At 47.4% G+C, this 898,014-nt stretch overlaps 9 protein-coding genes and 2 long non-coding RNA genes across 23 annotated transcripts; 6 read left to right on the forward strand and 5 right to left on the reverse strand.

The window, feature by feature from the left end:
- Positions 1–88,434: 88,434 nt before the first annotated feature.
- Positions 88,435–97,819, forward strand: MTG1 (mitochondrial ribosome associated GTPase 1). Of its 2 annotated transcripts, XM_078867866.1 has the most exons (12): positions 88,435–88,550; positions 89,495–89,559; positions 90,510–90,614; positions 91,020–91,106; positions 91,677–91,733; positions 92,295–92,385; positions 92,537–92,598; positions 93,127–93,223; positions 93,798–93,879; positions 95,475–95,587; positions 96,420–96,526; positions 96,874–97,818. In XM_078867866.1, exons 1-11 carry the CDS (start codon positions 88,457–88,459, stop codon positions 96,515–96,517), a joined length of 951 nt encoding a protein of 316 aa, XP_078723992.1. In that variant the 5' UTR covers positions 88,435–88,456; the 3' UTR covers positions 96,518–96,526; positions 96,874–97,818. The 2 variants fall into 2 exon arrangements, with proteins under 2 accessions (XP_078723992.1, XP_078723991.1); XM_078867865.1 differs by having other exon boundaries at positions 96,420–97,819.
- Positions 97,820–99,030: 1,211 nt separating this feature from the next.
- On the forward strand, positions 99,031–133,499 carry LOC144941125 (lysine-specific demethylase 4C-like). Of its 3 annotated transcripts, none has more exons than XM_078867640.1 (23): positions 99,031–99,325; positions 102,283–102,462; positions 104,644–104,819; positions 105,362–105,476; positions 106,307–106,500; positions 107,216–107,265; positions 108,591–108,694; positions 109,458–109,595; positions 114,345–114,565; positions 116,162–116,295; positions 117,456–117,736; positions 118,160–118,315; positions 118,911–119,019; positions 120,416–120,591; positions 121,685–121,898; positions 122,190–122,266; positions 122,869–122,924; positions 123,583–123,691; positions 126,230–126,418; positions 127,070–127,240; positions 128,960–129,079; positions 131,081–131,173; positions 131,696–133,499. In XM_078867640.1, the coding sequence occupies exons 2-23, from the start codon at positions 102,292–102,294 to the stop codon at positions 131,867–131,869; spliced, it is 3,228 nt and encodes a 1,075-aa protein (XP_078723766.1). In that variant the 5' UTR covers positions 99,031–99,325; positions 102,283–102,291; the 3' UTR covers positions 131,870–133,499. The 3 variants fall into 3 exon arrangements, with proteins under 3 accessions (XP_078723766.1, XP_078723765.1, XP_078723767.1); XM_078867639.1 differs by lacking the exon at positions 99,031–99,325 and adding an exon at positions 99,333–99,466; XM_078867641.1 differs by lacking the exon at positions 99,031–99,325 and adding an exon at positions 99,333–99,466 and having other exon boundaries at positions 118,914–119,019.
- Positions 133,500–143,527: 10,028 nt separating this feature from the next.
- Positions 143,528–756,907, reverse strand: LOC144941126 (receptor-type tyrosine-protein phosphatase delta-like). Of its 9 annotated transcripts, none has more exons than XM_078867646.1 (39): positions 756,407–756,907; positions 705,742–705,825; positions 693,580–693,738; positions 570,845–570,956; positions 395,848–396,038; positions 345,135–345,283; positions 340,341–340,494; positions 280,568–280,756; positions 270,690–270,707; positions 262,972–263,082; positions 239,800–240,069; positions 237,412–237,521; positions 236,270–236,744; positions 232,915–233,045; positions 230,734–230,878; positions 228,461–228,895; positions 223,009–223,202; positions 221,626–221,652; positions 210,766–210,883; positions 208,519–209,097; positions 206,128–206,222; positions 204,000–204,256; positions 202,034–202,124; positions 200,359–200,727; positions 199,248–199,408; positions 194,948–195,069; positions 181,165–181,262; positions 180,128–180,251; positions 178,471–178,646; positions 170,157–170,276; positions 169,014–169,168; positions 160,288–160,378; positions 158,515–158,709; positions 154,494–154,672; positions 151,188–151,314; positions 149,250–149,375; positions 148,139–148,293; positions 146,571–146,706; positions 143,528–144,012 (listed from the first exon to the last, which is right to left on the reverse strand). In XM_078867646.1, exons 4-39 carry the CDS (start codon positions 570,850–570,852, stop codon positions 143,944–143,946), a joined length of 6,150 nt encoding a protein of 2,049 aa, XP_078723772.1. In that variant the 5' UTR covers positions 570,853–570,956; positions 693,580–693,738; positions 705,742–705,825; positions 756,407–756,907; the 3' UTR covers positions 143,528–143,943. The 9 variants fall into 9 exon arrangements, with proteins under 9 accessions (XP_078723772.1, XP_078723771.1, XP_078723769.1 ...); XM_078867645.1 differs by having other exon boundaries at positions 345,126–345,280; positions 756,407–756,906; XM_078867643.1 differs by having other exon boundaries at positions 345,126–345,283; positions 756,407–756,906.
- On the forward strand, positions 711,748–714,084 carry LOC144941127 (uncharacterized). Its single transcript, XR_013639224.1, has 3 exons — positions 711,748–711,856; positions 712,154–712,248; positions 713,996–714,084. It is a non-coding gene; the product is annotated as an uncharacterized LOC144941127 (long non-coding RNA).
- An 8,583-nt stretch (positions 756,908–765,490) lies between the features above and the next one.
- On the forward strand, positions 765,491–774,600 carry HYI (hydroxypyruvate isomerase (putative)). 2 transcript variants are annotated; one of them, XM_078867654.1, is made up of 8 exons: positions 765,491–765,757; positions 767,914–768,016; positions 768,497–768,611; positions 769,405–769,483; positions 770,177–770,226; positions 771,392–771,461; positions 772,971–773,105; positions 773,646–774,600. In XM_078867654.1, the coding sequence occupies exons 1-8, from the start codon at positions 765,541–765,543 to the stop codon at positions 773,696–773,698; spliced, it is 822 nt and encodes a 273-aa protein (XP_078723780.1). In that variant the 5' UTR covers positions 765,491–765,540; the 3' UTR covers positions 773,699–774,600. The 2 variants fall into 2 exon arrangements, with proteins under 2 accessions (XP_078723780.1, XP_078723779.1); XM_078867653.1 differs by having other exon boundaries at positions 767,914–768,025; positions 773,646–774,598.
- Positions 774,601–777,691: 3,091 nt separating this feature from the next.
- RPL37 (ribosomal protein L37) lies at positions 777,692–781,272 on the forward strand. The gene is made up of 4 exons (XM_078867655.1): positions 777,692–777,778; positions 778,994–779,129; positions 780,338–780,422; positions 781,135–781,272. The coding sequence occupies exons 1-4, from the start codon at positions 777,776–777,778 to the stop codon at positions 781,202–781,204; spliced, it is 294 nt and encodes a 97-aa protein (XP_078723781.1). The 5' UTR covers positions 777,692–777,775; the 3' UTR covers positions 781,205–781,272.
- Positions 781,273–781,823: 551 nt separating this feature from the next.
- On the reverse strand, positions 781,824–783,756 carry LOC144941050 (uncharacterized). The gene is made up of 6 exons (XM_078867474.1): positions 783,717–783,756; positions 783,198–783,306; positions 782,933–783,095; positions 782,402–782,453; positions 782,157–782,191; positions 781,824–781,840 (listed from the first exon to the last, which is right to left on the reverse strand). Exons 2-6 carry the CDS (start codon positions 783,288–783,290, stop codon positions 781,824–781,826), a joined length of 360 nt encoding a protein of 119 aa, XP_078723600.1. The 5' UTR covers positions 783,291–783,306; positions 783,717–783,756.
- Positions 783,757–789,455: 5,699 nt separating this feature from the next.
- Positions 789,456–799,547, reverse strand: LOC144941051 (uncharacterized). Its single transcript, XM_078867475.1, has 5 exons — positions 799,315–799,547; positions 796,627–797,254; positions 796,012–796,084; positions 791,020–791,095; positions 789,456–789,533 (listed from the first exon to the last, which is right to left on the reverse strand). The coding sequence occupies exons 1-5, from the start codon at positions 799,318–799,320 to the stop codon at positions 789,456–789,458; spliced, it is 861 nt and encodes a 286-aa protein (XP_078723601.1). The 5' UTR covers positions 799,321–799,547.
- A 7,848-nt stretch (positions 799,548–807,395) lies between these two features.
- LOC144941133 (uncharacterized) lies at positions 807,396–810,464 on the reverse strand. Its single transcript, XR_013639225.1, has 3 exons — positions 810,415–810,464; positions 809,289–809,399; positions 807,396–807,475 (listed from the first exon to the last, which is right to left on the reverse strand). It is a non-coding gene; the product is annotated as an uncharacterized LOC144941133 (long non-coding RNA).
- Positions 810,465–816,818: 6,354 nt separating this feature from the next.
- On the forward strand, positions 816,819–822,047 carry NDUFA7 (NADH:ubiquinone oxidoreductase subunit A7). The gene is made up of 4 exons (XM_078867657.1): positions 816,819–816,919; positions 819,335–819,384; positions 820,095–820,244; positions 821,778–822,047. Exons 1-4 carry the CDS (start codon positions 816,869–816,871, stop codon positions 821,869–821,871), a joined length of 345 nt encoding a protein of 114 aa, XP_078723783.1. The 5' UTR covers positions 816,819–816,868; the 3' UTR covers positions 821,872–822,047.
- A 30-nt stretch (positions 822,048–822,077) lies between these two features.
- Positions 822,078–838,697, reverse strand: LOC144941130 (KN motif and ankyrin repeat domains 1-like). Its single transcript, XM_078867656.1, has 12 exons — positions 838,515–838,697; positions 835,078–837,420; positions 834,343–834,600; positions 833,140–833,331; positions 831,929–832,058; positions 829,862–830,125; positions 828,547–828,634; positions 827,519–827,738; positions 826,000–826,142; positions 825,191–825,391; positions 824,827–824,925; positions 822,078–824,323 (listed from the first exon to the last, which is right to left on the reverse strand). The coding sequence occupies exons 1-12, from the start codon at positions 838,549–838,551 to the stop codon at positions 824,261–824,263; spliced, it is 4,038 nt and encodes a 1,345-aa protein (XP_078723782.1). The 5' UTR covers positions 838,552–838,697; the 3' UTR covers positions 822,078–824,260.
- Between the last annotated feature and the right edge of the window lie 59,317 nt (positions 838,698–898,014).

Here is an 898,014-nt window from a genome sequence, read left to right on the forward strand (position 1 = left end):
AATGATGTTGCTGATGATGACAATGATGATGATGATAACGGTAACGATGGCTCGGAGTAATGCACCATAGCGAGCGCGCTGTGGCTGCTCGAATACCCAACAAATGGGAACCGAAAGGGGGCTGTGCGTCTTCCTTCAGCGCTGAGAATCAAATTTAAATTTATAAACAATAAAAACCCTTTACAGCCGCGCGCGTGTTTGTGTTAAAACATTAAAGGTGGCCGGGAGTGGTGTTGGTCACCCATTCCCGTGTGTGTCGTCCCGGCCTTAATAGGTGCTCGCTAACTGAATTGGAAAAAACAAATCTGTTGTAAGAATGTATTTGTGTATGTGTATCAGTCCCAACCAAAATAAAATCGCCACCTTCGTTACTAACATAGCCCTCGTACCATACTCATGTGAGACAACGTTTCGGGCAATGGCCCTTATAATCCGAAGCTGTCCTTATTCAGTGTCGACCATGATGATGATGACGGTGGTGAAGTTTTTTTTTTGCATCGCCGCCACCGAATCGGTAATTTTAATGTCTACCCTTGTGTATGTAGGTCACTGATGTACACACACACATATCACATCAAACCCACGAATTAAAACAAGTAATAACAATGACCGTCTTATTATTGGGACAATTCAACTGTAAGTATAACCAACTAGTCACCGGTAGCGAGATTCGCCTGCGTGCTTTCTATCGGTTCTAACGTCACACTCCACGAACGGCAATTTACTCGGTTCACCAATAATGTGGATCGTCAATGATGCGCGGAGTCTTAAGCGGTAGACTTAGAGTTGAAGCGACGTGGAACTTTGAAATCAATCAGCCCACAGCAACCCTTATTTTTAGAATCCCAAATTGTAAAGAACGATTCTTGGTACGGCTATAGACTCGGCTATAATTGTGCCTAAGGTAGACTTCTAGCCCTTCTAGAACGTAATCGGAATTCACAACAAGTCACTCACTCGGTCACAATCGTCTACATTAAATGATATCGTCTCCCAACTCTTAATTGAAAATAATGATCGCGATGTACAGCTGTTTATCAATCTGCTGCTGAATGAAAGCCGCCCCATTCCGTATCAGTGATGGGGGAGTTGTTTGGCCATACTTCACCACGCTGGTCAATGCGGGTGCGTGAAAGTGGGGCCACCTAATAGGATCGGCTCGGATACCACTCGCCACCGATTATAACCTTGGCCGATAATCGAACTCGGGTCTCCTGGTGGCGTTAATCACTGCGCCACCGCTCCGTCCCCTTAATCAAAATGTTCGTTTAAATAACGGGAATGTAATAATGATTCTAGGTAATTCTAGGTACAATCGCAAATTTAAAATTAATTCCTGATCAATGTACTACGCATTATATACACACAATAGGCGCTGCTGTGCCTGTGATAAAAAAAAATATCTGCGATGTGAACGCATACGTGAATCGTACACATTGGTCGTTTATATTGGTGATTAGTTCGTAGCCTCATCCAGCAGTAGATTTCCAAACGGGCTAGACGCGTGCACGTAGAGAGCTGTCGAGTACGTGGCGTTTAGCGTCTCCATCCATAGGGGGCGAATTATTGTGGTTCACTGACAATGAGGATCGTGTGTGTGCGTGTGTTTTTATTATTAAGGTATGTATGTTGAACTTCTTTCGCACCGTACGTAGCCAACTGTGCTAATCGGAGGTACATTGTTTGTCGCCGCGAGACTCGGGGCAATGGATGGAACTGTGTACGTCCGCTCACCCCGCCGCGCCAATGAAAGATCCCAGCAGCCGCGTCCATTCGTTGTTTCGAGGCCCGAATTGTAAGAAAATATATTTTGTTAAACGTTAATAGTCATCAGCACAAGTTCCACTTTATTGGCGACAAGAGTCATCTTCGTAGCCCTTCCAGAACGCGATTAGTAAAGTCGCCCTGCTTGTGCGAACCTATACATCAACACAGTGTTAATTACATTAATAGCAGCGAGTGATTGTTTTTATGAAATCATGAGCCAAAGAGAGAGCAAGACAAGATCCTGGACGCTTGAGTCAACCTGGCCATCATCACGGTTGCCATGGGTCAGTCATGATGGTCGATATCATCTACGATTACTCCTATGTGACCTCGTTGTTGAAGAAGAGAAAAAAAATAAAATCGCATTTGCCACTATTTATATTTAATTAACATTGTCTATTTTCAATACGAGTCTATGCGCCACGTATCCCCGTGACAGGTTATGTAGCGTGCCTTGATGACGTAGGTCCTGATCATAATATAGCTCGTAATATATTCCAATGTCATAATAAAGTATGTAATACTCGCTAACAATATGGTTCCCTTCATCAATGCACTGCTGGATGAATGCCTCCCCCACGCCATGCCAGTCCTTAGGGATTGTTGAATCATACTTCACCACGCTGGTCAATGCGGGTTGGTGAAAACAAAATGGGGGTTGTATGGGACAGGATCGGTTCGGGTATCACTCGCCACTGATGTTAACAGCCGTGGCCTGGAATCGAACTGCGGTCGCCGGCTTTATAGCACAGCGTGTTAACAGATGCAACACCGTACGACCCCAAAGGTACACTCACATGTACGACATTAATCGTGTACAAAATTAAACAGAGTATTCACCGGCTTGCACAGTTAAACCGACATAGCACATGGAAAATATGGAAATGCTGTCAAGTCGTGTACCAGTGTTTGAATCAGCGCGTTATGTCGACGCAAGGCACGGTCGAAGATGACCAAAGATGAATGTTTGACTCCCCGGTGACTACAGTCTCGTTAAAATGGGGCAATTTTAAATAACAATCACAACGCGGCCACTTGCGTGTGTGCGATATTAGCGCGATGCGTAAATGCAGTAGTCCTTAACCTTTGCCGCAGCCTTGCTCAATCGTAACAAAAATCTACAATGTGAATAAATACAACGGGGTTTGATGAAACAAAGTCGATGTACTTACGTGCCCCTGCTTAATTTGTGATTTCGATGATTTGTCTTCAAACAACAAAGTCTAGGCCACGTCTCGCACCCACAGAAAGGGTAACACGCACCCCTCTGGGCTTGCGTGCACCCCAGGTTGAGAACCCACCGGGTTATTGGGTCCGTTCCCTGGAGCGGTGGCGCAGCGGTTATCACGCTGGCTATTCACGTGGCTTGACTGAGTTAGATTACTCTGACACGGCTAACGTCAGTGAAGAAGGGACGGATATTTAGACAAGGTCCTGCTATATCGACGGGCGTGGAGAAGCTTGGTAAAAGAAAATCACATGTATTGCTCATTGTTATCATTTCTTGTAAATGTGCCGTGACCTGAATACACTGATATGCCATACAAATGGAGTTATACGCACAATAGACATGAACGATAATAATTATCAGCATCATAAGGTATTTTTTTTATATACACGATCAATGGTTTTGGAAGAAAACAGATAACAGGCATAATATATGAGTGTAAACAAATAGTGAGTAGGAATATTCTGTCTCACGGAGAGTAAAAGTGCATAGCCATGTCCATACCATGAATGACACGTGATATTATTACCTGCATGAGTGGAGTGACGGTGTTAATATAATATAAATATCGATCCACGATGCTGACGACATATATGAGGTAAGAATAAGTATTGTTTTTATTGGAACGACCGAAACAGACTCAATCAAGAATCGTGAGAAATTATAATACATTCACCTGTTCACATCTGCAATGCATGGCGTTGCGCAAACAACTATATTAAGAACGATCATGTAAAAAAAAATGAACAAAAAATCACGAATATTTAGACCGTTGTCAATCCTCTGCTGGATGGAGGTCCTCACAATGTCGTTTCGTTCGTTGGGGTTTGTTTGACCATACCTCGCCGCGCTGGGCACTGCGGGTTGGTGAAGGGGGTGAATCCTGGTACCGGCTCAGGTATCACTCGCCGCTGGCGTAAGCCTTGCCCGGGGAACCGAACTCAGGTGGTCGGGTTTCATAGCCTCAGTACGTGAACCACTCCTCCGCCTCTCCTCCAATTACAAAAACAAATGTGAAAACTATTTAAATAAAATTTAACTAAGACAACAAAAAAATGAGAAATTAACGAAGATGCCACCCAAAACAATGGATTCTGAGGCTTCGGCCTGATTATGCATTATGGCGCTGAAGTGACGTCATCGGTTGACGTCACACACATACATTGTGACGTTTGAATTAACGTCAATCTAATTAAGTCATTGTTCGCTTGGATAGAGAGAGAGAGATGTGGCTGTAGCGATGTAAGGAAAATTCAAGCTCGTGTCGGACATTCCGAATGGATATAGGGTCAAGACAATAATTTTCAAGAGCCACTGGTTTATTGTTGTTGATTGTTGTTGTTTGTTGTTGTTGTGGCTTCCTCTAAGTTGCGAGCAAATTTGGCGTTCTGTCAACTAAATTACCCATTCCTCCAACATCGTAATCACCGTCAGCAGTCATGGCTGCATTAGCATTGTTTGCTAGCAGTTTGCACAACATAATGAATTTAAAAGATTCGGCGCATTATTCGGGTAATCAAATCAACTGCAATGATGCCTGTCTATTTAAAACAATATAGTCTATAGTCTAATTTGAATGACTAATTATCATCATCAACCACATCATCATCAACAATCATCGTCATCATCGAAACCATCGTCATCAGCAGCAGCGTTGAAAAACAGTCGATGCAAAATTATTAAAGCGCGTTCATTACGCGACGAGCAAAACGAAATTACCCCAATAGCTCGCATCACCGTCTGTACTGCAAATCGGCATCGCAATCATTATCAAACAAAACCTCGTCGTCATCAGTAATCGTCGTCAACAGCAGCAGTCGCTCTTTGTAAGGAGTGTGTTCGGAAAGTAATTAAATATAATCGCGATGGGACTGTATGCGTTATGTACGAAACAAAACAGCATGAAAAAATGCGCGTCGGTCGTAGTCGTCTGTCGCTTCGATTCGAGTGCTCAGAGAAATTAACTTGATCATCATCATCATCATGATCGTCGTAATCATCATCATCACCAGCATTGTATAATCAATCGTGACGTAACAACGACAAAGTGAACACAATTACAAGGTGCATTATGTATTCATCACACAATTTGAGTCTATCCTCGTGGGTATCAATAATAATCATCAATACTCATCATCGTCAGCATAATCGTAATTATCACCGCCAGTAGCAGCCGTAAGCTCTCTAAGCAAATTAATAATAAAATATTTATTTCAATGTATCACAAAGCACGCCGTGATATATTTACACAAATTTGATAAATAATGATTATTATTCTCATCATCATCAATAATAGTCATCATCAACGTCATCAGCAGCAGAATTGTGCAGAAGCATTTACAAAGTCGACAAGAATCAATCACGAAAATTAACAACAACAACATTACACAAGAGAACCTGCGCCCGTAGGAATCGTCCGTAGTATTACAAATAGCGACAGGAACAACAACCAAATCATCGTTGCCACCGTCAGTCGTATGAATCATCATCATCATCAGCAGCAGCGTTCTACAGCAAACTAACACGCCAACATGCTGTGTGCCGCCTCGCCTCTGTTGATAATGAAGAATGTGTATTTTTACGCATCAGCCCCCCCACCAAAATTAAATCGCCACTGTCGTTACAAACATTGCCCTCGTACCATATTGATGTGAGACAACGTTTCGGGCGATGGTCCTTATTTTACGAAGCTGCCCTTCTTGAGTGTCGATTGTGATAATCGCGGTGGTGAAATTTGGTTTTGTGCGGTTTCTTTGCATCGCCGCCGCCGACTCAGTCCTTCAATGTCTACCCTTGTGTATGTAGGTCACTGATACACACGCACACACATCACATCAAACCCACGAATTAAAACAAATTATAACAATGACCGTCTTATTATTGGGATAATTCAACTGTAAGTATAACCAACTAGTCGCCGGTAGCGAGATTCGCCTGCGTGCTTTCTATCGGTTCTAGCGTCACACTCCACGAACGGCAATTTACTCGGTTCACCAATAATGTGGATCGTCAATGATGCGGGGAGTCTTAAGCGGCAGACTTAGAGCAGAAGCGACGTCGAACTTTGAAATCAATCAGCCCACAGCAACCCTTATTTTTAGCTGTCGAAATTCTGAAGATGTGGCCAACACCTGATTCTCGGTTATGCTTATAGAATCGGCAATAGTTGTGCCAAAGGTAGGCTTTCTATCCCTCCTAGACACATAATCAGATTTGACACCAATCGCTCACTCGGTCACGAGCGTCTACATTAAATGATATCGTCTCCCAACTCTTAATTGAAAATAATGATCGCGATGTACAGCTGTTTATCAATCTGCTGCTGAATGAAAGCCGCCCCATTCCGTATCAGTGATGGGGGAGTTGTTTGGCCATACTTCACCACGCTGGTCAATGCGGGTGTGTGAAAGTGGGGCCACCTAATAGGATCGGCTCGGATATCACTCGCCACCGATTAGAACCTTGGCTGATAATCGAACTCGGGTCTCCTGGTGGCGTTAATCACTGCGCCACCGCTCCGTCCCCTTAATTAAAATGCTCGTTTCAATAACGGGAATGTAATAATGATTCTAGGTACAATCGCAAATTTAAAATTAATTCCTGACCAATGTACTACACATTATATACACACAATATGCGCGGCTGTGCTTGTGATAAAAAATATCTGCGATGTGAACGCATACTTGAATCGTACACATTGGTCGTTTATATTGATGGTTAGTTCGTAGCCTCATCCAGCAGTAGATTTCCAAACGGGCTAGACGCGTGCACGTAGAGAGCTGTCGAGTACGTGGCGTTTAGCGTCTCCATCCATAGGGGGCGAATTATTGTGGTTCACTGACAATGAGGATCGTGTATGTGCGCGTGTTTTTATTATTAAGGTATGTATGTTGAACTTCTTTCGCACCGTACGTAGCCTACCGTGCTTATCAGAGGTGCATTGTTTGTCGTCGCGAGACTCGAGGCAATGGATGGAACTGTGTACGGCCGCTCACCCCGCCGTACCAATGAAAGATCCCAACAGCCGCGTTCAGTCGTGGCTTCGAGGCCCAAAATGTATAATTGTATATTGTGTTCAATATGAAAAGTCATCAGCACCGTTTCCACTTCATTTGCGTCTAAAAATTATCTTCCTCCCCCTTCCAGAACGTGATTAGTCAAGCATCTCTGCTTCGGAAAACCTCAACATTAATAGTGCGTTAATTACATTGATAGCAGCGAGTGTGTTTCATTTACTTTCATCGTGAGCCACGGAGATAGCCAGACACGACCCACGACACTTGAGCCAACTTGGCCATTCGACGCGAGTCAGTGGTGAAGCGTATTTTCGTTTTATTGGAGCGAACGAGACAGAATCAATCAAGAACAGAGACAAATTATCATCAATTGAAGATAATGTGAAAAAAATTAAAAGCTAATTGATTATGATAATGAAAAAGAATACAATTAATGAAGACCCGGCCCAAATAAATGAATCCCGAAGCTACGCCCTGATTATCCCTTATGGCGCTGCATGGACGTCATCAGGTTACGTCACATAAACACATTGTGACGTTTCAATTAACGTAAATCTAATTAAATCATTATTTGCTTGGATAGAGAGAGAGAGGGATGTGGCTGCAGCGATGTAAGGAATATTCAAAACTCGTGTCGGATATTCTGAAGGGACACAGGACCTTGGTGATTATTTGCAAGAGGCAAGGCTTTATTGTTGTAGAATGTTGTTGTTGTTGTGGCTTCCATTAAGTTTCCATCAAAAATTGTCAACTAAATTTCTCGATTTTCCAACATAAACTAAACTAAATTATAATTTATTTTTAAAATTTTTCCAAGTAAGGTCCACTGAGCTGTATAGTTTTTTTTCAGAAGCGACCTGGCCACAAATGATAGCTCAACGAAGTGGCTTTATGTGGAAATGTACGGCAGCCAAACACTCTAAGCGCGTGTTTAGTGTACATCGTCATCACTATCAGCATTCATGGCAGTATTAGCATTGTTCGCTACCAGTTTTGACAAAATAAATAAATATATTCGGCGCATTATATGGGCTAACAAAATAAATACAACGATGGCTCTCCGTTAAAAGATATAGTCTAGAGTTTAAACCGGATGAATAATTATCATCACGATCCACATCATCAACAATCATCATCGACACCGTCGTCATTAGAAGCATTGACAAACAGTCTATGCAAAATAATAATAAAATATATCACGAAGCGCATTCATTACGTGACCTAGAAAAACTAATTTACGCCAAAACGCACACGTGCATAACAATAGCCCGTGTCATCGTCTGTACTGAAAATCGTAACCGCAATAATCATCAAACAATCATCACCAGTAATCGTCATCAACAGCAGCAGCTCTGTAAGCAGTCTTGTTTAGAAAATAATTAAATAAAATCGCATTGGCCTGCATGTGTTATGTACAAAACAAAATATCAATAAATAAATGCGTGTCGGTGGCAGTCGTCTGTCGCTTCGACTTGAGTGCTCAGAGGGCTAAACCTGATCATCATCACAATCGTCGTCATCATCATCATAATAATCGTCGTCTTCATCATCGTCATCATCGTCACCAGTAGCAGCATTGTAATCACTCGTGGCATAACAACAACAATTTAACAAAATCACAAGGCGCACTATTTGACAATCAAATTATTCCAGTCGAATCTTGTGCGAATCAATAATAATAATCATCATTATTCATCATCATCATCATCATCAGCGTAATCGTAATCACCATCATCGCCAGTTGCAGTCGCGTCGCAAGTTCTCTAATTTTTTTTATAATGAAATATTTACTTAAATGCATCACAAGGCATGCCGTGATATATTTACTCAAATTGTAATAATCATCATCATCATCATCATCAATAATTGATATCAACGTCGTCATCAGAAGCCTTTACAAAAGTCAACAAAATTAACTCACCACGAGGATTATGCGATAAGCAAAACATCACATGAATAAGCGTGGGTCTCTAAACGTCGTTTGTGTTACCACAAAACAATAACACAAGCAAGAGAAAAAATCATCGTTCCCATAATCAGTCACGTGAATCAGTAGCAGCAGCAGCAGCAGTCTGCGAGTAGCCTCGCCTCTGTGAATAATACACTCGATTATTCCTGTCGATGGACAATGATGTGTACAGCGAGCGAAGCGTTGCCAAGTGAATGCATCGGCAAGCGATCCAAACAACGCTGCCTTTCCCTCTTCATTACGAACCATCTTCAGCAGGAGCAGTATTGTAATCGCCCTTAAACATTCTTTCATTAATCCAATCGTGCCTTTATCCCAATGCCAAACAAAGCGAATCGTATTGATAATAATCACCACGACCACCACCATTATCATCAGCATAAACATATGCACTCTCGTATGAAAATAATTAAGCGCATGATACGCCCAATAAAAAATCTATTTCAGAAAAGAATGCCTGTTTGTGACAACTGTGTAGCCTAAGTACCAATATCATCAGCATCATCATCAGTAGCAACAAGAATATTGAAAGCATTTTTCTAACAACGACAAAAATCGCAAAGCGCATCATGATATGACCAAGCTAAATTTAGAAAAAAACCCGTTCATGTAATACGTCTATCGCATTATACGTACCAATATTATCATAATAATCATAATCAGTAGCAGAGATAATGGGTCTGCCGTAAACACTCATCAATACATCACAAAGGGGCATCATTAAGACAGACAAAATACATTTGAGCAAAAAAATGGTATCTGAATCTGTAACCTGCACGAACTATTATTATAATAATAATAATCATCCGTAGGCTACCGTGAGTGGTCTACAATAAGGGCGCACCATTATAGAGCCATCAAAAACAAATGTCAACATCAAGTGGCATGGGTCCGTAACCATAACGCGCAACCCCCCTCGCACCGCGTGAATGAATGCCCATTTTATTCATCTCGGGGATGACGATTGATAACCGCGTGCGCGGGGCCCCGACTCGCCGTTCTGGAGAGCCGATGGCGATGCTTTAAAGGGACCAAGCGAATCGAAATTCCCGATTGGGAAGAGAATGAACGATGTGCGGATCAACATTTCCAGCGCCCTCTCGTGGAACAAACCGACTCGCAAGGGAATGAACCGCGTGGCAGGGAATGTAGAATAAATAATGAAAGAAACATTCCCGATGGGAATGGAGGAGCAGCGCCGTTGACAACATCCAGAATCCTCTGCGTTGCCTGCGCCCAGGAAATATGATCCAGATTGATTGCTTTCTCTCTCTCTCCCCAAAAGCCAATTTTTGCATCCAATTTAGACGGTGTTGTATTGTATTTCTATGTCCCCACGGATATCTCATGATACAGCTTCCCTGTCGACCCGCCGTGTTACGAAGTATGTTTGAGAACTTCAATCTAGAGGGAAATCGGTGGGGTTGGACAGGAAATACCGTATGTTGTGAGGAGTGATGACCTCGTGGTCGAGACTAAGGACGGAGTAACAATCAAAGGCGGGGCGGGGAACACGTTCGGACGCGGAGGGTGATGAAGCGATTGCATCAGCTCACGTGCAATTGCCACATTGATCCGTTGGCATGGCCGAGACCGTGAGAGGTGGTGACGGCTTAGGGTGGTACGCATCCAGCAGTGAATAGATCCTGGCTGATCATGTGATAAGCAATGTGATTGTTAAGTAGTAACGCATCCCTCGGCCGCACGAGTCGTTTTCAGGAGGGTGCTGGCACATCCTTGACATATTTGACTAATTCCACCCATCCCGTTATTGTGGACAAAGGGACTGGCTCGTGTGGAGATAGCCGCACAGACGGATTGACGAACCCACTATCCATCCTCGCCATCTCCTGGCCACCTCGCTCAACGGGCCGGCGAGTCTTGGCAGTCTCACAACTCCCTACGTGATCCACCAACCCTTGTGCCTCCCAAACATGTGCGCGGGCGGGAATCACAAATCGCGAGGGGGTTGTGACATCGCTTGTGTTGTGAGCGGGTTTCTCAGCGGGTCGGTGAGTCGTCGCAGGGTAGAGAGAGATGTCTCGTGCAGGTGAATATTGAATTGACGACTGGAGACATCCAGAGAGCAAACGTGGTGGCCACGGCAAGACACCACGAAACACGAGATTGAAAAAAAGCCCATCTCTCAGCTTCTTTGGTGGGGACTAAATTCAATTTCGAGAATGTGGAGCGAAACGTCGGACAGCATGCCGGACAACAACAACAACAACAAACAACCAACGCGGTAACGACGGAATCAGACATCGGGGGAGCTGTGCAGAATATCAGAGAACACCTTCACGGGAGTACCATGAATAGGGGAGTCTCAGCGGCGCGACGGGAGGGCATGTGGCGCTGCCACAGGCAAGGTTTGAAGATTTTGCTTCATGCCAAACCCCCCCGCCTGCCCCAAGAGACTCGGAAGTGACTGTGGAGAAAGTGTGATTATGGCGCTCCAGTGGCGTGAAGAAAGTGCACGGTGGGAGTGAAGACAAATGCGGAGACGTTTAGGGGCGCATTCACCGTCGTGTTTTACAAACATCTACCTGTCCAAATCCGAGAGGCCGAGCATTATTACATATATATAACGAGGAGACGGAGCGATGAAATCAGCCCGTGTACAAATGTGGTCAGTTCCATTGGTTCAATCAGAATCCGATGAGCTATACAGCTCTTTTTATATAACAGACGTTCAGTTGTTCCGGATCCGACAATCTCCACCTAACAGCTGCTGGTCGGCTTGGATGGTCAAGTGGTCTTCATCCAGCAGTGGATTGACCAAGCGCCGATGATTACCATGGATTAAGCTTCGAATTGGGTGGTTTGGGACAACCCACAATAGACAGTCCAGGTGTGTTGGTACAAGATAAGACCTCTTTTGTATAGACCAGTTAACAGGTCCATCTTAATGTGCCTGCGTTACACCGTATTGCAAACATTCAGCCTCACGGCAGCTCCAGACAACGGCCATCACGATGTATGAATATGCACGAACCCCAGTACGCCAAGAGCATGACCGGCGCGGTGAAGTATGGTCAAAACAAACGCCTAACGGCCGACGCGTGCACTGAAGTGGACTTCATCCAGCAGTGGATTGACACCACCGGCGTGCACGATTGCGAAGTTACATTGCTCGCTCAGACACTCGTGCGTGTTGGCGGCAATTTCTACGTTAAAAAAAACACGGTCAAAGTTGTTTTTAAATCAATTTAATGTTCATGGTGATAATCATCATAATCATCATCAAAGAGCTGTGGGGGGGGGGGGGGGGCAAACATCTATCGGCAAGTAATTGAAGAATCTAAACGTACGTTGAACTTCGTTCGCACCGTACGTAGCCAAGCGTGCGAATCGATATACCCGGCGTATGATTGTAATTGCACGCGGGCGATTTCCCCGTGAACAATTCGTTTTGACGGAGCAATGGTCTTTGTTCACATCGTCCATTGCTCGAAACGATAACTCTGTTGTGACTAATTGCATCAGTAGTATCAATAATAAACAACAATCTCTAGCCATTTGTTAATGCACTGCTGGATTGAGCCCTTCCAACGCCGTCTATGTTAAGAGGGATGCATGACCATACTTCACCGTGATGTTAGACCGTGGCCGGGAGTCAAACTTGAATCCGTGGGGTTTCGTAAGTGCAGTGCGCTAACTACTGCCCCACCGCCTCATGCCTGTATTCACGTCGTATTCATTGCCACTGGCATATACGCAATCACACGGGATCGTGGGTGCCTTCATCCGGCGGTGGTTTGACCTTGCCTTGTTAATGATGTCTTAGACACAAGACAACTAAAAAATGTGAAGTCTGTTTAACAGAATATAGCTCGCGCGAGTGCCGCTTGCAAATTGCCGTCGCCCAGAAATACGAATCAGCGGAGTCACATTGAATCGTTCGTGTGTCTTTAAATAGCGGTAATAATAAAGCAACATTGTTAAAAAAAAAATAGACAAATTGACGTCGTCATAATGTTTTACTGATATTGTAATCATGTTCAATATGCGTACGACCTCAAAGAATGATAAAAATCCGAGATGACACATCTATTGGAAAATACATGTACAGACACACACACACGTATATGAAAGCATTTCAACAAATATGTATGCAACTATACGGTGTGGATATTGATGAAATTACACGGAAAGATTTCTATAAAAATACGGATGGCACTATAGATGCTGCATAAATACGGATGCAATTGATGGACAACCCAGCGAACTATTGCGGAGAAAGGCCACACTTGCTAAATCGGTCTCGATGTGCCTTCCGCAAGAGCACCCTTGATGGAAGGCCCCCTCCGCAGGGCGAAACGATGGTCTCGCGGCCGTAATGTAACGTGAGCGGCGGCGTCCGAGTGGTTTGTAGAAACAAGACGAACAATTCGTCAAAGCGGAGGAAGAAGCAAGCTTCCAGGACACGAGGAAGGATGGACCGCGTCTTGACGCGCACCGCGTAGCGAAATCGCAGGGCCAGTAACACGAACAACAGAAAGGAGACGCTGGTTTTACGGACTGGAAAGGCAACCCAACTGCCACGCAAACTGGTGCAGGATATAAACAAATAATTTAATTTTTTTTTAATAATAATCTATCCACAACATTAAAGTATTAAGAGAAATCTCAGCATGATTGTTGCATGTCAATGTGACATCACCATTCCTGCTCGGGTCAAAATATCAAAAGGGCCGAGTGATTGGCATCAATTTTGTATTTAGTCGGCAGGAGGAAAACAATGAAGCTGTATTCCGGGCCCGTCGTTCTTAGGACTCGTCAGCATTGTACGTCCATCTGTGCACCAGGAACTGACGTGGCCCCATTTGTCTCCCTGCGCACTGCTGGTGAAGACTCTGCTTAACAATATCGGTCCACATTCTTTCCTATCGGCGCCATCACAAACGATACGATAAATGACAGTCGTATGTTAAAACCGCTGCTGGATGAAGACCTCCTTGCAAGCTGCGTCGGCAGTGACGGGGTGGTTGACCATACTTCACCATGCTGGTGAGTTGGGATTGGTGAAGGAGGGGTTACCCATGCAGACACGGCAGATATATCACTCGCCACTAATGTCAGCCTTGATCGGAAGTCGAACTCAACGCGACCGGGTTCGTAGCGCAGTGCGCTCGCTATCCGCTGCGCCACCACTCCCCGCTGGGTGATACAACCCATCGGGTAGAGCATACATTAAGCTAATTACGTATTCATTGAACACACTGACACAAAGCTAAATATAATGCTGCTGTATGCCTCGTCCAGGAATCGAACTCGGGTCTTCGTAGGGCAGTGCGCGCACCACCGCGCCACCGTTCCGAGATGATCGTTTCTTACCTGTGTGTTAAATGTCGCTGTAGCCCGTGGAACTTGCACTGCTGTCGGTGGTGGGCTCAACAAGGGCCGTCAGCAGTGGGCACACCGATTCTGTTGTGCACACGCGCTTGTCGTCGTGATACCGTATTCTCTCGATTATAAGACGCCTCCGAGAGTAAGACGCACGCACACACAAGCACGCACACTTCCCGCCCGTACCCAGCAAAAAAATAACAACAACTTGTGCCTGGCGTCAATAGTAGTACCAATCTGGTCTCTTTCTCTATCTCTCTCTAACACACACACACGAACCTGATTATAAGACGCACCCCTCAACTTTTAGTTTAATGTACAAACGTGCGTCTTATAATCCGGAGACGACGGTAATGAATGGCAGGCACCCTGGTACCGGTTCGGTGAGCTATAGCGGGGAATTAGCTCTTGCGCTCACTGGAGCGCAATGATTGTTCGTAGTTCGCGCAAACAACGCCTTTGAGCCCAATACAATGCGCCCGCACAATTCACTCGCTGGCAAATAAATAAATAATAACGAGCCGAGCGGTGGCGCATCGGTTGACGCACTGAGCCGTGAACCTGGCGGTTGAACCGAGTTCGATTCCCGGCCACGAATTATGGCACTCTTCACCCCCCTCCCCCACCTTCACCAAGACGCGCCGACCAGCGTGGTGAAGTATGGTCAAAACAACCCCCGTGGATCGACACGGCTTGAGCGAGGCATTCATCCAGCAGCGGATTGACAAAGGGCTGCACGTAAGATAACAGCGGCAAATCAGGGAAAGTTGATATCCGCAACGTCCCTTTCGCGTAGAACTAAAATCACCTTTTGTCTCTCGTCCATCAACCAATTAGTTATCTGCACAATCGTTATGCAGCAATATTGTGTTCAGTCGTTTACATGATTTACTGGTTTCAATCTTCAAAGTCTTGTTTGTTAAAGCAAACCGGTGGACAGTCTTTTTGTTTTGCTTAAACAAACGACTGCTTATGGGCGAAAACACATTTTTTTGTGGTCACGGGTTCGACGGAGAGGTATATTGAGGCGTATTTATTGATGTGTTTACACACCACAATTGAAGCATATGCTTCACGTACAGCGAGCTTCATAATACACGCGCACACACAAAAAAAACCCAATGCTGACTCAGCCACGGTCAGTCGACTGCTGAATGAATGCCCCCCGAAGCCTCCGCGGACTCTCACGGATCCTGCGATGATAATCATGCACCTAGCATATCTTTTAATTGTACTAACTTATTTATATAATACTATGAATCATAATAATGCACAGTCGCCCTTGTCAATCTACGTCTGGATTATGGATTCCCCGCGCCGCGTTCGTCATGGGGGATTGATTGACCATACTTCACCACCCTGGTCGGTTCGTTTTGGTGAATGAAGGGATTGTCCATGCAGAAACCGGTTCAGGTATCTCCTTCGCCTCCGCCGGTGTTAGCCGTGGTCGGGAATCGAACTTAGGTGGCTGTGTTCATAGCGCAAAAAAGGGTTAGGCTGGGCCACCACTCACCTCCTATATTGTTTCAATATACGGGAGTACACGATTTTATGTCCTATGAAAAACGGCCTGGGACAGACAGACAGCAGCAGCAGCAAGCAGTCTGCGTGTGCGGTTCGCCCAGATGATGCCCAACGTGGACTGAGGATGTAGCAAGAGCCTCATTAAAACGCAGCTCTTGACACTCGTTGGGATTCTCGCGGCTAAAGAAATGTCATGAGTATTGGTCATTCGTTATAAGCGGCACTCGGGAGCGGAGACTTTTGGGTCAAAAGCCCATCCGCTGTGCTTTTGTTATTCCACAGGAAACTTAAACTGTATTGTCATCTTTTTTGGTCAAATAAATCAACAAGAGGAACCTTTATTTGTTTAGTTTCCACGTAGTACACACGAAGGGTTAACACGATTCATCGGCTGCTTAATTCACTCACGATCGATGTTTTTGCAAGTCGTGCGCCTTATGTCCCCGTATGATTCAGTTCAGCAAACGTAGGGGCCGTTCGAAACCCCCCGCCACAGCCACTTGCAATTTTTACAGACAAGGAAGCGATAACTATGATCGAATCGCGTAACAAAGAGTAATTTCCTCACCCCCTGCAATCCCAACGGAGTGCAAGCCGCCTATCATTGTGATTACAAATTGCTTTACAATACAGTACACACAGACACATACTGTGAAATGCCATCGCCTTGAAGTGGATTGGCGAAAGGACCGTCTGCCCATGTATACAAACACACACACGCGCGCGCTGTAACGTGTAGAGCTGAACAAAAGTTAACGTGTCCTGTATTTAAAATCAGGTGATATATCGTTCGTGTGTTTGTGTGTGTTCATGTGCGTGTCGACTCAGCCTCAAAATGTGTACCTGGTGCGGTGTGTCAACATCGCCACTGGGGGAGACAAAAGCGGCCGGGCGTGGTTCTGGCCACCCACCCCCTCGTGTGCCCTGCAGGCCTTCATAGGTGCTACTCGCTAACAGCACTTGCCCCAACAAGCTTTTTTTAAAAAAGGCTATTCGGGGGATTTTTATATATGTCTTTGTTTTTCATAGCCTGCCTCAGTATCATATACATTTTATATAGAAACACTCTGTGTATATGAATGTGTATATAAATGCACACCGTGTGCGTATATAAAAATGTATATTTATAACGTAATAATTGTTACGTATTGGCCACTTCGTATCTAAATTGTTCGCAATACATGGCCACAGATGTAGCCTGAGAATACGTCTGGCTCAATGTCGACATCATAACATGCGTATCGTGATTGATTTCGGTTGCGTATTAAACATTAATGGGACACGTCGCGGCTCGGAAGGGGATTGATGGGTCTACGGTCAACAATACAACAACAAGTTTCCGAGTGGGTAGCCAAAGGCGGGGGGGGGGAGTCCAAGCAGGGAGATGGAGCCATACAATCCGCTCATTGTACAGCTGCTTGCTCATTGGGTTGTTCCATCGCGGAACAACCCAATAGATGGCGAAGATTTGTCGGAGGTTTTCATCCACCAGCGGATTGACCATGCTTTCTACGGCGGCGGCTGCTGCTGCTGCCGATGATGATGAGTAAGCATTTGCAAACAATTTGTCGACGTTTCGGACGACTGATCTAAAGCACTGCATTCACAATCTGTTGACAAACGGACTTATTGTGGCTGAGGCTATATCACATTCATATACGCCGTTCGCTGTGTCGTTTGCTTTAATTAAGCTGGCTATTAACGGCACGGATAACCGTATTTAATTTGCTAAGCTAAGCACACAACCACCTAAGCATATTAGACTGTTGTGGCAAATGCTGTTTGCGAGCACCTATTAAGGCCGGAATGGCGTGGGTGGCCGTGGCTATAACCACCCCTGGCAGCCTCTGTCTCCCCAGTGCTGATGTTTACACACAGCAGCAGGTATTTATTTACGGCTGAGTCTACCTAAGGGGAGAGGGCCCGGGACCGGTTCTCATATACAGTCCTATATGCAGTGTGCATCGCTCGCTAGGGATGCCCAGCAGTCGCGGCCGGCAACCGAACTCAGGTTTGCCGTGTTCAGCATCGCGCGCGGTGTGCTAACCACTGCGCCACCGCTCCTAACCGCCCCCCCCCTCCGCGTCCCCACCCAACAACACACGCTCACATGCTCACACACGCACACAACAAAACAACGGTGTGTAATGCTCACAGTGCGAGTCGCGCTCATAAGAGGCTGCATAAAAAAGGGGCGGGCGGGGGGGGGGGGGTTTAAATCAATCGTCCGGAAAATCGGAGTATCTGATGGATTGTATCTTTAATTGAAAACAGGATTGGGAGTGTTAAAATCACGTGGATATATCAAGGGTCAATCGATAGCGCCTGGCAGTGGCGCCTTCATTCATCACTCGGCGGCCGCTCTATCCGTTTAAAGCGCAGCCGTCTATGAAATTGGCGCAGGTAAATTCCGCCAGCGGTAATGGCGAAAGTATTGATTTGTAGCGGCTATGTGTTTGTTATTTTGACAAGTTACCACCCACCAATTCTCTCGCTGCCTCTCACTCCCTCCCCCCCCCCATTAGCCCCCCACTAACTTCGCCTTTTCCATTTCGTGCAATCCCCCCTCCCTCCCTCCAGTGCACGCAATGCCTCCGAGACAGAGAGGACCCCCCCCGCTCTCTGCTATGTCAATAATAAACCAATGAGATCTTAATTGGGATAATGAACACACAGCCCTCACGGATATGATGCGATGGGTGGGGTGGGCGGTCAAGGGGTGGAGTGGAGGCGCAGCGGTTAGCGCACTGCGTTTAGATTCCGTCAGAACCTGAGTTCCATTCCTGCCCACGTGCTTAAACTTCGGTGATGAGAGGGTTATGACCTCGTCACTGAGCGATCATCTCACTTTGTAACCCCCTTTGCAATGGGTCGTGCAGTATCAGGAGTAAACTCATGATTGCGATGGTACACCGGTATTTGGCACATCTGACCAGCATGGTGAAGTATGGTCAAACAACGGCTAGTAGTAGATTAGCAAAGGTCTGTAGATTGTAGCATGTGATAATAATAATCATTATTACGATGATGCAGGTTCTTGTACGCAGCTGCTGTTCGAAAAGAAACGTGTGTCAAGCGTAATCGTGACTCTGTATCTGACACAATGAGTGGCGTCGTGTTCTTTTTTTAACGATCTCCTAGGGCGCTTCGAACACCGCATCGCAGGACACGAACGCGGTCTTGCAGAGTGCGTGCGCCTAGCACGAGAGCCATCGGAGCATCGACTTTTTCGGATCTCGGGCCTCAAAAAAATGTATCGTCAGGAGTTCGGCAGGCAGAAGGGTCATCCTGCAGCTCGCTCTTCGATTTCTCTGCGTCGCCAGCGAACCAAGTCATTCGCCTTCCGTGGAGTGTGATGCTCAGACCGATAAAAAAAAATTGGACAAGGCCCAGTGCCAATGACTCGTACACCATTTATTGCACGCTGGTTGTAATGCACAGAATGGTGAACACGTGGATTTAAGAACGTTCGCAGGTTAAGTACATCATTAACGCTGTGAAATAAAAAAAAAATAGGTTCGCGGACTCGGGCAGGACGCGTCGCTTGGAAGGAACGACATCCGCGGTGATCGTGAAGAGAGAAGGAACGGCAGCCGCCGTGAGATGGAGCGTTGGGAGTCACTCGCCATGAGATGGAGCGCTGAGAGTCACTCGTGTGCACGCGCTTGGGTGGATTTTTCACACGGCAGGGAGCTTGGGAAAGCGTTCATCCAGCAGTGGATTGGCCATGGCTAATGATGACGATTTGGAGCTGCATGAGACTGAACTGAGAATCATATTTTTTTTTCTTACACGCATCAACAGAAATGTGGAATTATCATCACTGGCACACTGTTGGTTTTTTTGCGTGTGGGTGTGCAGGGAGACACTCTGACATGACCCGGGTATGAACACCCAGGTGGCATTGTGCATGTCTACTGTTTTTATCACCTGCTATAATAACACATGCATTGAAAACTTGGATAGTGACAAACTGAGTGGAATATAAGCTGAGAAGTGTGTAAAGAAGCGTGGGGAGGGCACATGCTTGGAATATCACTGTCAACCCATAGAGAGGTACACATGGATCAGAGAACACATGCGAGTCAGAGACAACTTCTCATTGACCGATGAGAAAAGTTCGTACGCCTGGGCAGTCAGCACACGTGGCTCGTAGGGATGATACACGTGGCTCTGTCGTTTGGACTAACGTCGGAGTGGTCACCAAATGGAGGGAACAACTCTGAATTATGTGTCCACCACGGAGTTGGAGCGGTTAAACCAGCTCGTGTGTAGGTGCTCGATGGATTGTCGCATCCCAAGAAGATGAGAGATGGAGATGGCTCGGTGGGTTTCTTCACCCAGCAGTGGGTAGATCATGGCTGCTTCTGATGATGATAATCATACCAAACAAAGTCATTTAAAAATGGCGAAATGACAGTAGCAGTTGAAAGAGAAGAAATTCCCGAGTGGGCGTCCGTTTTGGAGATGGAGCAATGGAAATCCGCAAGTGTGTAGGTCCCCTGATGGATCGTTGTGTCGCGAGACCCTGAGAGAAGGTGAGAGGCTTGGGGAGGCTTTCATACAGCAGTGGGTAGATAATTGTTGATGATTATGATGATACATGGTTCAGTAATTTGAACATAAAATCATATTTTTCATCTCGAGAAAAAAAATACCTTAGCGTTTAAGCCATTTGGATTTGATCAAGATAATGTCCTTTATTAAAAGCTAACAATCGTTCAAGAAAGATCTGAGCAGTACAAGAACACGCTCAACAAAAATCAAACTTACAACATTTACATACCACAGAAACTTAAACAATATGCAACTCGAGAAATGTAACAATCATAATACACTCACAATACGGATTGAATGTATAAATTACATCTGGAAATAATTTAAAAACAAAGATCACATTTTCGAAAATAAATTCAGAGTGCAAATTTAACGTTTGAAAACAAAAACTAAACGAAAGACAAAAAAAATATCATGTAAAAAAAATCATCAAAATATAACTGCAATAACACATGAAGAAGGTAACATGCCCGTTACGTTACATTTCAATGTCCACAATCAATCGAGGCAAAAAAAAAACATTTTTGTCGCGGTAGAAACCCATTTCGTATAACCGGTGTCATATCGCAGAATCGGCGGGGATCATGACGGATTGTCGACGAGTACCCATTCAGCAGCCGATTGACCACCACGACCACCGCTGTCAAATTGGTGTCGAGCCGAGCTAGCGGCCGCGACATCGGCGGCTCTCCACTGGGTTCCTTCCGCCTTCGGACGCCGCACGTTCAGTCGGCCGCCGCGTTGCAGGCAGGCGCACAATTATTGTCTGCGGAAAATTACAAAAGCACGATAAGAGAACGAGAGAAGAGAGCGATGGAGAAATTATGTTGGCGAGTGACCCCCCCCCTATCCTTTAACGCGGCATCACGGAGCCCGATCGATATGCGTCCCATCGCCTCGCACGCTTCGCGCTTTTAATAAACACTTATCGATGAACGCAACTATCGGAAAGCGTAAGCTTTAGCAAGACACACGCAATACTGACCTCCTCGGTTTTACCGGACGAACCGCTTTCCAGCCAATGCGACTCCACGGAGGGCCGATTCCCAATCGCTTCAATGTAACGCGTACGTGCACGAGTGAAAATGCAATCACCAATCATTACACCTTAGGTTAACTTCAACGTATAAAATAACAGCAAAAACAGGTTTCATGTTCACAATGATAATACTGTCCTTTAATACAGCGACGTTCATGCTAACAACATCCCATAATGCTGTACATTAATTATAATCAAGGACAAAATCCCATATCTAGCCACTACCAAGCAGACGAAGACCCTACTACTAGATGAAAATGAAAAAGAAGAAATAAACGAATAAATGCCACCAAAACAACAAGCACAAACGGCACTCATCAGCGAGCCATAGCTGGCAATACGGCTGCCAAAGTGCAGTACCTGCTGTGGTGAATTGTACCACTGAATGAAATAGATCGATGGTCCAGGATTACCTTTCCTCTTCATTCTTGCCGTCTTCTAAGTTGCTCGTGGAATAACACTACTAATTCAAAAACACGCATTCACAATTCTCACGCAAGAAGACCGTGTGGAGTTACTCATCTTCAACTATTATTATTGCTGACCAAAATCGTGGAAATTCCACATTCCCCACGACGCTGTGGTTCGCTCCGGCACATCAGCCGCCACCGTTGCAATGTGGGCACCACGCAAGGCTCGATGGGCACAGCCCGACAGCCGACCCGGATTCGAACTTGCAACCTTCTACCCGCGAGCCCCACGTTCTAACTGCTGTGCCGCTCTAGCCCTGCGGAATAGTGCCGTGGGGTGGAGGGGGAGCGGGGGGAGCAGAGGGGGGGGGGGTCGTAGCAGCGGGCCAGAAGGCAACGCTATCCCCTCGTGTGGCCAGCGGGGTTTCTCCAGGTTCTCCGGTTTCCACCCCACACCAAACCCGAGCGCTCATTATTGGAATTGGCGAAACGTCCGCAGCAGTGCAGGACCATTCTGAAAAAGAACTCACATTCAAAAGTCACCGAGACTCACCGCGACTTTAATTGGCGGATGTTGTCGTTGTTGTTGCTATCATTACTGTTATTATATTTACTTTATTATACTTAGTGTATTTTTGTTTCTTCCTTCGCTAATCGTTGCAAGCGAAGGGAAAAATTGGCTGTCGCGTTGCGGGCAGTGGTGGGTGGGTGGATGGGGCTGTCCAACGGCGGTGGTGGTGGCGGGGGGGGTGGAAATCCAGATGATTCACACCACAATGTGACACTAGCTTACGTACAATTAGATATAGTGCACAGACGCACACAGAGCACAGCGTCCACTGTTTTAAATTTGTAACTAAAAATCCTGGATTTGTAAAGCGTCTAAGTGTGACCGCGTCTCAAAGCGCCGTTTGGACATTGCGCAAACAGTGGGCAGGCGTGTGATTAATTCGTAGATGGACGAAGGTCAAGTCATTGGCGGAGATGACTCGACAAGCACGGATGGCAGAGGGAAGCCGAGTTGCAGAACTTTGGTGCAGCAGAGGACAACGAGTGACCTCTCACGGAGAGAGGTGGTTGACTGGGTTGGCCTCGACAGAAAAAGTCTACGTCGCTGGAGCGGAGAGTGGAGGTGAGAGGTAGGAGACAGCATCGAGGGTGGTAGAGTGCGACGAGATGGGATAGAGGTAGGCAGTTGAGGGTCCATGGAGGATTTTCTAGACGGTGAGTGTGATCTTGAAATGTATCCGGCTTTGGACTGGGAGCAGGCGGAGGGATTTGAGTATTGGGGTGATGTGGTATCGAGTCTGGGTGCAGGTGCAATGTCTGGCATAGATTAGGATGTTGGCATTGGGTAGTATGCTGCACTATGAACCGGCAACCTGAGTTCAATTCCGGACCACGGGTGATATCACCGGGTGAGCGATATCTGACCCAGTGCTGTTGGGCCCACGCCCTTCACCAACCAGCACTGACCAGCGTGGTGACATGCGGGGCAAACAACTTCCACCCAGCAGTAGCATGGCTAAAGGCGGTAGAAAATAATTCCTATTATTAATATTATTCTAGGGCTTTTGAGACGGATACAAGAGGAAGTCACGGAACGCTTGACTGTGGACTGACTGAAAAAAAAATGCAACTCCCACCAAACGTTTGCAGCGTTCTTGACAAATCTTCAGATAACACATCATCAAGTGTGAGGGCCGCCACACATTTGACATCACGATGATGATGATGGGGGAGGGGGGGGTGTTGTCACGTGTTGTCTATTGTCGGGGGGCCGCACGTCAGAGGCCGCACTAAAGGCCACCAGGGGCCGTCAGCGGCCCACGGGCCTTGCGATGGAGAAGGCCGGTGTAGAGCGCGGGGGGGGGGGGGACAACCCCAGCGGCTCGGCCCAGATCTCCCCCGCGTGGCTGTACCCCGCGTGAGCCACGTCGCCACGAAGGTTGATGTGACATGAATCCCGCTCGAAAAAAGAAAAAAAAATCTGATATTCTCAGAAAAACATCGAATTTCACCTTGAAAATGTGGAGCACTATCTTGGTAATAAACACGGCCCAACACTTCTCAAGTTCCAATGTATAAGTACATTTTCTACAACGGTACACCGCATTTCAGTTTGTGCGATATGATAAAGCCATGACGAACGCACCGGGATAGGAGGGGAGGGGGGTAGGGAGGATGCGGGATGGGGCGGGGGCAGGTGGGAGCGGACATCACCGCTCCGCCATAGCGTTGCCCATGTCTCCGTATGGTGAGAAAAATACGTTCAACGTACAGAAGCAACGTTTTTTGTGCTACATATTTTATATTGACACGTATTCATATTGACACGTTCTGTACTCCCCATTAATGTACCTGTTACGTTGTTTATTTAATAAATTATTTGTCAATATACTGTCTCATTCAAATTTTTATTAACCAAGTGTTCGTTAACGTTTGAGACTGTGCTGACTGTGTTTGTTTATTTGCAAAGTTTGGATGCGGAGTGAAAAAATCGCATCTCGTGCGGGAGGTGCCTGGTGGATTACACTGGTCAACAAAAAACAAACATTTTGTTCTGGCCTGGACTTTTGCAGCTGCTTTAGACTAATTTCAGGGTGCTGATTCCAAGTCTGATCTCAGATTTGCTCTATCACATGCCATTTTTATGCTATCGGGATACCCCATTTTCATTGATTTTACCCGAAATTAACTCTGTCACTTATGATTGCAAGTTGTTGCGAGTCAGTGACTGCTTTAGTGTTAAAATATGGTGCTGTATTTTTAGGATAGTGTGTTTATAATATCATTTTATGTAGATATCCACATTGATTTAATATTTTTCTTCTGCAGTTTTAATTTAAAATGCAATATTTGATATCTCAAAAATCTGATGTGATAGACAAAAACTGATGCCAGATTTGAAATCAGCACTCCAAAATAACCTTAAAACCGTTGGAATACCTTATGCCAGAAAAAGTGTGTTGACCTGTGTTATTGCATCGCGGCGATTGTGTAGGGTGGCCTGCGGCTTGGAAACTTCTTCATCCAGCAGTTGATTGAGCATGTCTGCTGCTGGTGCTCATGACGATGAAGATAAATGACTGTCAGCTCAGGTTCTCTCTGGCTGCATTGGTGAGCGAGGCTTCGCCCCTGTTGATTAATGTAATGTTCACCTCCATTTACACGGAGATAAAAGCTCTGCAGTTCAACATCTGCCAGCGTTGACGAGATAGGAAATCCACCTCGATTGGCATTCGACTGGGACGAAGAATGAACGACGATGGTCAGAATGGTTGACCCCCCCCCCCTCCACCCGCCAGCACTTGCTATGAAACAAGGTTTAGAAACACGGTCATTCACAAAAAAATAAACACAAAATAGAGTAGTCCGCAGAGAACCAAGGAGAAGATGCATACTTGTAATTGCCTTGGGAGATAGAAAGAGGAGAGCAACAATTAGCACGAATTATAGAACATGCACGGGTTAATAATTACACTGTTCTGCCCCGTTCTGAGACAACAGCGCTAATTTTATTTAGAGAGGAATATTGCCGTTGTTGTTAGAGACATTGCGCTCACCGCAGAGAACTGTAGCGACACGACCGCACTCTCCGATAGCCGGCGCCGAACTGTGCCACACGTCCTCCCGCATGGCCGGGATAAAGTTTTATTTAACTTTTAGTACGGCATCGGAATGGAATCGGGAGAAAAACTGATGACGTACAACTACGTCATCGTTTTGGGAAAGGGATAATGAGTGGGCTTGGGCAGAGCCTGTCGCCGCAAGAGATGATGACTGATGGTCAAGAAAAGTGACAGAGTCACAGCCGAGGAATGTAACGCATCCGAGAGGAAACGTCCCCCTCGGAGATGGAGCGGTGAAATCACCTGGTGTTTAGGATTCCAGGTGGAATTATTAAATCGTATTGTGGGAGGTGGTGGCGGTGGCTTAGATACACGTTCATCAAGCAGCAGATTGACCATGGCTGCTGATGTTGACGACGTCGCGTTGTACCCGCCGTTTATTGATTTTGGCATCACACTCTTCAAAACAAAAAGTGAACAAAAATGTCAACTTAACAAAACCTGGTTTCACTTGTTATACACAACTGTGCCATATTCCAGCTTGACAGCGAGCACCAGTCACTCAGTCATTCAATCAGACAGGCACGATTTGAAACATCTTGTTATAATACATGTGTTTGTTGTATTTGTTTGTATGTACAAAATAATTACATAACAGGACCACGAGAGATGGCGAAGGCTTCGGGGGTAGGGGGGAGGTGGACCTTCGTCCAGCAGTGGAACGATCATGGCTGGTAATTATGATCAATTACAATATTGCAATGTGTATGCCGACAAATAAAAAAACATTGTTCCCAACTGATTACCGCAGCAATGGTAATAAATGATAATTTCATTTCGCGGAGATCATAATGGCAAAAGGAACTTGCGAAAGGAAAGGTGATCCCATCAAGGGTCATCTTACAGGCCAGCAGGGATGAAGGAAACAGGAGGAGAGAGGGGGGGGTACAACCACGGAATCAATTGGATGACGAATGGAATAGCGTGGACTGATAAGCTAGCACAGCACCAAATGATTACGAAGCACTTGCAAAAGTGGATCGAGCCGCATAACCACTGCGGGTTTTAAGTGATCGCAAATGACGATGATGATGAGGATGACGAGGATGATGAGGATGATGAGGATGATGAGAATTAATGAGAAAGAGAAATGAGGGTTGAGCAGCCGGCGCGTTCGCTGATTTCGGGCTCTCCGCTGTGGTTTTTCGGGTCGTGCCGTTCGTATTCTTAGTTTTTTTCGGTAAAGTCACGTAGGTTTCATCTTCTTGGTTTTTTCGGTAAAGTCACGTAGAAGGGAAGTAATAAAATAATAAAAATAAAACATGATAAAATAATTCTCACGACGTTTCGGCCACAACGCAAGCAGCCGTCCTCAGGTGAAGACCAGGTCTGTCGGAGAGACAGCATCTGAACTTTTTTTTTCTTTCAAACGCTGTCTCCCCGACAGACCTGGTCTTCACCTGAGGACGGCTGCTTGCGTTGTGGCCGAAACGTCGTGAGAATTATTTTATTATGTTTTATTTTTTATTATTTTATTATTTCCCTTCTACGTGACTTTACCGAAAGAACCAAGAATATGAGTCCCTGCAGTCACGAAAGCTTTAAATCGACAAATCACGTCGGTTTGTCAGGGGGAGCCGCCACCACGTCCGACGTGTCGCTCCAACCGTGCCGGAGAGAGCTTCACGCAGTTCCCGAAGAAGCTCCGAATGGTTCGGGTTTTTTTGTTGTTGGCCGAAGAAGCTCCCGCGGCACTTTGAGAACGTGAATGTTGAGACGCGCGTCGTCACGGACGAACCGTGTGAACCCATCGGGTAGAGGGGCCGCCCGCGCAAAGCGCGACGGGGCTAACAAATAAAAAATTCTCCACCAGTAGTGGCTTTTAGCGAGTAGATTACCGGGCTCGGCCACAATGGACCCGTTTCAGACACAAAGATGCATTCGAAGGGGTTTCCCCCCCCCCCCCCCCCGGCTCGCCTGACTACACAGAACCACCCACGAAAGTGAGCAAACAGCCAGGTAGCCGGGGGAAAAAAATGCAATCGTTTTCTCTCGCTACTGCTCATCGAGGAGAGAGGCTGGAGTGGCTTGAGAGTGGAGCGGCAGGTATTCACGGCCGGGCCGATCGCCCCCGGCTTGCTCGCCTCTTAACGGCGCTCGGGCACCTAAGCACCTTGGGTATGTCCACAAGGTAATTCTGGGCCGTCGTCTGTGAAGTTTAAAAAAAAAAGAGTCCGCCGTGTTTTGTGTTTTTTTTTCTCTTCCCTCCCCTCCCCTACCCGCCCACCGCCAGGGTTTTTTACGTTTTATTTTTTACGTTTTATTTTTAACGTTTTATTTTTTACGTTTTATTCTTGACGCTTTCTTTTTTACGTTTTATTTTTTTACGCTTTATTCTTGACGTTTCATTTTTGACGTTTCATTTTTAACGTTTCATTTTTAACGTTTAATTTCAAACGTTTTATATTTACGTGTTATTTTTTACGTTTTATTTCGCCCCCAGCTACGACTTTAGATCGCTGCATCGCGGCAATTGTCAGTAATGACGATGGCTCATGGGGAGGCTTTCATTCAGCAGTGAATCGATCACCGCTGGTAATGCCGATGCGAAGTCGTGTACCAATAGTTGCACCGACGGCGGCAGCCGAAAGGAGGGAAAATCGCTCGGGATGGATGCTCTGCCGCTAAGGTGGAGCGATGAAACAGACTCGTGTGCCCGTGGCTAAACAAATCGTTGCATTGCAAGACGGTGAGAGATGGCGTCGGCTCGGGGAGGCCGTCATCCAGAAGCGGATTGATCATGCCTGGTGACAACATCGAAAATGGCGTCATCGGAGGTGACTACTTTGGATAACACAATATCATTAAGCCATGAACAGATGGTGATATAATTTTTTTTTTAAACATTAAAGGTGTAACAGTGCATGGTGCAACATCAGCTCTTCAGACCATGACACGCGCACCGAATCACGTGTGGGAAGATTCAATGTTTTTAAATTTTCCTCTGTTGCTGCAGCCACAATTGCGGCGCTATATTCACCCCAATGTTTAACAAAGGAAAGGTAAGAGGCGCGGCCCTCGCAATGACTTGTTCACGCCTGCCTACAGAAGGGCCTTCCACTGCAGAGGAAGGGAGAGCTCTGGGCAGCATCACGGGAGGGTATGTTGGCCTTCTCTTCCACGCTGGCCAGAACAATTTGGACGAGGTTGCGGTACCGACAATGTACCCCACTACACGGGATCTGCCCGTGTGCTGGGGTGGTGGGGGGGCGGGTGATTTTAAGAATCGAACTGGCCACCTTCTTGGATTGCAGGGCCAGCGTGCCGGTCATCTGCAGCACGGCAGCTACGCGCCGCGAGCGTAGATTGATCGTGAATCTTCCGACAGACAGTGAATTCGCGGTGGAGAAATCCAACCCCAATCGAGTGGTAACGTTGAGTCTGTTCGAGCAGACCTGCCCTTGGCAGCCTTGGGCAATTGTGACGGATAAACTTCCCTGCCCAGCCACATGTCACCTCGCTGGATTATTAACCCTGCGCGGGCCATCGATCAGCCGCCCAATTTTTAATGACCTGTGAAATAAACTATAGGGAAATAAACTTTTTTTCTGTGCGTGCGCGCGCGTGTGTGTTTTCCCCCACTTTATTACTTTCACTCAAAGTGTTTATTTGGAAGGAAGATATATGACCTCCTGTGCACCATAACCCAACGCATGCCTTCGCGGCGGGTGATGGAGATGCTTGACCGCGGAGGTGATGGAAGAGGAGAACAGCTTTATTGATATTACCCCAGTATTATTAGCAATACACTATTATTATTATTATTGCTGCAGCGGTACTATCATTATTACGTGGGAGCACTGGTGCACTGTGCTGAGTCCCCGGCCACGGCGAACATCAGTGGCGAGTGCAGTGGTTCTGAGCTCCCTCAACCCCCCCTCCCTCCCCACCCCTTACTTGACCAACCGTGCACTGACCTGCATGTTGAAGTAAAATAACAACCCCCGTGAATGACGCCACTTTGTGGAGAGGCATTTATCCAGCAGTGGATTGAGAAAGGAATTATTCAGTGGGGTTTTCATTGGAAGGCCACGGATTCAAATCCCGGTTCTTGGGTCCAACTCCACATGCCTTTAACATGCAATTACACGTGACTTGGTGAATGAAGCAGCACTTGCTGTGTACGCTTGGTTCATGTCAGCTTGTGTCTGGTTACACCACGTAGTTTAGCGCTTCCAATAAAATGTATTATTTATTTGTTTTATAACACACACACACACACACTTTGAACTTGAAAACACATTAAGAGGTGATCTGGTCAGCGGTGGCTGAGTAGGCCAATATTTTTTGGAAGAGTAGGCCAAATACCCTCCAGCAGGTGGCTGAAACAAGTATATAGCATGGGCTGCACCTTTAACCAACTTTACCTCTTTACACACTACTGTCTCGCTTCGAATAGACAAATCCCTTTGATCCATTTAGGGAAGCGTGTTTGGTTTGTGCGTGATTGACTGCGTGGCTTAGACCGCGCTGCCGGGCAGTCCACTTCTAAAGTGCAATCGACGTCACAGTAGAAATGTACTTAAAGGGGCTTTTTGCTACTCCGTGAAAGGCTGACCAAAATATACACCGCGTGCCAAACATCAGCTCGCCGGGGCACGCGAGTCAAAATCCTCGGCTTATCGAGAGCTCAGCTGTGAATTCAAACAAATGCCTAATAACTGCAGAGCCCCCCCCCCCTCCCCCCAACAAAAATGAAGCGTTTCGTTATCTTTTGTAAACTAGCAAACATTCGGAGAGAGAAAACTAATGCGGCAAGAATCGACGTTCGAACTGAAAAAGAGGCAGAACTGGGGAGCGGGCATGAATTTGCGAAAATGTAATGCAAGATTTAAGACATCATTGAAACCGATAATAATAATAATAGTGAGTGGGCTTTGGACGGGACACATGGCGAGAGGGAACGATGGTTGAAGGTCAAGAATAATTAACGGGAGTGGGAGCCAAGAAACAAGGACGCCCATCGAAAAATACACGAAGCGATAAAATCATCTCGTGTACAGGTGTCAGGCGGACCTTTACGTGGCAGTATCGTGAGAAATGGCAGCGGCTTGGGGAGGCATCCATCCAGCAGTGGATTAATTGACCGTGGTTGATGATGGTAACCTTTGGCTTTTAATTGGCTTGTCATCTAAACAAATTGGTTGGCGATACTGCTTTGGCAAGAGTGCAAAAGCACACGTGACGAAACATATGAACTCGATACGTGTATCAATAACAATACCTAGGCGATGTTTCAGACAATGGCCCAAAATGAATGCGGTACGCTGAAGGGCCATAGCCCGAAACGTCGCTGATTCCCACCCCCCCCCTTCTTAAGGCGACAGCGTTATTGACAAATCCGTCGATTATTTTTTATTTCATAAAAAGCTGATATTTTATTTGCATTCATCACCATTTAAAATCTACGTGCACAAACATCCGCTAGGCGCACGTTCACAAGAAAAACAACAACAAGAAGGGCGAAGCCTTCATCTAGCAGTGGATTGAGCAAGGCTGATGACGACGATGCTGGGCCCCACATTTGTTTCTCCAAATCCTCTGGAAGGCATCAAGCAGGCGGGGGGGGGAGCTGCCTCTTCGTCGTTCAGGGGCGCTCTTAATGGGGCGCCCGGCGACAACGTGGAGAGCCGTGAAGAGAGGCTCTTGACATTTCACCGAAGCCGCTGGCTGTGTGCGTCCAGCGCAAGCAAACGCCAGCGAAGGGTGGCGCGACTCTGGATAGAGAGAAAGTGCTTCTCGCTGCTGATTGCCCACTCGACGGCAAGCAACGCAAATAAACTTTCTTTGTTCACCAGCAACAGTTTTGCCTTTGTTTGGAGGCGATCGCTTTGTCGTGTCCAGATTTCTGCCAACTCCACCACCACCACCCCAATCCTCCCACCACCCCCCCCCCCCCAACTTATGTAACGCTACATTACATGGATTAAAAACAAACAAAAACATTATTTACCTGCATCATTAACACCGACCACAACAGTGAAAGAAAATGTCACGGAACTTTATAAAAACAATACACCAAAGTCAATTCGTTAATATACATAGAGCGGACGATGAGTGACTGATGTACCATCATTCTAATGATGTTCGAGACAGCGCTAGAAAAGTGACTCGCCTTATGAGAGAAAAACATATCGAGGAGGCTCCTCGGTAGGTTTTCTAATTCATGCTGGAAAGTTTCCCCAGCAACTGAATGTTGAGTTCCTGAATAAGCTCCCAGCACGTGGTGTGAAACGTCGGACATCACGCCGAATAACACCCGAAAAGACGGCACAGAACTCTGGAAGGCTGATGTCTTGGCCGTGTTCCTTCTTCAGGGCAGAGAGGGAGAGGACAAATCCATGAACTGGCTTGAAGTGTGGTGACGGTTTAAGTTGAACAAATGAACAGTTTTGAATTGACATACGAGCGGTTTTCTATTGCTAAACATTGAATATCAAATAATCATTCGGAATAAGCAAAAAAATATGAATTTATTAAAATGTAGCAAAAGAGGTAAATTAACGATGAACTACAAACTGCCAACAATTATAAAGTTATCAGGTGAGGCCCACTGGGCCTGTTTAGCTCTTTTTGAGAAACGACCTGGTCACACAAATGATAGCTCAACGAAGTGGCAGCAAAACAGCTCGGAGGAGTGAATCGAATTAGTTGAAAATGTAATTGATACAATTTTTTGAGATGAAATCAAACCAAGATGCACACTCGCACACATTCAGTCACGAGGGCACGAGTAATGCTGTGTGTATCACGCCAGACTGCCGTTGCCTCCATTAAGGCTGAGTCGACTTAGAGGAAGGCCCAAGAACCCCTTCGAATTATCACGACTGCTGCTATCCACCGTCACCCGTCATCCAAATGCACCTTGCACACCAATCGATTTCATTGCTCCATCTCTTCGGCGAACGTCCTCACGGATACGTTCCATTCCATTGGCTGCCCGCGCCCAATGCCTTCGTCTTGTGTCTCTGTTTCTCCAATTCCTCGCGGATAACCGAGAGTAATTGGAGTTATAAATGAGTTTTTTTTGCAGACCCATCTACAGCTCCCGCAGATAATGGGAGCCGTGTGTAATAGGGGTCATGGATAAAAAGTTCTTCTCCGGTGGATGCATTCGGATGGGATCAAAACAATAAATAGCTGGAGATGTCTTCTTCACACATATAGATGGGCTACATGAGATGCGTTCATCAGGTTAGAAAGGAGTACGACGGCAGGAGATGTGTTAAGTGACATTCAACAGACGGCTAAAGTCATATTCTTCAGAAGACAGAAGAGTGATGTTGCTGCATTGGGATGAAAGAACGATGATGAGGTGTGTGGTTATATTCAGAGAGAGAGAGAGATTACAGTAGAGTAATTAGAAGACGGGAGAGATATACTTTCAGACGACACGAGAGATGTGTAGAGAGACCACGAGGCTTCGTTACCATATTATTTTCTGTTTCAAGGTTTAAGCACCCCACCAACTCCCACCCAGCTGTGTCAGGTCATCAGAAACATTATACGCTGGGGCTAGGTATACAGATTAAGTATTTCGTATCGTTGTGTGAAATAATTAGGTTAATGGACACACATTGTATTTCAAATAATATATATATTTTTTACAAATTAGTGCTATTTGTACGATTTTTTGTTTATTCCTATTAGCAATCTTAATTTCAGTTGATATTTGGAGTAGCCATATATATTTTTCTCACCAATCTAGATCCCCTTGCGTGTGTATTTTTAACTTCTTTCGCACTGTACGTAGCCAACCGTGCTAATCGTAGGTGCCGGGGGAAGGAATTCGTTTTCAATCTAGATGATTTGAAAGTGCATACCTCTCGTGGATTCCTAATGTTGGAAGGAAGAACGTTCCAGACGGCCGCAGAAGCGCATCTGAAAGCGTGCGGTGCGGTGCAGCGAGAAGGACCGGAGTTCCCCGGGATGGATGGTTCATGCTGTTTGACGAGCTCAGAAAGGTATTGTTGTTCATTTGTGGCAGGCACTTTGCGTGTAATGAGTGCGACCATATCCTACTTGAGGCCTTGCGCGTCTTCCTTCTTCTCCTGCTGCTGCTTATGCACCGCCACTCGCGACGCAGGGTGATTGTCACGGGTGTCGAATCCCCGGCTGGAACGTCACGGCGTTCCTTTTCGCCGATCGAAACTCCACGGCGTCAGCGTCTCGCCGTTGTGTGATGTTCTTCATTTTTCCATTTTTTCTTTTGAGCTTCGTATTCGAATGCCATCCGGCAAGGAAACAACGTGACAGCACGGCGCAAACAACAGGTCCAAGTAGCACGTGTCATGGCAAAGGTGCGACGACGATTAGGAAATTGATGGTTATGACCAAATAAACATACGACAGACATGCGTTCGATGGGATTAGTACACGTATGAATCAGGTAAGGCAAAGGTGCAACATAGTGGGCAAAAATACCCACTAGAAACTCCTTCTACAGGAGGCCTTTCCGCCCTATTCTTTAATGCCAGCCAGACATCTTGAAAGAGGTGGGGAGGTTACCCACACTTTACCCCACCACATGTAACTGCGGGGAGACTAACTGCGGCGTACCCATTTGTATTGCCGAGAGCACAGAGGCTGCGGCGAGATTTGAGAAACTTTCCGCATTTTATGTCAACTGCGGCGCCAATAGATCGAATCGAACAGCGCGCTGACCGTTACACAGCAGTGGCAGCATCGAGACGATAACAAGGACACTCGGGAGAAAACTCGCGCTTACAAGGAAGCTTCGCATGAACCTCTAAAACAAACCTACTCGCTGTCCTGACTTTAACGGGCCACCTCGTGGCTCCACAGATGGACGCCGCCCTCATATGACGACGACAATGATGACGATGACCGCCTTACAAACCACAAATCTCACTGCCAGAATCATGGATTGCAGGAGCGGGCCACCCCTTTCCTGGCATGAACACACGAGGGTGGTTCGCGACAAAAGCGATGCAATTTTTTTTGCCGCGCAAAACTCATTGGGGCTAAAGAGATCCCGTCATTTGGCGGTGGATAGAGAATGAGCGAGAGTGCGTACGCACCTCGCTTAACACAATCACAAGTAGAATTTGATCTGCTTTTGCCGTCCGGGTCACCGTGTGCGTCCATCACGGTGATTAATGGGTACAATTCGGGCGAGCCATAGCAACTGTGTGCGAGTCACTTTGTTCTAATGAAAAAGACAAGATTTCCATCGGTGGCTTGTGCAAATTTTCCACTTTTATAAATTACTAACGCTCACACTCATCGGCAAAGCACAGCGATACACAGGCAAAGATACCCTGCTGTAGCCTTCAATGTTGAAGCAAGTGCTGTTAGCGAGCACCTATTGTAAAGGCAGGCACGGCACACGAGGGGGTTTTTGGCCAGAACCATGTCCGGCCGTCTTTGTCTCCCTGGTGACGATGTTCACACACCGCGCCAGCTATTAATTTGAGGCTGAGTCGACTGTTATTGGTCGTGGGTGGGTGTTGAACTCAGGAAACCGGGTTTGAGTGCAGTACGCTAACCATTGCCCCACCGTTCCCAATAGACAAACCACACACATAATCCACACAAATGCAAAAACCACTCACACACAAAAAACACACAAACAAAATCTACACCAAAAGTATACGCATACACAAATCCCACAAATCACGCACACACAAACTACACACACAATCCACACACAATCCACACACATCAAAACCACATATGCAAAAACCACCCAAACCGTATACACACAAAAACCACATGGGAAACATAAAAAAAAATACATTTTAAAATCAATTATTTTACATTGATTACATTTTGCAATCATTTACTACGTTAAATATTTCTCCGAACCACACACATCATTTCGTTAATGTAAGCAAAATCCAATCCTGACGGGGTGTCCAGTTTCAGTGACTCACAATTATGTTCCGCTCACCAGAGAACGCCATGCCGTTGTTGTACACAACAGACACAAACGAATACGCAACGCAGTTTCAGCTAAAATATCAACGATGTAGTTGCGAAAATCTCGGAGTATCAATCTTTTGGACAATCGTCTTGCCAAAATAAAACGGTCAAGTGGCCCAAAAAGCCACTACGCGATGCGAGAGGTCTTTGAAAAGAAGGTCCCTATTGACCTCTGCGGGATGCTGCCAGCGGTGAAACGGGTTGGCACTCTGGACTTGCAAGCTATTGAGGTCGCTGGTTCGGTCTTCCGACGTGGCAGTTGACACACGGGGCAAGTTTATTTAATCGCCCCCCCCCCCATGACCCTCACCTCTTGTACACCCAGCCGTACGAGTGGCGATTACCACAGTTTAGTTGATGGGAAGGTCACGTGTGGTGGATGAAAGTGTGGGTAAACCCTCCTCTTCCAAGACACGGTGGTGCCGTGCTGACGAGATGTTAACTACCACGCCTGGTATGAAGAAGGTTGTGGGTTCGATCCCGACCCTGAAACCTGCTGCATATTTGGAGTTTGCGGTGTCTCTTTCTCTCTCTCCCATCATCACGGTGGCTAAGAGATGATAACTACATCGCCTGGTATGAAAAAGGTCGTGGGTTCGATCCCGACCGTGACGCCTGCTGCATATTTGGAGTTTGCATGTTCACCCCATGGTCGCGTGGATTTTTCTCCGGGTCCTTCGGTTTTTCCCTCCACATTTAGAATCAACATCATGCGTTCGAGTATTTGGCTGCTACAAATGTCCACGCGATGATAAGCGACTTCTTTGAACTCTCATTTGTGGCCAGGTCGCTTCTGATAAAGAGCTACGTAGCTCAGTGGGCCTTACACGGTACGAGGGCAAACGGACAGTCAAGAAGCGTGTTAAAGGCCTCCGCTTGGTACAGGGAGGCCTCAATGAAGACTCATTAGGGCCAGATAATTGATTGGTACAGAGATTCAAACGTAAAAGACGAGGAAACGAAGGTGGACTGTCGGGTAACGGTTGACAACCCGTTAGAGAAGGAGGTCGAGGGTTGGCTGAGTTTAATGGGGTGAGCGAAGTTTCTAGAAAGAGGGCTCGAGGGATCTAAAAGGGGATAACGCAAGGGCAAGGGACGCTTGGAGAGAAGAGGCAGGTTCAAGCATCAAGAACCGAAGTCGGGGCCTAGGGAGAGTGTCGGTGTCCACAATAAAGGCTCTTGGTAAAGCAAGATCGTGTGTCGGCGTCACTACACCTGGTTAAAATAAATACAAAATAAATTCTACGTCTGGCAAGCGTGGAAAAGTAGGTTAAAAACAAGTAAACCCTTAAAAACAAAGTTTTTCACTCTAAATCCTTTATATGCGTGGCGGCTAGAGTCCTCTCGTCCTCTGGCTTGAGATGGCTGCAATCTATGGGTCAGATGATTGTTTGCCAGTACTAAGCAATTGGTAATTAAATATTTAATTTGTTTTCCCTAAACAGTGTAAAATTTTGGAAAAAATTTTTCAGGAAAATTAATTGTCACACACAACGAGTCTGTGTGGAAAATGTCAGCTCGATTGGATCACGGGAAGTGGGTTAAAAAACGAGCGAAAGATTTGCACGGTCCTAAGCAAGCAAGCGAACTTAATATAAAGGATTCAAAATATATTCGCCTGTGGAGGACGCGGGGATCGATCCCGCGACCTTTGGCATGGGAAGCGAGGGCACTACCAACTGCGCTACTCCGCCACGGCCTGTGGAGGGGTTACGCTCTGGGCTATTATACTGTGACGTTCAGCCAAAGTTCTATTTGAATAAATGTAAAATAATTTTTTTTTGCCTAAAAAGTGTAAAATTTTAGCATTTTTTTTCACGAACATTAATTGTCTGTCACAACGAGTCTGTGTGGAAAATGTCAACTCGATTGGATCACCGGAAGTGGGTTAAAAAACGACCGAAAAATGTCCAAGTCGTAAGCAAGCAAGCTCGCAAGCAAGCACGCAAGCAAGCAAGCAAGCGAACTTAATATAAAGGATTTAAAAAGGTCTGGAGGGGCTTTTTAGAGTTCTTTCTAGCGGATGACTTCTCGCCAGCAGTGACGTGAGCGAGTAGTTGCAAGGCTGCACCTTTATTATGAGTTTGAGGTTCATGGTCAATTCTGGCTCATGATATCAAGGTGAGACTTTAGTAAAAACAAAATGAGCAAGGACGGTGTTTTCCCAAAGCTTGTGAAATATAGGAAAAAATTGGAGACATTTATTTTTTGTAATTCAAAATATAAAGCAAACACTGCCACGATGTTATTGTTCGAGCTGGATTTCTTTTCGCGTTTGATTCGGCCCCAATGATGTCCACCCCACCCGCCCACCCTCCCGCCTCAACGACCGCACTTGTTCTCACGCCGCGAAATGTCAAACATCTCCGTCAATTTTAAAATAAATAAATAAAACTTGCTTGGGTTTTTCTTTTTTTTGGGAAAGAACCCAAATCAAAGGCTCCGGGACGGCTGAAAAAAAAGAACATTTCTGCCTCTCTAGAGCACTCGCCGAGTCTCCGCCACTCGGCCTCGAAACGGCCGTTACGGCAAGAATTTAAAGTGTGAAAAATCTCGCGGCACGGCAACAAATACGAAGTTCATAAACACGAACCGGGCGGCGCGCCGTTAGAAACCCGCGGCGCTTGCGGTGGGTGGAGGGGAGACGTTTTGTTTGAGCCCATCGCTTAGGGGCCATCCATTGAGTACTACGCATGGAGGGGAGAGGGACGGGTGGTTAACCCAAATGCGTACGCTTGCGTATGGCGGCGGGGGGTCTACTGACAATGTACGCATAGGAAACGAGGGGGGGGGGTGAAGCCTCGATAATAATTTGTCTACATTGGATATCAAATGAGTTAGATAGTCCGGTGGTGGACGATCTGTTTGCTTAACACACGTTAATATATTAATCCTTGATCGTTTTTGCGTGTATTAAATATTGGCCGTTCTATAGGATTCGGGGGTGGGGGGGGTTCGTCAGGCGTACTTACGCAGGTGGGGGGGGGGGTGAAAGGTCCGCGTGCGTACAGGGAGGTGGGGAGGGGTCAAGTTTTGACAGATGTTTGCGTACCTACTCAATGGATGGCCCCTTAGCAGACACACGGGAAAACGGTGCGAAGTGAAACAACGGCAGACGTCAAGAGTTCTGACCCTCTGACATTTCTGGGTTAGAATCGAGCCGTGCATCTGGTTATGACGTCCCAGGTGACCACCACTGTGCAGTCTTCATCCTCAAAGTCCTTTTAACCAGATCCACAAAAAAATCTCAGGGAGCTCCGAACTTGGCCCATTCCCAGGCAACAACCTCAGAATTGCCCTCTCTGCTCTTTGAAAATAATATCGGCGATTACTACTAGTTTTGGTGACACGTCCTTCCACGTTACTTCCCCGCGTGACTAGATTGCCACTTTGTCTCTCGGCTCGGGTTCGGATCCCTGCCTCCCTTCCCCACACCTCCTTCCACAATTTCATATTACTCCTAGCTCAGGAGCAGTCAATGAGCCCATTGCCCTGGTCCTGGTTCCCTCTGTAACAATCTCGGCGGACACATTCGTGAAGCCCCGTCAAGTCCCTCGTGACTCCGAGACTGCTTCGTGAATTCTGGTGGCGCCATTCCGCAGTTGCCCGGGCGGAGGAAGATAGAACATAGTAGTAGGTTTTTACCCTTTCAACTGGTACAAAAACTGACACCTTTATACAATGCATCATGTTTGCAATAACCACAACACAAGCAGTCAAAATGCAAACAAAAAGAAACAACTCTGATGATGATAATGATATGCACTGTTCTTGAAGTTGATTGGTCCACACCCGAGACAGCTTTTCTTAGAGCCTAGTCTCCATTGGTGTTGGACCAGATGACGCCAAAATGCGTACAACTCAATAACAGTGCACTATTAGAGTATTGAGAGCTCGGGATAAGCATTTGCACTATGAGACATCTCATTTACCAGTGGCAAAATATAGTAATAGGTTTTTACCCTTTCAACTGGTACAAAAACTGACACCTTTATACAAGGCATCATGTTTGCAATAACCACAACACAAGCAGTCAAAATGCAAACAAAAATAAACAACTCTGATAATGATAATGTATGCACTGTCCTTGAAGTTGATTGGTCCACACCCGAGACAGCTTTTCTTAGAACCTAGTCTCCATTGGCGTTGGACCAGATGACGCCAAAAGGCGTACAACTCAAAAACAGTGCACTATCGGAGTATTGAGAGCTTGGGGAAAGCATTTACACTATGAGACATCTCCTTTACCAGTGGCAAAATATAGTAATAAGTTTTTACCTTTTCAACTGGTACAAAAACTGACACCTTTATACGAGGCATCATGTTTGCAATAACCACAACACAAGCAGTCAAAATGCAAACAAAAAGAAACAACTCTGATGATGATAATGATATGCACTGTCCTTGAAGTTGATTGGTCCACACCCGAGACAGCTTTTCTTAGAGCCTGCGCTCCTCCGTCCGAGAGTTCATCATTGTGCACACAACAAATACAAAGATCCCCCATATAGTCTTAACAGACTGTTGGGGCAAGTGCTGTTAGCGAACACCTATGAATGCTACGGTGGTGTGGTGTGGCCAACACCACATCCAGCCACCTTCATCTTCCCAGTGCGAGGTTTACATTTCCCACCGGGTGCTCTTTGACGACAGAGTCGACCGAGAGGAAGTCCGCAATCTGTTCAGATGATTCGCCACTTGTGATGGCCATGAGTGCGAATTGAACTTGGGTCACCAGGTTTTAAATAGTTTTTTGAAGTCCCACACGGCACACGAGGGGGTGGGACGGTCAGCACCATGCCCGGCCGCCTTTGTCTCCCCAGTTGCCATGCTTACACATCGCACCAGGCACTCACGTGAACACACACACACACACACGATATGTCACCTGATTTAAAATACAGGACACGTTGACGTGTGTTCAACTCTACACATTACAGCGCGCGTCTGTGTGTTTGTTTTCAAAGGCAGACGGCCCTTTTGCCAATCCACTGCTAGACGGTACAGCATTCGAGGGGGTGGTATGACTAGCACCATGCCCAGCCACCTTTGTCTTCCCAGTGTCGATGTGTACACGCAACACCAGGCACTGAATTGAAGTTGAGTGGACTTCAGGTAGACCCAGGAGGACAATTTCAGATAATGATTTGTCACTGATGTGCGCCACGAGCCGGGATCCAACTTGGGTTCGCGAGGGTTGTAGCCCAGAGTGATCAGCAACTTCACACACACACACACGCGCACACACACGCGCACACACACGCGCACACACGCGCGCACACACACGCGCGCACACACGCGCACACACACGCGCACACACACACACGCGCACACACACGCACACACACTCGCACACACGCGCGCACACACACGCACACACACACGCACACACACACGCACACACACACGCGCACACACACACGCGCACACACACGCGCACGCACACGCGCACACACACACGCACACACACGCGCACACACACGCGCACACACACACGCGCACACACACGCGCACGCACACGCGCACACACACGCGCACACACACACACACACACGCGCGCACACACGCGCGCACACACACGCGCACGTGTGTGCGACCGCGCTCCGAACGGTAGAACGCGCATGAGATGATAAGCGGCCGTAGTTTGCATGAATGCGATCAAATGCTTGAGCGCTCTCTTATGCTGGAAACATTAAACAGCCATCACTCACGCGTGCCGGCCCTCACGCGGGAGACAGACGTCCTATTCGGTGGCCTAGAATTACGTGGCACTTCCCGCAACAAACGCCCCAGGAACAACTCCCGAGGCAAACCCATCCACAATTTTAATGTTGCGCCCGCTAACACCTGGAATTAGATAGTTTTCCCAGAGCAGGGTGATGTATATGCAAATTACGATTTTTTTCCGTGGTTTGTTTTTATTGTAGCGGCCCCACGACAATGTATGTTGGCAGATACAAACTCGACGGGGCTATTGCTACGAGAAGTTGCAATAGCCCCGTCGAGTTTGGGGGGGGCTGGAGGGGATGAGCCCCCCCCCCCCCCCAGGCCGCCCCCCCTCGCCACCGGACTGCCCCCTACTGCTGAAGACTCAGCCCTCCCATCTAAATCTAAATTCTTATAGTTGGGTCAAAAAACGTCGGTGCAATATCTGCATAGGGGGTGCGAGGGAGAGCAGAATGCACGATAGACGAAATCAGATCGTATCGTTTCCCATTCTGTTGGGCGTTTAACATTTGTTTAAACATTTTAAAACGTTGATTGTGTGCCATGCGTGTGCCCACCCTGAGTTTTTGTACGCTCCGCTCTAAACAAGGTCATGCTAGAGGGCTGAGTGGCATAAACGGAAGATTTGAGACAAATTCGTCATCGTTTTGGGTTCGGATGCCTCGAAAATGCAATTATTTTAATTTAACACAAAAACTGCTCCCTATGCGTGGTCTACATGCAATAACTTAGTGGTCACAATGGCACAAAAAAGATAATGTTTAAAATGTTTGACATTTTATTTTCGCAAGAAAATTAATTGGTGGCGTTTACTTGATTTGCAGCGAAGAGAGCCCCCTGTAAAAAATACTGTTGGGATGAATGTTTCCCAAACATAACTTACCACTGTAAGGCAGAGATGACACGTTCTGATTGTGGAACTGTAAGCTATACGTTATTGGCAGAACACTTAAGATCACTCCGTGTGATAGTTGGTGTCTGAGGGCCCCACTATTTTCTTGATAAAACAACAATTACCGTGCGTTTTCTTGTACATTTTCACTGGAGAAGTCGAAACTCGACTTGAGAACATAGCAAACTGCGCGAGTGATAAAAAACTCACAATGGAATCGAAAAATAAGTCGCGTCGCACCATCACAGCATGAGGCGCGCGCTGTGATCACAGCACGAAGCTGCGATGCTTCTGTAAAAGATCCCCAGTTGCCCAAGACCAACAGTCGCCTGGATGATGCCTCCAAACCGCTCACCGACATGAAAGTCCAGATTATGACTCAAGTGAGTTATGTGCCCACCCCCCTCCCCCCGTCTCCCCCCCCCCCCCCCCCCGGGACTAATTATCCAGCAACGAGAGCAGACGTCTGCCGATGTAGCCACAAGGTTAAGGGTGCCCGAGCGAGCAAGGAGTGGCGTTGACTCGCCGCATTTATTCCAGCGCCATCGTAGTCGTCGCCACCACCACCGCCACCAGCACGGGACGTTACATTTGCGCCGACGCCCATTTGGTGCCCGTGCGGCCGCAAAAACTTGACACCAGCTTTGCGCGTTTTGTGGCCGCTGGGCCCCTTAATGTGTCTTCCGTAGCATTTTACAATAATTACAGGGGGGCGGTCGACGCAGGAGAGGGAGGGACGATGAGGTTCAGCGTTGCGCTGCGCGGCACGGCCGGGCGCTTCAATGCCCGCGGAAAAAAAAACTAAAACCTTCCGAGACCTTAATTAGCATCGCTGCCGTTTGAGAAGGAGCCGTGGTGGGTGGGGGTGTTGCTCTTTAATTAATGCGTCGCTGGTTGCTGCACACCTCCCCGTCCATCGCGCCATTCGCAGGTTTCCCTCGCAGGTGTGAGACAACGTGCCCACCGTCCAGAGGCGTTACGCTAATTCCGTCTCGGATGGCTCTCACGAATTCTCCCCCCGGCAGGCGAAGGTGTCGCTTTTTGAAGAAACGCGCCCGGCGAAAAGGCGGCGGCAGCGGCGGAGGCGGCGTTGGAGGTGGCGGTGGTGGAGGTGGTGGAGGTGGTGGAGGTGGCGGTGGTGGAGGTGGTGGAGGTGGTGGAGGTGGCGGTGGTGGAGGTGGTGGAGGTGGTGGAGGTGGTGGAGGTGGTATAGGTGGCGGTGGTGGAGGTGGTGGAGGTGGCGGTGCAAGTGGTAGAGGTGGCGGTGGTGGAGGTGGTGGAGGTGGTGGAGGTGGTGGCGGTGGAGGTGGCGGAGGTGGTGGCGGTGGAGGCGGTGGAGGCGGTGGAGGCGGTGGAGGTGGCGGTGGTGGAGGTGGTGGAGGTGGCGGTGGTGGAGGTGGTGGTGGCGGTGTTGGAGGTGGTGGAGGTGGTGGAGGTGGCGGTGGTGGAGGTGGTGGAGGCGGTGGAGGTGGTGGAGGCGGTGGAGGTGGTCGTGTTGGTGTCGTCTCGTCTCGTCTGGCGCGACACCCCGGCCAGCGGGCGTCCTACACGGAACACTTTGGAGAAACTTCGTTGAAAATGACCGGCGACTTGTACGGGATGAGTTGTCAAACTAAACTAAGAACTTTTTTTTTTTTTACCAAGTAAGGCCCAGAAGCGTCCTGGTCACAAATGATAGCCCAACGAAGTGGCTTATCATCACGCGTAAATGTATAGTAGCCAAACACTCGAATCGAATATATATTCTAAATGTGGAAGACAAAAACCGCAGGACGCGGAGAAAAGTCTCACGCCACCACGGGGAGAGAGACATGCAAACTCAAAATATACAGTCGTCAGGGTTGGGATTGAAACCACGACCTCCTGCATGCCAGGCGAGGTAGTTAACATCTCGCGATGTCCAGCCAGCGGTTTTGGCTTTGCTGACTACGTCCGTTAAAAGGGAAATGTAGTTCGTTTAAGATTATATTTCAAATGATGGTTAAAACCTCAATCTGCATTTATCACAAGATTTACAATTCCATCGTTAAGTATAATACAACTGGAGAAATATGCACAATAATTTCTGTCAACCGCACAGAGTACACAAACTACCCAACCTGGAGATACGGAAATATAGTGGCCAAATTAAACTTGAAACGTGTCAACCGTCCACTCCGAGCCGCCCCACGTTTCGCAATTTTGCAAGAAAAAAAGTTGAAGGCGCAGCGCGGAAATGCCTTGCTCACGTCACTGCTGGTGGAAGGGCCCCCACGAGCGGGAGTTCTGAGCTGCTACTCCAGAGGAAGTTTGGTCTACTCTGCCAGGCTCGTCTCGTGAGCACCCACAATTTACCCCACCACACGCATCCTGTCGTCAGTCACACTGGTGGGGAGGGGAGGTGGGCGCTACCCTTTTCGCCTATTATAACCAGAGGCATTGTTCTTTATACACAAAACCGCACGGATATGAGTGTGGCGAAGTATGGTCAAACAACCCCAAAAACCGACATGGCGCGGGAGAGACCTTCTGCCCGCAGTGACTTGAGAGAGAGTTGGATGAAGGCCTCCCCATGAGTCACGTGGGTTTTATTGATCATACTTCAGTTCAGGTTGTTGAAAGTGGGGGGGTGGGGAGGTTAATACATTTTCCGCATTGTTTCAACCGCAACAGCACCGGAGGTGGAATCGAACCGGTGGCCTCGAGATTGCCAGTCCGGTGTGTCAACCGCGACAGCTCGAAATCCAGACCACCGTTTGAACCCGACAGAATGGCCCAGATATCCTGGCCTTCGTGTGCGGGCTCACCCAGTTGACTCTGTTGGGCAACGTGTGTAAGGGCAGCCGGCCGACCACGTGGCTCAGCGGTCGAGCTGGCAATCGCAAGATCACGAGTTCACGTTATGGTTTTTTAAAGGGGTGCGGTGGTGGGTGGTTGACTCAGCCCATCATTCCTTTCGGAGTCGATCAAATTGGTACCACCCCCCGCCATACGAATGTGGAATTTCCACGACTGGCTCAGTGCTGTAAACGGGAGATTAAAACAAAATTCCCTTGAAAGGCGTATTAGTGCAGCAGATAACTTAGACTTTTTCGACAATTGCAATGATTCAGTGTGCAAAAACCCATCGCACCATGGCAGCATCCCACACACACACAAAGATATTTTCGTACTTTTTTAATGCCTCTGCCCCACGAACGCCGCGAGAATTTTCTCTTATCTCGGGTGCCAGCCTCCTCCGCCGTAGAGAAAGAGAGAGAAAGAGACGGAGAGACGCAGCAACCGCGGCGAGAGCGGCTGTTTATGTGCCCGCTAGCCCGAGCCGCGTGCTCGCCCTCGGAATGTAAGCAAGGGTGCACGCCACCGGCTGCCGCTCCCGTGCCCCCTCTATCTCTCGCTCGCATCGCCGCCTCTTGCCCCTATGCCACGCTCGTAGCATTTTCACTCAAAATGGGGGGGGGGTGGGGGACGGTGGGTGGGAGACAACAACAACAGAGACCGCGGCTCCAGTGGCGGGCGACACGCTCTGCGTCGTGGTCGCGGTTATTTCTCTCTCGGTGTTGGTGCCTGTGAGCGCGTGCGCCGGCAAAGTTGACGGTTGCGTCGGTTTTTTGGTTTGTTTGCCGTGCACCTGGTGAACTTGGCTACGTACGGTGCGAAAGAAGTCCAACAACTCGTTCAGCGTGAGACCTAATCGCCCAGAATGAGCCCAATCGCGTCAGGCGTGCGTATGTAGGTTGAACTTCTTTCGCACCGTACGTAGCTAACCGTCTCGCAAGCTAAGCAGGTCCGAGCCTGGTTATTACTTGGATGGGAGGCTGCCCTGGGATTACCAGGCAGTCGGACTGTCAGAACTCCAGGAGGTGGCAGTTCAGTGATGGACAGAATCTATCTTCGTGGATCTTGCAGTGTTAACCCCCCCCCCCACCCCTTGCTAAGTTTGGGTTTGATGATGATTGCTTGTGTTGAGGTCGAAACGTCGTGAGAATTTTTTATTGTTTAATATTTGTATGATTTTATTATTTCCCTTCTACGTGACTTTACCGAAAGAACCAAGAATAAGTGTGGGTTTATCTTCGACTCCTCCTCCAGTTTCCCGTCACGTGAAGCCAAAGTGCTCATTCAACAACAACAACAAAAAAAGAACTAAACATCTAACGGGATATTTTCCGAGTCATTGGTCGGCCGGGGTAGGTTGCACGTGACTAGAAGTAGCCACGCCCATGAGGATGGGTATACTTGGCGTGGTGTGCCGGGTGCGGGACTATTATGAAATTAAACCACTTTGTTAAGTATCCTGAGATAAACATTTTAAAAACATATTTCGGTGTCATAGGCATTATAAAATAGAATCGTAATTACGATTTTAGGTTTTATTTCTTTAGCATTATTATTACTATGAAGTCGGGAAATGATATTAATTCAAAAGAACAACTGAATTGTTTTCTCCTACAGGCAGCTGTAATAAACCGTTCCCATCACGTGTCCACGTCCTTTTGCTGATTGGACGATGATAATTTTGTTATCAGTATCAATACGCTGAGCTTTACATCCATTGAGGTCTTGACGTGTTTGTATGCCAACTTACACAAAAACACATTTTACAATATGCTTACACGGCCTACAAATATTACCCAAAATTGGTCATTGCATTATCGTTATTATCATTATTATTATTCACAAAGTTGTCCCATTGCCATCCGACGGAATTGATGATTCTCGCCCCGTATGGTTATTAACTGCGTCTGTGTCCGAAGGAGGCCCGAAAAACGATGTCCATGTCTATATCCGGGGACAATTCGCGTCTTCACGAAAACGACAGATCTGTATGGTTTTTTGGGGGGGGTCAGAACGGCGATGTAAATGGTTTCAATACAGTGTGTTCTTACGTTTAAAAAACATAATTTAACGCGTACAAATGTGATTAGCACTCGAGTGTTAGAGTTTAGAGTTCACGTAACCTTGACACGCGCGTTAGTTAGTATGTGTGTGAGCGTCTGTGTGTTTCCATGTACACATTTGTACAGTTTAATCCCCGAACAAAGCGAGGCTTCCTTAATTGGCTGGCTTATTAGCTTGCCGTTTAATCGTAATTGCTTCTGATGTCCAGGCCACAGCACTGAAATAAGGAAACAGCATTTCTGTAATCAGTTAATGTGACTGATGCCTTTAAACACCGGATATAATTGTGCTAATTTCATTTTTTTTACTTTAAACAATTTTTAATTCGGGTCTCTGTGAACCTATGAGTCTCTGTGTGAGACTGTGGGTCTCTGCATGAGTCTGTGGATCTCTGTGTGAGTCTGTGGGTATCGGTGATATGGAGGAGGATGCTGCGTACACGCTGGCTGGCTGTTTTATCCACTGCTGGATGAGGTCGTCTTAAGCTGAACCCTCCTGATTCATATACAATTAGATTGCTAAAGACAATTTGACTGTATATTAACATCCTCGGCCGTGGCTGATCATTGTTTTAATGCGGTGGGCTCACACGAAATGTATTTCTCTAAGACGAAGGTACTTTGCAAACCCACTGGCTATCAACAAAGATTCGTTCATGAAGCCATCCATATATACAGACATAGACACAATTTCAACCGAGAAGATGGGTACAAACTCAGCAATCACTGGAAGGACGTTATAAACCAGTTTAAGTCATAACTGTCTGTAATGTTTCTATTTTAGACCTGGCATCCTTTTAATTGGTGGAAGCCCACCACTGGGACCATCACTGCCCACTACTACCACCACCACGAGCAGTAGCCCTTTATTGGTGAAAGCCCACCCACCACCAGTGGCGTCGTGGCCCTCTACAAGTACCATCACCTCTAGCAATGACCTCCGACCTTCAACAGTGTGAGTGTGTAAAGCGAGGTGCAATGATTACTTGGCAGCCCTTTGATTGACGGAAACCCAGCACCAATGCCGTCGTTGACTCTACGAGTACCATCACTCACATTAACATCAGCTGCCCCGCCCACCACTTACATTAACATCAGCTGCCCCGCCCACCACTCACATTAACATCAGCTGCCCCGCCCACCACTCACATTAACATCAGCTGCCCCGCCCACCACTTACATTAACATCAGCTGCCCCGCCCACCACTCACATTAACATCAGCTGCCCCGCCCACCACTCACATTAACATCAGCTGCCCCGCCCACCACTTACATTAACATCAGCTGCCCCGCCCATGCTGCTGACACTTGGGCTACGCCCATTTTAAACCTTTATAAACAGTTTGCCTTTAGAGGCGAACCCCCTTTTCCTGATGACGACCGCTTGTGTTTCGATCGAAACGTCATAGTTTTTTGTTATTTTTTTTTAACCTATCTACGTGACTTTACCGAAAGACCCAAAGAATATGTATATTAATACTTTTCACCTCGTCGTGTAGGTATTGTCCAAATGCAATCGCCGTGTAAAAAAAAACATTATTAATAATCGGTGTTATTTGACAATAATTTAACCACCGTACGCACTATGTTCACATCGTACATTTTTTGGTGGCAACATCCACATCGCTGCCAAGCGACGGCATGGAGGAGACGCCGACACGGCACGCGTTGGCGCATCTCTCCGACGCAGCACGTGTTGGAGCATCTCTGCGACACGGCAAGTGTTGATGCCTCTCTCCGATGCTGCAAATGTTGACGCGTCTCTCCGACGCTGCAAATGTTGACGCGTCTCTCCGACGCTGCAAATGTTGACGCGTCTCTCCGACGCTGCAAATGTTGACGCGTCTCTCCGACGCTGCAAATGTTGACGCGTCTCTCCGACGCTGCAAATGTTGACGCGTCTCTCCGACGCTGCAAATGTTGACGCGTCTCTCCGACGCTGCAAATGTTGACGCGTCTCTCCGACGCTGCAAATGTTGACGCGTCTCTCCGACGCGGCACGTGTTGGCGCGTCTCTGTGACGTGACACGTGTTGGAGTGCTGCTCCAGCCGCGTATTTTTCCACTGTCGGGTGACCGCGGCCCCAAGAGGTGCCTCCGTTGCCATTAACCGCTCGACAGCGCACAATATATATTTATTTTTTTATTCTCCCTCCAGTGCAACATACATTTTTCCCGATGTTTTTCATCTTATCTTTGATTTCGAGTGAACGCACACCATTACAAACATGCTGCAGCGCGAAAGGAAAGGCGAGATGATGCAAAGCGGTGGAATCATCTAAATGATGAACAAAATAAAAACGGTCTTTTTTTTACCCTCTCTGGCAATAAAGATTGTCAAACACCAAATGGATACCCGTGTTTGCATGTTTTTGCCACAAGCGTGTGTGGTAAATGCAGACTTGATGCCTCGCTAGGTGTCGATGTGGTGTTTGAACATCTTCATACCTCCTGTTTTATTGCCAGAAAGGTTAACGCCTATTCTTACATCACTTTTATGCTGGCAAAAATATACCATTGATAATTTAATACTACAATAAGCCAAGAATGTCTGTGTGTCCCGCGCGTGACGTCACTCCACATCGAACAGCCCCCCTCATTAATAATCATGGCCAGGTTACGTCCTCCACATGGACCCCCCCTCATTAATAATCATGAGCGGGTGACGTCACTCCTCGGCGTCAACTTACAACCCTCACTACAAAGGCAGAACCCTCACGTCACGCAATCTCCGTAACGCTGTTGAGACATCGAAGTAAAAAGGACGTCATGATGAACAAGGGATTACAACTTTTAAATGAAATAGGTTTGCGTCACCGCGCCCTTACAAATTGCACACGCATTCACGCAATGAATATCACGTCGCGGTCTGCTTTTCGTTTGCAATTTTCAGATTTGCTGTCCTTGGACGGGCAAAAAACTAGTAATTTAAATGTTTACTCAACGTCCTCCGGATAAGGCGTATCAATGTTTACGCGCATGTACATGTTTACAAGCTTACATGTAAGCACGTGTGCATACGTACGCAGCCTTTGGTGGCTGCGTGCAGCTCACAGGACACAGACGGGAGCTATCGCTGTCATCCAAGGAGGCTGCTAACCTGCGGTTACGCAAGTCTCCATTAATGTCGCATTTATTACATGCGATTGTCGTTACTGTGCCATACTCCGGGATAAAGTAAGGTTGGGGGGGGGGGGCTGGGTCTTATATAGCTTTGGGGGGCTCCTCTTTGCATTTTAGATTTCATCCCTTGACAGTTTTCTATCACCCGTGGCCGATGATGCCAAACACTGCACTGTTAATCACCTGGGTTATATAATTGCTAGTAAAAAAAATAGGGAATTCACGAACTGTAACGCAAAATCAGAGTTAAGAACGAACAACGCTGACGAATTGCATTCAGCGCGTAGCTCGGTCTCGATGCAGTGAACGACACAGCTTTAAATGCCAAATTACCCATTTCCGTCCTGCCCCCGCACCTCCGATTAGCACGGTTGGCGACGTACGGTGCGAAAGAAGTTCAACGTAACATTTCAACCATTAAATTTCGATGTAAAGCTTTCGTGACTGCAGGGGTTCATCTTCTTGGTTCTTTCGGTAAAGTCACGTAGAAGGAAAATAATAAAATAATAAAAATAAAACATCATTAAATAATTCTCACGACGTTTCGGCCACAACGCAAGCGGTCGTCCTCAGGTGGAGAACAGGTCTGTCTACTTCTACGTGACTTTACCGAAAGAACCAAGAACATTTCAACCATTATGAAGCGGGGCGTTTGAATCTTTGTTGGGCGAGCTTCTGCTCAGAATCCGAGGCCCTGTGCTGTAGCCCCTAAGGCCCTGTGTGAACCTGACCCTGGCCACGCTGCTGTCTTGTTATCTTAGCGAGCGTCTCTACGACAGAAGCGCATCACCGTTCGTCCCAGAGGGCTTTTAAAACCTATTCGCTATCTGTCGCTCACGAAAAGCCGCACCTATGAATGACGTACAATTCCATTTCTGTGTACAAATCGCCATCATCATCATCATCATCCAGTTTTTTTCCATTTTATTTATCAATATTTGTGTTTCTTATCCACAACGGGTAATAGACAATGGTTGAAAACTGTCCTTTCTTGGCACATTGGAGTTTGTCGTTTGTCATTATTAAGTTCAGTTTTACAAAAGCACTGGCTATTCCGGTCCAGTAAGTAACCCTTCCGGTACGCATGCTCTGATGTGTGTTTCCATTTATATTTATGGTTGTAATAACATGCATCATAAAATAACAAGTGAAAACGAACTGCAAGGAATGCACGAATAACTTCATTCAAAAAAAGGCTGCAAAGTTGAAGTCAATATACATATGGTCACGTAGAACACGATCGTTACACAAACGTGAGATGTCTGTTGGAGGGACCCACCCGGATGGAAGAATACAATTAAAATAAATTATTATAATACATCACGCATTTTTATGAATACATTATGATTATTGACTGGCCTTTGTCAATCCACTGCTGAACGAGGGCCTCTCGACCCCGTGTTGGTCGTGACAGTTGTGTCACCTCATACTTCACCGCACTGGTCAGTGCTAGGACTCGTCACCAATATTTGTGTGTTGTTAGCCCTGCCTGCTAATTATTCAGCTTCACATCGCTGAGCGCTAACCACTCTCCCACCGCTATCAGCCCCGCGGGAGGAACACACTCTTTGCCGTAACCCGAACCAACCTCCCAAACAGAGCGTTATGTATTACCCTCGACATTCGTAAACAACCTCAAATGTCAAGTGAACGTTTAAACGTTCATCCGCGTCAATTACGGAAAGGTAATTTTATTTAAAGGGCCTTGTACCCAAAATTGGCGTTTAACAGCTTGTGAGCATGGGCAGCTGACCTCCCCCCCCCCCACACTTAATTATAACGGCCCCCCAAACAGCCACACAGGAGAAAGACGTGTTGTGGGCAATGCTAGGCAGGAGGAGGGGTCATGTTTTTGCGCTCGCTCTTGTGAAAGGTGAGATGCCCGTTGGAAGGGTGCTGCGTAATGAATTAAACATCAGGATTTTATTTCTTTAGGGGCCACTTACCAAATGAATTCGAAGCCCCGCGGTGTTTACGGCGACGAGCGAATGTCACCAATTCCGATCGATTCTTGCGAAGGTGGCGAGGCACGCCTTGGGTCCCGCACACGCGAGCAACAGAGAACGGAACGTTTTCGATTTGTATTCCGCTTCGAGCTACGCAACCTCGGTGGTTGGGGAAGGGGAAGCCACAATAGAATAATGTATTCAATAAATACATTTATTCCAGCCATTCTGAGTCCACAAATGGATGTAGGCTTCCCCGTGCCTCGAAGATCCGGAGGGCTTTCTCGACCACTTTGGTCACTGCGGGTCGGTTGGTAAACACTGGGAGCATAGACTTGGGAGCATAGTACAGTACAACAATGGATGTTGCTGCAGTGCCCTCTGTTGTCCACAACGTAGGCCTCGCAGCAGCCTATAGCACCTGTTTTGTGCATGGTATGCAGGAGGTATTGGGTTCGATCCCGATCCGGGCGCCTGTATATTTGGAGTTTGCATTTTATCCCCGTGGTCGCATGGATTTTGGTCTCCGGTTTTTTCCCTCCACATTTAAAAACATACATTCAGGTTATTGAGATTATTTGGCTGCTATACATTTCCACGTGATAAGCCACTTCGTTGAGCTTTCATATGTGGCCAGGTCGCTTCTGAAAAAAAAGCTAATGGCTCAGTGGGCTTTTACTTGGTAAAATAAAAAAAGTTCAGTTTTAGTGACTCGTCCCCACTGGTCATCTTTGAAAAAGAGCTTAATAGCTCATCGGATTCCTCCAGTTAAAATAAATATTCTGAAAAAGAAGGCGAGGGCAGAACAGGCACCAATATCGTTTGCCATTGATGTTAGCCGTGGCCGGGAATCGAACTCGGGTGGCCGGGATTCACAGCACACTCCAGGGGTGGTGTGTGCTGTGAACCCCTAAAATGAGTTGTGAACCCCAGTGACAATTGTTGGAGGTGGCCCGGACACACCACTATGGACTTAAGAACAAGGATGGAATTGGTTCAAACAACAACCTAAAAACTTAATTTCATTTCGAGAAGAATATTACCATTCAGACTCTGTCTTCTCGACAGACCTGTTCTCCACCTGAGGACGGCTGCTTGGGTTGTGGCCGAAACGTCGTGAGAATGATTTTATTATGTTTTATTTTTATTATTTTATTATTTCCATTCTACGTGACTTTACCGAAAGAACCAAGAAGATGAATATTACCTGTGTTAATGTTCATGAACAAATGTTTGAGGCTATTTAGTTCCATAAAAAAAAATCAGCTCCATAACTGACTCGCACGCAAAAAAGAAAACATTGCACGCAAACACAGCCGCACAAAGGCAAAGTGCTTTGCAATTTGTCTAATTGGCTTTGTGAAGAGGCTCAGTTTGAGATAAGGGGCAGCTTAGGGAAGGGCAACCATTGCTGATTGATTCTTTTGGCTCAGAGCCTCAGGGCTACACATGTTCACAATTACCAGGGGCCTTTTCATGGCCCTTTAAACTGCCTCGGTCTCACCCTACCCTGCCCACCGCCACCACCCACCCCACCCCACCCACTCCCCGGCTCCATCAGTCGCCCCGGGGCGATGCGTAGCTCCGCTTGTCATCGTTTGAGCTCAATATTTACTGCTGTTGTGTGTCCATCCTTCTTCTTCTTCAACACAATTACGTATACGAGCCGAGTGTTTCCCCCGTAATCAAACTCGGCTCATCTCCGTTTGCACTGGAAATTCCACATTTCTATGGCGATTTGTTGGTATAGTGGTCACAGTACAACGTCGCACATCCTGCTTTACTCGTTGTCGAGCGAGGAATATGCGGTCATGTGAAAATCTCGGGCATGTGAACGTCCGTATTGGTGCACCATTGGGCGGTTAATTGGTCACAAGGGAATGTTTTGTGTGGTGACGACGACCTGCACGACCACCAAACCACTCCGAATGTGCCGGAACCGCATCGGACCTCGGAAGGTGAGCAGGGTTGTGGCTGGTTAGTACTTTGGTGAGAGCCTGCCAGGGAATACCAGGTGTTATGTACGTACCGTACGTTGAACCTCTTTCGTACCGTACGTAGCCAACCGTGCTAATCGGAGGTGCGGGGGAAGGACAACGAACTGAACACAAACATTGGGCTGTGAGGTGGCCAAGCGATGGCAGCATAGCAATAGATTATTGCATCAATCTGTGCGGAGCTGTGGGTGTTGTCCCCTCGTATGCGCGGTGGGTTTTGTCTGGCTTCTCCGGTTTCCTCCCACACGAAACGAGATTCTCTCGTGTAGGGGATCGGCCAAACATCTCAGTGTAGCCACTCCTGAAAATTATCCACGGTGTCCAGGCGACCTTGCGAGCGTTGTGAGATTCACATGCGTTTGTTAAGTGGCCCCAAGACATATCATTCGGATATTTAAATTCACCGCGTTTGTACGCACGCTGAACTTCTTTCGCACCGTACGTAGCCAACCGTGCTAATCGTAGTTGCGGGGGAAGGACAGCACACTAGATACAAAACATATTTCTAAATACATGTAGCTTCATTAAACTGTTATCACCATTCAAAGTCCCCATCTTCATGTTTTGGTCTTGTCATCAGAGTGAAATTATGTGCAGTTCTGACAAATGATGAATTGTGGCCTGACTATTTAACACACTGCGTTTAGAACGACGCATCGGCCGTGTCCGGCGTAATGCCTAGTTTAATTCAGTAATGGTCGTCAGTTGAGCGGCAATCAGTTTCTTTATTTTGCAAATAATATATCTTTATAATTGATAATTGCCCACGTGCGTCACGTCAGGCTGCAACTGAAGCTTTTGCCATGTCAGCGAGAATTTGTGTTCTAATACCTGGGGTGTTTGTGCTAAATCTGACCGGGGAGATCCATCACTACAAAGTGCCGTGCGAGCAAAATGTCAAGAGGATAATGTTTTAATTCATGCTCCTGATTACGATGTGTGGCTTCACTCGCCCGGACTGCATGATTTCCCAGTCATATGGCACCACTGCCAGCTTATATGTGTAATTATCTTTTTTGGTACAATTGAAATAATAATTTAGGAAAACCACACTGAGTCACTGGCCTCTTTTTCAGGAGGATCATTGCTGCTGCGGTGGCGAGATGTTAGCTAGCTCGCCCGGTACATAAGAGGTCGTCGGTTCGATCCCGACCCTATTGCCTGTATATTTTGAGTTTGCATGTTCTCTCCATGTTCGCGTGGATATTTACTCCAGGTTTTCCGATTTTTCCCTCTACATTTAGAATCGACGTGGCTGGTATAAATTTTCACACAATAAGCCACTTGGTTGAGCTATCATTTGTGGCCAGGTCGCTTCTGAAAATGTATAATCTAATATCTCAGTGAGTTTTACTTGGTAAAATAAAATAAAATTGTTTCGTTTAGTTTAGCCGCATTGGATTTTTATTTTCAAATGTTTTCAACCATTTAATGGTGAGTGTTTACGCAATTGGAATGTGGCCAGAGCGCCCGGAGAAAACCCAGCAATTGCCTTTCAAGTGGGTGATGTCTGCAACGAGAAGTAAGCTGGCACTATTTGGGCACATGTGTAGGATGGACAACAGCGTTGAAAATCAAAAGTGTGTTTTTTTTCGGGGAAAAATGGAAGGAACCGGAAAGAGGGGAAGAGCTCATAAGAGAACGGCTTGACGACGACGACGACGACATAAGAAAAGATTGGTGCCAGAGAGATGTGGCACGACTAGCGAATATTTGGCACAAGACCCGAGGAAAGTGTGGAAACAAATAACGGCCTATCTGCGCATGGATCGTGATGATGATGATGATGACTGCAACGAGACGTTGATGGCCTTTTGCGTTATTCGATGGTGGTTGATGAGGTGGCTGTCGTAACAAAAAAGGCACACGACTGTCGATCCCGTACGTATATACAGGGTGCTTCAAAAGAATGTCAACACTTACATGGGACTATTGTTTTGAATGGGAAAAGAGCGGATTAATACACTGTAACATGATAACAAATGTATGTTAACAGTTTAAACATTTCAAAGAGTCTCCACTTGTTCGCCATCATTGTCAACACATGCCTGAAATCTTCTCCAGCTGGTCTTCAGAGCCCACAGGCAGAATTTCTTTGTTGTATTGTTGGAAATTATCAGAAGTGTTAACATTTTTTTGAAGCACCCTGTATATAAAGTACAGGGCAGATTGCATATCCAACTTGCTTAGGAATGATGTATAAGCACGATGTGTAAAAGGGACGGATTTGTGAACGTCGATTTAAAGTGACAGTTACGCCACGCGGTACACAGATTACGTTTTTAACAAAGCCTGCCAGCTGATGCAGTGCAAATATATTTGATATCTCGTGAAAATCGTCGGTGCTGGTTCAAAGCCGAAGATGCAAACTCATAACGTTACGGGCAAATTGCAACATAACAATTCCCATTTAAGTGCCCGTATTTATGTGAAAAGTCTCGATTTTTCTCGAAGTTTAGTTTCTTCATCACAATGTGCGTCATCTGGCTAATAGATGCGAAGATATTCACACTCTTAGCGATTTGATGAATTATTGGGATTCGATTTGTGAACTAAATATTTCTATAGTACTGATAAACTCAAAGGTTACCCACAAACTACTTGATTGGGATTAGGCATTGCGATCATTGTCCCCTGCAGGCAGGCTGATTGGCAGGTCAGGTGCCGAGTCACCTTGAGCTCACAGGGAGAGCTGCACCTAGGGGTTTCAGTTTAATTTATTTGGTATAGCCCTGTGAGCCATTCGGCTCTTGAATCTGGTGCAACCGCAACAAAAAAATAAACAAAAACATGATAAGTGACTATGCGCAAACAGAAAAATCCAGGAAAAAATTGCAAAGTCTTCCAGAAAAAAAGCACCGTACACCAACTCTGTGCAAAAATCCCAGTGGGATGCAAGTCAAACAACAACAACAACCACACGACAACTTATATTAAAGCCATCATTCTAACTCTGTACTACAACAAACATGGCCAAACCAAAAAAAGTTTTCTAAATCACCAAAATAAAGCCATAAGCAATGTAACAATGATAATAGGAACTTTGGCCTAAATTTCACAATAAACGACATAAACAACATGTACCACCAAACCCTGTATTCATAGCTGGCTGCATAAATCACTCCACAACAGCAGGACCATCAGTAGAGTGCCCTTTCGAATAGGGGCTCCACGGTGGCGAAATGTTAACTACCTCGCCTTGTATGCAGGAGGTCGTGGTTTCAATCTCGACCCTGACGCCTGTATATCTGGACATTGCATGTCTCTCTCCCCCGTGGTCGCATGGATTTTTCTCCAGGTCCTCCGGTTTATCCCCTCCACAGCTAGAAACATGCGTTTAAGAGTATTTGGCTGCTATACATTTCCACATAAAGCCACTTCGTTGAGCTATCATTTGTGGCCAGGTCGCTTCTGATGAAAGAGCTATATAGCTCAGTGAGCCATACCTGCTAAAATATAAAAAATAAGTTTAGTTTAATAGTTTCAAATGTTTGCGAGGGGATATGATGTAGGGCACTACACCAAAATCAAATCAGTATCTCAAAAATGTTAATACATCCTCGCACCTATGATCCCAGAAGTTCAACGTATACATGCATGGTTCATGTGAACCAACTAATCCCCAATCCGTCGCCCAATCAGGTGTCCCAATGGCAGGGTGAAGAGCCTATCGCACACAACATTTACCAGTCGATTCCAGCGCGCGCGCTGCCATGCATGTACGGTGGGTGAGCTCAAGTTTCCATGTCAATCGACGAATCGATGCAGCCTCATTCCGACTACGCTACTTAATTTTAACGAATTCCATGATTTGAGATTATTATTAATAAAATAAAAAGTATTTTTTTACAAACAGCGCTTCGACGGAGAGCAAGGGAACGTTTTGAAAAGTATGACGAATCTGCAGCCGAGGGTTCACTCCTAACACCCCCCGCCCCCCCCCATCTTCCCGTCACGAAAGTTGATGAATTCATCAGCCGATGGCCCCCATCAGCTGCCCCGATGCAAGGGTCAAGTCGCTGCTCCCTTGAGTGAGGTCATTAGTTTTGGTGCCGTGCTGTTAGTGTCCAATAGATTTCAGCGGATCGTAGCTCAATGTCGCGAAAAATGCAATGCTACCTGCCAACGGATGGACATAAAACAAAACTAAAAGTCTTTATATCCCCCTTTGATTCGCCCGTCTCCAAGTGATTCAGGCTCACGAGCATCGATTTGTGCAGTGCTGCCACGTGTGTGTTTCTATTATGGCTCTCTCCCAATGCAATATTTATTTGAAGATTTTATATTTTTTTACGGCGCTGCCGGCGTAAATTCAACCCTGACCTCCCCCCTCTCTTCCCCCACCACCCCCCGACACTTCCTCATTGCTTTTTTATTTTATTTTTGTTTTACCTCTTCCACTCACAACACTGCCCCCCCCACCACTCTCCACCTAGCCCCTCCGCCCCCGTCCCCACATCTTCTCCCCCTGCTCTCCCCAGCCATTGCCGTTTCGTCCAGGCCACCACCGTCCACCAACATTGCATTCGTGCAGCGATTCATCACCGCTCAGGAATTTACGGCGCCGGTGCTCGTGAAAAGCAATGAAATAGTTTTTTTTTTGTTTGTTTATTTATGCCTCTCCGCTCATTTCCATCACCGCACGGGGAGTTTATGGCGTTATTTTACCCGGCGGTTTGAAAGATTTAACCTAAGCATCCAAGTAATAACCTTTTGTGATATAACCATACGTGATGCGAGGAGTGAGTAATGCTTTTATAACCCGTGTCAATCCCAAAGTGGCAGTTCGTAGGATGGAAAAGTGTTTTATGATGAGCAAAGGTGCACTCGAGTTCCCGCTTCCATGAAAGAGTAGAATGTTTTAGCGGTTTGTTTATTTATATATAGAGAAATCCTACAATGAATGGTTGTGTAATGTTTGATTACAATTCTTCAGAATAACCCAGAAAATGAGCGCTACGTGAGAGAAACTACAGTACATCTGCATGTTGTCGTTGTTCATAGTCGTCGTCGTCATCATCGACGTCAGCCATGATCAATCCACTGCTGGGACGAAGCCGTCGCCCATCTCTCGCGATCGCCTGCGATGCGACGGTGCACCGAGCCAGCGACGCGCGGGCCGATGTCACCGCTCCGTCTGCCCGGCGAGAATCCTTTTGGCTGCCACTCGTGACCATCGGCCGTCATTCGCCTTCGAGCGACGCGTCCTGCCCAAGCCCGCCGCGCTTTCCCCTAACCTAGCGATTGACTTCGATCACCCGCGCGCGTTGTCCTCGAATTACCACGCGTTCCATCCGAATTAAAAGCGTGCGTGGGATTTACTGCACACGGGAACACCTCCGAGTCTTAATATCAAGGTGGGTATTTTTGGCCAACGCAACGCATGGGTCTTTGACGTGCGGGTAAGAAACTGTAGGACCTGGAGAAAACACGCGGCAAATCAGAAGAGATGAAATCAGAGCTCAGCACCATCTCCTGGCCATTCTCTCCGCCCAAGGCTACAAATAACCGGCATTCTTAGGTAGTCTCCCAACAAAGTACTCACCAGGCTCATACCTGCTTATCTTCTGATATCCGATTAGCTCAGGCACACTCAGGTTGCTTTGGTTGTAGCGTGAAATTACTTGCGTAGGTACGTAGATAAGAATGTATGCATGTTGAACTTCTTTCGCACCGTACGTAGCCAACCGTGCTAATTGGAGGTGCGGGGCCCGTGATACGTACGTAAGTAGGTAATGTAAAGGAGGGCGAATAGATTATGATGCATGCGTTCTTATTTAAATGATGTGGTGATAAACGCTGCATCGTTTTCACGGAGCGCCCTGTGCCGTATTTACGATCAGCGTGTGTACACTTGTGTTCGGAGCCATCTATAGGATGGTGTCAGCTGAACTCATTGTAGTAATTGCCCCGTGTTATTTGCTTCATTGCCCCCTGCATTGTTTTAATTCGGAGACCACGACAGAAACATTACAGCCTTGTGATTTATCGCGGGGGGGGGGGGGGCATTGATGCAAACAATTCCATTAATATTTGTCCAGATTGTTGTCATGATATTTAAGTGGTCGATGGTTTGATCTAATTTAACGTCGGTCATTACGGCACCGGCAGAAGAAGAAAAAAAAAATACCGAACGGGAAACGATGACAACAAATGAGTAAAAACAATCGGGGCATAAAGCACCGTGCGGAGGAAGTCACTTTCATCAGTGTTAGCATTGTAATAACGCGAACGTCATAGATTACGCCGCAGAAAAACTCCGTGCGGCAATGATCGCAGATAAATACCGCACTTAGACGCGAGCAAGTTTTATCGGGATTTGTTTTTTTACAGCCAAATGGTGGCGCAATGAAACGCACGGCAAATATAATTTTTCGCCGCAAATTCCGTCGCTGAAATCAGTTTGCGCGCCGTGCTGAGTCGTTTTTAAGAGAGGGCAAATCACGTCCGCAGCCAGAATACATTGCACAGAAATTACGTTTAAAAAAAAAATGTCAAGATGAAATAGATCTAAAATTAAATGTACAAGAACTAATTAATCATTCGCAATTATTTATAGGTAGAAAAAAAAGTCTACGGCATACAACAGAGATCTAAAACATTTTTAGGAAGGGAGCAATTGCCCCTATTGCCCCATCCCACCCCCCCACCACCAAGTCCTCCCCCCTACCCCCCTCGAGCCTCTGGCTGAAATTTCGCGGCTGCTGCCACTGCGGATTCCTTTCCGATTGCGTTTCGTTGGCATCGGTGTCTCTCCCACGTGGGTCGCACGACGGCTTTTGTCCGGGTGCCAGTCGCCAACACCTGCGAACTGGGGCGGCCCTACCCCTCGAAGATTTGATAAAGCGACAATTTCTAACGAAGCGCGACTTCACAACACACAGCGAGCGTGGGATTTGTGACACGTCAGGTGTTAATGCCCTCATCGTGATTGGCGGCCTGCGTTTGCGCGTGCAATTCGCCTTCGGTGTGAAATGTACGTGTACGTGCGTGTGTTTTGTGGGGGGGGGTGGCGCGGGAGCGGTGGCGCAGCGGTTAGCGCATGCCCCCCCCCGGCCCAACTCCCAAGATGTGTCTCTGTGGAGAGAACTCTTTTGTTGAACAGTCACCGCACACAAGCAAAGATAAACTCTCCAACCGTCCCAAACACACACTTAATGACAAAGATCTCCCTCCAACATAGGCTTTCGGGACAAGTGCTGTTTATATTTCGATTTAAAGCTTTCGTGACTGCAGGGATTCATCTTCTTGGTTCTTTCGGTAAAGTCACGTAGAAGGGAAATAATAAAATAATCAAAATTAAACATAATAAAATAATTCTCACGACGTTTCAGCAGGACGGCTGCTTGCGTTGTGGCCGAAACGTCGTGAGAATGATTTTATTATGTTTATTTTTATTATTTTATTATTTTCCTTCTACGTGACTTTACCGAAAGAACCAAGAAGAAGTGCTGTTTAGCGAGCACCTTTGTGGGCCAGCACGGCACTCAGCGGGCTGGTGATGCCAGCAGCACGCCAGGCCGTCTGTGTTCTCCCCATTGCTGATGTTTACACCACTGAGTCAGTTACCTATTAAAGGCTGAGTCGACCTTGGCGAGGGAAGATGGGTGCCTGGACGAGTTAGGATAATCTCTCAACTCGAGCTGACAGTGAGTGGATTTCGACGCGGGTCGCCAGGTTCGCAAAACTAATTTTTTTTTTATTTTGTACCAGGTAAGGCCCACCGAGCTATATAGCGCTGTCAGAAGCGACCTGGCCACGAATGATGGCTCAACGAAGTGGCTTATCACGTGGACATTTCTATCAGTCCAAACACTCAAAACGCACGCCTCTAAATGTGGAGGGAAACGCCCGGAGAACCCGGACAAAAATCCACGCGACCACGGGGAGAGAAAAAGAGAGACACGCAAACTCCAAATATACAGCATGCGTCAGGGTCGTGATCGAACCCACTACCTTCATGGGCGACCCCTGAAAATTAAGCTCTGGTCCGCTGCCAGGGTTATCCTGGATGGCTGATGGGAAGCGTGGAGGAGGGGGGAGGCATTAAATGAGAGCGATGGGGGGTCGGCTCCATCTGTGGCCGCGGCTGACAAATCGTGCCGCCCGCGTGCTCCGTGTTGACCTCACTCGGATCCGCGTCGCTGCCCAGGTCATCGTTATTTACCGACACAGACATCGCGCATATATATTATATCGGCCCGGGCTGAGCCGCAACGCCACCGGGCACCTCACCTATAGGCGTCGCCGATATGTGTGTGTGTGTATGCTAGGATTAAGGATGATGGCTGAAATTTCTCACGGAATATTTTTTGGGTTAGCTGGTCAGCTGGGGGAGGTGGCACATAAACTAACAGCGGTGGTACCGACCCAGATAATGCCCTGCTGAAATTTAGCCGTGATTGTGTTTGCAGAGTAGGCACACACGTGAAGCCTTCTCTGTTCATCTATTGCTGTTGGCGGGGCACCCCATACCACGCGGGTCAAGGAGTTACGTGACCATCCCTCACCACACTGGGTCAGTGTGGTTTAAAGAGGACACATCTTTAACAGGGGGAACTGATAACGAGGAATTTTGACTCAACTAAACGATTCTTATTTTAGCAGTTAAGGCCCACCGAGCTATATAGCTTCATTTTTTAGAAGCAACCTGGCCACAAATGATAGCTCAACGAAGTGGCTCATCATATGGGAATTTATAGCAGCAAATTACTGTAAACGCATGTTTCTAAATATGGAGGAAAAAAACCGGAGGACCCAGAAAAGAATCCACGCGACCACGGGGAGAACATGGAATTCCACATATACAGGAGTCAGGGTCGAGGTCGAACCCATGACCTCCTCTATACCAGCCGAGGTAGTTAACATTTTGCTACCGCAAAGCTCTATAGAGATATATCCACTCAAAGCTCTATAGAGATAAATTAATATATCTATTTATGTAACTGCCACATTCTGTCTAATTCACAATTTTTAACAAGCAGGTTGAGAGGTTTCGCAAAATCCGTGATCCACCATCCCTTGCCCCCAAGGCGCCAGATGGAGAGGCGCGCACCGCCATGTTCATTGTGTAGAGGAGTAAAATGGGGACGTGACGTCAGGTGTGCCGTTCAGTGCGATGACGTCACGTCTCCTAGGGTACTTAAGGGAGACCCCGTGACGTAAGCGGGGTCACTGTGGGAACGGGAAGAGTAAGAAGGGTGAAGAGGGAACCAGGGGTAGAGAGAGGGATCGAGTGGTGAGTCTGGAGAGAAGCCCGTGGTAGCCGTAGAGGTGCTTCTCTCTCCGCTCGGTGGAGTCGGCAGAGTCCCCGATCCGACACGAGAGAGAAAGACCGGAGCTAGCCGGCAGGGACCCAGACTCAGAGTAGGAGCCCTAGCCCCTGGGAGTTGTGTACCCTGCTGTGTAGTATTGATAAGCTTTAATAAACCCTGGCGGAAGCCCTTAACTTACCTCCGTCTCCGAGTGCGTCCGTCAGAACTTCTCTACAATTGTTAAGGGTTCTCTTTATGGGGGGGGCGATGATTTGATGCGTGTGGCATGAAGTGTGTTCAGACTTCGTGGGGAACGGTAGTGCAACGGTTAGTGCGCTGCACTTCAAACCCGACGACCCGTGTTCGATTCCCGTACACAGCCAACGCCAGTGACGATTATATGAACCGGTCCTGAGCCTCTGGTGGGGTCGACTCAGCCTCAAATGCGTGCCTGGTGCGATGTGTGTGTGTTGAACTTCTTTCGCACCGTACATAGCCAACCGTTCTAATCTGAGGTGTGGGAAAGGATAACAAACTAAACACGAAAACAAGTTTTAAAGGAATGAGTTGTTAATAACGATTAAAAGTCCATATCTCGGGTGGCTTCCTCATATCAGAAGGGAAGGGCGCATTGAGACGGACGCAGAAGCGAGCCTAAGGCCGCTGCGACGATGGCCGGAGTTCGCGTGATTTGTGTTATGCTCCTTGACGAAACATCGCCACTAGGAGAGAGACAAAGGCGGACGGGCGTTGTGGTGCTGGCCACCCACCCCCTCGTGCGCCGTGCCGGCTTTCAGATGCGCTCGCTGACAGCACTTGCCCCAACGGTCTCTCGAGGCTATACGCGAAATCTCCGCCTACTTTAGAACAACATTTCGATATAAAAATGTAACCCCCGACGAAAATTTCACACGTTCACATTTCCTTTTAAGTTCAACGTTGCCCGTCCGTCACTGCTCGCCGTTACAAAGACTTAAAAGCCTCGCTTGCCCAACTACAAGGGGCACAAAGCTTCGCCGCTAAACGAAACAGACGAGACCATTCCAAACTTTGTCGGTGTCTGGAACTTAAAAGAGCTCTATATGTGCGTGTTGTTTTATTTTTTGTCACAAAGATTTCACCACCCCCCCCCACCCCACCCCCCAAAAAAATGACTGTGCCCGCCTTTGTCGATGGCTTTATCCTTTATATAAACTAAAGCTGTTCGGAGGAGGTTTGAGTGCATCAACCGCTTTCAAAGCATCACCTCTCCGCTTTGTTACATGGGCTTTAAACCAAAAAAAAAACCCCGTTGATTGTCGGCCACGAGAAGGAGCCACGGACTGAGGAGGAGCTGCCCCCCCCCCGTGCTAAAATACCCACGACGCCAGAGAAGTCCTCCCGACATCGGAAGAGAGTGCGCGCGCGTGTGTCAGTGTGTGTCTGTGTGTGTCTGTGTCTGTGTGTGTGTCTGTGTGTATCTGTGTTGGGGAGGAGCGGTATTGTCGCGGTTGGCGCTACGAACCCGGCGACTCGGGTTCGATTCCCGCTCACGGCCAACACCAGTGACGATTTTCTGAACCGGTCCTGGGCCTCCCCTAGGTCGACTCAGCCTCAAATGAGTACCTGGTGCGATGTGTGAACATCGCCACTGGGAGACAAAGGTGGCCGGGCGTAGTGTTGGCCACCCACCCCCGCGTGTGCCACCGTGCCGGTCTTCATAGGTGCTACTCGCGAACAGCACTTGCCCCAACAGTCTGCTAAGTCTACACGGGGTATTTTTGTCTTTTTTGGGCGCTCCCCCTAGGGCCCCCGTCGGACCCTTGAAAAGGGAACCCTCTCTGTCTCTCCGGTCGCCGGTTTGGCTACAGTGAGTGTTTGTTTGAGTTGCCCGTTGTCATAACTTAGGAAGTGAGCGCCCATTGTTGTCTAAAGCCTCCAATCCATTGCTCAAGGTACACGTTTTGTTGCGTCCAGTAGCCAAATTGGTTTAGCCAGATCCATAATCAATTCATGCGCTGTATTTTTTGTTGTGTTGTAAAGGACGGTTGCTCAGCCATGGGTCGCAAAAGCGGCCGGAACGTCAAGTAGCCAGCAACAGACGCTACGATCGAAGGTTTAATTAAGTAGTCGTGAGAGTAAATACGTTTATTGAACTGCGCCAAGGTATGATGCATTGTTCTCAGATTTTTTTTTTACGTAGACCGAATATACAAAATAATTTCTAGACGAAGCTTTATTTATTCATATGTATATATATACAGCAATATGGAGTAAGCATAGACTTCAACAAACACAACATTAATTTTGGAGCGAGTGATGGCTAATGAACCTGACCACTCGAGTTGTATTCCCATGCCACGGCGAATATGAGTCCTGGATGCGCGCGCTACTACCTCCACCACCACCATCACCATGCGAGGATGAGCAGGCGCGACGTAGATCGTTCTAATCGAAAGATGTAACGATCCACCATCTCTCTCGATCCACCATCTCGCCAACGTAGACGCCGCGGTGGCGAGATGTTAACTACCTTGCCTGGTATACAGGGGGTCGTGGGTACGATCCCGACCCTGACGCCTGCTGTATATTTGGAGTTTGCGTGTCTCTCTATCTCTCTCCCCGTGGTCGCATGGATTTTTCTCTCGGCCCTCCGGTTTCCCCCCTTCCATATTTATAATCAACGTGCGTTTAGGGTGTTTGGCTGCTGTACATTTCCACGTGATAAGCTACTTCGCCGACCTATCATCTGTGGCCAGGTTGCTTCTGAAAAAGAGCTAGAAAGCTCAGTGTGCCTTACGTGGTTAAATAAATAGAACATAGTTCAGCTCTCATCAAAAGACCGTGAGATCGAGATGAAGACAGCTTGGGGTGGCCTTCACCCATCATCATGGCGACTGATGATGATCAAAAGAACTCAAAATCCAGCGATTGTAGTGCGTGCGGATTGCTAATTCGCTGTTATTGCCCACGGAGCACGCTAGACACCACGTGGCGATTGACGCCGCCGGCACCACCACCACCATCATCCCCACCACTATTATTATTATCACCATCATAACGCGAAGTGAAACGCTGCTGGGCGGGTTGGGAAACACGAGCTGGCGCGGCGAGTCTGATTTTGTACTCAAAAAAAATATTTGGAAACAAGTGTAATTACTCCACAGCGGTTTCCGTGGCTTGAAGCTTTCACACAATGAGGGTTGAGTGACTGGGACGTGCCCTCTGCTTGAGAAAGTACCTGTTTGTCGACAACTCGCCGATGAAATTCCTCCTATTTCCTCCTCCACTACCGGCCTTCGACCTGGCAGAGCTGCTGCCCGAGCGCTGCTGTGTTTACTGTACGGCTCCGGTTTTGACTGCGGGAGTCGTCTTAGCTGCGAGCTGTAACAATCGAGCGCCGAGTGCTTTCGTGGCTAAGCGTATCGCGCCGAGAGATTCCGCATGAAGTTGGAGTCACCGCGGCTGTCCGCTTGAGTACACGGCGGTTGGGTCACCTCCTGGTCAGAGGAGTCTTGTCGCCTTTGAAGTCACCGAGCATGAGAGTAGCAGGGCGCTGGGATGAAGAGTTTGGTGTACTCGGCTCATCGGATAACGTCAAAATTATTGTGACGGGGGAAACAATGTCAAGAGCTGGGATGTTTATATTACTTAAGATTTGATTGCTGTACCGATAGCACGATCTCATTACTCGATTAATTTCGTGAAAAGTGATCATTCGGAATTGTACAAATGATAGGGGAATCATATCATCATGCTACATTTAAGATAATGAAGTGAATACAGCTGTACGAATGAGATGGACAGTTGAGAAACAATACCACCGAAAAAGTAAAAATGATATGAAACAAAAAAAATCGTGATTCGTGAGTCGACCCACGACCCAGGATCGAAGCGTTAATCACTCCGAACCTGAGAATTTCTCACCCGTAAAACTTCCCTAAATTAAACATAAAGTCACATAATTGTTCCCACTGCAAATACATTCCATAGTCTGCAAATGTCCTGCAACACAATACAAAACAAAGCTCTGAACCCCCCCCTCCCAGAACCAACAAACAACACACACCAAAATGTTCTGGCATGCAATAAACATAACCCCACAATTTTCTAAATGAGTCTATTTCCAATTTTTTCACGGGCGGATGAACTCGCGGCTCAGTCTAATTCCACGGGTCTGTCAAAAAAAAAGGTGGGTGGGTGGGACTCTGAAGGTGGTTAAAATCGCGATCAAATCACTCGATTTTGCACGGGTCACTGGGTGTCTGTGCGCGCCGCACCACACCGCTATGAGTTTTTATCTTGGGAGGGGGGGGGTTGAAGCGGGGGGGGGGGGGGGCAAAGTAAGGACCGTGGACATTTGTAGACATTCCATACCGCCCGAGTGTTACGTGCGATAACGTACATTTTTTTTTAAGCACCAGGCACGGACAAAAAAAAAATGTCAAACAAAAGTTTCAATTACGCTGGTCGGCGAGCGCGCACTTTATCCGAATGAGCACTGACAATTGGATTTGCAAGCTGTTTAAATTTAGACCCCCGAGGTATTATGTTCCCGATTAATGGTGCCAGCTGCAATGTGGCATGTACTTATTATTGAGGAAGGACGGGTGGTGCTTTGCTTTGGTGGGTTGGTGGGATTGGAGGATGAAGGCAGGAGAGAGGAGGGGGGGGGGGTGGGTGGGTGGGGGGGGAGTTAGGTGGTGTGAGGGGGGGGGGGGTTCTCCAGGTACCCATTGCAAGCGGTCTGTGGGGGCAATTTAATGGGAGGAGCCGATTGGGCATGAGGGTGGTAGGGTCACACAGTGAGCAGCACCTGGGTGAACAACGCACCATAGGAGGGCGGCCTCGGCGTTATAATAATAATTATATAAAATCATTATTTATTTACCCATTGACTCAGGGTCCTGCATTGTGAGTCACTTATTTATTTATTTACCTGCCTTCTTATTTGTGCCGGAGAGCCACGCTGGATCGTAGGAGTCTTTTTTTCAGCAGGGACACACATTTCATTTTTTTTTACTTTCAGATGTTTTTAGCAAATTAATAACGACGAGTTGCGTTTATTATACAAGTGGGGGGAGGGGGGGGGACCCCGAAAAAAAAACCCGACGTGTGCGAAGGGCAACACTCAATCCCCGTACAGATTGAAACAGATGGCGATTAGTCCACTTGCTGTACTGCAGTCTCCTGGCGAGCCAGGGTACGGCACCTCCCCGACACCCGCGGGAAAGGGAGGTTCCCAACCCTCGCTGCTGCCTCCACAGTGCTGGATTGTAGAGGCCGTGTCATGTAGCCACCATTGCCCGCCTATGTTTGGCCAACATCAATGACATCGCATGTTTTTTTTTTCGCGATGAGAGAAAACTGGATAACGTGACCGAAATCCATGCCGATGAAAGAAAAAAAGGTAAGTGACGGGAGGCACAGTGGCGCTGGTTACACGACCAGATGTGAGAGTTGCACAAATTGTTTCACAAAAAAAAAAATTCAGCTACGCTGCATCGTGGCACTCGGTGGCTTCTTCGGTCTGGACCACGTGTCGGTGTGCGCCACGCTTTTGCTCCACGTGCTGGGAGCTTCCTGCAGCACAGCCGCCAAGAAACGCTACGCAGTACAACGCGTATCATCGTCAGCCATGCTCGATCCGCAAGATGTCCGTCACCTCTCACGACCCTGCGACGCGATGATCAACCAAGCACTTGCTCGCGGGGCTGATTTCATCGCTCCATCTCCTCCGTGGGAGCTGTAGACCGCCGCTCAATCTCTTCTGTGAACGTTGCGTAAAGCCGCGTGAAATGTAATGTTGTAAGAAGACGAACATCGCAGCGTCGTGAGAGATGACGGCGGCAGCGTGGGGGTGTCTTCATCCAGCGGTGGATTGCTCATGACCGACGATGACGTCGACGGATGGAAGCTTCTAGACATCTCCACTCGAATTGAAAGACCCGGAGAGTTTCCCAGAACGGTGAGGACACCTCGGATTCAATTACCGCTCTTTAAATTAAGCAAAACAACAAAAAGCAACCCCCCCCCCCCCATTTAAGGGGTATGCATCCAATGCCCCTTGTGTGTGCGGCTCGTTTGGTCTGCGTGTCCACACAGGTCAAGCTCACAGCAAAACAACCAGCACCAAACAGCGTGGCGGGTCGACCGTTCAACTGCGGCGAGGGAAGCAGCAGAAGGAGAGGAAGGAGGAGGTGGCGGTGGAGGTTGAGATGGTAGCTTCAGGAGGTGCGCGCGCGGGATGCTAGGAGATACGCGAGGGCAAGGACGCGCGTTGAGAGCGAGACGCATGCGGAGGGACAGCCACAGGAAACGCGCTCTTCCTGGCGGTTTGTTCTCCGCTGTCGGCGGCGACAAAGGGCAAGTGTGTGACTTGCGCTGCTACTTTGAGGATTACACAGCCCCTGCGCGTTTGGGCTGCGGAATGCGCTAAGGAGCTTTGGAGGCACCCGGAGAACACACACAACACACACACACCACACACACACAAAGAAGCAAAGCACCATCTCATTATGCGCTCCGCTCATCGCGGGCCGATTTTGTTAAGTGGGATTAAGCGAGCGGATTGCGGTAGTTTGGAGAGGGGGCGGAGGTGGCGGCTTGCAGCAAGGAGGGGGTGGGGGAGCCGGGGGAGTGTGGGGGGGGGGGGCTGAGACAAAAGGGGCCCCGAAAACAAAAGCGGCGACGGGACGAGCGGCGCTTTGACGACGTGAAAACCAACACGAGGAGCGCTTTTATTCGCTTGCGTTTGAGGGCTGCCCGAGCGGCCCCCTCCATCCCCCCTTTGAATTGTGTCCATAGACGCCCGACCTGCATTCACCAAAGATACTCCATGTTGCTGCGCATTCAAGCCGTGTTGCCTGTCTTCACAAAAGTCTTGCGTAACTTCGAGTTTTCAGAAGGGCCGTGCGTGCGCGTGTGTGCTTATTGTGGTGGGGGTGGCTGGGGGGTAATAATAATACCCCCTTTTTCTGGGTGAGCGTCTATCTGTCGTGATAAGTCCCCTGTGTTTTGTCTGAAAAGTCTCGTGTATCTGATGGAGATGCCCTGTTGAGACACAGGACACAAATATGGACACATGATATAATAATGATTTTCGCTCCTTTTGTTAATCCACCGCTGGATGAAGGTCTCCCCCACGCCGTCTCGGTCGTGGAGGTTGTTTGACCATACTTCGCCACGCTGGTGTGTGCGAGTCCGTGAATGGGTGGGGGTGTGGGCACCCAGGAACGCCACTGATGTTATCCGTGGCTGGGATTCGAACTCAGGTTGCACTGCCACCCCCCCCACCCGCCCCATGGTCGCATGTTGGCACGTCAAGATTCATTTGCACAGGGATTGTGAGCTGTCCGGACAACCCCGCATTACAGAATCTGCTCACTGTTTACACTAAACTGCAGGGTAAATACCACTCTTCAGTTGAAATATAAAGCGATGTAATACTAGCATTTAATGGAATGTTGCATTCACTACGAAAGCTGCCCAGCCACACGAAGAGTGATGGCGATGTGATTGCTTTCGGAACTTCCCGCATCAAATATTTAGACTTATTCAATCATCAGTTCCATGTAAAGCCACGTGAGAGCCTCTAAATGCTATCATCCCCCCCCCCCCCAAAAGAGACCTGAGACAAAGAAAGATAGCAACGCGGTGAACGTGTCAATAACATTTCAACAGCAACTAGAAGCATGACGATGCATCGATTCGATACTAAATATCGCACCTCCGATTAGCACGGTTGGCTATGTACGGCGCAAAAGAAGTTCAACATACATCGATTATTAAGCTCATGGTACAGCAGCGGATTGATCATTGCTGCTGCTGCTGATGATGATGATGAACATGTATCCTCCTTCACAGTGGAACCCCGGAGACAAGTCGGCGAACCATTCAGATTCCACACATCCCAACGGAACGGTCAGAAGAGGAGGTGTCTTCTCTTTAGAACCGTGCGGTCACCTCCTGAACCGCCCCTGCCCCCACATCCCCTTCCCAGCAGCCCCCCCCCCCGGCCCCCAGCAGCACCACCTCTCGGCCCCCCTCTCTCCCACCACTACCCCACCAGCCTCCAACCTTCGTGCGTTGCATATTTACACTGTGCAATTCACAGTCCGAATATATTTACTGCCCCTGCGCATTGCTGTTGTTTTGTGGAATGTGAAATATAGACTCTTCTGAGCTGAAGTTTAGGCAGAAGGTGGCATAAAATACCTTCGAAAGTGCCTTTAAATCCCCGCCTTTGTTAATGGAATTGGACGACAAATACCAATGAAAGTTGTCAGACCGAGGTGGAAAACTTTACCTGGGCTGAACCGGTAACCAATCAGGTGCACGGCCCGAGTGTGAAACCACGCAAGCTGTACACACACACACACGAGGGAACACCTCACCTCTTCTCGCATTGAAAGTTTACAGGCTATGGTCAATACACTGCTGGATGAAGACCTGCTCCCCAAGTCGCGTCGGTCGTGGGTGTTGTTTGACCATACTTCACCACGCCGGAGAGTGCGGGGTGCTGAAGGTGGGAAGGAACCAAGGCCGGTGGAGATATCACTCACCGCTGATGTTTAGCCGTCGCTGCGAATCGGATCAGGTTGGAAAATTTAGAGCGCGACATGCTTAACCACTGCACCACCAACCCCATTCTCACATTAAACATTCACAAGTTCATCTTTTGAAATGTGCTATTTTTTTACCCTACATTGGTATATATTTTGTAAACATCTACATAAACAATAAGACCAATAATAAATACATATACAGATGGAGCGGTGGTGGAGTTGTTAGGGCACCTTTGTATTCATTGCGAACATAAATGGCATTGTGGTTGTGAAATGATGCTTGACAAAAAAAATCCCATATGCTGAACTTCATCATCACCACGGTACTGAAGTGACACATCTACATCGAATGCACCGGCATATACGTTCAACTAATCTAGCATGGTCTCATTCACTACCAGATAATGGAATGTGCACCTTACAAGTAAAAAAAAAATTTGCAACCCCCATGGGATAACTCACTTATCTCAAAATTATCGCGGGGGCCATCTGCACGCATGGCATTGTCAGTGCCCGCCGAGCACGTGACGCGGATTGGCGGCTCCGGTCACCGCACTCCGAGCCGAGCGCACGCGCACGTCTCTAGCGGCCGAGGTTCGTCTTACCCAGTCGCTCGATACGGGCCGTCGGATGAATGAATGGTTTCCGGATAAATCGCGCACGACTCAGGCTCAATGCAGACATTGGGTGTGGGTTACGCGACACTTGGTCTGCCGCAGTATTGGAAGACGAACTACTCTTGGACGACGACACGAGGTGCGATTGCAATTGTGCAGATGGAATTTATACAGAAAATTCTAAATATCGACAATACCGCCACCGAGTCTCAAGACTCGCTAATTTTGAGGAGGCCGCTGCATTGGGATGAATGGCCGATACCACTGGTGTGTGTTCGTTTTCATGTGGGAGGGAACGGGAATACCTGGAGCAAACCCATCGCACGTGCGAGGGGGCAACGCTCGATGCTCCACGCATTATTTAAGACATTCATGGCTGTTCTGCCATCTCACTGACACCTCGCAGCTCAAGCCTCCAACGGCTGGTGATTCCAATGAATCTCCCATCTAATCACCGAGCGGGGAAAATTCTTCTTAGCTTACAACCTCACAAGATCGGGCGCATTAAGGGTGATTTGGTTGTGGACAAGACAGCACGTGGTCTCGGGCAGGACACGTCTCTCGAAGAAACGATGGCCGGTGGTCGAGACGAACGATGGATTGGCAGCCATAGGAAGAGGTTGCGTGCAGGAGCAAGCGGGATTTTCGCAAGACCACGAGATTCGTCAGCAACCTGGGAAAACCTTCATCCAGCAGTGGATAGGGCACGACTAAATGATGCTCGACGGTGACGTTGACCTAATGCACGTTGTGTCAAATTGTTATACTGCGCACTCACGGCATTTCCTTGCGCGGCGACACACAACTCGCTTTAAAAAAAAAAAACTATCAACATTATTAATCCAACCGACCAATTTAACGCTGGGCGCCTTTACCATTGTCTTCCTAACGCCTGGGCCACGGGACGCAAATTTGCGCGCCCATCTGCCCGGTCTATTGTGCGCCAACACCGCCACTTATTTGACCCTCTTTTGACCTTGCAGCAGGGGGGTTCGAGGGTTTGGTGTGGGGAGGGGGTAGAGTGGTAGAGGGGGCGGGGCGGGGGTGGGTGGGGTGTGTGGGGGGGGGTTAGTGGGGGCCGACCACATAAGGGTTCGCACATGAGGCCAAAACACTTAATATCACAGCTGGGTGCAGCAGTCAGCTTCACAAAACACACAGGCCGTGCGTGATCGCATGCGGCCGGCGGAGGGGGGGGGGCTAGTGGGTGTGGGGGGGGTGACCCCTCCTTACGTCTCTCCTAAAGCCTCAAATTCCAGCGCAACTTTGGTGCTCGCTTCAGCGTGTGTTGCCGACGGGTGTCTATTTAATTTATTTATTTCTCTCCACCCACCCCCATTTATAAAGCACCTCCTTTCAAGGGCGCGCTAACGGCTTAATTCTTTGGCAGAGGGTGATTATTCGGGTTTTTTTGTGGCTGCCATGCCTACTTTAAGCAGGGGGGGGGGGGGAAGGAATAATAATAAAATAAATCTCGTATGAAAGCGTGCCCACTGTTGCCTCGGCTATGCTAATAGGAGAATTGTATTTATGTCCGAGTTGTAAAACAAGCAATTGACTTCCAATTACCACTCGACGCCGAAAGGACCGTTGCTGCGAGCTACAAAGCACCGAGGGTTGAAAACAAGTGCATTGTGATTGCGGTTCTATCGCGACACAAACAGGGGTCGCGATTGCGAGAAAATGTTCACACTCGCGCGTGCATCACCTCGAATCGGGAAGAGAAAACATTACTCTCAGGTTTTTTTCTGTAAGGTCACGTAGGTAAAAAAAATAATAATAAAATAATAAAAATAAAATTAAATAATACTAAATGAAAATAAATCAATTAAACATTGCCAAGTCCGTGTGACTCACGTCACCATTGTAGCGTTGACCAGTGGTATCATTTAGCGATGCATGTTCTTGCATTGTCATCATAAACACGCGTACGTGTACATACACACGCACACTGAGTCGTCCCGTTTTCTCTGAATGTTCTTGATTCATACGATTCTTTAATAACATACCGTAATTATCTATTTGACATGTATGTTGTTGCGGCAGAAACACGGTGCTCTGTAATGAATTCTCACGGTCACGCGTGCTTTTTTTTTCTTGAGCGTGACAGACAGCCATCGCCTTGCACTTGCTATCGTATTTATTTCGCTGATTATTTATGGGGGGCGGGGGGGGGTCCCTCTCAGCGTGGAACACACTTGACACAGCGGCCATGCAATGCGAGCCCGCCGGATAAACTCATCGACGGTGCACAGACAGCAGGGAAGGGATCTTTGCGATCTTAAACTACGAACGATTTTTTTTGGTTAAAATATTCTACCAGGTCAGACCCTTGTGAGCTATACAGCTCTTTTTCAGAAGTGACCTGGCCACAAATGATAGCCCAATGAAGTGGTATATCACGTGGAAATGTACAGCAGCCAGTAAATACTCTGAACGCATGTTTCTAAATGTGGAGGGCAAAACCAGAGGGCACGGATAAAAAGCCACGCGACCACGGGGAGAACATGCAAACCCCAAATATGAAGGCGTCAGGTTCAGGATCGAACACACGACCACCTGTATACCAGACAAAGTAGTTAACTTCTCGCCACCGCGATCTTCTCTGCACGGTGTGTGAGGTCCTTCGCTCGCAAGGCCCAGCCCGACACCGGCACGATTTTTAACTAAATTCGCCGCAGATATAGGCTCCCAGGAATTTGGCGGTTTCTTATCTCCCTATCGTTGGCTTGGTTGTCGCCTCGGAAGGCATGTGATAGGGGATGGCTCATGCCCCCATGGAAAAGGTACCGTCTCACCTTTCCCACCTGCAATGAGCCGCGCCGGGCAAAGGCAGCCCGGCTGAGCGGGCCTTTGGGTGACGAGAAGAAAAAAAATGTTGGTTGAGTAACAGTTTCTTTTAATTGTCATAACACGTAAAGAACAACCGCAAAGGTGACTGAGCGCCGAGTAGGCTGAACGGATAATTGTAAATCACACGCGCCGGGCGGGATTGATTCAGCGGGTAGGAGCGGGAATGCCAAAACATCAGGTCGGTGCGGTGAAAACGCGTGGGAAAAGATGTCTTAAATCGGAAGGATTTTCGTCAATCTTTGGCTAAACGTTTTCGCGCGGGGGGGGGGGGGGCACTGGAAGGTTTTCAAAATAATGTTTCTTTAGAGATTCACATGGTCGGGCTGTGCGAGCCCGCGGGTGAATGTTCTCGGGATTTTTTGGCTCCGTTTGAAAATGTTGGCATGACGGAACTTGCGTTGATACTCGTTCATTGTGCCTTGAGCTGCTGTCTGCGGGTTACGAACATGATTATTCTTTTGTCATTTTCGTCGAACTGGGGGTTTTCTTCCCAAATGCATTAATTTCTCTGGACTTTTTTTAAAAAAGATGTAGCATTACTCTAGATGTAAGAAAATAATACTATATCTCTGTAAACAAAAAAGTCGACATTAATGATTTTTTGTTAATGCTAGTATTCTAAATATTTTTGTAAGCGTAATCATAACATTTAACGTAACTGGTGTCTTAAGCGACGCAATCGTTGCTCAAGCGACTTTCCAAACAAACTGGCAGACATCTGAAGCATAGCACTCGTGAAGATATTTTTTTTCCTAAACCCGAGTTGTGGCTTCGACTGCCACAGGTGACGAGCGCTTCAACAACTCCAGAAGCGATGGGCTCGGGGCTTTTTGTTGCTGTTTGTTTGTTGTTTCCGATGCCCACATTTAAAGCCACATCGGTGCTCTCGTACACGCTTGCCTCAGGTCACCTCAAGCTCGACTCTACCTACAAAAGAATCGGCGTGCCCCGAGTCGGCGGCGTAGCACGATTGGCCACGTAGGGTGCGAAAGAAGTTCAACGTACGCGCGTGCGTAGCTGTTGGTGAACTTAGACCAGAGGGGCCCTCGCTCCGGGCTGCATAGAGGGGAAACACAGGACAGGAGGTGGCGGTGGGGTGGGTTCCATTTCATTTCTTGCACCAGGGCCCATGCCAACCATGCTACGATACGGCCTTGATGGAGGATAAAAGGGGCCAGACAAAACTGTCTACGTAAGGAATTACGACGTAATTCGCTACTTGTTTCATACATATGTTATTTTATCTGAACCCCCACCCCCAGTATCAATTAAGCAAAACAAATGTTAACACAGGGCTTGCGGTGAGGGGGGGGGGAAACATGAACTCATGCAGCCGGACGGCGTTTTTACAAAAAAAAAACATTGTGAAGACCGCATTGGCAGTGGTACAAGAGCGCCCATCACAGAAACTCGACACGTTCATCAATAGCACTGCGCCAAAGACGAGGACATTATAGCTCTCTGCTATGATGAAGGGCCATTGCCCGAAACGTCACTTATTCTATTATCTTTCCTCTTTGGGACAGTGGGTCTTACCTGGTAAAATGAAAAAAAAGCTGACAGTTGTTCACAAAAATGTTTGTTGTTGTTGTTGTCCTTGATTATTTCCCGAGACTTCACCGGCTTTACTCTGCAACTCCCAGACCCCCGTGGTTCCCGAGTGCCCCGCGGTGAGATGGCGCACACTGCCCCCCCCCCCCCCCCCCCCGTTCATCCCCTCCTCCTTTGGGGGGTTCCCAGGCTTTGTTCTCAGGAGGTTCCACCACACACACAGGTGCGGCCCCTTTCTCCTGCCCCCGTGGCCCGCGGCGGGGCCTCCGCCGCACTTGCCCTTGCGTTCCCTACCCCCGGGACCACGAAAGCCCCCTTTTTTGCTCTCCTCCGCAGGGGGTGTGGGTGAGGTTGGGGGGGGGGGTTGGGGATGGAGGTGGGGGGGTTGCCTGAGGATGAGGGTAGCCGAGTTACTCGTCTGAGTTGGCGGCGTGACTGTTGAGCGTGCAGATTGTGAAGTTGCAACGGAGAAGCCCTGACGCCGAGCTACAGCGAGAGGAAGCATTGTACGGGGAGGGCATTTAATTACTTCCACCAGAGCCCATGCCAACTAGACTGCTATATCACTTGTCCGGGTGATCTTCCTTTGTGTTTCAGCGACGCCGTTCAAACGCTACCCTCGAGTAAGGGCCCAATGAATGCGCGTGTTGTTGTTGTTAAATCATCGGTGTGCCTTCACAATTCGGATCGACCCGATCTCTGAAGCAAAATTCACGAAAAGAGTTCGGCGAATCGTCGGGAAGTCGGCTGACCAACAGCGTGCGATGTCCTGATTTGCGGATCGGATTCTACTCAGTGTCAACAGGTCTTGTCGGATGTAGAACAGTTGCAGACGTCACATTTTATTTGTTAATTTATTTAGCATTAGAGTTGTCAGGAGCTGCAGGAGTCACCATTCCATTATTGTAGCACCTGCCAGGGCTTAAGGATTTGCTCGGCTGCCATTGCAGTCGGGTCTCGTTAGTGGCATAATGGTAACGAGCTTCTGATAGGGTTACCACCTGTCCTGGATTTCCCAGGATCTTCTTTTTTTAGGTAGGGTTTCTCGGAAATCCGCAAGTTTTACCGGGACATAAAAATGATTTTTAATTGTCATTTCCAGAATAATTCACCGCTCAAGACCACACATTTTCATGCAATCCTCCCATGTTCCAGGACTTCTGAGATACTCTTCTGCCTATAATATATCCTGGCTTTTTGTAACTCAAAGGTGGCAACCCTCGCTGTTGTTGACTCTGGCAGAAAAAAACTAATTCCACATGTATGCAGGGCTTTTGGGAATGATCACTTCACAATGCCTGGCAGATGTAATACAAACAGGAGCTGGACTGATGTTGTCCGGGTGGTCGAGGGTCCTTATAACGTACCAAAGCGCTGAGCCGGGAATGCTGGGAACCTGGCTTTCAATCTGGGCAGCTTCCCTCTGGTCAATCAGGGTTCTCAGGTCTCCTGGGCTGGTCTCAGTCCAGTGGGTAGTGACCAAACAAAAAAAACCGTCGTAAGTCCAAATTTTGGTTCGACACTTTGTTCAATTTATTTGAGATCTGAGAATAAAGAGTTTCCCTTTTTGGTGGCTCAGAGGTCAAAGCACTGAGCTGGAACGACTGGGATCTGGGGGTTAAAAACCAGGAAATTACATCTGATTAAAACTGGTTCTCAAGTGTATTGAATTTATGGTCTCAGCCTGGTCACAATTTACTTTTAAAAGGCCATTACATTAAATTTGGCTCTGCACTAATATGGTTCAATTCCAGCTCAGATAATTAGAAATTATCAGGTTGTCCGTCATGCAATGGACATTACTCCGTGTAGCAGGGTGAGATGGGAGGGGGAAGCGTTGCCCCCTATTGTGTGGACCAGAGGTCACTGGATGGCATCTGCGAAGTAGTTCTGTGAAGTCTGCTTCTGTGCGGCCATTTTCTAACACAGAGTCACACTGCTGTGCGAGAGACACAATTGCATTGTTTGACTCGTGACGCGACGCTGACAACACCCTTTAGTATAATATTGTGGGGTATGTATAGAAGGTGTGTATCTCTCGCGTGAGTAAATGGGGGCCCATTGATGTGGCTTGAGAAGTAGCTCATGTGATGTCATCCTCTGGAACCGTGCTCTGACATAAGGTCGTATGCGTGTTGCTCATTTTGGGAGTTTTGTGTGGAAAAGTCATCATCCCGGGGACGTGATTCAAGCAGCAGAAGTATAATTGTGAGGATAAACAACAAAGAAAACGACCGTGGTAAATTCGTTGAAAAAAACCCCCCACCTAAAACCATCACACCCAATAAACATCCGAAGTGGCAGTGAGAATTGCCACACACACGCACCGCATATAAACATGTGGGGAGACAAAAAAAAGTAAAGTAGAAAATTGACAAAGGGAAAAAGAAAAGTCATTCACGGCAACTTTTAATAAACTGCGATATCGGCGAGATTCCGTCTGCTGTATCTGCGCACATAACGCGTTTGTTTGCTTTCTCACCGTAAGTTTACAAAAGATACCTGTTTTCTTACTGGACGCCTCGGTGAGAAAGCTGGCTTGTTTGACAGGCCCTTACCCCTCGTCGCGCACCGCCCCCTCGATAAGCCCCACGCGCGCTCTCGCAGGAAGGAGGCGATAATTATCTCTCGCCGATAATAATCGGCTGCGCTATTGCGAGCCACACACACGCACACGCACGCTTGCTGTGGCGACTGCGAGCATAGGTGTCTGCTGGGTCCAACGACACGCGGATCGGCTGGCGGCTGGCGGCGGTTGTGGGTGGGTGGGTGGGGTCGTCAGGTTGCCTGGTAAGGGGGGCAGACAGGACAAACACGGACCCGTGTAACCCAAACACGCCCCGCGGACACTTTGTTTTCTTTCGCATTGCAAGAAGAGTAAATTCGAACGCGGAGTTCGTGGCGCATTCTTGTTTTTTTTTGCGGAGATGATGCGCTATTTGGTAAATAGCGAGTTGCCATCGTTCTGATTTGCTGTATTTTTTTTATTTGTTGAGGTTATTTGAAATTGCCGGGGGTTTTTTTGTTGCTGAACACAGGCGCCGAAGGCTCAGAACGCCTTGCGTTCAGCAACAAATAGCACTGTTGGAGGTGTGACCGATAAGAGATGATACGGTTAGGGTAATTCGTTTTTTTATTGCCGGGTCTTTATTTTCTTTTGGTTTATTTGTTGCTACAGAACCGATGATATGCACCTTTAACAAATTGCTTTGGGTGCGGTTTCAGACAAGGCTGCACTTTAAACACCGCACATCTTTAAACAGAAGTTTGCTTGCGAAGTGAAAGGAACAATACATTTAACGAGGAAGATCTGTAATGCACTAATAATAATGTTATCTGATTAATAGCTTCATCTTGGCATTATAAAAAAAAACATAATTATTAATGATAATAATAAGATACATTGTTTGCCTATCTATAAAATCTAATATTTTTTGTCTCTTGGAATTTATTAGTTTCAGTGAAGCAGCAAATTTATACATTCAGATAATTAAATTGTGATGATTAATTTGACCACAGAATGCTGATAATAAAATATATATTTATTGAATGTACATTAACTTCCCCCCCCCCCCCCATATTTATAAAAACAATGCAATTATAATGGTATGTTTTTACCCTTTTAACTGGTACAAAACTGACACCTTTATTATTATTTTAATAAAGGTGTCAGTTTTGTACCAGTTAAAAGGGTAAAAACCTACCATTATATTTTGCCACTGGTAAAAGAAATCTCATAGTGTACAATGCAATTAGTTCGTTTTAATATAGAGCACCTATTTTCAACCACTTCTCAGAAGACATTGTGTAAAACAGTGGTGAACGATTAGGAATCTAGTTAAACTATTGTTTGTAAACAATAATAATACTAACTTACTGCCCTTTGGCAATCCACTGCTGGATGAAGGCCTGCCGAGTCATTGGAATTGTTTGACCAACCCGCTGGTCAGTGCGGGTTGCTGAAGGGGCGTACGCTGACCGTACGCTGGTCAGTGCGGGTTGCTGAAGGGGCGTACGCTGACTGTACGCTGGTCAGTGCGGGTTGCTGAAGGGGCGACCATGACTACCTCACATATCACTCGACACAGATGTCAGCCGTGTCCAGGAATCAAACTCAGGTTTTCTGAGTTCTTGGTGCAGTGCGCCAAACCACTGCGCCACCTCTCTCCCGTGTATCGTGTGCATAAATATAGTGGGGTATCAGTGAACCACGGTGGAGAGATGTTAACTACCTCGCCTGACATACAGAAGGTCCGTGGGTTTGACCCCGACTCTGACGCCTGTATATTTGGAGTTTGCATGTTCTCGCGTGAATTTTACTCCGGGTCCTCCAGTCTTTCCCTCCTCATTTATAAGCATGCGTTGAAAGTATTTGGCTACTATACATTTCCACGTGATAAGCCACTTCGTTGAGATATAATTTGTGGCCAGGTCGCTTCTGAGAAAGAGCTCTAACGCTTAATGGGCTTTCCCTGGTAAAACACAAAATTGTTTAGTTTTTCGTTTTAACACTTTACTGATACCCCCACGAAAATAACAAGAGGTAAGGTATGGAGAAAACAATTACAATTCTTTAAAAAAAATGAGCACAGCTCCCACTGATCTCAATATAAGCTATCTTATATATAAAGACTCTCCACTATGAAGCTATCGCTTTCAAAATATTAAATCATCTTTTGAGAAGAAAGTAAAGACGGGCATTATCAATCAGGGGCGTGTCTATAAATTGGATCACCCTGTCTTATAGACGAGATAAATCAGTTATAGGGATAGAAATATTGGAAGGTTTTGATACGAGCCTGCCCTGGAACGTTAAGCCAGTTGATGGGAATGCACATTTGGGTCATGGGATTGTTGATTTTTTTTTATTTGGAGCCACGATTGGCCCTGTAAAACATCGCTCCCACGGGTGCAGATGCTATCAGCACTGCTACACCAGTACTATGACCGCGTTGGGCAAAATAGTACGAGGCATTTACTGAGAAATCAAAGATATTGCGCAAGTTAAACCATCACTAGTCACGAATAATCATAGCCAAGCGGGTGGAAAGATCGCCACCTGGAAGAATATGGATCTGCAAATGATAGGTTACTAAATAAATTACTTACAACCATTGTATTGAATCAACTTTGCACAAAGACACGGTTGTCTTGCATGCCAATCTAACCGACTCCATATCTGCAGTCTCGTATGTTTAAAGTGTGAAGGTAACTTATACCCTTTAGCGGGATTCCAGTGATAGAGATGTGGGTTTTTTTCTTCTCTTACAAGAGCAGCAGATGACGTTAAGAATTACAGAACGGGCATTTGGTCTTTCGGCATTTAAAATAGGGAACAGCTTACCCAGGAATATAATTAGAGCACCCACGATTAACCAATGTAAGACTTTAGTCTTAAGCACAATCGATCTTTTCGACCGTATTTATTCTTGGTTGTGGTGCACATCGTAAATACTATTCTTTTTGAACGTTGTATTCAGTCTGCAATCTCGATTTAAAGCTTTCGTGACTGCAAGGATTCATCTTCTTGTTTCTTTCGGTAAAGTCACGTAGAAGGGAAATAATAAAATAATAAAAACAAAACATAATAAAAATAATTGTGAAAATTATTTTATTATGACTTTACCGAAAGAAACAAGAAGATAGTCTGCAATCACTTCCTTTGCTGAGTAATTGTCAAAAAAATAGATACCGCTTTGTTCTGATGCCTCGATATGTCCTGAATGGGAGATTCGTTATAAATAACTGAAACATGAACAATGATGATGATGACTTTGGCACAAAACCTGACACGGTAATTGACGGAGCTCGACCGGCCAGCATAGGATTTTGGTTGTGACTGCAACGACAATCTACCACACGATTCTATTCGTTGTCTGATTTAACAGACAGTCGAACGTAGCTCTCACTTTGTATATGCGGGTCTTGGTCAGGTCGAGTTGAGACGAAATGGGGAAGGAATGTCTTGCGTGGAGGAACTGCTAAACAAGCGTAGGCTTTTCTTGAGAATGTATTTGCAACAATAGAAACGAAATATGGCATTGTGCCATCAGGTATATTTGAATAAAAATGGAAAGCACGTATGCTTGTGAATTTGTATGTGTGTGTGTCCGTGTATAAACAGCATATACGCAATGCAACTGACTTGTTGTTGCAATTGTGCGCAGTCTCATCACTCACAAACCCACCCAAATGACACAATCATTGACATGGTTAAGGTTATACTTGATGGATTTGAATGGTTAGGTCTGTAACAATTAATTGATTAATTGAATAACATCGATACTTATGCTTGCAATATATGCATTGAATCGTGCGTCTAAGAATTGCTTTTTTCATATCATGTAAACAAAATGATAACGAGGTCCTTGCAGTGACAGAAGTTACTGAGCGCAATTGATTTGAAACACAGCGTCGTTAGGTGGAAATATATTCCCCTTTAGTACACCACTAGTGTGGCTACGGCCCTGGCACTGATGGATACATTATTAATTGTGGGCCCTTTCGAAGTGGAAGATTTCATGTGGCCGCAGGCCGCCTTAGGTCCACGGGCCACAGATTCCCCACCCTGTCTAAACGGAAACCCAAACACAAGCGCACACACACGCACGCACCTCGTATCGACTCGTGTATCTAGGCCGAGACCCTTATTCAGCCAGAGAGCGCGGGTTATTTGCCTATCACATGGGTATATAGATATTTTTTTTTCTCAGCTAAGGCAAAGTTGTCCAGCTTTAACGCTCACATTCGATGGGCGTTATGGCACGCTCTAAAACGACCCTTGTGACAGGTGGCCTGAACACGTTCGGTAAACACTGCACACCTTTTCACATGAGGCCAGCTTGTTTGTGAACCCACCTTCACCCGTCACATCAATTCACACACACAAAAAAAGAACCTGATGGAATCTCTTCACACTAAACCTTTAGCGAATGTCCCTTTTGTGACGCATCCTTAGTGGCAAGTTGGTGCAGAGCGCAAACAGCTTAGCAAGTGTCAAATAAAAGTGCTTCTGCTGTATACTTTGTGCATTTTGTTAAGCATAAAAACCCGGTAGGCGGCTGTCAAAGTGATTTTGGATAAAGCTCTGCTTCTTTGCACATTCTTGGTCATGGAAACTCTGTTTAGAGGTACTCCATTTTAGAAATAGTATTTTGATGGTTAATGTTATAATAATAATGCCAACTATTTACCCAGACAAGTCGCCTCACTGACTCTCAAGACATTTTCAGAAGTGCCCTGCATTTGGATGTTTGGCCAATATCACGAGTGAGTCTTTAGCATGTGAGGATATCCGGAGAAAACCCACCACGCATAGGCGGTGGCGACACTCAGCATTGCCATATCCTGGCCTCACCTCGCGCGACTCCATGCCTACAACACCTGTCCAGCTCCGTTCGAGTACGAACCAGACTCAGTACTAACCAGACCCTGATCAGATTCTGAAATGTAACTAGATCAGGTGCATTCGGGGTGATTTGGTTGCAAATATATTTTACGATTATTTTCACGATTAAAATTATATTCTTGAATGCGATGTGCTCTAAATGAAAGCGTATTTCCGTATGATCTTTGATTGCATTCTCAAAACTTTTAAAGGCCTCAAAATTTGTTTGTTTCATTTTGTTTAATATGTATTCTGTACTGTGGGGACAGCAGTAGTGGAGTAGTTAGCGCACTTAGCTATGGATACGGCGACCTCAGTTTGATTTAAGGCCATGGCTAATATCATTGGCCTGTAAGTGATACCTGAACCAATCCTGGCTTGCGTGGTGAAGTATGGTTAAACAACCCCCATGGCCGATATGGTGTGGGGAGATCTGCATCCTGCACGCGACTAAAAAACAGCAGTAAACGAATATTAGTATTACTACAGTAGTGTAAAACAGTAAAGCAGCTGTTCTGTATGGCTTTTTTTCCCAAGCTGTCTCCAGACAAAAACACTCAGAGCATTGGCCTCAGAAATATGATGAATTGTCGTGGTTCAGGGTCGCGATTGATTCAAAAATCGATTCTATTTTTTAACAATGTAGTGACATGTGGCGGACTGCTGCGGCTGCAGGGATCGCATGACAATCTTAAATTACAACATTCGGATCGTAAAACACCGATTTATTCTTTTTACACACGAGAATCAAGGCACGTATTGTGAGTTTTAAGGATTGATATTAATCAGTGAATCCATGCATCATTACACCGCCAATGTAAATATAGAATAGTAGTGCATGGCTGGGTATGAAGACATTTATTTTGCATTCATAATAACAGTGAAGCAGACATAAGGACTGCATGTCCCCCATTGCCCTTGAGTTCAGCCAGGTTAGGACAATGTGAAAACAAACATTCAGAATTCGTTTTTTTTTTATCTGGAAACTATCATCTATGTTTCTCTCTGTTCCTCATACCGCATTTATTCTGTCCCGTTTATTATTGAGTGTATGTAGTTGGTTCATCCTGTGACGTTTGAGCAATTTACTTCTGGGTCTGCCGTTTCAAAAGGAAGGGATATTTTTTTCGCGGTTGCACAATGCGTTTTAAACGCAGACGCTTAAACAAACTTCTGAAAGTTGAAAGGACACGCTTATTGTGTCCGGTGCAAGGACCTAGCAGCCATCGCTTGTCTGTTAACGTGCCAACACACTGCGCGGACGAGCAGACCCCAGGCAGGCACGCACACAAACACCGCTCTCTGTGTGTGTGTCTATACTCCCTGCTGAATTTCCATCCATTTCAAAGCTTGCAATGGGTCACTACCGACATTACAATGGATCGATTGCACTGCAAAGCAATTTATGCTTTTCATTCATCGTACCTTTTGTACTTCTTTAAGCAAGCATTCCGTAGATATGTACCGAAAGCGCTTCAATAACAGCAACATGACCACCTGAACTGGTATCGGATGGGTATACCTGGTTATTCCTAGTGTGCCAGAGTTCACTCTGGTGCGGGTAGTGATTTGAATAAACACAAAACATACAATGATGGCAATGTGTCACACGGCAGATGACACTTTTTCCGATGTGAATTCAGTACAGTTAAACTGACTCCGTGCACACAGAAATGCTTGTATGGGTGAATGGATTGTTTGTTTAAATTAGGTCGTCAGAAAGTCCAGTAAACGGGTATCCACTTGGAAGTGAGCATGGGACAGTGTAAACATTTTTAAGCAACTCTGAGCTGGTGATGTAAATTTCACATTCTTGTGGCAGGGACCAATCTCTTTAAAGGGTACAAATATAAAGTCGTGTAAATGGGCAGTCCGGCAAAATTCAGTTGTACTGCACTTCTATAACACCGCACCTATGATCCACGCCTTTACCAACCCATACTGGCCAGTGTGAAGTACAGAATAGTCAAATAAAATCCACGTCCCGCACAGCGCTCATCCAGCAGTGGATTGACAAACGGATCAATGAATGAGTCAGGCTACTGGTAACTGAACTGAAACATGGACATGTAAAATAAAATTGGAACTGCGTTGCTGGTTTTTTTGGTGTCAATTCCACATTCCTATGGAAAGAACCAGTTTGTCACAGGCCTACCTCTAAGATTTCAAATAGTATAAATGAATGAATGCATACATACATGGATTAATGAATACATGAAGATATACGTTCGTTGAACTCATGCACTTCATGGTGATGAACAGTATGGTAGTTAAGGGTCCATGTTATTATGGCGAGAACCAGTATATCCAACACGCCACCATGCAAAACACAATAAGGTCCTCCATAACCACCAGGTGTGAGCTCGTTGAGAATCACTGTGTTTTAAACACACTCTTGATTAAGTGTATCAATACATGAACAATTCAGTGCTCTGACACATGCGTTCGTAGATCATTAAAACTCATATGAATGAGTAAATGTAGAGTACCGTAGTTTGCTATGGCTAATGGTTAATGGGCTGTTTGCCCGTATGAATGTGTCACTCGTGAGAAAATGTTTCTGCAGCTCAGAGTGGCGCTCTGGCGGCCTCTACAGGCAATACAAATGGCAAGGGACCACGGGGAGGCTGGGTCAAGGGGACCACGGGGAGGCTGGGTCAAGGGGATCCCGGGAGGATGGGTCAAAGGGCTGGGTGGGGAGGGGCTGGTCACCCCGTGGTGCCCTTATAAAACTCAACGTTTAACCTACTCACGCCGGCTTGTGCCCGCGCTCACAGTCGGGCATATTTGCGGAATACACCACGCCGCCATTGACCCTGGCCATTGACCGAGCATCCCAACGTTCCTACCAGCTCCCTCTGCAGGAATGTGTTTGACGTGTGCAAGCGCGTATCGTGGGGGGCCAGGGGGTGCGTTAGCTCCCCCTACGAGTTGGGGCCCCCTTGACAACCACCATCAGATATGTTTTCAAGAACAGTGGAAGAAAAAAAACGAAACTCATTTAAAACCCTGTTTAAACAAAATTTTTTTTAATGAAAATGCGTCCACATAGAACTCCCTTTCTGGGATATTTATTGTATTTGATACCGGTTAGTTATATTGCAAAAAGAGGTAACTAACTGAAGTGGCTGCATTTTTGCGAAGACGGAGCGCCCCCTACAGCGTTAAATGATCGACACCGTGGGCGCAACGACGACGTGGACTGTGGCAAGTGGAGCCGCGATATATAAGTGCCTCTCGGTGTGTCCGTGCGAGACAAATCACAACAATGGGGCCCCATCTCACACGTAATGCGTTGAGTTTGTTGTTGTTAGTTTTGCTGCCAAACCCCATATATCACCTTATGACAGACCAATTCACACCTTATAGGTCACTCCGTGCCCTTATAAATCTCAACGTTCATCCTACAATGTCCCATCACAAGGGAGAAACGCAAACAAATAGACAAACAAAAGTGTGTGTCCGTAATTGACACGGCTGTACGCCGTGTGGACCTGAAAACTCAATTTCCCTGTACAAGAACACGGGGAAAACCCGTACGGGTTGACAGCTATTATTTTCGGCAAAGTCACGTAGGTACAAATAGATAATAAAATAAAAATAGTAGAAATAAAATAATAATAATAGAAATACAATTTTAGTAATAATTGTATTTCTATTATTATGAATCCTTGCAGTCACGAAAGCTTCAAATCTAGAATTAGATTGACTGATTGCCGCACACCCCCTGGTCTGATAATAGCGTGACGACGCCACTGGACGTAACGAGTTGAGTTTGTTGTTGTTAGTTTTCCTTGTGCCCCACTGCCACCCCAATACTGTATCACCAAACAGATTCTAGATTTGAAGCTTTCGTGACTGCAAGAATTCTTACCCTTAGGTTTTCTCGGTAAAGTCACGTAGGGAAATAATAAAAATAAATAATAAACAATTATATTCTTAGGTTTTTTTCGGTTATTTTTATTGTACTTTTATTAATTGTAATTTTTACTTACGTGACTTTACCGAAAAAACCTAAGAATATGAATCCTTGCAGTCACGAAAGCTTCAAATCTAGAAATAAACAAATATTTTATTTCTATTATTTTTTCTTATTTATTTTTATTATTCATTATTTACCTACGTGACTTTGCCGAAAAAACCTAAGAGTACCAAACAGATTGTCTAGCAGCGGATCGACCATGGCTCACGATGACTCCTCCCCCTTCTCCATGTGCCTCCTCCCACTCCGAAGCCCGCACCGGGAGGATGAGGCTGATCGCGACTCTGCGCTCCTTCAGGGAGGCCTTCGACTTCGGCGGACGGGACGTGGCGTCGTGGTTCCCGCGGCACATGGCGAGGGGTACACATTCCACATTCTCGTGTCGGGGCCGTGATTGTCCACAGCGGCGAGGACGCGTCTGTGGGGGGTGGGGAGGGACGCCGCCTGCAGCCGGGCGAGGCGCGCCTATCGTCGGCATGAGTAGCTAGGAAAGGCCGTAGGCGCCAGTTGGGCCTGCTCCGGATGATTTTAAAAGAATAAAATGTCGAATACTTTTAAACTTTGTGACAAGTAACGTGTGCTTCTCTGCAAAGCTGGGATGCTGTGAGACTTTCAGAATTCAAGAACCGAAGTATTAAATATGAATTTGTGTGATGCTGTTCATTTGCCCTCTGGAGTAAGCATGCTCGCAAAGATAGTTTAAGTTAATTGATTAGGTATAGCCCTGTGAGCCATTCGGCTCTTGAATCGGGTGCAACCGCAAAAAACAAAAACATGTACAAGAAAACATCTTAAAGTGACTATGTGACCAAAGTGCAAACAGAAAATTCAAGAAAAGACAGCAAAATATTGCAGAAAAAGCACCGTACACCAACACTGGGCAAATATGCCAGTGGGATGCAAGTCAAACCACAAAAAACACAAGACAACTTAGATTAAGGCCATCAGTCTAAACCATTGCCAGCCAACATCACCTACTTTTAACATGTGCAATCCTTTTTGTCAGTCCACTGCTGGATAAGGGGCTTAAAAGGCCTCCCCGTTTTGCGGGCTGAACGTGTAATTTGACCATACTACACCACAGTGGTAAACGCGCGTTGAAGGATGGTAACATTTCCGCAGATATGCTGTGATTTTTGCTGCACCGGCCTTTCTCAATGCTGCACAAGTATTGTCCACATTGATCTCAGCTTCGCTTTCCAGATCTGGCGAATTGCGTGTGAAATTGGTCAAAGTATTGTAATGCGTTGCTCCTACCCATTTGTGTATGCAAAGTGTGTTGTGTTATTTTTTGTGCGATACAGGTGTGCGCCAGATGAAGTCCATTCTACACAAGGTGGATTGTGTGGTGGAGGTGCACGATGCGAGGATATCCTTATTAAAGAACGACGCTTGTTATCATTACCCACACAACATAGCTCAGACACGTAAAATGTAGCATAGCAGAAGTAGTGTGGAGTATTAGTTCAACATCACTGGGTTTCCAGTGATTTCAACCAAAGGATTTTGAACGTAATTATAATGGACTGTTAAAGAACATTTTAACACGGTGAATGGGAATAAGAAATGTTTATATTTTAATAAACAGGCAGGTGCATTCTACTAATTCTAATCGGGAAAACTGTGTGTGACGTAGCATTACACTGTTTAGCTTCATTCAACACAACCTGGTACATAAGCATCAAAATGCAAGTCCATGAAAACGTATCTCAAGACACTTAAGAGGACACTTTATTGTGTCCGACGTCTGTATATTTGAAGTTGGCTTGTTCTCCCCGTGGTAGCGTGGATTTTTCTCTGGGTTTTCTCTCCACGTTTAGAAAGATGTGTTTAGAGTATTTGGCTGCTATACATTTTCACATTATAAGACACTTCTTTGGGCTATCATTTTTGACCAAGTCGCTTGTGAAAAAACTATTTAGCTCAGTGGGCCTTACCTGATAAAATAAAAAAAATAGTTTAATTTGGATATTCAGACAATTCACATGTTAAATATTTTACATGTTGGATGTAGACAACAAAGGACACTGATGCATATTCAGAAATAACCACTCCAGGTCAATTTAATAATCAGTTTATTTACTGCTGTATCTTCGCCACTTTTTCAGCGCAATGGATATGGGAATTCTACAAATCTGTGGTATACCAATGCTTGCCCCCAATGTGCTGGATTATAGATGTGTGCTACTTGGCCTGGCAAAGCAGATGGATGCATATATTTCCGAAGTTGAACTGGTGAGTTCCTGCCAGATGAAAATTACAGTTTAGTGAGTAAATGTGGAATCTTAGAGTAAAAATATTTCCTTGACAGGAATTCACATTCCGCTTTCTGGCCGGAACCTGCCTCTTCAGGAGGACCTTTCTGTGCGTCCACACCTGCTTGTTCTGAACAAAATGGACCTAGCAGACATGACTCAAAAACAGGTGAGTCATTCTACAAACTTATTATTTTCCAAGCAACAGTGCAACTGGCTGTGCAAATGAAACTATGGACCATATCGTAAACCATTGTAGTCTGTGCTCCTTCATTGTTGGAACAGCAAAACTACAGGAACTCTTTCCTGAAGTCTTCTCGTGGCTAGAAAACCTTGACATTGGCATTAGCTCCTGAACATATTGCCATAGGCAAGAATATAAATAGAAGTGGGTACATGTTATTTCATTAATCTTTTGCTTTTATGATTGCATATGTATTTTCACTTGTATCCAATTATGTTTTTTATAGAGTGCTCAAAGATATGATTTCCATTTCTGTATAAGAATGTGCTATGGTTACAATGCGTAACATTAACTCTTGTAAGAGCATTATTGCATGCCTTGTGCGTGCAGAGGGTCTTGCAGGAACTGGAGAAACGAGGTGTATCCAACGTCTTATTTACAAATTGTGCTGATGAGACAAGCTTCAGCCTGCGTAAGGTATGGTGATGTACAGAGACATTCAGAAGGGCAGGACACATATACTCTTATATTTTGTTATGCTTTAATACTGTGTAAGAGCAGTATGAGCTGGATTTGTTGTGAGGGTTATTTTTAACAAAAGTTGAAAGCTTTAATGCATTCGCTCTGGGACATGGGGTCTAGATAACTCGTAACGCTCCAATGTGAACAAACCTTCTGCTCTCAGGGACATACCCTTTTTAAACCATTCAAATTACATGAAAAGGTTTCCCAAACTTTGGAAACACCAGAGCCAAAATTACTGTTTGCAAATATGCGAATGTATTTTTCCTTTATGTCTTCTATACTTAATTAATTTCAAGGACAAATGAATGTTAAAAAGCATTTCATAATCCATGCATCTGCATGTATTTTCTTCATTGTTTTAACAGGTGCTTAATATGCAATTTAAGTAAGATGAACATTATTTGTTCATTCGTCAATTTTGCGTTCATTTTGTCATGCATCAACGATTGCCACTCAGTTACTATTACTGTACTGCGCTCCAGCAAGCCCCGTTGCCAGTTGCAAATTTTCGTTGTGTCCCAGGTGGTGCCGGCGGTGAGCAACCTGATAGAGCTGAGTCCACGCTTCAACCGAGTGGAGGTGCGGAACCTGTCGTGCCACATTCTCACAAGGGACTCGAGCGGGTGGAACAAAATATATCTAATTTTAATGCGCATGCTCCCCTGTGGTCAAGTTGTTGCAATGGAGATAAAAACATGGAAAATGCGTTTCTTCTGTGTAATTGTTTAAAATAAATAAACATGAAAGTGAATTCAAATGATCTCAAATGTATGCATGATTAATTGGTAAGAAATTAATGAGGACCATTTTCATGTTTTTGTGTTTATGCAAGTGAAGATTTCGCTAGTTAGGATGTTTATAATGCTTGTGTTCTATTTGCATATGAAAATACGTTGTTCATACAACGTGTAATAGTGCCAGCTCCCCCAGATGCATGGCCATTCGGTGGTAATAGGTATTTGAACCGAGCCTGGATCTTTTCTAGGTTGAGCCAGCCAAAATAAGTGTTTCATGTGGCTGAGCACCATTATCACTCATTATCTCCTTGTGTCACGTGAAGGCTGATGAAGTGCCTACTAAACAGCAATTCCCCAATATGTTGTCCTGGCTAAAAGTGATGTTGTCTTTTGTATCTGTCAGGAGCAAGACTATAGTCTGATGGTGATAGGAATACCCAACGTTGGGAAGTCTTCATTCATTAATGCACTGCGAAGGCGTCATTTAAAAAGAGGTAACATTCATACTTGCAATGATTTTGTTGTGTTAACTTACGTAATATTACGTGCTTTTTAGTCTGCTTAATGAGTCGATTAAAAAGTTACAACTTTTAGAAAAACGAGCTTTTTTAATTTTAATGCTCTGTTTAATTCTTTGTCTCTTAGGAAAAGCATCTAAAGTTGGTGGGGAACCTGGAATTACAAAAGCTGTTCTCACCCGCATTCAGGTTGTTTTTGTTATTCATATCTTCTCCAGTTAGAACCAGACTTGCAAATGCATATGCACAGCCAGTGGAATGACTTGCCTGCTCAACAATCACGATTGAAGAATCCATTGTTTTTCTTTACATGTGAACGGTAGCGCCTCTAGTTGGCTGCAGGAGTTGATGTGTACGTATGTATATTGAACTTGTTTCTCACTGTACTTAGCCAACCATGCTAATCAGAGGTGCGGGAGGACACCAAACTAAACACCAAAAATGTCAATTCAATACAATGTGAAAATTGCAAGAAATATATTTTAGCACACTTCATGAGTTGAGGTTGATAATATATGAATGCATCACCCCGTTGTTCCACTCCTACATATCGATTGACAACTAATTTATTTAGCATTGCTTTTTATGTTTAGATTGTTGTCCTTTCCCCACCTCCAATTAGCATGGTTGGCTACGTGTGATGCAAAAGAAGTTACATAGAGTGCATTCATGCACACGTGTAAATGTGGGCTGGCTTTGATGTGTGTGTTTGTGCAGGTGTGCCAACAACCACAGATTTACCTTTTGGACACACCAGGAGTGATGTCACCACGTATCAAAAATGTTGAGGTCGGCATGAAGCTCGCACTTTGCGGTAATAAAGCTTTCAGAACCAAAGTATACTCTTTTTATTCTGTTCTTGAAGATGGTGAATCTAGCATGTGTGGAGTGGTTTTAGGTCCTGTTATATACCTACCCAAATAAATTAAACTCCTTGGGCCACCATCTCTGAAGTAGGTCTGCATATGAAGGACGTTTTTGTACATGAACCACCCTTTTTTTGAGTCGAGTGCAGGATGAGGGCCTCCCCCCACACTGTGCGGTTCATGGGGTATTTTTGACTACACTTCACGCTGGCCAGTGAGGATTGGTAAAAGTGGGGAGCATAGACTTGGGAACTTCGAACAGCACAACAATGGAGTTTGCTGCACTGTTCACTGCTGGATACCTCATCCCCAGAGCAGCCGACAACAACCTGATGTGCACCCAAACAAGCACTAAGCACGCTCTCAACCCTGACTAGCTTTGGATTCCTCATGAGCTCAGGCAATGATTGGGCCATAGGCAAGGGAAGGGAAAGATGGTTATTATTATTAGCAAAATGGTGACTTGGTCGATGTGTGATGTGAATCTGCATGCTTTTTGTACCCCCTTTGCTGTTGGAGTAGGCACCATTCTGGACCACCTGGTGGGGGAAGATGCCATTGCAGACTACCTGCTCTTCTCGCTCAACAAGCATCAGCTGTTTGGGTGAGGTCATTCAGCATTGTTCTTTGGGCTGGCACCATGGTCTAGATTAATCGTCAACACAAGGCATGTGATGATTGAATGAAATGACTATTTGATAAACATTTTTTTTTATCTTTGTCTTGTTTTTTCCCAGCATTCATATTTTTTACACGTCTACACATTTCAACATTAGCATACATGTTACAGCATATCATTTGTCACTGGGGTGACGATTCACTTCAAGAATCGATTCTTTTTTTGCCACTTCACTGCCTCTTATATTGTTTGTGTTATATCCCACATGCACTTTGTTTTCTCCATTCGTCAAAATGTTGGATTAACATCTATAACTAGCTTGTTTGCCCGTCCTAGGATGGACGCTGTAATATTTACTAAAAAATTGAGCAGAGTATAATTGTATCTTGCGTAAATGTAATGGCAGTGAATCTTGCACAAAAGTATGTCATCAAACACTTAACTGCATTTCACTGCAGCACTGTATATAACTGACCTTCAATTTGTTCAAATTCACTACTCTGATACTTTATTCTCTTCTGCTTTCGGTCACTGGGGTTGAAATAAATTGGAATTCGATCAAATATCTGGAAAATCACCGAGAAATGTCTATTTTACCATAATGTAGAAGAATGAATTAGACTTACCTTTTGTCTCAAGTGCTGAATAAATAAATAAAGGCACGAAATCCACTTCGTTGCTGCATAGAATTATTTACTAGATTCACTTTCAATAAAGAAACGTCAAACTTAAAGCGCATTTGCAAAATTATTTCCGCTCGACCTTCTGCGAGTGTAAAAATCCACCCGCTCATGAATATTAATGAGGGGGGGTGCGGCATGTGGAGTGACGTCACGCGCGTTACACACAAACAGACATTCTTGGCTCATTATAGTAGTAATGCATTGTTCATAATTGATTCTTACATGCACGATTCAATACATTTCAAGCCTAGTTCAGTTGGCAACTTGAGCTCATATTCCAGGATATGTGAAAAAATAAATACAACATAAAAGATAGTCTTATTCATAAAGTTGTCTGGTTAAGTTTGATTCCAAACGTATAAAGTTTGACTTAACTTTCCTGACTGCAGGAATTCATATTCTTTGGTTCTTTCGGTAAAGTCACGTAGATAGAAAAAATAATAAAAATAAAGTGAATAAAAATATCACAGAGTTTCGATCGAAACACAAGAGGTCGTCATCAGGCAAAGGAGTTAGCCTCTAAAGGTAAACTGTTTATAAAGGTTTGGGGATGGGCGTAGCCCAAGTGTATCAGTAGCACCAGGAGCATGGGCAGTGCAGCAACAATGCCAATGCAGCAACAATGCCAATGCAGCTGCAATGCCAATGCAGCAGCATAAAATAAATCATCAGCAAAAATAATCCTTTTTTTAAATTAAACTAAGCTAAAATTACGCAGGCCTTTGCTTTGTTCTGGAAATGTTGTACCAGTCCAACCTGTATCTTTACAAACCATTTGGTTGTAGCTCAAACTGGCATTAATGGCAAACAAAACACCGACATTTGTAATTGTACTGTAATGTTCCTACATGGTAGCATTATGTTGAATGGTGTTTTGGCCATGTGTGTGGTGGACAGGTACGTGGAACATTACGGGCTTGGGGAGCCGCAGGATGACTTACAAACCGTGTTGAAGCACATCGCTGTGAAGCTGCACAAAACACGCAGGATGAAGGCCCTAACAGGCGTGGGTGAGTGGTGGCACGCACCGAACTGCCACATCACCCGGCGCTGCATGCCTTCCCGTCCCTCCGAGGCACAGCCACCTGCAGTGTGAATTGTAACTCTTAGGTGTTACAATATAGGCTTAATGACGCTAACCTATTTAAAGACCACGGGATATTCAGAATCTTTTCCTGGAGAAATCCGGTGAGCAATGAAGCTCTTTTTCACAGATATCCAGTCGGGGCAGGTCAGAGTTTCAACAACAAAGAATACAAAACAACTATAGGACTGCTAAATGTAGGAAGGATAAGCAAATCACAAAAAAACTTCTATAATAACAAACAGGCTTGTGTTATTAACAACGTTTAGTTTGCCTCCTGACATGGTTTACGATTTTCTGTAAAACGAAATGATCTTCCAAACACTAGCCAAGTTAAATTGTATATCACAGCATATCCATAGAAGTTGAGTAATGTAATTTCAATAATTGAATTGTATTCCTTAACAGCTCATTGGTGTTTGTGTACTTTGTGATATATGCCTTGTTTCCACCATAATCTATTAATTCAAGCTTTTTACGATTCTATGGAATTTATCAAATGAAAATTAATCTTTCTCATTCACAAATCCACCACAAATGCATTTACATGAGCAAATCTAAAATCCTGTAAAAATGTTTTATCCCAAGGACACATTTTTTCAAAGGACTTTATCCAAACCATGAATCAAATAAACGGCAAGTATTCAAATAAAAGAGTGAACCTAATATCAGGTAACTGTGTACACTGTCGCTGTTTGCTTTTTCATGTTAAAGTGACGTAATAACAACATTGAGCACTTCCCCTTTTACCGTTGCAGGAAACATCACTATCACAGTTCCCAACTACAGCTTGGCTGCATTCAATTTCATCCGGGCATTTCGTAATGGGCTGCTGGGACGTATCACATTGGACTGACATTGGAATGTATGTGGTTCATACTTAATGCAAATGACCGCCTCCTGTGTGAGCTGCATGGACTTTTGTATGATTGTTACACGTCCCTGGAAGGGATGAAGATATAAACTACGGAGTGGCAGGCAAAGGATGGAAAGCATGGAAAGCATTCCAGAGTACATCCACCGCGGAGTGTGCAGTTTCCGCGTGAATTATTGCAGGACAAATGATGGTGTTTGTTAGCAAAGGGAGACCATCATTCAGCTTTGGTGTGATCCTAGCTGATGGTGATAATTAATGGTTTGTACCTTTCTGCTTCTGCTGACGTGACTGCTTTTGGTAGACATCTGAATTTTAAAATGTTTCTCCGGTAATAGAATCCCGGTGCTGAAATATAAAGTCAAGAAGCAACACGTGGAGAAAGGCTCTGTGACAACTGATGTCTTGCATTGATTGGTAAGATCATAGATGGTTTTGGTAAGAGAATACTTGTAAGGCTATATTTATTACAATATATTAAAGCGAATTTTTTTTTACATTCACAGTTTAATGCGTACATGTTTTGGCACGGTGAATGCACGTGAACAAACGGCACAAGCGTTGTGGTGACGTCACCGCCACTTAGTGGCGAATGGCGGTTGTTGCATATTTTGTAAAAGATAGAATCTAAATAAGTTAAATCACATTTAAGTACAAATCAAACTTTTAATCACTGTAAAAAGAACAGTCCACTAACGTTCAGTGCATAGGAACGTAATACCGCATTCGCATAACACCTTTCCCTGTTTTTTTATTCATTTGGGAGTGTTAATTCCGGTCGGTGGGCGACACATTTTTAAATCCTTTATCCTTTATATTAAGTTAACTTGCTTGCTTACGACCGTGCAAATCTTTCGGTCGTTTTTTAACCCACTTCCCGTGATCCAATCGAGCTGACATTTTGCACACAGACTCGTGCGTGACAATGTATTTTCGTGAAAAAAAATTCCTACATTTTACACTTTAGGAGTTTGTTTTCATATTTAATTACCAATTGCTTAATGGTGGCAGGCATGCATCTGACCCATAGGTGGCAGCCATCTCAAGCCAGAGGACGAGAGGACTCTTGCCGCCACGCATATAAAGGATTTATAGTGAAAAACTTTGTTTTTACGGTTTAATTTTTATAACACCGAACTCATGCGTTGTCGTAGAGCATCAAGGTTACAACAGTACAGCACACGTGTAGATTTGAAGCTTTCGTGACTGCAAGGATTCATACTCTTGGTCACCTACGTGACCTTACCGAAAAAATCGAAGAGTATCACACGTGTAGTCTACTGTAAGCAGAAATAAGTTGTTTTATTATGTTTTATTTTTATTATTTTATTACTTCCCTTCTACGTGACTTTACCGAAAGAACCAAGAAGAGAAATAAGTTCGTCTCCATTAAAAAATCCTTTTTAAAAGTAACAAAAATAGTTTTATTTTGAAGTGCACTAAAAAGTAAATACAGTAACTCTATTGGACAACGGGAAGCGGACGACATCTTCATTACAAGAGACACGTGGCCCACGCCTGCTGCTTGGGCGAGGCGATTCCAGATTCGGGACCACAGCGTTTTTCACCTCCACACAAAAATATATAATTAATATGCCGTCCATGAATTGTTTTTTATTGCTTGAAAGGCAGCAATTATTGACGAATTGATGCCGATCTTAATACAGGCATGTATTGTCACCGAATCTGAAGTACGTGCCAAATTTTGAATTCTCCACACACCTCCACACAAAAATATATAATTAATATGCCGTCCATTGATTTTTTTTGTTGCTTGAAAGGAGGCAATTAATTGACGAATTGATGCCGATTACGTGTGCGTGTGCAAAATTTTGAATTGATTGGACAACAGGACGTAGACTAACTTTTGATTATAAGGTTTGATTTCGAAGTTTTAGGTTTGGCCATGTTTGTTTGTTGTAGTACGGAGTAAGACTGATGGCCTTAATCTAAGTTGTCTTGTGGTTGTTGTTTGACTTGCATCCCACTGGGATTTTTGCACACAGCGTTGGTGTACGGTGCTTTTTCTGCAATATTTTGCTGTATTTTCTTGGATTTTCTCTTTGGACTTAGTCACATAGTCACTTTAATATGTTTTCTTGTTCATGTTTTTTTTTGTTGCGGTTGCACCCGATTCAAGAGCCGAATGGCTCACAGGGCTATACCTAATACATGAACTTGACCACGACACAGCTTTCAAGTTCAGTAAAACCTTTGAAAAAATAACCATCTGCCTCGGCTTTCGCAATATCCATGAATTTAATTACATCGGGCACACGTTCAGGTTTGAAGGTGCTTATCTCACGCAGCATTTTGAATAATGGAATCCAGAAAAAAAATATATAACACAATTGAATCCAAGCGTACCACTGAGTGTGTACAGGAATGTTCACACGCAAAGCATGTTTAGTCACGTGACCCCCATCCGCAAGCCACGTGACCCACCAAAAAAACCGAAACGGGCATTGGCCTCAGCGCGCGCATGCGCAGTGCGGCTCCGTGTCGGTCGGCGGAGGGATATAGTTCTGCGTAAAGCGCCTCCGCTCCTATTTATCCTCCATTATCCGACGCCGCGGCTTGGTTCGGGTAGGTCCTGAAGGGTCCTAGACCACCATCGTCCCCCCACAAAATTAACGTTAAAGTATTGTGTTCCTCGTATATAGACGATTCCCTCACCCAGGAGTCGCCGCCGTTGAGGCGGATAATTCCCCGAAGAAGCTGCGGTGCCCCTTTGGGGGGGGGGGGGGATTAATTCTCTCGTGCGGACGGACTCGGTAGCGTCGAGTGACGGTAAGTGGGCGCATCTATCAACGTAGGCGGCGTGAGCTCGCTGTCGTCTTCTGAAACGTTCATCGTCTGGCACGTTTTCATTTGAACACCGTAGTTTGAATCGGAGCTTGAGGACGCGAGTCGAAGGCGACTTGCGGCCAGGTAATAACATCGAGAGACGCCCAAAGCGGTTGCAGTCTTCCTAAGTCGAGGTTGAGGGGGGTTAGCGGACTAGGCCTCTACGGCCTCCTCCGCGTTAACTCCTCGCGTTTGATAAATCGACCCAAGTTCAAACGTTTTGCAACAATCGCGGGGCGACGCGGCTTATTTGCGTCGCTGTCGTCTCGCCGCCGTTACTTTGTCACTTGAGAGAGAGTTGCCTTTTTGTTTAACGCTTTTTGGTACGAGGATTGGACTGAGGCCTCCAGAAAGAGGCTTGCGAGTGCCAGCCACGGGCCCTTAACGGGAGATGTTTTAAAAACGAAAACCGGCGGCATCGCTTAAGAGTGCGCGATTTGTTCGGCGACTTTATACGCGGTAACGTTTCGCGTTTGTTGAAGAAAATGTCATTTGTTTTTGTTTGTTATCTAGAGCGTATAGAGTCCATATTCCTGGTTCTTACGGTAAAGTCACGTAGAAGGGAAATAATAAAATAATATAAATATGAAACAATATTGTTTCCCTTCTACGTGACTTTACCGAAAGAACCAAACATATGAATTCCTGCAGTCACGAAAGCTTTAAATCAAAATTTAGTCTCGAGTCCCTTTAAACGATTTGGGGCTCGCGGCGCGGCCGCCATTGCGAGCCGAACGTAAACACGGCGAGTTCAGTGCCCACCCACTGCGGATCCACTGCTTGATGCCCAAATCCCCTCGTGTTTTTGCGCATCGTGTAGGTTGTTTTGTTGGCCGTACCCCGTGTCGTTCTTTGCAGGTTGAAGTACACGTGTTCTCTTGCCTTGTACGAAGGAAAGTGACTTGTTTACACGCGTTTGTAAGGGGGTATGTGACCTTATAAATACGTGTTAACAACGTCCATGCTTATTAAAGGATTTTCCTTTAAGATGCCCATGCAGTGTATGTACATTTTAGCGTGTGCGTTATTTTTTATTAGATATGCTTATCCATTCATTAGTTTACAGTGTGTGTAGTTTTGTGTGTCCACGTTAAGCGTTACAGTTTAGTGTATTTGAGTTACTTATTTAACATTGGATGTAACATTTGAAGACTTTGTTTTGTTGACCAATGAGGTTGCTAGATTTCAGTGCAGCCCATGGACTATAGTATATACAGTAGTAACGGAACAGTAAATGTGGGCCCATGTCCTTGACCACCAGGATCTACTGTGGAGCTGATCTGCCCAATGACCACAGGCTTCTAATTTCTAAGACTCGTCCACTGCGGTGGTGGGCGTTCACCTAGGAGCGCATTCAAACCTGGTCTCGGCTAGCTGATTAAGGTTTCAAGCAAGATTGCCATCATTTATTAATAATACGGCGCCAACAGTTGCAGTTGTTAATTTCGTCGACAAATATGTACCAATTTAATTCCCAACTATACGATTAATTTGTTTCCCTGAGGAAATTCGATTCAAATATGTATCCTCGCGAATACAACGGCCTCTTGGCAGGTGGAGGGTCACGTGTATCTAAGTACAGTATGTATAATCTACATACATTTCGCTAGGCTGAATAGAAATTTTTTTGTTAGCGTGGTTTGAATACTATCGAGTACAGTGTATAAATTGGCGGCTTTAGCCTTGTTAAGCTAAAGCTAACATCGCCATCGGCCATTGTCAATCTACTGCTGGATTTAGGCCACGCCACCGAGCACCTGCCGTATATACGAGTTGTTTTAATAGTTAATTTATTCTGCTAATACTCTTTACGCTTGATTTACGAATGATTTTGTTTAACGCAATGCGCAGTGCTTGTGATGCAATGCCCCCCCCCAACTCGGCTCTATTGCAACACGGCGTGTAAATATTTCAGTTGTGTTACAAACGTAGGGAATACTAAACCCACAATAGTGAGTTATGCTGTTGTCACTTTTTCACACCATTGTGTGCGAATTTGAACAGAGTAGCTTGAAACAGTTATTTAAAGTTGTGCTCAGAACTTGCATTATCCAGTGACCCCCCCCCCTGTTGGGTTTTAAACGCCAGAAAAATTGTCCATGTATTTATTGAACAGCCCTTCGGTAGATGAAAGGACATCAAATGTATACGTATTTCCAAAAACGTTTCGTATTCCAAAAGAGGCTACAAATGTACACATTTTTTTGAATAAATGCCTTTTTAGGACGCAGTTGAGTAAAAAAAAATAAGGTGCACGTGTAAGGGATCCCCGTACAGGTCCCATTTTGATACTTTCAACAAGGTCCCAGGTCCCATTTTGGACGCATTGTGTTTGATACAACGGGTCTATTGAACGGCACACGTTTTCAGCCCCTCTCTAAGTTACGTACCCAATGTCCTTATCCAGTCCATTCAAATCGCATTGAGGGGCGGAATTGTGATGCAAAGTTGTGCAAGGCCTGTTGGCAAGAAGAGTAGCTCTGGAAACGTTGTTTGACAAAGGACCAGTGGCGCCACTTGGTGTGCGGTGTTAGCATATTTACTTGTGTATTAGAACGTCTTGCGTGCACCGTATGTAGCCAATTGCTAATTAGAGGTGCGGGGGACGGACGAGAAACTAAACACATAAAACAGATAATTGATTGATAATGATTACTTTGATGGCTTGGGGGGAGGGCCCTTCATCCAGCAGTGTACCGGTCATAGTTGATGATAATGTTTATATACTCGCCATATTCCCAAGAGAATAAGGCAGGATAAGTAAAATAACATGACAAAATAGTTCAACCAAACGTTGCTGACTAGATAAGTAATTTAGGGTGGTGATGGGTAATGTGTCTTTTTTTTTATACATGCCGTGCATTTGTTTTAATGCTTCTCATCCTCGCCGTGTTTTACAGGAGGGAGCTATGGCGTCGACAAGTGCACCACCGAGCACGATGGTGCCGGAGAGCACTGGCCCACCCAATCCCAACTGCAAGATCATGACGTTTCGGCCGACGCTTGAGGAGTTCCGCAACTTCCCACGCTACGTTGCCTACATTGAATCGCAGGGCGCGCACCGCGCCGGGCTCGCCAAGGTACCCACCCAGGAAGTTTCCCCCCCCAGCCTGAGTTGAGCATGGATTGCTATGTCCTCCATGCGTACGTTGGACTTTTTTCGCACCCTATGTAGCCAACTGTGCTAATCGGAGGTGCGGGGAAGGACAACAAATTTAAACACACTGAGCAGTTCTAAAGAAATTAATTTTCAGTCTAGATTTAAACGTGCATAGCTCCAGTAGCTTCCTAATATTGAAAGAAAGAGTTCCAGAAGGCTGCAGACGCAATCTAACACAACAATTATTGTCAATCAGGAATCACTATGCTGGTCTTTTAAAAATGCATTCTGTTAATTACAAAAGTTTAATCAGAGTTACATTTAGCTAGGGTTTAGATCCATTAATTGAGTTTGGACACAATAAGAACCTCATTACCCTCAAGTCGATTTGCATATTATCTCCTATGCATAAAAATGCAAACTCTCCTTGTGCCCAATTAAATCCATTACCTGACATCACTGACTACCCAACTTCAACTACCGAAGCTTGAATATTTTCTTAAGAGTGCTAGTTCAGCAATATGTTCAGATTTACCTTTGATGATGGTGACATTGCAAATACTGCACAATGTCATATCTATTAACTGTCTGCTCTGTCTTATAATAACAATATACACAGGAAAGCCTCTCTAAGTATTAAGACTTTACATTGTTCTCAATTTCATTAATTAGTGGCAAATGGTAGTACAGTAAAACCTTAGATTGCAAACATAATTCGTTCCGGAAACGTGTTTGTAATCCAAAGCACTCGTATATCAGTTGTGATCACGTGACGCTCGGCAGACAAAGCATATACACGTACTACTCGTATTGCAAGACCTCGCTCGTTTATCAAATTAATATTTTAAAATTTTGCTCGTCTTGCAAAACACTCGCAGACCAAGTTACTCGCAATCCAAGGTTTTACTGTACTTGCTAAATCCATAAAACCCATATGTTAGGGAATAACACTCAAAGCTCTGTTTATTCATGTATCCATTACTATAATGCCATCTGGGCACCATACAACGCAAGCCTTAAGCATGTGGTATTCCCAGGCAGTATTCCATGGTAAGTACTAATCAGACCTGCTTATCTTGCAAGATCTGATGAGATTAGGCACATGTTTATTTTGGTCAAAGTCAAGGTAATGTTACTTTTCAGAGTGGTGATTTCTAACATTTTCTTTCATTTACCTATAAAATGAAGGCATAATACAAGGCAATGAATGAAGATGTTATGTTGTGCTCTATGGCGTGACTGTACAGTTGAACACACTTAATATAGCTCTAATGTCCTGGGATTAAATGAGCATCACTTGGGATAATAAAATGAGCTTGCGTGCTTTTTCCATTCTGCCCAGCCTGTTGTGCCCAGTAGATTTTAGTTAATTGCATGGAAATGCATCCCTTCACATACATATGATATCTGCCAACTTAATCAAAAAGAGTTTCTTGTATTTTTGGTCACCCTCAATTCCACTAAACATCAATTTTCTGTGATTTTTATCCGCAATTTTCGAAATGACATTGAATTTATCGTGGTTTTACTTTGCTAGAAATTGTGTTTTTTACTCTACTTTAGAAATAATACTGTAGACCAGAAGCCCACAATTCAAATGATGGTGCGTTTTATTGGTAGAATATCTGAAGTGCAGACTGTCCAATATAAAACACAGATGGAGTGGTAACTTACAAAGAACGATATATTTCACTGCACCAACACATAAACCACCAATATTGTGAAAAACTATTTTTTATATGAATTGTGGTCAACTGATAGCAGATCACTGTGGTATAGTGGTTGTGACAATCACTCAAGCACTGGCTTTTAAACGTTCCACCACATTGTGCCAGACCTCATGCATGTATGCAATATATATTTGGATGTTTCTTTCCGATGTTAATTTTGTCACGTGCACTTTTTGTCAAGGATTTTAAAAACAGTAATGATTATTCGCATAATTGGGTGTGCTAAAGAAATAAAAAGTAATTGTCATCGAGTACCAGAGAATTGTGTTTTAAAGATTTGGTAGTAATATAGTGGTGAATTTTGTCAGTGCCACGTAGAGGTTGGTGTGCAATATTCCGTTACTTGTGAGAAAATGTTTAGGAAAGCTGCTTGCCCATTTGTTTCATAGCTATATGGATTATAATTGTATTTATCTGATCCCGTTTCACAGGTGATTCCTCCCAAAGAGTGGAAACCTCGAAATAATTATGACAACATTGACGACCTGGTCATCCCGGCACCGATCCAGCAGGTTGTAACAGGCCAGTCTGGCCTGTTCACACAGTACAACATTCAAAAGAAGCCCATGACTGTTGCAGATTACCGCCGTCTCGCCAACAGCGACAAGTGAGAAAATCTTCAATGTTGTCCATAACTCATTGAGTGTTCTTTTTATCATAGCTGCCTTGGGAATGAGACACGTAATTTGTTTTTTGCTGCTGAAAGTCTGTCATAATTCAATGTTGTGTTCGCAATGCAGTTGATGAATTGTGCTGCATATAACAATAGTTGGAATTTATTTCCTAGGGCTTTTTTTTACATGTACAGAAGGTTTTTAATCCGAAAGTGAGATTGAATCCTAGCACATATTACACGAGCAGGCAGAACTTGGTGTGATAAGTCACAATGATTTGTGTGTATATATTAGTCAGTCTCAGAATTTAATCTCGGAGGATTGTAAAAAAAGGCACAATAGAAAATTTTCACGTATTAAAACGTAACTCTAGTCTGTTAAGAATGTGTGCATCAAAGCAGTATGATGAAGGTTATTAATAATAATGTTTTGTATCGGGCTAAGATGCTCTGGAAAGTAAAGTATGGATCTAGATGTGTGGCACTTAATCATTTCAAATGTCATTGCTTAACGGTGCTCTCCTTTGCTGTTTCAGGCACTGCACACCAAGGCACCAAGACTACGATGACCTGGAGCGGAAGTATTGGAAAAATCTTACCTTCGTGGCACCAATTTATGGTGCCGATATCTGTGGGTCTCTTTATGATGAGGTACCTGTGCAAATGCATCGCAAAATTTTCCTAAACATGTACCTTTTGAAATTAAGAAGTTCATCTTATATCATCTAGGATGTTGTCTTTCATCAAGGATATGGGTAATTGAGCATCAATGCACCCACTAACTTCTGACCCTCTAGAACAAATACAATTGCAACTTTACAGGGTAATGGTTAACAATAACTCCATTAAAGTAAAGTGCAATTCAAAGCAAATGCAATCGTCTCATATTTTGCATCCTGGGCTCTTCGTCACAACTTTAAAGCTTTGTTAATGGGAAGAAGACTTAAACATTAAAGCCATGCATATTTTTTTCTGCATGAGCTGTCTTGCTGTGAGATTTTCATATGGTGACTACAGTGACATCACTGTTGTGAGCTGTGGCAGTTGTACTTGACTAGATTTTAACATCCGAAAAACTAATCTTTCATTTAATTAGCTAATCCACGCATGTCAGACAGCATGGGAATGCACAACCTACTCATATATTTACCAGGAGGAGCAATTCGTTTTTTTTGGGTTGCATCTTCCTTAAAAACAGAAACGGTACCATATTGAGTTGTGTATTAACCATGCTCCCTCCAGTAATACAAGTATCATGATGCATGGACACCATTATGTTAAATAATCAATTCTATATTATCTAATATTTACCGTCTTATTTATTTAAGTTTGTTCCATCACATTTGTACACTTTGCTTCATTTGCATATCCATCATATTTACAAAATGCATGCATCATCAGTAAAGAACTTGCGAACGCCCAATTTCATGCATCGTGGGTAAGAATAATTTAATAATTGAATCAATGTTTTGTCATCACAGGATGTGGAGGATTGGAACATTGGTCACCTGAACACAGTCTTGGATGTTGTGGAGCAGGACAGTGGAATCACCATTGATGGTGTTAACACACCCTACCTTTACTTCGGCATGTGGAAGACCACATTTGCCTGGCACACAGAAGACATGGATCTGTACAGCATCAACTACCTGCATTTTGGGGAACCCAAGTCCTGGTACACTAAAACTTATTGCTACTTTTTGGTTGCCTTTCTTACATTTATTCCAGTTGTGTGATCAAAGGCATTTCTTGAGATGGAGAGTATCCAAAACTGAGAATGGCCCGTGGAAATAGATTGTAGAACTGCTAAAATCCGTTCAAGTCTCATCTTTATCTAGATTGTCTATTCACGTACACTCTGCTGCAGAGTGTTTATCTCATCAACAAAACGTCATCTATTGATAAGATATCCGGTTTGTTTGGAGGGTTTATACTGTATCTGAACACTGATCTAGTACTGCTGAGGTCTTGGGTTGGAATCTACAACCAATCTGTTTTCATTGTAGTGAGTTAATGGCCTCTCCCGTTGACATAATTGCATGTACTACATTTGTCTTTGTTTCATAATACTCTACATCTTGGGGATTAAAATACTGGGTTTCGTTGCCATGTGGCATACAACTGTTGCAACTATTTATACTATGATGTGATGCACAGCTTTCTGTGCAATTTAGTGGAAATTGCTTCTCACAACATGACGTTGATATTGCAATTGGACCACCTGGAACACAAAGCTTAGTTGTGCATCTGCAAAATAAGAGCATCCCTTTTTTATTATGCTGTTCTGATGCCGACAACAGCAAGTGTGTAAAGTTACGTGTTGTGGGAAGCTGCTTTGAATTTCTGCAACCCAAGGCTCACTTAACCCCCTCTCCTCCCCCCCCTTGCAGGTACGCCATTCCCCCAGAGCACGGGAAACGACTGGAGCGTCTTGCTAAAGGTAAATCAAAAGCTATCAACATTCCTCCCCTGCAGTGGTGGTGTACTCATTGACTGTTATGGGTGTAATGTAGACCTGGGATATCCAATTATTTCAGTAGTTTATTACTACATTAGTGGTCCGCTGGATGGGAGGTGATGGAGCAGGACATGGATCTGTCATTGGCAATGTCGGACGCATCGCAGGGTGTGACTTACAGGGGGTTTCCTGCATTCAGGAGAAAGGATGTTGGGGCAGCTGCCATTTTTAAGGGGGCTCGAGTAATTTATCACAAAAAAGTAGTCGATCAAAATGTTTTCTTGGATCGACTAAATCCTCATCTATCGTCTTGTCCTCATCATACTTTTGTGAGCTCAATTGCAAGACTTAATTGCTGCAAGCAATGACCTCGTAGTTGGTTGAAGATGATATACGTTTTAGGAATTCAGTGGTGTTCTAAGTTACTGTGAATCCCATGGGCAGCACATCTAACCAATTAATATGTATAGTGCTCAATCACCACACAAATCAGGACAGAAATTAGGACTTAAGCCAGCCAGCACTGAATAAGACTTCATTGCATTGGGTGCATCAGACGTTACAGAAACCCATCTAGAAAAAGAGGATGCCCAAGGGGAACTTAGATTAATAGCATAAGACTGGGCGTGCTTTTATGTTTAGTTTTGTTGTCTTTCTCCGCACCTCCAATTAGCATGGTGTGCGAAAGAAGTTCTAGGTACATACAAATCACAACCACCTGATCTATAAGAATGAGCACCGGACAAGGTGGAGGAAAATCAAAACCAGTGTCCTGTCGGTAGACAAGACGTGACCTAGCGGTAGCGTATATTTAAGCTAACCCAGCTTAAATATACGCTGCCAAGCTTGGCGGTGTTCATTCAGACGCTGTCTTTCCGACAGACCTGTTCTTCACCTGAGGACGGCTGCTTGCGTTGTGGCCGAAACTTCGTGAGAATTGTATTATTTTATTATGTTTTATTTTTATTATTTTAGTATCTCCCTTCTACGTGACTTTACCCAAAGAACCAAGAAGATAGCAGTAGCATGTTTATCGCTTGTTGCAGCGGTTTACGATTCTTATTCAACGGCTACCTTATTGCAGGTGTACAAATATACGTGTCGTCTCCTTTACAATGGGATTATATTAATAATGGTAAACAATAACAACTTAAAAAGTATGCTCTTCATCAGAGGGAATGTAATGTGCGCTTAAACATATTTTGTAGCACATTCACCGATTTCAGCATTATCGTTTGGAGTAACCATTAGTTAATATTCATTGATTGCTAATCGTCCGCGGCAATTACTGTTTGCCGTGCATGCAGGGTTTTTCCCTGGCAGCTCACAAGGCTGCGATGCCTTTCTCCGCCACAAGATGACGCTCATTTCCCCTTCCATCCTGCGACAATATGGGATCCCCTTCGACAGGGTGAGCATTTTGTTCCACTTACTCATTCTGCCTGTTTTTATACAGCGTGCACAGCTGCTTTGTTACACTTGGTGAAGTGCTGTCTTAAGGCAGAGTACTTGAAAACTATGCATTAGTTAATTTGCTTCACAGCTGTGTGCTAAACTCCTTGTGGTTGAAAATGTTAAAATATGCAGGCTTTGGTTTACTGTAAAAGGTGCTCGGTGTGAAATAAACTTTAATAGTAATTTTCTTTGCATAACATCTTGCAGTTAAGATGAGTTGAGTTTTTAAATGGTCAGTTTAAGTGATTCCATTATGTTTTTGTAACTTGATCATTCAAATAATGTATGGAGCACAATTATTTCAGTCTTATTTTTCACAAGTGAACTTTTAAACTGAACATATATATTGTGTTTTATTGTCTGCTTATTTAACTTTTGAATGTAGTCTATATTTATATATATGAATAATAAATGTCGTCATGCTCTTCTGAGGATATTATACCACATTCACCATTCATTTTTTTCCCCTTTACATTGCCAATTGAAATTGTCACCACGGTAATTCATCAGCAGTTATGTAATTTGAGCAGTTATTATTAGGACAATCCCCCATGGGGGAGACCATTTTCAAATGCATTGCCTCTTAGTTTCATAATATAAGTAATTCGTTTAGCATTGGACAGCCAGTTCTTGTAAATTTAATTGCAGAACATATCCCGGCATATAGGAGTGCTTGCGATTTATTCCTGGAACCAATGTGATATATTTTTGTGTGACAGGTGACCCAGGAGGCGGGCGAGTTCATGATAACATTTCCATACGGGTACCACGCCGGCTTCAACCATGGCTTCAACTGTGCCGAGTCCACCAACTTTGCCACATTGCGCTGGATTGACTATGGCAAGCAGTCGACGTTGGTGAGTGTGGGCCGTAGGTGTTGGCACTGTTAGCTATTTTTTTTGGTGGTTTCACATTTCCTTTGCCAAACAATTGTGCAGAGCTGCTGGTGCACAAAATCTGACCAAGCATGCAGATGTGGTAATTGCTGTGAGCTAACGTGAAATTATACGGTCAATATCATGAGCAGCTCGCTTTCATTTTTGTGCTGTTCGTGTTACAGTGGTTGCCATTGCAGCACTTGTTCCCTAATGCAATAATTTTTTTCACGGAAGTAACTACTATTGAATATCAGGGAAATATACGTTAGGTTGGTTTAACACGTAGGCTTTCGCGACCAATATCCATAATACAGTTTTTTTACAACATTTACGCAAGATTATTTTGATTTATAGCTTTCGTGACTGGTGTGTTGCAGTCGAAACGTGAGAATTTTATTGATTTTTATTATTTTATTATTTCCCTTCTACGTGACTTTACCGAAAGAACCAAGAATATTATGGATACCTTTGGCTATATGTGTGCAGCATTGTACGGGAGTTAAAAGTGAAAACTATGATTGTAATATACTCCTGTGGATGGTTTTCACAGTTGTGCTGTTTTGCTCCTTGCGCTGGGGGAGCTTTGGGAAACATTGATGCTAATATTTTACATTTTGATTTGTATTTGAGATGCAGTGAGGGCATTTTCCCACTGTGTGGCAGCAAACACCACCGAATGGACACGTGCACTTTAAAATAATGGCAAATGTGTACACCATTCTGTCTTGAGGCAATATTGGCATTCATTTGTTTTGCTGCTTGTTGGCGATTATGCCGAATATCATATTTGGGGTTTGGGAGCTCAAATCAATCAGGTTTGGAGTCCTGGGCATCTTGTGAATATTGCTCACAAGTTCTTGCTGCTATTTATTCTCTTAAATTATTGTTTGTTGCTCATTACTACTTAGTTGCTGTAAAAATATTAACTAATTATACTATTATATATGAACACATTGAGCCTTGTTTTATGTGGGTTATTTTCAAACTTGTATATATATTTGGTTGATGTGCCACTTTTCAAAGTCCAAATTTTAATTGGTTGATGCTTTGTTGCATTGTGTATTGCGAGTGTTGTTTGTGGCCGTATGTTGCCCTTTCCATTGAGTGTGTTGATGTACGCAATGCTGATCTGTGCGTTGCCGTTAGTAGTTTAAAGGGATCCTCCCTGGGGAGGTTTCGTCTTGCCTGGTTGCAGACCACTGCTGCAACCTGAACCCCCTGGTTTGTGCTTTTAGAGACCTCCGTTACTTCGTTTACTCGCATATCTTTTGCCCTTTATTTCCTCAGAGAACAAGTGCCTCCTGGATTATTTAATACATTATAATACTTCCAGTGACCATTTTTGTCCTTTTGAGATGATGCGTAAAAATGTGCAGGCCTGCCCAGCACACTTTGACGATTATATTAATTCGTAGCATGTGCAGCACGTGCGCCATTCAACACAAATATGGAAATTGTACTGATTTAAATAAATTAAAATTCATTCAGAATGTATCAACCACCATTGCACAACATGAATACAATAAATAGTCATATCAATCATCAGAATAACAATAACTTGGCAAAGTTTAACGATTTCATATGCTCATAAGCTTCATTACTTGCAAATCCGTTGAATTTTGAACTTGATTTTCAAAGCTCATTGGTTTCTAAGGCTCCTTAAAATGATAGATCGTTGTACTTAAAAGCACAAGCAATGAAATGGAATTGAGAATTTGCTCATTCAAATGTGATACAAACTTTGATTCATGCAACTATGTGAAATGAGAATGACCAAAATGTTTTCACATTTTAATCCAGTATGGTTTGATAAGTCGTTCGTGATTTGCTTTTGATGATTTTTTGGAGGGGGATGGGAAATAAAAAAACATCATAAATGGTATTATGAACTAAATGAAAATTTTAAATCCCATTTTCGGTAAGTCTTCTCAAATGAATAAAGGTCCCGAGCCAGCCTGTCAAGCAAAGTGTTGCACAATCAATAATGTTCAGAGCTTGGAGCAGGTGACATAGTTGCAAAGCACTTAATGTGGATCACTTTGTTGAAGTGAAGTCTCTAAAAATGAGAACTATGGTAATTAAATACCACAAGATCTTGGAATTTCATTAATGTGGAATATTGCTTATTTTAGTTGCTCATAAAACTTGAGGTAATTTGCACAAGGAGAGGATACGAATCCAACAGTGTCGTTTTCATATGTTAGAATTAAAACTGCAGTATTGTTACTATATCTTGCGACATATTTTTCATAGCAATGTAATTGCTCAGAGGATGCAATAATTTTTTACAATTTGCATCTTGACTAAAACATTATTGGTACAAATGCGTGTTTGCTGTAATGAACACTTCTTGGAAAGGCCACTCTTAAGCTCCCAAGTGCAATGCGCAACCACCAAGGGTCCCCGTGGTTTCATCTCATCATGACCTTTTTTGTGCGGTGCCTTCTGTGGGATAGCATGTGTAACGCAAACCCAAACCGCAAGGTCGCCCACAATTAGACTGGAAGGTGAACGGGGAAGGTAAATGAGGGTGGGAATTATTGGAAAAACAAACCCTAAACATCGATTATCTCGAAATCCCTACAGAAACAAACACAGCCAAGAGTGACAGCCTGAATTATCCATTGATAATGCAAGGCTAGATGACTCAGTTATTCCTAATGCCCTTAGGGAATTCTTATCTTTTACTGTCAAATAACAGTGTTATTAACGTTCCCTGCAACTCGAGTATGGCATGATAATGTGAACCCCGGCGTGCCAGGTATCGACAAGAAACCAAAGAAATTGGTCGAAGGCAAAAATCGATGCAGCGAACCCATTCCCACATGGCTATCACATTACCTTAACTTTTCTATAAAAAAGTTTTCTTTTAAATAATGTTCCCCTAAACCACCGCCACCCTGGTGAATATCCCTAATTTCAAGGTTTTGAAAAATCATCATAATCCAGTCTTTCACTCAACTTTAATAATACCTTATAACTATACTTGCTTCATTGAAGCTGTTATTTTGTGTTGCTGTGGCCTGCTACTTTAAGGGTTTGGACATGCTGGCCTATATTCTGCAACGTTGTCCTTTTTGTCCCCGGCATGATGGGTTTTGTACAGAGGGTGGCCTTGTGTTGGGGTGAGGTCGACTGCCCACGCATGCAGCAATACTTTCTGCCTTGTGCTGACAAGTAATGAAGGATAATATATCTCGGCAATTTCTCCGATGCTGTGCACTTTCACGAACTGTCAGGTTTGCATGGCGATGGGAATATCCACTCTTCAAGCCTCCTAGGAGATGTGTGAGAATGGTACTCGGAGAGTGAAAGGCACGCCATTTGGGTAGTTATTGTTAGCAAATGGTGGGCAAGTGGCAGTACGGGCTTTTATGACCTGGCCACTTTGTACAATAGGACCATTACCATTCTAAAACATCAGTTTAGGTTTTGTAGCTGTCCAGGGCTAGGATTGTGGATAAGTATTTGTTGACCTTTTATTTTTCTTATTTTCAACATCATTCCTTGAAAGTTTGACTGATTCTAAATCTAAAAAGCAACGATTTTTTTCCAGACTGGAATTTATACATAGAGGCACATACTTTTGACCTTTTTTGAGGTTATGCTTGGATGACGTCCAAGGCTTATATTGGAATATAAAATCTACGCAATGTCCCACAGCTTGGTTGTCTGCATAGTTTTTGCACAAGTATTATGTCTGAGTTATAATACGAAACAAAAATTTGATTAACTTCAGTCATTCCACAGCTCGGTCGTTCCAATTAATTTTCTTTCAAGGTTGTGCATTTTTTGATGACACTGCCATACAGTGGTGGGCTGCCCTGGAAATAAATGAAAAGTCCATAACAAAGCAAAAAAGTTAATTAGTCGGTCCTGGAATGTGATGTGGGTCTGAGGATGGGAAATGTTTTGTCATTTAGTTTTCTAATACCTTTTACAGGATAGGGAAGTGAACTGCCTTGTCTTCTTTATGTTGCGTTTCTACAGATAGCGCAGTGTTGCATGGCACACATTTGGGTTTCACGGCACATTGTCTAATGTTTGATTTTGTGAACTATGTATTTTGAGGATACGATATCAATTTAACATAATTTACTCCTAATGGAGGGAGCTTGCTCACAACTGACCCTATTACTCAGTCAGTGGGAAAATAAATGTCCTTTGTGCCCTTCTTCAAGGGCTGGCAGCTCTACAGGCAAGTTTCTCCATAAAAACAACTGTTTTGTGGCCTGCACTATATGACTGGAATTTTTTCAATTATTCCTCTTAATTTCTAAATGTATGCCAGTGTGCAGCATACCATCGTGTACACCAGCTTGTAAATACCAAGTTATTTCGTACTAAATAAAAATTGTAATAAAATAATACGGCTGAAAATTAATGTCTGCATCCAAAGGGACTCGTGTAATAAAAAGAGCTTGCTTACATAATTGTAATATCAAGTACTAAATCAATGTCGAGTAGAGAATTTATTTTTTCAAGGACAAATTTATGGAAATACATCTAATACATGTGCATTCATAAATCTACCATTTCTTGCCACCTTTGCTGGCCTTTATAATCCAACTCATTGTTTAATGTGATTTTATTTATTGTGTGCAGCTCCTAATGGACTTTCTTATCACATCATTGTTCTCACAACAGAATAGAGTGTTGTGTTGTCCTCTGCCCAATTTGTTAATGTGCTTCACGTGGTCGTCGCCACACTCCTGTCTGTGCCTGCAGTGCACCTGCATGAAGGACATGGTCAAGATATCCATGGACATCTTTGTGCGCAAGTTCCAGCCGGAGAGGTACGAAATGTGGAAGCAGGGCAAGGATCAGTACATACTGGACCACTCGCTGCCTACCCCCGAAGCCAGTGAATTCCTCACTGGGAAAGTATTCAAGCTGGAGGAATACCTCGCCACCTTCACGCCAGTCAAGAGGAAGAAGAAGAGGGAAAAGTGAGTTTGCTTGCATTTTACACACTCGGAGCAAAAAGTGCTACCTGGCAGCAGGAGTAGTTGAATTTTCAATCATAGCGAGTGAAATGGAAAAATAATGTAATGGGATAATGAGATCATGGTAAATTTAAAGAAATATGCATTTCCAACATGAAAAATATTCAGTTTAGAGTCAATATTTTGGGCCGTAGAGCCAGTCACTTTTAATAATTTATCCTTTCGGTACAGAAGTCTGCACCGGTGCCTTATGTCCAGGTTCTATTCACCAAACAAAATAAAATCTTGAGTAATTTCTGACTAAGTGGGTAACGTATTGGCATATTCTGCAGTATTTGATGAAGAAAACTCGAACACCAATATTTTTCCCAGCCTCAAGCTTCCACAATTACTCAGCTGCAGGCAGCACAACTTGCATAGTTTGGAGTTGCAGAGAAAATCAATTCGGCATTTTTTTCATTGCTTTGTGCAATTTATTGTTTAAAGCATTGTTAAGTTTCTGTTTATTTTGCACCCTTATCCCCCCCACCTCCATTATTTCTTATTTTATCCTTCACTGTGTCAACACCTCGGTAGAATGTGATTATAATTCTCAGGATATAAAAAGTATCTTGGTGTCGTGAAGGATGTGTTTGATGGTGTTACATGTTTGTAGTGTTATACAAGTCATTACAATCTAATCAAAATATTATGGTGGAATGGCTTAATTATGTTAACCGCATTGTTGTTTGATCAAAAGTCAATATTTTTGTCCCCAGAAAGAAACCTAGATTAAAATTTGCATGTGAAGAGGAGTCTGAGAATTGTTCAAGCACTTATTTATTACTCCAACGTACAGCAACACTCTTTCCAAAACCAACCCCGAACACACGTCCCACAGCCCCTTTTAACCCCTCCATCTCCGCCCTCACTCCCAATACACATCCGCGTCGGGCACGCCGGTGACGTCGCTGCCCTTTAACCCCTAACCCCCGTCCAGCGCATTCCCGCGCGTGTGATTGGTGCGTGTTGTAGTGAGAGCGGAGATGTCGTGTTTGTGTGGTACGTGTCTGTGAGGGTGGCTTGCAGATCCCTTACACATGCATAGCTCTAGGCAATGAATACAGAAAATGTGTGGTCCCTGGGTAAAGCACAGATAATTGATGTGCAGTCAAAGTAATGATTTTAGAAATGTATTTGTCAAAACTTGGCCGTTTAATTGTATTTCATATCATGTTCAAGTAGTTACTTACATCAGGAGTATGGTGGTGCCTAATTATTTGCATCAAATTGTTTGCAGCACTAATTGTGTTGATGGGAGCTATTTTCTTTATAGCCTAAACAATATTCGAGCAAATATATTAAACGCAACCTATAAGTCAATATATATTGGTTAAACTCTGGAGGCAGGCTTTGTTTACTGTCATGAGTAAAGAAGAAGAGCAAAAACAATCTTCATATGAAAACGTGCTGTTTTTAAATAAGCTGCCCATTATTTGAGCATAAATCTAATGACTCAGAATGGTAATTAACTTTATTCAGTTGCCAAGCACAGTCTTGAAAATCGCGTGACTGCTTCACTTAATCCCTCGTGTTTTTTGCCGTTCCGTGCAATCGCAGCCCGCTGCGCTTCAAGACTGTGCGTGCGAAGGAAGAGGAGGAGGATGAGGACGAAGATATTGATGACACAGAGGTGAAACTGGAGCCTGTCGATGTGAAATCTGAAGACGAAGACAAGTGGGACCCAACCTGGGGTGAGGGCTGCCGCTCATTCGTGTGCATAACGCAAGTCGTTCTTGTCTCAGATGGCATAGCATGTTGAGTGACATTGTGTCATATCAATTGGAGGTTAACATTTGCGAAAAAGTGTTTTGTCCTGCATGCAAAGCTTTTAGAGTTGGTCGGTTAATAGCTGATGTCCGTAGTTGGTAAAATGGTTTCAGGGGAGAAAATGGTGAAAAGTTGTTTTGGCCTACTGCACATGTTGTCCTTGTTTACTGGACATGTGAAAAAGAGCTTCATAGCTCATCGGATTCTTCCAGTCTAATTAAATATTCTAATAAAGATTATGTTTGCAAAGCACTGATATAATGTTGCATTGCTCTCCCCACGTGTACATGTATTGGCACCGACTGATTCTGGACATGTAAATGTCATTAAGTAAATTAGTGTAATCCCTCAGCCGTTGTGTTTAATGGATCACTTGCAGGTAATTACTGAAGAATCTGGTCTTGTATTGTAAATTAAACTCCTAGCTCTTTATATTCCCGATTCATTCATAAATCGTTTATGTGATATATATAGCTTTGAATCAAATTGCCTTATGGTCCATACAGAGCAGTACATTGGCATGACTGGTAAAATTAGTTGCTTTGGAGTTCTCTCAAGGGATCTAACAAAACAACGCCCCTCCATTTGTTAGCTAATTAAACAATTTGATCATTTCCTGGCTCGCATCACCATGAATACACATAGCCATGTCTCGGACATGCATTGAGCGTGTTGGGCCGTAGCCGATTGATGGTCCAGCCTTGTATCAACACAGATGGAGTTCCTTATGCTCAGGGATTGAGCCAGGATGCATCTGCTGTTGTACGTGCTGTAGTTGACGGTAAACAGGTGTCTGGTGATGATGATGAATGTCAGGCTTTTTCTTTGCAAATGAGTCCTACAAATAAATCTAACGTACATTAAGTTGGCAAGCATACCTGTCAACAACAGACCCTATGTAGCCACAGTACACAAGAAACTTAACTTTTTACTTTCCAGCTGCAGCATATGCACATACACACAACAGTTATTTGATGTGCTCTTTAAGCTTCTTAGCTCAGTGGGCCTTGCCCACAATAAATCTAACCAAGGTAAAATGAATGTAATGCAATGTTTCCTTGCTGTTATGTTACCGTCTTGGCAGATTTGGCAAAGCATATTGAGAAAACAAAAAAGAAACCGCGAGAGAAGCTCCGTGGGAAAGATGCTGCCCCCCCAGGAGGCAAAGCCAAGAAGAAGCAAAAGGAGTTCCCCGTGGATACGCTTCCAGAGCCTGTGCAAGTGGAGGAAGTTCCACAAACTAGTGATGGCCCTCAGAGCACAGCAACGGTGGAAAAACCGAGGGCCAAGCGCAAACTGCTTCTCACACTGCAACCCAAGGTCACCAAACGGGTGGTGTTCAACAAGGATGCTTTTGCTTACCAGGTACGTGGAGTGGAAGCCCTCATGTGTGTGCTGGGGCAAGAACGTTGCCCCCCCCCCTGATTTGTGCGGTTACTTTTGGTTATGGGATTGTGAACGAGTGTAGAACTTCATTTGTAAGATTTTATTGTTCGTGTAGGAATGCGTTTTGTTACTATGGACATAATGTGGAAATGACTTTTTTGCCCGAAGTAGTTACGTTGTAACCTCTATGGTGCTTAACATTTAATTATGCCTGGTATATAAAATGTGCTTTTCATGTAAAATGTGTTTTTCATTAAAGTTTCACCTTTTTTACATGTTTTGCATTCTTAACATTGTTCTAGTTTCCATTCTCGCATACAGTACGCACACTCGCTCGTCAACACTGTTGTTTACAGGATTGAATTGCCTTTTCATCACTTGCTGACTTTTTTGTATTTTCAGGAGGAATTCATGCAGTTCACGAGCGGAAAGGTAAAGGAGCCGCGTAGAGAGGGCGAGTCGGCCACAGATGCGCTTGAGCTGCTGTCCCCCGGCGAGCTGAGTGAGGGGGAGGCCATGGTCATCGAAGCCTGCATCAACCCAGAGGATGTACTCAAGGTCACCTGATGCCTCCCATATACTCTGCACTTGCACATGTCTGGAAATTATATTTTACTTTCTCTTGTGGCTGTGCTTAATGCACTTGTGCATCATGCCAGAATGCACCTTTTATTCATCTGTTTCATATCTGAAATCCTATTGTAATTGATGTCTTCTCAATAGGCATGCAATAATGCATTATTTTGTCATTTTAATTTTTATGCCCATGGTGTGTTTTGAATGTTGCCTGTAGGAATCAATATTTGATTACATGACTCCTGCAGTTACTAGAGGTTGCTACATTTACCTTGACATAAAAGAAATGATTGCATTGAATAGATCCCGAATTTTAGACACTTCATATTGTCTATGCAAATAGGACTTAACATAACTACTAAATCCCTGTTTCGTCGATTTTTACAAGGGGGCAAAGATTTACACATCTCTGAAAATAAACTTGAGTAATGATTGTGAAATTTCTAATAGTGAACACGCCTGTTGTTGGGAACGAACGGGTAAAAACAATGTCCTACAAGGTGGACAGTACCCGTGTAGGACCGCGGTTGCTGGTTGTGTGCTGACGTTGCCGGTTGTCGGGTGACGTTTCATCCAGAAGGTGATGGCAGCCAAAAAGCGGAGCAAGAGCCGGCGGCAGCCCCTGAGCAAGCTGCCCATTCGATTCCCCATCTCCGTGGTGAAGCAGGAGTCACCCAGCGATGAAGGTGTGAGGCACTCCGCAGTAATTCATTTTCTAAAGCTGTGAGATTGATTGATAATTAATTCAACACTCACAGAGTCACTCCAGTCACTCGCTCGCTGGCGGTCGGTTGTCTCGTTACTTTAAAAAAGATATTTTTTATTGCTGCTGCCATGGATTACTGTTCTTCCACCCATGTTAGGACTGTCTACTAGACTGGCTGTTTTGACTCATCCATACTGTGTGCAACTTTATTGCAGGTCCAAACATTTTTTTCCTTTCGACTTTTTTTTTTCTTCACACTGCTCTACTTTGGAATTCCTCCCGATTGTCTCCTTTACTCGAATTTTTCATGACCTTGGTTATTTCAAGAAATATGTAATCTCTTCTACCATCAATGGTGCTGTTTGTTACTGGTTGCCTGGCATTATATGCCTTTGGGCCTGTGTGAGGGAAACTGTTGTAAAAATTCTTCCTGCTGTTTGTTTTCATGTGAGGGGGGGGGGGGCCTTGACATTGAGGAGGAAGACTGCTCTTTCCACAGTGGGTATCATTGAATGCAAATGGTGTGGATGTCTGCCTGATATTGCGCAACCATCAACATTTTGCTCTAGCAGAATTTTGACTTTTCTGCTTGGTGGCTGGAGGCAGTGGTGGTTGATGAAACTCGGTCGGTTTACTGAGCATTGGCAGTAACTTGAATCTCCTTTTATGTGAATTTGCAACCAATTGGTAGTTAATTTAGCAATCTCTTTCTGTTTTCAGTCTTTCTTGCTTGTAATAAAATGCATTTGAAACAGGTCTGTAGAGATAAAATATAACCAAGAAATAACTTGTGCAGAGAAAAGCTGATTTCTTAAGCTATCATCATACATCATTTTAATTTTGAATTGCAGGTAATTGTATGCAAAATCCTTGGCAGCATAACTTGTAAATATGGTGTTTATTTTATTCTGAGATGTGGGTTGCACATTTTTTTATCGTCTTATATCTAAAGTTTACCTGTGCTTGGTGCAAATTAGTTGTGCTTTCCCTGGTGTGTTTGAATTATCGTTCGTGTGCGCGTGTCTCTCAGGGTGCACACTTGGAAAGGTTTTCCTGTCTTTTTGTCTGCACTTGCTTAATGTGACCCAATCTTTGAAATTAAGGTTGACCCACATGACCAGAAATTGGGGCTCTCTTGTGGACTTTTCTACAGGAATAATGAGTGTCTTTGGAAAATTAGTTATTTGGGCAAATTAAGACCTTATGTTCTGTCATTCCTCTGTGCTGCCTGTTTAAGTTGTAGTAAAGTAACATAAACACATCTTTGACATCACGCCTAATTTGTATAAGCCGCAAATTCTTCCCCCCAGTATCAAGTGCCCATCCCATTGGCCTACCTTGTGCTAACGTGTCTACAAACACAACACTCCTCGCAGAATTGCCGGAAGTGGTGTCCGAGGAGGAATCGGAGGCCGAGTCGTGGGCACGGCCACTGGCGCACCTGTGGCAGACCCGGCCGCACAGCTTCCTGGCCGAGCGCGAATACAACGCGGCAGCAGCTCGCAATGAGCCCTACTGTGCCATCTGCACCCTCTTCCACCCCTACTACAGGGTAAGGCGCTTATTTTGCCTACCCACACACCACATTATTCACTTGGTACTCTACGCCTCTTTTCATAGCTGCTATGAGGCTTTGCATTAAGGTTTTTGTTGAACATGCACTGCTTTTGCCAGTTTTCTCTATTAAATGTGAAGATACTCCTGTATTTTTTGAAAAACAAACTTTTATTCCTTATCACATTGATTAAATAATTGGAAATAATGCTTTTCATTCCCTGTAGTCTTACTGAAAGTTATCCTCAGGTGTCCTTCTAAAATTTTCTTTGGACTTTCAATAAAAAAATTATTTTGCGCTCAGATTTCCTCTGCATTCTGAGAAATAAAAAAAATTGAAGACCTTGACTATGCAGGTATATTGTAAACTCAATACACTTTATGGCCCAATACAGAGTAACATATTCGATTCAAAAGATACATAAGACATGGACATTTGCCTTTTTAAGAGTCATCCAGAGTGCTGGTCTCGGGAGTACAAAAGTGCTTAGTAACCCAGGCATTCCATTTAACCCCTATTGACATTCTGACCACATTGCCTGCTGCAGTAACAATAGCATTTAACAACACAAATTGGAACATGAAGCCATGCTAGAGATAGCAAGCCTTGTTAGCAGCATGTACATTGGTGAATAATTGGTTAGATTGGCTTTTCCAATCGATAATTGTATAGCCACATTACACATGGATGTTATTTTAACGGTTGCTTTGAGGTGCGGTTGCTTTGAGGTGCAGTTGCATTTACAATCTGCCTAAATCCAACGTGTAATTATTTAAAATGTACTGTTTCTCTTGGAAGATGTTTTTAAAATTTGTTTTAGAATTTTCATACGGGGATGGTATTTTTATTGACCAGCACGAATGTTTGTCAGATTATTTTACACTAGGAATAGTTTTGGTCAATAAAGTTAGCAAAGTGTTACCTTCCTGTTGGTGAAACATCTAGTTGCTCTGAGCAAGCCCGAGTCTAGAATTGTTCTACTTCTGTAGCACCCAGAAGCACACAAGCATTTTACGTGCCTACATGTGTTTTTCATACGTACCTATATTACATTTTCGCCCCAAAAAAATCCACATTCGTATGGCTTCAGTCGGAAGCCGAAGAAGAGCCCCCCGAGAGTTCAAGCACCACTTCTGGGACGAACGTGCCCACCGTGGGCATGCAGACAAAGCCGCTCATCCCCGAAATGTGCTACGCGTCGTGCGGGGAGAACACAGACCCGCTGCCTGGTGGCTCTCTGCTTAACGAGGACGGCACCAGCACCCTCATCTCCTGTGCAAAGTGTTGCCTGCAGGTGCACGCAAGTAAGAGTTCTCTCCCTCACCCTTTGCTCACCTCTGTCTTGTCGACTGTGTACATCTCTCAACCTAAAAAAAACCCCAGCTTTTTGCGAGTGGCACTGGTGCTTGAGTTTTTGTTCGGCGCGGCACGTTTCTTGTCTGTGTGCGCGTGCACGCGCGTGTGAGAGAGTGCTCGGCTCGATTAGCGGCGAGCTTTGTTGTGCTGCCATAATGGCGGTGGCTGGCCTCCCCTGGTAATTGGTTTTTGCGTGCTGTAATGGTGTGCCGTGATTGCTGTGTGGTTTGCCGTGACAGGTTGTTATGGGGTCGGGGCACAATCCTTGTCAGATGGCTGGAAATGCTCTCGATGTGCTGCGGAGGCCTGGACTGTGGTGAGTCCATTTTACTTCTTTTACTAAAATCTTTTAGTCTGAAGCTACATTGCAATATTCCATCACTGAAATAGTACCTCCACTTAAGCATAAACCTCAATAAAATATACTGTCATTTGAATGTATTATTCTTTAATGTTTTCATAATGTCACAGTTAACCAGACTTGATGTCAGTATTGGCGGTAGTATATATTTTAATATTTGTTTCGTATATGTTAGGGTTAGGACCTGCAAAGGAGAGGGATATGTTTTCAAGCCAAATTTGCATTTTATTACATTCTGCTTTTATACAATTTACCTCTCCAGCAATAATTATATAGTGCTCAATTGTGGTATCACTTAATGCTCAACTAGCTACAGCAGTGCTTATGAGTGCAAAATGCAACATATGTATGCTTCATTTGTGTACAATTTTTATGTAAAAATGTTTCAACATCTAAATTGTATATATTTCTTAAATCAATTTTTATTGCTTTGCCAGGTTTTTTTGGTGTTGAGATGCCTATTATGGATGTCCCTTTTAATGTGCAACTGGTTGTTGCTACTAAAGCCGTTCTTTTTGCAATTATTGTGTAATTTGTGCTTGTTTGCTTTATCATAGGATTGCTGCCTGTGCAATTTGAGAGGAGGCGCCCTCCAACAGACCACAGACAACAGGTACGGAGCAGCAGCCGTGGTCTCCATAGGGCCACATCACGCTGTACCAAACAGCTCGTATACCTTAATATGTTATGGTAGCAGAAGTCTTTAGTTTGATGCATAGTGCACCTAGTCGCACCGTTCCGCAGGCTATAAACATAGCATATTTAGTAATATACACGGTCCAAATCCATTTAGGTGCAAATACTTTTCGTCTCCGAAGTGTTTTAGTGCCGCTTCTTCAATTACCTTTTGTGATTCAAAACAAACATATGCTTAATGGGTTTTACGGATTGTAAATAAAACAGTTTGATTCATTTTCATATATGCCTTCCTCTGGGTAAATAATAATTTTGCAGGTTTTACATTTTGATTGGCAGGTATTCTCGTAGGACAGTAATTTATTCCTGATTTTAAGATGTTAATTATTTTGCACTTCGATGCTTGCGATTGGTTAGAAGTGCAGTCCATGTGGAATTTGCGCGCACCACAAGACGCACGTCGATTTGAGTTGCGCTTGTGTGGCCGCAACACTCGGATGTGATGTTGTCTGGCAGATTTTGTTTTTTTGCACGTGCAGTTTTCTGCACCCGGCTACCACGTTTGATATGCTCCGTTGTGGTGTGGGTGGGCGTTCTTGACAAGCGGGTGTCGTATGTCGTGCGACCATTTACAGATGGGTGCATGTGATGTGCGCGGTGGCAGTGACTGAGGCGCGCTTTGTGAATGTAATGGAGAGGAGACCAGTGGACATCAGCCGCATCCCTCCTCCGCGGTGGAAACTGGTACTTGTTTTGTTTTACTTGGTTTCTTATTGATATGCTATCGTAAGGTGGAGCAGAGCAGTGCGGGATGGTGGTTAAGCGCACCCTTACCATGAGCTCGATGACCAGAGTTCGATTCCAGTCTGCTATCGTCAGTGGTGAGTGATATTTGAACTGGTCCAGGACAACCCCCAGCTTCATCAACCTCTACACTGACCATTGTGGTGAAGTAGAGTCAAACAACCCCTATCATATTTCACATGGGCAAGTCTTCATCCAGCAGTAGATTGACAAAGGATTGTTAATGCAGTAAGGCTAAATTAGATCATCATACTCGAGTCGAAAAGCATTTTGTTTAAACTCAAATACAACCCAACATGCTGAACCTTGGTACATTTTTAGCTCATGGTGCTTGAGCATTTCATAGCTCAGGTTTACAATGACATCTCGGTTTGCATGTAGAGCAGAATTATTTGCAGTTGCGGAAGACAAATCTGAGCGTTCATGAGGCTGAAAATGTTAAAAAAATTACTGCATCTACAACATATTTGTCTGTACATGTGCGTTTGTAAACAGCTGGCAAATGTTAATGCTGCAGAGGAATTCTGCCAACCATTAAGGGACAGGGCCTGATTAGTGCACAGACGTTGGCAATCCAGTTCACGCAGGCAGGGAGAGCTCGCCGGACATTAAATGTGCTTTTAACCTGGAACGCACCCAGTTACAGATCCTCTTTAATCAGAGCAAAGTCATTAGCATCCGACGCCGTCTGTCCGCCACACTATGAGCTGTTTTGCAGCCCTGCTTTGGAAAATTTCTGTTGAGCAGCTGCTGCTCTGCGCGCTTGCCTAGCACTCGGGATGCTTTGCTTGCAAAACTAACGATCGTTTTAGCTCACTGTCACTGTAAAAAATTGCATCGCTTTTTTATGTAGTCACCTTTTAACCGAAAGACTTTGTGTTTTATTGGCTGCCGTTAGCCAAATGGAATTAAACTGTTTGTGGTGCACGCTGAATCTTGCTGCAGGTGATGAAAAATAAATGGCCAGAGTTGTTCATCTTTGTTTTACTTGCGTAAATTTGGTCGGGTTAATCAAAATAGACACCACCTAAATCATTGCCTTGGTGTATATTTTATGTTTCAGGGCTATACAATTGAGGCCAATAAATATGCCCTTTTAGCCATCCTCAAGGAAAACTTTCTGATTGCTAGTCCTCTTTGCTTCCCCGTGTGTGTGGCTATTTGTGGGTTGTTGGAAACTAAGAATGTTTTTTTTTATACAAATGGTTTGTTTTTATAAAGTAAATTTATAGGATTGTTAGTAAGAAGGCTATTTTTGCACTGACGACTTCAATGCACTTACTGTTTGGTAATTAATATATGATTGTCGTAAAGAATCTATTTTAGCATTTTTAATAGCTGTCTACGGAGACTTTGCCCAATTGAGTGCCGTTGGCTGCCTGTCAGGCTTGTTTTGCATGACATCTAATCCTTTTCGCTGCACGTTCATTTGGCTTTCACAATTTTGAGGACTAACATAAATTATCCGTAGATTAATTTGTTATTAAATGGTGCCTTTTTTGAACTGTGTGTACTTTTCCACCAACTCCTTGAGTGACTTAAAAATGTAGTTAATACCGCCGCTGTCTGCTGTGTGGCTCATGCTCGTTTGACATTTAGCTGTCAGTAACTCCGCTCTTGGTGTGTTTTTGCTGTCTTTTCTTGGATTTTCTGTTTGCACATAGTCACTTTAAGATGTTTTCTTGTTCATGTTTTTGTTTGTTGCGGTTGCACCCGATTTCAAGAGCCGAATGGCTCACAGGGCTATACCTAATAAATGAACTTGAGCGGGTGCTCTTTTGCATAGTTTCCAGTGGTCATGTAGGCACCATTTTTGTTTTAGTGATAGTCATAGTCTGTGGATTTTTTATTACATCATTTTCTTGGTCTTAGTTGACTAAAGCATTAAAAAACAGTCCACTTATAAAATGTTGGTGTGAGGGGCACGCAGGTTCCCCGCCGAATATTACCGGGTCGTTAATTAATTAACTTGGTGCACTTCTAATACATTTCACTCAATATTCTTAGTCTGCGTCCTCATTCAGACAAGTTAACGTTGTCCCGTTACGACAATGCTTGGGTCTTTCGGTAGTTGTAGTCATCGTCACGCTTGACAATATTCTTGGTCATCGTTGACTGAAATAAAATGTACGTTGACATATACGTAGCCAACCGGAAGTGTGAGGGAAAGGCAACAAACAAATATTAACATGTGCTTATCATTTTCATAATTTTTAATCGATTCATACATGCCTGTTTGATGACTAGCATTGTGAGCATAAGTATTGAATTCACCAAGTGACTTAGGCATGTTAGCGCATACCTGGTGAGCAAGCATTTATAGGACGCAAGCATTTATTGATTTGTGAAACTACCAGACAAGTGTCAAAAAGCATTATAGCTCATCGGATTCCTCCAGGATAAATAAATGTTCCGATTCTGAACTCAACAGAAAAAGCAAGTTGTAAAGAAATAAAAAAACAACGTTGCCGTTTGCAGAAATGCATCTTCTGCCGGAAGCAGCATCGGAAGGTGCAGGGTGCGTGCGTGCAGTGCTCGTACGGACGCTGCCCGACGCCGTTCCACGTGACATGCGCCCACGCTGCCGGCGTCCTCATGGAGCCTGACGACTGGCCGTACGCCGTCTACATCACGTGCAGCCGGCACAAGACTGGCACGCAGGGCACGGTATGAGTGGGTGGGCGGGGCGGCTAAAGGTCCTGCTTATCTCCACGTGTGAACGCCGTGTTTCTGGACTGTAGGAATGTAGCACGCACGTAAAAGCTATTTACCCTTCGCTCTGGCAATTTGGTTAATTGTTGTAATTTAGTTTTTTGTCTAGCTTTTACAAATTCCTTTTGTACTGTTTCTATTTTTCTTTTTTTCATGGAGTTTTGTTTACCCAAGTTATATGAATGTAGACATTACCATAGCATTTGCATAATTGGTCAGCAATTCTCACACGCTTGATTCATGGTGGGCATTGTGAGCGTAAGTGACGATTTTAATGAGCGATCACTCCTGTGATCAAGAATTTAAGAGGCAGGTGTTTCTTGATTTGTTAAACTCTGAAGTCTTTTCGGTTGTGAGGTCAATTATTGGCAGTACTGAAGGTGGTTTAGTAAGTCCATCTATGCAGACTTTTAAGTGTTATTAGAATCATGTGGTTGTATTTTCTCTGGGACCTGCTCTTTCCTCCATATGGAAAATACTCCAATGCAATCGACCAAACACCCTAATGCAATGGCCTTCCTAAAATATAGTCTTGATGATATGCTTTCATGTGGGATGTTTGCTGCAACATATCTGTTATTGAACAGCCACGTGTTTTGCCAACAGAAGAGCAGAAATGCTCTGCAGGACGTAACCGTCGGACAGACCGTCATTTCCAAGCACAAAAACAGCCGCTATTATCATAGTAACGTGATTGGCTTGACCACGCAGACCTTCTACGAGGTCAATTTTGATGATGGATCGTACAGCGACAACCTTTTCCCCGAGGATATAACGGTGAGAACGCTGCGAGAGGAGTGATAATGTGCATCTCTTGGCACATACAATTCAATCACGGGAGAATGATGTTTCTTTTGGCCTGCTCTCTTTTTAGCTAGATAACGTTCATACCATTTAATAACGTTGCCAAGTTGGTGCGTTTCTGTACTTTTATGACACAGCCCTGATAGACTCCTGGAAGTCAATGGGCGATTTACAATGACAGCTTGAACATCCATTTGATAATCCACAACTCCAGCTTAATTCCTTAACATTATTCCTTAGTGCTTAAACGACTTAACGTCATGTTGTTCTCCAGCTACTCAACCTATTTTTCTCTCCTGCACATTATGTCCCTGGACTCGCATCCCATTGAACAGGTCAATAACGTTAATTATATTGGAGTTATCTTGCACTCAAAACTGTCCTTGAGGGCCCACATTGATAATGTGCCCAATATGATAAAAAAAAACTAAAATTTGATTCCTCCATGGAAATAAACTGCCATTTCGTCATCCACCATCCTCTCCCCATCTTTGACTATTGTGACATCATCTACTGTCTATTCTTCGAAATCACTTTAAAACGTCTTGTTCCATTATACCACTGGGTCTTCTGCTTTGCCCTTGACGCCCCCGATAGAACGCATCATTTCAACCTCTAGATCCCTTTCAATTTATCTCCTCTTGACAACTGAAGAGACCACCACTGGGCTGTCTTTATTCTAAAAGTCCTTAAACAAATGTGGCAAATATCTAAAGCACCTCCTAATCTGATAAATTCCCAGTGGGGGCAGCCTCTTCCTAGTAAAAAAAAATACCAGTTTTTATAATACTAGGTTTGGTGATGCATCTTTCCACACTGCCCCACGTTATTGGAATGCCCTTGTGTCTGAGCTCAGGTTCGGCTCCACAAATTCAAATAAACTCGGAACTCCGAATGCACAGTTCGGTTGATGCACCGGTACCCAACCCATTAGCTGTTACTTCTGCATTCCCGTGATGGTTACGTTGTTTTATTCGCTCGATTGTGTTTGCTTAGTCTTGAGTGCATATTATCTACAACCATTTACTACATCCTTGTTTTTGTTGCAATGTTTCTGTTTTGGTGCGGTATAGTTTATTTCGTCAATATTGTAAATTGTTCTTTCAGCAGTTTTTGCCTGCACCTTGTAATGTTTTTGTTCCTGTCTGCACAACTTTCAGAATCAGAATATTTGTTCATACTGGAAGAATCCGACGAGCTTATACATCTCTTTCACTAAATAGGACATTCATGAATTGTACTAGTCTGTTAAAACTTTTTTACCAGCTTGTTTAAATTTACTACTTGAATCCTTTTTGCGTTTTGACGAGTGCTATACATTTTCAATCATACTAAATACATGGTGATGAATGCCCAGAGCAGATTGCGCTTGTTTTTACGATTTAATCTAAGAAACAGATTACTCAGATTTATTAGCATTTTATTGCCACTCAGAAAACATAAAATGTAAATTAAAAAGGGGGGGGGGGTTATACTTCAGGAAAAACAGAGGCGACTATGTGATTGTATTGCTGCTCTCAACGAGTGTTATCTTGCAGTGTAACAACAAATATGATTAATGAGTTGTGTGTCTTTGTTGCCGTGAGGTGGGCAAGCTTGTTGCTGAATGTTATCATGCGGGGTGGGGTGGGGGGAGGTGTTGAGCGTGGTTTCTGTAGTAAAGTTTTTTTGTTGCTGGTTTTTGTTGTACAGAGTCACAATTGCCTGGTGCTCGGTCCGCCTGCGCCTGGCGAAGCAGTTACCGTGCGTTGGACCGATGGTCAGCTGTACGGAGCCAAATTCGTCGCGGCTCACTCCATGCAAATGTTCCAGGTGAGAAGAAACGTTTCTCTCTCTCGGGTGTTTTTTTTGCGTGTGGGGAGTAGTGACGGGCCTGGTTAGAGCCACTATGCCACAATGCTTGTTTACCTGACCTTTTAATTCATGACCATGGTCCTCTGTGGCAGGTAATATCTGAACTTTCCCTGTCCCCCCCCCCCACCTAGGTCTCAAATCGGCATAAATGAGAACTTGGTGTCTGAGCTGGCGCTGCTGAGATATTTTGGGTTTTAATCTCAGCAGCTGCCTGTAATGAAGCCAGGTTCCCACGTGTAGCCAGGCTACCAATAACTGAACAAAAGAATGATTAATTCGTTTTTTAATAATTCGACAATCTCATGCCAAGAGTGTTTGGGGGATAGTGTATCCTGTTCTGACCCATGGAGCACACTGCATTTTTCATCTCATGGCTTAACACTGATGGCACAGTTGGAATCAATTGTGTGTAGAGACATGAGTATCTGGTGTAGCATATGGACATCAGTACTGAGGAGCTTTGGCGACTAAGTTGTTGTGCTGCCCCGTCACTCCATTGCATGTTATGCTGCCCTTAATGGGTGCTCACTGGCACAATTTAGAAAAGTTGAAATCGATCAAGGCAGCTTATCAATATTCCAGAAGAATAAACGTAGTGGCCTGTCTGCTTCCTGTATTGACAAATGTATCAGAATGCATATCTGGACTTGCTCTGATAGACAGGAATAGGAGCACATGGATCTGGGAGCAAGTAAAACTCAGACATGCTGACTCAAGAGAAAAGTAAATGGGCTTGGGTATGACACAGACCAGATTGTTATTGGTGGACAATCGTGGTGATGGAATAGCAGCCGAAGGAGAGAACACAACTGAGAAGATGGAAATTGTGGAGACGAACCTATGACATCAGTTCTTGTGCAAGAGTGATGTGATGGCTTTCATCTAATATTAGATGTACAAAGGCTGCCCTGCACCCTGTATTCTCGTGATAAATAAGTTGTATTATTCTGTGTACGACGTGAGTGTTAAAGCATATATTAATATATGAACTAAGAAATATGATCATTTGCTACAATCAATCGGAATGCATCTTGTAAGGTTAAATCAAAATGGTGGTACATTGTTAAAGGGAAGGAAAATGTATTAATATCGTCAACAAATTAAGTGGTTAGCTGCTCATTGAGAATAGAGGGCAGTACTCCTTTGTTTACAGCACTGAGCCAGTGGTTTAAGTTCTGCATTTGGATGGAAGGGGTGAGTCCGTCCATACATATGACAACCCTGAAGGTCTGATGGGCCGAGTTAACCCGCCCCCCCGCCTCCCCCAGGATTTGAACCCACAACCTTCTGGCCACGAGCCCCTTCCTGTCCTGCTGAGCCACCTGTCCAGTTAATAATAGATTCAAAATAAGTTTTTTTTATAATATTTGTTATGTTATGGTGTATTTATATGCTCTGCAATACAGTTCTTTCATTGTCATTTTAATAACATTTCTTTTATAAACATTAGAACTAATATTTGTGCCTCCCTTGATCTTATTTTCGTTTTAAGTGAAGGTATTCTCTATCAGAGCCGTCTCTGTTGAAACCCCAACACAATTTAATTTCAAAGACATTCTGCCAACAAGAGGCTAGAAGGTTACAAATGGCACTTGATTGAGTGTTAGAACTGTGGCACGTTTTCACATTGTGTGTACAGGTGACAAATTGTGGAAAATTTTCAAGGCCCAAATATTGAATTGTGCCCAAGTTATATTAGCTGTCAAGAATTGCCAATTGTTGTATTGATTGTTCCACTTACGTCTCATGCTGACCACTTGATAATGAAAGCTGTAGTTTGTGTGAAGGATGTCCTTTACATTGGAGCTCCTTGGAAAGCGCTGCGAGTAAATGTTTACAATCAGGCATTTGGGTTTTTTCTGCATTCTTGTTTTTGCCATTTGCTAACAATGATTGATAAGCATGTCATTAGAAGGCTTGGATTCTATCCTCTTGACTTAGAAATGTCATGTGTCACAGGTTGAGTTTGAAGATGGCTCCCAGAACACTGCCAAGCGAGAAGACATTTATACATTGAATGAGGACCTCCCAAAGAGGGTCAAGACAAGGCTGGTAAGATGTGAATTTTGGAACAACCTTGACAAACAACCATGCATTTGCAGACACTCAGCAGTCACAATACAAGTGTTTTTATATAATGATATTTTCCATGAAAGCCTGTGATAAGTTGTATAATTTGCAGTTTTTCCAGCAATGTCCTTTTCTGGATTATCTTTTAAAGGTGTTTGTGCAGAAAAACATGTTTTTTTTTAGAAAACTCACGTGCCTGGGTGATTGATTGTGCAGTGGGTTGCACACCACCTTTCAAACCCAGCAAATTCAGTTTGATTCTTTACCATAGACAACTTTAGTGCCAATTAATCATGGGGCACATCTCGGTCATCTCGCCTTCAAATGATTACACGTCGCAATTTGCAAATCGGCACGGAAGAGACAAATAGCAGCCAGGTATGGTTTTGGCCACAAACACTTCGTATAGTTTGTAATCCGTAAAGTGCTCATTAACAACACTTGTACCGACAGTGTATGATGCTAAACATGTGGTATTATATCGCTCTGTTGGCGTGCATGCAGTCGCAGGCTTCGGACATGCGATATGACGACGTCTTTTACGGCAAGATGGTGGCGCAGGACTCGAAGCGACAACGTGTGCTCAACCCCAAGTACTCCGAGGACTACGTGGAGCACACTGCCTATCGCTCATTCCTCGAGCAGGCCTTCCCTGGCCAACCACGCCCGGGACCCTAGCCTGGGCAAGTAAATTGTACCCCAGGCCAGTAATCAAAATATAAAAAACAAATTCAACAAATATTCCCACATCTTTCTGGAGGAGGTCATCATGCAACATCCAAATTATTTTTTAAACTGCAGAGGCTTGAGACCTTTTCTTTGATTTGGACATGCACATTGCCGTTACGTCATGTTTGGCCCAATTCTCAGGCATCGAAAGAGCCTTGTATAAAAGCCCCTGACCCCTATACGTCTGCCATCCTCTTGTTCCCTCTTGGTTGCCAAGACAATGTCAGACGGAAACCTGTAAAAGATGTCTCCTCTCTGTAGCCCATTTATACTTAATACGTTGTTTTGGGATGTAGATTTATATTGTACAAATGTTCTTGCACATAGGTGCATTTTGTGTGAATGTATTGATACATTAGCTTCTGTTTATTACAGTGCACATTTTTTTGGAACATGTTTAGAAATGCAATTGTCATCTTTACTTCAGTATGCTCTGCAATAGAAACAATGTAAGATTGCGTGTATAGTTCCACCCTGTATAATGTGTTAAACCTTATTTACAGTACATCTTATTTTTTTCAAAAGAAAGTTAACTCTCACGTGTTTTATTTTTCTCATGTATTAAGGTTTTTTCATGTAACATAGTATTTGCAGAATGTAACATAACAGAATGTAGACTGAAAATACAATGTTTTTCAACGTGCGTTGTTTTGGTTTTATCCTTAAAAGAAATCCCTGATTTTGAGATGGTCAGAAACTCACGACTGGGTTTTTACACTGGCATATTTCTCAATATTTGAACACTCTTGGCATTGTACCTCCGCACAGTTTGAGCTTTAATACTGAACTGTCCATGTGTGAATGAGTTTATTAGTACATTTGGAACGTGTGGATTGTAATATAGGAAAACAACTCGTGTCAAAATTGACTACACATTTTTGGGATCTTTGTGTACATGGCCAAGCTTATTTAAATTTGTTTGCATATTTTTTCGTTAACTTCGCTGTTGAACCAGAATATTGGTATTTTATTTAGAACGACTTATGTAGATTTGTTAATTATAGTAATTGCACGTGTAATTTTCCATCCCTTCAATTTTAAGAGCTTGATTTGGCAAAGAGCAATTGTAGAAATGGAGGCTTTTTCAACGTAACTTTTCCAAACAGGAAAGAGCGTTGCCCATAAGGAATATTTAAAAAAGATTAAAACAAAGTCTGGTTCCAAAGTGTTTTAACCCACGTGAAAAAGCACTTATGAATTGGCTGAGTTAGTCTTTTTTACGTTGACCCAGTAGAGCATGCTTTTTGTACATTTTTTCTTGTTAATTAAATCTTTGAAGGCTATTCTGAAATCCAAGATTCATTGATAAACGTGCATATTGAAATTGTGTAGTGTCTTTTTTAACGTTGAGCATTTTATCCAAGGGTATCGTGTGAATACTGGTGGGAAAGACGTTAAAAGGGTATGCAACCTTGGACGTACGATTACCATTGTCTTATTCGGCTTGTAAAAATTGCGACATTCTTCCCATCCACGTGTAAAAATAACTACTATGTGATTGGTAATATTGTTTAAATTCCACATGGCAATTGCTTTCCTATTTAATACATGTCTGTGTTAATAAAGATGATATGTTGGCTTCACATTTAACAGTTTTGTATTGGTCTTTGTAAGTAGGAGCTACTTGCCATCGTAGCTTCGATGAAAATTTCAAAATTAGTGGCACCACACTCATTAACGCCTCTACCCACGTTGAGTAGGTCTGACTGCCATGCCATTCATTCGTTGTTCAATTGCCACACTGCCTGAATTGAGAACTCATTTCTTTAGAACTTATTTTTGTATGAAATGTGTTGTCCTTCGCCCCACACCTCCGATTGGCACAGTTGGCTACGTATGATGCAAAATAAGTTATACAAATTGCCAGGTCACAATTGCTTATTTCCTCGTACTGCTCGACTTTGGAATGTTCCATACCATTGTCCTTTTTTCCACAAGTTCTTCATAACCTTGCTCAATGAAAGAAACTAACTCTCTTACCCCCGTTGTATTGCTGGCCGCCGTTTTGGGATTTCGGATCTGTCCCTGTGCTTGGCAACGGATAAAAAAAAAACAAAGTGAAAACCTTGCGCTACAGTGAACTTGATACGAAACACTTGTGTGAAAACAAGTTCTCAATGTTATCAAACTGGCAGTGCTGTCACAAATGTGCACGCTGCTACACTTCCACTCTTTTTTTTCCTCAACCTCGAAAAAAGTTGGTGCTTGTTAAGATGTCCCTGAAACGTTACAGTGACGTATCTGTCCAAATTGTAGTGTGCCGAGTTCTGTCGAGCTCGTGAGGGCTCAACCCCGCGGGACTCCAGGTTACCGAGGACTCGCATGCTTCGCCTGCCATTCCGAGTGGAGAAAAGAGGAAAAAGCCCCGTGCCATTGTGTGCGAGACCCATTGTGCCGAGCGCAGTCTGCTGGCCGGCATTGCTTTGTGAGCGCTTAAGAGCCCACTATGCCAAGAAAATTGCAGGGTTTTATTTGTCATCGGAGGCTGTGTTTGGATTGCCGTCTGCCTTGTAAGAATCTTGTAGACGATGAGATTGGAGCCTTTCACAAAATAGGATCACCAAAAGAGCGGATTAATGAACCCTGATATGGTATAATTTAAAAAGAAATTGCAGACTGTCAATCCACTGCTCGATGAAGCCCTCTCGTGCTTTTTGTTATCCTTGGGGATTGCTAGACCATACTTCACCACTGGTGAGCATAAGTTGGCGACTGCATCACCGGTCCCCCACATTCAGTCTGTATATACAGTTATTCTTAAAATGTTAGCTTATTCTGGAACAAATAATACCCTGTTTTTTGTGTAAAGGAATTGGGGTGGAAATGGGGTTCTGAAATTAACTAGGACATTTGATTTTGTAAAAAAATATCTTTAAAAATAACAGGTCGCTATGTCTTGGTTTCAAAACATCCCAATGTTGGTTATTAAATACGTTTATTTAGCACAAATACGTTGGAAATATTTGTCGTAAAATAAATGAACCAAAATAGCTATTGACCAAAATGTAATAATGCGTTTTAGTGCTCACCAAGCCTATTTACTACATTCATAATTCGTGTAGCATTTTCAACAAAATTACATCCTAGTGATATCTTCGAATTTGCAAAAAAGGCTCGCCTTTTATTTAAAGTATAGGGTATATCACAGCACACGATTTGCACATACACAGCTTCGCAACCGTATACAACACCCTATATGCATTCTGACGAATCCGAAAATTCCCGAAAAATTAGGGGCAATACATGACATTTTGGATGATTTACAACGTTTGGTATTAATCTGCATTTCGTGTCGTTACATTTAACTCACTTTGATTAAATTATGTAAACATGTAAAATGTTTGCATGAACTTTTGTGCTGATGAAACCTTTTCAACTGAACGGTGGTGGTGTTCGCTGCACATGGCCTGTAATCCAAGCACTGGAGGAGAGGGTCTACGAGGGTTGTTGGGTTGGTCGCGCGAATGTTGCGAAACTCCCTTCCCGAGGGCATCGAAGTGCCGTAACTCTGGCCTGCCAGGAGGTGGTACGGTCAATATGAACATCCATCTGCATACCTGTGAATACCTTATCAGTGCCTACCTTATTACAGATCAATTCAGACCGTATTGGTCACTCCGTGCCCTCGTACATCTCAACGTTCATCCTACAAAGTCCCATCACAAGAGAAAAAAATAAACTTTCTTTGCCCGTATTGAAACGTCTGTCCGCCGTATGGACCTGAAAACTCAATTTACCTGCACAATAATACGGGTAAACCCTATGGGTTGATAGGTATGCATCTTTTACACATGTACGGGATACGAGTGTTGCCACCTTCCACGCGGGGGCTTTCTCCGGGTGCTCCGCATCCCTCGCACATGAACAAACACTCGTCCTTGATGGGCTAAAAGATTCGTCATTTGGAGCAGGGGTCCCCAACTCCCGGGCCGTGGACCGGTACCGGTCCGTGGCCTGTTAGGAACCGGGCCGCACAGCAGCAGGAGGTGAGAGCGGTGAGTCCTCGCGTGGCCCGCCAGTTATTTTATTATTGACCACTTCCGTCCGCGCCTCTTTCCCGCACTGCGCACTTGTCTCAGTCACAGTTGTGGTGAGCCCACAAGCTGCTAACCCCTAGCCAACATGAGTAAAATAACAAACATCGCTGGAGAGATTATTTGAAAAGTGGGAAAGACCCAATGATGATGACCCCCCCCCCCCCGGTCCGTGAAAAATGTGTCTTCCACGAAACCGGTCCCTGGTGCCAAAAATGTTGGCGACCGCTGATTTCGAGCACTCCACAGCTGGGACATTTGTTGGCACCAGCTCACCGCGTGGGCTCCCTTCTTGCTTGCCTGTCGCTCTTCAGAGCATTTCAAGTTGAAATTATTATGAAACACAAAATGCACACTTGATGTCGAATTCTTTAACAATTGGAATTTAGTGCATAAACAAATGACAATTATTCAATCAACACATTCTAATCCCAAAAATACGAAATTCCAAAATTGGGAATACATTTTTTTTTATTAAATCTGAAACTCATCCCAAACACTAAGACGAGACGAAGATCCCCCTATATAGCCATTAATCGATTGTTGGGGCAGTTCTGTGACGCAGCAGCACTCCCGGCCACCTTTGCCTCCCCAGTTCTGACGCTGAAACACCACACCAGGTTCAATTATCCATCGTCGATATTGGTTGTGAGCGGGAATTAAACTCGGGTCAGCCGGGTTCTCAGCACAGCGCGCTAACCACTGCGCCACCACTCCCCATCCGTAATGCGCGCACACACACACACACACGTGCATACATACACGTGGGGTGCATTCTAGAGCTGCGCGATTCGAGTTATTTGCAGGGCAAGGCGTGATACCTCCGGGAGCTCCCTGCCAGCGGTAGGCTAATTACCAAAGCCAGCGCCAGCTCGCCTGTAATTGTGCTCGCGCGCCTCCCTTGCACTGATACCCCCGCCACCATCCCCCGTCACACGCTGGGCTGTGGGGCCTCCCAATGGTAGCCGCCGGTCATCGCCGCTTAACCGCGATCATCCAGCCTCGCATGTGTGCCCGACACCCCGCCGCTGAGTTCGCCGTGACGGCACCAGCGCACCGTTGGCTTGCATCGTCTTCTTCCAAGTCCCATTATTTCGCGTGGTCAGCATTTCGCTTGTGGTACTTTTGTTGTGTGCATCTCCCCGAGTCACATCCAGCTGTCCTTACTTCAACATCCGCAGCCAGGGGCGTCACGGTGGCTCGGAGATGTTAAAATGCTTTGGCTGGGTATGCAGGTGGTCTTGGGTTCGATCCCGATCCCGATCCTGACGCCTGCTGTATATTTTAAGTTTGCGTGTTCTCTCTCTCTCCGGGTCCTCTGGTTATTCCGTCCACATTTAAGAGCATGCGATTAGGGGTTTTGGCTGAAATAAATTTCCACGTAAGCCACTTCATTCGGCTATCAATTGTGACCAGGTCGCTTCTGAAAAAGAGCTATAAAGCTCAGTGAGCCATACCTGGTGAAATAAATATTGTTTTAAACAGTTATTTTTATAAGAGACCCAAGGACTAACACGCATTGATGCCAAGACGTACTTAGCCAAACTTACATAGGCTTGCATATAAACCTGTACTCTTGTATTTTCGTCATAGACTTGGCAAATTGCGAGAATTGGCAATCGCCTGATGACGCTGGTTTTAATCAGCAGCGATACGTCGTTAACTCAAATAGTAAATGTGGATTTACTCTCCGAAACACCGGTGTGCTGAAGTAATAACTACTGTAATGATCAAGTTTTGTTCACGTGACGAACCTTACCGATTGTCTGTGTCGGGTGGAGGCAGGTTTACGACATGTCTACATTTATGCGATCTAACCCATAAAATATTTTTATGAATAATAAATAAAATAAACCTCGATGCTCCATTGAGTGTTTCTGGCCTGCACCAGTGGCATATCCACAGCCCTTAGAATTGCATCTTGTGTCTCCTCTCAACACATGCAGAAGAAAAACACTAAAGTGTCGGGTTCCCTTCTCTGGGATATTAGTACTAACACATACCAAGGCTCTAATTTATTAATTTCCCCTCCCCTTTCCCTCGGAGATTTTCCCAGCATCCCACATTTACTTGAAACCTGTCAAATAAATACAGCTCTCTCTTTCTCTCTCGCATTGCTGACTGATTAAGGATGGTGATGTCTGCAAGGAATAGGAGGCCCATTAAAGCTTAAAATGGCCATGCTGTGTCCACGAGGCAAGGGAATGGGTTTTGCAATTAACCCAGGTTGCCCACTGCAGCCCCTTGAGCTGACAGTCTGCATGCAAAATGAGCTTCTGGATATGTCATGCCAAGGTGGCGGTGGGGGGGAGGGTGTGGAAGTTCGGGGGGGGGGGGGTCGTTGTTTTGGACCAAGTGGTTCACTGGCTGTGTCTTCATCAAGGAGGAAGTAACAGACAACAGTTCATTCTCTCTCCGGTTGTGTATTTTTGTTGTACGTTGGGATTGTGCCGCGTGTCGTTCGGCCACGGTGTCTGGCGTGCGTTGCTCCGCCTGCACGAGACGCTTCTTCGGTAACTGAATTCAGGCTCAAGCCTGCTTGGCTTCTGAGACGTGACAAAGAGTGTGGGGGCGCACGCCCGGTGATTTTATCATTTTTCAAGTGTCCTTTACCCCCCCCCTCCGTCGCCCCCCCCTACCCCTAGCACCGGTTACATTTTACGTGATGTAATATTTATTTGCCGATTAGTGCGCGTCTGTTTAGAGCACTTAACAACAAAAAAACATCGCCATCGTGACAAGGGTTGTGAAACTTCACACGCCGCCGTGATGTGATTACATTTTTTTTTGGTGGTGGTGGCGGTTGTTGTTGTGGACGACTGCGTAAAGAACGAGGAAGCAGACAACCGGTCGTCATTTTCACAGCAAGGCAGCCCTCGCTGTGACGCTCGCTCGCACAAAACACGACGCTCACCTCAAAGCAACAGGCCCTCCAACATGCTGGCAAAAAAAACGTGAAAAGTAAGAGTCTAAGGAAAACGTCGTGGGCTTTTATTCGTAATGTGTGCTAACGCAAATGGGCTCTGGCATCTGGGGGAAAGGTAGCCCCCCCCCCCCCCCCCCGGTTAACACGAGAACGCGTGGCAGGTGCGCGCCATTGGCGCGTGTCCATTCGACTGCAGGGGTCCCCAACTCCCCGGGCCGCGGACCGGTACCGATCCGTGGCCTGTTAGGAACCGGGCCGCACAGCAGCAGGAGGTGAGAGCGGTGAGTCCGCGCGTGGGCCGCCCTCATTGTTTTATTGTTCACCACTTCCATCCGCGCATCTTTCCCGCACTGCGCACTTGTCTCAGTCAGAGTCTTGGTGAGCCCACAAGCTGCGAACCCCGAGTAGCCAACCTGAGTAAAATAACAAGCGTCGCTGGAGAGCTTCTTTGAAAAGGGGGAAAGACCCAATGATGATGAACCCCCCCCCCCCCCCCCGGGTCCGTGAAAAAATTGTCTTCAACGAAACCGGTCCCTGGTGCCAAAAAGGTTGGGGACCGCTGCAGTAGAGGACGGTACGAGGGGGGGGGGGGGGGGGCACACGTAGCCGTCAACCCCTTTTCCAGTGTCCTAGCCTATTACAGACCAATTCGCACCTTATTGGTCACGACGTGCCCGTATAAATCTCAAATTTCGTCCTACAAAGTCCCATCACAAGGGAGAAACACAAACATTGTTTGCCCGTATTGAAACGGCTGTGCGCCGTATGAGCCTAAAAACTCATTTCGCTGCACAAGAATATGGAGTTGACAGCTATTGGGGGCAATGGCTCTGGGAGAGTGCCCAGGCACGGGTCCACGGATTCACAACAACAACAAGCGCCATCCGCCACTAAGTGGTGGGAGGCATCACCACGGCGCTTGTGCCAGGCTATGTGCACGTTAATGCCACGTGAAGTGTCGAACGCCCGCTGGCAGGAATTCACGAGACAGACCCAGGTGCCACGCGTCGACTGACTGAGACGACTGGCCGATGCGCCACCTGTGCCCCCTACTGTGCAAACTCGCTGTGTTTTATCCACTCGGCGCTCCGCTTGTTGTTGTGAGCCACACTCCTCTGCTCTCCGTTGTTGGAGGGCGACTATCTCCAACTGCCCAGCAGCGTCTTTCACGAGACTCCTGCACAGAGGCCGATCTTGACACCGCTGGTACCAGTCATCGGCAAGTCCACTCAGCTCCATATGCTCTTGTACCACACGGACTCACACCCCCACCACCCCACCACCCTACCAGGCGCCCCTCCCCCCCCCTTTGCGAGAGACCCCCACACCCGCATTTACATTTAGACACAAAAATCGCGCACGCACGTTCCTTGCCAATTTGCCTTTTTTTCTGATCTCAAAAAACCCCACATGCCATTCATCACACGAATGGATAAATTACTTTTTGCGTTCAAGTGGGTGTGTGTGGGGGAGGCGGAGGGCGGAGGGGGCTAACGTTTTCATACATAGACACAACACAAAGACAGAAGTCAAATATTTACAACAGAGCCTTTCACAGACGCTCATAGTCGATTGATTTTGTTTTTGCTTCAGGACGCGCGACTAAAATGTGTCGTAAACCTTCCCTCCACCCCCCGACACAGCCACCTAATAAAGTTGCCACGTGGATACACGTGGCCAGTTTTTATGACAGCTTCTGCAGCACACCGGTGTGTCCGAGACCAAATCCACGCACATGCAATAATTGGGTACGGGCATTTCGCTGGTAGTTGCAACCAGCAAGTGCTGTTAGCGAGCACCTACGAAGGCAGGCACGGTACAAGAGGGGGTGGGTGGGCCAGCACCATCCCCGACCGCCTTCGTCTCCCACGGCGATGTTGAGGCTGAGTCGACCGAGTGAGAGGCCCAGGACCGTTTCAGATAATCGTTACTGATGCTGGCCGTGAGCGGGAATCGAACTCGGGTCGCTGGGTTCGTGGTGCAACGCGCTAACCACTACACTACCGCTCCCCGCATCGAGCACACACAGACACATGCATACACACATAAAAACAAACCATACACAGACACACTAGGAGAGTCACAACTGCGGTTTACACAGCCTTCTATGTCCTAGCAAGCTAGGTTCAACTCCTGTTCATTCACAACAACCGTGACAAAGTGGTACCTGAACTTGGGCTGGACCTCTCGTGGGTTAATTCGGCCTTAAATAATGAACAGCAGGTCGCGGAATGTGAATGGCGGCTTGGGGAGACAAAGGCGGCTGTGCAAGTGCGGCACTGACCACACCGCTGCCCTGGAGGAACGAAAGGCTTCTCGCTAACAGCAGTCGCTCCGGCAGTCTTTACGCTAATCCAGGAAACACTTTGTGCTCTTACTATTAGCTCTTTCGGTAAAGTCACGTAGGTAAAAAATTAAATTAAAATTAATAAAAAATAAAATAATAAAATCACGACGTTTCGGAGGCAACACAAGTCTCCGTCATCAGGCGGGATCGTCACAGCCAGATTTGCAGCATTATTTTTTTTTATTAATTTTAATTACATTTTTTACCTACGTGACTTTACCGAAAGAACTAAGAGTATGAATCATTGCAGTCACGAAAGCTTCAAATCAAACACTTTGTGGGCAGTGTTTAATTCTTGGCTTGATTTCTATTCAAGAATCCAGCTGATGGTAAATGTAAAACAAAATATTAAAATGCATTTATCCTGCCAAGGCCATGCGTTGCCGTACGACGCTTTAATGACATTACAGCAAACGCTTTTGAATCCAGAACTTTATTACAATACAAAAAAAACCCAGCTTGGCTCATACACATTACAGGGTGTGTGGGCTACAACACTGCGGTGTAAGGCTGACTTGTATAACCGAACAGCATACATATATAACCTTTGTCATAAAAAAAAAATTAGCTCTTGTTTAAACAGGTCCACGCGATAACTCACACGCGCGCGCACACCAAATGCCTTGAGTGGTAAGAGTGGACACTGGACTTGTGGTGTCATTGGCGGCATGCGGGACAGGAGCATCGCCCTTGCCCACACGCGCGGTGCGGTGTAGAGCCTAGCGCAGAGGGCCACACTCTGCTCGTCAGGAAAAGAATAAAGTTCAATGAGCTGCTCAGGAAACGTTCAACTAGAAGCGAATTGCGTGTTTGGCTTCCGCACCAAAAGTTTAGGGGTCATCCCAACCGGACTTTTTTTTTTGTATTTGCGGACATACATAGCCTCTGTGGCACACACGCACGCTTTTGCATGGAGATGCGAATGCTTTTGGGACCGAGTGGATAGACACAGCCTGATCACAGCTCAATGACTTCTGGGTCCAGCAGAAGGAACGGAGATATCGTTAGTGATCAAAAGTCCAACAAATAAAAATGCTGTGAAGTTAACCGTGCAGCGACATTGTCATGTACGATCAAAGATGAGCATCGGAGGGGAGATTTTTTTTGGTGCTTTTGAGGGGACCAGCCAAACAGCGATTATTGGGGATTGTCTACAAAACTGTTGTACACCAACAACGAATATATCGCAAATAAAACAAGTGCAGAGCCACGATTCTTACGCGGCCAACGAATTAACTGCAGGGTTTGTTTGGAAGGTTCGCCCTTCTGGACTCGGGCATCACCACAGGGTCAGATGAAATGTGCTCACACGGACATGGCAAGAGAGGATGGGGGGGGGGTACCCACTGCCCTTACCCTCATCGATCTCCCTGCAGAGCCACGACGGTGGTGGGCGCTGTGCGAAGAGCGCAGGGCAGGGCTGGCGAGCGAGAGACAGGGACGCTGTACCGTACTCCTGCTCCGGAGGATTGTCAGGTTCGCCGTCGACTAACGCATATTTGTTTTTCCCCGTGGAGCGACCGTGAACCATAGCACACGTTTAAAAAAAAATAATACTAAGCTCGACGCGGAATAAACGTACACACGCACGCACGCACACCAAGAGCCCATCCGCCTGTCACCACCACCACCACCAGCGGTCTATCGGACAGCATTGTGTTTTTTTTTAAATCAGGGGGGACATACATTACTGTATTATTTATACATTACAGTTACATACATTAATGGCTGAAAAATTAAGTCTCTCTATACATTAGTTTATGTGTGTGTGTGTGCGAACCGGTGTGTGTGTGTGTCCCCATGTGTCGTGGTTTTAATGAACCGCGAGGAGCTTATCCTCACCCCCCCCCCCCCTTTGACCCCTCCACCACCTCTGCCGCCACCACCACCGGCGCCGCCACCACCACCGGCGCCACCACAACGTCCGCGTGCCCCACCACGTGTCCTCCTCGTCCCCTCCTCGGCTTCACAGGCGTCTTGACAGCGGTGGGGCAGCTCAGCGACCGGCTCTTCCTCGCCGGGAGCCCCGCTAGAACCTCGGAGCGGCGGGAGTTGGGGAGGCGCGCACTTCCCGCTCGACCTTCGCCGCCACCGCCTCCTGCCGCCGCTTCGGTCACCACCACCACCACCCCCCCCATCGCAGCCGCTTGTGTGACCGTTCTGAGGTAATCACCACAAAATCTCGGCCGCCAAAGTTCTCCGCAGTTTTTTTGGTTCAAGAGGTTTTTGTTTGTTACGAAATTTCCACGACAACGCCCCCCCCAACCTCCTCCCACCATCCCCTGCCCACCCCCCCCAAAAAAAACTTTTTTTTTTTTTAAAACGAAACAGACGAACGGACGAAACGTACAGACGGGACGAATATGAAAACAAAACCTCTTGCTACTGCTGCTGTTGCTGCTGTTGCTGCTGCTGCTGCATCACTCCTGTCTGCTGTTGAAGGGTGGCGAGGGGCCAGGGATGGTGCTGCGAGAGGCGCTCGGAGTAAATTGCAGGGCAGCTCCCGCGGTGAATTTCCACAGCTGCCCCCGCCACCGCCGCCACCTCCTCCTCCTGCACGCCCAAAGCCGCCGGCCCGGCCCGGCCCAGTCACCCCCCCCACCCCCGACCCACAGTGCAACTCCGACTCCATCGTCGCGAGCGTCGGCTCGTTTGAGACGGCGAATCCGGGACGGGCGCGCGAGGCACCTCCGAGTCCATCGCGCCGCTGACGCTCTCACATGGCGTAGTGGTCGAAGCTGCCCAGGTACTCCAGGGCCGCCTGGTAGCAGAACTGATACTGGTCCTGTTCGATGTCGCACAGAGAGAAAGAGAGAGAGAGCGGGGCGGCAGAGATGGCCAACAACCACAGGCAGGCAATTACTCACGGTGCAAAGTACCGAGCGTCATCCACAAGGAGCATAAAACCCATCCCGCGAACTCCGGTCATCCTCGCAGCGGATTTTCGGCAGTCACCGAACAAAGACGGTGGTCACCGCATCGCGCACTTCCAGATGCTCTTCTGCAGCCGTCTGGAACGCTCTTTTTTTCCGACATTAGGAAGCCACCAGAGCTTTGAACTTTTACTTCTAGAGTGAAAGCTCATTTGTCTAGAACCGCTTTTTGTGCTTAATTTGTTGTCCTTCCCCCGCACCTCTGATTAGCATGGTTGGGGCTATGTGCGGTGCGAAAGAAGTTCAACATACCACCCCCCCTCCCCGCCGTCAAACTTATTGTACCAGCTTCATTATTCAAACACTGCCCAACATGTAATACTTTTGAAATTGGGCCTACATGAATAATCACACAAAAATACATTCAATATTATCTGTCTGATAAAAATCTATAAAATACCAAGTTTCGGGGTCTCAACGGAAGGAGCGGTGGGAGGAGGGGGAGCGGAGGGTAGTCACCCCCCATCGCCCCACACAGCCCCATCTTGGATCTGCCACTGCCCAGAGCAGCCTCCTTCATTCGTTACATTTTGACAACTACGCATCTTTTGTCACCCCAGCATCATGTGGCTCGCAGCCATCACCCAGCACCTACTCACTCAACATCTTGCTCCACGTGCACGGCATCCCAGGAGCAGCCTGCGCCTCACCTCCCTCGACCCAGAATACGTCATCGCGTATTGGGGCCGAGTAAACTTTGGCCCCGTGACCCCTGCCCCTTTATTGTACCGGTGATTGCACAAACCTCCACCTGGCATCCTCCACTCAGGGCTCCTGATCCAGCACATGCTGCCCTTTGCCTGGCCCATCACTACCTATGCCTGTACATCACACCCTTGAACATCACCCCCTTGTACATCACCCCTACCTCTTTGTGTCCCTTCACTGCTGGAAGAGGGCCTCCCCACACTGTGCAGGTCATGGTGATGGTGGGGGGCGGGTGGAGCTACTTGACCATACCAACTTACTGATTGGTGCGGGTTTGGAGAAGGGAAGAGAATATAGATGTGGGCGCATAGAAGTATTGTAGATTCAAAGCTTAATACTGGTAGGATCCTCCTGGTTACACCAGCCCACAGGGGATTATTGTGTCCGTCGTGCAGGGAGGGGCTGGGTGGGGAGGGTGGGGAGGGGCTGGGTGGGGAGGGTGGGGCTGGGTGGGGAGGAGAGGATGGGGAGGGGCTGGGTGGGGAGGGGCTGGGTGGGGAGGGTGGGGCTGGGTGGGGGGTGGGAGGTGTGGGGCTGGGTGGGGAGGGGTTGGTCACCCCGTGGTGCCCTTATAAAACTCAACGTTTAACCTAGTCACGCCGGCTTGTGCCCACCCTCACAGTCGGGCATATTTGCGGAATACACCACGCCGCCGTTGACCCTGGCCATTGACCGAGCAACCCAACGTTCCTACCAGCTCCCTCCGCAGGAATGTGTTTCCTGCAGTCACGAACCTCGACTGTTTCGATTGCAACACAAGCAATCGATGACGACTGCTTGTGTTGCAATCGAAACGTCGTATTCTATTATGATTTTATTTTATTTCTTTCTACGTGACTTTACCGAAAGAACCAAATAGTAGAAGTCTAGTAGTCTATCACATGATAATTGTTTTTTTACCCTTTTATCTGGCAACAAAACTGACACCTTTTTTTACAAGGAGTCATGTTTGCATTGACCACAGTACCTGCGGTCGGAATGCAAACAAAAAAACACAACTCTGATAATGTATGCACTGTCCTTGAAATTGATTGGTCCACACCCGAGACAGCTTTTCTTAGAGCAGTGCATACATTATCAGAGTTGTGTTTTTTGTTTGCATTCCGACCGCAGGTATTGTGGTCAATGCAAACATGACTCCTTGTAAACAAAGGTGTCAGTTTTATTGCCAGATAAAAGGGTAAAAAAACAATTATCATATTTTGCCACTGGCAAAGCAGGTTGCAATAGTGGTACTCTACCACAATTTATTTTTGCTTACATTGCCCTCTGCTGCTCTTCATGCAGTCCCGCAAGCCGTACGGACAAACCTTGTGCATGGCGATCGCCCATCCAGACGCAGCCGAGGTTCAACCCTGCTCAGCTCTTGCCTTGATGAGATTGAGCACGGTGAAATATATTTTGGGCGACAACTCATTTGGACAAAAGGCCTAAAGGCCACAAAGTTACACATTGCTCGTCATCAACACCTCGGTTCTCTGGCTTAATTCCAATTCGGAATAATCCGTCAACCTCGGTGAGCGCGAGAAAGCTGCTCTCCCAGCGAGCCCTTGTGAACGGCAGACTGACGGAACGACCCGGGGTGGGACAAATTACTTTTTCTTACGTAACGTAGATCTGAAAACCTTGACGACAGAACCTGCCAGGTGTGACCGTTGCGACGCCGCGGGGCGTGAGCGGTGCCAGCTGGGGAAGGCCTCACCTCGGTCTGTATCATGGCGGCGCGCTGCGTTCGCAGCATCTTCACCGTCTGGAACACGTCGACGGTCCCCTCGTAGCGCATTCGCTCGAGCACGATGCTCAGCGTCACGAAGACGCCCGTCCGCCCCACGCCAGCGCTGCCAGGGGGCACGCGCACACGACAGTCCCGTCCCTCAACCGTGCCACCATCGTCGTCGACGTCGTCGTCGTCATTGTCGCCATCATCATCGTCATAAATCATCATCATCATCGTCATAAATCATCGTCGTGTGTAACCATCGTCATCGTCATTGTCGTCATCGATCATCATCTTTGTCATCAATCATCATCGTCGCAATCATCGTCGTCGTCGTCATCATCACCGTGTGTCACCATAATCATGATAGTCATCATCGCCACCATCGTCGTCGTCGCCATCGTCGTCAAAATCGTCGTCGTCGCCATCGCCATCGTCATTGTCGCCATCATCATCGTCATAAATCATCATCATCGTGTGTAACCATCGTCGTCATCAGCGTCGTCATCGATCATCATCTTTGTCATAAATCATCATCGTCGCAATCATCGTCGTCATCATCATCGTGTGTCACCATCATCATGATCATCATGATCGTCATCATCGCCGTCGTCATCGCCATCATTGCCGTGGTTATCCAGCCATTGAACAAAGACGGCCACGGCATCACGTGCCTTCAGATGCTTCCTGGAACGTTCTTCCATCTGATATTAGGAAGGCACTGGAGCTATGCACTTTTGCATCAAGACTGATTAACTAATTTCTTTACAACTGGTTGTTTTGTTTAATTTGTTGTCCTTTCCCCACAACTCCGATTATCATGTTTGGCTTTGCACTGTGCGAACGAAGTTCTAGATACAGCATCGTCGTAGTCTACTGTACATCATCATCAGCAGCAACCGCAGCAGCGTTACCGAAATCATTATCGGCTAAAGCAGCAGCAGTGACATCATCATCATGATCGATATGATCAATGGATGTGCATGTCCAGTGTTAAAAACCAATACACCCTACAGCAACATCCCTTTGGAGGTGGGGTATAAATAATAGATCATATTTATGATGAGGGATTGAATGCGATCATGAAGATCATCAGTAGCAGCAGCAGCCTCAGCAGTAGCAGCGGTGTTGCCAGCACCAAGCTTTATTTACCAAGGCAGGGCCTCAACTTGAGGGCCCATCTATTCCCAGGGTATTTTGGCCCCCTTGTCCACATTGGCCAGATATCTTGTAAGAGGTTAGAAAAGCAACCCATTACCGCTTCACACGCAACCTGCCGATGTACTTGACTGCTTCGGACCCATTGACACTGCTGGGTGGACATTGGTGGTGTTGGTTGTGAAGGGTGGGTGGGGGTGGGTGAATTAAAACAAAAACTTGCACCATCCTTTCAACCGCTGCGCTGAGAGATCGATTTGAACCGGCGAGACCCTCTGGATTTTAAGTCCACTGCGCCTAACCCATTACAACCAGGTGCAGGTATGAATAATAAATGACGGTGATGATGATGAACAATGGGCCCGGGGGGGGAGAGACCGGTCGCGAGCGGTCACCTGCAGTGCACGGTGATGGGCCCATCCTGGCCAAACTGCTCCTTGGTCTTGTGCACCTGGCCGATAAAGTCGATGAAGCCCTCGCCCGACTTGGGCACGCCCTGCTCGGGCCAGTCCGTGAACTGGAACTGACGCACGGTGCGGGACTGTCCGTCCTGGTAGCGGGGGGGGGGGTAAGGGTGGGATGGGGGAATGAGGAGATGGATCCCATGTTTCCGCGGCGAAGCAAGGGGTGTGACCGTGGCTTTTACGTGAATAAAAATGTGTTTTTTTTTCCTACACTCGCAAAAATGTGTTTGCGTGAGTTGACTAACTTGTAACCAGTGAGTGTATTACATTAAGGCCAATCATTCATGCTTACATTAAGAGTAATTTTTATGTTGCGTTTAATTCATTGTCCTTCCCACGCACATCCGTTTAGCACGGTTGGCTATGTGTGGTGCAACATTTTAGCGTTCAAACATGAAACAAAAAATGACATGAGATTCCAAAACCGTCCACAAAAAAACTAAAATTTTTATTCTAATTACGAGCATAAGTAGTGACAATATCATCACATCGCTGTGGAGAAGCAGTGAGGCGTGAATAACTAATTACATGCTTTGCAAGAATATGCCGTTGACTCTGTCACCGCCAGTGGGATGTGTCCTCATGGCTCAATAAAACAATAGCAACTGACATCGAGCAAGTGGGTACCTCCTCCCTTGGCAAAGCAAACTGCGAAAGGATAACCACTGCCTTTGAAAGGAAAGCCTTCTGGGGAATTCATAAAAATGTCTTGGAAGGAGCAATGCAATCATTCGGGTAGTCCTGGAAGGAATAGACACGTTCAAATAATCCAGGCTTACTGAGTCAGGTCAAGTAGAGGAAACTGCAGAGAGTGACCGATCTTCCTGGTCGCATGTCTGAAATATTGCCAAGGACGGTGGCTGGAGGGAGCATTGGAAGGTGCCAGAATCCGAATGGACATCAAACATCAATGACAGGACGGGAACGGAAGCCATCTCGGTTGCAAGACCCAACGACGGACAGAGCGAAGCGGAAGAGACCACCGCTTGAAGGCAACGGTCATGGCTCCAACGGCCCAAAACGGCGAAGCGATCGAACTCACCCTGGCGTCGGTGACCTTGAACTCGCGCAGCACGTACTGCGGCATGTTGTACTCGGCCATGGGGTCCACCACAAAGTACTGGTAGCGCGCCGAGCGCTCCGCTGGCCAGTACTGGTGGCACTTCTCCTGAGGGCAGGAGGTGGGGGGTGGGGGGGGGGCAGGGCAGGGTGACAAGCTGCACTCACACCTTGTAGATTTGAAGCTTTCGTGACGGCAAGGATTAATACTCTTAGTTCTTTCGGTAAAGTCAAGTAGGTGAAAAATGTAATAAAAATTAATAAAAATAAAACTATGAAAATCATTGTTTTATTTTTATTAATTAAATAAAACTATGAAAATCATTGTTTTATTTTTATTAATTTTTATTTCATTTTTTGCCTACGTGACTTTACCGAAAGAACTAAGAGTATGCACTCACACCTTAATTTGCACCCATTTTAAACTTAAACATTTTACTTTTTATTTCACCAGGTAATACGAACCCGCCGGATAAACTCATTGATGGCGCACAGAGAGCAGGGAAGGGATCTTTGCGATCTTAAATTATTAACTAAACTAGATTTACTTTACCAGGTAAGGCCCATTGAGCTCTATAGCTCGTGTTCAGAAGCGACCTGGCCACAAATGATTGCTCAACGAAGGGGCTCACCACGTGGAAATTTATAGCAGCCAAATACTTGAAGCGCATGTTTATAAATGTGGAGGGAAAAACAGGAGGACCCGGAGATCAGGATTGAACCCACGACCTCTTGCATACCAGGCGAGGCAAATAACATCTCGCCACTGTGGCATCATTTTATCACGGCTGGCTACGTAGAGTATTTACAAGGTTCAACAGACATTCATACAGACTTTGTGGTTCAGTTGAGTGGCATGCGTGTCCGTGTGTCCGTGTGTCCGTGTGCGGTGGATACTTGTGGATGGTGTGTTTTACCACTGGCACTTTTTACACCTAATCTTGCACCTTTTTTATTCCATACTTCGCTCAAAACTTTTAAAAGATACATTTTTAAAATCATATAATTTCTTACCTATTTTTTATTTATTCATTTGAATTCTTCATAGCTTTTTCTCTGTTATGTCTTTCACGGAAACGGTGTGTGTTTTTTTATTGATGAAACCCGACGAAAGAGCTTCTGAACTCACAGGGAACTTCAAAATAAACCGAAACAAAACCGAAACTGAACTTGTGCAGCTGCGCGGGTCTACAGGTACGTGGACCGCGGTGGCTGAGGTGAGACGCTGCATCCTTTAATCACAGTTCGCTAAGCGAAGGACCTAAAAAGGCCAAACCATCGAGTGGCCAGCGACACAGACGCAGACGTTTGACTTGCAGCTGGAAACATTCGGCGAGTCATGGGGCTCCCTTTCCTGCAGTTTTCCAGCCCCCCTAGCTGGAGTCGGCAGAGGTTACAAAAAATGATGGGTGACCAAATTGAACTGTACGGAAACTTGAAGGAAACAACAGAATAGAGAAATCAACATTACCAAAAAGGAAAGGTTAAATTGGACGTTTTGAATTCACAGTTGTTTAATCATCGTTGCAAAACACGGTTGCACGTTAACAGTTGCTGTAGTTGACAAAACATTGTCCCACTGAATTTGTAATATAAACTAATAAATCTACATGAGTGTGACGGTGTTTACATGGCTTTCTGGGTCCCTGGGTACATGCTCCGACTTTGTGGCTTCGCCAGATTACACGGGTCTGCGTGTGTCTGTGTGCGTGAGGGTGTGCGTGCGGCTGTCTTTTGGACGTGTCATCTCAGTCAGTCAACCCGTGGCACTTGGGGTCTGTCCCGTGACCGCCTGCCAGCAGGCGTTCGACAATTCGCGTGGCCTTAAAGCGCACAGAGCCTGGCACAAGCGCCGTGGTGACGTCACCGCCACGTAGTGGAGAATGGCGGTTGTTGTTGTTGTGCGTGCGTGTGTCCGTACCCGTCCCATCTCTCTAAGCTTAGTCAGCATGACCACGATGGTGGAGTTCTGCTCCCAAAGCATCCTCCAGAAGTCCTCCGTCGTTTCAGGGAGAGGACCTTGTGTGGCGATGTATGCGCCCTGTTGCCTGTGGGATTCAACACCCGGAGACAAACACATAGACAGATGAACGTCCGTCTCATCACTCTGTAACATTCATCAACGTCAGTCTGGAAAGCCCATAGGCAAATAAATGTAATTATTTTGTGTTATACACACTTTTTATTTATTTATTTCGGCCTTTGCGGCTATGGGGCGGGGGGGGGGGGGCTTGTAGAGTTGCCACGTCTGAGGTGCCAAAATCCGGGACGTATTATGGCAAGGGAAATATCTCACAACATGGGAAGATGGGAAAACTGCAGGTCAAACATTGTCTAGTCTTACGTGATGTATTATTAACTGACAAAAAAAATAGTGCTTGAATTGTTCTGGGAAGACGTGTAGATTTCCCAGGACAGCAATCTAGAAAAGAGGACATTACCAGGATAGCCAGGACAGGTGGCAACCGTAGAGACCTGCCCAGGAGAGGCAAAGTTGCTGGCATTTCAGTGTGGTGCATTACACGCTATGCAACTGCTCCCCACACGCGCACACAAACACATAGACAAAGATCCCCCGTATAGCCTCTACAAGATTTTGAGGACAAGCGCGAGGGGCACGAAGGGGTGGTGTGGCCAGAACCACACCTGGCCACCTCTGTCAGCCCGTGGCGATGTTCACACACCAGACTAGTTACTCATTTAAAGACAAGATCCCCCAGTATAGCCTTCAACAGACTGCTGGGGTAAGTGCTGTTAGCGAGCACCTATCAAGCCTGGCACGGCACACGAGGGGGTGGGTGGCCAGCACCACGCCCTGCCGCCTTTGTCTCCCCAGTGGCGATGTTTACACACTGCATCAGGTACTCATTTGAGGCTGAGTCGACCTAGGGGAGGCCCAGGAGCAGTTCAAACAATCGTCACTGGTGTTGACCGTGAGCGGGAATCGAACTCGGGACGCCAGGTTCGAAGCGCGGCAAGCAAACCGCGGCACTACCGCTCCCCACAAGCAAACACGTGCGTACGTGCACGCACGTGCACATGAGCACAGGGTCCGTAAAAATTACAGAACTAACATCTCCACAAAGATAAGTGTGCAGACAAGTGTTCAGCATCGTGCGATTACCAAGGTGCTTGTAAGTCACGACGTTTAATCTCGCCAGGCTGAGAGCATGCGTAACAGTCGAATCTTTCATGACTCGCGCATCACCACCACAAGAGCTAAAAAAAACAACCATACCACCCACCGCAAAAAAAAAAAACCTGCTAGAAATTTCACAAACATTAGTTGCCAACCCGTGCGATGTAATTTCTTAAAGACCGACCAACATCACCTCCCCAAAAAGTGCCCCTGTGGTGGAGCTTTCACAAAAAGCCACTTTTACAAAGCAGTAATCACAATATCATCAGCAGCAGGAGCCCAGTTTCAATTACACATCTTTGCTAGGCAGAGAAACTGGCTATTATAAATAGCCGGCATTGCCGGATGCCTTTTTACAAAAAGGCCCCTTCGTTGAAGAATAATTCCGGAAAAAACACAATAAACTTTGCGTGAACAAAGGTGTTTTTGCACACTTTAACCCTTCTATTGAGGCTGGATGAGCATAAACTAGCACCCAGACTGCCCTTGACCTTCAAAAAGTCCATAAACAACTCCACTTTGAGCAATGGAAAAAAAACACAGCACCTCGCGACCTGTAAAGAGCCATTGTGTAATATAATGGACCGGTTTTGTTGTTGTTGTACACCACATATCACCAACAAGCCCAGGCTTGTTTTTATATACGCTCGTATAGGGGGGGGGGGGGGGGGCATTCATGGAAAGATGCATTTACGTTGCTCACAATACGCTGCGGTACAATTTAAATTTATACACCGTTGTAAAAACGTGACCGCATCTCGAAATGCCCTGCCGAAGAAACAGGCAGCGTATTTCTTTTATAGAGAGGCAAAGGAGGTAAGTCATAGGCAGAGGGGGTGGGGAAACGAAATTGTATTTCTTGAGCCTAGACTTGAACAGGGGACAGGAAGTCTGCTGCACAGATGGCTGGGGGAAAGGAAGGTTCCAGACAGTGGGTGCAACAGAGGAGAATGAGCGACCTCCCCCACAGAGCAACGTCTAACTCGGGGGCCTTGATAGAAATGTACGCATGTTGAACTTACTTCAAACCGTACGTAGCCAGCCGTGCTAATCGGAGGTGCGGGGGAAGGACAACAAGAAAGGATTGATTGCTGGAGCGGAGAGTGTGCGGAGGGGATTAGAGTGAAACGGGGTGCGAGAGGTAGGCAGGGGAAAGTCCATGGAGGATCTTAAAGATTGGTGAATGTGATCTTGAAGTTGATCTGCTACTGGATCTGGAAGCGGTGGAGGGTTGGGAGACATTGGGGTGAAGGGGGCTGGTTTCCTGGAGGAAGTGAGAGTGCACGGAAGGGAGTTGGCCGAAATGCCGGAGAGACAAGATGCTTGAGCAGAATTGGTCAGGGAGGGGACTTTGGATGAGAGAGCAATCAGGGTCAGGAGGTCAAGGGCTCTGTGTCCTCTGGTGCCTTTGCTCATTACATCTGATCTTAGGTACATGAGCATATGCCATTTCATTGGCTGCATATAAGAACAGCGAGAATACTTAATGTACTCAATGAACTTATGATTTCATAGATAAGCAGACTATGTCGCCTTCATACAAATTTTTTTTTAAAAGTATTTCGTACACAACCCATCGGCCTAATGGTCTGTTGGGAGTGCATAATTGCAGCGGCATTGATGCTGTGCATGCAAACTCTGGGCCGGTCTTGACACACTGCGTCTCATCAGCAGAGCCAAGCTTGCTTCAATCGGTGCTTGGTGAACCGCTAGATGTTACAGGCAAGGATCCTCGCCTGAAAATATGGGTCCTAGTTTGCACGCAAAAACTACACAGTAATAATCGTTACTTGACATACGGAAACAAAATAGATTCAAACAGATAAGTGGACATCACGTCTCTCCCTTTTCTGTTATCTCTTCTTCTTTAGGCGGAGGGACAGATGGAAGGAGACGTAATCGCCCTGCTCATCCATCCTTCCGAACACATTCTCGACATAACGACGCCGGCGGCAATTCCACTTGAGATTTGAATCGTCTCCGATTGGCACAGTTGGCTACGTTACGGTGAGCGGAGAAGTTCAGCACACGTACATACGCACAGTAAGTTCTAATCCCCAGGTGTGAGATCGAGAGGGGAGCACCCACCGGTATCCGTCGATGTAGCTGGCGTTGATGTAGTCGGAGCCCTCGAGGCCACGGATGGGCTGCAGTGCGACGCGCGTGCTCTCGTACGGCATCACGTTCACCAGCCGGTTCTTGAACTTGTTGCACGGCAGGTTGGCCGTGATGAACCGTGACGTCTGCATCTTGGTGTTGGACAAACGCTGCGCGACGGCGGGGGGAGGAACGGGTGAGGAGGATTCGATTGCCCCGCGCTGACAAAATGCCTCGACAACTCAAAGCGCCCTCGACCTCATCTCAAACATTGAAATTCCCTGCTGCTTTTTTGTGTGTTTAGTTTGTTGTCCTTCCCCCGCACCTCTGATTTGCACGGTTGGCTACGTACGGTGCGAAAGAAGTTCAACATACATACAAGGTGACACCTCCGGTGACAGCTGTCCCTGTGCGGCACGAAATCATCTGAAGCAGCACCGGCCTGCAAAGTTGAAATTAGTTTGCCAGAAGTGGGCGATGTTGCCACCTGGGTTTTTCTCTCTCCCAATAGAGCAGTTTGTGAGTAATTGATCAAATGTGGCCCAATTGGGACGATGAAGGGTGGGCGCACGTGGCTTGCCCTTTACCCCAATGGGATCTTAGACGTCCACCGTGATACAGACGTTAATACAGGTGCTTCAAAAATTTGCAACAATGCCACGAGAAATGTGCCTCCGGGCTCTGGTGACCAGGTGTTGACAATGATGGCGAACAAGTGGAGACTCTTTGACTTTCTCAAGCTATTAACATTACATTTGTAATCATGTTACAGTGTATTATCCGTCATTTGTCCATTAAAAACGATAGCCCCCATGTAAGTGTTAACATTTCTTTGAAGCACCCTGTACACCTGTCGTGCCAACTTGTGGTCCATTGCTCGGTTGAGAAACTGAGCGAGAGATCGTTGCACATCTCACGCGCACGCTCGGGGCATGGAGCGAGCGCCACTATCCTGTCGGATTGGAACAACGAGAAGATGGCGTGACCACCCACCGTGCCTGGCTGCTGTCGTCTCCCCAGTGCCGATGCCTACACATTGCACCGGATAAGCCGAGTCGGCCCATGTGACACCCTTAGAGGGGGCTCTGATATCACTTGCCACTGACCGTTCGTCACGGCTTGCAATCAAACTCAGGTTACCGAGACGTGAGCACGGTCTATAACTCACGGGCGCACATTATGATGTTTGCGTAGGACTACCCCTGCCTGCATGAGGCTCTGCTAGCATTCCATCAGCTTGCCTAGCAAGATGATGTTAAGCAATTGTTGCCAGGACGTTTCCGGGTGCACTACTCAAGGGAATTCCCCAGTGGCTGTTATTTTAAACAGAGCCGAATAAAAAATATCCCCCATATATATTCTTAGGTTTTTTTGGTAAAGTCACGTAGGTAAAACATTAAAATTAATGAAAGTAAAATAAAATAAAAATCACGACGTTTCGGAGGCAACACAAGTCTCCGTCATCAGGTGGGACCGTCACAGCCAGATTTGCCGTCACAGCCAGATTTGCCACTTGATGCAGCAAATCTGGCTGTGACGGTCCCACCTGATGACGGAGACTTGCGTTGCCTCCGAAACGTCGTGATTTTTTTTTTATTTTACTTTCATTAATTTTAATGTTTTACCTACGTGACTTTACCGAAAAAACCTAAGAATATGAATCCTTGCAGTCACGAAAGCTTCAAATCTAGAATCCCCCATATAGCCTTTACCAGATTGCTGGAGCAAGTGCGGTTAGTGAGCACCGATTAAGGCCAACCGCCTTTGTCTCCCCAGTGCTGATGTTTACACACTGCTCCAGGTACTCCTTTGAGGCTAAGTTGAACTCGCGGAGACCCAGGACAGGTTCGAATATCCGCCAATGTTATTGGTCGTGAGCAGGGATTGAACTGGGCTCGGCGGGTTCGTAGCATAGTACGCTAACCACTACACTACCTCTTCCAACTCAAATGCGCACACTCTCTCACGCTCAAAAACAATCACACATGCACGTTTATACACAAACACGGAATCGCACAACAACAACAACCGCCATTCGCCACTAAGTGGCGGTGACGTCACCACGACGCTTGTGCCAGGCTATGTGCACGTTGAGGCCACGTGAAGTGTCGAACGCTGTCAAACTAGAGCCGGTCATGAGCACACTGCCCAGGTATGGGAAACTCTCCACTCTCTCCACAATTGCCCTGTCACCAATTGGGAGTTGTGGCGGTGGAGTGTCCGATGGTACAAAATACCCAAGCAGGTGCTTAGTTATGGTGGGGCTGATGGTAAGTCCCATCTCTTAGTGGCAAGCTCCAGGTTCAGCAGCAGCGCCTCCAACTCCTCCTCTGAGTGAGCAGCAATTACCAGATCATCGCCATACATAACATGGTTGAGCAATAGGGAGCCATCCCTTGACCGCACCCGTGCATCGATCAGCCTCCCATTGTATCTGTACCAGATGGAAATTCCTCCGGCACAGCGATTGAAGGCTTCACGAACTACGTGGTCGAAAAATAGATGTTAAATAATCTCACACGCACAAACACACACACCCACACACTCACACACTCTCACACACACTCACGCATTCTCACACGCACTCGCACACACTTGCGAGTGAGCTTGTCGCATATCAAGGCGTGGATCCGATTCATCCGCCACGGGATTTGCAAATTACCCACGACAGCTGCGGATTGCGATTTTAATCCAAATCTAACGCAATTTAAATATATTCTTCTCATGCGGCTCGATTGCATGAACCCAACACGGTGACTGTGGGAGGCACGAGACGGATTATCCTGCCGCCCTCACACGCGGGGCGCACCCAGCGGCCCGCGCCGCTCACACCCCGCGATTGCGTCGCAGCTCCACTCACGCTCTCGAGGCGAACGGCGTAACACAAAAAAAGTTCGCTCGCTCGCTCGCTCGCTCGCGTAAACACGGGCGAGGGCTTGGCGACGCTGCCCGGCCGTTGGAGCGTTCGTGCCGCTCGTTTTGCTGCAGAGGTTTCGCGGCTCCCAATCCAGTGGGCCCGCCCTGGTTATGAACGCGGTTCCGCGCGCGACAACCCGCAATGAGACCGCTGCAACGCGCCGTCCCCTTCACCCGCGGCCCAACGTGCAAGAACAGGCCACTGTGTGCCATTTTCAGGAAAATGACACCGTGATTTTAACTTATTCGTAGGCAGCAAACATCGCATCCCTATTTGGCAGACGAATATGCCCCAAGGCACTCTTGCAAACGAGACTCATCCTGGTGTCTGGAGTTCTCAAACTGGTTACATAAAATAAACTTGAAACTAATTCCTTCCGAGTTCACCTCGTCTGTCTGCTGCGACGAATCATGCCGTTTCGTGGCTACTCATTGCACTCAGCATGGAACACGGGGCTAGTCATACGTCTGCCCCACCTTTATCACGCCAGTGTCAAGAGTTACCGCTCGGGGTGGAATCACAATAATGACAATGCCTACAATTTCAAGCAACCAATGGAAGAATGGTGCATCTGCTCATCGCTTAATGTTGACTCTGGAGCTCAATAAATGTGAAAAAAAAAATCAGCATTTGTGTAGGTCACACGTAACGCGTTCACATGATCGCGACGCTGAGCATGCATATGCTCACAAAAGCACAAAGACATCACTGTGTAGCCTCTAGCAGACTTTCGGAGCACGTGCTGTTAGCGAGTAGCAGCAGTGCCTATAAAGGCCGGCACAGCACACGAGGGGGTCGGTGGCCAGCACCACGTCTAACCGCCTTTGCCTCCCCAGTGGCGATGTTTACACACCACACCAAGTACTCGTGCGAGGCCGAGCCGACCTCGGGGACGATCGGTTCAAATAACTGTCACTGCTGTTGGCCGTGAGCGGGAATCCGAAATCGCGTCGCCGGGTTCGTAGTGCAGAGCGCCAACCTCCGCCACTCCCGCTCCCCGCATCGACAAGATCGCACAGACGCGCGCCTACGCACGCACACTCGTGTTGCCCTCCCCATCTCCCCCCGGCCCACCGCCCCCCGCGCGAGCCGCACCTTGAACTCGAGCTCCATGCCGGTGGCCGTGTCGCCCGGCTCCACGGTGCCGAGCCGCTGCAGGTGCGCGTAGAGCGAGCGCGCCGGCACCTCGGTGCAGCCCACGGTGGAGGCCTCGAGCAGCGCCTCGTGCACAAACACGTACTGCTCCTCCGTCTGCACCATGTAGTTCCGTTGCGCCCGCATGCACGTCACCTGCACCGAAAACGCCGCCGCCGCGCGTTAACCACCAATGCAGCCGTGGGTTCGATCGACTCTGACGCCTGCTGTATATTTCGAGATTGGATGTTCTCCCCGTGGTCGTGTGGATTTTTCTCCGGTTTCTCCGGTTTTTTCGCTCCACATTTAGAATGAATGTGCGTTTAGAGTATTTGGCTGCTGTATATTTCCACATCATGACGAGCCACTTCGTTGAGCTATCCTTTGTGATGGCCAGGCCGCTTCTGCAAAAGAGCTATATAGTTCAGCAGGACTTACCTGGTAAAATAAAAAAAATTCAAGTTTAGTTTAGTTTAGTGTGTGCCTGTCTTTGTGTGCATCTCCGTGTGCGTCTGTGCACCTGTGGGTCTTAGCTCGTACACAAAAAAAATTGATTTAATTTCGATTTAAAGCTTTCGTAACTGCAGGGATTCAGACGCTGTCTCCCCGACAGACCTGGTCTTCCCCTGCGGACGGCTGCTTGCGTTGTGGCCGAAACGTCGTGAGAATTATTTTATTATGTTTAATTTGTATTATTTTATTACTTCCCTTCTACGTGACTTTACCAAAAGAACCAAGAAGAATATTGATTTAGTTTATTAATTCTCCACGCTTTTTTTGTGCCCGTGTCTGCTCGACGGTGCCGTGCGTTATCAAAGCATGGCTTGAGTTAAAGGGGCCTTCCTCTAAGCTCCGTCAAGAACACTTCTGTGGGATCGTGATGTGAAAAAATAATGACCCCCACGGTGGAGTCATTGAGATCCCCAGCAGTGCAGCTTTCCATCATTACCACTACACAGCGGCTTAATTTGCCCATGAATCGCAACGATATGTTAACATGGAAAGCTGCTCTGCAGGAGGCCCCCAAGGACTGGTGTTTGAGAAACGCCGCTTTTGTCGTCCCACTCAGGTGGCGAGGGGCTCGTAATCCGAGTCACGAGAGTTCAAACGCCGGTGCGGATTTGACTGAGGTCACCAAACCTGCTGGGGTCAACGCAATGAGGTTCACCATGTGGCGAAGTTAAGCGTGGTTGTCCGATGTATAAACCGACCCCGTTCGATAGGACAGCGGAATTTCCACTGCTCGTTCAAGGCTGTAAGCAGGAGATGACCACCGCCTCAAATGCGCATTTTACAACAATCACTTTCGCTTTGAGTCGAACACACCCCTCAGATTTCGAACGGCAGCAAAAGCTACCAGACCTCTGGGGAAGCTCCACCAGGAACACCCGGTGAGCTGACAGCCCCCTCCCCCCTCTTTAAAACCCCTCCCACTTTGACATAACCACGCCCACCCGCTAACACAGGGGTGGTGGCCTCCCTTGGCTCTTTCTGACATTAATCAATTAATCAAGTCTTTATTTCTATAGCACTGTTTAGTGAAATGAATTGCCATTCAAAGTGGTGTACAGATATATATATTGAAAAAAAACATTGTCAATAGACTAAATCACAAGAAGAATAATGCAAATTCCATCCGGGAGTTTGTTCGCGAAGTCACACAACTGTTAAACAGCGGACAAAGTCAGGGCGACACCGGGGACTGCCGAGCCGGCAGCGTTCGGTTCCCATCACCTGGCCGTAGACGTCGACGGAGTTCTCGGTGCGCATTCGCTCCAGCATCGCGTCCATCACCATGAAGCAGCCGGTCCGGCCCACCCCAGCACTGCACTCCGCAGCAACGCAGACAACGACCCCCACGTCAAGCGAGCACCGGTTAAGGCCGTCGCGGCGCATGGTAGGGGAGGGGGGGGGGGAGTCGGGAGTGACCGGCACCGAGTCTGGCCATGTTGATGTTCACGCACCGCACCGGCTACTCATTATGAGGCGAAGCCCCGGTACCAGTTTCTGGCATCGCTCGCCAGGCACACGGCACGGTCTGCGACTTCGTTGCGCACTCATCCGTATTCTACACGCGAATATCAACATTTCGCGGGTGCGATCAACACGCACAGCAGTGCAGTACGCATGCACACAAAGACAAAGATCCCTTCCACCCCTGTATAGCCTTGCACCGACTGTTGGGGGAAGTGCTGTTAGTGAGCACCTACGAGAGCCGGCACGGCACACGGGAGGGTCGGTGATCATCACCATGCCTGACCGCAATTATGAAAGATGTTTACGCACCGTACCAGGTACTCATTGAAGGCTGAGTCGACCTAGGAGCAGTTCAGATTTTAGTCACTGATGTTGGCCGTGAGTGGGAATCGAACACAGGTCGCTGTGTTGGTAGTGAAGCGTGCTAAACACTGTACCACAGCTCCCCATACGCACACACATGCACGCACACATACACACAAAAGTACAAATGCGTTTGTATCGGGGGTACATCAGGAGACAAAGTTCCCCCCTATAGCCTTAACAGACTGCAGGGGAAAGTGCTGTTAGCGAGCACCTATGAGAAGGCCGAAAGGGTACACGAGGGAGTGGGTGGCCAGCACCACTCCGGACCGCCTTTGTCTCCCCAGTGGCGATGTTTAAACACCACACCAGTTACTCATTTGAGGCTGAGTCGACCTAGGGGAGGCCCATGACCGGTTCAGATAATCGTCACTGGTGTTAGCCGTGAGCGGCAATCGAACCCGGGTGGCCAGGTTCATAGCGTAGCGTAGCGCTAACCGCTACACTACCGCTCCCCAAACACATTGACACGTACAAGACTAAACATTAAAATAATGACATTCATTGCTAACAAAATCACTACTTAATTTAAAAGGTGTAAAGGTTATGGAGCTAAGAGGTATTGACCATCTCCCATTCAAATTGCAATCAGTGCAAATACGAGACCTACGCACACGGCTCGGTGCTGACGAGCGTGCAGATCATTCTCACGGGGTTGGTGGTGGAAAGGTGTAGGCGAGCCCATCACAGGAGCTTCCAGATTGCAATTCATCTTTGACACGTGGATGAAAAACGCGGGGCACCGACACAGACGACGAAACAAGAGTTGAAGAGGGTGCAGAGACGCATGGGGAGGAGGTGACACGGAGAGACAGGATGAGGGACACGTGGATTAGGTAATGTACTTGGGTTGGAGGCATCTTAGTGACTTTAAAAAAAAATAAACTAAGTGGACTTGTATATAAGTGTCAACTTCTTTCACACCATACGTGGCCAACCTGTGTTAATGGGAGGTGCTGGGTAAGGACAACAAACTAAACACAAAAATCAGTTCTAACGAAATGAGTTTTCAATCTGGAAACGCATCTCGAGAAGGGACGTGTGTATCTACGTTGAACTTCTTTCGCACCGTACGTAGCCAACCGTGCTAATCGGAGGTGCGGGATGACCTTACCACATGTTCAGAGCAATCAACCAAGATCCGTGCACATTTATTAATCTATTTCGGCATGGGAAGAGACACTAATGAAAATGTCATTGATTTAAAAGTGACCCAACCAATGAAAATATCTGCCGTGGGGCCTAACACAAAGTGACAGAAAGTGACACAACCTAAATGACAGCCGCAACATCACATGACCTGCAGTCTGGCGTGCCTGCTTATTACGGGGAGAGAATCTCACTCCGACGGGTGTTTTCGGAATGTACCGCACGTGTTGGTCAGCACAGTGTCCGACGTTTCGCTCTACGTGCCGGGAGCTTGTCCAGGAAACTCACCAGTTCCTGAAGAGTTCCCCGAGAAGCCACCGGCGACTGGAGTAAAACGTCGGACATCGTGCCGAACAACGCACGTTAAGACCTAAACCAAAAAATATTACGACGTGGTCATCCTAGTGTTGGCGGTGGTGCAAAGCAACACACCTCCCCCGAAAAACTCAACACATTCATCCGATAATACCGTGGCCTTAATAAGTATAGAAAATGTGATGTTTCAGGCAACGGTCCTTCTTCATCAGTGAGGCAAAACACATAAAAACACATCGGAGACACGTACAGCACCACCGCGAAAACGCACGCTGTCGTAACGGCACACCGATCTAGCACAATACCTGAAGTGCATCACCACGCTGACTCGTGAGCTTGGCAATGCAACCTCGGCCTCAGCTGAGGGCTGGCAATGAGCCAGGGCCCGCTGGAATCTCGCGAATAACAGAAAACAAAATACCTGGCACGGCAACTGCTCCAGAGCAGAAATGGACAAATACTAACACGATAATGAAATAACAAGTCGTTGGTGTCTGGACCTGCTCAACACAATAGTGGCTTTACTGATACAATAGCGATGAGAAAGTTCTTCAATAACCCAGGAAAGCCTCCCTGATTCTCAAAACTGTTTATTTAAAAGGGCGCTGTGCTGTTTTGGCAAATGCCCTGAATCAATGGGGGCGTCTTGGCACGTGGGAGGAATCCGGAGAACTCAGGAAAATCCCACGCACACGGGGGGATAACGCTCAAAGCTCGGTACTTTCAGCTTTCCTTGGTTTGGGAGTTTAACGAACCTCTTGCACGATCCACTCAAGCCTTTTCTAAATTGGAGATGGAAAGATGTTAACTACCTCGCCTGGTATACAGGAGGTTGTGAGTTCGATCCCGACCCTGCTGCTGTATATTTGGAGTTTGACCGTCTCTCTCTCTCTCTATCCCCATGGTCGCGTCCTCCGGTATTTCCCTCCATATTTAGAAACATGCGTTTAGAGTATTTGGCTGCTATAAGTTTTCACGCGATAAGCCACTCCATTGCGCTATTATTTGTGATGGCCAGGTCGTGGACCTTGCCGAATAAGATAAAAAAAAAGTTAAGTTTCAATTACATTTTTCGTGACGCTGACGTCAAAAACCGATGCAATGGGCCGCAGCCTGATGCGCACGTTGGTAGGGTGGGAGGGGGTGGGGCGGGGGGAACAGTGGCAGTTGGGGGCAGCGTGGGGGGGGGGGGGGGTGAAAGGACAGAAGGATGAGGAAGAGCGGAGGTCGCAGAGGTCGCGGAGGTCACGGAGGTCGCGCAGCTGGAGTGACGGCAGCTCGCTCGGCGTTTGGTCGCGATCCCGCGTCCAATTCGCACGGAGCGTCGTTAGCAGGTGCCCTCCCGCACCGCCCTCAGCGCTTAATGGAGCGGTCTCGCCTGCACGTTTCCCGGGAACGAGGCGGCCCTGAGCAGCGTGTTTCGGCAGGGAGCACGGTTCACCTCAAAGCTGCCCCGCTCTACTCGAGCGTCGGGGTCGCCAAACGCGGTCGGGGTGGGACGAGTCAGGCGTGGGTTCAGGAAATATGAAGGGGAACCACGAGCAGAGGCAGGTGGTTGGGAGTGCGGTTCCAGATAAGGGTCTGAGCCTCTTCCCAATTTCGCAATTTTTCATCCCGATCGTGCTATCGGCGTCGTGTCACGAGATGAAGAAAGAATTCGGAACTCTCGCAGAGAGCAGTGCAACCCTTCCTGTGAGAGAACATCACACGGAAGCGGATACTGTAGAGCTACCTCTGAGATTGTAAGGAGAGGGGGGGGGGCAGCACTTTCCCATCCGCTTGGCCAAAGCAAGTAAACGTTTGTAGAAATTGATATCTTTCAGTTTCAGGGCTGGGCTTTTAACATAATTAAGCAGATCATTTTTTTCCAGAGTGCACAGAATAGAACGCTCATTAATGCGTCGCGCGCTAATGGAAAAATTTATACACAAAAAAAAACCGGGGGCACAAGAACACGTGTTCCTTTCATCGCAAAGAGTGATTAAATAACATGCTTTCGTACAAAACTACAATGGCCCGTGCCTCTGAGCGGTCATATTTTTGCAACAAAGAATTATTTTTTTCAAAGGGAGGGGAGAGAGGAGCGGGGGGGGGGGGCTATTCGCTCATCTGCCGACTCCGCACGCCATTCGCCAGCATAACAGCCCAAATTGTTTCCTCGCAGCAGCTGCGAACGCACGACGCGGCGGTGCAAGCGGCGAGCCGTAATTAAACGTGTAAATCGTAATTGAACCGTTACTTATTGCGATTATCTGATTAATACGTCGGGGAGATTTAAATCAATTAATTGTTTAGGTATTTTGCACCTCCGCTCCATTTAACTCGCACTGCCGGGGGTCTCCGTGTAACCCTGCGGGGGGTCCACTCGGTCCCGTTACCCTTAAGGACCCTTTGCTCGTTCTCCTTGATGAATGCCCTCAATTTGCCTTCGAAGCGTTCCGTGTGTTTGTGGTGTTTTTCTTTTTTTTGGGGGGGGGGGTCTTTTAAAACGTCCTGACGGGGAAATAAAACTCGAGGTGAGAGAGTCGCAAGTGAAGCGGACGTCCCGGACAAGCGCCGGGTGAAAATGAACGGATGGTAAAAACCGCACCTGTAAAATCATCCCCCCCCTCGCCCCCCCCCAAAGAGATTTTTTTTCGTGGGGGGCCGGGATAGGCTGTAGCAGGAGGGGTAGTGATAGGCGTAGTGATAGGGGTTGGGGTAGTGATAGGGGTTGGGGTAGTGATAGGGGTAGTGATAGGGGTATGGATGGTGATAGGGTTTGGGGTAGGGGTTGGGGTAGTGATAGGGGTCTGGGTAGTGATAGGGGTTGGGGTAGTGATAGATGGAGTGATAGGGGTATGGGTGGTGATAGGAGTTGGGGTAGTGATAGGGGTAGTGATAGGGGTATGGATGGTGATAGGGGTTGGGGTAGGGGTTGGGGTAGTGATAGGGGTAGTGATAGGGGTCTGGGTAGTGATAGGGGTTGGGGTAGTGATAGGGGTAGTGATAGGGGTCTGGGTGGTGATAGGGGTTGCGGTAGCCCATGTCGTAGCTGGGGGAAGTGGGCAGGGAGTAGCAGCAGGCTGGGCAAAGGAGAATATATGGGGGTTGTATAAAGGGAGGAACAGAAGACCCCCCCCCACCACCCCCAAATAAATGTTGACGAAATGTCATTATTCCCGGCCCGTGATATTATTCGAGAATGGTAATGAAAATGTTTACTTTTTTTTTGCATTTTGCTCACACCATTAGCCTACGTGTAACATTTTGCAACTAATTAAACACGCTTAGCATTCATTGTAACTGGTGAATTGTTATGCACGCAAATTTCCACGCAAGCATCGTCAGCATTAATAATCGACATTACACCTGGAGCACAAAAACATGGTCTGTATTTGTTTCTCTCTCTCCTCGCGACTCGATGAATTTTCACAATTCAGGGACCGAAGCTCCACATTCATTTGGTTCCATTTTGGGGAACTCGCACCTTTGAACCCATGGCACACACTATGGGAAAGGAAGTGGAGGTAAGGATGTAACAAAATGGGAAAGATTAAAAGGAATGGGGAAGGGAGGAGAGAAAATAAAGAGTGGGAGCTAAGAGGAAAAGATGTAAAATTAATGGAGAAACGGGAGCCACGGGTCAGGAGAGGGAGAGGATGGGCAGGAAGAGGCTGCATAAGGGCCTCGACGCTGCACGGAGCGGCATCTGTTTTCACAGTGGGCGGGAGGAATCCCCAGTGGGAGTGGCCACACAGAAGTCACGTGATTCACGGGAGGCTTGAACTGATTTTGATAGAGAAATCGAGATCTTAAGATGTAGCACCCCTCGTGGCTGCCCGGATGACGTGGAACTAATTAGAGGTCACAAATAGAAAACAACAGATTGTCGCGCGCACGTTGAAATTAATCCATCGCGAAGCGTAAAGATCAATATTTTATCGGTTAATTAACGTAACGTTATGCTCTGCATGAAACGTCGACAGAACGGCATTGTGCTAGGGTTAAATAAATCAGTGTCGAGTTTGTATGAAGCATAATTAATTATACCTCAAGTGCAAATCGATTAATTTATCATCTTTCTAAACAATCACGAGGCTTAACAATAAATCATTATTATAATGAAAGTAAATAAGCAACCCTTTACGATGTGCACTGACTTTAACAAAATTGCAGGCAACACTTTTCAGAGGCGGCAGAGCCTCCAAAACAATCATCGCTGTCTGTACAAACAAATAAAGGCGAGGCAATTAGAATGACATTCAGAAAAAAATCGTATGCGAGCATGACGGGACACTGAAATATGAACAAAATGACGTTTCTATTTATTATAAATAATTAATTATCGTTCCCACCATCACCGCCGTCCATAAATATTTTCACGGTCCATCTCACGAGTCGGTGAAAACAAACGAACGATAAACCACAACTGATTGTCAGACGCGGCTCGATGGGACGAAATGGCCCGTGTCTTGAGCAAGGTTACAGCATCCGAGTTTTAACCGCGACATCTATAAAACACCGTTGGGCGAAAGAGCCGAGGCAATTAATAGCGGTTTACAGGTAACGGCGCACGCTGTGGGGGGTTGGCGCTGTTTATATTCGTGAAAAGCGGTGGGTGGAAACCACCCCACCACCCCGCGCCCAGAACACGTAAATAAGCGACGCAATTCCTTTCCGCAGAAATGTACTTGACTCCCGCTTAAGTGCACACTTTAAAAAATGTTGTTGCATGTCTGTGTAAAAAAAACGACAAGAAACAACTTGTAAAAATGATTTTTTTTTTATTCTTGGAAATTACTTCGTTTGATAGTGCAATTAGGCCGGCTCATTAATGCATGAATGATTGCCGTAATTAAGGCAACGCTAATGGGTGCAATTTATTGGGAGAGGGGGGGGGGAAGCTGGGAGTGCCGCCACGGTCCGGACTGCACGGGGCGGCCCCGTACCGCCGATTAGCCATTCCACGCTACGACGGACGACCCCTCATTACTTCTTCGCGAGCGGTCCATTTTATGGCAACGGGCAACGCAGCCAAGCGGATGGGTAAAGCGCGGCGCCCGCAAACTGGTTCGCGTCTATCTTGCAAGACCCGGACGCCGTTGCTGTTATCTAAATAAAAGAATAAAAAAAAAACTTTCTTTGAAGAAATGCCACTTCACAGAACAGAGTCGAAGGGCTTCATCGAATTGGGGCACACGGATGCCAGGACTTACGCCCGAAGGGGGGGGGGGGTGCTTACCTATGCAGCACGGTTGGTTACGTACGGTGTGCATGCACACATAGGTTATTTCCACGAAGGTAAAGTGACGAATTCAGCTCGCGCACGGATGGATTTTTTTGTATCACAAGACCATGAGAGAGCTAGGCGATGGCGTGGGGAGGCATCATCCAACGGTGGATAGATCATTGCTGCTGCTACCGATGTCAGCCCCCACAAAGCCGCATTTCTGTGTTGACTCTTGCGGACGAGTATTGATGACGACAATTACACCGTCGCATTCACCACCTCTTTGCGTGAATACATTCAAACACGCGTAAAGCCTCCATCAATTGACGAGACCAAGTACACATCGGAAGTCCACTGACATTTTCTTTGCCGCATGCCAATGAAGTTGACGCGAGAGACGCTGCATTGGGATGCTGTTGTTTTCTTCCCCCCCCCCCCCAACACAAATGGCCACACCACAGCCCCACACCTGCAACACTCGTGGCAAACTCCTGGTCACCTCGCATCCCAGGACTAACCGATTTCCTCCCCCCACCCCCCCCGTCTCTCTTCAGCTTCCGAGATCCATTGAGCTGGGGGCGATTTGGCTGTAGGATCTTTGTACTTACCGCAGCCTCTGCACCACGTGACGCGCTCCTCGCGTATTGTTACCGAGTTTGGGGGGGGGACGGGGACATCGACCAAAGTCGGCTTCAACGTTGGCGATGTCGTTGTGCGCGACCTTGACATTCTAACGACGCTGACCTTGACCACCCCAAATCCTCCAACGCCAGGACGCTTCTTCTTCAAGAAGCGGTGGTTAGCGTTGGCTTGGGTTATCGGCAAGGCGAGGCCTATCATCAAAGCAGACCCCTACGCCTCCCCTAGTACGCCGACTGGGTCGACTGCACCTGACCCTGCTGAAGGTACGTGGAGCACACATGCGCATAGACACAAAGACAAAGATCCCTGTGCAGCCTTAACAGACAGCTGGAGGCAAGTGCTGTTGGTGAGCACCTATTAAGGCCGGCACGGCGCATAGGAGGTGGGTGGCTAGCACCACTTCTGACCACCTTTGTCTCCCTAATGGCGATGTTTACACACCGCACCAGGTACTCAATTGCGGCCAAGTCGACCTAGGGAAGGACCGGACCGATACGGATCATTCAATCGTCACTGCTGTTGGCCGTGAGCTGGAATCAAGCTCGTGTTGCTGGGTTCACAGCACAGCGTAGCGCTAACCGCCACACTACTGCTCAACGCACGCACACATGCTATCGCTGGGCCACGTAAGTGCCCATACGACGCAAAACCAACATCCGTCATTGTTGCTCTATGCGTACGACCTGCACACTGGTACACACTTCACACGGTGGTTCATGTCGCTCAGCACTTGCTGGCAAGCTGGCTGACTGACTAACTGGCCGACCAATTCGCTGCTTAATTGGCTGGCCGGCTCACTGACCTGCAGTGCACCACCATGGGCCCCACGTCGGGCGGGTTGCAGGCCTTGACGCGCCGCAGGAACGCGAGGAAGGGCGTCGGATACTCGGGGACACCGTGGTCCGGCCACGCCGTGAACTGGAACTGCCGCACCTCACGCTTCTCGCTGGAGCCCGTCTGGTGAACCGAGGTGGGGGAGGAGTGAGGGGTGGGGGGGGGGGTGTGCAGGGGTTTAATTAGGTGGGGTGGGGGGAGTTGCAAGGAGGTGGTTCACCTGTGCAGGTGGTTTAAGGTCTGGGGAAATGAGCCATCGGGGATGCGTCGCACTGTTGAATACATCAATGGTGATGCTACGGACAATGACATTTCTTTCATCTTCACCAAGCCTTAAGTCCTTTTCACGAGGGTCCTGAGGAGCGCGCAAAAAACCCCCCACTAAAATGTTCGCTATCCGCGTCACAGCGGAGGTTAAAAATCCCGTAATGTTATTCCAAACAGGATAAGGCCATGTGTGCCCTGTGTCACGGTCCAACTCTTGACTAATTTGAAAACCACACGGCAACGTCGCCCCAACTGCCAGGCTGGTACCCATCTGTTCTGTAAAGCAAATGGAGACTTGAGGATGCCACCTTCGTGATAGCGTGCACACTATAAGAACGGCATGCATACTTAATGTGCAAAATGTATGTAACGTATGCACGCGTGTATGTGTGTATGTACGTGTGCACGTGTGTGGGGAGAGGTGGCGGAGTGGTTAGCGCACTGCGCTATGAACCTGGCGCCCCGAGTTCGATTCATTCTCACGGCCATAACCAAGTGACGATTATATGAACTGGTCCTGGGCCTCCTTTAAGTCGACCTAGCCTCAAATGAGTACGTGGTGTGTTGCAAACATCGCAACTGGGGAGACAAAAGCGGCTGTGCATGGTGTTGGCCACCCACCCGGTCATTTACCTTCCTGGCCTTCATAGGTGCTCGCTAACAGCACTTGCCCGAACGGCCTGTAAATGCTACACAGGGCAATTTTTTTGGTTTGTTGTGAACGTGCACCTAGCCTGGCACAATCGCCGCGGTGACATCACCACCGCTTTGTGGCTCACGCCGTTTGTTTCGTTCCCGTTGCCGCCGCTGTTTTTCGCGCACCACTGCCACAAAGTGCCCTCACCTTGCCGAGGCTGAAGGTGCGGACGTGGTACGTGGCGAGCTCCAGCGAGTCGAGCAGCGACACGTGTATCGTCGCGTACGTCTCCGCCCCGCGGCTCGGCCAGTACTGCTCACACTTCACCTGCAGCCGGACACGGCACGCCGAGTGGTAACATTGACGGAGCCGTCGGTGTTCGCCGCGCAAAAAAAATAAAACAACGTCGCTACACCGGCACGAGGCCTAAGGAGAAAGAGGTTTGCAAGCGCGCGTGCCGCTGACGTGCAAGCAAATACAAAAAGCGTCTTGGGTCACACGTTTCGTGTCACTCCGTTCCAATGCCCCTCGTTGCAGTCTCGCCAAGGGGACCCCCCCCCCTCCCCCGGCTGCCCCCCCCCCGCACCAGCCGCCACCCCCCCCCCCCCGGGCCGCCCACCCCCCTCCCAGTGGCAGCTGTACTAACGTGGCACGATGTGTCATGCGGCACGTGCTCGCAAGCGCGCGCGTGTCTTCCAGTAGCGTGACCACGAGGGCGCGTGCAGGGGCGAAGGGCTCGCTCTCTCAACCCACGTGACGGGTTGCTGCGATAATGATTGCACGTGTTCTGGGGAAGAAGAGCCACGGTCAGAGCTCCTCTCTCTCGCTCGAGTTGACTTAATCCCACGGAAATGTAGCCTTTGGAGCTATATTAAATTGCTATTGCTATGTCTAATTCTCGCCGAATAATAGAAATTAGTTGGGAATTTCAAACTGCTAATTAATTAACTTTTGGGACCCCCCCCCCCACCGATAATTTGCCTAATTCCCATAATTCCAGCTCTAATGGATTAAGATACATGATTTTACGGAATGTAATTTTCAATAGCTTGGTTGTCCTATAATTGCCACCCACACATCATATGGCATACATTTATCTGAGCCAGCAATAACCTATTATAGTGAAAGCCTTTCGGTGAAAAGCTAATTCAACATTTTTTCAGCGTGCGCAAAAATTACCCCCGTTAAAAAGGTTGCTCTGCCCCCTACGCTCACCCCATTCGAGTGTAATTGCGAGCCCTCTACTTTAGTCTTCTTTATCTCTAATTGCTCAATTTTGTTCCTAGGAAAAGGTCCCCGTGTTGTGCATTCACTCGTGGCTTCGGCTAATTTCCACCTGCGTCATTAGTTCACTTTGTTAAGCGTCACCTGCTCGTGAATCATTCCTCAAAAAGATTTTCAAGGGGTCGGTTGCGGTGTTTTAGTTTTTTGTTTTCATATTGGGCCCGAGATCTCCCCGGAAGGAAAGCAAAGTTGAGCGTCTTCACGTCGAAACGATTTTCAATGCTCGCCGGAAAAAACTGCGTGTGACACTCGATGGTCTCTGCATTTTGGAACTGTTCCACATTCTTGCCAGAGGGACAAAACAAATCACGGCAAAGAAACCACTGTCAGGCGATGCCTGGTGTGCGCGCCGTTCTTTTCTTTCAGATATTGCATTTGCTTTATGAGATTTCGGTGAAGGCGAGAGCATAACGCCGAATATATGAAGAAGGCCTGCCGCTACCAGCGACCCAAGCACCTGTGAACTGTGGCTGACGATGGCAGTCAGCCACTGTCTGGTGCAAGGAAGGAAAGGTGCAAAGTTGTTCCGTAATTGATTTGATGTAATGTGATGTAATCTAATGTTCGCAGTGTTCTCGAGCTGCACATGAGATTAGGGACGCTCCTGGAGACAGGGGCAAAGCCTAGGCCATTGCATCCTCATTGGCATGCGCAGCATCGCCGCAGCTCTCTCCGTGCCAAAGGTAAAGGTGCAGATTTGCAACTGCTTTCCCTGCATCACTCCTGGTGAAAAGGCCTCCCCACCTCCCCCCACCCAAGGGAGTGAGCTCGAGAGGACCACTGCAGGTTTTTTTTTTTCGGCCTAACCTTTTCCATTTTGGCCAGACATCACGGAGGAGGCGGAAGTACCGGTACTTGACCCCACCACACAGCACCTACTGTCGCCATTTATACTGCCGGGGAGATCGAACCGGCAAACTCTGAGTTGCAAGTCCAGTGTGCTGACAGTTACAACCACAGTGGCAGCAGCTGTGAAAGAGGAGAGCGTATGTATTTCCTAGTCTATTGGTTCCTATCCGCCCCCTCCACACTCACGTGAACTGGTGGAATTTGTTTAAACACTCAGCCAGTTTTGTCCTCATGTGGCTCATGATTAGAGGCAGGATCGCTAAACAAACACTGCTGTTTTACCAGATGTCATTGGCAAGTGCCCTCTCTCGACACCATGGCCCATCAGCACAAAGAACCACGGCGTCGCAGTTGTTTTATTTCGCTATATCTTACTTAGGCTGCGCGAGGCACAATGAGCTGATCAAAATAATGTCCTTTTTTCCCGCAGCTTTAAACATTTTGCCTTGGCAGAATTGCATTAATTAAGTGGCAATCATCCCACGAATGCATTTTGTCTTAATTAAACAGCGAAAATAAATCCACGACATTCTTCTCGCGCACATATGTAACTCATTCGCTTCGTTCCACCAATGACTCTGTGTCGCGAGAGCGCGCGCCCCCTCGCTGTCTCAGCATGACGAGAATCTGCGCCATCTGCCTGCCTTCAGGAGGTTGTCCTTTTTCCGAGGTAAGTTGCCGTGGTGCCATCACTTCTCGAGCTCGTCTCGTCACACGTCGCCCGACGGCGGTGGCAACTGCAGATTTAGAGCTTTGGCTATTTTGAGCCAAAAAGACAGATGGGGGATGGGGGGGGGGGCAGAGGAGGAGGGGGGGGGTGGCGGGGGGGGCGTGTGATTTACGCGGGGGGGGGGGGGTGCATGAGGTATGAATTCTCCGTGGGAGCCGAGGAGTAAAACCGCGGGGGGTGGCGGTGATGTGGAGGCACACCGGTTAGCGCACCGCGTGCTATGAACCACGCCCAACGCCATTACACGACCCAGCTAATTTATCGATCTGCTGCTGGATGGAATGGGGCCTCCCTACTCCGTGCAGAACGTGAGAGTCATTTGACCATACCTCACCACACTGGTCAGTGCGCGCTGGTGGTTGTAGGGGGGGGGGGAAACACAGCACAACAGTTGGGTTTAGTTGCAATGCCCTCTCTCCTGCCCGCAGCAGCTGCTGCACCTGCATTTGTGTGCATAGAGGTCGTCCATCCAAGCGCTGTGCAGGGTCAACTCTCTTGAACCCCCTTGAGGCATGACGGGATCAGGCACATTTAGGGCGATTTCGTCAAAGGCCGAACATCGGTGGACAGCGATATCTAAAACGGGTCCAGGAGACCCCACATGACCAGCGTGGTGAAATAGGGCCAACAATCCCTGGTAAGCCGCGTGGCATGCGGAAGCTTTCATTTAGCAGTGGATTGACAACGGGCTATGATTTTTTTTTGTATTATTCTAACTCAATCAATCCCTGGCTACGCTTGAATCTATATCCACATAAAATTCCCGGGGCGACTTCCCAACAGAGCTTTCGTTAATGCGTCACGTAATTAAGCTGCAGCACAGGGGGGCAACGTGAGAACAATAGACCTTATTTAAGCAATTAGGGCCTTCGCACGTGGTGAATTAACAAGCGAGAACGAGCTATGGATCCCCAGTCAACAAATCCCCCCCCCCCGCCCCACTTTGAGTCTTACTGGTTTGTGAATTTCGACTGAAAATCAGAGGGAGTGCTGTTGGCTCAGGGTGGTGGTCCCTCTTTGCTCGTGCAATTTTCACCCGAGTGGCACTAAGCCGATATCAAAGGCAGAATAATAACGACAGGCCGGCACCCAAATCTCTGGATCAGTGTCCGACCTGGGGACGGTGTGGCCAGAAAAGTCTCGCTCCGCTGATCTTCTCGACTGTCAACACGTTCGAAAACCCCTTATTTATTGCTCTGCGCGACGCCCCGTAATGCATGGGCGTGTCTGTCGCTCGACAGCCACCTCGGGTTGATGACACCGTGGAGGGTCACGCTACGTTGCTCTCCCCCCCCACCGCTGTGTTTTCGGGGTCGTGCTGCGTGCTGCTGCTTGGCACACGGTGTGTCCGGCGCTTCACTCTCCCGCGTGCACTGGGGGCTTCTTCAGGGACTGAAGAGAATCCCCCAGCTAGGAGCTTATATATAAGCTGAGTTGGGGGTGTAAGAAGAGCGCCTTAACAAAAGAATGTGCATATCAAGAGTAATTTAGCATATTCATGGTAAATGCGTAGGAGGTGGGCGGGGGGGGGGGGTTTATTATGTTTTATTTTTATTATTTAATTACTTCCCTTCTACGTGACTTTACCGAAAAAACCAAGAAGATGAATCCCTGCAGTCACGAAAGCTTTAAATCGAAATTTAGAATCCCCCAGGACTAGCGTTGTCAACTTGTCCTGCTCTTGCCAAATTTCACCTCCTTTTCGAGGGAGCTGCTGGCCCGTGAAATCTGCAAGTCTTCCCGTGACGTTAAAAGCCCATGTGGTTTTTTTTTAGTAGAGTATTAATACACCCCAGGGGCTTAATTTCAATGGTGATTATCAGCATAAGGCACTACCACGAGAGTACAAGCTATGCCTATCCCTAATAATTATACATTAGTGTACCTTATATTCCTATAATACCACGAGGACACAGTAAGTATCACGAGGACAAAATGATCTGAGATAGATAATTCCCAGAAACAGCATTTTGGACTGTTCAGGATGAAATTAAATGCTGAATACACCAAATCAAGGCAATGTATTTACTTGCAACTCTCTTCCCTCCTGGTCGTTGTAGGATTTTCTTATTGACACGGACCGGTTACGGCGTGGAGTGCCACGTCGGGACATCACGCCGCACGGTGCGGCACCCCGACCCGAAAAAACAATGACGGAGGGCTGACGAGCACAGGAGGCGGTTGAAAGTGAACGGATCCGTTAATTTGTGGCAGGCGAGGCATCTGCGATGCAACATCTTGCTTATGGCTTTTCCCATCTTCACACGACCGGTTTTATGGATTCATTTGCGGGTTTTAGAGGCTCGCGTTACGCGGATCATGCGCGGAAATCTGACGGTTAAAGAATGATCACGGCTTCACGGCGCATTGTGTTCGCAGAGGGTGGGATAAACGCACGGTCATGATTATGCGGATGAAGAAAATTCTAATTAAATAATGTGGAACGTGCCATATGCTCGGAAAAATACTAAATGACAGATGGCACCCACAGTTTGCCATAATTCGAGTGCACTTGGGTCAATTTAGGTCACTGCAGCAATACGCTAAGAAGCCCGCGAGTCAACGCGTCGGGAAAAATCGTCGGAGCTTTACAACAAAAACAACAACAAGCGAAGTGGTTTCTGGCCCGAATGAGTCTGGAGCATCTCCTGGAGCCACTCGTGGAAATTCCACATTCCTACGGCGGGGGTGGGTGAATGCATAGGAGAACCGCTGCTCACTTGCGCACGAAGTGCTACTTTATCTTGGTCACCCCCAGAGGAGGGTTGATGCCCCGAGTTGACCTCTGACGGAGATTGGAAGTCACAACTTTCTGATTTCGAGACACCAGTGGTGCCAGCTGGCCGGAGACTTTATGAAATACCTCATCACCTAATTTATCAGCGAAGTACATGTAAAAAATACGTAGTTTGGTACAAGATAAAAAAAAATAGTTGCGGTTTGAGCGTGGGAAGCAGCATAATTACCATCAATCACGGCACAGTAATTCGTTACTCCAAATTAAACAAGGCTTCAGCACTGAAGGCTGGGAACTAGAAATATGTTTTTCTTTCATCAGCTAAGGCCAACTGGGCTATGTAGCTCTTTTTTAGGAGTGACCTGGCCACAAATGATAGCTAACAAAGTGACTTATCACGTGGAGGGGAAAATCGGAGGAGCCGGAGAAAAGACCACGCGACCAAGCTGAGAGGAGACATGCAAACTCCAAATGTACAGGCGTCAGAGTCGGGATCGAACCCACGACCACCGGTATACCAGGCGAGGGAGTTAACATCTCGCCACCGTGGTGCCCCTCCATCATACCCACCATTCTAAGAGATTTCCACAAAAGCAGAGTAGCAAGTGCAGGACCAGCTTCTCATCGTCATCCAAAGCCATGATTGATGGTTAGCCAAAAGCCATTGCGAGGCTGTTTGCGTGATGGTTTATGCTTCCTGACGAGATCAGCAAGGTATTGCGGTTCATTTGTGGATAGCACCTTGTGTGCAATGTATGTTCAACTTCGTTCGCACCGTACATCGCCAACCGTGCTAATCGGTGGTGCCGGGGAAGGACAACCAACTGAACACAATGAGAGCGACTTTATAATATTCTGGCTGGCGTTCACGCTGCCAGGATATCAGGCTCCGTTAAGTGACATCTTACCGCACGCGACTCCTCCTCTAGGAGTCTCTTAGTCCTCCCACTCCACCACCACCACCCCCATCCTCCGCCCCCAACCACCATAATTATTTTAAGAATCGTATTCGGACGAGCACAGAACATTCGTTAATTCCGTGGACATTCAACGAGTTCGGTCATCACTTATTGTGTAATTTCTTGGGCAGGAATGTCTCTTCCTCTTGTCACCCATGAGAGGCATGCCAATTTACTGACAAATCTAAGGCCTGCAGTCACTGTGACCCTATATCCAGTACCTCTAGTACTGGGAACACGTGTGCCAAACTGGTGGTAAATTGTCACAACATGTTGAGCAGCTAATGTGCTTCTCATGATGTGAATATCTCAATCAAATTAACTGCCCGAGCGGCATCGTGGCTGGAGCATGATCATCATTTGTTTCATACTGGTAGGAATCACCTGGTTCCACCAGCCCACAGGGGATTATTGTGTCCGTCCATCCGTCGTGCATCCAAAAATGGGAGGGGTTGGGCTGGGTGGAGAGGGGAGGGTGGGGAGGGGCTGGGTGGGGAGGGTGGGTGAAAAGGGGGGCTGGGTGGGGGGTGGGAGGGGTGGGGCTGGGTGGGAAGGGGCTGGTCACCCCGTGGTGCCCTTATAAAACTCAACTTTTAACCTACTCACGCCGGCTTGTGCCCGCCCTCACAGTCGGGCATATTTGCGGAATACACCACGCCGCCGTTGACCCTGGCCATTGACAGAGCAACCCAACGTTCCTACCAGCTCCCTCCGCAGGAATGTGTTATTCTTGGTTCTTTCGGTAAAGTCACGCAGAAGGGAAATAATAAAATAATAAAAATAAAACAATAAAAGTCTCACGACGTTTCGATTGCAACACAAGCAATCATCATCAGGTGGTTTTCACACCCTTCTACGTGACTTTACCGAAAGAACCAATAATATGAATCCCTGCAGTCACGAAAGCTTTAAATCAAAATAATTTATTTCGTTTGTTGTCCTTCCCCGCACCTCCGATTAGCACGGTTGGCTACGTATGGTGCAAAAGAAGTTTAAGATACATACATATGTCTACTAATCGAAGGGGTTCCCATTAAATTCCCAGTCGGGGATCTACTTAACTTGTTATCCCTCTCCCGGTTAACAAATAAGGCACTACTTTGTTAAAAGTCAACTACGGCTGTTTATTTAATTGGCGTAGTAATGTGTAATTGTCACGGCTGGTTCAAGGCCCTACACAGGAGATGAGTACTGCCCGGCACTAAATTTTGAGAGGAAAAGCATTTCGACTGGCACATTTTTTTTTATCATCAATCATCAAAAATCGACTTGTGAAATCGGGAAGTGCACTGCTCATTTTGCCTGTAATATCCACAGGCAGATGACCGTTTTTCTCAATCAGACCACAGCCCATTGAGACCACTATTGAAGGGAAGCCATTTCCTTGACGGAAGAAAGACATCCCTTGCAGAAGCAGGAAGTGTTCTAGGGATTCATGGAAAGATACGTTCACGTATACACGAACACACGAACGCACGAAATCAAACACGGCATCCCCTCGTTATTCGCGCGGGATGCTTGTGAATAGCACATTTCGCAGACCATATTGTCTGACGAAACCAAATCTTTTTAATCAATTACCTCTATTAAATAAAAACATAGAAAAGCAATTAAATACACGAACATTATCATAATAACACAAAAAAGTTAATTGGTTACAATAAACATTAAGTAAATAAATATAAATGTTAAATAATAGTTTATAAATTCACTTACTTATGCGCAGCATCATCACTTCGTCTCATCTCTTTCTTTCTCTCTCTCTCTCTCGACGCAGTCGTGTAGAGTTCCCGATGCATTTTTTGCGGACAGCAAGTTCGACAATAGCGAGGGCATACCGTACACACACGAGCGCACAAGCGCACGAATGCACAGGCGCACGTGCAAGCACAGGCGCACGTGCAAGCACATGCACACACAGACACAAATGCACGCACACGCGCAACAGACACGCGCACTTACCCGTGCCCTCTCCTCCAGCCGCGTCATCATGACGATCGTGACGCTCCCCTGCTCCCACACCATCCTCCAGAAATCGCAGGTCGTCTCGGGCAGCGGACCCTGGGTGGCGATGTAGGCATTCTGCTTGCGGTAGCCGTCAATGTAGTTGGCGTTGATGTAGTCGCTGTTTTGCACGCCTGTCATTCAAATGACATCGTAAGCGATTACGTCTATGTATGCGTGTTGAACTTCTTTCCCAGCGAACGTAGCCAATGCAGTCGCACATCTCCCCTGCTTGTGGTAAGGCCTCAATTGGAACGTTACATGGCTGGGTGGACTGTGGTACGTGCATTTGTACGTATGTGTATGTTGAACTTCTTTCGCACCGTACGTGGCCAACCCTGCTAATCGGAGTGTGCGGGGCAAGGACAACGAACTAAACGCAAAAAGGAGTTCTAAAGAAATTCGTTTTCAATTTAGAAAACATTCTGTATGTTACATGAACAGCAGGTCGACCCAGCCACCGTCTAGTTGCTGGCTGGATGACGTCCACAGCAAAGCCGGGGGGCCAGAAATCATGGTCACCGCTGTGCAAAAAAACAAAAATCCACCTCGCTCCTGCACCCATAAACCGATGCCAACTCTCCGTTTGCAGAGAGGAGGCATTCTTGGGTGCGTTCTCTCTATTGGGTGCCATTCCTTCATTCGTATCGACCACTGGCCATCACCTCTTCTCGCGAATGTGTCCTCCCAAAGCCCACTCGTAATGTTCTTGGCATTCAGAACAAGCCAAGGCCCGTCTGCACATTGTGCTCTCAAGGAGGTCCGTTGCCCGATACGTCAGCCTACTGTATACATTGCCCCGTGACAAGGCCGTGTAAATGATGAATACGGTGTTGTGCCTGCACGTCCGTGCCAATTTCTGGCAATTGACACCCTCAATTTCCTATCCAATACAGGCAATAAACAAATATTGGTTCAACTTTCAACCAGCTCCACGTGAATGTTAAAAGGACTCCTTGCCACAGAGCGGACCCTCCTTCTCCCCTCGCTGTTGTTCAAATAAAAAAAAAGACGAAGTCAGATCAAATATATCATAAAATCGGTCCCGCTTTGGCGTGTCAAATTGAAATGTTTTTTTAAGACGGTAGATGTGTTGATAATTCACCCCTCTCTCCCAGGCGATCCGATGAATTGTCACAATTGAGGGCCGTTGTTCTATTATAATTGTTTTAAAGTTATGCATTTAGGAGGCCATCAGTGGTCACACAAATCCATTGGAAATCAAAAAAACTAAGTGAAAAACACAGATTCTTACTCGAGCGATTCGATGCTCGCATTGAGAGGTTAAGAATCGATGTCAATGTACGAATCAATGCATTGCTGTAACTCTCACGAACGGTTTTAGGCAAAGAAGCAGTCAGGCAGATTGACTGACAGACGGGCATCACACGCACGCACAGACTCTACACAAAGGGTAGCCAAAATATTATGAGAGAACCCCCCCCCCCCCCCATCAATGCAATCTATAAAGCAATAAAGTTGGGATTATTTGAAGTCCCTTATCTATACCGAGAGACAGAGTAACAGGTGCGGTGTTTTATTGCACTGCTCATAAAATCATCTCGATGCGTGGGCTCCTCGCGAGCGGTGACTGTCGCTCTAGACCCCCGCGTACCGCTCAGGCTCTGCAGGATGACGCGCGAGTGGTCGTACGCGATGACGTTGGCGTAGCGGTTCTTCGCCTTGTTCACCTCCAGGTTCGAGTGCTCCCACGTGAACTGCTGCCCGGGGTCGATTGACTGCGTTTGGTGGGAGGCGCGCGGACAAAAAAGACAACGTCGAAGTGCATCAGCGGTGTGGGAGAGAGTGTGGGAGAGAGTGGGAGAGAGAGTGTGAGAGAGTGTGGGAAAGAGTGAGAGAGTGTGAGAGAGTGTGAGAGTGTGTGGGAGAGAGTGTGGGAGAGTGTGAGAGAGTGGGAGAGAGTGGGAGAGTGTGTGAGAGAGTGTGAGAGAGTGGGAGAGAGAGTGTGGGAGAGAGTGAGAGAGTGTGAGAGAGAGTGAGAGAGTGTGGGAGAGTGTGAGAGAGTGTGAGAGTGTGTGAGAGAGTGTGAGACAGTGTGAGAGAGTGTGGGAGAGAGTGAGAGAGTGTGAGAGAGAGTGAGAAAGTGTGGGAGAGTGTGAGAGAGTGTGAAAGAGTGTGAGAGAGTGTGAGAGAGTATGAGAGTGTGTGGGAGAGAGTGTGGGAGGGGTGTGAGTGTGAGTTTGTCTTTGTGGAGAGCAGTGGCGAAAGTGGTTGGCGCGCTGCGCTGTGAACCCGACAGAAGCCTCACCTAGGTCGACTCAGCCTCAAATGAGTACCTGTACCGATTCAGATAATGGTAACTGGCGTTGGTGGTGTTTAGTTCGTTGTCCTTCCCCCTCGCCTCCGATGAGCACGGTTGGCTACGTACGGTGCGAAAGAAGTTCAACAGACATCTCCCGTTTACAGCGAGGACGAGTCAATCCATGGGACATTCACCGTTCGCTTCCCTCCAAAGTAGAAACCGGTTTTTCTACCTCAGGGGGATGATGGGCTGAGTCACCCCCACCCCCCCCACCCCGCAGAGCCAAGATTTGAACTCGAAATCTGAGGATCCGGCAAGCTCGCGGTTACGTAGAGGGCGATTTGTCGACGTGGCGGCGGAGGGTCACAGCGCCGCCTGCGCTCGCTCACCTCGTACTCCTGCGAGAATTTGAGCCCGTCGTTGGCTCGGAGCCTCTCCACGTGTTCCTCGAGGTCGGCCACGGCGATGGGCGGGTGGTTCATCATGCCTGGAACATCGTCGCGCGGAGGTGGAGGGGAGAGAGACAGGTGGGACGGACGCAAGTCAGAGGAGCACCGGGTCGGAGATACGGCACGCGGCACAACACAGGTCGGCGGGACACTGGGCAATGGAACACGATTAGCACGGGCGGCTACGTACGGTGCGAAAGAAGTTCAACGTACATACAAAGCCAAGCTAGCGGAACCCTGGTCAGGGAGACGCAGAGCAACGTGCAACCCGCAGGCAGCGCTCACAAGAAACCGCCTGCAGCTCTGAAGGCAACTTGCCTGCAAAGGAAGGGCACCGCGACACGCATAGAGTGTTCACGTTGCGTTACTTTTTTTTCTTTTTCAAAAAGCAAAACATTAAAAGCGTATTCTTTGGTTCTTTCGGTAAAGTCACGTATCAAGATAAAATAATAATTTATTATGCGGAGGAGAGTGTAATAATAATTTATTATTGTATCTTGATACGTGACTTTACCGAAAGAACCAAAGAATAATTCCTGCAGTCACGAAAGCTTCAAATTAAGTTTGATTAAAAGCTTATCCTGGCCAGCTGGCACAGGACCGTGGAATTTCCACTCAACTAGCTCAGGGCGCGAACGGTGGTGAGCGCCCACCCTCCCTCCCCCGTCCTCGTTGGGACCCATTAAGAGAAATTTAAATAAACTTAACCCCCACAATAATCGTGCTTGATTATGTTGAGTTAATTTGGAGGGCTTGTAAACAGCCTTGCACGGGGTCGACGTGACCTTGATGAATAAATAAACAAGGCTGACTGTTGCTCAACGTGCCTCGTCCTCCGACTACATACAGCGTGGGACATCGAGCTAACAGAGCCCTTTGAAACGCCAGCTTCACTCCTTAATAAAGTCATTTTGGCAGTGATCCTTCAGACATTAGTCTATAGTTATTAAATTTACCCCCGACGGTCGATTGTAAAAGAAAGCAATAAAACTCTTCATTCTTCGCGCCCTGCCCCCCCGTCCCCCTAATGCCCGTGCAACAAAGCCACGTGGTCGATCTGGCATCGTGCCGCGTGCAATGTCTGGCACCATCCCGGTTGCTTACCACGTCGCGTTCCCAATTTCAAATGAACAGCGAGTGCTCCATTCAAGTGAAATGTCGTAATTACGCAGAGAAATTCGAGCAGCTTGCAAAAGCGAGAAATGCTTCGCTTTCTAGCGGCACGGTTAATGGTAAAAGTGCAACCCCGAAATGACTTTGCTCACGCAACTTCTAGTACAAGAGCAGCCTCCACGAGAGGGAGCTCTTGAGAGCCTCCTCAGAGGATATGTTTCATCCTCCTCTTCCACGGTGGACAGGCATCCCCTGGAGATCTGACCCAAAAACCTATATTATGAATAATATTGGTCGCGAAAGCCCACGTGTTAAATCCCCTGGAAAGGTGTTGGAGGGGATTTAAGAAACTCGCCCGTTCTTTCAACGAACCGCTCTTGAAAATGAGCCTCAATGGACCCTTACTTGGGGCATAAATATCCACAGCCATTTATGGTGCACGTGTTCCAGGATGCTTGTCTAGCATGGAAGCGTAGTCTAACTACCCTGCAGTCGGGCTCTATTGAGATCCTTCTAGTGGAGGTCTTCTGGCGGCAGTGGCGCGCGCAAGCAATTGCAGGGCTGCACCTTAACGGAACTCCCAATTTGTTCCACCTATCCAAAACATTTGAGGGTCTGGAATCTTGTGCCCCCCCCCACCCCAACTGTAACAAAAACCACAAAAGTGGTTTTAACTTTGAAAGCCTGCCAGTGCGGGCTTTAAGCAAACCCCCACCCAACAATGGGCTAATGAATGAATGCGTGATTGACCGGCAAAGCCATCCCACCTTACACCTGAAATGAGAATTGTATCCAATATATTTGAAGTAAAACCAAGAGGAAACGTGCCACGATCTCCGAGTTTGTGTGGCTTCCACACGACCCACTGCGTGGGAACATTGCGCACAAACACCCCCCCCCCCCATGCCTGCCAAAGTCCCAACAAAAACAAAGTTCCCCCGTATAGCCTGAACAGACTGTTGGGGCAAGTGCTGTTAGCGTGCACCTAAGCAGGCCGGAACGTCGTCGCAGAGATACAAACTCCATTTGCCTTCATCCTCCCACAAGGATGGTCAAGTTTGTTCCCCCGCCCCCCCTCTTCTTCCTTATTGAACCATTTCCAACGAGTTGCACCTCGCACTGATTAGCAGAGTGGGCACGAGAGCGTCGACTTTGATCACCCATCTTCGCCCCCCCCACTCCTCAAAGGGTTTAGTCGAAACGTCGTGATAATTTTATTGTTTTATATTTTTATTATTGTATTATTTCCCTTCTACGTGACTTTACCGAAAGAACCAAGAATATGAATCCCTGCAGTCACGAAAGCTTTAAATCAAAAGGTTTAGAATTTGTTAATTGCAGCGTTACCTATTTCGTTACTTCTTCCCTCGCTAATTAAGAAGTTTAAGGTGTGGTCACACTCAGCATGGGCCCATAACGATACGTAATTAAACGAGGCTTTCTTAAACAATTTAAGCCCCATTAAAAAAAAACCTGGGCAGCAACATAGACGATGCCCTTCAGTAACCGTCTCTCTCTCTGTGTATATAAACGCTCTCCACTGTGTAAAAGCACGAGCTACTAATTTCCAGACCCTTGGGAGATCACGTGCAAATACAAAATACTCCACAGCAGCAGCAGTAATAATAACAGAGAATTCCCTTCTATTAATGCAGAAAAACGCCTCCCCGAGGCTCAAGACTCAATCAGGAGGGGTGATTGGTCAATCCCATCGATGAGAGTTTTCTGCGTGTGGCAGGAGAGAAGCGACCACAAAACACGGGGGGGGGGGGGGGGGGGTGGTGAGACAAGCGTGATGACACAGATCCGTGCAAATAAGTTCACGAACATCATTCCACCCCAGTGGCTCATGTGCTCATCTTGATTTGTAACTTTGTTTTAGCTCTCCTCGATGTTTTCTTCATTTGTCCCGCGTTTTGCTCGGGGGGTGGGGGTGCACTTTGTTTCCTTCACCACTCATTAATTGACCGATAAAATCTCAATACATAGAGGGCGGCAGAGCTTGGTGAAATTGTTGGCACCATCTCACTGCCTGCCTGTGGTTCCACGCGCCTTTGAGTCGCTCTCTCTCTCTCTGTCCCCAGCGAGGGAGAAAATAACGTGGCGCATTGTGTCTTGACGTTTCTCCCCGCACACCGGGAGCTTCTTCCGTTTCCGAAAACGTGGCCAACAAGACGGGGTAGAATGCAAAAAGAAAACATCGGAGAGCTATTGGCTAGAACCACCGAAAACCGACGCAGTGGTATAAATTTGTTTTATTGAATTTTCCGTGAGCGAGATTGGGTCTTAAGTAGCTGGGTGTAGGAGGGTGCATCTTTTATGCCTTTCTTATTTGTGGTGGTCACTGGATTTGTTTTCTGGCTCACAGCGAGATCCTAATGGTGCTCACAGAATATTGAATTTGTTTTGGTGTTTGTTTACACGGCATGGGCACAGTTCCCGTCACAACGCCGACGCGAGGAGGCATCGGCAACTCAAACGTTACAGGAATTCCCAGCAGGCTTTGCAATAAGCGGACGAAGTCGTCATTCTCGCGCAAATGTTTGCACGCAAGCGAGCATCGTGAGTAGCCACCGGCTACAAGACGAGCTGAGATGAGGCAACAACAAACGGCAAGACAACTGCATGAGCTGGTTTCACCCTTGCTAGGACTCACCAGTGCAGTATGGTCATCGTTTCTCACCACGTACATGTTCATTCGCTCGCCCATATCAGTACACACACGCGCGCGCACGAATGCACGCACGCACACTGAGGGATAGTGGTGGGAATGGTGTGGGTTCACACTTATTATTTCTAATGCCATCAATAACACAGATGCACCGTGATGCTGCATCGTTAATAAACCACGGCAGTGCTTCAAGATTAGCGCAGCATTGTCGGTGTGACTTTTAAGACTCTCTTTCTCGTAACCCTTTGACCCACTTATATAACACTCCGTAAGACGTACCGCTGCTTCATCATTGAAGAGACACTGAGCAGACACCACCAAAAGCCTTGGGCTCGGGCCCCGGACAACGGCCCACGATTAGACTGGGTTCTCAAGTTGATGGCCTCTGTCTACTCCCTCAAAACTGAACAAAAGCTCCTTGTTATAGAACTTGCGCTTGTTTTTTTTTCTTCTCTTCAATTATAATCAACACTGCAGTTTTGAGACCTATCCATCGCTCGGCTTGGGTTGAAAGGTTAACCGCTCGGTGCGGAAGGGAGGCAATCTCCCAAGTAGTTCTGCAACATCAACTTCCAGACGCCGTTTCCAGACGCCGTTTCCAGACGCCGTTTCACTAACTTTTTACCGTGAGGACCAATTTCTTTTTTTTATATATATATATAAATCGGCTCGGTATTAACCGCTGCAGAAAAATTACTCACCCGTGCAGAAAGCAATTTTTTTCGCCCTACACTCTCAATCAGGTGAGCAGAGATTATTCTTTGGTTCTTTTCGGTTAAGTCACGTCTAAAAATAAAATAATAAATCAAAATAAAACAACACATTACGACGTTTCGATTGCAACACAAGCAATCATCATCAGGCATAAAAGAAATAGCAACAAAAATCTAACTAGAAAACTATAGACAGACATACAAGCAGACAGACATCACTCTCTCTGTGTGCCGTTGTGATGTCTGTCTGCTTGTATGTCTGTCTATAGTTTTCTAGTTAGATTTTTGTTGCTCACACAGCCGATTTGTGTCCTCTCTCTGTGTGCCGTTGTGATGTCTGTCTGCTTGTATGTCTGTCTATAGTTTTCTAGTTAGATATTTGTTGCTCACACTTAAAATTCTAACTTAGCAAATTTTGAAACACGTAGTCAACCAGGCCATGCGTTAATTGTGTGTTAACCGACTCTCTGTGTTGTATTACATCACATTTCAATATTTTACTAGGTTATTTAATTTTCGTGTGCCTGTATACTCCTCTCTATGTGTGCCGTTGTGATGTCTGTCTGCTTGTATGTCGGTCTATAGTTTTCTAGTTAGATTTTTGTTGCTATTTCTTTTATGCCTGATGATGATTGCTTGTGTTGCAATCGAAACGTCGTAATGTGTTGTTTTATTTTGATTTATTATTTTATTTTTAGACGTGACTTAACCGAAAAGAACCAAAGAATAATTCCTGCAGTCACGAAAGCTCCCAAATTAAGGTGAGCAGAGTTTAAACTTTAATTTTACCCGTCGGCTATTTTCTCCAAAACCCCATTGTATAATTCCACACTTTGCGTGCGCACGTGTAGGGTGACACGAGGGATTATGCGATGTCACGCAAGAATGGCATGGTTTATTGATGCCAGACAGCTTTGATTTGTAGAGAAAGCGCGCGAGCGGTGCGAGGGCAATGATAGGGCGAGCGGGCGCGTTGTGCCGCGCGTTGTGCCGCGCCGTTGTGCCGGGGCCATCTATAATGCATCGGGCGCTGCGTGGCCTGCTGAGCGCGCGTCGCATCGGGATGTGCGAGCACGAACGTGAGCGTGCGCGCGCAACATTGCAAATATTTAAAGACGCCGTATATGGCAATAAAAAAATGATCGCCAAAAAGACATTTTCTTGGGAGGAGTCTAGAGGAAATCGTTCTTTTTTTTTGTTAAACTTCACACGGCAAACTTTTCTGCGATTAAGCCCGGGGGGAAAAGAAACCCGTTTCTGCTGACGGATTTGTCGGCCCGGTTATTCCTGCATACGAAATCCATAAAGACGTCATCATCATCATCGATATCACACGTTGTCTATGCACTGCTGGATGTAGCCCCACCTACTCACCCCCCCCCCCCCCTCCCGTGGTGCTGCCTTGCCACACAGTCCCAAGTGATGGTGCTATCGTCCATATCACTCTTGCGTATTCATTACAACCCCATCGCTCGGTCACGGTGGTCGTACAGCAATTACACATTGTTCGTATTGATTTACACCTTCATGTGCTGTGTTGTCAATCCTTTGCTTAGACGAAGATCTTCCCCACGATCTGTCATTCATGGAGGTTGTTTGAGCATATCTGGCGGAAGCACGGCCAGCTCGGATATCACCTGTCATTCATATAACTAGCATGAGAACATTCACACAGCTACTGTGAGACCATTCACACAGCTAACGTGAGACCATTCACACAGCTAGCGTGAGACCATTCACACAGCTAACGTGAGACCATTCACACGGCTACTGTGAGACCAATCACACGGCTACTGTGAGACCATTCACACAGCTACTGCGAGACCATTCACACAGCCACTGTGAGACCATTCACACAGCGAGCGTGAGACCATTCACACAGCGAGCGTGAGACCATTCATTCACACAGCTACTGTGAGAACATTCACACAGCTAGCATGAGAACATTCACACAGCTACTGTGAGACCATTCACACAACTACTGTGAGACCATTCACACAGCCACTGTGAGAACATTCACACAGCTACTGTTAGACCATTCACACAGCTACTGTGAGAACATTCACACAGCTACTGTGAAAACATTCACACAGCCACTGTGAGACCATTTACACAGCTACTGTGAGACCATTCACACAGATAACGTGAGACCATTCACACAGCTACTGTGAGAACATTCACACAGCTACTGTGAGAACATTCACACAGCTACTGTGAGAACATTCACACAGCTACTGTGAGACCATTCACACAGCTAACGTGAGACCATTCACACAGCTAACGTGAGACCATTCACACAGCTAGCGTGAGACCATTCACACGGCTACTGTGAGACCATTCACACGGCTACTGTGAGACCATTCACACAGCTACCGCGAGACCATTCACACAGCCACTGTGAGACCATTCACACAGCGAGCGTGAGACCATTCACACAGCCACTGTGAGACCATTCACACAGCCACTGTGAGACCATTCACACAGCCACTGTGAGACCATTCACACAGCTACTGTGAGACCATTCACACAACTACTGTGAGACCATTCACACAGCCACTGTGAGAACATTCACACAGCTACTGTTAGACCATTCACACAGCTACTGTGAGAACATTCACACAGCTACTGTGAGAACATTCACACAGCCACTGTGAGACCATTTACACAGCTACTTTGAGACCATTCACACAGATAACGTGAGACCATTCACACAGCTACTGTGAGAACATTCACACAGCTACTGTGAGAACATTCACACAGATAACGTGAGACCATTCACACAGCTACTGTGAGAACATTCACACAGCTACTGTGAGACCATTCACACAGCTACTGTGAGACCATTCACACAGCTACTGTGAGACCATTCACACAGCTACTGTGAGACCATTCACACAGCTAGCGTGAGACCATTCACACCGCTACTGTGAGACCATTCACACAGCTACTGTGAGACCATTCACACAGCTACTGTGAGACCATTCACACAGCCACTGTGAGAACATTCACACAGCTAGCATGAGAACATTCACACAGCTACTGTGAGACCATTCACACCGCTAGCGTGAGACCATTCACACAGGCACTGTGAGAACATTCACACAGCTACTGTGAGAACATTCACACAGCTACTGTGAGACCATTCACACAGCCACTGTGAGACCATTCACACAGCTAGCGTGATACCATTCACACAGCTATTGTGAGACCATTCACACCGCTACTGTGAGACCATTCACACCGCTAGCGTGAGACCATTCACACAGCTACTGTGAGACCATTCACACAGCTACTGTGAGACCATTCACACAGATAACGTGAGACCATTCACACAGCTACTGTGAGAACATTCACACAGCTACTGTGAGAACATTCACACAGCTACTGTGAGAACATTCACACAGCTACTGTGAGACCATTCACACAGCTAACGTGAGACCATTCACACAGCTACTGTGAGAACATTCACACAGCTACTGTGAGACCATTCACACAGCTACTGTGAGACCATTCACACAGCTAACGTGAGACCATTCACACAGCTAGCGTGAGACCATTCACACAGCTAACGTGAGACCATTCACACGGCTACTGTGAGACCATTCACACGGCTACTGTGAGACCATTCACACAGCTACCGCGAGACCATTCACACATCCACTGTGAGACCATTCACACAGCGAGCGTGAGACCATTCACACAGCCACTGTGAGACCATTCACACAGCCACTGTGAGACCATTCACACAGCTACTTTGAGACCATTCACACAACTACTGTGAGACCATTCACACAGCCACTGTGAGAACATTCACACAGCTACTGTTAGACCATTCACACAGCTACTGTGAGAACATTCACACAGCTACTGTGAGAACATTCACACAGCCATTGTGAGACCATTTACACAGCTACTGTGAGACCATTCACACAGATAACGTGAGACCATTCACACAGCTACTGTGAGAACATTCACAGAGCTACTGTGAGAACATTCACACAGCTACTGTGAGACCATTCACACAGCTAACGTGAGACCATTCACACAGCTACTGTGAGAACATTCACACAGCTACTGTGAGAACATTCACACAGCCATTGTGAGACCATTTACACAGCTACTGTGAGACCATTCACACAGATAACGTGAGACCATTCACACAGCTACTGTGAGAACATTCACACAGCTACTGTGAGAACATTCACACAGCTACTGTGAGACCATTCACACAGCTAACGTGAGACCATTCACACAGCTACTGTGAGAACATTCACACAGCTACTGTGAGACCATTCACACAGCTAACGTGAGACCATTCACACAGCTACTGTGAGAACATTCACACAGCTAGCGTGAGAACATTCACACAGCTACTGTGAGACCATTCACACAGCTAGCGTGAGAACATTCACACAGCTACTGTGAGACCATTCACACCGCTAGCGTGAGACCATTCACACAGGCACTGTGAGAACATTCACACAGCTACTGTGAGAACATTCACACAGCTACTGTGAGACCATTCACACAGCCACTGTGAGACCATTCACACAGCTAGCGTGATACCATTCACACAGCTATTGTGAGACCATTCACACCGCTACTGTGAGACCATTCACACCGCTAGCGTGAGACCATTCACACAGCTACTGTGAGACCATTCACACAGCTACTGTGAGACCATTCACACAGATAACGTGAGACCATTCACACAGCTACTGTGAGAACATTCACACAGCTACTGTGAGAACATTCACACAGCTACTGTGAGAACATTCACACAGCTACTGTGAGACCATTCACACAGCTAACGTGAGACCATTCACACAGCTACTGTGAGAACATTCACACAGCTACTGTGAGACCATTCACACAGCTACTGTGAGACCATTCACACAGCTAACGTGAGACCATTCACACAGCTAGCGTGAGACCATTCACACAGCTAACGTGAGACCATTCACACGGCTACTGTGAGACCATTCACACGGCTACTGTGAGACCATTCACACAGCTACCGCGAGACCATTCACACAGCCACTGTGAGACCATTCACACAGCGAGCGTGAGACCATTCACACAGCCACTGTGAGACCATTCACACAGCCACTGTGAGACCATTCACACAGCCACTGTGAGACCATTCACACAGCTACTGTGAGACCATTCACACAACTACTGTGAGACCATTCACACAGCCACTGTGAGAACATTCACACAGATAACGTGAGACCATTCACACAGCTACTGTGAGAACATTCACACAGCTACTGTGAGACCATTCACACAGCTAACGTGAGACCATTCACACAGCTACTGTGAGAACATTCACACAGCTACTGTGAGACCATTCACACAGCTACTGTGAGACCATTCATACCGCTACTGTGAGACCATTCACACAGCTACTGTGAGACCATTCACACAGCTAGCGTGAGACCATTCACACCGCTACTGTGAGACCATTCACACAGCTACTGTGAGACCATTCACACAGCTACTGTGAGACCATTCACACAGCCACTGTGAGAACATTCACACAGCTAGCGTGAGAACATTCACACAGCTACTGTGAGACCATTCACACCGCTAGCGTGAGACCATTCACACAGGCACTGTGAGAACATTCACACAGCTACTGTGAGAACATTCACACAGCTACTGTGAGACCATTCACACAGCCACTGTGAGACCATTCACACAGCTAGCGTGATACCATTCACACAGCTATTGTGAGACCATTCACACCGCTACTGTGAGACCATTCACACCGCTAGCGTGAGACCATTCACACAGCTACTGTGAGACCATTCACACAGGCACTGTGAGAACATTCACACAGCTACTGTGAGAACATTCACACAGCTACTGTGAGACCATTCACACAGCTACTGTGAGACCATACACACCGCTACTGTGAGACCATTCACACAGCTAGCGTGAGACCATTCACACAGCTACTGTGAGACCATTCACACAGCTACTGTGAGACCATTCACACAGCTACTGTGAGACCATTCACACAGGCGCTGTGAGAACATTCACACAGCTACTGTGAGAACATTCACACAGCTACTGTGAGACCATTCACACAGCCACTGTGAGACCATACACACCGCTACTGTGAGACCATTCACACAGCTACTGTGAGACCATTCACACAGCTACTGTGAGACCATTCACACAGCTACTGTGCGACCATTCACACAGCTACTGTGAGACCATACACACCGCTACTGTGAGAACATTCACACAGCTACTGTGAGACCATTCACACAGCTACTGTGAGACCATTCACACCGCTAGCGTGAGACCATTCACACAGCTACTGTGAGACCATTCACACAGCCACTGTGAGACCATTCACACCGCTACTGTGAGACCATTCACACAGCTACTGTGAGACCATTCACACAGCTACTGTGAGACCATTCACACAGCCACTGTGAGACCATTCACACAGCCACTGTGAGACCATTCACACAGCTACTGTGAGACCATTCACACCGCTACTGTGAGACCATTCACACAGCTACTGTGAGACCATTCACACAGCTACTGTGAGACCATTCACACAGCTACTGTGAGACCATTCACACAGCCACTGTGAGAACATTCACACAGCTAGCGTGAGAACATTCACACAGCTACTGTGAGACCATTCACACCGCTAGCGTGAGACCATTCACACAGGCACTGTGAGAACATTCACACAGCTACTGTGAGAACATTCACACAGCTACTGTGAGACCATTCACACAGCCACTGTGAGACCATTCACACAGCTAGCGTGAGACCAATCACACAGCTATTGTGAGACCATTCACAACGCTACTGTGAGACCATTCACACCGCTAGCGTGAGACCATTCACACAGCTACTGTGAGACCATTCACACAGCTACTGTGAGACCATTCACACCGCTAGCGTGAGACCATTCACACAGCTACTGTGAGACCATTCACACAGCTACTGTGAGACCATTCACACCGCTACTGTGAGACCATTCACACCGCTAGCATGAGACCATTCACAGAGCGAACGTGAGACCATTCACACAGCCACTGTGAGAACATTCACAGAGCTATGGCCGGGAATCAAACACTGGTCACCGGGGTTCACAGCCACTGTGCTGCCACCGAGTAAAATATATCGTGCAATGAATCAGGACTCTATATATCACGCACACAGCAGCTGGAGAAATTAATGGAAGGAGGAAAGCAATGGTGAGGTTTTGCTGGCATCAACAGCATTGGTCACAATGACCTGTTCGTCTTGACATTGAGGATCATTTTCTCTTGAAGAATAAAATGACTAACTATGATTAACCTCTTATTGTGTGCAAAAGGGACAGATATTTATTGAGTAAAATGCAAAGGTGCAGGACTGACACTGCTTGACCGTGCCATTGCTGGCAAACCGGCTTCCAATCGAGTGAGGTCTAGAGAAAGCCATTAGAGGCTGTTTGTTGGCCGCCGCCGCTTTCATGTTCTTTTTAAAGTAATTGTTTTACAAGATAAACAATCAGCTGGTTTCACGTCTAAAACACAGCGCAAGTGCACAAACTTGCATATTCTTGATGGAAGACCAGCGCAAACTATCAAACGCCTGCAATTGTAATTTCCACAATAGCATCAGTTCAAATAATTATCAATGAAAATTGATTCTTAAGCTCGTGATCACGACCCATCATCAGTCAATGCTCCATCAATGCTTGATGAATGCCTCCCCAAAGGCGTCAACATCTCTCGTGGTCCTGCGATGCCACCATCCACATGGCTCCCGCACACGAAGCGAATCGTATCGCTCCGTCTCCCCTTTTGCGAGTTCTCGCTTCGGGCTTGCCTCGTCCATTAGCCATTGGACACTCACAGTGAAGAGTCCTGCCCAAGCCCACTTTTATCCAGGATCCATGTGTTCCCATCTCTTCGTGTCAACTCCGGCACTGATGTCTCCATGCTTCATTGCACACTTTTCCTCTTTTGTTACATTTTCTTTGTCAGTGTCCCCGTGTCCGATTCATTTGCCACAATCAATGCAACGAATCACGTCATTTTTTTCTCACGAAGTGTACCCCTAAAGGCAATGGGTTCAAGCGAATCGCCTGGCAACTAGAGGCTGTTACCGTGCACCGTAATGTCAATGAGTGACCCGGGCTTTGTTTGAATTGCGATGCTTCATTGAACGATGACGGCGAGGGCACAGCGACATCATTCCCGCTCAAAAATGATAAAGGTGCAGCCCTGAATTTACTCGTACATGCCACTGCTGGTGGATGGGGTCTACACTAACTGGAGTTCTAGAAACCCCTATTTGGCCTACTCTTCCACATACTGGGAGAGGTGGGGAGCACTCGTGCTTTACCCCAGAACACTGCAAACTACAACCCGATGTGCAGACTCCATGTCCTGATCGTCTCCTCCTCAAGGAAATGTAGCCCGTACGCAGGAAGTTTGAGGTCATACCGCTCTTTAGAAGCAGGGAAAACAAGTGCAGCATTACTTATTCATCCCTTGACATATAATTTCATTTCCCAACCATTTTCTAGAAGATGCAGCAATGTGGGTGAACGAGCGGCAATGCACATCACGCATCAGGAATCGGGAATGGGTTCTGGGCCAGTGGCGATTATTAATAGCCAGCGAGAGTCTCGTGATCTAGTCCACGATGTATTATTGAGTAGCTCTGTGATGGACCTGGCCACGTTGAGCGGTGAGAGTGTGCTCACCAGAGGTGTGGACTCGAGTCATGTGACTTGGACTCGAGTCAGACTCGAGTCATGAATTTGATGACTTGCGACTCGACTTGGACTTGCATAACAATGACTTTGTCCCACCTCTGGTGCTCACTGACCTAGTGTTTGTTAACTTAAAACGTAATGTCTCTGTAGCCAGTGCGATCATCCGCGTTTGTTTTTGCGCTCGCCACGTGGTGACGGTGGTGGGAAATTTACACCAAAAATTACTGCCATTATCCCTCTACCACAGGACTGACACATTTACAAACATATCATTTTTAAAAGCCAAACTCATTGATCAAATGATGAGTAATTAAGCTCAGACTTAGATCCGTCTTTTGTTTCGATGGGGATCTCCAAAGTCACCCTCTCGTAGAAACCCTTTCAGCCAGCAGTGGCATGAGCACGTAATCGCAGGGTTGCCCCTTTCACCTGTAACGAGCATTCGAGAGGAAATCACTCCGGATGAGAATGGAGATGCACAGCGACCTGGCGTTTGGTGGTTGAGACGTCTGAGTTGCACTGGATCCGAGTGGTTGGGTGTCGGGATGTCCTTGTTGCTGGGAAAGCCCGTGGCTCCTCCCTTTCCTGCTTGGCCTTCCCGGCGCTTTCTAGATGTGGGTTCATCGTAAAACGCACGCACGCACAGACAGACACGCATGCACGAACAGATATGCGCGCACGGACATGCAGGGACACGGACGCACGGACATGCACGGACACGCACACACGCAAGGGAAGTGTGCACGGACAGACATGTATGCACAGACACGCACGGACAGACACACAGGCACGCACAAGAGGGTGAATTTAATACGCAGATGAACACCCAGAGGCTACATTGTGGTGCCGCAGAGGTCAGTGCAGTAAGAATCCACCGTTGTGCTGTACTTCTATTCTCCCGCATCTATGAGATATCTGAACCAGTCCCGAGTTTCCCTTAACTTCCCCATTTCACCGAGCACCACCGACCAAAGTGGTGAAGTATGGTTACATATACCCCCCCCCACGATCAGCGCACTGTGGAGAGGCCATAATCCAGCAGTGTAAAGATACATGCACACGCAACAACAACAGCCACCATTCTCCACTAAGTGGTGATGACATCACCACAGCGCTTGTGCCACGTGAAGTGTCGAAGGCTCGCTGGCAGGAGGTCACGGGACAGCCTCCAGGTGCCATGGGTTGACTGCCTGAGATGACCGGCAGATGCACCACCTGTGCACCCCCCCCCCCTACTGTGCCCACTTGCTGTGTTTTAACCGCCCGGCGTTCTGCTCATGCACAGCATGCACATGCAACGACGTACAGCACAGCGACTCCTGTATAGCCAACGGGTGTGATGGCATCATCACCACATTGCGTACGCCGGGGCTAGGCGTTCTAAGGAGCATGGCTGTTGTGGAGTTTTTAGACTGGCACGAGCATAACGCGCGTAGGCAAACACGTGGACACACGAAGAGCCACACACACGCACACAAGCTCTGAAACGAGCACGGAAAATCATGCACACGAACGGCTTCTGCAAGGTTTTCCAGGCATGCGCTCGTTCCCCGCAATTAACGGAAACGCTCGTGGGACTCCGCGCACGTAAAGCGCAGCAGCGGGCAACGTCTGCAGAGCGCCAAGCGTCCGCGCCACCACTCCCGTCGCCGTTTGCGGAACGCCGGGGTAAAATGACGAAGCAGCCGAAGGGAGCGGTATCGTCAGCCCGGCACGGAACGCTGAAGCTTTAGAACTAGCCGCGTTCAAACCGTTACGCTAATTAATTGTATTCTTTCATTGCCGCCATGGCACGTGTGTCCAGCAAAGCACCTTGAAAGGTGGGCGCTGTTTGCACGTGTGCGTGGCCGTTTGTTGCCATTGAGTTTCGGTGAACATCTGTCAGCAGGGAATGCTTTTAATGGCGAAATTTTCGTCGAGGGAGGAACTCATTCACTGTGCATCGCTTACATGGCTGAGCTCCGTTAGTTTATGAATCCTCCCAACTGAAGTGGATTGCATTTTTCAAGTGTGCTCAGCATGTTGTGTCTCTAATAATGGCAAACTGATGGAATGGAATGTTCTTTCCTCTCTTCACACACACAGGTGCACAGAGGCTCACACACACGCAGGTCCACTGACATACACAGGTGCACTGACACACACACAGGTGCACACAAAGACAGGCACACACTAATCTAAACAAAACTAATTTATTTTTATTTTTCCAGGTAAGGCCCTCTGAGCTATGTAGCTCTTTTTCAGAAGCGGCCCGGCCACAAATGATAGCTCAACGAAGTGGCTTATCACGTGGAAATCTATCGCAGCCAAATACTCGACACGTGTATTTCTAAATGTGGAGGGAAAGACTGGAGGACCTGGGGAAAAATCCACGCTACGACGGCGAGACCATACAAACTCCAAATCTACAGCAGGCATCAAGGTCGGGATAAAACCACGTACTCATGCATGCCAGGCGAGGTAGTTAACATCTCGCCATTGAGGCGAATTCTCGCCACAAACAAACGAGCAAAATGTAGTCACACAGTAAATGATATAATACAAACACTACTATCACTCATATATAAATTCAGTGACAGGATGAATACGACGATGATGATGATGATGATTGAGTAAAAACCCATAGCGGCATCGCCCCCTACTTGGCGACTGCCTGCCTGTGACGGACAGTGCCCCCGGGATAGCCTCGTGCAAATAAGAATGGCGCAAATATCAAAATGTACAAATTATTTTTTTTTATGATTGTGAATTCTTACCTTCCTGGCTCACTGCCCAGCGATAATGAAAAAAAACAGCACACAAGTGAACAGGCAAAGCCCATTAGAATAACAAAACAATACTCTGTTTACTTGAAATGTATTAAATGATGCATTAAACACATGCAGTGCTATGCTCTGTGAACCCTTCTTTTTAACATAAATGATTAACATTAACGTAAGCCATGCGGTGTATGTTCAGGAGGGCACATATGGAGAGAAGACCGGGAACACACTCGCTCGACTTGAACACTGAACAAAACCTCAAAATAATAATTTGCGTCGTCGTGGAAAATATAAGCAATATGATAGCAAAGCAGACAATGTCTCCTTCGCAAATCTGTCTCCCGGCGTACAATAAAAGTATTGCATGCACAACCCATAGGCCCCAAATGGCCTTCTGGAGGTAGCTAATTTCAGCAGCAATGATTAAGCACAAGAAAACTCGAGACCGGTTTCAGCACGAAGCATCTCATCAGCAGAGTCAGGCTTGCTGGAATCAATGTTGGTGAACTGCCAGATGTTAAAATAAAGCACTCTCTCTCTCTCTCTAGGGCATCGGTCCAAGTCCGAAGCACGGTTGTGCACACAACTCAGAAGAATTGTTAGACGAATGGACAGGGAAGGAGCAGCAATGGCACGATAGGACAGTCGCACGGACCACGAGGGACAATGTGGCTACGTTTCAATGTGCTCGTGGGTTCAAGTGCCTCATCGGAGGACTTCCTAATTAATTTCGTAACCCATTCGTCATGTCAAGTGACATGCAGTGCTCACGTGTTCAATGAGCACAATACGTTCCTTTAATATAAAAATGTTGAATACAAATTTGATAGTAAGGCATTACGTCGAAAACAGTTTAATTTCTTCGGGCTAGCAGACCGCCAGAAAGGACTTTAATATAACGTACAAATGACACATCACAGTCAGCGCCACTAAATTTAATCGAGCAACACCTCCCACCCCCCGGGTGCTTAAGTTTAAGCGAGATGGTGCGGGGCATTCACCACACTGGCTCGCTGTCGGGGCCTTCATTTCCACTTCGAAAAGAAACGTTCGCAAGGCGTCCGATACGCTGCACAATATGCAGCATGGACAATTGCATTTCCCGTTGTGGCCGATGCGTGGCCCTAATCCAATTAAATCTGAGCTTGAAAATGAGACTCGAAAGCGACACGGGCAGCACCGCAAAATGGGTCAATTTGTAGCCTGCCACGGTTGCAACCGTTCCCGAACAATAAAACACCCACCTGGGTCTCTGCGACACGCGCCTGATGAACGAGACACCATCCCCACATTCGCTCGCTTTATCTCAAGGGCCGCCCCGACTCCCTAACTCTGCCTAAACGATCCCCTTTCTCAAGTTCCACGGAGATCTGCCACCCGCCCAGCCTGCGCCGTTAACCCTCCCCACCGCGATGCCGTGTGCAGCACCGGGCGCATGACGCGCTCACGGCGTGTTGCGTACACACGCTGCTGCGCTGACATGCGTGCTGAGTGAGTAGGTACGTGACAGTGACGGGCAGCGAACCACGGGTGCGCGCGTAGGTGTGCTCCGGCAAACCAAGGCCTTCCCCGCCCAAGGCGGTCCATCAAAACTGTTTTGATCAATGGGTAGGTCGCTCTCTCTCTATTGCGAACAATGCCTGGAATTCCCGTCCGTTGGCAGTTGTCAATCGCGGGACCTTCCCCGTTCAAGTTCAGGCTCTAGAATTCCCTCTTCTCTTCCGTCTTTGACCGACCATCTCTCTCCCCAGTGAAGTCTCTCCGTCCGCGCTTCTACTAACACGTCATCTCAATTCCCCCTCTGGGCAGCGGAGTCACGCCCATGGTTATTTGCTCTCGTCAAAAGGTGAGTTACCCGAACAGACGAGTAAAACTCCTTCAGTCTATCGAGATGGGAAACGCTTCCCCCCCGTGAACCCGTACGGCGTCCTCGTCCGCCCGACGTACGGCCTCTTCGTTCGACCCGAATCTGCGCCATCGATGGCAACCGGTGCACACGACGGTGACACGACTGCGCCGCGCACCTCTTGTAGAGCAGAATGCCGATGACGACCAGGATGATGATGAGCACGGCGATGACCGGCCCCACCACCCACAGGAGCCCCTCCTCCTCCTCGCGCACCAGCCCCAGTGTGTGCACGTCCAGCAGAGCGGGCTCCGAGTAGGGGCTCGTCACGTAGACGGCCTGCACGCCCGCGTGGGAGGGGAGGAAGGTGAGGAGGAGGAATATGAGGACGAGGAAGTGGGGGAATGAGGAGGTGGGGGGGAATGAGGAGATGGGGAGGATGAGGAGGAGGGGAAGGAGGAAAGGGAGGTGGAAGATGAGGAGGAGGAGGGGGAGGAGCAGGGGGAGGGGGGAGGAGGGAGGACGAGAAAGTGCAAAGAGCAGAGGATTGGGTCAAGCGTCGCGCTCCACGTATCCAACGCATGACCCCGAGACCGTAGGTCACGCTCGCTTGGAGGTTTCACGTCACGACTGTGTGAGTCCCTTCACTCAAAAGCCGGCGAGAGACTCGACTGATGCGAAATGTCTCTCTTACCCAATGCTCAGCTGGTTCATGGGAATCGTAAGTTGCACAACATTCAAAACATCAGCACGGAGGCTTGGGGAAAGAGGCAAAGTAGAGCGACCTTAAAGAAGACACGTTTCTTCTTCAGGTCTCTGCTCAAGTACAGACGCAGCTCCCTCCATCGCACTCGATCCCACCAATCCAACCCCCCTTCAGCTGATGGCACTACACTCCATGCTAGGGTCCTTGAGCTTTGGCTCGGGAAGGGCAGCTGGAGTGGTTCTCCTTACCTCCCTTAACAGGTTTTATATTGGTGACACAGTCAGGGGACAACACCAAACCTTGGGTAACAGCCTGTCACCGAGAATTAGAGACTTAAAGTACGAAATACAATTTTTGATAAAGGTCCTGGTCCAACTTTAATAATTGTCCTCTGTATAATCATCATCATCATCACCATCAGCCATGATCAATCAACCGCTGGACGAAGGCCTCCCCAAGCAGCCACCGCCGCCACCACTCGCAGGATCCTGCGACGCAGCATCCCTCCCAACGGCACCTTCCGTCAACTCTCACGCAACGAGGGCCAGAGACGCATTCAGCGAGCGACAGCGGCCCACCGCACCGGCTCGCTGGCGTTGACGGCCGCGATGAGGAAGAAGGTGTAGTCGCGGCCGGGCTCGAGCCGCCGGTTGTAGAAGCCGTCGTAGCTCCGCTCGTCGCCCAGCGTGAACTCGGGCGGGAGCGACGCGAGCCGCGCCGCCACGTACGGCGCCCACGCTCCGTCACCGCCGCCGGCCGATCGGCGCCGCCGGCGCTGCCACCGCCGCTGCCTTTGCCACTGCTGCCGCCGCCGCTGCTGCTCCCGCCGTTGACGCCACCGGTCGCGGCCGTCGCCGTCGGTGGCCGGCACCGGGAGTGGGAGGTCGAGGGCCGAGCGAGGCCGGCGGCGGACCGCGCTAACGCTGCGGCGGTCCCGCAGCGTGTCGAGCAGCTGCCGGGGGATGCACGGCGGGCGGGCGGGCGGGTGGGTGAGCGGACGAGCGGGTGGGTTGAGGGAGAAATAGGGAGGCGGCAGGCAGAGGTGGTGGTGGCGGGCGGGCGGCTAGGATGCAGCACGGCCGCAGGGAACTTATTCGGCCAAACATCGCGAAAGGACGCGAGTCCTGGCACACACGGTTCTTTAAAAGCATGCGTACGCCCGCCTCTGATAATTTAAGTAGCCCCAAGACGCACGCGACCGGGAACGTCAACTTCAAATCCCCCGAACGCCTTATTAACGGAGATTCTGTCCGTGTGCTCAGAGCATGGACTTAGTGTTCGCGTCCCCGCTGCGAGCGCGAGCAGCTTGCACGTGACATCTGCACCTACGATCACCGTGGTTGGCTACGTATGGTGCGAAAGAAGTTCGACATACATACACATAGAAAGGGAGAGCGAATGGGGCGTACAATCATCAGTGCGCAATGTGCTAAAAACGACAAAAATACATTTATATTTTACCAGGTAAGGCCCACTGAGCTACATAGCTCTGTTTCAGAAGCGACCTGCCCACAAATGATAGCTCAACGAAGTGGCCCATCACGTTGAGATTTATAGGAGCCAAATACTGTAAACGCACGTTTATAAATGTGGGTGGGAAAACCGGAGGACCCGGAGAAAAATCCAAGCGACCGCTGGGAGAACATTCAAAACTCCAAATTCACAGCAGGTGTCAAGGGTCTGGATAGAACCCACAACCGCCTGTATACCAGGTGGGACGCCATGCGGTGGTCACCCAGGGAAAGTTGCAACACGATCCACAGATTCCGCTGAAGATCCGCCCCGACAGTTCACAGCCAATGAAGGACTCTATCGCCGTGGACAACTTCATGGTTGCTGCTAACCGGATCGCTTTTGTTTTCAAACCCGTTTGTTCACCTTTCCTGTACACTTTTACACTGCCTGTCGAGTTTTTGTATCGTTTGTCATTGTAACTTTTTGACCCCTGCGCTAACCGACTGGACATCAGTGAAAAAGAGCTTTGTCGTCCCATCGCATTCCTCCAGTATAAATATTCTGATTCTAATCAGCACAACAATACATCTCGTGCAAGATGCTCACAACTCTCTTTGTTTCTGTTTTGTGACATATATATAGAAAAATGTAGTATCCTCTAAGGGACACGGGTCGTTGAAGATGAGGTATGGAAAACGCGAGAGGCACGGCCGGGCCAAGGGAGCCGGCATGGCTGCCTTGAGAGGCCTAATAGCCCTCTTCACTCCGCACGAAACGTTCAATTTAATAACCCCCGCTCTCACCTTGTCCAGCTCCATCTGGTCAGGCGTGTCCCAGGGGATCTCTGCGCGATTCCCCATCCTCTTCAGGGGCACCACCACCAGGTAGTAAGCCCTGCGCGTGCGCACGCACGCACACAAAGATCCCCCCCCCCCCGTATAACCTTTAGCAGACTGTCGGGGCAAAGTGCAGTTCGCGAGCAACTGTGAAGGCCACCACAGCACACGAGGTAGTGGGTGGCCAGCTCCACACCCGGCCGCCTTTGTCTCCCCAGTGGCGATGTTTACACATCGCACCAGGTACTCATTTTAGAGGCTGAGTCGACTTAAGGGAGGCCCAGGATCGGTTCAGATAATTGTGACTGGTATTGGTGGCCGTTGGCGGGAATCGAACTCGTGTCACAGGGTTCGTAGAGCAGCGTGCTAACCGCTATGCTACCACTCCCCCACCTGCACACAAAGAAAACAGACACAAACATCCCCCGCATAGCCTTCAACAGATTGTTGGGGCCAGTGCTGTTAGCGAGCATCGCCTATGAGGACCGGCACGGCATACGAGGGGGTGGACGGCCAGCACCACGCCAGAATGCCTTTGTCTCCCCCCACAAACACACACACACGTGCATGTGCGAGATCAGGTGATGTGTGCCAGTGATATGAAACGTCAATAACACAGTGAACCACAAACTTATTTTTAGATTAATAAGTCCCACAGACTCGGTTAGGAATCACAGAGGAGAGCCCATAGACTTACAAAGGAGAACCCATCGACCACCATAGCAATCATAGCCTAACGTTGAATTCATAAGACAAACATAAGACCCATAGACTTTTACAATGGTGTGCTGATTAAAATTGTCTGCTATCAGATGGAATCTGTCACGTGTAGCTTATTTGAACTCAAAAGTCATTCACCGCATCCTCAATGCATGTATTTGAGAAAACATGAACGTTATATCCTGTGTATGTGTGTACTGATTGGCAGGATGAAAGGTTTTTTTTGGACAGTCGTGAACACTTTTAGCAATACTATCGGTATGGCAATTAAAGAAAAATTGTTTGAATACTACTCCACTTCGTGGCATAAACAAAGGGAAAGAGAAACCCAACTTCATAGCAAACGACCGCCTGCAAAACAAAAAAAACATGCACTTGTAGATAACTGTCCAACGCAGCACAACAACTTTACGTCCACACACAGCGCACAGAGATGCCCTCCGAGATGCGTTTGATATTTTGTGGGGCGTTCGACTATTGGCCAGGGAGTACCCTTTGTTTGTTTGGCTTTTCCCTTTTGATTCATCCCAGCTCACAGGCGAAGGTCAAAGTCATGAGCTCTCTGCCTCTCCTTTTAGGGATGTCAATAAACACCTCCGATGAGCCACGCCGGCTGGATTCAACCGTGGCCACATGGGCCTGGCACTTTTACCTGTGCGTCACTGTGGGAACACGCCGCGCTCGTTCGTCCGCGGCTTGCGTGTGTGCGTGCGTCTATGACGAGTGCGCGGTGACGTGTGGTATACGGGCTGCAGCGCACAAAGAAAAAAGATCCCTCGTGTAGCCTTTAACAAACTGTTGGGGCAAGTGCTCTTAAGCGGGATGGCCAACGCCATGCCAGGCTGCCTTTGTTTCGTTCCCAGTGCCGATATTTACGCACTGCACCAGGTAAGCGTTAAGGGCTGAGTCGACCTAGGGGAGCACCGGTTCAAATGTTCGCCACTGTTATGGGTCGTGAGGTGAGCGGGAATCGAAACTCGGTTCGCCGAATTCTTAGTGCAGTGTGCTAACCACTGCATGACTGCACCTGTTCGCACACCCTAAAACAAATACACATGTATACAACATAGACAAAGATCCCCCGGACGGCCTTAACAGAATGTTGGGGCAAGTGCTGTATACACACACACACGCACGCGTGCGCAAGAGCATTAACCTCTGCAACGTCCCTCTCGTGCAAGCGCACTCCGGCGAGGAACGGCGCGCGACCCACCGGATGTGCAGCTGGTTGGACACTTCCGGCAGCGACACCGTCACGCTGCCGTCCGCCGACACCTTCCCGAGGAACGCGGGACGAGCGCGCAGCGTGTCGGGTGCCGTGCGCACCGTCACCACCTGCTGCAGCCCGCCTGCCGCGCTGCCCCGGTGGGTGAGCCCAAACGAGTACTCCGTGTCGGGCGAGAGGTCGCTGATGAGCCGGTGCGTGGCACGCTCCTCCATCTCCACGCTGCGGTTGTTGTTCACGAGGATCTGGCCATGGCACGTCCCGGGGGAGCGACATCAAGGTAAACTGTCTGGAATGTCTCCTCCCCCCTTAACTGGTATTTAAGAGCTTGCATCTTGAATCCCTCCCTCATTTGATGCAGCAAATCTGGCTGTGACGGTCCCACCTGATGACGGAGACTTGTGTTGCCTCCGAAACGTCGTGGTTTTATTGTTTTATTTTTATTAATTTTAATTTCATTTTTTACCTACGTGACTTTACCCAAAGAACTACGAGTATATGTCTGGAATGTCAACTGTTTTTTTTTATTTGACCAGGTAATGCCCATCCGAGCCATATAGCTTTTTTTGCGGAAGCGACCTGGCCACTGGCCACAAATGATGCCTGAATGAATTGGCTCATCACGTGGAAATGTATCGCGGCCAAATACTCTGAACGCGTGACGTTTATTCTAAACGCCGCGGGAAAAACTGGAGGACCCAGAGAAAAATCCACGTGACCCCGGGGAGAACATACAAACTCCAAATATACAGCAGGTGTCACGGTTGGGATTGAACTCACGACCTCTTGTATACCAGGCAAGGTAGTTAACATCTCGCTACCGCCGCACCTGAGCGCCGTCCCCCTCTCTACTCTGCACCAGATCCTGTAGCAGCTGCGCAGTGGAAACACGGCCTTCAAGATTTGCCCAAACAGTGTCGCGCCATGTGGTGGCCATCAGACTCGTGGAGACCACTCCAATGCCTGTCAAGGTAAAACCGGACCCTCCTCTGTCCTGCAAACGCGTTCCACCCGGTGGAACGGATTGTTTGCCCCCTCATCTTATCCACAACACTCACCCAGCAGTATTCTCTTCTATACCACTGTGCTGTTTGACCCTTTTTGTTTTATGTCACAAAATTCCTAGCACCCGTCCCTGACACCTGTGCCCAAAATGCTAAGGCAACTTCTTTTCGATCTGCCGAGTTAGAACTCGGCGGTCGGATGCATGATGAGTTCCCTTACCTCCCATTCAAATCGGTGTCAATTAAGGGGGATTTATTTTTTGTTTACTTAAAGTGTTTTATGCTACCTTCCCCACAGCTATCGGATCCTTTTGAATGCACAGAGCACAACTGGCCCAATTACCCTTTCCTGTAGACTCAGACTAATCCCTCGTCCCTTCCAAAGTGGCTTTCAGAGACCACCCAGAAAGCTGCTCTGATTAAGCAATATTCTCTTGAACTGCTGTTCACAGTCTCCTCGACTACGCCTGAAACAGGGAGAGGAGAACAAACGAACGAACGACGCTGTGCTTGCTTCGCCAATAGTGATTGGGCAAGTGCTTTAGAGGGGTTTTGAGAGAGGATATTTTGGCCTAATCTTCTGCACTGGGCCGGATGGAAGAGGTGGGAGTAACCCCACCGCACGTGTCCTGCCAATCGACCAACAGCATTGAGAACACCCATGTCCACTGCTGGGTGGACAGAGGATCGATGAAACTCCTCCCATTGTCTCAACTGCCGCGCCGAGAGGCTGGGCCGACGCGACCCCTGGATTTGCAAGTCCGTCGCCCTGACCGTTACGGCACGGCACGGCGTTCTTTTTGATTCGTGAGGTTTATACAAATGTGAACGCATCTCAAGCTTCTGCGCGGAAACAGAGGGCACGCTATTTTACAGAGCCAGGTTTGTCAGTCAGCCATTGGCGAAGGGAAAAACAGCCTTGAGATACACTTGAACAGGGGCAGGGAGTCGACAGTATGGATGGTGTTGCTCTGCTACACTTGCAAGCTTAGGCTTAGTTGGCCAATGCGATGCCATCATCACAGCACAAACACCACTCCAAGTGGAGAGCGGTGCATTAAAGGGCAAAGGGGATTAGTGTGGGACTTGGAATCCAGCGTCAGGAGGCTCACCCGGAACGGCGTGCCGTAGGAATCCGGCGTCTCCCAGGAGAAGAGAACGGCCGTCTTCATCACGGCCTTGACTCGGAAATTTTTGGCAAAACCTGCTAATGTAAAACAAACAAACACGGAGGCCAAATCGCTCACGACACTGCCCGACGTTCGCACGCTCGATCTCTCTCTCTCTCAAGCCCAACGATCGCCTTCAGCACCACGACCCGCGTCCAACAAAGATGGGCACACGCTGGCATTTTTTTTTTGACCGAAACGCCGGCCGGAGAGCCAACGTATTCATATTCTTAGTATTTTTCGGTAAAGTCACGTAGGTAAATTTTTTAATTAATTATTTTACTTTTATTAATTTTAATTTTTTACCTATGTGACTTTACCGAAAAAACCTAAGAATATGAATCCTTGCAGTCACGAAAGCTTCAAATCTAGAAACACCAACGTATTCTTTTGTCCGTCTCACCGTCCCCGTCGTTATGGCTGGAGATTGCCCCCCTCATCTTCCTGCCACGTGGCTTCACTCCCACCTGCCTGCATTTCCAGAGTTGGCTTGCGCGGACAAATGCTACACGACTATATATTGGTCGGGAAGGGCAATAGGCCGGTGGACTTAAAGCACATTTCATTGATGTGTGGAGATGGGAGACAAAATGGAGCTCTGCTGATGCCTCGATGTAGCAAAGCCGCGACATAATTCCTCCGCGACACTGTAAGATATGAATTTTTGTGACATGATAATTACTGCGATAGAAGTTTCCTATAACTTAGTCACTATTTGCCATTTTTATTGCACCGTCTTTGTGCTTTGCTGTACATCCACTTACAAAAAGTGTAATGTTCTTTCAATGTGGTTTACTCAACACAAGCCTAACATAATTATTCCAATTATTGCATCTATAACGCTTATTACGCACAATCCGTAAGGCATAGAGTACGATTCATGAAATAATCAGACCAACGGAAATCACAACACGACGATATTTTGGAAAACGGACGGCACGATTCATCGTGCACCATACGACGTATCACAGCGACCCTGCACAGGATGTGTACCTCTGCTTCCCGCGAGGCTGGCTGGGAGCACAATTAAGTCAGCAGTCCGGCTGTCTGCCCGTCTGCCCGTCTCTATGTAAAGTCAGAGGCGGCTATTGAATGCTGCTATTACAGGCGAACAATAAATCCGTGTTGTCAATTAGAGGCTCAAGGCCACTCCCGGCCAAGGTTAACAGAAAAGGCTCCACATCTCTTCTCTCTCTCTCTCTACACCACTTCTGTGCAACGCTCTCGGGGGGGGGAGGGGAGTTGCATGTATTATTCAAGAGGAGGGGAGTTGCCTGTAATTGAAACACAACTACACATTGCTGCAACACTGTTTGCGCGCCCTAATACACGTTTCGTCAGCCAAGTACGCTTGGAAACTCTACGCAGCTTAGCCAGTGGGGAGACAAAGAAATAACATATTTGGAAAAATAATCGTTCAAATTAACGTGTAATACATTCAGTGAGTGGGGGGAGGGGGAGAAGGGTGGGGGCGGTGGCAGTGATTTGCGACCTGAGTTGGATTCCTGGCACATGGCCCGAATAATCAGCATTGACCAATGTCTGGGTATATGGGGAAGGGCGTTCGAGACTCCAAGGGCAGCAGAGACGAAAGAGTGACCCTGCCATTGGCCGAGACCTTCGTGAGAAATCCTTGGTTGCCGAGGTGTAGAGCGCATGAAGGATAGCAGATGGGATTAGAAGGGAGAGGTCGGGGAGTGTTAGGTAGAGTTGCGTGGGCAGGGATAGAGTGCGACGATAGGGGAGAGGTAGGAGAGTGCGTGTGGATGGCAGAAAAGCGAGATGAGAGGGGAGAGGTGTGTGGCAGGCTGGTATAGTAAGATGAGAGGGTAATGTGCGGAAGTGCGTTGATGGCAGTAGAGTGAGCTGACAGGTGAAGGTAGGAAACCACGTGGATGGGACCAGGGTGTGACATGAGATTAGTTGAGAAGTTGGGATTGTGGTCTCGGATGTGTAGACCTCATGGACTAATTTCTTTGTTGTGAAACCTTTTTCGTTGTTTGTGATTTTTTGTTTCGGTGCCATTTCTAAATTTGTTTACTCATTTTGGATTTCGCTTGGTAGTATGTATGTATGTTGAACTTCTTTCGCACTGTACCGTGCTAATCGGAGGCATTAATTTGCTTGGTAGTGGCTGTATATCAAGATTTGTTCCTCATTTATATAATAATGAATGTAGATGATTACAAGATGCTATTAGCATGAATGACACTACATACAATTAAAGCAGCATTATTATTCGAGAGGTGAGAGGTAGCAAGATGAGCGTCCCCCCCTCCCTTCCTGCCACGTCCGCGTGCGCGCGCCTCCGCCAACCCCTCCGCCCGCTCTCACCCTGGTCGACGATGGCCGTGCGGAAGGTGTTGGTGGGCCCAAAGGGTCCGGCCCCCTTGGCGGTGTGAGCCTGCACCTTCACCACGTACACCGTGTCCGGCTTGAGGTTCGCGAGCGTGGCGCCGGCGCTCGCCGACGACACCGACGCCTCCTCGCGCTTGCTCATCTCGCGGTACGCCAGCGTGTAGCGCACGATGCGTCCGTTCTGCCGGGCCAGCACCGGCGGCTCCCAGCGCAGCTGCGCCGCGCTCGCGCTCAGCCACGCCACCACGAGGCTCTGCGGGATGCCGCTCGGCACGCCCTCGGGCGTGGTGACCCGAGCCTCCCCTTCCTCGCCGAGGCCCGCCCGGTTTTTCGCCGCCAGCCGGAACACGTAGGTGGCGCCCTGGTGCAGGCCGGTGACCGTGTGGCGGTCCTGGCGCTCGTCGAACTCCAGCGAGGAGAGCGGCCGCACGTCCTCGCGGCCGTAGGAGAAGCGGTAGCCCTGCAGGGCGCCGTGCGTCTCGTCCGGCGGCTGCCACGTGACCAGCGCCACCGTGGACTCCGGCAAGGACACCTGCACGCTCGGTCTGTCAGGCACTGGGGGCAGGACATCAGAATCAGAATGTTTGTTTACACCGGAGGAATCCGACGAGCTACAAAGCTGTTTTTCACAGACGTCCAGTCGACATGCGGCGCTTGTCAAACACGAATGCCATTGTGCCTCCGATCCGCACGGTTGGCCATGCACGGTGCGAAATAAGTTCAACATACACACATCGTCGCCGCGTCTGCTGTGGATAGCCAAGCATTCGGCTGTGAACCCAGGTTTTTGTGTTTGTTTATATTTCTTTACGCGCGCTGCCGAAACGCACGCGAGGTGCTGGAGCCGTCAAGGGGAAAGAGCTCAGGCCGGATGTTAGGACAGTCTCAAGGGCAGATCCTGGAGGTCGTTGCGTTCACTGGAGCAGCAGTTGCAGCGTCTGGTTATAGGGGAGCGACTTGCGGCATCGTCGACGGCTTTTGGCCATGACATCTTGAGGTTTAAAATAAAGGTCCACTGCTGGTACAACATGTTACGGGAAAATCTAAAACCAGTCGTGCATTGGATTGAATGTGTCAGTCGTTCTAGATTTGAAGCTTTCGTGACTGCAATAATTCATATTGTTGGGTTTTTTCGGTAAAGTCACGTAGGTAAAAAATGTAAATTAATAAAAGTCAAGTACTTACTTGATACAGCGAGCGTGCTGTGAGGCTTGTGTTGCCTCCGAAACGTCGTGATTTTACTTTTATTTTTTATTTTACTTTTATTAATTTTAATTCTAATTTTTTACCTACGTGACTTTACCGAAAAAACCTAAGAATATGTGTCAGTCGTTTTTCATCGAACAACAACAACATTGCTAGGGTAAAAAATAGTTACCCCACTCAAGTTAGTCGCGATCAGTGCTCATTTCCCGATTATAGCCCAAAGCCAGTGGTGGAAATTCCACATTCCCGTGGCATAGGTGGGTCCTTCCATAAGACACATTTCGAGGACGTCACCACAAAGTGGGAGTCATTTGAGCGACAGCGGAGTGATGAAAGACCGAGTCAATTCCTCGACTGTGATTTCTATTGCAGACGAGGCATTGGGTTACTTTACTGCTGTGCCACACAGCCCGATCTGCTACAAATGGTAAATGATTGTTTACTGATGGTGGAGTCGCGACACAATGACAGTGCCAAGAGGCAGCAGCGACTGCTGTAGACACGCTATGCCTCTCTGCTGCCCATAAACCCCTGGGAACTAATGCGCTCACAGATTTTGCTGTTATTTCACAGGGAGAATAGCCACATCTTGCCTCCTCTGTGTACGATTCCTCCACGGTAAATTGCCTCACCACATACTCACCCCATGCACGTAAAGATACACAAAGATTCTCCGCTAAGCCCAATAAACTATTGGGACCATCGCTGACATCGAGAATCTGTGAAGGCCGACACGGCACATGAGAGAGGTGGGTGGACAGCACCACGTCCGTCTCCCTAGCGACGATGTTTATACACCACGCCCCGTACTTATTTGAGGCCGAGTCGACCTACGGGAGGTCCAGGACCGGTTCAGATACTCGTCACCGATGTCGGCCGTGAGCGGCAATCGGACTTGGTGCCCCGGGCTCGCGGCGCAGCGCGCTAACCGCGACACCACCGCTCACCGTCACACACACAGACACACACACACACGTACAGACGCACACACACACACGTACAGACGCACAGTCGCACCTGCGGCCCCGGTGCCGATGAGCTTGGCCTTGCTGCGCGCTCCGTCCCCCTTGGCGGTGTAGGCCGTCACGGTGAAGGAGTACGTGCTCTCGGGCCTCAACCCCGACACCACCAGCTCCTGTGCGCCGCGTCACGGGGTCGGGGGAAAATCGCGCGCCGGTCAACGGTTCAAGAGGTCAAGGCAAAATTGCGCTCTTCATGCAGAGCTTTACATAAAAAAAAAAACCCGCTGACGACAATAAAAACCCTCGGACGAATAAATCCAGCTCCAGCATCTCGTGCGCGCCCAGGCCGTGGTGGCGGTGGCTACACACGTGGCTGCCCGTCATCCAGCACTGTGGAGGCAGCAGTAGCAAGGGTTGGTGGATCGACATTCAAATGTTGCGAAACTCCCTTCCCGTGGGTATCCAGATGTCATACCCTGGATCGCCAAGAGAAGGCGGTATAGCAGGCACGGACTCATCTCTATCTGCAAGTGCTGCGGACTGTGCAGCGATTGTGAGATGTACTTTTGCATGAATGACCCTGGGATATAAAAACACCGATGATTATTATTACTATAATTTCACAATTTTTTTTACGCGATTTAAAAACATTGACTGTGCCTGATAGGAGTAGTGACGGAGTTCCATGACAACACCACCACCACGCGGGGCAACTCCGACAGCACAGCACAACCCCTGTAAAAAAAAAAACCTACGCAGTGGAAGGGTGCCATGTACCCAGGTAAACTCAAGACCGCACACACACGTGCACAGGCTGGTCCAGATGTCTTGCGACCACCCCCCTCCCCCCCAATTAATTGACCCCTAATATTTTATTTTTCCTTCGCCCATTCATTTCTGTTTTAAATAAACCTCCCTTCTTCATTCCAGATGGCTGATACGAGTTCATTTTACTGTTGAAGAAGGGCTTTGCAGCGAGCGTAAATGGGCTTCATGAAATTCACAAACCAGAAACAACCAGTGAAAGGTGTTTATCGAAAGGATTTTAGTGAAAGAGTCAACTAAAGCAGCTCCGGCAGCAAATCTGAAATAACAGAAACGATTATGCAAAGGAAAAACATTCCAGAGGTCAATAAATTGGGGGGGGGGGGGGGGGTCACAAGACATCACATCTGGACCACCCTGTGTAAAAGCATTGCCCCATGCTGGCGCGGCCCAATTTGTTCCGTTTCCGTCGCCACGTTGCAATCCCAAGCTCAACGCGACATTTAACTGGAGCCGAGCCTCAGGGGGGGGGCTTCCTTTCTCTGGCCACGACTACGAAGCGTAACGTCGCGTTCACACCCAGCAGGGTGGCCTGCCACGGTTTTGTTAAATTACCATCCCCCCCCCCCCCCCACTAGGAGTGACCAAAACAAATTAAAAGCAAAGCCAAGGTTAGCGGGGGCGGTGTCGCAAGGCCGGTGGTGGTGGTGGCGGCAGCGCAGCGGTTAGTGGCGCCTGCCACTCACCAAGCCGGTGAGTGACGAGGCCAACAGTTCAATCCCCGCAGCCACCCCGTGGTAAACACGGCGGGGGCATTCATTGCCCGCTCCGCACAGACATGGATCCGAAGGCAAACGCGTTCGCGCTGCCTGTTGTTGTTATTACCACCGCCGCTGCTGCTGCTGCTGACTGCCGCACTATGAGGTTTCCCCCTCCACGACGCCTGGCCAACGTGGAAGAGTAGGCCAATTTGAAAAACAAAAGCCTCTCTCGAGCTCAGTTTCGTGCAGGACCTTCTGCCGGAAGTGGCGTGCACAAGGTAATTGCAGGGCTGCACCTTTACCGTAATGTGAGGTTTAGCCTAGCTGCGCTGATCTTCACACCGGCTTTCGGCTTTGCGACCGTTAACGTTTAACATTGAGAATTCCACAGGTACATTGGCCCGCTTCTGTAATCCTCATGCATAACATGTCATCCTGACAATCCTGAAAGAGCCTTAGTCTAGCTTTCTTAGCTTTTTGTTAAAACACAAAAAGTAAACAATACATTTTTTTTTAATAATATTTGCTGGATATGCATTTGACCTTCAGCTGACAGGCATGAGCTCTCAATGCAGGTACAAATAAAACGCCGTTCTGTTAATAATGTACATTAAAAAAATGTGGGTCATCAGCGTATCGGATTTCCAGACTAATATTGAGACCAGTCTTATCAAGCGGCATTTGTTCAAGCAAGACAATTCCGGGCAGGTTTAGAGTTTTATACTCTTTGGTTCTTTAGAGTTTTATGTTTGTGTAGATTATCGACGAAGGCCCTGCTGCCTTGTACGTGCTCCCTGCTTCTATCAAAGTCCCCAGCCAAATATTCATTCAACGGGGACAGGTCGCTCTTTCTCCTGTGCTGCTCCCAAGGTCTAGAACTCCACCCCCCCCAACACCCTCCAAAAAAACCCCTCGATGTTTAAGACCAATTTCTAGACCTTCTGCTGTGCCTCTCTCTCTCTCTGTGTATGAACTGGGATAAACGAATCAAGACAGTACGCGCCTCTTCCCCCCCCCCATGACACACATCCCATTGCTTTTGTCCCGGCATCTTGAGATGCCGTTAAATTTCGGCGCCGTATGAATCCAAATTGTACCGTGGATTTGCGTAACGTCTCTCAAAGCACTTGCTTGCAGCTGTGCACAGGACACTCATTTAAAATACTACCCCTTCATTTGTACTATTTATATTCATCATTGACATCATAACCGATCGTTGATCTATCCACTGCTGCACGAAGGACAAGAGGGGAAGTATTCGTATTGTCCTATCGTGTGTTTGTTTGTGTTTGTTGTCGTAACGTTCTGACCTGCCCCCCACTGGGCATCTGTGCAACAAGGGCTTCACAGCTCATCGGACTCCTCAAGTGCTAATAATTATATTCTGATTCTTTGACGGTCTTGTGGCGACCGCCACAATCAGGCGTCGCTTACGCATGCGAGGTGACCTCTTCGCTCCGTCTCTACGGCGGCCGCTTGCGAGAAGACGGCCGCCGCCTTTCCTCTCGCCCCCATTTCCCCTTCCGCCACCGCCTTGGGGTGGAGCCGTGAAGTGATGGAAGATTCGGCACTTTCAGCCGCCTCGCAGACTGTCGCAGGCAGCCTTCCCCGTCTCTATCTCACCTACGTGGCTCTCTCACATCTGCATGGCTCATCTACGTGGCTGTCCCCCCCGCCCGCCCCCGCTCTGCCCGTGGGCCTGCGCAAATTTTTCTCTTTTTTTAACAAGTGAATGCGTAAACCTTGACGGGCACTTAGGGATGCGCGCTTGGCAAGGCAAGGTGGGGAGCGGTCAGGGGGGGAGCGGTCAGGGGCAGGATCTAAGAGAAAGACACTGGCGTATATAAAACACCGCAACAAAGTGAGCGAAGAGCAGCAGCAATTCAACGGCTGGTAAAAGAATTCCGCTCGCTTCCATTGTTTCGCCGGTTCTTCTGTTTAGACGCGGGCGCCGCTCCGCCGTAGGCCTCGGCGAAACGGCGGAGTTCACGGGCGTTGGATAAATAAAGAAATGAACAAATAAAATGGGGGTGGTGGTGGTGGGGGGAACGAAGCGCAAAAAGAACAAACGCATAATGAGAAGGTGCGTATAACTACGGGGGCTCAAGGACAACTTCGGCGGCGTGGCAAGGACGAGCGTTGCTACTGGGCGCCGCTGTTCCTGCACACTTATCGTGCCTCTGTGCAACGAGCAGCTAATCCGTACGAGTGCATATTACGTGCGCGCGTTACGTATACTCGTCCACAAAAGCTCGTCCTGGACCCGCTCCACCCAATGTCAATGAATGAGGCTTTTGTTGTCGTGATGACTCAGCTGCATTGGCGGTGGCGGGCAAACAAAACGACAACAAAATACTCAACGCAGTTGTCGCTAACACTGTGGCCCTAAAAGTAAAAGAGGGACACGTTCGTCTGTTGGGATTTTGTGGACACATTGGTCTTCACAGATGAATATGAGAGTGAACCAGTGACCTCTGGATTCCTCTGCACTAAAAAGTGAAAGGAAAGTACACTGGGATGCACACCACACTCTGAGCGATATTCTCCGCCAAAGCAAGGCCGGAGGAGGCACAGAGAAGCGGACAGTGCAGTCATCACCCCTGCCTGCCTGCCGGCCGGCTCGGCGGCTCGCTTTGGCGGCGTTCCTGGTGGAACACGCGTGCCGGTGCACAAACACGGTGGTCAAATTAACGGGGCCTAATCTGGCCACATCAGCAAGGCACCCTACCCGTGGGGGTACACGGGCAACGTGGCAAATTAGTGCAATTAACTTCCCCCCTTGTCATCTAATCGATTGCCCCGCTCCCCTGGCTGCGTACCCACCCCCCCACCCCATCGTTCCTAATTGCACCGTGCCCGAGCCCCAGCTCACGAGATGCGGGCCCGTCCTCGTAGCTGAAAATGAAATGCGCCGCACTCCATCTTGCCCGCTGCGGTAGCGTCGCTCGGGTGGAATTGGGGAGGATGAAGAACCAAAAAAAAGAACAAAAAAACGACGAATTCCAGTGACTGGTTTTTCGCGATCGTTCCGTAAAAGCTCCCCGATGTGTTTGAGGGGGGGGGGGGGGGGTTTGTGCCGGGTGCTGTTGGGGGGTGATGTCCGACGTTTTTCGCCGCGTGCAGTGAACTGCGTCAGGAGCTGCCGGGCAGCACATCGAGCGGAATGAGAGTGCAACCCAGAAAATGCATCAGAGAGATAAACCGAGAATTCAAGTTCTTACAAAACAGGCGAAGAATAGGGTATTTACAAGCTTGATAATCTCTCCAAACTGCCATGAAAGAAGGACTGGTGTTTATACAGGTATTAAAAAGGTATTATATATTACAAGCAAAGCACTCATTCAAATTGCATTGTGCAAACATTTCCATCAGGCCTTCCATAAAAGGGTATTGAGACTCAGTGAGGCTTTGGCCAGGTAAATAAATTACGTTTTTAATGCCATGTTAATCCACTTCTGGACGAGTGCTCCCTTATGTTATATCCATCATATGATTGTTTGGCCATACTTCACCATGCTGATCAGTGTGGTCTGGTGAAGGGAGGTCCACCGTTGGCTCAGCGATCGCTCGCCAGAGATATTAAGCCATGGCTGGGAATCGAACTGGGCCATCTTGGGTTCACAACGCAGTGTGCTAACCACTGCACAACTGCTCCTACCAAAAGTACATTGTGCCATATACATTGCATGATTGCGTATAAAATACACACCATGAAACGATATATATATTCGGCTGAATATATAAGCCATTCTCTCGTTAATGGAATTTGACAATGGAAACATATCTCTTTGGTTTTCGAACATCTTAACACCTGTCTCATTGTCTTGCCACTGGCAAAAAGGTCCCATAGATGGAATTGGAAAAACATCCCAACGTGCACGGCCCTCTTGAAAAATGTTTTTGCCATTCAGTGGGATTTTCATGGATCCCGAAAGGGCATTAATGGTATCACAGGCCAAATTCTGCCGATGAGACACGGCTGAGTCAAAAACTGGTCCAGGGGTCACCTTGTTAAAAACCAATGCTCCTGGCCAAACCAACCCACTTAAAACGTTTGTATAACCCCCTATAAGTGAGGGGCATTTACATTGCCAAATTTTAATAATCATATTTGCATACAGCCATTCACAACAAAGTCTCAAAGGCCCTCTCGGCCAATGGGAGCCGCCGCTTACGCTGGGTCAGCAGGCCACAGCGGCAGCCTGCGTCAATATATTGAGGTGTGACCCCGAATGAAGGCCGCCTGCTGAGACACTGACCGGATCGTACCAATCCCTAGTGGGTGAAGGCGAGAAGGGGGGGGGGGAGGGGGTGTGAACGTGTTGTCAGGTATGGAGCTCCCCGAGCCCAGAGCTCCCCTGAGACAGCCTTGGCTCTGTTGGCTGAGGCTGAGTCACTAATAAGGACCCTGCATAAATCAACGGGGAGCGAGGAAGAAAGAACCCCCCCCCAACCCACCCCCCTTGGGGACATGGCACAAACCGGCTGAATAAATTACCCTAAACATTTCGGAACCCAAACGGCCAGCCAGGTTTTTGCAGTGCCTGCCACACATACACACACACAAACACAAATCTATCTGTCTATATATAAAATACAATTCTGTTCAGGTCTGCAGTGTAATAAAAGTACAAAAATGTACCCGTCTATTTCGCAAACTTAAAGCATTCGCCATGCGCGTGAAACACACGCAAAAAAGAACGTCTCAATTAAAATAAAAATAGAAAAAAAGAGGAACAGGTAAAAAGAACGGGAAAATGTTTTAATCAGCCTCGCTTGTCGTGTTGCTATGTCACACGGCACACTACAGCCGTGCCAAGTTGTCTCATTAGGGTGCCTAAGTTTGGCACTTTGAGCCGAGCCATCCCCGTGTCCCTCCCCTCCAAGGGCCGCGTGCTGCTCTGGGCTCATCCGACGCGGTGCCCCTCCAGCCACGGGCTGCGCCGCGCCGCATTCACAAAGTGCCACAACGCTTAGCTGGCAAGCCACCCCCCCTCAACAGCTCAATAACCTGTGGTGAACTGGCGTAGAGAGCGCATTTAATGACAACCATAAAAGCCCGGAGCACAAGATCGAAGCTGAGCGGCAGGTCTTCCTCACGCACCGCATGTTTGCACAGCGCTCCGGCAAAATATTGACGAGATATGACGCTTCTCTTTCCCGGGATACAACCTGCCGGGGCACGTGACCTCGCCCGGGCGTCGTAAAGCAACGGCGCACAACGGTCCACTTTGAGGGGCCATTAACGGCAAGTGCAATGAGCACCTTTGGACCTGTCCTCGTGTACAATAATAATGCCACCATTACAATGGTAGTGTGTGACATTTCCTCACCAAATATATATATTGATTTTGCAATAGAGGTAGACGAAAGAAAAAAATAGCTGGAGAACAAAATACCAAATGTGCCCCGAGATTCAGGTTAAACGCATCGGCGGTATAAAGTGTTAGCGGCGTAACAGTTAGACATCGTCATCAGCCATGATCTATCAACTGCTGGATGAAGGCCTCCATGCAAGCCGCCAACATCTCTGGCGATTCCATTGCTCCGTCTCCACGGGTGAACACTCTTTGGAGGCATTCCATTTCTCGGCCGCCACGCCATCGTGATTTTAACTTGGGTGGCCAAATAAAAAAAAATGGTGGAAAAAAAATGTGCCCCGCAATTTTTCTTCCAGGGCCCAAAAATCCAAAATCGGAATTTTCAAACGTCTCCAGTTATAATTGTGGACCCAACTATATTCGTGCTAAACATAACATTTCTACGCCTTATAGAAAAAATATCAGTCACTCGTTCACTCGCTCACAGCCGTCTATTTAAGATGCTATGATTGGTGCTATGCACATCACGCTTCAAATGAGGCCTAACAATGTAACCTTTTTTTAGCAATCAGCTCTGCAAATGTTTAATCCATCCTTCACACGACATGCACCGATTTAATTAACACACCCATAATGAGCAACACAAAAACACACCGATAATCGCAGCCACCGCAGTCAAATGTGAAATTTGAAACGCAGCTCAACTTCTGTCGCTGCCAAGCTTTTCTTTAATCAACATCATCAACCATGTTCAATCCACTGCTGGATGAAGCCCTCCCCAAGTTGACAGTATGTCTCATGATCCTGCGATGTAATAATCTGCCTAGCACCTGCGCACAGACTTACAATTTTTTTTTATACAAACTGACATCGCCTCATCTCATTGGTGGATGTCCTCTTGAACGTGTTCCATCCCTTGGCTGCCATTCCGTTATTGTTCTCGACCACCGTCTATAATCCCTTCTAACGACGCATCCCGAAACAAGTGCACTGATTTTTCTTAGCAATTTGAATGGGATCATTGGCCCGCGTGCATTCTATAACACTGGTCAACAAAAAAACTAACTTTTTTTCTGGCCTGGACTTTTTGCAGCTATCGGCATACCCCATTTTCATTGATTTTACCCGAAATTAACTCTGTCACTTATGATTGCAAGTTCTTGCGAGTCAGTGACTGCTTTAGTGTTAAAATATGGTGCTGTATTTTTAGGATAGTGTGTTTATAATATCATTTTATGTAGATATCCACATTTATTTAATATTTTTCTTGTGCAGTTTTTATTGAAAATGCAATATTTGATATCTCAAAAACCTGATGTGATAGACAAAAACTGATGCCAGATTTGGAATCAGCACCCCAAAATTACCTTAAACCCGTTGGAATACCTTATGCCAGAAAAAGTGTGTTGACCAGTGTAATCGATGCGTTCCCTCATCTCTCTCAATGTAATTGCAAGCGGGTAGCTCTCCGCACTGCTTTTCGTAACTGTTCAGCTTTTGTTCGGCGAAATGACAACGCGGTTATTTTCGGTGCGATGCGTCTCTACTCCTCGAGTTGTCCTCATATCCTTGTCTTGTGTCGTGACGTGTTTTGTTATTGCTTGGTCTCTGTCTTCTGGCCGTGGTAAACCAGCAGGTTTGTTTATTTGATGGGGCCTGTCATCTGTCAGCAAGCGGGCGCGACGAGGGCGACCGTGATTCGCTGTCATTGCAGCTCGCGTGCCACCAAAACCCAGGGGAAGTGAGTCCTGATCAGCCCCAGACAGCCGATTACTTCGAATACGAAAACGGGGAGGTGATTGAAGTCACGTGGCACTCAGTGGGACACTCTACGCTGTGTCCACTCCCGACCCTGACGCCTGTTGCATACTTGGAGTTTGTGTGTCTCTCTCTCCCTGTGGTCGCGTGGATTTTTCTCCGGATCCTCCGGTTTTTTTCTCTCCACATTTAGAATCAACATCACGCGTTCAGAGTGTTTGGCTGCTCTAAATTTCCCCACGACGATAATCCACTTCGTTGAACTATCATTTGTGATAGCCAGGTCGCTTCTGAAAACCAGCTATGTAATAATGTCATTTTATAGCAGCATCATTCATGCAATTGTATCTCACTGAATCAATTACCTCGTTCCATACACAGATAAGACAAAAACAAAATCCCACTACTTAGCATATAAAACAAATGAATACCTAAAAAAAAACAGTTATTTTTTCGTTATATAGCTCAGTGGGCCTTACCTGGTAAAATAAAAGTTATTTTTTCTAGTTTATAGTTGTAACCCACGTGCCGATCAACACACGGCACAGCCCGAAACCACATCGTGTGGCTGCTACACAGCACAACCGCGAACACCAACGCAGTTGTTTGTAATGTATTACTCGCGATGTTCCACTACGGTGAGTGAGTATTTATACATTAACTCAAAGATTGCCCAGTAAGTTCACTCCACAGCAGGCGCAGCTTCTTAAAGCCACCCCTACGAGCTTTCTTCCAGGAGCACAATCATCATCCACCCTTTTTTGTCCTTCCCTCTAGTTTTTGGCCCCACGAGAAATCAAGCGCTCCTCCGGCTCGAAATTACCGAGGCACGGCCAAGCCCTGTGAGCTTGTTCTCTCAAAAACTCTAAGACCAAGTGGCGGTTGCCATTACAGATCATAGGACTCATTAGTTTGTACGAGGGGCTGCCAGGGTCATTAGGAAACCCACAAATCCTAGACCTCCAAAAGACCTCCAAGCTTTCGTTCTCCGTCCGTATCAATCGCTCACGTGTCTGCCATAACTAAAACCCATGAATAAAATATCGCCGACTTCGTCTGCATGCTGACTGCCCGGGTCACAAAGACACGCGTAACGGAATTAATAAACGCCGGCGATGCTTGGCTTCGCATCGTCGTCCGTATCGCACTGCGTGCCTCCAGGATTGAGGAACTGGTGAATCCCACGCCGAACGTTTGAAGGGGTGAGTTAACACGTAGTAGCAGTAGTAGGCCTTTCGCGACCAATATCATCCATAACCGTTTTTTTTTGGGTTAGATCGCGTAAATATAAATGTGTCGTTAAACCCGCAGCCACCCGACACAGCCAATTGTCACGTAAACACAACATGGCAATTCGTTACTAGTTCAGCACACTGGTGTGTTGGGAGAGTGAACCCACAACATTTACACCTAGAGTACTACGTGTCGCCAATCATTGCAACCAGCCTCACCAGGCGACAGCCAGAGTTGTGGAGAAATCCTCCTGTTTCGGTCTCAAATAGAGGGGATAAGTGTGATGACGTCACTCGTGAGCCAATCGGGTGCAAAGACTGGGAAGGTGGCGGTGTAAATTACAACGGGTATCCATTACTGTACTCTTTGGTTATTTCGGTAAAGTCACGTAGGTAGAAAAAATAATAGATCACGACGTTTCGATCGCAATACAAGCAACCGTCTTCAGGTGAGACAGAGAGAATATCTGATTTAAAGCTTTCGTGACTGCAGGGATTCATATTCTTGGTTCTTACGGTAAAGTCACGTAGAAGGGAAATAATAAAATAATATAAATATAAAACAATAAAAATTCTCACGACGTTTCGACTGCAACACAAGCAATCATCATCAGGTGTGAAATCCGCAGAAAGAAAATTTGAAAATTTGAAAAGAACCAAGAATATGAGAGAATATCTATCAACCGTTGACACAAACCTGGTACCACGTTCCCAGCCACAGCATTCTCTGCAAACGTGTACAGCACAGTTAATCTACGGCTCATTCTGTTTACAAGTTCTCAGATTCCATTTATCTGTGCCTACACAGACAGCAGACCTTGCCTGTGCTCTTACAATCCCCTTCGCAAGGGAAGTCTAAAGTTTTGTACCCATTCTGTTAGTTGGATTCACGCCAAATATTGCTTCCTGGCACTACTATGGTATTGTACAGAACATACCGTATATATATACGCGGCAGAATAAACTGTGAGCCAAATATATTTACTCATGCTATCGAAACTCGACTGGCATGCTCCCTGCCGCAAGCCACTGAGAAAAGCACACACACAATGTACCCCTCTTCACGTGAGCTACTTACGTAGTCAGCCGAGTCATCCATTTCCAGCTGCACACAAGCAACGAGAGATAAAATGCCACGGTTAATGCACGAAGAGATGCATGCGAGCATATGCATACATAAACAAACGGTGAAAGGTAAAGGTGCAGTGCTGAAATTACTCGCTTACACAACTGCCGAAGGAAGAGGTGACAGCAACCGCACATTAGCCCACCACACGGAACCTGCCAAGTGATTCACTGCAGTGTAACCCATTGACACTGCCGGGTGAAGAGAGGTGGAGGGTGACACAAGGAACTCACCACCCCATTGTTTCTACTGCTGTGTGGGGAGATCGAATTGAACCGGTGACCTCTGGATTGTCGACCCACCGTGCTACCCACTGTGGTAGCATCACGCAGTCGCAGAGTGGCGAGATGTTAACTACCTCGCCTGGTATGCAGGAGGCCGTGGGTTTGATCCCGACCCCAATGCCTGCTGTATATTTGGAGTTTGCGTGCCTCTCTCCCAGAGGTCGCGTGGATTTTTTTCTCCGGGACCTCCGGTTTTTCCCTGCACATTTAAAATCAACGTGTGCGTTTGGAATGTTTGGCTGCCGCGTTACATGTCCACGTGATAAGGTACTTTGTTGAGCTATAATTTGTGATAGCCAGGTCGCGTCTGAAGAGGAGCTATATAGCTCAGTGAGCTTTACCTGGTAAAATAAACAAAATTCCGTTTTCCATCTCATACTGATTTACATAAAATTTATTCATAACCATGTTAGAACCCACTGACAAAATGGATATCTCTGAAGCACCTCCATGCCTCTCCCCTTCACTGACCTGCACTAACCAGGGTGGGTTCTGTACAATCAAACCAAACCCCTTGAAAGCGGGGGGGGGGGGGGGGGTTGCGGAGGAGGCCATGACCCTGTAAATACGCTTTTGTTATTCTCGACCAAAATACACCAGGATGAAATCAGCTCACGTGCCAGGTGCAAAATGGACCACGGCATTCGTGAGGCGGTGAGAGATGGCGGCGACTTGGTGAGGCCTTCATCCAGCTGTCAATAGATCATGACTGATACTGACGATGCTGCTGTTGACGCTGCTGCAGATGATAATAATGCTGATGCTCCTACTGTTATTATTACTGCCGACGACGCTGCTACCTAACCGTTGTCGAACGACCTTCCTTTACGATGTTAGGACACCACTGGAGCCATGCATTTTTAAAATCATCTCGAATGAACACTCCTTCCCCCGCGCCTCCAATTAGCGCGGTTGGCTCCGCACGGTTGCGAAGGAAGTCCAACACGACACGTCGCAACCGCTGACGAGGATGACGACGACGACGACGACGACGACGATAACCGACGACGCAGCAAAGGCCCCCGCTGGCCCGGCTGGGAGCCGCCCTCACCTGCTTGTCGGAGAGCATGAGGTCGCGCACGGCGGGCGCCCCCTGCGGCTGCCCGGCCTCCACGCGGGAGTAGTGCACCTGGTAGCCGCGCACCTGCCCGTGCTGGCGGCCCGCCGTGGGCGTTCGCCACGTGACGCGCACCGTCGTCGAGTTCACCGTCTCCAGCTCCACGCGCCGTGGCGGTCCGCTCGGCACTGGGGGCGGGGACAGGGGTGGCGCGGACGGGCGGACGGGCGGGCGGGTAGGCTCGGTTACAGAGTTGGAGGTGGCGGTGTTGCCCAATTTGACCACTTTTGTTGTCGTGAGATTTTCGTGACTTGTCGTTTTTTTTTTTCCTCGTGAGGAAATTTGGTTGAAGCGACCGTGCGGCAAATCTAGCGCAGCATGCACCAACTTTTAGAGGAACAAACCCACGTGGCGGTGGCCAAGAGCCTAATGCGAGTACATCCAGAGTAGGAAACTGGGACAAGGATTGTGAATTGAATTGGTCGTGAAAGCTTACGTGTTAAACTAGGAAAAGGAAGTCGCACAGTTTTAGTAGCATTTCCCGGTAATTATTAAGGATATATAAACAATGCAATTCGAACTGCTTTTGTGTTCAGTTTGTTGTCCTTCCCCCGCACCTACGATTGGCACGGTTGTGAATGTACGGTGCGAAAAAAGTTCAACGTACACACGTACAATACTTGGTAAACGTTGCAGTTTAACACATTCTGAGCGGTGTTTGAAACGCATCGTTTTCCAGCCAGGACTTTTATTCTGCTACGACAGGTTTTTTTTCTTCTTCTTCTCATCGTTTGAGAATTGTCTCGCGATGTGACAGCGACTTTCAAAGGGTCCGTTGATCGACGTTCTGCTATCGACGTTCTGCAGTTCACTGGGTGACTTTCCAGTTTAACGAGCTGCCCCCCCCCCCCCACCATCAGGAAACGGGTTGTGTCCGGGCCAAACGGCCAGGTCATTTATACTTGACGGGGAAATGTAATTTAGAAGAAAATTCCAAACTTTTGCCCTTTCCCTACCACCACCCCTACAAAGAAAAGAAAAGTGCGGTTCCCCACAAAGCGTGTGATGGTTTTATCTGCCGGCTAATGAAACGTATGCACTGTTTGGCGTCTCTTTAATGGCCTCTACTTTGAGCTTCCAAGCCCCGAAGCCCTCTTGCTGAATCGGAATAATCTTATTTGTTGGCCGAAATAAGCTCGGCACAATGTCAGTGGCCAGTGGACAAACCATGCGAGCCGTGTTGAAATTGGGTCGACCAGAGGAAATGTGAGGTTTTCTGACAGCAAGTGTTACACTTAATCATACACACATTCCGTTTTATGATAATAATTATACATTAACGCCATGCTCTTTGGTACAAATAATACAACATGTGCACTGCTGGGTCTCATTGCTTCTTTCAGTCTTCCTCTCCCTCCGTACAATGACCCAGAACTTTGGCGATAGCGTCCAAGGTGAGCGAATCAATGGCAGAGGATGAAGTTTCTCACAGTGAGCCGGCGCAGTTTTACAGCCGACCAAATTGGCCAGCAAGAGCCGAGACACGCACGCACGCATGCACGAGGAGGAGATGTGCGAGCCTAGGGCGCGACTACAGCCACACGGATGTGCGCATCGATCAACCACCGCCCCTCCCCCCCTTGCTGCCTCGCAACGGCGCTGAAAGGTAAAAAGTGTGAAAGGCCATGCGCGTGGGAGTTTGAAAAAGTGCAAATGGGTCGAGAGCGCGGTCATTGGGAAGGCCGCGGCGAGGTACGAGTGAGCTCAGTGAAAGGCTGCCTCCATCCACCACCCCCCCCACCTCCACCCTCCGCGCCACCTCCAAATCGACGTTTTTTAAAAAATCAAGTTTCCTGACCAGAGGCCTCAAAAGGCTCAACACGCGAAGCGGGCGGCAACAAACGGCGTCATTAGAATTGGCGAACGAGCGGCGGCGGAGGCGACGTTTCTTGCGTGGAGGATTTCATCTTCGAGGCCCGCGCCGCCCAGATGCGTGTGCGCAGTGCCCCACGTGCCGACTGAACTCCCAGCGGCCGTCTCGGTGGGCATCTGTGCCCGCGGTAGCACTGAGCGGGCACATGTTTTTCGCGCGGGTCCTGCGCACCTCAGGGTCGGACACTAAAATGGTCGATGCGCGTGCGGCCCACGACCCCTTGCGGAGCTCCGCGGTGGCAACTCGGGTGGCACACGGGGCACTCAAGCAAAGGGCGACCGTTAGAAATGCAGACGAGGAAAATGAACCCGATGAGGACGAAAATGATTTCACAGCTAAAGTCGGCGTGGGCGGTCATGCCAGAGCCACGTCAATTATCATTTGGCACAAGAGTGTTATTTTTTAAGTATATATAGGCTATTTATACAGCATTATTAATAAAAATTTAAATTAACCCTGCTCATATACGGAGGAGGATAAAAATGAAAAACATTAAATGTTGAAAATCTGAGCAAAAAATGCGGCTAGTTCAACAAAGTGGTTTAGTTTCCAATTTATTTTTTTCATCGTCATTGCAAAAATACTTACAGATGAAAATCCGATTAGTTTCGATGGTGTTGTTGATGGCCGGCAAATAGCAGGTTTTGCTTTAATGTGGCAAAGCGCCCCCAAGAAAGGCCGGTGGGGTGGGGGCTTCAGTTCTGATGGTGATCTAATTGCCAAAGATTGCCCAGCGCAAAGGCTTGCATTCGCCAATTGTTAAACTGCAAAAGTACGTGTTCATATGAAATGTGAATGGAATAGGTCTTGCATCTGCAATGAAAATTCTTGTTTCGGGGCAGGACGCACAGTGCAGCAGCAGCAGCAGCAGCAAACACAAGTGATAATGGACGGTGCTCCGGCCGGCCGAGAATTTCAGAGCGAAGAGGAGAGAGAAGAGAAAAGATAGAACAAAGAAAGGAGACACGAGTGAGTCGTGGCAAGTGCTGTGCCGAGTGCCTGCTGCATCACGGGCATAGCAAACAAATCAATCTTCTGTTTTGAGGTATCACTGTCATCGCCAGCAACATTTTAGATTCTCGCCAGCCTTGTCCGTAAGCCGTCCACCGGCTCACTCACCACCCTCGACGTCAACGCGTAAACATTGACAGTCAACTCGCCACCGCGCGAAAGAGTGTCTGAGGCTACGCAAGTCTACGAGGCTGCGTGCGAGGCTAGAGGTCTACTTGTCAGTCTATGACACTCTGTATCAGTCTACATCTCAGACCACTGACGCCACGGTAGCGAGATGTTAACTACCTCGCCTGGTATACAGGAGGTCGTGAGTTTAATCCCTACCCCAATGCCTGCTGTATATTTTGAGTTTGCATGTTTTCACTCCCTATAGTCACCTGGATTTTTCTCTGGTTCCTCCAGTTTTCCCCTCTACTATTTAAAAATATGCACTTAGAGTATTTGGCTGCTATATATTTCGACATGACGAGCCACTTCGTTTGAGCTATCATTTGTGACCAGGTCGTTTCTGAACAAGAGTGATATTAGCTCAGTGGGGCTTACCCGGTAAAAATTATAAATAGTTTCGTAAACTGACCGCATAGTATCGGCACTGGCCGCTTCAGGGAGTGATCATGCGGCCTTGCGGTAGCGTGTTTGCCACCGCCCTGGTCATTGCTGCGGGGGTGCATTCACCAGAATATATACGTGGCGCCTGCTTCACAGGGGACGTTAGAGATTCCCCGGCAATCGTTCACACAAGAGGAAGAGCCCGTTGATTGCCGGCGTCGTCGTCGTCCAAATTTCCCAAATGTTAAATATTACCCGCACATTGCTTCAGTTGAACTTGAACACAGAAGTCATTGCCCCCGCCCCAGCCCGACTTGGCGGTGGGGGTACCCCTCCTGAAAGGAAAGTCGCGAGACTCGGCGAGTCTTCCCTGCGTCATGAATAAAACACGCGTGCTAACTCTACTGGCAGCAACTCTTTCGATGTTCCATCAGCTCCGATCCGGAAGCCGTCCGCACAACTGGCTCGCTCGCTCAACCTTCGACACCGACGTTTAAACGCCGGCGATCAACTCCCCCTCGACGTCTGAAAGAAGAAGAAGAAGTCTGCTATTGTGGAGGAGAGCGAGAGGGGGGAAATGGGACGGATCAGATACGAGCGGGGAGAGAGCGCTGCGCCGTCTGAGATGACAGCAGTGGGGGTGGTGGGCGTTTGGCTGAAGATGGTGAGGAAATCCCATCACTCGGAAGGCTAATCAATAACGGAACGGCCCAACGCTAGGGCTGCGGTGCGATAACGGCACGCGGACTTCCATCCTGCTCAAATGTCCACTTTGGAGCACGAGTGCTCGGAGAGGGAGGAGCTATCGAATAAAACAGATCTTCCCCTCGGAGTCGCCACCACCACCGCCACCACCACCGCCACCACCGCCACCACCACCACCACCACCAACCCACCACCAAACCCCACCACCGTCGAGGGAAGCAAAAAATAAAAAGTGCCGTCGCAGCGGAAAAATAGGCGGAGGACGACAACTCCCCGGTGAATAGGGGCCGGGTGAGAATAGGAGCGCACGAGTCCATTAACACTCGCACACACAACGACGAGCTCACACCCGCGGCCGCAGCCACAGCCGCAAACACCGCCATTCACAAAGTTGTTGTCAAGAGCACCGTACAACACGCACACAGAGAGACGCACAAAGGGCATAGATCCCCCGTGTAGCCTTTAACAGACCGTTGGGGCAAGTGTGTGTTAGCGAGCACCTATGAAGGCCGGCATGGCACACTAGGCGGAGCGTGACCAGTGCCACGCCCGGCCACCTTTGTCTCCCTGGTGGCAACGTTTACACATTGCGCCAGGTACTCATTTGAGGCTGATTAAACCTAGGGAAGGCCCCAGGAGTGGTTCAGATAATCGTCACCGGTATTGGTCGTGAGCGGGAATCAAACTCGGGTCACCAGGTTCACAGCGCAGTGTGCTAACCGCTACACCGCCGCTCCCCGCTACACACACGCGCCACCGACAAAGAGACTCACAGACACACACAGACACGCACATGCACAAAAACAGCAGCAGCAGCAGAACGTACACTTGAGATTCAACAGGGAATCGATCAGAGAAGGTGAGCAGGAAGCCTGTGGAGTGAGGCCACAGGGCACGGAGCGTCAGTGACCACCGCCGCAGGGAGCTGTGAAGGGTTCAGTCTGGCTCAGCGGATGCTCTTTTTGAGCGGTCGAGGTCAGAAAACGGAACGGGAATCGGAAAACCGCTCAGCGCAGCGGCGTGGAGCACCGGAGAGAACACGAGAGAGCAGTGCAGAAAGTCGGCAGAGAAGGACTCGGGCCAGGCACAACCGTTAGCTGCAAAGACACCAAGATTAGGAGGGAAAACACTCAAGAGCCACGTTAGAGTGTCGGTCCGGCCGCCACGGCTATGGTGTGGGCGGAGTGGCTGCGGCAGGGGCCGGCTCAGAACAGAAGGGCCCCCCCCCCCCCCACCTTGACGTACCATCCTCGAGTGTGCGTGCCTGGATGGGCATTGACGGGGGCCCCGGGCCAACCACTGTGTGGGCCCGCACCGTCACCTCGTACGGGGCCCACTTGGTCAGCCCGTGCAGCTTCACGCTCCTCCGATCCTCGGGCTGCCACGGCGTCTGGCGCCAGCCACCCCCCCCGCTCGGTCGCCCTCCCGTGCCGTGCGCTTCGTCCCCTTCCTCCCCTTCGTCGTCGTCCCTCCTCCCCGACTCGTCGGCGTCTGCGTCTGTGTGCGGTGCGTCTCTGTTGGGTGCGTGCGCCACGCCTTGGCTGGGCAGCGCCCTGTAGGCGACCGTGTACCCCGTGATGGGGCCGTGCCGGCTGTGTGCGGGTGGCGGCTCCCAGCTGACCAGCAGGCTGCTGGAGCTCAGGGCCACGCACGCCGTGTTTTGTGGGGGTGCGGAGGGGGCTGTGGGTCGGGTTGGGATTGTGGTGGAGGTGACGGGGGGGGGGGGGTGTGAGGGGGGAGGGTTTATGGAGAGGGAGGGGTCACCGTGAGTCATGGTAATGGAGGGAAACATCTGAAACCACTGCAAACAAACGCGAGCAACTTTCTTTGGTTAGTAAAATATGAACACGATGTTAATGACCTATGGGGGTGAAAAGTACAAGTTAGTCAATGTTTGGATGACTCATCCTGCAGGTCTGGGGGGGGCTCAACTTTTTTGTTAAGGCTGAGCCTCTCGAACACCCACACCTGTAATCCAAACGCGGAAATTCAGCGCGAAGGACATTGCACTCTCACACGTACATCAGAGACGCCTTGAATTAGTGACTGCGAACATTCGATTAGCATCGCGATTAGACTCCCACGACCGCGCTGTGTCCTAAAGAAAAGCAAAAGCGGGAGCCTTACAATTCCAGTGACGTGAAAACAAAAACATTAAAACCACCGCAGGCGTGGTAGAAGAATAAAAAAAAACTCTGGTTAAGGACGCAAATAAATTAGCGGTGAAAAAACCTTCTTGAAAGATAAACGAAATTACAAGCAAAGTGCCATCATCGTTAAAACCTTCCAGTTAGCTGTGAAATAATTATTTGAATAACAATAATAAATTCAGCGGCAGGGTGGCAGAGTGCACCACTCGCAACAATAAACGCCCAAACGTATCTCAGTGGAGTCATCCAAAAAGTCTTCCGCCGTAACATCCATATCCCTTTAACAGCTAAATAAACCGACAACTTAAATAACGATAAAAGTAAAGCTCTCCATCCCGCGGGCACACCGCATGCATGCTCACCATGCCTCTTTCACCCCAAAAAACAAACAATGATGGACTACAATTCCTCCTCTGGGCCAATTAAAACGCCTGGTGACGTCGCGTATGATCAAACACACAGCGTTGTGCATGATTCTCCCGTCCTCGTGTCTCCGCCGCGGGTGGCATTTTCGGCAAACGCTCGTGGGAGCAGAGTTGCCGCTGGGGGCCGCGTGGAGGTCCCGGGGAACTTTTAGCGGGTGCCCGACTCCTCGTGCTCTTCACACCTCTCCCCCTCCAGCCAACAACCCCCCCCTCCCGTCATGCATCACCGCTGACCTTTGGCAACCCCCTTCCGTTTGCACGGCATTTAGGAAACAATCGAAACCTGTCCTACTCTCTCAAGTCGCGCCGCACGGGATTGGGGGAGGTGGGGGGGGGCAGCACGTGATCCAAACCCGCGGGGGGGACGACGACATCGGAGGCACGGAGACTTTGCGACATCCCCGGTCGCGGCCGAGACGCCCGAATGCACCCAGAGGGACGAGGTGCGTGTTTGGACCAGGGGAGTGGGGCTCCCAAAACAAGGCTGCACCAAAAATCACCGGCAGACGCACGTTGTGCATGCACACATGATGAACGGGTTTGGTGATATTGGGGGGGGGGGGGAAACTGTTCCACGTGTTGCAATCGTTTTTCGATATATATACGGAGAACGGCGGCACGGCAGTTGCACCTGCAAAGAGGTGCAATGTTGTTTTTGAAAACAATCGCTCAAATTTGCAACATTGCCACGTTGCGGTCTATGACTGAGGATGAATATTATTTGAAGTCGCAGGGCAGCTCTGTGCGCACTCCGTGTGCCATTGCAACCTTTGACTTTGCCACCGTGAGCACGTAGTGGTGGTGGGGGGGGGGGGGGGGTGCTATAGCGGCTGTGTAAGCGCACGCCGCGACCCGTCGAGCCGCTGGGCCGCTCGCGATCCCTGCTTGGCCTACGTCCCCAGGGGGGCCGAGCGAGAGGGGGGGGGGGGCGCGTGGCGCGTACTTGACTGCATGGTGCGCTCCGTGACGGTGAAGGTGGCGGGCCCCAGCCCGGTCTGGGAGCGCGCCGCCAGCTGGAAGTGGTAGACGGTGTCAGGCTGCAGGCCCTCACGCAGGAACGTCATGGTGGGCTCCAGCATCACCACCTCCTAGCGAGCGAGCCAGCGAGTCAGCGCGCAATTAACGCCAAGCCGGAGGCTGCGACGATCACTGTCGTCAATCGTCAGCAGCATCGTAGTCATTGGCTTCATTGCCACCATCATGATCGGTTGTCCGATTAGCACGGTTGGTCCATGTACGGTGCGAACGGGGTTCAACATACATTCATCCTCTTATCATCACCACTGTCATGATCATAATCGTCGTCGTTATCATCATTGTCGTTGGCGTCATCATCACCATCATTGTTGTCAATACCATTGTCTTCACTTTATTGCACTTCGGTTTTGAATATGTGGTCTCCCGTGTTAAATTAATTCATAATAACAGAGCCCTTAATTTTCCCATCAGAGTTTCACCGAATCGCAAGACTCGTTTACAAGAGGGCCCGGGGTTATTAGGTTGATTGCTCACACCACGAGGACAAACTTGTCAATTGCTTTTTAGGTGGGCGCGGCGAATTTTATATTGCAGCTCACAGTCGCCGGTCGCCGTCCACCTGGAGGACACGAGTTGTTTCTAGACGTCGGGTGGACGGAGGTGTTGGTTCGACAGAAGGGATTTTTGACGTTAACTTTTGCGATCAAATATTTAAAAATATTTTCTTTGACGATCGTCGTCGTCAACACCATCGTCACCCTCCCCCCTCGCCCCCAACATCATCTGGTCGAGGCTGTCTATGAACTCCTTTGGGGACTTTATTCATCAATGAAACCCAAACTTGATTTTACTCTCAAACGAGTAACGAATGGTGATAAATTACTTTCTAAAGTGCGAGTCATTGGTTTAATTGAAATTCCACATTCCTGTGGAGGGGGATGGGTCCATCCAAAGGACGAACACTGGAGGCTTTTCACAACGTGGCGTTCATTTGATCAATCCTCAAGGGTCGAACGGGGCAAGTTGAAATCATACTCTTTGGTTCTTTCGGTAAAGTCCCGTGAGTTGAAATCGTCACTATTTGTTCAACATTCAGAAAAAAAAATCTCATTTCATTTTAATGCATATTACTACATTTCCCATGAATTATACACAAACATATGCACTGACTGATCCACTATCCTAAGCCCGGTGGGAATTATAGAGAATAGCGTGATTGATCAATCTATTATTCAACCAGATGCCTGCTATTGCACGGGAGGGCCAGGGTAACAAACATTGTTATGGAATGTGACATTTTCATTTAATTTATACGTACTTTTCAAATTTGTAATTTGAGCTTTCACCAGGAATACAATAAGTTTGGCAAATGACGGTTCAATAATTTGAACATTAACTTTTATTAAATCAGTACACTTTGATAATTCCCCACATGCTTTGATGAAATATTGTGATTCGGGATCGTGATTTAGTTTAATAATCAATTTCTTGTTTTTAAGATCGTGGCGAGCATAGTGCCAATGACTCAGTGAGGGCGAGTTTACCCCGATAAGCACAGCATATCGGTGCTACGATGGCGAGATGTTAACTACCTCGCCCGCTATACAGGAGGTCGTGGGTTCGACCCCGACCCTGACGCCTGCTGTATATTTGGAGTTTGCATGTTCTCCCCATGACCACATGGATTTTTCTCCGGGTCCTCCGGTTTTCCCCTCCACATTTAAAATCAACATCACGCGTTTAGAGTATTTGGCTGCTGTCAATTTCCACGCAATGATGATAAGCCACTTCGTTGAGCTATCATTTGTGGCCAGGTGGCTTCTGAAAAAGAGCTACACAGCTCATTTAGCCTTACCTGGTAAAAAATATATAGTTTTTAGTTTTATATGAGTGTAACCCACAATGATAATTGATTCTGCCTCATGGAATGGTCCACAAATCTCTATGATGATAGGAGCGCTTGTAAGTGTGACTCATGGAACAGTCCACGTATCTCTGTGATGATAGGACCCCTGTGAATGTGCATGATGGAATGGTCCATGCATCTCTGCAACGACAGCACACCCCTAAGGGTGCACCTGATGAAAGGGTCTGCGTCTCGATGATTGGACCCCTGTAAGTGTGGCCGATGGAACGACCCACACACCTCCTTGTTGTCTCCGTGGCGGATGCTCAGCTCGTAGCTGGTGATGTCGCCATAATGCGGGGGAGTCCAGCACAGCAGAATACTCGAGTCGGACTCTGCTTCTGCCTTCAGGTTCACCGGCTGGCCAGGAACTGTGAGAAAAAAAAGCACGTAAAATTTTATTTTATAGAACAACGTACATAGAAGGGATTCTGCTGTGGCAAGATGTTAAGTTATTATCATCATCATCAGCACGATCCATGTAGGTGTCCGCTGAACGTTTCGTCATCTGTTTCCACTTTCCTCTGTCGGTGACTACATTTTCATGTATATGCATACTCGACTCGAAATCCAGAGGTCGCCGGTTCGATGTCTCGAGGTCGGCAGCTGTAGCTATGGGCAGGTTTATTAAATCCCCCCCACCGCAGTCCACCCAGCCATATAATTCGTCGATGGCTATGTTGTGTGCGGTGGGACAAAGTGTGGGTAACTCCAATCCCTTCGAAGACATCGGGGCCAATAGAGGCCTCTCCACCAGCAGGAGAGACAGCGACTGCAGGACCGTTGCTCCGAACTGTTTATTTATATTTATTATGCAAAAAAGTTAACGCCTGCTTTGGCAGTGGTGCACAGGGCATGAACATGAAAACACAAAGAACTCAACGACACCCATCGCTCGCACTGCCTTAGCAATTGGAGTAGTTTGCAATCGGAGTAGTTCGATTGCTGTATCAAGTAAGCGTGCTGTGACGGTTCCACCTGAAGATGGAAGCTTGTGTTGCCTCCGAAACGTCGTGATTTTTATTTTACTTTTATTAATTTTTTTTTTACCTACGTGACTTTAACGAAAAAACCTAAGAGTATGAATCCTTGCAGTCACGAAAGCTTCAAATCTAGCACAGTCATTGCCAGAGAAGTCTGGTCTCATTACACGTGTCTGCATACAATGCAGCGTTAACGATGAGCATGATATGTATGCTATACAGATCGGTTCAGGACTGTGAAACACACAGAAGACACCAACGCCATAAAACCCATATGGAAAAACATATCAGAGACACCCCGTAGTTCATTTGAAGCCACAGGGTCAGATGGTGCGGGTTTGTATCCACATTCGGGCCACCCCACGCAGGGGTTGGCGTTCCCAGTGCTTAGCTGGGCTTTCTTTGTACCCTGGTGAACAAAACCACAGCGATGGTTACTCGCATTTGAACATGTAGTGACCTACTTGTGTTAAGACCCTTCTGCAAACAGTGGCCAGAATAAATATCCTTTAAAATAGAAGAGAACAAAAGTAGAACCACCACCACCACCACCACCAGCATATAGCTGCCGCTGTATAGTATGTTAGGGCAAGTGTCATTAGCGAGCACTTATTAAGGCCGGCACAGCGCAACGAGTGCGAGGGTGTTGCCTGCAGCGATGTTCGGCCTGTCTTTATCTCCCACAGTGCCGGTGTTTGCACACCGCACCAGATACTAATTTACGGCCGAGTTGACCTAGGGGAAGCCCAGGGCGGCTTCAGATATTCGCCACTGATGTTAACCGTGAGCAGGAAGCAAACTCAGGTCGCCAGGTCGAGCAGTTGCAGTGCTGGTGACCGCTGGTGATAACGACTCCAGCAAGCACACAAATACAGAGGCCCCCCCCCACCCCATCCCCCGGTATAGCCTTCACAGGTTTTTTTGGGGCAAGTGCGGTTAACGATCACCAAGCGCACACGTGCGTGCGTGCACACACACACACGTAGCGGCACAACAACAAAAAACACCACACACGAAGCAGCATCAGAGACGTGACACATTTTACAAAGTCAATACACAATGACATAGCCCACATGACAAATGATGCATGTCACGCTCTCATACGCCCTTAAATCGTGTCACAACAAAGACCTCTCCCCCCCCCCACTGCCATAGCCTTAATAGACTGTTGGGGATAGTGCAAGCACCTATGAAGGCCTGCACGGCACACGAGGGGATGGGTAGCCAGCACCACACGCCCGGCCGCCTTTGTCTCCCGAGTGGCGATGTTTACACATCTCACCACGTACTCATTTGAGGCCTAGTAAACCTAGGGGAGGCCCAGAAGAGGTTCAGATAATCAGTCACGGTGTTGGCCGTGAGCAGGAATCGAACCCGTGTCGCTGGGTTCGTAGCACAGCGCGCCTATCATTCCGCGACCGTGCCCCACCGAGGATAACAAAGACCCCGACCCCCACTACCCCCGGGGGGGGTGAGTGGGGGTACTCACCCCCCCCCGTTTAGCCCTACACACCACGGCACTTGCGCGCACGTGTATCAAACGAAACAAACAAAAAAACCCCACGCCTTCGTGTGGCACGCGCGAACCCAAAAGCGCACGCCAAGGGAGCAATTTGCGCTGGCGCGAGCTCGCTTGTCACAGCCGCGACGTGGGCGAGGGAGAAGTGGTCCGTGCTCGCCGCGCCATCGTGGCGCCGCCGCTGCCGCGATGGGAGCGGGGTGGCTGACATTTACAAAGGTTAACACCGAGCGGGAGCGCGGCACTTTTGTCCACCCGTTTCACCGCGCGACGCGTTTGTCGCCCGCGCCTCCCAACGACGACGGGGAGCGAGGCGCTCTCTCTCCTCCCTCCAGCTCGAGACGTTAATCCGATGCCTTTTGAGATACCAAAAGAAATGACCCTTTGCGCCGCAAATGGACCGCCTGCGTGCCTCCTCCTCTGCTCCGCGCGCATCGTTGCCCGAGCGTGCGTATTGGTGTGTGCATGTTGGTGCGTGCGTTGGTGCGTGCGTGTTGCTGCATGCGCGCGTTGGTGCGTGCATCTCCCGCTGGAGGCAACGGTGGCGCAGTGGTTAGCGTGCTGGGCCATGAACCCGGCAATCCGGGTTCGATTTCCGCTCCGCGGCCAACATCGGTTGGCGTGAGCATCTCCAATTCGTGCGGATGGCCACGTACGGTGCGAAAGAAGTTCAACATACATTGGTGACGAATATTTGAACCTGTTCTGGGCCTCAGCGCAATACGATGATACTTTGTAAAACGGATATTTTCATTATCGTGGATCTCCTGATATAACAAGATATATTCTTGTTTACATATACACCGCAATATGAAGGTGTACACCACAGTTAGTCAATCACCAGATCGTGTGTGCGGTGGGATAAAGTGCAAGTTTCCCGACCTCTTCTAAGACGTCTGGCCAGCATAACAAACTACTCGGCCACCATTTCCCCTCTACAGGGCATCTCCTCCTTTAAGCGGACGCCTTTCGACCAGAACGAGAAATTGCAGTGCTGCACCTTTGCCTTTAAACGCTTTCCTGCCGTAGCAACCCTAGTGCGTGCGTGGGCACGTGCGCGGGCACGTGCGCGTGCGCGGGTGCTCCTCCTTGCCTCCCATGGTGGTCTTGATGTAGATCTCGCCGGAGAAGGGCCCGTCGCCGACGGACGTGAACGCGAGCACGCGCAGGGCGTAGAGCGCATCCGGCAGCAGCCCGCCGATGGTGGCGAGGAGGTTGTCGTCGACGTTGTGCTTGAGCCACGTGCTCGCCGGCTGCACGGAGTCGGCGGTGTAGTAAACGCGGTAGCCGCAGATCACCCCGTTGGGCTCCTCGGGCTCCTCCCACGTCACCACCAGGACGGTGGGTGCGCCCAGCATGCGCGCGCGCACGTTGCGCGGAGGGCTCGACGGCGCCTGCTCGCCCGTGCGCGCGAACGCCGGCGAGCTGGGCGGCCCGCGCCCGATGTTGTTTACCGCCAGCACCTGGATCTCGTACTTCGAGTTGGGGTTGAGGCCCCCGACCGTGTAGCGGGTGGTGGGCACGGCGTCCGTCTCCTGGAAGGGGCCCTCCGACGACTGCAGCTTGTACTGCGGCGGCGCGGGGGGGGGGGTCAGGCGGGCAGTGGTGGAGATCGCTCGTTCGACGCACGCATTTATATCCGCATAAGATGTGGGGGTGCCCACGCTGCGGTCGATTTTCACAGCACGAAAACCACTACACTACCGCTTCCCACAACCGCCTACCTAATGCACATGCACGCACGCACACACTGCATTTGCAACTCAAGCATGCGGCTGTATGCGCGCCCGCAGGTGAGAAGATGAAGTGAGTAAAGTTGTGGCTGGGTAATGTAGGAATCATCACTGAGAAAGCATGTGGTCTCCTGCGGATGTTAACTACCTCGCCTGGTATGCAGGAGGACGTGGGTTCGATCCCGACCCTGACACCTGCTGCTGTATATTTTGAATTTACACGTCTCTCTCGCCGTGGTCGCGTGGATTTTTCTCCGGGTCCTCCAGTTTTTCCCTCCACATTCAGAATCGACGTGCGTTTAAGAGTACTCGGCTGCTATAAATTTCAACATCATAAACCACTTTGCTGAACTATAATTTGAGGCCAGATCGCTTCTGAAAAAGAGCTACATACATAGCTCAGTGGTCTATACTCCAAACATCCAGGCGTCAGGGTCGGGATAAAAACCACACTTCACCACCAGGGTGCCCAATGGATCGGCATGCTCCATGCCCTCCTCACCTGGATTATGTAGAAGAGGACAGGGTCTGGACTGAGCGAGTCCCACGTCAGCGTCACGCTGGTCGCCGTCGTTTCCGTCATCGTCAACGTGCCCAGGGCCTTCGGCAGGGCTGGAGGAGGTGGGGAGGGTGCAGGGGGGTGGGGGGAATGATGGAGCAGTGGTGAATAGGATAAGGGGAGGCAGTTGGGTAGAATTGGCCGGTTAGGGTTAGGGTCAGAATGCGGGGTTGGGGCACAGATGAGGAGGGAAGAGGTGGGATAAGCCGGAGAGGAAATTTGAGCAGCGGGGCCCGAGGAGGGCAGCCTGTAATTAATTTCCGTTGTGTGCATTTTTTTTGTTATCATTAATCATACAACTGGACAGATTAGTGATGGAAACGCGTCCCATGACGTACAATGAACCGAGTGTGCATGCTTAAACAGGGCCAGATCCATAATTGCGAGCGGAGCGCACCGAATCTGCTGAAGCCTAAAAACATTCTCCCCCATGTGACCCTCTCCCTGACCCCCTGCGTTGCCGTAAATTTGTATCAATCTGTCCACCGCTCGCTCCGCTCCACGCGCACCGTGCTCGTGATAAATTACGATCCCGTGGCCCCTGCATTCGCGCTCCGCTCAGGCTGCCGCACCTCGACACGCCTGTGCCGTGCTGCTCAAAAGGGTTGGCTTGTGTCATGGTTAAGGCCGTGGGCTCTCCTGCACTTTTTGTGCGGCTCGTGTAACACACAGCAGTCGCACTGCGCAGAGCTATTCAGCACCAGGCCGCGTCGCAGCCAGTCATGCTTCAATACGCTCCATTGACTAGATCTTGGAGAGGAAAAAAATAATTTCGAATTCTCTCCCCACTCCAACGCACGCTGACCCTGGTGCCTTGAGGGTGTGCGGTAAAACTGCCACGTTCTCGTGACGGAGACCAATCTCTGCTTTTGGACAACATCATTGTCATCATCAGCAGCCTTGTTCGACGTGCTGCTGGATGAAGGCCTCCCCCGGGCTGTCATCATTTCTCACTGTCACAATCTATCTTGCACCTGCGTACGAGCCGGTTTCATCGATGCACATCCTCTAGGCAGTTTTCCTTCGTTTGGCTGTCACTCCATTGTTCATCTTGACCCACTGGCCTTCATTCTTTCTAGAAAAGAGGCTTTTCGTTTTGGGTTAGATTGCATACATATAAATGTGTCGTTAACCTTTCACCACCCACCACGGCCAATGAGTAAGGTTTGTCACGTAAACAAAACGTGCCAATTCGTGACTACTTCAGCACGCCTATGTGTTGGAGAGTAAACATTTGACAACATTTGCATACGACGTTTTGCTGGTGATGACAACCGGCTTCATCAGGCCAGAATCAACAAACCTTACAAATTGGCTGCGTCGGGTGGTGGTGGATTAACGACACATTTATATTTACGCGATCTAAGTCAAAAACAACTTTTATCATGGATAATATTGGTCGCGAAAGCCTCGGTGTCAAAACGTGATTCTTTCGAGCAACATGTCCTGCCAAGCCCATTTTACCTTCTCTTAACGGTGCCGATGGTGCTCCTGACTTGCGTTTTCCTCTCTCATCCGAGTGTTCACCGAGACCGTGTCTGAGTGTAATTTCAAGCGTGTGCTCAAAACCGCACTCAATCTACCCAGCCCTGTTTGAGAGATGACAGGCCGAATTGATCCTCAGCCGGCAGTTGAACTTACATCCATTATGATCAGGAGACGAAAGTTCAAACCGCCAGAGGTCACAGCCACACATTGCGCGTTGGGGGTGTCTCCCTAGCGAATGGCACCTGGTGAGTATTGGTGACATTACCGACAGGCTGAGCGAACTTCATCCACCCAAGTTTAATCCATCCGGCCGCGCTATAATCATAATTACATCAAAACCACGTGACCACTGGCTACTGACTCAGTGCTGAGTCTACTGTCTGTGCGCTACCACTTATTTAAAAGTTCCGTCATCAGTCAGCACAATCGGCACTTGCGTCATCTATTTCAATAGGGGGGGGGGGGTGGTGGGGGTAAAGAAAAACATCCACGAATTTTGTCCAAATTGTTGTGGGCGTATTTTTTGCGACGTCAACTCCAATTCTTCTTGGGGCGCCTGTACCGCTGGCTAACCAACAGCTGGGGACCGCACATCGCGACACGACCTGGCGCTTTCGCATGCCCTTCTGCGGCCGTCTGGAACGCTCCTCCTTCCGACATTACGGAAGCTGCTGGAGCTATGGCGCTTTTAAATCGAGAGTGAAAACTCACTTCTTTAGAACTGATTCTTGTGTTTGCTTTGTTGTCCTTCCCCCGCACCTCCGTTTAGCGCGGTTTGGCCGACGTAGGGTGCGAAAAAAGTTCAACCATACATACGCGCCGCAGCACGTCGCGCCGGCGTACCCTTGACGGTGATCTGTGCCTCCACTTCGATGACGCCCAGGCTGGATATGGCCACGCAGGTGTAGTTGCCCGACTCCTGGATGCCAGTGAGCTCCAGCACGTTGCGCCCGATGGGCATATCAGCCTCCGGCGTCAGGTCCTTGTGGCCGAGCTTCCACTTGACGTACGGCATTGGCGAGCCGATGGCCACGCACGTCAGGTTCACGCTGCCTCCCGGCATGATCTCGTGGCTCGCGGGAAGGACGGAGAAGCGAGGCGGGATGGTGCGAACTGCAGGAAGCAAGAGAGAGACAGAGAGAGAGTAGCCACAGAGACATGCGGATGCACAATGTTCATGCACACGCACAGCCTTTTGTCAATGCATTACTGGGACGAGGGCCTCCCCCCCCAATGCCGTGGGGCGTCGTGGGGGTTGTTCGACCATACTTCGCCCACGCTGTTCAATGTGGGCGACTGAGGGAGGAGTGCCCAGAGTTGGCCGTTGTACGGAACAATACAATCTCGCTGCACGACCCTCAGCTACCCACCACGTGACCCCGCAGCAGCCCAAAGCAACCTGCTGCGTGTATGGTGGCCAGCCAAGCGAGCGCTGTCCAGGCTCAAACCTGCTTAGCTTCTGGAGCTCTGCTTGGGTCGGGCGCGTTCCATGGGAAGCAGAGTAATGGGGAACGAGTGTGCCCTCGACGGGCGAACGTAGGACGGGCGGACGCACGGCGGACGACGCAACGGGGGAACGCGCGATGGGTGAACGCGCGATGGCCTAGGCCGTGTGCGCAAGGGCACAAGCGTTACGTCGGCACAGAGCTGGATTGAGCCGGTTCCACACACAGGCAGCCTCGCGGAACGAGGAGTAAGTCAATCGTGCGGCCTCCACGCTGGAGAGGGTAAAGAGTTGCCAGGGTGCATCTCTCGTTCTCGCCGAGACTTTGTTCACATTTAGTGTTTAGAGGCACGCGAGGTTACGATGCGGCGATCGTCGGATTGAAATCGATTCTCACACTCGCGACACGCGCGCGCGTTGAATCTTCGAGAAGCAGTGATTTACGAGTCGCGTTTGTTGTAAGTGGATTGTTAATGCTGCAGGTGGCGTGTTGCATCGGTGGATCGTGAGAGATGGCGACGGTTTGGGGAGGCCCTCATCCAGCAGTGGATTGATCGTGGCTGATGATGATGAGGAGGATCGTGATGATTTGTTGCAAGCAAACAGAGACCCTGGTAGCTGATAGAGATGTTACATTCACCGCAATGTGATAAAAACATCTCTTATCAAGTCATATCGTGACCTCGAATCATGACCCCCATATCGTTACCCTGATCTCGTGATAATTCAGGAATCAACTCGAGGGGCAAATTGTTGCATTGCTCCGTGTCAACCGCACCACTGGCTCGAGACACACACGCTGCCTGAGCTCTGTGTACGGCTACAGAATGCACCGAGCATTAAAAAAAAACACACATTTCCAAACAAAAAGCAAGTTGACTGCTAACACGTGACATTTTCATAAATTTTTTTCCTCCACAATACATTATATTTATTTTGAACGAGAGGTGTATTGATGCATTGTATATTGTTAATTAATGTTGATTTTTAAGTGCGAGAATTCTAGATGTCGTATGCAATGGGTCCTCTTAAATACTCTTTTTTTTTGGGTAAAGTCATAGGTAAAAAAAAATGAAAACAACTAAATCCTTTTATTTTTATTATATTTTTTTTACCTACGTGACTTTACCGAAAAAAACAAAGAGTATGAATCATTGCAGTCACGAAAGCTTCAAATCTAGGGTCCTCTTAAAGTGATGCGCCACTCCCTGCTCCTGGCCCGCCTCGTTAGGCCGTGACCACCCGAATGTGACATTCTGGCCGTCGCTCTGCATCCACATCAGCGGCCGTACGACAAGAAGAGGGCTTCTCTTAAACACCTGCAGTCACTAGGTTCACAACCTGCCATTTGTAAAAGTCAAAAAAGTTCTTAGATCACATCACAAAACCTGAATTGTGAAAATTATTCTCCTCGCCAGGGGGTGATGCGGAGTTTAAGGAGGATGGGGCGCAGGGGGTGGGGGTAGTTATTGGGGGGGAAGAGGCAAATCTTTAAACCCATAGATGTAAAATAAATTATTTACGACTAATAATTATAATGGCCATCATCAATGCTGTGGATTCAGGTGTCAACATGAATGCCTTAAAAATCTATACTTTCATGCTCTGATATTTCACCTGTAGAAAAAGAGCTGGGGGGAAATTCTGTAATCTGATTATCATTATTTTAGGGATTAAAATATGCTGTTTGAAATATAACTTGCTAGAGGGCATGTCTTTAATCGCGTATAAGTGGGTGAAATAAATAAAACAAACATATCACACGTTAATTATACAACAAATTAGGTATGAAAAAATAACACAGCTGCTCGCTCTCAATGGCGAACTAGGTAAGAGCCAGGCATTTATTTACTGGAGTGAGTGAGTGGCACATGACTGGCGAAGAAAGGTGGAAGCTGTATGCCAACATGGACAGGTCTGACTGCAATTAAACATTTTCAGGCCACTGCGAGAATGGAATAGGTTGTACGTGACCAGTACCCACAGCTGTATGCAAGAGTTATTCTGGGCGTGGTGTGCCAGTTGCGGAAATATTTTGCTGAATCGCTGCCCTGAGCACACTCGACCGAAGTTAAACGCTGTGTGGGAAGCATTTATATACGTAAAAACGAATCGCCCCAATTAGGTCTGAGCGATGTCTACCGCAAGACCCTGCCATGGAAAGCAAACGCCAGCAGGGCTGGTAAGCGTGGTGGAGCAGACGTTGCCACCGCCAGGCGCGGAGGCGTTTGCAAGGTCACGGCAGCGAGAGCGAAACCCACACACGCACACGTACGGAGGCCCCCGGCGCTGCGTCACAGACGAGGCGTACATACGCGCACGCATGCACACACACGCGCACGCACGCATGCACGCACACGTGGGATACATGCACACAGGACACGGTGGAGGACAACCGGCCCACAGGCACGCTTCGCCAAGGCCACAGCGAGCAGACGGGCAGGCGGAAGAGACGTGGGGAGTAGGGGGGAAGCATCGTATTTGTTTTAGCAACAACAACAAAAAGAGAGAGAGGCACGTGTATATCCTGAACCAATGATGGACGCACAGTAAACATTGGCGTATTAGCAGGGGGGGGGCAGTGGGCATGCAGACGGGGGAGGCAGGTGGACTGATAGGAAGGCAGCGAAATGAGGGAATGGCACGAGTAATCGGTAATGCACGAATCTCAGGGCTGAGAGCGAATGTGCGACCGCGTACGGGGACTGCTTCAAAGGTTACGCGGCCACATTTTAAGACGCAGGCACAAAATGACGCGTTGTTTACCCAATGTTTCAATGCGGTCGGCCACATTGTTAGGGTAAATATCCTAGAATATATTGTACTGGGTGCGGGGAGAGGGGGGCGGGCAGAAGATTGAGAAAAATTTACAGATTTAAAATAAATCCAACCGCTGTTGTGGTGCAACAAAAAAAAGAAGTGATCTTTAAATATTTTGACTGCTCCTAATTTATTTTTTTACAGCGCGAGCGAGCAGACATGCAGAGTGGAGAGTAGAAAGACTGAGAGGCAGATAAGAGGCAGCCGAGACGCATCTTCAGAGCGGCGTCTGCATTTTATCCACGAAACGCAGCTTTGCATGGGCAAGCCCGCTGGGAGCTTGCACAACGGTCTCAGGCGTCGTCTGCGCCCAGGTGACCGCTTTAAGATACGCCCGGGATTCAGTGGGGGGTTTTTTGTTGTTGTTTAGATCATAGAAATAATAATTTTACGGTAGAGTTGCGTGGTTTTTCTTCTTCACTATTCGTGTGAGTTTCATTGAAAGAGCGAGCAGGTGCGTGCTATCCATGCAAAAAGCGCCGAGCGAGTTGGCAGAATTCCAAATCAAGCTGCACATGAATTGCTGATGTGCATGGACGTGTGTGTGTACGTGTGTGTGTGTGTTGGGAGCGGTGGTGGAGCGATTAGCAAGCTGCACACCGAACCCAGCTACCCGAATTCAATTCCCGCTCACGACCAATACCAGTGATTATTATCTGAATCGGTCCTGGGCCTCCACTAGGTTGACTCAGCCTCAAATGTGTACCTGGTGCTGTGTGTAAAACATCGTCACTAGGGAGACAAAGGCGGCCGGGCGTGGTGCTGGCCAAACCCACCCCCTCGTGTGCCGTGCCGGCCTTCACAGGTGCTCGCTAACAGCACTTGCCTGAACAGTTTGTCAAGGCTACACGGGGGATCTTTGTCTTTGGCGCCAGCACGGAGCAGTGAGCAGAGAGAAGCATGGTGGGAATGGAGAACGTGGCAGAGAGACAGCCAGACAGGCAGACAGGCAGACGGAGAGGCCGGTAGACGGACAGAGGGAGAGGCAGACAGACAGAAACAAACAGACAAGTCGACAGAACAGACTTCAGACACACAGACAGATCAGACAGACAGGTGGACACCAGACAGATAAACCGAGGCAGGCAGGTGGACAAGCAAGTAGAGAAGACAAATAGACAGATGCCAATGTGGAACGCACTTCCAGAAAGAAGGCGTGCCCGTTTTAGCTCTACAGAACCAATTACCAACCAACACGACAAATCACTCCACAATAACTGGTCCTGTAACAATTACAATGAATCCCCCCCCCTCACAATTCGATCAGAATATTTATTTTCACATCGTGATACTAATCTATGCATGTTTCATTTCTTTAGCGCCTCTCGTGGCTGCCTGACGAACAAATTAAATGAAGACACAAATTTTTTTGTTTTGTTTTCACACCCACCAAATATTCGATGGGTTCACAGTGAGCGAGCGAGTGCAAGCACCGACGCTAATCAACGCATTACGCCCCTCATAACAAAACTGATGACCGCAGCAATGAATATCAAACGCACCCCGCTATCACGGAAGAGCAGAGATCGTTGTGCCGAAGGTCACCCCGTGCACCAAGGGCTTACACCTCCATCAGCGAGACCTTCCCTCCCCTTTCGTTAGGCGTACACCTCTCCACCCCGTTCTCCCACGCGGACCAGACCAGATTGTAAGGAGTTACCCACCGTTCACCCCACTACAAGTAAGCCGAGCCGCAAACCCGCTGGCTGGGGTGACCAAGAGGAGTGACAGATGGGAGAGCTTGCCCCCCCCAACCCTCGCCCGCCCCCAACCCTCGCCCCCCCCCCGCCGCCCCCCCGCCGCCCCCCAAATAAAACGTTACATCATCACCTGGGTCTGGAATCCGACCGACATTATCTGGAATGTAAGCCGACCATGTTAACACCACTGGACATCTGTGAAAAAGCTACTGGGCATCTGTAAACAAAGAGCTTCATAGCTCATCGGATTCCGGCAGTATAAATAAATATTCGGATTCTGAAATAATACTAAGACAAAAATCCCCCGTATAGCCTTAAACATACTCTTGGGGCAAGTGCTGTTAGCGAGCACCTATGAAGGCCGGAACGGCACACACGAGGGGGTGGGTGGCCAGCACCACGCCCGGCCACCTTTGTCTCCCCAGTGCCGATGTTTACGCACCACATAATTTGAGGCTGAGTCGACCTAGGAGGGGGGCCCGGCACCGGTTCAAATCATCTATATGCACACGCGCGCACAAAAACCCCACACTGGCGAGTGTTCTGCTATCTCTTAACGCTTCAATCCACACAACTCTGAACGCATTCATCACAACGACACTGAACAATGAGAGAGAGAGAGAAAGCATTCGCTTTGCCAGAGGCTCCGTCAGAAACTCCCAGCGAGTTTTAGCAGTAAAACCTGGAGGCAAACATAACCGCTGTTTACTATGCAGGCTGGCTCCAAGAAACAATTGTGACCGGCCCACTTAGGACGCTTTATAAAAAAGGATTTTTTTTTTGAATTACTTAAGAAAGTGTGTGCTCCAAAAAAAATCTTCAGTATTTTGAATGAGTATTCAGGAGGACAAAAAAATCGCAGACAGATGCATTCAACTGGAAAAAACAACAACATAATGCAGTCCAGAAAAGGGCTGTATATATTATTTCACTTACTTACATAAGTGTGTCTGCTCCAGAAAAAAAAAATCAGTATTTTGAATGAGTATTCAGAAGGAAAAAAAAACCCCACACAGATGCATTCAACTGGAAAAAAATACACCCCCCCATAATGCAGCCCAAGAATAGCAAGCACACACTCAGACACATACATAGTGGGCAAAAACAACATCCATCACCCATTTGAATTACAATTAATCGCTACGATAATGCTTTTCCACACCACCACCTCCTGCTCACCCCCTTTTATTCCGACCTTAACTCACGACCTTCCACGACTAGCCAGTCGGGGCCGCCAGCTACGTCTAAACGTTGCGCGGAGATTGGACTGGCAAAAAATGAAAAAAAATCGCCGCGGAGTCCAAAACCGATTCCCTCAAATGTTATTACAAACGGAGAAGAGAGTCAGGGCGCAAGGGGTCGAACAGCAGGGCACTTAGAGGAGGCACTCCTGTTTCCACCCCTGGCGCTCGCTTGAATTTCAGCGTCTCCCACCGTGGCCATCGAGCGGGAGAGCGTGGCGGTGTGGCCGGGGTAAAAAAAAAAACGGAACCGATTTTAAAACGATGGCGTCAGTGGTCGTCGCACCGCTACAAACGCGGGGAGGAGGGGGGGGCAGCCTGTCACCGTGTCTGTCTCCTGCGTGGCTTTGTCACTCAGATGCTCCGCTGCAACGCCAATGACTGTTTTTTTGGGTCATGTAATCAAAGTGCAATGCGCCTGGTCTGAGAATGAGTTACATTTGCGATGTAACGATTCTGATCTCTTCCTAGCCCGCCAACCTAACAAGCAACGATGAATTGTCGTGATTCAAGGCAGCGGTTCAACTGAACAATACATTGTATTTCCGTGTCATTCGGTAACTTTCTTTTGATGTCTCGTTGACGCACATTATCGTTCATTCATTCATTCGTGGGTACATTCAGGCAACCACAAGTCCACTCTTCACGAGCACAATTTGAAGCATGTGCCGCGATCATGAGAATCAATCGTGATTGACGAATGAATGCAATTGCACTCTCGTCCAATGGTGAGATCACAAAAATATTAATGTGTCGTTAAACCCGCCACCACCCGACACAACCAATTAGTAAGGTTTTCCACTTAAACAAAGCATGCCCATTCGTTACTCGTTCAGCACGCCGGTTTTGTTGGAGAGTAAAACCCACAACATTTCCAATCCGAGTACGACGTTTCGCCATGTAATTACAACGAGCATCAAGCAGGCAGACACAGCGAGAGCTGAGTTGGTTGCGAAAGCCCACATGTTAAATCGTACTCTCCCATGTCTTCGGGGCGGTGACATGGTCATGCGTGTATGCATGCATGCATGGTGAGCTTCTTTCACACCGTACGTAGCCAACCGTGCTCGTCGAAAGGGGCGCGCGGGGGGGGGGGCAAGCACGATCGCGTTCGTCGCGTGCTGCCAAGGTTGGCGGTTCGAACCTGGCAGCTAGCCTGGTTAATGCTGCGGGTGTATACATCGCAAGAGCCACACGCCGTGGGCTTCACAGTGAACGTTCGAGATACTGCGCCAGCATCAACATAGCATCAACATGAACACATACAACATACATACAACATATGTTGTGCATACATATGTGGATACAACAAACATACAACATACGTATGTTGTACTGTACATACATTTGTATTAATGTATAAACCGTAAAAGCCGCACGCCGTCTGCGTCACAGTGAACGCGGGAGATCCTGCGCCGGCACGGCGACCCGAATTAGCGAAATTTTAAAAAATCACCGAAGATGACTAAGTGCGCGAGTACGTGTCGGGCACGGTACTCGTTGCCCTGCACGTGCTGGGGGAGGAGGAGGAGGCGGCTGCCACGTGGCTCTGTGGCTACGTGGGCTGACATCCACTGTGTGTGTAATTACATATTGTATATTGATTGCGTACCTGGTGCTGTAACTGTGTAAAAGTCACGTGTAAAAACATTCGCTGAAAAAAAAAAAACTTTATTCGATGAAAGACCACAAACAGGAACGGCGGACTGCGCGCTCCCGCGATGCACTGCGTGTCATCGTGGTAGTTTGTTGTCAAAACAACGTCGCGAACACCGATTCTGTCTCTAGCAGTTATGAACGTGGACGCTGCAATGTGGAACACCGCCTTAACGTTCACCGACACGCGCGACGCCACAAACCCAACCGATCCTGCCGCACACCACTTGGAGACCACCGTTAGTTCAGATCCGAAAAGAAGGGGTTGACAGGTGGCATGCGGTTGCTGGGTGAGCGAAACAAGAGTGGGGCAAAGGTCATGGGTGTTCCGCTGAGTGCGGAAAGTGCTTCGTTGATTATTTGGGCTTCATCGCACAAATGTCAGGAACGATGGACAATGGCATATCCAGAGATTACGTGCCACGCTTTAATGCCCAGTAAGAAAAAACACGACTTTTATGATGATGATGATGAATGAACTGAGAAAAGTAATGTTACTTTGGAGTGTCACTCACTCACAGTGGTATCTTTTGGAGAAACTTTTCTCTTTGCAATGCCGATATGAAATAAAATCAAACTATTAATACGAGTCAATTTCACAACGCCTTAGAGTGGAAACTGAATTACAACGCCCACTCTATTGATCGTGACATTTTGTATTGCTCATTTGCCACGGCGCTGAAGAGATTGCCGGCCTGCGAGTTGATCTCTCGCGAAGACCAAGAGGTCACTGTGACCAATGCAATTAATACCATCACACCTCACCATCGCTTCACTCCTTCCATCAGACACACTCAACTCTTGCACACTATTTACTTGTTTTCCAAAGTACCTGTCTGCTCTTACAACATACCATCCATCTGGCTTTCAGGCCCGTCCCCTTGGCAACTGACCACTGGAGTGCCATTCCAACGCCGGTCTCTGTAACCTGCCCTTCTAAATCCTGAACGTGTCCACCCCCCGCAACCCGACATCCCCCCCATCACAACCGACGGCACTCTCCGAGCACGCTCGCTTCTGAAACCTCCACATTTCTCGCCCACCGTGAGCTGCCCCCCCCCCGAATTTCCCGACACCCCTCCGCCTGCATCCGTATTGACAACCCCCCCCCTCCAAATTGTGTTTCTTTCGTTTCCCGTCGCAACCGACCGTACGAAAAGGAGCCGGACGAGTCAAAGGGGTTGTGCTAAAGCGTTGATTCGGTGCCGAGATTAAAAACTGAAATGTGAATCGCACGCGCGCAAACGGCGTAGGTCTCTCGCATTGCGTGCGGGCAGCATCCACTGAGAGACGTCATCTGTTATATGAGGCCGGGAGCATGCCGCTACATGCATCGACTCGCCAAATGTCAACCGCACATCCCATTAGTGGCAAAGATTGCCTTCTGAAACGCCGTGTTAAATCGGCTATTCTGCTACGGCAGACCATAATCCCCGTCTGCTGGTGCATGCGCGCACGCACCCACGCCCCGTGCGTGTGCAAACGCGTCACTCTATATGCATACTGTAGGTGTGCTTTGGTGTATGCCCCGCGTACGAAAGGCGCGCTGGTTTCGTGTGCTCGCGTGCGGAAAGAGTATTCAGTCATCGGCATCTAAAAACTACGCGCCCTGCGAGATGGCACCGGTAAATTTCGATTTAAAGCTTTCGTGACTGCAGGGATTCATCTTCTTGGTTCTTTCGGTAAAGTCACGTAGAAGGGAAATAATAATATTAATAATATTATTTTATTATTTCCCTTCTACGTGACTTTACCGAAAGAACCAAGAAGATGGCACCGGTAGTCTGTGCACTCCGCAATGAACCTCGCGACCTAAGATTGATTCCCAGCCACCGCTGACATCAGTAGCAGAGGTGGTATCTGAACACCTCCCCGCCCAACCTCGTTTCACCTATCGGCACTGACGAGAGTGGCGAAAGCAAAGTACAAAAAAGAACCTGCATCGAGGCATTGTTCTGACAAGCCCCAGGCATTCGCTATCATTTCATTATTGACCTGCCAACCGTCGTCTGTGCAGAATGTTGCACGGCAATAAGGATCCTGTGCCGAGCGATGGGCCGATTTCAACCCCACGAGTTGAACGTTCGATTGTCCTGTCCTCGATCTGGCACGCACCGGTGCTTCGCGGATTCTAATTACAGATAAGTCAATAAATATCGTGGGTCAACTTTGCGGGCTCTTGGCTCGGTATGCGTGGCTTTTGGCATGTGTGTCGAGCGCTCACTTACTTCACTACACGACCACGGTACAGTCTCAGTGGAAGCGTTACCGAATCGGCACTCTCTTTTGGGAGACGAACATTGAAACCCTTCCTTACACGCGGCAGCTAAGTAAAATGAAGCCCAATGTAACGCTGGGAGCCAAGTGCTTTCTCTCATTCTGACGAGTATGGACGAAGATGAACGAAGACACGTAGGGCCGTGGTGGCCGTCGTGACGTATGTACGTTGAACTTCGTTCGCACCCTACGTGGCCAACCGCGCCAATCGGAGGTGCGGGGGAAGGACAACGAACTAAACACAAAAAATCAGTTCTCTAGAAATGAGTTTTCAATCTAGATTAAAAAGTACATAGCTCCGGTGGCTTGGTCATGTTGGAAGGAAGAGGGGTCCAAACGGCCGCAGAAGTGCACCTGACGGAAGTAGAGTTCACGGTGACTTCTAAAAAGTGCGCGTGTTACGCACGCACGATAATTGAGTGTCATGTGCTTATGCAGACTAATGCACGTCAGTGGCACGGGGTCAACAGTAAATCCGGGCTTCGGTTGCGGCAAAAACAGCTGTGCAATTATAAATTATGGCCAACTTAATTATCCCAGCAATATCCTTGTTGACGCCACCCGTGACGTTTTTGATACGTGACCAATATGACCTAGAAATAAGTTGCGGCTCGAACTACTAATTCACTCGCACAGGCTCGCGTCATTTTCTCAATAAAATCCGTCGCCGTCACTTCTGCCGAAGGCAAAACATTTTTCGCCACACTGGGGACGAGGCTCTCCTTGGGCGGCTCCGATCATTCCTCGCGCACGACTGAATGAAGCAAGAGCCGGCAGAAGAAAAGGTACAATTGTGCAGAGGGCAAAGCGGAAGGCACGTCCAACCCTCACCGTCCAGGTTCGAGCACATGCTTTGAAACTCACGTTTTTCTTTTTTACAATTTCAATTGCCCGCCAGCCTCCCCCATGGAGATGCTCTCTCCCCTGCCTCTTGAAATCAAACGCGAATTGGTACCCGGCGCAGTGGCGGCAGTTCCTGGGCACGGTTGTTTCTTGCTCACCAAACCCACTCGTGGGCCCCGGCGTAAGACAGAGAGCGTCTTCCACCAAGTACCATCGTCTAAAATGAACAACAAGCTTTCTCGGCCCCCGAAGGGACGGCCAGAGTAATTTTAGATGAAAAAAAGGGGAGCATGCCGAGGCTTTCAGCGGCCTGCGGCGTGCGGAGCACTTTCAAGCGACGTTAGTCACGGCTGCGTACCAGCAGCCAGGGGCTGGGGAAGCAAGAGTAAGGAGACTCAAGACCCACAGTGCACAGGCCACGTGCACACACACACACTCACACGAAGATACAGATTCCCCGGGTAACCTTACAGACTGCTGGGATGTTAGTGAGCACTTGTTAAAGGCCAGTACGGTGCACGAGTGTAGCGAATACCACATCCAGCCACCTTTGTCTTCCCAGGCGCTGATGTTTACACACCGCAGAGTAGACCTCGGGAAGACTCCAGGACCAGTTCAGCTATTCGTCACCGATGCCTGGCCGGCCATGTGTGGGAATCGAATTTCAGTCACCAGGATCGTCGCACGGCGCGCCAACCACCACACCACCGTCGTGCAACGCACGCGAACGCTCACGTGCGCAGAGGCTCGGGCGCATGACATGAATTGGCAGCGCCGAGCCCAGCCGATGCACAGGCGCGCACACCACGACAACGGCGTTACTCGCGTGCAGGTTGGCACCTGGGTGTCACGTTGACGACGGGGAGGTGGAGCACAGCGTGCGAGGCGCCTGGTGTGAACGCATGCACGTGCACAACCAAGTGCGGAGAGGGTGTGGAGAAGGGTGGGGGGTGGTGAAAGGGGGGCAGAGGGAGGGGTGGGAATGGGGCGTGGATACGCATGCAAGCGCCCAGATTTTAAGTGAACGCCGCAGAGGCAAGCTTAAAACGTGTGCACGTGCTCGCGCGAGCCCAGTGGTGTAGTGCGTTTGCGTACGGCCGTGCGCGTGCACTGATGCACACGCGCGTACGTGCACTTGATGGCGGAAAAAGGGGCCGTTGGGCGAGCGAGGTTGTTCAATGCGACGCCTACTTGAACGTGGCCAGTAGGGGAGGGAGATCGAGCTGGACGCGAACCAGAGAGCGGGAGGAATGAAAGACAACAACGTTATCGCTTCTCTGGGGGGGGGGGGGCGAAGGTTTTGATGCAGAACACAATGGGGTGACGTAAAGAGGGGAAGAGAGACACACGGAGAGTCAAACATGCCAGTGTCTGCCCTACGCTTCCTGCCCTCACGTGGCCAACACGACCCACACCGTCAGTGGCTGCCAACACCGACGCCACCCTTGCAGCCTACGCGTTGTTCTGCTCGATCTGCCAAGCACGAGACCCTGTCTTTCCTAATCACGCCAGGCACGGTTTTTACTCTGCTTTGACAATTCCCTTCCCATGCTTCTCTTCCCACGTGTGCATTCCGGCATATTTGGCAGTGCGCAGCTACGGTACAACGAAGATACAACTTTGTTCGGGAAACGTTTTTTTCATTCTGGTGTTTTTTTTTTTAATGGCAGGTGACAACCACTCGAGTCACATCAAGACGACAGCCGCGACATGCACGGCATGGCGCGTATCGACTCCTTGCCGAGCGTGTTTTTTCGCGTAAATTGCATTTCATTAAAAGAACGAGTTTTAGTTGGGAACAGATTTTGAGTCGAAGTTTCAATTTTTTAAAAAAAAGTAAACCACCCCACGCTAATGTTTGGGAATCCATTATTTCTTATGAATCCGTACTCGACACACCTTCTCCATCCAGCACTGCAGCCTCCCTCCCTCCCTCGCCTCCCTCCCTCCCCTCATCATCATCCACCACCCTCCGTATTCCCCAATGAGATTCCAGTAAATACTCTCGGCGGGACAAAGCGCCGGCTCCATAGATTGCATCGGAATATTGCGTGCGGTCGATCGAACGCCTCTGCAGCCGCTGCGGCATCGCTGCTCCTGATTATTAATCCCGAGGCTATGGATCTGGAAGGCTCATTAGAATTAAACTTATGTGTGTGTATATATACAGATTGTTCCTGGAGGTGCTGTGGTGTCATGGTTAGGACATTGAAACTTTAATCCAGAGGTAACGGGTTAAATTCCATCTCCCAGCATGGGCGGAAGTTGAAAGAATGGTGCAACTTTCTGAAATCGTCCCCCACCTATGTCCACCCCAACGGTATAAATAGGTATGGCAACGTTATTTTTACCGGCAGTTCTACATGTGATGGGGTGTTGGTACTGCCACCTCATTCGAAACGTCTGACTAGTGGGCCAAAAATACCCCCTGGAGGGCTTCCCCAGAGCTTGCTCTACAGATACTCTCTCGAGCTCCCTCTAACGGAGGTCCTTCCACCAGCAGTGGCGTTGACAAGCAATTGCAGGGATGCACCTTTATCTTTCTTGCACACCGCTTCACAAAAAAGCACACACACACACACGCACGCATGCCTGGCGTGTGCATGTTTTTGTTAGTAATTTTTATTTATATCTAAATTACATTTTCACCAACGGGGTATTTGAACAGAAACGGCGATACAGGCGCCAGATTTAGATCGAGGGACATGTACCGAGGGTTGCAATATATTGCAACACTTTCGCCAAGTATCACAGGAACATCATGGCTATGCCATCATGCACCCTGCTGCGAAACGAGAAGCAGAGAAGCTGGCTCGGCAATATCGATTTAATTTAATTCGCTTCAATGCGACTTTCATTTTTTTTACGGCCACATCATTCATACGAGTGTGGCACGATCGCTAGATCAGAGTAATAAGGCGTGTTTGCTGATTTACTTCCAAAAGTTGTGGCTCCTCCACTCCGTGTGAAGGGCGAGGGAGTTTCCACGGCTGTGGTGATCATTTCGATATAAAGTTTTCGTGGCTGCAGGGATTCATATTCTTGGATCTTTCGGTAAAGTCACGTGGAAGGGAAATAAAAAAAAATGAAACATAATACAATTCTCACAACGTTTCGGCCACAACACAAGCAGCCGTCCTCAGGTGAAGAACAGAGCTGTCGGAAAGACAGCGTCCTAATGAAACACTGCTAAGCTTGGCAGCGTATTTAAGCTGGGTGGGAGGAGCAGAGTGCCTTGACAAAGGAGTTTACATATCAACAGAGGAATTTAGCATTGGCCGCTTGCGCACAAGCGCTTCCACGTCCATCGCCCACCCTTTTGGCCTCGCCCCACCTCCCTCTCGTGATACGTTCCTTTCATTGGCTACCATAGTCTGATGAGCTCCCCCCTCCCTCTCCCTCCCCCCTTAACTCGCTTTTAAGGGATTACATCTTGAATCATTGCCTCACTTGATACAGCTAATCTGGCTGTGACGGTCCCACCTGATGACGGAGACTTGTGTTGCCTCCGAAACGTCGTGATTTTTGTTTTTATTTTATTTTACTTTCTACGTGACTTTACCGAAAAAACCTAAGAAGAATTTAGCATATTGACGCTAAATAACTGCTTCTATCCTACTACCATACAATAAACCGATGTGAAAAAACTAGGTATAAACTACATCAATATAATCAATGTACTCAATACACTCTCCAATAATCTGAGCTATTAACATTAAGTAACTGGGTATACACTACACTATATAATGACTACCATATCGGGAACCGATAAAAATAAAAATGTGGTGATCATGTAAATCATTAAAGATCCATTCTCTCGAAAGCACAGACATTAGAGTCAGGGGTTTGTTTTTGTTATTATTATTATTTCTTGCTTAACATTTTTGCCGATAGTTTATTTATTTATTATCCCCGATGTGTTCTGGGACAGCACATCATGAGATGCATTATCCATTCAGATGTGTGCCACCCTATCCACCATAGATAATATCCCACGGAAGCATGTGCCACAGAGCTATCTACCAAGATATCCCTTCAAGTGACCTCTAGTTGACACAGCAGAGGGAAGAAATGTCACACCTGCTCTGCTACATCGAGTAAAGTCCTTTGCATGGCAGCCAAACTAATGTTTTCTTCTCAGAGCAAAAGGTTAAGCCAAATTAAGCGCAGCACCAGACTTCATGCAATTTTTGTGTGTACAGGTGCAGCCATTGGTGATCAGGCTGAGACCATGAACTTAGTATGACTCACGGACCTGGATTCAAACTCAGGCCCTGACTGGTGCCAGATCAACCCTCTGGTCACCTGGCCGCCTCCACGTGCACAGAACTCGCTGTGGTTCCCCATGACACGCAGCAGTGGCAACTCGTGGATTGCAGCTACCCAAGAAACTGTGACGATGTACTCCCTTCTGAACCCTGATGAGTGCTTTAAGCAGTGATTGTATTTTCCCTGCACGGCACTTCAGAGTGAGGTTTTAAGTGGAGATGTCACTTGGGGAAAACTTGCCCCATTAAGGGAGCGCGCACGCCAGCACTCGCTCGCGCTGGGCTGCCCGAGGGTTCGTTGAAACACAACGTTGCTACTACTCGACAATGGCTTTGCAGCAGCGCAGTGCACGCAAAGTTACAGCCCCAAGGAAATTGTCTTGTTCTGGTTCATCTCAGCATTCCTTTGTCTAAAAAGTATTTCGGGATATTATGTTTTATCGCTGAACTTTAACCGTGTCTGAATTATAGCAACATACATGTAATACATGTATAATTTAACGCATATTTTTTGTACTCAACTAAAAACTAATCAATTTTTTATATTACCAGGGAAGACCCACTGAGCTATGTATCTCTTTTCCAGAAGCCACATGGCTACAAATGATAGCTCAACGAAGTGGTTTATCATCACGTGGGAATTTATAGCAGCTTAAGACTTCAAACGCATGTTTCGAAATTTGGAGGGAAAACCCAGAGAGAAATCCACACGACCACGGGGAAAACATGCAAACTCAAAATATATAGGCGTCAGGGTTTGGATTAAGCCGATGCGAAGTAGTTAAAATCTCGCCCACATTTGTATTCCCAACATTTAGTGTAGGGAATCCAAAAGCAGCATGCCTAATACACTTTATGATTAATCTATGTGCAGGTAATGGAGGTTGTACTTTATTTATAAAACTGGCCCTGTGTCAATGTATGCGCACAGCCGCCAGGGTAAATAGTTTTTTTTTAAGTAACAAAGAAGCCCACATAGCCGATGGATGCATGAAAGAGCGGTGACCTAAAAAAAACCGAAAATCCAGAGAAGTAGAAAATCTGAAATATATTTTGAGGAACAAAGTTTGTCGGGGGGAGGGGAGATAAGAAGCGAGGAGTCCTTGCCCAAAGCCGACTTGGTGCTGAATGGAAAGCGCCATGCAGCAGTGAGTACTATGGACAACTTCTCGACAATTTAACCCTTATTTCAGCACTTGAGCGTCACTTCCCCAGCACACAGTAATGCATCGGGCACAGTCGTAGGTCCAGTCGAAGGTCGCCATAGCCGCTCCGACCAATTAACCGCCCACACTTAGTCGTGTTTATGGATGTTGTATCTGTCATTATCTATAGGTGTTCACATGTCTGACCGTTTCATATGTCCGCCAATACCAGTCTTCAGAAAGTCATGTGTGACATTGTACTGCTTTATTCGCAGATTGGCCGTGTCGGGTGGTGGAGGGTTACGACACATTTATAAATAACGCGATCTAAACCCAAAAACGTTGATTATGAATAATATTGGTCGCAAAAGCCTACGTGTTAAACTATACCAATAACATTACTATACCAAACTCGTAGACAGACATACCTATATGACTGCTAGATGGGCATAATGGTGTGTAAAACTAGGCACATAAAGTGTATAGTTTTGCCTCTTGCGAACAAGCTCATTTCATTACTGCATCTCGGCAGTTGGCGTCCTCTCGGGCGCATTCCTTCGTTTGGCTGACACTCCATTGGTGGTCTCGACCACCAGCAATCATCCCGTTGAGTCACGGTGTGTTCTGCCCAAGCTCCCTTCTTGTATGTATGTTCAACATCTTTAACACCGTACGAAGCCATCTCACACTACGTAACAAAGTTCCAACAACTTTGTTCCAGGGTTTGTGGACTATGCCCACATCAAAGCACAGAGCCAGCACTGCTGAGATCATGGGTTTAATCCCAGATAAGCCCACCTGTGGTCAAACCATATTTACTTGTGCAGTGACTTTCATCATCTCAGCACAGTAACTTGGGATTATATATATATGTGAAAACACCAAGGGAAAACTTGTCACTCGTACGAACAGCCCATGAGTGTTAATTCTGGTAGATGTGATAATTACGGCGGTGGAGAGTCATCTTCCATGTCGGAATTCAACGAGGAATCTGTTTAAATCGATGAGTATTGCTTTACATGTGACGAATGATGCTTTGGAGAGTTAAGCATGTACAATTTATTTAAATAGATCATGTGCACAGATACTACCCATCGCCAGTAGGGTCACATACAAGACCGCCTGCCTCTGCCACAATGCCTTCATATCCGCCTGCCCGCCGTACCTTTCTTCATTATTGACAACTTGCAGCTCGGCACACGGCAAATGCCTGCGCAGCGCGACTCACGACCTCCTCTTGATACCAAGATCCAGGATGGTCACGTCTATGCGCCGCTTCTCAGTGGCAGCCCCAACAGTCTGGAACGATATCCTTCTGCACATTCGCAGCATCACCTCAATCGCCTCCTTCAAGAGACACTTAAAAACTCACCTCTACAACCACGTGCTTTCGAGCGACTCTGAGCTTGGCTCCGCGCCTCTGAGTTGCGGCCACTACGTCTGCAAATTTGCGCGCGTTACAAATTGAACTATTATTATTATGACTAGGTGGATTATTATCTCAGGATTATGGGACATTGTGAAGGCTTGGGGAGGCCTTCATCCAGCAGTATATTAACCATGGCTGATGATGATAATGATGATGAATATCAGGGAGCAAACACCGGACCATCGAAGCAGAACAAAAAGAAGCAATACAAACAAGATATTTGAAATTCATCAAAATTATAATCGATTATTAACTCACATTACTGGCCTGAATCATGACAATTCATCAAATCGCCAGTGAGGTGAATCATTTTCTGCCTACTTCTGTGGGTTTGCGATTCACAACTTTGCTGTCATGGTTTGAATGCGACAGAAAATAATACCCCTCGCTCTGTCTTTACGTTGATAGTGCGGCAAGGATAAAAACGCAAAAACAACAACAACAAAAATACAGCCACACATAAACAGAAAGTAAAAGTGGTCAAGGCTTGACAGCAGGAAAACTGTCCGTCAAAGGAATACACGGCCCTCTATATTCGCACAGGTTGAATAGAAAATCCATAAGAACCCAGTTGCAGTATTCATTTTGCAATTTAACCTCATGACCTTGTATTCTTCTGCTTTGCCTGTCGATTGCAGTTCGGCAAGCTCCCCATCTGCAATAATAATCATAATGCCCTTTATTTACATGGGAGAGCATCGCCAAGTCTCGATAGTGCTTTTAGGCTGGTTCCCACAATTGAGATGTTTATTTGATGTTTTCTTTCATGAGTGTTTGCCGACGGGAAGAAACAGAGAGGCTGGAGAAATCCCATACCTATGATGCGGTGCTACACACCACACCTCACGACCAGAGCCTCGATGATCACCAATCCATCCAACTGCTAACGAGGTTTAACGCTGCTTCGCTTGTGAAATGAGAATTTGATCGTAGCGACGTGCGATGGTTGACCTTGTATGGAGCCGCGCGGCAGGAAGTGAGCATACGGCTCAGCAGCGAATAAAGTCGCCTGTTTTATGTCACGAAAAGCTTCCGAACAAAAAAAAAATAACGATCCGCAATAAATTATTCGATATTCAATAGGCGAATCCATGAAATGGCCATGGGTGAAATTCAGCTGCCATCTCAAAGCTTAGCCGATGCAGTCCGGAGTCAGCCTCGTGAACGCAGGAAGGCAGCCAAACCTGCAGGCCGATTGATTTGTGTTTCTAATTACGTTTGCAATTCACTTTTACACACCCACAACTCTGTTATTATTATCATCAACTTTACGACTATTATTTACGTTATTAACTTTGCTGTTGTAATTATGACCACATTGATTACAATCAGCGGAGTCAATGGGGTGGAGAGAAGGTTCAAGCAGCCAGAGCGCGCACGGTGCTACGAATGCGGCGAGCGCCGTTCGATTCCCGGCCATGGTCAATATCACTTGCGAGCGGCATTTGAATTGAACCCGGCCTCCCCCTCCCCCTTACCAACCTGCAATGACAAGCGTGGCGAAGTATGGTCATCCCCCCTCCCCCACCCCCACTATAGCACATATAGCGTGGATATGTCTTAATTAATGCAGTGGGCTGTCAAATTAGCATCTAGAAGTGGATTTAAAAAGTACAGAAAAAAAAACAAATGTCTTTTTTATTCACTTATTAATTCCATACCTCCATCCATTATCTGGAGGATTGGAGGCTGTGGTAGCGTGCGTTTCCTGAGTCTCACTTTCTCGGGTCACCTCTACACTGTGCCCATTGCTTCAGCCGGACATACGTCCCACCAAATCGTCCACTCTTTCAGATCATCGAACGTCCTCAGCCCCATTTACCCTCGGCCACACCTGCAATCAAAAAACCGGCGCCATGCCACCGGCAAAACTTTCACACGCCGCAAGTCCCCAGAAACCCATCTTCCCTCAAGCCACTCTTCACGTGAAGCTCCTGAAAGATGCAAGACATCGGTTATTTTTGCTGTCCGTGCAATTCTCAAGAGGCCGTGCCAGAACCAGAATTGCTATGATGAAAATTGGAAAAATGATGGCAAAGTTAATCGTAATTGCTACGACACTTCAACGTGTTTCCCCATACGTTCAGGAAACGTGGTGGTGCTAATTGCACTCGACGGGCTGGAGAAACCACTGGTTTAGTATCACATTATTTACACGTGAGGCGCATGTGCCGTGTCACCTGAGGTCACTCGCGCAGGGCACATCCGTGCGCGGGAACGCCAGGAATCCAACCGACCTCATCATCAGAACACAATTTATCGACCGTGCCGTGTCCGGGTCCATCACACGGCACTCAAGTCTTACCTCTACTACTTAGAAGGGGCATGTGCAGAGATGAGTGAACAAAAAAATGACCCGTTCAACACCTGTATCTCATGAAAACCTGGCGTGACTGGAGTCCATTCAAGCCATTTTAGTGTTGCCTATGATTCTGCACATGGGGCTACGGGGGTTAAGATTCCATCATCTCCAGCACATAAAAAATCACCATGCATTGTGGTCCTGCTATGATTATGCTAATAATAATAATAATTAAATTGTACTAATTTCAACTTATAGCAACACTGCACAGTATTCACTGATTCTCGTCAAAACAGACAGAGAGAATGACTCGGAGAAAGCAGGAAGGCAGCCACGGGATGACGCGGCACCAACAATTGTCCAAGCTCTGGAGTCCTCAAGTGCGAGGGTGTTATTTGCCAATGAGTTGTAACGACGCACGCGTAAAAACAGTGCATAAGTAACATAATAAAACCAAGCGAAGAAACTCTCATCAAAATAAAAACACCAATTCCTCTGGAAAAGCCAGCGTGGAAAAAAAAAGCAAGCCGTACGATTTGTCTAAAGGATAGCGACACTCAATCGGCTTCTTCCTGCGCCTCGGCAGAGTGGTCCTCGGTGTATCTTTGCAGAACTAAGACGGCAAGAAGGTGCTTCACACTGAGAATGGCTAACTCTGCTGCTGCTGCGGTGGTGGTGGTGGGGGCGGGAGTTCGGGCTTCAGCCCTTCAGTCTCGGCAGATAAGGCGAAGGGAGGAAAAACAGAAGGGGAAAAAAACGCCTTCTCCCAACCTTGATGGCCAAGCGCTGCTGCACACTTCCTTTGCTGCCGACAGCTTCATTTTATGATTGCACCGAAGGATTTAGACAAAAAAAGCCCCCCCCCACCAGAGAGCCCCCCCTCCACCCCCACCTGCCCACCACCCCCCCCCACCCCGAAAAAAAAACTGATCTAACTCACGAAAAATACTTTCCATCAGATAAATGAAGCTGGGACGGCTGTCTCTGCTCACTGGCTGATAACCTGCCCTGGAGAACTTCAGGAATTTCCCCGTCATCCGTAGGGGCCTTCCCCGCGCCGCCCCCACTCCCCTCCTGCCTGATAAGGTCCCGGCTTTGCTAAGCCGGTGGCTCCAAGGGTCCGGGCCTCGCAGCAAGGGCCGTGAGCTGGACACGCCGCACGCTGCAGAACTCAAATCACTTCCCCCCACCACACAGAACTTAGTTTGTTCCAATATCGTTAAAGTGCCATCGGCAGCTCTGAACAATTGCAATGGCTTTCATGAACCCTACAAGCAAAAAACTCGCTTGGGCCTCGAGACTTGATTTTCAGCGGGGTTGAGAATCATGACGTTTTTGGGCAATTGCACTAACGAGTGTTTGGCATGTAGGAGGAGCGATCAATTACCCGGAGACATCGCATTTGCCATGCGAGTAAAGTAACACTCGAGGATTTTACAGATGGATTCAAGAATCTTTCTTTGCACGGTTATTGTCTGGTCACTTTATAGCTCATACCTACAACTACCTGGCATTCACAGGTAGTCATTCAAACAAGTACTCATCAGGAAATATTTCATCCGATTAAAAAAAAACACGTGCCCATGTCTCCCATTGCCCACAGAGGGACAAGTCACGAAGGCATTTCATCACGATGTGAATCTGGTCCCATATATCATGACAAAAAGATCCTACCGATTGATGCCAGTGGTCAGGGGCGTCCTCCGAGTGATAACTGCGACTACTGAAAGCATTTCTAATGCGCGCTTCACCTGAGCGCTGGAGTGTACACACTACTTGGCTTTGCCGTACAGCTCTCCCAATCGGTGTTTTTGGGATGAACGGCGTGTGGTTTCTCACCGAACAACACACGGTCCAAACCCAAAAACGCAACCGGAGAGCTATGAGCGCCAGGGTTTATTCAAGTACACACAGAGCACTGGGTTTACAACTCCGCACGGATAACAAACAAAAAAGTGACGACACGTGGCTTCTAAAACCGTGTGCGCACGATTGAAAATGGGTAGGCGGTTACGCATGGAAGAATCTACTTGGCCGTTAAAAGGCATCGGTTTCATAACGACGGAACAACAAAACCACGTCGGTCTCAACTGCTGTGCTGCAGAGCACTCCGATGCGTTTCCGGGTGGCGTCGCGTGTTGCGTGGCGCTGCGGAGGCGACGTTTCGCTCCCCTTGTCGGGGGCTTCTTCAGCGCAGGAAAAGGATTTGAAGGAGCTCCAAAGCACGCGGAGTGGGACGCCGGAACACCGCGCCAAGCGAACACGCGGCACGACAAGGGCGCGGTGCCGCACAGCCCCGTTAGCTGGAACGCGGCGGGCACACCCGTGTATCGAAATCAACATCAGATAATTGATTTATACCGGTGGAAACTCGACGAGCTAGCGAGCTCTTGCTCACAGCTGTCTCGTAGGCCTCGCAGATTTCCAATAGATGACACTGTGGAGCACAACGGCAATATGCGTGCGCAGGTGTGAGCATTGCAGCGTACGAAGTGGCCCGCGAGTGGGCGCGGGGGGGGGGGAACTCCATGGCACCGCCGCTTTACGAGCACCCCAGCGTGAACCTTTGGGCGCGGCAAAACTCGAGCCACCATCGGAGGCTAAGCAACGGGGTGCGCGCTCCGAGAACAACAAGGTCCCGGAGAGGACGAGTGGGAGGGATGCAGGGAGAGGCACGGAGTGGGAAAGAGTGGTGGGGGAATGATGAGGGGGGGGGGAGGTGAGGGGGTGAAGTGTAGTGCACAGGGGAATAGCCAAGAGGTCATGGAGTGGCGGTTGTGAGCGGGGAGACTTCTGGGGCGGGGGTGGTGGGGAGGAGGCGATGAGTGGCAGGGGGTCGTGTGGCTGTGCAAGTGGTGTGGCTGCCCCCCCCCCCCATCTGACACCGTACCTTTCACGAAGAGGTTGGCGGGTGCCGAGTAGCGAGTTCCCACGCTGTTACTCGCCACGCATTCGTACTTGCCCTGGTCCATCTCCTGGCTGTTGTCGATCTGTAGGGCTCCTGTAGTATATGAAGGGTGCACGCACACGCACGCACGGACAGAAGTGAAAGACGTTCTCCGCGTCAAGTGGTTTCGTCGACTGTTGGGGGGGCCAGGGGGGGGGGGGGGCTGTCAGTGAGCACACAGCGAGGCCGAGCGGGGAGCACGAGAGGGTGGTTGTGACCGATTTGAAGCTTTCGTGACTGCAGGAATCCATACTCTTTGGTTCTTTCGGTAAAGTCACGTGGGTAGAAAAATAAAATAAAACAAAAAAATAAATATCACGACGTTTCGATCGCAACACAAGCGGTCGTCTTCACTGGTTCAGCAGTTCTACTGCTGGATTATATTTTTTCCGCTTGTGTTGCGATCGAAACGTCGTGATTTTTTTTTATATTTTTTTTTCTACCCACGTGACTTTACCGAAAGAACCAAAGGGTAGGGTGGTTGTGGCCAGCAGTTTGGCACTGTTCACGTTCGCACACCGCGACAGCGATTAATCGAAGGCCGATTCAACCTAGGGGAGGCTCAGAACTTGATCAGATGTCCACAAATCACCCGCGCCACTGATGCGAAGACATGGCCAGGACTCGAAGCGAGGTCTTTGGTTTGAGAACGCGGTGCCCTGACCTCTGTATCACCATTGCACCCGCAACAACAACACACAAAGGACAAATAATCGCCGTGTAGCCTACACATGCTGTTGGGGCAAGTGCTGTTAGCGAGCATCTACGAAGGCAAACACGGCACACGAGGGGGGGGGGGGTGGGTGGCCAGCACCATGCCTGGCCGCCTTTTTCTCCCCAGCGACGATGTTTACACACCGCATCAGGTACTCGTTTGAGGTTGAGTAGACCTAGGGGAGGCCCAGGACCGGTCACTGGTGTTGGTCATGAGCGGGCAACGAACTCGGCAGACCCGGTTCGTAGCGCGGTGTGCTGACCGCTGTACTACCGCTCCCCACAGTGACACACACATACATGCATGCATACAAACACACACGTACAGACAAAAGTCACATTGAAAAAAAAAATTACACATACTTAGCCTCTCTTACATTGAAAGAGTTCCCTCTCCATAGTTTGTCTGTAATAAACTGGGTCCATAGCTTGCATGATCTGAATGTAAATGCTTGTGATGTCTCCCTTCATCAATAGGCTCCATCTTGCTTGTACACGCTGATGAGTTCAATATTTATGACTGATATAATTGTATTTTTTGGGTGTCTCAGACTTTCATTCCGTTTTGAAATTGTGATTTTTTTTATCTTGCCGTTATTGTTAAGCTGTTTACCATTCCGTGACCCCGTGTCTCCCTCGAAAGAGAGACTTGCAGCTTCGATGGGCTCTCAACTGGATACGAATGAAAAAAAAAATTACTGCAGTAATCTTTTTTTCGGAGCATACACACATGACCCGCTCTTGATATACGGATTAGAAAAAATGTCAATGATGAAAGAGAAAAATGGCAAGAGAGAAAAAAGCTGACGAATAAATAAAGATGCGTGGAGAGGTGCATGCTGTGAATTGCACTGAGAGACACAAGCAGCAACACCTGGATTACAGAAACACATCAGTTGGAGACGTCGTATTGACGGTTTAAAGCTTTCGTGACTCCAGGGATTCATATTCTTGGTTCTTTCGGTAAAGTCGCGTAGAAGGGAAATAATAAAATAATAATTGTTTCATATTTTTACTACTTTATTATTTCCCTTCTACGTGACTTTACCGAAAGAACCAAGAATATAGATCGTATTGACGGTTGAGAAATGCAAGCGGGCTTTGGCAGGGCACGTCACTAGAATAAATGACTGATGTATGGATGTATGTTGAATTTCTTTCACGCCATACGTAGCCAACCGTGCCAATCGGAGGTGTGGGGGAAGGACAACAAACTAAATCACAAAAAAGCAGTTCTAAAGTAATGAGTTTTCAATCTAGATTTAAAAGTGCATAGCGACAGTGGCTTCCTAACATTGGAAGGAAGAGCGTTCCAGACGGCCACAAAAGCGCATCTGAAAGCGTGCCATGCAGTGACCATCTTTGTTCGATGGCTAGACAAGAAACCGCTAAGAGGATGACCGCAGTTTTGCGTGATGGTTGATGATCCTTGACGAGATGAGCAAGCTAATTGTGGTTCACTTGTGGCGAGCGCTTTTGTGTGCAATGAGCGCGACCTCGTAAAACGGTCCAGGGCTGGTCACGGAATGGAAGCAAAAGGAGGGATTGCGCGCAACAAGACACGCACTGAACAGATAGAACAATGAGATCGGCTGACAATGCAAGGAGGAAGATTAACGACAGCATCGTGGAAGCTTGACAGACGGCGAAGCCTTGGAGAGGCCTTTGTCCAATAGTGGAGAAATCACGGCTTGTGTGCGAGTGAAAAGTAATACGTGAATCAAAAATGTCACTCAATAACGAAGGAAAAAAACAATTGAACCTTGCAATACGGTACATATGACATTCAGGCTTGGGATATCAGTGAATAACAGATTATATAAATTACTGAATTGTACTTTACAGACTGTTGTTAATCCACTGCCAGATGAAGGACTCCCCACATCACGACGGTCATGACTATTACTACAATTTTGATGTTACCAGGTAACGCTCACTGAGCTGTAGAGCTCTTTTTCAGAAGCGACTTGGCCACAAATGATAGCTTTAACGAAGCGGCTTATCGTCGTGTGGAAGTGTATAGCAGTCAAACACTCTGAATGCAATATTCTGAATGTGGAGGGGAAAAATTGAAGTACCTGGAGAAAAATCCACACGAGCACAGGACATGCAAACTCCAAATATAAAGCAGGTGTCATGATCTCCTGTATACCAGGCGAGGTAGTTAACATCTCGCCACCGGGGCGCCCCAAGGTGGAGGCTGTTTGATCATCTTTCACATGCTGGTCAGTATGGGATGGTGAGAGGTTTGGTTTCGGACTGATTTCAGGCTGATAGGTTCATAGGTCACTACCCATTTGCACGTCTCCCCAAGTACGAGTAAAGACTCATGGATGGTTACTCAGAAGCACATTCCCAAGATTTGAATAACATAGATGTTTTAGTTACATAGATGTATGTACATCCCGATAGGTGCATCGACAAATCATTAACCGATGTACAAGCTGGTAAGTGTTTGTACAAATGTAACAGTCAACTAAATGTGCTCGAGACATATATATATATTTTTTAGCAATGAACATAACACTTGTTTTTGTGTTTGCTGCGAGTAAACAGATGTGGAATTAAGGCTGAAATTCTACTCCTAGTGCATCGTGTATCTTTTTTTTGCTGCTGCTGCTGCTGCTGCCAAAATGTCAGCACGGGGTAGCAGCTTTTCCTGAACTCTGCACCACCCGAGTCCCCAGAGCGTCGCGAAATAAAAAAAAATAAACAAATAAAAACAAGAACGACTTTTAAAGCACTAAGAACACAGACGGGGAGAGAATCACGGAGCTGCCCGCATCGCTGTAAAATGTCAAGCGAGGGCAGCGAAAGAAACGCACGTGGAGATGGGGGTGACTGGCAGAAGGAGGCAGCAATGAAGAGATGTGAGAGTCGTGGTGGTGGAGTGGGGAAGGGTATTGAAGACATAAAGAGGAGAATGAAGGAGAGCAGAATAAAATACAAAGTCGGGGGAAGCAGAAAAGAGGCGGCGAGGGTGAAGGAGATGGAAGGAGCGTGCCGACATTCAGAATTAATATTTTTTTAATTGCCAAAATTCATATGCCTGGCTGTGTATGGCTGTAAGCTGCAGCACACAGAGCCTGAGTGGGGTGGGTGGGGAGAGATTTGGAGCCATGAGGTGGGCGAGCAGCGACCGACAAAGTGTTGACGACGTGGGGCAGCGCCGTTGGCTGGCTGCACCACGCTTCGTTTAATACAATTACGCAGGGAGTGAAAACGTGGGAAGGCGAGCGGCCAGCGAGAGGAGAGATGGTGGCTTTCGAGCCACTACCCTCGCTGCCTACCTCATCGATCCTTGACCGGCAGAGAGGAGGAAAAGCACTCGCCCCCCGTGTTCCTAAGCTCACCCCCCCACCCAAATCCGTGAAATAGGGGGCAAGACATCTTACAAATGACCAAGCCGTTACCAAAAGGATGCATGCACCCACCCACCCATCGCTTTGTGTCGGAGGTGAATCAACCCCGCTGTCGCTGCTGTACACCACCAGCTCTCCCCAAAATCTCCCCCTGCTCTCCCCACGCTCTCCCCCACGCTCTCCCCCACGCTCTCCCCCACGCTCTCCCCCACGCTCTCCCCACGCTCTCCCCCACGCTCTCCCCCACGCTCTCCCCCACGCTCTCCCCACGCTCTCCCCCACGCTCTCCCCCACGCTCTCCCCACGCTCTCCCCCACGCTCTCCCCCACGCTCTCCCCCACGCTCTCCCCCCCAAGTCCAATGGTCGCTCCTGCCAACGGCACCGTGAGCTCAGATTGTTTTTCGCCATTAAAGACACCACATTTGCATATCAGTTGCATCCCCCAAATTTATTAGACGTCGGAGATTCATGGTAGGATAGCGTGTATTTGACTTACAAATTTTCGAACAGGTCTCTCAATGCACGCGGAAAACTTAGGCGGCACAATATCCGTCAAAACAAAGCTGCTTGGTGGCGGGGTGGGGGGTGGGAAGGAGGTTTTAAATAATAAACGGTTATCTGTACATCAGCGGCACGCTCGGAATATGAAAGGGAATTATGATTCACTCGTGGGACAATAGAATAATCAGGAGCCGGGTCCCACGCAGAGGCAGCTCTCAATCGGCAGATCTCGACCATTTATTTGTACACTGGAATCTTTAGAGACGCCGCCACTAGCCCCGTTCCCCAACACCGCCGTCCGATGCAAACGACTTAACGACTCTCTCACTCTCTCTGGCACTCCGCTGGAATGGGGAAAACAAAAACATATCAGGCCCCTGTTCGAGGGTTAATTTGATGCATTTTATCAAACCATCTCGGCTTGCGTGTAGGAAATTAACCGGCGGGCTATTACTATTCATGGGGGCGCGCTGACCCACTTTAAAAATTCCTCACTCAAGACGGAGAAAATTCACTTGAGCGTCATGGGGGAGGATTGATAATGCCGTGGCGGTGGCGGGGGGTGGGTGGGTGCAGGGTGGGAGTAGCCGCTGGAGCAGTGCATGGAAGCGGGGAGTTGGATAGGGAGAGCGCGGAAAAAGGAGAAAGGTGGTGGATGAGACAGCGGCGTTTCTGTTCTCCCTCATTTACTCTCGCGAGCGAGACTTCTGGCTTACATGGGCGTGCACGTGGGAGCGTTAATTGCGCAAAAAAAAAAACGCTTTGCAACAACCCAAAAAAAAATTATGCGTTCTATTCCCCCCTCCTCCTCCTCTCCTTTCGCTTTTGGTCCGTGCTCTTATCGTGGTTTATTCGAGTCCACGGGGAGGGAAACTCCGGTGGCTACAAACTCAGAGTGGCCGAGTGCCTGCGAGACCCGGGTTGAGGATGCATATTAACACACGCATAGGAAATTGCGGCCACTCACGCACGCTCACATGCACTTAGGCAGATGTGCGTACGCACTCGAGCACGTAGCAGCCCCGCGCGCCGCCGCGTACCCACCGGGCTCGCCTGAACGAGGCTTTTTATGCACCCCCCTGTGTCGGTGGAGAGCGCCGAGCAATACGTCACGGGGACGCATGCACACAGCCGGAGGAGGTATTACAACACAGACTTGGAAGCACACAATTCACACGCACACTCACGCACGCGCACACTCACGCACGCGCACACGCACATAAAGATCCCCCGTACAGCCTCAGCAGACTGTTGGGGCAAGTGCTGTTAGCGTGTACCTATGAAGGCCGGCACGGCGCAAAAGGCGGTGGGGTGGCCAGCACCACGCTCGGCCACCTTTGTCTCGCCCAGTGGCAATGTTTAACACACCGCACCAGGTACTGATTTGAGGCTGAGTGGACCTAGGGGAGGCCCAAAACCGGTTCTGAGAATCATCTCCGGTGTTGGCCGTGGGAGGGAATCGGACTTGGGCCGTCGGGTTCGTAGCGAAGCGCGCTAACCACTGCGCCGCCGCTCCCCACGACGCACGCGCACACAAGCACACAACCGGGTAGGGATGGACTCCGAAGAGGGAGCACACTTGGGTGAGCGCGCGTCGTTGTACACGCACCCTACCCAGGGCAAGGCTCACACGAGCACACGGCGGAACGCGGGGACGCTTTGGAGGGAAGGTGCGCGCGATTACTCTGACGCTGCTCCGCAATTCTCTCGCGTCGTTTTTCAGAGGAGAAACCGCACCGCGTTCAGCAGGGCCTCTGGTTGGCAATCTCGGACGTGCCGTTGGTCGCCTGCGCTCCTCGAGGGGGTTTTATTTTGTTGTCAAGTTTTTTTTTTTGAGACCGCCGGAAAAAAAAAGCCCCGGAGATTTTCCATTTAACAACATCTGCGTGCGTGCGTGTGTGTGGAGGAAAAAAGGAAAAGATAACTCCAGTTGTTTCGGAGAGTGCCGAAGATATTGCATCTTTGCCTCGGATGACCCCCACCCCACCCCACCCCCGACCCCCCTTCCCCTCCAAGGCTGCGGTGCAATTGCAAGTTCCCACACGCCGTCATGCAAATGACTTTCACTTCTGCATCCAAATCATCTCTCTCTCCTTCCTCCTCCGCCCAAAGCGCACAGGACGAGGGAGAACAAAAACATCTACCGTGAGATAGCACCAAAAAAATAAATAACAACCACAACGTGGATTTATTATTATGAATTATTAACATCGATACATTTAGTGGGGCGTGGGATTTGTTGGGTTTGTAGTAAAGTAAGCGGAGGACACACGTATTTAAAGTTTACAATAATTCCTTCTAGGCTGTCGCCAGGCGCGGATACAAGTGCGTGCGCGCGTGAGTGTGTGTGCCTGCGTGCGATTGTGTGCGCGCGTGCGAGTGTGAGTGTGTGCATGTGAGTGTGTGCGCACGTACGTGTGAGTGCGCGCGTGTGAGTGTGTGCGCGCGTGTGAGTGTGTGCGTGCGCGCGTGTGAATGTGTGCGCGTGTGAGTGTGTGCGTGTGAGTGTGTGAGTGTGTGCGTGTGAGTGTGTGCGTGTGAGTGTGTGCGCGCGTGTGAGTGTGTGCGTGTGAGTGTGTGTGAGTGTGTGCGTGTGAGTGTGTGCGTGTGAGTGTGTGCGCGCGTGTGAGTGTGTGCGCGTGAGTGTGTGCGTGTGAGTGTGTGCGCGCGTGTGAGTGTGTGCGTGTGAGTGTGTGCATGTGAGTGTATGCATGTGAGTGTGTGCGCGCGGCAGTCCCGCGGTTAGCGCACTGCGATACGAACCCGGCGACCCGAGTTCGATTCCTGCTCACCGCCAATAATTTTGCCAGACATTTGAAACAGTCCTGAAGCCTGCCCTTGGTCGACTCAGCCTTAAATGAGTGCCTGGTGCGGTGTATAAACATCAGCACTGGGGAGACAAAGGCGGCCGGCGCGTGGTGTTGGCCACCCGGCCAGTCTTGTGCCGTGTCAGCCTTCATAGGTACTCGCTCGCAGCACTTACCCCAACAGTCTGTTAAAGACTGCACAGGCGGATATGTGTCTTTGTGCATGTCACAGTACATGTCACTGTGCGTGTGCGCGCAGGTGGTTACAGTTCTCACCTCGTATTGGCGTGGAGCCTGCAACGGGGGCCAGCGTGCGAGAGAAGGAAAAAAACAGAGTGCAGGGTTAGAGCCACGGAGACACCAGCCGGACATAACTCCCATGCACACAGGCAGCAGGCAACAGCGACCCAATCATCCCTCATGCAAAAACGATGGGAAATAAAAAAGATATATATATTTAAAAAAGCAACACGGTCAGGCGCAATCGTGAAGATCCATTAGGATAACGCGGGGAAAATGCTTCGGCCTGGAACGCACGAACACTGGGGGAGCGCACAGCAAAGGGACGCTGGTTAGGAGCCGGGGTGGTGAGTGCGGCGTGGGGTTTCTTTGGCGCTGGAATCGCACGAGCAGGGAGGGAGGCCAGCTCGTGTCGGAGGAAGGAGCGGCGCTAGCAGTAGGAGGCACTGCACTTGGGACGCGGGATGACAAGGTGGGGAGGGATTGATGCTTTTCGGAGAGTTGACCTGAGCAAATCAGAGGGAGAGGCAGGACATTGCTCAGGGGTTGGCGAGCCCCACGCACTCACTGCTCGGTGTGCTGTGTGACAGATTGAGCGCCTCTGGCCAGCGTGTTGCGTGCGCGTTCGACACTTCGCGTGGCCTCAAAGTGCACATGGCCTGGCACAGGCGTCGTGGTGACGTCACCGCCACTTAGTGGCGAATGGCGGTTGTTGTTGTTGTTTGTATATACATCGCGGTGGAGCGAACATCATCCTTACAGCATATTCTTCTTATCCTAATGAGCAGTGGTGATTATATAGGGCTACCTGGAGGCGAAGTGTAACCTCATGTGGCCCCCATAAGATACCTTAAATGTTGTCCCCCATTTAGGGGCAGCCTCTCAGGGTGGCTGGGCAGACGGGCATTTAAGTTTACATTAAATAAGTAATCGTCACTGCCAATGTACGTATGTATGTACGTTGAACTTCTTTCGCACCGTGCGTGGACAACCGTGCTAATCTGAGGCGGGGAATGCCATTGGTGCCACCAGACCTCACCCTGGTTCACGTCTTTTTACCAGACTTTAACACCTGACCTCAAACAAAAAATAGCTTTGTAATTATCCCACCGATGGAGTTTTACATTGCAATTGCAGACATCGATGCCCGTCCGCCGTATCATGTGGTGCACCAATTGCGACTTCTCTGTGCCATCATCATCATCACCATCATCGTCCCCATTTTCCATGTCTTCACATCACCACTGCCAGTCGGTCAGCAAGAGCGTCGGCAGTATTAGCCTGGGGGCTGTGGAGCCCGCCAGAGCGCAGTGTCCGTTCGTGTGCCTGCGCATCCTGAGTGCGCGCGCGCGTGCGTGTGCGCGCGTGCGTGTGTGCGCGTGTGTGCGCGTGTGTGCGTGTGTGTGCGTGCGCGTGCGTGTGCGCGCGTGCGTGTGTGCGCGTGTGTGTGCGCGTGTGTGCGCGTGTGTGCGTGCGCGTGCACGCCTCGGTGCGAGCGGGAGGTCACGCGCGCCCACGACGTCCGCGGCGCACCGTCGCTCTTGCGGCGCCCTATCTGCCGGCAGCATGCTCACGTGCCCAGGGGAACACGCCCTGTGGTGGTGGTGGTGCACATGCACAAGTGCCCGCTTGCATTGCAGCACGGCATGCACGTGCGTCCGACTGCTCGTGCGCTCGCAGTCTCACGGGGGGGTGAAACGATTACATGCTCGAGTGCTCGTACACGCAACGTGCGTTCGTCGATGCACATTTGTACACATTGGGTTTCCTTGTGCAGCAGCAGCAGCAGCATTCCAACACCCACACGTACACAGGGAGGACACTTCACTTATTTCTTTTACACCGATAATGTACGTCGCAAACAAAGAGCATTCACGTGGCTTTAGCAGCCCCGCAGTTGTGTGTGTGTGTATATATAGCATGTACAAAAACACGTGTATAGACCATACGATGCAACGTTACGAAAGCAGCTCTTTCCAGGAGTAATCAGGGGGCTTGTCGCGAGTCTCAGCAGTGGTGGAGGGGATTCCAGATGCCGCTCACGGGAGAAGGACGGGGGGGGGGAGTTCAGGGTGCAGTTCCACGACCTTGATCACATTGAAGCTCTTCCCCAACCGCTAACTGATTCAGCAGCCTCAATTCTATGCACACCCATGGCCAATTAGAAAGCGAGCTTGCGTTGCTGCGGCCGTGTCGTGCGGGCACGTCATCGGGTCCGTGACGCGCGTTATTCAGCACGACGTCCGACGCTTCGGGAGCTTCCTGGGAAAACGACCGGAAATTCTGTGCCCGCGGAAGCTCCGAGCACGTCGAGAGAAAAACGTCGGACGTCCCGCCGAACGCGGCGGCTCGCAGATACGCAGCGCCAGAGAGCAATGGGACGGGAACTCACCGCGGTGACGTCACCACGAGCAGGCACGAGCACCGGACCGCTCTCCGCAAACGATAACTCCCCACGAATGACTCAAACGTGTTGTGGTTTTAACGAGCTTTCACACACCGGTTTAAAATGACAAGTGCGGGAGAGGGGGGGGGCGGAGAGGGATTTATGTTTAATTAAATTAGCTCTGCGCATCGCTCGGACACCTGCACCCTCCCACCACCTAGAGTTGCCAACTATCTTTGGAATTTTTCCTCCTGGCAATCATCCTCTTCCCCCCCGCCGCCTCCCCCCCCCCATGTAGCTGCCCTGAGAATTCCGTCGGTCTTCCCCGAGGACATTTAACATCCCAGTTTTGTGTTGGCTCAAGACGAACGCACTGACACGAACTTGTCCACCCTTCGGCTACCGTGAGCTATCCCCTCTCATTCTTCTGCCCACGCCCATGACACGGCCCGGTTATCAGCATCTTAGATGCGGGGGCTGCGGCGTTTGGGAAAGCATCTGTTTTTTTTAGTTTTGTTTATCCACGAATCTACCATAAAAATAGCCATCGCTTGGACTTCCTCTCTGCAGTCACCGTAGCTGGAGGGAGGGAGGGAGGGGGTGGGGGTCCATGTCAGCGTCCCTCCGCTGTGACCGCTGGGCAATGCTTCGTTGGGGAGAAGCCAGCGGGCGCGGAGGGCTCTGGACAGGGCAAACGGCCACGGTGCTGTTGCGCATGCCATGCAAGCCGAACACCGCACGAACGCTCTCCGACCCTCGTGCACTTACCACTCAGGGGTTCTGGGGGAAGGGGTTTGGTTTTTTTGTTGTTTTTAACACAAGACCCGCAACGAGAGGGAGAAAGAAACAGCACACAATGTATTACAGGCCTGCAGAAATTACTCGCAATTAAGAAACGCGTCAAACCGCAAGCCTCCACGACAGATATATGACCTGGGGGGGGGGGGGGGGGGGACGTGGAGGAGGGGGGAGGAGAGGACGGGTGGGAGTGAAACATTAAGGCATTGCAAACATTAAAAATTACTCGTCGAAAGCAAGCCGGGGAAGTATTCATTCACATTAGTCAATCTGATGTATGTATTTAAATAATTATGCAATATATAGATATTAGTTGGGGAATGATATGCCGCCTCTATTAAAGAAATAAATCAAGTCCGCTTCCACACCATTAATTTTCTCACGCACGCTTTTTCATATCCAGTACACACGATCGACAGTACAGAATATTTTATATGCAAATCGCGTGCCTATAGTAATGGATTTTTATCGCGTATACAATTTTTCGCTGATGTATTTATTGCATATATTGCATAATAACAGTATGTTATAGTTAGGCTCGCTCACACACACACAACCAACATGACGTGAATGTTCCAGTACGTCATTAATGTGTATACTTCTGTGTTGTATGGTTTATATTACGTGTGTCTTATTTACCGGTGTCAATCAAGACAGCGACGACTTCGCTCTGCACTTAATTGGCTTCCATTCTAGATTCGGGGATTAAAATATTGGCTCGACTGGCACACAATGAACATTTCCCCCAGTGGGCCAGATTGGCTGGGAAAGTGCTGCCCCCCCCTACTATGTTGGATTCATGTGATGACACCCCATAGCACCTTCGAGGTAAAATTTTGAAAAATGTAATTTAAAAAAATTAAATAGTTACAATCGTGAATGTCCTGTACATACGAGCGGACAACTAAGGCCGCATATCTACCCGCTGCTTGGCAAACTGAATTACCCGGTGATGGCCGGCATGAGACTGCCAGGACTGTGGACACATTTTCCAGAATGATGAACCCACAATTTACAAATATTTCATTACATGAAGCAATAAGGGCCTTCCTGCATGCGAGCTGTGTAAATTTTGCCAAACATATTATGACGACGATGTAAATTATAGGATTAGTTGCCCCAGTAAATAAGCAAATTAATAACAAAGCCTTCCACCTTAATTACGTTCAAAGTTTCCAACACGAGTGTTACTGATAATTCAACTTTATTGCAATAATGTTGGTGAAACATAGCACTTCGGTGCTATTTTTTTTTCCGAAAAACTCAATAAAATTTCTAATTTAATTTCATCATGCATCCAGATATATATATAAAACCCTATGAGACTGTGATAATGAAAAGTAACTCGTCCAGTGGCGTTCCGAGGAAGCGCTTCATTTTGCGCTGCCAAAAAGTGTTAAGATGTGACAGTTGCATCGTGATTACACGGATGCGGATTGAGTCAGGGCTCAGATCATGCTCGTCTACATCGGCTCAGCGGTTAGAGGGAGCATCGTGCCACTGGAAGGTTGCACGTTCAAAGCATGGTTGGAGCTTCACCACTCAGCTGATCGTCACTCGAGGGTCGATAAAATAAGTACCATCTCGTGGGGAGAGTCAACGGTGGCTGTCCGACGGATAGACATTACCCCGCCGTGGAAATATGGAATTTCCACCGCCAATTCGTGGCTGTGAACGGGAGATGAGCACCGCACGTCAACGCTCACTTGAACAGGAGCACACACTATCTGAAAGGTTCAGTAAAAACGGGCATGCCCGTCTGGGCACATAAACAAATGTGTACAACAGAGCAGGCATGTGACAATTTACCATCTGGTCCTACCTCTCCCCGCCGGGGCCTTGATTCAAGTGTTCAATTAACTATTACAGTACTACGATTCGGGGGGTTGCAGATCAATGCAACAAGACGTTATTTTGTTAGACATTTGATTTTCACACTTTAATCTTGTAACACGAAAGTCGTTTGCAGACACCTGCGAGGAATTGCAAATAATAATGAATCGCTTGTGCGAAATTTCGATGCGTGTTATCGTGAGCACAATGATTCATTGAGATGTGGAACGAACGGAGGGTGAGGCCACGCTGGAGCGGGGTCCAGGCTGCCACGTGGCCGCGCGTGTCTCTCTCTCGCTCTCTCTCTCTCACGCTGTCTGTCAGCAGCGTGAAGGAGTAAGATGGGAGTGTTGTGAACGAAAGACAAATAAAGACCGGATTCCAGAAGTCGCTTCCACGACCTTTATTACATTGGTAGTAATTAATCGCGTGTGCGAAATTTCGATGCGCGTTATCGTGAGCGCAAGGATTCATTGCAATTGATAAACCGATGGATGATTTGCGCGCCTTGCACAGAGTGCTTGTTGTGTGACGGGTAGCATTGACGCGTGGCTCAAATTAAGAGCGGTGCGTGTCACAGACAGTGCGCTGTAGTTTCGGAGAGGATGGGGGGGGCGATCTTTCTGAGTGCAATCTTGAATGGAAAAAAATAATCGAAATTTGGTATATTTATGTATATAGATGTACACCGTGACACCAGCACAACAAAAATGGCCTACTCTTTAGGAATAACGTCATGGGATGTCTGCAGCCCACCGTGAAGCAGAGTGTTTTATGGGTAACACAACCACCGTATTAATGGGGCATTAAACCTAAAAAAACTTCCGCAGCAATCGACAAGCACACTATAGTCAGGCCACGTCACCACCGAATCCGTGGAGGTAATGCCAGTAAAATGTGTGTATGCGTGTTGACATTTCTTTTTCACCGTACGTAACCCACCGTGCTCATGGCAACACACGCACAGCTGATGTCTAAATGATCTCTCCCAGTCATATTCACCTCACAAACCAGATTAATTATGATTTATAGCAATCAATTTCTAAATTAGTATCAATGTTTTTTTTAATACATTTTCAAATTTCATTTTACTTGAACGAGGAGACATATTTTGACAAGAATTTGTATGGAAGGTATAATTAGGTTGTCAAGTTGCCTCATAAAAAAATGTACGAGATGAAAATTGACTTAATGACTGTGAGGGCTCTATTAAAAAAAAGAAACCAACGCTTGCACATATACCAACCCTTGCCCACATTCGTTTGTTACATTATTCACTTATCAGAGTGGAAAAATACTACGTGTTTGCCTCACAATCATTAGGGAAGAATCTCTGGATCCTCCAAAAAAGTTAGGAGTTAATCATGCAGCCTTGCCACTGCTCATGCAACGGTGCCAATGGTCGGATTCAAGTTTGACATGTTATTCAGGCTGAACACCCACAGTAAACAATGCATTAACACCCTCGCAAGGCCAGTGAGAAAAATATTGGCGTTGCGACCGCATGTTCAGAGAGCGTGCGACATTTTTATAACAATTGCGCACACGCGTCCTGCGCATGCCCACGCATGTAAACATACGTCCAACACGGTAATGCACCGCATGCAGGAACAAGTGACTTCACAGATGCATGCAAACTCAACGATCCCATGTATAACCTCTGAGAGACTCTGGGGGGAAAGCGCTGTTGGCGAGGACATATTTCGAGTCTGAGTCGACCTAGGGGAGGCCCGGGACCAGCTCAGATATTCCTCACTGTTCACGGTCATGAGCGGGAATCGAACTCGGGTCGCCGGGTTCGTAGCGCAGCGCGCCAACCTCTCCACTACCACTCCACACTCAAACACAACAACAACAACAACAACCGCCATTCGCTACTAAGTGGCGGTGACGTCACCACGACGCTTGTGCCAGGCCAAGTGCACCACCACAGTGGCTAAACGGGGGCTCTGGACGGGTGCGAGGGGCTGGTAACCCCTCCACCTTCAATTCATTACCACGAAACCACGACTTAAACACTGAAACACACACACATACACACGCGCATAAGCATGCACTGTACTCGATAGATGCGAAGGTGGAGACGTGACGCTGTCATAACAACCGTTTTGGCAACACAAACGTAGTGAAACGAACGGAGATAATTAGGACGATGCACCATCCCAGGAGCGTGAAAGCCAACCATCGCGTTTCTGCTCACCATGCCATGTGTAAGTAAACCAAGCAGTCCTATCCCAGAGCTGCCACGTCGCTTGCCATAGGACATGCGTTCACCCGTCCAGGTTTAATGCACGCGTCACAATGCAAATTTCTACATAAGTAACGTTGGTTTATTTTTTAAGTGCGCTCGGTTATGTACGAAACTAGATACCGTGGCACGACGAATAAATACCAAATGCATTCAAGTGCAGCAACAGGCAAGTTGTCACGAGCCTCACGTTTTTTTGTTTGTCATCACGAAACAAAGTGAAAATAATATTCGTGATAAAAGCATTTGGCAGTGGTGTGCACTCACAAACAATTAAAAACGCAACGCATTCGTCAATATCGAAGCCCTGAAGATCTCTCTTCTACCATTACAGATTAAGTCACCAATTAGATACAAATTTTTGTCTCCCTTCTTGAGGGCAAGTGTTACTGATGAACGTGTGCAGCTTTCTAAACTATAAACAAAACAAATTTATTTCACCAGCTAAGGCACACTGAGCTATGTAGCTCTTTTTCAGAAGTGACCTAACCACAAATCATAGGCCAACGAAGTGGCTTATCGCGTGGAAATGTACAGAAGCCAAATCCTCGAAACGCACGTTTCGAAATGTGTAGAGAAAAACCAAAGGAAAAATCCGCGTCCCTACGGTGAGAGAGACGTGCAAACTCCAGTTATGCAGGAGTCAGGGTCAGGATCTAACCCCGGACCTCCTGCATACCCGGCGAGGTTAGTTAACATCCCGCCACCGCGGCGCCCAAACGCAACGGGACGGTCACTCGCACGGATTTCCGACCACCCCTTCGAGTGAGCACCCGGAGCCCATCGAGCCCTTCACTTGTGAGATCACGAGCGCGAGCGCCCACGGGCGAGGCGACGAGCGAGAGAGCGAGAGAGCCGCGCTGCGGCGGCACGGGCTTGTGCATGAATTGTGCTCCGAGCTCGGCGTAAGCCACGAAAATTGCCTTTTGTTGCATATAGATAGGCTGGTTACATGACTGGCTGGCTGTGCGTGCCGCGCAAGGGGTCACACGATGCAATATCCCGGCGGCCACCTCCGGCCCCGCCGTCACCGCCGCTGGCACCGTCGCCAATCGTCGCGCGTCGTCACGAGGTGGGTCCCACGCGCACACCGCGGCGCTCGCGTTCCACATTTAAATATTTCTCCGCTTTATCTCCGATTTTGTCCAATTTTACTCCGGCAACGCGCGGCGCACCCCGTGAGCTTTTAGAGCGGCTGCCACCGGCCCCCGTCGCTGCGAGGCGAGTGCTGCCACTTTTAGATGCTCGCAGCTCGGGTGCTTCGGCGGGTGCGGGTTCGGGGGGATTTTTCACGCTGCTCATACCGGAGTCTCCTCTTCTCCAACAACAACTTAACGCAGTTCATCCCCGACCCAAGCCCGATGTGAGTGCGCACACAAATACATTTCAAAATGAGAAATCGCAGCTCTGCCCCCCCTCCCCTCACCCCCCGGCTCAACACAATCATCAATTCTACCTTTCGCCGGCATTCGCTCGCCTTTCCCACAGGGATTGCGCGCCGATATTTTTAACCTTTTCCAAAATCCAAAAGTCTCACCCAGCAACAGCTGTTGACGATCGAGTTACCACCCGTCAAATCATCAACGCGCCCAGTTTTACTCCGGACGTGTAATTAAAAGGCGGTTAGGTGGAACGCCACAGCGAGACGGGAGATTCGCGGGAACTAATGAAGGCCGCCGTTTGAAAACCGTTGCGCGCCTGCAACCGAGGAGGCGCGCGCCGTTCATATGCGCGAAAGTTTAACGGCGGCTCGGAGAGTCAAAGGGCCCGTGGTGTCCGTGTGTTTCAATTTGCGGTATCTCCCTGCATCTTCAGGAGCGCCCGATCGTCCGCCGCGATGCAACACACCGCGGTTGGCGTAGCTCGTCAGGATAACAGAAATCCGGCAATGCCAGGCGCACCCTCCTCCTCCCCTCCACGAGTGCATCTTGGGGGCACCGTTCAAACGCGCGCAGACTCCACCTCTCCCACTCCGGCAGCTCGTTTTTGCCCTTTAAAAACCCATGACTGCACTTGCGCCTGGAACGCGGTTTCTCTCTCAAACCTCGTTGGGCGTGCGCGGGGTTTGCGTTGCTTCCGTTGCGATGCTGCCCAAGCAGGATGCGTCCCCCTGTAATTAACCCCCGGTTAATTACCGCCAGAAGTATTTATCCGGAAAAGAAAAATCGCTCCACTTATTTTACGTTTGCGGCATTGACCCCCCACACGACCGAACATTAAGAGACACGCCGTACCTTTTAATCAGCACACTCCGTGGGCACACAAAAAGACTATTAAACACCTTACCCCAACTTCCCCAAATAATGAACCCGGTAAGTGATGTCAATTTTCATTTGAAGCTTTCGTGACTGCAGGAATCCAAGTCGCGTAGATACGTGACTTGCCCGAAAGAACCAAAGAGTACGGTAAGTAATTATTTTATGCGGATAATTGAAATACAGGAACATCAACACTTGATGTCCAATCTGCTCACCACGAGGCACAGAAACAGTTTCGCGGCCGAATGGAGCCCCGCCCCGTGCTAAGGGCCGGCTCGCGTCCACACCACGAGGCAACCGAGTGGCGCCCGTTCGGCCGGCTTGACTCTGCCGATGGGACTTCACAGTCGCGCGCGCGTGCATGGCGGCGGCTGAGCATGCGGCGTCTTACCGGCGACCAGCAGCTTGATGCGGCCCGCGTTCTTGCTCGTGTCGACGGGCAGGAAGTCCTTGTACCAGGAGATCTCGGGCTCGGGCTGGCCGCTGACGGCGCACAGCATCGTGGCGGTGCGCGAGCGCTCCACCACCTTCAGCTGGGGACCCATCTCTATCACCGGAAAGCCCTGCGGGAGCTTGTCATCTGTGGGAAAGGCGAGAGGGGGGGATGGAGAGGGAGCGGGGAGAAGGACCCTGTGTTTACCGAGCTCGTATATTCGCAACACTGTTTTCGATGCGATGGTGCTCATGGCCGGGTTCAAGTTTGACGTGTTGATCGGACTGAAAAACGCACAGCAAACAACGCGTAAAAATCCTCGCTAAAGCGAGTGGGAAAATTCTTGGCATTGCGACCGCGTGTTCAGAGAGCGTGCGACCTACTAGCTTAGCACACCAATATTATCAAGCAGCATGTGTTTAAGTGAACAAATGCTTCTGGGTTGTCAGATGTCATTAAATAAAAAGTACTCCCGGCAATCTACAGTAAGAGTACTCACGTCAAGTTTATCGACTTACCTCTGATGCAATTTAAATTAAGTTGTGACACGCTGTACGTGTCTGATGATTGCTAAAGGCGTACCCACATGGGGGTGGAGAGCACCAAATCTAATTAAGATAAAGATCGCACGTGTCCTTGTATGTGCATCGCGCATGACATACAGAGAGGAATGCTAATTCAAAAAAAAAGATATAAATCTTGCGCAGAAGTGTGTGTTCCACGTGTGAGTGTGTGTTCCACGTGTGTGTGTGTATTCCACGTGTGAGTGTGTGTTCCACGTGTGAGTGTGTGTATTGCACACCATGTAGAGACGGCAATGATTCAATTCAAGATGGAGATCTTGTATGCATGCACGCACGTGTGTGTGTGTCCCTTGCGACAGTGAGCGATGAATCAAATTAATACAGAGATTTTGTATGGAGGTGTGCTGACAACATGCTGTTGAGTGAAGAGTCAAATTAATATAGGGATTTGCTAATAGTATTATTATTTTAATTGCTTATCCAGGAAAGCTTCACTGAAAGATTCATGCTTGATGTGTTTAAATGCCAATTTGCATATATTGTAACTTGGAAGATTTGGACCAAGATGCCAGCACACAATGGACTTCTCTTGTGAATGAAGTCACCGGACCTATTACGTCCATTGTGAAGCGAACGTTCGCGTATTATTCGTGCGGTTATACACCCGCCGTATTAATCAGGGTGGCCCCTGGATTCGAACCGTGAACCCCTGCAACACGAGGCGAACGCACCAACGCCAGGCCACGTCACTGCCCCTGTTGGTGGCATTGACGTGGTCAGGGGGCTTGTGCCGCTTCCGATCATCGATGGGGCCGTACTACGACGTGACAGCCCCGCTTGTGTGGATGTGGGGAGCCAGGAGACCGTGGCTGTGAAGTACGTCAGGGGTGTGCCGGGCGGTAGGGCTGAACGATTTGGGGAAAATATATAATTGAGATTTTTCTGACAGATATTGCGCTTTGATTTGCAATTACATTTTTTAAAAAGTCAAGCTTCAGTTCAATATTCACTTTGTAATAGATTTAAAACATGTGATGGAGCATTACCACATGATGCCGTGAAAATGTTAACTGCTCTATATATTCTAATGCAAGGATGAGAACTTAAAGATATGAATTGCTTGCAATATGTATATATTAAAATGTGTTAATTGAAATAGAACAATCAAACATAGAACAATTGTTAAGTTAAATAAATAAAGTTATAAAAAAAAACAATTCCAATAAGAAAGTAACAGGACTTTTCAAATCGCAAAAAATCGCAGCCTTTGCGATTTGCTAATCGCATTGTTTCAAACTGCGACTTCGATTTGAAATCGATTCATCGTTCAGCCCTACCGGGCGGTACTGGTTGTTGCCCTGCACGTGCTGAAGGAGGAGGCTGTCACGTGGCTCTGTGGCCACGTGGGCTGACGTCCACTCACGATATAACATCGACATACATACGCTTTGATTTAAAAACATTTGTTATTGTGTATCTGGTGCTCTGTGTAAAAGCATTTGCTAAATAAAGCTGCCCCTGTTGTGTGTGCCTGTCTTTACGTGTCCCGTGTGACATAGAGCTGATCGAAAATTAATCATTTGCTTTCTTCGCCGCGTGGGACGTATGAAGCAATCATCGGGAACGCGCAGCATGCAAGAACTCAAATCGGTCTTCGCAGCTGATTGGATTACACGTGATGACGTCACAATTATCCCTTTGAGACTCAAACAGGAGGATGTCTTCACAACTCTGGCTGTCACCAGATGAGGCCGATTGTAATGACCGGCGAAAAGTCGTACTACAATTGTAAATGTGTTGTGGGTTTACTCTCCAACACACCGGTGTGCTGAATTAGTAACTAATTGATTTGGAGCTTTCGTGACTGCAGGAATTACTATTTGGTTCTTTCGGTAAAGTCACGTAGAAATACATTTTTAATTATTTTTTTCTTTCTACGTGACTTTACCGAAAGAACCAAATAGGAGTAACTAATTGGCACGTTTTGCTTACGTGATAAACCTTACACTAGTTGGCTGTGTCGGGTGGTGGCGGGTTTAACGACACATGAACATTTCTGCGATGTAACCCAACGAAAAAAACCCCTCTATTAAGGATAATGTTGGTCGTGAAAGCCTACAAATGTAGGTATCTTGGTAAACGTGGGAAACAGAAAACGACTATGCCGATGTCAACGGTGACAAGGCCCGTAATCTCCTGTACTCTCAATATTCCTATATTGCAGGATCCAGAACATACAGCCTTGAGTCAACAACTGAAGTCTGCGTGTTGAAAGCAACCGGAATGGAATCCGAACAGCAATGTTAGGTGACTACGTGGGAACGTGGTGCGGAGTATGAACAAGCCTTCACGTCACGCTTTGCACAAAAGGGAATTCACTGACCTCGCCATTCTGTGTGGCATGGAAGCTGACAATGTTGTAGTGGAACTTACCAAATGGTGCAGGAACTCCACTTAACCACAGTGAACCTGAGCAATTTGCCAGACATACGAAATGGGGGAAAAAATTTAAGTATTTTCATGAAAGACAATGTAAATGTGAAAACTCTGCTCTTTCCGCGACGCTGCCATTTATCAAAGCAGCGCCCAAAATGTGTCAGCGCTAAGCTCGCCACGGCAACTGGAGCTTAGCCCCGTGCAAAAAAAAAAAGAGTTCTGCCGAATATAGCCGCCGCCGCCACCGCCACCACTTTAGTTTCACTACCGAGCAAGACGCGCCATTACATCAGACTACGACAATGAAAGTGGGCCACTGACAAGCACGGCGCACCCGAAGCAGCACTTGCATAACGCGCTGATCCGCAGATCGCCGCGCAAGACTGGCACGCGGCACTCCGCGGCACCCAGACGCCCCACAAACATCTGCGGTGTGCGTGCCAAAGCAGGGGTGCTCAGGGCAGCACAATCGACCCCTAAGCCACGGGAGACAAACGCTGGCAACCTAAACGGCGGCAGGCGGATACGGGAAATCAGGAGGGCACGGTCCGAGGCACGAGAGAGCCCTGGGCTATTGGAGTCAAGACAAACTGCACATGGCGTATGAGGGATGGATAGGGTTGTAAACATCTGTGAAGACAATGAGCCCAGCTGCGGTCATTATAGCCTGAACAACACGGAATTACATCTGAGTACTCTTAGGTTTTTTTCGGTAAAGTCACGTAGGTAAAAAAATAAAATTAAAATTAATAACAGTAATAATAGAAATAGAATAAAATAATAAATGACTATTTATTATTTTTAAATAAAATAATAAATCACTATTCATTATTTTATTTATATCATTACTTTTATTAATAATATTTTATTTCTATTATTACTTTTATTAATTTTAATTATATTTTTTACCTACGTGACTTTACCGAAAAAACCTAGGAGTATGAATCCTTGCAGTCATGAAAGCTTCAAATCTAGAATTTACGTCTGAGTGTTTACCGCGTAGCCTTCCCGTGCGCACGGTAAGGCGAGATCTCATTTCTGCTACAGTCCAGGATGGGGGTGCTCAGACAAACTGTGGAGGTTTGGGGATTTGTCCTACTTGCGAATGGTTCGCGATGGTCATTGGTTGACAGGATAGTGCAAAAATGTCACCAACCACTTTGTTACGCACTACAGGAGTTCTGCTGTACTTGAGCCCCCACTGGTTTTACGCGACTATGGTACGTGTAAAGATTCCTTCATCAGTGATCATGTGACCTTGTTAAACTGACGACATTGCGGGTAAAACAAATACCTTTTTTTGCGCGAAGCTTTGACGTTGTGTTTGTTAAAACATCTAAAACCTAAAACCTAAAAAATCTAAAAAACCCAACCTAAAAAATCCGGGACAGTCATCTCTGCTTGACGTCCTATTGACAAATGCCCCTCACAATTTCGCACTGACTGGTGTTCTAGGTAATAACCTTAGTGATCACTCCTTCATTTTTGGGGTGAGATCATCAGCCAGACACAAAGCCCCCCCTAAATTGGTTGAGAAGCACTCCATGAGACACTTCAGCATACAGGCATTTACTAATGATGTGCTTCACTCGGATATTGACAAGGTCTGTGATATTCCAAACCTGACTACGGCTTGGGAGACCTTCAGGTACACGTTTCTACAAATTCTTAACAAACATGCTCCGTTGGTTAAATTTAAAACTAAAGGCAATCGTCCACCATGGTTTGATCCTTTGATTACAAAACTCATGAAAACTAGAGACAAGGCTTGGGCATGTGCTCAGAAAAGTAATTTGGTTAATGACTGGCTAGAATACAGGATTTTAAGGAATAGATGCGTCAAAAAAATACGGCATGCAAAAAATGACTACTTCTCTTCTACTCTCCTTGAATCTCATGGAAATGCCAGGATTTTCTGGAAAACAATCAAATGTATCGAAAAAGCATCCAAAACAGATCATCTGCCCGTTCAGCTTAACCGAAATGGGGAATATTTTTCAGATCCCCAAAAAATAGTTGACAATTTTAACCTTCATTTTTCTGAAGCTGGTACCCTATTTGATAATCTATTGGGAGTCACCCCTGCTCATGCAAATTCCTACACCCCTATCCAAACATTAAGCGAATTTAGTTTTCAGCCAATCCACGAAAGTAATGTTTTGAAACAACTGTCCTTCCTCAAAGGGTCCTCCTCTACCGGAGCAGATAGTATTCCCGTCTTTGCTCTACTAAGTGTTGGTCACCTAATATACAAACCTATAGCCCATATTTTCAACCTGTCCATCAAAGAAGCATCAGTTCCTCTAGAATGGAAACATTCCTATGTTCGTCCACTTCACAAAGGGGGCCCTAAAGATGATCCAAATAACTACCGACCTATCTCAATTTTGTCCCCGTTGATGAAAATTTTTGAAAAATTATTGAACTACCAAATTATCAGTTTCCTGTCCGCCAACAATCTATTACATCTAAAACAATCTGGGTTCCGAAAAAAATACAGCACCACATCTGCTGCATTAGACTCTATGAATCACATTTACAGTAGCCTTGATAATAAGCAGTACTGCGCCTGTCTTTTTCTTGACTTGTCCAAAGCTTTTGATACAGTAGACCACAACATCCTGCTTAGTAAAATAAGTTGCCTCGGTTTTTCCGAAAACACAGTAAAATGGTTAAAAAATTACCTCTTTTCTCGCACCCAAACTGTATTCACAGATGGTTGGAGGTCAAACAGTGTTAAGATAACAAAAGGGGTTCCACAGGGTTCCATTCTCGGCCCCCTCTTGTTCTCTCTTTATGTAAATGACTTGGGCACTGAACTGGATTATTCCAGGGTAAATCTTTTTGCAGATGACACGGTACTAATTACTGCTGGCCGCTCTCCGGATGACGTGATTGCTAAGCTCCAGAGTGATTTCAACAAACTACAACATCAGCTAGTTGCTCTTAAACTAGTCCTAAATCCTGCCAAAACCAAGGTGCTATGCTTCTCACCAGGACTAAAGCGGGAAGTTATTTTCCCCAAATTACATTCCTTAAATAATGATCAAATAGAGCAAGTTAAGATCTATAAGTATCTTGGGATCATCCTGGATTCAAAACTGAATTTTGAAGATCACATTGATTATATTGGGAAAAAGACAAAAATTAAAATTGGTTTTCTATATCGACACAAGCACTGCTTCCCCCCTATGTTCCGTTTGGAATTGATTAAAGCTACCATACTGCCTCTACTTGATTACTGTGACATTGTTTATAAATCAGCCCCAAGTACTGTACTGAAGAAGCTTGACTCAATGTATCACTCGGCCTTAAGATTTGCATTGAACTGCCCATATAGGACTCACCACTGTGACCTCTACATTGGGTCAAACTTAACATCTCTGAATGTTCGACGGCTTGTGCACCAGATCTTATTTATTCATGATGTACTTGCAAAAGAATCTGCAGATTACCTGCTGGATCTCATCTCTGTTTCAAAGAACAAATTTGACCTAAGGTCTACACTCATTTACCAGCTTAATATTCCCTATTGCCGTACATATACTGGAGGAAGGGCCTTTGCTATTGATGCCCCCAGGGTCTGGAATGCTGTTGCCAATAAATTGAAACTTGAGTCACTACCTATGAGATCTTCACTCAAAACTGCTCTAGAGGAGTTGTACACCCCTAGCTGCCAGTGCTATTCAGTGACCTAAAATAAAATGTTTCGCTCCGGATGATCGCTGCAAAGTATGACCTGTGTTTTGATTTAGTGTGCTGATCTTAAAGGTGGAGTGACTCATGCAGCCAGCTATGGCTGCAGGGTTTTGGTAGTACATGTTGTTTATGCCATTTATTGTGAAAATTCTGTCACAGTTCCTATGATTGCTTTTTCATTGCTTTCATGGCTTTATTTTGGTGATTTCGAAAAGTTTATTGGTTTAGCCATGTTTGTTTGTTGTAGTACAGAGTTAGACTGATGGCCTTAATTTAAGCTGTCTTGTGGTTGTTGTTGTTGTTGTTTGACTTGCATCCCACTGGGATTTTTGCACACAGCGTTGGTGTACGGTGTTTTTTCTGCAATATTTTGCTGTCTTTTCTTGGATTTTCTGTTTGCACTTAGTCACATATTCACTTTAAGATGTTTTTTTGTTCATGTTTTTGTTTTTTGTTTGTTGCGGTTGCACCCGATTCAAGAGCTGAATGGCTCACAGGGCTATACCTAATAAATGAACTTGAACTTGAACTTGAACTAAAAGCTGATTGGGGTGGGGGGGGGGTCTGCACACCTGTAACACTAATGGTGGCCAGCAGCTGTTCGCCGCAATGGTTGAAAAGGTGACGAAAATGTGACGCAATTGCACGTGGACCGCACACAACCGATTGCTCGTTTGATGTCTTCCGTGGTTTTCAATTAATCAATGAGTACACTTGGCACCATTCTTAAAGCGTACACGGTATTCAGTCACCGTTTCACAGATGAGTGTAGCCTCTCAGCAGGGGGCGGTGTTGCCACGTGGTTTTACACAATTACGTAAATTGCGAAGAAATAATAAAAAATTGACAAATTAGTTCGGTGACACCGGCGCACACGGCTTACTCTTTTCTCTTCAAATTTTTTAAGTCAACCGTGCGGCGGACAGCGTGCATTTCTGGTTCACACACCGGCAGCGTTAACCAGGGCGGCCGCATGGTGCGGACCTCAAACCCGTGCAGCAAACAGAGCAAACACACCGGCGGCTCTGCCATGTCACAGTAAGTGCAGCCACGCTGATTCAGTAGCAGAAGCTGCAGAGCCTGAAATACCACGGGTGCAAGCACAGGCAAGACAACCCAAGTGATCGGCCGCTGTTAATGAACGGGTACTTTGAGCTTTTGTGTGACACATGAAAGTGAACCTTAGCTCTGTGTCTAATGCTATGTGCCAAGCTGTCATATACAACAAAAACAAAACCAATTGTGAGCTCGTTTGTTGCGGTAGCCAATTATGCGGCATATACTTTAAAAACAAACTTTATTCTTTTAATTGAAGAGAAATGGAGCTGGGGGTCACCCCGAATGCATCCCGAGAAGCTCAATAGCAGGCCTCAAAAGTCTCACAATACAAATGAACTTGACGCGTACAAAGAGATGAACAAAACTCACAAGGTTCCCAGTACACATGACCGGCTCGGAGATTGATGCCAAAGGGCAAAATGATCAATGTAGTCAAGCAAACATGGAAACATCCCCCCCTCTCCTCGCCCACAGACATCATTTATCTTTTGAATGTAATTAGTTATAATAACACATATGCACATCTTGTCCAGATTACCTAAATTAACAATCTGTCTGCCTTCATCTGTTTGTCTTCTCAACGTGGCCAGTTAATCAATCTTATTAAACCGTGTCATCTGTCAGCCTGACTCCTCCAAGATGAAAACATTAATTTCCCATTAAAAAAAAACACACACGTCGAGTTACGCCTCCGACTCGGCGCCGTGTCTGCTGCCGCGTGTCCTGGCTGAAGAATCTCACGGCCACGTGAGCCTTCCCCGCACAAAGTGCGGCCTGTCGCAGAGGCGCTCGCGATTCGGGGGGGGGGGGGGTGAGCGAGGATGCCAGCGTGGTGGGGCGAGGTACTGGTGGCGTGAGGGTTGAAGTTCGAGGTGTTTCCTTCTAGTCAATGAACTCCCCGTAGTCAGTGATCTGGTAATATCTAAACTAAACTTTTTATTTTAATTTGACAAGGTAAGGCCCATTGAGCTATATATATGGAGCTCTTTTTCAGAAGCAACCTGGCCACAAATGATAGATCAACAAAGTAGCTTAGCAATTGGAAATGTATAGCCGACAAATATTGTACTCTAAATGGGCGTTGTTTCTAAATGTGGAGGGAAAAACCGGAGGACCTGGAGAAAAAGCCACGTGAGCACAGGAAGAGAGTACAAACTCCAAATATACAGGTGTTAGGGTCGGGATCGAACCCACGACCTCCTGTATATTAAGCGAGAGGATTAACATCTCGCCACCACAGCGCCCTACATGATAAACAAGATCCACGAACTTTTGACCCCCACTGAGTCACGGGCATGAGGAGTTGTGCGGCACTATAATTATAATAATCATTGGCAACTCCTGGCTACTGACTCGGTACTGAGCCCACTGTTTGCATGCTACTGTGAATCTAAATGTTATGTTATGGGCATCATCAATCAGCATTGCTGTTATCTTGTTGAAACGATGAACAAAAAAACAACCCCATGAGTTTTGTCCAGAATGTTGAGGGGTTGTCGCTTAGCCATATCTATAAAATGTTGGGGGTGTCTGGACACCCACGGCACCTGCAGTGACCACACCCCCGGTTCGGATGGTGGTGAGTGGCTTTGTCATTGGGCCAGCTAAGTTATTGAGCAATCACTAGCCTTCACTGCAGATCACACTAAATCTCACGTCTGCGGCCAACGTGAATAATTCGTACCAGGTGAAGGGTACCAAGCTCCAGCCAGGGACAATGCTGATAACCGGGCCCCATCAGCATGAGCAATTGCTTTCCCAAAATTCACCTACCGATGGAACCACCAAAAACGTAAAAATAAAGCACACGTGCCTTCCTCCAAATAACTAGTACTTTTTGCATTACTTGTTTTTTTGTATTTTAAAATCTTATTCCAATTGTACTATTGGCGTCAAGTCAAGAAATAAAGGATTGTCCATTTGGAACTCGGGCACAGGAGTGCATCGCCCTGTGTTAGAGAATATCCAATGGAACATCAAATCATAGAATATTAGGGGCAATGCAATTAACGTTCTCACGTAACCTGCTACATTGTTGACCATCGCATGGAAAACCTCAAGTTTGAATTCTCGAAATGGGAATTCTTTTGCCGAATCAAATAAACATTTTTGCATTATTTAATGGGTTTTAGTGCAGTCATCAGAGGTGTGGACTCGAGTCATGTGACTTGGACTCGAGTCAGACTCGAGTCATCAATTTGATGACTTGCGACTCGACTTGGACTTGCATAACAATGACTTTGTCCCACCTATGAGATGTGGACTCGAGTCATGTGACTTGGACTCGAGTCAGACTCGAGTCATGAATTTGATGACTTGCGACTCGACTTGGACTTGCATAACAATGACTTTGTCCTACCTCTGCCAGTCATTCGGTTGACTGGACTGAGACCATGACATCACCGCACCTGACTATCCAGATTAATTGCAAGCGGCTATAAGCCTGGATTAAAAACCCAGGAAGTGCCAGCTCAATGTTCTGACCCCTGTGCCCAACCAGTCACCTTATGCTTAACTTTTAGTGGATATAACTGGCCTGCATATTAATTTGACGCCACTTCTTGTAGGATACTTTATCCACTAGAAATCTAGCGCTAAAATGTCTTCTGGTAACATTCGACTGCCAGATAACAGCCACACACTGTGCCCCTCAAACGCAAAAGTGTTGGAGAGTTTGGCATCGCCGCACACTTGCACACATTTAATTCGTCCTTTGGGTACAATGTGCGTACCAAACAATCGTACAATCAGGGCGGCCGGTAACAAAGTGAACTGTGAAATTTTCCTGATGAATCGATGATTGTAAAGCCACTGGGATCGCCTCGTGTTTTTTTCTGCCCGGGTATACACGTGTGCGCGCGCTCCACTCTTCTGCGAGCAATGTTCTGATGAATGCCTCCCTGAAGGGCTTTTGTTTTTGCAGATGCGACGAGGCGGATGAGTCACAGAAGCCAGCGAAGAAAGCTCCTTGGCAAGATTGCGCTACACTGAAAGCCAGCCCCTTTGCCCACACGGTGAACTACCAGCATGTTCATATATACCTAGGGCTCGGTGTGTCTGCGCACTTTGTGAAATACACTGCGAGTGTTCTGCATACATCAAACAACAATTGTTAAAGGAAAGAGTGGTCTTTTTTTCAAAAGGCTTCTGCCATTTGAATAAATTAACTCATTTTTACACTGACAAAATTACGAACGCACAATAGGTACCTATTTATTCATTAGTGACTTGCGGCTATTCTTGGTTAGATATTGGATTAATTAACTATTGGCTTATCAAAATCCATCTTCAGAGCATTGGTTATTACATTATAGCGTTAATAATATATATATCTTGGTCATGCAGCATGGATTGCTGAATTAAACAAAAAAAAGTCAGGTTACAGGAAGGCCATTATATTGACACGCACTTTCCAATTAAACAGCGATGCGTTTCACCGCTAGATATCGCCAATTCGTCCTGCAATTATTCAAATATGTTCACAGGTCCAAAGGTGCTTGGAATAACGACAAAAATAAGAAAGTAATTTAATTTTGCGTGAGAGTTATTGTGACAAGCTTCCGCTGACCCGTATTCACGTTTATGAATGGTGGGGGGGGGGGGTCGGCGGGGAGGGACAGGCAATTGCTCCGATGTGCAAACGGGCCGAGAGAGGCACACAGATCACACACTTGGCGTAATCACACACTTGGCGTAATCACACGCTTGCCTCCGGCCATCGGTCGCTCCCACCGTGTGCAAGTTTTCGGCAGTGTGGTTTTGGTGGGTGGTTGGGTGGGGGTTTGGGAGGGGGCGGGATAAGGAGCTACATCATGTGAAGAAGATCCTCGTCGCCAAAGATAACGGTGCCAATTTGAGTAACGAGAACGGCGTCAGTTCAGCTCAACTCAGCCGTGCCAGGACGAGAGGGGCTGGGGGGGGGGAGCCCAACTGTGAAGCCTGCAGCTTTCCTGATGCTCGACATTTGCTGTGAGAACCCACGCTGTGGGCATCTGGCTGGACCATATCCTGCCCATCCCACGCTTGTTTACGGCACTTTTAAATATACATTGAGAAACTCATTCCTTTAGAACACTTTGTTGTTGTGTGTATGTGTTTAGTTTGTTGTCCTTCCCCCGCACCTCCAATTAGCGCGGTCGGCTGGTTACGTACGGTGCAAAAAAGAAGCTCCACATACGGACATACACCCCGAGGCAAGACCTCGATGGGATATTTTAATTAGAAACCAAATAAACAACCTCGAGATGATCGATGCCGTCAAAAAATAAATTGCTATTTTAACGTCTCCGCACATATCAGGAGACCCTGGGCGTGAGAACTCCCCTCCACCGTTTTCTCTCTCTCTCCTTTATTGGCGACTAGCACAGACAAGCCCAAACATCTGTCTCAGGCCATGTTAAAGCATCCATCTGTTTTCGGCAGTTTCCAACGATATCTCATGTTCAATTAACAGTTTAATTAATAGCAGTCCATCATTTCCCCAGCTTCTTGAACATCAATGTGCATCTGTTGCCGAGTGTTAACAGGGGTGGGCAGCAGTGACGCGTGGCAGGTGCCAATGATGCCCACACTTTTGTAACTCTACCCCAACTTTGGATTTACGACTAATCCTATTTTAGAATCAGCTCTTTAGACGCATGACAGCGTTTGTGCAGGTTTACAATTGTTTTTCAATCCACTGCTGAATGAATCATTCAGTTGGGGATATTTGACCATACTTCACCATCCTGGTCAGTGCCAGTAGGTGAAGTCGGAGGCCAAAGGACCAGTTCAAAAATCACTCGCCGCTCATGTGAGTATGGGGCGCTGTGGCTGTGTGTAATCACAGTTGAGTAATTAACAGGTTAATATTTGAGCATGGGTATTTTTGGGCAATTGAATGTTTGTTTAGCTCGTAGTATGTTGACCTTCTTTCGCACTGTACGTAGCCAACCGTGCACAGAAGAGGTGTGACATACACCTATGAAGTATACTTTTTTAAGAAAACATACACTATGTAATGCATGTTCCATGAGGCATGTCAAAGATTCTCACGCTCACGATACCAAACGTCAAATGCGTGCAGTAACCAATATTTTTTTTACGAATGATGTCAAAGATATGCAAATAATACTCGAATCTTCCATATAGGCTAATGGAGTGAACACAACTGTACAAAATAATACGAGAAAAAATTACAACCAATACAAATGAGATGGGCAAAACATCATATTCTTCGAATTGAATTGTAAAAAAAAGTATAAAATCGAACGTTGTTATTTGGTATCAGCGAGTATCCATGCACATGATGAGCTTCACTTCCAATGCTGTTTAAAAAATATGGAGTCAGCCCAGTTCACGAGAGGACTCCAATCTTAGTGGTCGGGCGTGTGGGGCCAGGCACAGCAATTAAGCTAAAACAAGTTTCAATTGGCCACCGCTGCCGCTATCCGCCAAGACAATAAACGACGGCGGTGATGACAACATAGAAACTAAAGGTGCTCGGATGCCTCCTTGCTGAAGCTTTGCGAGCAGAAAACTTAAGATACCTTCCCCCACCCCCCAAACTGGTTACAGAACGGCAGACAAAGGACTAGCACGGTTGGTTACGTACGGTACGAAATAAGTTCCACATTCGTACATATTCATCGGTGAAAAAACATAATCTTTCGGTGAAAATGTTAAAAAGGTGAGTCACGAGATTGAATAACATGAATCAGGTGGCCGCTGGGATGAGACGCCGTTCGGAGCACGCCGGAGAGCGAGCGAGCGGGCGGGCGGCTCCCTTAAGAGATGCCGCGCGGTAATCGTCACGCGGGGCCATGCGTCCAAGCGGCAACACCTGCGCGCGTGGAGGATTAAAAGTGTGCCAACAGGATACCCACACCACCCTACGCTGGCGAACGAAAGAAATGCGTGCGCGCGTTAATCCCATGCTGCCCGCTTCCAATAAAGCTGGGCCAGCGATGACACCGGCGGCGTCTCTGAGCGTCGAGTTGGAATATCCGATGATTTCATTGACTATCAATGATGAATCGGATAAGACAAAAAGAGTTTGGGGGAACAAAATAATTCACTTTCGTTCTCCCCGCGTGTCACTGTTTGGGAGGTAATGGACTGGACTTGATGATGCCATCAGTGGCATTGGTTACGTCACGCCGGGAGTGGCTTGTAAGGGGGTTTCCAGCCTTCCGGAGGTAGGATGTTGGGGCTGCTGCCATTTTTAAATCCTTTATATTAAGTTCGCTTGCTTGCTTGCGCGCTTACGACCGTGCAAATCTTTCGGTCGTTTTTTAACCCACTTTCCGTGATCCAATCGAGCTGACATTTTCCACACAGACTCGTTGTGCGTGACACTTAATGTTCGTGAAATTTTTTTTCCAAAATTTTACACTTTTTAGGACAAAAATATTATATTTAATTACCAATTGCTTAATGGTGCAATGCAATCATCTGACCCATAGGTGGCAGCCATCTCAAGCCAGAGGACGAGAGGACTCTAGCCGCCACGTATATAAAGGATTTATAGTGAAAAACTTTGTTTTTACGGGTTAATTTTTTAAACGGGTCCAGCCACAAAAATAAGTATTTGACGATGACCGATGGATGCGACTGGTTACGAAATGGCAGCCTAAGGAGAGATCGTATCCAAGAATGTGACCACGACAGACATGGAGTGATTAAATCAGTTAATGGGCAGGAGTTAGAAAGATAGTACCATGGGGAGGACTTTATCCAGCAGTGCATCGACAATGGCCGATTAAAATGATAAGTTAAAGGGAAAGTATGTTGCTAAATGTTTCACTTGTGGTGTCTTACGGAGACTCGGGAGTATTATTTCACAGAGGATGAAAGTGGCGGTGCCAGGGACAGTACAATCACCAATGTCCATTTGGACATTGAGGCACATCTTAAATAGGGCGCAAATCATCAACTTTGTGGGCTCCGTTGCTGCTCTCAACTTTCATAAATGGAAAAAAAGCAAAAACCCAATGGCATTTCTAAAGATAAAGCTATTTTTTCTGAAATATATCAATATATATGAAAACCACTTATAACTGCCAGAAAAATAAAATGTCACCACGGTTTTATAAATAATTTGAATGGATTCTGATTTGCCATTATTTTGCAAACAATAATGCTAATACATACCTTTCTTGTAACTGTAAATATTATTTTCGTTATTATGCTTGACCAATTTTCATTGATGACATTAATGAGTGTCGGCTATGCGGGATGAATCAGGAGTACCCGTCGAACACCGACACATTTGATGGCATAACACTCCAGGCTCTACACAGACAGGTTCAAGAATCCATTGGTGAAATGCCACCTCCTTCTCACCACCTTGCTATCCCCAAGTCTTCAAAACATTTGGTTTTCCCAGGCAGTCTCCCATCCCAAAACAAACCGAGCTCAAACCTGCTTATCTCCCTAGATCTGATGAGGTCTGACAAGATCGGTGCATGCAGGGTGACCTGTGACTGCAATGTCCTTTATTTCGCTCGTTTCTCAGCAGACATCACTTAAGAAGAACATACTTTGGACACTCACACTCAAATCGTGCTGCTAAAAGGACCCCCCCACTCCCTATCACGACAGATTACGAACAATATAAATGCTATCCAGTTAACCACGGGGAAAAGAAAGTTTTTTTTTTATGTTCTCATCATCGTTAACACAATTGCTGCGGTCGAGATGACTTTGACTTGACTTTGAAACATGTGATATAAAATAACGCCTTGTAATGTCTGCTATTTAGCTCAATCGGTCGTTTCCACTAAATGGTACAATGAAGCCACGTAACCCTCCTCGTCTCGACCTCGCCACAAGGAGCGAGTGGACCCATCCTGCGCTATCTCGCCCTTGCAGTCGTCATGCAGACACCGATGGCCACTGCACTTTCCCTCCAACATGCTGGGGTGTATAAAAAAAAAATAACAAGCCCTCAACCGCACAACAACACAAGATCTAACTTTGCAGCAGTTACATTTGTATGTACAGCTTGCACCTGCTGGTGAAATAGGGTTATTGCAGATAAGATAGATGGCGAACAAAGCAAGGGAGCTTAACCGTGCAGATGGGGAGGTGGACGGGTTAGGGTGTTTCTATTTGTTACGGTATTCCATTAGCATCGCCCGTAGCTACACACACACAGAGGTATCGCTTTCATTCGCATGCCTAAAATCCCCGGTAATACCATCACACACAAAGTGCGGCAATACGGGGAAATAATCAGCTTCACCTGAGTGAGCGAGGTCTTCGAGAAAGAAAAAAAAAACGAAGGCAGCATTTAGACGAGCGATTTTCAAATCCTCGTCGCGAGCCCCTCCTCCTCCCACCCCCCGGTGGGGTACAGCTTTCTGTGCTTAACCGTCGTGTGCAGCGGCTTAATTCGTATACGTGTAAAGATGTATTTATAAATCATGAAAACGGCACAAGGCCTGCGGTGGAACGTGCTGTACGTGAGCACCTATTAAAGGCAAAGACAAAGATCCCCCGTGTAAACATCGCACCAGGTACTCATTTGAGGCCGAGTCGACCTAGGGGAGGCCCGGGACCGGTTCAGATAATCGTCACTGGTGTTTGCCGTGAGCGGGAATCGAACCCGGGTGGCCAGGTTCGTAGTGCAGCACGCTAACCGCTACACCACCGCTCCTCAGTACCCCAGCGGGAATCGAACCCGGGTGGCCAGGTTCGTAGTGCAGCACGCTAACCGCTACACTACTGCTCCTCAGTACCCCAGCGGGAATCGAACCCGGGTGGCCAGGTTCGTAGTGCAGCGCGCTAACCGCTACACTACTGCTCCTCAGTACCCCAGCGGGAATCGAACCCGGGTGGCCAGGTTCGTAGTGCAGCACGCTAACCGCTACACTACTGCTCCTCAGTACCCCAGCGGGAATCGAACCCGGGTGGCCAGGTTCGTAGTGCAGCGCGCTAACCGCTACACCACCGCTCCTCAGTACCCCAGCGCTCATGTTAACAACATGCACCAAGTACTCACTAGGGGAGGTCCAAAATTTGTTCGGACATCACTCACGGATGATATTAGCCATGAGCTCGGGTCAACGCGCTCAACAATACGCCGTCATTCATGCGAACTCGTGTACGCATGCACACGCACATGGTAACTACGGAAGAGGCACAGGCGGTGTGTTGCCTGTGATGGTGTTACCAGAGATTTCAGAAATCAGATGGAGCTGGCCACATCACCACTTCTTTTCCACTCATGCACGCAGGGGGAGACACAGGACTGGTCCACCGCATCACTCGCCACTTATGTTAGCCATGGCAGTGATTGGCGATGCGCAATGTCAAAATAAGAATATTAATTTATAATGATGGAGGAAAACGATGGGCTATACAGCACTTTCCCACAAATCTCCAGGACATCTGTACTAACCACTACGCTACCGCACACTCACGTGCATGAGCACGCACGCGTATATGCACGCACGTGCACATTCGCTCAATACACGCTGCACTCTCCCTGCGTGAAGTGCAATTCGCCCTAAATCACGAACTCCCCTCCCCAACGCCCCGTCGTCAGCATTACACAACGACTGCTTTGTGGTCAGGGGCGTTCGAATGGTGGGGGGGGTAGGAGTGAAAGAGAAAAATTGGGAGAGGGGCAAAGGTTGAGGTGTGATGATGAGTGCCAGGGGAGGCACATTTGGGCCCCTCACGCACGTGTCCACGTGTGTAGGTGTGTGTGTGTGTGGGGAGCGGTGGCACAGCGGTTAGCGGACTCCACTACGAAGCTGGCCAACATCAGTGAAAATTATCTGAGCCGGTCCTGAGCCTCCCTTAGTTCGATTCAGCCTAAAAAAAGTACCTGGGCACGGTGTGTAAACATCGCCACTAGGGAGACAAAGGCGGCCAGGTTTGGTGCTGTCCACCCACCGCCTCGTGTGCCGTGCAGGCCTTCATAGATGCACGCAAACAGCACTTGCCTTAAAAGTCACTTGAGGCTATACGTGAGGATCTTTGTCTTTCGTGAGTATGCGGGGAGCGGTGGCGCAGTGGTTTGCGCACGCCACGACAAACCTGGCGACCAGAGTTCGATTCCCGCTCACGATGGATGAAAGTGTTGAATATCTGAACCGGTCCTGGGCCTCCCCTAGGTCGATTAAGCCTTAAATGAGTACCTGATACTGTGTGCAAACCTCAGCGCTGGGGAGACAAAGGTGGCCGGGCATAGTGCTGGCCGCTCGTGCTCCGCTCGTTGCCCTAACAGTCTATAAGGCTTAGAGGGTTTCTGTTATTCTTTAGTGGGAGTACGCTTCATTGCAACGTGCACGTTCATTCTCACAGATAAATAATCTATCCCCAAGGCAGCTATTCATCAAGGAGCTAATCCATCAGCTTCATTTTCCACAATTGCACCAACAAGTACACGCTGCTCGCCTCCAATGTGCAACATCCCACTAACTGGGTATATAAAGGCAAAAAAAAAAACCGAAAATCGACTGGTGTTTTATTTGCTTCGTGCTGTGGCATCAGTGGCTAATTTGTGGACGCACACCGATGTCTTGTGGGCCACCTTCCAGCAGCGCCGGCGAAGTCTCATCAGGCGAGCGATACAAACGTAATGTGAAGAAGCAATCAGGGGGAAGGTTAATAACATTCCGTGACTCTTCATCGATTGATTGACTTATCGATTGATCCTTTTTTTAGCTGTTGTTCTTCTTCTTCTTCTGTATTGCTTTACTTTTACATTCCTCTTCCCACTCCCCGCCTTTCCCCGCGCACGATATGCAATTGAGATGCAACGGTCTCATTGGGAAGAGTACTGCAGGTAGGGTTGGCATGATGAATGACCATCACGCAACAATGCCGCAGGATCGTAAATAACGTGCGATAAATTACTCTGATAACTGATGGCGTCAGGACCGAAGAGGCGGGGGTGGGGTGGCAGGGCGGGGGGAAAGAGCACCTATACAAACTAAAGGGCAATCCATGAGACATGCACAACTCCACACAGCAGGCCGAGAATGTCAACACGCATGCCGATTTTAACACAGAACCAGGACACATTTCATTCACTCATGGCTCAATTCGTTCGTGGAATGACTGTGGGCACTGAAAAACCCAACCTGTGGCATTGGTCTGTCTACTTACCCAGCAGTGCTGAGCTTTAGTTTGAATGAGAGCCGCTCTTCTTGGTTCTTTCGGTAAAGTCACGTAGAAGGGAAATAATAAAATAATACAAATAAAACATAATAAAATCATTGGAGCGCTGTCTTTCCGACAGCTCTGTTTCTTCACCTGAGGACAGCTGCTTGTGTTGTGTCCGAAACGTCGTGAGAATTTAATTTTATGTTTTATTATTTTATTATTTCCCATCTACGTGACTTTACCGAAAGAACCAAGAAGATGAATCCCTGCAGTCACGAAAGTTTTAAATCGAAATAGAGCCGCTCTGTTCGCGATTTAACATGTGGTATTGAATTTCTACATTTGGCTATTGTGAGACTTGTCCTTCAACTTACCGGTGAGCTGAAACTTTTTTACATTTGGTGTGTTGTTGAATGCTTGTACGTGGGACAATTTAATACCTTTTGCCACATCCGGTGGTGAAGTGTCTTTTGACACAAATTTGACCACTACATGCAAAAATCTACTTTGTGAATCTATTAATTAGTGGAACCTCCACACCGAATATGGCTAGCTTCCACTATTAATACACTTGGACTCGCAGTGGTTTAAGTAGGAGCTTACTTTCTCACCAAATATTTTCAGGATCGTTAATAGACTATTAACCACAGCGAGAAGTATATTGGGTATCGTGTGCCGGATGCAAATATATTGTCAGGGTCTTTGACCCAGGCAGACCGGTCTGATATGAAAGCAGTTTATGATAATCTTTAAAGCGTTTACTATTAAATTTCAAAATGCTTTTATCTGTTGCCCTCACAGCTAAATTAAACCCATTAAAGACGTGTAATACGATTTGCATGGTAGGTCCTAAAAATGTACACGGTAGTGGGAGAAAGCTGTTCCATCCTTGATGCATCACAAATCTGAATTTTTTTTATCTCAAAAATGCATCACCATTTCCTCTCCATCGATTTGCTATGATAATCTGGATTCATCGTTCGGACAATGTAAATGTAAATTTCTTCATATCTTGTTTGTATTTTTTGACTTGTGATGAAATCGATCACAAATAAAGTGTTTAAAACTGATATCATACGTAATTGAAATGAGAATAAATCAGGATGAGCTGAAACCTGGTCATAAATAATTATCCCGCCTGCCCATCGTTCTATTGACACGCCACGAGCTAACCTTTAGATTGTGCAAAAATGCTCAGATCTGCAATGCTCGTGTAAGGACAGTACGGGGCAGAGGTGTGGACTCGAGTCATGTGACTTGGACTCTAGTCAGACTCGAGTCATGAATTTGATGACTTGCGACTCGACTTGGACTTGCATAACAATGACTTTGTCCCACCTCTGAGATGTGGACTCGAGTCATGTGACTTGGACTCGAGTCAGACTCGAGTCATGAATTTGATGACTTGCGACTCGACTTGGACTTGCATAACAATGACTTTGTCCCACCTCTGGTACGGGGGGATGTGAGGACAGTACGGCTCCCCGTGGCCGTGGTTACTAATTACCGTGACGGGAACAGACAGGGTCACGTCAGGGTAATGTGAGACCTAAATAATGATTGATGCGACGGGCACTGACAGGGTAGTGCAAGGATGAGCACGGACCTGAAGGGTCGTAAATAGTCATTGGGACAGAGACAGACAGAGACAGACAGGGCCAGGTGCGGTGAGAGAGGGTTCGGGAAAATGGGCGTGGCCAGGTCGTGAGGGGGATAAAAGCCAGCTTGGAACAGGGCTCTGGGCTGTCGTCGCCGTCGTCATCTTGGAGCAGGTCGTCTTCATCATCTTGGATTGGGCACCTTGTAGTCTTGGAAGGCTAGAGTTATATTGTCTCCGTGACTACGACGCGTCCGCTCCTGTGTAGCCAGCCAACTACACAGGGAGCGTAGCGTTGAGTCACAGAAGTTACCCAGGTGCATATAGTCACTGGCGGTTACTCGTTAAGTTATCAGTGAGTCGGTGGACTTTACTGACAATAAATATACATAGAACTGAACCAGACGGTGTCTCTGAGAGCTACATTACACTAGCATTGGAGTTAGAAAAAAAAAGAAAATTTTCGTGCTGCAAAACTTTCGTGTCCCGAGAATGTACACGTATGGCTCTTTAGTAAAGTCACCGCTGGATGAGGGCCTCGTCACACCATGTGGGTCATGGGTCGTTATTCGATCATACATCGGTACGCGAGCTCAGTATGGATTGATGGAGGGTCCTGACCATAATTAATTACGATAATAATTAGAATTTATGTTACATTATAACAACCTGTGCGTTTCAAGATGGCGTACAGGGCAAGTGTACGAACACACACAAAGTGAATTCAGACAAAATAAATGGTAAAAAAAACCCAGCACAACATAAATTTAGAGGGCGGGGGGAGTGTTGGGCGGGTGAGTGGGTTGTTAGCAGCGACCAGAAGCACCGCGACCCAACACAGGCGATGATGTGTAACAATTAAAGTGACAGCATCATTAAGGCAACAGTATCTCTCATTACCAAACGGGGGGGGGGGGTGGGGGAGCGATTATTAGGATGAAGTCGGAAAGGGCAAAAGAGTGGGAGGAAAAGCAGAGCACGTGTTTTTTAGGGCACAATTATAGCAATAAAAACAATCCTCGTATTACGCCACCCTTGTATACTTTTGGTCTTTGCCAAAAGACTTGGGATCATTAAGCACTACGGGCTACGATATATGGTTCAGAAATATGCTCATGAACGATAAAGATGGAACAGAAAATGAAAAGCTGCGTAAAGAAGCATACAGTGAGGGAAAAAAGTATTTGATCCCCTGCTGATTTTGTACGTTTGCCCACTGACAAAGAAATGATCAGTCTATAATTTTAATGGTAAGTTTATTTGAACAGTGAGAAACAGAAAAACAATATAAAAAATCCAGATAAACGCATGTCAAAATTGTTATAAATTGATTTGCAATTTAAGGAGGGAAATAAGTATTTGACCCCTCTGCAAAACATGACTTAGGACTTGGTGGCAAAACCCTTGTTGGCAATCACAGAGGTGAGACGTTTCTTGTAGTTGGCCACCAGGTTTGCACACATCTCAGGAGGGATTTTGTCCCACTCCTCTTTGCAGATCTTCTCCAAGTCATAAGGTTTCGAGGCTGACGTTTGGCAACTCGAACCTTCAGCTCCCTCCACAGATTTTCTATGGCATTAAGGTCTGGAGACTGGCTAGGCCACTCCAGGACCTTAATGTGCTTCTTCTTGAGCCACTCCTTTGTTGCCTTGGCCGTGTGTTTTGGGTCATTGTTATGCTGGAATACCCATCCACGACCCATTTTCAATGCCCTGGCTGAGGGAAGGAGGTTCTCACCCAAGATTTGACGGTACATGGCCCCGTCCATCGTCCTTTTGATGCGGTGAAGTTGTCCTGTCCGCTTAGCAGAAAAACACTCACAAAGCATAATATTTCCACCTCCATGTTTGATGGTGAGGATGGTGTTCTTGGGGTCATAGGCAGCATTCCTCCTCCACCAAACACGGTGAGTTGAGTTGATGCCAAAGAGCTCCATTTTGGTCTCATCTGACCACAACACTTTCACCAAGTTGTCCTCTGAATCATTCAGATGTTCATTGTCAAACTTCAGACGGGCATGTACATGTGCTTTCTTGAGCAGGGGGATGTTGCGGGCGCTGCAGGATTTCAATCCTTCACGGCGTAGTGTGTTACCAACTGTTTTCTTGGTGACTATGGTCCCAGCTGCCTTGAGATCATTGACAAGATCCTCTCGTGTAGTTCTGGGCTGATTCCTCACAGTTCTCATGATCATTGCAACTCCACGAGGTGAGATCTTGCATGGAGCCCCAGGCCGAGGGAGATTGACAGTTCTTTTGTGTTTCTTCCATTTGTGAATAATCGCACCAACTGTTGTCACCTTCTCACCAAGCTGCTTTGCAATGGTCTTGTAGCCCATTCCAGCCTTGTGTAGGTCTACAATCTTGTCCCTGACATCCTTGGAGAGCTCTTTGATCTTGGCCATGGTGGAGAGTTTGGAATCTGATTGATTGATTTCTTCTGTGAACAGGTGTATTTTATACAGGTAACAAGCTGAGATTAGGAGCACTCCCTTTAAGAGTGTCCTCCTAGTCTCAGCTCGTTACCTGTATAAAAGACACCTGGGAGCCAAAAATCTTTCTGATTAAGAGGGGGTCGAATACTTATTTCCCTCATTCAAATGCAAATCAATTTATCACATTTTTGACATGCGTTTTTATGGATTTTGTTGTTGTTATTCTGTCTCTCACTGTTCAAATAAAACTACCATTAAAATTATAGACTGATCATTTCTTTGTCAGTGGGCAAACGTACAAAATCAGCAGGTGATCAAATACTTTTTTTCCTCACTGTATAGAGATGCATGCTTAGCATTGCGTTGAGAGACAGAAATAAGAACACATCCATGAGAGAACATGCACAGGTTAACGACATCATCCAAACTGTGAAGAAAAGTGGCTATGGGAATGACATTTTTTTAACCAACCTATTTTTTTTTTATTTTACCAGGTAAAACCCACTGCGCTATATATCTGTTTTTCAGATGCAGTGCCATGAAATCAATTTGTGTGTACGTGCATGCGAGGTGGATTATTAGATAGCAGATCATGAGAGATGGTGGCGACTCAGGGAGTCCTGATGGGATTTTTTTCACACCAAGACTAAAAAACTTTTAGGTGGATGTAGGAATTTCGCATTTGAGACCCAAATATTGGCCACCTTGACTTTGACATTCCTCGAAGACACTGGTGTAACCATAAATGAACAGACCGATGTGCACATCACCTACATAAATGGATATCTAAAAACAAGTAGTGCGATTGTGGCCATGCAACCAAATCTACGGACTATATAGTAAACCACTGGAGCCCTCTCGTCGTAGCTAGCAGACCTCAACATTGGCATTTATCTCATTAACTTATTGCCATCATGCACAAGATTAGAATAGGTGGACACATTTGGTCGGCTACATCGCTAAAGCACAGCGGTTGCTAAACTTCTTTTTTTTATTTTACCAGGCAAGGCCCACTGAGCTATACAGCTCTTTTTCAGAAGTGACCTGGCCACAATTGAATGCCCAATTAAGTGGCTTATCACGTGGAAATGTACAGCAGCCAAATACTCTAAACGCATGTTTCTAAAATGTAGAGGGAAAACCCGGAGGGGGCCGGAAAAAAAATGCACGCAACCATGGGGAGAGAGAGACACGCAAATTCCAAATATACAGGCGTCAGGGTTGGGATCGAACCAGGCGAGGAAGTTAACATCTCCCAGCCACCGTCGGCCTGGCAACAAAGGCCGTTGGTGCGGCCATGGAGATATGTTCCACGGCGAGTGGGGGTGGTGCAGCAATCGTCGCGCGGTCATGTGCAAAACAACTGCCTTAGTGCCATTTACAGCATCGCACGCCACAAGGCTTGCAGATGAATACATTTAACGTCAATATTTTTGACAGCCCGAGCTTTTAAAGAAAAAGAAAGCGGTAGTGTGTTTGCTAAAGCATTTTGTCATCTTGACAGCGGCGTTAAGATTTTGCGTCAGCCTCCATTGCTCGAGTTGCCTGTTGGTTTTTTCATTTAATGTTAATGTGGACGTAGTAATGCCTAATACATCTTGGCTTTTGACATTTTTTCCCCCCAGCCTACATTGCTAATTTGTAATAAAAAAATGCAAAATTACACTGTTATGTTTGCAGCTTATTCCCAGCAAAGGCCTATAGATTTATTTAGGTCATAGCGAACTGCATTCAGCTGAATATTTAAATAGCACTTACATGCTCGAGTCACGATAGGATTTCGTAAAAACTGTAGTTCCACTCATCAAGAAATGCATTTCCTCGTGCCACAATCTACGTGGATGGCCCATACCATTTACATTTCCTCTGTTTGACCGATAATGTTATATTTCGAGTGATGCCTACGGTTGACAAGCAAAGGGTTAAAATACGTAAACACCATTTTGCCATGTCCGCTACAGAGGTGTGTGCGAAGATAGGACATTGGCAGTGTAAGTGTAACAAGGCCATATCAGGGGGGGGGGAGGAATATCGTGACGTTTCAAGGAATTGTCATGTTACATAACGAAATGTCACACCGGATGAAACATCACCATTACTCTTCTCTCTGGAGATATGAAATTGATGGCCACCAAACATAGCCATTTTTTGGGGGACAACATTCGCTTTCAACGTCACTGATAAATGGAATGTATATATCTTCATATAGGCACACACTTCATTGGCAATTACAATAAGCACTGTATTAATTTAATGCAGCTGTGTTTGATAATGGTGGAGATGGCGCCCATGTCCAGGGGGTTATAAATGGAATAAATAGATGATAGTCGAGTAGTGGGAAGACAAGTGTCAGAACTTCTGCCTTGTGAGTTGAGGGATTTTTTCAGTTATTACAAGCCAGCTGAAAAGTCCCTGAAACTGCTGAGCTTCTGCGACAAATTAGACCTGTCCCTAAATCGATGGTGTACTGCTATTACAGCAATCCATCTTGCACGGCTGGACTCCACAGACATGCCAGATTCTTCACACACACACACTGACGTCCATGTACATTGTGAACATACATACACACACATATCACTCACGCGCCTGCGTATACACACACACACAAAGACAAATATCCTCCTGTATGGGCTTAACCAGACTGTTGGCAAGTGCTGTTCGCGAGCACCTTTGAAGGCTGGCCACGACACAATATTGACGACCAACCCACGCGACAAGGTGGCTGGCCAATACTGATGTACTCAGTACACTTAAGGAGGTCCAGGACCGGTTCAGATATTCCCCACTGATGTTGATAATAGTGAGTGGGAATCGAACTCAGATTGCCTGGTCCGTGGCGCGATGCGCTGAGCACTGCACCAACCGCTGTCACACACAACTGCACACACAAAACACCAAGCTCTCAACACAGACACACGTATACAGCGCTCGCATTCACGTAAACATACATTCAGGCACACGTGCACACACGCATGTATACACACATGCACACTTACGCCAGTAAGCACTCACACTCTTACAAAGATCCCCCCGTGTAGCCTTGACAGACTGACTATTGGTGCTGTGAGCGAGCAGCTATGAAGGTCAGCACGGCACACGAGGGGGTGGGTGGCCAGTAGGGATGAACGATTAATCGATATCAAATCGCAATCGCAATTTGAAACAACGCGATTAGCAAACCGCAAAGGCTGCGATTTTTTGCGATTTGAAAAGTCCTATTACTTTCTTATTGGAATTTTTATTTTTATTATTATACCTTTATTTACTTAACTTAACAATTGTTCTATGCTTGATTGTTCTATTTGAATTAAAACATTTTTATAAATACATGTTGGAAGCAATTCATATCTTTTAAGTTCTCATCCTTGCATTAGAACATATATAGAGCAGTGGATAGTTTGATGGTATCACGTGGTAATGCTCCATCACATGTTTTAAATCTATTACACAGTGAATATTCAACTGAAGCTTGACTTAAACATTTCGAATCGCAATATCTGTCAGAAAAATCGCAATTAGATATTTCCCCCAAATCGTTCTGCCCTACGAGTACACAGCAACCGCTCCCAACCATTCTTACACGCACTCACACGTAAACACAGGCTCACAAACACACACACTGCACGCTGCTGATTGAAGCACCTAGCCCACCTTAAATCACACCCACCCCCGTTTCCCATCCCACACACACACACAGAGAGAGAGAGACCCTTCCAGTGCTCTCAACGGGAGGAGTGTGGGTGGGATTGTAAGAGATGGAGGAGCGGGTTGGGCTGAAGAAGTGAGACAAGGGGAGTTATGCTTGAGAAGGAGGGAGGGGGTAGGAGGTGATGAGTGGCAGGAGATATTTGGTGCTGGGGAAGGCGTTCATCCTCTCTTAAGCATTAACCTCAAAGAAGGGGGGAGAAAAAAAAATATATACACATTTAAATTAACTGTGCATACATGGGAACCAAGGTATTGCCACACACAGCTCGGTTAATTGGGAGTGAGCGTCTCTGTTACTCGTGGAATATCTTTGCTCACGTGCATATCCATGTGTCACGTGTATTTATTTTGCACCGCGTTTTTTGTTGTTGTTGTTGTTGTTCTTGCTGTTCTTGTCCAAACATGTCAATAACCATGGAGATGTGTACGTCACCGTGTTCGCTTGTGGTGCCTCTGAATCGTATTTGTGACCGTCTCCTGGAAGGGGAATTGCTTTTAAGAAGCCGACATCTTATCCGCTGCCAGTTTCTTGGCTGTATCCGGGCCTGGCTTACACTCGGGGTTTAAATAATGCGTCGAGTCTACACTTAATTATTGATGATCAAGCTCAAGTTACACTCACCGCATTTCGAGTGTAACAAATCAACATGCATGAATGGGTTCATGCCACTCCCCATAGCCACAAGAGGCGATACCTATTCACGGCAATAATACCTCCAAATGCGAATATTCGATACATTAAGTTTCACGAACTTTGAATTGATTACCATTATTTTAATGGGAATTAAAGTAAAGTAATGCATAAACACTGAAATCACGAAATAAACAATTTTCATCGTGTTCCGGTACTATATAAATAAGAATAAAATTACATTCCATCTGTTTCTTTCATTCATGTCAGTGTTTTATTTTAATTTTAATACCGTATAGTATAAAATGTAATATTATTTTCAAATTTAATCGTGTTTGTTCACAATATGAATGAAAGGTACGAAGTGTTTATGGAATAAAATACCGTGTGTAATAAGTTACGAAGGCTGGGAAGGCATTTCATCATCATTCATTCACAATTCACATCACAATACTGCGATGGAGCAAGTGTGAGTTTGTCTCTGTGTCCAGATTCGTTTTCTTTCTAACCCATTTTTGTTTTGAGCACGTAACATTTCCGAAGCGTTCATATTTAATTAAATATCGCTTTATAGTATTTTTTTGTTAACGTCGCTTACAAAAAAATAATGTTAATTTAAAGTTAGGGGAACATTACCCCCGGTTTACGACGGTCAAGATTTGCGACGCGCGGAGTTTTTTTTCACGACCGTCCATATAAGGCCACCGTCGATTTACGACACAAAATAATTCATTTACGACCCATCTACCGGCACACATTGGAACGGCGACGTTACCTACTGTGCTACAAAGTGGAGCTTTATTTGCAAAAGGGACAGTAACTTAAAGCAGAGGGAGGCAGAAGAGGAAAGGGTTAACATTAAATGTGTTTTAAACTTTAAAAAAATGTCTGTGTCAATGTCGGTTAATTTTGTTTACCTTCATTACACTCAACACTCTTGCCCTATCGATTAGCAGCACGAAGGGGACTGTTTTATAACATTCTGTAGCATTGACAATGTTGTTTTGAATTAAAATATAACATCGTTGACGTCGTTGTCGACGCCTTGCTGAGAAACAAGAGTAGCTTAGATTTAACTCATTCTAACCGACGAGGTGATATGTTCAATATACGAAGTTTTAATATACGAACTAAGCTCCAGGAATGCATCCACTGCATATATCGAGGTATCACTGTATGCAGTATATAAAACACTTTTTAAATATATCTATTCACGACTCTTGAATCGTGGCAAAGGCAAACATATATAAGGATACTCATTGACACTATGAGACCTCCTTTGCCAGTGGCAAAATATAGTAATAGGTTTTTACCCTTTCAACTGGTACAAAAACTGACACCTTTATACAAGGCATCATGTTTTGCAATAACCACAACACAAGCAGTCAGTATGCAAACAAAAATAAACAATAATGATAATGATATGCACTGTCCTTGAAGTTGATTGGTCCACACCCGAGACAGCTTTTCTTAGAGCCTAGTCTCCATTGGTGTTGGACCAGATGACGCCAAAAGGCGTAAGTTATTACGATACTCATTGACACGATTATTAGGATAATGCCCCCGTCTTATAATCTGACTGGTTCTTGGCTCAATCAAGCCTGGATATCGCCTTTAAATTATCCTGAAACCACAGGTAACAGCCAAGGCAACAAGAATAGATTCACTCGGGTGGTCATACGAAGCGTCATTTGATGACATCTTGTAAACTGTACAAACGTGTTAAGTTGTGGGTGAACGCACCTCGTGCACAAGCATATATCTCTTTTCTCTGTCTCCACATACAAATCAAAAATTGTTGAGGCCATCAGAATGTGACTGCTCTGGTGTGAAAGTCAACAGGCCGATGGATGAAATATGCATTTGATTTGTATGTCGAGACAACGGATGTCTATAAAACAAGTGGAGGGGTTTTTTACTGGTAGGAACCTCCTGGTTACACCAGCCCACAGGGGATTATTGTGTCCGTCCGTCCGTCGTGCAGGGAGGGGCTGGGTGGGGATGGTGGGGCTGGGTGGGGAGGGGGTGGGATGGGTGGGCTGGGTGGGGAGGGGCTGGTCACCCCGTGGTGCCCTTATAAAACTCAACGTTTAACCTACTCACTCCGGCTTGTGCCCGCCCTCACAGTCGGGCATATTTGCGGAATACACCACGCCGCCGTTGACCCTGGCCATTTACCGAGCAACCCAACGTCCCTACCAGCTTTCTCCGCAGGACAATGTGTTTTCTGGGGCCTTGTGGACAATAACCGACTTGCGCGTCTCTCTTCATTTGGCGCAAAAGAGTTAAACCGTGGCGTCTCTGCTCAAGCCACCCCGCACAGATCGATAAAGCATCTCGGGTCTGTCTGGCTAAATTTCCCCTACGTGGCTAATTATCAAATAAATCCCCCTCGTCCAGCGCACAGGTTTATGCGCGTCAATATTGCCGTCTTGCTAACCTCACTTCATTTACCCGAGGTGCACTTTTGAGACGCGCGTGGCAAGAGAACGCTTTAATAAAAAATGTGACTGATGACCAATGATCGTGCAATTGATCAAGGATGTTCTACGTGTGCTGTACATATCGTCTTGTGGACCGGTAGCCTGCGTGGATATGTGCAACACTGTGCAGAGATTATTTCTTTGGCCAGGAACAACAGACTACTTGCACGTGTCTCTAGAGGGTTCCAAAGACTGCATTTTGAGAATGATCCTTGGTCTATGACGGCTCCAACCCTAGGAGAATATTACACTTTTTTTCATTTAAAGCCTGCTTCCCTCTCTATTGGTTCCCTATGATAAAATGGATTCATTACTTGTACAATGTTCCTGAAAATCATTGTGATAATCGCCCTCTTTATCTTTGTGTACATTGATTTGTTCACTTTTTTTTTACTTTAAAATGTATTATTTCTGATATCGCTTATAATCTACGTGTTGAGTTTATTAACGTATTTTGTTAGTTGGGTATTATCTGTGAATAGTTTTTTTCTTTGCTTGTTTATATTTTTTTCTTTCGCACAAAGGTCTGCCGTTAACATAAGGGTTCAGTGGCTCTCGCATGGCCATACATTGAACACTTATACCAACATACTGAAACAAGGAATATTTCTGGATCAACTGTGCTGGTATTCATATTTAAGGAAGAATACTAAATAAATATTTCAGTAATGTTTTTGTCATGTATTTTTATTATTATTAAAGCGCTTTGATACTTTATTCACGAAAGACGTTGTACAAAAATAGAGATTGTGTACAAAAAGATAAAGATCCCCCATGTAACCTTCACAGGCTGTTGAGGCAAGTGCTGTTAGCGTGTAGCGCCTATGAAGGTTGGAACGGTACACGAGGGGGTGGGTTGGCCAGCACCACGCCCGACCGCCTTTGTCTCCCCAGTGGCGATGTTTACACACCGCATCAGGTACTCATTTAATTTTCGATTTAAAGCTTTCGTTATTGCAGGGATTCATATTCTTGGTTCTTTCGGTAAAGTCACGTAGAAGGGAAATAATAAAATAATAAAAATAAAACATAAAATTCTCACGACGTTTCGGCCACAACGCAAGCAGCTGTCCTCAGGTGAAGAACAGAGCTATTGGAAAGACAGCGTCCTTACTCATTATGTTTTATTATTTATTATTTTATTATTTCCCTTCTACGTGACTTTACCGAAAGAACCAAGAATACTAATTTAATGTTGAGTCAACCTAGGGGAGGCCCATGACCGGTTCAGATAATCGTTGCTGTGAGCGGGAATCTAACCCGGGTCGCCATGTTCGTAGCACAGCGCGCTAACCGCTACACTACCGCTCCAATGTGTACACACACAGACACAAACAATGCACGCTATACAACAGTAAACACCAAATGAGCCAGACATTGCGAACATCTTTTTAAGGTTCTTCTCGTTATGCGAATTCGTAATGAATTAGGAAACCGTTCGCTTGCTTTACGAAATCGTGTTCAACAGTGTAATGCCACGAAATTCTGACAAATATATCACCGAAATTTTGCCAGAAATCAGAGGATATTTCAAATTACATATCCAGAAGCCAAAATATCGGAGCTACTCTGGAGTCGAGCCACAGCCATAGTTGTGCATCATTAAGCCGAGGAGAGCTGTCATTTCTCTCCAGTTATCTCTAGTCGTGCCTTACAAATACTGACAGAATAACTATCCCGCCGTTGTTACATCAACTGGAGCATTACCAAATGCCTTCTGTTTTGACCACAATCCTCCAGGAGAGAGAGAGAGGGGAGGGAGGGAATGGGTTGGGTGGGGGGAGTGAGCTATTGCAACCACACTTCAATAATAGAGCACCATATTCTTAGGTTTTTTCGGTAAAGTCACGTAGGTAAAAAATTAAAATTAATAAAAGTAAAATAAAAATAAAATAAAAATCACGACGTTTCGGAGGCAACACAAGCTTCCGTCTTCAGGTGGAACAGAGCACCAACCGAACGGGTCAACCCTCCGTCCCACCGCTCTCGGTGCCTTTTCCAACACGGGATGAGGCATGACAGAGTTCCCCGGTGACGGTAGCCATGCCGACTAAACAGCTCGGGGTGGTTGGCAGCATTGACGCAAGGCCACGCGGCCCCCTCTTCCACATCTCCCAGCAACACCTACTCTACCCATCGCCCCATCCACAGCCCTCGCTCATCCCAGGAGAAAAGGCTGGGCTCTACGCCAAGTCTGTCCCTCAATGGCACCCACCCCACTCCAGTCGCTCTGCGGCCAATTGAGCCGAGAGCCCCACCACCGGCAAATTAGCTGGCGCAGCGGCCGCTCGAACGTACGCGGTCTTCCGTACAAGCCCGTGACGTAATACCTGTGCGAGATTTCGTGCACACATTTTGTTTTAATGTTGCCTCGGGGTGACCAAGCACGGGTAGGTCTGGATATTTAACCTCGCTATACCTGGCTCCCGTGACATTTTCCAGCAGCGCTAAATTGAATAAAACACAAACACGGGATGGGGGCAGTGCGCACTTGAAGCTCATTAAACTTTCTTTTCGTTTTGCTCTGAACGCGGCGTAAATGTTCCAAAAGGACTATTGTGAGGACAGCTTATCCCCCCCCCACCCCGTGTGTGACATGGGTGGCCTTTCTGTGGTACCAGACAAATGGGTGATGGAAAGCAACGCAGGGGCTTGCTCGCAAAGCACAGCCTTAACTACCGAATAATATTATTTTATTTCTATTATTATTTCTATTATATTTGTATTTCTTTTTACCTACGTGACTTTACCGAAAAAACCTCAGAGTACCGAAGAATAAACCAACAACACATTTGCATATCACTGCCCAGAGAAAGCTTACACGTTTGTGTCTCTGCAAGAAAAATAAGGACGACACCGTCGAGAAGATTGCTTAAAGCATATCCAGGGTACCGTACTAGTTGGAGATCACTTAAAGTGTTCACAAGCACCCAGGGTTCGATTAAGTATTTGCAATCATTGTGTTTTCAATTGTCCAAGTGCCAGGAATCTTCTCAAATTGTAGACATATTTTGCTAATAAACCGATTAAAGATATGCATGATAACTGACAAATCCAAACAATTGATTGCATACGATTCACTCTGTGGCATGCGTTTTCCTTTTAACAATGTTAATATTAAAGTTTGCAGTGGTTCACTTGTTTTAATGCTAATTTATGTGGCAAGGTGTAGCACTGAGATACAACGTCTCATCTAAAGAACAGCTTTGCTTGACAGGGTAGGGTCAACATGGCACTGCGTGGAATAGATTAGATGGTATATTATACAGAGGCGGCATCCGCTGCGTATTTACGATTAGCAAGAATGGCCAATAAGAACTCGGTAAGTTTGACGAATAATAACGACTTCAGATGAGACAACATTCTTTTCAAGTCTGTAAGTCTTCCAACCGGAGACAATTTCTGCCAAATCTGTCAAAGCCTTTCCCTTTTTTATACAGCCGGTTATAAAAATTCATATATAGCGTTTCATAAATAACCATCGCGACAACCAAGATAAAAAAAACGGAATTAAGTGATTTCTCTTATCAAATTACTTCATTGTCGACAGCATTCTAGCAAGAATGTCTGAATTGAGGTAATTGAATGCAGCACTGTGGCAGTTGTTAAATTTCACCCACTAATTATCCAAGACGTCCCTTATCTCTCACTCCATCTACTTAAAAAAAAATCATCCTTTAACATTTAAAAGAAGAAATAACTGCATCTCATGCTCTTTCGCAATTTCAAGGCGTATTTAAGGTGCACAGCATTTACTTGACATGAGGGGGGGGGGGGTTGGAAATGGCGCAACGAGTCACAACGATGAACGACCCCCGGGCAGAACAACTGCACGGGGCCGCTTGCAGTCCAACAGCGGAGTTGGTGGGTGGGGAAGGGATCGGTGGGGGGTGGGGTGGGATCGGTGGGGTGGGGGAGGGATCGGTGGGGTGGGGGGGATCGGTGGGGTGGGATCGGTGGGTGGGGAGGGACCGGTGGGGTGGGGGGTCGATGCGGTGGGGGGGAACCGGTGGGGTGGGGGGTCGGTGGGGTGGGGTGGGTTCGGTGGGGTGGGGAGGGATCGGTGGGGTGGGGGGGGTCGGTGGGGTGGGGATCGGTGGGGTGGGGGGTCGGTGGGGTAGGGAGTGATCGGTGGGGTGGGGGGGGGTCGGTGGGGTGGGGGGGGGGTCAGTGGGGTGGGGAGGGATCGGTGGGGTGGGGGGGGGTCGGTGGTGTGGGGGGGGGGTCGGTGGGGTGGGGGGGGGTCGGTGAGGTGGGGAGGGATCGGTGGGGTGGGTGGGGTCGGTGGGGTGGGGTGGGGGGGTTGGTGGGGGGGGTCGGTGGGGTGGGGAAGGGATTGGTGGGTGACTCGCTGGCGCCACTGCGCTCAGGCAGCGCCGTGGGGCGGCGTCTCGTGACGACGCCGCCGCCCCACGGGCTGACCCCGAGCGCTCCGCTATCGGGCTCCGCGCAAAACGCCGGGGACATTGGCGTGCCTTAAATGCCTTCACCGGTCTCTTTGTCATCGCATCAAATATTCACGATGTCATTTATTTCGCACCCCCCCTCCCCACTCACCCCGCCACCGCATCCACCGCAAGGGTGTGTAAGGGACAGGAATTTGATTAGATCTCTGCGAGGCTATCGCGTTGCAGTCCCAAGGTTTTCTTCTTCTATCCACGAGTAACAAAAAATACTACAAGTAAATAAAAAAAATGTGCACTGAATTCATTAATATTCATTATGCGGTGCTAATTTTGCAGATTTGTATAAATTGCAAGCCCAAAATGCCACAGTAAATAAATTAATTTAATATCTACACATTCCTCCTCCATCTCTTTCGCGCGCTCTCTCTCCGCTCCCCATCCAATTTAAAATACAATCGGATGCGTTCAGCAGGCGATCGTGCCTTTTGAAGAACCGTACCACGCAAAGCCACGGCCGCACACATCCCTTATTGCATTTAAGGAAAATGACCTCGAGTAGCCTCTGCTGATGAGCCCATTACAGTTTCTCACACGGAGACAGCAAAAGCAGCGCAGTATCGCTCCCGAACTGCCCAGTCCCCTTGGCTTAACATCTGATTTGCTGCGTCCTCGGCAGAGGATGGGCGTGGAGTTCCAATAATAAACAAAACAACGGCAACGTCACCTCATGGAGAGGGAGCACATGGGAACACTTTATGTGATGCAGATGGCAATGGTCTGCATAGGCTTCTGGGATGCGTTTTCTGGTCGTGCCGCGTGTTGTTCTCGGAGTGTACAGCGATACGCTCCACCTGCTGGGAGCTTCCTCTGGAACTGCACCGTGCAGCGAAATTGTCGGCCGAACAGCGCAGGGGACAACCTCAAACCGCACCTTTAGCGATGCAGCACAACTGTGAGAGGCTACATGGCAGTAATGGTGCTGTGACCCCCAACGCGGCAAATGTTCATAGAATTTAAAGACGGTCTTAAAATTATTTTAATTCACGAATTATATATACGTTCATAATAACAAATAATTCCATTCACAGAAAAAAAAAATTGACATCTGAAACGGTCCTAGGCCAACGACCCCAGTCAACGGTGTGTTGATATCATGTGTGCTGAAGTATGGTTGAAGCACATAGCATCACTCCCGTACATTCAGGGACATTATTGGACGAGGATTAGAATCATCGGAGTCTATTTGGAAATGAAATACTTTACAAATGCCCCTAAAAATAATGTTACGCAATTAAATAAAATTTCCACGTATTAGGTTTGCAACCAGTGCATATTAACAGCAATGGCGTCTCGAACAAACACGTGGTGGGCTCTTGCAAAAACTATGGATCGAGAGCTTAAAAGTACACGAAGAAACAAGGCCGGGGATTAAACTTTGGTCAGTGGGTTAAAAGCGCAGTGTGCTAACTACTGCACCGCCACGCCATACAATTATTTAACAATTCCCCAGAGTATATGCATGAATACAGTAATAATATGCATACATATAAATGCTGGGTGAAAGGTTTGATACTGATTATTTTGCATCCACAGCCAATACGATTACAACAATGACAACAACCCACATTTATAGCGCACCCACAACCTGCCAAACATGCCCGAGTGCAGAAGTACACACGAGGAAAACTGGAGTAATGTAATAAAAAAAGACAGAACAATAAATGCATATTAAATTAAATCCAATATCTATGAAGTGCTCCATTTTAGCCAAATCCCTGCACGACTCGAACACGCACACACACAGACACATCACAGAGGCTGACACGTTCCGCCAGAGCAAGGCGCATGTTGGAATGAGAAAGCCACCGATTGCGCCAAGGTCTACCAACCATAAAATAAGCAACACACATGCGAAATGCTAAACATTTACCCGAGTAGTAAAACTGACAGCAGTTTTGCGCGGCGTTCAACACGCTGGCTATTTTGGCAGCGGATTCAATTATCCCCGTTGGGCAAAGGCGTGAACAACAAGGTTGCGATCGAGCCAGTCCGAAGGATGCCAAGTTTTGGCAGAGCCCAATTACCATGAATCGCTACCTAAGACCAAAGGGGGGGGGGGGGGGGAGATGAATTTTATTGCTTCAAAAAAATAATGGGGTTTGGCTAACGTGCCTACCATGTTAAAATGTATAACAAGGCCACCCCTCTTCTTGGTTCTTTCGGTAAAGTCACGTAGATGAGAAATAATAAAATGATAAAAATAAAACATAATAAAATAATTCTCACGACGTTTCGGCCACAACACAAGCAGCCGTCCTCAGGTGAAGACGCTGTCTCCCCGACAGACCTGGTCTTCACCTGATGACGGCTGCTTGCGTTGTGGCCGAAACGTCATGAGAATTATTTTATTATGTTTTATTATTTTATTATTTTTTTATTTCCATTCTACGTGACTTCACCGAGAGAACCAAGAAGATGAATCCCTGCAGTCACGAAAGCTTTAAATCGAAAGGCCACCCCTACTGACACGGCGTGATAGGCGAATGCTCAAACAATAGCGGCGGGCAAACGTTTATGACAACCGACGTGCTCCTGGAACCATTATATGCTGCGAGAACCCCTCTAATCATTTTTCATATCCCCCCCCCCCCCCACTGGCAATTTTGAGATAACGTACATGGATTTATGAGCCGTCTTGAACGGTGAAGATCAACATTTTTAGTTTTAGCATCTGTATATACAAATTGTGTTAGCAAGAGAAGCCTTCATTTGCTCCTGCATCCTTTCTAACACGTATTATAAACGACTACTTAGGGGTGTCAAACATTTCGCAAATGGAAAAAGAAATGTTGCCCGTAAAAATACTTAACGCTCTATTCTTTTTTCATTTTCTGTTGAACACGTTTCTAAGAATACAAAACAGGTGGAAATTTTGACCGACAGCGCAACGCTTATAATGTCCGCTCCTACAAAAGGAATGTGATCTTTGTCAATTGTGGTGATATAATCAATTTATAAACCATTGCCAATTGACCGAATGAACAACGGGTCTCCCAAGGCCATATCTGTCATGGGGGTTGCTTGACCATACCTCACTACACTGGTGAGTATGTATGGTATTTAGTTGTAGTTGATTTTATTTCTACCTACGTGACTTTACCGAAAGAACCAAGGAGTATGGTGAATTTCTGTTTATTTGAGGGGTGGGTGGGGGGGGTTGGACCCAGGATTCAATCAGATATGACTCGCAAATGAAGCTAGCCAATGGCCAGGAATCAAACTCAGGTGGGCCAGGTCAACAAGCCTTGGGAAAACCAACATGAACCCAACTTGAGCACGCTGCACCTGTGGCACGGTTGCACAGTTCACCAGTGGTCGGTGCTTAGTCTCAAGACTCTTGACGCCGGCTCGCCAAACAAAAGTGTTCCCATGCTGATACGCATCGGCCAGTATATTGGATCCCGCATGCCCTTGCAAGAGTGTCCTACCCATTTAGTGTTCCATTGTCCGACTGAACACGCCCATGTGATTCAAGGTCCAAGCGTAAATCAAAGGGCCCTTAAAGCTCAGATTCGTGTAGCTGCAGTGATGGTCTATGATGCTGTAATTGCCACACAAGAGACTTGCAGCAAAAGCGTCGACTTACATTGGATTCGTGTCAATCTCAAAATATTGGACATGCTAAATAACAACCAGCCTACCTTTGTGCAGTCGAGCCTGGAACAATGAAAATCAAGAGAGCTTAATGTTACGAGGCATTGGATCATCTCTGCAAAGCCGCGCCATAACCTCACACACAGTCTATCCAGCTGTGGCATGGCTATTGGGGCTTGCAGGCAGTGCAACTGCACCGAGAGATAAATAAGTTGACATGTTCAAGAAATTTAAAAAATCTGGGTTATGTTATTCGTGGCTCTAGATTTATGTATTTTACGAGAAAACAGGTAAATCACTAAACACATAAATTAACAGCACAACAATAAAGAAGGAATATACCTTAGTCGATACTGCCCTTAACCCACAACGAAGCCAACTGATTCCAAAGACTTAAGCCACCGGCAACGTGGTGTTTCAGTGTACTGCCTGACCAGCTGAGGCATAGCACGGTCGGCATGGGCCCTCGTGCAAGGGCCCATTTTAACACTTTCACGACCAATATCATCCATAAGAGGTTTTTTGGGTTAGATCACGTAAATATATAAATGTGTCGTTAACACCCGCCACCACCCGACACAGCCAACAAGTATGGGTTGTCATGTAAACAGAACGTGCCAATTCGTCACTAGTACAGCACACCGGAACGAAACAGGTGGACTTCTCCACGAATCTGGCTGTCGCCTGATGAAGCTGGTTGCAATTACTGGCGACACGTCGCACTCAGATTGTAAATGTTGTGGCTTAGTGGCGGCGGGTTTCAACGACACATTTATATATTTACGCGATCTAACCCAAAAAACCTCTACAAGGGCCCATGTTTACATTCCTTCCCCTTTGTAGATCGGCGCATGGGCCCCTCTGATCCCATGAGCCCTGGAACAATTTCACTGCCTGCACACCCGATTGCTACGACGCTACAGCCGGGAGAGTAGAGTTGCGAGGGTATACTAGGACACGGCTGTGACGAGGCATCTTATGAAAACGAATCTCTTTTGACTTTCATTGTTCCATTAAACAGCGCTGATGCATTGCAAATGATGATTTAGTGTCAGGCGCATTAATATTCATTAAAATCAATTTAACTAGCAGTACGGCCTAGAATAGGACAGCCCACACCGTTGGCGCACATATTTATGATACTACGTATGTCTATAGGCAGTGGGTGGGTGCTAGGGATAAAACCAAGCAAAAGCTTGGTGCCCTAAACTGCTCAAGAGGTCCCGGATTCATTAAAATAGGAATGAACCAAACATCAGCTCCAATTGAGATCGCAATCAACACGAAAAATTTACATAAACGTATCGATCTTGCCTGCAGACCTCTTCAGTCATCTCACCACAGCACCGTCTCCTGTCTCTGCATCTTACATTCCGCTAAGTTTCCATCTCACCCGAATTTATAGTTCTCTCATCTTGTGTCACTGGCGTCTTTGGGCCGCAATCCATCTCATACGCTTATTAAAGATCACTTCCATCATCTCACTCGGAGGCAGTGCCAGATTATCCCAGTAGCAAAAGTAGCACATGCTATGGGCCCCGCGCTTTTAAGGGCCCCGCGCTTTTAAGGGCCCCGCGCTAAATGCTTTCAAACTATCAATTCCGGTTCAGTGATGCTGGACTTGTACTCTAAGTTCTTTCGGTAAAATCACGTAGGTAAAAAATTACATTAAAATTAATAAAAATAAAACAATAATTTTAATGTCATTTTTTACCTACGTGACTTTACCGAAAGATCTAAGAGTATGAATCCTTGCAGTCACAAAAGCTTCATGCTGCACTTGCTCTATTACTATAGTACTATACTGCCTTCAAATTTTATAAACGACTGGGTGTTTAAGGTTGGCGATTTGTTGTATTATCTGGCTGTATAAAAAAATGAAGAAATACAATTACTTTACTATGCAAGGTAAAAATGTTTTTTTTAATATTCATGTTTTTTTTATTTTAGGACCCCTTCATAACATATGCTACAGGCCCCACACTAGCTTAATCCGGCACTGCTCGGAGGTACACATTAGTAAAGAGAAACGCCAAAAATAATTTCTGTTTAGGACCCCCACAGGCCTAGCACCACCATACAACTTTTCTAAAACAAACACCTATTGTTGCTCACATATGAGGGGAGACGAGAAGATAGAATGACTCAAGTGATAAGGATAGCGAAGCCAACCAAGGCAAATCCCATTCACATACCGCTCGCTGCCTCTGATCTTGTTAGCGGGTTTAATTGGGCTGCGTTCAAACAATCCCTCAGGTGGTAAGCCACAAGCAGACACTCGCATACACAGATAAAACAACTTAGCCTTTTACACTTGCTGCCAGGCCAAAAGTTGTCAGTGGAGACTTTTACTGGGAGGAACCCACTGGTTCCACCAGCCCACAGGGGATTTTTGTGTCCGTCCGTCCGTCGTGCAGGGAGGTGCTGGGTGGGGAGGGGCGGGTGGGGAGGGGCTGGGTGGGGTGGGGAGGGGCTGGGTGGGGAGGGTGGGGCTAGGTGGGGAGGGAAGGGTGGGGAGGGGCTGGGTGGGGAGGGTGGGGAGGGGCTTGGTGGGGAGGGTGGGGCTGGGTGGGGAGGGGCTGCGTGGGGAGGCGAGGGTGGGGAGGGGCTGGGTGGGGAGGGGCTGGGTGGGGAGGGAGGGTGGGGAGGGGCTGGGTGGGGTGGGGCTGGGTGGGGAGGGTGGGGCTGGGTGGAGGGTGGGGCTGGGTGGGGGGTGGGAGGGGTGGGGCTGGGTGAGGAGGGACTGGTCACCCCGTGGTGCCCTTATAAAACTCAACGTTTAACCTACTCACGCCGGCTTGTGCCCGCCCTCACAGTCGGGCATATTTGCGGAATACACCACGCCGCCGTTGACCCTGGCCATTGACCGAGCAACCCAACGTTCCTACCAGCTCCCTCCGCAGGAATGTGTTAAAGCCAGCATAGAACGTGCCAAAGAGGTGCTACTGCGAAGTTTTTTTTTCAGAGCTGGCCTGCGTGGCTCTCGATTGCACATTCCGGTTGTACCACGCATCCGATATTGCACTCCACGTGCCGGGAGCATCTGGAGTAAAATTTCGAACACTGTTCCGAATAACACGAGAGCTCCGGGTCACGTTCACACTAAATTGGCACATTTCGAAAGCCAAGGAGGGTTGAGCTTAGTTCATACCTTGATGGGTGACCATCGGAGCTTGTCAGAGATGTTGTAAGGCATGAAGCTGTGTCATGACACAGCAATTGGTGGGTGCGCTACCCTCACCATGTAGGTGAGGATTTCTCCAGATTTTCCGATTCGTTTGTTTTTCTTGTAATTGAAAAAAAGTGCAACCTTGATCCACAATAATGCATCAAATCGCCGGCTGGGTTAATTCTTTCTCACCTCTTGATATTAGCCTACAGAATTCTTACATTTTCATTAAAACGACAGTGCATACCGAAAGCAGCTCTTTCACTCTCTCGTATTATTGCAGCCTAATAATAAGCACTTGGGCATCGCGCACACATGCACTACATCACGCACCTTGTTATCCCGTAAGTGCGGGGCTCAATCCCCCCTCCGACCGGCATACCACCTACCTTAAGGTCAAGTGCAAATGAACGGCCCTCTTAACAACCCCTTAATTGTCACACTGAAAACAGCACCGATGTCTCGGAGCCCCATGCTATGGCGTGGATGGGAGAGGCATCAAAAATCTACATTTCAGCCAATTTAAGAAAGTGCCCTTAAATGGTTCGCATTTTGAGATCAGCGGGTGTTCCCTGTCAGGGGAATAAAAAAAACCTCCATATCTTCCCTTAAGAGCCGTGCCAAATAAATGACATTTGGGGCAAATTGCTATGGGTGCATAGAAGAATGCATCTTGGTGAACAAAGCAAAGTGGATGTTTCCTCTGCTCGCCAGTTGAAAAACAAAGATTGATTGTTATATTCTCAGGTTTTTTCGGTAAAGTCACGTAGGTAAAACATTAAAAGTAATGAAAGTAAAATTCATACAACAACAAAATCCTGGACCTTCTTAATGATGGGAGTTACTCCAAAATTAAAAAACGATCCCACTAAAAGCCTAACGACAAAAACCAACAGTATCATCATGAGTTCGACTTCCCTAATCGAACCAAGCAAACGTCCCTCTCTAAAACCATCGGCGGCAAGACCTCCCAGACTCTATGGTCTTCCTAAAATCCATAAAGAAGGCACCCCGCTACGACCAATCGTGTCGACGATAAACTCTCCGACGTACAAACTAGCCCGTTTTCTATCAGATACTCTGCTCCCCTTCACAGGCAAGACCTCTTCGGCAGTACTCAACTCAACCCAATTAGTCTCTATGGTTAAGGACATGGTACTATCTCCTGATGACATTCTCGTCAGCTTTGATGTAGTATCTTTGTTTACCAAAGTCCCAGTACCGGACACCCTAACAATAATTGAGGACTTAGTCCAACAGGGATTGAATTCTGATGTACCTGCGCTGGTTAGGCATTGCCTCACCAACACCTATTTTACCTGGAATGGCACCTTCTACAAACAGAATGAGGGCACCCCTATGGGCTCCCCCTTGTCACCAGTTATAGCCAACATTTTCATGGAAAAGTTTGAATCAGACGCCATCCAGACATCCACCCTGCGTCCTTCCCTGTGGAAGAGATATGTGGATGACACTTTCGTCATCTGGCCACATGGCCTCCCAGCATTGAACCACTTCTTGGACCACATCAATTCTAGACACCCATCTATCAGATTCACCATGGAAGTGGAGAAAGACGGTAAACTACCATTCTTGGATATTCTGTTTAAGAGGAGGCTTGACGGATCCTTGGGACATTCTGTCTACAGGAAAGCCACCCACACAGATTCCTACCTGAAACCGGATTCCCACCACCACCCATCTCAAAAGAATTATCTCATCAAAACGCTATACCACAGAGCCCATGGCATTTCTGACCAACACCACCTGACTGATGAATTAAGACATGTACATCGGGCCCTCAGGATGAACGGATACTCTGACCGTACTATCCGCCAAGCTGTCTCTCCCACCACACAGAAACAACCACATGAAACTCCGACCAAAACTATCACGTTACCATACATAGCAGGCGTGACCAAAAAGATCTCCAAAATTCTAAACAAACATAAGATCCAAGTCCGATTCAGCACAGTGCATAAAATCCGTGATCTGATTCCATCTGTGAAGGATGTCGTTCCTGACTTACAGTATCCTGGAGTCTACAAATTGAGTTGCATTTGTGGTGATTGCTACATTGGAGAAACAAAACGTCATGTTGCTGATCGTGTCCGCGAGCACAAGTCAGATCTGAAACACGGCAGAACTGATTCTTCGGCCGTTGCCGATCATTGCTACAACTCGGCGGGCTCTCATGAAATTGTCTTTTCCGAGACCAAGGTTCTCTGCAAGCCTCCTGGCTACCATCAAAGGTTTGTACACGAAGCCATACAAATATACAAACACAGACATAATTTCAACCGTGATGATGGGTACAAACTCAGTAATCACTGGAAAGATGTTATTAACCACGCAAAAAAAGACTTAATTACACTTTTTGGACCATCTTATCTGACAGGCACTATTTTAATTTACTTCACCGAGTGTTAACATCCCCAGTTATTTTTAACAGTACTCTCTTCATTTTTCAGCCTGCATTGGTATAAACATGGGCATTTTCGTTCCTTTGTTCTATCATGTGTATCAGACCTCCCCTCCCCCCTTTCTGCCCATTGTGTTGGCGTGCGCAGCAGCCGCGTCCAAGCCGTCGCCAAATGTTTTGTTGGCTCCCTCCCCCTCCCACCCCCCCTCCCTCCCGATACGTTCCATTCATTGGCTACCACATTCTGATGAACTCCCCCCCCCTCTCCTCCCCCCTTCAACTTGCTTATAAGGGATTACATCTTGAATCATTGCTTCACTTGATGCAGCTAATCTGGCTGTGACGGTCCCACCTGATGACGGAGACTTGTGTTGCCTCCGAAACGTCGTGAATTTTATTTTTTTTATTTTTGTTTTGTTTTATTTTACTTTCATTACTTTTAATGTTTTACCTACGTGACTTTACCGAAAAAACCTGAGAATATGAATCATTGCAGTCACGAAAGCTTCAAATCTAGAATTAAAGATTGATTGTGTCCCAACCCGCAAACTGTATCTTCATGCTATGGCCAGTGGCATTCAGGCAAGGTGTTTTATGATTAACCCCACTTTCAGCAACTCGATGACATGCTGTGTTCCTGGGTCACAATTCAATTCAAGTATCAATATTTTTAAAAATTATTTAATCTCGGGGTGGCCTTCGTCTAGCATTGGATTGGCAAATGTGCTGTCAGCTAAGCCTGTTTTTTTTTCTCTTCCAAGTTGTTCACCCATTCTGAGAATTCTTGGTGGTAGCATGTGCGGGTGTACATGCAGCTGCCCACCGTCGATACAAATTGGAGAAATGCAGACAGGCGAACGAGGCTGGACATTACAGTGGGTGGGGGGGGGGCATGGGAGGGAGGTGGGTGGTCGGGGGGGCGTTCGAATGGCGCACACGTAAAGCTTTCTGACTGTTTGTCCTTCAGACCCCGTGCACATAAATCACACTGGCAACCACAGCAGCCCATTACGAACGGCCTCTTCCACAATTCACGGGTGCTGTAATCGCTGTCTCGAATCACCCGCACCCACTCTCTCGCCATGGCTCGCTCCGATCAAAAGCATGGCGAGGAATTCACTTTTACTGAACGGTTGGTGGGGGTGGGGAGCAGGGGAATTGGGGGAAGAACCGTTGTTGAAATTACCCCATGTTACTTTCCCTCACCCCCAGCACGCAAACGATTTTATCTTCGGGTCATCCAGAAGCAAGGATAAGATCTTGGTTGTTATTAATCAGCTTGTCAACTCGATAGTGGTGGAAATATCAAGTGGTTGGACAGAGCACATTTTACAAGGCACTCTGCGAGTGTTGGTAAGTGTACTACCCACTGCGCCTTTAATCGCATTACCCTGATTGGTGGAGAAAGCACATGGTCTCTGTGAGTGTGCTCTCCAACCCCGAATAACCCCAAATGCCGCCTTTCTCTGATGGTACTAAGATTACGGTGACTATCGTAAGTAAAGTACCACACTAAGAATCCCATTTTACCACCTTGAAAACAAAACCCAGCGTACCAAGTTGAGACGAGACATATCGAAATTAAAATAAAATTACGAGAAGCCTCTGAAAAATGGTGAGCGCAATTACACTTCAATATTTACTGGGATTAATACAAACAAAACCTCACCTGCATTAACACATTTTACTTGTTCATTAAATGCCCAACTGCTTTTCATGCAACTCATGGAGCAGGTCACGATAGGTCACACCTGACGATTACACTCAGGAACACCCTGTTGCTCGTTTTGTTAATGAACGCACTGATCAATCCAGCTTTTGCACTCGCAATTGTCATCGCCCCCCTCCCCCACTTGTCTCACCCGCCCACCTTCAACCTTGCCATCTTGCCCACTTGCTGAGTGGCAAACAGAGAGTGGCTGCTGATTGTTTTATCGTGGAGATTGCAGCCAGAAACAACCCCAACGATGGGGCAATTTTAAAGGTTCCTCTCACCACCCTGCCAGCGGCCTCACTCTGGCAAAGAAAGGCTGCCCAGTTATTAACTGGCAAAGAAATGCCACAATTATCCCGTCTTCTTTTCACGTGCAATTAGTTCCCTGTGCTCAATTGAATGAAGTGAAATGGCTCGTGCGCGAATCAATCAATCCTCCCCCCCCCTCCCCCACCTTTTTATAGACACGTGAAAGTCCCACGGAGACAGAATATACATTTTTTTTCTCAGAACCTGGGCGTGCGTGCGTGCGCGCGTTTATGTGCACATTTAATGCAGAGTCATCAGGGCCTAGGGGCTGAGACCATCTCTCTTGGTTTTTTTTTCCCTCATGTGGGAATCCATCCAGAGGCCGGAGACGGATTTTTAGTTTCTCGCATATCCACCCGCGCGGGGCCGGTCCAGGACACGCTGGTGGGACGATGTCGCTCGGCTGGCCTGTGAACGCCTGATAATTCCCCAGGAAGAGCTAGAGTCCATCGCCAAGGAAAGGGAAGTCTGGACCGCCATGACTCGTTGTTGTTGTTGTTGTTTGACTTGCATCCCACTGGGATTTTTGCACACAGCGTTGGTGTACGGTGCTTTTTCTGCAATATTTTGCTGTCTTTTCTTGGATTTTCTGTTTGCACTTAGTCACATATTCACTTTAAGATGGTTTTTTTTTCGTGTTTTTGTTTTTTGTTTGTTGCGGTTGCACCCGATTCAAGAGCCGAATGGCTCACAGGGCTATACCTAATAAATTAACTTGAACTTGACTCGACACGCTGCCACGGCGACTCTCACCAGGACAAGTGGACTGAGAAACGAACAAACATATCCACCCACGGGCCCTACTTCGGCTCAGTAATTCTGAGAGTTGCTGGCTCAGTACCTCGACACGGTGAGTTATACCCCCCCCTCCTCCCCCGGGGCAGCCGATTAATTAAATTATTGAGCTGCAAAAAGACACGGTGAGCCGCTAGCCATTTTCATAAATATATACGTTGACACGTCGGGGTGAAAGTCGCACTCAAGGTGATGTGTACGATATAGTTGGTAGCATGTATGTACGTACAGAAATACTAATTAATAATAAATCTACGCTTGGAATTATATTGAGATTCATAAGGCATTCAAACTGTTAATTAAGGAAAGTGAGTGGGTTTGGGCAGGACACGTCACGGCTGGAAGAGACTATGGACAATGTTCTAGGACCACGATGGACTGGCCAAGGAATTGAATGGAATCCGAGAGGATGTCAACCATAGGAAATGGGAGTGATTAAATTAGCCCATGTGCAGGTCTGAAGTGGATTATTACATTCCAGGATCGTGACAGATTGTGACAGATTGAGACGGCTTGGGGAGGTATCCAGCAGTGATCATGGCTGATGGTGATGCATTAATTTCGTGAACAGTTCCGTACAGAAGTTAGACTCAAGGAGATTTTAGAAAGCAGCACGAGGCGAAGACACTTCCGACCTAACACAGCATGCCATCCTGTTCTGTGCACCTAAATGGCTGGCGAATGTGGCATCACATCCACATTCATACACACATGCATGTGGAGTGACAAAGAATGGGTCACTACGGCGCGTAGCGCTGGTTACTGGCCGACAGAGGCAGTGGCGTCACTAAGGGGGTGCGGGGGGTGCAGGCCGCAGCGGGTGACACCATCAGAGGGGGTGACACCAAAATGACTGGCTATAACATTTTTGTGCAGTTTCAGCAGAAATTTTTTAAAAGAAAAAATATCCCTGTAGTTAGTTATAACATAATTTTTTTTGCGTAAGCCCAGCTTACATGTACTGTATCAATATATCTACAAGGCTAAAACTCGATGCTAATTTATTTTTTGAACCTTCTAATGCGCTCTGGTCAGAGCTGTCATTGTTACCCAACTACAGTGACGCTTCGAGTCACGTGGTTTAGTCTGCACGCGCTGCGAGCACGCGCTGTTGTTGTCGTCACTGCTCGTGTTTTTATAGTCGCTGATTTTGTCAAATTTTCTGGTGTTTTAGCTACAATATTTTGGTAATTAGTATTTGTGAACCTATATCAATAACTTTTTTGCTCACCGGATTTTCCCCAAACGCATACGTGCCCACAACGCTCTTTTGCTCGGTTTCCCGGTGATGAATAATGCTTATGCGTAATCGGCGTGAGGATCTGGAGGCTATGGAATAAAAAAGCTACATTTTTTTTTTAGCTCAAGTGGCTTGAGACTCGGTCACATTTGACCACAATGGCCTCCTAACCATGTCCCAGCATGGCTCGGAAACATTCTGCGACGCCAGCCAGATTTGACCAATGGCATAAGGCAGACTAATTTGTTTACAAATAATACTGGTACAATTTTAAAACGATACAATCGTGAACGAAAAAAAATACAATTAAAGAAAAGCCACGGACGAATATCGAACTAAATGGGAGTCTTTGGTTATTTGTGCACAATCACTGAAGAGCAGTATCACGGAGCGATTTCTTTGCGCGAGCGTTAAGTGGAAATGGAATGAGACTCGGTAATATGGGAGGAAGCCGAGCAGATTTAAGTGAAGTTCAATGGTTTTACCAGAAGAGAACTCAAGAGACCAGATTAGTCTCATTTGCAAGAGTAACCTTGGACCATCACGCAGAAAAATAATACCAGCTAAATGTGGGGCCAAATTATTTCGTCGGTAGAATACCAGTGCAGCTAAATCCACGGTTGTATTGTACCACACTCGAAACCTTCAACAAACCACGCTGGAGAACGTAGTGAAGTATGGTTAAGCAGTCCCCACAACCCACGAGACGTGGGGAGACCCTCATCCAGCAGTGGATTGACAAAAGGGCTCTGCAGTGAGGAAGAAGACTCAGGGTGAGGGCAACAGCGAGGTGGAGCAATGGGAAAACAAAAAGTGAGTCCAGTACGGAGTGGATATGCAACAGAAGGCGAAGGCTTCGTGTACTCGAGGAGGTGCAGTGACACACGGGTGGAGAATTGTGCTCTGGGGGGGAAAACGACAGTAACGAGAAGTGAGAGAATGGGCCGTGTTTTCATTTCGCGTCAGCTGCGGCACAATAAAAAACAATGCGGTTGAGCGAGGCAGATGCCTTGTGGCCCTGACATCATCATCTTAAGCATCATCAGCAATGATAAATCCACTGCTATGTTCTGGACTAGCTTTCTAAGTTCATGAAAAAGTATAAGAACAGGTTTTACCCTGCTCTGCCAATAAAACAGGAGGTGTTAAGATGTTCACACACCATACTTGTGGCAAAATATGCAACATACTTGTGGCAAAACATGCAACATACTTGGAGCAAAACGTGCAAACAAACGTGCTCTGATAATAAATGCATTGTCCTTGAAACTGATTGGCCTCCACCAGAGACATCCTTCTTCGTGGCCTTGTCAAACCAGTGTTAGATCAGAGGAAGACCAAAAGGTGAACACAGTATAGAGAAATAAAATCTACCCTCGCAAATGTTGCTATTGCCACACGACAGAACAAGAACCCTGCCCAACCGGCTGGATGACGGCCTCCACAATCCGCCACCAACTCTCGTGATCCCGAGGTATTCTAAGCCACCGAGCGCCTGCATACGAGCTAATCTCTTCGCACCATCTCCTGGTTCACGTCCTCTCAGATGCACTCCGTTCCTTGGCGGTCACGCCATCATGATTCTCGACCATCGGCCATCATCTCTTCAAAGCAACATGTCTTGGCCGAAGCCCAACGTGCATTTCTTGACAGCTTACATTGTGTCATTCGTTGACCCGGACATGCTCTCAAATCTCCACGTATTCCTTCTTGTCTCTCAATGCAATTCCAAGTGTGCATCTCTCCACAATTCCTTACACACACATTTCCATTCCTGTTCCATTTGTTATCGTTAACGAGCGCGCGTGTCCGCACCACACGCGGTGCACAATGATCCGAGCCCTCTTTGGCTAAGAGACGAGTATGCAAGGGTAGCGTGATACAAACGTTGTTTTTATTGCTGTAGCTGTGTGTGAAAAACATGCCCCCCCCCCACTCCCTTTGCCCCCTTTCCAGCTTCATTCATCCTAATTGTCGCTCCCCCCCCCCTCTCTCCCACTCACGTTGTTAATTCGAGATGCAGTTTGGCCTTAACCGTTACCCACCATCGTCTGGGGGGGGGGGGGGGGAGGTGTCATGGTTATTCTCGCTTCTTGTCCAGCCCAGCGTTTTTGTTTCGCGGTTGTGACGCCGTTTACTGCGTCCGAATTCGCTGCGTGCGTTCGAATGCTCGTCCTGTGCACGGCAGCTTCACTCTCTCAGGAATTCGTCAATCCCCCACCCCTCGCTTCCTCTGCCCTCACCCCGAGCAATCATTCATTCACTTCGTGCTCTGTACGATGACAATGATCAGTGGCTCGGTGGAGTAATAATTTTTTTTTTTAAATCTCATTTTTAAGTGGTGGCTGATGTATTACATTACTTAATGGACGTGCCTAATCTGGCTGGGACACTAACATGGACCCAGTGGGATCCTCTTAAGAAGGCCGTTATGGGATCTTTGACGTCACTAAAACAGATAAATTACGGCGTATTGCCTAACGACCCCTTACAATGCGTGGGATTGTTTTTGTGCCCCGAGCAGACACGGGGACATCTCCCAAGTCACGTGCAAGGGAATGCCGCTGCCAGGGTACAAAAAGAACTGGCACATATCATGGGGAAGAAGAACATCGACCAATACGTAAGGGGAGAATTGCACTTAAATTTAATTATCGTCTCGAGCGGCGAATTATTACACAACTGACTAAGGCCAACACTTTTCGTGTCGCGAACGGACACCTATGAGATTTCCCTCGACTGTGAGCTCATAATGAGGACGATCCTGGCGAAACCGGGACAGGTGGCAACCCTACCTCGTCTCTGCTGCTCCGGCGGCTGAACACAATACCCACAGGTCTCACCCGACAGCCCCCCCCCCCAGTGATGAATAGAGAACAGAATGAGGAGAACAATCCTAATCTTAATATGCAGCCAGCCCAGCGGCGCTAGGGAAAATATTGGTTCCCGATGTCCAGAGGATAGCATAAATCCAAGGAGGTGCCGTCACAGAACCCGGAGGTTTGTTTTCGTTGTGATGCGAAATAAACCAACAAGACTGCATTGACACTAAATCATTTGTTTTTATCATTGTTGTCATCATCATCATCATGACAATTGTATGCCTGGAAGGCAGGCATTGGAGAGACGGAAAGATTATGGTTAGATTATAGAAAGTATATTTCTCCTGGATAATCCCTTAAAAAAGAATATCTCATTTGGAAGGGTGTTCAGGGTATAATTCAAGCAAAGGACACAATTCAAACTGTCAGTGTGTGGGCTTACGCAGGACACGTCACGAGAAGGAATGATGATCACGAATAGTGACAAGAGTGGTAGCCAAGGAATGGGACGCATCCGAGACCGAGGAGACAGAGTACTGAAATCGGCTAGTGTACACGTGTAGACTGCTGAGAGATGGCTATAACTTCATCCTGTAGCGGAACTATCATGGGCGCAGGATAACGGTGATGAAAATCACACTATTGCTATGAAACAAGCAGCTGTCACCCGTAACAATTATTAGCGCCAAAGCACCCTTGGTTGCAGCGGACCTCATTGAGTCTCTGAAACTAAGCAGGGTTAAGACTGATTAGTGCTTGGATGGGTGACCACAAGGGCTTGCTAGGTGCTGTAGGTTGTGTGGCCGTGGCTTCCTGGGGTCAGCGAAGGTTTGCACAGAGCGATCTTATTCTCCCGGTGGTTGCTGTGGAATTTCCTTTTCAAGGTCAAGCAACAGCAAAATCTAATTTTATCAAAGCCATCTCAATAAGCCTCGGGGGGCCTGGTGCCACTCCGCCCTTCTTGTCATCGCCTCCGCAGTCTGCTCTCAGCGCCACTGCCTGCCTCTCTCGTCCACCGTCCGACGAGCGCAATCGCTCTCCCAAAAAGCAAATTACGCTAAGTGAGGCAGACGCCCTGATCCGTTATACACTTCATCGATTGTAGGATTTTTTTAGGGAAGAGAACGAAAGAAAATAACAATGAAAGGATTTTCATTATTAGTTTGTATTACTCCACACTGGATCTGTTTAGAGCAATCGATACGACCTATTATTTGCGCTAGTGATCAACTAAACTCCGGTCCCTTTCCTAATAACCCGTTTCGCACGACACGCGTTTTTGTTGATGTGTCCAAAGGAAAAGGCCATTTTTGAAAAGCACGAGCCCTTGCAGTTAGTGCTGCGCTCTATGAGACAGTCGTGGATGGAGCTGAATGGTGCAATATCGCAAGAAGATGCCAGAACCGGTGCTGCGGAATTACTATATATATATTTTTTTACCAGGTAAGGCCCACTGAGTTATGTAGCTTTCATTCAGAAGCGACCTGGCCATGAATGATAGCTCAAAAAAGTGGCTCATCATGTGAACATTTACAGTAGCCAAATACTCTAAACACGTGATGTTGATTCTAAATGTGGAGGGAAAAATCGGAGGACCCGGAGAAAAACCCACACAGCAAACAGAAGAATATGCAAACTCCAAATATACAGGCGTCAGGGTCGGAATCGAAGTCACAACTTCCTGTATGCCAAGAAAGGTAGTTAACATTTTGCCATCACTGGCAGAGGCCAGTCTTACACTGTTACACACGAACCTGAAATAAAATCATACCACAGAGCGCACGTACTTAGCATTGTCCCAGGTTTCATTACACACTTCACAGGTTGTTGAGCTCTGTAGCACCCCTAATAGGTCCACCCTGGCAATATTTGACGTGTTGTCTTTTAAACATGTTATAGAATAATTTACATCATCATCCAAATGCACTTTATTTGCCTAGGAAAGCTTCACTGAGTCTCAGTATTTTATTATAATGATCCTGCGAGATTGGTATGTTTGGCCAATTCAAATGAAAAAAAAAATTGTTTTTGGCATTTGGAAGTAACTGGAGATCCCGGAGAATACCCAAACGCACCAGGGCGGTGTCAAATCTCTCCCGCGGCTAGATTCAACAATCCATTGCGAAACTGCCTTCTCGTGGCCACCTTACAGCCCAAGAAAGTTCGATTAGCCGAGAACGTCATATACCTCCCACCCCAAGTGACTGCAGGTCTCGCTGATTGGAGACACAGGCGAAATGAGTAGAGAACATTCGAGCAGTGCAAGGGCCCAGAACACACGTGGTATATCCCCTCCAAAACACACGTGGTATATCCATCCTGAACACGCACGCATTTTATATCCCCCTCCGAACACGCGTGTTATACGCCCTCGCAAGAGGAGTGAGCGGTGACTGAAGCAATCCTGTTTTTTGCAGGAAGAAACCTGCTGTCGGTGTCTTATTCAGCAATTTTGTATGGTTCAAAAATGAACAAAGTTACGGTGAAAACGACCCGAGCGTGCCATTTGAGTGCGTTTCACCACGTTGGAGATTTGTGCGGCGCGTGGCTCAGCAATTGTACATTTCCACGTGATAATCAACTTCAATAAGGTATGATTTGTGATGGCCAGGTTGCTTCCGAACAATAGCTCAGTGGACTTAACCTGGTAAAATAAAATAAAATATTACTTTATTTTAACGCTTTGCACGTTGGAGCCCGAAAAACTCTCGATACACTTTAAAGGCTTCATAATGTGATTACGTTAACATAATCTCTAACAACAATTGCTTTCGGGGTCACTACAGTGATGACCATTTAATAATTCAAGGGCCAATTAAAAAAATGCGTAAGGACACCGAGAATATAACATCGCACCGCTGTGGCAAACCTATTACTGCGAACTCAACTGCACCTCCGACCGTGGAGAGGTTCCGAGCACCTGCCGTGAGATGAGCTAAATGAGGCACACTTTGAAGCTTGGAATGAGGATCGCACTCGCGGCCCTTGGATTACATTATCACTAGAAGGGGAATGGAGACACAGGCGCATGAGCTGAGTGTTGTGCAAAAGACACGGTGGCCAGTGGAGTGAAGGATAAACTCAAGAGATCAGGACAATGGAAATGTTTATCCACTCAATGTCTTGACGCGGAGAGCTGGACAAAGACGACATGATAAAAGAAGGCTTCTTTCTTTCCTTCCCATAGTAGCATTAAAAAGCCACCGTTAGGATTTCAAGCTACGAGGGATCTAGTGTCTGGTGCCTGGTGGACTTATCAAGGGCAATCGGAGGTCAACTTAGACGCGGCCACTCAACTGCCAAACTCGTTGCCCTGTCGTGCAAGATGTAGGTGCGTTACTGACATTAATCAGCTTTGAGCGTCCCCCCACGTTCAAAAACACATTCCAGTTCTCCGCTGTGTGTTCGGATTGTACCGCGTGTCGATCGGCATGCAGTCTGACATCTCGCTCAACGTGCTACTGGGACTTCTTCAGGGACTGAAATGAGATCCCAAATTCGAGTCCTGGATCGTGTTCCAGCACATTGAGCGAAACGTTGGACATCGTGCCGAACAAAACCCTGGTAATTTTTTTTTTTTAGGATGGCCATACTCGGCATGATTGTTAAAAACATCAGCATTGAATTGCATGCAGATGTCAATTAGGTGCAATTCCTTTAATGCAGGTTGTGGGTTTGGGTGCAGCAGCATCGACCACCACCTGCCACCAAGTGCACCACAAATCCATCTTGTATTCAAAGAGTCCAGGAAGGACTGCTGAGCAAGCACAGTTGATAATTTTAATGCATCATGCACCTGTCATAGCCCACGATAGATTTGTCCATGTCAGGCTGTTGAAACCGCGTCTGGCCGCCGTGACATATCTCCGATGATTTTTTTTGTCCGGTTGCACTGCAAATGCAAATGGCACGGAACATCGGACATCGTGCTGAAGAAAATACGGTGCTTTCTGAAGAAGCAGAAGAAGAATCAGAAGGAGAAGACATCGGATGGAGCGATATAGACCATCCATAAAAACCTACGCAGGAGTAATTACCTTTCCTATAATCTCAGGTCGAGGCTCCCCCCGTTGTTAGAAGCGAGTTTGTAAATGCTCCCGTGCAGGCTTCGCTGTCATTGCTATGTAAGTGGAATCCAATGAAGAGTCCCAAATCACATCAACAAAAGCAGCCAAGGACCACGCAACTTACACCGCGAGGGCATTCACATTACGTTCACACTCAACGCCTGGGTGCCAGAGAGTTTGGGGAAAATCCCGCGGCATATCAAGATGAACATTGAGGCTGCTCGCGCCTTTTGACCCAATCGCCCCCAATGCAATGCGTCCGATCTTGTCAGATCGCGGAGACTTAAAGCAGAGCCAAATGTGGATAGTGCTTGGATTGGGTGACCGCCGTGCATAAAACAAAGAGCCACAGGTCACTGCTGCAGTGCTACATCGACGGCCCAAAGTGCAGTTAAACAACCTCCCCCGCCGACCCCCGATGATTTGCGCGGCGTGAGGGAGGCCTTCATCCAGCGGCGGATTGACAAAAATGGCCTGCGCAATGCATACGTGGACCGAAGCTGCTGCCCCAGAGAGACCCGCAAGTGAGTGGTGAAGCGTAAGGAAAGAGACATGAAAAGGGACCGGAGAGAGAGAGAGAGAGGTGGACGGAGATAGCGAGATGGAAGAGTTGTGCAACATCAAAGGTAGCAGTTCTAAAAGGGGGTGATCAAGAAAGTCTGACAGAGCCCTGTGGATGCGAGAAGTACCCCCCGCCACCACCCCACCACACACACACAGGTACCCTCGAGGCTGTAAAGCAAAGGGGGGGGGGGGAGAGGATGCCTCAGTGGCATGCACTTCTCAGCGAACGGTTGCAAGCTGTCCACGTAGATAACGGGACGAGGGCGGCGTGAGATGGCGATTAATCTTTCTGTAATGCACGGGGACATGCAGGTCGTGGGGGGGGGCAGGGTAATGGCAGAGGTTTGTCGGGCGACTTAAGGAAGCCGGCGGGGGGGGGTAGCGGGAGGCTTAGGGGTCGAGGGGTTTGGCTTTGAACGACGAGTGCTCTTGTTTGTAGACCCCCACCCCCCCAAGCAAAGGCTTTCTGGGTTTAAAATGTACGCGATGGAAACACAATGGTGATGGCTGCAGAGTTCGGCAAATACCAAGCAAATACAAAAGTCGATGTTTTGGCCGATAAGCTTTAAGCCAGTTTTCTCCCACAATTCCCAGTGTATATATATATGTGGGTGACATTTAATTAAGATAAGGAAAAGTTTTTGGTGCTTATTTTTTTTTATTCCGCTGCAGTTGCAACGTAACGGCGAGGTGCTGTCGACCCGGCATGCTGCCGAACGATGAGCAATTGCAATATTAGCGATGGGAATAAAGTCCATAGAATTGGAAGGAAAAAAGATTAGAAAGGACATTTGTTTTTGTTAATGGGACGTGATTAAGTTAGATGGGGAGCGAGCGATTAGGTGTAGGATTTGTGGGACGAAGATACAAGTGAGCAGCTTGAATGGATGAATTAACTCGCGTTTGCGCTGCGCTCCGTCATGAAGTGAAACGTCGCGCAGATCTCCGTATTGGCAGCTCGGGTTGAAGTTAAAGGTCAGGATTAGACATTCAAATTCAGGGTTGGGTTTGGGGGGGGGGGGTCTGACATTCAACGTTACAGTTCTAGTTGTTGTGTTCGAATTTCAAACTTGAGACGTGCTCGAGATAGATTTAAATCTTGTGGTGCCACAGGGATTGGGAGCTCCCAAAAACGTCTTCTCTGTGCACACATCTGTGCCTCCCTCTCTTTTACACTGTGCTCGTGTCTGTGTCTGCGTTTCTCCATGAATCTTCACTCTGTCTCTCTCCATGTATCTCTCGCCATTTTATTGTCGGTCTCGCTATGTCCCTCTGTTTATACATCATATTTAGATCTGTATCGATGTATTTGTTGTTCAGTCTGTGTGCATAACTCTTTGTACATCTCTCGAAGCATTGCTCTGTTTGTCTCTCCAACACTCTCTTCATGTCTATCTTCATATCTCGTATGCCTCTCTATGTCTGTCTTCTGTACATTTCAGCATTGCTCACCCATGTTCTCTCTTCACATTTCTCTATCTTCATAACTTGAATGTCTCTCTCTCTGTGTCTGTATTCTCTGCGTTCTCCATAGCTATCTCTTTCTGGCTCTGTCTCTCACCGTTTCTCTCTCTTCCCATCTTTCTTTCGTGCTCTCTCTCTTTCGACGTATCTCCGTATACCTCTTCACCCCTGAACAGTTTCCCACTTAGCGTTGAGACCGTTCTGGACGCGCGGTTGTATATTTTTCTCTGCCTGCTTATTTATTACACTGCTTGCGCGTATATATACCACAGGGTACGCGTCATGGGGGAAATGTCAAGAAAATTGTACGCCGCATGGTGCAAGAGGCTGTAATCGAGACGTAAAACTATGAACTATTTTTTATTTTACCAGGTAAGGCCCACTGAGCTATGTAACTCTTTTTTTTTTCAAAAGCGACCTGGCCACAAATGATAGACCAATGACGTTGCTTATCGTGTGGCGAGATGTTACTTCCCTGATATACAGGAGGTCGTGGGCTCGATATCAAGCCTGAAACCTGTACACTTCGAGTTTGTATGGTCGCGTGGATTTTTCTCCGGATCCTCTGGGTTTTCCCTCCACACTTAGAAACAGAGTATCTAGTTGCTAAAAATGTCCACATGATAAGCCACTTCGCCGAGCAATCATTTGTGACAAGGTCACTTCTGAAAAAGAGCTAAATTGCTCAGTGGGCCTTACCTGGTAAAATAAAAAAAAAAGTTTAGTCAAGTACGCTAAGCGCATGTTCATTCTAAATGTGGAGGGACAAACCGGAGGACCCGGAGAAAAATCCACGTGACCACAGGCATCAAGGTCGGATTCGAATCCCCACGACCTCCTGCATACCAAGCGAGGTAGTTAACATCCGCAGCACCCCCTGGCTAATGGAATCACGAGACGACATGCTTCCTCAGTGACGATTCCTACATTACCCAGCCACAAGTTACTCACTTCATCTTATCGGCTGCGGGCACGGATACAGCTGTACGCTTGAGTTGCAAAGGGCAGTGTTTGTGCGTGCATGTGTGTTAGGTATGCGGTTGTGGGAAGCGGTAGTGTAGTGGTTGTCGTGCTGTGAAAATCGACCCCAGTGTGACCCGATTTAGATTTTCGCTCACGACCAATAACAGTAGCGAATATTTGAACCAGTCTTGGGCCTCCCTTAGGTTGACCCATTCTTAAATCAATTCTTGGATCAGTGTGTAACCATTAGCACTGGGGAGACAAATGTGACCAAGCGTGGCAGTGGCCACTCGCTCCATTCACGTGCCGTGTCGGCCTTCGTAGGAACTCGCTCACAGCACTTGCCCCAAAAAGTCCGCTCAAGGCTACATGGGGGATCTTTGTCTTTGCCATGTTGTGCAGGTGTGCTGATGTGGCTCGTTAGCGTGCATGCTATGGGAGCATTTAAGGTGGAATTTGCGTGATGAATGTGAATCCACTCACAGGCTGGTGTCCCCCCCAAGCAAGTACATGGCCTTGATGCCTCCCAACTAGACACAAAACTCGACGGTTAAACTACATGACTGTTGAGGAACTGTCATGTGTACTATGTTTTTTTTCTTTCGGTAAAATCACGTAGGTAAAAAAAATAAGTTAATTCACGACGTTTCGGAGGCAACACAAGCTTACGTCTTCATTATTAATTTATTTTATTTTATTTTTTACCTACGTGATTTTACCGAAAAAAACAAAGAATATGAATCCTTGCAGTCATACAATCTAGAATGTCAATTGTGTGTCTGAGTCGGTGAGTTACACGACTTAACTTGAGTCATTTTTATCGTATAGCGTCAAGTGTGGGCTCATTTTGACTGGAAGGAACTAGCGGTTTAAGGTATCGATGATGAGTTTCGGAAAAGGTATGATCTTTGTTCGGTAACATATAATATCAGATTTTTTTTAGAAATGTGTAAACTCTCTTCCCATTCCTTGGGGCTTTTCTGAGAGGAAGGAATAGTTTTTTAAATATAATTTTAAGTGAAATTATAGTAACATATGGTGAACAAATGGAGTTCTCGAGGTGTATTTATTTTCATCGCGAAACAAGACACGGAACGATGCACATCAGTTAATCAATTCGGGTTGGTTCCTGGCCTGACAATGCATTGCATTGCACAGTGCGAGTACAATTTGATTATATTTTATGCTTCTTACATGTCGCATGCGATGGCACGCACTGCACTGCACTCACACACTTGCAACGTGAACAGAAAGATAAAAAAATCAAATGACAACCCCCAAACCTCGATTTAAAGCTTCCGGGACTGCAGGGATTCATCTTCTTGGTTCTTTCGGTAAAGTCACGTAGAATGGAAATAATAAAATAATAAAAATAAAACATAATAAAATAATTCTCACGACGTTTCGGCCACACCGAAAGCAGCCGTCCTCAGGTGAAGAACAGGTCTGTCGGGAAGACAGCGTCATTCAGACGTCATTCAGACGTCATTCAGACGCTGTCTTCCCGACAGACCTGTTCTTCACCTGAGGACGGCTGCTTGCGTTGTGGTCGAAACGTCGTGAGAATTATTTTATTATACAGTATTTTTTATTATTTTATTATTTCCATTCTACGTGACTTTACCGAAAGAACCAAGAAGATGAACCCCCAAACCGTGATGAATCAACTGAATCGGGAGGAGGGCGAGTCACAACATTCGCCGCCGTACAGCTTGACACGCACGTTAGCCAGCATGCTGGACACCCAAAGCACCGGAGCCCGTGACCATTACCACGTGATCAAGACGTCCTCGTGGCCAATGCCGTCGATTCCACCTCCACCCCTCTTTGCCAACCGCTTTATAGCCTCCCTCCTCCAGCTCCCGCCACTGCTGCGCAGTAGGCACGCGGCCTCAAACACCTGCCGTGACAACGTCTCGGCATCTGCCCCTTCGATGTGCGGAAACATCGCTGGATCTTTAACGTCCGATGCCTTGCAGCGGACGGCGCGTGTGCGGTATTTACGGTTGCACGTATGTTGAACTTCTTTCGCACCGCACGTGGCCGACCATGCTAATCGGAGCTGTGGCAGTGATGGGTGGGAGGGGGTGGACAACAAACTAAAAACTACACACACCCACAGCATTAACCAAGCCGGTTGCCGGGCTCCAACCACTTACTTGATACAGCTATCGTGCTGTGACGGTTCCACCTGAAGACGGAAGCTTGTGTTGCCTCCGAAACGTCGTGATTTTCATTTTATTTTTATTTTACTTTTATTAATTGAAATTTTTTTTACCAACGTGACTTTACCGAAAACCTAAGAATGTGAATCCTTGCGGTCACGAAAGCTTCAAATCTAGAATCCAACCACGAAGCTCTGCGACGACGAGCGGTACAACGCCGAGGTGGGTTGCGGCTCTGCAGGGGGGGGGGGGGGGGAATCGGGTAGAAGAGGTACGGGGAGTAACGAGGTGGGCGGGCGTCCTCACCGGTCGGTCCGACTTGCAGCACGCTGAGCTGGGCGCTGGCGGTGACCACACCGACGCCGTTGGAGGCCATGCACTCGAAGGTGCCCTCGTCGCGCTGCGGCCGCAGCGGCTGGATGCGCAGCACGGAACCCAGGCCGCCGTCAAACTCGATCACCTGCACAACAAAGACAAAGACGCCGCCACCCCCCCCCCGTACAGCCTTAACAGACTGTTTGGGACAAGTGCTGTTAGCGAGTAGCACCTATGAAGGTCGGCACGGCACACGAGAGGGTTGGTGGCCGGCGCCACGCCCCGACCGCCTTTGTCTCCCCGGTCGCGATGTTTACACACCGCACCAGATACTCATTTGAGGCTGAGTCGACCTAGGGGAGGCCCGGGACCAGTTCAGATAATCGTCACTGGTGTTGGCCGTGAGCGGGAATCGAACTCGGGGCGCCGGGTTCGTAGCGCAGCGCGCTAACCGCTACAAAAAAACAAAGATAAAGATCCCCCGTATAGCCTTAACAGACTGTAGGGGCAAGTGCTGTTACCGAGCACCTATGAAGGCAGGAACGCTACACTACCACTATCACCTGCATGCGCGTGCACGCACACAGGTAGACGTCACAACCGACGTGATACATATGTATAAATGTAGAACTTCTTTTGCGCCGTACGTAGCCAACCGTGCTAATCGGAGGTACAGGGGAAGGACAACAAACTAAACACAAAAAGCAGTTCTAAAGAAATTTGTTTTCTCGAGAACTGCTTCTTTAGAACTGCTGATACGGGAGGGGAGGCTTTACATTCATGCACGCACTCGTTCACCGAGGTACTGTACCACCGGCATACGCACACACAACACACCTGACAGATATCCCCCTGTAGCCCTAATAAACTGTTGGGGCAAGTTCTGTTAATGGGCATCAATTCAAATGAGCGCAATGCGCGAGGGAGTGGCGTTGCAGCCAACGCAACACACACTGCACGCCCCTGTCTCCCAAGTGCCGACGTTTACACGCTGCCCTGGGCACTTAATTGAGGCTGAGTCGGCCTTCCGAGAGACCCAGGACCAGATATTGGTAATCGCCACTGGTGGTAGCCGTGGCACCGGGAATGGAACCTAGTTCGCCGAGATTGTAGCACAGCGCTCTGACCGTGGCGCCACCGCTCCCCCAGCGCACATTCACACGCAAATGCAAACCCACGTGGAAATCACATTCATGCATGCGCGCACAAATGCACAGCAACGCGCACACACGAACGAGCAGCATAAACATGTACAATCACAGACGATATGTATACGGACACATAAACAAACACGCAGCCGGATATTAATAATGCGCACAGGTTCATTAGTAAATTCACATGGGAGCTTATTATAAACTAGCCTAGACACACAGCAAACCACTAAAGGCACAGCCACATTTGCATGCTTTGCCGTACACATGTGCAAGGGGTAGAGAGATGAACAGGCATCCCAAACATTACCTCGTCAACGGCCATCATCTGCACTGAGAAACAATGATGGACACACACAGATAACAACCGCGTAGGGATAAAGAGATGTGGATACACCACCAACAACAACAAAAATCTTCGGGAGGATGGCTTGCAAGAGCGTACATGTGTACACATACGCGCTAACACGCGAGCAGACGTACAGTGTAAAGGCTCGCATGGGCGGACACATCGAATTACGGACTTGGATAGGCACACATAACAACACGTGCACAACACTTTAGCATTCATTCAGCAGTCCCACACGCACACAGCACACACGGACACACCACGCATGCACAATCGCACGAATATACGCACATAAACACATACACACTTGCACAAGCACACAGATATACACACATACACACACACAAGCGTGCTGATTCAACAAGCCACACAGCAGGCCACACAGATGAACAAGCCACACAGGCACTGTGAACAGTCAATGCCACGGCATGACATAAAAAAACATCTCGCAGCAAAAGGTAAAAAAGAATGTCGCCTGTCGCTTTTATGGGGATTTATTAGCCAAACAACAGCTGCGAATTTTTTTTTTCGATTTAAAGCTTTCGTGACTGCAGGGATTCATCTTCTTGGTTCTTTCGGTAAAGTCACGTAGAAGGGAAGTAATAAAATAATAAAAATAAAACATAAGAAAATAAAATAATATAATAATATAATATAATAATATTTTATTTTATTATGTTTTATTTTTATTATTTTATTACTTCCCTTCTACGTGACTTTACCGAAAGACCCAAGAAGAAAAAAACAGCTGCGAAGTTTAAATCTCTACCCGGATGTCCCATTTTCAGCTATATCCGTGGTCGTGTTTGCTTTTTTTCTCCAGGTCCTCCGGTTTTTTGCCTCCACATTTAGAAACATGCATTGAGATTATTGAGATTGTTTTGGTGCTATAAATGTCCAAATAATGGGCCACTTTGTGGCGCTATCATTTGTGGCCAGGTCGCTTCTGAAAAATAGGTTAATACCTTAGTGGGCTTTGCCTAGATGGATGGGGATGGTTTAATTGTATTTGTATGCGTTTGGGTGATTTGTTTACCTTTATTGTACTTGCACTACGATCGTGTTTTTGTACCGTTTGTTTTGTAACGTTCTTACCTGCCCTTACTGGACATCTGTGATAAAAAGCTTCATAGCTCATCGGATTCCTCTCGTCTAAAGACATTGATTCTGATTTTGACAATCCAGTAACAGTTGCTGACTGGGGAACAACACCGTGAGCATCACCGCAACTTTGGCCACGAAAGGAATACTTCTCTTGCAGGGCAACTGCAGTCATGAATCCTTACACTAACAGAGCCGAATGCTACCTAATTAAAACCCAGTTTTGATTTAATTGTTCATTGCGGTCCATCATCCCACGTTGTAACCGGCGAGCGCGCTGAATGCCAAGAAAATTGGGCTTTGCCTGAACATTTTATCTTCGGCTCTTCTGACACGAAGATGAAAAAAAATATGGGTTCTTTTCTAGAACTTGCTCATTACTTCAAATGAGACACGAAACATTCCACCGTTTTTACAAAGGTATTTACCGGTCCCTTTGATTTAGTCTCACCAAACTGCCATTATCTGTCATAGTTTGGTTATGATCGTCGATGCACAGAGGGGTGACTTTGATCACGAAGTGAAGATGACGCCAGGTAGAGCATCTTAGCGCAAATTTAGCCGGCGCCTCCCGATGAGCACGGTTGGCTACGTACGGCGCAAAAGAAGTTTCAACAAACATGCATGCATGCAACTCCACCGTTGAACGCGCATACAACTCCACCGTGCGCCGAGTGGAAAACCGAGTGAGACGAATGAGAAAGGGCCTGTTTGCGTGATCCCGCTACCATCGCAGGCAGGCAGGCAGCAGCAGCAGCACGGTGACTTGCCAAGAACGCACACGCCAGGCAAACTCTGGATAGGCGTACGCCACAACAAACTCGAGCAGCTAGCTCCGTAAAGACACAACGTGAAAGTGAAACCAGACGACACAACACACGGAGAGGTTTTTCGAAAGCAACGTCACTCAATGGTGTTTCTCGTCAGCCGAAGGAAACCCACAGGGTAGGTTATGAGCGGCACGTTCGCAAGACTTTCGCCACCTGCCAACGACATCAGCCAAACGTCGTCCCATCCTCCCCGTGGTTTCTGCTCCGCTCGTGGTGCCCGATCAGAAATGTTTTCACCCAACCGGCGGGCATCTGCCAGGTTCACGCCATCGGCGCGGCACACGCTGACGAGCCCAGAGTAGGCTGCACCCTCGAAACCCTCCTTCAGTGGGCACTTGAATCCGGCTCTTTGCTTGAGCTTCACCTCACTTTGGGCCCCATTTGACTATTTCCGTGACGACGTCACGATTACGGTGTCGAATCCAAACAACCGCGTTGGGAGCGTGGAGGCTCTCCGCGCCGTTTGCGCTTGTGAGAGGGGGGAAAAAGTTAACGTATTTCGTGACGGAACTTTAGAATAACGCCCGACGTGTAAAAAAGCAGCAAAAACAAGAGGCCACATAGCTCGCTCATGCACACAGCGCCTGCGAAGCATGCACGCAGGCACGCATGCACGCATGCACGCAGGCACGCATGCATGCACGCATGCACGCAGGCACGCATGCACGCCAACACCCTCTCTCCTCTGCCCGGGAGGCTTGAACACCAAAACGTTGGCTTTGCCACCAAAGACAAATCGGTTGCAGCCAATATTAGCAGTGCCTTAACAAGGGTAGGACCGGCAGACGACAGCCTCGGGCAGCCCTCCCGTGGGGGGGGGGGGGGGCATCGTCAAACTTGGGAACGAAGCAATTAATGGCAGCTGGTGCCTCAACACTGTGCTGGGGCGTTGCAAGGATGGCGTTTTGGCCCAAGGTACCAAAATGTTTAGAGACGACTCTGAATGTTAAGGCGGGCAGAGGGGAGAGCGCTGCACCGTTTTGCTCATTACACAAAAGAGTCAGTGGGTAAATCTCAAGCTAGTTTAATCATCCACAGGTGTATCCGAGGTGAGCGCCGTAGTGGGTGGGCGGTGAGGGAGAGAGGCGACCACCTCGTGTGTGGAGCAGACGAGAGGAAGGGCCATTTCCTCCCCCCCTCTCTCTCTCTCTCCGGCGTGATTTACAACGCCAACCCACCAACGTCCCTCCCAGGGAGCAAAACTCCCCCTCTTCTTTTTACACTCCTCGTTAAGAATTGTTAATCTCGTACGATATTTCGTTTTTTGTTTTCATTTCTAACCCAGAATACACCCATGTGGAGCGACCTAGGTGTGTGAGAGTGCGTAATCGAGAGTGAAACCTACTCCCTGTACCTCGAAGCGCTGGGCGCTGACTCTCTTGCCCTTCTTCAACCACGAGATCTGCGGCCGTGGGTTGCCCTGGGCCTTGCACACGAAGGAGGCCACGCCGCCGGACACACCCGTCTGGTCCGCAGGGGTCCGCGTGAACCATGGGGGGGCTGCTTGGTCATGCGAGGGAGGGGGCAGAGGGGGGGGCAGAGGGGGGCAGAGAGAAAGGGTACTCCATCATGTCCATGCGGTGCTCGCTGAGCTGCATTGGCTTCGGGTTGCTGAACGAATACGTTGTAAGGGCGCGCTCATTACGTACACAAAGTGCTTGCCACAAATGAGCCACAATACCTTGCTGAGCTCATCGAAAGCAGCAGAAACCATCACGCGAACTCCAGTAATTTTGGTCATCGAACAAAGACGGTCACCTCATCGTGCGCTTTCAGATGCGATTTTTGCTGCCATCTGGAATGCTCTTCCAATGTTAAGAAATGTTACATCTACATTAAAAAATTAATTTCTTTACAACTGCTTTTTGTGTTTCGTTTGTTGTCCTTCCCCCCTGCACCTCCAATGATCACGTTTGGCTCAATCACACTTTGCACGTGACGCCTGTGTTGCTCTGATATGAATGGTATGTGTTAACCCAGAACCGCGTTACTTTGCAACAGACTCATTGGGTCCTTGGCTGGCAAAATAAAGTCTGTCAACTGATCAAGCAGTTAAATATCAATGGTAGTAGATTCTGTAAAAATATATATTATCAAGGTTGCTGAGCACAGGCCTAAAAAAGGCCCAAACACGACAAGTGGCAAGCAAAAAATAGCACTCTTAAGAGTGGCAATAGGTGCATAGGATTCTGGAATTGAGCAAGGTTACACAAGTACTTGAGCAAAGAGACAACGGGAGAAATTCTAAACTTGAGCAGTGCACGGGAAATAACAGAGAGCGACAAATGATAGTGTTCTTTGGGCAAGTCATGTTAGCATGCAACTATGAAGGCCAGAATGGCGTAGGAGTGTGTTGTGTAGCCAGCACCAAGCCTGGCTTACTTTCCTCCCCGGTGCCATTTACAAATCGCACCAGGTAGCCTGCTCATCTAATGCCAACTTGACCTAGGAGAGATGGCCCATGACCAATTCACATATCCATCACTGACGTGGCTGAGAGCAAGGAATCGATCTCAGGTCGCCGGGTTCGGAGTGAAATCTGCTAACGACTATTTGACGCGCCCGCGCACACACACAGACCACACACTTGGAGCAAACAAACAATCAAGCACACGGACAGAAACGCGCACGCGCGCGCCAGCACGGCACACACTGGTTATACAATCCGCGAGGACATCGGTCTCGCGACGGTTTCAAATGGGCACTCCACGGCGACACTGCATTGTGTGTACCGCGGCTGTCACAGCAGCCCCAATGCAGTCGCATTGTGCGGTACCTTTTGTCGGGCTCGAAGCGAGCGAGCGAGCGCGCGCACGCGTGCACACGCGCACACGCGCACACACGCGCGCACACGCGCACACACGCGCGCACACACGCGCGCACACACACGTATTGCTCACAGCCAAAATCAAGGGCATACGCACCGCACTGTAATAAAGCAATTCTTACGGAAGCGACCGCCACGCAGGCGTGCTGGTGCACCGGCTGACAGCATGATTGAAGCGTGCGCCGGCGGTGCGGCGTGTAACGGACTCTGGGCTCGTGTACAGTAACGCGCTTTTGTGCAAGAACATTCGTCTTGTTCTGGTACATTAACTACACGTGAAGCGCTCCCCCCCCCCACTTTCACCCGTTAACCACTGGCGATTGGCTTAGCGCAAACGCCCGGCCGCAACGGCGATTTGTAAATCAGCGCGCGAGGTTCTGGCGGCGCGAAGCACCGCTTAATGCGCACGCCGGTCTGTGACGGCACGAGGCAAAACTTGCGCCCGGTTATTTATTTACTTCATTTCTGACTCGACGCGAGGCCATTTGTATGTTTAAGACGTCGGGTTTTCAAATATTTCACCCGGCGCTTACGCGACTGAAGGCACGAGCTTGAGCAACAAACGGATCAAAAAAGAGCACGAAACGCTTGGTCCATCCGTCTAGCGCAAGGGGCAAGGCCGCCTCTTAGAAAATAAGTGCACACAGCCCTGAATTAACATTTTCATCGTGGGAACAATTTACTCTGGGACTGGATGAAAAATGATCGTGGGTGCAGGAGGCACCAGGCCCTCACGAGAGCATCTCACTAGAGCTCTTCTCCTTTTAACCCTTTCCCCGTTGCGAAACGACTGGCAAGTTGTGGGGCGTGGGTCCCCCCGTTCACCGCTGAATCTCGGAACGCGTGAGCGGTTCAGCGTCAATTTTATTTAGAGAGGCATAGCGCCGCTGTTTTTAAAGACATTGTACTCACCGGAGAGAAGTGTAGCGACACGACCGCACTCTACGACAGCTAGCGCCGAACTATACCACACGCCCTCCAGCATGGCTTTGCAGGAGCCTCGGTACGTCTTCAGGTGGGAAGACTTACCGATAAACATATTTTATTTGAGCTTTTCCTTCCACGTATGTGCCAGGTTGGCCACACATCTCGGCCACGCTTGAAAAAAAGAAAAATAATGGTAATGATATAACCCCCTTTACCCACTAAAGTCACCCTGTACCTTGTTTCCATGGGCAGCCAATACAAGTCTTCTCGAGTACAATTCAGTTGGTCCGATCTCTCCCAGAATTCGAGTCGATGGGCAACTTGGGTTGATTCATAGACGAGTGAAGTCCGTCTTTCTCAGAAAGGTATATTCACGCTCAACCTGATTACTGATGTGGAATTCAGGCCACAAGCTCAAGACGCGACATTTTCTGGGAAAGATTCAGGCTCGTGCCTGAATATTGGCAAACAACTTCAGTAATCTAAAAACATTGAAACAGGTGCGGGGGATGCAACTCGAGTACCTATTCGAGTTCTATGGTTCGTGGGAAAGGGAATGAGTCTCAATGCCCTCTTTTACAGGAGGGTCCTGAATTGTGATATTTGGTCAATTCAACTTATACACTTGTGGCATGTGGTAGAAAACTGGAGCACCTTGAGAAACTCAAGCATACTAAGATTCAAAAATCCTTGCTATATATCCCCTCATTACTTGGCTTCCTAATATCTCAAATCTACAACACCTGGTATGACCAGCCAGTTTCCCATCAAAGATTGAATGAGGCTCAACAACCCTGTTTGGCTTCTGCGATGTGATGGGATACGATGCATTCATAGTGATTTGGTTATAATGTGGCACTCGTGCCAGTTATTCACCACTTTATTGGCGATTCTCCCCAGCATTTCTACTCCGGCTGGAAGTCATTCCGCTCAATTCCCGTCGCTTTATATGATTGCGAGAGCTGCCCAAAAAAGAAAAAAGCATTGCTTAGAGTTCAAATTCTCATTTCTGTACACCACTGTTTCTAGGCCTCTAGCCCCACCACTGGCAGAATTAATTTGTGAACTGCTGGACTTGCAGGTTAACGAGGCTTACCCAAACTGCTTCATTATCTCTCTCCACTTTTGACTCATTAGCACCGGCACTGTACGGGGTGATACAAGAACGTTGCCCATTTGTGTCCACGGCGAGATTCGCACGGAGAGGCCAGAGAAGCAATTAAAATGGAAATGACACACGTGCACACAAAGACAAAGATCTCCCCGTATAGCCTTAACAGACTGGAGGAGCAAGTGCTGTTAACGAGCACCTATGAAAGCCGGCACAGCACACGAGGAGATGGGTGGCCAGCACCATGCCCGGACAACTTTATCTCCCAAGTGGCGATGTCTACGCACCACACCAGGTACTCATTCGAGGCTTAGTCGACCTAGGGGTGGCCCAGGACCGGTTCAGATAATCATCACTGGTATTGGCCGCGAGCGGAAATCGAACTCGGGTTCGCCGGGTTCGTAGCGCAGCGCACCTAGTTGCTACGCCACTGCTCCCCACACAAACAGAGACACACACACACGGAGCCAGGCACATGGAGAGTGGTCCGCTGGTGTGTCGTTACCTCGATACTGGCGGAAAGTTTTTTATTAAATGTATGAGCTGCGTTATGTCACGCAAAAGGGCCGACATACGTTCACAGTGCTCGGCGAGCCCAGCTGAGGGCAGTGTCACAGATTAGGAAGAATTGACCTTCAAGCTAGATTCATGAAAAAAAAAACCCCACAACGCTCGCAGATTATGCAGTACGGATGTAGATAAGGTAGGAAAGCCAGACCAATAAATAAGAAATAAAATGCAAAGCCACATTAGCAATTACTGCCATCATCTCTTTATTGTGCCTTGCCTCCGCCGCGTAACAGCTCTCCAGAAACCATTTCATTTTGAAGGACCTCGTGAAAATAAAAGGTACGGCACTAGCCGATAGCTCGCGGCAAGAAAAAAAAAATAAGAGCCGCCCATTCAGCTGCGGCTCCGTTTGCAATCCGCCCGCCCTCCGCCTCCCTGATTTCCAGCGTCATCTCAGAAAAGCTCGCCCGAGATCAAAGTAGCGGTGGGGGGGGGGGGGCGAGTCAGAGAGAGTAAAAGTAAAAAGAACGAGATGGATGTGTGGGGGGAGGAGGGGGGTTTACTAAAACAGAGGCAAACAAATTATACAACGGAGATTTTTGCATTCGCAGAAGAATGCAATCAGTGCTTGAGATACATAGCAATTTATACGCGCACACATCTGATGCTGAAACGTGCAATCACTCCGTATTTGCATGATATGCAAATCACTGCTTCAGAACGACAAACTGTGTGCAAGACGCTGATTGCTGATTAAGGATCCGCCTCACCCTTTGTCAAAGGAGTCCACACAACCTCCCGCGTTAGGGATCATTGTTCTTCTGTCGCGGGTCGTGACACCAGCGCTTCAACTATTTACTAAATCTTGATTTGATACGAAACTCAACTTTTTTTTTTGTTACCAGGTAAGGCCAATTGAGACACATAGCTCTTCTTCAGAAGCGACCTGGCCACAAATGATAGCTCTACAAAGTGGCCCATTGTCTGGAAATGTATAGCAGTCAAATACTCGAAGCGCACGTTGATTCTAAATGTGGAGGGAAAAAACCGGAGGACCTGGAGCTAAATCCACGCGACCACGGGGAGAGAGATGCGCAAATCCCAACATACACAAGCATCAGGGGGTCGGGATCGAACCGCCGACGCCTCTGATTGAAGAGCCTTAATTGGTGAAAGCGGTTAGGCCGCAGCAACACGGGAGCAGCCTGGATCTGCTGTGATGGCATCCCGCAGATGCTGGAGCCTCCGGCTCAGCCTGCGGGGGTCACGCGGAATGTGAGCAAGGCCGCTTTGTTACCCAATGCACCCGGGGAAGACTCGCAGACTTCCCAGGACGGCTACGTAAAAAAAAAGAAGAGAGGACGATCTTGGGGAGGGGTGACAACCTTGCGCGACTCGGGTCCTGGAAGTTGACCTTTCGACACCTGTTCGATATAGTTCATGGGGAACCCGCTGTAGAAGTGGAGGGCTCGATTGCACATGGATTTGCCGTGCACAAGTAAAGACAACAACGGCGGCTCGCACAAAACGTGACACCATTCGTGCGCGAATTGGCCACGTTGGCTTCATGCATTAATGAACGTGCAATTGTCTGTCTCGCCACGTGAAAATAAAATGCAGTAACATTTTACTCCGGTAGCCTGGGGGCTTTCGAGACCAGATTTAGTTTTTTTACCCAGCAGCATATGTTTAAAGCAAACAAACTCCGGACCAATTTAATCGGAGTCAGGCCTGTTAAATAAATACTGGGTTCCCTCTTGCAGGCGAGAACACTACGCGGACAATATGGGGACCCGTTCAGCGCACGTTATAAAAATTGCACCAACGCTCATTATGTTCTGTCGCGGTAGACTGCGGATAATACATTACTAAAGAGACAAGGCTTCTGTCTCACCGCATAAATAGAAGTAATATTTTAGTCCATCAGGTCGATGAGCTGATGGACTCACGTGGACGAGTAAAGTGTGTGTCGGCTGATGCGGTTTGGCCACAAGCGCTTTGGTTGCGTGTCAAATAGCTGGCTGGCTCCTGCTGTATGACAGATGGGGTAACCTTGATTCCAGTGTCTCCGAAACCCTCCACCCCCCGCTGTCTGGCCCTACCTGCTCCGTTGCACCCCATTGGCAGTCTGATTTAGAGGCTGCTGTATTGATGCGAGGATGGGCCGATCAATCAGGAGCAATCATGTGTTAGGGTGAGGATCTCCCACCGTGTACAAGGGAGGGGGGCACTGTGAAACAAAGTATGGGAGACCAGCCAGCTCTGGTCTTACTATATACAGCCATCAATTCTCTCTGTTCGGCTCTGCGTTCGTTCGCGTGATTAATAATTAATTGGGCGCCGCGGTGGCTAGCAGATGTTAACTAGCTCGCTTGGTATACAGGAGGTCGTGGGTTCGATCTCGACCCTGACACCTGTCTATTTGGAGTTTGTGTGTCTCTCTTCCAATGGTCACGTGGATTTGTCTCCGGGTTCTCCGGTTTCCCCCCCCCCCAAAAAAATTTGAATCAACATGCGCTTAGAGTAGTTTGCTGCTATAAATTTCCACTTGATAAGCCAGTTCGTCGAAATATAATTTGCGGCCAGGTCGCTTCTGAAAAAGAGCACTGCACCTCAGTGGGCCTTACCTGGTTAAGATAAAATAAAAGATTGTCGTTTTCTTTATCGTTTAATATTTTAAGGAGATTAGTTTTAGTTTTTTTTATCTCCCCGCAGCTCATTCATTAATGCATTCACGGTGGTGGCGTTTGACACCGCAGGCCGCCACGGCCGGATCAGGTCAGCCCAGCGGTGTGGCACGTGTGTGTGTGTGTGCAGCCGAGCGCGGCAGTAAACCGCAACGAGCCCAGCGAAAGCGTGGGGCACACACGCCGCGTCGCGCCGTACGTACGCGCACCGATCAAGAGCACGTGACACCATGCCGACGTCCGGTCGCAGTGTGTTGCGTCACAATTGGTTGGTTGGGTGTTTTTTTTATTTGAAGCTTTCGTGACGGAAAGGATTCATACTCTTAGGTTATTTCCGGTAAAGTCACGTAGGTAAAATATTTTTTTTAATTAATAAAAGTAAAATAAAAAATCACGACGTTTCGGAGGCAACACAAGTTTCCGTCTTCAGGTGGAACCGTCACAGCACGATTCCTTACTTGATACGGCATTTTTTTTTGTTTTTCCTTTTTCCCTCCCCTCCCGCAACAAATATGCAGCGGCAAATTAAATTTCACTTCTGCGGCACGAACGCAGATTTTTTTGTTTTTCAAATTCGCGCAAACGCATCTCGATTTATGTTTTTTTTTAGCATCGAACCACCGGGACCCTCTGAACGCAGCACGAAGGCGCAAGGCCCAGACAACAAAAGCCGTCTTAGCTTGCTTTGTTTTTACGCCAACGCGCCTCTCCCTGCTGCTACGACGGCGCGTTTCAGAACGAAGTAGGTCGGGGAGGGGGGGCAGCCCTCGACAACCCCCAATGATGCCGAGACATTCATTGCCGGAAGGCGTAGAGCACCGTACGGCTCTTTGGCATGTGCAATTTACATTCGGAGTCTTGGCAATAGAAAACATGAGCAAGCTTGAGTTATTGTAGTGACCCCGTCGATGAGACCGTGGGGTCGAGCGGGCGGGCGGGCGGGGAGGTAATTGTCGTCTTCTGCCTCGCATTGTCGTGGCGACGCCTCTGGGATTACGATCGGGGTCACTCGCTTGGATCCGGCCCGAACGCGCCGTGCATGACGCGACTCCTCCACCTTCGACTCTTTCCCTTCCTCCAACGCCAACCAGATGCCAGGAGTGACGTGCAGCGCAGGAGGCAAGGGGGGCCGGGGGGGGAGCTTGTTTGGCCTTTTCTTGGAAAGTCGGGGCGGGGGGGGGCGGTGGACGAGCGGGCTAAGTCATGGAATTATGGTGACTCACGAGACGAACAACAGCGACGGTAACAAACCGTGTGCCGACGCCGCGCTCAGATCGGCTATGGCAAGCGGTCCGCCCGCGCGCTGCAATTGATGCGGCCGTGTAATGAGTCGCGCGCTACTCTCAGTGGGAATTCTCTGGACGTGTTGTATTTGCGCTAATGCGATGTTCTAAATAAACGGGTTAAACGCGTTTCGCCCGATTGGGGGAGCTTTTGCCACTTTGTGATAGATAGATAGATAAATAAACGAACGCATTAATGAGGCCTAAAGGTTAAATGGTTTCCAACGGATCGCCGGAATGCAGCAGTGGGGGATGGGGGGGGGCAGTGGGGGAAGGGGGGGTAGGGGAGGGAGGGGGGGGAGGGGGGGGGTGGGGGGGGCGGGGGGGCAGGGGGGGCAGTGGGGGAAGGGGGGACAGGGGGGGCAGGGGGGGACAGGGGGGGGCTGTTGTTCCAAAGCACCCTTGGCAAATGGAGAAATGTCTGGCAGAGCATCTGTAAAAAATGACCTTCAGCAGGGGAAGCTGTGGGTCTGCAAGCAGGCGATATCAAGAATCAATGCAAATTCTCAATAATCACGAAAGCGTCCAATAACAGCAGGCAGCAGGGTCCATAAAGCAGCACACAATATTTAATTACAAGCGTCAAGAGTAAAGCGCTGTAATTTCCAGCACAAGCCAGCATATATCTTCATTATCCCCGATGATGTTTGTGTTCCATTAGGTGCCTATGTCAATATACTCCCTTATGATACTCATATTCTATTAAATTCCTGGGTCAATACTCTCCGAAAGAAGCCATAAATCACGAGGATGCTGAACAAAGTAATGGAGTTTGCCATGTGTTATCAGCCACGGCGGGAAGCCTTGCGACTGATGGCTGTGGAGGCTCCTGCAGCGATGTGCCGAGTACACTGCAACCGAGGCGATTGCGCGTGCGCGCGCGCGCGCGCGCGCGCGCGTGTGTGTGAACGGCGGAACGCGGGCAGACCCAGCCGGCGCCGCGCACGTATCAAGACGTAATGTCAGTAATGAGATAACCCTGCCGCGGCGGGTTCGGCAGTGGCTTCTACGGATGGAGACAAATGAATCTCGGAGCCCAGGGAGGCCGAGGTGGAGATGGCAGAAAGGAGGGAGAGGCGGAGGGGGGGGAGAAAGCGAGGCAGGGAGAGAGAGAGAGCCGGTGAATAGTGAACCACGAAGAAAAAAAAATTAACCCGTAAAAACAAAGTTTTTCACTATAAATCCTTTATATGTGTGGCGGCTAGAGTCCTCTCGTCCTCTGGCTTGAGATGGCTGCCACCTATGGGTCAGATGAATGGCTGCCACCATTAAGCAATTGGTAATTAAATATAATTTATTTTTTCCTACGAAAATAAATTGTCATGCACAACGAGTCTGTGTGCAAAATGTCAGCTCGACTGGATTACGGGAAGTGGGTTATAAAACGACCGAAAGATTTGCACGGTCGTAAGCGCGCAAGCAAGCAAGCAATTGAACTTAATATAAAGGATTTTAAAAAAACTGCTCGTGATTGAAAGTGTTGAAAGTGACGTGAGGGTCTTCGGCGTGCCACACACACACACACGGGGCAGCTCGGCTAATGACTCCCATTGCCCCGGAGGAAAATTCCACGTCGGATTTTCCAGCCACAAGCGAAGAAGCACTTATGCGGCTCGTTAAGATAATTGAGATGCGCAGGAGGCAAATTCAAACTCAGCAGTGCCACGCATCCCCTGCACGAGGGAGGGGTCTGATGGAGCCAACGAGCCTCCTTGTAACGGAGGACACAGTTGCATATATATCTGCCCAGGATTCTTTAATTAATCGCCAGTCACCCAGTGCAGTATACGTGCGTGTCATTTGCCTCGGATGCTCGCAAGCCTGACATTTTCACATGCGGCAACGTACTCTGAATATCACGTGCGTACGCTCGCTCACTTCCAAAGCACGGTGAAGCACGTTTCCACGTTTAAAACAGTCGGCAACTTCACGCTCGTGCCTGAACCTATTTGCGTATGGCGTAACCGTCGTTTTGCATCGCCGTTCACGTATCCGGCCTTTCCGCATATCCACCTATACCGCAGCCCCCCCCCCCCGAGACCGAACTTATCCAGCGGGTTGCGCTGGCTTGATTAGCCGGCAGGGCCAGGCCTGGCGGTTCGTGGCCTAGCATGAGCACGTGGTTGAGCCGCCGCATGGCGCGTGTGGGGGATACGCCACAGAGCTGCCGCTGCCTCTGCTGCTGCTGCTCCTGCCAGGGCCCAGGCAAATAATTCATCGCAGCAGAGTCTTACGTAAATTTCATATGCTCATTGATGCTTTAATTAGGTCGTACACGGATACGTTTGATCCGTGGCACAAGGAATAAATCAAGCTGCTGAAGACATTATTTCGTTCCAAGATGCACTGAAGCAATTGGCTGGACAAATGATTATCCATTGATTCGTAAGCGCTCGTTTGCAAGTACGGCTATTGCTCATTGTTAAGATTTTGGGGGGAAATAATGCGATGTTGTTGAGGTACCGCAGTTTGATGGTCGTACCGGCAACTAAAACTCATGCAGCACGTGGAACGAAACGTCGGACATCACACCGAACAACCCGAGAACACATCGAAGTCGTAAATCCTGCAAAGTCTCCGTAGTTTCGAAAAGTCCCTCCCCTCTGTGTCAACTGTAAGCAATATAAATGTTCCACTGAAAGGTTACAGCCAGAGTAATTTGCTAATTTCACTCTCTACGTATGCATGCATCCCTCTCCTTCGTTAATTTATGAGGGCGGAATAATGCTATGGCATCTTAATGGTCTCTTCCAGAGAAAGCAGAAGGAAGCGACACAAATAAACATTTTCATCTTGGGAGGAAAAACCCCGCAGTTCGGCCTCGTTATTTTGATCTCGACTTTTGGGCAGATATTAGTCATAAACACCCCCCCCCCCCCCTTTGAATTGTTTTCACAGAGTGGGGCTTTCAAACGCATATACGCCACGAATGATTTAGATGGCTAAAGACAGTCGCTCAAGCGTCGCCTCGTGAACACTGAATAATTAAGTCGGTGAATAAAATGCCAGTTAATACAGTGCGGCGTACAAATTGTATATATTCTTTCACTTTTATTTTTTATATTTTTTGCCCAGTTGCTGCAACGGCTTGTGCAAAGGATGGGCTGCTGGGGATTGGTTGTGCTGCTGCTGCTTAGGCTCACTGACAAGACACACCGCTGTATCATCGCAAAACACGGAGGTAGAAGATAACAGACAAAGTAAAAATATTAGCAGCAACAAAAAATATTTTTAAAAAATCAAGGATCGCCGTCGAATATTAATCGACGGAATGAGCGCATTTCACAGGAGATGCATGAACTGATGGGAGACATCATTAGAATCGCTTTGGTGATATCAATGTTTTTTTTTGTCTGTTGATCTACCCCCGGTTTTTTTGAGACGTGCAAAAAGACTCGCGCACCAGAGGCGGCGCGGGCACTTTGCAAGTAGGCTGCAATAAGCAGCAGTGCCAGTGATGCGTGCAGGCTCTGACAGTAATACTAACTTAATGAGATGTACAGCCACCCTCGCATGCATCGCCCCGGCTGTTTACAGGGCGCGCTGGCTCTTTGTACTGCCTAAGACACACGGTGGCAGGAACACGATATCAACGCCAGCCTCTTTCCACCGTCCGATGCCGAGCACAGGATCTTACATCGCGAAGCACCGGTTTCTCCCCTTTGTGAGCCTCGTATAATAATCGCACCGCTCGGGCTTAAATTTATGGCCGCTGGACAAAAGTTAAACATAATAAGATTTTTAATACAGTCAGCCGTTAGAGTGGCTCTTTAATACAAATGATATCCACTCCGTCACCATGACACCGGGGTGTTTCATAATTAACTATAAGTCTGGGATGCATTCATCACACCATCGCATGTGCGGTTACGTTGCCACAAAGCCTTTCATCGTCACGGTGATGTTCACACCCAGCGCAAATGTGCCGGCATGTCTGATGTCGAGCAATTTTGCACATTTAACCGTATTCAAAGCTCATTGCACATGCAGAGCCATTGCCATTATTATAATCATTATCTTCATCGTTACATTATGAGGTTCGGACATTGTTACAACGACAAAAATGGAAGGGCATAAGGACTTCAGGTTGTCATAAAGCACTTCCATTATGGTGAAATGATGAAATGTGCACATGCTAAATTAGGCAGTGGCCAAGGGTCAGAGCACACATTTCATTTCCAGAGGGTCGAATGTGTCTTATGTAAGGTGCCAAATGACCTCCGCCAATTATACATTTGGAGCACCCCAAGTAATTCAATGAGTTGCCATAATTCATGGCCACGGGATGATTCAGGAATCGACTCTTTTCCTTCTTATTTGCACCATCATGTTCGTAGCATGAGCATTAGCACACGAAAAAAATTGCTTAATAAAAAAAAATTAATAACACGTGAATTTACAGCCCTCAGTCAATCCAATGGTGTATGAAGGCCTCTCTTTGCTGATGTATGTTATATAGCTGTACTTCACCATTCCGCTCAGTGTAGGTTGGTGAAGGCAGGCTCCAGGACTCGATCAACATATAACAAGTCGCTACTGACGTTCGCTGTAACCAGGATTCAAACTCAGTTTGCCGGGTTCATAGCGAAGTGCAGAACGTCACCCAGTACCGGATTATCCGGGGAGCAAAATTAGCAACAGATGCTACGGGCCCCGCACTTTCAAGGGCCCCGCGCTAAATGTTTTCAAGCTGTCAATTCCGGTTCAGTGATTATGCACTTGCTCTATTACTACAGTATTATAGCGCCTTCAACTTTTATGAATGACTGGGTGTTAAAGGTTAGCGATTTGTCGTATTATCTGGTTGCATAGCAAATGAAAAAATACAATTACTTTACTATGCAAGTTAAAAATGCGTATTTTAATATGTACATGTTTTTTTTTAATTTAGGGCCCCTTCATAACATATGCTACAGGCCCCCGCACGAGATTAATCCGGCCCTGACGCCACTGCCCATACAAGTGCGCGTGGCGAATGTAAGAGCGGTGGCATTGCCTCGCTCCGGCGCGTTCGCCGCGTGCTGCAGAGGTCCCCCCGGTTCAAATCCAGCGGTTGCCCTGATTTATACCTGTGGGTGTATTGACCACACAAAAGTACCCGCCATCAGCGTCGTGCTCCAATTTTTTGCCCAATGCAAGAAAGTTTTTTGCCGGCATGTTACTGCTGAGGAATGTAACATCCGGCAGATTGTTGTCCAGTTATTTGAAAGCTTGACGGGATGCTGCCTGGGAAGAGTCGTGAGGCTCGGCGAGGCTTTCGCTTGACGAAAAAAGCGTAAAAGACACACTCGTGAATTGCGCTTGCTTGTGCAACATTGCCAACACTGCACACAGAGAGACACAGAACCAGATAACCACAAAAAAAATATTGAAGTATATTATTGGCATCGTAACCATTTCTCGTGCAAATATTTCGTCATGCACGTGTAGTATTATAATTCGTTATAATAAATACAAAAATCAATGTGATGTCAGATGCCGAAGTATTCAAGCCATCACAGGTGCTTGTGAGCAAGGTAAATAAATAAAGGTTCTAGTAAGCCAGGAGGATACGGATATGAGAATCCAAGTATGAGGATCTCAGTGCTCATCTTTATCCCACGGTTATTCCACCACTTGTAATATCACTGTCATCTGCGTTGTCATCTCGCCTATTACTGTCCACTTGCGACTCTGGTTATCGTTATCATCGCTGCTATCACCCTTGCGGTATCGGAGTCACCGCCACTATCATCGTTGTGTAAATATCGCGGCGTCTGTGGTAAGCATCGCCGATCTGTCACGCGGCTCGCTACGAGAGACGGCACGTACGGAGGAGCGCGGCGAAATAAATCGTTGGGGGCGCGAGAGGGGAATGTTGGCAAACCTCGCACCCATTGTACGCAACAAAAGAGAGACGCTTTCATTATTTGAACCTGCAGACCACACTTTTTACATTTATCAGGATTTCGTTTTTTTTTGGGGGGGAGGGGGGGTTTGGGGGAAGCTGGCGAAGGAATCGCATACAAGGAATGAGCGAGGGGTGGGGGGTGAATGAACAAGCAGTGTCACTAAAACACGCGGCGTTTGTGCTGCGACCGGAACGGTACGATGGTGATAAGAATGGGCTGCTGTGCGCGTGTGCGCATGCCCATGTCAGCCTATGGGTGTCAGTGTGGGGAGCGGTGGTGTAGCAGTTAGCGCACTGCACTACAAATCTGGCCAACAACCAGTGACAATGATCTGAACCGGTCCAGGGCCTCCCCTAGGTCGACTCAGCCTCAAATGAGTACCTGGTGCGGTATGTAAACATCGCCACTGGGGAGACAAAGGCGCCTTGGCGTGATGCTGGTCACCCACTCCCCCGTGTACCGTGCCGACCTTCATAGGTGGTCACTAACAGCACTTGCCCCAACAGCCTGTTTAGGCCATACGGGGGATCTTTGTCTTTTGTTTGTGTGTGAGTGGGAAGCGGTGGTGCCGCACTTCGAACCCGGCGACACGAGTTCGATTCTCGCTCACGGCCAACATCAGTGATGAATATCCGAACCTGGGCCTCCCCTGGTAAACATTATCATTGGGGAGGCAAAGGCGACTAGTCGTGGTGCTGGCCATCCACCCCTTGTGTGTGGTGTCGGCCCTCGCAGGTGCTCGCTAGCAGCACTGGCCCCAACAGTCTGTTAAAGGCTAGTAGTGTCTTTTGTCTGAGCGTGTCAGCGCACTTTATTTTAAAATATATCTACAAAATGACTTTTTTTAACTTGCTTTTAATTAGTATTTTCTTAACGTGTTATTTGCATTTTGTCTTTGCTAGAAATATGTCACAACGTGATTTTATTTTGCCGGCAATTTCACTTTTATTGTTCATGCCTGTGTAATATTGTAAATTACGGCGGGAGACCACTTGACGGGTAGCACACTTTATTAACACTTTCCGTAGCCACAATAACACGTGTGGTCAACTACAGCTCACGCTACACGTTCCACCTGGCTACACACACACGGGCTCTCCAGCCCCGTAGCTTCCAGGGGAACTCACAGACCCACCCCAGCCGGGGTATGGGTCACGACCACTGGGTCCCGCAGCCCGGCCCTCACAAGGACGTCCGGCCGCGGGTCCCAAGGTCCCGCCTCTGAGCCACACAGGGTCCCGGCCCTTACAAGGACAGCGGGGCTAGGGGTCTCAGGGCCCTATCTCTTCCTCCTCCGTCTTCCGTCTTCACTGGTTACCCACCTCCCGAGCGCCCGCGCGCACCGCCTTATATAGCCCTCCGCTCCCGAGGGGGCGGAGCCTATGCGGACCGCGATGTGAGCACCCACTCTAGTTGACCAATCACCACGCGCTGCCACACGATCCCTCACTGCCAGCGCGCATCACCAATACACCTGTAAAGCACTACGTATGGCATTTTTTTTGCACGAATAGTGGTATAGAAATAAAGTTTGATTGACTGATTGTGTGTTGTGCACGTGCCTGCGTGCCTGTGTGTGAACAGAGCAATGAGTGATGTGACCGTTCACATGCTGGAGCTAGATGGGGTTGTACATACCTACCTGCCCACATCAGTGCAATTCGTTACCACTAACGGTGGAGGAGAATGCCTCTCCGAGGTCAATTCAGCCTAACATTTCTCCCCAGTACATATAATGAACACGGGTACTGGGGAGACAACCCCCACCGACCTCATCGTACACTTGACTTAGAATTCCACAGACCCAGTGGTCTAACAGAACGCCTTTTTGCTCTTTCTGCTCGTGTGAGGGTGTGTAACTGTGTGTAGCTGTGTGTATCAGTGTGTAGCTGTGTTTAGCTGTAGCTGTGTGTGGCTGTAGCTGGGTGTAGCTGTGTGCAGAGTTTGTCAATTAACCAGCCCAGTCATTATTCTATTGCTGCCAGCCACGAGAGGGCTTCAGGAGATAGTTCGTGTAGTTTTGCTGTTCCTCGGCTGGCTGCAGTGGTTTACTATGATGTTTACAAGTTTGGGATGCACGGCCACCATCGCACTTGTCTTTAGTTTTACATTTAAGAAGGTGACGTGCACCGGCCTGGTGATGTTCTGATGCGGCTCATGGTTACACCGGTGAACTTTGTGCAAATGTTTTGCCAAGGCTGACCCTGCCATCTTTAACATCATCGGAAATAGATTTTCTAAAAGAAAAAAAATGGTAATTGAATTAAAAGTGGTGCAGGGTGTTCCTTTGTGTCTCCCCTGCAAAGCAGGTCTGATGGAACAGCGACACAGAAGGGGGTGGGGGCCAAGATTAGCGGTGCCAAGTTCGCCTTACAAACGTCGGCGTCTTGCAACTAAATTAATTTGCAGTTGTAAATAAATTAATAAATTAAGTGGGAAAATAAATGTTGTGCAGCTCTGCAAGATGAAATTGCTAATGAAGCTTGTGTTTCAAAGTCGATGGTCTTCAGCGTGTTCCCGGCGCGCTCGTTGGTTTATGCCAATTACGTTCGGAAATATCGCTGCCAGCTTTCCTTCACGCAAACAATGTAACCGGAAAATTAAAAATTATGAGACTCGCTGCCAATGAAATTTGTTCAGTCAAGCATTAACTGTAAAACTTGAGGACAAAAAAATATGTTTCTTAATGTTAAGTATAGATCGTAATTTGTTTAGCCTTCTCATACATATATACACACACGTATGCTACAAATGTATCACAAACATGGTTATGTATTTTGTGGATACTGAACCACATGCGCAATAAATCATTTTAAAACAACAACCGCTGTGTTCTTAAGCACTAAATTCTCTCGATGCTGGCAAAGGGAATTAATGGGGTGAATTAATTAAAAGAGTTCTATTTAGCGCAGTTTTTTTTTTACCAAAGCAAAGCATTTATAAATATTCTGCATGAGCTGTAGAAAAATGTAAACACTAGCTAAAATACAGCGCTATTATTTTTGTGCTTGTTTAAGCACGAACGCCTCAATGCCAAGTTTTCGCAGCAGGGAACGACGGTTACTTTGTATATTCCAATTGAGTAATTTGCGGGTGATTTTTTTCACATTTGGCGTGCACCAATAATGCCGGTACACAATGGCCTACACTTGCGAATTATGTCACGGAATCCTTAAATCTGACGCACACGGCGAGTATTTTTTACGGATTTATACACCCCCACAGTATTAACCAGGGGAGACGCTGGACTTTAAACTTTGCAACGTGTGAGCGACCACTAGGCCATGTCACCACCTCATTATTAACTTCCCACACTGTGAATTCATGGTTAAAGATCAGAATTTTTCGCGTGGAAATCCCATTATCTTTTCACTGCAGAGTACCACAAAAAACACACACATAATACAATTATCTCTTTTGCAGTAACAATTCAGAATTTAAACAGTTTGGATTTGACACCGTCTAGCCAATAAATGTCACATTTCTCTAAACACGACCCTGCGCCTCATTTATCCGAGCCTGCAATCGTAATGTATCATTTGAAAATCCAGGAGCTGATTTTCTCTAAAGTAAAAAAAAAAGTGGTGACACTTTTCTCAAACCCACTTCGTTGTTTGATGGTTTGGCTTCTGGCATGGCGTTGGGGGTTTGTATCCCAGCAATTACCCCGCTGCATTTTGTTTTATTCTTGTAAGTTTTTTTTGTGCTCTGCTTGGGACCATTTTTGGAAGGAAGAGTGTGGAAAGAGATAGACATGTGAAAAGCAAAAAATGCCAAACGCTGCTATGGGAATTTACAATTGAAATCGGAACAAATACAGCTCTCGGTGGCGTGTGACATGGGCAGCCGTGCTGCATCACGCGGCCCGGCAACATGACATGCAAATGTCACCGATCCTGCTCGGCCAGCTGGAAAAAAAGAAAGTGTTAAACTCTCGCCACGGCGCGTGCCCTTTACACACAAAAAAAACTTCGCGTGACATAAAAGTTTCTGGGTGATGGAAGACATTTCGATGAAGAAATAAATAAGCTCCGTGACCCAAGCTAAAAAGCAAGGAAATTACACGACTGAAAATGTATAAATGCTGAACGATATTTGTAAGCGTAATATGCCTTCATTAAGTTGCTACATTTCCTCTCCCAGGGGGGCCAAGTTTTACCGCAAACGGTTTTATGATGGAATCCCCCAAGGTGTACCTTGGCAAAAGCATTTTTGTTGGACACAAAACTTGTACAATTTTCAGGATTCCCGTTGTTTCGACGGGGGCTTTCCGTACGGAGGGATGGGAAGACAATACGGCAAAAGTGTTGTTGCTGTTGCCTGAAGCTACACAAAAAAAATACAGCGAAAGCCGATGCACCTCTCTTATTATTCAATTAAGATGGGGGAGATAAATGTAAATGCAACTTTTTTTTTTTACAATTTGGAATTCACAATGACCCCCGCTATTTAAGCTCTCCCACAATGCTAAACGCGATTCCGCTACAAAAGATTCAAGCTGCAGGGGATGTAAAGCGTTCGCAGAGTGGATGGTTGCTTGCCGTCCGTTTGAAAGGACCGCTGGCCGACAGGACGATTGCTCACGTTATCAATACCGCAATGATCAAATGGCTTAAATACAAAAAAAAGTCAATAGCTCTCTGTTATGGACCATGAAAAAGATGAAGGTGTAGCACTTGCAAATTGCTTCCTCACGCAACTGCTGGTAGAAAAGGCTTCGTAAGACTGGTGGTTCTCAAACTGTTTTGGCCCGCGATGCGAACATTTCCGTGGACCACCCAGCCCCTCACCACCCAGCCCGTCACCCACCTCTCGTGATAAAATAATTCACTTCTCATTCTAAATACTGGCAATACCAAATAATTCATATTACCGGAACTTTTATTTTTTAAACAGCGTTAAGGTTTTTTTAATGGGGGGGGGGGGGGGGGGGGGTGGGGTAGATCTTAGGGTTGGGGTAGTTTAATCAGAGTAGTTTACCTTCATTTATTTTTCAATTTAAAATAAGCAAAAGAGGAGTTCATGTCCGAAACAAAAGGTATAGACGGTGTCCTTGTTTCCGGATCAACACCCACTGTGGGCCACCTAGCGGGTCGTCGCTAACCACTGGTGGTGCAGGGACCACACTCTGAGAACCACTGCACGAGAGGGAGCTCTTTAGAGCCCGTCTAGACATGTTTTTGGCCTACTCTTCCACGCTGGCCAAACACGCGACCTGCCGACAGATTAACCTCGGTGTAGCATTTATTTGTTTTGCTTTTGTGGGCAGAGGCGGTGGGTGGAGATGGAGGATGCTTGCACCAGTGATTCAACTACCACAATGGGAAATCAAACTGATGCCCTCTGGATTGCAAGTCCAGTGGGCTAACTATTACAATATGGCAGCATCCCTGGAGTATTATGGGTAATTAGTATTTTACGTATTTTTTTTCATTGTCTCTCAGGACTTAAATCATCCAGCAGCATTAAACAAACACTCTCGACAGGTTTAAACCATGTCATGGTATACATCTCTTGTATCCATGATGTTTAAAATGTGTTTACCATGAATTGTTCTACAGCATTGCTTCTTGAGCTAAACAGGCCTTCATGGTGAAGGTGAACTTTAGAGCCGGGTAATCCGATTATTTGAGTAGTCGATTACTCTACCAATTATAGGTTAAATTACTCGATTCATCGGACAACAGGAACAGAATTACATGGGGGTCATCGACGGGGCATGGTGATGTTTTTTCACGTCACACTGGGCGTCGCTTGTAATATTCATGTTGAGATTAATCACGTGTTTTTTTTACAAAAATGTGCGTCGTTCGCGCAGATTGCATCTCACAATCACTGAGGAACCACAGACACGAGCCAACGCTACCAACATTTTCCCAAGCTCTATGATCCTCGACTTATGAACATATTTTCAGACAATTAACGATTGTCTATGCATGCGGAAGGAACCCAGATCAGCCGGAAAAAAAACCCGACGCGCTCGAGTGGGGGAAACACTCCATCCCATACAGAAGGGGCAGATGATATAAACCCGCATTTTCTGCCCTGTCTTGTAGATTTTATTGATACAAATATTTTAACCGAATCGACAAAACTGTTCCATCTCCAATAAAGTGATCTGGTGATTCAGCAGGACATTCTCATCACGCCTGACAATTACTCATGAGACGTGAACGGGCCAAAGCTGGCCCAGAGTGTCCTTGCTTCAGCAACACATACTGCTGGATATCATTCAGGTAGGTATTCCAATAATCTTATACGGATTCACAAGTTGGCATGAGTAGCACAGTAGAAATTTCCGACAAAGAGCCACTGAATAGTCTTGACTCAGCCACCAGAAAAAGCTGTCATTATTGGTGCAGGAATAAATATCTTAAAGCAGCGCCTAATTCATGGAAATGAGTTCTTAAAACACACACCAAGTGCTCCAAAAACATGCCAGCGTGCACGGCACAGGCTAACACATGTCAGCATTTCCATATTTTCTTTTTCCCGGTGGTTAGTTTCCATTAACCTCTGCTTTTGTACTGTGGGGGTAGGTTCTCGATCATCTTGCTACACGCAGGGAGCCTGCGCCAAGATCCGGGGGGAATTTCTCCCCCTGAACCCTCTACCCCTCCCCCCTCTCTCCCTCTCTCTCTCTCTCCTCGAGCTCACACAGACGCTGCGCGGGTGTTCGCGGTTTAGATGCGCAGCTCTCCGACGTGGTTCTTCAATCAACGTGCTTCTTAAGGGGCGCCGTGGTGGCTAGGAGATGTTAACTACATCGCCTGGTATGCAGGGGGTCCGTTGGTTCGATCCCGACCCTGACGCCTGCTGTATATTTGGAGTTTGCGTGTCTCTTTCTCATCATCATCAGGGTGACTATGAGATGTTAACTACATCGCCTGGTATGCAGGAGGTCGTGGGTTCGATCCCGACCCTGACGCCTGCTGTATATTTGGAGTTTGTGTGTCTCTTTCTCATCATCATCATCATCATCGTCAGGGTGACTAGGAGATGTTAACGACATCGTCTGGTATGCAGGAGGTCGTGAGTTCGATCCCGACCCTGACGCCTGTTGTATACTTGAAGTTTGCGTGTCTCTCTTCCCGTGGTCGTGTGGATTTATTTTTTCTCTGGGTCCTCCGGTTTTTCCCTCCACATTTAGAATCAACAACGTGCGTTCAGAGTATTTGGCTGCTGTACATTTCCACGTGATGATGACGATGATGAGCCACGTCATTGAATGATCATTTGTGGCCAGATCGTCGCTGAAAAAGAGTGATTTCGCTCAGTGGGCCTTACCTGGTGAAATCAAAAAATATTCTTAGTTTTAATAGTTTAGATCGAACCGCACGCTGTTCGGCGCAAATGTCCAACGCCTCGCCCCGCGTTACGCTGGGAACTTATTGCAGGAACTGAAAACGCGTCGACGTGAGAGTTCGGCGTCCGAGCGCACGAGGTAACAGCCTGAAAACCGCGTGAGGAGGAGATCGAGACTCGCTCTCTCGCTCGCTTCTCTCCCTCCGCCTGCCACTGTGGTTTTTTGTCAGCCTGCCCTTCTCAAATACAATTTGTGAGCCGTGAACCCAGGAACTTTACTCAATGGCGCACAACGCCGTGCCACGTGTACAGCAAGCAAAGGGGTGCCCTTAATGGGACAAGGCTCTCTCCAAGCTTAATTGCACACATTAGCCCGCTGGTCGTTAGTGAACAATCACCTCCTAATGATCCCGCTCACAACAGCGATAAAAATACCTTTTATTAATTATAGGAGTTCTATTCTAGGCAGGCAGTGAGCTGATTTTCTTCTCTGGTGTTGATTAGTTTGGCTGCGGCGTTGTGTCGGTGTGCTGTGAAGGACACGCCAGACAACGCCCTGCGTGTCAATGAAGCCGCGTGCAAGAGGGGGAAACAATGCGGCTGAAAGGGGAATTGGCCATTCGGGTGGCCTCCAATCCGAGGATCGCGACTCCCAATTAAGGCGAAGCGTGCGCAAGCACCCTGCCAGCGCAAATGCTCGGCATGTGGTGCAAATGGACCTCCGATTAGCACGGTTGGCTGTGTAAGGTGCGAAAGAGTTGAAAATACGTACACACGTGGGAAAGTGGATTTAGATCGAGTTAGGCCTCTGACTAATGGCAGGTGTTGGGTTCAAACTGTCTCCACCCTGTACGATCTTGAAGCTTAATTCTTCCATCTCTGTACGGCTGGCCGCCCCTTACTTTCTTCAAGTCAAGAATGCAACGTTTTTTTTTCGTGTCTCTCTTGGCCTCTTTCTCAATAGCATTCCCACTACCAGAAGTTCCTTCATCGAAATGTCATCTCGAATAACGTACCCAAACACAACCTCTCTCCTCTGCCTTTTTCTGGATTGTGTTAATTAGCCTTCTCTCTTCATTAGCCTGATCTCGAACTACCTAATTTCTATACTTTTAGTTTTTTTCGGTAAAGTCACGTAGGTAATTTTTTTTTAATGAAAACAACTAAATTGAATCACGACGTTTCGGGCGCAACACAGCGTCCATCTTCAGGTGAGGACAGACACAGCGAAAGAAACGTTGTGATTTAATTTAGTTGTTTTCATTTAATTTTTTTACCTACGTGACTTTACCGAAAAAACCAACAAGTATGGATCCTTGCATTCACGACAATTTCAAATCTAGAAATTCCTAATTTCTGTTTCTTTCAACTCCCTATCGCCATTCGATGCCGCAACTCACACCTGAGGACAATCCATTCACCCGGTCTTCCTTTTTCAGAGTCCAAATTTGTTCCACAAACAACAAACACCACACTCCGTCTGAGGCTCTTGAGCGTATTGTGAGGGTGATCTTGGCTCAGAAAATGGCCAATGCACGACCCAGCATCAGCAATGTTTACACTGTGACATCCAGGTCGACGAAATGCGAGTGGACATGCCCATTCATCAATAACTTTCAGGAGTAAACGCATGAGCTTTTTGCGGCATTTCCAATTTTGTAAAGGCATTTGAATGGTGTAGCACAGAGGACATGTAGTGGTTAGCACTCCGTGCCGTGAACCCGGCGACCTGAGTTTATGCACGTGTAAGGGAAAACATGGAATTGCTGCTTCTTCAGTGAGAGTGTGCACGTGAGTCAAGTGCAATAATAAGGAAAAGTATTTCTTCAATACCAAGATGCAGAGGGAGAAGAAAACTTAATTTAGCGGAATCATCGAGAGGCTGGGAGTGACCTGTCAGACAGAGCCAAAACAGAAGTGAATACGAGGGAAAGTCTGTTCTTAGTGAATGAGTTACCGAGTTGAACGGAGTGAGTGAATGAGTGAGCAAAGGAATGAGTGAACAAGAGAACGAATTAGTCAATGAGCCTGAAAGTGTGGGAGCGAGTCAAAGTGAATCGGTGAGTAAGCGAGCGAGTGCACGAGTAAGCGAGTGTGCAAGCTAATCAGCGGGTAAGCGAGTGCATTACCCTATCAGATGAAAAATGACATTTCCATGAGGCATGAATCTTCAATCGGCGTGGATGCGCATAGACTGTTATCGAGTTTCGGATTTAACGAAGCATAAGCCTTGTCTTACAGACACGACAAAGCGCAGGAGGCTAACTTGCCCGGGCCCCACGTTTCTCGAGTGGAGGAAGCTCCTTGCTCTGAGCTGGGGCAGGTTTTTATATTTTTTTTTGGGGGGGGGGAGGTGAAATCAGTCTCCCGGACTGTCGTTCCGGCTCGCGGAACACATCCTCGCTGTGCGGGCGACCCGGCCCTTTGCGCACGCATCTGATTAACCAGAGTGCGCCCTTCCTCGCGTGCGCGCAAAACCCGCAACGAGCCATTTGTCAAAGAGCCGGGCAAATGGATGGCAGTCCTTGTGACCCCCGCAGCCAGCCGAGGATGATGGCAGTCAAGGGGGTCGAATTAGCAGGGCATGCCGGACTATACCACTGATGCACGCGGCTGGGGGGGAGGGCGATGACTCGGGGGGGTATACACAGCAGCCGACGGAATCCATCGGACCGTACCACTTGAGTCAGAGACAAGATCACAAGTGGATTTTTTGGTTTTGTTTAAAGGAAAATGAGACCACGTTGTCTGCGTATCCACGGCGGCAAGGAGGTGCGTGGATTTGTCGCTATTAAATTAAAGGAGAAAAAATCCAGGTGCGCCGGATGTACAATTACATGGCAACATGCCTCGTAATTCGAAATAGGTCGAGCAAGAGAGAGCCCAACCTCCACTATAACACTCCCCGAGATTCCAACTCCAAACCTCGCCAATTAGAAATCGGCCGTGTTCAATCGTACGACACAGAGCAGACTGTAATCATTAAATAAAACAAGCTCATTTACAAGACATCGAAGGCAGGCACAGTGCATTATCTCTCAAATGGAATAACAAGTCAGGCGTTATTGAAAAATGAAGCCATTAACATATATAAAGCATTACTCGCATTGTAATAAAAACAGTGCCAACATTGCCATTGATATTATAACCTCTGCTCCGCAATGTCGTTTTCATGAAGCTAGAACACTTATATACTATATATTTATGGGACAGTTGGCCTAATATCCTCCATAACTGGAGGTCAAGAGAAACTCGAGTCAGTGGGGGAAAAAACCCAGAATATTCATAAATTGTGCTCGAAATGCTTCGAATCGAGGCTTTTCAATCGGTCATGTTATTTTCTGCTATTTTTAATCCCTTTCAATTTTTTTTCTCGCGGCGTGCTCTAACTCCGGGTGTAAAATGAAACGTTCCCCGAGTTCCGGCGAGCCAAGAAGTGAATGCGAACTCGGCCCACAGATCTTGGGTGCCGCGGCCCGAATTGCCAGCCGACTCGAGTTGCCCCCAAAATCCACGGGAACACTCTTGCCAGGACGGCAGCTCGAGTTCACAACTTTGGAGTTATGTGTGCCTCCGGATAATACGGCATTAGGGCTCTACACTCTGAACGGGTGGGAGGGGGGGGGGGTTAATGGATTCAGCCTTTCCGTTTCACCATCTTTCCTGCATCCGTCCCTCCCGTCAGAATCCAGCCCCCCCACCGGGGAAGCTAATGATCCAGACAGCGGAGCGAATTCTGCGAGTTCCCAAACTCTTCCTTGCTATTTCGGTTTCAAACGCACGCGCTAAATAAATAACTACACTCTTAACCATGGCTAGGTGCGGTACAGTTTTAGACAAATATGGCACTCGTATTTCTTACCGTCGTATGCGTTGTTTTGACACGCGTTGATATGTTAAACTTGCATTGAGCAAACATTTGCTTCAGTTTGTTGGATTGTTTTTGAGCGTTTGTGCGGTTCAGGCAGCGTTGATTGCATTGATCACTTGTCGAGCCAGGTTACCCTTGAAGTCTCAGTGGGTTCTCACCTGACAAGAAGAAAGTCTATCGGTCAATCATTCGATAAACGACAAGAAATAACGACTGCGAAAATCAGCGCCGCAAGTCAACTGTCATTGCGAGCGTCCTACAAAATGAGAAGTGCTCCCAAAGGGCGAGGAGCGAACCAAAGACCACAGCCGGCAACCTTCCCCCCCCCCCCCCGATTGGTGAGAAATGTGAGAGTTCGAGGTGGGGAGATGGGGGGTATTACCCGAGGGAGCCCTGGGCCATCCCCGTTACTCTCTCTCTCAGCTGTGATCAGTGCCGAACCTAACGGCCCGTGAAGCAGCGAGCAGGTGTTAGGAGCCCTCTTTGCCTTTCGCAGCCAAATTAGGCGTTGTTCCCACCCCCACCACTAATTGCTGGAGGGCTTCACGGGCAACGTGTACACATAGTGTCGTGTAAGACGTACAGAGGCGTCGAGGTGGACTCGCAAACCAGAACGTTTGCGGGTTTTCCAGTGCCGGATTATCCTCGTAGCAAAAGTAGCTACATATGCTACGGGCCCCGCACTTTGAAGGGCCCCGCGCTAAATGCTTTCAAGCTATTAATGCCGTCACGTAGAAGGGAAGTAATAAAATAATAAAAACAAAACGTAATAAAATAATAATTATTTTAAAATAATAATAATAAAAACAAAACGTAATAAAATAATAATTATTTTAAAATAATAATTATTTTATTACGTTTTGTTTTTTTATTATTTTATTACTTCCCTTCTACGTGACTTTACCGAAAGAACCAAGAAGATGAATCCCTGCAGTCACGAAAGCTTTAAATCGAAAAATAAAATCTATTAATGCCGCTTCAGTGATTCTGCACTTGCTCTATTGTTATAATACTATACTGCCTTCAACTTTTATGAACGACTGGGTGTTTAAGGTTAGCGATTTGTCGTATTGTCTGGCTGTATTGTAAATGAAAAAAATACAATTCTTTTAATATGCCAGTTAAACATTTATGTGTTTAAAAAATATATAGGGCCCCTTTATAACATATGCTATAGGCCCGCACTAGCTTAATCGGGCACTGGGGTTTTCACGCGACCGGATTTACACGTCTCTCCCCCGCCCCGTTCCCCTGCACGGGCTCCCATCGCAATTGCAAAGTCGCAGGCAGCGGCAGCGATGGTGAGAGGCGGCTAATTGCGACGCCCGTCGCGTGAAATGATTTCAATCCGAGAAGAGAAGGGCGATAAGGCGCTCGCACGAACACGCCGTAAAACGTCAAAACAGCGCGTTAAGTTTCAACAAATCGTTAGGCTAAATTAATAATTAACAGAGGGCGAGGGCCAGAGTGACAATAACACTACTTATCGTAATCTAGGAATTACTACGATATTACAAGGCGATTCGTAGTCGTTGCCTCATCTGATCACAATACCTCAACAAATGACAACATTGTATTGTATATGTATTTAAAAAAAAATCTGAACTCATTTCAAGAATAGTACGTACACGGTTTATTCCAGACGAAGAGAGATGTAAAATGGAGAGCCGGATGGCGGGTGGGTGGGTAAGCATTTTATTTTCCAGATGCTCATTTATTTTGATGGCAAATGCTGTACGCCGTTAGTGGCTCATTAGAATAACAAATGTAGGACTTTGGCGGGACGCAAGATCCGCACACATTTAGGTAATGTCGGACCTCCGACAGTCATTACGCTACATTAGCCGGTGTGCCGCTCATGATGCGGTGCCATTTACCATCGCACATCATCAGAATACAGTCGGGCGCATGCGATCACGGCAATACATCACAAATTACAACGAACGCTCGCTCGCTCGCTCGCACGCAGCTGGAAAGACGCACCCCCCCCCCCAACCTAAATCCTTCAGCAGCGCGTGGCTTCTTTTACACGGCAGCTGTACACAACAAATCCCCCCCAACAAAAATAACTCCATGGCTTTTTCTCCCGCCTGCTTCGATATGTATAATTACAATTGTAAATGTTGTGCGGTTTTCACTCTCCAACACACCGGGTGTGCTGAAGTGGTAAACTCATTGGCGCGTCTTGTTCTACGTGGCAAACCCTTTACCCCGTTGGCCGTGTCGGGTGGTGGCGGGTTTAACGACACGTTTGTATTTTTACGCAAACTAAACCAATACAACCCACCCCCCCCCCCCTTTATTTTGGATTTGTAATTATATTTGTTCAGCAGGGGGCAAAAGCCTCAACGAGTCGACAAGACTCTTTGGTCAGACAGGTCCTGCTGAGTTTTTCGATAGGAGGGGGCCATGTGATGGGACAGCGCAGGGCGACTATTGCTATTTGTTTCCCACTGAGTGAAATTAGCGAGTAACAGGTACCGGACACCGCTGTTGTTGTAAATGTGTACCCGCGATTGGTGGAACACACACACGCGCGCGCGGCCTTCCAATTGTCGTTGTGTTTGTTAGGGTGGGTAGGGACGTGGCATCCTTTCCACCATCGTGAAGGAGACGCGGTGTGCACCATCATCATCATTATTAGTTGTTGCTGTTGTTTCTGCTTACAGTGAAATGAACCGCACGATCAACGAGGTCTGTACTGACCGCGTAGCTTCGGAACCGTGACCTCCCCTGCAGCAAACGGGCAGAGCGCCTAACCGCTGAGCCAGGTGAATGCGTGGCACGATCCGGGCAGAGCAGAGCAGCGTGGCTCAAGCGGCGTTACTGTACACCGCTGCAATAAAGCGCTGAACGCAAATGGTGTTACATTATTTGGATGCAAATGCGAGCGACCGGTGTGGTTTTTTGTTTCGGTTGGATTTATTATTCAGACCGGTTCAGATCTTTATAACCACAAGGGCCCCACTGGAGACCTGAATGTGCAGCAACGCTGCGCTAAACAGCGAAATGGTCGATTGTTCCAAAGAAGGGCCCTTGAGTCTAGACACTGAGTAAATATAAGCATTCGTAATATATACTGTACACACGATCAGGCATCATTTTGCAATGAGACACTGCTGAGTAAATACTTGGCGATCCATTTAGAGATACCCGGTTAAAATAATTGGCAGAATATACAGGGAGGACCAGGTGTCTTGTGAACCCCAATCAATTGATCCCGAAAAGGGTTTCTTCCCTTTAGCATGTTCATTTATGTTTGAAATAAACCTCACTTTAACAAAAAATGTATTCCGTTTTAGAGAATTAAATGGGGGTGGGTCACAAGACATCAGAACCACCCTGAATCGAGAACACAACAATTTACTTCGGACCCTCTGAGTGTCTAGTCACGATCTCAAGACAGGTACATTAGATTGTACTGGTAGGAACCTCCTGGTTCCACCAGCCCACAGGGGATTATTGTGTCCGTCCGTCCTGCTGGGAGGGGCTGGGTGGGGAGGGAGGGGCTAGGTGGGGAGGGGAGGGTGGGGAGGGTGGGGCTGGGTGGGGAGGGGAGGGTGGGGAGGGACTGGGTGGGAAGGGTGGGGAGGGGCTGGGTGGGGAGGGTGGGTCTGGGTGGGGGGTGGGAGGGGTGGTGCTGGGTGGGGAGGGGCTGGTCATCCCGTGGTGCCCTTATAAAACTCAACGTTTTACCTACTCACGCCGGCTTGTGCCCGCCCTCACAGTCGGGCATATTTGCGGAATACACCACGCCGCCGTTGACCCTGGCCATTGACCGAGCAACCCAACGTTCCTACCAGCTCCCTCCGCAGGAATGTGTTTTAAACACTCTCTCCTATGTGAGATACCGAACCACCGCTTTGACAATGCTCAGTCAGGCTTTTGAGAAGTAGGAGGGTTACTAGAATTCATTAGGTACTATTTCTATAAACGAATCACACTCTTATAATGTTGATACATTGCATAACATTACGGCTTACGGTCCCCCGTCGTCAAACTCTTAAACGCGACGTTGTCTTTTTTTAACAATTGCATTCCTTAGCCACTTATGAAATGTCTCCAGGGTACTATTATATACAGTATTTCTCACAACCTAACACGCCACACACAATTAAAATCGTAAGGTGCCGAGAATTTGTACCAGATTGATAATGTTCATTAATCGATGATGCTTCGGTGGCGAGATGTTAACTACCTCGCCTGGTAGGCAGGAAGTCGTGGGTTCGATCCTGACCCTGACGCCTGTATTTTTGAAGTTTGTATGTTCTCCCCATGGCCACGGGAATTTTTCTCCGGGTCCTCTAGTTTTTGCCTCCACATTTATAAACATGCATTTAGAGTATTTGACTGCAATAAATGTGCACATAAAGCCACTTCGTTGAGCTATCATTTGTGGTCAGGTCGCTCCTGACAAAGAGCTACGTAGCTCAGTGGGCCTTAGCTGGTAAAATAAAAATAGTAGTTGTAGTAGTCGCCGCGTAACTGGAATAACATGGACTACATAATAAACTGAGTACAATTGCTTCTGGTTTTTTTCTACCACATTTCATTGCTAAACGTCTCCGTGACAAGGTTGTGTTCGTAATGGCGACAGGTAAAGGAGCAGCCCCGCAATTGCTTTGCTCACGCCACTGCTGGCGGAAGGGGCCTGCACTTGACGGAGCTCGAGAGGGGCGCCTCTTCAAAAGGATGTCGGCCCACTCTTCTTCCATGCTGCCCAGACCGTCTTGAAAGGAGGTGGGGAGTGTCCACACTTGACCCCACAACACGAGCCCCTGATCTGCTTAACTGTAGTGCGCGCACCCATTTATTCTGATGGGTAGACAGAGGTGGCGGTGGCGGTGGTGGGGGGTTGGGAGGCATTTAAGAAATTCTCATTTTTTTTCAACAACCTCGCCGGGAAATTGAACTGTCCGATTCGAGTGTGCTAACCACGACACAACAGCAACACGCTAGAACGCGTAATTACATGCAAATGGAATGCTACTCTGCTGTACATTATTACACGCGGTAACGTATCGTAAAAACATTACATTTGCCTACCAGACACAACAACTTGCGCGGGCGTGCGCGATATACGAGGCCATCATGGCAAGGGGGGGGGGGGGGGGGAGAGGGCAGCGCTACACTCGTGGGTGCGCATCGATGCCACCATCGGGTGCCAGGTTGGAGCCGTGGCAACATTCGTGACTAGCAGCAGCAACAACAAAAGAGTGCCTGGGCTTGACTCCCGACTCGAATGCCCTTTGTTGGGTGGAGGTTGCATGTTCACCCCCTCTTCTGCAAAGGTGTCCACCGGGTTCTCCACTTGTTCCTCCCGTGAAGAGAAAGCCACGCATTGGTGTCATTGGTGCCGGACAATCATCCCACAGCAGCAGGACTCTCCTGAAAGATAGCTTTTGGATCTGGAGGGTGGAGTTGTTCTCGATAAATCGGCGACGTCGGCGCCACCGTTTGGATTTGGCCGTCCTCACGAAGCAAACGCCACAGTCCTCGATCACCGGCCACAGCCATCCGACCCGGGCACCGTGTAATGAAAGGCATAATAAAGAGTGGTTTTTACTACCTGAATGTGCTGCCATTAGCAGATTATTTCCACCCCCCCCCCCCCCCACACAAAATAACGAACTGGGAAAACTACTGCTGTTTATTCATGCATACAAAATACGAGCGAGGAGGAGGAGAGGACGGAGGGAAAAAAATACTCTTTAGCAGGCAGACAGATCTAAATGTCAGACTGTCATTTATGACTGAATTCAATTTTCCGAGGGCTGAATTGGAATGGAATTTTCTCACTAACTCTTTAGCTTCGCCTTCAATAGGCTCCATTTTGATTTTATACAAATTGTTTTTATTGTAGAATATATTTTTATATATTTTTTTCACTCTCGCCACTTTGTTTTGAAATTAACTGCAGACGTGGGGCGAACATTGTGCATTTTTTCATTACGATTATTACCTCTTTCCAGAATAACTTCCAACTTCTCAAAACGGCTCCGATAAAGCGAGGCAGAAATAAGAGCATCGTTATTGCACGTCACACTAAGCTTCATATTCGCCATTTATCGAGCAATTGCAGATATATATATATAAAATAAATCTAGAACGAGTGTAAATGTATTTAATTACACAAAATGGTAAAGAGCCATCGTTTATTATTCTACCAAAGAAGCACAAATCCTTCGCCACAGAATGTGCACGTTCTTTTGTTAACTCGAAAAACTAGCAGAATTACAACGAATCGCCTCGTCGTGAAACGGCAAGCAATTCTGACACGTGAAAACTTTTCAATGTCCGCAAGAATCTCAATTTCCTTTTAAGTTTCCTCTTTTCCTCCCTTCTTAATGCACACAATTACAAATGTGTTATCCTTCAATTCCGGAAGTGGTCAGGGTCACGGTGATGATTTCCCAATACCAAGTGCCCTCTCTTTCCCCCTGCCCACTTCTTCTTCTGCCTCTTGCCCATGACCACCTTCACTCGCACGACCCATCACTGGCAGCAGTTGCTCATCTGGCGCGCGGATCTGCGGAGGTCTCCTTAGTCCTGGCCACGATTAACCCTCGCTCTGACCCTGACCTCTTGCCAACAACTTGGCATTCAATTAACGGGACGCATTAGCGTGTTCCGTTTAATCACAGGGCACTTAAGGGGACGCATTGGCATGTTCCGTTCGGTCACGAGTGTATGTTGTGTAACTGGCTCCTAAGCAATCTCGTGTATTGGCAAGTTTTAGTCGAACCTGCCAATATGCGTGGTGCGTTGGATTAAAGTTGCTGTTGCTTGCTCAGAGGCAGTGCGTGTGCAGCTTAATGATATTAAAAAAGTAAAAACTGAAAAACAATGCCTATTGCTCATATCTGTTAATAAACATCTCAATCTGTATAAGCTTTCGTAAGTGAAAGTGTTTTTTTTGTACGTGAATAAACAATTAGTTTTGCCTATGGCCAATTCACCCCCTGTGCACCCAAGTCTCGAGTGTTTTTGGAAGTGGAGCTGAGTGTGAGACTCGACGGCGCCTGGACGCGTCGGCTTCATATCGACTACCCCGGCTCCGCCTTGCGCCGCAGAGGGATTGCAACACGAATCTCTTCGCGCGCTGTGCTTCTCATCCTCCCACGCCCATAATCCCTGCCTTCACAAACACGCCACTCAAAACCGGGGTGTGGTCTTCACCAACTTTCGTACGGCTGCTGCTGCTGATGTAGAGATGCAGAGCATCGACTGCAATGTCACATTTAGGTGGTCACAAGCCCAGATAACCGCGTCAGGAGGAGCGCAGTGCCATCGCTGTGATGCCTCCTGCGTGTCTGTGGGTCACCGCTTTGCGCCGTTATACGTTGTACCGTCTTGTTCTGGATGACCACACTCGCGCACTGCAGAGTTGAACATTTTCCATTTTGTGCATCGGGTATCCGCATCTGCGATGGCTTCGTGCAGTGGATGCGGTTTAGGGTGGACCACGAGCTTCGTGGAAGATCAAACCCAGGGGATCTTCTGCGTTGGGTCTTTCACAAGCAGTGTTTGTGAGTTTATTTTGAACTCCAGCTCTCCAAGCTTCACCAGGATGGGGAAGTTTGGGGAGGCCCTGATCCAGCAGTGGATCGACAAAGGGCTCTACACGAAAAAAAAAAATTCAGATAAGACCACTTGCCGAGGGCAGACGCCTCCGTCAGCCGTTTTTGTACTAAAGCACCCCAACACCTCAATAGCATTTTCACAGCCACAGAGAGATAAGCAAGACACTCAAAGCTCACCGTGGATGCACATTTAAAATGGTGACCTGTTGACTGGCGCGCGGAAGCGGAGAGTAATAGATTTCCCCCCCCCCCCCCAATGTCAGCCACACTTCACAAGAGAATGTCCCTGAGGTGTGTGCAGAACATTGCTCACTTGGGAAGGCCTGGTCATGTTGGCGACTTGAACCCGAGGTGTGCACGTGTCGGCACCCTCGAGTGTCACATTGCACCACGGGAAAGGTTCAAGAGGTCACGGACTGATGCTCAAGTAACAAAAAAAAAGTCCAGCCGTCGTTTTCCTCTCGCCGATCTTTCCCTCGCACCTCGACAGCCCGAGACGACGAAAGCAACCTGCGAAAAACTCTGACGATGCATCCCGACGCATACATAAGCTCTGACTTCGAGAGGGGAAGAGGCTTTTTTGTGAGCGTGTGTGCAAGCATGCGTGTCTTTGTTTAGCATCGAAGCGCATCTGGCTTGGCACGACATCGCCGCGACTTTGTCGTTTGCGCATGGCGGCTTAGTGACATTGCGTGTTAATTTGTGCGCGTGCACGTGTCCGACAGGAGCGCGTGCTCGAACACCGAGCCTGTGTTTATTTTCTTTCCCGGGGCTCGTCTAGCACGAGTCTGAGTAATGGTCAAATGTGTCATCACGACAATCCAGTGATATTACTGCGGTGTCACTCCTATACGCAATTCTCGCTTCTAACTTACAGCCCCCATTGTCAACCCAACCACCGCGACCATAATCCAACACGCCAGTCAGTGCGCGCTGGTGAATGGGGCCAAGGCCGACTCAAATACGACTCGCTAGTGACGTTATCCACAGGCAAGAATCAAACACTTGTCGCCGGGTTCATGTGCAGTGCCGTAAGTGCAGCACCGCCCCGACACACTGACCATAAGGGCGCCACGGTGGCGAGATATTAATTCTCTCACCTGGTATACAGGTGGTCGAGGGTTTGATCCTGACCTTGACGCCTGTATATTTGGATTTTGCGTGTTATCCCCGTGGTCGCGAGGATTTCTCTCTGGCTCCTTCGGGTTTTACCTCCACATTTTGAAACATGGGTTTAGAGTATTTGGCTGCTTACATGATAAGCCACTTCGTTGAGCTTTCCTATGTGACAAGATCGCTTCTGAAAAAGAGCTATCTAGCTCAGTAGGCCTTACCTGGTAAAATGCAAAAAAATATTTTAGTTTGAAAAATGAATAACCCAAAGGCATGTTCTTCTTAGCAACAAAGCCCCGTACTTGCCTCACGCAGCCCAGCAGACAAGGCGTAGGTAAGCATCTTCAAAAACGCCTGCACCAAAGTATTTTTTTTTGTTTGTACATGCATTCGTTTAATTTCAGCAAAATAAAAAAATGCTTAATTGACGCTTAAACGCGTGAAGCATTTACAATTTTACAGCGGAATTGTTTTATCCAGGAAAGGAAACGGTAAGTACAGGTTTTCATGGTTAGGCAGCTCTATCCAATTACCATCAGGGGGGAATTACGTTCGAGTCGTGAGAATGCTTGCAGTAAAAGTTGCTAATGGCAGTCGTCAAGCTGACAAGGCTTGCCAAGCGTGCAGCACAAACTGCCTTCTTGCTTTGGCTGCGACTTTGATTGCAGATTAATAATCCCAGAAAGATAATGTCGCTGATGATCAAACACACTTTAAATAGGCCCAAGATCCGTTCTGAATCAAACAAATGCAGCAGACGAGGATGGAGGCAGGCAGGAATCCGTGATCATTCAGCATATCTAATGGGAAAAAATCTGTAAATTGTCATAAGGCGGCGGCTTGCACAACCAATTAAATATAAGAAGATCGCTTAAACTGCAGATGAAGGCTCATTTGCTCAAACAATTGCCTCTCTTCAAGAAAAATATATGTTTTAAATTATTACATAATTCATACATTTGTTACTCCAGCGATGCCTGCATGAAGGGCTGGAATTAAATTACGAACGTTAATCTTTTTAATATACTGGCAACCCGCACATCCGTATGACGTGACCGTTTGTAGGTCTCCCCCAGCCAGCAAAACTTTTACTTTCATATAAAGCCCCCTCTCCATCTTTCACTTGGCTTCTCTGTACTCTATATCCCGATTTATCTCAGTTTCTCGTTTTGTTTTCGTTCAAATCCATTTCTCAATTACTCTGTCCCCTCTTCCACCTCTCCCTCTACATTCCTCTCCCCCCCCACCCCATTCACTCTACCTTACCCACATCCCTGCCCCCTGCGTGTCTCTCTCCCGTTGTTTCTTTCTCACCTCTCACCGTCTCTCTCTTTATTCCCACCTCTCCATTTCCTGTTTCAATCTCTCCTGCATCTCCATAACCCTCCCCTGCCTCCCACTGCTTGTCACTTGCCCTCTCTCTCCTCTTTGTGTTGCTCTCTCACTCTCTCTCTTTCCTCTCAATTGAATGCCCTTTCACCGTCTGCCTGCCCATCTCCTCTCTCCCTCTCCCTCCCTCCTCTGTCTTCCTCCATCCCTCCCTCATCTATCGCATAATCAAGATATACAAAACCAGGTGGTGGGTGTGGGTGCAGGTTGGGTGGGTGGAGGGGGGGGAAGGCGTGACGTCACCACCGCGTATGCGTCGAGCAGGCAGGCAGACAGGAACCCATCTCGCAATCCAGCCAGAAAACGATGTTCTAACACTGTATAGCAGGGGTCGGGAACCTTTTTGACTGGGAGAGCCATGAAAGCCAAATATTTCTAAATATATTTCATTGAGAGCCATATAGTATTTTTAACGTATAATAAATTAAATATATCTTACTTTTAATGCGACTTCTGGTGCTGCATGGTTTTGCTGATGGCCTTGTAGTCTGGTTCATACGTGGTGAGGTTGAGCTTCATGCAGGCGTGACCCGTGAAATTTATCTTCAAAACTAATTTCTGTTTACTTTAAAATGACACAGTATTATTAAGTAATATCACAAGTATTTTAAAATCAGTTCCAAACTGATTTTTTATTTGTTTATTTTTTTAATATTTTTTTCAACTCAAAATTGTCTGGGAGCCATATGCCGTCACTGGAAGAGCCATATATGGCTCGCGAGCCATAGGTTCCCGACCGCTGCTGTATAGTATACTGTGATGTGATGCGTATGACGTATTGTCGTTCATTTAAATGGCTGTGGCAGCGTCTGTCACTCTTGCATGGGATGTTACCCACTGTCGCCACCTGTCTGTGTCTTCACATTTTCGCGAAGCACTTTGGGTCTGCCCGTGTTAATTTAAATCTTCCCGTATCAGCATTTCAAATGTTATTTGATCGAACTGGGCGCCATCAAATTTAAATATATACAGTTCACGAAGAGCATCTATAATGTAGTCACTAGCATGAATGATCATCATCATGCCATCTGTGGGTTACATTTATCTGGAGATGCTGTGGCATTTAAATATTCAAAAGAACCGACTTTGATTTTATCCTAACCGTGCTCTTGCCAGTGACGTATAAATATCAATTTAGAAAGCCTGGTCCTGCTGATAAGACCTAGAATCTCGAAACCAGTCTAGAGTTGTTTTCCTGATTGTACAAAAGCTGTTTGGTTGTCCAAATGCAGTGTGGAAAGCAAGGAGGCCGATGCTCAGCTCTGTTATTCTCACGTGTACAGTCGGGCATGGAGGCCGGACTGTTGCATTCAAATGAATCATTCATATGATCACCATCCTGAATTCCTGTATACTTTAGAAAGAAGATTGATTACGTTATTCTACAGCCACTTGCTAATCTACCGAATGAGTACGCTTATCACGGTTGGCTACGTACGATGCAGCGAATGAATTCTAGATTTGAAGCTTTCGTGACTGCAAGGATTCATACTCTTAGTTTTTTCGGTAAAGTCACGTAGGTAAAAAAAAAATGAAATAAAAATTAATAAAAATAAAATAATAAAAATCACGACGTTTCGGAGGCAGCACAAGTCTCCGTCATCAGGTGGGACCGTCACAGCCAGATTTGTTTTATCAAGTGTATCAAGTGATACAGCAAATCTGGCTGTGACGGTTCCACATGATGACGGAGACTTGTGTTGTCTCCGAATCGTCGTGATTTTTATTATTTTATTTTTATTCATTTTAATTTCATTTTTTTACCCACGTGACTTTACCGAAAAAACTAAGAGTATGCAGCGAATGAAGTTCAACACGAATGAAGGGCCCTCCTCGCGCCCAGTCGGGCATGGAAATTCGCCTGACCACAGTTCGCAGCGCTGGTCACTACTGCCAGTTGGTAAAGAGGTGGGGGGTGGGGGGCAATGGGGGGCGGTGAGATTTGCACGGGACTGGTAGTGCCATCGTTCGCCACCGGCATCGGTGATTGCCGGCATCATTCATTTCCGGGCAGGTCCATATCTCGGCGCGCCAACAGCTGGCAACCCACCTTTACCAACCCCCCAAAAATAAAGATTACGCGTGTCTATGCATTACATATACACTAAATTTCGATTTAAAGCTTTCGTGACTGCAGGGAGTCATCTTATTGGTTCTTTCGGTAAAGTCACGTAGAAGGGAAATAATAAAATAATAAAAATAAAACATCATAAAATAATTCTCACGACGTTTCGGCCACAACGCAAGCAGCCGTCTTCAGGTGAAGAACAGGTTATATATATGTACAGGCGCTATGGCCTGTCCTCGGTACCGTCAGTATCCACTTGTGCCTCAGCGAGCAAGGGGAAAACAAGGGCACTAAATCAGGAGGGGGACAGAAGAAGCCAATTCTCTACCGCGCCATGAAAAATAACCAGCCTTCCTGTGCACGCCAGCAGATTAATTATTCCCGACACCTCCCCCTCCCGAACCCCCCCCCCGCCCCCGTCAGCCCGCTCGCAGCCCACCCACCCACCCTCCCGCAGGCTATTTGCATGCTTTCCTCTTTCATTTAGTAAAAAAAAGGTCGTCGCCAAGGTGATGGGCAGCCCATTAATGAAAGCCCAAAATCAAATTTGTTACGTCTGGTGGTGGCGCGCATCTCACCGGGGGCCCCGTTGACCTTCAGAAGCGAGCAGCTGCAAGAAACGAGGACCAACCCCCCCACCCCAACACCACCATCACCACCCCCGATAAAAAAAATTTTTGTCTTCGCAGAAGGGTTGAGTCATCGGGACGCGACAAGCCGTACCAACAAAATGTTGCAGCAAAAAAATAAATAAAGGCAAAGTGTTGGGCTATCATTCGTGATGGCCAGGTCGCTCCTGAAAAATAAGTCGATACCTCAGTTGGAGGCTTTGCCTGCTAGGATCGTGGATGGTTTAGTTTCATTTGTGTTTGATTTTTGAGTGATTTGTTCACATCACCTGTACTTCGGCGCTACTGTCGTGTTTTCGTATTTCATTGTTGTCGTAAAGTTCTTTACCCGTCCCTACCGGACGACATTTGTGAGAAAAGAGCTTCACACTGCATTGGATTCCTCTCGTATGAATAAATATTCGTCTTCTTGGTTCTTTCGGTAAAGTCACGTAGAATGGAAATAATAAAAATAAAACATGATAAAATAATTCTCACGACGTTTTTATTATGTTATATTTTTATTATTTTATTATTTCCATTCTACGTGACTTTACCGAAAGAACCAAGAAGATGAATCCCTGCAGTCACGAAAGGTTTAAATCGAAAAATAAATATTCGACTTGTGATTCTGAAGCAAGGGAGGAGGAGGGGTGATGCTACGGTGATGAGCGCACTGCACTGTGAACTCGACAACCTGAGTTTGATTTCACAGTCGTGTCTAGCATCGGGCGAGCAACATCTAAACCGAACCTGCCCACCGCCTCCAACTTTCACACCTCACACGAGCCTGGTGAGGGGTGGCTGAACAACTCCCACGACGGACACAGCATTCTGTCCAGCATTAGCTTGACCAAAGGGGCTGTGAAAAGAAAGGACGCAAAGGGAGGCACGTTGAGAGTGATGCTCAAAGGAAAGGCAGAGTTTGCTAAGGTCATTGTCCGAAAGAAAAAAGAAGTAAAACTAAGGGCACGGGGCCTGGCAATTCTCCAGCATTGAACCCGAGATGCCGATATTTCTCAAATCACTTCGGGCAGACACGGAGCATTCCCCACGAGGACACGCTAATAATATCCTGTTTAGCGAGGCAGGCACAACGCATTGGACATGCCAATATCTCGGTGAATGTTAACAGCCAGACACAGGTACCGGCCGCCCCGTGTGATTGATTGCGTGGAAAAGGCATATATTTTTTGACGGGGGAAGGGGGGGGGGAGGCTTGCGTTAGATAATCCCCCAAACGCAATATTACACGAAGCAGACGCAGAGCGCACGCGGGGCCCCCCCAGCAGCCTCCAACAATGGACGCACACGTGCGGCATTCCATGGCCTGTCCCCCCCCCCCCTTTGTCGCCGGTTGACAGGCAGCGAGCAATCGACGCCGCTCGCGTTTGAGGGCGTTTGCGACCGCCGCCGCATATCTTATAACCTCACACTTTATAAGCGCGCGCGCCTGTCGTGTTTCGCTGCGCGGCGCCTCCAAACTGCATATAATAGGTCTATTTATACCTCTGCAGCTTATCCCCTATTACCTAGCGTTCTGAACGGGGGTGGGGGGGGGGGAGAATTAAACCGGCACAAGAAGCCGATGCGCTTCTTCTTCTCGTGGCGTGTCAGCGGCCCACGCTTACAGACACGCGCTGTCATTACTGCGGTGAGCCATACAGGCGGTCGGACTTCACGCCCTGCCCTCTGACCCCCCCCATCATCACGACACTGCCCCCCCCCCGCCACTCACCCACCCGAGCCATGGCCTGTCGTGCCCACGTGGGCAAGGTGCAATTGCAGCCACCGTTGCATTTCACACGTGATTTGTGAACGAGGAGCACTAATTGGACGCGCGTGAAATTGCTAATAATTGTGAGAAGTGCGAGTTAATGCACACAATCCATCCCACCAGGCTCCGATGAACGCACCAGTTCTGGAGGAAGGCAACGGAGGCTGATGAAACAGCTGAGCCCGCAGATAGTGCAAATAATAGTAATCGTGACATTCACACAAGAAAGCCTCACCGAGTCGCATTGGCGCGATTGGATCATTCCTCATCAAGGAGTGTGTTTTTTATATTCTTGTTGCATTGTGGGAGGAAAGTGGAGTACCTGGGAGAAAACGCTCGCCTATGAGGGAATAAATGCACCCAGGGTGCACACGCGGACAGAATCCACAACCCACTGCTACACCGCTAAACGCAAGACTATTCTAACGTTCTCTTAGAACGGTTGCGTTCAGTCGCACATCTGCTGCCACCTTGCCATCCCCCCCCCTGGTCACTTCGCGTCCCAGTAGGTTTTGAGAAGCATTATCTCTCCAGCCGAGTCTTAAACACGGCTCAACACAGATAATCGGAATAATTTTTGCCACCGCTTAAAAAGGTTATTGCCCATATGCATGCAAAGGCTGGGATAATAGGAAGGATAGCCACACAGATAAATGGATTATATCCAGATCAATTCTGGTGCAGGATAAGAAGAGCAGGTCGAGGGATAAGGAGCGTTTTATTGTATTTCCATGTGAGAACTCAAGCGTTCATTCAGCGCCGGCGAGCTTCTGAATAATAGGGGCCCCCCCTTGGACAACCATCACTGCCATCCCTCAGTTTCAGTGGCCCTGTCAACAGCCATCCATTAGGGCCCTACTATTTATAAGAGAGATGAAGTGGACAGCATTTTGATATTTTCGCTCTCTCTCTCTCAGATGTATTGTGACATCGCCGCGCTTTGCCGGGTGAAATGCGCGGCGGCGTTGCCGTGTGCAACGCGCCGTCGACGGAAACGCGCGTGGAACACCGAGCACGGCGGTCCGTGCAAGCTTGACGAATCGAAAACACGCGGCGCATTCGCCGTGGCGGCGGCGAAAAGCAACCGGCAGACGTCGGCCGCGCATCGCGAGCCAAGGCGGAGCAAAGGAGTTAACGCCGGGGCCTCCGAAAGTTGTCGTGCGCGCGCTCCCGTGCAATGTTTACGTCTTAAATGAGCTGCCCGCCCCCCCCCCCCCCAGCGTTAAGATTTATTCGATAAATAAATAAATGGATGCCTTTAAAAATGGTTTCCTCACAAAGGCTGTCAATGTTCGCCGTCAGGTCTCATTTTCGACGGCCGTGCACTTTTCATCCATGCGCAAATGGCGCCCGCGTTGTCACGAGGCTGTGCCGTGCCTCGTTATTGCGGCCGCCACTGTGAGTGCTCCCCCCCCCCCCGACCCGCCACTTATGATTACCTGGCTGTCAGTTCCCATTCTCCCAACAACCCGTTAACCTGTTTAATTACCTCGTTAGCATAATGGTGGTTAATCAGCGCTCCGATGAAATTACGGCTCGCCCGTGCCGTCCACTCCCATGGGAGAGAGAGTCCTCCGTTTCCCCGCGGGTGCCTGCGTCGCGCCCCGCAAATCCAGCGCTGGCGCCGCCGCGGTTAGGGTTCGTCCCGTTAGCGCGCACGCTCTCATGCTCTCTCTCCGCCACTCTTAGCCTTCCTGCACCCCCCCCCACCCCCCGCCCACCCCCCGCCCACCCCCCCTGTTAATTTTGGCAGTCGGAGCAGAACCAATTTCCATGCCCAACTCCTCCGTCGAAACAGGAGTTTTTGTGCGCAGGCGACGGTTTGAGTAAAACAAAGCTTTGCTACTTGCTTGGCGCAAGCGGGCACCTTTCCATCAGCGGTGCTGGCTTCCTTTTTATGGCTTCCAGCCATGAAAGTAATAGGTTTTTATTGGTTTGCATTTTGAAATTGGATTGTTTCACTCTGTTGAACCTGCGCGTGCTCTTTAGTGCGCGGACTGTGATACGCAGTCCATGGGCGTTAACCCTCGTGGCACCGCTAGCCGCATTTTCTTTTCTTCCCCCCCCCCCCCACTTTAATTTGCACCTTCAAGGGGTTTTTCCTTCGCCATTGCGCCACGACTTGAACAACCGCAAACACAAAGGGCCCGTTTCTCCTGCGGGACCATCAGATGTGCGTTTCAACGCGTTCAAGCGACCGCAAGGCGACGCAGGTGAGCCAGCTCGCAGCTCTGCCTGGCTTAGCGTTGAACCTCAATTCGGAGCAGACGGGTGCCGAGGCAAAGTGTTAAGAGCAGCGATGAACGTTGGGCAGATGGGGGGGGGGAGAGGTTGACAGTGCGAGGGTGCGCCGGCCACGCGGGATTCTGCCTCGACCGCACCCCTCAAACGCCCCCAACAACCTCCCTTCCCCGCGGGAGGCTCGTGTGTCATAGCCTGGATGGATTGATTAGGTACAGATCTCCAGTGACACAGGCCAGAACCACCCCACCCCTACCTCCCATCCTTCTGCTGCACCCCTCCACCATCATCATCCCTCAAGGGTCCACTTATGGTGCCCATATTGAGTGGCTCCATGCATATCCCTGCCTGCACATCCTCCTCCCTGTCACGACCCTGCCGCTTCTCCCATATTCTCAGTCGCCACCTGCAGCCTCTAAGCTTTGATGTATTTACCACTTGTTCCTGCTCGTAGTATTGTTAAAGGGCATCCAAGCAGTTGTCCAGTGCCCATAAGGTACAAGTCAAAACGGTTACCCACACTACTGAGTGAGAGCAGCACTCATTTTGTTAGTTGCAATTGAAGCTAGTTGTAATTACTGGCGAAACGTCGTACTCAGATTGTAAATGCTGTGGCTTGGCTCTCCAACACACCGGTGTGCTGTACTCGTGACGAATTGGCCACGTTCTGTTTACGTGACAAACCTTACACAATTTGGCTGTGTTGGGTGGTGGCGGTTTTAACGACGCAGTTATATATTTACGCGATCTAACTAAAAAAAAACAGTGTTATGGATGTTCATTTTCTTTTTCCAATCCTGACACGGTGGTGGAAATTGCACAATCTACGAACACTCCGATGAATTGGCTACGCACGGTGCGAAAGAAGTTCAACATACATACATACAAACACTGAGAACACACGTAGGCTAATGGCATCATTCCACAGTGCATGAGAGTGAGTGGGCTTCAGCAGGATACGTCAATTGATGGTCACCCACAGTGATGTAGTGGCAGGTAAGGAATAGAGAATTCATCCAAGAGGACATCGAACCGTGAGCAATAGCAAGCATCAGCTCGTGTTAAGGATCTAGGTGGATTGATCACCCTCTCTCACGACCTTCCGCTGTTCTCTTAAAACCCACTTATTATCTATAGCCCACCCTTTCTACTCCTCGTGTTGTCCTCCCCACTCGTACTAACGCCTCACCCCTGTCCCCAACTCTCCATGGGTCACCCAACATCAAGCCGCTCATCACACTTCCATCTTCGTTTATTCCACGCGCAGCGTCACCACCACCGACCACTTCATACCACACTTATCTCATCCACTCATCTCGTTTCATAATCTTGCCAACCATCTTGTACCATAGTTGGATTTAACCAAGGCACTGTACCCCATATTCTTAGGTTTTTTCGGTAAAGTCACGTAGGTAAAAAATTAAAATAAAAATTAATAAAAGTAAATAAAATACAAATAAAATAAAAATCACGACGTTTCGGAGGCAACACAAGTTTCCGTCTTCAGGTGGAACCGTCACAGCACGCTTGCTGTATCATTTACTTTTTATTTTATTTTACTTTGATTAATTTTAATTTTTTACCTACGTGACTTTACTGAAAAAACCTAAGAATATGAATCCTTGCAGTCACCAAAGCTTCAAATCTAGAAGCACTGTACCCCGTGAGATAAAATTGATACATCGCGGTATCGTGAGAGATGGCAAAGGCGTGGTGGGTGGGGGGGCTTCATCCAGCATTGGATTGACCATAGCTGACAGTGACAGTGGGGGAGAGTAACGAGCCGTGTGGCCAAGCACAACGCTTTGCCGGTTCCCGTCTCATATGAAAAGGCGTGCAGCCGTTGGGCTGATACGTCACGTTCGGTTTGCATATCCACTCCACCACACATCAGAAGGTGGCACCATCCATCTTCAATTAACGATAATTACGTTGTAGCTCTTGCAATATTCAGTGATATCAATCACGGGGAGCTCTTAGAAATTAATAATGGAATGTGTTTGCCGGGCTTCTCTGTTCATGCAGATGTTTTTGTTATCATCATCAACAAGTCAACATCATTAGAGCACGTGTTGTTTTTTTTGTTCATAAACACAAGCAATTTGTGTGTTTTTTATCATCCGTAATCCGGGCGCAATTTCCAGCAAAGCCATTTTGTGGCCGGGTGCTCTATTTGTACAGAGAATTAAATCTTGAAATAAGCGCTTTCAAGACGCGGAAAAGCGACGACAAAAACAGCGCGGATTATAATGGACGGCGATTAGCAACTGATGGCATTCATTACGGGGAGAACAATAGGCGGATGCAATCGTGACAGCCGCGAATAATGCCACGGATGAGCAGTTTAAATGCCACAAAGTAAAGCTTGTCAACAATTACCGAGTCATGCGTTTAAAAAGGGACAACAACATCCCAAACCCCCCCCCCCCCCCTTTTATACGAACTAACAACGTGATTTTTTTTATTGTCGATCGCTCGTAATATTACAAATGAGGGGCTCCCCGGAAAACAACAACGACGACAACTTGATAACCCACAAAATATCATCGTCCAGCAAGTAAGCTTTTGCTTAAACTTGGTGGCGGACTTGAGTGCCATTAAAATTCAAGGGAATCATCAGCTTTCACCATGCGACCATCTATGGGAAGACAATACAACAACAACAACATAAAGGTTGATCGAGGCGGCCAAGTGACGAGTGAGCAAGCGAGAGCGAGCGAGCCACGACCGAGGGGCTCGGTTGCCCCCGTCGTAAGATGGACACGTGGTAGAAGAGTGCCGACGTGGATAGCAATCAGCCCGAGGGCCGAGCGCGCTCTGCCAGGGCGGATCGGGCACGCCGAGGGCAAGCCGAGGCACGTCGAGACACCTCGCTGCTCATCGTCATTCTGTGGCTGTCACGGCACTGCAGCGTGACCGGAAAAGCTGCTCCCATGATTAATCATGGGTCCCGCAAGTCTGCGCTGGAGGGCTGTAAATCAATTGGCTATTGGTTGATGTAGGAATTGTAAATATCCAGAGGTCACCGGTTCGGTTCGATCCGATCTCCTGGCACGACAGTTGAACGGATGGTGCAAGTTTATTTCATACCTTCCCTACTCTCCCCCGGCATCTGTCCACCCAGCAGAATGAAAGTCTACACCACAGTCAGTCTATCAGCGGGTCACACGCGGTGGGGGGTAATGTATGAGTACCTACCACACCTTCCAAATTGTCAGGCCAGTGTGCAAGAGTAAGACAATTGCCTCGAGAGGGGCCCCATCGAATACAGCCTCTTTCAAAAGCAGTGGCACGAGCAAGACATTGCAGGGCTGCACCTTCACCTTTAATGAATCGTCATACGTTGTGTTTTCATATATTCTCCCAAGCCCCTTTCGTAAGCGAGATGCAGGTATGCATCTTGGACGGGCGATTGTCTGGTTAAGTGCGTTCATCAATGCGCGATTAGTGGAAGTGATATAATGTATGAGCAATGGACAACGAACATCGCGACACGAGCTGAAAGGTGCACCGAAGAAACGCGTGCGAGAGGAGCACCCGCACGGGCCAGGGAACAAACACAAATCAGTGCGATGACGTGTACACGTTGTGCAAAGGAGATCACGTGGGTTTGGCCAGCACACTCCCCATGGCTGGAGGGGACGATGGGCAATAGATGGAGACTGACTGGGGGATAGGATGGCAGTCGAAACGGCGAGAACACGGCCGAGACGACACCCACTGCAGAGACGAAGCAATTAGAAGGGCATACAGTGTGTGCAGGAGGGCGATGAATCGTGGCTCCACAGGGCCGTCAGAAACAGTGAGAGCGTGGGAATGCCTTCACACAGCAGTGGATAGGCAGTGGCTGATGAGTTTTTTTCATATATATATATAACATTGTATTTCATATGAACATTCAAGGGATTCAAGCCAGAGGAAGGTTAATGTCACATGACGGTATTACAAACTTCGGATGGGGAGTCGGTTGTGTAGGATTTTTCTCCGGCCCTCCACGTTTAGGAAACAATGTACGCTTGGAGCATGTGGCTGCTATACATTACCAAATGATAAGCCAGTCGCTTCTGAAAAAGAGCTACATAGCTCAGTGGGGGCCTTACCTGGTAAGATAAAGCGTAGTTTTAGTAGTTTTTGACTTGAGCATATCGCCACAAGACAGAGAGGGAAGTGGAAATGAATGACGAAATGTGCAGAGGACACCAACGGGCTATCTGCCCATGGAACGTGATGATGATGATGACGATGATGAAACTTGTTCGCATGACTAAATACAATATACACATTGCATTAGCCGTGAGAATTGTTCACCACAGGTAACTAATGCACTGAAAGCAGTTCAGACGCAGCTTCTTGTGACATTGAGTACAGTGTTACGCGCAATGCAAAATGCAAATCAAGCGTTGACTTTCCCGTAAGTGTTCCGTGTGATGTCTGCAACAACAACAAAAACACGAAACTGGAACGTTTTGATTACAATTCGGATGTACCGTACCGAGTACCGCCCGAAAGGGCAGCACCATCTCAGTAAACTTTGTACAAAATAGAGGAGGAGGGGGGGCACTGCAGGCAAATCAGAGGGATGTGTTTGCCACATAGGTGGCTCAGTGGCAGAGAAAGGCAGAGATGGTGGCGTAATGCGCAGCAATTTAAGATCTTTCACAGCCGTGAGACAGCCAGTCAGAAGCGGGGCAAGAAAGGAAAGGTTTGCTGTGTCCGGACTTGAACATGAGATGGGGGAGTTCACGACTGGGAACAGCCGGGGGGGGGCGGGGGGGGGGGCGGGGGGGGGGGGCGGGGGGGGGCGGGGGGGGGCGGGGGGGGGGAGGTGGCGACCGCTGCCGTCTCACCGCTGGCGTCTTCGCTGCCGAGCCCCATTTGTGATGAAGATGAACGTTTCAATTAGCGCGCGGCGAGAGAGCCTGCAGGGAGGGTTTTTGTAGCTACACCAAACAACCCTGCCCGCTGTGGACTTTGAAGACACTGCGATATCGCCGCACAGGAGCTTGTCGACACGTGGCAGGCCCATCGAAAGAAAGCGTGAGGCCCCCTCCTGCACGTCATGTTGGCAGGACCCCCCCCCCCCTCCCCATCACATACTTACAACAATTTTTGTGTCATTTTTGGAGGGGTTCTCATCTTTGAGGCCCCCTCTTCTCACCCGAATCCCCCGCCCCCCCGTGCACTTGTCCACCCTGCGTGTCAGCGTGTTCCGGTGTCATCAACATTTTAACACAACCCTTAGCAAAGCGGCAAAAAAATGTCCAACTGAATGAAGAGTATTTATTTATACTGGAGGAATCCGATGAGCTTTGAATATTTATTTTAACAGATGTCCAGTCGGAGCGGGTGAGAACGTTTCAACAACAAACAATACAAAAACGTGATAGGAGTACAAGAATGGTAAACAAATCACCCAAACACATGCAAATACAACACCAAACCACCCCCATCCTACCAGGCAATGCCACTGGGGTATAGGTTTATTTTTCAAACGCGATCTGGCCACAAAAAATGATAACTCAACAAAGTGGCCCATCATTCGGCCATTTATATGGGTAAATCAGCTCTCCAAAAAAAATGTATATTTATAAATAAAATTAAAAGCCACCGCATCCGGGAAAACATCCACCAAGAAGATGGAGCGAACAAAGAAATGGGCACGTTGGGCAGGTGTTGGGTTGATGAGTGTATCTCTGGGTCGTGCGAGATAGCAAGGGAGGTTGGCGGAGGCTTTGATTCAGCAGTAGACTGACCGTGGCTGATAATGGTGATGGTGGTGATGATGATATCATGGGACCTTTTCGTCTGCTCACCCGGAGCTACAAATGCTCTGATAGGTGCATTGCCATTGTACCTTTCGCCTTTCGGCATTCTCTGGTCAGACACGGTTGAACCTAGGCCCTAAAGAAGGCTTCTGTCTCTGGTGTAGGCCAATCGGTTTCAAAGACAATGCCTATATTAGCAGAGCATGTTTGTTTGCATGTTCACCACAAGTCCGTGTGGTTAATACAGACTTGATTCCTTGCCAAGGGTATCTACTTGCAGTTTGAACATCTTAACACCTCCTGTTTTATTGCCAGAAAAGGGTAAAAACCTATTCTTATTTTTCAATGATGATGATGATGGTGATCTCCACGGAGCCACTTGGCTAATCACACTGACCCACTCTGGCTTAAATGCCGAGAAACTTCAAGGGACACCCAGAACGAGAATGCACTTCTGCTGTGATCGCGCCTGCACAAACGATTTTAAGGCCAGCTTCAATTTATGCCAAACATAGCATAAAAACATCGAGATTCCTGTAAATGTTTTAAATGGCCACCTGCACTGTGGGCATGAATTCTGTTTAATAAACAGGCCGTTTGCTGTTTTAAACCTATTGCCGTTAAAAATTGTTGTTTGAAACAGAAATCGGTGATATCAATCTTGATTTGAAGCTTTCGTGACTACAGGAATCCATACTCTTTGGTTTTCTCGGTAAAGTCACGTAGTGTAATTTTGTGTAAATAGAGAACAACAACAACAACAACAAAAGTCAAACAAAACCCCTGCGGGTTATGTATGTGGTTGACATTCGTTAATTCATTCCTTCAGGTGAACATCTTTAGCATGCCTGTTCGGAGCTTAATGTTCTGCATAACTTAGCGCCGTTCTTATTTACAGCACATCCGCCAGTGTCTGCGACTGTGGCATTATTTAGGGCAATGAAGGAAGAAATTAAACACCCCACCCTCCCCTGCCACCCCCCCCCCCCCCCCCGTGCCATAATTACCTCTTTTCCTCCTCCCTTGCAGCATCTACAATCCCAACCGTGAACGCGTGTTGTGTAATCGCTGCGAAGCGCCAGTTACGCATGTTTCGTGTGCTCTACACGCAATACATAAAAGCCACCGTCTGAGTAATGAGCATCATCTAAAGCCCATCGTTCGCACCCCATTCCCTCCCGCCCCTCTAGCACTAACCCCCTGCTGCTGCTGCTGCTGCAATGGACGGATTACCTCTGTGTACCCCACCACATCCCAAAGTGTTCCGCAGAAAAATCTCCCCTGGGTTTAGTCAGGTGAGAACTGACTGCGACCAACGCCACTGCCGGCTTGCCCAGGCACGGGCATTCAATCACCGCGTGTGAACCTGCGTGCCCTCGTCCCCACGTGGCCTGGCCATGCTGCTCACGTCCAAAACAACTCACTTTAAAAAGTCCTTGCCGATTCGGCAAAGCGGAAAGGTGTTTTTTATTTTGCCACTTTCGTTACACTTTTTGTTTCTTAATTTCCACAGCGTTACCCTGATTGACCTGTTGCAGGGCATGAGGTGAAGTAGACAATGGCAGACACTGGCCCTTGGAAGTGTACATAACAGAACTACCTCTGAGATTCATTCAAGTGACGGAAGTTGCGGGACCATTTTTATTTTATTTTCATGCAGTCATTGAAACTCGCATTCGAACCAAGGATCTCAGCTGTGCGCTACGACCCCCCCCCCCCGCCTTGTTACCGAGCACTTTAAAAAAAGCCGTGAACATTTGAAGCGAAAAAACATCATAACAGAAGCCTGCTGTTGATATGCAGAGACTGCGGGCTCAGCTGGAGGAATGATACAGCAAGGCAGGTGGGGGAAGATGAGATGAAAGCGTTTGGTGGGGGAGGGTGGGCTTGGTGTTTGCTATTCCACGGTTTTACAAGTAGCGTTGCCCTGGATTGTCCCGCTAAGGAGAACTCCAGCAGCCAGCGGCGAGCTCGTACTTGAGCGGCGAGCGCAACGCGGACGCGCTAACTTACGCGGGGATGCGTGTTGCAAGCGCAAGCGATCGCACCCCCAGTTTGACGCCGCCAACCTTCGCTCGGATGTTCAATCCACGCGCGCGTGCTGGCGCGTGCAACGCGTTTTGTTCGTGGGATTGCAAAGGGCGTTGCTTAAACGCAACTCGGGGAAAAAAATCACGGGAGAAAAAAAAATACTGGCAAAATAACCGGGCACTGTGGACGTGTTGAGGCAGGTCCACAACACCCGGACAGAAATGCAAAATTCAAAACGTGCCACAATCTAGAGGTCATGGTGGCAAATAATGCTGATGCCATCAAAGGATGATGAGCTTCCTGCAGTCCAGGAGGCCACGAGTGTCCGCGAGGCAAGTAATAATTCATCAAATCCTAGCCCCCCCCCCTTTCCCTCGCCTGGAGCGGGTCAATCAATTCTCTAAATTCTGGGTCATGATTTGATTCGAAAATCAATATTTTTGTCCCGTTTGCGTTTCCTGTCTTGCACGTTCTAAAATGTTCACCCATTAGCCTCGACACAACATTTTCGTACAATCTAAATAAAGTGGATATAATCAATTGTGGTACACGATGTTTGTACCATGTCCTCGATATGATAGTAAACCACGTGCATTAATGCCGTTGCATTTTTTCAAAGTTATGGCTCAAGATTCCAATAGAGTGAAGGGTGGTTTGGCAAGTTGAGGAATGGCGCGATGGAATCACGTACATGCTCTTGGGACACAAAACTTAAGAATAAGAACACCTTGAGCATCAAGATCGATTGTGATGTACTGCCCCTGCACTATAAGTACGCATGTTCAACTTATTTTGAACCGTACGTAATCAACCGCGCTAATCGGAGATGCGTGACAAGGACGACAAACCAAACACAAAAAGCAGTTCCAGATAAATGAGTTTTCAATCCAGATTTAAAAGTACCATGGCTCCAGTGGCTTCCTAACACTACAGGCATCTTCAGGAATTGAAGTGTGGGGTTGCCCGCAGTGGTGAGGCAGAGAAATCCTCCACAAGAGGTCCATCCCTAACGGCCGAGCTCGGATTACGAGTCGCCACGACACCGGCCTCACTCCCCCCCAATACGTCGTCGTAACTCACAGTTGGCGACCGTCAGGATGTTGCAGTGGTAGGAGAGCACCACCAGCGTGGCGAGCGAAGCCCGCAGGCCGCCGGCGCGGGTTCGCGCCATCGCGCGGGTGTCGAGCGAATGTGTGGACGAGCGGGGCCCCCGGCTTCGTCGTCCCGCTCGCTGGTCTCCCGACCCGAGTTGTGGGGCCCTCACGTAGATCCTGAAAAGGGTGCGGAGGGGAGAGGGGAGAAGAGAATAATAAATAAATAAGACGTGGGTACAAAGCACTGAGCAGGCGTTAGCGGTATGCACGTCACGTGCGTTTTTTTTAAGGCAACAACGACAAAAAAATTGACAGATACCGTGCACATTGCATGGGTTCTGTAACACTTCCATCTGGCGACATGTTACAAGAAAGATGTTGTAATAAATGAAAATATTATTACAAACAACTCAATGCTCATTTCCACAATAAGGGTCTGGATTTTTAAAGGGAGGTCGGGGGGGGGGGCGGTAGCGAGTGGCAAAACTGTTTCAATCAGAGTCGAATTTCTCGTGGAATAAATGTTGGGGTCTTCCAAGGCCCAACCCACTCAGAACTTGTCATCGCGAGGGAAAGTGGTGGGGCGGAGACATTTTCTGGAGCTCAGCCCCAGACAACTGCAGTGGGAAATTAAGCCATTGTATGAATACAGAATAACACTCCTAGATGCTAAGGCCTGTATTTGTCTCCATCAGCCGAGGGTGCCGTGGCCATGTAAACATGATTTAACTTCATTAACTGCCGTTATTTTAGCACCATTTGTCAAAGTCTGCACACACGCATTTAGGAAAATAACCTCAATTTAAATGCTAATTTTGATACATACATTTCGAGGCTGACAGATGTGCTAGAAAATGCAAAAAAGATTTGCGGCGGAACTAAAGAGGAGTTGCTTCAAATTGACAACGCGATTGTCCTGGAGGTGCGGCGGACAATTATGTGCTATGAAGGTCAGAGTGCCGCTTCGCATCCGAGGGTCAAAGGTGAGGCAGCTACTTTCCATGGGCCCTTGGGTCATTATCAGTCTCTTTAGCTCTCCAAATCGATTTTGGCTGAAGCGGAGCACAATGCGCGCTCGTGCAACCGTTGGCTTCTCGTAAATAACGGTGGCGCATCCCCACCACGTGGGTTTTCGCGGTTGCGCCATGTGGGCTGCCGGACGTGGCGGTCGGGATGTGCCACGGCGTTGTGGGGCACGGCGTGCGACGTTTCGTCCCCATGTACGGGGAGATTATTTCAGGAACTGATAAACACATCGATATTGTTACCACGTGCCAAACCACGTGCGGTACAACAGGTAAACACACCAGGCAGCTACACTTACACACCTCACTCTCTCTCCACATGTTTTGCTGCCAGCACACGGAGCGGACAACACGTGGTTCCAACTTCAAAACACATCGGAGAGCTGCAAGCATCCCATTTTCTGCATTTTCGCTCCCACTAATATGAATCTTCACGTGTTATTATTTTGAGGACTTATTATCCACCCGGACATTGATTCATGTCGCTGCCTTGGCCCCTCCACTGTGCTGCTGCACTTGTATTTTAGAACAGCCGCGCATTGTGCTGGGCTCTCCGGGGAAAAGCGTGCGTGTGACGAAGTGCCCCCCCCCCCCCTCCGTGACGCGCAGTAGCTGCCGAAAGCTCCCTCTCACCCGACGATGGCCCTCACTAGTGGCAGCATGGCGCCTGCATGTACAACCTATAAACGCGCAATTGCCGCAATTACACGAGACGACCACTGCATTTAGGGCAAAGCAGATCGCATCACAGCCTAAACGGCAAAAAATAAAAGGAAATCGCAGCTCGGCCGTCCTGCGGCTTTCGGCGGGATTCCTGTAAGTGAAGGTACTCATTAGCGCCAAGACGTCCAATCTACGCTGCGGTCTGAACCGCACTGCCGTGAGTGTGACGCACGTCCTCGTGAACCGGCTCATTAGCTCGGGCGTCCGGAGCCCTTTTAAAAATCCTTTATATTAAGTTCACTTGCTTGCTTGCTTGCGTGCGTGCAAATCTTTTGGTCGTTTTTTAACCCACTTCCCGTGATCCAATCGAGCTGACAATTTCGACACAGACTCGTTGTGCGTGACAATTAATTTTCGTGAGAAAAAGATTTCCAAAATGTTACACTGTTTAGGGAATTTTTTAAAAATATTTAATTACCAATTGCTTAATGCTGGCAGACAATCATCTGACCCATAGGTGGCAGCCATCTCAAGCCAGAGGACGAGTGGACTCCAGCCGCCACGCATATAAAGGATTTATAGTGAAAAACTTTGTTTTTACGGGTTAATTTTCACATCCTCCGCTCAGAACCACTGTCTTCTCCTCGACTTTCCTTGCGCCATCTGCTGCTGCCGCTGAAACTACCTCGACTGTGGCACATTTGCACAACAGGGCCTTCAAGATAGTTCGTTAAATTAAACTCTTTGCTTTTCTTCCATTAGAAGCTGCAGAACCAGCCAGCACACTTTCCTTAAAGCGAATGGGCATAAATGGAGCGCAGTGCCTCTGCTGATTAAAACAGTTGCGCTTTTCCACATTGCCGGTGTTTCTAACGGTTCTTCATTCCTTTGCCACAGATTAATCATCGTCATCAGTCAAGACCTATCCACTGCTGGATGAACGCCTTCCCAAGTTGCCCTGCACACGAGCTGATCTCCCATCATGCCATCATGTCGTTCCAGCAGGGGATCACCCTGTGGTGCTCAGAGCAATCTGTAGGGCTTCCATTTGCGATTTGCCGATTTCACATTCCCCATTGCCTACGATGACATCTGCAACCGGTGTCGTGTTACGATTTCTTTTCCTTAATCGTTTTGCTCAGGCGGGGGTTCTAGCCATAAAGGTGCCATGATCCTGGCTTACCAGGAGAATGCGGTATAGATAATGTAAATTCCACCTAGATTTGAAGCTTTCGTGACTGCAAGGAATCATCTTCTTAGGTTCTTTCGGTAAAGCCACGCAGAAAGTAAAATAAAATAAAAACAAAAATCACGACGTTTCGGAGGCAACACAAGTCTCCGTCATCAGGTGGGACCGTCACAGCCAGATTAGCTGTATCAAGTGAGGCAATGATTCAAGATGTAATCCCTTAAAAGCGAGTTGAGGGATTACATCTTGAATCATTGCCTCACTTGATACAGCTAATCTGGCTGTGACGGTCCCACCTGATGACGGAGACTTGTGTTGCCTCCGAAACGTCGTGATTTTTGTTTTTATTTTATTTTACTTTCTGCGTGGCTTTACCGAAAGAACCTAAGAAGATAAATTCCACCTGTTCCTTCTGTATGGGATCGAGTGTTGTCCCCTCTCACGCGTGTATTTCCTCCCGCATGTAAAACAGTCAATGATTGGCCAATAAACACCTTAGCATGTATAGAGGATCGCAGAGCTTGGTGGAGAATTTGGAGGCAGCTCACCATATGGCTGCTGCTTATCTATGGTTGCACCTCTCTCTTCAAGAGAGTTAATATTGTACACATTACAAGTTGAAATGATGATTTTTTGAGTGAAATTTTTGGGCATTACCAACCCCTTTCATCCACATTTTGAGTAGTTTACAAAACGTGTTCTGTTTAATTTCACTTTGCATCCCACTCTTTACTGTCCCACTATAATACAACGGATTAATTGATTAGTTTATGTATAAAAGAGGGTTTTACATTATGCATTTTTACGTGTTAAAAGTTGCTTAACTCAGGCCCAAAGACCTTAAATGCAGAGTCAGCCTACAACAGCGAGGCCCCGATGACAGCAGAGCGGATGAGAACCTGTTTTTTGTTATTGTGCAAGGTAACAAACTTGAGAAAATGGACGATGGGAGGAAGTTCCAAAGTTGCTCGGCGCGAGAAGGAAAGGATAACATGAAACGTTGCCAAACGTGAGTTGAACACAGTGTGCACGAGAGTAGAGCTCTCCGTTTGGTAGCACGAGCCAATCACATTGGCAGAAGCATTGTGGCACAACGTTAACAGGAACAATGGCTGTGGTAATAGCAATAAAAGAGTGACGAGCAAACGACGGGACGACGGTGAGAGGGTGAATGCGTTGAATGTGGGAGCTTAGATCAAGCAAACATTGAATTCTACCAAACAAGAGTCAGGCAGGAACTGGGGGGGGGGAGGGGGGGGCTCATGACCAAATTTCATTAACAACAACTGAACCGGTGCTTAACACAGCAGTAGTAAATGTTCAGAAATAACAGACACTCCTTGTTCACTGCATTCATTCCTTCATCTTTTATTCCTCGTGGCCCCGTGAAACAGGCTGGTAAACACCAATTTCGAACAGTTAGCACTAAACCCAGCCAGGTATCTGCCTAAGAATAGCACCTTGCACTGAGCGGCACAAACGGTGCCAAACGAGCTCCCTAATTACTGAAGGTGCCGCTGTTTAGGCATAAACCTCTCATTGCAAATCATCAGTGAAAGGAGGAGGGGGTGGGGGTGGGAGGTGGGGAAGGTTGGAAGTGCTACCGGAGTCAAGTTGGGGATTTGAATCGCATTTACGAAATTATTAGCATCATTGCGTGAACTGCTGCATACACAACACGTTAACCTGAGAGCTGTATTAAACTGTCATCTAAATTATAAGTCTTGAAGGCCAAGGGACCGAGAGCAAAATATAACTTTGTTTTTACGTCAAGAAACAGAATGGTAGCGAATGTTGCCGAGGTGCAATGGTGAGTTAATGGTCCAGTTCAATCTCCAGAATAAATGGGTCGACCACGTTCAGTCGAACAGCAGATGGCATGGGGGCGGGTAAAGTGTGCATATGTTCCAACTTTTTTTCAAGACGTCTGTGCATAATGGAAGAGTAGTTTCCATATCCTCTAGAGCAGTGGTTCTTCTTAAGCTGGGGTGCACACACTCGCTGCACGTGCCAGATGCCCTTTCTGGGGGTGCGAGACATGGGCAGAATTGTCAGATTTGTTTTAGAAGGTAAATAATCGAACACATAAACTAAGCACGGGCACGTAAGTACAACTACTTTGCTTCATGAAACCCTCTGTCTTTATTTATTAACATTATGCATTTTTTATTTTACTATTGAGAACCAACGGGGTGCAGCAAGGCTGCAGTCAAGGTTAAGAACCACTGGTCTAGAGGGACCTTCTAGAACCCCCTCTAGTGGAGGCTCTTCATCCAGCAGTGGCATGAGCAGGCAATTGCAGGGCTGTACCTCTATCTCCCAGAATGCAAGCCATGTTTTGTCGTCACCAAGAATTCAATGCATGACCAAGAATTCTCCGCCGCAGTGCTATGAACATTTCTGCACCAACAGAACACCCCTTCATTCAGAGGCAGTGCGTTCACATTTAACATCCGGTAATATACAATCCGGCGGTATGGTTGACTTCACTGATGAGAATCATAATGTTGAAACGGGTCTAAACATTGTGTCTGTAAAAAACTGGTGCTCATGATTGTAAATTTGGAAGGACGGAAGGCTGATGGAATATTTATATTTTGACTATTGTAGTCTGGCGCTACAGAATGGAAGAATGTATTGATACCATTACCCTTAATACTCAACTCATCATCAGCCATGATAAATCAACTGCTGGATGAAGGCCTCCCCAAGTTGATGCCATCTCTCAAGGAAACTCAACACATTCGTCAACAGCACTGCAGTACAGTGCTGTATAATAGGTTACGCGTTGGGTAATGGCCCTTCTTCATAGCACATCAATCACAGCTCTCACACGCTTCCATGAAGTAACAACAACGCACCCCGCACATGCGTTCAACCTGTGCGTGCATTAACGTCATCGCTCCATCCCCGTGGTAAGGTCTACTCGCGGGTGCGCATTCTACCCCTTGGCTGCCACTCCGTTACGGTTCTTGCCCAGTGCTCAACTGACCGTGCATAACCCAGTTATGTTGTTCTCCTGGAGAGCAGTCACTTGCGAATGTGACTCCAGGACTCTGCTAAGTCCGCATTCTTTAAATCGCGAGGCTCATTACTTGTTAAAGAAGAGCCAAGCTCGTCCGACTTGTCCTTCCCACAGATTTATTTTTCTCACAATTACTTTCCAAATCAATGTTTTTCAGCGTTTGATCGGTAAATTTCCACAGCGGTGTAATGTAATGGCCGCCGCTTCTGCCGCTTCTGGCTGTATCAAGCGCTGGGCTTGCTGAGGCCCGGGGTTCTATCCATTACCGCGTGCCCTTGACTCGTCGTTCTGAGATCAACAGAGAGAAGGGGGGGGTGGAGTGGGAGAGACATGTGTGCGCATCAAAATAACAGCAGCAGCAGCCATTCACAAACACTCTGACACACTCATTCACAAAGATCGCCCACCCTCCACCACGACCCCCATACTGCCCTTAACAGACTGTTGGGGTCAGTGCTGTGAGCGTGCACCTATTAGGGCCAACAGAGCACAGCAGCTGGTCAGCACTACGCCCGGCCACTTTGTATCTCCAGTGCTGAGATGTTTACGCTCCGGACAGGGGTATTCGCTTAAGGCCGAGTCAACGTAGGGAAGGCCCCAGGACTGGTGCAGATATTCGCCGATCCACATGCACGCTCCCACAAGGAATTGTGGCATTAAGAGTCCATATTAGCGCATCAGAGAAGACGTCGCATGGAAGATGCTGTTCATTATCCAAGTCAAACCTTGCGACACATTTATGTTTGAACCCAGCTGACAAGAGGCTGATTGCTGGGAGCTGTTCAAGGTCTAAATGGCAGCATGTTCCGTTAACACATTCACGGCATGGAACGTTCACTTGTTAGCGTTCTGCTTTACCTACATATTTCTTTAGAGCCCTCTGCCAATCCACTGCTGGATGAAGACATCCGCAAGCAGTGTCGGTCACGGGAATTCGCTTCATCAAACTTGACCACGCTGGGTCAGTGCAAACTTGGTGAATGAGGATTGAAATATTACTCACCACTGATGCTAGCCGTGGCCAGGGATGAACTCAAGTAACCGGGTGTGCTAACCACTGTGCCACCGATCCACATTTTTTTTTTATAAATAAGCAGATCGGGTTCTCAGCACAGTGCACGACACAATCATTTTTCGCATAACCCCCATGCACACCATTAAAAAAATGCTTCTTTCGCTGAAACTACTTGCATCGTGGAGAATTTTAAAATAAAAATTGAGCACAGCATTGCACATCCTCCGCAGGAAACATCATCGCTATCATAAACCTCACAACGGTGTTACTCGATGTTATGCTGTTGACGGTTGCATTCGTGTCTTAAGTGCTCGCCACTGTACCCAGCAGCTCGAGTGTTTTTTTGAGAAACGGGGCTTCGCGTGCAGTTCACTTTGTGTTTTTGTCACGGCTCCATGCGCAGCCCCCCTGGGGGAATGGTGGGGGGGGGGCTCAGATGCAGATTTTGTGTGTACAGGAAAACCCCACAAGTATGAGTTAACGAGGGTACCATGAATTACAGCAGCAGCAACAACAACAACAAAATCATATGTGCGTGCAATTATTTAATTGAGAGCCTATTTATTCAGCCATACGTGATAATTTTTCCCTGCGTATGTGCACGTATTTCACTGGCTGTGGTGAACCAGGCCCAGCAACGTTCGATAGGACAGACGAGAGGGGAGTGTGGTGTTCCACCACTGCAGCGATTCACTGGTGAGGAGAGCAATCTAGGGAGAGGCACAGGGACGACATTTGGATGGTACAGGGCCCACCCCCAGCCTCTCCTCCTCGTGCGGGCCCGCTCGTTGGGGCGGACGGGTGGGTGGGTTCTGGGGAAAGCTGCCAGGGACATGTCACTTTTCACGAAGCACCAGCAAACATCTTCTCGGCTTGGATGTTGGGCCCTCCCGTTCGTGTGCTTGCGAGACAAGAACACGGCTACCATGGGTGGTTTGAAACGCGCCTTGTCCCGCGGCCACTGCCTGCCTCTCCAAGTCCGACATCACGAGTTGATCCAGGCGGGCTTATTTGCATAACAACAACAACCGCCAATCTCAACTGAGTGGCGGTGACGTCACCATGGCGCTTATGCCAGGCTGTGTGCACGTTGAGGCCAGGTGAAGTATCGAACGCCCGACAAGAGGTCACGGGGCAGACCCAGGTGCCACGGGTTGTCTGACTGAGATGACTGGCCGATGCACCACCTGTGCCCCCTACTGTGCCAACTTGGTGTGTTTTAGCCACCCGGTGCTCCGATCGTTGTTGTGAGCATCGCTCCTCTGCCCTCCGTTGATGTTGAAGGGCGACTGCCTCCAACTGCCCAGCAGCGTCCTTCACGAGCCTCCTGCACACAGGCCGATCTTGACACAGCTGGTACCATTCATCGGCAAGTCAACTCAGCTCCACATCCTCCTGTACCACATCACTCCATCTAGCCCGTGCCGCGCCCGTTTAGCCACCTCGATCCGGCCGAACAAAAGCTGTTTCGGCATGCGGTGGCCGGGCATGCGGGCTACATGACCCAGCCAACGCAGCCTTGCCTCCCGGAGGAGCTCACCGATGGGACTTTGTCCAGATCTGAGAGAGTGCCTTATTTGCCTTATAAGGCACTCTCTCAGACACGCTTGAAAGACCAGGGAATTATATAACAATAATAATGATTGTTATTATTAAAGAAGTGGGAATGCAGTGGTCGGATAAGCGAGCCCCATTTTTTCCCCCAGCTACAGCAAGCACGCAGCAGCTTTCGTTTGAGCCGAGAGGAAAGCACGGTGTGACAAGCCCACTTGCTGGGGGGCACCCATAAATTCGCGTGTGCATGCGCACTACACGAGCGAGCAGAAGCAAAGTCAGTGGCTGCAGTGTACTTTCATACACAGCGGCCCACTGTGGATTTAATGCGGCACGTGCTATCTCGTGCACGCAGATGACCGTTGGCGAGTGACTGATGTACATTAACATTCGTTTGAAAACATCCGGCACCGATGCAAGCTTATGAACTAGAAAACAAGTTGAAAACCAATTATCTGAATCAAACTCTTGCTTAAAACGTCACCTATTATATATATCCTTTTAAGGCAGTGTTATTGATTAATGTGTCGAGTTTTTTGTATTTATTGTTTTTGTGCACCAAAGTCAACGCAGCATCACCAAATGACGGTTAATTTGTTTTAATCAATTGAGGTACCTAAAACTTTCAGACGATGATTCGTTCCACTCACGTGACAAGGTCAGTCTCGAGAAGTTCTCTATTGGCTGCAGTCTTGTGTTCACCACTATTCACGAAAACATTGATCCCCATCATCAGAAAATAAAATAATGTATTTCCGGTGTTGGCCGCGTGACGTTAAAGCCGATATAAACCAGACAAAGCCAGTTACCACAACAGTGTACATACCAGAGGTGTGGACTCGAGTCATGTGACTTGGACTCGAGTCAGACTCGAGTCATGAATTTGATGACTTGCGACTCGACTTGGACTTGCATAACAATGACTTTGTCCCACCTATGGTACATACACTGTGCATAATAACGAGGCGTGCATACGCGCACCGAGCGGTGATGTGTTCTGCACAATTAAGAGTTTCCCATAAAATCCTCAAAGCAGTCACATTACACACGACACCACCGCCGTGCCCGTGCGTGTGTGTATTTCCGTTCCTCAGTGACGTATGCAAATACTTGCTCCCTTTTAGATTGCAAGTCTGGAATCGGGCCACGAAATGCACGCACGTTTCGTATGGACGAAAATCCACAATCCGATTCCTGTTCCAAAATAGTTTTGCTGTTGAGAACAGTGAATGTAAAACCCACGGATTAGACTATTGACCCTGGCAATGCACAATGGTGCGCCTTTGTCACAGCGAGGCAAAGACTCGACCCACGTGTGTGTGTGTGCGCGCGCGCTCATGTGTGCATCGTGTACGCCCGTCCTCTGCATCCCGACGACTGGAACCTTGCTCGTCCGAATCCACGGGCACGGCGAGACGACGACGCCCGCGAGTTTGCCGGAGAACAGACATGCAGACGGGGGCCCTAGACGCTGCGTGCGGAGTAACAAGAGGCGGGGTACGCAGATGGGATGCGCAGATTGCGGCGCGCAGACGGAACGCGCAGATGAGACGCACAGACGCGGGGTGTTTGCGGAGAGCTGCATCGTCCCTGGGGCACGGCGAGGCCAAGCTGCAGGAGGCGAGACTTCGCGTTCGACCGAGCAGAGCTTGTGCGGCATGACGGGTGGGTGTATTCCCCTGGCGGTGGGCGGCTGTGGCGGCAGCATTAGCGAGGGAGGAGGAAGCAGCGGTGGCCGAGAGGAGGGACCGAGCTCAGGCTCCTTTGTAAGTCGACACGGTTGTTGCAGTGGTCTCGGCGTGTCCCTCTGGGATTAGAAATCGACGGAGCTCTGAGTGATATCACCCCGAGAGCCCCGACCGCCACCCTCCTCCCCGCGCCGTCCACGCCGCTTGGCCACGTAGGCGATGAGCACCGGCCCGACAAGTCGCTGCCGGTGGCCAGCAAACGATTAACGCTGAGCATTGAAGCAAAAGGCAATAATCTCTTAATTGGCGAGAGCCATGCGCGGACTTGGATAATCCATCATTCCCTAAACAATGACGGCCACCCGTACCCCCCCTGAGAGCCACGGCACTTCCCCTCCGTCGTGCCCGTGAACTTGACAACGGTAAAGCGGTGTGCATCATCATTTCCCAAATGCCCACTCGGCAAGGCCGCTCGCGATGTAAACTCCGCGAGCGATGGGGACCGCACGGCGTCGCGTCCCATGGGGAGGGAGGGAGGGAGGGAGGGAGGGAGGGAGGGAGGGAGGGAGGGAGGGAGGGAGGGAGGGAGGGAGGGAGGGAGGGAGGGAGGGAGGGAGGGAGGGAGGGAGGGAGGGCATGTGAGGAATCGTGGCACTTCCAACGGCCGTCATTTGCTCATTCGCACGACCGCGACACGCCCGCGTCCGTTGGCCTCCTGGCCTTGAAATCACGGACGAAGCTGACGTTTTTCTCGAAATCTGTTTCCGGGCTTTTCCCCCAGAATTTTGCTCTCACCGTGCCACTGGCATTGAGTCATGGAGGTGAAGTGTCCATTTAGAGCTTTCACAGAGCAGCGAGTGCCCTGCTGCGGGTACAATTTTGCCACGTGAAAGTCAAACCGTCATTTGTTTTCATTCTCAGAGCTGGAATGTATTCCAATCAAATTGAAATGCAATTGTAAGAATTTTTTCCTTCAAGTTATTGAGGCGGCCCAGTGGACACCATCGAACAAAGACGGTGTGTGATCACCGCATTGCGCGCTTTCAGATGCGCTTCTGCGGCCGTCTGGAATGCTCTTCCGATATTAGGAAGCCACTGGCGCTGTGCAATTTTAAATCTGGATATAAAACACATTTCTTTGCAACTGCTTTTTGTGTTTAGTTTATTGTCCTTGCCCACACCCTACCATTAGCACGGGTTGGCTACGTACGGTGGGAAAGAAGTTAAACATACATACATAAACTCGCTACACTTGCGAATTCTGTTTAAATCGCAGAGACCCACGACCTCAGCGGTGGTGCCAAGGCACGGTATATCCCTGATCCCAGAGCTGTATGGGCGCCCTGGCGTTGACATTTTCTGTTTTAATCAACACGTGGATTGCCATGGAAACAAATCTATCAGTAGGCTCCCCCATGCTGAACGCAAGTCGCTTCCACACGACACCCCACTTCCCCGGGAGAGGCTGCATTCGGCCCCCGTCTGTATTCACGCCCCGCAGAACACGTTGATGGAGGCGGCGTGCAGTCATTTAGGTCGAAGAAAATTAAGTTTTACAGCTCCCGTAAAAAAAAAACCCTCCCCCCACCGAGGTAAAATGATTAATTTACAAGTTCACCGTGAATTTCCTGAGCGTCGGACAACACAGACATCTAAATGTTTCAAAATAAACCTACCAAAAAAACTGTGAATTAATGCGCAACATTATCTGCTGCTGTTAACAATGTTTACATATATAACGTGCATTCATGCATGGCACCTTTAACCCCAATGCAAAATATTCATGCTTCTTCTCCAAAACAAACAATTACGCATACAACCGACCCACCTCCCGTGTCGCCATGATGTACACATCCCACCGGTTTGTACGGCGAGCATTGAAATGCGCTTTGCATTTGGCAGCGTCTGTGCAGCTCAAACACTCCACTACCTTCTCCTGCAACAGACACCAAACACCCTCAACGACGTGGCCTTCGCGCAAGGAACAAAACCCAAGAACTAACCAAGAGGAGTTCTTCTGTTAAAGCCAGGGCCTTGGGGACTTTTCTGACACTGCATCAGAGCCTCGAACTGCCCCCCTCCACCCCCCCCCCCCATCAGCACGCGGCATTGTTCCCCGGGGTACACGTGGGTACCATCACCGTCGAATCGGCGAGTTCAATCGCGACCCCCTTCAAGGGTAGCTAGTGTGGCCCCGCTCGTCGCTCTGCGATGAAATTGGATTTCGCCTTTATCCCGCGTCTGACAATTCCAATATCGGTGGGCGCGAGCACTTTTTTGGCCAATTGCATCTCGCGCCCGACAAGGGGAGTCTCTCTCAGCGGGAGGCGCAGTGCGCCAAGGCCGAGAGCGGCGTTCGTCCAAGCGTGGGGGGGGGGGGGGCTGGCACACCACACGCCGGGACTGCGCGATCCCTCGGGTCTGAACCCCGGATTACAACCTGGACCGCTTGCCGGAGTCAAACAACCCACGGAAGTTGCTCACACGTGCAGTCAATGCGTGCCAAGGTGTCAGCCAAGCCACATGCTAGGAGTTGGGAAGATGTATCAATATACCCCCCAATGCCATCTTCCAGCATTCCCAATTTTATCCTTCCACCATCCCCTAGCAGCGGAAATGGATTGCCACGATTAGGGGACGCGATTTTTGTTTTTCATTGCGGTGAATGAGAAGCGCCGCTCACGGCTGCAGAGGCGACGTGAAAGCATCACGTGCAACGTGCACAACATATTTTTTTAAAACACCGGTTCTTGCTCATGCGATTCAATGTGTGTGTTGCGAGCTCAAGGTTCGATATTATTTAGTGAACTCGTGCATTGTCATACGTACCAGCCACCTTTTTTTGTTGGTCAATGCATTACCGGTCGACGGCCTCCCCATTCTGTGATGGTGTCTCGTGAGTTTGTTTTGAGCAGACTTCACGACCCCGGTCAGTGCGGGTTTGTGAAGTCGGGGGAGCATAGATAAGAGGGGAAGTACTGCACAACAATTGATTTTACTGTGCTGCCCTCTGCTGCCAGGTACATAGGCCCCACAGATTGAGACCTCGCCTGAATGTGAGCACCAGTCCTGCATGAGCACTCATCCAGACTCAACCCTGCTGAGTTTCCGAGATCCGATAAGATCAGGGCATTCTGGGCGATGTGATACTCGGCATCGTGACATCCGTATTCAATAATAAAAACCGTGCAGCATTCCCCTTACTGCTATCGTCTTTGCATAAGACGTTCTTGGCCCACAGCAATATTAATACGAGCATGATCCCTGTACAAGTTGGAAGAGCAAATAGAGGAAAAAAATATATAAATTTGACAATAAACGAATAAACATTGTCGCAATGTAACTTCACGTATTCACAGAGTCACGTGAAGAATAACGCGCGCTTTTCCTTTGACTGCAACACCGCACGGGTATTAAGTACTCTCTCCAAAGTGCAAGCAAGAGCAGTAACCAGGTCAGATGAATGATTAACAGAGCAAATTAACAGCTCTTATAACTCGCAGTGCGGTGGCGTGTGATGGAACCGCGTCAAATACGGCGCTCATCAGCACGATCGCAGCTCGTCGGCGCGAGCGTTAGCCCGGCTTTTGCGCTCAAGTAATTTGACAGCGCGCACCCCGAACCTCCCCCCGATGATTTAATTCGACTGATGCATGAGAGATCCCGACCACTAAATCTAAAACTTCACTTCAAACCTGGCCCGGAGATAGCTTTGGCCCTCAGCAGAAACCCCATCGAGCCATTTTATTCAAACAAAGCCCCCTCCCCGCCCAGCCCAGACCAGCCCACAACCGCTAAGAGAGAACACCTCCGCACAGAGATGTGGGGGATGATCGCTGAATAGACGCAATCACCCTCGGCCACTCATGTGCGGCTCGGTGGCTCGAGCACAGCGGTTGCGTGAACAAGTCCCCGTCGCACTGTAAGGGCGCCGGAGCTACGGAGAGAAACAGCGCGCAGCAATACCACAGCTGATTTATATATATATACGTGCACCGCTTATATATATCGCATCATCGTCGTCATCATCACGATCCATGGGCAGATAGCCCGTGAGTGTCCACTGCACATTTCGTCATTTGGTTTCGCTTTCCTGTGTCTTGTGTCAATATCGAAACATTTGTTTCTACTGGAGAAGGAATCCGATGAGCCATAAAGATCTCTGCCACCATGCCTTCACATCTGCCTGCCCGCCGTACCTTTCTTCATTATTGACAACTTGCAGCGCAGCACACGGCAGATGCCTGCGCAGCGCGACTCACGACCTCCTCTTGATACCAAGATCCAGGATGGTCACGTCTATGCGCCGCTTCTCGGTGGCAGCTCCAACAATCTGGAACGATGTTCCTTTGCATAATCGCAGCATCACCTCAATCGCCTCCTTCAAGAGACACTTAAAAACGCACCTCTACAACCACGTGCTTTCGAGCGACTCTGAGCTTGGCTCTGCGCCTCTGAGTTGCGGCCGTTACGTCCGCAAATTTGCACGCGTTATAAATTGCATTATAATTAGTATTTTTCACAGATGTCCAGTCGGGGCGGTTAAGAACGTTGCAACAACAAACAGGACAACAACACGAGAGGAGTGAAAAGTACATGGAAGGTAGACAAATCAACCAAAACGCAAACAAACACAACACAAAAAACCATCCCCATCCGACCAGACAAAGCACACCGAGGTCCTTTTATCAAAAGCGACCTGGCCACAAACGAAATGCTCAGGCGGTACCCGAATCTTTCTGGCACCAATCTCCTCTTACGGCCCTTGTCGAGCAAATCTCACGATTACAGAATTATTATTTTGCGTCACGTTCGTGGGTTGCAGGAAATGCCGCCGCGGTGCAATGATTCACACGATGATTCACGCGACGATTCACACGACGATTGAGATGATCATTCGCACAATGATTCACACGATTATTCACACGATGAGTCACACGATGGGTCAAGTTATTTAAATCCATAATAGGTTTTTTTGGGGGTTAGATCGCGTAAATATAAATGTTGTGTCGTTAAACCCGCCACCACCCAACACAGCCAATTAGAAAGATTTGTTACGCAAACAAAACGTGCCAATTCTTTACTAGTACAGCACACCGGTGTGTTGGAGCGTAAACCCGACACATGTATCATTACGCGATATAATCCAAAAACCTCTATGATGGTCGCAAGAGCCCACGTGTTATTTAAATTATTTCAATCTACCCCCCTCCAACCTCCACATCCGTCCACCCAGCAGGATAGAGGGACACGCCACAGTTAATTGATCAGCAGGCTGCGTGTGACGGAATATCATATTAAGAGCTCCCTCCAGTGAAAGGCCTTCCGGCTAGCAGTGGGGTGAGCAAGCAATTGCAAGGCTGCCCCTTTACCTTTAAGTTTACCTCTGGGATCACGAGGGCTCAGTCACTAAACCGGGCGGTTTGTGGTGAAAGCGAGAGGAATCTATCGTCTCTGGCAGCATCGGCCTCCTCCTCCTCCTTCCATTCTATCCCATGCCTTACCACTCCCTCCCTCCCCCGCACCACCCAGCCACCCCACACGCGCGCACGATTCCTTCCCGCCCTCGCTCGCCTCCACTCAGCTTCCCACACATGCTGGCCGTGCCGCCAGATTTACTACTAATGTGCTCGCCATCGATTGCCCTTCCAGCGGGATGACGCGGGCGGCAGCAAGAAAAATGTCACCTCCGCATAAATGATGTGGATGAGCTTTGATACGGCTGGGGAAACGGGGTCCAGGGAGGGGGTTGGGGGGGGGGGTGGAGGTGCCACAGTGGTAAGTGTGGGATGGAGGAAAACCCATAAAAATGTGCAAGAATGGTCACAAACCCCTTCGTGTGGGTCTTGTATCCAAGTTACAGATATCAATAAAACCGTAGCGGGAGAGACAAAACGACTTCCGAGTGTGAAAATGTAATTGTGCTCGATTTAAATTTTACGCCGATGCTTTGCTCCATTACAAATGTCCTCGAGGTCATTTATTTTAAAATAAATGTTACGGGTGAGGAATGCGATGCTCCAATCCCGGTGTTACAGTCCTCGGCCAAGTGTCCGTCGACTCGGACACGACAGCCAAAACAAAACACCGCTGACCTCCGAACATAAATGCGCTTCCTTGACGGCCACCAAAAAGCTGAACTCTATCGGACGGCCAATCCAAATGTATCGGCCGTTGTGTGACGAACTCCCCCACCAGCCAGTGTAGAAAAGAAGGTGCGATCTACCGATTAAATACATGTGGGCAACACCTCTCTTGTTGTCGTTTTTTTGTTGTTGTTGTGGAGACGCGTACCCGAATGCAACTTTAGTTTCGGAAATCAGAAAGATTAAGCGAGCGGCTTCAAAACGAACGCGCAACAATTCAACCGGGATATCCAAATATTAATACGCCTGTTGCGGTGAAAAATACAACGGCTAAGGATGAACCACATTAATCATTTATTGTTGTGCTGCCGGATGGATCGGTCTTGAATGCGGCCCACATCGCCACGTGCACACGTGCTCACGAAGCCCTCCAATAACCCACAGTATCATAGCAACCCTGTGGATGGAAAAAAAAACGCGCACCTCTCAAATGGAGCAGAGGGCGGTTGCAAACCTGTGAATAATCGCCAGAAACGCACTCTCCTCTCCTGCCGTTGCTGCTACGCTACTGCCAATCCACACTCGCGGTTTTTTTTTCGTATTATCTTCTGAAGGACACCGTGCTGTGTGTGCCCCCCTTCCTCTGCTCAGTCTCGGCCTTGTCCGTAGTTCCCCGCAGTGGCGGTTACACTGCTCAAAATTCAGTTCAGATGAAGGGCAAAAATGTGAGTATGCTCTGCAGGTGAATGCACATTTGTTAAGATGCCGCATTCCAGCTCGGCGGCTGACATTGTCGTCTGCTAAACAATGGAAATTAAACTTAATTTGCTCGCGCGCAAACGTGGCACGTCTTGCAAAACAAACAAAAACAGCTTTCGTGGAGGACTGCCAAAGGAAACGTAGTCAAGTTCGCTGCTTCTATTACACACAGAGTCGGGGTGGCTCTATTTATACTTTGACTCGGTGATTAAAATTGATTAAAACGCACATGATACTCACACGTCAAATCGGGCATGTGAGAATCAATTATTTTCTATACATATATGTTGCATGTAACGGTTTTGTGCAACTAGTGCCGTCACAAGTGGCCACATTCATCACAATGTGAACAAAATCATTGATTCTTGAGTCAAATCGTGACCCTTAATCGTGACGATTCATCGCTGGGTTGGGGGTGGTGCTGTGTTGTGGGAGGGTGAATTGTTGCACCCTCAGGATACAATAACACGCAGTGCAGAATGAGTCATTTACAAAGACACGGACAAAGATCCCCCGTATAGGTCTTAACAGACTGTTGGGGCAAGCGCTGTGAGCAAGCACCTATGAAGGCCGGCACGGCACACGAGGATTGGATGGCCAGCACCAAGCCCGGCCGCCTTAGTCTCCCAAGTAGCGATGCTTACACACCGCACCAGGTACTCATTTGAAGCTGAGTCGACCTAGGGGAGCCCCAAGACCGGTTTGAATATTCGCCACTGTTATTGTTCGTGAGCGGGAATTAAACTCGGGTCGCTGGGTTCATAGCACAGCGCGCTAACCCTACTGCACGTAGATACGTACACTCAGATACATACACTCACGTACAGACATTCACAAGATATTTAAAATACAGATGACAATCTGGGACCCCGATCCTGATCCTTTCCTCTACCCTGCTCCAATACCCATCTCAACCAACAACCAGTCTTTCAAAAAATGTTCATCTTCATGTTAATCTGTAGAGAGTCGTGCAGAATGTGATGTTTCGGATTTCAGACGTGGCTATGCACATGGTTGTAATAATAATAATCGTGGCCTTTAAATATGAATGCATTTTTTTCGTGGATTCTGGCATGTTTAGCCAATTCGATTTGGTATGTAAGAAGGAAACTGGGGTTCCTGGAGAAAATCTATGCACGTGAGGGAATATAACCCTCAAACCTGCACACAGATAGATACCACAATCCACTGCTACACTGCCAAACAGAAGACTATAACGTTCTTTTCGAAAGTTGGCGCTCATTGCGTGGCTAAAAGCAGCCAGTCTCGACCAACCCTATGCCAAGATAAGCCGAGTTGAACGCACCACAGGCGGAACAACCGTTCAGGAGCACGTATCACCGGGCAAGAATTGTTTACCGGCCCAGCTTGGTACCATAGAATATGGACACACGTGGTCGAGCAGTCCTAAGCCTGGTGCCAGCGCTGCCATTAAAGCAGCGCGCCGGTTGAGAGTCGGACTACAAGTGCCAAGCCGATTTCGCCTCGCACGCACTCAATTTTACAGAGCTGCTTTACGACTGCTGGATCCATAGCAAAGTGCCTTTTTTGAAGGCCCATTGTCATCTGGGGATGTTAATATAAGTCAAAGCACCGAGAATTATCGATTTATAACTCTTGACAATTGCGTGGATGGAACACAGAGGAGCCAATGCAAGCAGAGCCGCTTGGTCCCAATCAATGAGGGATGTTAAGGGAAGCGATCTGTGAATAAAGACTCACGCCACAGCGGGCAGGGTGGCGCGGTGGCGCGGCACCCCTGAAGCCCTCTCAAAGATTGGGCCTTCGGCGGGTGCCATCGGCCGCTTTGAGGAGGAGAAGCAGCAGCCTATTTCCAAAGCTGTCAATAGCTTGCCCCTATCGCCGCAGACCAGATCCCAGATGTGTACTCCGCTTTCAATATGGCCACGATCCGCGACTGGCTTTTGCAGCCTTGTTCTTGCAGGGAAGGCTAATAGAGACAGGGGTAATGCATCCGCGTGCCGCCAGTGTATCCTGATAACGCTCGCCACGTGAGGAAGGAATGGAAAAATCGTTATCAGATCGCCTTTTCCGCCAAAGTTTGTATTTAGACCTAACCAGAGCCCATGCAGGACACAGCACTCTTATTATTATTATGATGATGAGTAATATCGCTGTCATAGTAATTATATTTCAGGCGAATATGGCTCTCGGTGACCAGCATTTGGGCCTGTGCACGAATAACTAAAAAGCCGAGATTATTAGTTGCGGATTAATTCACCAGTGGGTTTTCTTTATGTTCGTATATGCACCATCCAACATAGCTCATCCTGTAACTCCCTATTAAAAATAATAATACTCATCTTCTATTGAACACCAATATAGGTATTCTTCGATATACGATCCTTCGGTGCACGACATTTCACGTGAACACAATTGACGGAATCAAAGTGTCCGCGTTTACGAAACTCCACTACGCGGCACGCGCCCGTGTGACGATCGTCAAACGAAGAAGCCGCACGGGGAGGCTGCGTCGTCGTCCATCCGCGACAGCGTCACGGTGTCCCTGCAGCGCACCCAGTAATTCCCTACGCATCACCCCTCCGCTCACCGCAACATGCAGCAGCAGATCTTTTGGCGAGTTCCTTGAAAATGAAAAAAATGCTAATTTGTTTTGAATTTATTACTATGCAATCGTTTTTACAATTATGCTTTTTTATTCTTATTTTTGTATTGTCAAAAGTAATGTAGGCGTGTATATTGTTTAGGTTCGACGTAGAGTTGGAATGGTTGTCCGATACACATTTTGTTGTATTAAATTGATGGGAAAATCCATTCCAGTTTAACGAAATGTTGTTTTCCGCATTTTTTGTTTAAATAACGCATCCCCTGTGTAAATCGAGGGATGGCCTGTACTGGTTTCCCATGCTGTTTATGCCGTCCCACCAAGCTCGGCATTTTTCGGTTCGGTTCGGTTATTCGCATTGTTCATCGTGCATTAATCGTTCCCGGCGCCATACTATGCACGTGATTTCACCATTTTTCCAAGGTTCTTACTTCAGTAAAATAATAAGTCAAGATGTCTTGAGGCCATTAAGTGGCAGGCGATAGCAGAAGTGCAAAAAGAGACCATAACGCAATTACCACACCTCACTGCACCACCACCCCGCACGGTGATAACCAGAGTTTATGGTAAGTACTGAACAGTATTTTTTATTTGGCGACTTATTTTGAGCATTATTTATTTCATAATAAAAGTATCGATTTTCCATTAAATACGTGATTTAAAAAAGGTCCGCTGCATTAAAGTGTGATTTTATTACATCTTGGAGCCGATGTTATATTTTCCATCGGAAAGAATCTCCAATCATAGAATGGAAATAAATGAGAAAATACCGTTCAATGTACGGAATCTCGTTTTACGGATAACTTTTCTGGAACGCATCTGTTCCAGCTGGAACGTAATTACATTCCAGTTGTTTGTTAAAACAAAATGATAGATAATGTTAAATCTGGACCTCATCGAAAAATGAGGCAAATATGATTTGAATTATATAATTTATTGATCCACTTCTCAAAATAAACCCAGTGATGGTTTACTGAGAAATTCTTGTTACCGATGATGACAACGACTTCATGCGAGAAGGCACCCGAAGTACCGTTTCCATTCCAAAATCATCCATTGCAAATATTCCTCATTTTACAACTCAACAAAACCCAGCACAACTAACCCAACACCGTGAGCTTAAAGCTCCCACACCGTCCTCCATTTCCCACACGTCAATGCACCCACTGTCGGTGCAGAACGCGCGCACGCGTGCGCGAGCGTTCGTGAAGGACTCTGCCCCCCAGCTTGCCTCCACACGATCTTAGAGTCAAAGTACAAGTTGCAGGTGGGCACTCTTTATTTTTATGGCCCGGATTCTTCTGCGGTCGGGCCCATTCATCCCACGATGTGCGTCGCTGGCGGTTCAAACCGCACTTGAGCTGAAGTTTGTGGCCAAAGCGGCACTCGGGCGACCACAGAGGGCTATTGATCCCGAAAACGCGAGGGCTCCGCGTTTGATATGCAAGTCAGCATGTCGGCGTATTTATTGCGGAAACTTTTATGGACGAGCTCAAATGAGCGATCCTATTTAAAGATCTTCATTAATCAAACGGATACAGTCGACCAGATAGACAGCCAGCGCTGCATTTAATTTGCATCGTACTGCAGTTTTAATGCTTGCGGGCTGGTCCATACACGGTTTCCCATGACCCCGATATGTACGTATTCCGTCTCAATTCCCTAACCCTTCCATGCTTTAGTGGCTTCAGCCAATGTGCGTCATTCATTCCTCCTGTCTGTACACTGTTAAAAGTCAAAGATCTCCCGTATAGCCGTTTACAGACTGTTGGGGGAATGTGTTTGATTCAACACCTACAAAGCTTGGCACCAACTTGATTTGAAGCTTTCGTGACTGCAGGAATTACTCTTTGGTTCTTTCGGTAAAGTCACGTAGAATGAAAATAAATTAAATAATAGAATACAACGTTTCGATTGCAACACAAGCAATCGTCATCAGGTAGAACTAAATTTGAGAGAGACAAAACACAGACACGGAGACACACAGACAGACACACAAGCAGAGAGAGACAACACAGAGAGAGACACACAACATAGACACAGCGTCCAGACGGTGGTATGACCTTATATCACACCAAGCCACCTTTTCCCAGTGCTGACGTTTCCAACACCGGTCTGATATCGCCTGATATTCTGCATGGCCAGGCATGTATACAAAAATCGCCTGTTTGTGGCAGAGTGCACAAACCAATGGGCCACCATTCCCCATTCCAAAACACAAAGATATCTCGAATATAAAGGAGAACATTGGGGCAAGTGCAATTCGCAGGCACCTGTGGAGGTTAACATGGCACACAAGGGGATGACTGGCCAGCTCCACACCCAGCCACCTTTATCTCCCCAGTGCTGATGTTTACACAATGCACCAGGTACTAATTTAAGGCTGAGTTGACCTTGGGGAGGCCCAAGATGAGTTAAAATTTACACCACCGATTTTGGTCATGAGCGAGAATTGAATTCGGGTTACTCGATTCAGAGTGCGGTGCGCTAATCAATGCGCCACTGCTCCCATAACAGAAGTACACACACGTGGGTACAAAGACAAAGATCCCCCGTATAGCCTTAACAGACTCTAGGGGCAAGTGCTGTTAGTGAGCACCTATGAAGGCCGGAACGGCACACGAGGGGGTGGGTGGCCAGCACCACGCCCGACCGCCTTTGTCTCCCTAGTGGCGATGTTTACACACCGCACCAGATACTCATTTGAGGCTGAGTCGACCTCACACGTGGGTACACACACACACACACGCATCCTCTTCTCTGGCTCGTGTGTCCTGCGTGCTCTGTCGACACCATAATGGATGTGATCTCGGCAGGTCATCAATTGCAGCACTTTTTTTCCCCCCTTCGGCTGGACCTCTCCACTCCGATATACACAAGTCCCTTGGGAGGGCAGAGACCCACACACACTAAAGAAAAAGCGGTGCGTGCACACTGCACCAACAAGCGTGTCTCTCTTCCGCTCTACGATCAACCCTCGTACAGTTCGCGCGAAGCCATGGCAGCAGATGGTGAGGGAGTGGTGTAGGATGGTCAGTGCACTGTGTGATGAACTCCGCGACCTAAGTTCGCTTCCTCCACAGTGGCTAAGGTCAGTGGGAAGTGACCGTCATTAAAATACACAACCTATACACTGCTGGATGAAGGACCCCCTTTCCCCCTCCAAGCCATTTTCAGAAACTCACCGTCTCAAAATGCGTGCAACTCCTGTACAAGGGCTGGTCTCACCACGACACTTCTGCAGCGGATGTCCTCGCTTGGCGTGTTCCCTCATTGTGGCTGCCATGAAGGCATGATAGGCAGGAGGTCGGGGGTTCGATCATGATGCCGACGCCTGTTGTATATTTGGAGTTTGCATGTCTCTCTCCCCGTGGTCGCATGGATTTTTTTCTCTGGGTCCTCCGGTTTTATCCTCCACGTTTAGAAATATGCATTGAGATAATTGAGATTATTTTGGTGCTATAAATGTCCAAATGATGGGCAACTCTGTTGAGCTATCATTTGTGGCCAGGTCGCGTCTGAAAAATAAGTTAGTGTCTCAGTGGGCTTTGCCTGTTAGGATGGGGATGGTTTCGTTTTATTTGTATGTGTTTGTGGGACTTGTTTACCTTTGTAGTACTTTGCACTCCTATCATGTTTTTTTATTGTGTTGTTGTAACGTTCTTACCCGCCCCGACTGGACATCTGTGAAACAGAGCTTTATAGCTCATCAGATTCCTCCAGTAAAAATATTCTCATTCTAATTCACTCTAGTTGTTAGTGTGTCAAACACTGGCCGCCCGTCTCGGCTAGAGATAGGTCCTGCCCAAGCCCAAGAACTATTCTTAACATTTAATGTAATCTCCAACTTATTCCGATGGGCGTGATCCACTCTGCCTGCCAGTGTAACTCCAAGCACTCGTCTTTCTACGCTTCTTTGCACACTTCTTCAGCTTTTGTTTTATTTTCATTTGGCAATGTCCATATTTCTGATCCACATGTTAGCAAGCCGTATTCTCATTTTCCATGCACACTGTTGCCGGCGTATAAGATGATGATGGTTTTGTATAATGCTAAAAGCAGTGACGATGGTTAATCATTCTATAAATTAGGTTTTGTAACTCAGTGAAAACTAGTTTTTTCCAGTCAATCCCGCCATCCACTGGTTGTTTATTATTGAATACATTTTAACAAAATCCCGTTCACCTTGACCGTGGATGGCCTCCCGGATTTTAACAGCAACGCCTGCATTTGATTGGAGGACCCCAGACGAGAGAGCCTCACCAGGCAGTCAGTTGAAAATGCCTGCAAGTCTGGGACACAGTTAGGGCGCCCTGCCGCCACACAGGATGTCTACTCGGATTGGCAACCTCCATGCTGGCCGTGTCAGCAGATCCAGCAGAGGACCGATGCCTCTGTAGCCACCGGGGAGCGATGAGCAGCACTGCCGCCTCTCTCAGTCTCTCCGGATCTTGGCATTGGCCCTGGGCCAAGGGAGAAAAGCAAAGAGGAGGCCGCTGGTTCCACTGCGTGGTAAACGCATCCATCGCCAGCACCTCCCCCCGCCCCGGTGCAAACGTGCACGCAGAAACCTCAAGACCTGGCAGCGAAGGTGAAGATGTCGGCGTTGAATGGGCCGGAGGGAGCCCAACCACACTCCCCAATCGAGCCAGACGCGCCCGAACGAGTACTCTCACATCGATCCCTCGCCAGGTGGGTCACCGTCGGAGCCAAGTGCGCGGCCTTTGCCCAACTCGGCAGGCTTGAAGCCTCTTCCATTAGGAAGATGAAATTTGGGTGGGGGGGGGGGCAACTTGCCAGCTTGCCACCACTGCTGTGGTAGAAGAAGACCACTGTGGTGTTCTCGTATTGGGCTGGGACCGGCCTGCTAAGCAACTGCCGCCTAAAACGTTGCCACGGTGACAGATGGATGGTGTGCCGTTAAAGAAGGTTGGTGCTGCCCTTAACAAGGGTCGGCCATCTCCCCTGCTCTGGTCTCGTCTAGAGATGCGCGTCCCGGCTCCAAGTCCTGGCATCTGTCTCTAAGAAAACGTCTGAAGGTGGGGGGGAGAGGGGGGCGTCTTCCAGTGGCTGTCCAAACTGGAGGCTCTGCTGATTGCTCCAAAAGGCCAAGTTCTGAATGGCCTGGGGCGTCAGCCGCACCACCTGTCAGAGGTTGCCTTGCCATGTGTCCCAGCAGCATAGTAGAGTCCATTGTATAGGTCTCATATGCCACCTTGCCCAGGGAACGACCTCTGTGGTTGATGCCATATGTCCCAGCGGATTTCCCACTCCCTTGCCTGGGGCGCTACGTTTGGCGGCGAGAGATCAGGCGAGCCCCGGTTATTAGGAGCGCTTTCCGATCCGGAAAACTGCATCACCAGCCAGATATTGGTGCACAGATTGTACAGCCGCTGGGGGTCAGCAACAGAAAGCCCTCTCTGCATGGTTGATGATTCAGCCGTGTGTCTCCAACAGCGAGATTACTCTGGCTGCATCCCCTTGAAGCATGGTCACCGAAGTGGCTCTTGGATGAAGGTTGTTGAGACAGGGTTCGCTGTGAATCTCCCTGTCGCTGATATCAGCTCCAGGCCGCACAGGCAGTATCTGAGGACACGTTCAGGCGCCATTTTGTGATACGGAGCTTAAATAAATATAAGTGGAAAAGAGGAATTCTGAAACTTCTACTCCCTCAAACTTTAACTTTCTTGTTAAATGTAACTATTTTTACTTGACCAGATAAGTCCCACTGAGCTGTATAGCTCTTTTTCAGAAGCAACCTGGCCACAAATGATAGCTCAATGTAGTGGCCCATCACGTGGACATTTATAGCAGCCAAATACTCTAAACGTGTGTTGATTCTAAATGTGGAGGGAAAAAACCGGAGGACCACGTGACAACGGGGAGACAAACGGAGAGAGAACACGCAAACTCCAAATATACAGGAGTCAGGGTCGGGAGTGAACTCGCGAAACTCCTGTATACTAGGCGAGGGATATTCATATTCTTAGGTTTTTTCGGTAAAGTCACGTAGGTAAAAAAATTTAAATTAATAAAAGTAAAATAAAACAAAATAAAAAATCACGACGTTTCGGAAGCAACACAAGCCTCCGATAACATATCGCCACCATGGCACTTGCTTTACGCTGCACCTAACTTACGCAGTGGAGAGACAAATGCAAGGGCTTCTGGGTAGAGAGTCGGTATAGTCAGGTGACAGTGGTGAACGTCCGCCCCCAAAGAGCCTTCTCTGCACACGTTCTGTGGTCCCGCGGGAGTTTGCTAAATGCACGTAACAAGGAAAGCGGTGGATGGTGGCAACGATAATGAATAATCACCAAATGCAATTTCACCACTTGATATAAATGAAACTAATTATTTGGTGATACTGCATTGTGAGTGGTGCACAATTTCAACAACAAAAAACACATTTGTCAATATTACTGCCTTAAAAGAAACAAATATTTCATAAAATGGGTGATGTTCCAAGCAACAGCTTTTCTTTCCAGCACAGAGAGGCCAGAGAGGCAGTGAACGACGATACATCAATGACCAAGATATTCACAGTCTCTGGCTTTTTTCTTACTCCAGTAAATTTGTATCCTGATAAATTAAAAATACCGTAAAATTTATAGCATAAATACTGCAGAGGATTCACGGTGCGCAAAGAGAAGTCCCATATAAAATGACAAATATTTCACTGCTGCCAAATGGCAAATGTGCCCAAACGTTTGCATTCTGCATTAGGAGCGTGCCAACAGCGGACTTGCACGGTAGTTTTTTTTATTTCCACCTTCCAGCTCGTTTTTTTATAATATGCTGCGCCGCACACAAAGAAGCTAAATCACAGAAATGCTTTACACACAAGCGGCGCTATACATCATGCGCACAGAGCGCCACACAGACGACATAAATCAATCGCGCGCTGCACCGGGACAGTAGACTGGCGAGCGGGCGGACGAGGGGGAGGGCCAGGGAGCCCATCACGCCAACCGACTACCCTGGCCCCCCACTTCCTCCCCACTCCTGCACACACACACACCCATCACGCCAACCGACTACCCTGGCCCCCCACTTCCTCCCCACTCCTGCACACAAACACACCCATCACGCCAACCGACTACCCTGGCCCCCCACTTCCTCCCCACTCCTGCACACACACACACACCATCACGCCAACTGACTACCCTGGCCCCCCACTTCCTCCCCACTCCTGCACACACACACACCCATCACGCCAACCGACTACCCTGGCCCCCCACTTCCTCCCCACTCCTGCACACACACACCCATCACGCCAACCGACTACCCTGGCCCCCCACTTCCTCCCCACTCCTGCACACACACACACACCCATCACGCCCGCCGCACCTTGCCTCCAATTTAAATGATCCCACCGAGTTAACCTGCTCGCGCCTGGCGCGTCCGCGGAAGGCTTGCCAGGTTGCGTAGGCAAGCGCCACACGATATTGTATTAGAAAGAGCGCAATGAATGTATTCATTAAAAAGCAAAATTAAAGTTATCTTAGACATGACTTATTAATTGCAGGTGGGAGGCTAGGGATTCCAATGCGTGTTTGGTCTTGCTCTTATTCACATGTTTAAGTATTTATTTCCAGAAGGAAAACTATTCTGAGATGAGCAACTCAGATGAGAAGTATTATTTAACAAAGTGCCCCCCCCCCGCCCCAGTGATGGCACGGGCGTCACTCGCTATTGGTACGATAAATGATTGATGCCGTTCACCTGCGCGTGTGTATACGTGTGTATACGTGTGTATACGTGTGTATACGTGTGTATACGTGTGTATACGTGTGTATACGTGTGTATACGTGTGTATACGTGTGTGGAGCGATTAAGATTTACATTCGTCTGCGAGCTGAAGCTGGAACGTAGCAGTCATCCCCGTGCCATGCGGGACCCGTAGCCACACTTTGGAGGTCGCAGGATGTCCAAGGATGAGGTTCGCTCGTCCGGTTAGTGGTTTGATTACAAGATAGGATCGTTCACGATGCAATTTTGCTACGCGCTAGACGAAGACTTCTAATTCACTGGTTGCATGAAATATATACGTGACCACTGGCTAACAGACTCAGTGCTGAGCCGACAATTTGTTGGCTGCTGTGCATTTGAAGGTTCTGTCCTCGGCACAATCAGCACTTAACGTTCCTTTGTTGAAAATAAAAAAAAACTGGATTTGTGTGAACAAAAATGTTGCACTTCCTCTATATTATTTTTTATTATCACGGACGCCGAGCACAATCCCAGAAAAATCCCAAATCGCCAAGCGGCTAGCAACAAACAGCACTATTGTGGGTGTAATAGATCACAGTTGATACCTTTCTTGAATTGAGCAATGTCAGTACAACTTTTAGGCACGTGTGAATGTGCTTGTGCGTGTATCGTAGACGACCCAAAGTGGCGGTGCCATTTCCGGTGCCCTCGTTCAAATTGCCGCTCCGAGGCGCGCGGGCACCGTACGCACAAAGGGTTCATCCGTCGTTTTTCTGCAGGAAAGCCACGCTTCTCTATCACGCAAATATCTCAAACCTCCGCCAAAATCACCTCTCGAACGGGCTCACACGCGAGAGGACACAGCACGAGTTATAAATGCACACATCTGCCAATCAATAAAACCACAAAAAGCACAGCTTAGATATGTTGTTTAAATATCGATTACACTTAGTATATCCGAAGCTAGATTTCATGAAAATGTCAGATTAAAACAAAGTGATGCTCTGCTGAATTGTGGCTATGGCATGCATTTTAATGTTGTAAAAAAAAAACTAGCAGACAATTTGAGAAACAATCGTTTGAATATGTAATAACAGCCTACCTTTGTATGTTAGTCTAAAAACACGATATATATGTCACACTACTTATATGGCAAACTACTACTCTCTGCTGCGCTTAGATGCTTCTGATGTAAAAAAAAAACTGATCAAGTCGTAGAACGAGGTGCATGTGGCAAGGCATGCTTCCCTTGGGCTGGAAAAAAAACTCGCTAAACTAGTCTGGTAACAAATATCCATTCCAGGACATAATTCCAAATCTTGGTCTCTGCGAGTTCTCTCTCACCTGGTTAAATAATTGAGCTTGAGCCCTTCATATTTGTTTAATCACTGGCACATTGCATATTGAATGCGCCCCTGAAAGAACATTAAAATATCCACTCAAATAAAGTCTTAATTTCTTTTCTTCTCTTCTTTTTCACAAACAAACGTAATCAATAAAGTGAAAACAATTTCCGTGGTCAGGACTGCAAATTCCCAGTCTCCCTAACAAAAATTACACTGGCTCAATGTGTTGTCACGTTGTAAATAAAAGTGTGAATCGATAAGAAAATATTTTAAACAAAGCAAACCACAGTGGAGGCACAGCATCACAACTACAGTCGAAGACCTCTTCACCGCGGTGACATGGGGGACAAAAAAAAACATCGCGGATCCCGTTATTTGAAATGTGATTCGCAAATGTCTTTCACTTTCTGGCAAAATTATTAAAATAGGCTATTCTACACTGTAGTCCAGTTGTCTTGTGACCCGCAACGAATTGACCCCAATTTTTTCTCCTTTGCTTATTCATTTCCGTTTTCACACCCCCATTAGTATACAAACATTATAGTTTAAGATCATTAAATGGGGGGGGGGGGGGGGAGTCACAAGACATCTAGACCACCCTCTACAAAGCAGGATTGTCAAGACCCCGCAGATAATCGTACAAAATAGGAAAAGATTAAGGGTTTGTATAACAGGAGTTTTTGTTTTCTTTCCAGAACCCCACAGCTCCCGTGGTTATACGAGCCACGCGAGTGACAGGATCGCGGATGAGAGGAGTTCTTCTGTAAAAGGAGGTTGCAGCTAAAAACAGTTAATGTGGGCACATCTTGTTAAGTCTACGTAAGAACAACTCCCCAGTTCGATGCAATAAATCCCCGCCGCTCTAGACACCAAATTGAGTGCTACCATTTACTGCAACCCAAGTGTGCATTTCACTCTCCCGTAACCTGCCGTTAACGGAGCCTCATTTGCATTTTTATGACCTTTTCCAACGGCATTCAATTTTAATTACTTTGCACGCGGTGGCCAGCGAGGGTAATCAAACACGAGTCACATCATGCGAACACATTCCGTGGCGAGAAGTTCTCTCAGGTGCGGGCTCACGACGCGCGCACACAAACGCGACGACAAACTTATTTGGAAACTGTAGTGAACAAGCTGGCTTTCTCGCCCTCAAAATTGCACAGCAGATTCAGATCGCCTGCGAATCTTTGTCGTACACCCTCATCCACCCAACACAGGCAGATGAGTAAAGTTGCCATGCGAACAACCACGCCGATTTGTTATTGCGTCAGCACGCCAGTTCTTACAACAATAACAAATTACATCAGTAAAGTCACGTAGAAGGGAAGTAATAAAATAATAAAAACAAAACGTAATAAAATAATATAATTCTCACGACGTTTCGGCCACAACGCAAGCAGCCGTCACCTGAGGACGGCTGCTTGTGAGAATTATATTATTTTATTACGTTTTGTTTTTATTATTTTATTACTTCCCTTCTACGTGACTTTACCGAAAGAACCAAGAAGATGAATCCCTGCAGTCACGAAAGCTTTAAATCGAAAAATTACATCAGGCCATCATCAGTGCACTGCTGGATGAAGGCTTCCCTGTGCCTGTGGTGGTGAGACGCTATCTCCCTCCCCCTGGTATGCAGGAGGTTTTGGGTTTGATCCCGGCCCTGATGCCCGTGGTGGCGTGGATTTTTCCTCCGGGTCCTCCCGGTGTTGTCCTCCACGTTTAGAAACACGCGTTTAGATTCATCTTCTTGGTTCTTTCGGTAAAGTCACGTAGAAGGGAAATAATAAAATAAAATAAAAAAAATAAAACATAATAATATAATTCTCACGACGCTATCTTCCCGACAGACCTGTTCTTCACCTGAGGACGGCTGCTTGCGTTGTGGCCGAAACGTCGTGAGAATTATTTTATTATGTTTTATTTTTATTATTCTATTATTTCCCTTCTACGTGACTTTACCGAAAGAACCAAGAAGATGAATCCCTGCAGTCACGAAAGCTTTAAATCGAAATTTACGCGTTTAGATTATTTGGCGAGTGAAAATTCCCACATGTGATAGAAGCAGCCACTTGGGCTATCATGTGTGGCCAGGTTGCCTCTGAAAAAGAGCGAATAGTTCAGTGACCATTATTTGATTAAAAACATATTTTAAAAATACTGGTCGTAGGAATTATTTGTCCATATCAGAGTGAGTTGGTGAAGTATGGAAATGGGTGCAAGATATCGTAACAGTACTGAAGTGTGATAATTGGTTCTTTACCCTTCTATCTGGCAACAAAACTGACACCTTTTTACAAGGAGTCATGTTTGCATAGACCGCAATACCTGCAGTCATAATACAAACAAAAGAACATAACTCTGATAATGTGCACTGTCCTTAAAGTTGATTGATCCACACCCGAGACAGCTTTCCTTAGAGCCTAGTCTCATATGGGTTGGACCAGATGACGCCAAAAGGCGCACAACTCAAGGACAATGCACCATCAGAGTATGAGAGCTCGGGGCAAGCATCTACACTATGGGAACCTCATTTGCCAGTAAAAAAATATGATAATTGGTTCTTTACCCTTCTATCTGGCAACAAAACTGACACCTTTTTACAAGGAGTCATGTTTGCATAGACCGCAATACCTGCAGTCATAATGCAAACAAAAGACATATGTTCATTAAATATGTTCTTTGTACGACTTTTGCCAGTTTCATACCTTTTTTAAAATAATTGGACCATCCCTCATAAGCGTGCAATGGACCCGATTGAGCAGAGGAGTCTTTGCAACATCTGACAGATTCGTGAAAAATAAATAATAACGTCAAAGACGCCACAATGAATAAATGTTCTGTCGGCATACCGCAATTCTTACAACCTACGAAAGAATACTTTCTTTTTTTTAGGCAGCCTAGATTAACTTAAAATGAATGCAAAAAACCACACGAAATTACAGCATCAGCAAAAAGAGTTCGCCGAAGTGGGCGCTCGCCAGTCGTGAACTTGGCGAGCCCTTTGTGCAGAATCATCAAACGAGAAGAAAGCGAACCGAGTTGATTGCAACTCAGCGTCGGGCCTTGATTGCACAACGGAACCTTAGGCTTCAGTGGTCTGATGGTAATTGGCTGCAAGTGGAATTCCTGGCTGTTGTCTCGATTCTAGATTTGAAGCTTTCGTGACTGCAAGGATTCATACTCTTAGTTGTTTTCGGTAAAGTCACGTAGATAAAAAATTTAATTAAAATTAATAAAAATAAAATAAAAATAATAAATAATAAATAATCAAAATCGCGACGTTTCGGAGGCAACACAAGTCTCCATCATCACTTGATACAGCAAATCTGGCTGTGACGGTCCCACCTGATGACGGAGACTTGTGTTGCCTCCGAAACGTCGCGATTTTTATTATTTTATTTTTCATTTTTTACCTACGTGACTTTACCGAAAAAACTAAGAGTACGTTGTCTCGATGTCGACGCGCCTTAGCCGGGTTGGCGGAGTGTTGTGGGTTGTCTGTTTGGAGGACTGCATCATTGCAGCGAGGCGTCAGTGGCAGCAGGCAGTTTAGGTGCAAGCTGTGCACAAAATGCTTTCGCCTCAGACGTGCATATTACAGATCATCATCATCGTCATCATTGCGGTCCATGGGCAGATTGCCCCAAAGGTGTCCACTGCGCATTTCATCATTTGTTCCCACTTTCCTCTTGGTCGTGTGCCAATATTGTCAACTCTATCTGGCACCAATCTCGTATGTCGTCAAGACAATCTCTGCTAGGTCTTCCTCTCTTTCCGGTTTCCTCCAACGACACATCTTTTTTTTTTGTTCCTGCTGTTGTCCATCCTACATATGTGTAAAGTATTAAAAATACAAAATAAAACGGCAGAGGGGCACTGGATCCCATAATGTAATGTGCCGCAACTGTTCAAGCATTGAAATGAGAAATTATATTCCGACACAGGAAGTAATTGGGAATGAAGTAAGTTATTTTGCAAGCTTCGGAAGAAAAAAAAAACAAAGCTCCTCTTTCTGCATGAAATAAATAAAATATAAAATCGTAAATCATCAATCCAGCGGAGTGCAGATGAGTGTGCTGAATGAGGGATTATTTGTCTCCCACGGAGGGCAGGGCTTTAGTGGTGCCGTTGGGTAGAGGTCAAGAGGAAAGTTATGGGAAAAATTAGGTGACAATCAGAGAGAAAGTGCGTACGCCTGTTTCTGTCTGTGTGCACACATATGTGTAGAACTCGCACAATCCAGGCTGGTGAACCCAGGATAAATCGTCGGCAGGCCAGCCTGAATGTTTAAAGCTTGTACAGGTGATTCTATAAATGGGTCCATGTCCTACAAGCATTTAGAAGGCATTTCAGAATGGGTCCATGTCTCACAAGAAAGGGCATGATTGTGGATGAGAAGACCCGGGGCTTTATGTGGAGCGACAGGCCAGCCAGCTTCCACAGTGTTACGTAGTCAATGAGAAGATAACTCCGCTTGACTGGTTCAGATTGAGACCTCCATTGGCAAGCCAGAACTGGTCTCAAATACACTGCCCACGTATTGAAACACATCCCACCATGCCCAGAACAACCATCTTACTCATAAAGAGTTGATTGGATGGAGTGTTTGATGAAATTAAGTAAACAGGCAGTAACTTTTTTTTATAGTTGGGGCTGATGACAATACCCTACACCTCTTTACGGCAAGATCTATGTTCAGCAGCAGAGCCTTAAACTCAGGGCATCAGCATACGTAATATAGCTGCCCAGTGAATAGATGTCCCTTGACTGCACTCGATCAGCCTCCCATTGTACCTAAGGGAGGGACATTTCTCTGCTACCGCGACAGAAAGCTTCTCGAACTAAGTTTTCGAAAGTTCCGTTAAATAGTATAGATGCCAGAGAGCACTCCTGCTGCACCCCAAGTTGAGCAGGATATGGATCCAACTGCCAGGCAGCAGCTTTACCTGGGCCTGCCCATCATCATTACAGATGATGCACTTCTGACCGCGAGCTATCCACACGGATTGTGTTGGCATCTCATTACATGACATCAAGAGAACAATTAAATCTTGATTTGAAGCCTTCGTGATTTCAGGAATCCATTCTCGTTGGTTCTTTCAGTAAAGTCACGTGGGTAGAAAAATAATAGATCACGACGTTTCGATCGCAACACAAGCAATCGTCATCAGGTGGGACAACCACGGCAAGAAAAAACTGCTCAAGTAGCAGAAAAAACTGCTGAATTAGGCGGCAGTTTTTTTTTCTCGGAAACAACTGCTGAATTAGGCAGCAGTTTGTCCTTGCTGTGGTTGTCCCATCTGATGACGATTGCTTGTGTTGCGATCGAAACGTCGTGATCTATTATTTTTCTACCCACGTGACTTTACCGAAAGAACCACAGAGTAAAAGAACAATTGTAATGCATAATGGGTGATCATTTACGGTCAATCCAGAATGGAACTGGGGGTCAAGCAAACAAAGCTAAACGCTATCGGTGAGTCAATTACACTTTCTGATGTATCACCTTAAAGGTGAATAGTTGGCATCATCGAGGAAAGCCAACACCAAGCGATGCTGCTTCTCTCAGTGGGAATTGGCATTTACCGAGCCTAATGTGCCACGTGATGGCCGTGTCCCACACTTCATTTGGATCTGTGTCATCGGATTGTTCTGCAAAGGCAAAGGCTCCTTCTATGCAAAGGTTCTGCAAAGGTTTGTAAGGCTGTTGGGATAAGTACTGTTAACGAGCACCTATGAAGGAGGAGGTGTTGTGGTGTGACCAGAGCCACTGATATTCACACACTGTAGGGCCGAGTCAACATAGAACCTTGTTAAGATATTCGCCGCTGATGTTGGCCGTGAGCAGGAATCAAACTCGGGTCGCCAGATTCGTAGCACGGCGCGCCAACAGATACTCGGCAGCTCCCCTCCTGCTGATGCACGCACTGACACATGCACGTATGAGGGAATCTCACCCCAACACGCCCGGTCAATGCTGTGCATTGTGCTGGGAAGGAGGCAATCAAAACATGTCACCCAAAAAAAAAGCCGTACCCTCAAAAGGCTCCACCAATATAGAAATTGTATATCCCACCAATTGGTTTTCTTCTCATCGCACTTCATTTTCCTTGACTTCTATTTTGTATTTTTCATTATTCTAACATTGTTATTATTTATTACGGACAATCACGGATCGTGGCTGTACCTCGCTCTCCATTACTCACAGCACACTAACCTGTGACCCGCAAACCTTGGAATTTGGGAATGAAATTAAATTAAATGCCAAGGTGGGTTTGTTCTTGATTCTGCCGCAGACCTTCGGTAACCTGTAGTTATGACACGGCACGCTGCACCTCTGGGACCACCCCCTGCCAGAAAATAATCTTGCCATCGTTGGCTAAAAATAAACTTAACCGAATTGTCCAAATAGATTTTAGTATGAGTGGCAGCTAACCATATAATTTATTTGGTTTAAACGCTTTAGTGACATCTCCAGAGCCAACGCCAGCACTGAGGTCCACACTGGGTCTTCGATGTGGCAAGTGGATTTGACATCTAATCACAAATTCATTTTTTTATCGTTAGAATGCAGCACTGTATCCGTTTCCAGAACAGCCACATTCTGTGCTCGAGTTTTTTTAGCATGCGGACTAAATAAGTAGCAGGTTACGCGTCGGTTGATAAAGGTGACGGTGGATCTTCTGCTATTGTCGATGAGCTTTTGGTTTAGCATAAAAATAACTTAAAAGGAGCACCAGCGTAACCACGTGTAAACGAATCCTCTGCTTGAAATTCTGTGCCTATTACTAAGCACCGGGACCTTACAATTGTAAAATCTATTTCGAGGCATTACAATCTCTTTATTAAAATTATACCCATTGCGAAACAATATTTCCTGTGCAAAGAAGACCTCAGTGACAAGAGGAAAGAGCCATTACTTGTATTATATTCTAAATGTTGGAGTTTAACCTGGCAGTGATTGCTTATAGTAAAAGTAAACCCTTGCCTTATAAGCAAACACTGCTTGTGAAACTAACCACTTATGTGCTATTTTATTTGTGGAGAGAAGACAACACGTTGACAATAGCATTATTTTCGTGGAGTGAAAGTCAGCATCTTTGCAAATATTAGTACAAGCGCAACATGAATGCCATGACAATTATCAATTTCTCACCTCGCATTAATTTCTATTCACAACACTGAGAAGTGAGAAGTCTGGCTGCACACCATTATCACCCTGTTTTTTTCTGTAAAAACAGCTCCGGCAGAAGGGTCCTCAAGCAAACCAATTATGAGGCTAAAGTCTTACCAGCTTTCTGCACTACGCACGTCAATGTCAACATTTATTTTGCATAAAAAAAGCTGTCAGAAGCCAAATAAAAAAGACAATGCTGCCACACTATTACTCGAAGCGCAAATCCTCAAAACTTGCAAAGGTCTCCAGAGACAAGGCTCCATGCTTCTGGGCTCAAACATGGGCCCGTAGTTGACACGAATGTCAGAATCTTTATTTAGACTTGAAGAAATCCGATGAGCTATGAAGCACTATTTCACAGATGTCCAGTAGGGATATCATAGAGTCGAGGCTCTTCTACCAGTGATGGCGTGAGCCAACAATTGCAGGGGATGCTGTCGTGGTGCGATGATTATTAAAGTGTTAAAACTATTGAGCGATTTTTTTTTTTATTTTAACCAGGTAAGGCCCCACTGAGCTATGTGCCACTTTTTCAGTAGAGACCTGACCCATGTATGATAGCTCAGCGACGTGGCTTGTCGTGTGGAAATGTATAGCAGACAAATACTCTGAACGCATGTTTCTGAATGTGGAGGGAACCAATAGAGGACCCGGAGAAAAATGCACGCAACCACGGGGAGGATATGCAAACTCCAAATATACAGGTGTCAGGATCGGGATCGAACTCACGACCGCCTGTATACCAAGCGAGATAGTTAACATCTCGCCACCGTACCGCAAACTAGAGGTCACCGGTTCGACCTCCTAGAACGGCATTGGTGAAAGTTCAAGAAATGCACCGCCCCACCCACCCCGTCTATACCCTGTAAGCAATGTAAATTGGAACACCACAGTCAATCGTCAGGCCGTGCGTGGCGAGATAAAGTGCTGTGGGTACTCCCATCTCTTCCGAGATGACTAGAAGAGCAGGCCACATACCCTCAGCGTGGGGCTCTCTAAAGTTCTCTCTAGTCGAGGACCTGCCACCATTGGTGGGGTGGGCGAGCACTTGCAGGGCTGCACCTTTACCTTTGCCCCATTTTACAAGATAATCCCTGGCCCATGGCTTGTGATGGACAAGCACAGCACAGCTGAGAGATCAAGCCAACCACAATCCCATCCGCCCACAGACATTAGATGTTGCGTCATACCCCATGCACCCGTAAAAAGGCCCTTCTTGTAGTAAATATTAAATCCCTCTCAACTTCAATGGGAGCTCTCAAACTAGTACAGGATTAAGCTGCTGTGGGTGTTTGTATTGCCATGCAGGGTCATAAAAAGTTAAGTTAATTACAACTGAAATGGCAAAGTACTTCTCAGCATAGTAATAAGAGAGGCTTTTTAGCTTAGTAAAGCATCAAGTAATGTGTTGAATAACCACAACGCTGGTTGTACACGGAGAGCGAGTGCAGCATCACGACACGAAATGCACTATACGTAATGAATGGATTGTCGTGTCAATTTGTGCTCGGTGGGATTAGGAAATAATAATGGCCAAACATTTATATTGCATTCGAGTCGTTCTCGGAATCGCGCAAGGCGAATTCGTGCGTACAGGGTGTTCACAGAGGTACCATTCACTCATTAGTGAATACTTTTAATTAGACAACGGCGTGTGCTCGGTCGATATAGCCAGAGACATGTATGCTTCGTAGTACGACGATTTTATTGGACGAGTCTCTGTCATCTAAATCTCCCCATGTCTGCCATGGCGCTGGTGACGATCATCATATGCCGATTGGAAAGGGTCCCAGGTGTCCGCCAATATTTTGGGTGCGATTGCCTAGAATGTTCACGTTGTATGCCGTTGAAAATCACCGAAGCTTTTTTGGTGAACAACTTCAACGTAAGCAGAAAGGAATACATATCCTATCATTTCAACCGCGCAGTGCAACGATTGTCTAATTCATCCACAGCAGCTACGATTATTCCACCTGGTGGATGAAAGTGGCCCCAAGCCATGACCATCTCTCACAGTCCTGCCATCTAACGATCCACCTGCATACCAGCTGATTTTGTCACTCCATCTCCACAATGGATGTCTTCTCGGGCACGTTCGCTTCTTTGGCCACCACGCCACCTCGAGTCTTGTCCCCTGGCCGTCATCTCTCCTAGAAGTGAATACTGCCCAATCCCAAATGCGTTTCTTAAAAGTCAATATAATGTTTCTAACTTGTGTATGTTCTCTAATCTGTGTTCCTCTTCCGGACTCTGAGTGCAATTCCATTCATCTCTGCACACTACTTTGAGCACTTTTCACGTAAAAATAAATTTAGTAAGAATGTAGTTTCTTACATTACTCATTTACATGGCATTACATGTTCATCTTCTTCTTATTTTCTTAGTTTCTGTTGCAAATTCCACATCAAGTAATACACTCTGATTATATAAAGTATTTAACACCGTCCATTGCATACACATTCGTGTTTTGTTATTTATTATTAATTTCAGGTTACCAAAAGTTTCCCCTGGTGTGTTCTTATCCGCTACTTTATTTTCTTTGCCTTGATCCACAATCTGACTTCAACAAGTGCCCTGGATACACAACAGTCTGGTGTTCTGTCCAGTTGTGTCCCTCCAAGAGACACCCTTGATCTTTGAGTGAACTTGCTCGACATGACTGTTGTTTGCGAACCAGTCTTCCTCTGAATCCTTAATCGTAGATATCACCTTGATGAACACGCCTGCAGAATGCTCCGCTCATTAATACGAACGCACGCTTTTGGCATTTACCACTCGTGCGATTGTGTGCTGCATTGCCGAGTGCAGTTTGGTTTTCCGAAGGTGCAAATTGTTAGCGTGAAAAGAAACAAGCAGGTGTGACTGCCAACTTAATTGCCCGATAATGAATGATAACCTCAGCACATCTCTTCTTTTTAACTGCTCTCAATGCGATTATTTCCACACTAAACCAGTGAAAACATCCCCTCCTGACAATCCTCCTCGCAAATCCTTTCTCTTGTTACAATTACGATGGCAACACATGCAAGCCCTGGATGATTCTTCTAAAACCGACTGATGTTAGTTAGGCTTCGCCATTTGACGTGGAAATGTATCTATGCACTTTGAACGTATTTCGCACCGTACATCGCAAACCGTGCTCATCGGCCATGACGTGGCATCAACGAAGCAACTATAAATACACAATAAGCAGGCTGTTATATAAATGGGGGGGAGGGGAGAGAAAGCACCGCTTCAGGAACAATAAAAATGATCCTATAGCATTCATTGCGGCGATCAAGGAGTTTGAGAAGACGTCCACCGAGGAGATGGAGTGATGAAATCAGCTCGTGGATTGACCATGGCTGATGATGACGATGAATAACACAAATGTAAAATGCCCAATTGTCACCGAGAGGAGAGGAAGATCGACGTTTTGGCTGTGACGGCCTTCTTCAGGATATATCCGGGTCGACAGAGCGTGTGACAGTCTTCATTTGGTGGTAGGGTCCGGTGATGTGTGCACAGATAATGGTCTCGCTGGAGCGCAATGAGTTATTCGCATCCGTGTTTGTTGAATGCAATAGCCGGCTATAGTGTGTGGCTTGTCCTTCTCAAGTGTGACGCATTTCCTCACCGTGTGAACAAAAAAAATCCATTTAGGGAGATGAACAGTTATCCGAATGTGACTGTTTAATTAAACCTGTTTTAATGCACAGGACCATGAATATAAATAGGGCCTTGCAAAAATAAATGCGTGCATTCATGTGTGAATAGGTAGAGGGGGGGGCACGGAGTGAAGTGGAATGACCCCCCCCGCCGCCACTGTTTAAAAAAACGTATTATGCCAGATGTGTAAACACACGAGTCATAACACTGAGCACGCCTCAGCATTTCTGTGACAGACACACACCTACACACACGTGTTCGCACCTAAAACCTGCACACCTGTAACGTCTGCCAAGGGACCGTCCATAAGTGACGTCACGCACCTAGTGGGGGGGGGGGGGATCAAACATTTGTGACGATGTGTGACGAGAGGGGGGGGGGGGTTGAGAAATGTGACGTCACATCAAAATGCGCAACTTGAAATAAATATAGACATCACGTTCTACTTAATTAAATAGACTTTTTAATTAATGTTTTCTCCTACAACATCAGAGTGCAGCGCCACATTAAATACGCACTACAATGACAATAGTTTAAAGCGATTTGAAGCGTGTTTTATTTTGAGGCGGGGGCAGAGCTTTGTGACGTCATATTTGAGGGGGGGGGGTCTGACTTTTTGTGACGTCGTGTGACGAAGGAGGGGGGGGGTAAAAAATCGTCTAAAATCGCGTGACGTCATTTATGGACGGCCCCCACGGCATCGGGTTTACAACAACAACAATGCTCGTTTCGTTCCGAGCCTTGAGGACAGAACACGTGGCACTGTCGGTTGGTCAAGCGCGGTGCGAAAGAAGTTCAACGTACAAACGTACACAGATGAGATATGTTTCTGCCATGACAAAAGGAATCTGTGCGATTAGACTCACAGGCTGTGTGCCGATACACGACAATTTTCATCGACGGGGTTAAGTGGCGAGGTCAGGAACAACAACGCATCTCAGTCGTTCCCCAAGATGGTCTGCCAGCCTTCGACGTTATTATTTGCAACTCGCCGTTTTGCCCGTCCAAGGACGGGTGGTATTGCAGTACATCTGAAACTTGCAAGCGAAAAGCAGACCGCGAATTGATATTCATTGCGTTAATGCGTGTGCAGTTTGTAAGGGCGCGGCGACACAGACCTATTTCATTTAAAGGTTATAATCCCTTGTTCATCCTTTTTACTTTGATGTCTCAACAACGTTACGGAGACCACGTGATGACGTGAGGGTTCTGCCTTTGTAGTGAGGGTTGTAAGTTGACGCCGAGAAGGGGGGAAGAGGCGCCTCTACCCCCCATGTGGAGTGACGTCAGCAGCTAATTATTATGAATGGAGGGAGTGTCCATTTGGAGGACGTCACCTGCTCATGATTATTAATGAGGGGGGCTGTTCGATGTGGAGTGACGTCACTTGTGCATGATTATTAGTGAGGGGGGGGGGTGTCCATTTGGAGGATGTCACCTGCTCATGAATATTAATGAGGGAGCTGGTCGATGTGGAGTGACGTCACGAGCGTTAAGGACAGACATTCCTGGGCGATTCGGTATTAAGCTGCGAATTTATGTGCAGGTTCACAGAAACAGGAATTTCCCACGGCTTCTCAGTGGCCTTCCTGGTGCCCAATCGATGCTGTGAATTTTATGGAAAGTGAGGTTAAGTAATACGGAAGTCTGGCAGTGAACACGGCAGGTAAAAGTGTTGTAGATAAGATGGGGGGGGGGGGGGGATTGCCCTGGCTTGGATGTGTGCAGGGAGGAAGAGGGCCAGTTGCCAAAAAAGGTGTTGGACTTCACAAGTTCGTCGACCAAGGGAAAGACCCAAGACCAGATGGTGGGCTACTGTTTGGGCCTATCTGGGAGGCTGCATGTCTGCTGTGCAGCAGCAGCGGAATCTGGTAGCGAGTGGAAAGCATTGGCAAGGTGTGGTGGTGGCGGTGGTGGCGGCGGCGGCATCAACGGCTTTTATAGACCATGATGAAATCTTGACGTTGAATCGATGAAAACCACCAGGTGACGGGTCACTCCGAGAAGAGCGCTTTCTTCGGAGAGCGCACACACACACACAACTTTGGTGCCGGAGCATCAGCGTCGCGTGGATGCGCGGCGCACCGCTCAGCGAACCTCGAAGCTGTTCGCCGCGTCAAGATGCGTGGGCGTTCGCGAAAATGCCGTTGGCATCTTGGCAAGCCGGAGCGACGAGCGATATACGAGGGCTTTATATAATGACAAGACAAGATGACTTTACATTTTTTTTTGCTTTTCCTCACCGCCATTTCTGCATGAAAACAGATTTATCGAGTGCTCAGTTAGGGTCACGCGTGAAGATAAACCAAGTCACTATATGCACACAAATCTGCGCCGGAAACTATTTTTTTTTTGCTGGAAGAATAATCACCGTGTTGAATTGAAATGAGTGATTAAAAATCAACGTGACCGGGTGGAGCGGTGGCTCTGAGTTGGATTCCCGGCCATGACTAAGTGCCAATTGGTATCCTAATTGGTGCTGGGTTCCTCACTTCACCCCCCTCACACTGGTGAAGCATGGTCAAACAACCCCCATGACCGACATTCGTGAAGAAGGCCTTCATCCAGTAGCGGATTTAATTAAGGGGCTAAACGTGTATATATGTTTCCACTTTTAAAGCTCTATTGCTCTGTACTAAAATGCATGAATGGGACAAATGAGCATTCCATTTACTTTTACCCATCCAAGGAAGCACGACCCTCGATCCTCCAATTTAATGTTCAGACGTAAAAATATAAATGTTATTTTTTTCTTTTTCGAGCACTAAACACCTCATGTGCAACTTAGTATCAATGCACAGCCCTCTGGGTAGATAAAGAGAAGAGCAAAACGCAATCACACCGAGGCAGCACGGAGACGTTGGAAACGGGGTGGGGGGGAGAGCCGTGACAGCTGGGCACGGTGCAAAGTGAACGTTGTGTGCATCAAGCCAAAGACGATAGTCGTTGTAAAGGCAAGGTCAATCCACTGCTGGATGAAGGCCTCCCCAATCCGCCGCCATTCTCTCATGAACCTGCGATGCAACTACCCGGCTAGCACCTGCACACAAGAGCTGATCCAATCGCTCCATCTCCTTGGTGGGAGCGCTCTCGGATGACGCAATTTCATTCTTTGACTTATCTTACCTTATCTATGGTTAAAAAGGGATGGGATTTTTGGAGTGTTGGGGGGGAGGGCGTGTCAAGGAAGGGTGATGACAGGAAAAGGGCGGGGCGAGGTTAGAAAGGGGAAGGATGGTTCAGGTTTTAAGGACGAGGAATCTTCAGGGAGGAACGGGAACTGGTTTAGTGACGTTGGCTGCCATTTCACAATTTTTCTCCATCAATTATTTCCAAGAGTATTATTTTGGTTCTGCTTGGATATTGCTCAAGATGCGGACGTAAAAATAAAAAAAAATTCACCTTTAAAAAAGTACAAACGCGTGTGCTCTCCAGAGGGGAGCGCGACTCTCGGAAGAGCAAATCACGCTTGGGATTTAAAGCGAGGACGACGCAGGACTCTCCAGAATCGGCCCTCGTGCGTGCGCACGTGCTTGTGCAGTCACGTGCCCGCTTGTGCAGTCACGTGCCCGCTTGTGCAGTCACGTACCCGCTTGTGCAGTCACGTGCCCGCTTGTGCAGTCACGTGCCCGCTTGTGCAGTCACGTGCCCGCTTGTGCAGTCACGTGCCCGCTTGTGCAGTCACGTGCCCCGCGTGGGTTTAAACTGATGTTGCGTTGCATGCGTGCGTGCATTCTGGAAGGGGTTCCTTTTGTGTCGACCAACGATTCACGTCATTGCTGGAAGCGGTCCGCTGTGGTATCCATCGATAGATGCCCGCCCACCCAATGGACCCCTGGGCCGCTAATGCATCCCGGCGTAGGCGCTCAAAGACAGCCGACACGAAGAAATGTACACACGTTCAAGCGCACGTGGCGACGCATCAACGAGGCTTCTCCGAACGAGCCAATATTTGCATTGTGCTCCCAGAAATCTCTCCCCGTGCCCAGCAGAAACTTTCCCCTCCACCATTGAAAACCGCACGTCCAATGCATTGTTTCCTTTTGTGCATGCGATACGTATTCATTCTACCGACTGGATGCGTTGCGCGCTATCCCACACTCTGCGCGAAATTTTAGACATCCGCCACTGCTCGAGATAAACATGGCGTTAGTTCGTTATTCAAGTGCTGAATAAATGCAAATCCTTATCTTTAGCAACAACAATGAAAGAAGCAGCAGCAGCAGCGAAATCACAAACCGTTGCCATTATGCTGAGCGTGCGTTATGGAGCTGCACGTGAAAACTTCTTGAATGAACGCACTTCTTCCCTGGTGAATCCAACGGGGACATCCAGTGGTCTATGCGCACACATGCATTAATATTCCACAGTGTCTATGTCCTTTCGGATGGCATTGAAAGGTCCAGGAGATGTGTTGTTCGTCTCGTATTAAGTTTCCCAGCAGCTAGCCACGGTGCTGGCTGGACTCTAACATTATCCCCTCCTGCAGTGGACTGAGCAGCACCGAGAGATGCTCGAGATGAGCAGTGGCGAGGCATGGTTTTGAACTTTGCACAACTGCACTGCTGTTGTATTGAACGTGGCCCAAGATCTGTCCCGCAAAGCAAGGGAAGCCTACGCTTCTGTGCGGGATGAATGGGCAGGAAGCTCTGTAAGTCAGATTATTGACGCTGGTCAACAAATTTTTTTTTTCTGGCCTGGACTTTTGCAGCTGTTTTAGACTAATTTCAGGGTGCTGATTCCAAATCTGATCTCAGATTTGCTCTATCACATCTCATTTTTATGCTATCGGCATACCCCATTTTCATTGATTTTACCCGAAATTAACTCACTTATGATTGCAAGTTGTTGCGAGTCAGTGACTGTTTTAGTGTTAAAATATGGTGCTGTATTTTTGGATAGTGTGTTTATAATATCATTTTATGTAGATATCCACATTTATTTAATATTTTTCTTCTGCAGTTTTTATTGAAAATGCAATATTTGATATCTCAAAAACCTGATGTGATAGACAAAAACTGATGCCAGATTTGGAATCAGCAACCCAAAATTACCTTAAAACCGTTGGAATACCTTATGCCAGAAAAAGTGTGTTGACCAGTGTTATTAACGCTGGTTTCAACAACAACAAAACATATTCACCAGATTTGTTTTTCCTTTTTCTCCTTACATTCCCTTTTTCCTGCCTGGGCCCTTATGTTCTGGATTAAGCCTGCAGTTTGAGAAACGGTTCCAGACGGAAAGAAAGCTCCATTTGACTACTAATATAACAATGCATGTCGTCCGACTGAACAGACAGCCAATGCACTCGGGCTGTCTGGAAGAGCACACACAAATATTAAAAGGGAAATTTCAACCACATCTGAACAATATCCAAGCCGAACCAAGTGAATAATTTTGGTAATAATTGATGTAGAAAACAAATCTGAAATGGCAGTCAAAGAATAAAATGCATCATCTGAGAGAGCACGTCCACCGAGCAGATGGAGCGATTAGATCAGTTCATGTGCAGATTCCAGCTGGATTGTTCCATCGCAGGATCATGAGAGATGGTGGGGGTTGATGGCGGGAGTAGTGGTGGCACAGTGATTAACGCACCACACACTATGCACCTGTTTCACGTGAGTTTCATTCCCGGCCAAGGCTAACATCAAAGGCAACTGAAACGGTCTGCAAACCTGTTTTGGACACTCGTGACTAACCCACGATGACCGGTGTGGTGAAGTATAGTTAAACAACGCCCATGACTGACATAGCCTTCGCCCAGCAGTGGTTTGACTTTAATATTATGATGGTACACCAAACTGTACATCCACACACGCAAGCTCAGTATACAAAGCAAAAAAAAAACCGGTTATACATCGCACCATGCATTTCCAATCATTGCTTTTATGGAAATGATACTTTAATTGGGGAGTATGTGGAGTCGTATTGAATTTTGGAAGTATTAATATTTAACTATTCTTGAGATGTGTAATGAAAATGCTAATTTGCATTTCATTTTTTATGCACACTGATGAATATTTAAAACCCACTTAATTTAAAATTTTAACATCTGGGCTTACCGTCGTCTCACAAACAAAGTTGACGTGCGTCGAGGTCTTTTGACGGTTTGCCAAGACGAGGTGGCAGGGCGTGGGAAGGATTTCACTTTTATCATTCTTTGCCCACTGACTTTGAGAAACCCTTTAGTAACACACAGACCTGGGTGGCAAACAACTTAGCCCATTTTTTTTCCCTGGTCACCTTGAATACAGATGGAGCAAGGGACGGCCAAGAGGCGAACCCGATTAAGAAAAAATAACTGCAATATTATATTCACGGCTGGCGAGTTCAAATCGTGCGCTCGACTCTCATTGGTGAGGAGCTACCCACAGGCAGAGCCGACGTAGGGCGCACAATCCGATTGGACCGTGGAGGGTCATTCAAATCAGATTGGTCATCAGGGTCATTTGAAAGAGGCCCAAGAAACAGAAAAATGCAAATGAGGGATCGGTCGGGAGACTATTGGCAGGAACGATGGGGATTGGCGCAGAGTGCACGCGCTCACGCGTGCACGTGCACACAAAAAAGGCAAAGATCCCCCGTGTAGCCTTAACAGACTCTTGGGGCAAGTGCTGTTAGCGAGCATCTATTAATGTCGGCATGGCACACGAGGGGGTGGGTGGCCAGCACCACGCCTGCCCGCCTTTGTCTCACCAGTGGCGATGTTTACACATAGCACCGAGTACTAATTTGAGGCCGAGTAGACTTAGAAAATTGTCACCGGATGTTGGCCATGAGCGGGAATCGGACGCGGGTCGCTGGGTTCATAGTGTAACCGTTACACTACCGCTCCCCAGCATGAATATACATATGCGCACATACCCCAAGGCAACGCTCCATCATTACAGAAGTGCAAATAGAAGTGGTGTGGGATTGGGAAACGTTAATATAACGTCACGAGCAGATGCCGGAAAATAACATAGCCAGAGACAAGAGCGTTTAATTACAGAAAGCGAAGCAATGTACTGCAATCTTCCTTGATCGCTGCAGAGAATTTAATTTTGTTGTTATTCCATTCATTAAGCGATTCATTAGTGGCAATAAACTTGATACATCAATTACGTGGGAAAGTTACGCTTGTGGGGTATCATCCTCTTTCTTGTGCTCCCTGCGCTATTCCTCTAAAGTCTTGGCGTCTATCTCTCTCAAGCTCGTCTTTTTTTTCCCCGACACCAAGCCCGCCCGAGGGGCATTGCTCGTAATTCCTACGAAACTCGAAGAATATAACCCCGCCACCGATACACCGCACCCATTAACAACACGAAGGAATGCCCGAATAATCAATTTCGCCAAAAGATTTTAGACCATGAGAAAAAAATAAAACATTGTCCAGGGATACACGACAATGGCATCGCATGTAACGGGCCCACAAAGCCAGAGTGGAAAGTGACAATGCGAGTGGGAGAGAATAAAACCACCACTTCACACTTCTAATATCGGCTCAGAATATTTTACTCCCCTGCTCAAAAACCCCGTGTGGTTTGATTATATTTGCCAATATTGGATTCAGCTTGTTTTGTTCATGGCTTGCTTGTTTGCTCCGTCCTTGTTTCTCCACCCACCCCCCTTCCCCCAATATTTATTGTACCACTTTCCCAGAGCAAACATCGCCCTGAACGCGCCCCGATTATGTCAGCCCTTGGGAAGCTAAGCACGTTTTGGGCCTGGCTAGGCACTTCAATGGGCGACCACCAGGACCTATCGGTTTCAGTATGGAGTGCTTCCGCGTCAAGGTGGCCAGGAGATGGCAGTGTTGTGCGTTACCTCCTCGCATGCGTGGGTTTTCTCTGGGCAATATGATTTTTCTCCCTAACATGCCAAACACTCACGAGTGGTGGAATTTGCCAAATATCACAATTTAGGACCCTTCGGAAAAGACTCTTAAAACTTGGTGAGGCTTTCCAGGGAAGGTATTTGACATTATTATTCATATGTTCTTGTTGCTATATGAAGGAGCATGAAATGAATAATGAGAAGATCCGGTGTGTGGGTGTAGAAATCTGGACCAGACCCGTGGACCGCATTCTGCACCTCGGTTAAAATCAACGGAGGCATTGAAGACATCATCCATTCAGCTTCCCAAGAGGCTGTGCTTTGGCTATCAGACCTAGACGTGAATTTATGGGTTTGCTATACTCATCCATTTCCAACAAGAATATTACTGCAATTGTAAATGTAACATTAACATACAATTTGAATCAACCGTAAATCACCATGGATGCATTGCCATTTGACACGTACATCATCAGTATAAGAATCGACTTTCTGTTCAATTGCCCCCAATTTTTTTTCCGATTGTGCACATCTACTCTACTTCATAAAGTGTCCTTTTAGATCTCTCCCAGAGCAGTCCAACCCCCTGCCCCCCCCCACCACTCTTGTGCAGGACATCAACACTGATAGCCAGAGCGGAGACTCAAACTCAGGCTACCGAGTTCCCAGCAGTGTGATGATCACTGCGCCACCACTGCCATCTCTTTATCTATCGGATGTCGGTATTTTATTGAGTGGATTTTTTTTTCTCATGAGCATGCTATGCTAAGAATGAACCTCGCAGGATTATCAGAATGCCGTGGACATGCCTAAGCCTCAGAGCACCCGAACAGCGCAAAAAAACAAACAAATACCGACCCACTATTTCATTCCATAGGTAGAGTACTATTGCGAAGGATTTTTTGCGGTTACAACAACAAAAAATACAAAAACATGATAGTAGTGAAAAGTATAAGAAAGGTAAATAATTCACCCAAACACATACAAATGAAACTAAACCATCCCCATCCTATCAGACAAAGCCCACCGAGGTAGTAACGTATTGTTCAAGAGTGACCTGGCCACAAACGGTAGCTCAACAAAGTGGCTTATCATTTGGACATTTTTTGCAGCAAAATCATCGAAATATTCTAAACGCATGTTTCTCAATGTGGAGGGGAAAACAGGATGACCCGGATAAAAAAAAAATCTACGCGACCACGGGGAGAACACGCAAACTCCAAATATACAGGCGTCAGTGTCGGGGACCGAACTAAAAGCCGTTGCAGAGTAAGGAGAGCAGACTGCTGAGATGAGGACACTAAAGCAAAGCACGCTGTGACCAAGGATCCGTGGCTCTATCGCCATCACGAAGGGAAGAGGTGTTCAGGGTTAAAACAATACATCAAGCCGCAAGACACGGGCGGGCGGGCGGGCGACAGAGGGTCACCAGAAGTGATAATGACCCGTTAATTACCCCCCCCCCCCATCTCTTAATCACCAAGAGGGAAGGAAAAGAAAAACAAATTGCAAGAATTTGCATGGAGCCAAAGTAGCTTCACCGCTGACATATTGTTGAGCTGCCTCACTGTTTGCCTGAGCATTTATCATTTTTTATTGAGGTCATTTATAATAAAGTCATTCATTTATTAAGACAATCCTTACCTAGCCGAGAATTGTTTTCAGGAGGGTACTGCATTTTGGGTGTTGGGCAAATGCATTGTTAAGCGGTTGTTTTCTGAATCAAATTAAGGCCATCCATTTCGCCTAGATGACGGTATTGTGGTTAAGGTGACATGAACACGTGACCGGGTATCCCACTGCGAGAAAAGGTTACCATCTCCCAGATCGACAGGCCGATGCGAGCATTCCCTTCCCAAATGGAAAATGAAAGAGAGGCCACAACTGGGCGATCGTGGCCATGCAATCCCAACTATGAACCACTACAGTCTACACTCCTTCAACGGAGAAATAGCGCAAACTTCGCAAACTCTCTCCGGAAGCACTCTCGTGGCTAGCAGACCTCGACATTGCAACTTAGCTCCTAAATATATTACCATACATCTAAAAATCTCATCATCATCATAATTTTGCTATTTATATTCTAATACACACATTAAGGACTTGCCCGGAAATGAGATTAGTAATTCTTACAACAACTACAAAATCAAGATATGTTTTAATATACACATAAGAGGATAACACTCGCAGACAGTAATCACGCACCAACTTTCTGCGGTTCCATCTCCTGTCCCACAAACAGCCACCCCACCCCCCCCCCCGGGGTGGGTTTTGAGAGTTTCACAAAAGCTACGTGTGATCCACCTCCTATGCCGCTTGCTCGCTCCACTGCGGGCGTGCCAGCGATTTTTGTCGCCAATAAAAAAAACGTTACTTCGCGAGCAGCATTGGACGACGAATTGTGCACAGGCATCGCGATGTGACACTGCGAGCCGGGCATTCATAACGAGTGACTCGACAGGCCGCAAGGGCGCCACAGCACAATGGGATTGCGTGGAAGGGTGGTGGTGCCAGCCACCACCGTGATGAAAAGAAAATCATAATTTGCGCACCGTGCGTCCGTGTGTCAGGTTACGTAACGCGCACAGCATGGGTGCAAGTAAAGCAGTGTGCCTGTGTTCCACCTTGCTTTAATCACCGACATGAGCAAATAAGCGACACAGAAAACTGTCAAACCACTGACTGATGAAAGCTTCCCCAAACTGTCGGTCATGGCGGTTGTTTGACCGGGACTTCACATTGGCCAGTGTGGATCAGTGGAAAAGGGCCCCCCCCCCGCCCCGCTCAAGACTCGTGTCAGATATCACTCGGCACCGACGATAGCCACGGCCGGGAGTCGAACTTGGGTGGCTGAGTTTCGTAGCATGGCGTGCCCACCATTGCACCACAGCTCCACACCACAAGCAGTGAAATTGGTTCACTCTCGAGGCTCGACATTACAGGCCTGGAGTAACATCCTTAGATGTGGCTCCCTCTCGTTTTTTTCTAAGCCAAGGAAACAACGACGGCCACCGTCGTGTCTGCGATCCGATGCAATTCAGTCACAAATCACAGCGCACAGTGTCTACTTTCAACAACAAAAAACACGCCGTAGTACTGACAAAAGCTATGTTTTTTTGTTGTTTTTCAAACGTGATGCAACTTGAATGCGTGCCCTTGAAGGCCCGACTGCATGATGCCAGCCAAATATTTACCACAAAATGAAATTCTGCATCAAAGAGGTAAACGATTCACCATTTGGCCCATGGGCGGTTTAGCATGGCTGCTGCTTTTCGCAAAACCTCGTGAGAAAAAACACACAACAGTAAATAGAACAATATCCGTGACACAATAAAGTACAATTTGTTTAAATGGTAATATACATTCCACACCAAGTGGCACTTGAAACATTAAACGTTTTTCAATCAAGGTGGTTAGAAGTTTCAACAAGAAGCTGTACACATCTGGCAGAGCACTGCTTAAGACCCCTTGCGGTTAGTGCATAATTCAGCGTTTCTCACATTCAATGAGAAATGGGCCAGCCAGCTTTGTGACCCGGGCAAGTGTGAGCTTGTGCAGCCAAACTTATACCTTGGCTTACAGAGCTCACTTTGTCGAGGAGAGCTACTTTTGGAAAGAATCGTGTGACATCGTGAGGTCAACTCGGAAAAGATGCACGGTCAGAAGTGTTTCTCGCCAAGGTCAACCTTGGGGTCATGTTTTTTTGGTGGAAATTTTTATTTTTACTTTTTTGGATAGCATAAGCTAACTCAAGCGTACATTAAACCTTGATATAAACAAACACACAATATATGACCACTATGCTACAGCCATAGAAGGGAAGGGCAGTTGCGTTACGGAGGGGTTAGAGGGGAACAGAGAAAACCACAGGAAACATACAGCCGTGAAGCATCGGCGTAAGAAGCTGGCTGTGCTGGTCCGTACTGAGAAAGCCCCTGAGCCACGGCTCCGATCCGCTTTCTAATGGGCATGGAACACACAGCATTGGTGTGTTTGCTTTGTTCTAAGCCAAACACATTTGTGATGCGTCTGTATGTGTTTACACTGGTGAACGAGCACATAATGCAGAGTGAGATGGAATCTCAACGGCGAGAGGGAAAAACGGAGATGATAATAAGTGAAACCGAGTGAACCGAGGAATGGCACGCTTGAAAACCAGACACAACGCAGCTTGAGTGCCAATCGGGGAAGGCTCAAGCAGCGCGCCGCATGCCAGGATGTTAAAAAGGACCCCCGAAGGCCCGGTTACAGTGGCACTTGAAACCGGATTTGGAAGAGAGTCGCCACCGCACGCGATAGCCAGCGCCAGGCAACAGCAGCCCACCTTGCGAGACGACACGGGAGCGTTTCGCAGCGTGGCGCCCGCGGTAAAACAAAATATTCCCCGTGGTTCGACCGGCTGGTGTCGATCCGGTGTGTTGAAGGCAACCCGTGTAACAAATCCCACTGGTGGACCAAGGCCTTCCCGTGCCCGTGTCGGTAAGGGGGTTGCCACAATTTCGATCATTTTGCTGCGATGAATGTCTAAATGCTGAGCCACCTTGTCGAGCGTGTGGCCATGTGGCCAGATTGCTTTTGAAAAATAAGCTCATACCTCAGCGGCATTGTCTGTTGAATTGTTCTGTGTTTGGGCGATTTGTTTACCTTACTTGTACTTTGCACTCCTATCATGTTTTTCCGTGTTATTGCAACGTTCTTACACGCCTCGACATCTGTCAAAAAGAGCTTGATAGCTCATCGAATTCCTCCAGCATAAATAAATGTTCCGATTCTGACTTCTGGAGGTGAAAACTATTGGCACATTTCATGGGAAAAATAAGGGGAAACTGAATGTAACTGACGAAGAAAAAAACCGGGACGTTTGTTTAACGTTCTGGAAAGACTTAAGATTTCTCAAAACAGCTGCCACCGAAACAGGTCAATCATGTGGCAATCGGGACAGGTGGCAACCCTACGTGTTGGTCACGTGGGTTGTTTTGACTATACGTCGCCATGCTCGTCAGTGCGGGTTGGCGAAGGAGAGGTTTACGATGTCAGTTGCCTTTGATTATAGCCAAGGCCTAGAATTCAACGAAGGTGGAAATTGTGTCATTGCACTGCGCTATCCACCGTAACCAGCACTCCCCCCTGGCAGCGATGCAGGGGAGGATGGGACGTGCAGGAGGCACAATGGGCAGAGTGGGAAGGCAGTAAGACAAAGTGACAGGCTGCTTTCGATACCCTGTAATCAGCGTATTGAATTTCGCAACTTGTGATCATGTATCATTAGCCGAGTGAGAGGGAGAAGGGAAATAAATAAAACGTCTGAAAGCTGTATATTAATTTTTGATTGTAAAAAAATTTTGCAATAAATATTGCACCTCGTCTTCATGCTGAGTGTGGCAGAAATTGATTTCCTGATCATTAGGGCAGGAAACATGTTCTTGATTAAATAAACGCATGAAGCGTGAGCATTATTCAGCCGCAAGTGTTATGAAACCCAAGTGTGACCACTAAATTCAACCCGAAAAAATGTGTTTGTACATCTTACCGTTTGCATGAAAAAGTGTGCGTGAACTCAACAATCAAACCAGAGACCACATTCGCTCAGCCCCCCCGGCAAAGAGAGAACTCATTTAACTGGTTTTCAATTACGGCTTCGCTTGATCCGATCCCTCGTTCTCTCCTCACTTCTGTCTTCCTGTTAACCGTTTAAATCCCCGAAACAGGGGACTTCATTAACTGTGGTTTGCGTAGATTTTTTTTTATATCTTTGCGTTTTGCGGGCCATATGAGTGATGGGTGACAACATATGGTTGATCCATATTGTATCGAGAGCTTAACGAGTTTGGCTCTCTGTCCATCTTATCTGTCCTTTTCTAGCGCTCAAGAGTAGCGCCTTGGGACGAATTATACTCTGTGCCCCTCATTTCAAACGACCAATCATGACATCCCAGCCATACATTGTGGGAATCTGTGTGACCGTACCGTGTTCGATCCGGGGATCAATCTCAACTTGGTATTCAACTATCGATCCTTTGAATCGAAGTCCTAAACATTGTCCCTTAATGCCAGTCTGCCTCAGTGCTATGGGCCAGGGCAGCTTCCCGTCACTCATGTGTATTGGTTTGCAAAATGTATTAACGAGGGCAACCTTCACCACATTACAGCATCTCACTTGCACAAGATTCCCCCGGTGACAGCCTCTTCAATTATATACATCAGTCCAACAACGACAAAAACGTTACTCCACAGTTGTGTTTAGAGAAATGTTTAATTTCAACGTGGTGGATTTACTTTATTCTTCAATCCAAGGTTGTAGAAACCAAAAGATATTCACGGTGGAGTGTTTTTGTAACTTGAAGATTGAGTCGTAAAAGCATCACGTCACCGGAAACCAAACCCAAGTGATTTTCGCCAATTTTTCCAGTGCCTTTTTCATTTCTCGACGCAAAAGAAATAAAATAGCTTTTTTGACAAAAAGCCCAATTCTGGTGCACTTTCTGCAAAATTGCACAGATTCGAGTAATGTCGGTCTGGGATTTTTCCTACAGCCACTTTCAGCGAACGGAGTACAACACAATTTGAATATAGACATCAATGTCTTGTCAATCACCCCGTCATTGTTCCGCCACATAGAGCTGGCAAGTTATTGCTTTCTCAGGACCTATCAAACGATAAGGCCTCACTCATTCTTGCTCTCAATGCAATGCTCCACCAAGGGCAAGGGCTATGCGTGTATGTACCAAGGAATTCAATTGCGTGTATGTACCAAGGAATTCAATTGTGTGTATCTCGTTATTGTTTAGCAAAAAAAAAAAACTCAGAGGCAAGCAATCATTCTGGAAATTATTCTGGAAATTATTCCTTCACCAAGAATAAATGCAGCAAATGAATAAATGCAGCGAAGCAAGCGACAAAAGCATATCCAAAAAACATTTAAAAGCACCTTCCCCTAAAAGACACCCAGCCCCACCTTATAGCCTTCGCCGACTGTTGGAGCGAGCGCTGTTTGCGAGCAGATCCGACGATAGCCGGTACGGTAACACGTGAGTGGATGGGTGGCCAGAACCGCACCCCCTACCCCCATGCACACACCCAGCATTAGTTTTGCCTGTATACACTTTGCAGTAGTCTTGACACGTACGACCTGTACATGCATACCTGTCAGGGCTGAGTAGAAAAGCTGTAAAGACAAATATACTGGTGGCACCATAAGAGTCAGAGCCATCTCCTGAATGATCAATTGTCAACCCTTTCTGGGAGGTTTACGAATGATCGCCAATAGAGAAAAAGGCTCGTCTCTGGTGAAGCATCATGGAATACTCGTTTCGTATTAACTCTTCAATTAAAATAGATACGTTTACCCCCATGTTAGTTGCTGTTACGGCAAGCAAACCCTCTCCCATTTAGTTCACGATCCTCGGCCAGATATTGCAATTGCCAGTACCACCTTAGGTGTCATCGCTGCAGTGGTTGTAATTGCTTAATGTGGCCACAAACAGTGAATTGTGTGATGACCATTTGTAATGAGTGGTGTTGTTAAATAACCTCCCCCGCCCTCACCCCTTTATTTGCCACGTAAAAAAAATCGACATGGCTAGAGCTTTGCTACTATAGGCAGTACCAACTCTGGCCCCATGGACTTACACTTTTTGTGTGTGTGCACAGACTCCCAAATAAAAAAAACCCGAGCTGCGATGAGAGTCGGGGCGCAAAAGCTCGAGGAGGATGCATAGGTTGTTCTTCTTGTTTAAATCCCACCAGCTGGGCTCCATTATACTTACACCTGTCTCTGCAGGTGAGTGGATTACAAAAAGGTTTGGGGGGAAATGACTGACACCATGCAATGAGGCGACGGTAAAAGGATTACACCTGACCTCAATGGCAGACCCATCCACCCTTTATTCCAATAAAGCAATCTCCAACACTTTGTTTCGGGCACAGTGCTCTCGCTCACATAAATAATAAACCTACCGCAGAGCATGCACAGAAGGAATTCCGGCTTTGCATGGTATGTTGCCTCGCTCGCTCGCTCGCTCGCAGATTCGTACAGTTTAAAGTGCGATTTAAAACAGGATCGTCGACTTTCTCGGCGGTATCTGCATGAATGTGATGCTTCAGCGCAAGCGTGCACGTGCGCACGCGTGTGTGTTTAACTCCTTTCGCACCGCACGTAGCCCCGACCGTGCCAATCAGAGGTGCTGGGGAAAAAGCCAACAAACTAAAGGCCCACAAAAATCAGTTCTCAAGAAAATGAGTTTTCAATGTCGAGTGCACGCGCGTGCACGTGTGTGTGAGGTTGTAGTGCAGCGGCGGAGCGCGTTGTACGAAAAAGCTGGCTCACCCGCGTTCCATCCCCGCTCAAAGCCCCTTGTCGGGGCAGCCTTAAAATAAGTTCCTGGTGCAATCTGTAAACATCAGCAATGGGGAGACAAAGGCAGCCGAGCCTGGTGTTGGCCACCCACTCTTCGTGTGCGGTGCCGGCCTTCATAGAAGGTCGTTCATAGCACTTTCTCCCAGTCGAAGTCTATGTTGGGGGCGCCTCTGTCTTTTTCTGTTGTGCCTATGGTCGTATATTCGAAGTGCGTTGGCGAGTGCGCGCGTGCGTTCGCGCGCAGCCAAGCGTTTGAGTGGGGGCACACAGCAGCCTGCCGATAATCCTTCACGTCTCCACGCACGACCTCTCAGGGTCAGTCATAAACTGGAGCTCGCGTGTGTGAGCGTCACGACGCCAAAGGGCATGTGTGTGGGGACGTGGGGCTTGGTTTGTGCATCCACGCAACAATGACGCGTGTGTGTGTGTGCTTGCGTGTGTGTGTGCTTGCGTGTGTGGGGGGAGCGGTAGTGCAGCGGTTAGCGCGCCGCGCTATGAACCTGGCTACCCGGGTTCGATTCCCGCTCACGGCCAACTACCAGTGATGATTATCTGAACCGGTCATGGGCCTCCCCCCTAGTTTGACTCAGCCGTATCTGGTGCGGTGTATAAACATCACCACCGGGGAGACAAAGGTGGTCGGGCGTGGTGCCGGCCACCTCGTGTACTGTGCCGGCCTTTATAGGTGTTCATTAACAACACTTGCCCCGCAGAATATCCAGGGAATACGGGGATTCTTGGTATTTGTACTGACACAGTCAAGATCAGCGATTCCTCTTTACAAAAACATAGATTTTTGTACCAATCGTGCGCCTCCCCGAGATCTGTAAACACCGTCACTAGGAAGACAAAGGTGGCCTTCATATGGGCTCCTAAACAGCACTTGCCCCCAAAGTTGTTTAAGGCTATACGGATTGCCTTTGCGTGCCAGTGCTGCAATATCCAGCAATGCCTGAAGCTCAACCGGTATGGCCAGACAAGCAACATCACCAAAAATATCTATATATAATGAACATAAACACGTTTCTCAAGAATTTCACTGCTGCTCATTGGACCACGGATTCTCTTGATCTGATTAGGCATGCATACTCCCCGCAATGTCGCTCTTGAAATGTATTTGGCCCGAGGATATAAAAACACGCACTTGCGTGTGCAAGTGCGTGTTTTTGTACAATCGCACAAGCGAGCACACGAGCCATTGAGCATGCATGCGTGCAGTTGTTAGTCCATGTGTGAGTGTGTGTGCACACATGCGTGGGGAGCGGTAGCGTAGTGGTGAGCGCACTGTGATCAAACCTGATTACCCGGGTTCAATTCCTGGCCACAGCTCACACGGTGATTATTTGAACTGATGCCGAGCCTCCCCTGGGTGAACTCGGCCTCAAACGTGTACCTGGTGCGTTGGGCCATAAAACCTCAACAACTGGGGGCAACAAATCGCTGGGCATTGTGTGCTGGCCTTGATAGGTGCTCACATACGGCACTCGCCCCAACGGTCTGCGTATGCTTCACGGGGAATCTGCGTGCGAGAGGTTATGGCAGACAGGCAGGCAGACTGACTTTCTCTCTCTCAGAGACTGACCGAGCCAGTCATGATGTGAAAGCTGGCGCCCTGAGCGTCGTAGTCGAATCGAGCTGCATCCCTGACCATGGCACGGAATCGTCCGGTGCGCTCACAAACCCAGTTTCCGCTCCAGTTACCATCCCACCCGCCTTACTGCACGGAGTCGAGGGAGATTTTTTTTTTACACACACACAGAGGCCCCCTCTGGAATGCTCCCATCTGCACAATTGCCCTTTCGGAGCGTCAAAGCGAGTGTTGAATGCCACTAGTTTTCACATTTGGCGGTTCCCAGCGCCATGTGAAAACAGTGCGATGCCGAATGGCCATTTGAGCATTGTTTTGGTTATTTGTGAGTATGTTACATTTGCCGTGTTGCACTGCGTGTGTGTTTTGTGTATGTTTTTTTAAATATTTATTTGCACCGCGTCTATTTCACGTCTGCATGTACGGGCAAGCGCGCTAGAGCGGTACGGTTTAACTCGCGATGACGTTAATTACAAGGTGCTATCCAAATTAACCACGGCGCTTTGCATCCAAACACCCTGCGGTACGACATCCCTTTGAGTGGTTTTTTTTGTTGGTCTTTTGGACCAAAATTGGTCCTGGGAGGCCTCCTCAAGCAAGACACAAGCCCCAGTGTGTGTTCTTCCCGTGGATAAAAGAATAATAAAAATATAATAATCTGGCTTGGTGAGAACACAAGCTGGCAGATATGCAACGAGCACTGCGCAGAGCCAGAGTGAAATGCGCTTCTTTGCAATCCGTTCTGGCGTGTGGTCAGCGCGCTCGCAAGAATTTCATCGACTGTGGTTCACGGTGAACTTCGTGCACACACACCGCACACGCACATATACATTGCGGGGCCATTCACGACATCTGCCACGGTAAAGATGTGCATCTGGAACTGCTTGTCCATGCCACTGCTGGTGGAAGGGGCTCTTACCGGGGAGAGCTTCTCTAGGGTATTTTGTAACGTAGCGTAAACAGTCATTTAAGGAATGCAGAAAATCATGCAAATAGCGGTTCTGACACGCATCGCCGTTTGTCTCATCACTCCGTGTTCATTAAATGAATTTCAAGGTCTCTATCAAAGTGGTTGTGGAATTTAAGGTTTTTTGTTATTTGAGAATTCCACGCGACAGGGGGCGAAGCCTTGTGAAAAGGGCGGTCGCCCTAGCTTCTCTCGGCCGGGGGTTCATATTCACCGACGCTGAGGTCGCCCCGAGCAGCAGAAGCAGCAGCCGGAGCAGAAATCCGACAAAATAACGGTGGTGCCACTCCATGGAGGCACTCGTACACACAGTCAGACAGAGCCGTGTGTTTGGCCATCTCTTCGAAGGCATGGGAGTGTACCTGCACTTTATCTCACCAACAGAGATCCTCCAATTGACTTACCGCGGTGTATCAATCTCGACTGCTCGGGCCAATCAGTGCACTTATTGGTATTTTGAGTAATAGCATCGAGATCAATGTGCAATCGGGCAGCAATTACTGTTTTACATTAATTATTGTCATTGCTGTAATGAAAGTGGTATTAGCTGTAGTGCAACTTCGATTGGCACGGTTGGCTACATGGGGTGCGAAAGCAGTTCAACATACATATTTCAAACAAATGTAAAACTCCCATATCCCCTGCCTTTGATGCTGCTAATCCTACATAATGCACGGGCATAAGTAGTACTAATCACATACCTGCATTTCCCATAAATATGATAAATTCCTCTTGATATGCAAATTCCTTTGTCAAGGCGCTCTCCCCCCCTCCAACCCAGCTTAAATATACGCTGCCAAGCCTGGTGGTGTTTCATTCAGACGCTGTCTTTCTGACAGACCTGTTCTTCACCTGAGGACGGCTGCTTGCGTTGTGGCCGAAACGTCGTGAGAATTATTTTATAATGTTTAATTTTTATTATTTTATTATTTCCATTCTACGTGACTTTACCGAAAGAACCAAGAAGAGAAATGTATCACTCGCCACTGATGTTAACAGTGACCGGGTTAGTGCTGTGTGAGAACCACTGTGCCACTGTCCCCCCCCCCACCCCTGAATACTCAATATACAATGACACAATAACTCTCACGGCAATCACGTACAATTTTTTGTATATTAAGTATTCCATCACAGGATCCCGAGAGAGAGAGAGTGGCAGCTTGTGGGTTGTCTCCATCTAGCAGCGGATCGACCACGGCTGATAAGCATGATGATTGTGATAATAAAAACAAGAAGCTATTCAGACATGGGGGGGGAGAAAACACTTTATTTATTTATTTTGTATGCACACCCAGAGAAATAGGACAAATGCCCACCTATCTCCCCATACCCTTTGTGCACTAATAGGGCCCCTGGTGCTCGCACAGATGTTATTCCCAAGTCCACATGGTAACCCGGACCTTCATCAGTGCACGCACAGCCTCCTCGCTCCCTAGTGGGAAAAATGCATTGTTGCCATAGCGACACGGAAATGTAGTGCACTTTCAGTGACCCCCCCCCTAGATCAGAATATGCCGACAACTTTCCTGAAGGAGTAATGCCTGGGTACAATACAATGATGCAATATGGATTTATACAGCATTCAAGTAAATAATAATAATATAAATGACCTTTTCTTCAACCAAGCAAACTGTGTGCGGGTACTCCTACCTCTTCCAGGATGTCTTGCCAGCGTGGGAGAGGAGGCCAAAAACCCTCAAAGTGGCTCTACAGAGCTCCATCGAAAGTGGGCCCTTCAATTAGCTTTATCCTCTGTCCAGAAAAAAACACCAAACCTCACCGGGGCTTTTTTTGTTTTCAGATGATCCTGCGTCGCAAGGTTTGGTCAATTGCATTCGTACGTTTTATTTTATTTTACCAGGTAAGGCTCGCCGAGCTATATAGCTCTTTAACATAAGCGACCTGGCCACAAATGGTAGCTCAACGAAGTGGTTTATCATCACCTTGTGGGAGTTTATAGCAGCCAAATACTCTAAACGCATGTTTTTAAATGTGGAGACAAATCCACATGACCACGGGGTGAGAAACACGCAAACTCCAAATATACAGCAGGCGTCAGGGTCGAGATCGAACCCACGATCTCCTGCATACCGGGCGAGGCAGTTAACATCTCCTAGCCACCGCAGCGAGAGTGTTCCGCCATGGTAGATGGAAACATACGTACCCTGGATAAAACCTACACGCATGAGGGGGATAGCATTGAAGGCTCAACCCACTTGCTGGAATTGCCATCTGCTGGCCACCTCGTAAGCGCAGAAGTTCTTGGGGAGTTTCCCAGAATTGTGTGAGCCACCATCCCCTCGCCTCCACAAAGCGTGGGGTTTGCGAGCGCCCCAGCTGGTCTTTGGGCAACCGCATCTTCAAGAGGCAGCGCTTGGAATAGCGGGGAACACTCGGCGTTCCGCAGTTCCCAATGACACGAACGTTTAAAGAATCAGTTTAAAACGCTAGGCCAGAATTCTGTCGAGAGGATTGAAGCAACAATGCTAAATGCGTGTCTTGAACTTTGATATCATACCGTCACATCTTTGACAGCCCTTCCCCCCCCCCGAGTGGGGGGAAATTTAAGGTCATCAAGGGAGTTGCACGCTCATGACTTGCATCTTTAGATTGTGTGTTTTTAATTGATGAGGCTTTTAAACTTGTATTACTGGAGAAGAAGAGGGAGGGGGAAGTCACTCGTACATTTTTCGCATGAAGCGAGAGATCCAGGCAAGATGCGAGAAATCAATTCAAGGAAACTCTCGATTTAAAGCTTTCGTGACTGCAGGGATTCATCTTCTTGGTTCTTTCAGTAAAGTCACGTAGAATGGAAATAATAAAATGATAAAAATAAAACATAATACATTTTTATGTTTTATTTTAATAATTTATCATGTTTTCTTTTTATTATTTTATTATTTCCATTCTACGTGACTTTACCGAAAGAACCAAGAAGATCAAGGAAACTCGTCCCACTTTTCCAGCGGGATACAGGACGACGAGTTGTTGTCTTTTTCTTTTTACTTACAGCTTAAATGTTTACCGTTAAATACTGGAGAAACCAGAATGACAAACAGATATACAATAACAAAGGGCACACATAGCAGCACGTGTCACGCAGTGTTTAGGATTGCTAAGACGCAGTGAAATTGCCTAGGGCTGAGAACAGAGTAAAAGCCCCGTTAATAAGATGCAAACACACCACGGCCACAACAGAGAAGTCTTGATTAAAAGCAGCACTGTGCACTGAAATAAGTGAACACATGACCGAGAGCAATTGCAAACAAATGCACTGTATATACAAAATACATAATCACGTGTCCTAAACTGTAGAATCGAGTGCTGTCTGTACTGGTATCCAGACAGATTCGGGTAAAGGTGCATCCCTGCGATTGCCTGCCCACGTCACTGCGGGCAAAAGGACCTCCACTCAGAGGAGATCTAGAGAGCCCCTCTATTTCGATGGTACTTTGACCTACCTCCTTTCACGCTGGCCAGACCGTCTTGGAAGCGGTTGGAGTACCCATACATCACCCCGGCACACGCGAGCTGCCGAATCAAACCGAGTGCAGTGTTCATATTTCCATATGCTCCTGGGTAGAGTCAGAGGGATTTAGAGCTAAACGTACACGTTGTTTCATGCTTGCCATGCCGGGAGATCAAGCTGGGGGAATTCCTCTCAATTGCACGTCCAGTATGGAAACCATACCAACCGTGGCAGCATCCCCCATACTTGTATACGCTTGCACAAATATACGTCCTACGCATATACAAAGACACTCACGTATGCATCTCTCTTAGATGTGTAATGTCCCATAAACCCATTGGCGAGACCACATCTCTCCGCCTTTGAAAAAGAGATAACCGAATCTGCCCCGCACAGCACTTTCACAAACGCTTCTGCTGTAATCGAAAAAAAACACAAGTCCTTTGCAAGAAAAGTGTTCTCCTAAATGATTGCTCTTACCTTTGCTTACGGATTGCATTAGCACATCCTGTGGTTACTCCCGATATGTCAATTGGAAATAACTACTCTTTATTAATGCTATAAAATAAGCCATTCATAGCAATGCGTGGTAATCTTAAACACCTGTGCCTTTGCTGTTCACATGTTGCACGACAAACGTGTTATTTCATTTATTCGCTTTGAGACGGCTTATTTATAAAAAAAGAAAAACACGTTTATTTTGGTGTCCCATGTTTATTTAATTAAATCACGCGTGTATATTAAGGTTACGTAATATCTCACTGTGAAATGGTTCGCATCGGTCGAGATGATTTAAGATGTACAGTGCCGGGAGGAGGGGATGCATCGGAATGAGAGGTTTTGGGAGCATTCTGACCTTGACCTGTGACCCCCTCCGTGATGTGAAAATCGACATCGCGCGAGGTATCGTGATCCTGGGCCGTCCCAGAAATTTTCCATCAACATTGGTCAAATGGTTGAAGAGGCAGCGTGGAGAAAGCCTTCGCAGGAAAGCCATGAGAATGTATGCACACTTTGCTCCAATCATTCTTTTAGGCCGGTACAAACATTGCCAATCACGAATAATTCAAACGCGTTGACGAGCGCTGCTCGAATCATTGCAATAGTTATACCCGAGACACCCAGACGCACACGCGAAGACAATGATCACCCGATTTCCGTAACGACTCTGAAGATACCTGATATGTTAGGCATGCCACACGAGTACCACGCCCAGTCGCCTTTGTCTCCCATTGTTGATGACTAATCATGGACTGCACCAGGTACTCATTTTACGGTTGAGCCAATCAATGAGGCCCAGGACAGGTTCAGATGCCACTTAATATTATATAGAGCCTGGAATCGTACCCAGTACACAGACAAGGACGACAAGCGCACACACACGGAATGGCACGTACACATACACACACACACACGGAATGGCACGTACACACACACACGGAATTGCACGTACACACACACGGAATGGCACGTACACACACACGGAATGGCACGTACACACACACGGAATGGCACGTACACACACACGGAATGGCACGTACACACACACACACATGCGCGGAAATACGATCATATGTTCATTCAAGATTCGCGAGCTGAGTGCTACTGGCGAGCACCCTATTAAGACTGGCACGGTGCACTTGACGGGAGTCTGGCTCGCACCACACATCACCACCTTTGTTTCTCCCGCCCCCCCCCCCCCCCACCTATTGGTCGACTCGTACAATTTGAGAATGAGTCAATCTAGAGGGAGGCCCAGGCTAAGTCCTGATAGCACTTGCCACTGGCTGGCACCTACCGCTGGGAATTGAACTCAAGCGTCCCTGGGTTCAAGTTTCTCAATTTAAATCACCGTGCCATGCTTCACCAAAGGCATAGCCCCCCCCCCCCCATAGCCTTAACAAACTCTTGGGGCAAGTGCTGTTAGCGAGCACCTGTGAAGGTGAAGACGACACAAGGAGGAGTGGTGAATGCACTTTGAGTTCCATGCCAGAGTTCTGGAGTTTGAAATCACATGGAGTTCCTTTCCCCATGTGTTCATGGCATGCAGCTGGGGCATTATAAAGTAAGGTGTACCAGACGAGGATACGTGTCTCCTACTTCAGATATTTCACAGCGTTTCTCTTTTCAAAGGAGGGGGGAAATTTTGTTCCATTTGCCTTGTGAATCATTTTCAAAATTACCCACGAGAACATTGCCACTCAAATACACCGAAAACTACACTTGCAAGGGAATAATCACTCTGTCTTCAAAGGGAACGTTCCTCCGAGCAATTTAAACTTTCCTTCAATATGAACGTGCACATACGTATTGTTTTAGAGTTCGGAAGACAATTCATTGAACTTGTGCCCGTGTCTCCAATGAATTGAAAATATGTTGTTTCCAACAATCTGATGCCCCTTGAAACCCGACGTTAGCTGGCAGCATTTATTTAAGCAGCAAACTCCGAATCGGTTTTCACTTTCTGGCTCTCAGCAGCAGAATCAGGCTCGGTCATGAAGAAAATACCACCGGGTCGTTCAGACGTTTTGAGAAGCCCAAAATAATATATATGGATGTATGCAAAGTAGACCAGCGCGGTGGTTAAAGCAAGGGAAAAATTTGTTAAATCCCCCCCCCCCATCTCGCCCTCCACCCAGCAGTAAAAACGGGTACACCACAGTTAAATCGATCAGCAGGTCACGTTGTGTGAGATAAAGTGCGGGTATACGTCCGTCTCTCCCAAGACGTCTGGCCAGCGTGGGAGAGTGGGCCAAAAATGCCCTCTGGAAAGGGGTCCCCTGGAGCTCCTCCCAGCAGGAGGCCATTCCGCCAGCAGATTATTTGGCCTCCACCTTTTTGCCATCTTTGCCCCGCCGGATGTCAACGAGGGCCCCGCAGGAACAAATGGACGTGTACGCGCGCAGCACACGGCGGACACAACTCATGCGAGCACGAGCAAGCTGACCACTACACAACCCACGGCAAACTTTTTGGGGCACACAACGGGGACGCAGCATACCCCGGGGGGTGGGTGGGGGGGGAAAACTCCATGACTCCGACCTAAGACAGAACGTCCTTGACTGCAGACGGGTACCCTGCGTTTGGCCGGCTTCCACGAGCGAGTCAAAAAGCGGTCCGGATTTTCGGGAGAGAGATGGTGCACGCGCGGGCAGAAAAAAATGGGAAGCGCGCCGCAACCCGCCTTTTCAGAGAGCTCACCTGGGCCCACCTCCTTAATGAGCCACCTGCTCCGGCGGTGGCACTGGCCGAGAGACCCGGCGGGTCGGGACGCCGTGGAGCCACGGCACCATCTGCGCGGAGCGGCGGGCCGGAGCACAGAGAGTGCCGCTGCTTGGGAGTGTCATCGCTCGTTGGCCCGCCCGCCCGCCCGCCCGCCCGCCGGCTCTATCGCGACAAGGCCCTCGTGTAAATGAGCAGAGGCGCTCTTCACTGATGTGACAATAACATGATAAATGAGGCCAGACCACCCCAGCCTCCGCCCCCTCCACCACTCCCCCCCCCCCCCGCCGCCCGCGAGGACAAACTGAAAGTGCCCCGACGTCAATTTTTTTTTTGCCAGATGTGAAAATTAAACGGCGGCAAAAGCTACGAGTGGTAATGTAAAGCTACATTAAGTGTTTTGTAACACTCAGATTAACAGTGGGGCTTTTTGTACAGCAATTTACCAGCGTTTTTTCCTTTAGCCTACGATAGTCAGAATGTACTTATTGTGACCGTCTCAGCAGTATTCAAGGTTAGACGGTTATTAACAAAATGTTCATGAACACTGCATTATAAATTTAGGTCGACACATTTACGCAAAATTTAAATCAACACCGTCTCAACCATATATTTTTGGTGACCTATTATGACACCACCCCACGGCAACAATTGACAAATGCACAATATCATAGTCCCAAGATTAAAGCATTTGCAATTCAAATAACCGTCTGACCAATAGCATCACGATACTGCAAATGTTAATGAAAGGTGACTGCATTGTTTCTCTGGGTCCCTGGAGTCTCACACGTGCCAATCATCGCATTCACCCCATACCTCTCCGTGCCCTTACACCAATGTGAAGCATCCAATTAAACCGTGGTTACAGGCTCGTACGGCATTTAGACGAAGGAGACGCGCAGTCTTGCCGGGCGGCGTAATTTTCACTGTGCAAGGCTCCCGCTTAATCACGGCTGTGTGTCGGAGAGCGTCGAGAACCTGCGAATAAGCCAATCCACCACTCACTACTTTGCCTCCCACAGTAGGTGGGATGAAAGAAAATGATGACCAAATAGTATGACACCTTTTTCAAAAATATCTTCTGAACTAAACTATATTTTTTTCCTATTTTTACCAGGTAAGGCCCAATGAGCTCCATAGATGTTTTTCTGAAGCGACGTCGCCACACAAATGATCGCTCAACAACGTGGCTTATCACGTGGGCATTTACAGCTGCCGAATACTGTACTCCAAACGCACGTTCCTCAATGTGGAGTGAAAAATGGGTAGGACCCGGAAAAAAATCCACACGACCACGGAGAGAAAGACACAAAACTCCAAATATACAGCAGGCGTCAATTGCTCGGGATCGAACCTACGACCTCTTCTGAATCCCGACAAGCGGTTCCTTAACTTGCCGCTTAAGACGCGGCAAAGCTATTTCAATTTCAACTCAGACGAGAGGACACGTCTGCGACGGGCACGCCGTTGCCTCAATTGGTTTTGCAATTGTCCCAGAGCATCTTGGCGAACACAAGCATCGGGGCACATACTACAGCGGCATAGGTGAGGATGGTAAAGAGACGCATTATAAATTAAACAAGCCGAACAACGCGAGACAAGGACATGCTAGGGCGGCCCGCACACGGAGCGACGCAACATCTGCGGAATCCTGATGAGACTTGCCGGCTCCCTTGCTATTTACTGCACATTCGCTCATAAAAATGCCACTATGCCTTCGCTATGAATCTGTTTGAAGAGGCGCAACGTGCTTTGTAACCCGAGCATCACACCCTGTCATCGCCTCCTCGCCAGGTGTTGGATCAGACACGTTTGGTATATCTGGGCCACCACCAGAGGTTATTTCACAACCGTCGTTCACAACAACAACAACAACACAATTGGTTTCCGTTGACCTTTCGTGTCACATTTGTGTGTACATAGTCCGTCAATCTCGACTAGCTTGATCATATATCTAATATCACAGCGTATGGCATATCACACATTGGCACACACACACACAAAAGACAACGATTCACCGCACGTAGCCTTATAGACTTATTAGGGGGAGTGCTGCTATGGGGGAAGGGGGGGGCAATTATTAAGGCCTGCGAGAAACACGAGAGAGTGGTTCAGTCAGCAGCACATCCAAGTCGTTTTGTCTCCCCAGTGCAAATGTTTACACAACATGCCAAGTACTCATGTAAGGCAAAGTCGACGTAGGGGAGGCCCAGGACCGGTGCTTTTGGCACTTGGGCACGTGACCCCGGAATCAAAAACGGGTCGCCGGGTTCAGAGCGCAATGCGCCGACCGCTGCACCACCGCTCAACCCACATGCAGACAAGGCCCCTTTCAAATGAAAACAGAGATTGTCAAAGAGGTGATGCAAGGAGCCAACGCACACGCAAACACACACACACAGCCGCTGTTATATAATGGATGCCTGCCGTATTCCGTATGCATCAAAGCGAAATCACAGGCGCCGATGGCACGAAGAACACATTATTCCTGCACCGGGCGAACACGCGGCTGAACGGCCTCAAGAGCGTACGACAGTTAAACTACGAGTCAGGTGAATCCGACTCAAAGCCAACGCACACACACAGTGCGGCTTTAATTGTGCTGCCTTCCATTGTGGTTCGTCATCGTTCCCGCGCAAGTGGTCTGGATGGCCATCGCAATATTTATCACGCGTCACCGCAAACTCGAAGATGATTAAGGGGGCATTTGACCGTTTTCCCCCAAAGATTGTATCAAATCACATGTAATTGGGGGCTTTATGGAGACACAAAAGCGTATTAATGGGTAAGCCACAGTTTGTCGATCGGCAGAGCCTTGTGTGTCGGGGTCGGGTGCAGGCGAGTCTACACCTCTTCCAAGACGTTTGGCCAGCGTGGAAGAGTAGGCCAAAAGTACCCGCTCGAAGGGGGTTCTTCTACAGAGCGCCCTCTAGCGGAGGCTCTGCCGCCGGCAGTGGCGCGTGGGCATGCACTTGCGGGGCTGCGCCTTTAAATTGCACGTATTTGTTTGAAGGTGAAAAGAGACCGAGTCTGCCTCTCCTCAGCCAATGGTACGGGTGCAGGAGTCAAGCCACTAAGTTCACGTGGCTGCGGTATACAGGTGACGTCAACGGGCTTAGACGCTTACCTCTCCCCCCCCGTATCCCTGTCGCCACCGGTTGGCGCCTGATAAAAGGCACGACCCGTCGGCTCACAGCCAGCCACGTGGGCTCAGGGCTGCGGGAGGAAGCGTCTCCTGGCCGGCGTTTGCCCTCGCGGGATTTCACGGGATCAAACTGCCCGCGCCTTTTGCTCCAAAGAACTCGTTGGTGCTGCGTTCTTGGAACAATGGGAAAAAAAGAAAAAATTAACCCGTAAAAACAGTTTTTCACTATAAATCCTTTATATGCGTGGCATCGGGGCGGCTAGAGTCCTCTCGTCCACTGGCTTGAGATGGCTGCCACCTATGGGTCAGATGATTGTCTGGCAGCATTAAACAATTGGTAATTAAATATTTAATTTTTTTCCCTAAACAGTGTAAAATTTTGGAAAAAATTTTTCACGAAAATGCATTGTCACGCACAACGAGTCTGTGTGCAAAATGTCAGCTCGATTGGATCACGGAAAGTGGGTTAAAAAACGAGCGAAAGATTTGCACGGTCCTAAGCAAGCAAGCGAACTTAATATAAAGGATTAAAAAATTAACCCGTAAAAACAAAGTTTTTCACTCTAAATCCTTTATATGCGTGGCGGCTAGAGTCCTCTCGTCCTCTGGCTTGAGATGGCTGCCACCTATTGGTCAGATGATTGTCTGTCAGCATTAAGCAATTGGTAATTAAATATTTTAAAAAATTCCCTAAACAGTGTAAATTTTTGGAAAAATTTTTTCACGAAAATGCATTGTCACGCACAACGAGTCTGTGTACAAAATGTCAGCTCGATTGGATCACGGGAAGTGTGTTAAAAAACGACCGAAAGATTTGCACGGTCGTAAGCAAGCAAGCAAGCACGCAAGTAAGTGAACTTAATATAAAGGATTAAAAAAAAAGAGGCTTTCCGACACAAGTCAGCCATAATGTGGCGTTTGCGATAGGTTGTCAGCACCGGGTCTGTGTGTCCATGAATGCATTAACACGGCTTGAATCGCGCTTATCTAACCGACTGTAGCAGGTAGTGAGTCAGAAATGCTGACTCCATATCTCATCATTTTACAGTTGGTGCCACCGGGACCCATCTTAGGCCCTCCACTGGGTTTGATATATATATTAATGATCTGTCAGCAGCGGCTATAAAGAGAAGGTGCACCTGCATGCAGCCAAAGGACACAGCTCTGCTGGGCCAGAGTGGCTGTACCAATGCTATTACCGATCTATGCCGCTGCATAACCATGACCGGCAGTCTTTGTAAATGGACACGGGAAAAAAAATACCGTCGATTAATCAACAATAAACCATCCGGGATCAATTACGAAAATTGTAATTGAATTATTATTGTTGCACAATCTGGGCTCTTAAAAAAACGTACACATACGTAAAAAAAGAAACATGAACCCAATCACATCATGATTATTTTTTGTAGACTTTGCCGGAAGGTCGGGGACGAAGCTCGTCTGAGCCGTTTGACTTTCCGAGCGGCTAAAAAGCAGCGAGCGACGGCGTTCGCAATGCCTCACAACGTTGACATCTCAGACAGCCAGGCGGCTGTGAACAATTCGCACAGGAGATCACCGACGTTAAACCAAATTTTATTTTACCAGGTAAGGCCCACTGAGCTCTATAGCTCCCTTTCAGAAGCGACCTGGCCACAAACGATAGCTCAACGAAGTGGCTTATCCTGTGGAAATGTATAGTGGCCAAAGACTTGAAACGCATATTTGAAACGCAACCAGAGGTACCCGGGAAAAAATCCACTCGACAACGGTGAGAGAGACATGCAAACTCCAAATATACAGCAGCAGACGTCAGGGTCAGGATCGAACCCACGACCTCCTGTAGACCAGGCGAGGCTGTTAACATCTCGCCACTGTGGCAAACCCATTAAATGAGATTATAATATACCTGATGGTGGGACAGTTGGAAAACAGTGGAGACGTTTCTGAAATAGTCCGTTGCCTCTGTCCACCCGAGTGTATGAAATGGGTAACACGACAGATGAGCAGCATGTCGTGTGTGGTGCGGTAAAGTGTAGGCACCCCCACCATGGAAGAGTAGGCCAAATACCCACTCGAGGTAGCTCTCTAGAGATCCTGCTAGCGGAGGCCCTTCCGCCAGCAGTAGTGCGAGTGAGCACTGAGTGGGCTGAAACCTTAACTTTAATAATCATTTAATAATAAACTCGTGACTTAAAAAGTGTAACCAGAGACAGATTCCCTAATGGACCGAGGAAGGGAAATCCACAATCGTGGAGCCCGGCTGCATAAAGCTCCATCTCCTACAGAACAAAGTCTGGTCTTTGGGATAATGAATAGACCAGAATCAGCAAAACTATGTTTTCACAGTGGAATATAAAACTTAAGCAGATTGGTGAGATATTTAAGTGCCAGCCCATTCAAGGCCTTAAACGCGAGAAGAAGAATCAGTGCAGCAAAGAAAGAATCGGAGTGATATAGTCAGAATATTTTGATCTGGTTAAACCCCGAGACTTGTAATCTATGTAAACACTTTTAGAAATGCCAGCAAGTAAGGAATTACAGTAATCCAACCTTGATAAAAAAAATATATATATAAAAGCATGCACCACCAGCCTATCAGCATCAGGAAGGGACAGCTTGGGTCTTAGTCGAGCTATCTTGCGTAAATGAAAACACGAGATGTTGGTGATATTACGTACGTGGGCCTCAAAATGTCAAACTGGGGTCTAGGATAACACCCACGTTTCCGACCTCAGAGGAAGACTGAATAACAATCCCCTCTATTGCCATACCAGAACCATCCAATTTTACGCGCTTGATGTGGAGGGCCCAACAACATAATCGCTGTCTTATCACAATTTCATTTAAGAAATGTTAGGTGCATCCTCAGCAATACAATGTCACAGTACGGAAACTGAAAGTATGGTATCAGTCTCGATTTAAAGCTTTCGTGGTATCAGTCGTATAGTCTTTAGATAAATCTGCGAGCCGTCAGCTTCAATGTGGCAATTCAAGCCACGACGACGAAACATTTGACCAAGTGGTAGCAGCATATACACAGGCTGAACAACAGAGGCCCTCCGGTCGCCCAAATCTCTGTTGGACAAGTATGACATTAGCCAACAGAGAGCAGTGCCCGAGACACTTCAACAATTGTCAAGACGATTTAGCGAAATAAAATTGTTGACAGAATCGAAAGCGGCACTAAGATCCAGAAGTGCTAAGATGGCGAGTGCACCAGAATCGTCAATCATTAATAAATGGCTGTTACCGTACTATACATCACTCTAAGGTCCGACTGAAATGGCTACAACAACTTAAATCCTTAAACAATATCTTTGATCTGCTGAGCCGCCCACACGGCTCAATCATTTTCGACGAAAAAGGTCGGTTAGATATTGCTGGTCTATAATTTGCTCGACTTGCACGGTCCAGATTTGGTTTCCGAAGTAGTGGAATCAGGGGAGGCGATTTAAAAGCACGAGGTGCCACTCTCTGCTTAAGCTGCGCCCCTTGTGCACTGTGACCCACAGGGCCGGGTGTTAAGTCCTGTCCAGAAGGGAGCCGTAGCCTCTCCAGAAGTCGTGTCAATCTGCAAAGTGCGAAAACGATGCGGACGCCAAAAGCCCACCAAGGGTCGCACAGTAGCCACAGGAACCTCACAGCAATGTCCTCCAGCGCGCTCAAGGAAAACAAAGACAAAGATCTCCCCCCCCCCCCCCCCGTATAGCGTGAATAGACTGTTGGTGCAAGTGCTGTTAACGAGTTGCACCAATGAAGGCCGAAACGGCACACCAAGGGGGTGGGTAACCAACAACCACGCCTGGCCACCTTTGTCTCCCTCGTGGCGACGTTCACACACCACATCGGGTACTCATTTGAGGCCGAGTCGACCTAGGGGAAGGCCCATGACCGGTTCAGATAATGGTCACTGGTGATGGCCGTGCGTGAGAATCGAACTCGGGTCGTCATAGCGCTAACCACAACACACAACGCACACTCACTTGGGCACCACACCTCTCTTCCCTGTTGGGAAAAGAAGAAATAAAACCTTTTCCAGAGCTTCAAAGGCCAAGCAAGGGCTGTTTGAGTTCCCTACCAGCTAAAAATAAATGCAGTAAATACCCTTGTTCACGTCAGGGATGCTTTCCTGAAAGGTGCGTCGACGAATATCGAAACGACGTCAATCCAAGGGACTTACAGGGTAGTTATTGGTGGGTGGTAGTGGTAGTGTTAGTGGGTGGTGGTGGTGGTGGTGATCGAGGCGAAGGCTGAGTGAGAGGTGACGTGTAACGAGAATGGACGGACGATGCTGTGGGGTTGAGGCGACGCAAATCGGGTAGTGGTATTAATAATAAAGTGACGACATATTTGCGAAATGACTTAAAAGGCGGAGATGTAAAGCTTGGTATTACTGTAGATATATGACAATAACGTTACCATTAGGATCACTCAAACTCTGTCTTCTCGACAGACCTGTTCTTCACCTGAGGACGGCTGCTTGCATTGTGGCCGAAACGTCGTAAGAATTATTTTATTATTTTTATTTTTATTATTTTATTATTTCCATTCTACGTGACTTTACCGAAAGAACCAAGAAGATGAATCCCTGCAGTCACGAAAGCGTTAAATCGAAATTTACACACTTAGTTGTTTTTGTATATAGCCACGATTCCGTCTACTAACTCGAGTAGTTTGTAAAAAGCAAACTAAATAGTAGGCTAAATACCCTCATAAAAATGCTTGAGTATTTCCCTTCGCAGAGTTTATTTATGTAAAAAATAGTTGCCAGTGCCAATTATTTACACCGAGTCTGGAGTTATTTGAACAATTCCATAAATGGGTGTTTGGCTTCACTTGGGAAGTAACCGGATTACGCGGAGAAAACCCAACAAACACAAGGGGATAACACTCAAATCTGCACACCCAGAGATCAATCAATCGAAATTAATTGCACATAACGACTGAGCCCGTTTGTAATGGAGTTTAAATGAAGACAGTTGTAATTATATTGGGTATTTTTTTTCCCTCTCAAATACTGGAATAATATAAATGCTTTAACAACCGAAACAAGACGTCGCCCTTTTTTTTCCTTAATTAAACGGAAATAATATTCCGCATTACGGCCGAGCGAGATATAGTATTACGAAATGTATCCTAACAGAGGTGCAAATAAACAAAAAGGGAAAAGATGTGAATGGAGAGGGGGGGGGTGCAGGGGTAACTTAAGGACATCGATAAGAAGGACTAACCTCAGCCCGGTTTCATCAGCTCACTCGAAAGCGACATCCAAGAGGACATCTATGAAACGGGTTACCGAAACTCTTGAAGGAATACATCTTCACCGACATCCCTCGACAGGTGACGAAACGCCTCCCTGTCCGTGTTTGTCTCTCCACGTGCGACGATTTCAAAAGTATTTTCGGTAGACATCCCGTCGAACAAGACGGCCTTTCCGCAGCATCGATGAAAATTATTATGTTTTCGTGTTACCCAACGTCTCGTCACTCCAGCGTTCTGCTTTATGCGTATGAGCGATGGGGAACAGCGATTGGCTTATGTAGATGCGAGTGATTAAGCCACTCAATGGCTCTGTTTGAGAGTTCATAGCGAATACGTGCTCGGAAGAAATCAAAAGGCGCTTTGCATGTTTGCGTCAAAGTAAGGTTTGTACACAACTATGCGATCAAAAGCAATGGCACAATGTTACGTTAGATGGCGAATCATCGTCAGTGAAGCTGTTGACGATTTTAAATGGTTTCAACGACTTACCAGATTTATAAATGTACCAATCAATCAAATAATTAACACGTTGTCAGTTCTGTACGGTCGCACAGAGTATACGGACTTAGGGATGTAGCCACTATTACCGTACTGTTAACATCTCACATCGAAGTGCGCCTCCATTGAAATTACGCGTTTCATTAATGAAAACAACGCCGTCGTAGTAAAAAATTAAGCCGGGGCGCAATAACCTGGCCGACGTGGAATTCTCACTTCAATCTCGCAGCCGCGAATGGAGTTGTGGAAGAAACCTCCGGAGCATTTTGCGTGGTGGAAGGGCCCTGGGTTGGCACGCCGAGCACCACGGCCACTGCCACATTAACGAAAGCAGCAGGCTAGGCACTTGGGGTAGCCCCCAATCATCATCGCCGAGGGGATTGGCCGGTACCACCTGGGGGGTGGTTAGATGCTGCCACCGTGAGTGGAAAACTTCGTGAATAGACCGTTTGCATACTCTTTGGTTCTTTCGGTAAAGTCACGTAGGTATGAAATAAAATATAAAATAAATCACGACGTTTCGGGCGCAACACAAGCGTCCGTCATCAGGTGGGAAAGCGTAGTTTGCTGCTGAGGCAGACCATTTTCAATGTTTAAAAAAAAAATATTCCCAAAACTATCTCTCCAGTGAAACATTACAACGGTACACTTTCGATTTAAAGCTTTCGTGACTGCAGGGATTCATCTTCTTGGTTCTTTCGGTAAAGTCACGTAGAATGGAAATAATAAAATAATAAAAATAAAACATAATAAAATAATTCTCACGACGTTTCGGCCACAACGCAAGCAGCCGTCTGAGTCTGTCTTATCGACAGACCTGTTCTTCACCTGAGGACGGCTGCTTGCGTTGTGGCCGAAACGTCGTGAGAATTATTTAATTATGTTTTATTTTTATTATTTTATTATTTCCATTCTACGTGACTTTACCGAAAGAACCAAGAAGAACGGTACACTTTTTAATTACCTTTTGCAATAGCTACCATGGCAAACTTGCTATCGTGCATATTTGCGATCCGGAGATAAAATTGCTCCAGAAACACATTGGTAGCATTAGCCACCCTGGCAGGTACCGATAAACCAAATTTGGTCCAATGGCTCAAAGAACATCCGAGACCATTGTGGTTGAGGGTTGTGAAACACTACCCCCTTGCTAAATCATCACGCTGCAAGGAAAGGCTGCGAGGAGTGAATGGTAACTCAAATGGGATCTTAGGCTAAGTGTTGAGGAAGAAGCAAAACATCTTCTTGGTTCTTTCGGTAAAGTCACGTAGAAGGGAAATAATAAAATAATTAAATAATAAATAAATATAACGTAATAAAATAATAATATAATAAATATTTTTTTATGTTTTTTATTCCCTTCTACGTGACTTTACCGAAAGAACCAAGAAGATGAATCCCTGCAGTCACGAAAGCTTTAAATCGAGAGAAGCAAAACACTTTTTTCTTTTTTACAGCTCCTTGTCTATCCACTGCTAGGGGGGTTGCTGGGCCATACCGTGCCACGATGGTCGGTGTGAATTTAACAGGGACTGCAATGAGTTCAGATGTCACTCACCGCCGGAATCAAACTCACGTCTCGCAGGGTTCACAGTGCGGTGTGCTAACCCCTGCGCCACTGATCCACCCTAAAGTATCTTGAGCATAAATTCAAAAGGAAATGTGTTCATGTTTGAATGGGAACATTAAACCAGTTTTTTTTCCCCCTCCCAGCAGAAATCTGTGGGTTATTTTTCCCTGTGATGGCCATTCCAAAATTACCTTGGGAATATTATTTCACATCTGTGTTCAGGTGCCCTCTGGGGCCGTCCTGGTAGAATTAGTTTCGCGTCTGCACTACGCACAAGGATGCCACTGTGTTGCTTTTTAATACAAACATTGTTATGGGTTTTTCAGTCTCATCAAAAGTTCTGACACCTTTATAAAAATTATTTTCAAAAAGCGTCTAAGGTGCCAATTCATGCGTAAATAATGGACGAAATTAAAATAAAATCACAACTTAGTGGAATCTCATGCCAACCAAATTTGTTTCCCGTTAAATAAAAACAACAAATACTGCAACTTTGGCCAGAAAAATACAGAGCCACCGCAACTTTTAAACAACTGTCAATTTCTTAAGATTCGTGAATGTGGGCATGGTTAATGCTGAGACCCGAAAAAGGCATTGAGATGCGCACGTAAAAAAAAAAAATGCTGCTTTGGCATTGCTCACAAAAACGATCGCACTGGCAACTTTCGCAGACACACTATATCGCTTTCCCAATACATTCACGGCAGAATCAGGTACAAGCTCAGCCTCGTCTCACCACAACTCGGCTAAATTGACCCCCGTGTGCCTCGCGATACGCAAAGTGAGGCCGCCTCGACCAGCACCGGAAGTCCAGGCTGGTGCAGGAGCGAACGAGCGATGGATGGACACACAAGGCCCGATCCGTGCATTGGCCAATGTTCATTTTCACTCAATTGATGCTTGAAACGACGATTTGTTTCGGGAATTGCATCCAGATGTAAATCTGCCCCATACTCTATTACTTATATAACAATACTAATAATAATTTTCCATCCTATATCAATCCACTGCTGGATGAAATCATCCTCAAGCTGTGTCAGTCTTGGGGATTATTTGACCATACTTTCAGTTTCACTCTATTGACGCCAATGACGTCGACTTTGCCCGGGAGTCAAACTTGGGAGGTCAGATGAACGGTGCGGTGTGCAAATCACCACTCCACCGCAGTGACTTACTTGCATAGCAATAATTTGTTGGTAGAGTGTATGATGAATGTGTTATTTAAAATGTGTATATAGAAAATGTCTCAATCGTTGTTGGAAATAATACAGTTTCCTGGACCGAATGCTGTAATGCGTAATTTGTCCTCTTGATTATAATTACATATGCTACGGGATTAAAAGGGAGTATACCAATTTATAAAAGCGGCTCGTACGTTTTTGCTCACCCAAAGTAATTGTTCTGGTAAGCCCTATATAGCCTCATTTAACTTTGACTGTATCATTAGCAGTAACGGGAAGGAGTGGTGACATTTGGTTTTTTTGTGTATATAACTATGGGCCAATTTAAAAGTGCAATCATCACCTTAATTACGTTTTAATGTTTCTTTAACTTAACGGTGTGGCACGAGCCAACTTTTTTTTACAGGAAATTGCACAGTTTATATTTATCATGATGATATTTGCGCGGTGTTTTCAACGCCTCATCGATGATCCCCTGCCACTGCTCCGAATGGCTTTGATCTGCCAAGGAAACTGCGATGGCTCCATCAACCGCTTAAAAGGACTGGTCTCGCTGCACCCACACCTCCTCTCCACAAGTGGATAATTAAATTCTAGATTTGAAGCTTTCGTGACTGCAAGGAATCATATTCTTAGGTTTTTTCGGCAAAGTCCCCCCCTCAACTTGCTTTTAAGGGATTACATCTTGAATCATTGCCTCACTTGATGCAGCTAATCCGGCTGTGACGGTCCCACCTGATGACGGAGACTTGTGTTGCCTCCGAAACGTCGTGATTTTTTATTTTATTTTATTTTTTCATTAATTTTGGAGAAATAAAGACAACCCAGAATGCGACTGCGGCCACCCGTACCAGACTATCGGACCATATGGTGCGCTGCATCCCTACGCCCCCAACGGGAGCAGCATTAGTCACGCTGCTCCCGTTGCCATCACGTGACTCACAGAATTACACTTGGACGTGCGATTTACGAATGCTATACGCTAGAAGAAGAATGAGGAGGGAGGAGGAGGAAGGAGAATAAGAAGAAACGTATTGTGTAACGCAGCTGCTTTTGCATCGCTTTCCATTTGGATGTATCTACACATCCAGAATTGGACAGTTCCCCCACTTGCCTACCCATCGCTCCACTGGCCCAGGCGTCGATTCTTGACTGGTTTTTTAATTCTCTCTATTGCTGATCTCATTCATCATGCTGCCGTGAGACTCAATTATTTGTGGACAATTTGGAGAATAATGCGAAAGGTCCCTGGGGACAATTCAGAGTCGCGGGTCATAAGAGAGCGGACAAAAGTGGCGTCCGGGTTGATTGTTCCACATACGAGGAGAATTGTGGAAGTAAGAACCGGGGTTTTGGAACCCACATTGAACGCGCGTTAATTTTCCCAAGGCATTCAAAAGGGGATTCGGCACTGCAGATATGGACCGCGTGTGTACGGTTTTGGGACGGGGGGGGGTCACGTGACCCCGACCGTCAGAGGCACGGGCTCGCAGGGGCTGGGTCCGACATCTCAGCTCGCCTAATTAGCTATTCACTGCGAGCGCTCGTTGGAAAAGCACAACCCCTGTTTGCTTGCGCGCGGATGCTTACAATCCCACAGGTGCCTCGTGAATGAGAGCGGCATAGCGTGTGCTTACATCGCGGCCAAAATGAAATCGGACGCCACGGTGAAAACCAACGCTGCCGTCACAGACTGCACTGGAGCCTCACAATAAAAACAAAGATCCGCGGAGGCTAATGACGCCGCGCCGTGCGCACGCACGCGACATAATACGCGGAGTGTCATTACTAACGAGCTTTGTCCAGGCCTAGTTGCACCAACCCAGAGGGAAATATTCAACGAAGCTTGCAGTGATACCGCCCTGCCCCACCCCCGATATAGTTGAGCCGCGTTCAGATTAAACCAGGGCACCACACGCGGACAGACAGACAGACAAGGCGGGCGGGTGGGCAGGCAGACACAAGGACGGAGAAATAAACAGACGGACAAAGAGATTGTGCTGGTCAATGTGTCCGAAGCCAAACATGTACACAAGAAATAACATTTTACAAAAAAATAGCAACAAGTTTCACAACACATAGTAGCATTAGTTAAAACATAAACGCTTCTCCAATTTGAGGGCTTTTATCCGGTCTCCTGGGGGTCAGTGGGACGCCTCTAATAGACCCCGTCTAATTTGGTTTTGTTGAACTTGAATAGGTTTTCTCTGTCGTTTCAAGAACCACACTTCGCTGTACCTCTTCATTAAAAACACATTGATTTATGTTTCTTCCACATTAATAAGCAACACTTCAGATAAGAGAACACCTCTCAAATTTCATCCCTTTCATTTCAAAAGCAGTGCATAATGGAAGAAAAAAAATCGCGTTTTGCAATCTCCATCGAGTTAATAGAAAATCAGTGAAACTTCTAAACACGGAAAAATTGCTGCTCACATCTTGGAGCGAAAGAACATTGCATTGCTTTAAATTTCATTAAATATGCAGATTTTTTTTTCTGAAAATCCAGTACCTGCAATTACTTCCCATAGGAAAGGTTAACATTTAAATAAACCAAAACATTGGTTCTGCGTGTAGTGATTTATATTAGCCTTAATGATCTCAATCAGCACCTTCAGGTTTTCTCTGGGATGGACTGTTCAATGCAACGACTGTCCGCAGGTCAGGGGTGCCTCTGTCTTGATTGAGCACGTTATTGATGCATCTCCAAGTGGTCATGATGGAGATGGAGTCACTGCCGGCTGCAGCAGTAATTAACAAGAAACGTGACCAGCACAGGAATCAGGAGAGCCCCTGCTAAGCGCATTTCTTAACAGGAGCACACGCGCGCGCGTGCGCGCGCACGCACGCACAAAGAGCGGACGCATGCACACGCAAGCGCGCGCACAGAGCCGCGCACGAGGTAAGAGCGCATATGCATGCGCTGCGAGGCTCGCTAGCAATCAGGGATCACAGCTCAATCAGTGGAGGGGGTGACCCCTTGCTCACTCCTGCAGGCCACCCAATCTCCGTTCGCCGTGCCCCACGCGCATGTAAAACAGCACCCGAAACACTGTCTCGCTTTTCCGTGTCCCAGCAGCTCGCTCGAGCATGGGGGGAGGGAGATAACCGCCGTCTTAAGGATCCTGAGCGAATGTGGGAGCACGCATGGGGAATCACTCAGTTGCCAAATCCGCACGCTGTTTTTTTTTTTAAAAGAGGCCCACAGTTGTCCCACAAAGGTCAACCTACGAACGTGCCTCGCTCTCTCTCGTCTCGTTTGCTTTTGTTCCTCCTCCTGGCCTCCTCTATGTCCGCCAACCCCCAAACCAACGACGTGGGTCACGGTCGTGCGAACGCGCGAGTGCGGATAGTTTCTGCTCATGCCGCCTCTCCAGGTCACACGCACAGATGAAGGTCTCCCCGGTAGAGCCCACATTGGCTGTTAGCGCGGTTATCCAGCGCCTATGAAGGCGGTGGGTGTGTCCATGTCGACACAATGCACAAGTTTACTCATTGTAAGGGTGAACTGGCCAAGAGGAGGCACGGGACTGATTCTGATCAAACTCACCACTGATATGAGGCAGTGGGAGGAATCTAACTTGGGTAAGTTGGGATTGTAACACAGTGGGCCAACCACTGCACCACCACTCCTACACAGACTCATATATTTTCAAGTTCATAATAGTGTGGTGATAGACGTGAGATGCCCACATAAGAATAACCCTGCACCAACAATGGAACACACAAAGACAAAGATCCCTCACATAGCCTCTACAGGATATTGGGGCAAGTGCTGTTAACCGATGAAGGCCTGCACGATACACTAGGGGGTGGGTGGTCAATAGCACGCCCAATGTTTACACACTGCACTTGGTACTCATTTAAGGCCGAGTCGACCTAGGGAAGGCCCAAGACAGGTTCAGATATTCTGTTAACAATATTGGTCATGAGCTGGAATTGGACTCGGGCCGACCGGTTTGTCGCAGAGCAGACTAACGACTTCACCACCTCTCCCAGCACACACACACACAGCACCATGTATTCTCACAAGACAAAGATCCCCCTTATAGTCTTAACAGACTATTGGGGCAAGTGCTGTTAGCGAACACCTATGAAGGCCGGCACGGCACATGAGGGGGTGGGTGGCCAACACCACGCCCGGTCGCCTTTGTCTCCCCAGTAGTGATGTATAGACATCGCACCAGGTACTCATTAGAGGCCGAGTCAACCTAGGGGAGGCCCACTGGTGTTGGCCGTGAGCGGGAATCGAACTCGGGTCGCCGGGTTCGTAGTGCAGTTCGCTAACCGCCACACTACCCCTCCACCTGCATGTGCACGATGGCGAGAAGATGTCAGTAAAGTACTAAGACCATAAACACTGCTGCACCAGCGCTGCGGGGGATAGGGCCCACAAGAGGCCTACCTTTTGGCTCTGGGCAGCACCACCTGCCCACTCTGTTTTAAGCGGTCGCGAGGGCTTTCAATTTTCCCATTCCGAGACGCATGAAATGTTGAAGGTAAAATTTAGCCATAAAAATAGTTTAGACTTAAAATGGAAAATAAAACCATGGGGTTTTCATGCAATTAGATTTACTGCCTTTTTATAGTGCCACACAGGAAGGTGATACGCAGCTGGAAGCTCCATTTAAATGACAGCAGAGCCACATCAGCATTTCTTTAAACCCTTTCCTTGCCAGCTTGAGTGATTCCATCTGTGAGAAGTCACAGGCTCAAGCTCCAAAGGAACCCGACCTCTCTCTCTCTCTCCATAGTTATAGTTTTAATTTACTGTTCATGTGATTTGAAAAATATGTTTTAGTTGTATTTCCCCGTGTTCAGCGTTGATTTTATACGTCCTGCACATGTTTCAGTATGCATCCGGAAATTAAGTTTGCAGAACCGCATGCATTATGCGCAAATACATTTCAAAACATTCCATTGATGTTGCTGTTCAATCCCAAATTTAGGAATTCCATTGGAATGTTCGACCAATACCAGTTGCACTGTATGTTTTGCTTTAGCCAAGGGATAACACCTGGAACAAACCCACACACAACAGGGCGAGAATATACACACTCCAGACAGAAAAGGCACCCGAGTTTCGTATCGAACCCAGGTCCTTCTTGTTGCAAGGCACAAAGTGTTCCCATTGGGTCACCCTGGCACCCAAATTGCGTGTCCGATTTGAATGGACAAAATCTCATGGTTCTTACATTATCATTATTGTTGTTGTTATTGTTATTTTGAATTATGTTATGCCTGAACAATAATGCACACTTCGGTCCAGTATGTATTTTTATATCAAGATGGAATATTCAAACATACAGTAGAAGCGTTCTTTATTGTCTAAAACCAAAAACGTCTTGATTACCTCTAATGCCACACACAACTTCCTACATTTTAAAATCCTGTATCAGCTTGGTAGGTTTACTCAGGATGCTGGGACAGAACACAAGAATGGCGGTAGTTTCTTGGAGCCACGATGAGTGAAAAAGGGTTAATGTATCATGTGGCCCAGGAGACAATTGCATTAAGCCAGACTCACTTTTCACTAAAATATGTGCCAGTAGAAAGGATTCAAATGCATGCATGCTAATGGTACAATGCAATTACTGTAGAGCACTTAACGCATTCATCAAACAATGTTATTTTAATTTTGGAATTAGGGCTTAATTAGTATTTGTCCTTGCCTAATGGTCACATTACTTTGGTTCAGACAGCGTTTCCCCTTTAAGTGACGAGCATGTCTACCTATAATTCAAAATATGAACGTTATCGCATGTGTGTTATACATGCAATGTAATGCGAGAGGCGGCTAAAACACGTTCCGAACGTGATGCTCTGAGCTTATCCAATAGAATTGCTTGATTTAATGCCATTATTTTTAAGAGCCCGTTGAGACCAGATGTCTCTCTCCCTCTCTCCCAAGGGGAAACCTGGGTAAAAATAAATGCATCGACACAACAAACAGGTTCGAGTGCAACAGTTAAAATGAAAATTTAAACATCAGAGGAATATCACGTGCCAATTTTGTGTCCAATAAGATATTATGACCACTGCCATCGAGTTACCCGTGAGTCTATATTTATAGTATGTGCATTAAGGTACAATACACGGCATTAAACTAATTGGCAATTAATTCAAAAAGGTTAGCCAAGGTTAGTGCATGCCTAGTTAATGCTAACATAAGGTCAGTGCAGGTGTTCTTAATTCTCTGCTGTTTAGATAATTAGCAATTCATTATGACATGTATGATGCACAATTTACTAATCAGTAATTAATAGGCAAATATCACTACAAACAGGAAACAAATCATCTGCCAGTTGTTGTGTGTTTGTGTAACCATACTGGCCTCTTTGGAAAGGCTTATTAATCTATGGCACTGCATTGGCAGTGGTGCACAGAGCGCAAATAACGAAAACTCAGATACATTCATCAACAGCACTGCCGGAATGAGAGAGGAGAGAGAAAAATTGCACAAAATGCAACGTTCCAGCCAATGGGCCTTCATCACAGCAGAGATTGGAGTGGGGGGGGGGGTCCTTGCTAAAGCAGTTGTTGCTCATGGCGCGCTGAGCTTTGTAGGCCTTTGGCACGGGACACGGCCACCGCCAACACAAACAGGTGGAAGCAGACAAAGCACCGAACGCGAGCGCAACCTCCGCTGCGTTTAATCTCAAGGCCGAGCGAGCAAGCAGGCAGACGTGAAGCTGGCCGCTGGCTTGACCCACCGATGGCCCACCGATCAAATGCCACACCACTCCCCGCTCCACTCCCACGCGCCCGCTGCGGGCTGTGCTTGCGGACACAACCAACGTGTGCGGGAGCCACAAGCGAGAGACAAAGTTGCCAACCCCCCCCACCCCCTACACAGACCTTTGAAGCGAGGAGGAGCCATGCGCTGGCACTGTCACCGCCGCCACACACACGCACACGTGGGTCTTAGGCCACAGCGCCAAACGCGTGCCGGCCGGTGTTCCGCGCCGTAATCGGGTGCAGTCCTCGTTCTCCTGTAACGGCGCGTGTTGTTTTCAAGACGCGGGTTGGATATAACGCGGTGAATGCATTGCGGAGCACGCGTTTTCGTGTTTGGTTATAACGCGGATGCGAATTCGATGTTACGCGATTGAATGAACGGAACTACGTCGTGCGTGTGGGGATAAGCGGATGTACGGCTGCCTCACCGTAGCATCGCACGGGTCGGGATACTGCTGGATGCTTGTAGATGCTAACCAAGTGCCTCAGTCTCTATTTCAGCTCATGTACGCATCTCACGTGTAAACGCGGACTGTGTTTTACTCCTATATTATATGTTATAACGCGATTTTTCGATAGCGCGGTGTTCTTCAAGAATGCAACTAACCGCGTTATAGGAGAACACACTGGACTGAGTCAACCCATAGGAGGCCAAAAACTAAACTCAATTTTATTTTACCAGATAAGGCCCCACTGAGCTATACAGCTCTTTTTCAGAAGCGACCTGGCCACAAATGATAGCTCAACGAAGCGGCTGATCATATATAAATGCATAGCAGCCAAATAGTGTAAACGCATGTTGCTGATTGTAATTGTGGAGGGAAAAACCGGAGGACCCGAAGAAAAATCCACGTGACCACGGGGTGAGAGAGACACGCAAACTCCAAATATACAGCAGCAGGCGTCAGGGTCGGGATGGATCTCACGACCTCCTGTAGACCAGGTGAGGTTAGTCAACAACTCGTCATCGTGGCGCCCAAAACTATTTTCTGAAATTTAAGTCGGGTAGCTGCTTACATAGTGCAGTGCGCGAACGGTTTAGATCGCTACCACTTCCCACTTCTAGAAGAAAAGACCCCGCATACAGCTTTCAACAGACTGTTGGAGCAAATGCTGCCAATAAGCAACGTGTTAAGACCGGCACAAGCTGGGGTGGTGTGGCCAGCATCACAATTGGCCACCTTTGTCTTCCCAGTGCTGAAGCCGACACCTCAACAGGTACTCACTTTCAGGTTGACCTGAGATAGGTCAGGCCCAGGACCAGTAGTAGCACAGTATGCTGACCCCCATGCCACCGCTCCTTACTACACACACATAGAAGCACAAAAGTTGCAAGATCTCCCCATATAGCCTTAAAAGATTGTTGGGACAAGCGCTCTTGGCGAAAAACCGATGAAAGGCCAGAATGGCACACAAGGGGGTGGGGGGAGGGCCAGCTACCATACCATTGGTCTCCCGAGTTGCACGTCTGAGTGGACCTAGGGGAGGGAGGCCCAGGACAGCTTCAAATAATCGTCGCTGGCATTGGCCATAAACTCAGGTCGCCGGCTTTGTAGCGCCATGCGTAAACAGCAACACAGCCATTCCCCCCCGTATTAGAAGCATACACGCCATCGAATAAATACAGCTGCGTGAAATGTAAAAGTTCATGCAAATATTTCCCCGCAATAGCCTACGCTCTCATGCAGAAGGCACCAAGCTCACGCACGCGCAAGGACACATGCAGTCACATGCCATACGCTCTCTATGTCTCTCTGTAGCTCACTTTCATGTAATGCCCTCTAAATTGGCCTCCAGCATCACATAAAGCAGGATCAGACCTGCCCATCACGCTGCTATTCGACTGTGCTAATGGCCGGAGTATAGTCACCATTTACAAAAGCACTGCCCCGTATTTGATCATAACCCACCAAATTACGAATCGGATTCATACTTATTTGTTGATCCATGAACTAATGACCTAATTATGAGCTATCACCCATCCTAAGCCCCGCAATCGGCACTTACTTGACATTACACCCAATTGTTGGGCCGCGAACGTGGAATAATCGCATGTAATTATCCATCGCGAATGGCAGCGCCGAACTCAAACGCACACAACTGTTTTCCCGAGCATTAATTCCGCTTGTCCTATTATTTGTGATTTGCCGCCGTGCAGCGGCACCGCTGTGTGAAGAGGCACGATCCTTCCCCCCCCCCCCCCCCCCTTGTTTCACACAAGCGAATGCTTTTTTTTTTATTTCCCAGTCTCATCGCATTGCTTATACTCGCGAGCGGCTGCGATAATTCTCCCAGCAGCCTCGCCGCACAGAAGCCATAATCTGCCGGGCGCTGACATACAAAGCAACAAAGAGTCTACTTTCACGCGGCTCTTTTGGCCCCCCAGCCCACCCCTCCGGGGAGGAAAGGCGTCGCCGGCGTTTGCGCATCGCCAGCGGCGCCGGTCAAGCGCGGCGGCATCGGTGCGCCGGCCATCAACGGGCACGCGGTGTTCGTCAAGAAGCACCGGGGGGCTCAACCACAGCAATGTGGGAAGGCAGCAAAGGGAGCGGAGGGATGGAGCGGGCAGCCGAGGCGCAGCAGGTGGATTGGGGGAGAGCGGCGCCGTTGGCTCATCTCCCCAGGTTTCGCCGTCTCACAAGGGAATCCAGGCACTGCACGGGACAACGAAACGAGGGCCCGACAAAGCCCACCAGCGGCCGCATCCGTCTTGGCGCGCCTTCCACGCGCGACTCCACCCGGTGCGCTTGCGGCCACGGTCGTAGAACTGCGCTCACGTCGCGACTACCCGATGACAGATAGCACTTGCTACTATTTACATATAGACTATGCTGTACACAGTCCATGTCCAATCGTGATATCCTCAGGAGGTTAAAGCAACGGAGGTCTGAATTAAGTGTGGATGCTAATTCAAAGATCGAGGTTATTTTCTAAGTCTCCCAAGCCAGAAGACCCATCATTGCATGGAGTGGGAGGCTCGGAATCCCTGCCTCCATGTGCTTCCTCAACCTCTGTCGCTCTTTTCAGCTCACATCTGCTATCCTCACACCTTCCTTCCATATCACCCTGAGTCTCCACTCGACTCCCTTCTGCCCTGCACAGGCATCTCCAATGGCACTTCCAATCACCAAGGATCGAGATTATTTTGGATTTTTTTCAATGACTAGGCAGCATCTTAAAAACCTGACACACATGACAATACTTGGAATCGATCGGCGGTTCGATACCTTGAAAGCTAACCAGCGACTGCCGCACCGTTGCGAGCAGTGGACATGAATTCAACGTAGAAGAGCAAACCAAGCACTCCCCATATTATCTTAACAGATGCTTTGTAACCATCTTTTAATGCCACCATGACAAGGCGGCAATTTGGCTAACACCACACCCGGCCGCAATTGTCTCCCCAGTGCAGTTATTTGCACAACGCATCATGGTACAGGACTCATATGAGGCCAAGTCTACCTAGGGGGAGGTCCAGGACCAATTCAGATACTGGCCAATGATGTTAACCACCGGCGAAAATTGAACTCGGATTGCCAGGTTTGTGTCACTCCTCCCAATGTAAAGGCATGCGCATACATCACAGGCACCACGCGTAAGATTCAGTGCCCTTCCAAAAACGTGGCTATGTGTTAGACAAGTCACGTAGGAAAGCATAATGCCGCCCTCCACTTTCTTTATAACGGACTGTAGTTTTGAATTGAGCTCGACAAAACAAACAAAAGTCCTGTAAAATATTTCCGGCATAACTGAATTTTATAACCGAGTTACCGAGCAGTCTCCCACCATGCTTGTTGATAGCGAAAACTGCACACACCGAAAGTCATGGGTTTGTTGTTTTAACTCTAATTCAACAAAAACTTTTTATAAATTGTATAGCCTGTGTGAACGCTCGTGTAGCCAAGTGGAAAAAAAACAACCACACACACAAAACTAAAAAAAACGTAAGCTCCATAGGTCAATATTGAAGTTGAGACAGCATAGTGGTGGCTGGGAAAACGTCCTTATCAGATTATAAGCTCTATCAACCTATTTGTGGCAGCCTTGGGTTTATACCGTGAATTCACGGGCTATGTTTTTTTCTCTTATCACTTTCGCTCCATGGGCTGCAAACCCAATCCAGGAATTAAAGGAACACTGGGGCCTCTCAGGCGTGACAATATTTCGGGCTCGCCTGACCTGGACTGCAGGTCTCCACCCAAAATCCGTACTACCACCACCATCACTGACCTTACACTCCAGTCTCCTAATCCCCGCGGGCCCGAATGCTGCTACCTGGTTTGACTGTTTATTATCACGGCTATGGTGGAAAGACCTTGCTCGAGCCCGATAGGGATGAGTTGCAGATTTTTCCAAGAAAAGTAATTCAAATTTTTGTATTTTTAAGGACAATTAATGATGGGTTTTTTTATATAGTGCATTCTTGAAACATTTACCATGTCTTTTGCTCAAGAAAGTTACATGGCCAGATGCCACATTAAAGACAGATTGTAAGAACATGGAAGTGATGTAATTTTCTGACCTTTTTTGGATCTAAACAAAAATGTTTTCGTTCATCCAAAAATGTCTCATCGAGGTGCGATCATCAGATTTTTTTTCAGACGAATCAGGATAATTGAGAAAACGTGTCCCTCGAGAGCATGGACTCATCTCGTCACAGATAGCGTGGTCAGAAACCTCCGTAAAAACCTGAGCCACCATAGATGGCCACCGCTACGGAGAGCCGAGATCCTCGATTCTCTCTCGCCCAGCTCCGGCGATGCCGCACGACAGAAGAGCGCCAAGGGGACACGAGTCCGCCGTACACAAAAAAAATTTAAGAAACAAATTGAGAAAACGTACGGGAGACCACTGTTTGCAAACTGGGAGCGCCTTGTTGTGTGCTTCCTCCAGCCAACTCCCCGAGTGACCAGTTGGCCCTGGTAACCTCCCCACGTCCATGCACGTGGGATTACAGGTGGCACCTCTCCCAAGTGACCTTAAACACGCCACTATCACGGGGGAAAAGGTTTGCCTAGCCGCTGCAACACAACGCGCTTCCTCGAGACTCGTTGTTGCCACCTCGAGGAGGTACAAAAATTCCAGGCCTGTAAAGTGGGAAGAATATCTCGCGGTAGCAGCAGGTGAGAACTACACGGATGTTGCATTGTCACGAGTGGTGTATTATCATGCAGCTAAACAAAAAAAACCGGGGCTTTTAATCTCCAGTTAAGGCTTTCAGATTTCCCAGGACAGCTTCCTAAAAAAAAAAGGCTCCTGGGAAAACAAGGACAGTTGGCAACCCTTCTCGAAGACTCTCTTTCTCAGCAGGGCCTGTTGCATTGTTTTTTTTACAATTCCAATAATGAGCATTGGGTTTTGTGTGGGAAAAAAACGGTACACCCAGTGAAACCCGATGCAACAGAAGGCGATTGCACTCAGATATTCACGGGGATGGATTAAAGAATGCAGTGATTTTCTGACATATCCTAACCAACCTGCAGCCCAGGCAGTCTTATATCCAAGTACAATCTACGTTGAACCCTGCTTAGCTTCCAGAATTACGAGAGATCGGCACATTCATTGTGTCTACCTGCTTCTTGGGCAATACGGTAAGTCAGCTTAACACGTAGCAGGCTTTCGCGACCAATATTATTCATAATGAAGGTTTTTGGGTATAGATCACGTCAGTATAAATGTGTCTTATCCCTCCACCACCCGACATGGCCAGTAAAGGTTTGTCACGTAAACAACGCGGCAATTAGTTACTACTTCAGCCCGCCGCTGTGTTGGGGAGTAAATCCACATTTACAATTTGAATTCGTGACAAACCTTACTGGCTGTGTCGGGTGGTGGAGGGTTACGACACACTTATACTGAATAAGTGCGGTGGGATCCCGAACCTCAGGGTTTTTTCTCTGGGTCCTCCGTTTGTTCCCTCCACATTTAGAAACATACGTTGAGAGTATTTAGCTGCTATACATTTCCACATGGTACGCCTCTTCATTGAGATATCATTTGTGGCCAGGTCGCTTCTGAAAAAGAGCTATATAGCTCAGTGAGCCGTACCTAGTAAAACAAAAATGAAGTCTTTAGTTTCATAGAAATCGTGAAGCTCTACTTTGCAGAGTGAGCCTGACAGCTCACAACAAGCACAATAATAGTATACAGGGCCTACCTTGGCTCCTCCCACCCTCAACCAGTATATATACAAGGACTGTTTTCTTGGAATTTATCTTACTTGATACAGCTATCGTGCTGTGACGGTTCCACATGAAGACGGAAACTTGTGTTGCCTCCGAAACGTCGTGATTTTTATTATTTTTTTAATTTTACTTTTATTAATTTTAATTTTCATTTTTTACCTACGTGGTGACTTTACCGATAAAAAACCTAAGAATAACAATCAAGTTTACGCAGCCCGGCTGGTGCTAGCATAACCTGGCAAGGCCCCTGTGGTTAACTCAACCCAAGCCCACTTGCACAGTTTGCGAATCAGGCTGGCCAACTTCTCGGCGGTCGTGGGAATACGGCATCACCTGTCGGCAAAGCGCAGCGTTTTCCCAGTGGCGTCGTTTCCTGGCGATGGCCCAAACAAGCCACGGAAAACGGCTGCTCTCGGCTACGCAGAGCACGCGCTGGGGATAGCGGAAATCTCAGGGTCCCCGTGCAAGCCCCAGCGAAAACCACCTTTGGGGGCTCCTGCAAGTCACAGCATTTCATTTCATGTATAATACAATATAGACACATGTGCGTGAAGACTCCCCTCCTCCTCCTCCTTCTTTAGCTGTATAGAGCACTGGGGTGGTTGTATGGCCCGGTTGGCGTGTAACATAGCATCGATTCGTCAATGAAGAAAAAACGATTAACTCTTACGGTGACGATAAGTGAATCGAAAACACCAACGTTAAACGCAATGCTCATGGAGCAAATAAAAGTAAATTTTTTTTTATCAAAATCATCCATTCTTGCCATCAAATCGTTGAGCCCCAAATCGTGGAAATTAATCAATCAGTGGTGGAAAATATGGGGCAAATTTCCACATCCTGAGTGCCTTGCACCACGCTCCTTTGGCTCCCCAGTGATAATGCTCCCCCCTCTTCGTGAAGTTGTCCAGTTCGCAAAAAACAATCGTGTGATGCGCAAGGGGAGACAAATAACACAGTGCAAACTGAACATCAATAGTCTCGAGCGAATTTTAGCCGCCCCCGTTCCCTTGTCACGACCACTGCGGGAGAGACGGGACGAGCCGGCTACACACAAGCACTCAAAAATTGGGCCGAGTCCAACTCTGGGGCACAGACCTGGGTCATTAAACACGTCGTGCTAAAAGGGGCATGTTGGATATTTCGCCCCACAAAGCAGTGTTCTTCTTCACGATGACCGTCAAGAGACACTGGCAGTCGAGGCAGCAGCAGCAGGGGGGAGGGAGCACCAGCTACAGAAGAGGGAATTTTTCAGACGGCTGATGTGCAATGAGTCATGATCGGCAGGGAAGACAAACAGTTGATATATTCTCTCCCAATATAAAAGCTGATATTCAAGGTGACCAGGCAAGCTCGAGGTCGGAGCGCCGAACAGACACGGCAGAGATCGTGGGTTCAAATCTGGTGAGCCGCCATTGATTAAGCCCAGGTCCCCCAAGTGTCGAGTCCAGACCGCTCGCTTGCCGATGATCTCGCCAAACACGAAATTTGGTTTTGCACTTAAATTTGGCTAAATTTCATCTGTGAGAATTAAAATAATCGGTTTGACAATTTTTTGTTTGTTCGTAAACCAGTTGAAGGGTGCTGCCCCCTAGTGTGGATAAGAGGTCACTGAAGTTCTCAATTCTGGAATATTTACCAAAAATGCCACTTACAGCACATCAATATTTTGTTTCTGTGCCGACAGCACTGCCATTTAGAATAAGTGAGGCAGCAGTGTTCGTTCAGCGTGTCTGACTGATAAGACCCCAGAAGGTTGAAACCAGCCCAGACTTTGCTTATCCACGTTCTGTTGGTTAGTAAATGTCTCAAAAAAGCCACTAAGTTGATAAACAAAATATACATTGTATGTTCACTTGGAGACAATGGATTTTTGCCTTCTTCTTATTAAACACCATACCACCAATGAAAGCAAAAGCACGTGCCCAAATGAAGAACCCGAACATAACTGCAGGCCGACACGCCAGAAACGCCTGACACGCGATTGAGTAAACCGACGGAATGTGGTGATGGATTCGCGACAAACCGTGGCGCAGTCCCACATTGTCGGTGACGAGCAGGCGACGATTTCCCAATAAAATAAATGGAGACAAGACCCGTTCCCGCTTCAACACTACAAGGGAATCAATTGCGTCCATTGATTTTCTACTAATATACAGATGATAATTTAAAGCCATTGTTTACAACTCTCGTCGTGGATAATTAATTAACGTGTTACAAGGAGAAGGAGGAGGGGGGATGGCTGCCAATCGCGATGATGAACACTCCCGGGGCAAGATGTGACCGATAACGGTAACGAGTTAACGAGAGGAAGATGAATCCGCTAATGTGTGGAGGCCATGTGATTGAAGAGCGAGCGAGCGAACAGATGCCGTGGAGAGGAGTCCCCTCAAGGGAAGGGACTTAAAATTCACAATTTCGCGATGAAAGCCGAGTGTGCCGGGGGGGGTGGGAGATGAGAGGCCACCAGGAGTGGTCACAGACAAAGACAAATACCCACCCCCCCACCTCTCGCTTAGCCACAACGGACCTGTTGCGACAGGCGCTGTTAAGCAAGCACCTAATAGGGCCACAGCACGGTGGATCGCGAGACACTGCCCCCGTCGAGGAGTTAATGATGGCTCGCAACACCGGGCTTGCAATCCGGAGGTAAGGCGAGTTGGGGGGGGGGGGCGGTCGCCGATTCGTCTCACCGGTGCGGCAGTTTAAATAATGGGCAAAGCTTCTTAAATCCCGCACCAACCCGGACCCCCACCACCGCACAAGCTGCTTGGTCAACCAGCAAGCGGTGTACGGCAAATAGGGCATCGGTCGATGGGGTTGGGCGCGTGCGGTGGGGTAAACATGAGGGAGAAACCTCCCACCTCGACGAAAGCTGCCTGGCCAGTGTTGGGTGCAAGACGAGGCCAATATGCTCGAGAGGAGCTTCTCTGCAGCTGCCTCGAGTGGAGACTCATCGTCTGCCAGCAGTGAAGTGCAGTGGCGTGAGGGAGCACTTGCATGGCTGCGCCTTTGCCTCCGACATCACGGTCGGCCGGTCTTTGTCTACTCTATGTAGATTTTTTTTTACATTGTACCGTTTAATTCTTTGTTGTAATGAAGGAGAGCGCTGCATTAAACTGAATGAATGCAATATGCGAAAAAAGATGTTTAAACGATAAGATCACGATCAATGATAAATGCAGAACGCAGGCGCGTAATTGAATTTTATGCACAATGAGCACGCGTAACAGATTGAGAGGAAATAATCAAAACAGACAATTATGAATAGATTAACACCTGATTGAATATCACCAAAAACAAATAGACTGTCCATATGCTCCACGTTGCACACAATGTCACAGTAAAAAATATGATAATATTCTAATGACAAGGGACACGTACGGACGTGTATGCGAAATGGTCACATTTTGAGCAACGTGGCAAACGACATTACTGAACGATACAGCGGATAGACGATAAACAATAGGAGGTGGAGAAGAAGGCCAAATACAAACGAGACGCTGCAACAACAGCGTTTGTAAAAATAAAAAAAATTGTGTGTATTATATTACGATCGTTTATATTTATTTGACATTTGGAAAGGAGACTTAAAATTTGCGGTTGAGTGTTGCCCCTTCAACAATAGCTCGTGTGTCATCATATTTATTCCGTAACATTAATCATTCTCTTTTACAGTATATCTTGCGAAGTAACACAATTCTGTGTTAACCCTGCGAGCCTTTTAATTGTTACAATTTCTGATATTTTATTATTCATGACAAACTATTGTATTCTAATTCAAACCCACTGTTTAAAAACACACAAAAACATGGAATGCGTTGGATATGGAAAAAAAATCGATTTACGATTTCGTTCCAATCTTTTAAGACATCGAGTTTTCGACATTTTATGGAATTGGTTACATCTCAGCATCCTGAGATATAGCGGTGGCTTGAGGCAATGAATTGACCAACGCTGATTTAAATGATGAACACCACGGCGCTGTGGTGAAGACTTAACCCCAACGATGACATTTCAAATCAGCTCATCATCCCTTAGACGCCGATATAAGATGTCGACAGCGGGAGCCGTATGGATGTACTGGCCTCCGTCATGGGAATGTAGAATGCTCACGGGTAGCTCAAGGTTAAATGACGATGGTCATAGCCACACTGCGTTCGGACTCGGCAATCGGTCGTTGGTTTTTTTCTCTCGCGTAGCTTCAAGCGTCCCTCTCGTGCGCGTTATACGTCGTCGAGTGAATAACTGAAGTCGATTGTGACTCGCGCACGATTCTTTGCGTGGCGTGAGTCCCACCCAGAGACTCGTCAAACTCGACGCGTCGCTGCTTTCCCACTGCGCAGTGCAATGCAATGAGCCTGTATGGTGTATACAAGCTCATGCTTCGGACGATGGTAACACCGCATGCTACACGTATTAATATGTATTGCAGTGGCAAACCAAAAAACAAAAAACACCCATTTTCGGCTGTTTGGACAATAAATCAACTGTTGACGTTTCGGGTGTAAGGCCTTCGTGAAGCACACGCACGGCCTACACCCGGAAGAAATGTGTGTGTGTGTGTTGACATGTTCGCAACCCTCGGTGACGTGCTTCCGACATAGTTGCTTCATTATTTACTGCCTTATTTTCATTAACCAGTGCATGAGAGATCGCCAGTGCGGTCCACTTACGTGCACTGCGAGCACGGAGCACGGTGAAATATGGTCAATCCCAATGACGCATATGAACGTGGGGAGGGCTTTAATCCAGCAGTGTATTCACTGCTGTCATAACGAGCGGGGCCGTCGCGGTTCAATTAACCGCTGTTAATAAGTCGCGATTAGATTTAATGTTTCTATATTTAAATGCCCGTTAACGTAGCGGCCTCTAGTGGCCGGATGGATCACATGAACCAATTATTTAATACCGTCTACAAAAATATTTTGCACGCTGTTGTTCATCCACTGCTGAAAGAAGGTCTCTCTACCTCGCCCGAAGTCGATCTTGGGGATTGTTGGACCATACACCACGATGATCGCTTCGGGGTGGTGAAGGGGGGTGGACAAAATCGGTTCGGATAACACTCGCCACTTGATATTCGCCGTGGCATGGAATTGAACTCTGGTGGCCGGGTTCACAGTAGAACGCGCTCGCCACTGCACCACCAAAACATAAAGAATACCCAAAAAATACGTCTGCAATAAAATGTGTGTATGTTGAACTTCTATCGCACCGTACGTAGCCAGCCGTGCTCATCGGATGTGCGGGAGGTAACAAACGATGCGTTGCATCTATCCTGAGATTAAGAATCGACAGCGGTGAGTTAAATCGTGGCATCTATTGTAAATATAGTATCGGCATATTGACAAACTGAGACACGGTTCAGCTATTTTCACCATCTCTCGTCGGGTTCATTGGGAAACATACATTTTTATTATTTAGGATTTGGACAACATGCCTGGGTATATTGGCCGACGCAGTACATTTACGATTGCATTTATATCCCAAGATTGCAGATATATACGTCTCTTTATCTATAAATCTCTCACGTGCAGCAACGTGTCGTTATGCGTGAAAGCTGGAGAGCAATTAAGTAAAAAAAAATGCACGCTTGGAATGCAGTGTTGCTTACCCGGAGCACTGAAGAAATGTCCGTGAAATGTAAAATACATTGCTCGAATACTCATCGTCCACCCACACCGAGAAAGCGGACACGCACAGCCACGCATACCAACACGGAGACCACACACACACAGATTGTGATACGCGCGTCTATGGTGTGTTCGATCACCACGCACCGCCATCCATCCAGTAAACACACGGCTCCCGTACAATGTATGTTTTATAGTTTGTATAAGCAATCTATTTATACGTATACGTAAACGTATATGTGTTTTACTCCGTGCATACGCTTCGTATTAGGTATTAAGTGTGCCTGTGTATATCTACTATGTTAAATGGTATCTATGTTTAGGCTATATTTACGTTGTACAGGCTAGGTATACATACGTTACAGAGACGATGTACACATTTCGTTCGGCCATGTATACGCCGTGTACATGGTGTGTACGCACACTTTGTCAGTAGTGCGTAACACAACCCAATCACACCTGGAACCTTCGCCCGCGCCTCCGATCAGCGCGCGGTGCGAAAGAAGTTCAACGCACACGCACACAAAACAACAACCCTCTCCAAAGTGTGTGAACACGCCCGCGTTGAACACGGTGGCCACGGCGACACACTTGCTGATGAGGAGCACGACGACGGGAGACAGCGCGTACCGAGACATCGCGCGTGCGGCAAACCCCCAGCGCAATCACATTGGGCCCCTGCAGGAGCAGGTTGAGACTAAGGGGGGGGGGGGGGGGAGTCGAGGAGAGGGCAGCAAGGCAGCGATAGAGGTCACTTCTCGGGAAGGAACGACCCGCGTCAATTCCAACCAGCAAACCGCCTGAACCGCGGCGGCTCAGATCTCATCACCACAAAAGCAGAGAAGGCAGCAGCCGCCGCAGCGAATTTATGTTTTGTTGAACAGCGTTTGCGAAACGCCACCGGGAACAAGCAAGACCCCGGGCGGTCGGGTACTACCAGCAGCTGGGATGTCTAGCTCGGAGCGAATTCCAAGAGTTGTGGGACCAACCACCTCGCCTGGAACCTTCACATCACACGTGGAGGAGGCACGCTTCATTCACTCCGAGCCGGAGCTTGTGCGGGGCTGAGCTCTGGGAAATAAAATGTCACGAGAAATAAAAATTGCCTTTTCGGGGGGGCGGGTGGGGGGTGTAACAACTCCGCCAGCGAAAGTGCAGGCACCGGCCACGCTATTGCTCCCCGTGCAGCTTTGTTCCGTGTGGCCCCGTCACTCCGTGCAGCCTTCGCCTTAAATTTACCGCTTTCATTAGCGGCCTTCAGTCGGTGCGCTCCGCTCGCGTCTCTCGGCAGCGACTCCACCACCACCGCGCTGCGTTATGGCTCCGCGCTGGGGTCGTAAGTCATCCTCGGGACGGGCACTAACCACGAGCCTTGCTCGCTGGGTGCGCTCTGTCCCAGGGGCTGCACCACCACCACTGCCGCCACCACAAACAGCCCCACCCACCCCTCCTTGCGGCTACAGGAGGCGACGTTTAAAAGCCCCAACCGAGCCAGCTCGTTAGACCCGCTTTTCCGCTCTGCGCCCGGTTCTTCATGCGTAAATACGCATTATTAAATAAAGCGGTGGCCAAGTTCGCGTTTCTAAATGGTCGCGCGCGCGCGCGATGGTTATTGCTCCTACTGCTTGCGGTATCTCGCATTCTAAATTCGCATACAGCCAGTGCACTACCATCACCGATAGACGACAACACAACGCGCGCGTGTGTGTGTTGTAGTGCGCGCAGTGCTTCGTTTTTAAGCCGGGACAGTCCGGAACGCTGTTCCGGAGGAATGATTTTGCTCACGCCACATGCATCTCGCCTCATTTTTGTCCTCCGTAGCCTACTGCGGCGTCGTCCGTGCGATCATAGAAATGCAAAGTGCAATAATATCGTTTCATTACGGTTACGCGTAACCTTGTTCCCTTAGTGGCAGAGTGCCTTACGCCGACAATCCCGACCACAAGACCGTCTCGCGGTGCTCCAGAAAACATCGAGTGGCACACTGAGCCCCGAGTGCAACACAGCGGCAAAGGTAATGTTGCAGAGGGAGCACAATGAGTAGTGTTGGAGACACGCGGTGAGGACATCGCACGCGCGCACGCCAGAGCCGACTTGCGAATGCCAAGGGCGCTCACCTGATCCCGCGCGCCTCGCCGGCATCGTCCGCGTCGGGATGTCTTGCTGCTGCTGCTGCTGCTCTTCTTTTGTATTCCGTCGTGGGCTCCTACTCGAGGCTCCGGGGTTGCTCAGCGAGCTTGTGCTCGGCTCCCGTAGCGACTGGCGAGTAATCCGGTCTGATCCTCGCCGAACTGCTGATCCCTCGACAACAGATACCTCCCTCGCCTCGCGATCACGTCCGGCGCCGTCTTGCGTCGCCAAACTTTCTCTCGATTCACTGGCTCTTCCTCCTCCTCCTCCGCTCGCTCATCCCCGCAACCATCTTCGTATTCATCAGTATCATCATCATCGTCGTCGTCGTCGTCGTCACAGGTAAAGAGGTGCTCGTTCCATCCCCCCCCCACCCGCGCGTTAGCCTTGTGATGATGCGAGACGTGCGCGTGTCTGTATGTCGATCTCGAACAGTTGAGAGTAGTCAGTAGTCGCAGCACTGTTCTTCTGCACGTGCGGGGGTGTTGATGTTAAAGCTGAACTCCAGCACCGCTCGGTGCTGCTGCTTCCTCCAGTGCCCCCCCAACCCACCCCCTCGTTAGTCTCTACAGGATCCCACCTCTTCCTCCTCTTTGATCCCCGTCTCTGCTGATGCGCGCTGCTGCTGGCAAGCCTCCACTATGGATGAGGAACGCGTGCCGGACGGGGCCACACCACACCGCGCTGCTTCGGCGCTCCGCGTTGCTCCCTCCGCGATCCCCGCGTCTCCGTCTGCCCCCACACTCTCTCCCTTCGCTCTTCACGGAGCAGCAGCAGCAGCCGCCCTCCAGCGCCGTACAAGGCGCGGCGGGGGCGTTCCGAGGGCCGTCTCGTGGAGCGACGCCTTCGGACCAATGGAACGGGGATCCGAGGCGAGTCGTGACGTCCCCACGCACGCGTGCGTAGAGACAAAGACGGCGGCGAGGAGGAGGAGGTTGGGAGGCGTTTAATTGCGAGCCCGCTCGTCGGCTGTGCGATGCCTCGTGCACGAACGGGGCTCATAAGCTGTGCCCTGGCTCACCATCGTGCTAATTATCTGTGTGCTGGCTCAGTTGCGCCGTGGCTCATCAGCTGTTAAGGTGACTCATGCTCCGGTTAATCAGTATTGCGCTCGGTGAGTATCTCACTCGGCAGCTGTGCGCTAACTCATGTCTACCGTGACTCATCATCAGCTGTGAATTGGCTCGGAATTTTTTTTGCCTTAGTCCCTCCACGGCTCATCGTGAGCCGGATCTGTCCGGGTCAGAGACGCGGACAATATCTCCGCGCCCGGAACACCACATCCAGTATACCGCTCGCTACGGCTGTGGCTACTCGTCACGTGCCTCCACCTCCCGGTCTACCGGTGACGCGTACAGATTAAGCGAGCCATGGGTCAATTATCTTGCTGGCTCGTCCGACTAATCAGCTACATGCCGGCTCATTATCTGACGACTCATCCGTTCCCTGGCCAGCCGCCAGAATCATCATCTGCTCGTTGGTTTATCGCTCGCGCTCTTCTGACTCATCAGCACTCTGTTGGCACATCATCTGTTTGCTTGGCTCATCGTTCCGATATCATCTTCTCCCCCCCCGGCTCCTCGCCTGTTCGCAAGTTGTATCGGTCGTTCCCTGATGCATCATCTCTAGCGTAGTGAATCGTTTGTTCTCTTGGACCATCGTCTCTGATCGATGGTTCGCGTTGCGTCGATCCCCCCCCCCACCCCCGTCTCATCGCCTCTGCACGCGGCTCATCAGCAGTGGCCAGCTCATCATCTACGTGACGCTATCAGATGTCGGCTGATCACATCACCGATGCTCTGGCGTATCAATCACGCGTCGTCTCGCTCGCCCCGCTTGCCCGCCAGTGACCACTTCGATGTTGCCGCACGTTCACGACGAATGTCATCGACAGCTTCTGTTAGCACTGCGCGCGCGCAGTCCGCTGTGTCGATCCACTGCTGGATGGGGGCCTCCTCACGCCGTGCGGGTTTTTTTTTATCCGTGCTTCATCACGCTGACGGGTGGTTAACGGCAATGAACAAAGACTTGGGAGCATAGAAGTACGCTACATCTGTGTTTTTTTTATGTGTTACCATCCCCTAAGCTGACACCGCTCAGCCCCCCAAAGCCTATAGCACCTGTTACGCATTTTGTCCGACAAGCCCAGAGCGCTATCCAGGCTCAGGCTTGCTTAGCTTTCGAGACTCGGCGAGGTTGGCCGATTTGTCCCGAGACACATCTGAGACTCTGCACAATACACACAGAGGGGGGGGGGGTGTGGCTGAGTGGTGCTTAGCGCATTGCGCGAGCGATCCCAGCCACCTGAGTTCAAATCCCAGCCACGGCGCTGCAACAACAGCAACAGTGCCTCGTGATGTCCGATGCGGTCAAAACCCTTGCACCCCCCCCCCACCTTCTTTGCGAATCCGCATTAACCATCGCGGTGAAGTATGGTCAAACAACTCTCCAATGCACCAGCATGGGGGATGTTTGCGTTCAGCGGCGGCTTGACAACATCGTAGCTGTGAAATGCCGAATACGAAGAGTCTACAAAGATAGAGGGGTCCCATATAGCCTTGGGGCAAGCGCTGTTGGTGAACACGGATGAAGGACGGCACGGTACACCAGGGTGGTGGTAAGGGATGAAACCTCTCCCGGCCCTCTTTGTATCCCCAGCGCTGACGTCTCGGCTCGGATGCCACTCGCCGCTCACGTGGACCCCCTCGGCGGGGAGTCGAACCCAGCCTGGCCGCCTTGGTGGCGATAACCATATAGACGTGTTGTATTATACTGGTAGGAACCCACTGGTTCCACCAGCCCACAGGGGATTATTGTGTCCGTCCGTCGTGCAGGTAGGGGCTGGGTGGGGAGGGGCTGGTCACCCCGTGGTGCCCTTATAAAACTCAACGTTTAACCTACTCACGCCGGCTTGTGCCCGCCCTCACAGTCGGGCATATTTGCGGAATAAACCACGCCGCCGTTGACCCTGGCCATTGACCGAGCAACCCAACGTTCCTACCAGCTCCCTCCGCAGGAATGTGTTTTAGACTTGTCGTATTATATGGGCATATAGTGTTGTATTATAAAGACTTATTGTATTATATAGACGTGTTGTATTATATAGACGTGTTGTATTATAAAGACGTGTTGTATTATACAGACTTGTATTATAAAGATTTGTCGTATTATCAAAACTTGTTGTATTATAAAGACTTGTATTGTATTATGTCGACGTGTTGGAACAAGCGCTGTTAAGGAACGTCAATTCAGGACCGGCGCGGCACACGAGGGAGAGCGGCTCGGCCAACACCACGCACGGCCACGTGTGCCTCTGAGCAGTACACACGCGCACGCGTGCAGTATACAGACAGAGATGTTGGGGGCAAGTGCTGTTAGCGAACACCTACGAAGGCCTGAACGGCACACACGAGGGGGTGGGTGGCCAACACCACGCCCGGCCGCCTTTGTCTCCAGTGGTGATGTTTATTACACACCGCACCAGGTACTCGGTTGAGGCTGAGTCGACCTAGGGGATGCCCAGGACCGGTTCTGATAATCGTCACTGGGTGTTGGCCGTGAACGGGAATCGAAATCGGGTCTCCGGGTTCGTAGCATCAGCGCGCTCACCGCTACACTACCGATCCCCACACAAACAGAGAGACACACAACAACATCAACAGCAAGCGCCATTCGCCACGAAGTGGTGGTGACGTCACCACGGCGCTTGTGCCAGGCTATGTGCACGTTGAGGCCACGTGTTGTGTCGAACGCCCGCCGGCAAGAGTTCACGGGGCAGACCCAGGTGCCACGGGTCAACTGACTGAGACGACTGGCCAATGCACCACCTATGCCCCCTAGTGTTCCAACTTGCTGTGCTTTAGCCACCCGGCGCTCTACTCGTTGTTGTGAGCGTCGCTCCAACTGCCCAGCAGCGTCCTTCACGAGCCTCTTGCACAGAGGCCGATCTTGACACCGCTGGTATCAGTCATCGGCAAGTCCACTCAGCTCCACATCCTCTTCTACCACATCACTCCATCTCTTCTCTAGCCCGTGCCGCGCCCGTTTAGCCCCCTTTATCTGGCCGAACAAAAGCTGTTTAGGCACGCGGTGGCCGGGCATGCGTGCTACATGACACAGCCACACACACACACACAAGCAGACACGGGTAACCGTGCAAGCAGTCGTGGTTGTATATGGCAAGTGCGAATATCGACGCGCCGGACTCCATAAACGTGCTGCATAATTAATGCACTCGTGTTGCGCCGTCGCTCGGACAGGCTCCGTTTATTCAGCGCTTATTTCAGAGCACGTAGGTCTCTATGCGTGGCGACGATACAAAGAGATAGACCGGCGTCAGCAAGTCGTCTGCCCGTGTCTCTCGCCTCGTCCTCCTCCTCTCTCTCTCTCGCCTTCTTGTCGATGGAACCCCGCAGGCGTTGCGAGCGGCTCTATCATCAACACCCCTCCTTTGAGCTGTAAAGAATCTGTTGTAGAATTGTAATTCTTTTTGGCAGCATTCAAAAATAAGGGGACAGTGTAGCATTTCGAGTCATTTCAGCCAACTTGGGCCAAAGTGTGCTTATATTTGTAACTTTCTGTGATTACACAGTAACTACTGAAAATGTTGATGTATAAAACATCACAGTTTTGCTAAATTTATAATGTTTATGTTTAATTTTGCTTCGTGCCAATCCGTGAAGTTGAAGCATAGTTTCTACAAATGTGCCATATTTCATGGTCTACATTCACACTTGAGTATATAATGCACCAAAACCTGTCTCAAGTGTTTAGGTACATGTATAAATGTCAGTTTGAGAGATATTTTGTGTTGCTAAAATGTATATAAATAAAGTTACAAACAAAACCAGCAGCATAAGATTTTAGTTTTTTCCAATTCACAATTATATACATTTATGGATTGTGACAAAAAACTGCAGGGTATTTTGCGGAGAACTTTTAACATAAAGTCGATAATGGTTTTGTCTATGAAAAAAAATCATTTAAAAAGTAGTGCCCAGGTGTGGGAACGAAAATCATTTTCTAGCCACTTTTTCCTAGTTCACCTTATGGCCTATCCAGAGCAGCCACTACGACGGGGACGTCAATTCAATGCTTGAGATTTTGTTACTCCGTTACCGCGTCGTTTGTTATCCCTGCTGGGACATCTGTGACCCTACTCTGGACATCTGTGAGACAAAGAGCTGTATAGCTCATCGGATTCCTCAGGTATAAATAAATATTCTGATTCTCATCGTTGTGTTGGGAAGGGCCTTCTCTTTGTAGACTCAGCCCTCTTGCCAATATGACACCACGCTGTAGTGTGATGATGATTATCAGGACGCACATTCATTTGCTCGGGATGGTTTTTGGTTTTGTTTTGCTACGGTGGTTGTTGCTCTTTGGACTCACCATGGGACCCCCGTCGTGTGAACGGAGCGCCCTTGCCAATAACTTGGACACGCGACATTTTACAGCAAAGCCGACAACACCGGCTTGGGTGCTAGCTTGGATTAGAATTCCTTCGCACAATCCAATCGTGAAGTGTGGCGGTGGCGGTGGCTTGCCGAGGCCTTCATCCAGCAGCGCATTAGCCCAGGGTGAACGAGAGTGGTTCTGCGTAACCTGATACGTCTGATGATATCCCACAACAACAGCAAAAAGGTCTGAACCGGTCAAGAGTTAGTTTGTTGAAACAAAATGCTTGAGTGATATTAGTCTGGAAAACCCAGGCTGATGGAATGTTAAAGAAATAAAAGTATCTTCCTGGTTCTTTCGGTAAAGTCACGTAGAAGGGAAATAATAAAATAATAAAAATAAAACATAATAAAATAATTCTCACAATAAAAGTACTTTCGACTAATGTGCAGAAACGGGACGGCTCCCTTGTCACGGGGAACGTGATCTTACCGCTGGCGGAGAAGAACGAATCCTGATTGAACGTAATTCTCATTTACATTATTGGTGAACTTCTACAACAGGTGATGCGGTAGGCGAGGGAGCTATTGATGGCGTTTACATGCCTCGCGCACGGAAAAATGTAGCATCGAGGGAGGGTCTCCCCCTTCCTCTGTAGCTCTCACAGTCTAATAGCTCTCCCTCAGCCATCCGTGCTGCCGACTTCACGCATCTGTTTCAGTACAGAATTACGACTCTCCCTCCCCTCTCTCTTATGCTCATTACTCTTTTAAGCTGTGAAGTCTTCCATAATGATGTAGCATTGTTCTGGAGTGTAATGGGTTTGAGAGGAGAAATTTACTTTCAAAGTTGATATAGTGCATTTTATATGGTGTTGAAATGCACCGTTTATCGACAGTAATATCTGACAGTCCCGTAATTCATTGTTATATGTATCTTTTGATTTCAAGCTTTCATGACTGCAGGGATTCATATACTTGGTTCTTTCGGTAAAGTCACGTAGAAGAGAAATAATAAAATAATATAGTTATAAAACAATAAAAATTCTCACGACGTTTCGACTGCAACACAAGCAATCATCATCAGGTGTGAAATCCACAGCAAGAAAATTTTCTTTCTTTACCGAAAGAATCAAGAATATAGTTATACGTATCGTTTAAACGTGTCTTTTCGTTGTTGTTCATACATTTATATTCGTAGTGCTTGCATTAGAAGTGCCTTGGTGGCGACACCCGATCTTGACGTCACGTCGAGGACATTCGCTGGTGGAGAGAGGGTCCACAGCTGTGGCCACGCCACGAGGCGCAGTTGCTGACGCGCGAGAGATGAAGAGGCATCCTTTTGTTGTTGTTGTTGTTAAAAAAAGAGATACCTCTTCTTGGTTTTTTCGGTAAAGTCACGTAGAAGAGAAGTAATAAAATAATAAAAATAAAGCATAATAAAACAATTCTCACGACGTTTCGGCCACAACGCAAGCAGCCGTCTTCAGGTGAAGAATAAGAACCTGTCAAGCTGGGAGCTTATATATAAGCTGAGTTGGGGGGTGTAAGAAGAGCGCCTTAACAAAGGGATGTGCATATCAAGAGGCGTAATAAAAAACCAAGAAGATAAATTCCTGCAGTCACGAAAGCTTTAAATCGAAAAAGAGATACGTTATGAAGTTTGCCGGGTTTCTGTGAGCTTCGGTTCTTAACATCACGCTGTTACAACCACAACAACAACCAGGGAGCTATCCCAGCCGTCGGCCAAAATATACCGAGTGGTCCAACATGACGTCGTCGTTCTTAAAGCATTGCTTTTCGAGCAAAGCGACTCATTAATCAACGTATGGCACTTAAAGACCAGGGGTTTTTGTTGTTGTTGTTGCTGTCAGGCAAAGGAACTTCCCCCACGCGTAATTGCAGTGGGAGAGAGAGCACCTAGTTTTTTGACGCGAGCGCGCACGCGTGCGAGCGTGTGTGTGTTGGCAGTGGCTGAGCTGCTGGTGAAAATGTGGTGAATCTCAAGTGCGAGAATGCGCGTTTAATTGCATCAGGTTAATTAACGGTTTGGGGGGGGCAGGCGATGTGCGGGGGGGGGACCTCAAAGCTCGCACGGAGCCGCACTTATCCCGTAGATGGCTCTAGGTTTTTAATATATCACATGCAGTCGTATGTATTTATTTTTGAACTTACTTATTACGTACAATTTGCAAGCAAGTTATTGTAAAAAAAAATGGTAACTACAGAAGCCGATTTAAGAAAAAAAAACTCCCCGTGCCGAAATGCGTTAAGGCCCTGAAGCTTCGCGAATTTTCAAGAGGTTAATGTAAAAGTTGGTGAAGAGAAAAAAACCAGTTCAGCATAACAAAGGGATGTATCTGATGTTTAACATTTTCAGTTGTGACTGAAATATATTTTTTCAAGTGGAATATCTAAAACAAAAGCACAGCTTTTCAACCAGTTATTTTATTTGACCACAAACATTACTCGTACATACATTAAATGCCACCCCCCCCCCCCATATATCAGACTACCATCTATCTATATGTAAATGGGGCAGCTGTACAGAGGGGTTTTGATACGGTTCTCTGCCGCACAGGTAATTGGGGGATCAGCTGCTGTCTGATGTATTTAGAAATTCATTTCCTGCACGTCCACGCATCACAGGAGGGCACCGGACAACAATGAGGGCTTCGAAAATGTTTTTTTTTGGGATTCTCGCTCGCACACTCTTTGCTTTCTCTGTGTTGTTGCCGGTTATGTGACGCACACGAGGCCTACTGCTGCTGCTGCGGCTGCGACTTAAGTGCTAGCGCTATCTCTTCTGGCATCTGCAAATGGACCTGAACGAGGCCTTAACTTGCCCCTGATGAGGGCTGGTGGCGGTTGTTCCCATCGCACGCACACACACTGCACGCATACAACGCGCAGCACACACGAGTAGCTGGGGCTCGCTGCACGTGGCTTGATTTGGTACACGGCGCTTGTGCCCACGTGTCCAATTTAGGAGCATCTTGCAGCTCAGCAGAGGGAGTTTGCACTCTCTCCGTGCCTGAATGAGTACTGCTAGAATAGATTTTTTTTCCATAATGCTTCGTAATCATGCACTTGCTTGGATGACGGCTTTCCCAACGCCATGGCCACCTGCCTCACAATCCTATATCAACTACACACAAGCTCATTTCATCACTCCATCTCCCTCGGTAGACGTACTCTTGGATGCGTCAATCAGCCATGAACTTCTTTCAGCCACTGCTGAATAAACTCCCACCTCCTCCCTCCGCCCCTAAACTCATCACCATCTTTCACGGTCTCGCTAGATTTTAGAATGCGCTTATTCAGATTAATTGGAGCCATATTCTGCCCAGACGAGCGAAAAAGGCAGATTATTGGGGCAATATAATGCATCTCCCACAGGATGCACAGCGGCCACGACCGCGATTAACAACCAGCGCTGGCACTGCCAGCATACATAAACGCACACATGTACAGATAGCGTATTAATATGTGTGTAATTATCTGAATTCATTTTTACGGCAATCAATAAAAACACATAATGCATTTTATAGCTGAGCTTTTTTTTTGTATTATATCTTGGAAGATAAAAAAAAAATCAGCGTTGGAGTTGAGCGGAGTCCCCACGTTATGCGTCACAGTGGCAGGATGTTAACTCCCTCGCCTGGTGTGCAGGAGGTTGGAGGTTCGATCTCGATCCTGACACCTGTATATTTGGAGTTTGCATGCTCTCCCCGTAGTTGCGTGGATTTTTATCCGGGTCCTCCGGTTTTTCCCTCCACATTTAGAAGCAAACGCTGAGAGTATATGGCTGCTAAATATTCCCACGTGATAAACCACTTCGTTTAGCTAGCATTTGTGTTAGGCAGGTCGCTTCTAAAAAAATGAGCTACATAGCTCAGTGGGCCTTACCTGGTTAAAAAAAAGTTATAGCGAAAATATGGAGGTCGGCAGCGGCCGATAGATGTACGATTTGGTTCGTGCTTTTGATATTTTGTAAAAAAAAAATGCCTACGATGGTCTCCAATGATTATTTCCCTTCTCCTCCCTGTTTACAAGTGACTCATGGTGCTTGTGAGTTTAGTCTACGCGTAGAGGTCGCCCGGGTTGCGTCAGATCTCTGAAGCTTAAGCAGCGTTGAGTTTGATACGTGACAGCACGATTGACCACCACGTCTGTCAGATTGAGCGCAAGTCCATCTTCCGGGGGAGGGGGGGGGCTACGATTCTGGCAGCAGACGACAGTGCAGCAAGATACATTGTTGCACCATACTTCTATGCTCCCACGTCTGTGCTTCCTGCCGTCGCCAACCCGCACTATTGATAGGCGGTGATGAATTGATGCCCCATGACCTGCGTGGTGTGTGGGGGGGGGGTTAGAGGACTCCATCCAGCAGTGGATTGATTTAAAAAGGGTCGTATAAGGTACACGTATAGGTTACAAACACTGGTCCACTCTCCTGGACGCGCTCCACAAAAACTCAGACCAGTTTGTTAACCCGTGCATTGTGCTGCCGGTTGAAATAATCGAGTATTGCAACTCCACATAGAGTATAGTGGGTTTGTTTGTCTATTAGCCCATGTGTGTGTTTTTCTTTCAGCAAGGGAGTTTGTGCGAGGTGGTTTCTAATACCGTGAGATTAGAGGTGCGTGCTAAAAGTTCAATTGACGCTCATTTCTATCTTGAGCTTTTAACAGGTTTAAGATACGGTGCTAACATCCAAATTGAGCAACTCTGGCTCAGACAAAGGCTGGGGTTTCTCTCTGCAGAGACATTACAAACGATACCTTCAGCAATATTGCATATGATCATCCCGTATTTCTAATGCTGTCAGCTTACAAGCAGTGCCGCCGCCTATGCTATCAACAGCGTGCTTATGGATGGATCCCAAATGAAATCACCTCGTAACACCACGGGTCCCTCCAGTGGCCTAATGGTCTTTCCAAATGACTTTTCTGCCGCAGAGCAAATCGTTTCACAACTGTTGCCTCTTTCCGTGGTCCCTTGCCCTAATGAAATACCCCAAGTGGTGGCCTCAATAATCATCTTCAATTCAATAACTCCCCAACAGGGTCCCACAAATTGTCCGTCGATGCATCAGCAGCTTCTTTCGGTGGCAAAAAAAAGAAGAAAACACGAAGCTTGATCACAATTCTCATTGGCAGAGGCCAACATAATTTCTGCACGTGCTCCATTCACCACGTGATCACTCGGCACACGTGTAGTCCATCCACCACGTGATCACTCGGCACACGTACGTCATACGATTCCACCGGAACGGCGTGCAACTGAAATTGTCAGGCCGCTCCACACTGGCCCAGTGTGGTGTGGGTAGCGGTGGTGTAGTGGTTAGCGCGCTGCACTACGAACCTGGCGACCCGGGTTCGATTCCCGCTCACGGGCCATCACCAGTGACGATTATCTGAATCGGTCCTGGGCCTCTCCTAGGTCGACTCAACCTCAAATGAGTACCTGGTGCGATGTGTAAACATCGCCACCTGGGAGACAAAGGCGGCCGGGCGTGGTGTTGGCCACCAACCCCCTCGTGTGCCGTGCCGGCCTTCATAGGTGCTCGCTAACAGCACTTGCCCCGGCAGTCTGTTAAGGCTATACGGGGGAGATCTTTGTGCGCGTACATTAAGGGGAAAGCTGCTTTGCAACGCTTGGTTGCTTGAATGTGTTGTGTAAAAAAAAAATAAGAGTTGTAAAATAATTATAATGAAGGAATCTTTCAATTACACGACTGGGTCCTCTTCGACAACGAGACGGCGTCCAGGGAAGGGTGTCACTTGTCAAGCGCGATATTAATTGGGCAAGGTGATTTATTTGATTATTTAAATGTTCGTTCTGGTGGGTCACGAGGTAGCGACGATGCATTGCATCGTGACGGGCTATCGTGTGTGACCAGCCTCTAGTGGGGAGCGGTGGCGTAGTGGTTAGCGTGCTGCGCAACGAAACGAGCGACCCGGGTTCGATTCCCGCTCACGGCCAAAACCACGGTGACGATTATCTGAACCGGTCCTGGGCCTCCCCTAGGTCGATTCAGCCTCAAATGAGTACCTGGTGCGGTGTGTTGTAAACATCGCCACTGGGGAGACAAAGACGGTCTTTATAGGTGCTCGCAAACGGCACTCGCCCTGACAGACGGGGGATTAGTGTTTTTGTCATGTATTAATAGGCGCTCGCTAACAGCACTTGTGACAATCTATAGGGGAATTCTTTTCAGGTCTCAGCCCCCATGTGTGTGCGTTTAACATGCGTGTCCTGGCTTGTGATTCGTGCGTTCCACATAACACGCGCCCGTACACTGATCGGTGGAATAGAAGCCGTGACCTTGTAATGGGCACGCGATTGTGGGAGCGTGTATTTAACAAAGATTGCATGCAGCATTACAAACTCTTCCCGAGCCGACATACCCCCATGTGCAATTGCATGTGGCTTCTTTCGTCGAAGATTAATGGCGCATATTGTTTTGCTAACAGCCATGGAAACGGTGCAATTGAGAGAACATTTATAACTCGTAGTTAACTCGAACCTATTTGACATCATGGGTTTTTTTTCTCTAAAGAGGTCTAGCGGACATGGCCGAGAAGATGCTTAACTACAACAGTGCACAAGGCAACCAATGCATTTCCTGTTAAGAACCCAACTTCTGCCTTAGTTTTTCCCCCCCCATCCAATTATTGCCCAAACCGTGAGTTAATTGCACTCTTAATTGTACTGGTATCCGTTGCACATGTGTATTTAATCCACTGCTGGATGAAGGGCTCCCCGTGTCGTGCTAATCGTGGGGCGTTGTGTGAACTTCATTCGCCATGCTGATCATTGCGGATTGGTGAAGGGGGAGGGGTAAAGGGAGGGGGGGGGGGGCCTTGGGGGTAGTTAATAAATCACTCTCCCATGATATTAGCCGTAGATGGATATCGAACCCAGGTCACCGAAATAATGATGTTCTCCGCTGTTTCACTGCCCCCCCCCCCTTTCCACTTTTAATAGGTACCAAAACAAATCTAGTTTATAATACCCCTTTCACTACAAATACATATAATTGCTCGTATAACGCTGAGTCTTGTATAGAGTATAGCTTTCGCGTCGCTGACGGCAGAATAGTCGCAATGTACACACCAGGGACTTGCGGTCAGGGGAGGCAGGGGAGGCAGATCATCACCTGTCATACTCCAATGAAAATAGCTGTTACAAAATAAAAAAAATGAAATAAAATTATTGTAAGTTTTTTTCACTGATCTATGTTATAAATGTCATTTCTGACCGATTACAATAATTTTTATAGTCAAAATCGCCAAATTTGCGGAGCTCTGCTGAAATACAGGAAGAGACGAGAGGTGAGGCAGCGACGAGCTCAGCCTCCCCTCTGATTGCGCAACCCCTCAGTAACTGGATGGAGCGCGGGCAATAAGCGCGTGCCTGTTACTATCTCAGTATGTCACCAATGTAATATTTGTCGAACCCTTCATTTCATGACCTCGCCTTCCATACTCAAGGTAACTTATTTCACGTATGTGTATAAAGATATTTAGGCTCGCTGGTCTCGCCATGAAACTGCAATGAAAAAGCACCAGGGGAGGCAGCTATCACATCTGCCTCACTGAGGGGGATGTGTCTAACACGCCCTCTCAGTGAGGACACGCCCCCTCAGTGAGGCCACGCCCCTCGGTGAGGCCACGCCCCCCTCCGTGAGGCCACGCCCCCCTCCGTGAGGCCACGCCCCCCACGGTGTGTGAATCTGGCTCTGACACTAGCCAGTGCCTCCCCAGCCATTGACCTCACCGCACGTCACTGGTACACGCAGCGTGTACGCAAGTAGCGCAGGACAGTAACTAAAAGTTCAAAAGTGGCAGCACGCGGGGGTAATGCTTGGCCCCTTTTCCTGGCCCCAGGGGTCGGCAAGCCGCGGCTCCGCGTGTGGCTCTTCCGAGACGACTTCGTGCTGCTATTCGCGTGCATTGTGGCTCTTGGTGTATTGAGATTGTTGAGCATTTTTATTGTTTTGGACCGAATTCGAAGGAAATGGCTCGTATTGTTGGCCGCTCGGCATCATAACCACCCCCGCCGCCCCAACCCGCCAGCACTGAGCACCAGCTTGGCAGGGAGAGAGAGTCAGGCACGATTGCCTATTCTACTTGCGATGCACACCCAGCGCACGCACGGGGTGGTGCAGGAGCAGTGGCCTCGCGTATTTGACACGGAGTTCCCCCCCCCCGCCACCCACTCCCCCTCCTGCCCGTGGGCTTCCCGGTGCAGTTGCACCGCCTACGCGCTGGACAGCCACGCCACAGGGCAGAGAGCCTCAGCGCCGGACGCGAAGGAGCAACGGGGACACTCCTGTAGCCTCGCGTAGACTGACGTACGGCGCGAAAGAAGTTCAACATACGTACGTGGACGATTAACGTCCCTCTTTGGGGCCGTTGGGTGAGTGGGATGGGATCTTGTGAGCGACATAAGCCGCGAAATGTCTCGCATTTCCCACGCGCTCTGTTCAACGTGAATTGTATAGACAACGCGTTGGGGGATGTGGGACGGAGGCCTGTGATCTCAGAGGGCTGCATCGAAAAGGGGATGAAAGGGAATGGGGGTGGCGCTGGGGCTGTGTGATTCCCAGTGACACAGTTTCATTTCAGACGCTGCAGGGCTTCGAGACGACTATGAGTGGAAATATTCTGGATGTTATGCACAGTGTGCATGAAAAGAAAGCGCTCCAGACGCAGACAATTAAAGTGCAGGAAAGCGGACGTCCACTGTCCAAGAAGGGCTGTCCTGGCAGGAGACGCGAGATCAATAAATAAAGAGAACGTATGTGAATCTTGCGATAGATATGACTCGAACATTTTTATTTTACAAAAATGAAAACGGCGTATTTCATATGACGTGGACGGGAGAGGTGAATTAGCGGGATGTGGTGAAGCGACCCTCAGTTGGGCGTTTGTGAAGGTAGTTTCATTTGAAAGGAGAACATTTCGAGGAAGAATTTCCAGAGCGAGTCAGGAGAGCGGACGGGGAGAATGGACCGAGCTCGGATAATGACCTCATGACAGCGGTGCAGAGAGTGAGTAAAAACAACAGAGACGCAGTGAGTGACAGCCAAGAGAGAGAGAGAGAGAGCTCGACTCGGATTGAGGCAGGCTCAGGCATAGCAAGCGAGGGGTGAGAGCAAGCAGGAATCTCTCACTACTGCCCTGCTTTACCTGCAGCCCTGGCTCACAGCCTTTATTTCCCAAGAGAGACGCGGGACTGCAAAGATAACTCCTCCAGCCACTGGCGACATTAATGCCTTCTCCAGAGCAGGGGCCGGTGCATCAGTGCAGCGAGGAGGTATATAATGAGTAATTAATTAGCTGTGGGGGGGGGAGGAGGGGTGGTATTTCTGAACGAGACACGAACCACGGTTTATTTGCTTATTTCATTTCATTAGGATCACGTTCCGCAGGCTTTGCGAGACGCTCATGGCAGAGACCGACCCGCGTTAAGATTTGAAATCCCACGGAACATTGTGAAGAAATCCCATGCGATGGATTTGTTTTGCAAAAACACGTCTCAGGATATATGCAAAACCGTGTTATTGGTCTGTGAGGAATTTGACACCTTAGCACAACGCTCTTTCTAGAAACACAAGAAAAGATCCTTTGCAAATTATCCTTTTGAAGAAATCACATCGTTATATGCACCTTTTGAATAATTTTATTTGGGCCAATTGCATGGGGGGTGGGGGCACGAGGGGGCAATGCCCCCCACCCCCCCCCCCCCCCCGAAACTGAACGCCAGGAGCGTATCTGCGATTCATTAGCACAACGCAAATCAACGTGGTGAAGGAGAAAAACACAACCAGCGTATGAAAACAAATCCCCTTTCCTTTATCTTAGAACTCACTCGCTAAGAGCCTTCTGGGTGTCTTCGAGTACGCCCGATGAAATCAGCTCGTGCTAGATGTGACGTCGCATGATCTCGTCGCAGAATTGAGAGGTGGCAACGAATTGTGGAAGTCTTCATCCAGCAGTGGGTTGATCATGGCTAATGTTGATGATGATGATGAGTAACCCGGCGAGATGCGGTGTCTTGTAGGCGGTAGAGATGTAGCGATGCATTGCTTCATCGATTCATAGTCATTCTTGAGATCGCAAATACCGCACGTATTATAATCGATGCTCTTTTTGCCGCATTGTACATTGTATACGTTGAATGCAATAGGTTGACCTGACCCGACCCTTCACTGTTGAAGGCGAGAGTCACCACAATATTAAAAACGGAATGGATCGTTGAACTGCATCGCAACCCTGAATCACGACGGCTCATCGAGTCGCCAGGGGAGAGTGGAATCGCTGCGCAAGAACCTGGCTGGAATTAAAGAAAACTTCATATCATCACCATTTTTTTTGTTTGTTTACTTACATATGACATTCGGCCATAAAATCACCGCGCCCCAGAGTTTATTAAACTATTATTGTAACAATTGCCAATGTTATTGTGCGTGTCTGCGAGCGATATTATTTCCCCTTCTCATTTGATGGTTTTGTTTTCGTAGAAGAGAACACTCGCTAATTAGGGAGAGGAGCCAGTTGAGGTGGTCCGGGCACCTGGCAAGGATGCCCCCCACACCCCCCCATAGACTCCACCTGGAACTCTACCGGGCAGCAGCAGCAGCAGGAGCACGTGCCACTGGGCGAAGACACCAGGTAACGCTGGCGGGACGATGTCGCTCGGCTGGCCTGAGAACGCCTGGGACTTACCCAGGAATAGCTAGAGACTGTGTATAGTAGTGTAGTGTATGGTAGTGTATAGTGGTGTATAGTAATGTATAGTAGTGTATAGTGGTGTAGTGTATAGTGGTGTATAGTAATGTATAGTAGTGTATAGTGGTGTAGTGTTTAGTGTATTGTAGTGTAGTGTATAGTGTAGTGTATAGTGGTGTGGTGTATAGTGTATAGTTGTGTGTAGTGTATAGTGGTGTAGTGTTTAGTGTATTGTAGTGTAGTGTATAGTGTATTGTAGTGTAGTGTATAGTGGTGTAGTGTATAGTGTATTGTAGTGTAGTGTATAGTGATGTAGTGTATAGTGTATTGTAGTGTAGTGTATAGTGTATTGTAGTGTAGTGTATAGTGTATAGTGGTGTAGTGTATAGTGGTGTAGTGTATAGTGGTGTAGTGTATAGTGGTGTAGTGTATAGTGTAGCAGTGTATCGTGTCGTAGTGTATCGTGTAGTAGTGCTGGAGTCTGTCTCCAGTGAAAGGGAGTTGTGGACCGCCACTACTTGACACGCTGCCGCCCGCGAATCTCACCATGACAAGCGGAACTGAGAAACGAACGAATAACACTGAAAAAAAACCACGTGAGAACGTATAGCGCCTCTATATTGCACGGCAGACGAAGTGATATTTTATTAAAGGACCAGCTGCCATAATTTTCATTAAGGTCGAGTGAAATCCGCAGGTGGAGCAGACTGATAATTCACCGTCAGTATCAGCGGCATGCATCTTCCACTCGTGGGCCCTTTAAACTGCCACTCCTCCACCCAATCACGCTTCCCAACCCCATTCTCCAATCATCGTTTCCCATCTCTCGGGCAGATGCCTCTTCAGAATCATTTTTTGAAATGTATATTTAGACTGGAGGAGGGGGAATCCGATGAGCTATGAAGCTCTTTTTTTAACAGATGCCCAGTAGGGGCGGGGGACAGAAAGTTACAACAGCAAACAATACACAAATAAAACGATAGGAGTACAAATAAGTAATTTTGTTTTACTTTTTTAAAAACACGCTTTTATGAAATGTACTAGTAATGGTAAAACTCCACGACTCCAGGAAGTGGCCCCGAAACTTTCCATAACGTGAAGGACCGTGGCCAATTACAGCCAACGTCAGTTTACCGTGGACAATTAGACCCAAGCCGAAACATAACATGTAAAAAATATTGTTTAAAAATATGTATTTTTTATATAGTATTGTCATCCGTATGACATACGCATACCAAGTTTGCAGTCGATACCACATTGGGAAGTGGGTTAAAATTGAGTTACAAGATTTGAGGATACAACAACGACAACAACGACAACAACAACAGACAGAGTTAAATTAAAGCGTGTAAATAGAGAAAAGGTAAGCAAGTCACTAAATATAAATACTGTACATAGTCGTGACATTAACTATCTAAGTCCCATGTATCAAGTTTGGGCTAGGCAACACAAATAACAACAACAACAAAACAACAACAACAAAACGGTCCCAGACCACACCGAGATAAAAAAAACAGGAGTCCCCCAATATACAGGGTGCTTACAATTCGTTTTTAACACGTACATGGGACTATCGTTTTTAATTTAAAAAAAGAACGGATAATATACCGTAACATATTCTTGCATCTTTCGGTAAAGTCACGTAAATAGCTTCAAAGAAAATAACAAAATAACAGCCTGCCTCAGCAGCTTTCCCGTTCTTTTTTTTCTCCTGATGACGATTGCTTGTGCTGCGATCGAAACGTCGTAGTTTTTTGTTATTTTTGTTATTTCCTTTGAACCTATCTACGTGACTTTACCGAAAGACCCAATAATATGAATTCCTGCAGTTACGAAAGCTTTAAGTGAACACTGTAACACGGAAACGAATCTATGTTAACAGCTTCAAAAAGTCAAATAGTCTCCACTTTCTTCGCCATCATTGTCAACCTACACCTGAAATCTTCTCCAGGTGGTCTCCAGAGCCCGAGGCACATTTCTTGCGGTGTTGTTGCAAATTCTCGGAAGTGTTAACATTGTTTTGAATCAACCTGTAATAGCCCATTAAACATTGAACTACAGATATACAGGTAAGAAGGATCAATGTTACGAGCCACATTTGCAAATGTGGCTGTTGTTATCCAGCACTAATCTTCTGCTTCAGGATATTTTAGTTCGGTTTTTTTTTAGGAAGGTTCACGATGTCGAGGGAGAAAACGAGGTTGTTTCAAAACGATGGAGTCTGCCTCTTCTCCCTGCCCTGACACCTACCAGCGGGGCAGATGTAGGGAGCCAGTCAATGTTTGTGCATGCGCGTTGAATTTCGTTTGCACCGTACGTAGCCAGCCGTGCTCATCGGAGGTGCAATCTCAACGTGACACCTCCACTTGCTTCCCATCGCCCTTCCCCTCCCCCCCACCCCTCTCCATTAAAATCAGGTTCAATGCTGCTCGCCGAGCAGAGACGTATGCGAATTATGTGATACAATTAAGAATTGATTCGATCGATTCTTGTTGTGCGTGGCGATTTCAACATATGAAATTAAATTGACGCTCCCCCCCCCTCCCCTCTCCCAGTGTAGGTTGTTGAGGTGTAACGTTGCAATGATTATTTGATGGCAAGGGATGAATCCTTATTCACCCGAAGAGTTCAACGTGTCAAGGTGCAGGCCTGCAGTGGCATGCTCGCACCGCTGCTGTCGGCAAAGGCCTCCCCCTACAGCAAATCCGCGACAATCCCTCTGGTGATTATTTCTGACCACACTCTTCCATGTCGGCCACACATCTCATACTCGGCGATCACACCAGTGCTTTGCCGCACCCAAAGAGACCCCGCTAATCACTGCGGCGAGCCTATTTTACACTGCTGAGCGGACAGGGGGGCTTGAAGATCTAACTGGCGACTTCTGGATTTGCGCGAACCAACAACACCACCGGGCGGCATTCAAGAGCGAGGATCGCAATAACACACCACAGCATTTGGCAATGCCTCACTGGCCATTCTGTTTCCATATAGGGTAGCACATTGGCAGAGTGAACCTATCTTATCCCTCGTTTCAATTACGTGCAACAACTACTTTGTCGGCACTCCAACAACGCCGAGGGGGCAGACCGTGCGAGGCTGTTAAATAAACCCGGTGCCTAATGAACATTCACGCGTTTGGCGACAATGCAGCGCGCACACGTGTACCCGCACATGGGTACCCGCACACGCGTACCCCACACACTTGTACCCACACACGCGTACCCCACACACTTGTACCCGCACACGCGTACCCGCACACGCGTACCCACACATGTATACCCACACACGTGTACCCACACACGTGTACCCACACACGCGTACCCGCACACGCGTACCCGCACACGCGTACCCACACACGCGTACCCACACATGTATACCCACACACTTGTACCCGCACACGCGTACCCGCACACGCGTACCCACACATGTATACCCACACACGCGTACCCCGCACACGTGTACCCACACACGCGTACCCGCACACGCGTACCCACACATGTATACCCACACACGTGTACCCACACACGCGTACCCCACACACGCGTACCCCACACACGCGTACCCGCACACGTGTACCCCGCACATGTGTACCCGCACACGCTTACCCACACACGCGTACCCCGCACACGTGTACCCACACACGCGTACCCGCACACGCGTACCCACACATGTATACCCACACACGTGTACCCACACACGCGTACCCCACACACGCGTACCCCACACACGCTTACCCACACACGCGTACCCGCACATGTGTACCCACACACGCTTACCCACACACGCGTACCCACACACTTGTACCCACACACGTGTACCCACACACGCTTACCCACACACGCGTACCCGCACACGTGTACCCACACACGCGTACCCCACACACTTGTACCCACACACGCGTACCCCACACACGCGTACCCGCACACGTGTACCCCGCACATGTGTACCCGCACACGTGTACCCACACACGCAAACCCCACACACGTGTACCCACACACGTGTACCCACACACGTGTACCCGCACACGTGTACCCACACACGTGTACCCACACACGCGTACCCCACACACGCTTACCCACACACGTGTACCCCGCACATGTGTACCCACACACGTGTACCCCACACACTTGTACCCGCACACGTGTACCCACACACGTGTACCCACACACGCGTACCCCACACACGTGTGCCCGCACACGTGTACCCCGCACATGTGTACCCACACACGCAAACCCCACACACGTGTACCCACACACGTGTACCCACACACGCGTACCCGCACACGTGTACCCCGCACATGTGTACCCACACACGCAAACCCCACACACTTGTACCCACACACGTGTACCCCACACACTTGTACCCACACACGTGTACCCACACACGCGTACCCCACACACGCGTACCCCACACACGCGTACCCCACACACGTGTACCCCACACACGCGCAGGTATGTGCGCGCGCGACTGTCAAATTGCCACACAGCATGCAAGCTGCGACATCACGCAAAGCTGTCACAGCCCGGTACAATATTTTAAAATCCATCCCCCCCCCCCCCCAAAGCGTAGTTGTGGCTGGTTTTTCTTTCTCTCCCTTGTCTGGTTGAGGTTATACTTAACCGTGGACATGTTCTCTCTCAACTGAAAAAAAACTGAGTGGTCTGTGTTTACCCGTTGCACTGTGACAGCCAAATTCGAGCTGTAAAACTTTGTGACACATTGCAATTCAGACGCAGCCATTCCCAGCCATAAAGTCACATACTGTAAAAACAAAATCGAATAAAGATACGTATAAAAAATGTTTATACAAGTAAGTGTACGTTTTAAGGCACACATCTCATTCAATGTTTTGTCCGTTTCCCGTTTAAAATTGCAACTGTCCTTATCATCTTCATGCCATTAGACGAATGATCTATTCAGAACTCGCACAGAGCAATGCAGCGCCCTGTGTATTAGAAAACAGCCTTCATAATGAAATTTTATAGGGCTACTTCCAAAATGCCTCCAAGTTTTTTTTTCTAAGCAACACACTTGAAGGGGCACTATGACAGTCATATTTGTCACATGGCAGTCAAACAATGTTGTTTTTTCAAACGCGGAGAGATGCGATTTATCCAAATGAGGTGATATCCAAATGTAATGCAAATGGTCTTTGTTTTTGTGCAATTATTGTCTGAAACCCATCAAGATCACTACACCTGAAAATGTGGATTCATCAAGGGTGGCTAAAACCCGGATTCAAACTCATCATCATAGTGGTGCTGGCTTATCGCTTAGACTCCTGAATGACCCATCCACCTCAATCACGTAGAAACTCGGTTTAAAAACATTTACAGATCTGTTCAACATTGATCTACATCACTGAGCCTATAACCCTAACTCTGACTCGTGATGCACGTGGCCGTTTGTGTTGCGCTGTAAGCATCGGTCATACATCTGCTTGGTGTCATCCCGACCTTAAAATTGTGACCTTGTTCAGGACAATAAACCATATGATAGGAAATGATTGCTCGACTCGTTTGCTGAAAATGCGCACTGAAGAAGATGCGTTGTCACATTGGCTCTCCCAACGTGTTTTCGGGTTTTGAATTCAGCGGAGCAAAATGTTGTCCACCATGCTGAACAACAAGGGTAACAACACACACAGCTTAAATATACGCTCCAAGCGTGGTGGTGTTTCATTCAGGCGCTGTCTCCCCGACAGACCTGGTCTTCACCTGAGGACGGCTGCTTGCGTTGTGGCCGAAACGTCGTGAGAATAATTTTATTATGTTTTATTTTTATTATTTTATTACTTCCCTTCTACGTGACTTTACCGAAAGAACCAAGAAGAAAAAAATACACACAATCTGAGAGCCATACAAGGTGGTCGGGATATCTTGTGGACCACATTTAATTCTCTAAAACTATCTTTTTTAAAGTAAGGTTTATTTAAAGCAGACATTAATATGCAACGGGCAAAAATGTTAGGGGTCAAATAATTGGGCGTCACCAGACATCTGGACCAACCTCTACAGCACAACCGGCAAAACCGACGCAGTGGTTCGTTACATTGTCAAAACTCCATGGCTCTTACTGCCATTCATGACCTCTTAACACTGAAATCACCACTTACAATGTAAACGATAAACTCCCGACTTCGCCTCTACCCTCCCCCATCCCCCGGCCGCAACTCGACCGCTTTCCTGCACGCCCGTGTGGCCACGCGGGCCACATCGTGAATTTAGAGAGGGCCCACCCAGTGACGCGGGTCCATCGACTCGGCGTCGCTCTCTCAAACCGCATCGCTCTCATTCACGGCGAACCACGAAGTCGCAGAGAAATTGGCGCACAGCGAGAGCTCCAATTAGCCACCGCCACCGCCTCCGCCACACCCTTCCACTGACATCTGACAGCGAGCCAGGGGCACGCCGAGGCACATTGCGTCCAGGTTCACAGACAGCCACGACAGGAAATTTCTGTCGTCCGACAAAGCGAATGGTTTTCCCGGTGGCGACTAGGGTAGATTACAGATGGGAGATGTGGATATCGTCCACCGCTTTGTCACGGGCCAAAGGAACTCTGCCCCGCTATTTTTTTACGGCAAGATATGTCTCTAACTACAGTTTATAATTGATTATAATCAATTAATCCCGCGCTGGATAATTATCCGGCTGCTTACAATATTATCCGGCTGCTTAAATAAAATTTTCCATGGCTAATAACTACAGGAATAAAAATAGAAAATGTGCACATTGCGATCCGGCGAAATGTGCGTTGTGTAATTCGGCATTCGCCCAAGCGCCGGTCTAAGGGCTGCATCAGTCCGGCGATCATCAAACACAAGTTGTGGGAACAAGAGCGTAGTAGTGCTACGTACATAACCCCATGCAGAGCCTTAGATTGGAGTGGTAAGTACGGTACAGCAGAGTAACTTTTTGTTACAGTATTTGTGTCTATTTGTATGCTCATGCCAATTTCATATTGGTAAACAAATTGAAAACACTAAAAAGCATGTACACTACACCTAACAACATTATGTCATAAAATAATGTACGACAATGTGATATTATAAATTATAATGATGTTGATTATCCGGAGTTTTGGAAAATCCGGCGCGCCCTTCACCCCCAAGGAGGCCGCCGGATAATTCGATGATCGACTGTATAATGCAGTGGAGTTCCTCTGATCGACTGTATAATGCAGTGGAGTTCCTCTTATCGATGATCGACTGCATAATGCAGTGGAGTTCCTCTTATCGATGATCGACTGCATAATGGAGTGGAGTTCCTCTTATCGATGATCGACTGCATAATGCAGTGGAGTTCCTCTTATCGATGATCGACTGTATAATAGAGTGGAGTTCCTCTTATCGATGATCGACTGCATAATGGAGTGGAGTTCCTCTTATCGATGATCGACTGCTAATGGAATGGAGTTCCTCTTATCGATGATCGACTGCATAATAGAGTGGAGTTCCTCTTATCGATGATCGACTGCATAATGGAGTGGAGTTCCTCTTATCGATGATCGACTGCTAATGGAATGGAGTTCCTCTTATCGATGATCGACTGCATAATGGAATGGAGTTCTTCTTATCGATGATCGACTGCATAATGGAGTGGAGTTCCTCTTATCGATGATCGACTGCTAATGGAATGGAGTTCCTCTTATCGATGATCGACTGCATAATGCAGTGGAGTTCCTCTTATCGATGATCGACTGCATAATGCAGTGGAGTTCTTCTCATCGATGATCGACTTCATAATGCAGTGGAGTTCCTCTTATCGATGATCGACTGCATAATGGAGTGGAGTTCCTCTTATCGATGATCGACTGCATAATGCAGTGGAGTTCCTCTTATCGATGATCGACTGTATAATAGAGTGGAGTTCCTCTTATCGATGATCGACTGCATAATGCAGTGGAGTTCTTCGTATCGATGATCGACTGCATAATGCAGTGGAGTTCCTCTTATCGATGATCGACTGCATAATGGAGTGGAGTTCTTCGTATCGATGATCGACTGCATAATGCAGTGGAGTTCCTCTTATCGATGATCGACTGCATAATGGAGTGGAGTTCCTCTTATCCGTGACCATTGGGCGACATTCCCTGCTCCCGATCTGTCATCTACCCGCTCAGCCACCGGGGGAACCCAATCGCTCGCCAGCCACCCCGCAACTTCGCCAGGCGTGGCATGTGCCACGCGCTCCAGCAATTAAAAATTATACAGGAGTTAAATTTTGATTTAAAGCTTTTGTGACTGCAGGGATTCATATTCTTGGTTCTTTCGGTAAAGTCACGTAGAAGAGAAATAATAAAATAATATAAATATAAAACAATAAAAAAATATCACGACGTTTCGACTGCAACACAAGCAATCATCATCAGGTGTGAAATCCACAGAAAGAAAATTTTTCAAAAAAGAAAATTTTTCAAATTTTCTTTTTTCTTTTTCACATTTTCTTTCTGTGGATTTCACACCTGATGATGATGATTGCTTGTGTTGCAGTCGAAACGTCGTGATAATTTGTTATTGTTTTATATTTATATTACTTTATTATTTCCCTTCTACGTGACTTTACCGAACGAACCAAGAATATGATAGAGGAGTTGTTAGCAAGTAAGGATTTGTCCTTTGATTTTTATTCGACGCGTCTGCGGCGATAGCACAGCCATCGATTGAGGGTCGAATTCGAACCGTGTGTGATCGGCATCGCGCTCGCTGAAGGTGAATGCCTTCAGGGAAGTCGTGTGATCTAGACGCAACTGCGCACAATTCTGTGAGTTACTTTTAACTGCTTTGCCGCTCCTTATTGCCAATTATGGACTCAGACTATTGTCCTATCATCTCATAGTGTCCCTGTCACACAATAATATGCTACACAGTGGCATTGGGGGTCGCAAAATGCCGATTTATTACGAATAACCCCAAGTATCCGATCGAAATTAGGGATTTCGAACGAATCATTGGGGGGCACGTGCCATCTCCCCCCCACTGGCTCAGCCAGTGAGCATGTGGCGAGCGTGCGGCATACCGCCCCCTGCTGCATGCGGCATGAACTTCATCATAGGCACAGCCCATGTCCAACGCCGCGCGGTTATATATTTGTTTTATTTTGGGGGGGTGGGGGGTGTGGTAGGTGGGGGGGGGGTACGGAAGACGTTTGGGGGGTTGGCAGCACCCAGGTGTCGGTGGAAAATGTAAAACGATGATGGCCGTTTTTCGTTTTGTCGTCAAAGAAAGCGAGGGGCTGCTGCTGCTGTTGTGGGGGGAGGCTCGTGAAGGACGCTGCTACCGGGGCAGTTGCAGGCAGTCGCACCCTCCAACAACAACTTGACGGCAGAGGAGCGACGCTCACAACAACGAGCGGAGCGCCGGGCGGTTAAAATGCAAGCAAGTTCGCACAGCAGGGGGTACAGCTGGTGTGCATCCATCTACCGGTCATCTCAGTTAGCCCAACCCCTGGCACCTGGAGTCTGTCCCGAGACCTCCTGTCAGCGGCGAGCATTCGACACTTCACGTGGCATCAAAGTGCACCTGGCCTGGCACAGGTGCCGTGGTGACGCCACCGTCACTTCGTGGAGAATGGCGGGTGTTGAGTATTGGGGTGGGGGAGCGGTGGTGTAGTGGTTAGTGCGCTACGCTACGAACCCGGCGACCCAAGACTGATTCCCGCACACGGCCAACACCCAGTGACGATTATTTGAACCGGTCATGGGCCTCCATTGGGTCGACTCAGCCTCAAATAATTACCTGGTGCGGTGTGTAAATATCGCCAATGGGGATACAAAGGCGGCCGGGCGTGGTGTTGGCCACACAACTACCCCCTCGTGTGCCGTACCGGCCTTCAGAGGTGCTACTCGCTAACAGCACTTGCCCCAACAGCCTGTTACAGGCTACACGGGGGATTTTTGTCTTTGGGGTGGTGATGGGTGGGGGGTAGCAGTCTTGGTAATAGTTGTACTGTAGTCATGTTGTTTCCCCAGCCAGGTGTAGAACACTGGATGGGCGTTTAATGGAATAAAACACTCGCGTAAAATTGAGTTAGCATGCGAGATAACCGCATTTGTAATCTCGTACGGCTGATGTGCCACATGCTGATGATAAAATGACCTTTTTTGGGGAGGGGGGTGGGCTGGGTAGCATACGGAATGTAGCATCATATAGAGTGCTTCATGTTTATTTTATTTCACAGTCAAATGGAATTATAAATTCCGCTCCATTATATGACAGCTGCAAAGTAACAGGGCATAGGAATTAGTGCTTCTATTAATTACCATGCAATTGAAATGTTAATTAGAGCACGGATTAATTACACCGCAAGTTGATAATCTTTGATAATTAAAATAATGCTTCAATAATGGCATCCTGCGCTAATGTTAGGAATTCTTCACGGGTGTTTGTTCTGCCGCCAGATATCATATTCATGGTTTTGGAAGGCGAGGGTGGCAATGGAGACCACAGACGCGATGGCAATCTCTTCCTTTTTCCTGTAAATCAGTGGCATCTCGCAATCCTAACGAGTGCTTTTTTTTACTACAACAACAAAAACCTCGCTTTGGCTTAGATATGAGCAACAACAGAAAAAAAGCCTGAACGTTGACAGGTAAAAATGACAGCGGTACAAGCAGCGCATTAGCACCGGCCCCTATGTAGCATACAAATTATCTCCGAGATCACCATTATAATTCAGCATAGCCTGGTTGCCTTCCTCTCCCAAGGTCAGCAGAAAATCCTACACAGGCTTAAACACACACACGCGGCGTCGTGGCGTTTTATAGTGTTCGCTGCACATATCGTACGTGTGAAATATTTTGACACAATGGAATTCCGTAAAGAGGTTTAAAGGATGTGTTTGACAAATGTGAAAATGGGTTTTTTTCTCCGCCCCCCCCCCACTACTCTGTCACCACGGTTTCTTTTCGATTGTAAAAATCTCACAAATGGTAAGCTGACCCCGTCGTAATATACAACTTGAGCCTTGTTAATGGCCAGGCCTTCGACACTGGGTGGAGTTTTTACTTTTACAGATAGTTATTAAGAGCTGTGTTACTGTCATCGACAGGAAAAAAACATGAGATCATGTTTCTGCTGTATGTCCTTCTCCTCGGAAATATTGCCTTGTTTTGGCACAATCACCATGAGTGCCGTCCCCTCCACCGATCATATCTGGATTCCAATAAACGGCGTCCGTTTCACCTCGACGACGGTATCAGTTGTGTCTAAGGTAACACGACAACGCCTGCGGCCTCGGAGCTGGCTACCTTTACCCAGCCAAGAGACCATCACTGCAGCCTGTTGATGTTTTCTGATGCGGCTGATGGTACATCCTTGTCTTCGAAGACACTGGGTGTACCAATCAACCGCATCAGAACATCAACAGGTCACCACGGTACGTCCGTGGCCATGCAACCCAAACGATTTTCTAGATAGCAGAGGTCGCAACCGGGTACCCGATACCCGTACCCTACCCGATACCCGGCTACCCGTACCCGGCCAGGTACGGGTACCCGTTTGCGACCCTGGTGCGGCCGGGTACGGGTACGGGTAGGCCGTGAGTCACTGGTGAGTAACTGTTTGTCACTCATTTCGGGTAGGGTACGGGTACGGGTAGGGAACGGGTACCCGTACCCGGCCGAGTACGGGGACGGGTACCCATTTGCGACCCTGGTGCGGCCGGGTACGGGTAAGGAATCAAAACCCGTTTGCGACCTCTGCTAGATAGTAAAGCACAGCAGTTCGTGCTCCCTCAATCGGGGAGGAATAGCAAGAGTACACAAGTTCTCTCCCGAAGCCCTCTTCGTGGCGAGAAGACCCCAACGTTGGCATTTCGCTCCTGAACATGTTGCCATCGTGCGCGGGAATAGAATAGCGCCGACCCTTTGTCGCGCACGCATCCTCAGACATACTCTTAGTTTTTTCGGTAAAGTCACGTAGGTAAAAAATGAAATACAAATTAATAAAAATAAAACATTAAAAAATAACAAATAAAAAAATATATATTTTTTTATTATTATTTTTTTTCATTTAATTTTTTACCTACGTGACTTTACCGAAAAAACTAAGAGTATGAATCCTTGCAGTCACGAAAGCTTCAAATCTAGAATTCTCAGACATGTTCATTGTGAACCCTGCTTGCTAACAGAAACACTTAGGAAATTCAATCAACCAGTTTACCAGAGGTGTGGACTCGAGTCATGTGACTTGGACTCGAGTCAGACTCGAGTCATGAATTTGATGACTTGCGACTCGACTTGGACTTGCATAACAATGACTTTGTCCCACCTCTGCAGTTTACCACGTGACAATATGATAAAGTGACGAAATAAAATATGGCCTTATTCCCCCAATACGGACATTTGGGCCAGAACACCGTGAGATTTCTTTCCGATCTTTGATGTCAAACTTCCTGGTATTGTTGACCTGCGAGTCACTCTTCAAGCGAACTTGAAGCAGCAACTTTTTCGCGACAATTAAATGCGTACAACGGAAAGGCTCGGGTGAAAGTGCAGCAATTTTGCATACGATTCAATCGCCTGGCATGTGGCCGATCTTGGAAGCTAAGCAAGGGTTGAGCGTGGATCGTACTCGGATGGGTGACCACCACGCACCAAACGGTTGTTATGGGACCACGGTGCTATTCGCTGGGCAGTGCAGCCAAAGCCACTGTTGATCTGTACTTCTATGCTTCCACCTTTAGCCAACTGCACGGACCAAAAGTATGTTAAGATACTCCCCCCCCAACCCCCGTCCACGAACTCCATCCAGCAGTGGGTTGATGAAGGCACCGCACTCGTACGTGTGTACTCGCACAGGAAGCGTAAAGTGGGAGCTCGTAGAAAGAGAATGAAACGGCCGCGTGTGTATCACCCGCGCACAACGAAATAAACCTTTCATTGCCATCGCGTCACGGGATTATCGCGTGAACGTCTGACAAAGTGTTTTCTGGTATATATTCTGAAAGCAACTCAAACAAAAAATGCTCTATTACAGAGGGAAGAAGAAAAAGATAATTTTTGCTCATGAGTGCTTAATAGAAATGTAATGTGCCTAGTTATCCCAAGCTCACTAAGCCTGCGTTAGATCATCCAAACAAGCTTAAAATCCTCTTCCAAGCCTCCAGCAGCAGCACCCTGTGCCGATCACTCTGTGGCTATAATGCTTGCTGTGTCTGCACCCTGCAGCGATCCAGGTTGCCGTACACACTGCCGCTTCTTTCCTATATCCCACCCCCTACCTGGGTAGCACAGCGTTGACATCAGCTCCACAACAGATGGCGCAATCATTTAGAGGTGACAAGATACATGGCATCTGGAACCGCACCAAAATATCGCTGCGGTACGAAGGGGGACTTCTTAAGCTGACTTTTGGGTTTGAAATATTGGATCAGTATGGTATTTAGAATTCAAGGTGGCACTTTCACTAAGCTACACTCCCTCAGGCGAGCATGCCATATAGGCAGCCATTCATCAATCCATCCAGTCGTCCGTGCAAGCCGGCCTGCCAGCCAGCCGTCAAGCCAGGCTGCTGATCAACCGGCCACCACTGTAACAACAATTTCCAGTGTCCAATGAAACTCGGCTGACTATGTAAGATGCCAGAGAGGCAATACACCCATTGATTTTCACTTCGCATCAAAACAATACCAAAATAATATATTAAGTATCTGCCCACCCACCCCTCACAACCCCGTGGATCTCTGCGCGATGATTCAATGAATAATGCCGGGCTTTTGTTATAATCGACTGTCCACCCCCTATAATCACAACATCCATGCAAATAAATTAACTTATGCATTATGTCCTCAACATGTGCCACCCCTTCCATCTGCATCCCCCTCCCGGACCATCCTCGCCATCCCATGTTTTTGAATGTCCTGGGTCTGCCACTGTTTACATTTCCAATTTAATCGACAGCTGGTCCATGGCTCAATGGAGCCTACATGGGCTGGCCATCCGGCCGTGGGGCAGAGAGCACTGTGTTTCACTTTGTAATGTTTTGACTCGTGTGTTGCTCTTGACGGGCGAGCCTGAGAGACACGCCGTGTTGTTTTGCCGAGCTGTGTCTACCAAGAGACCTGAAACCACTGGTTTGTGAGACAGTTTATGAAAATATTCACTTCTTAGAAGGAGTAAAAGAAAACAAGCGATTGGACACACAGTCAGAATATATGGGCATTTTTTTTTGTAAACACCGGCTTGGGGTTTTCATTATTTTTGCATAATTGATTTTGCACCGCTTTGAAACAAACACACACAACTGTGGTAATAATATAAGGTGGCCTGATGATGAAAATATAGCAATGGTTTATTGAATCTATTTCGGGATACTTCGAGTGTCGGCGCCATCGTGTCCACGGATATTTCAAATTGTCCACCCGGTTTTCTCCAACATAAACAAGACAAACACTTGTTTTATAATTTCAAGTGGCCAAACGTCTCGATGCCAGAATCCCCCCCTCTCCCTTTTTCAACGAAGAACTGAGACTCGGTGAGGGTTTCGCCTGCGTGAATCTGACGATGTTTTTTTTTGTCTCCGTTTTACGATGCAGAGAGAAACGGGGTGAAGGCAGCTTGAAGAGCGCCCACATTGGCGCTGCTATTGCGACCTTATCACACTCCGTCCTGTCAAATTAAAATGTGCAATTTCTTTCCCTTTTTTTTTTTACCCCACGCGCTGAATCGTAATCCCTTCTAAGGTTACCGCATACGACCGTCTCCTTAGTATTCAGCAAAAAAAAAAAGTGAAATTATGCAAATCTTTTAACTTAATTTAAATTAGCGGCAGAATTTAGAATTAAGCGTGAATAAGATTAATCTGATTTTGTTGCTCGGATTCAGCACATCGCTGCGTCGAGGTGTCCCTCTGTGGGGACGCGTTCGCTCTGCTGCGGACGGACTGTGACAACGACGACGATTTGATTTGAATCCGGACGGGGGGGGGGCGGCCCCTTCTTGCTCTTCTTCTCTCGTCCTTGGCACAATTAGAGCCGAGGACCAAGAGATTTCAGTGATAATGGACGCCGTCATCCGTACAATGCTAGGTAATTGCTTTCTTCCGTCGCCCCAAAGGTAAAATATTGTCTTTGCTGCCCGAGTTGGCTTATCTGCATGAGGTAAGTAAGGCACAAGCGCAGCACGTGTGACATGCCTCTGGCGGTCCCCGCGAATCTGTGCCTGGCAGTGACGGGGCGACTGTCTTAAGGGTTGAAATGCCAAGTGGTCTTCTCGTTCTCGCCAACTCAGAGGGACATCGAGGCTCAAGGAAATGCAGTCACGTTCAATGGTTTGTTTTGTGTGTGTGAGAAGGGGATGCTGCTGGTGCTGATGATGATGATGATGCAAATGATAAAGGTGCAGCCCTGCAATTGCTTGCTCACGTGACCCCTGGGGGGAGTGGGGGAGGGGAAATGGCTTCTACTACAGAGGGCTCATGAGATCACCTCCAGAGTGTGTTTTCGTCTACTCATCCGTGCTTGCCTAGACGGCAGTAACCACACTCTACCCCACCACGTTATCTGACTGTGCATGGAAGTGGTGGGTATCGGGGGTGATAAATGTGCCCATTGCTCGAGTCGAAACCGATGAATGAACATCATGGCAGCATCCCTGAATGTCGACACATGTGCACATGTGTTTATATAAACATGTGTTTATATTAACATGTGTTATGTAAACATGTGTAAGAGCTACAAACCGAGGATAACTTATTATTATTCGCAACATTAAATGGTGCCTTTGACTGCAATCCCATAATCAGTCTCATTCCTCAGTGGTCATCCCTTCTCGCCATATCCTGAACAGTCAATAAATGCTCAATTTTCCACCTTACAGTGGAATTAAAAGATTGCCTCTCTGCAACCTGTTTCAGCTTTTGTCCCAATTTGTCAATGTCCGTGTTTCTGATCTCTCTGCTGTTAGTGAGTAATAGGCAATGATCGATAGCATTCTTCTTAATGCACATCGGAATATTGCTTATCATTACCAAATTAGGTTTTCCATGTGCACTCCATACCGCTCTTGTTTGTGTATTCATTTGATAATGTTTCATGTTTGGGTTAGCCCAGACTGCGAAGTGAAATTTTTGAACGTTTTGCCTTCTTAAGAGTGCAGAATCCGAAAATAATATCAGATTTTAAACAACTTTTTTCGTCTTCAGGTACACTCTGGAAATGAGTGTGATTCTGAAGCCAATAAAAGAGCATTTCAAGCGTATGACCTCTTACTAGATTTAAAAAAAAAATGGTGTTAATGTAATTAGAAATAATTAAAACCTCGCTTTCAGATGCACTATTGTGGTCGTCTGAGACGCTCACCCGTCCGATATTAGGAAGCCCCTAGAGCTACGCACTTTTAAATATAGATTTAAAACTCATTCCTTTAGAATTGCTCTCTGTGCTTAGTTTATTGTCCGTCCCCCGCACCTCCGATTATCAGGGTTGACTACGTACGGTGCGAAAAGAGGTTCCAACACACGGTGCGTGTTGACACTCCCGGAAGAAGGGCTCTCTACACCGTGTTGGTCATCGGGTTTTTTTTTAACGAGACTTCACCGTTCTGGTCAGTGTGGGTTGGCGAAGTTGGTTACTCGAACCAGTGCCGATATCGCTCACCACAGACGGCAGGCCATGGTTTGGAATCAACTTCAGGGAAGCCAGGTTCCAAGTCCAATGCGCTAACCACACTGCCACCCTTCAACCCCCCCCCTATGTTTGTATTCTTAACTTAATAGCGATTATATTCTTTGGGTCTTTCGGTAAAGTCACGTAGATAGGTTAAAAGAATATAACTAAATAACAAAAAACTACGACGTTTCGATCGCAACGCAAGCGGTCGTCACCGCTTTTGTTGCGATCGAACCAATTTACGTGACTTTACCGAAATACCCAAAGAATATGAATTCCTGCAGTCACGAACGCTTTAAGTCAAGATTTGATAGCTTATAATTATAGTCATTAAATCACGATCATTAAAACAAGGATCTAAGAATTATGACTTTGACAATGAGATAATTACGAACATGATGAAAACAGGTGGACAATGTCAACAGTGGAATGGCGTAGCAATGCATCTGTTCGTCAATTAAGCTCATCACACTCGCATCGAATTCCATGGGTAAGAATCAACGTTTTTTTATTGGTATAGGTTTATGTAATCGGTTCCTATGATCCCACGTAGCCACGAGTGGCCGCTACGTGCACCAAAATAAATATATATTTTTTAAATCTCATATCAAATCGTGGCCCTGACTCACTGGCAATTCATCACATCGCTGAGGGTAGCGAGAGGTGGTAAATCATTACACCTCTAGTTTGTATATGATTTGGTATTTTACAGCGTTTCCAGAAATAACATGTCAATGTTCAGTCATAACAATATAGTTTATGATGCAAATAGCCGTGCCTTCTCAGATGTCTTATCTGAAAGAAAAACAACTATCTCTCTGTGTTATAAATTGGTTTATCGTGCAATTGTGAGGAATTACCTGAAGTCAACGAAAGTGTTGTGTTTTTTTTTACAGCGATGGATTGAGTGAGATCGGACTGTTGCGTGACGGGCCGCGAGGAATGCCGGCGGCTTGAGGATGCCTTCATCCAGCAGTGAAATTATTCATGGCTAATAAATGATGATGATGATATAGCCAAGAAATAATCCCAAAAAAATAATTAAAGCAATCCACACGTGAATTGATTATTATTCAAAGAGCGACGATTCCCCTGAAACGGATGAGCTTGCCAGATTGTTTTCTTTGAGAAAACATTTTCCTCTGTTATTTTGCACATGTATCCAACACTCAAAATCAAGAGCAGTTGGAAGGTGGCGTACGACTCTTTTTTTTTTCTTTGGCGCACGGGGAAAGAGAAACGATGTTTGCCGTGTTTTTTTTGTTCAAGCACCTTCTGATGATGTTGCGCAGAGCAGCCTTCATTCACAACGGCGAGGTGGCGTTGTTGGAAGGCTAAAACGGGATGACAGGTGCAATTGGCTTGGTTTCCGCGGCCAGGCTGAGCAGCAGGTTTGAGAGAATAAGGCGAAATCTATTGTGGGATGGCTGGAGGAAGCGTCGAATATTGCTGTTGTTGTTGTTGCTGCTGCTTTTGCTCGAGGGTCAGCAACGCTTCACCACGTTGGGGCCCTAATTGGGAGCCTCAAATACCAAGCCCCACCACGTCATTCCAAGTGAGTGACATCGAGCGTGACGTTTCGCATCTCATCGGCGCATCAACACGTGCTTGTTCCAATCCAGCACCGCATTTGCACTTAGCCGTTGCTAATGTCCTTGCCGGCACTCAGGGTGTGGGATGCTAACGACTCTCCAGTGCTTATATATCTAACCTGGGCTGGGATCCATGAGCTTAATTGCCTGGCATCTGGTTACATCCCCTGGATATTTACAGGCAAGCAGGCAAGCACGCATGCACACACACGCGCGCGCACACACACACACAGCAAACGCATCTGCAGCACCTAACCTACCCACTAGGATTGCCGCGATATTCTTTTAGCACGATACAATGCAATCAAAAAATGTCAGGATAGCGCGATTATTGCGATGTCAATTTCCCGTAACTTTGTAATTATATTTCACACTTTTTTTCTCACTCTTCTGTTCTCTGCTTTGAAGTACATCCATCACGAATAATGGTCACAGACGCTCTTATGCTTCAGTTCACGCAACTTAAGCCTGCCATGAGTCTTGTTAATCATTTAATTTTGTTGAACATTTACAGTGCACGTGCTATCATTTTTACAATCTAGAATTACTGAAACATGTCGTGAAAATCTTGACATTTTTTTAAAAGCACCAATGTCATTGTATCACACTGTATAATGCTGCAAGCTCTTACTTTACAACTTTCGTCACTGAGTTCGTCATTTCGTAAAATAATCCGCCAGTATTTTTTAAAAAAGAAATATGAAGTTAGAAATGATCATCATGATATAACGATATTTATCGATATCGTCATGTAGGAGCCGTCCATAAATGACGTCACGCACCTAGGGGGGGGTCAAACATTTGTGACGATGTGTGACGAGGGAGGGGGTTTGAGAAATGTGACGTCACATCAAAATGCGCAACTTTAAATACATATAGAATTGTTATAACAACACTAATTGTTATAACAACACTCCTACAAGTGCAGCGCCACATTAAATACGCACTACAATGACAATAGTTTAAAGCGATTTGAAGCATGTTTTATTTTCAAAATGAAAATATGGTTTTGGGGGGGGGGGGCAGAGCTTTGTGACGACACATTTGAGGGGGGTCTGACTTTTTGTGACGAGGGGGGGGGGGGGTAAAAAATCGTCCAAAATCGTGTGACGTCATTTATGGACGGCCCCGTTTCGTAGATCTTACATCGTACGACACGTCGCACTATCCTCTACATCGCACACTACCATCGCATAACCGCAGTTCGCACGACCCCTGCTACGCACGCAAGACGAACACGCGGCAAGCGAACCCGAGCCACCCACTTCCGCGGAAACCCGCGTGCCAATGATCGAGATCGCTTTCTCGAGATCGCTTTCTGCAGGCCACAATCACCGCGGGGATGTACAAGGCAAAACTCTCACTTTACACGGAAACTCAACACACACCCAGGGCACCCTTCTCACGCCTCTCCGTGACGCGCCTAGGGGTCTCCCGAGGACGACGATCGATACACGGGACACTGTACGTCCGTTTACTCCCAAGACGCTTTTTTGCTTGTGAGTGGTTTTTGGATTGGTGAGATGGAGAAGGCGATGATAATGCGGAAAAAGTGGGGGGGAGGGGAGGGGGTGCTTACAGGCACTGTAATGTGGTTTCGTATATCGTGTCTAAAATGTAGCTGCATCTCAGCGCGATGATCGAGCAATCCGATGTTTGAAGGATTTCCATCGATTACCGTACTCCTCGCGACGTTTCATTGCCGAGGCTGATCGACGAATCGTCGCCGCGCAAGGAAAGGCGGTGCACGGAAGGGGGGGCGCGGTGAGTATTGCAGAGTAGCCACTGAAAACGTAGTGATGTTTATTTAAGACGCTCCCGCAGCCTGAAGAGAAGTTCTTGAGCCATGGGGCTCGGAACAGGATGGCAAGGAGGGGCATCACGGATGTTTAGGGGGGTGGAAGGGAAAAAATAAAAAAAGTATATTTAGTTTTTATTTAACTTTTATTAATTATTTTTTTTTTTACAAAATAATTAATTTTGTACCTACGTGACTTTACCGAAAAAACCTAAGAGTATGAATCATTGCAATCACGAAAGCTTCAAATCTAGAAGGGTGGAAGGGAGTTTAAACAAAAATGCAGTGACCTCCCATTGAGCAGAGGCCGACAGACAGGTGGGGGTGGTTAAAAGGAGGCGTTTGTTGCTAGTGGGGAGCCCGTGGCGGGGATCAGAGCGAGAGGGTCTTGAGACGCTCGGCGGCACGGCGAGACGCGGTGTGCGGTGGAACTGCGCTGAAACTACCCCTCCTGCAGACTCTTCCACCGGATAATAAATAATTGAATCTGGCCATGGCTCACGGCATGCAGGTGCGACGGTGCAATGCCAACGGTGGTCTCGGTGGCCCGTTACCTTTTTTTTTCGTATCGTGTTTTTTTTTTCTCCCAAATTTAATTGCGCCATCAGAGAGTGTCCGTTCGGAATGTTCGCGGAGCAGCGCAGCGCACCGCCCGACTGTTAGAGAACGGCGGAAGCAAAGGTCACGGAACTACGTCCGAGGACCCTGTCCAGTGGGCCCTATTTGTCCATACACTAGGCGGAGGGGGGCTGGGGGCGGCACATTTTCCCACCAGCACTACTCCATAAATGTATTCATCGCACGATAGTAAAGCCATTATTGATATGAATCATGAGTGCGATAATGTATTCACGTCAAGCGAATGAAAACCACCCAATTGAATGTCGCGTGCAATCACTGGCGACAGGGCTGAGATCATCGGCTCGCTATACCCGAGCCACCTGATGGGATCGTTGTGCGGCTGAAACCCACTCATTGTAAGCCCACCTCAGTGGCTTTGGCTCAGTGCTCTGAACCCCGAGCCACCCCACCACCTACACGGTTCATCTTCAGACCACTGGGGTACAATTCGCGTGTTGTCGGAGCACTATTTAACTCTGGCGGATCACCCCGCGCGCATTTTTGAATTGATTCTGCCAGGGTGGATCAATCCACCAAGCTTAACGGGTCCTTCACAAACATGGGAATCACACCCACTGAGTTTAAGATGGGCCTCCACAATACCTCTACGTTTTACTCGCCACCAGCGCTGGTAGGCCCTGGCCAATGAGAACACGCGTTGATGTGGCTATTCAGCACAAACATGCATTGCATTGTGGATATTAGGCAATGTATGATTCATCGCCCTCCCCAGTAAATCAATAAGTGGCCATGATTCGTGGTTATGATTTTTGTTCAAGAATCTATTCTCTTTGTGTGTGTGTTTTTTTTTCACCATCATCGTTTTTTTATTTGTACCAAGGCGCACAGGCAGTGCATCTCGAGAGGTGCCAGAGCAAAAGGGATGTTTGAGATTAGTTACTCAGGAGTAAAAAAAAAAGAGTTGTTTGCAGACCAGCTAAAGTGTTACCGTCTCATTTGCATTTTCACAATTGCACATATTTTTCATTTCACATTTAAACACTTATATGCTACGTTATTATAAATCAGTGCTTCTCAACAATTTCGGTGCTGTACCCTCGCAATGCAGACCACTGGTCCTCAAGAACCCCCCCACTCTGCCTCCGCCCTGTCCACACAACACACAGAGAAATCACGTGTCCACAACTCTGGCTAACCATCGAACAAAGACTGCTGCATCGCGCTGCGCGTTCACGTGCGCTTCTGCGGCCGTCTGGAACGCTCTTCCTTCCAATATTAGAAAGCCACTGGAGCTATACGCTTTTAAATCATCATTTATATTGACAAACTCATTTATTTGGAACTGCTTTTCGTGTTTAGTTCGTTGTCCTTCCCCGCACCTCCGATTAGAATGGTTGGCTACGTACGGCGCGAAAGAAGTTCAACGTGCACACAAACACAAAGAGTCGCGTGTACAGAAGCCAGAGTTAGGGTTATTTGCTCATCGATGTAGATACGTTTTGAAGAGGCCTTGGACATGTTTTTTAAAGAGATTGTCTAGTGTTTGAGGTGGATGGGTGATGCCAGGAGTCTAAGCAATGAGCTTGAATCTTGGTTTTAGCCACCCTTGAATAGATGCATGGTTACATGCCTCGTGGATATTATGTCGATACATTCAGCAATATTGTTTATATTGTGTGATTGTTGAGGGTTATATTCAGCGGTGTCCTCTGGTAGAGGTTAGTGTGTTAGCAGGCATTCTGCTTGATGATGAGCTCATTCCTTCACTTGAGAGCACAGTTGGGCTGCAGTGATAGGCATCGGTGTTGAATGGAGCAACTCTGAGTTGCTTTGTTCATGTTGGAATTCAATAGGCCTCAATTAGCATGTAAGAATTCCACTAATTGCAGAACTACACTGAAACGATCCACAAGATCACAAATGTCTTGTTTCGTTTATTAAGCATGGACATATCGCGCTGCATGGGTGGAAGTGTCAGCGCGTATTTGTCTGTGTTCGTGTTCACTAATGCTCATGGCTGTGGAAGTAGCAGTGTCACATTACAATGCAGGGCTTACTTATCGGAATGTGTGTTTTCATCGGAATTTATTCCTAATTTCTTCTTTTTTTCTTCCATGTGCAGGGAAAATTATTCCCTTTGCCCTTTTCACATGAGTGGAGGAAGCATTCCACATGCAAAACCGTTTCACGATTTGAAACTTGTCGCGCGGGGTACTCCACACGGCACGGAATAAAACATCCTCCACACGTAAACGGTGACGTTAAGAGAGCAAACTCAATCATCTATTTGAGATTAATTTACGTATTCGCCCGCACTTACGATGCTACCGTGGCGACGTTATTGGTTCGCACAAAGGGACTTGCAATTCAGAGGTCGATGGGCTCCGTTAGTTCTCCCGGCGGGACGGCCGTTGAAACAGCGGCGCAGGTTTCTTACATCCAACCTGGCCTCTTGGCCTTGGCGGCACGCATCGCGCTTACAACGACTGAACAAATGGATAACCTGTGTCACATTAACACCCCGATTGTCATGGGCATTTTTCAGGATAAATGCGCCCATGAAAAATGTACGACCCAAAACATTTCATTTGAAATATTCTCTATTTATTGGCTATTTTCATCAGCGGAAGCCACGCGAGTTTCTACCGGCCGCAAATTAGATTGCCATGGAAACATCAAATGCTATCAGGCAGCTATCTGGGCCCTTTAAAGAGGCCCTGCTGTGTGTCCTTTCTGGTTACGTGGCTCCGTAATCCAATTTTCGTGTTTTTCCGCGGTGTCGGTTTAAAACAAAAAATCACTCTCCTGTCCAAAGCGTGTTTTTTTTGCCTTTTGTAGCTCAGTCACATATGATGGGCTGCTGGCTAAAGAAAAGAGAGAGCCACATTGGCATTTAATATTTTAGCAGCGCTAACGCCACGGTGTGATTTAACCCAGACTGCTGTTCTAATATATCCTCAGCTTTGTACTGTGTCGAAAGTTATTATACAAAAATCCATTTGCAGAGAGTGTGCCTGGGTACATTTAATTGAGTTCACTGCACAAATGAGTCGGGCCACGTGATCGGGAAGGCGGTCGCCAATCGGTGGGGTGGCCACAGTTTTGGAGCGGGGGAATTGGAACGTTAACCCCTTCTTAACTACCGCTGCCCATGTTAGCAGTCGGGCGGAACAAAAAAAGAAGAAGCAATTTTTCTGCTCGGAGGGAGCCAAAGCACCTTGGCTTCGTACATGAGTCGTTACTAAACAAGGTTGCTTTACGCGTGTAAATGAGCATGAGATGACATGAAGCTGCACACTTCACCAGTCTACTGCGGGTATCGCCGAGGCTCCTGATTGAAACGGAAGATGTTTTGAGCCCTCGCTGATGATGTACAAAAATCCCTTTGTACGACGGGCGTACCAAGCCAGCCGTTAACGAATGTTTTTTTTTTTTGACAATCGCGCGTGTTTTTTTTTTACCCGCTCAACACGCGCGCCTAAACGTCAAGAGCCCATTTGTCCAAAAAAGTAAGTCCACAACGCCATAAACGACGACGACGACAACAACAACAGCAGCAGCGGCAACAGCGTGCCGCTCCAGCGGACAAGCCGACTGGCTTTTTTTCCCCCGTGGCAGAGCCCCTTGTTTTTGGCGAGGAAGCGTTAGTATTCCGGTCATGTCGAGAGCTCGGTCAGTCTCGCTCCTCCTCCCAATCTGTCGCTCACCACCACCACCACCACCCATGCCGTTCCCCTGCCAAGCCCTCGGTGAGTTGACAGACGTAACAACAACAAAAAGACCCGGCGCTCTTACGCCAGTAAGATCGGCACACAAACGTTTTTTGTTTAAATCTGCCACACCTCCCACCCCAACACAATGCGGGGCTCCCAACGACCGCATTGGTCTCATGTTGGGGTGGTGGAAGGAAGGGAAGGGGAATCACCCCAGGGAACAATTCGATTTGAAAATATATATAAATATATATTTGTGCAGGAGTTGTGCTAATACACGGGTTACAGTTATCTGGAAATTATGAGACAATAGCTGTAGCGTGCGGAATAGCCAAGTGTGATTTCACAGAGCTTTTGTGCATAATTAATGTTGTCGACTGAATATATTTGTGTTTGTTTTATTCCTTTGTAATTGCGCTGTATTGCTCGTCTTATTGCTATTTGTTTGAAATTAATAGCGCTGGGATACTGGGTATGTTAATGTTGCTCTGGGTATTTCTCACGGCACGGTTTTATAAATATTCCTCGGTCACATGTTTCCCTTTGGCTATGCAGCCACTCTCATTGTGTGTGGGTTCTGAAAGTGGCATAGATGCAGCCCAATAATGACACATCTCCCCAGGGCAAATACAAACAAAACGCGTTCACTTAGATGTATGAATAGAAAGTTCGATCAATAAAAAAATACTCTAACCAGTGCACGTCTGGAGAAACATTTAAAACAGGAGCGTCTGAAATTAATAGTTCGTGTATATGTTTAATGAAGAGTAATTAAAACAAAATCAAAGTCTGTTATGAAACAAAAAGTTGAATTCATCTGCAGGACTTCTGGGATTTGTACAACTATTGTCCCATCCTAATCTATGTTTGTTAATTAAATAGATAAAATACGTCAGATGCTATACGGAAATATTTCCCTGCTTTTGAAAACACAAATTCAATAAAGCCAAATTGGCTCGCACATCTGCATCCTGAACGCAATGTGATTTTAATGTGTGCATTTTCAAAGCCAACACCGAGGGAACTAGGCATTTGTTTACGTGGAGCTCTCTGTTTCAGCATTATTTTACTGCATTAGTGTTCAGGACAAGGTTTAGTTAGTTTCATTGTCACGTGCGGAAATTTCATAATTGTTCGTGCCATCCCTTAATGTGTTGTCAAGATTATTTTGGTTAGAAAATACATTGACGCGAATCAGGTAATGGAGGTTTCGGTATTCCGAATGCATTTAGTCAAAATACTTTCCATTTCCCTGATAGCTTTGTTCATGGAAATTCAAAACCATTTGATTTGGGATAATGGGTCATCATGGGTGAAATAAAGAAACCTTTTAGTGGGAGGTTTATGGTTCCAGACTAAACAGCCAGACCATTAGTTGTCCACTTTTTTTTCCATACAGCAACACCACCATTACTTTGGGATTGTTAAGTAGATTTAATTTCATTCATTTTTTTACAATGAATTGCATACATCAAGGTCTTCTGTGGTGAACACACAGGACTTTTCTTTGCAGATACAGTAAAACTAATTATGTCCACGTTCTCTATATTATTTGAAAGACTTAGTTTGTCCTTTTTTGGTTAATATAGTAAAACGGTAGAGGTGCATCCGTGCAATTTCTTTATCATGCCACTGCTGGCGGAGTGGCCCTCACTCGAGGCAGCTCTATAGAGCCCCTGTAGATGGTATTTGGTAGAGGTGGGAGTATAATGACAAAGATCCCCCTTATTGCCTGAACAGACTGTTGGGGCAAGTGCTGTTAGTGACCACCCATGAAGGCCGACACGGCACACAAGGGGGTGGGTGGCCAGCACCATGCCCAGCCACGTTTGTCTCCCAAGTGGCGATGGTTACACATCGCACTAGGTATTGATTTGAGGCTGAGTCGACCTAGGGGAAGCCTAGGAACGGTTCGGACAATGATGTTAGCCATGATCAGGAATCTAACTCGGGATGGTTTAACACGTAGGCTTTCCGCGACCAGTATTATCAACAAGAGGTTTTTTTTGGAGTTATCGCCTAAATATAAACTCGGAACGCCGGGTTCACAGCACAGCTCACCACACACATTTTGCCGATCGACTAGAATCACAAACATCAATTCCTAGTGGCAAGTCCTGCCAAAGCCCACTTACTTTTCTTCACAATCTGAATTGTCTTTAACATGGCATAAATAAAGGATATGCGTGTATGGGCTCGTGATGTCTGGGTCGTATTGCTCGCCTTATGCCTGCCAAGATTCTCGCAGTGTGAACGAGACGTCCAAATCACTGCCAGGAGAATTTGTGCAGACTCCACTTTCCACACCGCTATTTGTAAGAAAATTGCCAGTCGTGGAGCAAAAGTATGAAAACTGGAGATGCTAATTGTGTGTTTGTTTTCGCTGATTGCATTAAATTTGGCCATTAGCGTCACTTTACAAGAATTAATATTGGCACGGAACACAGTTTTTCAGAACATTCATCACCGGCTAATGAATCAAGTGCTCTCTGTGTAATTTCATGCTGCCCTTTGCCCTCTAACCCTCCAGGCTTTTAGACATGATTTTTATTTCCCAATGCCCAGTGAGAATTGGCACGAAATCCTAATCCTTCAACATGTATCTGCTTGTCCCAATGGATGATGGAAACGAAGAGTATTGTGTGGCTAGGTCATTCCCACCCCCTAGATACCGTGAACCAGAACGGACAACCCACCAGCAACGCGGGAGGATGCCCTCCAGACAGCCAGACTCCCACGCGAGACGACCAACCACAATCAAACATCGCATTCTAACAAAAACACTCAAAGTGTAGTGTTTAACATGCACCACGTCCAGGCAAGCTTAGCACTTTCACAGTCCAGTGGTAAAAATGAAAATAACATTTCCTGGTGCAGGTGTTAATATCGGGTAGGGGACAAAAAAAAACAGCAAAGGCGGCATTGAAATGACAAACAAGGAGCCAGTGAAATGTGTTCCTCCTTCATCTACCTTCGACTACCTTTCCAGATCAGATCACACCCTGTCCCGGCGCTGACCCTGTTCCAGTCTCACCCTAAACCTGTCCTGGCCTCTCAAGGAACAACAAATGGATAAGATGTGTCTCCCTCTTCCTGTGTCTCTCAGTGTCCCCCTGTTTATTGATTTAGTGAATGTTATCTCGCGCGACTTCCCGCAGTCAAAACACCAGATACATTTACAATATATATTCTTTGCGTGGACGTTAGCAAACATAGCCACAGAGCTACCTTGTTCGCCTCTTCCTCCAGCACTTGCAGAGCAACCAGTCCGCCCGGCACAACCCCTGACGTGTCCCCGAGTAGCTCACTGTCTCTCAAGTGCCTTCCCATCTCCCTGTCTCTCCCAGTATCTCTTCCCGTGTCCGTGTCCCTCACCATCTCCCTGTGCCTCGCAGTCTCTCTTCATACTGTCGCCCCTGACGTGCCACTGCATTCTCACGAACGTAGGTCAACAAATGACCATGGATGCCTCAAAGCACTTGGTGGCCTGATGTTGCACTCAGCAAGGGCCGATGTTGCACTCGGCAAAGTCATGTTTTTCACAAAGTAACTGCTCCGCCCTGATCTATATTCGTTGGGACACTGCATTCCAAACTTCACAGAGATGAATATCCTGTATACCACGAGCACTTGCTCCACTTAGGGTCCACCTTTAATCTCATCTGCACAAACCATGGCACATGCGGGTACCGGATGCACAAATGGAAATTTTAAAACTGTACAGAGTGCGACTGTGGTCATCCAGAACAGACCGTACAACATATAACGACTCAATTCCCGACCCACACATACGAAGGAGATGTCACGCTGCGCCTGACGCGTTTATCTGGCTCCACCACCTGAACGCGACAGTCGTCGTTGCTGCTCTGCATCGGCATGCGCCACGCGAAAGACGACTTGCTCCACTTTTTAAAAAAATTCCTTTCACTTGGAATTTTACGTTCAAAATCGGGGGAGCACACAGCAGCAGGCGCTGCCTCCCTTTTGCCCCCTCCGTGTATTTCGGGAACAAGGGGAGAGTGGACATCGAGGGGAGGGACGTGGGCTAGCGGGCAGGGCTAGGGAGCGCAACGGGCATGTGAGAGAAGCTCCTGGTAGATCGTAGGAAGAGTGACCACTACATTATTCGTACTCGTATATGTCCGGTCATTCTACGCTAAAGTTAAGTGAAGCTAAAGGTGCAACCCTGAAATTGCTCGCCCACGCCACTGCTGGTGGAAGGGCCTCCACTAGAGGGTGCTCGAGAGAGCTTCCTGTCGAGGGAATTTGAAAGAGGTGGGAGTTTAAATTTCGATTTAAAGCTTTCGTGACTGCAGGAATTCATCTTCTTGGTTTTTTTTCGGTAAAGTCACGTAGAAGGGAAGTAATAAAATAATAAAAATAAAACATAATAAAACAATTCTCACGACGTTTCGGCCACAACACGATGTTTCGGCCACAACGCAAGCAGCCGTCTTCAGGCTGCTTGCGTTGTGGGAGTTTCCCCACACTTTACCCCACCCCATGCGATCAGCTAATCGACTTCGGCGCCGAGAGTCCTACCCAAGTTAATCAAACTTAATTTTAAACGCTGTTCGGAAACTTGATTCAAGAGACCTTCCTGTCCAGACCTCCAGCCACAGAGGGTCTTGACTGACCGTGGATGATGGGGATGGGGCAGAGAGCTCAAGTCCATGGAGTCCTAATGGCTCACCATGATGCGCGGGAACACACACGTCGATTGAAAACTCATTTCTTCAGACATAGATTGAGAACTAATCTCTTTAAAACTGCTTTTTGTGCTGAGTTTGTTGTCCTTCCTCCGCACCTCCGATTAGCACGATTGGCTACGTACGGCGCGAAAGAAGTTCAACATATGTTCGAGGGGTACACAGTTCTATTATTGGGCCGGAACTGGGCCATTCCTGGGCCAAAACTGGGCCATTCCTGGGCCATTCTTGGGCCAGAACTGGGCAATTCCTGGGCCAGAACTGGGAAATTCCTGGGCCATTCTTGGGCCAGAACTGGGCCATTCCTGGGCCAAAACTGGGCCATTCCTGGGCCATTCTTGGGCCAGAACTGGGCCATTCCTGGGCCAAAACTGGGCCATTCCTGGGCCATTCTTGGGCCAGAACTGGGCAATTCCTGGGCCATTCCTGGGCCAGAACCAGGCAATTCCTGGGCCAACAGTCCGGTTCCCAATGGGGCGTGGAAAAGATGCACGAGAGATCCGGCAGGGAGACGAGGGTTCTCAAAGGGGTCCATGTTATTTCTCGACCCTGCTCTCCACGCTCGGGAAGCGCAAGGGTCGTAACTTTTTGCGAAATGTGCCGAGTCGTGCAACTTTGAAAAACCGTTTGAGAAATACGAACAGTTGGTCAGCCGCTGTAGAAGAGTGCCGCAAGAAACAAATAACTGCATGTCGGACAAGACATCTTGTTCTTGCGAGCGAGTTTGCATTGAGTTGATCCCTGACCTCGCACAGAGAACATGGAGAGAAATCGCAAGGTAACAAACAAAGAAGAGATGTGTTTGTGCTTAACGGATCTACATCATTTTAGGACATTATATACGATGCCACAGTTTGCACATTCCGTGTCTGTGACTGGTCGCGGAAACGCGTGTGTGGGCCAGCGCTCGGATCAGCATCTCGTGAGAATAGGTTACACAGCGTGAATTTCGACCCCTTTTACTGCGGAGTTGAAGTCATGGAGCCAATCATTTACAAATATTTCCCGGAACATTGCTTGTCCCTGCGTACAAAAAAAGTTTTAAAGAAAACACCAGCAAGATAAACACTTCGATGTGGAAGAACAGATAATTGCTGAAAGCTCCCTTTTAATTGATAAGTTGTATTTGTTAAACATTATAGCCGACTGCCGTTGTGCATGCAGCTCCTTGTGAGAGAGGCAGACTCCAGTTGAGCTGAACTCACAGCAGCGGTGTAGCTATCGAGTGTGCAGGCGGTGCAACTGCACCGATGGCCGACAGGCAAGATGAGCCGGGGCGCATGGGTGCTGGCACGCCGGGCTTACGAAGAGGCGAAGGGAAATTGAACAAGGAGCCCGGTTTCATTACTTCCACAAAGGTCACATGCCAACCATGTTATAACACTGCTCCACAAATATAACGACAGCAAAACCCACATCTCAATGCCGTACAAAACATCGCGCGTGTTTGTTTTATTCCATATGAAAGAAATCGCCATTCGAGTAGTCTGTGATGACGCATTTTTGCATGCTTATCAGCTCACACTTCCGCTGTTAATTAATAATGCCCCCTCGCGAATGGCTGGAGGTGCCTTGTACATTCTCTGTAATAAAAGATGACACTACAATTTCCGACATTCAATACAAACAAAAAACAATAATAACTCGGGGTCTTGTGCGTGTGGTTTGTATTAATTTAGTTAATAGGTGCTCACTAACAGCCACTTCATCAACAGCACTTGAGGTTCAAATAAAATCAGAAGTGGCTTTCCTCTTAATTGATCGGGCGATGTGCCACCCATCTCCTCTTAGCAGCCCTGAGCCAGCGGTGGAAATTTCACAAGCCGATGGTAGGATCAGTATCCCCATGAGCCAAAGTACTCTATTTCACCATCCCTCAAATGCGCACATTGTGTTAATGTACGTTGAACTTCTATCGCACCGTACGTAGCCAACCACGCTAATCGGAGGTGCGGGGGTAAGGACAACAACCTAAACACAAGAAGCAATTATACAGAAATTAGTTTTCAATCGAGATAAAAAGCAAAGTCTCTGCATTTATCTCCACGGGACGCAGGAGTCAGGCAGGCTTGGGTAAATCACCCACTTCCTCTGTCTCGGCTCTATAGGTGCTTATCAACAGAGCTATCTTCAGGCCACGGGTTGTTTACAGAAACACAATTAGAGATACAATGCAGGATTAGCTATTTTATGTTCTGTTTAGTGGCCTTCCTGAGTAGCTGCAGAGATGGATCCAAAAGCGCCGCTCCCTTATCCCCGTGTCTGCGTAACAATCCCCATTGTTCCCACTCAATGAAAAAGAGAACACTAAAGGGGCTTTACAAGGCCACGTGCTTTAGGAGGAAAGTAATAATATCAAACATTGCGATTTTAAATAAACAAGCCAGCAAATCAAATTCTTGCATGCACGGCTCGTTTTTTTTTTGGTAAATTGAAAGCTGGTTGAGCGCCTCACTCTGCACTTTGCAGGCTGTGAGTGAGGGATGCATTGACCATACTTCACCATGCTGGTCAATGCGGCTTGGTGAAAGCGGATGTATAGAACAGTAATTTTCTTTTCTCCACTGTCCTCTACAATCCACAATGCATCTTTGCACCTGTCACGATCCACATGGTGGTCGCCATCCAAGAATTATTCAGGCTGTGCTATGAATCGCCATGTCCTGGTAAACATTAGTGGCAAATGACATCTGAACCGGTCACGAGCCCTCCAACCCCCCCCCCCCCAATTGTTCAGGAACGTGCACTGACCAGCATGGTGAAGTATGCTCAATCAACCCCCAATGACTGACATGGAGAGGGGAGGCCTTCATTCAGAAGTGGATTGGAAAAGGCCTCTAATATATATGCTCAGACGAAGGAAAAAGTATTGCAATTATGTGCAAAGATAAACATATATTATTTGTGATGGAGGCTGAAGTGTTGGCATTACCCCCAGCCAAAGAATGGCATCGCATGCTTTCTGTTTCTGTTCATAGGTAAGAAAGCGTTGTGGCTTTCTCAAATGCCTGCACTGGTCATACCTCTTTGGATGAAATTGGAAACCCACACTAGGTCAGCCGAGCAGGTTGACCCGGGGCACACTCAATGCACGTGCTCCCACCCCAGTGACCCGGGTTCGATTCCAGCCTCTGATGTTGATATTGCAACAATTTAAAAATCCGCTTCTGCACTTGATGATGACCTCCCTTGGGTCAACTCGGTTTGAAATGAGCACCCAGTCTTGCCTTCCTCGGGAGCACGGCAGGCAATATATTCGCCTTCTTCTCGGTCACAGAGCCAAGGCAAAAGTTGTTGCTGGCAACGCTCTCGAAAGGCATCCGGTTTGTTGTAAATATTCACATACAGCCCGTTCATCAATTCACTGCTCGATGATGGGGTTCCCAGTCATATAGGCCCTGGGCGTTGCTTAGCCATACTTCACCCCGCTGGCCAGTGTGGGTGAAGGTGGGGGGGGTACAGAACAATGAAGTACTTTTCAGCACCGCCCTGTTGTTCACCCATCTAAGAACTGTCAATGTTAAGCCCTGCTTAGACTTTATAGATCTGAGATGATAGGGTGCATTCTGAGTGATTTGTCATAGTCCCGGTTTGTTAAGAATCGTAATTTTTACTGGACAAGCAAATAGAGGCTACATCGCAGGAAGATCTCCTCGACAAAATGAAACACGTCATTTGGTTTAACTAATTGGAGAAGAAACCAATCTCACGAGTATTAAAATCTGTCATGGAACTTTAGCTTACTCGAAAAAAATGTCTGAGTTAAATTAATCTCTACGCTGCTGCTATAGGAATAAAACATAAAATAACCCATGAGATTTCTATTGATGCCAAGAAATTTTATTCCGAGACGATAATATCATAATCCTCAACTTTGAGACGACTTTCAACTTGTTTTTGTTTTCAATTCAATTGCTATTAATGCGTAAAGAAGGCCCCACGGGAAATTTAGAACACGGTAAGTCGTGTTTAGGGCAAGCACGTGGTAGTGGAATTAATCCAAATGTTTTTTTGTGCCACGACCACCAAAAAAAATCCAGCCGTTAAAATTATTGACTATGTGATCTTCCCCCAGCACCACAATCATTTTGTGTAATATATTTTTATGTACCCCTTAGGAAGGATTTGGTGTTCATAAAACAGCAATGGGCAAATACAAGCACCTGTGGCACTGCGACCGATAACAAACAAACAAAAAACGCTCCGCCAAAGTGCAGCAGCGAAGATGGCATCGCTTTGCGTGTGCGTAAAGGAATGGGGGCGACGATGCCACCAAGTGTAACGATGATGCCACCGAGTGTAACGACGACGATGCCCTCCCTCTCCCTGGCATCACACGCGCGAGGACTTTCAGTAAACAGCAGCACATCAACAACATGCCTCGGGAGAGCGCGTGCCCCTCTTTTAATGACGGCGCGGTGACTCGCAACGATGCAATGAAACACGGCGCGGACAGAGAACGGTCCTGGTGATAAAAGACAACAACAGCGTGTCCCAGACGTTGCGTTGCTTGCAACCGCGTTGTACCCTAGAGTGTGAGCAATTACACAGCGGCAGCGTTGCTATCAGTTTTTGTTATACGTGTGTGAGTGTGTGCGTGCGTGCGTACGAAAACGTGTACACACACGTGTCCCACCTGACAACCTTGACTGGCCCATTGTCTAAACGCGCCTTGGCATACATTGCTTTGTGAGCAGTACTTGGCTGGACCTATCTGGGTGTGTGATTGTCTGTTCGGTATTAGGCGCTCACCAACTGCACTTGCCCCCACAGCCTCAAACGGTTATTCGGGGGATCTTTGTTTGTTAAAAAAAAAGATCTAAATAACAATAAATATTTGCATCCACATAAACTCTATTTTATGTACGCAAATTGATCAAATAATTGTATTGATATTTGATGAAAATAAAACAAATGACCTCCATTTACATAGGGAATGGTGGCACTGTGGTTGTTGGTGTTTTAACGATGAACCCAGCAGCCCGAGATTGATTCCTGGCTATGGGGAATATCAGTGGTGAGAGATACCTGAATCCGTCCTGAGCCCTACCTTCTTCACCCATCCTCATTCATCAGCGTGGTCAAGTATGGTCCAACAATCCCTATGAACGACACAGCAATACTAAGCATTGAGCCGTCCATCGGTTACCAAACGTATATAAATCGATATGATTTATAATTTTTGGACATTGTTTCCATATCAATGTCAAATCTACACGTGACTAAAACTCTCCCAGAAAAAAAAGAAACACATATAGTGCATCCTCACATAAAGCCATTCCATTTTGATGCAAAAGGTTAGTGCCGTATGTGCAGTGGTGATTAACTTTTGTCATGAAACATGCTTTCTATTAGATTGCATTTTATTAGCTGAAAATCCCATTGTGACCATGCGTACCTTTTAGGTCATTGGTTTCATACCCATTCTCTGGAGTGCCGTGGTTTATTGTTGTAAGTCCCAAATAGAAACAATCAGCAATGATCTTGGGCAACCTGTGCAAAGTCCAGATCAGAATTCATCTCAAAACGATCCCCCCTTTTACCCTGGCAAGCCACACTGAGCGTCGTGATTCTTCTCAAGCGGGCCTTGCGTTTGGATGTAGGAGTGTTTGACTCGAGGGAGGAAACCGGAGTACTCGGAGGGCCCCACCCCCCACCACGAAATGATAGCGTGCAAATAACAAACACAAGCTACCCTCGCATAGAGTCAAGCATTCATTACTGCACTGCCATCTCCTGGCCGCCTTGCAACCCAAGCCTACAACAGCTGATATTTCTACTCAACTGTTTAACTTTTATTTTATCAGGTAAGGCCCACTGAGCTATATAGCTCTATTTTCAGAAGCGACCTGGCCAACACAAATGAGAGCCTCAGCCAGTCTCCCAACAAAGCGCCGATTACATTGAACATCCTTTAACTTTCAAGATGATACGAGAGAGGGCACATTCACGAGGAGGCCTCCATACATTGAAATTTGGGCAGCACTGGACCATTCATGGAAATTCCACATTTTGATTACCTCGGATTTCATTGTTGACTCTTCAGTTCCACCCCATCCACTACCCCCCCCCCTCTCTCTCTCTGCCCCTTTCACCTCTGACCTGTTTCCACTTTGCCTGGTCCATGAAAAACGCCAGACAACAGGACGTGCGTTGCGCGTGCGTCACGGGAGGGCCGTGACTGCCGTAGCGACAGCCGAAATCTTTGCACATTCGCATCGGAGTACAAAGCCAACCACCCCACCGCACGCCTCCTCGCTCACGACAGCATTTTGTGGTGACAAATTGCTCACAAAAACACAAATCACTGTGAGCAAGCGTCTTAATTGCGACGTTATTAAATTAGAGACTGAAACGGTTCTGTTCTGTAAATTTCCACGTGCCCGACTCATTGTCAACAATAATTGGCCCATCTTTAATGTAACAGCTGCCTGGCGAGCGCGTGTGACGCTCGAGTAAAAGGGGAGCGGAGCCGTGTGAACACTGCCGCGCTTTGTGACCAATAATGTCAGCCTTGTCACCTCTCGTGTGCACAAACGCACGTCACGGCGCACATCGGTTAGGCGCGATGGCTGTTTTTGCCAGTGTGTGCCTGCGTAAAGAAAAATAAACAGAAATATGTTGGTTATACAGGTAGGAACCACCTGGTTCCACCAGCCCACAGGGGATTATTGTGTCCGTCCGCCCGTCGTGCATCCAAAAATGGGAGGGGTGGGGCTGGGTGGAGAGGGGCTGGTCACCCCGTGGTGCCCTTATAAAACTCAACGTTTAACTTACTCACGCCGGCTTGTGCCCGCCGTCACATTCGGCCATATTTGCGGAATACACCACGCCGCCGTTGACCCTGGCCATTGACCGAGCAACCCAACGTTCCTACCAGCTCCCTCCGCAGGAATGTGTTTAGTATTATTGTTGTTATCACCATATTCTTATTAGAACGGTTGTCTCCCCGAGAACGAGACTCACCGAGTCTCACGTTTCTTCTTCAAGAGGGTCCTGGCCAAGGTTTTGCTGTCGGGGGGCGATGTTGTTTTGTGTAATCACAATTGATACATGCACTTAGATTATCTAGATTGTTTTGCTGCTATACATTTTGACATGATAAGCCACTTTGTTGAGCTATCATTTGTGGCTGGGTCGCTCCTGAAAAATACGCTAATAGCTCAGTGGGCTTTATCTGAAAATATTGTTATTATTACATTTTTTTGTAGATTTTTTTTGTTATATTATTTGTTTACCCACCATTCCTTTGTACTCCTATCATGTTTTTGTGTTGTTTGTTGTAACGTTCTGGCCCGCCCATTACTGGACATTTTTGAAAAAGAGCTTCATAGCTCATCGGATTCATCGAGTATAAACACATATTCTGAGTAATATGGAGGTGATGTCAGTCATTTGGCCGATACCAGTTAAATTGTATTTTGTAATGTGTGCTATGGGAGGAAACCGGAGAACCCGGAGCAAACCCATGCAGAACAGGTAGGGAACATACAAACTCCACACAGAAAGGCACGCAAGTCGGGAATCGAACCCAGCCTCATCTTACTGGGAGGCCCGATTGGTACCACTGCGCCACCCTGGCACCCAAGAGGTCGATGCTAATGACGTAATTATCCAGTCAGTTATTCGTTTATGCAATTATAATTTTCCTATTTATGCAAGATTACACACATCCATTACCTAATGAGCCGAATAGCGGTTTAAAAAAAAAAAAGATCACATTATATTTTGACAGCCAATTCCCACTGTCAAACATGTCAATGAAATTGAAACTTTGACAACAACATCAACAACAACAAACCCAAGAGCACAAAGCGAATCGCGCAACGCGGCAGCGTCGGCGCGCACACCGTGCGAGGCCCCTTTTGAAGTCTTAACATCACCGCGACACACGTGCTGTGCTGCAAGGCGGAGCATTAATCCGCCTTTGTGTGTCGCGTGACTCCGGTGTTGACGGAGAGTAATGAGCTGTTTGTTGTGGCCGCTGGGCAGAGGGCAGGCCAGCCGGGCGAGCGAGGGAGAGCAGCCTGCCGCGCAGACCGAGACGAACGGCTGCTGACCCCTGAACCGTGCCACACCAGCGCGCTCGCTTAGTAAACGGGAAGCGGCTTGGTGCTTCGACCACCACCACCACCAAAAAAAAGAGGGCCTTCATACCCAGGGGGGTACCTCGAGACCCATCATCATTTCTCACCTGCACGAGTGCAATCGCATCCAAAATCATGGTTACGCTTGCCACATCTGGGAGAGAGGGGGGGGGGGGGTTGGTTTTGGTTGTGGATGGGGATAACGGCGCACGGCGGAGAGGCGTGCTTTCACGGTTTGATTGCCATGATTGAGATTGTGTTGCCTGTGGCAACTGTCCAGACGCGCGCGTGTGAGCGTGTGTCTCTTCCAAAGTCTCTCGGTTTCACTTGAATTCCCCGAAGTGGAGCTGTATTACAAGGACCGCTTGTGAGCCTGTGAGACACCTACAGCTCAGGGCGGCGATCAATTCCTCATTCAAAAAAGAAGTGGACCAAAAGAACGGGACAATTAACTACATAATTAGGTAATGGTAAAGGTGCAACCCTGGAATGTCTTGCTCAGACCACTGCCAGTGGAAAGGTCTCAAATAGAGGGAGCACTAAAAAGGGTTTCACCTCCTCTTTGTCACGCTGGCCACGAACAAATTTAGCCAACATATTCTTAGGTTTTTTTTTCCGGTAAAGTCACGTAGGTAAAAAAATTAAATTAATAAAAGTAAAATAAAAATAAAATAAAAATCACGACGTTTCGGAGGCAACACAAGCTTCCGTCTTCAGGTGGAACAGTCACATCACGATAGCTGTATCAAGTTATTTAACTTTTATTAATTTTAATTTTTTTACCTACGTAACTTTACCGGAAAAAAAACCTAAGAATATGAATCCTTGCAGTCACGAAAGCTTCAAATCTAGAAATTTAGCCAACATTTGTCCTATATATATAATTATATGTATATTTCTATTTCATATCTGTCACGTGATTTTAAAACAAAAAGTCTCGCTGTATCTTACAACCTATCCAGGAGTGCGATAAATGGGACGTTGGGTCAGTAGGCATGTTTTCCATGTAAGAAGAAACTGAAGTCACCAGAGAAAACCCAAGCATACGAGGGAATAGCACTCAAAGGCCCCAGAGATGGGTCAGGACCTACTTGCTGTACTGCCATATCCTGGCCTTTTCAGAGTTTTGCGAGTCTCACAAATCTATGTGTTCCAACCAACCCTTGTCTCAAAAAAGTGCTGGGACGTACCAACGTGGCCCATACTAGAAAAATCCCGAGTATGTTGGTACCAGGTTCCATATTTGATGAACAGGTATTTACATATTAGAATGTAAGCAGAAATGATTATATATATAATACTTTCTAGGCACATACCTCACCTTTGTGCTATGTTTTGTTAGATCGAAAGCATGCTAAAAAGTAGCATTCCTATTTTTCTTGTGCGCTGCCACAAAGCCCTTTGCAGCAGAAGTCTTATATCAGGCATTGTTTCAAAAGTGTGGACAATAAATTTACTTGCATCCTCTGGTTTCAGGGGGGGGCGGGGTGTGCTGATATGGTATACTTCCTCTTGCAAAGACAACACTGCCGCATAAAAACAAACTTTTAAGACACATTTACTGGAAGCAGCCAGAGATACCACCGGGCAATTCAATGCAAAACAGAACATTAGATGTCCCCCCCCCCCCCAAAAAAAAAATAATAACAAGTACAGCTCCATTCTGTACAGTCAGGGAAACCAATGTTCACAATTAGCAACGTTATTGATCGACCGACAAAGCTCGCGAGGCAACGAGCCTGCCACTCAATCACGCAACATCTGTATTAGCAAATAATATCGCCCCATAACCACCAACAAACCCATTTATCCCACTAAACCGCGTGATTCAATCTCCCTCCGTTTGATGGCATTTGAATGATATGCGCGAGGTGCTGGGCAATCACGCGGCACGTCAGCGGTGGCCTTCTGTGCACACGCAAAGAAATGGATGGAATTCCGCGGACCGAGGCGTCGATTCATCAAGCCCGTGGCTTTCCGAGAAAACGCACGCGGATGCAGGTCACTGAAAATTACAGCCGTAACAGTACCCGCAATTTTTGTTGAGCGCACACAACCACCGGAATGTTGCACGTGGCCTTTCTAATCTCCCCCCCTTCTCCTCCTCCTCACCGCCGCCCCAAAAAAAACACAACACAAATTTGTTTTATGGATGCATTGCAATGCAGGGCACAGTTATGTGAGGTTGTGTACGCGCTAGCTGAATGGAACGAAAAATAAATAGCTGCTGCTTAAGCAGTTAAGCATACTGTGGGTTCCGTAGTTTGTAAAAAAAAAAAACACGAGCTTATAAATATAACACAACACTTGGATTAAACTTAACATGAAAGAAATGAAAAAATCACTGCTTAAGTCAATAAATTCTTAGCAAAGCCTGTTATCCTGTTTTAAGTACTCATTTATTTACACACACCAAGTATTTTCTGTGTAAGTTTGCAAGCATTTACGTTAATATACGAGTCGGAAAAGGCTTCAATATGACTTTAATTTATAAGCAAATTGCACTGCAACTTGGTAAATCAAAATACTTAAGGCACGCAATTCAAACTTAGAAAATCAGCACCACCAATATTTAACACGACCATATTTTGGTGAAATAAATTGCCCCCTCCATGACATTTTCAATTCACACGCCGTATTGTTTACGACCATAGTCAAGCAAACTCAAGGACGCGGTAATAGATTCGAAGATTAAAACATTTTTGCTCGTATTCATTTCATTTGTTTATATTTTACTTCACAGTTCCACAAGCACACCACGTGATAAGCCACCTCTCGTTTGACTAAGTTATGGCTTGGACCATTTAGAAAAGAAAAAAAAACACCCAGCGACGAAAGTTTGAAGTGCACGTGCTCGTTTTTTTGTTGTCTCTGCACTTTCCCACGAGTGTTTTGTCGTACATCTTGGGTTTGTGATCCTCCTCCTTCGAGGCGGCCTGCGTCGACACCCCAACCTTCCTCCTCATTAGCAAACACATTTCTCAGCTCTGGCTATGCCCTTGGCTTCTCAGGAATATTTCGAAAGGATCCTGCCTCGTGCACTGTGTAAATACATGAAAATTCATCTTATTGGTTCTTTCGGTAAAGTCACGTAGAAGGGAAGTAATAAAATAATAAAAATAAAACATAATAAAATAAATCGAAAAATACATGAAAATTATTACCCAGGCTGGGCCCGAATATTGGTACAGGCTTTCAAAGCTTTCTCCCGAAAGCAGAGACGATTACTCCAGAGATAACATCGTGGACATATGCCTCTGAAAGGAATAAAACGAGGTATCGCTGTCTTCCTATATATTTTTATTTACCGTACATAGGGAATTGTATTCATTGTTTATCCACAGAAGTCGTCCATTCATCATTTCCATCTTTATCTGGCCCAGTAGCCAGATAGTCAAAGAAGAAACGAGCCCCACTTTGTAGGAAGTCAACAGTGGTTACCCTACAAAAAGACTGACCTCCACCATATAGAATGTATACTTTTTTTAATAGAGATTATTTTGGGGGGTTAGACCACGTAAATATAAATGTCGTTAAATCCTCCACCACCCGACACAGGCAATTGGTATGCTTTGTCACGTAAACAAAACGTGCCAATTCGTTGCTTGTTCAGCTCACCGGTGTGTTGGAGAGTAAACCTCTAACATTTACCTTTCGAGTCCAACGTTTCGCCAGTAATTATAACGAACAGCATCAGGCGAAAACCTACGTGTTCAACTGAAATTTCTACTTTTGAAATGCGGTGATGAACAGGGACTTCCCTCAACGTTGTGCACTGTAAACACGACGTACAAAAAACAAAGCTGAATCTTCATGTACAAGAACGATGTTTTTCTTTTTTTCACCTACGTGACTTTAGCGAAAAAACCAAAGAGTAGAGAAAGAACGATGTTGCAAGATGTTTGTCTTGTTCCAGCTTGTTACAGATACACCTCGATTTGCGGATTAATTTTCGTCATCATGACTGGCACAGAATCCTGAGACAATTTGGTTCATGAAAGCAACGCGCATTCTGTGCATGCGATGGCCTCTAACTTATTGCTCAAACGGGGCAGCAAGCAAAAACATTGATTTTCGAGATCTTTACTGCTGAGCTTTGATTTTTACATGAATAAATCAACTCAGCCGATTGCAGCGGACACAAAATTAAGAGGCCAAATTGTAGCCGCACATTTTCAACTCAATCCTGTACCGAATTAGACTGAGCCACAGCATTAATTTGAAACACAATACCGCATTAGGGGGTGGGGGGGGGGCAAAACACGACATTAATCTCGATTAGAGAGATAGATTGGTGGCCTGCGTGTCACGGTGTGCGGCGCAACGATACGTCTGGATTACCAGCGAATACACTTCCACACCAACGGAGCTTCCATCTCACCTGTTTATTAGCAATTTCCCCAGAATCTGCACAATCATTACTTTGGTTAGGAATCCTAGTTTTGCAAGCTGTTCCGTCCCTGTAACACGCTTGCAAACAAAGACCACCCGTATAGCCTTTAACAGACTGTTGGGGCAAGTGCTCTTAGCTAGCACCTATGAAGGTCGGCACGGCGCACGAGGGGTGAGTGGCCAGCACCACGCCCGGTCGCCTTTCTCTCCCTATTGGCAACGCTTCCACACTGCACCAGGTTCTTATTTTGAGGCTGAGTAGACCTAGGGGAGGCCCCGGACCGGTTCAGTTAATCGTCACAGGGTGTTGCCCGGGTCGCCGGGTTCGTAAAGCAGCGCGCTACCCGCTGCACTATCGCCCCCCACTAACACGCTTACACACACACACAATCGAGCAGAAACATGCTCATGGGACCCAGAGCCGCTCATTGGAAGGCTTGAATTCTGCGTTACCGTTGCACGGTAAGGTTGCTAAAGCTAACTGTGTGAATGCGCCGTATATCGGCCAGTGTCAATCAACAGCTTGATGCACGCATGCCTGTCTGTGTGTGTGCGCGCATCTCATCTCAGTAAACCCGTGGCACCTGGGTCTGCCCCGTGACCTCGTTGCCAGCGGGCGTTCGACAAAGCACGTGGCCTCAACGTGCACATGGCCTGGCACATGCGTCGTGGTGACGTTACCGCCACTTAGTGGCGAATTGCGGTTGTTGTTGATGTTGTGTATGTTCGTGCGTGTGTGTGCGCGTGTAGTGGTTCGCGCTACGCTGCGCTACTCACCCGGCGACCATTATCTGAACCGTTCCTGGGCTTCCCCTAGTGTGAGCGTGCACGCTTGCCTCAACAGGACATGAGACTAAACAGATGAAGTTCATCGTCGTGCGCGTGCATGCAAAACGTCGTGCGTGTGTTCGTGCACCCAGATCCATAGACGCGGGTCGCCCAATGCGGCGTCCGTCGCAATGCACGTGGGTGCAATGGCGCTCGTTCCGTTCCTCGACGGCGGTCATCACTTCCAGTGTAGTGCTGCGATTTGGGTGAAGTGTGCATCCCCCCCCCCTCTCCGCCCCCCCCCCCCCCAGGAATCATTCGGGTATCACTCTACACTGCTGTTGGCTGTGGCCAGGAATTCCACTGAGTTTGCTCGGTTCGCAGTTGAGCTTTCGAACTATTCCAGCAGTCTTCTTTTTGTAATTGTAAGCGTGCTGTTTTGCCCGTGACCAATTCACCCCAAACGTGCCCAACCTCGATTTAAAGCTTTCGTGACTGCAGGGATTCATCTTCTTGGTTCTTTCGGTAAAGTCACGTAGAAGGAAAATAATAAAATAATAAAAATAAAACATTAAAAAAAATTTCTCTGAAATTCAGACGCTTTCTTTCCGACAGACCTGTTCTTCACCTGAGGACGGCTGCTTGCGTTGTGGCCGAAACGTCGTGAGAATTATTTATTATGTTTTATTTTTATTATTTTATTATTTCCCTTCTACGTGACTTTACCGAAAGAACCAAGAAGATGTGCCCAACCTCGTTCAATCTCAGAGCTCAGTAGACGCAAGACCTCGTTGGTTCTCAGCATGGATGACCATCAGGATGCAGCAGGCGTCAGACTGCGTGGCAAGTCCGGGTATATGCCAGTGCGGAGCGCCGTTCCCTGGGCACGTGTGTGGGTTGCCTCGGGTTGCTCCGGCGTCGTCCTGCGTGAAGGCGAGCTCGCGTTAATCGACAATGGCGAAATCATCCCAAGTCGGCAGAAACAGAGCGGTCTTGAGCCTCGGTGAGGATTTCACGGGTAATCATAATTGGCGTTATTAATCTTGTATTTACCGAAACCAGCTTGCGCCTTTGAATCCGGTGGTGCAGCAGTGTAAAGCCCAGTCACTGCCCTTGTCCGTGCCCCAAACGTAGCATTTGCAAACAGATAAAGCCAGCCCCAGAGGCGCAGGGGAGATTAGCACAGGAAACACTATTTCACAATAACATCTCTGGGTGCTGACATTGCCAAGTCACAGAAATGAATTCCGATTCATCTCCGAGATAGGAACCGGGCTGACGCAGCCAATGTCAAGCGGAGCAGCATCGCGCTCTGCTTGCGCACTCGCTTTGGTGTTTACGTACTTTGGTACTGACCCCCCCACCCACCCATACACTGATTGTTGTACCGTACATCTATGCTCCCCGCCATAACCCCGTGAAGAGGTGGCAGTGGCAAGTGAAATGTGAACCGTTACGATTCCACTTCACCCCTCGCCCCCGTCCTGACTCATCCTGACCAGCGTGGTGATCTAGGGGCCTATAAACCCACGCGCGGTGGAGGAGGCATTCATCCAGCAGTGGAACGACAAAAGGCCTGCACATGTGTTGCTTGAGAAAATACAACAACAACAGCAACAAGCAGCTACGATTGAAGACGTCACTCGTTGGTGGTGGAAAGTAGTGGTAATAATAACCTTGCATATTAAAATGTGTTCTGTCTTACGTACACACAGGATATCCATTACGGTATCATCCATTGTATTATCAGTGAATTATGATTAGACGGGGAGTTTGAACTGTGTGGTTGAAAATGTTTGCAGTGTAGTTCTGATATCTATGTAAGTACAGGGTTTTTTTTTATTCTTCAAAAAGCTCGAGTCATCTTCAACAGCAAATAACAGAAGCATCCGAAACAATCAGAGCCGACATGTTGGCGCCCGTCCAGGACTCTCAAATCTCGCTACGATGTGAGTAGCCAACACCGAGTCGGACCCTGTGAAGTTCAGACGGGGATAATACTCGTACCAATACAATCTCTATACGACCAAACTACCCGGCTAAAACAGCAGTTCAATTGTTTAACTCGTTTAAACAGACGTTATATTCGGGGGTATGATTTGTTGAATCACAAACAACTGTTTTATCAATTAATTCTAGATTTGAAGCTTTCGTGACTGCAAGGATTCATATTAATAAATAAAAAGTGTGCCGTTCCTGGCCCTTCCCCCCTCAACCATTATATATACGGAGTGGTATCTCTTGTAATCTCTCATTTACTTGATACAGCTGTCGGGCTGTGACGGTTCCACCTGAAGACGGAAGCTTGTGTTGCCTCCGAAACGTCGTGATTTTTATTTTTATTTTACTTTTATTAATTTTAATTTTTTACCTACGTGACTTTACCGATAAAACCTAAGAATATGTTTAATCAATTCCTGCACTGTATTCTTACGATGCACACGCGTCGAATTGTTTGCACGAAAAATGTATGATTTTCGATTTCTTTTTTGACGTTAACATTGCACAGCTGATTCACATTGCCCCACGCAGAGACGAGAACCACGCCGTACTTGCGCACCACAATGCGAAAGAACCGATTATAGCCGAATCGTGAATATTCTCGAGGGATTTTGAGCCATCGCGGAGTCTGTGCGCCCTTCAAAAACGCCCGGGCCCAAGGTGCGAAAGAGTAGGCCAAATACCATCGAGAGCATTTCTCTCATACAACGTATGCCACGCATTTATATTGTGTGTGAAGTTATTTATACACAGGGTAAACAAACACGTACACACATTGTGGTAAGCACCGCGCGAAGAGTTGACCTTTACCTCCGCGTGTGTATAAATACGAGTTCTATTTCCAGCGCACAGAGGCTGAAATCCTCCTTCGGGGGACGGAATAAAACTTCTGGCCAAACCAAATTACTTCTCCAGCCCTGGCTACCTCCCAAAATCAAGTTCCTTCGCACACAGCCTGGAGAGATCTCGTATTAATGCACAGGTCATTTGCCATCTTTAAACTGGAAGGCATCCCCATTTTCCTCGGGAAAAAAAAAACACACACACACACCTCTATTTTTAGCAGGTGCTCTTTTTTTACGGCAACGCTTCAAACAGAGGATGCTTTTTGTTTATTTGTTTAAAAAAAGAATACACAAGCTACAGGTTTAGTAATTGAGGTTAGTTAATGGACGTGGGTTGGACGTATACAAAAAAACAGACTGCAGTGTTCATAAAATGGGAGAGAATCGATAGCCGGATAACCCATCCCAACACGTGGAAAACGTCGCTCGTGCTCTATGAACCGTGACAAACAACAATCTAGACCGGTGGCTGCCACCAAAGGACAGCACTCAGAAGATTTGAACGTGGGGATTTTTGTAAAAATTTGCACCAGTCCCTTTAAAAACAATCTATTCAAAAGGCCCTCTCTCCGTGCGCGCTAATCCTTTAAAAAGAATAAGTGCTTTTCATGCTTGTTGTGTCACCTTGTTGTTGGCGGTGTGCAGAAGTATTAAAACGTGCCAAAATTCAAGGAATATAAGGGGGCAGGGCAAACAGATGCACCGATTAATGAGGATGCATTGCATTTTTATTTTAAATAACATTTAATATATCGCGGTGTCAGTGGTGCAATAGCACATGCTGGGCATGAATTGGCAGCCCTTTGTCAATCCACTGTTGGATGAAGGCTACTCCACATTTCAGTTGCTATTACTACTATTTTTACTTTACCAGGTCAGGGCCACTGAGCTATATAGCTCTTTTTCAGAAGCGACTTCGCTACAAATGATAGCCCGATGAAGCGGCTTGTCGCGTGGAAATGTATAGCAGCCAAATATTCTAAACTCTAAATTATGTTGTTTTTTTTCTAAATGTGGAAGGAAAAACTGGAGGACCCAGAGAAAAATCCACGCGACCACGGAGAGAAAGAGAGAGAGACATGCAAACTCTAAATATACAGGCGTCTGGATCGGGATCGAACCTACGGCCTCATGTATACCAGGCGAGGGAGTTAACATCTCGCCGCCACGGCACCCCAGTTTAAGGAATTGTTTGGCCATACTTCATCACACTGGTCAGTGAAAATTGGTGAGTGACTCCACCAACCCGTACTGGGGGGTTGGGACCAGGTCATATTTCACTCGCCACTGTTACCACTCTACCCGAAGAGTGGTATCTCATCAACTCTCACAAGCAGGCTTTGGGCTTGGTTAGTACCAGAATGTGCCAGGCGTGGGATTGTGAGGTGGCCAGGAGATGGCAGTGCTGAGTGTCACCCCGTCTGTTGCAACTTTGCTTTTCTCTCCAAGTTATCTGATTTCCTTCCACACGCAAAGCCAAACGCGTATTCACGGTATTGGCCAAACATTCCAATGCAGGATGCTCCTGAAACAGAGCCTTGAGAATCCATGTTTTTTTTACTTTAATTGTGTCACAACTGAAACATGGAAAATAAGCGAATATTTGAGGCGAGAACAATAAATTTTATACGCGAATATATGTATACGGTATTAAAATGTACACGTTCGTGTTTGTTAACGATGACGGTGGCAAAGTTTAACTCTCGTTTTGTTTTTGTCCATGAAAGCATTCGTGCCACCATGACTTGGGGCCTTCACAGCCTTAATTAAATGTGTATTCCAGCTCCTCTTAGCCGACGGCAAAACAACAGCTTGTGTTCTCTAAACGCTCCGGTATCTTAACCATTTCACCGGCAGCTGCCAAAGCGCACAAGATGAAAAGCAACGGCACAATTATTCTCCCAGTAACTTATCCCGCGGTGATTTTACAGCCGCACCGCAGAGTGATGGATTTCCATGCTTTGGACCCGTGCGAAAATAATCATGCAAACGCCGATTCTTAAATAAATTCCCTGCAGTTGTCAAAATTTCTCTGAGCACAGGGCGTTGGATTAAAAACATTTTGTTTTTAATGCCGCGGGTGCAAGAGTTAATTTGTTTCACTCCTTGTGCTTGTGGGCATGGCTGGCGGGTTGCATACTGCACATACTCAAGCAGACTAATTTTGGACAAAAAAATAAAATTCGCACTTTTATACTTTGAACGAAGATTGTATTTTTGCCTTTTTCTTGGACAACGTATTACGTGCAAACATGCTTCCAATAACCTCTCGTGCTACTGGCTATGTGAAAGCTCCTAATGATTGTCTGGTTCAGACCGCATTGCATGTGTTATGACCCGGAGGTTGATGCGTGGTATTTTGTTTGATCCAAGTGATAAATCGTAAAAGTCAGCTTAAGGAATGGTCACATGTTGAAATAACCATAAGGGCTGAGCGATGAGTTGGAGGGAAAGCACGCAGTGAGTCACGTTTGCAGTACGCGTGAAAAGTGGCCATTCGTTTGGTGCCCCTCTTACTGTCGTTACAATGAGCTGCTGCGATGGCTGAGATTTGTGTCCCGTTTTGATTCGCAGCGTTATTGTGATAACAGAGCTCTTGAGCCAGGCGTCGGAAAAAGGCGCACGCCAAAAAAAAAAGCGCTGTGCAGTGTTCCACAGTCGCGGGTGTTTTGCGTCATGATTACGACCGTATTCAACTGCAGGGCACAACATGTACACATGCTTCTTGGTTCTTTCGGTAAAGTCACGTAGAAGAAAAAAAATAAAAATAAATAAAACATGATAAAATAATTCTCACGACGTTTCGGAGGCAACACAAGCTTCCGTCTTCAGGTGGAACCGTCACAGCACGATAGCTGTACTTGATACAGCTATCCTGCTGTGCTTGATACAGCTATCGTGCTGTGACGGTTCCACCTGAAGACAGAAGCTTGTGTTACCTCCAAAACGTCGTGAGAATTATTTTATTATGTTTTATTTTTTATTATTTCCCTTCTAGGTGACTTTACCGAAAGAACCAAGAAGATGAATCCCTGCAGTCACGAAAGCTTTAAATCGAAATGTACACATGCATTTATTTATATCGCAAAAAGTGAAACGCATTGCCCATTTGTGAAAGATTCTTAGTCACAATTGTAAAAATCCATATGACAAATGGCATCACATCCAAGCCCATCCCATCCCACATCAAAGTGAATAGTCACAGCTTTGATGTCTACACTGCAGTATTTTATTTTATAATTTCTGCTAAGAGTAATTCGCCATCATTATTATTAGCCTCTTAGTTTCCTAAATAGCCTTAAAAGCATTGAACCACTGGGACTTCACTCGGCCCACGAATTGAAAACAACACGAAGACCACTCTCATCGGGCTGAGAAAGCATTCTCTCTCCTTGGCAGACACTGAAGGCTCACCATTCCACGTCGAGTGCGCAGTTCCCCAATGTCATTGACCGGCGGCACAAAATCATTGCGAATTTGCGTCGCCGACACCTGATCTGGCATTGCCTTCTACGGGAGGCCAAGCGGGCAATGCGCAGGAGCCTGCGCTGCCATCGGCAGTGGATTCGCGGGAGGTCATTCTGCGCCGCGTCTGTCTTGCAGGGCCACGTGGCTCTCCGGCGTCTGTTTGGATCTTACGCCGCTCGTCAAACGAGAGGAGCCTTGCGGCTACGCATGCCTGAGCTACAAAATGCATCTGGCCAACGGTGGCAGTAAGATAAACAACAGCCACAATGACGACGGCACAACAAACTAACAATGCTACAAAACGCACAAACATGCAGCAATGTCCGAGGTAAATGCATTCACGCAATCAGTGCTGTGGCTGGTCAACACAAACTGGTTTTTGCTCCATATTTGTTTCTAGGCCCCCCCCCACTCCTCATCCCCCCCCCGCCTCCCTTCCACCTCCCCCGCCCCCCAATAGTTTCACGGGTGAAATTAACCGTGAAAAGTCACTTTCTTCGAGTGACCCGATGCGAAAATCTGCTCATTTCGCACAGGACCCAGCTGTGTGAGGCAGCGAAATAACAGAGACACGAGTGGAAGCACCTGTAATTTGCCGCGGCTTGTTAGTCAACGCATGCCCCCCCCCCCAGCCCCGAACAGAAGCCCAACATCGGTGTTTAGGTCAAATGACGGTGAAGCCAAACAGCACATCGGCTGCCCGGCCCGTTGTGTTTTCTCTTGGCCGGTGCGTCACTTGTGCGTATGACAGCTCGTCAGATGCTGCGGGCTCAAACAGAACCGTATGAATTATTTAAACCAGATCCGCCCCCATTCCCCCCCCCCAAGCCAACAATCTCAATGTCCATTACACCGTTATTTATTTATTTGCTTTTACATTCATTGCTTCATGCCCACATGTGGTCATGGTGGGATTGCTCATTACACGGGCAGCATTTTCGGCAGGCGAAGTCGGCTAGCGCTTTTGGACAGTTTTGCACGCACGCACGCACACACACACAAAAGCATAATGCAATCAAAGGGATGCACAGCCAAGGAAGAGATGTATGTAGAGAGAGAACAAAAAAATGGTATTGTAAATGGAACCCGTATAGTTTAGCTCCTGTTTGATGCCAGCTTATTGTTCTGAATATTTTGAGATCCAGAGGCACGGCACAATCGGGATCGCTTAACATCGCTGTGTCAAGACTTAATTTTCACGTGTGAACTCAACAATTGCAAAATTGACATCACCCCTAAAGATTAGGATTCTGAGGGCGAAATCATAGCATTGATGAATAAATTGCACAATGAAACGGGCAAATTTACGAATTAATGTACTAATTATTTTACAATTTAACAAATGGTTACATGAATTGACTGCACATAATTGGTGTATTAATTTCTAAAATTAACCCAATTTTAGTATAACTATTGCGTTTGTACGAATGCTTTTAAATGTCCAGACATGATGACACAGCCTTGGATCCGTGTGAATGTGACTCTTACCCTGGCTATAAACGAAGTCAAATGAAGGTCGTGTCTGTGTATGTGAGCGAAGGCCGCAACGGCCATCGCTTCATTATTAATCACTTGCACATTTTGTCTGGGCCCCGCGCCCCCCCCCCTCCCCCTAAAACGACTGCACACTTGTTCGTATATCATCACAAATTTAAAGAACACCGCAGTAGATCGGTGAGTGCGCACGCGTGCGTCCGTCCGTGCGTGCGTGTGTGTGTGCGCGCGTGCGAGTGAGCGAGCGGTCGTTGCAATTTTGTCGTAACAAATAATTATCCGCAGGTGCAAAAGAAAAGAGGCAAGCCTTCGCTGCTTTTGGCCATTAAATCCCCTTGTGAACGTTTGCAGGATGCACGTCGTTGATAACGCCACTCGGCATGCCAACGGCACCAAGTTGCAATTGCTCTGGTTTTCGTAGGTTTTTTCGGTAAAGTCACGTAGGTAAAAAATGTAAATTAATAATTTATATTCATTTCAAATTTTTTTTAACCTAAATTCAAATTAATAATTAATATTAATTTCACATTTTTTTTTCCTACGTGACTTTACCGAAAAAACCTAAGGATATGAATCCTTGCAGTCACGAAAGCTTCAAATCTAGAAATTAATATTATTTTTTTACCTACGTGACTTTAGCGAAAAAACCTAAGAATATTAATCCTTGCAGTCACGAAAGCGTCAAATCTAGAAATTAATATTAATTTTAATTTTTTTCCTACGTGACTTTACCGAAAAAACCTAAGGATATGAATCCTTGCAGTCACGAAAGCTTCAAATCTAGAAATGTATATTAATTTTAATTTTTTACCTACGTGACTTTACCGAAAAAACCTAAGGATATGAATCCTTGCAGTCACGCAAGCGTCAAATCTAGAAATTAATATTATTTTTTTTCCTACGTGACTTTACCGAAAAAACCTAAGGATATGAATCCTTGCAGTCACGAAAGCGTCAAATCTAGAAATTAATATTATTTTTTTACCTACGTGACTTTACCGAAAAAACCTAAGAATATGAATCCTTGCAGTCACGAAAGCTTCAAATCTACAATTGCTCTGGTTGTGCAGCGTGGAGCGTCAACCGGGCTTTGAGATTCACCGCGGACCTGAAGCACGGGCGATAGTTCGTCGCGTGCTTTATTATTTAATAAAAGTGCGCCCGACAACGTATCGAGCTTCGATGAAATAAAAACAACCCATCATGAGAGTATTGTGCCAAAGTGTTTTGATGCGGGTACGAGGATCTATCAGTGAAGCTGAGCCTTTAGCAAGGAGGAGGGGGGGGAATTAGCCCGCCGATAAGACAAAGATCCCCCGTGCCGCCTGTAACAGACTTAAATTTCGATTTAAAGCTTCTTTCGTTACTGCAGGTATTCATCTTCTTGGTTCTTTCGGTAAAGTCACGTAGAAGGGAAATAATAAAATAATAAAAATAAAACATAATAAAATACAATTCTCACGACGTTTCGGCCACAACGCCGAAAAATACAATTCGTGAGAATTGTATTAAATTTTTATTATTTTATTATTTCCCTTCTACGTGACTTAACCGAAAGAACCAAGAAGCTGTAACAGACTGTTGGGGCAAGTGCTGTTAGCGAGCACCTATGAAGGTCGACGCGGCACACGAGGGGGTGGGGGTAGCCAGCACCACGCCCGACCGCCTTTGTCTCACTCGCGGCAATGTTTACACACCGCACCGAGTACTCATTTGAGACTGAGTCGACCTAGGAGAGGCCCAGGATCGGTTCAAGATGATCGTTACTGGTGTTGGCCTTGAGCGGGAATCAAACTTAGGTTTGTAGCCCAGTAGGGGAGCGGCAGTGCAGCTCACTGCTGCACTGCCGCTCCCCTACCGATATCCAAAATCGGAAGGACGCTGACACACAGCTTTAGAATATGTTGAGCAGCTGCCATTACTTCATTAACCGTCTTATTTGCCATGTATGGTGACTCGCACCTGGAACAGAGCACCGTGGAGGCAAGAGTTGGTGGATCGCAGAGAGATCTGCGCGAAACTGTGAAACCCCACTTAGCTGCGAGGTGGCCACAAGGTGGCCAGGAGATGGCAGGACAATCAATATCTGTGAAGCTAATTCCCAAATATTCCCAGGATGTCTCTGGGCACTCTGCTCCACTTCACTTGCCTCCCACATTCAAAACCATTCTTCAGAATCATAATATTTTTTGAACTGGAGGAATCCGATGAGCTATGGAGTTCTTTTTCACAGTTGAATTAAAATGATCCCTTTGAACAGTGTTTAAATTTTAATCATGCGTATCTGAAAAGCACATTTGAATAATGTTTTTCGTAGTTTGTGATTGATTTTTTTTTTGCCAGCGAGAGCCGGTGCAAGGAAATTATCTGACGGCTAAGTAAGTAAACAAACGATGAAATTCCCTTGCATCGGCATCTTGCCAACAACATCTGGTAACTCTGCAGCATTTGTTTAGCAGGCTGGACTGCTGATGAGAGAGTCGAAGCTACCGAATCATGTTGGTCTGGCAAGCCAATGGGTCGATGGACTAAAACATAATTTAATTTATACGAGGAGACACAAAAACGAGTTCTGCTCGTGTATGCTTTTTTTTTTACCACAATGCACCACAGCGAATTCGTTGGAATGCAATTTAGTCCCGGTATTGTTTCACAATGTGACGCATATCAACTATGAAAACCCATGCATTTTGAAATCATGCAATTACCGTTCTCAGCAAAGAAAAACAATTCAATATTTAATCTAAGCAGTAAATTTGCGGCGCTTAGAAAGCACCTCGGGACGATCGTCAATGGCAATGTTTTGCGTGCGACAGCGCTCCCCAATGTGGGCTGACGTTTCAGGAAGTGGCCCTTCGTCGCAGAAGAAAGACCATTTGCCGTAATTACCGAGAGCGCGTGCGCCATCGCACTCGGCATCACAAAGGGAATGCACCTTATTCCCCCCCCCCCCCCATTTTTCGTTGCGCTGGGGTTAATGCCCCGTGCCAGCCTTTTGTTCAATCAGCTCGCTGCCACGGCAACCGAGTTTTCAACTAGATTCTGTCAGTTGTCATAGCAACTCGGGCTCTTCAGTCCTTGGAAAGAGCCGAGCACACGAGCGCAGAGGACCTGAAACGGCGATTTGCGACCCAGGGTTTGGACGCTCAAAGGCACAAATTGCTGAAATTGTCTCCCAAACGTATATATATAATGCAGCATAATTAAAGCACTAAATTCATCAATAAATGTATAACAACCGCTATTTTCTTCCATAGCTTTGAACACCGATTATTGTGCATGTGTAAGCGGTAAACCATACACATGCAAATGATTGGTTGCTCAGCAAAAAAAAAATACTCATCCCTCTGTCTGTCTCGAATTACGTTAACTGCTAAAATACTGTATTGATTTGTGTCCGTTATCCAATCAATATTAGTCCAATTGTGAATCTGGCGTCATGTCATGAGACTAAGTTTTCATTCAGGACTCTTCCAGAGCAGTGCATGAATCTGTACGTCGGAAAACAGCCCCCAGAAGAAGATATCACAGAACTACTTCTGATCATCCCTTCAGTCACCTTTTTGATCCACACACTAGGGGCTGCAGCTTCCCACACATCTTCTCGTGATGTGATTATCTCATTGTCGACAACTTTATATTTTTAGTTTTCAGTGACGGCATTTGGCCAAATGAAGTGAAAATGAAGTGAAAATCTAAATGTAATCATATTTGTTGTGTGTCCAGTCAACGGTGACCTGATGACAAATATTCTCATTGAAACGTATCTTCAATTAATATACAATACAAAGGCCTGAACACAAGCCCCATTGGGTTGTCACCAATCCCTCGCTTCACATTCAGTGGCGCGTGTGTGTGTGTGCGCGCGTGAGCTCACAATGCACAAAATATAATTAAAAAAAACCACGATGCTCTCTCGCTCGTCCTCACATTTTCAGTATCTTTGATCGTCTACAGGTGCGGGGCCCACCTGTGTGTGTGCCCTCGCCCACAACGAACATCAACGTTTGAGATCGTTCATGTCAGTGTGAACACCTGTGAACAATCGCTCGCGCAATGTCGGAGGAAGAGAGCTGGCAGTGAGTTTAATGACTCGTCGCAGCACCTGCCCGCGTGCTCACCATGCATCCGTGCCTGGCGGCGGTTGTTTACGTGTTGATCCTCGCGCGCCAATTGTGCGCCTTCATGCCCGCACGCCAGCGCATGCCATGTGGCCAAGGTGCCGGCCGATCTAGAGCATTCTAGATTTGAAGCTTTCGTGACTGCAAGGATTCATATTGTTAGGTTTTTTTCGGTAAAGTCACGTAGGTAAAAAAATTTAAATTAATAAAAGTAAAATATAAAATAAAATAAAAATCACGACGTTTCGGATGCAACACAAGCTTCTGTCTTCCACCTGAAGACGGAAGCTTGTCTTCCACCTGAAGACGGAAGCTTGTGTTGCCTCCGAAACGTCGTGATTTTTATTTTATTTTTATTTTACTTGTATTAATTTAAATTTTTTACCTACGTGACTTTACCGAAAAAAACCTAAGAATACGATCTAGTGCAGTTTGTGAGCACAGCGGCCATTTATACGGAGCTTGAAACTGCAATTTCACACTAAATATTCCTCCGAGCTGTAAGCCCATGCATGCAGAATGGCCCAGCCAACTGAAAAGAAATATGTTTTTTTTTCTCCGTCAGATTACAGCTTGTAAGTCAATTTTTTGTATATCGTACAATCTCGATAAAATGGGAAGGCAAGCCACAATCTGCCAGAGGCAGCAGGCACACTCTCTCGAGTTTCCTTATCCACGCAGCCCGATTTGTGGGTTGATGCTCCTCATCAAGTCTTCCCACCAGCATGCACCCCCCCCCGCCCCACACGCTCTCCTCAATTGCTGTAATGGTTAATTGGTCAATTTTCCATTCATGAACAATTTCGCAAAAATTGTCATGGGAACCCATGAAACCACGTGGTGCCGTCGCCTGTTCAGGGCCCTCGTGCCAATGGCTCGGCTCCCAGGGATGGTCTCCCTATTATTGTCAGGGCTCCGTCGCGTTCTCCAAACTGAACGCCGAACATCCGGCTCGGGCGAAGCTTTTATCCTCATCCCCGGTGGTCACCATGGTCGCCCGAGAAACTTCACACAAAATAAATCGCCAACAGCTTATTTAGGGGAAAACGTACAGTTTTTGCTTTGGATATTTGTGGATAAATGGAGACGAATGTTAATAATTTGATCGTATAAGCCATGAAAGCCACGCATATATTCGTTGGAAGGGCACATCCGTAACGCACATGTGCGTGTGAGTACCTCGGGCAATCATCATTGGAGGTGAATCCGTCATCAAAATTAAAGGGGAAAAAAAAGAGTTGAACAAGATCGAGATCGAGTGTCTTTGTAAATATGAACTTGAGAGTGAAAAGCAAAATACCAACGTTGCCCAAGAGGACATTTTCAACGCAGTGCATCGCACTTGCTCTAACATGCGGACCGAAAACAGGGACACTCACAACGAAAATGTAAGGCTAATTATAAAAGCTCGCAAAAGCATAAGTGCACGTTTTGTATGATGCTGAGCGACTGAAGGAGCTACACTTGACTCACGTAAGAAAGTACTAATGAGAGACATGATATTGACTGTTCGGAGAATTGAGTGAGCTTGGAAAGGACACATCGTGTGCGAGAAGGGATGGAGACTGATGGACGAGACTGGTCATGGAAAGGCAGTCGATGGGGAGAAAACATGCATGATTGGAAAACCAGAGTGGAGGCCAGCGGACACGTGGTAGCGAGCCATGTTAATGCCATTGTCGAAATGTGCGGGATCCCAACGCCGTGTAAAGCCTTCATCCAGCAGTGGACATGTCATAACTGATGAGTTGAACCATACTTCGCAATGCAGGTTGGTGCAGGGTGGGGCCTGGACGGGTTTAGATACCACTCGTCATTGATGTTAGCCATGGTCTGAAATATAACTAAGGTGGCCAGGCAGGATAACAGTGCAGTGTGCTAACCACTGCACCACTGGTCACCCTGGTCATTTGTAAGCATTACTTTACGTCGTTACAATGCAATTAATTACGCATAAAACAACGCATCTACGGTGCACGAAGGACACACGGCCTGACATGTACGCATGGCGAATTGCATTTAACACTTAAACAAATTGATTATTAAATTGTACGTGAAAATTGTCAATTGCAATGGCATTTAAAAATGTGCGCTCTCTCAAATCGTGCACTCTGCAATTCGTCAAAATGACGGAAGCTCCTGTCAGCCATGTGCGCACACTTATCAAGCAAGCCCCAGCAACACTCGCTCCAGTGCAGCGCGTGGCTCAGTGAAACATGCACAACATCCTTCCTTACTTTAGTAAAATTACAAATTGCCCGTCAATGCGTTGAGCCGAAAAAATCACAACTGCAAGACCCTCCTGAAAAAAGTCTTGAGATTTAGTGAAACTTTTTTGGGTAAAAAAACAATAATAAAACGTGGGCGGGCAGAGTCGTAATCACCGTGCCTCACAGCAACAAGGACCTAGGTTCGCTTCTCGACTGAGGTTCCTTTCTGTGTACTGTTTGTACGTTCTCTCCCCCTGCTCTGCATGGGTTTCCTCCTGGTTCTCTGCTTTCCTCCCAGAACTAATAACGTAACACAGAATCTCACTGGAGTTAAAGATCCTCAACATCCCAGGTGGAGGACCCTCCTGATATCGAATCTTCAGACTCGCTTTCCCAGGTAAAGAAATAACTAAGACAAAGATCCCCCGTATAGCCTGTAACATACTGTTGGGGCAAGTGCTGTTAGCGAGCACTTATGAAGGCCAGCACGCACACAAAGGGGTAGGCGGCCAGCACCACGCTCGGCCGCCTTTGTCTCCCCAGTGGCGATGTTTACACACTAGCTACTCATTTGAAGCTGAGTCGAGCTAGGGGAGGCCCAGGACCGGTTTAGATCATCATCGCTGGTGTTCGCCGTGAGTGGAAATCGAACCCGGGTTTCCGGGCTCGTAACGTAGCACGTGAACCGCTATACAATCGCTCCCCAAAAAAATAGCACATATACACACATATATACACATTATTATTAATGCTTAACAGGAGTGGTGGGCAGTTATTAGCACACTGCACTATCAATCGAGTGACCCGAGTTATATTTATGGCAGTGGCTGACAGTGGACTGATATTTGACCCAGTTCTGGGTCACTCCCTTCATCAAGTTTTACTGACCAGAGTGAAGTATGGTCAAAAACAACTCCCATGGCCTTGCACAACATGGGGAAGGCCTTCGTCCACCAGGGCTGCATATTATTACTTAATATTTAAAAAGGCAATGACTATTGATTAAAGTAAATGGGTACGTATTTACAATACAATTTTAATTAATGGAACGTGAAAATGCCAATGGCTTTCAAGATGCTGTACAAATAAATGGGGTGGAAACCTGTATCACTGAAACAAGTTCATTTGTTTCAAAGCATTTCTAAATTGTGTTTGAGCAGGATATGAAGGGATAGAGTGCGGGGGACGGCATCACGGTGGAAGAAAAATTGAAGGTGCAGGAGAGAGGAGAGAGGAGGAAACATACTCTTAGTTCTTTCGGTAAAGTCACGTAGGTAAAAAATTAAAATAAAATTAATAAAAAATAAAATGATAAAACATTATAAAAATAACAATAATAAATATATATATATATTTTTTAATTAATTTTCATTTCATTTTTACGTGACTTTACCGAAAGAACTAAGAGTATGAATCATTGCAGTCACGAAAGCTTCAAATCTAGAGGAAACATTTATCAGCCTGAACTTGAACAATCCAGAAACCCCTTTCTTATTCTTAGGGTTTTTTTTTTTAATTTTGATGTTTTACCTACGTGACTTTACCGAAAAAACCTAAGAATATGAATCCTTGCAGTCACGAAAGCTTCAAATCTAGAATTAACCCCTTTCTTGCAGCGCTGACGAAGCACCACAGCTCCGAACAGAGCCTCGGCGTCCCTTAAGCCGCGGTTATTGGCTCTGACATTTCAGAATCAACTGGTGGGGAGGGCAGTGTGTATTACCCCTGGGGTCATCAACACTGCAGTCCATGACTCTTCATCTACTCCAATTAAGCTCCCCCACAGTCGGTTGAGCGCACAATTATCACCAATCACCTCGGAGGATGCAAATGCTGGAATTCTCCTTGACATTCCTCGAAATAAATAAATAAGCCCTTCCATATTAACATGCAAAATGCCGCCAAGGCTGCGAAATGCCTGCAGTCTATCAGGCAGGCTATTATTGTCTCCAAAATAACAAACAGGGGTTGATAGGCACTGGCTAATAGTTTAATAACAAGCCATGCTTGTAGATACCCTTGAGATTGTTATTACTGATCTTGATCGTGACTGCTGCTGAAAGCATTTTCCTTTGTATGGTTCCCTCAGCTCGATGGTGTCTGCAGCACCAAAACGACGGTTAAACCTCATTAATACTTGATGCGTTCTCCGAGAAAGACCTTCACAGTGGGGTTCCCCCCCCCCCCCATCCGGCAGATGATCCTCGCATAACGCTTAACCAGAGGCGCGCGTCGGGCCGTGCAAACACGTGGTGGGAGATTGACTTCTCGAAAGAAAAGAAAAAAAGCCAATTTGTCTAAAAAGATGTACATTTTGAGAAGATGTGAGCACGTTTCCGGCGCGCTCGAGCGGGGGACGCGCACCTCCGTCGTCACGCACGTGGCAAGCCGCTCGCACGTGGCAAGCCGCTCGCACGTGGCAAGCCGCTCGCACGTGGCAAGCCGCTCGCACGTGGCAAGCCGCTCGCACGTGGCAAGCCGCTCGCACGTGGCAAGCCGCTCGCACGTGGCAAGCCGCTCGCACGCGCGCGCGCACAAGCATGGCGCTGGAGGTAACGCGCCCGCCGCAACTCCCCGACGCGAAACGGACGTCGTTTAGTCTTGCGAAGGTGTGGAGCGGCTGACAAGCGGAGGGAGGGAGGGAGGGGGGCAAACGCTTACTCATCACCACCAGGTCGTCATCGTCACGGCAGTGTTGAGAGTAAATTGTAAATGCGGTCAAACGGTAAAGGGTGCACAACCGGCAATTACTTGCACAGGTCACCGCTGGCGGAAGGGCATCTTGCTAAAAGGAGCTCGAGAGAGAGCAACGCTAAAGAGTGATTTTGGCCTACTCTTCCATTGCTGGCCAGATATCGTGGAAGAGGTGGGAGAAGACACGCGTGATTGCACCACAGGAGACCTGCCGATCCACTAAGTGTGGTGTGCCCATTTATACTGCAGCTGGGTGGACAGAGGAGCAGGGATTTAATAATGTCGCCAATTGTTTCAACTGCTAAACACAAACTTGAAACTATTTTTATTTTACCAGGTAAGGCCACGCTGAGCTATATAACTGTTTTTTCAGAAGCGACCTGGCCACAAATGATCGCCCAGCGAAGAGGCTTATCACGTGAAAATCTATCGCAGCCAAATACTCCGAAGGCACCTTTCTAAATGTGGAGGGAAAAGCCGGAGGAGAGTCCACGCGACCACAGGGAGAGGGAGAGGTCACGCAAACTCCAGATATACAGCGGGCGTCAGGGTCGGGATCGAACCAGATCGAACCAGGTTGGGATGAAATGGAAGAGGCAACCTCTGGAACTCAGGTGTAGCATGCCAACCATTGCTCACACGCAGAATCCCTGTAGAGCAACTGCGCAGACGATATTTATATATCTATAATACGGGGGGGGCGGTTTGGGTGAGTATATTCTTGGGTTTTTTCGGTAAAGTCACGTAGGTAAAAAATTTAAATTAAAATTAATGAAAGTAAAATAAAAAATAAAATAAAAATCACGACGTTTCGGGTGAGATCGCGTAAATATATAAATGTGTCGCAAAACCCGCCACCACCCGACACAGCCAACTAGTAAGGGTTGTCACGTCAACAGAACGTGGCCAATTCGTCACTAGTACAGCACTAGTGTGTGGTGTAGTGTATAGTAGTGTGGTTGTATTGTGTATAGTAGTGTAGTGTATAGTGTAGTGTATAGTGTAGTATACTAGTACAGCACACCGGCGTGTTGGAGAGCCAAGCCGCAACATTTACGATCTGAGTACGAGGTTTTTGCCAGTAATTACAACTAGCTTCATCAGACGACAGCCAGATGTGTGGAGAAGTCCACCTGTTTCGCTGTAGAGATATATATATACACACAATGACGTATTCCTTTCAGGGAATCGTTCCATTGGCACAACATCACGATGGATGCCCAAAGGAGCCAATGTTTTTTACTCACGGTGATCGTTCGGTGCCCCGTGAGGGGGCATCCAAAGGGTAGACCACTTCGACCTGCGGCAAAGGGGCGCGGAGAGGCACGGGGAGGCACTAAAGTGGTGAACCGCACTCGGAATTGCCGACGATTATGGGCCCTCAAAGCCACACCACTAACTGCCTCCCGCCGTAGCATCCCCCTTCATCATAAATTCACAATTCGCAGCAAAGCCGGCCGTCACCGCGTTTTGCCTTTCAATTTATAATCGTAACAACAGGAAACAAAACACTCAACACATTCGTCATTTACACTGTTAATGGCCTTACACAAAAATAGTTTATAATGTGACGTTTTAGGCAGTGGCCCTTCTCTACAGTACATAGAGAGGTCAGAGATATAGTCACCCATACGTTTACAAATAGCATCGTGTGTGTGTAGGTCGACTCAGCCTTAAATGAGTACCTGCTGTGGTGTGTTAACATCGCCATTGGGGAGACAAAGGCGCTCGGGCGTGGTGCTGGCCACCCACCCCCTTCGTATACCGCGCCTGCCTTCATTAATAGCACTTGCCCCAACAGTCTGTTAAGGCTACACGGGGGATCTTTGTGTTTGTATGTGAGAGGAGTCACACAAAGGGCAAAGCAGAGGATGCTTCTCTGCTCACTGATCCGCCCTCTCTCACCGACCCACCACCACCTCCTCGTCTATCTTCAAGTTTTGTTGATGTTGGCAGAAGCACAGCAACAAAATAATAATAATTATGCCATAAAACTTGTTTGGGCTTTCGTTCGGTTTGTTGTGTATTCTAATGACATTATTGGTTCGTAGATGTGTTTTTTTTCTCTCCTGACTGTGTCTTATTACTTATAAATCCGCGGAGGCACAATAAAGGTGAGTGTTGTTTGTTTACAGACGCCGTTTCTCTCGAGAGGATGCCTCTGCGTTTTCTCTCCAAGTTAAAGAGGGAAGAGGCCTGGGGGTACGCTGATTTCAAACACGGACGTGGTATGTATCACGTGTTAGGTATTACGTGGTATGTATTACGTGGTAGGTATCATTCATACCCTCTAGAGAAGTGGTTCTTCTTAACCTGGGGTGCACGCACCCCATGTGGGTGTGAGATGCCCTTCCTGAGAACCAGTGGGATGCAAAGCTGCAGTACAATTTAAAAACCATTGCTCTAGAGGGGCTCTCACAAACTCACTCGAGCGAAGGCTCATCCAACAGCAGTGCTGTGAGCAAGCAATTGCAGGCCTGCGCCTATACCACCCGTTTATCTCATTCTAATCCGGGTTGATGGCACTCACTTGCTCATAAGAAGGGGTTGGCGGCTCGCACGAGGATGGAAGCGGTCTGTATGAACCCACTAGAGTCCCAGTTGTCTTGTTGTTTTCATCCGTGCAGCTCGCGTCAGCCAGCCTTGGTGTAAGAAAACAAGAATCCAGTTGGTTTTTGCACCAGAAATGTACGGACAATCATGAACCTGCTTATAAATAAAGGTCGTTTAAAACATGAATACTGATTCCCTGGACGACCAAGCAAGCTGTAACGGAACTATTCAGCCCAATTATGAAGCTCGTTTCACAGAAGAGAGGGGAATGGCTCCCCTCTCTTCTGCGTTGATCCCGTGATATCAAAACCCCTCTCTTCTGCGTTGATCCTGTGATATCAAAACTGTTTGAGGGCAGTCCAACTGGCTGGGGGTAGGGAACTATGCAGCCCAATTATGAAGCTCGTTTCAATTAGTGGGGGCTCCCTGCCCCCAGCCAGCTGGGCTGCCCTCAAACAGTGTTGATATCACGGGATCAACGCAGAAGGGAGAGGAGCCATTGTGGTCGTCTATTGCTTCGATCAAAAAATATGTTTGTATTAATTAGGAGAAGAAGAGACTGAACAATATATTAGAACTTCGGATATTGTAAATCCAAACCAAAACGTAATATTACATTTCTTTATCTATCTTAAAATGCACAATCACCTCTCCTCCAGGGAGGGAGAGGAGGGGAGGGAGGTCCATGCCAGTGGAGCCGTACAATAGGGCACAGGACCCAAGCTGTGGTGTGGGCCATGCCAGGAACAGCTCGGCACGGCTCAGGTTAGGTTTCTAATTGTCGTGGAATGGCAGCAGCTGTCAGTGGGGCCTTGCCGCGCTGTTAGCACGAATGTTGTCAGAAAGAGTTCAAGCCCTGCTCTTGCGTTGAGCCTGCGAGAGTCGGTGCCGTGCGTAAGGAGCAGTCTCTCTGACAATCTCTCGTTTCAAGAGACTTCCACGGCAATTGCGAACGTTCGAAATAACCCACGGCCTCCTATGGGCGACCGTACAGGTGTGTGACATTTAAAAGCGTAACCAGTTTTTTTTTTTAAGAGAAAGGCCAGTTAGACCCAAAGGCTCAGCACGCCCCCCCCCCCTGCTGCCTTATAATTTCAAGCGTTTTACTCTCACCAACGAAGCCAATGCCCCCCCCTCTCTCCTCGATTCTCTTAAAAATTCACGAGATGCAAACTTTGCGCTATTCCCCACCACGAACGCCTGAGTGGAATTCCGCAAACGCCTGACTGTTCCAGAACGTGTCCCATCGTCGTTGTTGAAACGAGCCAACGGAAGAACCTCTCCACCACGGCGGCGCATCTTGTCCTTCCAGCCGCCCTGAAACGTTGTTTCTTTCTCTCTCCCTCCCTCGAAAACGAGCACCGTTTGCGTCCCCTCTGGATCTGACTATTCCGTATGCGGCGTAGCACAATTGCAAACGGTTTGTCACCTGCCACGTGGACGACCTCGAGGTGGTGTGAACGTATGCGTCGAGCCAGCTTTAGAAATGTTGATGTCTACCGTGACCCTGTAGCGTGACCTTGGTCCGAGTGCGGTGGGGGGGGGGCGATATATAAAAACTGAGTGTGAAACGAAATCTGACAAATGTTAAACGCTGAACAGAACGAGTCGCGATTCGATCTGCTTTTCTCTAAACGTGAATTCTGCTCTGACTCTCACCTCGTGTGTTTTTTTTTTTTATATGAGTAAAGGCTGTGAATGCCGATCACTTTATTCTTGTATTCATGTACGGTCTACATTTTGTCACGGACTCCTCCAACTTCTGCCGGCCGTTTATACATCATCACACGAAGCTGGAACATGTTGAAATAGGGAGACCGCAGCAGATCAGCCACTGTGTGAAGCAGTCATTACACAGTATTGAACATAGTCATTGACTCACTAAAAATGTTTAGAAGGGGGGCTGAACCTTCAGTATCCCCCCCCCCACACACAAACTAATACTACAGGGTTGGTGCCTAACGAGAACAATGTGTGTTAGGGCTTATTGATGGGTTCATATCTGTGTGTAGTCAATTGTCAATAAAACATGGGGGGGAGGGGGGATGTACGTCGTGCCAATATAATATCGTGGATACGTAGATTCATCAGGGGCCGACTCAATTATCTGCCCTTGCGATGCAATGGTTGATCGCGATTCAGGGTCATGAATCAAGGATCAATAATTGGTTTGTCGCAGATTGTTATATCCACATCATGTGATGGAATGAGATGAAATCCATTCCGAAATTTCACTGGGCAGTGCTAGGGAACGGCCCGCAGAAGTAAATGTCACAGAACTACTTCTGAATATCTATTTAAGTGACTTGTCCACGCCAATGCGAGGACTTTCCCACCTGCCCTGCTCCAGGTAAAAACGTTCATCACACGGCATTCCAACTGATAACGTTCAATCTTTCATCTAGAATTTGGCCAAATTCAGGGAAAATATAATGTTACGGTCTCAGTGATGATGACTGAGGCCGTGAAATCGCTAGACTTGACAACCTATTTCAGTCACAGGTGGCTGCTTGTAGTCAAACCCAGGATATCAGTCGTGGCAGCTCTGTGCTCTGACCTCTGAGCCAACTGGAACCCTCTAAGAATCCATTCTTTCTTTAGTATTGTGATAAATGTAGTGGCTTCCAGTGGCATGAAGGGGTCACGTGAACCTATTACTTACAACATACAGTATATGAATTGAAGTGCATCGATTCTCACGCACGTGATTCGATGCATGAATCGTGAGCTAGAGAATCAATATTGATCGATTAATCAGTGCGTTGTCACCTAGCCTGCTAGTTTAAATTCATAAAATACAGGCCCATGGTAATAAATAATAAATGTGGTTTTCCTATTGGTCATCCCTCACCTGTGGCATCCCTGAGGGCACCTTTCAGTTGTGGGTTCCCTGCAGAGGATCTTGATTCAGTCCTGTTTCAATATCACCTCTCGGCATCCTCCACCAGTAATAAGACAAGTCTTGAACGCTCCAATCTTGTATTAATCTCTCTAACTTTCGCCAATTTTTTGTTGTAGGGTGCTGCATCCTCCAATGCTGCGTCTTCTGTCTTGGTTCTCATGCGAGCCACCGCACGGCGGCGCGCACATTGTGCGAGATAAATATATTTGACACCCTCTTATTAAAATGTATTTCATCTGGTTTTTTTTCTCTTCAAGAACATGGTTTTTAAAACTACTGCACAATGGCAGGTGTACTAAATAAACACAAATCATAAGTACCCTTTACCGAAAGAAACAATTCAAAAAAAGATGCACTCATCGTCATAATACAATGTTCTTTAAACGTGTGTTTAAGTGAAAAATTGTACACTATTGTTGTACTAGGTTTTTTCACACGTGGAGGAATGTTGTTCATCAGGCTGGCTGTGGCACTGTAGAATCCCACAATGCTATTCGTTCAGCTTGGAAGTACCTGTCAATCGAATTTCAAGATATACAAACAATCCTAAACTCACCTCAGAAAAACAAATGGAAATAATGTGTTAAAGATGAAGGTGCAGCCCTCCAACTGCTTGGTCACACAGCTGCTGACCTTAAGGCCTCCACGACAGGGAACTCAAGAGAGAGGGTTTCGAGAGAGTGTTTGGCCTATTCATCCAGACATCTTGGCACACGTCGGCGTACCAAACACCCTACACTGCTGCACTCATTTATCCTGCCGGGTGAAAAGACGAGGCTCGTGCACCCATGGACAATTCTTCGTGGTGCCCTTTGATGCATCGCAAACACTCATCGTCGCAAACTCGGGCCCTGTACAACCCTCGAGTTCCATCGTAAACCACCGTCAAAGCCTCGAGTGAGCTCGGGTGCAGGGCGCGTGTCAACGGCACCGTAGGTCGCCCTGTTGCCCGCTCGCTGCCGAGTTCCAGCGGCTGTGGCCGGCGGCGGTTGACTTCATGCAGCCGATCCGATTGCCACAGAGCGGCAGACATCCACTTCCACTAATCACGGCCGTCATTGGCAGCTCTGTGCTCATTAGCTGGCCTCGTCGTGGTGCAAACGACCGGGGAGATATAGTTTAACGTGTACAAACGAGGTGGACCAGGAGGGACATACTTATAATGACGAATGTGACAACAAGAAAAAAAAGCTCACTGCATTGCACAAAACAGCAATAATGGCCACTAAAATGTGAGGTTGCATGGCACTATGTGATATATATATCCCAGTTCTTGCTGCACCTTGCTTCAACGAGAAAAATCTCCACGGTTAGATTTCTAACCTTGGAAAGTTATCACTGCAGCAGAGGTGTTATTTACTAGAGCAAGCCAATAATCCTGCACAGGGTGCCTGAGCAGCACAATACATAAATCTTCCAGTGTTGTGTGGATCGGGGGGGGGGGGTGGTGGCTGATGGTGGTGGTGGTGGGGTAAGAGGCTCAGCCCAGAGTATGAGCAAGCAAAATTATTGTAAATTACAGAACTTACTGCAACGGGGTTTCGGATCGAGCTACGCCCCCCCCCCCAACCCTTTGCCAACGCGAGATTTACCGCGGACAGAACTAAGTGCATCGGGGGGAAACATTCGTAATGCATTAACTTACCGCCTGTGCCGTGCATATTAAACCGGAATAAGGTTTCCCCTTGGGGGTCCCGCCTTTTGCCGTATCCATGCACCCTTCCCCTCGAGAGAGAGAGAGCCCTGCATTACCCCATTCAGTCACGGGAGCGACCCGCTAACATGATTGAATCTCTGGAAGGTGCCATTCTCTGTAATACAAGGATGGGGGGGGGGGTGTGGAAATTGGCTTTCATTAGAATCGACCATGTACTGAGAAAGGGCTCTGCAAATCAATCCAGCCGGTGCGTGCTGCCTGAGTTTCCCCCCACCACCACCACCGCCACCACCACCGCCACCACCACCACCACCGCCAGCCCTGCGGAAACAATGATGCGAGTGCCGTGCGTGCAGGAGGACGGCGCTGCTTCTCATAGGCCCCCTCGTTAGGACCTTTTGTTGTTGTTGTTGTTGCCAGGACCTAAGCCCACTCGCGGTCTCCTCCCTTTTGTTGGTTCCACAACAAAATGCAAATGTTGACCTACGGAATAATTTTTTTTTTAAACCAATTTCATTTCGGAAACAAAAGCAAAATGAGCGTCGTGCAGTTCGCCGCGTGACTTGCCAGTGCCGTGAAGAGATGTGACACTGCGGTGCTGGGCTTCTAATCAGCTGTCTCTGCTTAGCACCTTCAGTTGCTGAATTTAACTCTCTTTTTTTGGCAATCGCGATGGGGGGTTGGTTGTTTTTTTCTACCTTTTTTTTCTCTTTTTTTTACCTCTTCTATTTTTTCGGCTGTGTTTTCAGAAGTAGGTAAATGGGCTTACGGACTAAAGGATGTGGTGAAAACCAGGATGTTTTTTTCTCAAGTCAGAGGGCAAAGGAGGTCAACAAGCAATGCTTTTGTGTTTTCGTTAATGGAAGCTCATCAAGGGTGATACGGGCCTTTGTAAGATGGCTAGAGGGAGGCTTTCTAGACGATGCTTTGCATGCACAGGTGCACATGGCTCCAGTATCCAACAAATGCTCTTGCCATGCAGAGCACGTGATTTTTTTTACGTCAGGTGATTTATGCGTGGGCTCAAGTGTTCCCAGTTCTCTCTCTTCCATCAGAGAATGACGCAACTACTCCAATTTTTGCCACGTGCAAAATTGAGGGGCCATTTTTATTTCGTGTGCAAAGCGTCACAGCGCGAAGATTTTAAAAACATATTTTACCTTGACAACTGTGACTTTTAAGTTACGATGAGTGTATGATTTTTTTTTTACAAAATGTTCACCTCACACTGAACATAGGTGCGGAGTATTCTATGCAAATTAATAGCAAGCGCTATTCATTCATGTAAATGCAATTAATTCATCAATAGCATGCGCTTGCTTGCTATTTTACTTTGTGCTCCGTGCACCATCTCTTGTTTAAATCCTCCCTCTCTGTGAGAGTTCCACATCGCCAGACGACGTTTAGGGGAAAACAAAACAAGAATCAAAAGGGGGTTTCCCTCCTGCTTCTTACTCGTTATCGGTAAATGGTTCGGCTAATGCTAAACCGACAGCGTTGAACAATCGCGGGCAAATTGAGAGGCACCTATGCATGCCTAACCAGGTGCTTAACTGCACAATGAACGGAGTAATTGTGTTCGGCTCTGCCCGTTTGAATCGAGTTATTGGATATGCAGTGTCGCTGCATTGAAGGCTGATGGTTTAAATTAGCAGCAGCGTAATCAGAAAAATGATTAACATGTCTACCGCCGCATAAAATACAAGCGTAAGGAGCTGCAGTGTTTTTAACCTTAGGTGTGGCAATACTATTTATCCTATAATTACGCCCGTAAACACAATATATTCATGTAAAGAAAGCAAATGCCCCATTTTATATTCATTAGTCATGTTTAGCGGCGCACTCATTTGTAAAGGGCGTTAGATGAGGCTGCGGTCTTTTATGTGATGATTATTATATCCTTTGGCTTTGTACACTTTTGTTATTTAATCATTGCTTCGCCTGCCTTTGTTGATTTTTTTTGTCATAACTAAAATAAATTAAAATGACAACACCTCAATTTGTATGGCCTAATGTGCCGACGACTGTGATCCGTGTAACGGCTCCGTGAAACTGAGACAAGCTGAGGTTGGTTTGATGTCTTGTCGTCAGAGAGCGACCTTAACCCTTTCACGAGAACGCTCACGGAGCATTCTCTGTCCAAACCGCACGGTCTCCCATTGGCACTTTTCACACTTGAAAAAATTCCGCCAAAGTTAATCAACCACTAAAATGTAATAATCTGGTTTCTCTATCAGTCATGAAAATGTTGCACTTTCCAATTAGCGATGCTACGCTACTGATGAGTCCTGTGCTACGGTGTCCAGGGCCGAATGAATGCAGAATAATAAATGTTTTAAACAAGAGATGGTTCATACTCTTTGGGTCTTTCGTGACTTCACCGAAAGACCCAAATGGTATGAAATCCTGCAGTCACGAAAGCTTTAAGTCAAGATTTAAGAGACGGTTAATTTTGCCGATTTATTTTGAGAAAAATTACTGATGTTTAGCGGGGCCTTACAGCCATAACAGCGAACGATTATCACAATCATCGTCAGCCATGGTCAGTCCACCGCCGGATGAAAGCCTCCTATAAGTGTACACCATCTCTCCAACGTTTGTGCATGGTCATTCACTTTGCACCTGCATACAAGTTGATTTTATCGCTCCATCTCCTCAGAGTTCGCCCTGTTGAATGCAATTATATTCCTTCACTGCCACTCCGTTAGTATTCTTCGCGATCGGATGTCATTTGTTCAAGCAACGTGTCCCGAAAAAGCCCAATTGCATGTCTTATCGGATTCAATTTCGTCTTAACCTGTTGTGAACTCTTTAATTTGTGTGTTCCTATTTCTGTCTCTAGATTTCATTTCAAGCATGCATCGCTCCGTGCTTGTCTGTGCACTTTTAATGTTTCGTGAAATGTTCAAGCTTTTGCTTCATTAATTGTCATCTACCATGTCTCTGAAACATCTGTCATTGCAGGCTGTACACACTGATTAAAAACTTTCCTATTTAGGCCCGTTGCTACCAAAATGCCACGAGTGCGTTTATTTCAGACAACAATCTTGATGAATTAAATCAAATATATGTTTGCAATATACAAACAGCTCAATATTATATATATATGTTATGAATAAAGCTTGAGAAAGGACATCAAAGAGCGGCTGCCACCTATTAGTAATCCCCTTGAAAATCTGCAGACTTTAGATAGCACATTTCGCATATATTTACACAACCTATCATCGCCAAAGAAATTCCATTCCAGTATTTGTATTCTTTTAACACCAGCTTCACTCTCTAGAGTTACCGCCACCGCCGACCCCGCACACCCCCCTTCTTCGTGTTAATCTCTGAGTTGAGAAAAAACAATGTTAATAAGAAAAAGTTCCATATCACAGCGGCGACAGACGAAACGCTGCTAGGCGACTCTTGAGGTCGACCACGCGCGAGCAAGTGTCGTTTGATACACTGAACCACGTGGGTCGCGCCCGGCTTGACCACACGGAGATGTGTCAAGGCAGCCGGCCTCCGCAGATGCTCATAGTGGAAATGACTTCGAGATGGGCACAATCACAGGGCACCCATCCTACCTCGCTCTACAGGCAGACACAACACTACCGCACTCATGCCGACCTCTTCTGAATGTTTTACCTGTGCAGTATGCGGTGCACTCTTAAGCCTCACGCACGCAATTCCTCCAGCGAAGGGCTGATATTCAAATTTAGACTTGGCTTTGGGTGGATTTCATTTTCTACTAACAGCTGCTCCATCACTTCCAGCGATAGGTCAACATTGGGTGGCGCTTTAGACGCCCATTTAAATGAATTAGCAAAACAATCCACCGTTTGTTTTTGTTTAGGAAAAAAAACGTCGTGAAAGCACGACTGGCACTGCCCGAAGAGACAAAGGGTTCTCATTTTCGAGCCATAAAACAAATGCAATGCATTAGGGCCTAGGATGAGATTAAAACAATATATTCAAAGTGAAAACCTCAACACACGCTTGACAAAATACGTGTAATGTCCGGCACGGTTTGCTATTTAGCCGAGACTATTTGTTTTTGTTATTGTGAAGCAACTGTAGATGAGTTTCGGGGGGTTAACACCGACGATTTCTGGATTGTGTCTCGAAATCTTGGTTGGTTGGTTTTTTTCTCTCAATTTTGCACTCCTATCGTGTTTTTGTTTTATTGTTTGTTGCTGTAACTTGCTGACATGCCCATACTGGATAGCTCATCGGATTCCTCCTGCAGTCTCAATAAAGCTTACAAATTTGTGTCACGAGGGTACATGCCGGGCACGGTGCAGATTCGAACGAAATCCAAAAAAGCTCTTTGTCCATCCGCAGCTTTAAAAAAAACAAATCTGACAGCCGCATTAGAAAATTATTATTTTTTGTGATTAAAATATCAAGCGCTTTTTTTTTTGCTAAATTCCTCGCAGGGACGCTTAATGAAACAATGGCCCCTGAAATCCAATCAAAAAGGTCCACCCCACGCTGTCAGCACCCCGTTGGTGAAGATTCGCACGCGCAACGGATTCCACTGGCGCCTTTCGGTTTGTGCTGCACAGTCGCGTTTGAGCACGTTTTTTCAACAGTCCATTCCGTGGCATCTGTGCGTGTAACAATTTAGTAATTTATTCTTATGATTATAATTGCGATAATTTCTTCTGGGAAACGTATTTTTTTTAAATAAAAGGCCATCTCTCTCTCTCTCGCCGGTAAAGGATATACCGATCATAGAATGAGAAGGTACGGGCATGATTGTTCTGCGCAGAAATGGTCTCTGGCAGAACTGACCCACTTCATGTTTACCTCCCATGCAGCCGGTACGTTCCCCACCGTGGGGCTTTTGCGACACGCGCGACCACGTGCGTCGGTCGTGTCCCCCAAAGTAACGCGGACGGCGTCGCGACGAAATCAAACTGACTCCGTCGACTCGGTTGCGATGGTACAACGTCGCTAATCTGGCAAAGTGGATCACACCGAGCTGATAAAAAAGTGAACCTTGGCATTACACACCCAACAAGTGCACCGTGCGGCAGCGAGGGATATCCGAACCGGCTCTGAGCCGCTGGACCCATGCCCTGGCCTCCCTTCATCAACCTGCACTGAGCAGCGTGATGACAGTGTGGTCAACAAACCCCATTTTACCAAGAGACATGGGGAGGCCTGCATCCTGCAGTGAACTGACAAGGGGCGAAACCGTGGTCATTACCCTTATTTTAAAATGAAATCTCTATAAAGAAGGTGATGATTGAGAACAAAATATTATTGTTTACAACATTCGTAAGTTCACACATGCAGGGTGTAAATTGGAAACAGGAAGACGTGGCATGGTGTGAATAAACGGGTTCGTCTTTTTTGGGCAAATGCGCTCACTCCGGCATGAATTCACTCGCCGCAGTCCGCGTTGCAAATGGAACCATCAATTTTCATTACGTATAAAAAATATAATGGCGGTCTTTAATGCTTGCCGGAATGCCTAATGTCCTTCAAGTGAAAATGTCTCTCTCGAGCACAGGTATGTGGCATGGACATGTGAGTGAGCCCCGAAAATTCTGGCAGCATGTATGTACGTGGAACTTCTTTCGCACCTCGCGGGGAAAGGACAACAGACTAAACACACACAAAAAAGCAGTTCTAAAGGAATTAGTTTTCAATCTTCGATTTTAAAAGTGCATAGCTCCAGCGACTGCCTAATATCGGAACGAAGAACGTTCCAGACGGCCGCAGCAGCGCGCATGAAAGCGCGCGATGCGGTGACAGCATTTGCTGCCGCTCGCGATCCTGGCATCTTGCTCCCTATTCATATTCTTAGGTTTTTTCGGTAAAGTCACGTAGGTAAAACATTAAAATTAATAAAAGTAAAATAAAATACAAAATCACGACGTTTCGGAGGCAACACAAGTCTCCGTCATCAGGTGGGACCGTCACAGCCAGATTTGCTGCTGTCCCACCTGATGACGGAGACTTGTGTTGCCTCCGAAACGTCGTGATTTTTATTTTTATTTAATTTTACTTTTATTAATTTTAATGTTTTACCTACGTGACTTTACCGAAAAAACCTAAGAATATGAATCCTTGCAGTCACGAAACCTTCAAATCTAGAATATTGCTCCCTCTCCCACATGATGCCCTGTATCTCTATCATCTCAACATTACTCTGCCTCACCCCTCCCCCCCTGTCTCGGCCACTAGCATCCCCCACACTGAGCCTCTCCCTGTAGGTCTGCCACTACTTTACGCATACTACATAATGGGTCTCTTTAATTGCACTTCTTTCTATTGCACAAACAAAGGATTCATTGTTCTCAATGCGTACCGCTAAGCATAATTACAGGTCCTTTCAACATATGTTAAGGATCACACAGGCACCATTCTTCGCGCATTAATTACACCTTTGCCATACGGCACAAAGGAGGGCTTGGCAGCCTCACCTTGCGTCACTTGCAAAGGTGCACGGGGGATCGTTGCGTGTTGCCATTATAGTAATGGGGCCGGGGCCAGTTGTTCGTCGCGCACGCACAAGGGCGCGCTCCTCGGGGACAAGATTCTAATTCTGGCAGGGATGTGGAGAAAACAAAGAATGAGAAGGAGGGCACACTGGCTGGACTTCCACGTCGCCAAATACGAGGAGGTGGCAACCGCGAGCGTGCCAGTAGGCGAGTGGACGTTCAATGCACGAGAGAGTGCGCAGAGAAGGAGGCAGCTGCTGCTGCTGCTGTCACATCTGCCACTCGGCAACTCGGAGAGTCGACAGCAACCGCCTTTGCATTCTTGCGAATTTAAACCGGGGAAGCTGCATTCACGGAGAATACGCGATCATTTCCATTCGTATACGCCGAGACAAATAAAACCATCGCGTGCATTAAAAATGCAATGCCGTGATTTACTTTGTGTTTTTTTTTTACGACGTGGACTGCATTAACACTCCCTCTCTCTGCCTCCGCGCCCCTCTGTCTATTTAAGGCCACGCCACAGAGACGATCTCCCTCTCTGTACCTGTGTTACTCTATCTATGTATCTTGGTGATATCTGTCTGCTTATATGTCTGTCTATAGTTTTCTGGTTACATTTTTTGTTGCTATTTCATTTATACCTGATGATGATTGCTTGTGTTGCAATCGAAACGTCGTATGCTATTATTTAATTTATTATTTTATCTTTATACGTGACTTTACCAAAAGAACCAAAGAATAATTCCTGCAGTCACGAAAGCTCCAAAATTAAGATCAACACTGCTGTTTGCCAAATGCGTAAATGCTTCCCCATTTGCGTTTGAAGATTGCGCTTGCACTGAAGATTATTCGGGGATGCTGCCGTGGTACAATGGTTAGCACGCTGCACTGGAAATCCGGAGGTTACCCATTTTGATTCAATCTCCTGGTGTGGTGGCTGAATAATGGGCCGGTTTCTTAACCCCTTCACCCTGCCTCTCGTCTCCCCAGTAGCATAACAGGGAAGTCGCAGTCGATCTTCAGGATGCTGTGTAGTGGAGTAAAGTGTGGGTATATCCAACTCTTCCGAGATGTCTCGCCAGTGTGGATGAGTAGGCCTACTACCCTCTTGTATGTATGTTGGACTTATTTTGCACCGTTCATCGCCAACCGCGCTAATCGGAGGTCCTTCTGTGATCAGTCACTCAAGCTACTTATTGCAGTTTTGCACCTTTAGCTTTTGCAAGTTTCACCTTGTTAACAACTGGTCGCAGGTAAGCCGTGCTATTCTATGGTGGCGCTCGTTTTGTGAACGGGGTCATGTGGCTGCTTCACCTGTAAGCCCTCGTTATATGCAATGGGATTCGATACAGTTTATACGTACAAAGTCACACTTTCATTAAATGAATGAGGGCAACAACTATCCATTATGGACACATGAAAAAAAAACACGGTCCACAGCTGGTGCATCATTAACATAACAAACCAAATGCTCTGACATGAATATGCTTATTTAATTTTCCAAGTGGCCGCGGGCAATGATTTTGGCACGTGCAATTCAACTACCAGGGCGAACCGCGCCGGAATTAATATACGAATAACGTTGTTTGTTTCTTCTCAAATATTAAGGCGGGATCGCAAAGAACACGCGCACTGTTCGTTTTATTTTAGTTTCAAAGCAGTTCGTCTCCAGCACTTCTCTTCCATTTCATCCCCCCCTCCCCCCACTTCTGGTGTTACATGAAGCGTGCGTTGACTGCAACCGCTTGGGCGTTTGTGCGTACGGCCTGTATTCACTCTCACATTCATTGTCTCGAATATTTCTCGATATTGTTTCTTTTCCTAAACGTTCATTTTTTAAGTCCGTCCACCGTCCCCCATCCAGGAGATCGCTTTCATTTCTGTTGTTCTACTTTTACCGTAATGTGCGTGGTGGTGCAATGCGCCACTCTTATTTTGACCGGGAGACAAACGCGGCGTCCTTCGGTTCATATCAATTATAAGAACAACATTTTCATTTTATATCGCATCGCTCCTGCAATTGCATCGCACAGCATCAATTAGCCCCTTACACAGATGGTACAAAAACAAAGCCCCACTAGTTAGCAAATCAAAAACTGAAAGATGAATACATGAATAACGATGAAATAAATGAAAATTAAAAGGAAAGGATGTGTCACGCATTGGACTGAAATACAGAGCTTAATGTCGCCGACGTTACAAAGCTACAGCTACGCCTGAAAAACGTTGTGGCTTTTGTCTCAGAGTAAGGTCATGAATAAAAATAGTAATGTTTTATTTAACAAGGAAAACCCCCAACAGATTCACATCTCATTTGCAATGGGTGTCCCTGGCAAGGTGACAGACACACTTTCTTTCCAAGCAAACTTCACAAAATCGGCTAAACACAGCTCGTTCATATAGCTCATTAGAGGAGAATAATATTGTTCAAGTGAAAGCAAAACATTGTTTTTAATGAATAAGAACATTAGCCGCGCGAGGTTAGCTGTGATACACCCACACTCGACAGTGTGGATGTGTTCAACAGTGACGCCCAGAACCACACTCACCACTGATGTCACCCATCACAGGGGACTCAATCTCAGGTAACCGAGTTTGCAGTGCAGTGTGGCTCACCACCACTTTCTCCCCCCCACCCTCTGCCTTCGCTGTTGTAAAGCCATATTCATAACCCTACAGTTCATAGATGGCACATACGTCGGTTAAACACATCCATATGCTATACACACATAAACAAAGATAAATATATAAAAGCCCCTATACACATACAGACCGTCAGGGGCACGTGCTGCTATTGGGCACCTATTAAGGCAGGCACAGCGCACGAGTGGGTGGTGGGCCAGAACCTGCCACTGCTGCCTTTGTCTCCCTAGTCTCTGATGTTTACACATCGCATCAGGTATTCGTTTAAGGATGAGTCAACCTCAACGAGGCTCAAGCACCCGATCTGATATCACTCGCCTCTGACATTGGCTGCGGCCAGGAGTCGAATTCAAATTCGGCGGATTTGCAGCGCGGTGCAGTGCTAATCGCTGTGCATCCACCCCAAACACGCGCACGTACAACATAGATGGAGGTTTATCCCATACAAAACCAATTATAGAGTGTACTAAAAAAAACAAGCATTTTAACTGGAACGAGACGCAAGCAAGCCCGAGTACCGCCATTCCTTCCCTCGGCAAGACACGTTTTCTGATTGGCCCAGAGAGCTGTACGATGGTACAGAAGTGCGTTTTTTGTGAAACAAGACGGGAAAACCATTCCCGATAAGCGAGCTCCTCACTCGTGATAAATAAATCATCGCCGGTTGCCGACAAGAGAGACCAGCGTTTCCACCCAAGTGGAAAGGTAATCGCAGTACACGTCCATCTTTCATCCGTTGCTATGGATACAGACACAACATTTTTGTTGTTTCTAAATTAATAAATTAAACGACGTGAAGGTCTCAGACACAAGGTTCCTGGAAATTAGCCGCCTCATTTCTAGGTAATCAGCTTCTATGCAAGTCCGATTCGTCGGTCCCGGTTAGCCCCCTCTAATTGCGAAAATAAAAAGCAACGCCTCATTTCAATGCGGTTGATGGAACGTGTCCCAGAAAATCGTCCATCGGAGAGATGGAGCAATTGAAGCAGCTCACGAGGAGGAGTGAGGTGGATTATAGCAACGCAATCGTGAAATATGGCAGTGGGTTCTTGTTGTGTATGCCTGCATCCGGCAGTGGTTTGCCTGAGGCTGATAAGGACAAAGAGTCACCTGCGTGGCATACACATCCATTGTGGTTAACACTACCACGAGATAACGCCCTTCTTCTTTTAACCCTCTGCTGTCTTGTTTGTTTGTTCAGGTTGCTTTGCGTTGCTCTCTGAAGAGGCTCCAAGGACACGGGGCCGAAAGGTCCGGACATCGGGGCCGAGCGACACCGGCGGTACGACCCCAAAACGACCCCATCGCGGGAGGAGGCAATGCAGCACAATCAACGAAACACCGACACAAGCTCACACTCCCCTAACTTTCTACGGGTACAAAGACCGTCTCCCAACTAAATGACAGGCGCTGACTAAAGCCATCGCAACTTCACGCAATGCGTAGAGACTTTTAGATGTTTTTGGTGTTGGTGTTGTTGTTTAAATCCGTTTGCGAAATTCGCCGGTCGTGCACCGACCATCGCTGCCGGGGGGAGCGCAGGGAAGCCCCGAGAAGGCAACGCCGCCCCCCCGCCCCCCCCCGCCCCCACGGAGCGAGTTGTGTTGCTGGCAACTCGTGCCCTGTTGCTGGCAAATCGTGCCCTGTGGGCATCGACGGCGCACGGAGGGCTACTACCTCTGAGTCTACAGAAAAATATGGGGTTTCTTGTTGTTAAATCACGGAAGGAAGAATATCTCACGGTGCCGGAAAAAAGGGAGGAGAGCTACATGTGAACGGATTGTCTTGGGTGGTGTATGATCACACCAACTGCCAAAAAAAACTGGGACTTTTAATGTTAATGGGTGATTTTCCAGATTTCCCAGGAGAGGTACCTCAAGAGCCCAGAGGGAAAACCTTGACAGTTGGCAAAGCTACACGCAGCTGCACGGCAAGCCTCAAGCAGCCACCTGTCTCCCCCCCCCCGCCCGCCCAGGTTTTTTTGTTCCTGATGTCACTTTTCCACGACTATTAGAAAGCAGATCTGGGCCGTGCCGGGCTGTTGCAGGAAGGGGCCGGCAGAGCTAGATTCCCGTCCCAACACCTCAGCGTCCACGTGGCTCTGTCGGCTCAGCAGCTCCCCCCTTTTGTTATTTTCATGCAAGGTTTATCTTACACTTTTTTTAGCTTCTACTGTCGTCATCTAAGTGGGTTTTTTTTTTTATTCCGAAAAGTTACATGGGCGTGAAGTTGTTCCTAAGTGCAAGCTGTGATGAGCCGAATATCTCAACTTCGGTGTTGTCACAGGTCGAGGGGCAGCTTTCAGCGAAAGTACACAGATGGTCGCTTACGAAAGGAAGCCACAGGGTCCAGTTAAATATGAAGCTATAAACTATATATTTTGTTATTTTACCAGGCCCACTGAGCGAGAGCTCAGAAGCGACCTGGCCATAAATGATAACCAAACGAAGTGGTCTATCACGTGGACATTTACACCAGCCACATACTCTATAGCTAGGACGACGTCGGCCTGGTTACAACCTGCTCGTGAAAATCCGAGTCAAGCCAAATTTCCCAGTGCAAGAACCAGGCCATCCCATCGGTGATTAAAACGTAACCAGCCAGCACACGTGACTGGCGCGCCGTGTGCGTGCACGGCCAAAAAGAATACGCCAGCACAATCACCTGAGCTGGGTGCTCGATTCCCTGCATCGCGAGTCACGTCGCATGCATTTATTTATATTTATTTATGATTCATACGTCCGGTATGATTGATACTTCTCTTGTACGGGAAATCAAGCGCTTGGATTTCAGACAATGAATGGGGTTGAGGGGGGCTCAAACAAGGATGAATAAACTTGACATCAATGAACATCATCACAAGCCATCAGACAGCCACAGGTCAGCCAAGTCCTCAGTGCAAAAATGTCAGCAAGCTGCGAAACCACCCTCGACTGAAGAGAATGGACTCTGCACAGCTCTCCGATGCGTTGTTCAGGTCGCACCACGTGTTGTTCGACGCCAAGTCCGACGTTTCAACGCTGCCGTACACGAGGACACAATTTGCGGCCGCCACGTGGTTTACAGGTGCCGCTACGACCGAGCGCATTCGCGGAAGCTTACGCACAACGTTCTGCATCGCCCCCTTTCTCCGGCGAAGTGATTGATGCTTTTGTCAGACGCACCAAGGGCGGCTGGGTGGTGTGGGCGTCGAATGCCGGGGGCCCTCTGGGAACTGCAGCCGGCAGGGCAGACGGATGGGATGATGTCGGGAGCAAGGGCAGGGCACGTCACGGCACTGCTAAATGCTCTGCATGCGCGACAGACGACTAATGTTCGGGCAATCCATTCAGCGAGTGGAAGCGCGCCCCAATGTATAAATCTGCCAACGTGAAGCAGCTAACGTGCGCCGGTTTGCAAGACTCCCCAAGTTTTCCAAAACTTACAATTTTGCACGTCGGTAGACACTTTAGGGTTGTCAATAAGCGCCCGGGTGAGACTACATCATTCGCCGAGCTCGATTTGCTGTTTGAGCTACAATGGGTGTCACCTCACGCTGCCCCGAAACTTGCTGCGGCATTTTATTTCGAAAAATGCCACTCGCATCGAAGTCTTCATGGACGCGCGTAATTCTGTGGGTTTTACCTGGTGGGAGGGTGAGAAAAAATGAAGCATCTCGACTACATCCCGCTGACATTAAGTGAATTTAAATCTGAGGCAAAGCCAATATAAGCCGCGTCAGTAATGACTACGAGTTGTAAATTGTGAGCAAATGTTTCATCACGCACTGTAGAGGTAAATGGCAGAAATAACATGGCACAAGGTCAAGGCTTTGGAATTATTTGCAGCGTATTGAAAATGTACCACCAAATACTCGCCGCGGACTACATCGACGAAAGGTGAAGCTGCCGTTGCCATTTGGAATTAAATTGCTGCGAAAATTAATTCCTCGGAGGAGGCTGCAGTTGAACGAGCACGCGGAGACACAAAGCCGGCGTCTCACTTCCGCGACACTTCTCTGTGCCCCTCGATGCAAGTCGGTGAAGTCAAAGCGACACTTTTTTTTCTTTGTTTTGTTGCCAAAAAAAATGTCCACGGTTTATTACGATTAGGCAATCAGCCTAAACGTCATGGTGCAGTCAGTCAGTGTTCTTTATTTAACTGGGAGCTATGCGATGCGTCCATTAAGACACGTGAAACGTTGCCTCTGTCGGGGTGACCTGAAGTGATGTTTTACAGGACTTCTCCAGACAATTTCTTCAAAATGTATATCTACCCATGTCATGATAGGGGGCGCTCACTTCCGCATACTCTGATATGATACTGACACATGAACGGTTAACCCGACGTAATTTAGGTAAAAGTATCTGTGCTGGCATTTAGCCAAGTGTAGGAGGAAATTTAATTAAACATGATTTTTTTTGCACAGTCAGCAGCTTGTATTGTTCAGAATGAGGATATCACATGTTGGGTAGGATGTTGTCACTTTGCAGTTCCCAGCAGAGAACTGCAATTGCTTGCAGGCAGAAATGAGTGTAAAGATTTAATGAAGCCTTCGTGACTAAATAATAACAATATTAATAATATATTTTACGGACCAAGCCATCAGTTTTAAAATATGCACTCTGAAGGCAACCGCGCCCAGATGAAGCAGAGTGTCCAGGTCACGATTCGCTCTATAGATTTTGCCCGTGGAAGTCTTAAGGGACACCTGACAATCACCAGCATCGCCTGTACTCCGCGGACCACTCCACTCTACTTTCAGCTCTCTCTAGCACCCTCCACCATGCCACGGGCGCGTGAAAACTCTCATCGTTGACTTGAGTGGAACACTTCATTCTATTCCTCGTAACATGGAAGCACGGCAGGTTCCTCCATCACTTGGTTGGGCCACATTTCAACAGACGTCGATGTGCTGTCGCACGCGGCAATGAATTCGTTCAAACTGCACCCAGACATGTGACCAGCTCAAATGGTGACCGATGGCAAGGGATGGCGATGCAGAGAACGCGTTTTATTACGATTATTAGGTGCAATTGAGAACAGCCATATCAGACATTGGAACATCTAATAGGCATAACCTTTGCTTCACTGCAGCTCGAAGACTCAGTCCTACGAGGCGCGTGGTGAGGTTAGGAGATGCCCATGTGCGAGCTCGGCATTTGAAAGCCTGAAGACCAGAGTCGGTGCTTTCGCTGACAGTATTCAGGGAAGCAGTTCCATATCCGGACAGCAGAGTGAAGGGAGCTTTCTGTACAGGGAACATCTTCCGGTAGCTGGGGCGAGGAGGGGAAAGGGTTCTTCCTTCAAAGGTGACAAGATAAAGAGGAATAGCACAATTTAACCGGACGTCAAACAATCGGACTGGATGGAAGCTATCTCAGCTGAGAGACGCGGTGATGGACAGACGAGAAGCGGAGGGAAACGAATACGGGGAGACCACCGCGTGGAGCTATCGGTAAAGGAAGCGGTCATGGCTCCGACAGCCCAAAAGGGGCAACAGAGTCGTAGGGGAAGATATACCCCTCGCAGAGTGCCTTCCACGTGACCTCTCTCGCGAATGCTGGACCAACTCTCCTTTGTCCGACACGCGATTGTTTTCTTTTCGTATTGTCAGTCCCGTGCAAGTGAGCGCCCGTCGTACAATTTCGCAGGATCGCGACAAAGAATGATGGAGTTTAATATGAGTTTTCGGTTTGCCGGCGCTTGTGCGGCATAAACTAGCGTGAGCGGCGAGGACGGCGAGTAGATTAAATACCACCCGGACAACTCGTCCTTTTGCCGGAAATGTTTCCAACAAATCGCGCGCGCTCAAAGCACCAACAGTGACAAACGGCAGTTACCGGCCACAAATTTAATTCCGCAGTTTGCCGAGCCTTCCGTTTTCTCTCACGCTACCCCCTCCCCCCTCGCACTCTTCCCAACTGCAAGTGCGGGAACGCGTAAATCTTCAAATGGCTGCGCGCGCGCGCGCGAGCACAACGCACGCGCGCGCGTGTTGTGCGCGCGCGTGCGTTGTGCTCGCGCGCGCGCGTGCGTTGTGCTCGCGCGCGCGCGTGCGTTGTGCTCGCGCGCGCGCGTGCGTTGTGCTCGCGCGCGCGCGTGCGTTGTGCTCGCGCGCGCGCGTGCGTTGTGCTCGCGCGCGTGCGTGCGGGCGCATTAGCGGCGACGCGCCCGCGCGCTCAAAACAAATTTGTAGCGGTCGCTTATGGCGGCTTTACAATTTGGACAGCCGCGAATTCAATACATCAATATTTGAACGGGGTACATGAAACATGCACGCGGTAGTCTTCAGCGGTGTCACACCCTGCCAGTCGAGCTGTCGTTTTCGTCGGCACGCAGACTCATACATTGGTTAAAATCAGCGAAATTCAAATTAGCAGTTTGCCCGGTAGGACACACGAGTACATTATTTATACGAGACGTAGTGCATTTTTTACACGGGTGAAGACCTACATGTCTTGGCGTAACACGCGCCGCCCTAAGCTCCCCTTGTTGAGGGCAGCCTATTTTCCACCTCGACAGTCCGGTGTTTGTGACATTGGTGGGTAGGGATGATGTCAGCATCGGAGAAGGGGGTGCGTTTACTGGTCGGTATCACCCCCCCCCCCCAACTCAATCACACGCACGACCATAGGAACACACAGATGGCTGCTGATGATAGTAATTTCCTGAGTGTGCCTGTCATTCATTCAGCGAGGTGTGGGGAAGGGGGGTGGGTGTAGAAAAAGGACTGAAACAGCTCATTTATGTAGCCGTAATCACTCGGGGTTTTGAGGCCAGAGTTATACACCGGAGCCCATGGGACAATTGCACAACGCTTGGTAATCTATGCAACGCATTATGCATTTGAGTGCCACCTACCCACTTACTGGCAAAACTCATTCACGTTAATGGGAGTCGTGCCGTCTAAAAATAAAAAAACGGGGTATGGCGAACGTAAAATAATTAAATAACACGCTCCTTTAATGTATAAGACCACAATGGACGTTGAAAAAAAGGCGTACGGGCGTCACGTGACCGGCGCCGTTATGACTGCCGCCAATGTGACCGATGTTGCCTTGCCAGTGGTTGTTTTTTTTCTTCTTCTTCCAAAAAGTGTTCCTTTCCCTCCCACCCGGAGACAAAAAAAAACCTGTGACACTACAAACAATATATCTATATGTTGAATTCACAAAGCGTTGTGGAAATGCAACTTCTCCTCGAGACGACCGCGTGCGCACACACACACACACGCAAAACACATTGGGACGCGGGACCACGTGGGGACAGCAGTTGTTGTGTTCAACCAGAGGAGAAACTCAAGACACACCAGAATAGCTGCATTTGCACGAGTGACCTCGATGTGTACAATACTTGCGGAGTTTTTTTTAAGAGACAAGACAGTGACTTGTTTCAGCACAGATATATATCAAGCCCCAGCAAGCAGCAAAGTACCAATTCGATTTAAAAAGTAAGGCATCAATCTTGTTCGAATAGATTGAAAAAAAATTCCGGACCTGTTGCTGTTTTTTTATTGCTCATACACCAATAGCAACAAACAGTGCAAACTGCTTAAGACCTTTCAAACAAGCAACCTTCAAATATTCACGTCAATTCATTGATCCTAACCGGAGTTCTCAGGACGTCCGTCGCAAAAAAACACACAGCCGTTGGCTCTCCTTTAATGCCCGCGTGCGCGCGCACTGTTTTGAGGCTACTGGGGTCACCCCAGCGGACTTGAGGCGAGAGGGTGGCATATGGGCTGACAGGCGGAGACACGAAAGCAAGGGAACGTGCCAAACAGAGCGACACTGTGAGATTGGGGTCACGCACAGTGCCCCCTCACAGCCCCCCCACTGCAGTGACAAAAACATGCTGCACGGAAGGGGATGCGAGAGAGGAGGATGCAGAGCCAGCATGCTGAGCCGGAGAGAAGGGGGTGAGGCGGGGGTGTGAGAGCGGGCTGGGCATGTGAGGGGGGCACCCACAACCTGGTGGGACCGACCCCACCGTTGAGTGTGGAAAGGCATCAGGCAGGAAGTGCGCGTCGTCAAAACCGATTCCATTTTTGTCCCCCCCCCCCTCAAACCTTGTGACTCTGCTGGTAGAGCTGCCACCTTTGAAATACAAATAACCGAGACACAATGGATGTGAATTGCAAGCAGAATTTCTCACGATTCTGGAGAAAAAGCAGACAACCGCGCGCGAAATTGACAAAAAATTACGCAACTTTTAAAATGTTTAATGCTCAGGGCAGATTTTCAGATTTCCCTGGACGGAGCGCTCTAAAAGGAAGACGATCCTGTGCCAAAAAAAAAACCAAGACACGTGGCAATGCTCGCTGCCGGTACAAGTCGAGCGAGCAGGCGTGGACGCAGACGCGTGCGCAGATGCGCGCCCGTGCACGCGCGCGCGCGCCCGCGAGTGGACGCGTTCGATCCATCTGGCGCGGAGCGAGCGCGTCGGATAAGGCGATGCTCATTACGCGCAAGAGAAGGCGCGGTCCGGCAAAAACGCAGGGTGACGCACAGCCACGCAGGCCGATGATTGGTCCCTCGCCGGCGCCTGCGATTCGAGACAAAGGGTCCCTTCGTTTAAGCATCGTCCGTTATTTATGAGACACTATTAAAATTGTAAGAGGTCATCACATTACGACACAACAAGTGGTGCTTGTGTGCCTGTTTGAAATGTCACCGCATCTTTCTCAGGCTCTTCCTGTAAGTGTCACAATCCATTGGAGCAGCAGCGGTGGCAGTGATATATACACCACCGTAAAACATTGCTTTTCACTAAACTGTGTCTACTGGAAGAATGACGATGCTGTGATTCATTGATTAATATTCATTCTTATGCTCGTAATACGTGCATTAAATAGTGTGTGCAAGAATCAATGTTTTTCAATTTGTGTATGATGTACTTAATGGGGTCATATCACCCCTGCCGCCACTAGGCTCCGAGTGGCTATTGCATTCACCGTAATGTTCATAAAAATGAAATCAAATGGCAACCGTGAATCATGACAATTCTTTCAATTACCGAGGGATGTGAATCCTCACCCCTCCACGACTTCCAAGGTGGCTGTATGTTGTGCCTGGAGCAAACCTGTCCACTGCATAATATAACAAAATAAATAAGCAGCCAATCAATATACCCCCTTCACATATCTGTTCCTCCGTATAAAAAATAAAATCAGTATGTATTACACATCCTATCAGCCCCGCGGCCTTCTGGTACACAATTTCAGTAGCATTGGTTGAATACAAGCAAACTGTGGACCAGGTTTCGACATTCAGTGCATCATCAGAAAGTCAAGCTTGCTTGAACCCATGCTAGTACATAGATTGAAAACTCAATTCTTTAGAACAGTTTTTGTGTTTAGCTTGTTGTCATTCCCCCGCACCCTCGATCAGCACGGTTGGCTACGTACGGTGTGAAATAAGTTCAACATTCGCTTTCATGGCATGATAACTTAAATATCTTCTTGGTTCTTTCGGTAAAGTCACGTAGAAGGGAAAAAAAAACATAATAAAATAATTCTCACTGTGAGAATTATTTTATTATGTTTTATTTTTTATTATTTTATTATTTCCCTTCTACGTGACTTTACCGAAAGAACCAAGAAGATGAATCCCTGCAGTCACGAAAGCTTTAAATCGAAATATAACTTAAATAGCCGAGTGATATTGTTACGATCAAAAAGAACCTACATCCCTTTGTCAAATCCACCGCCGGATGATGGCCTCCCAATGTTGTCGTTGTTTCACCATACGTCACCACACTGGTCAATCTGGGGTGGCGAAGTAAAAGAGCCCAGGAACGGCTCAGATATTGCTCACCACTGAGGCGGGAATGGATCTCACGCCGCCCCGGTGTGCAGCGCTAACCGCTGCGCGACCACAGCATCGCCGCTACTATTGCCGTTGTGCATTATTGATGTCAGCAGCGTGCAGTACTAGTCTCAAGCTGTCAATAACACACACACACACGGCATTGTGCTCGTCATTTCAAATTCCCGCGCAGACGTGTCGAGAGGGGTCGCTTGATTTGTACCACTGCTGTGTTCATTTCGGTAAAGTCACGTGGGTAGAAAACAAATATATAAAAATAAAAATATATCACGACGTTTCGATCGCAACACGGGCAGACGTCCTCAGGCGGAAAAAATCATCCAGCAGTGGAACTGCTGAGGATGACCGCTTGTGCTGCGATCGAAACGTCGTGATATTTTTAATTTTTTTTTATTCTACCAACGTTACTTTACCGAAAGAACCAAAGGGTATGGATTCCTGCAGTCACGAAAGCTTCAAATCAAGATTGTGTTAATTTCGCTCAGTCGCGGTGCCTCAGAGCGAATATCTGAGATTAAAGCAACCACTCACTCCTTAAAAATAAAAAAAACCTACGCACCAAGGCAAGCTGTCGTTCAAGTGTCAACTCAGCGCATCCCCACCAATCCCACCCCCTACGGCGAAATATGAAAAAGGCAAAGGTGCAGCCCTGCAATTGCTTTTGTTCACGCCACTGCTGGATGGAAGGACCTCAAATACAGAAAGCTCTATCGAGAGCAACCTCTGGAGGGTATTTCTGCCTACTCTTCCACACTCGCCAGACATCTTAGAAGATGTTCGAGTGCCCACATCACAAAGTGATCTCCCTGCTCAAATGAGCAATTAAGTTGGTGGCCATCTCCTTTTCATAGTCCAGAGCCACTGCTGGAAATTCCACATTCTAATGGCAGGCGGTGAATCTATCCATTGGACAACCGCTGTTGATTTTCCCCGCAAAGTGTTACTCTTTTTATTTACCACGGAAGAACGATTGGCTGAATCAACGCAACCCCCCTCCCAACCACGATTTGAATTTGCAACCCAACCTGATTGCGAGCTGTTCAAACCACACACTGAGCCACCTGGCCCGGTGTTAGCTGTGGCATGCCCAATTACACTGGTGGGTGGACAAAGGCGACGGGAGGGGGGGGGTGAGGTGTTGGTGGATTAAAGAAACCAGGTAGAGTAACAAGCCCTATTTGGCATCCGCGGATCGCACGCTGAGCAAGCAGATGCCGGTTTGACGTCATTTGCGCCGTCCCTCCACCACAACCACCGGCGATGGACGAGAGGGCCGGGGTCAGGTTCACGCGCGCGCGCGGCTATTCCCGCGGAGCGCCTATCGTCCCCAGGTGACCCATCAGGCAGGCTGTGCTCGTCCTGGGTGTTGATGGCGGCTTCTCGTGGCACGGCGCTGCTAGCAACAACAACAACAATATACCACCGCACACTGATTTGAAGGCAGCTTTCGGTGAACTTAAAAAAAAAATTAACCCGTAAAAACAAAGTTTTTCACTATAAATCCTTTATATGCGTGGCGGCTAGAGTCCTCTCGTCCTCTGGCTTGAGATGGCTGCCACCTATGGGTCAGATGATTGCCTGCCACCATTAAGCAATTGGTAATTAAATATTTAAAAAAAAAATCCTAAAAAGTGTAAGATTTTTGGAAAAAAAATTCACGAACATAAATTGTCATGCACAACGAGTCTGTGTGCAAAACGTCAGCTCGATTGGATCACGGGAAGTGGGTTAAAAACGACCGAAAGATTTGCACGGTCGTAAGCGCGCAAGCAAGTGAACTTAATATAAAGGATTTAAAAACATTTTTCCCCGTGACTCAATTTTTTGCATTCACGTATCATGCACAGACCCTTGTGCCGATCTACTGGTGGGTGCGGGTCGTGTTGAGTTGGCACATCACCGTTTGAGACTAGGCTCGAAAGAAAGATGTCTCTGGTGTGGACCAATCAGTTTCAAGGACAATGCATATATTATCGGAGTACGTTTTTTGTTTGCATTCTGACCATAAGTATTGTAGTTAATGCAGACATGATTCCTTGTACAAGGTTTCAGTTTGGTGTTTGAACATCTTAACGCCTGTTTTGTTGCCAGAAAAAAGGGGGAACCCTATTCTCATCTTGTTGAGTTGTTTGATGCAACCTCAACACGCTGGTCAATACGAGACGGTGAAAGTCGGGAGCGTAAATGTGGGGCAATAGAAGTACAATAGAATGTTGGGTTTTGCTGCATCGTCCACCATGAATATAACCTTCGCATTTGACGATGTTTAAGTTTGTTTCCATGACCTTCTCAATTTACACTAATGTTTACTTTTTAATGTTTATTTATAGCACACGTGTTAATTCCCACGGTGTGTTAGTTCCTTTTACCGATCTCATAGAGTTTGACTGTTCAGTTAGCACCCCCATACAAAGGCTTCAACTCAAAACACCCAACTGTGATTATGCCACTCGGTGGCGAGATGTTAACTACCTTGCCTGGTGTACAGGTGGGTTGGATGCCGACCATGACGCCGGTATATACAGGAAAGCCACCCACACGGATGCCTAACTAAAACCTGACTCCCACCACCATCCATCCCAGGAGAATTCCCTCATCAAAACTCTACACCATAGAGCTCGATGTATCTCCGACCATCATCACCTAGCCAGTGAACTGGAACACGTACACTAAGCTCCCAAGATGAATGGATATTTAGACTACATAATCCAGAAAGCTATCACCCCAACGGTTTGGAAAAAAACATCTGAGAACCCAATCAAAACCATCACCTTGCCATACATAGCAGGAGTCACCAAAAATATTTCCAAAATCATGATCAAACACAAGATCCAGGTTCGATTTAACAGAGCATGTAAAAATTGTGATCTGATCCCATCTGTGAAGGATGTGATCCCTGACATGCAATACCCCGGCGCCTACAAACTAAGCAGTGTCTGCGGCATTAGTTACATTGGGGAAACTAAGCGACATGTCTCGGACCGTGTTCGTGAACTCAAGGCAGATCTGAAACACGGTAGGACCAATACCTCAGCCGTGGCTGATCCTTGTTTCAATGCGGTAGGCTCACACGAAATATATTTCTCCAAGACGAAGGTAGTTTGCAAACCCACAGGCTATCAACAAAAATTATTTCATGAAGCCATCCATATATATAGACACAGACACAATTTCAACCGAGAAGATGGGTACAAACTGAGCAATCATTGAAGGACGTTATTAACCAGTTTAAGTAATACCTGGCTGTGATGTTTCCATCCTACCTTCCGATGTTAGTTGTTATTTTCGGCTCCATGATTTTACATCAACAGGTTAAACAATTTATCACACTAACACAGCCACCTCGTGCGCTGACGTGGCAGGGTCTCTGCGATCTTACATTGTCATTGTTGCTGCATTGGCAGTGGTGCACTGCCGATGACTCTGGATGCCACCGATACACTTGGGCCACGCGCATGCCCAGACCTTTATAAACAGTTTGCCTTCAGAGGCTAACTCCTTTGCCAGATGACGACCGCTTGTGTTGCGATCGAAACGTCGTAGTTTTTTGTTGTTTTCTTTGAACCTGACTACGTGAGTTTACCGAAAGACACAAAGAATAATAATCTGGGTTTCATCTAAATTAGTGTTACCTTTTTTGCACTGCAACTTGCATCGCAGCAGCCGGTGATCACTTCCTATGTTGAATTTGTCCAGGACAGAGATGCTTTTGACAATGGAGAGTGTGTCCATTAGAATCAGGTCAACCTCATTCCTAAATTCACCCTGTGGGCTCATCCACATCCATCCATTATAACAATTTTAGCGACAAAAATAACAATGATTCCCCCTGCCAATAAAAAAAACTAATGCTGCAGGGAGAATTAATTATCCGATTGACCATAGGGGTTACATGGACGGCACGAGATGTCCCTCCTCAGTGTAATTTGCACGAGATGCACCTACACCCAAGTGAGTGTGCGTCGCTGATCAGACAGGTGCTCTCCCAGAGATTAGATTAATGACAACGGTTAAATGAAATGCCACATTTCAGAGACACTGATTTTGCGATGAATATTGATCACGGGTTTTTGTTAAAATTAGCGAGTGCTGCAAAATTGGAGGCTTATTTATTAAGTTATACGCATTAGGTCGACAACATGCATTATATTGTATCAAGCTGTCTAATGACGTGTCTGGAAAGCCATGTTAAAGTACTTTATTGCATTCGTTTCAATACGGAACATTGCCCCTTTCATAATTTCTCGAGTTGTAAATTGATATTGATTAATTTGTAATTTTACTCAATATAAACCAATAACAAGGCGGGTGATGCCACATTCAATCTTCGCGCAAACGACACTCGGACATTACTGTGAACACCACTCATTAGTGGGCTTTGTTTTGGTTTTCCAACATTGGTGTGAATTTTCTATCTTCCTCAATTCTAATCCCATTGTGCCATCGGCACAGCGATGAGATGGGAAAAAAATCATTGAAACCATCGCAGTGGCAGTGTGTTAGAGCACAGCCCTGCACGCAACTATTTATTATCACATACTAATCAAACTAAACTGTTTAGTCTCAGAGCTGCAACGAAACCAACTTAACCCGTTCCGAGACGTCTGCAAGTTGCAGGGTGGGTGTCCCATTCACTGCTGAACCTCGGAACACGCCAGCGGTTCAGCGTAGAAAAAATTACAGAGGCATAGCGCCATCGTTTTTAAAATACAATTGTACCTACAGCAGACAACTTTAGCGACACGACCGCGCTCTATGATAGCTGCCGCCAAACTGTGCCACACGCCCTCCTGCATGGCCTTGCGGCAGCCATGGTACCAGTAAAGTCATTGGAATGGAATCGGAAGGAAAGCTCAGAAAATACACGTATGTCATCGGAATGGGAAAGGGTATATTGAAAACCCGAATATAACCTGTTTTTTTTATTATTCGGTCATTGGTGCCCAGGCTGAGACCATCAACTGAGTCCTCAGCCACCCGGGCCACGTCCATCAGATAGCTTTTCGTTGCTCCTAACAAAGCAAACTGGAGTAGGGAAGCATTCGCGGCACTGAGAAAATCCACCTTGAAAACAACTCCGCCATGAAGAAAGTTACGCGCCTTTGCAAACGAGAGCCAAACGAGTGTCCCTTTTGACATCGTACGTAAGCTCTTAAAATAATCAATTAATTCAAGCTCTATAAAGTAGTGAAACATCCAATTTTTCAGGAGCCAGATGGCCCCCAACCGTCCTGGTTTTCCCCCAGGATCGTCCTCATTCGGAAGTAGCTGGTGCTGGGTAATCCACAAATCTTCCCGGGATGTTACAAGCCTCGGTTTTTTTTGTCCACTGGGTAATAACACACCAAACACGCGCAAACATATAACGTGCCACAGTGGCACCTAACGAGTGTGAAGTCAACCTTGTGTTGAGTAGTAGACGGAGGTACTCGGAGACGGAGGTTGAGTTAGGGGCTTCCGCCAGGGTTTATTAACAAGTATCACTATAAAGGGTTCCCTCTTCACCCCTTCCACTATCCCCGTTCCTCCAGTGACCCCGCTTACGTCACGGGGTCTCCCTTCAATACCCTCTGAGGCGTGACGTCACGTGCACTGCCCAGCGCGTGCGACCCCACGTCCCGTGATGTCACCGCACCGGACAGCGCACGCGACGCAACCACTCTCCTCTACTCCTCTACACGTGTATAGAAATTACAATCGCTTCCCCCCTGGCTGTAGAGCGGTGTGGATCCTGATGTGCTGAGACAAGAAAGGAGCTGTTTGCAGGTCGTTCCTGTAAAGGCCCGGCATGACCCGGCTCTGTTTTCTCATAGTTCGTGGACACATGACATCAACTAAATTGGGGAGGAGGGAAGAGAGGTGACTGTTGGTGGCCAGTCATGCGGCTAGCATTGCCAACTGTTTATATGTTTCCTTTTGGGCCACCCTCTCATTGAGGTAGCTCTCTTGGGAAATGCGTGAGTCTTTAATTAACTTTATAAGTCCCAGGATTCTTTTTTTGTATCAGTAATCCACCTGCTCAAGATATATCTCGGGTTTTCTGTGGCTCAGAGGTGGGTGACCTGCATTACAGGTGTGCTGCGTTATCTTGGGAGAGAACACTTCAAACAGTCTACGCATTACCTGTGCCTTCCTAGCAAGCACGTGATTTGTTACACATAATGGATTTTTTTCTTCCTTAAACGTCAGTGAAATCATCACAGCAGCGGCAGCCATTCCACACACTTGCTATGATCATTTTATTCCATTATAGTTGTGAGATTGGAGCTTTTATGTACAAGACAGAGGGAGGAGGTGGGGGGGGGTAAAAACGACTACTTCAAGAATCGGCCATTGTTCAAAGTGAGGAGGGGTGTAGGGCGATTCGAAAGCAAAAAGTCAATTAAACAATTCTTTAGTGGAAGAGTGGGGAATTGGAAAGGCAGCCTTTTAATAAAGTGAATTATTGTAGCGCCGCAAATTTGATTATGAAGGCTGCCATATGCTCTCTGTAATTACATGCACACAATTAGAGGGTGGAGCGTGTCAGCCTCGATAAGGCGAGTGGCTTGAAAGGTTATCGATTCCTCGCGATTCCCACAGCATCGGAGGTGTTATTTTACTCTCTCTCCACACTCACCCCAAACCTTCCACACACCTTTCTCTCCCCAGTCGCTTCCCCTGCTGCCAAACTAACACTTCCCGTATCCCTCATCTCCCCTAACCAGGGCTGCTGGGATAGGGGTCAGGACAATTTTTTTACAGGTGTCCTGGGATTTATGATGTTTTGGGGGCCCAAAAGACTGTCTTGTGGGAGCCTGCAAGAGCATTGAATGGATCCAGATGGTATCGGTGAGGCTTTTTGTATATATATATGTATATATACAGGTCCCATTTTTTCGTACACTCCTCGGTCTGTTTTGTCTCGCTGCAGGCCTGTATCTCACCCACCCACCCCCAATCCTCAACACCTCTGCACGCCCATTCAATTAGCAGTGCCCAAACACAGACACCTGCCAGTATATGTAGCAAACGAAGATGAATTCACTGAGCTGGTCGACTCCCCAAGGCTTTCCTGCAAGCCTGGGGAGAAGGAATCTGCACCATCTCACCACACCGCCATTTCGTGCCACTGCTGATGGTTATGGGGTTGTTTTTTTCCCGCCTCCGCGGCTCACAGTATCTTCAAATAGTTTCAGTTGGACCAACTCACAACATTTTAAGGCGACTGGAAACACTGCACCTTTGAACTGTGAAATTGGACGCATTATTGCGCTGTTTTCTTTTTGTTTTGTCAGTAACATAGCCGTGCACGAACGCTAAATGCCACGTGGCACAACATTATCCGAAACACTGGACAACTCTGGAGGAGATGTAAATATGGAATCACCACTCACACAACGCAGCCGTCACGTTTACAACGCGCGCCATATGAAACATCAGACGCCACTTTAAATAAGCTAACTATCTGTCTGAATTAAATTAATCACACTAAAGGGACCATTTAGCAAACAAGTAGCATCGAAAACATTTGTGTGAACTTTACACATCTTAAGTGAAAAAACAGCACTTTTGGGATAAAGATTCCAAATCTCTGTAATGCACAGCTTCACGTGTGGAAAGATTCCAAGTCCCAACAAAGGAAGATTTGTAGTGTTCAGCTGCTTGTGCGAGGCTGGACATGAACTTTCACACTTAGTATGCAGAGGAAAGTGGTAACATTTGTGCCGCTGCATCTCAGAAACCATTTCACACAGGTTACAGGCCATTGTCAAGGACTGACGTGAACAGACAAACAAGGGATTGAGCTCCCTCCAACTGCTAAGAGAACACACTGTGTGTGTGTGGGCATGCATGTGCACTGTGTATTTGTGTCTATTAGAAGTGGCAGCAGCAGTGCAGAGGTTAGCACGCTGCACTACGAACCAAACAACCCGAGTTCGATTCTCGCTCACGACCAATAACAGTGGCGAAAATTTGAACCAGTCCTGGACCGCCCTCTAGGTCGACTCAGCCTCAAATGTGTACCTGGTGCAGTGTGTAAACATCGCCACTGGCGAGACAAAGGCTGCCGGACCTGGTTCTGGCCACACCAACCCCGTATGTGCTATATCAACCTTCGTAGGTGCGTGCTAACAAGCCAACAGTGACAACGTTTACACACTTTCCCCAACAGCGTATGAACGACTACATTGGGGATATTTGTCTTTGTGCAAAGTGGTGGTGGCTGCACTGCACTTAAACCCGACGACCCAAGACAGATTTTCGGTCGTGGCTTACATGAGTAGCAAATGATATCAGAACATGCCCTAGGCTGAGTTGGGCTTAAATGAACATGTGATGTGGTGTGTTCAAATTAGCACTGGGAAGAGAAATGGAGCTGGGCACGGTTGTAAAAACACAAACATCTCGTGTGCCTTAACAAGTGCTCGCGAACAGCCATGACCCCAATAGTCTACAGGGCGACGTGGGGACGTCTGACTTTGTACACGTCCATGTGTGTGACAATGCACACCAAATGCTAAAGACATACAGGGCCCAAAAAGATCGTTAAATTCAGAAGCCAATCACAAGTAGTTTCAAGCAAACACACTTCTTGGTTTGATTTGATCATGTAATAATTCTCACTGGGTGTGTATATATATTTTTTACACGCACATATATCAGAAAAATCAATGACAGCACTACGTAAAACGGAAAATATCATAATGTTATATTGGTCCCCAGTCAACTGGGATAAAAATGCGAACTGCCGAGCACTATATAATTATTTTTGGAATGTCCGGAGCGAAAGTAAAAAAAAACAGCACAAGTGCAATGCGCAAGTGTTTTTTTTTTAAACCCATCCCACTGACCAATATATATATATTGTTTACGATTAAAACTTTTTTTGCATGACTACATTGGCAATGGTGCATAATCACAAATGACACACTACATATTTGGCAATAAGCGCCGACTCAAAATAAGTGACGTTTTAGGCAACGGCTCTTCTCCAGAGTGGACAGATAATCTATACGACCAAAGACAATACGCCACATTGCGGCTCCAAAGAAGCTCTCACACCAACTACAAGGAGCCACGCTGGACAGCGCTCGTTCTATAAATGCATTGGGCCCCAGAAACGGCCACTGGCTCGATCCATAAAGCCGCATTAACACCCTTGTGCAGGTCAGCACTTCGATTGCGGGATCGATCGAAATATTTAAATCATTGTTTCAGGAATCAATGGAATATTTGACTACGGTATTTATCTTTTGGCACAAGCTCTACTTGCCACCGCAACATTTCATCAGGGGAATACTTGGCCGGAGATCCGCGGATGAAAGCGTTAATGCTGTGTCTGCGCTAAATTGCATTTTTTTTTGCTCCGATAAAATAACCCAGATTGCGGGTGCGTGCGGTGGACAGAGCTGTATTTTTTTTTCCTTGCGAACACAGCTCAGCAGCATAGTACATCAGTGAAACCATTATTACAGCCACAGTCACCAGGTGGTATTCAAATACTCCTGCCGTCCCCGTATAAATTGCAATGCCTTGAATATCTGACATGTTGTGCAATCACGCAAGCGCGCACACAGCCCCATGGCTGTTATTAGTATCCTTGAGGTTCAGCGGGGCATGCCAGTTTAATATAGTCTCATCTCACATGACCGTTTCATGGTATCGTAGCGAAGTGCAGGTTATGTCGGTCAATGCAGAACCCTTTATTTAACCATCCGAGATTTCCGCTCTGCGTCCCTCTATTGCATGAAAGACCTACCCAATCGTGGTTACACATTGACAGCTCCGATTTGAAACAATGTTCGCGGATAATTATTTTCACATTTGCAACTTGAACCGTCAGGTCCCGAATCACACAGTGGCAGCAATCTCCCTCGGGGGGGTTCTTCCAAGTCCAATTTATTGGACAGCGGCTGGAATCGAACCTGCCAACCAGCTCCGCATCATCGTGCGCAATCACTTCGCACGATGGCTGTGGTGGCGGCGGCTGACACAAAAGGTAAGCGCATAGGACGCACAAAAAATGTGACCGCATCAAACCGCGGTAGAGAGCTCTCAGCCTATATCGCATCAAGTGATGTTTGCTAATCTTACATGAATAGAAAATGTGCCTTGCATGTGAATCGTGGCATTATGAGCCATTGCAGTTTAACGGAGGGGTCGCCTTTCTGTTCGTAATAGATTGGCTCTTTTGTATTCAAGCTGGCCAGAGACTCGTAATCAGCACGAGTGTTGCCATGTGTGTGTGTGTGCCGGAGGCGGGTATCTCTCTCTCTCTCTCTTGCGCGCCGCGCAGAGCTCTGGGATTAAAACCTTCTCCGCTACAGCAGTGGAAACACAAAATGACAGAAGGTCTGTAGCAGACCCCCCTCTGTGTCCAGAAACTGAAAAGAAGACGGGCTTTATATCGAAGATGCTCGCCGCTTTGTTAGTCAATATATGAAATGGTTTGATAGCAGCTGGAATAAATCTATGGGAAACGCGGAAAGCTAAAGTGTCCGTGTGGTAAGCACGTACGCCCGTGTTGTGCAATGAGGCAAGCGAATCGTGTGTCAAATGGGACTGAAGCAGATTGTGCCGTGGGTCTGCATCCTCCAATTGTGTGGAGGACACTGGGCACGACGCGGCCAATGTGGCAACCAAGATGTGCGTTCTGTTTCGATGTAAAGCTTTCGTGACTGCAGGGATTCGTCTTCTTGGTTCTTTCGGTAAAGTCACGTAGAATGGAAGTGATCAAATAATTAAATAAAACATTATAAAATAATTATCACGACGTTTCGGCCACAACGCAAGCAGCCGTCCTCAGGTGAAGACCAGGTCTTCACCTGAGGACGGCTGCTTGCGTTGTGGTCTTCACCTGAGGACGGCTGCTTGCGTTGTGGCCGAAACGTCGTGAGAATTATTTTACAATGTTTTATTTTATTATTTCCATTCTACGTGACTTTACCGAAAGAACCAAGAAGATGTGCGTTCTGGTCGCACCGCGTGAAATTCGACACGTGCCGGGTGGGTGGAGGGGGCGGGGGGCTTCTTTAAGAAGAAGTTTCTTTATACGGTCCATGTGCTCTACATCAAGCGAGCTACGCGGCACAACAACGGCGAGTGACAACAACCAACAACAACATGAGCTGTGGGAAAAAGGAAAAGCCGTGGATCCGAATTGAATGCAACGTGGGAATCGACGCGGATGCCTTGACCCCATCCGCTCACACCAGAGGTCAACCCCACCACCCAGAGGTGGTTCCCTCCACTCTGCCTCCATTGCCGTCACGAAGCCATCGCGTTGAGGTCCTTTGTGCGCCTAACTCCTGCGCCACGAATGGCCAGCCACGGCTTCACAAGAAACGCCAGCCGTGAATATCAGGGAGGAGGCGTCCTAGTAATGTTGGGGGGTGGGGGGGAGAGTTGGTGGGGGGACTTGAGGGGAGGGGGGGACTAAGCCCCCTCTCTGCCAAGTTATTTGCAATAAAAACCATCTGCAATATACAAACTGACTGCAAAAGTTGTAAGGGGCTGGACGGAATGCACTAAATAAGTACAATTAAGAGATGGGCATCATTAAGTGTCTAGTTTGTTGTCCCCCCACCGCACCTCCGATTAGCGCGGTTGGCTACGTACGGTGCGAAAGAAGTTCAACACACGTACATCGCAGCCTTTACTCATGATCACAGGAGGTGAAAAAGCCAGTGCAGAATTACATGATGGACAAAAGCAAACTGCATCGTTACTCATTCTATTCAGCACTTAACATTCGTTTAGGCTCTAAACGAATGTTTCAAACTCTAAACTTTAGAGTTTGAAACATTTGTTTTAGAGTTTGATTAACATTGTGTCATAGCCCCCCCCCACTCCACCGCCCCCACCCCCCCCCCCCCCCACTGCCCCCGTCGTTCCCCAACTCGAGCTATTGTATGCCCCCCCCCCCTTTAAATACGGTCACGCTACAGGGCAACACAGCTCCAGTTGGGCGTTCCAACGCCTGAGCCGCTGTGCATTGTGGGTGCTTCCCAACGCCACTGGGAATGCGTGAATTTCTGGTGACGCACCATCGACTGATGATAGTGATTGCAAAGGTGAGACTTATTACGACGGGGCAGAGCGCCGAGCAGAGGGAGGACGGCATTCTGATTGATCTGCATTTAATTTACCAGGAAAATAAGCACGCGAATCCCAAAACTCGGAACCGTTGTTTAAGTTTGACCCGTGGGTTCAAAACAGCAATCATTTTAACGCAAACAAATGAAAATTACAAGTCATTACGAGAGGTATGGATTTCTTCCATCAGAGAGAATGTAGGCTCGATCGTCAAGTAGACTGCATCAGTGCTTTAACTGAAGTGTGTTATTCTCTGCTTGACATAAAATAACCTAAATGAATGACTATTATAAACCAACATCGAGGGGTAAAAAGAACGGAACTGAAATTATCCGTTCATAAAGAACACATTTAATGCGTTTGTTTCAAGAATGCTGAAGCCAGCACAGCAAATTAACTTTGCATTTCCGCTGCCAAAGTGGGGAAGCAACAAAATTCAATTCAAGCTCACTTCGTTTCAATGGAAGAACGCGACGGTAAATCTCCCCCCCACCCCCAACCCCAAACCCCCGAGCCTCCTCTTCCACTCCCTAAACCTGCCCATTGCTCTCTCGGCCTTTCTCCAAATCTTCATGGACCCAGAAACCATTGGTCTGCAGCCATACCCACCACACTGAGACCCGCTCATTCACAGCACACCGCGTGGCAGGGTTGCTGACACAGATAACAGGCTGCAACTTCTATCTTCAAGTGAAATCCCAGCCCATTTAATTTTATTTTTTGGCAGCGAGTCTGCAAACGTCCCTCCTTCGCACACGAGCGGCGGTTATCTACCGCCTTGATGCGGCACAAATGCTGAAAGTGTTCAAATAAATCGGAATTAAATCCCGGATTCGCGGGCCCGTGCTGCCGTGCATCATTATCGCAATATTCACAAATCGTCATCCGGCAACGGTCTATCCGCTGCCGGACGAACGACTCCCCCGAATCTGTCATCTCTCATCTCTCGTGGCCGTTGTGATGCGACTATCTATCCAGCCACTGCACCCATGCTGGCATCACCATTCCATCTCCGTGTCGGCGGTGGTGCTCTCACGCAAGATGTCTCCTCTGGGCTGCCACTCCGTCGTTCGTCTCGCGCTGCAGCCTCCTCGTCCCTTCTCATGACGTGTCCTTCCCCAAGCCAACTTAGCTTACTCAACGACGATAGGAACGCGGATTTTGACCCAAAAGCAACAGCAATGTGCAGAGGGGGGTGGGAGAACGTAGAAATGTGCATGCTTGGAGCTGTGCATGCTCAATACAAGTGTCAATTCATGATCACGGAGGGAAAACTATTGCAGGGCTGCAGCTGTTAACTTGCATTGTCCAGGTGAGGTCCAGGATAGGTTCTGCTACCGATTGCTTCATTAATTCAGCATGCGACTAATCGCCCCAGCCGTGCTACTGATGTGCAATACCAGGAATTTAATCTCTATGCCTTCAGGGGCTGTAGTGAGCTAATCTGTGTCATCGAAACTGTGCTCACCACCATACATGCTCACGGAACCCACAATTAGCCTGACAACACCGAATGTGCAAGCGGTCTTAGCGAGCACTTTAGAACACATGCCAGGCCACCTTTGTCTCCCCGGTGTTGATATTCATACACCACATCAGTTCCTCGATTTGACCTTGGGTTAACCCAGGACAAGCTTCGATACCATTTGGCACCGGTGTGCATGGCGACGAATCAAAGCCAGGTCAGTGGGATTACAGCACAATGTGATAACCACTGCGCCTTCACGCCTCGCGAAGACAAATATCCCCCTAACCCCACACAACCCCCACCCCATTTAAACAGACTGCTGGGGCAAGAGCTGTTAGCGAGCGCCTAATAAAGACTGTCATGGTGCATGAGGAGGTGGTTTAGGGCGCACCATTCCCGGCCATCGATGTATCCCCAATGCGTGTACGAACACACTGCACCAGGCATTGATTTAAGGCCGTGTCGACCTAGGGGAAGCCTTTTTACGATGACGTCGTCCGTCGCCAGCAATCAAACCCGAGGCCGTTGGGTTCTCAGCACAGCGGTAGTGCACGAACACGAGAGTGCCACCCCAATCCTCGCTCGCTCCCGCTCCACCACACACACACGCGCGCGCGCGCGTGTGTGTGTGGTGGAGCGGGAGCGAGCGCGCGCACGCGTGCGCTCGCTCCCACGTGCAAACCCACCGCACGCGTACGAAGAAGAAACTGAACAGCAAAACACCTTGTTAGAGCTGCCCTCCCTGGTTTCTTTTTTTAGATTGACAGCAAAGGAATGAGCGGGGAGTGTAGATAACGCCCACGTCCACAGCATGCGCCTTGCTGTGCCATTACACACAACACCTGGGTGTGGGGAGACGGACAGCCGAGCCAAGATAAGTCAATCTCCTCCGCCACCCACAGCCGTGTTGCCTGGCACACATGCTCGCTCGCCCCTTTCTCAACCCGAGCGGGCGATCCTCGGGCAATTCTTAGGAGCGCCCAGCAGAGAGTTGCCACCTCTCAGGTGCAAACAAATGTGGTGGTCTCATGGGAAGAAGAATATCTAACGATATCAGAAGAGGGAGAGGCGGCAGGGGGACTCACTGTAGATGTATCGCTGTACGAGGTGTATTTGCTGCCGTAACTGACACACGCAACAACAAAACACTCTGACTTTTACTTTCCTTGAAAGACTTACAGATTATGGGGTTTTTTTTCTCTGTACAGCTACTTTGAAACCAAAACGTTCCTGGTAAAACTGGGACAAGGTGGCAACCCGGGCGGAGCACCGTAGCCTTACTTCTGTGGCAAACCCGTGGTTTAAGCCTCGAAAAAAAATCCACAGTTAACAGAAAATCTTACATCAAGAACGTATCACACGGGGGGTTGCCAGCTGTCCTGTTTCCCCCGGATGTCCTTTTGATGAGGTGGTTGTCCTGGAAATTCTGCAAGCCCTCCAGAGACATTAAAAAATCATCGATTTTGTCAGCGACGCAACGACGCACCACGCAAGACGATGCATTTACGTGAAGCTAGCTCCTCTTCCGGCACTGCGAGATATTCTATTTCCCAAGAATGCCCTTGTTTATTTGTACGTCAGAGGTGGCAACCCCATGTAACGCGGCCGAGAACGCTGCGAGCATAAAGGCATTGCCTTCTGATTTCTTGTTAAACGTCGACAGCGCAACCGCATTATTGACCTGTGCCATTGAGCAACGGTGGCCACTTCATTTGTAATTGCCCATGACCACGAACACACACTGACAGCCAATAAATACTCAGCCATTTAAAGAATTTGCCTCCTTATAAGAAAGAGCGTGTGTTTTGTTTTAAGTAGAGTTAAGATATTTCTATTTGGCAAACACACACAATTGGGTACTGGCATCCCATCAGGCTGCCTCTATCTCTTCAGACGTGACATTCAAACAGGGCACCAGGTCCTCATTTAAGCTCGAGTTCACCCAGGGGAGGTCCAAAACTATTTTCAGATTTCATTCTGCCTCCGGTGTTATTCATAAACGGGAACCAAATTCAGACTGCTGGGATAGCAAACGTCTTTGACCCCGTTTTCACATTCGGCCTTGCACTTTATTATAAACGAGGGTCATCTCTGTTTATCATTGTGACCTCTCCACTAAATCTAATTACCTTCCCCTATCCTGACAAAAAGACCAACACTCGTCGGAGATTGTTTCCAAAGCAATTGCTCGAGATCTGCATTTAAGCTTTTGGTCGGCTTTTCGCAGATTTGACTTGTTCACAACTCATGACGAGCCATAACATTCACGAGTTAATGGCAGGATTCTGAGAATGTTCATTCAGGCTTTGACACTTCACGTACCAGCATGAAACATGACGCGCCTCTAACAATTAATGTCTGCTTCCTTTAAATGTGGTCTTCCATGATAAACTGGATGCATTGCTTGGCATTTTTTAGCAGAATTGCTTCTGGTGGGCGTTTCTACCTCACTTAATACCAAACGTTGTATTACATTTTTCATGGTAACATTTTGCTATGTTGTTTTGTATTAACTTTCAGTTATACATTCGGATAATAACCTTGTTGGGAAACTGCGTTTATGCTTGTTTTGCTCTGTAACGCAGGGTCTTTTTGGGAAAGGAGACTTTCAGCCTCAAGAGATTCTCAGCAAGTCGAAAATAATGGTTTTATCCGTCGGTTAGAATAAGAGACAAAGTTTCCCGCGTGTAACCTGTATCAGACTCTTGGGACAAGTGCTGTTAGCGAGCATCTATGGAGGTCGGCATGGCACACGACGAGGTGGGGTGGCCAGCACCACGCCCGGCCGCCTTTGTCTCCCGATCGACAATGTTTACACAACGCACCAGGTACTCGTGTGATGCCGATTCGACCTAGTGGAGGCCCAGGATCGGTTCATAAAATCGTCATTGGTGTTGGCCGTGAGCGGGAATCGAACTCATGTCGTCGCCGGGTTCGGAGCGCAGCGCGCTAACCGCTGCACTAACCTTCAAACGCGCGTACACACATTCATACACTGGCGTGCACTGGCCCACGTGTGCATCACAACACACAAGAACCTACCTGTTGTTATTCCAGCCCCCCCCCACCGCCCCCCATCCATTACCGACTCTGCAGGCTATATGCCACCTAATCAATAGGCATCACTTACGGATCTTCACCTGGAAGAGTTGCACTCTCCCTCCGTATCTCCCGCCACTCACAAACACATCACGACTCTCACGAGTGCTGGGGATCAGCGTGGCTTTGTCAAGAACAAGAGATCTGTACAATGTTCTGCCAATATATTTCCTTTCTCGCTGGAATAATAATTACTGTCGATTGACAAGCACAGCAACGCTGTAATTGGCTGTACAATGTGTGTTGTTTGGCATTATGATCTCACGTTTTGTTCCACGTGCATGCTGGGAGTTTCTGCACAAACTGCAACTGAGTTGCTGGGTTATTGAGTTATTCAGCTCCTGGAGATGGTCCTTATTTTGGGAGAAAAACGTCGGAGATTGTGTCAATCGAGACGAGGCACAATAATTAGTCTTACAACGACGGCAATATCAATTGCCACTACAACCAAAACTCCGCAGCAAATCTGCTATTACAGTTGCCCACAGTAAGAATGCAACTCACAACTACGAGCAACGATTACAACCAGTTTTTTAATTCAGTTTTCTCAGAGCTGAGCTTTCCGCTCTCGTTCACATCATCACATTACCATTTGATCCCAATCCTCACAATCCATCCATCCTTGATACGATAATTGAGTTCGTGCGAGTTTGTCTGCTACCCTTTTCTTTTTTAAAGCCCTTGTCAGCAAAAAATGTTGATTTTAAAGTGTGGGGAAACATCGCATCTGGTATACGACGGTAAGATTTGCGAAGCACGCTTACGACCGTCTATATAATGCCAATATTTAACACATTTACGGTACAGAAACTTCATTTATGACCCATCTTTCAACACGGGTCTGGACACATTTTAACAGCGATGTGTGTTTTTTGTGACCGGTACAACCTAGTAGAAAGTGGAGGTGTTTTTTTGTTGTTGTCGTCGTAAAGGTCACGTCGCTTAAGCAGATAAAGGAAGGACAAGATCAGAAAACATAATGGTAAATATTTATTAAAAAAAAAATAGCTTTGTGTCAATTTCGGTAAAGATTTCATGTACAGCTACTGCGCTGTACACTTAGCATTCTTGGCCTATCGATCTATAGCACTAGGGGGGCTGTTTTCTAACATGTTATAGTGTTAAGAATGGTTAATACGTTTTTTGTTCAATAATACAAATATTCTTGAATGACTAATTTCTTTGTTGTGGTATAGGTTTTTGTCCGTGCTTTTTTTGGTGCCATTTATTAAATTGTTTATTAATTTTTTTTATAGTAGGGTTTTTGTTTGCTTGGTGTGCACGCCTGCGTGTGTTTAGGCTTCTTTTGCGCCGTACGTAGCCAACCACGTAAATGGGATTTGGTCCTCATATATACAATTAATGTACAGCCTTGTGAGATGCTGCTCGCATGAATGACGCTATATACAACGAATGTATTATTGTCCATTAATTTATTAGTTGAGATTTTTACTAATTCTAACCTAGTTGAAACCAGGAGGCCCCTAAGGCCTGCGCAGGGCTTCGGGGCTGAGGGCCACACAGTGACCCGACATCTTCTCGCTTCAGCAATGTGCCTGAGGTCCACCTATTCGGCCGTTTTCCAATTGTGTCCCTCCAACATTTATATCCGTAGGTAAGAAAAATAAAATGAAAATGATAAAACAACTAAGTTAATTTAATTTAGTTGTTTTTTCATTTTTTTTTACCTACGTGACTTTACCGAATAAAACCAAAGATTATGGATTCTTGCAGTCACGAAGACTTCAAATCTAGAAACATTTATATCCGTTTGTTTAGCGACATTGTTGTACATTACTTGTTCCCCCCCTCCCCTCTCTCATATTTATCTTGTGCCCAACGAGGGATTTTTCTTTGTTGAGTAGGAATTTTCTTGGTTTAAAATGTGTCCTCAAATAAGATTACTTAATCGCCGTGACGTCAACTCCCCTCCCTGCAGACAAACCGAGTACTGTACACAAAATCTCATGTGTGGTTTGGTTATTTTTTTTGTAAAATGATGGCAGAATAACGCCTATTTATGTTACTCCTAGGCACTGGTGGCACTTGGCAAAGGCAAACTCAAAGGGCCCAAGATTCATGACAAAAAATTGGGGTGGATCAAATTCTGTATCGGCTCAAACTCAGATCCGAATACAAAAAATCGCATTATTCTAATAACGTTACAGTATTTTTAATTATGCTAAATTTAATTAGTCTCTAAACTTAATTAGTTCACATAGCTGACATGTAATTAAGTAACATAGTGTGTCCAGCATGTAGTGTTTGCCATCATGTAAAAAAAGCATTGTAATGGGTATAGGCCAGACATCCCAAAACTTCAGAAGTTCACTTCAGAAGTTTATATACCGAGTAAAGCCCATCGAGATATACAGCTCTTTTTCAAAGGCGACTCGGCTGGCAGAAGATGAACTGAACATTTCTCAACTCACTTGGGATTCCACAGAGCAACATCGCCCCCTACTGCAAAATCATGTTAGGACCCTCCTGAAAAAGAAAAGACTTGAGGCTTTCCTGGGCAAACCTGTGCACTCCGAATCATTATGTTTGTTGAACTTATTTCACATCGTACGTAGCCAACCGTGCTAATCGGAGGAAAACAAGCTCATAATTACGTAGCACACGTGAAAAAATGTCTGCTTTGTGGGCCACCATTGAACTGACAGCACCATTGCTCCTAGAGCAAGGATTTTATGAAAACTCCCTCGCATCACATTGTCCAGCAAAGTAAAGCTCCTCTTTTCAAACAGCATCTCGCCATAGCGGACCGTGAATTTCAACAAACGTTTCAATGCATACGGACACAGCTGATAGAGCAAAACAAAACCAGTCAAGTTGAGCGAGATAATATTCTAAGCCATCAATTGTTAGATTTTAATGCTCGAAAAGACGGATTTAATTTGATTTCGGAAGAAGATTTTATTGTGCTGGCAGGCTCATGTTGTGGTACGCCACAAACTGAGATTAATACCACTCGCGTATGAATTCTCTGATGCTGCCAATTTGCACACCACCTGCTTGGCCGTCTCCGATCCAAGGGCTTGGCAGGCGGTGTTGTCGAGAGAGAGAGAGAGTTGTAGCGCATATTCGGCACGCGTCTCGTGAAGGAACATCCGTCCAAATCCTAGGATTGCCTGAGCTCCTTTCTGAGAACTCCTGTTCAGAACGTGAGGGTACTGCATTGTACTGTGTGTGTGTGTACGTGAATGCATATGGATAACTGGGATACGGCTTATCTTGTGCAATGCGACAGGAACCCAGTAAGAACCGGGTTTAATTCCAAGACGTAAAACGTGAACTACTCTTCTTCTTGGTTCTTTCAGTAAAGTCACGTAGAAGGGAAACAATAAAATAATAAAAATAAAACATAATAAAATCATTCTCACGACGAAAGACAGTGTCTTTCCGACAGACCTGTTCTTCACCTGAGGACGGCTGCTTGCGTTGTGGCCGAAACGTCGTGAGAATTATTTTATTATGTTTTTGTTTTATTACTTTATTATTTCCCTTCTACGTGACTTTACCGAAAGAACCAATAAGATGAATCCCTGCAGTCACGAAAGAAGCTTTAAATCGAAACGTGAACTACTCCATTCAGTTTCCCGAAGCAGCACCCAGAGCGTGGCGCAAAATGTCGGACATCGCTCTGAATGGCACGCGGTACAATCTGAAAACACATCAGCGGAGCCAGATAACGCCAGCGGAGAGTGCTATCTGAACCAGACATGGTATTGCTTCAGGTTGACTGAGCCTTAAATGAGAACCTGGTGTGATGTGTAAAAATCTGCACCGGAGAGACAAAGGTAGCAGGGAGATTTCGCTGGATAGACCACCCATCAATGTACGTGCTTTGCCAGCCTTTATGGGTGCTCACAACTCCAACACTTGGTATTGGCTATACAGGGACCTTTGTGTGTGTGTGTGTGCGGGGAGCGGTGGCACAGTGGTTAGCGCACTGCACTACGAACCTAGCGACCCGAGTTGAATTCACATTCATGGCCATTTCCAGTGACAATCATCTGAACCGGTCCTACGCCTCCATTAAGTCGACTCAGCCTCACCTGAGGAAGATAAGGGCGGCTAGCTGTAGTGCTAGCCACCTACCCCTCGTGTGCCATGCAAACCTTCATAGGTACTGGCTTCCAGCACTTGCCCCAAAGTCTGTTAAGGCTTTACGGGGAATATTGGTCTTTGGGCAACCACTGGCTCGTGTACTGTGTCAGTCTTAATGGTTGCTCACAGCACTTGCCTCCACAACGTGTATGGCTGAACAACATGCGTCTTTGTGCGTGTGCAGATGCGTGTGCATGAAGTAAAACATCGAGTCTTTTCCGCAAGGCTAATGGTAACAGCGATTCTTTTCAAGAGATGGCTACTATTACGCATCGCGTAGTTAACTAAACCACAGAGAGCCACTAAGGCAGAGGTAGCGATGAAAATGAATATTCAGCAGCTCAAATAGTCTCTACCAGAATAGATATATCAGTCATCAATAAAAGTGTCCTTTCGAGGTCACCCCTAAGCAAACCACCATTTATTGTTCAATATTGATAACGAGGCTGCCTTTCCACACGCACTCGCTCTATTTTTTCCCCACCTTCCAATAGGCTCGGTGTAATGAAACTCATCAATAAAAGTACATCAGACACAGCGCTACAACATTAGCCATATTTACCGAAACAATATTTGTCGTGCAGATTGTGGAGCAAATCATATTTACTTGTGTAATTCTCGAGATAACATCCGCTGCGATGAACACTTTCTGATATCATTTTTCCTTACACCTGTGGTATGTTAATGAAATGTCCATTTGGCTCATGTATCCATATTTAATACACCGCGGATTAACCATGATGCCACTGTTAAACAAAAAAGATATCCAGGACAGTTACATTTATCATTGCTATTTCAATTTACTCAAGAGCAGCAATTTACGGATTTGCTAAAGGGCTTGAATTTAAAACAGTCAGAACAGTTTGTTTATCTTGGGCTTTAACAGGAGGCAAATCATTTGGAAGCTCTTATTTAATTCCAAGCATGTTTACATTTGCGTTAAAGGGCAGCCACTGGTCAAGCGACTTTCAGGCTGCGGGCTCAGTGAAGTGCAGTTTACAATTTCAAACTCCACTGGAGTCGACCGCTCATTGTACAATGTTTCCGGGCCGTTTGCCACGCATAGCAAGATGTACTGTAGATTATAAAAGTATAAACGGAGGTACATTGAGCAGAAAAAAAAACGAAGGAAAAATGTGTTTGGCTATCCTTCATAGCAGGGTCCTTTTTGAAAAAATATAAACACTAATTTCTGTACTCTCCTGAAATCAAAATGTTGTGAAGGACTGATGGGGAAAACTTTTGACTTGTTTTCATTACATTTGACGCTCATGTGTGCTGCTGCTGATATTATTACACAATGGGCTGACCTCTCTATTTGACAGCTCAAGTAAACACTGGCCTGTTATTATTTCTTGGAGGGGTTTTGTGTGCTAAGAATTGTCCAAGAATTGTTTTAGCCCAGATGGCGGTTGAGATTGTGAAATCGCAGCATGAGCCAAAGGATTAAAAGTGATTTCTTATTACCAAATGGCCACCGCTCAACCAATTATCTGTGTTTGGCTGATGCGGGTTTTGTAGTTATACAAGTAACTGCTGCCTTCTGCTTTGCTCTACTCTGGGGGTTACACGGTCCAGTGTAATGGCTAAACAGTTACAAATTACAAATTCAATTTGCCCCATTGGTAGGACGTGACTGAAGCAGGCGATGCTGCGGTTTCTGGCCTCAGGTTTTCCTGAGATGAGCTTGTTTGTATAAGGTCCAGATCCTTCACTCATAATGCGGCCGTGAATGAACAGCATGGGGGCTGCCAGCCGTTCTCCCGGAGCGAGATGGGCTGTGTACACACCGCACTGGCGGAGGGCAACGCACCGAACAAATGCTACATTCGCTTTTGCTCATTCTAGCCTTGTGCCTGGGGAGATTAATTATTTCCATTTGGGGGTCGAGTGTTGCATCGGAATAGGGCACATTTGTACAGCGTTCCACGCGTGCCTTACATTTCTTTATCAAACAGACCAGACAGTATAATTCAGCTCCTCCTTAATATAATTAACGGTAATCAATGCCCGCTCCGTGCCCATGTCCCCTGCTCAGAATCATTCTTCGTTTATGATCCAAAGTAACTGCACAACCGCACGCGCCTCTGAGTGCCCTTCCAGAGTTGGCTTCTAAATTTATCCAAATTACAGGAAACTGAACCGTTCAGAGGTTGAAACTTAATTATAACAATGAATCTTTAACACTGCAACAATATCCATCGGCGAAAGCCATACGTGATTAATGGAAAGTTATTGATTCCAGCCTTGAAAAAAAATGATTACCTAATTGCAAACTGGGTATGAGCCCGAGTGCCAATTGATTGTAAACAGAGACGAGACTAGCGGGGATTATAAATGCACCGGAGAAGTTAGTCTGATGTTGGTTATTTTTAATTTAGCTTTCTCGGCTCCCAAGCGACGGGAAATCCATCCAGGCTACAAATGTCCTATATAATTTGTAATCCTGTTTCTACAACGTTTGGGAGACACAGCTGCGCTCTTTTTTTTTTACTAAGTAGAGGTTAAAGTTTAATAGCACATAAAGACATCGCTGCAAACCCGTTTCAGTGGACGGTCGCGTTCCACGCGGGAACATTTTAGTACTATATTTAGTTTTAATACGAGAGGCACACTGCATTTTTAAGTTCAAGTCAATCAATCTAAACGTAAGGAAGGCGGCATATTTTGGAATCATATCGTGACCTCGTTCCATTACACTTATTAAACCTTTAGTAGCGCTGTTTATTGCCGACTGTTTGGCGTCTGAGCTCTTAGGGGAGCACTGTGAGCAGCACCTGTGATTGAAATATATATTCTTGCGCACATAAACCTTGCTTGAAAGTGCCTTCCACTACACGAAATGAATGCACATTCCACGTTCACATCGACTGTATATTTACACAGCTCAATGTTGTATTTGTCTTGCTACCCCTCCCCCAAGGCGTGGAAAGAGAGGACCATCCCGTTCAGTATCATTATGCAAAGCAAAGACCTGCAAAGTCAAGACAACGCAAACAGCCCACTCCACAGCTCACCCGTAATCCACCGTCACCCACACTGGTGTCCTCGCTTTTGTGTATTTGCCAGAGCCATATTTCCTTTCCGAAGATCGCCCCCTCCGTTCAAAAAGCCCACGCGGAAACTGTGCGACGCCGCGTGCGTTGTCAGATCCATATCCGATAAGGCTGCGAGCCAGAGAGAGAGAGATCGCCTCGCGAAACCAATGCGTTTATCACGCACGCCCCAGAATCGTATCACGCCAGGCAAACAGACATCTCCGAGACTTAGCCATTGCTGCAGCGGCTATGCAGAAGAACACACACACACCGCACATAAGGGGAAGAGTGGTTGGGGGGGGCGGTGGAAATGACACCGCGGCCAAAAGATAACCGCGCCAAATACTTCGACATTTTAACAAGACCTGCCCAGCAGAGGTACGATTGCACGTGCACAATCCGATTGCACTGCGTGTCACCTGGCCTCGTTGTGAAGAATCCAATCGCGCTTTTAACAAGCTACGACCTCGCCCGGCACCTCGCGGTGCACATCGCTGCGAGCGATGTGGGCTGTGAGGGTTAAGCCCGTTATGGGTTAGGCGAAGGGATAACCTTGTTAGCATCTAATCAGATGTATGATGTCACCCATTTGCCTCGCTTTGCGTCGCTGTGCATGTTGGGCTTTCCACTTGTCCAGGTGTCACCAGGATCATTGTCTTGTTGAGGCAGCTGTGCTGGGTAATCTATAATTCTTTAAGACACATTTTTTTATCCAGTTTTTTTGTCAGTTTTGTAATAGTCCACCACTAAAGACATTTTATTTACATGCAGTTCTCCCCTCTTCTGGTATTGTGAGATATTATTTTCTTCCCATGATATGCTCTACATGTTTTGAACCTCAGAGATGGCGACTCTAGTACAGATTATAAGTCGTGCATGGGCCCCAAGTAAAAGCAAAATTAAGTCGCGCGAGATGTCAGCGTATGACTTCGTGCAATCTTTCATCACAGCACACCGGCCTGTCATCCCTTCCTGGGAGGGCATGAAGATGGAAACCGAATACATGAGTGAAGTGGAGTCTGACAAGGAGTCGCGCTTTCGTATAAAAATTATCCACCGCAAAAATTGGGCTTTGTATTTCAAGAATTGGAGGAATAATAAACGTGAATATAAATATACAAAATATTAAATTGCATCGGGTGTACTAATAACAATCATTACAAGAGCCAATGGAAATCAACTCCAGGAAGTTTTGAAATAACTTAATAAAGAAGGCTGCAAAGATGGGATCCAAATAAATACGAGCAAAATAAAAGTCACGTGAAACGTTGTTTGCTAGACAAATGGAGGGACACAACTTGACATCACAATCGCGTCGAAGTACGTGTACATTGGGACATTATTAATAATAATTTTAAAGTATAAAGCGCCCTGAAATAATCGTTCTCAGGACGCTATGCATGGAAAGGCGGAAAATAGAAGTGAGAAAGAGGGTTGGAAATAACTAAAAATAAAAAGCCATTTAGATTATTACCACGGGGCTCAACATCATCGCAGCAAAGAGGGTGGAGGAGGGGAAGGCGGACAGCTTTTGGAAAACTGAACTTAATCATAAAAAAAATAGAACTCGCCATACCAAAAGCATTGACATGACATCAGCTTGTGTGCCCGAGCTGGACGGGGCGTTGCATCGGGAGACCACGGCAGATGGTTTACATCTTGGCATGGCCCACATCCAGTAGTTGATGGATCAAGGCTGCTGCTGATGATGATGATGACATGGTAAGCTTGGCATTAAGGCACCGCTTACACAATTAAAAGTCCCTATCTAGATGCCGTCTCAGGGATCGATACTAGAAAGCCCGTCTTTATATATACAATTAAGAAGCACATTGTGTCCAGGGAGCAGTTATTACTATTTCATTACCTTGCCTGAGTGTGCACTGTGCCATAACAAGCAAGCTATCAATACTCAAATCACCAGAGTCTACCGGCCACAGCTTCACTCACTCGCACAGCCGAGCTGTCGAATTGCGTGCGATTCAATACCACGCAGCATTCGCGTTTGCAATTATAAGTGCCTTAACTTCACTCCATATTGACTTTACAAAAAGTAACCATTAGTGAGGTTTCTGGCCTTAGAGTACAAGGTCCGTGGGGAGGGTGCAAAGGAATTTAATAGCAGGTTATAGGGTAAGCAACTTCAAGGCTTGGAATTGAACTTGGCAGGATAGCATCGTAGGTGCAAGCAGGAAGAGGAGCTTGTATATATTTGGGACATGTGCCCAGGGCAGGGCAGGATCGATCGGGTAAGCATCTTGCCTGTTCAGAATAGAGCGAGGCCAAAGAGACACAGCAAGCAAAAGGAGGTATTGGGCACATGTGCAGGATTGAGAAGGGCAGGCGACCAAGAAAGGCATTGCAGGTGGTACCCATGGGTTGGTGACCCAGGGAAACAAAAACAGCCAGATGGTGAGATAGGACAAATCAGACCTTTTGAGGTCATGTGTTGACTTTGGCAGCTGTTAGCAGAAAGAAGGGATGGTTTGGTGAGAGAGTATCAATGGCATTGGCTACAATGACCCCTTGACCTTGGACACTGGCAATGGATTATGTTATCTTTATCTTACCTTGTACTATCTGATTGATATTTTTCAGACCCCTCTCTATAGTGCTGTTTGCTCCGTGAGCCTAAATGTAGCATTATGGTATCATTTGCACAAACGACAAGCCATGAATACACACGCACATGATTTGATGTGTGTACCATGCGCCTGAGAATAGATTTTTAATTCATGACGCATTGTTTAGTGCCTACAGCGGATATCGCTTTCAGTCCGTGACTTCAGAAAGATGCAGAAGTTAACATTTCAACTGTTTGCGAGAAAATGCCATCATAATGTGAGCTCACCAAATTGCCGCTTGAACACGATGTCTGTTTGTTCAACATTATTTGCTCGCAATATTCTTTGAAATCATTCTCCTTATTTAAATAAATTAGAATTGAGTTCAGTAATTGGAATATTTTGAATTTGTGAATATATAATGGCCTCCGTACCAATTACATTGTTTCCTAAGTAGACTAAATAAATGAACATTTGTATTCATTTAGCGTGGTTATATGTTAATTTATAAATCGTTCCTTATAATCACTAGTCCTGTGCAGATATTATTCGAGACAGAATAAAGCCATGAGCAGGGAATCGTGTATTTTAAGAGCGGTACATAAAAGAGCGGAGATTAGATTACATTCTACAACGGGCACTGTCACAAAAGCACAATCTTAAGTCGGAAGAAATATCGTACAATGACCAAATAACAATTGCAGCTTGCAGAACCCCCCAAAAAAAGAATAACTTCGTAAATAAATATACAGCCCTTTGTCGATCCGTTGCTCGACCAAAGGCCTCCCCATGCTGTGCTTGGTCAAGGGGTTTCTGATCCTAATTATCCACACTGATCGTTGTGTGTTTGGTGAAGTGGGATGCTCAGGACCGGTTCACATGTTCAGATACCGCTCACCATTCACGGTAGCCATGGCATAGAAATCGAGCTCACGTGACCACTTCACCACCGCTCCTTCCCCCACAGTTCCATATCTTAAAGGGACATAATGCCACTTAATTGGCGAAAATTAGTCGAAGACATGGTCGCGCTATTAAACTCACGTGAATGTGCACTAGTAACCACTGGCGTCTGTTCTAAAAAAAAACAACCTATTCCATCTCTGGGCGTCCGTGTTTAAAAGCAAAGCCAGCAGCAATCTGCCGGAGCAGCGGTCATCCGGACAGAGCGCTCTCTCGTTTTCCCTGCGCATAATAATGATGCACTCTTCACACATTATTGGTTTCTGAGTGTGCACGAGTGCGCGAGCGCGTGAGTGTGTGGCTGCGCGCGTGCATTCCGCCGGGCTGCTCAACAACGAACGGGGAGGGTAGCAGCGGGTGCCACCCACAGCTGCTGTGTACAGCCTCTGCTCCCCCTCCACCCCCTCCTCCTCTTCATCCCCTACAACCCCCACCCCACCCTCCTCTCCCTCGTCCTCCTTACTTCCCCTACTATGCTCCGGGGGTATTCTCATGAAGAGAAATCGCTCCGATTCCCAGCCTCCAGGCAACATCAAGGACCCGTGGGTTTTGTTCCCACATAATTTTTCCCTCCCCCCTCCGCCACCCCCGAAAGAAGAAATATTCATGTAGGCACAGTGCCAGTATTTCAAACAAATGTGTGCGGTTTTTTTTAGTTTCTGGGCAAACCCTTTGAATGTGATAGTGAGATATTTTAAGAATTTAAGATACTTTCAGAACCATTCCTGCCCCGGTGTCAGCTTCACCATTCACTGATGTGCCCAAAAATAAACCCGCCTCGGTTATTCCTGTCAGCATTGTTTTGTCGAGGTGTTCTCATAATTTGGCATATTATCTCTCTCGTTTTTCTTTCCTCGGCTATTTTCATGAGGTTTGGCATTTCGAGCCTGCCAACTGCTACACTTTGAGAATCCCAATAGGCTCAGAGCAGCCAGGAGAGAACGTGTGTGGATCTGTGGAAAATATATCAATCAATAAGGCTGACTTGTAATAAATAAATGCATTACAATCATCAGTGCATATTACCTGCTATGACAAGTGGTGCAGAGACGAGCTCGTTGACAAAAAGAATCTGGCATTAAAAACTGAAAAGTGCACAAGAAAGCATGGACAGATACACGCTGGGAATTTCCACTGAGAGACAAAGAGAGGAAGACGTGGGTTAGACAAGATACACACTGATTCAAGGAGTACGTGGTGTTAGGCAGGCCGCATCGCCAAGAAATGGAACGCGTTTGAGAGGACGTGAATCCACCAGGAACAATCTCTATAATGGAGCTTTTTTGGGTTAGATCGCTTAAATATATAAATGTGTCGTTAAACCTGCCACCACCCGACACATATAAATGTGCCGTTTAACGACACATTCATATATTTACGCGATCTAACCCAGAAAACCTGTACCATGGATGATATTGTTCGCGAAAGCCTACGCCTTAAACAAGAACCAAGAATATGAATAGGAACCAACTCGTTACGCAGGAGCTTGGTCGATTGCCACATCGCAGGACTGTGAGAGATGGCAACGCCTCGGGAGGCAGCCTTCATCCAGCGGTGGATTTATCATGGCCGATGATGGTGGTGGTTGAGCACGTGGGGGTGTCTGACAACACGAGTGTGTGTGTGTGTTCGAGTGAGCATCAACCACGTTGAGGTGGCGTCTTCCCAGCGGCCTTATTTACAAAGGGAGAGTTAAAATAGGATTTGACAGAGTGGCGAGCGGCTTGGGGGATTGTGCTCCCAGTAATTGGATTGGCTGTAATCTGCCAGCCAGAGCCCAGCGGTTTCCATAATCCAGCCATGTGCATAGACACGTACACAAGCACAAGGGTTTGTGTGTCCGTGAAAGTAAAACAGTTTCTCCTGTGCCTACGTGTTGTGTGTGCGCGCGTGTGTGAATGTTCGCGAAGGTGCTAGCTTGCAGCACTTGCAAAAAAAAGTATGTTAAGGCTATAGAGGGGATTTGTATCTCTTCATTTGAATGTTCTTGCGCAACAGCTTAGTGGTTCGTACTCTGCTACGAACCCAGCGACATGAGTTCAATTCTCGGCCACGGCCAACATCATGAGCGAATATCTGAACTGACCATGGGCCTTCCCTAGGTCAACTTCGTTGCTCCACGAGTCCCTGGCGCAGTTTGGAACCATCATTACTGGGGGAGGCAAAAATTCAGCCAGCCGTGGAGCTGGCCACACGATCATCTTGCGATCTTTGTTCACCTCAATATCTTCTTACTAGCAGTATCTGCCTTAACAGTCTGGAAGTCGATACGGCATTTGAGGGGGGGGAAGCGTTATCCTCATCTTGTTTTGTGTACATGGACGGCTGCTATAGAAGTACTGTACAGCCATGCTGGTCTTGAATCTTTGGAGATAATTAAAATAGGTTGAGAGATGGAGGGGGGGGGGGGTTCAGAATGTGATGTAATTGCTCTCATTGGAGCTACCAAAGGGTCCTCTTAATGACGGCGGTTGAGTTAGGGTCACGGAATCACGAGCAGATGCATCAGCAGTTGCGTGCCCAATGACTATTGCGTGGCTGCCAGTGAACAAGAACAGGAGGGCACCCCCCCCCCCACCCCCCCCACCGTTCTCCGTGTGGCACGGCAACATACGCAGACATTAAAACGGAGTACGCAAATGGGAACCTTTTTGGTTGTCTTCGGGGAGTACTGGAAAAGCACCATTAATTACAAGCCAAGAACTATCGGCTCCCGGCTGCGTCGCGAGTTTGTACTTGCAACAGGAGGAGCGAGGCCCTGGCAAATGCATTTCTCCTGTGCCCGGGGCCTCGAGTGGGCTAGAGCTTTAATGATATTGCATAGCCCGAGCGCATTATAGGGAAGAGCTTCTCCGTTACTTACACGTGCAGTGCGCGGAAACCGCTCTCAAAGCGATGCCAAGATGCCCCCTGTGATGCTGCTCACTCATGCCCCCCTTACTCCGTCGTGCCAACCTGTTCACCACGCACAAGTGCGCCATGAACCAACGCTTTTCGTGTCGAGGCTTGCCCTCGTGCTGGCACGCATGTTTTGATTTCACTTCCTTACCTTGTTTTTTTTTTTGCACCGTGGAAATTTCACGTTCTCAATGTAACTTTTTTTTTTCCATGGAATCTCCATGTGCTGCAAACGCCCCTTCATTTGAGAACACGGCTCGTGTTGAGTACTATGACACAATGTATAGCTTGCAGATTCCTTCTTTAACTTGTAATATTGCTGGTGTTTTATTGGTAGGTATGTCTGTTGATCTTCTTTCCCACCGTACGGAGCCAACGGTGCTAATCGGAGGTGGTTCTTTTTGGGTAATGATATTACATATTTCACGATAGCCGGAGTTTAATTTCTCACTGAATATGTTTTGACTTAAAGCTTTCGTGACTGCAAGGAATTCATATTCTTTGGGTCTTTCGGTAAAGTCACGTAGATAGGTTCAAAGAAAATAACAATAAAAACTACCACGTGACTTTACCGCAAGACCCAAAGAATATGAATATTTTTTTCGAAACGCTCGTAGAGACTGGACTAAGTGGCGTGCCACGAACAGCCACAAGCCCCTCGCGAGAGAGCTCGACTTGATGTGGTGCGTCGGGTACAATACCGTCATCATCTTCCACATCACGGACACCGACAGACCCCGGATAACACAAAACAACAAAAACGAAGCCCTGCCAATCGCCCTCTTGATGCGTGGCGTTATTAGAAACGATATTAAGTCGCTTATCATGGCCGGGGGTTCACTGTGTAAGCGCACGCGTGGGTTCCGGCTGCATGCGGTCAAGTGATTGCATCCAGCGTGGCTACGGCACATGCTCACCGAAGGGTGAAACATTGCCGCAATTATGCAGCCCACTATAGAGCCGCAGTAGGAGGCACTTAACCCTCTCGCCATTTGGCTTCCTGAACACACAAACAAAACTTAATTATGACATTGACAGATTGCACCTGATTTTTTTTGTCCCTAGCAGCAGCAACAATCGCACAGCTGGCGGGGGTGTCTCGGACTTTTGCGGTCGCGTCGAGCGGTGGTCCTGAAAGCGATGCCGTTCATTCACGCCGGATAAGCGTAATACAACCCCCGTCATGGTGAAGAGAGGGCATCGTCGTCGCGAAGGCGTTGAGGTTAATTTGTTTTACTGTCAGCAATTAGGAAGCCCCCATGCAGTGAGGGGGGTAATGCCGCCAGGGTGGGACGTGTTTAGGAAGGGGCCCGTCTAGTTTCTGTATTGTAAAGCGGGCCGGAGCGTCAAATCCAGATAACAAAGTGGACCAGGGCCCAAAGCTTACAGCGCCCATTGGAAAAAAAAAACTAAAATGTAGCTTTCCCCTCCCATGAAAACGTCAATGCGTGGCTGCAGTGGCACACACTCGCACGCAATAATAGCACACAAACACACAGCCTATGTAGAGGGCAAGTGCCGTGAGCACCTATTATGGCAGGCATGCTCCGCATGAGAGGGTGGAGTGGCGAGCTGCACAACCCAGCTACTTTTGTCTCCCAAGTGCTGATGTTTACACGCCACGCGCCGGATACAAATGTAGGGCCGAATCGACCGAGGGAGGCCCAGAACTGGTTCTGAAACCACGCGCCATTGATGTTAGTTCTGGCTGCGGATCGAACGCAGGGACGCTCGTTGTGTAGCACGGAGCGCTAACCGATGCACCACAGCTCCCATTACACACATCAAAGCAATCGTGTGTGGGTACCAAACATTATTTTGTCAGAACCCAAAGATTTAAAGTGCAGTGTGAGAGGTATCACTTTAGCCGCTTGCCTAGAGTTAACATTTTTATTTTTGTTTTGAGCATATACACGGGCAAGGCGATGTGTGTTTTGCATGAAAGTGAGTGCGCCGAGCCAAAGAGCCTTTGAAGGCGTGGGGTCAAATGAGTGCGTAGCAAAGCCAGGTCCAACGGCGAGCGCATTCGAGCTGAAGGTACAAACATTCTTGGACTTTAAGTCATAATCCCAGCACCCTGGCGCCAACACAAAAGCGCGCCACTATATAATATCCACAAATTCCTCCGCGTACTTTTGCAAGCGGAGGCCATTGTGTTCTTACGTCATGGCGATATTATTTTCCAAAAATAGATTTTTTCTTTTAAATCTCACTGCACCAGTTGACCGCTCGACCGTGCCGAACGAGGACTTGACCACTCCGCCGAGCACTCCGTCTAGGGAGTGTTTCGAGTGATTGGATAAACACGCAACACACCCACGTGGTGCTATTTATGCGCATTTATCTCTCCGTCTCAAACTCGGCGTGGAACTCGGTATGGGCGGAGGCAACAGCAGCAGGATGCTGCTTGGTATTGGGGGCATTGTGGGTACGGGAGAGAGTCGAATGGAAAAAACTCGAGCCGAGGAATCGGCCTTCAACATGCCACCCTTGGGTTGCCACCTCTGAGATACAAAAACCGGGATGGATATCTGTAAGGATATCCCACAATACCAAAAGAGGAGATAATGGCAGAGGTGTGGACTCGAGTCATGTGACTTGGACTCGAGTCAGACTCGAGTCATGAATTTGATGACTTGCGACTCGACTTGCATAACAATGACTTTGTCCCACCTATGAGATGTGGACTCGAGTCATGTGACTTGGACTCGAGTCAGACTCGAGTCATGAATTTGATGACTTGCGACTCGACTTGGACTTGCATAACAATGACTTTGTCCCACCTCTGGATAATGGCATGTAAATGCATTGTCTTAAGCAGTGTGCCTTAGGCAACTGACAAAAAATGACTGTTTATGTTCATTAAAGACGTACAGATTTCCCATGAGAACTACCTAAAAAAGGAGACTATCTTGTGAAAACCAGGACAGGTGGCAACCCGACCTGCTGTCCAGACTTGCTCAGCATTTCTCAATTATATTTCGGATTTATCATTTTGACACGTCAAATTCGCCACGTCGGCTTGCGGGCATTCCGATGTAAAATGTGAATAATTAGAATACATTTAAAAATAAAACTACTTTTATAAAATGTAATGGTAAAATAACATTTTTAAAAAACCACAATCGGTATGCACATAAACGGAATGCAGTGTAAAAAATGCCACTCATGATCTACTACAGAGTACAAAGACCGGCTGGGACTAAGTTAAGTTGTAACAAACAAATAGAGAGCAGCAGGCACTCTCTTCCCTCTCGTGTGGACGAGCGTTCAAACACACGAGGGCCCCTGCCACTCAGGTGGGCAGCCAGGCGTCTCCAGCGTAGGCCCCCCTGCTAATCGCACCGAGTGCGCACCGCGTGGCTGCTTGCTCAGTGGACAAAACAAGCAACGCGTCTTCAGCGGAACGCGTCGAGTCGCAACCACGGGGCGCTGCTCACCAAAGTCAGCGCTTTTCTGAGTCGACGCTGAACAGTTCCGCATTTTCCCGCAGCGAAACGCCCCGCCGAGGATTGTCCAGACAGGATGGCCGCGGCCAAAAGGCGTTGGATGCCAACCGCTCACACCCCTCATTGCCAACGCGTTTTCACCCTCGGCCAGATCCCGCCGCTGCTGCTGCTGCACAGCGGGCACGCGACCTCCACGATCTGCACATGACAGTTTCCCACCATCAGGTGTCGGGAGTGGTGCGGGGAGGGAGGCCTTCTCCTTGGTCCGCCGCGCTCGCGGAGAGTATTCAAATGCCTGCCTCAAACGAGCCACTCGGTCCATCCTCCTCCACACCCCGGCGCTGTTTGGTTACCTTAAACGTGGTAACGATTGGAACGCGATTGTTTTTCGCGGCAGGCCTGAATAATGCAAGCGTCGAGTTGCCGGATTGAGCCGTGTGTTGAGGATTTTTCCTTCTCTTCTGAGGCTTCGGCCACGCACTACTGCGGGCGTGGTCCGGAGTTGAATGGGTGACTGAAGATCCCCCCCCCCCCCCCACGATCGTGAAGATGCCCGCAGTCGTGCGAAGTGAAAAGCTTGAGTGAATAAATGCTCAACATGCAGCCCAACCTGGACGACCGAACTTGGATGTGGTGAATCATTTTATCTGCCACTAAAAGATGATGGTTGAAATGGGCCCTTGCAATTATAATTCGTGACTCTCTTATTGAATGTTTTGTTTATTTTTTGTTTTATATTTACGTGACTTTACCGAAAGAACCAATAATATGAATTCCCGCAGTCACGAAAGTTTTAAGTCAAAATGTGTCCTATTGCGAGTTATGTTATCTGTCAGTGCCCTATCCGGTGCAAGACCTACTCGGTCTTGTTGTATGGTGTGGTTTTGTTTGGCATTGATAGATGATACAGGAAGTTCCAAGGAAGACAATCGAAATGTGAGCATACAAATGAATCAGTTTATCAACAGCCGATCAGATAACCTAGAATTTAATGTAGAAAGATGATACTCCTCGGTTTTTTAGGTAAAGTCACGTAGGTGAAAATACAAATAAATAAATAGAAATAATAATAGAAATAAAATTTTAAAAAATCACGACGTTTCGGAGGCAACACAAGTCTCCGTCATCAGGTGGGACCGTCACAGCTAGATTTACTGTAGAAAGATGATGCTTATAATTTAGCCCCGAGTTCGACTAAAAGCCCTTCGTGTGTTGTTCTCGCATATTTGTACCCAACATCGACGCTTGCATGTGCACGAATCGTGGATGACTCCATGAACATGCCACATTCAATTTACGTATCAGTAAACGTTGCAATCGAGTAAAATTAATCAAAGAGTACTGTAATACCCTGAAAGATGTAAACGTTTGAACTCACAACTTGTCAACCTCAGCATCACCACAAGCAATAACCATTATCAATCCACTGCTGGATGAAGTCCTCCCCCAAGCGGAAACTGCTTGGGGGAGTCTTCGCTGTGTGACCCATGCACAGCGCTCATTGTCGCGAGCAACCCACGTGCCAGACATTCTTTTTCACGTACTTTGTTAACTTTCCCTTCCCCACCCCCCACCTCTTCGTTATATGCATATGACCTTGGGCGCCCGATATGCCTATTTTAAGCACTGGCCTGGATGCCCCGAGCTGATTTATGAAACATTAAAGCGTCCAAAGAGCCCATTGTGAAGAGCGTTCGCCCAAGATGATGCATTATTCACCAACAAGGCTCCCCCCCCCCACCCCCTCGTGATCAGCATGAGGCTGGGGCCCTCCTCCCGCTGGCTTTGTTCGCGTGCCGCACAGCGCCCCCTCCTGCCCACCACGCGCACTCGCCTCGCCACACCGCCCCCAGCCCCCCCCCCCCCCCCAATTTTTTTTTTATCCACCGCGGGCTGAACTTGGCCGAACAGACCCTTCTTCTTGGTTCTTTCGGTAAAGTCACGTAGAATGGAGGGTTGGTGGACCGCACAAATGCTTTGAAACTCACTTCCCAAGGGCGTCCAGGTGAAGCCGGCACAGCATTGTGGACGCTGCCTGTGTTCCGTCTGTGCGGTGATCGAGTGCTGCCCCCTCGCACACGTGGGTTTTCTCCGGGCACTCCGGTTTTCCTCCGACGTGTAAACACTCATTACATATTCTTGGTTCTTTCGGTAAATTCTAGATTTGAAGCTTTCGTGACTGCAAGGATTCATACTCTTAGTTCTTTCGGTAAAGTCACGTAGGTAAAACATTTAATTAAAATTAATAAGAACTAAGAGTATCTTTCGGAAAAGTCACGTAGAAGGGAAATAATAAAATAATAAAATATAATAAATAATAAAATAATTCTCACGACGTTTCGGCCACAACGCAAGAGGCCGTAAACGTCGTTTGAATTATTTCATTATGTTTTATTTTTATTATTTTATTATTTCCATTCTACGTGACTTTACCGAAAGAACCAAGAAGATGAATCCCTGCAGTCACGAAAGCTGTAAATCGAAATCGAACAGACCCTCTCATTGCCAAGGCAGAGAAGAAGACTCGGCATCTGCCGCTTGTTTTTTGGGACGAAATGTAAATGCAATCCGGCCACCGCCTCCGTAGCAGAAGTCCTATCTTGGGCAATCGTGCGCGCTCTTCCTTCTAGAACCCGGCTGAGAACGTTGAGCAGTTGCTGCACCTCCCCATTAGCATGGTTGGCTACGCACGGAGGCGAAAGATACAACCAAATTAAAAACAACATTGCTTAAAATCATAAAATGCAAGTGGTCACGTGATTAAAAATATAAAAACGTAAAAAGTAAAAAGGAAAGCCTTAAAAGCGTTGCATCACAACAGGTACTCGTTTTAGGCTTAGTCGACATAGCGGGGGCTCAGGACGAGCTCAGATAATCGTCACTGGCGTTGGCCGTGAATGGGAATTGAACTGGGGTCGCCGGGTTCGTAGCGCAGCACGCTAACAGCTCACCCAGGCCACGTGACTCGCAGGCAACAGTGGGGGGAGAGGCAAACTGATGATCAATTTTGGAGCAATTTCCATGTCCCGCAATGCAACTACAAAGCGAAACTGAAACCACCCACGGAAAGAAAAAAAACACAGATTCATTGTACAAATACAGCAATGATCATTTTCGGATGCGTGTGTCAGGTTTATGGCGTTGTGGGAAAATGTTGGCACGACAAAGTGTCTTGCTTATTTCAAAGTCCCATTAATTCTGCGATTAATGCCACCGGTAATTTACGCATGAGAAAGCGTGTTCAATACAATTCCACGTAGTCGTGTTTTCCATGTGGGAGGAGATCGGAGCGCGTGGAGATAAACCCTCGCATAGGAGATGATAAGCACAACACAGCTCAACGCATCCACCAACTTTTTCTTTCTTGCTGTGGCTGTCCTACCTGATGACGGAGGCTTGTGTTGCTTCCGAAACGTCGTGATTTAATTTAGTTATTTTCATTTTTATTTCATTTTATTTTTTATTATTTTTATTTAATTTTTTATTTTCACCTACGTGACTTTACCAACAGAACCAAAGAGTATGGATCTTTGCAGTCACGAAAACTTCAAATCTAGAATGAATCCACCAACTAACCAGTCACAATCTCCTCCGTAGCGTCCGCGAATATGATGGCACTGGACACATTCAGGGTGATTTGGGCATATCTATGGATATTATTACACGCACCTTACAAAAAAAAACTCATTTATAATCTATGTAGCAATCGTCGCGATCCTACGGTGAAAAGTTGGCAGGACCCTCCTGAAAAGGAGTCACGAGACTCGATGAGGCTTTCCTGGGTAAACAAGCGGGGTTAGTAATCGCATGTTTGTGCGAAACTACGAGTGTATACTGAGAAGTATGTGAAAATAAATATTGAAAAATTATGTAAAACTGGGGGAGAGGCATTGAATCCACATTTCCCCATGCTCATTTAGGTTTTTGCTCTCTCGAGAAAATGTGCTAAGTTAAAGGTGTGAGACCGCACATCCATATAGCCATATGGCTTTGCAAGTGTAATACCATAAAAGCTCACATTAAATTTGAACCTGCTTGATTTCCCCAACTGCAGCTGATGCAGTGCCGTGCGTCGCTTCCACATGAGTCTCGTCAGACCTCGGACATCTGAAATCACCGCTACTTTTATCTCCGCAACAACAAAATAATTGCAACAGTTGAGCGTGTGATTTCAGACATGCAAACCACCGTTCCACAGGCAAGCGTATCTTTATAGTCCCCTTTTTTTCTTTCACGTATAAAACGCGGCGATCGTTTGGCCCATTCGTAGAGTTCTGATAGACGATGCCATCGCATTTAAAGCTTTCGTGACTGCAGGGATTCATCTTCTTGGTTCGTTCGGTAAAGTCACGTGACTTTACCGAAAGAACCAAGAAAATGCCATCGCAGTGTACCTTATGGTAACGGGGGGGAAAGGCGGGCGGTGGTGGCCATGCACGCCTGCAATCCAGCAATGTGGAGACGAGGGTTAGTGGACCGCACAAATGCTTTGAAACTCACTTCCCAAGGGCGTCCAGGTGAAGCCGACACAGCAAATGTGGACGCTGCCTATTCCGTCTGTGCGGTAATCGAGTGTTGCCCCCTCGCACCCGTGGGATTTCTCCGGGCACTCCGGTTTTCCTCCGACGTGTAAACACTCATTACTTAGCCGATAACACCTTATATATATGGGTGTTTGAAAAAGATGAACCCAATTTCAAAGCAGTATATTTCACGATGGCAATATGTTACAATTACACAAACAGATACAAACGGTTTAATGAGTTATCAAGTTTTAATAACCGTTTTACGAATGCTCTATGTGCCCTCCACCTGCTGTATGGACAACATCGAGACGATAGTTGAATTCGTCCCAAACGCCTCTCAATGTGTCTTCTTCCACTGAAGTCACCGCTGTTTTTGAGGTCATCCAGATAAGAGTTTTATTCATGGGCGGTTCGTGGTTGCAGAGATATAGCGATTTTAAAACGGGTCTATCTTTTTGAAACACCCTATATATAGAGGACCGCAGAGCTTGGCGGGGGAATTTGTTGCCAGCTCTCCAACCTGGTTGACTTTCCCGCGTGTCTGTGATTCTGCATGCCTGCCGAATCGTTCTCTCTCTCTCTGTCTCTTCGAGAATGAGCAGCGAATACTGTGTTGCCGCGGCGGGTTAAAAGTTGACATTACTACCGAAATTATTTGAGCAATAAGGCCCAAAAGATAGTAAAGTTCCAATGTTTTCATGTCTAGCTCACCAAACAACACAGTTACAAGTACCGTATTCGTGTCCACCTGGTCACCTATTGCAGGTGTCTGCTGGCTCTTGAGCAGCACGGTTTGAGAAGTTGACACATTCTGACGAGTTCAACTTTTATTTATTTTTTCTCCAAAAACTATGTCATCATGATTAGTATTAACAAAATGATTCAGCGACACAACACGTGAGATGTTAAACGGGGTTGACACCAGCACTACAACCACACATTACGGATTGCCGTGCAGTGGAAACCTTCTCTACACCGCACGTTTCAACAAACAGTTTCAATAAACTGGACAACCCCCTGGGTGTCTTCGTAAGCTCTGATACCCCGGTAGGAGAAGGGGAAAACGGAGGGGAGGGGGGAAAGGGGGGCTGGGGGAGAGATTCCTAAATACCCTCGTGAATGCTCTTAGCAATCCATGCGCACTGGAGGAGAGGGCGTGAAGGGGTTAACACGTTGGGTGGTAAAGCTTCCTCCCTGCCCACAAGTTTCGCACTCAGATGCTCGAGAGAAAAACACGTCCAGTGTGGCACGGCCACAACCATCAACGTATCGATGCGTTCCTTATGTGTATGAACGCCTGCGATTTCCAAAAGCTTTTCAATCAATTTGTTGTCTCATTTCGCAGCATATAACTAAAGCTTTTCAAAAATGCACATCGTGTGTTTGTGATTTAATAACGCTCGTGTGTGGCATTCATAAATAAGGCACGATGTGATGATGGTCGGCTTCTCTTCTCAGGCCACATTGCAACTCCGTGAACTGAGATTCCCCATCGCCGCCACGGCAATAGCGAACTAATAATAAAAGATCATAATGGGAGATCGGCACAAAAAGCACCATTAACACGTCTGTAAGTGCATTTCACCTTATCCCACCGCACTCATAATCAAACGCAAGACTCCCTCCTTGACAGAGAATCGTTGCTCTTTTTTTCCGAGGAGTCAACACCTTTAGCAGTGGACTCGCGTGGTTTAGTGTTTAATGAACGCCTGCCAAATCCTGACGCATGGGCAACCATCCCAGCTGCGGCTTTTAAATGCATCCAGGTCTAAGTGTGGTGTGTGTTGTGTTGTGTGTGTGTGTCTTCGCTGCTTACCGCCAACGCAACGTGGAGCGACGGTCACATTAATCTGATGATTAAAATTTAAGAAGCCCAGACACACACTTCAAAACTCTTCGATATGAGCACACGAGGTTCGATCGCGGAATTTGAAGGCGGCCGCGCCAAGTTAGACGTGCTGCCAAGTTGGCTTCTCTCACCCGCCGGGTGAGTGTTTGTGTCAAAATAAATAGAATAAAAACTAGATTTGAAGTTTTCGTGACTGCAAGGATCCATACTCTTTGGTTCTTTCGGTAAAGTCACGTAGGTGAAAAATGTAGATGAAAAAATAAATGAAAAAAAATGAAAATAACTCAATTAAATCACGACGTTTCGGAGGCAACACAAGCTTCCGTCATCAGGTCGAACAGCCACAGCAAAATTATTCACTACAGTAATTTTGCTGTGGCTGTTCCACCTGATGACGGAAGCTTGTGTTGCCTCCGAAACGTCGTGATTTAATTTAGTTATTTTTATTTTTTTTTCATCTACGTGACTTTAACGAAAGAACCAAAGAGTATAAAATAAAAACTGCTGCAACTAAAATACAAACACCATACTGACATACTCATTGGTTCTTTCGGTAAAGTCACGTGGGTATAAAATCAAATAAATCACGACGTTTCGGGCGCAACACAAGCGTCCGTCATCCACCTGATCCACCTGATGACGGACGCTTGTGTTGCGCCCGAAACGTCGTGATTTATTTATTTTATGCCTACGTGACTTTACCGAAAGAACCAAAAAGTATGGATTCTTGCAGTCACGAAAGCTTCAAATCTAGACCATACAGGCAACTTCTCTTTATCTGAAAAACGGTTTCATTGCTGGCATTTACGATTTTAGGTTGTTTTTTATCTACAAAGAGATCTGTTAAAACTCCACCGTGAGCATGAAGATTACATCTCTTAAGATATCGGCCACCGAGGGAGGAGACGGAGCAATTTGGGTTGGTCCGCGCGGAGGAGCCAGACGGATTGGAGCGGCGTGTGGCCGTGAGGTCTAATGACGGCTTGGGGAAGATGGCAACCAGCAGCGGTCACGGTTGATGAAGATGACGACGATTACGACGGATACGTCACAGAACGCAGCTCGTGCATTTCGGTTGAGTTTTGAGATCGCGATGCAAACTGCAGGAACTATTTGCAACGACTCGGCTGTCTCCTCTGTGTTTCGTTCAACGGGTTTGGCCAATCGAGGCTAAACTCAGTGTACAACCCTGTCTCGAGCCGACGTCTTCTTGGTTCTTTCCGGTAAAGTCACGTAGAAGGGAAATAATAAAACAATAAAAATAAAACATAATAAAATACAATTCTCACGACGTTTCGGCCACAACGCAAGCAGCCGTCCTCAGGTGAAGAACAGGTCTGTCGGAAAGACATATAAAATATACGCTGCCAAGCTTGGTGGTGTTCATTCATATATATAAAATATACGCTGCCAAGCTTGGTGGTGTTCATTCAGATGCTGTCTTTCCGACAGACATGTTCTTTACCTGAGGACGGCTGCTTGCGTTGTGGCCGAAACGTCGTGAGAATTGTATTTTATTATGTTTTGTTTTTATTATTTTATTATTTCCCTTCTACGTGACTTTACCGAAAGAACCAAGAAAATGAATCTCTGCAGTCACGAAAGCTTTAAATCGAAATAGAGCCGACGTCCTTCCTCTGGCGTCACGATCGAAGGAAAACACCCGCACATCATATTTCACGATCATTTGAAGTGATTCGGCCAATGCCAGTCATCGCAGTCGGCACGTCCAAAGTCAGGGAGACAGGTCTCGTCTTGCCATTGAGGGCATTGTCAACGTCACAACTGGACTTGAACTGCATTCTTTGAGTGCTGCATTGTTGTCTGACGAACGAGCTCAACGCTGGTCCTTGACACGTGTCCGATGGGCCATGCTTTCCAGAAACATAGATTTATTGTTGTATTACACTGGTCAACAAAAAAAACATTTTTTTCTGGCCTGGACTTTTGCAGCTGTGTTATAGACTAATTTCAGGGTGCTGATTCAAAATCTGATCTTAGATTTGCTCTATCACATCTCATTTTATGCTATCGGCATACCCCATTTAAATTGATTTTACCCGAAATTAACTCTGTCAGTTATGATTGCAAGTTGTTGTGAGTCAGTGACTGCTTTAGTGTTAAAATATGGTGCTGTATTTTTAGGATAGTGTGTTTATAATATCATTTTATGTAGATATCCACATTTACTTAATATTTTTCTTCTGCAGTTTTTATTGAAAATGCAATATTTGATATCTCAAAAACCTGATGTGATAGACAAAAACTAATACCAGATTTGGAATCAGCACCCCAAAATTACCGTATAACCGTTGGAATACCTTATGCCAGAAAAGGTGTGTTGACCAGTGTAATTTACACGTACACCGGTTGTATGTATGGGTAATTTCGACAAGAAGCGACGGGGGGCTGCCTCACAATTACCATTCTCGTGCCACTGCTAGTCGGGAAGGGCCTCGACTCGAGGAATATCTTGAGACACCCGCCCCCCCCCCCGCCGCTCGGAGGTTATTTTACAATCAACCTCCACACGTCTTGGAGTAGTTGAGAGTTCCCGCACTTTACCCCACCACACGCAACCTCGACCGCAGGGCAAACAGCGGGGCACCCACTTATACCGATCGCTGGACGGACGTTAGAAAACCACCCATCGTTTCTACTTGCCCAAGCCTGAGAGGTCGAACGGACGACCATTGGATTGGATCGCCAGTGCGATTACCATTAACCCCCTGGGCGGCATCCCCAACTAATTCAACACTTGGTTTGATAAATCATTCTTATTATAATTTTCCATGAGAGTTTTTATTTTTTGTTTGGGATAGATCAATTAAATGTGTGTGTCGTTAAACCCGCCACCACCCGACGCAGCCAGCATCACCGGTGTGCTGAACGAGTAACTAATTTTCGATTTAAAGCGCTGTCTCCCCGACAGACCTGTCGTGAGAATTATTTTATTATGTTTTATTTTTATTATTTTATTACTTCCCTTCTACGTGACTTTACCGAAAGAACCAAGAAGATGAGTAACTAATTGGCATGCTTTGTTTACGTGACAACCCCTTACCAAACTGGTTGTGTTGGGTCGTGGCGGGTTTAACGACACAATAATATTTACGCGATCTAACCCAAACAAAACCTCGGATAGATAATATTGGTCGCCAAAGCCTCCAACGACGCGTTCTACTTTTAATAATTTATTGTGAAATTAACGTGCAATTCCACCTAAGTTTACGTATAGCTGCCGTCGTTTTAGACTAGCGTCATTGTTTATTTGTTTTCCCCGTACGATATATGGACAATCAGACTTGTTATTTAACCCAGGACCACCCTGGCAAATAGGGCCGTGTGGCACGTGGTCGTAACCAGTTGTGTTCCATCTCCGGGTGAAATAAAAGTTTACCGCTTCTTCGTGCTCCTCGCTGCGGCTGCTTTGAATGAAATGTCTCGAGTGGAATTTCTCCACTCGGTTTGTCATTTACAGCGCAAAGCATCTGACGGGGAAAGATTCAACAAGGAACGCAGCATGCAAGCGGCCACACGTCTTTGAGGATAATGTCCGTGGGGTCTTCCCCCCCCCCCACTCCTCATAAGTATAAGAATGTGTCTCCTTGGTTCTTTCGGTAAAGTCACGTAGAAGGGAAATAATAAAATAATAAAAATAAAACATAATAAAATAATTCTCACGACGTTTCGGCCACAACGCAAGCAGCCGAAACGTCGTGAGAATAATTTTATTGTGTTTCATTTTTATTATTTTATTACTTCCCTTCTACGTGACTTTACCGAAAGAACCAAGAAGACGAATCCCTGCAGTCACGAAAGCTTTAAATCGAAATATAAGAATGTGGTTTATTTCTTTATTATTCTCAGTCGGTTTTCACCGATCAACTGAATTCATTTCTTTGACAATCTGAATGCAGATGTTTGCTTTGATTGTAGATGTGTGTCAAACGTTGTCGTTGTAAAATGCATTGTTTGAATTTATTTTAGCTGGTGAGAATACATTGGTACTCCAAAGTTTGTGTATGAAGCATGACCTGGTTTTCTAAGCGTTTATTTTGGTAATTTGGTCATGTATTTATGTTATTATTGTAAGGCTTCCGCTGCGTCTGCTTTTCCTATCCAAATTTCCCCCGAAAGCGAGAACCTGTGACAAAATGACGTTTCACCTCGTCTTTAAGTAAATACTCCTTCCTCGCTAATTAACGAGAGCGCGAGATATATTTAAACTGCAATTATTGTGCCGAAAATGTTTTTTTATGACGATTGTAATTTCCACGTTTTTGCGATTTCCAATTTCCCACTGTCGTGTCCTGTACGTGTACTCAATTAATTAAGCGGAATTGTAAATTCGCTTTGCTTTTTTGCTCTTTACCTTTCGAATAGTTTACTCGAAATTTCGTCCCATTTGCTCTATCGAACATCTTTATAAATGTCAAATCCATTAAGAGCCAAATGTAGCGTGTCTGCAAGCTGCCTTGTTGCGCCGTTAACGTGTATTTGCAATCGTGTACAAATTACTTTGCGCGCGCCCCTCCATCAGACCTCCCACACCACCACCCTTGACCTCGGGCAGGCGATTTGAAGCGTCTTAATTAATCCGCCTTCGTTAGACGGAGTAAAGAAGCGAGGACGCCGCACTTGCATCGTGAGCGCGAGCCGGGCAGGGAAAACGACAACAAACAACAACAACAACAAAACCCGTGCTTGATCAATAGCACCACGGAGTACAAATACCGCACGTTCCTTGCATCGCAGCGATTGTGGTATTTACGATTTTCACGACGCACCACAGAATTCTGCAAGGACCTAGCAACGTTGAGGGGTTTTACTCTCCAACACACAACCGGTGTGCTCAAGCAGCAGCTAATTGGCACGTTTTGTTTTACGTAACAAACCTTACTAATTGGCTGTGTCGGGTGGTGGCGGGTTTAACGAAGCATTCATATGATAATTGTTTTGTTTACCCTTTAATCTGGCAACAAAACTGACACCTTTTTTTACGAGGAGTCATGTTTGCATAGACCACAATACCTGCAGTCATAATGCAAACAAAAAACATAACTCTGATAATGTATGCACTGTCCTTACATTATCAGAGTTGTGTTTTTTGTTTGCATTATGACTGCAGGTATTGTGGTCTATGCAAACATGACTCCTCGTAAAAAAGGTGTCAGTTTTGTTGCCAGATAAAAGTGTAAAAAAACAATTATCATATTTTTTACAGGCAAATGAGGTACCGATGGTGACGCATTCATATGTACGCGATCTAACCCCAAAAAAAATCTTGATTGTTAAAGGCGATTAGCGTTGAACGAGCGAGGTGAGGCGAAAGGTCGAAAGGTCGAGGGATTAAGGATGAAGGGTATCCAGAGAAGAGCTCGCAGTGCCTTGATGGGAATAGTTTCCCTGGAAGATTCTGTGTGTGCACCTGCCTCTACACGTTCCGGCAACTAAAACAGCCCTTCCAAGACGCACCTCGGCCTGCGTTGCATCGCCAGTGTGAAACGTTTTTTTTTCCATCCGTAGATGTTAATGGTTTTACATTATTCCTGCAGCCACTCGAGGCGCTACGATCTCATCAACCACAAACTTTGGACACAAACCTTTGTTGAGCAACCATCGTGGAACTCAACAAAATGGTCGAGAAGTGAGGCGATGCCGTTCACTGGAATTTTAAACATACATATAAAACATTTCTATATATTTGGTGATACTGCATTGGCCCATTCATCAATTCCGCTGTGGCCTTAAAAATATATATAATAGGCAACGTTTAGGCAAGGGGCCTTCTTTTTGTACGTGTAGATCCATGCCCAAAATGTAATCTATTGTATACTTTTATTTTTAAGGCCACAGTGTTATTGTCGAATTTATTGAGTTTGTACAAAATAAATATACAGTATATAGATTGTCGAATCGATCTGTGCATCGCGAACATTAATTGAATCACCGGCGGGGTGGGGTGGGGGGGGGTGACTCATTGGGAGACACTCTGTGACTAATTCTATTGTAAGGGAATTACAAAGTGGGACGCAGAATGCGGTAATCACAAAATGTAACACGGGCATCATTTCAGGCTTTTGTAGTTTACAAATGTTCCCGCGCTGGTGAGATAACGAAATGGCCCGCTTCATCGCCCCGTCGAAATATGCCCGCGTTGCTCTCGTAATTCTGTTGGCGTGGATTTACCCCATGCGTAAGGGATAGGAGCAAAATAAAATAAATATGCGGCGTATGTGTGAGAATTGTAAAAAAAAAACAACACTCAACCTTGTAGTCAACAGGTTGTCATGGTCAATATATTTTTTTTCATAAATTGCACAACGCAACAGATGTGGTCCATTCTTGTACTGTGACTATTTATTGATCAGTTTTCTTTGGTTACACAATTTAACAAAAAAGTACAATACTGAACATTGTGCTCCTTTGGTAATAATGCGAAGCAAAAAGGACTTGCAATCCCGAGGGCGCCGGTTCGACTTCCCGGCGCGGCAGTTTAAACAATGGCCAGATTTCTAAAATGCCCTCTCTGCCGCTGCCCACACCCAATGGCACAATAAGTTGATTGGCAGGTGGCGTGTAGAGGGGCAAAGACGGGTGGGATACTTTCAGCTCTTCCAAGGCGTCTGGTCAGCATGGAAGAGTAGGCCAAGTACACTCGATGGTGGGAGTTCTAGAGCTCCCTTGAGTGGAGGCCATCCCGCCAGCAGTTGAGTAAAAAAAGTAATTGCAGGGCTGCACCTTTAGCTAATACAGTGCTGTGTGTGTGTGTGATTATATGTGGATGTGTAAATCTGCTCATAGCGGTCTGTGCAATAAGTGCGATGTATCCAAGGAATATTGTTCGCAATATTTTTTTTGGAGTGTGTCTGTGGATCGACAATACTCCCTGTATCGAGATGACCCATTTAAAGGGGATTAACAAAGCACAGTGTGTAAACACGTGCTAATCGTACAAGTAATTCCATTCCACTCGTGACTCACAAGCATAACTGGTGCATTCGTCAGGAGATGTGACATCGGTATCAAGCACGGTGCATTTTTAACAATAACATCTGCTCATAAATAATGTCGCCCGTGCCTTTTGTTTAATTCAAATTTAATTGCTTCTTCTCGAGCCCCTAATAAGCTGTTCAGTAACCAGCCTGCGAAATGTATGGCACCGTGAGTAATGTTTCCACCAAGAAACCAATCGCCTGTCTTTAATGAAAAAAAAGAGCAGTTAAATACAATTTAATTGCAATTCAAATATAATTCTCATTTTGTTGGGAAAAAGCACATCATTCATTCTATGGTTATGTTCATACATACATTACATACAAGACAAAGTCAAAAACAAAGAGACCTACATAGACTTTTGGGGCAAGTGCTATCAGCGAACCAAAACTGAAAACTAAAACGTATTTTATTTTAATCAGGTAAGGCCCACTGAGCTATGTAGCTCTTTTTCAGAAGGACCTGGCTATCACAGATGATAGCTTAACGAAGTGGCTCATCATGTGGAAATGTACAGCAGCCAAATACTCTAAACGCATGTTTCTAAATGTGGAGGGTGAAAAACTGGAGGACCCAGAGAAAACTCCACACACCGACGACGGAGAGAACACGCAAATTCCAAATATACAACAGGCGTCGTCAGGGTCGGGATCGAACACACGACCTCCTGTATACCAGGCGAGGTAGTTAACATCTCCTAGCCACTGTGGCACCCCAGTGGCCGGCATAGCGCGTGACGGGGTGGTGTGGTAAGAACGATTTCCCTGGCTCTGATGTTAGCCACGGCAGGGAGTCAAACTCCGGCCCACTGGGTTTGCTCATAACAGTGTGCAAACCACTGAAACTACCGCTCCTCATTACACGAAATACACAACCCAGTAATTTCTGGTCTCTGTCTTAAGGCGCAGGAACATATCGACACGGAGCCCAGTACTTTTAATAGATTCCAAATCACCATGTTCAAATGCCATGGGCAATTTGTAAACTCCGTTCCCTGCACGGACAACACACAGATGACCAATCCCTCGATTGCGATGACCCCCTCCCCCCCGAGCCTGATATCGGAGTTGCAGATATCACGAATTGTGCCGTCGCTGGCAATTTGATTGAACCCTGGAGGTCACGCGGCAGTGGGAGAGAAGAGGAGACACCAGGCCTGGCGTGGCGGCGCGATGTTAATCAGTGCAAAATATTTAAATATTAAACGCGGTGAGAGCTTATTGAGGCCATAAGGTTTCCTCCTTACACTCGTCTTTGGTCCAATATTTCCAAACATTCGTTTGAATAAAGAAGCAACTGCGAAAACATCCGCGATACAGGGCGCTATTGAAAAAAAAAGTTTTGGAAATCAGTGAAACCTCCCACGCGTAAATGAACCACATTTTTAGTTAGTTTTAGTGTTTGACCTTAGCCATCGTGAAGTTTTTTGGCAACAAAACACAACTTGCATTGCATTTCAAACCGAGTTGTGTAATAAGGACCCAGCGAAGGTCACACCATGTCCTGTACTGCTCTCCCCATAGTCCAATTTTGCTGCCCCATTACGTTCTGTGAAATGTTCCCCAAAATGAGTGCAATTTAACAACGAAACAACATCATTACCTGGGTTGTTATGGGCATTTCCACCAGACAAATAAACCCGCTGATGTGCCCTAAATAGCGACCATTTAAAATCCACCCAGAACCGCCCTTCGCTTAGCAAAACCGAGGCTATTTTTGCGAGCAATTTCATATTTCTTCTCTTACCAGCGCAAACATTTTTTTCCCAAGGATGCCTCTTTCCCGAACACCCCATTCCTTTCTTATCCACCTGGCATAGATATTCATCCAGATGTTCGGCACTAACAATTGGCCCGTCAATCTAACTCCATTATGATTCAGGTGAGCTCAGCATCAATGCTCGCTGGATCTTTTCTTTTTTTCTGTACCATTCTCACCTGACACCCGCTTATCTGCACGTTCAGAATCTATGTGAAAGCAAATCAGGCGCCGACCACTACATACTCGGGCAGGCCTTTTCAGCAGCCGTATCGTCGGGCTCCTGAACTCCATCAACCACCTGAGACTCAAGAGAATGGCTGTAATCAGCCTCCGTGTGTGTTTCTCTGCGCAGGATCTCCTTTAAGGTCATGCGATAACAAGAAATTTGATTTCGCCTCGTGTTACAGTCGAAGAGAGTGTGCAATTAGTGTCAACAATCGCATTTTTTTTTCTTCTTCTAAATTTACATTACTCTGCAATGCAGCTACGTGTAAAACCCTAGGTTGATATGTTTTTTCGTGAACTAAACATATTGCTCTCGTGAAACATTTCATTGCGACCGACTTTTAAAGGGTACACTTGTTAGCACGTTCGACATCGGTGGTTCCAGCTCCCAAGCAGTATAAACGTGTGCGCCACGGTTAGTCGATGGACAGGTTTGCGTGTGGTGGGTTGAAGCGCGGCGACTCCCACCTCTTCCGAGTCGCCTGACCAGCGTGGAAGAATAGGCCAAATACGATCTCTCCGGGGGCGATTCTCTAGAGCTCTTTATAGTGGAGGTGCTTCTTCCGGCAGTGGTGCGAGCGAGCAATTGCAGGGCTGCGCCTTTGATTAGCTATGGGTCATTTCAGAGGTGGCTTGTGCTCAACTTGGATGTGTGGACTTGTTCACTTTAAACTAAACTCCTAAACGATTTTTTATTTCACCAGGCAAGGCCCACGGAGCTATATACAGTCGCTGCTGTTCAGAAGCGACCTGGCCACAAATGATAGCTCAACGAAGTGGCTAATCAGCCAAATACTCTAAACACGTGTTTTTAAAAGTGGACGGAAACACCAGAGGACCCGGATGAAAATCCACAAGACCACGGGAAGAGAGAACGTGCAAAAATCAAATATACAGCCACCACGGAAAACCCACTTTATTCTGCGTGCACAAGATTCCTTTCGCAGAAATGCAATGTTGTCATGAAATTCACAACAAAGTAGCCTACTTCAAGTCGGGCATTTAGCCTCTTAACAGGACTTAGATTTCCACAGCGCTTGCTGTGATCACTTAACTGTGAGGCCGGATTAGAGAGCCCCAGTCGTAGTCAATGTCCCCTACCCCTCCTCCTCCTCCCACCTCTCTCCCCACCCTGCTAATTTGTTTTGCCCATGCGGAGAGATGAGAAGTCGCAGGCAATTGTGTCATGAGCCAACTGTACATGATCTCTTTGATGATCTTCCCGTCTCCATGATCAATAGTCATTTTCATCACAGTCACATGGTGGTGGGGGTTGCGACTGAACACCTGGCAAGGCCTCTGCTACCTACATATATATGCAAATTAACAAATAGGCTAATGAAGTTGGATAAATAGTTAACCGACTTGTCAACATTTACAAGCACTTAAATGTGGGGGGGGTTTCAGGGGAAACCAGGCCAAAGGATTGCTCGCATTACTGACATGATGCACTCCCAGAAGGCCCGGTGGCTGATGGTATGTGTTCAATTTACTCTATAAATCCACACACACCTCCACCCCCAATTATCTTCATTTATAATGATTCAAGACCACGATTTGATTCAATATCTAATTAATTTACGACCATTTTTTTGCATTCTATTTGTATGGTTTCTCTTGATTTCTGTCTCATTTTAGACAGTTTTATTCACGTCATTAGCCTCTGTAACATTAGCATTTCGCTTCTACAGTATATAATTTGCACAGATCCTAAACGATTCAGTTCTCGCGTGCACACACGCGCACACGGACACAATTTGACACATGTTCTTGCGAAAGTAACAATCAACTTTAATCGATGAACAGGGTGCATTGGAAGTACATGCATATAACCCGGTCACGTTCAAGGTCACCGGGGTTAGATGCACACCTGACCCCGGCAGGGACGCTGCCGTGGAGTAATGGTCAGCGCACTGGACTTGCGATCCAGAGGTCACCGGTTCAATCTCCCGGTACAACAGTTGAACCAATGGGGCATATTTATTAAATCCCCTCCGAGCTTGCCTCTGTACAACCTGCAGCGTAAATTGGCAACACCACAATTACCTGACCGGCAGGTCACAGGTGTGTTGAGGGTAAAGTGTGGGTACTACCACCTGGACAGCGTGGCAGGGAAAACCTGGAGAGCCCTTCAGCCAGCAGTGGAGTAATCAAGGCAATTGCAGCGCTGTAACTTGATTTCCCATACATCAAGAATAATTTGAAACGTATATGCAATTGGATTCTTTTTTCACCTGGCCCCTTTGCATGATAGCTAAACCTAGTGTCCTGCATTAATGCTGAGATATTCCGGGGTGGCAGGAGGGGGGGGGAGAACACGAGGGAATTTAACAGTAACGGCGTTTTCCCTTACAATTTAACCCCTGAGAATATGAACTTGGCACCCAGGCCTTCCCCTTGTGTGCCTTGGGGTGGTGCTTGGGTGGGTGTATGTATGTTGAACTTCTTTCGCACCATACGTAGTCAACCGCGATAATCGGAGGTTGCGGGCAGAAGGACAACAATCTAAACACGAAAAGCAGTGCTAAAGAAATGAGTTTGTCAATGTAGATTTTTAAGTGCATAGCTCCAGTGGATTCCTAATATCGGAAGAAAGAGCGTTCCAGACAGCCACAGAAGTGCATCTGAAAGCGCCAGCAAAAAGGATAAGTGTCATCAGGCGCTGGTGGTGGGCAGCGGAGGCTGAATCATATTTCATTCATGCCGACCGGTTTCAAAGATGCGCAGCATACCCGAGCTGCAAACTGCAAGAACTCAGCATTAACTTCGTACAAGTCAGCAAAAGTGCAATGCCATGATGACAAAAGACTATTACATATTCACTTGTTATTAGCGAAACAATGTGTAAGTATAACACGCTTCACGTGTCAACAAGCTGTCGGAAATGTTAATGCGGCGATATTCAGTGAGTCGTTTTGATAGCTTATATTATTTTTTTGAGATCTGTAAAACACTGTTGAAGGATGATTTTTTCAAAATCAAATATGAGCAGGCTGCAAAACTACAATGGGGTCAATGAGTTAGCACGGCTGACATTATTGGATTCAAAGCAACGCGTGATTAAACTGGGTTCTCGTGTGTGTGGTGAGTTGATGGTTTGGCTGTTCACCAGTGACTGCGCACAAAAACAGTCGCATTACATTTGGTTCTGCACTTCGTTTGGCAAAAATCTCAGCCCAAAGGATTGAAATAATATATCGGTTCAAAAGCCATGCAATGGACATCTCTCTGCAGCAGAGCATGTGGGAGAGAACAACTCCGATGTTTTGTGGATTAAAATAAGTCATTTGAAGTGATCTCAGAAGCAGTTCTGTGAAATCTCCTTTGGCAGATTATTGTAGAACATGGGGGCGGGGAGTGGGGGGGGGTCATTTACATGCATCTGAAAGAGTTCCGATTGGACATTTTATTTGGACATTTTATTTGAACCCGCGAGACAACGGTGGCCAGAGCAGTCGGAATAAAACAAGAGAGCAAACATTCGTTCACAACATCGTCGGCGGCTCCGTCAGCGAGAGACACAAAAAGAAAGCAATTGAGCGACACGATTGTGGTGCAGCAGGAATTGGGCAGAGTGAGCCATCACCGCAGCGCTCATCTCTCTCTCTCTCCCTCTCACGCGGCTCACACAAGAGCGTGACATCTGCCAGAGAGGCCACGTGCAAAGTATGCACGAGTGACGCGGCGCTGTTGTTATGGTTGTGGAATAACAGCCATAGAGGGTTCACGTGGGGATTGGCTTGCCGGTCCTGCTTGTAGCCAATAAGGGTTGAGATAGGGACAATGGCCCATGCGACATCACGACAGGTCATCAGGAGTGATTGGCCTAGCCATTCGGGGCCCCAGCTAATGGGGAGCCGGATGAGGGGCGTGGTCCCGGGATTGACAGGGAACCATCGAGAATGGTCGAAGCTGTCCATGAACGATTGGCTGGGGGAACCACGTGACGAAGGTATTAAGAGCGAGTTGGAGGAGAACAATCGGGAGCAGACTGAAACTGACGAGAGCAGGGTCACGCGCGGACGGGGGCTGGGGTTGCCACGTGCGCGGTGGGGACTTAGTGCGTGGTCTGTCCTCTCTCCGTTGTCTGCCAGCAACGGAGAGTGAGTGAGCAAAGTGTATTGTGGAGTGGAAATAAAAGGACCGATTCAGAAGCCGTCTCCTGAAGGATTATTACAGTTGGAAGGAACACGCCGTCGAGTCGCGTGACAGCAGCGGCGATGAGCATTGGACGACCCCGCTGAACCAGTGCGTGCCGGTTTATCCTCGTAGCACAAGTAGCCACTACATAATAGCTACATATGTAGTAGCTACTATGTAGTAGCTACTACATGTGTAGTAGCTACGGAATCCGCACTTTCAAGGGCCCCGCGCTAAATGCTTTGACGCTATCAATTCGAGTTCAGTGATTCTGCACTTGCTCTATTACTATAGTACTATACTGCCTTGAACTTTTACGAACGACTGGGTGTTTAAGGTTAGCGTTTGTCATATTATTTGGTTGTATAACAAATGAAAAAATACAATTACTTTACTATGCAAGTAAATAATGTGTGTTTTAATATATTTTTTTTATTTAGAGCCCCTTTATAACATATGCTACAGGCCCCGCGCGAGCTTAATCTGGCACTGCGCCGAACCAGTATTGCCAGTTTCACGAGATTCAGGGAAAACGTTTCCTTGAAAGAGTGTGGACCTGCTCCAAGGCTTTAAGTTGCAAAAGTGTCTGGCCTGCTTGTCTTGTCCAAGGTGTTCGATCCAACGTCACAGCAGCCAAGACCGAGGTAGTTTGGCTAAATCCCCGCCAAGGTGGCGAGATGTTAACTACCTCGCCTCGTATACAAGAGGTCGTGGGTTGGATCCCGATCCTAACGCCTGTGGATATTTGGAGTTTGCATGTTCTCCCCGTGGTCGCGTGGATTTTTCTCCGGGTCCTCCAGGTTTTTCCCCTCCACATTTAGAAACGTGCGTTTAGATTATTTTATTTACTGTTCATTTCCACGCGATAAGCCACTTAATTGAGCTATCAATTGTGGCCAGGTTCCTTATGAAAAAGAGCTATACAGCTCAGTGGGCCTTACCCAGTACAAAAAAAATTGTTTAGTTTAACACGTAGGTTTTCGCGACCAATATCATCCATAATACATGTGTTTTTGGGAGGCTAGATCGCGTAGTTATATAAATGTGTCGTTAAACCCGCTACCACCCGACAAAGCCAATGATTAAGGTTTGTCACGTAAACAGAACGTGCCAATTCGTCACTAGTACAGCACACCGGTGTGTTGGAGAGCCAAGCCTCAACATTTACAATCCGAGTACGACGTTATGCCAGTAATTACAACCAGCTTGATCAGGCGACAGCCAGATTCGTGGAAAAGTCCTCCCGTTTCGTTCCTTAAATAGAGGCGTAGATGTGGTGACAATGCTCGTGCGCTCTTCTTGCGCGAAGTGGAGGGTTGGGGAAATTCACGAATGCATATAAATAAATATATTTCGATTTAAAGCTTTCGTGACTGCAGGGATTCATCTTCTTGGTTCTTTCGGTAAAGTCACGTAGAATGGAAATAATAAAATAATAAAAATAAAACATAATAAAACAAGACTGTCTTCTCGACAGACCTGTTCTCCACCTGAGGACGGCTGCTTGCGTTGTGGCCGAAACGTCGCGAGAATTATTTTATTATGTTTTATTTTTATTATTTTATTATTTCCATTCTACGTGACTTTACCGAAAGAACCAAGAAGCTAAATAAATATAGTTTAGTTTAGCTGAGCTCTCCGCCGGCTCCTCGTCTGCAGGATGAACTCACGGGGTCACGCCGTGCGTGGAGAGCACCGATAGCCTCATTCTCCTTCTGCCGGCCACGGTGCTGCCGACGCCGCGAAGGGCTGAACAGCGGCGAGGCGTTTGAACGTTTGAACGTCGCGCCATCGACGAATCAAGCTGTACCTGTCACTCCCCCTCCCCCACCCCCCGTGTCATCTTATCAATGTATTCGAGAGGGGGTGCTAGGTTCGCGCAATCAGCACAGCGGTGTCACGCCGAGGGGCTCATTCACTTGACGAGCGACGCCGGCGCGATGACGCCGTCCTGGCGCAGGTTATCTCGGAGAGATGTGCCGTGTTTAGGTGACAATGGATTCTCACGTTCTCCTCCAGTGCAGTAACGCCGAGTGCCTGCATCGCACCCAACCCATAACTCCTGCCACAGCTACGCCAAGCAACAACAAGGCCCCCCGCCGCCACCCCCACCCCTTACTTCTACACCTCCCCATCCTCCCACCACATATCCCTCCAAAAATATATATGAAGCACATTAGCAGGAGTGACGGCAAACGTGGATGCTCTAGCCAAAACAAAAAGCGTGTGATTTGCTGTTTGCAATTACGAGCATATTTCACTGTCTCGATGCAAAGTGTCACATTTGTCATTTTTACTGCCGACATTAAAGCACGAAGTTTTCCCAGCCGTAACTTCTTAAAGTTTGCAGAAAGTTGCATCGATTATCTGAGCTAAGCTTGCAAGATGCGCCACTGCCACATCATCCTCATAACGCCGCTGCTGGATTAGGGCAGTCGGGGGGGTGGGGGGGCTCCATTAAGGGCAGGAGGATCTTTCTCAAATAGAAAACACTTTGGGAATCTCACCAGTGCTGAGCATTCACAAGGACACGTGGAGCCCACGGAAATGGAAATGGCGGCAGCAACAGCAGTTCAGCCAGCGCATTCAGGATGAAGCCCCCCCCCCTCCCACCATATATATGTCTCTTTCAGACTGTTGGGGCAAATTTTGTTCGCGAGCACAAATTAAACCTGGTACGGCGCACGATGGTGTGCTGTGGCCAGCACCACCCCCGGCCGCCTTTGTCTCCCCAGTGATGATGCTCACACACCACGCAAGGTACTCATTTCAGGATGAGTCGGCCCTGGGACCGGTTCAGATATTCGTGATCGATGTTGACCCTGCGTGAGATTTGGAACTAGGGTGGTTAGGTTCGCTTAGTCGCTTGCAATCTCCCATTAAGGAAATTGGGGGAAATACCCCCCCCCACCACCACATTCCCAGCCCCACTCAATCATTCCACATCGGTTAATGCAATCTTCAAATTTGATTACGAGACATGTGTTATTGTTGTGTTTCTCTTGACATATGAGCGCCAGCTTTGCCATGATCAAAACATTATATGGTGAACCTCTTTGCAGCGCCAACATAAAAGGAATAATAACAAAGCATCGGAGCGATCGGTCTTGTGTTTTGTCTGCAGAAAGCAACCGCAGGCGGGAGATTATTTTATATATATATACACAAAAAATATATTCATACGTGATATTTTTAAAAAAAATTGCAGTGGACAAATTGCTCTTTCCCCAAAAAAACACCGAACACCACTCGCACTCAATAATCATCCACGGTAAAAAAAAATTGTTACGTTCAGATTTATATTCCAATCTGCTTTCCTGGAGAGGAAATAAAATACGAAGCTTTTGATGGTGTGGAAATGAACGGTATTTTCAGTTTAACGCGTAGGCTTTTGCAAGCTATATAACCCATAACAGAGGTTTTTTGTTGAGTTAGATCGCGTAAATATAAATGCGTCGTTAAATATTGTGGGTTTACTCTCCAACACACCGGTGTGCTGAACTCGTAACTAATAAGCACTTCATCTTCTTGGTTCTATCGGTAAAGTCACGTAGAAGTAATAAAATAATAAAAAATAAAACATAATAAAATAATTCTCACGACGTTTCGGCCACAACGCAAGCAGCCGTCCGTTTCTTCACCTGAGGACGGCTGCTTGCGTTGTGGCCGAAACGTCGTGAGAATTATTTTATTATGTTTTATTTTTTATTATTTTATTACTTTTACGTGACTTTACCGAAAGAACCAAGAAGATGTATCCCTGCAGTCACGAAAGCTTTAAATCGAAATTTAATAAGCACTTTTCGTTTACGTGACAAACCTTACCAATCTACGTGATCTAACCCAACGAAAAAAAATTCCTCCATTTATGGAACGTATTTTCGGTTATCGGGACAGCAGGCGAAATGGTGTCCCCTCTCGTTACTGTGACGGGCCAACAATGTGTGCGGCGTGCGTGTGCAACGCCAAGCGCCGTGCGGTGGAGCGGGTGTGAGTAATCTCCCAAACGACGGCACATTGATCTCTTGATGCAATAATCATTGCCCTCGTCAGAGTCGCTGACTGCTTGGCAATGCAACGGTGATGCAACGTTCAGAGATTCAAATTCGGTTCGTGCGCTCGAATTTGACATCGTCATGAATTATGCGGATGATATCTACAATTCTTTGCTCATGTTACTTTTAGGTGAATGGTGTGAACGAAACGGTGAGAACGGAACAATAAATTTGAAACAATACAAACGATCTCGTAGAAACGAGACAAAAAAGCTGCCTTTGATTCCATTGAATCGTGACGACGATTCGATGAACTGCTGGTGGTGGAAGATAACATGTTACATGCTTACCGGTTACCTACTTTTATCTGCGAGCCATTTATTTTGAAGCTTAGCGAAACCTACAAGTAACATTTGTGTTATCGCAAAATGGATTTCCAACATATTGTAAAATCTGAATATATAGGGAAAAGTGTTTCCTTTCAAGGCACTTTAAATTCATCATTGAGCGGTTGTCACATCAAAGTGTGTCTGCTCTCAGTGGACTAAATCTGACTTTGGGGGCAAATCAAACCGCAGGAAAATCAGACTTGGAGACAAAACCCACCCAACACCCACCGGGAGGTCAAAGGTTCAATAATGGATTCTGTTTCATCTACTCTTTATCTTCTGTCTAAATTAGTAGGCATAGAGCAATTCACACCACCACCACCACCACCAACACCACCGCCCATCTCCCAGAAATTGATTCCATAATTGTGTTTTTTTGCCTCGTTTTTGCTCTTCTTTGTATTGTCTCATGTATTCTACCTTTTACTGGTAGGAACCTCCTGGTTACACCAGCCCACAGGGGATTATTGTGTCCGTCGTGCAGGGAGGGGCTGGGTGGGGAGGGAGGGGCTGCGTGGGAGGGGAGGGTGGGGCTGGGTGGGTGGGGAGGGGCTGGTCACCCCGTGGTGCCCTTATAAAACTCAACGTTTAACCTACTCACTCCGGCTTGTGCCCGCCCTCACAGTCGGGCATATTTGCGGAATACACCACGCCGCCGTTGACCCTGGCCATTGACCGAGCAACCCAACGTTCCTCCCAGCTCCCTCCGCAGGAATGTGTCAATGTACGATTGTGTTCCCCCCATGTGCCTAAATGTGTCGTTCGCGTATTACTTGTTACGTGCACAAGAACGATCATTACAGCAGGAGCTGCATATAAGCACACCTTGTCTAAGAACAAAAAACGAAACACGTTTGCCAATAATACTGTGGCCTCAACGAAACGTATATCGTAGGTGACATTCCAGGCAATAGGCCTTCTTGATCCCACATAAACAACGTGCTATGTTTTGTTATTCGTGCCTTTGCATCAATTCCAACGCACTATCACCAAATAATTGATGATACGCAAAATTCTGATATAAGCAACAGACTCTTGCATTACACTGGTGGCGGACGGGTAAAGGGCAAGGTCTGATACAAGCACACTACTTTGGATATAAGTCCAGCAGCCCTTGCTGCCAATAAGTGTGCTCATATCCAGCTTCAACTGTGACCGTGCCGTATGTACACACAATTCAATGCATGCATGTATTTATCTTGACTGTAAGAATGCATTTTAATTCGTGATTTCATGTAGCGTCATTTACTCACCTGAAAGCAAGCACAGCTTGACTGTGAAAGCCAAATCAGGAAGAGAAAAACAAGTCGATGGCCAATGCTTATGTCAGCCAATGGCATTGCCTGCTATCTACAATACAGGGTTGGGGTGGACCACTGGACAAGCAGGTTTTTATCTGGAAAAGTCTTCAAAATTGAGCCATGACACACCCAGCCCAACTTCAATCCCAGAAAATGACTTCAGTTGAGTCTATTCCCACAGCGATGGAGTGATGAAATCAGCTCGTGTGTAGGTGCTGCATGGAATGCTGCATCACACGGCTGTGAGGGATAGGTGATGATGCTCAGAGGCCTTCATCCAGCAGTGGATTGATTGTGGCTGATAAAAAAAATAATGACGATGATTAAGAATTACATTAAGAATTAGGTTGCGGTGACCCAACTTCGAGACTAGCCAATAGGGAAAGTGCCTGGAGACCCAGTGGACCGGGCCTAACCCTTCCATGATGTGGTATTTTTGTTGGATGACGTTGAGCTTGAAGGGTGGGTGTGGAAGGAGATTGTGCCATTTATGCCAGCTCGCTGGCATCGCTCAGGAGCTGATGGTCCAGTGAGGCATGTAATTCCAACGCCCGGCCTTGTGAAAGACAGAACAACTGCCTATGTGCGGGTCACCAGCAGAGTTAAGGAAAATGCAACTCAAGTTTTGACGTGTGTAAAAAATTAAAATTAATAAAAATTAAATAAAAATCACGACGTTTTGGAGGCAACACAAGCTTCCGTCTTCAGGTGGAACCGTCACTTGATACAGCTATCGTGCTGTGACGGTTCCACCTGAAAACGGAAGCTTGTGTTGCCTCCGAAACGTCGTGATTTTTATTTTATTTTTATTTTACTTTTATTAATTTAAATTTTTTACCTACGTGACTTTAGCGAAAAAAACCTAAGAATATGAATCCTTGCAGTCACGAAAGCTTCAAATCTAGAATTTTGACGTGTGGTCTGAGACCGGAGATGCATATTCTCAACAAAACGAATGTGAAATTTAGAGTCATGCATTGATTGCATCGTGTGTTTGAGAAAGGGAAGATGACGGGAGACCAGTGAGGGTTCACGTTAGGGTACGGCATCAAAATGGGCAACATCAGCTGGATGGAAAGAAAGCGTAACGATAAAGTGCTAGAGTTGGTTGAGAGGGAAATATGTCTGGATTGGAACAATTTAAAGAGAGAAAAACATCTGGAGTGGGCAAATTGGCCCATTGGGTTCTACGGATAAAATGCACCGCAAAAATGTTAATGATTATAATCATATTGTGAGTGCGGATGAAAAAAGGTATAGAAAGAAGCATGCTCGGGGGAAAAGGCCAAGTGGTAGCAAGAGGAAGTGGTGCCTAAGAGGGTGGGACCATCGTCGAGATGGATTAATGAGAACAGCGGGATGCGCAGGAGCCAGATGGATTGTTGTTTCATAAGACCGTGGAGATACAGCGACAATTTAGGCTAATAATTATGTTTCGATGGCAATAAATTAAAGTCAACACATTACATATTCACCAGTTGATTAATTTATTCTCTGCATATTTTCATTAAAATGTCCGCTGTTTTAATGGTCTCTCATAAAGACATTTGATCAATATAAAATTAGATCTTAGAATTAAACAATCAGTTGCCTTGATTTACCAATCTATCGCAATGGTTATAAAATGTAATCCTTGCGTAGCCGGACCGTGCCGGTAATATGAACAAACGTTGGACGTTTTTAATTACAATGTCAATGTGCAATGTCAAAATCAATTGTGAAAAAAAAAACATGCCCGAAAAATATCGGTTTGTTCAGATGTTGGTTGTGAACGCATTTTCAAAGAGGACTATCACGAACGAAATCCGTAATTTTGGTTAAAAACAAAAAAACACGTAAGAGACAATAAACAGCGCTTTCAAATAAATGAGCAAATAACGCACTTTCTCTCGCCAAAGATGCAATTTAAACACGCGTTCTGCTGCTGCCCACGTCAGCTGGTGCCCATCACAAGTCTCTGTGCGGAGTACGCAAAACAGTGGTGACGTCATCTGAATGTGCAAAGCATGCTGCAATTCCTGATGTCTTTTGTTCCTGAAGGCACCTTTTTATGTACCGCATGTATCACGACACGCGTTTCATTCCTGAGTGAAACAAATAATGATGCTGCCTTCTCTTAATAGATTCCTGAACAGAAAGTAAACAGAAGTCACACGTGTTATCGAGTGGCAAAGTGTGGGCAGCTGTTCCAAGACGCCTGTGGCCGGCGAGAAAAGAGTAGGCCAAAGTATTGTCTTGAAGGCCTCTCTCGTTCTACCATGTCGCCTACGGTGACGTGGGCAAGCAATTGCAGGGCTGCACATGGAAAAATCCGATGAGATGGAAAGCTCTTTGTCTCAGATGTCCAATAGGGGCGGGTCAGAACGTTACAACAACAAACAGTACAAAAACAAGATAGGCGGTCAGAAAATAGAAGGTAAACACATCACTTTAAATATATATATACACAAACACAACAGGTAAAGCCCACTGAGCTATTAGCTTCCACAAATGATGGCTCAACGAAGTGGCTTATCACGTGGACATTTATAAGCGGCAAAATTATCTAAACGCGTGTTTCTCATATCCAACTGCTCAATATCAGTTTATTAACGTGGCATTGGCCATCTACGACCAACTGTTTATTGCTCTATTCGTAAATCAGCACAGCTGTGTGTGTGGAGAGAGAGATATTATTTTTGTTGAGTATAGCCTCGGTACTGAATGCAGCGCCTCTCAATTTTTTTTCCCCGAAGACCCCAATCCATTCATTTACCCATTTGTCCATCCACCAAAACCTGCCGAGTCACTCGTCCGCGCATCTGTCGTACGTGTTGTACAATCCGTCTTTCCGTACATTTGTCCGTAATCCACACTCGCCCACATCCACCCATCCACCCATCTGTCCACACGTTCCATTCGACCAGCTACGCCTCTGCCAATCCATCCATTCGTGAAGCCCACCCAGCCATTCGTCTGTAGCAATGCCTAAACATTCATCCCGTCGGCTGTCCGCTAAAACGACATTTCCGGGACGACTGATGAAATACAACCTTGTCACCGTGTGCCCTGACTGGCGAGACATTGGGTACACGTCAACATTGAATGGTTTCTCCGCACTCACCAGCGTGGTGAAGTATGATCAAATAACCCCCCACACCACCACCACCACGCCCCACACAGTGTGGGGAGGGCCCCTGTCCAACAATAGATTGACAAAAGGTCAGTGCAGTTTGAGAAGTACAGTACAACAATGTATTACGCTGCACTGCCCTCTGCTTTCCGGGAATCCCCACGGAGAGCCTATAACACCTGTTGTATGCACGGCACGTCTCCCATTCATAGGTTATCCAGGCTCAAAACTGCTTAGGTTCTGAGAACTGATAAGATCAGGCACATTCCTGGCGAATTAGTCGTCAGAACTAGGTTATAGACGTCAAATAAAGATTTTTGTTTCTTTATATATATAAAAAATGCATGCAGGAGAAAGGCCAAACTGACAGGACATAAAATATTAACCATTAAAAAGATGTTAGGGAAACATGTCATTGAGGCAAAGGATTACCATGATCTCCCAGGCTCAATGGCTAGATGATTACTCACGATAGATGTGCTGTGTGGTAGATGCAAACCCGATTACTCTGAGGCAATGATGTGACAGCAATGAATCACCTGTTATTATACGCAGCCATTCGGATCATTTATAAAGTGGGAATTTAAAAGTAACCACGTTTTGGGTTGCTTAGATTTCCTCGGTGGCATTGTCACAAATTTAGGACGATTCAAATAAACACTTTCAAATCAACCGGCGGCACCTCTCATTTTGTAAATGTATCTTTTTGACAATACGCATTAATTGCATTTTAGCCAGAACACACAAAATAAAGGGAGAAGCGCAAGTGTGAATGCAGAACACTGGTTATGTAAGATTGTTTGCCTTCATTGGGGCCCAGTTTGATAAGATACAAACTAATTTTAAAACTTCTAGATTTGAAGCTTTCGTGACTGCAAGGATTCATATTCTTGAGTTTTTTCGGTAAAGTCACGTAGGTAAAAAATTAAAATTAATAAAAGTAAAATAAAAATCACTCATTTACTTGATACAGCAAGCGTGCTGTGACGGTTCCGCCTGAAGACGGAAGCTTGTGTTGCCTCCGAAACGTCGTGATTTTTATTTTATTTTTATTTTACTTTTATTAATTTTAATTTTTTACCTACGTGACTTTACCGAAAAAACCCAAGAATATAATTGTAAAACTATTTTTTATTCTACCAGGTAAGGCCCACTGAGCTATGTAGCTCTTTTTTCAGAATCGACCTGCCCACAAATGGTGTCTGAACGAAGTGGCTCATCATGTAGAAATGTATAGCAGCCAAATACTCCAAACGCATGTTTCTAAATGCGGAGAGGAAAAACCGGAAGACCTGGAGAAAAATCCACGCGACCACGGGGAGAGCATGCAAACTCCAAATATACAGCAGCAGGCGTCGGGGTCGGGGTCGAACCCACGCCCTCCTGCATAGCAGGCGAGGTAGTTAGCATTTCACCCTAGAGATGACCGCAAGATCAGATGTCCGTGGCCCCACCCCCACTCACCGGCAGCATGGCTACTTGGCATCCGGAGTGGATGGGCAGTGTGAGGATCACACCAGTTAACTTGAGTCTCGTGCAAAATGCTCGCATCGACATTCGCATCCCCGTAATTGACGCGCCGTGTGCGTTAAATAGCCCAAGCAATGAGGCAATGCAAGACCTAAGAACATTTTGCACGCACCGCATCGTTTTTTTTTTTTTACACGGGGAGCGGTAGCGTAAGGGTTAGCGCACTGCACTGCAAACCTGGCAAACCAGAATCCAATTACTGCTCAGCCAACATCAGTAACAAATAGTTGAACCAGTCCTGGGCATCCCCAGTACCTGGCCAGAGTAGCGGTTGAACATGAGCACTGGGTTAGACAAATGTATTCGGGCGTGGTCCTGGCAACATCTCTCGCTCATGCGCCGTGCCGATCTTCATAGGTACCTCGCTAACAGCGCAGTCTGTTAATGGCTATACATACAGGGGGATGTTTTTTGTTCGTATTTTTATTCACGTATTTTTGTCTCTTCATTGTAATGCCATAACATCCCTCACCAGCCTCACTGGTGAAATGCAATTGTTAATTTACTCTAAGCACTAAAATCACTGTTGCTGCATTTTGTGATCCCAGGACACATACTCTTAGGTTTGTTTGTTTTTCGGTAAAGTCATGTAGGGAAAAAATAAATAATAATAAATAATAGAAGAAATAATATAAATGAAATAATTATTATATGATTTTCTTATATTATTATTTTATTTATATTATTTCTTCTAATAATAAAAATAAAGAATAAGAATAATAGAAGAAATTATAGAAATAAAATTATTGTTATATTATATTATTATTTTATTTCTCTAATTTCTTCTATTCTTTTTTATTACTTATTTTTATTACTTGTATTTTTACCTACGTGACTTTACCATAAAAAAACCTAAGAGTATGAATCCTTGCAGTCACGAAAACTTCAAATCTAGAATCCCAGGACACATTAGCTGATATAGTGCACATTAACCATGGTGACGAGGGCAACCTGACCTACTGGCTCAACTCCTGCCACGGGGAGGCCCCATGTGCCCAGCCCGGTTGGGAATGCAAGAGAATGGAGGCGAGAAACAGAAAGGCAATTTAAGTGTGAGCAATGTTCAGCAACAATGTGAAATAAATTGCAATAAATTGGCTTGCAAGCCAGGTCCACTTTGAAAAACAGACTTCGGCGTCTCAATGGAGTTTTCACCTGGTTGAATAGTGAAAGATCCGATGGAATAATTTGATTGAATCGGACATTAATGTGTGATGTTCACTAGTAAATATAAATATTTATAATGCTCTGTATTTTAGGAACAGCGTTACGAAGTTGCTAGGAAGAGAATAATTTATAGGGTTTTTTCAGTCTCCTGCCAGATGAGGGCTTCTCCATGCTGTACAGGTCGTGAGGATTATTTAACCATATAGAAGGGAAGTAATAAAATAATAAAAATAAAACATAATAAAATAATTCTCACGACGTTTCGGCCACAACGCAAGCAGCCGTCCTCAGGTGAAGACCAGGTCTGTCGGGGAGACAGCGTCTGAATGAAAACCACCACGCTTGGAGCGCAGCTTAAATAGACGCTCCAAGCGTGGTGGTGTTTCATTCAGACGCTGTCTCCCCGACAGATCTGGTCTTCACCTGAGGACGGCTGCTTGCGTTGTGGCCGAAACGTCGTGAGAATTATTTTATTATGTTTTATTTTTATTATTTTATTACTTCCCTTCTACGTGACTTTACCGAAAGAACCAAGAAGATGAATCCCTGCAGTCACGAAAGCTTTAAATCGATATTTAACCATACTTCACCAAACTGATAAGTGTGGGTTGAACGTTGGGGAGTGTATATGTTGGAGCATAGTACAGTACAACAATAATTTTTTTGTCGGTATTGGTCTTTACGGACAACAAAAATAAAACAAGCCATTTTTAACTATTAAACAGAATATTTGTTAAAGCGATGCATTCCGGAGTTGCGATAACTTCATGGTGTTCCAGTCGTGAATTTTACCCATCATCACGATCATCACGATCATCATCGGCCATGATCTCTCCACGGCTGGACGAAGGCCTCCCAAGTCGTCACCATCCCTCACAGGCTTGCGATGCAACAATCCATAGAGTTCCTGCACATCAGCTGATTCCGTTGCTTTCTCGAGGCGTTGAATGTTCTCTTTGACACATTCCACCGTTTTTCTAATGGATTCCACTCACCTAAAAACAATTCATAATTAAACAAATTTTATTTTACCAGGCAGGGCCCACTGAGCGATATAGCTATTTTTCAGAAGCGACCTGACCACAAATGATAGCTCAACCAAGTGGCTTATCATGTGGAAATGTGTCGCATGTTTCTAAATGTGGAGGGGAAAACCCAGAGAACGCAGAAAAAAAACTCCACATGTCTACGGGTAGAACATCTTAACTCCAAATATACAGCAGGCATCAAAGTCGTGATCGAACCCACGACCTCCTGTATACCTGGTGAGGTATTTAACATATCACCAGTGTGAAGCCCTAGAAGGTCCCAAAACTATGGTCCACTAAGTTTTTTTAGCTCAATGAGCTCTTCCCAGGGTTAAAATTTTAAATAAACTAAGAATCCCATGCTTGGCTTTACCACGTTGCTTTTTCTCGTCACAGACCAATTCAAGTGAATAACTATTTGGAACATTTGCTTCTGGCCATCATAATGCGTGTTTATTTTAAAGGGTAGAATTATTATTTTATGAATTGTCACGATTCTGGTTGTATTTAATTTTTTTAATGCATTATTAATATTTATTTATTATACATTGCGGTGCATTGCAGCACCTCTAGTGGTTGCGAGGGCGATGTAGAATCGTCACATACACACCGATTCACGCACACGCGATTCGCGGCATGCGTCCGCGTGCTGAAAAGTCAAGACGAGGCAGTGCAGCGCGAGTAATTGTACTAACATTGCTCATTCTCTTCGCCTTCAGTGAACGATGCGAAGCATGAATCACCCCCCGTTATCTGCCGCCAAGACTCGCACACAGAGAGTGTGCCGCCGCATTGGCCGCGAACTCTACCAAGCCAGGGATTTGTCCACGGAAACAACGAAGCTCCTCCACGTTGGTCTTCAGTCTCGGTGCTGCCCTTCCCCGTATTGCACAGGAGAACAATCCAGATCATGCTCGAAAAAATACTCAGCCCCCACCTCCCACCTACCACAATTTATCCCCGAATGCCTCTAAAAAAAACCTTTAGACCAAACTCGGCCCCGACATAATCATCGGAAGGGCCCCTGTTTACACGTGAACCGGCAGGCGGTAATTCCCACGCACGTCCCAGCGTCGCTCCTGGCGATGTAATTAGCCTCTGGGTTTCGTTTAACCCTGTCGCGCCTTTTGCTCGATTAATGTTCTCGCCAACGTTGATGTTTTGTGACTTTCATGGACCCGGCTTTTGATAATGAGTGTTTCCTCGGAGCTGCTCACGCACGCGCACGCATCTCGACTGACCAGCACCAATGCAGCTCCCTCCCTCCATCCCTCCCTCCCTTCGTGTGCTGCCTTGATCCGAGGAGACATGATGGGGATATAGACATTTGGGTCAACTGCCAAGACCCGCACCGTTGCCACCCCGTGTCGTGTTGCTCACTAACATGCGCGGAGATTTTCGACAATTTCGGAAACTAGGCCGCCCCGGGGGACGGCACTGGAATGATCACGTGGCCAACCGGACTGCCGTGCATCCACCTCATCTTTCTCCTCTTCTTTCTCTTGGAATACCACACACGCCTCCCCTGATTTCATCTTCCCAGGCACCATGCTCTCTCCCTTAATTGCTAGACACGGGATGCCCCCCTCCCCCACTCCGCCCAATTCTTGAGGATGTTTTTTTGGCCGACCGTTTGGTTGAATGACAGCCGTGGTTGTAAAGTGAAGGCCCAAATTCCACAATTTGGAAATTTAAATGTGCGGCCGATTCCTTGCAAAATATGCACCCATTGCACCGCAAACTTCAGACCACAATTTGTGCCATGGCCCAAAAGTGTCCAAGGGGGTGAGGGTGGTGAGGAGCCAATCGTGCAACCGTGCTACGAAGGGGTGGCATGTGCAGGGAGCACTGAGCAGGGCAACGGTGGACCATTCCACACAGACTCAAGTGCACGTTTGGCGTCCCGGTCCGCGACATTCCCTCTTTCCCCGTGCCTGTGCAACGGAGCGTTAGAATGGAGGCTCTCACACACGCAGACAAGACGACAGCGATTGATGATAAGGTTGACAAATTAAGCAGATGAAGATAATTGGGATTATTTTCGACAATTGTGTTGATTGTGATGATGGTGTTTCAACTGTTGTTGCTTCGGCTACAAAGAGCACAAGTACACCAACAAGCTCCGCGTGAATTTTTATCGTGGGTCCACCCCAACATTGATCCGAGGCAAAAACATAACCGAGCCCTGAAACTGATGGAGAACATGTCTAAAACACTCCAACCGGTCGTGCGCACTACGCATGCAACGAATAATTCAGCAATACTTATCGATCGCATCCGGGCCTCGGAATTTATCACCGCAAAGCAGCAGAGCGCGGTCCCAACAGGAGTTAGTGATCGCCGCGCCACTTGAGCACTGACAAATCACTTTGCCGAATGGGAAACGCCCGAGCACTTGCGCGCCGTGAAACAACCCGAGTTGAACGAAGGCGCTTTCAAACCCGGGCCCGAGGTTGTCATCGTCGCCATCACTTAACATTCACATCACGCCTCTCATGCAGTAATTGTCGAGGCGCCCTCCGGCAGTCTATCCAATGGGGATCTCCCCCTCCCCTCCCGTCCCAAGCCCCCTCCCCCCGCCCCCTACTGGTGGCAGCTGTCCCTGTGCGGCACAAGATGAATGCAACAGTAACCTGCCAGCGGGCGTTAGTTTGTGGATTTTTCCAATTTATTAATTCGTCATGCAAGTGACTCATCAAATTTGGACCACGATCCCAGCACACACACATCCTCCGTTGCATTTTTTTTCTCTCATATATATTTATATGCATCATGGGATCTCTTAATGTCACACTGTGAAGCAGATGGCACGTACGCACGGTTAATGCGCCCGCAGAGTTAACCAGGGTGGCCACTCCATTAAAACCGCAAGCCCCTGCAAAAGGTGACAACTGTCTCCGAATTAGCACGGTTGGCTGCGTGCAGTGCGAAAGAAGTTCAAGAACATACAACATGCGCTACCCATGGGCCATGTTACCGAGATCTTGAAATATGATCTCCGTGTTTCACAATGCATATGTCAGAATATGTGTACGTAACTACGTATGTACGTGTGCGTGTGTGTCGTGCTCTCAGTTAGCATTATTCCATCCTAAAAGATGTGCAGATGAATAAAAGGTGGCCACAAAATAAAATGACAAGCAGGTTTCTAAAAAAATATTAATTAGCTTTACAAGCACAATGTTTTGGTCTGCCTTATGACCAAAAACTATGTACGCCAACGGCAATCAATGCATGTTGAGAAATTATAACAATAACAAAAATTCTAGAGCTGCCAGTTAACCGAAAATGAATAATTCAGTGGATCAATGGGAGAATCGGAAACCACCCGGGTCTCACTACTGAAGTCAGATAAACCTTCACAGTTTTCTTTCTAAACTTGTTTCTGACACTTAAGGCTAGAAATCCGCAACGAAATACAAATACCGTATTGCCAATTTCATCTTTGTGGAGGTAGTGAGTGAGTGAGTGTGTGTTTTTTTTTTACTTCAAAACCTGCCACCTTTTGAACTATGCCGCAGAGCCACAGAGCACATTTGTTAGATCATCACATCCACAGTTTACATTACTGTCTGGCTGGGTCAAGCAGGTCACCTGAACATGCCGCTCAGCTCCCTCCAGCAATGCTGATGGGGCTGGATAACATCGCTCAAAATGATCCTGAAGCCTGCCACCTAAATATTTGCGAAGCCCCTTCCTCGCCCCATAGTTTTGTATGAGCCTGGCCGGAGAGGCAACAGTCTAAAACAATTGTTTTTTTAAAAGACTGTAGTGCTATAGTATATAAGATTTCGTGATGCGACCACCCAATGCTACCTTTCCACGGTCATTAAAGATCGGGATCAAGCTGTGTTGTGTCGTTCTTGGTTCGGCACGAAACGGCTCAATTAATTTCCCCAGCACTCCTAGAAGCCATGCGGCTCTGTAGACTCAGTTCCTGGCCCCGTGACCCCTTCCACACCCTTCCCCATCTCTTACCTTTGCAGCCAGAGGGAAGTAATCAAACACAAATTTACATTTTCAACGAGGTTACATAATCCCAAGGCAAAATAAATTACGTAGGCAATGTTGCGACATTGATTTTTAAACAATAACCAAGTCTTGATTTAAAGCTTTCGTTACTGCAGGGATTCATATTTTTACCGAAAGAACCAAGAATATAATAACCAAGTCCTGAAGTTGACCTAGGTGAGTAGACCTTTTTATTTTAAAAGAGCTATATAGCTCAGTGGGCAATTACCTGATAAAATATTTCTTTTTTTTTCATTGTTCAATGTATAAGCCTATAAGAAGCCGTCCATTGACCACTCGCCTGTAGCATGCTGAGCCTGTTACATGATGACCCTTTCCAAGGGTGGCACGGCAAAACTAAAATTGGGCAGCTCCCAGTGTGAGAGTGGAGCTACACGAACCACGATGTCCCCAGCCGACGCGAACTTGCTGCGGGAATTGAGGTCGGGTGCATCCCGTCCGCTTTCGCGAATCGAGCCAGCCCACGACCATGTTGCGCCTTCATTAACACGGTATTGGACAAATGAACACGGCAAAAAAATCTAAATTATTGCGCTGGGAGAATGAAGTGATAGAAGAGCAAGACGGCTGATGGCACATGTAAAAAACGCAACAGCTAGGCCCTGCGTCAGCCAAACGCTTTTGTACGTGCCACGTGGATTGTGTAAGTGCCTTGTATCTCAAAAGCCCATCTCAAGAGGGTTTAGTATCCATGCAATTGAACAGTATATCAGTAAAACTACATTCTCGAGACTTGCTTTCATTACTTAAAAAGATAAAAATATGGGTGGGTGGGTGGGTGAGTGGGAGGTGGAAAATCCCATTCAAACAATAATTTGCTGCACTTTTAGAGGTGCCAAGGCGTATTAAACACAAAATACAGCCAAACGAGTTGCCCAACCACAGCGGGCAGACATTAAATTGCCTTCGACCCCTTTTGTTGCTCGCGCAAAGTTTACGGAGGCCAATGCAGAGAGACTGGCACGAGCACCAAGGCCGTGCCATCTGAGTCCGGGCCAAGTCCTGCCATCTCGGTCCGTGCGCAGACTCACAAACACGGGGGCCTCAAGCAAGCAAACCGCGTATTCAATACACGCCATTTAGGAACAGGCTCGTTCAACATCCATGCAGCGAGCCACACCTTCTATGGTTTACAAGCGGCATGCCTCCTGTTGTACGCTCAATAACCGAGAGTATTGGATTTTCGGCGTTGATAATTATCACGCAGCAAGCAGGCCAATTAAGGAACCGTTGAACACACTGGGGCACGTTTATGGTCGCTTAACGGCAAGCTGTGCTAAACACATCATGTTTTAGCTGGGAAATCAACCCCACTTTCTTTGCAAGCCCGTGGCTCAAAAGCACAGCGACAGCCCCGTCCCAAGAGAGTTTTGGTGGCCGAGCAATTTAACTGTGCATTAATTAAACTAGATTCTCGAGGCTCACTTTATTCTTGAGCGAAGTATGAAGAAGAGTTAGTCTCTTTGCGGTTACTTTTTTTTTTAATAACCCATTGTGCCAAAACTGAGACTAAAAATATACAATGCCAAGTCATTTTTTAAATAATTAGAATTTCAGAGAAAGACCTTCCTACCGATGTGATTGGCTGATATCCTTGATTATACGTAGGCAGGCCTCCCCGGGGAAATAATAAATATACATATCTGTTTCACGAGAGAGAAGTGTGCAAATATTAACATTACATTCATAATAATGTCATTATGTGTCACTGCAAAACCACAAAAAGGAACTGTTGCTTGTTCATGTTTAATAAACCATGGGTGCACCACTGGTGTTTACATAATGATGTGGGATAGCAGAACGTGCCCTTATGTTTAATAATCTCTGGCTGTGCCTCTTCCGTCACACTGGCCAGTGTCGCTTCAGTTATTCAGAAATATACAATAGCCTTTTCACCCGCAGCATTGTCTTGAATTGACTTGCCCACCTGAAGGTCAAATGGAACTCAGGGATTTCTTGACACTGTAGCCACAGCAGCAACAGCAGCACGTGACAGACAGCCAATTACTGCGATTGTAAACCGTGGTGCCTGCTAATAAACAACGGGGGTGATTTTCAGAATAAAATTGCCGAGACAATTGCACAACCTCACGTTCGTACTTCGGCATTCTGGCATCAGTAAGCGGTGAAGACAAGGGCGCAGCCCTGCAATTATTTTGCTCAACCCACTGCTAGCGGAAAGGCTTCCGCTATACTTATCCACGCAGGCCGGATGCCTTTGGAAGACGTGGGTGTACACCCACTTCACCCCACCACATGCCACATGCCAAGAGACTGAATGTGGTGTGCCCATTCATACCTGCTGGGTGGACAGAGGCGGGAGATCGAATCCGGCTACCTCTGGACTGCAAGTCCAGTATGCTCTGGCCATTACACACCACGGCAGCGTCTGACATCAGTAGCCATGAAAACATTTGATTGCGAACACAAATGGCATTGCAAACTGAAACATTTCTCCATCGCCACGTACTGAATAAACAAATTCATTATTAGCCAAGAGAAAGTCCCAAACCCCTTTAAAAGAAGTCCTTCATTGAAATGTTTGGCCAATTTGAAAGGTTTTTTTTTAATTCAGTGTGTAACACTTAAAAGCCCTGCACATATAGATTCAAGAATGCAGTGCTCTTACACGTCCATCTTCTGGACATCGGCAGCCCAAGTAAGCAATGTCTGGTATTACCTGGAATTCCCCTATCCAAGTATTCAGCAAACTCAACCCCACTTTTCTTTCAAGATCTGAAGAGATCACGCGCATTCTTCAGCGCAAGTTAATTCTAGGATCATTGCAGTGATTTTAGATGAGCAACTGCTACTTTAACCTCAAACCCCAAGAAAACCATCGTGAGGAAAACCCATGACGAAGCATCCCATGTCTCACGTGCGCATCTGTATTCTGGGACCGAACCTCTAGCTGTCCAACTGTGTCCTGTGCCCTGGTAGAAAAGCGTGCCAATCAATAGATTAAAATGTATTGAACACACACGGCATACAGTCACCCTACCCCTCCCCCCAGTCTACAGGTATTTAAGTGGCATTACATCATTTTCCATTTTGAGTTAATTCACGAAAGTAGTATTGATTTTCTCTCCTCGTTTCCAAAATACGCATAATTCACACGCTGACGGGTGCTTGCATGGCACCCCGAGGCCCTACTTACAATTTAAAATTATAATAATATTCTGACATATCAAGCGTATAAATACAATTTTACATTCATTGATTTTTTTGGAAGTGTTATAAACCCGGTCTGGTAATTTAATTCCTTGCTTACTCGGGAAACCCTCACCATAGCATCGACACACTGCCCTTTGCACGTTTGAGCAATGTCCTAATGAGTATTTATATTCTTGGGTTTGTTCGGTAAAGTCACGTAGGTAAAAAATTAAAACTAAAATTAATAAAAGTAAAATAAAAAATAAAATAAAAATCACGACGTTTCGGAGGCAACACAAGCTTCCGTCTTCGAAACGTCGTGGTTTTTATTTTATTTTTATTTTACTTTTATTAATTTTAGTTTAATTTTTTACCTACTTTACCAAAAAAACCTAAGAATATGAATCCCTGCAGTCACGAAAGCTTCAAATCTAGAATGCCTAATGAGTATTGTGTTTTTTACAAACAGAAGCAAACCACACGAAATCCACAGGAACACAGATTAAGCCCAACTCGAAGTGGGGCTAAAGGTGCCCATGGTGGCAAAGAGGTCAGAGTGTTGAGCCTGCACCACGAACATTCTGGGTCAGAATCCAGACACCTGCCTGTGATTTAAAAAAAAAAACCCAGGTTCTCAAGTATATGGCGTTGATGGTCTAAGTACAGTAAACAATGACCGCACGCACACAAAAAACATTGCATAACATTTCTTCTGCACTTCATTTGGATAAATTAAAGCTTTAAGGATTAAAAATATATATTGGTTTTACTATCGTATGATGATAACAAACAAAAGCCCTCTCTGGCAAAAGAAGGTGGGATAGTACCGCCCCCTATCTTCTTGGTTCTTTCGGTAAAGTCACGTAGAAGGAAAATAATAAAATAATAAAAATAAAACATAATAAAATAATTCGTCTTCAGGTGGAGAACAGGTCTGTCGAGACTCTGCCTTCTCGACAGACCTGTTCTCCACCTGAAGACGGCTGCTTGCGTTGTGGCCGAAACGTCGTGAGAATTATTTTATTATGTTTTATTTTTATTATTTTATTATTTTCCTTCTACGTGACTTTACCGAAAGAACCAAGAAGATGAATCCCTGCAGTCACGAAAGCTTTAAATCGAAATACCGCCCCCGAGTTTGTGGTCCCGGAAGTCACTGTAAGGGATCTCAAAGGTGGATCTGTTTTGTCTACTTCAGTGGGCTGTTCTCTGACGCACAAGTGTTGGCACTGCTCTGCAAGAGACCCGCGTCGATGTTTCGTCTAATGGCACCAATTGTTCAATTCGCATGCATCTATTAGGGAGGAAATAAAACACATGCAAGGCAATATCACCGACCAAACTGTACAAGCAGGTAGAACGCAACCTATTTGCTGTACTGCCATCATATTGGCTTCCTCACAGCCCTGCAGGTGTGTGTGTGTTTAACACGCGTGCAAGCCGTGACGATGTTTCCCCAGGTTATTGTCGACCAGACCAAAACTGCCTGAATTAAATGAGTCACAAGCAAATTGAGGCGTGCATTGCAGGCACCAGCGATGGAGGAGATTTGTGAAATCGCACGGCGGGGCCCACTCGAGAGAAGTTCCGATAAGGAATGTTTGTTCCTACAACATTAAGCAGGAGTGTGCCCATGATTCACACCATTTACTATATCCCCTGGAACTAATTCAGTGACAGTAAATATTCCGCTCGCGCCCATAAAGCAGCGGCAATGGTTACACCGGTAATGTTACAACGTGGGTGACTGATGAAATCAAGTGTTGCGGGACTGTAAAAATCTCTTTTAAAGGCCCCAATAAAACGTTATATACATTTCTGTCGCTCGTGCGCCAATATACAGGCTGCTTGTCTCACCAGTCGGGGGGTGGTGACAGAACGGGCGCTACACACAATAAGCAGAGCCCACGCTTGCCGACAAGCTTGTGCGGGGCCAGTAGCAGGACAAGCAGGCCGGACACTTTTGCATAGGGTAAGAGGAGGGGGAGGAGCCAAGGGGGGGGGGGGGGGGCTCCTCCCCCCTCCTCTTACCCTATATAATAATGTCCCATCACAAGTAACTCTCGCTACAGTTATTTTGCTGTCCCTTTTTACACCTGATGACGGAAGCTTGTGTTGCCTCCGAAACGTCGTGATTTAATTGATTTATTTTCATGTATTATTATTTTATTTTTCTTCTTGGTTCTTTCGGTAAAGTCACGTAGAAGGGAAGTAATAAAATAATAAAAATAATAAAATAATTCTCACGACGTTTCGGCCACAAAGCAAACATCACAATCAGCGTTGTGGCCGAAACGTCGTGAGAATTATTTTATTATGTTTTATTTTTATAATTTTATTACTTCCCTTCTACGTGACTTTACCGAAAGAACCAATAAGATGAATCTCTGCAGTCACGAAAGCTTTAAATCGAAATTTATTGTATTTTATTTTTTACCTAAGTGACTTTACCGAAAAACCTAGAAATATGAATCCTTGCAGTCACGAAAGCTTCAAATCTAGAACTTTTGCAGGGTCTTAAAAGAAGAGGAAGCATGCAGATGCATGTGCTGCGGAATCTTGGCACCGCTGCTAGGGAGCAACTTCAAGCCTCGGTGCAGGTCCACACTCTTTCAAGGAAACGTTTTCCCTGAATCTCGTGATACTGGCAATACTGGTTCGGCGCAGTGCCGGCCTGTAGCATATGTTATGAAGGGGCCTTAAATTAATAAAAAACATAAATATTAAAACACACATTTTTAACTTGCATAGTAAAGTAATTGTATTTTTTCATATGCTATACAGCCAAATAATACAACAAATCGCTAACCTTAAACACACAGTCGTTCATAAAAGTTGAAGGCAGTATAGTACTATAGTAATAGAGCAAGTGCAGAATCACTGAACCGGAATTGATAACTTGAAAGCATTTAGCGCGGGTCTCTTGAAAGTGCGGGTCCCGTAGCTACTACATATGTAGCTAGTACATATGTAGTAGCTACATATGTAGTAGCTACTACATATGTAGTTACTTTTGCAACGAGGATAATCCGGCACTGCTGCTTCCTCGGGGCTTGCACGTGCGAACAATGATCCACGAACAAATCTGGGACGCAAACACAGCAGCAGACTCCACTCTGCCCACCACCACCGCCTCCACCGCCGTCACGTTCATCTTCGCGCACAAAAAAAAGGTGGCGATATCCTCCCCCATTCAATCACACCCAGGCTTTATGCTTTAAGTGACGACTCCTATTATAACGGAAGCCTTTCTCCACGGTGGGGGGGGGGGGCGGCGCGCGTGGAGCGATGCGTAAGCGAGTGTTTCAGTAACGCCAACACACACTCGGAGAATTTTTAAACGCTATCTGTATCGCCAGTTCTTCAATGCAACGTTCATGGCGCTGATCGCAGTGTCGAGGATATGTGCACAGTCACTACAATGTGGCCGTATCCCCAACCACGTCCTCCTTTGTGGTCTCCTGCTGATGCTGCTGTGTTTCCATGGTCATTGCAAACCAGACCCAGGCCGTGCGGGATCGTCGCAAACCAGACGGTTCCTAAAACACCGGGCGGGTCCCAGTTCTAAGTGTTCATGGGGAGGTGGCATCAGCACAGCGGGACATGCTGTGAGGCCAGGATAAAAGTGGACATGGGGTCAGATTCTGAACGCCGATGGCTTTGCGGTTCCCGCAACAGAAAAAAGGTGTGTGGCGAACAAACTTTCCACTCTAAAGATAGTTTAAGTCACACTGAAGGGCAGAGTTTTAGTGAAGAATGGTATACTTGTAGTAAACATGCCAAGAGCGCCTCTTTGAGTTCGATCATTTCCATTAGCCGGGCATACAAACAAAAACCTATCCAACGTTTTGTACGTATTTATTGACTGGATAAAACAATGCATTGACAGCTGAAAATTATAGAATCGCATTGTATGTCCCCCCCCCCCCCCCCATAAAAAAGCAATACTCGTCCCTAGGCTCCGCATGAGAACCTTTCTTTTTATAATGGCATGCATGGCGAGGAGCAGCGAGTCATTTTCCAGGAAGGGGGGCGTAAAAATAAGAACATTCGCAGGAAAGACGCTCGAAAAAAAATTCCCGGCGAAGCGCCCGACCACTGCTGCGGCGCTCACGGCAAACCGCGGCGCGCCGGTAACCGTGGAAACGAGGGGATGTTCGCCTCCTCCTCCCCCCCCTCCATCCATCTCTATCAGGCAGCAGTTCCTGAGACTCTGCGGTAACGACGGGTTTTATTATCCGCCACGAAAGGAGAGGGAGCCATCCATCATCGCGTCGCGGGCTTAACCACAGATTACCGCCATTCTCGCCCAACGCGCTTGGTGGCCCGCGAGCGCAAAAACGCAGCAAGCGCGTCGCGAACGCACGCGCGCACGGGCACGCGCACGGGCACGCGCGCACGCTAGCGGGCACGCGTGCGAGGTGGCGCGCGTGGCGCCTGCGCGCGCGTTGGGTGAGGGCGCGTCGGTGCGCGTGGGGGAGCTCGCACGCGCGTGCACGCACGGAAATGTTGAGTAGCAAATAAGCCAGGGAATGCGTTTGGCAGTGGTGCACGAGCACAAATAACAAACAGCTCAATGCAATTGTCAATAACGCTGCCCTGAAGAGGGGGACATCATTGGAGGCATTTCGGCAATGGTCCTTCTTCTTCTTCGTGGCGAGCAAATTCTCCCTGCGTTGTGGGCAATGGCTCTTGTTCTCTCAGGTATGAAGAAAGGTCATCGCTGCAAATGTCGCCTATTATATAAGTTTTCCTCTTGAGGGCGGTGTTATTGATGAATGTGTTGAGGAGGAGTGAACGTGTGCCTTCAGCAACCGCGGGGGTGTCCTTGCGTGAGATAATAAAATACAGAATGCTTAACCGTTGGCTCCGTATCATTTTTCACATTTGGTTTCATTAACGCAGAACAAATGAGCCTGAATGCCAAACTAGATTCAAACCATCAGCGTCAAATTGCCACTCTTCAGCCCAAACCTCAAATGGAATCCGCGAGTCACTGCTACATGCAGAAGCTACACCTGGGTTCGTCTGAAAAATCAGAATCAATCCCGAGCATTACGCATTACCTCCCTTCCTCCACGCTGTGTGATTTCATCACTTTTTTACCAATTGTTTCATACGCAAGATAGATACATTCCGATCGCTGGGATAGAAATCTGCTGGCAGAGTGTTTCGCTTCACATCACAATAGGCGCACAGCAGGGAAATGCTTCAGCTCGATGCTTCTGGCCTGCCATCAAAACGTAAGGCCTCGCCTAACAGCGTTCACAGTGGGATGCTGCCATCGTGGAATGGATAGCACACCGGACTTATAATCCAAAGGTTACCGATTCAATTTCATCTTCGAGTATGACCTCCGTCCACTCAAGAGTATACACAAATGCGTAACAGTTCGGCAATCGACAAAACCGCGTGTGGTGGGGTAAAGTGTGGGTAGTGTAGGCCAATTGCCCTCTGGTGGGGGCTGTTTCCAGCTCCCACTAGTGGAGGCCCTTTCGCCAGCAGTGGCACGAGCAGGAAATGTTCCCTTCCCTTTTTTATGTCTCTCACCCCAGCTTCGTGGACAAAACGAAACAAGCCAGCCAGAATAAACTACAATACAATTCTGGTGGAGGGGGGGGTGCGGGGGAACCATCATGAGGACGGCGCCAATAAATATATTTTGTTGGCCCATCAGAATTTAATTTGTGAATCCAAGGCGTTGCGACGCGCGCCGGCATTGGCACAACAGGGGCGAACGCGGGCTAATTGGCGATTCTGTATGCAAACGTGGCAGCTTGCGCGGCATACAGAACCGGCTGCAACTCTTGAGGCTTTGTCGTTCTGATCCCTCGGTCCTTTAGTGTGCGCCCCCAAGAGACGCGGTGCATCAAATATCTGTTGCCATGGCAGGTTAGCCGCACGCGACGGCGGCGATGCGGCGACACTGCATAAGTGGCACAGGATGAATGGAAGCGCCGTTTATTTGCTCGTGAAAATTTGTAGACTGCTCGTCGCTACAATGTCCGGAGATATGCAACTGCCGCTAACAAAAATTAAATTGATTTGATCTCGAGTGCAGAGGAAAGGTCAGGCGGCATGCGGGAGATACATAATTGAGCAAACTTTGGGACAGATAGGAGTAAGTAACCAATAAGATGCATCGCAATTAAAACATACAAAGATTATGGAAACTGTACATTTGTCTCAGACTCGGTTGTTGATGAGATATACAGATGGCTAAGTGCATAAGGCATGTAATGAAGACATTAATCATGCACTATAAATAACTCGATTTATATACAGAGAGGAAGATTGTACATATGTAAACGCATAAATTACCGATTGAGAAGAGGGAAGTAGAGCATGTACGTGTTTGCAAATGTGCGCCGTGATACATGGGCGTGCGTGCGCAGAAACGCATGCAAATGCAATCGTTTGGCTTTGCGCGTCATTTGGCTTCTCCCCCCCACCCACTCTCCCCACCAATGAAAACAAGAGGAGGAAGAATTGAATGTGAAGCTCCATCTGTGCGAGCGCCTCATGGGAAGCGATTTCCAGAACGGGACACGGAAATAATGGAAAGGAGACCCAGACGCAGCCCAAGTGTGGGCCGCGTCGGGAGTTTGGAAGTTGCTCAACATCAAATCTTGACTTAAAGCTGTCGTGACTGCAGGAATTCATACTCTTTGGGTCTTTCGGTATAGTCACGTAGATCGAAGAAAAAAATATATGTAAAAAAATATCACGACGTTTCGATCGCAACCCAAGCAATCGTCTTCAGGTGAAAAAATACAGCAGAAGAACTGCCGCAGCAGTTCGACGATTGCTTGCGTGGCGATCGAAACATCGTGATTTTTTTGATTTTTTCTTATTTTTCTATCTACGTGACTTTATCGAAAGACCCGAAGAGTAGTTGCTCACATCGTTCAGACGAACAGACGCCATCAATGTTATCTCTGCGGTCCGCCTGTCCGGAGCAGAAAGCGTACACATTCCGTATCTACGTTTTTGTTCTTTTCTTTAATTTTAATGCGTGCGAGTTTATTGAAGTTTTTTTTTATATACAACCGAAACAAATAGGCAGCTGAGAAACAGAAAGAACATTGACACAAAGGTCGTCATGAACAAGAACATTGTGCTCGCGCTCGGTGGCTCGTGAGGCCACAGGCCAAGCGATGAAGGATGCATTCAAAATATCATTCGGAGACACCTTTAAGAGGACAATGCTGCTAAGGTCAATGAGTGGCTGCAAACAATGACTGTTGTGTAGTTGGGGGTTAGTGATTAATAACGCCGCGTTTTTTATCGCACTAATACGAGCTGGCATTCACAGAGTAACACACCCCCTCCCCCCCATGCGCTAAAATCCGTCACACACAGAAGCAGACAATTTGAGCCCACCACCAGATTGTCGAGGCAGCCTGCTCTGCTTCACGACGCTTTTTTCACAGACTTAGCGAACTGCTGCCACATTATTACGAATAAATCGTTACGAATGTTTAATTATATTACGTGCTGCGAGCATGACTCCCACTTGTTCTTTTTTTTGGGGGGGGGGGGGGAGATCCACGCCGTTTTTTTCTCTCCGTTTTTTTTTTTACCGCTCTTCTCTTCTTCCACTTATTTGGCAAATGCGAGAGAGAGAGGAAATGGATCGACAAACCAGGAAATGTCAGCGATAATTTGACAGGCATTACCGTGGAGGCTGCGTGGATAATATTTAGAATCTCATCTGGTGGAGGCTACTGACGGCTCTCAGCAAACAATATGATGCTGGGATAATCAGCCTTGAAGGTTATACAATATACAGCGCAAGCTGTAGAATTCATTCGGTCCCCTGCCTTTTGACACATTAAAGTCACCCGTTCTCCCCTACCTAGGCGATGCTTTATTACTGCTCTCAGCTCTCACCACCCCCTCCCCCCCGAGTAAAATTTCAGATCAGAGCTCATCCGTTACAAATCTAAATTATTGGTAGACATTGTCGGCAAACGGTTAACGAGCAGATGGGGGGTTCAGTGCGCAACTTGGCCGAGACGGGCACGAAAAACGTCGCGGGCGCTGGGGCCCATCACGGAGCCGCAAGTGGATCGGCATCCGTGCGGCAGGCCTACAGAAAAAACAAAAAATTACGCACTAATGGGATTTTGATTAAAACCGCGCCTTGATCAGTTGTCCTAACAGTGACGCACATTAAAAATCGCTCTAAATGTCACACGGGTGTCTCACGCGAAATGCGCAATCGCGTACGCGTGTGGGCCCCCCCCCCCACACCGACTCCGTTTTCTCGCCAGCCGGCGCGCAGGCGTGATACAGGCAGGCAGGCAGCACGGGTTGGGTTAGCGGAATGAAAATGGGCCCTCGTACTTCCGGCAACAAAGAACAAAAAAAAGAGGGGAAGTTGGTCGCAGGTTATTGTCCTTGCAACTAGGCCACAGCAGAGTCGCAGGGCCGATCAGCACGGTAGGCTACGCACTGTGCGAAATAAGTTCAACATACACAACGTACATGGTGGCAGATCATCAGTAATGTTCCACCTGATGCCCGGTACACTCATATAATTATCATTGGTAATAATCATAAATTGCAACTCTTTGCCAATCCACTGCGGCTGGATGAAGACCTATCCAAGCGGTGTCGTCATGAAGGCTGTTTGACCGTGCTTCGCCATGCTGATCGTCGTCGGTGATGAAGGGCGCGTTCAGTCTCGGTTCAAATCCACAATTAGATGGAGGCCTTCCCACGCAGTGACTGTCGCCTTCCCCAACTTCACCACCCCACTGTTTGTTACAGTGTTGCGAGTTTGTGGGGTTGGGGAAGGGCCTCAGCACGCACTTGTGCGTGAACAAGAACGAGTCGAGGTTATCCAACAAAATACCACAGCACGAGCGAATAATTGGAAACCATTTGCCCAACAAACCTCGGACGGACAATCCTCCGGCTCGCCGCCTCAACCGCTGCACAGTTTATGGTGCAAATACTGACAGCTTGGTCTCCCCCAAACGCGTTCAGGTCGGACTCTATCGAGGCAGAGCGATGTGTCTGCACGGCGAGTGGTGTGGGGGACCCTGCGTTGCTTGTCGGGACGAGGTTTCCTCGATGCACACGCCTCGCGAAGGAGACGCACTGCTCGCTGACATCACTCAATATTTTAAAGTCCATTAGGTCCATTAGCACATGGTCGCGCCTCATAGCAGCATGAACAGCCATATGACTTTGCATGTTTTCTTTCCGTCTGCGTTATTCTTTATCTGCGTTCTTGCGCTTATTTGTCTCATCCATTGTGAATCGATACGGACGACATTATCATCGAAGTCCAAATAAAGCCATTATGGGATGGGCCAATGGTCTAGCTGATAAATCGGAGATGGAATTACGGTGCCAAGTGCAGGGAGCATCCGTATAGGAGGTCAGCGTTGCCACACCTCAACCGATCCATCAACACTCACCAGAGGCCCAGACGCAGTCCACTCTAATCTCTGCACAAACACACCACATTAACCACAGTGTCACACTTTTTGCGGGAATTAAATAGCCGGTGGACGAGCGAAATGAAATACATTTTTTTCATCTTCGGATGCCACCGGCGACGCGGGAGGCATAATACAAATAAATTATGTGTTTGTGTGTTGATGCGTTTGCCTTCTCTTTTCAAAGGTTGAACGCTTAGTTGGGGGCACATTTTTCAATCAGCAAAACATTTGCAATAGGGCCACATTGCCTACCGAGAGCAACAAACACTAGGACGGCTGCGCGGATTTTCACCATTCGCACCGCGTGCCCGCAGATGCATGAGTCGCTAACGTGCCAAACAAACATTGATGCGTCACCCAACAACACGCCAACGGGTTACCAAGAGTGATATTATAATGAGCGTTAAAAAAAAAAACATTCAGAGGTCTCCGATCGATTATGCAGTGCTTGAGTAGGTGGTAGTTCGCCTGTCGCCAAAGCCATGGTGAGATGTATGCTCGACGTGGTGTGCCGGGTACGGTAATTTTTTTTTTTCCCCGGCGAAGGTGTCAGACACGGCTGAAATAAGGCTCTGGTTATATTGGCAAGAACACACGTGCCCATGTTGCTCGTGTATTCCAGGAGCTTTGCACAAAGGCTAATTAATGTCCCTGCAACATGCAAACACATTCACCTGCATTTATTTTTTTGCAGAAACCACTTAAACACCGCTAAGCTAATTAACACGTAACTGTGTCGCGTAACGTCAGCGCAAAGGAGATGTGTTATTTTAAAAAACAGAGGTAATATAAAATTATTGCAGCGCTTTTCGCATTACAAAGCCAACAGCCATTTGGCGAAACTGACGTTTCCTAAACAAAAGCAATAACAATACTAATGTGGAATGTTTCTAGAAGCTATATTAGTACGTGAATTGCCGTTGTGTTTTCTTATTACAAAGGGATCACTCTTTATGGTTGACTAAGTGGCTTAAATTAACCTCCTCTGTTGTGTAAATTGTTTAATTTCAAGGTTTCAAATACAACCAAGGAACTAAAATGAATGCAGCCTGAACCTTGTATTTACAATTAGCACTTAAAAGAAATACATTCATTGGAAAGCCAGACCAAATAGTCCACTGGCATAAGCCTCCGTCTTCAAAAGCAATTTTCGTTTAATTATAATTTTGCTCCATAAGATGTTTTTTTGAGGTTAGATCGCGTAAATATATAAATATGTCGTTAAACCCGCCACCACCCGACACAGCCAACTAGTAAGGGTTGTCACGTAAAAAGAACGTGGACAATTCGCCACCAATACAGCACACCGGTGTGTTGGAGAGCCAAGCCACAACATTTACAATCTGAGTACGACGTTTCGCCAGTAATTACAACTGGCTTCATTAGGCGACAGCCAGATTTGTGTCTAACCGTTTCGTTCCTTATCTCGAGGCGTAGATGTGGTGACCACGCTTCTGCACTCTTGCGCGTTCATGACCAAAATCGCCCTGACACAGCAGCCCATTCAAATTCGATATTGCAAGCAAAGTGAGGGAGGCGTTGAGCCTGGAAAATATCTGGATGGGAAGGCAGCAAAAATAATCGGGGAAATGTATGAATCTTCTACCGGCGCGACTCTCTCACGCCAATAGGACAACATGATGACGGACGCTTGTGTTGCGCCCGAAACGTCGTGATTTAATTTAGTTATTTTCATATTTTTTTTCACCTACGTGACTTTACCGAAAGAACCAAAGAGAATGGGACAACAGTTTTTTACCTCCCCTTACCCACTCCCCCGGGATGTCTCTCCGAGCCCTCCCCATCAACCAGGATGCATTGGTCTCGTGGATATTGGCGCCCCGTTGTGTGTGTGTGTTTTTTTTTTTGTCACCCAACGTTCTGCAGTGTGCGTTTGTTCTTGTGTACAGAAAACATTTAATAACAAATATTGTATGGAAAAAAATTAGCACAAATCTCGTGGCCTCGACGCAAGGTAGACATGAAGCAGCAGGACACCAATCGGTTCACTCTGTGCGAACCATTATTGTTTTGCTTTAGTTTGCGTGTCTGTTTTTTCGTTGCTTTTTCCGGACGCTCCGGTTCCCGTCCACAAGCAATACTGGAAATGGACCAAACGTCACAATGCAGAGGACACCTCCTGAAAAAGAGTCGTAACACCCAGCGAAGCTTCCCATGGTAAATAAATTGTGTTTACATTATTAATATGAATTAAGCACGTGAGCAAAAACATTTACAATGTGAGTACTCATATTGTAAATGTTGTGGCTTGGCTCTCCAGCACACCGGTGTGCTGTACTAGTACACTACACTATAAACTACTATACCCCTACACTACTATACACTACACTATACACTAGTGCTGTATTATTGACGAATTGGCCACGTTCTGTTTACGTGAAACAACCCTGACTAGTTGGCTGGGTCGGGTGGTGGCGGGTTTTAACGACACATTTATATATTTACGCGATCTAACTCAAAAAACGTCTATTATGGATGATATTGGTCGTGAAAGCCTGTGTTGTTGCAAATTCTCCGAAGTGTTAACATTTTTTTGAAGCACCATATACTTTCATTTAATATTGCGTCATTCATGCTTATAGCATCCCGTAACGCTGTACATTATATATGGACCAAATCCCATATATATATTGGCGTATATCCCAACACACGCGCGTACACACCAAGCAATAAAATAAAAAAAATAATAAACAAAATCAGAAATGGCACCAAAACCAAAAGCACAAAAACATCATCGCAACAACGAATTGAGTCCACACTCCAAAACTTCCCAACCAAGTCAGGAAGGAACCTTTCGCAGGAGGGGCGGTGGGTAGGTGGGTGGGTGGTGGTGGAGAAGTGCCAAAAAGTGATGACTCGTTTCTATCGAATCGGTCCAATGTTCCAAAAAATGATGACCTACTTTTCCCAGGGTGTGCACGGAAGAGCCACGAGTGGACGGACTTCGCGACTCTCCCATCGCCGTGGAAGGGACAGGAAGGAAAAGAAACCTGCCGAACAAAAGTTCCTGTAGCACTCAACCCAAGGCGGATTATTTTTTATTTATTCCCGTAAAAAATCTGTGTAAATGCAATGTCATTGCCGTTGTCCTGCAGTGAAAATGATTTTGAAGACCACACAAGGCTGAAGGAGGGTTTCAGAGAAAATTCAGGGCCACACTGCATTGCGTTGAGTTAAGAAAATAAATAGCACAGTCGCTATCATGCCAACAATCGACTGTGCAACACACACACCGTCCCACACACACAGATGGTTACTTAATGAAAATGCATACACATAAGATATATATAAAATACACGCAATGTAAGAATCTCTCCCACCATATGTAAATGAATGCAAAAACACCCAGCATCGTCCTTGTCACTTGCTATGTAATGTCTGGGCCCTGTGCTCATTACACACCCCGAGCCCTGCAGCCAATGGGCTACCTTTGAAATGACGTTCTGACAAAAATTAGCCCCAGAGCCGCACACTCCTATTAACCTTCTCACCTGCAGTTCCCCGAATTACAGGGATTACATTTAATTATGACATATGTTTGCATCATTCCAAAAGACTGTAAGCGGTTTTTTTGTGTGTTTCAGGGAGCTAAAGAAAAATTGAATAATTCTGGAACAGCTGAGAATGAATGTTAAATTAATTAGCACAATCCCCTAAAGTGCCGTCCATCCGCACAAGCAGGCACAGTTTTTTTTATATTCTTAGGTTTTTTCGGTAAAGTCACGTAGGTAAAACATCAAAATTAATGAAAATAAAATAAAATAAAACAAAAAATCACGACGTTTCAGAGGCAACACAAGTCTCCGTCATCAGGTGGGACCGTCACAGCCGAATTAGCTGCATCAAGTGAGGCAATGATTCAAGATGTAATCCCTTATAAGCAAGTTGAAGGGGGGAGGAGAGGGGGGGGCTCATCAGAATGTTAGTACAACTCATCGGGCGGGGGAGGGGGGGGGGCGGGGGGAGGGGGGGGGCGGGGCCAAAAAATTGAACGACGGCTTGGACGCGGTTGCTGCTGCACACGCCAACACAATGGACAGAGAGGGGGAGGGGAGGTCTGATACACAGATGGAATCAGAAGGATGTCGTTCCTGACTTACAGTATCCTGGAGTCTACAAATTGAGTTGCATTTGTGGTGATTGCTACATTGGAGAAACGAAACGTCATGTTTCTGATCGTGTCCGCGAGCACAAGTCAGATCTGAAACACGGCAGAACTGATTCTTCTGCCGTTGCCGATCATTGCTACAACTCGGTGGGCTCTCATAAAATTGTCTTTTCCGAGACCAAGGTTCTCTGCAAACCTCCCGGCTACCATCAAAGGTTTGTACACGAAGCCATACAAATATACAAACACAGACATAATTTCAACCGTGATGATGGGTACAAACTTAGTAATCATTGGAAAGATGTTATCAACCACACAAAAAATACTTAATTACACTTTTTTGGACCATCTTATCTGACAGGCACTATTTTACTTTACTTTACCGAGTGTTAACATCCCCAGTTGTTTTTTAACAGTACCCTCTTCATTGTTTAGCCAGCATTGGTATAAACATGGGCATTTTCGTTCTTTTGTCTATCATGTGTATCAGACCTCCCCTCCCCCTCTCTGTCCATTGTGTTGGCGTGTGCAGCAGCAACCGCGTCCAAGCCGTCGTTCAATTTTTTGGCCCCGCCCCCCCCTCCCCCTCCCGATGAGTTGTACTAACATTCTGATGAGCTCCCCCCCCCCCCTCTCCTCCCCCCTTCAACTTGCTTATAAGGGATTACATCTTGAATCATTGCCTCACTTGATGCAGCTAATTCGGCTGTGACGGTCCCACCTGATGACGGAGACTTGTGTTGCCTCCGAAACGTCGTGATTTTTTGTTTTATTTTATTTTCATTAATTTTGATGTTTTACCTACGTGACTTTACCGAAAAAACCTAGGAATATTATTCCTTGCAGTCACGAAAGCTTCAAATCTACAGTTATTTTTTATGATCGGATCCACTCCCCGTTTCCATTATCCGCAACATTGTCATCGCTCAGAACGGCGCTGACCCTGTTGCAAAAAAGCAAAGCTGCTTGTAAATTTGCCAGTAGTTAACCTGTCGACAATGTGACCTTTGTGAATGATTTGCCATTTTGTTATTTACCATAGTTATCGTTGCTGTTTAAGGTAGACGTGCATAACCACAGCAAGCGGTGTCCTTCACGCAAGAAAAACTATACAGCCCGCATATAAAAAAAATTTAAATCTGGAGCAATTATGGCTTACCCCCCTTATAACGGTTCAATACAAACAAAGTTTTATATTTGGAAGATCCAAGAACCACTGTAAAAACTCTACAAAGGGAAAAAAGCAATATAAACACCCCAGTGATAAGAAAGAAGCATAACTCAAACATTTCATTGGCAGTGCCAAAACAAAGCTGTGCGTTCATTTATAGTTGGGTCTATTTGTCATGAATACCAGGTGCAAAAGTAACCTCTGCCTCATAAATCTGTACTGCAAGAGTCCGGAAACAAACAAATGATGTGTAAATCATTGCTCACACAGGGGGCTTTAACACGCGGTTAGCCCACCACGTGGGAAGCCTGTGATGGTCATCCCCTTTGCCATCATTCCCCTTGTGACTAAGTCAACCAGGATGTGCCCAATCCCATCAGACCTTGGGAGCGCTTGGGTGGGTGACCCACCCTTTCGAACAACAGGTGCAGTAGGCATTGTGGGCAATAGAGGGCAGTGCCGCTAAATCCACTCATAATATTAAATACATATTGGTCCAGTATCGAGTTGGAGCACATTAGGAAGTTGCTTGAAATATTAGAAATGTTTAGCCCATTGTCATTCCACAGCTGAATGAAACCCTTCTCAATGCTGTGTGGGTAACAGGAGTTGTTTGACCATACTTCACCACGCTGGCTGATGAAAGAGGTGTCCAGGACTAGTTCAGTTATAAGTCACGTCTGCTGTTAGCCGTGGCGAGGTATCAAATCCAGTTTGAAAACTAACGCCTTAAGTAACATTATTACTCAAGCAATTATTATGAATTGTTGATTTTTCTTATCACTCCATTGCAAACAAACATTCAGCAAAAATCAACACGGTTTATGCACTTTACACAATCTATATTACAGTGTGTGAATGTGTGTGTGTCTTTTCGATTTAAAGCTTTCGTGGAAATATAATTGTATTACTTCCATTCTACGTGACTTTACCAAAAGAACCAAGAAGGTGTGTGTGTCTTTTTATATTTACTCAAAGTGATGAAATAAAAACACAGATAAGTGGAGAGGAGCTGCCCGTGGAACTCCAAATCCAGAGGTTGTCGGTTCAATTCCATCTCCCGCCTTGATAAGCTGAAACAATGGGAAAGTAAAAACGACATGGAAATATTGCTCACATATGAATATGCTAAGTGATATCGTTAAAACAAGAAGATGAAGCTTAAAAATTTATGCAACGTGATCTGTCGACACTTATATACTGGTTTCTCATTAAAAACTGTATGAACTTCCTTTTGTACAAAAGACGTCTTCTACACACCATGTATAGCCAATTATGAAACTTTCTGCATTTTTTCTAACTTGATATATAGTATGTTGGACTAAATGATGGCATGGTTGATATTATTGGGAATAGGTTATGAATTATCCCAAATTGCCCCTGGGCTGCCTTACTTTGATTTAATTTCTCGTGAAATGTCATAATTCTCTCTGCCATGACTTGAGCCCACGGATAAAAGAATTGGGAGTGGAATAAGAAATCTCAATTAATTTATCTCCTGGGTGATGGTCTAAGCTTCCTGTGCACAAGTGCAATTACTTTTTAAAAACCTTTGAGTGGTAATCTCGCTAAGGAAGCTGAGTGTGTGTGTGTGTGCTCACCAACATTCTTCCGGCCCCTTAGGCCACACAAAAGGAACCGGGGACACGTTTTACTACTTTGTAGGTTTTTGAAGTTGAGTTTTACAGCTCTCCGACATGTTTTTGAGTTGTACAACGTGTTGTTTGGCACAATGTCTGACCTTTCGCCTCACGTGCTCAATTTCTTGTTTATGAACAGGAACAGAAGCTGACATTTCAGTTGGCTTTGTGGAGTATCTGCTGACAACGTGCAACATTGAAACGAAAGTTAATTGAAAGTAGAAGTAGATTGAAAGCCTTTGGTTCCGATTTATACAAATATTTGACTTAAACTTTGGTTTAATTACACACCATGAACGCCGCCGATATATGCTGCTTTTATGAACCACTCATGTGACTATGACTCGCTACGCATTTCAGAATCATTTATTCCATCAAGCACAATATAAATGCTCTTATTTACCCAGACACAGGTTTCAAATGGTTTAACTCGATTAATTTGGACCAATATATTATCCCAAAAAAAGAACGTTCTTTGACCAAAATGTGCATTGCAATTATGTTGAGGCTTTAGACATCTGTATTTATTTCTGTGGTGGTGGTGGTGGGGGATTTAGAACCGCACAATCAATATCATGCATTCTCAATATCCTGTTATGAACGATGCAAACATATTTGTCATGTTCACTCCAGCAAAATCTCTCATTAAAGTGAAAGGCTTTGAAAGCTCCCCTAATGCACGTGGCAGATAGGACAAAATATACATCATGCTACGTGTCTTGCGGTAAACAACTTTATACATTGCTACTGCAAAAAAGGTGAAGGGGCAGGGCTGCAATTGCTCGCTTTCAACAATGCTGTCCCTATTAAAGGTGCATTGAAAAATTATAATACTCCGATTTATGCTCCTGCTGTTGTGGAGTGACTCATGCAGCCAGCTATGGCTGCAGGGTTTTGGTAGTACATGTTGTTTATGCCATTTATTGTGAAAATTCCGTCACAGTTCCTATGATTGCTTTTTCATTGCTTTCATGGCTTTATTTTGGTGATTTCGAAAAGTGTATTGGTTTAGCCATGTTTGTTTATTGTAGTACAGAGTTAGACTGATGGCCTTAATCTAAGTTGTCTTGTGGTTGTTGTTGTTGTTGTTTGACTTGCATCCCACTGGGATTTTTGCACACAGCGTTGGTGTACGGTGTTTTGTTTCTGCAATATTTTGCCGTCTTTTCTTGGATTTTCTGTTTGCACTTAGTCACATATTCACTTTAAGATGTTTTTGTTCATGTTTTTTTTTTCGGTTGCACCCGATTCAAGAGCCGAATGGCTCACAGGGCTATACCTAATAAATGAACTTGAACTTGAACCCTCTAAAGCAGGGGCGGGGAACGTCCGGCCCGCGGGCCGTACAAGGCCCGCGAAATCATTTGGTGTGGCCCTGCCAAGGCAAACGCAGGCGGAACTCGAAATTCAATAAATCTAGGAGCAAACCTGGAAGAGCAGTTGCGAGTAGCAACATCATCAATACCAGCTAACATCACACGCCTCACCAAAGAGAAGCAGTTATAGCTATCACATTAGGGGTGAGTTAATTAAATGTTTGACCAAATATACCAGGCTAATTTTTTTAGTTGATTATTTGGTATGGCCCGCGAATTATGTTATAAATATGCAAATGGTCCTTGGCAGGAAAAAGGTTCCCCATCCCTGCTCTAGAGGGTATTCGTTATATCCACTCCACAAATTGATATCTCCCAATTAAAGGCAAAAAAGGCTTCGACAACGTCGAACGCACGTTCGCTGGGCAGATCGGACTAAATATACCATCACCCCTCGTGGCTCATTGTAAAGTATTTATTAAATGCGACTACATCATGAGGCCTCCTTTGCCAGTACCAAAATATACTAACAGGGGTTTTTCCCTTTTTTCTGGCAACAAAACTGACACCTTTTTGCAAGGAATCATGTTAACAGTCTTTGAACTGTGTGCCTTTAGGCGTCATCTGATCTAACACCATATAAGACTAGGCTCTAAGAAAAGCTGTCTCTGGTGTGGACCAATCAGTTTCAAGGACAGTGCATACATTATCAGAGTATTGTTATTTGTTTACATTTGACTGCAAGTATTGTGGTTAATGTTAACATGATTCCTTGCAAAAGGTGTCAGTTTTGTTGCCAGAAAAAAGGGGGAAAACCCCTATGAGTAAATGCGACTAGTTTAACATCAATCCCAGCACAACAAGAGAAAGCTATTTTACCCTTCACAACATCTGACTATCATCAGCCGTGGTCAATCCACTGCTAGATGAAGGGCACCCCCAGGTCACACGCCATCTCTCACGCTGATGCAATGTCACCGTCTACCCACAGGCACACGAGATGATGCTGGTTAACAATTCGTTGAGTTTTTTTTTTGCTTTTACGAGCCCTTGTTCTCAAGTGTAAAAAAATATAAAACTGTCCCATGTTTGCTGCATCACCTGCTTAATGCAGGCGCTCACCCGTGACATTTTTACATTGTAAATTTAATAGATCGTGAATATCCACACTTTCCGATCAAAAAAAATGGAACAAAAAAAAGTGACTGCATTTCGATGTAAAGCTTTCGTGACTGCAGGGATTCATCTTCTTGGTTCTTTCGGTAAAGTCACGTAGAAGGAAAATAATAAAATAATAAAAATATAACATAATAAAATAATTATTTCGGCCACAACGCAAGCAGCCGTCCTCAGGTGAAGAATGAAACACCACCAAGCTTGGAGCGTATATTTAAGCTGGGTTGGAGGGGGGGAGGTGGGAAGAAGAGCGCCTTGACAAAATAATGTGCATATGTGACTGTGCAAAAGTGACTGCAGTTCAACAAGAAAAATGAACCGATTCGGCAATCGTGACAAAATTACAGCCAAATAATCACAATAATAACATGAATGCGCTTGCGAAAAGGACTTTGCGCTGATGTCCACGGGAAGTACTTTTAAGTTTTCATATGAAACCACGATATTTTGTTTCAAACCCCGCGGTGAGTACGAAGCGCACACAGCACAATGCACACGGCTCGCGCTTTCCAAGTTGCCTGGCATCCAGCCACGCTGAGAGAAACATAAACGCACAAACTGACTTCATCACGGACGCTTACAAAGTTAGGCGACAGCCCCTGGGATGTGCTTATCTTTTGACAGTGGAGCTCTCCGCTCATACATAAATAAGCTGCGGGTCTCCCTCAAGGTGATCTGTCACAACAGGGTTGCTAACCTGTATTGTTGTGCGTACGCGGCCGAGGCGTAGCTTGAGCTCGTGAGAAGGATGTTCAGTCGCGACTCGGGAGAGCGCCCCTTGCTTGTGCGAAAGTACATCTCGGTAAACATTTGTATCGTTGTTAACTCAAAACGTCGGACTTTTATTCTGACTCCGCTTCGATCTTGGCCCGACGATGCTTGACGAAGTCTCCGATCGCTGAATTTGGTCGTGAGAAATGTGCCCTTGCACTTTTCCGTTGAAATGCTGAAACGACGATCGTTGTCGCGTGAATTGCTTGTTGCTCCACGTGCGACAATTGTATTTGTTTGGCTGTGTCGGGTGGCGGAGGGTCTCAACGACACAAACTTTGGCCGGATCATTTTACGTGACCTCACCAAAAAAATCGACTCTGAATGTTCATAATCAACGTTTTTGGGTTTAGATCGCGTTATTTATAAATGTGTCGTAACCCTCCACCACCCGACACGGCCAATCAGTAAAAAATGTGTCACGTTGACAAAAGACAAATAGTTCACTGCTTTAGCCCACCGGTGTGTTGAAGCCACAACATTTACAATTTGAGTACGACGTTTCGCTGGTAATTGCATCCAGCATCATCGGGCAATTCGCCAGAATGGTGAGGCTCTGCTGTGTCTCCCGTTCTTATATAGAGCAGCAGCAGGGTGACGTCATCATTAACTCATCAGGTGCAAAGATTCAAGGGGGGAGTGATTGTAATTATAATAATAACATTGATGACGTGCCAGACTTTGCAGACAAGTCAACAACTCGGAGGTTGCGAAGCCAAGCTCAGCGCTGCTCGAAAGCCTGACCAAAGAGAGAAGAGGCCTTTGGATGCTTCTTGAAAGTCAAAGTGCACTTGATGTCGCGGGTGTGCAAAGGGAAAGAGTTCCACACCGATGGGGGGCGACAGCAGAGAACCGACGTGAGGCTGGACCAGTTCGAGCTCTTCGGTGTCCGAAGCAGATTTTGATTGACGCTTCGCCTATAGGACTCTATACCATTCGCCTTCAGTGCAGGGCGAGAGTATTGAGGCCAGGTATGGTGAGCGGGGGGGAGGGGATAAATAACGCACGTCACTTTGCAACATTCCCCCAATGAGACATTTGCTCTTCCAAAGCGTGCACTTACGCCGTTGGTAAAAACTAAAAAAAGGAAACCGCTAATACTTGGCTGGGAGTAACGCTCAGCAGATTCACCGCTCTCGTCCACTGCTGATTGCCATGCCCAGGCGCGGTTAGCTCTATTTTCCTTGGATGCAAACGGCAATTCCTTTTGCTATCGCTCACGCCATCGCCGTGTGGTGTCTCTTTTCGTGAAGCGTTTGCCTCTGAGACCGTCGTGGGAAAAGAAAAAAAAGCGTTTAAGGAGGCCGGGTTATTCCGGGGTCAGAGCAGCGAGCCTGGCATCGCTGGATTCCTGGGTTGCAATCCAGCCCAGCCTGTGATTAAAATCTGGCTTCTTCAGCGGAGTTAGTTGATCGTCTGAGCCTAGTCACCAATGACAGCACGATAAAATCACCACATTCAAATTTGAACTTGCTTTGGCTAAATTCCAGCAAAGAAAATGGAAATGTTGTGATATAGTACGGTATATGATACGCAGAGTGGGTAGAGAGGTTCTGCGTGGACAGAGGTTACTTGAAGGGATCTCAGGCGTAGCTCTGTGATATCCACTTCCGTGGGCCGGTCCTCTAGCACAAAGGGGTCGCAATGCTGTGCGAGAGATCCGAGTGGAGTCTACGGCTCACGACGTGAACATACCGAGAGTACAATCGGAATGAAATTGAAAAAACATGACGATTGTTTACTTATTAATTATTTAAACCCGCTCTTAAGTTCATCTCCAGGTAGGCGGAATTCTATTGTGGCAGCGAAGTAGTCTCAGTCATCCCGGACAAAGCTGACCTCGTGTCGAAAATTTAAATTTCGTACAGACGAGCTCCGAGGACGGGAGAGGACATGGCCGCTCGCCAAAACGCGAGCGCTCACTCCGGATCCGCATAGCGAGTTGGACAATTTTTGCGGTTATTGCAAACATGATGCCTTGTATAAAGGTGTCAGTTTTGTACCAGTTTAAAGGGTAAAAACCTACTACTATATTTTGCCACTGGTAAAGGAGGTCTCAAAGTGTAAATGCTTACCCCGAGCTCTCAATACTCTGATAGTGCACTGTTTTTGAGTTGTACGCCTTTTGGCGTCATCTGGTCCAACACCAATGGAGACTAGGCTCTAAGGAAAGCTGTCTCGGGTGTGGACCAATCAACTTCAAGGACAGTGCATATCATTTCCATTATCAGAGTTGCTTATTTTTGTTTGCATTTTGACTGCTTGTGTTGCGGTTATTGCAAACATGATGCCTTGTATAAAGGTGTCAGTTTTGTACCAGTTTAAAAGGTAAAAACCTACTACTGGACAATTTTTGTTTATCTATTTGAAGAACTATGGCAGTGTCTCCCTAGAGGGAGGAACTAAACATAAATGTACCCCCGACTTCGCTTCTTCGCTGCACCCGGAACTGAGCGCAGATCGAGAGCACCAAGCGGCGCGCTGAACGGCACGGAGGAAGAGAGAGAGAGAGAGCAGGTTATTGTGATTTCCAAAGCTCTCCAAGGTATCTTTAGGAAGTCGATGGACAACGGGCGTAATGGGAAGAATTCACGCTCGTGTTAACGGGTGTAAACTAACATGCTTCGAATAACAAGAGAGAACCTTGGGGTGGGACACTTCGCACGATGTCCTCGTGTGTCAGAATAACGCACGGGAACAACTCCAAAGTCCCCAAAATTATTTCCACTTAACGAAAAATACGTTATTTTAGTTCAATACGGGACTTCATTGATTTCCAATGCAAACTGCCCATGTGAAATGGAAAATATATTTGCTGTTTTTTTGTTCTTCTATATTTAGAATTTAGCATCAAAGAAAAAAAGATACAGAACAAATCCCTTACGCACAAAAGAGAAGCTGGTTGGTACACCGATAAGCAAGGTTTCATTTTATTTTAATAATTACATAAGCTTCGTAAATGCTAAAAGTCGACTTGCCTGCACTGATAAGCACTCCCTTATCTATTATACATGCATGGACACAATTAAGGGGGCACGTGGTGCGAGGGTGATGGTGGGGTTGGGCTGAGTTGTCAATTTAAGCAGAGTCAACCCCTGCCGCTGCATAATACCCCTTAGATTGGCCATATCAGCGCAGCAGAACCTTTTATCCTCACTCGCCGTTATCTGCAATCACAGAGCGAAAGAGCCATTCCCCTCCGTGGAAATCTGATTACACACAATTAGCTTCCTTTTCAACTCTGAATTGCTGTAAAGGTCATGATTACCACTTTACATAGAACACCCGAATTCTCCTAACTTGGGCCCCCGCAGCAACAGCATTTCAAATTATTCCACTCGGAACAAAAATGGAAAAGCGATCGCCGCCACGTAAGTCACTGAAGCCATCCATAATCCTGACCGTCACCCGAAGCCATAATCCCAAGCTCACGGATGTCACCACCTTGGGTCATGGGTAATTTTTCAGGCCGTGGTTGAGGCTCCGGCGCAATATTTACGGCGAGCCCCGCGTTTTAACCAACTCGACGATACCCACAAGTGAACCCGGAGTTGCCATTGATGGAGCGTTCTATTTGCAAGGTCGTAAAATATTTAAAATCCACCGCGCGCGCGACGTAAATTAGTCGCATTTTCACACGGAACGTGCCGCTCCGCCGTGGAAAATTCCAATCAATTTCGGTTTTTTTTTGCCCACCCGTGATTTGCTGCAAGGCAGAAACGCCCAAATAAAATATGGTCAGCAGAGCACAAAGCGGGACACTCATCTGAGAAATCGCAATATTATAAATGAAAGCAGGAAATATAAGAAATATAACAAATATAAATAATAGTTATATCAGAGGATGCTGCCACTGTGTTGAAATGGTCAGCACACTAGAATCGCAATTCAGAGGTCACCGCTTCCATTCGATCTCCTGGCACGGCAGTTAAAACAATGGAGCGAGTTTCTTAAATCCGTCCCCCCCCCCGGTTCTGTATCAGCCGGCAGTGTGAATGGGTTCATCGCAGTTGATGGAATCGCCAGTAAATAACCGCACAACGAATACCCATTGCGCTATCTTTACATACACCAGACATCGATTCCTTTGAAGCCGATGCAGCTGCAAGAGAGCGAAAGCCACGTGGCGGCAGTTGGTCACGTGCAGCAGATTATCGAGCTAAACGGCGGTGGGCAGGTTACCGTGACTCGTGTGGAGAATCGGCTTTTTGAACCTGATCATTATGTACGTCCAGCGCCTACGCGGCCACGAGCTTAGAGACAGGCAAAGGGCATGACAACTTGCCACGGCCGCCCCTCTGTGCGTGCGGTGTGTCGCTGTTTGTGTGTGGGGAGCGGTAGCGTAGCGGTTAGCGCGCCGCGCACGAACCCGCCGACCTGGGGTTCCATTCCCGCTCACGGCCAACACCGGTGACGATTATCTGAACCGCTCCTGGGCCTGCCCTAGGTCGACTTGGTAGCAGGGCGTGGTGCTTGCCGCCCAATCCCTCGCTAACAGCACTTGCCTCGACAGTCTGTTAAGGCTATACGGGAGATCTTTGTTTATATTTGTTTTGTTCATGAGTCTGTTCATGTGTATGCTAGTGACTCTGAACTCCGACATAAACTCTGCTCCGATGAAGGCATGGGGGCCCCACAATTGGGGCTCCGCAATCGATGCTTTCGAGCCTCTTCAACACGAATCCAATTGAAATCCCAATTCCAGCTTCGGCTCAAAATAAATTTACATGCAGGAAATATAGATAGCTTTGGAATCAATTGCTCAAGTTTCCAGCACGGATCATATTAGATCGTGCATTCATACAGCAGCGCTGAATTGCCAAGTGAGGCACGCGCACACTTTTAAAGATTGACACCAGTCGGGCAGAGGGAATAGAAAAGGTAATGGAAATGCAGAAATCATAACACAAAAATAAAATACTTCCCTGCCTCCCTAGCATTGGCTATACTGGCTTATTTGAGCTTCGGGTTTGGGGTAGATTCAGACCATTTTTCGGAAGTTAAATGAATAGCCTCCGAATATCCTCCTGTTCTGAGGTCATGGCAATGTTACCCATCAGAGGATGCACAAAACTCATGGGGGCAATGAAGGAAAAGGGTTGAAGGGGGGGGTGGGGGTGGTGACTGGGTGGTGCGGGCTTTGCCGGTTGCAGATGTTGCAGATGTTAGAGGATTGGGGGGGGGGGTTGCATCGAAAAGCTTGCTGAAGCAATGTCCACGTGGAGTGGCGCACTCTCTAATCAACCTTCATCCAAGCGCGGTGGGTTTGACGATGATCTTTTTTGTTGTTCCCATTGCACGCGGATAATTGCAACGTGGCCCGGCACGTACGCGTGTAGCATACAAATGGCGGGGCGATATCACAGTGGCAATACGTTTCTCTGCATTACCGATGTCATTACTTTCCTATCCACCACCTGTGCCATCTGTACCCGTCATATTTTTGGGCGAATTTAGCAAAAGCAATTGGAAGGAGAAAAAAAAATGTTTGCAAGAATCACCGGTTTTTTTTTTCCATTCCGCTGGGGGTCAAAGAGTTCTTTGCATGCCGTGTCACCCGTACGTAGCGAACAACAAGAAATGAAGTTGACGCGACCGCATCGCTGTTCACCTTCAACCGCAACGATTTCCGAGTTAATAAAGAGACATTCTGGTTCCGCATGACTCAAAAAAGGAATTACATTAAAGGAGCCACCGACCAGAACATTAAAAGAAACCCAAACACGGTGAGACGACCTTCACAAAAGCTCATTCGTACAGAATTCCACCCCACATTTCAACAAAACTGTTCCGAAGGTTAAACAGTTAAGGGCAATCTTCACTGAATGGGCAATATACTTCTTGGTACGCGACAGCGTGTACTGTTCTGGGAAGCAGCGAGGTCCTTGCCAGAGGTTCACATAATAGCCCTCTTAATTGATTTTGTGCTAATTATGAGTTCAGCTCTAGGCAGATGCCTGTCTTTGGATTGCGCACTCATAGCCCGCCACACAAACGACACCTCAAGAGACCCACAAGGAGCACACACTCCTGGGCTGCCTTGATCTTGAATTCCACTGAAATATCTGCAGATAATTTTTTCTTTTAACCCTGACCTTTTGCACGACAGATTTGTTTTTTGCTCAAACAACCGCTCGACAATTTAAGGAATGGGGTCCCCACGTCTTTTTTTTTTGCCACCGGAAGCCGCTTTTACGCAGCGTCATGCAAATTTGAGCAAGATATCAAAATAGGTTAATGAGACACTGTAAATGGTGACTGGCAGCCTATCAGATTCCTCTGAAGCCGATGTCAAGTGTGAAATGAAGGGCACGATTTTCACTCAAAAGACTTCTACACTTTCAGCGCACCTGCCTTTTTTTTTGAGTCGCTCTGTGTGGATCAATTACATGCGCCAAATTCTCTCGAGTCGGACAGGAAATATTTAACGGTGAGCCCTCTCTCTCTCTCTCTGCCCGGAATACAAATCTGTCAATTTGCATCCAGAGTCAGTCAACGGCTAAGTGTGCACCGCAATCAGTGTTGTACCCTCTCGTGGACAGCGCCAATGCTTTGCATTTGCCACAGCTAATTACCTGCATTAACCCTTTAATTGACAATCCCCTTCAACAGGGAAGGTGATATTCAATTATGTTGTGCGTGATTACCTTCGAGCAGCATGCCGCGCACCGACTCAACGGCGCGAACGTGCGTTGAAAACTTTGCGAAACGCGACCGACGTACCGGTGAGAGGTGGGGAGAAATGCATTTGGCTATTCCAAGCGGCGCCAAGATCCTCGCAGACGCTCCGTTGCCCGAGCGCGGCTTTTCCGTGTTGACTTCTCAAACTTCCTCGACGCACCGCCGCGGGCGCCTTCGCGAGTTGACCCGCGGTTTGCAGCCCTGCGCATGGGAGTAGAAGACGCCTTCAAGTCGCGCATGGTGGGAAGCTCGCGAGAGCAACCGCTCAGCACGCAGCTGAACACGGAAAACCGCGCTCGGAATGCATTAGGGGGGTGGGGGGGGGTGTCAGTGTTTTTTTGGCATTCGTGCAAACGATTGCAATTACACATCGCGAAATCTCAAGCGACGAAAGGGGTCACGGGTTCGCAGTTCACACAGGTGACAGCTGCCACTTGCTTCTTCAAGTGTCAGCCACCGCTGCAAGTCTTATTTTCGCTGCTGACAAGGTAACACAAGGTTCTCATTTCTAGTTGAGTCATCCGATCTCTGGCTATAATGATAAGCCCAGCCTCAACTCTTATCTCAAAATGCTGCACACGCAGCTTCGATGTTTCTAGAAGCCCTACATACAAAGGAAACAGACCTAACCGTAACCGCAACGCTCATTGTAAAGGTGCAGCACTGCAATCGTCTGCTCACACCACCACTGGCTGGAGGGCCTCCCACTCGAGGGAGCTCAAACAAGTCCCTCTAGAGCAGTGTTCGTCACTCATATTCAGAAGGGGGGAGGGGGGAGTGGCACTTTCGCCGATAAGACATCATCAGTGTGAGTGCCGGCACACATTTGAAACCGTTGTTGGGTTTGACAGCAGCGCGATGATGATGATGATGGGGGTGTTGTCACGTGTTGTCGTCTATTGTCGGGGGCCGCACGTCACGGGATGCACTAAAGGTCACCGGGGGTCGCCAGGGCCCCACGGGCCTTGCAATGAAGAACGCCGCTCTCGAGGGATGTTGGCAAACTCTTTCACGCGGGGGAAAAAACGTCTTGGAAGAGGTGAGATATACCCCCCAAACGTTACCCCACCACACGTGACGTACCGATCAACTGACTGTGGTGCACCCATTTTTATGCCGCCGTTACAATTGAACCTTAAGGCGGGACCCCGGGGTCCCGAAAAAACGGAAGTCAAAATCGTAATTAATTAATTTAATTATTTAATTTTTGGCGATTCCGTCCCACCGCACAACATAAACGCCGCGACCCGCCTGGCGCAGATCATTCTGTTGTGTCGTGTCGTGCCCAAGCGCAGCAGCGAGGACGAATGCGCAGAAGAGCTGAACAAGCGAATGCTGCACTCCATGCTCGGGTATGGGCAGAATCATACGTCTTATACAAAGCTGCTCAAACTGCCTACACGACTTAAGTCCTTTATTCTTCATAACGGTATGCATAGCACAGTGAAACTGCTCTCTTATCTACATTATTATTTGGGACCTAACAATGTCTATTACCGGCAGATATTTAGCAGATGAGATGCGTTGCACCGTTAATTCCTCCTATTTGATAATACTTCTCTTGTCCGTATGCATCTGTGCAGATAGTTTTTGATTTGCGGTTAAGCCATAGTCCCCACATACTACTCTGTATAGAGTAACATTGGTAAAACGCTTGTTACAATATGATCACCGCATTGAAAACGTGTACTATTTTATGTACTGTTTACAAAGTGTGTTCACAAATCCACACTGAGAAACACGATGATTGACAAAGGAGTGTAAATTATTTTTTCGATAGTGTATTTAAATATAGGTACTGCAGGTAAGTAGTTTTCAGTTTTAAAGGCATCGATTAACAAGACCACACTTGCCACCATCCTTCAAACCCATTGGTGAAAAAGAGCAAAGTTTTTGTTTACATTATAATATATAATGTTTATGTTGAAGCTTTCGTGACTGCAGAAATCCATACTCTTTGCTTCTTTCGGTAAAGTCACGTAGGTAGAAAAATAATAGATCACGACGTTTCGATCGCAACACAAGCAATCGTCATCAGATGGGACAACCACAGCAAGGAAAAACTGCTGAAAAAACTGCTGAAGTACGCAGCAGTTTTTTCTTGCTGTGGTTGTCCCATCTGATGACGATTGCTTGTGTTGCGATCGAAACGTCGTGGTCTATTATTTTTCTACCCACGTGACTTTACCGAAAGAACCAAAGAGTATTATAACGTAATGTTTATGCGAGAGCCGGGGGCTTATGGGTCCCCGGGGTTCCCGCCATGAGGTTCAATTGCCGCACCGGAGGAAGGAAGGAATAAAACCGGTAACCTCTCGATTGCAAGTGCTGTTCAAGTGTGCCGACCACTACGCCAATGCGGCTCCTTGGGAAAATCTTGCACGAAGGGGAAGAGTGTTGCATGCATCTGTTCCCGCAATGTTTTGCTATTTTTATGTTCATTTAAATAATAATTATCTTTGACGGCTGGCTCCTGGAATAAGACCACGAAAAAAATGAGGAGCAACACAAAATGCATGCGCTCACCCCAGGGCCACTCACTTGCAAAGCCATTCCGTGCACGTAAGGGTCAAACAAGATTGTGTCCGCGTTTCCAAAAACATTTTCCGATGTGGGTGCAAGCACCTATTAGGGGAGAGCTCAATAGCTGGTGGGAGGGAGGCCAATGTTTGTCTGCTACCTACCCCTGCTGTGGCTTTTTTTGCCTCTTTTCATCTTTCTGATCTGTTAATGCACACAACAGACAGCAAGGTAAACATGACTCAGACACGTGGCCGGTGTTCGCGTGCAAAAATGGCAGCACGAATGGAATGTCGTATGCTCATATATAACTCCATCATTTTTTTCGCATCATTGCCATACCAACGTGCCTTAAAGAAACCCGTCTTTTATCAGTTGTGTACGACCTGCTGTGGCATGGTTCAGGAACACGGTCATGAAAACGACAAGAGAAATCAAACGAAAGCTTCAAAGTGTGCAAAAAAACGCACAGAGGAGTTGTGTGCCTTGGTCGAGACCGATAGACAAAAAGAAGAACACACAGATTGGTGAACATATGCAAGTTAATCACATCGTTCAAATTTGGATTTAAAGCTTTCGTGACTGCAGGGATTCATATTCTTGGCTCTTTCGGTAAAGTCACGTAGAAGGGAAACAATAAAATAATAAAAAAATATATAAAACAATACAATTCTCACGACGTTTCGACTGCAACACGAGCAATCATCATCAGGTGTGAAATCCACAGCAAGATCCACAGCAATAATCCACAGCAAGAAAAATAAAAAAAATCTTGCTGTGGATTTCACACTTGATGATGATTGCTTGTGTTGCAGTCGAAACGTCGTTAGAATGTTATTGTTTTATATTTTTAATATTTAATTGTTTTCCTTCTACGTGACTTTACCGAAAGAACCAAGAATATCGTTCAAATTGTTACGAAAAGCGAGCGGGCTTGGGCAGGAGACATCGTGGCCAAAAAGGATGATGATGGCCGATGGTCAAGAGTGAAGGAACGGCAGCCAAGGAATTCTACCGAAGAGATGGAGCAATGGAATCAGCTCGTGTGTAGGTGCTGGGTGGATTATTGTATCGCAGAATCGTGAGAGACGGTGAATGGCTTTTTGAGGGCGTCATCCAGCAGTGGGTAGATCATGAGCTGATGATGGTGATATCGCCACTTTTCTTCCCCAAATGTTGTTTTTGTATTACCATTAAAGAGCTGATTGTAAATGGGGAACAGTGTGTCCATGAGTAATGGAACTACGTGAAAATGGCCTTCCACCACAATTCAAAATACAGCACCTGCGCACATAGCGAGGCCAATTCATGACGATTTGTATGCTTTGAATGGCTGTGGAGCCGTGTTCACAAAAGGCAGGCACGGTTTTTCCATCACAGTCATTCTTCTGTCAGATGACTGTGGTTATATTTGTTACAGGAGAAGCCAAGCAAGCCACTCTTATAAAGACAATCACAGAAAGTGTCCATCATAATGTTCACTCGTCTACTATTCTCACGATCAATTGCTTTTTTAAACAGAGCACTGTTTGGCAGTGGTTTTACCAAACAAATGTTGTATTATTCGTTTCGTAAAGTCACCGTTGTAATTGCCAATTATAATAATGGCAATTGCTTGGCCAGAAAATCCCTTGTTCGGTAGGGCCCTGCCAGCAATGGGACATTTGACCAATTCCATTGGTGTGTTTAACATTTGGTAGGGAAAGCGGAGGAGCTGGAGGAAGGCCACACGAGACGAGAAGTGTAACACTCAAATATTCACACGGATCGATTAAATCCACAGACAGAACCAATAAAGGCAATCTTCGAGTTGGACCGAGCCCAATTCTGTACTTCCATATCTATTGATGTACTGGCGTCTCCAGGCTACCTTGGCAACCCACAAGCCTCACGCCTACAGCACCTGGTCGTCACCCCCAGCAACTCCCCACCGAGGCACGAACCAGGCTTAGACCTGCTTAGCTCTGCTTAGCTACTGAGAACCAACAAGATCGGGTGCGTTGCTGGCGATGCTGTCGGGCACATTAGACAACGTCTCCAAAAGAAAGAAAGAAATTTTCATGAGAAAAAAAACACCTCCCCAAACACGTTTACAATTGTACCTAAACGACAGGGGGTGGGTATACCATCAGATTGAGCCATGAACAAAAACTGCATGAGCCGAGCTGGCCGAGTTGAATGAGTTAACATCCCGACAATTGGAATCGACTCCAATGAAAATCGTATCGTCAAAAATCATTGCAATGGATTGTGTACGATCTTTAAAACCAAAAAAATGGCATTAATCGATTGTAACGTGCTCCGAGACAGATAAAGCCTTATGAAATGCATTGGGCATCAAACGGTAAATTGTTTGAAATATAAAAGTATTAACATTTTAATTAAATTGTAAATAATTAAAAAAACTATATAGCTCCATAGACAATAGAGAATTGCAATCGGTATTATTCCTTGTCCTGACTTGCAGGGCACTGTAACTCCATTCAATTTTATTTCTCACAATTCAGGATCGCAAGTCCATTCATTACATTTCAATAATGTAACTTTTTGCACACGAACGTGCAACAGATAACAAACACAGGAAAACCCCTTGCCCAACGCGGCTTTCTTGAACGATGTTTTAGCTCTGCATGGTTGTACCGAAGGAGGCCTGTTTTCGGGAGCACGGGGTGTGATGTTGCGGCCACGACGCGGATTCATGTTGCTACGATTCTCATCTCTGCGTCGACAAGTAGTGCCGTGAGTGTGCTGCAATCATTGGAAGGTGTGAATGAATCGACTATAAGAAGGATTTATTGACCTGTATGCTATTTTTATGTGTATGTTTTTTTTCACGTGATAATGTAACACACTCACTCAACACGCGCAATGCAAATGTTCACACATTGCTTGCATGCATCGAGACGTCCACTCATTAAGGTCGTCAGTCAGACAGATGCCTCGGTGACGAATCATCAACCAAGTCCCGCCATTCGCCACTAAGTGACGGCGATGTCACCACGGCGCCTGTGCCAGACCAGGTGCACATTGAGTCCACGTGAAGTGTCGAAGGCTCGCTGACAGGAGGAGGTTACGGGACAGACCCAGGTGCTGCTGGGGTTGACTGACCGAGATCACTGTCAGATGCATCAGCTGTGCCCCCCCCCTACTGAATCGTCAACACGCTCGCAGACAGCGGCACAACGCAAACTTTCACAAATTGCAGCGTGCATCTCCGAGGACGCAAGTCGTACGGACGCCAAGATGTCGAACCGTTCACGTTCCTTGCAACGGTTGTTTGGAACGAGCGTTGGGCTGGGAATTCGATGTTCGGGGCGAGCACTGGGAGCGAGTGTCGCGGGGAAGAACGGAGGGGGGGGGCGTTTGTGTGCGAGGTCAAATTGAAAAATGTAAAGTGTACACGCGCACACACACACACAGGAGAGAACGAGAGCGACTCGACATCCTTCAGTACAATAACAAGGGTGGGGAATCGTTGTAAGAATTAGTTCAACAAATTAGGGAAGGGGTGATCATTTCGGACCCAGGAACGCAAACCAGTTTTTTTTTTTTACCACGAGGTCTATTATTTGTCGAACGCGGTTTTGCTCAACAAGGCAATTCCCAGGAACGTAACCCCCTTCCCCCCCCCACCGCGTCCAGGGCGAGGTCTGCTTAGACTTGAAATAATTTTTGTTGTTGTTGCGCAAAGCCGTTGGTGCAATGATTCGCGCAAAACTCGGCGATAACAGAGTTCGATTCACATCCCAGGCTAACATCAGGTGGCGTTTGAATATATCCGAAGGGGTTCTGGCCACCCCACCCTTCACCACCGTGCACTCACCGGCGTGGCCACATACATGTGTAGAGGAGTAAAATGGGGACGTGACGTCAGGTGTGCCGTTCAGTGCAATGACGTCACGTCTCCTAGGGTACTTAAGGGAGACCCCGTGACGTAAGCGGGGTCACTGTGGGAACGGGTAGAGTAAGCAGGGTGAAGAGGGAACCAGGGGTAGAGAGAGGGATCGAATAGGGAGTCTGGGGAGAAGCCGGTGGTAGCCGTAGAGGTGCTTCTCTCTCCGCTCGGTGGAGTCGGCAGAGTCCCCGATCCGACACGAGAGAGAAAGACCGGAGCTAGCCGGCAGGGACCCGGACTCAGAGTAGGACCCCCCTAGCCCCTGGGAGTTGTGTACCCTGCTGTGTGTAATATAGTAACAGCTTTAATAAACCCTGGCGGAAGCCCTTAACATACCTCCGTCTCCGAGTGCGTCCGTCGGAACTTCTCTACGTATGCAAACAGCCCACGTGACCAACACATCAGGGGGGGTGGCGTTACATCCCATCCAACAAAGGCTTGACTCCCAGTAAATTTCCCTTATACGGATGTTGTCAGATAATTAAAACGACGCAGCTGTGGGTGAGTACCCTTTTCTTTACCCCCCGCGCAAAACATACAGCAGCACCCCCGTGGCCAAGAGATTATGTTAATTGCGCGTTACTTTCGACAGGGTCAGGGAGTTCGTCGATCCCCGAAAGCTCGTGAAATTCACCAGACCTCTGCATGTGTTCGTAATCCGCTCGCTTGCAAAACAAAAAGGAACACCGCAATCACATTAATTTTCCAAACACATACGTGCTCTCGCATGGCTTTATTGTTCGTGTGCGCCAAATCCATCTCCGTGGCATTGCTAATGATTCCACCCACACCGATTTCATTTTCTTTCCTTTAATTATTAAGATTTAACTGGCAATGGTGGAATGCCTGCACTTTGACAATTACAAGGCATTTAATTCAGGAGGGATTAATGAGGAACACAAATATGTTCACAAATTACACCGTTACTGCGGGTTACATTTGAGAGCTGCATCACCTCTTACTTTCCGCAGATGTTTGTAAATATGCAAAGCTACATCATGGGATCTCCTTTGCCAGTACCAAAATATACTAATAGGGTTTTCCCCCTTTTTTCTGGCAACAAAACTGACACCTTTTGCAAGGAATCATGCTTACATTAACCACAATACCTGCAGTCAAATGCAAACAAAAAACAATACTCTGATAATTTATGCATTGTCTTTTGGCGTTATCTGGTCGAACACCATATGAGACTAGGCTCCAAAGAAAGCTGTCTCTGGTGTGGACCAATCAGTTTCAAAGACAATGCATAAATTATCAGAGTATTGTTTTTTGTTTGCATTTGACTGCAGGTATTGTGGTTAATGTAAGCATGATTCCTTGCAAAAGGTGTCAGTTTTGTTGCCAGAAAAAAGGGGGAACCCCTATTAATATGCAAAGCTATCAAAATGCGAATCGCTACCTTTACACGTGATGAAACATGCCACGTCAAGAGAACAACTGATGAAGGATGAGCGACAAAAAAAAGGCAGAGCAAAATAACGGAGCCAGACGGTGGCAGCGAGACGGAATGTAATCATCTGGAGGCCGCTGCTGGACAAGAATATCGAAGGAAAGAAAGGAATGGAATATAACGGAGGATGCCCATGCCCAACAGTGGAAAGTTACAGGGCGACAACAACAATTCCATTGAAACTAGACGTTTTTATTCTTTTCAACACCCGAGTTAACAAATACAAGACTTGCAAATAACAATGGCATCGACAATTTACATCGCACAGTAACATGGCAAAGCGGTTACACGAAAGGCATTGAACAGGCGACACAAACTTTCAACCCGAGTCGTCTGCACACTGCAATGAGAACGAGATCTCGACAGAGTGAGAAGTCGTGCGCGAGTTCGAAACCCTTTCGAGAATCTGCAAGTTGCAGGGTGGGTCTCGTTCACAGATGAACCTCGGAACGCGCAAACAGTTGCCGCTAAGTTTATTTAGAGAGGCATTTTGCTCTTGTTTTTAAAGACACTGTACTCACCGCAGATAACTGTAGCGACACGACCGCGCCCTATTTAAGCTGGCGCCAAACTGTACCACACGCCCTCCCACATGGCCTTGTGGGAGCCTCGGTACGTCTTCTGACCTGAAGACGTACTGATAAAGTCACTGATGACGTACACGTGTGTCATCGGAATAAAAAAGGGTTGATGATGGCTGTGACTAATCGGCTCGCAGTGGCAGACTTCCAGGCACATGAATGAACAACAATACAAATTAAGAATGTTAAATGCCATAAACCAAACCTTAACGTATATTCTAGATTTGAAGCTTTTGTGACTGCAAGGATTCATACTCTTAGGTTTTTTCGGTAAAGTCACGTAGGTAAAAATTTACATTTAAATTTATAAAAATAAAATTTAAAAAATCACGACGTTTCGGAGGCAACACAAGCTTCCGTCTTCAGGTGGAACCGTCACAGCACGCTTGCTGTATCAAGTAATCGTGCTGTCACGGTTCCACCTGAAGACGGAAGCTTGTGTTGCCTCCGAATTGTTTAGATTTTTTATTTTACTTTTATAAAATTTCATTTTATTTTTTTCTTAACTTACATCCTAATCATCATCATCCACGATCAATCCACTGCTGGATGAAGGCTTCCCCAAGCCATCACCATCTCTCATGATCCTTGCGATGTAATGAACCACCCAAAATCTGCACGTGAGCCGATTTGAACACGAGCTGGTTATACGCGAGATCAATTTAAACAATTAACAGTTATACAACAAAAACTAGGAAAAAGCTCAAAGACAATATATTGAGTAGATGCGATCGAAAACAATGTTCAAAAGCATTTACTCGCAAATTATCCAACCGATGAATCCACGGAAAACCAACTCTGGGGAAACAGTTACTCGATGCAAAAGAGAAAAGGCAGCTTTCTGAACACTCCCCCGTAATGTTCCTTCCACTGCGTGTCTCAAGAGAGACTCGCCACACACCCGAAATGCCACCCCCTGCCCCCCCGTGCCACCATCTCAGGCAAGAATAGCCATAGGGCAAAGCGTGCCACCCAGCAGACAAAAGTGCGGATCCACCCGGCGATTAAACGACTTGGCGTCTAAATATTAGCACCTCCGATTAGCGCCGTTGACTGCGTACGGTGCAAAAGAAGTTCAACATATGGTACATGCAAAACATGCATCGTTCCGATCCCTCGCTATTCTCTCAACAGTACCATTTGTAGGTGGGATTTTTTTATTCCCCCTTTCAAGCCAAGCACCAAAATCACAAAATGTCATTTATTGTTCGGTTGTGGAAAATGCCAGTAGGCAAAAAAGAGGGTTCCTTGCCTGTCATCTGTGACCGCCCGATCAAGGCTGCTCTATGGCTTACCTGTCGGTTCAGGCCCGCTATCTTGGTCCCCTGATAATTAGACGTACGCAAAGTAAAACAGGCCAGGCTCGAGGAGTGTTGGACCTTGAAGCGAATGGTAAAAAAAAAAGATACAGAGGCGCAACCCTGCAACTACTTTGCTCCAGGCGCTGTTGGCAGAAGGGCCTCCGCTAGAGGGAGCTCTTCAGTCGATGTTTGACCGAATATCCCACGCAAGGAAGACGTTTTGGAACGGGGTGGCAGCAGGTACGCTTTACGCCACCACGTGTTACCCGACCGATCGACTAACGTGGCTATTGAATAACCTTGAACGTCGTTCAGACAGCCGCAGCCGGATGTCGAATCTGCGACCTTAAGTAGTAAATACAATTCTAGATTTGAAGCTTTCGTGACTACAAGGATTCATATTCTTAGGTTTTTTCGGTAAAGTCACGTAGGTAAAACATTAAAAAAGTAAAATGAAATAAAATAAAAATCACGACGTTTCGGAGGCAACACAAGCTTCCGTCTTCAGGTGGAACCGTCACAGCCACGACAGCTGTATCAAGTAAATGAGAGATTGCAGGAGCTACCACTCCGTTTATATAATGTTTGGAGAAGGTGGTGGGGCAAGGGCCGCATACTTTTTATTAATTTGGTAAGGTGAGGCTTAAGAGGGTGAGCCTTTGTTATGGAGAGGTACGGTTTGTGAATCAACCTGTGACAGGGAGACAACCACTAAACATGGTAAAACTGTAATAGTTGTCTGTCAAATAAGATTGGCAAATAAGTGTAGTTAAATCTTTTTTGCATGGTTAATCACATCTTTCCAATGATTAATCACATCTTTCCAATGATTACTCAGTGACGGTTCCACCTGAAGACGGAAGCTTGTGTTGCCTCCGAAACGTCGTGATTTTTATTTTTATTTTATTCTACTTTTTTAATGTTTTACCTACGTGACTTTACCGAAAAAACCTAAGAATAATAGTAAATGAAACGCACGCTTTTGCGCCGACGGATTGCGGCCAATTGAACCATCGCTCGCCGTGACGTCTTTTTTTTTTGCCCAAAAAGTGATTTCGTGCGAGAAAATTGAGAAGCGGATGATGTGTCTGCGTGTGCGTCTGCAAATTGCGACGGCGTCGACGTGAAGTTTACACTCGTGCCCGGCGCTCGCTTGTGGCAAATGTAAATAAACAGGAAATAAGTGCCGTACGTAAATAACAACGCGGGCGTCTATGGCACACAAACGCCCCTTGTGAGTTAAGGGCTGATTCGATACGTCTTTAACACCCGGTGGTGCAGGGAGGCTTGTGTGTGGTGGTGGGTGGGGGGGGAGATGTTTAACGCAGCGAATGATGGAAAGGGAGATTTTCATGGCTGTTTTACTTACACACAACTATTTACTGTTGTTATATTTGTGGTAATGCGTGCAACGAAAAAAAACACAAGCTCCGAGCGAAGTGCCTGGTTCCCGGTAAAGATTTGTGAAAATGTGGCACGCAAGCCATTATGATGGTAATGTTTAAATGCAAACCCAAATGGCTTTGTGTCACACCAAGTAAGTGCCGCTACTTGTTCCATTTTATTTTTCTCTCTCTCTCTCTCCCGCGCGCGCACGCACGCGCGCGCACACAGCGAGTTGTATCTGAAATGAGGCCAAGAGATTGGCTATTTTATACCCCTATTGCACGCACTGCACGGTATCAGTCTGTATTTAAATGTGCTATTAAACATTGTCAAGTGTTAATAGCTTATGAAAATTGCACACACTGGAAAATTACACTGATTTGTTTTATTTGTTGTGCGTTAAGGCTTTTGTAAGAATACAGCATTTGAACTTTAGCACAGAAATGATTGAAAAAACACTTTTTTTTTAATGTACAGGCATTTGTAAAGCCACTTCTGAAGACCTCACCAAGCAGTGCCGGTGCCCGCCTGGTTCTGTCACTCGCAAAACCGACTTGAGCCAGGAATCGAACTCAGCTTTCCAGGTTTAATAGCGCAGTGCGCTAACCACTGTACCACCGCTCCACGCGGCATAAAATCAGCCTGCATCTTCAGCACTACTAAATGCTGTGAAGTGCTAATAGTTTATAGAAATTGTGTAAACACTGGAAAGCGTTCCACTGATTTGAAATATCTTAGTTTCAGTAGCTTTTTGTCAGCTATGTGAACTTCCGAGCAGCAATGCTGTACGCTTCAGCAATTCACCAATGCGATACATCTGTTATCAGTTCTAATGCAGTGTGCCCCTTTGCAACAGGGAATACTTCTCTTATGACCTCTAGCATATCTCGGCTTGGCAGAATGAATGGTTGGTGTATTACCCTAATCGAGACAATTCACAGATAGGCTATCTAAATAGCTAATATCTGCCAGGATTAATATACGGGGAAGGGGACAAAATCATTTCCGTGCGATTGCAAATAACTGGGCGGGTTGGGGGGGGGAGAGATTGACTTTGATGCATCTTACCGGCTAATGTGCTCGCACAAATGTGGAAAATATTTCAAATGGAGGGTGACGAAGGGTGCGCCGTCGCACGCGAGCGTCAACGACCTGGCAAACGGAGAAAAATGAGAGGGGGGAATTAGTGGAAATGAGAACAAAATGACACGAGTTAACAAAGTGTGACCGCGCCGCTGCAAGAACTGCAGGCGAATGCGGTGGCGTGGAAGCCCCGTGGCGGCGTGACAAATGCTGGGATGGGCTGGCCTGCCACAGTCGTGTCTTGGCTGATACATCACATATTTACGCATACAAATTGTCTCCCACCCCCCCACCCCCCCCAAAAAAATATTTGTAATGCTTCCCAACTAAGGTTCAAGTCTTAGCTCTGTCTGTCCGTCCGTCTGTCTGTATGTCTGTCTTTGAGGTGGGCTTCGTGATAACTCTCGTGAAGATCATTGGAATGTGGATATAATGCCGATATCAAGTTGCGTTGCGAACAAGGAGCCGTCCTGGAGAAAGCCGGGCAAATTAATTGAAGCGTTGCCAAAAGGGAACATTTGCAAATATGCAAACGCGTTTGTCCTCAACCGCTATCCCCTCTGACCCGCCCCTACTGGAGATCTGTGAAAAAGCGCTTAATACGCTTTGGTTCTTTCGGTAAAGTCACATAGTTAGAAATTAAATTAAATAAAACAAATCACGACGTTTCGATCGCAACACAAGCGGTCGTCATCAGCCTGATGATGATTGCTATTTCTAACTACGTGACTTTACCGAAAGAACCAAAGATTATGGATTCCTGCAGTCATGAGAACTCCAAATCAAAGAGCATAATAGCTCATCGGATTCCTCCAGTGTGAATACATGTTCTGATTCTATTTCGATTTAAAGCTTTCGTGACTGCAGGGATTCATCTTCTTGGTTCTTTCGGTAAAGTCACGTAGAAGGGAAAAAATAAAATAATACAAATAAAACATTATAAAATAATTCTCACGACGTTTCGGCCACAACGCAAGCAGCCGTCGTCAGATGAAGAATGAAACACCACCAAGCTTGGAGCGTATATTTTTCCCCCTCCAACCCAGCTTAAATGTACGTTCCAAGCTTGCTGGTGTTTCATTCGTCACCTGATGACGGCTGCTTGCGTTGTGCCCGAAACGTCGTGAGAATTATTTTATAATGTTTTATTTTCATCATTTTATTATTTCCCTTCTACGTGACTTTACCGAAAGAACCAAGAAGATGTTCTCATTCTGTTCCATTGGCTTCCGTGCCGCTCGTTAAATACTTGCGAAGGAGCATGTGCACGTCGGACGTCAATCCATGCCGTTCGCACGATTGCTCCGACTTGTTTTACTCCCACGTCGGCACGCCGCCATCGCTGGCTCGGTGCAGAACGTTAACGAGGGAGGGAGAGGGCGCTTGAGGTGTCACTCACCGCCGACGGTAACCACGGCGATGAACATCATTCACGTCACCGGCTTCATGGCACCAGTGCGCTAACCACTGCACCACTGCTCGACGCTTCGTGCAATACGGCCGGAACAGTTTCGAGGTCTCCGGCACAAAGACCTGGAACACGCTATCAGCTCATTTTCCGCATCCATCCTTGAGTTTGTGCCAGTTCTGTAGCAGACTTAGAACGGTGTTTTGTTGTTGTTTCAGAGAGCCCACTTCAATGTGTGATCGATGCGCATTCGTGATGGACTGGACTCATAAGAGTGGCAGAAACAAATGTTCCTACTTATGCTATGTGCATGGGTGATTCCATGGCTATGAAATTATTGCAGCAAAAATGCAGGCATGTGCTTCGTAGCACAGCAACTTACTGTGAGAACATCCACATACATGGATACGAAAGCCAAAAATACTGTTCAAGTTATAATCAACAACACTACTGTGGAATTTACCATCTACTACTTTGTAGATTGTATAAATTCGCTGTTACCACAGAACTCTACTACCCTTGATTAAGAGCGAGGACATCGAGAGACCAACCGTGATCATTGCGTTACAAACGTAACTTAATCTCAATTAGCAACGTGACTCCGGAAAAGTTTTGTGAAAATGAGGTCAACCTCTGCATCAAATGATATTTCCAGACACTGTTAATCACCACCTCATTATCCTTGTGATAGCTACAATGCCTCCACTGGCTCCCAATCCAGACCCAGATCAACCGCCGCATCTCTCGCCATCTTCAAGATCCTTCATCGACTCGCCCTTGCCCAGTCTCCTCCCCTCGCATCTCGCTCTACTGCCCTTCATGTGCTCTCTGCCCCCCCTCCCTCTCCCCAGTGGAACTTTTTAGTTCCATTGGGAGCTCGCTTCTCTTCCTTGAACTGCGTCGAGCCTTGAACTTCTTTCGCACCGTACGAAGACAACTCACCCATGGCCAGAGACTGCAACCAGCCATCAGCCATCAGCCACGCGAAATAAGTTCAACAAACGTTCGCACACACAGGCAACTCGTTGCCTCTCTACACGTGAAACTGGTGGGGCTTCAAGCAATTTGTCGAATAGACGCCTCATCAGCAACCCTACCCCATCACAGCGCCCGGCTTCCTTCGCGGATGATCCCGTTCAGCCACTCTCCGAGGGAGAGCCCTTACACGTGTGCACAGCAGCAGCAACAAAAAAAACACAAAAAATTAACCCGTAAAAACAAAGTTTTTCACTATAAATCCTTTATATGCGTGGCATCGGTTTTATTTTATTATTCATTTCTGTTTTTCTTGAGTAAGAGTTTCATTTTTATCACATTGGTATTTTAAATTAAATATAAGGAAAGTCGTATATAAGGATGATAAGGTTTTCAGTTTTTGTATGATTGTTTATATTGTACATTTTTGTTGTTTTCTTGAATAATTTTCTGTGTTTAGGAAAAATATATGATTTTGTTAGTGAAATTTTTTTTTCCCTAAAAAGGAAAAAATTATAATTTTTCACGAAAATAAATTGTCAAGCACAACGAGTCTGTGTGCAAAATGTCAGCTCGATTGGATCACGGAAAGTGGGTTAAAAAACGACCAAAAGATTTGAATGGTCGTAAGCGCGCAAGCAAGCAAGCAAGTGAACTTAATTTAAAGGATTTAAAAAAACATCGACATCGCAGAGAACGAGCGAGTAGAGCAGGGGTCCTTCAGCAACACCGCACATCTGACGAGGGATTTAATGGTCACGAACAAAAACACACGCGACTCAAATGAATGCAAGCATAACGTGAGAGAAAGAGCCGGGAAAAAAGGTGAGGTCCAGATTGCAAACAAGCTCTATAGCCGAGTCTAATAGAGACATCAATACACGCAAGTCGGGAAAAGAACAGCGTAGCATAATGCGAGTGCAACAGGCGCAAGAACAAGTTATGTGCAGGTGCGAGGAAGCTGTGTTTTGGTTAAATGTGGCCATAAAGCGAGTGAGCGACGGAGGGAACGAAGCTGTCGATGAGTGGGCAAGGGGACTTCAGAAACAGAGCAGCAATTCCGATAGGCTGGATGCACACAAACCACGGAAGAGCGGATACCTACCACGAAAGTGGAAATCAAAGGCCCCCTCTTGTGTCATTGTGGCTACGAACTCCAAACGGTGGACAACAATTTTTCATTGTCCCAGATATACATTTGAAGGCAGTGTATTTGCAATTCCCGAGCTCTCTGACAGCGATCGGTTGGCTAAATCACTTACACGTGAATCTGTAATTGCTCCTATTGTGTCTTGCAAAATGAAAAGTCTAACCTCAAGAAATGTCTCTTCATATCTGCCTATGACTGTCTTCTCAAAATAATTTACACAAATGTATATGCATATCTACCTCATTTTATCCCCATTATGCGCATCCCACAGCGTACCACTTCGTGTGACTGCGGTTGCTGTATACAATAAACACAAATGGTTTCATTGTTGTTTTGTATGCACAGCGGATGCATTTTTTTAAAACCCGCCATTTCATTTCCCGAATCAGAATCCCTTAGAATGAAGGAATAATTGATGTAAAAGGAGCCCCATAATTGCCCAGGTAGCCAAAAAATTGTTCTTAGAATCCAACACGGGAGGGTGACACATTCGGCAGCACACCTTCACTCTTCCGCAGACACAAATGAAAAAAATGATTTTCAGTGGGGTCCTGGACTTCAAAAAAAATTAACCCGTAAAAACAAAGTTTTTCACTATAAATCCTTTATATGCGTGGCATCGGTTTTATTTTATTATTCATTTCTGTTTTTTTTTAGTAAGAGTTTCATTTTTATCACATTGGTATTTTAAATTAAATATGAAATTTTTATTTTCCTAAAAAGTGAAAATAAATTGTCACGCACAACGAGTCTGTGTGCAAAATGTCAGCTCGATTGGATCACGGGAAGTGGGTTAAAAAACGACCGAAAGATTTGCACGGTCGTAAACGCGCAAGCAAGCTAGCAAGTGAACTTAATATAAAGGATTTAAAAACCTGTTGTCCCCCCCCCCCCCGCGAACAAGGACAACACCACGGGGCCATAAGATGAGCTTCACTCTCAGCATCTTCGTGCTTTCGTACCTGGGCAAGTTGTAAGTCATCGAGCTGGACAGATCGCTGCGATGGGATAGAAAAAAAAACAATTTGAGGGTCATCTTCTTAGTTCTTTCGGTAAAGTCACGTAGAATGGAAATAATAAAATAATAAAAATAAAACATAATAAATAATTCTCACGACGTTTCGGCCACAACGCAAGCAGCCGTCCTCAGGTGAAGAACCCAGACTCTGTCTTCCCTGCAGTCACGAAAGCTTTAAATCGAAATTTGAGGGTCACTTTCAAGTGGCAGCGCAGATCAGTCAACGGGGCAACGCTAAACATGGGGACAAAAAATTGCCCTTTCGTGGCATTTTTGGAATGCACGGGGGCTGATTAATAATAGAAAACAGAATCAGCCTTAATAGGAATGAAGCCCAGTGGCTTTTGAATAATGCAGTCGCACGCGGACCTGCATAATAAACAGGCAATCTGTCACGGAGTGGATCCTCGGCGTGGACAGGACGTCTTGGCCACCCTGGACGGATGGTTGTGCTTCCTTTTTCTACGCCACTTGCATTCGATTCAATTTCCGATGACAGGAATGAGATTTTTTTTTCCTGGCCCACCCCCCATCCCCCCAATGCATTGTTTTGCCTTAATAAATAATATTCTTACACAATTTCAATGCGATGAGAGTTTTATCCCATTTTTTTTGTTATCGGCTCTTCCATGCATTCCAGGAGGGAGGGAGGGATTGGGTTTGGTGGGGAAGCTCTTTGAGATAAATCGTGCTCATCCGCCCAGAGACGTCAGCACCGACTCACCCCATGCAGGGAGACAATGGTGGCACGGGGCGGTTATTTCGTTGGTAAATCAACGACAATGAATGCGGCCACTTCCCAGCGGAGCGCTATCGTGCCAACGATAGTTCACACCGGGAGGAGGAGGGAAAGGGGGGGCTTTCGCGTGGCTTCTCCAGCATCTCGGAAACACCATTTACTTGTCAAGACAACAACGAGAAGAGACGATGCAAAAGAGGAGGAAGAAGAAGACGCCTCCCACTTCGGCGGGTTGCCGATAAAGACATTGTAACTTTCAGATATCATAGGGAGCAGAACGCAAGATTGAGTGAAATGTGGTTAGGCACGCGTGTGCCGTTCTGCATATAATTCTGCTTCACTTTTTCACTCATAATAAACCTCTCTCTCTCTCTGTCTCTTCGCATTTCCAAACGCTTTGCGAGCGTAAAATATATTTGAAAAAATAAACACACATACACACACAATTGTCGACAGGATATATTTTCGGAGAAGCAGGCAAGTTTTAAAAAAAAAACTTGCAGCGGCGATGAAATTTGACAGGCACAGATGGAGTCTTTAATCAAGTCAATATATCGACGACGCAATGTTCGGGGTAGGGAAATGGCACCCCGCGCGACCTTTAAAAAAAAAAACGTGCACGGCTATTATTACACCGCCTTTCATGCTGACACACACACACGGGAGGATACGCAGGCCTACTGTTCCCATGGAGACGAACCAAAATTTTCACCGCGGAAGCATTAGTTTAATCTTGCAACCAGTGCAGGGGCGTGACGCCCAACAGCCACCTTCAATCTGCATGCCCGCGTCTAATTAATGTCAGCCAAGGTAAAGTGCGGCTTGATGCTGAATTGCAGAGCCACGCGGCTGCGCTGGTCTCGGGGACTGGCGCCTCTTGTCGGTTTCGCGACGATGCTGCTACGATGCTGCTATTCACAGCTGTGCGCGCGATGGGAAAAGAAAAAACAAGCTCGCATGCTAATTAAGCTATTGTAAACAGTTCAAAGCGGAGGGTAAATGGAGTAACCTTCAACTGCGACAGGTGGCGCGCGATCTTTTGTGTTGTCGTTGTCATTTATCCATAATTGTCTTTGCCGGTGTGCCATCGATACCATTTGTACCGAGATGTGGACACGTTCATCCCGAACTCCCGCAGCGAGAAGAGAGCATCACCCCCCGTGGAAGAACACGAAATCCCAGGACGGAGGAGATGCCTTCAAGTGAGTTGGCACAGTCTCTGGCGAGATGAGAGCCCACAACACTTTCCTCCTCACCCCCCGCTGATTCGGAAAAAAGTTGAACGCCTGTGCTCGACTCGACTCGCCCAAAAAAAAATCCACCGGACCACGCGCAGCACAGACGCCGGGGGTGCAACGATTCTCACGAGTCAATTAAACTGTCACAATTTATTCTAGATTTGAAGCTTTTGTGACTGCAAGGATTCATATTCTTAGGGTTTTTTTTATTATTTTACTTTTATTAATTTTTAATTTTTTTTACCTACGTGACTTTACCGAAAAAACCTAAGAATATGTCGCAATTTAGCCTCACCATTCGATTGAAGAATACGCATTTTTAACTAAGCTACGAAACGACTAATCTATGTTTTATTTCCACCAGATAAGGCCCACCGAGCCATATAGCTTTTGTTTAGTTTTCAGAAGCGACCTGGCCACAAATGATAGCGCAAAGAAACGGGTTATCACATGGAAACTTATAGCAGCCAAACACTTTGTGTTTATAAGTTGGAAAGGAAATATCAGAGGACCCGGAGGGAGGGAAATCCACGCGACCAACAACGACGACAACCGCCATTCGCCACTAAGTGGCGGTGACGTGACCATGACGCTTGTGCCAAGCTATGTGCGCGTTGAGGTCTCCACGCGACCACTGGGGGAAGAGAGACACGCAAACTCCAAATGCACAGGCGTCAGGGGATCGAACCCACGACCTCCCGTATACCAGGAGATGTAGTTAATATCTTGCCATTGCGGTGCCCCCTTGGTGGTGAATGTAGAAGTTTAGTTGGCTGAAGTGACCACGTGTAACCATCACACGTGTAACCATCACACGTGTAACCATCACACGTGTAATGACCGACATTGACAAGCATGTTTTTCTTTGCATGTTCACCACAAGTATATGTGGTTAATGCAGACATGATTCCTTGCAAAAGGTTTCTGTTTGGTGTTTTCACATATTAACACCTGTTTTGTTGCCAGAAAGGGTAAAACCTATTCTCATATTTTGATATACTGGTGTAGTGACAGGGTGCCATCTGTTGACAATGATGGGGTAACTTTGGGTATGGGTGCGCTATATAACAGCCAACCACAAGGGGGGCATAACTGGGCCAAGGGTCAGAGGCGGGGATCAGTCGGGAAGCTCCTGGAACCTGCACGAGAGTTCTAGAAGGGGGCGTGGCCAGAGGCGGGGCTTGGCCACGCTGAGGAGGATAAAAGAGGGAGGTAGCCGGAGGTTCGGGGCTGTCGTGTGGGTTCAGGTCCTGGCTGCCGACGCTGTCTTCCCCGTCATCTGTTCATCCTTCGTCCGGCCGTATGGCCGATCCGCTGTACAGTCCCCATCGTCATCGGCGTCGCTGTATTAGCCAGCCAGCGATATAGTTAGACGCCGGCGATGTGGTTGTATGAGTGGGTCAGCTATATGTAGCCCAGTGTAGATGTAGCTCAGTGACTCTGCCTGTAAAGTGTGAGAAATAAACAAGGAGTCCTCTACAATTTCGATTTAAAGCTTTCGTGACTGCAGGGATTCATCTTCTTGGTTCTTTCGGTAAAGTCACGCGACTTTACCGAAAGAACCAATAAGATGAAGCCCTCTACAAGCCATGTCTCAGAAGTCGCTCACTCCACTGGCAAGGGAGGTCCCATGATATCACTGATTTTTTTTTTATATATATTGTGCCCTTATACGTCGGGGGGATTCACGCTACTTTTCAATCAAACTCAGATCTCAACACATTTGAAAGGGCACCCCCAGTGGCAGCTGTTCCTGTGGGCGCCACGTGACTCAGCGCCTAACCTGCAAACAGGCATTCGTCTACCAGGTAGGAGACGGTGATCGCTATATACACAAGTACTGTGATTTGCGGGTAATTGTCTAATATTACAGTAATTCATGAATCGATTGCTGCTCAGGGCCGTAGGGAATACAAAGTGTATTTGCTTTAATACTGGAACTGTAAATGTACCAAACACACTTTTGTCTCTTTTCAGGCCCCGTGTAAGTGCTTTAAAGAAACTCTTATCTGCCACCCATTCACGCGGGAGATAAATATAACGAGATTGAGAATCTGAACGGCAGCCAGTGTAGATCAACCTAGCAAATCAATATGAAACACCAGACATAAATATGCTTTTAAAATAAGTAAAATAATAATTCAATGACCAAAACCATGGTTCAGCAGTTTTTTGTTTACATTATTTTTATTATTGAAAAAAAAATACTTCTAGATGCCACGCTCGCAATTTTCTTTTCAAGTATTGCAGTTTTCAACTGCCTAATTCAATAAAAATCCCACCGTAAGAAGAAAAAAACACTTAAACTTTTCAACCACCACCAGGCAAAATACAGATTGCATAGATAAATACATTTGATACATTTAGGAATCATGCCATTCTTATAGCACAAAAGGCTATCAAAGGATATTCGTGTGGTGACAAGGCATTGCAGAAGCTCGTTCACCGCTTGTGACACGATATCACGGTTCGATTCGAGCGGCCGCCCTGGTTAATACTGCGGGCGTATTAACCATAAAATGCAACGCTAAACGTTAAAATGTCCCGTGACATCATTCACAAGTTTAGCCCATTGCGTGTTGGCATCATGAGCCAAGTTTTCCAACTTTAAAAAAATACCACCAAATTACTCACTTGGAATAGATATAGCAATCATTGTCGCCAACTGTAAAAACGCGACCCTCCTGAGACTCAGCAAGCCCTTTCCTGAGTAAACCAGTTGAATAATCAAAATAAGATAATACGGTGTTTCTCAGAAACTCACGTCATCACTTTGGCGAGTGTTTTAAATGGTGACAAATTTGAACCATGACGCCGACGATTTCTGGACGACCATCACGGCGCCCTTTAACATCTCCCGTCAAAGCAGCCGGCGCGTGCCTTTGTTCAACACTCCCGCCAGTATTAATCACGGTGGCCTCCAGGCTCGAACCGCGCACCAATGCAACACGGGGGGGAAAACATTGCTCGCACAGCTGAGCCACGTTCTCCATAGCAGCACAGCAAGGCGTGATCGTTTGTGGCGGAGTGCACAGCGACTCAGAGAGAGAGAGAGAGCACATGTGCGCTGCAGGCTAAGAAAGAGACACAGTTGGTTGGCAATGTTATGTAGCCACCGACTTAAATCCCCCCTGGTGAGTCAGCCGGCCTGTCTGCCTGTGTGTGCGTGCATGACAGCCGCCTCGGTGACTATGCCCCGTGGCTATGTATGTCAAGCGCACTCCCTACTGGCTCCGGATAATTTAACCCCTCGCAAGCAGAGCTCGGGGAAGTTGCTACCGCGGTGTAACGGCTCGCAACCAGCGTCAGCAGGGGGCTGGGGGTGGGATGTTCAACTTTGGCCCACACAAGTTCACTCATCACTCGCGACACATCACCCTCCACTCATCAGCTGTAGTGCCCCCTCCCCATCCGAGAGGCGCTGGAGCATAAATTTCGATTGAAAGCTTTCGTGACTGCAGGGATTCATCTTCTTGGTTCTTTCGGTAAAGTCACGTAGAAGGGAAATAATAAAAGAATACAAATAAAACATAATAAAATAATTCTCACGACGTTTCGGCCACAACGCAAGCAGCCGTCCTCAGGTGGAGAACAGGTCTGTCGGGGAGACAGCGTCTGAATGGAGCATCTTAAATCTCCACCCCTCAACGGTATCGATGGGAACGCCGCAGTCAATCAGCACGTCAAGCGGTGGTGGGATAAAATGTGGGTACTCACACGTCTACCAAGATGCCTGACCAGCGTGGAGGAGTATGTCAACTAGACTCTCTGGAGGAGCTTTTCTAGGAGCTCCCTCGAGTGGAGACTCTCCTGCCGGCAGCGGTGCGAGCAAAGCGATTGCAGGAGCTGCGCCTCTCTGCCTTTCGAGGAGCGAGTAATCGCTGAAATGCGGTCACGTGTCTGCCCCCCACCTGCGAGTTGGAGCACAGCGCGTGGTCAGATAATCCACTGGACCTCGTGTTCTTCTGGCTGCTCCATTGTACGCCCCGCCTGCGTGGTTCTGTACGCCCGTGTACGCGCTCAACGAGTGTTTGCATCCGCTACGTACGGGGAAGTGCTTGCTGACAGCGTGGAGCTTGGACAACGCCACCTCGACTTGCTGCTCAGGGCAGCAGAGCCGCTGATTGGAGTCCACCCGAATCCGGGCCCCTTCATCAGCACCATCGGTGCAGCACGGGCTGATATAATAGGGCTACGACATGCACCATCTCTTCATCATCTGCACCTGGAACCCGCTGCTCTCGTGATGCGGGTGACCACCGCGATGGCGATGTCACCGGTCCAGAAGGAAGCCGCGTCGATCCGACCGCACGCGGCGTCGCGCAGCCGAGTCGTGAAACGTGAAATAACTTTTTGGTTTTAAACTTCGTCGAGTCGGAAGGTACGGCGTCGCGTAATGTTTCAAAGGGAGTGGCTGGCAGTGATCTCGGGCATGCAAGCAAGCGGACGGCTGAACATATTTATACAGATATATTGGCTTTTCGGAGAACGTGGCAGGAAAAAAGGCACCCTCGTGTTTCACTCCAGGTCGTAATCCTGGCGGGAAGGCATTTCCCAAAGTGGGCTTAGAGGGGGTTTGCAGTGCCACCGAGATACACCGCGGAATGTGTGTGTGTGTGGCTGCGCGCCTATGGACACACAAATTGGCACAGAATTCTGTTGCCCAGGCAGTGACAGATGGCATTGAATGTATTTAATCAAACTTCCTTTAAAATGTGCGTCCTCGGCCAAAATGCATCATGACATGTAGTTCATGCACGAGAATAGATGTTAAACCGCACCAATGCCTGGCATCTGTAATTTTGCTTAGATTTGCCGTCAACATTTTTAATAAAAATGCGACTTTTTACTCGAAAGTAAAAAATAACGTACGTGATATCCTAAAATAACTGCGGATGTGTTTTGCGGTTGTATTTCATAGCTCTCTGTTAAATCTTAAAATAGTATACATTTGCGTCTGTAGAGGTTATTTTTTCTAGAAAATCAGCTCACCATTTTAAAAAAATGTGATCATTACAAACCACACAGGGTCTGACAATTCTTTTCCGAGCATGAGAGATTCACGACTCCACACAATTCAGACGCTTAATGATCATAATGAAAAGTAAAGTGATTAAGCGCCATTGGGAAATGGTGCTAAACTGACAAATGGAAATTCTGTGCGAATCACCACTGGGGGGGGGGGGGGGGGGGTGGGGGGCTCCATCAATCTCGCCGATTGCAGCACCGCTTTTCCCAAGGGCGAGAGGGGGGCCCGCCCCATCAGGCTGGTGGTCGTGGGGGGGCAACCCATCAGCGCCAGCCTAATTTAAGACAACAACAACAAAAAGACAACCAGGGCTTATTTTTTTCCCCCATCGTATTTGGGGAACGTCCCCACCGAAATTGATATGACAGAGCTGCCCCTTGAGAGCTCTTCAAGTGACCTCTGGTCCACCTTAAAAGAGGACAGCACTTTCCCACCGTTCTCTGCGTATGTGAGTAATTATTTGTCGCATGACAGTCAGACTGATATTTTTATTTTCAGAGCTGGAATTTGGTCAAATTAAGTACAGAACTAAATTCTACATGATTTTAGTTTTGTCGTGCCGTAGGCACCAGCAACTTAAGGCACTTGAGAACCTGGTTTAACCACTGTTCGCTGCTTGGATTCTAACCCAGGATCTTAGCGGTGCCAGCCTCAGCACTCTGACCGCTTTGACCTTGAGCCATGGCCGGACCTCCTCACCAAGGCTTCACTTCTCACGACTAGGGTAGGGGGCACGCGACCCGTACCCAACAGCCACAGCGAGAGAAGTATAGTGGATGTCTTGTGCCGGGTTGCAGAAATATTTGACGGGGTTGGCGACCCGGACAAACCCGGCCAAAGATAAATTCCTGGATGTAACCTGTCAGGGATTAGCGCGACAAATCTGGGACACGTGCTAAACCACCGTCTTTGACTTTGTCTCGCTCTGACACCAGTTCCCTCCACGGTGTCTCACCCCGCTCGCGGAGCGGATGACTCTGCAATTAACCTTTCAATATACGACTTTCTCAACCGTCCACAATCAGAACGGACCCTCTTACGGCCCCCCCCCCCGTTACGCTTCAAGTCTCACCAAACGAATGGGAATAGATGTGACCCCCACGCGCCGCGTGCGTTAAAACGCAACTCGAAGTAGACCAACAATAAATGTAAGAAGGCAGAGGGTTGTTCCTAAAAGTTAAGTTTTACTAAATTTACGGCCAAATTGCCATGAATGCATTATTTATTGTCGCGCCTCAGAAGCAAAGCAGAGTTGAGCCTAATTAGTGTTTCGATGGGAGACCTCTTGGGAGAACTAACAAATATAAAATTATTTTTTATTTTACCAGGTAAGACCCACGAAGCTATATCGCTATTCTTTCAGAAGTGACCTGGCCACAAATTATTGTTCAACCAGGTGGCGTATCACGTGGAAATGTAGAGCAGCCAAATACTTCGAAAAGCACGTTGATTCTAATTGTGGAGGAAAAAACCAGAGCAATCAGAGAAAAAATGCACGCGACCACAGAGAGAACGTGCAAACTCCAAATATATCGGCGCCAGGGTCGGAATCTAACCCGCTTAGGCTGTGACATAACCATGAAATGGCAGTACAGAAAAATATTCTGAAATCTATTCAAGCTAAACTTTCAGTGTCATCCCTTCGCAAGGCATGAACCCCTGACTTCCTCTCACATGAAGCCACATATCGTGGCATCGGCCAAAAATCCCAATGCAGAACCCTCCAGAAAAAAAGGCTCCTGAAACTCAGCAAGGCTTTCCTGGATAAATAAATGGCATCATTATCATTGTTGTTATTCATGCGCAGAGATTTAGTTAACCCCAGGATCGAGCATACCTAAGCGTAATCTAGTGCAAGTGAAGCTCTCTCCTTTGCGGTGAGAAAATAAATCTTGGTCTGCCCACTCGCATTTAGCGTCCCATAGTCACGTCTAGAAAGCCCCTTGCACACAGCAGCAATACATTTTGCAGTCGTTATGCCTCGTCAACGAATGGGTGCTTTGTGGGTTATGATTGAGACTAATGCTAGCTTACGGTGCATCGTATGTCACACTTGTCCTTAAGTGACCTGACACAGTCCTTGTTTTATACACTAGGGTTTTCATAAAACATTACGTATACACTACGTTATCAAATAGAGGGGATTATAGACTTGTCATTATTACTGTATTATTATCGAGATCATTATTTCTCTTGCTATGGAGTTCACAAATCCAGCTTGTAATGTCGTATAAATCATGTTTTCACACCTGCTTCGTGCGTCTGGTTAAATAAATATATGCAGCGATTTCCCCATTACAATCCTATCCATTACAATGCCAGTTATTTCATTATATATAGTGCTGACGTCCATTTCATCATTTTGCTTCAAAAGGGATTAGAATCTGCTGCTCGCAAGCAGCCCACCTCCTCAAGTAGCTATTTCATGTCAACATCCTTGGTTTTGCCAGTAATTATTTTTGCTCTCTCTTTCTCTCTCTTTGCCAATATTTTGAGGTTTAACTTCCATCGCACAAACCTTCGAAGCGCTTCCCGTGTTCAATGTTGGTCGCCCTTCGCCTCCAATGAGCACGGTTGACTACGTACGGTGCGAAAGAAGTTCAACATACGTGTACATGCATACAATGTACTGGGGACAAACGTCTCTCTCTCTCTCTCTCCTCGGCTTGCAAACTTGCTGCAAACGGCATCTTTTCATTTTAGCCATCGCAGGAGATGCGTCGTGCAGACGAAATGCAGTAAAAGCGTTCCCATCACGTGCGGGTAAGCCGCACGCGTCCCTGCATATATGCCCGGTGCATAGGCATGGACACACTTTACAGGTGAAGTTTCCTGGCGCACCTGCATGTGGCCAGCGGCACATTGTCTCTCACAGGCGGCCAAGATGTGCACGTAAAAATCGGAGGTTTCAAGTTTTTTTCAAGTTTAATTTATTAGCTATGGCCCTGTGAGCCATTCGGCTCTTGAATAGGGTGCAACCGCAACAAACAAACAAAAAAACAAAAAAACAAAAACGTGAACAAGAAAACATCTTAAGGTGACTATGTGCAAACAGAAAATCCAAGAAAAGACAGCAAAATATTGCAGAAAAAGCACCGTACACCAACGCTGTGTGCAAAAATCCCAGTGGGATGCAAGTCAAACAACAACAACCACAATACAACTTAGATTAAGGCAATCAGTCTAACTCTGTACTACAACAAACATGGCCAAACCGAAAAACTTTTCAAAAATCACCAAAATAAAGCCATAAAAGCAATGAAACAGTGATCATAGGAACACAGTGATCATAGGAAGGGGGTGGGTTTGCGGCTGTGGCTTTAGGAGTCCATCCCAATATTTTATTGGGATCTACAACTCTCTGGAAACTCAATGGATGGGACCGATAAGAATTCCAAGCTCCCAACCCACCATGCATTTGCACACGTGTGCAAATGCATGGGGTGGACGGCTCACGATAGGATTTAAATCGCATCCAAAGGTGAACGCATCTCAAGACGCCGTAAAGTTGCTGATTTATGTAACAAGGGAGCAGGGGAGTGGTCAACCGCAACGTCTCAGAGCTCCAAGCTCCAATTTGTCATCCCCATGCGAGTTGAGAGCCTCGCGCGCAGAGAGCAGCAATCCATTTATAGGCACGGAGAGAACGAGAGAGCGCGCGCTGTGGGTTGAGGAGTGGCGGGGCCTCGATTACATATTCACCTGCAATTTTATAAATGATATGAGCACATCGTGTGATGAGATGCGACAACTGGGCTTTCACATCGGAGTGGCGTCGTCACCTCCTCGCCACTGCCACACAGTGACTGAGATACTGAAACACGTGCGCGCATTACAGCTCGGATGATTCAACTTCCCCGACGTTTCAAAAGAAGTGTTTCAAGAATCAATTATCAATATTATTTTGACAATACAATGCAGTACTTCATCTTCTTGGTTCTTTCGGTAAAGTCACGTAGAATGGAAATAATAAAATAATAAAAGTAAAAATAATAAAATAATTCTCACGACGTTTTTTTATTTTATTATTTCCATTCTACGTGACTTTACCGAAAGAACCAAGAAGATGAATCCCTGCAGTCACGAAAGCTTTAAATCGAAATTCAATACAGTACTGTACGGATAATGATAGTGCCTCCAGTGGCTGAAGGGGTCACGTGAATCTATTACAATACCGTACAGTAAATTGCAAAAAACATCGATTCCTTCTTTGAAATGCACTTAAGTGAATGCCTCGCGAGCTTCAGAATGAACATTCATCGATTCATTGACGCCGTCCTATTGTTACTGCGCGCCGCAGCGGCGCTACCGGCTTATATATGTAATGTAGTAACTCGGCGGGAGACGACTTCACGGGTAACACACTCTTTATTTTATCAAACTCGTTCACAGGTGACTAACACCTACTTTGTATCTCGGGTGACAAACACCCACTTAGTATCTCGGGTGACAAACACCCACTTAGTATCTCGGGTGACAAACACCCACTTAGCTACTTGGCGACTAACGCCCACTGAGCTACTCGGATGACCAACATCCACTTAGTATCTCGGGTGACAAACACCCACTTAGCTACTCGGCGACTAACGCCACTGAGCTACTCGGATGACCAACATCCACTTAGCTACTCGGCGACTAACGCCACTGAGCTACTCGGGACACTCCCTGCCCGGGGTATCCGTCTCGACTGTGGGTCCCCAGCCCGACCCACGGGGGCGTCGGACCCCGGGTCCCACAGCCTCGCCTCCGAGCCACACAGGGCCCCGGTCCCCACAAGGACGGCGGGACTAGGGGTCTCGGGGCACTAGGTCTTCAGCTCCGTCTTCGGGTCTTCAACTGGGTAACTCTCCCCGAGTGCTCTCGCGCGTCCCCCTTTATACCCCACCTGCGGACGTCGCTGCGAGCACCCACTTATTCGACCAATCGCTGGGCGCTGGCTACGATCCTGTTTTCCCACATCTCATCGTGCCTCACCACCCACGCCGCGCCGCCCCGTCATCTGTCACTCCCGGCGCGCGCGTCCACACCACGCCCACAACGCGTGCCCAACTCCGCACCCCGCGCCGCCCCGTGATCCATCACTGTCACAGTCGGCGCACGTCAATACCACCACTACATCACCCCCTACCACATAGCTCGCAGCCGACCCGGCTGCTATAAAAATATACAAACCGCCCTGTGTGCCCCGTAACACAACACAACAACAAGAACAACAACTAACGTAACAACACAACACGACGCGAACACTACCATCCGCAACCATCAACCAATGCCACCGCGACAATAGAACAATATATACAAACCGGCGAGTGACAATAGCAATGTGTATGCAGAAAGGAAAATAAATGGACAAATTTTTTTTTTTTTTTTTTCTTTCGACTCGTGCGGTGTCCCCTTCTTTCCGAGCGTCCCTACAACGGGACAATACCCCGGCAGAGGGGAACACCGGGCGAGCTCGGTGTAGAGAAAAAAACGTCTTCATGAAAATTGTTGAGCCCTAGCCCGAGTCCGCCTTGCCGGTCCGTCGTACGGCACCAGACGCGGTTGAACGTCCGGTGGTGCCGGCGGTTCAGGAAGACATCGGCCAGGCATCGAGGACCCGTGCGTGCCCCGGGGTTCAGGCTCCCGACGGTCAGCAGCCGTCAAGCCCGAGGCACCTGGGGGTGGGTCAGGTGGAGACACGTGAGGATCAGCCTGCGACACCTCCCTCCCCGAGTCGACGGTCACATCACACGCCCGGTCGTCACGGCACAGAACGGGGTCACACGGTGCCGCATAGGGCTTCAGTCGGGAGGGGTGCACATACCAACGGCGTTTCCCCCATTTAATCTGTATACTCTGGGGTCGTGCAACCCGCACAATTTCCACCGGTCCCCTCCAAGGTCTCAACAACTTGGGGGACGTAGCCAACGGTGCATGTGGACAATGCAGCCAGGCCTTATCGCCTGGTTTCCAATCATGCGTATGCACCCTCCGCTCATGCAATTTCTCGTTCGCAATTTGCCGCGACCGCGAATTCAACCTCGCCGCCTCCCGCGCTTCAGTCAATTTGGCGATATTAAATTTGATGTGGTCTGCCAATTTAGATTTTGCACGTGGCTGGGAAATCCCCAGTTGGACGTCCATGGCCGGATCGGCCTCCCGCCCATACATAAGAAAAAATGGGGAAAACCCCGTCGCCGCATGAGGGGCCATTCGATAGGCCGCGAGTACCCCCGGCACCTGTAAGTCCCAATCAACCTGATCGTCGCAGACCTGTTGGCACAACATAGACGTAATCGTCCTGTTCAGACGCTCAACCATCCCGTCAGTCTGCGGGTGGTAGGGGGAAGTACGCACTTTCTTTGTACCCAACAGGTCGCACACCTCGCGCAACAAAACGCTCGAAAAATTCTTTCCTTGATCCGTCAGCATGCGTTCGGGGGCGCCCTTGTCCAAAACATAACCCTGGACAAAGGCGTCCGCCACCGCCGCAGCCGACTGGTTGGCGAGCGGCCATGCCATAGGCCATCGGGTGAAGTATTCCACGCCAACCAGCAGGAACCTATTTCCCCTTGGTGTAGCCGGAAAGGGCCCCAAGATGTCCAACGCTACCAATTCGTTTATACGCGAAACCTGAATGGATTGCAGCGGTGGATTAGCTGCCAATGGTGGCGGTTTCCTTTTGGCGCACCCTACGCATCCCTTAAGAATATTCGCCACGTCGTTACCCATCCCCGGCCAATAATAGTCTCGCTGGATTAGGGCGAGCGTTTTGTGAAAACCCAGATGCATGAGCCGTTCATGAGCTGCCAGAACAACCCTACCCCGCATAGCAACAGGCACAACGAGCACGTGACGCCGGGACATGTTGTCCCACTTCATCAAAAGGCCCTGTCTGCACACCCAGGAACCGACCCGCGCCTCCCCTAGCTCGGGAGCGCCAACTTTCCGACGTAGCGTAAGTAGGGAGCTGTCGGACATCTGGAGACGGCCCCACTCAACGAGGGGCAACGACAACAGCGAATCCCTCCCCGTGGGGGCGTCCTCTCCCGGGGTGTCAGAGGCGGCGAGCGCAACTCCCGGGGTGCCGGCGACCGGGGGTTTGCACCGCGCCGATCCCAACAAACATGTGCAGTCCGTGCACGGAGGCAACCGCGACAAGGCGTCCGCATTTGAGTGTCGCAATCCCTTGCGGTAAATCGTCGTGAATTGGTAGTCCTGAAGGACTTCCAACCATCGGGACAATTGGCCCGATGGCTGTGCCACGCGCATAGCGTATTGTAGAGCCGCATGGTCCGTACGGACCGTAAAATGACGGCCGTAAAGATACGGCCTGAATTGCTGTGTAAAAAACACAATCGCTAACAATTCACGACGAGTTACGCAATAGCGTTGTTCGGCGGGGGAAAGAACTCTACTACCGTAGGCGACCACCCGTTCAACCCCCCCGACCACCTGTGAGAGCACCCCCCCGATACCCGTGTTGCTGGCGTCTGTGTCAAGCAAAAACGGTTGTGTGAAATCGGGGTAACACAAGGGGGGAGCCTGCACCAAGGCGTCACGAAGGGAGCAGAACGCAGCCTCCTCTTCCGCCCCCCAGTGAAACCTCACACCCTTAGCCGTCAAAGCGTGCAGGGGCCTGGCTATGGTGGCAAATTGCTTGACAAAACGACGGTAATAGGAGGCGAAACCAATGAAACTGCGAACCTCCGTGACCGAGGTTGGCGTTGGCCATGAGCTGACGCAATGCGTCTTAGCAGGGTCCGTCGAGATCCCTGAACGACTCACGATATGGCCCAAATACCTGACCGATTCCCGAAGCAGAAAACATTTAGCCGGTTTAAATTTAAGCTTAGCGGAACGCATCCTGAGGAACACCGCTCTCAGTCGCTGGAGGTGCTCCTCGAAAGTCCGACTAAAGACGATGATATCGTCGAGATAAATCAAACAGGTATCCCATTGGAGGCCCGACAAAACCAATTCCATGAGTCTCTGGAACGTGGCGGGAGCGGAATGTAAGCCCATGGGCAAACGGTTGAATTCAAATAGGCCACCAGGTGTCCGGAAAGCAGTTTTAGGTTTAGACTCGTTATCGAGTGGCAATTGCCAAATCCAGAAAGCAGATCGAGTGTGGAAAAAAACTGTGCTCCCGCCAAGGCATCCAGCGACTCATCCATCCTGGGGAGCGGATACGCATCCGCCATCGAGATTTTGTTTAAGCGGCGGAAATCGACACAAAACCGCAAGGACCCGTCCTGTTTCTTTACTAGAACAATAGGAGCACCCCACGGACTAGAAGAGGGCGAAATGATATCGGCCGCCAACATATCATTAACCGCCGATTGCACATGTTCCTTCTCGGCTGGGCTGAGCCGGAAGGGATTCTGACGAATAGGGGCCGCGTCCCCTGTAGCTATGTGGTGGCGCAACAGGTCAGTGCAGCCGATATCGTACTTATGTTTGCTGAACACATCAGCAAACTCGAGTAGCAAACCCCTCAATGCTCCCAATTGCACCTCGGACAAGTTAGCAGAACCGGCACACAACGAGTCCAACCACTCAGTCCCCTCATCACTTGGAGGATGCGACTTGACAGTGAAATCTGCTTGAGCCACGAGCCGTTCCTCAACGGGTAGCGGCGCGGCGTGAGCCAGCACCGTTCCCTGAGCAATTACGGCCGGCCGCGACCCCGTATTCAGGACCATTACGAACGGCTCACTGTCCCCTCTCACCATGGTTTGAGCAACCGCTAAGTCGAGGCCCCTTCTGGCTCTGTTAGACGGCCCCAACAGCACCCCCTGTGCCTCCGCACCCACCTCGAGTGGCTTCCTGAACCGAAGGGGTACTAACATTTGCGATCCCGGGGGCACCCGTACAGTGTGAGTTGCCAGCGCCTGCACCGTCGCACAAACCATGCGCATTTTGGTAGGGCTCGTCAAGAACGCAACCCGCCGACCTGACGGAAGCTCTATGCAGGCCTGATCTATAAGAATTTTGATGGGCATTTTGGACAAAAAGTCCGTACCTAGCAAACAGGGAACGGCCAGCGATGATGATACAAAAATAGGGCCCGCCAATTTGATGTCACCAATGCAAATAGTCGCCCGAATCTGGCCGATGATCCCCAGGGATCCCCCATTCGCCGCATAAAATGGCACGTCTACTGGCAGAAGGGGTCTACTTTGGACGGGAAGAATGTTATAAATAAGGTCCGAGATGATGGTGGCCGACGCACCCGTGTCAACAAGCACCCGGACCTCAACCCCGTCAATGAACCCCGTTACCACGGACGACCCGGCCGATGCAGCCACGATCCTGTGGGCCAATTCGGACCACTCGACTGCTTGCGGGCCGCGTACGGACCCCCCTCGCCGAAATGAACCCCCGGCACCCAGCCGCGAACCCCCCACCGCCAAGCGGCGACCCGAATGTGCCGTGTTTGTGGACCGAACGTGTGAGGTGCCGCGACTTGCCGGGTTTTGTTGGGATGACTTGTGGCCCTGGTCGTCGTCCCGACGTGGTCCTGTGGCGCGCTGACGCGGGGCCCGGCACCCGGCTGTGACGTGACCCCGAAGGCCGCAGTTGTAGCAGACGACGGACGTCGTAGGTTTCGGTTGCTCCAGCTTGCGGGGTGAACGTGTGGGCGAACGACCTCCCGTTCTCCACTCCCCCGGACGCGATGCAGCGAAGGCCTGCTCCTGATCCGCAGCTGGCTGAGGTTCGGCGATCGTGGCAGCCAGTGCCGCGTTCCCCGCCCATTTGCAGACGACCCCCGGCTTGCGTTTGAGGACCTCGTACGCGTGAATGCTCGTGGCGATCGCCAGGGAGCAGATATCCATCTCGTCCGCCACATTGATGGGGACCCCCAACTCGTGGGCCAACGCCAGCAGCTGCTCCGTCACCATGGCGTCCTTCCCCTCCTTATCCATGCGGGGAAAAGCTGCGTCCGCCAAGGCGAGTAGTGCCGTGCGATAGGCGAGCGTCGTTTCTCCAGCCACCTTCCGCCGATCGTAGAACTGGTGGCGACACGTGGAGGGCGGCCCGAACACCTTCGCCATCAGGTGTAGTGCGGCCTGGAGCGTAGAGCGGGACGACCTTGCAGCAGATGTGAACGCTGCAAGCGCGTCGTCGTCAAGCATCGCTGGCAACGCACGCAGGGCAGTGGTGTCGGACCACCCCGACATCTCCTGATGAGCGAGGAACCTTCGTTGGAAGGCTCCCCAGTCGCCCCCATCCGCCTTGAACGCCGACAGCGCGGGCAATCTTTGCTGGAGGACCCGATCGTCGTCGACGTCGGAGAGATTTTCCCGCGCTCCGCTGTAGTTGTGTAAAATGTCGGCTCGGTTGTCAGGCGCAAAATGGAGAGCTCCGGCGCGCGCTGATGACGTGGGCTGCGCTGAGCGGAGGTGTCCGGCCACGTGGCGTCCGTCTTTCCCGCCAATCGGTGGCGGCCCCCCAAAAACGGCGGCAACTTCCAGACTTTTGGCGCGAAGCGCCTTTTGGCGGGATTCCTCCAACGTCGCTTCCTCCACCAACCCCGCAGCCGTTTTTCCGCTCGCCGGAACGGAGATGTCGGCCAAGACAGCGGCGGCGGCGAGTAGCAACTCCGCCAACCGGGAGTGCGCGTCCTGGAGGCTGGTGTCGGAGGCAAGCGGAGCGTCGGCCATCACCGCGAAGTGCTGCATCGGCGGCAACTCCTCGTCCTCTCCTCCCGAGGTTGGTGTCCCCGGTACGCCGTCGTCGTCCCGACCTCGCTCGTGGGTACGGGTAGTCTTCCTCGTGTCCATACTTCTTGAAGACAGGTTTACTTCTGACGCCAGTTGTAATGTAGTAACTCGGCGGGAGACGACTTCACGGGTAACACACTCTTTATTTTATCAAACTCGTTCACAGGTGACTAACACCTACTTTGTATCTCGGGTGACAAACACCCACTTAGTATCTCGGGTGACAAACACCCACTTAGTATCTCGGGTGACAAACACCCACTTAGCTACTTGGCGACTAACGCCCACTGAGCTACTCGGATGACCAACATCCACTTAGTATCTCGGGTGACAAACACCCACTTAGCTACTCGGCGACTAACGCCACTGAGCTACTCGGATGACCAACATCCACTTAGCTACTCGGCGACTAACGCCACTGAGCTACTCGGGACACTCCCTGCCCGGGGTATCCGTCTCGACTGTGGGTCCCCAGCCCGACCCACGGGGGCGTCGGACCCCGGGTCCCACAGCCTCGCCTCCGAGCCACACAGGGCCCCGGTCCCCACAAGGACGGCGGGACTAGGGGTCTCGGGGCACTAGGTCTTCAGCTCCGTCTTCGGGTCTTCAACTGGGTAACTCTCCCCGAGTGCTCTCGCGCGTCCCCCTTTATACCCCACCTGCGGACGTCGCTGCGAGCACCCACTTATTCGACCAATCGCTGGGCGCTGGCTACGATCCTGTTTTCCCACATCTCATCGTGCCTCACCACCCACGCGCGCCGCCCCGTCATCTGTCACTCCCGGCGCGCGCGTCCACACCACGCCCACAACGCGTGCCCAACCCCGCACCCCGCGCCGCCCCGTGATCCATCACTGTCACAGTCGGCGCACGTCAATACCACCACTACATATACATCGATTTGCCCGATTCTGTCATTACGTATGTAAATTATCGTGACCCCATTGCGTGTGGACTTCATTTTTTTTTTGGCCCCGTTTTGGTCAAAAGCAGAAACGACGCGTGGGCGAGGGCTCGCTGTTGTAGTCGCATCGACGTGAACAAAAGTTTTGGGCACCGGATCCTCGGGTTGCGGGGGAGGGGGTCACACTTAAATGGACCTGATTGTGTAATCGTCTGTGTGGTGCGTGTCGGCTGTGTCCAGGGACTACCCCCACTTAGGCACATTCGACTTACGAATAAACCTGTCCGTACGTCCAGTTGCCTGTTTGGACCGAGAGTCGTAAGTTCAACAGACACGCAATAGATGGCGGTGGTGGCATCTACATCTGCGGAACGTGAAGAACCAGTGGCATCTACATCTGCAGGAGATTATACATTTTTTAAAGCCATTCCCCGTGTTTAGTGTACATGTCCTACAACATGTTGGGAATCGACAGGAGTAAAGTTGGACTTACGAACAACTCGACTTACGAACAGACCTCTGGAACCTATCTCGTCCGTAAGTAGAGGAGTCCCTGTAGATATACTTTACTTACGAGTCGATTGACACCATGGACACCCCCCTCGCAAATGGGATGTTCCACCTCAACGGGGTGCATCCATTTGCAACGTTTTAATCAATTAATGAAACATAACGACCATAAACTCCAGATGCTTACCATTCGCGGTGGGTGTTAATTACTTTTAATTCATTCCACCAGTATGTGGACATTTGGGCTCTTTGCAATGTTTTCAATCAGTGCGCACTACCGCGACAGTATATGGATCAGCAATACGGACATCCATCCGGTAAAGAAACTTAAACAAAGGTTGAAAAGTTCACGGAGAAGCATTAAGAGATGCACGCTTGGAATTACACTGAGACACACACAAAGAGGAAGCCGGGGATCAGGGAACGAACGTATGTGCCGTATGTTACACTTCTTTCGCACCGTACGTAGCCAACTGTGTGAATCTGAGGTGCGGGGGAAGGACAACTAAACACAAAAAGCTGTTCTAAACAAACGAGTTTGTCAATATAGATGACTTAAAAGTGCATAGCTCCTGCAGCTTCCTAATATCGGAAGGAGGAGCGTTCCAGATGGCCGCAGAAGCGCATCTAAAAGCGCGCGATGCGGTGAGCGTCTTTGTTCGATGGCCATTCAAAAGCCGCTGCTGTGAGGATGACCGGAGTTGACGTGATGGTTCATGCTCCTTGGCGAGATCACCAAAGGTATCGTGGTTCATTTGCGGCAAGCACTTTATGTGTAATGTGTGCGACCGAATGATGTGTTCGTTATGGCCGATGAAGGAGACTGGTAATGGAACGGAAACCAAAAGGGGGTGGAGAGATCATGCTCAATATAGATGGAACACGCAGACCGCGTGGATGGAACAATGATATCGGTTCGTGTGCCAGGAGCGAGATGGGTTGTGGCATCGCAGGACATTGATGGACGGTAATGGACGGCGCTGGAAGGGGTAGAATGACCTTCGCCCAGCGATTGGTAGAAAATGTATGATGATGCAAAAACATTACAGATATAGATCACCATTCACGATCAAGACCACTTTATTGGCCACTACAACAAAGCTATCATAAACACTCAACATTTAAACATAATTACTGGATACCTGGGGAGGGTTGGGGCGGCGGGGGGGGATGGCCGCAAAACAAACATATCATCATGGGATAAATCGCAATGACCTTACACAGTGACCTTACACGACAATTACATCGCAGTCGCGTGCGTCAAGATGAAAGGAGCCTCGTTGCAAGCGGCTAATGTGCGGGCGTGCGTTTGATCTGCCTAAAGTGGTTGTCAGCGAGGCTGCGCTCCGGGAACATTGGCAGGTTTTGGAACGTCGCAGAGGGCCCAGCTTGGGCTGCCTGCTGCTGCGGTGTGGCGCTGTAGCGGGGCAGAAATGCATCCGCCACGTAAGCGACGGAAAATTGTGGTCAGAATGTAACGCAATGAATGTTCAGAGTATTTGGCCGCTGAACATTTCCATTTGACGATAAGCCACTTGTCGTTGGACCATTATTTTTTGTGGCCAGGTCGCATCTGAAAACAAAAGCTATTTGACTCAGCGGCGCCTTACCTGGTAAAATCAAACAATAGTTATTGTTGTAGTTTTATGTTTCGTAATGTTCAGGGCAGTCAATGGCCCGTCAATGTGGAGGGATGACCGCTCAAATTGTCGATAAAGCTACGCCCAATTACTCCATATATGGGAATGCAAATTTAACAATGTATAATTCATTCTGTCGCGGATTCATTCCGTCTTCTTACAGGGCGAGTGTGCGCGTCAAAGGCGGCGCTGCTGCTATTTTATTGAAAACGTGGAGAGGGGGGTGGAAACGAGAAGAAAACACACGCGGCCGATGCGTTTGGCTCTGTGCCCACTCAGAATCAGAATCTTTATTACTCCTGAAAAAATCCGATGAGCTATGAAGCTCTTTTTCACAGATGTCCAAGTAGCCCCCCCCCCCCCCCCCATTAGGCATTAGGTGAAGTAGGCTAGAAAAGTGCGGTTTGACGCTCAGTTGCAGATATCGAACACAACCAATTCCTTTTAAAGATAATAACACTGGTCAACACACTTTTTCTGGCATAAGGTATTCCAACGGTTGCAATGTAATTTTGGGGTGCTGATTCCAAATCTGGCATCAGTTTTTGTCTATCACATCAGGTTTTTGAGATATCAAATATTGCATTTTCAATAAAAACTGCAGAAGAAAAATATTAAATAAATGTGGATATCTACATAAAATGATATTTTAAAACACACTATCCTAAAAATACAGCACCATATTTTAACACTAAAGCAGTCACTGACTCGCAACAACTTGCAATCATAAGTGACAGAGTTAATTTCGGGTAAAATCAATGAAAATGGGGTATGCCGATAGCATAAAAATGAGATGTCATAGAGCAAATCTGAGATCAGATTTGGAATCAGCACCCTGAAATTAGTCTAAAACAGCTGCAAAAATCCAGGCCAGAAAAAAAAATTTTGTTGACCAGTGTGATTGAATATTATTAATGAACAGCCCTTTGCCGGCTTCGCCGTGTCGGTCGTCGGAGTTGTTTGACCATACTTCACCACGCTCGTCGATGCGTGCCAGGGGGGAGGGGCGTATTAGAACGTCCAAATATTAAACTCATCGTGCATTGCGATAACCACTGTCCCACATCACTTCATATATGTGGGCCGAGTATATGCATTGCAAGATACGCTATATTAATTTCCTTGGAGTCCAGTGCAAGATCAAATCACGACTTGGTAAATGTTTGATTAAAACATTGCGTGATGCCGCGGAATTATCGCTCAGGCCACTGATGTGCGTTTATCGCCGTTAATTCTGCACACCCGTTCTTGGTTTCACACGACTCATCATCAATCCTGACTGGGGTTAATCGCGCCGCTCACGTATTTGGCTTTAGCGGGTGCCACGGGTGCAAGTCCACGTGGACTTCAAACACAACATATCGGTTACCAACAACCCAGAACATCCTGGAACACATGACGTAGTTTTATAAAAACGTGCGTTCGCTGCGCTTGGGTGGATTATTAACATCCCAGGATGGTCAAGAGATCGCGGCCGCTTGGGGAGGCCTCGTCTAGCAGTGGATTCACCGTGGCTGATGATGATGATGATGTTCTTGTCACACTTACAATGGCGGTCATGGTAGCCAAAGAACATTTTCATGAGCCACTGATTGGGGATTGTAAACATTGTATTTTTTTAAAATATATATCTACCAAATAAATGACGATGATGAATAGGTATTGTTTAAAAAGGGGCTTAGGGAGAAAATTTAACATTTTAAACTTTGGTGACACCGTTTACTTTAATTAATATTACACACTTTTATTGAACTTTTCGTGTCTGTATATATTCTTTCAAATATTTGACGTGTAACATCTTCGGATCCACGAAGCCGAACGAGCTGAAATTTTCTACACTGACTCGTCGTCTCGCGTGACAATTCAAGATTTAATTTAAAAAATAACCGGTCCAGGTTCCCACCTATCCTAACCCTATTCGGGTTTATGACTTAATTTTAATAAATCATAATCATAATAATCATACACTCAAAATCTGCCCCCCCCCCTCCACATTTCAAATCTAGAATGGTCGCACCCAGGTACGCGGGGGGGGGGGCGGAGGAACGTCTCGTCCAATCACAGCGGCTGCCTCGAAGAGCCTCTGACCAATGAGATGCCGCGTTTATGGCGCCGGAGCTGCCCGCTGTGGTCCCCTACTTCCTTAGCGTGAGACCAACAATTACAATCATTCTTCATTATTGTGTTAAACAATAATTGTTATTGCCACTATTGTTAAAACTAGCTTCTTTGCCCGTCCTTGGACAGAAGCTGTACTATTTACGAAAAAATTGAGCAGACTATATTTGTATCTTGTGTAAATTTAATGGCAGTGATTATTGTACCAAACTACGTCATAAAACACCAGAGGTGTGGACTCGAGTCATGTGACTTGGACTCGAGTCAGACTCGAGTCATGAATTTGATGACTTGCGACTCGACTTGGACTTGCATAACAATGACTTTGTCCCACCTATGAGATGTGGACTCGAGTCATGTGACTTGGACTCGAGTCAGACTCGAGTCATGAATTTGATGACTTGCGACTCGACTTGGACTTGCATAACAATGACTTTGTCCCACCTATGAGATGTGGACTCGAGTCATGTGACTTGGACTCGAGTCAGATTCGAGTCATGAATTTGATGACTTGCGACTCGACTTGGACTTGCATAACAATGACTTTGTCCCACCTCTGTAAAACACCTCACTTCATGTCACTGTAGCACTGTATATAACTGACCTTCCATTTGTTCAAATTCACCGCTCTGATGCTTTATTCTCTTCTGCTTACGGTCGCTGGGGTTGAAATAAATGGGAATTCGATACAATATTTGGAAAATCACCGAGAAATGTCTATTTTACCATAATGTAGAAGCATAAATGCTGAAGAAATAAAGACACCAAATCCACTTTGTTGCTGCGTACAATTATTTATTAGATTCACTTTCAATAAATTTCAAACTTAAAGCGAATTTGCGAAAAAAATTCCGCTCGACCTTCTGCGTGAGTGTAAAAATCCACCCGCTCATGATTATTCATGACTTGGGGGTGCGGCATGTGGAGTGACGTCACGCGCGTTACACACAAACAGACGTTCTTGGCTTATTATAGTAGCAATAATTACACAGTTAGAATCGTCATAAAATTGTATTATCGTTTGCATTGTCACGCACGCTCCGATGCGCTGAGCGCAACATGTTTATGCTCCAGTTGAGCGAGCAGGCGAGAACAATCACGTTTTAGAATTAAATGCCGGAATCTTATCCCTAGTTTGATTGGCAAAATGTTCGAATGATGATTGTTGGTATAAATACTCTAAATTAAAGTACTAAATCTGTGCACGTTGAATATGGTCTTGCAATATGCACTATTGTGCATATGCGCGCATTGTTATAACATTGCAGTCTCTATGTGCCTTAACGTCTTTCACACAGTACAGTACTTAATACTCACAAATACAATGAAACGCGTTAAATGTATCGTGTTGTTTTAAATGTCATTTCACTATTTTGCAATCAGGGTGATTGTTATTCTAATTGTAATAGCCGTGCTGAGTGCTATCAACCTTTCATTACGTAGACTGTTGTACAGCAATGCGCATGCTTTTCGTTTATTGTCGGGTCAAGGGTTGACATTGGCAAGCCATCATTGTCATCTCTACAGGGTCAAAAAATAGGTACCACTTTGTGCGAAGTCGTCAGTGGTTGTTAAACATGGTCCCTGCCATGTGAATGTGGAATTTCCACTGGTTGAGATGAGTGCAGCAAAATGCCCCTCGGAGCATAGAGACATTTTGTCAATCCACTGCTGGATGAGGGCTTTCCCACGCCGTGCTGGTTGTGGAGGCCGTTTGACCATACTTCACCCCGTCTGGTCAGTGCGGATTGGTAAAGGCAGGAAGCATAGACGTACAGTACAAGTGGATATAAACACAATGTGACAACCTGTTTGTGCATGGTGTGCACCAATCCAGGCACTGTCCAAGCTCAGATCTGCTTGGCTTTTGACTTCCCACCACATCGTGTGCATTCCAAGTCTAGGCGATTTCTTCATAGGCGTTGTGGGGTTATAGTGATGCTGTTCTTAACGGTTAACATCTCGCGGTGCCGAGATGTTAACTACCTCGCCGGCTATACAGGAGGTGGGTTCGATGCCGACCCTCACGCCTGTATATTTTGAGTGTGCATGTTCTCCCCGTGGTCGCGTGCATTTGTCTCCCGGTCCACATTTAGAAACATATGCTTCGAGTATTTGGCTGCTATAAAATTGCCACATGACAAGCCACTTCATTGGGCTAACATTTGTGGCCAGATCGCTCCTGAAAAAGAGATGCATAGTTCGCATGGGCCTTATCTGGTAAAATAAAATATCAGTGTTGATTTATGGCACGTAAAAAAAATGTCTCTTTCTAAATTTCCAGCCATTAGTCTTGTGTGTTTAAGTGCCGCGCTCATATTGGTGAAAAGGCTTGCGTAGTAATAAAAATAGGTGCAGTAGTAAAAACTAAAGGGGGCAATGGGACAACCCTGGATTTTCTTGCTCATGCCACTGCTGGTATTCATCTTCTTGGTTCTTTCGGTAAAGTCACGTAGAAGGGAAGTAATAAAATAATAAAAATACAACATAATAAAATAATTCTCACGACGTTTCGGCCAGAACGCAAGCAGCCGTCATCAGGTGAAAACCAGGTCTGTCGGGGAGACAGCGTCTGAATGAAACAGCACACGAGCTTGGAGCGTATATTTAAGCGGGGTTGGAAGGGGGGGAAAGGGCGCTTCGACAAAATAATTTGCATATCAAAAAGAATTTAGCATATTTATGGGAAATGCAGGAATGTGATTAGTACTACATATGCTGGTATTCTGCACCACTCTTCCATGCTGGCTCGAGGCGAGAGCACCCACACTTAACCCCACCACGCGAAAATCTCCCATTCGACTGGCTGCCGTGTGCCTATTGATTTTGCTGGGAGGGGCCAGAGGCGTGGGGGAGATTTAAGAAAAATTGCTTCCGCTGGGAGATCGAACTGCCCACTTCTGGATTGCATGTCCAGTGTGGTATGGCAGGATACAGCCACCTATTGTATACCCCAAAGCCGAGTAGGTTAAACATAATGATCTGATGACCCATACTTGGTAATCTCGGCAGATCACAGGTTTGAGCCCTCGCACCCCAAACGCAGGCCAGGTTCACATTATGAGACCACAGGGCAAAGAGCTTTGTGAAATGCTTCATCATTTATATACAGTATATAAATTATTTATATATCACTTTTCATGAGAACATTATAAAAGGTACATGCCTTGGGGTCCCACTGGATATTTAAGTGACATTACTGGATTAGTATATCCATCCGGATGGCACGAGGCTTGCAACTGGAAGGGCATGAGTTAAATTTCAGGTCTGGTGTTGACATCGTCGCCCTTCATATCTCAAGGGGGGTAAAAGTCAAGTACTGTTTTATGGGGAAAGTCAAGAATGGTTGTCCTCTGGATAGACTTTCCCCTGCCATAGGAATGTGGAATTTCTACCACTTTTTCAGGGCTTTAATCAGAAGATGAGCCCCCACATTCTGCTCAAGTGAAAGGGAAACGACTGATTGTTTTTTGGCAGTGACTAAATTATTATATAACACTACCACAACCAGTGGCGAGCATTCTGCAGAGCACTTTAATTCTTTGTATTTTTATTTGAAGCTTTCGTGACTGCAGGAATCCATACTCTAATAAATCACACATAAATGCAATGTGGCCATGACTGGCAAATGGAAAATAAGAGGATAGTGCACTTGCTGAAGAAAAAGTAGGTTTTCATGAGCCACTGTTTGCAAAATGTGATTCATTTTATTTTATACCTACGTGACTTTACCGAAAAAACCAAAGAATATTCTTTCTATTGTCTAGTTTAATATAACATGAGCATACAGCTAACATTGGCTGCCCCTCATAACAAAACAAACATACCACAAAGCAAGGTGTAAAATTTTGGACCACGCTTTGGGATTTCTTTTCATAGCATGCGATGTCATCACTGAAGTTATTGAAATAGGGATTCTAAATTCATCACTAGTTTTAAAGCTCTTATCAGGTTATTACAGGGATTGCACTTTAATTCTACTGACTAATTTTGGGTCAACGTGGATTGATTTCCACCGTGAAGAAAATCAAGCGGTCTTGGGCAGGACAAGTCATGGTGGGATCATGGCTGATGTTTAAAACTAACTATAAACTATAAAAACGAAACTATAAACTTTTTTTTTCTATTGAGCTATATAGCTCTTTTTCAGAAGCGACCTGGCCACAAACAATATCTGCCTGAAGTGGCTTATTGTGTAGAAATTGATAGCAGCGATATACTCGAAACGAATGTTTCTAAATGTGGAGGGAAAATTCGGAGGACCTGGATACAAATCCAAGTGCCCACGGGGAGAACACACAAACTCCAAATATTCTGGCGTCAGGGTCGGGATATAACCTGCAACTTCCTGTATACGGGGCGAGGTAGTTAACATCTCGCAACCAAAGAAGCCAACATGCCCAAGAGGGTCTCCATTACAAAGATGCACAGGTGCTAGTTTAACACGTAGGCTTTCGTAACCATTATCCATAATATAGGTTAACCCAAAAAAACTTGTATCATGGAGTACAGGTGCTACATTGCTGCATCACGGGAACATGAGAGATGGTGGTGGATTAGGGTAACCTTCATCCAGCAGTGGATTTACCATGGTAGGCAATACTGATGCTTGCAATGTGGCCATGACTGGCAAATATAAGATAAGAGGATAGTGCACTTGCTGAAGAAAAAGTAGGTTTTTATGAGCCACTGTTTGCAATATTAGACAACTTTTTATACATTTCATTTTATATATATACCAAACAGAAACACACATACAGTTGAGACATTAGCAATCTACTGCTTTTATTCACTAAACAACAGTCACAGATAAAGTAAAAATTGTCTGTGCCTGGATTATACTGTGGTACCAGAAATGTTCTTTTTGCAAAATTTAATACTGCCAAAAGTGATCCTTTCTCCTTGACCCAATACACATTTTGTTGAGATGCAAAATATCCCAGGTAGGCTGAGATGCACGACATCTGGACAAAAGCGTTCCGTTGTTTTGTGAACAGTGCTGATCCATCGCCAGTAGCGCATGTGTTAATCTATACAGCATTCACACGTTCAGTAAAAGTTCATCGCCAGAAATTACAATTTCAAATTATGACAAAGTTGTTTCAATGTTATGGATAATTGCTTTAATTAGTCACAATAATATTGGTTGTAGCATTTGATAGAAACAGTCACACAAATAAAAAATCATCTTCATCACCCCATTGTTGCAGGATTTTGAATATTAACTGAACTTTTTTAGTGCCGTTTGCGTAATTCAATCCCCATTCCTCCTTTCCAAGCATTGCACATTACTGGAAAACAGCCTCGAACATAGATTATTATTATCAAAAACAATTTGCCAACTGCATGTAACATATTACCATACAAATTGCCGAACACTGGTACAGACAAAAGTAAAAGGGGTTTGCTTAATGTGGTCTCTCTAATTAAAATACTGAAATGTACTAACTATACCCTCAATAGTACGAAAACAATTTCATCGAAATCATTTTTAGGCAATGTATAATTAATTTGCAGACACTGCAAATTAATTATACATTTTATTGTGTGGAACCTGTCATTTTAGAGAATGCATTTGATACAATTCCCAAAACGGTAATTTTAATGCGCAACACTTATCTAATGTAACAAAATCATTGGAAATAAATTGGGTCGAACTTCTGATGAATGGTAAATGTCAAAACGCACTTTCTAAAAGCCTTCAAAGTGCCACTTTCAAAAAAAATAATGAATTGTATATACAGATGTAATGACCTGTCGGCCTGGAAGGATAATCACAGGTATGGGCAAGGTTATGTAACAACTAATCAGAAGGGGGCGTATCTGAGTTAAAGGTCAAAGGTGGGGTTAGTCGGGAAGCTCTGGGAACCTGCTCGAAGGTTCTGGAAGGGGGCGTGGCCAGAGGTGGGGCCTGCCCACGCCGAGAGGTACACAAGAGGGATCAACCTGAGGGTTCATGGTTGTTGTGGGGTCCCAGGTCCTGGCTGCATCGTCTGGCCGCATGGAAGATCCTCCGCACGGCTCCCATCGCCGTCATCGTCACACTAGTCAGTCAGCTGTGTGGTTGGATGTAGGTGATGGGACTATGTAGATAGGTCGGCTGTACGTAGCTAAAGTGGACGCGTGTATATATATTACCCAGTGTTGTGCCCAGTGAGAGGAGATGTGTAGATATGTATCGGCCTGTGTTGTGCCCAGTGTGAGAATAAATAAGAAGCCCTCTACACGACGTGTCTTGGAAGTCACTCATTACACATACATTAAAAAACTTTTTATTTTTCAAGAACTCTCTTCTTCTTCTCTATATTTCCTCGATGATAGAAATAGATTGTCATGGGCAGTTCTAAAGTCTTACCAACAAAGGCAATCTACACCCTTCTTCCAGCGAACATTGATGAATGTCAGACTATGGCCCACGTTCCAGAAACACAGGAAAGCGAGCTGGCCCGGTATGCATAGCAAGTTGGATTGGCCCGTATTGTTTCCACAGTTTCCTTACAGGGCGGACCCACACAGACGCACGGCCTGTTCTTCCTTCCTTTCAGCCCAAGTGTACAAATACCCTCACGACCTTCACGACTTCACAGGCCGGATGTGGAAAAGTTCCGCATAGCACCTTCGGGGGCAGTATTTATGATTTAAACACCTTGATTTGTTATGTTATTGCAATCACTTCCCTCTGGCAGTAGACGGGAAAGAGTAGGGGGCCCAGAGATTAACCCTTTCCCGGTCCGAGATCTCTGCAAGTTGCAGTGTGGGTCCCGTTCACTGCTGAATCACAGAACGTGCAAACGGTTAGCGTTAATTTTATTTAGAGGCATAGCACCGTTATTTTTAAAGACACTGTATTGTGCTCAACGCATAGAACTGCAGCGACACGACCGCACTGTATGATATCTAGTGCCAAATTGTGCCAGACGCCCTCCCGGATGGCCTTGTGGCAGCCTCGGTATGTCTTTCGACCTGAAGACGTACCGATTAAGTTAATTTATTTTATACTCTTTGGTTCTTTTGGTAAAGTCGCGTAGGTACCCTACGTGTGAAGTCACGTTATACCTACGTGACTTTACCGAAAGAACCAAAGAGTATGGATTCCTGCAGTCACGAACGCTTCAAATCAATACTATTTTATTTAAGTTTTTCTCCTGATTCGAATGTACCGATGACGTACGTACATGTACGTCATCGGTACAGAATCGGAAGATAAACTGATGACCTACACAAAAGGAATGGGAAAGGGTTAAGGGTCCAATCCAAAGAGCTGAGCATTGGTGCAAGAAACGATCCTGACTGGGCTGCTCCAGGAAAGGCCCAGCACACCATGGGTCAAATTTCTGATTGTCATTGAAAAAAACAGCAGGGGTCTCATCAAGAATTCCTTTAATTGATTTACATGTTTCCCAAATTAGGCGAATCCAAAGAAGGCATTTAAAAATTACACCTTTGCAACGGATTCCATATTTAAATGAATATTCAAAATCAAATTCAAAATTTTAGCCGTTAATTTCACTATCGGTATAAACGCAACAGTCAGCATGCACAGAGCAAGGAGTATTAAAAGTTAAAATCTTGATGAGTTAGCGCTACATGGTTGTCGTAGCCACTCCGCATGTAACGGTGCTCCAATCCATTAATTAATATCAATTTTTAAGCTCACGATACATGCATGGAATTTTGTGCAAGAATAGACGATGTGTGATATTTACACGCGAATGATATTCCAATATTACAATTAGGCTAAATGTGGGAAGACAAACTGTATTATTGAGACAGACAATGTCAAGAAAAAAGAGAGGAAATAAAGTCATACATTCTTGAATGGAATCATGACCCCGAATCATGGCAAAGGAAAATGTGCCACCCTGTCGTTACCTGCTCATGACTACTGCTGGCGGTTTTGACTCCACTAGAGGGAGCTCTACGGAGCCCATATCGAGGGTGTTTGGCTCTTCTCTGCTGACGTGGATGTACCCAAACTTGACCCCCACCATACGCAAAAAGCCGGTCAACTGATGGTGGTGTATCCATTCATACTGCTGGGTGGACGCAGACTCGGTTATCTCGGGAACTTGCTCATTCTTTGAACTTCCGCACCAGCAGATAGATCTGGTGAACTTTACAATTGCAAATCCATGTGTGCTAACCATTACACACCATGACCCCGAATCATGATCAATCGTCAAATCGTCGAGAGAGTTCATCGTTACACATGCCTATCGGCCACACTGGGTTAACCTTTATACATGCCTCGCGGCCACACAGCGTTGATCGTTATACATGCATATTCTTAGGTTTTTTCGGTAAAGTCACGTAGGTAAAAAAATAAAATTAATAAAAGTAAAGTAAAAATCACGACGTTTCGGAGGCAACACAAGCTTCCGTCTTCAGGTGGAACCGTCACAGCACGCTTGCTGTATCAAGTAAATGAGAGATTCCAAGAGCTACTACCCCGTATATATACTGGTTGAGAGGGGGGGGGGGGATGGGCCAGGGCAGGCCCCCTTTTTATTATTATGGTAAGGTGCGGCTTGAGACTACGGCTAGTCTACATAACAAAGGACTGAGCCTTTATACATGCCTAGCGGCCACACAGCGTTGATCGTAATACATGCTTTGCAGCCACACTGCACGCCCCTTGCCACAACCCCAAACGTGCTCATCCGTGCGGCCCTTTCACTCCTCAGTGCTTTAGCCTCCCCAGCTTGCCAGAGTTGAGCCAAAGTGAGCAGCTGCCCCCATTGGCATCTGTACACCCTCCAAATGTCGCTGTAACAGCACGTACGAACCCGTGCGGTGAACTTATGTGACTCAACTCCTCAACGGCGCGTGCGCTTAAACATGCACAATGCACACATGCATGCATTATAAATATGCTAACATTCTGCACTGTATAGAACACATATGCAAAGGTCGGTGTCATTTGCATATATCATATCTTGGGAAAGGGTCTGTATTGGCAACCTAGAACTAAAGAAGACGAAATTTCCCATTCCTACTGCAAGGCCAAACCAGACGAGGCATGTTTTACGATCACTCATTCATTCATTCCTCCACCTTTGTGGATGACTCGGGGTCTACTAGGCATGGACCGTTTCGTCTCTATCCACGCTGTCTCCTGCCACGACACTGCAAGGAAAACAGCATCTCTCTCTCTTGTTTTGCTTCTTCAAATGGCACTGCTCAGCTGTGGAATTCTTGCAAAGAGTATATTTTGCCACGTTTCTTTTATCAATTCAAAGCCGGTGTTAAACTCTCGTCTAATAACACCTTCAACGGTGCTGTTCGTTGCCGGACACCCGGCATATTTTTTTGGCGGGGAAGATGGGGGGGTGTACCCACTAATTGTGATTAAAACATAACAGCATCGAAAGATTTGCGATTTCAAATGCCCGGAGTGAGGTCAATTCGGCCCATCATTGGCCACCGGTGGTCGTGCAGGGAAATGATGCACGACAAGCACCATAGGAATGTGGAGTTTCCAATCGGTGGCTGTGCACACAGGGTATGAGCACCACACACCCACGCCCGTGCGCACTCACCTTTACCTGTTATTAAGGGCAGGTTCTTAGGTTTTTTCGGTAAAGTCACGTTGGTAAAAAATTTAAATTCATAAAAGTAAAATCAAATAAAAATCACGACGTTTCGGAGGCAACACAAGCTTCCGACTTCAGGTGGAACCGTCACATCACGATAGCTGTATCAAAAACCTAAGAATATGAATCCTTGCAGTCACGAAAGTTTCAAATCTAGAATTAAGGGCAGGGCCCGGTCTCCCTCGAGGACAACTGTTGACCCCCCATCGTGAAGCGGTAGCGGTCTTTCACCCCAAAAAGGGTTGACGAATCATGTAGACTCAGGCTCGGCTTTGAATCTTATTTCGGCATCAATGTTACCCCATTAGATATCTCCTGACGCCTTGATATTTGTTTTGTACAGCCCGCTTTGCGCCAAAGAAAGGGGACGGGCCCAAGGACGAGATGCCGTGGAGACGGAGCGCTGAAATGTCAGCCGGTGTGCAACAGCTCGACAAATATTTGCATCGTGAGAACATGAAATATGGTAACAGCTTGGACAGTCCTTTATCTTGCGGTGCATATATCATTGCTGCTGCTGCTGATGATGATGATGAATTTGACCAGACACCATATTTCACGTCCCCAGAAGTAGAATGTCTTGGAAACACATTTATAACACCGTATTTTATCGAGATCTCTCCAAACAGAAGTTTTCACACTCACCCTTTAAAAAAGAAAAACACAACATGCACACGTTTTCAAACTTCTATTTTCTTGAGGAGTTTGGAAAATGAGATCCCCCCCCCCCCCGTGGATAGGTACAGAGGAGTTTTAAAAAATTGAGTTGAGGGATGGCAGAGGCCCGAGAGGAGTGAGGCGTGCAACGATGAGATGTCGCGGCCATCGGATTGGTAACAAATCCAGACCTCACATCCAAGACGCCAAGGCCAGCAGCGTGACGTCACGAGATCTGCACCTAATCCTCTCGTCACATCGCGAGCGCTGGCGAGGGACACAGAGCTTTATCAGGCAAGTGCAGCCATAACACCATTCCCACCTCGATAGAGCTATACGTTACGGACTGGCTTGGGTCCACACGACATTAATCCTACTCCCCGCTTGGCTACAAACACCAGCGCTGGCTGTCGGCCTCAGACTGGATACAACTTTGAACTATAAATCATAATTCACATTACAGGGATCAAAGGTTCATTGAGCCATTTGTCAAAAGTATTTTCACCCCCCCCCCCACCCCCTCGCACTATAGAATCAGTGCGGACTGAATCACTGCATCATGCCAAAGAGCAGAGGGGCTCTGGCACTTTTCACATTCATTCGCTTACCAAGGAGCGCGGCGGTTTTTTTTTTTGAGTTTACAATTTGGGCGCAAATAAACTGTGCCATTATATTAAATCATTCCACGTAATAACACTCGTTGGCGGACACAGAGGTTAATGCTCGTAATTGCAGTTGTACATTTTTCCCATTTAAGCAATTAATCCTCGGTTCCTCCGCAAGCCTACGGATGTTGTCGTTATGTTAATGCGGGGGTGTACGGCTAAGTGTGGGCTATTACCAGTCGCTTTGGAAATTCACGGCACCCGCTCTGCCTCCAACAAATGACGCATTTCGCTCAGAGTTTCACGCAAAGAAATGCGAGAGAGAGAGAGAGCGCGAATACCCGGGCCCCAATTTTTTTCGTTTTCGCCAAAACGCGGGGCCCCCTCTTAGAGCCGAAACGTAACAATGTGAAGAAAAGAAAACACACATCGAAGAAACGGGGCTTCTGAGCATTTCTATCGCTGGGGGTTATTACAAAGAGCACCATGGGGGGGAGGGGGGTGGTGGGGCTGAAATGCGCCCCATGGGGCGAACCGTGCTCAGTGACCCAAAACAAATTAGCTTTGACAAATCGTATACTTGAAAAGGGGGGGGGGGGCGGTGTGTGGGGGGACCAACATGGTCCTGAATGAGACGGCACACTTTAGGAGGCCTCCACCCATATGTTCACAAATGCGTCGAAGGGAGAACCCCAAGGTGCATTAGCTACCATTAACCCCAGCCCGCGAGTGTCATTGCGGGGTGCACGCGCGCGTTCAGCTCAAGCCGTTTTCACCTGTGGGCTCAACGGCGTACTTACACGCAGAGGCTTTTATCTGCGGTTGTTTGGGTGTGCGTGGATGCGAGCCGCCCGGGTTCGATTTCTGCTCGCGGACAACACCAGCGACCGGTTCTGGGTCCTCCCCTCGGTCGACTCGGCCTCGAATGAAAACCCGGTGTGTTGGCATCGCCACTTCGAAAGACTAAGGCGGACGGGCGTGGTGCTGGCTACCCACCAACTTCGTGTGCCGTGCCGGCCTTCATAGGTGCTCGCTAACAGCACTTGCCACAACCAGTCTGTTGAGGCTGTGCGGGGGACCTTTGTCTGTGTGCTTGAGCTCGTCTCTTACGATGTCACACGAGTTTGCTTTCACCAGCGGAAGGAGGCGTTGCTCTTAACCAGAGGGCTGAATTCATAATGAAAAAAATACTCGAGCATTTAAATTAAATTCGCGTAACATTTGTATCGTTTAACCAAAAAAAAATGTTCATTCGTAAAAAATTAGAGCGAGTATAATCATGACAATCGCGTAGACTGTACGCCAGAACACGAGCAAAAATATGGCGACACAAAGCGAAGGTGACAAAAGCTGTTTATTAATGCATCACGGGATGTGATACAACAACAACAACAACAACCAACAAAATGCAACCACACACGCATTGGCAGGAATTGACATTACCTCCCCCCCCCTCCTCCTCCTTATTAGCATTGCGCCGAAATGAAAGGCACTGCGCGGAGCACACAACAGGGCCTCGTGACAATTTTGTTTTTTTTTGCAAAATCGTTTCTAGTGTGGAGTGTGCACGCGAGCACGTGGTACCGCAGGAGCCTGAGCCTCGCTAATCCACCTCGGAGGGAATGGCGTGGGCACGTACACATCAAAAGGAATAAGAATGAAGAGAAGTGACGTAGAGGGGGGGGGGTTAACCCGGCCTACATCTCGATTAGAAACATTTGAAAGCCCTGGATGTTCATAATACATGCCAAAGACAGGGCTATGTAGTTTTGCAGAATTTCGTTTTACTAAATTTCCCCCCCCCCTCCCCCCCATGTAATGTAAATCAATCTCGTTCGATTATGCGTGGAATGGTGAAGCCAGCGAGATATTTGGTTGGCAAGTTTAGTGAGTTGGCCTTAAGTTTCATGTTCACAAATGTTTTCCGGTTGACTTTTCCATCGTACGCGCCCCATCATCACACACCGTTCTTTCCAAAGACGCAATGAATATTCAAATGTAGCATAGCCAACGGGGCCACACCCTCCTCCACCCATCAAACTACTAGCGCCACCTATTGGCGGAATGCCGGTTACACAAAGGACAAATCGAAGCAATCTTCATCATTTCGTTTCGCTGGATTTATGCAGATGCACGAGCAACAACTACAATTTTACATTTCGGTGCTCCAGCCCAGACAAGCGCGTCACGAGTAGCGGAGTGTATCGTCACAACTACCACCACCACCATCACCACCATCACCACCATCACCACCATCACCACCATCACCACCATCACCACCATCACCACAAATAGCACTAACAGCATGACCAACAGCACCACAAACACCACCAATAGCACAAACACAAACACGGTGTGTTGAACTTCTTTCGCACCGTACGTAACCAACCGTGGTATCGGAGGTTCGGGGGAAGGATAACAAACTAAACGCAACAACCTAAACAAAGACAAAGTTCCCCCACATAACCTTAATAGACTGTTGAGGCAAGTGCCGGTAGCGAGTAACACCCAACGAAGGCCGGCACAGCACACGAGGGGGGGGGGGGGGGTGGCCAGCACCACGCCCGACCGCCTTTGTCTCCCGAGTGGCGATGTTTAACACACCGCCACCAGGTACGCATTTAAGGCCGAGTCGACCTAGGGGAGGCCCAGGACCGATTCAGATCATCATCACTGTCGCTGGCCGTGAACGGTACTCGAACTCGGACCGCCGCGTTCGCAGCACGGCGCGTGAACCATTGCACCACCGCTCCCCACTAACGCATAAGCGCCACCACCAAGACACTGGGTGCCAAGTTCAATCCTGTGAGCCCCCCCCCCAATCAACAGCCTTCACAGGGGCCTCCTTGAGCCACTCGGTATGCACCCCGTATGGGTCTATACCCCCCCCCTTCCTCCTCGCCCCCACCCGCAAACTTCAAAATTGTTTCCACATCCCTGCCTCGGATGATTATTTGACCAATGTTCCAGCGAGCGAGTTCAATTACACTTCTGTGCACTGCTTGCACTGGCGACCAAAAACTTCCCCTCCCCGTGTTTAATTGCCTATGGTGGCATTTCCACGTTCTCGGCGAGGGTCTAACGATGAATTGATTCATCAATTAATATTGATCATTTAACTTAATCGAAATGTGAGTGGTAACATTCGACGTGTGTTTTTTTTCCTATGCGTGCATGCTTTGTACAGAGTGGGACCAACGTGACCCTTGCAACCACTAGAGGTCACTACTTTCACCGCATTGTTAATCATTCAATGGAATCGCAAACCCCAACTGTGACTATTCATCAAAACGCTGGAATGGGGAATCGGTGGGGAGGTGAGTTAGACCCCTAATTAAATAACATTTATTTTAAAACCGGCAAATGGAAATCCGCGACAATCTCAGCATAAGAACCGGAAGTGGCGTGGCACTCGTGTGTAGACAGTAGTCTTGGAACATTTGCACAGTCAGAAAAAAAAAATCCTTGTTTAGCTTGTGAGATAATTTGCAGAAGCTATATTTAAAGATCCTACTCCTTTGCTCCAAGGGACTTATCTGCCGCAGTGCCAGCGTAGTTGGAAGCTAGGTTCCGTGAAATTAGGGTCTCACCCGCCTACACACAATTAACATTTGAACTCAGCCAAAACAATACTGAGAGCGTTAACGCTCACTGGGACTCTAAATGGACCATGGCAAATGCAAATGTGTGTGTTCCTTCCCAAAAAAATACCCACCCATTTACCTGTCGATCCAAGCCATTCATGCGTAAATACCCGCCACAAACAATCTGCCTACTTAAATGTTTACACTTCCCTTCAATGCACACAATGCCACTGTGATATTATTATGGATGTAAGGATGCACTCCCCATCACCAATTTGATTAATCGTCTCGATTCTTGGCCAGGTTTGATTCGAGAATGGATTTAAAAAATTCTTACTCCCGTCTCATTTGTGCAGTTTTGTTCGCTCCATGCATCTTAAATATGTTAGCTTGTGTTTTGTACAGCTCGTGTAAGTCCACTGCTGGATGAATGCCTCCCCAAAGCGTGTCTGTCATGGGGGACGTTAGACCATACTTCACCACCCTGGTCAGTGCAGGTTGGTGCAGGGGAGCCCAGGACTTCAGATATCACTCGTCACTGACTCTAGCCATGACCAGGAATTAAACTCGAGTATGCAGGTTAATAGCACAATGAACGAATCACTGCATCACTGCACCACTTGAGCATATGATTTGCGTAGATTGAAAAAAAATGCAATTCGATGTATGTATGATTTTCTTTGGACAAACAACATTATCAGATGATATTCTTATGTTTTTTCGGTAAAGTCACGTAGGTAAAACATTAAAATTAATGAAAGTAAAATAAAATAAAAATCACGACGTTTCGGATTTGCTGCAAATCTGGCTGTGACGGTCCCACCTGATGACGGAGACTTGTGTTGCCTCCGAAACGTCGTGATTTTTATTTTATTTTACTTTCATTAATTTTAATGTTTTACCTACGTGACTTTACCGAAAAAACCTAAGAATATGAATCCTTGCAGTCACGAAAGCTTCAAATCTAGAATTATCAGATGAATCGATATGTCATTACACCCCTATTACAAATGAAGAAAATGCCCAATGTATAGCTAATATGAGATGTAACGTCATTTCATCCATGTGCTCCGAGCGGGGTGGAAAAAACCTGAAATCTAAAACAAATTCTGTTTGACTTTGGAGGAATTTGAGACTCAGAAACCTTTCACCAACCCATGCTGACCACGCAACCATCCACGACCAACACAAGGCATATATATATAATACTTCTTCTTGGTTCTTTCGGTAAGGTCACATAGAAGGGAAATAATAAAAAAATAAAACATAATAAAATAATTCTCACGACGTTTCGGCCACAACGCAAGCAGCCGTCCTCAGGTGAAGAACAGGTCTGTCGGAAAAATACTTCATCCCGTACTGGATTAACAGGGGGCTTGGTGTTATTATTTTTACACGTTTCAGAAGGGGGGGGGGTTCCTACCGAGTGGCATAGACAGTTTCAGATGTCATTGTAAAGGCCTGAATTTGGAATCAACATTTGGCATTAGACATATTGGCCACATTCAAAACAAACAGGGTCATGGAATGGAATGTACCATGCAATATGATTAGAAGCAGGGTGGCGTTTGCGTTAAATGCAGGACTTTGCATACGTTCCTGGCATGCGCTACGCATCTTACAACAGGCCACGCATTTGCGGAATTTGTAGAACTAACATAACTGCAGATTGCGACGGAAAAATTGCCACAGAAGTCAAATTCATTGTATTTCGTGACTTAAGAGACCGGATACGACTGTTGTGTTAAAAAAGCCGTCCCGTATGACGAGCGTACGTTCCCCCCGGCTGAATTAATGATACAAATAAACGTACACAAAGTGTTAATTAAATCATCCATCAAAAGCCACCGGCGGATTTTTCTTCCTTATTTATTTTCGTGCAGTAAACATCTACGCGCACTATTTTACACTGTGAAAACGTTCTACGTGCGGAGAACCAGCAAATGGATTTCCTTTATTTATTTTTCATTTGCCTGGGGTGAATTTCTCTTCTGAATAGAAGCACGCTACTGCATCTGGGCGCACTGCATTCATGAGCGTTGGGCCCCGACTGGTATTGGAACGGAGTTTTCCCATACCATTTTTCCGTAGATTGTTTCTGGGGCAGCATCACCACGTATTGACTTCTGGTCAGCTTAATGGAAGAGCCTCATTTTGAGTTTGCAGCCCGGTTATAATGTGCCTCCTTCCCCTGGCATGAACGACACAATGGCCAGCTGACAGCAAGCCTTAACGTGCTTTGTACGAAGTACGGAGATAAGCAAGAGTTGCTACTTGTTTGGGCATGCCTCAATTGCCACACTAAATCGTTTTGGTGATGTGGAGGTTAAAACTCTTGCGAGTATTGGTATTGCTCCGATAATTATTGTTATTTGGGGGGAGAACAGTGGCGCAGTGTGAACCCAACGATCTGCGCGTTATACCTGACCACGGCTACCATCCGTGAGGTTTACTCTTCGGTATAGTGGTGAAGAGTAAACCTTTATCCAGCGGTGGGCTGGCGAGATGCTGTAAATGATCATTCTATAATATGTAATTATTACTGTTGCAACCAAGCCATTTGCCAAGTCCACGCATCAATTAACATGTGCATTCATGTCCGCCTTTTGTTCGTCCACAGGCAATGCAAAATGAAATATGCCCATGGCACACGGGGACGTAAACACGGATGACGTCAGAAGGGGGTAATTTAAAAAGAAATTATTTTGCTGGCGAGGGATAGCGGAGATGAGCTCACGGTCCAATCATACCCACGCATATCATCTGCCCAAAACACTTGCACAATGAAATAGCAATTTAGACACCCCCCACCCACTCTCCTCTTTACTTAGGCAGACCATTACTCACGTTAGATCGTTCGCAAAGGAAACATATGACGTAGTGCGCAGACCTGCGAATTGTGTCTTGTTGTGGGCGCTGCGACCAAGTTGTAGGGGGCGTTCCCGTTGACCCTTGCAGACGACCGCAGGACACAGCCCAGAACACGCGCCGCCCAATCAATGGACGGTGGCAAAATGCTGTTCCCCATGCAACGCGGAGTGAACCACCAATTTGTATTGTTTTAATATATATATACACCGTGAACGTGTAATGCAGTTGCAGCGTATTTGATTTCAACCCATTAATGTGTTTATGTCAAGTGTCGATTTTTATTTTTTTATCACTAGCGTTATACCCTTGGTTCTTTCGGTAAAGTTACGTAGAAGGAAAATAATAAAGTAATACAAATATTAAACAATAAAATTCTCACGACGTTTCGACTGCAACACAAGCAATCATCTTCACGTGATGACCACCTGATGATGATTGCTTGTGTTGCAGTCGAAACGTCGTGATAATTGTATTGTTTTATATTTTTATTATTTATTATTTCCCTTCGACGTGGCTTTACCGAAAGAACCAAGAATAGAAATCCCTGCAGTCACAACAGCTTTAAATTAAAATTTAGCGTTATACCATTGTCGTGGACAAGATCGGCAGATAACTCATTTTAGGCGTAATCATTGGGTAACAGTTTTGCATTCGATGAAACTTCGCCTGTTTTGGCGAAGCGCAATGCTCATCAGCTGATGCAAAAACACTTAAATGTTGTCCAATTACCGTGAAATTTCACCGCGCGGTCAATTAAATCCTTCAAATAAATTATCTATGTAGAGACTCAGCGCTGGCAAACATAAAAAAAACTCATCGTGAAAAACATTGGTCGCGAAAGCCTACGTTCTTAAATTGACTGTCATTTTTCTGGACCCCCCAAGGCGGCTAAAGAATGTCTGGGTTCCCCACCACACATTAAAAACATTTAATTTACTGCTCGAGTATAGAACACACATGAGTGCTGTCCAGTCAAAGTGACAATGTTTCGAAAGGGCCCAAATATACGCCGCCTTCTCCAGCAATGAGCCCAGCCTTGTGGGTTTATCTCTCGCTGGATACCTGCCAGGCACACCAAATTAAAATGCCTGCTCGTTGCTAAATGAGCTCACATAGCACACACACACACTACATCTCGTTGCGGTTAATGCGAACGTTTTGAGAGAAACAGAAAAAAACGTACAGCGGAAGAGATAAGGGGTTTTTTTCAACACGAAAAGCAGTTTAAAAAAAGGGGGGGTGTTGACCCCCCACACTCTAAAAATGAATGAGGCTAAGACTAAAGCCAACAGCTTTTCACAATTAAAGCAAAGTAATTATTTCACTTAGTCATGGACCGCATTCAAAACTGCAATGTCTGCCAAGCTTGATTATCACCACCGTCATCATATTACCTTGATGGTTAATGTTGTATCTGGGCAATGCAATTAAAACCTTTTAGAAGTTAGGTTGAGAAAAAAAAAACGCTCAGTCAATTTTCAAGCAATCCAAGTTTTGAAAGTGGGCTTTTCTCTCAACTTCGATTTCGGTTTTCAATGGAGAAAAACATATATTGAATGCTGTTATATAACTGCTTCGTGGAAAGAAAAGTATTTACCGTTTGACTCCCCCCCCCCCCCCTCTACTGCAACCCAGATGTTGTTGCTGGTTTTATCTCTCGGCGTGGCAATATCAACTATAGGGGTAGGTTTTTAAAATGTCTCAAATATCCCCTCCTCGATCTATCTACCACCCGGCTATATATAAATGGGTGCACAACGGTCAGTCGATCAGTCGGTGGAGTTCTGTGGGACAGAAAATGTGGGTGCTCTTGCCTCTTTCCGGGATGTCTGGCCAACATGTAAGAGGAGGCCAAGTACCGTCTCGCGGAGGCCCTTCCAGCAGCAGTGGTGAGCGAGCAATTGCAGGGCTGCACCTTTACTATTTACTCACACTCGTAAAAAGGATGACGAATTAATGTCAAACCTCTGTGCGAATAAAAAATGCAGGTCCCTTATCCACTTCGCGTTTCTGCAGCACACTTTTAAGGACCGACAAAACTTTACAGCTGAGCGAGTTAAAACTTTAAAGGGCCCGTGCCTGCAAGTAAGAAAAGCAAATATCTGATTTATAATGACTGCAAAACATATTATTGTTGTTTTTCCATCACAGCGGAGCTAAAGGTTAATGCCTCCCGGCAGGCAACAACATTAGGCGAAAGCTGGTAAGTAAGCTCGTGGTGTGTATACAAGTTAGCGAGTCAACACTGGGACATGCCCCTGGGCTGCTCTGTATTCAAAGTACCGAGCTCGAGAGCGTTATACGCCGAGACAGGCAAATCTTTTGTGCTTTTGTGTAAAAGTTCCACGAGGGCAATAACGCAACACACAATGCAACACGCGCTCACGGATAATAATGCAAGTGTAATCCGCAAGGACAATGTCGACTCGAGCGACCGATGACAATTCTAATCTCGTATTCTTCGAAGGACGAGACAGCTCGGATGCGTCACGTGGTCAAGTCAACGTCTAGAAAAATAATACATCCCCAGAAGAAACCCGCATTTTTGGCCAGACGGATTATTGTTTTGCCTTCACAGGACAGGATCAGCACACAGCTCCACATTGTTTCAGTTCTCATGTTAAAATACTTAAAATAGACGAATCCACATCGTCACTGAAACCGAGTAATTTTCCTGCCATTGGGCGTGACGTCGTAGCTGGAATACATGCTCGCGATTATCATTGCAACCATTTGTTGTTTGATACTGCGCGAAATATGCCAGGGCGTCTCGGAGAACTTCACATCTCATCTCACAAAGACAAAGCCGTATAGACTGCACCACGCCCAGCCTCCTTTGTCTCCCGAGCGGTGATATTTACACCACGCACCAGGTACTCAATTGAGGCTGAGTCGACCTAGAGGAGGCCCAAGACCGGTTCAGATAATCGTCACTGGTGTTGACCGCGAGCGGGAATTGAACTCGGGTCGCCGCGTTCGTAGTGCACCGCGCTAACCGATCTACACACTTGCTCAAGTTCAAGGGGTCACCAAAGTCACCGTGGCCAGTGATTCGACCGCACCTCGCCATCGCTTCATTCGGCCAGATCCCACAGCAGTTACACAACCTGATCTCCAAGGTCTTATTCCCATGCACGTGTGAAGTATCACCACACGAAGGCTGCGGATATGGGTATCCCCGACACCCGGCGTTTCCCTGCCTCGCTTAAAGGCTTTCATCTACGTGTTGTCTGTTTCCCCCCTCCCCCCCCCCCGCTTTTATTCCAATTTGCGTTATCCGGGTCATGTCACGAGCTGGAATGTTCATTCAGAACTCTTCCCTGAGTTGTGCGTCACCCCGACATTGGAGAGAACAGTAAAGCGATAACGCAGAGCTGCTGATGAGATACGCTGCAGTTTCCCACTTGCCCTATTACAGAGCGCTCTTTTTGACGGCAGTCAAAACTGAAATGTGACTAAATTCTCGGCGCTGGAGATGTTAAATCCAATGTTATGATGTTGTGGTGGTGGTGGGGTCATATGTGACCAGGCTGAGACAATCGACTAGAACGCTCACCGTTTAAATCACAATTCTGCGCCGCGGTGCTCTGGCTTACGGTGCCCTAGAGATCACCACGTGCACATACGATAAGTCTATGCACTACATTGCAATGGTTTACATAACGAATCCATAGCATATCGTCCCTACTAATAGTGCAACTATTCGCATCGTTCTCGGTGCCATTGGGGGTACAAAACATTTGGCGAAACGTCACCTGTTATATGCGTGTGGTGTTATTGACAAATATGTTGAGTATTTATTTACTTTAACACCTAGGCTTTCGCCACCAATGTTATTCATAATAGAGTGATGGCGGTGTTAACGACACGTTTATATTAATGCCATCTCACCCAAAAACCTCTTTTATGGAGTATTTGTTATTTTGTTACCATTCGTTCATTACTGCGATGAATGGAAGCGCCTCTAGTGGCAGGGAGCTGGGTGATGTGCGTGAAAAAAACATGTTCTGTATCTGAACCCTGGACAGCTCCGGCTGAACTGAACCAGGGGCAGTGCATAATAGGCACTCGCCACCTGCCCTCCACCCCCCTTGCATCACAGATCCAACGTGGGAGCTCAGATAATTCACTCTGGCCACGTGCGTTCATATCCATTAACACAGCCGTGCCTTCACCACAGCTGTCGCAGGCCGAGGGAGCGAAATATTGTTACCATGTTACCATGCACGCGAAGCTTTAGAGGGGGGGGGGGGGTGGTGGGGGGAGGGGATACAATTAATTGATTTTCGCCAGGTTTCACGTTTCGGTTAATTAAGCAGTCATCAATTAGGGGTCCATGGTATAAGCATAGCCGGGCCCTCGCTCAAAGCTACTGATGGCAACCGCAGCCTCAACCGGGAGTGTTCATTCATGAATTAGCATGCAGCCGAATAGGCCGTTAATGATACCTTTAAAAAAAAGTAACGTCAAATTAGAAATATTAGCTTTATTTTTAAAAACGTTCTATACAAAAAGTCATATACTGCGAGTACAGAAAGTACGTACTGTATTGCACACCGAGGGAAATGGAGCGAACTCGTGTGCAGATGCTCTCGATGGACTGTGATATCGCACAACAGTAAGAGATGGTGACGATGTGGGGAGGAGTTCATGACACAGCAGTGGATGGATCATGGCTCATGATGGATATGAGTCAACGTTTCTGGCGACTGGCAGGGCGATTGATCTGGCCAAACATCCCAATGTGGCAACACCCTCCAGAACAAACATGTGGAGTCTGGAGACGCCTTGTGTATGTATGTATACGTTGTACGATATCACGAGCATCAATCATTTCCCGAAACGCTGGCCAATGGCACGTTATTGTGTCGCTGCAAATGCTATTTCTCTCTCTCTCTCACCTGTCATGAATAAAACATGAAGATTACGCAACGCCGCGTTGACGAACGGACGCGGTGAGTTCCCCCCCCCTCCCCGAAGCTGCTAATTCGTTTTATTAATTTTAATGTAATATATTGATTTCTCGCCCTTGGGTAAGAGAGCAGCAGTGGGTGCTGTGCGTACCACGGGGGGGGATGGGTGGCATTCCCCGTGACGGGCGTGGAGGGGGTGATGACTCCGCACGTGGTAACGATGCCTGCTCTCACACACGCGCAGGCTGGTCCTGCTGTGGTGGTATCCTTTTAATAAATTGCAAGCTTCGTGTGATTATATATATACACACACACAAACTGCCCGCAGTTGTTGAAGGGTGTCTGGGCAAAATGCAATCAACGGCCGTAGCGGCGTTGACTCACATGGGGAGCGCTTTGAGACCCAGCGCAGAATGCTCGCTAGACAAAATCCGATCACACGACTGCTCGTTCTGTTTATCGTTTGACATTCGTTTAAAGTGTCTTCAACATCGTCGGTGCCGTGATCCCCCCCCTCCCCCCCCCAAAAAAATGACAAAGATCCCCCATATAGCCTGACCAAACTGTTGGGGCAAGTGCTGTGAGCGAAGTACGGTAATCTGAAGGCCTGTACGGCACACGAGGGGGTGGGTGGCCAGCACCTCGCCCGGCCGCCTTTGTCTCCCGAGTGGCGATATTTACACACCGCACTTAGTACTCACTTGAGGCCGAGTTGACCTAGGGGAGGCCCAGGGCCGGTTGAGATGATCGTCACTGAGTGTTGGCCGTGAGCGGGAATCGATACCAGGTCGCCGGGACGGCAGCGCAGCGCGCTAACCGCTGCACCACCGCTCCCCAAAATTGCTCAACGTTGTCTGTGTCGTGGTTCCCCACCTCACCCCCACACTTTAAAAAACATGCTATACAGCTGCATAGGCGAATAATTAATCAAACCGCTGCGTGTTGACCACCTCCCTCCTCTGCCGCCCTTCAATTCACCTACAGCTCACCTGGAGAATGTATGCAGGTGCTGAACGGGGTCCCCCAGAAGGCTTTTGGCGTGATCCTCACGAACAGCGCTCTCCCCCCGCCTCTCTCTCCTCCGTCCTCCTCCCGAGAACACCTAACCAGGAACGTCGCTCTAAAGAGTTGAATCCCGGCAGGGAGGTCCCAGTGAGGCTTTGATGGTGGGCCGGGTTTGGGGTGGGGTGCGGATTTGGTTGGGGGGGGGTGTCATGAGAACCTTGAAATTCGGAAGAGGCCTCACCGCGCCCTCTCCAGAAGTTCCACCAGGAATTCAGAGAAGTCGGCTTGCAGAGTTTGAGGTCGTGGTCCGGAGACCCTCTATAAGGAAGGAGTGAAGCGCTCGTCTGAGGAGGTGCGGAGAGGAAACCCGACGAGACGCCGTCGATATCGGTACAGCGGATGAGACGCGTCGCGCGTTGTCTCTCCCGAGGTGTTTGAAGCGTGCGCACATGGCGCTCCCCCCTGCCCCTCCCCTCTCTCTCCCCTCTCTCTCTCCCTTCTCCCCTTTCTCTCTCCCCCGCTCTCGCTCCCCGGCCTATTTATCGCACACTTATATTCATCACCACTCCTCCTCCCCCCCCTCCTCTCTCCATCCCTTCTCCGACGTCCCACACGTCTCCTCCCCTTCTCGTCCCGCGCTTCTCGCACGACCTCTACAGACCCAGATGAACCGAGCCGGCGTCGATGTTGTTTGAATGGCGAGGAGGAGGAGGAGGTGAGCGTGGTGCCACGAGCGCTCGTGAGAATGTAGCCATAGGCGTATTTTATTTCATCTGAAATCGCAGTCTTGCGATTGCTTGCTGATGCCGCTGCTGCCGGGAGGGCGGGTAGCAGTGCAATACAAATTTAATTCCAGCCATCCTCAGCCCACGAATGAATGAATGAAAGCTTTTCTCTGCACGTGTCGGTCATGGGTTGTTGTTTTTTTTTACCATACTTCACGCTAAATCTGAGCGAGTTGGTGAAGGGGGATAGGTAGGGCCGGTTCTGATAACACTTGCCACTGATGTTATTCGTGGCCCGTAATGGAACTCGGGTGGGCGGATTCTGAGCGCAGTGCGCTAGCCACTGCACCACCGCTCTCCCCCCCCCCCTTTCCAATAACACTGGTCAACAAAAAAAACATTTTTTTCTGGCCTGGACTTTTGCAGCTATTTAGAGTGATTTCAGGGTGTTGATTCCAAATCTGATCTCAGATTTGCTCTATCACATCTCATTTTTATGCTATCGGCATACCCCATTTTCAATGATTTTACCTGAAATTAACTCTGTTACTTATGATTGCAAGTTGTTGCGAGTCTGTGACTGCTTTAGTGTTAAAATATTGTGCTGTATTTTTAGGATAGTGTGTTTATAATATCATTTTATGTAGATATCCACATTTATTTAATATTTTTCTTCTGCAGTTTTTATTGAAAATGCAATATTTGATATCTCAAAACCCTGATGTGATGCCAGATTTGGAATCAGCACCCCAAAATTACCTTAAAACCGTTGGAATACCTTAAAAAGTGTGTTGACCAGTGTAATCGTACTGTAGTAGTGATGATGATGATAATAGGAACACGTGTGACGACAACAATAGCAATGATGGTGATGCAGAGGCGGTAATGGGGAGTGTTAGTGGCTGGGAGAGGCGAGCAGTCGCGCAAAAAGCGAGATGAATTTCCAACATTAGCGCTGCGCCCGGGAATCTCATCTTGGGTGGACACGGAACAACGAGCAGTTTGGCCTATCGGACCGGAACAACACACAATATACAATACACGATACAAGCATCGACATCATCAACCGTGGTCAATCCACGGCTGGATGAAGGCCTCCCGAATCCGCAGAAATCTCACACGACCATGCGATGCAATAATCCGTCTATTATCTACTGCCTACGGACGCGCCGGTTGATTTAATTGCTTCAAGGTTATAGAGCCCAAACCCAGTAAGATACTCGATTCAATTCTGCTACTGATATCGATTCGTCAGAGATAAATCCATGGAAGGGACCATTATCGTGTGTAAGAATCAATCTTTTTGGTTCGCGTGACAACCCCAGCCACTAGAGGCCGCTACATTCAACCACAATGGCAAACAAAATAGAATTTATTTTGGAAAACCCAATAAGAGAATAAAACAATAGGCGGCGTTTCGGGTAATAGCCCATCACCATGCTGTCGTGTGCTATGAGAAAAGGTTATTTCCCAAAACGTAACTTATTGTGCTATTTTTTTTCATGTGTGGCAGTGTTATATTAACAAATGTGTTATCTGTGCAAGGCTGCCAACGCAGCATCACCAAATAATGTCTTATAAATCAATAATTGGGATCGAATCATGACCCTGACTGCATCGCGGATAACTCGGTGAATCGCGAGATTGTGCAGGAGGGGGGATCGTGACCCATCCCAATTCAAGTTTCTTTCGCAACATCTCGCGAACACATTTGTAGTTAGAACGTTTCGGAGAAACGATGATGTGCGGATTAATTACACCGTCAGATCTCGAGAGATGGCGGGTAGCCTGGGGCAGCCTTCGTCCAGAAGTGGGTCGTGCAGCAACAAATGACGGCGATGGAATGACCGTGCCCTCTATCATATTATCCCACGCGCGGCGTCGACTGCTCCAAGATTGCTCTGGCTGAAACGCATCAAAGTAATGAAATACCAAAGTGTTGCTATGGCGTTATGTAATTATCATTCACGCATTCATATTCATAGCATTCGAATTCATTCGTTTAATTATGATCCGTAATGTTACGCTTTAATTTTTATCTCTCCGAGCCCCAGGTGCGGCTCCAAAGTCAGCCTGCGGTTGATGAATTTCACTTTTCGGCGAACTCTGATTAATAATAATAGTTTGCTTATTTATGTATTCATCCACAAACTCGCGTGATTAATTGCAATTACATTATACACACACAACGAACAGCACCTGACGACGCGTGGACTTGGATCCTGATGAGAGCATTAGCATGAGTGGCTGGTTTGAATGTTGATAGGGGTAGACTTTACCGAAAAAACCTAAGAATATGAATCCTTGCAGTCACGAAAGCTTCAAATCTAGACAGGGGAAGAGCTACTCTACCCTGCCACAGGGGTAGAGTTAGTACTCGTGGCAAGTTGGAATGTAAATCGGAAAATAGGGCATATAATCCACTCTTTTGGCAGGCTCAACTGGGACACGTGCTGAAATGGCAAGGCCCTCCCTCGACAAACCCCGCCTCCTTTAATGTCACCACGCCCACTCAATGACTAGCCCAGCTAACTTCTTGCATCGTCAACCGTGATAATCGGAGGTACGGAGGCGAGCGTTGATGGATCGAACAAATGTTGCGAAACTCCGTTCCCGTGGGCATCGAGATGCCACGATCCTGGCTCGCCAGGAGATCGAAATACAGCAAGTGGACTAATCGCCGTCTGTTTCCATCCGTACGGAGATTTCGTGTTACTCCGTTGAGCGCAAGGTTTTTTTTAATGGGTGCTCCTGTTCCCCCCTCCACCACCACTTATAAACACTCAATCATTGTCTTTCCAGGTCTGTCGGACGCTGTCTTTCCGACAGACCTGTTCTTCACCTGAGGACGGCTGCTTTCGTTATGGCCGAAACGTCGTGAGAATTGTATTTTATTATGTTTTATTTTTTTATTATTTCCCTTCTACGTGACTTTACCGAAAGAACCAAGACGATGAATCCCTGCAGTCACGGAAGCTTTAAATGTTTTCTCCTACAACATCAGAGTGCAAGCGGCACATTAATTACGCACTACAATGACAATAGTTTAATGCGATTTGAAGCATGTTTTATTTTTTGGTGGGGGGGACAGAGCTTTGTGACGTCATATTTTAGGGGGGGGGGTCTGACTTTTTGTGACGCCGTGTGACGAGGAGGGGGGGGGGTCAAAAATCGTCCAAAATCGTGTGACGTCATTTATGGACGTCCCCTAAGAATCGATGCGACTTAATGAATCAATGCCTCATTACACTCGGGGCTTAATTTCTCACTGAAGACGTCTGGGTCGCTGGCAGACTGGCGTTAGGTTGAACGTGTCTCGAGATGCATTAGTCGGATTTCGTTTGTTTGTATTCACGGTGCCTCCTCTCGCTCCCATCGGCCAAAGATATGAAGCGTTGGGCCGATTGGTACACCCCAGTGTAGCAAATGCTACAAATACATCTCAGGACGAGTGTTATCATCTGCACCTCGACTATGTATCATTGCAAGGCCGTAGTGGTTGCTTTCCGTGAAGAAAATAACGTTATGGAAGAGCACGGTGTATATATTGGATATAAAACATCGGTCTCGGAAGATGAAGAAAAAACGAATGTCATATGAAACATGTACGTCATATATGAAAATAGATGGCAATTGTGGCTATTAAACGCTATGCTTCCTGCCCATGGTAGACACTTTGGGGCCGTCCATAAATGACGTCACGCACATAGGGGGGGGGTCAGACATTTATGACGATGTGTGACGAGGGTGGGGGGGGGTTTGAGAAATGTGACGTCACATCAAAATGCGCAACTTTAAATATATATAGACAACACGTTCTACTTAAATAGACGTTTTAATAAATGTTTTCTCCTACAACATCAGAGTGCAAGCGGCACATTAATTACGCACTACAATGACAATAGTTTAATGCGATTTGAAGCATGTTTTATTTTTTGGTGGGGGGGGGCAGAGCTTTGTGACGTCATATTTGAGGGGGGGGGTCTGACTTTTTGTGACGCCGTGTGTCGATGGGGGGGGGGGGGTCAAAAATCATCCAAAATCGCGTGATGTCATTTATGGACGGCCGCTTTGGATACAAGTTTAATTTGCACCCTCGTTGGTTTCAAGTTTCAAGTTCATTTATTAGGTATAGCCCTGTGAGCCATTCGGCTCTTGAATCGGGTGCAACCGCAGCAAACAAAAAACAAAAACATGAACAAAAAAACATCTTAAAGTGAATATGTGACTGAGTGCAAACAGAAAATCCAAGAAAAGACAGCAAAATATTGCAGAAAAAAACACCGTACACCAACGCTGTGTGCAAAAATCCCAGTGGGATGCAAGTCAAATAACCAACAACAACCACAAGACAACTTAGATTAAGGCCATCAGTCTAACTCTGTACTACAACATACCGACCCAACCCGCTTGGCCTTGCATGGGGCTGCACTACCGTCATGGAAAGTGGTCGCGTGGCTCGCAGAGCGCTCCATGTCCCCGAGTCGCATCGCGATGCGGGACGTGCCTCTCGCTTGGGGCTCTCTGCGTGCAGGATGCCAGCGTGTCGGAGGCCCACGAGCGAACGAGCGAACGAGCGAGCGAGCTGCACTTTGCTTTGACTCGCTACCGAGTTACGCTCGGCTGCGCCGTCGCTTGCCCCGTCCAAAGTAGCAAGGGGGTGCCCGGGCCAGGAATGCATTCGTGGCTAAGAAGGAGAGAAGGGGAGGAGGGGATGGTGGCCGGCGCTGGGTGAGGCTGGCGACGGCAGTGGCAGCGAGGGGAGAAGAACGCGGCCAGAATGGACGAACACCAGCAGAGAGATGGAACCACGACACCAGCTCCTGTGCAGGGGCGAGGTGGATAGCGGCGTTCAGCATGGATGGTGATGGCGCGTGGGGGGGGGGGCTTTATCCGGGAGTGAATAGACAATTGATAATGATGACTTCATTTAGCAGTGGATAGACAATGGATGATGAAGATTATGCGCAACCTCCGTATCACCCTATTGGTCTTAATGGCAAATACGTGTGAATTAATTTCAGAATCTAACAAAGTATGATGTTAAAATTATATTACTGCTTTTTTTTTTTTACAAATCTTGTCTCTATGCACGGACTACCATTGCTTATGCAGATCTCGCTTTTAAACCAACATCTAAATAACACAAATTCCCATTTATATCCTGTAAATACGTAAAAGCAGACCAGGCGAGGAAGGCATATACAACCGCAAATACACAGTCGTGGATTTTTATATGCGCGCAAATAGATTTCATAAAGCGTCGCATACGTGACCCACGCTGCACTGAACATACATATTCATCTCTTTATTCTCACAGGTATTACCGTATTCTCCTGATTAAAACACCCATTTGCTCATGTATTATAAGACGTAGTTGTGAGTGACTTGCAAGGTGTGTGTTTGTGCGACACCATGCAAATGTTTTACGTTTGCGTCTTATTTTCCAGAGCATGTTATAATCTGTAAAATACAGCAATCCGGTTTCACTCCTTTGAGTTGGAAATTCACACTTGGCGCGCATTGCAAAACCCCTGTAGGACATCCTATGAGTTATCTTGCACGCACCTGCCTGTAGGTGTTAGCGCTGCCTTCAATTAACTCACGCGTGCTGAAAACACAATAACATCAGATCTACTGCTTGAATTTGCAGGCAGTTCTCCATGAAAATAGAATCTCACCCGATGCTTACCCGGTGTTCGGGGTGGGCGGGGAGGGAAATATATTTCGGGACTGAGCCCCCGACACCTCGGGCTGGAAATAAGCTACGAGTAAAAGATAAAATTTCAACTCACTCCCGAGTAAAAGGTAACATTTCAACTCACTCCCGCATGCATGGGAGGTCAGTAGCCGAATGGGCTAATTGAACCAAGGAAATTTGTATGAAATCAGTTCTTACAGAACGCTCTCGAGAATGTGCTTTGGGTTTGTGGCAAATCATACATGTCGTGGTGGCAAATGATGATTCATCCTGGAAAGGAAAACATCAGAAATATGCGCAGCTTCGAGTGAATTTATGTTAAAGCACATACACATACTGTGAATAATTGTTTTGTAATTAACTGTGAACGATACGAAAAGAAAAAAACCCTTTAAATCCCAGATTAAATAAAGCATATTAATTCAGTTTTGGGTGCAAATTACTATAATTTGGGTCGGATGAATGTCTGGTTGCGCAGATTTCTAGGCCAGCTGGTCTCATGCGAGGTCGCCTTCGGTGTAGACAACTGTCACCAGTGTCGCAGGCGTTCCTCCAGAATGCGTCATTTGTTATACTTATAAGGTCTCGTTCAATTTTCTTTCAAATAGGATCGTGAGCAATGCATGTGAGTAGGTCCTTGCAAAAAGCGTTTTTTTGTACAAATCATTCTTACGTTATTAAATGAGCACACAAAAGGATGCGTGTGAAGAGGTCTCCCTTTAAAAATGGGGAAATGAATTTCAATTCCCCCCCCCCCTCTTAGTTAAATAAAGAAAATCGAATCGATTCCACGACGAAGTGACCTCTGTTCTCTTTGTATTCCACTATTAACCAATTCCTTCTCTCAAAAATTGTCTGGAAGACCCCCACGTAGGGTAAGCAGAAGCAATTTCAGCCCCCCACCACCACCCGCCGGGGGTGAAAGAAAAAAGAGGACCCTAATGGGCCCCAGGGTTTATGATGAGTGGAGCTTGTAGGAGCGGAGGGAGGGTGGCTTTGGGAGGGGAAAGGATGACGCATTTGCTCACAAGAACCCCTTCGGTAACTGTGGTTTCAAGGGTACCTTGAGTCAACCCTGAGCACAATGTGATGCGATTCAGATGCGATTCATTCAGCGACGCAACATAAAACCAGGGCAGCACTTTACGTAAGATTCTGGGGAATGCAGCTTAAAATCAGGCTATCAATATACATGATATATTATGTTATTAACAAACACTGCCTCACAGACAGCAGTGTAGCGTGCATGACATGGGTCCAATCTCCCCCCCCCCCATCTTCGTATCCCCAGCATCTGAACCCCTCTGATCGGAAGTGCCTAAGTACAATTGTATCGCCTTACACAATTGATAGCCATACCACTTCTCAGGCACATGTTTAATCGCGTAGGAGAATGTAAGATTTTAAAAAAATACAATTCCTGCAGAGAGGATAAACGTCTCGTGAAACGTTTGTTGAAAATGATGATAATGCTGCTGCTCTAAATGTCCAAATGATGGGCCACTTTGTTGAGCTATCATGCGTGGCCAGGTTGCTTCTGAAAAATAAGTTGAAAAATAAGTTGAAAAATAAGTTAATACCTGGTAGTATGGGGATGGTTTAGTTTTATTTGTATGCGTTTGGGTGATTTGTTTACATTTATTGTACTTGGCACTACTATCATATTATTGTATTGTTTGTGGTTGTAATGTTCTTAACCGCCCCTCCTGGACATCTGTGAAAGAGAGCTTTAGAGTTCATCACTGGTGTTGACCGCTACGCAACAACCCCCATAACCGACATGGCGTGGGAAGTTCTTCATTCAGCAGTGATTGGACAAATGACTGTGAATTATTGTGAAACGGGTACTGTCAAAAATATTAATTTCATTTACCCAGTGATTATGATCTTACTTTGACCATACTTCACCGCCTCACTCACTGCGGGCTTGTGAAGGGAACATAGACGTTGGAAGAAGCACAGAAGAAGAGTACACTTTATCTTTCGCACTGCCCTCTGCTGCTCGCCATGTAGCTTCGCAACATGTATGGTGGTCGACTCAACTAAGCACTATCCAGGCTCAACCCTACTTTAGCTTCCAAAATCTCACGAGATCGAACGCATGCCGTGCGATTCAATGTGACCAGTGCGGCACGGTGAAATATATTCGTTAGTGGCACATGCGAGGCCATCAACTATGAACTCCAGTATACCGGCCCGCCGTTTAATTATTTTCGCTTGTGGCCAGTGCCAGATTATCCGAGTAGCAGCAAAAGTACATTAGCTACATTTGCAACGGGCCCCACACTTTCAAATGCCCCCCGTTAAATGCTTTCAAGCTATCAATTCCGGTTCGGTGATTCTGCACTTGCTCTTTTACTATAGTACAATACTGCCTTCAACTTTTATGAATGGCTGGGTGTTTAAGGTTAGCGATTTGTCGTATTATATGGCTGTATAGCAAATGAAAAAATACAATTACTTTACTATGCGAGTTAAACATTTGTGTTTCAATCTTTTTTTGTATTTAGGGACTCTATAACAGATGCTACAGGTCCTGAACTAGCTTAATCCGTCATTGTTTGTGGCTCACTTTCTAGACTCGCTTGCCAGCTGTCACTTTATCTTGCTCCTCCCAACAGAAACGCCACACTCCACCCTGCGCCCCCTAACGGCCACTCCGATCCATCCGTCTCCCGGCCGCCCGCCCGTCATGCCTCCACCTCTGCGCTTCGCCGCCAACGTGGGCTGGCTCTTCACGGAGGGGGAGGCAGACATCTCGGCTCGGTGCGAGGCGGCCAAGGCGGCTGGCTTCGATGCCGTGGAGATTCCCGACCCTTACGGCTACTGGGGGCGAGCAGGCGGCCCAGAGGAGACACCCCGACCGCCGCTGCCTGCCCTGCCCGTAGCGCTCATCAACAGCCCGCGAGGTGCGGAATTTGTGGCTCGGGACGACGGGAAGTTGATGATGATGGTCGACCGATGCAAATACCAAATCCCGCATCCACGCGCCTGTGTTTTTTTTATCTGAGCCGTGGTTCGGATGGTGGTGGAAGGTTGGAAAGTTGATGTCGAGGCTGTTGTTTCCAGCCACGGTTTGCCACATTGCGGAAAGCTTTTTGAGGAAGCGTTGTGGGTGATGGTTAATGACCCCAGGGCGCTTCTAGATGAGGCGTGATGTGTGATGGTTTATGCCCCCAGGGCGCTTTTAGAGGAGACGTGGTGGGTGCTGGTTAATGCCCCCAGGGCGCTTTTAGAGGAGTCGTGGTGGGTGATGGTTAATACCCCCAGAGCGCTTTTAGAGGAGACGTGGTGGGTGATGATTAATGCCCCCAGGGCGCTTTTAGATGAGGGTTGCTGGTTAATGCCCCCAGGGCGCTTTTAGAGGAGTCGTGATGGGTGATGGTTAATGCCCCCAGGGCACTTCATGAGGAAGCGTTGTGGGTGATGGTTAATGCCCCCCAGGGCGCTTTTAGAGGCCTCGTGGGTGATTGTTAATGCCCCCAGGGCGTTTTTTGAGGAAGCGTTGTGGGTGATGGTTAATGCCCCCAGGGCGCTTTTAGAGGAGGCGTGGTGAGTGATGGTTAATGCCTCCAGGGCGCTTTTAGAGGAGGCGTGGTGGGTGATGGTTAATGCCTCCAGGGCGCTTTTAGAGGAGGCGTGGTGGGTTATGGTTAATGCCCCCAGGGCGCTTTTAGAGGAGGCGTGGTGAGTGATGGTTAATGCCTCCAGGGCGCTTTTAGAGGAGGCGTGGTGGGTGATGGTTAATGCCCCCAGGGCGCTTTTAGAGGAGGCGTGGTGAGTGATGGTTAATGCCTCCAGGGCGCTTTTAGAGGAGGCGTGGTGGGTGATGGTTAATACCCCCAGGGCACTTTTAGAGGAAGCGTGGTGGGAGATGGTTAATGCCCCCAGGGCGCTTTTAGAGGAGACGTGGTGGGTGATGATTAATGCCCCCAGGGCGCTTTTAGATGAGGGGTGCTGGTTAATGCCCCCAGGGCGCTTTTAGATGGGGGGTGATGGTTAATGCCCCCAGGGCGCTTTTAGAGGAGTCGTGATGGGTGATGGTTAATGCCCCCAGGGCGCTTTTAGAGGAGGCCTCGTGGGTGATTGTTAATGCCCCCAGGGTACTTCATGAGGAAGCGTTGTGGGTGATGGTTAATGCCCCCCAGGGCGCTTTTAGAGGCCTCGTGGGTGATTGTTAATGCCCCCAGGGCGTTTTTTGAGGACGCGTTGTGGGTGATGGTTAATGCCCCCAGGGCGCTTTTAGAGGAGGCGTGGTGAGTGATGGTTAATGCCTCCAGGGCGCTTTTAGAGGAGGTGTGGTGGGTGATGGTTAATGCCTCCAGGGCGCTTTTAGAGGAGGCGTGGTGGGTGATGGTTAATGCCCCCAGGGCGCTTTTAGAGGAGGCGTGGTGAGTGATGGTTAATGCCTCCAGGGCGCTTTTAGAGGAGGCGTGGTGGGTGATGGTTAATGCCCCCAGGGCGCTTTTAGAGGAGGCGTGGTGTTTAATGGTAATGCCCCCAGGGCGCTTTGACGCGCAGAGAGGCGTACGGGAGTTAGCAAGTTGCTTGAACGCATCGCCCCCTGCTGGGATTTGAGAGTTAAGATTGGCCAATTCGTGGGGGGGGGGTGCATAGAAAGTGAATTACAGTACTCTACAGCAGGGATGTCTGATTTGTTAAGTAATTACAGTGCTGATTATCAGTTCGATTACTTGATGAATCAGATAACACGAATGTAATAAATTAGGGGGAACACGTCTCCACCTACGTGTGTGCTATTGGATGGAAAGTGACGGTAATGTCATCGGCATCAGGCATGCTATGCTGGGCGTGGCTTGTAGGGGGTTTCCCGCCTTCAGGAGATAGGATGTCGGGCGACCGCCATTTTTGAAGGGGCCAGAGTAAACGGCCAGAAAAAAAACGAAGTCTACTCTGGCAGTCGATTAATTGACTCGATTCACTCATTCATAATCCCAGGTCTAGATTGAACATTTTGGAGAAAGTGAATGGTGTTTGACGCCTCGACAGGTGGAACGCCACTCTTACCTCTGACACCTGAACTTAACTCCCTGGGTGTGTGCAGGGGACGTGGCGGCGGGCGAGATGGGTCTGGGAGCCCTCCCGGGCCGTGAGGCAGACTTCTTGGACTCCCTTCAGACCGCGATCGCTCACGCCAAAGCTCTGAAGTGCGACAGGTGCTGGGCCCAATGACCCCGACAGCTCTACCGCATCGTCGCTCCATTCACTCCGGAAAGCCTTAGAGCCACAATGCTGTACGTCATCACTGCCAAATAAATTATTATTTCTTAGTATCCGTCGCTAGGAAACACCCAGGAGCCCTTGCACTAGTCACAGGTTCTGCAAGTGTTCTGAGCCCCGTGTAGATTGGTTTCCGCCTGTCAGCCTGGCAACAATTCACACACTTGAGCTGACACAAGCATCCCAATGGGTTGCACGCAAATCAATGAGCCCAATTTCCGTGTGCATGTATGTGGTTCTCACACTGTGAACCCGGTGACCCGAGTTCCTCTGCTTTGCCCGGGAGCCTCTTCGAGAACACGGAACGGACGATCGCGAAGGCGCTCTCCCGGCACGCGGAAACGAAACGTCCGATGCCTTTAACTCCACACGACACGCGCCTTGCGTGCGGCGTGCATCCTCCGCAGGGTCCACCTGTTGTCGGGCCGGCTGCCGCCCGGAGCGACTCGCGAGGCCCAGGGCCCTGCCATGGAGGCGACGCTCGTGCGCAACCTTCTCACAGCCTCTGACCTGCTCGCAGTGGTGTGTGCCCCTTCCCGAACGATCATTTACAAACCACGTTTACGAAAGCGCTGCGCGACTGTGGGCAATCCGCGCGACCAATCGCAGCTCTATCCCCGTGTATATTCCCTCTCGGGCTACACATTTGAAGCAGTGCGTCTGCACACTTGTGACAGCCGTTTTGTCAGTCCACTACTAGATGAGGGTCTTCACATACCGTGCGAGTTGTGGGGAATTTTGACTACCCTTCACCCAATTGATCGGTGAGGGTTTGTCAAGGCAGGGAGCATAGATGTGGGAGAAAATGAAGTACAACAATAGATTTTGCAGCACTGTCCTCTCCCATCCTCACCTTGGCCCCCGCAGCCCTATGCCAGCCTGTTTGAGCATGGCGGTCAACCATACAAGCACTATCCAGGCTCACTTACTATATGCCTAGCTGCACTTGGAAAATAGTTATATCGCTCAATGGGCATTTACTCAGGAATTCAACTTTTGAATGTGTGAAATATCTGATGTTGTAGCTACTCATCTTGCGACACTCGTATCTTGCATGTGTTTTGCATGGCATTGCATAAATCTCCATCACAATAACGTTACTACATACTCTTAGTTCTTTCGGTAAAGTCACGTAGGTAAAACATTTAATTAAAATTAATTACCTACATGACTTTACCGAAAGAACTAAGAGTATGAATCCTTGCAGTCACGAAAGCGTCAAATCTAGAACGTTACTACACTTTTTTATCCCGGTACATTGGTTGGTGTGTGTGTGTTTTGGTGTGCGTCGTTCCCGCCTGTACTGAATGGCCAGGAAGGGATGACTGGACTCATTGAGCCAATCAACAGCAGGCTCACCGACCCTCGCTACTTCCTGGACACGCCTCGTCAGGGTGAGGGCCGACTGTGCTCACAGCAGAGTGGCTGTGTTGTAGAGTGGGCATGCATATGCCTTGTATGGAGATTACATATTTAGCCGTACGTGGAACAGCCCATTTTATCAATCCACTGCTGGATGAGGGCCTTGTGGGTTGTGGGGGTTATTTGACCATATTGATCCATGCGGGTGGTGAATGCGGGGAGCGTAGTTCAGAAGCAAAATGGGTTTTTCTGAACGGACACTGCTCTCTACTGCACATAGCCCATGAGCAGCCTATAACACCTGACTTATGCATGGTGGGCCCGCATCAAAGCACAATCCAGGCTCAACCCTGCTAAGCATCGAAGATTTGCTGAGATCCGACAAATTCTCTGCAATTTGGTCACAGATATTGAATGTGTAGTACACAATAATAACGCAATTGGAAGACTCTGTGAAGCTATATTATACGGTATACAGTTGCTTAATGCATGATCAAATAAATGTTGTTCCTCAATTCGGTCTGCAGAGCCAAAGTGGGGGGGGGGTGAAGGAGGAGATGAAAGAAAGGGAAGTGTGGGGGATATGGTATCCAATACCCGACGCTAAATCATCAATACTACAATAATAAGATAGGGTGGTATTCATTTCAAGTGTCAAATACAAATCATGTGGCCGGGGGGCTCATACACTCTAAATCTTTCTCCACATTGTGGTATTTTCCTAGCCGCGCGCATCCTGGAAAAAGTCGATAAACCCAACATCAAGCTTCAGCTGGTGCGTGTACGGTTTGTGTGTGTGGCTTTACGACACACCGCATATGCACACCATTGCCAACAAAATACCCTCATTATAGGGCTGTGACGATTCATGCCCCTCTCAATGCAATGGATTGTCATGATTCACGGAGTACAAAGAATGTATTATTTTTATTCATAGAATGAATGTCGTGGCCACGAGTAGCAGCAAGGGTGATGTGAACCTATTACGAGGTACTCTATATGAAACCAAAATAATCGATTCCTCCACATGCAATTCAACGAATGTCTTTATAACTTAATATTTTAACATTAATATTAAATATGAATTGATGCATCGTCACAGCCAGAATAATCATGTCCATCTCATACACATAATACTGTTCTTGTATTCAGTGTGTGGTATAAGCCCTTGTTTGTTGGGAATCTGTTTGCATTGATTTTTCTAAAAAGAAAATATATGAAACATTTCATAACATTATACTTCTGTGCCTCTTATGTGTTCACTGCCGAAAGAAACTTGTAATGCCTTAAAACATGATGGGGCGGGCAGGGCCGGATTAACATTCTTGTAGGCCCTCGGCACTTCTGTTTCATAGGCCTTCAGTGATCATTTTCTACAATGGGTACTGATGCTGGCCCATGTTACTATCGCCGCTGTCACTTCGCGTAGGACAAGAATGCCGCCTTGTCTCCCCTTGCGCTAATACTCTGTGTTGTGAATGAGATTGTACGAAAGGCACCATTTGAGGATGTTATTTGCTAATTTTGCAATGAAAAAAAATCTCTACAAGTTCATCTCCGCTGTTAATTTCTCTCACCGTATGAGAAAAAAAAACTATTGGCATTGACATGACTCTTTCTCATTGTAAATACACCGTGCCTATTCTTGCCATATACATATGTTTATTCCAGAAGATATCTTGGTTACATTTTTTATCATCCAAACAAAAAACAGGCTCAGAATAATTTTTTTCGTAAGCCCTTTTTATTTTTTTGTAGGCCCTTGGCACAGTGCCTGCTGTGCCTATTGGATAATACGGACCTTGGGGGCGGGCATTGTTGAGGTGTCGCTGCTGACAACATTGTACAAAATGCACAAGCTGGTAACTTGTGCATCTGTCAACCACAGTGACAAACATGAAGGCTTAACTTGTCTGAACTGTTGGCCTCTTCCTCTGCAGGACATCTTCCACTGCCAAGTCATGGACGGAAATCTCACGGGCAACATCCGTGCACTCTTCCCGCTCATCGGTATAAATCAGCTGCTCTCCGCTCCCCTGCACTCCTACATTCATAATGCGGTGCTGCAATCACGCGGCCTGTGTGGGCATGCGGTTTATACAAAAATGAAAGCCATAATTTCAATATGTAACCTATTCCACATGAGGTAATGATGCGCGCTTCCCCACTGCGCGTTGTGTTAATTGGCTGACCTGAGTGCGCACTATGTTAATGTATATATTGGCCTATACTTTCGCTATTATTATGGTGTCAAATGTTTGCCTGTGCAGATTGGCTGCTTTGCATTTAAAAAAAACACGCCGCCTCTTTTGAAGAAAGACCTTACATTCAACCCCTAACACAAAAAAATACGTCCTCTGCTATTTTTAGATGAAACGTGAGTGCAAAACGATTGGTATGAATTGCAGTAATTAGTGGGAGGAATATAAAGTTGCCAAGATGTAACTGAGCTCATTTGAGTCATACTCAAATGTGCGGCTGTGCACACAAGCAATTATCACTTTCTCCTACAACTGTGTAGGAGATATTCCAATAACCTTTGGTCTCCTTCATGTTGAGTAATCATTAGACATGCGCGCGCCCATGAAAATGTCTGCGAACTAAAAAGAAACAGTGTCCTGTATATCTAAGGTGTGCAAAAATGGAACGTTCGTGACATCCTAACTCACCTTTTCATTATACATGTCTTGTGTGCCCGAATTATTCGCAATGGCGATGTGAATGCATTATGGCACTCGGGTTGAAGACATCAGCCTTTCATATTTTGACCCCGGCACCTAACTAGCAACATTATACAATAGGTCATGCTCTTTCGCACGCCTTGCACTTTTCAAATCCTCGTTGATTTGTTCAGACACGGCTACATTTAATATAACTTAGCTCCTATGTATTCCGTGAATGTGCACGTGCACAGGGAATGTCTGTATAGGCAATGAAGTTCGAAGAATCCCTGCACATCGGTTTGTAGGCTAATGAAAGCACGAATGTAGTTGCATGATATACATGCACAATCCACTGCTAGATGAGAAGGGTCTCAAATGCATGTGCTGGTCGACCATACTTGACCATGCTGGACTGTGCAGGTTGGTGGAGGGACGGAGCATATATGTGGCAGCGTGGAAAATGCAGAAAAACTCCGGATTGTTTTGCACTGCCTTTTGTTGACAAAGAGTCGCCACAGCAGCCTACAGCACCTGTTGTATGCATGTTGGTCACCCACCCAAGCACAATCCAGGCTCAACTCTACTTTGATTCCGTGATCTGATGAGATTTGGTGCGTTACGGGTGACTTTCTCTTCGGCATTTGCCTGATATATCACCCGTTTTACTCCACTTATTTTCTAAGAACATTTTGCTTTCAAGCATTTTTTTCCCTCTGGATTTGTGTCCTTGACTTTGAATGTCATTGCAATTAGCCATTGTCTATCGACTGCTAGATAAAGGCTCGCCACGCTGTCTCTCCTTGAGCTTTACAGGCATGAAAATGTGTTTTAAGTTCCCCATTCATTCATCATCCAGGTCATATTCAGGTGGCTCAGGTTCCTAACCGACATGAGCCAAGCAGCCAAGGAGAGATCAACTACTCCTACATCTTCAACCTCCTCCAGGGACTCGGCTACCAGGGATACGTGGGCTGCGAGTACACGCCACGAGGTGAGTACTCGCTGCCCAGACTTTGTGCGTGCTTAGGGCATTTCAAAATAATACTGCTATAAACACGGCGTGACTACAAAACAGGGGGGGGGAGATCGGACCGACTTACTGATGGGGAATCAGGCCATAAAGAGTTCCCTCCCTCCACAATAGCCATCTATGATGGCTACTTTAATTACCCTGCCCATCTGGTCGAACACCATATGAGACTAGGCTCCAAAGAAAGCTGTCTCTGGTGTGGACCAATCAGTTTCAAAGACAATGCATAAATTATCAGAGTATTGTTTTTTGTTTGCATTTGACTGCAAGTATTGTGGTTAATGTAAGCATGATTCCTTGCAAACGGTGTCAGTTTTGTTGCCAGAAAAAAGGGGAAAACCCCTATTAGTACCCTGCCCAATTATAAATGATCAAATGTTGAGGAGGGCACATGTACTCTTAATTGAAAGTCCGATGTGCTAACCATGACACGATGGCAGCATCCCTTATTCAGATGTTGTCGTATTGTATATCTGACTTTGTGAATTCTCACTTGTGCAGAGAGCACGGTGGCTGGACTGGGATGGCTTAAAGAAGTGCGAGCAAGCCACTGAGGTGTCATCCATTCACAATGGGTGGCATCCAAGACCACGTGAAAATCCCAAACTTCTGTACCACCTGTGCTTGAATCTGCACAGGCCCTAATTTCACACTGAACATTTGCTGGGTCACTGGTAGACTCGGCTTGTGATTAGCAGCCAGAGCCATAGCGATATGTACACTGGATATGGTGTGCACAGTGCAGATATATTTCCCGTGTCGCTGTCCTGTACAGACCTGACTCTAATGTTATTTTCATGCATTGCATAATTGCTAAGAGGGTAACAATGCATCAATTAATCGATTACTTTTCCCAAGCTAAACAATACACGCAATTAATTGCTTGTATAAGATGTCATGTTTTTTTGCCCTCCCCGCCCCACCATCGTGTGAATTTGTAGTTACGCAATTAATATTCTTGGTTCTTTCGGTAAAGTCACTTAATTAGAAGACAAAAGTAAAATATTAAAAAAATGCAATTTAAAAAAATTCATAACAAAAATAAAATAATACATTTAAAATACTAAAAGCAAAAAACCCACAATAAAAAATGCAAATAGTAAAATTTAATTAAAATTTCAAGTTAAAAATACATATAAATTGAAAATAATATAAAAGCAAAAAAATCCACGACGTTTCGATCGCAACACAAGCGGTCTTCATCAGGCGGAGGAGAGAAAGGAGGGGGCAAGCCTCCAAATGTAGCCGCTTCTAAGGGTTCCAAGTGAGTGGGCGGGGGAAAGAGCTGTGCAAGCAACACGAGCTGCGTAAGAAGCACGCGAATGCAGGAGCAAAACAAAGGGGGAGTTGGGCAGAGGTGAGCTTGTGCAGCGCAAACAGCATGGGCGGGGCAGCCAGTCAGCCAGCGTTAATGTAGGAGCAGACAATGGGGAGGGGGCAGAGAGAGGGGGTGGGGCAGAGATGGGGGGCTAGAGATGGGGGGGGGGGGCATTGCACCTCGCTACACCCATCCACACTGCTGACGGAAGAGGTTGACAAGAAAACACAAATGAAGCCATGACCCAAAGTGGTTGATGACATCTTTCCAATCATTGCTGAGTTTAAAACCATCGTCTCGGTTGAAATTGTGTCCGTGTCTGTATATATGGATGGCTTTGTGAACGAATCTTTGTTGATAGGCAGTCGGCTTGCAAAGTACCATCGTCTTAGAGAAATACATTTCATGTGAGCCAGCCGCATTAAAGTAATGATCAGCCACGGCAGAAGTATTGGTCCTGCCGTGTTTAAGATCTGCCTTATGTTCACGAACACGGTCCGAGACATGTCATTTGGTTTCCCCAATGTAACTGCTGCCGCAGATACAGCTTAGTTTGTAGACGCCGGCATATTGCATGTCAGGAATCTTGTCCTTCACAGATAGGATCAGGTCACGAATTGTGTGCACTGTGTTAAATCGAACCTGGATCTTGTATTGTTCAAGATTTTGGAAATCTTTTTGGTTATCCCTGCTATGTTAGGTAAGGTGATGGTTTTGATCGGATCTTCAGATGGCTCCTTCCTCACGGTTGGGGTGATGGCTTTGCGGATTGTGTAGTCATATTTTCGGGACATACTTCACACCTACGCTATGTTTTCCACAGTTACGCGCTCAAGAAAAACATTTCTAGATAAAACACGATTTTCAATGGTAAAAATTCTAATAACAAAATATATATTTCTGATGGCATCATTGGCAATTCCCAGTGCCACGGGCTGGACTTAGCCATCTCAGATCCAGGGCTGAAATAATGAAATGATACTTTATTTTTCTTCGGTAACGCAACCCGCCCTTATAACATGCATGTCTATGGGAAAATAGGCTTCGTACAGTGTGATTCGTTTTATGTGCAGTTTTTCAGGAACGCAAGTGGAGCGTTGTGTGAGGGATGTCTGTACAGGTATTGGTTAATGTGATCGTTCCATCCATTAAAGGCCGTTATAACATTTGCCACAATGTTGAGAGAGAGAGAAACAAATACAGTGGCGACTCTACATACGAACGAGTTATGTTCCAGAGGTCTGTTCGTATGACGATTTATTCATAAGTCCAACTTTACTCCTGTCAATTCCAAACATGTTGTACGGCATGTACACTAAACACGGGGAATGACTTTATAAGTTGTATAATCTCCTGTAGATGAATATGCCACTGGTTCTTCATGTTCTGCAGATATGGGTTGATAATGTTCTGATGGGGGTTGACAATGTTCGTGAAAAGCACCGAGAACGTGGTAGTGAACCGTACAGCGACAAAACAACAACAGACAATGGCGGCGGCCCAGGCAGAAATGCTGGGTAATGACACCGAACAACCACCACCATCTATTGCGCGGCAGTTGAACTTACGACTCCCAGTCGGAACAGGCACCTGAACATATGGACAGGTGTGTTCGTATATCTGAAAGTTCGTCAATCAAATGTCCGTAAGTAGAGGAGTCCCTGTATTCTTGAACGTAATTACCATCCTGAAGCAAAATTAATTGAATCTTGAGGGAGGTTAATTGTTTGACCCCGAATACCATAATCATCTAAAATACATCTCCCGTGTCTGTAATACTGTAATGTGATTCATCGACAGTACTTTTTTGTACTCCAACTTTACTTTGACTGAAATCGAATTGAAATAAAGATATTATTTTATGATCTGACAAGTTTCGTTTGTGTTGTTACGCATACACTGGTGTGATACGTGCACAATAGCGCTCCAGACACCAACGCGTAGAAGTGGGATAAGTTTATCTGCAGTGTTATGTTTTTGCGCATGCACCTGCATTTGTAAATCGTTCACATTCCTTGACGGTTACAATACAAAGCATACAAATTATCGTGTGACCAAATCATCCGGCATGCAACGGATCTTCATATCTGTCAACCCATACGGTATACCCATATTCTTGTACAGGGAAATTGAGTTTTCAGGTCCAAAAGGCGTTTCAATACGGGCAACGTCATGTTTTTTTGTCTATTTGTGTTTCTCCCTTGTGATGAACGTTGATATTTGTACGGGGTGACCAATAAGGTCTGAATTGGTCTGTAATAAGAGAGGGCACTGATAAAGGGTTGACAATTTTGGATATCTGAAGCCCAAGAAGATTCATTGGGTGTGGATAGTTCTTGGATTGGCAACCAGCATGCAAAACAGGTGTTATAGGCTCTTTGCCAGGCTACTAACCTCAATGCTCCCTCATAACCCGCATTGACCAGCGTGGTGAAGTATGGTCAAATAATCCCCACGACTCTTTACGGCGTGGTAATGGCCTCATACGCCAGTGGATTTACAAAAAAGTGACTCAAAAGTACAAGAGAAATATCCTGTTATTATTTAACCAATTTTATTCGTATATTTTGTTGCGTGTGGTTGCTCCACAACCACTTCATACCATCCGTGTTCAAAATAACACACGGGCAATTATAAAGTTAATCATTCACTTTGTTTTGCTATTATTTGTGGCCAGGTCGCTTCTGGAAATGAAGCCAATAGCTCAGTGGGCTTTACCTGGGAAGATAGAAATGCAGGGTGCTTCAAAAAAATGTGAACACTTCTGAGAATTTGCAACAACACCACGAGAAATGCGCCTCCGAGCTCTGAAGACCACCTGGAGAAGATTCCAGGCACGCGTTGACAATGATGGCGAACAAGTGTAGACTCTTTGAAGCTATTAACATCACATTTGTTATCATGTTACAGTGTATTTGGCCGTTATTTTTTCCAATAAAAACGATAGTCCCAAAAAGTGTTTAAACATTTTTGAAGTTCCCTGTAGTTGTTTTATTTGTGTATATTTATAAGTGATTTGTTTACCTTTCCTAATTGTTGTAACATTCTGACCTGCCCAACTGGACATCTGTGAAAAAGAGCTTTATAGCTCAACGGATTCCTCCAGTCTACACGTTTTAAAATAATAGTTTTATTAAAAGGTAGACTATAATTCGCAGCTCACATAAGCGTATTGCCCCCGACGTCACGGGTGTGGGGGAGGGGGTATCAGATTCCGTAGCACGCATGCGCAGAGGCGGTACAGGGGGAGGGGGAGGCTCTTCCGGGTCGGAGGTCGAGCGCTCCGTCTTTTCCGCTCGGGATCCCAGGCAAGATGGTAAGTGTGGCCTCCGCACCCTACCACCATCCCTCGTCATCCGCCTCGGATCTTCGCCTCCGCTTAACGCATCCGTCACAGGGCTGTGCCCAAGCGACGTCGCTTTCATCTGCCGAGAATTTCGGGCGTCTGTGAATTCGGGAACGTGCGGCATAAGTCCCGATGTTTGTGCGACTGCTTAAGTCAACTTTTTAGGCGATGGCGGCCCCGTTCGCCGCGATTATATAGCTCCTGTACTTGTTGTAACAGCAACATTTTAACCGACTAAGCGTCCGCGCTTGCCAATTTTATCGCCGATTTTGTCAACGCCGTATTGCGTTGACGGTTATCAGTTTTGGGTGAACCACGATTAGCGAAGCCATTGAATGAGGCCGCCATTTGGGATGTATGGTCGCGGGTGGGCCCTCCGTGGTAAGCGAGGCGGATGAGGAAAGCGAGGAATTGCGTCTCGGCTTGAGCCATGCACCTCGGGTCATCGCTGGCGATCGAGTCTGTCCCTCCGGGGCAATGTAGCTTGATCGGTGTTTGATAATTGTCGTGTACACCGGGGCGTGCTTGCTTCGCCAATGACTTGTTGGCACCTCAAGCGATATTACTGCTGATGGGAGAGGCGTGTGGTGGGTAAGTCGTAGTAACGTCGGGGTTGGGATGATCGCGTTTGGTTCTCAGGGGGGGAAAGGCTTGAGGAGGATGGGTTATGAAGACTTGAGCCGTAACCTCTGGAGCGTGGGCTGATAAAACACGAGGACGCTCGCTCTCTAATTGGTTATTGATGTTGCGGCCTTGTCCCCACTAGTCTTACGTTATTGATGTAGATCCTCGCAGCAGCACATGGATTGCGTGTGAATGGCCACGTGTGTGTGTTTCGGCCCTCGTTGTTGAAGCTTCCCAGCCACGGCATGGATGGCGAGTGATATTTACACTGGGCCTGACCAACCCGATTTGACCACCCAACGCTGAAAGCAGTACAGTCAACATTCACCAATCTATACGGGGACATCCTTGGGCAAGTGATTTGAGGAAAGAGCTGGTTACATTTGCTCGCCCTAATGTGTACGCTCAGTCCATGCTGAACCGTGCCCCAATCAGTCGGCGCGTGTTCCGTGTGTTTGCGATTGATGCCTTTGCCCTGCTTTGCTGTGTTACTGTACGTTAAAGCGCACCGCGTTTGCATGTGTGGGGCCGCCCGCCTTGTGGCGATCTTTTTCTGTGTAGACGAAGGGGACGTCGTCGTTCGGCAAGCGCCGCAACAAGACACACACGCTGTGTCGCCGCTGCGGTGCCAAGGCCTACCACATCCAGAAGTCGCTCTGCGCCAAGTGCGGATACCCGTACAAGAGGAAGAGAAGCTGTGAGTTCACGGGCCCCCATTCCACACGTTTGCCCCCAACATCGGCAGCATCACGACCCTGACGCCTATATATTTGGAGTTTGCACGTGTCCTTTCTCACCGTGGTCGCGTGGGGTTTTCTCCGAACCCTCTAGTGTTTTTTCATCTCCATTTAGAAACACGAGTCTCTTGAGAGTGTTTGGCTGCTATACATTTCCACACGAGCCACTTTGTTGCGCTATCATTTGTGGCCAGGTCGCTTCTGAAAGAGTTACATAGCTGGTAAAATTAAAAGTGTTGTTTGTCTTCTCAAATGCATTCCCTATGAACGCATGCGAATAATTCGGCCGTTATGAAAGTGTTTATCATTGGAGTTTTTTTTATCAAGGCGTGCTTGAAAAGGCTTAGGGAGATCGAGGCCCTCAAAATATTGTTATTAAATGCTATTTTTTCTGAAATTGACCATTGTGTTGTTTAATTATGCTGTACGAACAGTACTTTGAGTTTATAATTTTCAAATACAAATTGAGTCATTAAATGCTGTGCCTCTTAATAGCCAAGCATGTGATTCATAACGTTTTTTGGGTTGAATGCATACATATACATAAATATAAATGTCGTTAACCCGCCACCACCCGACAGCCAATTAGTCAGGTTTGTCACGTAATAAAACACTGCTAATTAATTACTAGTATCGCACACAAGTGTGTTGGAGAGTAAAATTACATTTGCAATTTGAGTATGATTTTTTGCTGGTGATTAGCATCATTGTGGATATAAGTCACGAGAGCCTAAGTGTTTACACATCTTATGTGACTTGTCAGAGATATTGAGATTTCGTGTCTCGGGTGATAAAATGTTGATCAAAGACTTAAGATATTTATGTACATGTATTAGATCGTAGTTATAATTCATTATCTGATGCATATATCATGCAGGCCATGTTTTGTAGGTGCATACGTGTTAAAGCTTTCATGTGTGTACTCATACTCTCGTTTGTGTGCTTGGTGGCAGATCAATTGTAAACTCAAATGTACTGTGGTAGGTCAAGGAATTGATTGAGATATGCTGGAGACTGACCTTATTGATGCGAGGATCGAAGACATGTTCATATGCGTGTAATTTAGCAGCTTGATAAAAAATACCACGATTTCCTGTACCCATGCTTTCACAAGTGTAGTTATTTTATTCCGTCTGCAGCATTGGTTGACCTGTGTGTGAATTCACAGACAACTGGAGTGTGAAGGCCAAGAGGCGCAACACCACTGGAACTGGCCGCATGAGGCACCTGAAGGTGGTCTTCCGCAGGTTCAGGTACAGCTCGCAGTATATATCATGCACCACTTTAAAACAAAGAAAACTCTCAATCCTTGTACACATGTCCCTAGCCCGTGTCTTGCGTTGCCTCACATGAACCTGACACTTTGTAATTAAGAAAACCATTTATATTGAATGTTAGGGGTGCTGTACTTGTGTTACAGAAGTGAGGTATCTAAATATACGTGATTTCACTAATGTGGTAGCAACGGTGCGCTTAATCATTGACACTCATCCTGTCAACACAACCTAGTATCTTTGCTGAACTTCATGTGTGACTAATTGGAGATGTGGCAAAAAAAATTCCTTTGTCATTTGTAATCAGTTTTTTAATATACATAGGGATGTATATTCAAAGAGGAATCTTTTGGGAGTTTCATCTTTAGGATCCTTGGTACAAAAGTAGAACAATTTTCCTGGGTAGTTAAAAAATCCGTTAATTTGAGCTATATTTTTCGAATCAGAAATATCTACAATTTTGTCATGATGAAATCGTGTTTTTTTTATTATTTTGCATTTTAATTTGTACTGCTTATTTACTTAGAAGTTTTCATTCTCATTAGATTGAATGCAATACATGTAATTTATATTATTTGCGTACATGGTACGCAAATAATCATACGTCCTGAGAACCACTGTGAATAATCGCTTTTAGCCAATTAATGTATCCTTACACGCCCAGTTTCTAACTTAATGTTGTCTGTTTCAGGAATGGATTCCGCGAGGGCACCACCCCGAAGCCGCGCAGGTCCGTTGCTGCTCAGACCACATCTTCGTAAACGTGGCCTGTTGGTAACGCCTGCTGCTGTGATAGTGGGAAATAAAGCATTGTGATGTACACAAACAATCCTGACTCACGTCTGATCCTTTGCATACAACTGCAAGTTGAGTGGTATTGCTTTTATTTTACATTACTGTGGTTTACATTTTCATATCTGTAAATGCATATACATATGTTTACAATACTTAAGTAATTGTTACCCAAGTTGGTATAATATATAATTACAAGTAACTTGCCATCACCAAAAACATTCAATTTCAAGCTTAATGTGTGATGGTAGCAAAACTCTCCCAAAAATTCTCACCACAACCTTAAGTCTTAACAAGTGTTGGAGTAAATCCAATATTCTAAGTGGGAGTTGTGAATGTTCTCAGGGACATAAAGCATATTTAAAGTTTAACATGCGTGGAAATTTTCTATTACGCCCCACAGTACAAGAGAACATGGTTCCAAATTGCAGTTTATAGTGAATTTCATGAGTTGGGAAATTCTATTTAAAAACATTCCTCATTTAAGTTCTAAGGGGCAAGTTTAAAAAAATTGCATAAATATAACACTTATAAAACTTTACAAATATTCGGATGGTGTTTTAAAACGTATACACTTATTAAAACCGTTTAAAGCTGTGAAAATACTTTTAGAGGAAAGCGGCATTGTAACAAAGTGCGCATCCATCCAGTTGGTTCTTCAGTCCAAGTTCATACGTCATAGACTGAAATCAAATTGCATAGACATCAGAATGAATGACATGTGTATGATAAAGATGACATACTACTTGATCACTGGAGAATTAAATGTCTCCCATATTTCTTTATCACAAGGTGTATTTTACTCGTCGGTTACATCGTTCCATGTTTACTTGAAATGTTGATTGTGGTGAACATCTCCCAGTATATGCTCTGCATGTCTAATACTGTATTGGTTTTTAATGTGATGGGAATAGTACGTACATGATGTGCCAACGTCCGCATACAATTCACTGGACCTGTAAAACAAAGTACGTTAAAAGCACTGCTAGGCTACACCCATTGACGACTTGCTATTCAATCAATATACTGTCCAATGAGGATACTTACTCAGGTTTTTTTGGGTTAGATCGCATAAATGTGTCGTTAAAACCCGCCACCACCCGACAGCCAACTAGTAAGGGTTGTCACGTAAACATGCCAATTCGTCACCAGTACAGGATACTTACTGCAATTCTTGCACGTTGCTCGTGTGCAGTTGACAAGTGCGCACATAGCCATCTGAAAAGGAAAGGTATCATTAACACTTCTCCATAATGCCGGTGGTCAGAATGCAAAAACATTCCGGGGTGAGTAAAGATTTTAATTTACCACATTTGTGATTGTACGGTGACCATTTTCAAGTTGGGCAAGGAAAAATGAACAAGCAATTTGGAATTATATGGCATCTTAGCTGCATCACAATACCCTGTACAGAAACTTGTATATAAGAGGCACTGGAAAAGGATGAGAAAAGTCATGCTGGTAAAGAGTTTGCAACATGAATTGTAGGGGAAGCCATTTCCACACAGCAGTATCTCATGCTGCTGTTGGTTCGCTGCTGCCATCAATATTCACATGCCCTTAGTTTTGAGATGTTGAGTCCTGTAAAAATAAGCAATATCACGTATAGTAAACCCAGAATGCCTATTAAGGGATGGGTGAACAATGCACCGAGATGGTACCTAATTGTCACTGGCCATGAAAGCGCATACACGTACACTTTCCGTGCTGGTTCCGGCAGATCGCGTACTCGTCCGTCAAGTGCAGGATCTCTATTGCGTCTGTTATGGCCACGGCGAGCTCGAGTTTCTTGAGGGCGCGTGACTTGGGCTGGATCACCTCCGCGCAACACATCACGGGACTGTCCTCGCTCAGATGCACCTGTCCGTGAGAAATTAAAGCGTACGTCATTAGTTTTTCCTACGTCATGGGAACGGAACCAGAATAAAACAATTCAAGCACTGATAGCATTGGTGAGCTTACGTTGAACTTTTTCTGTAGCTGCAGCAACTCCTTGTTCCCAGTCTTGCTCCTCTTATCCGGTTGTCGTTCCTTGGCCTTCCTCCAGTCAGCCATGGGTTTGTCACGTGCCCTGTGCAGTCACGTCCACCCATGTTCCAGAATGGCTATTTAAAACGTGTCCGTCCCACAGGGCGGGAGAAGACCCTCGTCAATGAAGCAGTGCATCGACAAAAGGCTGTACAAATGCATCGTACAACTGTTGTATTTTCAAGTTGTACCATTGATGTACTGGACATCTGTCAAAAAGCTTCATAGCTCATCGGATTCCTCCAGTCTAAAAGACACCGATTATGATCAGGATACCTGACGTTTCACTCCATGTTCCTTGAAGCTCTTGGCACCAAAAGACTAACATCCCAAAACCAGATATACAGCACAACCTGAAACGCCTACAGCAAGCAGTATGTCCACGGCAGTAATTGTTTATGCCTCGGTGCTCGCTGCGTTACACAGGTGATTCTAGTGTGGGTACGTACGTACCCCTGGGAGTGAGCCGAGTTTGTGGGCGCATGAGCATCGGCGCCTGTCGAGACAAACAAAAGTGATGAACCTTTTGAAAAGTGCCGGGTTGTAGACAAAGACCAGCGTTTGAATAAGTTAATAAAAACAACCGCAAATGTGTAAACAGTATAAGAGAAACGTCAAATTACAGCATGGATATAAACGAAAAGACCAAGTGTGCAGTCGTGTATTGGTTGATATAGGCACGGTCTCACTGCTGCATGAGTGCTCTCGATAGAAATATTCTCATTTCCCTCCATGCCCGATATATTGGAGCCAGCAACCCTGTCATATCCAGCGCTTAACCGCAAAGATACCAATTTCTTAAAGGCCTCCCCCAACCAACTGCGTGCTCGAATTAGAAAATGATTGTTAAAGCAAGCGGGTCCATGAACCTATTTTTGAGTGTTGTCCCCTCATGGTCGAACTAAAAACTACGAACTTAAATTGTTTTTTTTTACCAGGTTAAGGCCCACCGAGCTATATAGTTTTCTTTTTCAGCAGCGACCTGGCCACAAATGATGCCTCTACAAAGTGGCTTATCGCGTGGAAATGTATAGCAGCCAAATACTCTCAACGCGTGTCGATACTAAATGTGGCGGGGATATACCGGAGGACACCGGAGAAAAGGTCCACGCGACCACAGGGAGAACACGCAAACTCCAAATATACAGTCGGGATTGAACCCACGACCTCCTGTATCCCAGGTGAGAACATCTCACCACTGTGTATACAGGCTGTCCACAGGTTTCTCTCTTTTTCCTTCTACACACCTTGGAAATTAATTGGGCCGGATATCCTAATGCATTATACTCGTTTAGAAAATTGTATTGAGACTCTTTGTGAGGCATTCAAATATTAAAATGTATTTAATTACCTGCTCCATCAGGCCAGTACATCATACCACAGTCTGGATGAGAGTCACTGTTGGGGGAATCGTGGAGTGAAAAGACACAAGGAGGAAGAAACAACACAAAATAAACAGTCATTCAAAGCGATATTAATGAGTAATCGGTGTTGGCCTATGACCAAGTTACCTAATGTGCCCGATAACATCGAGCTAAGCAGGTTTCAGACTTGGACGGGCGAACACGTTCCTTCGGAGTGGGCAGGTAGGAACTTGGTTGGACAGCGCATTCGTGCACGACAGGCAAATATTCACGACAGACAGACAAATAATCCCTGGTGGGCAGTGTGGAACCTGTTGTTCCTACCTGCATTAAGGTACACGTAGGTTACTGCAGGGCACCAACAAGGCAGTACAGCAAATCAATTGTACTGTACTACCTATGCTCCCGCGTCTATGCTCCCCACCTTTAGCAACCCACGCTGGGCATCATGGTGGAATATAGTAAAATCATCTCCACGACCCACATGGTATTGGGAGGCCCTCATCCGGCAATGGATTGGCAAAATGGCATGCACACATTCTATGGAGTGACTGGAATGCCAATCGCGATGCCTGTTCAGTGTTTTCCACTGCAAAGTCCTGCCACCTAACGAGGAATGCGACATCGGCTCGAAGAAAAACATGGAGCTAACCTTTCATAACTTGGTTGTCACCGACAGGGCATCGAGACCTACGCAGACAAATCATACGTGCGCAAACTTGTGGTTCGTGAGCCTCACCTCTCTTCCGTGGAACAGTAGTTGTCAATGTCATCGTAGATTTCCTCATTGCACTCTGCTAACACAAGGAAGGACCGTGCATATAAAAGAAGCGAGCTCACGTCTGCATGTGTCGCATACTGTGCACAATATAAAAGTACTTGCATATCTTTATTTTTTCAATTGTGCATTTGGTAAGTAAGTGGCACGTTTTGTTTATGTGACAAACCTTACTGGCTCACTGATATCTGATGGACCCTGCATGTCGTTTTAACCCTTTCCCATTCCGATGACGTACGTGTACGATCACGTACGTCACGAGTTTTTCTTCCGATTGGAACGGAATCGGAAGGAAAACTAAAATCAAATAACTTGATCGGTACCGAAGCACCCACAAGGCAATGGGGGAGGCTGTGTGGCACAGTTTGGCACCAGCTATCATAGAGTGCGGTCGTGTTTCGCTCCGTTTCTCTGTGGTGAGCAAAATCACTTTTAAAAACAGCAGCGCTATGCCTCTGAATAAAGTAAATGCTAACTAATTCTAGATTTGAAGTTTTCGTGACTGCAAGGATTCATACTCTTTGTTTTTTTCGGTAAAGTCGCGTAGGTAAAAAATTAAAATAAATTAAATCACGACGTTTCGGGCACAACACAAGCATCCATCTTCAGGTGGGGACAACTTAGCGAAAACACACACTTAAGTGTGTCCACACACACTTAAGCGGTGTGCTTTCACCACTTAAGCGGTGTGCTTTCGCTAAGTTGTCCCCACCTGAAGAAGGACGCTTGTGTCGTGCCCGAAACGTCGTGATTTAATTTATTTAAATGTTTTACCTACGTGACTTTACCGAAAAAAACAAAGAGTATTCATGCTAACCGCTTGTGCATTCTGAGGTTCAGTGGTGAACGGCACCCTCCCTGCAACCTGCAGACGTCTCAGAACGGGAATAGGTTCAGGTGAGGAATGAGATGTTAAGATTCCCACTCACCTCCCACGGTGAAGTAACCGTCATTGTTATCCATGAAGCTGTGGGGGGGTTAGGTTGCGTAAATAAAAAATACTGTATGTTATTATCTAGGATTGAAGCTTTCGTGACTGCAGAAATTATATTTTAATTTTATTTCTTTAAATTCTATTTTATTTCTACATACGTGACTTTACCGAAAAAACCAATGAGTAAAAATGTGTTGTAAAACCCTCCTCCACAGGACACAGCCAATTAATAAAAGTGTCACGTGGATTGAACGACCGTGATGTATTACTGCTTCAACAGCAGCATCACCACCGCCGGTGCTGTTGTTGGAGAGTGATCTCACAACCTTTTGCTGGCAATTGCATTCAGCTCAGATCTCGAGTGAAAGCGCTTCCTGAATCATGTCCTTAAGTAGATACCATGGTTTAAAGCTTTCTTGACTGCAGGGATTCATATTCTTGGTTCTTTCGGTAAAGTCACGTAGAAGGGAAACAATAAAATAATAAAAATATAAAACAATAAAATTCTCACGACGTTTCGACTGCAACACAAGCAATCATCATCAGGTGTGAAAACCACAGCAATAATTTTTTTTTTAAATGTATTGCTGTGGTTTTCACACCTCAGCCTAAAGCTAGTAAGTGTATAGCAGTGGTAACATATTTCTTTTGAATTGTGATTATTTCCCAAATAATTACCCATAAAAATAAGACGATAAAAAGAGAGCAACTGTCACAATATTTAGCAAAAACAGTTAATAGCGTTATCGTGGACCCTATATCGTACGATATGTTGTCGTATTGCGATTCCTCGGCAACCCTCGAATCTTATAAATAACCGATAGTAAGCCGTATGCACACACAGGATGCGAGTGATGTTGATTCATCATACCCAGTGCTTTCCGGCAGCATGACATCATCGTATTCCCCACTCTCCCGGTGAGCAGGGTGGCCTTTAATTTTCGTTAGGAAAAACAAGTGCATATTTAAGGTCACCAGCAGAGCAAGAAAGCTGTTTAAAAAAATCGGTGCATCCCAACAGCTCTGTCCTAAAGCCCAATTATGCTAAGCTCGCTGTAAGCGACTCATCAAAGATAAATAATTCAATGGGTGAAATTCCCACTTCCGTATTCTTGGTGTGATATCCATTTAGGTGGTCCCTACCATATTCAGTTACCTGGGTCGTTTTAATATCCGATTGCCTAGCTCCCGCCAGAGTAACGTGGAATTTCTACCACTGATACAGGGTCACCTCATTGGAACAGTGACGGGAACTCTTTGCCATTGATGACTAATAACAATAAACAAAACACAAACCAGTAAATTTTACTGGATAAGGTCTTCAATACATCTATATAATTACCACTGTAAACAACTATGTGTGTGGAGAGAAAAAACAAACCTCAGCATAAATTGTATTTGATTACCAGCTCTGAATATGTTGTTTAACTTGTAACACTGATCACCACGTGTCATCATCATCATTATTACACATTGGCTGCTATCTGACAAAGATGGTGCGGTAAGAAGACGATTGGTATCACCCACCTCGCGCAGAGTCCTTGATGTCACCGCACATTGCAGGCCTGTGGGCAGAGACAACGATCATGGATCGGTTTGGCCATCGAAAGCTAAGCAGGGGGTTTGGGCCTAGTAACTATAGGGATGAGAGGCTGCACTGGAATGTCGGTCTGGGCTGCGAGTTGGCCAGGAGATGGCAGTGCAGTGAGGGTATCGTGAATCCATTCGAGTGGTTCCCCTCCGGTGTGTTCATGTTTGTCTCCACATTCCCTGGTTTCTTCCCTCGTGCCAAACACTCCAAAGTGTAATTTCCCAAACATCCCGATGTAACACAGCTGTCCTAAATAAGAGTTTGGGCTTTACTGGATCAATAAAATACATTTTTATTAAAACACCCAGGTGCCAAGTTGCTCATTTGCACATTGGAGGTTCTTCTACCTATCCTAACTACACACCGTTAGGGATTCTATAGGACAATCTACGGGTGACAGTGCCCCCCATAATGAACATCAGTGCCCCCCCCCCAATCAGAGACAGCTTTTCAATGGGTATGAGTAAAAACGAATAATTGACTCCCACACGCACAATATGACGGATGCCCCTTCAGTGTCACAATCGATCCACGGTGGAGAGATGTTGGTCGCCGCGTTGGCAAGATGTTAACTACCTCGCCTGGTATACAGGAGGTCGTTGGTTTGATCCTGACCCTGACGCCTGCTGCTGTATATTTGGAGTTTGAATGTTCTCCCCGTGGTCGCGTGTATTTTTCTCCAGGTCCTCTGGTTTTTCCCTCCACATTTAGAATCAACACGCGTTTAGAGTATTTGGCTATTGCTATACATGTCCACGTGATAAGCCACTTCGTTCAGCGGTCATTTATGGCCAGGTTGCTTCTAAAAAAAAAGAGCTATATAGCTCAGTGGGCCTTACCTGGTAGAATAAAAACTAGTTTAGTCTTAATAGTAGTCTAAGTGATATCCCCCTTGATGCCGCCTGTTAAAGGTCCGAGAATTGGCACCGCAAAACTAATGTTTCTGTTCTTGATTTTAAGCTTTCGTGACTGCAGGAATCCATACTCTTTGGTTCTTTCGGTAAAATCACGTGGGTAAAACAATAATGGATCACGACGTTTCGACCGCAACACAAGCAATCGTCATCAGGTGGGACAACCACAGCAAGAAAAATCTGCTGAAGTAGCATAAAAAAACTTGAATTAGGCAGCAGTTTTTTTTCTCAGAAAAAACTGCTGAATTAGGCAGCAGTTTTTTCTTGCTGTGGTTGTCCCACCTGATGACGATTGCTTGTGTTGCGATCGAAACGTCGTGATCTATTATTTTCCTACCTACGTGACTTTACAGAAAGAACCAAAGGGTAATGTTTTCGTGTTTTACCGATAAACGCACGTGTGCAGCAACCCATCATAATTTTTCAACTGTGTTTCGAGTCGAGAGGTTTGCTAACTCTTAACGGTGTGTACGGTCGTGCCTTCCCCAAAATAATCACAACAATAGTAACCGCTAGTTATTCCATGTCATTTTACGTCACTTCACTGCTGTCAATTGGGTGAGTGCATACGTGTATTATATGCACAGGGGTCCGGACCCAATGCCTTGCCCTTACCCTCTGCTAGGACTCACGATGTCATCGTAATCCCCGCTCCCCTCACGCCTCCGGAAATATTTATCACTTGGCACCTGCGACAAACAAATACAAGAATCCTCCATGTAGCCGGCATCGCCTGCGGGGGCAAGTGCGGGACGCGAGCATCTATTAAGGCTGGAATAGCGCTCTCGGGGGTGGAGTGGCTAACACTACCTCCAGCCGCCTTTGTCTCTCCCGGTGCTGATGTTTACACACCGCATCAGCTCAGCTCACGCACACACACTCATGTAGATATTGCTCCCGATACACGCCTTGTAACTGTGCATGTGATGATACTGTACGTTACTTCCAATTCCCATTAGTGGTTCAAGTGAAATCTGCAGCCACCAGAGGCATTACATTCACCATTAAAAACAAACTATTCTTTATCTTCTTGGTTCTTTCGGTAAAGTCACGTAGAAGGGAAGTAATAAAATAATAAAAATAAAACATAATAAAATTATTCTCACGACGTTTCGGCCACAACGCAAGTGGCCGTCCTCAGGTGAAAACCAGGTCTGTCGAGGCGACTTTACCGAAAGAACCAAGAAGATGAATCCCTGCAGTCACGAAAGCTTTAAATCGAAACTATTCTTTAATCATGGCAATTCATAGGATCGTGACGATGGTGAAACACGACTGATTTATCCACAAATTCTGCGTGCAACTCAGGTTAGACGTTTCACATTTACGCACTGGAAAGGCCACCAAGAGATAAACCCGTCCAACCGCGTTACTGATTTGCACGTGGAAAACATTGATTATTCTTTTTTACAGGTTCTCGACTGAAATTCAGACAATTCTTTCCCTTTCAGAGAGCAAAGCGGCAGCTGTGTTTAAAAACCCCCTCACGCGAGCTATAGCGAGGCACTCACGCTTTTAAATGCATTTCATGTACACGTGGAGATCCATTAAAAAAGCTGTGCAGTATTCTGCACTTTTCTTCTAATCTCCACGCACGAGCGCACGATATGCAAAACGGTGTACGACAATTTCATATCGGTATTCCAGTCCGGCCACATTCTTTCCGCCCACACAAGACTTATGCTTCATTACACACAGTTTCAGGGTTTATCGTTTCATTTTAATTTAAACCCAGGTGTCCCCCCGAAGATGGTCTCTAAATTATAAACTAAAAAAAAACCGTACAGGCCTCTCTGTTACCCACTGATGGATGGGATGCCATCTCATGCCGGGTGATTCACGTTTTCTTTTTTTACTAAACTTCACCAAAGTGTCCTGCAACTGCCACTCGTCAGTCTCGACCACAAAACAGTCAAGTGGACTTGGGACAGTACAAGTCGTGAGAATCTATGATGGCTCGTGGACAAGACTGACAACAGAATGGCAAACCAAAGGGAGGGAAAGTGCCCAAGAGGACATCAACAGCGAAGACGGAGAGATCAAAATCAGCCCACGCGCAGGTGCTGGGTGGAACGTCATTTCCCAGAACTCTGTTGGAGGCAGCACGGACTTGGGGAGGCGTTCATCCAGCAGTGAATTGACCGTAGCTGATGATGATAACGTGCAAATGCTCACCACCTCGTTGTCCTCATTTTCCTCTTCATGCCCTGTCGGTACCACGTCGTCGTAGATGTCCTCGTCATTCGGCGGCCTACGGAGGAAATTGGCGCAGACATCAATGTTGAAACGTTTGTGTGCGTGCATGCGAATATACACAGACGCCCACCTACATTTACACCCAGGGGGCTAATTTCAGCCAGATCTATCCGGTCCTATGACTCGGAAAATATTTCCTCGCCAGGTGCCCCACGTCCAGAAATACCTTTCTCTATGGCTGTGACTACGAGTTACGTGCCTCCTCCAGTTGACCAGCCCACCAGAGAAAGTATTGAGTGAGAAGTTCAACCCATATAATATACACTCACCTCCATACACAAACTGCCGAATTACATGCACATCTACAAGGTCAAGATCCCCCACGCGGTCTTTAATATACTGTCAGAGCTAGTGCTGTTAGCGAGCACCTATTAAGACTGACACGGCTCACAAGGCAGTGGTGGTGGCCAGCACCCATGCGCGACTGCCTTTGTCTCTCCAGTGCTAATATTTACACACCACACAAGGTCATCGACCTTGGAGAGAGATCCAGAGTTTTCAGGTATTACTCACCCCCGATGTTATCTTGAGCAGGAAATCAAACCAAGGTTGTTATATACCAAGCACAGTGCGCTAACCATCGCTCCACCACTACCCAACACACCTACACACGCCTACGCTCATCCAAAAAAAATGTTACGGTTATGCCCTGTTATTGTAATATCCAGGCTGTGAATGATTAAAATCTGCAGCTCAAATAGCGGTCACGACTTCAGTGACGCACTTAGCTTGGGGGGAGGGGGGCGAGGCACTCACAACTATAGCTGGGACGATGATTACTCCATTAAGCCGATTGACAAAAAACTCTTAACGAATTTCTTTCGTGAAAAACCTCAACGAATTTGTCATTAGCGCTGCCTTAAAAATAACAAGTGCACAATAGGCAACGTTTCGGGCAATTGCCCTTCTTCATAGCACACACACGGTGGAGTCGTGGCCGATTAGTCAGGGCGTTTAAAAAAAAGGAGGCTACCCCCCACCACACCCTGCCCCCCCACCACACCCTGCCTCCTGAAGGCAGGAAACCCCTCGACAAGCCACGCCCAGAGTGACGCGGCTGGCGATGTCGATGTCACCAAGCCCCTCCCCCACCCATCACCTCCCGTCCAGCGGCGCACGGGGGAAACGGAGGTGAGGCTACTTTTTTTTTCCCTTCTCAAACTATTTTCATGTTACCCCGATGAGTCGAGTAGTAGAACAGCAACCGATAAACATCATGGTGACACTGGCTCAACGGCGGAGCAGAGCCGCTCGCAAATGAGAAAGTTGCGAGTTCAAATCCTGGTGGGGTGGAGGGGGGTGCTTTGACTCAGCCCCTCGGAGGGGTCAATAAAACGAGTATGATTTTGTGGGGAAGTCAACAGTTTGAATGTAGAGTTTCTACCAACCCACCTCGGCTGTAAAGAAGGACATGAGCACTGCCTCAATGCTCATTTGAGCGGAAAATCACCTTAACGCTCATTGACTCGACACCCTTTTGGGGTGTTAAAAGCCGCAGCGTTAATTCTGCAGCAGAAAAAAACTCCACTCAACTCTGCGAAGGCTGGCCAATGCCACCGGCTTCTCTTCAACGCGGTAAGGCTGTAGCCGAACCGCTTGACCGCACAGAAATAATGTAACGCGCGGAATGGCCAGTATTACATCGCAAAACACCTCAACGGGGGTGGTGTTTGTGCTGCGGGATTTTTCCAGTGCAATTGGCACATACTGTATGTACACGCCTGCGAGCGTGGATTTCAAGAACGTTTTTAGGGAATCACTCAAAATGCAGGCCCGATCTCGTCAAGATTTCGGGGGGTGGGGGGAATTGTGAAGCCTGGTTCATACTCGAAAGGGCGACCACAAGAGATTTCCCAGGTGCCGAGGCTGCAAAATGTGACCAGGAGATTTCAGTTCCGGGCATCGCCCCCTGTCCTCGTATGCTCCCGTGGGTTTTCTCGGGGCGCTGCAGTTTTTTTAAAATCCTTTATATTAAGTTCACTTGCTTGCTTGCTTAGGACCGTGCAAATCTTTCGGTCGTTTTTTAACCCACTTCCCGTGATCCAATCGAGCTGACATTTTCCACACAGACTTGTTGTGCGTGACAATTAATGTTCGTGAAATTTTTTTCCCAAAATTTTACACTTTTTAGGACAAAAATATTATATTTAATTACCAATTGCTTAATGCTGCCATGCAATCATCTGACCCATAGGTGGCAGCCATCTCAAGCCAGAGGACGAGAGGACTCTAGCCGCCACGCATATAAAGGATGTATAGTGAAAATTTTGTTTTTACGGGTTATACTTGTTTAAATCTCCCATGCCAAACTCTCATGAGCCGAACTGGTCTCGTCGCCACATTTGAATGCAGGAGCCTCCTGAGCAAGCGAGTCTTGAGATGTTTGAGGGAAGGCACTCCTTGGTGAATAATTTCCATTAGGAATAAGTATTGTTGGGTCATCTTCTTGGTTCTTTCGGTAAAGTCACGTAGAATGGAAATAATAAAAGAATAAAAATAAAACATAATAAAATTATTCTCACGACGTTTCGGCCACAATGCAAGCAGCCATCCTCAGGTGAAGAACAGGTCTGTCGGAAAGACATAAAATATACGCTGCCAAGCTTGGTGGTGTTCATTCATATATATAAAATATACGCTGCCAAGCTTGGTGGTGTTCATTCAGACGCTGTCTTTCCGACAGACCTGTTCTTCACCTGAGGACGGCTGCTTGCGTTGTTGCCGAAACGTCGTGAGAATTATTTTATGATGTTTTATTTTTATTATTTTATTATTTCCATTCTACGTGACTTTACCGAAAGAACCAAGAAGATGAATCCCTGCAGTCACGAAAGCTTTAAGTCAAGATTTATTACGAGTATGACTATTATTCCTTATTATCATAGGGGTTGGCAGGTGGGGGGCAACTGTTGCTCTCAAGAGAGTCAGCTCATGCGCTGGTCCCACTCAACTCATCTCGATCATCTTCCCCCATCCACGCACCCCATGTATGTGTAGTGGTGTTAACTACTCGCTGTTCGCAAAGTGTGAGAGAGCGGATCGTAAACAAGGGTTTCCCGCTCAAGCAAACGGTCAGGGTCAAATGGGGTGAGGCAGGATCTAAACGCCAGATTGGGAAGGACCAATCAGAGGGTCCCACAAGGTGGCCGGGGATTGGCCAACCCGGCCACGAACACGTATAAAAGCCAGAGCGCTGAGAGCTCTGGAGGAGTTCTGCTACACGAAGACCCAAGACGGCCGAAGACAGCTAGGACCCTGGACCAAGCCCTCCAGCCCTTATCAGGGCTCGGGCTCAGAGTAACCAGTGGTCGGGGAGAGATCCCCTAGGTCCAGCCAGAGGACGCTGGGATAGCAGCGAGAGTAGATAGCCTGCAAGGTCCGGAGGCTTGTACCTTCTGAGGGTAACGGGTGAGGGGACCATATACCCCTTAGTGTGATAGGGACTGTGTATTAAGATAATAAACAGTGTGTGCCATAAAGAAGTTTAGAGTCCGTCCTTTACAACACTACATATGTATGTATGTAGAACTTATTTCACACCGTACGTAGCCGACCATGCAACTCAAACTCCCCTACTAACTTCAATATCGTTTCACGGTTTACAGAATAACACTGTCTCCTTGTCTCATTACATGGCAATGAGCGTACAATCGGAAGACAATTAGAGGCAAAAAAAAACAATAATTCCCACGCAGCTGCCTTGGTCTGTCACATTTAAGCTCTCGCTTAATAAATATAAATACCGTCTTCTGTTCCGTCTGTCTAACCGCGGCACGTTTGTTCATGTACACGTGAGAATATTAAACTCGGGCAGATGGCGTGGACGATTATATCACACATAATCCAATATAAATGTGTCGTTAAACCCACCACCACCCGACACAGCCAATTAGTAAGGTTTGTCACATAAACTGAACATGGCAATTCGCAATATTTACAATCCGAGTACGACGTTTCTCCAGTAATCATATTTACGCAATCTAACGCAAAAAGAAAACTTGTATTATGGATGATATTGGTCGCAAAAGCCTACGTGTTACAGATTATATAGATTATAAAACGAGTTTGGCGGTGTCTTGAAATAAGAATGCGGAAAGTACGGAGTGCTTCAATAAAAACAAGGAAGCAACATTAGTTTTTCCCCAATTTACGTGAGAAAAAAAAACCCCTCCATGCAGCCACAGGTTTCACAACTTTAATCGCCAACATCATTGAGGGTCACTTCAGTAAAAGGCCATTCCACCGCACTGCACCGTTCGGAATTCAAAAACATACAACAGAACACGCACGACGATCACTCCAAGTACAATACCAGCTTTGGGGGGCACCTTTGGTGTCGTTTCGTTAACTATAGAAGGTGATCGTTCGTACTGGTGATCATTCCTGTACTGCTCCTCTTAGCTCTCGAGTTAAAAGAAAGAATCGCAGGCACATTTATTTGCCACAATGCACCATTAGCTTCTGAGCGCTCATGGAATCGGGCGCTATAAAGTTGATTTGGTAAAATGCCCTTGGGGTTTCTCACTTGGTAGCAAATAAACATTGCGTCTGTGTATGTGTTCATTAATGGCTGGTAGTGGGGAGCCGTGGTGTAGCGGTTAGCGCGCTGCACTACGAACCTGCCGCCACGAGTTCGATTCACGCTCACGGCCAACACCAGTGACGATTATCTTAACCGGTCCTGGGCCTCCCCTAGGTCGACTCGGCCTCAAATGAGTATCCGGTGCGGTATGTAAACATCGCCACTGGAGAGACAAAGGCGGCCGGGCGTGGTGTTGGCCAGCCACGCCCTCGTGTGCCGTGCCGGCCTTCATAGGTGCTCGCTAACAGCACTTGCCCCTACACTCTGTTAAGGCTACACGGGGGATCATCATTGATGGCTGCACTCATACTCACACCACATCTACGTACAGCTCCGGATGCTCCACCGCGGCCTCCTGACGTGGTGGCCGCGCCGACACGGGAACATGTACCACGGGGGACACTGCATGGTCACACAAAGACAAAGATCCCCCCCCCGTATAGCCTTAACAGACTGTTGGGGCAAGTGCTGTTAGCGAGCAGCACCTATGATGGCCAGGACGGCGCACGAGGGGGTGGGTGGCCAGCGCCACGCACATAGAGATGGAGCCCACTTGCCAGAATCGCAACAACTACCGAAGACTTATTCAAGCACAGAGTGAGACGTTGGGTTGCCTTTTAACAGATTATGAAGATTGTAAGATGCTTGCAGCGGGGGTGCACGGTTTGAGCCAGCTACCGCCCTGATTGTGATTACTGCCGCTGTATTGACCAAATATATAAAAGCCGTCTGCTTCACAGAGGACGCGAGAGATCCCGCGAGTTAATCGAAAGAGAGTAAGCCGTGCGTGCCGGCATCATGGTCCAAATTCGCCAGGCTTGAAACTCACTTGAAAATAACCTCATTGGGGAAAAAACCCACGGGTGCAACATCACCTCCACGGTATCCCCGCGATATAAGAATGTCGCGAATACCGTACGCACCAACATCCGCTGGAGTCGAACCTGTATAGTTGAGTCCGCCGGGCGGTCGCGGGGGCTTGGCGGGCGGCGGTCCCAGCTGGGCCTTCGAGGGCAGCTTCCTCCTCTGGGGCGTCCCTTCCCCTCTGCTCCCGGCGGTGGGAGACTCGCTCGATGTTCTGGCGACCTCGGGAGGACACGGGGAGCTGGGGGAGGGACGATTGACGAGCGGCGCCTGTCCCGCACCGGGTCGCCAGGCGCGCTGCGAGGTCGGCTCCGGCGGAAGCGGGCACGGGGAGTGGTGGCGCACCGACGGGCGTTTTGGCAGCTGAGGGGGCTTGGGTATTGCCGAGCTGGGAGATGCGGCGTCGGCGACAGCGCCTTGAAAAACGTAGGTGTTCTTCCTCACCTTGCCCGCGCCGACATCGTGGTGCATCACGCCGTGGTCATAGGTGCCGATGAGCTCCTCCGGCTTCTTGGTCCGGTCCAACGCCTTGGAGCAGCCGCCGTTCTCACCGAGTCCCTTCGCCTGGGAGGGGATGGAGGGGTTCGCGGGGCGCGGGCTCCGGAGGGTGGCAGAGTTGGCCCCCCCCGGACCTGGGTTTACCTTGGGGGAGGCTTTGGGGGGCACGGAAGGCGGGGCGTTGAAGATGTTGCGAATGTTGCGGAAGTCCTTGAATTCGGTTTCCGCGCGTGCCCACCAAAAAAAAGCACAAACAAAGGACACCGTGGATGTCATTAGCCGGAATTCGGTGCTGCAGCAACCAAGTGATGAGGATCGAACTAACGAACTATCTAGCCAACTAGTTTTATTTCGGCAGGCAAGGCCCACTGAGTTGTGTAGCTGTTTTTCAGAAGCGACCTGGCCACAAATGATAGCCAAACTGAGCGGCTCATCACGTGGAAATTTATATCGGCTAAATACTCTAAACACATGTTTACAAATGTGGAGGGAAAAACCGGAGGACCCGGAGAAAAATCCACGTGACCACGGGGAGGGAGAGAGACACGCAAACTCCAAATATACAGCAGGCGTCAGGGTCGGGATCAAACCCACGACCTCCTGTATACCAGGCGAGGTAGTTAACATCTCGCCACCGTGGCGCCCAACATCTCGCCACCGTAGATCGATTGTGACACTGAAGAGGCATCCGTCACATTGTGCGTGTGAGAATCAATGATTCGTTGTGTCCATATACCCCGGCAGCTGCGAGTAGAGGTGTGGCGTTTACCGTGTTTAAAATTTGTATTTGGAAGTAAAATCGCATACAGTCTTAGCAATGTGTCGTGGCTAGTGTCATGGGTGCCAGAGACATCTCTCTAGTACTACCGTTTGCCCCTCGTAAGTCAAATGAGTACCTGGTGTGATGTGTAAACATCACCACCGGGGAGACAAAGGCGTGGTGTTGGCCAACCACCCCATCGTGTACCCCAATGCCGGGCCTTCATAGGTGCGCGCTAACAGCACTTACCCCAACAGTCTGTTAAGGCTAAATGGGGGATCGTTGTCTGTGAGCAGAAATAATTCATCATTATTTGATAAGCAGCAATGATTCAATCCAATATGTGCGGGGGGAGGCGACGGTTGCCGGCCAGCAGAGGATAGCAACATTGCTTGGTGTGCTGTCCTGTGCTTCTACGTTGCGAGGTATGGTATTGTATATTAATATCTGGGCCATGGCACAACATTTGAAGTTCATTAATTCGGGATTAGCAACCCTCACCCCTCATCTTTTTTTCCCCATCCCTCGCGTGTTTATTTTGGATTTTAAAAAAAGTTGAAACAAACATTCAGAACGACCTCAGTAAATATGGACGCGCCCGACCAGAAAATGTGAATTAATATTATAAAAAATAGAGAACTAAAATCACACTGCTTCTGTAACCAACAATTCGGATTTCATCACGAACATAGTAATACGGCCTCTGCCACTAAAAATTACATAAAAACAATTTTTGCGTATTTATTGATCCATTTATAATTAAGCGCCGACCGTCTTGTTTCCCAACCTTTTGTCGCGCACGGCTTACGCCGGTTCACCCGGAATGGCCTCGTCTCGTTGGATCTCGGAAGCCCAACAAGCCGCGAGTCTGCCTCGCACCTCCACAGGAGCGGGACTGGGAGTACTGTACCAGGTGGCGTTAGAGGTTTGGGCTAAAAGCTAGCAGCAGTTCCAGCGATGGATTCTTAAATGAACCTGTGTGGCGCGTTTGTGTCTGCTACATCCTTTTCACTTTTTATTACTTTATTGTTTTCCGCGTCTTCCGATTTCCTCCAAAACTCTCGTGCGGCAAAAAATAAAATTGTCCAAACATTCCAATGTAGCACGACCCTCCTTCAAAGGGGCATTGAGACTCAGTAAGGCTTTCGTGTATCATTATTAACGGATTCTCGGAGGGCATCTGAGTTACACATCGCCCACCGCTGATGTAACTCGTAAGATCCGATCAAAGAAACACGCACGCGCTGAATCAACTTCCGCAACATCTCTTTGGCTCTAGACCAGCGGTCCTTCTGAACCTGGTGGTGCGAGATGCTCCATCTGGGGGGTGGGGGGGTTGCGAGACACGGCCTGATTTTTTTGTCGAAGGTAAAGTTAAGCACGGACAAGTTAAGCACAAGTACTTTGTTTCATCAAGAACCAAAGGGGTGAAAAGCTACAGTAAAGGTTAAGGAAGAACCACTGGAAGAACCACTGCTCCAAACATTGCCATTCTTCGTCCCTTACTTACCGCCATGGCCGATCCCGGGGTGTCCTTGAGTCTTCGCTTCCGAAGCGCTCAAAGGCTTTCTCTTCTCGTTCTCCCTCGCTCCCTCGACTCCTCTCTGTTGAAGTTGTAGCTCTTAGAGCTTGCGCGCTCCCTCGTCCAACCAAAAATGTAGGCGATCTCGCTCGCTCGCTCTCTCGCTCTCTCACCGAGTCGCTTACAGCCTGAGTGGAGGATGTGAAGGGACTGAGCCAGGAGGTTGGGGGTGCGTGGCGCCGCCCACGCCAGCGCAGCAAAGCGTCTCTTCCTTGTGCTGCTGCTGTGGCCTCTGCTATTGCTGCTGATGATGTAGCTTATGCTATTGCTGCTGTGGATGTAGCTTATGCTATTGCTGCTGTGGATGTAGCTTATGCTATTGCTGATGTAGCTCATACTATTGCTGCTGTGGATGTAGCTTATGCTATTGCTGCTGTGGATGTAGCTTATGCTATTGCTATTGCTGATGTAGCTCATGCTATTGCTGATGTAGCTTGTGCTATTGCTGCTGCTGATGTAGCTTATGCTATTGCTATTGCTGATGTAGCTCATGCTATTGCTGATGTAGCTTGTGCTATTGCTGCTGCTGCTGCCGATGTAGCTTATGCTATTTCTGCTGCTGATGTAGCTTATGCTATTGCTGCTGATGTAGCTTATGCTATTGCTGCTGCTGCTGCCGATGTAGCTTATGCTATTGCTGCTGATGCTGCCTATGCTATTGCTGCTGCTGATGCTGATGATGACTGGTCAGGTTGAATGATTATGATACTTTTACGGCTACAACATTGCAGCTGTTTCTGTATCCGCTTCTGCTGCAGCCTAGCCCAGGGGTCGGCAATCAAAATAACAAAGAGAAGTAAAATGTTTGTTCGAATTCGGTATATATAAAAAATAAATCTGTCAACGTTTTTAAGAGCCGCAATGGACCGTGCTGGTGAATACGAGGCGGTGGTGGTCCTTCGTAAATAACATCACGGAGTCGTGCGGGTTGACGACCCCTGAGCAATCCCGATGCTACGTTGGTTGCGGCTGCTGTTGTCGACGCTGCAATTGCTGATGCGACTATTGCTGATGCGACTATTGCTGATGCGACTATTGCTGATGCGACTATTGCTGATGCGACTATTGCTGATGCGACTATTGCTGATGCGAATATTGCTGATGCGAATATTGCTAACACGACTCATACGCCTGCTGCTGCTGCTGTTGTTGTTGCTGTGTTGTTTGTTGTTCTTGTTGTTGTCCTTAAACAGGAAAATCTCATTGACCCCCAAATACCTTGTCGGAAAAATCCTGGGAATGTTTGGCCAATTACTCTTGTAATAAGGGGTGCATTGCATGGGCCGGGAAACGGGATTCCCTTGAGAAAAACCACCAAGCATACGAGGGGATATCACGCAAGACCGATTCACAAACCCAGTTGCTGTACTGCCACGGGAATTTCACAGATCTTTACGTGATCCACCGACCCTTGCAGACCCGTCCAGTGTGCATCTGGCGTCGCAACAGGGACACGTTGCCAAGAGGAATCTCCCACGCGTAAAAACACAGCGATGGTTGAGGTTTCAGACGCTGTTGCAGCTGACGATGTTTCAACAATGTATACCGTTGATCACAGATATGAAAAGAGATGATAATGATGGTATTACGATAATATACGAGTATAATACACAGTCTGACGTAACAGAGCAGCGGGAAACAAGTCCAACATCGGCATTTATTGACAGCCCTTTGTCCAATACACCACTGGATGAAGATCTCCTCCCCACACGCACTGTCAGTCCATCACGGCTGTTCGACCATACTTCACTGCTCGGGTCAGTGCGAATTTATGAGAGGATCTGGGGCAGGACCGGTTCAGAGATCACTCGCCAATGATGTGTATTTTTATACACATCGTTTTTTAAACGTATCGTTTTTCTTAATACATGTTTTTTTTTATATACATGTCATTTTTTTATACTGTAGTGTAATCGCGCCGTCTGCTGTCCAGCAGCGGCAACTGCAGTGGACAAATGGTAAACACGCCGGTGAACATATACACGGCTGTGTTTCGGCAGGGCAGAGGAACTGGGGCAAGGGTTGTGTAAGAACCCGTCTGGAAGCCCAAGGAACCTGCTAGTGGGTTCGAGAAGGGAGGCGTGGTCAGGGCGGAGCCAGGCCGCGCTGGGTAGCATAAAAGCAGCTGAGAGCGGGAGCTCGGGGCTGCCGTATCTGGGAGCGGACTCGTCTCGTCGTCGCTGTTGTCACCTTCGTCGCTGCCGTCTTCGCGAGATGTTGCGCCGCTGGACAGTTGTTGGCTGTCTCGGTTAGCCCCGTCGGTGTTACACGGTGAGGGTTGTGTTTAGGCGAGGCTAGACCACTCGGGAGAGTGCGAGGGCGAACCTGTGAAGTGTGGATGTGTTCAGAAAGAAGAAGGTGCCTCCTGGAAACCCTTGTCTCAGAATCGCTGACACAACAATGCATATTATTTTTTTTACATCTCGTTTTCCACCCTTCCATTCAACACGTGCCCGGTACAAAGAGGGGAACAGCAGATCCGCGGACCCACCGTTCACATCTCGGCAATGACGTTAGCCGTCGCCAGGAGTCGCACTCAGAAAGGCTGGTTCAGTGGTTAGTGCACCAACCAATGCACCACCGCTCCGCGGAAGTTTACAATGCAGGTGATACACGACAGTGACATGGCAACAGTCGAACGCTATGATGATTTCATATTATTAAAGTATTTTATTATTGTTGTTAGCTTTTTTTACGTAAAATACAGGAACTTATCATTTACCAAGAAGTTTATTCTGAACCCACACGTGTTAAAATGTACTGACAGTTGCGCAAAACGAGACAAAGTTGATGTACGCTGCATGTGCCGACTGCGTGTTGTTGAACTTCTTTCGCACCGTACGTAGCCAACCGTGCTGAATCGGAGGTGCGGGGGGAAGGACAACAAACTAAACACAAAAAGCAGTTCGAAAGAAATGAGTTTTCAATCTATTGACTAATCTAAGTACAATTTTCACGTGCAAATCTGGATTTTTTTTGTAAGTGCATTTGTCATCGTGGATTGGCACTGTATCACTGGTACAGGTAACATAGCGTACAAAGTCAAGGGTCTGAACATCTGTGGAAATCGAAAGCAAGATTTTCTGACTCCTTCACTCGCCGCTAACAACGGCCCACCTTCTCAACATTGACCAATATTTTCCATCCAAACATAAACGGAAGTCTTTCCACGCTTCGCGCGTCAGATGCTAAACAAACACTTCCCACGTGAAACAGAGAGAGAGAGAGCTGATTTAAACGGGGAGATGTTGGTTTGCGTGCGTGTAGGTGTGAACGTGTGTTTCCATAGTTACGTGGGAGTGATGCTGCTGGTGACGGTGGTGGTCTTGGTTTTCCACGGGGGAGACAAAGGCGGCCGGGAGCGGTTGCTGGCATCCCGCCCCCCCGTGTGAACAGCACTTGCCTCGAAAGTTTGTGGCGGCTTTATTGTGTGGAAGGGGCTTTGCCTCCAGAGCCTGAATCCAATTACCAAAGATCTTGTACCGCGCGACTTGGAGAGGGCACCGGTGGACATTTAGAGAGTTCACGTGCCGTGTTCAGCAATCGTCAGACATGTTTGTGTATTTGGCCGGCGAAGATGAACGCATCATGTTGGAAACACGCCGAGGGAGCGATGGTTGGTCTCAATCCAGGGCCGAGCAGTACAGGTGTGTGGGGAAGGTGTTCGCGAGAACGGAGAGAAGTTGTACGCGCGTGGTCACGCCGCGATGCTCACTCCATATCCAAAGGGTGGCCACTCACTGCAACACACGCACGCACAAAGACAAAGATCCTCCGGTTAACCTTGGAGACTGCATCGCAAGGGGCGTTCGTGAGCACCCTGACTCAGGCCGGCACGGCGTACGCAAAAGACAAAAACAAAGATCTCTCCGAAGAGCCTCGAACAGACTGTTGGGGCAAGTGCTGTTAGCGAGCCCCTATCAAGGCCGGCACAGCACACGAAGGGAAGGGTGACCAGTACCACGCCCGGCCGCCTTTGTCTCCCTAGTGGCGATGCTTACACACCGGAGCAGATACTCATTTGAGGCTGAGTCGACCTAGGGGAGTAAGCCCAGGAATCGTTTAGATAATCGTCATTGGTATTGACCGTGAGCGGGAATCGAACCCGGGTGGCCGTGTTTGTAGCGCAGTGCGCTAACCGCTACACTACCGCATTTGCATTCGCATATATAGACACACAACTAATAAGCAGAGATGTAATAACCACCCCATCTAATACGTATGGGTGTGACAATTCACCCCTCCCCCCACTCCCAGTGAGTGAATTGTCACCATTGACAGTTGTGGTCCGATTCGATTTTTTTCTTTTACAATTGTGATTAACGTAGCGACCTCTAGTGGCTGGAGGTGCCACGCGATCCCCATTGCACCGTTTGCCAATCGACTATTGGATCATGGCCCTTCCCCCGTCGTGGCGGTTGTGAGTGGGGTAGGGGGGGGTTATTTGGCCATACTTCATCGGGCTGGTCACTGTGGGTTATTGAAGACAAGGAGCATACATGTGGGAGCATAGAAGTACAGTAAAATAATGGATTTAGCACCATCCTCTACTGCCCACCATATCACACCACCACATTTCACGGTGCTGTCCGAATTCAAGTAAGCGTGCATATCCACAGAGCATGAAGCGGCGAGGTTTCTGATATGAACAATTATTCTGTTTTAAACAGGGCTAGAGGGCGTAGCGTGTCGAGGCCCAAAGACGAAGCTAAGACGCAATAGACACTTGACAGGGAGAGGCAGTCGATTCTAGATTTGAAGCTTTCGTGACTGCTAGGATTCGTACTCTTAGTTCTTTCGGTAAAGTCACGTAGGTAAAAAAATGGAATTATTTTTTATTAATTTAATTTCATTTTTTACCTACGTGACTTTACCGAAAGAACTAATAGTAAGAGGCAGTCGAGTCACACGTGTAGACGAGAACAGCCTCAGAAGATGAGCACCTTGGCGGCGGCCTGCACACCTCCCATGAGGCCGCTGAACGGGTCCGGCCCCGCACTTGCGGGGGGCCGCGCGGGCCCGGCTTGGGGGGCGGCTTGCGGCTGGGGGGCGGCCACAGGGAAGACGCTTACCACGGGCTCCCCGCCCAGGGCCAGCTCCAGCTCCTGCTCCGGCGTCGTGCCCACGCCGAATGGCTGGGTGCCGCCGCCGCCGCAACTGCCGGGCCCCACGTGGTGGGCCGGCCAGCTGGGCTGCTGAAAGGCCTGCTCTTGGGATGGCCACACGGGCCGAAAGGCTTGGTCTTGAGGCCACTCTGGCTGAAATGCTTGGTGTGGAGAGGGCCACGCTTGCTGGGCAGCCTGACCCGGCGACGGCCACGCTTGCTGCCCAGTTTGAGCCGGTGAAGGCCACGCTTGCTGGCCAGTTTGACCCGGCGACGGCCACGCTTGCTGCCCAGTTTGACCCGGCGACGGCCACGCTTGCTGCCCAGTTTGACCCGGCGACGGCCACGCTTGCTGCCCAGTTTGACCCGGCGACGGCCACGCTTGCTGGCCAGTTTGACCCGGTGAGGGCCACGCTGGCTGGGGGGCCTGACCCGGCGACGGCCACGCCGCTTGAGAGACAGGCGCCGCCGGCTGCTCGAGGCCTGCAAACGCCTCCCTGTAGACGTCGGCTCGTGCGGCCTGCGACGACGCCGAGTGTTGCTGCGCGGTCGCTTGACTGGCCATGCTCGCCAGAACAGCAGCTGCTTGGGTCATCTGCGGCATCCAGGGCGCTGTCTGCTGCTTCTGCTGCCGCTGCTGTTGTCGCTGCTGCTGCTGCAATCCTAGTACACCTGAAGGTGGCACAGCTTGAGGAGTTCCAGCCAGAGAAGCTGGGCTGCTCACCGTGGCCGACACAGGAAGCCCGGCTCCCCGAGGTGCGGGAATCGTGATGCTCAGTGGGACCCTGCCCGACTCGGGACCGCCGGGTGGCCCCGTCGAAGCCGCCGGCAATGCATGCCCCACGGAGGCTGCGAAATTGTCGTCGAAGGAAAGCGGCGGAAGAGCGAAGGGATCGCCACCCTGCTGCACCTGTGGTTGGGAGGGCTTGGAGATGGTTGCGTAGATATCCATGTTGTCCAGGGCCTGCTAGCACGCATGCACACAGTACATTACCTTCGATTAGCACGATTATCTGTGTACGGTGCGAAAGAAGTTCAACATCCGGACATGCGAGTACACGTGCAATACGCCTGAGCTGAACGCATCTGATGATCAGATGCAGCAGAAGGTGATGTAAAGGATTTGCTTGAGAAGAACGTAAGAGGAAGGTAATAGCATGCTGCAGACAGCTGCTACCTTGTCATCTTCAGCCTTGTAAAGCAGAGGTGGTGCGTGCATAAGAAGACCAATTGATCCAACAAATTGTGATGGTGCAGCATTTTTAAATAATTCCAATGCTCGGTGATGGTTGATGTTCCTTTATGTCCGATTCGTTTGCGAAAAATACGCCAATCCGTACATCACCGACAATTACAAATGTGCAAGGTGATGCGTTTTGGCCATTTGGTCACGGCGTGTATCTGGCCCACTGACCATGCACACTTAATCCGGATCAACGACGCACAACAGAGGCATGTTTCTCAGAGCATATATTTACATGGAGATGAAATCTCAAGTGGACGATGCAGAATAATTATATCCAGAAACCGCGTGCAAAAAAACATGATGTGCACATTTAAGCAATGGTTTTGCCTGACATCTGGCCAAGGTGCTGGGGACCCTAGGAACCCTCACACGAACCCATTGTTCACTCCTCGTTTCAGTTTGAAGAAACAACAAACTCTGCCTCTGGTTGCATCAGTCTCAAGTCCCTTGTTCAGGTGGATTAATTGATTGGAAGACTGAGGCAGCCCGCGATGATGATGCTACACCAGTGCTGGCCTCCTACCAGATCCATTCTTCTGGGAGCCAGAAGTGACATTGAATGTGAGACTGCAGGCAATAGTGTTGATGATGATGATGTTCCATTAAAATTGATAATAATGATGACGATGATAGCTCAGCAGTGTTGGGCTCCCACCAGACCAGTTCTCCTGGGAAGCCACGTGAGCTTCATCTTGTTGGAGAATGCATTGATGAAATAGCCACTGCCATCACATATTCAACTGTCTCAACTAATTTCTCTGCACGCAACAGCCGAGGCTGGAAAACACACACAAGACGGAGTTTTCAGCCTTCCTCGACCTGAATCCACGGCGGGCTTACCACTGCTTGGAACCCTCAAGGCGCATGGAGCCAGGAGATCCTGTACCTGGACTGACGCAGGATCGGGGTCGTCTGTGTCGGTCTCGCCTCCGCACGTCCCGTCCAGAAACAGTGTGACATTCCCGGCCGTGCTGCCTCCCGCGTGAGCCACTGAGCCAGGGCCCCCGGGGGCGCATTCACTCCGGAGTCTCGCGGGGTCTCCGATAAGCACTGGGATGTTGCACGGCGACCCCCAGGTTGGGTTCGACCACCCTTCTTCAGCGGGGGTCTGAGTGCACAACGACATATCGAGATCAAAGTTCAAAGTTAATTTATTAGGTATAGCCCTGTGAGCCATTCGGCTCTTGAATCGGGTGCAACCGCAACAAACAAAAAACAAAAACATGAACAAGAAAACATCAATAAAGTGACTATGTGCAAACAGAAAATCCAAGAAAATACAGCAAAATATTGCAGAAAAAATCACAGTACACCAACCCTGTGCAAATATCCCAGTGGGATTCAAGTCAAACAACAACAACCACAAGACAACTTAGATCGTCCTTAGTGAGCGCCTATTAAAGTAGGCAATGTTAAATTGATTCCCACGGTTATTCAATTACGGTCCCCGTTTTTTTTACTGTTATACGAATCCATTACAAGTAAAATGTACAAATTGAAGAGCGTCAGTTCTTACACACAATGTGATGACTGTACCGTGACCTTAACAATCGATATTGTCGAATCAATGCATCGTTACACCCTTAGCGTTGTGCCTGGTCCTGGTGTTGGCTCCTGTCAATGTAATTGGTGTAACCAGTGGCTGGGAGGGGGGAGGGAGGGTGATGTGGTACCATGGGAGAATGGGGCTCAACGGAGGTGCTGATCTCCCCAAACAAAGCCACTTGCTCAAAGTTATTCTGCAAGAAAACACAACGCACGCACTTTGACACAGGCGCCCAGCGAGGCATGGCACTGAAACTTTGATCCAGCTGTAGATGCCACGGCGATTACACAGCGCAGCCTCAACACGCCAGCCCATGGGGTCTGATGGCTATCACTTCTGTACAGCTGTGTTTGAATTGGCTCCCCCTGCACGCTAGGCGGTTTCTCCAGACGCCCCGATGTCAATGCCTCTCGTCGTAATTTTTCGTTGTCCGTACCCGCACCTCCGATTAGCACGGTTGGCTACGCACGGCGCAAAAGAAGCTCAAGTGGTGGCCGGTGATCGAACAACACGATTTGGGGTTTGGTGGATCATGCAGGGATGGATAACCCCACCTGCCAGCTATGTCTGTAGATGGTGGTATAGCACGTGCGTTGCCCACCAGCTCTCATGCATGGTGGTTGTTCATCCAACCAAGCACGAACCAAGCTCACCTCTGCTACGCTTCTGCATCGTGACGAAATCGTGCGCGTTCCGAGTAATTTGGCCACGAGGTAGAGAGAGATGCACTCAGGGCTTAATCTTAGCTGAGTAAGTACCCGGTCAGCAACCCGCAACGCATTTGCGAGCCCGGCTCAGCACATCCAGTAGCATGCCTCTTGCTACGGGTGTGGGTACTGGTCACGCACCAAATACTCAGTGAGAAGTTCATGCCTGTACATATCTCGACTGTAGTGGAGCGTTCTTCATTGCAAGGCCCGTGGGCCACTAGCGGCCCGTGGCGTGCTGCCCCCGACAATAGACAACACGTGACAACACCCCCATCATCATCATCATCATCGCGCTGCTGTCAAACCCAACAACGGTTTCAAATGTGTGCCGGCACTCACACTGATGATGTCTTATCGGCGAAAGTACCGCCCCCCCACCCCCCACCCTCTGAAAATTCGTGAAGAACACTGCTGAAGTGCGTATCCACAACGCAAGAAACGCATTCATTCCTTTGCTCACCGTTGTTGGTATGCCCCCTCCCCCCCCGTATATGAGTGCTCGTCCCACGTGAACGCGTCAGTGATTAACGCCGAGGTCACGTGCTCGCGCGGCCGCGTTTGATCATCGCCCCGGACTTTGATGTGCAGAGCAAGTGCGCGGTCCCTGGCATTGTGATTGTCGTTCGTTCTAAGTTTGCCTCCTGTTTTGGCGATGGCAAATGAGCAGGGAAGGGAGCTGGTTGGGGTTATCTGTAAGCTTAAGCTAATTTATAAACACGTACTTTTCACGTGTATGGTATTTTAAGGCAACTATGCGCTGTGAGGATATTATATCAAGAGTCAATACAAGCCGTGAGTCAGTCGTAACAATTCCATATTATTAGAGCCGAGGATCGAGTCTATCCGTGGCGCGACCACTTTATCTGGCTAAGTTGACTCCCGATGAGAATTATGACTCGTACAATGAATTTTGAGAGCCACCATTCCGATCACAGCACCTCCTTGGAGTAACCCCCCCTTCCCTCCCAACTGGCAGATATAATTATGCCCATTTGTAGGCGAGTGCTGCGTATACCATGTTGTGCCACACAGGGACAGCTAACCACTTGGTTAGACTGGCCGAGTTGTGACGTGATATAAACGGCGCTTTGAATCAGTGAGGCATGTACGCACCCTACAAATGTAAACCCGGATACGCCTACAGCGGTGGCATTGAAGGATATTGCGAGTTGTGGGTAGATAGGGGGGGGGGGGTTTAAGAGGGTAATTGTGGGGTTCAAGCATCACCTTGGCTGGGACCCCCTGCCCCAAACCCACGGAGCCATCACCATCCCAAGAATGTTCCCGGGCATTCACCTGTTCGTCGAGTTGCGAGGTCGCGTCTCCCCCGGCTACCTGGGGCTGCTGCCCTTTCCTGCTGCCCAACAGCTGGAAGACGTCGTGAATGTCCATGATCAGGGGCTCGGCCTGCATGGGGAGGGGGGGGGGCAGCCAAGGGGCAGCGAGGGGGAAGGAACAAGTCAGCCCCGTCCATCAAGAGCCAGCAATGGCGTGGGATGTGATACTGCAAGCGAAGGGGCTGATGCTGATGTTTATAATATATCACGATGTGTAACAATGATACGTTTTTTCGGTAAAGTCACGTAGGTAGAAAATACAATTAAAAGTTAATAAAAGTCATAATGGAAATAAAATAATATAATAAAATAATAAATCTCCATTATTACTTTTATTAACTTTTAATTTTATGTTTTACTTACGTGACTTTACCGAAAAAACCCAAGAGTATGAATCCTTGCAGTCACGAAAGCTTCAAATCTAGAAACAATGATAGTAATAGTACGATGGTAATGAATAACAATTGATGGTGGTAATCATTAACGTTTGATGACTGATTATAATATCGATTGAAGATGATGGTCATAGCGATGATGAGTCACTATTGTACAATGTTGATGTATAAATAAGATATGTAACTAATTATTAACATGTTGATAATTAAGGATCGCTTCTGATCGCCCATTACACCGATTGATGAAGGTACACAATGGATGATGACGATGGTGATGATTAGCGATTACCGGCGATAACAATTGCTATAATGACACGTGGTCCACACACTCTTTTGTGCTACGAGCCCGCATGGGATTTTCAATTTCACAACTTTGACAATCTCTCTCTCTCTCTCGATAACACCGGTCTACAGCCAAAATGCTTCCGAAATAAATGTAATCCAAACTTGACTAATTCTGGGTCACTGAGAATGAAAATGATGCTTATAATTGTTGATTGGCTCTAGTTTTCAAGATATGCTACTGGGTGAGTATATATGACGCTTGACTTGTGAATGGCAGAGGATCAATGAAAATTGATCGAGACACCAAGACGATAGATTAATTACATTAATTAGCTGATGGAAACTTTGTAGGGTTAGGGGTGCGGTGGGGGGTGTAGGGGGGTCCCCCCACACCCCAGCACTCACCTGCTGCACAGTTTTGACGGCGTAGAAGCAGTGGGCTCCGGACGCTCCGCACACGTAGCCGAAGGCGCGCGGATCCGAGACGTCGCGGGCGATGTAAGAGATGAAGCCAATTGGGTGCTCGTACTCGGTGGTCTGTGGGGGTCAAGGGGTCATTTGTGGTCACCCCCCCACCCCGCCACCAGGAGTCGGGAACGGGGAGCTCCTTGCTGAGCCCAGGGGCCGGCGGTCACCCAAGCACACGGAGACAATTGTCCCCGGTTGAGCCATACAGACTGTTTGTTTGTTATGAGCGGTGCCGGATTATCCGAGTAGCTAAAGTAGCTACATATGCTGCGGGCCCCGTACTTTCAAGGGCCCCGCGCTAAATGCTTTCAAGCTGGAATGTATATGTGTACCATGTATGTAGTTCAGTGATTCTGCACTTGCTCTATTACTATAGTACTATACTGCCTTCAACTTTTATAAACGAAGGTTAGCGATTTGTCGTACTATCTGGCTGTATAGCAAATGAAAAAATGCATTAACTTGACGATGAAAGTTAAACATTTACGTGTTTTAATTTTCACGTTTTTTTTATTTAGGGCCCCTTTATAACATACGCTACAGGCCCCGCACGAGCTGAATCCGGCACTGGTTGTGAGCGCTGTTGGTGAGCGCCCACTGAAGCCGGCGCGGCCCACGCGGTGATGTGGCGTGACCAGCACCGATACCGTCCGCCTTTGTCTCCCCAGTAATGATGTTTTACACACCGCCCATCAGGCGATATTTTAAGGCTGAATCGATCGAGGGGGAGGGGGCTCCGAAACGGTTCAGCTATTACTCGCCACTATCAGAATCGAAATATTTATGTATACTGGAGAAATCCGTATTCTTTTGTTATACAGTCTATTCTTAGTCTTAAGCCTCACCTTGCCATATTAATAAAAAAGTGTGCCGCACTTGGCCCTTCCCCTCTTCAACCATTATATATACGGAGTGGTAGCTCTTGTAATCTCTCATTTACGTGATACAGCTGTCGTGGCTGTGACGGTTCCACCTGAAGACGGAAGCTTGTGTTGCCTCCGAAACGTCGTGATTTTTATTTTATTTTACTTTTATTAATTTTAATTTTTTACCTACGTGACTTTACCGAAAAAACCTAAGAATATGAATCCTTAGAGTCACGAAAGCTTCAAATCTAGAATGGAGAAATCCGATGAGCTATAAAGCTCTCCTTCAGAGATGCCCACTAATGTTAGCTGTGACCAAGAATCAAACTCCGACGGCCGAGCATGGAGCGCGATGCCCCAACACTCGCTGCACCGCCCCTGCACGTTACATGCGACACGCATGTACACACACACACGCACACGATCTCCATCTATGTCTGGTGTCCGTGTTCATTGTTAAAGCTGAGTCGATCTCGGGGGAGTTCCAGAACAAGAGTTATGCTACAACTTGGCACTGATGTTAGCCGTGACGGCTGTTGGTGGGGGGACGAGGAGAGCACGGTGGAATGTATATGTGTACCATGTATGTAATGAGTTCATGTAACCCCTGCTGATAATACAAGCCACTGCATTCATCACAACATTTAAAATTAATCATTCCCTAAACTGCCGGCTGTCAGCTGCCCCCGTAGGTCGTTGAGGATGCGGCATGGATACCGTGCAGGACGCATTACGAATACAGGATAGGGCTTCGGCAGCAGACGAATTGTGTGGTGTGTGTGGGGGGGGGGGTGAGGCACGCACTCCGCTCTTCTCATCAGAGATGCGGATGCCCTTGAAGGAGACGCTGAGAAGCACGCGCTGCTTGTGCTGGCCCCGGGAACGCGAGGCCGACGCCACTGCCTGCAAGGGGCGTCGTCGTCATCGCCATCATCATCATCACCACCGCCGTATCGCCATCATCATCATCACCACCGCCGTCGTCAAGAGTAAATCAGCCGGCAATGCGCCCCCTTCCCATACCTATCCATCCGCCTCCCATCGGCCGCACAGACTCCTTGGAGCGCATCATAATAATAGTAATAATAGTAATAATTTCAGAGGCATTGGTTTTCAATACACGAAAACACTGGACAGGTTTCGACACTCAGTGTCTCATCAGCAGTCAGGCTTACTCGAACCAGTGGTGGTGAACTGGCAGATATATACGGTACAGGCAAGGACCCCCTCACTGTTCGATATCGGGACCAGAAGGCCTATTGTCTGCCTATTTGAGTGTTTTACTTTTATTTTTCCACAACGGTGTTCGTGATGATTTTGTACTGGGAAGTCATAAGCGTAATCAGTAAAAGATTGCATCATTGCCATTATCAGATTTATGACAAATCGAAGACGTATCAGAATCAACAGTAACATAATTATTATCGTGATATGCATTATATGTATAAATATCAGAATCGGAATGTACATCATCGCCAGCATCAGTGGGAGGTTCAATACCATTATTATTATTGCTTACACCATCATAATCATTACCATCGTTATCTTAAGATGTATCATCAGCTTACATATACATGTTCTCAGTCACGGAAGTAGTGTCATCGTTATCAATACAGGCATTCGAATAATTCTCATCATCTTCAACATTTCATGATCGGGTTAGTACCAACAGTTTTTATATCATCGCTGTTCTCATCCTTCTGTCTTTTCTCACAGACAGTAGAGGCAAGTTAGCGAACACCTATTAAGGTCGACACGGCATTCGAGGGGCGGCAGGGAGTGTGGGCCACAACCACGGGTAGTGCAGGCCACAACCATGGGTAGTGCAGACCACAACCATGGGTAGTGCAGGCCACAACCATGGGTAGTGTGGGCAACAACCACGGGCAGTTCAGGCCACAACCATGGGTAGTGCAGGCCACAACCATGGGTAGTGCAGGCCACAACCATGGGTAGTGCAGGCCATACCCACGGGTAGTTCAGGCCACAACCACGAGTAGTGCAGGCCACAACCACGTTACGGCAGTGCTGGCGTTGACTGCACACGCACTGAGTCCTCACTCAAGGGGGAATGGGGTATGCACGGGGGAGATGGATGGTGGTCGAGGGCAGAGTCGACAGGGCAGAGGGAGGAGGGAGAGAGAAAGAGCTGGCTGGCTCGTGTGGGAGGTGAGGTCGTGTACCTTGAGCTTCATCATGGCATCCTGGCAGATCTTGTGTCCGGAGGGACCAGGCACTGGGTCAGAGCCGATGATCTTGGCTCGGTAGCTCACGCCGTCTCCCGAGAAGAGACGCGTGAGCTCATCTTCGCTGCGGTCTTTACCTGCGGAGAGACACGACCCGGTTCAGGCATCGGCCACTGATGTTGCCCGCGGCCGGGCATCGAACTGCACAAATTCGTAACGCGAATCGCAGACGCCACCGCTCCCATCCACGCACATTTCAAAAACATACATACAACAAACGCGTGTACACGAATGCACATGCACACGATGAGTCTGCTCAAGAATCTGAGACTTTACAATGAGGGCAATTATGATTGTTCATCGACACAGACACACGCAAAATTCAGATACATAGCAAACATAAACTAAAAATTAAACTCTTGTTTTTATTTTGCCAGGTAAGGCCCACTGAGCTGTATAGCTCTTTTTCAGAAACGACCTGGCCACAATGGATGGCTCGACGAAGTGACTTTTCATGTGGAAATGTATCGCAGCCAAATACCCTAAACGCACGTTGTTTCTAAATGAGGAGGGGAAAAAACCGGAGGACCCGGAGAAAACCCCACTCGACCACAGGGAGAGAGAGACACGCAAACTCCAAAAATACAGGCGTCAGGGTCGGGATCGAACCCACGACTAATTTACTCAGCCCAGTGCCCTGCGCGCTCCAAGCGTCCCTAAGATGCCCCCCCCCCACCACCTTCACCTCTCTTTTTAGACTTTCGAGAGGAGTCCTTGATCTCGGGCGTCTCCTCGGCCATGGCTGTGACCTCCTCCTCCTCCGTTCTCCCGTCACTGGCCTCCAACAACAACAACAGCGGCAGCACCTCCTGCGGCGACCCACGAAACCGAGGAAGATTCAACGGAAGAAGCAGAGCGAAGCGAGAGCCGCTCCTTGCTGGCGCGAGAGACAGGGTCTCAACAACAAAAAATACGGAGGGAGCAGCAGCTGGAGGAGGAGGTGATTGAAGAGGAGGGGTTGGAAGAAGGATGGGGAAGAATGAGACGGAACGGCGAAGGAAACGAGACTTTGATGTCTCGCCGGCGTACGTATGCCACGCGACCGGAGGGGAATGACGCCCAATAAACACACAGGCACACAGCCCGGCACGTATGCGCGTGTGTGTGCGAAAATATATTACGATGGTAATTATTTACCAAAGAAAGCCTCACTCGGTCAAAGGATGGAAATTTCGAATGCGTGTTTTGTTAACGAACCCTTTGATTTTTTGTCCTCAACAAAAAAAACAAGGCGATGCGTTTCACCTGCTTTGGTCAAGGCGTGAATCTGGTCCTAGAGAACGGGGTGATTATATTCCTTTCAACAGCACACCGACGATATTTAATCTCTCCCTGACAACACGACACAAACAGATGCTGAATATTCCAGCTTGGAGAGCCTCCCTTAATGGCCAAAATAGCCCCTCCCGCCGCGTGGCTATGAATGTGAACCATTGCTACAGTGGCGCAGGAGGGATTGTGGTAGGCACGTAACGACTATGTAGTAACCACAGACCTTAGGAAATCCACTGCTGAATGACGGACTCCCCCCCCCCCCCACCAACGCCGTGTAGGTCACGGCGGTTTGTTTGACCATAGATTGTTGCGACGCTGGTCGGTGAGAGTTGCTGAAGGGCGTGAGAGCCAAGTCGCGTTGAGATTCTGCTCGCCACTCATGATAAGTCATGGCCAGGAATAGAACCAAGGTGACCACGTTTTTATAACGCGGTGTGATCACCAATACGCCACCGCTCAATCGTATGTAACGATTATATTGATCAATATCGATGCTCATGCCCTTGCCTGGCGGGTTCGGGAGTTGTCACAAATCCCTACGTGATCCACCAACCCTTGCCTCCAAAGCACTGGAGCACAGGCGTGCCCCCCATACCTGGTTCATCCGCCCTATCAAACCCGTCTCTCACTCCCCCCTTTCTTCCTCTTGACCCCCAAACCGCACCCCGGCATCACGAGACAGAGGAGCAGACGTCCTGAGCCCCCGCACAGCTTTATCGCGGCCGCGAGCGAACTTCGCCTCTCAGCACGTGGGTCTGGCCTCACGTGAGCGCGTACCTGGACCGCGTCCTCCCCCCCACCGCGTCCCCGTGTTAACGATTCGCTACTTCGTTTCCACGACCACTTGGCAGCATGCCCTGCCAGCCCCGGAACAGCCCAATACCGTACCGATTAATGTAGGAACGAAATAGATAAACCAGACCATTAGTTCTGACATTTAAATGAGCGGGGTTTTTTGTTTTACGTGTCGGAGGAGTCAAACCGGAGCATCCCAGAGAAACTCCCGCGTGTGCGAGGGGGCAACACTCGATCCCAGCGTTCTTCATTGCAAGGCCCAGCGGGCCACTGTAGGCCCCCTGGTGGCCTTGAGTGCGGCCCGTGACGTGCGGCCCCCCGACAATAGACAACACGTGACAACAACCCTCATCATCATCATGCTGCTGCTGCTGCTGTAAATCCCAACAATGGTTTCAAATGTGTGGCGGACCTCACACTGATGATGATTTATCGGCGAAAGTGCCCCTCAACCCCCCCCCCACCCCCCTGAGTGACGTTACAACTGCTCTATTGACGACAGAAGGAACAGATGGAGTCCACATGGACTCTGCTGCATTCTGCCGGCAAGCCAGGGCGAGGGAACAGGGGGGAAGGAGGTCCACAACATTCCCGTGATCCACCAAATCTCTCGCTGCCTCCACATGAGCAGTGCTGGATTATACAGAATGTGTAATCACACGGAGAGGAATCCGACGAGCTTTGAAATCTCTTTTTTTTCCACAGGCGTCCAGTCAGGAGGGGCCGGGTCAGAACTTTCCAACAACAATACGAACACTCACAGCGCACACGTGCGTATGGGCCACCACCGCCCCAAGTGGCATTGTGAACTCTGATTACTATATACAGTACCGTCGTTTGTTCCCCATAAACATTTGGCGAGGAATGTAACATTCTTGGTATGAACGAACAACAGCATTCACGATACAGTATAACGATACAGCGTTGTGCAAAACGGACGATACGATTATAGTGAATCTCATATTCTACGATATATCGTGATATCGCCTGACGTCACTGCGATATATCGTGATGTCACCTGACGTATCTGCGATATATCGTGATGTCACCTGACGTCACTGCGATATATCGTGATATCGTCTGACGTCACCGCGATATATCGTGATATCGTCTGACGTCACCGCGATATATCGTTATATCGCCTGACGTCACCGCGATATATCGTTGTGTCTCGTGACGTCACGCGCTCCCGTGACGCGCACAACCGTCATGGCGACCGCCAGCAGAATCATCCAGCGGCTGAGGAACTTCCTAAGCGGGGTATTTACAATTTAAGCAAAATTAGCGACAATTAATAAACCCCTCGCCGAGACACCAGGCACACAGCACGGGGAAATCGGCAATAAAACGCCGCGGTGCGGGGCTGTCGCAGCGCTCTAAACTCGCAATGCCCCATCGCGGTGTCAAGGTGACGCCAGGCCGAAGCCTGCGTAACCTAGTTGCTGCGAGTAGGCGCTGTTTATTGGTTTACTGTTGAAGGTTTTTGTTGTTGTTTAAAGCTGCGTTGGTTAACGTTTGCTGTCGCGTGTTTGAACGTGGTGTCGAGGACGTGTGGCAATTTACATGGCAGGTAATAACGGTAGCGGTTAGAACAAGGTAGTTCTATAACATTGGCGTTATTGGATTTGTCAATGCCACGTCTGATTATCGCATCATGTTTATCATCAAGGTGTCAGTATACCGCGTTTAATACCGCTTGGAAACTTAAACAATCATCAGTAGATAGTCGATTATTCGGCAGCTTCGGGAGAAAGGGCCGCTGGACTTTAAAAAACGCCGGGATTTTTTTTAAAATAGCTTACTTTGGCACGTTCTTTGCACAACATTATTTTAAGGTGTTGTTCATGTTTAGTGTTTAACATTTGTTTACTATATGAAAACGGTATAAATAAACATACAAATGGAAATAAATATCCTGTAAAAAGTTACTATATTTACTGCACCGTACTTACCACTCCAATCTCAAAGGCTGCATGGGTGATGTACGTACGTAGTATCGACTACGCTCTTGTTTCAACAACTTAATGTCTTTGACGATTGCCGGACTGGTTACAACCGTTTGGAGCGGTTTGCCTGTTTCGCCGGATCCTCCTGGGACCGCCGGATAATGTTAGAAGCAGCCGGATAATCGCCCGCAGGATAATTGATGATAACCAACAAAATACGGAGCCTTGGCTAGGGCACTTCTCCGGAAGGGGCAATATCTGGTGGTTGAGACGTCAGAGTGGCGGTCAAAACAGAAAACTCGTGCGAGAGTACGTCCACCGAGTAGATGGAACGACGAAAAGAGCTTGCGGTGAAAGCACTCGACAGATGTCTACATCGTGAGAGGTGATGAGGGTTTGGATGATAGGCCTTCATTGGTGGCCTGATTACGGCCGTCTGCCTTAGGAACGTGGGATTTCCACCACCGGCTCAGGATCGTAAATGGAAATGAACACCGCTCCACGTCGGTTCGATCAGGGAGTCGCTTTGACACGCACACGAATATACAACTCTTGAACGCATTGTTGTTAGTGCGAATGAAGCCGGCATTGAGACTCTTGCAAACACAATACCTGAAAAGTAAACAAATTTAAAGGGTTCGTGCAAAGTGTCCATGGTCGATTTTTGTTTTGTTAGACGCAAGGCTTGAGGTCATTGGTAGTTGCTGGTACTCGTAGCTGGTTAGCTAGTTGGTTCAGATCAGTGTGAGGCCTGGCACGAGTGTGGTTGGTTGGCTCAATGTCAAGGTAAGGCTCCATTCTCTTTGCGAGTGTGCTCAATCGTCGAACTTTTCCCCCTCTTTGAAACCTGCGATCTTTTACGTTTTTGGAAGGTGGCCGGTGTTTGATGTTCACAGTGATGACATGGCCCAGGGGTAGCGTGGTTCCTCTCTAGCGATTCGAATATGGCAGGCCGCCTGGTTAATGCTGTCTATTTAACAGCAAAATACACATCTGCTTTACTGGAGATATTAAAGATCCAGTGACGTCATTTTCAAAAGGTAGACATTTGGGGTCGTGTTCCAAATTTGTTATTTTACCTTGGCAAATAATGTACTCGATATAGGTTACACATAGCAACATTTCCCCATACTGTGAACCTCACCTTTTATATTTTTGTGCAGGGATGTCGTAAATGCCAAATGAACTCGTGCATTTAATTATACACGATGCAACATAATTTTTGTTCCTGGGTACCAAGTGTTATTTTTCCATTGCTTATGCCTAAAAAGTATAGAAAATGACTCCCTCAAACTTTGCTTTTGTGACCAGGACTTTATGTGAAAAAAGACACAAATGCACACGTTTCCTCATTGAAAACAGGTACATTTCTAAATATAACTGTCCTGGTCACGAAAAGCAAAGTTTGTGGGAAATAATAGCCATTTTATGTACTTTTGAGGCATAAGCAATTAGGAAATAACACTTACTACCCAGGAACAAAACTGTTTTTGTTACACAGTGAATTCTATATGTATCCATCAAGATAGGGTTTTACCCCCCTACTCCCCCCCCCCCCCTAGTTGTTTGTATTTAGTTGCATCATACTTTGGGTACAGAGCCGAACATGGTTGTTGTAGGCATGTTAACGTTTTAATTGCATTTAGCAACACAAAATTCACATCGCGGTTGGCTTGTTTGGCGATGCAGGTAAATGCATAACTGAGTTTTTATGCTCGTGTCATTGCAGCAAGACCTTCAAAGCAAGTTACAACTGCGTTATACAGAAATAGCCAAAAGGTGAGACTTGTCTTGTTTTGGCGAATGCTTTTGTCTGAATTTGTTTATGTAAATGTGTCATAACCAACAATTTGGCACATCACCATTTTGCCTGTTTGGTCAAAATATTAATGGGCCAGTGAATTCCGCATTTAATCCCAACAAGGACATACTGGCTAAAGTCTCTTTTCAGAATTGTGCAAAATCCAGACCTTTAGTTTGATTGTTAATTTCAACAGAGCATCAGTTAACTGGTCCAGAGTGATTGCCGTCTAGCACAGTATTCAACATTCTGTTTAAATTGTGTTTTGCCCCCCACTTTCAGTGCATTATTACAATCTTAGTAATCTATTTGTTGCTTCTGTTAACGGTCTTAATTTGCTTTGTTCTCCCTTTGGTAATGTTGCATTTTCTCAAGACAAATATGTGAATCAGGGGTTTTTTTAACGAATTAAGTGAATGTCATTTCTTATTTGTTTTTGGACTCCATATCCATTTTCAAGACCCTTTTTTTATATTTTCGTTATCTTCATGTCCCTGCTTTTGCAAACTCAAGTAGATGTTCTCTCTCATGCCTTACTCTTGTACCAAATTTACAAATCATCTCATCTGTGCACCTTTGACATAACTTTCCTTGAAGTGGCCCATTACAATGTTGTACTTTGCTGGAAACATTTTTTACACGGAATCCTGGTACTGTGTTTATTTTACAAGAAGTTGCTGTGTTTCAGGACGCAGCCACCCCCGAAACTTCCAGTGGGGCCCAGCCACAAATTCGCCAACAATAGTTACTGCCTTAGGGATGGCCGGAGACTGACCGTCCCTCCAACGGTCCTCATGTCATCGCAGAAAGCCCTGCAAGCTGGCACCGCTCTACAGAGGTAAAGCAGCCCTTTGAAGACCTATGACAGGATAGGGCTGCCAAATCAGGCATATCCAATTGGCTTATTGATAATTCAGATGAGTAGTCGCTGAGATCTGATATTCCTTAGGCAAGAGGGAACTGGATGAAAAAAGGGTAGGCATAATTTTCAGTTGAATAACTTACGAATGTAACGATGCATGCATTTACGCATTTAAATATTTGCTTACTCACTACATATATATGCACAATTGTGCAGTAAGTGATTATTTATTTTTCATGCAAATTATTTGGACATTCTATATGTAGGAAAATGGAGTGAACAGATGGCCAGTTGAGAATACACATGAAATGGAAGAAGCAAGATTTAAAAATAAACTATTGTCGGATTGAATGAGGATGTAAAACTGTGATCATTTATATTTCTGGAGCGTTGAATTTATACGTGCCTACATTACGGGTTTCAGAGTAGCTACGAATTCCCAGCTTGTAACTCCTTCGTCACTTCATTTTTGGTGTATAGATCGGTAGCAGCTTGTGATAGTCGGTGACGAATCACACTTTTGCTGAGTTATCCGCAAGGTGGCAATATTGATAAAGGTTGAAAGTAGCCAGGAACGTTTTATCTTTGACCTACATATCATCAATAGAGCAACAACAATCAAGTTGGATATTATCTTTGAGCTCTGCAGGCCAGCGTAGTCACATGATCAGCACAATGTGTGGTTGGGGTGTGACAAAAAGAGAGGGAGCCCAAGAGCTGCAATACCAAGACAAATACAAATATCCCTCTTTCGCCTTGAAAAGACTGTTGGGGCAAGTGCTGTTAGGTTGTGTACTGTTCCGGCCTATGAAGGCCGGAACGGTACTCGAGGGGGTGGGTGGCCATCACCACACCCGACTGCCTTTGTCTCCACACACCACCAGATAATTGTCACTGGTGTTGTCCGTGAGCAGGCATCGAACTCAGGTCGCCGGTTTCGTAGGGCAGCACGCGAACCGCTACACTACCGCTCCCCCCACTGCAATGGCAACAGCCACCCTCATAAGCACATGGCCAGGGAGAGACAATATAGAGGGAGACCAACCAGTTGGACTTGACAGTGAGACAAACACATTGCCTAAGAGACTGGGAGATGGACAAAAGATGGAGGAAAACAACGACAGCAAGCGACATATTTGCTAGTTTATTAAAAGATACATATAAACATTATTATTCGGCTTCAAATTCAGATTTGCAGAATACCTAAATAGGGCAGATTATTAAGAGGTACCGTCAGTGCTCAACGTGCTATTATGTGCAGCCATGAAAACATTAGGAAGTCGACATTTGCTGTCCTATGGAAAATAGAAGTGTTGAAGTTCCACCACCACTCTGAGCTGTGAAAACGAGGTGAGCATATCCCCTTAGTCAATTGAGTAGACTGTGTTATTCTGTTAATGAGGCATTCAAATGTGCAGTGTGTCCATACCCACCTGCTGCCCTTCATTTGTGCACGGACGTCTAACTCTTGCATACGTGTTATATATCAGAGTTGTCCTCTGTTTACAGCGGTGAGTCGGCAGTGGAAAAAGTCGAGAAGAAACCCGTGAGACCCGGAGAGCTACCGGTGTGGAAAATATCAACTGACCAGCCATACTTGTAGACAATGCACGTGACGTACAATGCCACCCAGAATCATTCGTTTCAATGTTTTCGTTTTAAAAAGTGTCCAAGCATCGTACTAGAATGCAGTTAAAGTTTCCGGTGCCTACATTGGACAATGTGTTATAAAACGTGCTTGCTGTATAACATGCACATGTAATAAATCTATCCTGAACATATTCGTCTTTGTAATACATTTATAGTTATTTGTAGGCTTCATTGTGTGGGTGTGAACAATTTCATTTTTTTTCATAAGAATAATAAATTCTCCGGCACACTTAAAGTTGCTGTTTACCAATTTGCAATATCCTCGGGTGGCAAGATATTTCAAACAGTCAAACATGTTTTTCTGAAACTAATCGTCAACTTTCACACAGATAATACAAAACACATAAGTTAGGATAATTGCATGTTTTGTTTACTTACCCACAGAATAGGGGGGGGGGTGTGAAGACATAGAATTTGTCATACGTTTTTATTGTTTGTTAAAGTAATCTTTTGCGGTCACTTGGGCACAGAGTCACATGTGAGGAGCAGATAATCAGCGCGCACGTAAAAATATATATTTTTTCTGAAAGCACGGTTAATCCTCGACCCGGTTAATCCACGACCCGGATAATCGAGAGTTAAATGTACATGAAAAACAATGGATTAGATATTTCACTCGTAACAGTCATTACTAAAACTGGCAATATACAAGTTAAAATTTATTTATTTGAATACAACTGGCAAGAATGAGGTTTTCAACTGACGCTGGGTTTCACATCAACAGTCTGGGGTTTCGTATGGTGGTAATAATGGCCAAGTGTAGCATTTAAACACCTAATCTGCATAAACATTTTAAACACTTGTATATAAAATACTTCTCAAAAGGGAACAATTACACAGAGGGCCACTTCCAGAAAACAGTCGCCACTATCCATGGCAATAACGTTTATGTACAGGAATGGCTACGGGATTAATTGGTAGCCTAAGGCACTTTAGTTATTAACATGGCAACACCTCACAGTGGCATATCTACAACTTCAAGACAAGGCCGTTGGCCGTAGTTTAATGATCATACCTAGTAATTGCCATCTCGAATGTGGAAATGTTGCTGAAGGTTTGTTAAATATTAAGTCACTAAAAGCTGGCAGGACAGTACAATCACATGCTCGTAAATAAATGATTACATACCGTATATAGAAGGTTGCTTCAAGGTTTAAAATACAAGTAACCATGGGCAAGGGCCAGTAAAAATAACCCATTAACATTGGAAAAAACATGCTTGGGTAGGTTTCTGTACATGTTCAAATGCTTGAATACATTTTCAAAGACGGTACCAACATTGCTTTTATGCGCCGACCTTCCACACTTTTAACTGTACAACAAAGATTTATAACCGTGAATATACACTAAAATAAAAAATGACATTTTGGTTCAATAACGTAATGGAAATGTAATTTGTCGAGAAGCGTTGCTTGCGTGTTTGACATGCGTTGAGTACCAGATGTGCATGAAATATCCAGCTTTAGCAGTTACCAATTTCAAGCCTGAACATTTACCAAAACAACAAATGACAACTAAGGGATTTAGAGGCATTGGACAGACTCGGTTTAAAATTTCTTATACTTTTAGTGTTGTGAATAAAAGCGTATAGAATGTTAGTATGTGTACAGCGCCCGACTGCCAGTTTTCCTAAACGTTAATCGTGAATCCCTGAGCCCAAAGAAGAATCACAGCTCATTCATTTGTACATTGTGGCTTTGCGTGATGCTAATGCATTGAGTCAGGAAGAATGCCTCATTTAATGCAAGACACCGGGCCCTGCTAAGATATGCAAAAATATATAACTTATCTGTTTCCGGCCATACCATGACTAACCTACGGTGATCAATTTTTTAAAACTAATCAAGAGGAATTCAATTCGTACTTGGAAACTTGAATCCTTTATGGAATACTGTGCACATGCCCCACACCGATTAGCACGGTTGGCTACGTATAGTGCGAAAGAAGTCCATACCTACTTACATTGCAGCCGAGTAAGGCACTGCAGCGTTGTTCAATTATTCGCCAAGTGAGGATATAAAAAGACAAGTAAATTGGGAAGAGGCACTTTAAAACATATCGCTGTAAATCCATGTGAACACTACCTGATTGTTGATTTAGTTGCCCTGTTACTCGGCAAAAGGTGGGTTATAGCTTAAAGACATCGGCACTCTTCCCTCAAATACACATTTGAGACACCTCTTGATTTTCCCGGCACGTGGAGCTTTTACGAAAAGTTTTGTCGCCGTGAGGACACTGCTGAACGAGTGGACGCGTGAGAAGGCGGACTTGCGTAATCTTGGTCTCGACGCCTCCCTGCCTATTTTTATGGAGGAAACTTAAGGGCACGTCTCGGGAGAGGCCTACTCCGCTTTTATCCTGTGAGTCGGGCTTTGGGGCATCTTACGACCCAGCACAGGAGTTCCCTGTAAAACAAAAAAACAATTCTGACATCAGCTTGGGGCAGTGTTCTTCATTGCAAGGTCCGCGGGCCGCTGGCGACACCTGGTGGCCTTTCGTGCGGCTCCTGACTTGTGGCCCCCGACAATACACAAAAAGTGATAACACCCCCATCATTCTGTCAAACCCCCACCGCTTTCAAACCTTTGATGGCCCTCACACTGATGTCTTATAAGCGAAAGTGTCCCCCCCCCCACCACTCTGAAAATTAGTGCACTTGTTTAGGCATAACACGATGACTTCGCCGGAGAGCATCTCACTCTCACTGCCAGTGGCATTACGTAATTGGCACTGGGCCCGGTTGCAAGTAATTAAATTGAACCCCCTAGTCCAATTTTGCCCCGCCTGCCTCGCCTGTGATCGGCCAGTGCAATGGCACCGCCCGCACACTCGACAGCCTGCACAAAATCTGCTAATCGACCCGCGTGCCCCGCGAGGGCACCGGCGCGTCAGCCGCTTGTGTACTCACGGGCGAGGGTGGCTTCGCGTAGTTCACATGTGCGTAGAGCAGCACGGCTATGTCGTTGTGTCCGGCCTCGAGCGCTATCGACAGCGCTGTGCTTCCATCCTGAACACAAACGCATCCCAGGTGAGTCCAGAGACGGAGGAAGAAGTTGAGTAATAAACATGCTTCATAAACACACCGTACGATGAGGATGTGACGCCGGCACTACTCTTTGTAACAACATGCCATAGGATCTTTGACATCCACTGTGAAGCAGACGGCACGTATTTCACGATGAGTATTAACGTTCGCCCCCAAGTGAGTGGAGGAGGAGGGAGGAGAGAGAGAGAGAGCCGCCCAAACGGCCGCGGCCTCGCGAGAGCCTCACATTGTCGGCGATGGCCGCGTTGCAGCCCGCCTGGCCGAGCAGCAGGCGGACGATGTCCACATGGCCGTGCTCGCTGGCGCACATGAGCGCCGTCGAGCCGTCGTCGTCCTGGACGTTGACGTCGGCACCGCACGCGAGCAGCGCGCGCACCATGTCCTTGCGACCATGACTCACGGCCAGCATCAGCGCCGTCTGGCCCGCCTGCGGCACAATCGCCGTCACGACGAACGTCGTCATCATCGTCAGACAGCCATGAGCAATTCATGAGTACAGGAAGGCCTCCGCCAGCAGTCAATGCAATTGCGGAGCCTACAACGCAACGATCTATGCAGTTCTTACGCGCGAGCCAATTTGACGCTTCACATTTTACTATTTACTATTGCTACTTTTTATTTTACCAGGTAAGGCCCGCTGAGCAATATAGCTATTTTTTCACAAGCGACCTGGCCACAAATGATAGCTCAACAAAGTGGCTTATGCGGAAATGTATAGCAGCCAAATAGTCTAAACGCATGTTTCTAACTGGAGAGAAAATCCAGAGGACCCAGAAAAAAATGCACGTGACAACGCGGAGAAAACACGCACACTCCATATATACAGCAGGCGTCTGGGTCGGGCTCAAACCCAAGTACTCCTGCATACCAGGGCGAGGTAGTTAACATCTCGCCACCGCGGCGCCCCCACAAACTACCTGCCAAGGCACAAGGAGCGACGTGGTCGCGAACGTACCTGCCGAACGACAACGCGGCCACGCGGCCTGTGAACGAACACGCTGGCGGGATCGGGGGGGGGGGCGCACGCACTCTCACCTGGCTGGCGCGAGCATTGACGTCGCCCAGGCTCAACAGCTTCTGCACGACGGCCATGTCGCGCTCCGAGTTGATGGCGGCGAGCGACGCCAGCATGATGGCCGTGTAGCCGGCCTTGTTCTGCGCGTCCACGTTGCACTCTCCTGGGCGTGGGGAGGCGCCAGTCAAAGTATTAGGAAGCTGTGCTATTTTTAAACCTGGATTGAGAACTCGTTTCTTTCGAGCTGCTTTTTTGTGTTCAGCTCGTCATCCTTGCCCCGCGCCCCCGACTAGCGCGGTCGGCTACGTGCGGTGTGCGAAAGAAATTCGACATACGTACAAGAAGCGTTATGCGCTCTCGTCGGTTATGCCCTCGCTAGTGGCGTTTGGTGGCGGCCCGATTGGCTTTTGTGACCGGCTGGGCCTGTACCCAGCAACAGTGAGAAAGATAAATAAAACTCGCCGACACTGCAAACCGAGAGGGGCGAGCCGCATGACACGCCGGCTCCATTTCCACAGTGTAGCTACAACACCTGAGGATGAATCTCGGCCACAGCTAACTTCTTAACCACGCTGTATTCGTGCGATTGCAAAGCTGTCAACCCATACGGTTTACCCGTATTCTTGTCCAGGGAAATTGCGTTTTCAGGTCCATACAGTGTACAGCCGTTTCAATGCAGGCAACATTTTTTTTGTCTATTTGTGTTTCTTCCTTGTGATGGGACTTTATAGTGAACGTTGAGATTTATAAGGGCACGGGTGACTGATCAGGTTTGAATTTGTCTGTAATAAGGTAGGGCACTGATAGGGGGTTGACAGCTCTGCGACTTGACCTGAAGCCTCGATAGGCTTCTTCCTTGCACCTCCAATTAGCACGGTTGATTACGTACGGTGCGCGAAAGAAGTTCAACATACACACGTCCACCACCCATTCACGGTTTAGATGAAGTGCAATAGCACACTCTGTCTGCCAGGTGGCGCCACTGCTCGTCGCGATGAGCACTTGCAAACATTTTGATGCCACGTGTTTTGACCCAACTCGAAGGTCACAAGTTAAGGTTGGCTCATCGTCTAATACCATCGGTTTCTCGGGTTCCTTCCAGTCGGAATGAGCCGTGGCTCTACTGCGTACGACAAAACACACTCAAGTAAGTCATGTGACCTACTCTGTGGACAATCTTTCTCGAACATTTCAGGCTTTGCAAACCGTGTTTAACGTTAACATTCAAATTAAATAGGACCGATGTAAAAACCACAGCTGACTGCTATTAAACATTAAACGAATTCCTTTTGAAACGCCGCGCGACTGTGGTGGCGAGCAACGGTGGGCTCATTGCATCGGCATTGAAACAAGAACCAACTGAAGCGAGACCCTGCAACCTACAGCGAGTCACCGCCGTGAATTCTCCAACCACTCTTCAGCCAATTCGCGTTTGAAAATAGGGTTCGCCTCGAAATAAGCAGAAGATAACGGCAACCGGGCCAACAGTTGGCAGCCACTCCCACAAGCCACCCCCGTCGCCCCCCGCCCCCCGCCCACCTGTGTCTAGCAGCATCTGCACGATGGCGAAGTTGGAGTGCGACACGCTGTAGTGCAGCGCCGTGTTGCCGTTGCCGTCGGCCATGTTGGCGACGAGGCGCAGCACGGGCGGGGAGAGGCAGCGCAGCTCGGCCAGGAGGCCGCCCACGAGCGTCGCCGCGCTCCCCTTCTGGCTCGACACGCGGAACCACTCGTGCTGCAGCTCCGACATGCTGGCGCGCTGCACGCACGCACGCACGCACGCGGAGACAAAGATCGACCGTATAACCTCGAAGGACATTTTTGTGGCAAGTGCTGTTATTCATAATTAAGCTTTTTGGCTTGTCGGAGCTGCAGCACGAGTGGTTGTTAGGAAGTAACACCTACGAAGGCCGGCCGGCACCAGCTATCCCCCCCCAGTTGCGAATTTTACAAAAGCGCACCAGGTACTCGTTTAAGGCTGAGTCGACCTAGGGGAGGCCCAGAACCGGTTCAGATGATCGTCACCGGTGTTGGCCGTGAGCGGGAATCGAACTCGGCTTCGATGCACTGACCACGACACGACCGCTCCCCTCTCGCGCAGACACGCGCGCACGTTCAATGCGGGATGCGTAAGCTCGCCGTTACGCATATAGCGGCTATACAGCAAGCGTCGCGGTGTCAAAATTCATGCGAGCATCGCTTGAGCAGATGACCAACTTATGACGGCACAGGGTACACGCACTGTGTCGCGCACGTGAAAACCGACACATCAGTGTCAATGTGAACATAACCAAGTAATACACGAACAGAAATCATTATCTTACATTAATAACAACATCACATCATAATGGAGGTTTTTGGGTTAGATCATGTAAATATAAATGCCGCCACCACCCGACACAGCCAATTAGTAAAAGGTTTGTCACGTAAACAAAACATGGCAAAAATAATTGCCATGTTTTGTTCAAAATAATGTGCATGTTTTGTTCACGTGGCAAACCTCACTACGTCGTTATACAACATCACACATATTGCACTTTCACGAAAGAAGGCAAACTTCTACCCACCACTTCCTTGGTGTTGAGGGACTTGTGATCCTCCAGGTGAGCCTTCAGCGTGGAGCAGGCCGTGTGCATGCTCTCGCTCATCTCGTACCTGCAATGACACAGGTGAGTTCGTGGTGAGCCCTGGGGCTGGGCCACCCCGACTACTACGAGGCTTACTGGGAAGACACAAGCTTCTCTCCGACACACTACGGACATCATCATCAATCCACTGCTGGATGAAAGCCTCCCTCCTCCCAAGTCGTCGCCATCACTCGTTTGTCCTGCCATGCAGTAATCTACTGCAGGCATGGAGCCGGATATGTGGATATATACAGAGATGGGATGATTAAAAAGCAGGTGAAAGTCAATTCCGTACCAACAAAAGGGATATTATCAAAGAGCAGTGGAGATACCAGCTGTTGCTCGAGCACAAAAGCCAAGATGGACATGGACCTACGTGGGCCATCTGCTCTGCGTGGAAAATGACAGAATTCCCAGACTTTCAAGTGGTTCACTTAAGGCAGTGGTTCTTCACCTTTACTGCACCCCCCCCCCCCCCCCCCGTTGGTTCTTAAAAAGAAATACAATGAAAGAAAAATTAACCCGTAAAAACAAAGTTTTTCACTATAGATCCTTTATATGCGTGGCGGCTAGAGTTCTCTCGTCCTCTGGTTTGAGATGGCTGCCACCTATGGGTCAGATGAATGGCTGCCACCATTAAGCAATTGGTAATTAAATATAATTTATTTTTTCCTAAAAAGTGTAAAATTTTGGAAAAAAAAAATCACGAAAATACATTGTCACGCACAACGAGTCTGTGTGCAAAATGTCAGCTCGATTGGATCACGGGAAGTGGTTTTAAAAACGACCGAAAGATTTGCACGGTCGTAAGCGCGCAAGCAAGCGCGCAAGTGAACTTAATATAAAGGATTTAAAAAAGGACACCGGAGCATCAAAAATAAAAAGTCAGAAATCTGCAAGGTTCAGGACCCACGCTCTCAGTGCCTTTCCTAGCCTGGCCACCAGGGGGTGCAATGTGAACTCGAGTGGCGGTCACAATTACGTACTGCTCAGAAATAACTACTTGGCTGCTATGAATTCCCACGCGACAAGCCACTTGGTTGAGCCATCATTTGCGATATATAGCTCAATGAGTCTTACCTGGTAAAATAAAAATAGTTCAGGATAGTCAGGTTTCGACCGTGGCAATCTAAAGTGAGGTACATTTTTATTGTCCCAGTAATGAATTCCCGACAGCCCACAGGAACCGTCCCTCTCTCACGTCATTGGCTCTGTCTCTAGCGCAGCGCAGGGCTTGGCCGACTTTTCGACTCACCTCTCCGTCGGAGCCTCTTGCTCCTCCTGCTTGGCTTCAGCCACCGGCTCTTCCCTTCCGACCTCCTGCGCGTCTCCGTCTTGCCGCTCCACCTCGCTCCTCCCCGCCGCTCCGCCATTGGGCTGCATGTGGATGACTTCCCCGAGCCCCTCGTCGTCCTCCTCCTCTTCTTCCTCCTCGTCCTCGTCATCGTCATCGTCCTCGTCCTCCGATCCAGAGGATGAGCTCTCGGAGCTCGACTCTTCGCTTGACGTCGTCTCGTACCTGAGCCGACGAGCGGTCACATCGGCGGCCGCCGCTTGGTGTCAGCGCGGACAAAGCGGTTCGCCCATTTTTGTTTTCAAATCGTTTTTTTTTACCGTGCCAAAGAACGGTCCTAAAGGATCACGTCGTGGAACCAATTTCCGAGGCCACGTCGGTAGACCTCGTCCCACGTGCTAGGGGAGCCCGCTTATTAATACCCCTTGCGAGGAGGGTTGCAAATCAATCAAATAAACAACAAAAAATATCTCCCATCAACTTGCTGCAATTGGAACTCCAGTTTCACCACAAGCGGCTGAATCCCAGATCCGAACTCCACGCGGGAGGCCATCGCTGACCCCTGCGCCACCCGGCCCACTTCAAGTTTTTTTTTTATTATCAACCCTGAAGAGGTGCACCGCCTGGAATTACACCGAGCGTGGAGGGGAAGAGGAACACGTGGATCACGTCGCTGTCGGGCATGTGCAGTGGTAGAGGCTGACGACGGAGTGGCAGCCAAAGGAGAAGAGACGCCCACGGGGAAATCCACCGCAGACGAGGAACGGCTGACATCACATACCTGTCAACTCCTTATCAGTGCCTACCTTGTTACAGACAAATTCAGACCTTATTGTTCACTCCGTGCCCTTATAAATCTCAACGTTCATCCTACAAAGCCCGTACTGAAACGGCTGTGCGCCGTATGGACCGGAAAACTCAATTTCCCTGTACAAGAATACCGTATGAGTTGACAGATATGACATCGGCTCGCGTGCGGGGCGCTAAATGGTTATTTGCGAGACCATGGGAAGATGGTGACGGCTTTGAAAGGCCTTCAGCCATGGATGGATAGATCCATGGCTGAAGTTGATGATAATAATGAAGACGGAGAGATGACAATGACGGAGAGATGACAATGACGGAGAGATGACAATGCCGGAGAGATGACAATGACGGAGAGATGACAATGACGGAGAGATGACAATGACGGAGAGATGACAATGACAGAGAGATGACAATGACAGAGAGATGACAATGACGGAGAGATGACAATGACGGAGAGATGACAATGACGGAGAGATGACAATGACGGAGAGATGACAATGACGGAGAGATGACAATGACGGACAGATGACAATGACGGAGAGATGACAATGACGGAGAGATGACAATGACGGAGAGATGACAATGACGGAGAGATGACAATGACGAAGAGATGACAATAACGGAGAGATGACAATGACGAAGAGATGACAATGACGGAGAGATGACAATGACGGAGAGATGACAATGACGAAGAGATGACAATGACGGAGAGATGACAATGACGGAGAGATGACAATGACGGACAGATGACAATGACGGAAAGATGACAATGACGGAGAGATGACAATGACGGAGAGATGACAATGACGGAGAGATGACAATGACGGAGAGATGACAATGACGGAGAGATGACAATGACGAAGAGATGACAATGACGGAGAGATGACAATGACGGAGAGATGACAATGACGAAGAGATGACAATGACGGAGAGATGACAATGACGGAGAGATGACAATGACGGACAGATGACAATGACGGAGAGATGACAATGACGGAGAGATGACAATGACGGAGAGATGACAATGACGAAGAGATGACAATAACGGAGAGATGACAATGACGGAGAGATGACAATGACGAAGAGATGACAATGACGGAGAGATGACAATGACGGAGAGATGACAAAGACGTAGAGATGACAATGACGGAGAGATGACAATGACGGAGAGATGACAATGACGGCGAGACGTTAGTAACGATGCTGGGCAGTGTCCCTCACCCGCCGTTGACACCCACGAACTGGAGGCTCTTCTTGGTGCCGCTGCTGGGATCGCCGCCAGCGGAGCCGGCGCCGTCCTTCTTCTTCATGATGGACTTGAGCGTGGGTGACACGGACGAAGATCCCGCGTCTGCAGGGGACGCGAGCGCATGGTGAGCGCACGGCACGCGGCACCACTCGCACACACGCACGCACGCACGATCGCACGCACGATCGCTCACAGCGCATTCGGGCGCACTTCTCCCCACCCCCTTTGGCGTGCGGCATGATTTGTATTGAAATCGACATTTTATTCAGCAAGTTACGAAAACCATCGCAGGGGCACGTGGCCAGAAGGGACGGGTGGCCGTTAGTCGAGGCAAACGGCGGAGCGGAAGCCAGAGGAGGGAGGATGTCCACCGTGGAGATGGAGCGACGAGATGAGCTCGTGTGCAGGAGCTACACGGATTTTTGCATGGCAGGACTGTGAGAGGTGGCGTCGGCTTGGGCAGGCCTTCGTCCAGCAGTGGATAGATCATGGCTGATGAAGATTAATGATCACGAGCATCTCAAGATGCTGCACTAAAAGTAGGGCATGCGTTGTTGCAGGAAACCGCTAATAAGCGGTTGTGCTTTTGCTACGTTGTCCCCACCTGAAGACGGACGCTTGTGTTGCGCCCGAAACGTCGTGATTTAAATGAGTTGTTTTAATTTTTTATTTATTTTATTTTTTACCTACGTGACTTTACCGAAAAAAACAAAGAGAGATGCACCCATTTTTATATTCAAGGGGTCGGTCATTGGCAGAAGTCTACAGCGAAATTGGCCCGGGCAGTCAGAAGCATATGGATGGCTGGAGGGAGGGACATATAGTGCAGCAAGCGAGCCCGTATTAACCCTTTCCCGTTCCAAGACGTCTGCAAGTTGCAGGGTGGGTGTCCAATTCCCCGCTAAATCTCGGAACGCGCAGGCGGTTAGCATTAATTTTATAAAAAGAGCCATAGCTCCTTTGTTTTTAAAGACATTGTAATCACTGCAGAGAACCGTAGCGACACGACCACACTCTATGGTAGCTGGCGCCAAACTATGCCAGACGTCCTTCTGATGTCATACACATACATCATCGAAAGATAAATTGATGACGTCCACGTACGTCATTTGGAACGGGAAACGGTTAAGGGCAGCACGGCACACGATGGGTGGTGTGTGAACGGTGGAGCATTGTGACGTACCCGACACGGAAGCAACCTGCACCGGCGACAGAAAGTGTGCATTCACGTGACCCGTGCCCCGCTGCTCCGCTTCCTCCTCCGCTGCCAGTTGGGCGGCCTGCCCTTCCGTCTCGAACACGTCGTCGCTGGCCGACTCGGAGGGGCCCCGGAGGATCGTGTCGGCCGGGTCCGCTTTCTCACCTTCAGCTGCGTCTATAAGCAGGTGCACAATGAGACGGACGCGCGGGGTCACACATTTAAAATATAGTAATTCATCTTCTTGGTTCTTTCGGTAAAGTCACGTAGAAGGGAAATAATACAATAATAAAAATAAAACATTATAAAATAATTCTCACGACGTTTTGGCCACAATGCAAGCAGCTGTCCTCAGGTGAAGACCAGGTCTGTCGGGGAGACAGCGTCTGAGGACGGCTGCTTGCATTGTGGCCGAAACGTCGTGAGAATTATTTTATTATATTTTATTTGTATTATTTTATTATTTCCCTTCTACGTGACTTTACCGAAAGAACCAAGAAGATGAATCCCTGCAATCACGAAAGCTTTAAATCGAAATATAGTAATTCATTTAACGGTTACTTTTTTTCCATTCATACACCAGGCGGTAGGAGGGAGCTCATCGAGGCTGACCGTGCCACCTTCAGGGAAGATCTAGATGATCATCTAGCCACGGTGGCGAGATGATAACTAACTCACCTTGTACACAGGTCGTGGGTTCGATCCTGACCCTGATGTTGCCTGTATATTTGGAGTGTGTATGTTCTCCCAGTGGTCACGTGGATGTTTCTCTGGGTCCACCGGTTTTTCCCTTGACATTTAGAATTAACACGCGTTTACAGCATTTGGCTGCTGTACATTTCCACATGATAGGCCACTACGTTGAGCCATCAATTGTGGCCAGGTCGCTTCTGAAACAGAGCTATACAGCTCAGTGGTAAAATGAAAATATTTTAAGGTTCATAGTTTACTCGGCAATGATGTTAGCAGTCGCAAGGAATCAAACTCAGAGAGGGAGGTTAGTCCACCAACCAATGGCACCACTGCTCCACGGCAGTTCACAATACACAACAGTGATGTGGCAACATTAGTAGTAGTAGAGACAAACCAAGAAAGTAACCACACATGGGCACAGGGGGCACAGGGGGCACAGAGGGCCCACGTGGGCTACGCAGAGGTCAGCGATGGATGCGAGTGGGCGGCCCATACCCGGGGCGACGGGCCGCGTCGCGGCCTGCGTTGCGGCCTGCGTTGCGGGCGGCGTCGGGGCGGGCCGCTGCAGCGAGGAGAGTGCGGTGACGGTCGTGAGCAGGCGCGAGCTGAGCGAGCCCAGCTCCGTGGCCGGCTCGGCGAAGGCGTCCGCCAGCTCGGCGTAGTTGTCGGTGAGCAGCGCCTGCTGCTCGTGCAGGAGGCGCTGCACGCGCTCGATGTAGCGCGACAGCTCCGCGCCCCTCGCGACCTCCGACCCTGCGCGCGCCCCCGTGGAATCACACGCCGCGCCTTCAGCCGCGACAGAAATCGTCTCCGTCCCCGATTCGAGACCCAGCTTGAGACAAGTATAACCCGTAAAAACAAAGTTTTTCACTATAAATCCTTTATATGCGTGGCGGCTAGAGTCCTCTCGTCCTCTGGCTTGAGATGGCTGCCACCTATGGGTCAAATGATTGCATGGCAGCATTAAGCAATTGGTAATTAAATATAATATTTTTGTCCTAAAAAGTGTAAAAAAATTTTTTACAAAATTTCACGAACATTAATTGTCACGCACAACGAGGCTGTGTGGAAAATGTCAGCTCGATTGGATCACGGGAAGTGGGTTAAAAAACGACCGAAAAATTTGCACGGTCGTAAGCAAGCAAGCGAACTTAATATAAAGGATTTAAAAAAAGGAAAGCTCTCGAGAGCGCCGAATCTCATTTTGAGTCGCAGTCTGCGTGAACCTACCTTCGTTTCCCTCCGCCTCGTTCTCCAGCTCCTCCGTGTCGCAGGAAACGCTCCTCACCTCCGCGCCGACCAAAAAGTTCTCGGAGAAATCAACGGAGCCGACGGCGGCCTCCCTGCGGCTCAGCCGGATCGCGGCACCGACGCCGGCCGTGTTCACGCCCACCGAGCGGCGGGTGTCCTCGTAGCGCTCGCAATTCCCCACAGACACCGTCCTGACCTCCACGGCCACCGTGCCACTCTGGGCGTCGCGGCAGGAGACGGCGGTGGAGGTGGACGCCTCCGCCAGGCACGGCGCGGTGGTGCCCACGCATCGGTCGCTCCTCTCCGGGTGCTCGTTGCCCGCTCCCCGGCTCTCCGTGCTCGGGGAGGCCATCGTCACGGCGTCCTCCTTGCCGACGGCGTCCGTCATCGTCCCGCGCGACGCGCGCTCTCCCAGCGGCACAACAAGCACGTCCACCGAGCACTCTCCGCAGGCAACGCTCCTCCGTTCCACCCTCAACGCTCGCTCGCTCTCCGCCGCGGCCTCTGCTGCCGCCGCTGCAGCCGCCGCTGCAGCCACTGCTGCTGCCGCGCTGAACTCAGCTCCATCGCCGCCACCTTCAACGTCTTCCGTTTGGCACGACACAGATTGGCGCGATGCAGCAGCCTCCGCCCTCACCGGCTCTGTCCGCGGTCCGGCGGCCGCGCCCGCGGTCTGGGCCGCGAGGACTCGGACGTTTTGCTCGGCCGCGCTCTTCCCGGGACCGCCCGACAGCTCGAGCTTGATTCGCGTCATGTCCAGCTCGTGCGTCGTCTCCCGCAGCTGCTTCTCCAGAACGAGGACCTTCTCCCGAAGCCCGCGGACCGCCTCCTGTTGGGACTCGAGCTCCCAAGCGGACGGGGCGGCCCCTCCGGGCAGCTGCCCCTCGGTGACCCCGACCCCTACGCTTCGCACCAACACCTTCGAGCGAGCGCTCCACGGAGAATGCGGCGACGTCAGTTGCGGACTCCCGTTGACTCGCGACGACCTGGCAGACGCCTCGCCGCACACCTCGCCGCCGTCGCAGCGAGGATCGGGGAATTCGCCCTCGCTCGAAAAATCTGCCTGCAGTTCCCGCGTCGGCTCCGCCACTCCCCGAGCGTCCGCGGCGAACTGCGTCGCGTCGTACTGCGTCGAGGTCACGAAGTTCACGGTGCAATCTTGTCTCCTCTCCGCCAAATTCTCGAGCGTCTCGTAGCGGCCGCGCGACGTCCCGCCGGGCTCCCCGCGGTCGCCCGCCCGCTCGCCGGCTCCCCGGATCAGCCGCCCCCTCTCCGCGCGGAGCCGCTCGATCTCGTCGCGCAGGCTCGGGATGACCTTCACCTGGTCCTCGAGCACCCGCATCCTGCGCAGCGCCAGCACCATCTGCTCGCGGATCGTCTGCAGGTGCGCCTGGTTGAGGCCGCTCAGCGACGGCGTGGACGTGCCGGAGGGGCTGAGCGACGCGCTGCCGTCGCCGTGAGCCGAGAGGCCGTTCGCCAGCGAGGACGCCTGGCTCCGCGACCTCACCTCGGTCGCCGACGACTCGGAGCTCACCGAGCCCGTGGAGCGGTCCATGTACAGCTGCTCCGGCTGAGGCTCCTCCAGCTCGTGTTTGGTGAAGTCAGAGGGCTCAGGCCGAGAGTCCGATTCTCCCGAAACCTTCGCGGCTTGTCGATGGTCCTCATCCTGCCGCTGCTGAGCAGGCGGAGCAACGGTCGTCATCATGTGGCTGCAAAACGTGACCGTCTGCTCCTCCTGGCTGCGAATGATCCTCTGTTCGCGCTCCAGCCTCAGCTTCGTCTCTATGAGCGTCTTCTCCACACGCAGGTCCCGCCCGGACAGCGACCGCGGGGACAGCGCGGGGGGGTCCGGAAGCCCGGTCGTCGCCATCGTCGTCGCCATCGTCGTCGCCATCGTCGTCACCGTCGTCTCGGCGGCCCGAGCCGGAACGGGAGAGGCGAGCCGCGGGCATCCCGGGGAGCTCTCGGGAGCGCGGTCGCCCGCCTCCGCGTCCGCCGCGCCCCGTTTGGGCAAGCTCCCCACTCGCAGCGACAGGCGGCTCTCCTCGCTCGTCGACGAGGAGAGAGACTCGGAGGAGGTCCACGCCTCGCCCGGCGTGCCCCAGCTCCTGAGCGACGCGCTGCTGGCGTTCCTCAGCGCCTTGGAGCCCTTTTTCTGGATGGAGATCTTCCTGATGGTGTTGCCCTTCTCGATGTCGTCGACGTACTTGAGGAAGTCGAGGTCCAGCTGGAACCCGTAGGGGGTCTCCACGAAGTAACCGCCGCTCTGCTCCTCCGCCTCCTCCTCCTCGTGCTCGTTGGTGGGAAGGGTCGCCCCACCCTCTAAAACATCACCACCACCAACATCATTATCATCGTCGTCGTCGTCGTCGTCAACATCGTCACTGTCACCATCATCATCACAACCATTATCATCATTGCCATCTCAATCACTTTCATCGTCGTCATCATCACCGTCGCCATCATAACAGATCAGAATAGGAATCTTTGTTTCGACCGGAGGAGGAATCTGATGATCTACGAAGCTCTTGTTTTCACTGATGTCCAAGTAGGAGCGGGTCGGCGAATTACAGCAGCAAACAATACAAAAATCAGAGAAAATGGTTGTAAAGTCACTAAACATAAATAATTAATGCATGCCCTCATTGTATAAGACTGATTTATCAAGTTTGGGCGAGGCAGCAGCAACAACAACAACAACATTCCCAGACCACACCACAACAACTCCACGCGGCAGCAGTCCCTCAATAGAATGGCACATGAACATTGAACTCTCGACACACGGTGGCGGACCCTCTTGAATCAGGGTCCGAATACAACAGCCGGCATCACGACCGGTATAATGATCATTATTATCATCACCTGTGACCAAATCGCACGGAATGCGCCCAAGTTCATCGGATCTCGGAGCCTCAGCAAGGCCTGGAGCGACATCTGCCGTAATGCACTCTTGCTCCCACGTCTTTGCGAACCCACACGGACCAGCGTAGTAGTGAAGTAAGGTCAAACAATCCCCACCACCTAGCACTGCGTGAGGCCCACCATTCCAGCAGCAATGGATTAATGCAAGGGCTGTACGCTTTCTCCAACCCCACCATCGTGCGGCTTTTACACACACACACGTACAACGTGTACTTTTACTCAGAATACGATCAACGGAGCAACTAGTGAGCAAGTGTCCACGTTTACTCGTTTCCCCAGAAAGAAAATCTCCCCGAAGCTCTCGAACGAATATCAGGACTTAACATCGGACTGTAAAACGTGGCCGTTCCACCATACGACATCAACAAACATCCTGACCGTCGTCGCAACGGCGGCGACGTGCTGTGCAGCACCGCAGTTTCACACCTCCCTGCCCAATGCCAGGTAGGGCCCTCTTACGTTGCGTCACGCGGCAACGCCGCTCCTGTGCTCACCCGGGAGGTCGTGGTTCATCGGCGGTGCCTGAGCCATCGCGGGCGGCGCAGGGACGGGGGGGTGGGGGGATAGGGGGGGGTAGGGGGGGGTGAGGGGGAGTCGCGGTCGCCCTGGGCCGGAGCCTCGCGTTCGTCCACGGCGGAGGAGCGTCAGTCACCTCGTCGCTCGCTCACAGCCAAACGGGAGACCTGGGGGCGGGGACGTGAGACACGGTGAATTATGCGAAGCCGGTCTTAAGTTTGTTGTCCTTCCCACGCACAGCTCCAATTAGCACGGTTGGCTACGTATGGTGCGAAAGAAGTTCAACATAGACATATAGCCAGAACGGAACGTTGTCCACCCTCTACTTGAAATATATACAGCATTAAATGTTTGACATGTAGGCTTTCGCGACCAATATCACTGCACTTGATCTCATCAGATCTCAGCAGCTGAGCAGGGTTGCGCATGGGAGAGCATGGGGACACAACACATCACGAGGACGGATAATGCCCGACGGACGAGTCTGTAGATGGAATGGCAGTCACAGGTGTCCAAGAAGACAACTGCCATTTCTATGGGTGGTTAAACACCTCGTGCACACACACACACATATACACACTACTATGTACACACGCACACCAACAGCGGAGATGTTTACCACATTCGTTAATAGATCAGCAGACGTTTGTTCAGTTACGTTCGTGTGAATAATATCGTGGAGATGTCACGAGTGGCAGTCAGCTTCGATCCTAGCCGTAGACAACACGAGGGCCACTGTCCACCTTCGTTGAAAACATCGTCGGCATCAAATGCGAGTTAAACAAAAAAAATACAAATTTTGCCGAGGTGCGCCGCCCCGCAAAGCACGCGTTTACCTGTGGTGGAGACACACCTGGAAAACACGCAGGTGCCATGGGACGGCCGGCGAACTAAAACTGCCCCGGGGGTAGAGCGACACGACCCCCCAGCGTGGGATGCATCACGCGGCCCGTACAGATTGGCAGGGATTATTATTATTCGCATCCGCGAGCGAGAGAGGGAGGGGGGCGGCGCAAGCCCTGCACGCAGCCCTAACACAACACACTTCACTTTTGTGGTGAAGCTTCAGAGTAAACGCAACTGTAGCGCAGGTAACAAACAGCGACGCTCCATTGAGCAGCCCGACACGACGCCCCTTCACTTTCTCCGTTGTTCACGCGTCGTCACCGGCGCACGGCCAAACACCGCGCGGACGAACTCGAAAACGCGAGGGCGGCATAACGCGGCGGACATTTCTACGCAGCAGGGCGCGTGGGAAAGTGCGTCGGCTCCGATTGGTGCATGGATTGTAAAAGGTCACTTAAAGCAATCTTATATGATTACGTCGCTTTTTTTTACAACCCAAGAGAGCCTCACTCTAGACTTTTTCGAGAAGGTCCCCCCCAAGTTTCGGCAGTAGGGGAGCGATATTGCTGCGCGTAATCCCAATTGAGGCAATGGGCCGTGGAGATTTTAGACTTTGGGAAGTCTGGCCAACATTGTATGCTATGGGAGGGAGTCCAATAACCAACGCATAAAACAGGGGGAGTACAGGCACGAGCACAACCACTGCGCCACCACCCTGCCTGCCACCCCAAATCAGTTGCGCGACATCTGCGTCCGCAGCTCATCTTACAGGACGGGAAGATGCGCCGCCTCGAGAGCGTTTTCCGACGGGCACTTGATCTCACAGCTTGACGCCAATAGGGCGACGGAGTTAAAGGGCTATGATGTACCCAGGAGATCTCACCTCCTCACGTGCATAGTGGGTATCCTCCGGGTACCCTCCAGGTAACCCCCACCCCCCAGCGTCTTAAGACTCGGCGAGGCTTTCCCACGAAAATAATTGCCATCATTACTGCCAAACAATCGGGCGTTCATATTTTGTTTGCATTTTTACGAATCATAAATTCTCGCCGCCGCTGTCAGTGCTGAGACAAACCCTGAACTGTGTCAAGCCCACAAATGCCGACGGCGTGCAGCGACAAGTCGGCAGGAATGCTCCCCCCCGTGCCAGCGGGAGGCCGGTCCACAAACAGCGGCGCTGGCGAGGGCAGCTCGCATATTGGGGGATGGGGGCGGGGGGGGGCTCGCGGGTGTCGAGCCGCCAAAGTGCAAGCAACAGGGCACCGAAGTCACCAAAGCGCAACGCGTTCGCCAATAACACGGTCCACGCTTGCAGCAGAGGCTTTTGGCTGACCATCGAACAACGAATGTGGTCATTGCATCGCCGCGCACTTGCAGATGCGCCCCGGCGGCCGTCTGGAACACTCTTCCTTCCGATTGACAAACTCATTTCTTGACAACTGCTTTTCATGTTTAGTTTGTTGATCTTCGCCCAGCACCTCCGATTAGCATGGTTGGCTACGTACGATGCGAACATACATTGTCGCACGTTATGGGCCGAAGCCCTTCTTAATTCCAACTAGATGGACACACCAGAACTTTGAGTGAATTATAATAATAGACTGCAATATGCATCACCATGGGGCTCTGATAAAAAAAAATTATATTTCTAAATGAATAGATACATATATGTGGATAGTCACCCATTCGTAGATAGTTAGCAGCAACAGGCCAATTGTTAAAAAGTCAAAAAGATCTACTTTAACTCGATTTTTGAGTAAAATTGGGAGAAGAAGAAAAAAGAGGGGACAATTCCTCATCGATCCTGCTATGAAGAAGGGCTGTTGCCCGAAATGTCACCGAACTATATATTCATTATCCTAGTCTTAGGGGCAGTGTTATTATATTCATTATCTTAAGTCTTAGGGGCAGTGTTATTGATAAATGTGTCGAGTTACAGTACATCTGAGCAATGAAAGAAAGAAGAAAGAGTTGCTTCAGAGCACAAAGAGAGAGAGGAGGTTTGTGCAGGGGAGCTTAACGTACAGCAGTAAACCAATTTGCTGCATGCCAGACCACAATAACGTGGTACAAATGGGTCTCAGCTCCACCTGGCCCCAGCCTACAAGGCAGGCCAAAGCAGCATTCGAGCAGGCTCAATTGAACCTGACATTTTGGCTCCCTCGCCGCATTCAAATCGGGATCTGTGTTCGATGCATCACGTTACTCTTCAGATTTCATTTTATGTTCCACTAATTAGAACGATCGTGCCATTTCGTTTCACCGTTAAAGCACCGTGGACTCTCGCGACTTTCTCAGAAGGGCACGAGGGGGGGGGGGGGGCATTGGGATGTCTGGCCAATTCCACTCGTGGGTTTTTGGCAAATGGCAGGAACCTGGAGAAGCCAGGCAACAGGCCACTCGCAGGAGGGGGTGACGCTCGATAGTGCCATACGCTGGCCACAACGCAACCCCACGCTCGCAACAGCCGGCACGTCATCGTGGTGGTCACCCCATCCGATCTCTAACCAGGCTCAACCCCGCTCAGCTTTCAAGATATGTTGAGACTGGGCACAATCTCGGGGGTTTTCCTGTCCGTAGGCATAATTAAACGGAGCTCGGTCGTGCCACGTCGTACGGCAGCAGAGATCAGTACCCCTGATCCACATTGACACGAGGAAGACTTTTAAATCACGAGGGCACTTGCCCAATTAGAAGTAAAGTATGTCTACACAGCAGACATCGCAATTCCGGGTCACAATTTAAAATAAAAAAACATTACTTGCGGTGATTTTATTAGCCTGTGGTAGCCGCAGGGGTTACCTCACCCCATTACACACGAAATATTAAAATCAATAAACATTGCTTATTACATGCATAATTCGATCCGTGTATCGCGAGCATGAGAATTGATGTTAGACAATTCATGTACGCATCAATACACCCCGTCCACTAAAACAATACAAGAGAAAGAAAGGTGGCAGTTTTGTCCCGACTAGAATTTTGGCCGTTGCCACCCCCCCCGCCCCAATGTGTGCAGATACTACCGACTCAATTGTATGTAGGGCATGTAGGTATATATGCCTACAAAATACATTTCTTTTTTTGGGGAGGAGGTTTTACAATTTAAAAAACCTGTTGGATCAACTTTTTCATTCAAGCCTTCTGAAATGCTCTCATAATTTATTTGCTGGACAAACGGAAAAAAACGGAACGCCAGGCTTTATTAATATAAATGATTGTGTAGTACGGACTCAATCAGAGAAGTCATGCAAAAAAATAAAATTCCCCCAGCGAATATTTCCCCCCACCCCCCACCAGCCGGAAGACTAAATAAAAATGTACGGGGCTATGGCTTCATTCCACCACGAAGATTCTCATTCGAACGGCGATTAGCGGTGCATAGTTACACGCGGATGGCGGTGGGGTGCGCACACCACAGCCGCGCGCGCAAACCTCGCCGCTGCCTTGGGGTGGAACGTGATTAACGAGCCTCCAAGCCACCGCGTGCGTACGCGTTCTGGAACCAGAGCTTAATTGGGGCGGGACGCGGCAGTGTCACTCGCACTTCACAGCAAGAAGGCCTGGGTTCGATTCCCGACTCGGGCCACCTTTCTGTGTGCAGCTTGTATGTTCGTCCCCCCATTCCGCGCGGAATTCCTCCGGGTTCTTCGGTTTCCTCCGACAGCTATGAAGCAAAACGTAAGAAGATGTAACTGGCATTGGCCAAAACATCCCAAACGCTGATAAATCAATTGCAAGGAACTCAACTGGGATTATACATAGTAGCATTGCCCCCTTACTGCAATAAGAGTCCAGAAATGGCTTACATAGGCTGACATTAAATAGACATAAAAGACCCATAGACTAACAGAGACCGATGCAATTATATACATTTGCATAGACAGTCACTGCCTTAACAAAGATACCCTTAGGATTACATAGAGACCCAGAGACTTACATAGATTTACAGACTCATATACTTACATAGAGACCCAATGAGAGATATATATGATCTTTCTTTTTGTCCAATATGAGCCAATTGAGACCTGGAACCTCTGATTAAATAGAGAACTGTGTTTATACAAAACCTGCTGGCCCATTGGAGTTTATATTTAAGCCGAGCCGAGTGAAATGGCTCAACGCAGGGGGGGGGGGGGGCAAGGGGGTGGGGAGAAATGGGCAGTTGCTTGGTGACTTCGTTTCAACCCTGGGCACAGGGGCCAGGCCACATCACTGGGTCCAAACCGGGTTGAGGATGCCCTGCCGGACACCCGGGGCTCATTCTCTGCGAGATCGACCTATGAACTCTCTCCCCAGTTACCCTACCGCACCACCCTTCCACCTCCTTACAAATAATCACCAGGCCCTTCCCTCTCCTCCCTTGCCTGCTGCTTGCTCCTTCAATATCTTCATACACACTCAACATTACTCAGCGAGGATTATACAAAGCGGCAATCATTGGCCGCTACTGGCAGCCTCATGCCCACGGTCACTCTCGCAAATGAGCACTATCCTGGTCCCTAATATCTTCACCTAGTTAATACAATAATCATATTGAGCACGACAGAATATTCAGCATTAGCTTGGTTCGAAATGGCTTTTGCACAGTGTGCCGCTCCACTGCTCAATCTGCCTTCTGTGACTTTGAGTTTTTTTATTTGTTTTTATTTTGCTACTTTTATATTCACCATGCACTGATGATGTTGATATTGTTGTGTGGTGCAACACCTCGGATTGTATTCGACATTCTGAGGAGGAAGAGAGGTACAACAAGAGATGCTGAACTACGGATCGAAAAACTCTGTAAAATAAATGAAATTGATAAAAAAAAAACACACAAATTAAAACGCTGGAGCAAGAAAGCAGCAAATAGGTGGTTGATGATGATGATGAAACCGTAACTCATGATGGAGATAAAATTTCATTTTTCTATATTATGCTTTTAAATTTAAATTACTATCTGACGCTGCTGTGCGTGAAAGAGACCACAACTTCTATCAGCCGGCCGACAATCCAAGTTGTGTGACGCACGAGGGGAGTTCCGCCGCAGGACTCGCTCACCAGGAAAGTTCCCCAGCCGACCGCCGTTGGATACAATCTCCGCCGAGGTCGTCGCGGTTGTGCCGCGGCAGGCTTCTCCGATGTGCTTTTGCGGATTGCGGCACGGCGCGTCGTGCGAAACGTCGGACACCGTGCCGAACAACACGCGGCGCAACCCGGACACACGCGGAGAGAGCCGTTCGTTGCATTTATTGCGCAACTGTATAAGCAAACGCGCTGTGGGCGCACGGGCGATCGTCAGCGCCGCGTGGTTTTGTCCAAAGCCACCGAGGCCCTCTGCACTAGAGAAAATAAAACCTCAAAAGGAGAGTTCATTGCCACTTCACGCTTGATTGGATTATAAAACCACGACTCCACGGAGATGCACCCCACTGCCCTCTCTCTCCACAGGCTCCCGTCACTCTTCCCCCCCCCCCGCCCCCACGCCTCTGTCGCATCGCTGGTTACGTACGGTGTGAAAGAAGCTCAACGAACGTACGTTCATCCGTCGTTCAGAACCTAGCCCTCGTCGCGAAATTAAACGTAGCGCCAGGTCGTATTCGTGGGGTTCACAAACGAGCGGCGGGCAGGGTACACGGGGCGGCAGCACCTTTGCCCAAATAAATAGTTGCTCAGAGGCAGATCGAGAAACTTCCCAGAAGGGAGGGTGGCGGGGGTTGGGGATGCGCAGCAGTCCTGAACGTTCAAACTTTTTTTAAACAGGGCCCTACGTTCAACACTACAAACAAAAACATTCAATGTATTTCCGCTGGTGAAAAAAAAATCGATAAAAAAAACAATATTTGGGGGTCCATACTCTTTGGTTCTTTCGGTAAAGTCACGTAGGTAGAAAATCCCTGCAATCACGAAAACTTCAAATCTAGAATATTTGGGGGTCTCAAGTGGTATGCAATCACCCCCATCGTACCCCCATCGTACCCCCACTCCAATCCGCCACTGTTAGTGCCCCATTCGGTGCCGGGGAGAGGGTTTCTTTTCTCCCCGGCACAGCCTTTTTGCCGGGAGAACCGACGACGACGACGACGATGCACTCCTCGGGGGAGGGCCGAGCTTCAAAGGCCGATCGCCCCGGCTCCCCGAGGGGGGGTGACCTCTTGACCCCGGCTCTTGTGCAGCCCCACCTGCCGTAGGGGGGGGGTAATGCCAAGCCCCCCCCCCCCCACACTACTGTGACGCCTGCTGCTGTATATTTGGAGTTTGCGTGTCTCTCTCTCTCTCCCCGTGGTCGCGTGGCTTTTTTCTCCGGGCTCTCCGATTTTCCCTCCGCATTTAAAATCAACGTGCATTTAGAATATTTGGCCCCTGCTATGAATTTCCACGTGATGATGAAAAGCCACTTCGTTGGGCTATCAATTGTGGCCAGGTCATTTCTGAAAAAGAGCTACATAGCCCAGTGGGCCTTACCTGTTAAAATAAAATAAAAACTGTTTAATAGTTTAAATCGAATATGGGGGTCAAGGGCAGCCTATTGCAAGGTTTGAACACGAGGAGTCAACTGCTTGGGTCATGATGAACAAAATAATAATAACAGGTTTCACCATTTCTGTCAATAAATCACGAGTTGTTAAGATGTTCAAACACCAAAGAGAGACCTTTTTGCAAGGCATCAAGTCTGAATTAACCACACCTACTTGTGGCAAAACATGCAAACAAACATCATTTTTTATACTGGGAAAAAGGTCCTAAAGATAGAACGGCTTCAGTCAATCGACAGTTGTGTTTTTGACGCCACGGTGATTTTTTTTTACGCTGCGCTCTCCGGCTCATCGATGTGTTTGCGGGCGGTCGTACCGCACGCTGTTCAGGATGACGTCCCGTGATTTTGTTCCCAAGTGCGCAGAGTCAAATATAGGGGACATCGTGCCAAACAACCTGAAAACACACACACACACCGGAGGGGCCCTGCTACTACAGCCTTGGCAGCACGGTCTTGTTACCGCGACTCTTGTCCGGTTCACCGAAAGGAATGACGACAATGATGATGATGATGAATGGCATTAAAATCCCCGCTATCTTCGCCTTGTTTCAAAACACGCACCGTTGCTCACTTCTTTCTGGCATTTGCTCAAAAGTCAATTGCTTTGTGACTCACAGGTGGCCAAGTAGGCGGTGGTCACCGCGGTCGTCGCCTATAAACGTTTATATTTCAACTCTCCGGAGGTCAGTCCACACCCTCGCAACAAAAAAAACCCACACAAACTTTGCAAACTCCATCCGTAGACTCAGCCATCGCCACCATCCCCTTCTCGCGGCTCGTGCCTGCTCGCTGACGTTTTGTTCTCCAACCCGAGCGCTCCCCTTTTGGTCCCTCGGTCACAATTCTTCCAAGCGTGAACCCTCTTACCACGCGCGCGAGTCTTTGCGACGTTCTCAGTTGTTTTTGTTCCATTTCGTAATTAACGATGACGTATCCAAAACTGGAATGTGGGTAATAAACAACGTACAGTGGACGCGTACGGAGAAGACAACATCGCGTCGCCGTTGAATGTTTTCAAGTCCAGAATGCCGACGGGCAGGGTCTACGGGGCCTGAGTTTTATTTATTTTAGATGATGTTTTGACGATGAAGCGGCCTCTGTTGATTCATTTGTAAGTAATGGAGGTTGCCGTGTGTTGTTGGCGTGCCGATGTGGCCCTACAGGCGATGGGGGCCGGGTTTGTGACCCCGTGCGTCTCGAGCGATCGCTCTGCTCAACAATGAGGCTGCGGCAACGTGGAACGGGAAGTATCGACCCCTGGGTAAATCACAAGGTCAGGTCGCGACCCCGTGCATACTTAACACGCTAATAAGGCGGTGCCTGTCAATCAGGCCTGCCTGCCAATCAGCAGGTGGGGGCAGGAGGGTTGGGGGGGGCATATTTGGGGTGTTGTAGGGTGGAGGTGGCAGAATGGGAAATGTTGATGGTAAGCCACAGTAATGGTTGTTATTTTGGAAGAAAGCGATGATCATGTTGTTATTTTACATGTTTTTTTTAGCTGGGTGGGAGGCCTATGGAGGGAATGAGAAGTGACCCGGTGGAGAGAAGAGAAAGAGGGGGGGGGGATCAGGGGGCATTGAGAGGTCACCGAGAAAGCCAGGCCAGAGGGCCCTCTGTGCCTGCCCGGCCAGAAAATCTTCAATTAAAGCCGGCAGCTAATTAAATTCCTCACATACCAGAACTGCGCTGTGCGGAGGGGGCAGGAGGGGGGTTTTCCAAACATGATTTATCCATAACCACTCAAATGCCACTTGATACCTTTTTTTTAGCTGGACTAATCAGCAGCAGGCTATGACACAATAATTGCCCGGAAAAGTCATCCGACGACGATGATGACTTGCAGTGATACGCGATGCAGAAAATTGACCGTACCAAATTTTCTTTTTTTAAACAAACGTTTGTCATTTTGCACACTGCCCACCTTGACCAACCAGCGCCTGACCAGTGTGGAGATGCCTTTGAGTTGTACAACCCGCACACTCACGGCGGAGAGCGGAGAGCTATTGAGCGCAACTGGAAGACACCTACGGCATGGGGAAGTATGGTCAAATACCCCACGGGATGTGCACAGCGTGAGGAAGGCCTCCGTCCTGACGTGGACTGACAAAGAGGGGTGCATGCATACCGTCACCCTGCTTGTGAGAACGCCTTCAACATCAACACCAAGCGATCGACAGTTGCAGACAGAAACAAAATACTTTTCCATAATACAGGTTTTCTTGGGTTAGATCGCGTAAATATGTGTCGTGAGAACCTGCCACCACCTGACACAGCCAACTAGTAAGGTTTGTCACGTAAACAGAACATGGCAATTCGTTACCAGTACAGCACACCGGTGTGTAGGAGGGCAAAGCCACAACATTTATAATCCGAGTATGATGTTTCGCCAGTAATTACAGCTTCATCAGGCGACAGCGAGATTCATCAGGCGACAGCCAAAATACTTTTCACTTATCACAAGTGCATTCCTGCTCAATTTAATGCAGTGCTGTGCCCATCTCCTGTTTACGGCCACTAAGCCAGTGGTGGAAATTCCACATTCCTATGGCAGGGGTGGGTCTCCTTCCATAGGACAACACCTTCCCACGAAGTGGTACTCATCTTCACTGACCCCAGCTGCGAGCCAGGAACCCTGCTGCCGAATCACCGGGGCCGCATTTGAACTTAATCAGCAAACAGAAAATGACGTCAAACGCTGCTTCAGCAAGGTCTATTTAACGCGCAGGTCTTACTTGGCGACAAACACCGCTCTTTCATTCCGACCAAAAGGCCTCCAAGAAATCTAATAATAGGCGATAAGAAAGATTAAGTACAGTTACCACGCTTGGAAATAAACCATTCCTAAACAGCCCCTCTATGTATATATAGGATGATCCATTAATAGACAACCACTAATGTAATGTACGGAAATTGTACAGCAAACACGACGTCAATCGTTCAGCACTCTGCCCTGTGCGACGTGGCGCTATCGCTTTCACAGAGTTCAATCGCCTCTTGAGAAGACAGGGGGAGGAGGGGCATCACAAGGACAGGGGGGGGGGTGTCCACTTAGATGATGAAGACTAAAATAAAAAGGTGATCGTGCATTGGCGGTGGTGCAGAAGCGCGGACAAAAACGGAACACGTTGGTCAATAACGCTGCCCCCTAAAAATAAAACAGAATTGTATTGTGGGTGACTTTATTGCGGAAAGGGCCTTATTTGTATCAGTTTGCAACGGCACATTCTCAGAGCACTGATACGACTCCTTTGCTGTGAAGAATGGCCATTGACAGAAATATCAAATATTTGATGTTTTCCTTTCAGGGTGGTCGTTAATGACGAACATGCTTAGTTTTGTTGTTGTCATAAGCAAGAGATGTGATCCTGCTTGCCGGATAACAAAAAAAAAATTGGCTCTGGCCGTTGCCCCAAGGCTGGAAGTTATTTTAGCCGCTTTGCCCGATAAGATATTTCATCTCGACTGATGGCATAGAGCGGTCCCAACATAGACTTGTTTACGGCGCCATCGCGTAGGCGGTCGGTCGGCCCCGGCGACACCCGAGAACGCTCGGAAGATGCTCGATTACCGGGCGCCGTTCCCTCCGCACGCCTTTTTAAGACGCGGAGGTGCGAGGGAGGACCTTTGTGGACGATGCAGTTAGCGCGATGACCAGAAATACATTTACACGCGTGTGTGTGCGTGTGCCAATGCTGTTAATCACGCACTGCTCCAGTTATATCCATGCTGGGCACGAGCACAACTATGTGTACACTGCATAGTGAATGACTGGGTCGAGGGACTTTGTTTAAACGAGGTGAGAATCCATTGAGAATTCACCTCTCTCTTGTTCAATGTCCTGGGTCAACAAGTGACAGCTAATACTAAAATTATACTGAACTACTCTTTGGTTCTTTCGGTAAAGTCACGTAGAAAGAAAAATAAATTAAATAATAGCATACGACGTTTAGATTGCAACACAAGCAATTATCGTCAGGTACAAATGAAAGAGAAAACAAACCTCGTAAACTTAGAAATATAATGCGATACAACACAGAGAGTCGACTAACATAACAGTCAACACCCTACCTGGTTGATTACGTTCTTCCAAAGATTGCTAAATTTGAGAGAGAGACAAAACACAGACACGGAGACACATAGACAGACACATAAGCAGAGAGAGATAACACAGAGAGAGACACACACATTGGCACACCATACTGAACTATTTTTCTTTTACCAGGTGGGGCCCACTATGCTATATAGCTCTTTTTCAGAAGCGACCTGGCCACAAATGATAGCTCAACAACGTGGCTTATCACGTGGAAATGTATAGCAGCCAAATACTCTGAAACGCATATTTCTAAAATGTGGAGGGAAAAACTGGAGGACCTGGAGAAAAATCCACACGACCGCGGGGAGAACATCCAAACTCCAAATATGCATGCGTCAGGGTCAGGATTGAACCCACGACCTCCTGTGGATAGATAAAGGGCTGTGCCTACACACCGCACGGGCCGTTACACGAAAAACGTTAACCATACAAGTTGAAGCACATCAGGACAACGAATGTCATTACTCATAACAACGCTTTCGTAAAAACAGAATACGCAAGTCACATTTTCCAATGAGGGAGAAACATCGTTCGGAGGAAACTGCCCTCAAACTTGGCAAGCAAAGTATCCGGTTTGTCGCCAAAGTATTCTTTGGAGATGCTTACATGCTGTGAAGCGGGGTAAGTCCACTATTGCACAGCGTAGAGGCACAGCAAACGGATACGCGGGGGTTTATAGGCGGGACTGTGTTTGTTGGTCCCGAGAAGTGCAAATGTACCTTGGCGCGCAAACACGCAAGAGTTATTCAAGATTGTTTGTTTGATCTATGAACTGTTTAAGAGTTACTAGAATATATGATAATAAGTCAACATTATAAAAGCTGGCACTAGAGGCAGGCGAAGGGGCACGCGGTTCGAGTGACTTAAGATATTATCTTGAGTAATCATCATCGTCATCTGCGTGCCCCAACACACAGAAGGTCTCGAGAAGGAACACAGCCAAGTGCTGCGTGTCCATCCACCGTGAGCAATGAACTACGAAGCGTTCACAAAATACCACAACGCTGGAAATGAACCACACTGAAGAAGAGCGCTCACACAGGCCCGCCCGCTCTCTTCGTATATTTTTAGTGCGCAACTTTGGCGACCGGTAGCCTCTCAACAATTAAGTTCTGGCACCACGCCGGTGAGTAATCAACACTCGCAAGATGTGACACCGCCGCCGGGGGGTTATCATAGCCTACGGCGAAGACCGCCTCAATCCATTCCATCGGCACAAACAAACAAAACTCCCAATCACTCTTCCTACGCTTGGTTTTTTTAGTCATTGCCGCCACTAACCAATGGCAATCCGTGTCAGCCTTTCAGCATTCGTCTGCGCGACATCAAACCTGCGGAATCGTAAGTTAAACTTCTGCCGGATTTCATTCAGCCGTTAAAATTTAATGAAAAAGCGCCAACTAAATGTAACGCTTCCTCACCCGTCCATCGCTTGTGGCGAGGATTCCGTTCTCGCCGGCACGCAACCTGGGAGAGCTTCCCCGTCGCGTTGCAGAGCAAGGGCGACGGAGCGCCCGCCTGCCTGACCGCCCGCCTGCCTGCCCGCCCGCCTGCCTGCCCGCCCGCCCGCCCGCCCGCCCACCTGCCTGCCTGCCCGCCCGCCTGCCTGCCCGCCCGCCTGCCTGCCTGCCCGCCTGCCCGCCCGCCTGCGCGGCAAAGAAGGAGGACGCGCGCCTCGAGGGGGGCGCGGGCGAGGCACCGTCGAGGGACCGTCGAGGGACCGTCCGCGAGTGTAGGCGGTCCCCGGGGCAGGATCGCCAGCGCGGAGGGTGAATGGCACGCGCGAGACGCGAGGCGCGCGCGTGGGGAAGAGGAGAGGGAGGTTGAGGGTGGCTCAGTGCCCCCCCCCCTCCACAAGGGAGCAAGGTGGGTGATAAGGGTTGGTGGGGGTGCGGTGGGGGGAGCTTGGGGACGTTTGGCCGAGTCTCCTCCACGGCTCCACCCGAGCCTGGGACAATGGGTCCTCAAGACGATGGTGAAAACGGTGTGTGCGGCCATTCTTTCTGAGAATTGGGTTTTTTTTTTACTTTTAATCCTCTCCGCTCGCGAACGTCTCACACACGCACACACACACACGCTCATCTCTGTGATGGGCACAAAAAAAACCAAGTCTCTCCGTTTAGTCTCCTCCTAAAGTATTTTTAATTACACCCTGTGTTTGAAGAACTTCCACCAAAAACAAATCCTCCCCTCCCGCACACACAGCTCCGGTGTTTAAAAAAAAAATACCAACTAAGTACATGACTTCCTGCGATTGGGGGTAAGTTTACTCTGCGTGCTTGGTTTCAGTCGGAGGGGTCAGCGACCCCACGGGAGCGATGCGTTCGATGGGGGGGGGGGCACACTACGGAGGCAAACGACGCGAGGAACGGGCCGAGGTGGCACGAGATGCACGCAGGCCGCACGCACACCGCGGCGGATGCTCAACAGATACAGACTTTTATAGCCCCAGGTGTGGCCAATCAATCTGTCAGTCGGTGGCAAAATGCCCACGACGTGTGCTGAAGCCACGGAATGAATGAGCCCTTTATAAAAGCAGGCGAGTGTGCGGCGAGACGGGGAGTCTCTCTCTCCCTCGTCAACGAGACCCGCGGCGACATATGCAGAAATTTGCAGATCGTTCAGAATCCGAATATTTGTAAATATTGGAGGAATCCGATGAGCTATTAAGCTCTTTTTTCACAAATGTCCGGTAGATTTGTGTGGTCGTTAAAATGTGTTTGGTCACGGTCGTGTGAGGGGGCGCTTCTGCATGGGAAGCGTCGCATTGCAACTCACAAGAACAAGTAAAAGAATAAAGGTGCAGCCCTGAAATTTCATTCTCGTGCCACTGCCGGTGGATAGGTCTCTCTATCCACCAGCAGTTCCACGAGAGCCTCCCAACGAGAAGGGATTTTGGCCTACTCTTCCACGCCGGCCAGACCCGAGCGACCGTCACTGACATGTGACTATGCCCACGAGAGCAGAGAATTTAAAATCCAGACTCTTTATTGCGCTCGGGCAACATTTCACGCGTTACAATCACCCAGAGGCAATGGAGTCACTGAGCTGTACTTGGTTTCAGGCATCACGCGCGTGCCTGATGACACCGGTAGCTGCTGCCGCTACAGCGACGGCTCCCACTGTATTGACTGTAGGAAAAACCCGAGTGAGTTTAAATACCACCACTCACATTTAAACAAAGATAGCAGAAAACAGACGATCCACTCAGCATCTCACAATATCTCAAGTGCTTCAGGGACCTCCAGGCATTAAACGGATGCCTAGGCCTGGTCACGAAATTTTTTTTTTCTCCGATTGCAATAGAATACACGCAATCACCCGGGGCCCTGCAAACTCAAAGGACGATCTCCAAAAAAGTGAGTTTTCCATGCCACCTCTTGCCTCGACTGAGAAAAATGACCGTCGATTACGAAAGCATCCCGAGTGATGGGGTTAGGTCAAACGTCAAAGAATGCAGCTTGACGAGCGAAGCGGACCCTCATTCCTCCTGTCATCAAAAGCCACGCCAAAGTGCGCGTCTTGCAGCGAAACGATTTCAAAATATTGCGACCCGTTAGCCTATTTCCTAGAAAGACCTGCGCCGAAACCTAATCCGATTACCCTCTCGCTGGGGACGCATGGGGGGCCACGAGGGGGGGGGGGTGGACAAGTACCCATCTGTGCAGTCTTCTCTCATCGCAGCGGACTTGCTCGTCTCCACGGGTCAATTAATATCGCCCGCAGTGGTTGAACCGAGAGGCAACGTTACGGGGACCTGTACATAGCCGCCAGGTCCACCGCGCTTATCTCATTAGCGCCGCGAGACTAGATCCACTCGGGTGCAAGAGCGAGACGGTTCGAGGCACTGCGGAGGTTTCATGCATCCAGCAGCAATAATAATAATTGAAATGTACAATGCGCATTCCATGCTAGGATCCCAATTCGCAACGCATGAAAAGTGGGAAACAAAAACAGAACCAGGGGCAAACCGACCAAACGAAAGAGGGAAGGCCGTTTTAAAGAGATGGGGTTTCATCAAAGCAGTGAACAGAGCATGGTGATGATGAAGATGTGACCGTAAAGTTTGAACACTCGGCTCATAATCAGCTGGAATCTTCCACCCTCGTCTCTCTACTCTCCCCCCCCCTCTCTTTATTATGTTACTTTTTGTTTTCGGCTCCGGTACGTGCGGCCGTTCGTCATGTCCGCGGTTTGTGTCGTCACTTTTTAGGCCCACGTCACCCACGCAAATGAGGCCCGCGGTCTCAAAAAGAGGTTTCTCTCTCGCCTGCTGAAGTAAATATCGAGGGCGTATCCCGGTCCACGATCGATTCAGCCCATCACGCACAATAAATATAAGAACATTTATAAGACAAGAATATGTAATAATATTTATTTAAGAATATTTCTTGTGTAATCAGTTATTTTCTGCAATTGTATATCATTGGAAAATTTGGAAAACACACCAATGTTCGCAAATGCGTGTTGCCTCCTAACACGTATTTTTTTCTTACTTTCGTTCCGCAATCTCAATTTTCTCCGTTCCGCTTTGGGAAGTAGTTTTTTTTAATAACTTATGAATGTTTTTAGTTTTTTTTTATTACGCCTCTTTTTGTGCGAGCTCGGTTTGACCGCGTAAACTTCCTGCGAGTCAAATTTTTTACCAAAACATGAACTCATACCATGCAAAAAAAAACATACGTGTTCATATTAAAAAGAGGCCCTGTCATACGCGTATCTTGGCAGTGGCGCTTTGAAGGAGGATGGCTGAGAATGAGTAATGGTGACTGCGAGACCTAAGCAAACTAAGTAAAAGCTTAGGGCCCCCACGTGGCTTAAGAGGCACCGAATACCTGAGCAAAAATATGCGTGAACCAAATGTCACCAAATAACGTCAAACTCTCACGAATCTCTCTCGTCCCTAACTTGTCAGCAGCTCCCCAACTCTCGTTTGACCACAGCTCTGTCTCTTGTGCAAACACCCCTCTCATTTCACTCGCTTATACATCGAAAAGGGGTCGCGGTGGTGGTGGTGGAGCTCCCAGAATAATTTAGCTTCAGGCCCCAACAGTGGACCAGCACTGCCACTGGGGAAGCAGAAGCGCAGTGAGGGGACGCTTGGTGTGAGTGGGGGTCCTTCTTCCGAGCCCGTCCTACCCAATAATCCCTGGGATATCCCCCTGTTTTGTACACAAAAGAAGGCAAAACTGCGCACAAGGACGCCCTCAATAACAACAAAAAACCCCCGCACTTAATGAAGGCAGCACCCAGGCCAGCAGCCGCACAGAGAGTGACGAGCGAGAGAGACGGGACGAGCGAGACGAGCGAGCGACGCATTCACGCTGCTGTTTCCGTGAGCCTGCCGCGCCCAATTCTGCGCGTCACCCCCGTCAGGACGGCACCACTCTGCCGCCACTGAGGCTCGCTCGGGAGATGCCCCCCCCCCACAGACACAGACAGAGAGAGACACACCGACCCATTGGTACATTTGCGAAGGATTTTCTTTGTGGGGGGGGGGTGGTTGCCGAGCCTAACATCGCTAATTACATAAAGCATTACATCACCTTCGTGTGTAACCCTCCATCAGCACTGACGCGTGTGACTTACAGTGAGGGGGGGGGCAACACACACCAAAAAACCACGCACGTTTTACATTTGAAAGTGGTGAAACAATGCTCGCGAATACAAATTATGCAAAATGCACCACGCCACGTACCAGGCACACAAAGACAAAGATACCCCCCCACCCCCCCCGTATAGCCTTAACAGACTGTTGGGGCAAGTGCTGTTAGCGAGTAGCACCTATGAAGGCCAGCACGGCACAGGAGGGGTTGTGGGTGACCAGGACCACGACCGGCCGCCTTTGTCTCCCCCAGTGGCGATGTTTACCTTGGGGAGGCCCAGGACATGTTCAGATACTCGCCACTGGTGTTGGCCGTGAACGGGAATCGAACTCAGGTGGCCGGGTTCGTAGCGCGGCGCGCTAATCACTCCACTACCGACAGTGGTCTAACATCGACTGCTGGATGAGGGCCCCCCCACCCCCCATGCAAGTCGTGAGTGGCAAAAATGACCATACTTCACCATACCGGTCGGTGCAAGTTTGGTAAAGGCGGGGAGCAAAGCAACGGAAATGTACAGATACATGACAATGAAGGCTTTTACTGCGCTGCCCCCTCTGACGAGTGCATGAATATAAAACGTGCGTCCTCGGAGTGATCTAGTTGGCATCACGGCCGATTTTCCTCCCCCCGCCCCCCCCCCCGTTAAAAGTCAAGACGAACCATTTTCATTCTCTCCTCTGCCATTCGTGAGTTACTTTGGAGAAATTCTCTCAACAATGTTTTCTATCCAATCGTCCCTCTGCCTCTACTCATATAGCCTCACCTCTTCGGCTCTTACCCTGGTTGCATAAACTAGAGACGTTTTGGGCTATTTTGTCTTTCGCAGCAAATGTTACGATTCGTCGTTGATTTTATTAAATAATTTGTCCGAATGTTCACTCCGTAACTGCCGTTTGCTTTTCACACACCGCCCCAGAGCGCACATTTCGGCACGGATGGCTCGCGCTGAATGCGTCAAAGTTGACCATCATCATCAGGTGTCATCACCTGGAGTTCATTAAGTTAATGGTGCCTCGCCCCACCCCCCCAACCAAACGCCTCCCCCGGAGAGAGATCTGACGTGGAGTTCGTTGGCACCTCGCTATGATTGCAGCCAGCCGAGCGCGAGGAGCAGCTCGGCAAACAGCGCCGAGTTTAACACGACCGTGCGCCGGGCGTGAAACAGCCACCACCACCACCGTTCCCTTCTGCACCACGCGAGCGGACGACCCAATGAGCGGGGAGGGAATGATAGCCATTGACGAAGACAATCTCAGATATAACGTCTCTCTTTTGGCTCGGGTGTCGTGTTCACTCACTCCCCCGTACGGGTTTTTTTTGCACAACATTCCCAAAAAAGTACTTTTATTCAGTGGCGACTGACCGTAATTCAGTTATTCTAAATTTCAAAAGTGCACATTTCCCCCCCCCCCCCCCCATTGAAAAAAAAGAGCCATGGGGAAAGTCATTGTTGGAGAAAGAAGGGAGAGATTTTAGGCCACAGCAGGAAACAATGGTGGGTTTGACTTTTTTTGTCAGCGAGGACAAACTTACCATTAACTGGAAGGCGATTGATTTAGCGCAACGCAAACATTGGGAAGAATCAGGCTTTGTCTTCAACATCCCACCAATTCCACCCGCCCCACCTCCAACCTCGGCCCGAGCCTCTCTCAGCCATTCCCCGGACGAGTGCATCCTGGCGGCATCTGCCGGAGATTATTAAATCTGAAGCGTTTAGCGCGAGCGGAATGTCGCAGCGCCATCAATGGTCTTCGAGGATGCGGCAAAGGGGGGAAAGAGACGGGAGGGAGAGAGAGAGAGAGAGAAAGAGCTGTCACGGCGTCTCCGGGGCACGTTCGTGAGAAAAGCAGCTGCTAATTAAACATGCGGACGAACGGGCGAGCATGGGAGCGAACCCCGTCGCCCAGACAGCCTTTGTTAGATGCTCGGTGACTGATCAGCAGCATTGCCAGATCAGGGGTGGGGGGGTGGGGGGCGAGAGAGAAAAACAACTTCGAGGACAGTAGACAAAAAAAAACAACTAACGCATTCCAGATTTTCAAAACAGACTTAAAATAAATTGTATCGGATGAATTATCATTCCAGCCGACATGGCAACGTTAAAAGTGACCCGTTTCTACAATCAGTTTTCGTTTGAATGGGGGGGGGGGGAGGTAAAGAAGTTTGCAGAGCAATTAAAATCCCTGCTGTAAACTCGTTACCTCTACGTCCCTCCACCCCCCCCCCCCCAGCATTAAAATAGAAACTGTTGTCGTCCGATGAGGCCGGTTGTAATTTCCGGTGACAAGATCGCACGCGAATTGTAAATGTTGTGGGTTTACTCTCCAACACACCGGTGTGCTGAACTGGTCACTAATTGGCACGTGTTGTTTACACGTCGGCTGGTGGCGGGATTCACGACATTCATATTTACGCGATCTAACCCAACAAAAACCTTCACGATAGAAAACAGAAACTCATTCATCTGCCGGTGAAACCGTGGCTCGTGCAACAACACCGGGACGACGTCGCTGTGTCGAAGATCGGCACGGCCCGAGCAAACCGCAAAAACACAACGCGCCACTGCCAGACCCGCCAATGCCCTTTCAGAAAGGGATGTTTGTATGTACGGCGTCTGCTTGGAACAAGAACCTGTAATTTAGTCCAAGTGTCATCTTAATGTACTGCCTATTCCCCCCGCCGCCGCAGTGGCATGTGAATGGTGTGACCACACGCATGCCCTGTGCCAAGACCGCAGTGCAAACAGAAGTGCAACTCAGAACGTTTCAACGCACAAATAATGCGGAGCCAACGCAAACAAGCAAAGTCGACAGCCCCGCCGTCGATGCTGCGGTGGCGAGATGTTAACTCCCTCGCCTGGTATGCAGGAAGTCGTGGGTTCGAACCCGCCCCCCGACACCTGCTGTATATTTGAATTTTGCATGTTCTCCCCGTGGTCGAGTGGATTATTCTCCCTCCACATTTAGAAACATGCGTTCAAGAGTTTTTGGCTGCCATAAATGCCCACGTGATAAGCCACTTTGTTGAGCTATCATTTGTGGCCAGGTCACTTTTAAAAAAGAGCTACGTAGCTCAGTGGGGCCTTACCTGGTAAAATAAAAAAGGAGTACAATAGAAGCAGAAATTGGCAGCAGCTTTGCAACAAGCTTGCATTTCATTCTTCGTAGGTTCACTTATTTCACGGATGACGCATTCATCGCTCGTGCATCAGAAGACGCTGGCAGTTAGTAAAAAAAAAAGCATTTCATTAAAGCTGACAATTCATCGGACGCTTTTTCAGTCGGCAAAATTACCACCATTAAATTGGTTTGTGAAATCACTCGATTACATATTTATTCCAGCACGAGTCGGCCTTGGCCTGGCTCTACGATGAAAAACCAACGATCGCCGCATCAACATCATTTTGCTTTTACGCTCAGCTCACCCGCATCGCCCTCCTGCACATTTCACAACGCTTTCCAGCTCACGTTGAAAGCATTAGTGCGTCGGCTCTGTCCATCCGTAAGCGGGGTGGGGGCACAATAACTCTCTTGGCATTTTTTTTTTGGGGGGGGGGGCCTTTGGGCCTCTGCTCAGCGGTATTCAAAATAAAGGGGGGGAAATAAAAGTGCGTGATGCTTTCCTGGAGGGTGGTGGCAATAGGGTGGGAGGTGCTGGGTTGTGTTGGTTGCATCTCAGGAGTGGACCGACAATTTACACTACCAGCTGCGAGCCCCCCACCCCCCTCGTGTGGAGGGGAGGTTGCGTGCGGAGCGGCAGGGCGAGAGAACACGGCACCTGAGCGAAATGTGTCGCGCATTCCTGCGCGCACGTGACGACGACAGGTGAACTTGTACAGTGCAAGTCTGGGCAGGTGGCCCCTCCCCTGCCCCCCACCCTACCGCTCGCTCTGACCTCTCCACCGTCTCAAAGCCTCCTCCACCATCTCAACCATCCACCGTCTCAACCCCTCCATCATCCCAACCGTTCGACCCCACCACGCCACCCCGGCCGCCCCCTCACCTCCACTCTGCAATATGTGGGAGACACGCAGTTCAGTTGCGAGTCTCCACGTATACGTTACACATTCTACGCATATTGTAGTCCGTGAGCCTGTTTGGCTTTCCAGACAAATATTATTGTCAGCAGGACTTGTGTGAGAAGGAAAACTCTAAAACAGTTTCCAACTTGTTGGGTCTCATCAGTAGAGTCAGGATTGTTAAACATATGCTGCTAGATAAGCAGATGTTATTGGCAAGACAATGGTTTCTACTTTTTACAGGATATTTTTTACCCAGAGTGCATTTGTTTAACAAGTCTGACTCTGCTTATGAGACCCTGAATGTCTAAACCGGTCCAGAGTTTTTACTGGAGACACACAACTGAGTTCTGTTAACATGTGCTTTTCAGCCTACAATAACCTTAAACACTTTTGCAAATTAGATGTTCCATGCCCCACGGTGGCAAGATGTTAACTACCTCGGCTGGCATACAGAAGGTCGTGGTTTCGATCCAGACCCTGACGCCTGCTGTATATTTGGAGTTTGCATGTTCTATCTGTAGTCGCGTGGATTTTTCTTCGGGTCCTCCGGCTTTCCCCTTCACATTTGGAAACATGCTTTTCTAGTATTTGGCTGCTATAAATTTCCACATGATAAAAGCCACTTCGTTGAGCTATCATTTGTGGCCAGGTCACTTTTGAAAAAGAGCTATACACAGCCCAACAGCGCACCCCACGATCCCCTTCAAATCGGATTCTTTTTTCTAAGGGTGTTCAAATAGGTTGTTCAAATATTTTTTCTTAGCTCCCAAGAGCTAGAATTTAGCCAAAATCAAGTGGGGGGGGGGGAAACTAAATTTTACGGAATGGTATTCTTGCACGGTCATTTGTCACTGGGCTGAGTAGGCCGTCGACACGCTACTCCGGAGAACTCATAACGAGGAGCCGATGAAAACCCAAATTTCGAACCCGGGATTTCAGGCAGTTACCGTCTCAGCTCTCCGACCTCTGAACCACCTGGCCACCTCCAAGTCAGTTTATATTTCCTCGTGGTCTTCCTGCAGCAATGCTTGTGCGAGTGCCCCCATTTACCAGGGATTACGCGTTACTTCTGCAAAAAAAAAACCCCACGACTGTCTTGATTTGAGACTCTACCTGGAAAAAGGTAAAACTGTTCGCGGCAACAAGACCTACCGCTAAACACAAGAGACAGCTCACGGCTCAGTTGGGAGAGCAGAGAGTTTAGTGATGGTGATTGGGGTCGACAAAAGGTCACAACAGCCAATCATTGCTGTTTAACGGGAGTCCGTAAAATGAACACCACCTGGTGAGTGTCAACAATGATTGTCAGAGACCAGGTCCTGCCATTGTATTTATTTGAATTTCCGCCGAGGTAGTGGCATGGACGGCAGAGAAATGTGGAATTCCCCCCCATTGGCTCAGGACTACCAGCTGCGAACGTCACACACCACAAACGGTAAGCGTGGAGACACGAAAAGAGTTCGATTGAAAACATTGATCAGTGGCTTCGGCAGAATCTTCTGAAGCCATCTCGCGTTATTTTCCAGGTCGCTTCCAGCCACAACCGTAGCACGTGGTGTGCCGGAGGTGGTGTGCTGGATGGGAAAACTATTTGTGGGATCACCGAACCCAGGTGAAATTAATCCCTGGCTAATAATGATCCCCATGGTGATGGGGTTCAACTAAACCCCCCCATCGTTATGGCCCACCTATAGTGCAACATTTTTTGATCCAATCTGCGGGAGGTCAGGAGGAGGTTAGATTAAAATTGATTCCTTTGGGTCAGGTCCCCTTGGTGGTGCCGGCAGGCCACGAAGGTGACGCCCTGGGGCCTGCAATCCTGTCACCGCGGCGGATTTGCAGCCGGAAAATTTTGGCAGCCGAGGGCTCCGGGATTTGTGGTCACGGTGGCACCGCGAGCATTACGTAAACGTGATTTGTCGAGGGCTTTGCCGCCGGAGTTCATCGTGAGGTCGGATATTGGCAACGGGCCAATGCATTGCAGTGACGTCATTTCTAAATTGAAAAGGAGGCGCCGTGGTGCCGAGACGATAAACGCTCTGGCAAAAAAATAGATCAACGCGTTCACATTCGCCGGCGGATAACGGTGTTTATTCCAAAAGTAATAAGTGCGCAATATAAAAGCGTTGTAACCGCATCACAGGACGGCATGTCATGTCAAGTGCTTTGTTAACGCGTTCGTCACTGCTGGAAGAAGGGTGTCTCCACTAGAGGATGCTCTAGAGAGCCACTCTAGAGGGCATTTGGCCTACTCTTCCACACTGGCTAGACGTTTTGGAAGATGTAAGAGTACTCCGCACTTTACACCATCGTATGCGACTTGCCGATCGACTAACTTTGGTGTGCCCATTTACACCACTGGGAGGTGGGGGGGGGTATTTAAGAAACTTGCTCAATTGTTTCAACTGCCGTACGGGATATAGAATCGATCCGGCGACCTCTGAATTGCAAGTCCAGTGTGCTAACGAATACCCCGAGGCAGCTTGTTTGGCTATAATGTTCGTACACACTCTCGGAGCTGGAGAACTAATTAAACATGTAAAAATAATTCTAGATTTGAAGCTATCGTGACTGCAAGGATTCATATTCTTAGATTTTTTCGGTAAAGTCACGTAGGTAAAAAATTAAAATTAATAAAAGTAAAATAAAAATAAAATAAAAATCACGACGTTTCAGAGGCAACACAAGCTTCCGTCTTCAGGTGGAACCGTCACAGCACGACAGCTGTATCAAGTAAGAGAAATTCCAAGAAAACAGTCCTTGTATATATACTGGTTGAGGGTGGGTATATATTCAAGGACTGTTTTCTTGGAATTTCTCTTACTTGATACAGCTGTCGTGCTGTGACGGTTCCACCTGAAGACGGAAGCTTGTGTTGCCTCTGAAACGTCGTGATTTTTATTTTATTTTTATTTTACTTTTATTAATTTTTATTTAAATTTTTTACCTACGTGACTTTACCGAAAAAACCTAAGAATATGTAAAAATAACTGACGTTTGCTCTGAGCATGAAGAGAGGGCAGGCAGGTTAACAAATACCCTTGATTCTATGGAATAATTACAACAATTAGAAAAAATAGCTCAACCGCGGATACTTATCTCATCTCTTCACCGAGCATCACCGGAGCCTCAATGAGACCGACTAAGACTCCCTAACGCTCGCCAAGACTTACCGACGTCTCGGAAGAGTCGTATGAGACTCACTGAGCTTCGGTGATTCTCCCCCGAGCCAGACCGAGCCACAGAGAGACTCGCTGAGCCTCACCGAGCAGCCTCACTAAGGCTCCAGCGAGTCCCACCGAGTCTCGACCGCGCGCGCGGATTGGTCCGTGGGAGGGCGTCCGCACGGAGAATGAGCGGAATGCAGCCCCGGTCTTCTTGGGCTTTGCCGGGATGAGCGGCAGACACCTCTGAAAGGCCAAATGAAGCCTCCCGTGTGGTTTTTGAGCGGATTATGGCATTTGAAAGAATGTTGGTGTTGGACAGCGCGCCCGGTGTTTAGGCTGCGAGCAAACAACAAAAAAACCTCAAGGCTCGAGCTAAGTATCCAGGTTTTGTGCCGTAGTTGTTTTTTTTAAACACGCTGTTTAGACACGTCAAAAGATTTAGACTCAAATATTTCGGCGGCCGTCAACCTAACTTATAATTTATGATTACAATACACGTAAGGGACGTGCGCGCAAGGATGACTGCAGATATATTTTTTCACCACTGCGTAGGTTTTCGCGGCTGTGCGGTACGCCTTTCCGATATGTGTTTTGTGTCGCCCGGCACGATGCCCGACGTTATCTTCCCAGCAGACGCTACGAAAGAAGCTCCCGGCACATGGAGCGAAACGTCGGACACCGTGCTAAACAACACGCCTGTTCAAGTTACAAACACAATCACTTGGATGGTGCCATTTAGTGCTTTCCATCCTTACGTCATGAACTCCACCTCACGAGGCAGTGGTCAGATGTGAGGAAAACAGGTACGATGGGGAGAGAAACAGGGATGGAAAAGTTCTGAATGGCAAATGTACCGAGAAAGTATACTCGCTGGTTCGTTCGGTAAAGTCACGTAGTTAGAAGTAAAATAAAACAAATCAAATCACGCGGTCGTGCCTGATGACGACCGCTTGTGTTGCGATCTAAACGTCGTGATTTATTTGATTTTATTTCTACCCACGTGACTTTACCGAAAGAACCAACGAGTATGGATCCCTGCAGTCACGAAAGCTTCAAATCAATACCGAGAAAGTCTTCCATATCCACCTCTGGGGGTCGGAGCGGTGGCGCAGCGGTTAGCGCACTGCACTCTGAACCACACGAACCGAGTTCGATGCTCAGCCACGGATAACACCGGTGATGAGCGAGTAACATCTGGTTCCCGGTGCTCCACCAATCTACAACTGACCAGCGTGGTGAAGTATGGTCAAACAATCCCCGTGACAGACAGGGCATGGGGAAGACCTTCGTCCAGTAGTTGATTGACACCTTCACCTAAAAAAAACCGAGCACACATCTGGAACTGAAAAGTAACCGCAACTCCCGCCCAGGCAGAATTATCAAAAAAAACTCGCCCCGTTGGTTCATCGGCAAAAACACAGGGCAAGTGGAGCGATATGTAGAAAGGGGTCAAATGTGCTGCGCGTGCAACGTGGCCAAAAAAGTTGGACTAAGCCCAGGTTTATGTGCGAGTCACTGCCTCCAAATGCCTCATTAAGCGCAATGGCCGAACGTTTTGTGAAATCTAAGTCGCCGTTTGACAGCCGACGCATCACGCCACCTCCGGTTACCGTGCTCGCTCGCAAATGTTGACCGCTCGCAAACTTTTGACGTCGATATTTTTTTTATGTTTCCCTCCCAACTTTGCTTCTTCCCCACCCCACCCCCCCACCGCTGCTCGGCAGGAAGTGCACGAGAAGCTGCAAGTTCTGCGGCTCGCAGCTCTGAGCACGAATTCAACGCTGCAAAAGGGAACCGTCCAAGCAAAGACAATTGCACCAAGTTGTCAAAAAACCCGAAAGTAATTTACCTAAGTCACCTAAAACCTGACGAGCAACAGGAGAAATCTTGATCAAGCAACCCTGAACACGCCAGTTCTCACAGAAGCTAAGAGGGGTTTGCACCTGGTTAGCACTTGGAAGGGTGACCACCAGGTCTCCTCCCAGGTGTTATAGGCGTGGTGCAGCTAGTCGGTCAAGGGATGGCAGTGTTGAAGTGCCACCCCCCCCCCCCCCAATGCATGATGGGTCGTCTGCGAGTTCTCCGCTCTCCTCAACACGAAGCCAAATGGTTATTAATGGAATTTGGCCAAACGTCCGAATGAACGCCCCTCTTGAAAAAGGGCGCTGAGAGTCAGATTTTCTACGAGTCATTGAATTATCACGTTACCAAAATCTCTCAGTTTAAGCTTGTAAATGTACGACCAGTAAATGAATCGCCGTTCATCTGTACCAGACTACAGTGGGTGTCAGTGGTTTCATTCGGTGTTGAATGGATAAAATGTTTTGGCTTGCCCGCAGTTACAATCACAACCGGTGGCATCGCGTATTTGGCATGGGCCCTGGTGCACTGAATGAAAGAGGCTGCCCCTGTCCAATTCCTGTCCTCTTCATAGCCCGATGCCCCATGGGCACCTCAGGCACCATGGGGCCTTGGTGCAATTGCACTGCCTGCACAATCGATAGCTCTGCCACACTGTTCACAGTTAAGGGGGTAAGAATGCATCGATTCGGTGATAAAGATCTATACTTCTGCTCACAATACATGCATCGAATCTTGTGCATGTGGAGAACTATTATTTCAATAAAAATACAAACTATATGTATGTTAGACAACAGAAGTAATATTTTGGTGATAAGGGTGAACAAAAATATGTTAACTAGATGGGGAAAAACAAGCAACATTTCCAGATTCTTTGCTAAAAACAAGAAAAAACAATAAATTATCGTATCAAGTTGCGACCATAAATTGTGACGATTCATCGGAACACTGGGCGAAGGCGGGTGAAGCATTAGCTACCCACAATGCACCATTTTCTGCAAAGCTCACAATAAACAGCATGCATGTCATCACCACAGCCCAAGGCTCAAAGCACCGACACCATACCTAAATAAATAAAAATATATAACGGTCTCTTTCCCTGCATGGCTTCACAGGTCTGTCCTGCGTACGCCGGAGATAACGCATCTCTCACGAGTCATGAATAAGAAAAAATTGGACCAAACCCCATTGTGGACGTGCATAACTGCATGCCTCGCGGAACAAAATCGCGCGTTGTTTAAATAACATTTGCGCAAACATTACTTTGCTGGCGCGATGTCGTCGGCTGGGCTTGCTTGCAACGTCGAGCAAACCAATAAAACATGGCTGCCGAGAACACCTGGACCTAAACAGGGCCAGGACTGATAACGTCGCTGCTTTATCTCTTTTGACAGGGAGTGTGTAAAAAAAAAAGTCTGAATATAAAATTTTCATCCAAAAGAGAAGATGGGGGGGGGCGGAGGTAGGAATATCACAAATATGTTTTCTCCGAACTAAGATACCGATCTCACGTGGCTATAATCTGTTTGTGTCACAATTTACAATGTTTAAAGTAAAGCAAAAGCTGCACAAAGTAAACTCAGAGCCTGGAATCCCAAAAATGTGTCCTGCCACGTATTATCTCATAATCTTCTCTTCAAAACAAAGGTCCCAGCGTTAGCAGCGTGGCTTGGATCATTCTTTATTTTGGCCTAATTCTTCACCGTGTTATTGCAGTGAGTTCACAACGAAAATAATCTTTGCGACGTTATGTTCAAGCGGCATTTCCTTGGGTTTACATCTCTCTCTCTCAACGCTTCTCGAGATACCAAAGAAACTCGGCAGTTTGAAAACCAGTGGTGGGTTTCTATGGGAACACACACGTGCACCACGGCTCTTTGGGTTTGAAACCCTCTGCCAGCCCTGGCACTGGGATAAGGGTATTGCACTTATCTCGGTGCCAGTGCAGAGGGGACACCACCCAGAGGGTTCTCTCGCTGCGTTGCATCACCGGCCGTGATGAAGGTGACTGTCATTAACATGGACGATGCCCCATTGGAACCTCATTTACCAGTAGAAAAATATGATAATTGTTTTTTTACCCTTTTATCTGGCAACTAAACTGACACCTTTTTTACAAGGAGTCATGTTTGCATAGACCACAATACCTGCAGCCGTAATGCAAACAAAAAAGATAACTCTGATAATGTCTGCACTGTCCTTGAAGTTGATTGGTCCACACCCGAGACAGCTTTCCTTAGAGCCTAGTCTCACATGGTGTTGGACCAGATGACGCCAAAAGGCGTACATTATCAGAGTTATGTTTTTTGTTTGCAATACGACTGCAGGTATTGTGGTCTATGCAAACATGACTCCTTGTAAAAAAAGGTGTCAGTTTTGTTGCCAGATAAAAGGGTAAAAAAACAATTATCAAGGACGATGCCATTTAATGCCTCCCGCGGCCATCAATCCAATCTCATTTCAGCGACATTATGAATGTGCCATTGTATACCGAGTACAGAGTTACTCGTGGACACTTTAGTAACCAAACACACTCCGGAGATGCGAGTGGAAATAAAAACGTGATCGAAATTGTTTAAGTAACAACCACACAAACATCGACCTTTCCCGGCCTAAATAGACGGCGGCGGAAAGTGGTGTTAGCAAGTTCCATAGGCAGAGAACCATGCACAAACAAAGACAATCACGCACGCAGACCAAATGACAAAAATCACGACTCAGGCTATTGGAGCGCGAACTGTTAACCTATACTTATTCAGGCCGGCATGAGTCACGTGACCCACGTGGCATGGTCTGCCCCAAGCCCTGCTCCCCTTGTCCCTCGTTCTGATGTTTACGCACCATATCAGGCACTTATTTGAAGCTGAGTCGACCTAGAGGAAGCCCAGGACCAGCTGACTGCTGTTTGGCCATGGGTCAGGGAATCGAACTCAGCTCACCGGGTTCGTCACGCAGCGTGCGAACCACTGCGCTACCGCTCCCGCTACCCACACGGACACAATCACACACACACATACACAATCATACACATACACACAATCACACGTAACAAAAAAAGATAGCCACACAGCCACACAGTCCGTTGGGGGTGAGGCGCACGCATGCACGCGAAAAACACAAGCACGTATGCTCGTCTAAAATACGCGACACACATTCACAAGATTGCGCATGAGAAAACGGTGACCTTGAGAGAGTGGGAGTTTGCTACTTGGACGGAGATGCAAGGCATCAGGGGGGGGGTGGGGGGGGTGAGAAGACAGACTCAAGGACTCTGCGAATGATAATGTGGTGGCCTCCCCTCATGGCCACGCTCACCGCGCGCCTCTTCACAGCGGGGGGGGGGCCCAGGGCACGCCGCGTGGCCGTGCTTCACTCAGCGACGCCTCGTTGTAGTGGAAGGGGAGAGAATTTTTATTTTTTAAACAAGCTTCTTCTCACATTATTCTCGACAAAAACAGGCGGACTCATTTCTCGTTGTTGTTTTTTTTTGTGTGAAATAGAAAACCTCATTTGAACAAAACCGTGGCGCAAAAATATGCACCCTATCGCCACGTTTCAGGAATGCAAGTCTGATTTTATCCCCTCCCCGCACCCACCCCTCGCGCAAACAAACATTATTACTTATTTTTACTATTACTCTAATTCCCAGAAGAGGGAAATGTATCCGGTCGCAATCTGTACCCGTCGTAGTATTATTGTTATTCAAGAACCCAGTGCACGGACATCACAGAGGGAGATACATATAACGAGCATGTGGTCGAGCCCGCAACAATATCGCCCTCAAATGGGGGGCCCCGTCTAGAGGCACTTGGGTTCACCGCCCTACCAGTGCTGACGCAGCGATTGGGAACAATCTGTGCACGTTTGAGCGGTTCGTCAATTATTTACCGTGAAACCCCCCCCCCCGCCCCCCACCACCACCGATTCCCCATCACCGGTGGGCCACATGCTCGACAAATTCCATCTTTCTCTCTCGCACTTTTTTGGGGTTTGTACCGTAAGTACGTTGAACTTGGTTTGCAACGCACGGAGCCAACCAACGCCAAATCGGAGGCACCGCGAGTTGCTTCGGCACGGACTCGAGACGTTTTGCTCCCACGGCGAAGTGTCGGACGTCGTGCCGATGTGACGCGCGGCACAAACTGCAAGCGCATCACCGAGCCAGACAGCACGACGGCGAAAACAAACCCGGTCGTTAATGCCATCTTTCCCAATCGACTGCGTCCACGCGGTGGAGGAGTTTTATAACGTTTAGAATTTCTCGTCTGGGCCATTTGTAATGTATTCACATTACCACAGTGAAATGCACTGCGCAATAAATGAGCCCAGAGAATGGATTACAGAGTTTATTATGGACGTTATATTCCATTATAATGAAGCCAATTATGTTAATTAATCATTCCCACCATATCCCTGCACAGTCAATTATGCAAATAGGGAATTTGGTGTGGCCAAGTGCACACGTTGTGTTTAAACGTCGTTCCACGTTGCTAGGCATGGAGTGATGGGAAAAAGGGGGAATACACCCACGATGGGACGACCAATCAGGAGGTGGAACCGCGAAATCAGGGGGCACTTTGCAGCCAGCAGTGGACTGAGAATGGCTGTGATCACCATTGACGAGCCGCGAGCATCGCGACCCGAGTGTGTGGCTGATGCACATGAAAGCCGATGAGGACACCGATCGGACACTAGGAGATTCACTGGTTCGGCCTGCCACAGCAACTCATACTTTTAGACAAGGCAAAGAAGAATGAATTTGTCCAGTCGGGGCAGGTCAGCAAGTCACAACAACAAACAATCCGGAAAAAAAACAACGATAGGAGTTTAAAATATTGATAGGGTAAGCAAGTCACAAAAGAAAATAACTATAAAATAAAAATAATAAAACATAATAAAATTGTATTATGTTTTATTTTTATTATTTTATTATTTCCCTTCTACGTGACTTTACCGAAAGAACCAAGAAGAAGAATCCCTGCAGTCACGAAAGCTTTAAATCGAAAAATAACTATACATAAAAAAAGTGTATAAGTACAAACTGCATAAGCACAAACATTCCTGCCGAGTTTTCAACACTAAACGCAAGCTCGGGCAAGGCAGCAAAACAACAACAACAACAAGTCCCAACAAACACCACACCCCCATCCCCACATTCAGGGGTTTTCTCTGGTTTCCTCCCACGTGAAGCCAAACACTCGTTCCCGTAATTCATTCACTTTCTTTTGTATTGCAGAAGTTTATTGAATTAGAAAAAATATTGGACAAATCAGTGGTAGAGACAAAAATGTATACGCACTTCCAAAAAACACACATCCTCCTAAATGATGTAAAAGCCTTTTAATTTGTCACATTCATGCATTTAGGACCAGCAGTTGTAAATGGGTTTTACGTTAAAATCAGCTAATCGTGCCAAATTCTATCGAAGATTCGGACGCTACTGCAACGCATTCGCCAAAGTGCACGGCATCGGTTGTGGCCGCCGGGAGAGAAACCAAATAGTTTCAGAAACCGGTAAGTTAATCTTTTTCAAACAAAATTTCCATGTAAACGATCAGAGTTCCCCTGTGCGTATTTCTTAACAGCAACCCAGCATAAGCCTGGACTTTACCAGACATTTTAAATACACATTTCAACGGGGGAAACTGATCCGAATTCTAGCCGTGTTAGCGAGCCCTCATCTGCCTGCCGCAACACAACCTTTGCTCTCTCTCTCGCTCTCTCAACGGACAGTTTCCCTGGATCCAGGTTTATCTGCTGCTGCTGCTGCTGCGATAGAACACAAACAGCCACGGCCACCGCACAAACAGGGCGGTTGGGGGGGGACTTCAAACAGACAGGGGCCAGCAGGTCAAGAGTGTCGCCTGCAACGGCCTCCTCCAAAAAAAAAACGAAGACCTGTGCAGCGCGCGCTCTGTCTAACGGAGACGTTAGAAAGATTTTGAAGAGTGTCACGAACAACAGCAGCGACGCAGGCCCGCTATGATTTGGTGACGTCGGAAGAACGCCACCAAGCAAACGCGACGGTTCGTGGAAGGTGACGGAGGCAGACGACGAACGTGAACAAGATGGACCGACGGAGTGGAGGAGGAGCTACTAGAGTGAAGAGCAATGGACTTGAAAATAGCAGCGAAAGATGATGAGATATGATGATGATGGCGATCGCCAGCAGTGGAGAAGGAGGACTGCTGCTGCCTAGACATTCATGAATCCCGGGGTGTCTTCATGAAGAGGCTGGATGGGAGAAGATGAAAGCCACTCAGCTGCTGCCATCTCGCCCGGTGGTGCTGTTGTGAATCCGAGCCTCGCAACATAAACGAATACCTCTGTCCCCGCAATGCACACACACAGACACCGCCAATGGCGATCTGTTTTCTCGAGCCTGCGTGTGCTTATATTGTTTAGAGCTGCAAACAAATGGTAGGGCGCATTCAAGCTTGCAAGAGGTGAGCTGGGAGTGGTGCTTTGTGTAGTGGCAAATGACAAGAGTACGAGACGCGGCCGAAGGGTGTGCACTGGGTTACTATACTGGCGTTACGCATCTGCGTGAATACATTTCGTATGTGGCTTCAAACAAATGGAGAAGGATCGCCAATGTGGCAATCGGCTGCAGGCAATTCGATTCAAAAGTGGTTTCCCACTCTATTGAGCATGGGAGCGGGGTGTTCATCTCCAGTTTACAGCCCGAAGCCAGTTGCGTAAACTCCACATTTCTATGGCAGCAAGTATTTCCCCAGGACAACCATTGGCTTCTCCACCAAGTGCGAGTGGCAGTCAACTCTCTCTCGGAGTTTGGCGTTTCAAAGGTGCTGACTTATTCCGCATGCACCTGACTGCTTTCTTGCCACTCTGGAATAAATTCCGGACGAACACATTTTGCTAGCGCCTCCCCTTGTCCGGTTGCGAGTGAGAGAATACTTTTTAGCTGGTGGTGGCATGGTACGGACGGGCGTGCTGGGTACATGGACCCTGCCCTCCCACCCTCCTGCCAGTTAGTTCATCGAATGACCCGGCTAGATCAACTATAAGTACCAGAGTATTTTCATATCCGTAAATTTTTAATCCGTATGAATATTTACGATTAGAAGGATCATTCCCATCCCCTGTTCAATAGACCATTTGAAACCTACATTTCCATGTTGGTGAAATGTAATGCCTACTGACATGATCCTTTCCCATGGTGAATGAAAAACACAAACGTGCGCATAAATCCAGTGCAAACGGTCACCCACATGCAGAACACATCCGTTTAAAAAAAAATTGCCAGGCTTTCATTTTTCTTTCAAAGAAAAAAAAGTTTCTGTTTCTAGAGCAGTAGTGGATCTTGGCGCCGACCTATTTATCTGTACTACAACATTTCCATCACAGTGTTGTGAGAGTCTCCCCCATGGGTTCCTATGTGAGTGGGGCCACGCGCATCTGCCAACGGGCTCCCCCCTTCACTTGGCTACATTTCTGACCCACTTGTATTATCCAGCCTCGCCAGTGAACGTTGATGCAGTGCCCCCGGCAGCATACACAGTGCCCCAAATGAGGGATTCTGGCGGCAAGCTAAGGAGTTCTATTTCCGAGTTGTAAATAATTTAGAGTTACATCTTTTCGGCCAAAAACAAAGCAACAAAACGGTCCGGATGAGAGTATGAGCACCTGGCGGCGGCCATCGTTGGCAATGAAATAATCACAGAAGCTGACAGACAGAAACAACAACAACGACGAACAAGGGAGCAGCTCATGTAGGTCCGCGTAGTTGCGAGTGTGCATCATTCAGAGGGACGTGAAAATGAGCGCATGTAACGGAGACTAAGCAAGCCGTCTGAATGCCAAACTAAACATGAACAGTTTTTTTTTCTTAAATAATAATTTTGGCAGGGACATGTCGCTGGTAGACGGTGACATACCGATGGGCAACGGTTGCGATGGAACAGCAACGGACTTGATGGACAGAACACACACGCGAAGCAATAAACTCAAACATCTGAGCTGAGCAACGGAATATGATTTGTCTCGGCCGCATGTACGGCGAGGTCAAAATATACGCCGCAAGCCGACTCGAGTGGCTTCCAGTCCTCGCGCTGAAACAAGGTCAGCAATTGAGAAGTGGCCAGGGTGAACGCAGATTTATAAACGGGAGAAGTCAAGCACTGCGATAAATAAAACCGTCAACTCCCCCCCCACACCCCCTCTCATAGCTCAAACAAATTGAATCTCATCTCCCCCAAGAGCAGTCAAGATTTATTTACGACCAAGTGCGGCCACAGGTAGAATATTTACTGCCAATCCAACCTTTTGTCTTCAGCTGCCAAAGACCCACACAATGTCAACAATTGTGGCTGCACATGTTATGTTTGCAGATAACGCTTCCACGCGCGCACGCACACAAGCACGTCTATTTTTAAGCATCATCGCGGTTGTGCGCTGTACAGATCTCCGATGTGCTCTCGGTGTTGGAGCGCGTGTTGTTTGTTTGGGGGAATCTTCTTCTTCGGGAAAGGGGAATTCGTTTCGTGAAGAAACCAAACGCCGACGAGCTCACTTTGGGTCAACGTTCGAACACCCTTACCCCTTACGGCGCCATCAATTCAATGTGATGGCGCCAAGCGAAAGGTTTAGCGTTATTACCTTGCAAGCGAATCCGTTTTTTAGGACATTTTTAACACGCGGCGTTACAAGTGAAACCGCTGGCATCAGCGGAAAGCTAATTCTACAACGTGCAAAAACCATCTGGCGGTTAACGTTGACAAATGCAGAGTAACCATCTGTTAATAGGCTCATGTCAAGACGCCTGGGTTTTACATCACTTGCACGCACATAGTGCCGGCTTGCAGAGAGTATATCTCCCGTTGAAGTACTAAGCTCCAAACTCTCACGTAGGAGGAATGAGGGCAAACACATACAAAGGTGCAAATTGATTCAATGCGGTTCCCCTCGAAACATTTAATTCAATTACCGCTGACAAATTACGGCTTCGGCGCATCAGGAGCAACCGCTGAACAAAACGGATGACATTTTAATGTTCTCCGGAAAAGACATCTTCCGAGTTTTTTTATATAAACTTCTTAACAGCGGGGGGGTGGGGGGTGAGGGGAAACATTCGTACAAAGCCAACTAAAGCACACCAAAAAAAAAACCACGTGACTAAAAACAATAGCGAGTTTGTCTATTCTGAGGTGATCGCTTTTTTTTTGCCCCCGTGTGTTTAAGTGCCACGGGCCTTCCTTCCGGACTCGTTTGCCTGCATTCCTCTCGTCTGTGTCTTTCATCCAATGATCAGGAATGTTTTTTTTGGAGGGGGGCTACGCGCGTGCGTGCTCCCTCCTCCTCCCCTCCCTCCTCCTCCCCTCCCTCCTCCCCTCCCTCCTCCTCCCCTCCCTCCTCCTCCCCTCCCTCCTCCTCCCCTCCCTCCTCCTCCCCTCCCTCCTCCTCCCCTCCCTCCTCCTCCCCTCCCTCCTCCTCCCCTCCCTCCTCCTCCCCTCCCTCCTCCTCCCCTCCCTCCTCCTGCCCTCTCCTCCTCCTCCTCGATGCGTTGTGGGAGATCAACAGGAACTTTTTGTCGTGGCGGATTTCGCCCGCACCTCCCCACCTCCAAAGCCAGCGGAGATGTAAGACGTTTGAAAATCGTGGCAATGTATTGGACATATTCTTAGGGTTTTTTCGGTAAAGTCACGTAGGTAAAAAATTAAAATTAAAATTAATAAAATAAAAATAAAATAAAAATCACGACGTTTCGGAGGCAACACAAGCTTCCGTCTTCAGGTGGAACCGTCACAGCACGATAGCTGTATCTTACTTGATAATTAAAATTTTATTTTTTTACCTACGTGGCTTTACCGAAAAAACCTAAGAATATGAATCATTGCAGTCACGAAAGCTTCAAATCTAGAATGTATTGAACAGACAAAACGCCCGACGCTCTTTGCGATGCAGCTCGCAGAGGAATCGCCGTTGGCGGAAGCAACGTCGAGTTTCTCTCAAACTCGCGAAAAGGATCTGATGAACAATCCATGGCATGCGACGGAGGTGGGAGAGGAAGGAAGGGGAGGGGGGTAAAGACTCATCTACAGCTGGGTCTGACTTATTTTTCCCTCCCTTGCTCTCTACAAGTGCTTACCCTGAGCCCTTCACGAGTAAAGCCCATGATGCTTGTTGAAGCCACGTAACCCAGCTGCCTGGCACAATACACGACTCTCAGCCGGCCCTATTAAATTTGAACCGATTGGCCACTTAAAATCAAGGGCCCTCCCTTGTTTGTCCATGGGAGGTGGGGGGCTCCTCCTCACTGCAGAAACCACAAACACAAAAGGTTCTTCAAAACTGGACCAGAATTATTTTTCCCGCGCAGAGTCAAACAAATGCTGCCGGTGATACGCAAGTCTAGAAGGTCAATAAAACAACGAGCTAAAAAATATGTGATTTTAATGCGGAGCTACGGAACATTGATCACTCGTATTATTGTATACGCTCTCGAACCTGCGCACGCCAGTCGCGACTTTACCACGTCCTTTGAATCGACATAAAATGAAGGCTGCTGCCTCAAACAAGCGAGGCACGGAAGAGGTAAAAATTGTACAAATCTTCTTCTTGGTTCTTTCGGTAAAGTCATGTAGAAGGGAAATAATAAAATAATAAAAATAAAACATTATCAAATAATTCTCACGAGGTTTCGGCCACAACGCAAACAGCCGTCCTCATTGCGTTGTGGCCGAAACGTCGTGAGAATAATTTTATTATGTTTATTTTTTATTATTTTATTATTTCCCTTCTACGTGACTTTACCGAAAGAACCAAGAAGATGAATCCCTGCAGTCACGAAAGCTTTAAATCGAAATTTATGGTACAAAACTTGTTAAAACGTTCTGAGATGAGAGGATCATTTTGTGACTTTGACAAGGGAGCGAGGCTTGAGAGAAAGAGGTGGAATGTCTCTCCTCAAAAACAAACAAACAAAAACATCACCAGTACGAAAATCGGATAATATTTGTTTTTACATTCTTCAAAAATCTCGTGACAAACGGAAATCTACAAAATGCACTGCACCATGACTCCATGATTGGAAAGTCAGGTCGGGGGGAAGGAGGGGATGGTGGAAGTGGAACGGAAAAACAACGACGACATCAAAAAAAATCCCACGACTCGTTCAACGAAACTCACGCAGCGTCGCTCACGGCAATTCATCATCCGCGTGGCGGTCACAGCGCCTGCCGACCGAGCGCCACGCTCGCCAGACTGGAGCTCACCTCGTGCCTCTCCCCCACCTCCCGGTGAAGCCACGCACGCTGTCCCGGGGCGCAGGCAAAAGTGTGTGGGGGGAGGCGGGGGGGGCATCGCTGCGTCGTCCGCACGATAAACAACGAGGATCGCTTCACGCGAGACGAGCAGCCACACGCGAGTGGTGGTGGGGAGGGGGGGCTCTGGAATTTCACCGCTTTGCCTCTGCTTATTGGTTCTTTCGGTAAAGTCACGTAGAAGGGAAATAATTAAATAATAAAAATACAACATTGTAAAATAATATTTTATTATATGATATTATAATGTTATATTTTTAGTATTTTATTATTTAATAATTAAAATAAAACATAATGAAATAATATTTTATTACTTTATTATGTTTTCTTTTTATTATTTTATTATTTCCCTTCTACGTGACTTTACCGAAAGAACAAAGAAGATGAATCCCTGCAGTCACGAAAACTTTAAATCGAAGCTTTGCCTCTTGTTTTTTTGCTCTCGTTTTCTCTTCCCTGGCGGCTCTCGCTTTTCGCCGTTTTAAAGAAAAAAAGTAGCCCCCGAAACTTGCCCGGGCAAGGGGATACTCCTCGGCCAGGAATTAAAAAAAAGTGTTTACCGATATAAATGAACGCAGCGATGGTGGGGGGAGAGGGGGGTCCCGGCTAGAGCGGCTGAGAGCGACCGTGGCGTCGAGCGGGGGGGAGGCAGAGGTACGGGGGCGCCGCCACCGCCCCCACCGCTGCTGCTGCTCCTACCCCGTGGGTGATTAATGAACGGGGGGAGGGGAGGGGGGGGAATGCGGGGCAGCCCCAGTGGGGCAGCACCAGCGGTGCCCTCCGGCGGTGGCGGCGGCGGTGGGAGGAGGAGGAGGCGGAGGCTCGCGCCACTGATACAGGTGGAGCTGCAAGAGCGATCCCGCCAACGTGCTCCGGCGTGACCCTCGCGATTCGTTCATTCTTCCCGCACCCCTCCCCCTCAAAACCTCACCTGCCCCCCCCCCCTCAAACCTCACCTGCCCCCCCCGCCCGACATTCGTACAACTGCGGCGGCAGCAACACCTCGAGGCAGAGCGCGTTTGAATTCCCGTCGCGATCACCGTGATGGTGATGATGATGATGAGTTCCCGTGGTTCGTGACCCCGCGGTGAAGGTGCCCACGGACGAGAAGGCTGTTTGCGTCGCCGGGGACTTCGATAATTGGCCCTACATGTGGCTTTTGTTGTTTTTGTGTCGAGTGCTCTGGCAGCCCGGTATGCACGGAAGATAAGCATCGGCATTGAGGGTGGATTTTGGACCCGTTTTGAGTTTTAGTGACACCCGTACGCCGTTAGCCCCCACCCCGCCCCCACTTTGACAGCTTTATATCGGCAAGCGACAACAACAGCCTCTTATAAAACAACAGGCAATTACCAGGACAGCCAGGCTCTTTAGATTCTACTCCCCGTCTGTCTATCTCACACACACACAGCAATCTCCGCAAGCACAGCGACAGAGATTCTAGGACAGCGTCGGCCTGAATGTGCCCGAATTCGTCGGATACCCGAAGCTCGGAAAGAACGGGTTTGGTTCGTACTCGCATGGGACACTGCCTGGGAGTTCCAGGTATTTGTAAGCTTCGTCTGTGCGGTGTCCGAAATGGCGGCATTGCAGCAATGGATTCTTGAATCTAGCTGTGCGGAACTTTGGTCGTTATCGACGAGGATCCAACTCCCCTGCTTCCTCCCACAAGCCAAACACTCGCGCGTGGACATTGGTCAAACATCTTAATGCTGCAGGACTCTCCTGAAACAAAAAAATAGTTCAGACTCATTGAGGCTTACCTGGGTAAATAGAGTGAATGATTTTTGCGCTCCCCCCCCCCCATGACATTGAACAAGATGATGGAACACAGGATGTGAAAGTTGCACAGAGACGCGTGGAGAGGTGGCAACCGAGAGAGACGGCGAAAAAGGGAACCACAAGCAGAAAGAGGCGTCGTGTTGACAGCCGAGTCAAGTAAACGGCTTCGGCGGGGACACATCGCATGGTAGCCAATGGAACGAGACTGGCGACGGAGTGGCAGCCGAAAGGACGGAATGTCTCCAAGAGGACGGCCAATCCAGATGTGGAGCAGTGAGAATAAGTTCAGGTGCAGGGAGCGAGATGGATGGTAGCAGCACTGGGCCACGAATGCTGGCAACTGCGTGGGATGGTCTTCAACCAGCTAGCGGGTGGACAATGGCTCTGATGATGACGACGACGACGACTGGCTATAACCAGGACACCATAGCGCCTGGCTGTTTTCACTTCCTGCCTCACTCGCTTTGGTTTCACCTGGGCAACCGTGCAACATTTACAAGGCCATCGCCGTCGCGGACTCATCGGTATACGGCACGCCGTTAAAACGCGACTCAACGAGTCCACGGGGCGAGCGGCAAGTCAACCCGCGTTTGCGCAACGCGTTAAAGAGGCCGGCAAACTCGCTCGCAGCAAACACCTGCGCGAATTCACACTTTGCCGCTCTTAACCCACCACATTCCACGTTTATTATCCATTGGGCTCCAAAGGTCAGTTCCTTTCACACCTGTATAAATAAAGACGTCCTTCCTCCTTTTAAAACGTGTGCCGCCGAGGCCCGCACAAGATGACACGGGGGGGGCCCGGCTGCCATGAATGGGGGAGGGGGGGGCTCATGCTGTGGCGATGCGCGCGGTGCGGCAAGAGAGAGGTTATTGGCCAGATGAAAATAAAACATACAAAAAAAAACAAGTGTCTGGACGGAATTCTCCAAGGTCTGCTGCTCAAGGCAAAGGTTCGTTGGCATCGGTGGAGATTTGTGAAAAGCGGCGGTGCAGAGCGGACGGGCACTGATTGACATCTGCGCGCTCACCAGCGCGGGCATTCCCTGGTTGTTCCCGTGGGTCAGGAGTGGGTGTCTCAGTTGTCCGTGACCAGAACCATCATTAGCAAACGATCAATCCACTGCTGGATGAAGGTATCCCCAGGTCATCATCGTCATCCCTCGCAGCAACGCAGCAATCCACCTGCACAATCCGATCCGATCTCATCGCTCCATCTCTGCGGTAGACGGCCTATTCAGCGCCTTCCCTCTTTGTGCTGCCCACTCCAGTTATTATTCTTGCTCCACTGGCCATCATCCATCGTGACGATGTCCTGCCTGAGACCCGCTTACTTTTCTTGATGCTATCAATTCACGTATTCCTCCTTCCGCCTGCCAAGCATACATCTCTTCGTGCTTCTGTCAGCAATTTGGAGTTTCTGTTCCATGTCACTTCATCACTATCCACGTTCCTGATGTAAAAACAAACTGATTTATCTACCTTTCCAGATGTGCAGGTGAGGGCAGTGATGGTGAGCTGGTTGGGTGTAAGAAGTGTGTAGACTTTCCTGTGTTATGTAAACACATTTCTGGTTAAACGGTGCAGCGTTTTTGTTTCAGTTAATACGTAACTTTGTAACTGCCTTTGTTGACCTTTGAAATGCTCAGAGTGGAGTAGAGATTTTAAAAAAACCGTTGTCACGAAACGTGTCAATTGTATACAAAAAAATTACTGATAAAGTACGGAGAGATGGATTTATTTTTTTACTCTGGTTCGAGTGGAAGCGAGAGCCCACAGTAAAAGTGACAAAACCATCGCTCTGCTACGTAGAACGCCACATTTTTAATATATTTTGTCTTCTTTAGAGCAGTGCCATTATTTGCGCTTGTGCACCGCTGCCAATGCAACATCAAGTGTAAAAACATACACGCAACATTGTAATTTCCATACTATCAGTCGGGGGATAGGAAATTGCCTGATTCGATCATTTAAAAAAAAACGTTACGACAGTTGCAAGGCTAGTCCTGCAGATGCTCAACCTCGCGCTTTGGGTAAACACTTCACGAGCAGAAAACAGACCTCTCCCGTATAAATTATTAAACCAAAATATTTCTACTGAGCGGCTGCCATGACCTTGACAGCCACTTAATGCTCTGAGAACACATCCTCTGTGAGTAGCTGTGGGGTGTTTTTTTCACCGTTATCTAATCACGAAACATTTAGAGGTACAATCACAGGATTCACCGTTTCAAAGTGGACATTCTCAGGATGGTACCTGACGACTCGCGTAGGTGTAAAACCGAACGGCTAAATTTCGATTTAAAGCTTTCGTGACTGCAGGGATTCATCTTCTTTGTTCTTTCGGTAAAGTCACGTAGAAGGAAATAATAAAAATAGAACATAATGATCGTTCATTCAGATGCTGTCTTTCCGACAGACCTGTTCTTCACATGAGGATGGCTGCTTACGTTGTGGCCGAAACGTCGTGAGAATTGTCTTTTATTATATTTTATTTTTATTATTTTATTATTTCCCTTCTACGTGACTTTACCGAAAGCACCAAGAAGAACCGAACGGCTAATTGCCTTACGAGCTGCGGAAGACATGTGGCGGGCAGACAGCCAAGCGGTTGTGGTGGTCTGCCCGACACACTTTGGAAGACTCAACGGGTCCATTTCCCCCCCGGAGTAAATTAACAACAAACCTGGCGCACAACCGACAAGGATCCCACTTGACTAAGCATTGAGCTTCATCATCTGACATTCCCCCTCTCTATGTGAGCCGCGTGCTTCCTCAAACACGTGGGCTTCCATGACCAATATTATCCATGATACAGATTTATTTTGGGGTTAGATCACGATCACGATCTAACCCCCCAAAACAAGATCTGCATTTCGATTTAAAGATTTCGTGACTGCAGGGATTCATCTTCTTGGTTCTTTCGGTAAAGTCACGTAGAAGGGAAGTAATAAAATAATACAAATAAAACATAATAAAATAATTATCACGACGTTTCGGCCACAACGCAAGCCACAACGCAAGCAGCCGTCCTCACCTGAGGACGGCTGCTTGCGTTGTGGCCGAAACGTCGTGAGAATTATTTTATCATGTTTTATTTTTATTATTTAATTACTTCCCTTCTACGTGACTTTACCGAAAGAACCAAGAAGAAAAAGATCTGTATTATGGATGTATCAAACACGTCGGCGACCGTGGCTTTCCATTTAGCTCGCTCTTCATATTCCTCAAGAACTTTGAATTGGATGCTCGCAGTTGCATTCAATTGTTCCAAGTTGCTTACTTAATTTTGCTGTGTTACCCTGGTATATTTAATACTGTTTTGCATGCATGGTCTGTCACCTGGTTATAGTACAATTATTGGGTAATCTATCTCGCTCCCTTGTGCCATCCTCATAACTCATGAGATGACGTCCATGCTTTCCACATTTTGTCATCTCTGGCATCTCATTCATCTCACTCGTTTGTTGTTTTCTCAATCAACTCCAACAGAAACCGGAAAAAAAACACAATCGCTAGAGAGGCAAAAACAACAGCGCCGGCCAGCCGATGAGAAGAAACATTGGCCGTATATAAAAAGTGGCTTGTTTTTTTATGTCGCCGTTGCTCACAGACTCCAAGCCCCTCTATCAAAATCGGCCTGTTAAGGAGGCTGCTGTGATGCTGCTGTCCACAAGCCTCATTCAGACACCGGTGGTAACACGGAGGAGAGGGGGGGGGGTGACATAACATTTCGATGCGGTGTGTGAACAAGCCCTCGAGCGGGAAATTCCAACACCTCAACCCATCTGTGCTGGGTGACAAACGGGGGGAGGGGGGGGTTCAAAAACAACTTGTTTGGGAGAGAGGGGGGGGGGAAAGCCAAGTCCTCGCCAGGCCCTCCAGAGCACGTGGCTCCCATCGGAGATGCTCGAGAAAGTTCCCATCACGAACTGCCACACCATAACAAGCCACCCCGTCACCACCGCCACAAACCACCCCCACCACCGCCACAAGCCACCAATCGCCACCACCACCGCCACACGCCACCCATCACCACCACCACCACCCATCACCACCACCACCACCCATCACCACCACCACCACCGGAAACGACCCATCACCACCACCACTGCCACAAACTACCACCACACGCCACCCACCACCACTGCCACCACCGCCGCCACAAAGCAATCACACCACCGGAGACCACCACCATCCCCGCACACCGCTCTCGTGACGCTCAAGCCCACATTCCCACACCCCCCCCCCCTCCTGCGCGGCCGTGCGTGCCTCTTAATGTAGTGGCGGTGAAGAGGGGAGTTGGTGGACCACAAAGAGATGGGGGCACCGTGTGTGCGTGCGAGGCTTTAGTAGCGCCTTGCGCTAGAAACCCGCGTCCCGAGTTTGATTCCCCGCAACGGTTAACATCAGTGGTGATTGTCTGAACAGGCGTTGGGCCTCCCCGAGGTCAACTCGGCCTTAAAAATATACCTTTGTGGCGTGTAAATATCACCAGTGGGGGAGACAAAGGTGGCCGGGCGTGGTGCCACCACGCCCTCGTGCAGTGCTGGCCCTCACAAGTGCCTACGAATCGCGTGCTCCCCACGAGCCTGTGTAGAGGCTATACGGCAGAGGTCGCAAACGGGTACCCGTACCCGGCCGGGTACGGGTAGCCGGGTATCGGGTAGAGTATGGGTATCGGGTACCCGATTGCGACCTCTGCTATACGGAGGGCCTTCCCTTTGCTGTAGACCCACCAGCAGGTCAGTGAGGTTGTGCCTGCAGTGCGAAGTACAACAAGGTTAGGTTTCCGACTGAAACTCGAGACGGCGGCTTGAGAGGTTTGCTCCCCATATGCTCGAATATGTTTTGGGCCCTCGATCTTCATCCCTTGTTTTCAGAAGTTCCCAGGCAAACCCCTCGTGGAAATATTAATCTGGAGGCTCTGCCGAGACGCTTCTCCTCCGTTAATGAGGTGACATTATTTCTACTCTTCTAATTGTTCACTAACATATTGCAATTCCACCACCCTTTCTCTCTTCCTGGCACTCATCCACCGCAACATCTGCCACGCGCCGCAGCCAAACGAACTCAGCATTCATCAGATTCCGTTGTTCAAGACGCTCCGCGGACTCGCAAACCTCTCCCCTCTCTTCTCACGCTTACTCCCCTCTGCGCACTTCCCCCCCCTCCTCATCTCACTCTACTCCCAAGGCCTTCTGTCAGAACCCCCAGGCACCCTGCACTTGGTGGGAAGTCGCCCTTCTCTTTTCTGCCGATCCCACAACACACAAACTACCCCCCCCCCCCATCTCGCCCCAGCCATCTGTGCTGTCAACTCCCTGTTCAAGTCCAGACTCAAGACCTTTTCCTTCTCTTTAGCCTGTAACCGACTGCCTCTCTTCGGGAATGTACATCCCATGTGCAGATATCACCGCCTACAAGATGCTCAGGTCACAGTTTTGCGTATGACGTCTTCGCGTGCGCTTGTGTTTAGAAGCTGTACAACAACTGCACGTCGCGTTTTAGAGACTCGCGCAGAGACACGACAGCGCGCAGACTCGCAGAGAGACCCACGGCTTCGGCGGATGGAATCAAGGCGGGAGGCGAGCACGTCGGGAAGGCAGCTCTGAGCGTGGAACGTTTCAAGCGCTATCTCACCGTGCGCACCAGCGATTCCTCCTGAAGGTGTGTTCTGGGCACGCATGAGGGGGTGGGGGGAGGGGCAAGGGTCAAGTGTCCACCCTCTCCCTGCCCTCCCCCCATGCCTAGGCCATACCTCGGGTCAAAGTTCAATCACCTCCTCCCAATCGCACCGGATGGGCTAATTATTGCCCTCCTATAATGTGTTATCAGGTTGTACCGGCACGGAGTGAAACGTCAGAACATCGTGCCCAATGGCACCCGGCAACAACCCAAAAAAACACGTCGGAGAGCCCTACGCCACGATCAAGAGAGCCGACGCAGCAGGGCGAATTGTTATCAAGAGCAGCAGCAGCAGCACAACCCTGTGGTTCCCCAGGGAGGGAAGAGCGTGCTGGGCTCTGTAATCAGGCAGCAGTGTGGGCAAGTGAAAGAGAAAATGGGAGGAGGAGGAGGAGGGCGGGAAGAAATACAAAAATGCGGTGAGAATTTAGTTTCGTCGACGCACATGTGACAAGACACTGTAAATGAGAGCTCGCGTCAGCAGGGGGAATTGTGAAATAGTGCAGTAGTGTTTACAGAGAGAACAGGGCACTGTCTCACGACAAGGGCTACACTTGGCCGCAAGCCGTCGCTACATTCACGGCCATAGCTCACTCGAGCGGGGCATCACAGCGATGCATACCAAGCAGTGCCGATCCCACGCGCTCACGGCTCCACACCACGGGACTACAATGTACGCGTGCGTCACACAATCAAACGGACCCGCCGAGCACGTGCTCGCAATGTCAGACTCTAGCTGATCGTTTTTATTTCGCAATTCCGCCAAAAAACGCACAAATCTCACGCACTCAAAGGACTCCATGACTCCGCGCAGCCCGTGGACTCCACCGCAACCATGAGCAGGGACCATCAAAATGCGCGAATTCGCAATCTTAAGAGTCTCCACTTGCTCGTTTGTAATTTCGCAACGAGCCAAGCGGCGTGGAAGAAAGGGTGGGAAAAGTCGCCGTTCGCTCCTCTCGATGCAGTTGCCGCTACCAGCGCCTTCGCTCCCCCCACCTGGCGAAATATTCCTGATAAAAACGCGGAGGTTTAACTAAAAAGAAATTAACTGCTCAACAATTAAAACAAAATATTAAACCGGGTAAGGCCCACTATGCTGTGTAGCTCTTCTTCAGAAGCGACCTGGCCACGAATGATAGCTCAACGAAGTGGCTTATCACGTAGACATTTATGGCAGGCAAAAACTCTAAACGCACGTTGATTCTCAATGCGGAGGGAAAAAGCGAATGACCCGGAGAAAAATCCATAGGGCCACGGAGAGAGAGACATGCAAACTCCAAATATACAGCAGGCATCAGGGTCGGGATCAACGCCACGACCTCCTGTATACCAAGCGAGGGAGTTAACATCTTACCACAGTGGCTGAGTGGTGACGAAAGGTCACTGTGTAACGACAACACCTGTGAACGCTTTGGGTAAATAAGTCACTTCGAGGAACGGTGTGAATGTGCAGGCATAACGAGGCCGATCAACACCTGCTGCTCCTGCTGCCACGAAGGAACACACACAGGCCCGGGGGTAGAGGGCCTCAACCCTCGAGGGCAACTGCCGCTCCCAGCTCTACGATGCACTTGTGGGTTTGTGCCGCGCGATGTTCGGGGCGACGTGCCGACTGTTTCGCTCCGCGCGCTGAAGTTAAACCACGGGACGTCGAGCCAAATAAGCGCGCCGTACGACGCGGAAACACATCGGACAGCTGTACGGCGCAACCGCGAAAGCCTATGGCGCTCTGGGGTAACTTCTGCTCGACTAAAAATGACGACGCTGAATAACATCTTCGCAACTTCACACTCTCCCGTTCCGAGACGTCTGCAAGTTGCAGGGTGGCCGCCGTTCACCGCTGAATCTCGGAACGCGCGAGCGGTTCAGAGTTAATTTTATTTAGAGAGGTGTAGCGCCGATGGTTTTAAAGACATTGTACTCGCCGCAGAAAACTGTTGCTCTTTGGTTATCCAGAAAATAACCCTGCTGAGCCTTAAGACTCAAATGTTCCGGATCGCAAGCGCACACACCACCGTGCAAGCCATAAGTTTAAAAAAATGTGTCTTAATGAAAATATTGCTAACAATACGAAAAGGTGTTACATTTCAGCTGAACAACTTTATTATCCAAATCCCTTGCTTAATTAAGGAGGCTCTTAATTCAATGAACACCTGCCGACAAACAAGAGTGAAAATGAAACAGGAAGGGATCTGACATGCAGCGAGAGCCAGGGCCGTGCGGAGACGGCTGTGAGCTGGAGGGGCCACGCAGCACACAATTGGCTCTCATTCCCAGGGCAACATTTACAGACCTTAATTTAATTTCAGAATTGTCTGGAGTGCACACATGGCCCAAAGGTTCCACATACGCGCCACGTGGCACGTATGCTACCCTCGCTCCTGTAGCAACTGAACGGATTCTAGGCCAGTGGATGAATCATCGCAGGTCGTGTTTAGATAATCTAGGCGCAGGCCGACCTACCACCTTTGAACTCTAACCTCCAACCAGGCCGTGGGTCTGTGCTATGTCACCCCAGCCACGGCCGCTCGTTTAAAGTGTTTGACTCATTGCCACTCTTGACGAATGTTCAATTCCTGCGCACGTACAAATGCGTGGGTGTTGACGACAATCCTCCAAACCGCCTTCCAGCCACTCACGCCCGCCACTGAAACCTGATGACTCCCATTAAAACGTGTAGTTTACAAAATAAGTATAACCCACAGATAGCCAAGACGTGCACATAATAGTTAACGCACAAAGGGAGAAATTATCCGCTGAAAGTGAAGGATATTTTAACCTTTTGGCTGTTGACAATGTGCACAACGCAGGAGGGAGGAGGCCTTCTCCTCTCACGCTGCTCCCCAAGACAGATTTGTGGCGCCAGTCCATCCATCTCCGGTATTTGTCACTGTCGGCCACTTCTGCAGTTGACTCAAGTTGGAAATGTTTTGTACATCTCACTCGGCATAATAAACATATCCCCCTTCGGTCGATAGCCCCTGTTGCTATAAGAACGGTGTGAATACCACATGTGCTTATTATTATTATTGCTGGCCACCCATGCCAATGTTTCCCCAGACCACCTGTGTGCTTCATGCAAAACAAAGACAAAGATCGCCCGTATAGCCTTTAACAAACCGTTGGGGCAAGTGCTGTTAGCAAGCACCAGTCCGGCACACGACGGGGTGGGTGGCCAGCACCACGCCCGGCCGTCTTTATCTCCCCAGTGGCGATGTTTACACACCGCACTAGGTACTCATTTGAGGCCAAGTCAACCTAAGGGAGACCCAGGAACCGGTTCAGTATATCGTCACCGGTGTTGGCCGTGAGCGGGAATCGAACTCGGGTCGCCGGGTTCGTAGCGCAGCGCTACATGCAAAAAAAAGACAAAGATCGCCCGTATAGCCTTAACAGACTGTAGGGGCAAGTGCTGTTAGCGAGCACCTATAAAAGCCGGCACGGCACACGCGGGGGTGGGTGGCCAACAACCACGCCCAGCCACCTTTGTCTCCCCAGTGGCGATGTTTACACACCGCACCAGGTACTCATTTGATGCTGAGTCGACCTAGGGGAGGCCCAGTACCGGTTCAGATAATCGTCACTGGTGATGGCCGCGAGCGGGAATCGAACCCAGGGTCGCCAGGTTCGTAGCGCTGCGCGCTAACCGTTGCACCACCGCTCCCCACACACGCACAGCGCGGACTACGGCAAGCAACGCAGACCACACCACGTGCGGGAGCGGAATGAGTTGTCATCACTGGTACGGAGAACGAGCGAGGGAGGGAGGGAGGGGATGGAGGTTTCCTGAAGGGAACTACCTGCCCCTGCCGCGTGGCTGCGGTGACAAAGGCGCTGCTGATCAAATTGCCAGCGCAGTGACAAAGCAGGGCGGGGTGTGCCCAGCCTGCTCCCCCCCCCACGCTCAGCCCTTTGATCCCTGATGCTCAAAGGACATTCCTTCCTCGAGCTAAAGAAAGGACTGGCTTGTCGTTGTGCAGGGGTGGAGCATGGGGAAGCGGGGGAGCTAGGAGTGGGGGGGGGGCGGGAGTGTTTGCAAGGACTACCTGCTCAAGCAAGACTTGTGTAATCCCGGGTGGTCGGAAGTCAACAAAATGCGGTGTTTGTCATTGAAATAACAAATATCATGATGATGCGGTGGGTGTACCGAGTGTAAATCGTCAACGGATTGAGAGCCGGTGGCGCCTGACGGTGATTGCGCCGTGCCTTGAAGCCGACGAGCTGGGTACTCATTTGAGGCCGAGTCGACCTAGAGGAGCTCCAGGACTGGTTCAGATAATCGTCACTGGTGTTGGCCGTGAGCGGAATGCAAACTAGGGTCACCGGGTTCGCAGCGCCCTAACTACTTCCCCTCCCACTCTCAGTACACACACACAAAGACAAAGATCCCCCGTATAGCCTTAACAGACTTTGAAGACCGGCACGGCACACGAGGGGGTGGATGGACAGCACCACGCCCGGCCGCATTTGTATTCCCAGTGGCGATGTTTAAACACCGCACCAGGTACTCATTTGAGGCTGAGTCGACCTAGGGGAGGCCCAGGACTGGTTCAGATAATCGTCACCAGGTTCGTGGCGCAGCGCGCTAACCGCTACACCGCCGCTCCCCACACACACACTCCCACACACACACACACTCCCACACACACACACACTCCCACACACACACACACTCCCACACACACACACACTCCCACACACGTGTGTTGTATTGGTATCGTTATCACGCAATTATTCTCTGAAGAGAAGGTAGGGACAGTGTCTGGAGGATGTTTAAATTTCGCGGGCAATTTAAAGAGCGCTCTTGATCGTGGCAAATCTCAATCAGCGCCGATGCAGTTCGAGCAATTGGAAGTCTCGGCTGGACTCGGTTTCACCTATAGATTCTAACTCTCAGCCGCTGTGTACACATTCTAGGGTGTGCTCCGACGACGGGCCACAATAACAAAGGAGCAGACCAAATGCATGAAGAAAAAAATACCAAACTATCAAACTCAATGAGGAGAGAAAACGCACGACACCGTACACGCCCACCGCAAACAACGCACGCATCTTCGCCCTGCTGGAGACAAGCAAGTCGTGGCCACGAGCACGCAGCGCTCGGAATTTGCAACCAACACATGCCCCCCCCCACTTTCTCATCTGATGCGTAAAAAAAAAGTCTCTCATCACGTTTCACCCCGCAGAGCGAATCGCTTTATTGGCAATCAGCAGCATAAACGTTTTTTGAGCAATTCATAACGAGGGTAACCCTATCGCCTACCCCGAACATAATAACATCCACGTGGCCGTCGAGTGCTGCCACGTGGTCGTCGAGTGCTGTCACGTGATCGTCGAGTGCTGTCACGTGGTCGTCGCCTGGCGTTACCATCCAGGGCCCTGAACCGTTTTTTGCTAAAACAAATTTCTTCGAGCCAAATTTATAACTCAGGTGCTTTTCTTTCGTCTCTTCTCGTGATCGTCATCGCACACATTGATACAGAGGTTTTTTTTACGTTTGTTGTTAAGAATAGAAATATGTAAAAAATCCAACTTTATTTACTGCGTGAATTGTTTATCTGCATCGTACTTTGTACCGCCCCCCCAACCCCCACTTGTCAGAGAGACTTTTGACTCAATGGGCTCTCACTGGGTTAAAAACAGAGATATGTGTACTGCGTGTACCCGAACACACTCATCGATCACCAAAGATAACGTTATTTTAAGGAATTTGTTCAAAAATAACTGTACTTCCCGATTATCTTTTTACTTTTACCATCTCTGCCACTTTGGCCTTTCCACCCCAGGCCAGTTACATGTCCTCATCATCAGCAGCCTTCATCAATCCACTCCTGGATGAAAGCCTCCACCCCCCCACACCTCCCCACCAAAATCCATCGCAATCTCTCATGCGATGTAAAAATCCACGTAGCCGCTGCACACGAGCAGATTTCGTCACTCCACCTCCGCAGCGGACGGCCACTCGGGTCTGTTCCCTCCTGCGACTGCCACTCACACCGCTGGTCTCGGCTACCCAACATCGATACGACGTCTCGAACTGACCTTCACTGCCTAGTCCATGATCCCTTGCTGTCTCGCAGCGCAAACATTTGTACGCTTCTTTGAGGACTCCACAGGCTTTTGCTCCAGTTTCCTCACGAATGCCCCGTGGTTTTTGTTTTTTGATCCATAGCTCAGAGCAGTTGGTCACAAACATGAATGCTCACATGCCAGAAATTAAAATATCAGCATTTTAACAAGCTCAAGAGAGCCACATCGTGATGGTGAAACAGAGCCTACTGGGAAACATCAATCTCTGAATTCCCAACGGCAGAAACACGTGTTTGAGTTTTAACGTGGAGACTTTCTTTGTTGATTAAAACCCACATGTGTTTTGCTTTTTATTCGTATTAACTCAATTTGTTGAGGGACGGGGGGGGGGGCTGGGGCTGGGGTGGGGAGGGGAAAAAAACCAAGGGACATCTCTTTTTCTCAGGAAGCACTTTATACAGCACTCGCTGTTCACATTCCTCCACTCGATCATTTATTTATTTTTAATTCCCCAGCGACGGAGAAAACTACGCCATCCGAGCCAATTGCTTGAAGCGCTCCTCTTTGGTATTTCAATTGCTTGCTTTCCCACACGGCCAACAAAAAGCGAATATGATAACGGGAAACCAAGGCCATTCCCGACAGCCACATACAAAGCACTGCACAGGAACACGTCACGATCAGGCAGCAGCAGCATCGGCGGTCAGCACTACTACTGCTGCTGCTGCCACCCTGAATTTTTACCTCGAAACACAAGCTCAGCATTTCAGCTCTCGGCACACGTGCGTACATAATCCTACGACTGTAATTATGAAGCTCATATTCTGACAAACGTACAAAACTCCTCTCATTATTGTCTCGCAAATGAATGTAGGTGGGCCCACTCGCATTTGGTCTGCAGTTAACAAAACGTGTACCTCCTGAAGTTCCGCCCACAATTACTATTTTGCCGTTTAGTCTTAGCGATGTAGGGAAATGAGAACAATTTAATGATGTAGATCTAACTTTATTTACACTTTCGTCAGTAACCGAAGCAGAACTCAATTTGATGCACATGCAAACAATGTTTACTGGCAACTAATTAGTACCTTCAGCCATGATACATCCCACTGCAAGGATGAACACCTCCCCAAGTCATTGATATCCTTCACAGTTCGAGGAGGCAGCAACATACCACGATCCATCTCCCCGGTAGAGGTGCTCTTCGACACATTGCATTCCTTGGCCCTCTTTCCGTCACTATTCTTGACCCTTTTGTCATCATCATTGTTACGGAACTATAACAGACACTGCCAACAGTACGGGGATGATATCACTGCCCATTGCTCCCAAGCTGCGATGCTCTCTGATTCCATACACAATGCGGGTGCGAGACAGAAGCGGCAGTCTCACCATTATAAGCCCAAAGACAAAGATCCCCCATGTAGCCTTAACAGGTTGTTGGGGCAAGTGCTGTTAGCGAGCACCTATGAAGGCCAGAATGGCACACGAGGGGGTGGGTGGCCAGAAACCACCAACGGCAACCTTTCTCTCCCTAGCGGCGATGTTTACGCACCGCACCAGGTACTCATTTGAGGCTGAGTCGACCTAGGGGAGGCCCAGGACCAGTTCAGATAATCGTCACTGGTTTTGTCTGTGAGCGGGAAATCGAACTCGGGTCGGCAAATTTCTAGCGCAGCGTAGCGCTAACCGCTACACTACCGCTAACCGCAATGCTCTCCGCTTCCATACACAATCCGGGTGTGGGTAGAGAAGTGGCTGGCACGGCATCACACACACACGCGCGCGCCTCCCGACGAAACAGACAGCCCTCAAGCTCGACAGCCCAGAGCGTGAACGCTCAAAGTGCCCGCTACGACTGCCGCTGCCGCCCTAGCAAGAGTTGGCCAATGTGAGTCGCGGCCAAATTAACTATTCCTCATTAAATATTCCGAATCAACTATTCCTAATTAGCTATTCGCACCATGTGCGAAAGTACCCCCCCCTCTCCACCAAAAGCAAACTTTCATCGCCTCGTAAATTATATCATCGCCTTTGGCCGTTTGTGGTATGTGATGTGTGTACAATGTCGAGTGGTATGGGTTGTTGGTGTACGATTGTTCTTACATGTTTCGTTGAGAATCTGCCGCATTTATTTTCGTCGGCAGTGTTTGTCTCATTGCATTGTTAATTTTCCTACGCTGAATGTGTTTTCTCTCCTGTACGTCCTTTGTTGTGCACAAGCGGTTCTCATTTGCAAAAGGCACTTCTGTCTCGAATGGCCCTCACGTAATCGTAAAACAAAGGCGGCATATGCAAATATTCTGAACTCTGCAATGAAATGCGAAAAACTAAATTCAGCTCTGCGTTGTGACGAGGCAGGATTGTTTAAAAAAAATACAGAGAGCCACGTCTCGTGACACCTGCAGGATAGATGTTAACAACACAGTGCTAGGATGAAGACCACTGTGCAGATATTCGCGGTTGTGCCGATGGGCCCTTCAGGTTGTACCTGCGTTTTATTCAGCACAATATCCGACGTTTCGCTCCAAGAATTGAATTGACGCAAGTAACTAAAACTTGGTTTACCGAAGTGTATTTTTTTTCAGTTTCTGAGCAAGACCTCGGCGTGCGGAGTAAAACGTCGGACATCATGCCCACATGTTTAGAGCATTTGGCCGGAAAAACCGGAGGACCTGGAGGAAAATCCACACGACCACGGGGAGAACATGCAAACCCCAAAATATACAGGCGTCAGGGTCGGGATCTAACCTACGACCTCCTATATACCAGGCGAGGTAGTTAACATATCTCCACCTTAGCATGTGCGCCAAATGATAAACAAATGCTACTGCACCAGAGATCACGTGACATGCACGCACACGCTCAGGGGGCCATGACACAATGTTTTAAAAAGTACATAGCAATCAATCACATGTTTACATGCAAAACAGTATTAGGAGCTTTTGTCTATCCCACAATTAATTCATGCTTGGTTTACCGAAGTGGATTTCTTTTTCAGTTCCTGAAAAAGCCCTCGGTGCGTGGAGTGAAACGTCGGACATCATGCCCAAATAAACACTCAGGACAACACGAAAACACATCGGAAAGGGGGGGGGCGTGGAGGCTAATGACGTTCAGACGTCGAAACTTGCGCGAGGGAATCCCAAAGCCGCTCATTCCGGTTCCGCACCAACTGCCCCATGTGCAGGCCGAGCGGCCATCTGTCGCGCGGGGAATTGGCTCAGTGGCACGTGGGGTGAGCGCCGGATGAAAGGGGGCAGTCGGGAGTGGAGCTGTTCCCAGCGATTCCCCCTCTGGCTTCCTTTTGTCCGGCCAAAATCTACAGAAAAAGGTGGCCAACCCTTGCTCGCGCTCTCGCGCTCTCTTGCGCTGTGTGCGGACGTAACTCATCGTCGGAGTGCGGCACGACAGGGGCCCGCTGCCGCTGTGGGTGACCGTGGGTCTTCTGCACGCTCAAGGGCACGCACAACACTTTTGACAAATCTTCTTGGTTCTTTCGGTAAAGTCACGTAGAATGGAAATAATAAAACAATAAAAAATACAACATAATAAAATAATATAACTAAATATTACACTAATATAATTTTTTTTAAATAATATAATAGTATAATAATAGAATTATTTGTATTATTTCCATTCTACGTGACTTTACCGAAAGAACCAAGAAGATGAATCCCTGCAGTCACGAAAGCTTTAAATCGAAACTTTTGACAAAATGGGGATTTTTTTTCGGGTTTTCGTTGTTCTCCCTTCAACAATGTGACACACAAAGTCTTACGTGACGCAGCTCCTAACTGTTGTTTACTTCATTGCCGAACTTTCTTTTGTTTGTTTTGCTTTTATTAGTATGGTGACCTAGGTCTCTCTAGTCTCCCAAGTTCTCACCTCGTGAAACAAAATAAACTTGACAACCTGAACTTGAATGGTCGATTATACTGATGATGGAAACTGTAAATACACAGGAGTGGCCCAACAATAGGTTCAGTACTAAGTCAGTAACCTGAAGCTGCGCGGAGTGAATATACTATGTTTTCCAGTCTATAGGACATTCCAGAAAGTAAAATACATCCCAAATTTAGTTTCACTCCAGTGTCAATAAAGTTATACAATCTGGTCACACACATACACCAGATTGTAAGACATAACTCCAACTTCTGCATCAAGTTACAATGGGAACAAGTGCATCTTATTATCCAGAGAATATGGAAATTATACTCCAGCAGAACTCCTCTTATCCAGAACAAAGTACGGGGTGAACAAACTGCCACAGTTTGATTGCAGCCCCAGCACATGGCCGCGTGAGTCTGTGTGTGGGTGTCTTTCTTGTTACGTCTCACTCGTGGGAAAGGTAAATGTAATTAATTTAAAGTAAGCAAAAGCACAATTAATGGGTTTAAGCGACTGGGAATTTGGTCCAGGCTGTGAAGCGAAGGCTTTTAACGAGCTGCGTGCTCGGTAGAATCGGGTGCCTTTATTTATGTTGAACCTCCACACCTTATTCATGGCTGTGAGGAATGGGTAATTGGGCCTAAAGAGCCACAGTTATTTTATTGGCATTTCCCCCCACCGCCGATGCAGTATTACAGTCATACCTATGTGCCCTTTAAAGTTTCCCCAAATTGGCAATGCTATTATTATTCTCCATGCAGAGGTAACTTCAACCGATGATTGGAATTAGAATTGTGCTCCTCCAACTGATCGTGCTTGCCCTAACCCTCGTCAACTCCCCACTTGACAATTGCAGCCAATTAAACTAAAAAGAAAATATCTATTAAACTAAACTTTAGATTTTTTTTACCAGCTAATGATAGCTCAACGAAGTGACTTATCATCATGTGGAAATTTATAGCAGCCAAATGCGCGAAACGCATTCATCGATTATTTGGAGGGAAAACCCGGCGGACCTGGACAAATAATCCACCTGACCAAGGAAAGAGAGACACGGAAGCTCAAAATATACAGCAGCAGGTGTCAGGGTCGGGATCTAACCCAGAATTAGGAGTTTTTGTCTATCCTGCATTCTGCTTTGGCTTTCACCCCATGTATGAGGAAGGGCTGTGATGCCTATTGCTTCATTGTCAGACTATTATTATACCAACACGTAGACTTGACTTGACGCATTTTAAAGGGGAGCTGAGCAGGTGGGGAGGGGGGGGTTGGCGTCACTCCAGCCCCCTCGACGCGACAGAGCGAGCGAGCGCGTGGATTTCGTTGTAGGCCAGGGCCAAAAAAAAACGAGACTGCGGCAGGCTGAGGTGGATGGGTGGTGGGGGGTGGTGAAGTTACTCAAAGGAAGTCCGCTGCCTCAAATTGCTTCCCGTTAGACGGCAGCGCTGAAGGAACCGCTGAGCAATAGCGAGCACGCAGCCCTTAAGACCTGAAGACACCCCCCAGAGACGCCTCACAACTGCTCCCAGACAAAACATATTTACATGATAGTAATAGCCTCTATTTTTACAAAACGCATTTCATGTTCAAGTATCTCAGAGCGCCGTACGTAAATCTAAAACTAAATTCACAAGCAAAAGATACAATCTAAGCGAAACAGAAAGCTGATAATAGCAATGACTACTCTCTAAATTACAATAAAATGAAGAACTATGGTAAAAGCGAAGAATAAGAACTCTCAGATTTGTCTGTGACCCAATTACTCCGAATACAATAAACGACTCTGTCGTCTGATCTTTCAAGCTAAGCAGACTTGAGCCTGGTTAGTACTTGGATGGGTGGATCACAAACATCAGGCGTTGTGCCATAGAAGTGGGGGCAGGAGATGGCGGGGTTGAGTGTGACCTGCTCTCATGCGTGGCGAGTTTCTCTCCAGGTACGCTGGTGTCCTTTCACAAACGATAACAAAAACTCATTGGCGGAGTTGCCTGTGCATCCCCAGCGCGCACAGGAACCTCCTGAAGAGGGTGTTGAGATTCAGTGAAGCTTTGCCGAGGAACTATTTGGCAGACGAGTTGTCACAATCACAAAACGTTCCCGCAAAAACACGAGAACAATTCCAGATTAGATGTCCAAATTACTCTGAATACGATAATGGTCACGACGATTTGAGATATCAATGCCGATAAACAGGGAACTCAGGGGTGCCCAAAACGGTTTTCTATTCCTGAACGGAAGTTTCACTGGCCCAGAGATCGGTATGCGATTCTCGGAACAAATTCTACGGTCATGAAATCTTTCAACAACAAAAAAATCACGTAAAACAAGCACGAGACACTTGTAGTAATACATTTGTAAAAAATCACTGAGCCCTCCGTGGTGAAAACTCGACAACAAAATGTGATACGTAATGAAGATTTTTTGGGGGGGTGAGATTGCGTAAATATAAATGTGTCGTTAAACCCTCCACAAATCTGACGGTCGCCTGATGAAGGTTTGTAATTACTGGCGAAACGTCGTACTCAGATTGTAAATGTTGTGGATTTGCTCTACAAAACACACCGGTGTGCTGGACTAGTGACGAATTGGCATGGTCTGTTTACGTGACAACCCTCACTCATTGGCTGTGTCAGGTGGTGGCAGGTTTAACGACACATTTATATTTACGCGATCTAACTAAACAAAAACAACCTATATTACGGATGATATTGGTTGTGAAAGCCCACGTGTTAAACTGTGGCTCCGCATGCCACCATCAGTCTGTTGAGTGTCTGCTGATCACTTTATACGACGTGAATCCACCGCTTGTTGTCAAGAACAGCGACGTGTACCAGCGGCATGTTGTGTTGGTAGAGGGCTTATACACAACTCGGTTGTTCACATTCACACCCAAGCCTCAACGTGACAAATATGAAGCTGTTGCTTCAATGTAATTCAATGCAACAACAACAAAATGTGTGTTTATTGCAGCGTATAATGGCATACCTTGCATTTCCTGTAACTGCATACAATTTTAAAATGTATTGCTTAGTGTCGGGCAGCAGTCTGTGTCATTAATTAAATAGGGCAGCTAGTTTATTTGGTTAGCCACAATGCTACATAGCAGAACATGAGTTTGTTTTATTTTACACAATACAGTAGCGTTAATGTTTGTTGCGTCGACAGATTTTTCCCCTCAACGTCTTGAGGGAGTCTTCTCACCAATGACATATACGGTACAAGTCAGCAGTGTGTGCTAAGCGAGCGTAACTGCAGGTCACAAGCCCTGAAGGTTGAAAACACGGCCCAGAATTTTGCTGGAACAAATGCCGACGGTTATTGTGATTTCTACTGTGAAAGAGGCCCCGAGGCTAAAATTGAGGTACTGCATACTTCGTTTGGTTGATTGCAGTACAGATACAAAACGGAAGTACAGTAGGTGTACATTATTATTTAATTTATAATAAGCTCATTTAAAAAAAGTGGTTATTTTTAATACGAAAACTGAAAATATGATCTCGGCGTTTCGGCTGCCTGGCCTTCCTGAGAAAGGCCAGGTTCCTTTCTTTTAAGTGACAGGAATAAACCTCTAAAACTTAACAAATTAAACTGATCGGTTATTCTAGTGCTTTGAAGGACACATACCACCACCTCTCAAATGCATACACATTGTGTTAATGTATGTTGAACTTCTTTCGCACCGTACGTAGCCTAACGCGCTAATCGGAGGTGCCGGGTTGAAGGCCAACAAACTAAAAACTAAAGGCAGTTTCTAAACAAAATCAAGCTCTGGATGGCAAGTCCAGACGTTCGAATAACTGGCAGGCAATGGCTTAACACCACTCAATTGCCAAATAAAATACCAACGTAAATCTGTTGCCATCATTGTGGAGGGTCCGCTAACAGGCAAGTCAAAAATGATCGCCGCCTCCACTGAAATGCCATCTACCGCCGCACGGAACGAGACAACAGGCCATTCATCCAGCAGTGGATTGGCAGAAGGGCCTGCACGCACCCACGGTATACAACTCACAGAGCAGCAGCAACAACGCTGTCCCGACAGCGAGCCTGCAAACGCTGCACAAAAGCGGAAACTATTCATTAAATTATTACGGAAACAACTTCTGCAAACTAACGCAGGCAGGATGCAATCCATTATTATTATGGGCAAGGCGTGGGATGCAATACGTCTGTTCGCATTCGGGAATGCCACTTGTCACCGACGCATTTCGAACCGTTACGGAGGAGATCATTTTTTTGTTGTTGGATGGTTCACTGTGAATGTAAACTCGGGAGGGCACCACCACGCAGCAAGTGAGGTGAAGACGAAGAGGAAGAAGAGGAGGAGGGAGTGTGGGAAGCACTCACGACGCTTAACCCCGCCTCACGCGACCAGCCCATCACCCCCAAAGCGGTTGCAACCAGCAATGTCACAGTTCACTCCCCTTCCACTGCTGGGTGGACAGGGGTGGCGGTGGGGATTCGGAAGAGGGGGGGAGGTGGGGGGAGGGGAGGGGGAAGAGGGAGGGGGGGAAGAGGGAGGGGGGGGAAGAGGGAGGGGTGGAAAGAGGGGGGGTGGGAGGGGGGAAAAGAGGGGGGGGTGGGAGGGGGGAAAAGAGGGGGTGTGGGAGGGGGGAAAAGAGGAGGGGTGGGAGGGGGGAAAAGAGGGGGGGAAAGAGGGGGGGTGGGAGGGGGGGTGGGAGGGGGGGTG

Source organism: Lampetra fluviatilis, chromosome 24 (assembly GCF_964198595.1).
Source record: "Lampetra fluviatilis chromosome 24, kcLamFluv1.1, whole genome shotgun sequence".
Lineage (NCBI taxonomy): Eukaryota > Metazoa > Chordata > Hyperoartia > Petromyzontiformes > Petromyzontidae > Lampetra > Lampetra fluviatilis.

What these genes read in the sequence shown, in the direction of transcription:
- LOC144941051 (XM_078867475.1), bottom strand. An exon ending in CGGCGGACTCAACTATACAG is followed by an intron (nt 796,085 to 796,626) that starts GTTCGACTCCAG and finishes GTGACCATGCAG; the next exon opens with TGTCCCCCGTGGTACATGTT. An exon ending in AAAATGAGGACAACGAGGTG is followed by an intron (nt 789,534 to 791,019) that starts GTGAGCATTTGC and finishes TGTTTGTCGCAG; the next exon opens with GTGCCAAGTGATAAATATTT.
- LOC144941126 (XM_078867643.1), bottom strand. An exon ending in CATCAAGACCACCATGGGAG is followed by an intron (nt 233,046 to 236,269) that starts GCAAGGAGGAGC and finishes TTTTTCTCACAG; the next exon opens with TTCCTGGCCAGCCGGTGAAC. An exon ending in GGCACGCACACTCGAGGATG is followed by an intron (nt 223,203 to 228,460) that starts GTACGTCAAGGT and finishes CCCCGCCCCCAG; the next exon opens with TGCCGAGCGGACCGCCACGG.
- LOC144941130 (XM_078867656.1), bottom strand. Translation starts at nt 838,551, where the DNA reads ATGGCTCAGGCACCGCCGATGAACCACGACCTCCCGG. An exon ending in GCAGGTTGCTTCCGTGTCGG is followed by an intron (nt 832,059 to 833,139) that starts GTACGTCACAAT and finishes CGTCCCCTGCAG; the next exon opens with ACGCGGGATCTTCGTCCGTG. An exon ending in GCAGATGCTGCTAGACACAG is followed by an intron (nt 826,143 to 827,518) that starts GTGGGCGGGGGG and finishes CCCCACGCCCAG; the next exon opens with GAGAGTGCAACGTGGACGCG.
- MTG1 (XM_078867865.1), top strand. Translation starts at nt 88,457, where the DNA reads ATGAGGCTGATCGCGACTCTGCGCTCCTTCAGGGAGGCCTTCGACTTC. An exon ending in CCCGCGGCACATGGCGAGGG is followed by an intron (nt 88,551 to 89,494) that starts GTACACATTCCA and finishes TGTGCGATACAG; the next exon opens with GTGTGCGCCAGATGAAGTCC. An exon ending in AAGGCGTCATTTAAAAAGAG is followed by an intron (nt 92,386 to 92,536) that starts GTAACATTCATA and finishes TTTGTCTCTTAG; the next exon opens with GAAAAGCATCTAAAGTTGGT.
- LOC144941050 (XM_078867474.1), bottom strand. Translation starts at nt 783,290, where the DNA reads ATGGCTGACTGGAGGAAGGCCAAGGAACGACAACCGGATAAGAGGAGC. An exon ending in AGCTACAGAAAAAGTTCAAC is followed by an intron (nt 783,096 to 783,197) that starts GTAAGCTCACCA and finishes TCTCACGGACAG; the next exon opens with GTGCATCTGAGCGAGGACAG. An exon ending in CCGGAACCAGCACGGAAAGT is followed by an intron (nt 782,454 to 782,932) that starts GTACGTGTATGC and finishes TTTCCTTTTCAG; the next exon opens with ATGGCTATGTGCGCACTTGT.
- RPL37 (XM_078867655.1), top strand. An exon ending in GTACAAGAGGAAGAGAAGCT is followed by an intron (nt 779,130 to 780,337) that starts GTGAGTTCACGG and finishes GTGAATTCACAG; the next exon opens with ACAACTGGAGTGTGAAGGCC. An exon ending in GTGGTCTTCCGCAGGTTCAG is followed by an intron (nt 780,423 to 781,134) that starts GTACAGCTCGCA and finishes TGTCTGTTTCAG; the next exon opens with GAATGGATTCCGCGAGGGCA.
- HYI (XM_078867653.1), top strand. Translation starts at nt 765,541, where the DNA reads ATGCCTCCACCTCTGCGCTTCGCCGCCAACGTGGGCTGGCTCTTCACG. An exon ending in CCAACATCAAGCTTCAGCTG is followed by an intron (nt 770,227 to 771,391) that starts GTGCGTGTACGG and finishes CTTCCTCTGCAG; the next exon opens with GACATCTTCCACTGCCAAGT. An exon ending in CTGCGAGTACACGCCACGAG is followed by an intron (nt 773,106 to 773,645) that starts GTGAGTACTCGC and finishes TCACTTGTGCAG; the next exon opens with AGAGCACGGTGGCTGGACTG.
- LOC144941125 (XM_078867640.1), top strand. Translation starts at nt 102,292, where the DNA reads ATGGCGTCGACAAGTGCACCACCGAGCACGATGGTGCCGGAGAGCACT. An exon ending in CTGCGGAGGCCTGGACTGTG is followed by an intron (nt 122,267 to 122,868) that starts GTGAGTCCATTT and finishes GCTTTATCATAG; the next exon opens with GATTGCTGCCTGTGCAATTT. An exon ending in CTCCTCCGCGGTGGAAACTG is followed by an intron (nt 123,692 to 126,229) that starts GTACTTGTTTTG and finishes TGCCGTTTGCAG; the next exon opens with AAATGCATCTTCTGCCGGAA.
- NDUFA7 (XM_078867657.1), top strand. Translation starts at nt 816,869, where the DNA reads ATGGCGACCGCCAGCAGAATCATCCAGCGGCTGAGGAACTTCCTAAGC. An exon ending in TGAGGAACTTCCTAAGCGGG is followed by an intron (nt 816,920 to 819,334) that starts GTATTTACAATT and finishes GTGTCATTGCAG; the next exon opens with CAAGACCTTCAAAGCAAGTT. An exon ending in TATACAGAAATAGCCAAAAG is followed by an intron (nt 819,385 to 820,094) that starts GTGAGACTTGTC and finishes GCTGTGTTTCAG; the next exon opens with GACGCAGCCACCCCCGAAAC.